General features: G+C 43.7%; 3 protein-coding genes and 1 long non-coding RNA gene across 4 annotated transcripts; 3 read left to right on the forward strand and 1 right to left on the reverse strand.

The window, feature by feature from the left end:
* Positions 1–138,629: 138,629 nt before the first annotated feature.
* STT3B (STT3 oligosaccharyltransferase complex catalytic subunit B) lies at positions 138,630–317,505 on the forward strand. Its single transcript, XM_069730024.1, has 16 exons — positions 138,630–139,029; positions 209,683–209,791; positions 213,265–213,552; positions 236,290–236,355; positions 238,926–239,025; positions 266,028–266,126; positions 267,849–267,995; positions 269,768–269,816; positions 270,739–270,893; positions 272,742–272,953; positions 288,707–288,894; positions 289,799–289,970; positions 300,933–301,106; positions 302,501–302,614; positions 308,025–308,237; positions 317,287–317,505. Exons 1-16 carry the CDS (start codon positions 138,779–138,781, stop codon positions 317,365–317,367), a joined length of 2,418 nt encoding a protein of 805 aa, XP_069586125.1. The 5' UTR covers positions 138,630–138,778; the 3' UTR covers positions 317,368–317,505.
* A 44,721-nt stretch (positions 317,506–362,226) lies between these two features.
* Positions 362,227–939,340, reverse strand: OSBPL10 (oxysterol binding protein like 10). Its single transcript, XM_069730025.1, has 12 exons — positions 938,810–939,340; positions 759,177–759,352; positions 741,057–741,130; positions 634,965–635,156; positions 560,158–560,365; positions 546,985–547,139; positions 479,562–479,699; positions 436,141–436,621; positions 395,996–396,182; positions 392,145–392,327; positions 386,889–387,042; positions 362,227–364,321 (listed from the first exon to the last, which is right to left on the reverse strand). The coding sequence occupies exons 1-12, from the start codon at positions 939,073–939,075 to the stop codon at positions 364,277–364,279; spliced, it is 2,259 nt and encodes a 752-aa protein (XP_069586126.1). The 5' UTR covers positions 939,076–939,340; the 3' UTR covers positions 362,227–364,276.
* Positions 939,341–963,135: 23,795 nt separating this feature from the next.
* LOC138643597 (uncharacterized) lies at positions 963,136–963,704 on the forward strand. The gene is made up of 3 exons (XR_011314203.1): positions 963,136–963,216; positions 963,300–963,484; positions 963,572–963,704. It is a non-coding gene; the product is annotated as an uncharacterized lncRNA (long non-coding RNA).
* A 71,754-nt stretch (positions 963,705–1,035,458) lies between these two features.
* GPD1L (glycerol-3-phosphate dehydrogenase 1 like) lies at positions 1,035,459–1,120,370 on the forward strand. The gene is made up of 8 exons (XM_069730026.1): positions 1,035,459–1,035,754; positions 1,042,773–1,042,950; positions 1,050,376–1,050,516; positions 1,055,305–1,055,443; positions 1,068,578–1,068,690; positions 1,109,418–1,109,651; positions 1,111,539–1,111,645; positions 1,119,330–1,120,370. The coding sequence occupies exons 1-8, from the start codon at positions 1,035,711–1,035,713 to the stop codon at positions 1,119,424–1,119,426; spliced, it is 1,053 nt and encodes a 350-aa protein (XP_069586127.1). The 5' UTR covers positions 1,035,459–1,035,710; the 3' UTR covers positions 1,119,427–1,120,370.
* The last annotated feature ends 33,063 nt before the right edge of the window (positions 1,120,371–1,153,433 follow it).

The raw sequence follows: 1,153,433 nt of genomic DNA on the forward strand, positions 1-1,153,433 counted from the left end.
GCGCCGGCCGATCATCTGATCGGTGCCGCAGTTGCATGTGTCGCGGTTGTGTGACAGCCAGGACACATGTATGAAGAGCCTTGAAAACACAAAAAAGCACAGTAAAACCAAAAACACACTGTTGCAAAAAAATCACAGTGGACAGCAAGTGCTAGTAAAAAGATGGAAAAACAGGGTATTTGGTTGATACGTTTTTTGCAAAAAATGTATATTAAGCCGCTCTACCAAACGTCAAGGTATACCCATATCAGAGCAGTCCTAACTAATGTATGTAATCCCTATCTGATGTATTTAAAACCTGGTCATATGTACAATACCTGTATGAGCAGGATTCAGAAAAGGAATGTCCATGTGGACACGCTGGACAGAACGGCGCCTGTGCGCACAGCTCAAAAAAAGAGGGGTGGAGGCCTCTCCAGTCTTGTAGACACAAGAAAACAATTATATGAAACCAGAACACATGAGCTGCGCGCACAGTGAACAAGCCCATAGAGACATGTTCACACCACCAAGAGACTTGAAAACACAAAAAAGCACAGTAAAACCAAAAACACACTGTTGCAAAAAAATGTTTTTGGTTTTACTGTGCTTTTTTGTGTTTTCAAGTCTCTTGGTGGTGTGAACATGTCTCTATGGGCTTGTTCACTGTGCGCGCAGCTCATGTGTTCTGGTTTCATATAATTGTTTTCTTGTGTCTACAAGACTGGAGAGGCCTCCACCCCTCTTTTTTTGAGCTGTGCGCACAGGCGCCGTTCTGTCCAGCGTGTCCACATGGACATTCCTTTTCTGAATCCTGCTCATACAGGTATTGTACATATGACCAGGTTTTAAATACATCAGATAGGGATTACATACATTAGTTAGGACTGCTCTGATATGGGTATACCTTGACGTTTGGTAGAGCGGCTTAATATACATTTTTTGCAAAAAACGTATCAACCAAATACCCTGTTTTTCCATCTTTTTACTAGCACTTGCTGTCCACTGTGATTTTTTTGCAACAGTGTGTTTTTGGTTTTACTGTGCTTTTTTGTGTTTTCAAGTCTCTTGGTGGTGTGAACATGTCTCTATGGGCTTGTTCACTGTGCGCGCAGCTCATGTGTTCTGGTTTCATGTATGAAGAGCCTGTTTGTTGGGCTCTCCATACATGTGTCGTGCCTGTCACACAGCCACGACACATGCAGAACACGGCCGGCCGGTCAGCTGATCGGCCGGCACACTCCATGCATCCGGGTTCCCTCTGCAGCTTACTCGGTAAGCGCTATAGCTTGCCGAATAAAAGGGAACCTGAGCAAATTCGCTCATCTCTATTGCCAAGTTCCTTAAGACACATGGGCAGCTTCAGTTTACACAACATATATTTAATGTGTTTTAGCATTATCTCAATCCATCTAGATCAGATTTTTCTATAATACTTTTTAATCTCCCCTATCTTCTTGTGGTATATTGGCCTTTTTCCAGAGAGGACCATAAAAGACAACATTTTTTTTACCAAAATATTGGGTTGTCAATTAGCTCTCGCTCAGCATAGAGTCCTCCGATTGACACACCAATGCACCATTTTGACAAGTATAAATTAAAAAAAAAAATGAAAGAAGTGTATATATTTTTTTATTTTAATTTTAAGGGTGGAGTCAGATGTCCATATAACGGACGACGATCTCATTGCACGGACTGGCCGGCAGCTCTACTGACCCGATCGTAATAACTGCATAAAAGAACATGCTGTCATGCTCTGGTCAGGAGAGCCAACGGCCACTTGGAGAATTGAGATGCGATTGTTGTCTGTGTGATATGGCCGTCTGACTACCTCAATGTGAGCAATAAAAAATGTAAAAAAAAATTTTTTCCTTTCCTCATCTCCTCTTTTCCCTTTCCCTACTGAGAGGACCTAAACTAAAAATATATTTTCTTAGCAAAATATTAGGTCGCCAATCATTTCTCACTCAGCATAGAGGGAAGTCATGAACTGCAGTAATTTGAGTTTCCAGTTGTTCTGCCATATATTGAAAGGAATTAAGCATGCAGGCGGTAATAAATGAAGTTAATAAATTCAACCAAATCTGCTGAGCAGTAGAGTAAATTTTGCAAATGCAGCCACAGGATCACTGTTTATTTTAACATTAGCCTTATGATCTATTCGTCTGCTTTACGGATTAAATACCTTTCATAAGTAGTGGATACATAGTAGCTTTATCGATAAACTGATTACTAGTTAAACCCCCACTGGCTGAGGTCTCTGAAATGAACACTTATTTTTGGGATGATAGAAGGAACTGGAATATCTGGAGCAAGCACCATACAAATACAGAGCTGCAAGGCTACAGTACAAACCACTATTATATTGATGTGGTTTTCAGTATTGTGTTATTAGCTGTATTCTGCTGCAGAGCAATTACTAATTAGTCCATTAATATACAAAAGCTCAAGTGCTTTATGAAGTTCTGCATATCCAGAGCTTGAAATGCACATAATATACTTTGAGTGTTTACTGGATTAAAGCTTTTAATAATTGATGTTAATTGCAACTTATATAATGCTTGCTGCAATCATATGCACTTTTTTACTAATACTACAGAAGGTTGGATGAAAGAATGTAATAATTAGTTATTTATTATACAATATGAGATTAACAATAAGATTATCAATTGCATTTCCAGTCCATGTTCTTTGTACATTTTCTCCGTCTACCTTGTACCAATCTATAATCTAAATATGCCATAAAGCAGTCTCACATACACGTTGACACCTCATTCAGTGTCTATCCAACAGTGTTTTCATCATGAGATCGCTTTATACAAGCGTTTGTTTTGTTTTTTTATTTTATTTTAGCGCTGGATTGATGGCACTAATGATTGTTCCCTGCTCCTAGTGCTATACCTGCCAGCCGCCATCTTCAGCTGTTCTCCGTGCAGCTCTGGTTGTAATCCTTTATTTTGTAATCACAACTTTTGACTCACCTGAAGTCAAAAATGAACGGTCACAAGCTCTCAATATAAGTCTATAAGAACCTCGTTTGGATGCTCATAGATTTACACTGAGAAATTATCTCTAGCTCGCCCAAGAAACACTGGAGCAATCCGGCCGGTCACAAATTGTAGAAGATGACTGGAGTGGCGCTGACAACATTAGAAGATGGCAACTTGTAAGTATGATACTAGGGGCAGGAAACTTACATTAATGACACCAATCCAGCAGTAAAATATTATAAAAGCAATGCTGGAGAGGTTTTTAAAGGCCCCCATACACACTAGATGACCGTCGACTGAACAATGCTTCAACAATTTCAGCCAATTCTCCCATGCACAGGAGAACTCACTTCACTGATAACTCCTGTGTTCTTTGAGAAAGCTGCCACTTGTCGGCCAATGACTTATCTCCGAGAGAACAATGTGATTGGCAGTCTGAAATTGGACATGCCAACTGACATATCCCTTGACAATCAATTGGCCAACCCTCAATACACAATAGCTTGTTTGCCCAACCCGTTAATATCGACGGGTTCAGCCAACATTCATCTGTGTATAGGATAGTCTTAAAAGTAGGAGTTACAAACCACCATGTCTAAACAGAGCTTCATTACAAAAACATTTCCCGATATTATATCAGGATGAAAAATTATCTAAATTATTGGATACAGGTGTCAGATATATGGCCAAAAAAAACACTCTTTGGCCAATGTTTTATCCCCAAGCTTGTATTTACAAGATTCCAAACCCAATAAAACAAGGCTATCCTTTAACCCGTTTCTGCGATCAGACGGAATAGTACTTCCGATGGCCGAATCCCTGCTTTGATGCGGGCTCCGGTGGTGAGCCCACATCGAAGCCGGGACATGTTAGCTGTTTTGAACAGCTTACATGTTCCTGTAATAGGCGCGGGCAGAATCGCGATCCGCCCTCACCTATTCATTAGTTAAATACTCGGACAGTGGCATTTAACTAGCGCTTCCGGCCATCGGGCCAGAAATGCGCACCTCGCTGACCCCCGTCACGTGATCGGGGGTCAGTGATGTGTCGGCATGACAACCAGAGGTCTCCTGAAGACCTCTATGGTTGTTGATGTCAGATTGCAGTGAGCGCCACCCTGTGGTCGGCGCTAATAGCAATGCTGTAATTCAGCTACATAGGAGCGATCTGAGCATCGCTCCTATTTAACAGAGCCGATCAGACTATGCCAGCGTCTAGCCTCCCTTCTAGGCTATTGAAGCATGGCAAAAATAAAAAATAAAAATGTCTTAAAAATTATGAAAAAAAAAAAAAAGTTCAAATCACCCCCCTTTCGCCCCATTCAAAATAAAACAATGAAAAAACAAACATACACATATTTGGTATCGCCGTGTTCAGAATTGCCCGATCTGTCAATAAAAAAGTATTAACCTTATCATAGTAACATAGTAACATAGTTAGTAAGGCCGAAAAAAGACATTTGTCCATCCAGTTCAGCCTATATTCCATCATAATAAATCCCCAGATCTACGTCCTTCTACAGAACCTAATTGTATGATACAATATTGTTCTGCTCCAGGAAGACATCCAGGCCTCTCTTGAACCCCTCGACTGAGTTCGCTATCACCACCTCCTCAGGCAAGCAATTCCAGATTCTCACTGCCCTAACAGTAAAGAATCCTCTTCTATGTTGGTGGAAAAACCTTCTCTCCTCCAGACGCAAAGAATGCCCCCTTGTGCCCGTCACCTTCCTTGGTATAAACAGATCCTCAGCGAGATATTTGTATTGTCCCCTTATATACTTATACATGGTTATTAGATCGCCCCTCAGTCGTCTTTTTTCTAGACTAAATAATCCTAATTTCGCTAATCTATCTGGGTATTGTAGTTCTCCCATCCCCTTTATTAATTTTGTTGCCCTCCTTTGTACTCTCTCTAGTTCCATTATATCCTTCCTGAGCACCGGTGCCCAAAACTGGACACAGTACTCCATGTGCGGTCTAACTAGGGATTTGTACAGAGGCAGTATAATGCTCTCATCATGTGTATCCAGACCTCTTTTAATGCACCCCATGATCCTGTTTGCCTTGGCAGCTGCTGCCTGGCACTGGCTGCTCCAGGTAAGTTTATCATTAACTAGGATCCCCAAGTCCTTCTCCCTGTCAGATTTACCCAGTGGTTTCCCATTCAGTGTGTAATGGTGATATTGATTCCTTCTTCCCATGTGTATAACCTTACATTTATCATTGTTAAACCTCATCTGCCACCTTTCAGCCCAAGTTTCCAACTTATCCAGATCCATCTGTAGCAGAATACTATCTTCTCTTGTATTAACTGCTTTACATAGTTTTGTATCATCTGCAAATATCGATATTTTACTGTGTAAACCTTCTACCAGATCATTAATGAATATGTTGAAGAGAACAGGTCCCAATACTGACCCCTGCGGTACCCCACTGGTCACAGCGACCCAGTTAGAGACTATACCATTTATAACCACCCTCTGCTTTCTATCACTAAGCCAGTTACTAACCCATTTACACACAATTTCCCCCAGACCAAGCATTCTCATTTTGTGTACCAACCTCTTGTGCGGCACGGTATCAAACGCTTTGGAAAAATCGAGATATACCACGTCCAATGACTCACTTATCGCTAAATGGCATAGCGAGAAAAACATTAAAAATTCCATAATTATGTTTTTTGGATTAAAATGCAATAATGGGCAATAAAAAGAATGTATCTGCACCAAAATGGAATCATTATAAACATCAGCTTGGCACACAAAAAATAAGCCATCACCCGACCTGAGATCACGAAAAATGGAGACGCTATGGGTCTCGGAAAATTGAGCAATTATTTTTTTTTGCAAAGTTAGGATTTTTTTTGCCACTTAGATAAAAAGTAACCTAGATATGTTTGTTGTCTATCAACTCGTAATGAACTGGAGAATCATAATGGCAGGTCAGTTTTAGCATTCAGTGAAGCTAGCAAAAAAGCCAAACAAAAAACAAGTGTGGAATTGCACTTTTTTTGCAATTTCACCGCACTTGGAATTTTTTTCCCGTTTTCTAGTATATGACATGGTAAAACCAATCGTGTTGTTCTAAAGAACAACTTGTCACGCAAAAAATAAGCTCTCACATGGCCATATTGACGGAAAAATAAAAAAGTTATGACTCTGGGAAGGAGGGGAGCAAAAAACGAAAATGCAAAACTGAAAAAAGCTACAGGGGTTAAGGGGTTAAAGGTTGTTTTTTGTGGTTTACCATGCTGTAGTTTATGCTCCTATATAAATAACACGATGAGTTACACATTCTGTTCCATCAAACAAGGTTTTTTCATAAAATCATTAATCAACTGTAAAATAACTTGAGAGGTACCGTATATACTCGAGTATAAGCTGAGATTTTCAGCCCACTTTTTTGGGCTGAAAGTAACCCTCTCGGCTTATACTCGAGTCATACCCAGGGGTCAGGAGGGGAGGGGGAGTAATGAATATGGACCCGAATCTAGTCCCATAGGGGTGGAGCCGCATATTCATTAGTGTAATGACCGCTCACTAAAGGAAGAAGCTGCCGATGCCGGGAAACAGACATGCAGGGACGGCGCCAGGAGCAGGTGAGTATAATGCAGCATGCGATATTCACCTACTCCCCGTTCCACTGTCGGCACTGATGCGTCTTCCGCATCCTCTGCAGTGACGCTCAGGTCAGAGGGCGCGATGACGCGATTAGTGCGCACCGCCCTCTGCCTGAACGTCAGTGCAGAGGACAGGGAAGACACAGCGACGGTCGGCGGTGGAACGGGGAACAGGTGAATATAGCAAGCGCCGGGGGCCTGAGAGGTGAGTATGTAATTTTTTATTCTTTTTAATCGCAGCAACAGCATATGGGGCAAATGTCTGTATGGAGCATCTTATGGGGCCATGTTCAGCATTATATGGGGCAATTATCTGTATGAAGCATCTTATGGGGCCATATGCCGCATTATATGGGACAAATATCTGTATGGAGCATCTTATGGGGCCGTGTGCAGCATTATATGGGACAAATATCTGTATGGAGCATCTTATGGGGCTATGTGCAGCATTATATGGGGCAAATATCTGTATGGAGCATCTTATGGGGCTATGTGCAGCATTATATGGGGCAAATACCTGTATGGGGCCATGTGCAGCATTTTATGGGGCAAATATCTGTATGGAGCATCTTATGGGGCTATATGTAGCATTATATGGGGCAAATATCTGTATGGGGCCATGTGCAGCATTATATGGGGCAAATATCTGTATGGGGCAATGTGCAGCATTATATGGGGCAAATATCTGTATGGGGCCATGTGCAGCATTATATTTGGCAAATATCTATATGGGGCCATGTGCAGCATTATATGGGGCAAATATCTCTATGGAGCATCTTATGGGGCCATAATCCACATTTGTGGAGCATTATACGGGGCAAATGTGTCTATGGAGCATCTTATGGGATCATAATCAACATTTATGCAGCATTATATGGGGCATATTTTAATATGGAGAATCTTATGGAGACCATCATAAACTGTATGGAGCATTATATGGGCCGTATTTTGTATGGAGCATCTTATGGGGCCCATCAAGAACTGTATGGAGCATTATATGGGGCTCCTGATTCAATATGGATATTCAAAAACACTTAAACTACTGATATCTCAATTAATTTTACTTTTATTGGTATATATTTTTATTTTTTAAATTTACCAGTAGCGGCTGCATTTTCTACCCTAGGCTTATACTCGAGTCATTAAGTTTTCCCTTTCTTTTTTTTTCTTTCTTTTTTTTTATATAGCGCTAACATATTCTGCAGCACTTTACAGGTTGCACACATTATCATCACTGTCCCTGTTATGGCTCACATTCTAAATTCCCTATGAGTATGTCTTTGGAATGTGGGAGGAAACCGGAGTACCCAGAGGAAACCCACGCAAACACGGAGAGAACATACAAACTCTTTGCAGATGTTGTCCTTGGTGGGGTTTGAACCCAAGACTCCAGCGCTGCAAGGCTGCTGTGCTAACCACTGCGCCACGGTGCTGCCCAGTTTTTTGAGGCAAAATTAGGGGGGTCGGCTTATACTCGAGTATATATGGTATATTTGCTTGAAACATGAAAAAAACAGTTTATTTCCTTTTTTTGTTTTCTATTTTACAGTGGGTACAGAAAGTATTTATACTCCTTTAAACTTTTCACTCTTTGTTTCATTGCAGCCATTTGGCAAATTAAAAAAAAATCATTTTTTTTCTCATTAATGTACACTATGCACCCCATCTTCACTGAAAAAAAACAGAAATGTAGAAATTTTTGCAAAATTGTTAAAAAACAAAAACTGAAATATCACATGGTCATAAGTATTCAGACCCTTTGCTCAGTATTCAGTAGAAGCACCCTTTTGAGCTAGTACAGCCATGAGTCTTCTTGGGAATGATGCAACAAGTTTTTCATACCTGGATTTGGGGATCCTCTGCCATTCTTCCTTGCAGATCCTCTCCAGTTCCGTCATGTTGGATGGTGAACGTTGGTGGACAGCCATTTTCTCTCCAGAGATTCTCAATTGGGTTTAGATCAGGGCTCTGGCTGGGCCAGTCAAGAATGGTCACACAGTTGTTCTGAAGCCACTCCTTTGTTAATTTAGCTGTGTGCTTAGGGTCATTGTCTTGTTGGAAGGTGAACCTTCGGCCAAGTCTCAGGTCCAGAGCACTCTGGAACAGGTTTTCATCCAGGATATCTCTGTACTTGGCCGCATTCATGTTTCCTTCAATGACAACCAGTCGTCCTGTCCCTGTAGCTGAAAAACACCTGGTTTTCTCCACATATACCACTTAGAATTATCACCAAAAAGGTCTATCTTCATCTCATCAGACCAGAGAATCTTATTTCTCATAGTCTGGGAGTCCTTCATCTGTTTTTAGCAAACTCTCTGTGGGATTTCATATGTCTTTCATATGTCTTGAACTGAGGAGAGGCTTCTGTCGGGCCACTCATAAAGGCCCTACTGGTGGAGGGCTGCAGTGATAGTTGACTTTGTGTAACTTTCTCCCAACTCCCTACTGCATCTCTGGCTATTGGCCACAGTGATCTTGGGGTTCTTCTTTACCTCTCTCACCAAGGCTCTTCTCTCACGATTGCTCAGTTTTGGCTGAACCGCAAGGTCTAGGAAGACTTCTGGTGGTCTCAAACTTCTTCCATTTAAGGATTATGGAGGCCACTGTGCTCTTAGGAACCTTGAGTACTGCAGAAATTCTTTGTTAACCTTGGCCAGATCTGTGACATGCCACAATTCTGTCTCTGAGCTCCTTGGCCAGTTCCTTTGACCTCATGATTCTCATTTGGTCTGACACGCACTGTGAGCTGTGAGGTCTTATATAGTCAGGTGTGCGCCTTTCCAAATCAAGTCCTATCAGTTTAATTAAACACAGCTGGACTCCAATGAAGAAGTAGAACCATCTCAAGGAGGATCACAAGGAAATTGACAGCATGTGACTTAAATATCTGTGTCTGAGCAAAGGGTCTGAATACTTAAGACCATGTGATATTTCAGTTTTTAGTTTTTAATAAATTTGAAAAAATGTATTAAAAATCTGTTGAAAAAAAAATTTTTTTTTAATTTACCAAATGGCTGCATTGAAACAAAGAGTGAAATATTTAAAAGGGTCTGAATACTTTTCGTACTCACTGTATTTTAGAGGGATCAAATAAATATGTTTTGTTTTTTACTTTTTCAATTGTGGATGTTAAAGTTATCTACTTCATGTTATGCACATCCTGGGAACCAGCCCACGCCCTTGTCGGTGAACTGCACCCAACAAGCTAGCATTGTTACCTTGAAGTGGTAAGCTGATGAATTTTGTTTTTCTATTTAGTTCTTTATTTTCATATGCCTTAAAGGGACTGTGACATAAGAAAATAACTTATGCTTTAAATTAATGTTTTGTGTTAAATGTTTTAGACTAATTTCCTGCTCTTCCATGAAGAGTTTTCAGCAGTCTCAATAGAATAACAATGGGATAGTGGAAAAATAGAGGAAATATGAACACATGCTTCTGAAAAATCCACGAATGTTTACAGGATAAATAAAACTTTCTTTTATTTTTAATTCTAAGGGATAATAGCGGCTAATCATTTCTGCATTGCACCAATGTCTTCCTTAACCAGCATATATCATAACAAATTTATTTGGAGCTACATTGGTGCTTCAAAGTTTGTGATCCATTCAGAATTTTCCTTATTTCTGCATAAATTTGACTTAAAACTACATCAGATTTTCATAAAAGATAACAAAAAACAACAAAAAGCTAAAAATATTATGCTTGTCATTTAAGGCTGGTTTCACACTTGCGTTTCAAAACGCATGCGTTTAAAAAAAAAACGCATGGTGAAAAAACGCATGTAAATGCGTGCAAACGCTGCGTTTTTTGACGCATGCATTTTTGCATGTGGTGAAAAAACGCGGCGTTTTGACGCGTTTACATGCGTTTTTTCATGCGTTTGCGTCTTTTAAACGCATGCAGATAAATGTGTGACAGCTGCCAATCATCAAAATAAAGTAAAAAACCCATTATAAACAGAAAGAGCTAGGGTTAGGGGTAGGGGTAGGGTTAGGGGTAGGGATCCTAACCCTAACCCTAAAGGGATTCTAACCCTAACCCTACCCCTAACCCTACCCCTAACCCTACCCTTAAAGGGATTAGGGTTAGGGTTAGGGGTAGGGTTAGGGTTAGGGGTAGGGATCCTAACCCTAACCCTAACCCTACCCCTAACCCTAACCCTAAAAGGGATCCTAACCTTAACCCTACCCCTAACCCTAAAGGGATCCTAACCCTAACCCTACCCCTAATCCTACCCCTAAAGGGATCCTAACCCTAACCCTAACCCTACCCCTAACCCTAAAGGGATCCTAACCCTAACCCTAACCCTACCCCTAACCCTAACGGGATCCTAACCCTAACCCTACTCCTAACCCTAACCCTACCCTTAAAAGGGATTTGGGTTAGGGGTAGGGTTAGGGTTAGGGGTAGGATCCCTTTATCAATTTTATGGTGTGGGATGGTTTATCAGTGTTTTTTTGTTTTTTTTTTTAAAAACGCATGCATTTTTAACGCATGCAAATGCATGTGGTTAAAAACGCATGTGTTTACATAGACAGCAATGCATTTTTTTGCCGCAAAAAACGCATGCGTTTTTTTGCGGCAAAAAAAACGCCGCTAAAAATACTACATGTTGCATTTCTGAAACACAACGCATGCAGAAAAAACACATGCGTTGCAAAAACGCGTCAAAACGCATACAAAAAAACGCATGTGTTTTTAATGTTAAATATAGGGGGGGAAAACGCATGCTTTTTTTGTTTTTTACCGCAAAACGCAAAAAAAAAAGCAAATGTGAAACCACCCTAAATGAAAAAAATCATCCAATGTCACATTTCTATGAGTAGAAAAAACGATGTAAAGTTTTAAGATTAGCAGTCAATTTGAAGGTGAAATTAACTTTTAGTGTTTTCAATCAATGGAATGCTGGCTTGAGTGAGTGGGCAACCTGTTTTATTTAAAAAGTAGGAATCTATCAAAGTTTGAGCTGTACAACACATGCTTGTGGAAGTGTATCATAGCACAAACAAAGGAGATTAATGAGGACCTCAGATGTAGAGTTGTTGATGGTCACCAAGCTGGAAAAGATTAAAAAACTATCTTTAAAGCATTTGGACTACGTGGAGGAAATTCAAGGCTATTATAACTCTATCCAGGAGTGGTCCACCAACAAAAATTACTTCAAAAGCAAGGTGTATAATAGAACGAGAGGTCACCAAAGGAATGCAAGTTAAATTCTTATCAACTAAAGGCTTCTCTCACATTAGCTAATGTTAATATTTATGAGTCCAACATTGGGACATTGGCTGGGGACACTTTAGGACGGTGCGTGCTGTCTCCTTAAGAGACAGAGAGTGAGAAGACCTTGGGAAGCAAGAGCTGGAAGAGGACGTGTGCACTGAGGGCTGGGGCGGTGAGTAAGTCGGCATCCCTGTCGGAGGGAGGGGAGGATGAGAAGTGTGCAGGGATACAGGTGCTACAGAGAGACTTATCCAGTGACTCCGGAGATTGAAAATGACTTTTCCATACAAAGTATGCTGCATTGGGAACAGCTGATCTGTGATGACCCAGGTACTGACCACGACTGTACAAAGTATGATAATCTGCTAGATGTCGTAGCTGCAAGGCACTACAGTAAAGCTCATGTGGCAACACAAAAAGACATTTGCCTGCTCTCTGATGCTTCAGCAGAAAGAGAAATGGTGCCAGGCAAGTTATTTTTTTTCTTGCAGACCAAGAATTGAATATCAAAATATTTGTCTTTGGGTAAAACCACAGATTTCAGGAAATTAGATTTGAACATGATCCTCAGCAGATCGATCCACTCATCTCTATCACCGTCATAAGAAAGGCGAAGCTGTTTTGTAGGGTGAAATGGGCTAAAATTCCTCCTAGCCAATGTCGGACTAATCAACAATTATCAGAAATGTTAATTTATAGCTGCTCAAGGGGATCACACCAGATAAAGATACTGAAAGCAAAGGTTCACATACTTTTGGAACTCACGGACATTTGATATTGGATCATTTTCCCCATTTAAAAAAATGGCAAAGTCTACTATTTTGGAAGATGAATGGAATGTTTCTCTACAGTATATCTTGTTGCCTGCTTCTCCCATATTAATTAAATTCAATGGAGTCTACAAGCCAACAGAAGAGTAAACGTAAATATCTCAAAACCAACAGAATCATACAATGCAGAAATTCTTTAAAACATGTGAAGCGCCCACCAGGGCCATGGGGTACTCGGTACTGGGTCCGTTATTTAAAGGGATGTGTCACGGTGGCGGCGACCCGTCCGTGGCCCTGGGCACCCATATTAAAGGGAATGTCTTTAAAGGGGTTGTGGAAATAAGCAATGTTCGTAATGCCACCTGTGGTATTCGGTCAGGGATGACCAACGCTGCTTAAAGGGGTCCTCTGGGGTGATGTTATTGCAGCCAGATGGTATAGCTTCCCACAGGTGAAGTAGGTCCCCAGGGCTCCCGGTGAACAGATGGAGGATGGTGAGTGGTGCAGTAAAGAACTAAGGACACAGTTGTGCAGTCTTTTTACCTGGTTTTCTGATGGTAGCAGGTAGCCACAGTCCAGGGCACCAGATCACAGGTACAAGCAGGGTCCGGCTGGCTTGGAAGTGAGTCCAGCTTTATCTGATGGGAGTTAAAAGCCTTCCTTCTAGTGCTGTGTTGTTATAGTCCCTTACTGCCTATGGCTCTGTAGCAAGGTCCTCTCAGTTTTCTCTGTCCTTTGGGACACAAACCCGTATGACAGGTGACTCGAGCCTTTTTACAGGGTCTCTATCATGACTCGGGCTCTATGTGAAACTGTGTCTCCTGGGTGTTATGGTGAACAGGTGATGTATAATCCAGCTGGTTTCTGCTATGTGTCTTAGAGTCCCACAAAAGCCTCATTCTTCCGGCTACCGGTGTCTGCACTCAATCACGGATGTAGCCTAGTCCCAGCTATTCTCCCCTGTTGTCACACTCCTGTGCTTCACTCTCGGGCACGTTAACTAAGGGCTGTTCTTCCTTCTGCATCTCGCTATCTAGGAGCTACAGCACCTCAGGCTGTACGGCCCCTCACCCGTCCTTCTGCCTCCAACTGCTCCAGACTACTGTCCGGCATCAACTGTCTAAATCTTCCTAACTGCCTAGCAACTGCTTAGCAACTAACTCCTCCTCCCGACCAAAGAGAGAGCAGCTCCCCTGATTTTGGGTGTAGAGCTCCCCCTTCTGGCCTGAAGTCAGAATGGTGTTGTATATGCTAATTACCTGTTAACAGGAATCTTCCATCGCATTTAAGCGAGACATCACTCTCCCCATGAGGAAAGCAATGCCACTGTGACAACCAGGACCCTGGGGCATCACAAATGTATCTTCTTTCATTGAAATCCTTTAAAACACATATTCAAAAGACAGACAGCACAGTGGAGTAGACCTACATGTTTCAAACAGAAATGTTCTTAAACATAGTGTAAGCCTGTCAATGTTATTGTTCACTGCAATTTAAAACTGATTGCGCTGAGGACAATACAAGATCTTGAGAAGGAAGGCACACAAAATATTGCGTTTATAGCTTCTAATAACACTTTTTATCCGATACAAGTACAAACTGATTGGAGAATTTCCAGCACTTGGTGGAGAAAGAATTAAAGCTTTACATGATCATTTCTGAGCCTCAGACTCTGGCATTTTTAATATTAATTTGATCAGTTAATAATTCTTGGAAATTAAGAAATAAGAACAATATCAACAATATTATTATTAGAAAGGCTGATAAAGGGGACAAAATCACGACCCTAGATGTTGTTCTCTACCATTGACTGGTTAAGAAAGTCTTAAATAATTCAACACATTCTGCAGATTAAATTAAAATCCCAGGATACATAAACTTAAATTAAAAAAGGTTCTACAAGATGGGGTTTATTTGGGGGCCCTTACATCTAATGAATTTATTGATTGTGAGTCCAGCAACACCTATTTTCTATGGATTACCAAAGATTCAGAAGGCAAAATTTCCAGCAGACTTGCAAACAATAGTACCAGGAAAGGAGCCTATAAAGGCCCCTATACACATTAGACCAAAGTTCTGCCAAATGGACAACTTCCAAGCCAAACAAAATTGATTGTTGTTTGGCTCTTTAGATGACAAATGTTTGATTTTAGGGTCACGAACGTTCACAGTAGTCCAAAAGATAGATTGGACATGTCTCATATTTTTATATGACATGATTAGTGTTGAGCATTCCGATACTGCAAATATCGGGTATCGGACGATATTCGCGGTATCGGAGTTCCGATACTGAGTTCCGGAATCGGAAGTTCCCATAATGCTATGAGCCAGTTTGAGTTAATTCAGCCAATGAGGAATCCTAAAAAGTGTGGGCACATCCTGGTATGCATGTTAGGCATGTAACTACCGTAATGGCATGGCTGTGCTTGGCTGCTGAAATGATGTCATGATGCACTATAAAATCCGCCGCCGCCGCCATTTTGGGTTCACTCTGCTGTGAATTCAGTTAGGGACAGGACGCTGCTGTTCTGACTGACGGACAGTTTGAGATAGCGATTTGCTTCATTGTGCTTTACCCAGGCTACTGTAGCAACCGCTGTGTGAGCTTTTTTTTGCCTTGCAGCGCTGTTCACGGCTGTCTGCAAGGTCTCTGTGTGTGTGAGTGCAGCTCACGCTGCAGTGTGTTCTGCAGCCACATCTGGTTGTAGTCTGCTCAGCGTGAGTCACTGCCTCATTCTGTTACATTGTCCTTTTTTGCATTTGTGCTGTTGCACATTTTTCCTGATTTCTCCTATTAGTGTGTTTCCATCCGTATCCAGTTAGATTGCGTGCAAACACTATATAGAAGTAGATAGAGTAGCTTTTCTGCAGCCTTGCAGCACTGTTCACGGCGGTCTGTGAGGTCTCTGTGTGTGAGTGCAGCTCACGCTGTAGTCTGTTCTGCAGCCATATCTGGTTGTAGTCCGCTCAACGTGCATCACTGCCTCATACTGTTACATTGTCCTTTTTTTCATTAGTGCTGCTGTCTTTTTTTCCTGATTTCTCCTATTAGTGTGTTTCCATCCGTATCCAGCTAGATTGCGTGCACACACTATATAGGAGTAGATAGAGGAGCCTTTCAGCAAACCTTGAGCCCTGCAGCCCCAGCCAGATTTGTATTAGCCTATCTTTTGGAGTCTCATCTATTGTATTGTAGGTTACCTTCCTGCATTGTAATAGCTACAAAAAGTTTGTGATACTATCGGTTTGACATCTTTGGGCAAATACATTTTTTTTTGTCAAAAAAAAAACCTCAATAAAGTTCACCAAACACTCCACTTTACAGTTGTGTAGGCCACATCAGCTCATATTAAAGTCTAGTCCACACTTTATAAAATTAGTGTTTCTTATACCTGTTAGCAGCTGCTCAGGAATAAGCACACTAAGCCCCTAGTACTTTTCAGCCTATCTTTATCAGTCTACCAAGATGAAGAAGGCAGGGAGTAAGACACGTGGTCGTGGGCATGGAGTTTCTGCAGGGAGAAGATGTGGGGATTCTATGCCTGCTGCGGGCACCAGTGACTCAGCATCCCCCAGTTTTACCAGGGAACAGTCCTTTATGCGCAGCTTTGTAGGAGCTCGCCGTACCCCACTGCTGCGGGAGGACCAAATTGAAGCCGATGTCGGATGGATGGCAGCTAACGCATCGACTTCAATTAGTGCCACATCCTCTCAGGTCCAGAGCACTGAAGAGCACCCATCTGTCTCTACACCACCTGCCAAATTGCCCAGGCAGTCAGAGAGCCCTGGACAGGAGCCATCTCTACTTCTGTTCTCTGAATCTCTTGGCTTGGAAAGAGGGGGCCAGCCAAGCAGCATTCGAGAAATGGAAGAAGAGGCAGTATGCAGTGATGCGCAACTGCTTTGTCTCTCTGAATCTGAAGAGGCGGGTGGGCCAGTGCCTACGGTCAGCATACCTCAGTACGCATCTGATGATGAGACTGAGGTGCCACTTTCTGGAGCATACTGTGCTGCCGAGACTACCCAGGAGAAGCAGTTATTGGAAGAGGGTAGTGTAGATGATGAGGCCCTTGACCCATCATGGCGTGAGGTACAGGAAGGTGGTGGGAGCAGCTCTGAGGAAGAGATTCCCGAACAGCCCAAAAAGGAAAGAGAGGGAGGGACAGACTGGGTTGCCTGTAGCCTCCACTTTGGCACCCATTAGGACCATGCCTCTTCCAAAACCCAAAACGGGCACTCCCAAGACTTGCAGTGCCTGGTCCTTATTTGACACAGTTACAGATGACATTTGCTTTGTCAAATGCAAGCTGTGTAATCAGAAAGTGAAAAGAGGGAATAGTGTCAGCAACCTCAATACCACAAATATGTGGAAACATGTGCAGACCAAGCACGTGGTGGAGTAACAAAAACACACTGAAGACCTAGGCCAACCTACAGCGGCAACTACCACCTCTTCAGCTCATGTTGTAGCCTCTTCCTCCAGCTCACACACAGCTGGTTCAGCTTCCTCACAGGATCGCCATGGAAGAACCTCTGGCACTGTTGTAAAGAGACACAGTGTAATTCCACCCACAGCACCACGTTCCCTGTCATCCTCACACTCCCAGGCCAGTCTACAGCCATTGGTAGCACAGGCATGGGAGAAAAGCGCCCATACTCAGCAAACCACCACCGAGTACAGGCCCTGAATGCTGGCATTGCAAGACTACTGTCCCTTGAAATACTCTCATTCAGGCTGGTGGAGACTGACACCTTCTGTAACTTCATGGCATTGGCAGTCCCACAATACAACCTGCCCAACCTTTCATTACAGCAGGCAAGCAGTTCCTGCCCTGCAAAAGCATGTGGAGGGAAACATTAAACATGCGCTACTAAACGCTGTCAGTAGCAAGGTCCACCTGACCAACGATGCGTGGACCAGTAACCATGGACAGGGATGATACCTTTCCCTTACTGCCCATTGGGTAAATGTTGTGGAGCCGGGTACAGATCTTGAGAGTGGCGCTGTACGTGTTCTGCCAACTCCAAGGATTGCAGGAATCCAGTCTGTACACATTGCCTCCTCCTCATACTCCAGTTCCTCTGAATCATCGCTGCAGGAGCCGTCACGGTCTACCTCCACCTTGACCCGTGAACGCTTACCTGTTATGACCGATATGAGCACAGCCGTGGCCAAACATCAACAGGCCGTACTAAAATTAATTTCTTTGGGGTATCTAAGCCACACAGCGCAGGAGCTCTGGAATGCCATCAAGCAGGAGAGCGACGTGTGGTTTGTGCCAGCGAATCTCCAGCCAGGCATGGTAGTGTGTGATAATGACCGAAATCTGGTGGCAGCTCTGGGCCTAGGCAACCTCACTCAGATACCATGTCTGGTACATGTGCTCAACTTGGTTGTGCAGAGTTTTTTGAGGGACTATCCAGGTCCTGATGCACTGCTGCACAAGGTCCGCCTAGAGTGCGCTCACTTGCGGCGTTCCAGCATGGCAAGATCGCGCATTGCAGCTCTGCAGCACCGATTCTGCCTTCCAGAACATCGCATCATATGTGACTTACCCACCAGATGGAATTCAACGTTACATATGTTGGAGCTGTTGTGTGAGCAGCAGGCAGCAGTAATGGAGTACCAGCTGCATCAGGCACAAACAAGTCGCACTGTGCGCTGTTCGCACTTCACCACCACAGAGTGGGCCTCTATGAAGGCGTTTTGTGTGCCTTCGATAAATCAACATGGATGGTGAGTGCAGATGATGCACTAGTCAGCAAGACTATCCCCCTTATCTGCCTGCTTGAAAAAACACTGCAAGCACTAAGGGAGGAGGTTGTGGAAGAGGTGGAGGATGAGGAGTCACAAATGCCATTTGCTTCTGGACAGTCTGCGCAATGTGATTCCTCACAAAGGCTTAGGCAGGGGACACTGTTATGATCAGGTGGCCTTGGAGCAGCATGAAATGACATTCGCTGGAGCAGTGGTAACTATACTGACCGCAGACCCTGATCCTATCACCGCAACTAGAAGTAGCCGTGGGATGTGCCTAACAAGACCTAGACACCTCGACACAGCCGGAGAACTAAATATCCCTAAAGATGGAAATAGGAAAACTCTCTTGCCTCAGAGTAGACCCCAAAGGATAGACAGCCCCCCACAAATAATGACTGTGAGTAGGAGAGGAAAAGACACATGCAGACTGAAAACAGAGATAAGCAAAGGAGGCCACTTCTACCTAGAAAGGAAATGAAAGTACAGGATACTATGCGGTCAGCATAAAACACTACAAAATATCCACAGCAGAAAAATACAAAAACTCCACCACCTAACTAAAGATGTGGAGAGTATATCTGCGACTCCAGCGAATCCAACTAGACTGAGAAAAACATAAGGCACAGTCTAGCAGGAACAAAATAGAAACAAGATAGCACAGAAGATAAACACACAGCAGTGTGTCTAAAACAAATGAAGCAAACACTTAACTTTGCTGAATTGGCAGCAAGCAGGAGAGGCCAGGCAGGACCAACACTTCCAAAGGAACAATGGACAACTGGCAGGGACTAAAGAGTCCTGCAAAGCTATATACCCCAGTCAGCTTTGCAATTAGCAGATACACCTGTCCAATCCTGCAGTCCAGGCACAACTGCATTACCCTCTACAACCACCAGAGGGAGCCCAAAAGCAGAATTCACAACAGGACACTTTGTGAAGAGGATGAGGAGGAGTCAATGGAGGAGGAAGACATCTGTCCAGAGGTGGGAGTTACACAATGCTCTAGTGGTCAGAATGTAGAGCGAGGGTGGGGTGATGCAGAGCAGGCAGAGATGACGCCTCAAGCAGAGGACAGCGTTTCTTGGCCAGTTGGCAGTCTGCAGCACATGGTTGATTTCATACTGCAGTGTCTGAGAAATGACTGCCGCATCGCCCACATTCTCAACACAGCTGATTATTGAGTGTACACCCTCCTAGATCCTCACTACCGCGACAACTTACAAAGCCTCATAACACCGTTGAACCGGGAGCGTAAAATGCGGGAGTACCAAGACACACTGGTGCATTTCATCATATTCTCCATTCCAACCAAGAGCAGTGCTGCTAGTGCTTTACAAAGCAGCTCAGTGCATCGAGGCAGTGGAGGAAGGTCTGCACAAAGAGGGAGCAGAAGCAGCGCCAAATGTGGCAAAGTTTTGTGTCTCCGCCACAAATATCTACACCATCACAGATGGCTCCAGTCAGCAGGAGGCAACATTTCCGTCAGATGGTGAAAGACTACATGTCTGGCCCTCTCTGTGTTCTCCCACACGGCTCTTCCCCCTTCAAGTTTTGGGTCTCTAAGCTGGATACATGGCCAGAGCTTAGCCAGTATGCATTGGAGGTGCTGGCTTGCCCTGCTGCTAGTGAATTATCGGAAGGCATCTTTAGTGCCGCAGGTGGTGTACTAACAGACCGTCGCATGCAACAATCCTCCGATAACGTTGACCAGCTTACTTTTCTGAAAATAAACAAGGCCTGGATCTCGCAAGAATTTGCCACTCCTCTTCCAGATTAAATAATTGGTTGAGAACAGTATCCAGGTCTCCTGTTGTGTTCATGTTTCTACTACCTGTAATCCCTGGGCTCCAACACCGCCAGTTGCTGCTCAGAAGTGCCGTCTGCACAGTCAACACTTGCTGCCGTGTTATTGGGTTTCAGTAACGTCAGCTGATCCCCTGCTGTGTATCCAGCAATTTCTCCTGCTTCGTCCACACTCACACTACAACAGATATTAAACTTGCTCCAATTAGGCCTCTGGCTACACTCTGTTTCTAGCATTGACCCTGGGCTCGAACACTGCCAGTTGCTGCTCAGAAGTGCCGTCTGCACAGTCAACACTTGCTGCCATGTTATTGGGGATCAGTAATGTCAGCTGATCCCCTGCTGTGTATCCGGCAATTTCTCCTGCTTCGTCCACACTCACACTACAACAGATATTAAACTTGTTCCAATTAGGCCTCTGGCTACACTCTGTTTCTAGCATTGACCCTGGAATCCAACACTGCCAGTTGCTGCTCAGAAGTGCCGTCTGCACAGTCAACACATGCTCCAGTGTTATTGGGGTTCAGTAACGTCAGCTGATCCACTGCTGTGTGTGCGGCAATTTCTCCTGCTCCCTCCACATTCACACTACTACAGTTACAAAACTTGCTCCAATTAGGCCTCAGCCTACACTCTGCTTCTCCTGTAATCCCTGGGCTCCAACACTGCCAGTTGCTGCTCAGAAGTGCTGTCTGCACAGTCAACACATGCTCCAGTGTTATTGGGGTTCAGTAAACGTCTGCTGATCCCCTGCTGTGTGTGTGGCAATTTTTCCTGCTCCCTCCACATTCACACTACTACAGATATTAAACTTGCTCCAATTAGGCCTCAGCCTACACTCTGCTTCTCCTGTAATCCCTGGGCTCCAACACCGCCAGTTGCTGCTCAGAAGTGTCTTTGGCACGAGTACTCCCTCCTGCACAGCCTGGTTCCAGCATGCCAGCTGTTTCCAGGTAGTGTCAAGGTCACTTTCCCTCCAATACATCGTCCTGTCGGGTTGCGGTTGGGTTAGCCGACTCTATGGTTTCTGCAGTTTAGGTGCTTCCAATGTGGGCTGTGGGATCTGGCAATCAAGGCTGCTTCCGTAGTGCCAATAGGACAAGCTCCCCCTGTAGGACTGTGGGTTTTCGGTAACTCCGGCTGGCTCGCGGTCTTTAGATTTTTTTTCATCTGGACCTTCTGCTGCCTAACTGAGTTCCAGCACCATTAGCTGGTTCTTTTGAAGTCAATCTTGAATAGGTCCCCCTGGGTTCCAGTACCGTCAGCTGGTTCCAGGCAGAGCCTTTGGCTTCGGTGTCTCCTTCTCGGTATTTGAGTTCCACCAACGTCTGGTGGTCCTTGGTAGTGCTTTCTGGCACGGGTACCTCCTGCTTAGTAACTGGGTTCCAGTACCGTCAGCTGGTCCTCGGTAGTTCCATTGGCTCTTGTACCGTCGGCTACCCATCCTGGGTCCAGTACCATCAGCTGGTTCTCGGCAGTGTCTCTGGCTCTTGTACTTTCTGCTACCCATCCTGGTTCCAGTACCATCAGCTGGTTCCAGGTAGAGCCTTTGGCTTAGGTGCCTCCATCTCGGTATCCAAGTTCCACCAATGTCTGGTGGTCCTTGGTAGTGCTTTCTGGGATGGGTACCTCCTGTTTAGTAACCGGGTTCCAGTACCATCAGTTGGTCCTCGGTAGTTCCATTGGCCCTTGTACCTTCTTCTACCCATCCGGGTTCCAGTACCGTCAGCTTGTTCTCGGCACTGTGATTGGCTCTTGTACCTTCTGCTCCCCATCCTGGTTCCAGTACCATCAGCTGGTTCCAGGCAGAGCCTTTGGCTTAGGTGCCTCCTTCTCGGTATCCGAGTTCCACTGTCTGGTGGTCCTTGGTAGTGCTTTCTGGCATGGTGTACCTCCTGCTTAGCAACCGGGTTCCAGTACCGTCAGCTGGTCCTCGGTAGTTCTATTGGCTCTTGTACCTTCAGCTACATATTCGGGTTCCAGTACCGTCAGCTATTTCTTGGCAGTGTCTTTGGCTCTTGTACCTTCCGCTACCCATCCTGGTTCAAGTACCGTCAGCTGGTTCCAGGCAGAGCCTATGGCTTAGGTGCCTCAGTCTCGGTATCCAAGTTCCACCAACATCTGGAGGGCCTTGGCAGTGCTTTCTGGCATGGGTACCTCCTGCTTAGTAACCGGGATCCAGTACCATCAGCTGGTCCTCAGTAGTTCCATTGGCTCTTGTACCTTCGGCTACCCATCCGGGTTCCAGTACCATCAGCTGGTTCTCAGCAGTGTCTTTGGCATGGGCCCTCCCTCCTGCCCAGCCTGGTTCCAGCATGCCAGCTGTTTCCAGGTAGTGTTAAAGTCACTTTGCCTCCAATACGTTGTCCTGTTGGGTTGCGGTTGAGTTAGCCGACTCTATGGTGCCTGCAGTTTAGGTGTTTCCTATGTGGGCTGTGGGAACTGGCAATCAAGGCTGGTTCCGTAGTGCCAATAGGAAAAGCTCCCCCTGTAGCACTGTGTGTTTTCGGTAACTGTGGCCAGTTTGCGGCCTTGCAATATTTTTTTTCATATGGACCTTCTGCTGCCTATCTGAGTACCAGCACCATTTTCTGGTTCTTTGGAAGTCAATCTTGAATAGGTCCCCCTGGGTTCCAGTATCGTCAGCTGGTTCTAGGCAGACCCTTTGGCTTAGGTGCCTCCTTCTCGGTATCCAAGTTCCACCAATGTCTGGTGGTCCTTGGTAGTGCTTTCTGGTACGGGTACCTCCTGCTTAGTAACCGGGTTCCAGTACCGTCAGCTGGTCCTCAGTAGTTCGATTGGCTCTTGTACTTTCTGCTACCCATCCGGGTTCCAGTACCGTCAGCTGGTTTTCGGCAGTGTCTTTGGCTCTTGTACCTTCTGCTCCCCATCCTGGTTCCAGTACCGTCAGCTGGTTCCAGGCAGAGCCTTTGGCTTAGGTGCCTCCGTCTCGGTATCCGAGTTCCACCAACGTCTGGTGGTCCTTGGTAGTGCTTTCTGGCACGGGTACCTCCTGCTTAGTAACCGGGATCCAGTACCATCAGCTGGTCCTCGGTAGTTCCATTGGCTCTTGTGCCTGCTGCTACCCATCCGGGTTCCAGTACCGTCAGCTGGTTCTCAGCAGTGTCTTTGGTACGGGTACTCCCTCCTGCCCAGCCTGGTTCCAGTACGCCAGCTGATCCGGGTATTGTCAAGTTCACTTTGCCTCCAATACGTTGTCCTTTCGGGTTGCGGTTGGGATAGCCGACTCTATGGTGCCTGCTGTTTAGGTGCTTCCTTTGTGGGCTATGGGAACTGACAATCAAGGCTGCTTCCGTAGTGCCAATAGGACAAGCTCCCCCTGTAGGACTGTGGGTTTTCAGTAACTCTGGCTGGCTCGCAGCCTTGCAATTTTTTTTCACGTGGACCTTCTGCTGCCTATCTGAGTTCCAGCACCATTAGCTAGTTCTTTGGAAGTCAATCTTGAATAGGTCCCCCTGGGTTCCAGTATCGTCAGTTGGTTCCAAGCAGAGCCTTTGGCTTACTTGCCTCCTTCTCGGTATCCGAGTTCCACCAAAGTCTGGTGGTCCTTGGTAGTGCTTTCTGGCATGGGTACCTCCTGCTTAGTAACCGGGTTCCAGTACCATCAGCTGGTCCTCGGTAGTTCCATTGGCTCTTATACCTTCTTCTAACTATCCGGGTTCCAGTACCGTCAGCTGGTTCTCGGCAGTTCCTCAGCCTTCTTGTACCTTCGGCTACATTTCCAAGTTCAAGCTTTTTGAAATGGTTTTTGGTAATCACTCTGGATCTCCCTGACGACGACCCTAAAGACAACGACCCTGAAGAGCACCCCGAAGACGACGACCCCGGAGATGACGACCCCGGAGACGACGACCCTGGAGGCCACCCCGAAGAAGATGAGACCCAGGAGACGATGACCCCGGAGACAATGACCCTGGAGACGACGACCCTGAAGACCACCCCGAAGAAGACGATGACCCCGGAGATGACGACCCCAGACACGATGACCCTGGAGACAACGACCCTGAAGACCACCCCGAAGAAGACCAAAAAGATGACCCTGAAGAGGATGATGAAGGAGAAAGTGTGGGAGAAGTTAAAAAGAAGGTGAAGAGCATGGAAGTAGTGAAACATAAATATTTGACAAAATATAAAAAAGCTTAACATAGTTAATATCTTTGTAACTTCGAACGTCTTAAAAAAAAATAATTCCTACTATTCCATTTGATTGGACTAAACCTCTATGCCTTTAATGTGTCATCCACCTCCCCCAGTACATTCTACATTATTCTTAGTTGTTTTCCTTCATGTAGAATTAACCTATAAGGAAAGAAAGGGTTTATTTTAATTTCGATATTTGTGTCCCATTGACTTGCATTGGTTTCCGGTATTCGAATCGGCGATACCCGATATTTTTTGGGTATCGGTCCGATCCAATCCGATCCGATATTTTCGGATATTGGAAGGTATCACTCAACACTAGACATGATATAAAGTATTTTTGCTCATTGTTCGTGCTTCAAACAATCTCTTATTTCTAGCTCCATCTTTGGGTGTATCAAGTTAAGATTATCAAATGTTTTCCTTTGCTGTATATTGAAAATGTATGGCTTTATAAAGACACTAGCTGAAGAGCCCGGCGTTGCCTGGGCATAGTAAATATCTGTGGTTAGTTATAGCACGTCACTTCTCTTATTTTCCCATCACGCCTCTCATTTTCCCAATCACATCTTTAATTTTCCCCCTCACATCTCTCATTTTCTCCCTCACACCTCTCATTTTCTCCCTCACTCCTCTCATTCCCCCCTAACACTTGTCATTTCGACCTCACATCTGTCATTTTCCGATCACTACACTATTTTCCCTCACTCCTCTCATTTTGCACTCACACCTTTTCATTTTCACCTCACACCTCTCATTTTCACCTCAGTATATACATGTTTGTCATCTCCCTTATATATAGTATACACCTGTATGTCATCTCCTGTATATAGTATATACCTGTATGTCATCTCCCCTGTATATAGTATATACCTGCTGTGTGTCATCTCCCCTGTATATAGTATATACCTGTATGTCATCTCCTCCTATATATAGTATATACCTGTATGTCATTTCCTCCTATATATAGTATATACATGTATGTCATCTCCTCCTATATATAGTATATACCTGTATGTCATCTCTTTCTATATATAGTATATACCTGTATGTCATCTCCTCCTGTGTATAGTATATACCTGTGTGTCATCTCCCCTGTATATAGTATATATCTGTGTGTCATCTCCTCCTGTATATAGTATATACCTGTATGTCATCTTCTATATATAGCATACACCTGTATGTCATCTCCTCCTGTATATAGTATATACCTGTAGGTAATCTGCTCCTGTATATAGTATATACCTGTGTGTCATCTCCTCCTGTATATAGTATGTACCTGTATGTCATCTCTTCCTGTATATAGTATGTACCTGTATGTCATCTCCTCCTCTATATAGTATATACCTGTGTGTCATCTCTCCTGTATATAGTATATATCTGTGTGTCATCTCCCCTGTATATAGTATATACCTGTGTGATCTCCTGTATTAGACCTCGTTAACACGTTATTTGCTCAGTATTTTTACCTCAGTATTTGTAAGATAAATTGGCAGCCTGATAAAAACCCAGCCAACAGGAAGCCCTCCCCCTGGCAGTATATATTAGCTCACACATACACATAATAGAAAGGTCATGTGACTGACAGCTGCTGTATTTCCTATATGGTACATTTGTTGCTCTTGTAGTTTGTCTGCTTATTAATCAGATTTTTATTTTTGAAGGCTAATACCAGACTTGTGTGTGTTTTAGGGCGAGTTTCGTTTGTCAAGTTGTGTGTGTTGAGTTGTGTGTGGCGACATGCATGTAGCGACTTTTGTGAGATAAGTTTTGTGTGGCAACATGCGTGTAGCAACTTTTTGTGTGTCGAGTTGCATGTGACAGGTTAGTGTAGCAAGTTGTGTGCAGCAAGTTTTGCGCATGGTGAGTTTTGCGCGTGGTGAGTTTTATGTCTGGTGCCTTTTGAGTATGTGCAAGTTTTGTGTGAGGCAACTTTTGCATGTGTTGCAAATTTTGTGCGTGTGGCAATTTTTCCGCGTGTGCAAGTTTTGCGTGTGGCGAGTTTTCCATGAGGTGAGTTTTGCACTTGTGGCGAGTTTTGCGTGAGCCTAGTTTTCGCATGTGGCGAGTTTTGCGCGTGGCGAGTTTTGAGTGGCGACTTTTGTGTTTCGACTTTTATGTGGCGAGGTTGGTGTATGTGTGGTGAAATGTGTGCTGAGGGTGGTATATGTGTTCAAGCACGTGGTAGTGTGTGGCGCATTTTGTGTGTGTGTTCATATCCCCGTGTGTGGTGAGTATCCCATGTCGGGGCCCCACCTTAGCAACTGATCGGTTTATACTCTTTTGCGCCATCGTTCTCATTCTTTAAGTCCCCCTTGTTCACATCTGGCAGCTGTCAATTTGCCTCCAACACTTTTCCTTTCACTTTTCCCCATTATGTAGATAGGGGAAAAATAGTTTGGTGAATTGGAAAGCGCGGAGTTAAAATTTCACCTCACAACATAGCCTATGACGCTCTCAGGGTCCAGACGTGTGACTGTGCAAAATTTTGTGGCTGTAGCTGCGATGCCTCCAACACTTTTCCTTTCACTTTTTTCCCCATTATGTAGATAGGGGCAAAATTGTTTGGTGAATTGGAAAGCGCGGGGTTAAAATTTCACCTCACAACGTAGCCTATGACGCTCTCCGGGTCCAGATGTGTGACTGTGCAAAATTTTGTTGCTGTAGCTGTGACGATTCAGACACTTTTCCTTTCACTTTTTTCCCCATTATGTAGATAGGGGCAAAATTGTTTGGTGAATTGGAACGCGCGGGGTTAAAATTTCGCCTCACAACATAGCCTATGACACTCTCGGGGTCCAGACGTGTGACTGTGCAAAATTTTGTGGCTGTAGCTGCGACGGTGCAGATGCCAATCCCGGACATACATACACACATACACACACACATTCACACATTCAGCTTTATATAGTAGATTTGTACAATGTAATCGGACATATGTATGGTGCGGTCTTGGAAACAGAGTTTTGCATGAATGATTCATCATTCATTTGTCATCTCATGCACAGAGGACTTAATTTACAACCTCAGTAATCTACTTGATTATTATCATCACTTGTTACATGTGTGATAGTGAGTAGGTATTAAAGGTATTTATGCATTTTGAATGATGTGATGGTTACTCCTTTGCTACATGCAATGTCGTGGGGTTATACTCATGTATTCTCCACAATATTGCCATTATCACAGTAAGTCACTATTTAAACAGATGTTGTACTTAACATGAAGAAAAAGAAATATTCATTTTGATAATGTTAAAATATCTCCTTGTTTGTAAGTTCTTGTTTTATGGCATCTACTATGGCCGGATACTTATAGCAAAAGATTCCTGTGCAGTATGAATGTCTGGACAAAAAATAATATCAATATTCACAATACATATACATATATTTATTATGCACGTACAGTATATACAGCTCTGGCAAAAACTAAGAGACCACCACGTCAAAACCCTGTCATGGGCAGCCCAATCTCCAGATCTGAACCTCATTGAAAACCTCTGGGATGTAATCAAGAGGATGATGATTAGTCAGAAGCCATCAAACAAAGAACAGCTTAAATTTTTGCACCAGGAGCAGTGTGAAAGACTGGTGGAAAGCATGTCAAGACGCATGAAAGCTGTGATTGCAAATCATGGTTATTCCACAAAATATTGATTTCTGAACTCTTCCTGAGTTAAACCAGTAGAATTGTTGTTTCTAAATGATTATGAACTTGTTTTCTTTGCATTATTTGAGGTCTGAAAGCACTGTTTGTTTTTTTAATTTTGACCATTTCTCCTTTTCAGAAAAAAATGTAAAATTTATTGCTTGGAAATTCGGAGACATGTTGTCAGTAGTTTATGGAATAATAGAAAAATTTTCATTTTTCTAAAAAAAATATATCTATAAAGAGAAAAATCAGAAACTGAACATTTTGCAGTGGTCTCTTAATATTTGACAGAGCTGTATATATTGTAGAGCTTTGTACTCACTCGGCTGCAGTTGATGTAGGCACAGGAAGCGATATTGCTGAAATGTCCGGGCAAGTTTATTTAAATTTCATAAACCTCTCAGGATAGCAAAACAAAAAAACAGCCTTTTCCGGCACAAAGTGAAATCACAAAGTAAAAAGTCCATACAACATATAGCGGGCCCACCCGCACAGGATAGTGTCCAGTTATTTAGGCCGTAGCACAGGCCAACACACAGCAGATCCATACATCTACAGATCCAGACACTCAGTCTCCATTTAATTTGCAAACCACGCCCCTGGGGTGTGGATATGTGAGCAGTCATTCCCATCCATCTCTTATGGGTGCTCATAAAACCCGGCTCTGAAATCGCCTAATATCTCTCTCAGCACTATATGCACAGGAGCATACTTCCGAGCTCACATCACTGCAGCTAATAACCACGATGACACATATCTCCCCTCAAGGACCCGTCTGGCGGCCATCTTAAAAAATATATATACACTACTCAAAAAAAATAAAGGGAATACTCAAATAACACATCCTAGATATCACTGAATGAAATTTTCCAGTTGCAAATCTTTATTCCTTCTATAGTGGAATGCGTTGAGAACAATAAAACATAAAAATGATCAATGTAAATCAAACTAAATATCCCATGGAGGTCTGAATTTGAAATGATACTCAAAAACAAAGTAGAAAATCAATTTACAGGCTGATCCAACTTCAGTGGAAATGTCTCAAGACAATGGAATGATGCTCAGTAGTGTGTGTAGCCCCCACGTGCCTGTATGAGCTTCCTACAACGCCTGGGCATAGTCCTGATGAGGCGTTGGATGGTCTCCTAAGGGATCTCCTCCAAGACCTGGACTAAAGTATCTGCCAACTCCTGGAAGTCTGTGGTGCAACGTGACATTGGTGGATGGTGCGAGACATGATGTAGCAGATGTGTTCAATCGGATTCAGGTCTGGGAACGGGCAGGCCAATCCATAGCTTCAATGCCTTCATATTGCAGGAACTGCTGACAAACTCCAGCCACATGAGGTCTGGCATTGTCCTGCATTAGGAGGAACTCACGGCTAACCGCACCAGCATATGCTCTCACAAGGGGTCTGAGGATCTCATCTCGGTAGCTAATGGCAGTCAGGCTACCTCTGGCGAGCACATGGAGGGCTGTGTGGCCCACCAAAGAAATCCCACCCCACACTGCCAAACCGGTCATGCTGAAGGATACTGCAGGCAGCAGATCGCTCTCCACGATGTCTCCAGACTCTGTCACGTCTGTCACATGTTCTCAGTGTGAACCTGCCTTCATCTGTGAAGAGCACAGGGTGCCAGTGGTGAATTTGCCAATCCTGGTGTTCTGTGGCAAATGCCAAGCATCCTGCACAGTGTTGGGCTGTGAGCACAACCCCATTCTTTGGATGTTGGGCACCAAGACCATCCTCATGGAGTCAGTTTCTAACCGTTTGTGCAGACACATGCACATTTGTGGCCTGCTGGAGGTCACTTTGCAGGGCTCTGGCAGTGCTCCTCCTGTTCCTCCTTGCACAAAGGCTGATGTAGCAGTCCTGCTGTTGAGTTGTTGCCCTCTTATGGCCCCCTCCACGTCTCCTGGTGTACTGGCCTGTCTCCTGGTAGCACCTCCAGCCTCTGGACACTATGCTGACTGACACAGCAAACCTTCTTGCCACAGCTCGCATTGATGTGCCATCCTGGATGAGTTGCACTACCTGAGCCTCTTGTGTGTGTTGTAGAGTCCGTCTAATGCTACCACGAGTGTGAAAGCACAACCAACATTCAAAAGTGACCAAAACATCAGCCAGAAAGCTTTGGTACTGAGATGTGGTCCGTGGTCCCCACCTGCAGAACCATTTCTTTATTGAGTGTGTCTTGATAATTGCCAATAATTTCCATCTATTGTCTATTCCATGCATAACAGCATGTGAAATTGATTGTCAAACAGTGTTGCTTCCTAAGTGGACAGTTTGATTTCACAGAAGTTTGATTTACTTGGAGTTATATTCTGTTGTTTGTGTTCCCTTTATTTTTTTGAGCAGTCTATATATATATATATATATATATATATATATATATATACAAACCAGGAAACTACCAGGAAATTTTAGAGCACTTCGTGCTTCCCTCTGCCGACAAGCTTTTTGGAGATGGAAACTTTATTCTACAGCAGATCTTGGCAATTGTTCGCACTGCCAAAAGTACCAATATCTGGTTTAAAAACAACAGTATCACTGTGCTTGATTGGCCAGCAAACTCGCCTGACTTTAACCCCCATAGAGAATCTATGGAGTATTATCAAGAGGAAGATGAGAGACACCAGACCTAACAATGCAGACGAGCTGAAGGCTGCTATCAAAGCAACATGGGCTTCCATAACACCTCAGCAATGTCACAGGCTGATCATCATCATGTCACTCCGCATTGATGCAGTAATTGATACAAAAGCATTTACTGAACATAAATTTCAGTAGGCCAATATTTCGGATTTTGAAATAATTTTTCAAGTTGGTGTTATAAAGTATTCTGATTTACTGAGATAATGACTTTTGGGTTTTCATTGGCTGTAAGCCATAATCATCAACATTAACAGAAATAAACACTTGAAACAGATCACTCGGTTTGTAATTACTTTATATAATATAAGAGTTTCACTTTTTTTATTGAAGAACTGAAATAAATTAACTTTTTGGTGATATTCTAATTTTGTGAGAAGCATAGTGTCAGTGTACAGTTAATACTTAATACAGGGATCACCAGTGACATTATACACAGGAGCTCTGTATATAGTATATAATGTATAGTGTACAGGTATTACATCATAAGTCTGCAGCTGTACAGAGTGATTGCAGACTTATCAGTTTTGACTGGAAAACCTCTTTAATACACCCTTAAACAAAGGTGTAATTTAACGACTGAATTATCACCAAGTATATTTTAGACTGATATTGTGTATAGAAACTGTATTATTTACCAGTAAAAAATCTATCATTTACAATATGATATTTTGCAATATCAGCAAGGAGTTTGTATGTTCTTCCTGTGTTTGCGTTTGAGTCCTTCAGTACACAGCTGTCATCATTTAAAGGGATTCTAATGAAATTTATAAAGTTAGGCTGTTCTTGCAGGATTTTCCTGACATTTTCTAAACATTAAGGAGCTGCAGAAATTTCAGTCAAGTACTGTTGGTGCCCTACATGTGACAACAGTCTTCAATATTCTTCATATATCTTGCCTATGGAATAGAGTGACAAGACAGAAGACTTTTTTTTTACCCCCCAAAAAAAAACATTCAATCCAGCAATGTTTTGCCAAGACTACAAACAAGTCTGCCAAAAACATGTAGGAAAATTTACTACTCACTGATAAAACCAATGTTGAACTTTTTGGCTATAATCCCAAAAGGTATGTTTGTTGCAAAACCAATACTGTGCATCATCAAAAGAACACTATACCAACAGTGAAGCATGGTGGAGGTAGCAGTATGCGCTGGGGCTGTTTTTCGGCAGTTGTAACTGGGGCTTTAGTCAAGGTGGAGGGAAGTATGAACTGTTCTAAATATTAGTCAATTCTGCAATAAAATCTTCAAATCTTTGCTAAAAAACTGAAGATGATTAGGATAATCACCTTCCAGCACATCATCAAACCTAAATATACCTCAAAATCAACAAAAGAATGGCTTTGTCAGAAGACGATAAAAGTTTTGGAATGGTCCAGCCAGAGACCAGATCTGAATCTAATTGAAATTTGTGGGGTGCCTTGAAGAAGACTGTACACAGGAGACACCCTCGCAATCTGACAGCTTTAGAGCACTATGGCAAGGTAGAGTGGGCAAAGATTGCCAATTCTAGATATGCCATGCTGATAGTCTCCTACCCAAAAAGACTGAATGCTGTCATAAATTTAAAGAGTACTTCAACAAAGTATGAGTTTAAGGGTTGCATATTTATTATACAGGCACATTATTTTGGTTCTTTCAATTTTTTCCGCCCCAAAAGATTTCAGTTTATTTTTCAATTGAATTGCACAGATTATGTGTGATATTAAAGGTGGAAAATATTCTGAAATGATTCTTCTAAGTGTGTAAGTCATTTTAACAGGGGTGCATCTACTGTTTATATCTACTGTATGCCGCAAGGCATTAATCCAGTGCAGACACTATTTTCCTTTAATGTTTACAATAAAATAAAGTTTTATACTTGAAACATTTGTGGATTTCTCAGAAGTGCCAGTGGTTATCTCTGCCATTTTTACACTGTTCCATTATTCTAAAATTGCAGATTTCGCTTCCATCCCGATGGAAAGATGGCAGAAGCAGAGATCCTTTAGCTATAACTATACATCTTCAAACTGAGATGTGCCTTTTATAAGCACTTCTCTAATAGATGAGTTGATTACCTAGCACTTTACTCTATGTCAAAAAGTCCTTTTTTTAGGGTCATCTGCAGTATGGAGCGCTTTTTTCTTTTTTCTGCTACATTACTCACCATACTCACAGACAGGAGGAAATCAATGACAAGAAAGATAACACTGGCATCTACCATTCACATTAAATTATGTCAAAGCTGTGGATTTTCTGCAAGAACATGATGTATAAGTTTACGATAGCCCTAGTGGCCAGCATGAAAATTGCAAGTGTTATATTTTGCAGATTGCGATGAAATATAAAAACATTACCAAACATTTTTATATAATGTATTTAACTTTTTCATTGATAAGGATGTATCTCATAAGTCCTTGCATGGTTGTAGTTCAGTAGCCAAGGGCATATGAGATACATCCTGGATTACAGCTACATTAGTGATTCAGGACTTAATTTACAGTTCAAATTCTCAATCGCCAATGTAGTCACCCACAGCACGATATATCAAGGGTTAAAGTAATAGCTGCAGGTTCATAGTAGTTTGCAGTATAAACACTCTATTTAAACTGTAATATCACTTCTGTAGCTGAAATTTGGGGTTAGATATAGTCTATTAAAGGCTACAGAAAGGGGAAAGTGTGGGAACTGACAGGCTGCAGGGACAGGAGAGAGTTTATGTGTGATCTGTCCTGGGGTAACACTTAGTTTTATGTACCGAAAAAACATTTAAAAAAATGTTAAATATGTAAATAGTCGTTTATTATAGAAAAGAAAACCAATAGCACATAGTTGGCATAAGAATATGTAACAAGCCAAACTACAAAAATAATTTGTCACTTAGCTCTCCAAGTTAACATTGTAAAAGAAAAAAAAACACAAGCGCTATTTTCTTGGTCATTTCTCCTCAAAGACATTGTATCAAAAATTCACAAGAACAAAAATTATACCAACTGAAATTACAGATGTTACTCATGGCCTTTATATATTCCCTGAAAGAAGTTATGTCGCTTATCCATGTTATGTAAATAAAAGATTATAACTTGATGTTAAATTCATCCATTGGTTGTATAAATTATTCTTTTGAAAGCTGAAACTCCGAAATGTGGTTTAGGTTAAGAAAACAAATTGGCATCAATGCAGAAATATTGATCAGTTAATGGACACAGAATGGCCAGATTTTAGCAAGACAAAAGTTTTGTCGTCTGGTCATATAATGCACCCAATCCTAGTTTACATCCTGTGTGAAACCCAGCACCCCAGACCTTCACTTGAACTGCAACTTGAGCTCTGACAACATGCCAAAATCCACCCTGCGACCAAAGCCTGGATTATCAAGAGGCTGAAGACCAGATCCACTGCAGAGGTGGCTGGCACCTTTAATGTGTCTCAGCGTCAAGTACAAAGAATTAAAAAAAGATTTGAAGAGACTGGAGATGTGTTTGACAAGTCCAGGTCTGGCAGACCCTGCAAAACAACTGCTCAGGAGGAACGTTTGTTGGTTAGAAAATCCAAAGCAAGCCCTCTTCCACTGCAGCAGAGCTCAAACAGGCCTGGTCACCTCAAGTCCCTGTGTCAACTTGAACAGTTTGTAGGATTCTGTCTCGAAATGGCCTCCATGATTGAATCAGTGCCCAGAAGCCAGCACAAAAAAAAAGGCAAATAAAAAATAAAAAACTGTGTGGCATTTGCAAAGTCCCACAGCCTGCTAAACAGATGGATGCTGGAAAAGTGGCAGAAGGTGGATTTCTCTGATGAATGTTCAGTAGAATTACACCACAGCTGCCGCAAATACTGCAGGAGACCTACTGGAGCCCGTATGGATCCAAAATACACCCAGAAAACAGTTAAATTTGGTGGTGGAAAGATCATGGTCTGGGGTTACATTCAGTATGGGGGTGTGAGAAACATTTGCAAGGTGGAAGGCAATATCAATAGCCTAAAATATCAAGAAGTATTAGCTACCTCTTATATTCCAAATCACAAAAGGGGTCAAATTCTGCAGCAGGATGGTGCTCCATCTCATACATCCATCTCTACAACAAAGTTCCTCCAGGCAAAAAAAGATCAAGGTGCTCAAGGACTGGCCAGCCCAGTCACCAGACATGAACGTCATTGAGCATGCTTGGGGTAGCATGAAAGAGGAAGCTTGGAAGACAAAGCCAAAGAATCTAGATGAACTCTGGGAGGCATGTAAGACTGCATTCTTTGCTATTCCTGATGAATTCATTTATAAATTGTATGAATCATTGTTGAACCACATGGATCCAGTCCTTCAAGCTCATGGAAGTCACACAAAATAATAAATATTACTCTAATAGCACCACAACTTCATTCACCAATGTTATGCAACATATATTTGTGTTTTATGTTAATTATTTGTTTGAATATCACATTACTTTCTGTGGGCGACAAAACTTTTGTATTGCCAAAATCTGACCATTCTGTGTCCATTAACTGATCAATATTTCTGCATTGATGCCAATTTATTTTCTTAACCTAAACCACATTTCGGAGGGTTTCAGCTTTCAAAATAATAATTTATACAACCAATGGATGAATTTAATGTCAGGTTATAAGCTTTTATTTACATAACATAGATAAGCGACATAACTTCTGTCAGGGAGTGTATAGTTTTTTTGATCACTTTCTATTTCAATTTTTGGAAGGCAGAATGAACAGAAACTAGCAATTCAGGAATTGTTTTTTGTTTTTTATTAGGATATTCTGCGTGTGGCAAAATTGAGCGCAGCTTTATTCTCCCGGTCGTACAATTCCAGCGATGCCACATTTATAGTTTTTTTTATGTTTTGTCACTTTTTCACAATAAAAACTATTTTAAAAATAATTATTTTTTGCATCGCTTTATTCTGAGAGCTATAACTTTTTTATTTTTTTGGCTGATGGAGCTGTATGGCAGCAATACCTTTTCTATTAACATTCATCTTTTTTATTGCGTTTTATTCATCTTTTTGTTTGGCGGTCTGATCAAAAAGCTTCTTTTTTTGCCCATTTTTTTTCTTTTTCCGGTGTACATTAATAGGGTTAACTAGGTGGGACAGGTTTTTTGCGGTGGGTCATTCCGGATGCAGCAATATCAAACGTGTACTTTATTTGTTTTGTTTTTTAAATGAAAATATAAATTTATGGGTAAAATACAAATTTTTTTATTATTTTGTGATTTTTAAAGAAAAAAATATTTTCACAATTCTTTTTACTTTTTCTTTACTTTTTTAATTAGTAGAGGGACTTTTACTTTCTGCAGTCTGATCGTTGTTATAATGCATTATAGCTGTCAGTCTGCTCTCACACAAACATGTTACACCATGTTCTCAGCACGATCTATCAAGCTTGCTAGAGTCTAGTGACCCAGATGTCGTCATGACGATATCGGGTCACGATGGCAATGATTGAGCTCCCGCTATAACGTTTCTGGGGTGCTGATCGGATAGCAGATGTACCCAACCAGGAAGCACAGGGTATGTCCAAGGTCATGAAGGGGTTAAGAAATGAACCTTATGCTCCCCTCCCATACAAGCGCCATTCCAGCAATGCTGGTGCCAGGTCTACTGAGGCACGTGTGACACTATTATGTCACTGCAGATAATAATGAACCACTAAATGGCATGGTTGTTCATGTTTCTCTAACAATGGACTCAAATTACCCATTCGCAGCCACTGTTTGGATGTGATTATGGCTTTTTTTTAGATTTTAGTGATTCAAAATAATTCATTGTCATATAATTTAAGCTCTACAGCCAGAGTCGGTTTTAGACAAAGTGTGGCTCGGGACAAACGTTAAAATAGGGCCCGAACTGGTGACATATTGCACCATCATAGACAAACATTTACGTTGAATTTACAGTTGTCGAATTCAGACCTTTAAATGAGCACCATCAACTATGTTAGTCATTTGGCCCTTGTTTTCCGGCCTCTTTACACAGGTTGAGGAAGAATGATGGGATTAGAACGATCACTAATAGATCATTCTGTCCCCATGCAGATCATGCTATTGGCAGCACATCTCCTGCTTACACAAGGCGATTTGCTGCTGAGAACAATGGCCCTGATTCATTAAGACTGGCGTTGTGCAGGCCAGCCTTAATGAACAGGGCCACTTGAGAAATATGCACCTAATTTATTAAAAGGCGCACACCACTTAATACATTAGGAATCTCACAAGTGCCGTGCACCTTTTACTGAAATGTACATACACACATACATGTACAGTATATGCACATACATGCACATGTATTCACACACATATATATATATACAAACACTGCACATACACATGTAAATACTCACACTGCACATACACATGTAAATACTCACACTGCCTATACATATGCTGTAAAGTAGCAGCTGGACAGGTCCTGGACGGGAGGTATATATCCCTGAGCTGCCAAGCCTCGGAGATTTAGCACCTGAAGAAGCAAGCTTCAGGAGATATAATGTGGAGAGGTTTTCTTATGGGCCTGGATTCATGGGTCCGGGTTTTATGAGCAACTGAAAGAGCTGGGTGGGATCGGCCATTCACTTACCTCCAGTTCCAGGTTTTGGAATGGGCTATAAAAGGCAGTTCACTTGCCTCATCTAGTGCCTATAAGTGGAGGTATGCAAACCTCCAGTATTGTCTGTCTTTGCAAAAGGCTGAAGAGCTGAATATAACCCAATGAGAGCGCGCCTGCACTACTGTATGGACTATTAAAATTGTGTGTTCACTTTGAAAAGGCTGTTTTGTTATCCTGACCAGTTTATGGATACATAATAATATTATGGGTATGAAAAGGACAACATCGTTATCCAGCAGCACAACGACCTGAAGCATATCTCCGGATTGGCAAAGAAATGGTTCAATAACAAGGAAGAAGAGGTGCCGGATTGGCCCCCACTGTCCCAGACGTCAAACAAATTGAACACTTGTGGGTAGAGTTGAGGAAAAAGCTGTACACATATGCAAAAATGAGACAACCAGTATGTGACAACATCGGGAATGTGTAGAAGAGACGTGGGATCAGATTTCTGCAGAGACATGTTTGAATCTCATAGACAGCATGCCCAGAAGGATTCAGACAGTGTTGAAAGGTGGATTTACAAAATACAAATACAAAATACTAACAAAATAATGTAAATTCAAATTTTGATTTTTTTTAGGAGCCTGACCTAAATTAAGAGAAGCTCAATGAATATGCACCGGGGATTCAGGAAGCAGTACCCGGTCCACGTCTCAGTCTCTGTCAGGCAGCACACGCGCAGCACTGGAAGCCAACCTGCACCTGGCAGGTTTCTCGTCAGAGTCTCTGTGGTAGGTCTCTCTCACGGCCGGGTGCGCATCTCTGCTCCTAACGGTCCCTGAAGCCTGGGCCCGCACGCTGCACTCTCTCTGGTCACCCTTAGCCATTCCCTCTGCCAGCCCGTACAAAGATCGATCTGTTTCTCTAAACTTTCCCCCGGACAACAGAGGAGACAGCCCTGACAGTTCCGGACCCGCCACAAGAAAGGCACCCCCAGCCAGGTTTCTCTTCTTAGTGAAGAGAAAACACCGTGTGCACTGCTACAAAGTGGTGCTAAGACTTAGGTTCCCAAACCATCAATATATAAAGCACAAGAAGTCTAGCACTCAACTTCAGTAACCGTAGAAACGATTTATTGGTAGCACAAGAAACGTTTCAGTCCCTTGGGACTTTCATCAGTCACTACAATAACATAAACAAAAGTAAAAAAAAGTGGGAAAACAAAAAGAAGTACATCCTGTACAAAAACAACTAAAGTATATACAAGGCAACATAAATGAACAGACATGGTTAACATGAAGTAGGTCAAAATATCTTTTTTTTTTTTTTTTTTTGTAAATACGAAACAGAGGAAACAGTAGCAAATACCCAGGCTAGGTGTCGACATATAAGGAAAACGTGACTGTGCCAGAGAGCGGGACCGAGAAAATGGATGGAGAAGGACGGGCACACATACCGTGCATATGAGGGCCAATCTGGCCAAGGCAATAGAGTTGAGCACAAATTAGATGATAATAGCGCCTACAATGAGGAAGAAACGGAAAAACCGTGAGAGGAATGCACATAGGTAGGTGTGGAGAAAAAATGTCCCAAGCTACTTACATCAGTAGAACGCCCCACAAAAACGGAAATGGGGGCGATAATAAGAGCTGTAAAAGAGATATGAAAGCTACAGTAAACACAGTAAAGATCAGCGAAAATATGGGTGAAGAATCAGAAGACTTAAATTAGTACCTGGAGGGTAGAGACGAAATGGTGGGTAATGACCACCATTACCCACCATTTCGTCTCTACCCTCCAGGTACTAATTTAAGTCTTCTGATTCTTCACCCATATTTTCGCTGATCTTTACTGTGTTTACTGTAGCTTTCATATCTCTCTTACAGCTCTTATTATCGCCCCCATTTCCGTTTTTGTGGGGCGTTCTACTGATGTAAGTAGCTTGGGACATTTTTTCTCCACACCTACCTATGTGCATTCCTCTCACGGTTTTTCCGTTTCTTCCTCATTGTAGGCACTATTATCATCTAATTTGTGCTCAACTCTATTGCCTTGGCCAGATTGGCCCTCATATGCACGGTATGTGTGCCCGTCCTTCTCCATCCATTTTCTCGGTCCCGCTCTCTGGCACAGTCACGTTTTCCTTATATTTCGACACCTAGCCTGGGTATTTGCTACCTTTTCCTCTGTTTCGTATTTACAAAAAAAAAAAAAATAGATATTTTGACCTACTTCATGTTAACCATGTCTGTTCATTTATGTTGCCTTGTATATACTTTAGTTGTTTTTGTACAGGATGTACTTCTTTTTGTTTTCCCACTTTTTTTACTTTTGTTTATGTTATTGTAGTGACTGATGAAAGTCCCAAGGGACTGAAACGTTTCTTGTGCTACCAATAAATCGTTTCTACGGTTACTGAAGTTGAGTGCTAGACTTCTTGTGCTTTATAGGTTTCTCTTCTTACACTTGCATAACTCCCTCATCACCTTACTCATAAAAGCTGTCCCCCGGTTGTTCAGGATCTCCTTCGGCAAACCTGTCCAGGAAAACATATGTACCAATTTGCAAGCTATGCTCTTTGTGGAGGAGTTTCTCAGGAAAATTGCTTCAAGATAGCATGTGGCATAGTGCAGGATAACCAATATGTATTGATGCCCACTAGCAGATTTAACCAGGGGACTGACCAAGTCCATAACAATTCTCTCGAGCGGCACTTCAATAATGGGCAACGGCACAAGGGGACTTCGAAAGTGAGAGGTGGGCAGGACCTGCAAAAATTTCATATTTCCTGTGACACCCGGGCCAATAGAACTTCTGCACGATCCGTTCCTGCATTTTTTCCACTCCCAGATCTCCCCCCAAGATGTATGAATGGGCCATGTTCAACACCTTCTGTCTGTAGGAAACCTGCATTATTAATTGTTCCACCAGCTCCTCCCTCACTTTCGTGACACGGTACAACAACAGCCCATTCATCATAAAATAGGGAAACCTTGTGCCATCCCGGCTCCTATGCAACCCCATTTATGACAGTGACATTATTAAAGGCTTCTTTCAGCGTCAGGTCTCTATGTTGGGCAGACCCAAAATTCTCATTGGTCACCCCCTCCTCATCCCTTGAGAAAGGTTTATCCGAAACGCGCGTCAGGAGGGTCGGGGAACGACGTGGCTTGCAGCTCAGCGTTCATCATTATATGGTATGTTTCCATTTCTCAATTAAGTGCTCTGTATGCTTGGTTATGTTCTCCTTATTGCCACTGGTTGGTCATATATGCTATGTATAGGAGTGCCTGTTAGTTCTGATGGAGTACTAAATTACATTTGATCTATACTGCTGTAATGTGATGCCACCTTGTCCCCCCATTATGTGATTACGGATGTGCTGCCGATTTTTAACTCTTTACTGCCTCGGTTTGACCTTTGAATTTGCATTTCAATAAAGTTTACATTTTATACCATTTGGGACTAGTACACCGCTTTCTTTGTGGTATTGTATTAATATTGGTGTGTCCTGCGCATCCTATAAATTTGGTTTCTATTTAATATGCCATGATGATGTTGTTACATCCCTTTAGAAGCCTTATACTGTATGTTTTCCCTGTCTCTATTCTTTAGATGTAGGCAGCTGCTACGAAGAACCCATAGCTGCTGGTCTTTGGCACAAGATTAGAGGAGGTTGGGTTTTTATAAAGCTGGGAAACTTGCATCATCTGACCTTTCCTAATGATGATAGTAAACAAGCAATAACCCTAACAGGCTAATTATGGTCTGAAACTTTGGTCAAAGTTATCTGAGCATACATCTCCAAGGGTGCCCAAACTTTTACATTGGCCCATTTTACTTTTTGTAAATTGTTAAAATGTAAAAAAATGAAAAAAAATATATATATATTTTTGGGCCTATAATACAAAGAAAATGTGTCATCTTTAACTTTAGGCCTTTTAGAGATCATTTCATCTTCAACTTGTTCAACTGTTCACAATAACAGTAATGTTGACCAGGACTGCCCAAACTTTTACATACCACTGTATGTACATCCATATCTGCTGTTCTGTGCTGGACTATTTCAAAAAGTCACTATCTGGAGACTAGCTCTTTATAGCTATTTGTTAGATCTAGTGCTGACACACAAAGCTAGCACACAACCGTGAGATTTACATCATGGGCCTGGGAGCCACAGGTTGGAAACCCTTGCCTTTGACAGTAAGTAATGGTATTTGAACTACTTGTCTGCTGTAATAGCCCATCCATGATCAGGAATGAATTGTACAATCAGACACATTAGATTGAGCATCAGTGCTGTATTCTGCAGCAATTTGCTTGACAATGCACAACCTGTTCAAAACAATTCTTGACATTTTTCTCTGACCCCTTTTGTCGCTGAGTTAAGTTACCAGTACCACCAGGATTCCTTTTCACTGGATATTTTCCCTCTCATCATGCTCTCGGCCCTATTGCAAGAGATAACCCCACAGATCATTCTTAAATGGCTTGGGTTTAATGTGGATTCACAATTAAACTGATCCACAGAAAATGTGCTCTGTTGATTTTATGTTGCACTTCAGGGTCTATTGTACGCACAACAGAAATTTTGAAATGATTATAAACAAGTATACTATGGTTCCCTGTAGCGCCAACAGCAGTATGGTATAATACATGCATAGAAGAAGATGAATTTTTGTTAATATTGTAATAATTTATATTTTGTTAATGTTTTTAAACACATACACATGGTTTTGTATCATTTATTAATTTTAACTGCATCATGAAATAAAGGCATAAAAGTCTTGTCCTTTTTATGGCGCATAGGGAGAGTATGTTCTTCTCAAAAATTAAGTTTTCTAATTAAAATTGTTTTCTTTTAATGCAGAAGTTAGTAGCAAAAAAAACACAGTAGCAATGCAATAAATACGTAAATAGTTTGATGTTTGCCTGTTTATTACAGAGTTTACTGTTAATCCTCTAAACCGAATCCTGCTGTGTTTAGTATTCCATGCAGCAGAGGCTTTGCAAAGAGTTTATTGGTATTATTTGAATGTATATAATAAGAATTAATTATATATAAACTACCAGAGAAGGTAACCTGAGGATTTTGAGATAACTTTAAAAAAAAAACAACTCCATTCATATAAACATTTTGTTAACTTTTCTAAACATATTCTCATCCACTGGATGTGGCAGGACCCCGTTGCTAATAACATCATAGAAATAGTTGTTGTTCAGATGTCATGATACCCATGACAACTACATTCCAATGTCATAGATATTCTCAGCACAGTTATCAAGTCCATTTTAAAGAACTGTCATCAAAATTGTTATCCTTTTAATTTATTGCAATCATCAAATGATATAGCACTGTTCTGCACATCTTAATGTGCAGAGAGTTAATTATCATGTTATTCAAGTTGTGGCCACTGGAGGTCATCAGTTGCCTACTTTTCATGTTGTTTACCAACCTTTCCCTCCTAAGAGCAATGTCTTATGGGTTAGTTCCGCCCACATTCTTCTTGTGAAGACAAGCTTCAGTAGCCATTTTTCCTCAGATCTGCAGAGAGGCACACGTGCTCCTGTCTCCCTTACTTTCTTACCCCTGTCCTAACGGATCTCGGTACGTTTATAAAGGTTTAATGCATCTTATGTTTGTGTTAGTATTTAAGCCTTATGCAGCTCCTATAGTCAGATATAGTTAGGCAGATGTGCTTTGCAGCTTGCAGTTAGGTTCAGGTGTACTCTGCATTTAGATAGATGCATTCTTGTATAGAATAGGGCAGTGCTGTTAGAATTACTGTGTAATGCACTCTGTATAATTCTTGCTGTTATGTCCCAGTTATTTATGTGATTGCACCCTGTATGTGCATATACTGAAATGCTGTTATTCTTTACAGTTTTTCACCAGTCATCCACTATGATCAGTCATCCACTATGATTATTCACTGAACATCCACTTTGTACATCAACATCATTCACTATTCGATCATCTACTATGAATACTGTCCACCATTGTTGTTCAACGTTATAGTTTTGGTTATCATCACCCTAATAAATAAGACTTAAGCATCAACACAGTCTGTTTACTGGGATGTGGATGAAGGTTTAGCCGTATGTTGGAATCCACACAGCATCCTACGTGGAGGGAGACAGAACAAGCACTGTGTACTTACAATTGCTCATTTTGCCTTTCTACCCAGTTAATTCATATCTTTTCCATTAGGTTTATCACATTACATGCTTAAAAACAGATTAGCTGAATCCTTCTAAGCTCTATGTAGAAACAGGAAGTCAATTTTCCCTGCATGACTCATAAGGAACTGCAAATGTCCTTGCCAGAGCAGAGAAAAAAACAGTTGGGTCAGGAGTTTAAGAGGGGGAGACTCACGAAGGGAAGAGACTTCCTATTTCTACATGGAACAGAAAAATAAGAAGAAATAACTGGGTAGAAAGGCAAAATGAACAATTGTAAGTACATAGAGCTATATAATTTGATGACTGCAATATATTAAGAGTTTAAAAGCTTTGATGGGAGGAGGAATGCTTCTTTTAAGCTAACCTGTCATCAAGTTTGACTGATATGAGATACGGCCACCACCTTTCAGGCCTGATATACATCATTCCATTATGCTGTTTATCTGCCCTCAACCTGACCTTCAAGATAAGAAAAACAGCTTTTATTATACTCACTTGGGGGCAGTCCAGTCCGATGGGTGTTAATGGTATTGATCCGACGCCTACCTTCTTCTTGCGATACTGTCCTCCTTCTTTCTTCATGTGGAAGATGCTTCCCTACGTCATCCACACAGTCTCCCTGTCTCTACATCTTGCAAAGGCATACATTTGCGCCCAGTCTAGGGCTGAATAAAGCACTTCAGTGTGCATTCATTGGGACTCTTTGACCTTTCCCAGCGCCTGCACACAGCAGTACTTTCCCTGCCCTTAACAGGGAAGGGAAGTACACCAGCGAAGGAAGGCGATGCCGGGGAGGCTGTGAGGATGATGTAGATACGCATCATCCACACAAATCAAGAAGGAGGAAGGCATCCCAAGAAGAAGGAAGGCTCCAAACCAAGACCAGCAACACTCATTGAACCGGACCTCCCACAGGTGAGTATAATTAAAGGTCTTTTTCTTATCTTTCAGGTCTGGTTGGGGGCAGATATGCAGTATTAGAGATGGTGGCCATATCTCATATCAGTCAAACCTGAGTTCAGGTTGAAACAGAGTTCAGGTTGAAACAACAAACACTGAAACTTTGTTGTGCCCAGTTTTTCAAAAACAAAACACAAAAAATAGTTTTGTAAAACACATTGTTTTCAAATAAATGTACATTACTCTCATGTCTTAGCTACAGTGCAGAGCATTGCATTGCACCCCTCATTCGGCTGGAATATCTTCTTCACCAAAGCATCAGGTTGCAGTGGCAACCTGGTGTGTTTCGATGACGTCATGCTGGAGAGTCATCTAAAACTGACTTAGCCGACATAATTCTGCCTGAGTATTCAGATAGTTGGCATTCTTGATTTTTCCTTCACTACTCCAATGTGATTAATCAGTTCTGCTAACTCAAAATATCCTCAGCTAATCCAATTCTCCTACTGTCACTAAATCAGCTCAGCTAAATGTTCGATATACGGCATTACCAATTCATCAACCAGGCTGCACCAACGCCATCTGTCCATGCTGTGTAAGATCTACCAAGACCATTTTATATTAGTGTTTAATTAAAAAAATAAAAGACCGTTTTCAAGAAGTAACAGGAATAACCTATGCTCCCTTTAATTATCATCTCCCCCTCTTCCTCCTCCTTAGTCACCCCAACTTCACCATGCAAGCTTTAAAACAATAACATAGAGATAGCATGTTAAGCAATATTACAAACCCCATCATGTGTGTCACCTGTACGGAGTAATTAGTGAATCTCATGGTATAAATCTCATGTACCCATAAAGGTCCGATCTGCCACCTGCTCTTCACGATTCCTCCGCTCAGTGCGTCTTGGACGCAAGTGAGTGACAACTCAGTCATCCACTCTACTGCACGGGTGTGCTAAGCTGTCAATATTTTGATAGACCACTCAGCCATTCAATCTGAGACTGGGAGGTGTTGAACTTCCTTCACATGTTTGCTGTTCTGAGTGATTATCTAGCTACTTAGCTAAGCTGCCATTTCCATAACACTGCCAATTGCAGCATTTTCTTGGTGGTGTTTTTGTGCCTTGTATTTGTTGCAGTCATGGCTGGGCCGAGCTGTTACACCCAGCCGTGGCGCATGTGTATTTGTGGACCACTGTTTCACAGGGCCAGGCCTACCCAAGCAGGGGTTTAATTACGAGGCTACCTTGGTGTTCATTGTAGCCTTTAGTGGTGAGGTCAGGCTTGTGTGGCAGGTAACCACCAGGTGCCACTCCTGGGCAGAACCCGGTACTGCAGCTGCTGCCCCAGAGGTCAAGTATGCTGAGACTACACTGCTCAAAAAAATAAAGGGAACACTTAAACAACTGAATATAACTCCAAGTAAATCAAACTTCTGTGAAATCAAACTGTCCACTTCGGAAGCAACACTGTTTGACAATCAATTTAACATGGTGTTGTGCAAATGGAATAGAAAACAGATGGAAATTATTGGCAATTATCAAGACACACTCAATAAAAGGTTCTGCAGTTGGAGACCACAGACCACATCTCAGTACCAATGCTTTCTGGCTGATGTTTTGGTCACTTTTGAATGTTGGTTGTGCTTTCATACTCGTGGTAGCATGAGACGGACTCTACAACCCACATAAGTGGCTTAGGTAGTGCAGCTCATCCAAGATGGCACATCAATGCGAGCTATGGCAAGAAGGTTTGCTGTGTCAGCCAGCGTAGTGTCCAGAGGCTGGAGGCGCTACCAGGAGACAGGCCAGTACACCATGAGACATGGAGGTGGCCGTAGGAGGGCAACAGCCCAGCAGCAGGGCCACTACCTCAGCCTTTGTGCAAGGAGGAACAGGACGAGCACTGCCAGAGCCCTGCAAAATGACCCCCAGCAGGCCACAAATGTGCATGTGTCTGCACAAACAGTTAGAAACCGACTCCATGAGGATGCCCGATGTCCACAGATGGGGGTTGTGCTCACAACCCAACACTGTGCAGGATGCTTGGCATTTGCCACAGAACACCAGGATTGGCAAATTCGCCACTGGTGCCCTATACTCTTCACAGATGAAAGCAGGTTCACACTGAGCACATGTGACAGACGTGACAGAGTCTGGAGATGCCATGGAAAGCGATCTGCTGCCTGCAACATCCTTCAGGATGACCAGTTTGGCAGTGGGTCAGTAATGGTGTGGGGTGGCATTTCTTTGGAGGGCTGCACAGCCCTCCATGTGCTCACCAGAGGTAGCCTGACTGCCATTAGGTACTGAGATGAGATCCTCAGACCCCTTGTTAGACCATATGCTGCTGCAGTCGGCCCTGGGTTCCTCCTAATGCAGGACAATGCCAGACCTCATGTGGCTGGAGTGTGTCAGCAGTTCCTGCAATATGAAGGCATTAAAGCTATGGACTGGCCCACCCATTCCCCAGACCTGAATCCGATTGAACACATCTGGGACATCACGTCTCACACCATCCACCAACGTCACGCAGCACCACAGACTGTCCAGGAGTTGGCGGATGCTTTTGTCCAGGTCTGGGAGGAGATCCCTCAAGAGACCATCCGCCACCTCATCAGGAGCATGCCCATGCATTGTAGGGAGGTCATACAGGCACGTGGAGGCCACACACACTATTGAGCATCATTTCCTTGTCTTGAGGAATTTCCACTGAAGTTGTATTAGCCTGTAACTTAGTTTTCCACTTTGATTTTGAGCATCATTCCAACTTCAGACCTCCGTGGGACATTAGTTGTGATTTACACTGATCATTTTTAGGTTTTATTGTTTTCAACACATTCCACTATGTAATGAATAAAGATTTACAACTGGAATATTTCATTCAGTGATATCTAGGATGTGAGATTTTAGTGTTCCCTTTATTTTTTTGAGCAGTGTACTTTAGGTCTTAGTTCTGACAGGATCTGGTCTAGGATTCAGGATCAGAGTTAGACCACTCATGGACCAAGGAATAGTGCTCAAGCACTGGCCGCACTGGGACTAGGGAACAAAACTGTCCGCTCTGGGACCAGGGGACAATGTTTACTCACTGGCCACGCCGGGACCAGGGACCGAGGTTCAGGCACTGAGCTCTCCAGAACCAGGGGACGAGGTTCAGAAACTGACCGCTCAGTGACCAAGGGACAGGGTTCAGGCACTGGCCAATCTGAGACCAGGGGATGAGGTTCAGGCATTGGTCGCTTTGGGACCAGGGGACGAGGTTCAGGTACTGGCCACTCCAGGACCAGGGGACAATGGATACAGGACTGGCTAAACTGGGACCAGGGAATAACGTTCACGCTCTGGCCACACCGAGACGAGGGGACCTCAAAACTCACTAACAGTACACCTTACTAACTAATGATTCACTACATTGCTTGGCGACTCCCTAAGGGAGAGAAAGTCTTTTATGCAAGATTCCTCCCAGCCATTGTGATCTATTGTTGCCTGACTATGGAACTAGCCCCTTTGCTTTGATCCGCTATTTCCTGGTATTCTGACCTTGGACTGTGACCTGACTATGCCTTTTTCTTTCCACTTTATGCTTATAACTTGCTTTCTTGGTCTCTGACTACCCTGCCTCATGGCTTGTCCTTGAGTAGCGACTAGCATCACATTATGATTGTCCATATACTTTTTTTTCCCCACTAATTGATCCAGTTCGTACACTGTGTGATCAGGTATTGAATCTGTCCCAGAGCAGTTTACGGTATTCAGGAAAAGCTGGAGACTATTTTTAACCTTACGACCCCAGTCTTCAGGGAATGAGTCTTCAGGGGATGAGTCCCAGTGGGTGGGAATAATCATGTTCCTACTGCGAAGAGGCCCTCAGACTTGGCCATTTTGCTTGACCCACAGTTGGTGTGATCACCCTTTGTCTTCAAAACAGCTTCAATTCTTCTAGGTACACTAGGTACATAGTCAGAGATTTTGTAAAATTGTAGTCAGGTGCATGATTAACCAGTTATACCAAAGAGGTGATAATGATCATCATTCTCCTATTTAGGTTGAAACATAGTCATTAATTGACACATAATCAACTGTGTAGGAGGCTTAAAACTGGGTGAAGTACAGCCAAACTCTGCTGCAAAGGTGACATTGTGGAAAACAGATTCAGGTCATAGGTCATACACAATAGCAAGACTGAATACAGACATAAGAGATCATCAAGGTCCCTCCTACGTAAATATTTCACAATAGACTGGGAATTCAAGATGTGCAGGCTCTATTAAAAAAGTCCCTAGAAATAGGCAAAGTAAACAACTGTAGACACAGTGGTCGTCAAAGGAAAATTAGAGCAACAGATAAAAGAAACATGATGTTTAAAGGGGTTGTCCGGTCCAAATTGATAAGTCTGCAGTCACTTTGTGTGCCTGCAAACTTATGAATCCCCCCAGCGCATCCACTGTGCACTGCGGGGATATCTGAGCCGGGACCAGGGAGTATGTATCCATTATACATGCTCCCAGCAAGGGGCCATCTAGTGGATGTAGCCTCACTGCATACACTTGTATTGAGTGAGGCTGCGCCCCGTCTAGTATAGCGGCTGTCCAGGGTGCATGGGAGACTAGAGGGCACGGGCGAATAGAGGGCGTGAGCTTGCTGCATACCAGTGTATTGAATGCCGGTAGTATGTATAACACATACATACCCTCCAGTCCCGAGTCAGAAACCGACGAATCCTCGCAGCACACAGTGCACACCCTAGGGGGATTCATAAGTCTGTAGTCCCATAAAATGACTGCAGACTTAGCGATTTGGACCAGACAACCCCTCTAATTCCCTTTGAAATCAGATGATGCCACTTAGTGCCATTAACTCAGAATTGGCATCTATTATTCAGAGTAGCCTGGGCAGAAGTTGTTTTCATTCTTTTCTACACCTGCTGAAAACATATGCACAGGACTTTTGTATCTGTCCTGTTTTGTACACATAGCAACCACCGCCATTATCGATCTGCTGTAATGGTTGACATGCCACATATACCGTGTTTTCCCAAAAAATAAGGGTCTTATATTATTTTTTTTACACAAAAAATACGCTATGGCTTATTTTTAGGAGAGACCTTGGTGGATCCAACTTTATTTTTTTCAATGGGAAGAGGGTCATGTGACACGTCAAACTTATTGAGAATTTCACAAGAAAAACAATGGTGTCCTTCGTTTTAACGTAACTTTATTCTTTCATGAGTTATTTACAACTTTATGACCACTTATAAAATGTGTTCAAAGTGCTGCCCATTGTGTTGGATTGTCAATTCAACCCTCTTCTCCCACTCTTGACACAATGATAGCAACACCACAGAAGACAATTGTCTTCAGATGACCCCAAAAATAAAAGTCTAAAGGGGGTCGGATCAGGAGACCTTGGTGGCCATTCAACTGGGACACGACAACCAATCCACTTTCCAATGAAAAACTGTTCATGTAGGAATGCTCGGACCTGACACCTATAATGTGGTGGTGCACCATCTTGGGTGTCAGGTCCGAGCATTCCTACATGAACAGTTTCCTGGATGGGTTGTCATTATGATTTACAAAGAGAAAACACAGTAGTTTGACAATAAATGGCTTCACCCAACCACTAATCATGAGTGGAGAAAAAGTTTTGGTGTTATCATTCATATTCCCTGAAAAAAGGCCAAGAAAGCAAAAATTTTGCTGGGCATGTAAACTTTTGAGCACAACTGAATAACCTTTGGCATAAAGTGGAAGCATTTTATAATAAAATGCAATAGTCAAAAAAGGTTCAAATCTTGGTCCACCATCCACTAGTGAAATCCAAAATCTAAAACAAAACACTCAAAGTATGATAACATGGATAACAGCAAGACATCTAACCACACACTTCCTTATGTCAATACTTATCTAGGTTAGGCCGGTTTCACACGTCCAGATAATTCCGGTACTGGAGAAAGCGGTACTGGAGTTATCCGTGTCCGTGTGCTCATGTGGCACATCAGTGTGGCACACTTGCGGCAGCCGTGTGCCGCCCGTGTGCCGCCTGAGGACCACACGGACCATGCAGGAGAGACAGTGCTACAGTAAGCGTTGTCCCCTGCTTGTGGTGTTGAAGCCGGCATTCATCCCTTCTGTCCTGCTCGGCTGAAAGCAGCGCTTGCAGGAGAGAAGGGATGAAAGATCAAGTTTTTTTTTGTTTAAAATAAAGTTTGGAGGTCACCTCCCGCCTCCCATCCCGGTACACCCGCCCGCTTGCAGAGAAATACTCACCCAGCTCCTGCGATGTCTGCTCTCAGCGCAGGCAGCTTGTCCTGTGTGAGCGGTCACGTGGTACCGCTCATTACAGTGATGAATATGTGCATATTCATCACTGTAATGAGCGGTACCATGTGACCACTCACACAAGACAGGCTGCCGGCGCTAAGAGGAGACATTGCAGGAGCTGGGTGAGTATTTCTCAGCAAGCCAGTGGGCGTACGGGGGATGGGAGGCGGGACGTGACCCTCAAACTTTATTTTTAACAAAAAAAACTTGATTTTTCATCTCTTCTCTGCTGCAGGGGAGAAGAGATGAATGCCGCCTTCAGCACCACACGCAGGAGGGACAGCGCTTACTGTAGCGCTATCTCTCCTACCGCGGTACGTGCACACGGAGGAGAGTGCACACTGTTCTCCGTGTGCACATGTGCGGGACGCTTTGCGGACCGTGCTGCCAGAGATAAGCGGACATGTCTCCGTGTTTTCAACACAGACACAAGGTCCGTGAAAACACAGAGACATGTGCATAGACCCATATATTTGAATGGGTCTACGTGTGTCAGTGTCTCCGGTACGTGAGAAAACTGTCAGTACACGTACCGGAGACACTGACGTGTGAAAGAGGCCTAACAAAGTGTCTTGCTGGCAATCACAAATTGCTACTGGACATTAAGCTATCTGGCTAATTAGGGCAGGATATAAGCAGACTGTGGTCAGATTCTAAAAGATCATAATGAAATATCAGCTGACCGTGGTGAGATATGGTATAGAGAAACAATCCAGAATATCCATATTACATCATAGTGAATGATAGCAGTGAGTAAACAGTACACATTATGGCCCTATGTATCCATATAAGGACTGCAATAGCCTGAATCCCCAGAAGCTACCACCCTGACAAGGGCAGTCCATAACTGGCACTAATAAGGAGGCCCTGCACTCTCCCTGTGTGCATCCCCACACGTTTAATTCCTCAATGGAGTCTTCAGGGGACCTATAGCACAGGTAGGATCTCTATGGTAATTAGAGTAAAGTGTGTCCTTCCTGTCTCTGTCTAATTCTGTAGGATCCTGGGCCTCCACCTTATGCCAAAGGTTATATACCTTAGTTGGAGCCCCTTTTGCCTTTTTCATTTTAGTGACCTAGTAAAACTTAGGTTTCATATAAACTCACACGTTTTGCTGTATTGTACCTGATATTGAGAAGTCCTATGAATTTTAAGGTGGACATTTATTCTCACTCCCACTCTATTTCTTTTTCTCATATGTGGTGCTGTCTATTGTCTAAATGTATACAGTATTTGTATTTCCATTTTTAAGTTTATTATTCTACATCTACTGTTTAACCACAAAAATAAAGCAGACACCCTTTCTTTTGGAGGTATCTGCTTTCTTAAATTAAATGTGCTGTTCAATGCTGTATTCCTTAGCATTTTAGCTGCCTGGACTCTTACCCAGTGAACCGTAACTATGGCTTATATTTGGAGTAAGGTTTATATTTGAAGCCTACTTCAAAAAGGCAGAAAATTCCTTCTAGGGATTTTTTGGGGTAGGGCTTATTTTTGGGGAAACAGGGTATTTGGCCCATCAGCAAACATAATCTATGTTTAGTGTGCACTGTATGCTTTTGTACACTATATGGCTGTGCACACAAATGTGCCAAACCAATTTTATAATTTGTAACATAGAGTGATAAGTGATTTGTTGGCAGGCTTCCTGATCAGCTCAGCTGTTCTCCACTTAGCTCTATTGCCTTCGACTATGGTCTGCCTCTAGATTGGATCTTGAAATAATAATTTTGGAAGCACAGCAGAGCTGACAGAAGCATAACATAGCTGGCCACAGATTAGTGGAGTGTTGCTGAAAGCTAGCTAATAGTGATGAGCGAATATACTCGTTACTCGAGATTTCTCGAGCACGCTCGGGGGTCCTCCGAGTATTTTTTAGTGCTTGGAGATTTAGTTTTCCTCACCTCAGCTGAATGATTTACATCTCTTAGCCATCTTGATTACATGTGGGGATTCCCTAGCAACCAGGCAACCCCCACATGTACTTATGCTGGCTAATAGATGTAAATCATTCAGCTGCGGCAATAAAAACTAAATCTCCAAGCACTAAAAAATACTCGGAGGACCCCCGAGCGTGCTCGAGAAATCTCGAATAACGAGTATATTCGCTCATCACTACTAGCTAACAAATCAGGGATGTAAAGCTGCATATCCACTTCTATTGATGCATATGGCAGAAGTATCAGAAGTATCTGCATTTTCAGCTTTATATAATTTATCCATCAGCAGGTATGAAGCACAATTTAGCTCTTATAGATAAATTCAATAAAAAAGTTATCCGCACCTACTGCAATTAATGGGCCAAGAAGTCACACACAATGACACAGCTGGATGCTTATATGTGCCCAAAAGGAAACCGGGTGCTCACTCGTGAATGTAAAAAGTACATGTCCAAACCAAAGAAAAAGAAAAAATGATGAAGAGCACTCACCGTCCTAAAAATTCCAGTTCTTTATTACAACACACAAGCCATTAGCAGGAAAGCAAGGGAGAACGTGAACTACAAACGGACGACGAACAATTTGCGCTACAGCGCTTCCACGGGTCCTACACAAAGTAAGTGCTCAGCGTAGAGCGCCAGATAAATGTGATCCCAAATGTTATGTAAAATGTTCCCAATAAAAGCCTCAACTCAATCCACAAAAATAGCAAGTCCTCACTCAGATCCGTTACGCGACGGCTTCCGTTCCCAAGGATGCATTGTGCGAATCACCTGGGATGACGTCGCGGTCACGCGACCATGACGTCACAAAAGTTCTTCGCGCAAAGCATCCCTGGGAACGGAACGTACCGGGAGCGCCGCTGAGGAGATCGGGGGCCGTCGGAAGTTGAGAACAACCATATTTTTAATTTTTTTATTATTTTTAACATTCTATCTTTTACTATTGATGCTGCATAGGCAGCATCAATAGTAAAAACATGGTCACACTTGTCAAGCTTTATGCTTGTGACCAACCTGTCAATCACTTTTCCAAGCAATGCTTCAAATCGCTTGGAAAACGCAAGTACTCTGCAAGCTAAAAACGCTTGCAAAACACTTGTGTTTTGCGGGAAAATGCATGCGAATTCCGCATGAGTTTTACCTGTGGCAGGGAGTTGCGGAAATGCTGCGGACATTTTTACAGCATTTCTGCAGCGTGGGCGCATAGCCTAACAGTAAAATCTGGCGCTCCCTGTTCCTGAGCTTTGCACTGTGCCTCAAAAATATTTCCCGATTATATGTAGGGTATTGGCGCACTCAGGAAAAAATGGACCTCAGTTTGTTGTAAAAAAAAAATTCTTATTAGCCCTTGCAAAAATTAAAAACAACATTTTTGTGAGAAAAATGTGATTTTATTATTTTCACGGCTCAATATTATAAACTTCTGTGAAGCACCTGGGGGTTCAAGGTGCATCTAAATACATTCCTTGAAGGGTCTATTTTCACTTGTGGGGGGTTTCTACTGTTTAGACATATCAGGGGGCTATCCAAATGAGACATGACGTGTGCTAATGATTCCAGGAAATTTTACATTCAAAAAGTGAAATGACGCTCCTTCCCTTCTGAGCTCTGCCGTGCGCCCAAACAGTGGCTTTCTCCCTCATATGAGGTATCGGCGTACTCAGGAGAAATTGCACAACAAATAGCATGGTGCAATTTCTCCTGTAACCCTTAAGAAAATGCTGAAAACATTTGTGTGGAAAGCTTTTTTCTTTTTTTTTTAGGACTCAACGTTATAAACTTCTGTGAAGCACCTGAGGGTTCAATGTGCTCACCACACATCTAGATCAGTTCCCTGCGGGGTGTAGTCTCCAAAATGGTGCTACTTGTAGGGTATTTTCCCTGTTTAGGCACATCAGAGGCACTCCAAATGCAACATGGCGTAAACCAATTATTGCAGCAAATTTTGCATTCAAAAAGCCAAATGGCGCTCCTTCCCTTCCGAGCTCTGCCGTGTGCCCAAACAGTGTTTTTTCTCCCTCATATGGGGTATCGGCATACTCAGGAGAATTTGCACAACATATTTGGGGGTCCATTTTGTCCTGTTACCCTTGTCAAAATAAAAAATGTTGGATCTAATTTTGGATCTGAAGTAAATTTTTTGGGAAAGAAAAAGTTTTAAATGTTCATTTTTTTCCACATTCCTGTGAAGCAACTGAAGGGTTAATAAACTTCTAGATTGTGGTTTTGAGCACTTTGAGGGGTGCAGTTTTTAGAATGAAGTCACTTTGAGGGATCTATGTGATAGAATATAGATGTCAGAAACACCGGGATCCCTTGAAGCGTTACAGAGTTATTACCTCATAAAGGGACAATGGTCAGAATTCTAAAACTTGGCCCAGTCATTAATGTGCAAACCACCCTTGGGGGTAAAGCAGTTAGGCTATGTGCACACATAGGAAATGCGGTGCAGAATTTTCTGCACTAAATCTGCATCTCCTGGCAGAATCCACAGGTGCGGATTTGCTGCGGTTTTTATGCAGTTTTAGTGCGATTTTTTTTGTGCGGAATTGATGTGGATTTTGTGCAGTGTTTGTGCAGATTTTACCACTGCGGATTTCTATTAATGGAGGGGTGCAGAAACGCTGCAGAACTGCACAAAAGTAGTGACATGCACTTCTTTGAAATCTGCAGGGTTTCTGCGCAGATTTTTCTGCACCATGTGCACAGCTTTTTTTTTCACATTGATTTACATTGTACTGTAAATCACAGTGTAGTTCTGCAGCGTTTCTGCTGCAGAAAAAAACGCTGCAGATCTGCACTAATTCTGCATCGTGTGCACAATAATGTATATGGCAGAAGATAAAATTGTTATGACAGAGGAGTTTTCTGGATCAATCACATATTTTAAACATATATTACCTTGTTGATGTACCATATTGTATATCCAAACTAGAGGCACATCATAGCCGAGCACAGCCCAGTAGAGATGTACCGAAAGCCGAAGCTAATTTACACATTCATCTTTCGGCTGACTTGCAGCACAGCTGAGTCATCAGAGCTGGGGCTAATAAGGCTGCCGTCACACTAGCAGTATGTGGTCAGTATTTTATATCAGTATTTGTAAGCCAAAACCAGGAGTGGAACAAATAGAGGAAAAGTGTAATAGAAACATATGCACCACTTCGGCATTTATCACCCACTCCTGGTTTTGGCTTACAGATACTGATGTAAGATACTAACCAAATACTGTGAGTGTGACGGCAGCCTAAGGGTATGCGCACATGTAGAATGATCCTCTGCAGATTTTTCCGCAGCGGATTTACCGCTGTTTTTGTGCGGATTCCACTGCGGTTTTACACCAACGGTTTTCTATTATGGAGCAGGTGTACAACCGCTGTAGAATCCGCACAAAGAATTGACATGCTTCAACAGGGACAAGAAAAAGCCGTCACACTATATGTAATGGGGATCACCAAACCAATAGTATACAAATCACTTTTAAATTCTTTATTTTGTCAACCAAAAAAACACAAAACAGCACACAACACTTAAAAACATTTAAAAACAAAGTAAGACATCAAAGGTTCCTGATAAGGAACCTCCCCCTGGACATCTAGAGGAATGATAGGTATCCTAAAATATTCCTGCTACTATAGTTGCCAAAAATACAGTAATACATAGGTAAAGGGTCAAGTATAATTCTGCTGGCCTATCATAACATTAATAATCTAAGAAGTCCAATTTATATCTGGCCCAGCTCGCAGTACTAAAGAGAAATATATCCCAAATGAGTGTGCACACACCTGCTATATTAATGAGAGCAAAACTAGGGTTGTACAAGCAGTATAGTGATGGTAACAATAACAAAATACACAAATGTCACATAAACTTTATTCAAAATCAGTCCCCCAAGTTATCAGAATGTATAATACTACACTGAAGGTGATCAGCCTCCAGCACTTAATAAGTATTGAAATAACATGCACGATATTGAGTGCTCAAACTGTTAACCTCAAACATAGGGAGAATATATATACTGTAGGGATTTCACTCACTCGGGTGCGACTTCTGAGACTCAGGAGGCACGTGTTAGGAGTCGAGTTTCCTCTGCTGCACAGGGGGAATCTCGATCCGTCTCCGCTCTCCCATTCTCCTCCAGCCGCAGTGGAGCCTGCTCAGCAGGGACGTCGATCCCAGCGTCTCGCTCAATCTGACTCTGTGAGAAGAGTTACTGCTGCTTCTCCAGCTTCTGCCTGTAAAGCCTATACTGGTCAGCAGCGAGTGGACTTCTCTGGGACTAAGTCCTTGTCTGCGCACACTGAGCATGCCCAGGGCAAGATCTCCCGTTGGAGATCGAGGGTCATGTGCTCAGACTCTGCAGCGCATTCTATTGGTCCTCTTGGCAGGTCTTGGAAGGGCAAAGTTTCTGTGGCCGCTTCCTGTCCTGCAACTATATAAACTGTGCATGACCGCACGGCCATGCGCTAGTGTACAATTTAATACGTGTGTTTGTTGTGAGTGCAAGTCGTTCTTTAAATACCCCTACCCTATTGTATGATTGTTCGCGTATGGAGTATGGCTGCTATCTAGCGCCCGACTTATCACACAATGTGTCACACACGTGTCAGCGTCTACTGCTATGACCGCCAGTGCGGTGCCACGCGCCAGTGTGCGCTTCCTGACCCACGTCTGGGTGCTTAGTGGTGCCTGCCAGCACGGCACAGTTCGCACTTCGGTGCCTTAATTATAATTCCTTTCACACCCAGTAGCGGTGTAGTGCCAGCAAGGGTCTAATCGGACTATAATCCCTATTGGGCTTTAGTTCGCTGACCACTTGCTCGCGCTCTATGTGCGGTACCGCGGTCCTGTGACGCAACAGGATCGCTTTCTTCACGCTGGGTGAGGTTTAACCCACGCGTGTATACTTTTGAATACCGCCATATTGTCTGTCATTTTCTAGCAGCAGGTTTCACCTGCACGGTGGACCCCGGACTGCGAACGCATCTATATCATCTCTCTTGGTGCGTTCCGCCAGTCCTAACATTACACTAGCGCCAGGGTCTGGCTAGTGATGACAGACAAACAGCAATCTCTGCGGCATATCCAGCAGCTGGAGGGTAGGTTGGCGGCTCTCGAGAGCGCGACCTCAGCTGTGGATGTTACTGCAGTAGCTGTACAGGCTGCCAGCGTGGCTGCAGCTACTATGTCCATTGCCACCCCTGTTCCGACATTATCTCGCCTCCCGCTGCCAGAAAAATTTTCTGGTGATAGCAAGTTTTGTAGGGGATTTGTGAGTCAGTGCTCTATTCACCTCGAGCTCCTGGCTACACGTTTTCCCACAGAGCGGGCTAAGGTGGGATTTATTCTGTCTCTATTGTCGGACAGGGCGTTGGAATGGGCTACGCCGCTGTGGGAGCGTGGCGATCATGTGGTGCAGAGTGCTCCGCTGTTTCTGAGCACTCTGAAACAGGTCTTTTTAGGACCTCAAGTCACCCATGATACTGCGCTCCAATTGCTGGCATTAACTCAGGGTGAGTCCTTGGTCAGTCATTTTGCCGTCCAATTCCGCACCTTAGCATCTGAGCTGGATTGGTCGGATAAAGCTCTTATCCCCATATTTTGGAGGGGCTTGGCTGACCACGTAAAGGACGTTCTGGCCACTAGGGAGATTCCTGCCACACTGGAGGAGTTAATAACTGTCTCCACTCGAATTGACCTCCGTTTTAACGAGCGGAGGTTAGAGCGAGCCCAGTGTAGGCAGAGGTTTCGGCTGGCTCCTACTTTCGCCAAACCTCTGGAATTTCCGGTCCTGGTTCCTGAGTCACATGAGGCCAGGGAAGTGTCACAAGCAGGATCTAAGTCCCGGACCGCTTGTGCACTCAGGGTCTGTCATGTTTGCCAGCAGTCAGGACATCTAGCCACCAGATGTCCTCAGCGGTCGAGGAAACGTCAGCGTCTAGTGGTAGTAGGTGGAGGTACACTAGACACGGCGACGTTTGCCTCTAAGTTGTCCTTTAAGGGGACAATTACTATTGGCTCATTCTCCCACTCGGTAGAGCTCTGCGTGGATTCTGGGGCGGAGGGCAATTTTATGTCTTCTGCCTTTGCCCAACGTCACGCAATACCCCTGGTTATGCTTGCTCAACCAGTAACGGTGCGAGTGGTGAATGGGTCGACATTGCCCTCACAGATAACACACCAGACCATCCCTTTTACTCTGTCCATGTCGCCATCTCATCAGGAGATAATTTCTCTGCTCGTCATTCCGGAAGGAATTGATGAGGTCCTGTTGGGAATACCTTGGCTACGGTACCACTCTCCTCATATCGAGTGGTCCTCAGGCAGAATTCTGGGTTGGGGTGAATCTTGTGGGGGTAGGTGTCAGAGGGAGTGCGTTCAGGTTGCTACTACTGAGGTACCCGCAGATCTATCCTCTCTCCCCAAGCAGTATTGGTCTTATGCAGACGTGTTCTCCAAAAAGGCGGCGGAGGTCCTTCCGCCTCATCGCCCCTATGACTGTCCTATTGATCTCTTGCCTGGTGCTGAGCCTCCCCGGGGTCGAGTTTATCCGCTATCTCTCCCGGAGATGGAGGCAATGTCACAGTACATCCAGGAAAATCTGGCAAGAGGATTCATTAGGAAGTCAGTGTCACCTGCTGGGGCAGGGTTCTTCTTCGTGCAGAAGAAGAATGGGGAATTGCGCCCATGCATAGACTACAGGGGTCTTAACGCCATCACCGTTAAGAATAAGTATCCTTTGCCCTTGATATCTGAGTTATTCGATAGACTTCGGGGAGCAAGGGTATTTACTAAATTAGATTTGCGGGGTGCTTACAACCTGATTCGCATCCGTGAGGGGGACGAATGGAAGACGGCCTTTAACACCAGGGATGGGCACTATGAATATCTGGTGATGCCCTTCGGGCTCTGTAATGCCCCAGCCGTTTTCCAAGACTTTGTGAACGATATCTTCCGGGATATGCTTTCCACCTCGGTCGTAGTCTATCTGGATGATATTCTTATCTACTCTCCAGATATTGACTCCCACCGGAGAGATGTTTGCAAAGTCTTCGACCTCCTACGGGCAAACTTCCTCTATGCCAAATTGGAGAAGTGTATGTTTGAGCAGGAGTCTTTACCTTTCCTGGGCTACATCATCTCGGCCCAGGGATTGGCTATGGATCCTGCCAAACTACAGGCAGTGATGGACTGGCAGGAACCCCATTCTCTGAAAGCGGTGCAGCGCTTTATGGGGTTCATAAATTACTATCGTCAGTTCATCCCCCACTTCTCAACCCTGGTAGCTCCCTTGGTATCCCTTACCAAGAAGGGAGCGAATCCTAAATCGTGGTCCGAAGAGGTCTCCAAGGCCTTCACTTCTATTAAGTCCCACTTTGTTAGCGCTCCCATCTTACATCGTCCCGATGTGGATAAGCCATTCCTAATGGAGGTGGATGCCTCTTCCGTTGGTGCAGGAGCAGTCCTCTATCAAAAGGATGCTCAAGGTCGGAAGCATCCATGCTTCTTCTTCTCAAAAACCTTCTCACCAGCGGAGAGAAATTACTCCATCGGGGATAGGGAGTTGCTGGCAATGAAGTTGGCCTTTTCGGAATGGAGACATCTCTTGGAGGGTGCTCGGTTCCCATTCCAAGTCTTCACGGACCACAAGAATTTGGTCTATTTACAGACAGCCCAGCGGCTGAATTCTCGTCAGGCCAAATGGTCTTTGTTTTTCTCCCGGTTCCACTTCACTCTACATTATCTCGCCGGGGAGAAGAACATTCGTGCTGACGCTCTCTCTCGCTCCCTGGTGTCAACTGTGGAGGAGGAGGACGAGCCTCGGCTCATTGTCCCTTCAGAGAGTCTGAGAACCGTAGCTCCGGTTTCGCTTGAGTCTGTGCCTCCGGGCAAGACTTTTGTCCCCATCAATTTGCGTCCGGAGGTTCTCTCGTGGGCTCATTCGTCCAGAGTGGGTGGACACTTTGGGGCAAAGAGGACATCTGAGTTGTTGGCGAGAATGTATTGGTGGCCACATATGGTTCGTGACGTTGGAGACTACGTTCGGGCATGTGTCTCTTGTGCCAAAAATAAGTCTCTCCGTCAACGGCCAGCTGGGTTGTTATACCCTCTGCCGGTGGCAGACAGGCCCTGGGAGATGGTCGGGATGGACTTTGTGGTGGGTTTGCCCAAGTCACGTGGCTGTACTGTCATTTGGGTTATCACCGACCATTTTTCTAAAATGGTGCATTTGGTGCCGCTTCCCCGGCTACCTTCTGCACGGGTCTTGGCAGCATTGTTTGTTAAACACATCTTCCGTCTTCACGGAATGCCAGACAAAATTGTCAGTGACCGGGGTCCCCAGTTTGCGTCTCGGTTCTGGAGAGAGCTTTGTCGCCTTCTCAGTATCGAGTTGAATCTCTCTTCGGCATATCATCCCGAGACGAATGGGTTGGTGGAGAGAGCCAACCAGACCTTGGTCACATATCTGCGACATTTTGTCTCTGCTAAACAAGATGACTGGGCATCTTTGCTACCGTGGGCGGAGTTTGCTCTTAACAATGCTGTAGCTGACTCCACTGGACAGACCCCATTCCTCCTTAACTATGGTCAGCATCCACGGGTACCTGTGCCCATGCCCGTGTCTTCCGCCGATTCCAGGGTGGCAGACTGGGCTGTGGAGGCACGGGACATTTGGGATCGCACTCAGGATGCCATTCGGGCTTCCAAGGAGAGAATGAGGTCCTCCGCCGATATTCATCGGCGCCCCGCTCCGACCTTTGCTCCTGGCGACTTGGTGTGGCTCTCCGCCCGTAACATCAGGCTGCGAGTTGAGTCCACTAAGTTTGCGCCTCGCTACTTGGGTCCCTTCAAGGTTCTCGAACAGGTTAATCCTGTGGTCTACCGCCTGGCTCTTCCTCCACGCTTGGGTATCACCGACACCTTTCATGTGTCCCTCTTGAAACCCGTATACATGTCCCGGTTTTCCGAGTCATCTGCCGGGACATCGGGTTCGTCTACGGACGATTACGAGGTGAACGCTATTTTGGGGTGTAAGGTGGTACGCGGCAAAAAGTTCTATCTGGTGGATTGGAAGGGTTATGGTCCAGAGAACAGGTCATGGGAGCCTGCTGAAAACATTCGGGCCCCACAGCTCATTGCTGCCTTCGAACGTAGCGAGGCCCAAGGAGGGGGGCCCTAGGAGGGGGGGTAATGTTAGGAGTCGAGTTTCCTCTGCTGCACAGGGGGAATCTCGATCCGTCTCCGCTGCGGTCTCCCATTCTCCTCCAGCCGCAGTGGAGCCTGCTCAGCAGGGACGTCGATCCCAGCGTCTCGCTCAGTCTGACTCTGTGAGAAGAGTTACTGCTGCTTCTCCAGCTTCTGCCTGTAAAGCCTATACTGGTCAGCAGCGAGTGGACTTCTCTGGGACTAAGTCCTTGTCTGCGCACACTGAGCATGCCCAGGGCAAGATCTCCCGTTGGAGATCGAGGGTCATGTGCTCAGACTCTGCAGCGCATTCTATTGGTCCTCTTGGCAGGTCTTGGAAGGGCAAAGTTTCTGTGGCCGCTTCCTGTCCTGCAACTATATAAACTGCGCATGACCGCACGGCCATGCGCTAGTGTACAATTTAATACGTGTGTTTGTTGTGAGTGCAAGTCGTTCTTTAAATACCCCTACCCTATTGTATGATTGTTCGCGTATGGAGTATGGCTGCTATCTAGCGCCCGACTTATCACACAACGTGTCACACACGTGTCAGCGTCTACTGCTATGACCGCCAGTGCGGTGCCACGCGCCAGTGTGCGCTTCCTGACCCACGTCTGGGTGCTTAGTGGTGCCTGCCAGCACGGCACAGTTCGCACTTCGGTGCCTTAATTATAATTCCTTTCACACCCAGTAGCGGTGTAGTGCCAGCAAGGGTCTAATCGGACTATAATCCCTGTTGGGGTTTAGTTCGCTGACCACTTGCTCGCGCTCTATGTGCGGTACCGCGGTCCTGTGACGCAACAGGATCGCTTTCTTCACGCTGGGTGAGGTTTAACCCACGCGTGTATACTTTTGAATACCGCCATATTGTCTGTCATTTTCTAGCAGCAGGTTTCACCTGCACGGTGGACCCCGGACTGCGAACGCATCTATATCATCTCTCTTGGTGCGTGCCGCCAGTCCTAACAGCACGTTTCTTGAAAAGTTCATAGGGTTTATTGCATCATAAACCACGTGGCGAAATAACAGAAAACAAATAGCCTTTGGCTCAGGAAAAGAAAAACAAATGTCCAGTCCTTCCGGCTCAGTCCTGGAGCCTTGACACACTCAGGAGGGTTTCACCTCCTCACATATCTACTGTGTTAAGCATTAGCCTGACTTATATAGGACTAACCACACCCAGTAACCTATCACATGATTAGCCATGTGGTCTGACATCACCACAGGTCCTGAAACACAAATATATGGTTATGTAAAACAAAGAAATATTCCGGGCTACATTACAGCGACAAGGTACCTATGTGACACATACCTCCCGTCGACCACACACCCTTTAGCCATGCTACATACCTCCCCCCTCTGCCTAAAGCCGTGGGGCTTGGCACTTTCCCCAACTAAACAAGGGATTCTTGATAGGGCATCCGCATTACCGTGCAGCTTTCCGGCCCTATGTTCCACATGGAAACTAAAGTCCTGCAGGGCTAAGAACCAACGGGTGACCCTAGCATTTCTACCCTTTGTTTCCCTCATCCATCTAAGTGGGGCATGGTCAGATATTAGTCTGAATTTACGACCCAGCAGATAGTACCGTAACGTGTCCACCGCCCACTTTATGGCCAAACACTCTTTTTCCACGACTGAGTAGTTCTTCTCAGATGAGGACAGCTTTCTACTCAGATAGAGAACAGGATGCTCCTCCCCATGTAGCTCTTGGGAAAGGACTGCTCCTACCCCAACATCTGAGGCATCTGTCTGAAGAATAAATTCTTTCTTGAAGTCTGGGGCCATCAGAACGGGCTGCTTACATAGAGCCCCTTTCAACTCTTGGAAGGCTGACTCTGTCTCTTCGGACCATTTAACCAACACCGACTTTGTCCCCTTCAGCAGATCAGTCAGAGGCGCAGCCACTGTGGCGAAGTTCGGGATGAACCTCCTGTAATATCCCACGATTCCCAGAAAGGCTTTAACTTGCTTTTTTGAAAGTGGTTTCGGCCACGTTTGGCTTGCCTCCACTTTCCTGATTTGGGGCTTTATTTCTCCACGACCCACTATATAGCCTAGGTATTTAGCTTCTTCCTTACCCAAGGCACACTTCTTCGGGTTTATTGTAAACCCCGCCTCTCTTAGAGCATCAAACACCGCTTGGACTTTCTCCAGATGACTCTCCCAGTCCAGGCTAAAGATGACAATATCATCTAGGTACGCAGCAGCGTAGGCCTTATGGGGTGCAAGGACTCTATCCATAGCCCTCTGGAAGGTCGCCGGAGCTCCCTGTAGGCCAAACGGCATCCGGACATACTGGAATCATACATCAGGTGTCGAAAAGGCCGTCTTCTCCTTGGCTTCCTGTGCCATGGGGATCTGCCAATACCCCTTTGTCAAATCCAAGGTGGATATATATCTGGCGTGCCCGAGCCTTTCGATGAGCTCATCAACGCGGGGCATGGGATAAGCATCAAACTTGGAGACCTCATTCAACTTCCGATAGTCGTTGCAAAATCTCCACTCTCCATCAGATTTTGGGACCAGGACAATTGGGCTCGACCAACCGCTCTTGGACTCCTCAATGACTCCAAGCTTCAACATACACTCCACTTCCTTGGAGATAACTTCTCGACGAGCCTCAGGAATACGATAGGGTTTCACATTCACCCGCACATGTGGCTCTGTTAGGACCTCGTGCTCTATGACCTTCGTGTATCCCGGCAACTCTGAAAACAGGTCCCTGTTTTTCTGGAGTAACTCCCGCCACTGCGGTTTCTGGGTCTTTGATAGCGTCTCCGCTATTGTAACCGCTCCAACCTCATCTTCTGGGTTGCTTAGCAAAGATGGAGTTACTGTCGGCTCTCTATCTTGCCATGGCTTGATGAGGTTGACATGGTAAACTTGGAATGGTTTCCGTCTTCCCGGTTGGTGAATTTTATAATTTACCTCACCAAGTTTCTCGATGACCTCATATGGCCCTTGCCATTTGGCCAAGAACTTACTTTCCACCGTCGGAACTAACACAAGAACTCGGTCTCCCGGATTGAACTGCCTCACTCTTGCAGACCGGTTGTAGACCCTGGCCTGAGCTTCTTGTGCCTGGAGGAGGTGCTCTTTCACGATAGGCATCACCTTTGCAATCCTCTGCTGCATCAGGGCCACATGCTCAATGACGCTTCTGTGGGGCGTGACTTCGGCTTCCCAGGTTTCCTTGGCTATATCCAGGAGTCCTCGCGGATGTCGGCCATATAGAAGCTCAAATGGTGAGAACCCTGTGGAGGCCTGTGGAACTTCACGAATGGAAAACATCAGATAGGGTAAGAGACAATCCCAGTCTCTACCGTCTTTCTCAATAGCTTTTCTCAGCATGCTCTTCAGAGTCTTGTTAAATCTCTCAACAAGGCCATCTGACTGGGGATGGTACACCGAGGTCCTCAACTGGGAGATTTTCAGGGCTTTGCATAACTCCCTCATCACCTTGCTCATGAAAGGTGTACCCTGGTCAGTCAGGATCTCCTTCGGCAGACCTGTCCGGGAAAAGACATGAACAAACTCGCGAGCTATGCTCTTTGAGGAAGAATTTCTCAAGGGAATTGCCTCAGGATAGCGTGTGGCATAGTCCAGGATGACTAATATATACTGATGGCCCCGAGCTGATTTAACTAAGGGACCGACCAAGTCCATGGCAATTCTCTCGAACGGTACCTCAATAATGGGCAGTGGCACAAGGGGGTTCCGGAAATGAGGAGTGGGAGCAGTTAGCTGACATGTAGGGCAGGACCTGCAATAGTTCACTATTTCCCGGTGACACCCAGGCCAATAGAACCTCTGCACAACCCGTTCCTGCGTTTTTTCCACCCCTAGGTGTCCACCCAAGATGTGTGACTGGGCCATGTCCAACACCTTCCGTCTATACGGACCCGGCACTACCAACTGCTCTACCAACTCCTCCCTTATTTTCGTGACCCGGTACAACAACTCCCCACTCATCAGAAAATGGGGAAATCTTGTGTCTGCCCCCGGCTCCTGTACCACCCCGTCAATAACTGTGACATTATTAAAGGCTTCCCTCGGAGTGGGGTCCCTATGTTGGGCAGTCCCAAAATTTTCACCGGATACCTCTAACTCCAGAATGTCAGATGCAGGGGACACTTCCTCCTCTTCTCCAACCAGGACACAAAAAGGAAACCTGTCTGACTCTGGGTGTGGCGACACCCTTCCAGGGTTCATTGGTTCCCTACTCTTGCTAGGGAGCTCAGAACCTTTCCCCCACAAATCCCAAAACAAACAGAAATCCCGGCCAATAATTATAGGGTGCAACAAGTCCTGAACGACGCCGACTATGTGGGACTCAGTGCCACATGCCGTTTCAATGTCCACCCTGGCCATAGGGTAGTCCTTTGCATCACCATGTATGCACCGCACTCCGACCTTCTTTCCTGGGAGCAGGTGGAGAGGAAAAGTGGCCCTCACCAGGGTCACTAGGCTCCCCGAGTCTAACAGTGCCGTTACTGCTCGACCGTTCACCTTTACGGGACACGCTTGAGGTCCCTCGTTGGATGGAGAGTTCACACTACAGGCTGGATACGCATAGTATGAACAACGGCGTCCCATGCTGCAGTCCATCTGCTCAGTGGTCTGGGAACAACGGGCAGCTATATGTCCTGGCCCGTGGCACCTCCAACAAATAATATCACCCGTAGGGACCTTGGGCACCACCTCCCCCGCCCTTTGTGACCTGGGACGCACCACCCCTTTTTGGGACTCAGCTCCCTTCTGGGACCCCCAGTACGGCATGGGCTGCCTCCCGAAGGAGCCTTCCAACCCTTGGTATCTCTCAACCAGTCCGATCAGCTCGTCGGCATTCTGGGGATCACCCTGGGCAACCCAAGACTGTATAGGCCTTGGGAGGGAATGGACAAACCGATCCATCATCACCCGTTCTACCATCTGTGCAGGTGTAGATGACTCTGGCTGCAGCCATTTCTGGACCAGGTGCAACAGATCAAACATTTGGGAACGAGGTGGTTTGTCCCGGTGATAGGCCCAGCAGTGAACTCACTGTGCCCTGACAGTCAGTGTCACCCCCAAACGTGCGAGAATCTCAGCTTTCAATTTGTGATACTCTTTGGCATCCTGCAAGGTCAAATCATAGTACGCCTTCTGGGGTTCTCCCGTCAGGTATGGCGCCAGTACCTCTGCCCACTGCTCTGGCGGAAGTTTTTCCCGCTCAGCGACCCTCTCAAACACCATCAGGAAGGCCTCAACATCATCCCCGGGAGTCATTTTTTGCAACGCGCGTCTTAACGTCTTCCGAACGTGGGTGTCATCAGCCAGACCTGGTGTTGGGGCGCTCGTCTTACCCTGGATGGCGGTTGCCAGAAGCTGCATCTGCTGCCGTTGCTCCTGCTGGTTCTGTTGCATCTGCTGCCGTTGCTCCTGCTGGCTCTGTTGCATCTGCTGCTGGTTCTGTTGAATCTGCTGCATCAACAGCCTGTTGCTCTCTTGCTGCGACTGGAGCAAGTGTTTCAACAGGTCCTCCATTTTCTCCGGCAATGCTTGCTGGCTTACCACAGACTTGACCCAGGACATCCAATAACAGACTCTTCGTCTCCGCTGGGAACGCTGCCCGCACGTCTATCACCAATTGTAGGGATTTCACTCACTCGGGTGCGACGTCTGAGACTTAGGAGGCACGTTTCTTGAAAAGTTCATAGGGTTTATTGCATCATAAACCACGTGGCGAAATAACAGAAAACAAATAGCCTTTGGCTCAGGAAAAGGAAAACAAATGTCCAGTCCTTCCGGCTCAGTTCTGGAGCCTTGACACACTCAGGAGGGTTTCACCTCCTCACATATCTACTGTGTTAAGCATTAGCCTGACTTATATAGGACTAACCACACCCAGTAACCTATCACATGATTAGCCATGTGGTCTGACATCACCACAGGTCCTGAAACACAAATATATGGTTATGTAAAACAAAGAAATATTCCGGGCTACATTACAGCGACAAGGTACCTATGTGACACATACCTCCCGTCGACCACACACCCTTTAGCCATGCTACAATACATATAATGAGGACAACCCTATACAACATAAATTGCTCTAGGTAAAGATAATGTTCCCTGCATATCCCAGAGATATATCCGAACACAGCAAGCATGTGTACACCCCCTCCAGAGTCAGGTGCATGCCTGTGTGTGAAGCTGAAAAAGTCTAGCAATAATAGGGAGAGCCCTCTCGACTGCGCAAAGCGCAATGCTACCACACTGGAAGATGAAAATAGTGCTGCAAATAAAACATGACCAAGATACCTATCCCTACATCAGTCCAAGGGGCCAAAGCCCAACACGTGTCGCCACCGAAGTGGCTTCGTCAGGAGCAGGTGCCGCTATGTGCGGCCGACCACAATTTATATGCATCTAACGCTTACCCCAAATTATGGATTCACCACAGCTGTGGAGCGGCGTCATAGATTTACTGGAGTAGAGGAGCGACGTTCCCCACGCCGGATATGGTCACACGTCCACCCATACGTCTGGGTGTGCAAAGATGGCCGAATAGGCTCTTAGTGCGCATGCGCGAACCTGACGTCCATAAGTGCAGAGATGGCCACACAAGGATCGTACTACGCAGGTGCCAAAGAGCTCCAACCCCTCGAGGGGGAGGGGCCGTAGATAACGCATCATAATACTTAGTGTAGTGCCCCACATACTTCCCGGGCTAATGCCTTAAAATAAATAAGTGCACCCATTGATTGAAAATCGGCGTCATATATTTACTGCAGGAGAACGGCATATTCGTATAGTCACAAAGATACCCATTGAACCAGGCGTACCAAGATAGTCGAATGAACTCTCAAAGCGCATGCACAGACCTAGCAAAGATGGACAATAAAGAATCGTACTGCGCCAGTGCCGAACGAACTAAGTCCCCACACAGGGGAGGGACGGTAGACCAAGATGATCAAATGGACTCCCAATGCGCATGCGGAAACCTGGCGTCCATGAGTATGGAGAGGGACATAGAAAAGAACAACCTCCATCCCCGACGGGGGGGGGGCAGTAAACAAAACATAATGATATTTCCTACAGTGGCCCGCATACTTCGCGGGTAAATACCATAAGATAAACGCATCCATAGATTGAAAAGCGGTGACTCAAATAGAGATGGATAGACCAAAATATAACTACATAAAGGGCCATGCCACCACCAAGGGTGACTATAGTGAGCAGGCAAAAAAAACCATGTAGACATGCAGTACACGTTCAGTAACATATACGATTAATAAGTATTATATAGAGTTAGATATGATGCATCGAATTGGTGACCACTGAGTTACACATGGTACTATGATCAGTATCATACAAGAGGACCCCATCCAGACAAGAGGAGGAAGAATCATACAAGATGATAAAACGATCCCCACAGCCAGCTGTATAAATGTAGACATGATGATGAATAAGGTATGTATAAGTGTCCCATATGGTAACACATATCAAATCCTAGGATATATAACATCGCCGCAATCCTATTGAAAATACTGACAAATACAGATATGATATCTATTTAAGGTAAGTATATATCAGTAAATTTGTGAAATACGGATAAGCTTGTAAAGAATGTTTACCATTTAATAAATGGATATTACATCCAAAGGACATAGAAAATACACCACTTTTCCCCATACACTAGAAGGGGTGATCACTGCACACTACCACCCATGTTCATGAGATGACGCGCAAGATCTAATAGATGACCGATTATTCATTCCAGAGTGGGCACGGTCTAGCTAAAAAGAACCCCCATTACAAAATGGATTCAAGAAATCCCTAAAAGGGACCTATACTAAATCACAGATTATATAGGACTTACAGTATAGGTGAGACATGCGAGCTGGTACCAGGCTAAAAGAAACTGGGGCTTAAGATGTCATACCATCCCAAAGGTATATACAGAATTAATAAGATTGCAAAAAGTCCCGAAACTCATACCGAAGGATTAGAAGAGACATAAATGTCCAAATAGATCGTATCATAGTTGTTTGTAGAAACCAGTGAAGAGAAATTCTTCATTAAGGCCCCTCAGGGCCATACTCTGTAGATTGTAGATCCATTTGGTTTCACAACATAAGAGACGGTTAGTGATATCTCCGCCCCTAATATTTAGGCGTACTCCTTCCAGTCCCATAACCTTGAAGTTGGAAATATTACAACGATGATAGTCCAGGAAATGCGCAGCCACGGAAGATAGAGTCTTATTTTTCGCCCGGTCTCTTGGTGCCGTGGAGATGCTCGAAAGATGCTGTTGCATTCTCCTCCTTAGCTCCTGTGTGGTCTCCCCCACATACACCTTTGGACAGTCGCAGAAAATAGCATATACCACGTTCCTGGATCTACAATTAAAATATTCCTTTGGTTGAATCCGGCATGGTACTGTTGAAATAGAAAAACCATCCTGAAAGATCATGAAATGACAAATGTTACACCCCCCACAGGGATAAGACCCAAAAATTCTAGTCCCTCGATTTAACTTCACAGCCGGGCGTTGGTAGTGGCTATGGCAAAGGTCATCCCCAAGGTTTTTTGCCCTTCTTGCCACCATACAAGGTGAAGTGGAGACTACCGGTGGAATCTTTTTGTCAGTCATGAGAATATCCCAATTCCTACTTAGAAGGTCCCGTATATCCGCCCACTGGTTGTTGAAAGTGGTGATAATAGCCAGAGGGCGTGTAGAAGCGCGTACCTTTTTTTCAAAAAGATGTTTCCGATCCTGTTGAAGGGCATGCTGGAAGGCCCCCGAGATGAGTCTCTGTGGATATCCTCTTTTCTTCAAACGGTCAGAGAGATCTTTTGCTTGATGCCTAAATTCATCATCCGTGCTGCAATTTCTTCTTACACGTAAAAATTGCCCCTTCGGGATGCCCTTTCTAAGATGGAAGGGATGAAAACTCGTAAAGTGGAGAAGACTATTCGTAGCTGTAGTCTTGCGATGTAAGCCACTTACAATTCTGGAATCCATAATCGAGAGTCTCAGATCCAGGAAATCAATGGTGGTTTCTGAAATCACAGATGTAAGTTTAATGTTAAGGTTATTAACACTAAGATCCCCAATAAATTGGTTACAATCCTCCACAGATCCCATCCAAATCAGCAGGATGTCGTCGATATAACGTTGCCTGGTATGCACCCTAGGGTTAAACAGATTATGTTGATACACCAGTATCTCCTCCCACAAACCTAAAAATAGGTTGGCGTAGGCGGGGCACAACGAGCCCCCATGGCAGTGCCAGATACTTGTCTGAAGAACTTTATATCAAAGACAAAATAATTCTTGTCCAGTATAAAGTGTAATAATCTCAGAATAAAATTGTCATGCTCAATAGATCTGTCAATAGCTTTTTCTAAGAAGTAAGTGACTGCCTGCATACCTGAACGATGTGCGATGCTGGTGTACAAGGACTCCACATCCATACTGATTAGCAAGGTATTATCAGGAATATCACATTCTTCAAGGAGTTGTAATAAATGGGTAGAGTCTCTGGTAAATGAACTCAGGGAGGTGACCAGTGGCTGCAAGAAGTGGTCAACATAAATACAAGGGCGTTCGAAAATGCTCCCAATCCCTGAGACGATAGGCCTACCTGGGGGCTCTACAAGAGACTTGTGAATTTTTGGTAGAGCGTAGAAGGTAGGTATAGTTGGTATCGGCGTTGTAAGAAAATCCGCTTCCTTCTTGGTCACAATATGGTCCCGGAAGGCCCCATTAATGATACAGTCAAGCTGGTCTTTAAAGACACTCGTCGGATCTGAGGGTAAGATGGTATAACAGTTGTTATTACTAAGTTGTCTTGTGACTTCCCTAAGGTATTGATCATGTGGCCACAAGACAACGTTTCCCCCTTTGTCCGCCTCACGTACCACAAACTGATTGTTCCTCTTTAGGTCCTGTAGTGCCCCTAATTCTTCTCTACTGAGGTTATTTGCCTTATGGGGATCCAATCTCAAATTCTCAATATCACGACATGTTTTATCAAAAAATATCTGGACCGCAGGGAACAAAGAGAACGATGGAGTTGCTTGTGATGGGAGCCGTCTGGTGAATCTACCCCTTGATGGTGAAGTCTCATTTTCCTGCAGAAGTTCCAAAAGGTCCTGAAAGACCTGTCTCTCGTTATCAGGGAATGTGTCCAACAAGGAAGGCTGATGATAGAGCAGCCTAAAAGTAAGTTGACGGCAGAAAAGGTAGAGGTCTTTCACCAGTACAAATTTGTTTAGAGTGTTCATGGGCGAAAAAGAAAGGCCCCTAGAGAGAACCCTAGTTTCTGGTTCTGAAAGTATGTGTGACGATAAATTCACTATCTGTAAATTACCTGACTGGGCCATCTGTTGTGAATTCTGTGGCAGAGCTCCCTCCTGTGGTCACAAGTGGTACTTCGGCTGATTCTCTCTGGGAGCTTCCGTCTGTGGAGGAAAGTGGTACTGCGGCTTCTGAGTTTCCTCCCTCAGGTGATCTGGTGAGGTCGTTAGGTGCTTCTCTACTTAACTCCACCTAATGCTTTGATCCTTGCTTCCTGTCAATGTTCCAGTGTTGGACTTGTTTTTCCCTGGATCATTCCTGTGGCCTGCTGCTCTGCATAGCTAAGTTCTTCTTTGCTATTTGTTTGCTATTTTTTCTGTCCAGCTTGTCTAATTGTTTTGCTGGAAGCTCTGGGACGCAAAGGGTGTACCTCCGTGCCGTTAGTTCGGTACGAAGGGGCTTTTTGCCCCCTTTGCGTGGTTTTCTTTAGGGTTTTGTGTAGACCGCAAAGTTATCTTTCCTATCCTCGCTCTGTTAAGAAAGTCGGGCCTCACTTTGCTGAATCTATTTCATCCCTACTAGAGTTGAGCGACCTTGACCTTTTTAGAGTCGAGCCGGGTTTCGCGAAACCCGACTATCTCAAAAGTCGGGTCGAGTGAAATCGGCCGATTATGACGTAAAGTCGGGATCGACCGAAACACGAAACCCAATGCAAGTCAATGGGGCAGCATAGTCGGCAGTGAGTGGGGGCCAGGAAAACACCTAGAGTGCCCATTTTAATGTCAAAACCATCCATTCCTCTTAATGAAGCTTGTCAAGCGTAATTTACCTTATAATAATTGGAAGGCATTTGAAATTGGGGGTCATTTGGCTAAAGTTGTGGTGGGTAGGGCTGGTTCAAGTAATTAGTGGGCCCAGGAAATCTGGACCACGTCACGGCAGTGGAGCAGGGAGAGGTAAGTATTTCAACTTTGCAAGTGCTGTGAACCTGAGCAAGCAGGGGGGGCCCACTCGTTGGCATTGGCACTGGCACAGGGCCCCTCAAAGTACAGCGGTGTGTTTGCACAGCGGGGGCGCCTCCCACCGGCAGCAACACTTTTGCGTACCATGAGAGGCCCTGTGCCAGTGACGTCGCCAACTAGTATTCCTCCCCCCACCTGATGAAGGAACCTGCACTTTCATCTGCACCTTCCTGTTTGTCCCCGTGTAAGGTGGTATAGTATGCGGGAAGGGGGACCTGACTTTCAGCAGGGTCACAATCTTGCAGTGTAGCGTGCACGGGAAATGTTGCGTTATGGGTCAATGTACCAGCAGACTCATCTATCACTGGCTGGGCAATGGGCAGGATGAGGAGGAAACACAGATATAGGCCCAAAGAATAAAGTGGGCTAAATGCAGTTCAAAATTGGTAACACAGGACTAATCAGGGGGCATTGCAGTGGAGGACAACTGGAATGAGAGGCTGACACAGAGAGTAGGCCCAAATCAGTAAGTAGTCGAAATGCAGTTCAAAATTGGCAACAGTAGTAAACAGGCGGCACAGCTTTGTTCAGTGGAGGAGAACAGCAAGGAGTGGCAGACACCGATAGTAGGCCCCAACCCAACTAGTAGGCCAAATGCAGTCTAACATTAACAACTACTTAACGAGCGCCTGAAAACGGAATTTCAGGACAGGAAACCAGGAGAACAGCAAGGAGCGGCAGACACCGATAGTAGGCCCCAAACCAACTAGTACGCCAAATGCAGTTGTTCCGTCTAACCACAATTTAATGAGAGCCTGAAGATAGAAGTTCAGGAAAGGCAACCTGGAGAACACCTTGGAGTGGAACACACCATCTCTCTACACCCCATACCCAATTTGTAGGCCTAATGCAGCGTAGTTTCCAACAACTACTAAACGAGAGCATGATGATCGAAGCATTGGCGAGGAAACCTGGGGAACACCTTGGAGTGGAACACACCATCTCTCTACAGTGGAACACACCATCTCTCTACACCCCATACCCAATTTGTAGGCCTAATGCAGCGTAGTTTCCAACAACTACTAAACGAGAGCCGGAAGATCGAAGCAATGGAGAGGAAACCTGGGGAACACCTTGGAGTGTAACACACCATCTCTCTACACCCCATACCCAATTTGTAGGCCTAATGCAGCGTAGTTTCCAACAACTACTAAACGAGAGCCGGAAGATCGAAGCTCAGGAAAGGCAACCTGGAGAACACCTTGGAGTGGAACACACCATCTCTCTACACCCCATACCCAATTTGTAGGCCCAATGCAGCGTAGTTTCCAACAACTACTAAACGAGAGCCGGAAGATCGAAGCAATGGAGAGGAAACCTGGGGAACACCTTGGAGTGTAACACACCATCTCTCTACACCCCATACCCAATTTGTAGGCCTAATGCAGCGTAGTTTCCAACAACTACTAAACGAGAGCCGGAAGATCGAAGCAATGGAGAGGAAACCTGGGGAACACCTTGGAGTGTAACACACCATCTCTCTACACCCCATACCCAATTTGTAGGCCTAATGCAGCGTAGTTTCCAACAACTACTAAACGAGAGCCGGAAGATCGAAGCAATGGAGAGGAAACCTGGGGAACACCTTGGAGTGGAAAACACCATCTCTCTACAGTGGAACACACCATTTCTCTACACCCCATACCCAATTTGTAGGCCTAATGCAGCGTAGTTTCCAACAACTACTAAACGAGAGCCGGAAGATCGAAGCTCAGGAAAGGCAACCTGGGGAACACCTTGGAGTGGAACACACCATCTCTCTACACCCCATACCCAATTTGTAGGCCCAATGCAGCGTAGTTTCCAACAACTACTAAACGAGAGCCGGAAGATCGAAGCTCAGGAAAGGCAACCTGGGGAACACCTTGGAGTGTAACAAACCCTCTCTCTACACCACGGAAGGGCTGATTCTTAGGAAGGAAGGCTGTCGGAAAGAAGCAGGGCGCGTCCGAGGGTGATTATATTCTTATTAGGTATATACTCACCCTCGGACGCGCCCTGCTTCTTTATTTGTAATGAATGTTTATTTGCAATGTGGTTTTGACTTACTCTATTTTTTTGGTAAATAATGATTTTATTATTTTCATTGTTTTGCATCTTCTTGGCAATAATATAAAGAAGACGCGACAGGACAACACTCGGTGGATGCCATATCTGTGTTTAAAATTGAAAAAACCTTTCAGTTAACTACTTGCAGGAGAAAGTTATTGTAGCTGGTGGCCATTTTTAGTACTGTACCAGATTTTTGTTGTATGTGTTTGTTTTTAATGTTAAAATGTCTGCATTTGATATCTCTCCAGTATTTTCTTTTTTATAAGCAAAATACTTATTTTTATATTTTCTGATGTTGGTTCCAGGGGTACACGGGCAGCAGTGGTGTGGTCAGTGGAGGCCTAGTGGAAGGAGTGACCGCAGACAGGCATCGAAGGCCTAAAATAATAACACATGGCTGTAGGCAATTTTAAATTGGTTCCAGGGGTACACGGGCAGCAGTGGTGTGGTCAGTGGAGGCCTAGTGGAAGGAGTCACCGCAGACAGGCATCGAAGGCCTAAAATAATAACACATGGCTGTAGGCAATTTTAAATTGGTTACAGGGGTACACGGGCAGCAGTGGTGTGGTCAGTGGAGGCCTAGTGGAAGGAGTGACCACAGACAGGCATCGAAGGCCTAACATAACAAAAATGTCAATACAATGGTATTGTCAGTGGCAGGCATTGAAGGATGTCAGCGCATAGACTAAACATTGGTGGAGCTGTGAGATAATTTTGCAAGTGGTAGAGCACTGTTTGAGCTGGGGTGGGGGGAAACTGTCTTGTGGCCGGCGGTACAGGCCCAGGGCCCCTCATATTACAACGGTGTGTCTGACGTTGGGTGCGCACCACCACCGCCAGAGACACTTTATTGTACTAGGAGGGACCCAGTGGCAGTGCCGTCGACCAAAAGCGGGCTCACCCACCTCTTCAGACAAACTGCACTCTCACGGGTGCTGTCACCAAGTGTCGATACCACGGCCCCGTGTGGGGAGTTTGGCCATTTAGTGAGGTGTAAACATGTCGTATGCTGGACAATCAGGTGCAGAAAATTACGAGATTGGAAAAGGCATTCAGAATAGTCCACAGGCAAGACCTTTTCATAGGAAAGCTAGGGGTCAGCCGGGCAAGGTGGGGCAAAAGATTTCGAAATCCAGTTGTGGTTCATTTTAATGAAGGTTAGATCATCTACATTTTGGGTAGCCAGACGAGTCCTTTTTTCTGTTAGTATTGAACCTGCAGCACTGAATACTCTTTCTGATAGGACACTAGCTGCCGGGCAAGCAAGCTCCTGCAATGCATATTCTGCCAATTCTGGCCAGGTGTCTAATTTTGATGCCCAGTAATCAAATGGGAATGACGGTTGAGGGAGAACATCGATAAGGGATGAAAAATAGTTTGTAACCATACTGGACAAATGTTGTCTCCTGTCACTTTGAATTGATGCTGCAGTACCTGTCCTGTCTGCGGTCATAGCAAAATCACTCCACAACCTGGTCAGAAAACCCCTCTGGCCAACGCCACTTCTGATTTCTGCCCCTCTAACTCCTCTGGTCTGCTGGCCCCTGCAGCTCGTGTGAGAACGATCACGGGCGCTGTGTGCAGGGAATGCCAGAAGCAAACGGTCACAAGAGTTGATTGTTTGGTTGCTAATATTAGTTCCAAGTTCTCATGTGGCATTATATTTTGCAATTTGCCTTTATAGCGAGGATCAAGGAGGCAGGCCAACCAGTAATCGTCATCATTCATCATTTTAGTTATGCGTGTGTCCCTTTTGAGGATACGTAAGGCATAATCCGCCATGTGGGCCAAAGTTCCAGTTCTCAAATCTGCGGTTGTGCTTGGTTGAGGGGCAGTTTCAGGCAAATCCACGTCACTTGTGTCCCTCAAAAAACCAGAACCCGGCCTTGCCGCGCCACCAATTTCCAGTGGCCCCGGAAAAGCTTCCTCATTAAAAATATAATCATCCCCATCATCCTCCTCGTCCTCCTCCTCCTCTTCGCCCGCTACCTCGTCCTGTACACTGCCCTGGCCAGACAATGGCTGACTGTCATCAAGGCTTTCCTCTTCCTCAGCTGCAGACGCCTGATCCTTTATGTGCGTCAAACTTTGCATCAGCAGACGCATTAGGGGGATGCTCATGCTTATTATGGCGTTGTCTGCACTAACCAGCCGTGTGCATTCCTCAAAACACTGAAGGACTTGACACATGTCTTGAATCTTCGACCATTGCACACCTGACAACTCCATGTCTGCCATCCTACTGCCTGCCCGTGTATGTGTATCCTCCCACAAAAACATAACAGCCCGCCTCTGTTCTCTGAAGCATGTGCAGTGTTGAGTTCCACCTTGTTGCAACGTCTATGATTAGGCGATGCTGGGGAAGGTTCAAAGAACGCTGATAGGTCTGCATACGGCTGGAGTGTACGGTCGAACGGCGGATATGTGAGCAAAGTCCACGCACTTTGAGGAGCAGGTCGGATAACCCCGGATAACTTTTCAGGAAGCACTGCACCACCAGGTTTAAGGTGTGAGCCAGGCAAGGAATGTGTTTCAGTTGGGAAAGGGAGATGGCAGCCATGAAATTCCTTCCGTTATCACTCACTACCTTGCCTGCCTCAAGATCTACAGTGCCCAGCCACGACTGCGTTTCTTTCTGCAAGAACTCGGACAGAACTTCCGCGGTGTGTCTGTTGTCGCCCAAACACTTCATAGCCAATACAGCCTGCTGACGTTTGCCAGTAGCTGCCCCATAATGGGAGACCTGGTGTGCAACAGTGGCAGCTGCGGATGGAGTGGTTGTGCGACTGCGGTCTGTGGACGAGCTCTCGCTTCTGCAGGAGGACGAAGAGGAGGAGGAGGGGGTGCGAACGGCTACAGCCAATTGTTTCCTAGACCGTGGGCTAGGCAGAACTGTCCCAAACTTGCTGTCCCCTGTGGACCCTGCATCCACCACATTTACCCAGTGTGCCGTGATGGACACGTAACGTCCCTGGCCATGCCTACTGGTCCATGCATCTGTTGTCAGGTGCACCTTTGTGCTCACAGATTGCCTGAGTGCATGGACGATGCGCTCTTTAACATGCTGGTGGAGGGCTGGGATGGCTTTTCTGGAAAAAAAGTGTCAACTGGGTAGCTCGTAGCGTGGTACAGCGTAGTCCATCAGGGCTTTGAAAGCTTCGCTTTCAACTAACCGGTAGGGCATCATCTCTAACGAGATTAGTCTAGCTATGTGTGCGTTCAAACCCTGTGTACGCGGATGCGAGGCTAAGTACTTCCTTTTTCTAACCATAGTCTCATGTAGGGTGAGCTGGACTGGAGAGCTGGAGATCGTGGAACTAGCGGGGGTGCCGGTGGACATGGCAGACTGAGAGACGGTGGGAGATGGTATTGTTGCCACCGGTGTCCTAGATGCAGTGTTTCCTACTACGAAACTGGTGATTCCCTGACCCTGACGGCTTTGGCCTGGCAAAGAAACCTGCACAGATACTGCAGGTGGTGCGGAAAATGGTGGCCCTACACTGCCGGAAGGGATGTTGCGTTGCTGACTAGCTTCATTGGCCGAGGGTGCTACAACCTTAAGGGATGTTTGGTAGTTAGTCCAGGCTTGCAAATGCATGGTGGTTAAATGTCTATGCATGCAACTTGTATTGAGACTTTTCAGATTCTGTCCTCTGCTTAAGGTAGTTGAACATTTTTGACAGATGACTTTGCGCTGATCAATTGGATGTTGTTTAAAAAAATGCCAGACTGCACTCTTTCTAGCATCGGATACCTTTTCAGGCATTGCAGACTGAGCTTTAACCGGATGGCCACGCTGTCCTCCAACAGGTTTTAGCTTTGCCACGCGTTTTGGGCAAGATACGGGCCCGGCAGATGGAACCTCTTGCGATGTTGATGCCTGCTGCGGCCCCTCCTCCTCCGCTTCAGAACTGCTGCCGCCTGCACCCTGTTCCCCCAATGGCTGCCAATCGGGGTCAAGAACTGGGTCATCTATTACCTCTTCTTGTAGCTCGTGTGCAACTTCGTCTGTGTCACCGTGTCGGTCGGTGGTATAGCGTTCGTGATGGGGCAACATAGTCTCATCAGGGTCTGATTCTTGATCAGCACCCTGCGAGGGCAATGTTGTGGTCTGAGTCAAAGGACCAGCATAGTAGTCTGGCTGTGGCTGTGCATCAGTGCACTCCATGTCAGATTCAACTTGTAATGGGCATGGACAAGCCCAGAGGCCAATATTTATCTCCCACTGATTGATGTAGTGATTTTTTCAGGTAGATTTTGGAACCCAAATCAAGCTAAAAAAATAATAGGCTTTCTATGGCCCACAATTGGAGAGAGAGAGAGAGATGGCACACCCAGGAGTCAAGACTGGCACACAAGCAGAAAGGGCAATATTAATCTCCCACTGATTTGTTTTTTTTTTTTTTTTTTCAGGGAGACTTTAGGAAAAAAAAAAATAGAATAAAATGATTTTTTCAGGAAGAATTTAGAAACCAAATAAAATAAAATGATTTTTTCAGGGAGAATTTAGAAAACAAATAAAACAAAAAAAGGCTTTCTATGGCCCACTGAGTGAGAGATGACGCACACAGGAGTCAGGAGTGGCACACAAGCCCAGAGGCCAATATTTATCTCCCACTTTTTTTTTTTTGTTCCAGGGAAAATTTATAAACCCAATAAAAAAAATAATAAATAGGCTTTCTATGGCCCACTATCTGAGAGACAGAGAGAGATGGCACACTTAGGACTGGCACACAAGCCCAAAGGCCAATATTAATCTCCCTTTTTTTTTTAAGGGAGAATTTATAAAACCAAAAAAAAATAAATAAATAGGCTTTCTATGGCCCACTATTTGTGAGAGAGATGGCACGCTCAGGACTGGCACACAAGCCCAGAGGCCAATATTAATCTCCCACTTTTTTTTTTTTTTCCAGGGAAAATTTATAAACCCAATAAAAAAAAAAAAAAATAAATAGGCTTTCTATGGCCCACTATCTGAGAGAGAGAGATGGCACGCTTAGGACTGGCACACAAGCCCAAAGGCCAATATTAATCTCCCACTGATTGATTTATTGATTTTTTCAGGTAGAATTTAGAACCCAAATAAAGCAAAAAAAAAAAAAATGGGCTTTCTATGGCCCACTGAGTGAGTGATGATGCACACAGGAGTCAGGAGTGGCACACAAGCCCTGAGGCCAATATTTTTCTCCCACTGATTGATGTAGTGATTTTTTCAGGTAGATTTTAGAACCAAAATCAAGCAAAAAAATAAATAGGCTTTCTATGGCCCACTGAGTGAGTGATGATGCACACAGGAGTCAAGAGTGGCACACAAGCCCTGAGGCCAATATTTTTCTCCCACTGATTGATGTAGTGATTTTTTCAGGTAGATTTTATAACCCAAATCAAGCAAAAAAATAAATAGGCTTTCTATGGCCCACTGAGTGAGAGATGACACAGACAGGGATGGCACTCTAGCAGAAATGTCAATCTTAATCTCCCACAAAAAAAAAAAAAAAAACAGGGAGTGTCCTTCAATTACTATCTCCCTGCAGTAATCTCAGCCAGGTATGGCAGGCAGCAATAAGGAGTGGACTGATGCACAAATTAAATAAAAAGTGTGTACAAACCAAAAAGATAGCTGTGCAGAAAGGAAGGAACAAGAGGATTTGTGCTTTGAAAAAAGCAGTTGGTTTGCACAGCGGCGTACACACAGCAATGCAGCTATCAGGGAGCCTTCTAGGGCAGCCCAATGAGCTACAGCGCTGAGGGGGAAAAAAAAAAAATGTAGCTTCCACTGTCCCTGCACACCGAAGGTGGTGTTGGGCAGTGGAAATCGCTACAGCACAAGCGGTTTGGTGGTTAATGGACCCTGCCTAACGCTATCCCTGCAGCACTGAATACTCTTTCTGATAGGACACTAGCTGCCGGGCAAGCAAGCTCCTGCAATGCATATTCTGCCAATTCTGGCCAGGTGTCTAATTTTGATGCCCAGTAATCAAATGGGAATGACGGTTGAGGGAGAACATCGATAAGGGATGAAAAATAGTTTGTAACCATACTGGACAAATGTTGTCTCCTGTCACTTTGAATTGATGCTGCAGTACCTGTCCTGTCTGCGGTCATAGCAAAATCACTCCACAACCTGGTCAGAAAACCCCTCTGGCCAACGCCACTTCTGATTTCTGCCCCTCTAACTCCTCTGGTCTGCTGGCCCCTGCAGCTCGTGTGAGAACGATCACGGGCGCTGTGTGCAGGGAATGCCAGAAGCAAACGGTCACAAGAGTTGATTGTTTGGTTGCTAATATTAGTTCCAAGTTCTCATGTGGCATTATATTTTGCAATTTGCCTTTATAGCGAGGATCAAGGAGGCAGGCCAACCAGTAATCGTCATCATTCATCATTTTAGTTATGCGTGTGTCCCTTTTGAGGATACGTAAGGCATAATCCGCCATGTGGGCCAAAGTTCCAGTTCTCAAATCTGCGGTTGTGCTTGGTTGAGGGGCAGTTTCAGGCAAATCCACGTCACTTGTGTCCCTCAAAAAACCAGAACCCGGCCTTGCCGCGCCACCAATTTCCAGTGGCCCCGGAAAAGCTTCCTCATTAAAAATATAATCATCCCCATCATCCTCCTCGTCCTCCTCCTCCTCTTCGCCCGCTACCTTGTCCTGTACACTGCCCTGGCCAGACAATGGCTGACTGTCATCAAGGCTTTCCTCTTCCTCAGCTGCAGACGCCTGATCCTTTATGTGCGTCAAACTTTGCATCAGCAGACGCATTAGGGGGATGCTCATGCTTATTATGGCGTTGTCTGCACTAACCAGCCGTGTGCATTCCTCAAAACACTGAAGGACTTGACACATGTCTTGAATCTTCGACCACTGCACACCTGACAACTCCATGTCTGCCATCCTACTGCCTGCCCGTGTATGTGTATCCTCCCACAAAAACATAACAGCCCGCCTCTGTTCTCTGAAGCATGTGCAGTGTTGAGTTCCACCTTGTTGCAACGTCTATGATTAGGCGATGCTGGGGAAGGTTCAAAGAACGCTGATAGGTCTGCATACGGCTGGAGTGTACGGTCGAACGGCGGATATGTGAGCAAAGTCCACGCACTTTGAGGAGCAGGTCGGATAACCCCGGATAACTTTTCAGGAAGCACTGCACCACCAGGTTTAAGGTGTGAGCCAGGCAAGGAATGTGTTTCAGTTGGGAAAGGGAGATGGCAGCCATGAAATTCCTTCCGTTATCACTCACTACCTTGCCTGCCTCAAGATCTACAGTGCCCAGCCACGACTGCGTTTCTTTCTGCAAGAACTCGGACAGAACTTCCGCGGTGTGTCTGTTGTCGCCCAAACACTTCATAGCCAATACAGCCTGCTGACGTTTGCCAGTAGCTGCCCCATAATGGGAGACCTGGTGTGCAACAGTGGCAGCTGCGGATGGAGTGGTTGTGCGACTGCGGTCTGTGGACGAGCTCTCGCTTCTGCAGGAGGACGAAGAGGAGGAGGAGGGGGTGCGAACGGCTACAGCCAATTGTTTCCTAGACCGTGGGCTAGGCAGAACTGTCCCAAACTTGCTGTCCCCTGTGGACCCTGCATCCACCACATTTACCCAGTGTGCCGTGATGGACACGTAACGTCCCTGGCCATGCCTACTGGTCCATGCATCTGTTGTCAGGTGCACCTTTGTGCTCACAGATTGCCTGAGTGCATGGACGATGCGCTCTTTAACATGCTGGTGGAGGGCTGGGATGGCTTTTCTGGAAAAAAAGTGTCAACTGGGTAGCTCGTAGCGTGGTACAGCGTAGTCCATCAGGGCTTTGAAAGCTTCGCTTTCAACTAACCGGTAGGGCATCATCTCTAACGAGATTAGTCTAGCTATGTGTGCGTTCAAACCCTGTGTACGCGGATGCGAGGCTAAGTACTTCCTTTTTCTAACCATAGTCTCATGTAGGGTGAGCTGGACTGGAGAGCTGGAGATCGTGGAACTAGCGGGGGTGCCGGTGGACATGGCAGACTGAGAGACGGTGGGAGATGGTATTGTTGCCACCGGTGTCCTAGATGCAGTGTTTCCTACTACGAAACTGGTGATTCCCTGACCCTGACGGCTTTGGCCTGGCAAAGAAACCTGCACAGATACTGCAGGTGGTGCGGAAAATGGTGGCCCTACACTGCCGGAAGGGATGTTGCGTTGCTGACTAGCTTCATTGGCCGAGGGTGCTACAACCTTAAGGGATGTTTGGTAGTTAGTCCAGGCTTGCAAATGCATGGTGGTTAAATGTCTATGCATGCAACTTGTATTGAGACTTTTCAGATTCTGTCCTCTGCTTAAGGTAGTTGAACATTTTTGACAGATGACTTTGCGCTGATCAATTGGATGTTGTTTAAAAAAATGCCAGACTGCACTCTTTCTAGCATCGGATACCTTTTCAGGCATTGCAGACTGAGCTTTAACCGGATGGCCACGCTGTCCTCCAACAGGTTTTAGCTTTGCCACGCGTTTTGGGCAAGATACGGGCCCGGCAGATGGAACCTCTTGCGATGTTGATGCCTGCTGCGGCCCCTCCTCCTCCGCTTCAGAACTGCTGCCGCCTGCACCCTGTTCCCCCAATGGCTGCCAATCGGGGTCAAGAACTGGGTCATCTATTACCTCTTCTTGTAGCTCGTGTGCAACTTCGTCTGTGTCACCGTGTCGGTCGGTGGTATAGCGTTCGTGATGGGGCAACATAGTCTCATCAGGGTCTGATTCTTGATCAGCACCCTGCGAGGGCAATGTTGTGGTCTGAGTCAAAGGACCAGCATAGTAGTCTGGCTGTGGCTGTGCATCAGTGCACTCCATGTCAGATTCAACTTGTAATGGGCATGGACTGTTAACTGCTTCACTTTCTAAGCCAGGGACGGTATGTGTAAAGAGCTCCATGGAGTAACCCGTTGTGTCGCCTGCTGCATTCTTCTCTGTTGTTGTTTTTGCTGAAGAGGACAAGGAAGCGACTTGTCCTTGACCGTGAACATCCACTAACGACGCGCTGCTTTGACATTTACCAGTTTCACGAGAGGAGGCAAAAGAGCTAGAGGCTGAGTCAGCAAGATAAGCCAAAACTTGCTCTTGCTGCTCCGGCTTTAAAAGCGGTTTTCCTACTCCCAGAAAAGGGAGCGTTCGAGGCCTTGTGTAGCCAGACGACGAACCTGGCTCCACAGCTCCAGACTTAGGTGCAATATTTTTTTTCCCACGACCAGCTGATGCTCCACCACTACCACTACCCTCATTACCAGCTGACAATGAACGCCCCCGGCCACGACCTCTTCCACCATACTTCCTCATTGTTTTAAAAACGTAAACAAACTAACGGTATTTGTTGCTGTCACACAAATTACACGGTGAGCTATAACTTCAGTATGATTTAGCTACCCCTTTACAGGTGAGTGAGACCACAACGAAAATCAGGCACAATGTTACACACTCTGTTGTTGGTGGCAACAAATGAGAGAGATGCCACACACGCAGGACTGTCACTGAAGCACAAATGTAAATATTAATCTCCCACTGATTTGATTTTTTTTTTTTTTTTTCAGGGAGACTTTAGGAAAAAAAAAATAGAATAAAATGATTTTTTCAGGAAGAATTTAGAAACCAAAGAAAATAAAATGATTTTTTCAGGGAGAATTTAGAAAACAAATAAAACAAAAAAAGGCTTTGTAGGGCCCACTGAGTGAGAGATGACGCACACAGGAGTCAGGAGTGGCACACAAGCCCAGAGGCCAATATTTATCTCCCACTGATTGATGTAGTGATTTTTTCAGGTAGATTTTGGAACCCAAATCAAGCTAAAAAAAATAATAGGCTTTCTATGGCCCACAATTGGAGAGAGAGAGAGATGGCACACCCAGGAGTCAAGACTGGCACACAAGCAGAAAGGGCAATATTAATCTCCCACTGATTTGTTTTTTTTTTTTTTTTTTTCAGGGAGACTTTAGGAAAAAAAAAATAGAATAAAATGATTTTTTCAGGAAGAATTTAGAAACCAAATAAAATAAAATGATTTTTTCAGGGAGAATTTAGAAAACAAATAAAACAAAAAAAGGCTTTCTATGGCCCACTGAGTGAGAGATGACGCACACAGGAGTCAGGAGTGGCACACAAGCCCAGAGGCCAATATTTATCTCCCACTGATTGATGTAGTGATTTTTTCAGGTAGATTTTGGAACCCAAATCAAGCTAAAAAAATAATAGGCTTTCTATGGCCCACAATTGGAGAGAGAGAGAGAGATGGCACACCCAGGAGTCAAGACTGGCACACAAGCAGAAAGGGCAATATTAATCTCCCACTGATTTGTTTTTTGTTTTTTTTTTCAGGGAGACTTTAGGAAAAAAAAAAAATAGAATAAAATGATTTTTTCAGGAAGAATTTAGAAACCAAATAAAATAAAATGATTTTTTCAGGGAGAATTTAGAAAACAAATAAAACAAAAAAAGGCTTTCTATGGCCCACTGAGTGAGAGATGACGCACACAGGAGTCAGGAGTGGCACACAAGCCCAGAGGCCAATATTTATCTCCCACTGATTGATGTAGTGATTTTTTCAGGTAGATTTTGGAACCCAAATCAAGCTAAAAAAAATAATAGGCTTTCTATGGCCCACAATTGGAGAGAGAGAGAGAGATGGCACACCCAGGAGTCAAGACTGGCACACAAGCAGAAAGGGCAATATTTATCTCCCACTGATTTGTTTTTTTTTTTTTTTTTTCAGGGAGACTTTAGGAAAAAAAAATAGAATAAAATGATTTTTTCAGGAAGAATTTAGAAACCAAATAAAATAAAATGATTTTTTCAGGGAGAATTTAGAAAACAAATAAAACAAAAAAAGGCTTTCTATGGCCCACTGAGTGAGAGATGACGCACACAGGAGTCAGGAGTGGCACACAAGCCCAGAGGCCAATATTTATCTCCCACTGATTGATGTAGTGATTTTTTCAGGTAGATTTTGGAACCCAAATCAAGCTAAAAAAATAATAGGCTTTCTATGGCCCACAATTGGAGAGAGAGAGAGAGATGGCACACCCAGGAGTCAAGACTGGCACACAAGCAGAAAGGGCAATATTAATCTCCCACTGATTTGTTTTTTTTTTTTTTTTTCAGGGAGACTTTAGGAAAAAAAAAAATAGAATAAAATGATTTTTTCAGGAAGAATTTAGAAACCAAATAAAATAAAATGATTTTTTCAGGGAGAATTTAGAAAACAAATAAAACAAAAAAAGGCTTTCTATGGCCCACTGAGTGAGAGATGACGCACACAGGAGTCAGGAGTGGCACACAAGCCCAGAGGCCAATATTTATCTCCCACTTTTTTTTTTTTGTTCCAGGGAAAATTTATAAACCCAATAAAAAAAATAATAAATAGGCTTTCTATGGCCCACTATCTGAGAGACAGAGAGAGATGGCACGCTTAGGACTGGCACACAAGCCCAAAGGCCAATATTAATCTCCCTTTTTTTTTTTAAGGGAGAATTTATAAAACCAAAAAAAAATAAATAAATAGGCTTTCTATGGCCCACTATTTGTGAGAGAGATGGCACGCTCAGGACTGGCACACAAGCCCAGAGGCCAATATTAATCTCCCACTTTTTTTTTTTTTTCCAGGGAAAATTTATAAACCCAATAAAAAAAAAAAAATAAATAGGCTTTCTATGGCCCACTATCTGAGAGAGAGAGATGGCACGCTTAGGACTGGCACACAAGCCCAAAGGCCAATATTAATCTCCCACTGATTGATTTATTGATTTTTTCAGGTAGAATTTAGAACCCAAATAAAGCAAAAAAAAAAAAAATGGGCTTTCTATGGCCCACTGAGTGAGTGATGATGCACACAGGAGTCAGGAGTGGCACACAAGCCCTGAGGCCAATATTTTTCTCCCACTGATTGATGTAGTGATTTTTTCAGGTAGATTTTAGAACCAAAATCAAGCAAAAAAATAAATAGGCTTTCTATGGCCCACTGAGTGAGTGATGATGCACACAGGAGTCAAGAGTGGCACACAAGCCCTGAGGCCAATATTTTTCTCCCACTGATTGATGTAGTGATTTTTTCAGGTAGATTTTATAACCCAAATCAAGCAAAAAAATAAATAGGCTTTCTATGGCCCACTGAGTGAGAGATGACACAGACAGGGATGGCACTCTAGCAGAAATGTCAATCTTAATCTCCCACAAAAAAAAAAAAAAAAACAGGGAGTGTCCTTCAATTACTATCTCCCTGCAGTAATCTCAGCCAGGTATGGCAGGCAGCAATAAGGAGTGGACTGATGCACAAATTAAATAAAAAGTGTGTACAAACCAAAAAGATAGCTGTGCAGAAAGGAAGGAACAAGAGGATTTGTGCTTTGAAAAAAGCAGTTGGTTTGCACAGCGGCGTACACACAGCAATGCAGCTATCAGGGAGCCTTCTAGGGCAGCCCAATGAGCTACAGCGCTGAGGGGGAAAAAAAAAAAATGTAGCTTCCACTGTCCCTGCACACCGAAGGTGGTGTTGGGCAGTGGAAATCGCTACAGCACAAGCGGTTTGGTGGTTAATGGACCCTGCCTAACGCTATCCCTGCTTCTGACGAAGCGGCAGCAACCTCTCCCTAAGCTCAGATCAGCAGCAGTAACATGGCGGTCGGCGGGAACTCCCCTTTATAGCCCCTGTGACGCCGCAGACAGCAAGCCAATCACTGCAATGCCCTTCTCTAAGATGGTGGGGACCAGGACCTATGTCATCACGCTGCCCACACTCTGCGTTTACCTTCATTGGCTGAGAAATGGCGCTTTTCGCGTCATTGAAACGCGACTTTGGCGCGAAAGTCGCGTACCGCATGGCCGACCCCGCACAGGGGTCGGATCGGGTTTCATGAAACCCGACTTTGCCAAAAGTCGGCGACTTTTGAAAATGAACGACCCGTTTCGCTCAACCCTAATCCCTACGTTTGTCTTTTCATCTTAACTCACAGTCATTATATGTGGGGGGCTGCCTTTTCCTTTGGGGTATTTCTCTGAGGCAAGGTAGGCTTATTTTCTATCTTCAGGCTAGTTAGTTTCTCAGGCTGTGCCGAGTTGCATAGGCAGAGTTAGGCGCAATCCACGGCTGCCTCTAGTGTTGTTTGGAGAGGATTAGGGATTGCGGTCTGCAGAGTTCCCACGTCTCAGAGCTCGTTCTATTATTTTGGGTTATTGTCAGATCACTGTATGTGCTCTGACCGCTATGTCCATTGTGATACTGAATTGCCTATCACAACAGTACAGGAAGCCCAAAGTGCTAATGATTCTCAATAGAGGGAAAAAAGAAGTTCTGAGACCATTTTTTTTTCTTTGCACTGTGTTTTGCCTTTTTTTTCCCCTAGACATTTGGGTGGTTCAGGACACAGGTGTAGCAATGGACATTAAAGGTCTGTCTTCATGTGTGGATCAGCTCACGGCAAGAGTTCAAAATATTCAAGATTTTGTGGTTCAGAATTCTTTGTTAGAACCGAGAATTCCTATTCCAGATTTGTTTTTTGGAGATAGAACTAAATTTCTGAGTTTCAAAAATAATTGTAAACTATTTCTGGCTTTGAAACCTCGCTCCTCTGGTGACCCAGTTCAACAGGTTAGGATCGTCATTTCTTTTTTGCGTGGCGACCCTCAGGACTGGGCATTTTCTCTTGCATCAGGAGATCCTGCATTAAGTAATATCGATGCGTTTTTCCTGGCGCTTGGATTGCTGTACGATGAGCCTAATTCAGTGGATCAGGCAGAAAAAAAATTGCTGGCTCTTTGTCAGGCTCAGGATGAGATAGAGGTATATTGCCAGAAATTTAGAAAGTGGTCCGTGCTCACTCAATGGAATGAATCTGCGCTGGCAGCTATATTCAGAAAGGGTCTCTCTGAAGCCCTTAAGGATGTCATGGTGGGATTTCCTATTCCTGCTGGTTTGAATGAGTCTATGTCTCTGGCCATTCAGATCGGTCGACGCTTGCGTGAGCGTAAATCTGTGCACCATTTGGCGGTATTACCTGAGATTAAACCTGAGCCTATGCAGTGCGATAGGACTATGACCAGAGTTGAGCGGCAAGAACACAGACGTCTGAATGGGCTGTGTTTCTACTGTGGTGATTCCACTCATGCTATCTCTGATTGTCCTAAGCGCACTAAGCGGTTTGCTAGGTCTGCCACCATTGGTACAGTACAGTCAAAATTTCTTCTGTCCGTTACCTTGATCTGCTCTTTGTCATTGTATTCTGTCATGGCGTTTGTGGATTCAGGCGCTGCCCTGAATTTGATGGACTTGGAATATGCTAAGCGTTGTGGGTTTTTCTTGGAGCCCTTGCAGTGTCCTATTCCATTGAGAGGAATTGATGCTACGCCTTTGGCCAAGAATAAGCCTCAATACTGGACCCAGCTGACCATGTGCATGGCTCCTGCACATCAGGAGGTTATTCGCTTTCTGGTGTTGCATAATCTGCATGATGTGGTCGTGTTGGGGTTGCCATGGCTACAAGCCCATAATCCAGTATTGGATTGGAAATCCATGTCGGTGTCCAGCTGGGGTTGTCAGGGGGTACATGGTGATGTTCCATTTCTGTCAATTTCGTCATCCACCCCTTCTGAGGTTCCAGAGTTCTTGTCTGATTACCGGGATGTATTTGATGAGCCCAAGTCCGATGCCCTACCTCCGCATAGGGATTGTGATTGTGCTATCAATTTGATTCCTGGTAGTAAATTCCCAAAAGGTCGACTGTTTAATTTATCCGTGCCTGAGCACACCGCTATGCGCAGTTATGTGAAGGAATCCCTGGAGAAGGGGCATATTCGCCCGTCATCGTCGCCATTAGGAGCAGGGTTCTTTTTTGTAGCCAAGAAGGATGGTTCGCTGAGACCTTGTATAGATTACCGCCTTCTTAATAAGATCACTGTTAAATTTCAGTACCCCTTGCCATTGTTATCTGATTTGTTTGCTCGGATTAAGGGGGCTAGTTGGTTCACCAAGATAGATCTTCGTGGTGCGTATAATCTGGTGCGAATCAGGCGAGGCGATGAATGGAAAACTGCATTTAATACGCCCGAGGGTCATTTTGAGTATCTAGTGATGCCATTCGGACTTGCCAATGCTCCATCAGTGTTTCAGTCCTTTATGCATGACATCGTCCGAGAGTACCTGGATAAATTCCTGATTGTGTACTTGGATGACATTTTGATCTTCTCGGATGATTGGGAGTCTCATGTGAAGCAGGTCAGAACGTTTTTTCAGGTCCTGCGTGCTAATTCTTTGTTTGTGAAGGGATCAAAGTGTCTCTTTGGTGTGCAGAAGGTTTCATTTTTGGGGTTCATCTTTTCCCCTTCTACTATCGAGATGGATCCTGTTAAGGTCCAAGCCATCCATGATTGGACTCAGCCGACATCTCTGAAAAGTCTGCAAAAGTTCCTGGGCTTTGCTAATTTTTATCGTCGCTTCATCTGCAATTTTTCTAGTATTGCCAAACCATTGACCGATTTGACCAAGAAGGGTGCTGATTTGGTCAATTGGTCTTCTGCTGCTGTGGAAGCTTTTCAAGAGTTGAAGTGTCGTTTTTCTTCTGCCCCTGTGTTATGTCAACCAGATGTTTCTCTTCCGTTCCAGGTCGAGGTTGATGCTTCTGAGATTGGAGCAGGGGCTGTTTTGTCGCAGAGAGGTTCTGATTGCTCAGTGATGAAACCATGCGCCTTTTTTCCAGGAAGTTTTCGCCTGCTGAGCGAAATTATGATGTGGGCAACCGAGAGTTGCTGGCCATGAAGTGGGCATTCGAGGAGTGGCGTCATTGGCTTGAAGGAGCTATGCATCGCGTGGTGGTATTGACTGATCATAAGAACTTGACTTATCTCGAGTCTGCTAAGCGTTTGAATCCTAGACAGGCTCGTTGGTCGCTGTTTTTTGCCCGTTTTGACTTTGTGATTTCGTACCTTCCGGGCTCTAAAAATGTGAAGGCAGATGCTCTGTCTAGGAGTTTTGTGCCCGATTCTCCGGGTATATCTGAGCCGGAGGGTATCCTCAAGGAAGGAGTAATTGTGTCTGCCATCTCCCCTGATTTGCGGCGGGTGCTGCAAAAATTTCAGGCTAATAAACCTGATCGTTGTCCAGCGGAGAAACTGTTTGTCCCTGATAGGTGGACGAATAAAGTTATCTCTGAGGTTCATTGTTCGGTGTTGGCTGGTCATCCTGGAATCTTTGGTACCAGAGAGTTAGTGGCTAGATCCTTTTGGTGGCCATCTCTGTCGCGGGATGTGCATACTTTGTGCAGTCCTGTGGGATTTGTGCTCGGGCTAAGCCCTGCTGTTCTCGTGCCAGTGGGTTGCTTTTGCCCTTGCCGGTCCCGAAGAGGCCTTGGACACATATCTCTATGGATTTTATTTCAGATCTTCCCGTTTCTCAAAAGATGTCAGTCATTTGGGTGGTCTGTGATCGCTTTTCTAAGATGGTCCATCTGGTACCCTTGTCTAAATTGCCTTCCTCCTCTGATTTGGTGCCATTGTTCTTCCAGCATGTGGTTCGTTTGCATGGCATTCCAGAGAATATCGTTTCTGACAGAGGTTCCCAGTTTGTTTCGAGGTTTTGGCGAGCCTTTTGTGGTAGGATGGGCATTGACTTGTCTTTTTCCTCGGCTTTCCATCCTCAGACTAATGGCCAGACCGAACGAACCAATCAGACCTTGGAAACCTATCTGAGATGCTTTGTTTCTGCCGATCAGGATGACTGGGTGTCCTTTTTGCCTTTGGCTGAGTTCGCCCTTAATAATCGGGCCAGCTCGGCTACCTTGGTTTCGCCATTTTTCTGCAATTCTGGGTTCCATCCTCGTTTCTCTTCAGGACAGGTTGAGTCTTCGGACTGTCCTGGTGTGGATACTGTGGTGAACAGGTTGCAGCAGATTTGGACTCATGTAGTGGACAATTTGACCTTGTCCCAGGAGAAGGCTCAACGTTTCGCTAATCGCAGACGCCGTGTGGGTCCCCGACTTCGTGTTGGGGATCTGGTTTGGTTATCTTCTCGTCATATTCCTATGAAGGTTTCCTCTCCTAAGTTTAAACCTCGTTTCATTGGTCCGTATAGGATTTCTGAGGATCTTAATCCTGGGTCTTTTCGTCTGACCCTCCCAGATTCTTTTTCCATACATAACGTATTCCATAGGTCATTGTTGCGGAGATACGTGGCACCTATGGTTCCATCTGTTGACCCTCCTGCCCCGGTTTTGGTGGAGGGGGAATTGGAGTATATTGTGGAGAAGATTTTGGATTCTCGTGTTTCAAGACGGAAACTCCAGTATCTGGTTAAATGGAAGGGTTATGCTCAGGAAGATAATTCCTGGGTTTTTGCCTCTGATGTCCATGCTCCCGATCTTGTTTGTGCCTTTCATGTGGCTCATCCTGATCGGCCTGGGGGCTCTGGTGAGGGTTCGGTGACCCCTCCTCAAGGGGGGGGTACTGTTGTGAATTCTGTGGCAGAGCTCCCTCCTGTGGTCACAAGTGGTACTTCGGCTGATTCTCTCTGGGAGCTTCCGTTTGTGGAGGAAAGTGGTACTGCGGCTTCTGAGTTTCCTCCCTCAGGTGATCTGGTGAGGTCGTTAGGTGCTTCTCTACTTAACTCCACCTAATGCTTTGATCCTTGCTTCCTGTCAATGTTCCAGTGTTGGACTTGTTTTTCCCTGGATCATTCCTGTGGCCTGCTGCTCTGCATAGCTAAGTTCTTCTTTGCTATTTGTTTGCTATTTTTTCTGTCCAGCTTGTCTAATTGTTTTGCTGGAAGCTCTGGGACGCAAAGGGTGTACCTCCGTGCCGTTAGTTCGGTACGGAGGGGCTTTTTGCCCCCTTTGCGTGGTTTTCTTTAGGGTTTTGTGTAGACCGCAAAGTTATCTTTCCTATCCTCACTCTGTTAAGAAAGTCGGGCCTCACTTTGCTGAATCTATTTCATCCCTACGTTTGTCTTTTCATCTTAACTCACAGTCATTATATGTGGGGGGCTGCCTTTTCCTTTGGGGTATTTCTCTGAGGCAAGGTAGGCTTATTTTCTATCTTCAGGCTAGTTAGTTTCTCAGGCTGTGCCGAATTGCATAGGCAGAGTTAGGCGCAATCCACGGCTGCCTCTAGTGTTGTTTGGAGAGGATTAGGGATTGCGGTCTGCAGAGTACCCATGTCTCAGAGCTCGTTCTATTATTTTGGGTTATTGTCAGATCACTGTATGTGCTCTGACCGCTATGTCCATTGTGATACTGAATTGCCTATCACAACAGCCATCCCTCCTGTGTCATTCATCATCGTCTCTTGTTGAACCTGGTTTCTCTCCTGTACGTGGGTGACCACTTCTTGTACCCTCTGCCCCTTCTTGTATTCACTCCTTGTTTTCCTGCGACCTCTCCGACTGCGCCTTCCCCGTCGCTGGGGTCTGAGGATAAAAAATCGCTGGAAGACATTTCTGGGCCAATGTCACTCTCGGCCATTCTACTAAGGTCATCGAAGAGAGGTCTTTTATTCCCCCAATGGGTCCATCTATAGGCTCTTCCATTAACGAAGTCCGATTTATCCCTGTTAAATTTATTCCTCTTACGGGCAATGATCTCCTTCTCAAAGGTATCAATTAAGTTTTTTAGTTTTGAATTGAATTGACATGCTGCGGAATGTAAACCGCTGCGTTTCCGCGCGTTTTTTTCCGCAGCATGTGCACTGCGGATTGCGTTTCCCATAGGTTTACATTGAACTGTAAACACATGGGAAACCGCTGCGGACCCGCAGCTGCAAAAACGCTGCGGATCCGCAGCAAAATCTGCAGCGTGTGCACATAGCCTTAGGAGTGCAGAGGAAAGGGCCTGCAGCACTAAGAAGCAGTATGCTGCTGAAGAGGACTGTCTATTCAGCTGTGTGAATCTACAGTATATGCTTGTGGCGGCAGATAGAGATTAAAAAAAACACAAACATACAATAAAGAATCTTTATTTCGGGCTTCCACTGTATATTACCCTCTTTGCGGACAGGCAATTTTTTATTTTTCAGTAAACATAGATGTATAAGGTCTTGGTTTTTTTTCTTTTTCTTTACTGTATTTTTTGGACTATAAGACTCGCTGGACTATAAGACGCACCCATGTTTTAGAGGTGGAAAATAGGGAAAAAAATATTTGAAGCAAAAAATGTGATAAAATATTTAACATAAATAACATACTATTATATGTGGTGTTATTATATATAATAGTATGTTATTGTGTTGGAAGCTACGGGTAGAAGATGGTGCTGTGGGACCAGTGTGGTGTCTGTAAAGTACTATATGAAGCTGGAGGGTGAGTATATGAATGGGGGCACACGACTTATATTTAAAGCATCACTCTAGCACTGAGAAATAACACTGGAGTGCTGCTTTAAGATCCAATGGGAGAACTATAACTCCCAGCATGTCCTGCAGATTCTATGGCATGCTGGGAGTTATAGTTCACCACAGGAGTGGCAGAGTGCTTTTTTATGTGTTGTAATGACTAACCTTTTAATTAATTCTTAGTTGTACAGGCTGTGCAGGTCCCGCAGACAGCCAGCCATGCTGTGGTAAGGTAAAGAAGGGCTGGAGCATCACTTGACCGCACAGAGCCCTCCCTCTTATTGCCTCTCCACAGGTCTGAAGAGGAAGTTTTCAGATTCTAGTGCTGTGTCTGAAGGACCTGTAATGACATCATGAAGAGGGAGGACTCTGTACTGTCATGTGATGCTCCAGCCCGCTCTCTTCATGACCTCACCACAGGTCCTATACCGGAGCACTCAGCAGAGCAGGTATGTGGCAATCTCTCCTCTGGCACCCTGCTCCTGCCCCCTCCTTCACCGGACACATGATCTCCCCAGCCGCTGCAGGAATCCGGTGCTGGGGAAACCATGTGGGTCCGTTGTCTAAGTGACGGAATATTCATTTGCTGCTCCCCTCCCACTGCTCGGTGCTGACAGGTGGGCGGGGAAACGGCTAATGAATATTCCTTCACTTTAAGCATAACGACCACGTGGTTTCCCAAGCGCCGGATTCCTGCAGCAGTGACATTTTCTTGCCTCCTGCGAGTGCGATCCCAGTGCGATCCTACTCCCAGCTGCCCCATTCCCACATGTTACATTTGGACCATAAGATGCACCCCACACTTTCCTTCCAAATTTGGAGGGAAAAAAGTGCATCTTATGGTATGAAAAATACGGTAAGTGCTGAAAAAATTTTGGAAACTCATAAAAAATAACCCTTTTGATTGTGTTGCCATTTTCCTAGACCCAATATTTTTTCAATTTTTGGTCGATGCAGCTGTTTGAGAACTTGTTTATGCACCCTGAACTGATGGTTTTCTAGAAACCATTTTGGGGTAGGTACAATGTTTTTATTGCTTTTTTTTCAACTCTTTGGCATGTTGCAGCTGCTAATAAAATGCATTTCGGGCATTTAGATTTTTTTTCTCATTACAGCATTTACTAATTGGGTTAATTAATTTTATATTTTGATAGATCACACTTTTACAGACATGGAAATATCATTTGTATTTTTTTTAATTCATTTACTTTTAATGGGGTGTGGTAGGTCGACTGACTCAGTGGCTCACAGAGGTGGACTCAGGAACGTTTCTTCTGCTGGTTTATTTAAATCACGGTATAAACAAGTGCAGGGTTCAACAAAATAAATATGGTCTTTCTGGCAAAACTGGGACACAAAAAGATAACAAATAGTACAGTTCATATGTGGGGATCAGTCCACTCAGGGTACAATCAACAGAGTCCAGCACAGTTGCCCATAAACACTTCTCTGGAGCTTCCTGCCTCCAGACCCACAGACAGAGAAAAAAACTCAGTGGCTGGACATTTAACTTGTCAAACCACACCCTTGGGGAGGAGATATGGTGAGTGGATATCCCACCCATCTTTTACAACTACTCACAAAAAAATCCAACTCTGTTTTGGCCGATTAACCCCTCTCAGCACATAATATGCTGGAGAGAAACTTCTAGGTTTTCACTTCACAGAAGATAGCACTCTTCGTGATACATATCGCTACTCACATACAGTTGTGCTCAAAAGTTTACATACCCCTGCAGAATTTTTGCTTTCTTGGCTTTTTTCAGAGAATATGAATGATAACACCAAAACTTTTTCTCCAGTCATGATTAGTGGTTGGGTGAAGCCATTAATTTTCAAACTACTGTATTTTTTTTTTTTAAATCATAATGACAACCCAAAACATCCAAAGTTCCCTGATCAAAAGATCACATACTCTGGTGATTATGACCTGATAAGGCTTCTTTCACACTTGCGTCGGTACGTGGCCGTCGCTAAGCGTCGGCGCGACGTACCGACGAACGTTGTGTAAATTCGGCACAACGTGGGCAGTGGATGCAGTTTTTCAACGCATCCGCTGCCCATTCTAAAGTCCCGAGGAGGAGGGGGAGGAGTTAAGGCCGCGCATGCGCGGTAGGAAATGTCGGACCCGACGTATGAAAAAACGTTCCCTTGAACGTTTTTTTGTGACGACGGTCCGCCAAAACACGATGCATCCAGTGCACGACGGACGCGACGAATGGCCATACGTCGCGATCCGTCAACAATACAAGTCTATGGGAAAAAAACGCATCCTGCGGGCACATTTGCAGGATGCGTTTTTTCCCAAAATGACGTATTGCGACGGACAGCAAATGACGCAAGTGTGAAAGTAGCCTAACATGCACAGATATTGACACAAATGGGTTTGAATGGCTACTAAAGGTAACATCCTCACCTGTGACCTGTTTGCTTGTAATCAGTGTGTGTGCATAAAAGCTGAGTGAGTTTCTGGGATCCAGACAGATTCTTGTGCAGCGCCCCAGAGATCTGGTCGTTGCAGTATGACACTCTGCCACTAAGGGGAGTGATGGTACGTCTGATGGCACTGAAGGAATTCTACTGACCAGGTATCACCAGCACACATTACACTTCACACTCCGGCCACTAGGGGGAGAAAAAGGCTTTATTTATTGGGCCACTCCTCACACTGGTAAAACTAGGGGTTGGATAGGAAGTTAGTCAGAAGCTGACTGGGTTGGATTCAGGCAACATCCCGTGGCAGGGGGTGTTGCAGGGAGAAGACACATGGGGTCCCTGTCAGCCGTGGGAACCTGGCAGGTGCCTAGCGAACAGAGCAGAACGTAACGGAACCGCGCCTGCACACCCCGCGGTGGTATCCTAAGAGAGAGACACGAAGGGAATGATATTGTGGAACAGTGAGAAACGAGATCAAGCACAAAGGAGAACCAGTAGGAGTCGTGCCGTGAGACCGAGGCAACATCCTACTGAGGCGCGTAGCCGGTGGCCGGAACACCGCGGGAGTAACTGACTCTAGGCCTTACTTCGAACTCCGCAGGACAGTTAATTATAGGTTGGCTGTCTACCTTAAATTTCCTACGAAAACATAGGGGGCAACGCGTGGAGAGGGGCGTCTCTAGAGTCCCGGAAGAGCTCCGAACCTTCCCGTCATACGGGTGCATCCTAGCCATAACACATTGGGGGACGAGAAACTAGTAACATCTGGAACAAGCGAGAGAGAATTAGAAAGAACGAATGAGAACAGAAGTTGTGAGGACTATTCCAAATGCTCAGCAGGGTAGCACTACAACACACAGGCGCTAGTGGTAGGCACTGATTTCCACCTGCAAAGGGAACTCTGGAAGTGCCCATCGGACCGGCCGGTCTCAGATAGCCCTGTTAAGCGTGCTCTGGATTGAGGATCCTGAAGTGTTCAGTAAAGAGGTAAAGAGACTGCAACCTTGTGTCCTCGTTATTGTCTGCACCTCACACCATCACCATCCACCTTACTGGGAAGCCCTGGGGACATACTTTACCTGTGGGAAGGTATATCATCCAGCTGCCATTCCATCACCCCAGCGGACCCCACAGCAGCGTCGGTCACCCTGACCGAACACCACAGGCGGCGTCACAAAACCTTGACAGACTCCTATCACCTTTTATTGGATGCCCCTTAGCAGGGTCACGGACCGGGTCTAGCCACCGTGACAGCCTCAGAACCGAATCAGAGAGGCCCGGTACCGAGAACTCGTGGCCCTGTGTCTGGGGGCGCTCCACTTGCATCTTTCATCCAGCCACTGATCTTCCTGGATTGTGAGTCATGGGGATAAATACACAGCCTTCTGGCTCATTAGGTGTTGGGTGCGTCTGCAGATAGGAACTCCAGAGCTGTGTGTGAAGATAAAGGAAACTTGGACCTTTTTTTCCCTATGTTTGTTTCTGGAGCTGGCAGATCCCCGCAGCAACATGGACTGTGCTATTTTGCTTGTTTTACTTTCCGTTAGGCCAGAAAGGCCATGTTTATGTTGCCAATTTTGCCCTGGTTTATGCTGTAACTAAATAAACCAGTGGAAAATTTAAAGAGACAGCATTCCTGTGTCTACTTCTATGAGCAGCCGAGTAAACTGATCTACCACAACAGAAATGCAACAGTATTGCTGTGAATAGCAAAAATCACGGTCTCCTGTGAACGCCAGCTATGCCTCCTATGAATGTCAGTAGAAAACCCTCAACTGTCATGGCAACCCATCGGCATATCGCAATCATGTGGCAGGGGCGCCGTTGGATGGTTGGAACAGTGCATCCCCCGTAGGCTGTTGGAAGCAGATGATGGCTGGATAGTATAGCCATCATCTGCAAGCAAAGAAGAGGAATCTGTTCCTGAGGTAAGGGGTTAACAAAAAGTATGCAGTTACAGTGCTTTGTTAAAAAGAGTGCCATTGTGGGAATAACCCTTTAATGTGTCCAGATCCACGAGCCCTTATTCTGGCTTTGTTTTTTCATCCATTATTTTCTTGCTCATTTGAAAAGAATACGAGAATCCCGACTAGTAGTTAATTTGTCTACTAATAATACAAAAATCTAACTGAAAGCTCTTCACATGGCACATCAATAATATGATGCAAAGCAAGGTACTCGAATGTGACTCACACAGAGCTGATTACTGAAGTGAGAAGTAAATGAACTCCATCTTAAATACTCCTCACCAACCATAAATGATTTTAATTAGAATTACCTTATAATTAACAGAAGCATGAAGTAGGAATGAAAAATGAACCTCCCAAAGCTGTTTAAATAATAGAAATCAATAAATGGCAGCGAGCACTTTGTTTTAGAGGACAATGTGAACAGATACAGATGCAAACACATGAAAATCATTACCAGCTATAAAAATAAAAGAAATCAATAGTTTTTGCACAGCAAGGGGGGCTATAAGCCATTAATCTATCTTTCCATGGCAAATTGATTTTTCATTTGTCCATTTGTTGTTTACGAAATCAACAATTGTGCTAAATCAGTCTGTAGACTTCAAGGGTTAATGAAGATTCTCCACTATATGAACCACACACCCCTTAGAGAAATTTTGTATATCCTGCCATACCCACAGATTTCGATGGGCAAAAATATAATAAAGGTTTACCTTTTCTCATACATTTGGCTAGGTTCTATCACAGGGGTACACAACCTGCAGACCAGGAGCCACATGCGGCCTGCGATGCCATTCTGTTTGGCTCCCACTCTGACTCCTCTGTGTTCAGTAAATCTCATAAACTACATGGAAAACTGCGCTCATTGTATGTGCATATTGACTCTTTTTTTCTGAAATGCTAAATAGAGGAGCCAAGGACCCTCTTGATCTATAACAGAGGAAGTCACAGAAATGGATCCCTCCCTTATTAGATTATGACATATACAGTGGCATGTAAAAGTTTGGGCACCCCTGGCCAAAATGACTGTTATTGTTAACAGTGAACCAAGTTGTAGATGACATGATCTCTAAAAGGGCTAACATTAAAGATGACACTTTTCCTTTGTATTTTAGGCAAATATATATTTTAATTTTTTACATTTTAAAAAATTACAAAAAGGAAAATGGGCCCATGCAAAAGTTCTGGCACCCTATATGTTTAGTACCTAGTAGCACCCCATTTTGCAAGTATCACAGCTTGTAAACTCTTTCTGTAGCCAGCTAAGAGTCTTTCAATTCTCGTTTGAGTGATTTTCATCCATTCTTCCTTGGAAAATTCTTCCAGCTCTGTGAGATTCCTCGGTCGTCTTGCATGCACTGCTATTTTGAGGTCTAGCCACAGATTTTCAATGATGTTCAGATCAGGGGACTGTGAGGGCCATTGAACAACCTTCAGTTTGCGCCTTTTGAGGTACTCTTTTTTGGATTTTGACATGTATTTGGGATCATTATCCATTTTTAGAAGCCATCCTCTTATAAACTTCAGCTTTTTGATAGATGGTGTTATGTTTGTGTGGCACCCCTAGGGGTATTTGCCACAAAAATAGTTACTGACAGTAAATGCAAATACTAAAATAGCAAGACTGCACTACCACCTCCGGCCAGAAGGGGGAGCTCCAGAGACTCCCCTTGATCCATTCTGGTCTGAGAGAAGAACTGGCAGTTGGGCTAAGGAGCTGAAAGTGAGAGGTCATACAGTGGAATCTCTAACAGCCCTGTGACTGTTACCAGGCCTAAATCACCGGCCTGAGGAGAAGAGGGATAGAGAAAAAGGACATTGTGAGAACCGGGTAGCATTAATCACTACCCAGAACAGGCGCAAAGACGGATACCGGATCCGTGGCTGTATTCATTACATATAATACAGCAACCGGAAAAACGTGAGGTGATATCAGCTTCACTAGGGTCGGACGCAGCAACAGATACAGAGTTCAGCGGTACTCCTGGAGGGGGTAAGCCGATAAAAGGACTCGGGTTGCCCGTCGAACCAGGACCCGGAGGGGACAGATTGGGCCGGCAGCCAGTTCACATACAGCAGCAGGGCCACACAGATATTGCGTACAATAAGAGGCGAAGACCCCGGCAGGGTCAAAGTAACTCAGAGTTCCCATACAGACTCCGGTGACAGGACTGGTTGTAAATCCTTTTTTGTTAAAGTAAACTGGTTAAACGTTTCAGTGCCTCAGTCTTTCATTTGGACAATAGCCATCTATCCAGGATTGGGATCATCACCGCTGGGAGAACCTGCTGCTGATCAAGTAAGTGCCTGTTCCCTCACGATACCCTTTACACTGTGCATTGCCTGAGGCCACAGCACCGGGTCAAGCCACCCGTGACACCCCCCTCAACAGACAGACCCCATTGGTCCGGTGCTGGGTACCCCGGTCTCTTGGGCGTCACAATTGGCGTCACGAACAGGATCTAGCCAGCCCGTATACCGGGTATTGTGTGCCGTGATTGGAGCCCAAAACTGTGAAAACTTGGATGAAAAATCTTGAAAATTGACTTTATTAAAGAAAAATCCATTCTCCAATGAAAACTATTGAAAGTGACTTTTCCCCATTGGTTATAATGGAGTAAAGATGGCCGCCATCCCCTGAGGTAATCACTTCATAACCGTTAGGCACGAGACTGTTAATTGAGCTACGCCATCACCTGAGCCCCAGTCTAACTGAAAAACTTCAGAATCCGCCATTACAGAGCGCGGTGGGTGGGAGCAGCAGGGGGCGTGTCATTGTGGGCGGCACCAAGCTGAGGGCTCTGACATCAGAGCAAGGGGAAAATCGATCCTGCTGCACAGCGGAACGAATCTACACTATCCCGACGGAAGCGGAGGACCGGAAGGGTCCGGATTAACTAAGGGGGCACAGTATGTCGCAGCACGGAGATGCCGCAGCACCCGGCGACGCTAATGCAGCTGAAAGACAGAGTGTCGATAGAGAGTCCGGTAGCGCAGCGGTGCAAGGAGTGGCGCCCATCATGCCGGTGCTGATGCCATATACCCCGGGTGGCCCATGGCTTCCAATGTATGAAGGTGAGCCTAATACCCTTGACGATTTCAGAGAAAAGATGCTGGCCCATTTTGACATGTTCCCTGTGGGTGAAGTTCAGCGTGTTAGTCTCCTGATGATGCAGTTAAGTGGCCATGCTAAGCGAGAAGTCACAGCATGGGCAGCTGATCTAAAAGGCACTGTTGAACGCATATTTGCTGGATTAAGAGCTACATTTGAAACCACTGCCAGCAGCAAAGCTAAAGTACGATTCTTTAATTGCAAACAAAAAGTTAATGACGGCGTGAGAGACTTTGCCTTAAACCTGCAGGAAGCCCTTAAATCACTTACACTGGCTGAACCCATTTTTAACACCGGAGCGGATAAACTGCTAAGAGATCAATTTATTGAGGGACTCTACACCCCTTCTCACCGGGGGCATGTGAGCATGCTTGTTTTTAAGAACCCTGAATTGACATTTGCCCAATTAAAGGAGAGCGTTATACGTCTCCAGCTGGCAGAGGCACCTCGGGATCAGGATCCTGCGCAACTCATGGCAGAGGCTCCTCAACAACATGGAGTACCAGTGACATCAGCTATGTCCGGGGCCATTGCTAAGCCCCTGGGGCCCAGTACTAATGAGGCTCTTCAACAAAAGCTTGACTCTTTAACTGATGTTGTTGCTTCAATGGCTAAAACCATGCAGGAGATGAGAGGACCCAAGATGGAGTTGTCAAACCGTAGAGAAGGTGTTCCATGGATGAGACCCCGGAGATACCCGACATGGAGAGGACGACCCCGCGACCGCTACCAACCGGATGGACAGCCCATTTGCCGCCGTTGCCAGCAGCCAGGCCACTTTGCACGAGATTGTGATTTAAACGGGAATCCCCTGGGAATGCGGGCCGCTTCGCAGGAATGAACTTTCAAGGCCCAACACCCTGGCACGACAGGTACATCGGAGGACGACCCATTATCCCTATCGTGCTGGACGGAATGCCCCTCAACGCTTTGCTGGACACAGGTTCCCAGATTTCATCTATACCGTATATCCTTTATAAGAGGTACTGGGCTGATGCAGATATTGATAAAGGGCCCTCTGATGTTGAACTAGATATATGGGCCAGTAATGGTAAGTTGGTACCGAAACTAGGATTCAGGGAGATGACCATAAAGATTGGTAAAGTAGAATTGAAGAAACAGGGTATAATTGTTGTTGATGTTGACCGGCGGAACTGTGAACCAACTGTATTGATAGGAATGAATGTGTTAGAGAACTGCTTTTCCGAAGTCATTTCTGTCTTACAGCAAATTGCTGAAACTGCCCAATCCTGCCAGCAGAGAGTTCTCCGGAGGGAAATAAAAGTATTGATGTTAAGGCAACAGGTAGAAGTTGCAGGTGGAGAAATCGGCAGTGTGAGGGTAAGTGATCCAACATCTATTGTAATCCCACCAAAAACAGAAATGCTGGTATGGTGTAGAGCAGCCATTGGTACTAAGGGACGAGATTATCAAGCCTTAATAGAACCAGTGTACACCGACAGCAGGCCCACTATACTCACAGCACGAGGGATAGTCGAGGTACACCGGGGACGAGTGCCGGTACGACTTTTGAACTGTGGAGAGGAAGAGGTCACTTTGCCAAGGTATGCTACAATGGCAAAGCTATATACTGTTGACAACAATGCCATCACAACCATTGAGCCCTTAGAACCAACCTGTCAGGTGGAAGGCAATGGCTCAGATGGAGAAATGGAGGATTGGTGCCAACAGCTACACGTGGGCATAAATTCAACACCTACCCATCAAAAACAAGGGGTGTATAGGCTAGTGACGGAATATGAACAAGTCTTCAGTAAACACCCATTGGACTTCGGACGGATAGAAGGGGTAGAACACACAATCCCCACCAGTGACCATCCCCCAATAAAAGAAAGATATAGACCCATACCGCCCGCTCACTATCAATGTGCAAAAGATATGCTGAGGGAGATGAAACAGGCCGGGGTAATAAGAGACAGCTGTACCCCCTGGGCGGCCCCTCTAGTGATTGTCAAAAAAAAGGACGGAACCATGAGAATGTGCGTAGACTACCGGAAGATTAATAACATCACCCATAAAGACGCCTACCCCTTGCCTAGGATAGAAGAGTCCTTAACTGCTTTGAAATCTGCTAATTATTTTTCCACCTTAGACTTAACAAGCGGGTATTGGCAAGTCCCTGTGGCTGAGCGAGATAAGGAAAAGACGGCATTCACCACACCAATGGGTCTATGTGAATTTAATCGCATGCCGTTCGGACTCTGCAACGCATCCGGTACCTTCCAGCGGCTGATGGAATGCTGCCTCGGACACAAGAACTTCGAGACCGTCCTCCTGTACCTAGATGATGTGATCGTCTACTCAAAGACTTACGAACAACACTTAATAGACCTGGCAGAAGTGTTCGAAGCCTTATCCAGGTATGGCATGAAAGTCAAGCCATCCAAATGTCACCTTCTCAAGCCAAAGGTACAGTACCTGGGACACATCGTGAGTTCGGAGGGAGTAGCACCAGATCCCGAGAAAATAAGCGCCATAAGGGATTGGCCAAGACCTACCAGCGCAAAAGAAGTGAGACAATTCCTGGGATTGGTGGGTTACTATCGCAGATTTATAAAAGGATTTACCAAGTTGGCAGCACCCTTGCAAGACACCTTGGTAGGGCAGACGAAGAAACCTTCAAACCGAAACCCTCCTTTTCAGTGGAACGACGAAAGGGAAGACTCCTTTGAACAACTAAAGAAGGCACTAACCGGAGAAGAGGTTCTGGCATACCCAGATTACCATCAACCTTTCATCCTCTACACCGATGCCAGTAATGTGGGACTAGGAGCGGTGCTGTCACAAAAGCAAGAAGGTCGGGAGAAAGTCATCACCTTTGCAAGTAGAAAGCTCCGGCCTACTGAAAGAAATTCAGAAAATTACAGCTCCTTCAAATTGGAACTACTGGCAGTAGTTTGGGCTGTGACTGAACGTTTCAAACACTATCTGGCCGCTGCAGAATTTATTGTCTATACTGACAACAATCCGTTGACCCACCTGGACACAGCCAAATTAGGTGCGTTAGAACAGCGATGGATAGCCCGGTTATCTAATTACAACTTCAAGATCAAGTATCGAGCAGGTCGCAAGAATGGAAATGCCGATGCCCTATCCCGGATGCCACACTTGAGAGATGTAGATGAAGAAATGGGGGAGCTTGAAGAAATTGAACTACCAGCCTTCCATCATCCCAAGGCAAAACATCATCAGTCAAGTACCTATCAGAAACAACAAGAGGTGAATTTAAATCCGTTAGCACACCATAGATGGGCTGACACCCAAGACAGCAATCCGGCTGTGAAGTTGGTGAAGGAACTGTTAACTGAGCAAAGTGCATATCCCGATGAGGATGCCCCAGAAGAGACGCATCAACTCTGGAAAGAGAGAGGCAAAATGTTCCTGTATCAAGGGAAGCTCTGTAGAAGGTACACCAATCCGAAAACACATGAATTGGTTTGGCAGATTATCGTGCCTAAACAAGATGTCAAGATGGTCCTCGAAGCTTACCATAATGGTGCTGGTCACTTCGGTTGGAAAAAGTTAGAAGTACTTCTAAGAGAAAGATTTTATTGGGTCGGGATGAGAAAATCAATCGAACAGTGGTGCAGAAATTGTGGCCCGTGCAACCTCAGAAGAAACGATCAAAAGAACCAAAGAGCACCACTGCAGCCCATAATCACCAAACAACCACTTGAACTTGTAGCCATGGACCACGTGAAGTTGACACCAAGCCGGTCTGGCTATGTCTATGCCTTGACCATCGTGGACCATTATTCACGCTTCTTGGTAGTAGTACCCGTAAAAGATCTGACAGCAAAAACAGCAGCCAAAGCGTTCCAAACGTACTTTTGTAGACCCCATGGATATCCGGAACAGGTTCTCACCGACCAAGGTACAGCCTTTGAATCAGAGATCTTCAGAGAATTCTGTAATATGTATGGTTGCAAAAAGATCCGGACGACGGCCTATCATCCACAAACAAACGGCATATGCGAGAAGATGAACCATATTGTAATAGAACTACTAAAGACTTTACCTGAGGCAGAAAGGAATCAATGGCCAGAGAAATTGCCTGACTTGGTGGATCTGTATAATCATGTCCCGGTGAGTTCCACCAATTGCACCCCAGCTTACCTTATGCGTGCAAGACCCGGCCAATTACCAATCGATCTAGAAATGGGAATTCTGAAACCAGACGCAGAAGTCCAAGACTCCAATTGGGATATCATACGGCAAAAGCAGTATCGCCAAGTGCAAGAGAGTGTGGAAAGAAGCCTTCAGCAAACTAGAGAAAGACAAGAGCGAACTTTCAACCAGAATGCTCTAGCGACCCCATTAAGACCAGGTGACCAAGTGCTCAAGAGAAATCGTCGAACCAATAAACTGGACAATCAGTGGGAAGCCGTACCCTACACAGTTTTACCAACAAGAGTGGATAATCCTAAAATGTGTCTCATTAGCAAAAACGGAGGCTTAACATCTGTACTAGTGTCAAGAGACAATCTTAAATTATGTCCGGAAGCATTGAAAGAGCCAGACGTTGTCCAGCCAGAACCAGAAGTTATTCAACCCATACAGGTTCAACCAGTAAAGGAAAAAGAAGAGGAAGTGTATCACACCTGTATAGGAGACTTTCCCAAAACCCTACTAACATACCATGGTGCAGTAGTGGTTCCCATGGTGGCCTTTTACCCAACACCAAACCCAATACCAGAAGTCCCAAGACAGGAAGAGGCTGACCCCGTACTACAGGAGGTTCCAGGCCAGGAAGAACAGATTCCTGGTCAGAGTAATCCCATTCACGGTGGACTTGCCAACTCCATAGTCGTGGAATTATCTTTAGCAGAGCGGGCAGATACTACATCCGCAGTAGACAGTAGTACACCACATGAAGAGACACCGCTATTACGTAGATCACAGCGTAGTACCCAGGGTCAATTACCGGCCAGGTATGCAGATTACCAACTATAAAGCTCATAATGTGAATTGTATATATGTTATGCCGTATATAGTTAAACAGAAAATGTAGTATAGTCATTGTTATCAGTCTGCAACGTTTAAGCCCAGTGCCTACAGAGACTTGTCTGTATGAACTTCTTGCATATTCTTGAACTTTTTATCAGCCCGGAGGCACTAAATCAAAGCTCCGGAAAGACTGCTTTTTGAACTTTGCTCCTCGCTCTTTTTGAACTTTCTTTAGACTTTATATTGATAACTCCGTTGGAAAAATGGAACTAAATTCCTGGACACAAAGTGCAGTGCCTTTCCTAGTACCTTCAAGGATAGAACTGTATTAATGGACGCTATTTGAAGTGACTTTGTACAGAACTATATTTTTGTTTCCTCGAGTGGTTTTTGTAACTTTTCATTTTTAAGACTCTGTACATATTAATTGTTATTTCAAAATGTTATTGTCCCACAGTCCCGGAGTACTGTTCTTAACTAAGGGGGAATGTGGCACCCCTAGGGGTATTTGCCACAAAAATAGTTACTGACAGTAAATGCAAATACTAAAATAGCAAGACTGCACTACCACCTCCGGCCAGAAGGGGGAGCTCCAGAGACTCCCCTTGATCCATTCTGGTCTGAGAGAAGAACTGGCAGTTGGGCTAAGGAGCTGAAAGTGAGAGGTCATACAGTTGAATCTCTAACAGCCCTGTGACTGTTACCAGGCCTAAATCACCGGCCTGAGGAGAAGAGGGATAGAGAAAAAGGACATTGTGAGAACCGGGTAGCATTAATCACTACCCAGAACAGGCGCAAAGACGGATACCGGATCCGTGGCTGTATTCATTACATATAATACAGCAACCGGAAAAACGTGAGGTGATATCAGCTTCACTAGGGTCGGACGCAGCAACAGACACAGAGTTCAGCGGTACTCCTGGAGGGGGTAAGCCGATAAAAGGACTCGGGTTGCCCGTCGAACCAGGACCCGGAGGGGACAGATTGGGCCGGCAGCCAGTTCACATACAGCAGCAGGGCCACACAGATATTGCGTACAATAAGAGGCGAAGACCCCGGCAGGGTCAAAGTAACTCAGAGTTCCCATACAGACTCCGGTGACAGGACTGGTTGTAAATCCTTTTTTGTTAAAGTAAACTGGTTAAACGTTTCAGTGCCTCAGTCTTTCATTTGGACAATAGCCATCTATCCAGGATTGGGATCATCACCGCTGGGAGAACCTGCTGCTGATCAAGTAAGTGCCTGTTCCCTCACGATACCCTTTACACTGTGCATTGCCTGAGGCCACAGCACCGGGTCAAGCCACCCGTGACACCCCCCTCAACAGACAGACCCCATTGGTCCGGTGCTGGGTACCCCGGTCTCTTGGGCGTCACATTTGCATCAAGAATTTTTTGAAACTAAATTGAATACATTCTTCTCTCTACCCATGAAATGTTCCCTATGCCATTGGCTGAAACATAATCCCAAAGCATTTCTCCTTGGTCTTTCACCTATTTTCTATAGCGCTGGGTTCCGGGAAATACTTCTACTTGCTGATGATATCTTGAAACACACTTATTCCTAGCTGACATTGGGTCTGATGAAGGTCAATGTTATGACCGAAACGTTACACTGTTTGATTGGAAATATACTGCATGATAAAAAATAAATCTAAATAATAAATAGATTCTTTGAGTGCCAAAAGCATTTTTTTTGCCTATAATTAGGGGAGTGGTTGCCCCCTTCTTTTGAGCACCATTAATTACAGAGGAGTGACGTGTCATCATCATATTGCACATAGTATCTAACACTGGCCATAGAAGTAAATAGTCCCATACAGCTTTATATGATACACGACTACTCCGCACAGCTGGGGCCACCGTACACATAGATAACTACGCCCAGGCCCGGCCACTTACCGTGTAATTAAAATAAAAATAGTTATATACTCACCCACCGGGGTCCAGCGAAGCTGTGCCGATGCGCGCGCGGCTGCTGCCATCTTTCATTCCCAGGATGCATTACGAAATTACCCAGATGCCTTAGCGGTCTCGCGAGACCGCTAAGTCTTCTGGGTAATTTTGCAATGCATCTCTGGGAACGGAAGCTGGCGGCAGGCGCAAGCGCATCATCAGACGACGGAAGGTGAGAATAGCAGGTTTTTTGTTTTTTTATTATTTTTAACATTAGATCTTTTTATTATTGATGCTGAATAGGCAGCATCAATAGTAAAAAGTTGGGGACACACAGGGTTAATAGCAGCGTTAAGCGAATGTGTTACCCATGGCATAACGCGGTCCATTAACGCTGGCATTAACCCTGTGTGAGCGGTGACTGGACGGGAGTATGGAGCGGGTGCTGGGCACTGACTGGACGGAAGTAGGGAGGGACTAATTCTTGGCCTGACTGTGCCCATCGCTGATTGGTCGCGGCAGCCAGGACAGGCAGCTGGCGAGACCAATCAGCGACGTAGGATTTCCATTACAGATAGATAGACAGACAGACGGACGTACCCCTTAGACAATTATATATATAGACTAGATGGTGGCCCGATTCTAACGCATCGGGTATTCTAGAATATGTATGTATGTATGTTGTGCTGTGAGTGGGGGATAAATTTCGTGCCAATATTTGTGGTTCAAATCCAGCGCCAATTCGCGGCCGGACTGCGCCTGTCACTGACTGGTCGCATCCGGCCGGGCGTGACCAATCAGCGAAGCGTGATTTAAATCCCGCGCCAATGTCGCTGATTGGTTGCGGCTGGCCAGGCGCGACCAATCAGCGACATGGGATTTCCGTGACAGATAAACAGACGGAAGTGGACGTTAGACGATTATATAGATAGATGATCATATCAGTGGCTACCATATAACACATAGGGCAGCACGGTGGCTTAGTGGAATTGGGGTCCTGGCTTCAAATCCCACCAAGTACAACATATTTAATGAGTTTATATGTTCTCACCGTGTTTGCAAGGATTTCCTCCAGTACTCCAAATAGGGAATCTAGATTGTGAGCCCCAATGAGGACAGTGATGATGATGTCTGTAAAGCGCTGTGGAATTAATGGCGCTATGTAAGTGAGTAAAATAAACAGTCGCAGAAAACACACTACAGATTGAAGGGAATTCCATTGATGGGGGAGCATCTAGAGAAACCCGCACCGCAAACCACAGCACAGTCTGCGTGTAAAGCGATCAGACTATATATCAGCCTCAGTGTAATCATAGTGTGACCCCAGGGCAACATCACCCTTCTAACCTCTGTGACCACGGCGGCAGGTGAGGGGTGTGCAGAACTCCCACCATACACATAGGGGTATATAGCACTGGACCTCAGAGTACAATACTGCACATTTGATTCACCAAATGTCTCGGGGTGATTGGAGAGAATCTGCTCATCCTTAAACCACAGCGGTATGGCCATCACCCATGTGATACACATGGCATATCCTAAAAGTAATCCTCTTTTACTAACATTGCACATCTGGTCACAAAAGCATCAGACAGGCACAAATGTGCCAAAGCGGGGATGAGAAAAACAGCCACATTGATGCCAACTGCTGCTGTAGTCACAGATCAGTTTTCCTAGAGCCTATCATGTAGAACCATCAGGAGATGAGATCCTCGTGAGATGGCACACTGTACCCTGCACACCGTACGCTGCCCACCGCACCTTGCCCATCCTTCCCTGCACACCATACCCAGCACACAGCACCTTGCCCACCGTACCTTTCCCACCGTACCCTGCACACCATACCCTGCCCACCGCACCTTGCCCACCGTACCCTGCCCACCGTACCTTTCCCACCGCACCTTGCCCACCGTACCCTGCACACCATACCCTGCACACAGCACCTTGCCCACCGTACCCTGCACACCATACCATGCCCTCCACACCTTGCCCACCGTACACTGCACACCGTATTTTGCCCACCGCACCTTGCCCATCGTACCCTGCACACAGCACATTGCCCACCGTACCTTTCCCACCATACCCTACACACCATACCCTGCCCACCGCACCTTGCCCACCATACCCTGCACACCGTACCTTGCCCACCGCACCTTGCCCACCGTACCTTGTACACCATACCCTGCACACCATACCCTGCACACAGCACCTTGCCCACCGTACCCTGCACACCGTACCTTGCCCACCGTACCCTGCACACCGTACCTTGCCCACCGCACCTTGCCCACCGTACCCTGCACACCATACCCAGCACACAGCACCTACCTTGCCCACCGTACCCTGCACACCATACCTTGCCCACCGCACCTTGCCCACCGCACCTTGCCCACCGTACCCTGCACACCATACCCTGCACACCATACCCTGCACACAGCACCTTGCCCACTGTACCTTTCCCACCGTACCCTGCACACCGTACCTTGCCCACCGTACCCTGCACACCATACCCTGCACACAGCACCTTGCCCACCGTACCTTTCCCACCATACCCTGCACACCGAACTTTGCCCATCATACCCTGCACACTGTACCCTGCCCTCGCTCATCAGCCACTTGGACCTCCTGGAGTGTGAGCCTCGCTGTGTTTCCAGCCTCAGCTCAGACACTGGGTCGCAGCAGAGACCTGCAGTACAGATACAGAGCCTCAGTGTCTTCTGCAGGGAGAAGGAAAGACACCCGCTCACCATGACGAACACCCGGTCCACGTCCGGATAGGTGAGCGGGTCTTGGGGTCTCAGCCGCACGTTACACGGCAGCTTCACCTGCAGGATGCTCAGCGGGTGCACGATGAGGGTCCACTGCTTCAGGGGCTTATTCCGGGACTCCGCTGCCCAGTTACCTCAGTGCCAGCCACCAAAGACCACCATAAATGGCCGCAACATAGAGGGAGACCATTATTGCCCTATAGCAGCCATGCAGACACTTTTCTGTTTTCTCTGCGCACTGTACTCCCTGCCTCTGGGAAATGTAGTTAAAATGCAGAATACTACATGGCCTATAAGGGTAAGCAAACTACAACTCCCAGAATTCCAAGGCCCATATGTTACACGGCCGGACTAAGCCTATCGCTGATTGTGGGATTTCTGTTACAGACAGACAGACGGAAGTGCCCCTTAGACGATTATATAGTAGATTTTTTTTGCGTAAAATATAAAGGAAATGTGTCATCTTTAACTTTAGCCCTTTTAGAGATCATTTCATCTTCATAATGTTTATCTGTTCACAATAACAATATTTTTTACCAGGGGAGCACAAAATTTTACATGCCACTGTATAGTACTGTCGATATATATACCTCAGATCAGAATACCTATTAAAATTGTATTTAGTCCTCGAAAGTGGTACAATCTCAAAATTTGGCATTCTATCAGGATCTGAGAGCCCAACTGCACTGAAGCATACATATGGTAGCTTAGCACATAGTACCTAGTTGTCTTATCTTTTCAGTACAAAGTGCACCATGTGGTTGTCACCTCTCAACGATCTTCTCGGAAACTGATGGTTAAACTGTCACTTTGCTATTATGTGAACATAGTGACATAATGGCAATAGATTGTCAGTCCGAGAAGCTAATTTAAAGGTGACAACATGTACAGCCGAACGTCCTAATGTCACTTTACTCTTGTAAAAATGGCCACTGAAATAAACCATAAAAAGTCCAATATCTTTGCAAGTGAAGCAAACATAATTACCAGGATTGTCCGTCTATCATTCCAACTCCTTAGAATGACAAGTTAAGGCATTTAATTTACCATTTCATAAAAAAATGCCTCAGAACTATTTTTTTTCATGGTTAAAATGTCCATGTGAGATTAAGTCTGTCAGTCATAAAGTGACTACTTAATAAAGATAGATAACGCCTTAATCCCATGAGTATACGTTCACGAAAAACTAGAAGTGACTGACAATGCAGTGATTATATCCATTTTTTGTAATCTGCTCATTAAAAACTTTTTTTTACTGATGCAATGCATCTTCGTAACAGACTACAAACAAACTCCATGCAGTCTTACTTTCTTCTATCTTTCCCCTAAGTTGTAGTTGATATGTTCATGTCACATCCTAGATCTACTCCGTCAACATCTGCTTCAGTCTGAGAAACTGTCTAGCCAGGCATTAGTCTACTGAGAACTGTTGTTCCACTCAGAAAGGCTAAGGCGGGGCTCACATCGCATTTTACCCTTACATCAGTGGCTCAATCAGGGCTTACGTCTGAATCTCAGGAAAACAGGATTTGACAGGACATTGAATGTATTGATGCCGACGTAGTCATGGTGTGCTCTGTTGGACATCATTTTTTCACCGTATCCACATATTTGAGGCAGGCTCTAAGACGTGGCCTCAAATAGGTGGATATGGATGAAAATTATTCCCAACTGAGCACACCATGACTGTCTGCATCATCACAGTCATTGGCTCGGCCAGTGCATACACCTGAATCCCGTTTTCCAAAGCTTTATACGTAAGCTCCAACAGAGCCATTGACATGAGGGTAAAACATAATATGCACAGAAAATGTGTGCTGCCCAGCAGATGGAATCACCTCCCTGCTGAGACCAATGGGGCAGTACCACACCCTACTTAAGCTCCCAGCATTCTTATGGAAGTTGTCAGTTATTGAGCTAGAAATCTCCCTGGGACTCTGGTGTTTTACTTATCGGATATCCTGTAGTTGACTTGGCTAAATCCTGACCTTGTCTGTTCTGTGATCCCTCCCGACTTGAACCCTGACCTTTTTGACCTTGATTCTTGTTTGTCCTTCTGACCTCAGCTATTCTACTGACTAAGGTTTAGTTTTATGATTCTGTCCCAGTTTTCACCCTTCTCATACTAACCCCGCTATGTTCGACATTTCACACTTTAGGATTGTTCCTCCAGTCAGCTGTTCCTTTGTAGAAGCAACCTAGGGAGACCCCATTGTATGTCCAGATCCCTATATGGAGGTTTAAAGGGAAAGCTAAGGTTTGTCTGTGATCTGCCGGAGGTTATGGCTAGTACCAAGTGTGCCCAAGGAAACTTATTTTGAGCTAACGGTCTGACAGACTTGAGAGTTAGCAAAATGTAGTGAACAAATGTAGACGCATACGATTTCATTATGTCTACTTAGTGTTAGTTTGTTGTCTGTTACCATGGAGACACTTGGCTTTACATTAGAGGTGCAAAAACAAATCTATAGAAAGTTTTTAATCAAAATTGTTCCGTAAACTTGTTTAAAACCTCAGTGACCATCGATACATGGTTTTGAAGCAGTTGTTAATGAGGGCTGTCATGAAGCAGATGGGCTTGCGCTCTAATGACCAAGATCGATTTGGCTGTTTAACCCTTTCATCATGACAGTCAAGAGAGACTGGAAAAGGGAATCTCCCAATGATCAAGGTAATGGGTTTACCACTAATGTAATCAGTGACTGAGGGACCCATGAATATTCAGTTTGGGGGATGAACCTAAAAATTACCCCAGGATGATCTGTTCAATAAGCTTGTTATAGGGGTACACTAAACATGTAAAACATAGGATCAAGAAAAATAACTGCCAAAAATCTGCAACATTTTTTTATTCCCTATCCATTAAATACAAGATATATGAAATGCAAATGGTTTAAAAGGGAAACAAAAACACCTCTACGTCAAATATTCACAAAAAACATTGATTTACATTATCGAAGGCAAAAATAAACAGAGCAAAAATGAAGCATAAAAAATTATGGCTGCTGAAATGCAGTGAGACAAAAAATAAAAGCAGTTTGCTGGTTACTAATGGGTCACTGTTTCATTTTGGATACTTTGGAGCAATAAACATAAAAAATGGTTTCAAAGTGAACCTTAAAACAATGTTTAATTATTTAGTGCTGTACCAGATAACGCTTTTAGAAATGTGCACGTTTAATGATAGCTACATCGATGCCCTTGATTTCTATGCACAGGTTCTCACTTTAATTAAAGAGCTTACAATGACCTAACCATCCTGTCTACTAGACGCATGTCTATTCCTTTTAATATTTTTCATTTTTTATTTCTGAAGGATGGATATTGATGAACTCTAGAACTGAATTATTAATTATAATGATGTGTTTATAATTCAAAGTTTACATGTGAACTCCAGAGTAAAATAACATGCAATTCAACACAGTTAGATGTAATTACATTTCATAATACTCTCAGGATCATCTGTTTTTAAAGCCTTGTTCACATTGATATCAGAACCTCAATAGCAGATTCCAGCAGATTAGACAGAAAGAACAGTTCTGTATATCCTGTCAAAACGATGAAAAAAAATCGCAATTATAAGTCAATAGAGGTTTTTCGGGAGTCATTGGTATCCATAGTGCAGTGAATAGTCAATGCACTGTGATGTACATTACTTATGAAATCAATGACAAATGTTAACCGAGCTCAAACCACTTCTACCATTACTAATTTTAGAATTACCAAAAGAAGATTTATTAATATTGCCACATGCCCCATAGGTGAATCCACGTCAGCAAAAATTCTGACTTGACTTTGTTATCCAACGCATTTAAGCGTGAAAGGAGATGAAACCATTGATAAATGAGTATGGCTTTAAAGCTCTGCCCACTCATCACAGCACATTGTGGGCTCTCATGAATAGGCAACTTATACATTTAAAGAGAGCCTGTCAGTACGGTTTAGGAATGTAAAGACATGGTTGTTTTTGTGCTGGAATACTGTTTAAGGGTGAGGGTATAACACGGCCGAGTGCTGTCCGATGTTTTATTGAATAGCATCCGGCACAATGTTGTAATATGGGGCAGTGCAGATCTATGATTATTTTCTTATGCCGATTCGGCATTGGCAGCGTATATTGGATGGCACGCACCCATACAAGTCTATGACACCAGCAATGGAGGAGATGGAGAAATTTCTTTCTCCGTTTCCTCTGCACCTGTGTTGCGATTCTCTCATGTGAGAGAATAGGAGCACAGTGCACTGACTCTCAGCTCAAACTTGAACAGAATATGAGCCGAGTGTCATATACATAATCAGCCACATGAGAGAATCGACGGTAGTGTGACCCCGGCCTAAACCGACACCTTTGATGAAGGAATCCGCTTTATGGTTCTTGTCCCCTTAATGACAGCCAATACGTCTTTTAACTGACCTGAGATATAAGAGAATAGCCTCCCCATACAGGTGACAATCCAGCAGCTGTCGGCTGTCCACTATAGCAGACAACTTGATGCATCAACCACGATCAGTGTTTGCACCGTCCATATCTGTTTAACCCCTTAGATGCTGCTGTCAATAGTGACTACATGATTATAAATGGTTAACAGAGTGTGGGGGCTTCCTATTTAACCAAACTGGTGCCCTCAGATCATGATTGTGTGGTCCTGATGTTTGCCATGGCAATTCATGACCAAATCGCGGCCTTAGAGTCTGACGGCTGTAGTAATCTGTTCAGACGTTAGAGACATTTAGGTGGTAAAAATACACATTTTCATTCCTATCATGCCACTTTGCATTAATTCCTGTAAAGCACCTGAAGAGTTAATAAACTACCTGACTGCAGTTTTCAATATGTCAGGGGGTGCTGTTTTTAAAATGGTCTCACTATTGGGGGTTTCCAAATATTTGAGACCCCTAAAGTCACTTCAAACCTGGATAGGTCCCTAAAAAAAATAAATTTTGTAAATTTCCTTGAAAAAATGAAAAATTGCTGCTACATTTTTAATCCTCCTAAAATGCTAACAAAATAATATATCATTTTACAAATGGTGCTGATGTAAAGCAGACATGTGGGAAATGTTATTTATTAATGGTTTGCTGAGGTATGGCCATCTGGATTAAAGGGATAATCATTCAAAGTTTGAAAATTGCTAATTTTTTAACATTTTTCTCAACTTTTTGATATTTTTTATAAATAAACACAAAGCATATTGACCTAAATTTACCATTATCATAAAGTATAATGTGTCACGAAAAAACAGTCTCAAAATCACTGGGATTTGTTGAAACGTTGCAGAGTTAGGCTGCCGTCACACTAGCAGTATTTGGTCAGTATTTTACATCAGTATTTGTAAGCCAAAACCAGGAGTGGAACAAATAGAGGAAAAGTATAATAGAAACATATGCACCACTTCTGTATTTATCACCCACTCCTGGTTTTGGCTTGCAAATACTGATGTAAAATACTGACCAAATACTGCTAGTGTGACGGCAGCCTTATTACCACATAAAGTGACGCTGATCAGATTTAAAAAATTTGGCTCCGTCACTAAGCGGTTAATTAGCGTTTGAAGTTTTCTTCTAAAGAGATTTTGCTGCAGAGGGGCAGTACTATGGGTAGGGTCCTCTATGCTTGCCTCCTGCTTTTTAATGACAGGTCACTGATCTTTCATGAAGACGTCATTGAGCCAAGATCTACTGTAGATCTGTGCTTGCGCCGCCTTCAGCGCCATTTTAATAGAAAAAAAAAAAGAAAGGATCAAGCGCACCTTGTGCAGATCAAACATAGCAGATGGAAAAAACTCAGTGGGGAAAGTGCTCACCTGAAGGGGTTGTGCAGTTGCAGGAACAACATTTTAAAGGAGACCAGCAATGAAATTAACCCCTTTATGCCGTAGCCCTTTTTCCTTTTTTGCGTTTGTTTTCCACTCCTTTTATTCCCAGAGCCATAACTTTTTTTATTTTTCCGTCAATATGGGCATGTGAGGGCTTGTTTTTTGCAGGAAGAGTTGTAATTTTGAACACCATTGGTTTTAACATATAGTATATATATATATATACATATACATATATATATATATATATATATATACACACTGTGTTCCAAATTATTATGCAAATTGTATTTAAGTGTCATAAAGATTTAATTGTTTTGTTTTTCAAATAAACTCATGGATGGTATTGTGCCTCAGGGCTCAATGGATCACTGAAATCTATCTTAAACACAAGTGATAATTAGTTTTCCAGGTGATTCTAATTAAAGGAAAACTACTTAAAAATGATGTTCCACATTATTAAGCAGACCACAGGTTTCAAGTAATATGGGAACTAAAAAGGATCTCTCTGCTGCTGAAAAGCATTAAATAGTGCAATGCCTTGGACAAGGTATGAAAACATTAGATATTACACAAAAACTTAAGAGTGGTCATCATACTGTGAAGAGATTTGTGACTGAAACGGAGCACAGAGTTCATGCAAATAAAGGCATAATGAGGAAGGTTTCTGCCAGACAAATTCATGGGATTAAGAGAGCAGCTGCCAAAATACCATTACAAAGCAGCAAACAGTTATTTGAAGCTGCTGATGCCTCTGGAGTCCCTCGAACCTCAAGGTGTAGGATCCTTCAAAGGCTTGCGGTGGTGCATAAACCTAATATTCAGCCACCCTTAAACAGTGTTCAGAAGCAGAAATGTTTAAAGTGGGCCCAGACATACATGAACACTAATTTCCAAATAGTCTTGTTTACTGATGAGTGTCAAGCAACCCTGGATGGTCCAGATGGATGGAGTAGTGGATGGTTGGTGGATTGCCACCATGTCCCAACAAGGATGCGACGTCAGCAAGGAGGTGGAGGAGTCACATTTTGGGCCAGAATCACGGGGAAACAGCTGGTAGGACGCTTTAAGGTTCCTGAAGGTGTGAAAATAACCTCTGCAAAGTATTTAGAGTTTCTGACTGACAACTTTCTTCCATGGTCTAAAAAGCAGAAAGGTGCCTTCAGGAGCAAAATCATCTTCATGCATGACAATGCACCATCTCCTAATGCTGCAAATTCTACAAATGAGCATTTTCAGTTCTTTAAAACATATCAAATGTATAGAAGTTCTACTGTGCCTAATAATTTGGAACAGTGCATTTTGAGTTTTTATTTATTTTGGAGATTATACTGTTATCATTGGGAGGTTTCTTCAATAAAATTAGATGTATAATCAAACGGGTGATGACTTTTATTAGACTGACTGTCATTTGCACTGACCATTTAGGAAAATCCGAGAAAAATATCATTTGCATAATAATTTGGAACACAGTGTATAACATAAAGGTTACCCAGCAGCGATCACATAGTGTCACAGCTCGTCGCCGTAGTGGTGGCTCGAGAACCAGTCAGAAGAGTGGACTGGACAAGTCGTAAGGAGGATCCTTTAGCTCAGAGGCCCCCCGTGGATTACAGTACTATTCTGTTACACATCACTGGTAAGTGATCTTCGGAAAATTTTGCTTGGTGATCTAGCTCTCCCCTTGTCTCTCCATATTTTATTAGGGGAAGAAGTGTACCTCAAGGCCAAACACAGGGAATGTGTGGTTTGAGGAGTTACACTACCAGACCACCAGGTGAAAAAGCTATGCCAGCCTTGCATCCGGCAGATGGTGGCGGAGAAGGGTCCTTCGGCTGAGAGAGACCCCCAAGGATTACGGTACCATTCTGTAACATGTCACTGGTAAGTGATCTTCGGGAAAGTTCACTTGGTGATGTAGCTCTCCCCTTGTCTCTCCATATTTTATTACGGGAAGAAGTGTACCTCTAAGGCCAAACACAGGGAGTGTGCGGTTTGCGGCGTTCCGCTACCAGACCACCATGTGGAAAAGCTATGCCAGCCTTGCATTCAGCAGATGGTGGCAGAGGAGACTCCAGACTTTGCTTCCACGTTGAGGGAGATGGTTAGAGCAGATGTCAGGGGTTCTGTGAGATCCCTTTCCCAAGAGATGCCCCTTAAAAAGAGAAGACCCAGGTCTCTGGTGTCAAGGTCTGAGAGTGACTCAGGAAAGCCTCACTGCCACTTGTGGACATGGGGAGTTTAAAGAAGCCCTGGACAGAAAGTCAGAGGTCTTTCTAAAGGGCACCTGGGAAATGTCAGTAGGGTCCCTTAGACCAGCAGTGGCATCTACCTATACAGCTAGATCGCTAATGGTCTGGTTGGACCGGTTGGAGGAACAGCTTAAGGAAAAAGCTTCAAGAGACAGTATCCTGTCTTCCCTTCCCACAATTCAGCCTTGCTAATGCTGCACGCAGGGCCTTGTGGCTAAAGTGCTGGCCTGGGGATATTCAAGCAAGGTCTAAGTTGTGCAGTATCCCTTGTGAAGGAGGACACCTGTTTGTGGCCTTTCAGGTGGTTAGGAAAGGGCTTAGAGTCTCCAAAAGCATCTTAGCCAGGTTGATTATGGAGGCAATTTCTTTGGCATACACAGCAAGTGGCACTGCTGTTCCGAAGGGCTTAAAGGCGAACTCCACTCGAGCCATGGCAACATCCTGGGCGGAGGTCAGAAGTGTCGATTGAGGACATATGTAAGGCGGCTACGTGGTTTTTTCCATCCACATTCTTCAGACATTATAGACTAAATTTGGGTGGCTCTTCTGATCTCACGTTTGGGAGAAGGGTGTTTGAGGCAGTAGTCCCCCCCTAGTTTCTTTACATCTCTGTAATTCTCTTGTGGTACTGTCATGGAAGACCGAATAAATGCTTAGCTACTTTCCGGTAGAGGTGTTTTTCAGAGCCCATGACAGCACCCTCCCTTCACGTGTGGGTGAGCACTCTTCGGGGCTGGAGGCTTGTACACATGTGAAAATTGTATTTAGTTTAAGGATGTTGTATATTTTTGCTACTAACTGGGGAGGTCCTCTCATGCTCTGTAATCCAACTGATGCGGGAGAGAGGTACCGCCCTTTTATGCCTTTTATGTCTGTAGGTTTCCTGACCCTGAAGGGCGGATCCCCTCTCTTGTGGTGCTGTCATGCGCTCTGAAAACCACCGCTACCTGTAAGTAGCTAAGCATTTTCCGAGACCTGTAGCATCTCCATTTGTAATTCTGGCGTTTTGACTTATTTTTTTCGCTACACCATTTAGCGATCAGATTAATTATTTTTATAGCTTGATAGATTGGGTGAATTCTGAACGCGGCAATGCTATTTTTAATTTTTTCTTAATTGTTTTATTTTGAATGGGGGGTGATTTGAACTTTTATATTTTTTGTCTTTTTTTATATTTTTAAAAACATTTTTTTACTATTTGCATGCTTGAATGGTCTCCATGGGAGACTAGAAGCTGAAGTTGTTTGATCGTCTCTGCTAAACACAGGCGATGATCAGATTCAGATCGCCTGTTTGTAGCAGAAATGCTCACTTACTATGAGCGCCAACCGCTGGGCGGTGCTCATAGCAATACGGCAATGACAGGAGGCAGGCGAAGGTGCCAAGGCAGGAGGAGAAGACCCAGTGCACACTTCTGCACTTGTGCACCGAAATCTCAACGATAAGAAAACGCTAAATGCTGATTAAACAAAAACCATAAACTGGATTTTTTAAGTAAAGGTATCAATTTAGTCCATATAACAGTGCCATTAAGGCCATGTCATTACTTTATAGTCATAAATCATGCAGACGGGTTCTCTTTAAGTACCTGCATTTTTATAACTATGAAGACACAAAAGAGAATAGTAAAACCAAAAACACTCAGTTTGAAAAAATGTTGCAGTAATCCGCAAGTGCTAGTAAAAGATGTAAAAAACAGGGTATTTGGTTGATACGTTTTTTGCAAAAAATGTATACTAAGCTGCTCTACCAATCTTCACGGTATACCCTTATCAGAGCAGTCCTAACTAATGTATGCAATCCCTATCTGATGTATTTAAAAACCTGATCATCTGTATATAACCTGTGTGAACAGGGTTCAGAGAGGAAAAATCCATGTGTGCATACAGGGTAGAACAGCTTTTGTGCAGATAGCCCAAGAGGAGTGGTGGAACTCCCCAGTCTTGTAGACACAAGAGAACAATTATGGAAACAGGAACACATGGGCTACTTGCACAGTGAACAAGTCTGTATGATCATGTTCACACACCACCAAGAAACCTGAAGACACAAAAGAGAATAGTAAAACCAAAAACACTCAGTTTGAAAAAATGTTGCAGTAATCCGCAAGTGCTAGTAAAAGATGTAAAAAACAGGGTATTTGGTTGATACGTTTTTTGCAAAAAATGTATACTAAGCTGCTCTACCAATCTTCACGGTATACCCTTATCAGAGCAGTCCTAACTAATGTATGCAATCCCTATCTGATGTATTTAAAAACCTCATCATCTGTATATAACCTGTGTGAACAGGGTTCAGAGAGGAAAAATCCATGTGTGCATACAGGGTAGAACAGCTTTTGTGCAGATAGCCCAAGAGGAGTGGTGGAACTCCCCAGTCTTGTAGACACAAGAGAACAATTATGGAAACAGGAACACATGGGCTACTTGCACAGTGAACAAGTCTGTATGATCATGTTCACACACCACCAAGAAACCTGAAGACACAAAAGAGAATAGTAAAACCAAAAACACTCAGTTTGAAAAAATGTTGCAGTAATCCGCAAGTGCTAGTAAAAGATGTAAAAAACAGGGTATTTGGTTGATACGTTTTTTGCAAAAAATGTATACTAAGCTGCTCTACCAATCTTCACGGTATACCCTTATCAGAGCAGTCCTAACTAATGTATGCAATCCCTATCTGATGTATTTAAAAACCTGATCATTAGATTACATTAGTTAGGACTGCTCTGATAAGGGTATACCGTGAAGATTGGTAGAGCAGCTTAGTATACATTTTTTGCAAAAAACGTATCAACCAAATACCCTGTTTTTTACATCTTTTACTAGCACTTGCGGATTACTGCAACATTTTTTCAAACTGAGTGTTTTTGGTTTTACTATTCTCTTTTGTGTCTTCAGGTTTCTTGGTGGTGTGTGAACATGATCATACAGACTTGTTCACTGTGCAAGTAGCCCATGTGTTCCTGTTTCCATAATTGTTCTCTTGTGTCTACAAGACTGGGGAGTTCCACCACTCCTCTTGGGCTATCTGCACAAAAGCTGTTCTACCCTGTATGCACACATGGATTTTTCCTCTCTGAACCCTGTTCACACAGGTTATATACAGATGATCAGGTTTTTAAATACATCAGATAGGGATTGCATACATTAGTTAGGACTGCTCTGATAAGGGTATACCGTGAAGATTGGTAGAGCAGCTTAGTATACATTTTTTGCAAAAAACGTATCAACCAAATACCCTGTTTTTTACATCTTTTACTAGCACTTGCGGATTACTGCAACATTTTTTCAAACTGAGTGTTTTTGGTTTTACTATTCTCTTTTGTGTCTTCAGGTTTCTTGGTGGTGTGTGAACATGATCATACAGACTTGTTCACTGTGCAAGTAGCCCATGTGTTCCTGTTTCTATAATTGTTCTCTTGTGTCTACAAGACTGGGGAGTTCCACCACTCCTCTTGGGCTATCTGCACAAAAGCTGTTCTACCCTGTATGCACACATGGATTTTTCCTCTCTGAACCCTGTTCACACAGGTTATATACAGATGATCAGGTTTTTAAATACATCAGATAGGGATTGCATACATTAGTTAGGACTGCTCTGATAAGGGTATACCGTGAAGATTGGTAGAGCAGCTTAGTATACATTTTTTGCAAAAAACGTATCAACCAAATACCCTGTTTTTTACATCTTTTACTAGCACTTGCGGATTACTGCAACATTTTTTCAAACTGAGTGTTTTTGGTTTTACTATTCTCTTTTGTGTCTTCAGGTTTCTTGGTGGTGTGTGAACATGATCATACAGACTTGTTCACTGTGCAAGTAGCCCATGTGTTCCTGTTTCCATAATTGTTCTCTTGTGTCTACAAGACTGGGGAGTTCCACCACTCCTCTTGGGCTATCTGCACAAAAGCTGTTCTACCCTGTATACACACATGGATTTTTCCTCTCTGAACCCTGTTCACACAGGTTATATACAGATGATCAGGTTTTTAAATACATCAGATAGGGATTGCATACATTAGTTAGGACTGCTCTGATAAGGGTATACCGTGAAGATTGGTAGAGCAGCTTAGTATACATTTTTTGCAAAAAACGTATCAACCAAATACCCTGTTTTTTACATCTTTTACTAGCACTTGCGGATTACTGCAACATTTTTTCAAACTGAGTGTTTTTGGTTTTACTATTCTCTTTTGTGTCTTCAGGTTTCTTGGTGGTGTGTGAACATGATCATACAGACTTGTTCACTGTGCAAGTAGCCCATGTGTTCCTGTTTCCATTTTTATAACTATATTCTATATAGCAGTAATGCATGTATTAAAGGTTTGCATACATCTTAGTGCTACCATTGTTATACAGTGAAGACACAAAAGAGAATAGTAAAACCAAAAACACTCAGTTTGAAAAAATGTTGCAGTAATCCGCAAGTGCTAGTAAAAGATGTAAAAAACAGGGTATTTGGTTGATACGTTTTTTGCAAAAAATGTATACTAAGCTGCTCTACCAATCTTCACGGTATACCCTTATCAGAGCAGTCCTAACTAATGTAATCTAATGATCAGGTTTTTAAATACATCAGATAGGGATTGCATACATTAGTTAGGACTGCTCTGATAAGGGTATACCGTGAAGATTGGTAGAGCAGCTTAGTATACATTTTTTGCAAAAAACGTATCAACCAAATACCCTGTTATTTACATCTTTTACTAGCACTTGCGGATTACTGCAACATTTTTTCAAACTGAGTGTTTTTGGTTTTACTATTCTCTTTTGTGTCTTCAGGTTTCTTGGTGGTGTGTGAACATGATCATACAGACTTGTTCACTGTGCAAGTAGCCCATTGTTATACAGTACTTGTGCTTCGCAGGCTATTCACAGAATGAATACAGGCTCCCGTAAATGGCTGTAGAGAAGCATCAGGAATTCTGATAACATTATATTAAACATTGCTCGTAATACAGTTCCATAATAAAGCTTGTAGATGTAGAATGCCAACAACATGCTATTCATGAGTCTAGTAAATCTGTGAATCAAACCTAATAGAAACCATATTAATCGTTTCGAACTTCCTACCACTGTTGTGCCAGCAAGGTCGGCGCAGGGTCTCCACTGGGTCACATTACATTGTCATGCCCTGTGAGCCCTGTAGCGCTCATTATTGGGCTGCTGTGCTCTCATTTCCTTTGGACTAAGGCCATGTTCACACATTCAGTATTTTACCTCAGTATTAGTAAGCCAAAACCAGGAGTGGGTGATAACGCAGAAGTGGTGACGTGTTTCGATTATACTTTTCCTCTTATTATTCCACTCCTGTGTTGGACTTACAGATACTGAAGAAAAAAAAACTCAACAAATACTGAACGTGTGAACGTAGCCAAAGGGATTCTCCATGTAGTGTGAACGAACCCTTTACATTTTAATTAAAATGCTCTTCATGAGTAAAAATACATAGCAATAAAGCTGTTATGTGGAAATTATAAAACATACAAAAGTACACAAGAATTGCTTTTTTTCCCTCATTTCTGTTTGCTCAGCCTCTCATTAATATACCTGTCTTCTGCTGTCGATCTACTGGCTCCATCATTACTTTCCCTCTGGCATAAACAAACATTAACATTAAACTCTATGAAGTAAAAAGAGTCAGAAAAGTCTTACAGTAGCGGTGTGCAACTCGTGCTACGCGCCTGTGTCTGTTTGGATATATTAATGCCGTTATTTTAATAATAAAATAATAAATTGCGCTTAACTATTATTCATACAGCTACTACTAATAATAAAATTATTTTAAAAACAACTTGTCATTTGATTGAAGCCACATGAAGTGCAGGCAGAATGAATCACGCTGGCGTATTACTGCTGCGGAATTCTAGAGAAAACATGCACTCAAAATCTGGATGGGGTCTACGCATCTCAGATGATTAGTCCAAGAGGTTGATCCCCCTCTGTGTGCAGGGAGAGACCTGTCAGTCTAACAAAGAGGAGCGATGACAAGCTGCCGTGGACCGGCCTCTCAGTCTAGTCATCCTAGTCGCATGGTCCCCGGCCAAAATTTCAAAAAATGTTTTCTCTAAAATAAGTCCACAGGACTTGTTTCCAAAATGCATCGGGACATCAGGCTTGTTTAGATGTTCTTTTGCATACTTCTGACGCTGAATTTTATGGTGAGGATGCAGGAGAGGTTTTCTTCTGATGACTCTTCCATGAAGGCCATATTTGTACAGGTGTCTCTGAACAGTAGAACAATGTACTACAACTCCACAGTCTGCTTAGTCTTTCTGAAGGCCGTTTGCAGTCAAGCAGGGATTCTGATTTGCCTCTCTAGCAATCCTACGAGCAGCTCTCACTGAATTTTAGCTTGATCTTCCAGACCTTTTCTTGATCTGCACTGTTGCTGTTAACTGTCATTTCTTAATTGCATTTCAAACTGATGAAAAAGAAACTTGAAAACGTTTTGCTATCTTCTTATAACCTTCTCCTTCTTTGTGGACCTCCACCATTTTCATTTTCAGAGTGCTAAGCAGCTGCTTAGAAGAACCCATGGCTGCTGTTTTTTGTCACAAGGTTAGAGGAGGCTGGGTTTTTGTGGGGTGCACTTATATAGTGCTGGACAGCCCGCCTGATTTAATAGTATGGGCATCATCAATAGGCTGTAAGCCAGACATTGTGTATCACGCGTATCTGTGTGACTGATGTCCTATGCAAGCTCCATCTGGGTGCATGTTTAATACTACACGGCCATCTCCTCCATGAATTAGTAGATTTTTTGAGTGGCTGCCTGCATCAGTAGTTTGCAGGTCTGCTGCCCCTGCCTTTTTCATGGAGGTCTTCTGCATCCTGCTAAGTGCATTGGTAATATCTATAAGGCTGGGAGCGTCACTCTGTCCGAAGCCTTTATAGACTGCGCAAGCACAAGCGCCGGCGCAGTCTGGACCCCACAGAGTGATGCTCCCAGGAGATCGCGGTATGCGTAAGCACTGAACGCACACCGCGATCTCCAACGGAGAGACGGACGTGGCAGGAGGGTGAGTATCAGCTATATTCACCTGTCTGTCCCGTTCCAGCGCTGCGTGCCGCTCCATCTTCCGGGTCCTCTGCCTGTGACGTTCACAGTTCAGAGGGCGCGATGACGTGCTTAATGCGCGCCACCCTCTGACTGAACAGTCACAGCCAGAGGACCCGGAACACGGAGCGGCGCACAGCGCTGGAACGGGACAGACAGGTGAATATAGCAAGTGTCGGGGGCCTGAGCTAGCGGCGACTTCGGCACCTGACCCCCACAGCGCACCGGTGTCCCCGCCTGCTCAGGCCCCCCAGCACTCGGCGCCCAGCGACGATAGGTGTTTTTTTTTTATATATATATATATATATATATCGCAGCAGCATACGGCGCATATAATACAATGGAGCATCTTATGAGGCCATAAACCTTTATGGAGCAGTATACGGGGCATATAGTATGGAGCATCTTATGGGGGCCATAAACCTTTATGGAGCAGCATACGGGGCATACACTATGGAGCATCTTATGGGGGCCATCAACCATAATGCAGCAGCATACGGGGCATATACTATGGAGCATCTTATGGGGGCCATCAACCATAATGGAGTAGCATATGAGGCATATACTATGGAGCATCTTATGGGGCCATCAACCTTTATGGAGCAGCGTATGAGGCATATGGATGGGAGCAGCAAATTCCAGAACGGTGGCGCAGGATGAGAGCAGCACATGACAGAATGGGGGCGCAGGATGGGAGCAGCACATGACAGAATAGAGCAGCACATGACAGAACGGGGGTGCAGCATGGAAGCAGCACATGACAGGATGGGGGCGCAGGATGGGAGCAGCAAATGACAGAATGGAGGCGCAGGATGGGTGCAGCACATGTCAGAATGGAGGCGCAGGATGGGTGCAGCACATGTGAGAATGGGGGCGCAGGATGGGAGCAGCACATGACAGAATGGGGGCACAGGACGGGAGCAGCACATGACATAATGGGTGCAGCACATGACAGGATGGGGGCGCAGGATGGAGCAGCACATGACAGGATGGGGCGCAGGATGGAGCAGCTCATGACAGGATGGGGACGCAGGATGGAGCAGCACATGACAGGATGGGGACGCAGGATGGAGCAGCACATACCAGGATGGAGACCATATACCAATAAAAATGCTCGCCACCCGGGCGTAGAAAGGGTTCAATAGCTAGTCCTATATAAGACGGAAAGCAACAGAGGCGTTGAGGTATAAAAAGTAGAAAATATACTTTATTGAACAGAAAAAAATATACACAATAAAAACATACTAAAAACAGGGAGAAGTGTCAAGAGTACACACAGCATCAAGGTAGCCGGTAATATAACCACACAAATGGTAATATGTAGTAGCAACTAAATCAGACGATCAATAGTAAATAAGAAGCACTCACAAATAAAGTGCTATGTGCATAGCGGCATGGATCTAATCTCAGGGGAACAAACATATCCTGTTGATCACATAGGTGATGTTAACCCCTTCCCGACCCATGACGCCACGTAGGCGTCATGAAAGTCGGTGCCATTCCGACCCATGACGCCTATGCGGCGTCATGGAAAGATCGCGTCCCTGCAGATCGGGTGAAAGGGTTAACTCCCATTTCACCCGATCTGCAGGGACAGGGGGAGTGGTAGTTTAGCCCAGGGGGGGTGGCTTCACCCCCTCGTGGCTACGATCGCTCTGATTGGCTGTTGAAAGTGAAACTGCCAATCAGAGCGATTTGTAATATTTCACCCATTATAACGGGTGAAATATTACAATCCAGCCATGGCCGATGCTGAAATATCATCGGCCATGGCTGGAAATACTAGTGTGCCCCCACCCCACCCCTCCGATCGCCCCCCCACCCCCCCGATCTGGCCGGTACACTGCTCCGGCTCCCCTCCGTCCAGTGCTCCGCTCCCCCCCGTGCTCGTGTCCGCTCCCCCCGTGCTCCAATCACCCCCCCGTGCTCCAATCACCCCCCCTGCACTCCGATCCACCCCCCCCCGTGCTCCGTTCCACCCCCCCGTGCTCCATTCCAGCCCCCCGTGCTCCGTTCCACGCCCCCCGCGCTCCGTTCCACCCCTCCCGCGCTCCGATTCCCCCCCCGTGCTCCGATCCCCCCCCCCCGTGGTCCCCCCCCACCCTATCATACTTACCGATCCAGCCGTGGTCCCGTCCGTCTTCTCCCGGGCGCCGCCATCTTCCAAAATGCGCCCGCCGAATCTGCCGGCCGGCAGATTCGTTCCAAAGTGCATTTTGATCACTGAGATATAATCTATCTCAGTGATCAAAATAAAAAAAATAATAAATGACCCCCCCCCCCTTTGTCACCCCCATAGGTAGGGACAATAAAAAAATAAAGAAATTTTTTTTTTTCCACTAATGTTAGAATAGGGTTAGGGGTAGGGTTAGGGTTAAGGTTAGGGCTAGGGGTAGGGTTAGGGGTAGGGTTAGGGGTAGGGTTAGGGTTAGGGGTAGGGTTAGGGCTAGGGTTAGGGCTAGGGTTAGGGTTAGGAATGTGCACACGTATTCTGGTCCTCTGCGGATTTTTCCGCTGCGGATTTGATAAATCCGCAGTGCTAAACCGCTGCGGATTTATGGCGGATTTACCGCGTTTTTTTCTGCGCATTTCACTGCGGTTTTACAATTGCGATTTTCTATTGGAGCAGTTGTAAAACCGCTGCGGAATCCGCACAAAGAAGTGACATGCTGCGGAATGTAAACCGCTGCGTTTCCGTGCAGTTTTTCCGCAGCATGTGTACAGCGATTTTTGTTTCCCATAGGTTTACATTGAACTGTACACTCATGGGAAACTGCTGCGGATCCGCAGCGTGTGCACATACCTTTAGAATTAGGCTATGTGCACACGGTGCGGATTTGACTGCGGATTCGCAGCAGTGTTCCATCAGGTTTACAGTACCATGTAAACATATGAAAAACCAAATCCGCTGTGCCCATGGTGCGGAAAATACCGCGCGGGAACGCTGAGTTGTATTTTCCGCAGCATGTCAATTCTTTGTGCGGATTCCGCAGCGTTTTACACCTGTTCCTCAATAGGAATCCGCAGGTGAAATCCGCACAAAAAACACTGGAAATCCGCGGAAAATCCGCAGGTAAAACACAGTGCCTTTTACCCGCAGATTTTTCAAAAATGGTGCGGAAATATCTCACACGAATCCGCAACGTGGGCACATAGCCTTAGGGTTAGGGTTGGAATTAGGGTTGTGGTTAGGGTTAGGGGTGTGTTGGGGTTAGTGTTGTGGTTAGGGGTGTGTTGGGGTTAGGGTTGTGATTAGGATTATGGCTACAGTTGGGATTAGGGTTAGGGGTGTGTTGGGGTTAGTGTTGGAGTTAGAATTGAGGGGTTACCACTGTTTAGGCACATCAGGGGTCTCCAAACGCAACATGGCGCCACCATTGATTCCAGCCAATCTCGTATTCAAAAAGTCAAATGGTGCTCCCTCACTTCCGAGCCCTGACGTGTGCCCAAACAGTGGTTTACCCCCACATATGGGGTACCAGCATACTCAGGACAAACTGCGCAACAATTACTGGGGTCCAATTTCTCCTGTTACCCTTGTGAATCTAAAAAAATGCTTGCTAAAACATAATTTTTGAGGAAAGAAAAATGATTTTTTATTTTCACGGCTCTGCGTTGTAAACGTCTGTGAAGCACTTGGGGGTTCAAAGTGCTCACCACATATCTAGATAAGTTCCTTGGGGGGTCTAGTTTCTAAAATGGGGTCACTTGTGGGGGGTCTCTACTGTTTAGGCACACCAGGGGCTCTGCAAACGCAACGTGACACCCGCAGACCATTCCATCAAAGTCTGCATTTCAAAAGTCACTACTTCCCTTCTGAGCCCCGACGTGTGCCCAAACAGTGGTTTACCCCCACATATGGGGTATCAGCGTACTCAGGAGAAACTGGACAACAACTTTTGGGGTCCAATTTCTCCTGTAACCCTTGGGAAAATAAAAAATTCTGGGCTAAATAATTATTTTTGAGGAAAGAAAACGTATTTATTATTTTCACGGCTCTGCATTATAAACTTCTATGAAGCACTTGGGGGTTCAAAGTGCTCACCACACATCTAGATAAGTTCCTTTGGGGGTCTAGTTTCCAAAATGGGGTCACTTGTGGGAGGTTTCTACTGTTAAGCCACATCAGGGGCTCTGCAAACGCAACGAGACGCCCGCAGAGCATTCCATCAAAGTCTGCATTTCAAAACGTCACTACTTCAATTCCAAGCCCCGGCATGTGCCCAAACAGTAGTTTACCCCCACATATGGGGTATCACCGTACTCAGGAGAAACTGGACAACAAATATTGGGGTCAAATTTCTCCTGTTACCCTTGGGAAAATTAAAAAATTCTGGGCTAAATAATTATTTTTGAGGAAAGAAAACGTATTTATTATTTTCACGGCTCTGCATTATAAACTTCTATGAAGCACTTGGGGGTTCAAAGTGCTCACCACACATCTAGATAAGTTCCTTTGGGGGTCTAGTTTCCAAAATGGGGTCACTTGTGGGGGGTTTCTACTGTTAAGCCACATCAGGGGCTCTGCAAACGCAACGTGACGCCCACAGAGCATTCCATCAAAGTCTGCATTTCAAAACGTCACTACTTCACTTCCGAGCCCCGGCATGTGCCCAAACAGTGATTTACCCCCACATATGGGGTATCAGCGTACTCAGGAGAAACTGGACAACAACTTTTGGGGTCAAATTTCTCCTGTTACCCTTGGGAAAATAAAAAATTGCAGGCTAAAAGATCATTTTTGAGAAAATAATTTTTTTTTTTATTTTCATGGCTCTGCGTTATAAACTTCTGTGAAGCACTTGGGGGTTCAAAGTCCTCACCACACATCTAGATTAGTTCCTTTGGGGGTCTAGTTTCTAAAATGGTGTCATTTCTGGGGGATCTCCAATGTTTAGGCACACAGGGGCTCTCCAAACGTGACATGGTGTCCGCTAATGATTGGAGCTAATTTTCCATTTAAAAAGCCAAATGGCGTGCCATCCCTTCCGAGCCCTGCCGTGCGCCCAAACAGTGGTTTACCCCCACATATGGGGTATCAGCGTACTCAGGACAAACTGGACAACAATATTTGGGGTCCAATTTCTCCTATTATCCTTGGCAAAATAGGAAATTCCAGGCTAAAAAATCATTTTTGAGGAAAGAAAAATTATTTTTTATTTTCATGGCTCTGCGTTATAAACTTCTGTGAAGCACCTGGGGGTTTAAAGTGCTCAATATGCATCTAGATAAGTTCCTTGGGGGGTCTAGTTTCCAAAATGGGGTCACTTGTGGGGGAGCTCCAATGTTTAGGCACACAGGGGCTCTCCAAACGCGACATGGTGTCCGCTAACAATTGGAGCTAATTTTCCATTCAAAAAGTCAAATGGCGCGCCTTCTCTTCCGAGCCCTGCCGAGTGCCCAAACAGTGGTTTACCCCCACATATGAGGTATCGGCGTACTCGGGAGAAATTGCCCAACAAATTTTATGATCCATTTTATCCTACTGCCCATGTGAAAATGAAAAAATTGAGGCGAAAAGAATTTTTTTGTGAAAAAAAATTACTTTTTCATTTTTACAGATCAATTTGTGAAGCACCTGAGGGTTTAAAGTGCTCACTAGGCATCTAAATTAGTTCCTTGGGGGGTCTAGTTTCCAAAATGGGGTCACTTGTGGGGGAGCGCCAATGTTTAGGCACACAGGAGCTATCCAAACGCGACATGGTGTCCGCTAACGATGGAAATAATTTTTCATTCAAAAAGTCAAATGGCGCTCCTTCCCTTCCGAGCCTTACCATGTGCCCAAACAGTGGTTTACCTCCACATGTGAGGTATTGGTGTACTCAGGAGAAATTGCCCAACACATTTTAGGATCCATTTTATCCTGTTGCCCATGTGAAAATGAAAAAATTGAGGCTAAAAGAATTTTTTTGTGAAAAAAAAGTACTTTTTCATTTTTACGGATCAATTTGTGAAGCACCTGGGGGTTCAAAGTGCTCACTATGCATCTAGATAAGTTCCTTGGGGCGTCTAGTTTCCAAAATGGGGTCACTTGTGGGGGAGCTCCAATTTTTAGGCACACGGGGGCTCTCCAAACGTGACATGGTGTCCGCTAAAGAGTGGAGCCAATTTTTGATTCAAAAAGTCAAATGGCGCTCCTTCCCTTCCAAGCCCTGCCGTGCGCCAAAACAGTGGTTTACCCCCACATATGAGGTATCAGCGTACTCAGGACAAATTGGACAACAACGTTCGTGGTTCAGTTTCTCCTTTTACCATTGGGAAAATAAAAAAATTGTTGCTAAAAGATAATTTTTGTGACTAAACAGTTAAATGTTCATTTTTTCCTTCCATGTTGCTTCTGCTGCTGTGAAGCACCTGAAGGGTTAATAAACTTCTTGAATGTGGTTTTGAGTACCTTGAGGGGTGCAGTTTTTAGAATGGTGTCACTTTTGGGTATTTTCAGCCATATAGACCCCTCAAACTGACTTCAAATGTGAGGTGGTCCCTAAAAAAAATGGTTTTGTAAATTTCGTTGTAAAAATGACAAATCGCTGGTCGAATTTTAACCCTTATAACTTCCTAACAAAAAAAAATTTTGTTTCCAAAATTGTGCTGATGTAAAGTAAACATGTGGGAAATGTTATTTATTAACTATTTTGTGTCACATATCTCTCTGGTTTAACAGAATAAAAATTCAAAATGTGAAAATTGCGAAATTTTCAAAATTTTCGCCAAATTTCCGTGTTTATCACAAATAAATGCAGAATTTATTGACCTAAATTTACCACTAACATGAAGCCCAATATGTCACGAAAAAACAATCTCAGAACCGCTAGGATCCGTTGAAGCGTTCCTGAGTTATTACCTCATAAAGGGACACTGGTCAGAATTGCAAAAAACGGCAAGGTCTTTAAGGTCAAAATAGGCTGGGTCTTGAAGGGGTTAAATTCTTAGTAACATTGGGAAAGTTCCCTAAAGGTATCGTTACACTAAACGATTTACCAACGATCACGACCAGCGATACGACCTGGCCGTGATCGTTGGTAAGTCGTTGTGTGGTCGCTGGAGAGCTGTCACACAGACAGCTCTCCAGCGACCAACGATGCCGAAGTCCCCGGGTAACCAGGGTAAACATCGGGTTACTAAGCGCAGGGCCGCGCTTAGTAACCCGATGTTTACCCTGGTTACCACTGTAAATGTAAAAAAAAAAAAACAGTACATACTCACATTCCGGTGTCTGTCACGTCCCCCGCCGTCACCTTCCCGCACTGACTGTCAGCGCCGGCCGGCCGTAAAGCAGAGCACAGCGGTGACGTCACGTCACCGCTATGCTCAGCTTTACGGCCGGCGCTGACAGTCAGTGCGGGAAGCTGACGGCGGGGGACGTGACAGACACCGGAATGTAAGTATGTACTGTTTTTTTTTTTTTACATTTGCAATGGTAACCAGGGTAAACATCGGGTTACTAAGCGCAGCCCTGCGCTTAGTAACCCGGTGTTTACCCTGGTTTCAAGTGAACACATGGCTGGATCGGTGTCACACACGCTGATCCAGCGTTGACAGTGGGTGATCCAGCGACTAAATAAAATTCTGGCCTTCTAGCTTCGACCAGCGATGTCACAGCAGGATCCTGATCGCTGCTGCGTGTCAAACACAACAAGATCGCTATCCAGGACGCTGCAACGTCACAGATCGCTATCGTTAAAAAGTTGCTCAGTGTGAAGGTACCTTTAGTGTAGCAGCATGTCACACCATTGCGAACACCAGAGTCCTAGATAAATTCACACTGTCATGCTATTAGAAAAGTTTTCAATGGTCCCAAAAGGTAGCAGGACTCAAGATAAAGTGATGGATATTACCTGATGCCGGGAGGTGATAGACCCCCAAGGCGCGTTTCGCGAAAGATTCTTAGTGAGGCGTGTATAGGGATAGTGGCAGAGGCTCCTTAAATACTCACCAAGTACATTGGTAATCTGACCTTGTGTTGGAAAGGCTGTAACTTCAACTCTGCTAACTGTTCACAATAACAATAATTTTGACCAGGGGTGCACAAACTTTTACATACCACTGTAGCCTTCTATATAATATAATGGCCCCAGGCAGGGTCTCCGGCATGTCACTTTACTCACCCGTGCTGCGGTCGGCTCCACGTTCAGCAGAGCTTCCAGCCTGGCTCCCAGCCATGTCCTTAGGGCACGCGCCTGCCGCCCTCTTAAAGGGCCAGCGTGTGCACTTGCCATTTCCTCCCCAGTCAATGGCTGTGGGGTATTATGTATATATTGCTTCCTCCTCACTGGGGAGGTGCCTAAGCAACCTTCCTGTTCTGCAGTCTAAGTTGTGGAAGGTTGTGTACCAGTTCCTGCTGTACTCTGGTGCAGATCTTGCCTGCTGCACTCTGGTACAGATTCTGCCTGCTGCACTCTGGTACAGATTCTGCCTGCTGCACTCTGGTACGAACTCTGCCAGCTGCACTGATTCAAGCACTGCCTGCTGCACCATCCAGTCTGTCCTTCTGGGTCCAGCTGCTGTGCGTCTGTCCTGGAGTGGCACTTGGCGTTCATCGGGAGCCAAGCCTAACCTCACCATCAGAGTCTGGTGCTCGGTTAGTCACGCCCATCCAGGCTCTCTGTGGTCTGTGGCACAGTAGTTCCACAAACCACATCCGTGACACCCGCTAGTCCGCATTGTAGCGCAGAGACATTCTTAGATCTCGCATGTGCCGGTTCAGGCATGTAGTACTCAAATTATTGCAATTTTGCCTCTACTGAGTCATTTTCTGAAAAGTTGGCAAATAATGTGAATTGGGTCATCCTTTGCAGTCCCAAAAAAGATCCAGGCTAGGCAACCGTTGCCGCCCCTGCAAACTACAGACTCACAACCAGTAATGGCCACAGCCAGAGTTGTAGCTGAGGATGCAGTGCTTGTCGTGGTTGCACCACTCCATGTCTGTGCGGCAAGCCGCAAAGCAATCTCATCTTCCTCCTCCTCTGCTGAGCTAAACAGCTGCGTACCTCTGGGTTCACGCCAAGTGGGATCTACAACCTCATCGCCAGTATCTGTTCTCCCACTCATTACCCTGAGAGTCACCCTCCTCCTCTTCCTGCCCTGACACCACAGTACAATCCGCATATCCGAGTCTCATCAGGATGACCTTCACCCCCACCGGAAGAAAACATCTGTTGAAGAGGGTCTGGATTCTGCTCGGACCCTACTTTGTCTGTCCCCGTATCCAACTGAAAAAAAATTGGGGCATCGGTGCAGATGCTTTCCTCCCCTAGATTTTGTGAATCTTTGGAGCAGACCTCTGATGCTAATGGAATAGAATGCCTGCAGAATGCTGGTTCCCCAGTCAGTTGGGCGGTTTGGAGAGTTGTTATAAGCAAGGAAAACAAGGGTAATTGGGGCGCCTCCTACGTGGATAGTATCATGTGTCATCAGTGGGACGAAGAGGAGATGTCACTTGAAGCAGCGCTTGCCATCCACTGAATCACATGCTCTTTGTGGCCCTCCTCTACAAGGTGTACTGCTGTGCGGCTGCCAAAGACAGGGAGTCGAGTAGCCCGTCCAGTGTCAGGTGTTGTCAGTCGTCTATGGATATTACGAGATGGTGTTTGTTCAGCAGAGTTTTCAGTAACATTACCACCCATCCCACGTACACGTCGAACATCAAGCCTATTCCCCCTTCCACCATGACCTCGCTTTTTCCCACTCATGTTGGTTGTACCCTTCCCCTCTTTTAAGCAGCTGTATCACAACCCTAGGCCCAGACCTGTCAGTCACCTGTCACTAAATTAACAATCAGTATTTATTTGCTGAGATCGTGTGTCTAGCCCACACGGGTATCAGAGAGGATTCAGAACCGTGGCTGGTGTAGGGCCCACAGTACTAGCACAAACTGTCTGAAATGCGGACTCTGCTGGCTGCGCCACACTATTAGCACACACTATTCAGATGCTGGGAGGTGGATTCCACACAGGATCTTATCCAGCTGACTACTGGCAGTGGCCTCTCTGCGCTGTAAGGCTATGTGCACACGTTGCAGATTTCCTGCAGATCTGCAGCATTTTTTTCCGCGCGGAAACGCTGCAGATCTGCAAGTGATTTACAGTACAATGTAAATCAATGGCAAAATAAAAATGCTGTGCTAATGGTGCAGAAAAATCTGCACAGAAAACGCAGCAGATTCAAAAAAGGACCATGTCAATTCTTTGTGCAGATCTGCTGCGTTTCTGCACCCATTCCATAATAGAAGTCTGCAGGGGTAAAAAAAAAAAGGAAATAATCTGCACAAAAATCTGCAACATGTGCACAGACCAAAAAAAGGAGCAGATTCTGACCAGTGTTTTCTACCAAGAAATTCAGAATCTGCACAGGAAATTCCACAGTCAAATCTGCAACGTGTGCACATGGCACAAAAACCACATGTCACTTGTTATATGGAGAGGAACACGTGACTTCAACAGCCAATGACAGAAGCCCTTGTGTCTGGACGCTGTGGATGGTTTCTGCGCCCTGATAGTGTGTGGAGATTCCAGCAGCCTAAGGCTACTTTCACACTAGCGTCGGACTCGGACTGTTGCAGTGCGTCGGGCCGAGGTTCCGACACTAGCAGTGAAACGGAGGCACAACGGAGGCATTTTTCCTGCGCATCCGCTGCCCCATTGTAAGGTGCGGGGAGGTGGGGCCGGAGTTCGGTCGGAAAAAGCAGTCCGTCGGCATCAAAAAACCTTACGTGTAACGTTTTTTGCTCCCGGCGGTCCGCCACAACACGGCGCAACCGTCGCACGACAGTTGCTATGTGTGTCAATGCGTCGGTAATGTTACTCTATGGGGAAACAACTTTGCAAGATGCGTTTTTTCCCATAGATGACGCATTGCGAAAACGCCAGTGTGAAAGTAGCCAGAGTCAATAAAAATATTAATAAATAATAATTACAGTCCGCGGCTCCCCTGACCTAGACACCCCCCTCATAAAACACGTCCCCCCGCCCATCATACAGCATCACTATCCTAGCCAAAGTCCTGACAAGAGCGGAAACTCAATCATTTACCGAACTGTGACCGAATATTGAGGAAAATGCCTGAATCCGAACGCGCTACGTCCGTGCCGAATGTGAGATTAGCGAACGTTTTCCGGACGGATAAAATAATCTGTACTGGAGACCCCTATGATCTGGCCGGGTCCAGACCCCAGCAATCACACAGGTGCCCCATCAGCCAATGAGGCGGCGATCCTGGCAGCAGAGGCCGCGGATGAGCAGACACTGCCCCCATGCGATGTGACCGCAGACCAGCACCACCCGGGCAGGCTGCGCCTCACACACAGGATAACGGGCAGCACACGGTGCGCCTGCGCCATGCAGTGCGCAGACCCCGCCTGCTCTCCGCCGGGTGCAGCCGCCCCGCTCTCACGTTTCCGGCAATGAATGAGTTGACGGCAGAACCTCACACATTGGAGAGAAATAATTGGATGACGAGGCCCATAAGCCACGCCCCCAGCTACGCTCATTTTCCGCAGTCTCCGTAGAGTCCCCGCCCTTCCCGTATGCTTTGCATTGCTATTGGTTGACACGTCCTGTCAATCACTTCACGCTTTTCCTTTCTCCAGTTCATCTGACAGCACGTGCCTTAGGCCCACAGGGAAGTGTCAGGGTGGTCCCGCCTCTGCGTGACGTCATCAGCAGCGGAAAAAGGCGGGCGTTGGCAGTCTATTGTCTGCCACTGGCTCTAGGGTTTCCGTAACTCCGCCTCCAACGTACCTGTCGCTTGTTTATTGGCGGGGAGTTTAGGACTGTCAGAGTGGGCGGGGCTTGTTAGGACGCCCCTCCCTCGCCTCAGCTCTGACTAGGAAATGTCATTTGCGCTGAGGAGCGCTGAGCGGCTCCGTCCCGCCGGCCTCTCGTCAGGATTACTCCCGGGACTGTGATGAGGACGCCGCGCTCGGACGGAATCTCGACGTTAGTGACACGGAGCGGCGGAGGAGACCGGCGTCCTGCAGCGGACGAGCCCCGTGCCTGCGCATTGTAAAGCTCCCTCCTCATTCCCGAGCAGTCACCGACCGTCCACAGCCCCCTCCCGCCCCCAACACACACCCCCACCCCGGGAGGAGGAGGAGCGGCGGCCAGCGGGGGGGAATCCAACATGGCGGAGCACGCAGCCCTGGATAATAAGCACAAAGCGGCGACCGCCAACTCCGGGGCCTCCTCCCCCGCCCTGAGCCCCGGGCGCTCGGACTCCCCCGGGGGAGGGCTCTCGGGGGGCTTGTCGCAGCCGGCGGGCTGGCAGTCCCTGCTCTCCTTCACCATCCTCTTCCTGGCCTGGCTGGCCGGCTTCAGCTCCAGGCTCTTCGCAGTTATCCGCTTTGAGAGCATCATCCACGAGTTCGACCCCTGGTGAGTGCGCGCCGTGTGCTGGGGAGGTGGCACCGGTAATGGGCAAAGTGCAGGAGGCTGCCTGGTCACACCATGCTCTGCAGACTGCGCTGTACAGACTGTGTCAGGACCATGCTCTGCAGACTGCGCTGTACAGACTGTGTCAGGACCATGCTCTGCAGACTGCGCTGTACAGACTGTGTCAGGACCATGCTCTGCAGACTGCGCTGTACAGACTGTGTCAGGACCATGCTCTGCAGACTGCGCTGTACAGACTGTGTCAGGACCATGCTCTGCAGACTGCGCTGTACAGACTGTGTCAGGACCATGCTCTGCAGACTGCGCTGTACAGACTGTGTCAGGACCATGCTCTGCAGACTGCGCTGTACAGACTGTGTCAGGACCATGCTCTGCAGACTGCGCTGTACAGACTGTCAGGACCATGCTCTGCAGACTGCGCTGTACAGACTGTGTCAGGACCATGCTCTGCAGACTGCGCTGTACAGACTGTGTCAGGACCATGCTCTGCAGACTGCGCTGTACAGACTGTGTCAGGACCATGCTCTGCAGACTGCGCTGTACAGACTGTGTCAGGACCATGCTCTGCAGACTGCGCTGTACAGACTGTGTCAGGACCATGCTCTGCAGACTGCGCTGTACAGACTGTGTCAGGACCATGCTCTGCAGACTGCGCTGTACAGACTGTGTCAGGACCATGCTCTGCAGACTGCGCTGTACAGACTGTGTCAGGACCATGCTCTGCAGACTGCGCTGTACAGACTGTGTCAGGACCATGCTCTGCAGACTGCGCTGTACAGACTGTGTCAGGACCATGCTCTGCAGACTGCGCTGTACAGACTGTGTCAGGACCATGCTCTGCAGACTGCGCTGTACAGACTGTGTCAGGACCATGCTCTGCAGACTGCGCTGTACAGACTGTGTCAGGACCATGCTCTGCAGACTGCGCTGTACAGACTGTGTCAGGACCATGCTCTGCAGACTGCGCTGTACAGACTGTGTCAGGACCATGCTCTGCAGACTGCGCTGTACAGACTGTGTCAGGACCATGCTCTGCAGACTGCGCTGTACAGACTGTGTCAGGACCATGCTCTGCAGACTGCGCTGTACAGACTGTGTCAGGACCATGCTCTGCAGACTGCGCTGTACAGACTGTGTCAGGACCATGCTCTGCAGACTGCGCTGTACAGACTGTGCCAGGACCATGCTCTGCAGACTGCGCTGTACAGACTGTGCCAGGACCATGCTGTACAGACTGTGCCAGGACCATGCTCTGCAGACTGCGCTGTACAGACTGTGCCAGGACCATGCTCTGCAGACTGCGCTGTACAGACTGTGCCAGGACCATGCTCTGCAGACTGCGCTGTACAGACTGTGCCAGGACCATGCTCTGCAGACTGCGCTGTACAGACTGTGCCAGGACCATGCTCTGCAGACTGCGCTGTACAGACTGTGCCAGGACCATGCTCTGCAGACTGCGCTGTACAGACTGTGCCAGGACCATGCTCTGCAGACCGCTGTACAGACTGTGCCAGGACCATGCTCTGCAGACCGCTGTACAGACTGTGCCAGGACCATGCTCTGCAGACTGCGCTGTACAGACTGTGCCAGGACCATGCTCTGCAGACTGCGCTGTACAGACTGTGCCGGGACCATGCTCTGCAGACTGCACTGTACAGACTGTGTCGGGACCAAGCTCTGCAGACTGCACTGTACAGACTGTGTCGGGACCAAGCTCTGCAGACTGCTAGGACCATGCTCTGCAGACTGCACTGTACAGACTGTGCGAGAACCAAGCTCTGCAGACTGCACTGTACAGACTGTGCCAGGACCATGCTCTGCAGACTGAGCTGTACAGACTGTGCCAGAACCAAGCTCTGCAGACTGCACTGTACAGACTGTGCCAGGACTAAGCTCTGCAGACTGCACTGTACAGACTGTGCCAGGACTAAGCTCTGCAGACTGCACTGTACAGACTGTGCCAGGACTAAGCTCTGCAGACTGCGCTGTACAGACTGTGCCAGGACCAAGCTCTGCAGACTGCTAGGACCATGCTCTGCAGACTGTGCTGTACAGACTGTGCCAGTGCCAAGCTCTGCAGACTGTGCTGTACAGACTGCCAGGACCAAGCTCTGCAGACTGTGCTGTACAGACTGTGCCGGGACCATGCTCTGCAGACTGCACTGTACAGACTGTGCCGGGACCATGCTCTGCAGACTGCACTGTACAGACTGTGTCGGGACCAAGCTCTGCAGACTGCACTGTACAGACTGTGTCGGGACCAAGCTCTGCAGACTGCTAGGACCATGCTCTGCAGACTGCACTGTACAGACTGTGCGAGAACCAAGCTCTGCAGACTGCACTGTACAGACTGTGCCAGGACCATGCTCTGCAGACTGAGCTGTACAGACTGTGCCAGAACCAAGCTCTGCAGACTGCACTGTACAGACTGTGCCAGGACTAAGCTCTGCAGACTGCACTGTACAGACTGTGCCAGGACTAAGCTCTGCAGACTGCACTGTACAGACTGTGCCAGGACTAAGCTCTGCAGACTGCGCTGTACAGACTGTGCCAGGACCAAGCTCTGCAGACTGCTAGGACCATGCTCTGCAGACTGTGCTGTACAGACTGTGCCAGTGCCAAGCTCTGCAGACTGTGCTGTACAGACTGCCAGGACCAAGCTCTGCAGACTGTGCTGTACAGACTGTGCCAGGACCATGCTCTGCAGACTGAGCTGTACAGACTGTGCCAGAACCAAGCTCTGCAGACTGCACTGTACAGACTGTGCCAGGACTAAGCTCTGCAGACTGCACTGTACAGACTGTGCCAGGACTAAGCTCTGCAGACTGCACTGTACAGACTGTGCCAGGACTAAGCTCTGCAGACTGCACTGTACAGACTGTGCCAGGACTAAGCTCTGCAGACTGCGCTGTACAGACTGTGCCAGGACCAAGCTCTGCAGACTGCTAGGACCATGCTCTGCAGACTGTGCTGTACAGACTGTGCCAGTGCCAAGCTCTGGAGACTGTGCTGTACAGACTGCCAGGACCAAGCTCTGCAGACTGTGCTGTACAGACTGTGCCAGGACCATGCTCTGCAGACTGTGCTGTACAGACTGTGCCAGGACCATGCTCTGCAGACTGTGCTGTACAGACTGTGCCGGGACCATGCTCTGCAGGCTGAGCTGTACAGACTGTGCCGGGACCATGCTCTGCAGGCTGAGCTGTACAGACTGTGCCGGGACCATGCTCTGCAGGCTGAGCTGTACAGACTGTGCCGGGACCATGCTCTGCAGGCTGAGCTGTACAGACTGTGCCGGGACCATGCTCTGCAGGCTGAGCTGTACAGACTGTGCCGGGACCATGCTCTGCAGGCTGAGCTGTACAGACTGTGCCGGGACCATGCTCTGCAGGCTGAGCTGTACAGACTGTGCCGGGACCATGCTCTGCAGGCTGAGCTGTACAGACTGTGCCGGGACCATGCTCTGCAGGCTGAGCTGTACAGACTGTGCCGGGACCATGCTCTGCAGGCTGAGCTGTACAGACTGTGCCGGGACCATGCTCTGCAGGCTGAGCTGTACAGACTGTGCCGGGACCATGCTCTGCAGGCTGAGCTGTACAGACTGTGCCGGGACCATGCTCTGCAGGCTGAGCTGTACAGACTGTGCCGGGACCATGCTCTGCAGACAGGTAGCACCATGCTCTACATACAGACTGTACTGTGCCAGGCAGGTAGCACCATGCTCTACATACAGACTGTACTGTGCCAGGCAGGTAGCACCATGCTCTACATACAGACCGTACTGTGCCCCCGGGCTGTGCCAGGCAGGTCCAACCATGCTCTACATACCGTGCCCTAGAGCTCTGCCTGGCTCAAAGGCTGCTCCTGTGGCCGGCTGGCACTGCTTGCACTTTGCCTTGGGCTGTAGTGATTGACCAGTGTGTGTTACTGTCTGCCCTGGTACCTGTGCCCAGCTGCCGTCAATCGCTGGCATCAGGCACTGGCCAGGAGGTGCGATGTGTCATGGGCTCAACTTTCTCTGCACTGAAACCTTAAGGTTGAAAATGAGTCTTTGTAGCTTGTCACTTTGTGGCACCTGTTGTGGCAGTTGGCCATCTAGAGCTGGCATGTATTGGTACAGACTGCTGGCCAATTGTCTGAAGTGATCAGGCCTGGCGTGCAGTGCAGAAGACTGGGGGACCACCACTGGGCATACACTGGTTTAGTAGTTACTGGTATATACTGTTCTGCAAGGGATTCTTCTGTGGCGGTGGGTGGTGTTACTGGGTGATCAGTCGCTCCATGGACTCGGCACTTCCGTACACTGGCACATACTTGGTCACTACACTTTCATATACTGGTATGTACTATGTCCGTGGTATACAGGATTCTTAGGCACTGGCATATTCTGTGTGTGACTGGCAAGTACTTGGTTCCTAGACTTGATCATATGCTGGCTAGTGCCATCTCTGAAGTATATGATGTAGTCAGGCACTGGCATGTACTAGTTCACTGTTCCCCTCTAACTGGCGTGTGCGATGTCTAGCATGCAGGGTGATCAGGGATCTGTACATAACTGGTCACTCTGCCCGATCTGCACTCGCAATGAGCAAAGCAATCAGTGACTGGCACATACCTGGTCACACTGCGCCTCATACACTGGCATATGCTATGTCTGTAGTGTGCAGTGCAATAAGGGACTGGCACGTACCTGGTCAGTGTGCCCCCTCATGTTGGCATGTACTGTTTGTAGTGGCCAGGGTGATCAAGCACTGGTTACACTGTGTCTGGAAGATAAATATATGACCATCTCCTGGCACAGTATTGCTTGGCACTAGGTGCTGGGTGAAGTACAAGGAGTCATTCATTGCTGTCATATACGGCTTCTCTAGTGCCCTGGTTGGCCAGGCACTGGCATATACTGGTTAGCTGGGGCTGTGGTGCACTTCTCCTTGACAAGATGGTGTCATGTCTTTAATACAGAAGTGTCAGATTTTCCGGTTGTCTTTTGGGCATCCGTCTGATAAGGGGGGGGTTCTTCATCTCCATGAAATGGATGGTAGATTGTTGCCCTCCAGCTCTTTGATGGAGGTGCTGAGCTTCCTGCCCGCTGCCTCCCTTCTTCTTCATAACTCCTACATCTTCATGTTTGCGGCACATTCCTTGTCCGCAGGAGATGATTTGATTTTTAGGTAGGGAGGGGTGAGGATGAGCTTGATCTGCCACCCTGCCATATGCCCTTCTCTGGTGCGCTGTCACATCGCTGTCTGGCAGGAGTGAGCGCAGCGCTGAGATCCTGCGCCGCCGCCTCCTCCGTTAGTGGCTGCTCAGACTAGTGATTATGAGCTTGTGGCTGGGGTTACAGCCCTGCCTTGTGATTACATGCTGCTTACCAGGAATATCCATGTCTTTAGGTTTACAAATCTATAAGGTACAGAATACATACAGTGTAATTCCTTAATCCAGCATTAAGGGGGCATGCCAGTGGTCTGGATTATAAGATGTTTGCAGATAAGCACATAGAACCCCAGGAGGTCAGCCCAAACTAAGATCTGATACTACCGCTGTGTTAATCTGTGTAATCCCCAGAGGCTCAGATTTGGACTTTATTTTTTTTTTTAACCATATTACAGTCCAATTCGGTAATGGACTATTGGATGCCAGATTAAGGGATTTATTTTAGAGTACTTATGGCTGTGTGTCTACGTGTTCAAAGGCGTCTTGCAACCAATGATTTGCAGGGTAATGTGGAATTGCAGAAGTGAAAGGAGCAGGAAAAAGTGGAATTTTTTTCTGCTGACATAATTTGGTAGAAAAAAGGGGGGCTTAGACGTTAGGCCGAGCCACAGTGACCGCACTCAATCACTACCCTGCTCCACTTCCTGCCACCAAGCTTTGCTGCCCCATCTGAGGGCAGCATAATGTAGGGGCAGAGACCCTGATTCCAGAGATGTATCACTCACTGAGCTGCTCACTCCTTGTTCTAGCTGCTGGAGATCTACCAGTTTTCTGAATAATGAGCTCTGTATAACGCAGCTCACAGCACTGATTGGCAGCTTTCTGCCTATGCACTGTACACAGAAAACAGCTAATCAGTGGTGGGAGCAGGGTTATATAGGGCTCCTGACTATGGAGGAGTACTTGGCAGCAGGGTTATTAGTATTCAAGAGAATCTTTTGATAAAACAGGGTGTTTTATCAAAATTGCTGAAAGCAGACCAGTTACTGACATCACTGGAATCAGTGTCTCTGCTCCTACATCTTGCTGCTCTCAGATTAGGTGGCAAAAGACCCCGTGATTCCTAAGTTGTAAATGCGGGTTCTTGCATGGTAAAAAGTACAGGTACTATTATCCAAATGTTATTTTTGGTCATTTTTTTTTTTTTTTAGTTTATAAGGGATTTTAGCTCTTTAGAGCCAACCTATTTTGGAACGTGCGGACGATGCATATACTGTATATCTAGTTTTTTTTCTCCTTCAAATTATCAATTATGGTAACTTACACTATATTAGTAACATTATAGTTGATTTACAGGATGTTGTATTTCTCAGATGCACAATATTGACTTATATCTGACTTGTAAAGTTTATTACTTTGGGGGAGGGCAAAAGTTTTTTTTTTTCCATTTTTATTTTATGTGGCTTACTGCGAACATAAATGTTTCTTTTGTGTGGATCAGTATGATCAGTCATACCAACAGTATGGTATATAGTATTTGTGTACTTGTAGTACAGCATTTGTACCATGCAACACTTAGTTTAACCTTTCCATAGATGTAGCCATTTATAAGCTTTTTTTATTTATTTTTTTGCTAGTGAACTGTACATTTGAAAAAAAAAAGTTGTGTATAATTTGCTAATTTTTGAGCAACTAAGCCAGTAACTACAATGAAAACAGTATACCTAATCCGCACACCAAAGCATTACTGCCTGTAGGTCTATTAGGTCTTGGCTTTGTATCCTCTTGATGGGCCTGAAGATCTTTTTATTAGGCTCTCACCTGACATAACCATCCGGAATCTCCTAATGAGGCTCCCAGGATTGCTGACCCATGACGAACCCAATTGAAGCCACAAAATCTAGCCTTTTATGCAGAACCTCATCTTCCTCTTAGATCTGCTATAATACTGCAGAGCTTCTGGTGTGTCAGCAGATTTGGTGATGCAAACTGCATAAGTTGTTACATAGATCTTGGACCTGATGATGGTGTACTTCCTTTATAAATCCCTATTTAAATGGCTGTGCATTCCTTTTTGGAATTTTAAGCTCCATCTCTACCCAAGTGGCCTGATTGGCAGCTCCTCAGTGTCCCTCCTGCTGCTGAAATCTCGCACTGCTCCTTACAAGCTGGAGAAAGCAGGCTGGGTGGGCCGAGGATAAATTCACTTTGTGCAACCATTAAGACATGCAGTTTCAAAGTAAGTACACCCGGTTTAATAAGCTATACACTTTGCATTGTGAAGCGTGATGGCAGGTCCGCTTAGGAGAAACTGGTGACAACCTTATTCTCTCCATGTCACGTGTTGGACCCCATCAAAGGAGGCTGGGCGTTCGACATGTGAAGCGTGGAGTTATGGGGTTAACGGCACATTTCAGGTGTCAATTCCAGGCCCCATAGAGAATTAAAACAGTGTATACTGGCCTCCAGGTGACGTGACATTTTGTCACCTGACTGCTGCAGCCTTTATTATTTCATCAGTGGATGTCCGCTCTGACTAAAGATTGATGAGCTGCAGCCGATCAGTGGCCGCTGATTGGCTGCAGCAGTCACATATACGTTGTTTTTATTTTCTATGGGGCCCTGAAATGATTAAGCAGTGATAGTTTAGTAGCAGTTATCCCTTTTAAATAGTTTGTTGCTGTTTGACTTGGGGTTCACAAGACGACGTTGCAGAAGGAGCGAAACACTCTCCGTAATTATTTGAGTCCGCTTGACATTGAATTAGGGAATGCGCGGCCTTGACACATGCTTTGGATCTAAGGAAGTAAATGCAGCCAAAGTGATCATGTAAGAAAGCGGCATTGAAAGCCGCCAGTCCCGCAGTTCCGAAAGGCCATGATGAAAGCTGTAAGCATTGTGCTTATCAGGCAAGTAGGTAGATAATAAAGGGTTATTTCCAACAAGTGCACGGAGCGATGGTGGCTCATTGATTGCAGAGTGGGCTAGATAGCCGGTGTTCTCTGCTTATTAGCTCCATTTTCTCTACGGTTTGAGTCTGTTCACAAATCAGTTGAGAAAGTAACGAGCCTATAAATATTATATGTAAAAGTATTCTATTGTGTTTGCTGGTGAGCTATGACTGGCATTGTTGGCATGTCACTCTAACCTAATGATTTGTGTTTTCAGTCATGATATAATATTTTTTTCTCTCCTATTTTCCTATTTTTGCATTTATGGCTCCACGCTTTTAAATTATCCACGGCAGAGCGCACATTCTCTCTGCCATCACCATTATAGTCTATGACCCCGTCGGCGCACATGTCCGAATCCCGTTTTTGGGGGGAGGTTCGGATATATGCCTCGACGGATCCACATAGTGTGTACCAAACGCAGTGTGAAAGCCCCCCCCAGATTAACCAGTTTCTGTATTGTCCAGGAGAGTTTTGCAGGCAGACGTCGCCTGCCCTACAAGCCCCAAGTAAAATGAATCCTGGTAAATAAGAGCAGATGACTGTACACGGGACCTGGGGATGTCCCAGGAGATCAGCCATCATGCCATTTCTTTTCCGAAATCTTGGAAGAGAGGAAGGCAGCACTCCATGTGTAATACCGCGAGGACATGTAAGCTGGCGGATGTTATCACTCCGCAGTGATCTGTGACAATGAGAGACTGTTGCTCCAAGCACTGACCTGCACCTTGGTGGGGAGGAAGGAAAAGAAACTGGAGGATAAAAAGCAGCAATTCCCAGGCCCTGCCGAGAAGGGTAGGAGACTGGACGTGCCTTTATGGAGAACCTATTCATACAACCCGTTTCGGAGTCGGTATTGCTAGGTACATGGGGAAGGAGCAAAATTTTCTCTGAAATGCGTTGTATGAATAAATTCTCCATTAACCCACATCCCGTCTCCTACCTTTCTTGGCTGTGCCCAGAAATTGCTGCTTTTTTTCATTATTTTTTTTCTTCCAAAAATAGCAAGCATGCACAATAAATGTACGGTAAGTAGAAAGACAGGCAACAGTTAGATGTGTATGGGGTCTGTGGACTCTAACCCTACAAATTATATTGGGGGGTGACTCGTGGGGCTGTTGGCATTTTTCATGTGTATGACCTGTTTGATAAGAAGGGATACATTCATTGATGCGTTTGACTGTGAATATAACAATATTTGATCTACTGGACAGTTATGATGTATGCCTTCCTATCTGTTCCTGTTTTCAATTTAGTTTTAGTGCTTATTTCTAGGTTTTGGCTGTTTAGGTATAGTTCCTTTTAACAATAAAATGTAGCACAACATGCATCCCTTAAATAAAATGTGTTGACTGAGGTTTTCCAGTTTCTGAAATCCCCTCTGCCCTGGCTGCAGTTTGTTTAAAAAATTAAAAATTCACCCTCAGAGTCTCCCAGTGCTGCTCCCTGTGTATAATATGGTTTGCAGTGCTGGCACGGATGCCAGCGTTGATGGCACACACCCGTGAGCTCACTTATTGGGTGCAAAACATTTAGGCGCCACAGACTATAGTGGGCACTGGGAGCAGCAGAGATTCTGCACTACAGCCGCTCAGAATGAGTAGGTAAAGCACGTTGTATGTTGGGGTCTTTTTTTGTTTTCAATTGCGGATGTGGGACATTTTTCCAAAATTAGAGAAACTTTAACTTAAATAATAAAACTCCTTTGCAACCTACAATGAAAATAAAGGTCATAGGTTGTTGCACAAAGTATGAAGCTGACTAGGAGTAGAGCCTTCTTCATAGGCAGTGTTTGCTTTAGGGCTCATACTCACCTGCGAGAAACTCGGATGAGTCTCGCATGTTAATACCCGGCGCTGCACCTGGCGCTCAGATCAGAGAGTGCGGCCGCATAGGACTACATGGAGCCGCCCGCTCCGCTCCTGAGTGCCGGGTGCAGCGCCGGGTATTGCCGTGCAAGACTCCTCCGAGTTTCTCGCAGGTGAGTATGAGACCTTAACCTCAGCCTTCTCATCTCTTGCAGATTAACCATTTAAATGCTCTGTCAATCACTGACAACGATGGTTAAATAATGTTGGCTGCTGATTAGTGATGAGCGAGTGTGACGCGTGGGTGACCTCCGAGAATTTTTTTAGTGCTCCCCTGCAGCTGAATGATTTACAGCTACTAGCCAGGCCATACATGTGGGGGTTACCTGGTTGCTAGGGAATCCTCCCATGTAATCAAGCAGGCTAGTAGCTGTAAGGTTGTGTGCACACGTTGCGTTTTTTTCATGTTTTTCGCTATAAAAACGCATAAAAAATGCATATATTATGCATCCCATCATTTAGAATGCATTCCTCAATTTTTGTGCACATGATGCGTTTTTTCCGCAAAAAAAGCATTGCGGTAAAAAATGCATCATGTTAATTAATTTTTGCGGATTTTTTGCGATTTTCCTGCTATTTAATGCATTGGGAAGCTCCGGAAAAAAGCGTAAAAAAAAGAATGCGGATTTCTTGCACAAAATGTCCGGTTTTGCTCAGGAAATTTCTGCAAGAAATCCTGAATGTGTGCACATAGCCTAAATCATTCAGCTGCCATGATGAAAACTAAATCTCCGAGCAGTCATAAATACTCGGAGGTCACCTGAGCGTATTACTGATGTGTGCATGCTCACCTACACCGTAGCAGGGATCCGATGGATCACCATTCACTAATCCCGCTGAGCTTCATGGGAGAACCACAGTTTATGTACATACTGCAATAATGCAGTATCCCTGCATATTGTGTAACTATTGACGTCTCCAAGGGGGGCAAAACAAAAGTAATACTTTTTTTTTTTTTTTATGTAGTAGCTTAACTTGCCCCGTTTCCAGCTTAAAAAAAAAGTAATTACTAAATAAACATTTGGTATTGTCGCGTTTTATGTTCGACCTTTCATAAACCATACGTTAAATGGCAAGAACGAATTTGCCACTCTAGGACTGCCATTTTTCGGTCACTTTGATTTTTTTTTTTTTTTTGAGAAATTAATCCAAATTTCATTTGTACCACAAAAATGCCATCAATAAGTCAAAAGTTAGTTTAAACAAAAAAAAAATAAATACAAAAAATGAAAATTTCCCAGTCCTTATTTCATTGACGTTTATAACCTCACATCCCTTTCTCAAAAAAATGCCTCCTACAGCACTCAACCAATATTAATGGAAAAATGAAAGACCGAGGACAGAACTGTGAGTAGGTGACCCTATAGGCGTATGTGCTGTAGAGTGGGAGCAGAGCAATACATTGGCTAGTAAGAGGGTCCTCCTATACGAGGTCCATGTGCCCATGTGAGGCCTGTAAGCTGAAGTGGTTAGGACAACCTCTTTTGAGTGGTGAAATTATTGGAGGTGGGGGGCAGGATTTTACGCCTTGGACCACCAGAGATTGAGAACATTGATTCTGATTCCTATATTTCGTTGGTCAGAATTGAATTGTGACAGAGTCGCGTATGTCCGCTGCCACTCCAAAACTGACATTAAACTGCAAAATTGTGCAGCGAGTTACCGTAAGTTTTTTTTTTATAAATAAATCTGATCCAGTGTATATTAGAACGGTTTTGGCCACAGAAAAATGTGAACCCACCTTAAATGGTTTCCCATTACTAGGACAACCCCTTCTTGATCTAAAGGCTTGGCCCCAATAAACAAAAAGCCTGTGCTCTCCTCCTGCGTCAGCACTCGCGGTCCCTGGGCTCTGTGCTGTTGACCCCGGCCCCTGATCAGCACTAGCATCCCGGGGACAGCTTTTTTATTTTATCAGGGGCCAAGCGTGGGGTATGATAAGGTTTTGTGTAAGTAGTGGACAACTTCTTTTAACCCCTTTACCCCCAAGGGTGGTTTGCACGTTAATGACCGGGCCAATTTTTACAATTCTGACCACTGTCCCTTTATGAGGTTATAACTCTGGAACGCTTCAATGGATCCTGGTGATTCTGACATTGTTTTCTCGTGACATATTGTACTTCATGACAATGGTAAAAATTATTTGATAGTACCTGCGTTTATTTGTGAAAAAAACGGAAATTTGGCGAAAATTATGAAAATTTCGCAATTTTCCAACTTTGAATTTTTATGCAATTAAATCACAGAGATATGTCACACAAAATACTTAATAAATAACATTTCCCACATGTCTACTTTACATCAGCACAATTTTGGAAACAAAATTTTTTTTTGTTAGGGAGTTATAAGGGTTAAAAGTTGACCAGCAATTTCTCATTTCTAAAACACCATTTTATTTTAGGGACCACATCTCATTTGAAGTCATTTTGAGGGGTCTATATGATAGAAAATACCCAAGTGTGAAACCATTCTAAAAACTACACCCCTCAAGGTGCTCAAAACCATATTCAAGAAGTTTATTAACCCTTCTGGTGCTTCACAGGAATTTTTTGAATGTTTAAATAAAAATGAACATTTAACTTTTTTTCACAAATAATTTAATTCAGCTCCAATTTGTTTTATTTTACCAAGGGTAACAGGAGAAAATGGACCCCAAACATTGTTGTACAATTTGTCCTGAGTATGCCAATACCCCACATGTGGGGGTAAACCACTGTTTGGGCGCATGGCAGAGCTCGGAAGCGAAGGAGTGCCATTTGACTTTCAATGCAAAATTGACTGGAATTGAGATGGGACGCCATGTTTCGTTTGGAGAGCCCCTGATGTGGCTAAACATTGAAACCCCCCACAAGTGACACCATTTTGGAAAGTAGACCCCCTAAGGAACTTATCTAGAGGTGTGGTGAGCACTTTGACCCAACAAGTTCTTCACAGAAGTTTATAATGTAGAACCGTAAAAATAAAAAATCATATTTTTTCACAAAAATTATCTTTTCGCCCCCAATTTTTTATTTTCCCAAGGGTAAGAGAAGAAATTGGACCCCAAAAGTTGTTGTACAATTTGTCCTGAGTACGCTGATAGCCCATATGTGGGGGTAAACCACTGTTTGGGCGGATGGGAGAGCTCGGAAGGGAAGGAGCGCCGTTTGACTTTTCAATGCAAAATTTACAGGAATTGAGATGGGACCTCATGTTGCGTTTGAAGAGCCACTGATGTGCCTAAACATTGAAACCCCCCACAAGTGACACCATTTTGGAAAGTAGACCCCCTTAGGAACTTATCTAGATGTGTGCTGAGCGCTTTGACCCACCAAGGGCTTCACAGAAGTTTATAATGGAGAGCCGTAAAAATAAAACAAAAATTTTTTCCCACAAAAATTATTTTTTAGCCCCCAGTTTTGTATTTTCCCGAGGGTAACAGGAGAAATTCGACCCCACAATTTGTTGTCCAATTTGTCCTGAGTGCGCTGTTACCCCATATGTGGGGGGGAACTACTGTTTGGGCGCATGGGAGGGCTTGGAAGGGAAGGCGCTCCATTTGGAATGAGGACTTAGATGGAATGGTCTGCAGGTGTCACATTGCATTTGCAGAGCCCCTAATGTACCTAAACAGTAGAAACCTCCCACAAGTGACACCATTTTGGAAACTAGACCCCCTAAGGAACTCATCTAGATGTGTTGTGATAGCTTTGAACCCCCAAGTGTTTCACTACAGTTTGTAACGCAGAGCCGTGAAAATTAAAAAAAAAAATCTTTCCCCCCAAAATTATTTTTTAGCCCCCAGTTTTGTATTTTCCCGAGGGTAAGAGGAGAAATTCGACCCCAAAAGTTGTTGTCCAATTTGTCCTGAGTACGCTGATACCCCGTATGTTGGGGGAAACCACCGTTTGAGCGCATGGCAGAGCTCGGAAGGGAAGGAGCGCCATTTGGAATGCAGACTTAGATGGAATGGTCTGCAGACGTCACATTGCGTTTGCAGAACCCCTAATGTACCTAAACAGTAGAAACCCCCACAAGTGACCCCATATTGGAAACTAGACCCCCCAGGGAACTAATCTAGATGTGTTGTGAGAACTTTGAACCCCCAAGTGTTTCACTACAGTTTATAACGCAGAGCCGTGAAAATAAAAAATCTTTTTTTTCCCACAAAAAATATGTTTTAGCCCCGAGTTTTGTATTTTCCCAAGGGTAACAGGAGAAATTGGACCCCAAAAGTTGTTGTCCTATTTGTCCTGAGTACGCTGATACCCCATATGTTGGGGTAAACCCCTGTTTGGGCACACAGGAGAGCTCGGAAGGGAAGAAGCACTGTTTTACTTTTTCAACGCAGAATTGGCTGGAATTGAGATCGGACGCCATGTCGCGTTTGGAGAGCCCCTGATGTGCCTAAACAGTGGAAACCCCCCAATTATAACTGAAACCCTAATCCAAACACATCCCTAACCCTAATCCCAACAGTAACCCTAACCACACCTCTAACCCTGACACACCCCTAACCCTAATCCCAACCCTATTCCCAACCGTAAATGTAATCTAAACCCTAACTGTAACTTTAGCCCCAACCCAAACTGTAGCCCTAGCCCTAGCCCTAACCCTAACCCTAGCCCTAGCCCTAACCCTAGCCCTAACCCTAGCACTAACCCTAGCCCTAACCCTAACCCTAGCCCTAACCCTAGCCCTAACCCTAACCCTAGCCCTAACCCTAGCCCTAACCCTAGCCCTAGCCCTAAACCTAACCCTAACCCTAGCCCTAACCCTAGCCCTAGCCCTAACCCTAGCCCTAACTCTAACCCTAGCCCTAATGGGAAAATGGAAATAAATACATTTTTAAAATTTTTCCCTAACTAAGGGGGTGATGAAGGGGGGTTTGATTTACTTTTATAGCGGGTTTTTTAGCGGATTTTTATGATTGGCAGCCGTCACACACTGAAAGACGCTTTTTATTGCAAAAAATATTTTTTGCGTTACCACATTTTGAGAGCTATAATTTTTCTATATTTTGGTCCACAGAGTCATGTGAGGTCTTGTTTTTTGCGGGACGAGTTGATGTTTTTATTGGTAACATTTTCGGGCACGTGACATTTTTTGATCGCTTTTTATTCCGATTTTTGTGAGGCAGAATGACCAAAAACCAGCTATTCATGAATTTCTTTTGGGGGAGGCGTTTATACCGTTCCGCGTTTGGTAAAATTGATGAAGCAGTTTTATTCTTCGGGTCAGTACGATTACAGCGATACCTCATTTATATCATTTTTTTATGTTTTGGCGCTTTTATACGATAAAAACTATTTTATAGAAAAAATAATTATTTTTGCATCACTTTATTCTCAGGACTATAACTTTTTTTTATTTTTTTGCTGATGATGCTGTATGGCGGCTCGTTTTTTGCGGGACAAGATGACGCTTTCAGCGGTACCATGGTTAGTTATATCTGTCTTTTTGATCGCGTGTTATTCCACTTTTTGTTCGGCGGTATGATAATAAAGCGTTGTTTTTTGCCTCGTTTTTTTTTTTTTTTTCTTACGGTGTTTACTGAAGGGGTTAACTAGTGGGCCAGTTTTATAGGTCGGGCCGTTACGGACGCGGCGATACTAAATATGTGTACTTTTATTGTTTTGTTTTTTTTATTTAGATAAAGAAATGTATTTATGGGAATAATATTTTTTTTTTTTTTTCATTACTTTGGAATATTTTTTTTTATTTTTTTTACACATTTGAAATTTTTTTTTTTTACTTTTTTACTTTGTCCCAGGGGGGGACATCACAGATCAGTGATCTGACAGTTTGCACAGCACTCTGTCAGATCACTGATCTGATAGGAGTGCAGGCTGCTTCACAGTGCCTGCTCTGAGCAGGCTCTGTGAAGCCACCTCCCTCCCTGCAGGACCCGGATCCGCGGCCATCTTGGATCCGGGGCTGGAGGGAGCAGGGAGGGAGGTGAGACCCTCGCAGCAACGCGATCACATCGCGTTGCTGCGGGGGGCTCAGGGAAGCCCGCAGGGAGCCCCCTCCCTGCGCGGTGCTTCCCTGTACCGCCGGCACATCGCGATCATCTTTGATCGCGGTGTGCCGGGGGTTAATGTGCCGGGGGCGGTCCGTGACCGCTCCTGGCACATAGTGCCGGATGTCAGCTGCGATAAACAGCTGACACCCGGCCGCGATCGGCGGCGCTCCCCCCGTGAGCGCTGCCGATCGCATATGACGTACTATTGCGTCCTTGGGAAGTAAAGCCCACCCCACATGGACGCAATAGTACGTCTAATGGCAGAAAGGGGTTAAAGCATTATTTCAGTAAATTAGAATACTGTATGTATAACACCAGCTTGAAAAATGATTTTAAAATCTGAAATGTTGGCCTACTGATATGTATGTTCAGTAAATGCACTCAATACTTGGTCGGGGCTCCTTTTTGCATCAATTACTGCATCAATGCGGTGTGGTATGGAGGCGATCAGCCTGTGGCACTGCTGAGGTGTTATGGAAGCCCAGGTGGCTTTGATAGCAGCCTTCAGCTCGTCTGCATTGTTGGGTCTGGTCGCTCATCTTCCTCTTGACAATACCCCATAGATTCTCTATGGGGTTAAGATCAGACGAGTTTGCTGGCCAATCAAGCACTGTGATACTGTTTTTAAACCAGGTATTGGTATTTTTGGCAGTGTGAACAGGTGTCAAGTCCTGCTGGAGAATGAAATTTCCATCTCCAAAAAGCTTTTTGGCAGAGGGAAGCATGAAGTGCTCTAAAATTTCCTGGTGGACGGCTGCACTGACTTTGGTCCTGATAAAACACAGTGGACCTACACCAGCAGATGACATGGCTTCCCAAACCATCACTGTGGAAACTTCACACTAGATCTCAAGCAGCTTGGATTGTGGCCTCTCCACTCTTCCTCCAGACTCTGGGAACTTGATTTCCAAATGAAATGCAAAATTTACTTTCATCTGAAAACAACACCTTGACCAGTTTTTTCTCCTTGGCCCAGGTAAGAAGCTTCTGGCGTTATCTATTGGTCAAGAGTGGCTTGACACAAGGAATGTGACACTTGTAGCCCATGTCCTGGATACGTCTGTGTGTGGTGGCTCTTGAAGCAATGACTCCAGCAGCAGTCCACTCCTTGTGAATCTCCCCCTAATTTGTGAATGTCTTTTTCTTAACAATACTTTCAAGGCTGCGGTTATCCCGGTTGCTTGTGCACCTTTTTCTACCACACTTTTTCCTTCCACTCAACTTTCTATTAATATGCTTGGATACAGCACTCTGTGAACAGCCAGCTTCTTTAGCAATGACCTTATGTGTCTTAACCTCCTTGTGGAGTGTGTCTATGACTGCCTCCTGGACATCTGTTAAGTCAGCAGTCTTCCCCATGATTGTGGAGCCTACTGAAACAGACTAAAGGTATCGTCACATTTAGCGACGCAGCGATCTAGACAACGATGCCGATCGCTGCAGCGTCGCTGTGTGGTCGTTGGAGAGCTGTCACACAGACAGCTCTCCAGCGACCAACGGTGCCGAAGTCCCCTGGTAACCAGGGTAAACATCGGGTTACTAAGCGCAGGACCGCGCTTAGTAACCCGATGTTTACCCTGGTTACCAGCGTAAACGTAAAAAAAACCAAACACTACATACTTACATTCCGGTGTCTGTCCCCCGGCGCTCTGCTTCTCTGCACTGTGTAAGCGCCGGCCGTAAAGCAGAGCGGTGACGTCACCGCTGTGCTCTGCTTTACGACCAGCCGGCGCTGACAGTGCAGGGAAGCAGAACGTCGGGGGACAGACACCGGAATGTAAGTATGTAGTGTTTTTTTTTTTTTTTTACGTTTACGCTGGTAACCAGGTTAAACATCGGGTTACTAAGCGCGGCCCTGCCCTTAGTAACCCGATGTTTACCCTGGTTACCAGTGAAGACATCGCTGAATCGGCGTCACACACGCCGATTCAGCGATGTCTGCGGGAGATCCAGCGACAAAATAAAGTTCTGGCCTTTCTGCTCCGACCAACGATGTCACAGCAGGATCCTGATCTCTGCTGCGTGTCAAACACAACGATATCGCTAGCCAGGACGCTGCAACGTCACGGATGGCTAGCGATATCGTTGTAATGTTGTTCAGTGTGAAGGTACCTTAAGGGACCTTTCTCAACGCTTAGGAAGCCTTTTCAAGTGTTTTTTGTTAATTATTCTAATTTACTGAGACAATGTCTTTTGGGTTTTCATTGGCTCTAAGCCATAATTATTAACATTAACAGAAATAAACACTTGAAATAGATCACTCTGTCTGTAATGACTTTGTATAATGAGTTTCACTCTTTGTATTGGAGAACTGAAACTACTGTAACTTTTGATGATATTCTAATTTGGTGCTTAGCACTTGTTTGTGTGTATGTATTTTTTTAACCTGTTTATCGGGCTTTTATAGTATATGTATTTTTTTTTTAAATGTGTTTTTTTTTTTTTCTCATATCTCTATTTGTGTTAAATATTAGAAATGTTGCAATTTTCACACTGGCCATTCTAAATGTATGCTCTTTTTCTAGAAATATACATTAACGTGCAAAGGTCACTGTGAAGGGAGGGGTAGGTCAGCTGTGAAATTACAGATTGTGAATGGTGGATTATGTGGTAAACTATGTACAGGTGTGTTCACTGGAATCCTGCCTGTGATGATGATGAGACTGCTTAAGGGTATGTGCACACGTCAGGATTTTTAGCGTTTTTTTTTGCGGAATTTCGCTATAAAAACGCTATAAATCCGGTAAAAAAAAACGCTAACATTATGCATCCTATCATTTAGAATGCATTCCGCATTTTTTGTGCAGATGTTAGCGTTTTTTTCAGCAAAAAAAACGCATTCCGCAAAAAATCCGGACATGCTCTATCTTTTTGCGGATCTTTATTTTAACCCCTTTCTGCCATTAGACGTACTATTGCGTCCATGTGGGGTGGGCTTTACTTCCCAAGGACGCAATAGTACGTCATATGCGATCGGCAGCGCTCACGGGGGGAGCGCCGCCGATCGCGGCCGGGTGTCAGCTGTTTATCGCAGCTGACATCCGGCACTATGTGCCAGGAGCGGTCACGGACCGCCCCCGGCACATTAACCCCCGGCACACCGCGATCAAAGATGATCGCGATGTGCCGGCGGTGCAGGGAAGCACCGCGCAGGGAGGGGGCTCCCTGCGGGCTTCCCTGAGCCCCCCGCAGCAACGCGATGTCATCGCGTTGCTGCGAGGGTCTCACCTCCCTCCCTGCTCCCTCCAGCCCCGGATCCAAGATGGCCGCGGATCCGGGTCCTGCAGGGAGGGAGGTGGCTTCACAGAGCCTGCTTAGAGCAGGCACTGTGAAGCCTGCAGCGCTGCATGTCAGATCAGTGATCTGACAGAGTGCTGTGCAAACTGTCAGATCACTGATCTGTGATGTCCCCCCCTGGGACAAAGTAAAAAAGTAAAAAAAAAAAATTTCAAATGTGTAAAAAAAAAAATAAAAAAAAATATTCCAAAATAATGAAAAAAAAAATAAAAATATTATTCCCATAAATACATTTCTTTATCTAAATAATAAAAAAAAACAATAAAAGTACACATATTTAGTATCGCCGCGTCCGTAACAGCCCGACCTATAAAACTGGCCCACTAGTTAACCCCTTCAGTAAACACCGTAAGAAAAAAAAAAAAAACGAGGCAAAAAACAACGCTTTATTATCATACCGCCGAACAAAAAGTGGAATAACACGCGATCAAAAAGACAGATATAACTAACCATGGTACCGCTGAAAACGTCATCTTGTCCCGCAAAAAACGAGCCGCCATACAGCATCATCAGCAAAAAAATAAAAAAGTTATAGTCCTGAGAATAAAGCGATGCAAAAATAATTATTTTTCTATAAAATAGTTTTTATCGTATAAAAGCGCCAAAACATAAAAAAATGATATAAATGAGGTGTCGCTGTAATCGTACTGACCCGAAGAATAAAACTGCTTCATCAATTTTACCAAACGCGGAACGGTATAAACGCCTCCCTCAAAAGAAATTCATGAATAGCTGGTTTTTGGTCATTCTGCCTCACAAAAATCGGAATAAAAAGCGATCAAAAAATGTCACGTGCCCGAAAATGTTACCAATAAAAACATCAACTCGTCCCGCAAAAAACAAGACCTCACATGACTCTGTGGACCAGAATATAGAAAAATTATAGCTCTCAAAATGTGGTAACGCAAAAAATATTTTTTTCAATAAAAAGCGTCTTTCAGTGTGTGACGGCTGCCAATCATAAAAATCCACTAAAAAACCCGCTATAAAAGTAAATCAAACCCCCATTCATCACCCCCTTAGTTAGGGAAAAATTAAAAAAATGTATTTATTTCCATTTTCCCATTAGGGCTAGGGCTAGGGTTAGGGCTAGGGCTAGGGCTAGGGCTAGGGTTAGGGCTAGGGTTAGGGCTAGGGTTAGGGCTAGGGTTAGGATTAGGGTTAGGGCTAGGGCTACAGTTTGGGTTGGGGCTAAAGTTACAGTTAGGGTTTAGATTACATTTACGGTTGGGAATAGGGTTGGGATTAGGGTTAGGGGTGTGTCAGGGTTAGAGGTGTGGTTAGGGTTACTGTTGGGATTAGGGTTAGGGATGTGTTTGGATTAGGGTTTCAGTTATAATTGGGGGGTTTCCACTGTTTAGGCACATCAGGGGCTCTCCAAACGCGACATGGCGTCCGATCTCAATTCCAGCCAATTCTGCGTTGAAAAAGTAAAACAGTGCTTCTTCCCTTCCGAGCTCTCCCGTGTGCCCAAACAGGGGTTTACCCCAACATATGGGGTATCAGCGTACTCAGGACAAATAGGACAACAACTTTTGGGGTCCAATTTCTCCTGCTACCCTTGGGAAAATACAAAACTCGGGGCTAAAACATATTTTTTGTGGGAAAAAAAAAAGATTTTTTATTTTCACGGCTCTGCGTTATAAACTGTAGTGAAACACTTGGGGGTTCAAAGTTCTCACAACATATCTAGATTAGTTCCCTGGGGGGTCTAGTTTCCAATATGGGGTCACTTGTGGGGGGTTTCTACTGTTTAGGTACATTAGGGGTTCTGCAAACGCAATGTGACGTCTGCAGACCATTCCATCTAAGTCTGCATTCCAAATGGCGCTCCTTCCCTTCCGAGCTCTGCCATGCGCTCAAACGTTGGTTTCCCCCAACATACGGGGTATCAGCGTACTCCGGACAAATTGGACAACAACTTTTGGGGTCGAATTTCTCCTCTTACCCTCGGGAAAATACAAAACTGGGGGCTAAAAAATAATTTTGGGGGCAAAGATTTTTTTTTTTTAATTTTCACGGCTCTGCGTTACAAACTGTAGTGAAACACTTGGGGGTTCAAAGCTATCACAACACATCTAGATGAGTTCCTTAGGGGGTCTAGTTTCCAAAATGGTGTCACTTGTGGGAGGTTTCTACTGTTTAGGTACATTAGGGGCTCTGCAAATGCAATGTGACACCTGCAGACCATTCCATCTAAGTCCTCATTCCAAATGGAGCTCCTTCCCTTCCGAGCCCTCCCATGCGCCCAAACAGTGGTTCCCCCCCACATATGGGGTATCAGCGCACTCAGGACAAATTGGACAACAAATTGTGGGGTCGAATTTCTCCTTTTACCCTCGGGAAAATACAAAACTGGGGGCTAAAAAATAATTTTTGTGGGAAAAAATTTTTGTTTTATTTTTACGGCTCTCCATTATAAACTTCTGTGAAGCCCTTGGTGGGTCAAAGCGCTCAGCACACATCTAGATAAGTTCCTAAGGGGGTCTACTTTCCAAAATGGTGTCACTTGTGGGGGGTTTCTACTGTTTAGGTACATTAGGGGCTCTACAAACGCAATGTGACACCTGCAGACCATTCCATCTAAGTCTGCATTCAAATGGCACTCCTTCCCTTCTGAGCCCTCCCATGTGCCCAAACAGTGGTTCCCCCCACATATGGTGTATCATCGCACTCAGGACAAATTGGGCAACAAATTTTGGGGTCCAATTTCTCCTGTTACCCTCAGGAAAATACAAAACTGGGGGCTAAAAAAATAATTTTTGTGGGAAAAAAATTTTGTTTTATTTTTACGGCTCTGCATTATAAACTTCTGTGAAGCACTTGGTGGGTCAAAGTGCTCACCACACCTCTAGATAAGTTCCTTAGGGGGTCTACTTTCCAAAATGGTGTCATTTGTGGGGGGTTTCAATGTTTAGGCACATCAGTGGCTCTTCAAACGCAACATGGCGTCCCATCTCAATTCCTGTCAATTTTGCTTTGAAAAGTCAAACGGCGCTCCTTCCCTTCCGAGCTCTCCCATCCACCCAAACAGTGGTTTGCCCCCACATATGGGGTATCCGCGTACTCAGGACAAATTGTACAACAACTTTTGGGGTCCAATTTCTTCTCTTACCCTTGGGAAAATAAAAAATTGGGGGCAAAAAGATAATTTTTGTGAAAAAATATGATTTTTTATTTTTACGGTTCTACATTATAAACTTCTGTGAAGCACTTGGTGGGTCAAAGTGCTCACCACACCTCTAGATAAGTTCCTTAGGGGGTCTACTTTCCAAAATGGTGTCACTTGTGGGGGGTTTCAATGTTTAGCCACATCAGGGGCTCTCCAAACGAAACATGGCGTCCCATCTCAATTCCAGTCAATTTTGCATTGAAAAGTCAAATGGCACTCCTTCGCTTCCGAGCTCTGCCATGCGCCCAAACAGTGGTTTACCCCCACATGTGGGGTATTGGCATACTCGGGACAAATTGTACAACAATGTTTGGGGTCCATTTTCTCCTGTTACCCTTGGTAAAATAAAACAAATTGGAGCTGAATTAAATTTTTTGTGAAAAAAAGTTAAATGTTCATTTTTATTTAAACATTCAAAAAATTCCTGTGAAGCACCAGAAGGGTTAATAAACTTCTTGAATATGGTTTTGAGCACCTTGAGGGGTGTAGTTTTTAGAATGGTGTCACACTTGGGTATTTTCTATCATATAGACCCCTCAAAATGACTTCAAATGAGATGTGGTCCCTAAAATAAAATGGTGTTGTAGAAATGAGAAATTGCTGGTCAACTTTTAACCCTTATAACTCCCTAACAAAAAAAAATTTTGGTTCCAAAATTGTGCTGATGTAAAGTAGACATGTGGGAAATGTTACTTATTAAGTATTTTGTGTGACTTATCTCTGTGATTTAATTGCATAAAAATTCAAAGTTGGAAAATTGCGAAATTTTCATAATTTTCGCCAAATTTCCGTTTTTTTCACAAATAAACGCAGGTACTATCAAATTATTTTTACCATTGTCATGAAGTACAATATGTCACGAGAAAACAATGTCAGAATCACCAGGATCCATTGAAGCGTTCCAGAGTTATAACCTCATAAAGGGACAGTGGTCAGAATTGTAAAAATTGGCCCGGTCATTAACGTGCAAACCACCCTTGGGGGTAAAGGGGTTAAACACGGAAAAAAAAAAAAAAAGGATTTTTCATATCTTCTAGCCAGCGAACGCTGCTGGAGAGAAGCTATGAATGGCGGCTTCAGCACCACGTGGGGGGACAGCGCTTACTGTAGCGCTGTCTCCTGCACGGCACACGGACTGCACACGGACAGCGTCCGTGTGCGGTACGTGTTTTACACGGACCCATTGACTTTAACCCCTTCATGACCGGGGGATTTTTCGTTTTTCCGTGTTCGTTTTTCGCTCCCCTCCTTCCCAGAGCCATAACTTTTTTATTTTTCCGTCAATTTGGCCATGTGAGGGCTTATTTTTTGCGGGACGAGTTGTACTTTTGAACGACATCATTGGTTTTAGCATGTCGTGTACTAGAAAACGGGAAAAAAATTCCAAGTGCGGTGAAATTGCAAAAAAAGTGCAATCCCATATTGGTTTTTTGTTTGGCTTTTTTGCTAGGTTCACTAAATGCTAAAAATGACCTGCCATTATGATTCTCCAGGTCATTACGAGTTCATAGACACCAAACATGACTAGGTTATTTTTTATCTAAGTGGTGGAAAAAAATTCCAAACTTTGCTAAAAAAAAAAAAATTTGCGCCATTTTCCGATACTCGTAGCGTCTCCATTTTTCGTGATCTGGGGTCGGTTGAGGGCTTATTTTTTGCGTGCCGAGATGACGTTTTTAATGATAGCATTTCGGTGCAGATACGTTCTTTTGATTGCCCGTTATTGCATTTTAATGCAATGTCGCGGCGACCAAAAAAACGTAATTCTGGCGTTTCGAGTTTTTTTTCCCGCTACGCTGTTTAGCGATCAGGTTAATACTTTTTTTTTATTTGATAGATCGGGCAATTCTGAGCGCGGCGATACCAAATATGCATAGATTTGATATTTTTTTTATTGATTTATTTTGATTGGGTCGAAAGGGGGGTGATTTAAACTTTTATGTTTTTTTTATTTTTTTCACATTTTTTTAAACTTTTTTTTTTAACTTTTGCCATGCTTCAATAGCCTCCATGGGAGGCTAGAAGCAGGCACAGCACGATCGGCTCTGCTACATAGCAGCGATCTGCTGATCGCTGCTATGTAGCAGAATTGCACGTGTGCTGTGAGCGCCGACCACAGGGTGGCGCTCACAGCGACGGGCAATCAGTAACCATAGAGGTCTCAAGGACCTCTATGGCTACAATGGAGACGCATCGCCGACCCCCGGACATGTGACGGGGGTCGGCGATGATGTCATTTCCGGCCGCCCGGCCGGAAGCGGTAGTTAAATGCCGCTGTCTGCGTTTGACAGCGGCATTTAACTAGTTAATAGGTGCGGGCAGATCGCGATTCTGCCCGCGCCTATTACGGGCACATGTCAGCTGTTCAAAACAGCTGACATGTCCCGGCTTTGGTGCGGGCTCACCGCGGAGCCCTGCATCAAAGCAGGGGAGCAGGCATCGGACGGTATAGTACGTCCGATGCCGGTAAGGGGTTAATGGGTCTGTGTAATCCGTGCGCTCCCACGAACACTGACATGTCTCCGTGTTTTGCACACGGACACACGGTCCGTGAAAACACGCTGACATGTGCAGAGACACATTGATTTCAATGTGTCTATGTGAGTCTGTGTCTCCGGTACGTGAGGAAACTGTCACCTCACGTACCGGAGCCACTGACGTGTGAAACCGGCCTTAAACAAATCTGTCTGCGACTTGATATTGGGTTTCTGAAGTTGCCCATTGGGAGAACAACTTCAGTACACACAGACAAATGGCCTGATAGGGCGGAAGAATGTATTGCGGGAAGGCATTCTGTAATTTCTGCTGTATAAACTTCCATTGCCAAAAATGAGAAAAGTATTCTTGGAGCCACACCTTGTATTGGCTAACCAGAAGAATTATGTTTGCAAGTTTCTCTCGTGGCCCTTCTCTCTCCTCCCCCCCATGCTGCTAGGAACTCCCTAAAATGGTCAGATATGTGTGCTCCTCCTGGTGATGTTCTGTCCCCCATTGTTTCTCCCTTCCACATGTTGTGACCTATCCGTTCTGCTTGCAGCTTCTCCTGTTTTGGTCACAAAGGAGATTCACGTAATCTATCTGGATTCCATTGTAACAAGTGTAACATGCCTATTTATCATAGGTAATCTGTGAGCAGATTTTTTTTTACTTATTGAGGTAGAGAAATGGTTGTGTGGGCATTTATCACATCCTATTTTTAAAATTTTTTTTGAGAACTGATATGCGACTCATGAAAATTCGAGTGTAGAAATCATGTGATCATCAAACTGGAAGTGCTCAGGGAGAGTCTCGATGCACTTGGTTGCCAGAAGCCGTTCATATTCATAGACTCACAGCCCAGTGCATTTCTAGCCTGACTTGTATATGGTTTCTATAGTAGGTATTTTATTCCCGACTCGGTATCTTTTCTCCCCATTACAAAATGGAGCATCATGTTGGCTCTCGACCTCCAGTCTATTTGATCTCTGTGGGCTGCCAGACAAAGCCAAGCACAGCACTCGGCAGCCCCATAGGGAATGAATGAAGCAGCAATCAGGTGTGCACAGTGTCCTCCTATTCTGAAGGGGTAAAAAGTTCCCCGTCCTGCCAGTCTGTGGGGGTTCCCGAGAATGGACCCACACCTATCAAGTTATCACTTATCCACACAGTAGGACAAGTTCTTTATCTCTTTTAATGCTTTTGAAATGTTGAATTTCACTTGTGCAATTTTTCAAAAAATTTTTTAACCCCTTTACCCCCAAGGGTGGTTTGCACGTTAATGACCAGGCCAATTTTTACAATTCTGACCACTGTCCCTTTATGAGGTTATAACTCCGAAACGCTTCAACGGATCCTGGTGATTCTGACACTGTTTTCTCGTGACATATTGTACTTCATGATAGTGGTAAAATTTCTTTGATAGTACCTGCGTTTATTTGTGAAAAAAACGGAAATTTGGCGAAAATTTTGAAAATTTCGCAATTTTCAAACTTTGAATTTTTATGCAATTAAATCACAGAGATATGTCACACAAAATACTTAATAAGTAACATTTCCCACATGTCTCCTTTACATCAGCATAATTTTGGAACCAATTTTTTTTTTGTTAGGGAGTTATAAGGGTTAAAAGTTGACCAGCAATTTCTCATTTTTACAACACCATTTTTTTTTAGGGACCACGTCTCATTTGAAGTCATTTTGAGGGGTCTATATGATAGAAAATGCCCAAGTGTGACACCATTCTAAAAACTGCACCCCTCAAGGTGCTCAAAACCACATTCAAGAAGTTTATTAACCCTTCAGGTGTTTAATAGGAATTTTTGGAATGTTTAAATAAAAATGAACATTTAACTTTTTTACACAAAAAATTTACTTCAGCTCCAATTTGTTTTATTTTACCAAGGGTAACAGGAGAAATTGGACCCAAAAAGTTGTTGTCCAATTTGTCCTGAGTACGCTGATACCCCATATGTGGCAGTAAACCACTGTTTGGGCGCATGGGAGAGCTCGGAAGGGAAGGAGCGCTATTTGACTTTTCAATGCAAAATTGACAGGAATTGAGATGGGACGCCATGTTGCGTTTGGAGAGCCACTGATGTGCCTAAACATTGAAACCCCCCACAAGTGACACCATTTTGGAAAGTAGACCCCCTAAGGAACTTATCTGGATGTGTGGTGAGCACTTTGACCCACCAAGTGCTTCACAGAAGTTTATAATGCAGAACCGTAAAAATAAAAAATCATATTTTTTCACAAAAATTATATTTTTGCCCCCAATTTTTTATTTTTCCAAGGGTAAGAGAAGAAATTGGACCTCAAAAGTTGATGTCCAATTTGTCCTGAGTACGCTGATACTCCATATGTGGCAGTAAACCACTGTTTGGGCGCATGGGAGAGCTCGGAAGGGAAGGAGCGCAGTTTGACTTTTCAATGCAAAATTGACAGAAATTGAGATGGGACGCCATGTTGCGTTTGGAGAGCCACTGATGTGCCTAAACATTGAAACCCCCCACAAGTGACACCATTTTGGAAAGTAGACCCCCTAAGGAACTTATCTGGATGTGTGGTGAGCACTTTGACCCACCAAGGGCTTCACAGAAGTTTATAATGCAGAGCCATAAAAATAAAACAAAATTTTTTTCCCACAAAAATTATTTTTTAGCCCCCAGTTTTGTATTTTCCCTAGGGTAACAGGAGAAATTGGACCCCAAAAGTTGTTGTCCAATTTGTCCTGAGTACGCTGATACCCCATATGTGGGGGGGAACCACCGTTTGGGCGCATGGGAGGGTTCGGAAGGGAAGGAGCGTCATTTGGAATGCAGACTTAGATGGAATGGTCTGCAGTGTCACATTGCGTTTGCAGAGCCCCTAATGTACCTAAACAGTAGAAACCCCCCACAAGTGACACCATTTTGGAAAGTAGACCCCCTAAGGAACTCATCTTGATGTGTTGTGAGAGCTTTGAACCCCCAAGTATTTCACTACAGTTTATAACGCAGAGCCATGCAAATAAAAAATATTTTTTTTTTCACAAAAATTATATTTTAGCCCCCAGTTTTGTATTTTTCCAAGGTTAGCAGGAGAAATTGGACCCTAAATGTTGTTGTCCAATTTGTCCTGAGTACGCTGATACCCGATATGTGGGGGGGAACCACCGTTTGGGCGCATGGGAGGGCTCGGAAGGGAAGGAGCATCATTTGGAATGCAGACTTAGATGGATTGGTCTGCAGGCGTCACATTGCGTTTGCAGAGCCCCTAATGTACCTAAACAGTAGAAACCCCCCACAAGTGACCCCATATTGGAAACTAGACCCCTCAATGAACTTATCTAGATGTGTTGTGAGAACTTTGAACCCCCAAGTGTTTCACTACAGTTTATAACGCAGAGCCGTGAAAATAAAAAATCTTTTTGTTTTCCCACAAAAATTATTTTTTAGCCCCCAGTTTTGTATTTTCCCAAGGGTAACAGGAGAAATTGGTCCACAAAAGTTGTTGTCCAATTTGTCCTGAGTACGCTGATACCCCATATGTTGAGGTAAACCCCTGTTTGGGCACACAGGAGAGCTCGGAAGGGAAGGAGCACTGTTTTACTTTTTCAACGCAGAATTGGCTGGAATTGAGATCGGACGCCATGTCGTGTTTGGAGAGCCCCTGATGTGCCGAAACAGTGGAAACCCCCCAATTATAACTGAAACCCTAATCTAAACACACCCCTAACCCTAATTCCAACGGTAACCCTAACCACACCTCTAACCCTGACACACCCCTAACCCTAATCCCAACCCTATTCCCAACTGTAAATGTAATCTAAACCCTAACCCTAACTTTAGCCCCAACCCTAACTGTAGCCCCAACCCTAGCCCTAACCCTAGCCCTAACCCTAGCCCTAACCCTAGCCCTAACCCTAACCCTAGCCCTAACCCTAGCCCTAACCCTAGCCCTAACCCTAGCCCTAGCCCTAACCCTAGCCCTAACCCTAGCCCTAACCCTAGCCCTAATGGGAAAATGGAAATAAATACATTTTTTTTTATTTTTCCCTAACTAAGGGGGTGATGAAGGGGGGTTTGATTTACTTTTATAGCGAGTTTTTTAGCGGATTTTTATGATTGGCAGCCGTCACAAACTGAAAGACCCTTTTTATTGCAAAAAATATTTTTTGCAATACCACATTTTGAGAGCTATAATTTTTCCATATTTTGGTCCACAGAGTCATGTGAGGTCTTGTTTTTTGCGGGACGAGTTGACGTTTTTATTGAAAACATTTTTGGGCACGTGACATTTTTTTATCGCTTTTTATTCCGATTTTTGTGAGGAAGAATGACCAAAAGCCAGCTATTCATGAATTTCTATTGGGGGAGGCGTTTATACCGTTCTGCGTTTGGTAAAATTGATAAATCAGTTTTATTCTTCGGGTCAGTACGATTACAGCGATACCTCATTTATATCATTTTTTTATGGTTTGGTGCTTTTATACGATAAAAACTATTTTACAGAAAAAATAATTATTTTTGCATCGCTTTATTCTCAGGACTATAACTTTTTTATTTTTTTGCTGATGATGCTGTATGGCGGCTCTTTTTTTGCGGGACAATATGACGCTTTCAGCGGTACCATGGTTATTTATATCTGTCCTTTTGATCGCGTGTTATTCCACTTTTTGTTCGGCGGTATGATAATAAAGCGTTGTTTTTTGCCTCTTTTTTTTTTTTCTTACGGTGTTTACTGAAGGGGTTAACTAGTGGGACAGTTTTATAGGTCGGGTCGTTACGGACGCGGCGATACTAAATATGTGTACTTTTATTGTTTTTTTTTTTTTTATTTAGATGAAGAAATGTATTTATGGGAATAATATTTTTTTTTTTTTTTTTTTTCATTATTTTGGAATATTTTTTTTTATTTTTTTTACACATTTGGAAAAATTTTTTTTTACTTTTTTACTTTGTCCCAGGGGGGGACATCACAGATCAATGATCTGACAGTTTGCACAGCACTCTGTCAGATCACTGATCTGACATGCAGCACTGCAGGCTTCACAGTGCCTGCTCTAAGCAGGCTCTGTGAAGCCACCTCCCTCCCTGCAGGACCCGGATCCGCGGCCATCTTGGATCCGGGGCTCGAGCAGGGAGGGAGGTGAGGAGACCCTCGCAGCAACGCGATCACATCGCGTTGCTGCGGGGGGCTCAGGGAAGCCCGCAGTGAGCCCCCTCCCTGCGCGGTGCTTCCCTGCACCGCCGGCACATCGCGATCATCTTTGATCGCGGTGTGCCAGGGGTTAATGTGCGGGGGCGGTCCGTGACCGCTCCTGGCACATAGTGCCGGATGTCAGCTGCGATAAGCAGCTGACACCCGGCCGCGATCGGCCGCGCTCCCCCCGTGAGCGCGGCCGATCGGCTATGACGTACTATCCCGTCCAGGGTCAGATAAGCCCAGGGCACCTCGACGGGATAGTACGTCTAAGGTCACAGAGGGGTTAAACCAGAAAAAAAAATCTTCTTGTGTAATTAGAGAGAAGTGAGCCGCTTTAGGCGTATATCGGATGCATTGCTCAGGTGGACCAATGTATCTGACGCAGCACTTGAGCCTCCTGCTCTGGCAGTAATTGCCGTGTAGTGGTTGTATCTGTATCACCAGTACAGCGTGGGTTCACTTCCGGGGAGAATAGTCTAGTTGTGGAGCATGGTATGTATGTTTTCATCAGCTGGATCACCATGGTCCACATCACCCTGCGTGCAGGCCATAGTGGTAAATGGTTACTGTTGGTGATCAGTATCCGTGTTCATCCTTACAACTCACTTGGCCTTGAATTCTGAAAAGAGCATGAAACAAGTGTGTGCCCTTTCCTAGGATCTCATTGTCTTCTGCTTAAGTAAACCGCGGACAAAAGAATGATATACATCACCGCTCTACAGATAGTGTGTGCGCTGCGGCCATAAGGGTATGTGCACACGTTCAGGTTTTTTTGCGATAAAAACGCAATTAAAAACGCATTAGAAAACGCCTACATGCATCCTATCATTTAGAATGCATTCTGCAATTTTTGTGCACATGATGCTTTTTTTTTCCTGCAAAAAAAAACACATTGCGGTAAAAAAAGCAGCATGTTCATTAATTTTGCGGATTTTCTGCGTTTTTCCCGCTATTCTATGCATTTGGAAAAAACGAAAGAAAAAACGCATAAACGTGCGAAGAAAAAAAAACCGCATGCGGATTTCTGGCAGAAATGTCAGGTTTTTGTCAGGAAAATTTCTGCCAGAAATCCTGACGTGTGCACATACCCTAAGGGCTTCTACTTCGTCATGGCTGGCACTTTTGTAAAAGCTCCGAGTAGCTCGTGGAGAAATGGGTTTGGAAATTGTTGGCCTTACACGTTTTCGTTGTGTTTCTGGCCATTAGAGCTCTTATTACTTTTGTACAAGTAATTCATCCTTTCAAAACCTTTCTGAGGCAGACTTACAATCCACCACTTGTCACGTTATGGTACAGAACTCGCCCTTTGCAGTGCGCTGCTGTATTTGTGGCGCTCGCTAGGCCGTTTCTTTACTTTCAATGGGAACAGCACTTGTGCTGTTGTGACTTCTCGTGATGTTCTGTAGACACAGTTCTCTGAATTTTTGCAATCGTAGAAAAATGCCTGAATACATTTTGGGATACATGCAACCTTTTGTTTCCTTTTTTTATTCTGAGATTAACCAAAAAAACCTCCTGTATAGGATGAATAATTTAGTTTTAGAGATATGACCGACACCAAGGCCATTGTTAGACCTCAGTTTGCAATAGCTACACAACAGCACCCTGTGATCTCGCTGTGGAGGTGTCAGTGGGCTGACAGAGGAAGAAATCTCCTTCTGGTAATTTGTGACTGGCAGCAGCATGTGAGGAATAAGGCCCCTTTCGCACATCAGTTTTTTGCCGTCCGTCACAATCCGTTGGCTTGACGGATTAGTCGCAGATTGTGAAAAACTGATGCAACGGATCCGTTTTTTTGGACTGAACCAACTAGCGGATCTGGCTAATTGGATGGGAGCATGCTCAGTTAAAAAAAAAAAGGAATGTTGCCGGATTCCGTCATTTGATGGATCCGGCGCCATAGGCTTCCATTCTAGCAAACAACGTACACAAAAAACGTTACTTTGTCCTTTTTCATTCAATGTTTTTCTTATTGGAATTTAAGCTATATACCCAGTAGTGTTCTTAGTACCAGGACCTCAGACCTTCCCCGCCACCCTACTCCTAACTATTTTGTGCGGCTGCAGCCTCCCCCTTTTGTTTGCAATAGGACAAAAAATGAAGTCCTGTCCTCAGCTAAAATGGAAGCAATCAGGAATTTACGGTATACATCTGTGTTCTCTGAATTTCTGCAAGATTCTTTAAGAAACAGTAAGAGAATTCAGAAGGCTAAAAGTGTGGGCAAGATGGTTTCCGGTTTACTTTTATCGTTCATTTGTAGGTATGGTGTCTTAAGATGCTTCTAGTGTAAACAGTGGTTTTTTTTTTTTGTTAGTTTTTACTATTGAGGTCCATTTGGGTTGCATTTTAATATTGAGTAGGCGTATAAATGGGTACCGTAAATATGTTGTCATAGAAACGACCTCCATTGCTGCTGTCGACACAATTTCTCAGACATGTGCTCCATGTTTCCTAAGCTTTTGTGTTTTAAGCTCTATGTAATTTAGTGTCTTCTGTTCTGTGAGAGTCTCACAAAGTACCACTAAAGAGAGGCGTCTCGCCTATTAGTCATTGTCCAACCCTTTTAACGAGCCTTGCAATGTGACGAGGCATAAATGCCAAACTAGATCCTTGCCTGTTTGCAGGTGTTGCCCCTCATCTTGAGGAGCAGAGTCTGGCTCGCTGCCTGTTCCAAGCATCATGGAGAAGTACTGACTCTCTGTAAGTCTAAGTTCACATTAGCGTTGCGCCGCTGTTGCGTCGGCGACGCAGCGGCGACGCGCCCCTATGTTTAACATAGGGGACGCGTGCGTCTTTTTGGTTGCGTTTTTCGCCACGTGCGTCGTTTCCGACGCTGGCGTCGGACGCACGAAAACGCTACAAGTTGCATTTTCTGTGCGTCCGATTTTGGTCAAAAACGACGCACGCGTCGCAAAACGCGCGCGTTTTTGCGCGCGTTTGCGCGCGTTTTTCGATGCGTCGTGCGTTGTCGCCGACGCAGGGCGGCGCAACGCTAGTGTGAACGTACCCTAACAAGAGTAGCCAAGTATGCTTTCCCTGCAGCACCTCTACAGGGGAAATAAAGTATTACACATAGAAATGGCATTCAGTCTTCACAGCACAGATACATGGTGAGCTGTGTGAAAGGGTGCACTCTGTGGATGTCGTCTTGTATGCGTGGTGTCAAGGAATTTACATCAACTTTTAAAAAGGAGGAAAAAATTAATACGTATAAACCTGTTGTGATACCTTTTAAACTCATCCTGCAAACCCTTCCTGCTCTTTAATTCGATCAGCGTCCATGAATGATTGCTTGATCAGTTTTCATGTATTTGTTTTCCCCTCTTCCCCGCCGTCTGTGTCCTGTGTGTATTCCCGCTCTTCTGCATCTGTGAAGTCTTTGTGTAGATTTCCGCCCTTCGAAATGCACGAAGACGCTGACTGCGGAGCGCACAATGCCATGATGGCACATTCCGTGAAGGTATTAAAGAGGCATCCTGTCTGAGAGAGCGCTTTATCAGTGTGGCACTTTCTGCTCAACAATGCTTATTGTGACTGAAAGTGGAGTTAAAAGGAGATTCATATTCAATTCTGTCAATTGCACTTATCTGCGCTGCCAATGTTCTGCCCTGGGAAAGCTGCGCTTCAGCCCATCGATGTTTTCTGTGCACACTGTCAGGAGAGCTGTTGGTTTTCTTTGTAGCCTCCCAGTGTACCCTGCCATCAGTTTCAAATTAATGGCTTTCCCAATATTTTCCTCTTTGTAATATTTAGTTTCCTAGTGCCTCTGAGCTTTGGGCATATGCATCTTGTAAAGTCAACTTTGTTTCATCAATTTTCCCTATTTTAGATGCTGCACAAAACAGATTTCCGCTGAGAAAATAATTTCTCTCTAAGATTAAGTTCCCACGATGAGGTTTTGGCACTGGTTATTGTCCCTGGCCAAAATATGTGGCATCTAAGAGCCTGTGCACACGTATTTTTGTTGCGACTTTTCTATGCAGTTTTGCCACAACCTGAAGGATTTCATAGTATCAGCAAGGTGAATTGGATTCGTTAAGTCTCAGGCACGTGTTGATTATTTGTGACTTCCAGCAAACTTAAATCTGCAGCATGTCAATCCTGTCATCGTTTTTGTCACAGATTTCACCCATATTAATGAGTGGGGGAAAATCTGCAACAAAGCACATGGAAAAACGCAGCAAAAAGCTGGCTTGTTTTACACCTTCCAAGACATGCGGAAATGGTGCAGAAATTTCTATAGCAAATGTGTGCACATAGCAATATCAGAAAACATGTCTGTTTTGTTTGTGGCCTTCCCCCATAGAATTGTATTATAAAGTTTAGTCAAAGCGAAGCACCAGTATGTTTCCAAAGTAAAACAACTTTATAACTACAACCTATAACTCTGCCCTTCACCTCACCAAACAGACCTACTTCACCACCCTGCTCTCCCCACTATCTAACAACCCCAAGAAACTTTTTGACACCTTTCACTCCCTCCTCAGGCCAAAAGCACAAGCCCCTATCTCAGACACTTGTGCTGAAGACCTGGCCTCCCACTTTATAGAGAAAATAGACAATATCCATCAGGAAATCGCTCCCAGCCACCAAGTGCAGTGACTCCAATCCCTCCCTGCATTTTCCCTGGCTCACTCTCCACATTCGATCCCATCACAGAAGAAGTCGTCTCCATGCTCCTCTCTTCTTCTCATCCGACTACATTCACTACTGACCCCCATTCCCTCTCATCTCCTCCAGTCTCTCTCTCCAGTCGTCACAACTTGCCTAACTACGATCTTTAATCCCTCCCTGTCCTCAGGCATTTTCCCATCCTCCTTCAAACATTCTATCATTACTCCATTACTAAAGAAACCCTCTCTCGATTCATCCTGCACAAATAACTACAGACTAGTTTCCAACCTTTCCTTCATCTTTAAACTTTTGGAGTGCCTGGTCTACTCCCGCCTTACCCGTTACCTCTCTACTCACTCACTCCTAGACCCTTCACAGTCCGGTTTCCGCCCTGTACATTCAACAGAAACTGCACTCATCAAGGTGACCAATGACCCTCTGACAGCAAAATGTAATGGTGACCACTCTCTGTTCATTCTTCTCGACCTTTCTGCAGATTTTAACACTGTTGACCACCCTCTCCTACTCTCTAGGCTCCAGTCACTAGGCGTTAAGGACACTGCTCTCCTGGTTCTCTTCCTATCTTTCTGATCGCTCCTTCGGTGTTTTGTTTGCTGGCTCCTCTTCATCTCCTCTTCCTCTCGCTGTCGGGGTACCTCAGGGCTCAGTCCTTGACCCCCTTCTCTTCTCTCTACACGGCCCCAATTGGACAGACCATCAGCAGATTTGGCTTTCAGTGCCATCTTTACGCTGATGACACACAACTATACACGTCATCCCCTGACCTTACTCCCTATATGAAACTCATACTCTCCAAAACTGAACTTCTTCTCCTCCCACCGTCTACTAACTTCCCTAAATCTGACATTTCTCTCTCCGTGGGTGGCACCATAATAACACCCTGACAGCAGGCGCGCTGTCTGGCTGTTAAGCTTGACACCAATCTCTCCTTCACATCCCATATACAATCTCTTGCCCGCTCGTGCCGCTTACACCTAAAAAACATCTCTAGAATCCGCCCTTTTCTCACCATGGAAACAACAAAAACCCTAACTGTTGCCCTAATCCACTCCCTCCTGGAATACTGCAATTGGCCTCCCCCTCACTTTCCCCTCTCCAGTCCATCCTTAATGCAGCAGCCAGGGTTGTCCATCTAGCTAATCGGTATTTATACGTGTCCGGTCTTTGCCAGTTGTTACACTGACTGGCCATTCATTATAGGATCCAATTCAAAGTACTTGTTCTCACCCACAAAGTTCTTCACAGTGCGGCACCTCCTTACATCTCCTCTCTCATTTCTGTCTATCGGCCTAACCGACCGCTGCGTTCTGCAAACGACTTTCGACTAACCTCTGCACTAATCTGTACCTCCCGACTCCAAGACTTCTCCCGTGCCACGCCAATCCTCTGGAATGCTCTACCCCAAGATATTAGGACCATCCACAACTTGCATAGTTTTAGGAGCTCCCTCATAACACATTTGTTCAGAGCGGCCTATCACGTTTCCTAATCAGTCATTTTATGTTTGTGTATAGCCCATTCACTAATTCCATCTATTCCCCACCCCCTGAAGATGGCTGGACCATCATTGTAAATACATCATTGTAAATACACACGTGTACTTTGTATCTCCCCCACCTCATTGTAGATTGTAAGCTCTGAAGAGCAGGGTCGTCTTATTTTGCTTTAATTATTACATTGTTACTTATGACTGTTGTTTGAAACTGTTAAACGATAAAGCACTGCGGAATATGTTGGTGAAATATAAATTTATTATTATTATGTAAAACTAGGCATGCCGAAAAGACAAAAACCACAGTGTGAAGATGCATGTAAAAACAGATGTGCTAAAACAGACAAAAATGCAAGTAACTTGCCAAATAGGTGCAGAAAATCTACAACATCAAAAACGCACCAAATGCTCCCTGCCACCTGCTGATGCCAAATGTGCCCCCTGACAGGAAGTGAGTGGGCTGCCGGGATAATAAACAGGGTGGTGCACTTAGGCTAGTTTCACACTAGCGTTTTGCTGAGCTGCGGAGGGCTGCAGACTTCCTCTGTGAAGCCCCGCCCACAGCCGCACCGCTCAGCTCCGCATGCGGCCTGCGTACCTATCTTTAACATTTGGTGCGCAAGTCGTGCGGATGTATGTGGATGCCTCCGCATGCGTCATTTTGACGATGCAGAGAAAAAAAGAAATTCCAAAGCGCCGCGTTCGACGCGGGTCGCCGCATCGTCAAAACGACGCATGTGGAGGCATCCGCATACATCTGCACGACCTGCGTACCTAGTGTTAAAGATGGGTACGCAGGCCGCATGCGGACGTAGGCGGAGCTGAGCGGTGGAGGTGCGGCTGTGGGCGGGGCTTCATGGAGGAAGTCCGCAGCTGAGCAAAACGCTAGTGTGAAACTAGCCTAAGTCAGATGCCCAGCAATGTTGGCGAGTACAAATTAGGCCAAACATTCTATGGTTATTAAGCTTATTTTAATGATCTCTTTAGAGCCATTATTGCCTGGTATGGCGAGTCTGACATTACGGATTTCATTTAATTAAGAATGCAGTCTATCTCCTTAATGATCTATGTCAGGTAACAGGCATCCAGCTGAAAACGCAGCTTGTGTGAAACGCGCTAGAACGGAACTAATTAATATTGCAACAAACCACTTAAACAAGAATTGTGAAGATAAATTTCAGCTGCTTAGTTGGTGAACCTGCACTAATAATTTCCTAAAATGATTATTTTAGCAGCCCATCTGAACTGGTCTATACTAAAAGGCTCAAGTGTGAACCTGCCAGCTGATGAGCCCCACACCGGCCAGGTTATTGCATCCATGTATGTTCTGGGGCCATGCAGATCGCACACTGACCAATGTGGTAGGTCACATGTCTCCATGGATGGATGGATGGATGGCCGGTGGGTAGAATCTCAGCATGTACTACTTGGATTCTTATTCTGGATCGTTATAAGTCAATACGTGCACAAAACTACTGATAACATACAGGATCCAATATATTAAGATGGGAAACTATTTGGCCAGTATTAAATTGTTTGGTGGAAAATATGGATGTGCGAAACATATGCACAAATGGGATAAGGACAAAAATGGTCTCCTTTCTGGATGAAAAACATGATTTTGCATAAGATCATGTGAACCTTGCCTTATTCTGAAATGCTGCTGCGTTTCAGAGATGTCACACTTTTACAAGTCGTCTGGGGGTCTCGAGGTTTCCTATAACTACGTTGAGGCTTCTCCCTGCTCTGCTTCCAATATAAGTCTATGTATAAACACCTGTCAGTGCAGAGGAGCCGGTCAGGGAGAAGCCTCAGACTAGTCTTCTAGAACGCATAGAAAATACAGCCAGGCATGAAGTAAGATGTACATGGTTGCAACGACTCTGTAAGTTAGCAGGCTGCCCATGGTAGGAATCAGCTGACCGCTCCCTTCTTTAATATGTTGCTCTGTCAGGTCTATGACATGATTTACACGTCAGATTGCTTTCTTGGACAGATGATAATCACTCACTCGGTATACTATCTTCCAGCATACTTTCCTAGAAGTCCATATAATAATAGGTTTTGGAATTATACAAATTTATTCTGTGTGCACACGTTGCGTTTTTTTCGCTATAAAAGCGCATAAAAAACGCATACATTATGCATCCCATCATTTAGAAAAAAACGCAGAATGTTCATTGGGCAGCACGGTGGCGCAGTGGTTAGCACTGCAGCCTTGCAGCGCTGGGTTCTAATCCCACCCAGGACAACATCTGCAAAGAGTTTGTATGTTCTCTCCGTGTTTACGTGGGTTTCCTCCGGGCACTCCGGTTTCCTCCCACATTCCAAAGACATACTGATAGGAATTCTAGATTGTGAGCCCAATCGGGGACAGTGATGATAATGTAAAGCGCTGCGGAATATGTTAGCGCTATATAAAAATAAAGATTATTAATAAAGATTATTAATTTTGCGGATTTTTTGCGTTTTTCCTGCTATTTAGTGCATTGGGAAGCTCTGGAAAAAAACGTGTAAAAAGCGCGAAAAAATGTATGCGGATTTCTTGCAGAAAATGTCCGGTTTTGCTCAGGAAATTTCTGCAAGAAATCCTGAACGTGTGCACATAGCCTTGTGGAAATGTTGTACAGTTTATAAAATGAAAGCTGAGCTCTGCTTTCTGTGGTTGGCAAAAGTAACTTTTTGTCACCATTTTTCTATAATTTCTGCATATAGTCAGTAAATTGGAGCACCAGAATTTTGGCAGCTCCTTAAAGGTACAGTCAGTGGGATCAACCTTCCTAAGCCGTCTATATGGACATGAAGTTAATGAGAAGCAGACTATAAAATGACACCTTGAGATCTTCGATCCGATGTCCTGTTCCAGAGAGATCCACATTTTCCTTATATGTAAATGAGCTGTTGAGAACTATGGGCAGGGCAGAGATCTGTACGAGAATCTGCCTCCAGAGATTATTGTAAATGAAATGTGGAGTTACCAGTGTGAGCCATGCAATGACTGACTGCTCTCATAATCACACAGCTCTGCAGTGAGAACACTGATATCACGGTGTCATTTTATTCAGCCTACTATGACCTACATGCCCATATAGACTGCCTTGGAGAGCGGGTGGGTGGGCTACTGACAGATTCTCTTTCACATAATTTTCAAAATGGGCTTACCAGTTTAGAATTGTATTCTCCTCCATTCCACGGTCATCTATACCCAATTTTGTAATGAGGAACTTATAAAGACGTAGTGCACCCCAAAGCTCTCCTTTATACACTATTGATGTCTAGCAGGAAAAACCATCTATTTTCAGAATATACGGTCAGCTTTTAACTATACAATGGGGCTGCAATGATCCCGCTGCTGAACCTCATTCACAGATATTGTGAGGGAATCTACAGCATGGTTCTTTTTACCTGTGGCCATAAGGAGCACAGTTGTCATCTAATTCTGGGACATTGCTACAGGCTACATAATCTAGGCCATGAGATCATGATCTGTGTATACTGAGATACAGCTGAGTCCTTAGGCAAGTTGTATGCTGAATAATACAGAAAAATATAACAATATTAATGAGTAACCGTCTTTTCATCTTTATTTAATCAATAGTTTACTTTAAAATGATCAACTGTGTAATATACCTTATCTGAGGAATCTGCTTATTTCTCCTAAATTGATCGAACACTCCTGGGAAACATTTGTATTTGATGAATGTAGACTCCCATTACCGAGCGATAATGACAGTTGGTGCTTATTAGACTCTATGGAGAGAGGATGGAGTTGGGAGGAGCTAGAGGCCGACAAACATTGTGCTGCAAGTTCTCCTGAAACAGTTTCACTTTTTAAAGTATTCCCATCTCCAAGATCTTATTCTAATATGGACTAGGGGTAGTAATGGGAAATACCTCCAATTACAAATCTAGGATAGTTCTCCCATTTCACTATGCCGCATACCCCATGTGCAGGGAGGTATTTACTAATAATAATAATATTACACATACTGCATGTATGGATATAGGGTCTTGGAGCCTGGTATACTCCTTTTTAAGGCTCTTGCAGACTGATTTTCTTGTACAAGTGCCATCTGTGGTTTTCACTGACAGCACTTGTATCTATATTATGGGTCTGGGCACATGTCTGATTTTTTATTTTTTTTTTGTTCTTTGACCGATTTTGATCTGAGTGTCAAATCAAAAATGGTAATGCAAATCTGCGGGTTCGTGAAAAAACAAACAAACAAAAAAAACACAACTGACTTGGTACCTCCAGGTTCCATCAATGTTTCATCCATCTATAACAGATCCATTGTGTAATAAATGGATTAATAAATCTTCAGGCAGTCTACTTGCTTCAGTTTTTTTTTTTTTTTTCAATGTATGAGAGAAAAACTCAGACAACACAGAGGACAGGAGAGAAGAACTGTCAGCTTTAGGCTATGTTCACACCTTGCGTCGGGTCCCTGCGGGTTCTCCCGCAGCGGATTTGATAAATCTGCAGGGCAAAACAACTGCGGTTCTCCCTGCAGATTTATCGCGGTTTGTTCCGCGTTTTCCGCTGCGGGTTTCCGCCTATACTATTGATGCTGCATATGCAGCAATATGCAGCATCAATAGTAATGTTAAAAATAATAAATATTGGTTATACTCACCCTCTGATGTCCGGATCTCCTGGGCGCTGCACCCGGCGGTCCGGTTCCTAAGATGCTGTGGGAGAAGGACCCTTCGTGACGTCACGGTCATGTGACCGCGACGTCACCGCAGGTCCTGGTCGCACAGCAACTCTGACCGGACGACCGCGTGCAGCGCCCAGGAGCTCCGGACATCAGAGGGTGAGTATAACCAGATTTTTTATTTTTTAACCCCAAATATGGTTCCCAGGGCCTGGAGGAGAGTCTCCTCTCCTCCACCCCGGGTACCACCCGCACATTATCCGCTTACTTCCCGCAACGTGGGCACAGCCCCATGCGGGAAGTAAGCGGTTCAATGTATTCCTATGGGTGCAGAATCGCAGCGATTCTGCACAAAGAAGTGACATGCTGCGGGTTGTAAACCGCTGCGTTCCCGCGCGGTTTTTCCCGCAGCATGTGCACAGCGGTTTGCGGTTTCCATAGGGTTTACATGTTACTGTAAACGCTATGGAAACTGCTGCGGACCCGCAGCATCAAAATCGCGGCGGTTCCGCGGTAAAAACCGCTAAGTGTGAATATAGCCTTAGGCTGCAGTCACACTATCAGTATTTGGTCAGTATTTTACATCAGTATCTGTAAGCCAAAACCAGGAGTGGGTGATAAATACAGAAGTGGTGCATATGTTTCTATTATACTTTTCCTCTATTTGTTCCACTCCTGGTTTTGTCTTACAAATACTGATGTAAAATACTGACCAAATACTGATAGTGTGACGGCAGCCTAACACTGATGTGTAAATGTAGCCACACACAACAAACGCCATTGTCAAGATATATCAAGGCTGAGAAAATGATGACTTTTTTTTATGCATTTCATGTAACTTGAAAATGTTTTTTTTTTTTTTTTTCTTCACACTCCTGGCTTTGGCTTATAAATACTTGCGGTAAGTAAGATACGGAACGTGGCCTAAGGACAGGTTATCATTGTCAAAGTCTAGGATCTTTCACAATTATAGCCAATATGTGATGGAGGACAGTGATAAAGGGGTTGTCAGGCCTCATTGTACAAGTCTGCAGTCACTCTGGCATACATACCGTCACATGCCGACTAGACATACACTGCCTTGCTCAATGAAAGTTTGTTGAGCACAGCTGGACACTTCTAGTTGGAATGAAGCTGGAAATATGCAAATCGCATACTTGTGGTCACATGACCGCCTTCTCTCAAAGCAAAGAATTCTCATAGCACGCAGTGCACGCTGTGGCGATGCACGAGTCTGCAGTCTCATACATTGACTACCAGGGCTGTGGAGTCTGAGTCTGTGTCCATTTTGGTGGAGTCTGTATAAAATAAACAGACTCTGACAATATATAATAAATTAGGTTCAGTAGTTCAGTGCAGGATGTGCTGTAAATGTTTTGATAAGAATTGGAGAAAGTTGTGAAATGTCCTATAAATGTCTGTTCTAAGGATCTCTGCTTTTAGTTGAGATGAATCTATGCTGCACTTTATGTACATGCTCAGTAGTGAGGCAGTGCTGTGGAGATGAATCTGTGCTGCACTTTATGTACATGCTCAGTAGTGAGGCAGTGCTGTGGAGATGAGTCTGTGCTGCACTTTATGTACATGCTCAGTAGTGAGGCAGTGCTGTGGAGATGAATCTGTGCTGCACTTTATGTACATGCTCAGTAGTGAGGCAGTGCTGTGGAGATGAGTCTGTGCTGCACTTTATGTACATGCTCAGTAGTGAGGCAGTGCGGTGGAGATGAATCTGTGCTGCACTTTATGTACATGCTCAGTAGTGAGGCAGTGCTGTGGAGATGAGTCTGTGCTGCACTTTATGTACATGCTCAGTAGTGAGGCAGTGCGGTGGAATCGGGAGTCAGTCGGTCTTATTTCTTTCTGTTTTGCTGCTTTATTTCACGTCATGAATTAATGCCTTACAATATTAGCTGTTGAGCCTATTTTTTTTTTTTTTAGTTTTGTTGATGTGATGCATTTTTTATGTTAATTGATCTTGATGTTTTGTGTACCCTCCGGTATGGCTGTTTTGAGGACCATATTTTAACACTTTATTTTATTTCTGGTTTAAAGACAACTTTTCTTTTCCGTGTATTGCACAGTTTATAAAATGTAGAAAAAAAAAAATACCTTGTATGAATTGTAACAGGGTTATTCTCAAGTTCTTAAATTTCTTTAGCGAACAAGAACATGAATACATTTGCAATTGACATTTTTCTATTCGCCACGACAGCACCCACTAGAGAGAGGGGATCCGCCCCTAGGAACAGGAAACCTACAGAGAGATAAAAGGGGCGGCCCCCCCTCGCTCCTCAGTTGGTTTCCTGTTCCCAAGGAGGGAACCCTCAGAGAGAATCTCTGCAGCTAAGAAGAGGAAAAGCTCGCCTGGAACACAGCCTGTACGTCTCTGCTGAGCGACAGGGGCCCCAGAGCGAGCATCAGAGACGGGGGTTCCTGTTGGTTCCCCCCTCATCTGGATACATCAGCATGCCGGGATCACAACAGTCTCCCTGTTGGGAGACCGTTGGTTTTTGCTCCACCGCCTAAAGAATCCCCGTCAGCACATCAAGTAAGTGTCGCTATGGAAAGCGCTTACCCTCCGGCCACAGTGGGGCATGAACGGCCGCGGTAGCAGGAGCTTCTCTTCCTCTGCAGAGAAGGAAGACGCGCGAGCGCATGCAGGCGCTGTATGGTCGGCGTACCCGGATGTAAAGAGCAACTTCCGGGTATGCGGGGTCAGCTGAGCATGCTGGCGTGGACGCCTTGGCGCTCAACAGCGGTGGAGAGGACCAATAAAGTTGGTCAGGTAAAAAAAAAAAAAAAAAAAGGGGGGAGGAAACATGTGGGCGTGTATCCATTGTAAGAACGGCTCTATATAAGGCTGAAGACACATGGCACTGTGCGCACCATGTCGTCTCAGGAAGATATTGAGCGCCCACTGGAGGTTGTAATCCTGCCTAGTGGTGATGCTAATAAGAAAATCAGCGGACACTCAAAAATGAGTGATTCCACGGATAAATCAGGGAAAAAATCGTCCCGTTCCAAACCCCAGGCCGACCAGACAACTCTGCAGCCGGTATATATTTTATTTTCCGGATAAGTGTATATATAGCTTCATATCTCTTACAGTAGTCTCCTCTGCTTGTGTCTTTTTTATAGGCTAAGCGGACTTCAAAATCTAAACATAAGCAGTGTAAGATATGTAATGAGCCCCTACCTGACTCATATATTAAGGAGCTATGTCAACATTGCATTGATAACACTTTACAGCAGGAGAGTTCGGTCAGGATGAATGACATACGTCTCATGATCCGGGAAGAGCTTCAGTCCTTGAGGGGTAGTCCGGCGGTTAATATGGAAAGGAGAAGTAGAAGGACTCTTTCACCTATAGCCGACACATCAGCAGAAAGTGGAGAGGTGGACTCAGACATCTCTCAGAGATTGGATTCCTCGGAGGAGGAAGATTATGTCTGTTTTCCTACAGACAATGTAAATAATTTGGTTAAAGCTGTAAGAGGAACAATGGGGGTGTCAGAGTCTAAAGATCCCCAGACACCACAGGACATCATGTTCGCAGGTTTATCGCAGCGAAAGGGCCAAGTATTCCCTGTGAATCAGGCCATTAAAGACCTTGTTAAAAAAGAATGGGCTAAAGGACAGAAGGGCTTTGTACCGGTATCATGTAAGAGGCGGTACCCCTTTGATGATGAGGACTTGGCAGTTTGGTCTAAAATTCCTAAAGTGGATGCGGCTGTAGCATCAACTTCTCGCCGATCCTCCTTACCCGTAGAGGATGCGGGCTCCTTGCCGGACCCCATGGATAGAAAATCAGACGCTCTGCTTAAGAGGTCATGGGAAGCTTGTGTCACGGCATTTAAACCGGCGATCTCAGCCACGTCCACTAGTAGATCTATGCTGGTCTGGCTGGAACAGTTGGACCAAAATATTAAGAGTGGTGTATCTAGAGAGAAACTACGTGCCTCTATTCCTTTGATTAAGGGGGCGGCAGCCTTCATTTCTGATGCCTCTATAGACTCTCTCCGCCTAGCAGCCAGAACAGCCAGCCTTACTAATACGGCACGGCGCGCTTTATGGTTAAAGAATTGGAAAGGGGATGCCCAGTCCAGGGCTAAATTGTGTACTATACCCTGCCAGGGTGAGTACCTCTTTGGAACGGTCTTAGACGAAATTCTCACTAAGGCAGGTGAAAGGAAGAAGGGGTTCCCTAATCCCTTTATTCCTTCTTACAGAAGGGCGTTCAAGAAGCCACCATTCGGAAGGAAAGGAGGCTTCAGGGACCGATGGAATAACAAGGATTTCAAACAAAGAGGAAATTTGTTCAATAAGCGCCCCTTCAAGCCAGCAGATAAATTCCGCTAATTATATTTCACCGGTGGGAGGAAGACTAAAACAATTTAGTAAGCAGTGGAAAGACATAACGGTTAATCCATGGGCCATTGATTTAATATCTTCAGGCCTCACATTAGACTTTATTAGAAGACCTCCGGACTCCTTCCTCCTTACCACCTTAAGATCCAGGCCTCAACAAGAGGCACTTGAAACCGAAGTTAAATCCCTCTTACTCAAACAAGTGCTGGTAGAGGTTCCATCTTCCCAGATAGGGAGGGGATTTTACTCTCCCTTATTTCTGATTAGTAAGCCTGATGGCTCTTTCAGAACTATAATTAACTTGAGAAAACTGAACTCCTTTATAAGACCCAAAACATTTAAAATGGAATCCATACGTTCGGCCATAAAAAATCTATTTCCAAACTGTTACATGGTAGTATTGGATCTTAAAGATGCTTATTACCATATTCCTATACACCATTTACATCAGCAATTTCTTCGGGTAGCAGTTTGTATAGAAGGGCAAATTCGTCATCTACAATACCGGGCAATGCCCTTCGGTTTATCTATGGCCCCAAGGGTTTTTACCAAATTGCTACTGGAAGTAATGTCCTTTTTACGGGTAAAAGATACCTTGGTCATTCCGTATTTGGATGACCTATTGATTGTAGGTAAGAACTCCCTACAGTGTGAGCAGAGGTTACAGGAGGTAGTGTCATCCTTACAAAACCTGGGCTGGCTGGTTAATTGGGAAAAATCTAGACTCCAGCCAGTAACGTGTCAGAAATTCCTTGGGCTCCTTCTAGATTCAGTTGACCAGATTTGCAAGCTTCCTGAGGATAAGAAAACTTCCATATTCGATAAAGTGTCCTTAGCGATCAGAAAGCGTAGTATGTCATTAAGGAATGTCATGTCACTACTAGGTTCTTTAACATCGTGCATTCCTGCGGTCCAGTGGGCGCAGTTCCATACTAGACATCTACAAAAATTTGTATTGGATGAGGATATTAAAAATAGAGGATGTCTGGATAGAACAGTTTTCCTAACGTCAGAAGTAGTACACTCCCTTATGTGGTGGTTGAATCGGAAAAATCTTTCGAGAGGGGTTCTATGGGTAATCACCCCTTCTAGTATAGTGACCACAGACGCTAGTCCTGAAGGCTGGGGGGCACATTTTCAGGATCAATGGGTCCAGGGTCTTTGGTCCAGTTCAGAACTTAATAATTCTTCAAATGTCAAAGAGTTGAGGGCTATATACTACTCCCTACTTCACTTTCTTCCTCAGCTCAGCGGCTCACACACAAGAGTATTCTCCGACAACACCACTGCGGTGGCGTATCTGAACCATCAAGGAGGTACAAGGTCGGACAAACTCAGAGAAGTGGCTTCAGACATCATGGAGTTGGCCGAAGGTCATCTGCTATCCTTGTCAGCAGTGCACATCAGGGGCATAGACAATCTTCATGCCGATTTCCTCAGCCGTCACACTCTTCATCAGGGAGAATGGATGCTGAACAGGAAGATTTTCAGATTAATAACAGCTCGATGGGGTGTTCCTCAAATAGACTTGTTTTCCACAAGAGCCAACCGTCAGGTCAGGAGGTTTGCCTCTCTATGCAGGGAGGACAAGCCGGACATACTCGATGCCCTCCAGGTACCATGGACATTCGACCTGGCCTATGCTTTCCCCCCATGGAATCTATTACCTATAGTAATAAGAAAAATAAGGGAGGAAGGCGCAAGAGTTCTGTTAATAGCCCCATTCTGGCCCAAAAGGCCATGGTTCTCATGGCTGAGGGCGATGTCAGTGTCAGACCCGTGGATTCTGCCTCAGTCCAAGGACTTGCTCTCTCAGGGACCATTCCTTCATCCTCAGGCAAAGGGCATGAACCTGACTGCCTGGAGTTTGAGAGGCAGTTACTAAGTATAAGGGGGTTTTCTAGTGGGTTAATTAACACTCTTATGAAGAGTAGAAAACCTTCAACTACTAGAATTTATGTTAGAATTTGGAGAAAATTTCTTCAATTCCATACTGCACAACTTTCATCTGAGGTTCCTATATTTCCAGTGTTGGAATTTCTACAAAGAGGTTTGGAATTAGGACTCTCCGTAAGCACTCTGAAGGTCCAGGTTTCAGCTTTAGGAGCTCTTTTTAATTATGATGTTGCGGGTAATAGGTGGATATCCCGATTCATATCTGCCTGTGAGCGTTCAAGACCAATTAGCATACCGCAGGTGCCTCAGTGGGATTTATCCATAGTCCTGGAAGCATTGACACAGCCACCGTTTGAGCCTCTCCATACAGCCTCACTAAAAAATATTTCTTTGAAAACGGTATTGTTAGTGGCATTAGTTTCTGCTAGAAGAGTGAGTGATCTCCAGGCATTATCTATAGATCCTCCCTTTTTATCTGTAACATCAGATAGGATAATTTTGAAAACAGACCCTTGTTATCTTCCTAAAGTAGCCACTACTTTTCATAGAACCCAGGAGATCTTGTTACCTACCTTTTATGAGAACCACTCAACTCCAGAAGAAGTAAAACTTCATACTCTAGATGTAAAAAGAATTGTGCTAGCCTATTTAGAGAGAACCAGGGACTGGAGGAAGAGTAGGGCTCTCTTTGTGTCTTTCCAGGGTAAAACCAAAGGTACCAGAGTGACAAAGAACACATTATCTCGCTGGATCAGAGAGGCCATAATCCTGGCGTATAAAGCTGGAGATAGAGATCCTCCAATGCATATAGGAGCACACTCTACAAGAGCCTTGTCGACTTCCTGGGCAGAAAGGGCGAATGTGCCAATAGACCTTATATGTAAGGCTGCAACTTGGTCTTCACCTAATACCTTCTATAAACATTATAGATTAGATCTATCCTCTGCTTCTGATCTGACTTTTGGGGTATCGGTCCTTGACTCAGTAAACCCACCCAGTCTATAGTCTCTGAAATTCTCTCTAGTGGGTGCTGTCGTGGCGAATAGAAAATACCGGATTACGTACCGGTAATGCTCTTTTATAGAGCCCACGACAGCACCCTTTCACATCCCTCCCTTTTCTGTATATAGTCGCACGTGGTGCTTCTTTGGTGAGGTGTAAATATTAGAAGAAAGTAGCATAAGGTTGTAAATATGTATATATATATATGGATATACCTGAACCTGTTAACTAAAACCTGGCGGCGGTTCCTCCTATTCTCTGTAAAACAACTGAGGAGCGAGGGGGGGCCGCCCCTTTTATCTCTCTGTAGGTTTCCTGTTCCTAGGGGCGGATCCCCTCTCTCTAGTGGGTGCTGTCGTGGGCTCTATAAAAGAGCATTACCGGTACGTAATCCGGTATTTTTCTCCTGTCTGCTGTCATTCTCTTGCAATGAGAGCTTTTATTTTGCATAGTGTACAGCTGGTTTCTATGGAGCTTGGCCACTGGTGGCTGTAGGTGTATGCAGTATTTACGTGCTAGGGGAGCAGTTGATGCCTAACATACCTGTCAGCTCTCTAGCCCATTGATTTCTATCCAGCAGTTATGTGCTCATCTTCCTCTGCTCCTGACAGAGTTCCTATCATTCGTGCATAATCACTGTACGATCTGCCCTCCTACCACCCAACATTGCGGCTCACTGTCCCAAACTGTTCTTGTTTATTTGCCCTATCATTTCTGTATGCAAATAATGTGAAAACTGTGTACACAGAACCAACCACTGATGGATTAAGCAACCCATCAACCAGGAAGAAAGGAGACTGCAGGGTTGTAAGCTGCTCAAGAGACAAATTGAGATGAACCCTTTAAAGGAAAATTGTCGCCTAAAAAGAAAAATGCTACCGGCCTGCTGCAGTTATGGGTTTAATTTGCAGATTGATATCGTTGCGAAGCTGCCCAGCGCCCGCGCTTAATCCCCCCCCCCCCAGGAGGAAGTTAAGTTTATTCCCCCTGGTGGCAACATCCTGGTTTCATTCGGGGGCATGAGTTCAGGCACCGGTTCGTGTATAGAGAGCGGCGGCTGTAACTGCACCCCCGCACTGACTGACAGCCAACTCTAATGCTAGGCAGGCTTGCTGTCAGTCAGGGCTGGGATGGGGTACAGCCACCATTCTCTATACACAGAGCGCTGACTGAGCCAGTGCCAGCACCGTGCCTGTGACTACAACCAGGATGCTGCAGAGGGGGGAAATAAAGTAAATTTCCTCCTGGCAGTGTGAGTCTAAATGCCTGCGCCGGGCAGCTTCACAACGCTACTAATGTGCAGATTAACCCCGCATCTGTAGGTTAATAGCATTTTTTTTTAGGTGACAGGTTCCCTCTTAATACTTTTTCCTGTAGAACATATTGCTCCACGCAACTTGGCGTACATACTATATCATACATATATTGCATTTGGCCTTTAGTGGGACGTAAGCAAGTGCTGTTGATTTTTATTTATTTTTTTTTCTTTCTTCCCTATTTTGCCAATACTTTTGACTTCACACAGAAGTAAAGGTCAGTTGGAGCAATACAAGCTGGAGATGCTTGCTGTAGCTATTATTGCAAATCAAATAGCTGGAAGATGAGTTTTTCTGTAGTTGCGAATGATTTGTGTCATATCTAATTATCTTACAAACGAAAAAAGCAATTAGTATCTTGTGAATGAACTTAGTTATCTAAAATGAAGTGAGCCTCAGTCAAAAAAAACCACAGGAGCAATCAAATGTTCATTCCTGGAGCACATTGCCTCCATTTTTCACAAGCTGAGAAATAATGGGTAAGATATGAGCTGTATACACGCGTCTGATGATTGTCATATGCACAGCCTTGGAAATGACATTGGGTTTTACTGAGCCTATTGGTAATATAGTGTAGAACCCAATGTATGGAAACCAATACCAATATACAAAATGGAAAGAAAAAATATATATAATAAAAATATATATATATATATATATATATATATATATATATATATATATATATATATATATATATATATATATATATATATATATATATATATAGTAAATAATATAGAGATGGAGAAAAATATATATTATATAAAAAATATGGAGACCAAAAGTATAATATGATAAAATGCCTTTATTCAAATATATATATAATGGGCAATAAATGGTAACAACATATGTGCCTGTAGCTGGAGGAACACATATACAAAAAATAGCAATAAAAAATGGACATACAAGGAGGGTAAGTAAATACAGGATTAAAATGCCATACAATAACTGGAGATAGAAACGCTCTGCATAGGTTATGCGAAATATAAAAAAAGCTCATATAGATCCTGTATGTATAATAAATATATATGTGAAAAAGTGTAAATATATATATATATATATATATATATATATATATATATATATATAATCTATATAAAATTGGACATGTGCTGTATGTATACAAAGACTAAATATATGTGTAAAAATAAATACGTGTAAAATGAGTGAAAAAAATAGGTGTGCAACCTAATATGTGAGAACTGAGCTAAAATAACTCATTAATATAAGGTGGGCTATGCAAAAATTAATAAAATAAAACCAAAGTGAGCTGTGCAAAATTAGTGCAAAAAATATATACAGCTCCTAAGAACCAATGCGAAATACACTGTCCATGTAGAAAATTAAAAGGAAAAAATATATATATATATATATATTTACATATATGACTGTAGTAATAAAATATGAGCATAGTAGCAAAATATATTGCACAGCTAACTATATATAACCAAAGGTGTGGGACTGGCACAGTGTAAAGTGCAGTGTGCTTGTATATCAGGTCAATGGCGACCATTAGTGATACAGCATAAACCAGAGACAATGGGGCCAAATGCAGAGTTCCATACAAAAGTATAAATGATTACCTCCTCCTAAAAAAGTCCAATCCTCCAGGTACAGGCACATATGTTGTTACCATTTATTGCCCAGATATATATATATATATATATATATATATATATATATATATATATATATATATATATATATATATATATTTATATTTGAATAAAGGCATTTTATCATATTATACTTTTGGACTCCATATTTTTTATATAATATATATTTTTCTCCATCTCTATTATATATATATATATATATATATATATATATATATATATATATATATATATATATATATATATATATATATATATATATATATATATATATATATATATAAAATATATTTTTATTATATATATTTTTTCTTTCCATTTTGTATATTGGTATTGGTTTCCATACATTGGGTTCTACACTATATTAATTTACCGAATGGTCTGCCATTCACCCATTAAGTAGTGGTTTCTGTCTCAGTTGTACATATATATATATATATATATATATATATATATATATATATATATATATATATATATATATATATATATACATATAATTTTTTTTTTTTTTAAGTTTTTTTATTTTGGCCCTATTTTACTTATCTGATTTTTTATTATTTTTGTCCGCTACTTCTTTGAGCCTATTGGTATCGTGTACTTATCTCGTGAGTGTGTAAACATTGACCGACTCCTCAGGATTGGGTGTTTTGGATAAAACCAAAGCACACAGTATGAAATATGCCGGGAAATTAACATCTCCCAAAAAAGAAATGTAAGAGTCTATTGTCAAAAGTAGCGCATAGGAGGCTGAGGCAGACGCAGCTGGCGTCTAGTTCATTATGGTCTTATGTGGAGGGTCTGTATAGTCGTACCTTTGGGACATGAAAGCTGTGAATATTTAAATTTTCATTGTGGAGTTTCGGTGCTTTGTTGGGTCTCATACATATTATAGATCAGTATTATGTTTTAATTAAGTAAGCCAAACCTCCGACTCATAACACACTGCCTCAATACGGAGCATGGACATAAAGTGCAGCACAGATTCATCCCCACCGCACTGCCTCACTACTGAGCATGTACATAAAGCGCAGCACAGATTCATCTCCACAGCACTGGTCACTACTGAGCATGTACTGAGAGTGCAGCACAGATTCATCTCCACAGCACTGGTCACTACTGAGCATGTACTGAAAGTGCAGCACAGATTCATCTCCACAGCACTGGTCACTACTGAGCATGTACTGAAAGTGCAGCACAGATTCATCCCCACCGCACTGCCTCACTACTGAGCATGTACATAAAGTGCAGCAACGATTCATCTCCACAGCACTGCCTCACTACTGAGCATGTACATAAAGTGCAGCACAGATTCATCTCCACAGCACGGCCTCACTACTGAGCATGTACATAAAGTGCCACAGAGATTAATCTCAACTAAAAGCCTTGATCCTTACACCAGGAACAGAACAGACATTTTATAACTTTCCCAAATTCTTATGAAAATATTTACTGCACATTTTGCTGCACTGTACTACTGTATTAAATTTTATATATATTTTTGGAGTCTGAGTCTGTCAATTTTATACCAACTCCCGACTACACCAAAATGGACACCGATTTCACAGCCCTGCTTGTGCATGACTAGTGCAAAATAAAGTGGGCATCACTGCACTGCTGAATTCTTTAAAGGGAACCTGTCACCAGGTTTGGCCGATATGCACTACGGCCACCGCCTTTCAGGGCTTATGTATAGCATTCTATAATGCTGTATATAAGCCCCCGATGCGACCTGCAAACGAAGAAATATAAGTTTTATTATACTCACCTGCGGGGCGGTCCGAGGGGTGTCGCGATTCTTGGTCCGGCGCCTCCCATCGTCTTACGATGCCGTCCTCCTGCTTGCTTCATGAGGATGATGCGACCCTGCATCATCCATACGGTCTGCTCGGCGTACCTATCTGCCCTATTGAGGGCAGAGCAAAGTCCTGCAGTGCGCAGGCGCTGCGTTTTTCTGACCTTTCCCGACGCCTGCATTGAATATAGTGATTATTCTGTTTTGGGTTTTTTTGTCAATATTTTAATACATCTGATCACATTGGGAATGGCACATTTTAAACTCCTTGAATATGGTGTTTTTTTTTTTTTCCCATCCGTAGGTGATGTAAGCATTTCCTTTTTATAATATTGATGGAGAGACTGTTTCTATTTTGGTGACCCTACCATATGTACACATTGAATTTGTCTTGTCTGAAAACTGGTATTTTTTTTTTTAACATTCCTTTTTTCGGTCAAGTAAAAAAAAAAAAACGGCATAAAATCAGACCCTTACTACATTTGTTGTGTACAATGTTGTTCCTTGCCCCGGGATAGAACACAGAAAGCCGCTCCTGGCAATCAATCTGTCGTGCGTTAAGATATTTGATTCTGGCACGTCACTCGTGATGTCTGCCCGTGCCCATTCCTGTCGATCCCTGCACTCACTGAAATGAAAAGTCATGACTGATCTTCAGAAATTGGCTGAAATATCACCAGGCAATGTGGACTCGCCAGCAATTCCCACTCATCCCAATTTTGTTACTTGACAGAGTTATCTGTATCAATTTGAATGAGCGCTGTAAAGTTCAGTTCTTTGTCCAGGAGCTCGATGGGGATTTACGCTCTTGAATTTTATTAAACTCCACTATAAATGAAAGGGTGCTGTTCACTGGAATACTCGGTGTCATGAGTTAAATGACATAGTTACATTTTGATCATGTTAATTGTTTATAGCACCAACATATTTTCTAGTGTATCGCTCATCCTAAGCAACGCTCGCTTAAATCTTTAACAGAATACTATATATAGATGGTTGCCCGATTCTAACGCATCGGTATTTTAGAATATGCATGTCCACGTGGTATGTTGCCCAGCCACGTGGTATGTTGCCCAGCCACGTGGTATGAAGACTTAAAAAAAAATATAAACATACTCACCTTCCGAAGGCCCGTTGAAGTCCTGCTATACTCACCATCCGCCGCCTTTGCCGCTCCTCGCCACGCTCCCGGGACCACTCCGTTGCTGGTGTGAGCAGGACCTATGATGACGTCGCGGTCACATGACCATGACTTCACGGCAGGTCCTTGTTGCACATCAGCCCTGGGACCGGAAGCTGCCACTTGCAATGGAGCGGTCCCGGGAGCGTGGCGAGGAGCGGGAAAGGCGGCGGAGGGTGAGTATAGCAGGTTTTTTTTAAATTATTTTTAACATGACCTATTTTTACTATTGATGCTGCATAGGCAGCATCAATAGTAAATAGTTGGGGACACACAGGGTTAATAGCAGCGGTAACGGAGTGCGTTACACCGCGGGCCATTACCGCTACCATTAACCCTGTGTGAGCGGTGAGTGGAGGGGATTACGGAGCGGGCGCCGGGCAGTGAGTGCAGGGGAGGGACTAATCGGACTGTGCCCGTCGCTGATTGGTCGTGGCAGCCATGAGAGGCAGCTGCCGAGACCAATCAGCGAACGAATAACCGTGACAGGACAGACGGAAGTGACCCTTAGACAATTATATATATATATATATATATATATATATATATATATATATATATATATATATATATATATATATAGAGATACCGTATGTGTGTATGTATATTATATTCTAGAATATGCATGTCCATGTCCCCATACGCATCATCAATAGTAAAAAAAAGTTGGTCACACAGGGTTAATAGCTGCGTTAATGGAGTGCGTTACACCGCGGCATAACGCCGTCCATTAACCCTGCCATTAACCCTGTGTGAGGTCTGACTGGAGGGGAATATGGAGCCGGGCACTGACTGTGGGGAGTATGGAGCGGGCGCCGGGCACTGACTGCAGGGGACTAGGGAGGGACTAATTGGACTGTGGCTGTCACTGGTCGCGGCAGCCATGACAGGCAGCCGGCAAGACCAATCAGCGACTTGCATTTCCATGACAGACAGAGGCTGCGACCAATGAATATCCATGAGACGGACAGACAGAAAGACAGATGGAAGTGACCCTTAGACAATTATATAGTAGATTTCACAAAAATTGGAACAGCACTTTACCAACAGGTGGGTGCTCGCCTCCCAGACAAAACATCCAAGACTTGCCTCAATCCAGACATGGGAAAAAATGCTGGCCGCAGTCCATAGTATAAGCCTAGGGTGGGAGATTCAGCAGCTACTGGTACATTTCAGAAATGAAAATAGATACCAATAAAAGTAAAATTGATTGAGACATCAGTAGGTTAAATGTTTTTGAATATCCATATTGAATCAGGAGCCCCATATAATGCTCCATACAGTTCATGATGGGCCCCATAAGATGCTCCATACAAAATACGCCCCATATAATGCTGCATAAAGGTTAATGATGGCCCCATAAGATTCTCCATAGAATATTATGCCCCATATAATGCTGCATAAAAGGGTAATTATGGCCATACAAGATGTTCCATAGAATAGTTTAATGCTACACAAAGGTTGATGGCCCCATGAGATGCTACATAGAATAATATGCCCAATATGCTGCGATTAAAAAAAAAAGAAAAGAAAAAAAAGACCTACCCCCCCCCCCCCTCTCGTCGCTGGGGGAGAGGTGCCTATGTCCTGAGCAGGCGGGGACACCTGAGTGCTATGGGAGCCAGGTGCCGGTGTCTCCACTGGCTCAGGACCCTGGCACTTGCGATATTCACCTGTCCCGTTGTCTTCCAGGTCTCTGCAATGACTGTTCAGGCAGAGGGCATGCACTAACCACGTCATTGCGCTCTCTGGCCTGAACGTCACAGCCAGAGGACAGAGCCCAGGGGTGGAACGGGGACAGGTGACTATAGCATTGCTCACTGTCCCCCGTCATACTCACCCCCTCCTGGCGCGGTCCCTGCTTCTCAGATGGTCCCTGGCACCAGCAGCTTGTTCCTGTGTTCAGCGGTTACATTGTACCGCTCATTAAAGTAATGAATATGCCCTCCACCCCTATGGGAGTGGAGTTGCGTCCATATTCATTACTTTAATGAGCGGTACCACGTGACCGCTGAACACCGGAAGAGCTATGTGGGCGCCGGAGACCATCGGAGAAGCAGGAAAATCCTGAGACCGCGCTGGGAGCAGGTGAGTATGATGTGACAGCTGCCGCTCCTCCTCCGACCCCCTGGGACAAAGACTCAAGTATAAGCCAAGAGGGGCACTTTCAGCCTAAAAAGATGGGCTTATAATCTTGGCTTATACTCGAGTATATACGGTGTGTATGCAGATGACCTGCTGCTGCTGTCACCAACCGAGAAAGGCCTCCAGGACAACCTGAAAATCCTAGAGAAATTCAGCTCCACCTGGGCCCTACCGGTCAACCTAAAGAAAACCAACACCATGGTGTTCCAGAGGAGAAAGAGAAGACCCATCATTTATCCTCAACAACTGCGACCTCACAGGAACGGACAAATATACCTACCTGGGCCTAGAGATTCACCGGTCAGGGAACTTCAAACAAGCCATAGAGACCCTGAAAGACAAGGCCTGCAAAACCTACGGTGGACCCGTAGAAGCGCCGGTGCAGGCGCGAAACGGCTGTTGTCCTCTCCCCCGCTCACCTCCTTCATTTTGTTTCCCCCGTGCCGTGAAGATGGTCTCACACTTACTTGAATAAAGAGGTAAAGCCCGCTTTACAGGATCGGTGAGTGTTGCCGCGTCTTTCTTCATTTTTTGATCTATATATATATATATATATATATATATATATATATATATATATATATATATATATATATATACATATACATATACATATACATATACATATACATATACATATACATATACATATACATATATATATATATATATATATATATATATATATATATACACATATACATATATATATATATATATATACATATTTCATTCTCTATCCTAACAAACAAGTGTGCTTGAATAACACCATACGTACAGGGAAACTGGGGGAAATGTCATTAGTACGTTACAGAAATGCTTGCCTACACAAGTACGGTACTTTCCCGCAATACCTGTAAATGACGATGGAAATAACCCTTTAAGTGCACATGTAAACTGAACGGTTTCTTGTGTCGAGAGCACTATAGTGGTTAGTGCATTTGTGGTGGCTCATTAGAGGGGTCTCCATGGATAGCGGGACACATTGGGTTGAACGATGGTAATACTGAAACGGCTGCACACATTTTAGTTCATGATGCCTGTTATAGTTGTTCATACATGTATGGTGACGTCAGTGATAGAACGCATGATCCTTCTTGGAATGTTCTTCCAGCAAAAGATCATTCATGGATGAAAGACTGATATTGTTTGGGGGTGGAAGTGGAATTTTGGACAAAAAAGATCTTAATCCCCTTAGTGTGGGGGCCAAATTTTTCGATCTGACCAGTGTCCCTTTATGTGGTAATAACTCTAGAACACCTCAACAGATCTCATTGATTTTGAGACTTTTTTTGTGACACACTGCACTTTATGTTAATAGTAAATTTGTCGATATTTTCTGCATTTATTCATCAAAAATATCAGAAATGTGTCCAAAGATTCCAAATATTTGCAATTTTTAAACTTTGATTATCCCTTTAGTCCAGATAGTCCTACCACGTAAAATAGTCATTAAATAACATTTCCCTCATGTCTGCTTTACATCAGCACCATTGTTAAAATATCCTTTTATTTTGTTAGGATGCTAGTAGGATTCAAATTGTAGCAGCAATTTTTCATTTTTTCAAGGAAATTTACAGAACTTACTTTTTTAGGCACCTATTCAGTTTTGAAGTTACTTTGGCGGACCTATATGTCGTAAAATCCCCAAATGTGAGACCATTTTAAAAACGCCACCCCTCAAGGTATTCAAAACTGCTGTCAGATAGTTTATTAACCATTCGGGTGCTTTTCTGGAATTAATACAAAGTGGCATGGCAGGAAGGAAAAATGTTATTTTTACCACATAAATGTCACTAACTTCTGAGCTTGTCACTACAGCCGGCAGACTCTTAAGGCCGTTATTTGGCCATGAATTGCCATGGCAGACATCACGACTAGTGATGAGCGAATATACTCGTTACTCGAGATTTCTCGAGCACGCTCGGGGGTCCTCCGAGTATTTTTTAGTGCTCGGAGATTGTTTTTCTTACTGCAGCTGAATGATTTACATCTGTTAACCAGCATAAGTACATGTGGGGGTTGCCTGGTTGCTAGGGAATCCCCACATGTACTTATGCTGGCTAACAGATGTAAATCATTCAGCTGAGGCACTAAAAACTAAAACTCCGAGCACTTACAAATACTCGGAGACCCCCCCGACCATGCTCGGGAAATCTCGAGTAACGAGTATATTCGCTCATCACTAATCACGACCAAGCAATGATGATCTCAAGGCACCGATGGGCTAAAGAGGGGACCCCACACACTGTTAACCATGTACATGCTGTAGTCACTATTGACAGCAGCATCTAAGAGGTTAAAAAGCTATGGTTGGTGGTCATAAAAGGGTTAAACTTGACCAACTTAATTTGAAGCAATAATTTGTGATCGGTTAACTAAAGCAATTCAAAAATATTTAGAATTGACAGTCCTCAGTGGTTTGATACCTTTTTAATGGCTAACTGAAAAGAAGCAATTCATGAAGTCTTAAAAACTGCTTTGTGTTGAAATTGATGATTTTCCACACGTTTTAATCCTGTGTATATTGAGTTTAGCAGGGGTGGGCGCAGTCTGCCTTTTTTAATTTTACTGACTCACTACAGAGCTTAGTATCAGGGGTAATTTAACCCCTTTCTGACATTAGACGTACTATCCCGTCGAGGTGGGGTGGGCCCCTATGACAGTACGTCATACGCGATCGGCTGCGCTCACGGGGGGATCGCGGCCGGGTGTCAGCTGCCTATCGCAGCTGACATCCGACACTATGTGCCAGGAGCGGTCACGGACCGCTCCCGGCACATTAACCCCCGGCACACCGCGATCAAACATGATCGCGATGTGCCGGCGGTATAGGGAAGCATCGCGCAGGGAGGGGGCTCCCTGCGTGCTTCCCTGAGCCCCCCGCAGCAACGCGATGTGATCGCGTTTCTGTGAGGGTCTCACTACCTCCCTCCCTGTAGCAGGCCCGGATCCAAGATGGCCGCGGCGTCCGGGTCCTGCAGGGAGGGAGGTGGCTTCACAGAGCCTGCTCAGAGCAGGCACTGTGAAGCCTGCAGTGCTCTGAGACAGATCGGGGATCTGACAGAGTGCTGTGCAAACTGTCAGATCATCGATCTGTGATGTCCCCCCCCCCCCCCCCCGGGACAAAGTAAAAAAGTTTTAAAAAAAATTTCCAAATGTGTAAAAAAAAAAAAAATATATATATATATATATATATATATATATATATATATATATATATATATATTCCTAAATAATGGAAAAAAAATACTATTCCCATAAAGAAATGTATTTATCTAAATAAAAAACAATAAAAGTACACATTTAGTATCGCCGCGTCCGTAACGACCCCACCTATAAAACTGGCGCACTAGATAACCCCTTCAGTAAACACCGTAAGAAAAAGCGTTTTTTGCCTCTTTTTTTATTATCATACCGCCGAACAAAAAGTGGAATAACACGCGATCAAAAAGACAGATATAAATAACCATGGTACCGCTGAAAACGTCATCTTGTCCGGCAAAAAAAGAGCCGCCATACAGCATCATCAGCAAAAAAATAAAAAAGTTATAGTCCTGAGAATAAAACGATGCAAAAATAATTATTTTTTCTATAAAAATAGTTTTTATCGTATAAAAGCGCCAAAACATAAAAAATGATATAAATGAGGTGTCGCTGTCATCGTACTGACCCGAATAATAAAACTGCTTTATCTATTTTACCAAACGCGGAACGGTATAAACGCCTCCCCCAAAAGAAATTCATGAATAGCTGGTTTTTGGTCATTAAGCCTCACAAAAATCGGAATAAAAAGCGATCAAAAAAAATGTTACCAATAAAAACGTCAACTCGTCCCGCAAAAAACAAGACCTCACATGACTCTGTGGACCAAAATATGGAAAAATTATAGCTCTCAAAATGTGGTAACGCAAAAAATATTTTTTGCAATAAAAAGCGTCTTTCAGTGTGTAATGGCTGCCAATCATAAAAATCCGCTAAAAAACCCGCTATAAAAGTAAATCAAACCCCCCTTCATCACCCCCTTAGTTAGGGAAAAATTAAAAAATGTATTTATTTCCATTTTCCCGTTAGGGCTAGGGTTAGGGCTAGGGTTAGGGCTAGGGTTAGGGCTGGAGTTAGGGTTAGGGTACCGTCACACAGTGGCACTTTGATCGTTAGGACGGCACGATCCGTGACGTTCCAGCGATATCGTTACGATCTCGCTGTGTCTGACACGCTACTGCGATCAGGGACCCCGCTGAGAATCGTACGTCGTAGCAGATCGTCTGAAACTTTATTTCGTCGCTTGATCTCCCGCTGACATCGCTGAATCGGCGTGTGTGACGCCGATGCAGCGATGTCTTCACTGGTAACCAGGGTAAACATCGGGTTACTAAGCGCAGGGCCGCGCTTAGTAACCCGATGTTTACCATGGTTACCAACGTAAACGTAAAAAAAAAAAAATTACATACTTACCTTCCGTGTCTGTCCTCCAGCGCTGTGCTTCTCTGCACTGGCTGTGAGCGCCGGCCAGCTGGAAAGCACAGCGGTGACGTCACCGCTCTGCTTTACGGCTGACCGGCGCTGACAGTGCAGAGGAAAGCACAGCGCCGGAGGACAGTATGTAATGTTTGTTTTTTTACGTTTACGCTGGTAACCAGGGTAAACATCGGGTTACTAAGCACGGCCCTGCGCTTAGTAACCCGATGTTTACCCTGGTTACCAGGGGACTTCGGGATCGTTGGTCGCTGGAGAGCTGTCTGACAGCTCTCCAGCGACCAAACAGCGATGCTGCAGCGATCGACATCGTTGTCGTATCGCTGCAGCGTCGTTTCAGTGTGACGGTACCCTTAGGGTTGGGGCTAAAGTTACGGTTAGGGTTTAGATTACATTTACAGTTGGGAATAGGGTTGGGATTAGGGTTAGGGGTGTGTCAGGGTTAGAGGTGTGGTTAGGGTTACTGTTGGGATTAGGGTTATGGGTGTTTTTGGATTAGGGTTTCAGTTATAATTGGGGGGTTTCCACTGTTTAGGCACATCAGGGGCTCTCCAAACACGACATGGCGTCCGATCTCAATTCCAGCCAATTGAAAAAGTAAAACAGTGCTCCTTCCCTTCCCAGCTCTCCCGTGTGCCCAAACAGGGGTTTACCCCCACATATGGGGTATCAGCGTACTCGGGACAAATAGGACAACAACTTTTGGGGTCGAATTTCTCCTCTTACCCTCGGGAAAATACAAAACTGGGGGCTAAAAAATAATTTTTTGGGGAAAGTTTTTTCTTATTTTATTTTCACGGCTCTGCGTTATAAACTGTAGTGAAGCACTTGGGGGTTCAAAGCTCTCACAACACATCTAGATGCGTTCCTTAGGGGGGTCTAGTTTCAAAATGGTGTCACTTGTGGGGGGTTTCTACTGTTTAGGTACATTAGGGGCTCTGCAAACGCAATGTGACACCTGCAGACCATTCCATCCAAGTCTGCATTCCAAGTGGAGCTCCTTCCCTTCCGAGCCCTCCCATGCTCCCAAACAGTGGTTCCCCCCCACATATTGGGTATCAGCGCACTCAGGACAAATTGGACAACAAATTGTGGGGTCCAATTTCTCCTGTTACCCTCGGTAAAATACAAAACTGGGGGCTAAAAGATAATTTTTGTGGGAAAAAAAATTGTTTTATTTTTACGGCTCTGCATTATAAACTTCTTTGAAGCCCTTGGTGGGTCAAAGTGCTCAAAACACATCTAGATAAGTTCCTTAGGGGGTCTACTTTCCAAAATGGTGTCACTTGTGGGGGGAGGGTTTCAATGTTTAGGCACATCAGTGGCTCTCCAAACGCAACATGGCGTCCCATCTCAATTCCTGTCAATTTTGCATTGAAAAGTCAATCGGCGCTCATTCCCTTCCAAGCTCTGTCATGCGCCCAAACAGTGGTTTACCCCCACATATGGCGTATCTGTGTACTCAGGACAAATTGTAAAACAACTTTTGGGGTCCATTTTCTCCTGTTATCCTTGGTAAAATAAAACAAATTGGAGCTGAAGTAAATTTTTTGTGAAAAAAAGTTAAATGTTCATTTTTATTTAAACATTCCAAAAATTCCTGTGAAGCACCAGAAGGGTTAATAAACTTCTTGAATGTGGTTTTGAGCACCTTGAGGGGTGCAGTTTTTAGAATGGTGTCACACTTGGGTATTTTCTATCATATAGACCCCTCAAAATGACTTCACATGAGATGTGGTCCCTAAAAAAAATGGTGTTGTAAAAATGAGAAATTGCTGGTCAACTTTTAACCCTTATAACTCCCTAACAAAAAAAAAAATTTTGGTTCCAAAATTGTGCTGTTATAAAGTAGACATGTGGGAAATGTTACTTATTAAGTATTTTGTGTGACATATCTCTGTGATTTAATTGCATAAAAATTCAAAGTTGGAAAATTGCAAAATTTTCATAATTTTCGACAAATTTCCGTTTTTTTTTTCACAAATAAACACAGGTACTATCAAATAATTTTTACCACTATCATGAAGTACAATATGTCACGAGAAAACAATGTCAGAATCACTGGGATCCGTTGAAGCGTTCCAGAGTTATAACCTCATAAAGGGACAGTGGTCAGAATTGTAAAAATTGGCCCGGTCATTAACGTGCAAACCACCCTTGGGGGTAAAGGGGTTAAAGTAAAACATTTTTAATAGTCCGAGAAGTAACCCGTTCTCCCAAACATATGTCGTTATAGTAATGTTAGCAGTCTATGTAGGAAGGGCACAGTGGGGGAGGAATGAGAAACTTGTGGTTTTCAGTTTTCCAGCAGTACCTGGGCTTATCTGTCTGACTAGCCAATGCAACATAATTGCTTCACAAATAGAGCAGAAAAATTAATTACCTGTGACTGGAAGGACTGATGAGCGGTCTTATCTCCAAAAGACATTCAATAAAGACCATAAACTCCCTGAAGGCTTTTAGTTTACTCTGGGATAAGTTAACTTGTTTGCACGTTCTTTTTCTGCTTGATTTAAGATTCGGTGTGATGCTACGTGCTGCATATAGTGTGATGGATTAATAGGTTATAACATCTATTGCCTGGTCTTCACCTAGAATATCCTCCATTTCTGGGTGCTTGTAGTCTACGTGTTGTCACTAACATCTCCCATCGTCCCTGTAATGTACTGTCCCTCTACATTACACGCTGTATGTGATAGCTGGACAAATCCCAACTTTTGGATTGTTTCCTTTGGATCACTAGTAATGTTATTAGATGTAATGCTATTAGAGGAGTATATTCATGCAGCCGATCAGTCCGACATGAGATGTACCGTTAATAATCCGACAGCTGGAAATTCTCTGCACATAAGCACGCTGCCTGCCTGCAATGTTCATGTCCCTAGGGATCCATAGGCACCCCTTATGGACAGCATGATGCCTGAGTGGTGCACATGTTACTAGGAAATAATTGTTTGGGTTTTTTTTGGGGGGGTGGGAGGGTTGGGAATGGGACTAGAAATGTGAGGCAGCACGTGAAGTGTAAGGTTTTGAAGTTCATTTGTTGTAAGGAAGCAATTATGGCTAGGCAGTCGCCTCAAGCATTCCCGAAAATGCAGGTATCGTGGGGGTTACCAATAAGGAATCATAGAATGTTGGAGTTGGGAGGATCCTCCAGGGTCATTGTGCCAACCCCCTGCACCATGCAGGACTCTGTAAACCATCTCAGACAGATGTCTGTCCAGCCTCTGTACACTTCCAATGAAGGAAGAACTCGCCACCTCTCTTGGCAGCCTGTTCCACTCATTGATCACCCTCACTGTCCAAAAAATGTTTTCTAATATCTGATCTGTACCTTCTCTGTATTTGTTTCATTCCATTGCTTCTCGTTCTTTTCATGTGCAAATGAGACTGATAATCTCTCTACACTATGACATCCCTTCAGATATCTGTAGACCGTCATTAAGTCTCCTCTTGGCCTTCTATTTTGCAAGCTAAGCATTCCTAGATCCTTTAGCTGTTGCTTGTATGAAATAGTTTGCAGTCTGCTCACTATCCTGGTAGCTCTTCTCTGAACTTGCTCCCATTTACTATGTCAGAATGCAGCGGTCCAAGAAATCGGGCAACCAGAAACAAGTTGATGGTGACGTGAGTGCCTAACACTAAGTGAGTCAAAACTGTTCGAGGGAACTAATCAATGCAGATAGTTGTGGTTTACGCTTACATTTTGTGCAGACTGCTACTCCAAATTACTTGGTTTGCTATTTGTACGATTTCTCTTTTTCTAAGGTGAATTGGGTGGGGGTCATCTGTCACTCTGGCACAGTCTTGGAACAGAAATCTGTTGGAGTTGACTGAAAAATAAGTGTGGTTCCTCTTTGAACTATCCATGTGCCTTTTGAAATAGATTAGCATAAATTATAAAGGAAATCTATTTAGCGTGCATTTGGCTCTGCCCCTCATCAGCCTCATCTGCCTTTTTACAAAATGGAGGCTGGTGCAAAAATGTTTAAAAAGTCACAAATGTATGATTTCCTCCCATCAACTGAGCTCCTGTCAACTTCAATTTTATGGACTGTCTGTAGAAATCCAACTCTGCAGTCGTTATCTTCTGGCGAGTGCAAAACCTGTGCTGATTGGTTATCGCAATACCAAGATATGTGAACATTTCTGTCTTGCCCAGACTCTTCTCTCCTGCCAGCAGCTCCTTGTGCGAGAAGCCTTCTAGATTCCGGTGATCCATGCACTGGTCCTCCTGTGCCGCTGCTAGATTTTATACAGGCTTTGACTGATGAAATCTTTTAATGTGCCTGGAATTCTCCATGAATGCTTTCCCTGTAAAGAATCCATCACTCGTACTTAAAGCCCTGCCAACAAAACCATTGTCAGATCCTAATGAAAGACCAGCGGACTTCTTTACTAAAGCGTGAAGAAAGCAGATGCTGAAGGCCACTTTATCCGCTCATGCAAATACTTGTTCTTACAGGAAGTTCATCATTAACTGGAGCACATTGGTTAATGGAGTTGAGCTTCTGTCTTTGGTCTACGTGGAAGCTAGATTTGACATGAAGAATTGGATTCACACTCTTTGGTTATTGTGCTGCGTGTTCTCATCAAGGGCCTAAACTAAGAATGCATTTACACTTCACGATCATAGGGGAATGAGTGTACCTGATAATCATGGCTGCCGATCACCCAACCAGCAAAATTATTTTTAAGCTTGCTTAAAATTTATCGTCCGAAGCATCGTCCTTTTGTAAACAGGATATGACAGTCTATAAAAGGGGTTATCAAAGAAAAGAAAAAAAAAGTAAAATTATTATAAATGAAGTCCTAAATCCATTTAACAGATCACACTTGTTTTGTCACATTAGTATTAGAATGGCCACCGCTTTGCTTCATTGAGGGAATCCTTTTTTTATAGACACAGCAGGTGCTTTCTGCTGTGCTCCATGGTTTCCGTAGCTCCAGTAGAACTGCCGTTATTTTGTAGTTGACCACTTATGGTCACCGCAGTCAGACGTTCTCTTGCTAATCAGCTATATATATATTTTTAAAGTTCTCTTTAGTGTTATATGAAAACTAGCATTGAATTATTTTTTTCTCTGTATGCTAACACATTATATTTGGCGCATCCCAGCAATACGTCATAGAGAATGTTTGTGTCCAGTTGACGTGGTGACCATCCCCTTTTGATTACATGTGGTCAGAGGATTCTGTTCTACTCCCCACAGCACCACCACCCAGATGGACATTGAGTGGGGTTTTTCTGTTCTATTAGTAAGCAGGGCTGTGGAGTCTGTAAGCCAAGCCTCCGGCGCCTCAATTTCCATGACACTGACTCAAACTCCACCAAAATGGGCTCCGACTCCATGACTCCGACTGCACAGCCCTGTAAGTAAGGCTTCAGATCTCAATATTTCACATGTGTTCTCTTAGCAGACTCCAGAGAGAATACTTATCCATTACATTGCCATCCATGTTTCATCCAAGTGCTGTCCAATATTTTACTGGTAGGAGAAACTTTTTTTTTGTCCCTTTAATGCAAGAATGAACAGGTGGCTTCCACATGGTACATGGACCAAAATGGATGACAATGAGATGTTGTACAGAAGTGAGAAGCTGACTCTGAATAAGGCTTTATACGGTCATGTTTAGAACGGGCTTCACAAGCATTGGAGAACATTGCCCGGATTCATAATAATCACTCTCCTGACTGGTTCCCATTATGGAAAAAGTTACCCTAAGGCTGTGTTCACACGTTCCGGTTTTTTCGCGGTTTTTCCCTATAAAAACGCTATAAAACCGCAAAAAAAACGCATACAAGAAGCATCCCATCATTTAGAATGAATTCCGCATGTTTTGTGCACATGATGCGTTTTTTTCCGCATAAAAAACGCATCAGGCACAAAATCCGGACATGCTCATTCTTTTTGCGGTTTTTATGCGGATTTCCCACTACAAAATGCATTGGGAAGTGTCCGGAAAAAACCGCGGAAAAAACGCGTCAAAAACGCGGCAAAACCGCGGCAAAAAACGCATGCGGATTTCTTCAGGATTTCATGCAGAAAATGTCCGGTTTTTCACAGGAATTTTCTGCATGAATTCCTGAACGTGTGCACTTAGCCTTAGGGTACCGTCACACTATAACATTTCGATCGCTACGACGGTACGATTCGTGACGTTCCAGCGATATCGTAACGATATCGCTGTGTCTGACACGCAGCAGCGATCAGGGATCCTGCTGAGAATCGTACGTCGTAGCAGATCGTTTAGAACTTTCTTTCATCGCTGGATCTCCCGCTGTCATCGCTAGATCGGTGTGTGTGACACCGATCTAGCGATGCGATCCAGCGATGCGCTCGCTTGTAACCAGGGTAAACATCGGGTAACTAAGCGCAGGACCGCGCTTAGTTACCCGATGTTTACCCTGGTTACAAGCGTTAAACTAAAAAAAACAAACAGCACATACTTACATTCTGGTGTCCGTCAGGTCCCTTGCCGTCTGCTTCCCGCACTGTGACTGCCGGCCGTAAAGTGAAAGCAGAGCACAGCGGCTGTGCTTTCACTTTCACTTTACGGCCGGCAGTCACTGAGTGCGGGAACCAGACTGCAAGGGACCTGACGGACACCAGAATGTAAGTATGTAATGTTTGTTTTTTTTAGTTTAACGCTTGTAACCAGGGTAAACATCGGGTAACTAAGCGCGGTCCTGCGCTTAGTTACCCGATGTTTACCCTGGTTACCCAGGGACCTCGGCATCGTTGGTTGCTGGAGAGCTGTCTGTGTGACAGCTCCCCAGCGACCACACTACGATTTACCTACGATCACGGCCAGGTCATATCGCTGGTCGTGATCGTAGGTAAATCGTATAGTGTGACGGTACCCTTACTCTTTAGCAGCTCACCAAATCAAAGATCTTTTCTTCATCCCTGAAAGTAAAGATGAAAGTTCTCCAAGGTTCTCTCCATTTTATCTGCATACAAAAGGCTGCGGTGATAAGTCAGATATGAGTTGTGCTGGTAGCTCCACAGGATATATAGAGTGCAAGGTGTCCTATTGTCTTACCTAGAACTGATTTCACACTTTTTTTGGTTCATTAATATTAGGCCAACTTCTAGTTTTGGGCTTCTTTTTTGTCTGACAGAATGGCTTGCTGATGCAGTGTATTCCTTGCATTTGAGAGGTTGTGTCACTGATGTATGAGTTCAGACTGTACTTGGTATGAAAGAAATGTAGAATACAGTGACTGTGCCCTGACAGGTCAACAGCAGCGGGCGCCAGATTTTAGAAAATGACAGTATTTGTGAAGCTCTGATGACCATGCGTTCTGCTATATAAATGAAGCATTTACCATTCAAGCCAAATAATATGGTATTCATTCTGCTCCCGAACCAGGTAGAAAATGTATTCTCCACTACTCGGGAGGAATACTTATTGGTCCAAGCCAAAAGGGTTCTGCAAAAAAACATGGCTCATAATGTCTCCATATTCTCTTATATTTACCGTATTTAGTTTTTTCTTCTTCAAAATTCCTGTTTGCTCCCGGTGTGATGATTAGTTTGAAGTGACGGCCATTGAGGTTGTTCTCTATGGCTCACGTATCACTACAGCCTACTAAAGTAATTATTGAAGTGCAATAAGGTCCACTAATGGGTTTAGAAGCCTTGGTTACCGACTACCACTATAGCGCTAACCTGTTCTGTAGCACAGCGCTGTTCACATTTAGTATCGTCTTTCTAGTTTCCTCTTCGCCCATGTCCACCCTGAATCTAAACTCATTGGAAGCTCGTTAACTCATCAGTGGACTTTATTCAATTTGGTAGGTAGTCTATACAACCGTGTGAAGCACATGCTAACTACATGCCGCTGTCTATGTTCCCTTTACCCGTACATGATCAGTTTATGCATACTGGGAAATTTGTTGCTCATCGTTCTGGGTTTATCATCGTCATGTTCTTCTTATCTGGATGCAGATGTCAGTTGAAGTTTTGAGCAGGTGTTTTTGTGTTTTTTTTTCTTCTATATTCTCCATTAGAAACCTCGTCTTTTTTTTTTTTACCTCTTCCTATATATCACAGTGAAGTCTTCGGGCCTGCGCTCACATCCTGTTTAGCGGCGTTAGTGACAGCTTGTCGTTTGATGGGCAGAACCTGGGCTGAAGTTTAAAGGGGGTTGTCATACAAACTCTATATATTTTAAGCAATATGTCATAGAACAAAACTACGTTTTATAGTTGGATGGCTAAAAAAAATCGTTCCTGTGGTGAGATCTGATAAACGTACACCTGTTGTGTACTGTGTAATGTCTGTGTCTGACCGTACAGTAACATGGTCTGATCATACCACAGCTCCTGGCCAGAGGAGGAAGAATAAGTGATTATACAGACCACAAAGCAATGACTTGTAGTTGCTGCTTCCTGTAAGGTAAGACCTTTCACTTCCTGTTTTATCACAGGAGCGAGTGTTTCTGCTGTATTTCCAGTCTACTGGGCTCATCATAAACCAAGTCAGGGAGGTAGGAGCTTCAGATGCCGCTGAGCTCATGTCACCGATTTGCTTAGATGAGCTCTGCGGGCTGAAGACCTAGCAGAAACACTTGATCTTGTGATAAAATAGCCAGGGACATGTGTGACCTCACTGGACACAGCAGCTTTGAGCCCCTTCTGTCCATTCTGTATATGCTACTTTACTTTTTGCTTCCCCCCCTTTCGCCAGGAGACGTGGTATGTGGCTAAATATCTGCATGGTTAGAAATATCCGTAACACAATAAATGTGCCCCCCCACCTCCATGTACAAGATATAGCTCAGCAGAGGAACTTTTTATTTTTTAACACATTCTGTTGTAAATCTTATTTTTATTCCATGATGTATTCATTAAGATGTGCTTTGTGTGACCACTCCATTAAGAACCTCTGCTCTACTTGTCAGTCAGTTACTTTAGCCTTATTTCATCTGGCCTGTTTGACTTCTTCTCTAGCGCACCCCCAGATGTTACAGGCAAGGAAGTCTCTGGTGGTCACTGCAGCGTGTTGTAGGAATTTATAAAGGGGGTAGACGAGCTGTTGGCGCTGCCTTTTGAGCGTGATAAGCAGATTCACGACCCTCCTATATAAAATCCTAGGTATTTTACAGCATTTCAAGTGGTTCTCATCTCGTCAACCGCTACACATAGACCTGCTTATGGCACATGGATGTTAGAGGAAGGTCCCATCAAAGTAATTAATACAGATGGGGATAGTTGTAGGGATAAAAGAAATGAGTGCCTGATCAATGCGATAATTCAGAATTGGTGCCAGGGATGTGGAGTCAGTAAGCCAAACCTCCATCGACTCCATTTCCATGAAACCAACTCCAACAAAATGGGCTCCGGGCTACTAGCCCTGATTGTTACAGTCCAGTATTTGTTGAGACTCCATTCATAAAATCGTAGACTGAACGTGCCTGTCTTGTATGTGAGAAATGTTGTCTATTTTCAATGGAAATGTACGACAACTGTTGCATATGTGCAAAATGAGGGGTCTTACATTGTGGCCTACTACAGTGGGTGGGAGCTGTATTGCAGTAGTGCTTAGACTGAGGAGGTACAGGGGTGACGTACATTTAGATACGCAGCGCAGCTGGTGCATATCCATGCTGGTATGTGACTGGGAGATGGTGGGCTTCAGAATGGCTGACTGTGGCTACAACAGATGGGAAATGGCTCATGTTGTCTGATCCAGCATTACACACGGGGCCATGTGTTCGCCCCGTGCCGAGTAAGTCATTGCACGCTCAGTTATAAGAGTATTCTTCCCGTTCTGCAGAATATAAAATTAATACCACCACTTTGCTTTGTATGTGCACATGCCATAGGATGACATTGATTGTTGTCTTTTTCCGCAGATGCCAAGCATGTCCTTTATGTGAGAGGCTCATTCAGTCGTACAGCTTTAACTCCTCTGTGCTTTTTTACAGGTTCAACTACAGATCAACACATCATCTCGCATCCCACGGGTTTTATGAATTTTTAAATTGGTTTGATGAAAGAGCATGGTATCCACTGGGAAGAATAGTGGGTGGCACGGTAAGTGTCCTGACTATGTGCTCTGTTTGAGGGAATGCTTTATTAGTTATATTTTTAGCATTGATTGACTCCTGTAATGTTCTGTACTGCTGCACTCTTACATAGTGAAAACCGCTGGATTTTGATCGACATCGGCACTAGTCAGCTAATGTAAAATTCCACAGCTGCTAGACAGATTCATTAACTTTTTTGTTATTTAAAAATGGGTTATTCCACAATCAAACCACAGCTAAGTGCTGTACTTGTCGTTGTCTGTCAGACCCAGGAGGCGTGGTATTTGTCATTGTTTTATGGCATTTACCGTGCAATATAAATGACCTGATGAGGATAACACAGTATATCCGAGGTTAGTAGCACTGAGCAAACCTGAAAGTCAAATTTTTTTTTTTTTTTTGCAGGTATGTTTAAATCAGGAAGACATTGTGAGATTTTTCAATTCAATTCGAATCTGCCGGAAAGGGGTTTAAAAAATAAACTCCCTGCCCAGTCCTTCTGCTGGCTCCTCTTCCTACTCTCCCCGGTGCTGCAGCGGGCATCATTTGTGTTCTTTTGGGAGGTGAAATCAACAAAGCAAATTGTAATTTTGTCATTGGGATTTTGCCATGTTCACCAGGGGATTAGATGTAATTTTTATATTCTAGATATAGTGATACCCTTAGTGATAACAAGAACTGGGCTCCCATGTCTCTCGTTTCTAACCAGCCGTTGTTGTTTGCCACCATATTAAGTCTGTGGCAGCTCCTACAGTCACACTGAGGATAGCGCATACGTTTTGACTGTGGGACAACCTCTTTAATTAAATTTAATTTACTACAAGAAATGTGAACTAAATTTAAAATGACAAATTATAGAAAATTTCCTGATGTTAAAAATCTAAACTGCAGTTATGTGCTGAATGATGAAAGACTTTGGATCATTAGGTGCCACATTAAAGAAATGTCATCTAGAAGAGAGGACAATAAGCACATCTCGCATAGTCCATGCACAGAAGAAGTGGGCTAAGTTGCCTCTAGACACCAATTATCTCTAGAGGAAACAAGTTCTGGCAGGTTAAAATCTAACATGTCCCCAAATTAAACACAAGGGGCCTGATTCATTAAAGCTTTTACAGCAAAATCTTGGCACTTTGAAAAGCCAAGCCCATTTCGCCAAGCTCCAATAAATTGGGCAGAGCTAGGATGGGGGTGTTTGCTATGACACAAATCTTACTCCAGCAAGGACTGGAGTAAGATTTATTGCGAGGCGTACTCTGCTTATCACACGTTCCTGATTCATTGAAAGGCTCACACTCCATCACCGTCCGCTCATCAAGACTAGCGGTTTTGATTAATTTGGGCCAAGGGCTAGGCTATTGGGCAGTGTGTATGGTAACCCTAAACCCCCAAAAAGGTCACATATGAAAATGCAGTCATCCCCTGTAAACTTCTGACCCTTGGTAAAATTAAATGACTTTCCCGCGTCCTACCACCAGTCCTGGGCAGCCGCGGAGATGGTGATTTAATCTCTCAATAACAGAAGTGTTTGTACAAGGTCATCATATTTCTCCTTTCTGCTGAATTAACTTGCATGTTTATTTCCGCCCCCCTCCCCCAGATTTTTTAATAAAAATATTAATATATTATTTATTAATAAAAAAAAGTTGTATTTTTTGCTGATTTCTAAGTCCTGCGGTGTTTTTAATTGGGATATTTAAAACAAACCCCATTCCATTTGTAGGAAGGAGAATATTTAGCATTTTAACCTGAGTTCTTAAAATGGCACCTTCGGATGATTAGTAAAATGTCGTATGTAGTAATCTGACAGTGTAAATTATAAATGGGATACAAGGTTAGATCTCTTCAGCTTTCCTAATTGGCTCTGGTGTCGTTAAGCTTTCTCTTCCAGTTTGTACATTTGGCCTTCTCCTTTCTCAGTAAAATGTTTGTGTTAACTCTATTCTACCGGTTTCATACAATCCATTCCTTGTAATATGACTAGTCTGTTTGCTTTATGATGTGGAGAAAAGATGCCCATGACATATTAATGGCATGCGGGAACGAGGAGCATGGGAGTTGGATAATTATAAAGCCCAATGTATTTCCGATCATTATCCTCTGGATTGGGAATAATAGGTGGATGAGCGGTGGCTCAATTGTGGACTGGAATGGAGGACCCATTTTACCCGTTCCCAAGAATGTGGCTGGAAACAGCTGAACATGGCATTTTATGTTCATTTGCGGATTCCCTGCGATTTCTACATATACCCAAACCCCCGACTTTCATAATTTATCTAACAGTCCTGCAGCTAAGGGAATAGGGGACCGGACCCATTCATTCTGTTTCTTAAACCTCCACCGATCTAGAATTTTTAACTTATCCAGTGTATGAACAACTGTTTCTGAATGGAAACCCCTTTAAAAGATTAGGATGAAAAGTCTAAAGCCCCCGTCACACATAGCGAGATCGCTAGCGAGATCGCTGCTGAGTCACAAGTTTTGTGACGCAACAGCGACCTCAGTAGCGATCTCGCTATGTGTGACACGTAGCAGCGACCAGGCCTCTGCTGTGAGATCGCTGGTCGTGTCGGAATGGCCTGGACCGTTTTTTGATCGTTGAGGTCCCGCTGGGTAGCACACATCGCTGTGTTTGACACCTTACCAACGACCTCGCTGACAGGACGTCCCATTGAATCGTCATGAAATAGCATCGTTGTACAGGTCGCCGCATCGCTGCTGCGTCGTTGGGGAGATCTCACTGTCTGACATCTCACCAGCGACCACATAGCGTCGCAGCAACGATCCCTGACAGGTCGTATCGTTGTCGGGATCGCTTAAGCGTCGCTATGTGTGACGGGGCCTTTACATAGTGCGAAGGAAGACTAAATCTTGATTTTGAAAGTATATAAAGATTGCAAAGCCTCATGAAGGAGCTAGAATGCACAAATGCCATTGTGTAGAGACCCGGTGGCCGTTTAGGGGCATCTGACAGCTTCCCTATAAATAAAACATAAGTTGGAGCGTTTTTACTTGTTTGTTTCCTGTAGAGCTCTGTAAGGACCAATTCTGCAGCTGCTCGCGGGTCTTGTTGACCTAGATGTCTTCAGTTTTATGGTATAAAGAAGCTGTTGAAATTAAACTCCTAATATAATATTTGAGGACTCCCTTCCTCCTTCGCAACCCCATCTCTTAATCCACAGCAATTCGTTCCTATCATTTGGGGATGCGGTCTTTAATCCTACACTTTTCCCGCAGACTATCTTGCAAAGATAGTGTAAAATTACATGAATGTAATGCATGGATGCCGGGCTCCGGCTCATAGAAGGCCGATATCTGCGGGATCTGAATTTATGTACAGCATTTTTGTTTTGTGGTTATTGGTTTTAAACTAATAATCAGGATGTCTATATAAAAAAACAAAAGCTACCATTTCTGTATGTAGTTGATCAGGAAATAATCCATGTACCTATTTTTACGTTCACTGTTTTTCTTCTGCAGGTGTACCCTGGGCTGATGGTGACAGCCGGACTTATCCATTGGGTTCTAAACATGCTGAACATTACCGTCCACATAAGAGATGTGTGTGTGTTCCTAGCACCCGTTTTCAGCGGCCTTACATCCATTTCCACCTTTTTGCTCACTCGAGAACTGTGGAACCAGGGAGCAGGACTGCTAGCTGCCTGCTTCATTGCTATAGTGCCAGGCTACATATCCCGATCGGTAGCTGGATCCTTTGACAATGAAGGCATTGCCATTTTTGCACTGCAGTTTACATATTATTTGTGGGTAAGTAATTGGATTTTCCTCTTCCCTGTAGCCTTTCTCCACGCTCTGGCAAAGAAACAATAACTACCTTTATGAACTGCATAAATTGTCTGAACATTCATCTGCATTTTCCTCACACATCACTGGCTTTTCAGCATGCCCCATCACAATTTTAAGGAATGAATAGAGATTCGGCTCGTTTTTCCAGTGCCATTCTGTGTAGTCATTGTTACTGTTTTCTCGTCCGTTGAAATCTGCTTCCCCTCTCTGCTGGTTTGCCCATGGCTATCGGGCATTTCCCCTCATGTTTGTGGCATATGTGGCTTGTTACACTGTAGTTTCTGAGCATGCTTTCCGTATGCAGATCATTCATGCACCGTTACATTTATGACCCAGGCTTCACTGTTTAGTAGGCTCTGGGTGACGCGTACTGGATCATTAATGAAGGTGCCGGCAGTTTATTGTTGGCTGTAACTACCGATCTCGTGTAAATGTTTATTGACTCGATTAGCACGGTTTTAATATTTTTATGGTCTCTATTAACTACTCGTGTAATAAAGATTCAGGGACTATTGTATTAACACTTAGGACAGGGCTCCAAATGATGGGCTAATTAATGGTTACAAGACATCATGTGGTTTTAGATTTAGAAGCCAACGGGATTATCGTATGGCTGGGGCCTTTTATCATATAGTGGAGGTTAACCGCTCCAAGGAGTTCTGCAAGCTTGGAAAAAAAAATCTTTTAAAGGGATCGTCTCAAGTGGTTTCTCTTGAGCAGCTCAGAGCTCTACAGTCTCCTTACTGTCTCGTTTCTGGCAGGGCAGGCACTCCTCCTTAAATGACGGTTCTGGTGAGCAGAGCTGTAGTATTAGAGCAGAGCTATACGGTTCTGCTAACAATTAGCCCACAGTGGAATGTTCTGGAGTGTACACTATCCCTGTATTTTCACATAGAGATGATAGGACATGTTAATGAGCACACAGCTGTGTACCCTGAGAGCCATGATTACGAGACCTGCTCTGAAAGCTGCGGGGCTGGTGGATTTTTACAAGATATATGACGGCAAATTGTCAGAAGCTGGGAGGGAGGTGAGCAAATGCTCTATAGAAATCAGTGGCCTGGAGATTGGTGGCTGTGCATATTGGGAATTAACTTGTCTCTTGGAATAACTACTGGGCATTCACTAGTGGCTGAGCTCAATTTAAACCAGCTTTACACTATGACAGACAAATGTTCTCAATGCAGGAGCATGACATCAGAAAGGAAAATCAAGTCAATTGCAAACTTGCTAATTCTCATGTTAACTAAAGCAATTTTTAATAACTTAGAATACCCTTACATAATTTTTAGGAAGTTGGTGTGCAGTTCACAATTCCCTTCCCCCCCATATCCTGGTTTTGTTAGCACCTTTTAGGCTATGTGCACACGTAGAATGGTCCACTGCGGATTTTTCCACAGTGGATTTGATAAATCTGCAGAGCAAAAACGCGGCGTTTTTGCTGCAGATTTATCGTGGATTTACCACGGTTTTTCTGCGGATTTCACTGCGGTTTTACAACTGAGGTTTTCTATAGAAGCAGCTGTAAAACTGCTGCGGAATCCGCAGAAAAGTGACATGCTGCGGAATGTAAACCGCTGCATTTCCGTGCGTTTTTTCCGCAGCATGTGCACTGCGTTTTTGTTTCCCATAGGTTTACATTGTAATATAAACTCCTGGGAAACTGCTGCGGACCCGCAGCGTTTTCCGCATCGTGTGCACATACTCTTATACTTTTCTTATGCAGGGCATGCCTCCTCTGCATTTGTTGAAAAATACAGTTCAACAATTTCTTTAGCTTTGATTGTGCATGCGTCAGAACTGTAAATGAAGTAGCTCCAAAGATTATCCCTGACCCATGTATGATTTACCTTGTGTGGTGGGATTCCGTTTATGCTCGCTGAGTATATATTTGGTATTTGGACACAATGTCTTTAGGCGCCAACGTCCCTACAAAGTTATCCAAGGCAAAAACTCCTCAGGAAAATGTCAGCTGTTTTTTTTTTTTTTTTTTTTTTCTTGAAGCATTTTTTGTGGCAGTTTTGCTGTTGACATCTTTTCTACTTTCTGGAAGCCTCCAGAAGAATGAACTGGTCACTTCTCTTAGCCACTTCGTGACTTTTGAAGCCCTAAGGAGTAGTGATGAGCGCGTGTACTTGTTGCTCTGGTTTTCCCGAGCACGCTCGGGGGACCTCTGAGTATTTGACTGCTTGGAGATCTAGTTTTCATCACCGCAGCTGAATGATTTACAGCTATTAGCCAGCTTGATTACATGTGGGGATTCCCTAGCAATCAGGCAACCCCCACATGTACTCAGCCTGGCTAGCAGCTGTAAATCATTCAGCTGCCGTGATGAAAACTAAGTCTCCGAGCACTAACAAATACTTGGAGACCAACCGAGCGTGCTGGGGAAAACCTGAACGAGTACACTTGCTCATCACTACAAATGGAGTTAAAAAGTGACAAAAGACATATGCACAGCATGTTGTTTTGACATTGTTGCACATTAGATTCACGATTTGTAACTGTTTTTTAGCTCTTTTTAAGGTGGGTTCCAGGCGCAATTCACCTGTACAAGACAGGCCATACCAGCTTTAAGAGGTCTGTTCACACAAGCATTGCAGCCTAGCCCTCCCCTGTGCACACAGTGATTTTATTCATAACCTGTGACCAATATTTCTGATATCAAAGGAGCATCGCATTGACATGGCCACTTCAGGTATCATCTAAGAGGAAAACACCTTGAGTCACTTAAAAATTAATGCGACTTACCTACTAAAAATGTTCCGCTATCATGGGAAGGATTAGTAAATATACCTGGTACCCCCATTCCATTCATTGTGCCACTTACGCCTGGTCTCAAGACCTCATATATAACACAAAACAGCATTATTATAAACCTTAGCTTACTATGCTAAAAACCAAGCCCTTATACAGGAATATCCACAGAAATATTTAGGTTTCAAAACACCTGCAACACCACACAAATTTTTTTAAGCAGTTGAATAAAAACGAATAAAATCATACTGACCTGAAAAATCATGTTGGCAAGTAATTTTTATCACATAATGAACATTGTAAGGAAAAAAAAAGACAATGTCTGAATAGAGAGAGAAAAACGGGGCCAGCAAGAACAGACAGCTTTTCTGCCATGCGCCATTTGTTTTGCTTCTGATTTTGTTTAGAACAGTCGTCATTATCACTTGCAAAGAACCTGACACCGGGTTCGGCCGATGTGAGGTACAGCCATCACTTTTCAGGCCTGATATACAGAATTATAGAATGCTGTATACAGTGAAGAAACTTTTTTTTTGATCCCTTGGTGATTTTTTCAGTTTTCCCACTGACAGACATGAACAGTCTATAATTTAAAGGGTAGGGTAATTTTTATACTGAAAGAATATAAAAAATAAATTCCAGAAAATCACACTGTATGAATTATATAAATGTATTTGCATTTTGCAGTGAGAAAGAGAAGTATTTGATCCCTCTGGCAAACCAGGCTTAATACTTGGTGGCAAAACCCTTGTTGGCAAGCACAGCAGTCAGATTTTTTTTGTAGTTGATGAGGTTTGCGCACATGTCAGGAGGAATTTTGGCCCACTCCTTTTTGCAGATCATCTCTAAATCATTAAGATTTTGAGGCATTCTCTTGGCAACTTGGAACTTCATCTCCCCCATAAGTTTCCTATGGGATTAAGGTCTGGAGGCTGGCTAGGCCACTCATGACCTTAATGTGCTTCTTTTTGAGCCACTCCTTTGTTGCCTTGGCTGTATGGTTTGGGTCATTGTCTTGCTGGAAGACCCAGCCACGACCCATTTTTAATGTCCTGGCAGAGGGAAGGAGTTTGTCACTCAGGATTTTACGGTACATGGCTCGCTAAATTCTCCCATTTATGCAGTGAAGTAATCCTGTACCCTTAGCAGATAAATACCCCCAAAACATAATGTTTCCACCACCATGCTTGACAGTGGGGACGGTGTTCTTTGGGTCATAGGCAGCATTTCTCTTCCTCCCAACACCGCGAGTTGAGTTAATGCCAAAGAGCTCAATTTTTGACTCAACTGACCACAGCACCTTCTCCCAATCACTAACAGAATCATCCAAGTGTTCATTGGTAAACTTTTTTAGTTAAAGACTGATCTCTCACCTTCCTCATGATTAAGGATACCCCACAAGGTGAGATTTTACGTGGTGCCCCAGATTGATTTCGATTGACAGTCACTTTGTATATCTTCCATTTTCTTTTTTTACTATTGCACCAACAGTTGTCTCCTCACCCAGCATCTTACGTATGGTTTTCTAGCCCATTCCAGCTTTGTGCATGTCTATGATCTTGCCCGTGTTGTAAAGATTAGAGTCTGACGGAGTCTGTGGACAGCAGTCTTTTATAAAGGTGACTATGTAAGACAGCTGTCTTTAATGCAGGTATCGAGTTGATTAGGAGCGTCTTAACTGGTCTGTAGGAGCCAGAACTCTTTAATGGTTGGTAAGGGATCAAATTCTTATTTCTCACTGCAAAATGCAAATTAATTTATATAATTTATACAATGTGATTTTCTGGATTTTATTTTTGATATTCTGTCTCTCAATGTTAAAATTACCCTACTCTTAAAATTAAAGACTGTTCATGTCTTCGTCAGTGGGCAAACTTACAAAACCGGATAGGGATCAAATAATTATTTGCCTCACTGTATCTGCCCTAAACCCGACCTGCAAGCCAAGATAAAGATCCATTATACTCGCCTGCGGTGCAGTCTGGTTCAATGTATGTCACTGGTCTTGGTCTGGTGCTGCCTCCCTTCTTCTTGCCATGCTGTCCTCCTTGCTTCGTGTGGATGACGTGTCCCTATTTCAACCACACAGTTTCCCGGACATGGCGCTCCTGCACAGGCGTACTTCTCTGCCTCGACAAGGGCAAAGCAAAGTACTGCAGTGTGCCAGCAAAGGTCATGGAAAACCTGTGGACTGCAATACTTTACTCTGCCCTAGTCAGGGCAGAAAAATACGCCTGCACAGGAGCGCTATGCCGGGGGGGAACTGTTTTATGACGTAGGAACGCGTCATCCCTTGAGGAAGGTTTATCCGAAACGCGCGTCGGGAGGGCTGGGGACGTCAGGGCTCTTCATTCAGCATTCATCATTACACGGTATGTTATCAGTCTCATGCTCTGAATGTCTTGCTGTTTTCCTTCTATCCCCACTGGTTGGTTATATTATATATAGGAGTGGTAGTCATTCCGTATTGAGCATTATATTATGTCTGACTTTGACTGCTGGACTATGAGTGCCGTTCTGTTCCCCTACCGTGCAATTATGGCTGCATTGCCGATTTTAGCATTTTACTGTCACTTCTGACCTTTTGTATTTGTATCCTAATAAAGTTTGTACTTGCATTACTATACTTGCATTACTTTTGGACTAGTACACCTTTTTCTTTGTGGTATCAAAGCAAAGTACTACAGTGTGCCAGCAAAGGTCATGGAAATCGTGTGCACTGCAATACTTTTCTCTGCCCTAGTCAGGGCAGAAAAATACGCCTGCACAGGAGCGCTATGCCGGGGGAACTGCTTTATGATGTAGGAACGCGTCATCCACACGAAGCAGGGGGTGAAGGACAGAATTGTAGGAAGGGAGGTGCCAAGACCAGCGATAGCCCCACAGCAGAGAAAAGGTATTGTTCTTGTCTTTCAGGTCGGGTTGGGGGCAGATATACAGAATTATAGATTGCTCTTATCTCCTATCGGTCAAACCTGGTAACATGTTCGCTTTAAACGGCTAGTCAGCTGTGTACAAGCTGCTTGTTTAATAGCCTATTGCCTGTTCATTGAACCATGCGGAATTACCGCTCCCAATGCATTGTACGGGGACATTATCTTGCGGAGACTGAGCATCTCCACAAGATAAATGGACATGCTGCGGTCTGGAAAGATGCGCCGCATGTCCGTCTCCACAGAGAAGCCACGGGTGCCGTTGTACGCATAGTGGGCATAGGATTTCTTGAAATCCCATCCACTATGCTGTAACATCTAGAGGCTGTGGATGTACGCATCATCCAACCTGCAGCATTTATTGACCATGGGAACATACCCTAAGGGGTTTTCTGGTGACATTAATATTGATATCACATCTTTTAGTGTAGGTGATCAATATCAATTAGTGAGCGGCTTAATTTGCAATAGTTAAAAGGGCAAGTATAGGTTTATTTTGAGGTTTGTTTTTTTTATGTACATTTCCAGTCTTGTTTCTGCCTCTTGTTGGTCTTCCTTGTGCTGGCTTCTTGTAGAGGTCATATGCCGTACCACTGCCATCAGCGCTCAATGATTGGAGCCCAATGGGGACTGTAAAGCGCTGTGGAATTGAATAGTGTTAAATAAGGTAGTAAAATAAATAGTCGTCATGCGACCTTTGAGGTCACTGATTGGTTGGAAACAAAATGTGGTGGCCCACCAGCTTTGCCTCTGCTTGTTGGAAAACACTTTCAACTACCGTAGTTTCTTTTCCATTCTCCTCTATTTCAAATCTTTAGGGCATATTTAGCCTATTGATAGTGGGGGCCCATCTACAGCTCTGGCAAAAATAAAGAGACCGCTGCAAAATGTCCAGTTTGTCTGATTTTTTTTTTCCCTTTATATGCATCTCTTTGAGTAAAATGTGAATTGTTCTTTTATTTTATAAACTTCTGACAACATGTCTCCGAATTTCCAAACAATACTTTGTCAGAAAAAAAATACAAAGAAAAATGGTCAAAATTTTAAAAAAAATCCAGTGCTTTCAGACCTCAAATAATGCAAAGAAAACAAGTTCATAATCATTTAGAAACAACAATACTAATGTTTTAACTCCGGAATAGTTTATAAATCAATATTTTGTGGAATAACCATGATTTTTAATCACCGCTTTCATGCGTCTTGGCATGCTTTCCACCAGTCTTTCACACTGCTTCTGGTGCACAAATGTAAGCAGTTCTTCTTGTTTGATGACCTGTGACTATCCATCATCCTCTTGATTACATTCAAGAGGTTTTCAATGGAGTTCAGGTCTGGAGTTTGGGCTGCCCATGACAGGGTTTTGATGTGGTGGTCTCATAATTTTTGCCAGAGCTGTATGTAAATGGGTATTGAATACAGTCATCCTATTTGTGGCCTTCCCAGCAGGGAGAACCTCTATAATCTGAATGAGCTGTGCAGGAAAGGATTGAACAAGATACCGTATATACTCGAGTATAAGCCGAGATTTTCAGCCCATTTTTTTGGGCTGAAAGTCCCCCTCTCGGCTTATACTAGAGTCATACCCGGGGGTCGGGAGGGGGAGCGGGGGCTGTCTAGTTATACTTACCTGCTCCAGGCGCGGTCCCTGCAGTCCCTGCTTCTTCCAGCGCTGCAGCTTCTTCCTGTACTGAGCGGTCACATGGTACCGCTCATTACAGTCATGAATATGCGGCTTCACCTCCCATAGAGGTGGAGCCGCATATTCATGACTGCAATGAGCGGTAACTGTGACCGCTCAATACAGGAAGAAGATGCGGTGGAAGAAGCAGGGACTGCAGGGACCGCACCAGGAGCAGGTAAGTATACGGGGAGGGGAGCGCTGCGCGATATTTACCTGTTCCTCGCTCCGGTGCGGCTCCGTCTCCAGCGTCCTCTGGCAGTGAAGCTCAGGTTAGAGGGCGCGGTGACTTAGTCAGTGCGCGCCCTCTGCTGAGCATCAGTGCTGGAGACTGAGCCGCATGAGGAGCAGGTAAATATTGAAAGCGCCGGCGTCCTGGGCAAAGAGGCGAGTATGTGATTTTTTTTTTTTTTTTTTTTTTTTTTTTTTTATTGCAGCAGCATTATATGTGGCACAGCTTTATGTGGAGCATCTATGGGGCCATAATGAACGGTGCAGAGCATTATATGTGGCACAGCTTTATATGGAGCATCAATGGGGCCATAATGAACGGTGCAGAGCATTATATGTGGCACAGCTTTATATGGAGCATCTATGGGGCCATAATGAACGGTGCAGAGCATTATATGTGGCACAGCTTTATATGGAGCATCTATGGGGCCATAATGAACGGTGCAGAGCATTATATGTGGCACAGCTTTATATGGAGCATCTATGGGGCCATAATGAACGGTGCAGAGCATTATATGTGGCACAGCTTTATATGGAGCATCAATGGGGCCATAATGAACGGTGCAGAGCATTATATGTGGCACAGCTTTATATGGAGCATCAATGGGGCCATAATGAACGGTGCAGAGCATTATATGTGGCACAGCTTTATATGGAGCATCTATGGGGCCACAATGAATGGTGCAGAGCATTCTATATGGCACAGCTTTATATGGAGCATCTATGGGGCCATAATGAATGGTGCAGAGCATTATATGTGGCACAGCTTTATATGGAGCATCAATGGGGCCATAATGAACGGTGCAGAGCATTATATGTGGCACAGCTTTATATGGAGCATCTATGGGGCCATAATGAACGGTGCAGAGCATTATATGTGGCACAGCTTTATATGGAGCATCTATGGGGCCACAATGAATGGTGCAGAGCATTCTATATGGCACAGCTTTATATGGAGCATCTATGGGGCCATAATGAACGGTGCAGAGCATTATATGTGGCACAGCTTTATATGGAGCATCAATGGGGCCATAATGAACGGTGCAGAGCATTATATGTGGCACAGCTTTATATGGAGCATCTATGGGGCCACAATGAATGGTGCAGAGCATTCTATATGGCACAGCTTTATATGGAGCATCTATGGGGCCATAATGAATGGTGCAGAGCATTATATGTGGCACAGCTTTATATGGAGCATCAATGGGGCCATAATGAACGGTGCAGAGCATTATATGTGGCACAGCTTTATATGGAGCATCAATGGGGCCATAATGAACGGTGCAGAGCATTATATGTGGCACAGCTTTATATGGAGCATCTATGGGGCCACAATGAATGGTGCAGAGCATTCTATATGGCACAGCTTTATATGGAGCATCTATGGGGCCATAATGAACGGTGCAGAGCATTATATGTGGCACAGCTTTATATGGAGCATCAATGGGGCCATAATGAACGGTGCAGAGCATTATATGTGGCACAGCTTTATATGGAGCATCTATGGGGCCATAATGAATGGTGCAGAGCATTCTATATGGCACAGCTTTATATGGAGCATCTATGGGGCCATAATGAATGGTGCAGAGCATTATATGTGGCACAGCTTTATATGGAGCATCTATGGGGCCATAATGAATGGTGCAGAGCATTATATGTGGCACAGCTTTATATGGAGCATCTTATGGGGCAATAATGAACGGTATGGAGCATCTATTTTTATTTTTGAAATTCACCGGTAGCTGCTGCATTTCCCACCTCAGGCTTATACTCGAGTCAATAAGTTTTTTCCCAGTTTTTTTGTGGCAAAATTAGGGGGGTCGGCTTATACTCGGGTCGGCTTATACTCGAGTATATACGGTATATATATATTTTTCTATTTAGGTGGTTTTTATTTCAGGAAAAATCCTAGACTCTGCATTTGTTGCCGCAGTATTAGAATAAGAGTCTAGTTACAGCTTGTCTCGTATCTGTGAATACCTTGTTTTATTGTATTGCCCAATTTGCTAGATCTAGCTTTAGAAAAACTATCCATAGCTTGACTTTAATGCATTTGTCTTTTGTTCTGTCGGAGCGATTCAGATTTGACTTGCGATGCAGGAGGCATTTTGATTACTACCTGGGTAGGAGTGCCTGCAGTCATTACAATTATAGGCTGGTTGCCTTGTAAAATTACCAGGTTCTGCCTTTGGAGAGAGAACAGAGAGGCCCAGTAGAGACTTATTGAGGTATCCGCAGGCTTTGTCAGTCATTAGAATATTATCACCTGCATGTATATTTCCCCGTTGAACAATGTGGTCTGCAAAGTTCCCGTTACCTTCTAACTCCAAAGATCTGATCCATCTTAAAAACATTCAAACCGTAAGATAAAAATGCCAGATCAACATGTAATGCCAGATCAACATGTAAGCCGAAATTGCAGACACTTGGTGCATTAGAAGCATCAGAAGTTCACGTGTGCAATGCAAATGGGAAGAATAGCTCGCTACATAATAAGTGAGCGTTATAGTAAGTGGTGGTTGGGAGGAACAAGTCAATTCTTCCAGTGTTTCCTTCTCTTTGTCATCATTTTATTAGGCAGGATAGCTTATTATTTTAAGTACATTTATTTCAAGATTGACAAAATTAAGGAGACTCTATTGGGATCTCTAAACTGTGCATAGCAGATTTACTGCTCATCCATGGCTCGTTTGCCTGTCTCTGTACAGTCTGTCCTCTTGTGATGACCTGTGTGATAACTGAGACCTGGAAGCCCCAGGGAGGAGGAGAATAGTAATTTGTCATGGAACTGTTCTCCCCCACAGAAAATGTCCTTCCTGTGAAATTTGCCTAACCCCTTCCCAACATGTGACGCAGTGTATGTGCCATGAAAGTCGGTGGCAATCTGACCTGTGACGCAGCGTATTTGTCATGGCGGGTTCGCGTTCCTTCAGGTAGAGGGGGACTTGTACTTGAGCCCGGGGGGGGGGGGAGGGTGTTGTGGCTTCGCCCTCCCATGGCTACAATCGCTCTGGTGACCTCTTTGTCACCACCCCCCAGATCTGATTGGAGCTAGCGTCCATGTGACACTATCCCTCCAATCAGATGTGGAGCGGCGGAGTGAAATATGGCTGCTGTCGCTCTCCAATGTGATGACATTTTTTTTATTTTCACGCCCGGGCGCTATAAACTTTAGTGAAACACCTGGGGGTTCAAAGTTCTCACCACACATCTAGACAAGTTTCTTGAGGGGTGTAGTTTCCAAAATGGCGTCACTTGTGGGAGAGCTCCAATATTTAGGTACACATGGGCTCTCCATATGCGACATGGTGTCCGCTAACAACTAGAGCTAATTTTCCGTTGAAAAAGTCAAATGGCGCTCCTTCCCTTCTGAGCCTTGCCGTGCGCCCAAACAGTGGTTTATGACCACATATGAGGTATCTGTGTACTGAGGAGAAATTGCCCAACAAATTTTAGGATCCATTTTATCCTGTTGCCCATGTGAAAATGAAAAAATTGAGGCATCCTGATCAGACGCAGTACAGCCGTCACTCCGGACCTGTGCGCGCCCGGCACCGTCTCCTCTTGCTGCATTATCGTCCCCGACGCCTGCACTGCAAGTAAGAAGGGCAGCGCAACTGCACACCCGGAAAAAAAAAAAACTTAATGCGCAGGCGCCGGGGACAATAATGCTGCAAGAGGTGGCGAGCACAGGCCCGGAGTGACGGCTGTGCTGCGTCTGATTAGGAGGGAAAGTCCCGCCTCCAGGAACATTTCACGGTATGAGGGGGCACATTTTATAAACGTTTATTTCAGCGTGTGCAGAGAGCATAACTAAAAGAGCCACCTTGTCAGAATGCAGCATTTGTGCTGCACAAGGTGGCTTTTAGTTACAAATGCCTGAGGGGGGGTGACAGGTTCCCTTTAAATGCTTAGTTATTCATTTTTTGTACCACAGTGCAAAGCTTCATTGACATTTTCCTATCGCCACGACAGCACCCCTACGAGAGAGGGGATCCGCCCACCTTCCGGACAGGAACCTACAGAATTTAAAGGGGCGGTCCCCCTCACCACTCCAGTTTGGGTTCCTGTCCGGACGGCGGGAGCCTGCAGCAGCAGTCTTACCCGGGCCTCCATGCCTCCGCGCGGTGTCTGTTAGGAACGGCGGAATCGGGGGCTCGGAAGCAGCGTCGGGGGTGTCCTGCGTGCAGACCCCCCCTCGTCTGGCCGTGAGGAGCGCTTCCCAGGAGTCGGGCAGTGCCGTCCTGGTCCGCGGTGAAGCGCGGTGTGCAGCGTCCACACCGGCGCTGGTGAACCCGGAAGTAGTTGATACGCTTCCGGGGTAAGCCGGTGGAGGAGCGCTGCAGCGCTGTAAAAGAGCGACGCTGATGGTAGGAGGCGCGCAACCATGTCCTCAGTAGGGGACGCCGAGCACCCTCATGGAGAGGGAACGGAACAGCGCAGTAAGAATGGTAGTCGCTCAGGGAGAAGCAGCAGCAGCGTGGTACGGGGGCAGCAGCGTGCAAGCGCCTCAGCGTCACATTTGGATCCTACTCCTCCAGAACCGGTATTCACGGAGTCAGCCTTATGGTGAGTGTTAAATCAGACACCTGGTGCTGATATGCTCTGTTATTTGTGCTTTGTTTTAGGGGAAAAAGACCACTAAGTCTAAGCACAAGCAATGTGCTCTATGCATGACTCCAATGCCTGACAGTTACACCAAAAGGCTGTGTCAGGCTTGCATATCTCAGACCTTAGAAGAGGAAGCTCCCCTTTGGTCATCAGACCTTAGAGCGGTCATCAGGGAGGAAATAAGCTATTCCCTTAGAGGCAGCCGCCAGGAAAGGTCGGGCAGGGACATATCGCCAGGATCTAGTCTGTCCCTGCAAGAAGGGGAATGTTCCAGATCTTCATCCCCATCCTCCTCAGATGAAGAGGGAAGGCCTTGTTTCTCGGTAGACAACATGGACATGTTAGTTAAAGGAGTCCGAGCTACCATGGGTGTTGCAGAGAGCAAAGAACCAAGGTCCGCACAGGACATAATGTTTGCGGGCTTGTGCCAGAGGAGTCGTAAGGCTTTTCCGGTGGTGGATACGGTCAAGACTCTTATAAAGAGAGAATGGGATAAGCAGGATAAGGGTTTCCTTCCGTCATCAGCCAAAAGAAGGTATCCCTTTGATGACAATGAGCTGGCGGAGTGGATGAAAGTCCCGAAAGTGGATGCAGCGGTGGCGTCAACATCTAAAGCCGGTACTTTGCCGCTGGAGGACGTGGGCCTTTTGAAAGACCCGTCAGATAGGAAGGCGGACATGTTTTTGAGAAAAACATGGGAGTCAACTGCCGGGGCGTTCAAACCTGCTATCTCTAGCACATGTACAGCTAGATCCGTCATGGTGTGGATATCCCAACTGGAAGAACAGCTGAAGTCCAAGGTGCCCAGAGACAAGATGCTGAATTCCCTTTCGCAAATACGTGAAGGGGTGGCGTATTTAGCGGACGCATCAGTGGATTCATTAAAATTGGCGGCAAGATCAGCAGGTCTCTCAAATGCTGCTCGCCGTGCCTTATGGCTTAAGACCTGGAAAGGGGATGCCCAGGCGAAAGCTAAACTGTGTACAATACCGTGTAGGGGTGAGTACCTGTTTGGCCCGGTGTTGGATGATATCCTAGCTAAGGCTGAGGATAGGAAGAAATGTTTTCCTAAAGCTTTCAATCCTACCTTTAGGAATACCTTCAGGAGACGCTTCCAATACCGAAGACCTTACCAGAACCGAGACTGGGAACCATCAGACCCAAAAAAGAAAGGTTCGGACTTTAACGCTTCGTCATCTTCCTCAAGAAGAAGAAGAAACTATCGTTAATAGAGATCTTCCAGTAGGGGGCAGGTTAAAATACTTCCATACTCAATGGGCCAAAATAACTTCGAGCAATAGGGTTCTAGGTATAATCAATTCAGGGTTAAAATTAGAGTTCCGGGAAAGACCTTCTGAATTTTATATCTTAACTGCCCCTGATTCCTTAGACCAACAAAAGGCCCTTGGAAAAGAGGTCCAAATGCTAAGACGGAAGAAAGTCATAGTGGAGGTTCCAAAACATCAACAGGGGAAAGGGTTCTATTCCCCTTTATTTTTAATCTCCAAGCCAGATGGATCCTTTAGAACCATCATAAACTTACGGAGATTAAACAAACATCTATCATGCCTTTAAGATGGAATCTATTAAAACGGCAACTAATCTTCTCTTTCCCAGATGTTATATGACAGTCCTGGATTTAAAAGATAGTAACATAGTTAGTAAGGCCGAAAAAAGACATTTGTCCATCCAGTTCAGCCTATAAGATGCGTATTACCATCTGCCCATTCACCAGGATCATCAACAATTCCTCAGAATGGCAGTGCGCTTAAACGACCAGGTCAGACACTTTCAGTTTGCTGCAATGCCCTTTGGTCTATCTATGGCACCGAGGGTGTTTACTAAAGTCATGGCGGAAGTAATGGCCTATGTCAGAGAACAGGATACGTTAATTATACCCTACTTGGATGACTTCCTGGTAGTGGGAAATTCTTTTTGCCAGTGTAGTACTCGCCTAAATCATGTAATATCTTCCTTACAGGACTTGGGTTGGATAGTCAATATGGAAAAGTCAAGACTCGAACCATCAACGACTCAGACTTTCCTAGGTATTCTGCTGGATTCGGAAGTGCAACAGTGTTTCCTTCCGGAAGAGAAAAAGCAGAGGATTGTGCACAAAGTCAGTACGGTAACAAAGAAGCCAGATCTGACTTTAAGAGACGCTATGTCCCTTCTGGGATCCCTAACGTCCTGCTTACCAGCCGTCCAGTGGGCTCAATTCCACATTTGAGTGTTGCAGGCCCAAGTCTTGGATACAGAAAGGAGTCTTCAAGGGCAATTAGGCGGAAGACTCAGGCTGTCCAACGCCACTCTACACAGTCTGAGATGGTGGTTGAACAGAAGACATTTAGGAAAAGGAGTACGCTGGAGTATAGTACCAGACAACACGGTCACAACCGATGCCAGTCCTATAGGTTGGGGAGCTCACATAGATGTCTGGACTCAAGGGCAATGGTCTCTCTTAGAGGCTCAAGAGTCCTCAAACTGGAAGGAGCTCACGGCAGTAAAGAAAGCCTTACTCAGGTTGCTTCCATCTCTGCAGGATTCACATGTAAGAATCCAGACAGACAACACAACAGTAGTGGCGTATCTCAACCATCAAGGGGGTACAAGGTCAAGATCCCTAATGAACACCGCCACAGACATACTAGAAATAGCCGAAGCCCACTTTCGCTCTCTATCAGCTGTGCATATTCGGGGAGAGCTCAACACAGAGGCAGATTACCTCAGCCGTCATTCTCTACGTCAGGGAGAATGGGTTCTAGATCGACGGGTGTTCAGACAAATAGTGGACCTGTGGGGATTGCCAGTAATCGATCTATTCGCAATGAGAGAGAACAGGCAGACCAGGAAGTTCGCTTCTCTTCGGGTGGCGGACAAGCCCTGTATAATAGACTCCCTTCAAATACACTGGAATTTTCCTCTGGCTTACGCGTTCCCTCCAATGTGTCTGATCCCGATAGTCCTCAGGAAGATCAGGGAGGACAGGGCGAGAGTGATCCTGATTGCCCCCTTTTGGCCCAGGAGGGCATGGTTCTCGTTACTCAGGGCAATGTCTGTGTCCGACCCCTGGGTACTGCCGACCAGCCCGGAGCTTCTTTCTCAGGGTCCATTCAGTTACCCCAATGTGGAATCCCTGCATCTGACAGCGTGGAATTTGAGAGGGAGTTATTGAGGAGAAGAGGGTTTTCAGAGGCTCTCATATCTACCCTTTTAATTAGTCGGAAAGAAGTCACCACTAAGATCTATGCTAAAACTTGGAAAAAGTTCCTTGCCTTCTACCAAAATCCCTTTTCTGGCAAGGTTCCAATTCCGGCTATTCTGGAGTTTTTACAGAAAGGCCGAGAATTGGGCTTGGCGGTAAATACCCTTAGAGTCCAAGTATCAGCTTTGGGAGCGTTATATAACAGCGATGTGGCGGGAAATAGATGGGTTTCCCGATTTATCAGGGCCACTGAACGTAGTAACCCAGTGTATATTCCTAGATTACCACCATGGGATCTAAATTTGGTTTTAGACGCCTTAACAGAAGCCCCCTTTGAGCCAATAGATTCTGTCTCCATTAAAAATTTAACCTTAAAAACAGCCTTCCTAGTAGCCCTGACCTCTGCTAGGAGAGTGAGTGACTTACAGGCTTTGTCGATAGACCCTCCTTATTTAATGGTCTTTCAGGATAGGGTAGTGTTAAAACCTGATCCAGCATACCTACCAAAAGTAGCTTCCAAATTTCATAGAAGTCAGGAAATAATTTTACCATCTTTCTGTGACAGTCCGAATTCAGCTGACGAGCAGAAATATCACATGTTAGATGTTAGAAGAACTCTATTAGAGTACCTACATAGAACAGAACCATGGAGGCAGAGTAGGGCTCTGTTTGTTTCCTTTCAGAATCCAAGGAAAGGGGCGAGTGTAACTAAAGCGTCTATCGCCAGATGGATAAGAGATGCCATATTACTTGCTTATACTGCTAAACGCCAGACACCACCAGATGGCATCAGGGCCCCCTCCACTCGAGCCATGGCCTCATCCTGGGCGGAAAGAGCGGACGTCTCCATAGACGTAATATATAAGGCGGCAACGTGGTCATCTCCTTCCACCTTTTATAGACATTATCGCCTTGATTTATCTTCAGAGGCCAATTTAGTTTTTGGCCGTACAGTACTTAGTGCTGTAGTCCCTCCCAGGTGATGGATCTTTGAAAATCTCTCGTAGGGGTGCTGTCGTGGCGATAGGAAAACCGGTTTTTACGTACCGGTAATAGGATTTTACGGAGCCACGACAGCACCCGCACATTCCCCCGCCCCCCCCCCCCCCGTAGTTATTCACTGGTTTCTGCACCCTTTGGGGAAAGTGTGCTTGTTAAAAAATCACTCTTTAGAAGGTGATGGTATTTAGTAATGTTTAAGTATATATGTTTATGTACTAACCCAATGGCGGTGTCCCTTATACTCTGAAACACAAACTGGAGTGGTGAGGGGGACCGCCCCTTTAAATTCTGTAGGTTCCTGTCCGGAAGGTGGGCGGATCCCCTCTCTCGTAGGGGTGCTGTCGTGGCTCCGTAAAATCCTATTACCGGTACGTAAAAACCGGTTTCAGCATGCTTCAGAGCTGAAATCTCCCAGCATTCCCTCAATGAGTGCACATGCAGCAGCAAGGACTCGAGCATGCTGAAAATACTCAAAAGTTCACACACACGCTCGATATTGCCTTATCTGAGCACGCTCGCTCATCACTGCCTGGCATTTTACTAGTATGTTCACACTTAGATTTTTAAGTAAGGTTTTAACATGGATCTGTTCAAAAACCCACAACAAAAATCACATCAAATTATGTGAATTTTGGCGCAGATCGTCTTTACGATCCTTGACCTCAAACTGTGTGAACATGCCCTAAATAAAGGAAAACAAGAGAAGCCGTGTGTACAGTGGTCAAGATCACCCACATATGATTTGCACAAAAACACAATACACTTATTAATGAAAAACACAAATCAGAACATCATATATGTTTAAAAACAATTAAAAAAAGCAAAAAAATTATTTAAACATCAAATAAAGAGATTGAGCCTACTAATCCCTAACTAAACCGGCTTAGCTTGAACTGCATAAGACTTGGTTTAGTAAAAATCATTAAGTATAATAAATATAAAGAAAATACTTACCAATTCAGAAACCAGCTACAGACATGCAGAGGGAATTCGGAATAACCTTACTGAAGGTTAAAAGAAAATCCAGTTTAAAGGCAAAGAAAGCCTCATATTAATATAGGCAGGTTTAGATAGGGATTAGTAGGCTCTAATTTTTTGGATTTGATCATTAAATATTTTCTTTTTTGAGCATTTTTTGTCAGTTCCATACTTGCTTCATATATATATATATAATGGATTAAGGTCACCAGTTGGCATTTGTATCGCTCTTATACATTTTTTGTCATATAACATAATGCTTACCATGTGTACATAGAACGTATGTACATGTAACCTGCAGCTAGCACATTGGAGGAGCTGTTCTTGGTCCCTATACAGACCTTTAGTGTTTTTTTTTTTTTTTTGCATGGCCATATTGTGGCTTTTTTAATTGTTTTTAAACATACATGTTGTTCTGTTTTGTGTTTTTCATTAATGTATTCATTGTGTTTTTGTCCGTATCATATCACATGTGGGTGATCTTAACCATTGTGTACTCACTGCTTCTTGTTTTCCTTCTTGCTATTCATAGTGTACTAGATGGTGGCCCGATTCTAACGCATCGGGTATTCTAGAATATGCATGTCCACGTAGTATATTGCCCAGTCACGTAGTATATTGCCCAGCCACGTAGTATATTCCACAGCGACGTACTATACGGCACAGAGCCACGTAGTATATTGCCTAGCCACGTATGTCACAGGTTAAAAAATAAACATATACTCACCTTCGGATCCGAGGGCCCCTTGTAGTTGTAACATACTCACCTTCGGATCTGGCGCAGGCGATAAGTGCGCGGCTGCCGACATCTTCCGTTCCCAGGATGCATTGCTAAATTACCCAGATGACTTAGCGGTCATTGACAAGAGATTTCAACGCAAGATTGTGCGGATGTTGGATAAAGAACCTCGACTAACATCCAAACAAGTTCAAGCTGCCCAGCAGTCTGAGGGTACAACAGTGTCAACCCGTACTATCCATCGGCGTCTGAATGAAAAGGGACTGTATGGTAGGAGATCCAGGAAGACCCCACTACTTACCCCGAGACATAAAAAAGCCAGGCTGGAGTTTGCCAAAACTTACCTGAAAAAGCCTAAAACGTTTTGGAAGAATGTTCTCTGGCCAAATGAGACAAAAGTAGAGCTTTTTTGGGCAAAGGCATCAACATAGAGTTTACAGGAGAAAAAAAGAGGCATTCAAAGAAAAGAACACGGTCCCTACAGTCAAACATGGCAGAGGTTCCCTGATGTTTTGGGGTTGCTTTGCTGCCTCTGGCACTGGACTGCTTGACCGTGTGCATGGCATTATGAAGTCTGAAGACTACCAACAAATTTTGCAGCATAATGTAGGGCCCAGTGTGAGAAAGCTGGGTCTCCCTCAGAGGTCATGGGTCTTCCAGCAGGACAATGACCCAAAACACACTTCAAAAAGCACTAGAAAATGGTTTGAGAGAAAGCACTGGAGACTTCTAAGGTGGCCAGCAATGAGTCCAGACCTGAATCCCATAGAACACCTGTGGAGAGATCTAAAAATGGCAGTTTGGAGAAGGCACCCTTCAAATATCAGGGACCTGGAGCAGTTTGTAGAGAAAGATGTGGATCCAGCTCCAGGAATCAAATGTAGAAACTTTATTAGTTCACATTAAAATGCTGCTAAGACATTCCTCAGAATTGAGTGATTCCATAATTTTTCTCCTCTGTTTGTTCTAAAAAAGTAACGATTACTGACTACCACATTTTTTGTTCTTGATTTCTTTTAGTGTTTCTTAAAGCCAGAAAGTTGCCATTTGAAATGACTTTAGTTTTGTGACGTGTCTGTGATCTGCTTTTTTTCTACAAAATTAAACAACTGAATGATCATCCTCCAAGACCGGTGATCAGGGCCGGCTCCAGGTTTTTGAGGGCCCCGGGCGAAAGAGTCTCAGTGGGCCCCCCCTTTAACACATACCCCGATTCATGATCGCATATAAACACAGCCATGTAGTATATAACACTGCCCACGTAGTATATAGCAGCCCATGTAGTATATAGCACAGCCCACGTAGTATATAGCAGCGCAGCCCACGTAGTATATAGCAGCGCAGCCCACATAGTATATAGCAGCGCCACTCTCAGGCACTGGTAGGAGCTCCTCCTGAATCTGCCTCATAACTTCAGCAGCACTGCCGCCAGCCAGGGGCGGAGAGCAGAGCAGAGAAGTGCTCTCTACGCCCACAAACAATGTCACACTGGCTGCCTTCTCTTAACCCCTATGTGTGCCTGCCTGGCTGCACTGACTGAGTGAGAAGATGCTTATGTCAGAGCTGGCACATAGGGGTTAAGAGAACGCAGCCAGCAGTGACTTTGTGGGCGGAGAGAGCATGTTCTCCTGCTCTCCCAGCTGTATCTATGACAGCGTGAGTGGGCCCCCCTCTCTCTCTCTAGGGCCCCGGCATTTGCCCGGTGCGCCGGGTGCTGACGCCGGCCCTGCCGGTGATTCCATAATTTTTGCCAGGGGTTGTAGAAGCAATTAAGAAAAAAAAGTTGTCGTAATACAAGAATAGACTTGGGCCCCATTCACTTCTATGGGAGCCCTCTCATGGCCATGTACAAAGCAGTGTACAGCACACAAAAACACAAGCCCAACCTCCAGTACTACTACAGTAGAACGCTTTATAAGATGGTTTTTCATCACTTTTTCTTTAAAGCAGGGAAACAGGATTTTATTTCTGCAGGTTTATTTTAGTTTGCATGTGTTGTCATGTGAGGATTTTCATGTGAGTCACTAAGCTGTCACCATAATAAGAGCAGGAAACAAAGAAAGAGCAGCACATAAAAAATCACAGAAGGCGACAGCTTCCACACGTTCCACGAAGTGTGTAAAACTTGGCACTAAAGATGCAAATTGTGTCACGACGTTAGACAGAAAACATTGAACAGCGGCTGTTATTCTCTGCCATCAGCAGTGTACAAACTGGAGTAAATAACTTGTGCTGGTGACAGGTTCCCTCTAAAAAGATCCTTGCAAAATTGACTCCAGAGAGTCTCATCTATGGAGGAATCCATGGTCAGACCTTCTACATCTGTCATTGATGCGCTTACATTCTGACATTTATATCTGGATCCTGATAAGGGTGATCTGTTCTAAAAAAAAGTCTGCATGGGTTTTATAGCGAGACAAACACTTTGAATCCTTGGACTTTATTTTTTTTATATAAATATAGATCTATATAGATGGATACAGCTATTCTGAAAGCGGAGTTAAATGTCCGGTAATCCCTCTGAAACAGATCCAGTAAGCAAGAAAAACAGGTTCTTTTCAAAAGGAAGAAAGACAGGTGGCTGATTAATGGATCCAATTCCCATAATTTCAACATATGTATATATGTGTATATATATATGTATATATATATATATATATATATATATATATATATATATATATATATATATATATATATATATATATATATATATATATATATATATATATATATATATATATATATATTCTTTATTTTTATATAGCGCTAACCTATTCCGCGGCGCTTTCCAGACATTATCATCGCTGGGGCTCACGATCTAAACTCCCTATCAGTATGTCTTTGGAATGTGGGAGGAAACCGGAGAACCCGGAGGAAACCCACGCAAACACGGAGAGAACATGCAAACTCTTTGCAGATGTTGTCCTTGGTGGGATTTGAACCCCAGGACCACAGCGCTGCAAGGCTGCTGTGATAACCACTGATATATAAATCATATATATCAGTATATATAAATATAAATCAGATATATAAATCCCACCAGGACAACATCTGCAAAGAGTTTGCATGTTCTCTCCGTGTTTGCGTGGGTTTCCTCCGGGTTCTCCGGTTTCCTCCCACATTCCAAAGACATACTGATAGGGAGTTTAGATCGTGAGCCCCAGCGATGATGATGTCTGGAAAGTGCCGCGGAATATGTTAGCGCTATATAAAAATAAAGAGCGATATATATGTGTGTGTGTGTATATGTATGTGTGTATATATATATATATATATATATATATATATATATATATATATATATATATATATATATATATATATATATATATATATATATATATATATATATATATATATATCTATATCTATATCTCTAATTCCAATTGCAGTCCGTTTGGTCATCACAACTTTTTGTCCTTTTTAAGATAAACTGATTGCTCCTTTACTGTTTTCATGTGGATGATTACTAAACATGTGAACTCAGCGTTGATCAGTGTATAGTTAAATCTGTTCTCCTCGCTGCCCCTGTGCGGCTGCCCCTGTGCTGCTGCCCTTTGTCTCTGCTGACGTGGCTGCAGCAGTGAGGTCAGGACTACAGCACGTGCAGCCAGTCACTGGGCCACGTGCCCTTGAGCCATCTACATCGGCATGACTGCTGATCTGGCGTTTGGCTGCAGCAGTAATGTACTGTAGTCATGTCAGGCATTGGACAGCTGTGTCCCAAAACATGGGAGGCTATAGTGGAGAGGCAGCAACGGTGAGTGGGGTGTAAATTTGGGGTTGACTTTGATATTTTTACACCGACATTTATTATTATTGTATATTTTTATAGCGCCATTTATTCCATGGCGCTTTACATGTGAAAAGGGGCAAATATAGACAAATACAACTAAACATGAGCAAAAAACAAGGCACATAAGGAGGGAGGACCCTGCTGCAGTCTGCACTTAGAATAAGTGTTATTGGTTGGTGGAAAATCATTTTATTGCAAATAAACCCCAGATGTTCTCTGCCTGCTGTTGGTACATGTAGTACCAAGGAGCAGCTCAGCTTTTCAGTGCAGAAACAGGTTTAGGTATAATTTGTTGACTGGAAACGTGGAACGTACAGCATGTGTTGTATCATAGTGGTGTTTTCCCTTAGAAGCAAGGTCTACAAGTCCATAACTACATGGTGGGTTAATAGGCTAAGCTTGATAGACCTGTCTTCCCAACCTAAGCTATAATATGATGTCTCCATATGACCAGTGAAATGTTCCTACGTGTCACCCCTCATTCTTTTTTTCGTACTTGACCACTAAAAATGCCGTAGTCTTGAATTTACTCCAGAGCCTGAACAGCAGCAATGCCAATCTACATATCCCGGATTTTAAGAGGCACAAGGTCATGGTGACTGGTCAGGTCATTGTGGCTGTGGTTGTTCCTGAGAAGCCTTTCTATACAATAGACGAGGCCCATAGTGCAGTCTTTACAGGTTGTAGCTGTACTTTTTTGTGTGTATATGGCTTGTATAAATTTATGGTAGATTTTTGCTCATTTTACATACTTTTATATTTCAGGTGAAATCTGTGAAAACCGGCTCAGTGTTTTGGACAATATGCTGCTGTTTGTCTTATTTTTACATGGTAAGTATGGCTTCGAGGCGCGTTGATGTGCACTTTCTGATTAGCTTTGTACTTTTGTTTCCAGGCTTTTTTCTTTCTGGTTGTTACTGTAATTTGATTATGTAAACAGATCCGATAATAATGCACAGTGTATGATAAGTATATCACCTGTGCCCATATATACGGAATTACAAACTCTTTCCCAGTGCAAAAACTATATTAAACCCATATGAAAAAAACACTAAGGGAACACTAGGGGAGTCTCCCCCGAAAGAAGGCACACAAGCCGAAACGCGCGTTGGGGCAGTGGCACCGCAGGTCTTGGGTAAATACTTTGGTGTATATGGCTTTATTCCCCTTCCTAACCTCCACATATTGATACTACTTGCCAGTAAACTTGTGTATTTCGTTTTATTAACACATACATAGTTAAAATGTATCAGGATTTATTTTGGCAGGGTGCTGATACAATTGTTATGGTTATTTGCCTTTGACCTGTGGTCCCATTTAGTAGTTGTCTCCATCTTTGAATCCCGTAGTTGTTATATCTCATGATATTTTACTAATTATGTAGTCAATAAATTTATTGTTTTTATTATTTGGATCCCTTATTGTTTTTTTCATATGGGTTTGATTATGTTAACATTATTCAGACACGGACGCTGGACTTAATTTTCTGGCCAACTAACACAGCTCATTCTTGCATAAACTTTTTGCAGATGAAAGTGTAAGCTTTTCACCGGTTTATACTGGTAATAGTGCCGACATTGGCTTGTGTCTTGGTTCGTTCCTTTCAGTTTACCTGCAGAGATTGGCGTATATTCTCAATATTTGGCAGGCACTGAGTTTTTCCAAAGATGTACAATACAGTTATTGTTGCGAATCTCCTTTTTGCTGTAGACCTCCTCCATCAGTACCAATACTTACTAAGTTTGATATAGGTAGCCATACTCCGATACCCAAACCTAGAGTTGTCGTCAACGGTTGGTGGGCTATGACCAATATTTCCCTGATCTCTCCTACAGGCATTATAAAAAAAAAAAAAACAAAACACAAATTTACCGCTTGCATATCACTTGTCCACATCCCTTTCCTACAAACTATGCTCATTTTGAAAGCAAAATACCCCATTGTTGGGGTCTAAAATTAAAAATGTTTTCAAATCACTGTATTTAAAAAAATATATAGATATATTTTATATAATTTTTTTTTTTAAACCTTTCAATTTACACTGGCTACTGGGACCAATGACTTGTAACTCCTGTTTTTCTTCAGCACATGGAGTTAGAGGACCTGTCACTTAAAAAAAAAAATTGAATTAAGTGCCTTGTAAGAATCACTGAGCTCCCCTGATTTTGCCGTTCTTTTGTGCTGTGTTGCTGACTCGCTCCACTATGGAGATATTCATGTTCGCTTCTTCAAAAGCGCAGTGTGTGAAATCTATACTTTGGGCGTTTTTTCAGTGTTCCCTGGTGCTGTTCACTTTCACCTCCTTTCCTGATGCTCCCAATCTCTGCTCCGATGTTGGTCCTGCAGTCTCCGCATGAGACTCCGCATAAGACTCTGAAGTAATGCCTAGTTGGACTGCATGCAGAAATTTCACATACTGCATTCCGAAAAAAACACAAATGTGAAGGTCTACAAAGGAATAACACTGCAAAAACAGGCAACAGAATCGGAGGAACTCATACATTTTTTTTTTCTTTCTTTTTAGCAACGACTCCTTTATGTAGCAATAGACTGGCTCTGACCAATTTCACTATATATAATATATAGCCACCCATACTCTGGGAAAAGGGCTTTGTGGAGAAAAGGTGAGGAGGCGAGCTGTGACATTACCTAGCATCTCAGTCATAATAGGTTATCTGCTCTATTTATAGTTTTTAAAGTAACTTTTCATTAGTCTCATTATCAACACACAGGATCATAATGAGTTATCTATAGAGAGTGGGGAAGTGTGAGTCTGGTATTAGGCCTAGTGCTCAGTATTTTTATTATATTTTTTTTAATAAAATTTGTATTTTTATGATGACTTTTTAAGTGGCTGCTACATACCGTAATTTGATTACTGCAGGTTGTAGGTTTGTCGGAAGAGGTCAGTCTTGAGGTTCTTTTTGAAGGTTTCCATGTTTAAATGATGGGTTGCCTGACTCCTAGCTGCAGCCTCAAAGTTTCAAAGCCATTATTTGTCAGTGTGAGAATACCCCTTTAAATATTTTACTATGTAGTCATTAACATAGAATTACAGAAAACAAGAACAAATATTACATTTCCTTTTACTTGTGTGGTGTATTATTTTGTGATTTGATATAAGCCTGTGATTTCTGCCTAGATTATCTCCTGAAGCTTTGGATATTAAATGCCAATCTTTCTTAACAAGCTAGTCTTTCTAAATAAATTTTATGAAAATTGATAAGTAAGCCAGTAATTATAAGGCGTTTTGAATATATATATTAACATTGGAGCCGATTAGTCATCAGCTGCTCCTGCGTTACCACTGAAGCGTTGCTGATCAGGTTGCATTGCACGGAGGCAGCACGCTCTGCAGCGGAGATCGGAGACGTCATGTTTTCTTCTCTCTCTTCTTTTAGGTTTCTGCTTGGGGTGGTTACGTGTTTATCATCAATCTGATTCCGCTTCATGTGTTTGTATTGCTATTGATGCAGCGTTACAGCAAGAGAGTCTACATAGGTAAGTAACTCCACGTCCAGATCTGTAGAATGGAGATTTCTATACCATTCTGAAGTCACAATAGTGGTATGGTAACGCATGTCCTTCTTCTGAGCCAGCCCAAAATGTTTGCTAAAGGGTGAGGTAACGTTTTGATATGATTGTAAGCTAACGCTAATCTATAGGATGGACAACCACGGCAATCTACAGACCAGGACTAAAAGATCTCTACTTTTCCTGCTCAATAAATGGAGAACTGGATGTCACCAATCCCCCTTGCCTACTGTCAGCATCTGGTAACACCCAGTGGTCACTTTTTCTAGATTTCCGGGAGTAATGACAGAGGAACTGCTCACTACAGAGATCTGAGGAAAGGGGCTTCAGAGTTGAACAATACGAGGTGATGATGTAATAGTTACTAGGCCGGTCAAGTCGGAAGAGGTGTCAGATCCTTTTTGAGACCAGTCTCTCTCTTTCGGGACTAAACCTTCAAATGTCAACGTTCCCACAGCAAAACGTAATCTTTTAGAATAATGTATTTTATAGATGCTTTTATATTACACACTTGCTTTTTTGTGCAGCATTAGTTTGGCTTTTATGTGGTGCCAGTACCTTAAGTTTTTTTAAATTGGGGAAAAGTGGCAAAGATGTAATAAAATGCAAATTTCTTTCATAATTTATAATTAATTTTACCAAAAAGACTAAGTGCACAGTATGATCCTACCACTATATTGTGTGTGAACTTGGCCCCACATACATTATCCTGTACCAGAACAAAAGTCCCATATCCATCCATATCTATTCTATCTTGTCCCTCACCATAAGCTGATATATAAATGGGCTCAAACTGCTTGTGTACAAAACGATTTATTTTTGGTGGTACTATAATTGCAATTACAGCAGGGGCAGACAGTCAAAAATTTAGTTAAATTCTTGTGTGGATTTGGGGGTAACCTGTTTTCCATGATATGGGCATAATTTTACGTAAAGAGAACACCAACGTAATGGTCATCCATGCTATGGGTACGCTGGCAGGTTAGGAGGGTTTATATGTATCCAAATATAGAGGAAATGGCACTCGCCAGATAAAGTAGCTTTAAAGGGATCCTATCCCAAACCATTATAAACCTGCAGATATGGGATCAATATTCCAAAGCTGCCAGGCAGCTTGCACTGAAAGCACGTCTACCGTGTCCTCAACATTTGGACAGTATATCTAACATTAACAGTGGGGATTTTGAGCACCATTTACAGACTTTTTTTTTCCTCCAAAATTGAGGCTAGTAAACTGGTGTACCTGTGCGAAAAGTGAGCAGTGTAGTGCTGACCCAACATCTCCTGTTTTTATACTTGTATGCATGGATGCCATACTGTTCAAATGTTTTAGACCGATATGAAAAAACTTCTTCAAAATAAAAATACCGTACTTCCAAAATAGAAGTGTTGATAGCTTCCTATAGTTTTAGCAAAGTGAATGGATAAAAGAGAAATCTAAATGAGATCAATACTGATATTTCGTATACCGGAAAAGCACCAAAATAATTTACTATTTTAAATAATTTGGAGTATTCAAATGTCCTTACTTGTTGCCCTCTTCTTTTTCTTTTTTTTTTTTTTTTTTGCTTTCTTCTGTTTTTGCATGTTAAATCAATATTTGATGTCACCACCCTCAAATCTGCATAAATTCTTCTAAACTTGTACAAATTCTGGAAAGGTTAAGTTGTGCATGTCACAAGTCATACACCATGGCAAGGCTTTGCCCAGCAACAAGACACAGGGTAGATATACTGCATCAGCAAGGTGTCTCCCAGGCAAAGATATCAAATCATACTTGGGTTTTCGGATTGTGCAATTTAAGATCTTTTGAAGAAACCTCAATAAATGGCAACATTGAGGATCGTAGACACAGTGGTAGGTCAAGGAAACTTACTGCACCAGATGAAAGACACCAACGTTTTTCTATTCAGAATCAGAAGATGTTCAGCAGTGCCATCAGCTCAGAACTGGCAGCAAACAGTGATGCCCAGCTACACCCATCTACAGTTCAGAGACCATATCAATTGAACAGTACTCATAGTACACTATTAAATATTACTGAGGCTCTATGCCATACAGTTAATGGGCCACACATGTTATGGGCACTCATCAAACAGTTACAGAAAAAACATGGAGTCAATAGGTCCACTAAAAAATATCATACATTGTGTTCAAGCTATCAAAGATCAGGTATACAGACAATTATATAACCATAAATAGACATGGTCAAATAGAAAAAAAGCTCAGATGATACAAAACCTGCTTATCCACTATTTAGTGTAAGGGGTAAGGGATTTTGGCCAAGAAAAATCATAAATTTTAAAGTGACAGTCCCTGAACATAGTATTACATCTTTGTTAGATGCATCATATGTCTCAAATAGAGCTACTAAGAGTTGAGGTATCTCAGCAGGAAAAAAAACCAATGCCAATCCTTAAAGTTTCTAAAAAAGCTTAAAGCTGCATAAAACAAAAAGATTCCTTATTAACTGTTACCGATATTCCCCCCGTGTGGCAAGTCCCAACGCGCGTTTCGCTTGGGCTTCCTCGGGGCTGTAGATATGTTAGTGGACCTATTGACTCCATGTTTTTTCGGTAACCCATTTACAGTTTGCAGAAGTCTGGCCAGAACTGATCTCCATGGAAGAATTGCGGACAAAAAGCCATACATTCGACATGAAAATAAGTCTGATTTAACTATGCAAGAAACAATAGGCAGAGGCTTTGCAATGAACAGTCAAAATGTGATAAATTTGGCTGTAACAAAATGCGGTTTGTTCTTCAAACGGCTAAAGAGCGGTACAATAATAAGTGTCTGTAGCCAATAGTGAAGCATGATGGCGGTTACTTGCAAGTTTGGGGCTGCATTTCACCACGTGGAGTTGAGGATTTGTCAGTATTAATAATTTTAAAAAAAAAAAGAAAAGTTAAAGCTGTCAGACTATGGCGACGAAAAAATGATTATTGTAATTGCACCGACCAGAAGAAAAGTATTCTTATCACTTAGGCCGAGTTCACATTGCGTTAACAGCAGCCCGTTCAACACATACGTTAACGGGCTGCTGTTAACCCAATTGCCGGTATGGCAGAGCGCTAGTGCAGATAGAGCATCTGCTAGCTCTATCTGCGCTAGCGGTGACGGACCCGGAAACGCTGCAGCCCGCGTCTTGGGGTCCGTCACTCAATAATTGCACATCTCTAGCGCACGCCTATTGTGGGCGTGCGCTAGCGGTGCGTCCGACATTGGATTCAATGGCGGCGTTAATGGACTGCGTTACACCACGTTATGCCGTGGTGTAACGTAGTCCGTCTAACGGACGGGCTTAACGCAATGTGAACCCAGCCTTATACTGCACAGTGAACTGTGTAAAAATAACTATTGTACTGCTGTCTATTTGTTAATTCTGCCTCCCAAATATTGCAGTAAGGCTCGGCTCACATTTATCCTGTGCTCTCCACTGGGAACTTACATTGGGGTTTCCATGTTAATCCCCAAAACAGCAATTGAGACCAACCGCCGACAGAACAACACACTTATGAGGCACATGGAGACACTATGGACTCAGTCTGTACTCTGTTCCGGCAATGTCCCATAATTTTAGGCATCTTTTTAGCGCACAAGTGTGGACAATCGCAGTTCTCTGTATGCCTAAAATGATGGATGCAACCGGAGCAGACGCCAAATGGACTCCAAAGTGCCTCAATCTGCCTCATTGTGATTTGTGATTCTATCAAGGATCTGAATCGCATATTTGTGGTATTTACAACCCCCAACGTAAGTGCTCAGTGTACAACGTGAATGTTATCCAGCCTTATCCTGGAAGCGATCAAAAAATGTTACGTACCCCAAATGTTCCCAATAAAACACTACTCCCACCCCCTCAATACAATCTGGTGAAATCTGCGCTCCCAAATGCTCCTTCTGAGCCCCACTGTGCCTAAACCGCAGTAGGCGGTGTGCACTTCACAATTTGCAGGATATGTCACCAGAAACACAAACTGGACACTATGGAGGGTGCTACAATTTGTGGGGGCTCTATATTGTATGAGGGCACAATGTATGGGCATTAACTAGCATATTTGCAATTCTCTAAGCTAAATCACTAAAAAACAAAAGTCACTGCAGCCGTAGATTGATTAATTTAGAGGTGTAATTTCTACAATGGGTCACTTTTTTTTTTTTTCTTTTTCTGCTGTTCTGGCACCTTAAGGTCTCTGCATATGTTGCCTGCATAATCTAGCAAAATCTGTTCTCTAAAAGCCAAATAGCGCTCCTTCCTTCTCAGCCCTAACGTGTGGCCTAACAGGAGTTTGACGACATATAGGGCATCACCACATTGTTTCACCTATCAACCCTTTTGTAAGTGACAAATTTGCAGCAAATACAAAAATTAAGTTTTACCACTAAAATGTTATATTTCAACATGCCAATGTTATAAAATTCTGTGATGCACCTGTGGGTTCAAAATACTCAGTATGCCCCCCAAATGAACTCCTCATGCAGTGAAGTTCCCAATATGGCGTCACATGTGGGGGTTTCTGTTGTTCTGGCACCTCAGGGGCTCCGCTCATGGAACCCACAATCTATTCAAAGAGAATCTGCGTTCTAAAAGCCAAATAGCGCTCCTTCCCATCCGATCCCTGCCATGTGCTCAAACCGTAGTGTGCAACCACATATGGGGTATTACCACGTTCAGTAAAGGTTTTCGAACAAATTATGGGGTCCATTTTCTCCTATTAGCCCTAGTGGAAGTGATAGATTTGGTGCCAAAACAGTATTTTACTAGAAGAAAAGTTACATTCTTTAGTTTCACATCTACCGGTAAATGTTATAATTTTTTGTGGATCATGTGACTTTTGGGGAGTTTCTGCTGTTTTGACATGTCAATGGCTCTGCAAATGTGAGATGGCATTCACAATCTTTTCCAGATAAATTTATGCTCCGAAAATCAAATGCTGCTCTTTCCTTTCCAAGTGCTGCCATGTGCCCAAAAAGCAGTTGTTGACCACATAAGGGGTACCGTATGAGGTCCATTTTCTCCTATTATGCATTGTGAAAATTACAAATTTGGGGCTAAAAAACATTTTAACAAAAAAAAAATAAAATTGTTTTCACATCACTGTTTTTAAAAAGTTCTGTGGAACACTTATGGGTTGAGCATGCGCAACGCAGCCCTAGATGAATTCCATGATGGGCCTAGTTTACAAATTGGGTAACTTGTGAGGGGGGATTGCTGTTCGTTTTTTGTTCTTATTTTAATACTTCAGGGGCTGTAATTAAGACATTGTCTGCAGTCTTTCAACGTAATTTACATTCCAAATACCAAATGTCGCTCCTTCCTTTCCGAGGGTCCAAAGAGAACTTTTTGACTATACGTGGTATCGACACGCTCGGAACAAAATGGGGAATAAACTTGGCAGTTTGCTTTTTCATATTATCTCTTGCAAAAGTGAAAAATTTGGGGCTAAAGCAAAATTCTGTGTACTACATGCAAGTTTAAAATGTTCGTTATACCGCTAGAGAAAATCCATGAGGAGTGTAATTTACTAAATGGGGTCACTTGTGGGGGGTTTCTTCTGTTTGTGCGTTTTAAGGGGACGTGCAAATGCAACATGGCGCCCACAATCTATTTCAGCCAAATTTCTGTTTCAAAATTCAGTGATGCTTCTTCCCTTCCGAACTATGTACAAATATAGTTTATATCAATGCTATTTTGAAGGCAAACAGCGGTCACACCAAATACTGATTTTAGATTTTTCTTTTGTACCTTCACTTTCCATGTTATAAATCTCCTACTCTGAATATTCTTTTTTTTTTTTCTGCAGTTTTTACACACCTGCCTAAGGCCGGCGTCACACTTGCGAGTTTTACGGACGTAAGAGCGCAGAATCTACGTCCGTAAAACTCGCAAAAAATACGGCACAATTATTCTCTATGCCCCTGCTCCTATTTGCCGTATTTTACTGATCAGTATTATACGGCTTTCTACGGCCGTACAAAATCGCAGCATGCTGCGTTTGTCACCGTACTGCGCAAGAAATACGCCAATGAAAGTCTATGGAAGCGTGAAAAATACGGATTACACACGGACAAGCAGTGTGACTTGCGAGAAATACGCAGCGCTGTTAGAGAGAAAAGCCGGCAATTCAGTGCGGTGTACAGTAAAATCACACTGACAGCTTACAGTCCAATAGGTAGAATAAATGTGTACACATAGAATAGGTATATATATATATATATATGTCAGTGAGACACATATATGTATATATATTAATATTTATTCCAGCGCTATACAGCTTGAAAGCCGGTAATTCAATTACCGGCTTTTTCTTTCTCCTTCCTAAAACCCGACATGATTTGAGACATGGTTTACATACAGTAAACCATGTCTTCTCTCCATTTTTTTTGCAGATTCCACACTACTAATGTCAGTAGTGTGTATCTGCAAAATTTGGCCGTTCTAGCTCTTAAAATAAAGGGTTAAATGGCGGAAAAAATTGGCGTGGGCTCCCGCGCAATTTTCTCCGCCAGAGTAGTAAAGCCAGTGACTGAGGGCAGATATTAATAGCCTGGAGAGGGTCCACGGTTATTGGCCCCCCCCTGGCTAAAAATATCTGCCCCCAGCCACCCCAGAAAAGGCACATCTGGAAGATGCGCCTATTCTGGCACTTGGCCACTCTCTTCCCATTCCCGTGTAGCGGTGGGATATGGGGTAATGAAGGGTTAATGCCACCTTGCTATTGTAAGGTGACATTAAGCCTAATTAATAATGGAGAGGCGTCAATTATGACACCTATCCATTATTAATCCAATTGTAGTGAAGGGTTAAATAAAACACAAACACATTATTTAAAATTATTTTAATGAAATAAAAACAGTGGTTGTTGCAGTATTTTATTCAACGCCCAATCCAGTCACTGAAGACCCTCGTTCTGTGAGTAAAAAAACATAATAAACCAACAATATACTTACCCTCCGCAGATCTGTAACGTCCAACGATGTAAATCCTTCTGAAGGGGTTAAAACATTTTGCAGCAAGGAGCTGTGCTAATGCAGGCTGCTCCTCGCTGCAAAACCCCAGGGAATGAGGCTAAAAATAGATCAATGATCTATATTTAGCTTCATTTGCGGTGAGGCGCCCTCTGCTGGCTGTTCATAGATCGTGGGAAATTACCTAGAAAGCTCCCTGGCTTTCTAGATAATTTCCCACGATCTATGAACAGCCAGCAGAGGGCGCCTCACCGCAAATGAAGCTAAATATAGATCATTGATCTATTTTTAGCCTCATTCCCTGGGGTTTTGCAGCGAGGAGCAGCCTGCATTAGCACAGCTCCTTGCTGCAAAATGTTTTAACCCCTTCAGAAGGATTTACATCGTTGGACGTTACAGATCTGCGGAGGGTAAGTATATTGTTGGTTTATTATGTTTTTTTACTCACAGAACGAGGGTCTTCAGTGACTGGATTGGGCGTTGAATAAAATACTGCAACAACCATTGTTTTTATTTCATTAAAATAATTTTAAATAATGTGTTTGTGTTTTATTTAACCCTTCACTACAATTGGATTAATAATGGATAGGTGTCATAATTGACGCCTCTCCATTATTAATTAGGCTTAATGTCACCTTACAATAGCAAGGTGGCATTAACCCTTCATTACCCCATATCCCACCGCTACACGGGAATGGGAAGAGAGTGGCCAAGTGCCAGAACAGGCGCATCTTCCAGATGTGCCTTTTCTGGGGTGGCTGGGGGCAGATATTTTTAGCCAGGGGGGGGGCCAATAACCGTGGACCCTCTCCAGGCTATTAATATCTACCCTCAGTCACTGGCTTTACTACTCTGGCGGAGAAAATTGCGCGGGAGCCCACGCCAATTTTTTCCGCCATTTAACCCTTTATTTTAAGAGCTAGAACGGCCAAATTTTGCAGATACACACTACTGACATTAGTAGTGTGGAATCTGCAAAAAAAATGGAGAGAAGACATGGTTTACTGTATGTAAACCATGTCTCAAATCATGTCGGGTTTTAGGAAGGAGAAAGAAAAAGCCGGTAATTGAATTACCGGCTTTCAAGCTGTATAGCGCTGGAATAAATATTAATATATATACATATATGTGTCTCACTGACATATATATATATATATATATACCTACCTATTCTGTGTGTACACATTTATTCTACCTATTCTACTGTAAGCTGTCAGTGTGATTTTACTGTACATCGCACTGAATTACCGGCTTTTCTCTCTAATATATGTGTCTACTGAGATATATATATATATATATATAATGACAGTATATATATATTTTCTTTTCTTTTTGGGACACATGGATCACTTCTATAGCGGTATGTTGGTTTTGCTAGCCTGCGAGAAAACCACGCAGTACGGATGCCATACGGATTACATACGGAGGATGCCATGCGCAAAAAACGCTGACACACCCTGCCTACGGAGGAGCTACGGACCACTTTTTTCGGGACTTTTCAGCGTATTACGGCCGTAATATACGGACCGTATTGTTTTACGCTGTGTGTGACGCCGGCCTAAAACGTTTGCATGGCTCTCGAGTGTATATACCGATTAGTCAGTCAGTGGCCTATAGACAGTCCTTATTCCTCCCTATGGGTAGTATGCACTGGCATGTCTTTTGGTCCTGTATAGGAAAGCCCAGAAGAGTACGCTTTCCTATTCTGTGCGCCAACGGAAAGTATACCCAACAATGCATCTACAAAGAAGAGGTTAAAAGAATAGCTAGAATTAGGTGGTCTGCATCATGGTTTTGTGCTTTTAGATCAAGAAGACATATTTTACAGGCTGCCTGGCTCTTAAGATTGAGCAGTACTGTATCATTAGTGGTTTCAGCTACGCTCAGTCACAATAGTCAATATCCCAGAATGCTGAATCTTTATAAAACATGGGGCAGCACATTGTACAGTTTGGTATTCAGCTCTTTGTTAGTGGGTTTTTTTCTAAATGGAAAATAAAGTGGTAAGACTTGGTGTGAAACTGTCGATGCTGAATTTAGGATTTAGCTCAGTCTCCATTATACTATTGTTTGAGCACCAGAAAAAGGAGTAATTCTAGATGTGTAACAGTGGTAAATACAACGGTCAACATATTCAGTGTTTTTCAATCAACTGGACTAGAAAAAGCTTTGGTTTTGTTTTTTTAAGTAGAAAAAAAAAATATATATATATAGGGGTGTGTGTGTGTATGTATGTATATGTGTATATATATATATATATATATATATATATATATATATATATATATATATACATACATACATACATACATACATACATACATACATACATACATACATACATACATACATACATACATACACACATATATATATATATATATATATATATATATATATATATATATATATATACATATATATATATATAGAGAATGTAAAGCTGTACGGAAGACCCTGAGAACAGCCTCCAACAAGAAACACAGAGACCCCAACCACCTGGGTCTGAGGGAAGCCTATGACTCCATACAAAAGCAGTACAAAACCATCCTCAGGAGGAAGAAGCAGAGTTACATCTCTACGAAGCTCAATCAACTCCAAGACGCCCTCCAAGACCACTCCTTCTGGGAACTATGGAACCACATGGACACCAAAGACAAGAAAAACAACAACCATATCCAAAATGGCAACCTCTGGCTCCAATACTTCAGAGACCTCTATAAAGACATTCCAAAGGAAGGACTAAGCCAAGAACAGGAAAACATAATGGCGAAACTAAAAGCAATGGAGGAAAAAATCAAAAACTTCCAAAACCCGGTGGATACACCTATAACACTACAGGAAGTAACCGAGAGACTCTCCTCCATAAGAAGTAGAAAAGCCGGTGGCCTAGATGGAATCCTACCAGAAATGCTGAAGTACAGCCCACCAGAAATACAGGCTGCAATGGTTAAACTCTTCAATATTGTACTGAGTGCCGGCTACTTCCCTCGTACCTGGAACCAAGGCCTCATCACACCCATCCACAAGAGTGGGGACAGGTATGACCCAGCCAACTACAGAGGCATATGCGTCAGCAGCAACCTGGGAAAACTGTTCAACAGTATCCTGAACAAGAGGATCCTCACCTTCCTCACCGAGCACAACGTCCTCAACAAGAGCCAAGCAGGGTTCATGCCGAACCACCGCACCACTGACCACATCTATACTCTGCACAGCCTCATTCAGAGACACGTCTACAATACAAAGAATGGGAAGATATACGCCTGCTTTGTGGACTTTAAAAAGGCCTTTGATTCAGTGTGGCACCCGGGCTTATTCCTGAAACTGCTGGAGAGTGGAATAGGAGGAAAGACCTACGATGTCATCAAAAGCTCCTACACCGAGAACCGCTGCAGCGTGAGTGTGAGCGGCAAAAGAACGGCTTTTTTCCAGCAGAGCCGCGGAGTAAGACAAGGCTGCAGCCTAAGCCCAACGCTCTTCAACATCTACATCAACGAGCTGGCTACCGCCCTGGAATCCTCCTCAGCACCAGGACTCACCCTCCACGACGCTCAGGTGAAATTCCTGCTGTATGCAGATGACCTGCTGCTGCTGTCACCAACCGAGAAAGGCCTCCAGGACAACCTGAAAATCCTAGAGAAATTCAGCTCCACCTGGGCCCAACCGGTCAACCTAAAGAAAACCAACACCATGGTGTTCCAGAGGAGAAAGAGAAGATCAGACCAACACCCATCATTTATCCTCAACAACTGCGACCTCACAGGAACGGACAAATATACCTACCTGGGCCTAGAGATTCACCGGTCAGGGAACTTCAAACAAGCCATAGAGACCCTGAAAGACAAGGCCTGCAAAACCTTCTATGCCATCCGAAGGACACTCTACCATCTGAAGCCACCAGTGAGGGTCTGGCTAAAAATCTTCGACTCCATCATCGCCCCAATCCTCCTGTATGGCAGCGAAGTCTGGGGTCCTCACACCTACCCAGACTGGTCAAAGTGGGACTCCAGTCCAACAGAAATATTCCACCTGGAATTCTGCAAGCACCTTCTCCAGGTCCATCGGAGCACCTCCAACAGTGCTTGTCGGGCCGAGCTGGGCAGATTCCCTCTACACCTGACAGTTCTAAAGAGGGCGCTGTCATTCCGGGCTCACCTGCATAGGAGCAATCCAAGCTCCCATCACCATAAAGCCCTGATACATGAAGGTGAAACAGAAAAACCAGAACCCCCGGAACAGCCCAGCCAAACCCAACCGGAGCAGAACACCAATCACAACAACCTGACAAAAGCCGGAATTAGGAAGATGGCAGATGAAGGCCAGGAGAGGTATGTCAGCGACTGGAAGAATGATATCATCAGCTCACAGAAACTGACCATGTACCGGAGCCTACAGAGAGACTACAGACTGGCCCCATATCTGGAGAAACTCCCGGACCCCAGAGACCGCCAGATCCTGAGCCGATATAGACTCAGCGCCCACAGTCTGGCCATCGAATGTGGCCGACACAGGCAGAGCTACAAGCCCAGGGAGGAAAGACTGTGCCAACACTGTGACCAGGAGGCCATAGAGGACGAAACCCACTTCCTGCTACACTGCTCCAAATACTCAGCAGTGAGGGACACTCACTTCAGGAGACTCTCACATCTCTTCCCAGACTTCATCACCATGAAGGAGGAAGAGAAAACATATATCTTGCTGGGAGAAGAAGAGAGAGCGGTGGAGATAGCAGCGCGGTATGTGAGCGAATGCCATAGACTGCGAGAAAGAGAACTATGATGCCATGGACTATAGCCCCCAACCTGGATCTGCCCCATCCACCTCCCCTATGCCATGGACTATAGCCCCCACAATGGACCTGCCCCATCCACCTCCCCTATGCCATGGACTATAGCCCCCAACCTGAACCTGCCCCATCCACCTCCCCTATGCCATGGACTATAGCCCCCAACCTGGATCTGCCCCATCCACCTCCCCTATGCCATGGACTATAGCCCCCAACCTGGATCTGCCCCATCCACCTCCCCCCACAGCTCCTACCCAACATCCCCTCAGTCCCTATCCCTATTGCCTCTATACACTTGCTTTGGCAAAACTGATGTGTATTTGGTCCTGCCAATAAAGCTTCTTTGAATCTTGAATCTATATATATATATATATATATATATATATATATATATATATATATATATATATATATATATATATATATATATATATATATATATATATATATATATATATATATATACATATATATATATATATACATATATATATATATATATATATATATATATATATATATATATATATATATATATACACACTAGATGGCAGCCCGATTCTAAAGAATCGGGAGTCTAGAATCCATATATACTTTATTTATTCAAATGTAAGAATAATACAATTAATAAATAGTAAGAAAGAACAAAAATAATAGGCAGTATATGGAGAAAACACCAAACAAAAGTTCAAAATTGGTGTGAAAATGTCACTGAACCACTTCACAACTACATATATATAGTTTTGGTAAATGGTATTATCATTTTTTTGACGAAATTCGGCAGGAGCTTGAAGAGCAACGTCACTGGGCCCGCCTCCACGCAGTAGAAACTTGCTGTGAGGTAAAAATTCAAAAATCACACCAAAATGGCGGGCGGAGTGTGTCACAGTACGGCACGTTTCTGATTGGTCGCTCGCAGCAGGCGGCAACCAATCAGACACTGGACACTGTTGACGTCACTTAGCTCCGGACATTAGCTCCGGACATTAGCTCCGGACATTAGCTCCGGACATTAGCTCCGGACATTAGCTCCGGACATTAGCTCCGGACATTAGCTCCGGACATTAGCTCCGGACATTAGCTCCGGACATTAGCTCCGGACATTAGCTCCGGACATTAGCTCCGGACAAACTTCCGTGGAGATAAGATTTAGAATCGGGCTGCCATCTAGTATATATATATATATATATATATATATATATATATATATATATATATATATATATATATATATATATATATATATATATATATATATATATATATATATATATATATGTATGTATCTATAATATAACGCTGGTATCGTCACTCTGTCCAAAGCCTTTATAGACTGCGCAAGCGCCGGCGCAGTCTGGCCCCCACAGAGTGACGCTCCCAGGAGATCGCGGTATGCGTAAACACTGAACGCACACCACGATCGCCACCGGATAGCAGGGTCCGCCAGGAGTGTGAGTATATTCACCTGTCCCCCGTTCCAGCGCTGCGTGCGGCTCCATCTCCCGGGTCCTCTGCTGTGACGTTCACAGTTCAGAGGGCGCAATGACGCGCTTAATGCGCGCCGGCGCCGCCCTCTGACTGAACGGTCACAGCCAGAGGAGCCGGAAGATGGCGGCGCGCACCGGTGGAACGGGATAGACAGGAGAGTATAGCAAGTGCTGGGGGCCTGAGCTAGCGGTGATACCGGCACCTGACCCCCACAGCGCGCCGGTGTCCCCGCCTGCTCAGGCCCCCCAGCACTCGGCGCCCAGCGACCATAGGTGAGTATGTTTCTTTTTTTTTTATATATATATGGCAGCAGCATAGGGGGTATATAACACTATGGAGCATCTTATGGGGGGTATATAATACAATGGAGCATCTTATGGGGGGCATATAATACAATGGAGCATCTTATGGGGGGCATATAATACAATGGAGCATCTTATGGGGGGCATATAATACAATGGAGCATCTTATGCGGGGCATATAATACAATGGAGCATCTTATGGGGGGCATATACCGTATATACTCGAGTATAAGCCGACCCGAGTATAAGCCGACCCCCCTAATTTTGCCACAAAAAACTGGGAAAACGTATTGACTCGAGTATAAGCCTAGGGTGGAAATGCAGCATTTACCGGTGAATTTCAAAAATAAAAATAGATCATTATTTCCCCATAGCTGTGCCATATAGTGCTCTACACCGTTCATTATTTCCCCATAGCTGTGCCCCATATAGTGCTCTGCACCGTTCATTGTGCCCCATTGCTGTGCCATATACGGTGCTCTGCACCGTTCATTGTGCCCCATATCTGTGCCCATATACGGTGCTCTGCACCTTTCATTGTGCCCCATTGCTGTGCCATATACAGTGCTCTGCACCGTTCATTGTGCCCCATATCTGTGCCCATATACGGTGCTCTGCTCCGTTCATTGTGCCCCATTGCTGTGCCATATACGGTGCTCTTCACCGTTCATTGTGCCCCATATCTGTGCCCATATACGGTGCTCTGCACCGTTCATTGTGCCCCATTGCTGTGCCATATACGGTGCTCTGCACCGTTCATTGTGCCCCATTGCTGTGCCATATACGGTGCTCTGCACCGTTCATTGTGCCCCATAGAAATCTCTGCCGCCGCTGCTGCAATAAAAAAAAAAACCACATACTCACCTCCCTTGATTGCAGCTCCCGGCGTCTCGTTCCGGCGCCTCCATCTTCCCGGCGTCTCTGCTCTGACTGATCAGGCAGAGGGCGCCGCGCACACTGTATGCGTCATCGCGCCCTCTGCCTGAACAGTCAGAGCGCAGACGCCGGGAAGATGGAGGCGCCGGCCGGGAAGATGGAGCGGCGCCCGGCGGCTGGAACGAGGACAGGTGAATATGCTATTCTTACCTAGTCCTGGCGATCCTCGCGCTGCCCCTCTGCCTGGTCTTCGGTGCCGCAGCTCTTCCTGTCAGCGGTCACCGGCACTGCTGATTAGAGGAATGAATAGGCGGCTCCGCCCCTATGGGAGGTGGAGCCGCTTATTCATATCTCTAATGAGCGGTCCCACGTGACCGCTGAAGAGGGGAAGAAGCTGCAGCACAGAAGCCTGTGGGATGGCAGGGACAGCGCGAGGATCGCTGGGACTAGGTAAGTATACCTCAGCGCCCTCACCCGCCGACCCTGCCACCCACATTGACTCGAGTATAAGCCGAGAGGGGCACTTTCAGCCCAAAAATTTGGGCTGAAAATCTCGGCTTATACTCGAGTATATACGGTAATACAATGGAGCATCTTATGGGGGCCATCAACCATAATGGAGCAGTGTACGGGGGCATATATTATGGAGCGTCTTATGGGGGCCATAAACCTTTATGGAGCAGTGTACGGAGGCATACACTATGGAGCCATACACTATGGAGCATCTTATGGGGGCCATCAACCTTTATGGAGCAGTGTACGGGGGGGGCATACACTATGGAGCATCTTATGGGGGTCATCAACCATAATGGAGCAGCTTATGGGGCATATGGATGGGAGAAGCAAATTAAAGAATTGTGGCGCAGGATGGGAGCAGCACATGACAGAACGGGGGCGCAGGATGGGAGCAGCACATGACAGAACAGGGGCGCAGGATGGGAGCAGCACATGACAGAACAGGGGCACAGGATGGGAGCAGCAAATGACAGAATCGAGGCGCAGGATGGGTGCAGAACATGTCAGAATGGAGGCGCAGGATGGGTGCAGCACATGTCAGAATGGGGGCGCAGGATGGGTGCAGCACATGTCAGAATGGGGGCGCCGGATGGGAGCAGCACATGACAGAATGGGGGCGCAGGATGGGTGCAGAACATGTCAGAATGGAGGCGCAGGATGGGTGCAGCACATGTCAGAATGGGGGCGCAGGATGGGAGCAGCACATGACAGAATGGGGGCGCAGGATGGGTGCAGAACATGTCAGAATGGGGGCGCAGGATGGGAGCAGCACATGGCAGGATGGGGGCGCAGGATGGGTGCAGCACATGACAGGATGGGGACGCAGGATGGAGCGGCTCATGACAGGATGGGGACGCAGGATGGAGCGGCTCATGACAGGATGGGGACGCAGGATGGAGCAGCACATACCAGGATGGAGACCATATACCAATATAGATGCTTGCCACCCGGGCGTAGAATGGGTTCAATAGCTAGTATACTCGTATATTATGTTTCTTGTCAGAAATCCTGAAGCATCTCATGATTATGGACAATTCTTTCAAACTGGTGGAGACATTTCAGAAAGGAGTCTAAAATAAAACAGTAACCCGAAGCAAGACTAGGCTCAGATTGCTGCAGAAAAAAAATCAGCCACCTGTGTTACAGCAAATCGTCGTACATATTTACTGCAGATGTCACCCTAAGAAGTGATGAAAATCCTCAATTTTCAGAACATTTCACATTGATTTCACTGTTTTTATATGGGGTTTTGAAAACTTATTCACATGAAAACATGCGGAGCATACAACAAGTTCGCCACATCTCTAAATAATTTTTTTGCATATTCTCAAAAAAAAAAAAAAAAAAATCTAGACAATCGTCTGACTCCAATCAAGTTTGCCAGCCAGGAGGTTGTGACTCAGATTCTGCTTAAAAAGAGATAAATGGTTGGTAGAATGACTTTAGCTGCTCAGGGTTAGTTTCTCCGTTTATTTTGCTTGTAATGTTGGTTATATTTGTATAACGGCAAAAAAAAAAAAAGCAATATTAAAGCAAACTAAGGCTATGTGCACACGTTCAGGTTTTTTCGCGTTTTTTTCGTGCTAAAAAGCTATAAAAACTCATTAAAAACGCATACATTATGCATTCTATCATTTAGAATGCATTCTGCATGTTTTGTGCACATGGATGCGTTTTTTTCCGTGAAAAAAACGCACCGCGGTAAAAAAATGAGCATGTTTATTATTTTTGCGGATTTTCTGCGTTTTACCGCAATTCTATGCATTTGGGAAAAAACGCTCCAAAAACACGTCAAACGCGTGAAAAACACGGTAAAAACGCAAGCGGATTTCTGGCAGAAATGTCCGTTTTTTTTGTCAGGAAAATTTCTGCAAGAAATCCTGACGTGTGCACATACCCTAAAGATGTTGATCTACCTTCAACTGACAGCCATTCCTAACGACTCCAATGCACATGCACACTTTCTTACATGGAGAGGGAATAGGCCACTACTGGACACCTTGGACAGTGACTTATTTACCTATCTAACCCTTCTTTCTTGCAATGTCGCCTTTTGGGAGTTATTGCAAAACAATGGGGGGGACAGAGCGCAATAGGGTCTTATCCACGTTACACAAAGGAGAATGTACACCAAATTTGCTCACCTGGTTAGGATGAGATGAGAGCATATAGATAGCGGCTGCTGCGGATCCACAGGTCTTCACTGACCAGAGAAAATAATGTCTTCAAAGGGAGATTTGTAGTTAAAATTCTGCGCTGCCACTAAGATGAATTTCAGGAGAGTATAGTTGATTCACAGTGGTTTTATTCAACGCGTTTCAGGGGTCTCTTCATCAGGAAATACTACACAGAATATACGGGCATCACAGGTATAAATAGTTTTGAAAGGACGCTGGGTTGCAAAAAAATGAGCTCCAACAGGTCAGATGACTCCGTGTCAAAGTTAACTACAAATCTCCCTTTGATGCCTTTTGGGAGTTGAAATGCTCCCGTACCTGCCTCTTAAGATAGTTGCCTGGCTTACTAAATTTTCAGTGTAGAGGGTCCTTAAAGGGCTGTCCAGAACTTTGATGGCATACTCTTTGATCCTGGATATCAAATGAAGATGTCCGGCAGCCCACAGATCATGGGGTCCCAACTCCCGCTTTGGCTGGATGTACATGGCATTCAGAGTCGGAACAGCGCAATGCTTTACACACTGCAGTGGCTGTTCTCTATTCAGCACCGATCTGGTATTGATGACCTATCCTATGATTAACGGGGTTGCCCTGTCATAATCTACAAGTCTGTTGTCATGCACTGCTCGCTGTAAGGATTCTCTGGTGCCGGGAACAGTGGTCATGTTACTGCAAGTATGATGCATACTCCTGGCACATTCCGACTAGACTGTGTCCAGCCTTGCTCATTTCACTTGCGTTGAGTGAGACTGCATCCATCTAGTCTGAATGTGGACAGGAGTATGCATTTCATATACATGCGGTCACATGACCTACGTTTCCAGCTCTGGCATCGGAAAATCGTTACCACGTGCAGAAGTCTGCAGTCACATAGTGACTGCAGACTTGTAGTTTGAGCAGACAGACCCTTTTTAGTCAACCATATGGAATTCCTGGACAACACCCTTTAAAGAAGGACATGATTGAGCCTTTAGATCAGGGGTGGGGAACCTCAGGCCCCAGGGCCATTTATGGCCCTTGATGACCTTTTATCAGCCCCCCCGAGCAGATTCTCAGGGACCGCATTCTTGTGCCCATCGCAGCCATGAAGCAATACCCTATGGTATAATGATATGCTGTAATATGTATAGCACTACTAATCACAGCATAATAAGAGCCATTTCTGATGGAACATTTTCTGCATTGACCTCCTCTTGTTGCAATTTCCTTGCTTAGTGGAAACTATTATTTCCAAGTGCTAGCCTTTGATAAGGCCTTTTTATACTACAAAGAAAGCGAAATTAGTGTAACCAATTACTTTTTGTAATTAAGAGCAAGAGTTGTGGAGCATTTCTAACATCTCTAGTTTTTTTGTTGCATTTTTTTCTTCAATGAGATGTAATCGTTCAAATCCTTGTTGTGTAAGAAACAAAAAAGCCATATTTTAATCTTTATTTTAATTACTTTAAGCAAATAAGGTTGATTTAATCTATTCTTTGCTTGCAGAGGCATCTCAGCAGAGAAGTTTGAAAGCAGTATTGAGTGTAAAAGTTACATTTCCAGAGTGGCATTAACCCCTTTTATGAACATTTTTTTTTGCAACTTGTAAACCACTAAGATGCCCCACATCTTTTATTGCCCCCTTCCACTTGTGCCAGGCAATGTGATTGCATCTAATGCTACTCCTTCCAAAGAATAGTGTTGACTTCTGTCACAGGCCAGTTTCACAGGCGCACCCGACCCTTCAGGCAATTAGACCCACAATCGAGCCAACATGTCGTGGTTCTGCGTTACCACAGGATGAAATTGGCACGAGAGTAAAAACGCTTTTGCAGTTAATTTACCCCATTCCCAAGCGTTCATCTTCCATGGTATGTTCTACAAAATTAACGCACGAGCCAATCTTATTCATAGAATCGTAGAAACATAAGGTACCTTCACACATAACAATATCGTTAACGATATCGTTGCCTTTTGTGACGTAGCAACGATATCGTTAAGGAAATCGTTCTCTGTGACAGCGACCAACGATCAGGCCCCTGCTGGGAGATCGTTGGTCGCTGAGGAAAGTCCAGAACTTTATTTCGTCTCTGGACTCCCTGCAGACATCGCTGGATCGTCGTGTGTGACACCGATCCAGCGATGTTTACACTGGTAACCAGGGTAAACATCGGGTTACTAAGCGCAGGGCCGCGCTTAGTAACCCGATGTTTACCCTGGTTACCAGCGTAAAAGTAAAAAAAACAAACAGTACATACTTGCCTACCGCTGTCTGTCCCTGGCGCTCTGCTTCTCTGCACTCCTCCTGCACTGGCTGTGAGCGTCGGTCAGCCGGAAAGCAGAGCGGTGACGTCACCGCTCTGCTTTCCGGCCGCTGTGCTCACAGCCAGTGCAGGAGGAGTGCAGAGAAGCAGAGCGCCAGGGACAGACAGCGGTAGGCAAGTATGTACTGTTTGTTTTTTTTACTTTTACGCTGGTAACCAGGGTAAACATCGGGTTACTAAGCGCGGCCCTGCGCTTAGTAACCCAATGTTTACCCTGGTTACCCGGGGACCTCGGGATCGTTGGTCGCTGGAGAGCGGTCTATGTGACAGCTCTCCAGCGACCAAACAGCGACGCTGCAGCGATCAACATCGTTGTCGGTATCGCTGCAGCGTCGCTGAGTGTGAAGGTACCTATAGAATGGTAGAGTTAGAAGGGACCTCCTGGGTCATCTGGTCCAACCCCCTGCTCAAAGCAGGATTCACTAAATCATCCCAGGCAGATGTCTGTCCAGCCTGTGTTTGAAGACTCCCATGGAAGGAGAACTCGCCACCTCTCGTTGCAGCCTGTTCCACTCATTGATCCCTCTCATTCCATCCACCCTGGATTTTACCGCTGAAAAATTGCGCAAAAATGCATGTGGAAGTCGAGGAGATATTGCCGTTGGCGCATGTACACGTACATATAAAATTTGTATCCTTTAAGAAGCCTCTGTCCTATCAGAACTGCCAGAGGAAGTGACTTGCCAAGGTCCTGCTAGTCGTTTCCTTTCTCAGCACAGCTAACCACATTAGTTTCCTTGTTAGGATGGGGGTAAAAACACTTCAGAGCCAGTAAAAAGAAACGGTTGGAATCCACATAATGACTAATGACCCTTCTTCCTTTTTTTTTTTTTGTCATACATGGCACATAGCTGGTTGTATCTCAGGTCTGCAGCATCGGTACAATCTGCTGCAAATCCACCGTATTCTCCACAGAACTGTACAGGTTGTTTTTCAGAAGCTTGTGAATGAACCTTTGTCTTTAGCCAGTGACACGTTGGAAGCAAGATTCCCCTCAGGTATTCGGGAGCAGAAAGCTGTTAGGTCATATGCTACCTCTAACTATGCTAAACAGCTGAGCGCTCATTCTCTGTGTGAAGGCCTTGGCACACAGAAAAGGTGGCCAAACCTGATGATATCAACAGTATCAGCCATACTTATTAGGCACATGAATGGCCTCCATATTTTCCTTCATAAAAGAGGGGAGGGATAAGTATTTGCAGGACAAGAACATTCTCTTGCTTCAAACCCCACAGGGGAAAGGGGAGATGGCTGTTGGCTGAGCAAGTGTGTGGTTGACCAATATCTACGGTGTCTGGTTATTCATATGTGGCAGGAGAATGCCAGGCTTATATGTTGCCCTCAAGGCAAGGTATGAATCCAGCTTTGGTTGTTTTACTCTTCTCCACGCTTGGATTATTCTGTTACCCTTTCCCTCGAAAAGGAGGTAACCTGAGAAAAAGTTGTTGGTTCCCATAAGACAAGAGTTTAAGTGCAACCTTAATTCATTTCAATTGTCTGTGAAAAACTGTCCTAGTACAGACCTTAACATCTAGGCCCGAGACGGGTCAGTTTGGACCCCTGATCTGGTCTTGAACCATGTCACGGATGCCAATGTTCAGTGTAACTATATTTTGAAGACCTGTTATTCCAAAGACATACTGATGGGCAATTTAGATGGAGTCCCTTTGGGATCAGCGATGATGTATGTGAAGTGCTGCGGAATATGGTAGTGCTATATAAGCAAAGCATAATAAATAATAATCCATGATGGTTTGTAGCAATGACAATGTCCCTACTTATGGGTCTCATACAAGAAAAGAGGGAAACTGCCACAAGATGTTATCGATGGGAGTCTGCTTTGGAGACCAGTGGGTGTCTACAACGTTGTACATAATGTAAAGCCATACACCCGCGGGCCGGCTGGCAGACTGTGTACGCTCTGCATAGTGTAGAAGCTCGGAATGGGATCTGTATTCCCGCTCAGCACAGTGATTCATTATAGTGTTTATCTTCTCGCAGTCACGTCAGACATTTCCACTGACAATTGTATATTGCGGCTGTTTCCACAGGATGGCACTCTAACAATTATTATATATGACGGCTTTAGGGGAGATGAGGTGACCCAATGCCGTCTTCGTCGCCTTATTTGTGTGACATGCTTCGAGACTTTGTTCTGTGCTACAAACCTCTGCAGTGCCTTGAATAATACAGCAGTAAAGGGGCTAAACGAAAGGATTTATTCTAACACTTCAAACATGATCTTCTTCTCAATGACATTAAACAAAGGGGAGCCTAAGCGTTTCTACCAGACACATGAGAGTAATGGCATGTTTCCTTCTCCTGTGCTTTACTGAGCGACTGCTAGGTTTTAGATCAAGATCCAGACTGCTTATGGGCTTCTATTAACATGTTATCGGCTGTCTAGCAGATTTACGTAAAGTTTTCCATGGACGGAGCATATATTGTGCTACAGGCATGCAAATAAGTACCGTATTAATGCACACGAAGATAACACATTGGATTTTTTTTATTTGAAATTACCGGTAGTTACAAAAGTGTTTTTTTTTGTTGTTGTTTTTTTTATCTAGATATTGTTACATACATAGTTTGGTGCCCCGTCGTATTCTTAGTTTCTTCTCGTATTATCTGTTCTGTTTAGTGCCAGAGGACACACATGCTCGGTTAGGTTAGTCCATCTGGATTTCCTTGCATATGAATTGTCATGCTAGCCAATCAGAAGCGTAAGTTTTTCTTACTGCCAAACTAGGTGGGACTTTCTGAGAGCAGTTAACATACAGTAGGGGATAACAAGTGTGTAATTGCTGTATCCAGACAATGGGAGAAAAATATAAAAATAAATATTTCTTCCAAACAGAAGAGGTATTCTCCACATTATGGACCCCAAAAAATGTGATTAAAACACTCATTAAAGTCTAATGTTTTGATGGGAGCAAAGTACCCTAGGCTGTGTGCGCAATGGACTCTTGTCACCATCATCATGGATGTGGAAATGGCAGTCATGTGATTATACCTCTGTGCCTCTGCCTTCCCCCACATTGCACAGGCAGCTGTCTCTCCTGACACATCCACCTTCTGACCATCAATATTTTCATCATATGGACAGTTAAATCACCACTACATCCATTATTTACACTGAACAATGATGGGCTGTAGTGAGCAGACTTTGACAGAGTTATCCACACCGCATACTTGTGCTCTTATCCACACCGCATACTTGTGCTCTTATCCACACAGCATACTTGTGCTCTTATCCACACAGCATACTTGTGCTCTTATCCACACAGCATACTTGTGCTCTTATCCACACAGCAAACTTGTGCTCTTATCCACACAGCATACTTGTGCTCTTATCCACACAGCATACTTGTGCTCTTATCCACACAGCATACTTGTGCTCTTATCCACACAGCATACTGGTGCTCTTATCCACACAGCATACTTGTGCTCTTATCCACACAGCATACTTGTGCTCTTATCCACACAGCAAACTTGTGCTCTTATCCACACAGCATACTTGTGCTCTTATCCACACAGCATACTTGTGCTCTTATCCACACAGCATACTTGTGCTCTTATCCACACAGCATACTTGTGCTCTTATCCACACAGCATACTTGTGCTCTTATCCACACAGCATACTTGTGCTCTTATCCACACAGCATACTTGTGCTCTTATCCACACAGCATACTTGTGCTCTTATCCACACAGCATACTTGTGCTCTTTTCCACACAGCATACTTGTGCTCTTTTCCACACAGCATACTTGTGCTCTTTTCCACACAGCATACTTGTGCTCTTTTCCACACAGCATACTTGTGCTCTTTTCCACACCGCATACTTGTGCTCTTTTCCACACCGCATACTTGTGCTCTTTTCCACACCGCATACTTGTGCTCTTTTCCACACCGCATACTTGTGCTCTTTTCCACACCGCATACTTGTGCTCTTTTCCACACCGCATACTTGTGCTCTTTTCCACACCGCATACTTGTGCTCTTTTCCACACCGCATACTTGTGCTCTTTTCCACACCGCATACTTGTGCTCTTTTCCACACCGCATACTTGTGCTCTTTTCCACACCGCATACTTGTGCTCTTTTCCACACCGCATACTTGTGCTCTTTTCCACACCGCATACTTGTGCTCTTTTCCACACCGCATACTTGTGCTCTTTTCCACACCGCATACTTGTGCTCTTTTCCACACCGCATACTTGTGCTCTTTTCCACACCGCATACTTGTGCTCTTTTCCACACCGCATACTTGTGCTCTTTTCCACACCGCATACTTGTGCTCTTTTCCACACCGCATACTTGTGCTCTTTTCCACACCGCATACTTGTGCTCTTTTCCACACCGCATACTTGTGCTCTTTTCCACACCGCATACTTGTGCTCTTTTCCACACCGCATACTTGTGCTCTTTTCCACACCGCATACTTGTGCTCTTTTCCACACCGCATACTTGTGCTCTTTTCCACACCGCATACTTGTGCTCTTTTCCACACCGCATACTTGTGCTCTTTTCCACACCGCATACTTGTGCTCTTTTCCACACCGCATACTTGTGCTCTTTTCCACACCGCATACTTGTGCTCTTTTCCACACCGCATACTTAGGCTCTTTTCCACACAGCATACTTGGCTCTTTTCCACACCGCATACTTGTGCTCTTTTCCACACCGCATACTTGTGCTCTTTTCCACACCGCATACTTGTGCTCTTTTCCACACCGCATACTTGTGCTCTTTTCCACACCGCATACTTGTGCTCTTTTCCACACCGCATACTTGTGCTCTTTTCCACACCGCATACTTGTGCTCTTTTCCACACCGCATACTTGTGCTCTTTTCCACACCGCATACTTGTGCTCTTTTCCACACCGCATACTTGTGCTCTTTTCCACACCGCATACTTGTGCTCTTTTCCACACCGCATACTTGTGCTCTTTTCCACACCGCATACTTGTGCTCTTTTCCACACCGCATACTTGTGCTCTTTTCCACACCGCATACTTGTGCTCTTTTCCACACCGCATACTTGTGCTCTTTTCCACACCGCATACTTGTGCTCTTTTCCACACCGCATACTTGTGCTCTTTTCCACACCGCATACTTGTGCTCTTTTCCACACCGCATACTTGTGCTCTTTTCCACACCGCATACTTGTGCTCTTTTCCACACCGCATACTTGTGCTCTTTTCCACACCGCATACTTGTGCTCTTTTCCACACCGCATACTTGTGCTCTTTTCCACACCGCATACTTGTGCTCTTTTCCACACCGCATACTTGTGCTCTTTTCCACACAGCATACTTGGCTCTTTTCCACACCGCATACTTGTGCTCTTTTCCACACCGCATACTTGTGCTCTTTTCCACACCGCATACTTGTGCTCTTTTCCACACCGCATACTTGTGCTCTTTTCCACACCGCATACTTGTGCTCTTTTCCACACCGCATACTTAGGCTCTTTTCCACACCGCATACTTGGCTCTTTTCCACATGGCCTTGCAATTTAATGCACTATTCAGTTTATGTCCTGAAAGTGAACCCTCTGTTATCTAATTGAGCACAATCCTCTTAGCAAAAAATAATCCTATTCTAGGGTATTGCTTATGCATAAGTGTGAAAAGCTAATAGTGCAGCTCTGTTTTCTAAATCCTAAAATATCTTGGGTCACAGAGTAGGAAACTGGATTCTTCACAATCACCGCTGCCTGCAGCACTACAGGCAGAATGCAGTTTCGTATCTCATGAAACCTCTCCCTATGTTTTTCAGAGCAATGATAGAATTCCCCAGTACATTGTATCAGGTCTCCTGAGTTATAGGATCATATTAGGAAATTGTCTTATGCAGGTTCCTAATTCACAAGTCAAGGTTGGAAGGTTTTCTTTCTTCTGAGTTTCACAGAGCACAAATGAAATGTTGATGAGATAATCGGTGCTATGCTATCCTCGTCTGTTGTGTGAATTTCCTGTGGGTACTCAGTATTCATCGCAGAGACCTGTAATTACACCGTGAGGCTCATCGGGGACGTCTGAGCCTTCCCTGCACATTGCGGTGTAATATACCAGCACAGTGTACATTTTTGGTGATGGGGACGCTCATTTTATCACTTCTGTTACCAAGCTGTGCCCTGTGTAGGCCATCCTAGGAGACACAGCCCTGTGGACTGGTGGAGCTGTACAACACAGCTTTGTACCGATAGATACATTTCTTGCAGAAAATCCAGCACATGCTTTATCACATAGAAGCAATGCAGCCGGAATCGATAACGTTCTGCTTGTAAGCCAGAAAGGATTATTTTGGTTCATTTAACACCTGGCCAGCCCTGCAGCTCCCACAAGAAGCCGGCTCCCCAGGGCCCACAAAGCTGTTTTTCCTTGGCCTACATAGAGTAGTGTTTCATGAGCTGCCCGTCTTGGCTTCCATTGATTAGATGTCCTTGTTTTCCAGTGTCTGATGCGCTCTTCCGTGGCTGCTTGTATTTTTATTTCTTCGGTGTATAGCCAAGACATTATCTGATCTCACTGTAGTATTTAGCTGCTAGTTGGGGTTTGTAGCAGGAGCGTGTTATACCACTCTGCCACTTTGAATAACTGCATTTATTTGATGGGGAAACCATGCTGCATGTCCTCCTGTCAGATGCTCCTCGGAAAAGTGACAGTTTGGGGTCTGTGGCTTACAGAGTAACCATCGTCATATTGATTTATGGAAAAAATATATAAAATTAACAAGTGTAAATGAGTCCTCAGTGGTTGATACCTTTAACAGCTAACTGAAAAGATGGTAACAAATGTCAAGCTTTACAATCTTTTCAGTTCGCCATTCAAAGGTATCAACCGCTGAGGACTCTCAATTCTAAATATTTTTCTATCTACTGGCTAACACGGTACCAAGATATATATCTTTCCTGTATCAAGTGTAAAAGAGAAATTCTGATTGGAAAATCAGATGTATATGATACACAGATGAATGAGATGACAGATGCTGCTCATAAAAAAATCTATGGAGGGAGAGGAGAAATGATGAGCTATAGAATCAGAAAGTGACATTCGGCTGAAAATTCATCTGAAACTGCCATTAAATATTAAATGCTAAATTATTTTATTTTATGAGTTCTGAACAGAGTCCCAGATAGTAAAAGGCTAATGTGTCACCAGACACCCCAGTAGTCAGCCGCTGGCAGCTCAGTCAGTGGCCGGCTGTAAAGTCTGTGGACACATCTGTCAGCCTGGTTAGTGGCCGCTGCAGGGTCCTGCAGATCAGCTCCTGCTCATCTGAATAAGAACTGATCTGCCGCCCGTGGGAGCGGCCACCAATGAGGCTGGCAGAGATGTGTGTTTCAGCCTGTAGACTGTTCACAGCCGGCCACTTACTGGGCTGCCGGCAGCTGATCACTGGGGTGTTGTAAGCACACCACCGCTCTCAAGGATAGGTCACGAGTGCTAGAAAACTCCTTTACTTGTATTTCAATTCCCTCTTGATAAATTAAGAATTTTTTGAGAACTGCTTCTTATGCTTTCTTCTTTCTCCTTTGCAGCATACAGCACCTTTTTCATCGTGGGGTTAATATTATCCATGCAAATTCCCTTTGTTGGATTTCAACCCATCCGTACAAGCGAGCACATGGCAGCTGCAGGTAAGATCCTGACATAAAGCGGTGCGCATGTGTGGATATTCCATACCAGTGGCTGTGACTGCATTTGGCTATATTTTCATTTCTTGCCTGTATATTCATTAACACCTAGCAATGTCTCCATGTATAACTGCTCGTTATTTTTTATTGAGCCTGGCCATACACTATCAATGCCATTTGTTGGTCAGTCACTATATCTTTCCCCACCACCGCATAGAGATGAACACATTATTGTGCTGGGTATGTATGTTCTCTGTATGAGGGAGATGGGTGAACCACAGTGGGACCCCACTACCACTATCGGGAGCCAATGTATCCTGTCACGTTGTAACCCATCTGTCCATTGCTTCCTTCACCAAACCGCTGATATGTATGGCCAGCTTAAAGGCCAGCTGTTCGAAAGTGACCTCTTGATTAAATCAGGTTTTTGAGTTAAATTAATCTTTTTGGGGGGGAGGGTGAGAAGACCGATGCAGTGTTCCCCACCCCTATTCCACCATTATTACAATCTTTATTAAAATGAGAAAAAATATAGAAATTGTTACATTTTCACACTGCCTTTATAAACGCTACCTTCCTTTAGTTTCAGGAAACAACACGTGTCATAGCTGCAGTGGTCAGATCCCGGCCCTAGCCTTTGTATTGAAACATATAATGAGCGAGTGCAAAGGTCATTGTGTAGACAGGGGGGCAGTGACCTCACGTATTGTAAATGAAGGATCTTGTGTAATCAGATGTGTATAGAGGTGTTAGCACTCATTGGAATCCTGCCTCTAGTAAGGAAATGGCTGCAAATTTCCCAAAAGGACAATGTATTAGTATAAAAAGCCCCAGTGGCTCGTGTGAAAACTGCAGGCGCACTACCTTTACTCTTCAATAAGGCTCATGATGTGAAAAGAAATTAAATTTACCAAAAATTGTAAAAATACATGCAATGCAAACACCTTAAGCAATAAGTAGTTTTCTGATGCTAGCTTCCCATAAAGAGGCTGTCCGCTACTGTTGCATTAATGTCATCATCCATGTCTGATGAGCCGGGGTCCGACACCGAGCACTTCCCCCCCCCCCCGATCAGCTGTTAGCGGACGCTGGCCGAAAGTACTCGCTTGCCAAGGTGCTCGGGCTGCTTGTAGCGGCTGCCGCAGGGTCCTGCATGTCCGCCTCTATTGATATGAAAAGGAGGCGGATGTGCAGTACAAAGCCTCGGCCACTACAAGTATATGGAGTAGCTCGATAAGTGAGCACTTGTGGCCACCACCAACACAGATGACAGCTGATCGGCAGGGGTGCTGGGTGTTGGACCCCGACAAATCAGCCATTGATGGCCTATGGATCAACAATGCAAAAGTAATGGACAACCTCTTTAAGTGCATGCATTTTTTTAACGAATTGCATATTTGTATCCATATTATTGTCTGCAATAATGGAATTTTCAGCAGATTTTCTTTTTCTCATTGATCTGAGTGGGGAAAATCCACAATAAATCATGACCGCTCCACCGCAGTATTTGACATGCTGCAGACTGAATGGTCATTGATTTAATTGACAGCATTGCAGTAGGGAGCAGAAAATTAGTACAGTTGTTATGGGCAATAAAGCTTAATAAAATGACTAAACTGTGATGTGGTGTTTTTAAATTGACAGTTAAATCTCAGGCATTGGGATAATGTGCTGTATCGGAATCCTGCTGCGATGCCATTAGTGATTTGTCCTTGTCTGTTTCAGGAGTGTTTGCGCTGCTGCAGGCCTACGCTTTACTACAGTACCTCCGAGACAAGCTGACCAAGCAGGAGTTCCAGACGCTCTTCTTCCTGGGAGTGTCTCTCGCTGCTGGAGTCGTGTTCCTAACCGTTATCTACTTAACCTACACAGGTAGGCTGCCCGGTGTGCCGAGTGTAAGCCGTGTGCGCCGTCTGAGGGCTAGCAATGCTGGGAAAACGCCTACCCTGGTCTGTCTCCTGACAAATCTGTTATAGTCAATGTACTATATAGGTAAAATACAGATCGGATCGGGAGGATTTCTGGAACCATTTGTTCTCGACATGGATATATGGATTTCTCTTTTTCCACCTGACATCCTATTTGATGGATGTGCCTTCTATGATGCATCTGCCTGCATTACATTTTAAGGGGTTGTACCAAGTACATAAATTACCTCCCATTGATAGGCTGTGGGCCAAGATATTGATCGAATGGGTGCCTGACTCTTCGGACCCTTATAATTTTGAGTCGGCCTTAGCAGAGCAAACGTGCACCATTTATTGTCTACAGGACTGTAATAGAATAGAGAATGAACAGTACTTTGGTGCGTGTACTCGACCTCCGCTCCATCCTGCAGAACCTGTCTCAGGAGTCCCAACAGTTGGACCCCACAAGTATCAGGAGCTTATTCCCTATCCTATCAATTAGGGTCAACTTGTATACTTGCTAAACCCTCTAAATTGACAGATGGGCAATGTCTACCATCTCTCGCATTTCTGCTGATAATTTGCTATGACCCTGATCAGACTGTTATAAAAATGCTGTATTTCCATTATGGTGGTAGTTTTTACTTAACAATATTACAGAGATGAGTCCGCAGCAGTCGCCGACTTCATTTATCTTCTATTCACCGCAGTTAGACAAACCTTCCGCTGGGGAGGAGAGCTGGGAATACGAAGGTGAAGCACACAAAGCGGCCATCGCCAGCTGCTCTCCCCAGCTGAAGGTTTGCCTAACTGCGGAGAAGATACATGAACTGTGACTATCACGGCTTTGCCTCGCCGGACAATTGTTAATAATTCCACATTCTAAATGGAGTTCCACAGTGTTTGACTCCCAGAGGACTGTTGATGGAGGTTATTTTGAGAAAAATCTCCCACTTAAATATTTCCTATCTTATACTTCTGTTGGTAAATGTTACATTCTAAACTATAAGCAATGACATAATTATTGATATTAAAGGAAACCTGTCACTTGTTTCATGCAGCCCAACCACAGGCTTGGCTGTATAATTGCAGTCTGGTTTCCCTTTAGAAGGCTCTGGCGTTTCAGAGGAAATCTAGATTGACAAGCCAGCACCGCGCCTGGTGATTGACAGGTGTCTCCCACATGTGTACTCGGCAAAACACCTGTCAATCACCAGGAGTGGTGCGGTGAGAATCCGGTCCAAAGTGACAATGGACTAGTTTCCTCTCCGCCTAGTTTCTTCTCCACCATGGTCACTGGCCGGATCTCCTCCAAACTTTATTTTCTCTGAAACACCAGTGTGTTTCAGGAAAAAAAATTATACCTGGCTGGAATTACACGGACAGGCTCTGATTACCACAAATACGCAAAAAAAGCGTAGCAAAACCTGTTTTTTCAAGCAGCTTATTTACTGCCAAGAGAGAAGGTTTTGCCTGCAGAAAAAAAGCAGCAAAAAAGCAACTTGTGAACACAACATGGCCTAAATGTTGATCATTCATGTAGGAAGCCGTGCATTTGTACACCAGCAGAAGATATCTAAGGGGCTAGATACAAGCTTATTGGCTTCTTTGAGATTTCCAATATTGACGTAGGTTCTAACACTTTATTGTTGAGTTTTTTGTGCGTTTTGTTTCTTGTTTTTTTTTTTGTTTTTTTTCCATTTTTGCCTTGTATTCATGCGGGATTTTCTTTTCCAGGGTACATTGCTCCTTGGAGTGGACGATTTTATTCCCTTTGGGATACAGGGTGAGTTCAGCGGAAGCGTCTGAAAATGTATATTTCATTATTCAAACTGTCTGCCTAAAGGGATTTGTACTCAGAAACGTTATATACTAATAAATCAGGTCAGACTGTAACGGAGCTGTACATTCAGGCATTAACGTCGGGGACACTCAGCGATTCTGTAGAAGGATTTAGACCAGTTTAGAAGGTTTTGGTTTCTTGGTAATAGTTAGGGTGTTCTCTCTGCTGTACAGGACATAATAGACTAATAATAAGCACAGAAAATGTAATGTTACTGTTTCAGTAACTATATATGTGGTCTCGTCCGGCTTCTTGGGTATGTTGGCCTCCCAGTAGTTGGCTGGATGCCTTGCGTTATCCTAGATGATGATGAAGCCCAGCCAGCTCTACAGCCGGGGACGTTCCGACATCTGGACAGTGAGCTGACCTGTGAGATGGCGTGGCACGTCCCTTGTTACATGCGCTTGGTATCCAAGCATTTGGCAGGTGTTTTCTAAAACCTTTTTGGAATGAAATGGTAATCACGCTGTGTGTATACCTCGCATCCCTGCGAAATTACGGGCAGCTTAGTGCTTTAACAATGGCCAAAACGTTTAGTCCGTATTTAGGAGGTCATTATTAACATCAGGTTCAGTGACTCCGGCGTCTGCTTCTTGGCAACTATTATCACGTGGAGAAATGTGAATAACAAATTGCTAGTTACACTGCTGGATCCGCTCATGGAATGATAATCTGCGCATTCAATTCCTTGTGTAATGGGAAGAAGCTTCTTACTGATGACAGTAATGTCCGATCACAAGTGCTCATGGGCCAGATGTCGTCCACTTCTCTCCTATATGGTCCGTTCTAATCATTATCGATATTGACAGGCTGAATAGTCATAACTGTTCTTGTGACTTTTATTTTTTTTCCCCCTTTTTAATAGGTACGCCAAAATTCACATTCCCATTATCGCTTCGGTATCAGAACATCAGCCAACGACTTGGGTTTCCTTCTTCTTTGACCTTCATATATTAGTCTGTACCTTTCCTGCAGGGCTTTGGTTCTGTATAAAGAATATCAATGATGAGCGAGTGTTTGGTAGGTACTACACTTTTTTTGTTTTTTTTTGCGGCTTTCCTGTCTCCGCATAGCCCTATGTGCAGAGTCTTCTACAGCAATACATGGAGGTTCTATAGCTCCTCAGCCCAGAGCCAGACGGCTGCCATGCACCGGCGGACCAGCTTTCTAGGCCTCGGGCTCTGTGTGGACCTCTTTCTCATCATGCTTCTGCATTTTCACATGCACAATTCCTTTTTAAATTCCAAGAAGTCGTGCTATGTTATATTGCTCTTTAAAGCCCCTATCATGGACACAAGTGTGTGTGGAGATCCTCGTACTTCAGACAATGGCGCTGCAGCGATCGGCAAGGCCTTCCAGCTTCTGTCCGCTGTGCTTATAGACTGATGTCCAAGTGAGCCTGACGGTAATGCGCTGAAATCGATGAGAATGTGATGCCCCGTCAGCTTAACTCATGAGGATCTGCTAGCAGAGCCCAAGAGGCTGCAGCGCTGGGGATTGATCGGGGTCCATGCTCCAAGGTGTTTAGAGATGCACAAGCCATGTTACCCCTCTGTGGTCTCCTCAGAGAACAATGTCCAGGACGTTTATGTCTCTGAGCTTTCACCTGCTCAATATATTGCAGTTTGAGTCGATAATCACTCCATTAGTAATTACCTCGCTTATGGGTTGTTTTCTTTTTTTTTTTTTTTTAATCCAAAGTAGTGAATGTAATAAAATAACAAAACCATTTATAATTACGGTACCTGAAAATCCACCATCACCACCACTGCAGCTGTCCTGCTGGTTAAGTGTGCTGTAGGGAATATATGCCGACTGTGCATGTGACCGCTGCAGCCAGTCGCTATGTGGGGCATGAGACCCTTTCAGACCGTGATTTGCTGAACAAGTCACACGCACATGGACTGCAGGCAATCAGAGGTTCTGTCGCCATGTTTTTGCTACCCTTCTAGGAGCAGAGACCCTGATTCCATCACTTTGTCTTTTACAAGGGCTTCTTGTAACATTGATAAAATCCTGGTTTTATCTGCTACGGCTCTGCTTGTCCTCTTGGTGATGAGCTTTGTGTAACCTCTGAACATGCCACCTATTCACAGCTTTCTGCCTACGCTGTGCATAGCAAGAAAGCTGCCATTCCTTGGGAGGTGAGGGGTGCAGTGCTTAAGAATATTGAGGACTACTTACAGGCGGTCATCACTGAGGGGACAAGCAGAACAGCTGGAGATAAAATGGTGATTTATCAAAGCTGCTGCAGGAAGCTTAAATGGTGAAACACTGCTGGAATTAGAGTCTCTGTCCCTGTATTATGCTGGCTCCAGTTTCTCCAGGACCCCTGGGAATAGCTGCACTGGAGCAGTAAGAGATTTCCCAGCCAGTATAGGTTTTGTCATGCTCCCTGCTCTGAGACCATTATTTTATAATCCAATACAACCCCTTTAATGCGTGGATTTACTTCCCAGCCGTCAGTCCTGATGATTGGTGAGATGGTCCCGCACCTTCCATGCAGTTCAGTATGTAGTCCCTACATAAGGAGTGGATGCAATTAGAGGTTTACGGCCTTTTCTATAGGATTTATTTTAATGCTTTGCTTGTTCTACATAATGTCACCCCTTCTGCCTGTCACATCCGAACGGCGCGTGGACTTCCCCTCCGCTGGCCTCTGGTGCCAGGACCTCTTATGTGCCATTTGTGTATGTTGGAGATTTATACAGCTATTTTGCCCGTGTAACCCAGTAATGTGGATACAATTCAGACGTTCTTGCAATCGGCGAGGGAGCCGCGTCTAGGCAGCGTGTTGTTGCTATTTATCCTGTTATTAGTGGCGCAGTTTAATGGACCTTTTTTTTTTTTTTTTCTTCTCCTCCGCAGTTGCTCTGTATGCAATCAGTGCAGTATATTTCGCCGGTGTGATGGTCCGTTTGATGTTAACCCTGACTCCTGTGGTCTGCATGCTTTCTGCTATTGCTTTCTCGAATGTCTTTGAACATTATTTGGGTGATGACATGAAAAGAGAAAATCCGCCAATAGAAGACAGCAGTGACGAGGATGATAAAAGAAATTCGGGAAACCTTTATGATAAGGTAATTTGCATCATTTGCAGTAGTTAGATTCTTGTTAGAAGTGCGTTTGTTTTGCTCTCATTTGTATTAACCTCTTCTAGAGTTGGTGTATTTCGGTCCTTAAAGAAGGTGGTCGAAGTAAAACCATTTTATTACCTATCCAACGGATCAATGCTTTGGGTGTCCCACCACTAGGACCCGCACTGCTCGGTAGCCTTATAGGAATGGAGCAGAGATCACTTATGAACACTGCCACTCAATTCTATAATGTTCTGATGATCAGTGTGAGTCCGAGCAGTCAGACCCCCATCAATCAGCATATTGTAGCCTTCCCCATTGACGGGTGATAACTTTTTTTCCACTGGACTACATCCACGATAGTGAATTAGTGGCCTCTATTGTCTAGGCCGTCCTCTCAACCGCTGCTCCACTGACCACATCGATCATTCACCAGGTTTATTCAGCTGCTGCTCTATTATCAGCCTATTTCTAGCTAATGTGCATGGCCACCTTTTAGGCTCTGCCTAGCTAATGTGTATGGCCACCTTTTAGGCTCTGCCTAGCTAATGTGCATGGCCACCTTTTAGGCTCTGCCTAGCTAATGTGCATGGCCACCTTTTAGGCTCTGCCTAGCTAATGTGCATGGCCACCTTTTAGGCTCTGCCTAGCTAATGTGCATGGCCACCTTTTAGGCTCTGCCTAGCTAATGTGCATGGCCACCTTTTAGGCTTTGCCTAGCTAATGTGCATGGCCACCTTTTAGGCTCTGCCTAGCTAATGTGCATGGCCACCTTTTAGGCTCTGCCTAGCTAATGTGTATGGCCACCTTTTAGGCTCTGCCTAGCTAATGTGCATGGCCACCTTTTAGGCTCTGCCTAGCTAATGTGCATGGCCACCTTTTAGGCTCTGCCTAGCTAATGTGCATGGCCACCTTTTAGGCTCTGCCTAGCTAATGTGTATGGCCACCTTTTAGGCTCTGCCTAGCTAATGTGCATGGCCACCTTTTAGGCTCTGCCTAGCTAATGTGCATGGCCACCTTTTAGGCTCTGCCTAGCTAATGTGCATGGCCACCTTTTAGGCTCTGTTCACATTTGCTTTGGATACTCTTGTTGGGAGTAACATGACATATATGCCTTACTATTATTTCAAACCAAACGATAAAACACCATGCCTGAACAATTGACCATCCAATGTAAGACTCATCTGAAAGAGCCAAGCTTAAACCTTTATGATCCAACCAATACCTTGCTTGCATCTCTGCGCAATTAAATGATACTTCATCTGAGTACCCATGATCGGAAGCTCTGTCATAAGGAACATTTAGCCGCTTTACCCTGCTCTTTAAAATATTTAAAAAATGTAATTTTGCTCCAGACTTATCTGCTTTCCATTGATTCATGGCTTCCTTCCCGATAAGCATGGCTAGCTGTAATTGATGTGAAGTTGCAGGCAGTGTTTAATCTCTGCATTGTGTATCCACCACTATAAGAATTAAGGTAATAAAGTGCAGACAATGGCAATTCACTCTTTTTTCCTACTTTTAATTACTTGACAAAATAAAACTCTTTGGTTAGGCAGTGGATGCGGGGGATAACAATTTGACTATACTATTATCGTTTTGAATGTCAGATTATTTTCCATGCTGGTTGCCACTCAGCGGGGTGAGGCTAGATTGCCTGCTGCTGTGTTAGTGTTACAATCTGAACGCTAGTCTGCCAAAGGCCACCTGGGTATAGCTGTCGCTGTCTGGAAAGGGCAGTACCACGTCTGATGAGTTCAACTTAACCCGTGTGCTGCAAAGGCAATAGCGGACGTAGTACATCTGTCCCATGAGTTTGTGTTTATGCATGTTCCCTAATGGTGTATTACAATACAAGCAGGATTAACATCCCCATCACATTTTTTTTTTTTTTTTTTTTTTAAACGCCGCCATATCGTTCCAGTTGGCCCTTTTTTATTGCTAAATCTTGTGATGGCTGTTAATATTCACCACCTTCTGCGTGTAATGGCCGCTGGTCGAGCAGGTAACCTGTTAATTGCTGTGGTCAATCTCTGACAGCAGCAATTACTGTTTGCCAGCAGGGAGCCGCGATGTTCTAGGCGCATATTGGCGCCTCAATAAGGTGATCGTGGGGCACCAATAGGTTGCCATGATGGTTGAGGTCTGCTGAAGATACCTGTGGCTGTTATTACAACACTCCTGTGAAATCCAGCCCATAGCTGGCGTTCAAAGGAGACCGTGAATTTCACTATACAAAACAGTACTGTGATATTGTGTATAATACGAGTGATCAGAACATATTCAGTAGAAAGAGAAGAAAAATGTATGTTTTGGGGTTTTCTTTAAAGGGAAACTGTCAGCAGGATTGTGCACAGTAACCTACAAACAGTGTCAGGTTGGCGCCGTTATACTGATTACAATGATACCTTGGTGGATGAAATCCATCTTGTGGTTGTTGTTTTAAACTTTATTTTCAGTTTTGAGTTAATGATATGCTCATGCTCGGAGCGGCCTGTGGGGGGTCTTCATGTGGTGATCTGCTGTTAGAAAAAAAAGCTGGTGGTTTCCTGAGGCACACCAGGGAGGCAGCCGCAGGGGGTCTGAAGCAGGCAATAGCTGGGACTTGTACTGCTCGCTGCCTTATGATCTAACTACAGCAAATTGAGGAGCGGCTTAAGAGCAAGGTTCCGACAGGCAAGATCTTGGCCTTATGGCTGAAGGGGTGTCCGGGAGACCCGCCTTCAAAAAAATAGACTCTGCTCTATCCCATGTGATGACCAGTTTCTCTTTGGGCAGAAACTAGAGGACATTTTGGAGAAGGCAGGCGACAAAAAGAAGGGATTCCATTGTTTCCCTGCTGAAGCTAGGAAGCCTTCCTTTCGGAGGAGAAAGTGTAATAGGTATGTCCTTCAGGAGAAAGGTATAGGTGGGAGTTGAAGGATAAAAAGGAGCCCGGATATATGTTCAGCAGACGCTCTACATCTTCCAAGAAGCCCTCCCAAGACGTCAGGTCAGCGGTAGGGGGAAGGCTCTCGCTCTTTCTCCCTGCCTAGGTGAACATCTCCCCCAGTCGCTGGCTCTTCGGTATCATCAAGGACGGTCTGAAGATAGACTTTGTGTCCATCCACCTCACCAGACCTTCGTATTAACACCCCTCAAGAAATCACCAGAAGAACAGCTGGCCCTGGAGGCAGAAATCATGGGAGTCATACAAAAGCGTGTTATATGCGAAGTCTCAGTGGAACAGATAGGAATGGGATTTTATTGACCCCTCTTTTTGATAAGCCAGATGGTTCTCTAAGAACTATTTTCAACTTGAGGAAGCTCAACCGATGGATTGTGAATTATTCCTCCAAAATGGAGTTGGTGAAATGCGCTATAAAGCGGTTATTCCAGAATCGTTTCATGTCGTTTATCGATTTGAAGGATGCCTATTATCGCATCCCAATCAATTGGGGCCATCAAAAATTCCTGAGGGTGGCTATGTATGTCCAGGGACGTGTCAGGCATTACCAGTATACAGCCCTTCCATTCGGACTGTCAATAGCTGAGAGTATTTACCAAGGTAATGTCGGAGGTGATGGCCTACCTTAGTTCTCGAAACACAGTATTCATTACTTACCTGGACGACTTCCTTTTAGTCGGAAGGTCAGAAGATTACTGTGCAGAACAGCTGATGGAGGTAATGATGGTCCTAGAAGAGCTGGGCTGGATGGTAAATATCCTCAAATCCAGACTAAAACCAGAAAGGATGCAGTCCTTCCTGGGTTTGGTTTTGGACTCCGAGCACCAAATCTGTCTCCTACCAGAAGACAAAATAGCTGAGATAATGGCCCTGGCACTGTCCGCAATAGATCAGCCAAGAATGACACTAGAAAATCATTGTCCTTGCTAGGATCCGTAGCATCTTTTATCCCGGCGTTAAGGTGGGCCCAATTTCACCTAAGGCAGTTACAGTGGGAGGTCCTGTCTGCACAGAGGTCGTCAAAAGCGATTCCCTGTCTTGGTGGACGGTAAGAAAATGTCATCAGGAGTTCAGTGGTTAAGACCAGTAGAGGACGTTGTCACAACAGATGTGTGCAATACTGGATGGGAGGCACATCTAAGGGCTCACTCAGTTCAGGGGATCTGGTCTTCTCTAGAGAGGGGCTAGGGTCCGAACTTGAAAGAGCTGTGGAAAGAGCCTTGTGACACTTTATCCCCTTTCAACAGGGTCAGAGTTATGTCAGACAATCGAGCACTCGTGGCTTATATCAACCACCAGGGGGGAACAAGGTCCCATACCCTAATGATGGCAGCAGACCTCCTACTCCAGCTAGCAGATCAACATCTACTGTCTCCAACGGCACGTCACATAATGGGAATAGACAACACAAGGACTGACTTCCAGAGTCACGAGAAATTGCGACAGGGAGAATGGTCTCTAAATTACCAGATTTTCCAGCAGATAGTGCGGGCATGGGGGCTGTCGGAGATGGATCTGTTTGCCAGCTTATGCAACAGAAAAGTGAACAGCTTCTGGTTCCCTTTAAGGCTCACTTCACTAGAGTTGTGGCTACCTCCTCGGCAGAAAAGTGAAGGAAAATGTGAAGTTAACTAGTTCCTCCTACGTCACCAATCCATGACGTAACTACACAGGCACAGCTCTCCGGCGCCCACTTTGTCGTTCAGGTCAATAAGAGAACTGCACCTAGAGAAAATGGCCGCCGGTGAGACTGCCCTGTTACCCACGCTGGATATTCTAAGATTCACAATCAGAATAAAAAGATCAGCCCAAAATTAATTTATGATTTCATTGCCTTAAGGGCACACTAGGTAATTACAAGAAATACAGTAAAAATATATGAAGTTACAGTCAGAATAAAATATAACAATAATAGTTCAAGGCTTAGAGGTATAAAGCTGGAGGTCAATTTACCAGGTTGAAGGTCGCTTGTGGAAGCCGGGGAGCTCTGCGTTCAATAGGCACAAGACTTAGTTGCCGGGCAGCCCCCAAAAAGCACGTGCTTGCTCCCCTCTGGCTGGCATATGCCCTGTTCCTTAGTTCATCGTCATCATCTTCTGTTGTGTGTGTCACCCTCTCCAAGTGTCCTCAGCTCTTAAACCTTCTGTGTCCCTACCCCCTGAACCTGGGTGGGCTAACAATCTCCACCACTTCTGGGTCCCTACCCCCTGAACCTGGGTGGGCTAGCAATCTCCACCCCTCAGCTTCCCTGCAAAATCTGTTCCCAGTATCTGTTCCCAATATCTAATAAATGGAATGGCTTCTCTCAGGATGATCGGATCAGTACACGGGCGGTACCAGCGCATGTGGTTTGTTTTGCCGGTCGTACAGGGATCAAACCTGCACCCATTCGGTCGCTGTGGGAGGCTGATCTCTATATCTCAGGTGCCAGAACTCCCATGGACCTGGGAGTTGCACTGTAAGATGCGCAATTTCTTTAGGGCTATGAGGATATTTTTTATGAGCCTGTACCTCGGACGATGCGTCCATAATTCATAATTTCGTGTTGGAGATGCAGAAAAGGCGGAGGTCTCAATTGATCAGGTCTGTAAGGCCGCTGCCTGCTCCTCACCATCTTTCTTTAACCCCTTCATGACCTTGGGATTTTCCATGTTCGTTTTTCGCTCCCCTCCTTCCCAGAGCCATAACGTTTTTATTTTTCCGTCAATATGGCCATGTGAGGGCTTATTTTTTTTTTGCGGGATGAGTTGTACTTTTGAACGACATCATAAGTTTTAACATGTTGTGTACTAGAAAATGGGAAAAAAATTCCAAGTGCGGTGAAATTACAAAAAAAGTGCAATCCCATGCGTGTTTTTTGTTTAGCTTTTTTGCTAGGTGCACTAAATGCTAAAACTGTCATTATGATTCTCCAGGTCATTACGAGTTCATAGACACCAAACATGTCTAGGTTATTTTTATCTAAGTGGTGAAAAAAATTCCAAACTTTGCTTAAAAAAAACCCAAGAACAATTGAAACATTTTCCAATACCGTAGCGTCTCCATTTTTCGTGATCTGGGGTCGGGTGAGGGCTTATTTTTTGTGTGCCGAGCTGACGTTTGTGATGCCATTTTCCATTTTGGTGCAGATACGTTGTTTTGATCGCCCGTTATTGCATTTTAATGCAATGTCGTGGCGACCAAAAAAAACCCATAATTTTGGTGTTTAAAATTTTTTCTCGCTACGCCGTTTAGCGACCAGGTCAATCCATCGGGCGATTCTGAACGCGGCAATACCAAATTACCAAATATGTGTATATTTGATTTTATTTTTGTTTTATTTTGAATGGGGCGAAGGGGGGTGATTTAAACTTTTTTTTTTTTTTTTTTTTTTTTTTTTAATTTCATATTTTTTTTACTTTTGCCATGCTTCAATAGCCTCCATGGGAGGCTAGAAGCTGGCATAGCCTGATCGGCTCTGCTACATAGCAGCGATCATCAGATCGCTCCTATGTAGCTAAATTGCAGGCTTGTATGAGTGCTGACCACATGGTGGCACTCACAGCAAGCCGGCATCAGCAACCATAGAGGTCTCAAGGAGACCTCTGGTTACTATGCTGACGCATCGCTGACCCCCGATCATGTGACTGGGGTCGGCGATGAGCGCATTTCCGGCCGGAAGCGGTAGTTAAATGCCACTGTCAACGTTTAACAGCGGCATTTAACTAGTTAATAACAGCGGGTGGATCGCGATTCCACTTGCCTCTATTGCGCGCACATGTCAGCTGTTCAAAACAGCTGACCTGTCGCAGCTTTGATATGGGCTCACCGCCGGAGCCCACATCAAAGCAGGGGATCTGACCTCAGACGTACTATCCCGTCCGAGGTCAGAAAGGGGTTTAAGCACTACAGACTGAATCTGTCTTCTTCTGCTGACTTGACATTTGGTAGACGGGTGCAAGCGGTGGTGCCTAACTAAGGTTTTTCAATTTTCAAAAAATATCTCAGGTGTGCGGTCATGGGTGAAGGGAAAACACCATGGTTACTTCCCAGTAGCCGGTTTTTCCGGAGCCCATAACAGCATATTCCCCCCTTCTCACCTTTTAGGTGTGCATTATAGTTTGGGTGTTTTTTTTTTAATAATGTGCTGGTTATGTGTGTAAATTAACTGGAGGTCGTCTCATGCTCTGTAACCCAACTGAAGCGGGGGAGAGGTACCACCCTTTTATTACAGTAGGTTTCCTGTCCTGGTTGAGCAGATCACTCTCTCAGGTGTGCTGTCATGGGTTCTTGAAAAAAAAAAGTCTACCGGTAAGTAACCTTTTGTTTTTTATGGCTGCATTTCACCTTTGGAGTGTAAAGCTGGTCATACAGATCAGATAAAGGCTGAAAGCTAATTTGGCCAACATATTTATATATGCAACACTGGCACTTAACCCCTTCATGCCACCTCCCATTTTCATTTTGCATTTCCATTTTTTGCTCCCCTTCCGAGCCATATCCTTTTTTATTTTTCCATCAATATGGCCGTATGAAGGCCTGTTTTTTGCAGGACGAGTTGTACTTTTGAACGACACCATTGATTTTACCATTTAGTGTACTGGGAAACAAATTCCAAGTATGATGAAATTGCGAGAGAGAAAAATGCAATTCCACAATTTTTTTTTTCCCTTTACAATATTCACCAAATGCTAAAATTGATCTGCAATTGAGTCTCCAGGTCATTACAAGTGTAGATGAACATGTATACCATATTTTTTGGACCAGAAGATGCACCGGACCATAAGACACACCTAGGTTTTAGAGGAGGAAATTAGGGAAAAAAAATGTAAGCAAAAAAATGGTCTATTCTGTACTGTAATACCCCTATCCTGATATATACGGTCCAATCATCCCATTCTCATTCACATGGCCCCTCATCCCTATCCTGGTATGCATGGCCCCCTCCTCCCTATCCTGGTGTGCATGGCCCCCTCATCCCTAGGCTGGTATGCATGGCCCCCTCATCCCTATCCTGGTGTGCTCGACCCCATTCAGGCCTGGTATGATTGGTCCCATTCTTTTTCATTTATAATTGGCCCCATCCTGTTCCTGGTATCCATGGCCCCATCCTGTTCCTGGTATCCATGGCCCCATCCTGTTCCTGGTATCCATGGCCCCATCCTGTTCCTGGTATCCATGGCCCCATCCTGTTCCTGGTATCCATGGCCCCATCCTGTTCCTGGTATCCATGGCCCCATCCTGTTCCTGGTATCCATGGCCCCATCCTGTTCCTGGTATCCATGGCCCCATCCTGTTCCTGGTATCCATGGCCCCATCCTGTTCCTGGTATCCATGGCCCCATCCTGTTCCTGGTATCCATGGCCCCATCCTGTTCCTGGTATCCATGGCCCCATCCTGTTCCTGGTATCCATGGCCCCATCCTGTTCCTGGTATCCATGGCCCCATCCTGTTACTGGTATAATTGGCTCCATTATCCAAAACTGAATGAACTGTATGTAACAGAGGCCTAACAGCATTGTCCACCCCCAATGTATGCTGGTAAGCAAACTGTAGGGGGTCAGCAAAAGCCCTCAGACCCAAGTAAGCAAGCACTAATGTTTCCAAGGAAAGGAATATATAGCATGAGATGTTAAGGCTACAGGGCGATAGTGGTTTAGAGAAGCTGGGAAAGTGGTCTTGGGAACTGGAACCAGTCAGTAAGTCTTTTTTATCCTCTAACTGGAGCCCATAATTAAAAACAGGTACTGAAAGACAGTATGCAGCTGGTTTGCTAAACGGTCATTTTGGGAGACTCTGAAATCGGTCTGTTCATCCTCCAGTATGTGTTGCTTAACATTTCCTAGCTCCATCCCCCTCAGTGAATCCTGTCCTCAGATTACATAACCTGCTGACAGATTCCCTTTTTAAGGGACAGTTAGAGGGGGTTTTAGGGTATGTGCACACTATCAGTAAATGATGCGGGTTGGATGCTGCCTACTTGCACAGCGTCCAGATGTTACGGCATAGTGGATGAGGTTTCAAGAAATCCCATCTCCACTATGTGTGCATCGGGGCCTAAGGCTTCCCTGCGGAGACGGACATATGAGTCTCCGCAAGATAAATCTCCCCCGTACAATGTATTGGACGCGGTGAATCCGCACGGTCAGTGAACACATGAGGAATCACCTGTGTTAAATTGCTGGCAGCGCCTTGGACACAGCGGACATGTGCTACGTCCAAAGCGCTGCAGAATACTGACCGTGTGCACATCCCTCAAACTTCCTATTTGATCTAATGCATTTCCATTGAATGTATTAAAACACTTTCATTTAAGTCAGTGTGATTTACAGCTATATTAAATGTTTAAAATATATGTAAAAGTCTAATATTGGGCTAGTAAAAACCTGTAGAATTTTTTTATATTGATATAAAAAGAAAAATATAATTTGACAAACTAAACAATAGGTAGTTCTTTTATGACACGTTTCCTGTAATAAAATGATTGTGGTGTTTGCCGCTTGGTGCTCTCTAAGGTCACCTTATAATGGTGAATGTTTTACCTTATTGCAAAATATATATTTATATATGCAAACAAAGAGAGAACAGCCGGGCGGCACCACCGCCAATGATACTGTGGGAACCGCTCACCTGTGTCCTGAAGGTAAAGCTCAGTCCTGGGTGCGAAGCTCCGCTGGAAAACAGCCACAAATGAATCGCAAGTATGAAGAAAGGAGCGCACTACCTGGACGTCCGGTGCAGGTGAACTTTATTCCAAAAACATAAAAGACATCTTCACAACCGGGGGTGCTGTGAGAAGAGTGCGGCAAAGCTAGACGACGGCCGTTTCGCGCCCAACCGGCGCTTCAACGGGTCAGTGAGGATGTAGTCAGTAACGCCAGGTGAAATAGGGCTAGGTGAGGCACAGGCTCCACCTCCCCACTTCCTCCCGCAATACACCAAGCACATCCCACTGCGTGACGAGTCACTTAAAACATAAGTAAAAACATATCAAAAAACACCAAATGAATAACAGAGAGCACTAAACCTGAAAGGAACAAGCATATAGCAACATCTTATTCGTCAGGCTGACGAACCGTCACATCAATGATATAAATCAATGACAGTGATACACGATATATATTAACAGTTGGCATAATGTAAAAACTGTAATATACACTAACATAAACAGTTAACTAGCGGACATAACTATAAGAAAATAGACATGTCCACCCTGTCATTAAAACCTAGGGGGCCCATCGCGTTAGTACGCATAATCCATCTCGCCTCAGCTCTCAATAATAAATTGTGAAGGTCGCCCCCCCCTACTGGGTAAGGTAACTTTTTCTACGCCTGCAAATGTGAACACGCTGGGATCACTATGATGTATCTCGCGGACATGTGCTATTAAACGCGGTACTCCTTTTCCAGTGCTGATGGTACTACAATGTTCACGAAAACGCATGTATAAACATCTAATGGTTTTCCCGATGTAGAAGCGTCCGCATGGGCAATATAATACATACACAACATATTTTGTTTTGCAAGATATAAATGTATTGACCTCGTGCCTGATAGGGCCTATGTGCAAAAACCGTCCTGTAATATGAAATTTACATTGAGGGCATTGGCCACAACAGTGATTCCCCTTCGGAGCACTGGAACAAAGCCAATTACTATTCTCTCTGGGTAGTCTGTTATGCACTAAAATATCCCTTAAGTTTTTACTTCGTTTGTTCGATATTAAAGGGCCTTTTTTGACAATTTCCGTTAAGTCCTTATCTCTCGCAAGAATATGCCAGTAATTTTTTTTTACCTGGAATAAACAACAAAGTGGGGCCAACAAGGGTCCCCAGCGTACTGGGTCGAGGAATAGAAATTATAAAAAAACGCAAAACCAGCGCTAGGAGAGATTACTACACGACTGATTCAGACTCCAGCCAGAGTGACAATGCGGCTGCCTCCTTTAATTCAGAGACTGATGCTATGATTGTGGGGGATAACCAACGATCAGGTATCCCTTTAGAAGGAGAACAAGACGAGGAGGCAGGAGGAGGAGAAAATTACGATCTCCGCCACAAACGGAAGAAAGTATCGTGGAAGGGGAGACGACAGCGTTAAGCTCTGAGCAACATGTACTGAATTTGACCGAACATCATTTGCGTCCGGAACATTTGTCATTACTTAGCAAGGGTTTGTCGTATTGCATTCCTGAAGAATTTAATTTAATTGACTTTAAGATCGATCTGTTTAAAGCCATTCGTAAGATACATTTACATAAAGCCTTTTCTCCTGATAACCCCACCCCCGCAGCAAAAACTAGGGAAGGTGAGAAACCAGTTAGTATTGGTCCTCTAGGTTTTCTAGCAGCCACGGAATCTCAATCATTGGCTAATATGAGACAAGATGGGGCTTTATTACTGAGTTTGACTGAAAACATAGTGGAGGCGTCCGATTCTTCTAGCTCCAGAATAGCACCCTTTATGGGGGGTGTCCCTTCTCAGTATATGCCACCTATCTCGCCAGGGAATGTGATCGACCTGTTTGAGACACTAGTCATCAAAGACGTTGAGGCTCTACTATACGCTAAGGCACCTTCTAACTTATCCGACGTCGAACGTATAGCACTAAGGGACATCTCAGGTTGGTCAGATACCATTATAAGACAGGCCGACAAAGGCGGTAAAATTGTCTTGATTCCCAAATATATGTACGTAAAAGAAGCCGATAGGCAGCTGGCAGATGAGAACACTTACATCAGGCTCACTCAAGATCCGACTCATAAGTTTAAGGGAGCCTTACAGACATTCCTTAAGCAAGCAGTAGAGATAGGAGTGCTTTCACAAAATAAAGCGGAGAAGCTGCTGCCGGAGTTCCCCCTTAAGCCGCATTGGTACTATGTTCCAAAAATACACAAATCTGAGGTGGCCCCCCTGGACGTCCCATTGTGTCCGGAGTGGGTTCTTTGACTGAACCATTATCCAAGTATATGGACTGGCTTCTGCGTCCCATACTTACCAGTGTGCCATCCTATCTTAAGGATACTGATGCGTTCCTTAAGAGCATTAAATTTTTTCAATGGCAAACAGGTTTTGCATTGGCTTCAGTGGACGTGACCAATTTATACACGAGGATTCCCCATCATTTGGGTGTAGAATCCATTAGATATATTTTAGAGTCCACTGATCGGTCTCAATCTTTTATTGATTTTGTATGCGATGGCTTATTGTTCATATTAACACACAATGCATTTACTTTCAGAGATTTGTGGTACAAACAAATAACTGGGACTGCAATGGGGACTCCGGCAGCATGCACCTTCGCTAATTTGTTTTTAGGTCTTTTCGAGGAGAAATACATCTATGCTGACCAGAATTTGTACTCCAAACACATCAAACATTACTGTAGATATGTCGATGACATGTTCTTTATATGGGACGGGACTGTAGAGACCTTCACCTCTTTCGTTACATATTTGAATAATAACACTATGAACATGGCTTTCACATCTGAGTATGGAGACCAACGTCTTAATTTTTTGGACGTGACGGTTGAGGCAAAAAATGGGGCGCTGATGACAACTCTTTTTCGTAAACCTGTTGCGACGAATTCGGTTCTTCACTACAATAGCTATCACCCAGCACATGTCAAACGGTCTCTACCGTATAGTCAATTGTTGCGGGTGGGAAGGGTTAACAGCACACGAGGGGGTCACCCTCCAGACCAATGAATTATGCCAGAGGTTTAAAAAAAGAGGATATCCAGAAGAGTTGTTACAGGCGGCTAGAGAGAAGACTCACACAGATAGGTCAGAGACACAAAGATCAGTGGGAAACGTTTTACCTTTAGTTTCCAATTTAGCCCGGTAGATGGCCTTATTAGGAGCGCCATAAAGAAAAACTGGCATATTCTTGAGAGAGATAAGGACTTAACGGAAATTGTCAAAAAAGGCCCTTTAATATCGAACAAACGAAGTAAAAACTTAAGGGATATTTTAGCGCATAACAGACTACCCAGAGAGAATAGTAATTGGCTTTGTTCCAGTGCTCCGAAGGGGAATCACCGTTGTGGCCAATGCCCTCAATGTAAATTTCATATTACAGGACGGTTTTTGCACATAGGCCCTATCAGGCACGAGGTCAATACATTTATATCTTGCAAAACAAAATATGTTGTGTATGTATTATATTGCCCATGCGGACGCTTCTACATCGGGAAAACCATTAGATGTTTATACATGCGTTTTCGTGAACATTGTAGTACCATCAGCACTGGAAAAGGAGTACCGCGTTTAATAGCACATGTCCGCGAGATACAGGTCCTTCTCAAAAAATTAGCATATAGTGTTAAATTTCATTATTTACCATAATGTAATGATTACAATTAAACTTTCATATATTATAGATTGATTATCCACCAACTGAAATTTGTCAGGTCTTTTATTGTTTTAATACTGATGATTTTGGCATACAACTCCTGATAACCCAAAAAACCTGTCTCAATAAATTAGCATATCAAGAAAAGGTTCTCTAAACGACCTATTACCCTAATCTTCTGAATCAACTAATTAACTCTAAACACATGCAAAAGATACCTGAGGCTTTTATAAACTCCCTGCCTGGTTCATTACTCAAAACCCCCATCATGGGTAAGACTAGCGACCTGACAGATGTCAAGAAGGCCATCATTGACACCCTCAAGCAAGAGGGTAAGACCCAGAAAGAAATTTCTCAACAAATAGGCTGTTCCCAGAGTGCTGTATCAAGGCACCTCAATGGTAAGTCTGTTGGAAGGAAACAATGTGGCAGAAAACGCTGTACAACGAGAAGAGGAGACTGGACCCTGAGGAAGATTGTGGAGAAGGACCGATTCCAGACCTTGGGGAACCTGAGGAAGCAGTGGACTGAGTCTGGTGTGGAAACATCCAGAGCCACCGTGCACAGGCGTGTGCAGGAAATGGGCTACAGGTGCCGCATTCCCCAGGTAAAGCCACTTTTGAGCTACAGAGAAGCAGCACTGGACTGTTGCTAAGTGGTCCCAAGTACTTTTTTCTGATGAAAGCAAATTTTGCATGTCATTCGGAAATCAAGGTGCCAGAGTCTGGAGGAAGACTGGGGAGAAGGAAATGCCAAAATGCCTGAAGTCCAGTGTCAAGTACCCACAGTCAGTGATGGTGTGGGGTGCCATGTCAGCTGCTGGTGTTGGTCCACTGTGTTTCATCAAGGGCAGGGTCAATGCAGCTAGCTATCAGGAGATTTTGGAGCACTTCATGCTTCCATCGGCTGAAATGCTTTATGGAGATGAAGATTTCATTTTTCAGCACGACCTGGCACCTGCTCACAGTGCCAAAACCACTGGTAAATGGTTTACTGACCATGGTATTACTGTGCTCAATTGGCCTGCCAACTCTCCTGACCTGAACCCCATAGAGAATCTGTGGGATATTGTGAAGAGAAAGTTGAGAGACGCAAGACCCAACACTCTGGATGAGCTTAAGGCCGCTATTGAAGCATCCTGGGCCTCCATAACACCTCAGCAGTGTCACAGGCTGATTGCCTCCATGCCACGCCGCATTGAAGCAGTCATTTCTGCCAAAGGATTCCCGACCAAGTATTGAGTGCATAACTGAACATTATTATTTGTTGGTTTTTTTGTTTGTTATTAAAAAACACTTTTATTTGATTGGATGGGTGAAATATGCTAATTTATTGAGACAGGTTTTTTGGGTTATCAGGAGTTGTATGCCAAAATCATCAGTATTAAAACAATAAAAGACCTGACAAATTTCAGTTGGTGGATAATGAATCTATAATATATGAAAGTTTAATTGTAATCATTACATTATGGTAAATAATGAAATTTAACACTATATGCTAATTTTTTGAGAAGGACCTGTACATCATAGTGATCCCAGCGTGTTGACATTTGCAGGCGTAGAAAAAGTTACCTTACCCAGTAGGGGGGGGCGACCTTCACAATTTATTATTGAGAGCTGAGGCAAGATGGATTATGCGTACTAACGCGATGGGCCCCCTAGGTTTTAATGACAGGGTGGACATGTCTATTTTCTTATAGTTATGTCTGCTGGTTAACTGTTTATGTTAGTGTATATTACAGTTTTTACATTATGCCAACTGTTAATATATATCGTGTATCACTGTCATTGATTTATATCATTGATGTGACGGTTCGTCAGCCTGACGAATAAGATGTTGCTATATGCTTGTTCCTTTCAGGTTTAGTGCTCTCTGTTATTCATTTGGTGTTTTTTGATATGTTTTTACTTATGTTTTAAGTGACTCGTCACGCAGTGGGATGTGCTTGGTGTATTGCGGGAGGAAGTGGGGAGGTGGAGCCTGTGCCTCACCTAGCCCTATTTCGCCTGGCGTTACTGACTACATCCTCACTGACCCGTTGAAGCGCCGGTTGGGCGCGAAACGGCCGTCGTCTAGCTTTGCCGCACTCTTCTCACAGCACCCCCGGTCGTGAAGATGTCTTTTATGTTTTTGGAATAAAGTTCGCCTGCACCGGACGTCCAGGTAGTGCGCTCCTTTCTTCATACTTGCGATATATTTATATATGTATAATCCAAAAACTCCATTATTAGGGGCAATTGGCCTTTAGACACAGTGAAAGCTGTAATTTGTTAAATTTATCGGGACTTTCAGAGTGAATTAGAGCTCAGCATTGTCCCAGTCAATCAGAGGTAAACAGTTGTGACCTGAAAAGACATTGACGTGTTCCACTGGTAATTACTGGCTCTTCAGAACCACTTCCACCATGGCAGCTTGTCAGTTGGCATAGTTACTACCTGGACCTCTCCAGATAATTCTGTCTGTGTCTCTGTTCAGGCTGGAAAAGTGAGAAAACACGTGTCTGAGCAGGAGAAGACCGAAGAAGGCCTGGGGCCGAACATCAAGAGCGTGGTCACCATGTTGATGCTGATGTTGTTGATGATGTTTGCTGTACATTGTACGTGGGTAACCAGCAATGCCTACTCCAGTCCCAGCGTGGTGCTGGCCTCATACAACCATGATGGGTAAGAACCTGACGTCTGATGTGTTTTCTGATCACAGTTGTAGGAGTCTGGGTGTGGGGGGGTTGGTTCCTTTATCCCTCTTCACCCTAATCTTGCTGTGTTCCTAATACTGAGACTTACCCCCTTTAAGCAAGGGTTTTCATATCTTTTCACCGAAGATTAATAAACCTGCTAAAGCTGATCTAAAGCTAGAATAAGATGGGTTCATTTTATGCAGACAGACAAATTGTATATAGCAAGTGCGAATTAACTGAATTGAATTGAGTAGAAAGGTGGTCTATGATGTTTACTTACATTTTCTTAATGTCAAATTTGTGAATTATTTTCTATTCTTTCTGTGGGAGTGCCCCCTTGTCCTTTGTCATTGCCCTCCAATCTGTTTCTTTGCAAGGCTCTATGGCATTGGGTTTGTAGTTGGCCATGAAGGACCCCTTTGCATGTCTCTGCCCACTATACCAGAATGAGGATAAATCTTTGTGTGGATATGCTGGCAGTGAGTAAGGGGCCTGTGTGATTTCACACTTTTCTTTTTTTTAATAGCAAACTGCAGCCAGGGAAAAAATGTGACGTATGTCACACTATGCACTTCATTTGCACCCTGTGGCCACTTTCCTACTCCCGCATATCAGTCAGTGTATTTCTACAGTATTTGTAGGCCAATCCAGGAGTGGGCCGGAAACATGATGTGCACATCTCTACATTAAAGGGGGTTATGTTTGATTTTTTATTTTTTTTGCATGGGATTCATTCTTGGTTTTGGATTTTAAATTTTGGATCAAAATACTACTAGGAGTGGGTGTCCGTATTAATGCGATTTCTTGAATTTTTTTCTTTTTAAGGAGTAGGCTGACTTGCTGGTGGCTTGTTGGCAATTCTTTGTGTGACTTAATCATTCTCATTTCAGGACAAGAAACATCTTGGATGACTTCAGAGAAGCATACTACTGGCTAAGGCAAAATACTGATGAACATGCCCGTGTGATGTCATGGTGGGATTACGGATACCAGATAGCAGGAATGGCTAATCGGACAACGCTTGTAGACAATAACACGTGGAATAATAGTCATATAGCACTGGTAAGCATGCAGAAAAGTCTCTTGACATTAATTGATGTATGCGTAGGCTCTAATATCTACATTTTTCACTAACATTTAAAGCGATGCTATCATTAGAAAATTACCTATTGTTTAAATCCAGTTTCTGTTTTTTATTTTTGTACATATATCTATCATGAAGAATTAAAAAAAAAAAAAAAAAAAAACACGAGTAATCTTGCAATTTATCCACAAGCCACTTTAAAATCTATCAGGAAGAGTTTTCAGCAGACTCCTTATGATTAGAGAAAGGATTACAATGACAGGTAACGCCTGATGACACAGGATCTACCAGTCGTAGTAGTTGTTGCCACTGCTGACTCTGCTCCTCTTCCCTTCACAATGATCTTTACACAGACATAATACTTCAATTCAAAAGATAATTTGGGATCTGACCATCGTGGCTATCTACATGTGTTGTTTCCTGAAACAACAGTAAGTTAGAACCAACAAAAGTCTCAGTGGCCTGTGTGAAAATGGCAAGATTGGTATTGTGTAACTTATTAGATTGTAATAGAGAGAAAAAAAAATTGTGTAACCGGAAAAACTGGATTTGAACAATAGATTTTGTCCTTCCCTTTAAAACTGAATCATAAATTGTATGAATGGATGGATTTGTAATGGTGAAACTAATCCTATCCATTTCACTTCAATTGTTAGTGTTTTCCCAGCTTAAGTGTAAGGTTAACAGGTTTATGTACTGTGTATATCTATATCTGTTTCTCAAAGTGGGTCAGGGCCAGCCCTGGTGATCTCTGGCCACAATACAGCTCTGTCGGCTTTACAACTCTTATAAGATCTGCTTAAGCCACTGCCCTTAAGATTTGGAAAGCATCTGAGCTGTGGTACGAAAGTAATAATTCACTTTTTAGAAAAGCTGCGTTTATATACGGGTGCACAATTTAAGGTTGGCTCCTAGTGCAGGGTTCCCTACTATCACCAAGGGAAGTGCCAGTAATTCTGTATGGAACACTCCGCTTACTGGGCTCTTGAAATCTCCCGAACATGAACAGATGTGCAGGGGAATCAGTAAGGATTAGGAAGAGCTTATTCATTATTGTTGTGGTGGTAGAACACCATTTCTAGAAATGCATGAAATGTTTCACTATATTGCATTTTTTTAGTATATAATACACATTGAGCTATAAAACATCAGTGGCTAATGTCCTGGCTCTGGCTAGAACTCCTAGGCATTAATTGTCGTTCTCTTCTTTTTCTTTGACAAGTTTTTTTTTTTTTCTTAAAAAAGGAGGAAAGAGACATGCCAGAAAGGAGAATCGCCTTAAATTAACAATATTTATTAATGAAATGAAAAACAAAGAGAAATTACACATAGTGTAAAAACAACTTAAAAACAAAAAAGGGGGGGGGGGGGGGGAAATCGCCAAACCATAATTCTTGACTTGCTCATGATAAAGCTAATGTTAAAAAAAATAGGTATTAAGCTTACCGTTAATTATGTTTCCAGGAGTCCATACTGACAGCACCCTGGAGGACGTCCTCCTCCCCCTTTGCTGGGACAGGAAACACACGAGAGTTCAAAAGGGCATGTCCCACCCCCAATCCTCAGTGTTGTAACAAGAACCACCTCATGGACATGCAGAAAAAAGACTTTTTTAATAGAAACAATATATATATAGAATGAGCGTGAAGACCCCTTGGAGAAGGAAGCCCCTCAGACTGATAAGCCTCAGAGATCACCGAAGTGATCCAACGAGCAATAGAAGCTTTAGAAGCCTTCTTACCCTTATTCTTCCCTCCAAACAAAATAAACAAATTCGGGTCGATACGCCAAGAGTTGGTGGCTGCTAAGTAGTCTAGAACCGCCTGTCTGACGTCGAGGGAATGAAGGGCTCGTTCTTTCTCATTAGCCGGATTATTACAGAAGGATGGTAGCACGATCTCCTGATTTCTGTTTTTTACTGACCCCACCTTTGGAATAAAGGAGGGATCCAATCTAAGAACTAGACTATCTTCTCTAATCTGAAGGTAAGGGTCCCTAGTACATAGGGCCTGGATTTCCCCCACTCTCTTAGCCGTAGTAATTGCCACTAGGAATGCTGTTTTACGAGTGAGTACTGAAATGGGCATATTATCGGCCGGGGCGAAAACATCCTTACAAAGGAATCTGAGGACCATATTTAGGTCCCAGGATGGCGAAATCTGTCTAATGGTTGGGCGCAACCACTGGGTGGCTCTGATAAACCTGACTATCCACGGGTGAGATACTAGGGGGTAGTCAAGAAAAGAACTAATTGCCGAGATCTGTACTTTCAGAGAGCTTGGTTTGAGACCTTTGTCAAACCCAGCCTGCAGGAAGTCTAAAATTCCAGGTAAGTCGGGAGCACCTGCCATAACCTCAGACCTGCCACCCTCCAGACAGAAACGTCTCCAGATCTTCAGGTAAATTGCCGATGTGACTGGCTTTCTGCTGGATTTTATAGTAGAGATCACCTGATCTGATAGCCCTCTAGCCTTCAGGATGTTCCTTTCAGGATCCATGCAGAGAGATGGAGATTCTCCGGGCTTGGGTGGTACACCGGACCTTGATGGATTACATCTGCTCTGAGAGGAAACTCTACTGGGTTCTCTACTGCCAGATCCAGCAAGAGAGAGAACTAGCTCCTTCTCGGCCAAAACGGTACGATTAATATGACCCGAGCCTGATCCTCCTTGATTTTCTTGAGCACGGCTGGAATCAGTGCTAGAGGCGGGAATGCATAAGAGAGAGGTTCTGTCCAATCCTGGCTCAGAGCGTCTATCCCTTCTGGGAGATCTTGAGGGTTCAGCGAGAAGAATTTTGAGACCTTTGAGTTTCTCCTGTTTGCAAATAGGTCTATACTGGGAGTTCCCCAGTGAAGACAAAGATCTTGGAAGACCTCCAAGTTCCCACTCTGTTGCAAACACTCGTCTCCTGCTCAGATAATCCGCTATGGTGTTTTGCGAGCCTTCTAAGTGGACTGCAGATGGATAGAACCGAATCTTCTGCCCAGCGGAATATTCTTCCCGCCAGCTCCTGAAGCGGATAGTGTCTTGAGCCTCCCTGATGTTTCAGGAACGACACTGCTGTAACGTTGTCGGATAGTATCCTGACATGACAATTTCTGAGGGTGTGTTGGTTCCTTCTTAACGCCTCCCAGACAGCATACAATTCTTTGAAGTTGGAGGAGTTGTGAATTACATCTGCTGGCCATCTCCCTTGTAGGATCCTGCCCTTCAGGTGGGCTCCCCAGCCCCAGGCACTGGTGTCTGTAGTTACCACTACATAGGGACTGGTAGACCATAACACCCCGACTCTTAGCTTCTCTGGTTGACTCCACCAGAGTAGAGATCTTCGTACTGGATACGTCGGCCTTAAAGAACTGTCCAGAGAAGACTGACGACGGTCCCACGTGGAAAGGATTAACCTCTGCAGAGGTCTTGAATGGAACTGAGCCCATCTTACACACGGTATGCAGGCCGTCATCAGACCTAGTACCTTCATGGCCGTTCTTATCGATGCTCTGCGTTCTAATAGAAGCCTGATCTGTATCTGGATCGCCTCCAACTTGTTCTCGGGTAGCCGGGATATCCTGTTTCTCGAATCCAGACATACTCCCAGGAAGATCTTTTCGCACTCCGGATTCAGGTCGGATTTCTGCCAGTTTATGATCCATCCTAAACGTTCCATCAGTGCCACCGTTCAGGTCCTGTGATCTGACAGAATCTCTGGAGTACTTGCGATCAGGAGAAAATCGTCTAGATATGGAACTATCTTGATCCCCTGGTTTCTCAGGAAAGCGACAATTTCTGACACCAGCTTTGTAAATACTCGAGGTGCCTCGGCACCTCCGAACGGAAGACACTGGAACTGGTAGTGACAGGTCCCGGACGGCAGCGCCACCGCAAACCTCAGAAGTTTCTGAGATGATGGGTGAACAGGGACTTGATAATACTCTTGAGGTCGAGAGTGCACATCACAGCGTCCCGATCTATTAAGAGGATTGCAGAGTGAATGGACTCCATGCAAAACCTCTTGTACCTGACCCAGGCATTTAGAGGTTTCAAGTTTATTATTGTGCGTGAGTCGCCGGAGGGTTTCATTATAGAAAATAGGGAAGAATAGTGACCCCGACCTACATCTAGAGATGGAACTGGGATTATGACCCCTGAGGAAAGCATGTCCTCTAGGTCTAACATCATGGGAGAATACATTTCAAAAACCTGACCTGCACATCCAAACATAGACGAAGTGTGAACAGGTGCTGAACCTAGAGTCGCCAACTCGTATATAGTTAAATAAGGCAGCACACTGCAGCGCTAGAACATACAAACTTGAAATACGAAATTTGAACTGCATTACTGCACTAGAAATATGAAAAATGAGAGCGTTTAGCGCATAAAAATGGCCAATTTTATGTGTACCTGGTAGCCACTTTACGGCATCTCTTATACCAGGTCCTACGCTTGCCTTACCTCGCTGAGAATAAACGTCTCCATCTGAATGGGTACATGTGAAACCTCTTCCTAGACTAAAATTCTCTCTCTATGGAGGGGTATTGGACCTGCTGTAATTAAAACACCTGTGGCTAGAAGGCGGAGTGCACGACCAGAAGGTACACATAAAATTGGCCATTTTTATGCGCTAAACGCTCTCATTTTTCATATTTCTAGTGCAGTAATGCAGTTCAAATTTCGTATTTCAAGTTTGTATGTTCTAGCGCTGCAGTGTGCTGCCTTATTTATTTAACTATATACGAGTTGGCGACTCTAGGTTCAGCACCTGTTCACACTTAGTCTATGTTTGGATGTGCAGGTCAGGTTTTTGAAATGTATTCTCTAGCCTTCTGGTCGTGCACTCCGCCTTCTAGCCACAGGTGTTTTAATTACAGCAGGTCCAATACCCCTCCATAGAGAGAGAGAATTTTAGTCTAGAAAGAGGTTTCACATGTACCCATTCAGATGGACACGTTTATTCTCAGCAAGGTAAGGCAAGCGTAGGACCTGGTATAAGAGAGATGCCGTAAAGTGGCTACCAGGTACACATAAAATTGGCCATTTTTATGCGCTAAACGCTCTCATTTTTCATATTTCTAGTGCAGTAATGCAGTTCAAATTTCGTATTTCAAGTTTGTATGTTCTAGCGCTGCAGTGTGCTGCCTTATTTATTTAACATCATGGGAGAGTCCTGCAAGACTATCGTAGGTACGATGTATCTGTCCGGAGGAGGAGAGGAAAGCTCTATGCTGTAACCTTCTGACACAGTCCGAAGAACCCATTGATTCTGGGTGATTCGGGCCCAATTTTCCGCAAAGTGGCGGAGCCTTCCCCCTATAAATGTGGCGTCATTGTGTCTTAGGTTTTGAAGATGGGCTAAAGAAGAAACTCCTGCTTCTATTGCCCTGGTTACGGGAACCTCTACTGAATCCTCTGTTGGATCTGCCTCCTCTGTAATCGGATTGTCTCCTGAAGGGGAAACCTCTCCGAAAGGACTGGACCTTTTTTGGTTTGTCCTCTGGAAAACCTTTCTTTTTATCAGAGGCTGACTCTAGGATGGTATCTAGAGAAGGTCCGAAAACCCTAGCCCCCGAGAAAGGAATAGAACATAATTTGGTTTTTGAGGCATTATCCCCCGACCAGGATCTTAGCCATACTGCCCTTCTAGCCGCATTGGATAGGGAACCATTCCTAGCTGAAAATCTGACAGATTCAGCCGTCATGTCGGATAGGAAGGCCGTAGCAGATTTCATTATAGGAAGGGAGCTTAATATATCGGCCCTGGGGGTCTTATTGGAAAGGTGTTCCTCCAATTGACCCATCCAAAGATACATAGACCGGGCTACCGAGGTAGCTGCTATGTTGGTCTTAATTAGGGCTGCAGAGGATTCCCAAGCCCTTTTAAGCAGTATGTCAGCCTTTCGATCCATAGGATCCCGCAGATTTGAAGAGTCCTCGAATGGAATGGCAAAATGCAACCTTTGCCACCGGAACATCAACCTTGGGGATCTCTTCACAAAGTTTGACTTCTTCCGGCTCGAAAGGTACCGTATATACTCGAGTATAAGCCGAGATTTTCAGCCCAAATTTTTGGGCTGAAAGTGCCCCCCTCGGCTTATACTCGAGTCACGGTAGCGGTGGGGTCGGCGGGTGAGGGGCTGAGGGCGCTGGGGTATACTTACCTAGTCCCAGCGATCCTCGCGCTGTCCCTGCCGTCCCACGGGCTTCGGCGCTGCAGTTTCTTCCTCTCTTCAGCGGTCACGTGGGACCGCTCATTACAGAAATGAATAAGCGGCTCCACCTCCCATAGGGGCGGAGCCGCTTATTCATTTCTCTAATCAGCGGTGCCGGTGACCGCTGATAGAGAAAGAAGCTGCGGCACCGAAGACAGGAGGGGACAGCGCGAGGATCGCCAGGACTAGGTGAGTATAGCATATTCACCTGTCCTCGTTCCAGCCGCCGGGCGCCGATCCATCTTCCCGGCCGGCGCCTCCATCTTCCCGGCGTCTCTGCTCTCTGACTGTTCAGGCAGAGGGCGCGATGACGCATATAGTGTGCGCGGCGCCCTCTGCCTGATCAGTCAGAGCAGAGACGCCGGGAAGATGGAGGCGCCGGAACGAGACGCCGGGAGCTGCAATCAAGGGAGGTGAGTATGTGTTTTTTTTTCTTTATTGCGGCAGCGGCGGCACAAATTTATGTGGAACATCTATGGGGCACAGTGAACGGTGCAGAGCACCGTATATGGCACAGCACAGCTATGGGGCACAGTGAACGGTGCAGAGCACCGTATATGGCACAGCACAGCTATGGGGCACAGTGAACGGTGCAGAGCACCGTATATGGCACAGCACAGCTATGGGGCACAGTGAACGGTGCAGAGCACCGTATATGGCACAGCACAGCTATGGGGCACAGTGAACGGTGCAGAGCACCGTATATGGCACAGCACAGCTATGGGGCACAGTGAACGGTGCAGAGCACCGTATATGGCACAGCACAGCTATGGGGCACAGTGAACGGTGCAGAGCACCGTATATGGCACAGCACAGCTATGTATGGGGCACAGTGAACGGTGCAGAGCACCGTATATGGCACAGCACAGCTATGGGGCACAGTGAACGGTGCAGAGCACCGTATATGGCACAGCTAGGGGGCACAATGAACGGTGCAGAGCACCGTATATGGCACAGCACAGCTATGGGGCACAGTGAACGGTGCAGAGCACCGTATATGGCACAGCACAGCTATGGGGCACAGTGAACGGTGCAGAGCACCGTATATGGCACAGCTATGGGGCACAGTGAACGGTGCAGAGCACCGTATATGGCACATCTATGGGGCACAATGAACGGTGCAGAGCACCGTATATGGCACAGCTAGGGGGCACAATGAACGGTGCAGAGCACTATATGGTTCACACCTATGGGGAAATATGAACGGTGCAGAGCACTATATGGCACAGCTATGGGGAAATAATGATCTATTTTTATTTTTGAAATTCACCGGTAAATGCTGCATTTCCACCCTAGGCTTATACTCGAGTCAATAAGTTTTCCCAGTTTTTTGTGGCAAAATTAGGGGGGTCGGCTTATACTCGGGTCAGCTTATACTCGAGTATATACGGTAAGCGAGCTTTGAAGTCCTTAGTCAAAACCAGCCGACGTTCTGCCTCCTTCCACTCCTCCAGTATCATGGCCTTGATATACTCGCTTACTGGGAAGACAGTCTGTTTACGTGACATGAGTCCACCAAACATCAGATCCTGCCTGGATTGAGGCTTGGATGTCTCCTCGATCTGCATCGTGGTCCGCACCGCCTGCACAAGTTCATTCGTATCCTCAGCCTGGAAGAGGTATTTTCTCTGGTGGTCCTGACTCCCTGAGGGAAGTTCCCCTTCCTCTTCTGAGGAGAAGTTATCGGAGGCAGACAGGTCCTCCGAACTATATTCTGGCTCTTTGTTTCGTTCCTTTCTGGCTCTCTTACGGCTGGGAACTGGGCTGGACCTTTCCACAATACTGGACAAAGAAGCCTGAACTTCTTCCCGTATTAGGGACCTCATTTCTGATAGAAGTGTCGGCTGTTCGTCTCTCATAACCTTGGAAGTGCAATCTGCACACAAGGTCTTTGCATGGGTGTCCGGGAGCTTTACGTTGCATATAGGGCATCTATATGTCTTCGCAGCTGATTTGCCGGACTTCTTAACTTGAGGGGGGGCAGCGGGGGTTCCCTTATCCTTAAACGATATAAGATAGGGAGAAGTAATGGGAAGTCTGAATAGTGTGTGTGAGTGAATAGGGGGGACAGCGCACTGCGCACTCACCCTTTCCTCTGCTGGTGTACTTTCCATGACGATTCAGCAGGTCCCCGCAGCGTCCACACTGGATTAGGAGCGATTCGGCTGCTTGTGCGTCCCACGCTGGAGCGCACACACTTTCCCCGCACTTCTACCTCGTCACCGGAAGTGACGGGATCAGATGCCGCGAAACCGGAAGTGACGCGGTTCCCCGGAACTTCCGTCGAAAGACGCTCTGCCAGACGCCGCAGCGCTCTGGATGCTGCACCGCATGGAACCGCGTCGCGGCCGAGAGCCTCCCCCCAGGAGGAGCGGCCGCAACAGGAGCTTGACCTTCCTGTTCTTTGGAGCAGAGGGACCCCCCTCCGGAGGGTTTCTGCCCTGAGCCTCTTGACAGGGGGAAGGGTATTGGACGAGCCGCACGATCCCCCTGAGCTCCGGTAAGCCAGTACAGCTTCTCTCGTGCGTCCCTAGCAGGGACAGGAAAAACACTGAGGATTGGGGGTGGGACATGCCCTTTTGAACTCTCGTGTGTTTCCTGTCCCAGCAAAGGGGGAGGAGGACGTCCTCCAGGGTGCTGTCAGGAGGGACGTCCTGGAAAATAAAAATAAACTTCCATACCATCAATGGAAAATAGACCACAGCTGTCCATTAAACCTCTATATAAAATAGTAGATCACTGTAGAAATATATATATATATATATATATATATATATATATATATATATATATATATATATATATATATATATATTATATAATACAATATTCAGTGTTTTATTTTATATTATATCACTTTGATCTTGGTGCTAAACCAATGCACATAAATGTGCAAACAAATACCGCTCAATGTGGAAGCATGATCTGTGTAATAATACAAGATGCGCAGGATATGCAAAGAGCACCTAAGAGCTATACTATCAACACCATGTTGGAGAGTGAAAAATCACAGTCCTGGATGTCATTCGAGGATAAGGGTTATCCATGTAAGGTTCAAGCAGGTAGTGGAGGTGGGAAGAAAAGCCCCACTCGTATCGCCACCAGCGTTGTGGTGGAAATGCATACTGTGCATGCGTTTTGTACGTCCGAATAAAGTTTAAGCATAAGTACCATATGGAGTGGAGGCATACGCATGCCTGGTCAAGAGTCAAAACGAAAGTTGCGTCTATGCGCCAGGCTCAAGGTACGCGCGCTGAGGGATGTTTATGCGCATGTGCAAAAAGATCAAAACACAGCTGCCCACTCGTGAGGTTTTAGAGTCAAGGGCACATATAGAGATGCAAATGCCGATTATAGATCCGAAGCCAAGACAAAGGTAACTATTAGTGCTGAGAGAACATACTCGTTGCTCGGGTTTTCTCGAGCACGCTCGGGTGATCTCCGAGTATTTTTTAGTGCTCGGAGATTTAGTTTTTATCGCCTCAGCTGAATGATTTACAGCTTTTAGCCAGGCTGAGTACATGTGAGGATTCCCTAGCAACCAGGCAACCCCCACATGTACTAACCCTTGCTAGCAGCCGTAAATCATTCAGCAGAGGCAATGAAAACGAAATCTCCGAGCACTAACAAATAATCGGAGATCACCCGAGCGTGCTCAGGAAAATCCGAGCAACGAGTACACTCGCTCATCACTAATAACTATCCAAATGCGTGAGCACAAGGACATACAGATACAAGTGTAAGGCATGCAAATCCCAAATCTTGAAGTATGGTCATAGGTTTTTGAATACGCAAGATATCTTCTAAATAAAACATAAGGCACAGAGTAAAAGATACATGATGGTATAATTCACAGATAAATACACGGGGGGCAAAGGTAAGTTGGGAGATCTCAAAGATTTTAACCATAGGTAAAGATGATATGCACACACAATATTATTTGACATTCACTTTATCATGATCAAGTCAAGAATTATGTTTTGGTGATTCCCCCCCTTTTTTAGTTTTTAATTGTTTTTACAGTATGTTTTATCTGTCTTTGTTGTTCATTTAATTAATAAATATTGTTAATTTAAAGGGAACCTGTCACCCCGTTTTTTGAGATTGAGATATAAATACTGTTAAATAGGGCCTGCACTGTGTGTTACTATAGTGTATGTAGTGTACGGCTTCTTTGCATCTCGGCTTTGGGAAAATGGCCGCCACGATCTCTAATGCGCATGCGCGGCATCCCGCGGCCATTTTCCTGAAGCCCCGTGCAGCAGAGCACTCGATCTGCGCACGCGCGGCCCCAGGAAGATGGCCGCCCCCACCGATGACGGGCAATAGCGCAGAACGCGCGCTTTTGCTTCACGTGCGCGCAGGGGATTCGGAACTCTGGACATGCGCACACCACTACGCCACCAACGGAAAGCTGGGGAAGAAAAGAGCGATGTCACCACGCCCATCTGACCACACCAGCCTGATTGACAGGCGAAAACGGCGACTTTGGTAATGTATTTCTCAGCATAGGTGGGGAATCAGGGTACACTACATACACTATAGTAACACACAGCGCAGGCCCTATTTAACAGTATTTATATCTCAATCTCAAAAAACGGGGTGACAGGTTCCCTTTAAGGTGATCCTCCTTTTTGCATTTTTTATTTAGTTTGACATGCTTCATGGTGAACCGTTTTATATATTATTTGGTGTCCTCTGTGCTTTTTCCTTGTATCTATACATTTTCTTGTAGGTAGGAAAAGCGATGTCTTCAAATGAGTCGGCAGCTTATGAAATCATGCGCAGCCTGGACGTAGATTATGTGCTAATTATCTTTGGAGGAGTGATTGGATATTCTGGCGATGACATCAACAAGTTTCTCTGGATGGTTAGGATAGCGGAAGGAGAGCATCCAAAGGATATCCGGGTAAGAAAATAGAAATGACCGGCCAGAAAAGCATTTAGAGTCTTGACTGTCAGAAGGACACTTATACCCAAGGATTTCAAAGTTTGTTTTTTTTTAGTTTTCCATAAGTAGGGATTTCAAACTGGTCTAAAGACTGATGGGGACATCCAATAAAGATTCTGCTTATACAGGGTGGGACATTTTTATATGGATACGCCTAAATAAAATGGGAATGGTTGATGATATCAACTTCCTGTTTGTGGCACATTAGTATATGGGAGTGGGGAAACTTTTCAAGATGGGTGGTGACCATGACGGCCATTTTGAAGGCAGCCATTTTGGATGCAACTTTATTTTTTCCAATGGGAAGAACTTCAGAATTTCGCAAGAAAAACAATGGCGTGCTTGGTTTTTTTTCATAACTGTATTCATTCATGAGTTATTTACAAGTTTATGACCACTTATAAATTGTGTTAAACGTGCTGCCCATTGTGTTGGATTGTCAATTCAACCCTCTTCACCCACTCTTGACACACTGATAGCAACACCGAAGAAGAAATGCTAGCACAGGCTTCCAGTATCTGTTGTTTCAGATGCTGCACATCTCGTATCTTAACACCATAGACCACCACATTATGGGTCCAAGCATTTCTACATGAACAGTTTCCTGGAAAGTGGATTGGTCATCGTGGGCCAGTTGAATGGCCACCAAGGTCTCCCGATCTGACCCTGTTAGACTTTTTATCTTTGGGGTCGTCTGAAGGCAATTGTCTATGCTGTGAAGATACGAGATGTGCAGCATCTGAAACAGATACTGGAAGCCTGTGCTAGCATTTATTCTGTGGTGTTGCTATCAGTGTGTCAAGAGTGGAAGAAGAGGGTTGCATTGACAATCCAACACAATGGGCAGCACTTTGAACACATTTTATAAGTGGTCATAAACTTGTAAATAACTCATGAAAGAATAAAGTTATGTCAAAAACCAAGCACACCATTGTTTTTCTTGTGAAATTCTCAATAAGTTTGATGTGTCACATGATCCTCTTCCTGTTGGGAAAAAATAAAGTTGGATCCAAAATGGCTGACTTCAAAATGGCCGCCATGGTCACCATCCATCTTGAAAAGTTTCCCCCTCCCATATACTAATGTGCCAGAAACAGGAAGTTGATATCACCAGCCATTCCCATTTTATTTAGGTGTATCCATATAAATGGCCCAACCCGTAGTATCTCCACTTTGGGGCCATCTAGAAACCTTTGTATACAAATATGAGCTTTTATTTTGTTTTTGTTTGTTTGTTTTTTAGTTTTTACTTTGAGCAATTTTTAGTTTTGTGGTTGTCAAGTGAAAATTGTTACTTCACTAAAGAAAGCGTAAAATAATGGTAAATGGCTAACTTTTTCTCGTTTGATTAGGAAAGTGATTATTTTACACCTCAAGGTGAATTTCGAGTGGACAAAGCTGGTTCTCCAACACTGCTCAACTGCCTCATGTACAAAATGTCATACTATCGGTTTGGTGAAATGCAGGTAAAGATCTACCACTTCTTTACTACACAAAGTCTTTCTTTTTAAGCATATAAGTCTTTATTCTGGGTTGGAATAATTCTTTGGGAGGAAAGAATATAATCATAGGTCTTCAAAAATGTGTTCTTCTGGCCTTTGTCTAGTCGGTGTGTGTCTGCATACAGTTCTTAAGGTACCGTCACACATAACGATATAGTTAACGATATCGTTGCTTTTTGTGACGTAGCAACGATATCGTTACCGAAATCGTTATGCGTGACAACGACCAACGATCAGGCCCCTGCTGGGAAATCGTTGGTCGCTGGGGAATGATCAGAACTTTGTGTGTGACGCCGATTCAGCGATGTCTTCACTGTTAACGCAGGGCCGCGCTTAGTAACCCAATGTTTACCCTGGTTACCATTGTAAATGTAAAAAAAAAAACACTACATACTTACATTCCGGTGTCTGGTCACGTCCCTCGCCTTCAGCTTCCCGCACTGACTGTGAGCGCCGTGAAGCAGAGCACAGCGGTGACGTCACCGCTCTGCTTTACGGCCGGCGCGCCGCTCACAGTCAGTGCGGGAAGCTGAAGGCGAGGGACGTGACCAGACACCGGAATGTAAGTATGTAGTGTGTTTTTGTTTTTTTTTTTTTTTTTTTTTTTACTTTTACAATGGTAACCAGGGTAAACATCGGGTTACTAAGCGTGACCCTGCGCTTAGTAACCCGATGTTTACCCTGGTTAACCGGGGACCTCGGCATCGTTGGTAGCTGGAGAGATGTCTGTGTGACAGCTCCCCAGCGACCACACAAGGACTTTCCAACGATCACGGCCAGGTCGTATCGCTGGTCGTGATCGTTGGAAAGTTGCTGAGTGTGACGGTATCTTTACTCCAATTAGGATATGAATACCCTCTTGTGAGGAGCTGGCCACAGATAAGACTATTGGACCAATGCACGCAGAGCGGAGTCCACAGTTCTAAGGGATGCAGACTTTTTCCAGCACGGAATACCGTACTGCAGCGATCGGCATCGTTGTCTATATCGCTGCAGTGACTCTTAAAGGGAACCTGTCACCCCGTTTTTTGAGATTGAGCTATAAATACTGTTAAATAGGGCCTGCGCTGTGTGTTCCTATAGTGTATGTAGTGTACCCCGATTCCCCATGTATGCTGAGAAATAACTTACCAAAGTCGCCGTTTTCGCCTGTCAATCAGGCTGGTCAGGTCGGGAGGGCGTGGTGACATCGCTGGTTCTTCCTCAGCTTTACGTTGGTGGCGTAGTGGCGTAGTGGTGAAGACACAGCGCGCGATCTGCGCTGTCATCCCTTTCGTCGGTGGGGGCGGCCATCTTCCTGGGGCCGCGCGTGCGCAGATCGAGTGCTCTGCTGCACGGGGCTTCAGGAAAATGGCCGCGGGATGCCGCGCGTGCGCATTAGAGATCGCGGCGGCCATTTTCCCAAAGCCGAGTTTGCATCTCGGCTTTGGGAAAATGGCCGCCGCGATCTCTAATGCGCACGCGCGGCATCCCGCGGCCATTTTCCTGAAGCCCCGTGCAGCAGAGCACTCGATCTGCGCACGCGCGGCCCCAGGAAGATGGCCGCCCCCACCGACGAAAGGGATGACAGCGCAGATCGCGCGCTGTGTCTTCACCACTACGCCACCAACGTAAAGCTGAGGAAGAACCAGCGATGTCACCACGCCCTCCCGACCTGACCAGCCTGATTGACAGGCGAAAACGGCGATTTTGGTAAGTTATTTCTCAGCATACATGGGGAATCGGGGTACACTACATACACTATAGGAACACACAGCGCAGGCCCTATTTAACAGTATTTATAGCTCAATCTCAAAAAACGGGGTGACAGGTTCCCTTTAATGTGACGGTACCTTTACTGTATATGAAAGACCAGCAAATTAACATAGGTATTCAGTGTATATATAAAAAGTACACAGTGGACAGATGCCAACCCTCTTGCCTATGGCCACTGTTGGGTGCTATCTCCTAAGCGTATATGCTCGACAGTAGGCCTGGTGTGAATCGAATTTATCACAAGAGTTTGTTTGAATTTATAATGGCACTTCAGAGACCATGCTAAACAAAATGCACTCAAACCGCAAAAGTTGAGGGTCGAGTTGAGAAGAGATCCATGCTAAAAAATTTATTTTATTTAAATAAAGATTAAAAACATGATTATAATCAGTAATGTCATAAAGGGAAAAATTTGGGCAAAATGGTAAAGTATGAAGGAAAACTACACATGAAAATAAGGAAACAAACAATCTTGATGGCACTATAACTTTCTAGATTTCTCCATATAAATGTAATAAGCAGAGTTATTCACCGAGACCAAGGGATACACTGTATGCACTATGATGACCAATACAAACTTCTAAGAAAGTGTCTTCAAAATATAAGTATGCAAATACCAAAATTAAGACAGTATATTTAGTGATTGTGGAGGAACACCACACTCATGGTTATTGTAGGTAATATTACCTTAATATACTGCCAGTGCAGAGTAATGTATTTGACAAAGTCACCTGTAACTCCGCAATCCACAGTAGGATCAAGTCAGAATGATGTGGAGCTTATTGGTAATAAGACAACAGTTCAAGAGCCATGAGGTAGCAAAGTGCTTGGTATATATGGTATATTAAGGTAATATTACTTACAGTAACCATAATTACTTACAACTTATTTTGATATTTGTATACTTATATTTTGAAGACGCTTTATTAGAAGTTTGTATTGGTCATCTTAATGCATACAGTGTATCCCTTGGTCTCGGTCAATTACCGTATATACTCGAGTATAAGCCGACCCGAGTATAAGCCGACCCCCCCTAATTTTGCCACAAAAAACTGGGAAAACTTATTGACTCGAGTATAAGCCTAGGGTGGAAATGCAGCATTTACCGGTGAATTTCAAAAATAAAAATAGATCATTATTTCCCCATAGCTGTGCCATATAGTGCTCTGCACTGTTCATTATTGCCCCATATCTGTGCCATATAGTGCTCTGCACCGTTCATTATTGCCCCATAGCTGTGCCATATAGTGCTCTGCACCGCTCATTATTGCCCCATAGCTGTGCCATATAGTGCTCTGCACCGTTCATTATTGCCCCATAGCTGTGCCATTATAGTGCTCTGCACCGTTCATTATTGCCCCATAGCTGTGCCATATAGTGCTCTGCACCGTTCATTATTGCCCCATAGCTGTGCCATATAGTGCTCTGCACCGTTCATATTTCCCCATAGCTGTGCCCCATATAGTGCTCTGCACCGTTCATTATTGCCCCATAGCTGTGCCATATAGTGCTCTGCACCGTTCATTATTGCCCCATAGCTGTGCCATATAGTGCTCTGCACCGTTCATATTTCCCCATAGCTGCGCCCCATATAGTGCTCTGCACCGTTCATTATTGCCCCATAGCTGTGCCATATAGTGCTCTGCACAGTTCATTATTGTCCCATAGCTGTGCCATATAGTGCTCTACACCGTTCATTATTGCCCCATAGCTGTGCCATATAGTGCTCTGCAGCGTTCATATTTCCCCATAGCTGTGCCCCATATAGTGCTCTGCACCGTTCATTATTGCCCCATAGCTGTGCCATATAGTGCTCTGCACCGTTCATTATTGCGCCATAACTGTGCCATATAGTGCTCTGCACCGTTCATTATTTCCCCATAGCTCTGCCATATAGTGCTCTGCACCGTTCATTATTTCCCCATAGCTCTGCCATATAGTGCTCTGCACCGTTCATTATTGTCCCATAGCTGTGCCATATAGTGCTCTGCACAGTTCATTATTGTACCATAGCTGTGCCATATAGTGCTCTGCACCGTTCATTATTTCCCCATAGCTCTGCCATATAGTGCTCTGCACCGTTCATTATTTCCCCATAGCTCTGCCATATAGTGCTCTGCACCGTTCATTATTGTCCCATAGCTGTGCCATATAGTGCTCTGCACCGTTCATTATTGCCCCATAGCTGTGCCATATAGTGCTCTGCACCGTTCATTATTTCCCCATAGCTCTGCCATATAGTGCTCTGCACCGTTCATTATTGCCCCATAACTGTGCCATATAGTGCTCTGCACCGTTCATTATTGCCCCATAACTGTGCCATATAGTGCTCTGCACCATTCATTATTGCCCCATAACTGTGCCATATAGTGCTCTGCACCGTTCATATTGCCCCATAGCTCTGCCATATAGTGCTCTGCACCGTTCATATTTCCCCATAGATGCTCCACATAAATCTGTGCTGTTGCTGCTGCAGTAAAAAAAAAATAAAATGCCATACTCACCTTTCTTGCAGCTCCCAGCGTCCGGTCCCGGCGTCTCTCCACACTGACTGATCAGGCAGAGGGTGCCGCGCACACTATATGCGTCATCGCGCCCTCTGACCTGCACAGTAAGAGCGGATAGACGCCGGGAAGATGGAGCGGCGCCCGGCGGCTGGAACGGGGACAGGTAAATATGCAATACTTACCTGGTCCCGGCGTCCGGCTCCTTCTCCCGGACAGCTGGTCTTCGGTGCTGCAGTTCTTCCACTGTTCAGCGGTCACCGTTACCGCTGATTAGAGAAATGACTATGTGGCTCCACCTCTATGTGAGGTGGAGCTGCATATTAATTTCTCTAATAAGCGGTCCCACGTGACCGCTAAACAGTGGAAGAACTGCAGCACCGAAGACCGTGGGACAGGCGGGGAGCGTCAGGATCGCTGGAAGCAGGTAAGTATGCCTCAGCGCCCTCACCCGCCGACCCTGCCACCCACCTTGATTCGAGTATAAGCCGAGAGGGGCACTTTCAGCCCAAAAATTTGGGCTGAAAATCTCTGCTTATACTCGAGTATATAAGGTACTCTGCTTATTAAATTTATTATTGATACAAAGAAATATAGAAAGTCATAGTACCATGAAAACTGTTTACCTTATTTTCATGTGAATTTTTCCTCCATACTTTACCATTTCGCCCAAACAGAGTCCAGTTATGACATTCCTGCTTATAATCATGTTTTTAATTTTTGTTTAAATAAAGTTACATTTTATCATGGATCTCAACTCGACTCTCAATTATTGCGGTTTGAGGGCATTTTGTTTAGCTAGTGTGAATCTAGCCTCAGACACATTTGGGTAAATAGAATATCTACCTACCTTACCTTTTAGCATTTATTCTGTGATCTTTTTACCACATTTGCACATCTTGAGGTGAGATGAAAATGAAGTTGGGCCTCAATTTTTTTTGTTGATATTATTATTCAACCCTTATCCAGTTCAAGTATGACAAATGATGAAAAAATTAATATTCAGACCTAGTTGACAGTGGTGATCGGTACAGTAGTGAGCTGTGTGGACTTTAATAGAGATTATGGATTTCCTGTTTATTAACACATGTTTTGTTTTTTCCCTCGGCTTGCAGTTAGACTTTAGAACACCGCCGGGTTTTGACCGTACTCGTAATGCAGAAATTGGGAATAAAGACATCAAATTCAAACACTTGGAAGAAGCTTTCACTTCAGAACACTGGCTTGTCAGAATATACAAAGTCAAACATCTAGAAAACAGAGAGGCCCTTGACCATAAACCAAGAATTACCAACATTGTCCCTAAACAGAAGTATTTATCTAAGAAGGTGAGCTCTTCACATATTCATTGCTGCACTTCTAACTTTATCCACTTTTTCACAAGCCATAACATGAACGCCCCAATTCCTCAAATGTGACCTGATATGGCATGTCTGGAATCATTGTTGGCTCTTTCCTCTTTGCAGGTAGCGGACGTGTCACTTGAAAAGAAAGTGACGATGGTAATAAATCTAAGGGAATCGCTTTTTAAAAACAATTCCCAAATCTATAGCAGCTGTGTGACTTATGAATATTGTGTGGACAGAATTCAGTTTCATGACCACATCATAACGAATAGTCCAGGTGGTGTATATCTGTGCGTATTGATACGGATGGACGTTTGCATTCAGACAGAATTGTATCTACTAGAAGGCAGGTTTGACTGACGTCTTCTATGTACAATGTCATAGGAAAACCAAAAGAAGTGAAGAGGTGGCACTGCTTCCCGGTATAAAATCTGGTTTATTCAATTCATCATGATTTAAAATTGTGGAGTGGGTTCAGTGGTGAACGACTGACCCGACTCCCCCGCCGCCACAATTTTAAACCTTGATGAGTTGAATGAACAAGATTTTATATCGTTCCACGCCTGGAAGGCGAGCATTTTTATTGCTACATTTCCGGTGTCATATTTTTATTTATTTATTTTTAAGGCTGTTTTTGCGAATTCGCATATACAGTGTCTTCTATAAGATGGCGTTGGATAGCACGGTATGCGCATGCGCTGACTCCGCCATTTTATTGAAGTAATGTACTACAACGTCAACATAACTGCGCATTTGCCAGCCATAGGATTAATGGACATGTGCACTGCGATGTTGACGTTGTGGTGCATTACCTTAATAAAATGGTGCCGGAGTCAGTACGTGCTCATACCGCGCAATTCAGTGCAATTTTATTGGAGACACTGTATGTGCGAATTCATGAACAGTGTCTGAAAGAAATGGTGCCGGAGATAGAGCGGTATTCACATGTGCTGACTCCGGCACAATTTTATTGAAGTATTTTACTACAAAATTAAAGGTATCCGGTCGTCAGAAAAAAACTCTATTAATCTGCAGATTTGAGGTTAATAGTGTTATTATGCTGCTCAGCACCTGCATGCAGTTGAATGCAGCGGGAAGAAAATTAGCTTTTATTCTCCCTGCCAGCATTTGGTTTAAGTCATGGGGGCGCTGCTCTGAGTATACAGACCGGCCGCTGTAACCGTTCCCCCTGGCCCTTAGTGACACTGGATCTACAATTAGGCTGGCTGTCAGTCGGGGGCACAGATAGTGGCCGCTCTGTATTCTCAGAGCGATGACTAAGCGGCACCGCCCCCGACCCCATGACTGAAACCAAATGTTCCCCCATCCGGGTATACAATCCTGGAATATGCTCCCCCCATTCTGGAATATACTCCTGAATCCTGGTCTTCCTGGAATATGTCACTGCATCCTACTCCCTTGTCCGGGAATATGTTCCTCCATCCTGCCCTCCCCACCCCCCTTCCATCCTGGTATATGTTACTCGATCCTAGTCCCCCTTCCTGGTGTATGCTTCCCATCCTGCCTTCGCTGCCGTTGATCCATCCATCCATCTATCCATAAACAGATACCGTATATACTTGTGTATAAGCTGTTTTTCAGCACTTTTTGTGCTGAAAACACCCCCCTCGGCTTATACACGAGTCACGGTCCCAAAGCCAGCGTGGGAGGGGAGCAGCGGGTCACAGAGGCAGGAGCCAGCGGCTGTGGCTAAAGCCTGTGCCGCTGCTGTAATAGTGCAAAGTGCCAGCCGCAGCCTTCCAGCACTCCTCACACTCTCCTACCGGCGCGCCCTCGGTGCTGGCACTGTATCTCGTTCTGGCCGCCAGAGCCCGCAGCTCTGAAGTTCCTGCCGAGTGATAACATGGCACCGCTCATTAAGGTAATGAATATGCATGCCTCTCCACTCCAGTAGGCGTGGTGCACATATTCATTAATTTAATGAGCAGAGCCACGTGATAGCTCTGCAGGAAGAGCTGCTGAAAGCCGGAACTAGATGCAGTGCCACCGAGGGAGCGCAGTCAGGTAAATAAGATTTTTCTTTTTTTTTTCTTTTTACCAGGAATCAAACATAGGGATAAGGAGCCATGCACGCCAGGACAGGGACTGGGGAGCCATGCACGCCAGGACAGGGACAGGAGAGCCATGGATACAATGACAGGGACTGGGGAGCCATGCATACAATGACAGGGACTGGGGAGCCATGCATACAATGACAGGGACTGGGGAGCCATGCATACAATGACAGGGACTGGGGAGCCATGCATACAATGACAGGGACTGGGGAGCCATGCATACAATGACAGGGACTGGGGAGCCATGCATACAATGACAGGGACACGGAAGCCATGCATACAATGATAGGAACTGGGGAGCCATGCATGCAATGACAGGGACTGGGGAGCCATGCATACAATGACAGGGACTGGGGAGCAATGCATACAATGACAGGGACTGGGGAGCCATGCATACAATGACAGGGACTGGGGAGCCATGCATACAATGACAGGGACACGGGAGCCATGCATGCAATGACAGGGACACGGGAGCCATGCATGCAATGACAGGGACTGGGGAGCCATGCATGCAATGACAGGGACTGGGGAGCCATGCATGCAATGGCAGGGACTGGGGAGCCATGCATGCAATGGCAGGGACTGGGGAGCCATGCATGCAATGACAGGGACTGGGGAGCCATGCATACAATGACAGGGACTGGGGAGCCATGCATACAATGACAGGGACTGGGGAGCCATGCATACAATGACAGGGACTGGGGAGCCATGCATACAATGACAGGGACACGGGAGCCATGCATGCAATGGCAGGGACTGGGGAGCCATGCATACAATGACAGGGACTGGGGAGCCATGCATGCAATGACAGGGACACGGGAGCCATGCATGCAATGGCAGGGACTGGGGAGCCATGCATGCAATGGCAGGGACTGGGGAGCCATGCATGCAATGGCAGGGACTGGGGAGCCATGCATGCAATGGCAGGGACTGGGGAGCCATGCATGCAATGACAGGGACTGGGGAGCCATGCATGCAATGACAGGGACTGGGGAGCCATGCATACAATGACAGGGACTGGGGAGCCATGCATACCACGATAGGGATGAGGGGACAATGCATTCCCAGCTTATACTCGAGTCAATAAGCTTACCCAGTATTTCGTGGCAAAAGTAGGTGCCTCGGCTTTTACTCGGGAGGCTTATACTTGAGTATACACGGTAGGTAGATACATACATACATACATACATACATACATACAACACTCCTACTCACCTTTCTCCCCTCTCTCTGCAGAGTGTAATCTTATTTAAATAAAATGGCGCCGGAATCAGCGTGTGCTCATACAGCGCTATTGGGTGTCATTTTGTTGAAGACACTGTGCAAATTTGTTGTCGCCGATGTGTCAGAGACTGCAGACCATTACACTGCATCTATCTGCAGAAGGTCTCAGCGATTGGCCTTGCAGACTAGTGGCAACCACCCCCGGCCTTAATGGTGTGTGTCACCTGGATTGGGGTGTTTATTACGCCCAACTTTCCTGTTGGGAGTTTTGGGTGTTATTTTCTATTTGCACTTCCCTGTTGCGGCTTGGAGTTATTGCAGTCGGCTATCTCCTCCTTGGTGTTGCTGGAGGACGTCTGTGTTTCTCTCGGAGTCTTCTCAAGCTAAGTGTTCCCTTGTTTTGTGTATCCCAGCTGTGTTTAGTGGTGATTGACTAGCGCTTATCCTGTCCTTCCCGGCGCAGGGCTTATCGCCAGGGTCAGGCAGGGGTTTGGTATCCTGCTCGGCGATGGGTGTGGAACATATATAGGGACGGTAGGACAGACAAGATGATGTTAGATTTGTCTAGGGGTCTCCAATCGCCCATGCCCTAGTGTTTGGTTCCCCTTCCCTTATCCTTTTGTGTTGCACTTAGTCTGTCCTACACTGTGCGTGACATTTGTCTTCAACAAAATAACACCAGTTATCGCACTATGCACAGGCACTGACTCTGGCGCTACACTACTCCATCCTCGCCCTCCCTGTCACCACTGAATGTGTCCTTCTGAGTCCACCCACACTGTGCAGGCGCAGTCTATATGGGCTTCGGACAGAAGGACGCATCCAGCATTATAGATAGGCTTAAAGTGCAGACTCTCATCTTTAATTAAAGGAGTGAAGATCTGATGTTGTGAGCTGTAATAAACACCTAGGCAAGTTAACAATGTCATTATTATTTTTTCTTACATCCACGGTCTTACAGCAATTCTGGGTAGATGGTCACAATGCATTGTCCCCAGTCCATAAGATCCCATCCTGGGGCTGAAAGTACCACTGCCCCTGTACCAGGAGATACCCACTGGCTCCCAACTTTTGATTGGCTGACAGCTTTTGTATCTCTTGTCGATATAGTCTGTAGTCACAGTCCATGCTCCTCCGCATTACGGTTATCACGACAGTAGCGCGTGTATCCCACTCCAGCCAGCAACTACAGTCCTTAATATAGTTTATCACATCCAGACGATGGCTATAATGACCATAGCACATCTGCCCAGCTCCAACCGAAAACAACATATAGAACAGTCCCAACCTGGGTTCTCCATAAGTCTTATTGGGTTCAGTGATGGGCAGAGGAGCAGACCTGTATTCCACCAGATGGAGCCATGGTTCCTTGAGCTGATCCTGAAGAATGTCTCTTTGCAGAGGGTGCCAGAGACTTTATAGCCACAGATCCCATTCAGGACATTCCTCCACAGGATTGCACAATGGTTGGGGGTGGGTGATCCGTCATTGTTTGATTGTTCAAATAACCTGCATATTTATCCTAAGTTGTGTAGCTTCATAAACTGCAGTGGGCTGATGCAATACATAATCAGCATGCATTCACAAATTAACATACGAGAGTCAAAGTACAGGTTGATATGAAACAATGGCTCCATTAAGGCCTCCGAGACACTAACCAGAGTTATGGAATGATTGCTTCACGTGATTACCAAACTTGTGTCTAGCCTTACATATACACAAGATCCAGCCTGCATATATTCCAGTGCTTACTGTCACTGAATGAAAACATTGATTCCTGAAGCTGAACGCTTTCCAGGTGAAATTAGTGCACTTAAACTGACGAGCAACCTAATCTCGAATAAAATACAGCAAGCAAATCTCTAATAAAACACAATAAGATGGACGTAAACGGTATTCCGTGCTGGAAAAAGTCTGCATCCCTTAGAACTGTGGACTCCGCTCTGCGTGCATTGGTCCAATAGTCTTATCTGTGGCCAGCTCCTCACAAGAGGGTATTCATATCCTAATTGGAGTAAAGATACCGTCACACTCAGCAACTTTCCAACGATCACGACCAGCGATACGACCTGGCCGTGATCGTTGGAAAGTCCTTGTGTGGTCGCTGGGGAGCTGTCACACAGACATCTCTCCAGCAACCAACGATGCCGAAGTCCCCGGGTAACCAGGGTAAACATCGGGTTACTAAGCGCAGGGCCGCGCTTAGTAACCCGATGTTTAGATGTTTACCCTGGTTACCATTGTAAATGTAAAAAAAAAACCAAAAAACACTACATACTTACATTCCGGTGTCTCACCTCCCTCGCCGTCAGCTTCCCGCACTGACTGTAAGCGCCGACCGGCCGTAAAGCAGAGCACAGCGGTGACGTCACCGCTGTGCTTTACGGCCGGTGCTCACAGTCAGTGCGGGAAGCTGACGGCCGGTGCTCACAGTCAGTGCGGGAAGCTGACGGCGAGGGACGTGACAGACACCCGAATGAGTATGTAGTGTTTTTTTTTTTTTTTTTTACATTTACAATGGTAACCAGGGTAAACATTGGGTTACTAAGCGCGGCCCTGCGCTTAGTAACCCGATATTTACCCTGGTTACCAGTGAACACATCGCTGGATCGGCGTCACACACGCCGATCCAGCGATGTCAGCGGGTGATCCAGCGACAAAATAAAGTTCTGGCCTTCTAGCTCCGACCAGCGATGTCACAGCGGGATCCAGATCGCTGCTGCGTGTCAAACACAACGATATCGCTATCCAGGACGCTGCAACGTCACGGATCGCTATCGTTGTAATGTTGTTCAGTGTGAAGGTACCTTTAGGCTTTAGGAATTTCAGCTCTTCAATATGTTGCTGACTTTTTTGTTAAAGTGACCAAGAGTGACTGGACAATTATCTCAAAAAGGTCTTTAACGGGCTGCATGGACTATTCCCTCATTAATTAAGCAGGTAAAAGGTTTGGAGCTGATTTCAGGTAAGGAGTTTGCATTTGGAAGCTGTAGCTGTGAATCCACAACATGCAGTCAAAGGAACTCTTTTTGAAGAGAAACAGACCATCAATGGGCTGAAAAAGAAAAATCCATCAGCGAAATGGCAGAAATGATAGGAGCTGTCAAAACAACAGTTTGGAACATTCTGCAGAAAAAAAGCTCTCTGCTGAGTTGCGGAACTCCAGAAAACCTGGACATCCACAGAAGACAACAGTGATGGATGATCGCAGAATCCTTTACATGGTGAATAAAAACCCGTTCACAACATTCACACAAGTGAAGAACACTCAGCAGGAAGTCTGTGTTTCAGTATCTAAGGCTGCCATAAAGAGAAGACGTCATGAGTGCAAATATAAAGGGTGCAAACCATTAATCCGCCTTAAAAATAGAAAGGCAAGATTAGACTTTGCCGAAAAAACATGTCCAGAAGCCAGCCCAGTTCTGGAAAAACATTCATCTGTACCAGAATTATGGGAACAAGTAAGTATGGAGAAAGGTTGGAATGGTTCAAGATCCAAAGGACATCACATCTTCTGTATAAGATGGTGGGGCAGTGTGATAGTATAGGCATGAATGGCTCCCAATGTCACTGGGTCTCTAGTGATTCTTGGTGATGTGACTGACTACAGAAATAGCCGGATGAATTCTGAAGTGTACAGAGCGATACGATCTGCTCAGATTCAACCAAAAGCAGCAAGGTTGATTTGGATGATGCTTCACAGTCCACTTAGAGAATGACCCAAAACATACCGCGAAAGCCACACAGTAGTCTAAGGCAAAGTGCAATATTCGGCAATGGCTGAGTCACTCACCAGATCTCAACCCCACTGAGCATGTATTTCACATGCTTAAAACAAAACCTATGGCAGAAATACCCACCAACGAGCAACAACTGAAGTCAGCTGCCTTAAAGGCCCCTGGCAAAGCATCACAAAGAAGGAAACCGAACGTTCGGTGACGTCCATGGCTTCCAGACTTCAGGCAGTTATTGCCTGCAAAGGATTCTCTACAAAGTATTAAACATGAACATTTTATTTATGGTAAAGTTAAAATTGTCCAATTACTTTTGAGCCCCTGAAATGAGGAGGCTTTGTAGAAAAATGGTTGGAAGTCCTAAACGTTTCACAGGATATTTTTGCCCAGTCCCTTTAAGCCTGAAAGTCTCCACTTCAATTGCATCTTGGTTGTTTCTTTTCACATAAAAAAAAAACAGTGGTCTGCAGAGCTGAAATCAAAGATTGGGTCACTGTTCAAATATTTCTGGACCCAACTGTATACTCCCAGAACCTTCGTCAGTGATATATGGATGACTGCAATACAGCACTTATACTAAATTGTGACCCTACTATGCAGTGTAACAATGACACTGCTAGAATTAAGCTAAACCTTTTAAGTGCAGCTATAGAATGAAATGGCTGACGAGCCCGAGAATATTTACTCTCTGCACACTCAGCCTGACTGATTGCTGCAGCATGTCCTGAGCAGTGTTAGATCTCAACAGCAGGGAGGAGCAACACTGAGGAGTTGGCAGTCAGGCTAGGTGGGCAGACACATGGAACTTCAGAGTAGTTACACCAGCCTCCTCATGTTTGTTTGCGATCCCTTTAGTAATGTCTGCAGCTTTTATCTGGTGATAGATGCACTTTAATTCATGTTCATGATAGTTTGTTGTTGACTGACTGAAATTGTGAAATAATGTAGTGGATGTAGCTCATTAGATGCGCTCCTCATGTTAGGATTTAATAAATAAACTCATTTATCAAGTTGCTTGGTGATAAATGTATCAGAAACTGCAGTCTTGATAAATTGACAATAAGCAATGGAAACTAGTTTACTTTTAGAATGAATTTAGACACAAGTGAAACATGGCTAAGGTCACACTACATTTGGGATCCAGAAGAAACATGCTTTTCTGATTTTAAATCTATTTTCAGAATTAAACGTTGTATGCTGCTCCTATTATCTTTCATGTTAAAGTGAAGTGATTAGAGCCTTAAAGGGAACCTGTCACCCCCCTCAGGCGTTTGTAACTAAAAGAGCCACCTTGTGCAGCACTAACGCTGCATTCTGACAAGGTGGTTCTTTTAGTTCTTGTTCCTGGCACTGCTGAAATAATTGTTTTTGAAATTTGTCCCTCATACCTTGAAATCGTTCCGGGGGCAGGTCTTCCAAACCCCCCCCCCCCCAAATACAGACGCACCACAGCCGTCACTCATGGCCTCTGTGTGCCGGGCGCCGCCTCCTCTTCCTTCATTAGCGTCCCGGCGTATGTGCATTTTTTTTTCGGTCATGCGCAGTTGCGCTGCCCTTCGATCTTACAGCACAGGCGCTGGGGACGCTAATGAAGGAAGAGTAGGCGGCGCGCAGAGGCCATGAGTGGCGGCTGTGGTGCGTCTGTGTTAGGGGGAAAAGTCCTGCCCCCAGGTCTATTTCAAGGTATGAGGGACAAATTTCAAAAACTATTATTGCAGCAGTGCCAGGGACCCGAACTAAAAGGGCCATCTTGTCAGAATGCAGCATTAGTGCTGCACAAGGTGGCTCTTTTAGTTACAAACTGGGGGGGTGACTGGTTCCCTTTAAGGGGCATTTACACCACGATTTTTATGAATGTGTTTTCCTAGGAATGTTAATTCAATATAATCATGCGATCTAAATTGGCTAAGGAATAAAAAAAATTTTTCAGTCTATTAGACTTAGAACTTGCATGGATACTGGTATTATATGGCTTTTTTTTTGCTTTTTTTTTTGTAGACCTCAAAGAGGAAGCGTGGCTATATAAAAAACAAGCTGGCTCTGAAGAAAGGCAAGAAACCGATCAAGAAGACCATTTAAACCATCTGATCTCACAGGAAGGAGTTGTCCTTGAGAAATAACCAGTCTTTGCCTTTAGATGAGCTCATGTTCTTCAGTAGCATGAGAGTACAGAACCATCTGTGGTCCAGAATATTGTACAAAATTTTCAGGCAATGTCTGATTACAAAATATATATTTATTGGCTTATTAAGAACAGCTGTTTTAGATTTGTAACGTGAAGCCAGACAGACAGAGCTGCTGTCCTCTAGTAACAGCAGATGTTTTTTTTGTTTTTTTTTTTTGATTGAGGGATTTTTTTTATTTAATATTTTTTTGGGGGGCAGGGGAAACAAATGATGAAATTGTTGACAATTTGGACTATTTGCACCAAAGAACCCTCTATTTTGAATGCTATACATATGCATACTTGTCAATTTTTTTTCTTATCACAACAGAGGTATAAATACTATGTCCATTCACAAGTAGGCACATATATAGAGGCAGACCACACTTGCTCTGCATATCCCTCTTCTCTATAAGATTTTTTTTATATATATATATATATATATATATATATATATATATATATATATATATATATATATCTATATAAATACTGGCTAGGGTGTGGGTGTCTTCTCTGGTGGTTGCTGCTGTATTTTTATTGGGATGCTTATATCTCAAACAATCATAAAAGTATCCAAGACAATGTGATCGGTCAGTTCAGCGGTCACCTGTCGACAGTGCAGGTAGCCATGTTTGGTCTCGGCCTTTTTCTTTTCGGCCTATCCATTTGCGTGATCTTGCCTCAGTCTGAAGTGAGCATCTCCATTATATTGGTTACTTACATCTTTTCAGGCATAAACCCAGATATTGAATGTTTTTGTTTTTGCACAATCCTATAAAATGCATACGGCCAAATAAGTTTTGAGTGTTTACACGTTTAATACATATAAAAAGTTGACAAGTATACAGACATGTTGCGTGAAATCTGACCTTACATAGAGGGTATCTGAGCAAGACCAGAATTTCTAATTGATTTGTAATTTTATTTTTCCTCTTAATAAAACAAGTGCAGTAAACTTACTATGGGTTATATTTAACAATCGCTATCAGTTTGTTTTTTTTGAGAAGACAAAGCTGTCATTGTCATGCACTAAAATGTATATTGGGTTGAACATTTGGGTGGATCTTAGTTTTTTTTTGTTTTTGTTTTTTGCATTGCTTTTGGCATAATACAGACTTGAACTTTTCTTAGTTTGACAGATGCAAACAATTTGAGTTTTCTTGCTAGTTGTTTTTTTTTTCTGTTACTGGATTACCACCACAGTTACTGGATTGCCATGTTAGGATGTCTTTTTATAATAAAACTAAGAGGTGAGGACCAGTGACATCTCACATAAGGAATATCAACTTTTTTCATTTTGTTTTTCAGGCTTGTGATATTTTTACATACCATGAAACTGCATCGCTGTTAAGCATTTGTATGCGGTTCTGAGGCCACTAAAAAAACAATGCTGGCGATCTTTACTGGATTAAAAACTTTGGAAATTGACAATAGAAAACAAATAAAGATTTAATTAAGGTTTTATGTCAAGTGTCCTGTTTGTTTCTAAATAAAAGCATAATTTGGCCAATTTCTAAACATGCATGCTGTCACGTGACAGCCAGCGTTGGGGAGAATTAGACTCAATAGCTCTTTGGGATAGATTTTTTTTGGTATAGGTTAAATGAACTTATTTTGAAAATGTTTATTGAAGAATTGATGTGTGAACAGAAATGCAGTAAAAACTTTTAATTTGAAATAAAAAAGTTAAAAAAAATTTTGTTTGTTTATTTGTCATTGTTTTTAATTATTTGGATTGTCAAAGAAACGGAATGGAATTTACGCTGTGGTCATCCGTTTTAACGTAAAAATAGGCAATATTTTGGTTATAATAAAAAAAAAAAAATTGATTTGGGATGGTAGATGCAGTGTTAATATATTTGTACTAGATGGTAGCCCGATTCTAACGCATCGGGTATTCTAGAATATGTAGTTTATTTATGAAGATTTTAGAATAATACATTGAATACATTGTGCCCGTCGCAGATTGTTTGCAGCCGGCCACGTATTATATAGCACAGCCACGTAGTATATAGCACAGCCACGTAGTATATAGCACAGCCACGTAGTATATAGCACAGCCACGTAGTATATAGCGCAGCCCAGTAGTATATAGTGCAGCTCACAGAGTATATAGCGCAGCCCACGTAGTATATAGCACAGCCCACGGAGTGTGTAACAGCCCACATAGCATATAACACAGCCACGTAGTATATAACAGCCCACGCACGTAGTGTATAACACAGGCCACGTAGTGTAATAATGGAGACCACTTTACAGAACAGTTCTTCCACCATGGTGCCGCCGTCCCCTCCTACACGTACAGGTCCCGCCGGCTCCCGGGCTGGGGTCTCGCACAGGCACCTGTCAGCAGCAGCAGTCAGGCCGTACAGCGCATTGCGACGTATTGCAAAAAACTCTAGTGTGAAAGTAGCCTGATTCATTAGCGGGCGGATGTGCAGCACCTGGCTGAAGTCACTATACCATTGACTGAGGTGTGCAGGTCCACAACTGAGCACTTCCGGGAATATCTGATCGGCAGAGATGATAAATTGATAACCTATACTAAGGCCACGTTCACACATTGAGTATTTGGTCAGTATTTTACATCTGTATTATCACCCACTCCTGATTTTGGCTTACAAATACTGAAGTGGTGCATGTGTTTCTATTATCTTTTACTCTGATTTGTTCCACTCCTGGTTTTGGCTTACACATAATGATGTAAAATGCTGAATGTGTGACCATGGCTTTAGGAGAGAGGCCATAAATGTAAAAGTCCCAAACAACTCCTTCAGGTTATTTAAATGCTAGCGATAAATCCAGTGGCATAATAATCATCTTTAGAATTTTTTTTTTAAATCAGACAAAATATGGAAGGTAAAATGGCTGTAATTCATTCAAATTTTAAGAAAAGAGAACAAAAATGTGTTGCTCGTTTCAACCAATCAGAGCTCAGCTTTAATTTCCTAAACTTCTCTAGTAAAAAAATGAAAGCTGTGCTTTACTTTGTCTCTATGGACATCAGTATCTTCAAAATGGTTGTTCACGGCTTAGTATATATGTGTTCGGGTATGTGTGTATGTATGTGTGTGTGTGTGTATATATATATATATATATATATATATATATATATATATATATATATATATATATATATATATATATATATAGCTATTGAACCCGTTCTACGCCCGGGTGGCGAGCATTTATATTGGTATATGGTCTCCATCCTGGTATGTGCTGCTCCATCCTGCGCCCCCATCCTGTCATGTGCTGCTCCCATCCTGCGTCCCCATCCTGTCATGTGCTGCTCCCATCCTGCGTCCCCATCCTGTCATGTGCTGCTCCCATCCTGCGCCCCCATCCTGACATGTGCTGCTCCCATCCTGCGCCCCCATTCTGACATGTGCTCCTCCCATCCTGCGCCTCCATTCTGACATGTGCTGCACCCATCCTGCGTCCCCATCCTGTCATGTGCTACTCCCATCCTGCGTCCCCATCCTGTCATGTGCTGCTCCCATCATGCGCCCCCATTCTGACATGTGCTGCTCCCATCCTGCGCCCCCATTCTGACATGTGCTGCTCCCATCCTGCGCCCCCATTCTGACATGTGCTCCTCCCATCCTGTGCCTCCATTCTGACATGTGCTGCACCCATCCTGCGTCCCCATCCTGTCATGTGCTACTTCCATCCTGCGTCCCCATCCTGTCATGTGCTGCTCCCATCATGCGCCCCCATTCTGACATGTGCTGCTCCCATCCTGCGCCCCCGTTCTGTCATGTGCTGCTCCCATCCTGCGCCACCGTTCTTTAATTTGCTGCTCCCATCCATATGCCCCATACGCTGCTCCATAAAGTTATGGCCCCCATAAAATGCTCCATAGTATATGCCCCGTACACTGCTCCATAAAGGTTTATGGCCCCCATAAGATGCTCCATAGTATATGCCCCTGTACGCTGTTCCAAAAAGGTTTATAGCCCCCATAAGATGCTCCATGGTATATGCCCCGTACACTGCTCCATTATGGTTTATGGCCCCCATAAGATGCTCCATAGTATATGCCCCGTACACTGCTCCATTATGGTTTATGGCCCCCATAAGATGCTCCATAGTGTATGCCCCCGTACACTGCTCCATTATGGTTTATGGCCCCCACAAGATGCTCCATAGTGTATGCCCTGCACGCTGTTCCATAAAGGTTTATGGCCCCCATAAGATGCTCCATACTATATGCCCCCGTACACTCTTCCATTATGGTTTATGACCCCATAAGATGCTCCATTCTGGTTGATGGCCCCATAAGATGCTCCATAGGATTATATGCCCCGTATGCTGCTGCAATACATAAAAAAAAATACCATACTCACCTATGGTCGCTGGGCGCCGAGTGCTGGGGGGCCTGAGCAGGCGGGGACACCGGCGCGCTGTGGGGGTCAGGTGCCGGTATCGCCGCCAGCTCAGGCCCCCCAGCACTTGCTATATTCACCTGGCCCCGTTCCACCGCTGCGCGCATTAAGCACGTCATCGCGCCCTCTGAACTGAAGGTCACAGGCCGAGGACCGGGAAGATGGCGCGCAGCGGTGGAACGGGGCCAGGTGAATATAGCTCATACTTACCCTCCTGGCGGTCCCTGCTTCTCTGTTGGAGATCGCGGTGTGCGTTCAGTGTTTACGCATACCGCGATCTCCTGGGAGCGTCACTCTGTGAGGCCCAGCTTGCGCAGTCTATAAAGGCTTCTGACAGAGTGACGCTCCCAGCGTTATAGATATATATATACTAGCTGAAGAGCCCGGGGTTGCCTGGGCATAGTAAATATCTGTGGTTAGTTATAGCACCTCACGTCTCTTATTTTCCCATCATGCCTCTCATTTTCCCCCTCACTCCTCTTATTTTCCCCCTCACTCTTATTTTCCCCTCTAACACTTGTCATTTCGACCTCACATCTGTCATTTTCCGATTACTCCACTATTTTCCCTCACTCCTCTCATTTTGCACTCACACCTTTTCATTTTCACCTCACATCCCTCATTTTCACCTCAGTATATACGTTTGTCATCTCCCTTATATATAGTATACACCTGTATGTCTTGTATATAGTATATACCTGTATGTCATCTCCCCTGTAAATAGTATAATCCTGCTGTATGTCATCTCCTGTATATTGTATATACCCATGTGTCATCTCCTGCATAAAGTATATACCTGTATGTCATCTCCTATATATAGTATATACCTGTATGTCATCTCCCCTGTATATAGTATATACCTGCTGTATGTCATCTCCTCTATATACCTATGTGTCATCTCTTTTATATAGTATATACCTGTCATCTCCTCCTGTACATAGTATGGACCTGTAAGTCATCTCCTCCTGTCTATAGTATATACCTGTTTATCATTTGCTCCTGTATATAGTATATACGTGTCATCTCCTCCTGTATATAGTATATACCTGTCATCTCCTGTATATAGTATATACCTGTGTGTCAGCTCCACTGTATATAGTATTTTCCTATCGCCACGACAGCACCCCTACGAGAGAGGGGATCCGCCCACCTTCCGGACAGGAACCTACAGGATTTAAAGGGGCGGTCCCCCTCACCACTCCAGTTTGGGTTCCTGTCCGGACGGCGGGAGCCTGCAGCAGCAGTCTTACCAGGGCCTCCATGACTCTGCGCGGTATCTTCAAGGAACGGCAGAATCGGGGGCTCGGAAGCAGTGTCGGGGGTGTCCTGCACGCAGACCCCCCCTCGTCTGGCCATGTGGAGCGCGTCCCAGGAGTCGGGCAGTGCCGTCCTGGTCCGCAGTTGAGCGCGGTGTGCACTTCTGGGGTAAGCCGGGGGAGGAGCGCTGCAGCGCTGTAAAAGAGCGGCGCCTATGGAATGAGATTGTGCAGCCATGTCCTCAGTAGGGGACGCCGAGCACCCTCATGGAGAGGGAACGGAGCAGCGCAGTAAGAGCGGTAGCGGCCGCTCAAGGAGAAGCAGCAGCAGCGTGGTACGGGGGCAGCAGCGTGCGAGCGCCCCAGCGTCACATTTGGATCCCACTCCTCCAGAACCGGTATTCACAGAGTCAGCCTTAACCCCTTAGTGACCGCCAATACGCCTTTTAACTGACCTGAGATATAAGAGACTTATATCCCCATACAGGTAACAATCCAGCAGCTGTCGGCTGTACACTATAGCTGACAACTTTCTGCATCAGCCATGATCAGTGTTTGCACCATCCAAATCTATTTAACCCCTTAGATGCTGCTGTCAGTAGTGACTACATCATTATAAATGGTTAACAGAGTGTGGGGGCTTCCTCTTTATCCCAATTGGTGGTCTCAGATCATGATTGTGTGGTCCTGATGTTTGTCATGGCAATTCACGACCAAATAGCGGTTTTAGAGTCTGACGGCTGTAGTAATCTGTTCAGAAGTTAGTGACATTTAGGTGGTAAAAATACACATTTTCATTTTTCTCATGCCACTTTGCATTAATTCCTGAAAATCACCCAAAGGGTTAACAAACTACCTGACTGCAGTTTTCAATATGTCAGGGGGTGCTGTTTTTAAAATGGTATCACTTGTGGGGATTTCCCTATATATAGGACCCCCAAATTCACTTCAAACATGGATAGGTCCCTAAAAAAATACATTTTGCAAATTTCCTTGAAAAAAATGTAAATTGCTGCTACATTTTTAAACCTCCTAAAATGCTAACAAAATAAAATAACATTTTGTAAATGGTGCTGATGTAAAGCAGACATGTGGGAAATATTATTTATTAATGTTTTGCTGTGGTATGACTATCGGGATTAAAGGGATAATCATTCAAAGTTTGAAAATTGCTAATTTTTTTTAACATTTTTTTCAAATTTCTGATATTTTTAATAAATAAACACAAAGCATATCAACCTAAATTTACCATTATCATAAAGTATAATGTGTCATGAAAAAACAATCTCAAAATCACTGGGCTTTGTTGAAGCGTTGCAGAGTTATTACCACATAAAGTGACACTGGTCAGATTTCAAAAATTTGGCTCCGTCACTAAGGGGTTAATGGTGAGTGTTAACTAAACACTTGGTGCTGATGTGGTCTGTTATTTGTGCTTTGTTTTAGGGGAAAAAAACAACTAAATCTAAGCACAAGCAATGTGCTCTATGCATGACTCCAATGCCTGACAGTTATACCAAGAGGCTTAGTCAGGCTTGTATCTGTCAGACCTTAGAAGAGGAAGCTCCCCTTCGGTCATCAGACCTTAGAGCGGTCATCAGGGAGGAAATAAGTTATTCCCTTAGAGGCAGCCGCCAGGAAAGGTCGGGCAGGGACGTATCTCCAGGATCCAGTCTGTCCCTGCAAGAAGGGGAATGTTCCCGCTCATCTCCATCCTCCTCAGATGAAGAGGGAAGGCCTTGTTTCTCGGTGGAAACATGGAAATGTTAGTTAAAGGAGTCCGAGCAACCATGGGTGTTGCAGAGAGCAAGGAACCAAGGTCCGCACAGGACATAATGTTTGCGGGCTTGTGCCAGAGGAGTCGTAAGGCATTCCCGGTTGTGGATACAGTTAAGTCCCTTATAAAGCGGGAATGGGATAAGCAGGATAAAGGTTTCCTGCCGTCATCAGCCAAGAGAAGATATCCCTTTGACGACAATGATCTGGCGGAATGGATGAAAGTTCCAAAAGTGGATGCGGCGGTGGCTTCTACGTCTAAAGCTGGTGCTTTGCCGCTGGAGGACGTGGGCCTTCTGAAAGATCCGTCAGATAGGAAGGCGGATATGTATTTGAAAAAAGTATGGGAGTCATCTGCAGGGGCGTTCAAACCTGCCATCTCTAGCACGTGTACGGCTAGATCCGTCATGGTGTGGATATCTCAGCTGGAGGAACAGCTAAAATCCAAGGTGCCCAGAGACAAGATGCTGAACTCCCTTTCGCAAATACGGGAAGGGGTGGCGTATTTAGCGGATGCATCAGTGGATTCTTTAAAACTAGCAGCAAGATCAGCAGGCCTCTCAAACGCTGTTCGCCGAGCCTTATGGCTTAAGACATGGAAAGGAGATGCCCAGGCGAGAGCTAAACTGTGTACAATACCGTGTAGGGGTGAGTACCTGTTTGGCCCGGTATTGGATGATATCCTAGCTAAGGCGGAAGATAGGAAGAAATGTTTTCCTAAAGCTTTCAATCCTACCTTTAGGAATACCTTCAGGAGACGCTTCCAATACCGAAGACCTTACCACAACCGAGACTGGGAACCAACAGACCCGAAAAAGAAAGGTTCGGACTTTAATGCCTCATCATCTTCCTCAAGAAGAAGAAGAAATTATCGCTAGTAAAGATCTTCCAGTAGGGGGCAGATTAAAATATTTCTATGCGCAGTGGGCTAAAATAACTGCGAGTAATTGGGTTTTAGGTATTGATTCAGGGTTAAAATTAGAGTTTCGGGAAAAACCTTCAGATTTTTATACCTTAACTGCCCCTGATTCCTTAGACTAACAAAAGGCCCTTGAAAAAGAGGTCCATATGTTAAGACGGAAGGAAGTTATAGTGGAGGTTCCAAAACATCAGCAGGGGAAAGGGTTCTATTCCCCTTTATTTTTAATCTCCAAGCCAGATGGATCCTTTCGAACCATCATAAATTTACGGAGATTGAACAAACATCTAGAGTATCATGCCTTTAAGATGGAATCTATTAAAACAGCAACTAAACTTCTTTTTCCCAGATGTTATATGACAGTCCTGGATTTAAAAGATGCGTATTACCATCTGCCCATTCACCAGGATCATCAACAATTCCTCAGAATGGCGGTGCGCTTAAACGACCAGGTCAGACACTTTCAGTTTACTGCAATGCCATTTGGTCTATCTATGGCACCGAGGGTGTTTACTAAAGTCATGGCGGAAGTAATGGCCCATGTCAGAGAACAGGATACATTAATTGTACCCAACTTGGATGACTTCCTGGTAGTGGGAAATTCGTTTTTTCAGTGTAGTACTCGCCTAAATCATGTAATATCTTCCTTAAAGGACTTGGGGTGGATAGTCAATATGGAAAAATCGAGATTGAAACATTCAACAACTCAGACCTTCCTGGGTATTCTGCTAAATTCGGAAGAGCAACAATGTTTCCTTCCGGAAGACAAAAAGAAGAGGATTGTGCACAAAGTCAGTACGGTAACAAGGAAGCCAGATCTGACTTTAAGAGACGCTATGTCCCTTCTGGGATCGCTAACGTCTTGCATACCAGCCGTCCAGTGGGCTCAATTCCACACTCGGGTATTGCAGGCCCAAGTCTTGGATGCAGAGAGGAGTGTTCAAGGGCAATCAGGCGGAAGACTCAGGCTGTCCACCGCCACTCTACACAGTCTGAGATGGTGGTTAAACAGGAGACATTTAGAAAAAGGAGTACGCTGGAGTGTAGTACCAGACAACACGGTCACAACCGATGCCAGTCCAATAGGTTAGGGAGCTCATATAGGAGATGTCTGGACTCAAGGGCAATGGTCTCTCTTAGAGGCTCAAGAGTCCTCAAATTGGAAAGAGCTCACAGCAGTAAAGAAGGCCTTACTCAGGTTGCTTCCATCTCTGCAGGATTCACATGTAAGAGTCCAGACAGACAACACAACAGTAGTGGCGTATCTCAACCATCAAGGGGGTACAAGGTCAAGATCCCTAATGAACACCGCCACAGACATACTCAAAATACCCGAAGCCCACTTTCGCTCTCTATCAGCTGTTCACATTCGGGGAGAGCTCAACACAGAAGCAGATTACCTCAGCCGTCATTCTCTTCGTCAGGGAGAATGGGTTCTGAATCGACGGTGTTCAATCAGATAGTAGACCTATGGGGGTTGCCCGTTATCGATCTATTTGCAACGAGAGAGAACAGACAGACCAGGAAGTTCGCTTCTCTTCAGGTGGCGGACAAGCCCTGTATAATAGACTCCCTTCAAATACACTGGGATTTCTCTCTGGCTTATGCGTTCCCCCCCCAATGTCTCTGATCCCTATAGTCCTCAGGAAGATCAGGAAGGAGAGAGCGAGAGTGATCCTGATTGCCCCCTTTTGGCCCAGGAGGGCATGGTTCTCGTTACTCAGGGCAATGTCTGTGTCCGACCCCTGGGTACTGCCGACCAGCCCGGAGCTTCCTTCTCAGGGTCCATTCCGTTACCCCAATGTGGAATCCCTGCATCTGACGGCGTGGAATTTGAGAGGGAGTTATTGAGGAGAAGAGGGTTTTCAGAGGCTCTCATATCTACCCTTTTAAATAGCCGGAAAGAAGTTACCACTAAAATCTATGCTAAAACTTGGAAAAAGTTCCTTGCCTTCTACCAAAATCCCTTTTCTGGCAAGGTCCCAATTCCGGCTATTCTGGAGTTTTTACAGAAAGGCCGAGAATTGGGCTTGGCGGTAAATACCCTTAGAGTCCAAGTATCAGCTTTGGGAGCGTTATATAACAGCGATGTGGCGGGAAATAGATGGGTTTCCCGATTTATCAGGGCCACTGAACGTAGTAACCCAGTGTATATTCCTAGATTACCACCATGGGATTTAAATTTGGTTTTAGACGCCTTAACAGAACCCCCCTTTGAGCCATTAGATTCTGTCTCCATAAAAAATTTAACTTTAAAAACAGCCTTCCTAGTAGCCCTGACCTCTGCTAGGAGAGTGAGTGACTTATTTAATGGTCTTTCAGGACAGGGTAGTGTTAAAACCTGATCCAGCATACCTACCAAAAGTAGCTTCCAAATTTCATAGAAGTCAGGAAATAATTTTACCATCTTTCTGTGACAATCCGAATTCAGCTGACGAGCAGAAATATCACGTTAGATGTCAGAAGAACTCTATTAGAGTACCTACACAAAACAGAACCATGGAGGCAGAGTAGGGCTCTGTTTGTCTCCTTTCAGAATCTAAGGAAAGGGGCGAGTGTAACTAAAGCGTCTATTGCCAGATGGATAAGAGATGCCATATATCTTGCTTATACTGCTAAAGGCCAGACACCACCAGATGGCATCAGGGCCCACTCCACTCGAGCCATGGCCTCATCCTGGGTGGAAAGAGCGGACTCCATAGACGTAATATGTAAGGCGGCAACGTGGTCATCTCCTTCCACCTTTTATAGACATTATCGTCTTGACTTATCTTCAGAGGCCAATTTAGTTTTTGGCCGTACAGTACTTAGTGCTGTAGTCCCTCCCAGGTGATTGATGTTTGAAAATCTCTCGTAGGGGTGCTGTCGTGGCGATAGGAAAACCGGTTTTTATGTACCGGTAATAGGATTTTATGGAGCCACGACAGCACCCACACATTCCCCCCCGTAGTTATTCACTGGTTTCTGCACCCTTTGGGGAAAGTGTGCTTGTTAAAAAATCACTCTTTAGTAGGTGATGGTATTTAGTAATGTTTAAGTATATATGTTTATGTACTAACTCAATGGCGGTGTCCCTTATACTCTGAAACACAAACTGGAGTGGTGAGGGGGACCGCCCCTTTAAATCCTGTAGGTTCCTGTCCGGAAGGTGGGCGGATCCCCTCTCTCGTAGGGGTGCTGTCGTGGCTCCGTAAAATCCTATTACCGGTACTTAAAAACCGGTATACCTGTCATCGCCCCTGTATATAGTATGTACCTGTATGTCATCTCCCCTGTATATAGTATATACCAGGTTGTCATCTCCTGTATATAAAATATACCTGTATGTCATCTCCTCCTGTATATAGTATATACCAAGTTGTCATCTCCTCCTGTATATAGTATATACCAAGTTGTCATCTCCTCCTGTATATAGTATATACCTGTCATCTCCTGTATATAGTATATACGTGTCGTCTCCTGTATATAGTATATACCTGTAAGTCATCTCCTGAATATAGTATATACCTTTATCATCTCTCCTGTATATAGTATATACCTGTGTCATCTCCTCCTGTATATAGTATATATATCTGTGTCATCTCCTCCTGTATTAGACCGCGTTCACACGTTATTTGGTCAGTATTTTTACCTCAGTATTTGTAAGCTAAATTGGCAGCCTGATAAATCCCCAGCCAACAGGAAGCCCTCCCCCTGGCAGTATATATTAGCTCACACATACACATAATAAACAGGTCATGTGACTGACAGCTGCCGTATTTCCTATATGGTACATTTGTTGCACTTGTAATTTGCTTATTAATCAGATTTTTATTTTTGAAGGATAATACCAGACTTGTGTGTGTTTTAGGGCGAGTTTCATGTGTTAAGTTGTGTGTTGAGTTGCATGTGGCGACATGCATGTAGCGACTTTTGTGAGATGAGTTTTGTGTGGTGACATGCGTGTCGCAACTTTTTGTGTCGAGTTGCATGTGACAGGTTAGTGCAGCAAGTTGTGTGCAGCAAGTTTTGCGCATGGCGAGTTTTGCACGTGGCAAGTTTTGTGTGTGGTGCGTTTTGAGTATGTGAAAGTTTTTTGTGAGGCAACCTTTGCATGTGTTACAACTTTTGTGCATGTGGCAATTTTTCCGCGTGTGCAAGTTTTGCGTGTGGTGAGTGTTCCATGAGGTGAGTTTTGCGTGAGCCGAGTTTTGCATGTGGCGAGTTTTGCGCGTGGCGAATTTTGAGCGGCGACTTTTGTTTCGACTTTTGTGGCGAGGTTGGTGTATGTGTGGTGAAATGTGTGCTGAGGGTGGTATATGTGTTCAAGCACATGGTAGTGTGTGGCGCATTTTGTGTGTGTGTTCATATCCCCGTGTGTGGTGAGTATCCCATGTCGGGGCCCACTTTAGCAACTGTACGGTATATACTCTTTGGCGCCATTGCTCTCACTCTTTAAGTCCCCCTTGTTCACATCTGGCAGCTGTCAATTTGTCTCCAACACTTTTCCTTTCATTTTTTCCCATTATGTAGATAGGGGCAAAATTGTTTGGTGAATTGGAACGCGCGGGGTTAAAATTTCACTTCACAACATAGCCTATGACGCTCTCGGGGTCCAGACGTGTGACTGTGCAAAATTTTGTGGCTGTAGCTGCGACTGTGCAGATGCCAATCCCGGACATACACACATACTGTACACACACACACACACACATATTTAGCTTTATATATTAGATATTATATAATTTTAATAATAAAACCTGTTCATATTCCCAAACCCCTGCTGCCTCTCTTCCAGTGTTGCCCATGTCCCCAGCCGATCCCTGGAAATGTTAGTAACTGCCTGCCTGTAAGATCTTTGCTTCAAAGAAAAAAATAAGGAACATTCCAGATGACTCTTTATATTTAATTTCTTTTTAAATCAATGTTGTAAAATGTTAAGGTTGAACGATGCAGTTTTAACCTTTTGACTATTACATACAAGATGTATTAGACATTTATTTTATGCAACAAACAATTGGATCTAGGAATATTTAGACAGTGACAAGAATGATCATTATTTAGCCTCTACACCAGGTAGATGGATCGAATGGATGAAGATGTAATAAATCTACACTTCCTGCTTTAAATCCAAGGAGTTTAACAAAAAATATTGTTTAAAAATTACAATCTTCTCTAGTAAAACAATTAATGTTTGTATCTATGACATGTCAGAAAATCATTTTTGCTGGATTTCCCTTTAATATCAGTTGTTAAAGGTCGTCTGCCTTGAGTATGTTTGCAACATTGTGTAAAAACGTAGAACACTGCCTCTGGGAGACATCAAGGAAATTGATTTTTTTTTTCTGCAACCTTGTCAGCATATCATAACTATCATCTCTACCATTTTTTTTTCTTTTGATCAAAATCCTGTATCCGTGCGATTGTGTATAAACCTAGTCCAAATATTAGGTATTCATCCAGCTGTCCTTGGTCTTCTCACAAGCTGTAGTAAGTTCAGTCTGTAGCAATTAGCCTGCTTACTGATGGTTTCCATATATAAAAATAAGGACAAGGAATATAAATGGAAACTTGGTCTTTAATTAAATATGGTGTGTCTTTGTTATAATGATTAATTTAGCAATTGACATATTCCATCTAGTATACAATTTAACATGTTTTCTTTTTACCCTTCATATAATCAACACGTGTGATTTGTAAATGTTTATTAATAAAAGTAGATAACACTGAAAATTAACATCTCACAAAGTGTAACATAAATCTTTGATTAATATAGAGCTAAAAAGAATATATTGAATACAAAATAAAAATGGGTAACTCCTAAAGAATTGTCGTCTGAGTGCAATACACTTATGGTTTATATAGACGACATGGAAGGATCGAGAATGTATGAGACTGGAAATGAATAATGGAAGGACGGCTCCAGTATCAGTACGGCCTATGTCAGCCGTCTGGTCTCCATTTGTGTTCTAGATTTTCATAGCTTAGGCTATGTGCACACGTTGCGGATTAGACTTAGGAATTTCTGGTGCGGATTCTGCCTCTCCTGGCAGAAAACGCACCTGCGGATTTGTTGCGGTTTTTGTGCGTTTTTGCTGCAGTTTTCTTGTGGATTTGCTGCGTTTTTTACCCCTGCGGTTTTCTATAATGGAATGGGTACAAATACGCTGCAGATTCACAAAAAAGAAGTGAAATGCTACTTCTTTTAAACTGCAGTGGATTTTCCGCCAAGTGTGCACAGCATTTTTTTCTCTCATTGATTTACATTGTACTGTAAATCAATTGCGGATCTGCAGCGTTTCTGCACTGCAAAAAACGCTGCGGATCCGCAGAGAATCCGCAACGTGTGCACATACCCTTATAATGGGTTTCTGTTCACATTCCTGAGTGTTTGGGGTTTTTTTTTCTGTGAGCTGAATGTCCAAAACAACAAAACTTTTTTTGATCCAAGTCATGGATAAAAGTCACTTATTGAATTCAATGGGAAGAAAAAACTGAAAGCGCAATGATTCCGTCTACATCTTACAAGTATATATTTTTTAAACTCTTTAATAGGTAGAAGTTTGTAAATTTTTTTCTAATGTTTTCTTTTTTCCACCTTAGAAAACAAATGCAACACTTGTGTTAAAAAATGTACACGTTGAGTAATCTGGATGAGATTTTCATCCAACTTGTTTCTTTTTGTTTCTTGTGAAGAAAAAAGAAATCCGAATGAGTCCTCCCATCCAGCCACGTGCTAGGTTTAACTATAGTAATCATTTTTAATTTCTTGACAAGCAATTCACCACTGAAGCCTCCATGTGACAGTGAATGTGACCACAACAACAGCTACTGTATATTTCAGCCAAATCATCATTAATTGTAGGACTTTCCAGTATTGCATACAACCATGTAAATTAGAGCTGCTTTTATGGGATAGCAGCATTTTTGTACAGTAAGAGGCTGCCCATACAAACAGCAGCGCTAACCACAGTATTGCCGTCACGATGGAGACCGGACAATCTGCCTATCCACGATCAGGATTAGTAGCGTTTTGGAGCATTTTGCTGCGTTCTAATAACACTAGTTTGATAGAACATGCGGATTCACTGCATCTAATGACAATCTATTGGTCAAAATACGCAGTGGAATCTCGCTACAGAAATTGACATGCTGCAGCTCGGAGACCCGCACCACTGAGGAGTTTACGCAGCATTAAAAAGTACAGTGGGCATTGGATTTCTAGAAATCTCATCCACTGTGCTCGTGATGTAGAACTCATGCGCTGCGTCCAAAACGCTACTATTGGAGCCTGCAGCATGAGGACGTAGGTTCAGGAGCTCCAGGGAAAAACATCCCAATCCAACTAAAAACCGACAATAATCTAGCCATCCAGCCCTAAAAACGTATAGGAATGATCCAGGACACAGACTAGCCCCTTTCCAGACGTGTATTTTTCAAGTCTGAGGACTTTTGAAGTTGAGGCCTACAACGCAACTCTGAGGCCTGGATCTATATTTCCACAGCCGGCTGGCTGCAGCGTTACCACACCTCCCCAGACTCAGTGAGGTTCCTCCTGGACTAAGAAGAGGCTGGAAAGAGACTATCTAACAGGGCCCTCATGACACCGGGACCGCCGAAATAAGGTGAGACAGCCGCTGCAGAGCCGCCGCAGAAGCGTCTCCCCCCCTCCTCCACGGCACCCGGTAGCGGTGAGCGGGTGACCAAAAGCCCGCAGCACACGCCGAGGCCAAGCGCAGAGAAGCGGCTGAGAAAGCAGCGCTCACCGGCCTTACTACAGCCAGGCCCGGCGAAATAAGGAGAGACAGCAGCTGCGGAGCCGCCGCAGAAGCGTCTCCCCCCCCTCCTCCACGGCACCCGGCAGCGGTGAGCGGGTGACCAAAAGCCCGCAGCACACGCCGGGGCCAAGTACAGAGAAGCGGCTGCTAAAGCAGCGATCACCGGCTGTACCACAGCCGGGCTCGGCGGAGACGCGACCCGAGGCCCAGACCGGAGCAGGAAACCCTACTGGTCCCTTGCTGCGTCGGAGCCTCCAGACGGCGGAGAAGACAGCCGCGGTGGGAAAGCAGCCTCTCCCCCCTCCTTCCTCTACTCTCAGGAGCGAGCGGCACAACAAGCGGTGAAGAGACCTGCAAACTCACCAGGTTACAGCCGCTGCCTGGGAGCACCATCCAGGACACGGACACAGACCGGAGGTACAGGTACAACCGGAGCCTTACATACAGGAGGTAAGAGCCCCTCCTCCTCCCGCACCCAGCACCCGGCCATTAATCTCCCCATAGAGAAGCAGCCGCAGCGTCGCAAGGGAAGCGACCTGTATACTATAGCGCTCTAGCGAGCATCGTCACCATAGCAACCCACAACGCTCCTGCGCTGTACGCCGCCCAAAAGTCCTATTCACAATGCTCCAGCGGAACATTTGCAGCGCTACAGCGATTCGTTCTCAACGCACCAAGCGCCCAAAAAAGACGCTTCAGCGAACCACAACGCACTAGCGTCCTGGAAATCTGTGAAGCTCTAGCGGATTAATCGCAACGCTATAGTGACCAGTTTAAGGAAAACACACAGTGCCAACTAAACAGGACTCTCTAGTGTTCTACACAAGACAACTCCATTGCTTAATTAGTGGCCTTCCTCTCTATCTTCCACAGACATTTGCAATAGTGCCACTGAGCCACGTAATTGCCGCTACAAGATACACAAGAGCGGCGGCTCCCACACCGGGTCCCCCCGGTATCAATCTGGTATCAACTTGATAAGCCACTCCAAGTCACTCCACTCATCATGAGTTTCTCCAGAGCTAAAGGGTCCTTGCAGACCCAACAATCACCAAAGTCACAAAATACTGCCAAACAAAACATATAGCAGCTACAAGCCTCACAAAGACCAAGTCAATCTCATTAGTCCTCGTAGAGCCAGATCTCCTCCGAGAGACGTGAACCAACAACCAATAGTTAAAAGAAAAACGAGAACAGATGAAAATCCCCACCAAATGGAAAAAATGGACTCCTCCTTCTCTTCCAAAAGAAATACGCCAGGTGCATCGGGCGAAAAGTATGAAAACCTGAGAGACATAAGCGACTCTGACGAATCATACAACGACTGCAGCCCCAACCAAAGCCCTGATAAAGACTTAGAAGAGAAAGCCCTTCAAGTGCCCATTCAGAAATAAACCCTCAAAACCAAAAACCACAGATAAGTATGGTTGAGGAAATGAGATCAGTATTTAGGGAAGAACTCCAAAAACATAAACAAGAATTTAAAGAAGAGATGGATAAATTCTGTGACAAAATCAACAAACAAATAGAGAACCATGAAAGGAGAATCCAAAAAATAGAAAGTGGAGCTGCAGAATCGTCTGTGGACTTGGAGTACCTATCAGAAGAGATCCACAAATTAAAAATTAAAATGGCGGACATTGAGGACAGGGGACGCCGAAATAACATAAAAATTAGAGGGCTTCCGGAATCAATCAAACAAGAAGATCTCCCACAGCATATCCAGGACATTTTCAAAACAGCAATCCCGGAGCTGTCTTCCTCTGATCTCATAATTGACAGAGCCCACAGACTTCCTCGACCTCCTAAAATCGCTTCGGACGTGCCAAGGGATACCATTCTAAGGATCCACTTCTTCCAAACCAAAGAAAAAATTATTAATTATCTCAGAATGAACAAGTTTTTCCCTGAACCCTACAAAGACCTGAAAGTCTTTCCGAACCTATCTAAAGAAACGTTGGAAGGCCGCAAAGAATTTAATAAAGTCACCTCATTTCTTAGGGAAAAGGGCATCCCCTATAAATGGGGTTTTCCACTAAAACTGCTAGTGAACTTTAGGGGGCGGACCATTCCAATCTACACACCTAACGATGGAATGAACTTCATTCATTCAATCAAAGGCACCCCCACTAGAGATATAGATTGAAAAAGACACTAAGGTTGCCGATGGGGGATGGCTGATTAGAACTTTCTGCTTTTAGGATGTTGTCCCTGTTCTTTTTTCCACAGGAGTTTCCCGTCGAGAGGGGGTAGCATCCCTTTGGGTCTACCTGATCATTCATCTTACGTTAATAAACAGGATTAATCATTCTTCTTTCTTACAGGAACTGACGCTAGTGTCTGAAAACTGTATAATAGTAAAGTTAAGTTGTAGTCGTTTCCAGTATCTGTTAATAACCTAGTTACCTACTAACCTTTTATCCTTACCTTCTAGTCACTCAGTAAAAACTCATAATGGAGCTGAACTTGATCTCATATAATGTAAGAGGGCTCAACAACCCAAGAAAAAGACACGCATTGTGGAGGGAGCTGACCGGGTCCAAGGCCAACATTATCTGCTTACAGGAAACCAAATTCCTGGAAGGTAACCATCCTTACTTTAACCATCATAAATTCCCACACATATTTGAATTTTGTAACACAAAGAAAAGAGCAGGAGTTTTAACAATGATTGAGAGTTCAACCCCGTTTGAGACCTTGGGTGAACTCAAAGACAAAAAAGGCCGCTTCCACATACTTACATGTAAAATAAACGAACAAGAATGCACAATAGCAAACATTTACGCCCCAAACATTGGCCAACTCCCATTCCTAAACAAAGTCATGAAAAAAATCGAAGAGGTCAGAAGAGGCAATTTGTTTCTGCTGGGCGACTTCAATGTCACCCCGGACAACAAGTTGGACTCATCCTCCAAAAATAGGCCCGCCACTGACTGCCTCAACATCTGGCTAGACAAAAACGAATTATTTGATTGTTTCAGGTGCCTAAAAGCTAATTCAAAAGAATACACTCATTTCTCGGACATTCATCAAACGGCTTCGAGAATAGATTTAATTGTCACAGATATACACTCCTTGACAAAAATTAAGGAAATCTCAATTGGAGATAGGACAATCTCCGACCATGCTCCAGTCTCTGGGAAACTCACAATAGGTCCCCCTCTCCTAAATGCCAGATTATGGAGATGTAGCGCCAAGACCCTACATAATCCAGCTAATAAAACCATAATACAAACTGCAATAAAGAATTACTTTGAGGCTAATATACCAGAGTCAACAAATCCCTGCATCAACTGGTGCGCACACAAGGCGGTAATCAGAGGAGTGCTGATGGGAATAGCATCCAGGGAAAAAAAGGAGTCTAGGAAAAGAATTCAAGACTTATCTAATAAAATTCGGACATTAGAAAATAATCTACTCAATAATAACACAGAATACCCAAAATGAACTCTCTAAACTAAGAACAGAACTCAGAGAGACTTTATTCTCTCAATATGACAATATTGTAAAAATGTCAAATTACAAATTTTATACATCCCATAATAAACCAACCAAGTACATGGCCAACAAAATAAAAAAGAACAGAATCAATAGTAGAATAAATAGAATTAATAAGCTAGATGGGATGGGAAAAATCTCTCACCCAAAGGAGATAGCAAATGAATTTGCAGCATTCTACACCAAGTTATACAACATAAACCCCCAAAATAATGACCCCACAGACAAATTGGACAAAATAGACAAAATCAAAGAATTTCTAAAACAAATAAACCTCCCCACCCTTACACCAGAAGAACTCACCGCCCTTAAAGCCCCTATAACCCCTGATGAAATAGAGAATATTGTTAAAGGGTTTGGTCTTCACAAGTACCCAGGCCCTGACGGATTCTCAAATGCCTATTATAAAGCTTTCTCAAAATATCTTTCCCCACATCTGGCAGATACTTTCAATTATATCTTCGGCGGTGGCTCCTTCCCTACGGAGATGTTAGCGGCCACAGTATCGGTGATCCCCAAATTAAAAGGAGACCCAGAGGCCATGGAGAATTTTAGACCCATCTCTTTAATAAACGTTGATGTTAAGATCTATTCAAAAATTCTTGCAGATAGGATCGGTCTGGTTATTCCAAGATTGATTCCAAATGACCAAATGGGATTTGTGAGAGGTAGGCAACCAGAAGAATCATCAACATCACAAGCTGGGCTAGGAAACAAGGAATTCCCATAACACTACTGTCACTTGACGCTGAAAAGGCCTTCGACAGAGTTAACTGGGACTTCTTAAGAGAATGCCTAGCCAAATTTGGCTTAGACAAATCCATGACATCACACATAATGGCCTTATACTCCGATCCTAAGGCCAGCGTCTACTGCAATTGTCAAATTTCGGACCCCTTTAGTATCAGGAATGGTACTAGACAAGGTTGCCCACTCTCTCCGATCTTATTTAACTTAGTTATTGAACCATTAGCAGAAATTATAAGATCCAACAATAAAATCTCAGGCATCTCCACACCCACTAGACACCACAAAATTTCACTCTTCGCAGATGACATCATTTTATCCCTCTCCAACCCAGAAGTCTCAATTCCCGAAGTGCTTCAAATTATGGAAAGATTCTCCACATTCTCAAACTTTAAAATAAACGAAGCCAAGTCCAATATACTTCCAATAGGTCTTAACAAAGACCAAACCCAAATCATAAAGAACTTAACAACCTTGAATTGGTGTGAAAAGGAACTCACATACTTAGGAATCATAATAAATAAAACAACTAAAGGGACAATAAAATCAAATTTTAACCTGCTAAAAGAAATACTAAACAAAGAAATCCTAACACATAGAGATAACACACTGTCATGGTGGGGTAGAGTGCTGACAATGGGACTATTCACCCTACCTAGACTCCTCTACATCCTTAGATGCGTTCCCCTGCCATTTCCAGACATCAGCTTCACCCACCTACAGGCACAGATAAAAGCCTTCATTTGGAATTCAAAAAAGTCAAGATGCGCCACCCAGACTCTTTGTAAAAGAAAAATAAACAGAGGGATTAACATTCCAAACATCAAAGCCCATTACCACACCCTGCTTATAAAACAGAGTATCCATTGGCTGCAGAGCTCTAGCCCGCCAGTATGGTTAGATCTTGAGACAGCACTAAACAATAATCGTCACCCAAAATCGGTAATCTACAAAACAATATTTGGCAACCTCCCAGATTCAGTATCTCACCCCCTCTTCCAGGCAATAGCCTCAGCCTGGAAGAAACTATCATACCAAAAAAAAGGCCTTAAACACTCAGCTATCTTAAGAAATATCCCCATCTCCCTGGCTTATTCCATAATCGACCAAACCCTCCCTAAAATATGGTTAGATTCAAGGATTAAGAAAATTGGGGATATACACACAGGAGAGGCATTCATAAGCTTCCAAAATATGAAATGTCAATATGGTATTCATTCATCTTCCTTCCTTGAGTTCTTGATACTTAAAAAGAACATAGGATCTTTTATGGGGAAGAGACCTAAATTATCTGAAACGTCTATCAAACTTCTAAGCAACATAGGACATTGCATATTTTGGAGCCACAAATTCATATATAACAGCTTCAACTCAGATTTCATTCTTTCTAAGAGCCCCCCGATGTCTAAGTGGGAACAAGAAATAAAAAGTATCCACAGTATTGAGGAGTGGGAGGAGGCTTTCACCACTTCTTACCAGTCCACCCTCTCAATGGCTCTACAAGAGACTCACTTCAAGGTAGTTTCAAGATGGTACTACACCCCCAGTAGATTGGCACACATGGATACCATAAATTCCGCTCAATGCTGGAGAGGCTGTGGCCAAAGAGGTGACATCATGCATATATTTTGGAGCTGTCCTGCGGTAAACCCTCTGTGGAAGAAAATCTCTAAAGAAGTTATCAACAAACTCACAAATGCACCCTTTGATTTGAAGCCCCAGGGAGCTTTGTTGTCTCTTGGACTCGGTCAGCTCGATCATAATCAGAAACTATTGGTGATACATATCTGTTTAGTTGTAAAAAACTTCATTGCTTCCCTTTGGAAAACTCAACAAACCCCATCAACAAAAGACATTATCTCAAGGATCTCACTACATAGATCCCACGAGTTCCACTTCGCAATTGCTAACAATCAGTACCTAAAATTCGCAAAAAAATGGTCCAGATGGGATCAGCAATTCCCTACACCTATCACTTGAAATAACAGTCCTGTTCATGCTCCATTCGCCAATCATAAAAAGTTCTCGTTTTTAGTGCTTTCGTCGACTCATAAAGAGTCAAATAATGTGTCGTTTAATGTTATTACTGCTCTTACACATGTTCTTGAGTATCTTGTAAATGTACATAGTTCCTGCAATTTATTATCTATGCACTTCTAATGTGAAAATCGTTTTGTTATCCCCCCCTAATGTCAGGGGGTTTTCCTTTTCCCTCCCCCCCTTTTTTCCCCTCTCCTTACCCTTTCCCTCCCCCCCACCTCCTCACCGCCCCCCCCCCCCATCTCCTCCTCCCCCCCCTTTTTCCCATTAAAGTTGAAAATCTAATAAAATATTTTGAAAGCAAAACGCTACTATTCCTGATTGTGGGCACGTACCATAAAAGTTATAGACTTTTTCATGTACGAGCATAGAAAGCAATGTCAAAGTGAAACCTATTTCAACAAAGTTATTACTAAATACAGTTATATGAAAAAGTTTGGGCACCCCTATTAATCTTAAGCTTAATGTTTTATAAAAATTGTGGTTTTGTTTTGCAACAGCTATTTCAGTTTCATATATCTAATAACTGTTGGACACAGTAATGTTTCTGCCTTGAAATGAAGTTTATTGTACTAACAGAAAATGTGCAATCTGCATTCAAACAAAATTTGACAGGTGCATAAGTATGGGCACCCCACCAGAAAAGTGACATTAATATTTAGTAGATCCTCCTTTTGCAAAAATAACAGCCTCTAGTCGCTTCCTGTAGCTTTTAATGAGTTCCTGGATCCTGGATGAAGGTATTTTTGACCGTTCCTCTTTACAAAACAATTCCAGTTCAGTTAAGTTTGATGGTCGCCGAGCAAGAGCAGCCCTCTTCAAATGATCCCACAGATGTTCAATGATATTCAGGTCTGGGGACTGGGATGGCCATTCCAGAACAGTGTAATTGTTCCTCTGCATGAATGCCTGAGTAGATTTGGAGCGGTGTTTTGGATCATTGTCTTGCTGAAAGATCCATCCCCTGCATAACTTCAACTTTGTCACTGATTCATGAACATTATTGTCAAGTATCTGCTGATACTGAGAGGAATCCATGCGTCCCTTAACTTTAACAAGATTCCTGGTGCCAGCATTGGCCACACAGCCCCAAAGCATGATGGAACCTCCACCAAATTTTACTGTGGGTAGCAAGTGTCTTTCTTGGAATGCTGTGTTTTTTGGCCGCCATGCATAACGCCTTTTTGTATGACCAAACAACTCAATCTTGGTTTCATCAGTCCACAGGACCTTCCAAAAAGAAATTGGCTTCTCCAAATGTGCTTTTGCATACCTCAGCCGGCTCTGTTTGTGGCGTGCTTGCAGAAACTGTTTCTTTTGCATCACTCTCCCATACAGCTTCTCCTTGTGCAAAGTGCATTGTATAGTTGACCGATGCACAGTGACACCATCTGCAGCAAGTTGATGCTGAAGCTCTCTGGAGGTGGTCTGAGGATTGTCCTTGACTGATCTCACCATTCTTCTCTGCCTTTCTGATGTTTTTCTTGGCCTGCCACTTCTGGCCTTAACAAGAACTGTACCTGTGTTCTTCCATTTCCTTACTATGTTCCTCACAGTGGAAATTGACAGGTTAAATCTCTGAGACAGCTTTTTGTATCCTTCCCCTGAACAACTATGTTGAATAATCTTTGTTTCCAGATCATTAGACAGTTGTTTTGAGGAGCCCATGATGCCACTCTTCAGAGGAGATTCAAACAGGAGAACAACTTGCAAGTGGCCACTTTAAGTAGCTTTTCTCATGATTACATACACCTGGCTATGAAGTTCAAAGCTCAATGAGGTTAGAAAACAAAAACAAGTGCTTTAGTAAGTCAGTAAAAAGTAGGTAGGAGTATTTAAAACAAGAAAATGATAAGGGTGCCCATACTTATGCACATTTTCTGTTAGTATAATAAACCTGATTTCAAGGCAGAAACATTACTGTGTCCAACAGTTATTAGATATATGAAACTGAAATAGCTGTTGCAAAAAAAACAATTTTTATAAAACATTAAGATTAATAGGGGTGCCCAAACTTTTTCATATAACTGTACAAAATCATTTTATATAGAAATATCATCCCGTCATGTCAGTATCCAGAAAATGTAACAGCTATACTTTATTTTTATAGATTTTCACACATCTATTGTTTAGAATCAGTCACAATCTGTAATTTTTAGAAAAAAAACGGATCCGGCAACTATTGCTTCTGGATTCGTTTTTTTCCCATAGACTTGTATTAGCGATGGATTGTGACGGATGGCCTTCCATTTTATCCATCAAACGACGGATCCGTTGTACAGTCGTCTGTCGGACGGAGACCACGTATATACTAACGTTTTTTTGTGTACGTCAAATACGCTGAGCGATGAATCCTGCGGCGTCCTTCGTTGATAACGGAAGCCTATGGGCGCAGGATCCGTCCATTCTGGTTTTTTCCAACCGAGCATGCCCGGAACCCATTTTTCCCTTCAGGAAAATCTCTCTCTCCAGAATTCTGTTTCTTTAAATTCCGGCTGCAACTACTTCAACAGATCCGTCAAAAAAACGGATCCAGTGCATCAGTTTTTTACAATCAGCACAGGAGCCGTCTTTTCAACACTTTGATGGATTGTGACCGATTCTAAAAAAAAAACGGATGTGTGAAAGAGGCCTTAAGGTACCGTCACACTAAGCGACGCTGCAGCGATACCGACAACGATCCGGATCGCTGCAGCGTCGCTGTTTGGTCGCTGGAGAGCTGTCACACAGACAGCTCTCCAGCGACCAATGATGCCGGTAACCAGGGTAAACATCGGGTTACTAAGTGCAGGGCCGCGCTTAGTAACCCGATGTTTACCCTGGTTACCAGCGTAAAAGTAAAAAAAAAAAACACTACATACTTACCTTCCGCTGTCTGTCCCTCGGCGCTCTGCTTCTCTGCCCTGTGTAAGCACAGCGGCCGGAAAGCAGAGCGATATCGTTTAGTGTGACGGTACCTTAAGTGCTCTCTGTTGCCATTTTGCTGACTCAGAAATGTTGATTTTGCTGTGACACCAAAAAATATAAATATTAGTTTGGTCAGCAGTGAAAATCTGATTGTAAAAAGTACCACAGTGTTTCACATAAGCTGAACAAAAAAGTTTCTCTAGCTTCTAATAGTCAGTGAAAAATGGACAGCACACGGATGTCATCTGAATGTGAGCTTATTCCCCACAAAATCATAAACTTGCATTGCTGAGTTTGATCCAGACCTCAGATAAAAAAAAATGGACGTTTCTACGTATTTTGTGTGGACCACTCATTCTGAAAAAATACACTGACATGTGAACGACCCCATGCACTATTACAGGTGCTATCTGTATCCATGTAAACCACAGATGGAACATGTATGTGAAAAACTGAAGTCTGAATGAGCCCTTACTGGAAGATCTAATCACAAGTCCCACTTGTACAAGGGCCTGGAGCAGGTCTTCTTTATTGTAACTGCTGCCCTCACACCCTCCCACCGCCCTCTGCAGAATGATTAGATCACTGACTCTGAGCCTCTAGGATAGATGGCTTCCTCCAAAAAGCTGACTTTCCTCATTGTTTGTCCTTATAAATAACCTCACAAAGTTCTTTTATCTTCATTACAGGTACATGTACATTACATTTATCTTAGGAGAATTTATTTGCTCACTTGACATCGGTTTTCCTAGAACTATGTTGTGCGATTCCTGTTATTTCTCTTGGAACATGTAGAAATTAACTAATTCCGAGCCCTATAGTAACAGCAGAGTATGTAGGAAAGTATTCAACTGGACCAAAGAAACCGGATCATCTAGTTATCAGTTGATACATTTCCAGGAGGAATAAAAAGGAAATTACTCTGTACAGAGTTTAACATTTATTTATTTTTTGAGAGGTGATGAGAAAATAAGTATTTACCACAATGGAAATGGTTAAACAACCAATAGGTCGTCTGTAGACCATGTTGACTCCACCTAAGTGACTTCCATGTAACCATGATGTATGAACTGGCCAAAAAACTCCTGCCTCGTAAGAATAGATGATGTTGTGAAGTTTGGGTCAGGAGAATCTCAGATTGTTACATGGAAATCTGAATGGGGCAATTAAAATGCCTTCAATTTAATAATTAGTCACTTTGTAACCATGTGTTGTCATTTTGACATTGGGGTACGAGCACGTGGCAGATTCATAGCAGACATTTGTCAGTCTAAGGGCTTGTTTCCACTTGTGATAAACACGTCCGTGTCTCGCATGTGGAAACGAAGCTCTGGTGCCGGCACTCCGGAGCGGAGCGTGCGGCTCCATGTGTTGCTATGCGGCCGCACGCACCGCTCCGGAGTGCCGGCACCAGAGCTTCGTTTCCACATGCGAGACACGGATGTGTTTCTCGCAAATGGAAACAAGCCCTAAGGCTAGGATCACACTTGCGAGTGCAATGGCACTCGGGATTGGAGCATGCGGCTGCGTGTATTTCAATGCAGCCGCATGCTCCTGTCCCGAGTGCTGGTAGCAGTGCCGGGTATTGATGCGTGAGTTTCTCGCATTGCACTCGCAAGTGTGACCCCGGCCTATTAGTTGAAACCGCTTTTGGTCTTGTAAATTTTATTAGCTGCTGTACGGAAGACATACAAATGAAAAATTGACTTTTTCTGGTTGAAAAACGATACCATTTTTATATAATTGATCTATATTACAGTTATGGTCATTACGGTAAGGCTAAATTCATACAAAGTTTCCAGGTCAGTTTTCTATCGTAGAAAAAAAATTATTGAAACTTCAGTATATTTTTAAATGAATTGTAACATTCAAAACTACAACATTTTCAGGAAAAAAAACAGGCCATCATAAAGCTATGTCGACAGAAAAAAAAATGGAAATGATACGGCTCTTAGAGAGTAAGGAAAAATCAAAAGTGCAAAAATGATAAAGTAGTGCAGGCCTTAAGGTGTTCGAGAACTAGGCGGCATGTATCAGACACCGGCTGTATGGTTTCAGCCATATATGTTTAACTTTGAAATGTTGCGTTTGAGAGGAAAACGGTTTTAAAATCCGCTGGGAACAGAGACGCATAGGAGACTAGTTTTCCCGCCCGATCCACTGGAGCGACAGGTCTCTCCCTATATTTTTTTCCCTGAAGCCCAACATTTCAGAGTTAATTTATGGCTAAAATCCCACAGCCAGCGTCTGGTACATGTTGCCTGCGGATCGGGCATCATCTATCAGCTGTCCAGTTCCCTTTATGATGTTTGGGGTAAAAATTGGTATTTCTAAAATAAAGCTGCAACATGTGAACCTGCACTAAAGGGTCTTTCTGTGAACCAGTATCAAAAACATCATTCCTCAACATTGTTGCACATTTCACATGACAATGTCCAGGAGGTGAGAGCTTTTATCTGCATTGTACCATCTCTACTTAAACATCTATTAATTAAGAACAGTGAATTGTTTTCTGTCAATTAGAGCGATTTAGAAAGTAATGAGAAGGTAACTGTGATACACGTGCTGGAAGCAGATGAAACCTCCATTATTTATGTTCAGTGAGAACTGGTTCAATTGTCAGAAGACGCACGTTGGGCATCTGATATGGACACGTGGTGCTAATAAATAATGCAGATACCTAATGCCAGAACAGATTACAATTGTACGTCTCCCATTACTTCTCCATATGCTACAACTGGAAGTCACCCAATGGAAACCTGTGGCTGAGTGACGAACACACCAGAGGGATACGATGTACATGATTTTTCTTCAGGTTTCTACCTTGCCCAGGTACAGTGATGTTCACAACTGCAGCAGGCCAGAACACAAATGTCACCAGAATAGGCAGTTTACTATGCATAACTATCTGATGCCCACTACCATAGTGAACTGGCAATACCCAGCTATGACATCTAAGGATGACTGTTACAGAACAAGCTGTCTGCTTATACTTTCTACAAAAATAATCAAGAATTGGCTATGACATTTCCATTATAGCATAAATTGATCTGCAGATTTCATATCAGCAGCGCTACTCCATGTACAATGCAAAAATCTCATGCTCAATGCTGTTACTGTAAGAAAATCTGCATGTACTACCTATGTGCACAGACCCCTGAAAGAAAACGTAAAGTTATAAGAGCACCACTCCAGCGTTTGTTTTTTATTTAATCGCTGGATTGGTGGCACCAATCTAAGTTCTTATATTCGACAGCTGTTGTGTCCAGCTCTTCCCAGCGCCACTCCGGTCCTGCGCCACCATCTGGTTAATGTAACTTCTGACTGACCAGAAGTCAGAGATTATGGCCACAAGCTCTCAATGTGAGTCTGTAAGATCCTCATTCTGGATTCTCATAGACTGACTTTGTTGGGTGATGCAGACGTCACAACCCAAACACTGGAACGATACGGTAGGTCACAAACTCCAGAAGACTGATGAACGGCTCAGAGAACGGAAGATGATGGCGGCTGGTGAGAAGAATTAAAAAAAAAAACACTGGAGTGGTGTTTTAAAGGGAGTCTGTACAGATGACTGAAAACCAAGTACGGGCGCTTAGTGCATCCTTGCATAATAAATAACGGCTTGTTTTCCCTCACTCTCCACCACCCTCCTTTTCTTATTTGACAGCTCTGGCTTTATAGAGGCAGAGATAGAAAACAAGTAGGTGGAAAAGTGCACTTAGAGATTAGCAAACCTCTGGATGTTCGGGTTCGGCAAACAGTTAAAAAAAGGATGTATCTTCACTTGAAGCGGGGGCCATAACATTCAGCCGGCCCCAATGTAGAGCCAGTGTCAGTCAGGGCCAGCGGTGCGGTTACAGAAGCCGAATGCTGGCGGGGAGAATAAAGATAATTTTATCTCCGCTGCATTAAGCTACATGCAGGCGCCGGTCAGCATTTTAACAATGTTAACATGAAGATTAACCGCATATCTGCAGGTTAACAGCATTATTCCTGGTGACAGGTTCCCTTTAAAGGGACGCTGTTATCACAGAATGACTGTTCAAACACTCAGTGCATCACTGTGGGGCCAATGATTTATATACACCCTCCCGACTGCTTGTTTTCCACCTATCTCCTCTCTTCTCTGGCTCTTTGAAGTCAGAGCTGTCAATCTAAGAAGAGGAAAACAAGCAGTTGTGAAGGTGTATATAAATGATTGGATTGAAGCACCGATGAGTGCGACTTAGCTTGAACAGTTATTTTGTGCTGACGGAATCTATTTAAATGAAAATATGAGAAAAAACATGGGACTCTTGAGTAGAGATGAGCAAACCCGGACTTTAAAGTTCGTGGTTTAGTGTCCGGTGCTGAACTCCAAACACGGACTTCTCATGGAAGAGAATGGGATTTTCCAGCTGATTTCTATTTGGTTCAGGTTCAACTTCGGGTCAAGTTCTGGTACCTGAACCGAACTTTAGGGCTCGTTTCCATTTGCGAGAAACACGTCCATGTCTCACATGTGAAAACCAAGCTCTGGCGCCGGCACTCCAGAGCGGAGCGTGCGGCCGCATAGCAACACATGGAGCTGCACGCTCCGCTCCCAAGTGCCAGCGCCAGGGCTTGGTTTTCACATGCGAAACACAGACGTGTTTCTAACAAATGGAAAGGAGCCCTTAGACTAAAGGTAGGATGAACCCAAACTTCCATGGGTCCGCTCATCCCTACTCTTGAGCCTTTTTTGACTGAAGAGCAAGTAGACTTAGGCCTAAAGCCAACAACTATGTGCATTTCAGCCCATAATACAAGTGCTTCTCACTAAATTAGAATATCATCAAAAAGTTAATTTATTTGTTTTTCAATATAAAACACTACTTCAAGAGTTTTTCTGTTGTGATGAATATGGCTTACAGTCAATGAAAACCCAAAACTCATTAGCTCAGTAAATTAGAATACTTTATAACATCAGCTTGAAAAATGATGTTAAAATCCCAAATTTTGGCCTATTTAAATGTATGTTCAGTAAATGCAGTTTCAAGAGGAAGATGAGACACCAGACCCAACAATGCAGACAAGCTGAAGGCTTCTACCAAAGCAACCTGGGCTTCAACAACACCTCTGCAGTGCCACAGGCTGATCGCCTCCATGCCACGGCGCATTGATCGATACAAAAGGAGCCCCGAAAAATTATTGAGTGCATTTACTGAATATACATTTCAGTAAGCCAACATTTCGGAATTTAAAATAATTTTTTAAGCTGGTGTTTTAAAGTATTCTAATTTACTGAGATAATGACTTTTGGGTTTCATTGGCTTACAAGCCATAATCATCAACATTAACATAAATAAACACTTGAAAGAGATCATTCTCTTTTTAATGATTCTATATAATGAGTTTCATTTTTTATATTGAAGAACTGAAATAAATTAACTTTTTGATGATATTCTAATTTAGTGAGAAGCACTTGTACATTCTCCTTAATGCAGTTCAAAGGGGTCACGTAAGAGAGTGTTCTGGAGTAGAGATGAGCGGTGTTCGAGTCGAACTGTTTGCCAATTTCAAATTCGAGCTGTTTTGGGCGGTGTTCGAGTCGTTCGTCGAACCTGAACAATTTTCTTAAAATTCGGCTGTTCGAGTTTCTGTTCGATAACTGTTCGTTCACCAAAAGCCTAGCTTGATTTGCACATTAAAACTGTTTATCATTGTTAATAGACTGTTTCAGTGTATAGTGGGCGGGGGATAGATCTGTGCTGAAATAACGCTGATCTCCATTTTTTTTTCTTTCCCCCCATTTACAGTGGGGCGGTGCAGTCTCTCAGCCTATCAGCAGTGCGCACTCATAGCAATGTGCATGTGATGCACACAAGCAAGGGCATGTGTCATTGGCTGTGTATGTCACATGTCCTTGCCCTATAAGAACCAGCCATTTGCCCCGTCGCCACCATTTCTTCACTGCTGCAGCTTAGTGTTAGACGGCACCGCTGCTGCTGTGGGCACTATACAGACTAAAAGTGTTTTTTTGGAGCGAATTGTCAGAGAGATAGGTTTAGGGAGTCGGGAGGAGTCAGGACTAGTTGTAATATCAGCCCTTTTCAGGGTAGGTTACAGCAGTTCATAGCACTGTTTGCCAGGCAGGTCTGTGCCAGTGCTGTGCAAGTGTTTGTCACAGCATTTGGTGTAATCTAGCTCAGCCAATCCTTTTGGGCTAGTAGCATTGTCTGATAGTCATCTGAGTAGCCCGCCTGTGAAGCTAGCTACACCGCCTGTGTATCTCAATTTTTACTACATCTAACCCAGTTAATAGTTTTGGGCCAAGGAGCAGTGTCTGCACGTCAGCAGAGTAGCCCGCCTGTGAAACAAACTATACCACCTGTGTATCTCAATTTTCACTGCATCTAATCCAGTTAATAGTTTAGTGTCTAGGAGCAGTGTCTGCACTTCAGCAGAGTAGCCCGCCTGTGAAACAAACTATACCGCCTGTGTATCTCAATTTTCACTGCATCCTTTCCAGTTTTTAGTTTTGGGTCTAGTACCACAGTTTGGCCACTCAGTTCTGCTCGGTTTTCATCCATCGGTTGTTGTGCCAACAACTACAGATACAGAGTTGCCAATTAGTTAAGCACTAAAATGAGTGGCAAAAGGCCTGCTGCTGGTGAAAAGGGTAATATGTGTGTTGGAAAGGGAAAAAAAGGTTGTGTCCGTGGGGTAGGTGGTAAAGCAACAGTAACATCTGCAGAAGAAAGACCATCTTCCAGCCAAAGTAAGATGTCTACTTCTTTTCGTGGACAATCTGATATGATCCCTTTCTTACGACCATCGATACAAGCATCGCAAAAAATTCCAGATGAGGCACAAAAACAGCAGGTGCTTGAACGGATATCAAGTGCTCGTTCAAGTGGGCTCTCCTCCATGTCAACTTCAACATCACAACTACTCCAGTCCTCAGAGTTGTCACCCCAATCGCACTTGCTTCCTCACAGCTCCAAGTCTCCAGCTGCCCGTCTGAGCATGGGGTAACACAGATGGTTGAGTCTGTAGAGCTGTTTACGCATACTATAGCCTGGGAATCAGAGGTCTGCTCCAGAGCTTCTGTGAATCCAGACGAGGAAATGATCTGCACTGATGCCCAGAATCTTTGTGAGTCGGATCCAGGCCCAGATGAAGAAGGTTCTGAGCATAATGTAGACCCTCATTCCCAAACTGTAACTCCTGTCAGTGGAGACAATGAGGAAGATGATGATGAGACTGAGATACCTGATTGGAACGAAAACTTGACTTTTCGGTCGGGGCAGGAAGAGTTTGGCTCTGAGGACGACGGGTGTGAGAACACACAGGATGATGATGAGGAGGTTGTAGACCCCACTTACTGTCAACCCCCAGTCCATGAGGTCAGCAGAGGAGGTGGAGGAGGATGCTAGAGACGAGTCTAACGATGAGGTAACGGTGCGCCTTCCTGGACAGAGACGGAGTACTGGAAGCACGTCAACAACTGCATCCTCAACCCCAACTGTGCCTTAGACCAGAAGTTGTGGTGGCTCTTCAGGTCGCACAGGCTGTAAGCCTTGCATAGCCTGGGCATTTTTTGACATCGCAAAGGATGACCCAACTCATGTTGTCTGTAAGATTTGTCAACAAAATCTCAGTAGAGGCCAAAAAATCACTAGCTTGAGTACTTCCTGCATGAACCGTCACATGGATATGAGTCATAAGTTGCAGTGGGAAGCTCACTGTGCTACAATGCGGCCTAGTGGGCCGGGTCAACTACCGTCTGCCCCATCAAGTGCATCCGCGTCCTCTTTATCCTCTGTGACTGTGGGGACAGCAGTCGCACATGGTTTTGGATGCAGACCTTCCAACTCTTTACTCGCAACAGCCAGTGTGATTGGCAGGTCCTCAGGACATTTGCAAGTGGAAACACCTGCTGGTGTTGAGCGCTTTCCGACATCGACACCACATTTTGATCAAGGCAACATAACACCTCCGCCTGCACCTTCCACACAGACCAGCAGTTTGCCGGGGACACCCTACTCAACTCCGTCTAAGCACGGCAGCCAGCCCTCAGTCCCTCAGATGTAGACACGTAAAAGACCATTTCCTCCTAGCCATGACAAAGCTAAGAGGTTGAATTTCTCCATTTGCAAGCTGTTGGCTACAGAAATGCTGCCTTTCCGCCTGGTGGACACAGAGGATTTTCGAGACCTTATGTCCGTCGCAGTGCCCCAGTACCAGATGCCCAGTCGCCACTGCTTCTCAAAGAAAGCTGTGCCTGCGCTACACCAGCATGTTGCACACACCATCACCGCTTCCTTGAGAAACTCTGTGTGTGACAGGGTGCATTTCACCACAGACACTTGGACGAGTAGATATGGACAGGGACGTTACACGTCGGTGACTGGGCACTGGGTAACTACGGCAACATCAGGAGAAGGGGCTGCTGTCCAAGTCTTGCCGTCGCCACGAGCTGCTCGTCGATCCTCTGTATCTAGAAGTTCCTCCACTGCTTCTGCCTCCTCAACCTCCTCTCTGTCCTCCACCTGCACCCAAATCCTGTCTGGTAATGCCACCCATGTTGTAACTGCGCAGAAGGAATCCTGCACACCTCCTCACTATGCTGTCACCAGGGCTCAACGGCATCAGGCAGTGTTTACATTGAAATGTCTGGGAAATGTGAGTCACACAGCTGAGGAGTTGTGGTCAGCTCTGGAGACCGAGTTCCATCAATGGTTGTCTCCACTCAACCTGCAACCAGGGAAGGCTGTGTGCAACAATGCTGAAAACCTGAGTGCGGCCCTTCACCGGGGCAATATCACACACGTGCCTTGTATGGCTCACATTTTGAACCTGGTTGTCCAGCAATTTTTATCCCACTATCCCGGATTAGAGGGCTTCTGCAGAGGGCACGGTCGCTGTATGCTCACTTCCGCCATTCGCATCCCACAGCTCGACGACTTGCATCTCTACAGAATTCATTGGGCCTGCCAGTTCACCGGCTGAAATGCGATGTGCCCACACGGTGGAATTCAACTCTGCACATGTTGCAGCAACTGTGGCGGCACCGATGAGCCCTGGTGCAATACGTTATGACGTATAGCCTGGGCCAACGAGATCAAGAGGTGGGGTAAATCACGCTGCAGGAGTGGTCTCAGATCAGGGACCTATGCACCCTTCTGCAGTTTTGAATTAGCGACGAAGATGTTTAGTGCTGACGATGCCATTATCAGCATGACCATTCCGGTGATTTACATGCTGGAGCACACCTTAAACAGTGTTCGGAGTCAGGTGGTGGAACAAGAGGAGGAGGAGGAGGAACAGGAGGAGTCGTATGCAGAAGGGATCATATCTCCAAGGTCAAGAAGGTTGGCAGCACCAAGGCGGCTGGCATTGGAGGCTGGGGGAGAGGGATTACCGAGGACGCATGGTAGCAGCCAAACTGTTGAGGAAGGTGCAGGAGGCGAGGAAGAAGTGGAGGACAAACTGGCGCTGGGCAGAAGACTCATCAGATGAGGGAGACCTTGATCAAATTTCTGTTGTGCGAGGTTGGGGGGAGAAGGCAGACGAAGGAAGCATGATTCTCACCTCGCCACCACCAAGACAATAAGGACTTGGTCCTCCTGGATGCGCAAGACACATGAGTGCCTTCTTGCTGCACTACCTGCAACATGACCCTTGGATTGTCAGAATCCAAAGTAATGCCGACTACTGGGTTGCCACACTCTTAGATCCCCGGTACAAAAGCAAATTTGGCGAAATAATTCCTGCCATAGAAAGGGATTCACGCATGCAGGAGTATCAGCAGAGACTGTTATAGAATCTAAAATCTGCTTTCCCACAAAACACCAGTGGTGCACGTAGTGAATCTCTGAGTTCTAACTTGCCAACCGTGGGACTATCGAGTCATCACTCAAACCGTAACAGTAACATCATATCTGGTGGTAACAGCAATTTTTTCAAATCGTTTCAAGATTTTTTTAGACCATCCTTTGCAAGGCCACAGGAGATAAGAAGTCTGACGCACAGCCAACACCTAGAGAGGATGGTACAAGAGTATCTCCAAGTTAACATCGATGCCATGACTGTGGAACTGGACCCATGCTCATTTTGGGCTTCCAATCTTGAAAAATGGCCTGAGCTCGCCACTCACGCCTTGGAGATCTTGTCGTGCTCCTCAGCCAGCGTTCTCTCTGAACGTGTGTTCAGCGCTGCTGGTGGTGTGCTGACAGATAAGCGCACGCGGCTGTCCAGTGACAATGTAGACAGACTAACGTTCATCAAGATGAACAAATCCTGGATCCGCAAGGACTTTTCTACCCCTGTGTCATCTTGGGGAGACTAAAAGCTTGATGATTTTTGAAAATCACCTCACCAACAGTTTTAAAAAACTCTGGCGAAATTGATGCCACTTAAGTGGTGTCTGCGGCTGAATTTTTGGAAAAAATGGAGACTCTTTTATTTAGTCCCCTTGCTGAGTTTTACATGACGTTGCCATCGTCAATTCCAGGTGGGTGGGGTCGTCTGCAGAGTTGTTTCCTCATACTATGGCCTGGGATTCAGAGGTCTGCTCCAAAGCTTCAGTGTCTGCTAGTCAGCAGAGTAGCCCAGCCACCCACCGCCTGTTTACCTAAGTACTATTTTTTAATGGCATCTAGCCCAGGAAATCTTTTTGGTCCTAGTAGAATTTGGTGCTACTCAGCAGCGTACCCCACCCATGAAGCAAGCTACACCGCCTGTTGATCTAATTACTAATTTTTAACTGCATCTAGCCCAGGAAATCCTTTTGGGCCTAATAGAATTTGGTGCTACTCAGCAGTGTACCCCACCCATGAAGCAAGCTACAACGCCTGTTTACATAACTACTATTTTGTAACAGCATCTAGCCCAGGAAATTAGTAGAATTTGGTGCTACTCAGCAGTGTACCCCACCCATGAAGCAAGCTACACCGCCTGTTTACCTAACTACTATTTTGTAATAGCATCTAGCCCAGGAAATCCTTTTGGGCCTAGTAGAATTTGGTGCTACTCAGCAGCGTACTTCACCCATGAAGCAAGCTACACCGCCTGTTTACCTAACTACTATTTTGTAACAGCATCTAGCCCAGGAAATCCTTTTGGGCCTAGTAGAATTAGGTGTAACTCAGCAGCGTACCCCTCCCATGAAGCAAGCTACACCACCTGTTTACCTAAGTACTATTTTTTAACGGCATCTAGCCCAGGAAATCCTTTTGGGCCTAGTAGAATTTGATGCTACTCAGCAGTGTACCCCACCCATGAAGCAAGCTACACCGCCTGTATACCTAACTACTATTTTGTAACGGCATCTAGCCCAGGAAATCCTTTTGGGCCTAATAGAATTTGGTGCTACTCAGCAGCGTACTTCACCCATGAAGCAAGCTACACCGCCTGTTTACCTAAGTACTATTTTTTAACGGCATCTAGCCCAGGAAATCATTTTGGGCCTAGTAGAATTTGGTGCAACTCAGCAGCGTACCCCACCCATGAAGCAAGCTACACCACCTGTTTACCTAACTACTATTTTGCAACGGCATCTAGCCCAGGAAATCCTTTTGGGCCTAATAGAATTTGGTGCTACTCAGCAGCGTACTTCACCCATGAAGCAAGCTACACCGCCTGTTTACCTAAGTACTATTTTTTAACGGCATCTAGCCCAGGAAATCATTTTGGGCCTAGTAGAATTTGGTGCAACTCAGCAGCGTACCCCACCCATGAAGCAAGCTACACCACCTGTTTACCTAACTACTATTTTGCAACGGCATCTAGCCCAGGAAATCCTTTTGGGCCTAGTAGAATTTGGTGCAACTCAGCAGCGTACTTCACCCATGAAGCAAGCTACACCGCCTGTTTACCTAAGTACTATTTTTTAATGGCATCTAGCCCAGGAAATAATTTTGGGCCTAGTAGAATTTGGTGCAACTCAGTAGCGTACCCCACCCATGAAGCAAGCTACACCGCCTGTTTACCTAAGTACTATTTTTTAATGGCATTTGGCCCAGGAAATCCTTTTGGGCCTAGTAGCAATTTCTGCTACTCAGCAGAGTACCCCACTAATGAAGCAAGCTACACCGCCTTCTTTCTTTCTCATTCTAACCCCTCGGCTCTGGGGTGTCCACTCTCCCTCCAGCTCTCTCCTTCTCACAGGTGGACTACCGCATGTTTTCACACTGTGGCGAATCTTTTGGGCCCAGGCATAAGAAGTCGTTGAGGTAATGGATAATATGTGCCGCCTTACAAACGTCCATGACGACACATTCGAGGAAGCAACTAAACGCCTCAAATAGTGAGCAGGATATGGAGCACCCCATGGGCAAACTCTGTGTAGTATGCTCCTTCACAGAAGCAGCCCAATGGGAGGACACTATTCGGAGGCACAGGTAGTAACCGGAAAGCCCCCTCAATGTCTGTTTTGGCCACTAGGGTGCCCCTTACCAACTTCTTGACCCGCCTGATTGCCTCGTCAAAGGAGGTACAGTACATAGTACTGTACTTGGTTCCACGTCAATGTTGTCGTTTACTGACCTGCCCCTTGGATATGACAAATGGTGGATTAGTCTGAATGTATTGGGTTCATTTTTTGGCACAACTCCCAATGGGGGTACTGTTATGGACCTGGTGGTTAGGAGCACCCGGCACGACCTGATAGTTAAACTCACACAGGACAAGCTCTGGGATGTGGGAGCTCTGCTGACTGCTGGCCCTAATCCTATCACAACAACTAGAAATAGCCGTGGAGCGTTCCTGACACTCCCTAGATGCCTCTTCACAGCCTAAGAACTAGCTAGCCCTAGAGATAGAAAATAAAGCCTACATTGCCTCAGAGAAATTCCCCAAAAGAAAAGGCAGCCCCCCACATATATTGACTGTGAGTAAAGATGAAAGTCACAAACGCAGAAATGAAACAGGTTTCAGCAAAGGGAGGCCAGACTTACTAAACAGACAGAGGATAGGAAAGGTATCTTTGCGGTCAGCACAAAAAACTACAAAAGACCACGCAGAGTGTGCAAAAAGACCTCCGCACCGACTAACGGTGCGGAGATGCCACTCTGCATCCCAGAGCTTCCAGCTAGCAAGACAAAATCATGATAACCAGCTGGACAAGGAAACAATGAACAAATAATAACTATCAGGAACTTAGCTTCTGCTGGAGAAGACAGGTCACCAGAAAGATCCAAGAGCGAACTGAACCAATGCAGGAACATTGACAGCTGGCATGGAGTAACGATCTGGGTGGAGTTAAATAGAGAAGCCAACCAGAGGATAAACCACGTCACCTGTGTAAGGAACCTCAGAAGCAGCAGCTCCACTCACAGCCACCAGAGGGAATCCATGGACAGAACTCGCCGAAGTACCATTCACGACCACAGGAGGGAGTTCGACAACAGAATTCACAACAGGGTACCACAACATCTGCTAAGGAAAGTGTTCTGAATGGACCCACCGCCATTCCACCTAAAGATATTTATTTTTTTGTCAAGACGTCTGGGTGTTGGTAGAGTGAGTTTAGATTTTTACTCCAGCCTTTCTTGATTTTCGAAGGGCATGACATGCCTATATCTGTGTCTCCTCCTCCTTTTACTCCTCCACCTCTTTTCTTTTCGCATGACTATATGTAGTTGTGACTTTTCCATGTGTTTGTGTCTGCTGAGCAGTTTGTCAGCTTTTGGACACCTTTTAAGGTCTTTTCTATGTGTTTTCCATGTGTTTGTATGTGTTTGTGTTTGCCTGCCATTGGTTTCAATGGGGTTCTACGGTGTTCGTCGAACGTTCGACAAACATTTCATGTAACACGTCCCTGTTCGACGAACCGAACCCGAACACTAGGGAGGTGGCTCAACACTATTCTGGATCTGTGTGATACACAATAACTATTACACTGTTTTCCCACTGCGGGAAACATTTTTGTATTTTCAGTTTTTCGCCCTTTCTTACAAAAGCGATTACGGTAACGGTTTCTTTTTTCCATCTACACAGATGTATGCAGGACAGGCTATACTTTTCAATAACAGCATCCATTTTACCACACAACTGGAAAACAGGAAAAAAATTCAAGGTCTATCAAATTGTGAAAAAAAGGAAAAAAAATGCTTTTTCAACATGGTTTTTAGTTTTTCTTTTTATGGCGTTCATTTTGCAGTAAACGTGAACAGGTATCATAATCCTCCAGTTCAGTATGATTATGTAGATACCAAACTTGTCCAGTTTTTTGTGTTATATTACTGAAGACAATAATTGACAATGTGTAAAAAAAAAAAAACCTTGCAAACAATATTTTTTGTATTGTCATTTTCCAAGACCAGTAATGTTTTCATTTTTTGGTTGATGAGAGGGCTTATTTTTTTGCACGGCAAAAGGATGTTTTTATTGATACCTTCTAGATGCGGCAAGAAAATTTACATAAGCTATCAAAACGTCACATTACAGCAGTAAGTATGCAGCAATATCAAGTTTGTATATTTTTTTAATACTTATTTTTAATAAGGGGAAAGATGGAGTGATTTTAATGTTTATGGGTTTTTTTAACTTTTCTTTAATACTGTATGTTACTTCATTCAGGTGACAAGAACCTGTGATTGCCTGTATACTATTTGCATTATTGCTGAATATAATAAATATAATGGGTCTCCTTTGAAGCCAAGCTAGAGGCGGTGAGAGGCAGAACCTGGCTGTGTCCCAGGGTATGGTGCGAGCTCAACCTCTGAACCCGCTCCCTACCTGCACTGCACATGTACGGGTGATGTCAGGAAAGGGTTAAGGAATTTTAGAATTCCCACACACAGAAGAAAACCTAAAAGGAGTTTTCTACACTAGTGACAAAAATTGGTAAAACTGGACACAAGCAAGTCAATTTGCATAACCTTGTTCCAGTGGCCACACTGGTAGTCTGTGGCCACAGAATAGCATCCCCGCAACTGCCTCTTCTGATTTGGAGGCCGAGCATGTGATATAATTGTGGCCGTATGACGTTAGTCCAGACCTATTAATCAGGGCGTACCGGCAGGTAGGATGCGGTTGTGTAGGGATCCCCATCCGGTAGCCTCAATAGCACTTGAAGACAGTGCATTTTGATGGTTTTATGACCCATGATACCAGTTTGTTTTGTAATAATTACATAAAACATAACATTAGAAATTTAATGTAGAATGGAATTCAGCACATATTATGAAAGAATGTATCGTTGTACAGTAGCTATAGACAGAAAAAGTGAAACAGGAAAAAAAAAACAAAATTCAAACTTCTCAATGTTAGCTGGAAAGCCTTTAGCCTAAATTAGAGCCTTACAACGGCTCCCATGCAGTAAAGCAAGTTCTTTTTCCCCCAGTTCTTCAGGTGTTACAATGTGAAACCAAAATTGTATTATTGTGTCTATTAATTTTTATTCCTCCATAAATTTTTGATGGGGTTAAGATCAGGGCTATTTTAGGACCATTCTAGCAATGCAGCAATGTAGATTATCCTAAAACCCCTTTTTGCAACATGATGAGCAGCTGAATAACTTTAAATAAAAGGCTTCATTAGGATCCCGTGCAGAAGGCATCAGTTCAGGCTAAAGTCTTTCATTTATGTATTATGAGGTAATTGCTCTACTAATATTGATAAAAATCTATAACAGCAAAAGGTATTGGCAGACCTAGTCTGTCAAATTAGTGATCTCCACTGACAGATGATATTGGGGAAGAAAAGGATTCGCTCTACTAAATTTCAGCCACCAATCCTTTTGTCCTCCACGGAGATTAGCTTCTGCCAGAGTGCACAGGAGCACTCAACGGAGCTGCTTGTTCCTGTTTATAGGAGAGTCGGCAGAGATACCGGTCAGCCAAAATATTGATTGGCTGACAGTTATCTAATGCATATAGGGGTCTTAACAGAGTGCCTTTATGACAGGTATAATGCAATCTGGATACAAACCTCACATTTCTGTTATTACATACTTTATGCTATTACTACTGAATAGAGAGATTCTGGTCTCATCACTCCAGATGATTCTGTCCCATAATTCCTCTCTCCAATTGGGTTCAGCCCGCTGTAGTAATTTCAATCTTTGAGAGTTAAACATGGCTTTTTTTCTTGGAATTAAAGTGTCTAGATTAAAATCTTTTAGTCTGGGCTGATGAGTCTTTGCACTCAACTTCAAACCACAATGAGACAGTTCACGTCTATAAATTCAGATAATTTTCTTCTGATATCTACTGTTATATATATATATGTGATATACTGTTTTGATCACCACCTGCTGTTGTGCACCTTTACCAATAACACATAATATTAAGGTATTATTTAAAAAAAAAAAATGATAATATGAGGGATCCAATGTCAAAAATGCACTTGGTTTTCTTTTCAAAAAGGATTCCACAATTTGGTCACTACTTTGGACAATTCATGCTTGGTAAAAGTCAATCAGATGTTTTCATGGTGATAGACTCCCCAACAATGAACTGTAATCTTGATCTTGAGAACAAGCATTTTGTTCTTTTCTTTTTTTTACCATCTATTTATTAATCTTCCACAACACACAAATGTTCAGATTGCCGACAGTGCCACCACAGGAGAAATGAAGGATTGCATAAATTCTCATAGAAATCAATATGCTGTCCATATAATACCTGGCTGCGGCAGGGTCCTCAGAGAATTTCTGAATTCAATAATAGGGTATTTGAACAAGGTTTTTCTAAGCCAGAAAATCCAGACAATTCATTAAAACTGCTCCCAGAATAGTGATAATAACGTGGAATAAACTAAACAGCTTTACAATTGTTGATTTTTAATTTGATAACTTTTTCTATTTTTTGTCCCGTAAAGTCTCTTTATTCTATTTTGAAGTGCCTTCCACTTTTACTCTGAGCTTCTCCCATTTAGGAAATCCAGCAGATAAGTGAAGCAGATAGGACAATGGAGACAAAGCACAGAAACTGGCTTTTCTTTATATATAAGGCTGGAACTCGGAAATATCTACAGTGACTTTGATCTGATCTAGCGCTGGGGCTATTTGGTTATTCTATCCATTAGTACTGTAGAAAGCAAGTTCACCAAATGTCACTTGTTAACATATCACCTGCAGGACCCGGAGTTAACCTGTCACCACATGGGCTTATTCTGTACTGACTTTCTCCATAGCATCAGTCCACCTCCTCTCTGTATCAGAACGGAGAGGCTCTGCTGTTACAAGAATCTGGCCGTGCGCCTTGAAACTCCTGTCAAGGCCATGTCGTGTGATATTAGCAAGGGAACAATGACATGATTGTAACGTTTTAGCAGGTGGGATACATGAAATTCTTCCTTCTCCGAGATGCCTCCTTAGGATATTATCATCCTACGGCAAACTCCACAATAGACAAGCACTATTCTCATGAGTGATCAGAGGAAGCTCTTATAATCTCTTTCTGAAGCCAAAAATGACAACATGATGACAATAAAACTTTAGCAGATTTTGAAGTGGATCATTGTAAATAAGGCAACGTACGACTGAGACAAGTCTGCTGTAGCATATTCCTAAACGGCAAAAAATGTTTATATTTGGCTAATAGACTACTGGACATAAGTCACTCGCAATAGTATTGTCTGGAAGCTTGCAGAAACTCGGCATGATCCGACCATGAATGCAACAGTATAGATAACTACAACGTGTATTCTTTACCGGCTCTATTAATCTCCAAAGATTTTCTATTGGGTTTTGGTATCAACCAAATACCCTGTTTTTTACATATTTTACTAGCACTTGCGGATTACTGCAACATTTTTTCAAACTGAGTGTTTTTGGTTTTACTATTCTATTTTGTGTCTTCAGGTTTCTTGGTGGTGTGTGAACATGATCATACAGACTTGTTCACTGTGCAAGTAGCCCATGTGTTCCTGTTTCCATAATTGTTCTCTTGTGTCTACAAGACTGGGGAGTTCCACCACTCCTCTTGGGCTATCTGCACAAAAGCTGTTCTACCCTGTATGCACACATGGATTTTTCCTCTCTGAACCCTGTTCACACAGGTTATATACAGATGATCAGGTTTTTAAATACATCAGATAGGGATTGCATACATTAGTTAGGACTGCTCTGATAAGGGTATACCGTGAAGATTGGTAGAGCAGCTTAGTATACATTTTTTGCAAAAAACGTATCAACCAAATACCCTGTTTTTTACATCTTTTACTAGCACTTGCGGATTACTGCAACATTTTTTCAAACTGAGTGTTTTTGGTTTTACTATTCTCTTTTGTGTCTTCAGGTTTCTTGGTGGTGTGTGAACATGATCATACAGACTTGTTCACTGTGCAAGTAGCCCATGTGTTCCTACTCCAGGACCTTGAAATGCTTCTTACGAAGCCACTCCTTAGTTGCCCTGGCTGGGTGTTTCAGGTCATTGTCATACTGGAAGACCCAGCCATAACCCATCATCAATGCTCTTACTGAGGCAAGGAAGTTGGTCAAAATCTCATGATACATGAACCCATCAATTCTCCATTCAATACAGTGCAGTTGTCCTGTCTCCTTTGCAGAAAAGCACTCCCAAAATATGATGTTTCCAACACCATGCTTCATTCATGGTTGGGATGGTGTTCTGTGGGTTGCATTCATCTTTCTTCCTCCAGACACAGGGGCTGGACTCGACTAGATACCAAAAATTATATTTTTGTCTCATCTGACCACATGACCTTCTCCCATGCCTCCCCAGGATCATCCAGATGGTCACTGACAAATTTCAAATGGACCTAGACATGTGCAGGCGTGTGTGCAGGGGAACCTTGCGTGCCCTGAAGGATTTTAATTCATGATGGTGCAGTGTGTTACTAATGGTAATGATTGAGACTGTGGTAATGTTTGTAGTTCCGGGCTGATTCCTGACCTTTCTCAGAATCATCCTTACGCCACTAGTTGAGATCTTGCATCGAGCCCCAGACCGAGGAAGATTGACAGTCATCTTATGTTGCTTCCATTTCCTAATAATTGTGCCAACAGTTGTTGCCTTCTCACCAAGCTTCTTGTCTATTGTCCTGTAGCCCATCCCAGCCTTGTGCAGGTCTATTTTGTCCCTAGTGTCCTTAGACAGCTCTTTGGTCTTGACTATGGTGGAGAGGTGGGAGTGTAATTGATTGAATGTGTGGACAGGTGTCTTTTATACAGGTAACAAGTTCAAACGGGTGCAATTAATATAGATGAAACTAACAGGTCTGTGAGATACAGATTTTTTGCTGGTTGGTAGGTGATCAAATACTTAACTCATGCAATGAAATGCAATTTTTTTTTTTTAGATTTTACTTCTCTCAGATTCTATTTCAACGATAAAAATTACAGACCTCTCCATTCTTTGTAGGTGGGAAAATCAGCAGTATCAAACACTTATTTTCCCTACTGTACATGTCATTAATATAGAGTAATGTCCTTCTTCCTAATGTAAATTATACAGTGCACCACAGCTATCAGTGAACTTCCACACAATGACATAGAAAAGATTCTGTGTTTAATTTTGTCTGTTTTTTTTGTTTAGTTTTTTTTTTTAAGGGTGGTCTGCTACAACTTGGGTGTGCATTACTGTAGTAGTCTCAATAACCCAAATAACAGTGCTAGCCACAATTGTCCACCAGAACCATATCCCATAAGACCCCCAAACCGTGCAAGACGCAATACCCACCATATTGCGCCAACCACAAATACTACAGAACCATAAAACAGTGTCAACCAGACTGGCACAAATTCCATCATACCCCATGTAGAGCCAGACACAATATCTTCCATACCCAAACCATGGCAACCATAAAGACCCTTACAGCACCAGCCATAAAAGCCTATAAGTAATATGCTGTGAGATATGTCATTTGGTGCCTGCATGGAAGGAAAATTTCCCGATAAATCATATTACCTACACTGGCACTATTAGCAGGAGGGATCTGTAAATGGGAGCAAGGAGATTTTTAATGTAATGTCGACTTTTTTTTTATCCAACATGAAGATGTATTGGCTCTAGGCCAAACTATGATGGCTGTAAAGTGTCCATATATTAGTGTCTCCATTATAACTTCATCCCTGGACCTTTGGTGGTTCTACTACATCAAATGTTGATTACTAAAGCATGACTGTGATCCAAGTTCTGCTCAGTAAACCTTTAGTTCTGTGTATTGCGGTAGTAATATGAATTCTAATATTAGGCAACTAGGCACATGGGGGTATCATGGTCTTCAGAATTTCAGATGTGGCCATACAGAGAAAAAAAAAGCAGTGACATTACAGCAAAAGTGAATACAGCCTTAGACCTCATGCACATACAGTTGTGCTCAAAACACAAGGCCAAGTCGACCTGTCATTGGCTGCGGCAGAACAAAGTGAAGGTTCTGGAGTGGCCATCTCCATCTCCTGACCTCAATGTCATTGAGCCACTCTAGGGAGCTCTCAAGCGCGCAGTTCATGCTAGGAGGATTTTTGCTAAGAAGAGTGGGCAGCTTTACCATCTGAGAAAATAAAGAACCTCATCCACAACTACCACAAAAGACTTAAAGCTGTCATTGATGTTAGAGGAAGCATTACACGGTATTAAGAAATGGGGTATGTAAACTTATGATCAGGGTCATTTGGATGTTTAGGGTTGTCATTATGATTTAAAAAGAGAAAACACAGTAGTCTGACCCAAGCACTAACCATAAGTGGAGAAAAAGTTTTGGTATTATAATTCATATTCTCAGAAAAAAGGCCAAGCAAGGAAAAATTTTGCCGGGGTATGTAAAATTTTGAGCACAACTGTACGTAGTGGTGTAGGGCCACCCAGAAAGTAGTATATAGGGCATTTTGACATAACTTTTTGAACAGTTGATATAATTTGCTTAAAATGGAAAGTTATTTCTTATCAGAATCAAACATTCTATGAATTCAGTACACATTTTATTAGCTATTTAAGGCATTCCCAGACAACCATTTATTGCAGTAATTGATTCCAAATGTCAATTGGTTATTTTATCATTTTATTTATTTCACCCTCTAAATTATGGGTTTTCCTGTCACATTTCAATGGGTCTCAGTTTCACCCATAGTCCCGTTTGCTCTGATTTTTCTGTTATAGTGAATAGAATGGTTGAACTGCAGTAGGGACTGGTACATGGACAGGATAGTATGAAGATGGAGGGTCTCTGTGTTTGGAGCATACCTGAATTTTTTTCTGTCTTCTTCAATAACTAAAAGCCATTTGATTTTCTTTCTATGGTTATACTAAAAGCTAATAAAATTTGTTGTATTGAAGTGCAAGTAGAAGTGGTCTTTTTACCTGAAGAGTGCAAAATCATTTGGCAACTAAAATAGCAAAACTGCTTATAAAATCTGGATACTTGGTGTATATACATGTATTTATATGTAAGCGTTGATACAGAGAGTTCATCAGTATATATATTTATATATCTACACACTTCGTGAAATAGAATGGCTTTTGACTACACGGATAAGCTACCAGCCGCAGAATTATGTTAACTGGTTTCTTCATCCACATGCTTGCCGTCCCTAGCGGGAGCACGTCCTTTCCATATGAAACACTGAAGAGCTGCGGGGAAAGCTTGAAATCCTGCAGTTAGTGAGTTTTCCAAAGAGGGTTCATATATACCCAGCCTTCACCCTAGAAAAGAATAAAAAGTGTTTTCCATTAGTAACAGATTTGTCTAAGTATACGAGGCGGTTGTGCAGGTTTCAAGTACAGGACCTTGGTGCACCCTTTGTAGTGGCCGAACAGTTCCGTTTTCCTACCCACCTAATTGTTTTCCATCTATTTTCACCTTTCCTTCCTTAATTGACAACCCTGGGCTTCCAGAGGTGGAAAAATGGTTGATTGGAAGGTGTACTGAGTTGTTTGGTCTCCTAAATGGGGCGTGGACTGCCAGTGCTTAGTTAACACTTATTTTGTGCTGCCTTTACGGATATCCAGCATTTCAGGGTGAACTACTGAAGTCTTGAAAACCAAGGGTCAACACAGTAAATATTGAGTCTTTTACATAAACTTGATGTGCAGTGCCCCAGAGACCTGGTCGTTGCAGTAATGTCACTCTGCCACTAAGGGGAGTGATGGTACGTCTGATGGCACTAAAGGAGTTCATCTGACCAGGTATCACTAGCACACATTACACTTCACACTCCGGCCACTAGGGGGAGCAAAAGGTTTTATTTATTAGGCCACTCCTCACACTGGTAAAACTAGGGGTTGGATTGGAAGTTAGACAGAAGCTGACTGGGTTTTGTCCAGGCAACATCCCGTGGCAGGGGGTGTTGCGGGGGAAGATTCAGGGGGGTCCCTGTCAGGCGTGGGAACCTGGCAGGTACCTAGCGACAAGAACAGAACAAAACGGAACCGCGCCTGCACTACCTTGCGGCGGTATCCTTAGAAAGGACACAAAGCGAAGGATATTGTGGACAGTGAGAAACGAGATCAAGCACAAAGGAGAGCCAGTAGGAGTCGTGCCCGGAGAATGGCAACATCCTACTGAGGCGCGTAGCCAGTGCCCGGAACACCGAGGAAGTAACTGACTCTATGCCTTACTTCAAATACCGCAGGACAGTTAATTATAGGTTGGCTGTCTACCTTACATCACCTAAGCAGACATAGGGGGCAACGCGTGGAGAGGGGCATCTCTAGGGTCCCGGAAAAGCTCCGAGCCTACCCGTCAAACGGGTGCGTCCTAGCCATAACAAACCTGGGGGACGGAGAATAGAAAGAACTAGAAAGAACTGGAACGAACGAGAATAGAAGTTGTGAGGACTATCCCGAATGCTCAGCAGGGAAGCACTACAACACACAGGCGCTAGTGGTAGGCAACGATTTCCACCTGCAAAGGAAACTCTGGATGTGCCTTCGGACTGGCCGGTCTCAGACAGCCCTGTTAACAGTGCTCTGGATTGAGGATCCTGAAATCATCAGTGAAGAGGTAAAGAGACTGCAACCCTGTGTCATCGTTATTGACTGCACCTCACACCATCGTCACCTACACTACTGGGAAGCCCTGGGGACATACTTCACCTATGGGAAGGTATACCATCTAGCTGCCATCACATCACCCCAGTGGACCCCAAGCAGCGTCGGTCACCCTGACCGAATACCACAGATGGCGTCACGAATCCTTGACAGACTTGTATCACCTTTTATTGGACACCCCTTAGCAGGGTCACGGACCGGGTCCAGCCACCGTGACATCCCCAGAACTGAGCCAGAGAGGACCGGTACCGAGTAACCCGTGGCCCTGCGTCTGGGGGCGCTCCAACTGTATTTGTCATTAAAAGTTACGAAACTTAAGAAAAGTTGATAATTGTACATCAGTAACTGTAGAAACATCTGACTGAAAGATTGAAAAGCGCTGAAGCAGCAAACCTTGTGAAAACCAAAAATTGTGAAAACTTCAAAAATTTTGTCCACAACTGTAAATCTTCACTGTCTCTCTACCCCAGGCAGACTTTAGAACATAGAAACAAACAGTATTTTGAAGTCGCTAAGTAACTGTAGTGCTCTAATATTATCTCACTGTTCCTCTTACAAATTCTTGCTCCCAAACACCATTATTATTGTACTAGATGGTGGCCCAATTCTAATGCATTGGGTATTCTAGAATATGTATGTGGCATATAGCACAGCCCACGTACTATATTACATAGCCACGTTGTATATAGCACAGCTCACACAGTATATAACACAGCCCATGTAGTATATAACACAGCCACGTAGAATATTGCACAGCCACGTAGTATATTGCACAGCCACGTAGTATATAGCATAGCCCACGCAGCATATAGCACAGCCCACACAGTATATAACACAGCCCATGTAGTATATAACAGCCCACGTAGTATAGAGCACAGCGCAGATAGTATATAACACAGCCCACGTAGTATATAGCAATGTGGGCACCATATTCCTGTTAAAAAATAAAATGAAATAAAAAATAGTTATATACTCACCTTCCGGCGGCCCCCGGATCCAGGACAGGCCATGACCGACGGTTGTCGCGACACTCCGTTCCCAGTAAAGCATTGCAGCAATAATACGTCATCATCTCGCGAGACCGCTACGTGATCTCGAGTCTTTGTCGCAATGCATTCTTGGGACCGGAGCGTCGCGAGGACCGAGAAAGGCTGGCACAGAAGGTGAGAAGATAATGTTTTTTTTTTTTTTTTTATTATTTTTAACATATGTTTTTACTATTAATGCTGCATAGGCAGCATCAATAGTAAAAAGTTGGGCACACTTACACGGTTAATGGCAGCGTTAACGGACTGCGTTATGCCACGGTGTAACACAGTCCAAAAACGCTATGTGGGCGCTGACTGGAGGGTAGTATGGAGGGGGCACTGACTTAGCAGAAGTAGGGAGGGGCTAATTCGCAGGCAGACTGTGCCTGTCACTGATTGGTCGTGGCCAATCAGCGAGCCGGGATTTCTGTTACAGACAAACAGACGGAAGTACCCCTTAGACAATTATATAGATAGATATTATGCTCTGCTGATATAGCGCCATCATATTCCGCAGCACTTTACATACATCATCGCTGTCTCCAATGGGGATCACAATCTAAATTCCCTATCAGTATGTCTTTTGGAATGTAAGATTGTATGCTCTTCCTACAAACATGGGGAGAACTGTTGTGAATTCTGTTGTTAAGCTCCCTCCTGTGGTCATGAATGGTACTTCGGCTGGTTCTGTCTATGGGCTTCCTCTGGTGGTTGTGAGTGGGGCTGCGGCTTCTGAGGTTCCTTCCACAGGTGACTAGGTTAATTCGTTAGCTGGCTGCTCTATTTAACTCCACCTAGATCATTGCTCCATGCCACCTGTCAATGTTCCAGTATTGGTCTAGTTCGCTCCTGGATCGTTCTTGTGACCTGTCTTCCCAGCAGAAGCTAAGTTCCTGCTTGTTTTTCTCTGTTTGCTATTTTTTCTGTCCAGCTTGCTATTTTGATTTTTGTCTTGCTTGCTGGAAGCTCTGGGACGCAGAGGGAGCGCCTCCGCACCGTGAGTCGGTGCAGAGGGTCTTTTTGCGCCCTCTGCGTGGTCTTTTTGTAGTTTTTTGTGCTGACCGCAAAGTTATCTTTCCTATCCTCTGTCTGTTCAGTAAGTCGGGCCTCACTTTGCTAAATCTATTTCATCTCTGTGTTTGTAGTTTTCATCTTAACTCACAGTCATTATATGTGGGGGGCTGCCTGTTCCTTTGGGGAATTTCTCTGAGGCAAGGTAGGCTTTATTTTTCTATCTTTAGGGCTAGCTAGTTCCTTAGGCTGTGACGAGTTGCATAGGGAGCGTTAGGAGCAATCCACGGCTATTTCTAGTGTGTGTGATAGGATTAGGGATTGCGGTCAGCAGAGTTCCCACGTCTCAGAGCTTGTACTGTATTATTAGTAACTATCAGGTCATTCCGTGTGCTCTTAACCACCAGGTCCATTATTGTCCTCACCACCAGGTCATAACAGAGAACATACAAACTCCTTTCAGATGTTGTCCTTGGTGCCAGGCAATAAGTGCCATAGCAGCACGTACATATGGCTACTCTCATGATCATTAGGCTTAGTAAGACTACAAGACTGAGCCCAACTATCATCGCAAGTGCGAATGTTTATTTTGTGCTTCAGAAAAAGGAGTGCGGTTGTGATGCTGGTAAAGAGATGCAGAAGATTCAATTGCAGTTTATTCCCAACGCATTTCAAGGTCGAACAGACCTCTTCAGGATATCCACAATCCTAAAATGTAAAAGGTTGGTTGAACCTGGAAATGCGTTGGGGATAAACTGCAATTAATTCTTATAAATTTCTTCACCAGCAGTGCAGCACACCCGCACACTTTATCTAAAGTAGACCGATGTTGAAGTACCCCAACCAGTGGAGCAGCAGCTGGATCATTGTAGTTTTAGCCCTACAAGTGCTGTGGCTCTCAAGGCGTCACAATATGAGCCCATAAAAACGGCATATTATCTGGTTAATACCCTACGTGCGCTTTTGTTAACTTCTAGCTCATCAATGTTTATTTTGTGACGGTATAAAGGCAAGATCTCAACAGTGCCATTACCTTTATCACCTCCTGTGATCTGAATTGAAGAAGAGTGCTAAATAACTTATGATACAGTGAGAAAACGCAATGTGTTTCTATTGTACAAGGATGACCATACATCTGTAGGAAAAATAACAATAAATACTTGACTATTCAATGCTAACCACAGCGGAGGATTCATAATAGGTGGCACTGCAGAGTCCTTGGCAGCAATGGGTCTACACCTAATTTGGAGCAGCAGCATTTTACAACAGACTTACTTCTTTAATTATAGAAGTACTTGGGAATATTGGCGAGTTACCTCGGTGACTGTAAACAGCTGTTCCACATAATTTATTAATTTGATCTCGATTTTTCTAGTCTTACACTTTCTGGAAATCTGACATTCATACACCAGCTCAAGTGTGTCATTTAGAATGGCTGGCATTCATTTTCATGCTATAGAGAAGTGGAGCTCTGTGCAATACATATACAAAGCATACAATAACCAAATATAATACCCTTTAACATGAATCCTTTAGCATCCTGATATTTCAATATATTGCTGTGATGTATGTGTTAGAAGTCTACAGCAGGTGCCGGTAGCCAGAGACTAATTATTAACTAAAAAAAAATACATAAAAAATGTATCCGCCAGGCAGAAATCCGCATAAACCGATTACAAGGCTCACAAAGAATAACATGTGACTCTCAGTAAATGCAATATTAACCCTTTTATCATTTGCCTTTTCTGTGCTGAATTATAAAGGGATATCTGTAGAGCGCTAGCAAAGTGAGCAGAGTAACCCCGGCAGTGACAATCAACGGTGTTAGTTCTTATGCAGAGATATGCAGCCCCTCAAGACTACAGATGGCCTGTGAAGATCTTTTAAATAAGTATTACCTTATCTTATGCAGTGATCATCAGTATATAGCAGAAGGATGTTAGTTGTTTCCTGACTGATGCGCAGAGAAACCACATGGACCGGTAGTGTAATCATGTAGTGGCAAGTATGGCATTTTTTTCAGAGATGTGTTGTGGAGATGCACAGCGGGATTTAACTGGATTTAGCTCCACAATGCGGCTGTTAAAGACACATGAATAAATCAGCTGAAAGATGCATGATAGGTGTCAGAGCCTAGATCAAAGTCAGCGACACGACATATGTCGCTAAGGGGTTAAGGGAAGAGGGATAGATACCCGGAAAAAAAAGAAAGAGGTTAAATATTTTAGTTAGGTAGTGTCAACCGGGAAGAGAGACTGAAGGAGATGTGAGGGAATAGCGTCAACGATGCAGTTGTAGATCAAGAAAAACTGAGCAGCCTGGTAACTTCCTCTTCTGTGAAAGGTTCAAAGGTGGAAAGTAAACTTGAGATGTGGTAGAGAAGGAGAGCCAAGCTCTGGGAGGATTGGATGAAAATGTCCTCATGGATATGGTTGATTTTTTCTTGGAAGTAAGTGGCCAGATCATAAGCTCTGAGTTTAGTGATGGGGGCCTGTGTTTTAGGGCTCAGAAGTGCATAGAAAGTTTCAAAGAGTCATTTTAGATTGTTGGTTAGTGATGTGAGGATTGTGGTGAATGAGACTTGTTTGGCCAAAAGGAGAACAGAGTTATAAGTTTTTGAGGATTAACTTATAGTGATTGAAGTATTTTGCTGATAGTGATTTTCTCCACAGGAGAAAACATGGTTTTTTTTTAAATTTGTTTATTTATTAAACATAGAATAAAATTACAGCATACATATTTGTCCTTGTCGTTAATCTGCGTGGTTACATTACAGGGATTGAAAAAGACAGAACATACATACGCCAATCATTTCACATATAGAAAACGTATGTGCTAAATTATGAAACAGTCAGAACATAGGGTTCTTAAACTACAACCAAACTAAACCTCCAGAAATACTAAGCCGCCACTTAACCAAAGTTGAATACATTATTTATTTTGTTTCTTTCACATTGCGCAATATTTGCAGATCAAAGGACCAGGTAAACCACATTTCTCCCAATTAGTCAGGTCACAGAGTGAGATGAGAGGCGTTCCATCTATCCCAAATTTTGCTGAACTTATATGGGCAGCCCCTATTTTGATAAAGAGTGCGCTCATAGGGGACAACTGCATTTACCAGTTCAATCCAGGACCTAACGGAGGAGGGTGAGTTCCCCATCCACCGCATAGCTAGCAACTTCCTTGCCAAGAAAAGTGTTTCTCATAGAAAAATCCCCGTATAGTGTTCCCAGGCCTCCTCTTCCCACACTCCAAACAGGCAAATTAAGGGTTCAAGAGGAATCGGAATTGACAGTATTGAAGCTAATAATGACGTCACCTCCCTCCAGTAATGAGAGACTATGGGGCACTGCCATATCATGTGTATAAAATCAGCGTCAGGTGAGTGGCAACGCAAACATTCCGACGTCGAGCATCGACCCATCCGACAAAGTCTCAACGGAGTCAAGTATGACTGGTGGATTATATATGTATAATTGGGTCATCTTATTATTGGCTGATGGGGAGACTCTGAGGGGGGATTCCAAAATATCCTCCCATTCCTCACTTTGCATATCAGGAATAAGCCCCTCCCATTTGCCTCTCACCGAATCCACAACAGAGTTCGTTCCCGCCGATAGCAAATATGTGTATAGGGACGAGATAAGACCCTGAGGTCCCTGGGACTTAAGAATACCTATCAGAGGTAAAGATGAGATGTTACGGTTCATCCCCTCATTCCTGACAAATGACTGAACAGCAGATCTAAGCTGCAGGTATCGAAAAAATTGAGACCTTGGAAGGTCATACTTATTTTGTAGTTGTTCAAAGGACATAAAATCCCCCTGATCATATAAGTCTCCCATCAAAAGAACCCCGAAGGAAACCCAAAATTTTGTAGATGGGTGATTCACCAGCGTCGGGAAATAACCATTATCCCATAGAGGCATCTCGGCCTCAATGTCCCCAAATCCAGTAACTTTTTTAATTTTCTTCCAAGTGGATCGCGCCAATCGAATCATGGGCAAGGAGAAAACATGTTTGCAACATGTCAGGGTTGTCGTTGTCTATGTCGGGTATTTGTGAGTGTGGGGGGCAGTGATTTATCAAGGGCAATTCCCAATGCCTTATTATAATGAGACAATGAAAAGTTTATTCAAATCAAGCACTTCCATCGAAATTTGAATATACACTGTTCAAATAAATAAAGGGAACACTAAAATACCACATCCTAGATATCACTGAATGAACTATTCCAGTTGCAAATCTTTATTCATTACATAGTGTAATGCGTGGAGAACAACAAAACATAAAACTGATCAAGGAAAATCAAAATTAATATCCCATGGAGGTCTGGTTTTGGAATGACACTCAAAATCAAATTGGAAAAACAAATTAGAGGCTGATCCAACTTCAGTGCAAATGCCTCACAAAAAAGATATGATGCTCAGTAGTGAGTGTGGCCTCCATGTGCCTGTAGAACCTCACTACAATGCCTGGGCATGCTCCTGATGAAGCAGAGGATGTTCTCCTGAGGCATCTCCTCCCAGACATGGATTAAAGCATCAGCCAACTCCTGGAAGTCTGTGTTGCAACGTGGCAATGGTGGATGGAATGAGACATGATGTCCCAGATCGTCTCGATTGGATTCAGGTCTGGAGAACACGCAGGCCAGTCTATAGCATCAATGCCTTCATCATGCAGGAACTGCTGACACAGTTTAATCAGATGAGGACTAGCATGGTCATGCATCAGAAGGAACCCAACTGCACCTGCATATGGCCTCACAAAGGTTCAGAGGATCTCATCCCGGTACCTAATGGTAGTCAGGTTACCTCTGGCTAGCACACAAAGAAATGCATCCCCACACCATTACTGATCCACTGCCAAACTGGTCATGCTGGAAGATGTTGTAGGCAGCAGGACATTCTCTATGGCATCTCCAGACTCCATCACATGTGCTCATTTTGGACCTGCTCTCACCTGTGAAGAGCACAGGGTGCCAATGTCAAATCTGCCAATCTTGGTGTTGTCTGGCAAATGCCAAATCGCCCTGTACAGTGTTGGGCTTTACACACAACACCCACTTGTGGATTTCAAGCCCTCATACTTCATGGAGACTGCTTCTGACAGTTTGAGTAGACACATGGATGTTAGTGGCCTGTTGGAGGTAATTTTGCATTGCTCTGTCCTTGCCCAAAAGAGGAGGTAGAGGTTCTGCTGCTGGGTTACTGCTCTCCTACGGCCCCCCTTCTCATCTTCTGGTGTACTGGCCTGTCTCCTGGTATCTGCTTCATGCTCAGGACATTGTGCTGACAGACACAGCTACCCTTGCTATCCTGGATGAGCTGCACTACTTGAGCAACTTCTGAGGGTTGTAGAAACCACCTAATGCTACTGTACAGTACCTCTAAGTGTGAGAGCGATGACAAATTGCAAAAGTCACCAAAACAGCCAAAAAGGATGAGAACAGAGAAATGGTCTGTGGTCACCAACCCCCCCCCCCCCCCCGCCCCCGCAGAACCACACCTTTATAGGGATTTTCTTGCTGATTGCCTATCATTTGCACCTGTTGTCTGTCCCATTTGCACAACAGCAGCAGAAATTGATTAACAATTGGTGTTTCTTCACAACTGGACAGGTTGATTTTGCAGAAGTGTGTTTGACTTGGAGTTACATTGTGTTGTTTTAGTGTTCCCTTTATTTTTTTTATTTTTGAGCAGTGTATACTAATATATTGCAGTTATCATATTATATAGCACTGTGTACTTACAATTGATCATTTTGCCCTTATATACAGTTAATTCTTCTCTTTTCCATAAGATCTACGACATCACACCAAAAAAGTCCCCGTCAACGGGAAGAGAGGAGCAGGAGTTGATGAGGAGGATGACTCATACAGGAAAGAGACACATGCCTGACAAGAGGAAGATATCTGTCCGATGATGAACGCGTAGCCCATATTCTTTTAATAAATTGTTATGAAGATATTACCTTCCTTTCTGTCACACTCAGCAGCACTTTTATCCCTCTTTTTTTAAAACATTTCACTGGGTAGAAAGGCGGTGAAATGAGCAATTGTAAGTACACAGTGCCATATAATATGATGATTGCAATATATAAAGAGGATAAAAACTTTGATCGGAGTGCTTCTTTAAAGAGCTACTCCCATCTTAAGGCATAACTAGAGAATATGCTACACATATAAGATTGATTTGGGTGCCCCAGGTGGGACCTATGTCTAAAACAGTGGCTCCTTAAGGTACCGTCACACTAGACGATATCGCTAATGATCCGTGACGTTGCAGCGTCCTCGCTAGCGATATCGTCCAGTGTGACAGGCAGCAGCGATCAGGCCCCTGCTGTGCTGTCGCTGGTCGGGGAAGAAAGTCCAGAACTTTATTTGGTCGCTGGACTCCCCGCAGACATCGCTGAATCGGCGAGTGTGACACCGATTCAGCGATGTCTTCACTGGTAACCAGGGTAAACATCGGGTTACTAAGCGCAGGGCCGCGCTTAGTAACCCGATGTTTACCCTGGTTACCATCCTAAAAGTAAAAAAAAAAAAAAAAAACAGTACATACTTACCTACAGCCGTCTGTCCTCCAGCGCTGTGCTCTGCACTCCTCCTGTACTGGCTGTGAGCGTCGGTCAGCCGGAAAGCAGAGCGGTGACGTCACCGCTCTGCTTTCCGGCCGCTGTGCTCACAGCCAGTACAGGAGGAGTGCAGAGCACAGCGCTGGAGGACAGACAGCTGTAGGTAAGTATGTAGTGTTTGTTTTTTTTTACTTTTAGGATGGTAACCAGGGTAAACATCGGGTTACTAAGCGCGGCCCTGCGCTTAGTTACCCGATGTTTACCCTGGTTACCGGCATCGTTGGTCGCTGGAGAGCTGTCTGTGTGACAGCTCTCCAGCGACCAAACAGCGACGCTGCAGTGATCCGGATCGTTGTCGGTATCGCTGCAGCGTCGCTAAGTGTGACGGTACCTTTAGCCCTATCCTGTAAAACCAAGCTGCTGCTAAAATCAAAGCAGAGATCTATTGAAAAAATGTCAGCACCCCTGCCATATTGTGTCTCTCACTATCTCTATTTATTTTTACAAATTGCAATGCAAGTAGCCAAACTGACTCCTGCAAAAAAGCAAACCTTTTTTTTTGTTTTATTTTTACAGATTATCCTTGGGTTGTGTCCATCATTACAGGAGTCCCAAAGACTTTAGGAGGTGGGAGAGCAAGTTGTTTAATTATTGACAAGCAATTTAACCTTTGTCAGGTTACCTAGATAATAAAATACATAATATATTCCCTTTCAGATAAATATGGTAATTAAGAATAGTTTGCCACATCCTGTGAGTTGTAAAAGTTTTCATCCTGTTAAACCCCTACGTAGTCTTGTGCACATTTTATAAGTTTGGTGATTCCTAGATTAGAGTCTTACAACTCAACATGATGTAATAGGTTTTCTTTGACTTTGCACTTTACCTTAAGAAACTTTTTTTTTCCTCAGGTATTCAATCAATACTGGTGAGAGAATGAAAGACTGTCCGTGCTGAATTCATGAATAAGTCATGAATTGGTATCCTGAGTAATATTTAATTTATTTCTCGCTCACCAAACATCTCAAATGAAAGGAATCTTGCTGCAATGACTTGACAGTGAAAGGATATTACCATTTACAGTTTACCTAGGGCATTCATTGATTTTCTTTTTACAAATCCTGCCGATGGGAGTACAGCAAAATTAATACATATAAAAATGGTCTAAACGCATACATTCATAAAGTGCGCATAAAATCTAGGCAAGCTCCATGAGAAATAATAATTGGAAGTGCTAATAAGGATGCCAATTCACCAAGACACTGACTTAAGGTGGAAAACAAATTTAAATATCAAAGCAGTCGTGTTATAATGTTACAGACGGCTTCCAAAGGGAAGTGAATACCAATGAGTACGGTAAAGAGGATTTTCATTTCCAACTACAAAGAGAAATATGAAAGCAGTCTACTATATATCAGGCCAAAGTATAGTGTGAGAATCATGAAGATGGTCACAGCCAGCTCCACATCTGATCCTCCATCATTTTCTTTTATATGAAATTAATACTTATCCTAAAGGAATTTGTTATAATCTGCTGGATATATTTCATTATGGCAACATTATTGACTTTATGCTAACACTGAGCACCACTTAGTTTCATTAGAAGCTGCATTGACAGATGAATTTTGCTGCCCTACACTGGCCTCCTAGTGTAGACCCGTCTACTCACTGGCTTCCTTGTGTCGACCTGTTTTCTCACTGTTTTAATCATGTCAACCTTTCTGCTCACTGGTTTCCTAGTGCCAACCTGTCTGCTCACTGTTTTCCTTGTGTCGACCTGTCTGCTCAATGGTTTTCTCATGTCGACCTGTCTGCTCACTGGTTTCCTTCTGTCGACCTGTCTTCTCACTGGTTTCCTTGTGCCAACCTGTCTGCTCATTGGTTTCCACGTGCCAACCTGTCTGCTCACTGGGTTCCTCATGCCAACCTGTCTGCTCACTGGTTTCCTTTTGCCAACCTGTATGCTTGCTAGTTTCCTCGTGTCGACCTGTCTGCTCACTGGTTTCCTCATGCTAATCTGTCTGCTCACTGGGTTCCTCATTCCGATCTGTCTGCCACTGGTTTCCTAGGGCCGATCTGTCTGGTGAATGGTTTCCTCATGTCGACCTTTCTATTCAGTGGTTTCTTTGTGCTGACCTGTCTGGTGACTGGTTTCCTTGTGCCAACCTTTCTGCTCACAGGTTTCTTTGTGCTGACCTGTCTGGTAACTGGTTTCTTAGTGCCGACCAGTCTGGTGTATAGGAAGTGTAGTATACTATTCTTCCCCTTAAATGGTAGAATTACTCAATGTTCCCCAGATCAATATTTAATATAAAGTCATGAGGTAAATTTGGCAAATTAACTTCTAAAATGCTACATAAGCACTAAGGGGTAAAGCATAATTTTGGACCCAGAAGGCTTGGGCTATTTCACATCACGTTTTAGCCCCATATCAGTGATTACATTGGGGCTTACGTCTGAAGCTGTGACAAATGGGGTTGGGGCATACTAAAGATCAGGGGTACTCACTACGGCTTTGAAGAAAGGCGATTCCGGCAGCTAAGCAAGAAAGGGTTCTTTACAGTTAGAGAAGTCAAAATGCGGAATACCCGACCACAGGAGGTAGTACTGGCAGACACTATAACAGCTTTTAAAAAAAGGGCTGGATGATATACTCAGTACAATTAATACTGTGAGATATAGTTAAATTAGTGATAAAATGTATAATTGGTTGGGAAAGGTTGAACTTGATGGACCTTGGTCTTTTTCAACCTATGTAATTATGTAACTAAATCTGCCAATGGACCCATTGCCTTTGATGAAGCAGAGGGAGTCATTTTCTTCCCTGTCGGACATAATTTTTGACAGCATCTGCCTATTTGAGGTGGGCATCAAAACATGGTTGACTGAAAATTGATACCCATCTCAAATTGGCAGATACCACTGAAAATGATATTTGACAGAGCTCAAAGTGATTCAGTCTTCTACAGTAAAGTCATTGGCTCCATTGGCAGATACATTCAGATCACATTTTAACTTTAGATGGAAACCCCGACATAATCACTGACATGAGGCTAAAATGTGATGTGAACTTGGCCTTAGGGCAGCAAACAGAGTATTATGCTAAAATTGTAAAAAGGTAAGGCTGAATAATATGCACTGTCATGATTAAAGGGACTCTGTCACCTGAATTTGGCGGGACTGGTTTTGGGTCATATGGGTGGGGTTTTTGGGTGTTTGATTCACCCTTTCCTTACCCGCTGGCTGCATGCCGGCTGCAATATTGGATTGAAGTTCATTCTCTGTCCTCCATAGTACACGCCTGCACAAGGCAATCGTGCCTTGCGCAGGTGTGTACTACGGAGGACATAGAATGAACTTCAATCCAATTTTGCGGCCAGCATGCAGCCAGCGGGTAAGGAAAGGGTGGATCAAACACCCGAAAACGCCGCCCATATGACCCAAAACCAGTCCCGCCAAATTCAGGTGACAGGTTCCCTTTAAAACACATCCTAAATACCCATTCTTACCACTTATATAGCCTCTAAAAAAAAGGTATCTATAACCCTTCAAAAATATTCTGAAATGGTTAAGTGCAAAGATTTGTGTTTTTTTTTGTTCTAACATGGTAGATAAAGGGGAAAAAAAAGGAACAAACATCAGCATTCAATCTTGTTTTCTTTCCCAAGAGAATCATAAAAGTAATCATAAGGTTGCAAGGGCAAGCATGAATTACTATCTTTGATTAAGCCACAGGCATAATAGACTATTGCAGGCCTTATTTGTCTGGGGACAAAAATAGATAAAATGACAAGGAAAAAAACACTGATTAGAATATGTGAAGGTATTAACAGAATATACATTTCATATTAAGAAGTTCTTTAAATTGTATAGAGTCCAGTGACGATTTCTGAGAAGGACCAGATTTACAGAGTAATACAGCCTCGTATTTGTATCCAAAGTGGCCACATTCGGCTGCATTCACACATCTATGTGACAGGTTCGTGACCGGTTATTTTTTTCTCAAACAGCACACTAACTCATAAGGTTTCATTGATCTATACACATTTACATTCTAAAAACGGATCTGTGCCTCAAGTCAGTGAGACTCAGAGCATGTCCTATTCTCATCCATTTTTCAGATCTGACTAGGCCATTAAAATCTCTCGGGATCCATAAAATATATATGAAATATGGAAGACATACTATGTACTTCAGTCTTCTATTGCTAAGAGTCAAAGGGTAAAAAAAGTTCAGACAGTCTACCTGTCTCAGTAAAATAAAAAATAGATGAGAAAAAAATGGAAGCAACTAGGGCATCACCATAGAAAAAAAAACAGTCAATTTCTCTTGGATAGTAATACTCACATGGATGTGTGAATGCAGCCCTAGGCAGATCCAGCATAGCTCTCATTAATCAAATTTATTGATTGTAATGTAGAAACAGTTTTTTAGATTATGATGTCTATTAGAAAAAAAATAAGGTAAAAAAAAATTTTGTGGGGGGGACATCAGTGAAGAAAATACAGCTGATGGTCAGATGTTATTTAGGTCTACAGCGTGTGAAATAAGTATCGAACGCATCACCAATTATCTAAGTAAATATATTTCTAAAAGGTGCTATTGACATGTACTTCTCACCAGATGTCGGTAGCAACCCATCTAATCCACACAGGCAACAAAATCAAACCATAGATGTCCATAAATTAAGTTACCTATGTGTAGTAATGAGAAATGACACAGGAAAAAAGTATAACATATGAAGAAAGAGAGGTGCAAACATCCATGGACAGTTATGACACCAGATGAAATCTATCAGTATTTAGAAAACAATCCTGCCACTTAGCAAAACATAATATCAGCTGGTTCAACTGATGGTCCTATTACCACTGTGTCACACAACAAACATAATGGGCAAAACAAGTGACCTGACTCAAGACCTTCACAACCTTTTTGTTGCAAAACATACTGAGGACATTGCATAGAGAAGAATTTTTAAACTACTGAAGGCTCCAGTGAGCACTGTTGGGGCGATAATCCGGAAGTGGAAAAATCATCATTTCACCATAAACCGGCCACAATCCCTGCAAGATTTCAGACAGAGGATTGAAAAGAATAATCAGAAGAATTGTCCAAGAGCCAAGGGCCACCTATGGAGCGCTACAGGAAAAAACAGGAATCAGCAGGTACAACTGTTTAAAGAGAACCTGTCACCCCTCCCCCCCCCTTCCCCAGGCGTTTTTAACTAAAAGAGCCACCTTGTGCAGCATTAATGCTGCATTATGACAAGTTGGCTCTTTTAGTTCTGGGTGCTGTCACTGCCAAAATAATCAGTTTTGTAATTTGTCCTAAATACCTTTTCTTCAGTGAAGGAGGCAGGCCTTTCCCCCCTGCTGCAGACGCCACACAGTCGTCACTCAAATCTTCTTGGTGCCGGACGCGGCCTCCTCACCGCTGTTTTGAAATGAGCCGGCGCCTGCGCTCTTTTCTCCTGCCTTGGGCAGGCGCAGTGAGCGCTGCCCGTCTGTCCTCATATGCAGTCCAGCTGACTGCGCCTGTGCGGATGCCCTGCCTGTGAATCCCAGCCCCATATTATGAATAAATAAGAAGACACTGCGGGGCTGGGATTCACAGGCAGGGCGTCCGCACAGGCGCAGTCAGCTGGACTGCATATGAGGACAGACGGGCAGCGCTCACTGCGCCTGCCCAAGGCAGGAGAAAAGAGCGCAGGTGCCGGCTCATTTCAAAACAGCGGTGAGGAGGCGGCACCCGGCGCTGAGAAGATTTGAGTGACGGCTGTGAGGCGTCTGCAGCAGGGGGGAAAGGCCTGCCTCCAGGACTGAAGAAAAGGTATTTAGGACAAATTACAAAACGGATTATTTCTGCAGTTACAGCACCCAGAACTAAAAGAGCCACCTTGTCAGAATGCAGCATTACTGCTGCACGAGGTGGCTCTTTTAGTTAAAAACGCCTGGGGGGTGACAGGTTCCCTTTAAAAGAAAACAATAAGTAATGCACGCAACCTCCATGACTACCTCCATGACTCCATCCTGTACCATTTGAATAAGCTATTGTGAAGCATAGTCCAACAAGCAATACAATGAATGACAATTAACTGTATGCAGATGCCCAAATATAGTCACGCAGGCTCATAAAGTTCAACCTTTCTTAACTATACATTATTTGTCACTAAATTATTTATAAGCCCTCATATTGTTATGCGATAAGTATCTGGACCTTTTTAAATGACTGAACTATAGCATCTGCCTTTACTACATTCCACAGTCTGACTTCTCTAAGTGGAGACAACCCTTTCTTTTCTAGATGTCCAAGCCACCTTTCCTCCACACGTACTGAATGTTCTCTGGTCAGTTGTAAGGTTTTTGGAAAGAATAAATCATGTGCCATCTCATATTTCTAATCTCTCATTATACAGTAAATGATTGCGCTCATATCCCTTTTAATTATCTAGTTGTGAAATTGACATGGATAGAATTAAAGCCAAGACATACCCATAATCTCCAAGAACATAAGGAAATCGTCCAGCTGGATCCGGGAAAGTAGGCTATTCTGTCATCTATCCCTAGTTTAATGTACAGTATAAGCAGCAATATGATTACTGTGGCCAAGGTGCATTACTCTACATTTATCAATAATAACTTAATCCCTTCAACCCAAACGCTGTTTGCACCTTCATGACCATTGACCAGGCCAAATTTTAACTTTTTACTTTACTTTAATTTCAAGGGATCCAACTGATTCTGAGATTGTTTTTTTTTTTCGTGACATATTGTACATTATGATAGTGGTAAAATTTCTTAGATATGACTTGCATTTATTAGTGAAAAAAAAAAACAGAAATTTGGCAAAAATTGTGAACATTTAGCAATTTTCAAACTTCTAATTTTTATGTCCTTTAATCAGAGAGCTATATTACAAAAAATAGTTAATAAATAATATTTCCCACATGTCGACTTAACAGTAGCACAATTTTTTTAAACATCTTTATAAGGGTTAAAAGTTGACCAGTGATTTCTCATTTTTCCAACAAAATTTACAAAACCATTTTTTTTTAGGGACCACATCACATTTGAAGTGACAGAGGGATTATATATGGCAAAAAATACACAAAAGCGACACCATTTTAAAAAATGTCCTTTTTACAGAGATGCGCAAAACTGTGGCTGACTGTACTTTTATGCATGCCTAATAAAAAGATGGACACTGCCAGATCACAGGCCAGATTGCATCCACAGTGCCTCCATCTGCCTCATTATAGGGAATCTTCTGCTGGGGGTTCTGTCTGAATTACGTGTTTCATAGATTTACATGGAAACCCCGATGTAAGCACTGAGTTTATGGCGTAGAAAGCCTTACTGTGATCTTTGGGAGACAGAACGAAAAAAATAAACAGCATGTGAAGAATTGGTTTTATTTATTTTTTACACTGTTCCTTCTGCGGTATAAGTGATTAGACGACTATTTCTTTGGGTCAGTGCGATTACAGTGATACCAAATTTATATTGGGTTTTTATGTTTGGCTGCAGTCACACACTAAAATGCGCTTTTTATTGCGCATCCCCATATTTTGAGAGCTATAATTTTTCCTTATTTCTGAAGACAGTGTCATGTTGACAGCTTGTTTTTTTGAGGGACGAGTTGACGTTTTTATTGGAACCATTTTCGGTCTCATAACATTTTTTGATTGCTTTCTATTCCGATATTTGGGAGGCAGAATAAACAAAACCCAACAATTCAGGAATTGTTTATTTATACACTTTTTATGCCATTCTGTGTGTGATAAAATTGATAACGCAGCTTTATTCTTCGGGTCAGTAAGATTGTAGTGATACCGCATTTCTATCTTTTTTAATGTTTTGGTGCATTTGAACAATAAAAAAAAAATGTATAGAAAAAATAATTTTTGCATCGCTTTATTCTGAGAGCTATAACTTTTTTAATGTTTTATGGCGCTGTATCGTGGCTTGTTTTTTGCAGGACAAGATGATGTTTTGAGCAGAACCATTTTTATTTACATTAGTCTGTTTGATCGTGTTTTATTCCACATTTTGTTCGGCAGTATGAGGATAAAGCATGTTTTTTGCCTTTTTTTTTTTCATTGTTCACTAAAGGGGCTGAATAGTGAGACAGATTTATAGGTCGGGTTGGTCCGGACGCGCAAAATCACCAGGACGTATCCATACGTCCAAGATCGGTAAGTACCAGCCGTCCTGAACGTATGGAAACATATAAGGTCATGAAGGGGTTAATCCACCATGTTTTTTCCCCAATTGGGCAGCTTATCTACATCGCTCTGTAGCATGTTTATATCTCATAATTTAAATGTAAAAAATGGAAACTTTTCTAATGTACTTCTATTACAAATTTCCTACTGTTCCCTCTCTACTCTTATCTTCCTATTTGTGTTTTTTTTCTTAATTCCAATGAAAGTGAGCATACCCAGAATGAACTGGAGATTCTCAAATGGGATCTCATCGGGGGAACCAGGGCTGCAGTCATCACCCTGAATGGAACGTCATCGGCGCACCAGGCTGCAGTCATCACCCTGAATAGAACATCATCGGGGCACCAGGGCTGTAGTCATCACCCTGAATGGAACGTCATCGGCGCACCAGGCTGCAGTCATCACCCTGAATGGGATGAAATTAGAGCACCATTGCTGCAGTCATTACCCTGAATGGGACACAACAGGGCTGTAATCATCACCCTGAATGGGACATCATCAGGGCACCAGGGCTGCAGTCATCACCCTGAATGAATCATCGGGGCACCAGGGCTGTAGTGATCACCCTGAATGGGACTTCATCAGAGCCCCAGGGCTGCAGTCATCACCCTGAATGGGACGTCATCAGGGCACCAGGGCTACAGTCATCACCCTGATTAGGACGTCATTGGGGCACCATGGCTGCAGTCATCACCTTGAATGGGATGTCATCAAGGCACCAGGGCTACAGTCATCACCCTGATTGGGACGTCAGCGGGGCACCATGGCTACAGTCATCACCTTGAATGGGATGTCATCAGGGCACAAGGGCTGCAGTCCTCACTCTGAATGGGACGTCATGGGATAAAGCATGTTTTTTGCCTTTTTTTTTTCATTGTTCACTAAAGGGGCTGAATAGTGGGACAGATTTATAGGTCGGGTTGGTCCGGATGCGCAAAATCACCAGGAAGTATCCATACGTCCAAGGTCGGTAAGTACCAGCCATCCTGGACGTATGGAAACGTATAAGGTTGTGAAGGGGTTAATCCACCATGTTTTTACCCCAATTGGGCAGCTTATCTACATCGCTCTGTAGCATGTTTATATCTAATAATTTAAATGTAAAAAATGGAAACTTTTCTAATGTACTTCTATTACAAATTTCCTACTGTTCCCTCTCTACTCTTATCTTCCTATTTGTCTTTTTTTTTTAATTCCAATGAAGGTGAGCCTCCCAGAATGAACTGGAGATTCTCAAATGGGATGTCATCGGGGCACCAGGGCTGCAGTCATCACCCTGAATGGAACGTCATCGGCGCCCCAGGCTGCAGTCATCACCCTGAATAGAACATTATCGGGGCACCAGGGCTGCAGTCATCACCCTGAATAGAACATCATCGGGGCACCAGGGCTGTAGTCATCACCCTGAATGGAACGTCATCGGCGCACCAGGCTGTAGTCATCACCCTGAATGGAACGTCATCGGCGCACCAGGCTGCAGTCATCACCCTGAATGGAACGTCATCGGCGCACCAGGCTGCAGTCATCACCCTGAATGGAACGTCATCGGCGCATCAGGCTGCAGTCATCACCCTGAATGGAACGTCATCGGCGCACCAGGCTGCAGCCATCACCCTGAATGGAACATCATCGGCGCACCAGGCTGCAGTCATCACCCTGAATGGGATGAAATTAGAGCACCATTGCTGCAGTCATCACCCTGAATGGGACACAACAGGGCTGTAATCATCACCCTGAATGGGACATCATCAGGGCACCAGGGCTGCAGTCATCACCCTGAATGAATCATCGGGGCACCAGGGCTGTAGTGATCACCGTGAATGGGACTTCATCAGAGCTCCAGGGCTGCAGTCATCACCCTGAATGGGACGTCATCAGAGCACCAGGGCTACAGTCATCACCCTGATTGGGACGTCATCGGGGCACCATGGCTGCAGTCATCACCTTGAATGGGATGTCATCAAGGCACCAGGGCTACAGTCATCACCCTGATTGGGACGTCATCGGGGCACCATGGCTACAGTCATCACCTTGAATGGGATGTCATCAGGGCACAAGGGCTGCAGTCCTCACCCTGAATGGGACGTCATCAGGGCACCAGGGCTGCAGTTCTCACCCTAAATGGAACATCATTGGGGCACCAGGGCTGCAGTCATCACCCTGAATGGGACGTCATTGGGGCACATGGGCTGCAGTCATCACCCTGAACGGGACATCATCAGGGCACAAGGGCTGCAGTCATCACCCTGAATGGGATGTCATCGGGGCACCAGGGCTACATCATCACCCTGAATGGGATGTCATTTGGGCAACAGGGCTGCAGTCATCACCCTGAATGGAACGTCATCGGGGCACCAGGGCTGCAGTCATCACCCTGAATGGAATGTCATTTGGGCAACAGGGCTGCAGTCATCACCCTGAATGGAATGTCATTTGGGCAACAGGGCTGCAGTCATCACCCTGAATGGAACGTCATCGGGGCACCAGGGCTGCAGTCATCACCCTGAATGAAACGTCTCGGCGCACCAGGCTGCAGTCATAACCCTGAATGGGATGAAATTAGAGCACCATTGCTGAAGTCATTACCCTGAATGGGACACAACAGAGATGTAATCATCACCCTGAATGGAACATCATCAGGGCACCAGGGCTGCAGTCCTCACCCTGAATGGAACATCATTGGGGCATCAGGGCTGCAGTCATCACCCTGAATGGGATGTCATCAGGGCACACGGACTGAAATTATCACCCTGAGTGGGACGTCATCGGGGCACAAGGGCTGCAGTCCTCACCCTGAATGGAACATCATCGGGGCACCAGGGCTGCAGACATCACCCTGAATGGGATGTCATCCGGGCACCAGGGCTGCAGTCATCACCCTGAAAGGGACGTCATCGGGGCACCAGGGCTGCAGTCATCACTCTGAATTGGACATCATCGGACACCATGGCTGCAATCATCAACTTGAATGTGATGTCATCAGGGCACCAGAGCAGCAGTCATCACCCTGAATGGGATGTCATCGGGGCACCAGGGCTGCAGTCATCACCCTGAATGGGAAGTCATCAAGGCACCAGAACGGCAGTCATCACCCTGAATGGGCTGTCATCAGGGCACCAGGGCGGCAGTCATCACCCTGCAAGGAACGTCATCATGGATGTCTTTTTCAGGGGCTGTGTTAGTCATTGCGCTGGTTATTAATTCTGCAGCATTGCTCAGTATGCACACCCTGCTCGCTGCTGTATTACTCACCTGCTGACAATGAAGACAAGTGACGAGCTGGCAAAAATTGTGCCTAACACTGATCCTTGTGTACCCCCACTTCTGACTTCAGCCCATATAGACAATCTACCATTATGAAAACAGTTTTTGCTTCGTCTCATAAAAGCAAATACTTTTTAGCAGTAACTGCCCAGCCTGGATGCTTGTAGGTTGGAAGGCACTGTACTATTATTATTATTATTATTATTGTATTATCTCACAATTCAGCAGCAGCCTATTGTATGGGAAGTAAACTGGTAGCTTTTTGCTTATAGAAATAGAAGAAGGTTACAATGTTTCATGTGGCTTCACACAGCAGCACTTTTATCTCCAAGAGCCATAGCTCTATATACTTGTGAAATAATAGCAGAGGAAGCCTCCATCCTCCACCTTATTATCCTGTGAATACATCAGAGACAGCAGGTATTACCACTGCACTGGTACAATACACTTCATCTAATAAACCGTAGATTAGTGACACATTTGAATGCATTAATCTATCCAGTGTAGAAATATTATGCTATGCTGTTACACTGTGACGCTGAGTCACTACGCACAGACAAGCCTTGAGACTGGGTAGTGAGGAGGGTGGAGGTCAGATACCAGGACGGCTTGTAGTACACAGGGGCAACACAACGGGATAGTCCAGTGGTTACATTCTAGGAGGGTACGTCAAGATAAAGGGATGGGAAACGGATAGTCTGGTGTCAGGTATCTTAGGTTAGAGAGCGTCAAGAGCGAAAGGGATAATACACAAATCCAAGGTCTAGCAACAAGATCAGGAAATCAGACACTGGGCAAAGCTACAGCTAACAATGGTCTGCTCATAGATAGTCAGCTAAATAGCTAGTAAATTAAGCAGAATAGGAAACACCTGAAGGAAAGCCTGAATTCTAGGCCAGACTGAGCAGCAGGGCTGTCAATGAAAATGCTGACAAAGCAGCAGACTCCCGATCCTATAGGGCGGCTGAACTGTCACTCACAGCATCCCTAGGCCACAGTGAGTGACGAAACAGTGACAAAGATGAGTTTGCCATAGAGTTTACTTCCACAAAGATAATCAGAAATAAAGATTTCATAAATCACAGATTATACAGACATGTCAGCATAAACTTGCCTCTTTGATAAAATATTTTGGCTTCCATGGTGCGTTAGCAGATGCCCTCTGTCGTGCTTCTGCCCTTTGTTTTTCTTCAAGTTGGTGTTTGTGCTCTGATGCTGCGTCAACATTATCTGCTTTTAGGGCATTGGTGACATTTTCCCAAATACGTCTGAAGAGAAAAAATAAATTAAATTAATTTGTCACTGACTTGCATTGGACAGAATTACAAAAAGTGCAAACTCTTCAAAAGTATTTATTTAAGGGAAGTGTTTAAAAGTTAACGAAGAAGTTCTGCAGGAATATTTCAGTATAATGTGGTGCACAAGGCTGTATTACCAGTCTGCCTTTGATTTCACAAGAGACACGCAGAGGTTAAATATGGATTAATACGGTATTTTCTCCATTAGGCCAGGTACACAAATGTTTATATCGGACTGGTGCCATCTGTGGCTTTGACAGATCACACTGGTACCCAAGTTATTCCATGTGGCTGTGAACATCTGATTTTTTAAGAATAATTAAAAAAAAAAATCAGTGACATGTCTAATATTGATCCAAGTGTCGGATCAAAATAGACAATGCAACTCTATAGGACTGTGGAAAACACATAGTCCGATTTTCATGAAGTGACTGAATGGAGAAGGTGGAGAAAGTTTTCTTTCTTTCCACCTCTGAGAAAAACTGATGCCACTCTGATCTACGTCTGATTAGCATAATCAGACCATTTTCGCAAATGAAGAGAAAATCGGTCATGTGCACCTGCCCTCACAGTGGTATTCCTAGGGAGAAATAAAGTGTTGTACAGAGGCAACTTGCCTGTTGCTCCTTACTATAGATCAGTAGGCACCATTTTACATGCCACTGTAGAGGGTTCATACATGTAGGTTTGCCATGTGAATGAGACTTAAGTCTATTGGGAAAGTAAATTTGCTAAAACCAGAATACCGTATATACTCGTGTATAAGCTGAGATTTTCAGCACATTTTTTTGTGCTGAAAGTTCCCCCCTCGGCTTATACACGAGTCATGGTCCAGAAAACAGGTAGGGGAGGGGGAGCGGGAAGCCGGCGGCTGTAGCACAGTGACAGATGCAGCCGCCGGCTTCCAGAATACCTCAATACTCACCCTCTGTCACTACATCTCCATCTCTGCATCTCTGTACTGGCGCGGCAGTTTCTTCCTGTGCTGAGCGGTGACGTGGTACCGCTCATTAAGGTCATGAATATGGACGAGACTCCACTCTCATAGGCATGGAGCATATTCATGACCCTAATGAGCGGTACCACGTGACCAGGAAGAAGCTGCCACGCTGGGACAGAGATGCAGGGACGATCAGCGACGGTCCGAGGAGGGTGAGGAAGATGGGGGAGGACGGAGGAGGATGGGGAGGATGGAGGATGGGGAGGATGGAGGATGGGGAGGAAGGACGACAGAGGAGGAAGGGGGGAGCCCAGCCATGCATACAAGATTTTACAGGGGAGCCAAGCCATGCATACAAGATGGGACCAGTGGAGCCATGTATACAACAGAGGGAGCCACACAGAGCAGGACAGGACGGGGGAATCACACATACCAGGATAGGAAGGAGTGGACAATACATACCCGGCTTATACTCAAGTCAATAAGCTTACCCAGTTTTCCGTGGCAAATTAGGTGCCTCAGCTTATACTCAGGTCGGCTTATACTCGAGTATATACGGTACATGTTTCAAAATGCTAGACATGGCCATGTCATCAGGTAATAACGAACAAAAAAAGAGCATATGTGATTTTTTTTTAAACTGGTGGTGATTTAAAACTTAGTCTTAACTCACGTGTCCCTAGTAAAGATTAGTGATGAGCGAATGTGTTCGGATAAGCATGCACGAGCATGCACGTGTGCTGAGTGTCTTCGGCGTGCGAGTCCCTGCAGCTGTTAGGCAGCCACAACACATGCCGGGATTGATTAAAAAACAGGCAATCCCTGCATGTGTTGCGGCTAACAGCTACGAGACATGCAGCCACAGGAACTCAACCATATTTTTCGAGCACGCCAAACTTAGCACCCGAGCATGCTCGGATAATGCTTTATTCGAGCATGTTCGCTCATCACTAATAAATTGTGTTACTTACACTTCTAAGAATGTCTATCAGAGTTTGCAACACTGATTTTACCCCTGCCATAACAGATGCAGGTTAGAGCTCTAAAACAAAAGTCATCTCACCAGCCATACATTTTATTCAGGCATCGCTACGGTCAAGTTTCCATATGGAATGATCCAGCTGTAATGACGTAGCTGTTGTAGATTTTTCCCATTTCCCTTGGATAATGTATCTCATACCACCACTATTCTTTAGAAATGCAGAGCGCTGCTGAGTACGTAAAATACATGCTTGCTTTTTTACAATGTTTACCATTCAACAACTTTGAAGAAATCATTAGCAACTTGTGTTACAAAAGAGCCAACCGCTGCTTCTCCACTGCTCCAAGAAAAGAAGATTACAAAGAGGGGCTTTGATGTTCCCCTTGTTTACTCTTCCATTTCACTTAAATCTCACTATGATAATATGGCTGCTGTTAACTGCCTGCCGACGCTGCTCTATCACTGGAGGCAGATTTCATTCTATAATGCAAAATGAAAGACCCTTTCGGCCTTTTCATTTTACAAATAAATTCGGAATACTGCGCACAGAAAACATTGCTGGGAATTGGCTTTAATATTGAACGTTTTTCATTTTTTATATAACATGAAAGCTTTGATGTATACACTGACTTTTTTTCATAACAGAGTGAAAATAAAGATAGCTGTGGACAGATAGCCTGCATGCATGGTCAGTTTAATGAGAGGTACCTAGTGAATGTCAATGTCACTAGCTCTAATGGATCCAGCGATGAGGTGATCCCTGGGTGCTTCATGACATGGTCTTAGCAGATCACCAAAGGTGGCTGCTTTTCCATGTAACTGGGACATATATGCAGCGTCGGACTAGAGCACCTTGGGCCCACCAGAGAAAATCATTCTTGTGGCCCACTATGTAGCTACAGTACATAGAAATAAATAGAAGACCACCAAATGTGTGGTAAAACCCTCTAATATCAGGGTATAATATAAGGTAGTACACGTCTTAATTGTGTAGCAGGGGTTGGGGTAACACCCTCATAGAATATAAAGTAGCCCTCCCATAGAATATAATGTAGCCCCCTCATAGAATATAAAGTAACCCCCCTCATAGAATATAATGTAGCCCCCTCATAGAATATAAAGTAACCCCCCTCATAGAATATAATGTAGCCTCCCTCATGGAATATAATGTAGCCCTCTTGCAGAATATAGTACAGCCCCTAATAGGGTATAATGCACCCCACAAAATATAATGCAAACCCCCTCATAAGGTATAATGGAGTCCCCCATGGAATATAACGTAACACCCTCATATGGTATAATGCAGTCCCCCTCATACAGTAGCATGCAGCCCCTCCACACAGAATATAATGCAACCCCCTCATAAGGTATAATGAAGCCCCCCAAAGAATATACTGTAGCCCCCTCATAGGGCATAATGTAGCCCCCTCATAGGGCATAATGCAGCCCCCTCATATAGTATTATGTAGCCCCACAATATAATGTAGCCCCGAATAATTCAGCCCCCACACAGAATATATTGCAGCCCCCCACAGAATATAGTGTAGCCTCCTCAAAGTATAACACAGCTCCCCTCATAGGGTATAATGCAGCCCCCTGCCACCTCCATCATTGCCTTCTCACCCACAACCCCTATCATTGCCCACTCCACCACCTCCATCATTGCCTCCTCCCCCACAACCATTGTCCTTTCCACAACTACCATTATTGTCCTTTCCACCACCCCAAACATTGCTTTCTCCTCCACCACCCCATCATTGCCCATTCCAACACCTCCATCATTGCCTCCACCACCACCCCATCAATGCCCATTCCACCACCACCAACATTGCCTTCTCCCCACATTCCTCTCCATCACCCACATTAATTCCAATCTCCAATACATACACACAGCACCGCACCACATACACTCACGCAGGCAGACAAACAGAGAAACAGCAACACCCACCTATCTGCACATTCCCCGCAGCACAGCCCGGCAGCATCTTCGAAGTCGGCAGCTTTCTCTCTGAAACAGCCATGATGACGTCATGCAGCCGCGTGGTGTCATACAGGAAGCTCCAGGCAGTGGACAGGAAGCAGGACGGCATCGGATCCCTGCAGCTCTGCTTCCCTGCCAAGATGCAGGGATTAGCCGCCCTGCAGGGGTCCACCTCCAGGGTCCCAATGCAGCTGCTCTGGATTTACATGCCGGCAGTGTTAGCCTCAGCCTGCCGCTAACACTGCCTGCTATATGAAATGAATACGCACTCCTCTTCACGCCCATGAGGGTGTGAGGAAGCATGAATATTCATTTCTCTTTAGCAGCAAGGACAGGCTCCTGTCTCTAGGTGCTGCTCAGCTGACACCGGGTGGGCCCCCCTGACTCAGGGGCCCCATAGCTGCTGGGAGTGCCACTATTAGAGACCCATCACTGGCTGTGGGATCCTAGAGCAGTGGGGGCCCTAGGCAGCTGCTGGCCAGTATGCCAGCAGGTGTCAGTGCCTGGGCCCACTGGAGAATCCTCCGCTTCTCCGGTGGGCCAGTGCGACCCTGCATATATGTATCTCACAGCTAAGGAATCTACATGCAGGGATGATAAAATCTTATCAGGGCCCTGCAAAAATCTGATTTTAGCCTTTGCACGGCAAATGCGCAGTCCAATTCACAGCACAGAATTGACATTACAAATTTATAGCTCTGCTACACACACACATATGTGCGCATGTATACACAGCTCTCCTAGTTACACAGCTCTGCTACATACAGAAAGATCTGCTATATCCACACACAGCTCTGCTGCAGACACTACCACATTTTGAAGTATTTTCCAAGCATGCAAATGATCTCATGACCTGAAAGATCCCTCAGCTAGTCAAGCCTTGCAACAACCATGCATAATTTGGCAGTTTTCTCTCCTGTCCTGCACAGATCAGACTGATCAGTGTGGGGCAGGAGGAGAAAGCAGTTCTCTCAGTAACCGAGAAGGATGCAGTGTCAGCGTTCTCCTTGATCATAGTTTGCCTCTAGACTACACACATTTTAATAAGATTTTTCTGGCTAAAATGTTTGTCTTATGATCCAAAAAATATGTTACTCTCGTTATATTCCTGCATTTTTCGTTGAAGGAAAGAAAAGACAGTCTTCCATTAGACTATACAATGAACATACCTTGACTCGGTAGGTCCTTGTTTTGCCACGGGTCGAATCTTTTTCCTAATAACTGAAAGCTTTGTTGTATCAATTACTTTGGTTTCTCCACTGTTGTATGTGAATTCTAGAGCTCCATTCCACTCCCCCTGGGCCTTACAAACTATTACACTGGTGGGGTTGTGCTTAACCTCAGCTGTGATTCTGCATACGGAAAAGCAAAATACACGCCTATTAATATAGTACGTTTAAGCAAGTAGTGTAAAAAACATAAAAAATTATATATTTCATTTCTTTCAACCTACTGCCCTACAGTGTTCATCCTGATGGAGAAAATGGAAGCCACAATAAGTACAAGACAATATTTCTCAAGCTAATAAGAACAATTATTTATTGGAAGAATCCAAATGTGTACTATGCAACGTCAGTCCTTAGCCTTGCCCTTCAAGAGCTGCATGGTTATTTGAAAGTGTCATCACTGTAAGGCTGAAATATGTAGAAGGAAGAAAAATAGAAGTTTACATAATGAGACAATTAATGCTCTTCTTGAAGTTCCAATGAAAACAACATCAGCTCACAAACTGTAACCCACTTTATGGATGAGGTTTGGCCAAAGATCTGACCACTGTACTAAGGCTATGTAAAGCAATTCTAAGCTCAAAGTCATACAGAGAACATTTGCTTACATGATGAATCCTCCAGTATCAAGGACAATTCTGGGTTTCACAAGATGTCAGGAATGCATTATCTATCAGTATGGACATTGCCAATTGTAAGTTTGATGGAGGGGGTAGAATATTAGTAAGAGAAGGCTTCATTGTTTTGATTCTACTGAAAATAAATCTTGGAGTGGTTTTCTCTTCAAAAAACTTTGAGTAAAGGCTTGACTGGAGAGATTCTGACCACTTGCTGCCTCTTATTGTGCTGATTAAAAAAAGGTGTCCCCCCCCCAAAACAAAAAAAAAAAACGCACAATGTGACACACAAAACATATAACAGACCCTTGTGTATCCTGGGTCAGGTATCATAACCTGTTACCAAAGCACAACAAGCAAAAAAGGCTTAAGAATCAAACCCTGCCTCTTAATTGTAAGCAATTTAAGATATCATAAAATAAGGTGAGAATTGTGGACCATACAATTAGTCTTAAGAATAAGCCACTGTAGGTAACCGGAGGCCTTGTAGCCCTTGTACATATATTACTAGAGTGACAACATGTAAGCTCATAGCTCACAATAAACTCCTCCTCAATTACATGTACAGGAGAGACAATATCACGATTGCCCGATACAGATTAGTGGTATGTTGCTAACACAAACAGGGTGAATGTCATATATATATATATATATATATATATATATATATGTATATATATATATATATATATATATATATACACACACACATAATTATAAATAATGCTGTGAAATTCTTCAATTTCTCCCGCTAAACTTTAGGACACCAATCTGAATAATATTCGTCGCTGCAGGACTTTATCCCACAATAATTTGGCCTCCGATGCATGCAAAAGAGCAAGAAAAATAATACAACTAAATGCCTTAAAAAATTAACAAGAACTGAATTTTCAGAAAGAAAATAAAGTGTTTTAACCAATTTATGAGCGTTATTTAAACAAACATCTCCATGTCATCAAACACTATATGTGTCTATGAAGGCACTGCCAACTCTCTTGGTGGACATGGAATTGCATTTTTGGAATTAGTGAGCTAGCAAGTGGACAAAATTAGCAAATTAGTCTTTTTTGTCAAAAATCGAAACGCGCGTAGGGGTATTTCCCGGTCCAGTGAGTGTCTGGCAGGTAACTATGTATTTTGATTAGGATGCTGCTGAGGTTTAGTTTCATTTACTGGGGTTAAATTACTTTAATTATAGCGGTCATAGGTTTCCATGACTATTTATCTGCATGATGTTGCACTATCTTTACCTACACATGGCTATACCCTGGTGGGGAGGTATATACTCTCTGGGAATATGTGTTATACAAGGCTTAGTAGTTAGCGCTACTGTTACCTGCACACAGTCATACCCTGGTAGTGAGGTGTATACTCTCTGGTATATGTGTTATATAAGGTTTAGTAGCTAGCGCTAGCGTTACCTGCATACGGTTATACCCTGGTGGTGTGGTGTATACGCTCTGGGAATATGTGCAATACAAGGCATATTAGTTAGAACTATAAGTTAACAATATATGCAGATGTAATAGGCTTTTCTTAGTGATTTCATCACAGCCCCATTACCTCTATAGAATTATCTCTTTCCAGCACCCTACTCGACCATAGACATATATATATCTTTTGTAGCCACAAAATATTAGTCATATGACTACAATGGAAAAGTTTCTTGCATATTCTGTTTCAAAGTGAAATTATTATTGGCTACATACCTGTTAACACCCACTGTGCCGGTGGTTGGTTTGGAGGCATCCTGTTTTTATTACAATGTGTGTATTTTATTGTATTTTTGTCAATAAAAGTTTCTAGTTTTGAACATAAACATTCTGGAGCCTGGTTTATATATCTACTGGGTTCTTTGAGATATTATTACTATTTACAGTACAGTAGAATACTTACAGTATTCACCTTCTGCAGGGTATTTGCTCATTGGTTTTATTTTATTTTTTACATATTTTAAAAAAATGTTAAAAAAATGTCTTAAAGGAGTATTCTCAAGTTGTATCTTGAGCATCTCAGGGCTATGCAGTTCCTTTACAGCCTCCTTAATTCCTAGTTTCTGGTGGGACAGGCTTTCCTCCTTGAATCACAGTTCTGGTGAGCAGCAGAAATGTAGTACTAGTAGGACTATAAGGCTATGTGCACACGTTCAGGAATTCATGCAGAAAATTCCTGTGAAAAACCGGACATTTTCTGCATGAAATCCGCAAGAAAACCGCATGCGTTTTTGCCGCGGTTTTGACGCGTTTTTGCCGCGGTTTTGACGCGTTTTTGCCGCGGTTTTTTCCGGACACTTCCCAATGCATTTTGGAGTGGGAAATCCGCAGAAAAACCGCAAAAAGATAGAGCATGTCCGGATTTTGTGCCTGATGCGTTTTTTTGCGGAAAAAAACGCATCATGTGCACAAAACATGCGGAATTCATTCTAAATGATGGGATGCTTATTGTATGCGTTTTTTTTGCGGTTTTATAGCGTTTTTATCGGGAAAAACCGCGAAAAAACCGGAACGTGTGAACACAGCCTAAAGCTGAGCTCAAGTTCTGCTGTAACACATTAACACATTCAGCTATTATTTGTTCTGGAGAGTACTCTGCCATAACTATACTTACAAAGAGAGATTAAAGGGCATTTGAGCAAGCACATGGCTCAGGGAAGTCAGTCATGATTTGAAGAAATGTTCGGGGAGAAGATGATACTGTAGGCTGATGATTTTGCAATATTTATGATAGCAGATCATCAGAAGCTGAAAGAGAGGCGAGCAGCAGTGCTGTATAGAAATCAATGGGCTGGAGAGAAATGACTAGTGTGTTAAGAGTAAAACCTTTTATGGAATGTAACTGCCGAGCATTCTCATCGGGGGTCTGAGCGGGTACTAGTGGCCGAACTCCATGGAAACCAGCTGTATACTATGAAAGATAACTGTATACTATGAAAGATAAAAGCTCTCATTGCAGAAGTATGACAGCCGATAGACAATTCAATTGTAGATTCGCTTATATTCATGGTGTCTAATTAAAGCACTTTAATAACTTGAGAACATCCTTTTTACGCCATAGACTAGTATTGTTAACCAATGAAAATAAAATAATTTCAAATGTAAAGTTTTTCTCAAAATTATACGGTAATTACTTTTTTATTACATTAGAAGCTGAATGTTATTTTACAATATCCATTCTTACCTGTGCACTTTTCCTCCATAGAAAGGCTTGGTGTGGAACGTAACTGTAGCGGCATATCCTGTCTTGACACAGGTAATATTCACTTTACCTCCTAATTCTACCCAGGGAACAGTGAGTATAGAACGAGCATAGGCACTGGGAAGAGTGAATACATATTCCTCTCCATACTCCATCAGCTTGAGTACCCCTGAGTGATTAGAAAAGTTCATAAAGGATCATATAGTAAGCTGTGCAATACACTTAAAAATGTATTACTGCTATAATAGAATTAAATAAATCAATTACATAGCGTTAAGTAGGGTTTTTGCAGTACAGGCATTGTGCCGTTTTCTCAAAAGACACACCATTGTCGGATTACTGTGGACCATATCAGATTTTCTTCTAATCAAGTGAAAAGAAAATAGAGTAGAATACTGTAGCATATAATTACACACTTTACACATCACTTTACGCTCAAGTAGGAAAGAACACCAACTTTAACATGAGATAAATTTAGCAAAATAATTTACCAATATCAAATCTTGAGTTGCAGTTGAGTTGGGTATACATAGAAATCATGAGGTCCCATACCAAAAAGGCCAATATTGCACCCCACCCCCCAAAAAATAAATTACAACAGTTACCACCGAGTCAGCTGTCTACTGTGTAACACAGCAAGCACCTGTCTTGTACAGCTGAAGATGCCATTAAGTTATCAGTAGTGATGAGCGAGTATACTCGTTGCTCGGGTCTCCCCAAGCATGCTTGGGTGATCTCCGAGTATTTTGGCGTGCTCGGAGATTTAGTTTTCGTCGCCTCAGCTGCATGATTTGCGACTGCTAGACAGCTTGATTATATGTGTAGAATGCCTGTTTGTTAGGGAATACCCACATGTGTTCAGCCGGTCCACAAGTCGCAAATCATGCAGCTGAGACGAGGAAAACTAAAACTTCGAGCACGCCAAAATACTCGGAGATCACACGAGCATGCTCGGGGAGACCCGAGCAACAATGCTACTTACCCATCTCTAGTTATCAGTACTTCTGCCATACATATCAAGCAGATTTCAGTAAGAGCTTAAAATGTAAGCGGTTGATCAAGAACATCCAAAGACTTCGCTGCCAATAAGGAGAGCTTCTCTATGCGTAATGGTCAGCTGTACCTGTTTCTGGCTATTGGTTTGTGGGAGTTTTTATGCAACTACTTAATTTATCTATTACCCCAACCCTAATACCCTAACTACCCCGAAGCCTAGACATTTCAAATGTAAATTATATATTAATATAGGTGGTGTTGTGTTTTTTTGTTATGTTTTTACAGAAGACACTTTAGCAGTATGCACAGTTCTCTGGTTCTTAAGGTTCTATCACCAAATCCCAAGTGAGAGGAGCGGTGGAGAGGACAGCACAAACAGCTTTCTTCCTGTTAACTGGGTCGTTAACTCTCTGATATGTTTATAACATATGACAGCTGTGAATTCCCATCATAGCTTCCTCCATATCCCATCGGAAAATTGTATGGAGATTTTAGCACTGCTTGCAACAAGATCTTATTCTTGATTGTACTCCAATCCGAACTGAGGCCTCCAATTAACGGGCTCCATAATAGTTTAACCACTTCACGAACTTGAGGATTTCAGTTTGAGTTTTCCTTTTTTTGCTTCTCCTCTTCCCAGGGCCATAGCTGTCATTTTTTAGTCACTATGGCCATGTCAGGGCTTGTTTTTTGAGGGACGAGTTGTACTTTCGAACAAACTATTGATTTATGGGGAAAAAATGCAAGTGTGGTGAAATTGTAAGAAAAAGTGCAATTCCACAATTTTATTTTAGTTTTTTGACAATATCATTCTCCAGGTCATTGTGAGTTCATGGATACCAAACATTTAAAGATTATTTTTTATTTAAGTGGTGAAATTTGTATGGGAAAGTTTATTAAAGAAGTTGTCCACTACTTGGACAACTTTATCTCATACCCCTTACTTGGACACCATAAAATAGTAAAGCTTATACTCGACTCCTATGTTGGTGCTCTTCCCGTGGTGTTGGCACTCCATCTCCTGGGGCTGTTGTTGTGATACACAACGCCGGCGCCCAATCAGTGTTGGCATCACTGTTCCTGCCTCTTGATGAATCGAGCAGGAAGAGGAAGTCCAAATTCAGCTGCAGCCCGGACTTCATGTTCGATTTGTCTGAAGGCAGGGACAGTGACGCCAGCACTGATTGGGCGCCAATGTCATGTGTCACAAAAAATGCACGAGAGCCCTGTGAGAGTGAGTGCTAACACTGCGGGAATGGCGCCGGAGCAGGAGGTGAGCATATGCTTTATTATTTTATTTGCGGCAAACATTTTGATCGAGAAGGGGTTGTCCTAGTAGTGGACAACACCTCAAACAAAACATGGTACCATTTTCCAAGACCAGTAGCGCCTCCATTTTTTGGGATCAAGGACTAATTGAGGGCTTATTTTTTGTGCACTGAGCTGATGTTTTTATTGATACCATTTTGGGGTAGATACAATGTTTTGATCGCCTGTTATTGCAATGTTGCGGGGACCAAAAAAACAATTCTGACCTTTTTTTTATCCTTATGCCATTTACTAATTGGATTAATTTAGTTTATATGTTCATAGGATGGGCGTTTCTGAATGCAGCAATACAAAACGTTTATTTTTTTCTGAACTTTTATATTTTGAAATTTTTTTTTCCACTTTTTACTTGCTTCAATAGTTTTCTAAGAAGGCTTAAAAATGCAATCATCCGATCACTTGTGCTACACATAGCAGGACTCCAGCACTGCTATGTGTAGCAGAAATTATCATCTTCTATGAATATTTTCCAAGGGCAGTCTTTCATAGTACAGCTGTCATGACAACCCATCGATGAGCCGCGATCATGTGACGGGGCATCGATGGGCTGGGTTTGGTAAGTGCTTTCGTTAAGCATGAGTTAAATGCTGCTGTCTGAGATTGGCAGCAGAATATAATATGTTGATTGCAATTCCACCCTCAGCTGTTAGGGGATCAAATCAGCTATCATGTGCCTGAAAAGATGCAGGCCTGCATCAAAAGGAGGGAGGTGACCTATGAGGTACCTATATGTCATAGGTCGTAAAGTGGTTAAAGGGTTACCTTGTGATTAGGTTACCTCTTCAGTATCAGGAAGTGCTGTGTTGCTGTCACAATGTGACTGTCTTCGGGAAGGAAGTGGGGCATCTAACTGTCCCTGGTACTGGGACCCTAACTACCCTGTCCTGGGGGTACTATTGAAGGTAGAGGCCCAAGTCTCCAACCTTACTATGCCCCTATTAAACCCTGATCTGTCCCCTCTCCCAACCCATGAGGCATGGGACAGAATTGTAAGGTAAACAAGACACAAAGAACAGGTATAACAGAAAACCTGTAAATGAAAAAGTGGCGCAAGGTAGCTAACCTCTATGTTGGTAGGAGGGAAGAGGATACCATATACCCTGAGGACAGGCTCAGAATAAGTCTTTTATTAAACAACCCACATTTTTTCAAAACATTCGTAAAGGTTTTTTCCCTGCCGTAATTGCAGGATGTGTCAGCAGACTGCAGCCTATAAACAAACAAGTATTGATAAGGGGGAAATAGAGTTTAAGATTAAGGACTTTATCACGTGCTCTACAACGGGGGTTATATACACTATTAAGTGTCCATGCGAAAAACTATATGTGGGGCACACCAAACACCCACTTAGGGTGAGAATCAATGAACATATACGTAATATAAAGAAAAAGTTTATGGAACATCCGCTTTCTAAACACTTTGTAGAACATCATGGCGGATTGGTACAGAATATGGAAGTCTCGGGCACAGATTGTACACCCCCACTGGAGAAGAGGCAACTATATTAAATCTATGTCAAGGGTAGAGACCAAATGGATTTTCCTGTTGGATACTCTGATTCCCAGAGGACTCAACAGTCAAGTGGAGCTCTTTGGCTTCTATTAACCAGCTAATCGCTGGAAGATATATAAGGACCGACAACCAGGGTAAGGATCATCCCTGAGGAAGGAACCAGATGTTTCTGAAACACGTCAGTTTATGGTCCTTACCGCAATTTGTATGTACACTCCAGTCACACGGGCTATCACTTGATTCACCACGTCACGCAGGTCCTCCAGACGAGCAGCTTTCACTGCTTTCGCACCACGTGGCATCTGGTTACCAGGTCCCGATATCCCGTTGTCCACTGGAGTCTACAGACGAAGTAGCTGCCACAGGCCGGGGCAGCTCTCCAGTATCATCTTGCAGAACTTTTCTACTCATAGCACCTCGTCATAGAAAACTTGGAAACTGACGATCTGAACAGTTATCTTCCCAGCGGTAAGAAATCTATTAACTTTAAGACAACTGAGACTGCTTAATTTCCACTGTATGTGCATGGTATTGGCTGCTGGAAATAGCTGATGGTCATATTTATTTTACCTATCAGATTTCATTGGTGGACTATACCTATGTTATCAGTTCCGTGTTCATTGTGGTCATATTATACGAGCCTGAGCAATTTTTAAATCATATTTCTCATCCCATTTGCTTTTTTCAGCGCAAATAAGGTTTTCTTTTAATAACAGAAAATCTCTATCATACAAAAGCACTAATCAACAGTAGGGATAGGAATGTAATAACCGAATGGGAATAGGACAAAGAAAGAAAGCATAAACCCAAAAACAGCAGGCAACAATCTCCAGTAGCAACAACAATCTCCAATTCAGCACAGTGTCTCCAAGGAGCTAGGAAGCAAAGCTTTCACTGGCAAGGAAGAGAATGTCTGACAACATTCTATAAGGAGAAGAACTGACCATATCAGGAACAGCTGTGAGATAGAGTTGCAAGTTTGTAACCACCATAGAATTGATCATTAACCTTTTCAGCACCAAAGTTGCATAAATCTACCAAAACTGACAATGTCCCCATACATATTAAAGGGACTCTGTCACCTGAATTTGGCGGGACTGGTTTTGGGTCATATGGGCGGAGTTTTCGGGTGTTTGATTCACCCTTTCCTTACCCGCTGGCTGCATGCTGGCAGCAATATTGGATTGAAGTTCATTCTCTGTCCTCCATAGTACACGCCTGCACAAGGCAAGATTGCTCTACGCAGGCGTGTACTATGGAGGACAGAGAATGAACTTCAATCCAATATTGCAGCCAGCATGCAGCCAGCGGGTAAGGAAAGGGTGAATCAAACACCCTAAAACTCCGCCCATATGACCCAAAACCAGTCCCGCCAAATTCAGGTGACAGGTTCCCTTTAAACAAAAATTGGACAATCCGGCCAATATCGGTGATATTAGCAGAAAGTCTAATGTTTATAGTGGCCTCCCAACTCTTCCCTGGCAAACAATACCCAAGAAAAGAAGGATCCAGCCATTGAAATTTGGACAACCAATCCTTTTGTTTGGTGGTGAGATGAGGTAAGCCAAGAATGAGTTGGAAGAGAGTTTTTTCATAGTTACATAAAGTCTACGGGATCCTTATGTCTATCAGTGTCAATACACAGATGTTTGAACATGTTTCGAAGTCTCCTAACTGGCAGTATGAATGGTTCAATAGGCATAAACCACACTGTCTTTAAAGATTCACATATATCATTCAAAAGGGGCTTGATACTGAAAGTTTGTACTCATAAAATAAGAACAAAAAAAGAAGGAATGTCCAGCTTCACCGAATCCGTAAAAAAGAGTTTTCTTTATTCACAAACTTTAAACATGGAGGATACAGACTTCAGCACGAACCATATAGGTAGGAATCTCAATGCGTTTCTTGAGGGAGCTTAGTCTCCAGAAACGCGTTGAGATTCCTACCTATATGGTTCGTGCTGAAGTCTGTATCCTCCATGTTTAAAGTTTGTGAATAAAGAAAACTCTTCTTTACGGATTCAGTGAAGCTGGACATTCCTTCTTTTTTTCACTTTACACGCCTGGACACAGCGGGTCCGTGTTCCCGAAGATAGGCTTATGCATCACGGGTGAGCTGGCTTATTTTTCCACTCATAAAATAAGGCCTACATGTACTTCATTTTCAAGCTCTTTAGAAACAGGACATAAAGCTATATTAGCTGTACATTTTTCTGTGTTGAGAAGTCATCTTTACAGTGTTTGGAAAGTGATCAGTAGCAATTAGACTAATGGAGTTCATCTTAACTCAGCAAAACCTTACAGCACACTGAACAAGGTTCTCAGAGGTGACAATAAATGTACTATTTTTCTGACAAGGCATGCATAATATTTTAAGCCCAAGGGAAGAAATACATTTAATACTTTGTTCCTTAAATCAACTTGACATTAAAGAAAAATAGTATTCTCTGGTTCAATGTTTTAATATATTTAAGAAACCAAACACGATTTCTTCCCAGTAAATAAAATTAGTAATTTAAAGTCCAAAAGCAAAACATTCCATACTACCAATAATGTGGAAGGTAGAGTAATGCTTTAATATATAGGCTTTTGACATCTACACTTAAAGGCTCTACTCACATTTCCATTACATACCTTGTTTTACAGTAGAGTCATCCTATCTGTTATTGCTCCATTATGAATGAATAAATGAATGCCATAGTGCTAGTGAGAGGTCATTATATAACGTAATATGTATATACACATACACTAACTAGCCAGTATACAATTGGAGCTTCCCGACACGTGACCCCAAAATACAGAATTCAGGTGAGTAATTTTCCATGAATCAGTTTCAGTGCGAATCCACATAAAAATGTGAAAATCGAGGGATTCGAGCAACAGTAAACCCTGCATGGTCATCAGTGCCAAACTAGCCTGGCCAGAATTTCAAAGTACGGCCAAAGTTATGGGGGTTTTCTTGTGCAAAATCATCCATGATTTAGCTTTCTAATTGATATCTTGACGTAATTGGACATCAACGCCCTCAGATCATTTAGCCTTTTGCAACATTTGATATACCTGTACGTCATACAGTCATATCGTGGGGATTATATGGGCACAAGAACTGAACACACAACCACTGTTGGGAGATCAGCTTGTCTGACAGCAGAGCTCTTGCAGTAACAGCCAGAGATGGTGCCAGCACATTCCCTAGCTGCTTAACCCACTAGATTCTGTAATCAACAGCTATTGTGGCATCCACAACTCCACAGCTCTGTAAGAAGGAGGTCCTTCCCTCTTTCAATCTGATTTGCCAATAGTCATCATGGAAACCGGAGGTTAACAAATAACAGATGGGTCTGCCAGGTACAGTGGCCTGTTAGGCACTGCAATAAGCAGGGTCTAACAGACCTCCGGTAAGGGTAATCCTGCCAAGTCTAATACCCTGCAATGCAAAAGTGTTGTAGAGTATTAGACTGATCAAGCAAAATGTACAAGTCCCGTAGAGGGATAAAGTAGAAAAATAAAAAAAAAGTTAACAAATTGTAATCACGTACAAATGTTTTCGGTAATAAATACACTTTTTATGTAAAAACAACAACAACAAAAAGTACACATATTTGGCATTGTTGTGTCCAGAAGGATCTGATCTATAAACTCATCACAATATTTAACAGAGGAAAAAAAATTTCACTCCAGATTCTTGCCATGGAGGCTTGTGTATATGTCATTCATCATAAATTCCTAGTTCAGCCAAGAAGATCTTGGCCTTCCTCTTGTGAAGATATGGACTTTTCCCATGATGAACTAGGAAGAAACTATTCATATTCTTTCGCTTTAATAGATGGTACAGATACTTTTGAGTGAAGACTAACATCAAATTTCTATTCATGGACGTTCGGGACTGCAATATGGGATAGAAGATCCTGTTCCATGTACCTTGGAAGGCTTTGTCCTTTAGCAATTTATTATTTTTACATCATTTTTCATGTTATTTATCATAACCACTCTTGCTCTATATATCCTTTTTTCATAAACACCTTTTAATTCAATCTATATGTTTTTTTTTTATAATTCTTTACTTATGTTTTCCAGTATATTTGCATATTCCCATCTCAGTCGGGGTTCACATTAGCGTATCTGCGCTATCATTGTGTACACAGGGACATGCGTTTGCATCAGTTTGTATGCGGATGCGTCCATCCACATGCATCGTTTCACGGTGTCCGGCGAACGCAACATGTTGCATTTTTTGAGGCGTCAAATATGCGCAGGCATACGCATGCGGATGAGGGCGTATAAGCAACGCATTACTGTCTATGGGAATGCATTGGTATGCAAGGACATGCGTACACATTAATTCGATGTGCTTGCGTACTTCGGATTGCGCATGTCCAGGAACTGATTGCAACATGCCCTCCTGGAAATATTGAACGCATGCACATAAACAACGCAAACGCAGGCAAAAACGCATACAATAGCATGCACACGCAGCGTTTTTTTTTGCATCATGCATAAGCTGATGCGGATAAAAACGCAGCAAAAGCATGCGTTTAAATACGTTTTGGCATGCTTTTGCGCAAGCAGATGATAAGCTGCGCACAGAGACGCTAATGTGTACTTAGCCTTATACATACTTACTAGCTTCTTTTAATCACTCCATGATGATCATTCATGCATTCATTCATCATTTAATTCACTGTTTAATTAATTTTTTTTCACTTATTCATTAGGTATTGCTAGTTACTTTATTTTTTAGTTGTGTTATTCAGATTCTTGTAAATGAGCAGCAGCACATGATTCAGCTATCACAGCCATGGTATTGAAATGGGCACCTGTGTCTCACTCTGCATCTTGTCCCGTTTAATTCATACACATCGCCTCTGGTAGTGCGCACGAGCAGCTGTCTGATCCCCTGGACTTCTGGATGTGCACAATCACGTGACAGCAAGTGTTCCACTGCGCACAGACAGGAAGTCACTTTACATAGGGGGGATACCGGAGATGCACCATGTGTCACCTACACCACCTCCGGGAGTGTCTACTAATCACTCCCTTATTGGCAGGTTAGTTGCATATTAGTGCAGTTTCCTCAACCTGACGCCCCCAGAAGAAGCAAGGGTAAACATGTTGGGGTGAAGGGACACTCTGCCTGGGACTCCATATGCTGTAACCCTATCCTGTAAGGCAACATTACCTATTGATATTATGTTATATATTTATACTTACTGCAACTGTGTGTTTGGGTATCATTAGGTGATAAAATTAGTTTACCTCTGGTATTGGGGATATCGATCCTTCATTCATTAATGAATACCTATATATATGTTTTCTTATTTATATTATGGATTTAGCTGCTTGACCCCCGACAATGCTTTTGGATTTCCAGGCAGTTTATATTTCCTTCTTCATAAGGTATTACCTGTTACTTACCACTTTAATCTTTATTTTCAATAAAAAAGAATAACCAGGTCGTACAGTACCAGCCAGCGTGGAAAGCGTCCTTAACCCTCTCAGCACTGAAGGAAAGGAAATCCATTTAAAATAGGACACAAATCCCACCATCTCGAAAGAGGACTGTAATTAATTATCCAACATGACCTAATTCCTGATTTTCCAGGGGCATATGACACCCTCTTGGCATCATGAATGAGAGTTTCAATATGTTGAGGGGTGAAGTTTTTAACATAGGGTCTTTTTTTGGGTATTTTTTTTTTACCTACAGACAGGCCCTACAACGTCAATTCAAAAGTGAAGTGGTCCCTAGAAAATCCGTTTTTTCAAATTTATTTGAAAAAAAAAAAAGAAAAATTGCTGCTAAACGTTAGCCTTTTATCACCTTAAATAAAAAAGCATTTTAAAAGTGATACTGACGTAAAGTAGACATATGGTAAATGTTATTTAGTAACTATTTTGTGAAGTATCACTGTTTTAAGTAAATAGAAATTAAAAGTTTGAACATTGCAAATTGCTCTAAATAGCAAACAAAACAAATCCCACAGACACACGCCCCCGGAGGAAGTATGGTGAAACGCGCGTTGGGGCTCTGGATAGTACTGGGTAAGCTTACTCTCTCTCCAGGTGTATAGGGAACCCCTTTTACACTTGTGCCCATAATATAACCTAGTAAAATGTATATACTATCTTGTTATATATCATGTTACTTTGGACTTTGTGATTAGTTACTTTGCAAGTTCTCTATTGCATTTTCTGTGATTTCTCTTCTTTCTGACACTGTAGTTAAGGAACACACTGCACTGCACAATGGGAGGGATGTTCCTACATTTGGACTTATATGATCAATTTCATTATTGCTCACTTTAGGATGTATGGGGGATAGTAAGATATTCACGGTTATTATAACACATACCTGGGGGGAATATTACTAACATTCTGTATTATTCTACACTTCATGAGATTGTAACACTAAAAACCCCATCCATGTGTTGTTATACTAATGTATATCTGTTAGAATGTATCTTATATATTATGAATTGTTCTATAAATTGTGATATTATAATATCATTATCCCTGTTCATATATTGTTTGGTTTAATTGTTTTCTTTCATTTGCTACCAAACGACACCTAGATTTTTTAAATTCTCTCAAGTACAGTCTTTTTCCTCAGTGTTTATCCTTGAGGCAATCTTACTTTTTATCCATGTTTGTTATTTCTGTTTTTTAGAAACGTCTACATAAAAAGTGATTTTATTAATAGTGGCATGGTAATTTGCACCGGTCTTTTATCCCTATGACCAAGGTCTGTGGGATTGAATGGGTGCACCCCATACTATTCACATAGATTGATTTAAGGAATGTTGGTGGTATAAATTGTTTCGATTGTTCACTAAATTTCTGTTATTTTCATAAGTAAAAGGTAATTTTATTAACCTAATCATTAATAAAATGTACAATTTGTCCAAAGAAATAAATCTCAGAATCTCTGGGATATGTACGGTAGAAGCATAAAATGACACGTCACATGTTAGCTTTTAAAACTTTGGTCTCATCAGGAAGGTGAAAATAGGCTTTGAAAGGGATAAAACACAAGGGGAAAAGATAAAACTGTTACCCTCAATAGTGATTTAATAAGACCGCCGACATCATTATTGCCCCCAATCAGTGACTATCTGCTGAAGACATTAATGAGACGCTAAGCGAAAGTCCCTAGGATGCTAATATTGTTCATATAATACCGTATCATTTTGATTCATTGGGGTACATATATATCAGTAGGCAGCGCTGAAAGAATAAACTGAGCTACTGATATATAAGTGGGAGCGGCCAATGTGTTAAGCCATCTATATGGGCATGCAGGTCATAGGTAGCAGAATAAAATGATACCTTGATATGTGAGATCTGATGTTTTAATCCAGAGAAATCCTCATTTTTCTTAATATGTAGATGAGTTGTTAAGATTTATTGGTCGGACAAAGATCTCCAGAGTTTATTTTAAATGAAAGGTCGTATCAGTGTAAGACATGTAGATCAGGAGAGCAGACTGTCAGTCATTACTTGGTTCACACTGGTAACTCCCCTATTTATTTAGAATAATCTTTGGAGGAAGATTCTTATGGAGATCAGTGTCTGGCCCATAGATCTTAACAGCTCATTTACATATAAGAAAAACAAGTATTTCTCTGGCATAAGATCACAGATATCACGGTATCAAGCTATAACCTACATGCTCATATAGACGTCTTAGGAGGGTTGATCCCACTGTCAGATTATATTAAATACCAAAACAGAGCACAGAAGCAATGTGCTACAATGAGATACTTCTGACCGCCAAACATCAACACGGAAACAGAAAAAAAACAAAATGTTTCGGCTGTGACAAGCTTATACAACTAAAATCTTTAAGAATTCATAAAAGGAGGAAAGTAATTACAGGGATCTTGTAGCCTTTAGATCCAGAAAATTTGATAAGTGATTTAGGCCACATTGATTAATAAGTGTAACATGTGACTGCTGCAGCCAATCACTGTGCTCTGTGGCTTGCGCAATGCACATCATCACTGGGCCCAGACATTGGCTGCAGGGGTCACGTCCAGGGGCAGCAGCGGAGAAGCAATCCTGGACCTGCAGAGGATAAGTCACTCTCATTTTATTATTCGTAGTGCAAGCTAAGGGGCATTTCAAAGGAAAAAAAACTCCAAGTAAATGTGGTGCTAAGCACCTATGGATTTTTTGAATGCATCCACTTCAAGTGAAAAATGTTAATAAAAATTCATTTATTTTCTCAAAATAAAAAAAATAAAATATATTTGTAAAATATTTTTAAAAAACAGTACAACGCGTTTCGGCTGCTATTTTTACAGTGCAGCCTTCATTTGGTAGCAAAAAAACCCCAAAAAGAACAAACATACAATAAGCACTATAAAATGTTACAACCTCCAAGTTTTCTTATTTATGAGGGTTCCTAGAAGGGATTAGCAGGGCGGGACCGGGGATCAGGTTCTCCTTTCCTGATGAATATCTAAATGGTAGCCTCTAAAGAGACTAATTTTTCTTATATATATATGTATATATATATAAAAGAGCAGTTTAGTACTTCTATTCTATCCAAAATTAGCTTTTAAATACATGGTGCTATACTGTTACGAACAAACACAACATTAAAAATATAGGTATACACACAATTCATCCCATAAAATACATTAAAAAAACAAAACAACAACAACAAAAAAACTACTAAAAAAACAAAAAAAAGTCCTTAATAAAAAAAAAAAAAAAGGATTTTGTTGTATTGACCCATGCGCAAACGACTGAGCTATTTATGACAAACCCTTACACATTCTCTACTACATCATTAAGTCCATTTGGATAAAGGCTTTGTAACCTATATATCCAATATGACTCCTTGCGGTTTAATAATTTGTTCCTGTTATTAGCCCCTTTTGGTATATGCTCCATCGGTGTGACCGTAATGCAGAAGCATTTATTGTGCTTCAGCAGGAGGTGACAGAACAGACTATGTTTAATCTGCCCGTTCTTTACATTATAGCGGTGATTATTCATCTGGGCACGGGGAAGTTCGTCCCACGTATTGGAGCCCGCATTTGCAAGTCACTACGTAGATGACAAAATCCGTTCTACATGTGAGTCTCTGCTTAATCTTAATTGTTTCCCCAGTAGTATTAGATTGAATACTCCTAGCTCCATGGTTAAAGGGACACTGTCACCTGAATTTGAAGGGAACAATCTTCAGCCATGGAGGCGGGGTTTTGGGGTGTTTGATTCACCCTTTCCTTACCCGCTGGCTGCAATATTGGATTGAAGTTCATTCTCTGTCCTCCGTAGTACATGCCTGCACAAGGCAATCTTGCCTTGCGCAGGCGTGTTCTACGGGGGACAGAGAATGAACTTCAATCCAATATTGCAGCCAGCATGCAGCCAGCGGGTAAGGAAAGGGTGAATCAAGCACCCAAAAACCCCGCCTCCATGGCTGAAGATTATTCCCTCCAAATTCAGGTGACAGTGTCCCTTTAATGATCTTACAACATTTACATTTTGTGAAGAGCATCTATATACTCCTCTGTTCATCTTCCCTCCATTTACATTGGTATTGTTTCCTATCATGTTTTCTATTTTTGGAACCTCTCTTAATTTACTCTGAGCTACAATATTTTTCATTGTCGCCCCTCTCCTAAAAGTTACTCCCGGTTCCCTTGGAAGCATTTTCCCAAGAATCACATCTTTTTTTAAAATATACCAATATTTTTTACAATTCTCCTTATCAATACATTCCCTTTATTATAAGTTGTTATAAAATTAAACTTCCAAAGATTTCTCTTATTCTCCTCATTGCTTGCTGGCCGTTCTTTCCCTCCAGTTTCCTCTGCATTACAATCTTTTCCCTTCCTACTTGGGAGACAATCCACCTGTACTTTGTCCAAATTCTTTCTGTATGCTGCCTCGATTAATTTTTTTGGATATTTCTTATCCCTGAACCTTTTCTTCAGTATCGCTGATTGGATCACATAATCTTTGGTGTTTTTACAGTTTTTTCGTATCCTTAAGAACTGGCTGAATGGTACATTAGTTTTCCATTTTTTATAATGAACACTTCTAAAGTCCACGTAGCCATTCGTATCACAGCTTTTGAAGTGCGTTTTTGTTATAATTTTCCCCGCTTCATGCCCCAATTCCAGGTCCAGGAACACAATTTTGTCCCTTCTGATGCACGACGTAAAGGAGATGCCCCAGTTATTGCTATTAAGGGAATCTATTAATTTACAGGCTTCTTCCTCCGTCCCGGCCCAGAAAATGATCAAATCATCTATATATCTACGGTATAGTAATATTTTTTCTTTGTATTCAGATGCATACAACAGCGATGAGGACTCGAAACGCCCCATGAAGAGATTTGCGAAACTTGGTGCTACCCGAGTCCCCATCACTGTACCGAGGCGCTGTAAATAGAGTTTACCCTGAAACTCAAAGATGTTGTGCGTCAATATGAATTTCAACCATTCCAACAAAAATGTTTTTTGTTCCTCCCACAGTCCTGATACTGATGATAAATAATGATCTACTGATCTGATGCCAAGTGTGTGATCAATGTTGGAGTACAATGAATTTACATCCAGTGTGATAAAGCTGTAATTCTCCTGCCATTTTATATTCCTACATTCCTCAATCAGTTGTGCAGAGTCTTTCAAATATGAAGGAAGGGTAGTTACAATTTCTTGAAGAAATAAATCAATGTAATGCGATAATGAACTTGTTAAGGAATCAATTCAGATATAATCGGGCGACCAGGGGGATTAGTGGAATTTTTATGCATTTTTGGAAGATGATAAAAATGTGCTATTGTTGGTGTATTGTTGGTCATGTTGGTGTATTGGTTTTTTTCCTTTGAAATCGCCACCTATGTGGATCTGAAGCAGGATCAACACATAGTTCTCCAAAGTGAACTGCACACCTTATTGGATTATACAACATACGAAGAAGAGTTGCCTAAAGAATTGATTCCTTGAGAATCTCAACGTGCATTTCTTACCGATAGAAGGTGAGCATAACTACAAATAAAAGAAATGTTTTTAACTTGTTGGTAAAAACGTATTACGCTCAGAGGAAGCACCGCACTTGTCTCTTTTTTTCCCCTCTTTCCCTAAACCAGGGTATTTCTAAAGCTAAGGGGCATGACATTGGTATGGTCAATCCTCGAAGGGTGCCTAACCTTTTTCCAGCCCCCCGGACCCAAAGATTCCCCCCTTTAAACCCATAAACGACACCAAAACCATTGTTGGATAAATTTGGCCACAACAGCCTTTATTAAACAGACAAAATTAACATTACATAAATAACCATAAATAAATAAATCGGGGGTAGGTCCTTGAAGCTTGAAATCTGGTGATTAAACAAACCGTAACAAACAGTGGACGAACCAACCGTAACTTACTCCCAGCCGTTACCCCCTGGCTCGGGAGCACCTAATCACCCCGAAGGGTGCCATCGCCCACTGAACCCGAGGATCAAGCCACCGCAGGGCCAAATCACCCCAAAATCACCAGACCAAATAACCACCACATAAGACCAACTGAGGAATCCATATACCCACGGACCCCCCAGCGCAATTTAGCACCAACTTCAAGGACCCCTCCCAACCGCCACAATGAGGGTCTCTTGACCACCTCAAAGACCCAAGACCCCACCACACCTAATTGCCATGGCCCTCTCGATACCTTGCTATAAACTGAGTGCCGATAAATCAATGCCCACAGCGTTTAGGTGCACACCGTCACCCAACAAAAATTCCTCACCCCCATCCTCCAGCTCCACATGCCGCACCGCCACTCCCCCATTCCACTGTACAAAACCGGACACAGCTCGATTAAGTTTGATCCGAGCCTTATTAATCTTAACAATCGATCTCGCGTGGCGCCAACACCTGCGCTGCATGATATCCGACCAAACCACTGTTATACCACTATAAGTCAACCACAACCGTAAGAGGTCATGTTTAATGTCCCTTACCAATTCCTGGAAAGGACGAACACCCAAATCGTTGCCTCCCGCGTGGAGCACCAGAATGTCTGGAGGCCTGTCAAGCTGAGCACTGTTGTGCACATCCTGGCTGACCCTGCTCCATTCCATGCCCCGGAAACCTAACCAACGAACGACCGCCACGTCCCGATGGAAACCGAGCTGCCATCCGTCTCGCCACATATCGGCCCGTCGAGCGCCCCAATGGACATAAGAATGTCCCAATATCCAGACCAAGAGGGGTTTGGCACCTACAACAAAAGGGGAAAACTTAACATCGCACACCGCACAAGCAACACAAAAACACTTTAGTCAAATCTCTAAGTCCCCTAAGTTTAAAGCCGAAGGCCAAACCTGCACAAATACGCCCCGCCTTAGCGGCGGACCAGCCCTCCCTAGCCCTGTTACTCAGCCACAACAATAAGGCACCCACCCGGTCTTCCGCAGAACCTCCACCCTGGCAGGATTCCAACCACCCTTCCCATGCTCCCCATACCGACTGATAAGCGGCCCACGTGCTGGGAGCCAAGGAAGCCCGTATCAATTGGTCTGCTGCCCTGAGACCACGCTCCAGAGTTCCGGTGGGCATTCCAAACCCAGTTCCTCTGCCATCGGAGCCAGCAAACGAAATCGATCCCACTGCAAACGAGACAATGAGTCAGCAATGGAATTCTGAACCCCAGGAACATGAGTGGCGGTAACATGTGCATTCAAAGACAGGCAGGACAACACTAGCTGCCACAAAACCCGTATCACCGGAGGTGAAGATGCTGATTGGCTGTTGATAGCACACACCACACCCATATTGTCGCAATTAAACCGGATTCTCCTATTACAAAACTCAGACTTCCACAAGTGCACGGCCACCAAAATTGGAAAAATCTCCAGCAAGGTCACATTTTTTACCAAGCCATTCGTGAACCATTCAGCAGGCCATCTCATAGCGCACCATTGTCCTCTGAAGTAGGCCCCAAAACCTACACCGCCAGAAGCATCCGTAAACAAATCCAACTCCGTGTTAACCACAACGTCCTCCATTAGCAAAGACCTACCATTGTAATCTGCCAAAAACTGATCCCAAACCTCCAAATCAGCCCTGTGTTCAGCTGTTAGACGTACAAAATGATGCGGTGCGCGAACCCCACTCGTGGCGGCAGCTAATCTCCGGGAAAAAACATTCCCCATCGGAACAATGCGGCACGCGAAATTCAATTTACCAAGCAGTGACTGAACCTCACGTAACTGCAACTTCTTCACACGCCTCGCCCTTGCGACCTCAAGCCGTAATGCGACCACCTTCTCTTCCGGTAACCGAAATTCCCAGTTCACTGTGTCAATAACAATGCCTAAGAAGGAAAGGGACGTACAAGGCACTTCAGTCCTGCCCGGAGCCAACGGCACACCAAAGAGCTCTGCCACTCAACAAACCGATCGCAAAATGAATTCACAACACCTGGAATCCGCAGGACGAATGCACAAAAAGTCATCCAAGAAATGGATAACAGAATCAAAACCCGATGTGTCCCGCACGACCCACTCAATGAACGAACTAAACGCTTCGAAGTATGAACATGACAAGGAACAACCCATCGGCAAGCATCTATCCACAAAAAACCCGCCATTCCAAAAACACCCCAATAACCTCGAACTCTCAGGGTGAACCGGTAGCAAGCGGAAAGCGGATTCAATGTCCGTCTTCACCAAAAGCGCTCCCCTACCACAACGACGAACCCAACGGACTGCCTCATCAAATGATGTGTAAATGACCGAGCAGAGTTCAGGGTCAATCCCATCATTCACAGATCTACCCCGGGGATACGATAAATGGTGAATCAGCCTGAACTTATTAGGTTCTTTTTTAGGCACAACACCCAACGAGGGGGAGACCACCAAATCCACACAAGGGGGGTCTTGAAACGGCCCCGACATTCTGCCCAATGCAACTTCCTTCGACAATTTCTCGGTGACCACACCAGCATATTCCTCAGCCGACCTGAGGTTTTTCAAAGACCTATGGATAACAAACGGGGGAACCTGAAAGGGTTGGCCCAACCGTGTGGGTGCCATCACCCGAAGCCATAAACCAATATCCTTTTGATCCCAACGTATAGCCGTCCGTATCGCCTTTCTCTGCCTGAACTGCTCGTCATATCGCAGCCACGCCTGACCTCCATATACCCATATAATCGAATCCATATAGCAGAACAGGCCAGAACAATTCTCAGGTGCTTTCTCACCCACTACGCTTGCCAGGATAGCAAACGCCTGCAACCAATTCACGAACGTTTGAGGTATAAGGCGCCACCTACGCTGTTCTTCCTCTTCCTTCTTGCTCTCATCCTTTTTTCCCTTATCCAAATTAAATTTTTCTAGCAGGAGAAGGGAAAAGATTTCCACATATTCGTCCTTCCAGATCTTTTCCCTCACTTCCTTCTTCAAATGAACCCCAAGCAGGCCCTCGAAGCAAACGTATACTTCGCCATGCGCCCTGTCATCTAAATGAATCCTGCATTCTTTCTCCTTCTCAGTCTGCACCGATACTGACACTGGTGCAGAAGCACTGCTATTCGCCAGTAAGCCCCAACCCGGAAACACGTGCCCGGCTGACCAGGCATTGACCTGCCACTATCCCAACGCGCGATCAAATCTCTCACATTACCCAGCAACTCGCTAATGCCAACCTCCCCTAAACCGGCCGCTGCCGATGCACCCTGACGAACTACGCTTGACGCCCCCACCTGACCGACCCCTACAGACTGAGATAACACCGTAGACGAACTAGACATAGAGCTATACTCACGAGGCTGCGAGAGCTGTGATCCCTCCAGCCGCCAAGCGTGCGTCCATCCCATCGATTGATGACCTCGAGACTCCCCCAAGACCCTCCAGGATAGGAGGTCCGCTAATCACCAACCCCACGGATCCCGCTGACGATAACGATGCTGAGGGTCCGACCGCCCTGGAAACGGAGAGTCTGTTGCTTGCAGGTGAGCCAGCAGGCCCATAAACTGGGGTGTCCCTGCTGAATCCGGACCCCCTGCCCGCTGCACGATGCGGAGAAGGATGCTGAGATCCACCGCCAGCACTCCTGTGCTGACGCGCACCGGGAGCGCCATCTACTGGCAGGTCCAGTGACCCCGTATCCACTGGGGTGCCACCAGCCGCTGCATCGGTCGCGTGACTCCACCGCTGACTACTTCCCGGCGACGTAGCAGGACGCCTACCAGGTGAGCTACCCCGGTGGCCTGCTGTGACGGCACTGGCATCCTCTGCAGCCCCAGCACATGCTGACTCCGCCCCCGGCACAGAGCGGGAAGGCCCGTGCGACGCTGTAGGCCTCAGCCCGGCCAGTGGATTCCTCCCAGACCGGGGCCTGCTGGGATGCTTGCATGCAGGCGCCCAGCCTGGAGGGTCCCCGGAGGGGCTCCTGTGCCTGCGCTGAGGCCTGGAAGGGACATCTAGCGATAGCCGCTCAGGGGGACGTACCCGATGGGACCGCCACGGTCCTCCAGGATCCGCTGCCACCGAAGCGCTTCCGCCGCCAATGATCCCTGCCACCTGGGCCTCAAGCCAACCCGGCGGCTGCCTCTCCGCCGCCTGCCGGAGGGACTCCAGCACCTGCGCTACCGAGGACATGGTGAGTGGAGCAGCAAGGAAGACTACTCGCTGCGCTTCTGGGCGGGAAAGTGCCCCGCTCCACCCCCATTAGCCCTATAAACCCCCTCATTACAATAAACCCACCTCCCTAAAAGGACTCATTCCCACCCCCCTTTTTCCCAGCCCCTGTCATGTCAGCCTCCACTTAGCGCCGCATGGGGGATGGGCGCCTGTTCCAACCTGTACTTACATAGTTTTCCTTTTAAATAGAAAACCGCTTTAAAGTCTTTCCTTTTACGTGCTTGGCATTGGTAAAAACTATGATTTTCTATTACTGTATGTCAAGATGCTGGAAGGGGTTAATTTATTTTTACTGCATTTGCAGCTCCAAAACCTGGATTATGCACACAGCTCTCGGTGGAGTTGGGGGGATGCAGTTGTATCCCCATGACAAATATACAGTCTTAGTACTTTTAATATACAGTAAAAGGTTATCTGTCGGTCAGCCCGAACTACAACACGCACAAAACAGCAGAAATAGTCCCTACTTGGTTTTAGCACAATCCACCCACATCAGCGCATAAGAGGAGAAAGGGGGTCATTTACTAGGGTCCTAAATGAATCATTTATATCAATTTAATAATAGGAGAATGATAAATAACAGATTAAGGAATATTAGAAATATAAAGTATAAAATGAAATTATTCATTTTCTGCCAAAAAGTTAATTTTCTGTTAAATCCAAATCATGCAGGACAGTGGAGATAATACATTGCAGCATTAGATAATGGAAGAGGAGAATTCTGCAGCTAAGTGACATTACTCGGTTTGTGTTTTTCTTCGATGCTGCGTATATTCTCCTTTACCTTCTCCTCCTCGAGCCTCACTTGATATAACCGTTTATGACATAGCTGAAGTGACCTAAATTGGTCACAACTAGAAAAAAAGCCGACTTTCCTAATATTCTTAAAGTGCCCTCTTGTGCGCTTACTTGTGAAAATAAAGCAGTACTTAGGAAAAGTCCACTTACCCGGCTCCAAAACATTTAGCTGGAGAATGTAAGACTGCTGAGTAAACTGGGATTCAGGTACTTGGCTTTATTGCACTTTCCTTCAGTATAAAACAAACTTGATTGTAAGGGTCGTATCTAGGCTTGAGGGGTCCTCCCAGCACTAAGAATAGAATGCCTTTGTGGCCTTATAGTGCTTTAGTATATAAAAAGCAAACACAAGCCCTTGAGAACTCTGCTTTCATGGAAAACGGAAATCTGTTTGCTCATATTGCGGCCCCTCTAGCAGCAGCTGTTGCAGAAAACTGCCCATGACATGTGAAATAGATTCTTTAACCCCTTTCTGCCATCAGACGTACTATTCCGTCCATGTGGGGTGGGCTTTACTTCCCACGGACGGAATAGTACGTCATAGGCGATCGGCCGCGCTCATGGGGGGAGCGCCGCCGATCGCGGCCGGGTGTCAGCTGCTTATCGCAGCTGACATCCGGCACCATGTGCCAGGAGCGGTCACGGACCGCCCAAGGCACATTAGCCCCCGGCACACCGCGATCAAACATGATCGCGATGTGCCGGCGGTGCAGGGAAGCTTCCCGCAGGGAGGGGGCTCCCTGCCGGCTTCCCTGAGACCCCCGCAGCAACGCGATGTGATCGTGTTGCTCCGGGGGTCTCCTATCTTCCTCTCTGCAGAAAGTCCCGGATCCAAGATGGCCGCGGATCCGGGTCCTGCAGGGAGGGAGGTGGCTTACCAAGTGCCTGCTCAGAGCAGGCACTTGGTAACGCTGCAGCGCTCTCAGACAGATCGGTGATCTGTCAGAGTGCTGTGCAAACTGGCAGATCACCGATCTGTATTGTCCCCCCCTGGGACACAGTAAAAAAGTAAAAAAAAATTTTTACAAGTGTGTAAAAAAAAAAAAAAAATCCTAAATAATGGAAAAAAAAAAATAATATTCCCATAAATACATTTCTTTATCTAAATAAAAAAAAAACAAAACAATAAAAGAACACATATTTAGTATCACCGTGTCCGTAACGACCCGACCTATAAAACTGGCCCACTAGTTAACCCCTTCAGTAAACATCGTAAGAAAAAAAAAAAAAACGAGGCAAAAAACAACGCTTTATTATCATATCACCGAACAAAAAGTGGAATAACACGCGATCAAAAAGACAGATATATATAACCATGGTACCGCTGAAAGCGTCATCTTGTCCCGCAAAAAATGAGCTGCCATACAGCATCATCAGCGAAAAAATAAAAAAGTTATAATCCTCAGAATAAAGCGATGCAAAAATAATTATTTTTTCTATAAAATAGTTTTTATCGTATAAAAGCGCCAAAACATAAAAAAAATGATATAAATGAGGTGTCGCTGTAATCGTACTGACCTGAAGAATAAAACTGCTTTATCAATTTTACCAAACGCGGAACGGTATAAACGCCTCCCCCAAAAGAAATTCATGAATAGCTGGTTTTTGCTAATTCTGCCTCACAAAAATCGGAATAAAAAGCGATCAAAAAATGTCACGTGCCCGAAAGTGTTACCAATAAAAACGTCAACTCGTCCCGCAAAAAACAAGACCTCACATGACTCTGTGGACTCAAATATGGAAAAATTATAGCTCTCAAAATGTGGTAACGCAAAAAATATTTTTTGCAATAAAAAGCGTCTTTCAGTGAGTGACGGCTGCCAATCATAAAAATCCGCTAAAAAACCCGCTATAAAAGTAAATCAAACCCCCCTTCATTACCCCCTTAGTTAGGGAAAAATAAAAAAAAATTAAAAAATGTATTTATTTCCATTTTCCCATTAGGGTTAGGGTTAGGGCTAGGGTTAGGGCTAGGGTTAGGGTTAGGGCTAGGGCTAGGGTTAGGGCTAGGGTTAGGGCTAGGGTTAGGGTTAGGGCTAGGGTTAGGGCTAGGGTTAGGGCTAGGGTTAGGACTAGGGCTAGGGTTAGGGCTAGGGTTAAGGCTACAGTTAGGGTTAAGGCTACATTTAGGGTTAAGGCTACATTTAGGGTTAAGGCTACAGTTAGGGTTAAGGCTACAGTTAGGGTTAAGGCTACAGTTAGGGTTAAGGCTACAGTTAGGGTTGGGGCTAAAGTTAGGGTTAGGGTTTGGATTACATTTGCGGTTGGGATTAGGATTAGGGGTGTGTCTGGGTTAGAGGTGTGGTTAGGGTTACCGTTGGAATTAGGGTTAGGGGTGTGTTTGGATTAGGGTTTCAGTTATAATTGGGGGGTTTCCACTGTTTAGACACATCAGGGGCTCTCCAAACGCGACATGGCGTCCGATCTCAATTCCAGCCAATTCTGCGTTGAAAAAGTAAAACAGTGCTCCTTCCCTTCCGAGCTCTCCCGTGTGCCCAAACAGGAGTTTACCCCAACATATGGGGTATCAGCGTACTCAGGACAAATTGGACAACAACTTTTGGGGTCCAATTTCTCCTGTTACCCTTGGGAAAATACAAAACTGGGGGCTAAAAAATAAGTTTTGTGGGAAAAAAAGATTTTTTAATTTTCACGGCTCTGCGTTATAAACTGTAGTGAAACACTTGGGGGCTCAAAGTTCTCACAACACATCTAGATAAGTTCGTGGGGGGGTCTAGTTTCCAATATGGGGTCACTTGTGGGGGTTTCTACTGTTTAGGTACATTAGGGGCTCTGCAAACGCAATGTGACGCCTGCAGACCATTCCATCTAAGTCTGCATTCCAAATGGCGCTCCTTCCCTTCCGAGCCCTCCCATGCGCCCAAACAGTGGTTCCTCCCCACATATGGGGCATCAGCGCACTCAGGACAAATTGGACAACACATTTTGGGGTCCAATTTCTTCTGTTACCCTCAAGAAAATACAAAACTGGGGGCTAAAAAATAATTTTGGGGGGAATTTTTTTTTTTTATTTTCACGGCTCTGCGTTAGAAACTGTAGTGAAACACTTGGGGGCTCACAGTTCTCACAACACATCTAGATAGGTTCCTTGGGGGGTCTAGTTTCCAATATGGGGTCACTTGTGGGGGGTTTCTACTGTTTAGGTACATTAGGGGCTCTGCAAACGCAATGTGACGCCTGCAGACCATTCCATCTAAGTCTGCATTCCAAATGGCGCTCCTTCCCTTCCGAGCCCTCCCATGCGCCCAAACGGTGGTTCCCCCCCACATATGGGGCGTCAGCGCACTCAGGACAAATTGGACAACAAATTTTGGGGTCCAATTTCTCCTGTTACCCTCGAGAAAATACAAAATTGGGGGCTAAAAAATAATTTTGGGGGGAATTTTTTTTATTTTCACGGCTCTGCGTTAGAAACTGTAGTGAAACACTTGGGGGCTCAAAGTTCTCACAACACATCTAGATAAGTTCCTTGCGGGGTCTAGTTTCCAATATGGGGTCACTTGTGAGGGGTTTCTACTGTTTAGGTACATTAGGGGCTCTGCAAACGCAATGTGACGCCTGCAGACCATTCCATCTAAGTCTGTATTTCAAATGGCGCTCCTTCCCTTCCGAACCTTCCCATGCGCCCAAACGGTGGTTTCCCCCCACATATGGGGTATCAGCGCACTCAGGACAAATTGCACAACAAATTTTGGGGTCCAATTTCTGCTGTTACCCTCGGGAAAATACACAACTGGGGGCTAAAAAATAATATTTGTGGGAAAAAAATTTTGTTTTATTTTTACGGCTCTGCATTATAAACTTCTGTGAAGCTCTTGGTGGGTTAAAGTGCTTACCACACATCCAGATAAGTTCCTTAGGGGGTCTACTTTCCAAAATGGTGTCACTTGTGGGGGGTTTCAATATTTAGGCACATCAGTGGCTCTCCAAACGCAACATGGCGTCTCATCTCAATTCCTGTGAATTTTGCATTGAAAAGTCAAACGGCGCTCCTTCCCTTCCGAGCTCTCCCATGCGCCCAAACAGTGGTTTACCCCACATATGGGGTATCAGCGTACTCAGGACAAATTGTACAACAACTTTTTGGTTCCAATTTCTTCTCTTACCATTGGGAAAATAAAAAATTGGGGGCGAAAAGATAATTTTTGTGAAAAAAAAAATATTTTTTATTTTTACGGTTCTGCATTATAAACTTCTGTGAAGCACTTGGTTGGTCAAAGTGCTCACCACACCTCTAGATAAGTTCCTTAGGGGGTCTATTTTCCAAAATGGTGTCACTTGTGGGGGGTTTCAATGTTTAGGCACATCAGTGGCTCTCCAAGCGCAACATGGCGTCCCATCTCAATTCCAGTCAATTTTGCATTAAAAAGTCAAATGGCGCTCCTTCGCTTCCGAGCTCTGCCATGAGCCCAGTGGTTTACCTCCACTTATGGGGTATCGGCGTACTCAGGACAAATTGTACAACAAGGTTTGGGGTCCATTTTCTCCTGTAACTCTTGGCAAAATAAAACAAATTGGAGCTGAAGTAAATTTTTTGTGAAAAAAGTTAAAAGTTAATTTTTATTTAAACATTCCAAAAATTCCTGTGAAGCACCAGAAGGGTTAATAAACTTCTTGAATGTGGTTTTCAGAACCTTTAGGGGTGCAGCTTTTAGAATGGTCTCACATTTGGGTATTTTCTATCATATAGACCCCTCAAAATGACTTCAAATGAGATATGGTCCCTAAAATAAAATGGTGTTGTAAAAATGAGAAATTGCTGGTCAACTTTTAACCCTTATAACTCCCTAACAAAAAAAAATGTTGGTTCCAAAATTGTGCTGATGTAAAGTAGACATGTGGGAAATGTTACTTATTAAGTATTTTGTGTGACATATCTCTGTGATTTAATTGCATAAAAATTCAAAGTTGGAAAATTGCGAAATTTTCTAAATTTTCGCCATGTTTCCGTTTTTTTCACAAATAAACGCAGGTAATATCAAAGAAATTTTACCACTATCATGAAGTACAATATGTCACGAGAAAACAATGTCAGAATCACCGGGATCTGTTGAAGCGTTCCAGAGTTATAAACTCATAAAGGGACAGTGGTCAGAATTGTAAAAATTGGCCCGGTCCATAACATGCAAACCACCCTTGGGGGTAAAGGGCTTAAGAGAGGGTGCTGATCTTGTTTATGACCCTTCCTTTCCTTACCTGGCAGGAGAGGATACTTCTGTAATTACTTACTACTCTGATATTGTGGAGGTGACCAAACTAAGTTGGTGTACCTCCACCATTGGAGGAAACAGTCAGGAAAGGGCCCTGTGCAAGAACAATATATGGGCCCTTTTACAGTCCAATAGCTCATCATAATTCACATTTCCACCTGCTTTGGAGGTAGAAATGGGCCCCCTAATCTCTTGGGCCCCTATGGGGCTGCACAGGTTGCACCCATGACATGTCCACCCTGACCTCCACCATGAGTCCCACAGCAGTTGTTGTATAATTGTAAATTGCAAACATTTCTGCAAAGGTGTCATTCATCTGAATGGGGCTGAAATCCATTTCCTTGCAGCAAAAATATTCTCATTCAGATATATACACACTTACACCAGGGATGGGGGCCTATGTTGTACCCAAAGTTACTTTTTTGCAAATCCCTGTATTCACATTCTTGCTCGTTCTCGAGATTTGTCTGTGAGTATATAAAATATATATATATATATATATATATATATATATATATATATGTATAATTGTCTAAGGGTCACTTCCGTCTTTCTAAACATCAGAAGGTAGCTGACAGCACGACAGAAACGGGGATGCAAGTCCTAATTCCACTCGACCCGGTGGAAAAAATACATACCAAGAAAAAAGTGAAGAACAGCATCCAATCCAGGTTTCAAGCATACTTGAAAAAGACCTTTGTGGTTGAAACGTTGCACTTTGAACAATAAAGGAAAATGTGATACTTTCGCCTGGATTGGATGCTGTTCTTCACTTTTTTCTTACTTCCGTCTTTGTCTGTCCTTCTGTCTTTCTTTCTGTCTTTCTGTCACGAATATTCATTGGTCGCGGCCTCTGTCTGTCATGGAATCCAAGTCGCTGATTGGTCGTGCCAAAATGCCCACGACCATTGCCACAACCTGCGTATGCAGCATCAATAGCAAAACGATCTAATGTTAAAAATAATAATAATTTAAAAAAAATAAAGACTCCCAACATGCTTGGTATATATAAAATGGTATAACAATGCGGTATATTACCTTGCTGTCAGCCTAGTGTGAATGCCTCGGCGTCCCTCTGCCCCGACGTGCGTTTCACGTTAGCTTCCTCGGGGAGGCGTGCAAAGTGTTTTTGAATATCCATATTGAATCAGGAGCCCCATATAATGCTCCATAACGTTTATGATGGGCCCCATAAGATGGTCCATATTAAAATATGCCCCATATAATCCTGCATAAAGGTTAATAATGGCCCCATAAGATGCTCCATAGACACATTTCCCCTATATAATGCTGCACAAATGTTGATTATGGCCCCATAAGATGCTCCATAAAGATATTTGCCCCATATAGTGCTGCACAAATGTTGATCATGGCCCCATACAGACACTTGCCCATATAGTGCTGCACAAACGTTATGGCCCCATATAGTGCTGCACAAACGTTATGGCCCCATAGAGACACTTGCCCCATATAGTGCTGCATAAACGTTATGGCCCCATGCAGACACTTGCCCCATATAGTGCTGCACAAACGTTATGGCCCCATACAGACACTTGCCCCATAAAGTGCTGCACAAACGTTATGGCCCCATAGAGACACTTGCCCCATATAGTGCTGCATAAACGTTATGGCCCCATACAGACACTTGCCCCATATAGTGCTGCACAAACGTTATGGCCCCATATAGTGCTGCACAAACGTTATGGCCCCATATAGTGCTGCACAAACGTTATGGCCCCATACAGTGCTGCACAAACGTTATGGCCCCATAGATGCTCCATACAGACACTTGCCCCATTTGCTGTTGCTGCGATAAAAAAATAAAAAAATCACATACCTCTCCGTCGCTCAGGCCCCCGACACTTTCAATATTCACCTGCTCCTCGTTCCGGCACCGCTCCATCTTCAGCTTCTCCTGCACTGCCACTGACGTTCAGGCAGAGGGCACGCACTAACCACGTCATCACGCCCTCTGACCTGAGCGTCACTGCTGAAGACGGAGCGAGGAGCCGGTGAATATCGCGCAGCGCTCCCCGTTATACTCACCTGCTCCTGGCGCGGTCCCTGCACGTCTGTTCCCTGGCGCTGGCAGCTTCTTCCTGTACTGAGCGGTCACATGGCACAGCTCATTACAGTAATAAATATGCGGCTCCACCTCTATGGGAGCCAGGCTTGCAGACTGCGCCTGTGCAGGCATTGTGGCCACCCAACTTGGGAATCCCAGCCCCGCAGTGTGTTATGCATTATGCACAGTGCGGGGCTAGGATTCCTGGGCATGCGCACTGCGTGTGTCAGCCTGTCACCCAGGTCCCCCGCCTTACAGCGTCTGTCTATTCAGCTGATCGTGCAGGAATTTTGCAAGGTTGGTTCTTTCCCGGCGATTGCTAGGAGGAGGAGGCACGATCAGCTGAATAGTCTGCAAGCCTGGCTGGGACGTCAGACGGCCAGAGCTTACTGCGCCTGCATAACACAGTAGTAGACAGCGCAGGCGCCGGTTTTGAAGAGAAAACAGCGCAGAGGGGGCGGCGCCGAAAGCCCCTGAAGATTTGAGTGACGGCAGAGTAGCGGTTCAAGCTGAGGAGTGAGGACCCGCCTCCATGGACAAAGACAGGTATTTTGGATAAGTTTCAAAACGCTTTATTTTCGGAATACATGAACCAAAAACTAAAAGAGCCACCTTGTTAGAATGCAGCATTACTGCTGCACAAGGTGGCTCTTTTAGTTTAGAACGGCTGGAGGGGGTGACAGTGGCCCTTTAAGTTTTACAATGTGAACATAGTCTTATGCAACAACTAAAAATCTTTCACTAACAGATTACGAAGGTCTAAATGTCAATTTCTTAAGTAGTTAAAAAATAAGGTAGTTAAAAGCAATCTGTCACTGGGTTTTTTCTACCCCATCTGAAGGGTAGAGAACATGATTCCAGGGATATGTTACTTACTGGGATGCTTGCTGCAATTTTGATAATAATCAATGTTTTTTCTGCTACGATCTAGCAGTGTGGAGATCTTTATAACTCCGCCCACATCACTGATTGGCAGGTTTCTGTGAACACTGTGCATAAACAGAAAGCTGCTAATCAGTGGAGGGGCGGAGTTATACAGAGCAGGAAGATTACACGGCACACGGCAACTAGTCCTCTAGCCATAATCTCCTGCTGATGAAACACTGATTTTATTGAAACTACAACAAGCAGCCCAGTAAGTAACACATCTCTGGAAACCGGGTCTGTGCACCTACATCATGCTGCTCTCAGAATAAATAACAAAAACCTGCTGACAGATTCCTTTAAACAAGTTGTGGTAAATGTGCACATTTACAAGTCACCTTATTGATTTTACAAAGCAAGGCAAAATATTTATTTCACATAGACACAAAAAAAGCAAAAACTAAGGTACGTGCCCTACAGTTTATGCAATTTCTGTGATAAACAGCAGATCCAAGGGGGCACCTCTGAAGGCTTCAAAAAGATATCTTCCTACAGATAAACACTAGCAATGAACAAAGAAAAGCGGAGCACGATTATTCAGGAGACACATCCAATTTATCATTATGAGGACTGACAGCAGTGAATGTTATAAGGGAGGAGAATAAAACCCTGTTCTACAGCAAACGCAATGGGAGACTCCGGCTTCTTGGAGTCAAGAAAAACCCATCAACGTGCATTGGGAAGCAGGATGACAGCACTGTAAGTACTTCAAGATGCCTACAGGCAAGGAGCGCTGCTTCCGCAGCATGGCAAGCAATGTGAAGAGCAGAAAGATGGGGCGTCACAGGGAGAGGCAAAGTGATCATAAAACAAACTAATTTCCTTATTTAAGCGTGGCTGCTTTCCTACACTCCCGTGTATAGTTTCACAGCAGCTGCTTAAAGATTATGTTCTGTATAAATTATTTAGCAAACACTAGAGGTAGGGGACCCTTAAGACTCAAGACTCCTGTACATAGAAGTCAGCCATAACAGGGTGTATATGCATTCAGGTGCAGGGATTATAATCAATAATTAATCCAATTAATACCGTTGCTCGTGTCCCAGTGTCAGTGTGACATATGTGTCCTTGAAACGTAGAAGTGCAAGCAAACTTCTGGAGACGCGTCTGATCTTGGAGGCACAAGCAGATGGACAAAATGAGCAGATCACAGCAGCTTGCTGTCCTAATGTACACCGAGGGATTTTACTATAATACAACACTTAGGAATGAGTATCTAAATGAGCTGCCACCTGTGGCTGCGAGATCCCGAAATCCACCACCCCATCCCTCTATGTGGGCATCTAACAGCTGTAGCATTAAGGCACCTCTCCGCACTGCAGAATTAGCCGCATTTGTTTATTATGGCGGGAGCAGCAGTTTATTGGCGCTTGGTGTTTTCTTGGATTGCTGCTGCAAGCACGGAGTTTAATCTCCGTAAAGGCACATAAGAAAGTTTATAGACAGCTGTGCCCGATATATCTGTATGGATGGCAGGCTCTTATAGGTAAAATATTAATGATGATTTACCCTCCGTTACAACAGCAGTCACATTTGGGGTAAAAGTGGTAGGGGGTCTCTGGGAAAAAAAAATTGCAATAATAATTTTAAAAAAATCTGAAAAATTGGCCACAAAGGGTTTTTAGGAAATACCTATATGATAAATCATGCAAATATTTTACAGTAGAAATCAAAATTATGCAACCTCCACTGCACATCAGTGCATCTTATTAGTAAGATGTACAAATGTTCTGCTGTTTGCAATAAACTAATCAAAGAAGAACAATCTAAATCGCACGATTCAGAACAAGTGGTTTCTCCAAATTCTTTACAAAATGTCAGTTCTAACGACGACTGCAGTTTTAATTCTAGCTGACTTAATGCCCCCATACACAGAACAAAGAGGGCTGAACCCGTTAATAATGGCGAGACCATTCTAATGTGTATGGAGGCCTCCTCAGTCTCCGCGACATAAGAAGGTTGGTGGGAAGAAGAATTCTGCCTGTTGAAATTCAATTTTTGTTCTTCCTGTACAATAAAAGTCTTAGCCAAGCTTTGCTGCATTATGGAGTAGCCTTTAGTACAGTAGGCTGTGGCCATCACAACCTGTTGTATATGTGACATATAGGCAGACACCAGTTTCTGGCAGTGCTCCAGAGGAACCTTAGGCATTCTTTATGGGCAATAAGCTCCAATTTGTGGTTACTCTTGAGTTTGCCTTCTGCAAGCATCTTCTTCATGTCCTACCAAGATTTTTTTATGAGATTTAAAGGGGTGGTCTGAGGGAAAAGTAATTTTAATTCTAAATCCCTATTTAGTGCCATAATCTAAACTATTTTCCAGTATACTTACATTAAACATTCCCTGTCCTTCCTGCACTATATTATCTAATTACTTTTCTATTTTATCTCCCAGTGTATGCTGGGATACTAAAATGAAGTGTCATCAGGGGCACTGACACCTTCCTGAAATGAAGCATCAGTGACACTTGTTTCAGGGGCTGGGCTGGTCCCTGCACATTGTGTCAGCTCAGATCAGCAGTAATGAGCTGGCAATAGAATGATCTCAGAATATCTGGTGTCCAGAAACCACTGACGTCAGCTGTGGGGGCGGCGCTAGCAGCCTCTGCCCCGATAGCATTTCGTATGGGTATCCCAGCTTGCCGTTAGATAGTGTACCATAATAAAGGGAAGGATTGTGAATATTTAATGCAAGTATATTAGAGAATAGCAAATATTATGGCACTAAATAAAGAGATAGGGATTTAGAATTAAATTACTTTAGCCTTCGGACCACCCCTTTAAGTCAATTGACTGTGGTGGCCCTCCAGAATCTTTCAGGAATTTTACTGAAAATAAAACTTTATTAGATTTCAAAGTATGTATGGGATCATTGTACTGTAGCAAGATACGGGGCATATTATTCTATGGAGCATCTTATGAGGCCATCAACCTTTATGAAACAGCATATGGGGCATATTATTCTATGGAGCATCTTATGCGGCCATCAACCTTTATGGAGCAGCATATGGGGCATATTATTCTATGGAGTATCTTATGGGGCCATCAACTTTTATGGAGCATTATATGGGGCATATTATTCTATGGAGCATCTTATGGGGCCATCATTAACCATTTATGCAGCATTATATGGGGCATATCATGCTTTCCCCCGTACCGGAAGTCTGCTGCCTCGGAGTAACCTTCAACTCTGCCCTGTCCTTCAAACCGCACATCCAAGCTCTTTCCACCTCCTGCTGCTTCCAGGTCAAAAATATCTCCAGAATCCGTCCTTTCCTCAACCGTCAATCTACTAAAATGCTTGTGCACACCCTCATCATCTCCCGCCTTGACTACTGCAACATCATTTTCTGCGGCCTCCCTGCTAACATTCTTGCACCTCTCCAGTCCATTCTTAACTCTGCTGCCCGACTAATTCATCTCTCTCCTCGCTGCTCCTCTGCTTCCCCCCTCTGCAAATCTCTTCGCTGGCTCCCATTCCCTCAGCATATCCAGTTCAAATTACTAATACTGACCTACAAAGTCATCCACAATCTGTCTGCTCCATATATCTTTGAACTAATCTCCCGATATCTTCCCTCACGTGATCTCCGGTCCTCCCAAGACCTCCTTCTCTCCTCCACACTTATTCGCTCCTCATCCACCTGCCTCCAAGACTTCTCCCGAATATCCCCCATCCTCTAGAATTCTTTGCCCCAACACGTCCGACTATCAACCACATTCGGATCCTTCAGATGGAACCTGAAAACCCATCTCTTCAGGAAAGCCTACAGCCTGCACTGACCCCGCTGCCGCCTCATCACTACCGAAGCTATCTCCTCACCAAAACCGGAGCTCCTGCAACCCTCAATCTACTGTCTCCTTCCCCATAATCCTGTAGAATGTAGGCCCGCAAGGGCAGGGTCCTCGCTCCTCTGTATCAGTCTGTCATTGTTAGTTTGTTTACTGTAAGTGATATCTGTAACTTGTATGTAACCCCTTCTCATGTACAGCACCATGGAATCAATGGTGCTAGATAAATAAATAATACTAATAATATTTTAATATGAAGCATCTTATGGGGCCATTATTAACCTTTGTGCAGCATTATATGGGGCATATTTTTTGTATGGTGCATCTTATGGGGCCCATCATGAACTTTATGGAGCATTATATGGGGTTCCTGATTCAATATGGATATTCTAAAACATTTAACCTACTGATGTCTCAATTAATTTTACTTTTATTGATATCTATTTTTATTTTTGAAATTTACCGGTAGCTGCTGCATTTCCCACCCTAGGCTTATACTTGAGTCAATAAGTTTTCCCAGTTTTTTGTGGCAAAATTAGGGGTCTCTGCTTATACTAGGGTCGGCTTATACTTGAGTATATACGGTATATTCATTGCATTCTTAAGTCCATTAAGGGGACTAAAAATTTAAGTAAAACAAGGAAAGAAAAGTTTTAAAAATAAACATCAAAAGTTTATACAGATCAGTTACTCTGTATATAGTTGTAATGTTTTTTTTTACATTGTTAAAACTTTTGCACCACCTCTGAGAATATCTGGATCACTTCCGAAAGAATGTGACAACTTGTAAACTCCACAAAGATGAAGCTTGAAAGTGGAAGATCAGCGATAGAAATGGAAACAGCTGCCCAACTAAATGCCCAGTTAATAGAAGAGGAACTGTGGTTGTCAATATGTTGAAAGGATTTTTCTGCCATTTTTATCGCACAATGTGACTAGTACTGCTAGACAGGAATCACATACAGTTCCAAAACACCATGGCCTGACGAAATTATAAATTCTAGTTTACACACAACAGGCAATGGCTTTCTTTCTTCTCAAAATTCAGTATATCCTGGTGGGTATGCAGCTTTTTTCTGTCATTTCTCCCATGGCCTTTTTCATAACAACACAAAAATAGACATTCAAAGCTTTACATAATAAAAAAGATCATAAGAAATGTTTGTAAAACACCATAAATATATATAAAAAAAATAACACTTGATATGAGTCACACAGGCGTGTGTTATACTTTGAAGAAGTCAATTCAAGATTTGAAAGGCTGAAGTTTTTTTTTAACATTTCTATTCTAATCATTAGGTAGCCATGCAAAAAAAGTAACATAAAAAAACTAACGTGCAAAAAGTGGTGAAAGGTCTTCTGTAAGTGCCAAGGGAAATGTCTTGAGATGCTGGTTTTTTTTATGTATGGACAGAGGTAACACGAAATACTGAAATTCTGTGATGTTCATGAGTTTTATATTCAAAGAAAATACAAAAGATAAGAAATGTTACTGCTTATGATTTTGATGCCGCAAAGGATTAGGATTTTTATAAAACCAAAGATCCGGATCCTTAGAAAGGGTCCATGGATTTAAATCCTACAACAGTATTAGAAGTAGTGAACACAAGACAACATGCCGACAGATGAGATTATACAACAGGAAATCAAATTCTATTTTCATTTTGAATAATTTTCACTGCAAACTATAAGATATAGTACTTGTTTTTTCCAGATAATAATATTTAGATTGGAAAGTTTAAGAGGATTTCCAGAATTTCTAGAACATATACACTGATAGATTATTATAAATGAGTGTTCCTAAAAATGCTTATTATGCAAATTGTCTCTTCAGAGAGGAAGAGAACTAGAACTCTAGTGCCACCTATCGGAAGGTAGCAATCCTACAAGTCAATCTTCACCCTTTAACGAGCCTTGTCACATGACTTAGGATAATAGCCAAACCAGAATCTCAATTTGTAGACACCGTGTTTCGGGGTACTGCCCCTCGTCAGTGCTAAGTGGAGATCTGGTTTGGCTGTGTGAGAGGCGTCCAACCAATATCCAAGAAGTATCGTTTCTCCTTGCAGAGATTGACCTGCTAAGCATGCCAAGATGAGGAGACTTAAAGCCGCAATGCTCCTCTAGGAAATATGCCAATTATGCAAATTGTCTCTTCAGAGAGGAAGAGAACTAGAACTCTAGGACCACCTAATGCTTGTTTCATAATAATGTAGCCTAAATAGCTACTGATCATCATGCAAATGAGCAAAATGCTCGTTCATAAAGTGAAATGATTTTTGGCTTACCCAAAAGATCATTGTTCTTGGCAGCGTAGTCTTATGGATCAAAATAACCTGTACTGCCGAGAACAATAGCCGTCTATGCACACTAAGGGATATATTACATATCTGGCAAATATGTTGGGGTTGGCAGTCGTTTAAAGTTGCACATCATGTAATGTAAATGCATCCTTAGACTAGATCATTGACGTCAGATCATTGTGATTCTGACTCATCAGCTGTTTGAAGGGGCAGTAGCACTCTGCGGAGCACAACTCTGTGCATTTGGCACATGTGCCTTGTTTTGCAGGTCAAAGAAGAGGGAATGTGCTATTAATGCTGGGGACTAATTACAATTTTTTAGATCCACATAAAAAATGTGTCCAGCGACAAACATTTTGTGTCATTGGTCGTTTTACTGCTGTGTTGCAAGAACATTTTTTTGTGTTGATCACAATCCTGTATAATAAAATCCCTAATCAATAAAGGGATAGGATAGATATTATAAAACATATATGACAGATGGAAGCTGCACTGTTGACAGTTGTTATAGTGTCCTGGACATCGAAGAGTAAGGTGTGTGCTAGAGAATCTCCTGTCCGACTGAAATCAGACAAGCTGTATAGACCAGTTGTTCCTGGAAAACGATTGCTGCAATCACGGGAGCAGTCGGAACAGCCAGGAGCATCTTTATTACCTCAATATAGAAGTGAGAAAGGTACAGCACCACACTCATCCCTCTCATCCCACCTCACTGCATGAGCAAGGTACAGTTCTGTTTAGGTTAAGACACTGTGTGAAGAGAAGCTATCTGTAAAGAGAAGTTATCTGTGGAGAAACTTTCATATATGTTGATGAACCATTAGGGTATGTTTCCATGGTCAGTAAACGCTATGGATTGCATGCTGCGTACAGCCACAGTGTTCAATCCGCAGCAGCCAGATGTTACAGCATAGTGGATGTGAATTAATGAAATCCCATTTCCACTATGCGTGCAGGGATGCCTCCGACTTCCCTGCGTAAACAGACATGTGATGCGTCTTTCCAGACCGTAGCATATCAGTCTCCACAATATAAATATCACAGTCCAATGTTTAGGACGTGGTGATTCCACATGGTCCAATGAACACATGCGGAATCACTGCGCGTACAAAAGCCAGCAGCGCTTTGAATGGAGCTGCATCCAAAGCGCTGCCAATACTGACCGTGGAAACATACCCTTACATAAAAAGAAGTAATTATGCACGATGAAAATAAGCTTAAATAAAACCCCTGTGATCATCTTCAGCTCAGAATTGTGTCATATCTGTGTGCCTGTAAACCGATACCTCCCTTCTACTGTAAAGAAATATAATTTATGGTCGCCCTGAGTAAGATTTCACCAGGACACCAAAAAGAGCTCATGTTTCCTTTGTATTGCCTTCATATACTGAGTGGCAGACATGCAACACATAGGCTACCAATATCAAGGTCCCAGAAAACCAATTTAAATTATTTTACACAAAAATACTAAATTTGTATTTGCCACAAAGAACTCTACTTCACTTTTATTTCTGATACCTTACATTTATTCAAAAGTTTCCTCCTAATACTGATCAAAGGAAAATATAGTTACAGTACTAGTTTGATTTGTGTTTGCTACAGGTTTGCACTTGGTAATTTTACATACAACCAAAGCTTGAGTTTGCGGTTTACGATGTTTGCAATTACTATTCTCTTGGTATATGGCATTCAAAAGTTTTACTACTCTAAAGACCCCCACATCAGACTAACGTTGGCAGCAACCTGCAAAAATTAGGTTAGTCTTGTCTAATGTATACGGGAGCCTCCCAACTCTCTTCAGACAGATTGTGTTGGAGTTGAGAAGGATCTCTCCTGTTGCATTTCAGCAGCCGATACAATTTTCCTCCATGAAGATAAGCCACATATTTGAGTGTTATTGTAATGGGAGTCAGGGGAAATTGAGCACAGCACATTTATAATTCGGCTAACAGCCATCTAATGTTTATAGGGGCCTTAACTGATGAGAACACTTCATTGCAGTGTTTGGCTAAATCACTTTTCCTTCACGAATACTGAATTCATTACTTTATTAGTATTAGCTATCAAGCAGTGAAATCCATATCAGCTATTGTCATGGGTTGAGACTCACAAATCCCTTAATAATTCAGAAATAATTGAACCAAAGCAGAGTGGGAAAAAGGAACATCAAATACCAACCTATGAAGATGCATTTTTTTCAGCAGCAGATCAGCCTTGTGACCTAACATCAAGGCATTGTGGTCTTCAATCTGAGGTTTAAAAATGGCCGATGATCTACTTTATGACCATTACTATGGTTAATCAATAAGTGATGGTTTTACAAGTAGGTATAGACCCTATCAATTAGCCATTGGCCATATATTTTCTACATCATCGGCTGAATGACCTGTTTCTTTAGCGGTTTTACAATAATTTTGTTTGCTTGGGTCAAAAATAGGCAATGTATCTCCTTATTTGTCCTTGAAAAAAATGGTATTCTGGACCCTCTATAGTGTCCAGGACCCAACAGTCAGTATAAAATACCTGTATATTCAGAAACTGGATAGTCAAAGGATGGTCCCTGTAGGAGTTAACTGTTTCTGTACTACCTATTAAGCAAAGAATGGAATTGACTCTTTCGCTAGGCCACACATCATCCATACTGCACGTTGTCTATGGCTATATTTTCTTTTAAAAGTGAAATTCCATTAAAACTTGCTCAACGTAGAAAATTAAATTTCATGACATTCAGAGTATAAGAGCTGAGAAACTCTATTACTAATAATGTTGGAGAATAAATTGTTTCAAAGTAGACTATAAAAACACAGTAGGGCGACTGAAATAGCGGTTGTACTTTGGTTAAAGGAGAATTAGTCTAATACATAGAAGCAAATCCATTAATAGTGAAGCTTCATGTGCATTTCATTTATTTTCAGATATCCAACATAGCAAATCAAAAATATACCGAATTTACAGATGTCAAGAACAAAATATAATGACTATAAAAATACACACTGTGTGCATCCCTACATCTGATTTCTTCTAGTGATTGCATCATGTACAGGTCCTTCTCAAAAAATTAGCATATAGTGTTAAATTTCATTATTTACCATAATGTAATGATTACAATTAAACTTTCATATATTATAGATTCATTATCCACCAACTGAAATTTGTCAGGTCTTTTATTGTTTTAATACTGATGATTTTGGCATACAACTCCTGATAACCCAAAAAACCTGTCTCAATAAATTAGCATATTTCACCCATCCAATCAAATAAAAGTGTTTTTTAATAACAAACAAAAAAACCATCAAATAATAATGTTCAGTTATGCACTCAATACTTGGTCGGGAATCCTTTGGCAGAAATGACTGCTTCAATGCGGCGTGGCATGGAGGCAATCAGCCTGTGACACTGCTGAGATGTTATGGAGGCCCAGGATGCTTCAATAGCGGCCTTAAGCTCATCCAGAGTGTTGGGTCTTGCGTCTCTCAACTTTCTCTTCACAATATCCCACAGATTCTCTATGGGGTTCAGGTCAGGAGAGTTGGCAGGCCAATTGAGCACAGTAATACCATGGTCAGTAAACCATTTACCAGTGGTTTTGGCACTGTGAGCAGGTGCCAGGTCGTGCTGAAAAATGAAATCTTCATCTCCATAAAGCATTTCAGCCGATGGAAGCATGAAGTGCTCCAAAATCTCCTGATAGCTAGCTGCATTGACCCTGCCCTTGATGAAACACAGTGGACCAACACCAGCAGCTGACATGGCACACCACACCATCACTGACTGTGGGTACTTGACACTGGACTTCAGGCATTTTGGCATTTCCTTCTCCCCAGTCTTCCTCCAGACTCTGGCACCTTGATTTCCGAATGACATGCAAAATTTGCTTTCATCAGAAAAAAAGTACTTGGGACCACTTAGCAACAGTCCAGTGCTGCTTCTCTGTAGCCCAGGTCAGGCGCCTCTGCCGCTGTTTATGGTTCAAAAGTGGCTTTACCTGGGGAATGCGGCACCTATAGCCCATTTCCTGCACACGCCTGTGCACGGTGGCTCTGGATGTTTCCACACCAGACTCAGTCCACTGCTTCCTCAGGTTCCCCAAGGTCTGGAATCGGTCCTTCTCCACAATCTTCCTCAGGGTCCGGTCTCCTCTTCTCGTTGTACAGCATTTTCTGCCACATTGTTTCCTTCCAACAGACTTACCATTGAGGTGCCTTGAAACAGCACTCTGGGAACAGCCTATTTGTTGAGAAATTTCTTTCTGGGTCTTACCCTCTTGCTTGAGGGTGTCAATGATGGCCTTCTTGACATCTGTCAGGTCGCTAGTCTTACCCATGATGGGGGTTTTGAGTAATGAACCAGGCAGGGAGTTTATAAAAGCCTCAGGTATCTTTTGCATGTGTTTAGAGTTAATTAGTTGATTCAGAAGATTAGGGTAATAGGTCGTTTAGAGAACCTTTTCTTGATATGCTAATTTATTGAGACAGGTTTTTTGGGTTATCAGGAGTTGTATGCCAAAATCATCAGTATTAAAACAATAAAAGACCTGACAAATTTCAGTTGGTGGATAATGAATCTATAATATATGAAAGTTTAATTGTAATCATTACATTATGGTAAATAATGAAATTTAACACTATATGCTAATTTTTTGAGAAGGACCTGTACAGTCCTTTAGGATTTATACAATAAGTAAGAGGCCATTCTAAATCTGCATGTTGGAGAGAGAGCACAACCATGGACCAGACCTCAATCAGTGAACAATAAAACTTTTACACTCCTTATCTATGAGCTGCTCGAATAATTACTGCCACAAATGTTTTCTCCCCTTCCATACTATCTAAATATGTGACTACAGATAGTGTTATACTATGCCTGATGAAAATACCTTCGTAGCCTCGAAAGCTTGCTATTTGCCATCATCTTTTCAGTTAGCCGTTAAAAGGTATCAACCACTGATCACTGTCAATTTTTCCTATATTTTCACTTTGGACAGAAGGATTTGTCCATTTCCAGATTTGCAAGGACTGTCCTTTAGAGTTGAGCAAAAAGATTTGCAGAACCCTACATCAGCGTAAATGTTAGAAAGCCATTGACATTGTCAGGGCCCTCTGAACCTCCTTCATCTTAGTGGCATATCCAACACCTTTTCTGCTTAAAAGGCCCAAAAAGGCGCTACTAATGTGGCCACATGACAAGGGTCCCATCATGAATACTTTTACTGCGCATTGAAACCTCAGCAGACAGCACTAGCGATGTGAGGAGTGCCACCACATGTGTGACCACTACTCTGTTCAATGTCTATGGGACTGATGAAAATGGCCCGAGCACTATACTCAACCATCTCTGTCACTCCCATAGATAGTAAATGAACTGGAGATCATGTTTGTAAACCACTGTGCAATTCACACAGGAAATTCAGGGGGTCCCATTCTCAAATTCAGTAATGGTTTTAGTGGTCAGACCCAGAATGTTTAGACTTATTACATATTCACAGAATACACTGCAAACCCCTTTAGGATGATAATGCTACATACCTTCTCCAACCATTGAAACTCCAACAGACATTCCAAGAAATTTACTTTTGGTCCATACATGAGTATTTACACACATCATCTTCTCTTTGCATTCACAATAAAAACAAGATACAGGTGGGTGATGAGATACTTGCTCGGCCACAAAACGCACTTTGTAGGATTCATTTTCAGATTCCTGGGCTGTGTTAGTTTCTTTGGTTTGTACACTAGAACCATGAGTTCTACAAGGCTTCACTTTATTCTTGGGAACATTCCAACTGCAGTGAAATGTTTCACCTATAATTGGATTATAGGGTTTCTTGGCAACTGCTCCCTTACGACCTTCATGGAAGGCTGTCAAATAATATTCCACAAAGCTGATCATGCGTTCCTCAGGGGTTGTCCCAGCTGCAATGGACAAAAACAGATCTGGATGTGCCATGAAGTTTGCATACATTTCCAGTAGGGATCTTTTCTCCAAAATAAAGGTTGGCAGAACTACCTGTTGTGGAAGCAGTGAAGTAAGAAGCTTTAATAAAATATTACAGAACTATTATAATACAAATAATAAAACATTCCATCTCAAATCTGTGAAAATGACATGCTTTCTTATAGGTTAGAAGTTTTGTGTAGTGATATACACGCTATCAATTTATATTAATGAAAACAACATTATACCAAGAAGAGGCATACCACGTCATATTAATTGTCATAACAAAGAACAAATATTACATGGAGTCTTAATAATGTAGAATTGGGGAACTTTGCTTGTTATTGGCAGGTCATATGTTATACATAGAGCTGCTCTACTGACTTCTTCCTTTGTCTCCAGGTGCCACCAGAGTCACTCTGCGGCATTGGTGATGAAGTAGGCAATGTTGCATTCTGCTGGGAGTTGCCAATTATTTTATTTGGTTTCCTCCAAATGGAGGCCACAGACAGAAAAGCCCAAATAGTATATGGGCCCTTTACAGTCCAATAGTTCTGTCTATGACAGCCGATCATTGCTGTTTTGGAGGTGGTAGTGGGCCCTCTTACCTGTTGGGCCTCTGTGCGGTGCACAGGCTACACTAACTATATATCCACCCCTGGGTTTCCCTTTAGTTCTGGTGTGCTCTTGTATTATTCTGTTCCTAATCCTAACTTAGCTTGTGACCCCAAATTCCCTTTTCTGTGCTTTTCACCCTTATCCTGACTTCAGCTAGTTTTACAGAGATTACAGTATCACTGGCATACTACGTGTATTCAGCTATGGTCTTTAACTTTATTATTTTAAAGTCCACGGTTCATTATATTTGACTTTATTTTTACAAATTTAACATGAAAAAGAGTATTTATTACTTCATTTACAGAACAATTTTGAGGTTTCATATCTGTTTTAATCTTATTTGCATAACGTCCACAATTAAGAAACATTGTGTTGATTTTTCGAAATCTTGCCATATTAACAAAATGATTTATATCTCTCCACATAGTGGGCTTCATAGTTACTGGAGCAGTGTATTGGCGTCTTGTTAAATGACCTGTCTAGCAAGTAACAAACTCTCACTTGATTTCTACTGACAGAGAAAAGGACAGATCACCTCCTGGAAAATTTCATGAAGTAAAAGAAAACGACTCTATAGAATCTTTCTAAAATACATATACAGTAGGAAAACAAAAACAAAATCCTGTGTATTTTACTGAAAAAAGAACTGGTCCCTTAAGAAAGGGAGACTGAAATCAGCTGAAGTGGGGGGTTCTCCACTGTCTTACTAATCTATGTAAATAAGAAAATGTGAATAAAAAATATAAATATAAGAAAATGTATGTAAAAAATATAAGAATGCATAAAAATGCACTTAAATAAGAGAAAGGACAACCGAATACAATATGCAGATTATTTATCTACATTTTCTATGGTGAGGTTCAATCCCTCTGGAGCCAATGTGCACAAATTAAATATCCAATATCTTCCTCTATTGATTAGACACCTATAGTGGTCAGGAACATTGTCTGGTATATAGTGATGAGCGAGTGTACTCGTTGCTCGGGTGGTCTCTGAGTATTTATGACTGCTCGGAGATTTAGTTTTCCTTGCTAGATGATTTGCGGCTACTTGACAGCTTGATTGCATGTGGGGATTCCCTAGCAACCAGGCAACCCCCACATGTACTCAGGTTGGGTAACAGCCATAAATCATCCAGCTGAGGCAAGGAAAACTAAATCCCCGAGCAATCATAAATACTCGGAGATCACCTGAGCGTGCTCGGGAAATCCAGGGAAATTAGTATATTCGCTCATCACTAGGGTTGAGCGAAACGGATCGTTCATTTTCAAAAGTCGCCGACTTTTGGCAAAGTCGGGTTTCATGAAACCCGACCCGCTCCCTGTGTTGGGTCGGCCATGCGGTACGTGACTTTCGCGCCAAAGTCGCGTGTCGTATGACGTGCTTGGCGCCATTTTTTCAGCCAATGAAGGAGCGTGGGCAGAGTGATGACATAGGTCTTAGGGGCGTGGACGCTTATCGTCATCTTGTCGCTTGTGCGCTGTAGCGATTTGCAATGTGTAACACCAGCTTTTCTGTTCAGGGATGGAGGGGAGATTATATATATATATACAGTTAGGGCCAGAAATATTTGGACAGTGACACAATTTTCGCGAGTTGGGCTCTGCATACCACCACATTGGATTTGAAATGAAACCTCTACAACAGAATTCAAGTGCAGATTGTAACGTTTAATTTGAAGGGTTGAACAAAAATATCTGATAGAAAATGTAGGAATTGTACACATTTCTTTACAAACACTCCACATTTTAGGAGGTCAAAAGTAATTAGACAAATAAACATAACCCAAACAAAATATTTTTATTTTCAATATTTTGTTGCGAATCCTTTGGAGGCAATCACTGCCTTAAGTCTGGAACCCATGGACATCACCAAACGCTGGGTTTCCTCCTTCTTAATGCTTTGCCAGGCCTTTACAGCCGCAGCCTTCAGGTCTTGCTTGTTTGTGGGTCTTTCCGTCTTAAGTCTGGATTTGAGCAAGTGAAATGCATGCTCAATTGGGTTTAGATCTGGAGATTGACTTGGCCATTGCAGAATGTTCCACTTTTTGGCACTCATGAACTCCTGGGTAGCTTTGGATGTATGCTTGGGGTCATTGTCCATCTGTACTATGAAGCGCCGTCCAATCAACTTTGCAGCATTTGGCTGAATCTGGGCTGAAAGTATATCCCGGTACACTTCAGAATTCATCCGGCTACTCTTGTCTGCTCTTATGTCATCAATAAACACAAGTGACCCAGTGCCATTGAAAGCCATGCATGCCCATGCCATCACGTTGCCTCCACCATGTTTTACAGAGGATGTGGTGTGCCTTGGATCATGTGCCGTTCCCTTTCTTCTCCAAACTTTTTTCTTCCCATCATTCTGGTACAGGTTGATCTTTGTCTCATCTGTCCATAGAATACTTTTCCAGAACTGAGCTGGCTTCTTGAGGTGTTTTTCTGCAAATTTAACTCTGGCCTGTCTATTTTTGGTATTGATGAATGGTTTGCATCTAGATGTGAACCCTTTGTATTTACTGTCATGGAGTCTTCTCTTTACTGTTGACTTAGAGACAGATACACCTACTTCACTGAGAGTGTTCTGGACTTCAGTTGATGTTGTGAACGGGTTCTTCTTCACCAAATTAAGTATGCGGCGATCATCCACCACTGTTGTCATCCGTGGACGCCCAGGCCTTTTTGAGTTCCCAAGCTCACCAGTCAATTCCTTTTTTCTCAGAATGTACCCAACTGTTGATTTTGCTACTCCAAGCATGTCTGCTATCTCTCTGATGGATTTTTTCTTTTTTTTCAGCCTCAGGATGTTCTGCTTCACCTTAATTGAGAGTTCCTTTGACCGCATGTTGTCTGCTCACAGCAACAGCTTCCAAATGCAAAACCACACACCTGGAACCCACCCCTGACCTTTTAACTACTTCATTGATTACAGGTTAACGAGGGAGACGCCTTCAGAGTTAATTGCAGCCCTTAGAGTCCATTGTCCAATTACTTTTGGTCCCTTGAAAAAGAGGACGCTATGAATTACAGAGCTATGATTCCTAAACCCTTTCTCCGATTTGGATGTGGAAACTATCATATTGCAGCTGGGAGTGTGCAATTTCAGCCCATATTATATATATAATTGTATTTCTGAACATGTTTTTGTAAACAGCTAAAATAACAAAACTTGTGTCACTGTCCAAATATTTCTGGCCCTAACTGTATATATATATATATATATATGTATATATATATATATATATATATATATATATATATATATATATATATATATATGAGAGAGAGAGAGAGAAAATTCCCATTGACTTTGCATTGGGTTTCGTGTTTCGCCATAATCGGCCGATTTCACTTGACTCAACTTTTGAGATAGTCGGGTTTCGCGAAACCCGACTCGACCCTAAAAAAGTAAAAGTCGCTCAACCCTACTCATCACTACTGGTATATGATCAATAATAATGAGAAATCTAGGATCTTTTTGGTGCGCTATAGAAAAATGCTTAGATAAACTGTGTAATAAGAAACCATTACGGAAATTTTGGTGATGTGTATTTAAGTGGGCATGCATGGTTTGAATGGTGTGTCTAATGTACTGGAAACCGCAAGTGCATTGCATTAAATACGGTAGATCACAAAAGTGGATTGACAACTCACATGCAGTTAATGTTATAACTGGTGCCTTTAGTATTTGATGTAAATTGTTTTGCTCTTTGCACAATTGTTGCGGAACAGAGGCATTTAGGAATTTTGCAGGCAAAACAACCAGGACTAGAAATGGTATTGGTTGTCAAGGGGCGAGGATTCAGGGTGGTGTTGCTAGGGGCAACCAGATTACGAAGGGTATGATTCCTTCTAAAGACCATTCTCAGGTTAGCAGGGAGGTTTTTTCAGAAAGGATATCGGTCACCCTTCAGAATGAACCAGTGTTTTTTAAGTAGATCCTGAATTAATCTGTGGGAGTAATTACAGGTGGTAACAAACGCCACTTGCCAAATTCTAAGGTGGTAGTCCCCCTTGCCTGCCCTGGTTTTGATTTTATTAATGCAATCCTTCTGAGAGAACAATTTGGCTTTAGAGAAGGCATGAGGAATTAGTTTTTTCGGATAGCCCTTATGCTGGAAACGTTCCATAAGAACCTTAGATTCTTCCATAAAATCAGTTTCGTTTGTGCAGTTTTTTCTAATCCTCCAATATTGTCCGTAAGGAATATTTGTGATCCACTTCGGAAGATGACCACTATTGAAACATAGATAACTGTTTACATCAACGTTTTTGAATTGTGTGGAGGAGGAGAATTTTCCTGCTGAGTCTACGTGCACTACTATGTCAAGAAACAATATGGCGGTATTAGACATTTGGGTTGAAAAGGACCTGCATGTAACTCCCCTTACCTGCCGACAGGTCTATTCCCCAGCGCTCCCCCAGACCGCGCTTCTTTTCCTCTCACTTCCTGCATCTTAGCTGGGAGATAACATGGTGCATATTGTGTAGAGGTAGACTGAGTGTAGTGAATATGAAGACAGGGGAGATGTGATGTGTTGTCCTCGTGCTGGATGTAGCTATGTAAAAAGAGATTTAAGATGGAGCAGCAGGAGGAAGAGAATCCTAGAAGAAGCAACAAGGGTAAACCTGTCAAAACCATCACCACAGTGTGCTGTGGTTGTCTGTGTGCATAATATAGTGGTAAACTCAGATGAGTCAGCATTCTATATCCCTCTCTCAAAGATTAGCTCATTACAAGCAGCTATATAATCTTCTAGTAGATTGTCCCTTTATATGCAGCTGCTCCCTCCTCCTTTATCTGGGCTTTCTCCTTTCATGGCTGATAAATAACAATATCCTGTATATAGTGGTAGATATAGCGGTAGACTAGGATGAATCAGCATCTACTATATAATTGTCTAAGGGTCACTTCCGTCTTTCTGTCTGTCTGTCTTTCTTTCTGTCACGGATATTCATTGGTCGCAGCCTCTATCTATCATGGAAATCCAAGTCGCTGATTGATCGCGGCAAAACAGCCACGACCAATCAGCGACGGGCACAGTCCGGCGGCAACATGGCCGCTCCTTCCTCCCCGCAGTCAGTGCCCCCTCCATACTCCCCTCCGGTCACCACTCACACAGGGTTAATGGCAGCGTTAACCGACCGCACAATGCCGCGCACTCGGTTAACACTGCTATTAACCCTGTGTGACCAAGGTTTTACTATTGATGCTGCCTATGCGGCATCAATAGTAAAAAAATCTAATGTTAAAAATAATTAAAAAAATAAAAAATCGTTATATACTCACCGTCCGTCGGCCCCTCGGATCCACAACAGGCCTTTCCCACTCGCGACGCTCCGGTAACCGGTCCATGCTGCGATCTCGCAAGATGATGACGTAGCGGTCTCGTGAGACCGCTACGTCATCATCTCGCGAGACCGCAATGCACTCTTCATACCAGAGCGCGCAAGGACTCAGCGTCGGTAACCGCTTCGCTTGGATCCGGGGGCTACGGAAGGTGAGTATGTAACTATTTCTTATTTTAATTCTTTTTTTTAACAGGGATATGATGCCCACATTGCCATATACTACGTGGGCTGGGCAATATACTACATGGGCTGTGCAATATACTACATGGAAGAAAACACGTTTTGGATACTCAATCCTTCGTCAGTATTTTTGTGATACTGTTGCAAATTTATATATTGTCTGCACACACTAGGTTTTTATTTATTTTAATATTAACCCCCTGGTGAGCATATGTTATAGATTGCCATCTCATCCTTTGATACATAATTAGGATTTGGCTTGCCCTGCTATTTGCAGCTTGAATTGTGCACATTTTAGACTATATTTATTTATATTTTTATACTATATTTTAAATGTTTGTCACTACTGCTACTAAATAAAAATTGATTTTATATTATAATTATTCCCTGTCTCATTGGTTCGGCTTTTGTGTTGAGAGCATTTTTTCTTCTCTGTAGTGGTTCTCCACTACAACTTCGGCACATGTAGTGACCTATTGATTACGTTGAAATTTTGGTTATAAATTTTTATATCTGCCACATATACTATCTAGGTGTCACTAATGTGTCTTTTACTAATATACTACATGGGCTGTGCTTTATACTACATGGGCTGTGCAATATACTACGCGACTGGGCAATATACTACGTGGCTGGGCAATGTACTACGTTACTGGGCAATATACTACGTGGCTGGGCAATATACTACGTGACTGGGCAATATACCACATTACTGGGCAATATACTACGTGACTGGGCAATATACTACGTGGCTGGGCAATATACAATGTCACTGGGCAATATACTAGGTTACTGGGCAATATACTACGTAGCTGGGCAATATAGTACATAACTGGGCAAGATACTACGTGGCTGGGCAAGATACTATGTGGCTGGGCAATATACTGCGAGACTGGGCAATATACTACGTGACTGAGCAATATACTACGTGGCTGGGCAATGTACTACGTTACTGGGCAATATACTACGTGGCTGGGCAATATACTACGTGACTGGGCAATATACTACGTTACTGGGCAAAATACTACGTGACTGGGCAATATACTACGTTGCTGGGCAATATACGACGTCACTGGGCAATATACTACGTGGCTGGGCAATATAGGAGGAATGTGGAAACCACAAGAAAAAAGACCATACGGCAAAAAAGCTATAAACAATAAAAACAACTCTCTATTAAATACAAACATTAAAAATGAACGGACAAAAATGGAATACAGATGTGGGAATGGTATAGGTCATGACACAAATACTGCCACATACGTATAAGACGTACAGGCCCAACAAAGACTCCCTAACTAAAAAGATGTAAGTATGGGGAGTGGACACCACTAAGGCAGGATGGCTGCGATGAACATAATTGTACAATGTAAACTCATAATACCCAAAAATACCCTACAGACGGCATATATCCCTCATTAGGAGGCTACTCTGTCCATATATATATATATGAGGAGTGCAAGTGCACTAATGCGGACGTACGGGGAAAATGAACGAAATTCATCATCAAAACGCAGCCATAGCTGCATAAATATCAAAAACCAAGGGGAAACCAGGATAGTGCCAATAACGCCCATGCAGCACACAGCACATGCTGTAAGAATATCTATAAGGTTACCTGGTCCAAGATGGTATCAACCCGGGTGTCGGATAGGCGGCCCGCACGTCTGAATCCCAGGTTACTGGGCAATATACTACGTAGCTGGGCAATATAGTACGTAACTGGGCAAGATACTACGTGGCTGGGCAATATACTATGAGACTGGGCAATATACTATGTGACTGGGCAATATACTACATGGCTGGGCAATATACTACGTGGTTGGGCAATATACTACGTGGATGTGCTATATACTACGTGGACATGCATATTCTAGAATACCCGATGCGTTAGAATCGGGCCACCATCTACTTATATATAATCCTTTAAAAGATTAGCCCATTACAAGCAGCTATATACTCTTTTAGCAGATTAACCCTTTATAGGCAGCTGCATCCTCCTCCTTTATCTGGGCCTTCTTTCATGGCAGATAAATAACAATATCCAGTATATAGTAAATGAATCAGCATTCTATATCATCCTTTAAAAGATTAGCCCATTACAAGTAGCATTGTACTCTTAGTAGATTAACCCTTTATATGCAGCTGCATCCTCCTGCTTTGTCTGGGTCTTATTATTACATGGCTGATAAATAATAATATTCTGCATGAAGTTTTGTTTGTAGTTGAGGAAAAGTGATGCTTAATATACAGTTTTGTTGATGCACTGCCATTGGGATACATTGAGTTAATTCATCATGTTTGTGATTCTCTTTTACGGAATTTGAAAAATGGGTGAACCAATTCCCCCATTGTATTCTTTGGATTAGCGTCTTACGAAGTGATAAAGCAGGCCGAATACTGCCAGATTAAAGAACTTGGTTCTACTTTACCATTCAGATGCTGAAGAGAATCAACTCTCCCCTCTTACAGCTAGTATCTGCTTTTGATCTCAAGGTGATGAAGTGAAAATAGAAAGGCATTTATGGTAGCCGAATAATGTGAATGAGCGTTCCTAGGAATGCTCAATTTCCAATAATTAGTGAGTGTAAAAAGACTGCCAATCATACGGTGGAAGAGCAAAACACTGGTATAGAAATCATCATTCTTGTATCATCTCGTCCTGTGTAAAGAGGACATGTACTGTGTGCTGCCAGAAACAACAAGATGATATATCTAATCTCTAATACAATATGCCGCTGCAAAACCAGCTGTCTTGGCAGGAAAAAAGCTGCAGGAACAAAGTAGGTTTTGCTTGTTTTTTCTTGCTTTTTTGCTGTGCTTTTTTGTGTGCATTTTTTACTGTGTTTTTGGCATTCTAGATTTGTCTTTTATGCATGTTGATAAAGTTTAGTGCCCAAAAAAATTCCTATTCTTTAGAATCAAGTGTGAGCACAAAATATGCAGTAAAACCTGGATCAACATTTTTTTCCACCACCCATTCATGTTAATGGGTGAAAAACGCTGAAAAATCCATGAAAGAAGATGTTACCATGTTAAGATGTTACATGTTACCTCTATTGTGAAAAAAAATGCAAAGCACAAAGTACTGATGAAATAAAACAAGGTGTGTGCATGAGATATCTGAAATCTCAGACATAGCTGGTGCTGTAAAACAAAGCAGAAAATTTGCTTAAAAAAGTTGAAAAAAACGCCTAATGTGAATTTACCCTAAGTCTAACATTCTGTGCCAATTAATTAGCTTTACTGTTGTATGGCTCCATTTTTATTAGACAGAGCTCCAAATGTCTTGTGGTGCCATCTAGAGATGAGCGAACTTGTTCGGAAAATGTTGGCCAATCTAAAATTTGGCACAAACGTAGCACGTTCAGATTCATGTTCAGATTCTCGAGCATTTTCCTCAAAATCGTCAAAATTTGGCCAAAGTGTGGTAAATGATCGAGTTTATATTAATGCTTTTGTAAGGACTTTGGCTAGGATAGTGGTGCTGTATGGACAGGGGGTATTTGATGAGATGAGGGGGTGGAGAGAGGTCAGAGGAGTGGCAGACTGTTATTTATTTTTTTAATTAACTTAATGTGCGGAGATTCCGGCAGCCAATCAGGGTGCAGAAACCATCCACAACGTCCAGACACAAGGGCTTGTGTCAGTGGCTGCTGAAGTCACATGTCCCCCTCGATATAAAAAGTGGACATGTGGCTCTGGCGCCTTTTTGTAAGTGTAACAGCGCAGAGAGGCAGATAGTGAGCTAGGCGGTTTATTGTCAGCTAGTTCAGATAGATAGGATCCTGTATAAAATCGACTTTCCAGCATATAAATCTGGAGTGCTAATTCTATGGTGCAGCCACAAGTCGCCACTTCAGTATATATAAATCCATAGTGCTGCTAACCAGTCAACAATTCAGCACATAAATCCTTTGTGCTAATTGTGTGGTCCCGCCACCAGCCTATCTGTATCTATTTACCTATTATAAATATATATATTATATAGAGACAGAAGAATATTTCTTTTGAAAATAAAAAAAGAATTACTCTATGTAGAAGCTCAAGTTAAAATGGCATTGTCATTCGCATGTAAATCAGATGGTAGGTGCTAAAAATCGAATTGTGCTTGCAAGTAAATCACATGACACTTGCCAACTTTCCTGGACCGATATCAGACCATTTTTTTAAGGTGATGGATATGAGACCTTAAAAGGAAACCCATCATCAGTTTTGGCCTTAATGAAGTAAGGCCACCACCTTGTGGTGCGGATATACAGCACTCTATAATGCTGTATGAGAAGAAAAAGAACATTTATTTTACTCACCTGTGAGGCGATCCGGTCCAATCCGCAGGTCCGGTATCTCAGTGTTGTGAAAGGTAATTCAGTACCACAATGGACATAGAGGTCAGCACACATACAGTGACCTGACAACAACCCAAAAACATAGAACGAGCTCTGAGACGTGGGAACTCTGCTGACCGCAATCCCTAATCCTCTCCAACCACACTAGAGGCAGCCGTGGATTGCGCCTAACGCTCCCTATGCAACTCGGCACAGCCTGAGAAACTAGCTAACCTGAAGATAGAAAATAAGCCTACCTTGCCTCGGAGAAATACCCCAAAGGAAAAGGCAGCCCCCACATATAATGACTGTGAGTTAAGATGAAAAGACAAACGTAGAGATGAAATAGATTTAGCAAAGTGAGGCCCGACGTTCTGAACAGAGCGAGGATAGGAAAGGTAACTTTGCGGTCAACACAAAACCCTACAAAAACCACGCAAAGGGGGCAAAAAGACCCTCCGTACCGAACTAACGGCACGAAGGTACACACTCTGCGTCACAGAGCTTCCAGCAAGCAGGAAAAAACAAATAGACAAGCTGGACAGAAAAAACAGCAAACAAAATAGCAAAGCGGAACTTAGCTATGCAGAGCAGCAGGCCACAGGAATGATCCAGGAGGAAACAGGTCCAATACTAGAACATTGACTGGAGGCCAGGATCAAAGCACTAGGTGGAGTTAAATAGAGCAGCACCTAACGACTTCACCACATCACCTGAGGAAGGAAACTCAGAAGCCGCAGTACCACTTTCCTCCACCAACGGAAGCTCACAGAGAGAATCAGCCGAAGTACCACTTGTGACCACAGGAGGGAGCTCTGCCACAGAATTCACAACAGTACCCCCCCTTGAGGAGGGGTCACCGAACCCTCACCAGAGCCCCCAGGACGACCAGGATGAGCCATATGAAAGGCACGAACAAGATCGGGAGCATGGACATCAGAGGTAAAGACCCAGGAATTATCTTCCTGAGCATAACCCTTCCACTTAACCAAATACTGGAGTTTCCGTCTTGAAACACGAGAATCCAAAATCTTCTCCACAATATACTCCAACTCCCCCTCCACCAAAACGGGGCAGGAGGATCAACAGATGGAACCATAGGTGCCACGTATCTCCGCAACAATGACCTATGGAATACGTTATGTATGGAAAAATAATCTGGAAGGGTCAGACGAAAAGACACAGGATTAAGAACCTCAGAAATCCTATACGGACCAATGAAACGAGGTTTAAACTTAGGAGAGGAAACCTTCATAGGAATATGACGAGAAGATAACCAAACCAAATCCCCAACACGAAGTCGGGGACCCACACAGCGTCTGCGATTAGCGAAACGTTGAGCCTTCTCCTGGGACAAGGTCAAATTGTCCACTACATGAGTCCAAATCTGCTGCAACCTGTCCACCACAGTATCCACACCAGGACAGTCCGAAGACTCAACCTGCCCTGAAGAGAAACGAGGATGGAACCCAGAGTTGCAGAAAAACGTCGAAACCAAGGTAGCCGAGCTGGCCCGATTATTAAGGGCGAACTCAGCCAAAGGCAAAAAGGACACCCAGTCATCCTGATCAGCAGAAACAAAGCATCTCAGATATGTTTCCAAGGTCTGATTGGTTCATTCGGTCTGGCCATTAGTCTGAGGATGGAAAGCCGAGGAAAAAGACAAGTCAATGCCCATCCTACCACAAAAGGCTCGCCAAAACCTCGAAACAAACTGGGAACCTCTGTCAGAAACGATATTCTCTGGAATGCCATGTAAACGAACCACATGCTGGAAGAACAATGGCACCAAATCAGAGGAGGAAGGTAATTTAGACAAGGGTACCAAATGGACCATCTTAGAGAAGCGATCACAGACCACCCAAATGACTGACATCTTTTGAGAGACGGGAAGATCTGAAATAAAATCCATAGAGATATGTGTCCAAGGCCTCTTCGGGACCGGCAAGGGCAAAAGCAACCCACTGGCACGAGAACAGCAGGGCTTAGCCCGAGCACAAATCCCACAGGACTGCACAAAAGTACGCACATCCCGCGACGACAGAGATGGCCACCAAAAGGATCTAGCCACTAACTCTCTGGTACCAAAGATTCCAGGATGACCAGCCAACACCGAACAATGAACCTCAGAGATAACTTTATTCGTCCACCTATCAGGGACAAACAGTTTCTCCGCTGGGCAACGATCAGGTTTATTAGCTTGAAATTTTTGCAGCACCCGCCGCAAATCAGGGGAGATGGCAGACACAATTACTCCCTCTTTGAGGATACCCGCCGGCTCAGATAAACCCGGAGAGTCACTGGAGTTAAATAGAGCAGCACCTAACGACTTCACCACACACCTGAGGAAGGAAACTCAGAAGCCGCAGTACCACTTTCCTCCACCAACGGAAGCTCACAGAGAGAATCAGCCGAAGTACCACTTGTGACCACAGGAGGGAGCTCTGCCACAGAATTCACAACACTCAGGTCTTGGTCCGGTGCCTCCCATCTTCTTGTAGCTGTCCTCTTACTTGGCTCTTGCAGATGATGTGTCCCTGCGTCATCCACAGTGTCTCCTAAGCATTGCGTTCCTGTGCAGGCGTACTTCTCTGCCTTGTTGATGGCAGAGTAAGTTACTGCACTATGCATGCGCCGGGGCTCTTTTACCTTTCCCAGCGCCTGCACACTACAGTACTTTGCTCTGTCCTTAACAGGTCAGAGAAGTGTGCCTGTGTAGAAGCGCGATGCCGGGAGATGACATAGGGACAAATAATCCACATAAAGCAAGCAGGAGGACGGCCACTGTAAGAAGATGGGAGACACTGGAAAAGACCTGCGACACCCCTCGGACTGGACAGCCCCACAGGTGAGTATAATAAGTCATTTTTCTTCTCTTACAGGTTAGGTTGGGGGCCGATATACAGCACTACAGAATGCTGTATATCAGTCCCAAAAGGTGGTGGCCTTACTTCATATTGGCCAAAACTGGTGACAGGTTCCCTTTAAAGATAATTTCCAGCCAATAGTCAGATTCCCAGTTTGGCAGCCGAACAGCTTTAGAACACTATTAACCTGCAGACTAACCCTATAATCCTGCAGATTAACCTCATATCTGCAGGTTAATAGTGTTTTTTTACATGACCGGTTCTCTGTAAAAGATTTTTTTCTTGAAAGAAAAAAATCTCTTATTTCTGCTATTAACGTTTTACATTTTTTTTTATTTACAAAAAAATATATTAAAATAATACAATAGAAACAAATCTAGCAAAGAATAATCCTTATTTTTCGTGTCAAAGGTGTAATACTTCTAGGTAGCCTGAGTGGCAAGGTTTGTTGTAAAGGTATGATTACTATTAATGCCAGCCACTACTTTAAACCCTCTCTAACCCTCCCACGTACATCGAAACATAATGATGTTGGTATTAGAACCGTCATTGACAACCAATTGCTAGGCATGTAATCTATATATAATCGTGTAGAAACAACTGTAGAAGCAATAAATTCTACACAAATGCATAGCATGAAAGACTCTGCTATCCATAATGCAAGACATATTCCAGGAGAAAACTGCCTCCATCAATAAACTACAAAGCGCAACAAAGTCGTAGTTTGCTGAAAAATAAGAAACAATCTTCTTATGTTACATGAAAGGACATTATTCTGAAATTCTACTTCTAGTCAAACATCTGCTTTTTGAAGTTTTAAGCTGAAGGCATCAAGCTATACAAGAGAATAACCTTTGTTTTTTATATTGTAACTCTTGTGTAGTATCAAAGTTATCACATTGCCACAAGATTTGCAAGAATTTGCTAATTGCTGGGGGGTCCAACTACTACAAACCTGCGGATAACATGATTGATGACCCAAATATGGCTCCTGAGAGCTAAGCTTGGGTTAGCTATACAAGTCATTTTGTTCTCAGAGGACATAAGCTGCAGCCACTATCTGTCAGTGAAACTGTACTTAACTATCCCTCTCATATTTCTATCCAGTCACTGCACCAGTGCCACCACCCTGTACCAGTCATTGCACTGGTTGCCCATCTTCAAAATGCGATATAAACTTAACACACTCACCCACAAAACTCTGCAGAATGTTGCATCAGCCTACATCAATTATGATAAAGGGGGATTGTCAAAATCTAACATCCAAAATCCACATAAAAATTATAACTTTTATTAGATATGCAATAAAAATGTCTCTTGTAAAAAAACACAAAAAAGCTTAAAAAACAGCTAGATCCTGAATTAATAATGCAGTGCGAAGCAGCATAATGAAACAGCCGAAATTGCACCCTAATAATCCCTGTAGGTGGTACTATCTGGCAGTGGAGATTGGCAGCCTAATTGTAAGAGCAATTGGCGCCCCCACTCACTGATGCTTGCCCTGAAAGTGCCCCATAAACGAATAGGATGTAATAAATATATAGGTACAAATAATATAAGATACTATAAAAAAACACCTGGAACAAACAAAGACCAATATGCTGTCAAATTTAAAACATATAAGAAAAAAAATTTATATATCTAAAGTTAGTCTGGTTAAATACCACTATAAACAGGGAAAGTAAAATACTTCATAATAACTGTCTGTGTTTGTTGTACTTATCCATCCACATACTGCGTTTCAAAATGCTGCATCACCCTGCACCTCTTCTCTCATCTCTGTCTATCAACTGTTCTGTGCTCTTCATTATGTTAATGGCCCAAGACTAACATGATCCATAGAGCACATGTCCCATTCTCTTCTCCAGGACTTCTCATGTGCTGGACCAGTTTTTTGGCATCCACTACCCTATCAGGTTAATTCCCAGGCAAGCCTATCATACCGTCACATTAATCTAACATAGTAACATAGTTATTAAGGTTGAAGGAAGACTTTAAGTCCATCTAGTTCAACCCATAGCCTAACCTGACATGCCCTAACATGTTGATCCAGAGGAAGGCAAAAAAAAAACCCATGTGGCAAAGAGTAAGCTCCACATTGGGGAAAAAATTCCTTCCCGACTCCACATACGGCAATCAGACTAGTTCCCTCGATCAACGCCCTATCAAGGAATCTAGTACATATACCCTGTAACATTATACTTTTCAAGAAAGGCATCCAGTCCCCTCTTAAATTTAAGTAATGAATCACTCATTACAACATCATACGGCAGAGAGTTCCATAGTCTCACTGCTCTTACAGTAAAGAACCCGCGTCTGTAATTATGCTTAAACCTTCTTTCCTCCAGACGTAGAGGATGCCCCCTTGTCCCTGTTTCAGGTCTATGGTTAAAAAGATCATCAGAAAGGTCTTTGTACTGTCCCCTCATATATATATATATATATATATATATATATATATATATATATATATATATATATATATATATATATTATATTTCTCAGTTCTTACATTTTTCTTCACAATTTGCTTCCTTCTGTCATGTCTGCCACATTCTCCTTGCTCTCTTAGTAGTTTGTATTTGGACATATGCGGATACTGGTAAAAAATTGCTAAATTAAGAATTTTTTTCACTTTTCCCTGTAAAAAAAAAAACTTTGCATGCAGATCCCTCATTACCTTTGTTTGGAATGTTGAATTATGTGTTACTCTGTAATGGCTGATATTGTGTGTACATGTCCCCTTTGCATTGTAAAGTGCTGAAGAATATGTTGGGCATATATACCGTATATACTCGAGTATAAGCCGACCCGAGTATAAGCCGACCCCCCTAATTTTGCCACAAAAAACTGGGAAAACTTATTGACTCGAGTATAAGCCTAGGGTGGAAATGCAGCATTTACCGGTGAATTTCAAAAATAAAAATAGATCATTATTTCCCCATAGCTGTGCCATATAGTGCTCTGCACCGTTCATATTTCCCCATAGGTGTGAACCATATAGTGCTCTGCACCGTTCATTGTGCCCCCTAGCTGTGCCATATACGGTGCTCTGCACCGTTCATTGTGCCCCATAGATGTGCCATATACAGTGCTCTGCACCGTTCACTGTGCCCCATAGATGTGCCATATACAGTGCTCTGCACCGTTCACTGTGCCCCATAGATGTGCCATATACAGTGCTCTGCACCGTTCATTGTGCCCCATAGATGTGCCATATACAGTGCTCTGCACCGTTCACTGTGCCCCATAGATGTGCCATATACAGTGCTCTGCACCGTTCACTGTGCCCCATAGATGTGCCATATACAGTGCTCTGCACCGTTCATTGTGCCCCATAGATGTGCCATATACAGTGCTCTGCACCGTTCACTGTGCCCCATAGCTGTGCTGTGCCATATACGATGCTCTGCACCGTTCACTGTGCCCTATAGCTGTGCTGTGCCATATACGGTGCTCTGCACCGTTCACTGTGCCCTATAGCTGTGCTGTGCCATATACGGTGCTCTGCACCGTTCACTGTGCCCCATAGCTGTGCTGTGCCATATACAGTGCTCTGCACCGTTCACTGTGCCCCATAGCTGTGCTGTGCCATATACGGTGCTCTGCACCGTTCACTGTGCCCTATAGCTGTGCTGTGCCATATACGGTGCTCTGCACCGTTCACTGTGCCCTATAGCTGTGCTGTGCCATATACGGTGCTCTGCACCGTTCACTGTGCCCCATAGCTGTGCTGTGCCATATACAGTGCTCTGCACCGTTCACTGTGCCCCATAGCTGTGCTGTGCCATATACAGTGCTCTGCACCGTTCACTGTGCCCCATAGATGTTCCACATAAATTTGTGCCGCCGCTGCCGCAATAAAGAAAAAAAAACACATACTCACCTCCCTTGATTGCAGCTCCCGGCGTCTCGTTCCGGCGCCTCCATCTTCCCGGCGTCTCTGCTCTGACTGATCAGGCAGAGGGCGCCGCGCACACTGTATGCGTCATCGCGCCCTCTGCCTGATCAGTCAGAGAGCGCAGACGCCGGGAAGATGGAGGCGCCGGCCGGGAAGATGGATCGGCGCCCGGCGGCTGGAACGAGGACAGGTGAATATGCTATACTCACCTAGTCCTGGCGATCCTCGCGCTGTCCCCTCCTGTCTTCGGTGCCGCAGCTTCTTTCTCTATCAGCGGTCACCGGCACCGCTGATTAGAGAAATGAATAAGCGGCTCCGCCCCTATGGGAGGTGGAGCCGCTTATTCATTTCTGTAATGAGCGGTCCCACGTGACCGCTGAAGAGAGGAAGAAACTGCAGCGCCGAAGCCCGTGGGACGGCAGGGACAGCGCGAGGATCGCTGGGACTAGGTAAGTATACCCCAGCGCCCTCACCCCCTCACCCGCCGACCCCACCGCTACCGTGACTCGAGTATAAGCCGAGGGGGGCACTTTCAGCCCAAAAATTTGGGCTGAAAATCTCGGCTTATACTCGAGTATATACGGTAAGTATAAATTATAATCATCTCTGATATATGTGATCACATCCCAATATGTTAGCAATTTCAAGAGCGCTGCATCCCTCTAAGATTTGTAAGAATTATCGGCTGTGTACAGTTCGTTAAATCTTTTTTTTTGTCCATTTTGCTTGAGGAAATAAAGCTGCCTAATAATTCCGCACATCTTCATAAAGTGTGATGATATACTTTGGCCTGACCTTCCCTCATTACACAAATACACGTCACCCGTTCTACTTCAGCCAATGTGCATTTAAGGTTATACGGTTTGTGGTTGGAAAATATTAATAACAATTATGATATTGTCAAAATACTCACTTGTCTTAATAATTCTGTACACAGTATACACAGAAATTCCCCCCACAGTGTTGATGATAACCTCTACAGACTAACAATGTACCACAATTTAGAAAACCAGACATTAGAAATCTGATTGTCACCACCAGTGTTTCTCCATAGCATGATTTATGTGCTTGGTCAAGTGTTGAGGAGCAAAGGTCTTTCGTCTGCTCCGTTTCCGACCATTATTAAATGTATAACAACTAAACTGACGACATCTTACCTGCAGCAGATAATGCAGCCTTTTTTGTAAGACACTCGGTTATGTTTATAGTGAGACTTTTTATAGATTTCGTTATACAAAGCAGTGAGCCATGATTGAAAAAAAATGATTTTTAGGGATTTTTTTTTTTTTTTACACAAAAAGAAAACAGTAAAAGCAATTGCTGGTAAACATCTGCATTACTGAAATACGTTTATTATTATTCCTGTGGTTGATTTACACTCACATGGCACACACTGATATCTACCTAAATGTTACGCATTAAATTGTATCTGCTGGATTTAATGACATGCTATGTGAACCAAACCATTTCAAGACTTTTTTTCCAGACATTCTAATAAATAAATAAAAAAAAAATAAAAAAAACAGTCACTAAATGTAACTTTATCTCTATTTTATATTCTTTTACATTCTTTATTTTTAAATATCAATTGTTACACACATTATATATATACAGTATATATTTATATATATAATGAGTCTTGATAAATTCTATCTTTAAGGAGGTGCTTTGTCACTGCAGTGTGTCAAGTCCATTGTTCTGCTCCCAAAGGAAGAGAATAATTAAAATTGACGATGGACTGGGTCTGCTACACGATGTATGCCAACAGAACCTTACGGACCTCATTACCTTTTAATGGGTCCATAGGTTCTCCAACATAATTTCTGACATTTTATTAGAAAAAAAAATGTGCAGCATGCTGTAATAGAGGCTTCTAAAGCAGCCCCCAAGGCAGATCAAAACAGAGCCCTAAAAGCATTAAAAAATTTAGAGAATAAAATACTGTACTACGAGGACCCTTAGCGATCTGCTTGTATCTTTGTAGAAACCAGGAAGTGGTTGAATTTCCTACAGTGCCGCCACAGAAGAATTGAACCATTCCACTGATCTGTTGAAAAGCAAGTAACTGTCCATGTAATAATGTTCCTAGACAAGTTCGGACCTCCAAAGTCAGTTGCGGTTTTTTTTTTTTGGCGTTCATGCATTCTGTCCGAAATCAAAGATGGTCTTGGTCTTTAAATTGTTTTGTGTCTTTTTAGCTAAAAAAAAAAAAAAACTTCTGCCAAAGTTTCAGGTGTACATAAAATCACTCATAAATAAATAGTGTGTTATCAATATTAGAATCCCATTGCTAGATAATATGTATAGATAAACAATTACTTAATGAGTAACGTAAAGGGAATTTGCAGCAGGTCTTTGCTATGTAACCTGACAGCAGCACGAGGTGGGGACGGAGACCTTTGTAACCATGATGATATTTGTTATGGCTGGCAATCAGGCAACACAGCGTGCAGTAATCAGCGCACATACAGAGATCTGGCAATAACCCAAAACAATAGGACGAGCTCTGAGACGTGGAATCTCTGTAGACTGCAGTACCTGATCTATCCTCACACAACTGGAAGCAGCAGTGGATTGCGCCTATCAACTACCTATGCAACTCGGCACTGCCTGAGGAGCTGACTAGCCTGAAGATAGAAATACAAGCCTGACTTACCTCAGAGAAATACCCCAAAGGAATAGGCAGCCCCCACATATAATGACTGTTAGCAAGATGAAAAGACAAACGTAGGAATGAAATAGATTCAGCAAAGTGAGGCCCGATATTCTAGACAGAGCGAGGATAGCAAAGAGAACTATGCAGTCTACAAAAAACCCTAAAACGAAAACCACGCAAAGGGGCAAAAAGACCCACCGTGCCGAACTAACAGCACGGCGGTGCACCCCTTTGCTTCTCAGAGCTTCCAGCAAAAGATAATAACAAGCTGGACAGAAAAAACAGAAAACAAACTAGAAGCACTTATCTAGCAGAGCAGCAGGCCCAAGGAAAGATGCAGTAGCTCAGATCCAACACTGGAACATTGACAAGGAGCAAGGAAGACAGACTCAGGTGGAGCTAAATAGCAAGGCAGCCAACGAGCTCACCAAAACACCTGAGGGAGGAAGCCCAGAGACTGCAATACCACTTGTGACCACAGAAGTGAACTCAGCCACAGAATTCACAACAGTACCCCCCCCTTGAGGAGGGGTCACCGAACCCTCACCAGAACCCCCAGGCCGACCAGGATGAGCCACATGAAAGGCACGAACAAGATCTGGGGCATGGACATCAGAGGCAAAAACCCAGGAATTATCTTCCTGAGCATAACCCTTCCATTTGACCAGATACTGGAGTTTCCGTCTAGAGACACGAGAATCCAAAATCTTCTCCACAATATACTCCAATTCCCCCTCCACCAAAACAGGGGCAGGAGGCTCCACAGATGGAACCATAGGTGCCACGTATCTCCTCAACAACGACCTATGGAATACATTATGTATGGAAAAGGAGTCTGGGAGGGTCAGACGAAAAGACACCGGATTGAGAATCTCAGAAATCCTATACGGACCAATAAAACGAGGTTTAAATTTAGGAGAGGAAACCTTCATAGGTATATGACGAGAAGATAACCAAACCAGATCCCCAACACGAAGTCGGGGTCCCACACGGCGTCTGCGATTAGCGAAAAGCTGAGCCTTCTCCTGGGACAAGGTCAAATTGTCCACTACCTGAGTCCAGATCTGCTGCAACCTGTCCACCACATAATCCACACCAGGACAGTCCGAAGACTCAACCTGTCCTGAAGAGAAACGAGGATGGAACCCAGAATTGCAGAAAAATGGAGAGACCAAGGTAGCCGAGCTGGCCCGATTATTAAGGGCGAACTCAGCCAACGGCAAAAATGACACACAATCATCCTGGTCAGCGGAAACAAAACATCTCAGATATGTTTCCAAGGTCTGATTGGTTCGTTCGGTCTGGCCATTAGTCTGAGGATGGAAGGCCGAGGAAAAAGATAGGTCAATGCCCATCCTACCACAAAAGGCTCGCCAGAACCTCGAGACAAACTGGGAACCTCTGTCAGAAACAATATTCTCAGGAATGCCATGTAAACGAACCACATGCTGGAAGAACAAAGGCACCAAATCAGAGGAGGAAGGCAATTTAACCAAGGGCACCAGATGGACCATTTTAGAAAAGCGATCACAGACCACCCAAATGACAGACATCTTTTGAGAAACGGGAAGGTCAGAAATGAAATCCATCGAAATATGTGTCCAAGGCCTCTTCGGGACCGGCAAGGGCAAAAGCAACCCACTGGCACGTGAACAGCAGGGCTTAGCCCTAGCACAAATTCCACAGGACTGCACAAAAGCACGCACATCCCGTGACAGAGATGGCCACCAGAAGGATCTAGCAACCAACTCCCTGGTACCAAAGATTCCTGGATGACCGGCCAGCACCGAACAATGAAGTTCAGAGATAACTTTACTAGTCCACCTATCAGGGACGAACAGTTTCTCGGCCGGACAACGATCAGGTTTATTAGCCTGAAATTTCTGCAACACTCTCCGCAAATCAGGGGAGATGGCAGACACAATGACTCCTTCCTTGAGGATACTCGCCGGCTCAGATAACCCCGGAGAGTCGGGCACAAAACTCCTAGACAGAGCATCCGCCTTCACATTTTTAGAGCCCGGAAGGTATGAAATCACAAAATCAAAACGAGCAAAAAATAACGACCAACGGGCCTGTCTAGGATTCAAGCGCTTGGCAGACTCAAGATAAGTAAGGTTCTTATGATCAGTCAAAACCACCACGCGATGCTTAGCACCCTCAAGCCAATGACGCCACTCCTCGAATGCCCACTTCATGGCCAGCAACTCTCGGTTGCCCACATCATAATTACGCTCAGCAGCAGAAAATTTCCTGGAAAAGAAAGCACATGGTTTGAACACTGAGCAACCAGAACCTCTCTGTGACAAAACCGCCCCTGCACCAATCTCAGAAGCATCAACCTCGACCTGGAACGGAAGAGAAACATCAGGTTGACACAACACAGGGGCACAGCAAAAACGACGCTTCAACTCCTGAAAAGCTTCCACGGCAGCAGAAGACCAATTAACCAAATCAGCACCCTTCTTGGTCAAATCGGTCAATGGTCTGGCAATGCTAGAAAAATTACAGATGAAGCGACGATAAAAATTAGCAAAGCCCAGGAATTTCTGCAAACTTTTTAGAGATGTCGGCTGAGTCCAATCCTGGATGGCCTGAACCTTAACCGGATCCATCTCGATAGTAGAAGGGGAAAAGATGAACCCCAAAAATGAAACTTTCTGCACACCGAAGAGACACTTTGATCCCTTCACGAACAAGGAATTAGCACGCAGTACCTGGAAAACCATTCTGACTTGCTTCACATGAGACTCCCAATCATCTGAGAAGATCAAAATGTCATCCAAGTAAACAATCAAGAATTTATCCAGATACTCACGGAAAATGTCATGCATAAAAGACTGAAAAACAGATGGAGCATTGGCAAGTCCGAACGGCATCACCAGATACTCAAAATGACCCTCGGGCGTATTAAATGCCGTTTTCCATTCATCTCCCTGCCTGATTCTCACCAGATTATACGCACCACGAAGATCAATCTTAGTAAACCAACTAGCCCCCTTAATCCGAGCAAACAAGTCAGAAATCAATGGCAAGGGATACTGAAACTTAACAGTGATCTTATTAAGAAGGCGGTAATCAATACACGGTCTTAGCGAACCATCCTTCTTGGCTACAAAAAAGAACCCTGCTCCCAATGGTGACGACGATGGGCGAATATGTCCCTTCTCCAGGGACTCCTTCACATAACTGCGCATAGCGGTGTGTTCAGGTACGGACAAATTAAATAAACGACCCTTAGGGAATTTACTACCAGGAATCAAATCGATAGCACAATCACAATTCCTATGCGGAGGAAGGGCATCAGACTTGGACTCTTCAAATACATCCTGAAAGTCCGACAAGAACTCTGGGATGTCAGAAGGAATGGATGACGAAATAGACAAAAATGGAACATCACCATGTACTCCCTGACAACCCCAGCTGGTTACCGACATAGAGTTCCAATCCAATACTGGATTATGGGTTTGTAGCCATGGCAACCCCAACACGACCACATCATGCAAATTATGCAGTACCAAAAAGCGAATAACTTCCTGATGTGCAGGAGCCATGCACATGGTCAGCTGGGCCCAGTACTGAGGCTTATTCTTGGCCAGAGGTGTAGCATCAATTCCTCTCAACGGAATAGGACACCGCAAAGGCTCCAAGAAAAATCCACAACGTTTAGCATAATCCAAATCCATCAGATTCAGGGCAGCGCCTGAATCCACAAACGCCATGACAGAATATGATGACAAAGAGCACATTAAGGTAATGGACAAAAGGAATTTGGACTGTACAGTACCAATAACGGCAGAGCTATCGAACCGCCTAGTGCGTTTAGGACAATTAGAAATAGCATGAGTAGAATCACCACAATAGAAACACAGTCTGTTCAGACGTCTGTGTTCGTGCCGTTCTACTTTAGTCATAGTCCTGTCGCACTGCATAGGCTCAGGCTTACTCTCAGACAATACCGCCAGATGGTGCACAGATTTACGCTCGCGCAAGCGACGACCGATCTGAATGGCCAAGGACATAGACTCATTCAAACCAGCAGGCATAGGAAATCCCACCATTACATCCTTAAGAGCTTCAGAGAGACCCTTTCTGAACAAAGCCGCTAGTGCAGATTCATTCCACAGAGTGAGTACTGACCATTTTCTAAATTTCTGACAATATACTTCTACATCATCCTGACCCTGGCATAAAGCCAGCAGATTTTTCTCAGCTTGATCCACTGAATTAGGCTCATCGTAAAGCAATCCCAGTGCCTGGAAAAATGCATCAACATTACTCAATGCAGAATCTCCTGGTGCAAGAGAAAACGCCCAGTCCTGTGGGTCGCCGCGCAAAAAAGAAATAATAATCAAAACCTGTTGAATAGGATTACCAGAAGAATGAGGTTTCAAGGCCAAAAATAGCTTACAATTATTTCTGAAGCTCAGGAACTTAGTTCTGTCACCAAAAAACAAATCAGGAATCGGAATTCTTGGTTCTAGCATCGATTTCCGATCAATAGTATCTTGAATCTTTTGTACATTTACAACGAGATTATCCATTGAGGAGCACAGAGCCTGAATATCCATGTCCACAGCTGTGTCCTGAAGCACTCTAATGTCTAGGGGAAAAAAAAGACTGAAGACAGAGCTAAGAAAAAAAAATGATGTCAGGATTTCTTTTTTCCCTCTATTGGAAATCATTGAAGGGCTCCTTGTACTGTTATGGCTGGCAATCAGGCAACACAGCGTGCAGTAATCAGCGCACATACAGAGATCTGGCAATAACCCAAAACAATAGGACGAGCTCTGAGACGTGGAATCTCTGTAGACTGCAGTACCTGATCTATCCTCACACAACTGGAAGCAGCAGTGGATTGCGCCTATCAACTACCTATGCAACTCGGCACTGCCTGAGGAGCTGACTAGCCTGAAGATAGAAATACAAGCCTGACTTACCTCAGAGAAATACCCCAAAGGAATAGGCAGCCCCCACATATAATGACTGTTAGCAAGATGAAAAGACAAACGTAGGAATGAAATAGATTCAGCAAAGTGAGGCCCGATATTCTAGACAGAGCGAGGATAGCAAAGAGAACTATGCAGTCTACAAAAACCCTAAAACGAAAACCACGCAAAGGGGCAAAAAGACCCACCGTGCCGAACTAACAGCACGGCGGTGCACCCCTTTGCTTCTCAGAGCTTCCAGCAAAAGATAATAACAAGCTGGACAGAAAAAACAGAAAACAAACTAGAAGCACTTATCTAGCAGAGCAGCAGGCCCAAGGAAAGATGCAGTAGCTCAGATCCAACACTGGAACATTGACAAGGAGCAAGGAAGACAGACTCAGGTGGAGCTAAATAGCAAGGCAGCCAACGAGCTCACCAAAACACCTGAGGGAGGAAGCCCAGAGACTGCAATACCACTTGTGACCACAGAAGTGAACTCAGCCACAGAATTCACAACAGATATTACCCCAGTTTAACGTGATGACATTACTCTAGTTTACTGGGTCCCGCAGTTATGGTAAAATCACAATTTTCTCTGCTGTAGATCTAGCAGAACTTAGTTGTTAACCTCACCCACGCCACAGCTTTCTGTATACATTGTATAGTGACAGAGAGCGGTTAATCAGTGTGACGGTGGGTGGGCGTTTTTGGACTACCCTGCATGAGGCAGCTTGTCCTCTTAGGATACTCTCCCACTGATAAAACACTGATTGTATTGAGATTGCAAAACACAGCCCAGTAAGTGACACAACCCTGTAATCAGGCTCTCTTCCTCTATATCCCTACATCATTATGTCTTCAGATTACATAGCAAAAACCTGCTGACAAATCCCCTTTAATATAGTTCCTTTGTAATCAGAAAGATCAAAATAGTAAAGGCCACTATAGACCGCTCGCTACACAAGATACAGGAGCATTTTACCAACTGGAATAAGTATCAAACGGAGACAAACTAGAGAGTTTGATGACGTAGTATCTGGCAACAATGTCTACTGTAATTGAGTTGAGTAGCATAAGATAGCACAGTGGCCTCTAAAGGTTGGAGTGGAAAGCATGGTTAGGCCTAATATGGATCAGATCCTAATTTAAGGAATATCTATCACGTCTTAGAGATTTTATCCCACAATGTAAAAAATTCCAAATACATATTAACTGTTATTTGATATTACTTTGCACTCCTTCCATGCAAAACTCTATATCCATTTAATCTTTTTTTTCCCTTAGCACAACTGCGAGTCTATGCAACTGCTGGCAGGCTGCTGGGCCATTTTGCTTGACGCATGTCTCTATTTTCTGCCTACAACTCCCTTAAACCCTTACATGTATGCCTTGTACTCTATCCTCCTCTTCATTACCACCACTCACTCACTTTCCTTCCACTCGGTTAGCTGTAAATATAGCCCCCCAGTAAGGTCATTCGGAAGTCTTATCTTCTCTCTGGTCACCAGTAGTGATGAGCGAGTGTGCTCGTTGCTGGAGTTTTTCGAGCAAGGTCGGGTGTTCTCCGAGTATTTTGGGCGTGCTCATAGATTATATTTGTGTCCCTGCAGCTGCATGATGTGTGGCTGTTAGACAACCTGAACACATGCAGGGATTGCCTGTTTGCTAGTCCCCACATGTATTCAGGCTGTCTAGCAGCCACAAATCATGCAGCTGCGGGGACACAAACAATCTATGAGGACGCCCAAGATACTCAGAGAACACCCGAGCATGCTCGGAAAACTCGAGTAACAAGCACACTCGCTCATCACTAGTCACCAGTAAATATAATATCAAATAAGGGTTCATATGCACAAGAACAAGGGACCAATTGCTAAAGTTTAGGTAGTGTTATTAAGCCGACATCTGAGAATATCTCCTTAGGATCACTTCAGGGTGGTGCATTCATGTAGATTCCATACATCTAAGTCATAATAACTGAAAGAATTGGAGCACTCACCCGATCCTTGCTGATGTGATGGTTTTATTCCATAGTAAGAGATGACATCAAAACATCTTAAAGTGCGGTGTGCAGGTGGCGGGGGAGTTATACAGTTGAAAGAGCCTGACGGACTCCGCCACCTGCACACCGCACTTTAAGATGTTTTGATGTCATCTCTTACTATGGAATAAAACCATCACATCAGCAAGGATCGGTTGAGTGCTCCAATTCTTTCAGTTCTCAAGTAAGGGTTCGCCTGACATGATTTGCTCATCATGAGTTACCATTGCATCATAGTTTAGAAAGAGTGTTATGTGGTATGTGTTGTTTGGACTTGAATAAACTTTTCTATGTTATATTTGATGTATTTAGGGTGTTCCCCAGTTTTTTGGTATGTCTCTTTTTCTTTGCTGTTTGATGTCTTAATTTGACATACTTTTGGGCAGATCCCCTTTAATTCTGTTTGGTTGTTATTGTTGATGGTGCCCTCCTTCCCTGTTTCTATTGTTTAGAAAGAGTCCATACACTTAAGACTTGCATTACACAATTTTCGAAAGTTGAACGATGTATTAAGACAATGAGACAAGTGCACAATTACTGCATCCTATTTTCCCACACATTGTATTAATTTATATAGACATTGTCCTTTAAAGGGATGTCAATATTGTCTACATCTATAGTGGATATTAACCGTTCATTATAGCCCTAATATCAATACCCCTTTCATTCTTATTTTTCTTTTTTTCTATTTTTGTCTTTTTTTTTTTTTTACATTTTTTTGTGTTTTTTTTCACTTGGACAATGGGTTGTATTGGGACACAATTTTGGTAGTTATAGGAAATTGTAGGGACATCAGGGCAAGCCCCCATCAAGTGGGGGCGCCTACCGCTGAAACTCAGGGAGCCAAACCTCCACTGCCAGGCAGGGGTCAGTATAGTGGACCTGCAGGGCACAGTAGGACACACTACTGAGATATATCTTTTTTCCTATGGTAACCCTAATTTTAATATTTGTGGCTTTGTCTCCAACTTTGGAATGTTTTTTAAACTTTATTCATTAAAAGTTATATTTTAGGGATCCTTGTTTTTCTGGTTCTTGTACATTACGCAATTATCATGAACAATGGATTGTTATCGTTAGAATCTGATGGCTTATCGACCAGTGGATATGGTTTAGGACGGCTAATTCTACTGGCAGATTCCTCTTAAGTTGAGTATAGTTCTTTGCCAAGTTTTAATTTGCAAGGGAAATCTAGCCTGAAAGCTTCCTGAAATAAACAGATGCTTTACTGTATACTCATACTATTCAAGAATAACTAGATTTATTTTCATGTACAGAACACAAGGCTTTTTTCTGGCTCAAAATGTCATCTGGAACACAGGTGCCTATATAAATTATCATTCATAGTGTTTCTGACTGTGGCTTGCAGCTCATTTATGCATTCTGTGAAAAAAAAAATATTTTCTATTTTTCTTTGTTACTACAGGTGAAGATAACTATACTATTAAACATTCCTCAGATATGGAGGCCCATTTACTTCCTGATTCTATTTAACATTTTTTTAACTTTCCTTCACTAATGGCGCTGGGCCTGTCAACACGTTCACTTCAGAGAATGAGGCCGAGAATGAACACATTTCTTGGTTTACCATCACTTTAATTTAATTAAATCAGCAGAGTTGATCTCTTATCTTCTCTGTGCAGGTCTGACAAATGGGTTTATATAATCAAAGGAGGGTACAATTGCTAAACTGTATTATCTCCCTTTACCCACTTCAGCTTAGCCTGTTTTCACCTTCATGAGGAGGCCAAATTTTACAAGTCTGTCAATTTATGAGGTAATCAATCTGAAACACTTCAACATATCCAGTGATTCTTCAATTGTTTTTAGTGCCATATTGTACTTTGTTATTGGAAAATGTAACATAGTAACATAGTTAGGGTGGTTTCACACTTGCGTTTTTGTCTGCAGCGTTTTTTTTCAAAAAAACGCATGCGTTTTTTTTCCCTATATTTAACATTGAAAACGCATGCGTTTTTTTGTGTACGCGTTTGGTCGCGTTTTTTGACGCATGCGTTTTTTTACTGCATGCGTTCATTTTCTGAAATGCTACTTGTAGTATTTTTAGAAGCGTTTTTTTGACCAAAAAAAAACGCATGCGTTTTCATGCGTTTTTTTGGGGTCAAAAAATACATTGGAGTCAATGGGGACGCATGCGTTTTTTGGTGCATGCGTTTTTTGCGGTAAAAAACGCATGCTTTTTTTATTAAAAAAACAGAAAACACACTGATATGCCACCCCCCAACATAAAGGTGATAAAGGGAACCTAACCCTACCCCTAACCCTACCCCTAACCCTAACCCTACCCCTACCCCTAACCCTAACCCTACCCCTAACCCTAAGGGATCCTAACCCTAACCCTACCCCTAACCCTACCCCTAACCCTAACCCTACCCCTAACCCTAAGGGATCCTAACCCTAACCCTAACCCTACCCCTAACCCTACCCCTAACCCTAAGGGATCCTAACCCTAACCCTAATCCCTTAATGGTTAGGGTTAGGGGTAGGGGTAGGGTTAGGGTTAGGGGTAGGGGTAGGGTTAGGGGTAGGGTTAGGGTTAGGATCCCTTAGGGTTAGGGTTAGGGGTAGGGTTAGGGGTAGGATCCCTTTAGGGTTAGGGTTAGGGTTATGATCCCTACACCTAACCCTACCCCTACCCCTAACCCTAACCTTAACTATTTCTGTTTATAGTGGGTTTTTTTACTTTATTTTGATGATTGGCAGCTGTCACACATTTCTCAGCATGCATTTAAAAAACGCAAACGCATGTAAAAACGCATGTAAACGCGTCAAAACGCCGCGTTTTTTTCACCACATGCAAAAACGCATGCGTCAAAAAAACGCAGCGTTTACACGCGTTTACACGCGTTTTTTCACCATGCGTTTTTTTTGCGTTTTTTACCGCAAAAACGCACCCGAAAAAACGCCAATGTGAAACCAGCCTTAGCAAGGCCGAAAAAAGACATTTGTCCATCCAGTTCAGCCTATATTCTGTTAGAATAAATCCCCAGAGCTATGTCCTTCTAAAGAACCTAATAACTGTAAGATACAATATTGTTCTGCTCCAGGAAGACATCCAGGCCTGTCTTGAACCCCTCGACTGAGTTCACCATCACCACCTCCTCAGTTAAGGAATTCCAGATTCTCACGGCCATAACAGTAAAGAATCCTCTTCTATGTTGGTGGAAAAACCTTCTCTCCTCCAGATGCAGAGAATGCTTCCTTGTGACCGTCACATTCCTTGGTATAAACAGATCCTCAGCGAGATATTTGTATTGTCCCCTTATATACTTATACATGGTTATTAGATCGCCCCTCAGTCGTCTTTTTTCTAAACTAAATAATCCTAATTTTACTAATCTTTCTGGGTATTTTTGTTCCCCCATCTCCTGTATTAATTTTGTTGCCCTCCTTTGTACTCGCTCTAGTTCCATTATATTCTTCCTGAGCACCGGTGCCCAAAACTGTACACAGTACTCCATGTGAAGTCTAACCAGGGATTTGTACAGAGGCAGTATAATGCTCTCATCATGTGTATCCAGACCTTTTTTAATGCACCCCATGATCCTGTTTGCCTTGGCAGCTGCTGCCTGGCACTGGCTGCTTCAGGTATGTTTATCATTAACTAGAATCTCCAAGTCCTTCTCCATGTCAGATTTACCCAATGCTTTCCCGTACAGTGTGTAATGGTGATATTGAGTCTTTTTTCCCATGTGTATAACCTCTGCCACCTCTCGGCCCAAGTTTCCAACTTATCCAATTCCATCTGTAGCAGAATACCATCTTCTCTTGTATTGACTGCTTTACATAGTTTTGTATCATCTGCAAATATCGATATTTTACTGTGTAAACCTTCTACAAGATTGTTGATAAATATATAGAAGAGAATAGGTCCCAACGTCGACCCCTGAGGTACCCCACTGGTCACAGCGACCCAGTTAGAGTATACACCATTTATAACCACCTTCTGCTTTCTATCACTAAGCCAGTTACTTACCCATTTACACACATTTTACCCCAGAAACAGCATTCTCATTTTGTGTACCAAACTCTTGTGTGGATATTTTTTGCGTTTATTTGTGAAAATATTGGAATTTGGGAAAAAATGTAGAAAATTTCACAATTTCACAACTATTAACTTTCAGGCCATTAAACCAGAGTTACTGTATTTTTCGAACTATAAGACACAACGGACCACAACAAGCAACGGACTATAAGACGCACTCCAAATTTTTAGAAGGAAAATTTAAAAAAATTAATGTGTCAAATGGGGGTCCGTCTTACAGTACGAATTCAGCTTACCGGGGGTATTCACCAGCTCTGGTGGAGCGTGGTCACAGGGAGTGTTCGGTGGTCCAGCGATATGACTCCCGTCCCAGACTGGTGCGGCAGGTTCTGCGGTGCTCATGGTGCAGGGGCTTCGCCGACATTTTCTTAAAGCCCGGAGCCCCCGCACATCCATTGCTGTGATGCGTTGGCCTCTGGGAAATCCCATCCCAGGCTGGTGCAGCAGGTTCATGTGCCGAGATCTCGTCTACCGAGATCTCGGAACGAGATCTCTTTGCTGAGATCTCAATCTGAGCATGAGCCGCCCTGGCGGCCATTTTCCTGGAGGTTACCGCATCGCACTAATGGATGTGTGGGGGCCTCAAACTTTCACAAAATGCCGGCGGAGCCCCATGCACCACAGAGCACTGTCGAACCTGCTGCACCAACCTGGGAAGGGAGTGTGATCATTGCCCTGCAGTGTCGGACCGCCGCATAATTGCCTGACTTCTGCTGCCACCATACTACTTGTAAGTATATTCTGACTATAATACGCACCCCCATTTTCCAACAAAATTTTAGGGGAAAAAAGTGAGTCTTATAGTACGAAAAATACGGTATGTCACAAAAAATAGTTAACAAATAACATTTGCCACATGTCTACTTTACATCAGCATTATTTTTTAAACTTTTTTTGTTCGGAAGTTAAAAGGGTTAAAAGTTTCTCAGCAATTTTCCCAACAAAATTTACAAAACAATCTTTTCTTTAGGTACCACGTCACATTTCAAGTGGCTTTGAGGGACCTATATGACAGAAAATACCCAAAAGTGACACAATTTTAAAAATTGCACCCCTCAAAGTGCTCAAAACCATATTATAGAAGTTCATTAACACTTCAGGGCTTCACAGGAATTAAAGAAATGTAGAAGAAAAAAAATGGAAATTTTAGTTTTGCCCACAAAAATGTGGCTTGAGCTTCAAAGTTTTCAGTTTCACAAAGGTGACAGGAGAACGTGCATGATTTAATCTGTTCTGCAATTTTTTCTGAGTAATCGAATACCCCACATGTTGTGGAAAACTACTGATCGGGAGCACAGCAGGACTGGATGGATAGGAGCACAATTAGACTTTTGAACGCAAAATTGGCTGGAATAGTTAGTGAATGCCATGTGGCGCTTGCAGAGCCCCTAATGTGCCTGAACCCTATTTTGGAAATTACACCCCTCAGGTTCGTTACATCATTTTTTTTATCACGTTGAGCCGCAAAAATGAAGAAAATGAATCATACAATTTGTTGTGCAATTTTGCCTGAGTATACAGATATCCTATGTGTGGTGGAAAACTGTTTAGGCACATGGAACCACCAATTGAATTCAACAATTTTGGCTGGAATAGATTCCGGATGCCAGGTCACATTTGAAAAGTGCCTGACATGTCAAAAAAGCAGAAACACCCACACATGAACCCATTTTGGAAACCACACCTCTTGATGAATTGGTCTATGGGTGTAGTGATCATTTTTAACCCTCAAGTGATTCACAGAACTGTATAACATTGGGCTAAGTAAATGGAAAATCTCAATTTTTCCACTAATATGGTGCTCTGGCCCCAAGTTTTTAATTTTCAAAAAGAATAATAGGAAAAAATGAATGGTAAAATTTATCATTTAATTTCCCCTTAGTATGCCAATATCCCATATATGGTTGAAAACTAAACTACATTTTAGGAACAGGGCAAAAGGGGAGAAGCGCCATATTTGAGATCAGATTTTCCTGAAATGGTGAGATTGCCATGTCACATTGGCAGAGACCCTGAGGTGCAAGGACAGTGGAACCCTAATAAGTGATTCAATTTTACAAACTACACCCCCAAACTATACCACTTAATTCATCTTATGATGCAGTGATCATATTGACACCACGGGTGTATCTTAGATTACACTGGTCTACAAAAAAATAAATACATTTTGGCATGGACTTTAAGAACAGTTTTAGGCTAATTTGAGGGTGCTGAATTCAAATCTGATCTTATACTTTCTCTATCACATCATGTTTTTGTGCTATAGGTATATAGCCCATTTTAATGAATTCCATGATAAATATAAGTAGTGTATGAAAAGTGCCGGTTTATACGGTTCATTAAGGTACATTTAGTTTTCATTTAGTCTCCCAATAAATGTGAGAACATCTTTGTTTTCTTTGAACATGCATAATTCCCATTTGTTATGATAACACCCTTGTTTTCTGTGCTACTGGGATATTAGAGCTACAGCAGAGCATTGGGTTAAAACTGAATGGCCTCAGCGACAGAGTTTGGCATCTGGCAATAAGAATGTCATCCATGATCCTCTAGTGAATAGGAAGGACATTGTCTTTCCTCCCTTACACAAAAAACTTGGATTGATGAAGCAGTTCGTCAAAGCTCTCAATCACAGTGGAGAATGCTTTAACTATAAGTGTGATGAGGGAACAGCCGCCATCTTGGAACAGGCATACTTACAGATTGGCGTGACTCCATTTTGTCTCCTGGTCACAGGAGTGCTCCTGGCCCCCACCTCTGCTAATGAATAGAGTTCCTATTAGTATGCTAACGGGCTGAGCTCAGTGTAAACTGTAGACGGTATTTCAAAGCTCCATGAGGAAACCACGCCACCAGGGGGCTTGGAAATGCTTGGGGGCTTAATTAAAACACGCATGCCAAGTGGCCACTGGATACACATCTATTATGGCAGCCCAGCCAAACCGTCTCCAACATGGAATTGTGAATTATGGACGCATCGTCCGAGGTACAGGCTCATAAAAAATATTCTCCTTACCCTAAAGAAATTGTGCATCCAACAGTGTGACTCCCATGGCGGTGGAAGGTCTGAAACCAGAGATGTAGGGATCAGCCTCCCACAGGGACCGAATGGGTCCAGGTTTGATCCCAGTACGACCGGCAGAACAAACCACAGGTGCTGGTACTGCCCGTGTGCTGATCCGATCATCCTGAGAGAAGTTATCCCATTTATTAGATATGGGAATAAATCTTGCAGGGAGACAGAGGGGGTGGAGATTGCTAAGCCCACCCAGCTGCAGGCAGGGGGGCTCAGCCAGGTATAAGAAGAAGCTGAGGTCACTGGGAGGCACTCACTCCACAGAAGAACATGATGATGATATCTTAAGGAACAGGGTATGCCAGCCAGAGGGGGGAGCAAGCACAGGCTTTCTGGGGGCTGCCCGGCAACTAAGTTTTGGACCTGCGGAATGCTATGCCCCCCCGGCTTCCACAAGCGACCTTCAACCTGGTAAATTGACCTCCAGCTTTATACCTTTAAGCCTTGTATTATTATTGTTATATTGTACTCTGACTGTAATTCTTGATATATGTTTTGACTGTATATTTCTTGTAATTATCTAGTGCGCCCTTAAGGCAATTAAATCATAAATTAATTTTGGGCTGACCCTTTTACTCTGATTGCGAATCTTAGAATACCCAGTGTGGGTAACAGGGCAGTCTACCCGGCGGCCATTTGCTCTAGGTGCAGTTCCTTTACTGGCCTGAGAGACAAAGGGGGCGCCGGAGAGCTGTGCCTGTGTAGTGACGTCACGGATAGGTGACGTGGGAGGAAGGGGTAATCCTTCACAATAAGTGTTCAACTTTTCCTGGTCTTAGTGAAGAGAAGAAAAAGGCTAGAATATTTGATGGACCTCAAATAAGAACACTTATGAGAGACGCAAATGTTATCACATCAATGAATGAGACAGAAGAAAGAGCTTGGAATGCATTTTGTAATGTGGTGCAGAATTTTCTAGGGAATAAGAAAGCAGACAACTCTGAAGAGATTGTGGAAGAGCTACTAATGAGTCTGCGAAATCTTGGATGTAGAATGAATATCAAGATTCACTATTTACACAGCCATTTGGACTTTTTTCCAGAGAACCTTGGGGATGTGAGCGAGGAACAAGGGGAGCGTTTTCATCAGGACATTAAAACAATGGAAGAACGGTATCAAGGCCGGGGGGACTCACATATGATGGCTGACTATTGCTGGAGCTTGATGAGAGACAACCCTGAAGCTGTACATCACAGATCAGCCAAGAAAAGAAAGTTCAAATAACTGCCATTTGTCATTCATCTGTGTGCCATATATATGTGTTTTTATATTTTAGTTTAATTCTGTAAGTATATTTGATTTGCTGTACATAGACTATGTAATCTTTGTTATTCCTTGATTAAAAATATACAAAATGTAGTACCGAAAATCATGTGTTTTTATCATAAAACATTAGGAGTAATTTTCATCAAAAATTGAAAATATCTCGAAATCCTGATGTGATAGCCAAAAACGGAGTTCATATTCATAATCAGCAGCCAAAATTGACTTAAAATATGTTTTAAAACCTTTTGCCAGAAAAACTGCGTTGACCAGTGTTTTATATACTATTGGGTAGTGAGGAAAAGATAATTACATTATTGCCACAAAAATTTAGTTTTATCCCCAGATTTTACATTTTCACATGGGTAAAGGGGTAAAAATGGCATCATAATGTGTCACACAATTTCTGATGAATGTAGCAATACCCCATATGTGGCTGTACAGTACTGCTTAGTTACACAGCGAGACTTAGGAGGGAAGGAGCACTATTTGACTCGGAGAACAAATTATAGTAGAATAGTTTGCAGACTCCATAAGCAAATTCCTTATGTGCTAGAAGAGCAGAATCCTCCCTCAAGTGACCCCATTTGGATATTACACCCCACTGGGAAATTAGCTACAGGTATAGTGAAAAATAGGGAAATTTCCACTGGGGGGTTCTGGCTGAATCGCGTATTTCATAGATTTAAATTGAAATCACAGTGCAAGTGCTCAGTGTAGAGTGCAGGATAAACTTGAGCCAAGCCTTACTGATTTTTGGGAGGCAGAATGAGCACATCAACAGCAGATGAAGAATTGGTTTTGTTTTTTACACCGCTCCTCATGCGGTAAAAGTGATTAGCCAACTTTATTCTTTGGGCCGATGCGATTACAGAGATACCAGATTTATATCGGGTTTTTATATTTGGCTGCTGTCACACACTAAAAGATATTTTTTCCCCAAAAAAACTAGTTTTTGCATCGCCATATTTTATAAGCTATAATATTTATATATTTCTGAAAACAGAGTCATGTGACAGCTTGTTTTTTACATTTTTGATTGCTTTCTATTGTGATTTTTGGGAGACATAATGACTAAAAACCAGCGATTCAGAAATGCCACAGCAACAATTGGGCCCTCATGATGATGTCACTGGGGCTGACAATCTGAAGTGAGAGGGAGTCCCCCCCCGATCCCAGTCTTCTAAATGCTGCGATCATTAATTATCACAGCATTTAAAGGGTTAAATGACAAGGGGCAGTGCTGGTACAGCTCCTGGCTGAAACAGCAGGGTCTTGGCTTTCACTTAAGTCAAGCTCCAGGCGACAATGGTGTGGGTAATGCTCCTGTGCCCAACATGACATAAGTTTACGTCATTTTGCAGGAACCCCTTTGCGACCATTACGTAAACTTATGTCAAATGTCATAAAGGGGTTAAGGCCCCCATCTTTGGTCCTATGGGGGCATAAGAATCAGGCGGCTGGAAATAACTTGTCTGGTTATGTCCGGTGGGGACATAAGCCACTGCTAGATGATTTTGGCTTTGGCCTTCCAAGAGAACACAGCAACGTTTGAATCAAGTCAAGCTTGCCTGATTCTACGAGTGGGGGTGAAGTGTGAGGAAAAATAACTGGCAGCAGAACAGTTCAGCCAACAGGTACCTAATGTCTAAATAGCCAGTTTGTCACCCATACAGAGGAGATAGAACAGAATAAGAAACACCCAAATACCAGTAGCATTTACTTTATTCTGCAGGTTTAATAATGCAGAAACCACCTTCTACCTCAAGCACTTTTGAAAGCAAGATTTAAGCTTAGCCTTACTTAGAAGAGTTCTCCTCTCCCAAATGGACAGCAAAAATGTCATGTGGTGCTGTCATGGAGTGCAATTTGAGAAAATGTAGAAATTGAGCTGATGCATACCAGTAGCATAAAATAATGAATATACTTTTACTTGACAAAGGAATGCAAAAAATATGGAATACTTTAAAAATGAAAATGGAAATATTGTACAAATTGGAATATGCTAAAATGGGTTGTTAATCAGCTTATTATGTGGTGAGAAACCAAAATAATATTAAATTACCACAATATTTTCCCAATATCTGCTAACAACTTTCTCGAATCCCTTCATTTATTATTTCCTGGGATTAAAAGCGCAATCATTACTTTTCCCTGTTGGGTTACATTGCAGCGTGTATCAATTTGTAAGTTGCAAGCAGAGCAATTAAAGTTTGTCTGGTGCTAGAACAACAGTTGCCTTGGTAACCATTTACCTGCTTTGCATCGCAGTATCAAAAGCTAAAACCAACCACCATGAGCATCTTTGAAGGTGCTCTCCAGTCTGATAAACTGTGCAGTCACCATGAGACTGACAAATCATGGCAGGATGCGATGCCCACTCGGTCACGACTTGCCTGTATTCCCAGTACAGGTGAGCACTCATTTGACTATATGCGCACGACTTGCATACTTCCGAGCACATGTCGACTAGTCTCATCCAGCTTCTCTCAATAGACGTGAATTGATGGAAGTGCAGGAGTCTAGTCTGCACATGACCACAAGTATGCAAATCACCATGATGATTTGACAGTCTGCAGCCCCAAAGGGTGACTGTGGACTTTTCGTCTTAGACCAGACATCCAGTATAAAGACAGTAGCACAAAACATACACAGGCACATAAATAAAGGAACAAAAAAAGGTTCTATGAGGAAACATATGGTATATGCACTACAAACCTAAATTTAAAGTCATTGTCCACTACTTGGACAACTCCTTCTTAAAAACTCAACTCCTCAGTTTAGAATAACAGACCCTCATTATCCACATGGGAGACGTTCCAGCAATGTTGGCGCCAAGTCACCCAGGGCTCCCATGTTACGCAGCATGAGTAAGTGGCCGCTAATAGGCGGAAGCCAAAACAACACTAATGGGCTGCAATCAATCAGCAACTGCTAATGTGCTGAAGTTCTCACACTTCGTTTGGATGTCCGAGTTTTGCCTGAAGAGAGTGTGAACATACCAGTCCACTGCTGCAGTGCCCACGTGAAACCAACATCGCTGGAACATTTTGCACTAGGAAATATAGCATTTGAAAAGAGGTTGTCTGAGAAGAAGGCAAACCCCTTTACATTTCTGATAAAGTATGAATTAAAGTATGAAAATTCCATATGGGTTTTGATCATGGACCAACAGCCACTCCGTATGGTGCAACATGGGAACTGCCTAAGGCACCATACTCAACAGTGTGCAACATGGCATGTGATGAATCAGGTCACCATTTATAAGCTTATTTACTCTTTACTAATCCATCGTGAAAATAAAAAAAAAAACACAGGCAGCATGTGCTCAGCAGCAGGGGAGTGCAGAGACTGGCAGAGGACCTTGTAGATGAGCATGACTTCTTTTTTTCAGTTTACGTAATTCTAAGCTTTTTTAGATTTTTTTAATGGCTGGACAAACTCAAATGCAAGCAGCTGCCTGTGTACAGGAGACACTGGACTCCATGTGATTCTAAAGTCCTGACAGTGCAGTGTTATGGAAGCAGCTTGTGTAGAACTGTATCGCTGTGTTAGCTGCTCACTGAACAGTCAGATCATACCCATGGGTGGTAAAAATATGACCTTCAGTGATCAGATAAATCAGATATTTGCACATATTGCACAGTAAATCTGTTCAGTTTCTGCTTTGCAAAGATCTTTCCTGTTATGAATAGGAACAGCAATGAGGGAGCGGCTTCATTGCCATTAACCCCTTTCTCTATATGAGTCACCCTCGCAGGCTAGAAGGTACTCGGTACCGGGTCCGGTGTTCACAGGGGGATGTCACGGTGGCTGTGACCCAGTCCTTGGCCCTGAGCACCCATGTAAAAGGGAAAGGTCTTTAAAGGGATAAAGTTTATATTCGTGATGCCACCTGTGGTATTCGGTCAGTGGGGACCACGCTGCTTTAAGGGGTCCGCTGGGGTGATGTTATGGCAGCTAGATGGTATATCTTCCCACAGGTGAAGTATATCCCCAGGGCTCCCCGTGTGTAGATGGTGATATGGTGAAAGGTGCAGATAAGAAGGAGGACACAAGGTTGCAGTCTCTTTACCTTTACTGAAGGCTTCAGCATCCACAGTCCAGAGCACCAGATCACAGGGCAGGCAGAGAAGTCCGGGCAGTCCAGAGACAAGCAAGTTCCCCTGGGTAAGTCAGGTGGGAGCCTACCACTCTGCGCTTTCTGTCTCTAAATCCCTGCTGCCACCAAGCGTCTCAACAAGGTCTTTAATCGTTCTGCTGTCCTAGGACAGGTACCTGTATGGCAGGCAGCTCGGGCCCTGTGAACTGGGGTCTGTTCTCAGTGACTCCAGGCTCGTAGGTGCTGCTGTGCCACAGGTAATTATGGGCGAAGTCCTTGTAGAACAATACCCTCCGGTTGTGCTCTGTGTTTTAAAATACACAAAAGCCTCGGGCTCCCGGTACCCGGATTCTTGCGCTGATACTCTTCAGAGGCCTGCTCATGGCCTCCTGGAGCTCTCTCTTTCCTCTGTGCTCCACTCCTGTCTGTCCTCGCGTACAGACTTCTACTACCAACTGAGCTGTCTCCGCCTCCAAACCAGGATCTTTATTGAGGGAAGCTGCCCTAAAACAGGGCTTGGAGCTCCCCCTACTAGCCTGGAAGTGGAAGGTGTTGTGTGTGTGTAAACCTACCAAAGGAAATCTCACTTGTCTCCAGACATGGCACTATCCTACCTGTGAGAAAGACAGCACTACTGTGGTACCCGAACTCCTGGGGTGCCACATTTACATCCGAGCTCAGGGGAAGGAATAGTGGAGGTAATGGCATGATCACTGGAAATATGATGTGGCCTTGAGGCTAGAAATGTGTTGGGGCACTGTGGCACACACAGTGGTTGGGCATGGTGGTCAGTGGTGGGGCATTGTGGTATAGTATCTGTCCATTCCAAATTACAGTACATATTTTCAGCCTCAGCTACTCATTACTAGTCCATGGAATCAACTTGTAGGTTTGGTCTAACCTTCACTCTTTATGCATTATCTTTGATTGAAACCAATGTGAACCCACAGGATGAACAATGAAGAGATGAATCAATGGCAGATTCAGGTCTGTATTTGTAACAGTAGCAAGATCTCTAACTTGTTGAGATCACAATAGCTATGGTAAAAACTAAGTCCCAACTTTAAAGCAATTCAATAATTTGATAATACCTTTTATTAGTTAGCAAGCATGAAAATAAACAAAGAAATAAAAGAAAACAGCAATACAAGAACCAAGTATGAATGATATAGCTCTTTATTAAATAACTATTAAAAAGACATCATAACAGTATCAAAAGGGAATAAAAGAAAAGACAATGATCACCAAACGGTGGCAGTATGGATACCGACAGGTAGATGGTACGTCAAACCACACAAAATATATATATAAAATGCGCTGTGTAATACTGCACACTACAACATATCAGCCTCTTATGGTGCAAAGGTATATAAACGGTTAAAAAGCCTAAGTGCCAAAAAATATATCACCTAAACATGCACAGCGAGACCGATAGTGACATAGAAGGAAAGGTGAGTAAACAAATAGTTAACCGGTCATAATACCTGAGGGAAGACCACACTGCCACGAGCCCCAACGCGCGTTTCGGCGCGGTGCCTTCTTCCGGGGGTGTGGCGTGATACCGTCACCGTTTGCACACGCGTGGCCGGGCTACATTCTCGCTGTTGCCCGTGTGCTATCTATTGCGCACACATGGCTGGGCTGCTTTCGTTTTGTTAGAAGGTACCTGATTGGTCTTTTCTTGGCCGCCGCATCATATCGCGCTATTATATGCGCATGCGCGGGTTCTCATGCAGCAATGCGTCAATATACTAGGGGCTTTTTGATTGGTTGACACCATCTTTAAATATCCCATATGTTAGTATCACGCCACACCCCCGGAAGAAGGCACCGCGCCGAAACGCACGTTAGGGCTCGTGGCAGTGTGGTCTCCCCTCAGGTATTACGACCGGTTAACTATTTGTTTACTCACTTTTCCTTCTACGTCACTATCGGTCTCGCTGCACATGTTTAGGTGATATATTTTTTGGCACTTAGGCTTTTTAACCGTTTATATACCTATGCAGCATGAGAGGCTGATATGTTATAATGTGCAGAATTACACAGCGCATTTTATATATATATTGTGTGGTAAACATGAGGCTTTGACGTACCATCTACCTGTCGGTATCCACACTGCCACCGTTTGGTGATCATTGTCTTTTCTTATATTCACTTTTGATACTGTTATGATGTCTTTTTAATAGTTATTTATTAAAGAGCTATATCATTCTTACTTGGTTCTTGTAGTGCTGTTTTCTTTGGTTTCTATGTTTACTTTCTGTTGCACTGAACCGTTTATATACATCTGCGCACCCTTGGCATTTTGGTTAGTGGTGCATGTATGGTCTGGTATATATGTTATGAAAATAAACAAGTTTGCAACTAAAGTGCTTCTTTTAGCTGCTGTTATTCTCCTGCAACGAGTGCTTTTCTCTTACATAGCTTTCAACTGATTTCCATGGAGCTCCTTCAATAGTACCTGCCAAAACAATGGCTGAGAGTGTGCAGTACTTACATTCCAGGAGTGAAGTTAACTCCTAATATCCTAGCCATCTCTCTCTATCCCATTTTTTTCTATACAGCAGTTATCTACTCCACTACTTCTCAGATCCTAACCAGCTGCTGTTAAAAATCTTGCAAATTCACCAGCCCACAGCATCAACTTCTCCCATAGTAGTCCTAATCATGGATCTTGGTTATCCCTATCCTATGCTGTGCGCATGTCCAAATGCCCAATTAGCTCTTCATGAAAATACAGTGATAGCAGTGTAAACTCCAAAACAATCCACTGATCGCTGAATGTGTTACAGCAGATCTTGTGCTGAGCTTTATGGGTCTACTAATATTACAGTTCTTGATGCAGTAAAACAATCCTTTCTTCATGCAATGCAAGTAGTACATGGATGCAGGGGAGCAGGTGCTGTGGAGGACGACGGCGGTTTTGCGTCAATCAGACGCTTCAACGGGTCCATGTCTATAGACAGTTGGGAGTGATAGCTGTCAGCTGAACATTGTCTGCTGTAATACCTTCTCAGTTTTCTATGACTCAATTTGAATAGTACGGAAATACAATATCTACCTATGGCATATGGCTACCTTAAAAAAAAATAATTTAAAAAAGCTTCCTAAAGTCTTGTTTTGCTTAGTAATCTATGCCTAAATAATAATACTGCCTTATGTAGATCTTATAGTTCTCATATAAGGAGAACGGCAGCTTTTATGAGTTTTTTTGAACAACTCTCAAACCATAATTATAGCTTAATGTGTCACTAATTGTATTGAGGCTGCATAACAATTCCTCTCCAAGCTATAGTTTTGCTATTTCTGTTATTGGATAATAAATAAAAGCAGTATACTGTGTCATATCCTTTTTTAATGTATTTTAATGGTAGATATATGTGGTAGTATTACACTTCTTGAGTTATAGAGATATGGGTTATCAGTTGTCATTGTCCAGAACAGTTGAAAAGAAATCAGGTTAGCTAAATCTACTTCTCATGTGCCGTGATCGACTATAATTTCATATAAGAGTTTGTTAATTCTGTTACAACGAAAAAAATACTAAAATCTAATTACCGTACTCAGTTTTAGTCGACAAAGTAAATTGAACCAAGGCATTGAGACAATAAAGAAGAATCCTCTCCGCGTACCTTGGTAAGATCCATTCCAAGCTTGAGCTGTGAGATAAGGTGGAGGATTACACTGCGCTGATCATCCATGACGCCTAAATCTTTTTCCTCATTATCTTCTGTGTCTGTCAGCTCATCCTCAGCCTCCGGAGGACCAGCCTACAAAAATGAGGACGAAAAAACAAATTGCTCCATTAGAACTTCAAAACTTCAGGAATGTAGAATTTTGTTTTCAATGTCTAGTGCTTTTGTATTACACAAAAGTTTGAACTACGGCTAAAAAACAAAAAGTGTGCCAAAAGCACAAAATATATAACAACCACTAACAAATATATATTGTGGAGGAATAATTCTAAAATTTATATTTATTCATATTTATAATTCAATAATCCATTGGTTACAATTCAGACATTTACAAAGACAAGTCATTTGGTTGAATCCGCTATGACCAAATCAACACAGCAATCAAATTGCAAAATAAATAAAACACATTGGATGTTTATCTAATATAGAATTGCCTAGAATACTACTTCCTGCAATTTGTGCCAACTTCCGTGGCTTTGTCCGGAGCTAATGTCCGGAGCTAATGTCCGGAGCTAATGTCCGGAGATTAATTGCCTAGAATACTACTTCCTGCAATTTCTGCCAACTTCCGTGGCTTTGTCCGGAGCTAATGTCCGGAGCTAATGTCCGGAGCTAATGTCCGGAGATAAGTGACGTCAACAGTGTCCAGTGTCTGATTGGTTGCCGCCTGCTGCGAGCGACCAATCAGAAACGTGCCGTACTGTGACACACTCCGCCCGCCATTTTGGTGTGATTTTTGAATTTTTACCTCACAGCAAGTTTCTACTGCGTGGAGGCGGGCCCAGTGACGTTGCTCTTCAAGCTCCTGCCGAATTTCGTCAAAAAAATGATAATACCATTTACCAAAACTATATATATTTAGTTGTGAAGTGGTTCAGTGACATTTTCACACCAATTTTGAACTTTTGTTTGGTGTTTTCTCCATATACTGCCTATTATTTTTGTTCTTTCTTACTATTATTTATTAATTGTATTATTCTTACATTTAAATAAATAAAGTATATATGGATTCTAGACTCCCGATTCTTTAGAATCGGGCTGCCATCTAGTTAATTATAATGAAGGACTGAAATACCCAATGCAACAAATGCATATGCTATATAGACACTTTAAAGAGGAAAATAATGTCCCCTTGTAACGGAATTCACACAGGCCATGGCAAGGAACAACTAATTGGCTTTTTTTTTTTTTTAAAGGATTTTTTGTATTTTTGTATTTGCAACCAGGATTTTCTCCATAGAGCTTATATACAGTAGCAAAACAATCCGAAAAGATCCTTTGTCCTTGATGCAAATTTGAACCGAAAGGAGCTTCTGTGTAACAAGGAAAATATTATTTCAGATTCTATCACAGGGATGGAATATTACTGGAATGAATGGTGCAGGCTGCAGCTCTCTCCGCAGACAAGGAAGACTCACGTGCAAAGAAAAACAGAAAAGTAGGCGCTGAGCTGAATTATATAGGGGAACATGCCAAATCTCATTATCAGTCAATGGAAATCATTAGGTCCTGTGGGTTATGGTTCGCGCTAATAATGGAAACCATGACAAGGATGTAAACCCAAGACTTATTTGTAAAAAAAAAATAAATCAGGAGTGCATAAAAAAATGACTAATTAATATGGTTATAACAATTGTTTGTCAAAATGCATAACTGCGAAATATCATGCACAAAGCCTATTTCTGCTCTTCACATCTAATCAATGTGTATCCAATTTACACTGGAACGAAAAACTAACAGCATACTAGCTTACAACTTCCTCAAGAGCCCAAATGGAGTATTATAAATGTCAAATCATAAGACATTGTTTTTCTCATAATTGTCTCCTATTCTAATTTTGCTGAGCGTGCTACATCTCTACAGATTGTCAAGTCGGGTGCCTAACTCAAAACAAATTTCCTACAATTATAACTTTTTGGTAGGTTGCGTTTTACATTTTTTCATTTTACCTTGAACTCTTCGAGATACCAATTAGCAATATCCTCCACTGCATCAAGGAAGATTTTCTGTTCCTATATAATTTACAATAAGCGTTATCCTCCAAATATTCAGCAAACTTCAAAGTAAAAAAAAAAAAAAGAAGCATTGAGAAATACTGTAGATAGAAAATCCCTAATGTCTGTTAAAAATTAAAGAAGCCACAGTACAGAAGGTGTTTCTAGTAGAGAGGCGTACCGTATACAGGATGGCCTAGAAATGGTGATAATAGTGTGAAGAATGTCAATGTTATCCATGTGCCGGGAGCACGGGTAGCTGAGAAGAATATTTTTTCTTCTTCTTCTGTGGATGTGGTCTAATGCAGGGCCAGGACCAGGGGCATGGGGGCAAGCACAAGCAACACGAGGGCCAGCACAATGGATTTGGGGGCCAACAACCAGGTCCATGGGGGCCCAAGATGGGGTTATATAGGAGCTCAAGATGGAGGGACATTATTACCGTAATTAAAGGGGTGAGGTTGAGGGACTTACTTACTGTTTGGAGGCCAAAATAAAGAACCTACATTATTAGTTTATGGTGGCAAACGGACAGACATAATTACTGTAGGGGCCAATTAGGGAACACTACTGCTGTAATATAACTTACTTTGTAGAATACAGTTTTCAATGGGGGAACAAAAGGGAACGTCCTGTTCCTGTGCAGTGCGGCACTTTGTTTTTTTTTCTTCATCTGGCGTAGTGTATAAGTCGGGGAGTAAGTGGGAAATGTGCTCTAGAAGTGATCAGCTATTGATAAGTGTGTTTTATTTTCTGCAGGGATGAGTCCTGGCTGGAAGAAAGAATGGCAGTCTGTGCCAGATGACAAGAAAAGCGAAGATGAAGGACTTCAAATAGAGACGTCAGTAATAAGTCAATGTGTTACCTGTACACTTACACAATAAACTATATGCTATATACAGAGCTCCTGTGTATATTGTCATTGGTGAGTCACTGTATTACCTGTACGCTTACACTGCACACTCCCTGATAGAAGTTATGTCGCTTATCCATGTTGTGTGTTGTAAATTCCGCTCTTGGGCTCCCTCCGGTGGTTGTAAGTGGCACTTTTGTGAGTTCTGCTCTTGGGCTCCCTCCGGTGGTTTTAAGTGGTATGGCTGCTCCTTGGATTTAGCAGTCAGCAGCTGCTTCCACTGATTGTCTATTCTGCTCGGCTATTTAGCCTGGCTCTTTCCTTAAGCTTGTGCCACTTGTCAATGGTTCCTGGTTGGATTAACATCTCTTTGGATTTCCCTGTTATCCTGACCAGCACAGCAAAGCTAAATCCTTGCTTGCTCCTTTCTGTCCACAGGTTGTGGACTTATCCGTTCTGTGCTTTCTATGTTTGTCCAGCTTGTCAGTGTGAATTAATTCAGTTAAGCTGGAAGCTCTGGGAAGCAGATTTACCCTCCACACCTTTAGTCAGGTGTGGAGATTTTTGGAAACTCTGTGTGGATATTTTGTAGTGTTTTATACTGACCGCACAGTATTCCATCCTGTCCTATCTATATAGTTAGACTGGCCTCCTGTGCTCATCCTGGTTTCATTCTGTGTATGTCTTTGTTGTGAATTCTGTGGCAGAGCTCCCTCTTGTGCTCACAAGTGGTACTTCGGCTGATTCTCTCTGTGAGCTTCCGTTGGTGGAGGAAAGTGGTACTGCGGCTTCTGAGTTTCCTTCCTCAGGTGATGTGGTGAAGTCGTTAGGTGCTGCTCTATTTAACTCCACCTAGTGCTTTGATCCTGGCCTCCAGTCAATGTTCTAGTATTGGACCTGTTTCCTCCTGGATCGTTCCTGTGGCCTGCTGCTCTGCATAGCTAAGTTCCGCTTTGCTATTTTGTTTGCTGTTTTTTCTGTCCAGCTTGTCTATTTGTTTTTTCCTGCTTGCTGGAAGCTCTGGGACGCAGAGGGTGTACCTCTGTGCCGTTAGTTCGGTACGGAGGGTCTTTTTGCCCCCTTTGCGTGGTTTTTGTAGGGTTTTGTGTTGACCGCAAAGTTACCTTTCCTATCCTCGCTCTGTTCAGAAAGTTGGGCCTCACTTTGCTAAATCTATTTCATCTCTACGTTTGTCTTTTCATCTTAACTCACAGTCATTATATGTGGGAGCTGCCTTTTCCTTTGGGGTATTTCTCTGAGGCAAGGTAGGCTTATTTTCTATCTTCAGGTTAGCTAGTTTCTCAGGCTGTGCCGAGTTGCATAGGGAGCGTTAGGCGCAATCCACGGCTGCCTCTAGTGTGGTTGGAGAGGATTAGGGATGGCGGTCAGCAGAGTTCCCACGTCTCAGAGCTCGTTCTATGTTTTTGGGTTATTGTCAGGTCACTGTATGTGTTCTGACCTCTATGTCCATTGTGGTACTGAATTACCTTTTCACAACAGTACTGGAGGCCCAAAGTACTAATGATTCTCAATAGAGGGAAAAAAGAAGTTCTGAGACCATTTTTTTTTCTCTGCACTGTGTTTCGCCTTTTTTTTCCCCTAGACATTTGGATGGTTCAGGACACAGGTGTAGCGATGGACATTAAAGGTCTGTCTTCATGTGTGGATCAGCTCACGGCAAGAGTACAAAATATTCAAGACTTTGTGGTTCAGAATTCTATGTTAGAACCGAGAATTCCTATTCCTGATTTGTTTTCTGGAGATAGAACTAAATTTCTGAGTTTCAAAAAAAATTGTAAACTATTTCTGGCTTTGAAACCTCGCTCCTCTGGTGACCCAGTTCAACAAGTTAGGATCATTATTTCTTTTTTACGTGGCGACCCTCAGGACTGGGCATTTTCTCTTGCATCAGGAGATCCTGCATTAAGTAATATCGATGCGTTTTTCCTGGCGCTCGGATTGCTGTACGATGAACCTAATTCAGTGGATCAGGCAGAGAAAAATTTGCTGGCTCTGTGTCAGGGTCAGGATGAGATAGAGGTATATTGTCAGAAATTTAGGAAGTGGTCCGTACTCACTCAATGAAATGAAGGTGCGCTCGCAGCTATTTTCAGAAAAGGTCTCTCTGAAGCCCTTAAGGATGTCATGGTGGGATTTCCTATGCCTGCTGGTCTGAATGAGTCTATGTCTTTAGCCATTCAGATCGGTCGACGCTTGCGTGAGCGTAAATCTGTGCACCATTTGGCGGTATTACCTGAGCTTAAACCTGAGCCTATGCAGTGCGATAGGACTTTGACCAGAGTTGAACGGCAAGAACACAGACGTCTGAATGGGCTGTGTTTCTACTGTGGTGATTCCACTCATGCTATCTCTGATTGTCCTAAGCGCACTAAGCGGTTCACTAGGTCTGCCACCATTGGTACGGTACAGTCAAAATTTCTTCTGTCCGTTACCTTGATCTGCTCTTTGCCATCGTATTCTGTCATGGCATTTGTGGATTCAGGCGCTGCCCTGAATTTGATGGACTTGGAGTATGCTAGGCGTTGTGGGTTTTTCTTGGAGCCCTTGCAGTGTCCTATTCCATTGAGAGGAATTGATGCTACACCTTTGGCCAAGAATAAGCCTCAGTACTGGACCCAGCTGACCATGTGCATGGCTCCTGCACATCAGGAGGTTATTCGCTTTCTGGTGTTGCATAATCTGCATGATGTGGTCGTGTTGGGGTTGCCATGGCTACAAGTCCATAATCCAGTATTAGATTGGAAATCCATGTCTGTGTCCAGCTGGGGTTGTCAGGGGGTACATGGTGATGTCCCATTTCTGACTATTTCGTCATCCACCCCTTCTGAGGTTCCAGAGTTCTTGTCTGATTACCGGGATGTATTTGATGAGCCCAAGTCCGATACCTTACCTCCGCATAGGGATTGTGATTGTGCTATCGATTTGATTCCTGGTAGTAAATTCCCAAAAGGTCGACTGTTTAATTTATCTGTGCCTGAGCACGCCGCTATGCGGAGTTATGTGAAGGAGTCCTTGGAGAAGGGGCATATTCGCTCGTCATCGTCGCCATTAGGAGCAGGGTTCTTTTTTGTAGCCAAGAAGGATGGTTCACTGAGACCTTGTATAGATTACCGCCTTCTAAATAAGATCACGGTTAAATTTCAGTACCCCTTGCCGTTGTTATCTGATTTGTTTGCTCGGATTAAGGGGGCTAGTTGGTTCACCAAGATAGATCTTCGTGGTGCGTATAATCTTGTGCGTATTAAGCGAGGCGATGAATGGAAAACTGCATTTAATACGCCCGAGGGCCATTTTGAGTATCTAGTAATGCCATTCGGACTTGCCAATGCTCCATCAGTGTTTCAGTCCTTTATGCATGACATCTTCCGAGAGTACCTGGATAAATTCCTGATTGTGTACTTGGATGACATTTTGATCTTCTCGGATGATTGGGAGTCTCATGTGAAGCAGGTCAGAATGGTGTTTCAGGTCCTGCGTGCTAATTCTTTGTTTGTGAAAGGATCAAAGTGTCTCTTTGGTGTTCAGAAGGTTTCATTTTTGGGGTTCATCTTTTCCCCTTCTACTATCGAGATGGACCCTGTTAAGGTCCAAGCCATCCATGATTGGACTCAGCCGACATCTCTGAAAAGTCTGCAAAAGTTCCTGGGCTTTGCTAATTTTTATCGTCGCTTCATCTGCAATTTTTCTAGCATTGCTAAACCATTGACCGATTTGACCAAGAAGGGTGCTGATGTGGTCAATTGGTCTTCTGCTGCTGTGGAAGCTTTTCAAGAGTTGAAGCATCGTTTTTCTTCTGCCCCTGTGTTGTGTCAACCAGATGTTTCGCTTCCGTTCCAGGTCGAGGTTGATGCTTCTGAGATTGGAGCAGGGGCTGTTTTGTCACAGAGAAGTTCTGATTGCTCGGTGATGAAACCATGCGCCTTCTTTTCCAGGAAGTTTTCGCCTGCTGAGCGAAATTATGTTGTGGGCAATCGAGAGTTGCTGGCCATGAAGTGGGCATTCGAGGAGTGGCGTCATTGGCTTGAAGGAGCTAAGCATCGCGTGGTGGTCTTGACTGATCATAAGAACTTGACTTATCTCGAGTCTGCCAAGCGGTTGAATCCTAGACAGGCTCGTTGGTCGCTGTTTTTTGCCCGTTTTGACTTTGTGATTTCGTACCTTCCGGGCTCTAAAAATGTGAAGGCGGATGCTCTGTCTAGGAGTTTTGTGCCCGACTCTCCGGGTTTATCTGAGCCGACGGGTATCCTCAAAGAGGGAGTAATTGTGTCTGCCATCTCCCCTGATTTGCGGCGGGTGCTGCAAAAATTTCAGGCTAATAAACCTGATCATTGCCCAGCGGAGAAACTGTTTGTCCCTGATAGGTGGACGAATAAAGTTATCTCTGAGGTTCATTGTTCGGTGTTGGCTGGTCATCCTGGAATCTTTGGTACTAGAGAGTTAGTGGCTAGATCCTTTTGGTGGCCATCTCTGTCGCGGGATGTGCGTACTTTTGTGCAGTCCTGTGGGATTTGTGCTCGGGCTAAGCCCTGCTGTTCTCGTGCCAGTGGGTTGCTTTTGCCCTTGCCGGTCCCGAAGAGGCCTTGGACACATATCTCTATGGATGTTATTTCAGATCTTCCCGTCTCTCAAAAGATGTCAGTCATTTGGGTGGTCTGTGATCGCTTCTCTAAGATGGTCGATTTGGTACCCTTGTCTGAATTACCTTCCTCCTCTGATTTGGTGCCTTTGTTCTTCCAGCATGTGGTTCGTTTACATGGCATTCCAGAGAATATCGTTTCTGACAGAGGTTCCCAGTTTGTTTCGAGGTTTTGGCGAGCCTTTTGTGGTAGGAAGGGCATTGACTTGTCTTTTTCCTCGGCTTTCCATCCTCAGACTAATGGCCAGACCGAACGAACCAATCAGACCTTGGAAACATATCTGAGATGCTTTGTTTCTGCTGATCAGGATGACTGGGTGTCCTTTTTGCCTTTGGCTGAGTTCGCCCTTAATAATCGGGCCAGCTCGGCTACCTTGGTTTCGCCGTTTTTCTGCAACTCTGGGTTCCATCCTCGGTTCTCTTCAGGGCAGGTTGAGTCTTCGGACTGTCCTGGTGTGGATACTGTGGTGGACAGGTTGCAGCAGATTTGGACTTATGTAGTGGACAATTTGACCTTGTCCCAGGAGAAGGCTCAACGTTTCGCTAATCGCAGACGCTGTGTGGGTCCCCGACTTCGTGTTGGGGATTTGGTTTGGTTATCTTCTCGTCATATTCCTATGAAGGTTTCCTCTCCTAAGTTTAAACCTCGTTTCATTGGTCCGTATAGGATTTCTGAGGTTCTTAATCCTGTGTCTTTTCGTCTGACCCTTCCAGATTCTTTTTCCATACATAACGTATTCCATAGGTCATTGTTGCGGAGATACGTGGCACCTATGGTTCCATCTGTTGATCCTCCTGCCCCGGTTTTGGTGGAGGGGGAGTTGGAGTATATTGTGGAGAAGATTTTGGATTCTCGTGTTTCAAGATGGAAACTCCAGTATTTGGTTAAGTGGAAGGGTTATGCTCAGGAAGATAATTCCTGGGTCTTTGCCTCTGATGTCCATGCTCCCGATCTTGTTCGTGCATTTCATATGGCTCATCCTGGTCATCCTGGGGGCTCTGGTGAGGGTTCGGTGACCCCTCCTCAAGGGGGGGTACTGTTGTGAATTCTGTGGCAGAGCTCCCTCCTGTGGTCACAAGTGGTACTTTGGCTGATTCTCTCTGTGAGCTTCCGTTGGTGGAGGAAAGTGGTACTGCGGCTTCTGAGTTTCCTTCCTCAGGTGATGTGGTGAAGTCGTTAGGTGCTGCTCTATTTAACTCCACCTAGTGCTTTGATCCTGGCCTCCAGTCAATGTTCTAGTATTGGACCTGTTTCCTCCTGGATCGTTCCTGTGGCCTGCTGCTCTGCATAGCTAAGTTCCGCTTTGCTATTTTGTTTGCTGTTTTTTCTGTCCAGCTTGTCTATTTGTTTTTTCCTGCTTGCTGGAAGCTCTGGGACGCAGAGGGTGTACCTCCGTGCCGTTAGTTCGGTACGGAGGGTCTTTTTGCCCCCTTTGCGTGGTTTTTGTAGGGTTTTGTGTTGACCGCAAAGTTACCTTTCCTATCCTCGCTCTGTTCAGAAAGTCGGGCCTCACTTTGCTAAATCTATTTCATCTCTACGTTTGTCTTTTCATCTTAACTCACAGTCATTATATGTGGGGGCTGCCTTTTCCTTTGGGGTATTTCTCTGAGGCAAGGTAGGCTTATTTTCTATCTTCAGGTTAGCTAGTTTCTCAGGCTGTGCCGAGTTGCATAGGGAGCGTTAGGCGCAATCCACGGCTGCCTCTAGTGTGGTTGGAAAGGATTAGGGATTGCGGTCAGCAGAGTTCCCACGTCTCAGAGCTCGTTCTATGTTTTTGGGTTATTGTCAGGTCACTGTATGTGTTCTGACCTCTATGTCCATTGTGGTACTGAATTACCTTTCACAACAGTCTTTTCCCTCTCCACTCACAGTCATTACTTGTGGGGGGCTATCTATCCTTTGGGGATTTTCTCTGAGGCAAGATAGTTTTCCTGTTTTTATCTTTAGGGGTAGTTAGTTCTCAGGCTGTGACGAGGTGCCTAGGGAGTGTCAGGAGCATCCCACAGCTACTTCTAGTGTTGTGTTGAGCTTAGGGACTGCGGTCAGTACAGATACCACTTCCTTCAGAGCTCGTCCCATGTTGCTCCTAAACCACCAGATCATAACAGTTGTGTAAATAAAAGCTTATAACCGGACGTTAAATTCATCCATTGCTTGTATAAATTATTCTTTTGAAAGCTGAAACCCTCCGAAATGTGGATTAGGTTAAGAAAATAAATTGGCATAAAAAGAAACATTGATCAGTTAATGGAAACAGAATGGTCAGATTTTGGCAATACAAAAGTTTTGTCGCCTGGTCTCACCTGTGCTCAGTAAATGATCGGTTAATTAGTGTGTGTGTATAAAAATAAACCCAGCACCCCAGACTTTCACTTGAACTGCAACTTGAGCTCTGACGACATGCCAAAAATTCACCCTGCGACCAAAGCCTGGATTATCAAGGGGCTGAAGACCAGATCCACTGCAGAGGTGGCTGGCACCTTTAATGTGTCTCAGTGTCAAGTACAAAGAATTAAAAAAAAAGATTTGAAGAGACTGGAGATGTGTTTAACAAGCCCAGGTCCGGCAGACCCCACAAGACAACTGCTCAGGAGGAATATTTGTTGGTTAGAAAATCCAAAGCAAGCCCCTCTTCCACTGCAGCTGAGCTCCAACAGGCCTGGTCACCTCAAGTCCCTGTGTCAACTAGAACAGTTTGTAGGATTCTGTCTCAAAATGGCCTCCATGGTCGAATCAGTGCCCAGAAGCCAGCACTAAACAAAAGGCAAATAAAAACCGTGTGGCATTTGCAAACTCCCACAGTCTGTTAAACAGATGGATGCTGGAAAAGTGGTAGAAGGTGGATTTCTCTGATGAATCTTCAGTAGAATTATACCGCAGCTCCTGCAAATACTGCAGGAGACCTACTGGAGCCCGTATGGATCCAAAATACACCAGAAAACAGTTAAATTTGGTGGTGGAAAGATCATGGTGTGGGTTACATTCAGTATGGGGGTGTGCGAAACATTTGCAAGGTGGAAGGCAATATCAATAGCCTAAAATATCAAGAAGTATTAGCTACCTCTTATATTTCAAATCATAAAAGGGGTCAAATTCTGCAGCAGGATGGTGCTCCATCTCATACATCCATCTCTACAACAAAGTTCCTCCAGGCAAAAAAGATCAAAGTGCTCAAAAACTGGCCAGGCCAGTCACCAGACATAAACATCAATGAGCATGTTTGGGGTAGGATGAAAGAGGAAGCTTGGAAGACAAAACCAAAGTATCTAGATGAACTCTGGGAGGCATGTAAGACTGCATTCTTTGTTATTCCTGATGACTTCATTAATAAATTGTATGAATCATTGTTGAACCACATGGATCCAGTCCTTCAAGCTCATGGAAGTCACACCAAATATTAAATATGACTAATAGCACCACAACTTCATTCACCAATGTAATACAACATATATTTGTATTTTAAGTTAATTATTTGTTTGAATATCACATTACTTTCTGTGTGCGACAAAACTTTTGTCTTGCCAAAACCTGACCATTCTGTGTCCATTAACTGATCAATATTTCTGCATTGATGCCAATTTATTGTCTTAACCTAAACCACATTTCAGAGGGTTTCAGCTATCAAAAGAATAATTTATACAACCAATGGATGAATTTAACATCAGATTATAAGCTTTTATTTAAATAGCATGGATAAGCGGCATAACTTCTCTCAGGGAGTGTATATTATATACATAGCTCCTGTGTATAATGTAACCGGAGGTAATAACAGTGTTGTTAAGTATTGTTGCTTTTATTAATGATCAATATTTTAATATTTGGTCACTATGTTGTAATATGTGGTCTGGTCATGATGTGGTGGTATTTGTTTCTTGTATGTGGTATTATTAGGCCACTAAGTGGTGGTAATATGTGGTCTGGTCACAGTGTGGTGGTATTTCTTCCTTGTACAGTATGTGGTATTATTCTGTCACTATTGTAGCCCCCTTCACCACTGGTTATAGGATCTGATGGATGATTACTATGTTTTCTGTTCTAAGGATTACATTTATATGTGGTGGTAATATGTAGTCCAGTCGTGGTGTGGCGGTTTTTCTCCCATGTATGTGGAATTATTTGATCGCTATAGGCTAGTAATATCTGGTCTGGTAATGGCGGTAATTCTCCCTTGTACAGTATATGGTATTATTTTGGGACTACAAAAGTTTTGTCGCCTGGTCTCACCTGTGGTAACATGTGGTCTTGTCACGGTGTGGCAGCAGTTCACACCGGTGCCATCTAATGAGTGCCCAGGCACCGCAGCATTGCCACACTCCTGCCGCTGCTGGCCTCCTGAAGCAGCGACCCTGCCTCCTGTGACTCTACTCCACCGCCCTCCCTAGGTAACAATTTCTCAGGAAGATCCAATGTTGTCAAGTTCTGTGTTTGAATCAAGGTGAGTGGGCCATTAGAAGCCACCGTTTCAAGACATAGATGGAAATATTCCCTTTTTTTAATTAAATCTTGAAATGTCGACTGCATAAGATTTTAGCAATTCTTCACATATATTGGAAACATCACTAATATTTATGGAAAGGTTTGACTTTATAATTTATTAATACTAGTAAGGGTTACAATGTTAAAATAATTAATTGTTACCCAAAGACCTCAAAAAGTCAAGAAAAAGATTTTAAAAGATCTAGACATGTACATAAAGCCAATAACTCGAGTTAGTCAAGCTGGAGTCACTCATGAACTTCCGAATGTTAGGTTAGGAATGTAGGTCAAGCACAAAAGTACAAGTCTCAGCACCCCCTTATTTCCCCTCTACTAAGATTGCCCACATTTTGGGTCAAGACAGGGCAGTGGAAGATTCATTCTGACTTTCTCTACTTCACAGTACCAGCTATCTTTTGGTCACATGTATTGATGGTATGCCAACACAACAGGAGAAATAAGACTTTATGGGTCACGTGGGCATGTGTAGACACACCATGAAAGCCTCAAGAACTACAGTACTTCCGGGAACATTTGAGTATGTTCCAAATAAGGCAGTTGGCACATTAAATAAATGCATTGGAATATTATTTTTTTCATGCTAAATAACCAATAAGTAAATCATGGCTATTTCCTACCAGAATATGGCATATGGTTTATTTTTTATTGAGAATGGAGTAAAAGTACAGACTTAAGCGGAGTGTTTTAGCCATTTAGATTAATGCAGTGCAGACATTACAGCAACCTGGAGGCTTTTAAGACACTATGAAATGAAGAAAATGTAATCAGACATAACCAGAGAAGCAGAGAGCATTAAGAGAGAAGCTTCTTACAAATGCGTACAAGCATGGTTTGAATTTTAAATCTAGGCCTGTAGAAAAACTGTCTTTATAGGGTTTTCCTGGCTTCATATCCACAAAGTTTCATTATAGTACGATAAAACATTATGCAGTATTCTTGTATATGCTGTGTCTCAATTGTTCACCTAGATTTGTGATTGCTATAATTGAAGAGAAACATTTTGGTGTTTAGCTGCTCAGAAACCTGTGTACATAGGCTTATTCACACAGTTTTATTGCACAGATTTTGGCATGGAAAATTGCAAAATCCCTGTGAAAAAAGCTTACAAAATATGCTCCATTGTGATCAATACCAAAACCACATGGTCTTTCATAAGGCATGTATTTCAACAGTCATCTTTTGGATGCAAATTCCTTGCAAAATTGGCATCTAAAGCACATTGAAGTCAATGGAAGACTGAAAGAACCTCACAAAAACTACAGGGAAAAAACTGAAAATGGCATAAACTGTGACTAAGGCCAATTTCACATATCTGCCATTATTGGTCTATGTAGATATCGAAATGTCTGTACCGGGTTCAGGTTTCCTGATCCAAACTCATCAGTTGTACATGAAGTTGTTGAGTTTGCATCAGGATAAACATGACCAGTATGGACATAAGGTCCATAATTGGACATTGAATTTCGGGCATGTGAAACTGGCCTAAAAGGGTGGGTTTCTCCATCTAAAATAAATAATTAAATAATACATTGGGTAATTCATCACGGCTTTTCTGCCTGCTTGCCAGCTCATAAAAGTTGCAAAATTTTGCACAATGTATAGTTGCGACTTTCTGCATTTTTATGCCAGCCTTGCCTCTTTTCTTTAAAGTGGGACAGGTTCTGCAGATTGACAGATTTCCTAGAGTCTCCCTCTAAAGATAAGCAAAATGGTTTGGAAAATCTTACTTATCAAGATTGGTGCAACAAACAATCTTGGTGATTTATCCACTGAACATTTTTAGTTTAGGCAATTCTCTATATAGCAGGAACAGCAAAGTTGAGCAAATTAAGCTCTGCTCACATCTACGTTATAGAATGCATTGCAGATCCAGTAAAAATGTAAAAAAAAAAGTTTAGCAAAATCTATTTTTCACATGCACATGTGTTAGTCAGAACAGGACACATCAGGAAACTGGAGTTGACTAGGTTAAATTGTGTGAGAGACCATGGAAGTATTTATAATATTATTCTAAACTAAATTATAGTACAGTGGGTGTCAATAACTGCAGACGCGAGGGGCCAAAGATATCTGCAGGAAATTACAGATATGGGAGGTTTTGAGACCGTTTGAGATTAAAGGTGTAAGGGTCGGGGGCCAGGGCAGTAGTCATGGCTGACAGTAATCTATGTATCTCCCGCTAGCCCCGTCCCTTTAAAGTACCTCGGTGCTGCTCCTCTACGGATGGGTGAGCTGATTACATCTTTTTTTATTACCAATTCTTATCACCATTACTCAGAAACAGGTGAATTGTGGCGAAAATAGGCAACTGGAAATTGACCTTTGATCATATTCAGGCTCAGCACCTAGGGCTGTAAATATGACGCCGGCTATAGATTTATAGTACAACTAACAATGTGGAACTGACCTCTTTTAATCATCCCTTAAGAACAACATATCCTATCACATCTATATATCCTGAATTCGGCCTATTTAGTCTCGTTTTCAACTGCAAAAGGTATCCATTTATAGGCACACATTGCTCATTGATGAGAACATAAAGCCTGTGCTATAAATGACAGTGTTTTTCTGGACTGGCCTCTCTCTAGCAAATAAAATGAATCAATCATAATTATATGTTCCTTTGCACAGTACATAAAGGAGTACACCAAGATAGTGCCTGAAATAATGCCCAAGCTGCATGAGATGTAAGGTGATCTATCATACTTTGAAAAAACAATTTGGTGTTAAGATGTTGAAATAGGGTATAAATCTTACAGGAGCATTGCATTTCTATTTGCCAACAACCACGCAATATCTGCAGTTTCAGTAAGAGAGTATCATACACAGATTTGTTATGGTTACTGTGACTTATTCTAGATTTATGTCTTGGTGAAATGACTACAGTCAAACAGTTCATGTCTCCAGCACAGGCAGTTTGACATATAACAATAAATTATATATCTTTAGTAACTGGTGTCTAAAAGACAAGGAAGACTGAATGGTTATAGAAGAAAAAAAATAGACTGTGTGGCATATTTCTATAATTTGTTATTTCATACGTCAGGAGAAAATACATACTTGTCATTGGGATGATAAACCCGACTTGCTTTACTAATAACCCGGTAAGGAAAGCTCCGTGTATTTGATATATTTCCAATTTTAGAAGTGGGGACCTGGCCTGTACTTCAGCTTAATTCACAGGAAGGATCACATTTGCATTATTTCATATTTTATTTATAATCCAATAAAAGGAATAATTAGACACTGTGATCTATACTACTGCAAGGGATTCATTTTTAGATTTACCACTCCCAAGGGCCCCAGTAAACCTTAAAGAGACCATTCACTCTGGCAATGAGAATTGACCATTCATTTGCTATCAGACTTATCTCTGGTCCTTGTGCCACTGTGGTGACATCTTGGATACAGAAGAACAGGAACACCAGTCTCAGCAGAGGAGACATCTAGAAGTGGTTGCTTTACATATATAGCAATTCTCATTGCCAGGGTAAAGGGTCTCTTTAAGGTTTACTGGGGCCCTTGAGAGTGTTAAATCTAAAAATATATATGTATATATACATACATACATACATATATACATACATACACTCTAACTTGGTGCCCAAAACAACTTCCCAATGTCTCCTCTGCGGAGACTGGTGTTCCAGTTCTTCTGCAACCGAGATGTCCACCACAGTGGCACAAGGACCAGAGATAGGTCTGAAGCATGCCAATACATGACAAGAAAAGCAAGGGAGGCATGGTTCAGCCTTATGCTTCCCATGCCTAAATGAAATACATCTTGGATTCAAGAGGACCAGAACAATAGTCTTAGTGGAGAAGGCATTGGGAGGCAAATGGAGGGCATAAAAGTCACCTTTCAATGCCAGGGTGGCATTTCACTTTAAAGGAGTAAATCTGGTTTTTAACATATCAACACTGCATCCTATAAAGAGAGGGTCATATTAAATAACTTCCACTTTTGTGGAGATTGGGCATCTGTTTCCCTCTAAATAAAATACAATAGAAAAGGAGTTGCAATAGCTACGTTTAAGCATGGTGAACACTATTACAGTCTACAAGCTCCGAAAATAACCGGTTCTTTCACATCACTCATAAACTATGATGGCACGAGCCACATTGATACATAACCATCTCCTCTGCTACAGAGGAGAGTCCCAAACATGGCGGTGTTAGAGATGATTGAGGTTGACACTGAAGTAAATTACAGGCAGCAGGTTGTGCACTCTTGTGCTAGTACCATAGATGGAAAAGACAGGTGTTTTCTCAACCCAGTCAGATCTAAAAAAAAAAAAAAAATCCAGACATTGAAGCCACTTTGCACTGGCATAACGTGTCTTGAACTGCAATAATATGGGCTGTCACTTTCAAAGCATATTCCATTTAGGGGCTATTCCTATCTTATAAAGCGATGGGATATCATTGGGCTATAGTGTCACTTGATGATCAGTGTGAACTCTTGGAAGACAGTGGGCTACATCGCTCACGGAGCACTGTTCCCCTTTCCAGCACAGTGGCGCTCATGGCTACCCACCTGTGTAGAGAACTAAAGCACAGTGCCATTCACTTCAAGAGGGAAATGTTGCGGATCTCTGTGTAGTGGGTAGCTAGGGCATGCTCTGGAGGGTAAACCAGTAAAGGGGATGCAATACTACACAAGCATTATGTCCTCTTCATTCTCTAGCTCACTATGGGTTCCAGTAATGAGACCCCTACTGATCATAAAAGTGATGGCATATTCTAGAAAATGCAATCATAGATTAAAAAATAACCCCTTTAGGGTCTTTTCAGAGACACGTTTACTGATATATAAAATAAGGCTATACAAAGACTTTCTGTAGCACTGATGCACTATCGATTGATTTAAACTATCAAGTAACAGCTGTACTCCACAAGACAGCATGGAAATCCATGTATTAATGTGAAGTTCAGCTATTACTCAATAGGTTAAATCATCAGTGCTACAAAAAGTATGTATGTCCAAGGTTTAATGCTTGTAAGGCCGGGATCACACATGCGAGAAACACGTCCGTGTCTCGCATGTGAAATCCAAGCTCTGGCGCCGGCACTGTGGAGCGGAGTGTGCGGCCGCATAGCAACACATGGAGCCGCAAGCTCCGCTCTGGAGTGCCGGCGCCAGAGCTTGGATTTCACATGCAAGACGCAGACGTGTTTCTCGCATGTGTGATCCCTGCCTAAGCCCTTAAAAGGAAAAGTATAAACAAGATATCACTAAGGGAGGCATTTTAATAGAAATCATAAAACCTTCATTAAAAGGAATCATCAAACTATATTTATTACCAACCACCTCCCCATCCCCCCCCCAGGAAGAATACATGACTGTGTAGGTCTTTGAAAATGCAAATAAAGACCTGTATGGCTGAATGCATCACTCCAGCACTGAGAAATCCTGTTCTGAACGTATATTCTAATGAGGTGCGGATGGCGGACTGTGGACTGATGTACATTTGGTCAGTGGAAGGCAGACATATCAAAACGAGGAAGGTGGATTTTGGTAAGAATTACTGAAGATGATTTATGCACGTGCCATACATTGGTGTGCCCTAAATGAATTTTCAACCTCGTCTGTATAAGAAGCCGATTTCTCAACGCTGCAGTGGGTTCTTCGGGCTATAGAGGTATACATGTCTTATACTTCAAGACCTACATGGCCATATATTGGGTTGGGAGGTATAAACTTGATGACAGATTCCTATTAAGAAGTGTAAAGCCCAAACAGGATTGCAGCTTGTCAAAGTCAACCGGATGGACGCTTTTGATATCAATGACTTTCTGAGTTTTTCTACTCAACAGCCATACAGTTAGGTCCATATATATTTGGACAGAGACAACATTTTTCTAATTTTGGTTATAGACATTACCACAATGAATTTTAAACAAAACAATTGAGATGCAGTTGAAGTTCAGACTTTCAGCTTTCATTTGAGGGTATCCACATTAAAATTGGATGAAGGGTTTAGGAGTTTCAGCTCCTTAACATGTGCCACCCTGTTTTTAAAGGGACCAAAAGTAATTGGACAGATTCAATAATTTTAAATAAAATGTTCATTTTTAGTACTTGGTTGAAAACCCTTTGTTGGCAATGACTGCCTGAAGTCTTGAACTCATGGACATCACCAGATGCTGTGCTTCCTCCTTTTTGATGCTCTGCCAGGCCTTAACTGCGGTGGTTTTCAGTTGCTGTTTGTTTGTGGGCCTTTCTGTCTGAAGTTTAGTCTTTAACAAGTGAAATGCATGCTCAATTGGGTTGAGATCAGGTGACTGACTTGGCCATTCAAGAATATTCCACTTCTTTGCTTTAATAAACTCCTGGGTTGCTTTGGCTTTATGTTTTGGGTCATTGTCAATCTGTAGTATGAAATGACAACAAATCAGTTTTGCTGCATTTGGCTGGATCTGAGCACACAGTATGTCTCTGAATACCTCAGAATTCATTCGGCTGCTTCTGTCCTGTGTCACATCATCAATAAACACTAGTGACCCAGTGCCACTGGCAGCCATGCATGCCGAAGCCATCACACTGCCTCCGCCGTGTTTTACAGATGATGTGGTATGCTTTGGATCATGAGCCGTACCACGGCTTCGCCATACTTTTCTCTTTCCATCATTCTGGTAGAGGTTGATCTTGGTTTCATCTGTCCAAAAAAAGTTCTTCCAGAACTGTGCTGGCTTTTTTAGATGTTTTTTAGCAAAGTCCAGTCTAGCATTTCTATTCTTGATGCTTATGAGTGGTTTGCACCGTGCAGTGAACCCTCTGTATTTACTTTCATGCAGTATTCTCTTTATGGTAGATTTGGATATTGATACGCATACCTCCTGGAGAGTGTTGTTCACATGGTTGGCTGTTGTGAAGGGGTTTCTCTTCACCATGGAGATTATTCTGCGATCATCCACCACTGTTGTCTTCCATGGGCGCCCAGGTCTTTTTGCATTAGTGAGTTCACCAGTGCTTTCTTTCTTTCTCAGAATGCACCAAACTGTAGGTTCTGTCACTCCTAATATTGTAGCAATTTCTCGGATGGGTTTTTTCTGTTTTCGAAGCTTAAGGATGGCTTGTTTCACCTGCATGGAGAGCTCCTTTGACCGCATGTTTACTTCACAGCAAAACCTTCCAAATGCAAGCACCACACCTCAAATCAACTCCAGGCCTTTTATCTGCTTAATTGAGAATGATATAATGAAGGGATTGCCCACACCTGTCCATGAAATAGCCTTGGAGTCAATTGTCCAATTACTTTTGGTCCCTTTAAAAACAGGGTGGCACATGTTAAGGAGCTGAAACTCCTAAACCCTTCATCCAATTTTAATGTGGATACCCTGAAATGAAAGCTGAAAGTCTGAGCTTCAACTGCATCTGAATTGTTTTGTTTAAAATTCATTGTGGTAATCTCTTTAACCAAAATTAGAAAAATGTTGTCTTTGTCCAAATATACAGTGGGGCAAAAAAGTATTTAGTCAGTCAGCAATAGTGCAAGTTCCACCACTTAAAAAGATGAGAGGCGTCTGTAATTTACATCATAGGTAGACCTCAACTATGGGAGACAAACTGAGAAAAAAAAATCCAGAAAAAAATCCAGAAAATCACATTGTCTGTTTTTTAAACATTTTATTTGCATATTATGGTGGAAAATAAGTATTTGGTCAGAAACAAAATTTCATCTCAATACTTTTTAATATATCCTTTGTTGGCAATGACAGAGGTCAAACGTTTTCTGCAAGTCTTCACAAGGTTGCCACACACTGTTGTTGGTATGTTGGCCCATTCCTCCATTCAGATCTCCTCTAGAGCAGTGATGTTTTTGGCTTTTCGCTTGGCAACACGGACTTTCAACTCCCTCCAAAGGTTTTCTATAGGGTTGAGATCTGGAGACTGGCTAGGCCACTCCAGGACCTTGAAATGCTTCTTACGAAGCCACTCCTTCGTTGCCCTGGCGGTGTGCTTTGGATCATTGTCATGTTGAAAGACCCAGCCATGTTTCATCTTCAATACCCTTGCTGATGGAAGGAAGTTTGCACTCAAAATCTCACGATACATGGCCCCATTCATTCTTTCATGTACCCGGATCAGTCGTCCTGGCCCCTTTGCAGAGAAACAGCCCCAAAGCATGATGTTTCCACCACCATGCTTTACAGTAGGTATGGTGTTTGATGGATGCAACTCAGTATTCTTTTTCCTCCAAACACGACAAGTTGTGTTTCTACCAAACAGTTCCAGTTTGGTTTCATCAGACCATAGGACATTCTCCCAAAACTCCTCTGGATCATCCAAATGCTCTCTAGCAAACTTCAGACGGGCCCGGACATGTACTGGCTTAAGCATTGGGACACGTCTGGCACTGCAGGATCTGAGTCCATGGTGGCATAGTGTGTTACTTATGGTAGGCCTTGTTACATTGGTCCCAGTGGTTATGGGTTTTTTGCTAACCGTTCTTGTGATCATTCTGACCCTACGGGGTGGGATTTTGCGTGGAGCCCCAGATCGAGGGAGATTATCAGTGGTCTTGTATGTCTTCCATTTTCTAATTATTGCTCCCACTGTTGATTTCTTCACTCCAAGCTGGTTGGCTATTGCAGATTCAGTCTTCCCAGCCTGGTGCAGGGCTACAATTTTGTTTCTGGTGTCCTTTGACAGCTCTTTGGTCTTCACCATAGTGGAGTTTGGAGTCAGACTGTTTGAGGGTGTGCACAGGTGTCTTTTTATACTGATAACAAGTTTAAACAGGTGCCATTACTACAGGTAATGAGTGGAGGAAAGAGGAGACTCTTAAAGAAGAAGTTACAGGTCTGTGAGAGCCAGAAATCTTGATTGTTTGTTTCTGACCAAATACTTATTTTCCACCATAATATGCAAATAAAATGTTAAAAAAACAGACAATGTGATTTTCTGGATTTTTATTTCTCAGTTTGTCTCCCATAGTTGAGGTCTACCTATGATGTAAATTACAGACGCCTCTCATCTTTTTAAGTGGTGGAACTTGCACTATTGCTGACTGACTAAATACTTTTTTGCCCCACTGTATATGGACCTAACTGTATGTATATTAAATCTCTTATCGGAAAATACTACTTACAGCAAGATATTATCCCATCAATGATAATTCTAAGCTTTGAAAACTTTTCACTGCACAAGCAATGAGACAACATTGAGTTCTACTTTAAAGCTCCACAGAGTCTACTTTCTATATTCCATACTAATCCCACAGATTTCTCCAGCAATTGCAGATTGCGTGTTTTTCTTTTATTTGCAATCAGAGCCTTTACTTGGCTCTTCCTGTTCCAAGTGCTGCTAGACAATTTCAAGATGTATAATTACAGAGGAATAATTGGATTTTCCTATTGTACATTTAAAGGCATTGAGGGAAAGCATCTTATGCCTAACAGCTTGATAAAAAAAGAACAATTATTATCTTACAATTACCTACCCTGCTATGTCTCACTGTATAATGCGTTTTACTCCATGACTATGCAAACTCAATCTGTTACTGATCAGACAAGTATGACTTTACCGTTTTGTAACTGCACATCTCACATTATTACGTTTAGTTGTGTATATTACAAATAATATTAGTTGTAGAAATTGGTAAAAACAAAATCTGATGCTTTTCTGAGCAATTAGTCTTTAAGCTATTTTTGTTCTACATAAGAATTCAATTGAAAAATGTACGGACATCGTTTTTGGGTGGAAAAAGAGAAAAATAAAAAACTAAAATATACAGGTTGTAGAAATATGCTCTCCTATAAACTAATACTTTGTTGAACACAATTTGAATTTATGACAGCATTCACTCTTTGGTAGGTGTCCACCAGCATGGCACATCTTTGCTAGTTTACCTTCGCTGCTCAGCTGTGGGATAGCTCTGTGCCGGCTTTGTAACCTATTTATCTATTAATGGCAATTTTTCTCTAATCACAGGATGTATTTTTAAGCACAGATTTATTACACCAGTACTTTGCACAGTACCTTCTTTGTTCCTCTAACAGTACTCAGTGTAGTTTGGAGGGAGCCTGGAGGAGAAGGAAGGTACTTACGGTATCGGAAATATACCACCCACAGGCATTGTAGTGGAGTCGTCCTAGTCTAATAAGTAATGGTAATTGGTACTGATATGTGTAAATAAAGTTAATGGATACAGATGGATATAGTGAGAATCTATGCAATCCCTAGTGGAATACTCCTAATCCTTACGGGATATATAGTCAAGCGTATTTTATGTATAATAGCTTGTACAAGTTTTGTAATTAGTTCATAAATTATTACATCTTTTATTTTCTGCAGCACTGTAGAGAGATTGTAATAGCTTGTGTGACGCCCGAGAGACCGGGGTACCCAGCACCGGACCAATGGAGTCTGTCTCTTGAGGGAGGGGGATGTCACGGGTGGCTTGACCCGGTGCTGTGGCCTCAGGCAATGCACAGTGTAAAGGGTATCGTGAGGGAACAGGCACTTACTTGATCAGCAGCAGGTTCTCCCAGCGGTGATGATCCCAATCCTGGATAGATGGCTATTGTCCAAATGAAAGACTGAGGCACTGAAACGTTTAACCAGTTTACTTTAACAAAAAAGGATTTACAACCAGTCCTGTCACCGGAGTCTGTATGGGAACTCTGAGTTACTTTGACCCTGCCGGGGTCTTCGCCTCTTATTGTACGCAATATCTGTGTGGCCCTGCTGCTGTATGTGAACTGGCTGCCGGCCCAATCTGTCCCCTCCGGGTCCTGGTTCGACGGGCAACCCGAGTCCTTTTATCGGCTTACCCCCTCCGGGAGTACCGCTGAACTCTGTGTCTGTTGCTGCGTCCGACCCTAGTGAAGCTGATATCACCTCACGTTTTTCCGGTTGCTGTATTATATGTAATGAATACAGCCACGGATCCGGTATCCGTCTTTGCGCCTGTTCTGGGTAGTGATTAATGCTACCCGGTTCTCACAATGTCCTTTTTCTCTATCCCTCTTCTCCTCAGGCCGGTGATTTGGGCCTGGAAACCGTCATAGGGCTGTTAGAAATTCAGCTGTATGACCTCTCACTTTCAGCTCCTTAGCCCAACTGCCCAACTGCCAGTTCTTCTCTCAGACCAGAATGGATCAAGGGGAGTCTCTGGAGCTCCCCCTTCTGGCCGGAGGAGGTAGTGCAGTCTTGCTATTTTAGTATTTGTATTCAGTGTCAGTAACTATATTTGTGGCAAATACCTCTAGGGGTGCCACATTCCCCCTTAGTTAAGAACAGTACTCCGGGACTGTGGGACGATAACATTTTGAAATAACAATTAATATGTACAGAGTCTTAAAAATGAAAAGTTACAAAAACCACTCAAGGAAACAAAAATAGAGTTCTGTAAAAGTCACTTCAAATAGCGTCCATTAATACAGTTCTATCCTTGAAGGTACTAGGAAAGGCACTGCACTTTGTGTCCAAGAATTTAGTTCCATTTTTCTAATGGAGTTATCAATATAACGTCTAAAGAAAGTTCAAAAAGAGCAAAAAGCAAAGTTCAAAAAGCAGTCTTTCCGGAGCTTTGATTTAGTGCCTCCGGGCTGATAAAAAGTTCAAGAATATGCAAGAAGTTCATACAGACAAGTCTCTGTAGGTACTGGGCTTAAACGTTGCAGAATGATAACAATGACTATAGTTTTATAGTTGGTAATCTGCATACCTGGCCGGTAATTGACCCTGGGTACTACGCTGTGATCTACGTAACAGCGGTATCTCTCCATGTGGTGTACTACTGTCTACTGCGGATGTAGTATCTGCCCGCTCTGCTAAAGATAATTCCACAACTATGGAGTTGGCAAGTCCACCGTGAATGGGATCACTCTGATCAGGAATCTGTTCTTCCTGGCCTGGAATCTCCTGTAGTACGGGGTCAGCCTCTTCCTGTCTTGGGACTTCTGGTATTGGGTTCGGTGTTGGGTAAAAGGCCACCATGGGAACCACTACTGCACCATGGTATGTTAGTAGGGTTTTGGGAAAGTCTCCTATACAGGTGTGATACATTTCCTCTTCTTTTTCCTTTACTGGTTGGACCTGCATGGGTTGAATAACGTCTGGTTCTGGCTGGACAACTTCTGTCTCTTTCAATGCTTCCGGACATAATTTAAGATTGTCTCTTGACACTAGTACAGATGATAAGCCCCCGTTTTTGCTAATGAGACACATTTTAGGATTATCCATTCTTGTTGGTAAAACTGTGTAGGGTACGGCTTCCCACTGATTGTCTAGATTATTGGTTCGACGATTTCTCTTGAGCACTTGGTCACCCGGTCTTAATGGGGTCGCTAGAGCATTCTGGTTGAAAGTTCGCTCTTGTCTTTCTCTAGTTTGCTGAAGGCTTCTTTCCACACTCTCTTGCACTTGGCGATACTGCTTTTGCCGTATGATATCCCAATTGGAGTCTTGGACTTCTGCGTCTGGTTTCAGAATTCCCATTTCTAGATCGATTGGTAATTGGCCGGGTCTTGCACGCATAAGGTAAGCTGGGGTGCAATTGGTGGAACTCACCGGGACATGATTATACAGATCCACCAAGTCGGGCAATTTCTCTGGCCATTGATTCCTTTCTGCCTCAGGTAAAGTCTTTAGTAGTTCTATTACAATATGGTTCATCTTCTCGCATAAGCCGTTTGTTTGTGGATGATAGGCCGCCGTCCGGATCTTTTTGCAACCATACATATTACAGAATTCTCTGAAGATCTCTGATTCAAAGGCTGTACCTTGGTCGGTGAGAACCTGTTCCGGATATCCATGGGGTCTACAAAAGTACGTTTGGAACGCTTTGGCTGCTGTTTTTGCTGTCAGATCTTTTACGGGTACTACTACCAAGAAGCGTGAATAATGGTCCACAATGGTCAAGGCATAGACATAGCCGGACCGGCTTGGTGTCAACTTCACGTGGTCCATGGCTACAAGTTCAAGTGGTTGTTTGGTGATTATGGGCTGCAGTGGTGCTCTTTGGTTCTTTTGATCGTTTCTTCTGAGGTTGCACGGGCCACAATTTCTGCACCACTGTTCGATTGATTTTCTCATCCCGACCCAATAAAATCTTTCTCTTAGAAGTACTTCTAACTTTTTCCAACCGAAGTGACCAGCACCATTATGGTAAGCTTCGAGGACCATCTTGACATCTTGTTTAGGCACGATAATCTGCCAAACCAATTCATGTGTTTTCGGATTGGTGTACCTTCTACAGAGCTTCCCTTGATACAGGAACATTTTGCCTCTCTCTTTCCAGAGTTGATGCGTCTCTTCTGGGGCATCCTCATCGGGATATGCACTTTGCTCAGTTAACAGTTCCTTCACCAACTTCACAGCCGGATTGCTGTCTTGGGTGTCAGCCCATCTATGGTGTGCTAACGGATTAAAATTCACCTCTTGTTGTTTCTGATAGGTACTTGACTGATGATGTTTTGCCTTGGGATGATGGAAGGCTGGTAGTTCAATTTCTTCAAGCTCCCCCGTTTCTTCTTCTACATCTCTCAAGTGTGGCATCCGGGATAGGGCATCGGCATTTCCATTCTTGCGACCTGCTCGATACTTGATCTTGAAGTTGTAATTAGATAACCGGGCTATCCATCGCTGTTCTAACGCACCTAATTTGGCTGTGTCCAGGTGGGTCAACGGATTGTTGTCAGTATAGACAATAAATTCTGCAGCAGCCAGATAGTGTTTGAAACGTTCAGTCACAGCCCAAACTACTGCCAGTAGTTCCAATTTGAAGGAGCTATAATTTTCTGGATTTCTTTCAGTAGGCCGGAGCTTTCTACTTGCAAAGGCGATGACTTTCTCCCGACCTTCTTGCTTTTGTGACAGCACCGCTCCTAGTCCCACATTACTGGCATCGGTGTAGAGGATGAAAGGTTGATGGTAATCTGGGTATGCCGGTTAGTGCCTTCTTTAGTTGTTCAAAGGAGTCTTCCCTTTCATCGTTCCACTGAAAAGGAGGGTTTCGGTTTGAAGGTTTCTTCGTCTGCCCTACCAAGGCGTCTTGCAAGGGTGCTGCCAATTTGGTAAATCCTTTTATAAATCTGCGATAGTAACCCACCAATCCCAGGAATTGCCTCACTTCTTTTGCGTTGGTAGGTCTTGGCCAATCCCTTATGGCGCTTATTTTCTCGGGATCCGGTGCTACTCCCTCCGAACTCACGATGTGTCCCAGGTACTGTACCTTTGGCTTGAGAAGGTGACATTTGGATGGCTTGATTTTCATGCCATACCTGGATAAGGCTTCGAACACTTCTGCCAGGTCTATTAAGTGTTGTTCGTAAGTCTTTGAGTAGACGATCACATCATCTAGGTACAGGAGGACTGTCTCGAAGTTCTTGTGTCCGAGGCAGCATTCCATCAGCCGCTGGAAGGTACCGGATGCGTTGCAGAGTCCGAATGGCATGCGATTAAATTCACATAGACCCATTGGTGTGGTGAATGCCGTCTTTTCCTTATCTCTCTCAGCCACAGGGACTTGCCAATACCCGCTTGTTAAGTCTAAGGTGGAAAAATAATTAGCAGATTTCAAAGCAGTCAAGGACTCTTCTATCCTAGGCAAGGGGTAGGCGTCTTTATGGGTGATGTTATTAATCCGCCGGTAGTCTACGCACATTCTCATGGTTCCGTCCTTTTTTTTGACAAGCACTAGAGGGGCCGCCCAGGGGCTACAGCTGTCTCTTATTACCCCGGCCTGTTTCATCTCCCTCAGCATATCTTTTGCACATTGATAGTGAGTGGGCGGTATGGGTCTATATCTTTCTTTCATTGGGGGATGGTCACTGGTGGGGATTGTGTGTTCTACCCCCTCTATCCGTCCGAAGTCCAATGGGTGTTTACTGAAGACTTGTTCATATTCCGTCACTAGCCTATACACCCCTTGTTTTTGATGGGTAGGTGTTGAATTTATGCCCACGTGTAGCTGTTGACACCAATCCTCCAATTCTCCGTCTGAGCCGTTGCCTTCCACCTGACAGGTTGGTTCTAAGGGCTCAATGGTTGTGATGGCATTGTTGTCAACAGTATATAGCTTTGCCACTGTAGCATACCTTGGCAAAGTGACCTCTTCCTCTCCACAGTTCAAAAGTCGTACCGGCACTCGTCCCCGGTGTACCTCGACTACCCCTCGTGCTGTGAGTATAGTGGGCCTGCTGTCGGTGTACACTGGTTCTATTAAGGCTTGATAATCTCGTCCCTTAGTACCAATGGCTGCTCTACACCATACCAGCATTTCTGTTTTTGGTGGGATTACAATAGATGTTGGATCACTTACCCTCACACTGCCGATTTCTCCACCTGCAACTTCTACCTGTTGCCTTAACATCAATACTTTTATTTCCCTTTGGAGAACTCTCTGCTGGCAGGATTGGGCAGTTTCAGCAATTTGCTGTAAGACAGAAATAACTTCGGAAAAGCAGTTCTCTAACACATTCATTCCTATCAATACAGTTGGTTCACAGTTCCGCCGGTCAACATCAACAACAATTATACCCTGTTTCTTCAATTCTACTTTACCAATCTTTATGGTCATCTCCCTGAATCCTAGTTTCGGTACCAACTTACCATTACTGGCCCATATATCTAGTTCAACATCAGAGGGCCCTTTATCAATATCTGCATCAGCCCAGTACCTCTTATAAAGGATATACGGTATAGATGAAATCTGGGAACCTGTGTCCAGCAAAGCGTTGAGGGGAATTCCGTCCAGCACGATAGGGATAATGGGTCGTCCTCCGATGTACCTGTCGTGCCAGGGTGTTGGGCCTTGAAAGTTCATTCCTGCGAAGCGGCCCGCATTCACAGGGGATTCCCGTTTAAATCACAATCTCGTGCAAAGTGGCCTGGCTGCTGGCAACAGTGGCAAATGGGCTGTCCATCCGGTTGGTAGCGGTCGCGGGGTCGTCCTCTCCATGTCGGGTATCTCCGGGGTCTCATCCATGGAACATCCTCTCTACGGTTTGCGAACTCTATCTTGGGTCCTCTCATCTCCTGCATGGTTTTAGCCATTGAAGCAAAAACATCAGTTAAAGAGTCAAGCTTTTGTTGAAGAGCCTCATTAGTACTGGGCCCCAGGGGCTTAGCAATGGCCCCGGACATAGCTGATGTCACTGGCACTCCCTGTTGTTGAGGTGCCTCTGCCATAGGTTGTGCAGGATCCTGATCCCGAGGTGCTTCTGCCAGCTGGAGACGTATAGCGCTCTCCTTTAATTGGGCAAATGTCAATTCAGGGTTCTTAAAAACAAGCATGCTCACATGCCCCCGGTGAGAAGGGGTGTAGAGTCCCTCCATAAATTGATCTCTTAGCAGTTTATCCGCTCCGGTGTTAAAAATGGGTTCAGCCAGTGTAAGTGATTTAAGGGCTTCCTGCAGGTTTAAGGCAAAGTCTCTCACGCCCTCATTAGCTTTTTGTTTGCAATTAAAGAATCGTATTTTAGCTTTGCTGCTGGCAGTGGTTTCAAATGTAGCTTTTAATCCAGCAAATATGCGTTCAACAGTGCCTTTTAGATCAGCTGCCCATGCTGCGACTTCTCGCTTAGCATGGCCACTTAACTGCATCATCAGGAGACTAACACGCTGAACTTCACCCGCGGGGAACATGTTAAAATGGGCCAGCATCTTTTCTCTGAAATCGTCAAGGGTATTAGGCTCACCTTCATACATTGGAAGCCACAGGCCACCTGGGGTATATGGCATCAGCACCGGCATGATGGGCGCCACTCCTTGCACCGCTGCGCTACCAGACGCTCTATCGACACTGTCTTTCAGCTGCATTAGCGCCGCCGGGTACTGCGGCGTCTCCGTGCTGCGACATACTGTGCCCCCTTAGTTAATCCGGACCCTTCCGGTCCTCCGCTTCCGTTGGGATAGTGTAGATTCGTTCTGCTGTGCAGCAGGATTGGTTTTCCCCTTGCTCTGACGTCAGAGCGCTCAGCTTGGTGCCGCCCACAATGACACGCCCCCTGCTGCTCCCGCCCGCCGCGCGCTCTGTAATGGCGGATTCTGAAGTTTTTCAGTTAGACTGGGGCTCAGGTAATGGCGTAGCTCAATTAACAGTCTCGCGCCTAACTGTTATGAGGTGATGGTGGCCATCTTTACTTCATTATAACCAATGGGGAAAAGTCACTTTCAATAGTTTTTAATGGGAAATGGAATTTTCTTTAATAAAGTCAATTTTCACAATTTTTCATCCAAGTTTTCAAAGTTTTGGGCTCCAATCACGGCATACAATACTCGGTATATGGGCTGGCTCTATCCTGTTCGTGACGCCAATTGTGACGCCCGAGAGACCGGGGTACCCAGCACCGGACCAATGGAGTCTGTCTCTTGAGGGAGGGGGATGTCACGGGTGGCTTGACCCGGTACTGTGGCCTCAGGCAATGCACAGTGTAAAGGGTATCGTGAGGGAACAGGCACTTACTTGATCAGCAGCAGGTTCTCCCAGCGGTGATGATCCCAATCCTGGATAGATGGCTATTGTCCAAATGAAAGACTGAGGCACTGAAACGTTTAACCAGTTTACTTTAACAAAAAAGGATTTACAACCAGTCCTGTCACCGGAGTCTGTATGGGAACTCTGAGTTACTTTGACCCTGCCGGGGTCTTCGCCTCTTATTGTACGCAATTTCTGTGTGGCCCTGCTGCTGTATGTGAACTGGCTGCCGGCCCAATCTGTCCCCTCCGGGTCCTGGTTCGACGGGCAACCCGAGTCCTTTTATCGGCTTACCCCCTCCGGGAGTACCGCTGAACTCTGTGTCTGTTGCTGCGTCCGACCCTAGTGAAGCTGATATCACCTCACGTTTTTCCGGTTGCTGTATTATATGTAATGAATACAGCCACGGATCCGGTATCCGTCTTTGCGCCTGTTCTGGGTAGTGATTAATGCTACCCGGTTCTCACAATGTCCTTTTTCTCTATCCCTCTTCTCCTCAGGCCGGTGATTTGGGCCTGGAAACTGTCATAGGGCTGTTAGAAATTCAGCTGTATGACCTCTCACTTTCAGCTCCTTGGCCCAACTGCCCAACTGCCAGTTCTTCTCTCAGACCAGAATGGATCAAGGGGAGTCTCTGGAGCTCCCCCTTCTGGCCGGTGGAGGTAGTGCAGTCTTGCTATTTTAGTATTTGTATTCAGTGTCAGTAACTATATTTGTGGCAAATACCTCTAGGGGTGCCACATTTGTATTATAGTATATAAGATATAAAGCATATTCTCATATAAAACATGTAAATGAAGACAACTTTAAAGGGATCCGGTCACCAGAAAAACCTCTATTAACCTGTAGATATGGGGTTAATCTGCAGATAAATAGCATTATTAACCTGCCCGGCGTCCTCTCTTACCAAACAATGTGGGGAGAAAATGAACTTTATTCCTCCTGGCAATGTTCTGGTTTCAGTCATGGGAGTGTGGCAGATCGTGTTCAGTCATTGCGCTGAGTATACAGAGCGGCAGCTGTAACCGCTCCCCCGGCCCTGACAGGCAGCCGGTCCCAATGCAGAGCCAGTGTCAGTCAGGACCGGGGGCGCAGTTAAGGCCGCCACTGCCTATACTCAGGGGATGACTGAACCAGCGCCATCCCCGTGACCAAAACCGGGATGTTGCCGAGGAGAATAAAGTTAATTTTCTCCCCAGAGCGTTCGACTATGTAAGGGTGCCGGGCAAGTTAATAACACTATTAATCTGCAGATTCATTTAATCCTGTATCTGCAGGCTGGCAGCATTTTTTCCGGTGACATGTTCCCTTTTAAAAATTGCATTAAAAAATAAATAAACCGCACGTATGGCATGGTTTCTCCTTGATCCCTTTGTATAAATGTCAGTACATTGCTTTCTTTTCTACACAGCAACCATATCGACAGGTTAATAGCTTTACTTCTGGTGACAGGTTCCCTTTAAATGGTGAATGAGATGAAGTTTTGCAATAAATACATGCTCCGCTTGTAATTTTTTTTGCAGCTATTGAACTGCATAAAAAGGTATAGAATGGAAAGGTATGTGTAACCTGGGAAAGTCTCTTAGGTGGAACAGTATTTTTTTTTTTTTTTTTAATACCTAAGCACTTGGATCTGTATTGAAGGTCATATGTACAAAACCTTTATTATATGAAATTACATTACTATATGGCTAAAATTAATGTGTATAATATTTAGATAAGGACAAATATATATCTTTGTACCAGTATATAGAAAAATGTTAACATTTCCGATTCCTCGGTGTTTGGTACACCACATTACTTAACGTCCCAGCTGGACATTTGGTACATGTAATTAAATTAAATTGTAATCGGGAATCTTTTTGTAATAAAGGTTGTAGTTTCTGTGCAGCTCCCCTTAGCACCTCCAGATTAGGATTGTAGGTGACTACTAGAGGCAGACGGCTGCTTTCTTGTTTAGTTTTGTAATGTAGACGATTCCTTGATATTCTGGTGGCTCTTAGGGTACCGTCACACAGTGCCACTTTTGTCGCTACGACGGTACGATTCGTGACGTTCCAGCGATATCCATACGATATCGCTGTGTCTGACACGCAGCAGCGATCAGGGATCCTGCTGAGAATCGTACGTCGTAGCAGATCGTTTGGAACATTCTTTCGTCGCTGGATCTCCCGCTGTCATTGCTAGATCGGTGTGTGTGACACCGATCTAGCGATGCATTCGCTTGTAACCAGGGTAAACATCGGGTTACTAAGCGCAGGGCCGCGCTTAGTAACCCGATGTTTACCCTGGTTACCAGCGTAAATGTAAAAAAAAACAAACAGTACATACTTACATTCCAGTGTCCGTCAGGTCCCTTGCCGTCTGCTTCCCGCACTCACTGACTGCCGGCCGTAAAGTGAAAGCAGAGCACAGCGGTGATGTCACCGCTGTGCTGTGCTTTCACTTTACGGCCGGCAGTCAGTGAGTGCGGGAAGCAGACGGCAAGGGACAGACACCGGAATGTAAGTATGTAGTGTTTTTTTTTTTTTACGCTGGTAACCAGGGTAAACATCGGGTTACTAAGCGCGGTCCTGCGCTTAGTAACCCGATGTTTACCCTGGTTACCCGGGGACCCCGGCATCGTTGGTCGCTGGAGAGCTGTCTGTGTGACAGCTCTCCAGCGACCACACTACGACTTACCAACGATCACGGCCAGGTCGTATCGCTGGTCGTGATCGTTGGTAAATCGTATAGTGTGACGGTACCCTTACAATCTGGTTTTAAATTATTCATGGATGGTAGCCCTGATTCAAAAAGGTCTTTCTGAGGCCACTAAGGTGTTTGTCTCTGTCCACAGACTTGGAACATATCTGATTGTATCTGATTGCTTGGCTGTAGCAAATTATTTGTGTTTTGGATGGAAACTGTCCCATGTAAGGTAGTGGACAAGAATAACGCATACAGGTATAAATAATTACATATACATAATTGTGTGACAGGTTAATTTATGTGTTCTATATCTGGATGTGCCTATGGACAATAATAGAAATCACTCGGCTTCAACTAGACAAACCAAAGAAAGCATGCGGAGATATGGTAAAAAAATATTTGGATAAAGAGACAATAAATTGACTAAAAAATAAAGGCGCTCACAAAAGATACAGAAAATATTTACATAGCATATAAAATGAATAAAAACAATATATGAACCATATGGCGTATACATTTTGGTATACCCTAAAAAGTTCAAAGTGCTAACAGCAAAGAAAATCAATGAAGCAGAATGTGCAGGCCTATATTTGCACTGTATACAAGAATTCATAGTGCCTCATTAGTTAGAATGATGCGGGTTATCTATCCAGGCAAATATAACATTATACAAAATCCTGCATCTATCAAAGAAAGAGTCCATAATGCCCAATAGACTGAAGTGGTACAAGTTACCTATTCAGATGGAATATAACATTAAATAGAAGGGACGGAATCATGCATACAGGTAAGGTAACATGATACTGAAAGACAAACCAATGTGGATGATAAACTGTTGCCTTGGCGCCAAACACCAGACCATGTTACATTACCTGTATGCATCATCGTTACCCAAATACAAATAGTTTCTAACACTCGGAGTTGATCTTCTTGTTATACATCCTTTTGATAGATGCAGAGTTTACTTTGTTCAATGTTATATTCTATCTGGTTAAATAACCTACACCATCAGTATTGATGAATCTTCATGGATTCTTTGGCAAAAATATGCATGGCCTAATTTGGATAATTATTCACTTATGTTCCTATGTATTTATCCCTATATACGGTACATCTTTTTGACAGACATATGGTCCTTTCTATTTAATGATATATTCTATCTGGATAGGTAACTTGTACCAATTGAGTCTATTGGGCATTATGGATTCTTTGTTTGATAGAGGCAGGATTTTGTAATATGTTATATTTGCCTGGATAGATAACCCCCATCATCCTAACTAATGGGGCACTATGAATACTTGGATATAGTTCAAATATAGGCCCGCATATTTTGTTTCATTGATTTTCTTTTTAGGGTGTACCAAACTTTTTGCACCACATGGTTCATATATGCTGTTTTTATTTATTTTATATGCTACGTCCATATTTTCTATATTTTGTGAACACCCTGTGCCACCACATACCCTATGCTTTGCAATAAAGACAACTTTTTTCTATCTGTTGTCCCTTTATCCAAATATTTTTTACCTCATCTCAGCATGCTTTCTTTGGTTTGCCCATTTAACTTATGTTAGATGGTCAATTGGCTTCTGCTACAGGGATGTCTTTATTTCTTTGCTCTGTAGCTTAATGATTGTGTCCAAAAAGTTAATTTCTGAACAAGAGTAGTTGAGTGTAAATCTGATTGTGTGATGAAATTGATTAAAGTATTCATGAAACCTCTGTAGCTGTTGATCAGACTCCGTTCAGATGATTAAAACTAAGGAATGTGCTCCTCTGACCATTTGGGGGCATCATAATCATGGACCAAACCTCAATCATAGGACAATAAAACTTTCACACTCCTTATCTATGAACTGTTCCAATATTTACAGCCACAACTGCTTCTCCCTTCCCCATAGTGATAGTTCTGCTTCGAGTCACTTGTCTTATTTACAGAATTATTCCTGTGCCATGTTGTGTATAAATAAGTGACTCTTCAGATTTTGTGTTCTTCTATGCCTGATGAAAAGACCTGAGTAATCTCGAAGGCTTGCAATTTGTTAGGCTACTTTCACAAATCAGTTTTTTGCATTCAGATTCAATACGGTGAATTTTGAAAAAAACTGATCCATCGCAAATTACGAAAACTGTCTTTTCGCCGGATCCGACTAGCTGATCTGGAGCGAGAGAAAGAGAGAGAAACACCCCAGAATGGAAAATGAATGCTTAGTTTAAAAAAACAGAATCTGTCACCGGATTCCATAATTTCCGTTGCGGTCAGTTTTTATCAATGAACACAAAAAAAGTTCCTATGTCCGTTTTCTCCAGCCGCCGGACAACGAATGAAACGTGAGGCCATCTGTCGCAATCCGTCGCTAATACAAGTCTATGAGAAAATTTGCCAGATCCGTTTTTTTTCAAAATTCGCCAAATTATGACTGATGGCAAAAAACTGATGTGTTTAACCAGCCTTACCATCTTGTTACAAAGAGAAAGCAAATTCCGAAGAACAAAATAATTTAATCTTTTTCCTTTCAAGCCTGACTATTGTAAAAGACCCTACAGAATTGTATACATGAATGCAAGAAACATAGATTAAGTAGTTTGCGATAATGCAAAGGCGACCATATGAATTTCATACGTATTAAAGAAGCACTACTGCCTAGGTAGAGCTGCATAACTTATTAATAAAATATTGATGAATGATAATCTTCTGCATAATTGTTTTAGTTGATGTGCCTTTTTATATATATATATTTTTTTCATTTTTGCTCTATCTTCTCCTCTGATATGGTTCCTTTAATGCAGCCTACATTTCCAATTATTCCTCTGGCTTTGCACAGACAAATGTGGTGAAGTCTCATTACACAGCATTTACTGTGCTCGGACTCTTATCTAAGGGCAACCAAGGCCAATGATTGAAATTCTGTTCCCAGACTCACAGTGCAGTGTTTCATTGCATCTTGTGTGATGCAGCTTCAGTTCCACCTGTCCCCCTACTTGTGATAGGTTTCTTCCTGTCTACACATGAGAGCATATACTGGACAAGTGTCAGGCTGCCAATCGCAATACACAATTGAATGGGAGCAGGGTATTCAAGTTGATTTCCCTATATAAAAAATACTATTAGTAAATACGATTAAGCTGAACTATTTGCTGATCTATTTAGCTACTAGACACAAGCCTGCTTCCCGATTCCCTACTTGCCAGTTCCCTTATCTTTTTAGCTCTTACTCATTAGTCCTACTGCTGGGTTCCCTTATCTATTTAGCTACTAGGCACAAGCTTAGGGTACCGTCACACAGTGGCATTTTGATTGCTACGACGGCACGATCCGTGACGCTCCAGCATCGTAACAATATCGCTCCAGCGTCGTAGACTGCTGTCACACTTTGCAATGTACGACGCTGGAGCGATAATTTCATGACGTATGTGCGATGTAGAAGCCGTTGGTTACTATGCGCACATCGTATACAATATCGTTCACACCTTTGTTACACCATGCGATCATGCCGCCACAGCGGGACACTAGACGACGAAAGAAAGTTTCAAACGATCTGCTACGATGTACGATTCTCAGCGGGGTCCCTGATCGCAGGAGCGTGTCAGACACTGCGAGATCGCTGGAACGTCACGGATATATCACTGGAACGTCACAAATCGTGCCGTCGTAGCGATCAAAATGCCACTGTGTGACGGTACCCTTACTTTACTGATTCCCTTGTCTAAAAGTCTAAACATCTCTATTAAAATGACAGGTTTTTTGTCATGTAAAAAATCATACCAAGAAGAATGACTTCAGAACTTGCTCGACTTTTAATGACACCTATCTATACAAATGCATTGAGAAATAAACTGAAATTATTTTAGGGAGGAAATAATAATAATGAAACTAAAATAATGTGGTTGCTTAAGTGTGAGCACGATGTTATAATTGGTAAATTCTCCGCTGCCATCATATAGAGTGATTTTGATTAACGTCCTATAAAATTTAGCTATTTCAGTAGGATTTTCCTGAGATTTTATTTGCTGCTTTTCACAGCAAAAACAACAGTCTGTAATCAGCTTACAAACCAACAAATTAATCATCTCATTGTTAAGTTATATCAGGATAATGGTGCAAAAATGTTTTCCAACACATTAGATATAACATGGAAAACTGTAAAGATGTTCATCAAGAAATGGCTTAAATTTGGCACAACAGAGACAATATCTAGAACTGAACATCCCTCAAAAATTGATGGAAAAGCAAGAAGAAAATTGGTCTGATAGGCTGTCAAGAGGCCTGCGCAACATTAAATGAGGTTCAGGATATTTCCAGCAAGTACTGATTGTGTATTACATTTATTCTTAATAATAATTTAATTACTATAGCGCCAACATATTCCGCAGCACTTCACATTTTAGAGGGTACTTGTACAGACAATACAGGACATTACAGAATAACAATAATCACTTAAACAGATACCAAGAGGAATGAGGGCCCTGCTCGCAAGCTTACAATCTATGAGGAAATAGGGGGACAAGAAAGGTGGATGGTAGCAATTGCTTTCATTGTTCTCACCAGCCATAATGTAATAAATTTGGTGTTCATGTAATGCTGCATGAACCTGTATCAACCAGAATGTGTAATAGTACAGACACAGAGGGCTACTAAAAGCATAAAGCGTGTGAGAACATGATACAAGGGTCCTGGTCGAGAAGAAAATTTTTAATGGGCAACACAGGGATAGTTAGATAAATGTGTTAAGGAGGTAGATCAGTCTGAATAAATGTGTTTCTAGGGCACGCTTAAAACTGTGGGTATTTGGGAATTAATCGAGTTATCCTAGGTAGTGCATTCCATAGATTTGGTGCAGCATGCGAGAAGTTTTGGAGACGGGAGTGGGAGGTTCTGATTATTGAGGATGTTATCTTTAGGTCATTAGCAGAACGGAGAGCATGGGTAGGGTAGTAGACAGACAATGGAGGAGATGTAGGGTGATGCTGAACTGTGGGGCGCTTTGTCGGTGAGAGGGTGAGTGATAAGATTATATTGAACTCTGGTGGAGCGGGTGGGTACCAGTGTAATGACAACAATATCCCATATTCTTCATATGTCTGGTGATTGGCATTTGGTGCAGGATTGTTAGAGGGTTGCCTTTTATTACAAGGAAAAACATTTGAGCCCAGATATGTTTTGCCAAACCCTACATCAAGCTTGCAAAAGCATGTGTGAAAATGTATTCTGACTAAGGTTGAGCTTTTTTGGCCATAATTCCAAAATGTATGTTTGGTGCAAAGCCAACCCTGCATATCATTAAAAAGACCACCATATCCAAAGTGAAGCGGGGTAGACGCAGTATTATGCTTTGGGGTTGCTTTCTGTCATCTGGAGCTGGAACATTAGTTAAGCTGCAGAAAATTTCAGAAAATTCTGAAAAAAAAAAATTCTGAAAAAAAAAAATTCAGTTCCAAATATCAGTCAATTTTGTAACAAAACCATAAGGGTTCTTTCACATTGTGCTTATGTTCATAGGTCCCATCAGGTTGTGCGTCTGAAACCCCCCTCAAATTTAGATTTGTGCATATGCGCCAATGGGGCCATAGACTATAATGGTGCCAGTAGAGCAAACGTGTGCTCTGCCCTGCCTCATTTTCAGGCATATACACCTACTGGAGGCGGACACTCAGATGTAGTAGACTGCTCACAATCATGAAGATAAGCACTATGTGAAAGCACCCGTAGGCCTCTGCTAAAAGCTGAAGGTGAATTTTACCTTTTCACTTGACATCGATCCTAAGCATACCTCCAAATCAACAAAAGAATAGCTTTGCTAGAACAAGATCAAAAGTTGGGATGGCCCAGCCAGAGCCCAAATGGAGGGCTGTATACAGGTGATGCCTTCCAAATCTGACAGATTTAAAGAGCTACTGCAAAGAAAAGAATAAAAGAATAACATGCTTGATATAAAAGCTAATGTAGGAAGAAACCATGGAAAAGGGCTTATAAACCTACTTATACCTAGTATATCTTTGAGGGTTGAATTGTTAAGCTGTGTTACTTTACAAAAAGAGTTATTTCAGATTTATATTATGATTCAGCAATAGGACTTTTGAAAAAAACCCGTAAAATACCAGCCTTGCTGCAAAAAAATGTACTTTTTTAGCAGTAGTAATAATGTACAGAAACATAAGGTACTCATTCATATAAGTTCGTGCACCAAATACAAGTGCTTCTCACTAAATTAGAATATCATCAAAAAGTTAATTTATTTCAGTTTTTCAATACAAAAAGTGAAACTCATATTATATGGAGTCATTATAGAGTGATCTATTTCAACTGTTTATTTCTGTTAACCCATTCATGACCAAAGTTTTTTTCGGTTTTGCGCTTTCGTTTTTTGCTCTCCTTCTTCCCAGAACCATAACTTTTTTATTTTTCTGTCAATAATGCCATGTGAGGGCTTGTTACTTGCGGGATGAGTTGTACCTTTGAACGACATCATTGGTTTTACCATGTCGTGTACTAGAAAACAGGAAAAAATTCCAAGTGTGGTGAAATTGCAAAAAAAAAAAGTGCAATCCCACATTTGTTTTTTGTTTGTCTTTTTTATTAAGTTCACTAAATGCTAAAACTAACCTGCCATTATGATTCTCCAGGTTATTACGAGTTCATAGACACCAAACATGTCTAGCTTTTTTTATCTAAGTGGTGTAAAAAAATTCCAAACTTTGTTAAAAAATTGCGCCATTTCTGATACCCGTAGCGTCTCCTTTTTTTGTGATCTCGGGTTGAGTGACGGCTTATTTTTTGCGTGCCTAGCTGACGTTTTTAATTATACCATTTGGTGCAGATATGGTCTTTTGATCGCCAGTTATTGCATTTTAATGCAATGTCGCTGCAACCAAAAGAACATAATTCTGGCGTTTTGACTTTCTCGCTATACTGTTTAGCGATCAGGCTTTCTTTTTTTTTATTGATAGATCGGGTAATTCTGAACACGGCGATACCAAATATACAGTACAGACCAAAAGTTTCGACACGCCTTCTCATTTAAAGATTTTTTCTGTATTTTCATGACTATGAAAATTGTACATTCACACTGAAGGCATCAAAACTATGAATTAACACATGTGGAATTATATACTTAACAAAAAAGTGTGAAACAACTGAAATTATGTCTTATATTCTAGGTTCTTCAAAGTAGCCATTTTTTGCTTTGATGACTGCTTTGCCCACTCTTGGCATTCTCTTGATGAGCTTCAAGAGGTAGTCACCGGGAATGGTTTTCACTTCACATGTGTGTCCTGTCAGGTTTAATAAGTGGTGTTTCTGTTATGAACAGGTGATTCAGAACCACAATGGACCTGGTGGTTACGAGCACAGAAAATGACCTGATAGTTGCTAATCACATAGGACGAGCTCTGAGACGTGGGAACTCTGCTGACCGCAATCCCTAATCCTATCACACCACACTAGAGGTAGCCGTGGAGCGCTTCTGACCAGACCTAGGCGCCTCGGGCACAGCCTGAGAAACTAGCTAGCCCTGAAGATAGAAAAATAAGCCTACCTTGCCTCAGAGAAATTCCCCAAAGGAAAAGGCAGCCCCCCACATATAATGACTGTGAGCAAAGATGAAAACACAAACACAGAGATGAAATAGATTTTAGCAAAGTGAGGCCCGACTTACTAAATAGACCGAGGATAGGAAAGATAGCTTTGCGGTCAGCACAAAAACCTACAAACAACCACGCAGAGGGCGCAAAAAGACCCTCCGCACCGACTAACGGTACGGAGGTGCTTCCTCTGCGTCCCAGAGCTTCCATCAAGCAAGACAAACCAATATAGCAAGCTGGACAGAAAAAATAGCAAACAAAAGTAACACAAGCAGAACTTAGCTTATGCAGGGCAGACAGGCCACAAGAACGATCCAGGAGAGAGCAAGACCAATACTGGAACATTGATTGGAGGCTAGGAACAAAGAACTAGGTGGAGTTAAATAGAGCAGCACCTAACGACTTAACCTCGTCACCTGAGGAAGGAAACTCAGAAGCCGCAGCCCCACTCACATCCACCAAAGGAAGCTAATGGACAGAACCAGCCGAAGTACCACTCATGACCACAGGAGGGAGCTTGACCACAGAATTCACAACAGGTTTCTTGCCTTATAAATGGGGTTGGGACCATCAGTTGTGTTGTGCAGAAATCTGGTGGATACACAGCTGATAGTCCTACTGAATAGACTATTAGAATTTGTATTATGGCAAGAAAAAAGCAGCTAAGTAAAGAAAAACGACTGTAGCGATTGCCGGAAGCGCTCATTAAATGCTGCTGTCAGAGTTTGACAGCGGCATTTAACGGGTTAATAGCAGTGCGTGGATCGCGATTCCACCCGCGGTATTTCCGGGCACATGTCAGCTGTTCAAAAAAGCTGACATGTCCCATGAAAGATGTGGGCTCACTGCCGGAGCCCATGTCAAAGGGAGGTAATCCGACTTCGGCATACTATTATGCCTGACATCGGAAATTGGTTAGTCTTGAAGATTATGGCTTATAGCAAATGAAAACCTAAAAGTCATTATCTCAGTAAATTAGAACACTTTATAACACCAGCTTAAAAAATAATTTTAAAATCCGAAATGTTGGCCTACTGTATATGCACTCAATACTTGGTTGTGGCTCCTTTTGCATTAATGTGGCGTGGCATGGAGGCAATCAGCCTGTGGCACTACTGAGGTGTTATGGAAGCCCAGGTTGCTTTGATATCAGCTTTCAGCTCATCTGCATTGTTGGGTCTGGTGTCTCATCTTCCTCTTGACAATACCCCATGGATAAGGTCAGGCGAGTTTGCTGGCCAATCAAGCACAGTGATACTGTTGTTTTTAAACCGCGTACTGGTACTTTTGGCAGTGTGGACAAGTGCCAAGTCCTGCTGGAGAATGAAACTTCCATCTCAAAAAAGCTTGTTGGCAGAGGGAAGCATGAAAATTTCCAGGTAGATGGCTGCGCTGATTTTGATCTTGATAAAACACAGTGGAATGACACCAGCAGATGACATGGCTCCCCAAACCATCACTGATTGTGGAAACTTCACACTAGACCTCAAGCAGCTTAGATTGTGTGCCTCTCCACTCATCCTCCAGACTCTGGGACCTTGATTTTTAAATGAAATGAAAAAATTACTTTCATCTGAAAACAACACTTTGGACCACGGTCCAGGTGTTTTTTTCCTTGGCCCAGGTAAGACTCTTCTGGCGGCATTGTCTATAGGTCATGAGTGGCTTGACACAAGGAATGTAACACTTGTAGCCCATGTCCTGGATACGTCTGTGTTGTGGTGGCTCTAGAAGCAATGACTCCAGCAGCAGTCCACTCCTTGTGAATCTTGCTCAAATTTTTGAATGGCCTTTTCTTAAAGGGAACCTGTCAGCAGGATTGTGCACAGTAACCTACACGCAGTGTCAGTTTGGCACCATTATACTGATTAAAATGATACCTTGGTTGATGAAATCCGTCTTATGGTTGTTTTTTAATCTTTATTTTTAGCTTTGTGTTAATGAGATTCTCATGCACTAAGGCGGGGTTGCTGAATGTGGTGCTCTAATTAGGTATTCATAATGCTGACTGCTGACAAGTCACTGATCCCTCACTGACCTGCCCTCCCTAGTTTGCATAATGAATATCTGTACATACCTAAAAAAAAAAAAAATTTTCTGTAGGCAGGTGCCAGCCGTGGCACCTGCTCTAAAGCAAAATCACGTTTTATTCAAGTTATTCAGCTGGACACTGATAGCAGCTACTGCGCAGGCGCCATTTTCAAATTGAGGTTTTTTCTTTCCTCTGGCTGAATAACTTGAATTCATGTCCGCAGAAGGTTTTTTTTTTATGTATGTACAGATATTCATTATGCAAACTAGGGGGGAAGGTTAGTGAGGGTTCAGTTACCTGTCAGCAGTGCATTATGAATATGTAATCAGAGCACCACATAGCCCAACCCCACCTTAGGGTTAGAGAATCTCATTAACACAAAACTGAAAATAAAGATTAAAGAACAACCACAAGATGGATTTCATCAACCAAGGTATCATTTTTTTCAGTATAATGGGGCCGACCAGGCACTGTCTGTAGTTTACCGAGCACAATCCTGCTGACAGGTTCCCTTTAACAATCCTTTCAAGGCTGCGGTTATCCCGGTTGCTTGTGCACCTTTTTCTACCACACTTTTTCCTTCCACTAATATGTTTGGATACAGCTCTCTGTGAACAGCCAGCTTCTTTAGCAATGGCATTTTGTGGCTTACTCTCCTTGTGGAGTGTGTCAGTGATTGCCTTCTAGACATCTGTCAAGTCAGCAGTCTTCCCACATGATTGTGGAGCCTACTGAAACAGACTAAGGGACCATTTTATACGCTTAGGAAGCCTTTGCAGGTGTTTTTGTTAATTACCGTATTTTAATTTACTGAGATAATGACTTTTGGGCTTTCATTGGCTGTAAGCCAGAATCATTAACATTAACAGAAATAAACACTTGAAATAGTGTAATGATGACTATATAATGTACGAGTTTCACTTTTTGTAATGAAGAACTGAAATAAATTAAAGTTTTGATGATCTTCTAATTTTGTGTGAAGCACTTATATGTGCTTACAAGAAATTCAAGTCTACAGTGGTAAATTATAGTTTGTTATAAAACATTGATTTTCAGATTTTGTCCTTGTATGGGGTAGTTTAGTAAGATACTGTATATGAATTATCTCATTTTAATTGTTGCTCAAGATTGTCACAATATGTGAAAACTGACATAAAACTACTTTAGTGAAGTAATAAAAATAGTGATTTTAGATCAGCAAATTGCTGTATGTACAGACAATTGACCAAGGCTCTTGAACTTTCTGAAACCATAGTTAAATATAATTTGGCAGTAGTAAAATAAAGGTTTTTTAAATAAAAATATTCCTTTTATATCTGGAAACCAGATATGATTAAGCTGTCACATTTCTAAATACAAACATAAGCTCTGCTTTCATAACCTAGAAGGGTAAAATGCCAAAAACATAGAAAAGAGTTCAACACATAACATAAAAAATTCCTATGGATTTGTCAATCCTTATAGCACCACAAGCTGTAAAACATTTATAAATCAAAGCGTTTGTAACAAGTCTGCAGAACTATCGAAACCTAAGTTATGTGATAGGAAACGTGGCCTACTGCACTCATCATACACATTTACCGCCCCACAGACATAGAAGCCATTACATATTTTACATTTTAAACATTTTTAAAAGATTTTGAATTCAGTACAAGATTTTCCATATTTAACCCCTTCATGACCCAGCCTATTTTGACCTTAAAGACCTTGCCGTTTTTTGCAATTCTGACCAGTGTCCCTTTATGAGGTAATAACTCAGGAACGCTTCAACGGATCCTAGCGGTTCTGAGATTGTTTTTTCGTGACATATTGGGCTTCATGTTAGTGGTAAATTTAGGCCAATAAATTCTGCGTTTATTTGTGATAAAAACGGAAATTTGGCGAAAATTTTGAAAATTTCGCAATTTTCACATTTTGAATTTTTATTCTGTTAAACCAGAGAGATATGTGACACAAAATAGTTAATAAATAACATTTCCCACATGTTTACTTTACATCAGCACAATTTTGGAAACAAAATTTTTTTTTGTTAGGAAGTTATAAGGGTTAAAATTTGACCAGCGATTTGTCATTTTTACAACGAAATTTACAAAACCATTTTTTTTAGGGACCACCTCAAATTTGAAGTCAGTTTGAGGGGTCTATATGGCTGAAAATACCCAAAAGTGACACCATTCTAAAAACTGCACCCCTCAAGGTACTCAAAACCACATTCAAGAAGTTTATTAACCCTTCAGGTGCTTCACAGCAGCAGAAGCAACATGGAAGGAAAAAATGAACATTTAACTTTTTAGTCACAAAAATTATCTTTTAGCAACAATTTTTTTATTTTCCCAATGGTAAAAGGAGAAACTGAACCACGAAAGTTGTTGTCCAATTTGTCCTGAGTACGCTGATACCTCATATGTGGGGGTAAACCACTGTTTGGGCGCATGGCAGGGCTTGGAAGGGAAGGAGCGCCATTTGACTTTTTGAATCAAAAATTGGCTCCACTCTTTAGCGGACACCATGTCACGTTTGGAGAGCCCCCGTGTGCCTAAAAATTGGAACTCCCCCACAAGTGACCCCATTTTGGAAACTAGACGCCCCAAGGAACTTATCTAGATGCATAGTGAGCACTTTGAACCCCCAGGTGCTTCACAAATTAATCCGTAAAAATGAAAAAGTACTTTTTTTTCACAAAAAAATTCTTTTAGCCTCAATTTTTTCATTTTCACATGGGCAGTAGGGTAAAATGGATCATAAAATTTGTTGGGCAATTTCTCCCGAGTACACCAATACCTCACATGTGGGGGTAAACCACTGTTTGGGCACATGGTAAGGCTCGGAAGGGAAGGAGCGCCATTTGACTTTTTGAATGAAAAATTATTTCCATCGTTAGCGGACACCATGTCGCGTTTGGAGAGCTCCTGTGTGCCTAAACATTGGCGCTCCCCCACAAGTGACCCCATTTTGGAAACTAGACCCCCCAAGGAACTTATTTAAATGCCTAGTGAGCACTTTCAACCCTCAGGTGCTTCACAAATTGATCTGTAAAAATGAAAAAGTACTTTTTTTTCACAAAAAAATTCTTTTCGCCTCAATTTTTTCATTTTCACATGGGCAGTAGGGTAAAATGGATCATAAAATTTGTTGGGCAATTTCTCCCGAGTACGTCGATACCTCATATGTGGGGGTAAACCACTGTTTGGGCACTCGGCAGGGCTCGGAAGGGAAGGCGCGCCATTTGACTTTTTGAATGGAAAATTAGCTCCAATTGTTAGCGGACACCATGTCGCGTTTGGAGAGCCCCTGTGTGCCTAAACATTGGAGCTCCCCCACAAATGACCCCATTTTGGAAACTAGACCCCCCAAGGAACTTATCTAGATGCATATTGAGCACTTTAAACCCCCAGGTGCTTCACAGAAGTTTATAACGCAGAGCCATGAAAATAAAAAATAATTTTTCTTTCCTCAAAAATGATTTTTTAGCCTGGAATTTCCTATTTTGCCAAGGATAATAGGAGAAATTGGACCCCAAATATTGTTGTCCTGTTTGTCCTGAGTACGCAGATACCCCATATGTGGGGGTAAACCACTGTTTGGGCGCACGGCAGGGCTCGGAAGGGATGGCACGCCATTTGGCTTTTTAAATGGAAAATTAGCTCCAATCATTAGCGGACACCATGTCACGTTTGGAGAGCCCCTATGTGCCTAAACATTGGAGATCCCCCAGAAATGACACCATTTTGGAAACTAGACCCCCAAAGGAACTAATCTAGATGTGTGGTGAGGACTTTGAACCCCCAAGTGCTTCACAGAAGTTTATAACGCAGAGCCATGAAAAAAAAAAAAATTATTTTCTCAAAAATGATCTTTTAGCCTGCAATTTTTTATTTTCCCAAGGGTAACAGGAGAAATTTGACCCCAAAAGTTGTTGTCCAGGTTCTCCTGAGTACGGTGATACCCCATATGTGGGGGTAAACTACTGTTTGGGCACATGCCGGGGCTTGGAATTGAAGTAGTGACGTTTTGAAATGCAGACTTTGATGGAATGCTCTGCGGGCGTCACGTTGCGTTTGCAGAGCCCCTGATGTGCCTAAACAGTAGAAACCCCCCACAAGTGACCCCATTTTGGAAACTAGACCCCGAAAGGAACTTATCTAGATGTGTGGTGAGCACTTTGAACCCCCAAGTGCTTCATAGAAGTTTATAATGCAGAGCCGTGAAAATAATAAATACGTTTTCTTTCCTCAAAAATAATTATTTAGCCCAGAATTTTTTATTTTCCCAAGGGTTACAGGAGAAATTGGACCCCAAAAGTTGTTGTCCAGTTTCTCCTGAGTACGCTGATACCCCATGAGTGGGGGTAAACCACTGTTTGGGCACACGTCGGGGCTCAGAAGGGAAGTAGTGACTTTTGAAATGCAGACTTTGATGGAATGGTCTGCGGGTGTCACGTTGCGTTTGCAGAGCCCCTGGTGTGCCTAAACAGTAGAAACCCCCACAAGTGACCCCATTTTAGAAATTAGACCCCCCAAGGAACTTATCTAGATATGTGGTGAGCACTTTGAACCCCCAAGTGCTTCACAGACGTTTACAACGCAGAGCCGTGAAAATAAAAAATCATTTTTCTTTCCTCAAAAATTATGTTTTAGCAAGCATTTTTTTTTTGATTCACAAGGGTAACAGGAGAAATTGGACCCCAGTAATTGTTGCGCAGTTTGTCCTGAGTATGCTGGTATCCCATATGTGGGGGTAAACCACTGTTTGGGCACACGTCAGGGCTCGGAAGTGAGGGAGCACCATTTGACTTTTTGAATACGAGATTGGCTGGAATCAATGGTGGCGCCATGTTGCGTTTGGAGACCCCTAATGTGCCTAAACAGTGGTAACCCCTCAATTCTACCTCCAACACTAACCCCAACACACCCCTAACCCTAATCCCAACTGTAGCCATAACCCTAAACACAACCCTAACCGCAACACACCCCTAACCACAACCCTAACCCCAACACACCCCTAACCATAACCACAACCCTAATTCCAACCCTAACCCTAAGGCTATGTGCCCACGTTGCGGATTCGTGTGAGATATTTTCGCACCATTTTTGAAAAATCCGCGGGTAAAAGGCACTGCGTTTTACCTGCGGATTTTCCGCGGATTTCCAGTGTTTTTTGTGCGGATTTCACCTGCGGATTCCTATTGAGGAACAGGTGTAAAACGCTGCGGAATCCGCACAAAGAATTGACATGCTGCGGAAAATACAATGCAGCGTTTCCGCGCGGTATTTTCCGCACCATGGGCACAGCGGATTTGGTTTCCATATGTTTACATGGTACTGTAAACCTGATAGAACACTGCTGCGGATCCGCAGCCAAATCCGCACCGTGTGCACATAGCCTAATTCTAAAGGTATGTGCACACGCTGCGGAAAACGCTGCGGATCCGCAGCAGTTTCCCATGAGTTTACAGTTCAATGTAAACCTACGGGAAACAAAAATCGCTGTGCCCATGCTGCGGAAAAACTGCACGGAAACGCAGCGGTTTACATTCCGCAGCATGTCACTTCTTTGTGCGGATTCCGCAGCGGTTTTACAACTGCTCAAATAGAAAATCGCAGTTGTAAAACCGCAGTGAAATGCGCAGAAAAACCGTGGTAAATCCGCCATAAATCCGCAGCGGTTTAGCACTGCGGATTTATCAAATCCGCAGCGGAAAAATCCGCAGAGGACCAGAATACGTGTGCACATACCGAAACCCTAACCCTAGCCCTAACCCTACCCCTAACCCTAGCCCTAACCCTACCCCTAACCCTACCCCTACCCCTACCCCTAGCCCTAACCTTAACCCTAACCCTAACCCTAACCCTAACCCTAACCCTATTCTAACATTAGTGGAAAAAAAAAATTTCTTTATTTTTTTATTGTCCCTACCTATGGGGGTGACAAAGGGGGGGGTCATTTATTATTTTTTTTATTTTGATCACTGAGATAGGTTATATCTCAGTGATCAAAATGCACTTTGGAACGAATCTGCGGCCGGCAGATTCGGCGGGCGCACTGCGCATGCGCCCGCCATTTTGGAAGATGGCGGCGCCCAGGGAGAAGACGGACGGGACCCCGGCTGGATCGGTAAGTATGATGGGGTGGGGGGGACCACGGGGGGGGATCGGAGCACGGGGAGGGGAATCGGAGTGCGGGAGGGGTGGAACGGAGCACGGGGGGCGTGGAACGGAGCACGGGGGGGCTGGAACGGAGCACGGGGGGGTGGAACGGAGCACCGGGGGGGGTGGATCGGAGTGCAGGGGGGGTGATTGGAGCACGGGGGGGTGATTGGAGCACGGGGGGAGCGGACAAGAGCACGGGGGGGAGCGGACAAGAGCACTGGACGGAGGGGAGCCGGAGCAGTGTACCGGCCAGATCGGAGGGCTGGGGGGGGCGATCGGTGGGGTGGGGTGGGGGCACACTAGTATTTCCAGCCATGGCCGATGATATTTCAGCATCGGCCATGGCTGGATTGTAATATTTCACCCGTTATAATAGGTGAAATATTACAAATCGCTCTGATTGGCAGTTTCACTTTCAACAGCCAATCAGAGCGATCGTAGCCACGAGGGGGTGAAGCCACCCCCCCTGGGCTAAACTACCACTCCCCCTGTCCCTGCAGATCGGGTGAAATGGGAGTTAACCCTTTCACCCGATCTGCAGGGATGCGATCTTTCCATGACGCCGCATAGGCGTCATGGGTCGGAATGGCACCGACTTTCATGACGCCTACGTGGCGTCATGGGTCGGGAAGGGGTTAAAAAAGACTAGCTTACATCATAAACCTGAAATGGGTTATCAATTCCCAACACAATGTCAAGAGAATATTACCAGATATACAGTATGTGGACTAACTTGTTTTTTTCACCTGAAGGTTATGAAATGACTAGATGGTAGCCCGATTCTAGCGCATAGGGTATTCTAGAATATGTATGCGTAATGTATAGCACAGCACACGTAGTACATTGCGCAGCCCACACAGTACATTGCGCAGCCCACACAGTACATTGCGCAGCCCACGCAGTACATTGCGCAACCCACGCAGTACATTGCACAGCCCACGTAGTACATTGTGCAGCCCACGTAGTACATTGCGCAGCCCACGTAGTACATTGCGCAGCCCACGTAGTACATTGCGCAACCCATGTAGTACATTGCCCAGCCCACGTAGTATATTGCACAGCCCACGTAATATATTGCACAGCCCATGTAGTATATTGCGCAGCCCATGTAGTATATTGCCCAGCCCACGTAGTATATTGCGCAGCCCACATTGTATATTGCGCAGTCCACGTTGTATATTGCGCAGCCCACGTAGTACATTGCACAGCCCACGTAGTGCATTGCCCAGCCCACGTAGTACATTGCCCAGCCCAAGTAGTACATTGCCCAGCCCACGTAGTATATTCCGCAGCCCACGTAGTATATTGCACTGCCCACGTAGTATGTTGCACAGCCCACGTAGTATGTTGCGCAGCCCACGTAGTATATTGCGCAGCCCACGAAGTATATTGCGCAGCCCACGGAGTATATTGCGCAGCCCAATAACCAGATATACAGTATGTGGACTAACTAGTTTTATTCACCTGAAGGTTATGAACTGATCATCTGATTTTATATTGGGCTGCTGCTATCTACTTTCTGGTTCTCCACATTATCTTTGTACATTTTTGCCTGTGTATTGCCACGAATGATTCTAATGCTATTGCATGTGCACATCTGAACAGTGACTGGAACTTGGCATGGATAGCGTCATCTCCAGTCCTGCACAGAGACCATGGCCCTCCCATTCCGCTCTCAGTCTCTGTGTGTTACGGCAGTAAAACTGAGATGTAATTCAGTCTATAATTTGCAATCTGTTTTGCCACTAGATTTTCCAATTTATTTTTGTGAGACTAAACGCAAAACCTAGGTAATAAATACAGAAAACTAAAGAAATTCTTTAAAAATGATGCAAGTTTCTAAAAGTCTACTTACCATAAAGCGGAAGCAGTCCATTTACTTTCTGGTTTCATCAGCTGAGCTAAGGAACTGATAAAATACCTCTGCTAGGTCACCTTTATAAACAGTTCCAAATAAAAAGCAAAAGGGGAAGTTTAACATTGGCTACGTTCCCATGATCAGTGTTTGCTTAGTTTTTTATGCAGCTGAATTTCCGCATCAATCCCGCACCTTTGTTCACTCGCGTTCATTCTTATGGCTTTGTGTGCATTTTTGTCTCTCTTTGGTATGTGAGATTTAAATAAAGCTGTGATATGTTTTGTTAAAGGTAAGCAATTATCAGAAAATGACCTACTGTATAGATTAAGTCAGATTTTTAAATTAAAAATCTTGCAATTGTCACACTGTATTTTAGACTCATGATTCCATTTGTTCAGGAAACAACACATGTACACTAGCCACAATAGTTCTATGCCAAACCTATCTTTTGTATTGAGGTGTCTAATGAGCATGTGAAAAAGTAATTGAAAAGGGAGAAGGGTCAGCTGTGACCACATTATTGTGAGTGGTGAACTTCACAAATATAAAGAAAAAGAACAGCACATCCAAAGACTAAATTAATGAAATCTTCTTTATTACAAAATAAAAATAGATAAAAAATTTTGCAATGGAAAATATTTAAAAGATGCCCATCAAAGATTGATGTGTTTCCAGGCATAACAATGACGCTCTTGCTCAGTCTGAATCAAGGAGTCATGGGAGAGTATATAAAACAAAGACTAATCACATGACTATTTAATAAACATAATTATTTGAAACTATAGTATATATCTGCATGAATATAATCCATTGAGTTAAGCATATTTTGCAATTAAACAAACGGTAATTGTTACTTAAATGGAGATAATGAAAGAAAATCTACATTGATTTTTTTCTCCATACCCCTGGCCAGAGCCCGACTAGTGGGCGCGACCCTCACTCCATACACTTGTATTTAGTGAATCCGCGTCCCAATTAGGGATGCAGCCATCCAGTGGGTGTGGCTGACTAGTGGGCGTGGCCTCGCTCCATACAAGTGCTATTAATTTACATGCTATATCTGTAAGTCAGTATTAGTTAATCCCTCAATATAGAATTTTCACTGCAAGGGGATCATAAAACTTTTAATAATCATTAATAACACTACAGTAGCTCAAATCCTAAAAACTAAGGAAATGACTGGACTAAAAACAAAAAATATATAATAAATAATAAAAAATAAATGTATTCTTGTTAGTCCAGTCATTTCTTGAATTTTCAGAACTTGCGTTAATTTAGTTCACTATTATAGTATCTCTGTCATGAGTGTGTCACGTCCTCCTGGGAGATCTGGAGTTAGACGATCACTACGTATTGTGAATTGAAGATCACTAAATATTGTGAATAGTAGATCTTCCATTTAGCCTGTGTGTTTCTGTTCCATATTAAATGGATTTGGTTTCCTTTAGTGTTGAAAAGGTTAATGACCATTTCTATGCTGGCCTGAAAAAGCAGCTCCATATCAGCTGATTCTGATCTTGTCATTGCCTCTCCCTATAAAACCTGGCCAGACTTTCTCCTCTTTGCCAGTGAAAGCTTTGCTTCCTAGCTCCTTGGAGCCGCTGTGCTGAATAGAAGATCGTGGTTGGTACTGGAAATTGTTGCATGCTGTTTTTGGGTGTATGCTTTCCTTATTGTCCTATTCCCATTTGGTTGGTACATTCCTATCCTTCCCTATTTATTGCTCTACCTTTGCAAATGTTTGTATGTTTGTTGCGTTCTGTTATCCCAGTATGTCCTACGTATTCATACACTAGCATTTCTGTTCCGAGCCTCCTGGGAGAGGGGGAGGGGACAGCATGACAATGTCGTATGAGTTATATATTAATATGATTATTAAAAGTTAAGTTTTATTAGCCTTTCCAGTGAAAATTCAATATATAGAAGTTACTAGAGGTTTTTTTACATTACAGGTTCCCTTTAATCTTCCAACTGAAATGTTATTTTTTGATTTAATGACAGCATCTTCAACTAATTCTTCGTCTAATTCAATCGATCAAATAAAATATGTACCGTACTTAAAAAGAAATAGTTTTTTTCCCTCAGAGATTCCAAATGTGAAGAGCTTCAGGATAATAAGTGTCTGTATTTCAATGGTTTTGGGCTACATGTAATCATTAAAATACAGAGGATTTTATCATAGATTTTTCCTGTAAATGGAGTTGACATATTCAAGGTTTCAAAATATGGCGATGTTATAGCAATTTTTTTAAATATTTATTTTTTAAATTGAAAATAAAAGTGGAATAAATTTGGCATCACCATAAATGGTACCCTCACAGTAGTATGAAGATATTTCAGCAAGCTCCCGGCTGCCATGGCGATCCATCTGCACAAAACAGCACGCCCCAGGGATTACAAGCAGTTATCGAAGATTTACAGTGGCATTAAGAAGTGATCTGAGGCAAGCAACGATCACTGCACTTAGTGACGGATCCCGGCTGTACAACACAGGCTTAACTCCAGCACCTGACGGTAAACTAATCACTCAGCCTAATTGTAGGAAGGGGTTAAAGTTGACACATTGTTTATGTCATGTGGTAGACAACACAGAACCCTCATACAACTATGATAAGAAAAAGTATGGCTTCAAGAACGCAAATACAAAATAAACAAACAAATGTCCTCCAGAAACAAACTAGGCCATGTGTGTCTTCGAAGTGGTTAAGTTTCCAAAGCTAGCGGTCACTTTTATTTTTTTGCCTTGATATATTTAGAATTTATTGTAGCTTAGTTATTTAATTCTTCATCTCATTCAATCTATTAAATACAATACGGAGTTAAAAAGAGTATTTTAGTGTTTTTTTTTTTCATAGTTTCCAGATGTGATGGGCCTCAGGATAATGTGTCTGTATTTCATTGGTTTCATTAATTTACTCGAAAAATTATTTCACTAATTAGCACTTTACCCTAGAAAAAAGTCTAGAAATCACAACAGCCTTTTATTCGTGTGAATTTTTCCAGCTACTCCAGGGGCACACATAGATGGCAGACGACCCCTGTACCAAAATATACTTACCGTATATGAAAGCAACTGTGTAGAAATATAAGGCTGCTTGGTAGAAATGTCCACTGACTAATTCAGGGTTTTTTTGCAGCATTTGGGAAGTATTACTTGGTTTACACATCAGTGTGATATACATATGCAGCTATTTTTCTGCTGAACACTGGCATTATTTTCTATAAGTTATTCATAGGTTTGACATTTTTCACTGTATAATGGTCCTTTCAAAAACAGACATGTCTGACCCTTGCCCATTTTGCAGACTCAATTCTTTCATACAAATGAATGAGCCAGTGAAAAATAAAAGGCAGCAAAAGGACGGCATCTCTGTGTTATCCTTTTTACTGACTAGTTGCAAGAAAACCTCTAAAAGATTTTTTTCGTGTACAAGAAAAATAAATGATGGACACAAAAGACACGGGGTCCAAAAACACATGAAAAGTGGACTCAGCACATAGAGAAAAAAAAAGTTGTTTTTTTTTCTAAATTTTGCGGACATGAGAAAAACAATGACGTGATTAAAGAGAATCTGTCAGTAGAATGTACCCTCCTAAGTTGTCTATATGGGTATGTAGGTCATAGAAAAATGAATAAAATTATACCTTGATTTCTGCGAACCAATGTGATATTTCGGAAAAATCCACTTTTTTCTTACATGTAAAATGAGCTGTTCAGGACCTTGTGTCAAACAATGATCTCTCTGAAAATCTGCCTCCAGAGATTATTAGAAATAAAAGTGGGCAGCGTGTTGACATAGGTCTCGGTCCCCACCATCTTGGAGAAGGGCATGACAGTGATTGGCTTGCTTTCTGTGGCGTCACAGGGGCTAAAAAGGGGCGTGCACGCCGACCGCCATCTTACTTCTGCCGATCGTAGCATAGGGAGAGGTTGCCGCATCTTCGTCAGAAGAAGGGATATATTTAGGGAGGGAAGATTAAGCCCCGAAACTGCTTGTGCTGTAGCGATTTCCACTGTCCAACACCACCATTTGTTTGCAGGGACAGTGGAGGCTATATTTTTGTGCATCAGCTCTGTAGCTTATTAGGCTGCCTTATAAGGCTCCCTGATAGCTGCATTGCTGTTTGCACGCCGCTGTGCAAACCAACTGCTTTTTTAAAAGCAAAAATCTTGTTGCTCCTTTCTGCACAGTTATCTTGTTTATTTGTCCACACTTTTGTGTGCAGCAGTCCTTTTTATTGCTGCCATGCTTTTCCTGAGATCATTGTAGGGAGATTGAAATTGTACTACAGTCCTTGTATTTTTTCATATATCTTCCAGCCACTTTCTGCCACTTACTTTGTGTTGCTTTATACACTGGGCCTGAGTTTTGGTTGTCTCCCCCCAAAAAAGTGAGATTCAAATTCTCACAAAGTGGATATACTTCTGTCCTGTTAATTTGTCGTATATCAGCCAGCCACTTTCTGCCACTTAGATTTTGTTGTTTTTTTGCACAGGGCCTGATTTTTTTTGTTCAGTCTCCCCCCAAAAAAATGGAGATTCAAATTATCACAAAGTGCATATATTTCTGTCCTGTTAGTTTGTCGTATATCAGCCAGCCACTTTCTGCCACTTAGATAGCATTGTTATATACACTGGGCCTAAGTAGTGGTTCAGTCTCCCCCGCAAAAAAAGGGAGATTCAAATTGTCACAAAGTGGATATACTTCTGTCCTGTTAGTTTGTTGTATATCAGCCAGCCACTTTCTGCCACTTAGATAGCGTGGTTATTGTTGTGAATTCTGTGGCAGAGCTCCCTCCTGTGGTCACAAGTGGTACTTCGGCTGATTCTCTCTGTGAGCTTCTGTTGGTGGAGGGAAGTGGTACTGCGGCTTCTGAGTTTCCTCCCTCAGGTGATCTGGTGAGGTCATTAGGTGCTTCTCTACTTAACTCCACCTAATGCTTTGATCCTGGCTTCCTGTCAATGTTCCAGTGTTGGACTTGCTTTTCCCTGGATCATTCCTGTGGCCTGCTGCTCTGCATAGCTAAGTTCTTCTTTGCTATTTGTTTGCTATTTTTTCTGTCCAGCTTGTCTAATTTGTTGCTGGAAGCTCTGGGTGTACCTCCGTGCCGTTAGTTCGGTACGGAGGGTCTTTTTGCCCCCTTTGCGTGGTTTTCTTTAGGGTTTTGTGTAGACCGCAAAGTTACCATTTCTATCCTCGCTGTGTTAAGAAAGTCGGGCCTCACTTTGCTGAATCTATTTCATCTCTACGTTTGTCTTTTCATCTTAACTCACAGTCATTATATGTGGGGGGCTGCCTTTTCCTTTGGGGTATTTCTCTGAGGCAAGGTAGGCTTATTTTCTATCTTCAGGCTAGTTAGTTTCTCAGGCTGTGCCGAGTTGCATAGGCAGAGTTAGGCGCAATCCACGGCTGCCTCTAGTGTTGTTTGGAGAGGATTAGGGATTGCGGTCTGCAGAGTTCCCACGTCTCAGAGCTCGTTCTATGATTTTGGGTTATTGTCAGATCACTGTATGTGCTCTGACCGCTATGTCCATTGTGGTACTGAATTGCCTTTCATAACAGTACAGGAAGCCAAAAGTACTAATGATTCTCAATAGAGGGAAAAAAGAAGTTCTGAGACCATTTTTTTTTCTTTGCACTGTGTTTTGCCTTTTTTTTCCCCTAGACATTTGGGTGGTTCAGTACACAGGTGTAGCGATGGACATTAGAAGTCTGTCTTCATTTGTGGATCAGCTCTCGGCAAGAGTACAAAAGATTCAAGACACTATTGATCAGAAATCTATGTTAGAACCAAGAATTCCTATTCCTGATTTGTTTTTTGGAGATAGAACTAAGTTTCTGAGTTTCAAAAATAATTGTAAATTATTTCTGGCCTTGAAACCTCGCTCCTCTGGTGATCCAGTTCAACAAGTTTTGATTGTTATTTCTTTTTTGCGCGGCGACCCTCAGGACTGGGTAATATCGATGCGTTTTTCCTGGCGCTCGGATTGCTGTACGATGAACCTAATTCAGTGGATCAGGCAGAGAAAAATTTGCTGGCTCTGTGTCAGGGTCAGGATGAGATAGAGGTATATTGTCAGAAATTTAGAAAGTGGTCCGTGCTCACTCAATGGAATGAATCTGCGCTGGCAGCTATGTTCAGAAAGGGTCTCTCTGAAGCCCTTAAGGATGTCATGGTGGGATTTCCTATGCCTGCTGGCTTGAATGAGTCTATGTCTTTGGCCATTCAGATCGGTCGACGCTTGCGTGAGCGTAAATCTGTGCACCATTTGGCGGTATTACCTGAGCTTAAACCTGAGCCTATGCAGTGCGATAGGACTTTGACCAGAGTTGAACGGCAAGAACACAGACATCTGAATGGGCTGTGTTTCTACTGTGGTGATTCCACTCATGCTATCTCTGATTGTCCTAAGCGCACTAAGCGGTTCGCTAGGTCTGCCACCATTGGTACGGTACAGTCAAAATTTCTTCTGTCGTTACCTTGATCTGTTCTTTGTCATCGTATTCTGTCATGGCATTTGTGGATTCAGGCGCTGCCCTGAATTTGATGGACTTGGAATATGCTAAGCGTTGTGGGTTTCTCTTAGAGCCCTTGCAGTGTCCTATTCCATTGAGAGGAATTGATGCCACGCCTTTGGCCAAGAATAAGCCTCAATACTGGACCCAGCTGACCATGTGCATGGCTCCTGCACATCAGGAGGTTATTCGCTTTCTGGTGTTGCATAATCTGCATGATGTGGTCGTATTGGGGTTGCCATGGCTACAAGCCCATAATCCAGTATTAGATTGGAAATCCATGTCGGTGTCCAGCTGGGGTTGTCAGGGGGTACATGGTGATGTTCCATTTCTGTCAATTTCGTCATCCACCCCTTCTGAGGTTCCAGAGTTCTTGTCTGATTACCGGGATGTATTTGATGAGCCCAAGTCCGATGCCCTACCTCCGCATAGGGAATGTGATTGTGCTATCAATTTGATTCCTGGTAGTAAATTCCCAAAAGGTCGACTGTTTAATTTATCCGTGCCTGAGCACGCTGCTATGCGCAGTTATGTGAAGGAATCCCTGGAGAAGGGGCATATTCGCCCGTCATCGTCACCATTAGGAGCAGGGTTCTTTTTTGTAGCCAAGAAGGATGGTTCGCTGAGACCTTGTATAGATTACCGCCTTCTAAATAAGATCACGGTTAAATTTCAGTACCCCTTGCCATTGTTATCTGATTTGTTTGCTCGGATTAAGGGGGCTAGTTGGTTCACCAAGATAGATCTTCGTGGTGCGTATAATCTGGTGCGAATCAGGCGAGGAGATGAATGGAAAACTGCATTTAATACGCCCAAGGGTCATTTTGAGTATCTAGTGATGCCATTCGGACTTGCCAATGCTCCATCAGTGTTTCAGTCCTTTATGCATGACATCTTCCGAGAGTACCTGGATAAATTCCTGATTGTGTACTTGGATGACATTTTGATCTTCTCGGATGATTGGTAGTCTCATGTGAAGCAGGTCAGAACAGTTTTTCAGGTCCTGCGTGCTAATTCTTTGTTTGTGAAGGGATCAAAGTGTCTCTTTGGTGTGCAGAAGGTTTCATTTTTGGGGTTCATGTTTTCTCCTTCTACTATCGAGATGGATCCTGTTAAGGTCCAAGCCATCCATGATTGGACTCAGCCGACATCTCTGAAAAGTCTGCAAAAGTTCCTGGGCTTTGCTAATTTTTATCGTCGCTTCATCTGCAATTTTTCTAGTATTGCCAAACCATTGACCGATTTGACCAAGAAGGGTGCTGATTTGGTCAATTGGTCTTCTGCTGCTGTGGAAGCTTTTCAGGAGTTGAAGCGTCATTTTTCTTCTGCCCCTGTGTTGTGTCAACCAGATGTTTCTCTTCCGTCCCAGGTCGAGGTTGATGCTTCTGAGATTGGAGCAGGGGCTGTTTTGTCGCAGAGAGGTTCTGATTGCTCAGTGATGAAACCATGCGCTTTTTTTTCCAGGAAGTTTTCGCCTGCTGAGCGAAATTATGATGTGGGCAACCGAGAGTTGCTGGCCATGAAGTGGGCATTCGAGGAGTGGCGTCATTGGCTTGAAGGAGCTAAGCATCGCGTGGTGGTATTGACTGATCATAAGAACTTGACTTATCTTGAGTCTGCTAAGCGGTTGAATCCTAGACAGGCTCGTTGGTCGCTGTTTTTTGCCCGTTTTGACTTTGTGATTTCGTACCTTCCGGGCTCTAAAAATGTGAAGGCGGATGCTCTGTCTAGGAGTTTTGTGCCCGACTCTCCGGGTTTGTCTGAGCCGGCAGGTATCCTCAAGGAAGGAGTAATTGTGTCTGCTATCTCCCCTGATTTGCGGCGGGTGCTGCAAAAATTTCAGGCTAATAGACCTGATCGTTGTCCAGCGGAGAGACTGTTTGTCCCTGATAGGTGGACCAATAAAGTTATCTCTGAGGTTCATTGTTCGGTGTTGGCTGGTCATCCTGGAATCTTTGGTACCAGAGAGTTAGTGGCTAGATCCTTTTGGTGGCCGTCTCTGTCGCGGGATGTGCGTGCTTTTGTGCAGTCCTGTGGGATTTGTGCTCGGGCTAAGCCCTGCTGTTCTCGTGCCAGTGGGTTGCTTTTGCCCTTGCCGGTCCCGAAGAGGCCTTGGACACATATCTCTATGGATTTTATTTCTGATCTTCCCGTTTCTCAAAAGATGTCAGTCATTTGGGTGGTCTGTGATCGCTTTTCTAAGATGGTCCATCTGGTACCCTTGTCTAAATTGCCTTCCTCCTCTGATTTGGTGCCATTGTTCTTCCAGCATGTGGTTCGTTTACATGGCATTCCAGAGAATATCGTTTCTGACAGAGGTTCCCAGTTTGTTTCAAGGTTTTGGCGAGCCTTTTGTGGTAGGATGGGCATTGACTTGTCTTTTTCCTCGGCTTTCCATCCTCAGACTAATGGCCAGACCGAACGAACCAATCAGACCTTGGAAACATATCTGAGATGCTTTGTTTCTGCCGATAAGGATGACTGGGTGTCCTTTTTGCCTTTGGCTGAGTTCGCCCTTAATAATCGGGCCAGCTCGGCTACCTTGGTTTCGCCGTTTTTCTGCAATTCTGGGTTCCATCCTCGTTTCTCTTCAGGACAGGTTGAGTCTTCGGACTGTCCTGGTGTGGATACTGTGGTGGACAGGTTGCAGCAGATTTGGACTCATGTAGTGGACAATTTGACCTTGTCCCAGGAGAAGGCTCAACGTTTCGCTAATCGCAGACGCCGTGTGGGTCCCCGACTTCGTGTTGGGGATCTGGTTTGGTTATCTTCTCGTCATATTCCTATGAAGGTTTCCTCTCCTAAGTTTAAACCTCGTTTCATTGGTCCGTATAGGATTTCTGAGGTTCTTAATCCTATGTCTTTTCGTCTGACCCTTCCAGATTCTTTTTCCATACATAACGTATTCCATAGGTCATTGTTGCGGAGATACGGGGCACCTATGGTTCCATCTGTTGATCCTCCTGCCCCGGTTTTGGTGGAGGGGGAATTGGAGTATATTGTGGAGAAGATTTTGGATTCTCGTGTTTCTAGACGGAAACTCCAGTATCTGGTTAAATGGAAGGGTTATGCTCAGGAAGATAATTCCTGGGTTTTTGCCTCTGATGTCCATGCTCCCGATCTTGTTCGTGCCTTTCATGTGGCTCATCCTGGTCGGCCTGGGGGCTCTGGTGAGGGTTCGGTGACCCCTCCTCAAGGGGGGGGTACTGTTGTGAATTCTGTGGCAGAGCTCCCTCCTGTGGTCACAAGTGGTACTTCAGCTGATTCTCTCTGTGAGCTTCTGTTGGTGGAGGGAAGTGGTACTGCGGCTTCTGAGTTTCCTCCCTCAGGTGATCTGGTGAGGTCGTTAGGTGCTTCTCTACTTAACTCCACCTAATGCTTTGATCCTGGCTTCCTGTCAATGTTCCAGTGTTGGACTTGCTTTTCCCTGGATCATTCCTGTGGCCTGCTGCTCTGCATAGCTAAGTTCTTCTTTGCTATTTGTTTGCTATTTTTTCTGTCCAGCTTGTCTAATTTGTTGCTGGAAGCTCTGGGACGCAAAGGGTGTACCTCCGTGCCGTTAGTTCGGTACGGAGGGTCTTTTTGCCCCCTTTGCGTGGTTTTCTTTAGGGTTTTGTGTAGACCGCAAAGTTACCTTTTCTATCCTCGCTCTGTTAAGAAAGTCGGGCCTCACTTTGCTGAATCTATTTCATCTCTACGTTTGTCTTTTCATCTTAACTCACAGTCATTATATGTGGGGGGCTGCCTTTTCCTTTGGGGTATTTCTCTGAGGCAAGGTAGGCTTATTTTCTATCTTCAGGCTAGTTAGTTTCTCAGGCTGTGCCGAGTTGCATAGGCAGAGTTAGGCGCAATCCACGGCTGCCTCTAGTGTTGTTTGGAGAGGATTAGGGATTGCGGTCTGCAGAGTTCCCACGTCTCAGAGCTCATTCTATGATTTTGGGTTATTGTCAGATCACTGTATGTGCTCTGACCGCTATGTCCATTGTGGTACTGAATTGCCTTTCATAACAGGTTATATACACTGGGCCTAAGTTGTGGTTCAGTCTCCCAAAAATAAAGGGGGATTCAAATTCTCACAAGTGGATATACTTCTGTCCTGTTAGTTTGTCGTATATCAGCCAGCCACTTTCTGCCACTTACATTGTGTTGTTTTTTGCACAGGGCCTGATTTTTTGTTCAGTCTCCCCAAAATAAGGGAGATTTAAAATCTCAACACCTTCTACCTTGTTTTACAGTACCATATAACGGTTGTTATTTTGGTTAGATTTTCCAAAAAATTAGGAAGTCAGGTGGAAGAGGCCGTGGGTTGTGGTTGCGAGCTGGTACTGATTGTGGTGGTGGTGCATCTGGTGGTAGTGGCAAAAGCACAATAGCACCTAAGGCTAGAGGTGTTGAGCCAGCGTCACCGTCTGGCTACACAAGGCCTCGAAGGCTCCCTTATGTGGGAGTAGGAAAACGGCTTTTAAAGCCAGAGCAGCAGGAAAAAGTTTTAGCTTTCCTTGCTGACTCAGCCTCTAGCTCTTTCGCCTCCTCTTCAGAAACTTTCAAATATAAAAGCAGTGAGTCGTCAGTGGATGCTCCCGGTCAGGAACAAGATGTTTCCTTGTTTCCTTCACCCAAACCAAAAGTGAAGGATGCGTCAGGCGACACTACAGGTTACTCCATGGAGCTCTTTACACATACCGTGCCTGGGTTAGAATGGGAAATTGTTAACTGCCCATTACAAGATGAGTCGGACATGGAGTGCACTGATGCACAGCCACAGCTAGATTATAATGCTGTTCCATTGAATCAGATCACTACAGATCAGTCAATAGAAAGGTGCACCTCACAACAGATGCATGGACCAGTAGGCATGGCCAGGGACATTACGTGTCCATCACGGCACACTGGGTTAATGTGGTGGATGAAGGGTCCACAGCGTACAGCCATAGTGGGACAGTTCTGCCTAGCCCACGGTCTAGGAAACAGTTGGCTGTAGGCATTCGCCACCCCTCCTCCTCCTCCAGAAGCGAAAGCTCGTCCACAGAGCGCAGTTGCACGACCACTCCATCCGCAGCTGCCAGTGTTGCACACGAGGTGTACCATTATCGAACAGCTAGTGGTAAGCGTCAGCAGGCTGTGTTAGAAATTAAGTGTTTGGGCGACAACAGACACACCATGGAGGTAATAGCCGAGTACTTGCAGCAACAAACTCAGTCATGGCTGGGCAGTGTACATCTTGAGGCAGGCAAGGTAGTCAGTGATAACGGATGCAATTTTATGGCTGCCATTGCCCTTTCAGAACTTAAAACACATACCTTGCCTGGCTCACACCTTGAACCTGGTGGTCCAGTGCTTCCTTAAAATATATCCGGAGTTACCACCCTGCTCCTGAAGGTGCGAAGACTTTGCTCGCACATCCACAGGTAGCCCATACACTCCAGCCGTATGCAGAACCATCAGCGATCGCTGAATCTTCCCCAGCACCGCCTAATAATCGACATTGCAACAAGGTGGAACTCCACACTGCACATGCTTCAGAGGCTGTGCGAACAGAGGCGTGCTGTAATTAATTTGTGGGAGGATACACATACACGGGCAGGCAGTTGGATGGCAGACATGGAGTTGTCTGGTGTGCAGTGATCGAAGCTCCAAGACCTCTGTCAAGTCCTTCAGTGTTTTGAGGAATGCACATGACTGGTAAGTGCAGACGATGCCATCATAAGCATGAGCATCCCACTAATGCGTCTGCTGATGCAAAGGTTGACGCACATTAAGGAGCTGGCGTCTGCAGCCGAGGAGGAGGGAAGCCTTGATGACAGTCAGCCATTGTCTGCTCAGGGAACTCTCCTGGACGAGGTGGCGGACGAAGAGAAGGAGGAGGAGGATGATGGGGATGAATATTTATGGGAGGATGCTTCACAGGGGACAATAGAAACTGGTGGTGTTGCAAGGTCAGGTACAGGGTTTTTGCGGGCCACAAGTGAAGTTGATTTGCAAGAAAGTCCTCCTCAACCCAGCACAAGCAGTGAATTGACACCTGTAACATTGGCCCACATGGAAGAGTATGCCTTGCCAATCCTAAAAAGGGACCCCCGCATTAACAAAATGATGACCGATGACTATTACTGGTTGGCCTGCCTCCTGAATCCACGATATAAAGGAAAATTACAAAATATCATGCCACATGAGAACCATGAGCAAATATTGGCTACCAAACAAGCAACTCTTGTAGACCGTTTGGTTCAGGCATTCCCAGCACACAGCGGCGGTGATGGTTCTCACACGAGCCGTAGGGGGCAACATGGCAGAGGTGTTAGAGGTGCACAAATCTGAAGTGGCGTTGGACAGAGGGGTTTTATGACCAGGTTGTGGAGTGATTTTGCAATGACCGCTGACACGACAGGTAGTCCTGCATCGATTCAAAGTGACAGGAGACAGCATTTGTCCAGTATGGTTACGAACTACTTTTCCTCCCTTATCGATGTTCTCCCTCACAGGTCATTCCCCTTTGATTACTGGGCATCTAAATTAGACACCTGGCCAGAATTGGCAGAATATGCATTACAGGAGCTCGCTTGCCCTGCTTCTAGTGCTGCTGGTTCAATACTGACCGAAAAAAGGACACGTCTGGCTACCCAGAATGTTGATAATCTAACCTTCATTAAAATAAACCAATCATGGATTTCAAATTATTTTGCCCCACCTTCTCCTGCTGACACGTAGCTTGGCTGAAAAATGTCTTGCTTTTGGCCTCCTCTTACTGACTTCTCCAATTCCGCCATTTGCAGCTGCTGAATGTCCACCATAGGCCATTTTTATACCTCCCTAGATAAGCTGACTCCCCCCACAGGGCCGTGGTCACCACCTGGCGCAAGCACCCGTGCGAGTGCCGTTTGCCTGGACAGGTGGGTGCGCCCACTCTTGGGTGACGGCACCGGCACAGGGTCCCTCATAGTACAATGAAGTGTCTCGGATGGTGGTGGTGCACAACCAACGTCAGACACACCGTCGTAATATGAGGGGCCCTGTGCCAGTACCACCGCCCACGAGAGAGTGTTCCCCCCAGCTCAGAGCTCTACCACTTACAATACTTACCTCTCCCTTCTCCACCACTGTGTAGTCTGTGCTGTCAAATCCTTCAATGGCACTGCCAATACAAATTTGTTGAAATGATAGATGATAGTTAAAATATACAGGGGCCCTGGCCTCCATTTTGACCAGTTAATACTTTGCGCCTACTACCACTGTCTGCTACTCAGCAAAGGAGCCCACCCCAGTACCTAGCTATGTTTAGTCCTGTTAGCAATTTTGAACTGCTTTTAGCCTACTTTTGTATTTGGGCCTACTAACCGTGTCTGCCCCACTCTTTACAGTTGTCCTCCACTGAACAAAGCAATGCCGCCTGTTTAGTCCTGTTACCAATTTTAAACTGCATTTAGCCTACTTTTTTATTGTGGGCCTACTAACAATGTCTGCACAACTCATTACAGTTGTCTACCACTGAACAAAGCAATGCCACCTGTTTAGTCCTGTTACCAATTTTGAACTGCTTTTAGCCTACTTTTTTATTGTGGGCCTACAAACTGTGTCTGCGCCACTCATTACAGTTGTCCTCCACTGAACAAAGCTATGTCGCCTGTTTAGTCATGTTACCAATATTGAACTGCTTTTAGCCTACTTTTGTATTTGGGCCTACTAACCGTGTCTGCGCCACTCATTACAGTTGTCCTCCACTGAACAAAGCTAGGCCACCTGTTTAGTCATGTTACCAATTTTGAACTGCATTTAGCCTACTTTTTTATTGTGGGCCTACAAACTGTGTCTGCCCCACTCATTACAGTTGTCTTCCACTGAACAAAGCTATGCCGCCTGTTTAGTCCTGTTACCAATTTTGAACTGCATTTAGCCTACTTTATTTTTTGGGCCTATATCTGTGTTTCCTCCTCATCCTGCCCATTGCCCAGCCACTGCTAGATGAGTCTGCTGGTACATTGACCCAGACCACTACATTCCCGTTGCACTCTTCACAGCCTGAATCTGACCCTGCTGAAAGTCAGGTTCCCATTCCCGCATACTATACCACCTTACACGGGGACAAAGAGGAAGGTGCAGATGAAAGTGCTGGTTCCTTCATCAGGTGGGGGGGCATACTTGTTGGCGACGTCACTGGCACAGGGCCCCTCATAGTACACAAAAGTGTCTCTGGCAGTGAGAGGCGCCACCCGCCGTCAAACACACCGCCGTACTATGAGGGGCCCTGTGCCAGTGCAAAGTGCCAACAAGTGGGCCCCCCCTGCTTGCTCAGGATCACAGCACTTGCAAAGTTGAAATACTTACCTCTCCCTGCTTTAACGCCATGACGTATTCCGCGTTTCCTGGGCCCACGAAAATCTTGAGCCAGCCCCACCGCCCCACAACTTTAGCCAAATGACCCCCTGTTTTCAATGCCTAACTATTATTATAAAGTAAATTAAGATTGACAAGCTTAAGAAATAAGAATTGAAGTTTTTGGCATTAAAATGGGCACTGTAGGTGTTTTCCTGTCCTCCACTCACTGCCGACTTTGATTCCCCATTGACTTTCATTGGGTTTCGTGTTTCGGTCGGCCCCTGACTTTTCGCAATAAATGGCCGATTTCACCGGACCCGACTTTTGACAAAGTCGGGTTTCGCAAAACCCGACTCGATCCTAAAAAAGTAAAAGTCGCTCAACTCTAGTCATTACACATCACACTGCTAATGCCTTCTTTCATTTAAAATAAGCTCTGGAGGAAGATTCTCGTGCAGATCAGGGTCCTGCCCATAGACCTTAACAGATTATTTACATATAAAAAAATATGGATTTCTCTGGAATAAGACATCGAATCACAGATATCAAAGTATCACTTTCTTCAGTTTCCTTTAACCTACATGTCCATGTAGACAGCTTAGGAGGCTTGATCCTACTGACAAATTCCTCTATAAGTTTTTTTGTGTAATTCTCCCAATTTGATGTATTTTATTTTAGGTACTGTGCAATAATCTTGAATCAAACATGTCAGTCATTGGTTATCTCGCCTATAGGTGCTTGGAAATATATTTTCTTGTATTTGTATATATACAACCTGTTATATGCATGTGTTGTGTCTTTGGTAGTTTGAATAGATATACATTGGTTTGGAATCCATATATAGTAAAAAAAAGTTGAGCTGGAAAGGAAATACCGTACCTACATTCTAAACTTGATACAGAACACCACATACCCTCTAGAGCCAGAGAATCAAAGAGGACCACCCAGTTCTTATAACATGCATATTTTAGTAAACAACTGTATTCCTCAAGGAATTTTGAAGATTATTTTCTCCAAATGCTGTGTCAATATAAGAAATCTGAAACCTTTATGTCCCAAAGTGTTACTTCAGGAGTGGAAAATTGTTTTGAAGCTGTAGGAAAATTAACTACGAGCAGTAAGATTGTGGTACTCTCTACCACATGATGTAATGGTTTATTCACTAAAAAAGGGAAAGGAGGTCCTGGATGCCTTTCTAGAAAGAAATAATATTACAGGCTATGGGTACTAGAATCCGCAATGGGAAGTTCATCCAGGGAACCAGTCTCATTGCCGTATATGGAGAAGGAAAGGAGTGCCAATAAGCATTCGCTTCATGGAGTTTTAGCCTTCCTCTGGATCAACATGTGAGATTATAGGTTAAATTGGATGGACTTATGTCTATTTTCAACCTTAAAAACTATAAAAACTAAAACTATGAAGCGGAGTTTGCATTAAGGGGTGATTATGTTCCTCCAGTGTTTCAGTCAGCCTCTGCATTCCCTAGAATCATCCTCCATTGGTTGACTGACAGGTTGCTGGTGCTGTGTCTACAGATTGGAAAGCACTGTACAGGCAAGATGGAAAGACCGAAAGGATCGTGTGAGATTTTTTGCATATAGACAAGATGTAACAGAACCAACGGTTTGTCAACCAACCATATAATGGTTTCACTAGGTGGGGAATACAGTGGTGGCGAAGCTTAAACTCTATCAACATACCGTAATATATATAATTATTCAGAAAAAACTTTTGCAACTATTTGAGAGACCTACATAAACTCAACTCTTACCGAATGTCAATCCCTATAACAGATGCAAATTTATACACAACGCATATCAGCAAATGCAAAAGAGTTATAAGTGCTCATTTGCACTACATTCAGTTGCTTTAAAGCGCCTTGTGCTATTTAAAATGGAAAGGACATATTGCTATTAGCCAAACATTTTACAAAACAATCTATCCTCCTATGTAATCAGCTTTTTGGAATTCAGAAAGCATGACACTGACTCCAGCAGGTCAATTACCTGAGGTCAGTGTTCACTTCCCTGGTTCCCATTATAAAATACAATGATAATCAAGAAGGCTTATATTTTCATAAATATTTGACTGATTCGCTGTGGAGCCATGAAATACATTAGTAGTTCTTTCTGTCTTATGTATCATAGCTAAAAGGAATTAAAGTGATCGCCAAAGACTTGAAAGGTCATCAATATGAAATCAGTGGGGGTCTGACATCTGCTCCCCACCTATCAGCTGAAATATGCTCTGGCTGGATATAAGTCATATATGAGGTGAAACACACAAGCTTCACAGAGGACCTTTCACTAGATTTTTACATTTAAGCTGCGTACTGTACCTCCCTTCAATTTGCGCTACTCCAAAGATTCTGGAACAGTTTTTGGTATATGCCCAATTGCTTGAAGGGAAAACTTGCATATTTATTTCCAGGGGGCATAATTTTGGAATTGAGAAAAAAAACTATTGAATGGAATCAATTTGATGAGGTACTCAATTTAAATAAAAACAAAATAAAGTCAGAGGTCCTCTTCTTAGTGGCTACAGCCACTAAACAATTCATGATGGTGCCGTGCTTCGCGCCATACTTCAATAACATCTGGCCACTGATGGTGCATATTTCAGTTGAGGGGAAGGGTGAAAAGTGACCTAACACACAGATCGCTCATCAATTGTAGAGTCCTTAAGAGCCACATTATAGATATTGCATTTTGTATACTTATTATGGCTCTATGATTACATATATAGCTGTATAAAGCCCTTTATACATACCAAAATTCATAAGCTTACCTCGATATCTTGATCTAGTATTTGATAGTCTTGAGGCATGCTTGGCAGTATTGGCCATGTGAGGTTGGCAGTAGCAGCTGGTAGAGAGCTAAAGCTTCCATTTTTGAGATTTTCCGTAGAATGTGACTTTGTTCCTTGCCATCCCAAAATGCTTTCTGAAAATTCAAAATCCATAAGTGATACATAGAAATATAAATCACATTTATATCTTGCTACAAGTGGACTATGTCCTTAATCTTAAAGAGTGCTCTCGAATGTGAAAAAGTGGGTGCTCATGAGACAGTTCCAAATAGAAAACAATAGACAGCATCCAAGCTTGGGTGAGGCAAATATATCTTATTTTAGCCTGCCATACAAGGTGCAACATTTCTACCAGATACAAGACTTTGTCAAGCATGCTTGACTAAGACTTGAATCTGGTCGGAACATTGCACCTTCTATGGCAGAATAAAAGAAGACTTATTTACCTCTCCCAAGCCTGGACGCTGTTTATTACTTTTTACTGTGCATTTTTTCAAGTGAGCTCCTTGGAGTTTGGGACAATGGGTCTTCTTGTGGGTATGGATAACCGGGTTGCAAAGGTAAACGTTCCAGCTTCTAAAACAAATTCTTTATTCTTCTACGATTAAAACATGGTGATGGGCAGAATCCCCAGTGGATATGTATATGCACACAGCGGGAACTGGCAGTCCAGCGACGCGTTTCGATCCTACAATGGATCTTTGTCACAGCTGCCCATCACCATGTTTTAATCGTTGAAGAATAAAGAATTCATTTTAGGAGCTGGAACGTTTACCTTTGCATTGCTGTTGATTCACGTCAAGTCCTGACAAAGTTCCGTGCACATGTGTCAGTCAGTGAGAGGGCTAGGGCTTACAGCCCATGTTTTTCTTTATATGATGGATAACCGGGTTCTTATTTGTCCAAAATGAGTGCTGCGGGCAATCTGACAGCTTCAAAAAAGTGAACCTGGTACATGCTGCTTGATCCAAGGGCTGCATATATCAGACACTGGCTGCCTGATTTCAGACAGGTACAGTATGTGTTACACTGCAGAGTGTCAGAGAAAAATATACATTAAAAGGCTCTGGGGACTGACCGCACGAGAGACTAGTCGGACAGGTTGGTCCCAGGTGGCTTCTCCCCACCTTCTCCCATGGAGTGACTGGTCTCTCCATATATACTTGCATGCAGGGAGAGAGCTGTCACTTAAGAAGAGTGGGTGGGGAGAAGATGCTGTGGACCGGCCTAGTCTCTTTTGAGGTTTGGTTCCTGGCGGCTCTTAAAGCTACATTTCTTGAGGAATTCGACTAAGGGTGTCGTGAGCATTTTTACCCCTCAAGTGATTCACAGAATTGTATACCAGTGTATACCACTGGTCTAAGTCATTGGAAAATTACAAATTTTTCCACTAAAATGTTACTTTGGCACAAAGTTTTTAATTTTCAGAAGGGATAACAGGAAAAAATGGACCATACAATTTGTAACGCAATTTCTCCTGAATACACCAATGCCCTATATCTGGTCAAAAACCACTACTTTGCAAAGCTCAGAAGGGAAGAATCAACATATTGAAGTTCAGATTTTGCTGTAATGGTTTGGGGGTGCCATGTCACATTGGCAGAGCCCCTGAGATGCCAGAACAGTAGAAACCCCCCCATAAGAGACCCAATTTTACAAACTCCATCTCTCAATGAATTAATCTAAGCATTTAGTGATCATATTGACACCTTGGGTGTGGCACAGAATTTTATACCATTGCGTAGTGAAGAAAAAATAATTACATTTTTCCACAAAAATTTTGTTCTAGCACCAGATTTTACATTTTCAAAATTTCTGATGAATGTGGCAACACCCCATATGTGACTATAAAGTACTGATAGGTCACACGGTGAAACTCGTGAGGAAAGGAGTGCTATTTAACTCTTTGAGAACAAATTATAGATCGTAGAATAGCTTGCAGACTCCATATACGAGCTGCTAAGTGCCAGAAAACAAGAATCCCGCCTCAAGTGACCTCACTTTGGAAATTACACCCCTCAGGGAATTAATTTACAGGTGGAGTGACAAGTTTGAATCCTTGGGTCTTTTCCAGAAACAAGCAGCAGTGGATGTTGCTGAGGGAGAAATACAAATCTGCCATTATAGCCCCCAGTACATTGTAGTGTCCAGTATGTTTAAGTGCACATACATTATGCCCAGCTCGTCCATGGGCATGCACCGACAAATCAAGCGGGCTCTCGTCGCTACAGAAATGCCAAATGTGGATGCTAAATGTGGTATAGGCACATTGAAGCTCAGAAGGGAGGGGTGCATTTGGATTTGAGAGCGCAAAATTCGCTGGATTTCTTTTGAGGGTGAGAATCCATAGTTCTTTTCCAGAGCCTTTGTGTTACCAGTAACGTGGAAGTGCCCTACATTTCCACTAACAGATTATGGACCTGAGTGGGGGCTTTTTTGTGGATTGAGTTGAAGCTCCTATTGGGAACATTTCACATAACATTTGGGATCACATTTATCCTGTGCCCTACGTTGAGCACTTACATAGTAATTTCCATCTAAATCTCCGAATGACATGACTCAGATTAAACTCCTGAGAGATCCATTCACTATAATGGGGCAGCAGAGTTACTCTGGAGTCCGTCTGACCCCGTTTGGCAATTTCTTTTTCAGAGGCGCACAAAACTGTGGACTGGTCACCGCTGGAACATAGCACAGACTGCGTTCATAGTGCCTCCATCTGCCTCATTATATGGTAATTTCTGTCATGGTTTCTGTCTGAATCACGTATTTCAGAGATTTACATGGAAACCCCAATGTAAGTGCTCAGTGCGCCGAGCTTTACTGGGATCTTTAGGAGACACAATGAACAAATAAGTCAACAGCAGGCCCTGAATTGGTTTTATTTATTTTTTACACCACTCCACATGTAATATAAGTGATTAGATTACTTTATTCTCCGTGTCAGTGCTTTACAGCGATACCAGATTTATAAAATTTCTTTTACGTTTTTCTGCTTTTACACAATAAAACATTTTACAGTAAAGAAAATTGCTTTTGCATCATTATATTCTGAGAACTATAGCTTCTTTAGTTATCCGCTGATGAAGCTGTATGCCAGCTTATTTTTTTGCGGGACAAGATGACTTTTTCAACTACCGTATATACTCGAGAATAATCCGAACCGAGTATAAGCCGAGACCCCTACTTTTGCCACAAAAAACTGGGAAAATTTATTGACTCGAGTATAAGCCTAGGGTGGAAAATGCAGCAGCTACAGGTAAATTTCAAAAATAAAAATAGATACCAATAAAAAGTAAAATTAATTGAGACATCACCAGGTTAAATGTTTTTTAATATCCATATTGAATCAGGAGCCCTATATAATGCTTCATACAGTTCATAAAGGGCCCCATAAGATGCTCCATACAGTTAATGATGGGCCCCATAAGATGTTCCATACAAAAAATATGCCCCATATAATGCTGCACAAAGGTTAATAATGGTCCCATAAGATGCTCCATAGAATAATATACCCCATATGCTGCTCAATAAAGGTTTATAGCCCTATTAGATGGTCCATAGAATAATATGCCCCATATGCTGCTCCATAAAAGTTGATGGCTCCATAAGATGCTCCATAGAATAATATGCCCCATATGCTGCTCCATAAAGGTTGATGACCCCATAAGATGCTCCATAGAACAATATGCCCCATATGCTGCTGCGATTAAAAAAAAAAATGACATACTCCCCTCTCGTCGCTGGGGGCCAGGTGCCGGTGTCCTGAGCAGGCGGGGACACCGGTACGCTATGGGGGCTAGGTGCCGGAGTCGCCGCTGGCTCAGGCCTCCAGCACTTGCGATATTCACCTATCCCCGTTCCACTGCGCGCCGCTGTGTCTTCCGTCTCTCTGCAGTGACTGTTCAGGCAGAGGGCGCGCACTAACCACATCATCACGCCCTCTGACCTAAACGTCACAGCCAGAGGACGCGGAAGACACAGCCCAGCGGTGGAATGGGGACAGGTGAATTTCGCATGGCTCACCTTCCCCCGTCATACTCACCCCCTACTGGCACGGTCTCTGCAAGTCCCTGCTTCTCCTATGGTCTCTGGCACCAACAGCTTGTTCCTGTGCTCAGCGGTCACATGGTACCGCTCATTAAAGTAATGAATATGCGCTCTACGCTTATGGGAGTGTAGTCGCGTCCATATTCATTACTTTAATGAGCGGTACCACGTTACTGCTGAACACAGGAAGCGCTGCGGGCACCAGAGACTATCGGAGAAGCAGGGAAGTGCAGAGACCGCGCCAGGAGGGGGTGAGTATGAGGTGACAGCCGCCACTCCTGCCACTCCCTCTCCCCCACCGACCTCCTGGGACAATTACTCGAGTATAAGCCGAGAGAGGCACTTTCAGCCTAAAAAAATGGGCTGAAAAACTCAGCTTGTACTTGAGTATATATATCATTTTATTTCCTTTCAACTTTTTATTTCACTTTTTGTTCAGCAGCATGATGAAAAAGTTTTTTTTTCCAGATTTTTTTTTTTTTTTAAGTGTTCACTGAAGGGGTTAACTAGAGTGACAGTTTAAGGCTATGTGCACATGTTTCGGATTTTGCTGTGGACCCGCAGCATTTTTTTGCATCAAATCCGCAGTGTAGTGCACAAGCAATGTTAGTCAATGTGAAATTGACATTTGGTGTGCACATGCTGCGGAAAACAACGCGCAGAATTGCACCTTTTAATTTTCCGCAATATGTCAATTCTTTTTGTGGATCTGCAGAGTTTCTGCACCCATTTACTTCCATTGTGTCAAGCCAATCCGAATCAAAACCACAGGTTTAAAAAAGATCTGTGGATGTGCCTGCGAGAAACGCTTCAGATCGGGAGGGGGAAGATTGTGTGTGCGGAGAAGATGTGCAGGGCTGTGTGCGGGTGTTTGTGTGCATCTGTGTGTGTGTGCATGGGTGTGCGGGGCTGTGTGTGTATGCGTGCGGGTCTGTTTGTAGGCAGGCATCGTCCGATGGGACTACTAGTCCCATCCGGCTATGCCTGCTACAGTGACAGGTAGCCGGATAATGTAACAGCAGTAGTCTCATCATCCGGCTCTGTTCAAGTGTAAAAAACAAACAAACATATGCACACATATACGAGCAGTACATACATATACACATATAGTACATACAACCAGGCTCGGACTGGCCCACCGGTGGGCCCAGGCACTGACACCTGCTGGCATACTGGCCAGCAACTGCCTTGGGCCCCCAGCCAGTTGCTATGGGGCCCCTGAGTCAAGGGGGCCAGCCCTGTGCCAGCATAGCAGCAGCTGGACACAGGATCCTGTCCCCGCTGCTAAAGCAAAATGAATTTTCACATACTATAGGTGTGGAGAGGCGTGAATACCATTTCTGTTTAATAGTGAGCAGGGTTAGCCGCAGGCTACAGCTAACACTGTCCGCATGTAAAGCCCCTCCACCGCACCACATACACACACAGCACCGCATCACTCTCTCACACTCACAAATAACCGCACCACATACACAGATACGCAGGCACACAGACACACAGAGCAGCACATCCCGGCATCCTGCTTCTTGTCTCAGACAGGCAGTGCAGCTGGATGATGTCATCATACAGCATGCTGTCTCAGACAGAAAGCTGCCGGCGAGGAAGAGGCTGCCAGGATGTGCTGCTGCTGTGGGGAGGTGAGCTGTGCTTTGTGCCTGCATGTGTGTATGTGGTGCGGTGATTTGTGTGTGAGTATGAAAGAGTGATGCTGTGCTGTGTGTGTGTGTGAGAGAGAGGGGTGGTGGGGGAGACAATGATGGCGGTGATGGGCAATGATGGTGGGGGAGGCAGTGATGGGCAATGATGGTGGTGATAAGCAATGATGATGGGGGAGGCGATGATGGCGGTGAGTGGTGAGAGGAGGCAATGATGGAAGTGATGGGTAATGATGGTGGGGGAGGCAATGATGGAAGTGATGGGCAATGATGGTGGGGGAGGCAATGATGGAGGTGATGGGCAATGATGGCGGTGGGGGGAGGCAATGATTGAGGTGATGAAATGGGCAATGATGGTGGTGGGGAGGAGGCAATGATGGAGGTGGTGGAATGGACAGTGATGGGGTAGTGGGGGAGAATGATAGGGGTGGTGGGGGAGAAGGCAATGATGGAGGTGGTGCTGAGGACAATGATGGGGCATTATACTTTATGAGGGGACTATATTATATTCTGTGGTAGGACTGAATTATTCTTAGGGGACTACATTATATTCTGGGGGCTACATCATACTATATGAGGGGGCTACAGTCTACTCTATGGGGGGGCTGCATTATATTCTGTTGTGTGCTGCATTATACTATATGAGGGAGGCTGCATCATACCCTATGAGGATGCTACATTATATTCTATGGTGGAGACTGCGTCATACCTGAGGGGGTTGCATTATATTTTGTGGGGTGCTGCATTATATTCTATGAGAGGGGGCTGCATCATATTTTATGAAGGGGATACATTATTTTATGAGGGGGGGTTACATTATATTATATGAGGGAGGCTACATTATATTCTATGAGGGGGGTTACCCCTCTATGATTCTACCCCAACCCCTGCTACATAATTAAGACATGTACTATCTTATATTATACCCTGAGAATAATAAATACAGCCCACAGTGGACCAAAAAATATGCGATCTCATACACATGCATGTAGCCATGTGTTCATGCTATGAAAAAAGAGACTGCATATATGCTAATGCTAAGGACACTCCAAGAGACAATCATAGAAACCGAAGAGAAAAAATAGGAGTAGACGTCCGTAATTTAAATATAAAATAACTTTCCAATTTTTATTACATGAAATAAATATAAAAAAAAAATCACATAACAATACAAGTACTACAAAGTGAGAAAGAGGGAAAAACTAGAACAACACTGAAAAAAACAACACACATCCGGGAGGACGTCCCAAGGAATGTCCGTATAAACAAGTAAAGTGCCACTAGTGCATATCATACAGATGGGCAAGCAAAAGGGTTAGAGGGAGTAAGCATGCTGTACTGAATACTAATACCCGAAACCGGGGTTACCGTTCAAGTGACATACTAAACGCTCACAATCCCTATCAGACTCTTACCCATTTTCCGGACCATCAAGAGAGACCACCGGAGCCCCAGGGGTATTCAGTACAGCATGCTTACTCCCTCTAACCCTTTTGCTTGCCCATTTGTATGATATGCACTAGTGGCACTTTACTTGTTTATACGGACATTCCTTGGGACGTCCTCCCGGATGTGTGTTGTTTTTTTCAGTGTTGTTCTAGTTTTTCCCTCTTTCTCACTTTGTAGTACTTGTATTGTTATGTGATGTTTTTTTATATTTATTTCATGTAATAAAAATTGGAAAGTAATTTTATATTTAAATTACGGACGTCTACTCCTATTTTTTCTCTTCGGTTTCTATGATATACCCTGATAATAGCGTGTTTTACCACACAATTGGTGGTCTTGTATTTATTTCTAAGTAGCTACAAAGTGGGCCCCAAGAATGATTTTCTCTGGTGGGCCCAAGGTGCTCCAGTCCGACGCTGCATACAACATAAAGTACATACTCACCATGCAGCTAATCTCCGAAGCCCTCGATCCCGTGAAAAATTTAAAAATAATAAACCAACAGTATACTCCCCGATCCGATGTAATCCACTTAATAACGAGTGTCCCACAACGATCTCCCATGGAGAGCTGTCACATCGGCAGATGCAACTGCTCTCCAGGGGCTCTGGGACACAATGACAGAAGGTATCCTTCCACACTGTATACCTTTGCTGCTGTGAGTACAGTATAGTTCATACTGCCACATGTGGCACCGCTGCTTGGGAAAATTCTCACGCAGCAGTGCCGCAAAGTGAGAGGCCATTGAACCCTCAGTGATAACACTGCAGGAGCCATTGTATACTGTCAATGTTTCACTGGAGGCCTATAGAGCTGTCACATCTCCTCTTTTTTTCCAGCAGATCGAGGGCGTGGCATGGATTGGCAGAATAATAAAGATGGCAAAACTCTGAGGTGTTTTATTTCATTAAAATACTTTATTCTGCATATGTGTGTGTTTACTAATCCTATAGTTGTTAATGGGTTAATTAATGGATAGGTGTCTTATTGACACCTCTCCATTAATAAGCCGGCTTGTTGTCACCTTACAAAGGTGACATTAACCCCCTATTACCCCATATGCCACCACTACAGGGCAGTGGGAAGAGAGAGGCTAAGTGCCGGAATTGGCGCAATTTACAGATGCGCCATTTCTGCATAGGCAGCATCAATAGTAAAAAAGTTGGTCACACAGAGTTAATAGCGGAGGTAATGGACTGCGTAACCCGTAGCATAACGCGGTCCTTACCGCTGGAATTAACCCTGTGTGAGCAGTGATTGGACAGGAGTATGGAGCGGGCTCTGACGGCAGGGGAGTATGGAGCGGGCGCCGGGCACTGACTGGACTGAAGTAGGGAGGGACTAATTCTCAGCCTGACTATGCCCGTCGCTGATTGGTCGCGGCAGCCAGGACAGGCAGCTGGCGAGACCAATCAGCGACGCGGGATTTCTGAAACAGAAAGACGGAAGTGACCCTTAGACAATTAGATAGATAGATAGAAAAAGAAAACAAAAAGCAGCACCAAAAGAAGACAAAGGGTGCAAAAAATCCTTCCAGGTATATACCAAACCTCATGCTATTGTCCAGAAAAATGAAGGCCGCACTCCAATAGAAAAAATAAAGGTGATAGATAGATAAATAGATAGATAGATAGATAGATAGATAGATAGATAGATAGATAGATAGATAATACAGATATAGATCAGGTAATATAGATCCATCTATCTATAGATCTATCTAGCTATCTATCTATTGATCTACTATCTATCTACCTATTATCTATTATATATCTATCTATCTATTCTTTCTGTGTGTGTAAACATTATTCTTCAATGGAGTATGTAAATGAAGAGGTTGGACAAGAAATGACATCACAATTTTTTTTGTTCAATAAAAGATCTTTATTTAGCTTTGAAAACGCATACAAATTTGCATGAAAAAAATGCATGAAAATCCGCATCAAAAACGTATCAAATCCACGCGGATTTTTACCTGCGTTTTCTGCCAAGAGATGCAGAATCTGTACAGAAAATTCCACAGGCAAATCTGCAACGTGTGCACATACCCTTATAGGTTGTGATGTTCCAGGCACAGCGATGTGTGCATTTTTTTTGTATATTTTTGTTTTTATATAAATATGCATATTTATTGAAATCATATTATTTTCATTTTTTATACTGAGATTTTTTTTACATTTTTTTTAATTAGTCTCTCTATGGGACTTAAATTTTTATTAGAGTAATCACTGACATAATGTATTTCAATGCACCAGCATTACAATGTATTATACCTGTCAGTATTACAGTGACAGAAGCCTCCTAGACCATGCTCTGGGTTTGGTTTAACAGGGTTGCCGTAGCTGGCTGACCCGGAGGTTGTCATGACAACTATTAGGATCTCGTGGAAGCACCGATCGGAAGGGAGAGGAAGACTGTGGCATTTAAGTGGGTAAACAACCGAGGGCAGTGCAGACACTACACCTGGCAGTGACAATCAGGGCTCGGCGATCACATATGCAGAGCGGTGATGAATGCGTGGGGGCACAGCTCCTATGCCCCGCACCATTACCATAACATGGTGAGCTTTTTTCTAGAAATCATTGACAATCTCAGCTAATAAATGATATAATAAGTTTTATTAAGTCTAACTTTAATTCTGTAATGCTGTAGATAAGCCCCCGATGTAAACTGAAAGATAAGAAAAACAAGTTAGATTATACTCACCCAGGGGCGGTCTTGGTTTGGTTCGGGTCCGATGGGTGTCGCAGGTCCGGGTTCGGCGCTTCCCATCTTCATACGATGTCGTCATCCTCCTTGCTTCTGTTGCGGCTCCTGAGCAGGCATATTGATTTGCCCTGTTGAGGGCAGAGCTAAGTACTGCAGTGTGCAGGCGCCGGGCCTCTCTGACCTTTCCCGATGCCTGTGCACTGCAGTACTTTGCTCTGCCCTCAACAGGGCAGATAAAGTACGCATGCTGCCGGAGCCACGACAGAAGCAAGGAAAACGACGTCATCGTATGAAGATGGGAGGCGCCGGATGCGGACCTGCGACACCCATCGGACCCGGACCGCAACGGCCCACCCCTGGGTGAGTATAATATAACTTGTTTTTCTTATCTTTCAGGTTACATCGGGGGCTTATCTACAGCATTACAGAATGCTGTAGATAAGCCCCTGATGGCGGTGGCCACAGTTTATAGCGGTAAAATGAGGTGACAGATTCCATTTAAAAACTTAAGGTGCACTTTTTCTCATCAAGATAACCAATGTCTAAACACTCATCCGATTTTCATCCAGAAAACTTGGACAATTTTCATCTGTATTGTCATCCTTGTGACCTTCGTGTGTCTGTACTTTATGCCTGTGTGACGTCCGATTTTATACTTCAACATTTTAAAAGGTCCATGATCAAATACAGTTTCCTATGTTACTAGTGGCAACGTACTGTATGCATAGAAATTAGATGCCATGTGAATGTTTCATATGGGATCTGCTTTTGCTTTTTTTGGGATTTCTCAAATATTTGAATGGTTATGTCTCATCTGATTCTCAGAAGCGAATAATGCATGCTGCGATTATGTTCATAAGGATACTTGGTCCATATGAAAAATGGTCATCTGAACGGTCCTATTAAATTACACTGGTCCATGGGCCATCTGATTTGTAACCAGCCCCTACATGTCTGTATATCAGGCTCATCTGAACAAGCCCTCCGGGAATAAAGGACAGCATATACATGTGTCCACTTTTATCTTTCTATAGGGACTGCACATTCCCATGAAAATAAATACAATTTCACAACATGTTAGCAAAACATTGCACCAAGAGCAAAGGATAGGAAGGACATATGAGGTGTCATGACTCTGGATGGGCTGGTTTTGGCTCGGTCCTGGTCACATTTGGGTTAAATTAGTCCGCCTCTCTTTAGTTCTGGGGAGGCTATTTAATGCTGGTGGTTCCTGGGTTCGGAGTCGGTTACACTTCTGTCTACTCGGTTTGAAATAGCTGACCCAGGTTATTCGTCTGTAATTGTTCTGCCTCTGTGCGTGTGTGTCTTGTTGTGTATGACCCGGGTTGCCCCAGACTACTGCTCCTGTTTTCTGCATGGTTCTTCTCTGTCTGTCCTGGCTTTCTGACCCCTTGGCTTGTCTCTGACTATCTGCTGTTTTGCCCTTTGGTACCTCGCTACCGTCTGGCTCCCGACCCTCGGCTTGTCCTTTGACTGCGTCTCTGTCTTTGTACTCTGTGTCCTGCGTCTTTTGCAGACCCTCTGTTCTCGCATGGTAGCTCCGCCCACATTGTCCCTGTAGTGATCACATGACCAGCCTAGTTCAGGTCCTGTGTGCCTCATTCCTACCCCTCCCTGCGCTCCTGTCAGCGCCCCTTAGGCTGCCTTTCTACGACACCAGGCAGCATCATTACATGAGGTCCCTTGATCAATACCTAGTCTGTGAGCTAGAATGGAAAACAGCTATGTAAATGCTAAACTTCCTGCACAAGAGCGATTTCCATCCAGAGATGAAAACAGCTGATCACTTGAGTTACCAAGTTGGAGCCAATTTATTCAAAGAGGGGTTGTCATCATGTGAAAACCCCTTTAAGAATAACTTCAGTATATCCACATAGAATGGGTTATTTATAAATGAAGCAAGATATACTGAACAAAAATACAAATGCAACACTTTTGTTTTTGCTCCCATTTTTCATGAGCCGAACTCAAAGATCAAAGAATTTTACTATGTACAGAAAAGGCCTTTTTCTCTCAAATATTGTTCACAAATTTGCCTAAATCTGTATTAGTGATCTCTTCTCCTTTGCCAAGATTGTTCACACTTGTGAGGTGGATGGATTATCAAGATGCGGATTAGACACCATGATTGCAGACCACGCGTAACCACCCTAGCGCAGGACCTCAACATCTAGCATTTCCACCTGCAAGATTGTCTGAGACCAGTCACCTGGACAACTGCTGCAACAATTGGTCTGTATAACCAAAGAATTTCTGGACAAACTGTCAGAAACCATCACAGGGAAGCTCATCTGTATGCTCGTCATCCTCATCGGGGTCTCCACCTGATTGCAGTTAGTCGTCGTAACCAACTTGAGTGGGAAAATGCTCACATTCGATGGCATCTGGAACATTAGAGAGGTGATCTATTCACGGGAGAATCCCAGTTTTCACTGTACAGGGCAAATAGGAGACTGTGCATATGGCATTGTGTGGGTAAGCAGTTTGATGATTTCATCGTTGTGAATAGAGTGGTCTACAGTGGGGTTATGGTATGGGCAGGCATATGTTATAGACAATGAACATAGGTGCATTTTATTAAAGCCATTTTGAATGTACAGAGATACCGTGATGCGATCCTGAGGCCTATTGTTGCGCCATTCATCTACAACGATCACTTCATGTTGCAGCATGGTAATGCATGGACCCATGCTGCAATGATCTGTACACAATTCCTGGAAGCTGAATACATCCCAGTTCTTGCAAGACCAACATACTCACCGGATGTGTCACCCATTGAGCATGTTTGGGATGCTCTGGATCGGCGTATCCGACAGCGTATTCAAGTTTCTCAACCTCATACAGCCATTGAAAAGGCGTAGACCAACATTCCACAGGCTACAATCAACAATCTGATCAACAATATGCGACTGACATGTGTTGTACTGCGTGAGGCAAATGGTGGTCACACCACATACTGACTGGTGATCGGACAACCCCCCTACACTCCAGACTCACCCATCCTGTGCAATAATCATGTGGCCTATTCAGCATCCGGATACACTACACCTCTGACGTGGATGGATTATCTTGGAGAGGACAAGTGCTCACTAACACAGATTTAGACAAATATGGGAACAATATTTGAGAGAAAAAGGCCTGTTATGTACAGAGAAAAAGTCTTCGAACTTTGAGGTCAGCTCATGAAAAATTGCAGAAAAAACAAGTGTTAGGTTTATATTTTTGTTCAGTGCAATTTCTATTTTTTTTTTTTATATAAAACAGCTCTCACCTGACGTCACAGGCTTGTTGTTCTGTCCAGCCTGACAGACACTCTGCTGCAGTAAATGGAGGCATTCGCCAAGGCAGCTGAGGGTGGCAGCTGAGGTAGCTTTCAGGAGGAGAAAATCCTGATCCAAGGCAGAAAGTGGGCCAGAGCCTGAAAGGGATTCAATTGCATGTACCAGATTCTTCTGCTGCCCCTCCACCTCGGCCATAACCTACAGAAATTAAAAGAACAGATATATTACAATTAATAATATAAAAAAGTGTAAATTCACAGTACTAAACTATGCAGTTTCCATGAAGGAAGCAGCAATATTTTTTTTTTATTCTTAAAAAAAAATTGCCTGCCTAAAAATGTAATCCATAGTTTTTCTGATATGGTACTGGCTTAGTATCACAACGCTACCAGTACACGTAGCAGAACTGAAAAGGAAATCCGCACAAGGCTATGTGCACACGTAGAAAAATCCGTTGCGGATTTTTCCGCAGCGGATTTGATAAATCCGCAGTGCAAAACCGCTGCGGTTTTTACTGCGGATTTATCGTGGTTTTTAATGCGGATTCTGCTGCGGTTTTCTATTGGAGCAAATGGAAAACCGCTGCGGATTCCGCACAAAGAATTGACATGCTGCGGAAAATAATCCGCTGCGTTTCCGCGCGGCTTTTTCCGCAGCATGGGCACAGCGTTTTTTGGTTTCCCATAAGTTTACATTGTACTGTAAACTCATGAGAAACTGCTGCGGATCGGCAGCTGCAGAAACGCTGCGGATCCGCAGCAAAATCCGCAACGTGTGCACATAGCCTAAATGAGCTCATATTACAAGTTATAAACATAGACAAAAGAAATTATGCAAACACCAAAACATCACATTATAGTGGGCCATTTATATGGATTAACCCCCTGCCCCCACAATTTTTTTCACAAATACATATAATACAAAAACTTGATTTAAACATTAGTTCATTTTTATAATATATTCAATATAAAAGGGGTGGTACTGCTCTTTACACATGAACCCAAAGCGGTCCTTTAAAAATAAAAAGACATTTACCTACTGGACCACTACTGCCATCTGTTACCATTTGGTACCTGGTTTCCTTTTCTGGTGTAAGCAGTCTGGTGCCTGCCATAGCGAATCCATTACAGCAGGCATGGAATTTTTCATGGAAGAAGTGATATGAAGGGGCAGGGGCAGCACGGTGGCGCAGTGGTTAGCACAGCAGCCTTGCAGCGCTGGGGTCCTGGGTTCTAATCCCACCCAGGACAACATCTGCAAAAGAGTTTGTATGTTCTCTCCGTGTTTGCGTGGGTTTCCTCCGGGCACTCCGGTTTCCTCCCACATTCCAAAGACATACTGATAGGGATTCTAGATTGTGAGCCCCATCAGGGACAGTGATGATAATGTGTGCAAACTGTAAAGCGCTGCGGAATATGTTAGCGCTATATAAAAATAAAGATTATTATTATTATTATTATATGAAAAAGAATTTTACTAGGACTTTGATATTGATGACCTATCATTTTGATTGGTTATCAAAAACAGATCTATTGGGTCAGACACTCCTGATCTCACTTCAAATTAATGTGAATAAGAGCAGAACTGGAGCACCTGGCACCAGACGCTACACAGTGTATGGAGCTGTGCAGTTATGGCTCTGTATATTGTGTGCAGACGGCTTCAGATGAAAGGATAGCCATCAGTATTTAAGGCTAAGTTCACATTTGCGTATGTGTCCGCAGCGTATCGTCTGCATGCGCAAATGCATGCAAAAACGCATGCAAATGCATGAGTAGGCAGCGTTTTTTATAAGCATGCTCCTACGCATGACGGCAAAAAAGCACTGTGATTGCATGCGTTTGCATTGTTTATGTGCATGTGTATGGTATTTCCCAATGGGCGTGGCTTATGGGTTTTCTACATATAGAGACACTGCACAGCAGAAATTCGCTCCTTTGGATGCTACTGCAAGATGGAGAGCGTGGAGAGCTTCAATATGAATCTGGATTTATCTTTGAAATTGTCTTTTGCTTTCGCTGTGGCTTGCGAGAAAGAAAGAAGAGAAAGACGGAGAAGACGTCGCTTTTGGCAACACCCCATTGTTGAACTCCGACAGAGTCGTGGAGTCTACCATTCATTATGCATAGAGCTTCATGAAAACCCGGCAAAGTTTTTGGACTACACCATGATGTTGCATCACAGCTTCGATGATTTGCTGCAACTTGTCCGAGGATTCATCAGCAGGCAGGACACCCAACTACGTACCGCAATTCCTGCTGAGGAATGTCTGTTGGTGACCATAAGGTAAGTAATTTTGAACAACAAACACCTGTCGTTACTATTATTGTTGTTAGAAAAGCCATGTACTGATTTATTTGTTCCTTTGTCTGTTCTGCAGATTCATGGCTATCGGAGAGACTGTCCATCCTTTCTGGGACTGTTGTAGACACCTGCCGTGCATTATGTGACGTTCTGCGAGCCGACTTCCTCTCCCAACCCACAGCTGAACTTTGGATGAAAAATGCAGCAAAATTCAATGAAGTGTGTAATTTTCCTAATTGTGTGGGGGCTGTGGACGGCAAACATATTTGGATTCTGAAACCTGCAGGAAGTGGATCTGAGTACTTCAATTATAAAAAATACTTTTCCATTGTTCCAATGGCAATTGCTGATGCGGAAAATAATCCACTGCGTTTCCGCGCGGCTTTTTCCGCAGCATGGGCACAGCGTTTTTTGGTTTCCCATAAGTTTACATTGTACTGTAAACTCATGAGAAACTGCTGCGGATCGGCAGCTGCAGAAACGCTGCGGATCCGCAGCAAAATCCGCAACGTGTGCACATAGCCTAAATGAGCTCATATTACAAGTTATAAACATAGACAAAAGAAATTATGCAAACACCAAAACATCATATTATAGTGGGCCATTTATATGGATTAACCCCCTGCCCCCACAATTTTTTTCACAAATACATATAATACAAAAACTTGATTTAAACAATAGTTCATTTTTATAATATATTCAATATAAAAGGGGTGGTACTGCTCTTTACACATGAACCCAAAGCGGTCCTTTAAAAATAAAAAGACATTTACCTACTGGACCACTACTGCCATCTGTTACCATTTGGTACCTGGTTTCCTTTTCTGGTGTAAGCAGTCTGGTGCCTGCCATAGCCAATCCATTACAGCAGGCATGGAATTTTTCATGGAAGAAGTGATATGAAAAAGAATTTTACTAGGACTTTGATATTGATGACCTATCATTTTGATTGGTTATCAAAAACAGATCTATTGGGTCAGACACTCCTGATCTCACTTCAAATTAATGTGAATAAGAGCAGAACTGGAGCACCTGGCACCAGACGCTACACAGTGTATGGAGCTGTGCAGTTATGGCTCTGTATATTGTGTGCAGACGGCTTCAGATGAAAGGATAGCCATCAGTATTTAAGGCTAAGTTCACATTTGCGTATGTGTCCGCAGCGTATCGTCTGCATGCGCAAATGCATGCAAAAACGCATGCAAATGCATGAGTAGGCAGCGTTTTTTATAAGCATGCTCCTACGCATGACGGCAAAAAAGCGCTGTGATTGCATGCGTTTGCATTGTTTATGTGCATGTGTATGGTATTTCCCAATGGGCGTGGCTTATGGGTTTTCTATATATAGAGACACTGCACAGCAGAAATTCGCTCCTTTGGATGCTACTGCAAGATGGAGAGCGTGGAGAGCTTCAATATGAATCTGGATTTATCTTTGAAATTGTCTTTTGCTTTCGCTGTGGCTTGCGAGAAAGAAAGAAGAGAAAGACGGAGAAGACGTCGCTTTTGGCAACACCCCATTGTTGAACTCCGACAGAGTCGTGGAGTCTACCATTCATTATGCATAGAGCTTCATGAAAACCCGGCAAAGTTTTTGGACTACACCATGATGTTGCATCACAGCTTCGATGATTTGCTGCAACTTGTCCGAGGATTCATCAGCAGGCAGGACACCCAACTACGTACCGCAATTCCTGCTGAGGAATGTCTGTTGGTGACCATAAGGTAAGTAATTTTGAACAACAAACACCTGTCGTTACTATTATTGTTGTTAGAAAAGCCATGTACTGATTTATTTGTTCCTTTGTCTGTTCTGCAGATTCATGGCTATCGGAGAGACTGTCCATCCTTTCTGGGACTGTTGTAGACACCTGCCGTGCATTATGTGACGTTCTGCGAGCCGACTTCCTCTCCCAACCCACAGCTGAACTTTGGATGAAAAATGCAGCAAAATTCAATGAAGTGTGTAATTTTCCTAATTGTGTGGGGGCTGTGGACGGCAAACATATTTGGATTCTGAAACCTGCAGGAAGTGGATCTGAGTACTTCAATTATAAAAAATACTTTTCCATTGTTCCGATGGCAATTGCTGATGCTGAATGTCGACTTTTCGCCATTGACGCTGGATCATTTGGATGAGGAAATTACTCACAGACTTTCAAAAACTCAGACATGGGACAACGATTGTATGGGAAAGATTTTCATTTTCCCCCGTCGCAACATCTTCCTAACACTGAAGGGCTGCCAATGCTGTTTGTTATTGTTGATGATGAGGCCTCTCAAATATCTGGCAACCTCGTAAAACCGTACTCAAGTCGGGACTTGAGGCACACAAAAACGATTTTCAACTACCAACTGACAAGGGCACAAAGAACTGTGAAGTGTGCCTTTGGTTTGCTGGCATCTAAATGGCGCAATTTGGGCACAGCCATAAATCTAAAAACAGAGACAAATGATGATATTGTGAAAGCGTGTGTTATTCTGCATAACTATATCCTGTCAAAAGAGGAACCCCACTTTGAACTTGAGGAAACTGTTAATACCACATTGCAGGATTACCAACATCACCCTCTGAGGACTAGAGTCGAAGTTGCCCAAATGAGGGATAAATTTGCAGCCTAATTTGTTTCTGATAGTGGACGTGCGTCATGGCAAGATGAAACGGTTTAACCTGTATATAAAATGTACCTGCAATGTTATGTACTTTTAATGTTATGTACCTGTAATGTTTTCTGACTCTAATATTAACACCTTGTATAATAAACACCTTGACTGTTACACCCGTTCATACTTCACTCAACATGGTTAAATAAAGAGATAACGAAAACACAATGAGACCGATATTGTGAATCAAAGCAATTTTTACTAGCAGAGATAGAAAAATTTCAATTTAAAAAAAAAAGGAAAAATGATTAATTACTTTCGGGGTCTGTGGGAGGGAGTAACATGGTGGACCAGGGGGTGTCGGGCTGTGATGGTAGGTTAGGAGTGGTTGGGGAAGTTGTTACAGTGGACGTGTAAGGCAATTGGATGATTGGATCAGACATATTGGGGGAAAGGACACATTAGGAGTGGAAAACAAGTAGGAAGGGATTGACACATTGGAAGGGAAAGAATGAAGTGAAGGTGTGGACAGACTAGAAACCAGAGACACAGTAGGAGGTGAGGGTTGAGGGGGTTCATGTAATATTTTTTTCCCGGTTTTTCTCCTCCGGGATTTGTTTTTTGCTGCTTTTTTTCCCTGGTGCTGCGTTGGTGTAGGAGAAGTGTGGGCTGCTGCACTCGGCATGATGGTGGAACAGGACAGCTGGGCTGCTGCACTCGGCTGCGTGGTGGAGGATGTGGATGGCTGGGCTGCTGCACTTGGTTGTGTGGTGGGGGATGTGGATGGCTAGGCTGCTGCACTCGGCTGCATGGTGAACCTGGGTATTCTTGGCAATGTCGTAATGTCCAGCGGTGGTGGTAGTAGATAAGTCCCTTGGCGAGTCGGTCCTGGTGGATTCTGCCACAGCTGCTGTCTTGGAGCTTGTTGCCCTGTAGGGAAAGAACTTTTTTGCCTGCTGCTGACATCGGGACCGCTGCATGGCCTCGGTATAAGCATCCTGACAGGCCTTCATCACAAACAGCTGGAGATCAGGACTAAGGTTTTCTGTCACGCCCCGTTCTATAGTGGAAAAATAATGTTGCGCCAGTCTATTAAGGTCGCCTTTAAGACGTTTGTGGACTTCCTGGAACAGTGAGTTCACATGAGTGAATACACTCTCCATCCAGCTTCTATACTTACATAGACAGCAGCACCGGGACCAAGACAGCAGCACCAGGACAAAGACGGCTGTACTGGGACCAAGACGGACGGAACTGGGACCAAGACGGCGGTACTGAGACCAAGACAGCAGTACCTAATCTACAAGGAATGGAAAAGAAAATCTGTATGGAGTACAGAGTGCAAACACAGAAAGACATTTTCACAACTTCTATACTTACATATAGACGGCACCACAGGGACCAAGACGGCGGCACTGGGACCAAGACAGCGGTACTGGGACTAAGACTGAGGCACTGTGACCAAGATGGAGGCACTGGAACCAAGACAGCAGAGCCTAATCTACAAGGAATGAAAAAAAAATCTGTACGGAGTACAGAGTGCAAACACAGAAAGATATTTTCACATCTTCTATACTTACATATAGACGGCAGCACAAGAACCAAGACGGCGGCACTGGGACCAAGACAGCGGCACAGGATGGCAGCAAGAAACAGTCTAGAAGCAACAGAAAAAAAACTAAGTACAGAGTACAGAATGCAATGAGAGACAGACAGACCTTTTCAAAGCTTCTATACTTACATCCAGAGTCTTCTGCCTTCTTCCAATGTCCTGTGCCCGCATCCAGAGTCTTGTGCCTTCTCAAATGTCCTGTGCCCGCATCCTGAGTCTTCTGCCTTCTTCCAATGTTCTGTGGCCGCATTAATATTGAGAGTAATGGAATTCCTGTCTCCAGGCCCCCTTTTTTTACAGCTGGCAGTTTTCAGGTGGTTGCATCATTTCCAAGGCAAAATTATTCAGAAGTGCATGCGCATCGAACGCAAGCGTACGGATGTCCTTGCGTAACAATGCTTTCCCATAGACAGTAATGCATTTTTTGATGCAATCGTACACATGCGGACCATTGAGCAATATTTGCAGCCTCAAAAAATGCAACATTTTGTGTTTGCCGGACCCGTCCGCACACCTCCAAACGACGCATGCATACGCATCTGAACGCATGCAAAAACATGTCACTGCGTACACAATGTTAAAGATATGTACGCGTGACGCATGCAGATCGATGCGAATCGTATGCTGCGCACACAGAAAAAAATGTGAACCCAGCCTATATTAAAGCGCTTTTCCAGGACTTTGTGACAGAGATCAAATCAAGGCGCGTTACCATTATTTAAGATTAAGAAATCTTTTTGATTCTTTGAATATATGCAGGAGAAAGTTGGAAATAATTTTAGATAGGTCTTTTGGATGGATCTTAAGGAGCTACTGTATATAATAAATCCCAGAGGCAGCAAAATGGGAACCTGTAAGTAATGCTCATAGTTAGGGTTGAGCGAAACGGATCGTTCATTTTCTTAAGTCGCCGACTTTTGGCAAAGTCGGGTTTCATGAAACCCGACCCGATCCCTGTGTGGGGTCGGCCATGCGGTACGCGACTTTCGCGCCAAAGTCGCGTTTCAATTACGCGAAAAGCGCCACTTCTCAGCCAATGAAGGTGGACGCAGAGTGTGGGCAGCGTGATGACATAGGTCTCAGTCCCCACCATCTTAGATAAGGGCATTGCAGTGATTGGCTTGCTGTCTGCGGCGTCACAGGGGCTATAAAGGGGCGTTCCCGCCGACCGCCATCTTACTGCTGCTGATCTGAGCATAGGGAGAGGTTGCTGCCGCTTCGTCAGAAGCAGGGATAGCGTTAGGCAGGGTACATTAACCCCGAAACCGCTTGTGCTGTAGCGATTTCCACTGTCCAACACCACCTTTTGTTTGCAGGGACAGTGGAAGCAACATTTTTTTTTCCTCAGCGCTGTAGCTCATTGGGCTGCCCTAGAAGGCTCCCTGATAGCTGCATTGCTGTGTGTACGCCGCTGTGCAAACCAACTGCTTTTTTCAAAGCACAAATCCTGTTGTTCCTTCCTTTCTGCACAGCTATCTTGTTTGTTTGTCCACACTTTTGATTTAATTTGTGCAGCAGTCCACTCCTTGTTATTGCTGCCTGCCATACCTTGCTGAGATTACTGCAGGGAGATAGTAATTGTAGGACAGTCCCTTTTTTTTTTTTTTTCGTTACATCTCTTCAAGCCACTTTCTGCCACAGAAAATATACTCTAATACAGTGGCCCACATTTATTTACTAGTCTCCCTGAATAAAAAAAAAAGGGTGCAGATTAAAATTGGCAAATCTGCATCAGTGGCAGCCCTGTGTGTGGCATCTGTGTCTCATTTTCTGGCACAGAAAACATACAGTCTAACAGTGGGCCTGATTTCTTGACAATTCTCCCAGAAATTAAAAAAAAAAAAAATAGTGGGAGATTAATATTGGCATTTGTGCTTGAGTGCCAGTTGTGTGTGCCATCTCTCTCAAATTTTGGGGCACAGAAAGCCTAGTGTTTAATACTGTTTTTTTTTTTTTTTTAATTCTCCCTGAAAAAAAAAAATAGTGGGAGATTAATATTGGCATTTGTGCTTGAGTGCCAGTCCTGTGTGCCATCTCTCTCAAATTGTGGGGCACAGAAAGCCTAGTGTCTATAATACTGTTTTTTTTTTTTGTTTTTTTTAAATCTCCCTTAACCCCTTCATGACCCAGCCTATTTTGACCTTAAAGACCTTGCCCTTTTTTGCAATTCTGACCAGTGTCCCTTTATGAGGTAATAACTCAGGAACGCTTCAACGGATCCTAGCGGTTCTGAGATTGTTTTTTCGTGACATATTGGGCTTCATGTTAGTGGTAAATTTAGGTCAATAAATTCTGCGTTTATTTGTGATAAAAACTAAAATTTGGCGAAAATTTTGAAAATTTCGTAATTTTCACATTTTTAATTTTTATTCTGTTAAACCAGAGAGTTATGTCACACAAAATAGTTAATAAATAAAATTTCCCACATGTATACTTTACATCAGCACAATTTTGGAAACAAAATTTTTTTTTGCTAGGAAGTTATAAGGGTTAAAATTTGACCAGCGATTTCTCATTTTTACAACGAAATTTACAAAACCATTTTTTTTAGGGACCACCTCACATTTGAAGTCAGTTTGAGGGGTCTATATGGCTGAAAATACCCAAAAGTGACACCATTCTAAAAACTGCACCCCTCAAGGTACTCAAAACCACATTCAAGAAGTTTATTAACCCTTCAGGTGCTTCACAGCAGCAGAAGCAACATGGAAGGAAAAAATGAACATTTAACTTTTTAGTCACAAAAATTATCTTTTAGCAACAATTTTTTTAATTTCCCAATGGTAAAAGGAGAAACTGAACCACGAAAGTTGTTGTCCAATTTGTCGTGAGTACGCTGATACCTCATATGTGGGGGTAAACCACTGTTTGGGCGCACGGCAGGGCTTGGAAGGGAAGGAGCGCCATTTGACTTTTTGAATGAAAAATTATCTCCATCGTTAGCGGACACCATGTCACGTTTGGAGAGCCCCTGTGTGCCTAAACATTGGCGCTCCCCCACAAGTGACCCCATTTTGGAAACTAGACCCCCCAAGGAACTTATCTAGATACCTAGTGAGCACTTTAAACCCTCAGGTGCTTCACAAATTGATCTGTAAAAATGAAAAAGTACTTTTTTTCACAAAAAAATTCTTTTCGCCTCATTTTTTTCATTTTCACATGGGCAATAGGATAAAATGGATCATAAAATTTGTTGGGAAATTTCTCCCGAGTACGCCGATACCTCATATGTGGGGGTAAACCACTGTTTGGGCACTCGGCAGGGCTCGGAAGGGAACGCGCGCCATTTGACTTTTTGAATGGAAAATTAGCTTCAATTGTTAGCGGACACCATGTCGCGTTTGGAGAGCCCCTGTGTGCCTAAACATTGGAGCTCCCCCACAAGTGACGCCATTTTGGAAACTAGACCCCCCAAGGAACTTATCTAGATGCATATTGAGCACTTTAAACCCCCAGGTGCTTCACAGAAGTTTATAACGCAGAGCCATGAAAATAAAAAATAATTTTTCTTTCCTCAAAAATGATTTTTTAGCCTGGAATTTCCTATTTTGCCAAGAGTAATAGGAGAAATTGGACCCCAAATGTTGTTGTCCAGTTTGTCCTGAGTACGCTGATACCCCATATGTGGGGGTAAACCACTGTTTGGGCGCACGGCAGGGCTCGGAAGGGATGGCACGCCATTTGGCTTTTTAAATGGAAAATTAGCTCCAATCATTAGCGGACACCATGTCACGTTTGGAGAGCCCCTGTGTGCCTAAACATTGGAGATCCCCCACAAATGGCCCCATTTTGGAAACTAGACCCCCAAAGAAACTAATCTAGATGTGTGGTGAGGACTTTGAACCCCCAAGTGCGTCACAGAAGTTTATAATGCAGAGCCATGAAAATAAAATAAAAAAATTATTTTCTCAAAAATGATCTTTTAGCCTGCAATTTTTTATTTTCCCAAGGGTAACAGGAGAAATTTGACCCCAAAAGTTGTTGTCCAGTTTCTCCTGAGTACGGTGATACCCCATATGTGGGGGTAAACTACTGTTTGGGCACATGCCGGGGCTCGGAATTGAAGTAGTGACGTTTTGAAATGCAGACTTTGATGGAATGCTCTGCGGGCGTCACGTTGCGTTTGCAGAGCCCCTGATGTGGCTAAACAGTAGAAACCCCCCACAAGTGACCCCATTTTGGAAACTAGACCCCGAAAGGAACTTATCTAGATGTGTGGTAAGCACTTTGAACCCCCAAGTGCTTCATAGAAGTTTATAATGCAGAGCCGTGAAAATAATAAATACGTTTTCTTTCCTCAAAAATAATTATTTAGCCCAGAATTTTTTATTTTCCCAAGGGTTACAGGAGAAACTGGACCCCAAAAGTTGTTTTCCAGTTTCTCCTGAGTACGCTGATACCCCATGTGTGGAGGTAAACCACTGTTTGGGCACACGTCGGGGCTCAGAAGGGAAGTAGAGACTTTTGAAATGCAGACTTTGATGGAATGGTCTGCGGGCGTCACGTTGCGTTTGCAGAGCCCCTGGTGTGCCTAAACAGTAGAAACCCCCCACAAGTGACCCTATTTTAGAAACTAGACCCCCCAAGGAACTTATCTAGATATGTGGTGAGCACTTTGAACCCCCAAGTGCTTCACAGACGTTTACAACGCAGAGCCGTGAAAATAAAAAATCATTTTTCTTTCCTCAAAAATGATGTTTTAGCAAGCATTTTTTTATTTTCACAAGGGTAACAGGAGAAATTGGACCCCAGTAATTGTTGCGCAGTTTATCCTGAGTACGGTGATACCCCATATGTGGGGGTAAACCACTGTTTGGGCACACGTCGGGGCTCGGAATTGAGGGAGCACCATTTGACTTTTTGAATACGAGATTGGCTGGAATCAATGGTGGCGCCATGTTGCGTTTGGAGACCCCTGATGTGCCTAAACAGTGGTAACCCCTTAATTCTACCTCCAACACTAACCCCAACACACCCCTAACCCTAATCCCAACTGTAGCCATAACCCTAATCGCAACACACCCCTAACCACAACCCTAACCCCAACACACCCCTAACCCTAACCACAACCCTAATTCCAACCCTAACCCTAAGGCTATGTGCCCACGTTGCGGATTTGTGTGAGATTTTTCAGCATCATTTTTGAAAAATCCGCGGATAAAAGGCACTGCGTTTTACCTGCGGATTTTCCGCGGATTTCCAGTGTTTTTTGTGCGGATTTCACCTGCGGATTCCTATTGAGGAACAGGTGTAAAACGCTGCGGAATCCGCACAAAGAATTGACATGCTGCGGAAAATACAACGCAGCGTTTCCGCGCGGTATTTTCCGCACCATGGGCACAGCGGATTTGGTTTTCCATAGGTTTACATGGTACTGTAAACCTGATGGAACACTGCTGCGAATCCGCAGCGGCCAATCCGCTGCGGATCCGCAGCGTGTGCACATAGCCTAATTCTAAAGGTATGTGCACACGCTGCAGAAAACGCTGCGGATCCGCAGCAGTTTCCCATGAGTTTACAGTTCAATGTAAACCTATGGGAAACAAAAATCGCTGTACACATGCTGCGGAAAAACTGCACGGAAAAGCAGCGGTTTACATTCCGCAGCATGTCACTTCTTTGTGCGGATTCCGCAGCGGTTTTACAACTGCTCCAATAGAAAATCGCAGTTGTAAAACCGCAGTGAAATGCGCAGAAAAAACGCGGTAAATCCGCCATAAATCCGCAGCGGTTTAGCACTGCGGATTTATCAAATCCGCAGCTGAAAAATCCGCAGAGGACCAGAATACGTGTGCACATTTCTAACCCTACCCCTAACCCTACCCCTAACCCTACCCCTATTCTAACATTAGTGGGAAAAAAAAAAATCTTTATTTTCTTATTGTCCCTACCTATGGGGGTGACAAAGGAAGGGGGGGTCATTTATTATTTTTTTTATTTTGATCACTGAGATATAATCTATCTCTGTGATCAAAATGTACTTTGGAACGAATCTGCCGGTCGGCAGATTCGGCGGGCGCACTGTGCATGCGCCCGCCATTTTGGAAGATGGCGGCGCCCAGGGAGAAGACGGACGGACCCAGGCAGGATCGGTAAGTATGATGGGGTGGGGGGGAGCACGGGGGGGGGGGATCGGAGCATGGGGGGTGGATCGGAGCGCGGGAGGGGTGGATCGGAGCGCGGGAGGGGTGGAACGGAGCACGGGGGGGTGGAACAGAGCACGGGGTGTGGAACGGAGCACGGGGGGGTGGATCGGAGTGCAGGGGGGTGATTGGAGCACGGGGGGGTGATTGGACCACGGGGGGAGCAGACAAGAGCACGGGGGGAGCGGAGCACAGGACGGAGGGGAGCCGAAGCAGTGTACCGGACAGATCGGTGGCTTGGGGGGGCGATCGGTGGGGTGGGGTGGGGGCACATTAGTGTTTCCAGCCATGGCCGATGATATTGCAGCATCAGCCATGGCTGGATTGTAATATTTCACCAGTTATAATAGGTGAAATATTACAAATCGCTCTCTGATTGGCAGTTTCACTTTCAACAACCAATCAGAGCGATCGTAGCCACGGGGGGGGTGAAGTCACCCCCCCTGGGCTAAACTACCACTCCCCCTGTCCCTGCAGATCGGGTGAAATGGGAGTTAACCCTTTCACCCGATCTGCAGGGACGCGATCTTTCCATGACGCCACATAGGCGTCATGGGTCGGATTGGCACAGACTTTCATGACGCCTACGTGGCGTCATGGGTATGGAAGGGGTTAAAAAAAAAATAGTGGGAGATTAATATTGGCATTTGTGCTTGAGTGCCAGTCGTGTGTGCCATCTCTCTCAAATTGTGGGGCACAGAAAGCCTAGTGTCTATAATACTGTTTTTTTGTTTTGTTTTTTAATTCTCCCTGAAAAAAAAAATAGTGGGAGATTAATATTGGCATTTGTGCTTGAGTGCCAGTCGTGTGTGCCAGCTCTCTCAAATTGTGGGGCACAGAAAGCCTAGTGTCTATAATACGGTTTTATTTTTAGTTTTTTTTAATTCTCCCTGAAAAAAAAAATTAGTGGGAGATTAATATTGGCATTTGTGCTTGAGTGACAGTCCTGCGTGTGTGGCATCTCTCTCATTTTGTGCCACAGAAAACCTAGTGTGTAACATTGTGCCTGATTTTCCTTGCAGTCTCACCCACCTATAAAGGGATATCTAAATCCTACAGAAGTTAGAGTTCACCTTGTAAGTTGTTTTACAGTAACAAATACCGTTACTTTGGTTACGTTTTGCAAACAATGAAGAAGTTTGGTGGAAGAGATCGTGGCCGTGGGCGGTCATTGCCAGCTGGTAATGATGGTAGTGGTGGTGGAGCATCAGGTGGTCGTGGGAAAAGCAATATAGCACCTAAGTCTCGAGTTGTGGAGCCAGGTTCGTCGTCTGGCTACACAAGGCCTCGAACGCTCCCTTTTCTGGGAGTAGGAAAACCGCTTTTAAAGCCGGAGCAGCAAGAGCAAGTTTTGGCTTACCTTGCTGACTCAGCCTCTAGCTCTTTTGCCTCCTCTTCTGAAACTGGTAAATGTAAAAGCAGCGCGTCGTTAGTGGATGTTCATGGTCAGGGACAAGTCACTTCCTTGTCCTCTTCAGCAAAAACAACAACAGAGAAGGATGCAGCAGGCGACACAATGGGTTACTCCATGGAGCTCTTTACACATACCGTTCCTGGGTTAGAAAGTGAAACAGTTAACAGGCCATGCCCATTACAAGTTGAATCGGACATGGAGTGCACAGATGCACAGCCACAGCCAGATTACTATGCTGTTCCTTTGACTCAGACCACAACATTGCCCTCGCAGTGTACTGATCCAGAATCAGACCCTGATGAGACTATGGTGCCCCGTCACGAACGCTATACCACCGGCTTACACGGTGACACAGACGAAGTTGCACACGAGATAGAAGAGGAGGTCATAGATGACCCAGTTGTTGACCCCGATTGGCAGCCATTGGGGAAAAAGGGTGCAGGAGGCAGTAGCTCTGAAGCGGAGGAGGAGGAGCCGCAGAAGGCATCAACTTCGCAACAGGTTCCATCTGCCGGGCCCGTATCTGGCCCAAAACGCGTGGCAAAGCCAAAACCAGTTGGAGGACAGCGTGGCCATCCGGTTAAAGAAGCTCAGCTGCAATGCCTGAAAAGGTATCCGATAGTAGAAAGAGTGCAGTCTGGCATTTTTTTAAACAACATCCAAATGATCAGCGTAAAGTCATCTGTCAAAAATGTTCAACTACCTTAAGCAGAGGTCAGAATCTGAAAAGTCTAAATACAAGTTGCATGCATAGACATTTAACCACCATGCATTTGCAAGCCTGGACTAACTACCAAACGTCCCTTAAGATTGTAGCACCCTCGGCCAATGAAGCTAGTCATCAACGCTACCTCCCTTCCGTCAACGTAAGCCCACCATTTCCCGCACCACCTGCAGTATCTGTGCAGGTTTCGTTGCCAGGCCAAAGCAGTCAGGGTCAGGAAATCACCAGTTTCGTAGTAGGAAACACTGCATGTAGGGCACCGGCAAGAATACAGTCTCCAACCGTCTCTCAGTCTGCCATGTCCACCGGCACCCCCTCTAGTTCCACGATCTCCAGCTCTCCAGTCCAGCTCACCCTACACGAGACTCTCGTTAGAAAAATGAAGTACTCATCCTCGCAGCCGCGTACACAGGGTTTGAACGCCCACATTGCTAGACTAATCTCGTTAGAGATGATGCCCTACCGGTTAGTTGAAAGCAAAGCTTTCAAAGCCCTGATGGACTACGCTGTACCACGCTACGAGCTACCCAGTCAACACTTCTTTTCAAGAAAAGCCATCCCAGCCCTCCACTAGCATGTTAAAGAGCACATCGTCCATGCACTCAGGCATTCTGTGAGTACAAAGGTGCACCTGACAACAGATGCATGGACCAGTAGGCATGGCCAGGGACGTTACGTGTCCATCATGGCACACTGGGTGAATGTGGTGGATGCACAGGGAACAGCAATTTTGGGACAGTTCTGCCTAGCCCACGGTCTAGGAAACAGTTGGCTGTAGCCGTTCGCCCCCCCTCCTCCTCCTCCTCCTCGTCCTCCTGCAGAAGTGAGAGCTCATCCACAGACCGCAGTCTCACAACCACTCCATCCGCAGCTGCCACTGTTGCACACCAGGTGTCCCATTATGGGGCAGCTACTGGCAAGCGTCAGCAGGCTGTATTGGCAATGAAGTGTTTGGGCGACAACAGACACACCGTGGAAGTTCTGTCCGAGTTCCTGCAGAAAGAAACGCAGTCATGGCTGGGCACTGTACATCTTGAGGCAGGCAAGGTAGTGAATGATAACGGAAGGAATTTCATGGCTGCCATAGCCCTTTCCCAACTGAAACACAATCCTTGCCTGGCTCACACCTTAAACCTGGTGGTGCAGTGCTTCCTGAAAAGTTATCCGGGGTTATCCGACCTGCTCCTCAAAGTGCGCAGACTTTGCTCGCATATCCGCCATTCGCCCGTACACTCCAGCCATATGCAGAACTATCAGCGGTCTTTGAACCTTCCCCAGCATCGCCTAATCATCGACGTTGCAACAAGGTGGAACTCAACACTGCACATGCTTCAGAGACTGTGCAAACAGAGGCGTGCCGTTATGTATTTGTGGGAGGATACACATACACGGGCAGGCAGTTGGATGGCAGACATGGAGTTGTCAGGTCTGCAGTGGTCAAAGGTACAAGACATGTGTCAAGTCCTTCAGTGTTTTGAGGAATGCACACGGCTGGTTAGTGCAGACAACACCATAATAAGCATGAGCATCCCCCTAATGCGTCTGCTGATGCAAAGTTTGACGCACATAAAGGAGCAGGCGTCTGCAGCAGAGGAAGAGGAAAGTCTTGATGACAGTCAGCCATTGTCTGATCAGGGCAGTGTACAGGACGAGGTAGCGGGCGAACAGGAGGAGGAGAATGAGGAGGATGATGGGGATGAGTATTTTTTTAATGAGGAAGCTTCTCCGGGGCCAATGGAAATTGGTGGCGTGGCAAGGCCGGGTTCTGTTTTTTTGAGGGACACAAGTGACGTAGATTTGCCTGTAACTGCCCCTCAACCCAGCACAACCGCAGATTTGACAACTGGAACTTTGGCCCACATGGCGGATTATGCCTTACGTATCCTCAAAAGGGACCCACGCATTATTAAAATGATGACCGATGACGATCACTGGTTGGCCTGCCTCCTTGATCCTCGCTATAAAGGCAAATTGCAAAATATTACGCCACATGAGAACCTGGAACAAATATTAGCAACCAAACAATCAACTCTTGTTGACCGTTTGATTCAGGCATTCCCAGCACACAGCGCCGGTGATGGTTCTCACACGAGTTGCAGGGGGCAGCAGACCAGAGGTGTTAGAGGTGCACAAATCAGAAGTGTCGTTGGACAGAGGGGTTTTCTGACCAGGTTGTGGAGTGATTTTGCTATGACGGCAGACAGGACAGGTACTGCAGCATCAATTCAAAGTGACAGGAGACAACATTTGTCCAGTATGGTTACTAACTATTTTTCATCCCTTATCGATGTTCTCCCTCAACCGTCATTCCCATTTGATTACTGGGCATCCAAATTAGACACCTGGCCAGAACTGGCAGAATATGCATTGCAGGAGCTTGCTTGCCCAGCAGCTAGTGTGCTATCAGAAATAGTATTCAGTGCTGCTGGTTCAATATTAACCGAAAAAAGGACTCGTCTGGCTACCCAAAATGTTGATGATTTAACCTTCATTAAAATGAACCACTCCTGGATTTTGAATTATTTTGCCCCACCTTTCCCGGCTGACACCTAGCTTTCCTATGAAAAGGTCTTGCTTGTGGACTGGTCTGACTGAGTTTTCCAATCTCGTAATTTGCAGCAGCTGTTTGTCCAGCATCCGACATGTTTACACCTCCCTAAATGGGCAAACTCCCCCCACGGGGCCGTGGTCTCGCCACTTGGCGCAAGCACCCGTGAGAATGCCGTTTGTCTGATGGGTGGGTGTGCACGCTTTTGGTCGACGGCACTGCCACTGGGTCCCTCATAGTACAATAAAGTGTCTCTGGCGGTGGTGGCGCGCAACCAACGTCAGACACACTGTTGTAACATGAGGGGCCCTGGGCCTGTACCGAAGGCCACAAGACAGTTCCCCCCCAGCTCAAAAAGTGCTCTACGATTTGCAAAATTATCTCTCACAGCTCCACCAATGTTTAGTCTATGCGCTGACATCCTTCAATGCCTGGCACTGACAATACCAATGTGTTGACATGTATGATGCTACTTAAAATAGTCAGGGGCAGTGTCCTATATTTACACCAGTAAATACTTAGCGCCAAATTACTAGGTCTGAAACTCAGCAGAGGAGCCCACCCCTTTACCTAAGTATACCACCCTTTTGTTTTTTGGTTTTGTTGTATTGCGAGACATTAACATCTATTTATTTTTTGGGAGTACTAACTGTCAGACACTCCTTACAATCGGCCTCCGCTGACAACACCAATGCTGCCTGTGTACCCCTGCAAGATAATTCCAAGTGCATAGAGCCTACTTTTGTTATGTTAGGCCTAATAAGTCTGTCTGCGGTCCATAATAGAAATTGTCCTTCACTGACCACACCACTGCTCCCCGTGTACCCCTGGAACCTATTTTAAAGTGCCTACAGCCTACTTTTCTTATGTTAGGCCTACTAAGCCTTTCTGCGGTCCCTCCTTCCAATAGTCCTCCACTGACCAGACCAATGATGGCCGTGTACCCCTGGAACCTATTTTAAAGTGCCTACAGCCTGCGTTTCTTATGTTAGGCCTACTAAGCCTGTCTGCGGTCCCTCCTTCCAATAGTACTCCACTGACCAGACCACTGCTGCCCGTGTACCCCTGGAACCGATTTTAAAGTGCCTACAGCCTACTTTTCTTATGTTAGGCCTACTAAGCCTGTCTGTGGTCCCTCCTTCCAATAGTCCTCCACTGACCAGACCAATGCTGGTCGTGTACCCCTGAAACCTATTTTAAATTGCATAGAGCATCCTTTTTTAATTGTAGGTGTACTAAGTCTGTCTGCGGTCCATAATTGAAATTGTCCTCCACTGACCAGACCAATGCTGGCCGTGTACCCCTGGAACCTAGTTGAAAGTGCATAGAGCCTACTTTTTTTCTTTATTTTATATTTATAAAGCCCAGATGAACTACGCTGTACCACGGTACGAGCTACCCAGTCGACACTTCTTTTGCGAGAAAAGCCATCCCAGCCCTCCACCAGCATGTAAAAGTCCGCATTGTCCATGCACTCAGGCAATCTAAGAGTAGAAAGGTGCACCTGACAACAGACGCATGGACCAGTAGGCATGTCCACGGAAGGTTTCGTGTCCATTACGGCACACTGGGTTAATGTGGTGGATGCATGGTCCACAGGGGACAGCCTACTAAGTCTGTCTGCAGTCCCTAATTCAAATTGTCCTCCGCTGACCACACCAATGCTGCCTGTGTACCCCTGTAACCTTTTTTAAACTGCATTGAGCCAAATTTTTTGTTTAAGGCCTACTACCTGTGTCTGTCTGCGCCACTCAATACAGCTGTCCTCCTCTGAAAAAAGCTGAGCGTCAATTGTCTGGTTTTCAGCCTATAGGAATTTGAAAACTGCATTGGGGCTACTACTTCGGTAGGGCCTACTAACGGTGTCTGCCGCTCCAAGGTGTTCTCCTGGTAGCATTTCCTGAGCTTCAATTTTCAGGCTCTCGTTGAAGAGTTTTTTAATTTAAAAACTGCAGTGGGCCTACTTGTTTGGTTGGGTTCTAGAAACGGTGTCTGCCGCTCCAAGGTGTTCTCCAGGTTGCCTTTCCTTAGCTTCAATTTTGAGGCTCTCGTTAAATTTTGTAATATAACAATGCATTGGGCCTACTTGTTTTGTTGGCCCTACTAACTGTGTCTGCCGCTCCTTGCTGTTCTCCACTGAACAAACCAGTTCCGCCTATTTACTTCTGTTTCCAATTTTGAACTGCATTTAGCCTACTTCCTGATTTGGGCCTACTCACTGTGTCAGCCTCTCATTACAGTTGTCCTCCACTGAACAAAGCAATGCCCCCTGGTTAGTCCTGTTACCAATTTTGAACTGCATTTAGCCCACTTTATTCTTTGGGCCTATATCTGTGTTTCCTCCTCATCTTGCCCATTGCCCAGCCAGTGATAGATGAGTCTGCTGGTACATTGCCCCAGACCACTACATTCCCCTTGCACGCTACACAACCAGAATCTGACCCTGCTGAAATTCAGGTTCCCCTTCCCACATACTATACCACCTTACAAGGGGACAAAGAGGAAGGTGAAGATGAAAGTGCAAGTTTCATCATCAGGTGGGGGGGGCATACTCGTTGGCGATGTCACTGGCACAGGGCCCCTCATAGTACGCAAAAGTGTCGCTGCCGGTGGGAGGCGCCCCCGCCGTGCAAACACACCGCCATACTTTGAGGGGCCCTGTGCCAGTGCCAATGCCAACGAGTGGGCCCCCCCTGCTTGCTCAGGATCACAGCACTTGCAAAGTTTAAATACTTACCTCGCCCTGCTCCACTGCCGTGACGTGGTCCAGATTTCCTGGGCCCACAAAATACTTGAACCAGCCCTACCCCCAACAACTTTAGCCAAATGACCCCCAATTTCCAATGCCTAACTATTATTGTAAGGGAAATTAAGATTGACAAGCTTCATTAAGAAGAATGGATGTTTTTGCCATTAAAATGGGCACTCTAGGTGTTTTCCTGGCCCCCACTCACTGCCGACTATGCTGCCCCATTGACTTGCATTGGGTTTCGTGTTTCAGTCGATCCCGACTTTACGACATAATCGGCCGATTTCACTCGACCCGACTTTTGAGATAGTCGGGTTTTGCGAAACCCGACTCGACTCTAAAAAAGTCAAGGTCGCTCAACCCTACTCTTAGTACATGGTTATCACAATCACACATGTGCATACAGTATATACTGAGGGGCAGGGGAGTGCAATGGCAGTCAGCTATATAATATAGTTGGCACTCCCCTACAGGAGCCAGATTAGGGACAACTCAGATTCCTGATGGTTAACCCTTAGCTGCTCCTACATCTAATCATGACCTTGGCAAGGTTGACTCTCCGTGACCTTCCCCCTTTTCCCTTGAATAACCATGCCACACCAGTACTTTTGGATAATAACAGCCACAGCAGCCAATTTATTATTAATAATAATAATAATAATTAAAGACACTTGGTGGGGCCCTCGAAGCTAACCCGATCCTGGTCTGGTGATTAAACCGTCGGGATTGCCTCTTCCTTCCCAGCCTTACTTCCAGCTGCGTTTTCCTCCAGGCTCGGAAGCACCATGAATTGAGGGACGAGGTTGCCTCCACACCGTTAAACCTGTACATGACTTCCATCGTTGGGTACCCACCCATCGGTACCGTGCACCCGACCTCCAACATCGGGTGGCCCTCCAGGTCCCATGATAATATAATGCCGACTTGCCTCGTCAGGTATCACCCACGTCACACTAGACCACCAACAACCCGTAACCATCCACTGTAGGGGGGGTCCCCGCAATGCAAGAATCCCCCATACTAAACTTTTTTGCCAGCTTCGAGGACCCACCAACGCTCAAATCATCATTCCGTTGATTATAACAGAACCTCAGGCTCACGAAGAGCCAACCGCCACCAGTCAGGGGAGGAAAAAACCCCTGTGGGGGAAACCTCCAGGGAACCATGGCGTTGGATTGCCCTTCCCCTGGGCTTAAAGGTAACTGTCAAATTAAACACGTTTGTATAAGTATTCTTCATATTATTATTCGAATAGTTGATCAGGCTACTGCGACTCAGTCGTTCTTCTCCTCCTCTGGGATGGGTGTGTGGGGCTTGTTGTCCGGCTGTCCTGGGAGCCAAAGAGGGTTACGGTTCCTCAATGTGTCCTTTTTATGGCCCCTGACCCCCTTCCTTCTCTCCCGTGCCTAGGTCACTTCCCCTATGTCATTTCCCCCTTTGTCAATCCTTTACTTCCTCCCCACTCCTTTCCTTTCATTCTCCCTGCCTTTTTCCAAAATCCCCAATCACATCATCACTCGCTACTTGCCCCGGTCATGCCCCCCTCCTTCCGACCCTCTGTGCCTCATCCGGGGGTTACTGGATCAGCAACTGTTGCTTCCAGTCCCAATTCCCATTTACACAGAACTGAAGGGTGTTAATGGGTTGTTAAAGGGAACCTGTCACCTGAATTTGGCGGGACCAGTTTTGGGTCATATGGGCGGAGTTTGCGGGTGTTTGATTCACCCTTTCCTTACCCGCTGGCTGCATGCTGGCCGAAATATTGGATTGAAGTTCATTTTCTGTCCTCCGTAGTACACGCTTGCACAAGACAATCTTGCCTTGCGCAGGCATGTACTACGGAAGACAGAGAATGAACTTCAATCCAATATTGCGGCCAGCATGCAGCCAGCGGGTAAGGAAAGGGTGAATCAAACACCCGAAAACTCCGCCCATATGACCCAAAACTGGTCCCGCCAAATTCAGGTGACAGGTGCCCTTTAAGTCAGCTATGGCTTTAAAGGTAGGATAACACTAACTAGTCAATACATTGCATATTGTACAAATGATTCATATTTCTTATAGGTCAACGGATGACAGTGAATTTAAAATACAATGAATCTAAAATATTCTATATAATAATGCCTGCAACATACCATGAAACATGTGGTCCTTTATATTTCCAGCACTAGAACACACTGATAACTTGTGGGTGTTGAGTTACGATTATTAATTTTGTAATTGCAATATGCAACTAGACCAATTAAAAATTATATATATTATATATACAGTGTATATGTATATATATATATATATATATGTGTATATATATATATATATATATATATGTATATATACTATATTATATTGGGAGGATCCCCAGGATGCACACGGTGACGTAGTGAGGCCATGAGGGGGCATTGCAGTCGCAGGTATAGCTGTGATTACAATGGTGAAGCAGTGACCGATGTCACAGGTAGGGGTCACTGTGTATTCTCCCCAGGTTTTGTACAGAGGTGTATGAAGGTCATAAGAGTGCATGGCAATCACGGGCGTAGCGGTGATTGCAATGCAAACTGGAAATAATAAAAGTAAGTGTAGTCTTGGACACGCTAGTGTCCAAGGCAGATGTAGGGGAAATCTGCTATGGGATGTTGAGTTGTGAAAAACTGTAGGATGGTAGTCATGCAGTCCGTTTCATTCCAGGCCAAAGTTTTCCATGTGGCTAAAGGCCACAGGTTTTTTTTGTTAAAAGCCCTGCAGTAAAGGGTTTGGGTGTGTCAGGGCCAGTGTCAGTTTTGGTGTAGGTGAGTGCAGAACAGAGGCTCTGCAGAGCTTTGTCTGTGTGAAGAGAGACAGGACAGAGTGGAGCCAATAGGTCTGGCACCCACAGCGTACACAGCGGTGCTGCCGTCCACGGTAACTGGTCTCGGAGGTGGACTGTCTTGTGCCCAAAGGTGAACTGGAGGTAGACCATTCTGTGCCCGAAGGAGGGTTGGCATGTGTAATGACTGCAAACAGAAGGATATCAAGAACTGTGTACGGCTGTGAGGAAGAAACATTGACACGGTGGTGCAGTCGCCCACGGCTACTGGTCAAAGGGAAGGCCAGCGTGTTTAGTGACTGTAAACAGGAAGGATTCCATGTAGTATGTAGTGCAGTGAAATGGACACTAATACTATGCACTGAGATTAGATGCACTTGTGTGAATTGGGACATTTAATGCTGTGAAGAAACACATTAAAGGAGTTTTGTGTTTAAACTTTGTGGTGGGTCACTGCCTCCTCAATGCATAAGTGTGATACCGTGGCATTACAATACAAATATATATATATATATATATATATTTTTTTTTACAAAACACATGATTTTATGCACATGACAAAAGTGCTATTGTACACCACAGGGATGCTATAATGCTGAATTAATACCATGACTGGCAAAGTAGCATTGATACATCTCAACAAGATGAAAGCTTCCATTAGGTGAATGAGCGAGCTATCATTGCCCTGTCTTGCACCCATTCCCTTTGATCATATGCCCATGCAGGCAATGAGATGTGGCAGATGGGGTATGGCAAAGCAAGAGCTGCAAAAGTCTATGATGAAAGGATAGTTCTGATCTGCGTCCTCATTATTACAAGAGCACATTAAGGAAGCAGCTTTTTGCTATGAGCTCCTGTAGAGTAGAACATAATAATGAGAAATCCGTGTATTTCTGGCCAAGGCTCTGCTCGTGTGGACATCAGGCCTGTTCAGCTAATGAACATTTCCTGCTACTTTGCACTTTCATTTGACAGAACAATATCTCATCTGAAGGATTGTGTAACAATGCTCTGCAGCTAATAGTGCTCAGGTTAGCAATTATAAGCTCAGCATAGCCGTTGTAACTTTGCACACTACTAAAATACCACTTGTATCATTGGTTAAGTACAGGTGAACGGCAAATGCCCAGAGAAGTATTCTAGAAGAAGAATCAAAAAGCCTCAGCAATAGATCTTATTCCGGGAAAACCAAATGAACGTACCTGCTAGATAACAAACTGCTGCTAATGAACACAGTTCATTAAGTCGACCTTGACGTTACTTATTAAAAGCTTCTAAATATAAAATAATGAACAGGAAGATAGATCAAAATGGAATCGGTCAAATTGTAAAAGAACAGCTAAAATAAAGGAAGCGCAATTTGCTTGTTAAGTTGTTATACAAAGAGGTCAATAACATTTGACCACAGGCCACAAAGTAATCCTGTCCTCTCCAGAAAGAAAGCCATTTTCAATACATGTTCTTTAGAGAGATTATCACAACAGCATACAATGTACTACCGCAATACGACTGCAAAAGAGAATTCATCTTAACAGGTCAGGGATGTCAAAGTCAAATACACAGAGGGCCAAAATTAAAAGCTTGGACAAAGTCACGGGCCAATCTTGATATTTATTAAAAAAAAGTCTACAATAGAGAACATTTTTTCTTATCAAAAAATATAACAACTAACTTTTTCATATGGAAACAAACTTAAGAGGGGTTGTCCCACAAGCAAGGTACATTTAATTAATAGATCTGGAATAATATAAAATGTTATGAAAGAGCAGGAAAAAGCATATGGTCAAATTGCTTAATTTAAATATGTAATAATAACAAAGGATAAGAAAAACCTTGAATAATGTGAGTCGCCCACCAGGGCAGTGGGGTCCTCTGTACCGGGTCCGGGCGCTCTTAAAGGGGATGTCACGGTGGCTGTGACCCGCTCCGTGGCCCTGTGTGCCCAATTAAAGGGGAACGGTCTTTTAAGGGGTATCGTGAAAGTCTATTTTCGTGATGCCACCTGTGGTTCTCGGTCAGAAGGGACCGACACCTCTTAAAGGGGTCCTCTGGGGTGATGGTATGGTGGCTAGATGGGGATGCTTCCCACAGGTGAAGGGGGGTCCCCAGGGCTCCCAAGGTGTGTGGTAGGAATGGGGTATGCCGACGAATAAGTGGAGGACACAAGTTGTAAAGTCTTTACCTGGTTTACTGGTGGTAGTAGTCCACAGTCCAGGGTACCAGGCACAGGTGGTGATGTGGTCCGGCAGGCTTGGAGGCAAAGGTGATCCCTCTCCCAGGTGACGTCCGTAAGCCTTCCCTACTTGCGCTAATGTGCGAGGTCCCTGCTGCCTGAAGCTTGCTGGCAAAGTACCCCTTCCTTCTCCTGTCCCGGGACAGGTACCTGTATGGTAGGCAGTTTGAGCCGTTTTACAGGGTCTCTATCATGACCCGGGCCACTACGGTGCTGCTTCACCTCCAGGTGTGGTGCGGGCAAATTACATACAGTTCTAAGCATTCCAGTTATGGTATGTGTCTTAGAGTCCCACAAAAGCCTCGGGCTCCCGGTACCCGGTTTCTGCGCTTCGGCTCTGAGGGTGCCCGGTCACAGTTCCCCTCCAAGCCCTTTCCCTCTCCCGTGCTCCTTCCCTCAATTGCTTCACTGCATACAACAACCCCTAGAGTTGTAGTCCTTTCCTGGAGCTGCAGCTCAGTCCTGGCTGCACGGCTCTGTAGTCTGCAGTCTGCTCCAGACTTCCTTTCTCCTAAGTGTCTCTCTCCAACTTCACTCCTTGGTCTCCCTGGACCAACTGTTTCTGTCCACTGTCTATCTCAGACTGGCTAACTCCTCTTACAGGCCAGAACACTTAAAGCTTAGGGAAGCTCCCCTGAATCTGGGTCCTGAGCTTCCTTTTCTGGCCTGGATTCAGAATGTGTTGTGTGTTGGTAAAGAGAATCCACACTGCCTCCAAACATATCATCGCCCTCCCCGAAAGGAAGCCAACATCACTGTAACAGCCGGTTACCTGGGGTGTTACAAAAACAGATAATAAAGTATGATGAAAACAAAAGTGCCCCCAAACACAGTTTGATACTGCCACAGTGAATTCCTCCACAAGCCCAATATGATGACCTTACTGTATTCCCATCCCTCCATTCCCCCGACAAAGAATGGTGACCCCATCACAGTATGATTCTCTAACTGTAATCCTCACACAGACCTCCATACAGTATAATGGCCCCACATTCTGCTCCATACGGTACAATGACATAACCCAGTGCTCCATACAATATAATGGTCCCACATAGTGCTCCATACAGTACAATGGCATCACAGTGCTCCATTCAGTATAATGGCTCCACATAGTGCTCCATACAGAGTAATGGTCCCACATAGTGCTCCCTATAGTATAATGTGTCACACATAGTTCTCCATACTGTTTTATGGACCCACATAGTGCTCCATACAGTAAATCAGACACATAAAAAAAATACTCAACTCTACTCGTTCCCCTACAGAGCGGTCTCCTCAGTGCATCTTCTGATCCTCTGCATATCTCTGTACAGCGGGCACGTTGTAATGACTTCATCGCGCCTGCTGCGTGGAGACGTCATACGCAGGGGGGAATGATGGGAGAGGGAGCATGAGCTGATGCTTCCTTCTCCATCATCACTTTCAACTGTTTCGGCATCAAGGATGCCGATATAGTTGAAAGTGCAATGCCGAGAGAAAATGAAATGCCGGGCAAGGGACCCGCCTGGTGTCGCAGGCCAAATATACTTGAGGCACCCGCCCTACGTCACGGCCCAAACACACTCACCGTGCGGGCCAGAATTTGACATGTGTGTAATAGGTCAAAGCCCATTATTACCAAGAATAACCAATGGAAAAAAAATATTTTCAACAATTTCTAACTTTATCGTTTTTTTCGAAAGTGTGATGACCATCATTAATGCCCCCTTCAGATCTGTCCACCCAACTTCTCCATTAAAACTGTGAAATGTAAAACCTGTTTAATAACATCTCTCTATGCAGAAAATAATTACTGGATGATAAAATATCAAGGAAAAAAGTGATATTCTTATTCATATATCACATGATACCTGAATATTGTTGACCAATGTCTGTAGGCTTGGGTGGCATCAATAGTAGTGTTGAGCTACCTCCCTAGTGTTCGGGTTTGGTTCGTTGAACAGAGACGTGTTCGACGGATGTTCGTCGAACGTTCGACGAACACCGTCGAACCCCATTGAAACCAATGGCAGGCAAACACAAACACATACAAACACTTGGAAAACACATAGAAAACACCTTAAAAGGTGTCCAAAAGCTGACAAACTTCTCAGAAGACACAACAAACACATGGAAAAGTCACAACTACTTATAGTCATGCGAAAAGAAAAGAGGTGGAGGAGTAAAAGGAGGAGGAGACACAGATATAGGCATGTCATGCCCTTCTAAAATCAAGAAAGGCTGGAGTAAAAATCTAAATTCACTCTACCAACACCCAGACGTCTTGACCAAAAAAATAAAAAAATAAATATCTTTAGGTAGAATGGCGGCGGGTCCATTCAGAACACTTTCCTTAGAAGATGTAGTGGTACCCCCGTTGGAAGTTGTGCCAAAAAATGAACCCAATACATTCAGACTAATCCACCATTTGTCATATCCAAGGGGCAGGTCAGTAAACGACAACATCGACGCGGAACCAAGTACAGTACTATGTACTGTACCTTCTTTGAAGAGGCAATCAGGCGGGTCAAGAAGTTGGTAAGGGGCACCCTAATGGCCAAAACAGACATTGAGGGGGCATTCCGGTTACTACCCGTGCCTCTGAATAGTGTCCTCCCATTGGGCTGCTTCTGTGAAAGAGCATACTACATAGATCGCTGTTTGCCCATGGGGTGCTACGTATCTTGCTCACTATTTGAGGCATTTAGTTGCTTCCTCGAATGTGTCGTCATGGACGTTTGTAAGGCGGCACAAATTATCCATTACCGCGACGACTTCTTATGCCTAGGCCCCAAAGATTTGCCACAGTGTGAACACACGCGGTAGTCCACCTGTGAGAAGGAGAGGATTGGAGGGAGAGTGGACACCCCAGAGCCGAGGGGTTAGATTGAGAAAGAAAGAAGGCGGTGTAGCTTGCTTCATGGGTGGGGTACTGTCATGATCCCAATGGCAGGGGATCACAAAAGGACAAGCACAAAAAACAAAACAAGCTCTAGGGTGATGGAAACTGAGCTGACCGCGATCCTGAACCTAAACACAAAACTAGCTGTAGCCGGGGAACGTGCCTACGATGATCCTAGACGTCTCGCTCCAGCCGAAGGACTAACTTCCCCTATTAGAAGAAACACAGACCTCTCTTGCCTCCAGAGAACAACCCCACAGAAATAGCAGCCCCCCACATGTAATGACGGTGAAATGAGAAGAAAGCACATACGTAGTTATGAAAACAGATTCAGCAAAATGAGGCCCGCTAAAGCTAGATAGCAGAGGATACAAAAGTGAACTGCGCGGTCAGCGAAAAACCCTACAAAAAACCATCCTGAAATTACTTGAACTCATGTGCCAACTCATGGAACATGAGGAGTAATATCAGCCCACTAGAGCAACCAGCAAAAAGGAATCACATATCTGCAAGCTGGACTAAGACAAAAATTAAGCAAAACGTGGAACAGGAAAATCAAAAACTTAGCTTGTCCTGAAGATTACAGAAGCGGGAAGCAGAGGTAAAAAGACACACTGATTACATTGATAGCCGGCGAGGAAATGACAAGAAAGCCAGGTTAAATAGGAAACTCCCATATCCTGATAGAACAGGTGGACACCAGAGACCGCAGAAAACACAAGTCACCCAGTACCATCTGTAACCACCAGAGGGAGCCCAAAAACAGAATCCACAACAGGGTACTGAGTAGCACAAAATGCTATTAGGTACAAAACAATTTCCTGGGCTAGATGCAGTTAAAAAATAGTAATTAGATCAACAGGCGGTGTAGCTTGCTTCATGGGTGGGGTACGCTGCTGAGTAGCACCAAATTCTACTAGGCCTGAAAGGATTGCCTGGGCTAGATGCGGTAACAAAATAGTATTTAAGTAAACAGGCGGTGTAGCTTGCTTCATGGGTGGGGTACGCTGCTGAGTAGCACCAAATTCTACTAGGCCCAAAAGGATTTCCTGGGCTAGATGCCGTTACAAAATAGTAGTTAGGTAAACAGGCAGTGTAGCTTGCTTCATGGGTGAAGTACGCTGCTGAGTAGCACCAAATTCTACTAGGCCCAAAAGGATTTCCTGGGCTAGATGTCGTAACAAAATAGTAGTTAGGTAAACAGGCGGTATAGCTTGCTTCATGGGTGGGGTACGCTGCTGAGTAGCACCAAATTCTACTAGGCCAAAAAGGATTTCCTGGGCTAGATGCCGTTACAAAAAAGTATTTAGGTAAACAGGCGGTGTAGCTTGCTTCATGGGTGGGGTACGCTGCTGAGTAGCACTAAATTCTACTAGGCCCAAAAGGATTTCCTGGGCTAGATGCCGTTACAAAATAGTAGTTAGGTAAATAGGCGATGTAGTTTGCTTCATGGGTGGAGTACGCTGCTGAGTAGCACCAAATTCTACTAGGCCCAAAAGGATTTCCTGGGCCAGATGCTGTTAAAAATAGTACTTAGGTTAACAGGCTGTGGGTGGCTGGGCTACTCTGCTGACATGCAGACACTGCTCCTAGGCCCAAAACTATTAAATGGATTAGATGCAGTAAAAATTGAGATATACAGGCGGTATAGTTAGCTTCACAGGCGGGCTACTCTGCTGACGTGCAGACACTGCTCCTAGTCCCAAAACTATTAACTGGATAAGATGCAGTAAAAATTTAGATACACAGGCAGTATAGTTAGTTTCACAGGTGGGCTACTCTGCTGACGTGCAGACACTGCTCCTAGGCCCAAAAATATTAACTGGATTAGATGCAGTAAAAATTGAGATACACAGGCGGTGTAGCTAGTTTCACAGGTGGGCTACTCAGATGACTATCAGACAATGCTACTAGCCCAAAAGGATTGGCTGAGCTAGATTACACCAAATGCTGTGACAAACACTTGCACAGCACTGGCACAGACCTGCCTGGCAAACAGTGCTATGAACTGCTGTAACCTATCCTGAAAAGGGCTGATATTACAACTAGTCCCGACTCCTCCCTACTCCCTAAACCTATCTCTCTGAAAATTCGCTAAAAAAAAAACACTCTTATACTGTATACCGCCCATATGCACATTGCTGTGTGTGTGTGCACTGCTGATAGGCTGAGACACTGCACCGCCCCACTGTAAATGCGGGAAAGAAACAAAAATGGAGATCGGCGTTATTTCAGCACAGATCTATCCCCCGCCCACTATACTCTGAAACAGTCTATTAACAATGATAAACAGTTTTAATGTGCAAATCAAATTAGGCTTTTGGTGAATGAACAGTTATCGAACAGAAACTCGAACAGCCGAATTTTAAGCAAATTGTTCGAGTTCGTCGAACGACTCGAACACCGCCCAAAACAGCTCGAATTTGAAATTGGCGAACAGTTCAACTCGAACACCACTCATCTCTAATCAATAGTCAACAGGGTGGCAAAAAATAAGTTGAAAAATAAGCACCTTGACTGCCAATGATTAGAAAAAAAATCAAAAGTGAAGCGATTAGGAACCTATTATCCTCAAGTGCTGTCATATTCCAGAACTGCAACCTCCCTGGCTTGCCCAGAAGTGCAAGGTGTTCAGTACTCAGAGACCAAGGTATGGAAGGCTGAAACCAACCAACACTTAACAAGACATAGAAAAGTAAAAGTCAAGACTGAGCTAAGAAATATCAGATGCGAGTTATTCTCGATGAACCAGATGGATGGGCACGTGGCTGGATCAGTAACAGGCACAGACCTCCACTTTCAGATGCCAGCAAGGTGGAGGTGAATTATTGGCTGGTATTATCAAAGATGAGCTAGTTGTACCTTTTTTGATTGAAGATGGACTCAAAATGGAATCTCAAATATACTGCCAATTTTTAGAATGCACATTCTTCAAGAGGTAGCCCAGGAAAAAAAGTCTTCATTTTTCAAGTAAACTATGATTTTTATTCAAGTCAATGCTCCGTCGCATGCAAGAAACTCTCCACTGTTTGGCTAACCAGGAAAGGCCTTAAACAGCAAAGAATAATGACATGGCCCCTTCCTCACCTGACATAAACCGTACTGAAAACTTGTGGGCCTTTCATAAAAGGGAGACTGCACCTCTCTAAACAGTGTGTGAGAGGCTGTGGTTGGTGATGCCCAAAAAGTTGACCTTCAACTGATTAAAGGGGTTGTCCGGTCAAAACTGATAAGTCTGCAGTCACTATGTGTGACTGCAGACTTAGGAATCCCCCCAGCGAACGCACTGTGCATTTCAGAAATTTGCCTGTTTAAGACCTGGGAACGGAGGGCATGTATGAGTTATACATACCCCTGGCAAGTGGGCACAGCCCTGTGCTCCATACACTTGTATGGAGTGAGGCTGCGCCCTCTAGTTGAGCACACCCACTGGCCGGCCACGTCACTAGAAAGAGCAAAGCCTTCGCTCAAAACAAGTGTATGGAGTGAGGCCATGCCCACTAGCCATGGGTATGTATAAGGTCAGGGTCACACTTGCGAGTGCCATGCGAGAAACTGGCACGAGTGTTATGACCTGGTGGTCAGGACAATAATGGACCTGGTGGTTAAGAGCGCACAGAATGACCTGATAGTTACTAATAATATAGGACGAGCTCTGAGACGTGGGAACTCTGCTGACCGCAATCCCTAATCCTATCACACACACTAGAAATAGCCGTGGAGCGCTCCTGACGCTCCCTAGGCGCCTCGTCACAGCCCAAGGAACTAGCTAGCCCTAAAGATAGAAAAATAAAGCCTACCTTGCCTCAGAGAAATTCCCCAAAGGAACAGGCAGCCCCCCACATATAATGACTGTGAGTAAAGATGAAAATTACAAACACAGAGATGAAATAGATTTAGCAAAGTGAGGCCCGACTTACTGAACAGACAGAGGATAGGAAAGGCAGCTTTGCGGTCAGCACAAAAAACTACAAAAAGACCACGCAGAGGGCGCAAAAAGACCCTCCACACCGACTCACGGTGCGGAGGCGCTCCCTCTGCGTCCCAGAGCTTCCAGCAAGCAAGACAACAATCAAAATAGCAAGCTGGACAGAAAAATAGCAAACCAGAGAAAAACAAGCAGTAACTTAGCTTCTGCTGGGAAGACAGGTCACAAGAACGATCCAGGAGTGAACTAGACCAATACTGGAACATTGACAGGTGGCATGGACCAAAGATCTAAGTGGAGTTAAATAGAGCAGCCAGCTAACGAATTAACCTCGTCACCTGTGGAAGGAACCTCAGAAGCCGCAGCCCCACTCACAACCACCAGAGGAAGCCCATGGACAGAACCAGCCGAAGTACACTTCATGACCACAGGAGGGAGCTTGACAACAGAATTCACAACAGTACCCCCCCTTGAGGAGGGGTCACCGAATCCTCACCAGAGCCCCCAGGCCGACCAGGACGAGCCAAATGAAAGGCACGAACCAGATCGGCAGCATGAACATCGGAGGCAAAGACCCAGGAATTATCTTCCTGACCATAACCCTTCCACTTGACCAGGTACTGGAGTTTCCGTCTCGAAATACGAGAATCCAAAATCTTCTCCACCACATACTCCAACTCCCCCTCAACCAACACCGGGGCAGGAGGATCAACGGATGGAACCACAGGCGCCACGTATCTCCGCAACAATGACTTATGGAATACATTATGGATGGCAAAAGAAGCTGGAAGGGTCAAACGAAACGACACAGGATTGAGAACCTCAGAAATCTTGTACGGACAAAAGAAATTTCGACTGTACCGTACCAATGGTGGCAGACCCAGCGAAACGCTTAGTGCGCTTAGGACAATCGGAGATAGCTTGAGTGGAATCACCACAGTAAAAACACAGCCCATTCCAACGTCTGTGTTCTTGCCGTTCAGCTCTGGTCAAAGTCCTATCACATTGCATAGGCTCAGGTCTATGCTCAGATAATACCGCCAAATGGTGCACAGCTTTACGCTCACGTAAGCGTCGATCGATCTGAATGGCCAAAGACATAGACTCATTCAGACCAGCAGGCGTGGGAAATCCCACCATGACATCCTTAAGGGCTTCAGAGAGACCCTTTCTGAAAATTGCTGCCAGGGCACATTCATTCCACTGAGTGAGTACAGACCACTTCCTAAACTTCTGACATTATATCTCTACCTCATCCTGACCCTGACACAGAGCCAGCAAGATTTTCTTTGCCTGATCCACTGAATTTGGTTAATCATAAAGCAATCCGAGCGCCAGAAAAAACGCATCGACATCACGCAATGCCGGATCTCCTGGCGCAAGGGAAAATGCCCAGTCTTGAGGGTCGCCACATAACAAAGAAATAATGATTTTCACTTGTTGAACAGGGTCACCTGAGGAGCGAGGTTTCAAAGCAAGAAACAATTTACAATTATTTTTGAAATTCAGAAACTTAGATCTATCCCCAAAACACAAATCAGGAATAGGAATCCTAAGCTCTAACACTGGATTCTGAACCACAAAATCTTGAATGTTTTGTACCCTTGCAGTGAGATTATCCATACAAGAGGACAGACCTTGAATGTCCATATCTACACCTGTATCCTGAACCACCCAGAGGTAAAGGGGAAAAGAGAGACAAAACACACTGCAAAGAAAAAAAAATGGTCTCAGAACTTCTCTTATCCCTCTATTGAGATGCATTAGTACTTTTGGCCACCTGTACTGTTATGACCTGTGTTATGAAAGGCAATTCAGTATTACAATGGACATAGCGGTCAGAGCACATACAGTGATCTGACAATAACCCAAAATCATAGAACGAGCTCTGAGACGTGGGAACTCTGCAGACCGCAATCCCTAATCCTCTCCAAACAACACTAGAGGCAGCCGTGGATTGCGCCTAACTCTGCCTATGCAACTCGGCACAGCCTGAGAAACTAACTAGCCTGAAGATAGAAAATAAGCCTACCTTGCCTCAGAGAAATACCCCAAAGGAAAAGGCAGCCCCCCACATATAATGACTGTGAGTTAAGATGAAAAGACAAAAGTAGAGATGAAATAGATTCAGCAAAGTGAGGCCCGACTTTCTTAACAGATCGAGGATAGAAAAGGTAACTTTGCGGTCTACACAAAACCCTAAAGAAAACCACGCAAAGGGGGCAAAAAGACCCTCCGTACCGAACTAACGGCACGGAGGTACACCCTTTGCGTCCCAGAGCTTCCAGCAACAAAATAGACAAGCTGGACAGAAAAAATAGCAAACAAATAGCAAAGAAGAACTTAGTATGCAGAGCAGCAGGCCACAGGAATGATCCAGGGAAAAGCAAGTCCAACACTGGAACATTGACAGGAAGCCAGGATCAAAGCATTAGGTGGAGTTAAGTAGAGAAGCACCTAACGACCTCACCAGATCACCTGAGGGAGGAAACTCAGAAGCCGCAGTACCACTTCCCTCCACCAACAGAAGCTCACAGAGAGAATCAGCCGAAGTACCACTTGTGACCACAGGAGGGAGCTCTGCCACAGAATTCACAACAGACCTGGTGGTCAGGACAATAATGGACCTGGTGGTTAAGAGCGCACAGAATGACCTGATAGTTACTAATAATATAGGACGAGCTCTGAGACGTGGGAACTCTGCTGACCGCAATCCCTAATCCTATCACACACACTAGAAATAGCCGTGGAGCGCTCCTGACGCTCCCTAGGTGCCTCGTCACAGCCCAAGGAACTAGCTAGCCCTAAAGATAGAAAAATAAAGCCTACCTTGCCTCAGAGAAATTCCCCAAAGGAACAGGCAGCCCCCCACATATAATGACTGTGAGTAAAGATGAAAATTACAAACACAGAGATGAAATAGATTTAGCAAAGTGAGGCCCGACTTACTGAACAGACAGAGGATAGGAAAGGCAGCTTTGCGGTCAGCACAAAAAAACTACAAAAAGACCACGCAGAGGGCGCAAAAAGACCCTCCGCACCGACTCACGGTGCGGAGGCGCTCTCTCTGCGTCCCAGAGCTTCCAGCAAGCAAGACAACAATCAAAATAGCAAGCTGGACAGAAAAATAGCAAACCAGAGAAAAACAAGCAGTAACTTAGCTTCTGCTGGGAAGACAGGTCACAAGAACGATCCAGGAGTGAACTAGACCAATACTGGAACATTGACAGGTGGCATGGAGCAAAGATCTAAGTGGAGTTAAATAGAGCAGCCAGCTAACGAATTAACCTCGTCACCTGTGGAAGGAACCTCAGAAGCCGCAGCCCCACTCACAACCACCAGAGGAAGCCCATGGACAGAACCAGCCGAAGTACCATTCATGACCACAGGAGGGAGCTTGACAACAGAATTCACAACACACGAGTCTCTCGCATCAATACCTGGCACTGAAGCCGGCACTTAGGACCAGAGCATGCGGCTTCATGTATTTCTATGCAGCTGAACGCTCCGGTCCCGAGTGCTGGCGGCAGTGCCAGGTATTGATGAACGAGTTTCTCGCATGACATTTGCAAGTATGACTCGGCCTAACTCATACATACCCTCTCATTCCCGGGTCTGAAACTGCCGATTCCCTGTAGTGCACAGTGCATGCGCTGGGGATTCATAAGTCTGCAGTCAAACAGAGTGACTGCAGACTTATCAGTTTTGACCAGACAACCCCTTTTAGAAACTGACAGGCTTATGACTGGTATTGAAAAGTAGGGTGGCTATATTGGTCACTGATATTTTTTGTGATAGGATAAAAATGTATTTTTGTACATTTTGAGCTGTTTGGTTATTCTCACTTCAACAGATGAAAACAAACAATGAAGATGGGAAAAATTACATTTTTCATTTAGTTGCAAAATAGTTCTGCACACTTATAGTTCCCCAATAATTCAATAATTGTATGCACATAGATATTCTCCTTAGACTACGTTTCCACTATGAGCTTTTGGTGCATTTTTGATGCAGAGTAGTTTTACTATGACAAAAATGCAGCAACTTACAGTCCCAGCAAAGTGGATAGGATTTTTAGAAATCACATGCCCACTGTGTTTCTTTTTAACCTGGTTCAACCGACCTACGATGCGAGTTTCAAATTTGCAGCATATTAATTTCTCATGTGGGTTTGCTGAGTTTTCTGTGAGGATTTTCACCATAGATGTGACTTAGGTGTGGAAATTCCACAGGTAAAAAATGCATGTTAAAAAATCCACACAATAAAACACTGCAAGTAACCTAATTTAAATAAAAAGGTGCAAAAATGGTGCAGAATATTTGCATAATCAAAAACTCAGCAAAAGCTCATCTTGAGAATGTAGCCCAAGAAAGATGACATCTCACTTATACTATCTTAAATATTCAGGTTAATTAACTTTTGGATTAACCGACAGCACTGTAGTTGTTCAATAATAAAATAAATCAAAACTATAAAATTGCCTAATTGTGCATATAATATAAGTCTTAACAACTTGAGCCTAGTTTTACCAAACACATTAACTACTACTCGGATGTAACTGCAATACATTCCCTGTAATCCAGACATACAATCCATCTTATAGTTACATCATGTGGATGCTGAGGGCTCAAAAAAAGTAATCTTTTTGCGACAAGGTGCTAACAGTGGTCTCGATGGCTGCCTTCTTACTACTTCTGTCAACCCGCATATATTTCTACAAAATATAATATTTTGGAAGCAATTCGAATATAGCACATTTAAATGCCTCAGGAGTCTAAAAAAAAAAAAGAGAAAAAAAGAGTAAAAAACTGCTAAAATACTTTACTAAAATGATTAAAAATTAAAAAAATAGAAAAAGAAAATAAAAATCACAAAAACTACCCATTTCACATAAAAATTATTTATGTACCAAATTTAAAATGTCAGCTTCATCAGTATAAAAAAAGTTAGCACTCAGAATATGACATCAAAAGAAAATATTTTTTCTGTGCAATAGCAGTAAAATATAGAGAAACTGTAAAACAAAGTACACTGCATGGGGAATGCAATAAAAACAAAACCCACCAATCAAAACCCAAACTTAAGCAGAACTGCAGTCGTCTAAAAAAAAAAGTCAATATATTACATATACATACTGGAAAATAATTAAAAGATGCCCTTCTTTCTGCAGAAAACAAGCCCTCATAATGCAATGGCTACTGAAATGTAAAAAACATTATGGCTCTCAGGAGGTTGTGATAGCAAAAACATAACAACCCATCTTAAAGGCCAAAACTGGTTGCGGTAAAGTCAACACAAACAAAACGTCTATTTATACTAGGTGGGGAGTAGATTTTGTTTTTGGTTCATGCAACGTCCCAAAGTGAACACTAATTGGGAAACGAGGAAGGAACATGTCAACAGTACTATTAGTTGTATGGCCTTCAGCTTTGGACCTGAGATCTTCACGTCTCAAAATAGTAGGATATTACATCCAATATTTTTCTTATTCTTTTTTTAGCAAATCTCCACCGAAATAAGCACTACAAAAATCTTAGAATAAAGAGCAGTGGTCCACTCCGCAATGTATTATCTTAGAAGAAGCCATTCGCTAAAGATGCAGATATGCCATTTATCCCCTATGATAAGTTAAAGAGAACATGTGATCAGGTTTTCCTTTTATAACCAGTGCTACCTCGCACTGAGCGATACTCCTAACTGGACTGTCTGATAAGCATCTTTCAATGACACCAAGTGACCCCTTTGTGGCTGCCTATGCTGCCCCCTACAACTCTGATTGATGTGGATGACATCTCCTACATAATCCACACAGCTTGTGAAATCTTTAGGCACAGTTTTCTCCTTTCAGGACAATGGACACCGCTCTTTCCTGATAAATGCACCAGCATAAGATTTTGGAGGCTGAGTGGATGACCTTATCTACAGTGCCTTGCGAAAGTATTCGGCTCCCTGGAACTTTCCAACCTTTTCCCATATGAAGAATCAACAAGTGGAACACAATTGTAAAGTTGAAAGAAATTTATTGGTTATTTTACAGTAAATTTTTGTGGAAATTCAAAAACTGAAAAGTGGGGCGTGCAATATTATTCGGCCCAATACTTAATACTTTGTAGCGCCACCTTTTGCTGCGATTACAGCTTAAAGTCGCTTGGGGTATGTCTCTATCAGTTTTGAACATCGACAGACTGAAACTCTTGCCCATTCTTCCTTGGCAAACAGTTCAAGCTCAGTGATGTCTGAAAGAGATCGTTTGTGAACAGCAGTTTTCAGCTCTTTCCACAGATTCTCGATTGGATTGAGGTCTGGATTTTGACTTAGCCATTCTAACACCTGGATATGCTTATTTGTGAACCATTCCATTGTAAATTTTGCTTTATGTTTGGGATCATTGTCTTATTGGAAGACAAATCTCCGTCCCAGACTCAGGTCATTTGCAGACTCCAACAGGTTTTCTTCAAGAATGGTCCTGTATTTGGCTCCATCCATCTTCCCATCAATTTTAACCATCTTCCCTGTCCCTGTTGAAGAATAACAGGCCCAAACCATGACGCTGCCACCACGTTTGACACTGGGGAAGGTGATGAGCTGTGTTGCCTTTATGCCAAACATCGTTTGGCACTGTTGCCAAAAAGTTCAATTTTGGTTTCATCTGACCAGAGCACCTTCGTCCACGTTTGGTGTGTCTCCCAAGTGGCTGGTTGCAAGCTTTAAATGACATTTTTTATGGATATCTTTGAGAAATGGCACTTGCCAATCTTCCATAAAGGCAAGATTAGTGCAGTGTACGACTGATTGTTGTCCTATGGATAGACTGTTCCACCTCTGCTGTAGATCTCTGCAGTTCATCCAGAGTGATCGTGGGCCTCTTGGCTGCATCACTGTTCAGTCTTCTCCTTGTTTGAGATGAAAGTTTACAGGGACAGCTGGGTCTTGGTAGATTTGCAGTGGTACGATACTCCTTCCATTTCAATATGATCGCTTGCACAGTGCTCCTTGGGATGTTTAAAGTTTTGGAAATCATTTTGTATCCAAATCCGGCTTTAAACTGCTCCACAACAGTATCACGGACCTGCCTGTTGTGTTCCTTAGTCTTCATGATGCTCTCTGTGCTTCAACCAGAACCCTGAGACTATCACAGAGCAGGTGCATTTATACGAAGACTTGATTACACACAGTTGGATTATATTTATCATCATTAGGCATTTAGGACAACATTGGATCATTCAGAGATCCACAATGAACTTCTGGAGTGAGTTTGCCACACTGAAAGTAAAGGGGTCAAATGATATTGCACGCCCAACTTTTCAGTTTTTGAATTTCCACAAAAATTTAAAATAACATTACGTTCAACTTCACAATTGTGTTCCACTTGTTGTTGATTCTTCACCAAAAATTTACATTTGGTATCTTTATGTTTTAAGCATGATATGTGGGAAAAGGTTGTAAAGTTCCAGGGAGCCGAATACTTTCGCAATGCACCATACGTTAAAGGAGGAGGAGTGGCGTAAGCAAGCACAAAGGGGATGCTACGAAGAGTCTGGAAATGCCTACAGGACATTGGTAATGACTACACAGGGCAGAACAACCTCAAAGTGTATTTTTACAAGGTATGTGGGGCTGCAAGGCTGTAATAAAGGGTCTGTTAGGATGTTATTACAAGTCATTCCATTGAGATGGCACTGGACCTGAAAGAAAAACTACCGACAGGTTCCCTTGTACATGGCAAAAGAAATAAGTCTTATGAGACACATCACATGTACATAGCTGTATTGTGTGAGGTTAAAGGGAACCTGTGCCTGACTTATGCTGCCCAAATAGCAGACAGCATAAATTAGAACCTGACTGCTCAATTACAGCCAGGTATATTTTTCTCTAAAACACGCCACCCTCCTTCTCCCCGCACTGCTAGAGGAGACGGACAGGTTTCTTGAATAGCAAGAGACCTATCAATCACCTGGAACGGTGCTGGAGTCTTAAGGTTTATAATCTCTGAAACGCCAGAGAGCTTTAGAGAAAATATACTTTGCTGCAATATAACCAAAATCTAACCAATACTGCCCATGGTTTGTGCAGCATACATAAGGTGACAGATTACCTTTAAGAATTGCAATGTTCTTGCACAAAATAAATTGCAGTTTGACGGTTATGACCAAATTGTTGATCTTACGACTCTTGATCAACGACTCTTAATTCTTTGTTTTACAGCGGATCTGACACCAGATTTCACAACACAAGCTACACATATTAAACATCAATGAGACTTGATGAAGCTGGTATACTTACACTGTAAATCTATGTAAGAATGACTGACTTTTCATAAATGTTGAAAACAAGCTGCAGACTCAGTGTGACTTGTGTTCTGTTCAGGTTCCAATGTTTTCTTCTCCTGTCATAGGTCAGTGCGAGGTCGAAAGTATGGTTTAATTAAGATTTATTAAAGGAGTCTGTCTTTCTTTCAATTAAAGGACTTTATTCTGGGTGTTTGTGTTTTCATACAATGTGACTATGGAGTTGATAATGGGGGCATCTTATTGAAGCCTCCCCATTACTATCTCGGGGCTTGATGTCACCTGACAATACAAAGGTGACATCAACACCCCCAACCATCATTCCACTTGCCACCGCTACAGGGCAAGTGGGAAGAGCGAGGTTAAGTGCCAGAATTAGCACATCTTAGAGATGTGCCTTTTCTGGGGTGGCTGAGAGTGAAATGCTTTTAGCCCGGGAAGGGGGGGGGGAAGGCAGTAGTGGCTGAATAACCTTTACTGGTTATTAATTATAGGGGGACCCTACATCATTTTATTAGGGTCCCCCATTTTAATAGCTAATAAAGGCTAAGTATACAGTTGTGAGCTGATATTAATAGCCTGGGAAGCTCCATGGGTATTACCCCCTTCCCAGGCTAAAAACATCTGCCACAAGCTTTCCCTCTGCTGGTTAAAAAAATTACGTGGGAGCCCAAGTCATTGTTTTCAAAAAAATAATCTTTTATTCATTAAATACATGTACAGTAAGCTGCACACACACTGTATGTAACCCATCTCTTCTATCCTGTAATAATCCTGGAAACCAGTGCGTAATAAATCGGACAGCACTCACATGGTCCAAGCACTATGCGATTTTTTTCTTGCACCCATAGTATTGCATTGGCGAGTCTTGGCGGAGTCTCGGTGACAATCGCAGCATGCTGTGGTTTTACACGAACGCTGAATACGGCTGAATAATAACTGTTGATATGAGCTTCCCCATAGAGTAACACTGGGCCGAGTGTAATGTGATATTTTAATTAAGCCTGAATGGAAACTGACAAACATAAGAGCAACAGCAGAGTGACAAGCACAAAGACCCACAGTAATTTGTGTCAATTTCTCTGATGGGGACAGCAAAACAAACAGAAGGGGGACACCTAGCAGCATTTTGGAGCAATCTATCAAGTGGAAAAAGGCTACTTTGGGTTATCAAAGTATTTTGGAATTAGATGGTCACCATGGGAATTATCTAAATAATATACTTTCAAAGTGAAAAAACTTTTTTTTTTCTCATTGACTTACAGGAATTGTTTGTAAACTTCCCTGTGGGATCACAGCCAAAAAGTATGTGCACAATTAGCACAAATTAAGTGTTTCTATGAAGCCGGCATCCCAGAACAGCATTACTTGCTATACTTTTTGGCCTTCATTGACTTGCAGCAAGTATCTGCTAAGTGGATTCTGAATTATTTTCCACAGTTATGGATCTGTTCCACCACTTAGGAAATTAATTTATATTGTAACATTCTCTCTTTTATTAAAGTGCAGTTGTGCATCTGGTATATATGAGATTTACTTCAGTAACAGCTCAACTACCTGGACAATTTTTATTTCCAGAACTGATTTACAAGCCTTGTTTTAGTAATATCCAAAAGCTCTTCTCTGTATGACTAACAGGTCGTATGCAGATCACAGAATGATAGCACCTGCTAATTTACTGTAACACGGAGAGCATTTAATTGCAGATTTGCTAATTTAATTTTTTTTTGTACTAATGGGAAAATATGAATTAAACAGGCACAATATTTTGCTTTTATGCCAATTTTTTTAAATAAAATATTTTGGATTTTAATCTAGTGGAAATAAAGGATCTGTCTAATTTCTAACGCATGTAAAAATTAAACATGCAAAGTGTTGTATAAAAAACTGAAGTTGTATACATTATTATTCTGAAGCAATTATGCAGGATAATTATTTCTGATGAGCACGGTTAAAGGGATAATCACAAAGCCTGTACTTAAAGGCTTGTCCCGCAAGGCACATTTTAATTAATAGGCAATATAATAATAATAATTTTCACAATTGGATGTGTTTAAATAAAGTGTGCCCCTGCTGTATACTGTGTAATGGCCGTGTCTGACCGTGCAGGAACATAGGCAGCACAAATCACAAATTTTGGCTACCAAGAATTAGGGCCATGTTCACACATTGAGTATTTGGTCAGTATTTTACAACAGTATTCGTAAGCCAAAATCAAGAGTGAAACAATCAGAGAATAAGTTTAATAAAAACATGTCACGGCTTCTGCATTGTTGACTCCCTACTGGTTTTAGTTTAGAAATACTGATAAATACTGGGGCAAAATACTGCTGTGTGAATATGGCCAAAGTGCGAGTTGTATACAAGAAATACAAAGATACAAGTTGGGAAAACTGAAGTCTGAATGAAGCCCAAGTCCAGATTCACACATTCATGTTTTGCCATACACTAGTAAGGTGTGAAAAGAATATGTACTAAAAAAACAAAAGAAACATAAATCTGGCGTTTAGGCATTTACACCAGTTACTTGGAGCAAATGAGCCAAAACTGTGGTATATTTAGGGTACTAAATCTTATACATTATTTCTTTCTACATGTAATTAAGCTGAAATTAAACTTTTGGATATTTCCTTTAAGATAAGGTATATGACCACCTTCAATATCATTCCACAGGTTATTTACAGTGTGGTAGAGCAGTTCACTCAGCTGGACACAGCGATATAACCGGAACACTGTCCCTTTCAGAAAAAATGCTTGCTTTATTGTAGACAGCATAAACCAAGCTTGGGAAAGTAAACACGGCCCTCTGGGAAATACAGAAAAACAAAGAAATATAAGAAACACAGTCCTTTTCCTTGCGGGGATCAGCAACAATGTCCACGGTTCAGATTTAGCACACACTTTCCTGGCGTGCTTTCTCTCCAGGCCACACAATGAACACTGAAAGCTCTGGCAGTCAGCCATTTAAGCCCAGACCAGGTGACTCCTCCATCATGTGAATGATCTCATGATCTCGATGTCACACAGGTCCTGTCAGGACTGCAGGTGGAGATACAGTGCACCCCCTCCCACCCGCTCTATGGAGGTCCACTAAAACCAGCCCATAACATAACTCTCATTTAAACCTCTCAACCCGCAGTGTGCTGCAGGAAACAACTCTGGTTTTACATCACTGACGCCATCATGCGCAGTGACACGTATCTCCCCTCCTTCACTTCACCAGTGACTCGGAGGGTGCCAAAAATTTTGTGCAGACCATTTTTGAGGGTTTGTGTGAAATGTTCAATTTGACTTTTTTATCTGTTTTTTCTTTATGTTGTTTCAAAACACACCATGTAAATAAACATGTCTAATTGCAATAATTTTCTGGGAGAAATACTTCATTTTCTGAAAAAATTTCAAGGGTTCCAACAAATTCGGCCATGACTGTATAGGTGTAATCTGCACATTCCATGGATACAGATATATAAGTATATAATAAAAAAGCAACACACCTTCTATACAATGAAATATTCTCACACGCACATTGAAGCCTGCAGATGGCTGGTTGGAGAATGCCTCAAGCAGTTATATTAAAAAATGGTCGATAATTCATCAGAAGGCCTGCTTTGTCCTTATCAAAAGCTAAACGCAGTGGTATAAACAAAGGCCAATAAAAACCTACATTACGTTTCTGTTCATCCTCATTTTTTTATGAATGCTTACCTTTGATAGAAAAGAATAAAGTCTATTTTCTTAAGATACTCGGCTGTGACCCCTCTCTAGGGCCAAGCACCCTTATCCACCCACTGTTACCAAACAATGTTTTAATCCCAAGCTATGCCTGGTACCCCTTCACTTCCCCACCCAGTTCAGAGGAGTTTAGGGGAAGATAGGTGCCATCCATTTTTAGGGACACCTTGACGTGGTTGGATGACTTTTGCCATTTTTGATAAAAAATGTTACAGAGTACCCTATGTTTTTACCGCACATAGTAATAGTGGAATTCATAGATTTATCTATTGAAGTGTGCTAACACAAAGCGTTTATATGTTAAAGAAAATGTATTTCATCACTGGATCTGTCAGTAACCGAGATAATTTAGGTCATGAATACAGTAATGACTGTTTTTATTTATTCCAATCAAATGTAAGGTGGTTTAACACATAGCACTTTAAAGAAAAATTGCGGCATTGTTTGCAGTGTTTTTCCTGGCCTTTTTTTATGTTTTTTTCCTTTTTTTATGTGCAGTGGTAACATCTGTAAACAGATAAAATCAATAAAAAAAAAAATAAAACTCACTACGACAGCAAAAAGAGCCACAGCCGCAGACAGCTCACCACCGTTGTGTGGAATCCTCCCTCTGCATGGACAGGTTGTGAAAACCACAAAAATATCACAATGAGGCATACAAAAATCCAACATCAATAGTCTGTCTTGATTTAAAAAATGTAAGGCCCACCCTTTTCTCCTATGCGTTTCTTTGCTTTACTGACTATGCTCCTCATCGGTCTGTGCCTGGCTGCACTATGTATGGTTTCCATTGGATTTTAGCAACCTCATATTTGGAAAATTGATGGCTTAAAAAGTTCCCCTCCCTTCTTTTTCTTCCAATAAAATTGATGTTTTATTGAATGTTATAATCGTATTCTATTGTATCAAATATTGATACTGATATTGTCCTGTTTGATCTTGAAACAGGACAATATTATATAATCTTTCAATAAAAATTGAATTTTGAAAAATTAAAGAAAAAAATGTAAGGAAATTAAAAAACAACAACCCCATCTTAACTCGATCAACGGGTATGTGAGAGATATGATCCACTAGGCAGATGAACTACAAGGAAAAAAAGGTGCAACAAAAAAATTATAAGCTGCATCATGACAACTACCAACTGGTCGAAAGAAACTGCAATGGGTGACAAGTCAGAGCACAAGGTGCCCCATGTGGCACGGTATCAATGGACACCCAGAATTAAAAAGAAAATTTGGAAGAAAAAAAAATGTAATTTGTATCAATATGTAACCCAAACATTGTGCACTGAAGAATCATAAAAAAAAACTTCTCAAATAAGTGAAGCAAAGGGTTATCGATAGCACATAAGGCAGCATAAAAAAACCTTTTAAATGATTTAGATGAAATCTGTCCAATTCTATAGAAAAGCAAAAAGTAAGATCCAGCTCACTGTGATTGGTTCAGGTAGTGATCTTTGTCACGGATAAAAACCACTCCTGCTTGACTTGGTAGGAGACATCGTAGAAAATTGAGAATACAGCAGTTTTCAGATAAAAATATTCAAGAAGCTATATTCCAATTGACATAAATGGAGACAAATCTGGTACCAGAAAAATGTGAGTAATTCCTATGCATTTTGAACTAGACCTTAGTTCATACGCCTTCATAACCCATGGATAACCATTAAGCAAGGACTAGGCCATGGTACGAAACTAGTAGTAACTTCACACATTGTGGTACCAGGTTAGTCTAATGTTATGTCAATTGGAATAAAGATTTTTCCATATTTTTATCTGAAAAATGGCTGGATTTCTCCCTTTTCTACATTCTATAGAAGGCAAGAGCTTTTCTCCTTTTGTCACATAAAGCAGATGTGTACGAGAATTAGGCCGAAGTCACACTAGCGTATAGCATCAGATGCGATATGCTAATGGCCCTCGGTTCCACCTCTGCTGCAGGAGGGATCCGAGTGTCAGTGTCTGTGCTCCGATCCTCTCGCATGACAGGACTGGACCACAGCAGTCGCGGAAGCAGAAAAAGTAATTTTTCCATCTCCTCTGCTGCCGGCGGTGGCAGAAAACGCACTGCACTCGGGTGACATCTGAGTGTAGCGCGATGTTTCACTCGCACCAATACACTTGAAAGGGTGCGAGCAAACTGAGTCTCAGTGCCAATCGCAGCATGTTGACATTGTTCTCTCAAGCCGAATCATCATGAGAAAATAATCGCAGATCTGAGCTGCCCCATAGTAGAACACTAGGCTGAGTGTTATGCCATGTTTTAGCACATAGCACTCGTCCGTGTTATACAGTAGTGTGACTCCGGCCTTAGATCTAACCGCGCATTTAGAATATTTAGTTGTGTGGCTTTGAATACTAAAATCCAATACGACTCCATTTGCCAAGAGTTTCCTTCACTGATCGCCTCCACTCATTGCTTGACACACGGTTTCAATGTCAGGAAAAGAAAAGCTTAATACGACACCTTGAATTTCCCAAGTAAAATTATGTGACAGCAAGAAAATAGTTACTGAATTTTGCAATTTTTTTTATTCACAGATGCGTCTCCAACTTTAAAAAAAAAAAACAGACAGTCGTAAATAATTTAGGCAACAAAATGGCGTAAACAATAGCAGGCCATGACTGGAGTCCTTTTTCTGACGCTGATACACGAGCACCTGAAATACAGTGGGGCAAAAAAGTATTTAGTCAGTCAGCAATAGTGCAAGTTCCACCACTTAAAAAGATGAGAGGCGTCTGTAATTTACATCATAGGTAGACCTCAACTATGGGAGACAAACTGAGAAAAAAAAATCCAGAAAATCACATTGTCTGTTTTTTTAACATTTTATTTGCATATTATGGTGGAAAATAAGTATTTGGTCAGAAACAAAATTTCATCTCAATACTTTGTAATATATCCTTTGTTGGCAATGACAGAGGTCAAACGTTTTCTGTAAGTCTTCACAAGGTTGCCACACACTGTTGTTGGTATGTTGGCCCATTCCTCCATGCAGATCTCCTCTAGAGCAGTGATGATTTTGGCTTTTCGCTTGGCAACACGGACTTTCAACTCCCTCCAAAGGTTTTCTATAGGGTTGAGATCTGGAGACTGGCTAGGCCACTCCAGGACCTTGAAATGCTTCTTACGAAGCCACTCCTTCGTTGCCCTGGCAGTGTGCTTTGGATCATTGTCATGTTGAAAGACCCAGCCACGTTTCATCTTCAATGCCCTTGCTGATGGAAGGAGGTTTGCACTCAAAATCTCACGATATATGGCCCCATTCATTCTTTCATGTACCCGGATCAGTCGTCTTGGCCCCTTTGCAGAGAAACAGCCCCAAAGCATGATGTTTCCACCACCATGCTTTACAGTAGGTATGGTGTTTGATGGATGCAACTCAGTATTCTTTTTCCTCCAAACACGACAAGTTGTGTTTCTACCAAACAGTTCCAGTTTGGTTTCATCAGACCATAGGACATTCTCCCAAAACTCCTCTGGATCATCCAAATGCTCTCTAGCAAACTTCAGACGGGCCCGGACACGTGCTGGCTTAAGCATTGGGACACGTCTGGCACTGCAGGATCTGAGTCCATGGTGGCGTAGTGTGTTACTTATGGTAGGCCTTGTTACATTGGTCCCAGCTCTCTGCAGTTCATTCACTAGGTCCCCCCGCGTGGTTCTGGGATTTTTGCTCAACGTTCTTGTGATCATTCTGACCCCACGGGGTGGGATTTTGCGTGGAGCCCCAGATCGAGGGAGATTATCAGTGGTCTTGTATGTCTTCCATTTTCTAATTTTTGCTCCCACTGTTGATTTCTTCACTCCAAGCTGGTTGGCTATTGCAGATTCAGTCTTCCCAGCCTGGTGCAGGGCTACAATTTTGTTTCTGGTGTCCTTTGACAGCTCTTTGGTCTTCACCATAGTGGAGTTTGGAGTCAGACTGTTTGAGGGTGTGCACAGGTGTCTTTTTATACTGATAACAAGTTTAAACAGGTGCCATTACTACAGGTAATGAGTGGAGGAAAGAGGAGACTCTTAAAGAAGAAGTTACAGGTCTGTGAGAGCCAGAAATCTTGATTGTTTGTTTCTGACCAAATACTTATTTTCCACCATAATATGCAAATAAATTGTTAAAAAAACAGAATGTGATTTTCTGGATTTTTATTTCTCAGTTTGTCTCCCATAGTTGAGGACTATCTATGATGTAAATTACAGACGCCTCTCATCTTTTTAAGTGGTGGAACTTGCACTATTGCTGACTGACTAAATACTTTTTTGCCCCACTGTATACAACACATTAATTAAGAACCTTATGCCCCTAAATTAATTTGGTGCATATTACTCCAGGATCAATAAAACACCAGTTTTCATGAATCCCTCCCTATGTGAGAAGAAAATATAAAAAAGATAATTATTTATATCCTATTGAATGACTGCATACACTGGAAGCCTGATCGATACAGGATGTGTAACATGTCATCCCAATCTCTGTAATATAAAGGCGATTTCACATTGTGAATGGTATTGCAATTATGTACTTATGTTTTCCGTAGGAAACTTGTGACGAAAAGCCATATTGCAAAACTGCAGCATTTCACAGTAAGCCTATGTTCACACGTTGCGTTTTTTTTTTCTACAGGCAAAACCTGCTTTCTTGGCAGTTAACAGCTACTTACTAAAAGCAGATTTTGTTGATTTTTTGCTGCTTTTTTCCCTGCATTTTTTATGTCTCTTGTACATGCTGATAAAGTTTAGTGGCACAAAAAACATGATTTAAGGGGTATTTCCATCTCCAAGATCCTATCCCAATACGTAGTAGGTGTAATAATAATATTAGCAAATACTTAAAATTAGAAATATTGTATAGTTTTTTTCTGATTTGCTCTCTTTTCTCATGTGCAGGCATTGCAGGTCCTTAGGTTTTTTTTTCTTCCCCTTCTGTCACTGTGGATGCGGCATGATGCTGAGACCAGGCCTAGAGACCTAGGGGACAAAAACAGGGCCAAGGCCCTATGTCCCTTGGCCGTGACTGTGCACCCTAGGTCCCTTGGCTCTGGCTGTACCCTCTAGGTCCCTTGGACCTGGCTATGCCCCCTAGACCCCTTGGCACTGGCTGCAATCCCTTGGCTGTGTCCCCTTGGCCTGGCTGTGCCCCCTAGGAACCTTAGCCCTGGCTGTGCCCCCTAGGAATTTTAGCCCTGGATGTTGCCTCTTGGCCCTGGCTGTATCCCTCTAGGACCCTTGGCCCTGGCTGTGCCCTCAAGGTCACTTGGCCCTGGCTTTGTCCCCTTGGTCCTGGCTGTGCCCCCTAGGTCCCTTGGCCCTGGCTGTGCCCCTTAAGTCACTTGGCCCTGGCTGTGCCTCCTAGGTCCCTTGACTCAGGTTGCGCTACCCCATGTACATTGTCCCTGGCTGTGGTCCCTTGGCCCTGGCTGTGCCCCCTTGTCTCTGGCTGTGCCTCCTAGGTCTCTTGGCCCTGGCTGTAGCACCTTGGCTCTGGCTGTGACTCTCAGGTCCCTTGGCCATAGCTGAGCTTGACACAGCGATACATGGGGAGTTTTCCCCTTGCTTCACCATGCTCTGCTATGTTACCTAACTCTCTCCAGCCTGAAGGGTCTCTAGGCTCTAGGTGCCAGTAGGTATATTCTATCTTTTCCACAGTCTCCCTTATGCTCTATGCCCCACTGTGGGATTGAGCTTTTCATCACAGTACATGATCTTATTATCTATCTCTATGGTGGGGCACACATGAATATCGATGTCTTTTCTATACCACTGGACACATACAGTATGTGTTCATGAGGTTTTCATTTGATGAGTAGTATCTTGCGACAATTGTTCATCATTTCAAATATGCTATCTAGGGAGCATATAATTTTACCACTCTATTATCTTGAGCTCTGCATTTCCTTATGAGTTTTGATATATACTCCATCTCTTACTCTTTGTTACATCCTTGGAATGCTTGGCATAAAACATCTTTTTGATACTATTTTTGGGGGGATTCATTTATCATATATCCTTACTGTGATGGCATTTTTGTATTTTAGTGTCTGCGATACCAGGACTGTACTGTGCAATTGTGGTACTTTTTTCTACATTATAATTGTAAAATTAGGGTTTATTTGAGCCAATGAGCTGTGGTTTGGGCATGAACTATTTTTAAATGTTTTTAATGTTTAGCTATTTTCCCAAGAAAATTTATATGCACATTTTATGAATTTTCAGGCGTGCTCATCGCTATGTAGTGCTTTCTTCCTAATTTTTTATGTAAGATATTGCGCATAATGTGTACAATGTCACTGGTGATCACTGTATTATCTGTACACTGACACTATATACAGAGCTCTTGGGTATGATACCACTGGTGATCACTGTATTACCTGTACTGTGACACTACATTCAGAGCTCCTGTGTATAATGTCACTGGAGATCACTGTATTATCTGTACACTGACACTATATACAGAGCTCTTGGGTATGATACCACTGGTGATCACTGTATTACCTGTACTGTGACACTACATTCAGAGCTCCTGTGTATAATGTCACTGGAGATCACTGTATTATCTGTACACTGAAACTATCTACAGAGCTCTTGGTATGATACCACTGGTGATCACTGTATTACCTGTACCATGACACTATATACACAGCTCCTGTGTATAATGTCACTAGTGATCTCTGCATTACCTTTATACTGACACTATATACAGAGCTCCTGTGTATAATGTCACTGGTGATCTCTGCATTACCTGTACACTGACACTATATACATAGCTCCTGTGTTTAATGTCACTGGTGATCTCTGTATTACCTGTACACTGACAGTATATACAGAGCTCCTGTGCATAATGACACTGATGATCTCTATTAGGTGTACACTGACAGTATATACAGAGCTCCTGTGTATGTCACTGGTGATCTCTGTATTACCTGTACATTGTATACAGCGCTCCTGTGTATAATGTCACTGGTGATCACTGTTTTACCTGTACACTGACACTATATACAGAGCTCCTCTCCATAATGTCACTGGTGAGCATTGTATTATCTGTACACTGACAGTAAATAGAGAGCTCCTATACACTATACTGTACAGTATACACTTGTGTATTAATGTCACTGGTGTTAGTATTGTGGTTTTTAATTCATGATCAATATTGTAGCATTCGGTCACTATGTGGTGGTAAAATATGGTCTGGTCATGGTGTGGTGGTATTTGTCCCTGTATGCAGTATTATTCAGTTATTATGTGGTAAAATATGTAGTCCAATCATGGTGTGGTGGTATTTCTCTCTTGAATGTGGTATTATTATAACTTCGTTTAACCAAAGAACCCATTAATGCAAACTACCGTAATTGTACTTCCCAGTTATGGTGGCGCACAGTAGATGTCCAGGAGCCGCCTGTGTTTTACATTTGATGCTCCACTATAATGGAGATAATGGCTAACAGGTATTTGCATATTGCTGTAAGGTGGGCCCCTAAGGTCAATTCCTCCTATGGGCCCCAGACATCCCAGTCCGACCATGTCTAGAAGACAATATTAACATTAAAATCGTCTATTTTTTCTGGATGAAACTCTGACGATTATTTATACGCTCTTGTGAACCGAGCCTCAAATGAATTGCATTGATGCTACAAAGGCGTTAAGCACTGTAGAACCTGTGCCAGCATAATTTGCTGCAAACGCTAACCCACTGACTGCCCTAATTGCTGCGCCATGTGCATCTACCTGAATAGCTTTACATAGAAGCAAAATAAAATCACAAGATGAAATGGTGATGTCCTTATACGAAAACAATAATCAATAGTACACTAGGAAAGAAAGTATTTTAATTCAATTGTAGCTTCAGGGGAGCAAATCAATGGGACTTCTGCCTCCCCAAGGAAAGGAAACTGATCAAAGAAAAGCACTAGCCAAGATCAAACATTATCACATTGATTGTAATTAAGAGAAAAGCATGCGGGGAGCGAGCGCACATACCAGGATAAATACAATTCTCTCATCTTGTTTGTCTGCATATGAATGGCTCAAATGTAATGAAAATGTACACTTTATGTTTCTGAACCATTTTATACGACAAATGCAAAATAAATGTAAATCCACGTGCTATCAATTCAGTGTTGCCCGGAGGTTTTGCAGCTTCTCGTCTCACCACACATGCTCCCATAAGGGTAACTTTAATAAGATGGCATCAAGGTACCAAATTAAGATTTGGACAAGGGAAGGCACAGACAGCATAAGACCCTTTATGCAAGAAGAGTATTTGGAGCCATGAGTTTTCCAATTGCTCATTATATAACCCCGGTATGTTAGGGGAAGCAGAGTGGCTCAGTGGTTAACACTGCAGCCTTGTACCACTGTGGTCCTGGGTTCAAATCCTAGCAAGGACAACATCTGCTAGGAGTTTATATGTTCTCCCTGTGTTTGCGTGGCTTTCCTCCGAGTTCTCCGCTTTCTTCCCACACTCCAAAGACATACTGATAGGGAATCTAGATTGTGAGCCCCAATGGGGACAGCAATAATGTCTGTAAAGCACTACAGAATAAGATTTCACTATATAAGCAAACAATAATAATACCGTAATTATAATTTTTCTCTTATTCGACCAATAATTGTAAGCTAAGAAATTCAGCAGCTCAGTTCTTTATGTGTAATTTAACAAGCTAAATGCAGCTTGACGTTCGTACAGGTGGGAGTAGACCCCATTACTGGGCTCCAGGGCAGCGCTGGTTGTAATTATGGTGTGATTACCCTTGTTCTTTTCTTTTTAAGGCTACATTATCACTGAGTTTTTGCTGCTGTGTAATTTTGAAAAAAATGAAAGTATCCTATCTTACTTAAAGGGAACCTGTCACCCCCAAAATCGATGGTGAGGTAAGCTCACCGTCATCAGGGGCTTATCTACATCATTCTGTAAAGCTGTAGATAAGCCCCCGATGTAACCTGAAAGAGGAGAAAAAGACGTTAGATTATACTCACCCAGGGATGGTCCTGCTGTGGTCTGGTCAAATGGGTGTCTCAGGTCCGCTCTGGCGCCTCCCATCTTCATTCCATGACGTCCTCTTCTGGTCTTCACGCTGCGGCTCCGGCGCAGGCATACTTTATCTGCCCTGTTGAGGGCAGAGCAAAGTACTGCAGTGCGCAGGCGCCAGGCCTCTCTGACCTTTCCGGCGCCTGCGCACTGCAGTACTTTGCTCTGCCCTCAACAGGGCAGACAAAGTACGCCTGTGCCGGAGCCGTGGCGTGAAGACCAGAAGAGGACGTCATGGAATGAAGATGGGAGGCACTGTTCCAGACCTGAGACACCCATAGGAGCAGGACCGCCCCTGGGTGAGTATAATCTAACCTCTTTTTCTCCTCTTTCAGGTAACATCGGCGGCTTATCTACAGCATTACAGAATGCTGTAGATAAGCCCCTGATGACGGTGAGCTTACCTCACCATCGATTTTGGGGGTGACAGGTTCCCTTTAATAGGTGCAAAAATCCGGCATAAAATCTGCAACATCAAAAACTCATCAAAAAGCTCCTTTGATTTCCTTCCATGCCATCTGCCTTCAATTCCGCTGCAAGTCCTGATTTTACTTTTAAAATGACAATTTACAGAGAAAATATCAAATTACCGTAATTAATGATATACTAGCAATTACGGTAGTGAATCTACAGATAATTGCTTATTGAAAACTACTCAAAAAGAGAGGGACTTGTCCATAATTCACATTTCTTAAGCTGACGAACGCTCTTCTTACTATATACACCCCCAACTGACTTGGAATGGTAGAGCAGTAAGAGCAAAGAGGCACTGTTAGGACAGTGGGGCAAACTAGGCAAGTCACGCTGAGTTGTTAGAGGGTAAACAGTACAGAAGACCAGCAACATTGTAGTGGCATGGATGACTGACTACCTTTTTACTCAGGTACATACCAGTATACCATGGTATCCCGATCCAAATATTCTCTTTTCTCAAACTCTTCCAAGTGATACATAAAAGTCTGGTAAATAGCTGGCAGGTCATGGAGATCCCGTGTCTGTAGAATGATGGTTCCTCTCCGACAACATGCCTGCTTCTAGGTTAGTCCTGCTGTCTTCAGTGAGCAAACATCGCCGTTACATCATGTGCAAATATATTTCTCTAATTACCCTGTGTCTCCTGTTTGTTACTTGCGCTGTTCTGAATAGATGCAAAAAGCTAATGACCCTGCGCATAATTGCCATGTGCAAAGAGGAACAAACGCACTGACTGCGAAAGGGAGAGAATGCCCGGCCTGACATACTGTCTGGCAACAAGGAGAAACCAAAAAAACGACATGTCAATTAGTTTAGGTAAAAAATTAATGAAACAATCTGCAAAAACACACAGAGGGAGAGTTATTAATCCCAACATGCCCAAAATATATTAACTGTATGGCATTGTTTTCTACCAGTGCAAACGTAGCCTAATACACCTTACTGACTGTTTTTTTCTAACCCATTTTGAGGGGTTTTGACCCCTCTGCTCAATCAATTTAGGACCCTTTGGAAAACAAAAACAAAGTATACTTACCTCCTGCACTGATGCCATTCCATTCCAATGAGATTGGCGTTACTCTTCTCGGAGGATAACATGACATTGCTGTGTCATTGGGAAAATAAGCACTGATATCACTGTGGGAGAAGGTTTTCCCATAGATTTTTGTGCAGAAAAACAAAATAAAATCTTCATTATAAATCACACCCAAATGAGCAAAAACAGCTTAATATGGTAACAATGGGGATGTTTCATAACTCTTCAGTTTAAGGCCTAGAAATGGCAGTATTTTCTCATCCCAATATTGGACATGTACTGTATTTTGGATTACAAAGTAGCAGCATTAGTAAAATAATAGAACAAAACATATTTCACATGTACTCCTGTGTATAAGGCAGCAACTATATGCGACTGTCTAAGAGCCAAGACGTGGTAAACAAGGAGTGCGGAAAAAGAACACAAGCCTCCCATGGCGTGGGACCCATTCTACTTATCGGCTTCTATATTAGAGGAGCAGAGATAACAATTTATGGCTCAATTCTCGGCAGCATTTTTCATCCCAGCGCAGGTAACAGCCGCCGCTGTCCAACAAAGACGCGCTTTTTATGTCTTTCCAATGAATTGTGGAGACGCCTGCACATGCATTTCCTCAAGCTGAAAGGATAATAATACAAGACGTTGGGAGCTTGATTTAAAAACTCCTATATTTGATCTCTGCAATGTTCGCTTCTAAATTACCGTCACAGATATCAAGCTAACAAATGGGATGCGTCTCCAGCTCATCATTACGAAATGACATACATAATGCCTCAGGCAGATGATTCTCAGGAAGAGAGGTCAAAATATTATCTCTGCCCTCGTTTTAAATCTAAAATGTAACGTTCTCGACACCACTGATTTATTACACCAATCTGCCTGGTAATGTGGCTGCCAATCCTGGCATGCCGAACCATGAATGCAGGGCTTCTGAAAACTTATGGCCGTCTGTTAACTCCTGCATACCCTACGGCACTTGCTCAATGGCTTAAGTTATATCATACATGTATAAATCTAAGCAGTGGTGTAGTTTACAGCTCTCGCAGATTAATCCTCCAGAGTTGGAAGTCTAAGAACAATCTCTGTCGGTGACATTTTGTAAATTTGCCCTCCTTAACCTTCGTCAGGCTGCATAATTTTACAACGTTAACAGGCTGCAGAGGTACAATTGTACCTTCATATATATTTTATTGAAATTTGGCCAATATATTTCAGCCCTCTACTGCTTTTCGGGAAAAAAAGTTATTGCAATTTTAAAACGGAATAGTTACAATTGTACCTACTCAGCCGGAGGAAGGTTAAAGGGAATACGTCACCACTTTCTTCACTTATCATGTAAAAATATCATTCAGTTCAGTGTCAGCTATGTATTATAACAGTACTTTCGATACCCCTTGACTCCCCACCTTTGATCAATAAATACCGTTTATATTCCTCCGGCGGAGTATGTAAATCTGATCGGCCCTGTCTGATGGGCGGGGCTTATTGTCCGTATCCAGCCCGTCTCCTTGGCATGCTGTATGTATTGGTTTCTGTGAATATCACAGATCGCATAGCTGTACCACGTATGCGCAATCAAATGGCCTTTTGCGGGTGCGCAGTATGCTTTGCCCAACAGTGGGCAAAGCATAAAATCAGTATAGCGTATGCGCCGGGATACGCCATTACGTACTATGGCCCGGTGTAATGCAAAGCATGCTGCGCACGAGCGAAAGATCGTTTGAATGCGCATGAGCGGTAACAGTACGCAAACGCAGGAATTACAAGAAAGAAATGCGTAGAGCAAGACAGGAAGGGGGGAGAGATGGACAATAAGCCACGCCCATTGGACCGGATCGAGCAGATTAACATACACAGCTGGAGGAATATAAACGGTATTTACTGATCAAAGGTGGGGAGTCAAGGGTATCAAAAGTACTGTTAAAATGCATAATTGACACTGAATTGATTTATATTTTTACATGATATGCAAAAAAAGTGGTGTCAGATTCACTTTAAGCTCATTTAAGAAAAGAGATGAAGTCGGATACTTCATATCCTCCTTATTTGTAACAAGTTGATAAAATCCATATCAGACTGCTCAGTTGCTTACACATTTCGCACCGCATGAATCCTTCATCAATAGATCCATGCTGTGGTAGGTATGTGCTTTTGGGTAGCACAATCCACGTCACAGTCTGTTAGGACAATTACTGTATGTGACTCTTATTCCATTCACTTTACTCACAAATGAATATAATAACTTTGTGAAAGATACGGTGTGTATGCTTGAAGTGGATCTGTCACTAGATTCAAACTGCATACATTATAAATTGACCTCTTCAACCTGATGAAGTTAATGTACCTACTTTGAAATCCATGTCAGAAATACTAGTAGCATTATATTTTATTTATTTCTTTTACTCATTTATATAGTGCCATTAATTCCACAGCGCTTTACAAACTTTATTGGCATTGTCCCCAATGGGGCTTATAATCTAGAATTTTAAAGAGTATTTAGTTGTTACCTACTCAATTTGACTGACAGCTCCAGCTTGTACTGAGCAGTGTGAGATTTCAGCAACAATAGGGAAGAGGGACACTGAGGAGATGTTAATTAGGTTAGGTAGGTGGAGATTCAGCACCAGAAAGAAGGGAAGATGAGCTATAAGACTAGGTGGGTGGAGATTCAGCAGCAGGAGGAAGGGAAGATGACGAGCTATGAGGCCAAGTGGGTGGAGATTCAGTAGCAGGAAGAAGGGAAGATGACAAGCTATAAGGCCAGGTGGGTGGAGATTCAGTAGCAGGAAGAAGGAAAATAAGACAAGCTATAAGGCCAGGTGGATGGAGATTCAGCAGCAGGAAGAAGGGAAGAGGACGAGCTACAAGGCCATTAAAAATATTAATTATTGACTATATGACCCGGTGGGTGGATATTTAGCAGCAGGAAGAAGCGAAGATGACGAGCTATAAGACCAGGTAGGTGGAGATTCAGTAGCAAGAAGAAGGGAAGATGATGAGCTATAAAGCCAGGTGGGTGAGGATTCAACAACAGAAAGAAGGGAATATGACAAGCTATAAGACCAGGTGGGTGGAGATTCAGCAGCAGCAAGAAGGGAAGACGATGAGCTATAAGGCCAGGTAGGTGGAGATTCAGTAGCAAGAAGAAGTGAAAATGATGAGCTATAAGGCCAGGTGGGTAGAGATTCAGCAGCAGGAAGAAGGGAAGATGATGAGCTATAAAGCCAGGTGGGTGGAGATTCAGCACCAGGAGGAAGGAAAGATGACGAGCTATAAAGCCAGGTGGGTGAGGATTCAACAACAGGAAGAAGGGAATATGACAAGCTATAAGACCAGGTGGGTGGAGATTAAGCAGCAGCAAGAAGGGAAGATGATGAGGTATAAGGCCAGGTAGCTGACAATTCAGCAGCAGGAGGAAAGGAAGATGAAGAGCTATAAGGCCAGGTGGGTGCAGATTCAGCAGCAGGAAGAAGGGAAAGTGATGAGCTATAAGACCAGGTGGCTGGAGATTCAGCAGCAGAAGGAAGGGAAGATGACAAGCTATAAGGCCTGGTGGCTGGAGATTCTGCAGCAGGGACAAGAAACCCTATACAGCTGCCAATTAAATTATTTGAGTGAAAATTCAGCAGCAGCAGGGAAGAAAAACCATAAGGAGCTATGAGGTCAGGTGGGTGGAGATTCAGCAGCAGGGAGGAAAGACACTGAAGACCTTTTAGGCCAGGTGGCACAAGATTCAGTCGAAGGGAGGAGGGACATTGAGGAGTTGTCAATCAGCATAAACCATAGTCATGCCTCACTTTCTTGTGTGATTGTATCTTTGAATCTTGAGCAGTGCGGAATCTGAACCACTATATTCCTCATTCATTGAAACAAATATCCTTGGTGGTCCTGCTGCAGCCTTTTACATGCTTCTAAAGGAGTTGTGACTGTCCCATCCTATCAGGTGAGCATACCTATAATATTTTACACCACTTGGTTATCAGATAAGACCCCGCTTGCACTTTTTTGTCTCTATAGTTTTACCATTTGTTTTCAGTCTGTATTGTGACATTTGGTGACAGTTCCACTTTACATTTGCTATCTTTGAAGGAAAACCTAACAGGTATGTGAACGTGTACACACATTAAAATGTTACATAGGTTTAGTTACGCCTTCATTGTGGAGATCGCACTGCATCTATCATATGTCACCGACACCTGACAACTCCCATTTATTCACTTACAGTGGTGTTCGACAGCTGAAGGTGCCAAATAAACCCTCTAGCATCAGTGTGAATTCAGTTTTATTGCTTGGTGCTTGTACTGTTATTTTTACTGGCATTTTATTTTAAAAAGGGTTTCTAGGACATTTCACAAAACGTTGGTCAAGAGTGTGGAAAATTATATACACGAGTGCTTCTCACAAAATTTGAATATGATAAAAAAATTAATTTATTCCAGTACTTCAATACAAAAAGTGAAACACACATATTATATACAGTCATTACCAACAGAGTGATCTATTTCAAGTGTTTATTTCTGTTAATGTCAATGATTATGGCTTACAGACAAATGAAATCCCAAAAGTCATTATCTCAGTAAATTAGAATAATTACCAAAAAACACCTGCAAAGGCTTCCTAAGCTTTTTAAAAAGGTCCATTAGTCTGTTTCAGTAGGCTCCACAATCATGGGGAAGACTGCTGATTTGACAGATGTCCAGAAGGCAGTCATTGACACACTCCACACGGAGAGTAAACTGCAAAAAAGGTCACTGCTAAAGAAGCTGGCTGTTCACAGAGTGCTGTATCCAAGCATTTTAATGGAAAGTTGAGAGGAAGGAAAAAGTGTAGTAGAAAAAGGTGCACAAGCAACTGGGATAACTGCAGCTTTGAAAGGATTGTTAAGAAAAGGCCAGATCATAGGCTACAAATGTCACATTCCTTGTGTCAAGCCACTCTTAACCAATAGACAACGCCAGAAGCGTCTTACCTGGGTCAAGGAGAAAAAGAACTGGACTGTCGCCCAGTGGTCCAAGGTGTTGTTTTCAGATGAAAGTAAATGTTGCATTTCTTTTGGAAATCAAGGTCCCAGAGTCTGGAGGAAGATTGGAGAGGCACACTATCCAAGCTGCTTGAGGTCTCGTGTGAAGTTTCCACAATCATGATGGTTTGGGGAGCCATGTCATCTGCTGGTGTAGGTCCACTATGTTTTATCAAGACCAAAGTCAGCGCAGCCGTCAACCGGGAAATTTTACAGCACTCCTTGCTTCCCTCAGCCGACAAGCTTTTTGGAGATGGAAATTTCATTCTTCCGCAGGACTTGTCACATGTCCACACTGCCGAAAGTACCAATTCTTGGTTTAAAAGCAACAGTATCACTGTGCTTGATTAGCCAGCAAACTCGTCTGACCTTAACCCCATAGAGAATCTATGGGGTACTGTCAAAAGGAAGATGAGAGACACCAGACCCAACAATGCAGATGAGTTGAAGGCTGCAATCAAAGCAACCTGGGCTTCCATAACACCTCAGCAGTGCCAGAGACTGATTGCCTCCATGCCACGCTGCATTTATGGAATAATTGATGCAAAAGGAGCTCAGGACCAAGTATTGAGTGCATTTACTTAATATATATTTCAGTAGGCCAATATTTCGGATTTTAAAATCATTTTTTCAAGCTGGTGTTATAAAGTATTCTAACCCAATTGACTTTTGGTTTTCGTTGGCTGTAAGCCATAATCATCAACATTAACAGAAATAAACACTTGAAATAGATCACTCTGTTTGTAATGACTCTATATAATATACTGTATGTGTTTCATTTTTTGTATTGTAGGACTGAATTAATTAACATTTTTATGATATTCTAATTTTGTGAGAGGCACCGACATATCTAAATAAGAAACAACCTATGGTATGTTGTTAAACTAGTGATTTCCTTTTAATATCAGCGTCATACCAGTGGTCCCAACTGCACATGCAATGATGATATATTGTTCATGTGGCCTCAGAGGTCAGGTTTACAAGTGATTGGCTGCAGTGGTCAAGTGAATAATAGATGAGATGCCACTGTAGCAGGATAGGCAGTTCTTTGAGTAGCATGGAACTCAACAGGGAAAGAAAGCTATTTATTTTATAACCGTCCAGATTCTTGGACAACTTTTCTAGAATCCATTTAATCATATTTTATTGCATTCCACAAAGGAGGAAAGACATTGTTACAATGTCACAGGGATCTACTGCTGCAAAGCAAAAAACTAAACTCTCCTGTGCCACACATGTACTTGCATCTGAAATGCGTACTTGTAGGGACAAATTACAGGAAACAGAAATGAGACCCTGGCATCCATCCAACATAAATCTCTACATATATAAGGTTTGTTTGTGGTTTGAGAATCAGAAATGTGTAACTAATGAACTACCTACCAGAACAAAATCCACAGGAGGACAGTATTTCAATACTTGCATATAATGGGCTATTAATACGCATTTTCGCTCCTTACTGGAGAGTGGTAGCGTTCGCCATGAGTTAAGCCTGAACGATTTTTAAGAGGGATTTATAGAGCTGCATTCTTTTGACACAGCTGTTTTTTGGCCGACAGGCATAGCGTGCCCATATTCATATTACTGCAAGACAAATTCCTCGCTGGCAAGCCATTAAGTAAATCAATACAAATGAGTCCATTAACACCAGATTAAGAAGCTAATGGCACCAGCTATACATTATGCCAAGATGCGCAAATAACTGTGGTCTTATGGGATGTTCTACTCAAGCCAAACTACTGTGGCTTAAAACACCAGCGCTACAATAACCCCCCAACTGAAGCTGGAAGTTAGATTATGCTCTTAGCATAACTTCAATTATTTTAAGAAAAGCAAGAAGCGCTCAAGGTTACCCAGATTAAGGAGCCGTTCCTCATCACTCGCTTCCTCTGTCACTCAAAAAGACTGCTGAGATATTATAAACAAAGCTATTAAAATGCATGAAAATCTGACTAGTAAAATGAACCCAGACACTTTGCTAAAGCCATAAATCCTACTGACATATTGTTCTAGAGTTCCAGGAAAATATCACAGTATACATTTGTTCCTAGAATTGTTCTTCTACATGGATGTCCCAGTTTTTTCATAATTACCAGGTCCAATTGTCACAGTGAATCCATGTAAATTGGTGTTTCAGAATCTGGAATCCGCAACAATCCGTACATTTCCGAGGTCATTTATACCACAGCATGCGTTCTGTGCTCTCCTATACATTCTAAAGACTTGCCGAAACAGATATGGGGCTCATGCCATATAATCAATACATAGCATTAATTCTTGCATGAATTCTACTCTACTTTTTGCTCTATACCACATTGTCAAGATTATCTTTTTATTCTCATCGAATTTCAGCGTTCATTGGCTGATGACGAATACAGATATCATATCATACCACGTAACCTTCTGGGAATGGCTCTTTTATGGTGGTGTAAGGGGAACTAGAGAATCCTTAGTAGTTAAGTTGCGTTACTGCAAGTCCAAAATCAGATAGAATACCTTTTAGCTTTCCATATCTATTATGCTTATGCTATGAAGTTCAACGGGATCTATAACTAAAAGTTATCCCCTATCCACAGCATAGAGGAGAGTTTGCAAATAGTTAGGACTCCGACCACTGGGGTGCCCAGTGATCCCGAGAACAATGCTCCGCAACCCAGAACATACATTACCTCAACACCATTTATTTTCTATGGGACTTCTGGGAGCCAAGGCATGTACAAACTTACCTCCATTCAGTTCAAGACCAAGCTCTGAGGAGCACTGCTCTCGAGACTGGTGGAGGTCCCAGTGACTGGACCACCAGTGATTACAAGTTATCCATTACCTGTGATTTGGGGATTTCCCTTTTAAATTAGTAAATTAATCTTTTAGAATAGCAGCAGTCTACAAAAAATATTTATTGTAGTTACAACTAGAGATGAGAGAGAGGGAGATATTCCAGCTCCAAAGTTCGGGGGTCTTCAGGTTCATGAACCAAACTTTGGACTTAAATTCAGTCAGATACCAGAATCTGAACTTCCGAGGGTCCGCTCATCCCTATTGATGACCTTAGAAGACTATGACAGGGTAGTACACCGTATCTCATATTTAACATGCCTCCCTATGTGTTGTCCTGTGTGTGGAAATTGGGGGCTATTCCACTGGCTATAAAACGTAGCATCTAATGTTGAGTGAATGTGCTGGGATGAGGTGTTATCCGAGCATGCTCAGGTGCTAGCCGAGTGTCTTCGGCGTCCTCAATAAATATATTCGAGTCCCCAGCCGTGAGACATGCAGGCATGGAAACGCGAACATATTTTCGAGTACGCCGAAGGCACTCGGTTAGCACACGAGCATGATCAGATAACACCTTATCAGAGCACATTCGCTCATCACTATTACCATCGCCTACCAAAAGAAGAGTGGTGAAGAAGATTGAAATCTGAAACCATGTTTTGTAATCCGCCTGTCGCCTGGTGCATAGAATTGTTTCATAGCTTGACCTTCTATCCGGAGTCCAGGTTCTAATGTATTCCCATATTTCTTCAAATAAACTCTACGCATATAGTTATAGAGAAAGCTGGCACAAGCTGAACTTTGACTAAGATCAATCAGCCTTGTAGAACCAATGTCCTATTTCTATCAAGATAATACAACAGCTGAACTTTAACATTGCGGTATGGATCCTTCACGAAGCCCAGTAAGTCGAGTACTCGTTAAATTAAAAATTAAGCTCAATATTTTCCTGGTACTTATCTTAAAGAGGATATCGATCACGAAAGTCTGGTACAAATAAACTTCATTATCTGTAAAAACGGGCAAAAGCCTGGGTTAGCCTGTTCAGTGACAAGTCTAACAGCAAACATCATGTATCATCCCAGTAATGGAGATTTCCAACACTTTTCTGAAATTGTCAAAAAGGATCTGTCTGCACTACCTACATTGGAATAAAGCCCTCCTAAATACCTCTCACTTATTAGAATATTTAATGAACTAACACTATTAACAATGGAGTAAAGGGTACAAGGATAGCTTATATATACAACCCCCCTCAAAAAAAGAATCTTTATTAATATTAATTAAAAGAGAAAAGACAAATCCCTCTGACTTGTTGCTTTATACCAATTAGTTGATTAATTAGTGGGATGAACTTCCCGTATGTTTTCTCTTTGAATGTAAAATTTTATATAACATTTGAATATTTAATGACCATCTTGATTATCTTTCCAACCTAAAATGATAGGTCTGCAGACGCTTCTTTGCACCGTGATTAGTTCTAGCATCCAAGCCAACTCGAGAGCAGCTTTTAAGTCAAAGGGATCGTGTACACGACTGTAAAAATCGGATGAGTGCTATACCTCATTTTGCCAGATAGCACTCATCCTCATGTTATTCTTTGAGGCTGTGAACATGCCCGATTTTTTCCTCAGACTGAGAAGATCAGAGGAAAAAATTGGAGCATGCACAAGTTGCATCAGATTGTACTTGGCAGTCAGGTCTATAGGTCCAAGGAAAAACTGGGCTGCACTTGGATGACATCAGAGTGCAGTCCGTTTTTCACTGGTTGACAGAATTTAGACAAGTTTTTTTCTCTTCTCCACATCCGAGAAAATCAGATCACACTCTGATCAAATTCTGATCACAGTGTGAGCAGCATGATTGGACCAATTTATCTCAGATGACAGAAAAATGTTGTGTGACCCTAGACTTAGCCCACCCACTCCATCTTTATTCTCCTTGTTCCTGCTACTCCATATCCTCCTTGCTGTGGGCTGTGCTTGCTTGGAGAAAGTTTGATCTGCACATGCTCAGATATCCTGGAAGTGATGTCAGCAATGACGTTCAGTACACTGATTTGACTGCAGGACATCAAGTAAAGGCTGGTTTACACCACTTGACCCATGCCAAGATCAAGCAACACACAGGATTACCGGCAACATGTCAGTGGACGCTCGATGATTAGTCCTGGAAAACCCCTTTAAGGAAGCAATTACCTTTGACAGTTTCTAATTAGATTTAACCACTCTTCTGATGCATGTGAATAGTGCCTCTGAAATATTCTGACTTATGAATATGAAATTGCTGAACTGTGACCTTCTCTCTGGGAAGATAATACATTTCCGCTGTCATCATTTCTATGACTTATAGCATCGATTTATATGAAGGCTAGTTTATGCTTTAGAAATGTCGGCCTAAAATTATACTACCACTATCATGCAAACAACTCAAGACTTTTAAAGCATTGAAATGCAGATAAATCCTGAGCTGTCAGATTTTCACTTGTGAGCCACACAGGCAATTATGTTACTGTCTTTGTCTTTTTTATTTAAGCCCATTTAGAACTAGAATGGATCCTTTTCCAGCATTTTTTTATTCAGACATTACGAAAATGTATGGCCAAAATCAATATTTGGAAGAAAAAATACTAAGGATTGGAAAGCAGTATGTCTCATTCTGTAAGGCACCATTGCTCAATGTCCAGACAAGCGGGTACACTGGGAAAAGACAAAATACCCATGATTTATGCATTTATCGAGATATAAAGTCTACAAAAAATATAGTTGCAACATTCCATTTTTAATGCCATTACTCTTACCACGGATAAATCAAATATAACAACGTAGTGATAAATGTGTTTAACCCATTATCAACTGGGCAATTTTTAATTTTTATATTCAATCTGTTTTATTAAGGATTCTTTTTTACAAATACGAAGAGGCTTAACTTATTTTATTATTCCACTGACCGCCATATGACGGCTTGAATTTTTGGGATGAGTTGTACTTTTCAATGATATCATTCACTTTACCATAGAGTTTACCTGGAAAAAAATACAAATTTTCAAGTGGAATAAAATTGTGAAGGGAAAAAAAAGGCACGGTTTTGCTTCGACTTTTTAGGGAAGTGTGGTTCCGAAAAAAAAAAAAACGCAATCCTGACGTTTCTCTTGATGGTGTTTACTGTACGAATTACGGCAATCAAGTGTACATTTTGAATTACCTGATTATTATTCATTTATTGTCTTTATGTATTTATTTTTAATGTGGAAAAGAGGGGCACGTTTTTAGTTTTCACATTAACTTTTGTATATTTTGTACACTTATTTTTTTAATCCCTTCAGGGAACATCTGGTCACTTATACTATATAATGGAATACTACAGCATTACAGCAGCTCAATGTGTGGATGACCTTCATAGAAGCACAAAGATGGCAGCAATTGGATCATTCAGCAGGGCCTTGGCTCTCATGTTAATGCATCAGTTCCCCGTGATCACGTTGCAGGGAGCTGATGGCAGCTAGGACGCTAGAGCATTGGTGTGTCCCATTTAAATGCCGTGGTCAGATATTGACAACAGCTGCTAAAACAGTGAACAGCAGTGATTGGAGCTTAGCTCTCTGTCAATGGCTGTTAGACACTGATACTGGCTGTTTATTTTACCTGGCATCTGCTGCATGTGGTGCAGGCTCAGCTCCTGAGACTGCTCCACTTACCACGACCTGCTCAGTAACCGATATGTCTATCATGGTGCATTAAGAGATTAAAGTAAACTCTCTATAATGCTTCAGGACTTTATGATAGTATAGTTTAAAGCAGTCACAGGTATGTGCAGATGGAGTTTTTAGAGCGGACCTACTCCAAAACTACCACAAAAATCACCTAAATGCTTGAAGGACTCTTCCTATTTTATTTCAATTTTTTTTTAGGGATTCACTGAACATGGCAAATTAGGGCAATATTTAATTTGCTTTTCTGTAGTGTCCATTTTAGGTTATTTGCATAGATTGAATCAACTAGGGAAGGATCATATGACCTCAGGAGTGGCCTGGCGGGCTGCCCCATGATGCCTTGCAGCTATTACATCACATGGTATGGCACAGCCCTATTACATCACATGGTATGGCACAGCCAACCAAGAGGGACTATCAAAGCCTGTATCAATGCAGAAGCAAGAAATACAGTAGCCTTTTGTGGTGAATCTGGATAGTGGGATGCTATGCCCGCTTAGCCATAAAGATAGGGCGCTAAAGCCATAAAACACTGAAGAAACTGTACAGATAGTGTGAGATAGCACAGCAGGGAAATGTTAGTGAGAGAGGAAAAGAGAATAATACTGATTGAATTAATAGGGAGGGAGACATAGGGGAGTCTCTGTGTCTGTGAGGTGGGGCTTGGCAGGGGCACATATATAGCAGTTGTGACTGCCTCACAAAGTGTGCACTGATTTTTTGCACACCTGTTTTATTTGCCTAATTTGACATATGCACACGGCAAACCCATCCTGCTGCCTTGGGCCTTGATGCTGCTGTTATTCTTTTGGTGCATGCCTAACATTTTATAGATGCTGTTTTTTGGGAAGGGGAAAAAATAGTGTTAACAAAAGAAAAAGAGTATTAAAATAACAAAATATAAAAAGATCGACAGCATAGAGTGTGATCAGTCACTAGGGTTATATAGAAAACAAGAAGATGTCGACAATGTCTGCATCTGACACAGGCACATTCAGCTTAGCTTGGCCGCTTTCTTCATAGAGAAGAGAGAAAATGAATAGAAAAAGAAATAGGCAGGAGATGATTACAAAAAATTAAGGGTGAATATGTCACCTGTGCTCTGTAAAATGATGTTGAAATTGTTAGCGTAACTATACATTAATAAGATTTTCTTTAATATTTCGGTGCCCTTATAATTATGAGCAGTTTGGTGGGGGTTTTGGTCTTGAGACCCCCACGAGAGGTTTATGTAAGTACATTTGAATTTTTGTTCTTATAGAACAAACAGAATTGTGGATGAGTTAAAACTATTACTAAGGTTGGAAAAGATTATCGTCCAGAGACCACTGGAGAACATGGAGATCCACTATACTATTCTTTCAAGGCCGATGCATAACCAAGAATATTTCTTTCCACTGGTTTCTCCCATTCACTTAAAAGGAAAAATGAAAAAAAAAAATTACATGAGCAAAAACTATGCAAGGAAAACCAAGCTTAAGGCTATGTTCACACAATGCTTTTTTGCTGCCTTTTTTCTGCAGCCGAAACCTGATCTTTCGGTAGTAAAAAAGCTGCAGATTGCGGGCTTTTTTTGCTGCTTTTATTGCTACATTTTTCAGGATCTCAAAGTTTAGCTTTGCTTCCACCATACAAGCATGGACAATACAAGGTGTTGAGCCACCAATGCAAGATGTATGTGAAACCACAAAACATTTTTGGAAAAAAGGAAAATTTGATCAAATTATTTAGTGGAAAAAGATTTTTATGTCTGAAAAAAGTGACTATTCTGAACAAAAAAGTTTACAAAAAAATACATAATTACAAATGGAATGGGAGTTAAATTGTTGTTAGGGTTGGTGGATCGCACTAAATATAAATTAAGATGAAGTGCGATCGCAACCTGGGGTCCACCGTGGGGAGATGAAAAACCGCAGCTAGCAAACTATGGCGGAAGCGTGCAGCAAGCGATATGGAAAACACATGGGGTTAAATGTCACCCTGTGTGATTAGAAACTGATTACCCAGCTCTGTTAGCTTCATAGAAAGGTAAAGACAGAAATACAGCTGTCCCTAGACAGTATGGCGCAGCTAGATGCCACACTAGTGAAAATGGTGCTATGTGAAATCCCCTGTTACTTCACAGGTGAACACAACCCTCTCAGGGGCAAGGAAACAGGTAGTGGACACAGTCACAACGTATGCACACACACAAACTCCGCTCCGGAGGTGCTGGAATTCTAAAGGCCATACGCCTGCCCTGAGCATACAGAAACAAGTCCACACTACCGTAGTGTTCCACACACACATATAACATAAAAGATGTTAGCGCACTGACGGGTGCTTCAAAGATCCTTTTATAGACTGTGCCAATCAGACAGGACCTTGCTTGCAGGCCAATCCGGAGCCGGCACAGGACCTGAGCAGCTGACGACCGACCACCAATTATTATTATTATTATTATTTATTGTTATAGCGCCATTTATTCCATGGCGCTTTACATGTGAGGAGAGGTATACATAATGAAAACAAGTACAATAATCTTAAACAATACAAGTCATAACTGGTACAGGAGGAGAGAGGACCCTGCCCGCGAAGGCTCACAATCTACAAGGGATGGGTGAGAATACAGTAGGTGAGGGTAGAGATGGTCATGCAGCGGTTTGGTCGATCGGTGGTAATGAGAGGTCGCCACCTCACGAGCATGCTCAGTAGAGCGAATCCAGGACTTAGTCTCAGGATTGACAGCTCGCTGCTTTCTATTATTAGTTACCATAGCTGAACCTGGAGAGACAGCAGTAACAATGCGCACAGCCAGAGTCTGAGCAAGATGCTGACATCGACGTCTTTGCTGAGCAGCATCTGCTGTGGTTGAGACTGAATGGGAGACCGCAGGAGAAGATAAGGCTTGGGATCCATCCTGTGCAGAGGGAGAATCCTGGTGCCTAACAATTGGTTTGGAATAGTGGTTAAGACCCGTTGAAGCGCGAAATGGCCGTAGTGTGAAGGAACCACAGTTTCTCCCTGCCGCATTTTGATATGTTTTGCATTAATGCCACAATAAAGTAAAGGACGATTACAGCGGTTGGTGAGTGCTCTCTTTCCTTATTTGATTTTTCTTTGGAAAAACTTTATTTCTTCTGAGTATGCACCCGGATGCCGCTTGGGCAACTGCATGTTTCTCAATTGGGACATAACCGGCACTTTGGACTGATTGTGCGATGTATTGTATTTCTAGCCTTGCGTAGGTTTGGAATAGTTTACCTAAGACTTTGGGAGTGAATTTTGTAGGTCGGGCACAGTTTACTTTCACACAATGGTCGGCCCTTGAGTTGGTCGAGTATTGTTCAATCTCACACATTGGTCAGGCATTGTTTACTGTAACACACATCACTAATTTAAAGGTACTAATAACTGCCATTGTCAGATGAGGAGATTAAGACATTTTGGTTTAAACTTGACAAAATCACAAAAATAAAAGGGTTTCACACCCTCCTCTGCTTTTTTTTTTTTACTTTTTTTTAACGAAGCAAAAACTGATGGCAACGTTTTTTGCTGCTTTTTTACATTTACTCATTGCTTTCTAAGGCCGGGTCACACCAGCGAGTTTTACGGACGTATGAGAGTCGCAAAAACTACGCAGTGCACACGGACCAATGATTCTCTATGGGGCAGCTCCTATCTGCCGTATATTTCTATGCCGTATTTTACGGGCGTAGAAAATCGCAAAATCGCAGCATGCTGCATTTGTCAGCGTATTGCTCAAAAAATCTGCCAATGAAAGTCAATGGGGGTGAGAAAAATACGGATTACACACGGAGGTTTACATGCGCAAAATACGATGACACACCCTGCCTACGGATGACATACGGATCACTATTTTGGGAATATTTCTGCATATGACGCATGTAAAATATTGACCGTATTTCCCTACACTTAGTGTGACCCTGGCCTTAGGCTGCAAAAATGCTAAAAGAAGGGACATGCTGCAGTTACTTCTTGTTACTTAGTTTTGATAAACTTTATTGATATAGTCATTTTATTTTATCTGGAGATTTTCCTCATCTCATTCAAGTTTATTGTGAAAATATCCAAATATAATGCATATTTACCGCCAGAGAAAGTAACATGTTGCGGATATTAATAAAGCACTGCTAGTCAGTTTACGATCAGTACAAAAAAGCACAATGGAGATGAGATTTCTATAAATGCCATTCACTTTGCTTTGCGCAATTAATACGCAGCTTAAAAAATGCAGCAAATACTCATTGTGGGAACGTTGCCTAAGAAGCCAGAGCTCTCCTAAAATACGACATTAGCAAAATATTGTAAGCTTTATAAGACATCTTGATATTTTTAGTAGCAAGAAAAACAGCAGTAAACCTCTATATATACAGGGCACGTTTGCTCACTACAGCTCCTTTAATGGTATGATCACACATAACCATTTGGTTCACAGAAATTGCTGCCACTGAAAATGGGTTCAATACATCTAAATGGGGTTATGTTTTCAGTAGGCTCAAAGATTTCATGCAAGCCCTATTCTGATAAATTGTTCAGTCACAGAAATGCCTGCAGCAACCTGATTAGTGTGAATATACCATAAACCTGCAGCACAGTTCATGATAAAGTCACAGAAAAAACATATGTAACACAGACGTAACTGCAATGCTTCAGATCTGGAAATAGTGCAGCTTTCTGAGATAAGACACTTTCTAAAATAATCATTCCCATACATGAATATACAGTCGAATTCCAACATAACTGATTTTGCAGAGAAATATTACAGCTGGAGATGACCACTATGCATCACTGCAGCTATAGGTGAAAGTCTGAAAATATTCAATTACGTCCGACTTTTTAGCACATAGTGATGTTTAGCCACGTGGTCGGTGTCACCGCCTAAGTCGCCATGTGGCCCCAGCCCACTAGATGTTTATTCATACTTGCACTAAAAGTCAGAAGATCGAGTTGCTGGAGTTTTATGGATTGTATGAAGAAAGTTTGTTTGCTTAAAATGTAAAAAAAATGCAAAAAAAATTAATGTTATATGCTTACTTTATTGAGCCTGCACTAGGGATAAGCGGACCTGTGGAAGTTCAAGTTCGTCTGATTCGACCAAACTTTAGTCCAAAGTTTGGTTCAAGCGCCAGAACTGTATCCGACCTTGAACCTGAACCCCACAGAAATCAATGGGGACCCAAATTTTTGAGATGGACAATTTCTCTCTCTCTCTCTGCCAAGGACTCCCGAACTTCTCAGTTGGTCTTCGGCGTTCAGTTGACTTTACGGTTTAGATTTGTTCATCTGTAATCTGCACTATTCCAGCACTATTAGGCTGCATTCCCATGATGAGCTTTTGGTGGGTTTTTGATGTTGCAGAATTTGCACACCTGTTATGTAAATTAGAGTACTTGTGTTTTTTCATTGCACTTCTTATTGCATTTTCGAAGCTGTGTTTTTTGTCTGTTTTGTTGTGTCATTCCTTAAATAAAGCTGGCTTGTTCTTGAAACTTTCTGATATTTTGATTTCACTGAACTTTATTGGCAAAAGTAGGTTTGGATTATATGCATTTTTTATTCATTTCTACTGCAAAACTATACCAAAAACACATGTGCACTATTTACCTGCAGATTTCCCACATCTAATGTAATTCTATGGGGAACATCCACATGTAAAACTCAGTGCACCCACAAGAGACATGCTGCGGATTTGAAAAACGCACCGTAGGTGAGTTTACGCAGTGTAAATCAGAAGCTAAGTGGACACAAGATGTCTATATATCCCATCCACTTTGCTGGAACTGTAAGATGCTGCGATTTTTGACGTGGGGCAAAAACGCAGCATCAAAACGGATAAAAGCTCATTGTGGGAACATAGCCTTAACACTGGCTCATCCTTGCTGGAATACAAATTATAAGCAATTAAATCATGTATTGCAGTCATCATGGCGGTCAGTGTCCTGTGAATTCTGTGATTTTACCGTGTCTACGGTGCAGATCTATGGGGGACACTTGTGGGGGGAGAGAAGCATCAATAAATAAATGACATTTTTTTTTGTTTTTATGATTAAGTATAAAAAGATGTGCAAAGCATCCTGGAAAGTAGTGATTTTAAGATTTTTCCTGTGTTAATCAACTTTTTATATTTACATCAACATACAGTAGCTGAAAAGAGTGGATTTATTTTATAGCGCGTTGGCTACACTTGCTACTTGGGCTGTCCGGGTGTTGTCTGGTGCCCATGAGGGACAGCATATGGACCGAAAACAGGCTTTTCTGACAAGCCTTTAGATTTAAGAATTAAACGCCTGGGACTGGAGCTTTCTCTGACCCAATCTGTAAGGCCTCGCTCACACTCGCTTATAAATAATCGGTCCCATTCTCATCCCGGAGAGTTGGGTCGATTTTTTTCGCACTTGTCATGTGCTGTCCGTATATAATCAATTTTTTTTACTCAGCAGCTATTATTTTTTTACAGAATCAGTTACAGTTTCCTGGGTTACAGAACTGTAATGTATCTGCAAAAATCAGATGACATACCGATGGCCCATATGGCATGCAATTTTTTTTTATCATACCCTTCAGATTTCGGAAGGAAATCATAGTACGCTGCAAATTTTTTCTTGTGACGAATACAGCTGAGAAAAAATAAGTAAATCTGCACTGTCTCAATGAATAACAATGGTCCGATAGCAATCAGGTTTTTTTGTTTGTTTGTTTTTTTTTTTACAAATTATGTCTTGGTGCAGAGACTTTGTCTTGATAGTAAAGTAAATTTCCATTCTGGTTTGCAAATTCATAATAAAATAGACATAACTGTCTAAAATGTAACTATGGGATGTTATCCTTACAACATCAGCTTAATGCATATAAATAGAATGACCATCAGGTCTCAAAAGTACCTAAAAAAGTCCTCCTAGAACATTTTTTTCACTAAACATATGTATACATGTGTGTACCATGATGTCTGTGTGCTAATATACTGCCCTACTGCTGTCTTCTCTCATATCCTGCACGTTCCGATGCTGCTCTGAGTGATGTCACCGCTCTACGTCTATGTGACACAGAAGGGGGTTTTACAATGTTAGTCTATGGAGTGTCAGATTGAGGGTCCGTAGACTACCGGCTCACATAGAGCATAGAGTGATCCAGAGAGTCTGAACAGCAGTGACGTCACTAATAAAAGGAACAGAACAGCGATGGATACCGGAGGTGGTGGTGGTAGAGGAGTAAATTAAAACACTGACAATACAGTACATACGCAAACACAGATTTAGAGGGGGGAAAAGTTTGTATGAGGACTTCTGTAATTAAATAAACGAAAAACACGTAGAAAATAAGAACCATTAATTGATTTCTACGTAAAGGGAATCTGTCCACAGGTTTTTGCCATCTCATCTGAGAGCAGCATGATGTAGGAAAAGAGATCCTGAATCTAATGATGTATCATTTAGTTTATTGGCCGCAGCCATTCTGACACAATCAAAGTGGGTAGATGTAGAATCCAGCAGAGCTGAGAAAGCTAGCCCCGCCCACACCAGATTCGGTATATACAATGGCTATAGACCCTGAGCTGCTTATCACAAGGGCTGGGGGGCATGGTTGGACTAGAGTAGTCCAGTAATGACAATCACAAGTGATTAAACTTTCACTATAAGTAAACTCCACACAGGGTAATAAATGGCACATCACTGTACTGTCTCAGCCTATAGCTCCGGCTGTCTTCAGATTACACAGTAAAAACCTGTTGACAGATTCCCTTATAACAAAATATACCGTATATACTCATGTATAAGTAGAGGTTTTCAGCACTTTTTTCTGCAGAAAATGCCCCTCTCGGCTTATACATGAGTCATTGTCCCAGTTTACGGCAGGGAAGGGGGAGAGGCTGGTCATAGGAGGCAGGTGCCGGTGGCTGTAGCTTAAGCCTGTGCCCGCTGCTAAAGGGAAATGAATATTCACTGCACTGGTAATGAATATTCATTTCTCTTATAGCGCACACCTTCATCTGCAGCCGCCGGCTTCAAGTACATATATTTATTTATATATATATATATATATATATATATATATATATATAAATCCTACTTACCTTCCCTGTGTGCCCTCGCAGCATCTCGTTCCGGCTTCCAGCAGCTCCTGCGGCCAGGCGATGACATGTCACCACTCAATAAGGTAATGAATATTCATTCCACTCCATGTCTATGGGAGTGGAGAGGTGAATATTCCTTATCTTAACGAGTGGTGAAACGTGATCGCCCGGCCGCAGGAGTTGCTGGAAGCCGGAACAAGATGCTCCGAGAGCGCGCAGGGAAGGTAAGTAGGATGTTTTGGGGTTTGTTATGCTTTTCTCATGGGTGCCATACATACAAGGATGGGGGTAAGGAGTCATGCAGACAAGGAAGGGAATAACGAGCCATGCAGACAAGGATGGTAAGAAGGAGGATAGGGTTACAGCATTTCAAAGCTGCCTTGTTTAAGTTTATGTGGTCTAGAACATTGATTTATTAAATCTGCTCCAAAATCTTTAATAATGACAAACTACAATCCTAAGTAACTACGTTCTGTTGGAGTATCAGCTCTTAATTTTAGAGAGCAAATATTTTAAATTTTCATTTATTTTTCTTATTAGTCTTTGTTTGGATTGTTTGATTCTGATATTGCTAGGTCTTCATTCTAATAACCAGTGTATTTCAAATGACATTACCAAAATAACTCTAAAATATAATCTTATATGGACAACTAGTGATCAGAAGACGTTACACTGACCCTAAAGCCTTAGCTCTTAAAACATAGTATTTCTGACCTCTTTAACTTCATGCAGATGGGCAGGATTCTGGATCTTGGATCTTCGGGCAGCAGCAGGGGACTTGTGATGTGTGATGGTGACAACACTCGGGCCGCCTTGTGTCAGGTGCCTTTGGCTCCCAGGGGATGAGGAATTGGTAGTTCCATGAGGAAGCAATGAAAAGCTTCTGGCTCTCTGAGACAATGAGCTCTACAAGAAGAATAGAGCAATGACATGTTATTATGAAGAATAAATTTGAGAGCTGAGATCAATGGCTTGATGTTTTCAGAGCCCCATGATACGTCAGAATTGACATTCTAGATTGATTCTCACAATTTCCTCCAGTAATTGTACATGGTTTTAAAGAAGACAAATATAATGATGTGACAGTGGGGAACACAAATTTTCTTAGCGCCTGCACATATATTAGTCTTTCAGGAGGGAAAGTCATAATAAGTATGAAAGTCAGACTATATCTTCAATAATTTGATTCAATGATTGTCATATTTTGAAAGTTCAAAATAGAGGAACAGGAGGAGAAAAGTTTCATCTATGAAAAAAAACAAATGCAGAGAAATTTTCGCAACATTTAAAAAAAGCGCAAGGTCCTTTAGGTAATTTTCCTTTGTTTTCTCCTGAGGCCTCATTCAAACATGATGTATCTGCAGGACCTGGACCTCCTTTGAGGTTCAAGTGAATTAAAGTTATCAAATGATGTAAAGCATTACAGACATCTGAATAACGTTTTATTCTTGGGTCTAGATTAATTTTGAGTAGGGATGGGAGAACCCTAGCTGTAAAGTTCTGGACCCATACCGAACACATAGTGTTCGGTCACAAGGTTCGTACACGGGTTTCCATGGGAAATCCGTGTTACAATTCGGGTCCAGTTTGGGTCCAGGGCCTGTAAAACCATAAAATTAATAATAAACATTATAATTATATTCCCATCCAATACTCCTCCTCCCATCCTGCTGTCTCCCGGCCGCATCTGCTTCCGGGGCTGCTCATTAACTTTCTGCGGTATTCACTGTACTCGGCAGTCTTTGACTTTTTACGGCAGTGTTTGTGCGGTGACGTCGGGCCATGAACTGGGGTGAACCCTGTCGTCACTGCAAGAACACTGCCAACGCCGGCCGAAAATTGCGGAGCACCAAGCAGTGGAGTGAATAACCAGGAAGTTAATCAGCAGCCCCGGAAGTAGATGTGGCCTGGAGACAGCGAGACGGGAGGACGCGTCGCTGGACCTGTAAGTATAATTATGTTTATTATTAATTTAATGTTTTGTTTTACAGCCCCTCCTCCTGCCCTATCCCATATTTTTAAAGTCCAAGCTCGGGGTTCGGATGCAAGTTCGCATCATCTTCGGCCCCGAGCTCAAACTTTACAAAAAAAACTTGGGCGAACCCGCCGATCCCGATCATCGAGGGGTTCGCCCATCACTAATTTTGAGCTCTTGTCTGTTAAGCCAGGGACACGATGAGTGACTTCTGTACAGATATAATGTCCAGTCATATCACAAAATTTATATAGATGTCATAAACCAAACTGCTGTTCCATCTTTGCTTCTTTTCTTTCTTAATGCTTTACAGAGTAACTGTGCTTATTCAGATTGTTGCATACAAACAATGTCCTGCAAACTATATCAAAGTAGCGCAATATTTTTACACTATGTATCAGATTCAATAAAGCTACTTCAACAGAATTTTTGAGTAAATTGCTTTGAAAGCTGCAAATTTTGTCACAACTCAGAACTGTGTAAACATTTTGTAACTTTTGGAGTTTTCACACCAGTTTATCCCAGCTCCATCAAAATGAAATTCAAGGGAAAAGAAGGCGGTCACTAGGGAGCACTGCTGGGGTCACAGTTAAAATTGAAAGCAAAAGGTCCACTGCAGCGCCAGCCGTTAACCTTCTAGGAGGATACAAAATGCAGTAAAGAATAGTAATAACGGTCCTAGGAGCGCTGGAAAAGACACCAAAACAAGGATTTTAGTGTTGAACCACAAAGCGTTAATGGGCTGAGCTTAGGTGGGATAGAGTCTAAGCGAGGCATAATGCCACAGTGCGTCTAATTAACAACAAGCTATGGTGTTCCTTAAACCAGAAATGTTTCTCAGAGACTGGAGTAAAGTTTCTGGCATGGTGGTGGAGCATGCCACTCTTCAGACACTCCTGATTCATTAAGAGGCACGCGTCTGATTTCTACATGCCCCCTCATCAACATCAGCAAGAAAATTTACATGACAGTTCAAGAAGAAGTAGAAAGCAAGACAGATAGAAGAGAAAAGAGAAAGGGGGAGAGAAAAATAAAATGTTTGTGCATAAATGTATCCTTGCAAGAGGTCCACCCTAAAGCCTCAAAAATGGCTGAGAAGACTTGCAAGTTTGTGCTTCTTTGGCTTACCCTCAGAGGAGGAGTACAGGGGCATGATAGCTTCTCTTCCAAGTTAAAAGCAATTCATACGAAATGCGTCAGAAAATTTAAATCCCCATGTAAATGACACTTTTAAGGCACAAAGACATTTTTGCACATTAACTTTACCCAATATATAACACTAAAAGACTCATCTGTGGATCCAGTGACATTGACTGCTCTATACAGAAGGACCACTAAATCAATTTCCAGTAGGGACTTACCGGCTACAACATACTGATGCCTGTACCTCACGTTAACATTTTTGAAAGTTGCCTCAATTTATTCTAAAGCAGACATGTCACCAGTTTTTACAATAGAAACTGCATATATTACTATCTAGAACTCTTTAGACCTGCTGAAGCAAATGTACTTATTTTGAAATTCACATCAAAACAGTTTTGTAATCCTTTTTGAAAAATGTAAAGCTTAATATTAAAATTCTCATTTTAACATCAGGAGGAAAAAAAGTCTTATAGCAAAAACAGAGAAAGATAATTTAGACCTGCACTAGGACACAGCTACATCAATTCTGTGTTACAGGACTGCTACATCAGTCCAGTATGGTAAGGCCACCAGTCTCTTGTGAGTACAACGTAAACATGGTGGGATTTCCAATTTTCCTACCTATGTTCCTTCATAATCCACAACTTTCTTCACTATTAGGCCGGGATCACACATGCGAGAAATACGTCCGAGTCTCGCATGGTAATACCCGGCATTCCCGCCATCACTCAGGAGCGGAGCGTGCAGCTGCATGTATTGCTATGCGGCCGACGCTCCGCTCCTGAGTGATGGCGGCAAGGCCGGGTATTACCATGCGAGACTCGGACGTATTTCTCGCATGTGTGATCCCGGCCTTATCATCAGCAACATTAAAAAAAAAAAAACATACATTCACAAAATTTGTGAAAACACACACAGAGAAACATTATTATAATCATAAATATATGCAGAATTGTTGGAGTATTACATTAATTTCTAAGCTAAATTATTTATAAATCATTAATTATTTTCTTAAACACAATCCTGAAACCAAACGAAAATAATAAAACGGTCACGAATCTAATATCATGAGGACTGAAGATTGACAGCAAGGGGGTGATGATTACATTTTTCTTCCTTCTTAGTTTCCGTAATGTATCACTTCAGGTGATGTAAGAGAAGATTATATGTTCAAAAGTCAGGTAAAAACAAATGATGTGAGCGCTGTGGGCGTTACGCAATCTCACACAATAAATGTATCAGTACGGCGCTTTGTGCATTTTGATTGAGTGAATAAACTTGGAAAAGAGAAGTACAACAAAAGAAAATGTGATAAAAGACATTCAGAAAACATTTATATAACAAAGAATGTAAAATAGTGCAGCATATCCGAACATAGGGATTTTCAACATTGTTACAAAGCTGTCATAGTTTAATATTCAAAAGAGAACGTATATTACAAGAATGAATTAAAATTGGAATGCACCTTCTTAAATATTTTGTATGACTTTTCCTTAAAAGGTTACTTCCGTGACTGAGTTTTTCACAGAAGGGTACCAAAAATGTTGTCATGTGTGTATTAGGCTACATTCACATTTGCAGCCGCGGCGACGCACGTGCCATGCGCCCCTATGTTTAACATGGGGGCGAATGGACATGCGTTGCATTTGCGTTTTGCGAAGCATGCGTCGCTGCAGCGCATGCGTCAGGGCGCAGGGAACGCTGCATGATGCAGTTTTTCCTGCGCCCAAAACCATGCAAAAAGCGACGCATGCGTCGCAAAACGCAGCGTTTGTGCATGCGTTCATATTTGCGTTGTGCGTTGCGTCATTTTGGAGAAAAAACGCATCCTGCAAAGTTGCTCGCAGGATGCGTTTTTTCTCCATAGACTTTCATTAGCGACGCATTGCGACGGATTGCCACACGTCGCATCCGTCGTGTTTTGGCGGACCGTCGGCACAAAAAAGCTACATGTAATGTTTTTTGTGTGTCGTGTCCACCATTTCCGACAGTGCATGTGTGGCCGGAACTCCGCCTCCTCCCCGGACCTTACAATGGGGCAGCGGATGCGTTGAAAAACTGTATCCGCTGCCCCCGTTGTGCTTTTACTTCACAGAATGCGTCGGTACATCGGCCCGACGCACTGTGATGGGCCCGTACCGACACTAGTGTGAAAGTAGCCTTAGAGGGGATCCTCTAATCTAGTGATAAGGATCCTGAACTCCTGAATAGAGTGGGAAGTCATTTCATGGGAGCAATTCTTACAGTGAAGGACATGTCCTATCCTGCATCACCCAGAAAATTCATTCATTTGAAAGGGGGCTATGTAGCATCTACATCATTTTCTCTGTGGTGGCACTGCCTGAAAACTGAACACTGGTGTCCTCACAGTTTATACCTTAGAGACACTATGATCTTCTTGTTGTCAAGAGTGCATTCTTAAAGGGAACCTGTCACCCCGTTTTTTCAGATTGAGATATAAATACTGTTAAATGGGGCCTGTGCTGTGCGTTACAATAGTGTATGTAGTGTACCCTGATTCCCCACCTATGCTGCGAAATACATTACCAAAGTCGCCGTTTTCGCCTGTCAATCAGGCTGGTCTGGTCAGATGGGCATCCCGGCTTTGGGAAAATGGCCGCCGCGATCTCTTCTGCGCATGCGCGGCATCCCGCGGCCATTTTCCTGAAGCCCCGTGCAGCAGAGCACTCCATCTGCGCACGCGCGGCCCCAGGAAGATGGCCGCCCCCACCGATGACAGGGGTAATAGCGCAGATCGCTTCTTCACGTGCGCGCAGTGGATTCGTCACTGCGACATGCGCACACCACTACGCCACCAACGGAAAGCTGGGGAAGAAAAGAGCGATGTCACCACGCCCATCTGACCAGACCAGCCTGATTGACAGGCGAAAACGGCGACTTTGGTAATGTATTTTGCAGCATAGGTGGGGAATCAGGGTACACTACATACACTATTGTAACGCACAGCGCAGGCCCTATTTAACAGTATTTATATCTCAATCTGAAAAAACGGGGTGACAGGTTCCCTTTAATGCCCCATACACATTATATACCTGTCAGCAGAATGATGCTGTGGTGGACAACTATCTCAGCCATCTCTCCCATACACAGGAGTACTTGTTCGACTGAGCGCTTTTGTATCCTCTCTGAGAAAGCTGTCGACAGACATCTCTGCAGGCGCTTATCTAAGAAAAAACAAAGTGATCGGCAGTCCAAAATAGTACATGCCCAATTAACATCTTCCACGACATTCAGTTGGCTGGTAAACCATACATTAACATGTCGGCTGAACCAATCAATATCAGTTGGTTCGGACAACATTAGTGTTACGTGTATAGGGGTTTTACAAGTTGGGATTTCCTTCAAGTTCAACACATGTGTAATTTTATTGTCCAGATAAATGCACTGAACAAAAAATTTCAAATGCAATGTAAACACATTGTATTCTATGAAGCTGCAGTTCATTTAATTAGCTAGTACGCTAAAAACTAATAAGGCTACGTATACTCTGCTGAAGCTACCAGTAGGAAGACAAAAGCATTTAATTACATGGTTTAATAGATGTCATTTAGCAGACAAGTCAACTGAGGTTATTGCTGAGTCTACCAACATGGGAAAAATTCTGACGGGACGCTTTTTATTCTTCTGTTAATTAAAACAGACATTTAAAATATTAACATTGTTGCTGACGACCTAGGATTTTTAAATAAAAAAAAAAAGGAAAATCTTGCTAAAACTCTAGTAATAGTTGTAAGAAACATTAAAGTCTCAGAATATTTTAGGACAGAATTATACAGAAAAGCAATATGTAGGATAAAATTAAAGTGTTGTGCACTTGAGTTTCTTGCATTCAATGGAGCATGAACATTATGTATTTAAAAGTAGAGATTGGAAAAAATACTGCTTTTTACAGTACCAGCAACGTCTATGAAGTTTCAGAAATCTCATGCACACACATTGGTTTTTTGTTTGATCAGTATTTTATGCTTTGCTGCGTTTTTTTGACATAGAGCATGTCATTTTTTTCAGCGTTTTTGCTGCGTCTTTTCACCCATTGACTTGAATGGGTGCTGAAAAAACGCAGCAAAAACTCAGGTATCATTATTTGCTGCTGAAAATCCAAGGACATCAGCCTGGAAAAAGAGAGAGAAAAAAACGCACCAAAAAATGCACCAAAAAATGCACCAAAACGCAGCTAAATTAGCATAAAAAACGAAGCAAAATTGCGCAGCTAAAAAGTCCTGCGTGAACTTACCCTAAAGGTGGCTACCAAAACATAGAATTTTTTGTTGCTGATAAGTCAATTACGATCATTTTCTCATTAGAAAGCAGAAAAGACACCCATGACCTTATTGGGCAGATTGTCTGAAAAATGATTTGTTATAACTCATACAGGAAAGATATATATCTTGGTACCGTGTTAGCCAGTAGATAGAAAAATATTTAGAATTGAGAGTCCTCAGTAGTTGATACCTTTTAATAGCTAACTGAAAAGATGGTAACATATTGCAAGCTTTCGAGACTACTCAGGTCTCTTCATCAGGCATAGAATAATTCAGATGTAGGATTAGTCTCAGCCTGATGAAGAGGCCTGAATAGTCTCGAAAACTTGCAATTTGTTACCATCTTTTCAGTTAGCCATTAAAAGGTATCAACCACTGAGGACTCTCAATTCTAAATATTTTTGTTATAACTCAAAAATTTTAGGCTTGTGGAAAAACTTTCACTACTGTAAAAACTTGTAATTGATTTGTAGGGCAGTCGTTGCCATGCCCAGTCTCAGTTCCTCCTCAGCTTTTGACAGAGCTAACTAAAACTCTTGTGAAAATGACAAAAATCACAAAATTTTTGCGCCACTTCATGTTGTGCAAACATTTTGCAACATTTGAAGGTGTTTATGCTAAATATGTGGGAAGAACACCTTGAAGAATTCACGACAACACTTTTTGTATATCAGTAAATCACCTATAGACTGTCATGATCCAGTTCTGAGATTATGTTCAGCTCTCTTGTCTTTGGACTGGTCATGTGGGAGTTAATCCTCTCTGCCTCACCCTGGAGCTCGCTGAGCTATTTAAGTCCTCTGCAGCCTGTGGGCCAGTGTCAACTATAGTTCATCCTGCACTGTTTGAGCTCCTGACCTGGATCCCTGTTCTAGTGTTCCTCTTTGCCTCTGACTGCCTGCACCCGTTTGTTACTTGTTCTGACCTTTGGCCTGTACCCCGACTCCGTCTTACGTCTCACGTTTTGGTTACCACGTTCCCGGTAGGTTCTGACATCTTGCTTGTCCCCGACGATTCTCTGCTCGCCCCTTCTGTACCGCGCTGCTGTCTCCGTGTATGACCTTGGCTTGTTTCATGTCCCTTTCATTATCTGTGACACCTGTGTTGTTGTTCAGTGTTGCTGTGCTGTGTGTGCAGCCTCCTTTCCGTAATCAGCACCCCCTGGTGGAGGTTGCTCTATACTGCACTGCAGCAGCACATTACATAGACCTCAGTCAGAAGTCGGATTTTCTCATACACAAAAACACTAACTGTTATTGATTAGTATTTTTTATCAGCGTTTCATCAGTTGTCAGTTTTCATCACCAGTGTTTCACCAGAGATATTCACTGATGAAATAATAAATAAATTGTAAGTAAAGCTTCTCCTATCCATTGCAATGCTAATCTGTAACATCTGGGCCGGCTCCTGTTCCCTCATCGTCTGCTACCAATCAGCGCTGAGACTTTGTTGCAGGAGAAGCGTGACAGTCCTTTTTTATTCCTGGGACTTTTGATGCCGCAGAGTTATCAGGTTAATTGTTTTGCTTTGATTACTCTGTTCTAAGAGCCCTGGGAGGGGCTGTCTGCCATTTAAACCTCTGGATATCTGATTTCCACTGCCAGTCAATAAGTCCTGCTTAACTGATATGTAGCTCTAGTCCTGGCTTTTGTGGGGTCTTTCGGATTTCTCCAGTATTCTGATGTTGGTTTGAATTTTGACTATCCAATTGCTTTCTGATTTTGTCTCTGACATGACCTATTGTCATTGATCCTGTATGGCGACCCTTCTTGCTCCACTGGTCAGCAGCTACTCTGTGACCACAGCCCAGTGGCCCCTTTGTAAGCTCAGATCCCTGAACAGTATAAGGTCTAATGGGTGAAGGCCAGGGCAACCATTGAGACCTGGCAAACGGATTGGCTTGTGCCAAGTATGTCCGTGGAAGTTATATTAACAGCTGTCAGCTTCCATGAATGGTAAAACCGTGATATAAATCACACACCGCCCACAGACTGCACACTGATTTTCACCAACCTAGATAATTATTTGGGTAATTTTGATCAATGAATTGGACCAAAAGTAGACATGTCTCCATGTTTTTTAGCAGACACATGATGTGCCAAAATCCCACACATGCAACACATCATTATTTTGTCATGGATTCAGGTTTTATGAAAATCACAGATCACAAATATGTGAAAAATAGACATTTCAATGAGGCCTTAGAGTGTTAAGGTTAAGGCTAAGAAAACTGCCACTTTTTTCTACATTTTCAAGCTGCATTACTCATTTTTAGTGCTATCTATGAGTCAACATGCTGCATTTTTTCAGTAGGTTTTTTTTCATGGGCTTTATATATGTGTATATACAGTATATCAGATATGCAATGTCTTTGGCTCCATTCACATATGTATGCAAAGCTTCGTTCATGATATAAAAAAAAAATAGACTGGATTTCAGTGTGCAAGGTGAAAAAGGGATTGCCCTTAAATCTAATAACTAGTTGGGCCACCATTAGCAGCAACAACTTAAACCAAGTGTTTGAGTTAACTGGCAAGGAGTCTTTTACAACACTCTGGAGGAATTTTGGCCCACTCATCTTTGCAGAATTGTTGTAATTCAGCCACATTGGAGGGTTGTCGAGCATGAACAGTCTTTTTAAGGTTCTGCCACAGCATCTCAATCAGATTAAGGCCAGGACTTTGACTAGGCCACCCCAAAGTCTAAATTTAGTTTTTTTTTCAGCCAGAGGTGGACTTGCTGGTGTGTTTTGGATCATTGTCCTGCTACATAACCCAAGTGTGCTTCAGCTTGAGGTCACGAACAGATAGATGGACATTCTCCTTCAGGATTTTTTGGTAGACCACAGAATGCATGGTTCCATTGACCAAAGCAAGTCTTTCAGGTCGTGCAGCAGCAAAACAACCCCAGACCATCACATTGCCACCACTATATTTTACTATTGCTGTGATGTTCCCTTTCTGAAATGCTGTGATACTTCTACGCCAGATGTAATTGGACATACAGCTTCCAAAAAATTTCAACTTTTGTCTCATCAGTCCACATAGTATTCTCCCAAAATTCTTGGGAATCATCAAGATGTTTTCTGGCAAAACTGAGAGGAGCCTTTATGTTCTTATTGCTCAGCAGTGGTTTTCATCTTGGAACTCTACCATGCAAGCTATTTTGGCCCAGTCTTTCTCTTATAGTGGAGTCATGAACACTGACCTTAACTGAGGCAAGTGAGGCCTGCAGTTCTTTGGATGTTGTAGTGGGGTCTTTTGTGACCCCTTGGATGAGTCTTTGCTGCACTCTTTTTTATCGGCTGGCCACTCCTGGGAAGGTTCTCTACTGTTTCATGTATTCTTCATTTGAGGCTAATAGCTTTCACTTTGGTTTGCTGGAGTGCCAAAGCTTTAAAAATGGCTTTACAACCTTTTCCAGACTGATAGATCACAACTACTTTATTTCTCATTTGTTCCAGAATTTCTTTGGATTGCAACACTATGTCTAACTTTTGAGGATCTTTTCGTGTACTTCACTTTGTCAGGTAGGTCCTACTTAAGTGATTTCTTCATTGAGAACAGGTGTGGCAGTAATAAGGCCTAGGTGAGGCTAGGGAATTTGAACTCAGCGCAAAGATGTGATAAACCACAGTTAATTTATGGTTCAAGAAAAGCACATCCAGCCCATGAATGGCAGCGCTTCCCAGGACTCACATTCAAAGATGATATTTCATATTTTTTTATTTCATAACTTAAAATAGAAGAGATACAACGCGTTTCGGATACATGTGCTTTTCTTGAACTACTCATCCTGTGTGAGCCTTACTCTGGCTCTCTCACTTGGATCCACCTGAGGCAAGCTGCAATGTTGTGAATTCTGTGGCAGAGCTCCCTCTTGTGGTCACAGGTGGTACTTCGGCTGATTCTCTCTGTGAGCTTCCGTTGGTGGAGGAAAGTGGTACTGCGGCTTCTGAGTTTCCTTCCTCAGGTGATATGGTGAAGTCGTTAGGTGCTACCCTATTTAACTCCACCTAGTGCTTTGATCCTGGCTTCCAGTCAATGTTCTAGTATTGGACCTGTTTCCTCCTGGATCGTTCCTGTGGCCTGCTGCTCTGCATAGCTAAGTTCCTCTTTGCTATTTGTTTGCTGTTTTTTTTCTGTCCAGCTTGTCTTTTTGTTTTTTCTGCTTGCTGGAAGCTCTGGGGCGCAGAGGGTGTACCTCCGTGCCGTTAGTTCGGTACGGAGGGTCTTTTTGCCCCCTTTGCGTGGTTTTTGTAGGGTTTTGTGTTGACCGCAAAGTTACCTTTCCTATCCTCGCTCTGTTCAGAAAGTTGGGCCTCACTTTGCTAAGTCTATTTCATCTCTACGTTTGTCTTTTCATCTTAACTCACAGTCATTATATGTGGGGGCTGCCTTTTCCTTTGGGGTATTTCTCTGAGGCAAGGTAGGCTTATTTTCTATCTTCAGGCTAGCCAGTTTCTCAGGCCGTGCCGAGTTGCATAGGCAGCGTTAGGCGCAATCCACGGCTGCCTCTAGTGTGGTTGGTTAGGATTAGGGATTGCGGTCAACAGAGTTCCCACGTCTCAGAGCTCGTTCTTGTTTTTTGGGTTATTGCCAGGTCACTGTATGTGCACTGACCTCTATGTCCATTGTGGTACTGAATTACCTTTCATAACAGTACTGGAAGCCAGGATCAAAGCACTAGGTGGAGTTAAATAGGGTAGCACCTAACGACTTCACCATATCACCTGAGGAAGGAAACTCAGAAGCCGCAGTACCACTTTCCTCCACCAACGGAAGCTCACAGAGAGAATCAGCCGAAGTACCACCTGTGACCACAAGAGGGAGCTCTGCCACAGAATTCACAACAGTAAGTTGCATAGGCAGCGTTAGGCGCAATCCATGGCTGCCTCTAGTGTGGTTGGTTAGGATTAGGGATTGCGGTCAACAGAGTTCCCACGTCTCAGAGCTTGTTCTTGTTTTTTGGGTTATTGCCAGGTCACTGTATGTGCACTGACCTCTATGTCCATTGTGGTACTGAATTACCTTTCATAACAGTACTGGAAGCCAAAAGTACTAATGATTCTCAATAGAGGGAAAAAAGAAGTTTTGAGACCATTTTTTTTTCTTTGCACTGTGTTTTGCCTTTTTTTTCCCCTAGACATTTGGGCAGTTCAGGACACAGGTGTGGACATGGATATTCAGGGCCTGTGCTCTTCATTGGATAATCTCGTTATAAATGTACAAAAGATTCAAGATTTGGTGGTTCAGAAGCCTATGTTAGAACCAAGAATCCCTATTCCTGATTTGTTTTATGGTGATAGAGCGAAGTTTGTGAATTTCAAAAATAATTGCAAACTGTTTCTGGCCTTCAAACCTCGCTCCTCTGGTGATCCAGTTCAACAAGTGAGAATTGTTATTTCTTTTTTGTGTGGCGATCCTCAGGACTGGGCATTTTCCCTTGCGCCAGGGGATCCTGCATTGAGTAATGTTGATGCGTTTTTTCTGGCGCTCGGATTGCTGTACGATGAGCCTAATTCAGTGGATCAGGCAGAGAAGAATTTGCTGGCTCTGTGTCAGGGTCAGGATGAGATAGAGGTCTATTGTCAGAAATTTAGAAAGTGGTCTGTACTCACTCAGTGGAATGAAGGTGCGCTCGCAGCTATTTTCAGAAGAGGTCTCTCTGAAGCCCTTAAGGATGTCATGGTGGGATTTCCTATGCCTGCTGGTCTGAATGAGTCTATGTCTTTGGCCATTCAGATCGGTCGACGCTTGCGTGAGCGTAAATCTGTGCACCATTTGGCGGTATTACCTGAGCTTAAATCTGAGCCTATGCAGTGCGATAGGACTTGGACCAGAGTTGCACGGCAAGAACACAGACGTCTGAATGGGCTGTGTTTCTACTGTGGTGATTCCACTCATGCTATCTCTGATTGTCCTAAGCGCACTAAGCGGTTTGCTAGGTCTGCCACCATTGGTATGGTACAGTCAAAATTTCTTCTGTCCGTTACCTTGATCTGCTCTTTGTCATCGTATTCTGTCATGGCATTTGTGGACTCAGGCACTGCTCTGAATTTGATGGACTTGGAGTATGCTAGGCGTTGTGGGTTTTTCTTGGAGCCCTTGCAGTGTCCTATTCCATTGAGAGGAATTGATGCTACGCCTTTGGCCAAGAATAAGCCTCAGTACTGTGCATGGCTCCTGCACATCAGGAGGTTATTCGCTTTCTGGTGTTGCATAATTTGCATGATGTGGTCGTGTTGGGGTTGCCATGGCTACAAGTCCATAATCCAGTATTAGATTGGAAATCCATGTCTGTGTCCAGCTGGGGTTGTCAGGGGGTACATGGTGATGTCCCATTTCTGACTATTTCGTCATCCACCCCTTCTGAGGTTCCTGAGTTCTTGTCTGATTACCGGGATATATTTGATGAGCCCAAGTGCGATACCCTACCTCCGCATAGGGATTGTGATTGTGCTATCGATTTGATTCCTGGTAGTAAATTCCCAAAAGGTCGACTGTTTAATTTATCTGTGCCTGAGCACGCCGCTATGCGGAGTTATGTGAAGGAGTCTTTGGAGAAGGGGCATATTCGCCCGTCATCGTCGCCATTAGGAGCAGGGTTCTTTTTTGTAGCCAAGAAGGATGGTTCACTGAGACCTTGTATAGATTACCGCCTTCTAAATAAGATTACTGTTAAATTTCAGTACCCTTTGCCATTATTATCTGATTTGTTTGCTCGCATTAAGGGGGCTAGTTGGTTCACCAAGATAGATCTTCGTGGTGCGTATAATCTTGTGCGTATTAAGCGAGGCGATGAGTGGAAAACTGCATTTAATACGCCCGAGGGTCATTTTGAGTATCTTGTAATGCCATTCGGACTTGCCAATGCTCCATCAGTGTTTCAGTTCTTTATGCATGACATCTTCCGAGAGTACCTGGATAAATTCCTGATTGTGTACTTAGATGACATTTTGATCTTCTCGGATGATTGGGAGTCTCATGTGAAGCAGGTCAGAACGGTGTTTCAGGTCCTGCGTGCTAATTCTTTGTTTGTGAAGGGATCAAAGTGTCTCTTTGGTGTCCAGAAGGTTTCATTTTTGGGGTTCATCTTTTCCCCTTCTACTATCGAGATGGACCCTGTTAAGGTCCAAGCCATCCATAATTGGACTCAGCCGACATCTCTGAAAAGTCTGCAAAAGTTCCTGGGCTTTGCTAATTTTTATCGTCGCTTCATCTGTAATTTTTCTAGTATTGCTAAACCATTGACCGATTTGACCAAGAAAGGTGCTGATGTGGTCAATTGGTCTTCTGCTGCTGTGGAAGCTTTTCAAGAGTTGAAGCGTCGTTTTTCTTCTGCCCCTGTGTTGTGTCAACCAGATGTTTCGCTTCTGTTCCAGATCGAGGTTGATGCTTCTGAGATTGGAGCAGGGGCTGTTTTGTCGCAGAGAAGTTCTGATTGCTCGGTGATGAAACCATGCGCCTTCTTTTCCAGGAAGTTTTCGCCTGCTGAGCGAAATTATGATGTGGGCAATCGAGAGTTGCTGGCCATGAAGTGGGCATTCGAGGAGTGGCGTCATTGGCTTGAAGGAGCTAAGCATCGCGTAGTGGTCTTGACTGATCATAAGAACTTGACTTATCTCGAATCCGCCAAGCGCTTGAATCCTAGACAAGCTCGTTGGTCGTTGTTTTTTGCCCGTTTTGACTTTGTGATTTCATATCTTCCGGGCTCTAAAAATGTGAAGGCGGATGCTCTGTCTAGGAGTTTTGTGCCCGACTCTCTGGGTGTATCTGAGCCGGTGGGTATCCTCAAAGAGGGAGTAATTGTGTCTGCTATCTCCCCTGATTTGCGGCGGGTGCTGCAAAAATTTCAGGCTGATAAACCTGATCGTTGCCCAGTGGAGAAACTGTTTGTCCCTGATAGGTGGACGAATAAAGTTATCTCTGAGGTTCATTGTTCGGTGTTGGCTGGTCATCCTGGAATCTTTGGTACCAGAGAGTTAGTGGCTAGATCCTTTTGGTGGCCATCTCTGTTGCGGGATGTGCGTACTTTTGTGCAGTCCTGTGGGATTTGTGCTCGGGCTAAGCCCTGCTGTTCTCGTGCCAGTGGGTTGCTTTTGCCCTTGCCGGTCCCGAAGAGACCTTGGACACATATCTCTATGGATTTTATTTCAGATCTTCCCGTCTCTCAAAAGATGTCAGTCATTTGGGTGGTCTGTGATCGCTTCTCTAAAATGGTCCATTTGGTACCCTTGTCTAAATTGCCTTCCTCCTCTGATTTGGTGCCATTGTTTTTCCAGCATGTGGTTCGTTTACATGGCATTCCAGAGAATATCGTTTCTGACAGAGGTTCCCAGTTTGTTTCGAGGTTTTGGCGAGCCTTTTGTGGTAGGATGGGCATTGACTTGTCTTTTTCCTCGGCTTTCCATCCTCAGACTAATGGCCAGACCGAACGAACCAATCAGACCTTGGAAACATATCTGAGATGCTTTGTTTCTGCTGATCAGGATGACTGGGTGTCCTTTTTGCCTTTGGCTGAGTTCGCCCTTAATAATCGGGCCAGCTCGGCTACCTTGGTTTCACCATTTTTCTGCAACTCTGGGTTCCATCCTCGTTTCTCTTCAGGGCAGGTTGAGTCTTCGGACTGTTCTGGTGTGGATACTGTGGTGGACAGGTTGCAGCAGATTTGGACTCATGTAGTGGACAATTTGACCTTTTCCCAGGAGAAGGCTCAACGTTTCGCTAATCGCAGACGCTGTGTGGGTCCCCGACTTCGGGTTGGGGACTTGGTTTGGTTATCTTCTCGTCATATTCCTATGAAGGTTTCCTCTCCTAAGTTTAAACCTCGTTTTATTGGTCCGTATAGGATTTCTGAGGTTCTTAATCCTGTGTCTTTTCGTCTGACCCTTCCAGATTCTTTTTCCATACATAACGTATTCCATAGGTCATTGTTGCGGAGATACGTGGCACCCGTGATTCCATCTGTTGATCCTCCTGCCCCGGTTTTGGTGGAGGGGGAGTTGGAGTATATTGTGGAGAAGATTTTGGATTCTCGTGTTTCTAGACGGAAACTCCAGTATCTGGTTAAGTGGAAGGGTTATGCTCAGGAAGATAATTCCTGGGTCTTTGCCTCTGATGTCCATGCTCCCGATCTTGTTCCTGCCTTTCATATGGCTCATCCTGGTCGTCCTGGGAGCTCTGGTGAGGGTTCGGTGACCCCTCCTCAAGGGGGGGTACTGTTGTGAATTCTGTGGCAGAGCTCCCTCTTGTGGTCACAGGTGGTACTTCGGCTGATTCTCTCTGTGAGCTTCCGTTGGTGGAGGAAAGTGGTACTGCGGCTTCTGAGTTTCCTTCCTCAGGTGATATGGTGAAGTCGTTAGGTGCTACCCTATTTAACTCCACCTAGTGCTTTGATCCTGGCTTCCAGTCAATGTTCTAGTATTGGACCTGTTTCCTCCTGGATCGTTCCTGTGGCCTGCTGCTCTGCATAGCTAAGTTCCTCTTTGCTATTTGTTTGCTGTTTTTTTTCTGTCCAGCTTGTCTTTTTGTTTTTTCTGCTTGCTGGAAGCTCTGGGACGCAGAGGGTGTACCTCCGTGCCGTTAGTTCGGTACGGAGGGTCTTTTTGCCCCCTTTGCGTGGTTTTTGTAGGGTTTTGTGTTGACCGCAAAGTTACCTTTCCTATCCTCGCTCTGTTCAGAAAGTTGGGCCTCACTTTGCTAAGTCTATTTCATCTCTACGTTTGTCTTTTCATCTTAACTCACAGTCATTATATGTGGGGGCTGCCTTTTCCTTTGGGGTATTTCTCTGAGGCAAGGTAGGCTTATTTTCTATCTTCAGGCTAGCCAGTTTCTCAGGCCGTGCCGAGTTGCATAGGCAGCGTTAGGCGCAATCCACGGCTGCCTCTAGTGTGGTTGGTTAGGATTAGGGATTGCGGTCAACAGAGTTCCCACGTCTCAGAGCTCGTTCTTGTTTTTTAGGTTATTGCCAGGTCACTGTATGTGCACTGACCTCTATGTCCATTGTGGTACTGAATTACCTTTCATAACACTGCAAGCCCTGTATATTGAAAAGTATCTCAGAGGGAATTTGGAGGATACACGATCTAAAGCCATTTTAGTCTTTTATCAGGTGAGTGCATAAAATTGTGCACCCTTTAAAGACTATAATATTGTGTTTACGCACTTAGGGCGCCGCAATTTGTCTGTTCTTCTCTCCCAAACAGGATTTTTTTGTATACAGTTAATTTATGTTTTAAAGGTTTGAGGCGAGCAATCACTTTTTCACATAGGGCCCTGTAGGTATGGATTTATTTTTTCTCTTAATAATAAAGACCTTCATTTAAAAGCTGCATTTTGTGTTTGCCTGTGTTATCTTTGTCCAATATTTAAATTTTTTTGGTTATCTGAAACATTTAAGTGTGACAAACATGCAAAAGAATAGGAAAACAGGAAGGGGCAAAAACAACTGTACAGGTGGCATTCTTGTGCTGTTCATTTTTCTCACAGACTTACTGATGTGATTCATGATTCGGATAAAAAATAGACATATGAGAATTTTTGTAGACATGTTGTCCTCAAAAAGTATGGCCAAATGAACAGCACAGCAGGACTGTATCATAGTTTCCATTATGAATGGTAGTTATGATTAGAGATGAGCAAATTTGATCGAGTCAGGGCTTATTTGGCAAGCTATAGCGCTTACCGAATAAGCTGCAGAGGGAACCCGGCTTCCTGGATCGCTCCGGTTGATCAGCTGTTTGGCTCCGTAGCTGCATGTGTCGCGGCTGTGTGACAGTCACAACACATGCATGGAGAGCCCAACAAACAGGTTCTCCATGCATGTGCTGTGACAGTGACACAGCCGCGACACATGCAGCTGCGGCGCCAATCAGCCGGCGAGCTCCATGTATCCGGGGTCCCTCTGCAGCTTATTCGGTAAGCGCTATAGCTTGCAGAATAAGCTGCGACCCAAAGAAATTTGTTCAACTCTAATCATGATGCTTATGGAAAAAAAAAACTATGTATTGTATCATGATTTCATGCCTTACATCACAAAAGTATGATTCCAGTAAATGACGTACTGTATCAAAAACCCCAAAAATTAAAAGTTCGGAGGCAGGAATTGCTCTCTAAGCTGTTAAATTCTTTACATTATATGAAAAAAGAAAGCTTGAACTCATTTGAACAACTTAGGCACCAGAATAGTCACAACTCTATGGAGAGCTTATTGGTATGTGTTAACCCAACATGATGCTTTTTCATGGTCTAGTATTGGGAGTTTATTTGGGTTTTTTAAGAGTTTATACTGTTATATGACTATACCTTATGCTAGGTCCGTACAACCATATTTTTGGTACAAGTTTTGTCCGTGAAACAAAAGACAGTACTACCACTAATATTATTGAATTGGAGTGATCAGAAGAGCGCTTTTTGTTTTACATGGACCAAATCAGCTTTAAAAAAAAGACAAAAATAGCAGCATGCACTACAGTAGTTTATTCTGCATGTTGCACGAGACTCAATTATCACAAATCTGTGTTTCCACAAAAAAAGCAGATCCCATTCAGATTAAGCATATAGCATCTTTTTTAATGTATACACTGCGATTAACCTAGGAAACTATTTATTCATGTAAATTTTACAAAGTTCATGTATAAAAATGAATGCAACCAAGGACAACATCTGCAAGGAGTTTGTGTTTTCTCTCTGTGTTTGCTTAGATTTAATCCGTGTTCTCCAGTTTCCTTCCACACGACGAAGACATACTGGAAATAGAGATTGTGAGCCCCATTGGGGACAGCAATGATTTATGTAAATCGCTGAGGAATATGATGGCGTTATTATAAGCAAAAAATAATCATAAATAGATGTTAAAAAATGGACACCTGGATGGTACATACAGTACAGGCCAAAAGTTTGGACACACCTTCTCATTTAAATTTTTTTCTGTATTTTCTTGACTATGAAAATTGTACATTCACACTGAAGGCATCAAAACTATGAATTAACACATGTGGAATTATATACTTAACAAAAAAGTGTGAAACAACTGAAATTATGTCTAATATTCTAGGTTCTTCAAAGTAGCCACCTTTTGCTTTGATGACTGCTTTGCGCATTCTAGGCATTTTCTTGATGAGCTTCAAGAGATAGTCACCGGGAATGGTCTTCCAACAATCTTGAAGGAGTTCCCAGAGATGCTTAGCACTTGTTGGCCCTTTTGCCGTCACTCTGCGGTCCAGCTCACCCCAAACCATCTCAATTGGGTGCAGGTCTGGTGACGGCGGAGCCCAGGTCATCTGGCGTAGCACCCCATCACTCTCCTTCATGGCCAAATAGCCCTTACACAGCCTGGAGGTGTGTTTGGGGTCATTTTCCTTTTGAAAAATAAATGATGGTCCAACTAAAACGCAGACCAGATGGAATAGCATGCCGCTGCAAGATGCTGTGGTAGCCATGCTGGTTCAGTATGCCTTCAATTTTGAATAAATCCCCAACAGTGTCACCAGCAAAGCACCCCCACACCATCACACCTCCTCCTCCATGCTTCACGGTGGGAACCAGGCATGTAGAGTCCATCCGTTCACCTTTTCTGCATCGCACAAAGACACTGTGGTTGGAACCAAAGATCTCAAATTTGGACTCATCAGACCAAAGCAGATTTCCACTGATCTAATGTCCATTCCTGTGTTCTTTAGCCTAAACAAGTCTCTTCTGCTTGTTGCCTGTCCTTAGCAGTGGTTTCCTAGCAGCTATTTTACCATGAAGGCCTGCTGCACAAAGTCTCCTCTTAACAGTTGATGTAGAGATGAGTCTGCTGCTAGAGCTCTGTGTGGCATTGACCTGGTCTCTAATCTGAGCTGCTGGTAACCTGTGATTTCTGAGGCTGGTGACTCGGATAAACTTATCCTCAGAAGCAGAGGTGACTCTTGGTCTTTCTTTCCTGGGGCGGTCCTCATGTAAGCCAGTTTCTTTGTAGCGCATGATGGTTTTTGCCATTGCACTTGGGGACACTTTCAAAGTTTTCCCAATTTTTCGGACGGACTGACCTTCATTTCTTAAAGTAATGATAGCCACTTGTTTTTCTTTACTTAGCTGCTTTTTTTTGCCATAATACAAATTCTAACAGTCTATTCAATTGGACTATCTGCTGTGTATCCACCAGACTTCTGCACAACACAACTGATGGTCCCAACCCCATTTATAAAGCAAGAAATCCCACTTATTAAATCTGACATGGCACACCTGTGAAGTGAAAACAATTCCCGGTGACTACCTCTTGAAGTTCATCAAGAGAATGCCAAGAGTGTGCAAAGCAGTCATCAAAGCAAAAGGTGGCTACTTTGAAGCACATAGAATATAAGACATAATTTCAGTTTCACACTTTTTTGTTAAGTACCGTATATAATTCCACATGTGTTAATTCATAGTTTTGATGCCTTCAGTATGAATGTACAATTTTCATAGTCATGAAAATACAGAAAAGTCTTTAAATGAGACGGTGTGTCCAAACTTTTGGTCTGTACTGTAAATAACATACAGATAACAAAATGGGTGAAAATCATCAACATTTTCTGGATGACTTTTTATTCGCTGCTCTGACCTTAGCCTTGTGAGGTTTGTCCAGCATTATGTTTTGCAAGCAGTAATAAGTCTGGTAACATATATTCCATATCCAGGCTTTTCAGCAGCTGTTTAGTTATGTGGCAACAAGTGAAGGAAAATAAGTAGATAATAAATAGATTTCAGTGAAGCAGATTTTTCAGTTTGAGACATCAACATGTTGTTGGTAGTTTTCACATTAGGAAGTCTAGCTCTGTGAGACAGCCACTTGGCAAACCCTTTTATCTCAAAAGTTAAAAAAAAATCACTGAAAAAACTACAACACTAAAAAAACCACATTGAGGCTGCTACCTCCTTGCTGTTTTATAATGTAAGGTATTCAATCACAGGTAGCCAAAACCAGATCTGAATCCCATATGATGTCTCTGACCTTCAAATGCTTTTGAAAAGATCACCTGTTTTACATTTTTCTGTCTTTTCTATTTTTTTGTTAAATTATTAGTCAAAGTAGTATTAGAGAATACCAGTAAGTGATTAATGTAGCCAGAATTTTTTTTAATTATATATATTATTAATCATATATATATATATATATATATATCTATATATCTATATCTATGTAATCGTCTACTTCCGTCTGTTTGACTGTCACGGAAATCCCGGGTCGCTGATTGTGACAGCGACGGGCACAGTCCGGCCGCGAATTCACCTTCCCTACTCCCCTCCAGTCAGTGCCACCTCCATACTGCCCTCCAGTCAGTGCCCCCATAGTGGTTTAGCAGTCCATTACACGGACTGAGTTACACCGCGGCATAACTCGGTGTAACACAGTCCGTTAACGCTGCTATTAACACTGTGTGACCAACTTTTTACTATTGATGCTGCCTATGCAGCATCAATAGTAAAAAGATCTAATGTTAAAAATAATAAAAAAAATAAAAAATCATTATATTCTCACCTTCCGATGCATTTCCCGCTCCTCACGATGCTCCAGTCTCAAGAATCCATTGCGGACTGACCAGAAATGACGTAGCGGTGTTATTACCGCAATGCATTACTGGGAACGGAGCGTCGCGACGAGCATCGCTAAAAGGCCTGGGCTGGATCCGGGCGCCGCCGGAAGGTGAGTATATAACTATTTTTTATTTTAATTATTTTTTTTTAACAGGGATATAGTGCCCACATTGCTATATACTACAAGGGCTGTGTTAGATACTGCGTGGGCTGTGCTATATACTATATGGCTGTGTTATATACTACGTCTCTGTGCTATATACTATGTGGCCTGTGTTATATAATAATAATAATCTTTATTTTTATATAGCGCTAACATATTCAGCAGCGCTTTACAGTTTTGCACACATTATCATCGCTGTCCCCAATGGGGCTCACAATCTAGAATCCCTATCAGTATGGCTTTGGAATGTGGGAGGAAACCGGAGTGCCCGAAGGAAACCCACGCAAATACTGAGAGAACATACAAACTCATTGCAGATGATGTCCTGGGTGGGATTAGAACCCAGGACCCCAGCGCTGCAAGGCTGCAGTGCTAACCACTGTGCCACCGTGCTGCCCATATACTGCATGGGCTGTGTTATATACTGCGTGGCCTGTTGTATACTGCATGGGCTGTGTTATATATTGCATGGGCTGTTATATTCTGCGTGGGCTGTGTTATATACTACGTCTCTGTGCTCTATTCTACATGGGCTGTGGAATATACTACGTGGCTGGGCAATATACTTTGTGGCTGTGCTGTATACAAGGTGGCTGTGTTATATACTATGTGGGCTGTGTTATATACTACATGGGCTGTGTTATATACTGCGTGGGCTGTGTTATATACTGCGTGGGCTGTGTTATATACTACGTGGGCTGTGTTATATACTACGTGGGCTGTGTTATATACTGCGTGGGCTGTGCTATATACTACTATACATATTCTAGAATACCCGATGCGTTAGAATTGGGCCACCATCTAGTATATATATATATATATATATATATCTATCTACACACACACACATATACACACGCGGTATATATATTAATATACCTTAATATAATTTTTTTTCTTTATATATTGTTGTTCAACTTTTTCAAGGGGTAAGATTTCTCCTTGTGGAGAGTGACATGCCAGGCCTGACATGCCAGTATGAGGAGACGTAAACACCTTGCATGCTCCTCTGGGAAGTTGTCTCTCTGAAGAGACAATTAGCATATTTAATTTTCCAGAGGAGCATGCAAAGTGGTTATGTCTCCTCATACTGGCGTGCCAAACACGGCAGGTCACTTTTCTCAAAGAGAAACATTGCCCCCTAGATCTCAGTCTTTGCCTCTCAGCCAAATCAGATCTCATCCTTTGCACTGAAGAGGGGCAATACCCCAAAACACTGTGTCTACAGATTGAGATTCTGATTTGGCATGTATCTAAAGTCATATTTCAAGGCTCGTTAAAGGGTCAATAATGACGTGTAGGATTGCTACTTCCAATAGGTAGCACTGGAGTTCAATTCCTCTTCGTCTGTGAAGAGACAATTTGCATAATCAACTTTTTCAAAGGATTCACTTTCTTTGCTAATACAGATAACCTGTTATTTAAAAATAAAACATATTACCCTGCAACCATAGTGGTAATCTGCAGGGAAATACTGTTTTAAACATGTTCAATAGTCTAAGGGCTCATGCAGACATCAGTGCAAATGAATTGATTCTCGGACCGGATTGGCAGTGGCTCATCCAACCAGAGCATGACAGCCTCATAGGCCAGTTTGTGCATTGAGATCCGAGATTGGAATGATTTGCACAGACGTCTGCATGAGCCGTTACAGGAAATTCTAAATGGAAAAATGTAGAGTACTAAAGGATGTTACCAAGTCCTTTGGTCTTGTTGCCACCAACTCCTTGTTTACATGGTAAAACAATGTAGTGAGAATATAACACTTTTAGAAAGTATCTTTTATTTTATTTTTTTTCAAGTCATTCATGTCATAAATTACAATGTGACTAAAACATATAACATTTGGTGAGAGGCTGGCACCCTCGACATAGTCAAGTTTTGAAAATGTAAAAAAAGAAATGAAATTTCCACGTTTTAGAAAACAATAATAAAAAAGTAGAATAACTAATAGAAAGCTCCTCATTTGCATTATTTTCCATCCTTATTTGGATGGTACTTGCACCAAATCTGATGTATTTTATTCACAATGCTATGTATGACATATGACCTGAAGAAAGCCATACGTTTTCAAAATGCATTGCCCATTATATTTGCTCTTAAAAAATTATTTTGTCCCATTAAATCACGGTTTGATGACATCTATATCTATAGGACTAGGTTGTGCTACTCAGCGGTTTCCATTTTTATCTACTTATCTGACGCAGCCATCTGATTATCACTGCAGGGTTTACGGAGTAGGAGAAGCCCCTACACACTAGTGTTATGCCCAATCTTAGCCTAACTATTCAAATAAAGCATGCACAACTGTGATATAGTATATTCAGAATTATTTTTATTTAGGTTTGAACCCGCTACTTTAGAGAAACTCTGCTATGCTTTAGTTTTTCCTATAGAACCACAACTGGAAGTTCCTCAGTTACGATCTCCCTGGAGGTGCTTGCTTCCAAGCGTTGGGACGGTGCCGGGGGGCTCTGAAGAGTCAGCGCCCTATACAAAGTGAGAGCACTGAAATCCAACTCACCGCTCCTTGGCTGACATCCGACTCAGCACATACACTGCAGAACAGTTGCCATGGGGCAAGGGGAATTATTACTGAAATCTCACTGTACGCAGACACAGACTACTCACAGTGCTGGTGCCGATCCAATGGCTAGAAGAGAACTGCTGCAGGGCAAATATTACCTTTTCTCCCTGTAGCCGAACTTCAAGACAGACTGCTGCACATGTTTAAATGTAGAAACAAGTGAATTACTTTGCACATCCCCAGTCCACAGTCCAGGTCAGTGCTCTATGGCCTGAGCAGGAGCGGCATGAGTTTAGTGAGCTTCACGGATCTCGACATGGCAATTGACCCGCCGGCCTGGCGTGATGTGATCTGTGTGGTATATGGAACAGAGGTGATGTCTCAAGTGAGCAGCTAATCATGAGCCAAGCCTGGGATCCGTGAGGGGAAGGAAATTTGTACAGCTCTCGTCTACTGCCTAAGAGCACTGATATGGACTCTTGTTGCGTGAAGCAATTGGCTCATCTCTGTTAAAATGGTATTTACATGCAGTTTACCACCAAGAAAATACGGTTGGTTTGGTTCTTATTACGACAAGTTCCCTTTAATAACATAAGTAGCTTGTGCTCATCCCATAGATTTGTCACAATTAGTCTCTGGTGCAAAACCACAGCGCAATCTTATTTTACCAACATTGACATTCTTGCCTAATTTGTATGTAAATTTGCAGCTCTCTGTAACATAATCAAGACAACATTTCCTCGTAAATCTGCTTTTGTAAAGAGCTATAACTAGTGCCAACAATGTGAATGTCAGACACAACGAGATGACTCAGAATGATGGCAAGAGTCCATCTCAGAGCGCCAAATAAATTACCCCAACACAACATTTTTATACTCTCTGTGGATCATGTTGCCAACAATAAGAAATAATGATAGATTGCTACTGAACAACAGTAAAAACAAATGTCCTCCATACCAAGAACACTGAATAATTAAAAGTTGCTGTAAACCAAGTAGCGGGACAGTTGTTCTAGTATGTGCACGAGTAATAGCTTTGTACAATACACACACACACGTTCGTGAATGAGAAAAGAAAGAACATGCAGATTGGTTACACAATAACAATATCAAATAGATGAGCGATTACTTTATGGAAATGACTAAATAAAACTTAATCAAGTACTGCTTGCGCGCTCACCTGCTCCTGTTTACATTGCTTCTGCGTAAGGCGTCGTTTTAGGGTTTTTAAAAAAAAAAAACATTTTGTGAATCGCTTTATGACCACACAACGCTTTGCTTAATTTATTGGGGCACTGATTTTTTAAGTATTGAGACAAAAACATACCAATTTTCTATTTCGACCTCTGCAAAAAAAAAGTTACATTGCATTTTGCCCCTTGACATCTTTAGGCAAGTGCGCAGCATTGGGGCCTACAACATACCAATTGCACCAGGGTCTTTATACTTGAGAAGGCTATGCCACATGTCCAATTTCAGTATTACAATTATATTTTATAAACCGGAGTGAATGTATTATATAATCACAGAAGTGGGGCTTCACCTGTAATGAATTCTGCAGTGGGGTGAAGCAGATCCAAGTTATACTTTTGCCCTTATGGAATCCCACAAATAGGCTGTATGCCCACTAGAAGCTTTTGATGGTGCGTATTTCCACTGCATTAAAAATGCGTCATTTTAAAGTTCCAGCAAAGTGGATGGGATTTATAGAAATCTCATGCCCACTGTTTTTTTTTCAACTCAGAATAAATTGATAAGTGGTGCGAGTTTGAAACCCGCAACATGTCAGTTTCTCTTGTGGATATGCTGAGATTTCAGTGCAGATTTCCCCCATACACTTGATTGAGATGTGGAAATTCTGTAGGTAAAAAATGCAGGTGCGTCTTTAACGTGTTTCCGAAGCGGAAACAAGCCAAAAATGCAAGTAATCGGCACATGACTATCAAAGTTTTGTCAAAGCCAAAAAATAGGAAATATCAAAAACAGAGCAGCTTTATTTAAAACATGACATACCAACTAGAGACAAAACATGGAATGAAAAAAACGTGATCAAACTGCTTGTAAAAAAAATGCACTCAAAAATACAAAGAAAAAAAGAAAGTAACTTAATTTACTTAGTAGGTACAGAAAATCTTTTACATCTAAAACTCGTCAAAAGCTCATCATAGGAACATAAACTTATATCCAATGCTCTTTTTAAGTTTTATGACTTTACTAGCTGTTTCCAGCCAGCTAACACTCAGCACGCTCATTGCTATCTAATTAACGCTGCTGGTGATTAAACTAAAGTAAATAATGACAACATTCAATAGCGCTTACACAGGTGGTAAATAAACTTAAAATGAAGTTAATAACAATAATAATCATTAAAAATCTGAAAAATACTAATATTGTTGTTGTCGATCAGCTACTGCATCGTTGTCCGGATTATCCTGCGGCCTGTGAGATGGACCTGGCGACTCTTCTTGGCTCATTTTGTTTGGAAGAATGCGGATGCAATTAAATGTATGTTTACCTTGGCTGAAGTGGTTGAATTACATAGAAAGAAGTGCTGCGTGTGGTAATGTGGGGGAGCGGAGCCTCGTGTGGTAATGTGGGTGGCGGAGCCTCATGTGGTAATGTTTGGGGACGGAGCCTCGTGTGGTAATGTGTGGGGACGGAGCCTCGTGTGGTAATATGTGGGGATGGAGCCTCGTGTGGTAATGTGTGTGGATGGAGCCTCGTGTGGTAATGTGTGGAGGTGGAGCCTTGTGTGGTAATGTGTGAGGACAGAGCCTTGTGTGGTAATGTGTGGGGACGGAGCCTCGTGTGGTAATGTGCGGGGACGGAGCCGCATGTGGTAATGTGGGGGAGCGGAGCCTCGTGTGGTAATTTGGGGGGGCGGAGCCTCGTGTGGTAATGTGTGAGGACGGAGCCTCGTGTGGTAATATGGTGAAGGGACAGAGCCTCGTGTGGTAATGTGGGGGGCGGTATTATGTGTGGTAATATGGTGGGGGGCGGTATTATGTGTGGTAATAGGGTGGGGGTGGGATTGTGTGTGGTAATGTGGTGGGGGGCGGGATTATGTGTGGTAATGTGGTCAGGGGCGGGATTATCTGTGGTAATGTGGTGGGGCGGGATTATCTGTGGTAATGTGGTGGGGGCAGGATTGTGTGGTGATGTGGTGGGGGGCAGGATTGTGTGTGGTAATGGGGTGGGGGGGCGGGATTGTGTGTGATGATGTGTTGGGGGTGCGGGATTATGTGTGGTGATGTGGTGGGCGGGCGGGATTATGTGTGGTGATGTGGTGTGGATTGTGTGTGGTAATGTGGTGGGGAGGAATTGTGTGTGGTAATGAGGTGGGGGCAGGATTATGTGTGGTGATGTGGTGGGGGGCAGAGCTACTGTGCAGGGGGCGGGATTAGCGAGTAATCACGATGCCTCTTATATATATAGATATGTTTTTATTTTTAAAGTGATCCAGTGTGATTGCAACGTCACCTGCCAGTCCTTGCTGATAGACTAAGCAAGTAACTGGTGAGGAGAGCAGAACAGCAGGGTATCAGTGGCTGACTTTTCATTATTTTTTGCATAAGGCAAGGTTGGCATTTCTTACTACAGGCACAGTGTGCAGCATAACTCCTCCAGTGCCACCATTATTGGGTATAACAATCTGCCCTGTCCTAGAATAAAAAACTTTTTCTGATGGATCCTATATTATCTAGAAGAGGGTGTTTTTGTGCAGAACATTCTGTACTTCGTGACACTATTCCATACATAAAAGAGAAAACAGCCCCCCCCCCCCAAAAAAAAAAAATCCTAGCATAAGTCATGCAAACCTCTATGAGGCACCAGTGCTAACATAACATCGTTTACCTTCAATAATTATAATCTAAGCAAAAGCAAGCAGATATGAGAAAAATCGCTTTAAAAAATGAGCGACTCACTGAAAACAATTCAGATTTGCCAGAATTTTGATTTCTTTTCACGCAAATCCAGCAAAATCTCAACCATTGACCATTTAATTGGAAAGGGGTAAAAAATAGAAATAAATGAAACCCCAATACTAACCCTGACCCTTTCATGTTTTCATCAGTCTAGTCTTCCATGGGCCATCTTTGGCCTCTCTTGTACTGACAAGGCATGTCACACAAACTCACAACACTGCCTCCTAGACAGCACAGGAAACACCAAAAATACCCAAGATGAGAAAATGAAAACTACTAGTGACCAGGGTGTAGAACCAGAGCAAGGCTTCGAAAATGTTAATTTAGGCAGATTCTCTCATCACTGAAAAGTATGATTTCAAGCAGGGCTGTGGAGTCGGAGTAGTGGAGTTGGAGCCCATTTTGGTGGAATCGGAGTCAGTGTCATGGAAATTGAGGAGTCGGAGGTTTGGCTTACCGACTCCACAGCTCTGATTTCAAGGAACATTTGTTTCCAATAATTACTACTACAAAATACATATTTTATAATGTCAATTGTACAAAGTCAAATCACAGAAGTCATTGTTCCAGTGAAATGTAATAAATGATTCAATGTGACCTTAGTGTGATAATTGCAAAAGTATATATTTGGTTAATGGCAACTTTTGAAGAGCTTTTCCAACTTACCAGTTATTATAGTGCTACGTAACGAGCTCTTAAAAATATATATAAACGAATAAAAGAAATTGCAACAGATGAAAAAGAACTTTCACTTGTGTGAATCTCAAGTGTCTATTATTAGCAGAAAGTTCTGACTTTTATTCAGTGCCTAACCACCAAAATCTAATCTCTTGTGCATTTTAAAGGGCCAATTACTTCTCTCTCATCAGTGTGTCGCTTTTTCTCAGCAGGTCACATCTCTAGTGATTGCCACAGTAACATAGAAATAAATATTGTCACTCAGATGAACGTAATAGCAAAGTCTTCTTTTATGAAAAATAATATATCAATGCACAAAAAATCTCGATATTCACTTTAATATACGATGCTAAAATGCTAATGACTTTGTAACATATAGTATAATAAAGTTTAACTATGAAAAATGTTTCAAGCATACTTTTACTGAATATTTCTTGGAGAAATACCCCTTTGGGTGTACTATTTAAACCATAAATGTTTCTTCAGTAAATGCTAAAAGAGTTTTATTATTTTCTTCCAGAAATTTAAATGAGGATGAGGGACAAGTCCAGACACAACTATAAACCAGTTAGGTGTTTTTCTGGAAGAATAAAAGCAAATCATTTTTACTAATGAAACATTACTGTAGACAAAAAGACTAGGAAGTATAAAGCCCACTGTCACAGCTAACATCTCAGTGTTGGCGTTGGACTTCTTTATGGCAATTGTTTCTGTGTATGTGGGATGGTGCCACCTTGAGTAATGATGGCTTTGCCTTGTAGCGTGTGCCCAGGTTGTTCCCCCATGTTGGCAAAGTGTCTCTGTAGCGGTGGTTGCCACACAGCAGTAAAAGGCTCAACATGATGTGGCAGTGGGCTTTATACATTCTGACCAGAATGTTAAATAAGAACATCGTGTTTAGTTTTGTAAATTTTGCTTAGCTCCAATAGATAATTGTATAAAATTAAGATGTGCAGTCCAAAACTTTATTTCTACAGCTAATAATACAATAATAAATTTTATTTATATAGGGCCAACATTTTCCGAAGCACTTTACAACTGAGAAGGCCATGTACAGACAAAGACCATACAAAGTAACATAATTCAACAATGTTATAAGTAAAATTGCAAATCTTTAAGTCATCTCAGAGTTATCATAGTGAATATTGAAGCAAGATTAGAAATCTATTAAACTTTACAAGACTGTCAGCTGTGGCTGGGACTCCCTAGCCACCACCTCTGCTAACAGGTAATTAAAGAGGATTAGCTATAGATAACAGACCAGAATATCATCCTCAACCTGCAGAAGAATGTAGAACGTGACAGATTTATGGCCTTAAGGTACCTTCACACATAACGATTTTGTTAACGTTATCGTTGCAAAGTCACACTTTTTGTGACGTAGCAATGATCCCGCTAACGATCTCGTTATGTGTGACAGCGACCAACGATCAGGCCCCTGCTGGGAGATCGTTGGTCGTTGGGGAATGATCAGGACCTTTTTTTGGTCGCTGATCACCCGCTGTCATCGCTGGATCGGCGTGTGTGACGCCGATCCAGCGATGTGTTCACTTGTAACCAGGGTAAATATCGGGTTACTTAGCACAGGGTCGCGCTTAGTAACCCGATATTTACCCTGGTTACCATTGTAAAAGTTAAAAAAAACAAAAACAGTACATACTCACATTCCGATGTCTGACACGTCCCCTGCCGTCAGCTTCCCTGCACTGACTGTCAGCGCTGGCCGTAAAGCAGAGCACAGCGGTGACGTCACCGCTGTGCTCTGCTTTATGGCCGGCGCTGACACAGTCAGTGCGGGAAGCTGACGGCGGGGGACATGACAGACATCGGAATGTGAGTATGTAGTGTTTTTTTTTTACTTTTACAATGGTAACCAGGGTAAATATCGGGTTACTAAGCGTGGCCCTGCACTTAGTAACCCGATGTTTACCCTGGTTACCCGGGGGCTTCGGCATCATTGAAGACAGTTTCAACGATGCCGAAGTCGTTCCCCGAATCGTTGGTCGCTGGAGAGAGCCGTCTGTGTGAGAGCTCCCCAGCGACCACACAACGACTTACTAACGATCACGGCCAGTTTGTATCGCTGGTCGTGATCGTTGGTAAGTCGTTTAGTGTATCGGTACCCTTAGCCACAGCCAGAACTGGCAGCGAAACTATATTATCCTTCTGTGTTCCATTCTAGTTATGAAAAATGAGGGTTTGTTTATTAACACAAAGGGCCCTACAGCTATGCAAATCATATTTGCTGCATCATGACGAAGTGGCGAACATAGCACACTGTCTTACGTCACTGTTCAGTGACCATAGCCCTTTCAAATGAAATATCGGTCTTTTGGATGATGCTAACTATGCCATGTTTCCTAGCTATATAAGGGTAGAATCGTGGTAGGAAACATGAAACATATCTGTAATATCTCCCGCCTGGGACCAAGATATCGTAGAATGTGGGAATCCCATAATTTGTTAAAGGGAACCTGTCACCCCGTTTTTTGAGATTGAGCTATAAATACTGTTAAATAGGGCCTGCGCTGTGTGTTCCTATAGTGTATGTAGTGTACCCCGATTCCCCACCTATGCTGAGAAATAACTTACCAAAGTCGCCGTTTTCGCCTGTCAATCAGGCTGGTCAGGTCGGGAGGGCGTGGTGACATCGCTAGTTCTTCCTCAGCTTTACGTTGGTGGCGTAGTGGTGAACAAGCAGCGCGCGATCTGCGCTGTCATCCCTTTCGTCGGTGGGGGCGGCCATCTTCCTGGGGCCGCGCGTGCGCAGATCGAGTGCTCTGCTGCACGGGGCTTCAGGAAAATGGCCGCGGGATGCCGCGCGTGCGCATTAGAGATCGCGGCGGCCATTTTCCCAAAGCCGAGATGCAAACTCGGCTTTGGGAAAATGGCCGCCGCGATCTCTAATGCGCACGCGCGGCATCCCGCGGCCATTTTCCTGAAGCCCCGTGCAGCAGAGCACTCGATCTGCGCACGCGCGGCCCCAGGAAGATGGCCGCCCCCACCGACGAAAGGGATGACAGCGCAGATCGCGCGCTGCTTGTTCACCACTACGCCACCAACGTAAAGCTGAGGAAGAACCAGCGATGTCACCACGCCCTCCCGACCTGACCAGCCTGATTGACAGGCGAAAACGGCGACTTTGGTAAGTTATTTCTCAGCATAGGTGGGGAATCGGGGTACACTACATACACTATAGGAACACACAGCGCAGGCCCTATTTAACAGTATTTATAGCTCAATCTCAAAAAACGGGGTGACAGGTTCCCTTTAAAGACTAAGCAATATCTCATGACCATCTCTGTTATGAGTCACGGGAGGGGAGATATGTGGGCATAACTTGTTTTGATAAAGGCATATGCCAAAATATAATCTTTGTTAGTCCTGGGAGATGCAGTTGACTGCAGTTTTGACAATTGCACCCCAAAAAACAAAAAGCTCTCCTTAATAAAATCCCGAGCCAACCCGGAGACATCAGGTTAAGTACATTTCTGTTTATCCTTTTTATTTTATGTAATATTTTATACTATATTGTTTTGTCCATTTTGTGACAACTTTTGTATATATTTTTATAAACACTGCCTACTTTTTTCAGATTAAATACATAAAATTGAAAAGTTTCATTCCTCTTGCCCTATAAACCGCACTCCTAAACCCATACGCTACCTGTTGGCTATCCAATTGGCCTGCATAAATGATTGGTGGAGGCAGCTAGTTTTTCGTGGAATATTGTGAAGCTTGGTGGTGATTGAACTGGAATACTATATATATTGCATGCATTGGCATTGGATGTGTATATACTATACATTCACTGTGAGCTCCCTAATATCCGGCCTAGTACTGTAAGGCGCCTCATACATCAATCGCCAGCCAATTGCGTAATTGTCTTGATTGGAGGCAGCGGAGTGCTGGTTTATGAGCATCTGGTAAAGGCAGAGAGATATCTGCGGGATCTCCCGGCTGTTCCCTGACAAACAATTATTGAAGGCCGTGCTAACAAGCTTACAATCGATAGGAAATGTTTAATTTTACTAATTTAATCCATCCCTTGAAATGATATCATGAGAATACAATACACTGTAATTCCTCAATATAATTGTATTGCCATAGATACCGTAGTTGCTTTAGCCATGACCATGAGAGTTTTTAAAATAACCTGAAATGCTGCAAAGTCTGCAAAGGCAGAATTTGATAGTTTTCAATTTTCAAGGTCAAAATGCTGCGACCTAACTAATGGAAAATGCCTAACAGTTTCAGCCTTCTTCCGTGTTTTCTGAGACATGCTACAGCTTTAAACGTAATCTAAATTCAGACATCAGTAGGAGAATGGTTTTGCCTCAGAGATATATCTGATTGTGGATTATATTTGAGAGAGCATGCTGTCATAAATAAAACATTTCATCATTCACATTAAGACTATATCAGGCTTTCCAAGACTTTTGAACTGAACTTTGTCCCACACCTAATAGCAGTTTTTTATTATTTAGAAAAACTAGCTACATGCTATTTTGATATAAAGGAAAGAGATACTCTCACACTTTTAACTTACCTCCATGATTAGGAAAAGAAGAACAAGATAATACATCTACATTTAGATGCATTACTCTAAATAATTCTCAGTTGTAAAAAGTTGCATCTCCAGAGATTTGAACATAAAGCATTTACAGTCTGTTTCATGGTTTCCTATAAATCTGCTCCACGTGATAGGTATAACTTCAACTTTCTTTTCATTATATATCATCACAAAATGGCAGCAGGACCAATTTTCATAAGGAGCAAATAGGAGTAAAAAATAAGGATTTTTAATGCAAATGCTGAAAAAAGGTTCCCAGAATTTCTTGGTTTTCAAATTATTTAAAAAAAAAAAAAATCAATGGCAACATAAGTGTTCTGCCCATTAGGGCAAAAGACGAGGTTAAATTACTGTTATCAATTTAATAAGCTCTAATACTTTGCTAGTGATGTATAATGTGGCAATAGCACCATCTGGTGATGTTTATTGTATTGCAAGTTGTTTTTTCTGTAAAGCTGTCAATTGCATTGTGGTTGAATCCAATGAATTTTGGGTAAGAAGGTCCTAGTGAAGCATTCAATTTGTAAGAAGAGTTCAGGCAGAACAGCTGGGTAAAACTTTCTCCTGCATTTTGTTTCTAAAACTAAATTGCTCAGGATAAAGTATATCTGGTAAGAGAACTTGCTCTGTTCTGTAGTATTCTGTATTCAGAACTGTACAGCTAGGTAGGAAAAAAGGATCATCCCTGCGCTGCCGCAAGAAGAATTCCAAAAATTGTAGAGGTTTCAACGTGGTTTATTCTACGCGTTTCAGGGTTCAGGTGACCCCTTCATCAGGACATACCACAAATATTGTATTCAGAACTGTAAAATTAGACCTTGATCATGTGTTCACATTTTCAAGCTCCATCTTGCTGTGTGCTTGCATGGTTAATTGCAAATGTCATAGTTACATGATATTCTAAGCTCAATACTTATACCAGTTATTTGCATTCTTGTACTTTTATCACATTCATACATTCTGATTCTATAAATTCATCTGTTGTCTAACTTCGTTTATTGGTTTACAGAGAACGGTCTGCATATTTTGGAAGGCAGAGAAGGTTTATGCTGTATGTCACATTTCATTTAATGCTTACTGTGCAGTATGCATAGATATTATACTGGATATGCTGTATATATGACAATTATGTGGAATCTTTTCTTTACGTAAAGAATATTTCCCAAACTCCAGTCTTCACAGCCCCTAACACTGATGTAATGTGTATGGATAGCTCTAAAAATTGGAAAAACAGACAAATTAATTTTTACATGCCTTATCCCATAGAACCTACAGCGCTCTATGCTGGGAGCTTATGCCAGAGTTTGTGTAAATCTCTGAAATACGCGATTCAGACAGAACCTCTGGTGGAAGATTCCCTATAGTGAGGCAGATGGAGCGACTATAGACGCAGTCTGGCCTATTATTGTCTTTTTAAGCGTGCAAAAAACTGTGGTTGGACACAGTTTTGTGCACTTTTGAGAAAAAAGGACACTACTGAACAGAGGCCAGATGGAGATCGGAGTATCACTACAGTGAATGGATCCCTCAGGGGTTTCATCTGAATCATGTCATTTGGAGATTTAGATGGAAAAACCGCTGTAAGTGCTCATTGTAGAGCACAGGATAAATGTGATCCAAAGTATTATGTAAAATGTTGTCAAAAGAAGCTTCAACTCGATCCACAAAAAAGCCCCCACTAAGATCCGTCATCTGTCAATGGAAATATAGGGGACTTCTATGTTACTGGTAGAACAAAGGCTCTGGATAAGCGCTATGACTCCGCGCACCCCCAAAGGAAATCCAGCAAATTTTGAGCTTTCAATTCAAAAACAACCCCCCTCCCTTCTGAACCCCAGTGTGCCTAGACTACATTTAGCATCTGCATGTCTTGCCATTACAGTAGTGATGAGAGCCCACCTAATTTACTGGATCCATGTCTCCAGAAGCACGAGCTGAGCTTAATTTATTGGCACTACAATGGCAGATTTGCAATTTTCACTTAGCAACATGGACATTGACATAGAGATAAAATGGTCACAACCTAAAAACCACAAAAGGAGGAAAAAACCTCCACTATTTTAGAAAAAAACACCACAAAAACAGGCAAAGGTGCTTACCTGTCTTGGCCTTGAATCAAATGCACTATCATGGTGCAGCGGGCCCAAGTAAAGATGGCAACTACACAGGTGTGATAATACCAATGAGACAGCCAGCCAACAACCAGGGATTGGCCGTTTGGCACACCAGTGCAAACAAATAATCTGCAGCAGTATTCACACACAGAATGCAAAGCATCTGGATTATAGCCTATTAATAATGCCCTGTGGCAGGCTACCCAGTGCCAACTGTAATGCGTCCTGTGTGAACAGAGGCCACAGACTACAAAGCCATCTGGGCCCAACTACACCTGTAGGTAAATTTCCAGAGTTGTAATTTTCAAAATGGGGATTCTGCTCTTCTGGCACTTAGGGGCTCAGTATATGGAGTCTGCAAACTATTCTACAATAATTCTCCCAGAGTCAAACAGCGCTCCTTCTCTCCCGAGTCATAGTGTACTACCACTTTCAGAAGAACTTATATGACTAATAATGAGGCAATTTTTACCCATTTCCCCATGGGAAAATGTAAAATCTAGGGCTAAAACTAAATTTTTATGGTAAAAATGTAATTTTTTACAATGAACCATTATGTAAAATTCTGTGAAACACCAGTGGTGTCAATATGATCACTGCATCCTTAGATGAATTAATTAAGAGGACTCGTTTGTAGAATGGAGTCACTTATGAGGGTGTTTAGCTGTTCTGGCACCTCAGGGGCCCTTCCATTGGTTCAAGGCACCCGCATACCATAACCGCAAAATCTGAACTCCAATATGGCACGCTCCTTCTCTTCTTAGATTTGCACTGTGCCTCAAAATAATTTTTTGACCACATGTGTGGAATTGGCGTACCCAGGAGGAATTGTGTAACAAATCTTATGGTCCATTTTATCCTATAATCACTTGAGAATTGAAAACGTGGGGCCAAAGCAACATTATAGTGGAAAATAATGATAAATATCTATTGACTCCGTTCAAAGTTAATCAATTCTGTGAATCGCCTGAGGGTTAAAAATGCTCACTACACCGCTAGATGAATTCCTTAAGAGGTGTAGTTTCCAAAATGAGGTTAGTTGTTGGATGAGGCTATCAACCTGTTTTGACATGTGATATATCAGATGCTCTTCAAATATGATATGGCAACCGCAATCTATTCCTGCCAAAATTGCTTTTCAAAATTCAATTTTGTGCTACTTCCCTTCCAAGCTCTGCTGTGTGCCCAAACTGTAGTTTTCCACCACATATGAGAAAACTGTGTACTCAGGAGAAAATGCACAACAAATTGTAAGTTTCATTTTCCCATTACCCTTATGCATTATTGTTTTATTTTCATGGCTCAATGTTATAAAATTCTGTTAAGTTCCTGTGGGTTCAAGGTGCTCACCACATCTCTAGACAAATTCCCTCAGGGGTGTAGTTTCCAAAATGAAGTCACTTGTTGAGGCACATCAGGGGATCTGAAAACACGGCAATTATTACAGCCAATTTTGCACTCCAAAACTCAAATGGAATGTTGCTCCTTTCTTTATGACATTTACCATCTTAAAAACATCTCCCCTCCCCCCCAAAAAAATGGCAAAATGGCAGTTTTTTTACCATTTCATCTGAATCTCTTTGCTGACTTTGATGTATATTGTTAGAGGCATATCCCAGTTATATAGCTTACAACTGTTGTCCTTCAAGCCAGCATCCAGAGGTCAAGAAGATGATGTGATGAGATTAACTTGCATTGTTTGACTATTTTATCAATTTGTATAGTCTTTACTCCTCTGTTTTGCAAGTCAACAAGCCACAGGACGCACAAAATGGTCATTCAAAATATTAATATTTTGCTTTTGCTCTTCAGTTGGTCAAGAATCATACACTGTTGTCATGAGTCTTAAATGTTTATTCTTTATATTTTTGAATGGCTAATGTTTGTTTCTTATATCAGCTCCTACAACTTATTGTCTGCTTTCTTTGCAAGACAGTGATGCAGGGTCATTGAACAATTGATGTTATTTCTTTGGAGCTCCAACACAACTCACTCTGCTCAGCTTCCCCCAGGTGACTGCCTCCAGTGAACAAATGGCCTTTTCTAGTCATAACTATTAATATGAACCAAATCAAGACTTAAAGTGCTAGGATTTAAACCTAGCCTACCTGGCTTTCCTACAAAAGGTAATCTCAAGAAAGTGGATGTTATGTAGGCATATATCAGACATAACAGACATCATTTCTGGAAATTCTGGGGCATGCTTGGTGGCATACATCAAACATGAATTCCAAGAGTGTGACATCATAGGGACAGAGACACACAGCCATGAAGATAGGGGTGAACAACCTTTTTTGATCCAAGGTCTACATTGTTAACCTACCCGGAGGGTCACACTAAAAATTAAAGGTGTATTACCTTCTATGACACTTATGGCAAATTCTACTTACAGGATTCTTGCCTCCACCATTCAGCTGTCATGGTTTTACTGAGACAGAGGAGCCAGAAGACGGCAGTGTCTGATTTATACTACTCCTGCACTGTTTAGAAGCACTTCACCTTCATATTAAATGGTGCAGGTTTTTTTTAGCCTTGCAAGGGTCAATCTGCTCAGTTGAGAACTCCTGAGAGCTTTCCATTAAGCACTCAGCTGTTCACTTGTTGGCACTCCCATCTCCTATATAATCTGGTCCCTGGCAAGCATTAATTGCCAGAGCCATCTTCTGATTCATGGTTAGGAGATGGTGGTTTGTGGTGGTTGTTTGAGAAGGTGTTTGGAGGATTTATCAGAAACTGTTGCAAGGTTTATGTGTGCGCCAATTCCTCTCATTCTCCTACTTTGGTTTTACCTCACCCGCCTCTCCCCGATGTTTACCTCTGTTGTTTCTGTGAGTATATTTGTATAATTGGTATTTTCCTTTATCCCTGTTTGTATTACCTTGTTAGTCTGGTTGGTGTATTACGTTACACTACTACTCCTCTCTTACCTGGGGAAGGGAACAGACTGAGGGCAGATTCAGGAGCTGAGGCAAGGTACGTAGCCCCGGCATCTTCACCATGAGAAGGAAGCTCAGGAAACAGGGCAAGCTAGGATGTCCCTAGCATTAGGGACAGAAAAGGAGCCCCTGGTCCCGGGACACCTGACAACAGAGTTTTGATATTAGCTCTGTCCGAAAGTTTTTCAATCCATTATGGATCCTAGCTCTGCTTTGACAGAGCAACTGCAACAACTCAGACTGGAGGTGGCAGATCTACGCACTGTTGTTCTGCAGCACCCTAGCACATCAGATTTGGGGACTGTGACTCCCAGGCAATCCTTAGTGGAGCCCAAGATCACTTTGCCTGATAGGTTATCTGGGGGCGCGTGACAAGTTATTTGTTATCAGAGAGGTCCATAACTTCAGGTTACGTCCTTGTTCCTCAGCGTGATCTCCAAGCATGGGCATTCTCCCATCTGACTCTCAGGTGCTCCGGACAGTGGAGAAATTTTTTCAGACGCTTGATCATATATTCAACAATCCTGACCACATCTCACTGGTTGACTCTGGATTACGTTGGCTTTGGCTGAGAGACAAGACTGCGGAGGAGTATTGCTCAGAGTTTTGGAGGTGGTCCATTGACACTAAGTGGAATGACCCCACGCTACATAGCCAGTTCTGTCAAGGGCTATCAGTAGGTAGGTTAGCAACCCGTGTGCACTTATTTCCTCCGTGGGTAGAACATAATTTTTCCTGTGTGCTGAAATCCATCTGGGCAACCCGTGTGCACTTATCTCCTCCGTGGGTAGGACATATTTTTTCCTGTGTGCTGAAATCCATCTGGGCAAAAATAAGGTGCCCATTTCTGCCTATCTGAACAGTGAGGCGGGGTTTAATTTGATCAATGCCAGGTTCGTCTAGGTCCTCAAACCACATACACTCTCCAGACCTATACCTATAACAGCCATCGACTCTGAATCCTTGAGACAGGGGAATTCTACTCAAGTCATCCAAGGGTTACATCTATGGGAATTGATCATGCATACAGAAGGTATCGTCTGTTATATACTAGAGGGTCTGCCCTCTCCTGTAGATCTTGGACTACCTTGGCTCACTCGGCACAACCCTGTGGTAGATTGACAATACTCACTACACTTTACTAACTTCCAAGTTTGCCAAAGACACTGCTTGAGCACCTAGCTTGTAAGGGTCTGCGCCTAAATACCTGTCTGACTTTGGGGATGTGATTTTGGAGCAGGGTTACCAAGAACTTCTTCCCCATCGTCCTTATGACTGCTCCACTAATCTTGTACATGGGGCCAAGCTGCCAAAGAGCAGACTATATAATATCTCTGGTCCACAGAGGCAGGCCTTGAAGGACTATATCGTGGAAAGTTTGGTAAAGGGTCATATCAGACCATCCTCATCCCCATTGCTGCAGGGTTTTTCTTTGTAAAGAAATCTCTTTGATCAGATTGTAGGAGCAAAATTGTTTTCTAAACTGTATCTCAGGGGGAGCGTATAATCTCATTCATATTGAAGAGGGGGGATAAGTGGAAAACCTGAGGGACACTATGAGAAGCTTGTGATGCTATTTTGGTTGACTATTGCTCCAGCCATATTTCATTACTTTGTAAATGACATCTTTAGTCACCTGGTAGGTTGATTTGTTGTAATCTATCTTGATAACATACTAATTTATTCACCTGACCTTGAGTCACATCAGGTACATGTCAGGTAGGTCTTATAAATACTCAAATAAAATTATTTATTTGTCAAACCAGAGAAATGTATGAGGAGATCCCTTTTCTAGGATATGTTTTATCGTCTCATTTTTGCATGGATCCAGCTAAAATCTGCGTGGTACTGGATTGGGATCGTCCTGAGGATTTGAAGGCGTTACAAAGGTTTCCTAAGTTCATTAAAAACTTTTTGGTAGTGGCCAAACCTCTGATGGATATGACCAGGAAAAGGACAGATTTTTCCAAATGGTCCAGTCCAGCCAGGGAGGCATTTGATAGTGTTTTGCATCTGTGCCAATTCTCATACTGCCTGACGTCACTCAGCAATTTATTGCACAAGTTAACACATCTGAAGTAGGGGTGGGGGTTTGGGCTGTATTGTCGCAGCATGTGTCTCCTGGTAATAAATATCATCAATGTGCATATCTTTTTGTCGAAGGTGGTGCTGTGGGAACGTGCAAAATGCAGGATTTGTAGGGAAACTAAATCAGCAGGAATATAAAAGCCCCTAAGACCTCCTCTTCTATGAACCGGTGAAATATTTTATTTAGTAGAGATGAGCAAATAAATTTGAATGGAACTGAATTCTGAAAATGTTACAAAAATCAGCATTTGCCAAAATGTGGATTTTTAAAATTTGTTTCTGTGCGGATTTAGTTACCGTATATACTTGATAAGTCGACCTGAGTATAAGCCGAGACTCCAAATTTTGCAACAAAAAAAACGGAAAAACTTATTGGCTCGAGTATAAGCCTAGGGTGGGAAATGCAGCAGCTACTGGTAAATTTCAAAAATAAAGATACCAATAAAAGTAAAATTACCGTGTATACTCGAGTATAAGCCGAGATTTTCAGCCCCAAAAAATGGGCTGAAAGTGCCCCTCTCGGCTTATACTTGAGTCATGGTCGGCGGGTGAGGGGGAGAGACGACGGTCACATACTCACCTGCTCCTGATGCGGTCCCTGTATGTCCCATGGTCTCCGGCGCTGGCAGCTTCTTCCCCTATTTAGCGGTCACATGAATATGGACTCCACTCCCATAGGGGTGGAGCCGCATATTCATTACTGTAATGAGCAGTACCAGTGACTGCTGAACAGGGGAAGAAGTTGCCGACTCCCGGAGACCATCTGTCCGGGAGAAGCTGCCAGGTACCGCATCAGGAGCAGGTGAGTATTTCATATTCACCTTTCCTCGTTCCACCGCTGCCTCATCTTCCGCGTCCTCTGCAGTGACTGTTCAGGTCAGCGGGCGCAATGACGTATTAGTGTGTGCGCCGCCCTCTGCCTGAACAGTCAGTGCGGAGAGACAGGACGCTGAGGAGCAGCGGGCAACGACGAGAGGGGAGTATGTCTTTTTTTATTGCAGCAGCAGCATTACATGTGGCACATTGTTATATGGAGCATCTTATGGGGCCATAATGAACTCCATGGAGCATTACATGTGGCACATTATGGCCCCATAAATGCTCCATATAGTAATGTGCCACATGTAATGCTCCATGGAGTTCATATAGCAATGTGCCACATGTAATGCTGCTGCTGCTGCAATAAAAAAAGACATACTCCCCTCTCGTCGTGTAATGCTCCATGCAGTTCATTATGGCCCCATAAATGCTCCATATAGTAATGAACTGCATGGAGCATTACATGTGGCACATTGCTATATGGAGCATCTATGGGGCCATAATGAACTGCATGGAGCATTACGTGTGGCACATTACTATATGGAGCATCTATGGGGCCATAATGAACTGCATGGAGCATTACATGTGGCACATTGCTATATGGAGCATCTATGGGGCCATGATGAACTGTATGGAGCATTATATGTGGCACATTGTTATATGGAGCATCTTATGGGGCCATAATGAACTGTATGGAGCATTATATGTGGCACATTGTTATATGTAGCATCCTGTTGTGAATTCTGTTGTCAAGCTCCCTCCTGTGGTCATGAATGGTACTTCGGCTGGTTCTGTCCATGGGCTTCCTCTGTTGGTTGTGAGTGGGGCTGCGGCTTCTGAGTTTCCTTCCACAGGTGACGAGGTTAATTCGTTAGCTGGCTGCTCTATTTAACTCCACTTAGATCTTTGCTCCATGCCACCTGTCAATGTTCCAGTATTGGTCTAGTTCACTCCTGGATCGTTCTTGTGACCTGTCTTCCCAGCAGAAGCTAAGTTCCTGCTTGTTTTTCTGTAGTTTGCTATTTTTCTGTCCAGCTTGCTATTTTGATTTTTGTCTTGCATGCTGGAAGCTCTGGGACGCAGAGGGAGCGCCTCCGCAACGTGAGTCGGTGCGGAGGGTCTTTTGCACCCTCTGCGTGGTCTTTTTGTAGTTTTTTGTGCTGACCGCAAAGTTACCTTTCCTATCCTCAGTCTGTTCAGTAAGTCGGGCCTCACTTTGCTAAATCTACTTCATCTCTGTGTTTGTCTTTTCATCTTTACTCACAGTCATTATATGTGGGGGGCTGCCTTTTCCTTTGGAGAATTTCTCTGAGGCAAGGTAGGCTTTATTTTTCTATCTTCAGGGCTAGCTAGTTCCTTAGGCTGTGTCGAGTTGCATAGGGAGCGTTAGGAGCAATCCACGGCTATTTCTAGTGTGTGTGATAGGATTAGGGATTGCGGTCAGCAGAGTTCCCACGTCTCAGAGCTCGTCCTGTATTATTTGTAACTATCAGGTCTTTCCGTGTGCTCTTAACCACCAGGTCCATTATTGTCCTAACCACCAGGTCATAACAGTACAGGTGGCCCAAAGTATTAATGCATCTCAATAGAGGGATAAGAGAAGTTCTGAGACCATTTTTTTTTCTTTGCAGTGTGTTTTGTCTCTCTTTTCCCCTTTACCTCTGGGTGGTTCAGGATACAGGTGTAGATATGGACATTCAAGGTCTGTCCTCTTGTATGAATAATCTCACTGCAAGGGTACAAAACATTCAAGATTTTGTGGTTCAGAATCCGATGTTAGAGCCTAGGATTCCAATTCCTGATTTGTTTTTTGGGGATAGATCTAAGTTTCTGAATTTCAAAAATAATTGTAAATTGTTTCTTGCTTTGAAACCTCGCTCCTCAGGTGACCCTGTTCAACAAGTGAAAATCATTATTTCTTTGTTACGGGGCGACCCTCAAGACTGGGCATTTTCCTTTGCGCCAGGAGATCCGGCATTGCGTGATGTTGATGCGTTTTTTCTGGCGCTCGGATTGCTTTATGATGAACCAAATTCAGTGGATCAGGCTGAGAAAATCTTGCTGGCTCTGTGTCAGGGTCAGGATGACGTAGAGATATATTGTCAGAAGTTTAGGAAGTGGTCTGTACTCACTCAGTGGAATGAATGTGCCCTGGCAGCAATTTTCAGAAAGGGTCTCTCTGAAGCCCTTAAGAATGTCATGGTGGGATTTCCCATGCCTGCTGGTCTGAATGAGTCTATGTCTTTGGCCATTCAGATCGATTGACGCTTGCATGAGCGTAAAGCTGTGCACCATCTGGCGGTATTCTCTGAGCATAGGCCTGAGCCTATGCAGTGTGATAGGACTTTGACCAGAGCTGAACGGCAAGAGCACAGACGTCGGAATGGGCTGTGTTTTTACTGTGGTGATTCCACTCATGCTATCTCCGATTGTCCTAAGCGCACTAAGCGGTTCGCTAGGTCTGCCACCATTGGTACGGTACAGTCGAAATTTCTTTTGTCCGTTACTCTGATTTGTTCTTTGTCATCCTATTCTGTTATGGCATTTGTGGATTCAGGCGCTGCCCTGAATTTGATGGACTTGGAGTTTGTAAGGCGCTGTGGTTTTTTCTTGGAGCCCTTGCAGTATCCTATTCCATTGAGAGGAATTGATGCTACGCCTTTGGCCAAAAATAAGCCTCAGTACTGGACCCAATTGACCATGTGCATGGCTCCTGCACATCAGGAGGATATTCGCTTTTTGGTGTTGCATAATCTGCATGATGTGGTCGTTTTGGGGTTGCCATGGCTACAGGTCCATAATCCAGTATTGGATTGGAAATCAATGTCTGTGTCCAGCTGGGGTTGTCAGGGGGTACATGGTGATGTTCCATTTTTGTCTATTTCGTCATCCACCCCTTCTGAAGTCCCGGAGTTTTTGTCGGATTACCGGGATGTATTTGATGAGCCCAAATCCAGTGCCCTACCTCCTCACAGGGATTGCGATTGTGCTATCAATTTGATTCCTGGTAGTAAGTTTCCTAAAGGCCGACTGTTCAATTTATCTGTGCCAGAGCACGCCGCTATGCGGAGTTATGTAAAGGAATCCTTGGAGAAGGGTCATATTCGCCCGTCGTCGTCACCATTGGGAGCAGGGTTCTTTTTTGTGGCCAAGAAGGATGGTTCTTTGAGACCTTGTATTGATTACCGGCTTCTTAATAAGATCACAGTCAAATTTCAGTACCCTTTGCCGCTGCTGTCTGATTTATTTGCTCGGATTAAGGGGGCTTGTTGGTTCACCAAGATAGATCTTTGTGGTGCGTATAATCTTGTGCGTATTAAACAGGGCGATGAATGGAAAACAGCATTTAATACGCCCGAGGGCCATTTTGAGTACCTCGTTATGCCATTCGGGCTTTTCAATGCTCCATCAGTATTTCAGTCCTTTATGCATGACATCTTCCGAGAGTACCTGGATAAATTCCTGATTGTATATTTGGATGATATTTTGGTCTTTTCGGATGATTGGGAATCTCACGTGAAGCAGGTCAGAATGGTGTTCCAGGTCCTTCGTGCGAATTCTTCGTTTGTGAAGGGGTCAAAGTGTCTCTTTGGAGTTCAGAAGGTTTCATTTTTGGGTTTCATTTTTTCCCCTTCTACTATCGAGATGGACCCTGTTAAAGTCCAGGCCATTTATGATTGGACTCAGCCGACATCTGTGAAGAGTCTGCAAAAGTTCCTGGGCTTTGCTAATATTTATCGTCGCTTCATCAGTAATTTTTCTAGTGTTGCTAAACCGTTGACTGATTTGACCAAGAAGGGTGCTGATGTGGTCAATTGGTCTTCTGCGGCTGTGGAAGCATTTCAGGAGTTGAAGCGTCATTTTTCTTCTGCCCCTGTGTTGTGCCAGCCAGATGTTTCGCTGCCGTTTCAGGTCGAGGTTGATGCTTCTGAGATTGGAGCAGGGACTGTTTTGTCGCAAAGAAGTTCTGATGGCTCGGTAATGAAACCATGTGCCTTCTTTTCTAGAAAGTTTTCGCCTGCTGAGCGCAATTATGATGTTGGCAATCGAGAGTTGTTGGCCATGAAGTGGGCATTCGAGGAGTGGCGTCATTGGCTTGAAGGAGTCAAGCATCGCGTGGTGGTCTTGACGGATCACAAGAATTTGACTTATCTCGAGTCTGCCAAACGGTTGAATCCTAGACAGGCTCGTTGGTCGCCATTTTTCTCCCACTTTGATTTTGTGGTTTCGTACCTTCCAGGCTCTAAGAATGTGAAGGCTGATGCCCTGTCAAGGAGTTTTGTGCCCGACTCTCCAGGTGTTCCTGACCCGGCGGGCATTCTCAAAGAGGTGGTAATTTTGTCTGCCATCTCCCCTGATTTGCGGCGGGTGCTGCAAAAATTTCAGGCTGATAGACCCGACCGTTGCCCAGCGGAGAAACTGTTTGTCCCTGATAAATGGACTAGTAGAGTTACCTCTGAGGTTCATTGTTCGGTGTTGGCTGGTCATCCTGGAATCTTTGGTACCAGAGATTTGGTGGCTAGATCCTTTTGGTGGCCGTCTTTGTCGCGGGATGTGCGTTCTTTTGTGCAGTCCTGTGGGACTTGTGCTCGGGCTAAGCCCTGCTGTTCTCGTGCCAGTGGGTTGCTTTTGCCCTTGCCGGTCCCGAAGACGCCCTGGACGCATATCTCTATGGATTTTATTTCGGATCTCCCTGTCTCTCAAAAGATGTCGGTCATTTGGGTGGTTTGTGATCGCTTCTCTAAGATGGTCCATTTGGTGCCCTTGTCTAAATTGCCTTCCTCCTCTGATTTGGTGCCATTGTTTTTCCAGCATGTGGTTCGTTTGCAGGGCATTCCGGAGAACATCGTTTCGGACAGAGGTTCCCAGTTTGTTTCAAGGTTTTGGCGAGCCTTTTGTGCTAGGATGGGCATTGATTTGTCTTTTTCCTCGGCTTTCCATCCTCAGACTAATGGCCAAACCGAACGAACTAATCAGACTTTGGAAACATATCTGAGATGCTTTGTTTCTGCTGATCAGGATGATTGGGTGTCCTTTTTGCCTTTGGCTGAGTTCGCCCTTAATAATCGGGCAAGCTTGGCTACTTTGGTTTCACCGTTTTTCTGCAATTCTGGTTTCCATCCTCGTTTCTCTTCAGGGCAGGTTGAGTCTTCGGACTGCCCTGGTGTAGATACTGTGGTGGATAGGTTGCAGCAGATTTGGACTCATGTGGTGGACAATTTAACATTGTCCCAGGAGAAGGCTCAACGTTTCGCTAACCGCCGATGCTGTGTGGGTCCCCGACTTCGTGTTGGGGATTTGGTTTGGTTGTCGTCTCGTTATGTTCCTATGAAGGTTTCCTCTCCTAAGTTTAAGCCTCGTTTCATTGGTCTGTATAAGATTTCTGAGGTTCTCAATCCTGTGTTGTTTCATTTGACCCTTCCAGCTTCTTTTGCCATCCATAATGTATTCCATAGGTCGTTGTTGCGGAGATACGTGGCGCCTGTGGTTCCATCCGTTGATCCTCCTGCCCCGGTGTTGGTTGAGGGGGAGTTGGAGTATGTGGTGGAGAAGATTTTGGATTCTCGTATTTCGAGACGGAAACTCCAGTACCTGGTCAAGTCGAAGGGTTATGGTCAGGAAGACAATTCCTGGGTCTTTGCCTCCGATGTTCATGCTGCCGATCTGGTTTGTGCCTTTCATTTGGCTCGTCCTTGTCGGCCTGGGGGCTCTGGTGAGGGTTCGGTGACCCCTCCTCAAGGGGGGGGGGTACTGTTGTGAATTCTGTTGTCAAGCTCCCTCCTGTGGTCATGAATGGTACTTCGGCAGGTTCTGTCCATGGGCTTCCTCTGTTGGTTGTGAGTGGGGCTGCGGCTTCTGAGTTTCCTTCCACAGGTGACGAGGTTAATTCGTTAGCTGGCTGCTCTATTTAACTCCACTTAGATCTTTGCTCCATGCCACCTGTCAATGTTCCAGTATTGGTCTAGTTCACTCCTGGATTGTTCTTGTGACCTGTCTTCCCTGCAGAAGCTAAGTTCCTGCTTGTTTTTCTGTAGTTTGCTATTTTTCTGTCCAGCTTGCTATTTTGATTTTTGTCTTGCTTGCTGGAAGCTCTGGGACGCAGAGAGAGCGCCTCTGCACCGTGAGTCGGTGCGGAGGGTCTTTTGCGCCCTCTGCGTGGTCTTTTTGTAGTTTTTTGTGCTGACCGCAAAGTTACCTTTCCTATCCTCAGTCTGTTCAGTAAGTCGGGCCTCACTTTGCTAAATCTACTTCATCTCTGTGTTTGTCTTTTCATCTTTACTCACAGTCATTATATGTGGGGGGCTGCCTTTTCCTTTGGGGAATTTCTCTGAGGCAAGGTAGGCTTTATTTTTCTATCTTCAGGGCTAGCTAGTTCCTTAGGCTGTGTCGAGTTGCATAGGGAGCGTTAGGAGCAATCCACGGCTATTTCTAGTGTGTGTGATAGGATTAGGGATTGCGGTCAGCAGAGTTCCCACGTCTCAGAGCTCATCCTGTATTATTTGTAACTATCAGGTCTTTCCGTGTGCTCTTAACCACCAGGTCCATTATTGTCCTAACCACCAGGTCATAACAGCATCCTATGGGGCCATAAAGAACTGTATGGAGCATTATATGCGGCACATTGTTATATGGAGCATCGTATGGGGCCATAAAGAACTATATGGAGCATTATATGTGGCATATTGTTATATGGAGCACTTTATGGGCCAAAATTAACTGTATGGAGCATTATATGTGGCACATTTTTATATGGAGCATCTTATGAGGCCATACTCAGCATTTGTGCAGCATTATATGGGCCAAATATCCGTATGGAGCATCTTATGGGGCCATAATAAGCATTTGTGCAGCATTATATGGGGCATATTTTAACATGGAGCATCTTATGGGGCCCATCATAAATTTTATGGAGCATTATATGGGGCGTATTTTGAATGGAGCATCTTATGGGGCCCATCATGAACTGTATGGAGCATTATATGGGGCTCCTGATTCAATGTGGATATTCAAAAACACTTAACCTACTGATGTCTCAATTAATTTTAGTTTTATTGGTATCTATTTTTATTTTTGACATTTACCGGTAGCTGTTGCATTTTCCTCCCTAGGCTTATACTCGAGTCAATAAGTTATCCCAGTTTTTTGTTGCAAAATTAGGGGGTCGGCTTATACTCGGGTCGGCTTATACTCGAGTATATATGGTAATTGAGACATCAGTAGGTTAAGTGTTTTTGAATATCCATATTGAATCAGGAGCCCCATATAATGCTCCATAAAGTTCATGATGGGTCCCATAAGATGCTCCATATTAAAATATGCTCCATATAATGCTGCATAAAAGGTTAATGATGGCCCCATAAGATGCTCCATAGAATATTATGCCCCATATAATGATGCACAAAGGTTGATGGCCCCATAAGATGCTCAATAGAATAATATGCCCCATATACTGCTCCATAAAGGTTGATGGCCCCATAAGATGTTCCATAGAATAATATCCCCCGTATACTGCTGCGATTAAATTAAAAAAGGACATACTCACCTCTCGTCCTGAGCAGGCGGAGACACCGGAGCGCTATGGGGGTCTGGTGTCGCTGCTGGCTCAGGGCACCAGAACTTGCGATGTTCACCTGTCCCCGTTCCACCGACGCGTGCCGCTGTGTCTTCCGGGTCTCTGCAGTGACTGTTCAGGCAGAGGGTGCGCACTAACCATGTCATCGCGCCCTCTGACCTGAATGTCAGAGCCAGAGGACGCGGAAGACAGAGCCCGGAGGAGAACAGGAACAGGTGAATATCGCATGGCTCACCCTCCCCGTCATACTCACCCCATCCTGGCGCGGTCTCTCAGCAAGTCCCTGCTTCTCCGATGTTCTCCGCCGCGCGCCAGCAGCTTGTACCTGTGTTCAGCGGTCACATGGTACCGCTCATTAAAGTAATGAATATGCATGCCACGCCTATGGGAGTTGTCACGTCCATATTCATTACTTTAATGAGCGGTACCACGTGACCGCTGAACATAGGAAGAGCTGCGGGCGCCAGAGACCATCAGAGAAGCAGGGAAGTGCAGAGTCCATGCCAGGAACAGGTGAGTATGATGTGACAGCCACAACTCCTGCCGCTCCCCCTCCCCCACCGACTCCCTGGGACAATGACTCAAATATAAGCCGAAAGGGGCACTTTCAGCCTAAAAAAATGGGCTGAAAATCTCGGCTTATACTCGAGTATATACGGTACATTTTATTAACCAACTTCTGCCATTTCTTTTTGCCAACCAACAAAAATAGTAGAAGGGGCAAATGCAAAGCTTCAAACACTACATGATCTTTTTGTAATATACAGGTGCTTCTCACAAAATTAGAATATCATAAAAAATTTTCAGTTCTTCCATACAAAAAGTGAAATTCATATATTATATAGAGTCATTACAAACAGAGTAATCAATTCCAACTGTTTACTTCTGTTAATGTTGATAATTATGGCTTACAGCCAATGAAAACCCAAAAGTCATTATCTCAGTAAATTAACAAAAAATACCTGCAAAGGGTTCCTAATCATTTGAAAAAGGTCCCATAGTCTGTTTCAGCAAGCTCCACAATCATGGGGAAAACTGCTGACTTGACAGATGTCCAGAAGGCAGTCATTGACCCACTCCACAAGGAGAGAAAGCCACAAGAGGTCATGGTTAAAGAAGCTGGCGGTTCACAAAGTGCTGTATCCAAGCAAATTAATGGAAAGTTGAGTGGAAGAAAAAGTGTGGTAGAAAGGATTGCTAAGAAAAGGTCATTCAAAAATTTGGGGGAGATGCACAAGTGTTGTGAATTCTGTGGCAGAGCTCCCTCCTGTGGTCACAAGTGGTACTTCGGCTGATTCTCTCTGTGAGCTTCCGTTGGTGGAGGAGAGTGGTACTGCGGCTTCTGAGTTTCCTTCCTCAGGTGATGTGGTGAAGTCGTTAGGTGCTGCTCTATTTAACTCCACCTAGTGCTTTGATCCTGGCCTCCAGTCAATGTTCTAGTATTGGACCTGTTTCCTCCTGGATCGTTCCTGTGGCCTGCTGCTCTGCATAGCTAAGTTCTGCTTTTGCTATTTTTGCTGTTTTTTCTGTCCAGCTTGCTTATTTGTTTTTTTCTTGCTTGCTGGAAGCTCTGGGACGCAGAGGGTGTACCTCCGTGCCGTTAGTTCGGTACGGAGGGTCTTTTTGCCCCCTTTGCGTGGTTTTTTGTAGGGTTTTGTGTTGACCGCAAAGTTACCTTTCCTATCCTCGCTCTGTTCAGAAAGTCGGGCCTCACTTTGCTAAATCTATTTCATCTCTACGTTTGTCTTTTCATCTTAACTCACAGTCATTATATGTGGGGGCTGCCTTTTCCTTTGGGGTATTTCTCTGAGGCAAGGTAGGCTTATTTTCTATCTTCAGGCTAGCTAGTTTCTCAGGCTGTGCCGAGTTGCATAGGGAGCGTTAGGCGCAATCCACGGCTGCCTCTAGTGTGGTTGGAGAGGATTAGGGATTGCGGTCAGCAGAGTTCCCACGTCTCAGAGCTCGTTCTATGTTTTTGGGTTATTGTCAGGTCACTGTATGTGCTCTGACTTCTATGTCCATTGTGGTACTGAATTACCTTATCATAACACACAAGGAGTGGACTGCTGCTGGAGTCATTGCTTCAAGAGACACCACACATGGACGTATCCATGGGCTACAAGTGTCGCATTCCTTGTGTCAAGCTACTCATGACCAATAGACATAAGACATAAGACAGAAGAGTCTTACCTGGGCCAAGGAGAAAAAGAACTGGACTGTTGCTCAGTGGTCCAATGTGATGTTTTCAGACTAAAGACAATTTTTCATTTCATTTGGAAATCATGGTCCCAGAGTCTAGAGGAAGAGTGGAGAGGCACACAACTCAAGCTGCTTGAGGTCTAGTGTGAAGTTTCCACAATCAGTGATGGTTTAGGAAGCCAAATGATCTGCTGGTGTAGGTCCACTGTGTTTTATCAAGACCAAAGTTAGCGCAGCAGTCTATGAGGAAATTTTAGAGCACTTCATGCTTCCCTCTGCCAACAAGTTTTTTAGAGATGGAAGTTTCATTCTCCAGCAGGATTTGGCACTTGTCCACACTGCCAAAAGTACCAATCCCTGGTTTAAATAAGCAGTATCACTGTGCTTGATTGGCCAGCAAACTCGCCTGACCTTAACTCCATAGAGAATCTATAGAGTATTGTCAACAGCAAGATGAGAGACACCAGACCCAACAATGGAGACAAGCTGAAGGCTGCTATCAAAACAACCTGGGCTTCCATAACACCTCAGCAGTGCCACAGGCCCCGACTAAGTATTGAGTGCATTTGCTGAACATACATTTCAGTAGGCCAACATTTCGGATTTTAAAATTATTTTTCAAACTGGTTTTATAAAGTATTCTAATTTACTGAGATAATAACTTTTGGGTTTTCACTGGCTGTACGCCATAATCATCAACATTAACAGAAATAAACACGTGAAATACATCACTCAGTTTGTAATGACTATATATAATATAGGAGTTTCAGTTGAACTGAAATAAACTTTTGATGATATTCTAATTTTGTGAGAAAGTACCTGCATAATCAAGTCATCCAATTTAAATTCTCCTGAAGCAAAAAAAAAAACATTTAAAAGGGAATTTATCACCGCCTAAGCCTTCTACATGGGCATGTAGCTCATAGAATGTTGAATAAAATGATACATTGATATTTGCGATCTGAGGTCTTACGCCAGAGAAATCCATATTTTTCTTAATATGTAAATTAGCAGTTAACATCTATGTGCCTGACATAGATCTCCTTGAGAATCTGTCTCCAGAGACTATTGTAAATGAAAGGGGTGTTACCAGTGTGAGATATGTAACGACTGACAGTCCGCTATCCTGATCTACATGTTTCTGGAGGCAGATTCTCAGCGAGATCTTTATTTGGCCCATAGATTTTAAGAGCAAATTTACATTCTCATTTTAATTTGATACAACTTATTGAAGTCATTGACTGACTACATCTTTACTTTTTTGTATAGATGGAGTAAATCTGCTGAAATCTGTGTAGACATACATATTATTTTTGAATTCTTGGTACATTTTTTTTTTTTTTAAAGAAAGACACAATCTGGTTGGTAATTTTGTTCCAAAGTTGCTGCAATTTTAAATGCAATATTTTTGAAAACTGTATTAACCAGAATTGGTAACTCTTTGTGACCAACTAATCACTACATATAAAACAGCATCAGTAACATGCTAATTTCAATGTCTTAAGGTACCGTCACACATAACGATATCGTTAAGGAAATCGTTATGTGTGACAGGGACCAACTATGAGGCCCCTGCTGGGAGATCGTTGGTCACTGAGGAAAGTCCAGAACTTTATTTCGTCGCTGGACTTCTTGCTGACATCGCTGGATCGGTGTGTGTGACGCCGATCCAGCGATGTCTTCACTGGTAACCAGGGTAAACATCGGGTTACTAAGCGCAGGGCCGCGCTGAGTAACCCGATGTTTACCCTGGTTACCAGCGTAAACGTTAAAAACACAAACACTACATACTTACCTTCAGCTGTCTGTCCCTGGCGCTGTGCTTCTCTGCACTCCTCCTGCATCCTGTGTCAGCGCCGGCCAGCCGGAAAGCACAGCGGTGACGTCACCGCTCTGCTTTCCGGCTGACCGGCGCTGACAGTGCAGAGGAAAGCACAGCGCCGGAGGACAGACAGCTGAAGGTAAGTATGTAATGTTTGTTTTTTTAACGTTTACGCTGGTAACCAGGGTAAACATCGGGTTACTAAGCGCGGCCCTGCGCTTAGTAACCCGATGTTTACCCTGGATACAAGGGACCTCGGGATCGTTGGTCGCTGGAGAGCTGTCTGTGTGACAGCTCTCCAGCGACCAAACAGCGACGCTGCAGCTATCGACATCGTTGTCGGTATCGCTGCAGCGTCGCTTAGTGTGAAGGTACCTTTACTTATTTATCTCAGTAAAGTTACTGTGAATGTGACAAATGTAACCATTTCACAAAAAGCCTTAAAAACAGAATTTAGAAGTCAGACATTGTAAGTAGAACCTGAAACCTGACAGCAGCAGGCGACATCAGTCGTATCAGTGCATAAACGGTTGTTCTCAGAAGACTTATGCAAAACATGAAAGACATTGAACATGAGTTTTAAAACTAAATCCCACGCAGGTTTGACTTATTCCCACAAACTTCTACATAGCGATATAGAGACAAAGATGGAATAGAATAATAGCTATGAAAAGTACAGTGTGTGAAAGTTCAAACAGGTGTACAACCCAACTAGATGATGAAGGAGCTGCCTGCAGCACTTACATAAAAAAGCAGACTCTTCAAGCAACTAAATGACACAGATGCTAGGAGTCAGATCTCACACTCAAGGTCAGACTGACCTGGCGGGGTACTGGTGAAATGCAAGGTGAGCTCGAGAGGGAAAAGAAGAAAAAGAAAAAGAAGAAAAAAAATGTTTTTAGAGGGCCCTTTAAAAGCACAGGCAGGGGGTGAGCGCACGTAGGGTTCATTACCAGACTCGCTTGACGACCAGAGACTGGCTTCACCACCTGGCACACCCTGGACGAACGGAAGGGGCCCATTTGCCATCGGGAACACAGATGCTATGGGGCCTGCGAGTCAGGGGAGCCCAGTGCCAGCGCCAGCGAGTGGGCCCCCCCACTTGCTCAGGCCCCCGGCATTTGCAATACCTACCCCCCTCAAATACTCACCTCTCAGTTTCCTGCAGCTCCAGTGTCTTCAGAGTCTTGAGACTCTGAGATGTCCCAGGAAAGAGGGCACAATAATGTTGCTACACTGTGCCCTCTGTGCTGAGCACTGCAAAGTCAGAAGACGCCGAGGAGACCGGAGAAGCGGGGAACGGGGGAGGCGAGTATCTTTTTTTTATTGTGTGAACTATTATATGGAGCAATATATGGGGTCCATTATACAATGCATGGAACAATTATATACTGTATGTAGCAATATATGGGGCCCATTATACTGTATGGAGCATTTTATGGGACCATTATATACTGTATGAAGCAATATATGGGTCCGTTATACTGTATGGGGTACTATATAAGGTCATACTGTATGGAGTAATATATGGGGTCCATTACACTGTATAGATTATTATATGGAGCCCATTATACTGTAAGGAGCAATATGAGGGGCCCCTTATACTGTATGGAGCATTATATGGGGCCCATTATACTGTATGGAGCATTATACAGTATACAGTTCTGTGCTAATCCAAATGTCACGCCGTTCTGTTTGTATCTGGTTTTCGGCATGACAATGCATGTCTTTGTTTTAACCCTTTGCTCCTTTCCCCCTAATTTGAGATGGGATACTGTTGGCTGTTACCTGTATGGAGCCTTCTTAGTTCCCTTCTCTGCTGCCCAGCCGCACATGGGTGGTTAGGTCTTTGCCTTGCTGCGTGACCATCCGCATGTGCGGTCCCTGGTTGCCTCTGTGGAAGCTGTCCGCGGGTTGTGAGGTTATTTGCAGCTGGTGCATGACTTTCCACGTGTCAGTGCTGTGCTGTAATGGTTTCTGTTTGTGCTTAGGGCGTGCACGGCCACACCTGCCCTGCTTTTATCAGGGTTAGTGTGTGTACTTGAAATGCTGTCCCCAGCCAATTGCTGAGGGGCAGCTCCTATAAAAAGTTCCCCTGCCCTATGGGTGGGGCTGAGCTACTCACAAAGCTCCTGAACTTTGCTGTGTGTGATGGTGTTCCTGCACCTCTCCTGTCTAAGTTTTGGTACCTAAGTCCTTGCCTTGATTCCTGTTTTGTCCTGTTCTGGCCCCTGTCCTGGAGGTGGTATATCCAGGCCCGAATCCTTGTTCCTGTACCTGTCCTGTACCTGAACCTGTCTGAACTGTGTCTGCTGTGATCATGTTCCTGGAATCCCTCTGCATCTGGAGCCTCGCACCCAGTGACTTTGAGTCTCTTGTAACCGATGTTTCTGCTGAGAATCTACTCTGTGCTCTAGATACCATGCGGTGCCAGCTCCTGGCAGGCCAAGCAATCCTGTGGATCTAGCACCATTCTGCTTGAGTTCCTTCCTAGGTCCGATGCCCGGAGCCTGATGACCGCAGTCTGGAACCTGATGACCGGTCTGGAGTTTGGAGCCTGATGACTGTGGTGGTGCCTGTAGGTTGTGTCAGATGTCCGGTACCGAACAACTCCTGTCTGATGTCTGCCGATGACCCTGTACCCTGATGTCCTGCCTGTGTCCTGATGACCTTGTGGACCCTGATGTCGTGACATCCTCATGTGTCCTAATGTCTTACCTGCATCCTGATGACCTCATGTTCCCTGATGTCCTTCCTGTGCCTGATGCCTTGATGTAACTGATGCACTGGGCTGCCACGCCAGTGTCCCAGCTGACGACCTGGGCTGCCACATCAGTGTCCCAGATATCTATCCAGTATTCCTGATGTCCTGATGCCCTGCCTGTATCTCGATGTCCTTCCTGTATCCTGATGTCCTGTCTGTACCCTGATGTCCTGCCTGTGTGTGCCTCGGTGATCCATTAGTGCTTTGGGGTCCACTGGGTGGTATGCTTCTTAAGGTATGGAATCGGAAGCCTGACATTATGTTTTGCCTATGTACTGTGTGACTTTACTTTAGTAAACTTTACTTTCTCTATACCTGAAGTTGTGCAGTGTAATCAAGCCCTACATGTCTCTTTCATTATCCACATGCTCAGCTGTCACAGAACCCCGGTCTCTGCCCTCCCCTAGTCTGGGTAGGCCCGGGTACCCCTCTGCGGTATAAAGGGTCCATATTGTGTCGCTAGGGGATGCACGCCCCACGCCTTCTGAGGTTGGTCGGCTTGGGGGAGTCTATGGGCTGGGCCGCATCAGCGGCTGCAGATGACCGTTACACCAAATACTTGCACCTATGTTATTGCTGATGTCTCCTTGCTGAGTTTCCTGTTGGTTACCACCCTGAGCTCCAGATTGGCTCATCCTGATTGCACACCCTAATTAAACCTGGCCTTGCTCTCAGTTCCTTGTGTAATTATTGAGCTACTTGCCTTTAGTCAAGCTCCTTTCCACCTGCTTTTCCCTCAAACGTTACAGCTGCTCCTGGTAAATGACCTCTGGCTTCCTTGACTGCGATTCCTGCTAATTCCTTCAAACAACACTGCTGCTCTTGGTAAACCTCTGACTTCCTTGACTACAATTCCTGCTTATTTCTTCAAACTACATTGCTATTCCTGTGTAACGAATCCTTGGCTATTCTAGACTACGCTACCTGCCGATGCTGCCCTTAGTGGTTGCAATATCCATACTCCATCCAGGTCAGTCCATGACACAATGCCTTCAGTGGGCACATGCCACTACTTGATGAAAGAGGTAGTAAGCAGATCTGCAGGAGACCTGGAAGGGGTTGACGGATGAGAGTGCTTCATTGTTTTATTTTAATACCATGATGAACCACTTTTGGACAAAAAAAAAGTGCAACCCTTTAAGCAACTTTTATGAAGTTTTTAATTTAAAGCTAGAACTTGATCTAAACATTTAGAACTTGCTGATGTTCTTCTGCGCAGAGTTTGGCTCTCTTACTTAGGTCTTCAGATATGATACAGCCTTGAGAATATTAAGGTCAGGGTTCTAAGGGTCCTACTATCTGATGTAGAATTCCTTGTTCTTCTGTTCACTGAAAATAGTTCTTTAAGACCTACAGTACATTTTTGGCAGTCATTGCAGAATAAAGTCAGGATTGATCAGACACTTCTATCCTAGTATTTCCTAGTATTCTGAGAAGGAGGTGAAGGTGTTTGTACTCAATATAGAGGATTCTAAAAATTATGATCAAATACAGTGCCAAATCTGCAGGGAGCATTCAACATGTAGCATTTTCCAGAACTTCTGACAAAAACCTTCTGTTTAAGCTAAAAATGGTAATACCCATCAGTTCAGAGCATTTGTTGCCATTGTTCAGCACACCAGTCCTTGCCTGTTAACATGCCTGGACACCTGTGGAGAAAAAACTTCTACTTGGTAGAGGTATTATTGATACTGAATGACCGCCTAATCTCTTGTTGCTCTGCTACTTCTTGCTGTTGCGTAATAATTGATGATTTGAATCTTAAAAGAAAGTTGTCCTTGTTGAACAAAATGCATTGTCCTTTTTGGTTACAGCGAGATTTCAGGTTGTCTTGTGGCCAAATGCCACTGTAATCTGTAAACAACTTGTCACAAAGTGGTCAGTGTAGGCATTTGACGAGTCTGCCAAGGCTACTTCCCTACTAGAGGCCCTGAAAAAAGATTTCTGTACCAGATAACCATATTTGCCATTATTCCACCAAGTCTGAGATTAATTTAGCAGATTGGTGACTCCATTTCCATTTTTTTTCCCAAGATCCTGACCTTCACCAATGTCTCACAGTTGGTAACGTGTTCTGCTGTTCAATATTTTTAGTGATACTTGCCAATCTTCAGGTGCTCTACAGTTTTCCTACAAAATCTCCTTTAAATATGTCATTTAGAAGTAAAACCTAATTTTTGCTTTTTAAAAGTTCATAATTTATATTTTTATTGCTTTATGTTTCCATATATCATGAAAAAAAGCTTCAGTCCAGACGGAAATATTTAAACATTACCGTTATAAGGCAATAATTTTAATCTTCAGTACAGCAATAACTGCGCCGTGTGGATTAATAAAACTATTGTTCCTCTAATTTATATAGAGCAATTTACTGTAGTCAAATCAATCTCATTGGGGTCTGTCTACCGAGAAAACATATTGGTCTGAGTTTACAAAGTGAGGAAAAAAAGATTTTTTTTTTCTATATAATGCTCAGTTGCAACAGTGATTAGCTTTGGAAACAGCCATAATGGAAAGAAGCTAAAAACAGTAAATATTTCCCATTAGTTATACTAGATCAGTCTTCCTAAAGAAGAATTCTTAAAAGTATTAAGGTACATTCAGAAGAGCTGGAAAAAAAAAAACACTAGTTCCTGATTACCAGCCCATGGAAACAAACTGGTGGCCTGTCTTAAAGGAGTTGTCCGGTGAATACAAGTTATCACCTATCCATAAGATAGATCGGTGGGGATCTGACCACTGGGACCCACACCGATCAGCATTTTTACCCGGATAGAATGGAGCAGCAGTGCACAGCCTCACCCACTGCTCCATTCATTCTCTGTGGGGCTGCTGGAAAAAGCCAAACCCAGTGCTCGACAGCCCCATAGGAAATAAAGGGAGCAGGTTTTGCCAAATGGTGCAGGTCTCAGAGGTCAGTAAGTTATCAATCCACACATACAACCCCTTTTAAAGATCATATCCCAAAAACGCTATTAATCTGCAGATGTGGGGCCATTCTGCAGGTCAAGAGTCCTAAAGCCATGCAGCCACTAGAGTGAAAGCCCCGCTGCCAGGAAGAAATTAAATGGTGTAGCGTTTCACCCACTATGTGTCTTGGGGGACACTCGCTTGGCAGCAGAATAATCATAGACAGGCACGTTTTTTTCAGATAAACAGTCCATGTGGTTTATTATACTCTCAGCATAAACCACTGTAGGCCATGTTACGTATCACAGACCTCACATAGTCCTTTACTTCATCATATATGGCTTTACAAATCATCCATTATTCAAGCCTGTATCTCTCCAGTCACCGGGTGACTGCACAGTTCAGCAACTGTCCTATGTTAGCGCACACAGTTCATTTCCCTATACCAGGGGTTACCTCTTAGGAGCTCCAGCTCCTCAGGTTGACTCCATGTTAGTCCTGGCTTCGCCAGCACAGAAGCCATCAGAGGCTCTGTAGGCATACAGTCTCTAGGTGCTTCCAGGACGTCTCCACTCCCAGGAGACTCCAACACTGACCATCCAGGACCTACAGCACACAGGCCACTCAGTGCCAAAGCCCAACCATGTGCTATTCAGGAATTCCCAGGATTTCCAACACAGGCTTCCAGGGCCTTGCACTTAGACCACTCTGATCCAAACACAGGAACCATGTGACCCACACCCTGGTCACATTACATACCCATAACCACTCCCTTGGGTGGGAGTGTGTGGCTAGTTTGACCTGCCCATCTCTCATAACTAGCCCTGCCAGTCTCCTATTAGAACTAAACATTTATATGTGGGACTACAGGTCCCAAGACCACAACACAACTTTAGACCGACAGCGCAGACTGTCCTCCTCTGCGACACACGTACCGGCCATCTACAATTCTTCCGGACTTTGTCTCATCCCAATTATGCCTCCAAGTGCATCTTGAAGTGCACACGCAGCGCCACCTGACTGTAACATTGGTCACTGCATCACAATGGATTTCTCACAAGACCCACAATCTTTCAATCATAGAGGTGTGGCCAGCGAGGCTTCAGTCACTGCTATAAGTCATTTGTAGACAAAGAAGGGGTCTGACTTAGGTATTGAAATGGGCAAGTCAAACAGCCCTATTTACACCCAGCTCATTTAAGTTGCATAAACAGGGAGATCTGCTTTGTAGAACTCCAACTGGAAGTGGAAATGTCAGGAACTAGGACATACTCATGTCTGAACTTTAGGACATCTTTCGTCATACAACAAAATAATTAATTTTAAGACTATGTTCACTGCATTTTTATGCCAAGTTTAAGCTGCTTAGAAAAAGCATGTTTTGCTTAGTTTTTGCTGTTTTTTTGCTTAGGGTTTGCTTTATTTTTGGCTCTTTTTACTGCATCTTTCTCAGGATACATTTGTCTATTGCACATGCTGATAAAATTTAGTGCTTTAAAAAAATCTCATTCAACTTCATTAGATTTTGGCACCATAACCTCATACCTCATCGACGGGTGAAAATAGCCAATTTTGTAATTTTTAACACTCCTCTCCCCCAAGTACAAAGAAAGGAGAAATGTAATCATGAGAATCCCCATTAAGCCACACTATTATAACCCTACCCTCTTGCTTTAATTATGTTACATTGCAGTGAAACCTATTTGACTAATTTAATTACGGTATATGTCAATCTTTATTTGATAATGGTTTCATACTAATCAATGCATACAATGCTATTAATGCAATCCAGTAGTACAGTTTTGCAGATTGGTATTATTATTTCAAACTAGTTATGTTCAGAATCTGTAACCATGACAAGAGTACTTATTAAATACCCCAATAAGTGTAGACAAATGGGTGCACTACCACCTCCTGAGGTTTTGCTTGTTTGTTCGTGAATACCCACTTGCTGATCAGATCCTATGGGTTATTTCATGATTATTATTATTATTTATTTACATAGCACCATTAATTCCATGGTGCTGTACATGAGAAGGGGTTACATCAAAATACAAATATCACTTACAGTAAAACTAACAATGACAGACTGGTACAGAGGGAAGAGGACCCTGCCCTTGCAGGCTTACATTCTACAGGATTATGGGGAAAGAGACAGTAGGTCGGGGGTTGCAGTAGCTTCGATGGTGTTGAGGTGGCCGTGTAGTCATTACAGGTTGTAAGCTTTCTTGAAGAGATGGGTTTTCAGGTTTCTTTTGAAGGATCCAAATGTGGTGGATAACCGGACATGTTGGGGCACAGAATTCCAGAAGATGGGGGATATTCGGGAGAAGTCTTGGAGGCGATTGGGTGAGGAGCGAATAAGCGTGGAGGAGAGGAGGAGGTCTTGGGAGGACCGTAGATTACGTGAGGGAAGATATTGAGAAATTAGTTTGGAAATATACGGAGGAGATTGGTTATGGATGGCTTTGTGAGGTCAGTGTTAGTAGTTTAAATGGGATATGCTGGGAAATTGGGAGCCAGTGAAGGGATTTGCAAAGAGGGGAAGCAGGAGTGTAGCAAGGAGAGAGATTAATTAGTCGGGCAGCAGAGTTAAGGATGAACTGAAGGGGTGCGAGTGTGTTAAGGTACCGTCACATTTAGCGACGCTGCAGCGATCCAGACAACTATGCCGATCGCTGCAGCGTCGCTGTGTGGTCGCTGGAGAGCTGTCACACAGACAGCTCTCCAGCGACCAACGATGCCGGTCCCCTGGTAACCAGGGTAAACATCGGGTTACTAAGCGCAGGCCGCGCTTAGTAACCCGATGTTTACCCTGGTTATCAACGTAAACGTTAAAAAAACAAACACTACATACTTACCTTCCGCTGTCTGTCCCTCGGCGCTGTGCTTCTCTGCACTGACTGTGAGCACCAGCCGGAAAGCACAGCGGTGACGTCACCGCTGTGCTCTGCTTTCCGGCCGGCGCTCACAGTGCAGAGAAGCATGCTGGTAACCAGGGTAAACATCGGGTTACTAAGCGCGGCCCTGCGCTTAGTAACCCGATGTTTACCCTGGTTACCAGTGAAGACATCGCTGAATCAGCGTCACACACGCCGATTCAGCGATGTCTGCAGGGAGTCCAGCGACGAAATAAAGTTCTGGACTTTCTGCACCGACCAACGACATCACAGCAGGATCATGATCGCTGCTGCCTGTCAAACTGAATGATATCGCTAGCCAGGACGCTGCAACATCACGAATCGCTAGCGATATCGTTCAGTGTGAAGGTACCTTTAGAAGGTAGGCCACAGAGGAGGATGCTGCGGTAGTCGAGACGGGAGATAATTAGGGCATGCACAAGCATTTTGGTAGAGTGAGGGTTGAGGAAAGCACAGATTCTGGAAATAATTTTGAGCTGGAGGCGACAGAAGGTGGCGAGAGCTTGAATGTGCGGTTTGAAGGACAGGGCAGAGTCAAGTGTTACTCTGAGGCAGCGGATTTTTGGGGACAGGGGAAAGTGTGATTTCATTTATTTTGATAGATAGATCAGGTAGAAAAGATATGCGAGATGGAGGAAAGATAATTAGTTCAGATTTGTCCACATTGAGCTTGAGCTAGCGAGAGGAGAAAAAGGAGGATATGGCTGATAGACACTCTTGAATTCTGGAGAGCAGAGAGGTGACATCTGGGCCAGAGAGGTAGATCTGAGTGTCATCAGCATATAGATGGTACTGGAAGTCATAGGACCTTATGTGTTGTCCCAGGCCAAGTGTATAGATTGAGAAGAGTAAGGGTCCTAGGACAGAGCCTTGAGGGACACCAAGAGAGAGGGTGAGATGAAGAGGTAGTGTGGGATTAGGAAACGCTAAATGTGTGGTTGGTAAGGTATAAGGAAATCCAAGATAGGGCAAGGTCTTTGACACCAAAGGAAGAGAGGATCTGTAGTAGGAGGCAGTGGTCAACTGTGTCAAAGGCAGAGGACAGGTCTAGAAGGAGGAGTATAGAGAATTGTCTGTTAGCTTTGGCTGTAAATAAGTTGCTCGTAATTTTGGTCAGGGCAGTCTCAGTGGAATGGTGGGGACAGAAGCCAGATTGTAGGTTGTCGAAGAGAGAGTTTGATGCAAAGTGAGAAGAAAATTCAGCATGGAAGTGCTGCTCAAGGAGTTTGGAAGCAAATGGGAGCAAAGATATGGGGCGATAGCTGGACATAGCGCTTGGGTCAACGGATGGCTTTTTGAGGACATGTGTGATTTTGGCATGTTTGAAAGTGGAGGGGAAGGTACCAGAAATTAGTGATAGGTTGAAGACATGGGTTAGGGATGGGATTAGTGTGGTGGTGAGGTTGGGGAGGAGGTGGGATGGGATGGGGTCAACGCACAAGTGGTGAGGTGTGATTTAGAGAGGTGAGCAAGCTCCCCTTCAGTGATTTTGGAGAGGAACGTTATGGGGTTAGGGCATTGGTCTGGTATACAAAGGGGTTGTGGTGGTTTGACAACAAAGACTTGCCTTGTTTGGTCTATCTTATTTTTGAAGTGCGTGGCAAAGTCCTTGGCAACGATTAGGGAATTTGAAGTGCCAGTGGTGGGCGGGGGAGGGAGTTAAAAGTGTTGAACAACTGTTTAGGATTGTGGGATAAAGAAGATACGAGGCATGTAAAATAGGCCTGTTTAGCATAGGTGAGAGCTGATTTGAATGCGAGTGTTGCTTGTTTGAGTGCAGTGAAATCATCTTGAGAATGCGTTTTCTTCCAACGCCGTTCTGCAATTCTGGATATGTGCCGAAGCTTTTTAGTGATGTTATTGTGCCAGGGTTGTCTATTGGTTTGTTGCACTCTGCTATGCATGACAGGGGCGACTGTGTCAATAGCTGATGTGAGAGTGGCATTGTAGAAAGCAGTGTAATTCAGGAGCAAACTGCTCCCCTGCTCCCCAGCTTTCCTACTTGCTGCTGGGCAGTGTGCACCTGAATGACTTACAGTTCTATCAAGTGGCATGGTTGCTAGCCCAAACTGTGCAGTCTATGATCATGGAAGCAGAAGCAATGTTACCTCTGCAGCATCAGAGGTGTGCAGGGGCACTTACAGGGAATCTGTTAGCAGGATTGGACGGATTAAACTACAGAGTGTCAGGTCGGCGCTGTTATACTGATTAAAATGATACCTTGGTTGATGAAATCCAACTTGTGGTTGTTGTTTAATCTTTATTCTCATTTTTGAGTTAGTGATATGCTCGTGCCCCGGGGTGGACTGTGGGGGTCTTCATGTGGTGCTCTGATTAGGTATTCATACTGATGGCTTCTGACAGGTCACTGATCCCACACTGACCTGCCCCCTACTTTAAATCATGAATATATATATATATATATATATATATATATATATATATATATATATATATATATATATATATATATATATATATATATATATATATATATATATATTGTGGTGCAGTGACCAATGTTACAGCCAGGGGGCGCTGCGTGTGCACTTCAAGATGCACTTGGAGGCATAGTTGTGATGAGGCAAAGTCCGGCAGAATTGTAGATGGCCGGTATGTGTGTCGCAGAGGAGGACACTCTGCGCTGTAAGTCTAAAGTTATGTTATGGTCTGGGAACTGTAGTCCCACATGTAAATGTATAAGTTCTAATGGGAGATTGGCAGGGCTAGTCATGAGAGATGGGAGGGTCAGACTAGCCAGACACACCCACACTCCCACCCAGGGGAGTGGTTACAGGTATGTAATGTGACCAGGGTGTGGGTCACATGGTTCCTGTGTTTGGATCTGAATGGTGCAAGTGCAAGGCCCTGGAAGCCTGTGTTGGATAATCCTGGGATTTCCTGAATAGCACATGGTGGGACTTTGCTGCTGGTGGCCTGGGTATTGGACGGTCCCAGCTGGGGATGGATGTCCTGAATAGTACCCGGACTGGCCACCTGTGTGATCCTGTGTAACCTGGGTGTTGGGACCGGATCCCTGAATAGCACGAGGTGAGGAACGGGATCTGCAGAGCCAGTGACAGCTACTGTTTGGGGAAGCTACAGTCCTTCGGTGGCTCTGGACTAACTGATGTGTGCCGGCCAGGCAAGTTGGTGAACCCCGTAAGGCAGCTTTCCCAGAGGACTGACAAGGAGTCAGCAGGTGGCGCAGGAGCTCCCGTCAGGTACCTTCATAAACTGTAGGTGCTTGTTGTATCATGGAATGTATTGCAATGGACTGTACATCATATGGTTTATGCAGTTTAATAAACCAGACTCATGTGAGGTACCGTGCCTGAGTGCTTGAATCTTGGGCCAAGCGAGTGTTCCCCAACACACTCAGGTAGCGTAATCTTACTATATATATATATATATATCACCTGCAGCAGCCACACGAGGCTATTAAGTGATACATTGCACACAGACGACCCTGATCACAGATGCTAAGTTTTACCCTTGTGTAAATAGCTCCCAGTAGAATCCACTAAATTCTAATCTCTCATGCCCTACTTCCTACTCTCGGATATACCTGATTCGGCAACATTATTCTGTAAGATCGAGCACCAGTATTTTGCTCTTCTTACAGTCCTTCTGAAGACACACTGAGCACTCGTATTGCGCCTTAATGAATCTTTCATTGGATACAAAATGTTTATCCATACTAAAATAAGCTGTCTCCCACTTCTTTTTTGACCATAAAAAGAAACCCCTATTCAATGGTAAGCTTTGAAATGTGTATTGAAGGATATCCCAATAGCTACAAAAATGTTATAACTTACAAACATTAGAGTCCCTACAAAAGATAAACTTGCAAGAAACCACTTAGGAAACTGATACAAATAAGACAAGTTCTGGCGCCTTATCAAATCAAAATATCAAAAGTACCACCAAGTATAAAAAGTACTACCAACTCTGTTCTCACTCCTTTTTAGGAGTTTGGTGCCTTGGAGTGCTAGTACCTCTTAGTTGTTCTTATTCCCTTGAGAGAGGTGAGCGACAACACCCTTAAAGGGAAACTGTGACCCCCAAAATCGAAGGTGAGCTAAGCCCACCAGCATCAGGGGCTTATCTACAGCATTCTGTAATGCTGTAAATAAGCCCCCGATGTATCCTGAAAGATAAGAAAAAGAGGTTATATTATACTCACCCAGGGGTGGTCCTGATACGATGGGTGTCGCGGTCTGGGGCCTCCCATCATCTTACGATGATGTCCTCTTCTTGTCTTCACGCTGCAGCTCCGGCGCAAGCGTACTTTGTCTGCCCTGTTGAGGGCAGAGCAAAGTACTGCAGTGCACAGGCACCGGGAAAGGTCAGAGAGGCCCGGCGCCTGCGCACTGCAGTACTTTTCTCTGCCCTCAATAGGGCAGACAAAGTACACTTGCGCCGGAGCCGCAGCATGAAGACAAGAAGAGGATGTCATCGTAAGAAGATGGAAGGCCCCGGACCGGACCGCAACGCCCATCGGACCAGACCGCAGCGGGAACGCCCCTGGGTGAGTTTAATCTAACCTTTTTCTCAACTTTTAGAATACATCGGGGGCTTATCTACAGCATTACAGAATGCTACAGATAAGCCCCTGATGCTGTTGGGCTTAGCTCGCCTTCGATTTTGGGGGTGACAGGTTCCCTTTAAGGGTAAGTTCACACAGGGCGCTTTTGTTGCTTTTTTTTCTTTTTATGTTAATTTTCAGCTGCTTTTTACAGTAACAGCAAAGCCTATGAGATTTCAGAAATCTACTTCACACACTTTTTTTGTGTCATCAGGATTTTGTGCTTTGCTGCGTTTTTTGGACATAGAGCATGTCACTTTATTCAGCACTTTTTACCCATTGACTTGAATAGATGGTGAAAAAATGTTGCAAATACGCAGGTTGACTTTTCTTGCAGCATATTTACTGCAGAAAAGTCAAGGACAGCCGGATGCGACCTCACATTCAGCTCTGCTACCTCTAGATGGCAGGCTGCATGATGCGTTTATGCAGCCTGCCATCCAGCAGAGTGGACCTGAGCCTCATTCACTTGAATGGGGGGTTCAACATCACAGTGTTTGACAAGCTGTCATATGCATGACAGCGCGGCAAACACGGCTTCTGATCAGCCTGGAAATCCTCTCCCGCCGGTCAGAGAGCCGCAGTTCCCACGCTGTCAGAAGACAGCGGGAGCACTCGGCTGTGATCGGAGGTATAAACTTTACCTCCGATCACTGGTGTTAGCTCATGGGACTATTGATCCCATCATCTGACACCTACAGCTGCTAATTACAGTGAGAGCAGGAGCGGCGGATGGGACTTTTCATCTGCCGCTCCTGCGCTATAAATAGTTTTTGGTTTTTTTAAACGGCGTGGGTTACCCCTTATTTTTGATAACCAGCTAGACAAGACTCTCAGCTGGTGGCTGCAACCCCCAGCTGTCAGCTTCAGCAAGGCTAGTTATCAAGAATAGAGGGGCCCTCACACTTTTTTTTTATAATTTAAATAAATAATTTAAAAAAACAGCGTGGAGTCCCCCCATTTTTGACAACCAGCCTTGCTAAAACTCACAGCTGGGGGCTGGTATTTTCAGGCTGGTAAGGGGCCATTGATATAGGCCCCCCATCCTAAAAATAGCAGCCTGCAGCTGCCCAGAAAGGGCCATCTATTAGATGCACCAATTCTGGCGCTTTACCCGGCTCTTCCCACTTGCCCTGTAGCAGTGGCAAGCGGAGTAATATTTGTGGGGTTAATGACACTAGTGACATTAAGCTCACGGCTTAGTAATGGAGAGGCATCTATAAGACACCTGTCCATTACTAATCCTATAGTTGTTACATGTAAATAAAGACACAGCCAGAATAAAGTCCTTTAAGGAAATAAAACACCACATAGTTTTACCATTTTATCATTCAGGAAAGGCCCCTTTCACACATCCGTTTTTTGACATCAGGAACAATCCGGCAAATTTTTAAAAAAAACAGATCCGTTTTTTCCCATAGACTTGTATAAGCGCCGGATTGCCTTCCGTTTTGTCCGTTTTTCGCCAGATCTGGCAAAAATAGTGGATCAGAAGGCCGGACAAAACGGACAGATGAACTTTTTTTTGTGTCCAGCGAAAATCCAGACAACCCCATGATCCGGCGCTGTCCGGCTTTTCCTATAATGGAAGCCTATGGCACCAGAATCCGTCAATGATGGATTCCAGCGATGTATTCCGTTTTTTAACCTGCACATGCCCAGAAATCGTATTTTTCTATTCTGGTCTCTCTCTCTCTCTCTCTGGAACAGGAAGTTCGAACTCTATCCCTGGGTTAAAAAAAAAAAAAAACAGATCCAGCAAAAAAACGGATCAGTCACATCAGTTTTTCACAATTTGAAATGGATCCGTTTTTTCAAAAAATCGCCGGATCCTGCCTTACGGCAAAAAACTGATGTGTGAAAGTAGCCTAATCCAAGCAAAGCCATTGATTTCCTGTAATAAAAATAAAAATAATAAACCAACACAAATACTCCCTGGTCCGACGCAGTCCAATATAACGAATTTCCCACGCAGTAATCCATATCTGGGGGAGATAACATTTACAACTGGGAGAGCTGCTAATGCGACCCATCCCGGCTGTAAACAACTGGGGAATGAATGATACGCAGCGGGGTCACTGAGCCTGCACTTCCTCACAGCCTGACCTGAGGTAACCTCTGGACCGTGGGAAAATGCCAGTGAAGAGGTTAATGCAGGTAATCTACCTATCTATTCTATCTATTAATTCGTTCTATCCATCTACAGGAAGTCTTTTTTTTCTCTGGGTGCACTCAAGTCAACATGCCAATAAGCATGCACAAAGAGAAAAAAAAGCATGAAAAAAATGCACCAAAAAAACCAATAAAAAAGGCACCTAAACCTGCCTTTTTGATGCAGCTTCTTTCCTACCAAGATCAGGTTTTGCTGCAGAAAAAAAGCAGCAAAAACGTCCTGTGTGAACATACCCTAAGGCCATGTTCACACAGTGCGTTTATGTCTGCGGAACCGCAGCGTTTTTGCCGCTGCGGTTCCGCAGCTGTTTTCCATGCAGGGTACAGTACACTGTACCCTATGGAAAACAGGAACCACTGTGCACATGATGCGGGAATCGGGGAAAAAAAAGCCGCGCTGAATAGCCGCGGTAAAAAAGTACCACCATGTCACTTCTTTTTTCGGAGCCGCAGCGGTTCTGCACCCATAGACCTCCATTGTGAGGTCAAACCCGCAGTAAAACCCGCAGATCAAAAATATATCTGCGGGTTTTATTGCGGTTTGTGGTGCCGAACCGCTGCAGCAGGAAGTGCGGGGAAGCGGGCGGAAGTGCGTGGGCGGAGTGTGGCTGCCCCGATCCCACCCCCCATGCTCCGATGCCCCCCACCCGTACTCCGATGCCCCCCCCCGTGCTCCGATGCCCCCCCGTGCCGTAATCTCCCCCCTTATACTTACCCGGCCTCCCGGTGTCCGTCCGGCCGTCTTCTCCCTGGGCGCCGCCATCTTGCAAAATGGCGGGCGCATGCGCAGTGCGCCCGCCGAATCTGCCGGCCGGCAGATTCGTTCCAAAGTGCATTTTGATCACTGAGATAGGTTATATCTCAGTGATCAAAATAAAAAAATAGTAAATGACACCCCCCCTTTGTCACCCCCATAGGTAGGGACAATAAAAAAATTAAGAATTTTTTTTTTTTCCCCCACTAAGGTTAGAATAGGGTTAGGGGTATGGTTAGGGGTAGGGGTAGGGTTAGGGTTAGGGGTAGGGTTAGGGGTAGGGTTAGGGTATTTTCAGCCATTTTAACCCTAAAAAAACTTCCTAGAAAACACACAGACTCTGCATAGAAAACTGCATAAAAAAAAGGATAAAAAAACGCATCAAAAAACGCACCAAAAAAGCACAAAAAAAGGACCAAAAAAAGGACCTGCGTTTTCTGCCAAGAGCTGCGGTTTCAGTCCTGAAAAAAAAAGGATGGAAATCAGGAACGTGTGAACATACCCTAAGACATTTTCTGTCATTCATTATGCAAGAAAATAACTTCTCTCCCAGTTGCTACTATCATCTGAAAAGGCTCTCAATCGGGCGAACAGAGGCTTTATGGAGGCACCAAATTTACAAATAGGATTGGGCCTTAACCCCTTAATCCTATGACGTACTATCCCATCGAGATGACCTGGGACTTAATTCCCAGTGACGGGAAAGTACGTCATATGCAATCGGCCGCGCTCACGGGGGGAGCGCGGCCGATCGCGGCCAGGTGTCAGCTGACTATCGCAGCTGACATCCGGCACTGTGCGCCAGGAGCGGTCACGGACCGCTCCTGACACATTATCCCCCGACACACTGCGATCATCGGCGGTATAGGGAAGCATCACGCAGGGAGGGGGCTCCCTGCGTGCTTCCCTGAAACCCTCGGAGCAACGCGATGTGATCGCGTTGCTCCTAGGGTCTCCTACCTCCTCCTCCCTGCAGGCCCCGGATCCAATATGGCCACGGGGCTGCTTCCGGGTCCTGCAGGGAGGTAGCTTGCAAGTGCCTGCTCAGAGCAAGTGCTTGCAAGCATCCCTGCACTGCCTGTCAGATCGCTGATATGACACAGTGCTCTGCAAAGTGTCAGTTCAGCGATCTGTCACTGTAACATGATGTCGCCTCCTAAATAAAGAAAAAAAAAATATTCTTCCCATAAATACATTTCTTTATCAAAGAAAATAACACAATAAAAGTACACATATTTAGTATCGCCACATCCATAATGACCCGACCTATAAAACTGTCCCACTAGTTAACCCCTTCAGTGATCACCGTAAAAAAAAAAATGAGGCAAAAAAACAACGCTTTATTATCATACCGCCAAACAAAAAGTTGAATAACACGCGATCAAAAGGATGGATATAACTAACCATGGTACCGCTGAAAGCATCATCTTGTCCCGCAAAAAAAGACCCGCCATACAGAATCATCAGCAAAAAAATAAAAAAGTTATAGTCATCAGAATAAAGCGATGCAAAAATTATAATTTTTTCTATAAAATCGTTTTTATTGTATAAAAGCGCCAAAACATTAAAAAAAATATAAACAAGATATCGCTGTAATCGTATGGACCTGAAGAATAAAACTGCTTTATCAATTTTACGAAACATGGAACGGTATAAACACCCCCCCCAAAAAGAAATTCATGAATAGCTGGTTTTTGTTCATTCTACCTCACAAAACTCAGAATAAAAAGAGATCAAAAAATGTCACATGCCTGAAAATGGTACCAATGAAAACGTCAACTCGTCCCGCAAAAAACAAGACATCACATGAAAATTAAAAAATTATAGCTCTCAAAATGTGGAGACGCAAAAACTATTTTTTGCATTAAAAAGCGTCTTTTAGTGTGTGACAGCTGCCAATCATAAAAATCTGCTAAAAAACCTGCTATAAAAGTAAATCAAACCCCCTTCATGACCCCCTTAGTTAGGGAAAAATAATAAAATAAAAAAATGTATTTATTTCCATTTTCCCATTAGGGTTGGGGATAGGGTTAGGGTTGGGGCTAGGGTTAGGGTTGGGGCTAAAGTTAGAGTTGGGGCTAAAATTAGGGTTAGAGTTGGGGCTAAAGTTAGGGTTGAGGCTAAAGTTAGGGTTGGGGTTTGGATTACATTTATGGTTGGGATTAGGGTTAGGGGTGTGTCAGGGTTAGGGGTGTGGTTAGGGTTATGGTTGGGATTAGGGCTGGGGTGTGTTGGGGTAGGGGTGTGGCTGGGGTTAGGGTTAGGGGCATGTTCGAGTTAGGTGTGTGGTTAGGGTTATGGGTAGAGTTGGGATTAGGGTTAGAGGTGTGTTTGGGTTAGGGTTTCAGTTAGAATTGAGGGGTTTCCACTGTTTAGGTACATCAGGGGCTCTCCAAACGCGACATGGTGTCCGATCTCAATACCAGCCAATTCTGCGTTGAAAAAGTAAAACAGTGCTCCTTCCCTTCCAAGCTCTCCCGTGTGCCCAAACAGGGGTTAACCCCAACATATGGGGTATCAGCGTACTGAGGACAAATAGGACAACAACTTTTGGGGTCCAATTTCTCCTGTTACCCTTGGGAAAATACAAAACTGGGGGCTAAAAAATAATTTTTGTGGGGAAAAAAAGATTTTTTATTTTCACGGCTCTGCGTTATAAACTGTAGTGAAACACTTGGGGGTTCAAAGTTCTCACAACACATCTAGACGAGTTCCCTGGGGGGTCTAGTTTCCAATATGGGGTCACTTGTGGGGGGGTTTCTACTGTTTGGGTACATCAGGGGCTCTGCAAATGCAATGTGACGCCTGCAGACCAATCCGTCTAAGTCTGCATTCCGAAAGTCGCTCCTTCCCTTCTGAGCTCTGCCATGCGCCCAAACGGTGGTCCTAGAACTCCCCCCCCCCCCCCCCCCACATATGGGGTATCAGCGTAATTTCTCCTGTTACCCTTGTGAAAATAGAAAACTGGGGGCTAAAAAATAATTTTTGTGAAAAAAAGAAGAATTTTTATTTTCACGCCTCTGCGTTATAAACTGTAGTGAAACACTTGGGGGTTCAAAGTTCTCACAACACATCTAAATAAGTTCCTTAGGGGGTCTACTTTCCAAAATGGTGTCACTTGTGGGGGGTTTCAATGTTTAGGCACATCAGGGGCTCTCCAAACGTGACATGGTGTCCTAGCTCAATTCCAGTCAATTTTGCATTGAAAAGTCAAACGGCGCTCCTTCCCTTCCGAGCTCTGCCATGCACCCAAACAGTGGTTTATCCCCACATATCAGGTATCAGCGTACTCAAGAAAAATTGCACAACAACTTTTGTGGTCCAATTTCTTCTCTTACCCTTGTGAAAATGAAAAATTGGTGGCGAAAAGATCATTTTTGAGAAAAAATGATTTTTTATTTTTACGGCTCTACATTATAAACATCTGTGAAGCATTTGGTGGGTCAAAGTGCGCACCACACATCTAGATAAGTTCCTTAGGGGGTCTACTTTCCAAAATGGTGTCACTTGTGGGGGGATTCAATGTTTAAGCACATCAGGGACTCTTCAAACGCAACATGGCGTTCCCTTCCGAGCTCTGCCATGCGCCCAAACACTGGTTTACCCCCACATATGGGGTATCGGCGTACTCAGGACAAATTGTACAACAACTTTTGGGGTCCATTTTCTCCTGTTGCCCTTGGTAAAATAAAACAAATTGGAGTTGAAGTACATTTTTTGTGAAAAAAAGTTAAATGTTTGTTTATTTTTAAACATTCCAAAAATTCCTGTGAAACGCCTGAAGGGTTAATAAACTTCTTGAATGTGGTTTTGAGCACCTTGAGGGGTGTAGTTTTTAGAATGGTGTCACGCTTGGTTATTTTCTATCATATATACCCCTCAAAATGACTTCAAATGTGATGTGGTCCCTAAAAAAAAAATGGTGTTGTAAAAATGAGAAATTGCTGGTCAACTTTGAACCCTTTTAACTCCCTAACAAAAAAAAATTTGGTTCCAAAATTGCGCTGATGTAAAGTAGACATGTGGGAAATGTTACTTATTAAGTATTTTGTGTGACATATCTCTGTGATTTAAGGGCATAAAAATTCAAAGTTGGAAAATTCCGAAATGTTCAAAATTTTTGCCAAATTTCCATTTTTTTCACAAAGAGACGCAGGTGAAATCAAAGAAGTTTTACCACTATCATGAAGTACAATATGTCATGAGAAAACTAAGTCAGAATTATCAAGATCCGTTGAAGCGTTCCAGAGTTATAACCTCATAAAGGGACAGTGGTCAGAATTGTAAAAATTGGCCCGGTAATTAACATGCAAACCACCCTTGGGGGTTAAGGGGTTAAAATCCTTCAAAACTATGAACTCTTCACAGAGACCCCATAGCTCAAATAAGAGTATGGTAAATGGCAGTCTACACAACTCATACATATACACAATGCCACTAGGCAGGGTTGTCCCCATCACAATTACTCCATGTAATTGCGACTGAACATTTACCAATATCTATAAGAAAGAGCACTGATGTGTGGGGCCTAATAGTATGGGACCATCTAAAATGTTCAGCTTTTGCAGATGACCTTATATTTTTTTCATCCTTATTACCATCCTTCATGTCTAAGATATGTGAATTCAGTTTTTTCATTAAATTACAAAATCAACCTATTGAAAAAAGTGTTCTCTCAACATAACTATGGAATTACGGACTGTCCATTCCATACACCGTAATTACACCTACAGCAGGTAAACTAGAGCTTTCAAGTACTTAGGAGTGCAGATTTCAGCGGACCGAGCAGACACATTTTGCTTAAATTAGGCTTCTCTCATTTCTACTATCAATTCAGGCATTTTTAAATTGGAACGCAAAGACTTTTCTTTGTTCAGGAAAATCAATATATTAAAAATGAACAGTCTTTCATGTTGCCTCCATTTATTTCAGACAATTCCAAATGTCCCAACTATTCAATTTACTACATACATGTGGGAATCAAACCTCAAAAAGTTGCCAAAATAGCCCCCCAAAAAAATTAAATAAAAATAAAAAATAAAAATGGAGGCCTAGCCTACCCAGGTCTACATTACTTTATGCTAGGCAGTGCAGACTAGTTCCACCAACAAAACTAAAAAAACACGTGTCAGGATAGAACAGTTACGAAATACTCTGCCCTTAAAATTCTGTTTAGGTTGATCGGTCCTGAGTGGGTTCTGCTCATCGATACTTCCTTAGTCTAAGTTCACATTTGCGTTGTGCGCCGCAGCGTCGTCACCGCAACGCACAACGCAAACAAAAACGCAGCAAAACGCATGCACATGCGGCCCCATGCGGCGCCTATGTTAAAGATAGGGCCGCACGACGCATGCGTTTTTTAAAAGGTCGGCGCCGCACAAAAAATCCAACATGTTGCGTTTGCCGCGCCCAGACAGGTGCGCCCTAACGCCGCATGCGGCGTAAAACGCAACACAACGCATGCACATGCGGCCCCATGCGGCGCCAATGTTAAAGATAGGGCCGCACGACGCATGCGTTTTGTTGCGGCGGCGCAAACCGCAAATGTAAACGTACCCTTACATGGCCGACATCACTGTACACGGATGTCAATTACCGTATATCTTTTCAAGTCAAAACGTTTTTCACCTGACAATCATAGAATCGAGTAATAGATAGACAGTTGGGGGAAACTCTAGACTATCTTCCCACCCGACATTCCAGAGAATTCTGAAGCTTCCTCACTGAACCCTACTCAGAATTGGAGCCAGAGTTTGACCGCTCCACGGTCAGACTCTTAGAGAAGCTTCAATTAAAACACTTTTAGGAGATTAACAAAGTGTGACTTTCTCTGCACAGAGAGCTAACCCCTTCTGAGAAACTAGAACGACTCCAGTGAAGGCGATCTCATTTATTTATAATTTATCCCTAGATACTTCAACCGAGGCTTCGCTGACCTTTCTAGTAATCTGTGGAAAAAATACACAATTGCACCCTCAGCTCTACAGAGTGGGCTAATGATTTCACTCTGTCACAAGTAGAAGAAAAGAACTATAAAATCAGCTGAGCGATGGGCATCCAGCAAATTCATTAGGCATCCGATCTCCTATGCTTGTTTTACTTCTTCCCTGGTTTAGCGGACACTGTGCTTCCTTTTCTTTTGCCCTCCTTTTCTTTTCTTTTTTCGTTCTGATGACCGTTATCTCTTAAGCCTAAGTTTTCGTTCCCATAGTAAAACACTTAATACTAGAATCGGTTAAAATGCCTAAAGACCTGAAGAGAGAAAATGTATAAAAAATTACAGCTGTCTTGGCTATTTCTTTGCAAGCTAATTTCTTTCAGAGTGAAAGTAAAGATAACTAAGAAGCCTAAAGTACTTGATTAAGGGCTCATCTCCACTTGTGAGGAAAACGGACGAGTGCAATCCGATAAAAAATCGGATTGCACTCGGACCAATGTTAATCAATAGGTGACACTCCATTTGCGATTTTTTTTCCCAGCCAGACTGAGAAAAATCTGTGTCGGCTGAGAAAAAAATCGCAGCATGCTGCGTATTGCTGAGATTCTCGGACGAGACTCGCCAATGCAAGTCAATGGGTGCGAGAAAAAAAACGCACAGCACTCGCACCATGCGAGTGCTGTCCGATTTTTACGCACCCGTGTCCTTAGAAAAGCCGGCAATTCAGCGCAGAGTACAGTAAAATCACACTGACATGTTAGATTAGAATAAATATATACACATAGAATAGGTATATATACATGTATATATGTCAGGGAGACACCTATATATATATATATATTTATATTTAATGCAGCGTGAGAGAGCTTTAAAGCTGGTAATTCAATTACCGGCTTTTGCTCCTTCCTAAACCCGACATGATATGAGACCTGGTTTACATACAGTAAACCATCTCATATCACCATTTTTTTTGCATATTCCACACTACTAATGTCAGTAGTGTGTATATGCAAAATTTGGCCGTTCTAGCTATTATATTTAAGGGTTAAATGGCGGAAAAAATTGGCGTGGGCTCCCGCGCAATTTTCTCCGCCAGAGTAGTAAAGCCAGTGACTGAGGGCAGATATTAATAGCCTGGAGAGGGTCCACGGTTATTGGCCCCCCCTGGCTAAAAATACCTGCCCCCAGCCACCCCAGAACAGGCACATCTGGAAGATGCGCCTATTCTGGCACTTGGCCACTCTCTTCCCATTCCCGTGTAGCGGTGGGATATGGGGTAATGAAGGGTTAATGCCACCTTGCTATTGTAAGGTGACATTAAGCCTAATTAATAATGAAGAGGCGTCAATTATGACACCTATCCATTATTAATCCAATTGAATGAAAGAGTTAAAAAAAACACACACACATTAAAAATTATTTTAATGAAATAAAAACAAAGGTTGTTGTAATATTTTATTTAACGCCCAATCCAATCACTGAAGACCCTCGATCTGTAAATAAAAAAACATAATAAACCAACAATATACATACCTTCCGAGGATCTGTAAAGTCCAACGATGTAAATCCTTCTGAAGGGGTTAAAACATTTTGCAGCAAGGAGTTCTGCTAATGCAACGCTACTCCTCGCTGCAAAACCCCAGGGAATGAAGGTAAAGTAGGTCAATGACCTATATTTACCTGCATTTGCGGTGAGGCGCCCTCTGCTGGCTGTTCATAGATCGTGGGAGCTTTCCTTGATGGAAGATAGCAAAAGCAAGCCAAATTGCAAATGTACCTATTCACGTTGTCTAAGCAACTAAAGCAACTTTATAAAATGAGAACAACCCTTTAATGAACTTAAATATAATCCTTTAATGCAGGAGTGGGTAACCTATTTTCTATCAAGGGCCATTTTGAATATTTAAACCATCGCTCATAGTACATACAAAAATATCAGCCATAGGGTTCGCTCACACGAGTGCTGTCCCATATTTTATCGGATAGCACTCGGCCCGATGATATACTATGAGGCAGTGCAGATCTATGATTATTTTCTCATGCTGATTTGGCATTCGAGAACAATTGCAGTATGCGGCAAGTGTATATGTTACACAAAATAGGTAATAAACAACATTTCCCACATGTCTACTTTACATCAACACAATTTTGGAACCCAAATTATTTTTTGTTAGGAAGTTATAAGGGTTAAGCCACGTAGTATATTGCACAGCCACGTAGTATATTGCCCAGCCACGTATGTCACAGGTTAAAAAATAAAAAATAAACATATACTCACCTTCCGAGGGCCCCTTGTAGTTCGGTCACATGGCCGTGACGTCATGGCAAGTCCTTCTCGCGCAGGACCTGTGATGACGTCGCGGTCACATGACCGTGACGTCATGGCAGGTCCTTCTCCCATACCATCCTTGGCACCGGAACCTGCCGCTTGCATCGAGCAGTCACCGGAATTTCGCGAAATGTGAGTATATAATGATTTATTTTTTAAAATTATTTTTAACATGAGATGTTTTTCCTATTGACGCTGCATAGGCAGCATCAATAGTAAAAACATGGTCACACAGGGTTAATAGCGGAGGTAACGGAGTGAGTTACCTGCGGCATAACGCGGTCCGTTACCGCTGGCATTAACCCTGTGTGAGCTGTGGGGAGTATGGAGCGGGCGCCGGGCGCTGACTGCAGGGGAGGGGCTAATCAGACTGTGGCCGTCGCTGATTGGTCGCAGCAGCCATGACAGGTAGCTGGCGAGACCATTCAGCGACTCGGATTCCATGACAGACAGAGGCCGCGACCAATGAATATCTGTGGCAGACAGAAAGACGGAAGTGACCCTTATGACCCTTAGACAATTATATAATATATATATATATATATTTATATATATATATATATATATATATATATATATATATATAGTAAGAGTAAAAAAAAAAGGAAAACAGCACAGAAAAAGTGAAAAAAAAGGTGGACTTTATTGCCCAAATTTATATTTATATGTATATATATATATTTATATAGAATACCAAACGTATAAGATGTACCAGCATAGAAGCAGGGTATAAGCTGTCCCCTGTAACCCCTTACAACCGCTTCTGGCACCTAGTGCCGGGTGTCAACTGTCAGAATCAGCTGACACCCAGCAGCGATCGCCCGCACACACCCCCGAGTGTGCGGGTGATCGCTCAGACATAATATTCCTTTCATGGTTAAATAGGCCCAGGTCATATCGATGGAATATTATGTCTGATGTCAGAAAGGGGTTAACAAGGGAGCAAAGGTAATTGGACAATTATCTCTTTAATGGGCTGGATGTTCTTTTCCTTCATCAATACATCATCAATTCAGGAGCTAAAAGGTTTGGAGCTGATTCCAGGAGTGGCATTCACAATTGGAAGCTGTTGCTGTGAACACATAACATGCGTTCAAAAAAAAAGAAATCCATTAGTGTGACAGCAGAAATGTTAGTAGTGGTCAAATCAACAGTTTGGTCCACTCTGTGAAGAAAAAAAACCACTAGGGAACTTAAAAAGGCCTGAACGTCCATGGAAGACAACAGTGGTGGATGATCGCAGAATACTTTTCATGGTGAAGAATTACCAATTCACAACAACCAGACCATGGGCTCCACCCCTGCTTCAATGCAGTCACACTAATCAGATATTTCCCATTTCCTCTAATCTAATTATTTGTAGATGGCGTTTAAGTTAATGATAAACTACAGACAACATAGATAGATATCAATCAAAGAATAGGGGACGCTCACCATTATTGTGAGGTGCACAGAAGTAAAAAAAAAATATATATAAAAAACTTCGGCATTCAAAATATATATTTTGTTATGATATTTAGCAGACAGAAAGAAAAAATCAAATCTAAAAGAATACAAATAGAAATCATTTCAGCGCTCCAGCCTATTTATGGCTTCCTCAGGAAGTATCTGTATGGTGGGGGATCACAGGAATTCGTGCTGCTGCGTGATGGTCGCCATCACTCTGCTAAATATCATAAATATAATTCTTGAGTGCCGAAATTGACAATTTGTTAACATACCGTATAAACTCGAGTATAAGCGAGATTTTCAGCCCAAATTTTTAGGCTGAAAGTGCCCCTCTCGGCTTATACTCGAGTCACGGTCGGCGGTGGGGTCGGCGGGTGAGGGCGAGAGAGGGCTGAGGCATACTTACCTGCTTCCGGGGCTCCTGGCGCTGTCCCTGCAGTCCCACGGTCTTCAGGTGCCGCAGCTCTTCCCCTGTTCAGCGGTCACGTGGGACCGCTCATTAGAGAAATGAATATGGACTCCACTCCCATAGGGGTGGAGCCGCATATTCATTCCTCTAATGAGCGGTAACGGTGACCACTGATAGAGGAAGAGGCTGCTGCACCCGAAGACCAGCTGTCCGGGAGAAGGAGCGGGATGCCGGGAGCAGGTAAGTATTACATATTCACCTGTCCGCGTTCCACCCGCCGGGCGCCGCTCCATCTTCCTGACTGTGCAGGTCAGAGGGCGCGATGACGTATAGTGTGCGCGCCGCCCTCTGCCTGAACAGTCAGTGCGGAGAGATGCCGGGACGGGACGCTGAGGAGCTGCAAGCAAGAGAGGGGAGTATGTCATTTTTTTTATTGCAGCAGCCGCAGCATTATATATACCGGTAGCAGAGCTTTCTATGGCACATCTATGGGGCAATAATGAACGGTGCAGAGCACTATATGGCACAGTTTTATATGGCACAGCTTTCTATGGGGCAATAATGAACGGTGCAGAGCACTATATGGCAGAGCTTTCTATGGCACATTTATGGGACCATAATGAACAGTGCAGAGCACTATATGGCAGAACTTTCTATGGCACATCTATGGGGCAATAATGAACGGTGCAGAGCACTATATGGCACAGCTTTATATGGCACATCTATGGGGCAATAATGAACGGTGCAGAGTACTATATGGCAGTTTTATATGGCGCATCTATGGGGCAATAATGAACGGTGCAGAGCACTTTATGGCACAGCTTTATATGGCACATCTATGGGGCAATAATGAACAGTATGGAGCATTATATATGGCACAGCTTTATATGGAGCATCTATGGGGCAATAATGAACAGTATGGAGCATTATATATGGCACAGCTTTATATGGAGGATCTATGGGGCAATAATGAACAATATGGAGCATTATATGTGGCACAGCTTTATATGGAGCATCTAATGGGACAATAATGAACGGTATGGAGCATCTATTTTCATTTTTGAAATTCACAGGTAGCCTCTGCATTTCCTACCCTAGGCTTATACTCGAGTCAATAAGTTTTCCCAGTTTTTTGTGGCAAAATTAGGGGGGTCGGCTTACTCTGGTTGGCTTATACTCGAGTATATACGGTAGATATGGAAGGATTATAACACACACACACATATATATATATATATATATATATATATATATATATATCTAATATATAATTGCCTAGAATACTACTTCCTGCAATTTGTGCCAACTTCCTGTCCGGAGCTAATGTCCGGAGCTAATGTCCGGAGATAAGTGACGTCAACAGTGTCCAGTGTCTGATTGGTTGCCGCCTGCTGCGAGCGACCAATCAGAAACGTGCCGTACTGTGACACACTCCGCCCGCCATTTTGGTGTGATTTTTGAATTTTTACTTCACAGCAAGTTTCTACTGCGTGGAGGCGGGCCCAGTGACGTTGCTCTTCAAGCTCCTGCCGAATTTCGTCAAAAAAATGATAATACCATTTACCAAAACTATATATATTTAGTTGTGAAGTGGTTCAGTGACATTTTCACACCAATTTTGAACTTTTGTTTGGTGTTTTCTCCATATACTGCCTATTATTTTTGTTCTTTCTTACTATTATTTATTAATTGTATTATTCTTACATTTGAATAAATAAAGTATATATGGATTCTAGACTCCCGATTCTTTAGAATCGGGCTGCCATCTAGTATATATATATATATATATATATATATATAATATATATATATATATCCACAGCAGCACATGTACATGAATCGGCCATGTGAAAACACAGACAAATATACATTTCACAAAAATATTTTTTCATAAAAATTTTTTTTCATAAAACTTACAGTTAAAATGGAGATTCTTAGCGCATAAATTGGCCAATTCATGTGTGCCCATCAACCATGGCAAGGTGATCTCCCCCTGATGGGTCCTACTCTACTGTGCATGCCACTCTTGGGCCACCAGCCCAACTGTAAGTTTTATGAAAAAAAAAATTTTGAAAACATTTTTATGAAAAAATATTTTTGTGAAATGTATATTTGTCTGTTTTCACATGGCCGATTCATGTACATGTGCAGCTGTGGTCTTTTTTTTATCTGTGTGTTGCAGTTTGCAGCTTGCACGTGTTCACATTGGGAGTGCTGATTTGTATATATATATATATATATATATATATATATATATATATATATATATATATATATATATATATATATATATATATATATATATATATATATATATATATAATGTGTAATATGGCCTTCCCCAAGAAAGCTTTTCAAAATAAGAAATTGACATTTTTAAAAACATGAACACACACTATTTCTTGTTTGCAGACTTAACTAAAACAAAAATTGAATGTATAAGTCAATCCATTTTATAGTCCTGAATGTTTGCTTCCTACTAATATGACCATCAAAATGCGTAATAATTCAGAATAATATAAAATGAAATAAGTGAGTTAGTGCGTGTGTACTCTATAAAATGAGGGGCCATATCTAACACATTTTTGTAATGCATGAACATTTAATTGGAAAATAGATGAAAACATTGCATCCGGCATCACATTAATCTTTGTTCCGTCCTGTGCATTGAAGAATGAAGAAAGCCTGTACTTGGTATTTAATCAATCACTTGTCAGCTGGGCATTCATTTACAGGGAGTACTTGTCTAGAAACCATCTAGTGTCAGCTACAATCTGAAGAAAATATCTAAGGAGAAATCTTAAAGTAGCAGAAAAGTTTCTCATTTGTGTAGATGGAATTTATAATACAGATATGATGACAGTAGTTTTAGATTCACCACCACAGGTGCAGCTATAATCACGGGTCCAGGCAAGTGAGTACAAAAAGGAAGCCGCACTTACCTGATGACATCCACCAGACTACTAAGAGTCAGTCCATTAGACCTGCACAGTTACTTTTGCAGTGAATGAATCAGCCCAATTAAAAAGGTATACTCTAGAGAGATAAAGAACTATTCTAATGTTCATGCCTTCATATACAATAAAGTTAACATGAACAGTGCCATTTCCCATTCTCTCAGTGCCTGCAATTCAATGTGACGCTGGTACTGCTCCCTCTCCCTTCTGGGATGTTACGCCACAGATGAGAGGGTATGGCCTGCTCCTGGCTTCTAGTAGCAGGCAGCCCCCTGATAATGTCTTTCCCTGCAGGGCTAGTAGCAGGAAACAAGACTGGTCCCCTCATCGCAGACTGCAGACAGGGAGACATTATTAGGGGGCTGGCTGCAGCTAGAAGACGGGAGCAGGCCACACACCCCACTATGACCCCATTATCTTGGACTGCAGACAAAAAAACATTATCAGGTGCTGGCTACTACTCGAGACTGGGAGCAGGAAACGTCCCCTCATCTCACACTACAGTTTAATACAGTATTTGGGGGCTGGTTGCTACTAGAAGACAGGAGCAGGTCACGGCCCCACGCCACAGCCCCATCTCAGACTACAGACAAGTAGACATTATCAGGGGGCTAGCTGCTACTAGAAGCTGGAAGCAGGCCATACCCCTTTATGTCAGACTGCAGTGAATGAGACATTATCAGGGACTGGCTGCTACTAGAAGTCAGAAACAGGCCATGCTGCCAACCACACCCCCTCATCTCAGAGTGCAGACAAGGAGACATTATCAGGGACTGGCTGCTTCTAGAAGCAGGGAGCAGAGCATACCCCCTGATCTGTGATGTAATTTCCCAAAAGGGAGGGGGAGCAGTGAGGAGCAGCTCCAGTGTCACACTGAATTACAGGTACAGTGAGGGTTAAAATCAGCATTATTCATGCTAAATGTATTGTTTATGAAGGCATGGCCATTAGAATATTTTTTTTTATCTCCCCACAGTATCCCTTTAAAATATTAACAGATAATAATGTACTTAGACCTGTTATAATATGGCCACTTCACCATACTAAATGTATGGAATGGCCATAAAAGATACAAAGAGGCCTTAAAAGACCCACATGGAAATGTGAAAAGTATCTCAGGTGGTTCTGACTATTTTATTGCATTGAACCCAAATACTAGTAATCTGAATTGTTCTCTGTCTAGAACCTAAGAGGAGCCTCACCAAAGTTCTCACCTAACAAACGGTTTATTTGAAAAGGTGTTAGGCTCACTTGGTAAGGTGGATCCTTCAAGCACAAGGTCTAGGTGGGCACATGGGCTGCATATGTAGCTGTAGCAGATGGGTGAGTCATGGGGGACATAGACGGCAGAGATACTGGAAGCAGGAGATGTCCTGGAGACCGCAGACAAGTAGCAGGATTACCTTAAACTGCTAGCAGACAGGAGCAGTGCACTAAAAGTCTTAGGAACACTGAAGTCTTAAAGAAGTTGCCCACTACTTGGACAACCCCTTCTTATATGCTGCGCTTGGCCCTCACAAAATATTACAGCTTATACTCACCTCCTGTGTCAGCGTGGTTCCCTCGGTGTTGGTATTCGCTCTCCCGGGGCTCTCGTGTGGAGTTGTGACACCAGCGCCCAATCAGAGCTGGTGATACTATCCCCGACTTCGTACGAATTGAGCATGGAGAGGAAGCCATGGATCAGCTACAGCCAGGACTTCCTCTTCATGTTCGATTTGTCCGAAGGCGGGGATAATGACACCGGCGCTGACTGGGCTCCGGAGTTAAGTGTCACAACATCACACAAGAGCCATGGGACCACGAGTGCCGACACCGCTGGAATGGCGCCAGCACGGGAGGTGAGTATAGGTTTTATATTTTTATCTGGGCCAACCATTTTGATCAAGAAGGGGTTGTCCTATTAGTGGACAACCCCTTTAATGACAAGACACAGGTGCGTGTCTTTCTGAGCCTCATATAGTCCCAGGCAGAAGATGACTTGGGAGCACCCTGGCTACTTACAAAGCCCAACTTGGAGCACAAGAAAGTTTAGCGAACTGGTGTGAAGGGAGGAGAGCCCGGAGTCGAGACAGGTGTGTAATAAAAGGTTAAATCTAAGGCCTCATCCAACTAATTTGAAATTAGACGCATGTATATCGTTAAACCCCTTGCCTCTGCAGCCTATTTTCCAATTTTATGTTTGCATTTTTTCTTCCCTTTCCCTGTCAACACTGCCTTATAAAGGTCTTGACTTTTTGCAGGACAAGTTTTAGTTATGAATGACGACATTAATTTTACCATACAATGTATTGAAAAAGTAGAAAAAAATCCAAGATGGGTGAAATTGTGAAAAAATGCAATTTCACAATCATTCTTTTGGTTTGGTTGAGATGGTATTCAGTGTAAGGTAAAAGTTGACTTGGAATGAGTTTCAAGGTCAGTATAATTACAGCGATACTAAACCTGAATAGCTTTTTTCCCCCAAAGTTTGTAAAAAATACAAATTTTGCTTTATTCCTATCAATTTGATGTACATATGTCAAAATGATCTTTTTGTAATGTGTTTTTTTTATTTATTTTTAAGGGAAGTATGGTGACAGAAAAACCACAATTCAGTAGTTTTAATAATTTTTTTTCATTTTATATTTTTTAATGGACTAGGCACTTTGCATAATTGCTGTATATAGTGGGGGCTCCTGAGGAAGGTTTCATTCCGAAACGCGCATCGGGGTGAGCTGTGGACGGCGCGGTGGTTGGTGTGTATATTACGGGTATGTTTCTGGTCATTCCTGTTCCCTATATTATGTTTTTTTCGTTACATATGTGTTGTTACTTTGCTATTTAGCTATGGGATTGTGTCTTTTACTGGCTGGGTTATTTACCAGTCTCGCTAAGGCTTTGTTTTATGGAATTTCCCCCCTATACCTATGATTCACCCCATGCGCTGTCCACTGCTTACGTTGGGCACATTTGTGCCGCATTGCTGCATGTTTCTCCTAGGTTTACGCTGAATCTGTTTGTTATTTTTCCTACAATAAATTATATTTGATATTTTGGACTTTTTAGTTTTTTTAACTGTTGTTGGTGCTTTTTCGTGGTTTCTTATTGAATTCTGCAGTTTGTCCTGCAATTGTCCATATTAGTGTGACGCCCAAGAGACCGGAATACCCAGCACCGGACCAATGGGGTCTGTCTCTTGAGGGGGATGTCACAGGTGGCTTGACCCGGTGCTGTGGCCTCAGGCAATGCACAGTGTAAGGGGTATCGTGAGGGGACAGGCACTTACTTGATCAGCAGCAGGTTCTCCCAGCGGTGACGATCCCGATCCTGGATAGATGGCTATTGTCCAAATGAAAGACTGAGGCACTGAAACGTTTAACCAGTTTACTTTAACATAAAAGGATTTACAACCAGTCCTGTCACCGGAGTCTGTATGGGAACTCTGAGTTACTTTGACCCTGCCGGGGTCTTCGCCTCTTATTGTGCGCAATTTCTGTGTGGCCCTGCTGCTGTATGTGAACTGGCTGCCGGCCCAATCTGTCCCCTCCGGGTCCTGGTTCGACGGGCAACCAGAGTCCTTTTATCGGCTTACCCCCTCCGGGAGTACCGCTGAACTCTGTGTCTGTTGCTGCGTCCGGCCCTAGTGAAGCTGATATCACCTCACGTTTTTCCGGTTGCTGTATTATATATAATGAATACAGCCACGGATCCGGTATCCGTCTTTGCGCCTGTTCTGGGTAGTGATTAATGCTACCCGGTTCTCACAATGTCCCTTTTCTCTGTCCCTCTTCTCCTCAGGCCGGTGATTTGGGCCTGGAAACCGTCATAGGGCTGTTAGAAATTCAGCTGTATGACCTCTCACTTTCAGCTCCTTAGCCCAACTGCCATTTCTTCTCTCAGACCAGAATGGATTAAGGGGAGTCTCTGGAGCTCCCCCTTCTGGCCGGAGGTGGTAGTGCAGTTTTGCTATCTTAATATTTGTGTTTAGTGTCAGTAACTATTTTTGTGGCAAATACCCCTAGGGGTGCCACATTCCCCCTTAGTTAAGAACAGTACTCCGGGACTGTGGGACGATAACATTTTGAAATAACAATTAATATGTACAGAGTCTTAAAAATGAAAAGTTACAAAAACCACTCAAGGAAACAAAAATAGAGTTCTGTAAAAAGTCACTTCAAATAGCGTCCATTAATACAGTTCTACCCTTGAAGGTACTCAATAGAAAGTCTAAAGAAAGTTCAAAAAGAGCAAAAAGCAAAGTTCAAAAAGCAGTCTTTCCGGAGCTTTGATTTAGTGCCTCCGGGTTGATAACAAGTTCAAGAATATGCAAGAAGTTCATGCAGACAAGTCTCTGTAGGTACTGGGCTTAAACGTTGCAGAATGATAACAATGACTATAGTTTTATAATTGGTAATCTGCATACCTGGCCGGTAATTGACCCTGGGTACTACGCTGTGATCTACGTAATAGCGGTATCTCTTCATGTGGTGTACTACTGTCTACTGCGGATGTAGTATCTGCCCGCTCTGCTAAAGATAATTCCATGACTATGGAGTTGGCAAGTCCACCGTGAATGGGATCACTCTGATCAGGAATCTGTTCTTCCTGGCCTGGAATCTCCTGTAGTACGGGGTCAGCCTCTTCCTGTCTTGGGACTTCTGGTATTGGGTTCGGTGTTGGGTAAAAGGCCACCATGGGAACCACTACTGCACCATGGTATGTTAGTAGGGTTTTGGGAAAGTCTCCTATACAGGTGTGATACATTTCCTCTTCTTTTTCCTTTACTGGTTGGACCTGCATGGGTTGAATAACTTCTGGTTCTGGCTGGACAACTTCTGTCTCTTTCAATGCTTCCGGACATAATTTAAGATTGTCTCTTGACACTAGTACAGATGATAAGCCCCCGTTTTTGCTAATGAGACACATTTTAGGATTATCCATTCTTGTTGGTAAAACTGTGTAGGGTACGGCTTCCCACTGATTGTCTAGTTTATTGGTTCGACGAGTTCTCTTGAGCACTTGGTCACCCGGTCTTAATGGGGTCGCTAGAGCATTCTGGTTGAAAGTTCGCTCCTGTCTTTCTCCAGTTTGCTGAAGGCTTCTTTCCACACTCTCTTGCACTTGGCGATTGTTGTGAGTTCTGTTTTTTGGGCTCCCTCTGGTGGTTGCTGATGGTACTGGGTGACTTGTCTTTCCTGGGTTTCAGGGTTCCACCTGTTCCATCAGCATATGGGAGTTTCCTATTTAACCTGGCTTTGCTGGCATTTCCTCGCCGGTTATCAATGTATCCAGTGTGTCTTGTTACCTCTGCTCCCTGCTCCTAGAACCTTCTGGTCAAGCTAAGTTTGGATTTTCCTGTTTTGGTGTTTTGCTTTATTTGGTTTTTAGTCCAGCCTGCAGATATGTGATTCTTGCTGCTGGTTGCTCTAGTGGGCTGAAATTGCTCCTCATGTACCATGAGTTGGCACATGAGTTCAAGTAATTTCAGGATGGTTTTTTGAAGGGTTTTTCGCTGACCGCGCAGTTCACTTTTGTATCCTCTGCTATCTATCTTTAGCGGGCCTCATTTTGCTGAAACTGTTTTCATACTGCGTATGTGCTTTCCTCTCATTTCACCGTCATTATATGTGGGGGGCTGCTATTTCTGTGGGGGATTTCTCTGGAGGCAAGAGAGGTCTGTGTTTCTTCTAATAGGGGAAGTTAGATCTTCGGCTGGAGCGAGACGTCTAGGATCATCGTAGGCACGTTCCCCGGCTACTTTTATTTGTGTGTTAGGTTCAGGGTCGCGGTCAGCTCAGGTTCCATCGCCCTAGAGCTTGTTTGTATCTGTGCTTGTCCTTTAGTGATCCCCTGCCATTGGGATCATGACAGGCGATACTGCTTTTGCCGTATGATATCCCAATTGGAGTCTTGAACTTCTGCGTCTGGTTTCAGAATTCCCATTTCTAGATCGATTGGTAATTGGCCGGGTCTTGCACGCATAAGGTAAGCTGGGGTGCAGTTGGTGGAGCTTACGGGACATGATTATATAGATCTACCAAGCCAGGCAATTTCTCTGGCCATTGATTCCTTTCTGTCTCAGGTAAAGTCTTTAGTAGGTCTATTATAATATGGTTCATCTTCTCGCATAAGCCGTTTGTTTGTGGATGATAGGCCGTCGTCCGGATCTTTTTGCAACCATACATATTACAGAATTCTCTGAAGATTTCTGATTCAAAGGCTGTACCTTGGTCGGTTTGAACCTGTTCCGGATATCCATGGGGTCTACAAAAGTACGTTTGGAACGCTTTGGCTGCTGTTTTTGCTGTCAGATCTTTTACGGGTACTACTACCAAGAAGCGTGAATAATGGTCCACGATGGTCAAGGCATAGACATAGCCGGACCGGCTTGGTATTAACTTCACGTGGTCTATGGCTACAAGTTCAAGTGGTTGTTTGGTGATTATGGGCTGCAGTGGTGCTCTTTGGTTCTTTTGATCGTTTCTTCTGAGGTTGCACGGGCCACAATTTCTGCACCACTGTTCGATTGATTTTCTCATCCCGACCCAATAAAATCTTTCTCTTAGAAGTACTTCTAACTTTTTCCAACCAAAGTGACCAGCACCATTATGGTAAGCTTCGAGGACCATCTTGACATCTTGTTTAGGCACGATAATCTGCCAAACCAATTCATGTGTTTTCGGATTGGTGTACCTTCTACAGAGCTTCCCTTGATACAGGAACATTTTGCCTCTCTCTTTCCAGAGTTGATGCGTCTCTTCTGGGGCATCCTCATCGGGATATGCACTTTGCTCAGTTAACAGTTCCTTCACCAACTTCACAGCCGGATTGCTGTCTTGGGTGTCAGCCCATCTATGGTGTGCTAACGGATTAAAATTCACCTCTTGTTGTTTCTGATAGGTACTTGACTGATGATGTTTTGCCTTGGGATGATGGAAGGCTGGTAGTTCAATTTCTTCAAGCTCCCCCGTTTCTTCTTCTACATCTCTCAAGTGTGGCATCGGCATTTCCATTCTTGCGACCTGCTCGATACTTGATCTTGAAGTTGTAATTAGATAACCGGGCTATCCATCGCTGTTCTAATGCACCTAATTTGGCTGTGTCCAGGTGGGTCAACGGATTGTTGTCAGTATAGACAATAAATTCTGCAGCAGCCAGATAGTGTTTGAAACGTTCAGTCACAGCCCAAACTACTGCCAGTAGTTCCAATTTGAAGGAGCTATAATTTTCTGGATTTCTTTCAGTAGGCCGGAGCTTTCTACTTGCAAAGGCGATGACTTTCTCCCGACCTTCTTGCTTTTGTGACAGCACCGCTCCTAGTCCCACATTACTGGCATCGGTGTAGAGGATGAAAGGTTGATGGTAATCTGGGTATGCCAGAACCTCTTCTCCGGTTAGTGCCTTCTTTAGTTGTTCAAAGGAGTCTTCCCTTTCGTCGTTCCACTGGAAAGGAGGGTTTCGGTTTGAAGGTTTCTTCGTCTGCCCTACCAAGGCGTCTTGCAAGGGTGCTGCCAACTTGGTAAATCCTTTTATAAATCTGCGATAGTAACCCACCAATCCCAGGAATTGCCTCACTTCTTTTGCGCTGGTAGGTCTCGGCCAATCCCTTATGGCGGTTATTTTCTCGGGATCCGGTGCTACTCCCTCCGAACTCACGATGTGTCCCAGGTACTGTACCTTTGGCTTGAGAAGGTGACATTTGGATGGCTTGATTTTCATGCCATACCTGGATAAGGCTTCGAACACTTCTGCCAGGTCTATTAAGTGTTGTTCGTAAGTCTTTGAGTAGACGATCACATCATCTAGGTACAGGAGGACGGTCTCGAAGTTCTTGTGTCCGAGGCAGCATTCCATCAGCCGCTGGAAGGTACCGGATGCATTGCAGAGTCCGAACGGCATGCGATTAAATTCACTTAGACCCATTGGTGTGGTGAATGCCGTCTTTTCCTTATCTCTCTCAGCCACAGGGACTTGCCAATACCCGCTTGTTAAGTCTAAGGTGGAAAAATAATTAGCAGATTTCAAAGCAGTCAAGGACTCTTCTATCCTAGGCAAGGGGTAGGCGTCTTTATGGGTGATGTTATTAATCTGCCGGTAGTCTACGCACATTCTCATAGTTCCATCTTTTTTTTTTGACAATCACTAGAGGGGCCGCCCAGGGCCTACAGCTGTCTCTTATTACCCCGGCCTGTTTCATTTCCCTCAGCATATCTTTTGCACATTGATAGTGAGCGGGCGGTATGGGTCTATATCTTTCTTTTATTGGGGGATGGTCACCTGTGGGGATTGTGTGTTCTACCCCTTCTATCCGTCCGAAGTCCAATGGGTGTTTACTGAAGACTTGTTCATATTCCGTCACTAGCCTATACACCCCTTGTTTTTGATGGGTAGGTGTTGAATTTATGCCCACGTGTAGCTGTTGGCACCAATCCTCCATTTCTCCATCTGAGCCATTGCCTTCCACCTGACAGGTTGGTTCTAAGGGCTCAATGGTTGTGATGGCATTGTTGTCAACAGTATATAGCTTTGCCATTGTAGCATACCTTGGCAAAGTGACCTCTTCCTCTCCACAGTTCAAAAGTCGTACCGGCACTCGTCCCCGGTGTACCTCGACTATCCCTCGTGCTGTGAGTATAGTGGGCCTGCTGTCGGTGTACACTGGTTCTATTAAGGCTTGATAATCTCGTCCCTTAGTACCAATGGCTGCTCTACACCATACCAGCATTTCTGTTTTTGGTGGGATTACAATAGACGTTGGATCACTTACCCTCACACTGCCGATTTCTCCACCTGCAACTTCTACCTGTTGCCTTAACATCAATACTTTTATTTCCCTCCGGAGAACTCTCTGCTGGCAGGATTGGGCAGTTTCAGCAATTTGCTGTAAGACAGAAATGACTTCGGAAAAGCAGTTCTCTAACACATTCATTCCTATCAATACAGTTGGTTCACAGTTCCGCCGGTCAACATCAACAACAATTATACCCTGTTTCTTCAATTCTACTTTACCAATCTTTATGGTCATCTCCCTGAATCCTAGTTTCGGTACCAACTTACCATTACTGGCCCATATATCTAGTTCAACATCAGAGGGCCCTTTATCAATATCTGCATCAGCCCAGTACCTCTTATAAAGGATATACGGTATAGATGAAATCTGGGAACCTGTGTCCAGCAAAGCGTTGAGGGGCATTCCGTCCAGCACGATAGGGATAATGGGTCGTCCTCCGATGTACCTGTCGTGCCAGGGTGTTGGGCCTTGAAAGTTCATTCCTGCGAAGCGGCCCGCATTCCCAGGGGATTCCCGTTTAAATCACAATCTCGTGCAAAGTGGCCTGGCTGCTGGCAACGGCGGCAAATGGGCTGTCCATCCGGTTGGTAGCGGTCGCGGGGTCGTCCTCTCCATGTCGGGTATCTCCGGGGTCTCATCCATGGAACACCTTCTCTATGGTTTGACAACTCCATCTTGGGTCCTCTCATCTCCTGCATGGTTTTAGCCATTGAAGCAACAACATCAGTTAAAGAGTCAAGCTTTTGTTGAAGAGCCTCATTAGTACTGGGCCCCAGGGGCTTAGCAATGGCCCCGGACATAGCTGATGTCACTGGCACTCCCTGTTGTTGAGGTGCCTCTGCCATAGGTTGTGCAGGATCCTGATCCCGAGGTGCTTCTGCCAGCTGGAGACGTATAGCGCTCTCCTTTAATTGGGCAAATGTCAATTCAGGGTTCTTAAAAACAAGCATGCTCACATGCCCCCGGTGAGAAGGGGTGTAGAGTCCCTCCATAAATTGATCTCTTAGCAGTTTATCCGCTCCGGTGTTAAAAATGGGTTCAGCCAGTGTAAGTGATTTAAGGGCTTCCTGCAGGTTTAAGGCAAAGTCTCTCACGCCCTCATTAACTTTTTGTTTGCAATTAAAGAATCGTACTTTAGCTTTGCTGCTGGCAGTGGTTTCAAATGTAGCTTTTAATCCAGCAAATATGCGTTCAACAGTGCCTTTTAGATCAGCTGCCCATGCTGTGACTTCTCGCTTAGCATGGCCACTTAACTGCATCATCAGGAGACTAACACGCTGAACTTCACCCACGGGGAACATGCTAAAATGGGCCAGCATCTTTTCTCTGAAATCGTCAAGGGTATTAGGCTCACCTTCATACATTGGAAGCCACGGGCCACCTGGGGTATATGGCATCAGCACCGGCATGATGGGCGCCACTCCTTGCACCGCTGCGCTACCAGACTCTATCGACACTCTGTCTTTCAGCTGCATTAGCGTCGCCGGATGCTGCGGCGTCTCCGTGCTGCGACATACTGTGCCCCCTTAGTTAATCCGGACCCTTCCGGTCCTCCGCTTCCGTCGGGATAGTGTAGATTCGTTCCGCTGTGCAGCAGGATCGATTTTCTCCTTGCTCTGATGTCAGAGCGCTTAGCTTGGTGCCGCCCACAATGACACGCCCCCTGCTGCTCCTGCCGGCCGCGCGCTCTGTAATGGTGGATTCTGAAGTTTTTCAGTTAGACTGGGGCTCAGGTGACGGCGTAGCTCAATTAACAGTCTTGTGCCTAACGGTTATGAGGTGATTACCTCAGGGGATGGCGGCCATCTTTACTCCATTATAACCAATGGGGAAAAGTCACTTTCAATAGTTTTCAATGGGGAATGGATTTTTCTTTAATAAAGTCAATTTTCAAGATTTTTCATCCAAGTTTTCACAGTTTTGGGCTCCAATCACGGCACACAATACCCGGTATACGGGCTGGCCAGATCCTGTTCGTGACGCCAATTGTGACGCCCAAGAGACCGGGATACCCAGCACCGGACCAATGTGGTCTGTCTCTTGAGGGGGATGTCACAGGTGGCTTGACCCGGTGCTGTGGCCTCAGGCAATGCACAGTGTAAGGGGTATCGTGAGGGGACAGGCACTTACTTGATCAGCAGCAGGTTCTCCCAGCGGTGACGATCCCGATCCTGGATAGATGGCTATTGTCCAAATGAAAGACTGAGGCACTGAAACGTTTAACCAGTTTACTTTAACATAAAAGGATTTACAACCAGTCCTGTCACCGGAGTCTGTATGGGAACTCTGAGTTACTTTGACCCTGCCGGGGTCTTCGCCTCTTATTGTGCGCAATTTCTGTGTGGCCCTGCTGCTGTATGTGAACTGGCTGCCGGCCCAATCTGTCCCCTCCGGGTCCTGGTTCGACGGGCAACCCGAGTCCTTTTATCGGCTTACCCCCTCCGGGAGTACCGCTGAACTCTGTGTCTGTTGCTGCGTCCGGCCCTAGTGAAGCTGATATCACCTCACGTTTTTCCGGTTGCTGTATTATATATAATGAATACAGCCACGGATCCGGTATCCGTCTTTGCGCCTGTTCTGGGTAGTGATTAATGCTACCCGGTTCTCACAATGTCCTTTTTCTCTATCCCTCTTCTCCTCAGGCCGGTGATTTGGGCCTGGAAACCGTCATAGGGCTGTTAGAGATTCAACTGTATGACCTCTCACTTTCAGCTCCTTAGCCCAACTGCCATTTCTTCTCTCAGACCAGAATGGATTAAGGGGAGTCTCTGGAGCTCCCCCTTCTGGCCGGAGGTGGTAGTGCAGTTTTGCTATCTTAATATTTGTGTTTAGTGTCAGTAACTATTTTTGTGGCAAATACCCCTAGGGGTGCCACATTAGCATTGGGGTGATTTTTGGGCTTCACTGTTGTGCCTGTTCTCCTGTCATCTATCTCCCGTTTGCATATGATGTCATTGCTTTCGTATTTATTAATGTCATGATGTGGCAGGACCTAGTAAGCACAAATGGCACTCAACTGCTCCCAGAAGAGAAGACTCCTCTAGTCAGGCGATCAAGGCTCAGCGATCATCTTTTTTCTGAATTCTATCATTCATTATAATGAACCAAACATGAACATTAAAAGCAACTCTCAAATTTGACAAATAACATTACCTGGGGAATGCTTAGAAACCTTTCCTTCTGGCTTCCTTTTGCATACTTCTGCTCACGACTCATAAAATCCTGGACCCCTCTTATTTAACACGTCAGCTACACTTTTTCATATTATCTAATTCACATTGATAATCAAAATAGCAGCTGGCTAATGCAAGAGTAGGAGGAGTGTCCTAGACTACTGCTGCACAGTGTACATTTAGTCTGAGAAGCAATAAGGCACCGTAATGGGAAACAGTCTGCCAGTCAATCTCAAGCAGTCACATAGACAAAGAGTGGTGGAATGCATGCTCCATCCTAAGGTTTCATTCAGACGTCAGTTTTTCTTGTATAAGTTCTGTCCGTAATTTTGATGACTAGTTCTTGTACCCATTATAATCTATGAACTGTTCACATGTCCATGGATTTTCGCTGACTGAATGATCTTCACAAATCTCAGAAACATCCAGTTTTGATCAGAGTCTAGAATCAGTCTCAACAATGCAAGACTATGGGTCCATTAAAATAAATAAATACATCGGAAAGTACTCAAATGCTATCCTTGAGCTGTAAGTTTTTCACATACTGTTTAAAATGAGAAGGATGAGAAAAAAAAGCTCATTAAACTTTTTTGCATGCAAGAAAAATCACTGATGTCTCAATAAGGCCTTACAGCAGGACAATTTCAGAGCCCTATTCTCGACAATTGTGGGGGTCCCAACACATGGAATTCTGCAATCAGACCCTTACTTTCTGAGAAATGACAATCCTCTAAAAGTACAAACTGTACAACTAGAGTACTATCATCAAAACTAGTGTGAAGAAAAGGAGCTACCAAGAACAACCAGATTTCTTCATTATTTTTGGAACAAATTCCTATGAGATATAAGAAATGGAACCTGACTGGCTGTTTGGATAACTACTCAAGGTCTTGATGGAAGGAAGTATATAGTTTCCTGTAACGATTATATCAGACAATTATTTCTGTTTTATTTGCTAAGCATTAACAGTTATCTAAATCACATACAATTGACATTTCACATTAAATCCGATAAGACAGAATAATCCCTGTTAATCTCTGTGGAAAAGGATGCTGTATAATAATGAGGCATAACAACAGTTTTATCTATATCTCTTTATAATCAGTCTAAAAAAAATCACATGGAATTTTACTATTTAACGCATTTTGAATATTGTGAGAAAAAGTTTTAGTTTTTAAGAGATTAATCTGACCCTAAAGGCAATCATATACAGTGCTCAACATAAATGAGTACACCCCCCCCTTTAACCCCTTCATGACCCAGCCTATTTTGACCTTAAAGACCTTGCCGTTTTTTGCAATTCTGACCAGTGTCCCTTTATGAGGTAATAACTCAGGAACGCTTCAACGGATCCTAGCGGTCCTGAGACTGTTTTTTCGTGACATACTGGGCTTCATGTTAGTGGTAAATTTAGGTCAATAAATTCTGCGTTTATTTGTGATAAAAACGGAAATTTGGCGAAAATTTTGAAAATTTCGCAATTTTCACATTTTGAATTTTTATTCTGTTAAACCAGAGTTATGTGACACAAAATAGTTAATAAATAACATTTCCCACATGTATACTTTACATCAGCACAATTTTGGAAACAAAATTTTTTTTTTGCTTGGAAGTTATAAGGGTTAAAATTTGACCAGCGATTTCTCATTTTTACAACGAAATCTAAAAAACCATTTTTTTTAGGGACCACCTCACATTTGAAGTCAGTTTGAGGGGTCTATATGGCTGAAAATACCCAAAAGTGACACCATTCTAAAAAATGCACCCCTCAAGGTACTCAAAACCACATTCAAGAAGTTTATTAACCCTTCAGGTACTTCACAGCAGCAGAAGCAACATAGAAGGAAAAAATGAACATTTAACTTTTTAGTCACAAAAATTATCTTTTAGCAACAATTTTTTTATTTTCCCAATGGTAAAAGGAGAAACTGAACCACGAAAGTTGTTGTCCAATTTGTCCTGAGTACGCTGATACCTCATATGTGGGGGTAAACCACTGTTTGGGCGCACGGCAGGGCTTGGAAGGGAAGGAGCGCCATTTGACTTTTTGAATCAAAAATTGGCTCCACACTTTAGCGACACTATGTCAGGTTTGGAGAGCCCCCGTGTGCCTAAAAATTAGAGCTCCCCCACAAGTGACCCCATTTTGGAAACTAGACGCCCCAAGGAACTTATCTAGATGCATAGTGAGCACTTTGAACCCCCAGGTGCTTCACAAATTGATCCGTAAAAATGAAAAAGTACTTTTTTTTCACAAAAAAATTCTTTTAGCCTCAATTTTTTCATTTTCACATGGGCAATAGGATAAAATGGATCCTAAAATTTGTTGGGCAATTTCTACCGAGTACGCCGATACCTCATATGTGGGGGTAAACCACTGTTTGGGCACACGGCAGGGCTGGGAAGGGAAGGCGCGCCATTTGACTTTTTGAATGGAAAATTAGCTCCAATTGTTAGGGGACACCATGTCGCGTTTGGAGAGCCCCTGTGTGCCTAAACATTGGAGCTCCCCCACGAGTGACCCCATTTTGGAAACTAGACCCCCCAAGGAACTTATCTAGATGCATATTGAGCACTTTAAACCCCCCAGGTGCTTCACAGAAGTTTATAAAGCAGAGCCATGAAAATAAAAAATAATTTTTCTTTCCTCAAAAATGATTTTTTAGCCTGGAATTTCCTATTTTGCCAAGGGTAATAGGAGAAATTTGACCCCAAATATTGTTGTCCAGTTTGTCCTGAGTACGCTGATACCCCATATGTGGGGGTAAACCACTGTTTGGGCGCACGGCAGGGCTCAGAAGGGAAGTAGTGACTTTTGAAATGCAGACTTTGATGGAATGGTCTGCGGGCGTCACGTTGCGTTTGCAGAGCCCCTGGTGTGCCTAAACAGTAGAAACCCCCCACAAGTGACCCCATTTTAGAAACTAGACCCCCCAAGGAACTTATCTAGATATGTGGTGAGCACTTTGAATCCCCAAGTGCTTCACAGACGTTTACAACGCAGAGCCGTGAAAATAAAAAATCATTTTTCTTTCCTCAAAAAATGATGTTTTAGCAAGCATCTTTTTATTTTCACAAGGGTAACAGGAGAAATTGGACCCCAGTAATTGTCGTGCAGTTTGTCCTGAGTACACTGATACCCCATATGAGGGGGTAAACCACTGTTTGGGCGCACGTCGGGGCTCGGAAGTGAGGGAGCACCATTTGACTTTTTGAATACAAGATTGGCTGGAATCAATGGTGGCGCCATGTTGCGTTTGGAGACCCCCTGATGTGCCTAAACAGTGGAAACCCCTCAATTCTACCTCCAACCCTAACCCCAACACACCCCTAACCCAACACACCCGTAACCCTAATCACACCCCTAACCACAACCCTAATTCCAACCCTAACACTAAGGCTATGTGCCCACGTTGCGGATTCGTGTGAGATTTTTCAGCATCATTTTTGAAACATCCGCGGGTAAAAGGCACTGCGTTTTACCTGCGGATTTACCGCGGATTTCCAGTGTTTTTTGTGCGGATTTCACCTGTGGATTCCTATTGAGGAACAGGTGTAAAACGCTGCGGAATCCGAACAAAGAATTGACATGCTGCGGAAAATACAACGCAGCGTTTCCGCGCGGTATTTTCCGCACCATGGGCACAGCGGATTTAGTTTTCCATAGGTTTACATGGTACTGTAAAACCGGATGGAACACTGCTGCGAATCCGCAGCGGCCAATCCGCTGCGGATCCGCAGCCAAATCCGCACCGTGTGCACATGGCCTAATTCTAAAGGTATGTGCACACACTGCAGAAAACGCTGCGGATCCGCAGCAGTTTCCCATGAGTTTACAGTTCAATGTAAACCTATGGGAAACAAAAATCGCTGTACACATGCTGCAGAAAAACTGCACGGAAATGCAGCGGTTTACATTCTGCAGCATGTCACTTGTTTCTGCGGATTCCGCAGCGGTTTTACAACTGCTCCAAGAGAAAATCGCAGTTGTAAAACCGCAGTGAAATGCGCAGAAAAAACGCGGTAAATCCGCCATAAATCCGCAGCGGTTTAGCACTGCAGACTTATCAAATCCGCAGCGGAAAAATCCGCAGAGGAACAGAATACGTGTGCACATACCGAAACCCTAACCCTAGCCCTAACCCTAGCCCTAGCCCTAGCCCTAACCCTATTCTAACCTTAGTGGAAAAAAAAAATTCTTTATTTTTTTATTGTCCCTACCTATGGGGGTGACAAAGGGGGGGGGTCATTTATTATTTTTTTTTATTTTGATCACTGTGATAGATTATCTCAGTGATCAAAATGCACTTTGGAACGAATCTGCCGGCGGGCAGATTCGGCGGGCGCACTGCGTATGCGACCGCCATTTTGGAAGATGGCGGCGCCCAGGGAGAAGACGGACGGACCCCGGCAGGATCGGTAAGTATGATGGGGTGGGGGAGAGCACGGGGGAGGGGGTCGGAGCGCGGGGGGTGGAACAGAGCACGGGGGGTGTGAAACGGAGCACGGGGGGGGATCGGAGCACGGGGGTGGTGGATGATGTACGGGGGGTGGATCGGAGTGCAGGGGGTTTGGATCGGAGCACGGGGGGGTGATTGGAGCACGGGGGGAGCGGACAAGAGCACGGGGGGAGCGGAGCACAGGACGGAGGGGAGCCGGAGCAGTGTACCGGACAGATCGGTGGCTTTGGGGGGGCGATCGGTGGGGTGGGGGCACATTAGTGTTTCCAGCCATGGCCGATGATATTGCAGCATTGGCCATGGCTGGATTGTAATATTTCACCAGTTTTAATAGGTGAAATATTACAAATCGCTCTGATTGGCAGTTTCTCTTTCAACAGGCAATCAGAGCGATCGTAGCCACGGGGGGTGAAGCCACCCCCCCTTGGGCTAAACTACCACTCCCCCTGTCCCTGCAGGCCGGGTGAAATGGGAGTTAACCCTTTCACCCGATCTGCAGGGACGCGATCTTTCCATGACGCCACATAGGCGTCATGGGTCGGATTGGCACCGACTTTCATGACGTCTACGTGGCGTCATGGGTCGGGAAGGGGTTAAAAGTAAGATTTGAATCAATATCTCACTGAATACAAGAACAATTTGCAACATTTTGACCAGACAGTTTCATAGAACATTTTATAACCCATAACATGAACTGTAAGTAATATAACTTTCATTATAAAATCTTCAACTAATTTGAGTAAAACTGATGGAAAAATGAACATACCCTACATCAAAGCCTACTGCATCTATTATTTTGTATTCTCTCCATGATTTTAAAGGACACCACCAAGTCTTCTAGGCATGGAATACACAAGTTAGCAACATATTGCAACATCTATCTTTTCCATTCTTCAAGAACCTATTTTAGAGCCTGATTGCTAGATGGAGTGATGCTCAACTTGTCTCTTCAGAATTCCCCATAGGTGTTTTGTTGAGTTCAGATCTGGAGACGTACAGTGGCTTGCGAATATTCACAACCACCTCCACCACCCCTGACATTTTTTGTTCACAACCTGGAATTTCACTGTTTCTTTGAGGGTTTGCATCAGTGCAGGTAAAGAACACACCTATAATGGTGAACATTTACTGTACATATTAGAGTATAAGCCGAGATTTTCAGCCCACTTTTTTGGGCTGAAAGTCCCCCTCTCGGCTTATGCTCGAGTCATACCCAGGGGTCGGCAGGGGAGGGGGAGCAGAGCTGTGTGATAATACTCACCTGCTCCTGGCACGGTCCCTGCACGTCTTTTCTCCAGCGCCGGCAGCTTCTTCCTGTAGTGAGCGGTCACATGGTACCGCCTCATGAATATGGGCCCGACTCCCATAGGGGTGGAGCCACATATTCATTACTGTAATGAGCGGTACCATGTGACCGCTCACTACAGGAAGAAGCTGCCAGCGCCGGGGAACACACGGGCAGGGACTGCGCCAGGAGCAGGTGAGTATAACGCAGTGCACGATATTCACCTGTCCCCTGTTCCACCATTGGCACCGCAGCGTCTTCCGCGTCCTCTGCAGTGACGCTCAGGTCAGAGGGCGCGATGACGCGATTAGTGCGCGCCGCCCTCTGCTTGAACATCAGTGCGGAGGACAGGAAGACACAGCTGCGGTCGGCGTGGAGCATGGAGCAGGTGAATATAGTAAGTGCTGGGGGCCTGAGAGGGTGTATGTGATTTTTTATTTTTTTAATCGCAGCAACAGCATATGGGGCAAATATCTGTATGGAGCATCTTATGGGGCCATGTGCAGAATTATATGGGGCAATTATCTGTATGAAGCATCTTATGGGGCCATATGCAGCATTATATGGGACAAATATCTGTATGGAGCATCTTATGGGGCCATGTGCAGCATTATATGGGGCAAATATCTGTATGGAGCATCTTATGGGGCTATGTGCAGCATCATATGGGGCAAATATCTGTATGGGGCCATGTGCAGCATTATATGGGGCAAATATCTGTATGGGGCATCTTATGGGGCCATTTGCAGCATTATATGGGGCAAATATCTGTATGGAGCATCTTATGGGGCTATGTGCAGCATTATATGGGGCAAATATCTGTATGTGGCCATGTGCAGCATTATATGGGGCAAATATCTCTATGGAGCATCTTATGGGGCCATAATCCACATTTGTGGAGCATTATATGGGGCATAATGTATGGAGCATCTTATGGAGCCATAATCAGGATTTGGGCAGCATTGTATAGGGCAAATGTCTGTATGGAGCATCTTATGGGGTCATAATCAACAATTGTGCAGCATTATATGGGGCATACTTTAATATGGAGCATCTTATGGAGCCCCTCATAAACTGTATGCTCCATACATTATATGGGGCCATCATGAACTGAATGGAGCATTATTTGGGGCTCCTGATTCAATATGGATATTCAAAAACACTTAAACTACTGATGTCTCAATTAATTTTACTTTTATTTTATCTATTTTTATTTTTTAAATTTACCGGTAGCTGCTGCATTTTCCTCCCTAGGCTTATACTCAAGTCATTAAGTTTTCCCAGTCTTTTAGGGGGGGGGGGCGGCTTATACTTGGGTCGGCTTATACTCGAGCATATACGATAGTTTTATTTTTATTGTAAAGGAAACAGCAAATAGGACAAAATAACAACAACTATTCACCCCCCCCGCTAAAGTCAGTACTTTTTAGAGCTTACTTTTGTGGCACTTACAGTTGCACATCGCTTTGCATAAGTCTCTATGAGCTTTCCACATCTTGCCAAATGGGATTTTTGCCCGTCCCTTAAGGCAAAACTGTTCCAGGTCCTTCAAGTTATATAGTTTCCTCTGGTGAACAGCAATCTTCAAGTTTGTCGACAGATTCTCAATTGGATTAAAGACCTGAGCTTTGACTAGGCCACTGCAAAACATTTACACCTTTCCCCTTTAAACACTCGAGTATTGCTTTAGCACTAGGCTTTGAGTCATTGTCTTGTTGGAAGGTGAAATCCCAAATCAGTGACAGACTGAAACAAGTTTTGCTCTAGAATATCCCTGTATTTCGCACCTTCCCCTTGACTCAGACCATTTTCCAACTGAAGATTTTGTAAAGAAAGTAATATTGACCTTGCTGTCATGATATTGGTTAAAAAATGTTCTGTGAATCTCAGTCTTGACAAAATTTTGGAAATTGTTCTTGTGTTCAGTGAGATATTGATTACAATATGACCTGTCAAAGGGGTGTACTCATTTATGCTGAGCAATTTATATGAGAAAAGGTGATGTCAAACACTCTTTCATCCAAAGGCTCTCTCCTTACGTCACCATAAACCTGCCAACTCCTCAAGGTCAAATTTATTGTAACAGAGAGAGGAAGGAGTTGCTTATGTACTATGTTAAAGATGGATTGAGCATGGTGAAATCATACTTTTTTTCCCTTGACATTTGCAGTAATGGGACAATAAAAGGCAACAACAGAAATCAGATGCAAAAATGCAGTAAGCTCCACCAACTCCTTCACTTCATAGGCAATTTTTCATTTTTGTGCTTCCGTTTTCTCCTCCCCTTCTTACAAGAGCAATCATGGTTTTATTTTACCTTTGACACAGTCATATGAGGGCTTGTTTTTTTGCTAAACAAGTAGTAGTTTCAAATAACACCATTCACTTTACAATGTAATGCACAGAAAATTGGGTTAATCTTGGTATGAAATAGTGCAAAAAATGGAATTCCGCTATTATGTTTTGGGTTTCATTTTTACAGCAATCATTGTGCTTTAAAAATAACTCAGCAAAGTGATTAATACCGAAATCGTACCAAAATCGTACAGGTTTTTTCTATTATTTTAGTGGTTATAAACATTTAAGAACAAATTAATACTATTATGGGGTACATAAAACATTTTCATAGCTTTTCATTGCATTTTTACAAAGAAGTGTGGCGGCAAGTAATAAACAGTAATTCTGGCGGTTAAATTTTTTCTCTTTGCGTAGCTTACCATAAGAGAGATCAGCAATTCCTGATATGTTTATTTTTTCTTATTTCCACCTCACATTTGAAGTGAGGTCAATATAACAGAAAATACCCAAAAGTGACACCATTATTAAAACTGCACCCCTCAAGGTGCGCAAAACGACATTCAAGAAGTTTATTAACCCTTCAGGTGCTTCACAAGAACTAAAGCAATGTGGAAGGAAAAAAATGAACACTGGGGACGGTAAAAACTGATGCAAATCATATTCTCCGGGGTCTCAGTTACACCCGATAGCCGAGAACCCCAAAGAATTTCCGAAGCTGGAGGGGCGCTATAACCTTATTTCTCGACGCCGTTAAAAAGTGGCAATGAAGAATACGTACCCTTAAAGGGGCACTGTCACCTGAATTTGGAGGGAACAATCTTCAGCCATGGAGGCGGGGGTTTTGGGTCTTTGATTCACCCTTTCCTTACCCGCTGGCTGCATGCTGGCTGCAATATTGGATTGAAGTTCATTCTCTGTCCTCCGTAGCACACGCCTGCGCAAGGCAACATTGCCTTGTGCAGGCATGTACTACGGAGGACAGAGAATGAACTTCAATCCAATATTGCAGCCAGTGGGTAAGGAAAGGGTGAATCAAACACCCAAAAACCCCGCCTCCATGACTGAAGATTGTTCCCTCCAAATTCAGGTGACAGTGTCCCTTTAACTGCCACCATTAAAAGGTGTATTGGCGTTCGTTAAGGGCTTAATACAGTATTATTGCAGTAGATAGTGTAAATAATGGTCTTCTCAGGAGTACCACGGTCGCAGAAGTGGAAGCAATCAGCAGGCCCCCGACTGCCATTGTAACACAATCGATTCTTCAGAGTCATATCGCGGGGGCCAATAGATTACCGGCATTCACTCCATTTACGTGCTGCTGTCAGTGATTTATCTAAATGGCTAAACAGCAGCGATCAGAGCTTCTTCCAGTTGCTACTGTAACAGGCAGATGCTGGCTATGTAACACAGCTGATATTTACCATGTGTGTAGAAGCTCAGCTCCTAAGCCCGCTCCATACATGTGGACCCAGCACCTGAGCCCGCTCCATACATGTGGACCCAGCACCTGAGCCCGCTCCATACATGAGGACCCAGCTCCTACGCCCGCTCCATACATGTGGACCCAGCTCCTACACACGCTCCATTCATGTGGACCCAGATCCTGAGCCCACTCCATACACGTGGACCCAGCTTCTGAGCCCGCTCCATACATGTGGACCCAGCTCCTGAGCCCACTCCGTGCATGTGGACCTAGCTCCTGAGCCCGCTCCATACATGTGGACCCCGATGCTCACATGCAGTTATATCTATATGTGCCAATGTGTTGAAGGGGTATCCCAGGACATTATTAGGACATAAATATAAGGTCAGTGTGGGACCCAATTTCAGCGCCCCAACATATCAGCTGACTGAAGGGGCTGTGAACATTATTTCTGCACAAATACAACCCCTGGTAAAAATTATGGAATCACCGGCCTTGGAGGATGTTCATTCAGTTGTTTAATTTTGTAGAAAAAAAGCAAATCACAGATATGTCACAAAACTAAAGTCATTTCAAATGGCAACTTTCTGGCTTTAAGAAACACTAAAAGAAATCAAGGACAAAAAATGTGGTAGTCAGTAATGGTTACTTTTTTTAACCAAGCATAGGGGGATAATTATGAAATCACTCAATTCTGAGGAAAAATTATGGAATCACCCTGTAAATATTCATACCCAAAAATAACACCTGCATCAAATTAGATCTGCTCGTTGGTCTGCATCTAAAAAGGGGAGATCACACCTTGGAGAACTGTTGCACCAAGTGGACTGACAAAGGAGAGGATTATCAAACTCTTAAAAGAGGGTAAATCATCACGCAATGTTGCAAAAGATATTGGTTGTTCAGTCAGCTGTGAGTAAAATCTGGACCAAATATAAACAACATGGGAAGGTTGTTAAAGGCAAATATACTGGTAGACCAAGGAAGACATTAAAGCGTCAAGACCAGAAACTTAAAGCAATATGTCTCCAAAACAGGAAATGCACAACAAAACAAATGAGGAACGAATGGGTGGAAATTGGAGTAAATGTCTGTGACCGAACTTTAAGGGTATGTGCACACGTCAGGATTTCTTGCAGAAATTTTCCTGACAAAATCCGGACATTTCTGTCAGAAATCCGCATGTGTTTTTTTTCGCGTTTTTTGATGCATTTTTGGTGCGTTTTTTCCCAAATGCATAGAATAGCGGGAAAAGCGCAAAAAATCTGCAAAATTAATGAACATGCTGCTTTTTTTTACCGCGATGCGTTTTTTTCACGGAAAAAACGCATCATGTGCACAAAGCATGCAGAATGCATTCTAAATGATAGGATGCATAATGTATGTGTTTTTAATGAGTTTTTATAGCGTTTTTACTGCAAAAAAACGCGGAAAAACCTGAACGTGCGCACATAGCCTAAGAAACCGCTAAAGAAAATGGGATTTACATACAGAAAAGCTAAACAAAAGCCATCATTAACACCTAAACAAAAAAAAAAAAGTTACAATGGGCTAAGGGAAAGCAATCGTGGACTGTGGATGACTGGATGAAAGTCATATTCAGTGATGAATCATGAATCTGCATTGGGCAAGGTGATGATGCTGGAACTTTTGTTTGGTGCCGTTCCAATGAGATTTATAAAGAGGACTGCCTGAAGAGAAATGCAAATTTCCACAGTCATTGATAATATGGGGCTGCATGTCAGGTAAAGGCACTGGGGAGATGGCTGTCATTACATCTTCAATAAATGCACAAGTTTATGTTGATGTTTTGGACACTTTTCTTATCCCATCATTTGAAAGGATGTTTGGGGATGATGAAATCATTTTTCAAGATGATAATGCATCCTGCCACAGAGCAAAAATTGTGACAACATTCCTTGAAAAAAGACACATAAGGTCAATGTTATGGCCTGCAAATAGTCCGGATCTCAATCCAATTGAAAATCTTTGGTGGACGTTGAAGAAAATTTTCCATGACAAGTCTCCAACCTGCAAAGCTGATCTGGCAACAGCAATCAGAGAGAGTTGGAGCCAGATTGATGCAGAGTACTGTTTGACACTCATTAAGTCCATGCCTCAGAGACTGCAAGCTGTTAGAAAAGCCAGAGGTGTTGCAACAAAATACTAGTGATGTTTTGGAGTGTTTTTTTGTTTGTTTGTTTGTTTGTTTTTCATGATTCCATAATTTTTTCCTCAGAATTGGGTGATTCCATCATTTTTCCCCTATGCTTGATTTAAAGAGTAACCATTACTGACTACCACATTTTTTGTTCTTGATTTCTTTTAGTGTTTCTTAAAGCCAGAAAGTTGCCATTAGAAATGACTTTAGTTTTGTGCCATGTCTGTGATCTGCTTTATTTCTACAAAATTAAACAACTGAATGAACATCCTCCAAGGCCGGTGATTCCATAATTTTTGCCAGGGGTTGTAGTAGTGGCTGTATCTAGTACTGTAACTCACTGCAGTTCAATTGTAATTAATGGATCTGAGCTACAATACCAGGCAAATGCAATGTAAAAATTACAGATTGATAAGGCATGGCCTTCCTGCATTAAACAAACTGTCCTTGGTTTAGATAAAGCTCTACAACATTTGCAAATGTTTGAATTCAATTAAACAGCACAATACAAATTTATTTAGAACGTTATCTGTAGAATTATAAGCTTCCAGACGTCAATTAGTGAAACATTAATCAAATATCTTGCTTAAAAGCATCTAACAAAGCTTTAGTGCATACTAGCATATACAGCTATATTAAGATTATTGAATAAAGGCTACTTACCGTGGACTCTAAGTGGTGCTTGGCACATGCTTGAAGCTGAGTCAACCAGAATTGGCGCTCCTTGGAATCAGCAGCTGCAACATTAATTTAATATAATATATCATAATGACTTTTTCATGAAACCAGATCCTTTTTTCTAAAGCTGCTGACTGATATAATTTGATCAACTGTAAAACGTTGAGGTGTACAAACCACAGGGCATGCAATACTAAGAATATAAATGGGTCAGAATGACAAAAACGTAGAGCTAACAGGACGGCTAATAAATGGGGAGGCATGAAGATGAATTCTAAAGAGGCCTAATTGTCCAAGAAATCAAAATGGAATCTTGTAGTCATTTTATAAATGTCAATGCATTATTTAGATAGAGAAGCCAAAAAGGGGACTGTTTTTGCACTTTTACATGGATGGTCATAAATAGTAAAGGATGGGCTAAAGAGCAAACTTTTTTGAAAGATCCTCTCCTTGTTGGGCATGCACAGACTGAATTTTTTACAAAAATAAATTTTATTTTTATAAATAGGGATTGCGATATATCATGTATGCCAGTGTAAAACTCACAAGCATCCATACTGTACATGGCAAGCCTCGAGGCTACTGTTAGGTCCAAAGTTGCCAGTTTTAGTTGAGAGGTTTTTGACAAACATTACAAAGCGCCACCCCGATGACAGAGAGAAGCTCTATGATGCATTCACCTAATGACAAAGTGTTGGTTTTTCTTTAGATATATACTGCGGCCTTTTCTTTGAGGACACCATGTTACTGATGCACATTGAATCTCTAACAAGAAATTGGGGGCAGTTTAATACAGAAAAATGACATGCCAGGTTCCCTTTAAGTGGTATATCTGATTACATTTGTATGGCTATATGACTGGTGTAGTCAATCACTGGAGGCAGTGGTGATGAATTGTCCACATAATGTTTCCTTTGAAGATGTGATGGAGCCCAGCGGGTGATCCTTAAAGGGAATCGGTCACCAGGTTTTTTCCACCTCATCTGAGAGAAGCATAATATAGGAAAAAGAGACCCCAAATCCAATAATGTGTCACTTATTTACTGGGTGCAGCCGTTCTGACGCAATCAGAGCTTTTAGATCTAACAATGCAGCGAAGCTGAGAAAGCTAGCCCCGCCCACACCAGGCTCTGAATATACAATGTCTAGAAACATTAAGCTGTTTATCACAGGAGGCGTGGTCGGACTAGTGTAATCTGGCAATGCTAATCACAAGTGATAAAACCTTCACTATAAAAAAAACAACACATAATAAATGACACATCCTTGAACTCTGTGTCTCAGGCTCTATCTCCTGTCATCTTCACATTACATAGTAAAAACATGCTGACAGATTCCCTTTAGATAGAGTGAGGAAAATCTCCAGGTCAGTTTGTTTTTAAGTTTTTTTAAAAATGGACTGGACAACCCATCTAACAACAAACATCTATTCTGTGCTTTTCTCACAATGATCTCCAAGTGCACTTAACATATATTCTTATATTCATTAGAATAACCGTATAAACCAAATTAAAACACAAAAAATTCCGACAGTAACATAGGAATACACACATACACATTTATACAAACACTCATACACTAAACTAGGTTGAATCTATGATGCCATTATGTTCTCCACTATTCATGTTTGCAGGAAAATAGATGGAAAAAAAGCTGAAAACCAGTTGCAGAAATCTGCAAGAAATGCCATGGCAGAACTGATAGCCTTAATGAAGAGTTGTGATAATGGTCTTCAGGAGCGCTGTGAGCCGTCAAAGGTAGAAACTGGTGAGAGTGGTGGATCCGCGCCGCTCCAGCCGCGCACCTCAGATAGGGGAAGGATGAATGAATAGCAAACAGACACGGTCAAGGGAGCGCTAAGGATCAGAGGTTAAAATGATGAATCTTTATTCCACTACGCGTTTCAATGGACAACGCTGTTTGCATTAGGTGGCAATGGGGTTACATCTAGTGATGAGCGAATATACTCATTACTTGAGATTTCCTGAGCACGCTCGGGTGTCCTCTGAGTATTTGTTAGTGCACGGAGATTTAGTTTTCCTCACCGCAGCTGAATGATTTACATCTGTTAGCCAGCAGAAGTACATGTGGGGGTTGCCTGGTTGCTAGGGAATCCCCACATGTATTCAAACTGGCTAATAACTGTAAATCATTCAGCTGAGGTGACGAAAACTAAATCTCCGAACACTAACAAATACTCAGAGGACACCAGAGCGTGCTTGGGAAATCTCGAGTACCGAGTATATTCGCTCATCACTAGTTACATCCCTTTGGCTCTTTGAACCTTAAGTACTCCTTCCTGTGGATGTAACCCCATTGTCACCTGATGAAGACCGCATTGTCCATTGAAATGCGTAGTGGAATAAAGATTCATCATTTTAACCTCTGATCCTTAGCGCTCCTTTGTCCATGTCTGTTTGCTATTCAACACAGCCTTAATGTCCTACTATGCTAGTGTAGCATGGCGCGGGGCGGTAGCTGTGGACGAGGCACTCATCTCTTACAGCCCGGCACGTTACATGAGGTTGATGGTGATGGCTGGGTGTGTGGACTTGTGCTATGGGGCCGCTACACCCCTGTAACTCACATATTACCAATGACTTGTTAGCCAGGACAAGATGTTGAGGACATCAATAAGGGAGACCACCAGTCGAAAATAAACCTTTTACTGAGTGATAACCTTGTGGGAATTATGTACACTAGGTAGTTGGTAAACAACTTTATGAATGTTTCCTTCACAATATGGAGCTTTTTCACACACAATCTCAATACCTTTCTTGTTATTCGTTTGGTTTCTTTTGGTTCTCCTTCCTCTTTACTTTAGTTCAAGCTATAACCACTGTCTTGGTCTATCCTTACTTCAGGACACCAACATAGTGCGGTACTACCTGCTACTCAAACCTTCAGACCCTTTCACAAGCACACTGGGCCCCATCTCTCATCCTAACAGGAAACGGTCTCTGTCCATTCAACTTAGCCCCTTCTACTCTGGGCTAGTCCCAATCATTAATTAACTCTCCTTACTGTCAGGCGGATCATAATACCATCACTATTAACGCATATCACAATTCACATTATACAACAGTACGTGTGTTCGAGGGGGAACATGGGCAGTATGTCCATTTCGTTACAATAGAACTGTACAGTGCTGTGCATTTTCCCTTCCTATTTATAATCTGATGAAACAGATGTTCCCAGAAGCTCTGCAAAAAGGATAATGTGCTGCATACAATGTTTGCAAGATGGATTTAACATAGCAGACCAGCTGCATTAAATGACTGCCGATCTACTACATAAAAGCTGTTCAATGGTCGTTTAATAAGCTGGTTAGATTGGCCGACCAGACTCCCCATACAAAAAGAACGATCACTAATAAAATTATATCTGTCGGCAGTGTAAGTCCCTTTTACAATGGATCATGTGCTGCCCAGAAAGATGATTTTTTTTGAGTATACTTAAAAATCATTTCAAATAGCAAACAAGTGTTTTCCTTGATTGTCAGGTGACTAGAAGCCGGTTTATTCTGGACGATTATTGCAAAAATTTGGTCGATAATCCAATAGTGTAAATGCACTGCAAGTAATTTTCAGCAGTCTTGAGCTGTGCATACTTCATGCAAGCCAGGACAGGCATGCATAGCCCATAGCAGCCATAGTGGTAGTTATGCCCTTCTTTAGGTGCAGTAATATTTTTATTCTATAAAAATAAAACATTGCTCACAGAGCCGTAACGGCACTACCTGCTCTCAAGTCTTTCACACCCAAAAGGTAATGGACTATTCATCAAGACTGGCATTTTGTACACCAATCTTGATGCAAAGTCTGCTGGAGCAAGATGAGCCAAATCCATAATAAATTTGGCTCCATTTTCAGCTCCAGACTCTGCATCATTATCAGGATTACATTTCTGCTATGATTTACAGTACACCCCTTTTCTGGCATAAATTATAACGAATTTGTCCGGCGACACTAAGCCTTTCTCCCTTTCGGTAAGCTCCACCCACTTTCTAAAAATTTAGTAAAGCTGATGTAAAAATGAAAAAGCGCTAAAGTTTTGCAACAGTTTCAAGACAGTTTTCTATCGCAAATGGTTTGATGAATATGGCTCATAGATCCTAGAGTGTAGGATTCGGTGCAGTCATAAATGTTGTTTTTAAACAGAAAAAATATATTTTAAAGGGACACTGTCACCTGAATTTGGAGGGAACAATCTTCAGCCATGGAGGCGGGGTTTTCGGGTGTTTGATTCACCCTTTCCTTACCCGCTGGCTGCATGCTGGCTGCAATATTGGATTGAAGTTCATTCTCTGTCCTCCGTAGTACACGCCTGTGCAAGGCAAGATTGCACTGTGCAGGCGTGTACTACGGAGGACAGAGAATGAACTTCAATCCAATATTGCAGCCAGCATGCAGCCAGCGGGTAAGCAAAGGGTGAATCAAAAACCCCAAAACCCTGCCTCCATGGCTGAAGATTGTTCCCTCCAAATTCAGGTGACAGTGTCCCTTTAAAAAGTCAACAAATATCAACTTCCTAAAATTTAGGCTTCGACTCATCAAGATCAGGTTTTTCGCACCGAATTCATGAGAGGTCGGGACGGAGTATGAGATGTCTGATTAAGAAGTGTATGCTATTCAATGAATCAAGCGAGGTGTAAAGTGGCGTCAAGCGCACCACAAGTCTTACTCCAGTGAAAGACTGGAGTAGGATTAGTGGCGTAAGAGATACCACTGGTTATAATGAATTAAACAACTGAAAGTCGCCGTGTCCTGTCACGCCCCAGTTCTGCTAACTGCCAAAAATGGCTTGAAAACCTCAAAAGTTGCAAACATTTTGCCCAGCTTCAAGTGCGCACAATTTAGCGACTTTTCAAGCCAGAAATTGGTGTAAAAGATTAAATTAAACAGGACCAAAATGGATGGCAAAATGTGACACTTAGCCCCCAGTATAACTATAGTAATGACAGAGTTCAGGACGGTTATAGCTAGCATTCAGAAAAATTATTTGTAGGATCTTGGTCCAGTTGTCCACATCAGTAGTACATGACTGTCGAACCAGAGCCCTGTGAACTTTCATCTACCTCCCAGTAACTTTGGCCCCTTGCCGAATTACAGCTTAAAATGCATACATGACGTTGCATCAGGCCAACTAATCACAAAAAGATCCAGGATGCCAACAGATAGATGGGAGAGGTTTGCATGGCTGTAGCACAGAGGTCACGGACTACCAAAGTGGTGCTGTACCTTTGCCCTGAAAATCTATTTCCTCATCTCTAGTTTTCACAGATCCAATAGGTTTCAGTTTATTACACTAAGGCCACATTCACATGTTCAGTGCTTTACATCAGTGTTTGTAAGCCAAAACAAGGATAGGGTTAGAAATGCAGAAGTGGTGCACGTGATTCTATTATACATTTTCCCTAATTAATCAGAATTTGACATCACTATTTGCAAGCCAAAATCAAAAGTGGAACAAACACTGAACATGTGAAGCCAAACAGTGGAAACCAAAGTTTAAATATAAGTTAACAATAGCTACTGGATGCCTGCAACCCAAAGCACCAGATAATCATGCACAATGTTTCCATTAATAGTATTCTGGCACCATAACTAAGCTGCAAGTGTAGGACACCGAGACACTGTTTTAGGCTGCCTCTTTCAACTGTTACTCACACAGAGATGTCCTCAGATAGCTTAAACTCAATTGTAGGAGGTGCGTATGAAGATTTCAGAAGAAGATAGACTTTCCAGCTGAATTCTTGTAGATGTGCACAAATACAGTAGGTTAAAAAAGACTTTACTGACCAGAGATGCAAACACATGGGCTTTTAAGATGGCTGATAGACAGTAAATGAGGAAGAAGGGAGGGATTACTACCATCAGAGGGAGACAGAGGAAGGACAAAATGTAGTTGCCAATCATTGTGCCTGCTGCACTGCAATTTAGTTCTCCATGCTCGGACATCCTCATGAGCCAGTGCTGGGAGTGTGTTTACACACAGCAGCCATTCTGAAGTTACAGTGGATGGGACATAACAGGTAGAAGCAATGATGAAAGGCGTGTCTTAGACTACCTCAGACTCCCCGCAGGCAATGTAGCTAAACTGAAGTCACAAATAACAGCTTTGCTTTAATGGAGCCTACCTAAAAAGAGGCTTTGTTAATGCAAGAAACAAAATCTAAATACTTAAAGCTGTGCTACAATGATATCACAGCAGACACTCTGAAGTTATAAAGCTGCAGTGCGTAGATGTAAAGGTGACCTGTTCGTGGAAGTCTGGCTGCTCTTAATGGGGCGAACTTTGTGATAGTTACTCCCCTTTGCCGATCCCAGAGGTACTCTAGCCTTCATTATTTAACCCTTTATGGGGATCTGAACTTACACAAGTACACTGAGAAGAAGATAGCCGGTGGAGTGAACTGGCAGAGAAAAGTTGATTAGCTAAGTCTAAATCAGAGATGGGAGATACTAGAGAAAAAAATAATAATCGGGAAGCAAGGACAGTGTTAGGAGGATAGCTGAGATCACAACCAGGAGGCAGGAAAACGGAGGGTTAAGTTAGTACAGGGTCAGCAATGGGTATCAAATACGCTGCTCAGATATCAAGGTAACACAGCGAAACAAACCAGGGTCAGTATGCACTTATAACTGACAACTCCCATCAATATGCTGGTGTGGTACTGCCACATTTACCATGACAGGGAGGTTATTACTCCAGCTGGGCTGCTGGACAGCACACGCAGACATTCTCTCTGGCTGGGTGGAATCGCAGGTCCTAGCCACAGCAGTATTTCTCCCAGGAAAGTCCTTGTGCTATCCAGAGCTATTGGACATGACATCTTCCACAGCATCAGCCCCACCTGAAGAATGAATATGGCAGCACCTGTGACAGGAGCAGATGTCATCAGTCCAGACAGAGATCGGACATAGGACAGTGGGGCAATGCAGAAGCCAGGACCAATAATGAGAAAGGAGGTGAATCTCAGACTACTTCAGACTCTAAGATATCCTATAAAGTGTGTGTGCAAGAAGAGGTGACAATAATAAACTTTACAATATACATGTGTAGGTAGCTACTCCTTCAGGCTCACTTGCCTCAGTACATCGTGGCACTAACTAATCACCTATTTCTCACTTGTATTTAGTAAATTGTACTTTACCACCATTCTGACCTTGCTATATTGGAAACTAGCTTTGATCTGCTCAAGAGCCTGTGCTGTGAGTTTGTTTACACAAAGCAGCCAATCTGAAGTTACAGAGCTGCAGTGGGAGGAGCCAAGCAGCAGCTGTAACCAATGAGGAGAGAAGGAGGTGAGTCTCGGACTACCGTAGACTCCCTGTATGCAGTGTAGTTACACTGAAGTCAGAAATCAAGGTAAAAAGCAAGGTTGGGAATGAGAAAAATAAATATTTATAACAATCAATAATTTTTTTTCTTCATCTCTAAAGCATGAATGCAAAGAGCTAAATCAGCACTCCGATTTGACGGCTCTACAAAAACCCTCCTCTTATCCAAGTCTCCAGGAAATGTTAGCGTGTGCTACAATGGGGAAAGGGAATTTTATAATAGGTTCTTCCAAACTAATGCTTGCCGTTAAAATAATAGTGAGCTAATTGTTATGGGTCTGGCCCTCAGCAAACAGCTTTGAAGAGGAAGTCTAAATTGGCTAATGAGTGGAGGTAAAATAATACATGATAAATATATGGTAGTCCATTTATTCTTCTGATGTCGTCAGTCAGTCAGTGCAAGAGGTGCTAATTGTTAGCAGCTCTCCATTCTGGCTCTTAGCGTGGGGTCCTCTCTATGATGTCCTTATGACCTAATAGGCCAATGGAACAGCCTTTGTAATTATTACAATATAGAAAAAAAAACTAATCTGGCTATGTGTAGTGGCAGCTGGGTGATGTATGGTGTTTTCTGCAGATGTGTCATAAATGTAGGAGTTCAAACAACCCTTTTTGCTAAAAGTAATGAAAAGTTTATTTACAAGAGAATAAATATTTGCACTGACCACAAAATCACTCTAATGAAACTTGCTGTACGGTTTTCTCCATCTCAATGCGCTTCTAAAATAATGATTTCAATTACCAGCCTCTTACAGTGCTTAGTTTACATATGATAAAAAGCCAATCTCAACTCCCGAGAGAAGCCAGTTCTGCCACAGTCCTAGAGTTAACATGCGAAGTGTTAACTAGAAGCTTGATGTGATATTTCATCTTGAGGAGCTTGTTGTCATTTGTTGCTGTTGGTACTAGTAAGATATAAAGTAGAATCCACTGGGATAACTGCAGTAAGCAAAGCTTATCTCAAAGCCATCTCCTTATTATTGATATATGGATCCTTAAAGTGCCTTCACTAAGCGCTTATGTTGTACTTGTGTAGCACAACCAAGATGATGTCCGGCTGCACTGCTCCTATACTCTCTCAGGTCTACATCAGTGTCTGAGTTACTTGCTCTAATGCACATTTTATCAAGGTGTATTAAAGAGAAGCTCTATAAATTCATGTGCTTTACTATCTTGTTTACACATGTTAAATTTACTTTATGAAGCATGGAATCCTCACAGGTCCAATGGACAGCGAGTTTTCTAGCTACAAACATCAAAGTATTCAAATTCCTCAATAAAGATTGGATCTCCAACTATTAATATTCACATTCAGAAATTATAGATTAGTGGTGTGTAAACCTTTTAGGCAGATGTGGAGAAAACACTACAAAGTTAGAATGCTGTCAAAAGGACTAATAGTTTGCTTTTATCGATTAACAAAATGCAGTTAGTAAATTAAAGATCAATCTAAATCAAATCAATATTTGGTGTGACAGCCCTTTACTTGCAAAACCGCATCAAACCATCAATTTTTCTAGGCACACTTGCACAGATTTTCTGAAGGAACTCAGCAAGGAGGCTGTTCGAAACATCTTAGAGAACTAACCACAGATCTTTTATGCATGAAGGCTTGGGGGGGCATATCATAATTTCCTAGACTCCTTGTTATGAGCCATCATGTAATCCCATCGGGGAGGTATCAGATTGACTCCAAACTTATCCTGCAGCAGGACAAGGACCCCTAACATACAACCAAAGTAATTAAGGACCATCTTCAGCCTAAAGAAGAACAATGAGTCCTGGAAATAATGAGATGGCCCACAAATAGCCTTGATCTCAGCATTATCTGACTGGGATTACACAAAGAGACAAATATTTATGCAATTCAAGGGAAAAGAAAGCGGTCACTAGGGAGCGCTGTGAGGGTCACAGTTACAATTGAAAGCAAAAGGTCCACCGCAGCTCCAGCCATTAACCTTCTAGGAGGATACAAAATGCAGTAAATAGTAATAACGGTCCTAGGAGCGCTGGAAAACTTCCACCTGATGAAGACGGTTTAACCGTTGAAACGCGTTGTGGTTCAACACTAAAATCCTTGTTTTGGTCTCATTTCCAGCGCTCCTAGGACCGTTATTACTATTTACTGCAAAATATTTATGCAAGCCTACATCCACAGACGATCTGTGATTAGTCCACCAAAATGTTTGAAAAAACCTCCCTGCAGAGTTCTTCAAAACTTTGTGCAAATACACCTACAAGTGTTGATGCTTTGATGTAGCTTTGAAGGCAAAAAGAGTATTCAGACGAAATATCGACTGAATTTAGATTTCTGTTTTGTTTATTCACTTTCCATGGTTGAAAGTGAGGTCAATTTTTGTTCGATTTACGTTTTGTTGATTTAACTTTGGTGATTTTATGAAAAAATAAAATATAAATTGTCATTAGGACTGGGGTACAGTTCTATATACCATTAAGCAGTATATCATTTTTATGTCTAGCGAAGTAATAGTATATTACATGTGGGGATTCCCTAGCAACCAGGCAACCCCCACATGTACTTATGCTGGCTAACAGATGTAAATCATTCAGCTGCGGCGATGAAAACTAAATCTCCGAGCACTAAAAAATACTCGGAGGACCCCCAAGCGTGCTCGGAAAATCTCGAGTAACGAGTATATTCGCTCATCACTAATTATAACATCTTGATTTTTTTCTATTCCCAGAGACTCCCCTATTATGTCAAACAATGCAGGAAGAAAGATTCAGATTTGAAACCGATTGTTACCCTCAAAAGTTTTATTCACAACTGTAACTCCCTGGTCATTATGGAGATCTGAAACTAAGCCGATTTTTTAGCCACTTTTTTGTATACTACAGGGTGGGCCATTTATATGGATACACCTAAATAAAATGCAACCCTCTTCTCCCACTCTTGACACACTGATAGCAACACCGCAGAAGAAATGCTAGCACAGGCTTCCAGTATCCATTGTTTCGGATGCTGAACATCTTGTATCGTAAGGCAATTGTCTATGCTGTGAAGATACGAGATGTGCAGCATCTGAAGCAATGGATACTGGAAGCCTGTGCTAGCATTTCTTCTGCGTTGTTGCTATCAGTGTGTCAAGAGTGGGAGAAGAGGGTTGCATTGACAATCCAACACAATGGGCAGCACTTTGAACACATTTTATAAGTGGTCATAAACTTGTAAATAACTCATGAAAGAATAAAATTACGTTAAAACCAAGCATACCGTTGGTTTTCTTGTGAAATTCTCAATAAGTTTGTGTCACATGACCCTCTTCCCATTGGAAAAAATAAAGCTAGATCCAAAATGGCTGACTTAAAAATGGCCGATATCAACAACCATTCCCATTCTATTTAGGTGTACCCATATAAATGGCCTACCTTGTAGAAACTTATGAAGACGATATTCTGCGAGAAAACTACCGTATTTATTTGGAGCTATTTTTTAAGGCTATTGTATAATATGATATTGGAAGATGAAGAACGCTTTGTGTTTTATCATCCCAGATGGAAGAATCCCAAAATAGTTTCTTACAAAGTATTTTTCAACTTCTGACTTTTTAAATAATTACAGCCTGTTTCATAGAGCATTTTGCATATATCAGATGATAAACGCTCATCTTTTTATTAAACATACTGTAGGGATTCATGTGCTCTGGTAGGCAATAAGTAGCAGTCACACAGGCACTGAATTATAGGGTCAAAACAATGTGACATTTAAACTGGTTGCACAATACCACAGCCAAACCCATAAACAAATTTCCTAACGTTACCTAAGCTAAATAAATCCTGACTACTAACACATGGCTGAGCAGGTAACAATTAGGTCAAACCAAACAGCTATTGGTCATAGCAACCACCAGCCGTACCGGCCGTTTGGTGCAGATGGCCTGTAAAGTCTCCTCTCTGGCTTCTCTCTCTAGCTCCAATACAGTCCACTGCTAAACTCCTTTCAGATGACTGCCTCAAGTGAACACCTAGCCTGGTCAAATGCAGAGCCAGACAGGCACAAATAATCAGAGCCTGTTGAACAAGGATGTAACCCCAGCCTACCTGTCAAGAATTTAAACTTTTAGAACAAGGAATATGAGGCATTTCATGAAAATGCCGATTTCTAAAATGTTTGCATTATCTCACGCCATAATACTGGAGTAGTACGTTAACAATTGTGTTTGTTTTTTAATCTCCCAATCTGTTATCGATCAGTAATGTATGTTCACTGTATTGAAATACTCACCGGTCGCTGTCTTCCACCATTTCTAGCAGTGCTGCAGTCCTCTCCTGGATCATGTGACCGCAGCTGTTTGACGGCTCTCACAACTGACCTTTACTTCCTTTCTTACTATAAGTCTACGAGAGTTTCATTCCGAAACTGAAATTCTTAAAGGGAACCTGCCACATGAAAAAACTTTATTAATCTTCAGATGTGGGGTTAATCTGAAAGTTAACAGCATTCTGAACCTACCTAGTGCCAGCACTTTGAGCCCTACTGCCGCTAGGAAATTATCTTTATTTCCCCCGGCAGCATTCGGTTATGGGGGTGGCACCGGCGCAGGTTCAGTCTCCACTGTGTATAGAGAGCAGAAGCTGTAACTAAGCCCCCAGCACTGACTGATAGCAGCTCATCATTAGGGCCAGCTGTCAGTGCTGGTGGTGCGGATACAACCACAGCTCTCTATACGGAAAGCAGTGACTGAACTCGCACCGCACCACACCTGTGACTGGATAGTGAACACTGCCGGGGGTAAATCAAGTAAAATTTCCTCCCGGCTGCGGAGCTCAAAGTGCGGGCACTGGGCAGGTTCAGAATGTAATTAACCTGCACACTAAACCCGTATCTGCAGGTTAATAACGTTTTTCAAGAGACAGGTTCCCTTTAAACTGAGAAAGTGATCTCCAGTCCACATAAACTGGAGCAGCACTGGAAACAGCAGAAGACTGGTAAAATGCACACACTGTACATAAATTACTGATAGCTAACAGGAAAAAAACTGTAGTGGTACTTTAACATGTTGTATTCTTAATTGATATAATTTACATACGGTAGTTGGTTACAATTAAGCATTGATGGATTTTAAAACAAAAATGCAAATGTGACTTATTTTCTAAAGTACAACATATAGCTCCACATATCTCATTTCTTGCTAGGTGATGTGATTTGTGTTCCGCTTCAGAAAACTTAATTTCCAAATGTCATTTGCCCTGCATGGTCTCATTTTTGTGATTTCATAAATGACTGTTACTGTCACAATATAGAGGAATGTTTAGCCAACCACAAACTAGCACATTTTGAGCTTGCCTGTTACTCGGGGGCAAACATTGTTTCATTTGATGCTCAATAATAACCATAAAAGCTTCAAGTGTAAAGTTGGTCAGGCCAAGCTGTTCCAAAGTGCAAACAGCACTAATTCTAATTTTCAGCTTCTTTTTATGACACTTTAATCTGGAAGTTATAGCAGCACGGAGGCAATTTGAGATATTTAAATAAGACGGGTGATACATAAAGATTTTGCTAGTTTTTTTTAACGCTTCATACTTGGTCAATGTTAATAATTAGGAAGCAATGTGTATTGCCTAGCAAACCCAAGTATTGCTAGACAGGAAAATGAAATGCTGTATCAATTTGTCATATATACAGTGGGGCAAAAAAGTATTTAGTCAGTCAGCAATAGTGCAAGTTCCACCACTTAAAAAGATGAGAGGCGTCTGTAATTTACATCATAGGTAGACCTCAACCATGGGAGACAAACTGAGAAAAAAAAATCCAGAAAATCACATTGTCTGTTTTTATAACATTATTTTTGCATATTATGGTGGAAAATAAGTATTTGGTCAGAAACAAACAATCAAGATTTCTGGCTCTCACAGACCTGTAACTTCTTCTTTAAGAGTCTCCTCTTTCCTCCACTCATTACCTGTAGTAATGGCACCTGTTTAAACTTGTTATCAGTATAAAAAGACACCTGTGCACACCCTCAAACAGTCTGACTCCAAACTCCACTATGGTGAAGACCAAAGAGCTGTCAAAGGACACCAGAAACAAAATTGTAGCCCTGCACCAGGCTGGGAAGACTGAATCTGCAATAGCCAACCAGCTTGGAGTGAAGAAATCAACAGTGGGAGCAATAATTAGAAAATGGAAGACATACAAGACCACTGATAATCTCCCTCGATCTGGGGCTCCACGCAAAATCCCACCCCGTGGGGTCAGAATGATCACAAGAACGGTGAGCAAAAATCCCAGAACCACGCGGGGGGACCTAGTGAATGAACTGCAGAGAGCTGGGACCAATGTAACAAGGCCTACCATAAGTAACACACTACGCCACCATGGACTCAGATCCTGCAGTGCCAGACGTGTCCCAATGCTTAAGCCAGTACATGTCCGGGCCCATCTGAAGTTTGCTAGAGAGCATTTGGATGATCCAGAGGAGTTTTGGGAGAATGTCCTATGGTCTGATGAAACCAAACTGGAACTGTTTGGTAAAAACACAACTTGTCGTGTTTGGAGGAAAAAGAATACTGAGTTGCATCCATCAAACACCATACCTACTGTAAAGCATGGTGGTGGAAACATCATGCTTTGGGGCTGTTTCTCTGCAAAGGGGCCAGGACGACTGATCCGGGTACATGAAAGAATGAATGGGGCCATGTATCGTGAGATTTTGAGTGCAAACCTCCTTCCATCAGCAAGGGCATTGAAGATGAAACGTGGCTGGGTCTTTCAACATGACAATGATCCAAAGCACACCACCAGGGCAACGAAGGAGTGGCTTCGTAAGAAGCATTTCAAGGTCCTGGAGTGGCCTAGCCAGTCTCCAGATCTCAACCCTATAGAAAACCTTTGGAGGGAGTTGAAAGTCCGTGTTGCCAAGCAAAAAGCCAAAAACATCACTGCTCTAGAGGAGATCTGCATGGAGGAATGGGCCAACATACCAACAACAGTGTGTGGCAACCTTGTGAAGACTTACAGAAAACGTTTGACCTCTGTCATTGCCAACAAAGGATATATTACAAAGTATGGAGATGAAATTTTGTTTCTGACCAAATACTTATTTTCCACCATAATATGCAAATAAAATGTTAAAAAAACAGACAATGTGATTTTCTGGATTTTTTTTTTCTCAGTTTGTCTCCCATAGTTGAGGTCTACCTATGATGTAAATTACAGACGCCTCTCATCTTTTTAAGTGGTGGAACTTGCACTATTACTGACTGACTAAATACTTTTTTGCCCCACTGTACTTTACAAATGTAATTACTTTCAGCTTTCGTCTTTGATCGTAATAATAAATTAATGCAAACTCACATATGCTCTAAATATCAATACTATTGGAATACATTTTGTAAAGAAATATGATTAAAAATATTTTAAGATTTATAATTACTTTTCTGTCCCACAGGATATAGCATTGCATCTTGCTTTACGCAATTCACGGGAAAATAAATGGTTTTCACTTTGGAGTGGATACTCAGTGGTAAGTACATATTTCAATAAGTACTTTTTGGGTAGGGGTGTAACTACAGTTCAGAAGGGGGAAAAGTAGCAGTAGTATTCTGACTCTGGTGCCAGAAGATGCTCAATGGTCATCCTTCCACATAAGAAGACACCTGTATTATAAAATGGCAGAGATGGCAGAGTTTTGCATTGGTATCAAGGAACTTTAAATTACAGCTCTGATTCACGCGAACCTGCACATGAAATATAGAAAAGATACTACATATTAAAATATTCAACACATTGGACCACCGTGTGCAGTGGCATAACTGAAGCATGATAGGCCCCTGTGCACGATTTGGACTCCCCCACTCCCCCATCCGGAATAAAATATTATGCATATACACACCCTCCATCCTGGTATATATGTCCCTTATCCTAGTATATGTCCCTCATACTTGCCCCATCCTGGCATATATTGTGCCTTGCGAAAGTATTCGGCCCCCTGGAACTTTTCAACCTTTTCCCACATATCATGCTTCAAACATAAAGATACCAAATGTAAATTTTTGGTGAAGAATCAACAACAAGTGGAACACAATTGTGAAGTTGAACGAAATTTATTGGTTATTTTAAATTTCACCTTCTCATTTAAAGGATTTTTTGTATTTTCATGACTATGAAAATTGTAAATTCACACGGAAGGCATCAAAACTATGAATTAACACATGTGGAATTATATACTTAACAAAAAAGTGTGAAACAACTGAAAATATGTCTTATATTCTAGGTTCTTCAAAGTAGCCACCTTTTGCTTTGATGACTGCTTTGCACACTCTTGGCATTCTCTTGATGGGCTTCAAGAGGTAGTCACCGGAAAAGGTTTTCACTTCACAGGTGTGCCTGTCAGGTTTAATCAGTGGGATTTCTTGCCTTATAAATGGGGTTGGGACCATCAGTTGTGTTGAGCAGAAGTCTGGTGGATACACAGCTGATAGTCCTACTGAACAGACAGTTAGAATTTGTATTATGGCAAGAAAAAAGCAGCTAAGTAAAGAAAAACGAGTGGCCATCATTACTTTAAGAAATGAAGGTCAGTCAGTCCGAAAAATTGGGAAAACTTTGAAAGTGTCCCCAAGTGCAGTTGCAAATCCATCAAGCACTACAAAGAAACTGGCTCACATGAGGACCGCCCCAGGAAAGGAAGACCAAGAGTCACCTCTGCTTCTGAGGATAACTTTATCCGAATCACCAGCCTCAGAAATCGCAGGTTAACAGCAGCTCAGATTAGAGACCAGGTCTATGCCACACAGAGTTCTAGCAGCAGACACATCTCTGCAACTGTTGATGGGTTATCATCAGGATTTAGCCCAGAAGCTGACATTCAGCATGTCAGGGCAAATTGCAGAAGTCTTCAAAAGTAAAGATCAACACTGTAATTATTGAGTCATAAACTTGATATATTTGTGAAAAGTTGAAAAACTTGTGAAATGCTTATAATTGTATTTTGGCAACCATGGAAACATCTTACTAAAAGGTCTGAAAACAAAACACAAAACTTACGGTAATAAAAACAAAAAATTGTGTTGGTACCAAAACTATGGTGTCAGTCACAAAATTATTCACCTGGACAATGCATTATTCCAAAGCACATTATACCCTGTGATCTTAAAGTGTTAATATATGTGCATTTTTTCCAAATTATATAAATGGAAGAAAAAATAAAGAGTTTATAAAAAAAAATGAGAAAAGTTAATCAAAATACATTAAAATATATGCATAGAACAAGGGTCATTTTACATTTATTTTGCCATAAAATACTAAAATGCAATAATACTTCCAAAAGCAACAGAATTTCCTTGGAAATTTTTTTTTTTTCTTACTTTGGTTTCTTAATAACTTTCTATCATTCGCTGTGACAGTGGGATCATTTCCAGATGTTAATGGAGACGAGAGAGAAGAAATATACAGCTCTATCTACCATGGACATATGAGAGCCTGGACTGTGCCAGGCAAAATTACATCTCACCGGGGAGCCGTAAAGATACATTGCGATGCATATCTAAACCTAAAGGGGTGGAATCAAGTAAGTGGAGAGAAAACAAAAACTAGCATGATAAAGATGAGAGCAAAAAGGTCCCGAGAATAAAGATAGACCAATATCTAGTGCAGCAAAATTACCCTCACTAAACTTACGTGCTGAAATTTACACTTACCAGAAATAATGTAATTTCCAATTAGTGTGCAATATTTAGAGACTTGCCAGGAGTCACAAAAGACACAGCAATGAATTGTGCCTAAATTTTATGACTCTTCAAAGCTTTTACGCCAGAATTCTAACGTTAAAGCTTTGATGCATTGGGCACCAAATGTTAAAATCCATATAGTATATTTTGTATTGCACTATTCCTGGTAACTATCTCTACTCCAGAGAGAAGAACGCTATATTTCTAGCGCAAACTTCAAGTAGCTAACCTGTAGGTTAATATCCAACCCACTTGACACCCTTGAAACATTACTAGGAATAATCGGCCAAACCAGAACTTCTAGACGGTTGGCAGGCATGAAGTGGGGGATGGCAAGGCTCATATTTATATAAAGCAAACCAAGGAAGGAAAAAAGTAAGCCTGGATATCAGCCAAGCCAGAGACACCCATCTGTAGACTGCTGTTTCAGAGTTCTTGCTCCTCATCAGCACAGCGCACGGTATTTTTTGTCTAGGTGTGGCGCTGTACTAGCCTTGCAAAGTCTAGTCTTTGGTGACTGAACAGAATTAATAGAACAATCTCCAATGTTTTGTTTTTTTTCTTACTGACAGAAATGAAAATGACGCAACTTTCAGAGTGACTGCACGGACCTTCTTTTCTTCAGAAATCTTAGCTGGAGCAAAATTATGAGTGCAGCAACGATTATTTCATGTGAGAAAACAGGGTTATGCAGCATTAGATCTTTCACTATGGTTGTCTGAATACGCTCATATGAGCATACCTGACAAATTAGATTTACGTGGATCCCCGACTATGCGTGCTGTAGGTACCTTCGCTGAATTACAAGGAGCAATGACACTATTCTAGTGAGATACAATAAACCATACCTGAGACCACCGGTGAGATCACAGTGCCCTGGAAGGTCATATAATGTATGCGAACAAAAGGGCAGCACTGGCAAAAGCCCTGAATGAAATATATAATATACGAGACATCATCCAAGGGTTTCATTATATAGCCTACTCCTTATTCATTTTTACAGCTGAATAGATCCTAAGAGCATGAGAATATCTCGCATTTTATAGTATGGCGTATTTCATTGTCTCACCTCTGAGTTTATAGACTTCTCCACTGGCAGAAGATAGAACTATCATGTAGGGGGCCTCATCGCTCATTGAAATCACGGACCCAGCAAGAGACAAAAATCCTCGTGGCTTCTGAGTTTTGCTTGCCTCAGTGACAAAATATTGCAGAATTCCAGAGTCAAAGTCCAATATAAAGTATCTGTAAAACCAGAATATTAGAAAGAACATTATTCTATATCAGTAATATATTAGTAATGCTGAAACATGTGAAAGCACATTATATTATGACTGTAGAATCCCAAAGAGACCCTTCAGTCAAAATTGAAAATTTGTCTATGCATGATAAAATAGTATTGGGCTGATTCATCAATGCTTTTATGCCACAAAAGTGGTGTAAATACTTTAAAGAGTCACAACATTTTTGCACATAGCAGAATTGCGCAAAAAAATTGTGACTTTTGGTGCATTTGTGCCGCTTTGGATCAGATCTGTCAAAATGGCAAAGGTGTGGAGGAGCCTGGATAGGACAGGCAGTAGCCACACCTGCCTGGCCAAGTCATCAAATCTGCCGGCATTTTCTACTCCAGAAATGCTACTCCAGTTAATGACCAAAGTAGCATTTCTAATAGTAAAATATGGTAGGCACACAACATTCAATAAAAGATGGGTGCTCAATGGTAGATAATATCATAGATGTAGAGAGAGAACAAAGCACTCCAATTCTAATTTCTTAAATTATAGTTACATAGTTACGTAGGTTGAATTAAGACCTAGGTCCATCAAGTTCCACCTTTCTGCACCATATGTACATTTAGTCACTAATCTAGCTATTATCCGCAATGGTATGTGTATCAAGGAAATCGTCAAGCCCTTTTGGTCCTTGGAAGGAACAAGTCATGTGCCAGTGTTCTGTACTGGCCACACATTTATACATGGAAATGAGATCCCCTCTGAGGCATCTTTTTTCTAAGCTAAACAAGGCCAACTTTTCCAACCTCTTCTCCTATGAGAGGCCTTCCATCCCTTGTAGTAATCTACTTGCCCGTTGTTGAACTGATTCTAACTTCTGAATATCCTTTTTAAAATGTGGCGCCCAAAACTGGATCCCATATTCTAGATGTATCCTCACCAATGATTTATAAAGGGACAATCATACGTTGGGATCGCGTGATTTTCTCTCTCTTTTTATACATCCTAAAATCTTGTTTGCTTTTGAAGCTGCTGCTTGACATTGAGTACTGCTGCTCAGCTGACTTGTAACCAGATTACCCAAGTCCTTCTCTTGATCTGCAGTCCCGAGTATACTCCCATTTAATGTATAAGCACGCAGCAATAGGATTACTTTGTACTTTATGTATTATTTTATTCTGATATACATATGTACATAAATATTTTAAGACTGTGATTAAGATCATGTGACAAACATTGGCCCATAATTCTACTAATATGAAATAAATATCTGGTTCTCGCTCCACCTCTCTAGAGTAGCATTTCTGGCACAGAGCATGGAGGTGCATGACACTTATTAAGACTTTGAATTTATTAAGTGGCATGTGCTTCTTGATGAATTTGGTGCCGTGTACTCTGTCAAGACTGGCACAGTACGAGCCAGTCTTAATGAAACGGCCCCTTGAATCCTAAACATGCCTGGTGCCCTCCATGAATATTGATGAAAAAGGGGTATCAGTGTAGCAGTGGTAGGGGCTAAACGTTTCATGTATTTGTTGTTTATGTATGTTATAAAAGGATGATACCCACTGGGGCTGCAGTTAGCTTAGACAAGGCTAACTGTAATGGTCGGCCAAGTATGCGAGGGGGAATTGACAGTTAGTGTTAAGGACACGAAGTGAGTAAGGCCGGTTTCACATTTGCGTCTGTGCGTGCAGTGTTTGAGCCGCATACATCCGCATGCATCATGCGTACATATATTTAACATGGTGTATGCATTGACATGCTTTTGCATGCGTTCACATGCTTTTGCATACGCATGCGTCTTCACAGTGTTCAGCAAACGCAACATGTTGCATTTTTGGAGGGGTCAAAAATCCATCAAATATGCTGTGTTAAAAAAAAAAGCATCACTGTCTATGGGAACGTATGCGTGCGCATGTCTATGCGTGCAATGCGCTTGCGTACTTCGGACTGCCATGTCCAGGAACTGACTGAGACATGCCCATTGAGACACGCCCTCCTGGAAATATTGAACGCATGCGCATAAACGCAAATGCAGGCAAAAAACTCATACAAACACATGCACACGCAGCTTTTTTTGCTGTCATGCGTAAGCTGATGCGGATAAAAAAACGCAGCATAAACATGCGTTTTGGCATGCGTTTGCATATGCAGATGATACGCTGCGCACATATACGTAAATGTGAACTTAGCTTTAGTCAGTGTTTGTGGACAGCAGTGTGTTAAGAATCAGACCTAAGTCAGAGGCTGATAGGGATAGCGTGGGCCTAATACTCGAGGCAGTGGATTGGTTAAATACCCTTCTGTGTGATTCTGGTTAACAGCCTGGGGCACATTCAACCTGTGAAGCTACAAGGAAAGATGGACACAGAATACATGGGGCAGGAGGTATTGCAATCCGAATATACTGCTAGTGGTGGAGATGATTCTCTAGAGCTAGAGAAGCCAGTGAGAGTGACACTCTACCTATAACCAGGGCTGAAGTTGCATCCAGTACCTGTGGGAAAGATGACAACCCATTGGGCCTGATCCCTTATATCTGCCTGTAAATACTGCTATTCACGCAGTAAAGTTTGGTTGTTTTTATGAACCTCCTGTCTCCTGGATTAATTGCTGCCCTACCTATATCGAGAACCAGGGCTGAAGTTGCATCCAGTACCTGTGGGAAAGATGACAACCCATTGGGCCTGATCCTCTATATCTGCCTGTAAATACTGCTATTCACGCAGTAAAAGTTTGGTTGTTTTTATGAACCTCCTGTCTCCTGGATTAATTGCTGCCCTGGTTCCAGAAGGATTCCTGGAGTCAGAAAAAGAGGCCTGCAGCCCTAAGATAAATGTGATGCCCCTCACATACTGCAGTACACCAGGACTGGGACACGAGTTGTCTGTAGGACGCCAAAGCTCGTGGGAACAAAGCTCGTTACCTCGCTTGGGCATCTTACATCAGACTGCACAGTAAGTGGTGGAAACTCTGATGAGGGTATCAGGTATGTTGTCTAGACATTTGTCAATTTGGACTGGAGAGGTTGTCCCACAATCCAAATGTATTATATCAATAGGGTAAAGTGATAAAAGTCTGGAAGATAAGGGTGAGAGGTCACTGTTACCCGCAATGGTCATGAGAATGGGTTTCTGACTCCCAGTTGCAAAAGTCATGCATGTGCTCAACTATCATTATCAATCTATGGGCGCAGCCAGATGGCCATATAACAAGGATGACAATCGCATCGCAATGCTCGGACAGGTGGGCGGCGCTCCTGACTCAAGCGCGACAATAAGAATGCTGTAGGTAAGCCCCTGATGGCAGTGGGATTAGCTCAACTTCCATTTTGGGGGCGACAGTTTCCCTTTAATATGTGTTTGCTGACATCTACTAGTCATTATATTAGGTTTTGTATGTTACTTGCAGCTATAAGATCATAATGAATTTCTTCCCTTCAGTCTTCCCATATCGTTAGCTTGTCTTCTTGTTTATTAGAAATGTACAGGGCTGGAGAGAAGATTTTCCATTGACTTATCATGTAACTAGCTTTTTCCAGCCAGCTAACGCTCGGCACGCTCAATGCTATCTAATTAACACTGCTGGTGATTAAAGTAAAGTAAATAATGACAACATTCAATAGCGCTTATGCAGGTAGTAAATTAACTTAAAATGAAGTTAATAACAGTGTGGGGACTGAGCCTCGTGTGGTAATGTGTGAGGACGGAGCCTCATGTGTTAATGTGTGAGGACGGAGCCTCGTATGGTAATGTGTGAGGACGGAGCCTCGTGTGGTAATGTGCGGGGACGGAGCCTTGTGTGGTAATGTGCGAGGACGGAGCCTCGTGTGGTAATGTGTGTGGACGGAGCCTCATGTGGTAATGTGTGGGGACGGAGCCTCGTGTGGTAATGTGTGTGGACGCCTGACGGAGCCTCGTGTGGTAATGTGTGTGGACGGAGCCTCGTGTGGTAATGTGCGAGGACGGAGCCTCGTGTGGTAATGTGTGTGGACAGAGCCTCATGTGGTAATGTGTGGGGATGGAGCCTCGTGTGGTAATTTGTGGGGACGGAGCTTCGTGCGGTAATGTGGGGGGACGGAGCATCATGTGGTAATGTGTGGGGACGGAGCCTCGTGTGGTAATGTGTGTGGACGCTTGACGGAGCCTCGTGTGGTAATGTGTGTGGACGGAGCCTCGTGTGGTAATGTGTGGGGACGGAGCCTCGTGTGGTAATGTGGGGGGGTGGGATTATGTGTGGTAATGTGGTGGGGGGCGGGATTATGTGTGGTAATTTGGTGGGTGGCGGGATTATCTGTGGTAATGTGGTGGGGGGGCGGGATTATGTGTGGTGATGACATCTACTAGTCATTATATTAGGTTTTGTATGTTACTTACAGCTATAAGATCATAATGACTTTCTTCCTTTCAGTCTTCCCATATCGTTAGCTTGTCTTCTGCATTGCCTTCTTGTTTATTAGAAATGCACAGGGCTGGAGAGAAGATTTTCCTTTGACTGTTATCATGTAACTAGCTTTTTCCAGCCAGCTAACGCTCGGCACGCTCATTGCTATCTAATTAACACTGCTGGTGATTAAAGTAAAGTAAATAATGACAACATTCAATAGCGCTTATGCAGGTAGTAAATTAACTTAAAATGAAGTTAATAACAGTGTGGGGACAGAGCCTCGTGTGGTAATGTATGAGGACAGAGCTTTGTGTGGTAATGTGTGAGGACGGAGCCTCATGTGTTAATGTGTGAGGACAGAGCCTCGTGTGTTAATGTGTGAGGACGGAGCCTCGCGTGGTAATGTGTGAGGACGGAGCCTCGCGTGGTAATGTGTGGGGACGGAGCCTCGCGTGGTAATGTGTGGGGACGGAGCCTCGCGTGGTAATGTGTGGGGACGGAGCCTCGCGTGGTAATGTGTGGGGGCGGAGCCTCGCGTGGTAATGTGTGGGGACGGAGCCTCGCGTGGTAAAGTGGGGGGGTGGGATTGTGTGGTGGGGGGTGGGATTATGTGTGGTAATGTGGTGGGGGGACGCTATTATGTGTGGTAATTTGGTGGGGGGCGGGATTATCTGTGGTAATGTGGTGGGGGGCGGGATTATGTGTGGTGATGTGGTGGGGGCTGGGTGTTGTGAATTCTGTTGTCGAACTCCCTCCTGTGGTCGTGAATGGTACTTCGGAGAGTTCTGTCTATGGGCTCCCTCTGGGGGCTATGAGTGAAGCTGCTGCTTCTGAGGTTCCTTACACAGGTGACGTGGTTTATCCTTTGGTTGGCTGCTCTATTTAACTCCTCTCAGATCGTTACTCCATGCCAGCTGTCAATGTTTTTGCATTGGTTCAGTTCGCTCCTGGATCTCTCTGGTGACCTGCCTTCTCCTGCAGAAGCTAAGTTCCTGATAGTCATTATTTGTTCACTGTTTTCTTGTCCAGCTGGTTATCATGATTTTGTCTTGCTAGCTGGAAGCTCTGGGATGCAGAGTGGCCCTCCGCACCGTGAGTCGGTGCGGAGGTCTTTTTGTACACTCTGCGTGGTCTTTTGTAGGTTTTTGTGCTGATCGCAAAGTTACCTTTCCTATCCTCTGTCTATTTAGTAAGTCTGGCCTCCCTGTGCTGAAACCTGTTTCATTTCTGCATTTGTGACTTTCATCTTTACTCACAGTCAATATATGTGGGGGGCTGCCTTTTCCTTTGGGGAATTTCTCTGAGGCAAGGTAGGCTTTATTTTCATTCTCTAGGGCTAGCTAGCTCTTAGGCTGTGACGAGTCGCCTAGGGAGCGTCAGGAGCGCTCCACGGCTATTTCTAGTGTGTGTGATAGGATTAGGGATTGCGTTCAGCAGAGCTCCCACATCCCAGAGCTCGTCCTGTATGAGGTTTAACTATCAGGTCATTCCGGGTGCTCCTAACCACCAGGTCATAACAGTACAGCTGGCCCAAAGTATTAATGCATCTCAATAGAGGGATAAGAGAACTTCTGAGACCATTTTTTTTCTTTGCACTGTGTTTTGTCTTTCTTTTCCCCTAGACCTTTGGGTGGTTCAGGACACAGGTGTAGAGATGGACATTCAAGGTCTGTCCTCTTGTGTGGATCATCTCACTGCAAGGGTACAAAACATTCAAGATTTTGTGGTTCAGAATCCTATGTTAGAGCCTAAAATTCCTATTCCTGACTTATTTTCTGGGGATAGATCTAGGTTCTTGAATTTCAAAAATAATTGTAAACTGTTTCTAGCTTTGAAACCCCGCTCTTCTGGTGACCCCGTTCAACAGGTAAAAATCATTATTTCTTTGTTGCGTGGTGACCCTCAAGACTGGGCATTTTCCCTTGCGCCAGGAGATCCGGCATTGCGTGATGCTGATGTGTTTTTTCTGGCGCTTAGATTGCTTTATGATGAACCAAATTCAGTGGATCAGGCAGAGAAAATCTTGCTGGCTTTGTGTCAGGGTCAGGATGAAGCGGAGGTGTACTGTCAGAAGTTTAGAAAGTGGTCTGTGCTTACTCAGTGGAATGAATGTGCCCTGGCGGCAATTTTCAGAAAGGGTCTTTCTGAAGCCCTTAAGGATGTCATGGTGGGATTTCCCACGCCTGCTGGTCTGAATGAGTCTATGTCTTTGGCCATTCAGATCGATCGGCGCATGCGTGAGCGCAAAGCTGTGCACCATCTGGCGGTATTCTCTGAGAATAGGCCTGAGCCTATGCAGTGTGATAGGGACTTTGACCAGAGCTGAACGGCAAGAACACAGACGTCGGAATGGGCTGTGTTTTTACTGTGGTGAATCCACTCATGCTATCTCCGATTGTCCTAAACGCACTAAGCGGTTCGCTAGGTCTGCCACCATTGGTACGGTATAGTCTAAATTTCTTTTGTCCGTTACTCTGATTTGCTCTCTGTCGTCCTATTCTGTAATGGCATTTGTGGATTTAGGCGCTGCCCTGAATTTGATGGACTTGGAGTTTGCCGGGGCGCTGTGGTTTTTTCTTGGAGCCCTTGCAGTATCCTATTCCATTGAGAGGAATTGATGCTACGCCTTTGGCCAAGAATAAGCCTCAGTACTGGACTCAATTGACCATGTGCATGGCTCCTGCACATCAGGAGGATATTCGCTTTTTGGTGTTGCATAATCTGCATGATGTGGTCGTTTTGGGGTTGCCTGTTGTGGATTCTGTTTTTGGGCTCCCTCTGGTGGTTACAGATGGTACTGGGTGACTTGTGTTTTCTGCGGTCTCTGGTGTCCACCTGCTCTATCAGGATATGGGAGTTTCCTATTTAACCTGGCTTTCTTGTCATTTCCTCGCCGGCTATCAATGTAATCAGTGTGTCTTGTTACCTCTGCTTCCCGCTTCTGTAATCTTCAGGACAAGCTAAGTTTTTGATTTTCCTGTTCCACGTTTTGCTTAATTTTTGTCTTAGTCCAGCTTGCAGATATGTGATTCCTTTTTGCTGGTTGCTCTAGTGGGCTGATATTACTCCTCATGTTCCATGAGTTGGCACATGAGTTCAAGTAATTTCAGGATGGTTTTTTTGTAGGGTTTTTCGCTGACCGCGCAGTTCACTTTTGTATCCTCTGCTATCTAGCTTTAGCGGGCCTCATTTTGCTGAATCTGTTTTCATCACTACGTATGTGCTTTCCTCTCATTTCACCGTCATTACATGTGGGGGGCTGCTATTTCTGTGGGGTGTTTCTCTGGAGGCAAGAGAGGTCTGTGTTTCTTCTAATAGGGGAAGTTAGTCCTTCGGCTGGCGCGAGACGTCTAGGAATCATCGTAGGCACGTTCCCCGGCTACAGCTAGTTGTGTGTTAGGTTCAGGATCGCGGTCAGCTCAGTTTCCATCACCCTAGAGCTTGTTTTGTTTTTTGTGCTTGTCCTTTTGTGATCCCCTGCCATTGGGATCATGACAGTATAGCCGGCCAAAAAGTGGTCGTATTGGCTGAAGTAGGAGGAAAAGTAGTCTGAGGAAGCTTTTTTTTTTTTTTCCCCTCAGAGTTTGCTGCCTAGCCTTAATTGCAGCCTGGCTGCATCTTACCTCCTCAATCCCTGAATGGCTCTGACCTCAGCTGTTTATCATGGACGTCCAGAGTTTGGCTTCCAGCCTGAATAATCTTGCTGCTAAGGTTCAAAATATACAAGATTTTGTTGTACATGCTCCTATGTCTGAACCTAGAATTCCTATCCCAGAGATTTTTTCTGGAGATGGATCTAGTTTTCTGAATTTTAGGAACAATTGCAAGTTGTTTCTTTCTTTAAAATCTCGCTCCTCTGGAGACCCTGCTCAGCAAGTCAAAATTGTTATATCTTTCCTGCGGGGTGACCCTCAGAATTGGGCATTTGCATTGGCACCAGGGGATCCTGCGTTGCTCAATGTGGATGCGTTTTTTCTGGCATTGGGTTTGCTCTATGAGGAACCTAACCTAGAGATTCAGGCTGAAAAAGCTTTATTGGCTCTCTCTCAGGGGCAAGATGAAGCAGAAATATATTGTCAGAAATTTCGGAAATGGTCGGTGCTTACTCAGTGGAATGAGTGCGCCCTGGCTGCAAGATTCAGAGATGGCCTTTCTGAGGCCATTAAAGATGTTATGGTGGGGTTCCCTGCGCCTACAGGTCTGAATGAGTCTATGACTATGGCTATTCAGATTGATCGGCGTTTACGGGAGCGCAAACCTGTGCACCATTTGGCGGTGTCTTCTGAACCGGCACCTGAGACAATGCAATGTGATAGAATTCAGTCCAGAAGTGAACGGCAAAACTATAGGCGGAAAAATGGGTTGTGTTTTTATTGTGGTGATTCAGCTCATGTTATATCAGCATGCTCTAAACGCACAAAAAAGGTTGATAAGTCTGTTGCCATTAGTACTTTACAGTCTAAGTTCATTCTGTCTGTGACTCTGATTTGTTCATTATCAGCCATTTCCGTTGATGCCTATGTGGATTCAGGCGCTGCCCTGAGTCTTATGGATTGGTCATTTGCCAACCGCTGTGGGTTTAGTCTGGAGCCTCTGGAAGTCCCTATTCCTTTGAAAGGAATTGACTCTACACCTTTGGCTATGAACAAACCTCAGTACTGGACACAAGTGACCATGCGTATGACTCCCGTTCATCAGGAGGTGATTCGCTTCCTGGTACTGTATAATTTACATGATGTCTTAGTGCTTGGTCTGCCATGGTTACAAACTCATAACCCAGTCTTGGACTGGAAAACGATGTCTGTGTTAAGCTGGGGATGTCAGGGGGTTCATGATGATGCACCTCCGATTTCTATCGCTTCATCTACTCCTTCTGAGGTTCCTGTATTTTTGTCTGATTATCGGGATGTTTTTGAGGAGCCTAAGCTCAATTCGCTTCCTCCTCACAGGGATTGCGATTGTGCTATAGATTTGATTCCTGGCAGTAAATTTCCTAAAGGACGTTTGTTCAATCTGTCCGTGCCAGAGCATACTGCTATGCGGGATTATGTTAAGGAGTCCTTGGAAAAGGGACATATCCGTCCATCTTCGTCTCCTTTGGGAGCAGGTTTTTTTTTCGTGGCCAAAAAAGATGGTTCCTTGAGGCCTTGTATAGATTACCGTCTTTTGAATAAGATTACAGTCAAATATCAGTATCCTTTGCCATTGTTGACTGATTTGTTCGCTCGCATTAAGGGGGCTAAATGGTTCACTAAGATTGATCTTCGGGGTGCGTATAATCTTGTGCGGATAAAGCAGGGTGATGAGTGGAAAACCGCATTTAATACGCCTGAGGGCCATTTTGAGTATTTGGTGATGCCTTTTGGACTTTCTAATGCTCCTTCTGTCTTCCAGTCCTTTATGCACGATATTTTCCGTGAATATCTGGATAAATTTATGATTGTGTATTTGGATGATGTTTTGGTTTTTTCGGATGACTGGGAGTCCCATGTTCAGCAGGTCAGGAAGGTGTTTCAGGTCCTGCGGGCCAATTCTTTGTTTGTAAAAGGTTCAAAGTGTCTCTTTGGAGTCCAGAAGATTTCTTTTTTGGGGTATATTTTTTCCCCTTCTACTATTGAGATGGATCCCGTCAAGGTTCAGGCTATTTGTGACTGGACGCAGCCTACATCTCTTAAGAGTCTACAGAAGTTCTTGGGCTTTGCTAATTTTTATCGTCGTTTCATAACTAATTTTTCTAGTGTTGTTAAGCCTTTGACGGATTTGACTAAGAAGGGTGCTGATGTTGCTGATTGGTCTCCTGCGGCTGTGGAGGCCTTTCAGGAACTTAAGTGCCGGTTTTCTTCTGCTCCTGTGTTGCGTCAGCCAGATGTTTCGCTTCCTTTTCAGGTTGAGGTTGATGCTTCCGAGATTGGAGCGGGGGCGGTTTTGTCGCAGAGAAGCTCCGATTGCTCAGTGATGAAGCCATGTGCGTTCTTTTCTAGAAAGTTTTCGCCCACTGAGCGGAATTATGATGTTGGTAATCGGGAGCTTTTGGCCATGAAGTGGGCATTTGAGGAGTGGCGTCATTGGCTTGAGGGTGCTAGACATCGTGCGGTGGTCTTGACTGATCACAAAAATCTGATTTACCTTGAGTCTGCCAAGCGTCTGAATCCTAGACAGGCTCGTTGGTCACTGTTTTTCTCCCGTTTCGATTTTGTGGTTTCATACCTGCCAGGTTCAAAGAATGTGAAGGCGGATGCTCTTTCTAGGAGTTTTGTGCCTGACTCCCCTGGAAATTCTGAGCCCACTGGTATCCTTAGGGATGGGGTGATTTTGTCGGCTGTCTCCCCAGACTTGCGACGTGCTTTGCAGGAGTTTCAGGCGAATAAACCTGATCGTTGTACGCCTGAAAGACTGTTTGTTCCGGATAATTGGACCAGTAGAGTCATCTCCGAGGTCCATTCTTCTGTGTTGGCAGGTCATCCTGGAATATTTGGTACTAGAGACTTGGTGGCCAGGTCTTTTTGGTGGCCTTCCTTGTCGAGGGATGTGCGTTCTTTTGTGCTGTCTTGTGAAGTTTGCGCTCGGGCTAAGCCTTGCTGTTCTCGGGCCAGTGGATTGTTGTCACCTTTGCCTATCCCGAAGAGGCCTTGGACGCACATTTCCATGGACTTTATTTCGGATCTCCGTCTCTCAAAAAATGTCCGTCATCTGGGTTGTGTGTGACCGCTTTTCTAAGATGGTTCATCTGGTACCCTTGCCTAAGTTACCTTCCTCCTCTGAGTTGGTCCCTCTGTTTTTTCAGAACGTGGTTCGTTTGCATGGGATTCCGGAGAACATCGTTTCTGACAGGGGATCCCAGTTTGTGTCTAGATTTTGGCGGACGTTCTGTGCTAAGATGGGCATTGATTTGTCCTTTTCGTCTGCATTCCATCCTCAGACGAATGGCCAGACGGAACGAACTAATCAGACCTTGGAAACTTATTTAAGGTGTTTTGTTTCTGCTGATCAAGATGACTGGGTTACCTTTTTGCCGCTTGCCGAATTTGCCCTTAATAATCGGGCTAGTTCGGCTACCTTGGTTTCTCCTTTCTTTTGTAATTCGGGGTTTCATCCTCGTTTTTCCTCTGGTCAGGTGGAGCCTTCTGATTGTCCTGGAGTGGACATGGTGGTGGATAGGTTGCATCAGATTTGGAGTCATGTGGTGGACAATTTGAAGTTGTCCCAGGAGAGGGCTCAGCAGTTTGCTAATCGCCGTCGCCGCGTGGGTCCTCGACTTCATGTTGGGGACTTGGTGTGGTTGTCTTCTCGTTTTGTTCCTATGAAGGTCTCTTCTCCTAAGTTCAAGCCTCGGTTCATCGGTCCCTATAGGATCTTGGAAATTCTTAACCCTGTGTCGTTTCGTTTGGATCTCCCGGCATCGTTTGCTATTCATAATGTGTTCCATCGGTCGTTGTTGCGGAGGTATGAGGTACCTGTTGTTCCTTCGCTTGAACCTCCTGCTCCGGTGCTGGTGGAGGGAGAATTGGAGTATGTTGTGGAGAAGATCTTGGATTCTCGTGTTTCCAGATGGAAACTCCAATATTTGGTCAAGTGGAAGGGTTATGGTCAGGAGGATAATTCTTGGGTGGTTGCCTCTGATGTTCATGCTGCTGATTTGGTCCGTGCATTTCATAGGGCTCATCCTGGTCGCCCTGGTGGTTCTCGTGAGGGTTCGGTGACCCCTCCTCAAGGGGGGGTACTGTTGTGGATTCTGTTTTTGGGCTCCCTCTGGTGGTTACAGATGGTACTGGGTGACTTGTGTTTTCTGCGGTCTCTGGTGTCCACCTGTTCTATCAGGATATGGGAGTTTCCTATTTAACCTGGCTTTCTTGTCATTTCCTCGCCGGCTATCAATGTAATCAGTGTGTCTTGTTACCTCTGCTTCCCGCTTCTGTAATCTTCAGGACAAGCTAAGTTTTTGATTTTCCTGTTACACGTTTTGCTTAATTTTTGTCCTAGTCCAGCTTGCAGATATGTGATTCCTTTTTGCTGGTTGCTCTAGTGGGCTGATATTACTCCTCATGTTCCATGAGTTGGCACATGAGTTCAAGTAATTTCAGGATGTTTTTTTTGTTGGGTTTTTCGCTGACCACGCAGTTCACTTTTGTATCCTCTGCTATCTAGCTTTAGCGGGCCTCATTTTGCTGAATCTGTTTTCATCACTACGTATGTGCTTTCCTCTCATTTCACCGTCATTACATGTGGGGGGCTGCTATTTCTGTGGGGTGTTTCTCTGGAGGCAAGAGAGGTCTGTGTTTCTTCTAATAGGGGAAGTTAGTCCTTCGGCTGGCGCGAGACGTCTAGGAATCATCGTAGGCAGGTTCCCCGGCTACAGCTAGTTGTGTGTTAGGTTCAGGATCGCGGTCAGCTCAGTTTCCATCACCCTAGAGCTTGTTCTGTTTTTTGTGTGCTTGTCCTTTTGTTATCCCCTGCCATTGGGATCATGACAGTTGCCATGGCTACAGGTCCATAATCCAGTGTTGGATTGGAAATCTATGTCTGTGTCCAGCTGGGGTTGTCAGGGGGTACATGGTGATGTTCCATTGCTGTCAATTTCGCCTTCCACTCCTTCTGAAGTCCCTGAGTTTTTGTCAGATTACCGGGATGTATTTGAAGAGCCCAAATCTGGTGCCCTACCTCCTCATAGGGATTGCGACTGTGCTATTAATTTGATTCCTGGTAGTAAGTTTCCTAAGGGTCATCTGTTTAATTTATCTGTGCCAGAGCACGCCGCTATGCGGAGTTATATAAAGGAATCCTTGGAGAAGGGTCATATTCGTCCGTCATCGTCACCATTGGGAGCAGGGTTCTTTTTTGTGGCCAAGAAGGATGGTTCTTTGAGACCTTGTATTGATTACCGCCTTCTTAATAAGATCACAGTCAAATTTCAGTATCCTTTACCGCTGCTGTCTGATTTATTTGCTCGGATTAAGGGGGCTAGTTGGTTCACCAAGATAGATCTTCGTGGTGCGTATAATCTTGTACGAATTAAACAGGGTGATGAATGGAAAACGGCATTTAATACGCCTGAGGGCCATTTTGAGTACCTGGTTATGCCATTCGGGCTTTCTAATGCTCCATCTCTGTTTCAGTCCTTTATGCATGACATCTTCCAAGAGTACCTGGATAGATTCATGATTTTATATTTGGATGACATTTTGGTCTTTTCGGATGATTGGGAGTCTCATGCGAAGCAGGTCAGAATGGTGTTCCAGGTCCTTCGTGCGAATTCCTTGTTTGTGAAGGGGTCAAAGTGTCTCATTGGAGTTCAGAAGGTTTCATTTTTGGGTTTCATTTTTTCCCCTTCTACTATCGAGATGGACCCTGTTAAAGTTCAGGCCATTTACGATTGGACTCAGCCGACATCTGGGAAAAGCTTGCAGAAGTTCCTGGGCTTTGCTAATTTTTTATTGTCGCTTCATCGCTAACTTTTCCAGTATTGCTAAACCGTTGACTGATTTGACCAAGAAAGGTGCTGATGTGGTCAATTGGTCCTCTGCAGCTGTAGAGGCTTTTCTGGAGTTGAAGCGTCGTTTTGCTTTTGCCCCTGTGTTGTGCCAGCCAGATGTTTCGCTCCCTTTTCAGGTGGAGGTTGATGCTTCTGAAATTGGAGCAGGGGCTGTGTTGTCGCAAAGAAGTTCTGATGGCTCGGTGATGAAACCCTGTGCCTTCTTTTCTAGAAAATTCTCGCCTGCTGAGCGCAATTATGATGTGGGCAATCGGGAGTTGTTGGCCATGAAGTGGGCATTAGAGGAGTGGCGACATTGGCTTGAAGGAGCTAAACATCGCGTGGTGGTCTTGACGGATCACAAGAATTTGACTTATCTCGAGTCTGCCAAACGGTTGAATCCTAGACAGGCTCGATGGTTGCTCTTTTTCTCCCGTTTTGATTTTGTGGTCTCATACCTTCCGGGATCTAAGAATGTGAAGGCTGACGCCCTGTCAAGGAGTTTTGTACCTGACTCTCCGGGTGTTCCGGAGTCGACGGGTATTCTTAAAGAAGGGGTAATTTTGTCTGCCATTTCCCCTGATTTGCGGCATGTGCTGCAAAAGTTTCAGGCTGATAGACCTGACCGTTGTCCTACGGAGAAACTGTTTGTCCCTGATAGATGGACTAGTAGGGTTATCTTGGAGATTCATTGTTCAGTGTTGGCTGGTCATCCTGGAATCTTTGGTACCAGAGATTTGGTGGCTAGATCCTTTTGGTGGCCTTCTTTGTCACGGGATGTGCGTTCTTTTGTGCAGTCCTGTGGGATTTGTGCTCGGGCTAAGCCCTGCTGTTCTCGTGCCAGTGGGTTGCTTTTGCCCTTGCCGATCCCGAAGAGGCCCTGGACGCATATTTCCATGGATTTTATTTGTGATCTCCCTGTTTCTCAAAAGATGTCGGTCATTTGGGTGGTTTGTGATCGCTTCTCTAAGATGGTACATTTGGTACCCTTATCTAAACTGCCTTCCTCCTCTGATTTGGTGCCATTGTTTTTCCAGCATGTGGTTCGTTTGCATGGCATTCCGGAGAACATCGTCTCGGACAGAGGTTCCCAGTTTGTTTCGAGGTTTTGGCGGTCCTTTTGCGCTAGGATGGGCATTGATTTGTCTTTTTCTTCGGCTTTCCATCCTCAGACTAATGGCCAAACCGAACGAACTAATCAGACTTTGGAGACATATCTGAGATGCTTTGTTTCTGCGGATCAAGATGATTGGGTGTCCTTCTTGCCTTTGGCTGAGTTCGCCCTTAATAATCGGGCCAGCTCGGCTACTTTAGTTTCTCCTTTTTTCTGTAATTCTGGTTTCCATCCTCGTTTCTCTTCAGGACAGGTTGAGCCTTCGGACTGTCCTGGTGTGGATGCGGTGGTGGACAGGTTGCGGCAGATTTGGACTCATGTGGTGGACAATTTGACATTGTCCCAGGAGAAGGCTCAATGTTTCACTAACCGCCGGCGTTGTGTTGGTCCCCGACTTCTTGTTGGGGATTTGGTTTGGTTGTCATCTCGTCACGTTCCTATGAAGGTTTCCTCTCCTAAGTTTAAGCCTCGTTTCATTGGACCATATAAGATTTCTGAAGTTCTTAATCCTGTGTCATTTCGTTTGGACCTTCCAGCTTCTTTTGCCATTCATAATGTGTTCCATAGGTCGTTGTTGCGGAGATACGTGGCGCCTATGGTTCCCTCCGTTGATCCTCCTGCCCCGGTGTTGGTCGAGGGGGAGTTGGAGTATGTGGTGGAGAAGATTTTGGATTATCGTGTTTCAAGACGGAAACTCCAGTACCTGGTCAAGTGGAAGGGTTATGGTCAGGAAGATAATTCCTGGGTTTTTGCCTCTGATGTTCATGCTGCCGATCATGTTCGTGCCTTTCATTTGGCTCATCCTGATCGCCTGTGGGCTCTGGTGAGGGTTCGCTGACCCCTCCTCAAGGGGGGGGGGGTACTGTTGTGAATTCTGTTGTCGAACTCCCTCCTGTGGTCGTGAATGGTACTTCGGCGAGTTCTGTCTATGGGCTCCCTCTGGTGGCTATGAGTGAAGCTGCTGCTTCTGAGGTTCCTTACACAGGTGACGTGGTCTATCCTTTGGTTGGCTGCTCTATTTAACTCCTCTCAGATCGTTACTCCATGCCAGCTGTCAATGTTTTTGCATTGGTTCAGTTCGCTCCTGGATCTCTCTGGTGACCTGCCTTCTCCTGCAGAAGCTAAGTTCCTGATAGTCATTATTTGTTCACTGTTTTCTTGTCCAGCTGGTTATCATGATTTTGTCTTGCTAGCTGGAAGCTCTGGGATGCAGAGTGGCCCTCCGCACCGTGAGTCGGTGCGGAGGTCTTTTTGTACACTCTGCGTGGTCTTTTGTAGGTTTTTGTGCTGATCGCAAAGTTACCTTTCCTATCCTCTGTCTATTTAGTAAGTCTGGTCTCCCTGTGCTGAAACCTGTTTCATTTCTGCGTTTGTGACTTTCATCTTTACTCACAGTCAATATATGTGGGGGGCTGCCTCTTCCTTTGCGGAATTTCTCTGAGGCAAGGTAGGCTTTATTTTCTTTCTCTAGGGCTAGCTAGCTCTTAGGCTGTGACGAGTCGCCTAGGGAGCGTCAGGAGCGCTCCACGGCTATTTCTAGTGTGTGTGATAGGATTAGGGATTGCGGTCAGCAGAGCTCCCACATCCCAGAGCTCGTCCTGTATGAGGTTTAACTATCAGGTCATTCTGGGTGCTCCTAACCACCAGGTCATAACAGCTGGGATTATGTGTGGTGATGTGGTGGGGGCGGGATTGTGTGGTAATGGAGTGGGGGGGCGGGATTGTGTGGTGGGGGGTGGGATTATGTGTGGTGATGTGGTGGGGGGCGGGATTATGTGTGGTGATGTGGTGGGGGGCTGGATTGTGTGTGGTGATATGGTGGGGATTGTGTGTGGTATTGTGGTGGTGGGGCGGGATTGTGTGTGGTAATGTGGTGGGGGCGGGATTGTGTGTGGTAATGGGGTGGGGGGCGGGATTGTGTGTGGTAATGGGGTGGGGGGCGGGATTATGTGTGGTGATGTGGTGGGGGCGGAGCTACTGTGCAGGGGGCAGGATTAGCGAGTAATCACGATGCCTCTAAGGGCAGTCTCACATGTCCAGATAATTCCGGTACCGGAAAAATCGGTACCGGAATTATCCGTGTCCGTGTGCCGGTGCGTTTCTGTGGCACACGTGTGCCGCCTGTGTCCCCACTGGGTACCACACGCACCGTGCGGGAGACAGCGCTAAAGTTTAGCGCTGTCCCCTGCATCTGGTGCTGAAGCTGCGATTCATATCTTCCCTGCAGCAGCATTTGCTGTAGAGAAGATATGAATAATCGTGTTTAAAATAAAGATCCATGTGGGGCCGCTCATTTACAGTAATGAATATGCGGCTCCACCCCTATGGGAGGTGGAGCCGCATATTCATGATTGTAATGGGCGGCCCCACGTGACCGCTCATACAGTAGAAGGTACGGCCAGGAGAGGAAGCAGCGCCAGCCAGCGAGGGAGCCGGGTGAGTATTTCAATAACAGCGGGGGGGGGGGGGGCGCACAGGGGGTGGGAGGGGGTTGGTCACATGGATCTTTATTTTAAACAGGATTATTCATATCTTCTTTACAGCAAACGCTGCTGCAGGGAAGATATGAATCGCGGCTTCAGCACCAGTAAGGGGGGACAACGCTTACAGTAGCGCTGTCTCCTGCACGTCACATGGACTGCACACGAACAACGTCCGTGTGCGGTACGTGTTTTACACAGACCCATTGACTTTAATGGGTCCGTGTAATCCGTGTGCTCCCACGAACACTGACATGTCTCCGTGTTTGGCACACGGAGACACTGTCCGCAAAAAATCAATGACATCTGCACAGATGCATTGATTTCACTGTGTCTACGTGTGTCAGTGGCTCCGGTACGTGAGGAAACGGTCACCTCACATACCGGAGCCACTGACGTGTGAAATCGGCCTTATATATACAGTGGGGCCAAAAAGTATTTAGTCAGTCAGCAATAGTGCAAGTTCCACCACTTAAAAAGATGAGAGGCGTCTGTAATTTACATCATAGGTAGACCTCAACTATGGGAGACAAACTGAGAAAAAAAAATCCAGAAAATCACATTGTCTGTTTTTTAAACATTTTATTTGCATATTATGGTGGAAAATAAGTATTTGGTCAGAAACAAACAATCAAGATTTCTGGCTCTCACAGACCTGTAACTTCTTCTTTAAGAGTCTCCTCTTTCCTCCACTCATTACCTGTAGTAATGGCACCTGTTTAAACTTGTTATCAGTATAAAAAGACACCTGTGCACACCCTCAAACAGTCTGACTCCAAACTCCACTATGGTGAAGACCAAAGAGCTGTCAAAGGACACCAGAAACAAAATTGTAGCCCTGCACCAGGCTGGGAAGACTGAATCTGCAATAGCCAACCAGCTTGGAGTGAAGAAATCAACAGTGGGAGCAATAATTAGAAAATGGAAGACATACAAGACCACTGATAATCTCCCTCGATCTGGGGCTCCACGCAAAATCCCACCCCGTGGGGTCAGAATGATCACAAGAACGGTGAGCAAAAATCCCAGAACCACGCGGGGTGACCTAGTGAATGAACTGCAGAGAGCTGGGACCAATGTAACAAGGCCTAACATAAGTAACACACTACGCCACCATGGACTCAGATCCTGCAGTGCCAGACGTGTCCCACTGCTTAAGCCAGTACATGTCCGGGCCCGTCTGAAGTTTGCTAGAGAGCATTTGGATGATCCAGAGGAGTTTTGGGAGAATGTCCTATGGTCTGATGAAACCAAACTGGAACTGTTTGGTAGAAACACAACTTGTCGTGTTTGGAGGAAAAAGAATACTGAGTTGCATCCATCAAACACCATACCTACTGTAAAGCATGGTGGTGGAAACCTCATGCTTTGGGGCTGTTTCTCTGCAAAGGGGCCAGGACGACTGATCCGGGTACATGAAAGAATGAATGGGGCCATGTATCGTGAGATTTTGAGTGCAAACCTCCTTCCATCAGCAAGGGCATTGAAGATGAAACGTGGCTGGGTCTTTCAACATGACAATGATCCAAAGCACACCGCCAGGGCAACAAAGGAGTGGCTTCGTAAGAAGCATTTCAAGGTCCTGGAGTGGCCTAGCCAGTCTCCAGATCTCAACCCTATAGAAAACCTTTGGAGGGAGTTGAAAGTCCGTGTTGCCAAGCGAAAAGCCAAAAACATCACTGCTCTAGAGGAGATCTGCATGGAGGAATGGGCCAACATACCAACAACAGTGTGTGGCAACCTTGTGAAGACTTACAGAAAACGTTTGACCTCTGTCATTGTCAACAAAGGATATATTACAAAGTATTGAGATGAAATTTTGTTTCTGACCAAATACTTATTTTCCACCATATTATGCAAATAAAATGTTAAAAAAACAGACAATGTGATTTTCTGGATTTTTTTTTCTCAGTTTGTCTCCCATAGTTGAGGTCTACCTATGATGTAAATTACAGACGCCTCTCATCTTTTTAAGTGGTGGAACTTGCACTATTGCTGACTGACTAAATACTTTTTTGCCCCACTGTATATAGAATTCTCAAGATGCATCTTCTGCACTGGATTGTCTACATGCAAGCCTAGCTAAAGAAGTGAGAATAGGGAGTTAGGTATCTTTCACTGATTGTACATGAGATTGTTGCTCACATCCCTCTGATAAATCTCCGACATATGAGTACATCAGTGGCATTGTCTAGTAAGGGATACAAAAACCACCAAAAGGGACCAAATTCTCCACAACATGGTCCATTTGGTTTATGTTCAGAAGGTCATTCATTCTATCATAAAAAAAAAGTGTAGCTTCTGAATAACACCTGCTCACCTTTCTTTTTGTGTTTTTTTTATACAGTTATTATGGCAGGGTTTGGGGTTTTCAGAGGTTTTCAGGATTGGATATTTTGGTGCAAATTTTGTTACATGTTAACTGAACATGTTACTTTTTGTACCAAGAAGTTGCAAAAACAAAGACAAAGACTTTGCGCAAAATTCAAGAACCACCTACGCCATTGTGAAGAAAACATCAACGAACATCATACATAGTAACATAGTTATTAAGGTTGAAGGAAGACTTTAAGTCCATCTAGTTCAACCCATAGCCTAACCTAACATGCCCTAACATGTTGATCCAGAGGAAGGCAAAAAAAAAATCCATGTGGCAAACAGTAAGCTCCACATTGGGGAAAACAATTCCTTCCCGACTCCACATACGGCAATCAGACTAGTTCCCTGGATCAACACCCTATCAAGGAATCTAGTATGACCTGTAACATTATACTTTTCAAGAAAGGCATCCAGTCACCTCTTAAATTTTAGTAGTGAATCACTCATTACAACATCATATGGCAGAGAGTTCCATAGTCTCACTGCTCTTACAGTAAAGAATTTGCGTCTGTTATTATGCTTAAACCTTCTTTCCTCCAGACGTAGAGGATGACCCCTTGTCCCTGTCTCAGGTCTATGATTAAAAAGATCATCAGAAAGGTCTTTGTACTGTCCCCTCATGTATTTATACATTAAAATAAGATCACCCCTTAGTCTTCGTTTTTCCAAACTAAATAGCCCCAAGTGTAATAACCTATCTTGGTATTGCAGACCCCCCAGTCCTCTAATAACCTTGGTCGCTCTTCTCTGCACCCGCTCTAGTTCAGCTGTGTCTTTCTTATACACCGGAGACCAGAACTGTGCACAGTATTCTAAGTGTGGTCGAACTAGTGACTTGTATAGAGGTAAAATTGTGTTCTCCTCATGAGCATCTATGCTTCTTTTAATGCATCCCATTATTTTATTTGCCTTTGTAGCAGCTGCCTGACACTGGCCACTAAATATGAGTTTGTCATCCACCCATACTCCCAGGTCTTTTTCATTGACGGTTTTGCCCAGAGTTTTAGAATTTAGCACATAATTATACATCTTATTACTTCTACCCAAGTGCATGACCTTACATTTATCCCCATTAAAACTCATTTGCCATTTATCAGCCCAAGCTTCTAGTTTACATAAATCATCCTGTAATATAAAATTGTCCTCCTCTGTATTGATTACCCTGCAGAGTTTAGTGTCGTCTGTAACTATTGAAATTCTACTCTGTATGCCCCCTACAAGGTCATTAATAAATATGTTAAAAAGAAGAGGGCCCAATACTTACCCCTGTGGTCAGGTATGGACTGGGGGTGAAATTCAGCCCTGGCATGTGAAATCACACAGGCCCATGTTGTCCCCGTCCCCAAGCACCAGATGGAATACATCACTAATATTTACCTGGATGGAGGTAAGTAAGATTTACTACAAGACCAATATACTAATGATACCCGTGGCCTGCTAGGGTAAGTGATGGAGTCAGCGAGTTTGTGCTCCATCACAATTCTTAACAGTATGGCTGTCTTGAGAGCACTGATTCTGTTAACAACATTGCTGACAAGGCAGCCCACAACCAGACAGGCCCTTCTGGCATTTGCCAGAATTGCCAAATGGCCAGTCCGGCCCTGCCTGTGGTACCCCACTGCTAACCGCGACCCAGTCCGAGAGTGCTCCATTAATAGCCACCCTTTGTTTCCTATCCCTGAGCCAGCTCTTAACCCACTTACACATATTTTCCCCTATCCTCATTATCCTCCTTTATCATAAGACAAAAAAAGTGACTTATAAAAATGCAGAATGATGAGTGGCTTAAATATTTAGGCACTGATTCATCAAACAGTTTTCACCAATAGTGAAAATTGTGTAAAATGTCTAAAAATTTCTGTCCAATTCATAGTTGTACAAAAATAATTTTTGTCATTTTTTACTTCGGCTCCAACACGGTATGACAACACATTGAAAAGTGGGCAGAGTTTACTCTGGAGAGGGAATGGCTAAGTGCAGTCAACAAATTCATCATAATTTAAGCCACAAATGTGGAAATGTACTCTACTGCCTAAAAGGAGAATATTTATTATGACAGATGAAAAATACACCAAACTCATTAAGAGACACAAGTCTTGTAACAACAAACGGTCACTAGGTTTTTGCTACCCCTCAGAACACCATGATGTAGGGGTAGAAAGCCAGACTCCAGCAATGTGTCACTTACTGGGCTGTTTGCTGCAGTTTTTTTTTTTATAATCTTCTGCAGATCTAGCAGTTTTCTGAATGCAGACCTCTGTATAACCCCGCCCACTCTGATGATTGGCAGCTTTCTGTTTACTCTGTGCATAGGCAGAAAACTGCCAAATCAGTGGTGAAGGTGTGGTAATACAGAGCTCATGAACATGGAAGACCACATTGCAGCAGGTTTACTAGTCATCAGTGATAATCTTTTGCTGATAAAATTGTGGATAATCTCAAAACTAAAGCATGCAGCCCAGAAAGTGACACATTGCTGGAATCAGAGTCTCTGTCTCTTCATTATGCGTCTCTCTTAGTAAAAACCTGGTAACAAATTCCCTTTAATAAACTTGGTGCATCTTATTCTAGAGCACCCGTCAACAACTCTGGTATGCAAAATGCAAACTCTTGATGAATCTTGAAGACTTTGGGAAAATCATTTTTAAAAGATCAAAAATTAAGTAATAATACATAGAACATTTTATTAAATATAGTTCCCGTAACATAAATGATATAAACCTATTTGACAACATTAGGACCGTAACAATGCATGCTACAAATAAATTGGAAGCACATTATTCCATCAAAAGGAAAAAAAAAAGAAAAGAAAAAAAACAACAAAGCTTCTTACAGCCAAGTCACACATCTTTATTTTTATTTTTTTTAAATGTATGACTGCTCGAAGGAAAAAAAATGAATTTCCAAATTGGAGTGGTCCTCAGGGGGTTCAAATCCGAGTACGGTAACTACGGTATATCTCTCACGCATTTTCTTTTCATATGCCGATTTCATTGTCTTTTACTTGCGCTTGTATTATTTGTGCAGTATTTTGGATGTAAGAAAAGCAAGCCCGTCATATCTGTATCAGGTTTTATTTTTACTTTTGACAAACCATTAAAACTTTAGAATTATTCTCTAAAGCTGCCTGAGGTATTTCGAGATGTTCTCACACAAATGGCCTTTTTCCTCGTACTTTAGATTTGGAATAATTGTAAAAATGGTCTTGACAAGGCTCTCGCCTTCACACTCTGGTGAATGAAAGCCTATCATGAGCATTACCTTGTCATGGTTAGTTGAACAAGCAAAGCAAATGTACCTTCACAATATCGATTGTACCATCATGCGAAAAAGGCAGGCAATCACAAAGGAGAGCCCTGGTTGTAATGTTAATTCTGGGTCTATGCAGGTAATCAGACATGTATTCAAGGAGAACAAAAGCGAAAATGGAGGGATGAAAGCCTCTTACGGAATTGCTGGGATCGTTTCATATTGTTACATCCCGCTGCTCCTGTAAACCGGTAGAGATTAAACTTGAAATATGAGCAGCTATCACTCCGGCTCCCACGGGGCAGTCAACATTTGTAGACTTTCCTAATGTAAAATGTAGATGCAAGTCAATCCCCCATTTTCCAATAACCGAGCAAGATTTTCCAGCTGTAACTCTATTTTATTAACTCTCCACCAATGAGTGACGGCTGCAGATCCACAAGACTGCATACAACTCAATGGAATCAGTGGGACTGCAGCCGTCACTCAATAAAATCTCTCCGCAGTCCCAGAAAACGCCTAAAGGCTCGTGCGCACGACTGTAAAAATCAGACATGTGCTATCCATAGTAGAATCCGAAGTTGGAATCGGTAAATGAAGTCAATGATATTTTTCTTTATTAAACCCATCAAAAATGTAATAGAAGTGGAATGTTGAGGCCGTGTACACACATAGCGTAAATGCTGCCATCTTTCTGCTGCATTTTTCTGCAGGTGTCCGACCCACACAACGTAATTTTTTTGTTTTGCCTTCCTCTGGATCAACATGTTAGGACATGTTAGGTTAGGCTATGGGTTGAACTAGATGGACTTATAGTCTTCCTTCAACCTTAATAACTATGTAACTATGTAACTATGTAATAACAATCCTCTCTGATTATTGCCTGTTTGCTGCGTTTCTTTTATGCGTTTTCCTCCTTATTTGATGCGGTTTTTGGGGCAGATAAGAAGCCATGGTTTTAACGCTTTTTTTTTTTTTTTTTAATAGTGCAGAAAAGCTTAGATCACAACATTTTGCAGCTCTTTGGCGTTTTCACAACAGTTTTGCCCACCTCTGCCAAAATAGGTGGAGCTGGGGCGAGACGGGTGTGGCGACATCCTCGCTCCCAATTCATGACGAGCGATGATGTATCATACACCACAAATCTAAAGGTACCGTCACAATAAGCGACGCTGCAGCGATACCGACAACGATCCGGATCGCTGCAGCATCGCTGTTTGGTCGCTAGAGAGCTGTCACACAGACAGTTCTCCAGCGACCAACGATCCCGAGGTCCCCGGTAACCAGGGTAAACATCGGGTTACTAAGCGCAGGGCCGCGCTTAGTAACCCGATGTTTACCCTGGTTACCAGCGTAAAAGTAAAAAAAAAAAAAAACGCTTCATACTTACATTCCGCTGTCTGTCCCCGGCGCTCTGCTTTCCTGCACTGACTGTGAGCACAGCGGCCGGAAAGCAGAGCGGTGACGTCACCGCTGTGCTTTCCGGCCGCTGTGCTTAACACAGGGCAGAGAAGCACAGCGCCGAGGGACAGACAGCGGAAGGTAAGTATGAAGCGTTTGTTTTTTTTTACTTTTACGCTGGTAACCAGGGTAAACATCGGGTTACTAAGCGCGGCCCTGCGCTTAGTAACCCGATGTTTACCCTGGTTACCAGCGAAGACATCGCTGAATCGGTGTCACACACGCAGATTCAGCGATGTCAGCAGGAAGTCCAGCGACGAAACAACAGGATCCTGATCGCTGCTGTGTGTCAAACTGAACGATATCGCTAGCCAGGACGCTGCAACGTCACGGATCGCTAGCGATATCGTTTAGTGTGACGGTACCTTTAGTAAAGTCTCTGGCTGGACTAAGATTTACCCTCTGAAATGTAAAGTGCTGAGGAATATGTTGGCGCTATAGAAATAAGAATTATGACTATTATTTCTGGCTCGTCACATGACACTTAAGATGGGCCTCCTAATAAATCAGGGACTGTGACGTGAACAACGTCGATCTTGATGAATTGAGGCCTTGAATTATCTTTTTTTGCATTTCTTGGAGGTTTCCTGAGATTTCTTTTTTTGCTGGCTTTTTTATTTAGCATTCCCATTGATTTTTACTATAAAGTACTGAACGCCTTCCTAGCAAATTACGCCTGAAGAATGGACATGTTACTTCTTTTCAACTCTTGGCGCCTTTTAAAAGCCTTAGTGTTTAAAAGAGGCCCAAAAGCTTGAACATATGGTTTCATAGTTTTCAAGGTGGAGGTAGAGTTAAAAGGGTATAATCATCTCCAACATCCTAACCCAATATGTAGTAGGTTTAATAATAAAAAAAAATAATAATAATATTAGCAAATACCTCCAAATAGAAATGCAGTATAGTTCTTTTGATTCACTATGTCTCTTTCCTCATGTGCAGGCATTGCAGGACCTTAGGTATCCTTGGTTAGGACAAGGGATGAGAGAACCTTTCAAGGTTCGGTTTGGCGAACGTCCTAGTGTTCGTCGAATATACCTGAACCCCATTAAATTCAATGGTAGGCAAACTATATGCAAACAACACCTTAAGGGGAACCAAAATGCTTCTCAAACAGCTGAAATTAGGGTAGACACAAGGAAATGTGGAATCATTTGACCCAGAGTATATACTTACCTTGTAATGTCTTCACATCCTGTTCCATCCAGATGTGTCTGGATCCCAGAATTCCAAGCAGCAGAATTGAAACCGACCTCCATATTGGGACACCCAAGTGATGCGTGTCTCTATATGGAAACTGCTGGTGGTACCAGCTTATTGAGTGGTACCACCAGCAGAACACCGTCGCACCACACACACTATATATGCCATATGCACCACACACACACTGTATACTCCGTACGCACCACACACACAAACTGTATATGCCATATGCACCACATACACACTGTATACTCCGTACGCACCAAACACACAAACTGTATATGCCATATGCACCACACACACTGTATATGTGGCGCCCCAGGGTCCTGGTCATTACAGTAGCATTGCTTTCCTCACGGGGAGAGTGATGTTACATTTGGAGGCAAGAAGGGATACCTGTCACCAGGTAAACACAAGCATGCAACACATTCACACTCCAGGCCACCAGGGGGAGCTTTTGATCCTATTTACTAGGTGTCTCCCCATATATAAATGGTAGTTTTGGAGGGAAAGGTCAGAACAGTTCTTGCCAGGAAACAGACTGGATCAGTCTGAGGCAGAGCAGGGTTTACGGAGCTGTGTAGCCACAGTGCTGCAGTTCCTGGAAAGAGACATACAGGAAGCTGAATATCTTGCAGTGAGCGTGTAGGAGAGTGAAGCCCAGGAGAGGATACCAGCGGGAGACCAGCCCCGAGCAGGCTGCCTCCTTCGGAGACGCAGAGACCGGTAGCCAGAACACCAAGGTTGTAAGGGCCTCTATGACTTACATCTGAGACCGGTAGGACAGCTGAACTCCAAGTTACCTGTCCACCTTAACACCCAGGAGGTACGGTGACACCCTTAGAGCCCGGGGCATGCTAGAGTCTCTATAAACAGGCTCAAGTCACCAGTCATACGGGTTATGTCCTATCCTATACGAGGGACAGAGAGAGAGAACATCTGTGAGGACCTTATCTGAAGCCATAGGCAGTAAGGGACTACAACACCACGGCGCTAAAGGAAGGCTTTGATTTCCACCTGGAAAAGGGGACTCCTAACTTGCCTCCAAGCTGGCCGGACCCTGCCTGCCCTGTGATCTGGTGCCCTGGACTGTGGCTGCCTGAAGTCTTCAGTAAACAAGGTAAAAAGACTGCAAACCTGTATCCCCGTTCCTTACTGCGCCTTTCACCATCTTCCTGGTAAACAAATAGGCTTGGAGGTTTTTACAGCCCTGTCTATTTTTAAATAAGGTTTTTAATTAAGTACAAATAAAAATTAATTTTTATATTTCGTTGTGCTGGAATCACTTTGTGTCTGATGGCAATTGCATCACTACAGACATTGTTGTTGAAATTTGGTTGAAGTGTCTACCTGGCAAATTATTTTCTAAGGACATATTGAGATATTGATTCACCAGAGTAGAAATTGTATAATGGGCTTCTGACACCCATTCCACTACAGGCAACCCACCAGATGGAGACCCAAGTTGGAGTCTCCACATTTCAAAAAATTGTTTGCAACATCAGCAGCACTAGCAACAACAGGCACAGAAGCCACGACAAAGGAGCCACAGATTGCAATAACGTAAGATCAATACATGACGCCGGATGGCGGGAGCCCACGCCATTTAAAAAAATAAATAAAATATTTTTAATGAAATACATGTACAGTAAGCTGCACACAAACTGTACTAATTGTATTGGTCACTGACATCTATATATCTATTTATTCTGCTTGTATTTACTGTGTGTAATCCATCTCTTCTATCCTGTCGGCTCTCGCTGTGATATTACTCATGCGACTCTCGGCAGGGAGACTCAGACGGATTTTTGATACATTTAGCGTGACTTCAGCCTAAAAGTTTGAGTTTGGGCATGACAGCGCGGCAAACACCGCTTCTGATCGGCTGTAAAATCATCACCTCCGGTCAGACAGCCGCGGTTCCCATGCTGTGAAATGACGACGTGAGCCCGTAGATATAATCAGAGGTATAAAGTTTACCTCCGGTAATTGGTGTCGGCAGATAGGACCACTGCTCCCATCAGTCGATGCCTGCTGCAGCTCATAGCAGCAAGAGCAGGAGCAGCTGATGGGTGCATTCATCAGCTGGCGCCTGCGCTGTAAATAAATAATAAAAAAAAACAGTGCGGGTTTCCTTGTATTTTTGATAACCAGCCAGGCAAAACTGTCACTATATCAGTGGTCGTAGCCATGGATAACTAAGGTCCTGCAATGCCTGCCCATGAGGAAAGAGACATAGTGAATCAGAAAAACTACCGTATACTACATTTCTAATTGGAGGTATTTGCTATTATTATTATTATTATTATTATTATTACACCTACCACATATATTGGGATAGAATCTTGGAGATGGGAATACCCCTTTAAGGTCATCAAGTTCAACCTATAGCCTAACATGTTGATACAGAAGAAGCAGCTGTGGATCCTGTTATGTGAGCGGATTGGAGCACAGAGCACTGACACTTGGATCACGCTTGCGGGAGAGCAGGAACCGAGTGTCATCAGCAGATCGCATCGGATGCTATACACTGGTGTGACCCCGGCCTTAGGAAGAGCAGCACATCTCTGGATTGTCAGTCTGGAGGTAGAAATGATAAGGGATTGTATAATGCTATTTAAACTGCTGCAGGATGTCTTCATTCTCATTGAAATGTCAAGTGCCTGCACCACTGCTTTCTGCATACTTAAGACCATTCCTACAGATGAAATGTAAAAGCTGTTGCAAATTCAGACAGGAAATGGCAGAAAATGTCTTTGTCAATCATTGTGCCTTATGAGATGTACTGCTGTGAATACACTGCTTCAATACCGGGCCATAAATATATACAGTATATGGCTGCTTATTATGGGAGCTTATTTATTTCTGCTGGAAGTAATGGAATACATTGCGCAATAGACATTCAAATGTCTCCTCACATATGAGAAAGGCTATAGCTGACAATTGTATTAGGGGTCCACTAAGAGGGTCTGAATGACATGGAAAATGGAGGCTTTATTTTTTAATCTAATATAGAAGTGATGCAGCAGATAGAATCCAAGATATAATCCAAGAATCCAAGAATAATGAGATTCTGACTAGTCTGGTGGGCATACTGATATAACACTTGTGTGTTCAAGCCATATAGTGCACACGGCTGAACATTGCCAGGTTTTACATTACCACCCACTGGTAAAGGCTTTGTAAATCAGCTGTACTGGAAACACACCTAGTTTATATGGACATTTTACAAAAAGCTGTCAATGTAAAAGAAAATAAAATAGTAGCAAGGTAACCTGAGAAATAAGCATTCACGCTGAACCCATAAATCTGCAGTCATTGATTTAATAAATCAGATTGTTTCCAATCCGAGGTTCTCCAACTGATCTACAGTGACATCTGGTTCTATTGACTTTTTAATTACTCTTCCATTGGCCTCAATGTCAAGAAGATCATGCAGAAAAAAAACCTCAATCATGACAGAACTAGTAACAATTAAGATCTGTTGGCGGAGCCATGGACATCTTTGAAGTTTAAAGCCCAGCATCCATACACATGAGATGGCTGTCAGGCGAATGATGCGGCCGAGTACTCCCGTGTGCTCTATGATAGAGCCACCAATAAACTCCAGGAAAACACAGATCGGCAGTCTGGAATCATACATGCTGGATTGATGTCTCCCCCGACATTAAATTGGTCCAAAGCTACACCTCCCCCCCATAAACATTAGACCGTCGGACGAACTTGTCAATATTGGTGGGTTTAGTCCAATGTACATGGGGGGCTTAAGGGTGCCTGTGGCACCCCAGGAGTTCGGGGACCACAGTAGTGCTTCCTTCCTCTCGGGGAGCGTAACGCTATGCCTGGAAACAAAGATCTCTTTGGCAGGTAACCTCACACACAACACCTTCTGAATCCAGGCCAGGAGGGGGAGCTCAAAACCCAGTTTTAGGGCAGCTTCCCTGGATAAACATCCTGGTCTGGAGGAGGAGTCAGACAGTCGGTCCAGAGAGACCAGAGAGAGCAGACGTCTAGTAGAGACAGGAAAGGAGCAGAGGATAGATTAGGAGCTCAGGGAGGCTGCGAGTGGGCCTCCTATGAGCCAGAGCGCAGAGACCGGGTACCAGGAGCCCGAGGCTGTGAGGAGCTGCAAGCCCTATAGCAGAATCGGAGGTCATAGGACTATACGTATACTGCCCGTATTAAGCCTGTGGTACAGCAGCATTCTGGAGCCTGGAGTCACCGTGCAGAGACCCCAGAAAGAACGGCGTAAGCTGCCTATCATACAGGCACTGTCCCAGGACAGAAAAAGGACCAGGACCTTGTTAGGACACTTCAGGCAGCAAGGGACTAATAGTGAGCGCAGAGTGAAAGGCTCCCAACCTGACTTGTCAAAGGGATTTCACTTGTTTCCGGGCTGCCTGGACTCCTTATGTACCTGTTGCCGGTACCCTGGACTGAGGCCTGTTACAACTTTAGTAAACCAGGTAAAGACCACAATGCTGTGTCCTTTACTCATTCACCGGCATACACCATCATCGCCAAACACCTTAGGAGCCCTGAAGACCCCGCTTCACCTGTGTGAAGAGTCACGATCCAGCCACCATACCATCAGAGGACCCCTTTAAGTGGCGTCGGTCCTTACAGACCGAAAACCACAGGTGGCATCACGAATAGACTTTAATACCAAATTCCCTAAAAGACCGTTCCCCTTTAATTGGCGCCCAGGGCCACGGACCGGGTCGCAGCCACCGTTACATGCCCTTTAAGACCAATTCATGCCCATACACATTAGAGAAGAGTCAGCCAAACCCGTGACAGCTGACTATTTCATATGTATAGTGGCCTCCTGACTCCCCTGACAAATTATGTCAAGAAAAAGGAGTGGACATGATGAACATCAACACCGGGTCATGTTGTCCTGAATAAAGATAAGCCGCCAACACTGCCCCTACTGGGATTTTGCATGCTACCTGTGAGCACTGCATCTAGTCATATTCTTTATTATTATATTTTTCTTTTATTATAGTTCTATATACCCTGGTTATCTCCATCGCCTGTAACATAACTGCTGATTCTCCAAAGGCAAGAGAAAAACCTGATTAAACAAAGTGCTTCCAAATATTTACAAAGAACCACATAAAACCGTGAACCCACGGCAAATCTCTATAAACAATTGCTAGGATGAAAACCATTTTAATCCCACATTTTGCTCAACGGAAAGTGTATTTCGGTCCATTAAATAGTCCATTAAATATGGGCACAGTCTTCGCAATTGTTTTAGCCAATGATATGAAATAATAGCTATGTTCAGAATAAGCAGGACCAGAAAAAAAAAAAAAAAGATACTGGTTTTTGAAATAGATGGAGAACTGCCTGGAACACACATCCGGAACGTGTAAATTGAATAAAAATATATTTAGTCATCGCACAGGTGGAAGCAATCACACGCAATTTCATTCTCTTATTTTAGGTTGTTGACTGCTTAAACGATCGTCTGCAGCAAATCTGCTCTTTCCATAAAGAGAAAAGATGATTTTAATAACTCTGTCATTTTTAATATTTAAATGAAGTTGAAATGCTCCACATCATTACAATAAACACCTGGGGATAGCAGATGGTCTTATAAAACTAATCAGCCATGTAAAATCACAATACCCGCTGCATTCACTTGAAAAATTACATTCATTTCCGCAGCATTTTTTTCACCATTATAATTTACTTTTTAAGAGTACGGTTGGAGCCTCCCAAATCTGTGCGCCTCTCATTAAGCCCACGTCCGGTGGGCTCCATATCAATATCAACACATTCATCAAACTACATGAATATGGAAGATTATCTCAAGTATCAAAGCAGTTTACGACTACTTGTATAGTTCCTCCTATGAATGTGCCACTGTGCTACCCACAATGCAGATATTAAAAGAGAAGACGAAAATTCTGCTAGTCATGTATTGCCTAATATTTTAGGGATTATTTTATACATTAAAGTTTAACAAGCAGTCTGATCTGTCAACGATATGTTAGTGTTTTCAGCTCCTCCTGCTCTAATATAGAGTTTTGCATTTTATTCTTTTAAATCCCAGCACTTCTTGGCTCAGAGTTTGAGTGTTCAACGTCAATCACATATTGAGCACTATCTATGTACGCATTCTACCCCGTACTCCGTCCTCTGGACCGATAAACTAAAAATGGACAGGGGTTTAAATTAATAAAATGGAAGTTATATTGAACCTTTTTTTTCCAGAAAACTACACAAACTGCTCAACTCTATTCTAAAACACAAAGACAGAGGACTAGATATGATTTCAATGTGACCGATTCCCTCAAACTTTTGCACAGTATTATCCTCTCCAAAGGATATGACCTGAATGCTTTAATCAGCAGGGCGCTTACCACTCACCGACAATAAAACAAAGGGATTAGCGTCCAAGACATTAAGTTACTGATTAGAAGTAGAAAATACCAAAATCTTATTTCAGTTTGCAAATGAGATAATTAATTAACCTTAAAGGGAACCTGTCACTCCCCTCAGGCGTTTCTAACTAAAAGAGCCACCTTATGCGGCACAAATGCTGCATTCTGACAAGGTGGCTCTTTTAGTTATGATGCCTGCACACGCTGAAATAAACGCTTATAAAATGTGCCCCCTCATACCGTGAAATGTTCCCGGAGGCGGGTCTTTCCCTCCTAATCAGACGCAGCACAGCGGTCACTCCGGGTCTCTGCCTATGTGTGAGCACTGGGAGAGGTCCGTGAGTCCAGAGAAGCAGGGCGAGGAGAAGCTGCCAGAGACCTGTCTCCTGGACTGTGTGTTCTAGATTGAAATGCGGCATTTCAGGGAAAACATGCTTTTAGAGACGACAAGAAAAAAGTAAGACATAACTACAATGATGGAGATGGGCTCTGATTCAGGCTGGCTATATATGAGTGCACTCAAGTTCTGAAGGTCTTCAAATGGACCCAGAAACAGCAGAATAAAGGCTACATGTTTTTCAAACAGTCAGTTTCAAAGCTGCTTAAGAATTTTTGTCTACAAAAATGGCCTTGTCAGATACACCCGTGCATTATATTTATCAAACTCTAGACATTTGTCTTACAAAACGTGCAGGAAAGACAAGATTACACCAAGAATTTGTGTTTGCTTTATACCAGTTTGCTGCAATAGAAACAGATCATGAGCAGAGTTAGGCTTCATTCGAACATCAATATCAAGTATAAGAAAAACGGTCCGATTGATCAGACTTTCATCAGAGTTTGATGAGAGTGTGATCAGAATACTATCAGTTTTTCTCATAGTGGAAAAAAACCCAAACAGATATTAGACGAGTGCGGTAAGATTTTTTTTCACGGACCCAAGTTTTGATCCAACCCTCAGATCAAAATCAGACATGTGTCTAATTTTCAGAAGACTGTTTAGTACACAAAAAAATCACAGATATGTGACTGGGTCAATATAAAATCACTGGTATGAGTTTTAGGCCGGCGTCACACTATACCGTAATACGGACGACTGCTATGCGTTAAAAAAACGCATAGCACTCGGACCAATGTTAATCTATGGTGCAGCTCCCATCATCCGTTGTTTTCTCGTTCGTGTTACATGTGCGTACGAAATCGCAGCATGCTGCGATAGTCACCGTATTGTGCCCGCAATACTCCATTGCACGTCTATAGGTGTGAGAAAAACGGAACCATACGCCTCCACGGAGTCCAGTAATGCAACATTATACATAAATGTGGAGTAGCTAGTTCTGGTCCAACTGGCTTGAGAAAGGTCCACACTTTGGACTGAAACGTCGCACATGGGCCAATAAAATACTCTTATTTTTTCTATTGCAGTGCTGCCTTCATCTTTCTGGACAATAGTTCTGGTCCAAGAGAGGCCAGAGCTGTGGGATCAGGGGGACTCCCACCATGCTGACCGTGCCCGAAAAGAGGTGGCATGGAGGAGGATATGTGCCCAGATGTTCCATGACTTTGAGGACAGACCACGTGAGGGCCAGCAACAAACTAGTAAAAACTAGTAAGTACTCTTCTTTCTTAATATTATTGAGCAAACTAACACGTGTTTCCATTACATCATAAAATCATAATATGTTAATGATTCTTACCAATATGTATAATATTTCTTATGTCTAAATTTAACATTATCTGGCCACATGACAGTGTTAAATATATGTTACATCTTTAAACAATAAATTTGAATGTAATAATTAATTATTATGTTACGTTGCAGTGGATGATGTCATGAGACGCAGGCGCAGCATTAGGGATCAGTAGCAGCGGGAATGTCAGCAGAGGGCCAGGAGAGGTGATGCAGCACCAACTAAAAGGAAATATATACAGTATATATTATGATTGCCTGTTTTTTTCTGGCTCCCATTCTGGATCTCAGACCGTAAGTACATACATCACACCACATTTTACATATGCTGTTAAGGTCATATTTTCATTTTTTTTTTTACCCTATAAAAAAACAGCACTCGGTCCAACCTCACTGAGAGGGAAACATGCTCTGACTCAGAGACCCCTATTGACCCAGTTGGGGGAGGTGAAGAGGTGGCTGGCCCATCTTCTGCACCTTCCAGCTGCATCCCACCATCACCAGCAGTGGCATCAGGAAGACAGGAGGAACAGCAACAGGAGGACCAGGGAAACAGCAGCATCCCTACCGTGCCTCTGGAGACCTCACCACAGGCTGCCGTCATCCCTTGCCGTGGCCGACGCCAAAGAAATAATACAGCCTCTGACACAAGGAGGCATGTAGATTAGAGATGAGCGGTGTTCGAGTCGAACTGTTCGACAATTTCAAATTCGAGCTGTTTTGGGCGGTGTTCGAGTTGTTCGACAAACCCGAACAATTTGCTTAAAATTCGTCTGTTCGAGTTTCTGTTCGATAACTGTTCGTTCACCAAAAGCCTCACTTGATTTGCACATTAAAACTGTTTATCATTGTTAATAGACTGTTTCAGTGGATAGTGGGCGGAGGGGGGGGATAGATCTGTGCTGAAATAACGCCGATCTCCATTTTATTTTCTTTCCCGCATTAACAGTGGGGCGATGCAGTCTCAGCCTATCAGCAGTGCACACACACAGCAATGGCATGTGTCATTGGCTGTGTATGTCACATGTCCTTGCCCTATAAGAACCAGCCATTTGCCACGTCGCCACCATTTCCTCACTGCTGCAGCTTAGTGTTAGACGGCACCGCTGCTGCTGTGGGCGCTATTCAGACTAAGAGTGTTTTTTTGGAGCGAATTGTCAGAGATAGGTTTAGGGAGTCGGGTGGAGTCGGGACTAGTTGAAATATCAGCCCTTTTCAGGGTAGGTTACAGCAGTTCATAGCACTGTTTGCCAGGCAGGTCTGTGCCAGTGCTGTGCAAGTGTTTGTCACAGCATTTGGTGTAATCTAGCTCAGCCAATGCTTTTGGGCTAGTAGCATTGTCTGATAGTCATCTGAGTAGCCCGCCTGTGAAGCTAGCTACACCGCCTGTGTATCTCAATTTTCACTGCATCTAATCCAGTTAATAGTTTGGGGCCTAGTACCATAGCTTGGCCACTCAGTTCTGCTCGGTTTTCGTCCATCGGTTGTTGTGCCAACAACTACAGATACAGAGTTGCCAATTAGTTAGGCACTAAAATGAGTGGCAAAAGGCCTGCTGCTAGTGGAAAGGGGAATAGGCGTGTTGGAAAGGGAAAAAAAGGTTGTGTCTGTGGGGTAGGTGGTAAAGCGACAGTAACATCTGCAGAAGAAAGACCATCTTCCAGCCAAAGTAAGATGTCTACTTCTTTTCGTGGACAATCTGATATGATATCTTTCTTACAACCATCGCTACAAGCATCGCCAAAAATTCCAGATGAGGCACAAAAACAGCAGGTGCTTGAACAGATATCAAGTGCTCATTCAAGTGGGCTCTCCTCCATGTCAACTTCAACATCACAACTACTCCAGTCCTCAGAGTTGTCACCCCAATCGCACTCGCTTCCTCACAGCTCCCAAGTCTCCAGCTGCCCATCTGAGCATGGGGTAACACACATGGTTGAGTCTGTAGAGCTGTTTACGCATACTATAGCCTGGGAATCAGAGGTCTGCTCCAGAGCTTCTGTGAATCCAGATTAGGAAATGATCTGCACTGATGCCCAGAATCTTTGTGAGTCGGATCCAAGCCCAGATGAAGGTTCTGAGCATAATGTAGACTCTCGTTCCCAAACTGTAACTCCTGTTGGTGGAGACAATGAGGAAGGTGATGATGAGACTGAGATACCTGATTGGAACGAAAACTTGACTTTTCGGTCAGGGCAGGAAGAGGTTAGCTCTGAGGATGACGAATGTGAGAACACAAAGGATGATGATGACGAGGTTGTAGACCCCACTTACTGTCAACCCCCAGTCTGCCAGTCCATGAGGTCAGCAGAGGAGGTGGAGGAGGATGCTAGTGACGAGTCTGACGACGAGGTAAAGGTGCGCCTTCCTGGACAGAGACGGAGTACTGGAAGCACGTCAACAACTGCATCCTCAACCCCAACTGTGCCTCAGACCAGAAGTCGTGATGGCTCTTCAGGTCGCACGGGCTCTAAGCCTTGTATAGCCTGGGCATTTTTTTACATCACAAAGGATGACCCAACTCATGTTGTCTGTAAGATTTGTCAACAAAATCTCAGTAGAGGCCAAAAAATCACTAGCTTGTGTACTTCATGCATGAACCGTCACATGGATATGAGGCATAAGTTGCAGTGGGAATCTCACTGTGCTACAATGCGGCCTAGTGGGCCGGGTCAATCACCGTCTGCACCATCAAGTGCATCCGAGTCCTCTTCATCCTCTGTGGGGACAGCAGTCGTACATGGTTTTGGATGCAGACCTTCCGCCTCTTTACCCGCAACAGCCAGTGTGATTGGCAGGTCGTCAGGACATTTGCAAGTGGAAACACCTGCTGGTGTTGAGCGCTCTCCGACATCGACACCACATTTTGATCAAGGCAACATAACATCTCCGCCTGCATCTTCCTCACAGACCAGCAGTTTGCCGGGGACACCCTACTCAACCCCGTCTAAGCACAGCAGCCAGCCCTCAGATGTGGACAAGTAAAAGACCATTTCCTCCTAACCATTACAAAGCTAAGAGGTTGAATTTCTCCATCTGCAAGCTGTTGGCTACAGAAATGCTGTCTTTCCGCCTGGTGGACACAGAGGATTTTCGAGACCTTATGTCCGCCGCAGTGCCCCAGTACCAGATGCCCAGTCGCCACTACTTCTCAAAGTAAGCTGTGCCTGCGCTACACCAGCATGTTGCACACAACATCACCGCTTCCTTGAGAAACTCTGTGTGTGACAGGGTACATTTCACCACAGACACTTGGACGAGTAGACATGGACAGGGACGTTACATGTCGGTGACTGGGCACTGGATAACATCAGGAGAAGGGGCTGCTGTCCAAGTCTTGCCGTCCCCACGCGTTGCTCGTCGATCCTCTGTATCTAGAAGTTCCTCCACTGCTTCTGCCTCCACAACCTCCTCTCGGTCCTCCACCTGCACCCAAAGCCTGTCTGGTAATGCCACCAGCGTTGTAACTGCGCAGAAGGAATCCTGCACACCTCCTCACTATGCTGTCACCAGGGCTCAACGGCATCAGGCAGTGTTTACATTGATATGTCTGGGAAATGTGAGTCATACAGCTGAGGAGTTGTGGTCAGCTCTGGAGACCGAGTTCCATCAATGGTTGTCTCCACTCAATCTGCAGCCAGGGAAGGCTGTGTGCGATAATGCTGCAAACCTGGGTGCGGCCCTTCGGCGGGGCAATGTCACACACGTGCCTTGTATGGCTCACATTTTGAACCTGGTTGTCCAGCAAATTTTATCCCACTATCCCGGACTAGATGGGCTTCTGCAGAGGGCACGGTCGCTGTATGCTCACTTCTGCCGTTCGCATCCCCGAGCTCGACGACTTGCATCTCTACAGAAGTCGTTGGGCCTGCCAGATCACTGGCTATCCGGACCCAGTGTTCCATTTTTGGCTCAGGCATGACCACTTGATAAAGTCGTGACCAGATTTCAGAACAGGTAGAGCGCACTATGCCTGATATTGCTGATTTTCCTATTAAAAATTCATGATGCAGTGCCGGTTGGGTGGAAACTAAAAAATAAAATGAAAAAGAAAATAATCAGATAACATTTTACATCTAGAAATAATTTAACATTTAAGTCATTTTGGAGTCTGTTCGGAACAAGCCATGCCATAAAAAAAATAGATTTTTAACACTGGCAATGTTATTTGTAAATGAGCAAAACAATATGAATAATTACAGGTATTTTTTGTTAAAATGCAAAAATTACAAGGTATTATGTTCAGAATTAAACCAGAAATGTATAAACATCATCAACATAGAGGAGGAGGAACACATACCGTAATGTAAGGATAAGGCGCTCCTCAGCAGAAAGACACTGGCGCATCCTGATGTCCTTAAAGGTTATCCCAGGGCGCACTTTCTCCAACAAAACATCAGAGGTGGCAAGGCTCATGCGACAATATTGGTAAAAGTTGTCGGGATGTGTCCGCAGAGATGCATAGAGACGGTGAAAATTGTCTTTAGTGAGGCGTTGCCTCAAAAACGGATGGACCCACATTCGTCTCCTCCTCCTCGGATCCAGTATCACTGGGTATGGCTGCCCAAAGCATTGTGACAAAATCCAGTTGTAAAGCACCCACTGATTGCTGATTAGGTTTTAAATTATTTTCAGGCCTAAAAACCATTAAATGTCCATTTTGCAAGGGTGCAAGGAAAAACCGCTATACGGATGTCATAAAGATGCCATACGGATGGCACACGGATATTTTTTGGAGAGAAAAAAAAAATCACATCCTCGCATTGAATATGGATGACATCCGTAAAAAACGGACCATATTTTTATACGTTAGGTGTGATGGCGGCCTTACCCATGAAAACCACGGATAGAACTCATACAAGAATATCAGACATCTGAATGAGGCCTTACAATTTGATAAATGTGTAGCTAATATTATCAAACATTATAAAATTATTTACAGACAGTGCCAGCAACATTTCTGACAAATCTCTCCCCCTGTGAATCCCTAAAACCTACAAACTCAAAAGCAATAAATAAAAGTAGCTTAAAGAGGATCTGTCAGTTGTCATTAAAGGGAATTTGTCAGCAGCTTTTTACTATGTAATCAGAAGACAGCATGCTCTAGGAAGATGAGGTTTAACAATGATAAATGTAAGGTTATACACATGGGAAGAAGGAATCAATATCACCATTACACACTGAACGGGAAACCACTGGGTAAATCTGACAGGGAGAAGGACTTGGGGATCCTAGTTAATGATAAACTTACCTGGAGCAGCCAGTGCCAGGCAGCAGCTGCCAAGGCAAACAGGATCATGGGGTGCATTAAAAGAGGTCTGGATACACATGATGAGAGCATTATACTGCCTCTGTACAAATCCCTAGTTAGACCGCACATGGAGTACTGTGTCCAGTTTTGGGCACCGGTGCTCAGGAAGGATATAATGGAACTAGAGAGCGTACAAAGGAGGGCAACAAAATTAATAAAGGGGATGGGAGAACTACAATACCCAGATAGATTAGCGAAATTAGGATTATTTAGTCTAGAAAAAAGACGACTGAGGGGCGATCTAATAACCATGTATAAGTATATAAGGGGACAATACAAATATCTCGCTGAGGATTTGTTTATACTAAGGAAGGTGATAGGCACAAGGGGGCATTCTTTGCGTCTGGAGGAGAAAAGGTTTTTCCACCAACATAGAAGAGGATTCTTTACTGTTAGGGCAGTGAGAATCTGGAATTGCTTGCCTGAGGAGGTGGTGATGGCGAACTCAGTCGAGGGGTTCAAGAGAGGCCTGGATGTCTTCCTGGAGAAGAACAATATTGTATCATACAATTATTAGGTTCTGTAGAAGGACGTAAATCTGGGGATTTATTATGATGGAATATAGGCTGAACTGGATGGACAAATGTCTTTTTTCGGCCTTACTAACTATGTTACTATGTGAATTAAAACACAGATATCAGGGATGCCTCTCATCAAGCGCTGTGGTTTTGCTCACTAGCAATGATTGTTTTACTACGAGGAGCTTATCATTGCTGGACTAAAGCAGCAGGTGCATGCTAGTCCGACACACCCCTCCTGTGATAAGCAGCTCAGGGTCTATAGACATCGTACATACAGAGTCTGGTGTGGGCAGGGTTAGCTTTCTCAGCTGCGCTTCATTCTAAAAGCTCTGATTGTCTCAGATCGGCTGTACCCAGTAATCTAAGTGATACATCGTTGGAATGAGGGTCTCTTTGCCTACATCAGGCTGCTCTGCTAACAGATTCCCTTTAATATATCATTGTTTTATGTGGTCTAAAATACGCTGTCCTCCTGAAACTGGTTTTGGTTTTCTTGCGCCTCTCTATTCTGGAGATAGGGCCCCCTTTTCCCTGTCTGTAAATCCAGTCTTGTTAGCCAAGGGGCATGATTCTCATGAAGACCACCATAGAGAGGAGTTGAGCCCCACTTAGCTAACGAGACTACTTTTACCTACAGAATGAGGGCCCATACCTCAGGAACAGAGAGGCGCAGGAGCAGAAATAAAAAAAATGAAAACAACCATACCATATTTAGGAGAAGAGCAGCATTTCCCCAAGGTAAAGAAAATACTTCTCTAAGGCAAGTGTGAGATAGCACTTACTGCATGTGTTTGGGGACACTCTTTTCAATGGGATTCAGTCACACAGGCACGTTTTTTTAACACAAATACAGCCCATGCAGTTTATTATGCAGTCATAAACCGGGTTATGCACAGTTCATTATAAACTTCATAGAACACAATAGGCACCAACCAATGACATTAAGTTGCAGCTTTAACTTAGATATTTCACATATGGCTTTAACTTAGACACTAAACATGCTGGACTTCTCACTTCATCCAGTTACCATGGTGACTGTTATGACCTGGTGGTAAGGCAAAAAGGACACCCAATCATCCTGATCAGCAGAAACAAAGCATCTCAGATATGTTTCCAAAGTCTGATTAGTTCGTTCGGTTTGGCCATTTGTCTGAGGATGGAAAGCCGAGGAAAAAGACAAATCAATGCCCATCCTAGCACAAAAGGCACGCCAAAACCTCGAGACAAACTGGGAACCTCTGTCCGAAACGATGTTCTCCGGAATGCCATGTAAACGAACCACATGCTGGAAAAACAATGGCACCAAATCAGAGGAGGAAGGTAATTTAGACAAGGGTACCAAATGGACCATCTTAGAGAAGCGATCACAAACCCCCCAAATGACTGACATCTTTTGAGAGACAGGGAGATCCGAAATAAAATCCATAGAGATATGCGTCCAGGGCCTCTTCGGGACCGGCAAGGGCAAAAGCAACCCACTGGCACGAGAACAGCAGGGCTTAGCCCGAGCACAAGTCCCACAGGACTGCACAAAAGAACGCACATCCCGCGACAAAGATGGCCACCAAAAGGATCTAGCCACCAAATCTCTGGTACCAAAGATTCCAGGATGACCAGCCAACACCGAACAATGAACCTCAGAGATAACTCTACTAGTCCATTTATCAGGGACAAACAGTTTCTCCGCTGGGCAACGGTCAGGTCTATCAGCCTGAAATTTTTGCAGCACCCGCCGCAAATCAGGGGAGATGGCAGACAAAATTACCCCCTCTTTGAGAATACCTGCCGGCTCAGGAACACCCGGAGAGTCGGGCACAAAACTCCTTCACAGGGCATCAGCCTTCACATTCTTAGAGCCTGGAAGGTACGAAACCACAAAATCAAAGCGGGAAAAAAATAGCGACCAACGAGCCTGTCTAGGATTCAACCGTTTGGCAGACTCGAGATAAGTCAAATTCTTGTGATCCGTCAAGACCACCACGCGATGCTTGGCTCCTTCAAGCCAATGACGCCACTCCTCGAATGCCCACTTCATGGCCAACAACTCTCGATTGCCAACATCATAATTGCGCTCAGCAGGCGAAAACTTTCTAGAAAAGAAGGCACATGGTTTCATCACCGAGCCATCAGAACTTCTTTGCGACAAAACAGCCCCTGCTCCAATCTCAGAAGCATCAACCTCGACCTGAAACGGGAGCGAAACATCTGGCTGGCACAACACAGGGGCAGAAGAAAAACGATGCTATAACTCCTTAAAAGCTTCCACAGCCGCAGAAGACCAATTGACCACATCAGCACCTTTCTTGGTCAAATCAGTCAACGGTTTAGCAACACTAGAAAAATTACTGATGAAGCGACGATAAAAATTAGCAAAGCCCAGGAACTTTTGCAGACTCTTCACAGATGTCGGCTGAGTCCAATCATAAATGGCCTGGACTTTAACAGGGTCCATCTCGATAGTAGAAGGGGAAAAAATGAAACCCAAAAATGAAACCTTCTGAACTCCAAAGAGACACTTTGACCCCTTCACAAACAAAGAATTCGCACGAAGGACCTGGAACACCATTCTGACCTGCTTTACGTGAGACTCCCAATCATCCGAAAAGACCAAAATATCGTCCAAATATACAATCAGGAATTTATCCAGGTACTCCCGGAAGATGTCATGCATAAAGGACTGAAATTCTGATGGAGCATTGGAAAGCCCGAATGGCATAACCAGGTACTCAAAATGGCCCTCGGGTGTATTAAATGCTGTTTTCCATTCATCGCCCTGCTTAATACGCACAAGATTATACGCACCACAAAGATCTATCTTGGTGAACCAACAAGCCCCCTTAATCCGAGCAAATAAATCAGACAGCAGCGGCAAAGGATACTGAAATTTGACTGTGATCTTATTAAGAAGGCGGTAATCAATACAAGGTCTCAAAGAACCATCCTTCTTGGCCACAAAAAAGAACCCTGCTCCCAATGGTGACGACGACGAGCAAATATGACCCTTCTCCAAGGATTCCTTTATATAACTCCGCATAGCGGCGTGTTCTGGCACAGACAAATTGAACAGTCGGCCCTTAGGAAACTTACTACCAGGAATCAAATTGATAGCACAATCGCAATCCCTATGAGGAGGTAGGGCACTGGATTTGGGCTCATCAAATACATCCCGGTAATCCGACAAAAACTCCGGGACTTCAGAAGGGGTGGATGACGAAATAGACAAAAATGGAACATCACCATGTACCCCCTGACAACCCCAGCTGGACAGACATTGATTTCCAATCCAATACTGGATTATGGACCTGTAGCCATGGCAACCCCAAAACGACCACATCATGCAGATTATGCAACACCAAAAAGCGAATATCCTCCTGATGTGCAGGAGCCATGCACATGGTCAATTGGCTCCAGTACTGAGGCTTATTCTTGGCCAAAGGCGTAGCATCAATTCCTCTCAATGGAATAGGATACTGCAAGGGCTCCAAGAAAAAACCACAGCGCCTGGCAAACTCCAAGTCCATCAAATTCAGGGCAGCGCCTGAATCCACAAATGCCATAACAGAATAGGAAGACAAAGAGCAAATCAGAGTAACGGACAAAAGAAATTTCGACTGTACCGTACCAATGGTGGCAGACCTAGCGAAACGCTTAGTGCGCTTAGGACAATCGGAGATAACATGAGTGGAATCACCACAGTAAATACACAGCCCATTCCGACGTCTGTGTTCTTGCCGTTCAGCTCTGGTCAAAGTCCTATCACATTGCATAGGCTCAGGTCTACGCTCAGATAATACCGCCAAATGGTGCACAGCTTTACGCTCACGCAAGCGTCGATCGATCTGAATGGCCAAAGACATAGACTCATTCAGACCAGCAGGCATGGGAAATCCCACCATGACATCCTTAAGGGCTTCAGAGAGACCCTTTCTGAAAATTGCTGCCAGGGCACATTCATTCCACTGAATGAGTACAGACCACTTCCTAAACTTCTGACAATATATCTCTACCTCATCCTGACCCTGACACAGAGCCAGCAAGATTTTCTCTGCCTGATCCACTGAATTTGGTTCATCATAAAGCAATCCGAGCACCAAAAAAAAACGCATCAACATCACGCAATGCCGGATCTCCTGGCGCAAGGGAAAATGCCCAGTCTTGAGGGTCGCCCCGCAACAAAGAAATAATGATTTTCACTTGTTGAACAGGGTCACCTGAGGAGCGAGGTTTCAAAGCAAGAAACAATTTACAATTATTTTTGAAATTCAGAAACTTAGATCTATCCCCAAAAAAACAAATCAGGAATTGGAATCCTAGGCTCTAACATCGGATTCTGAACCACAAAATCTTGAGTGTTTTGTACCCTTGCAGTGAGATTATTCACACAAGAGGACAGACCTTGAATGTCCATATCTACACCTGTATCCTGAATCACTGTTGTGAATTCTGTGGCTGAATTCACTCCTGTGGTCACAAGTGGTACTGCAGCTTCTGAGCTTCCTCCCTCAGGTGTTCTGGTGAGCTCGTTAACTGCTTCATTACTTAACTCCGCCTGATGCTGCTATCCTTGCTCCTTGTCAATGTTTCAGTGTTGGATCTGAGCTTCTCCTGATTGTTCCTGTGACCTGCTGCTCTGTATAGCTAAGTGCTTTTTGCTTTTTTTTGTTGCTTTTTTTCTGTCCAGCTTGTCTTTTGTTTTGCTGGAAGCTCTGAGACGCAAAGGGTGTGCCGCCGTGCCGTTAGTTCGGCACGGTGGGGTTTTTTTTGCCCCCTTTGCGTGGTTTTGCTTTAGGGTTTTTTGTAGACTGCAAAGTTCGCTTTACTGTCCTCGCTCTGTCCTAGAATATCGGGCCCCACTTTGCTGAATCTATTTCATCCCTACGTTTTGTCTTTTCATCTTACTCACAGTCATTATATGTGGGGGGCTGCCTTTTCCTTTGGGGAATTTCTCTGGGGCAAGTCAGGCCTATTTTTCTATCTTCAGGCTAGCTAGTTTCTTAGGCTGTGCCGAGTTGCCTAGGTAGTTGTTAGGCGCAATCCACAGCCGCTTTTAGTTGTGTTTAGGATAGGATCAGGTGTGCAGTCTACAGAGTTTCCACGTCTCAGAGCTCGTTCTTGTATTTTTGGGTATCTGTCAGATCATTGTGTGCGCTCTGATCGCTAAGCACACTGTGTTTCTGGATTGCCTTCATAACACCTGTCATTAGCAAACATAACAGTACAAGGAGCCAAACTAATGATTCTCAATAGAGGGAAAGAAAAAGTTCTGACATCATTTTTTTTTTTTTTTCCTCAGCTCTGTGTTCACTTTTTTTTTTTTTCCCCTAGACATTTGGGTGATTCTGAACACAGGTGTGGACATGGATATTCAGGGTCTGTGCTCTTCAATGGATAATCTCGTTATAAATGTACAAAAAATTCAAGATACTATTGATCAGAAATCTATGTTAGAACCAAGAATTCCTATTCCTGATTTGTTTTTTGGAGATAGAACTAAGTTTCTAAGTTTTAAAAATAATTGTAAGCTATTTCTGGCCTTGAAACCTCATTCTTCTGGTAATCCTATTCAACAGGTTTTGATTATTATTTCTTTTTTGCGCGGCGACCCTCAAGACTAGGCATTTTCTCTTGCGCCAGGAGACCCTGCATTGAGTAGTGTCGATGCGTTTTTCCTGGCGCTCGGATTGCTGTACGATGAGCCTAATTCAGTGGATCAGGCTGAGAAAAATTTGCTGGCTTTGTGCCAGGGTCAGGATGATATAGAAGTATATTGTCAGAAATTTAGGAAATGGTCAGTACTCACTCAGTGGAATGAATCTGCGCTGGCAGCTTTGTTCAGAAAGGGTCTCTCTGAGGCTCTTAAGGATGTCATGGTGGGATTTCTTATGCCAGCTGGTTTGAATGAGTCTTTGTCTTTGGCCATTCAGATCGGTCGACGCTTGCGCGAGCGTAAATCTGTGCACCATTTGGCGGTACTGCCTGAGGTTAAACCTGAGCCTATGCAGTGCGATAGGACTATGACTAGAGTTGAACGGCAGGAATACAGACGTCTGAATGGTCTGTGTTTCTACTGTGGTGATTCCACTCATGCTATTTCTGATTGTCCTAAGCGCACTAAGCGGTCCGCTAGGTCTGCCGTCATTGGTACTGTACAGTCCAAATTCCTTCTGTCCATTACCTTGATATGCTCTTTGTCGTCGTTTTCTGTCATGGCGTTTGTGGATTCGGGCGCTGCCCTGAATCTGATGGATTTGGATTATGCTAAACGTTGTGGGTTTTTCTTGGAGCCTTTGCGGTGTCCTATTCCATTGAGAGGAATTGATGCTACACCTTTGGCCAAGAATAAACCTCAATACTGGGCCCAGCTGACCATGTGCATGGCTCCTGCACATCAGGAAGTTATTCGCTTTCTGGTGTTGCATAATCTGCATGATGTGGTCGTGTTGGGGTTGCCATGGCTACAAACCCATAATCCAGTATTGGATTGGAATTCCATGTCGGTATCCAGCTGGGGTTGTCAGGGGGTACATGGTGATGTTCCATTTTTGTCGATTTCGTCATCCACCCCTTCTGAGGTCCCAGAGTTCTTGTCTGATTATCAGGATGTATTTGAAGAGCCCAAGTCCGATGCTCTACCTCCGCATAGGGATTGTGATTGTGCTATCAATTTGATTCCTGGTAGTAAATTCCCTAAAGGTCGATTATTTAATTTATCCGTGCCCGAACACGCCGCTATGCGCAGTTATGTGAAGGAATCCCTGGAGAAGGGACATATTCGCCCATCGTCATCACCACTGGGAGCAGGGTTCTTCTTTGTAGCCAAGAAGGATGGTTCGCTGAGACCGTGTATTGATTACCGCCTTCTTAATAAGATCACTGTTAAATTTCAGTATCCCTTGCCATTGTTATCTGACTTGTTTGCTCGGATTAAGGGGGCTAGTTGGTTCACTAAGATAGATCTTCGTGGTGCGTATAATCTGGTGAGAATCAGGCAAGGAGATGAATGGAAAACTGCATTCAATACGCCCGAGGGTCATTTTGAGTATCTAGTGATGCCGTTCGGACTTGCCAATGCTCCATCTGTGTTTCAGTCTTTTATGCATGACATCTTCCGTGAGTATCTGGATAAATTCCTGATTGTTTACTTGGATGACATTTTGATCTTCTCAGATGATTGGGAGTCTCATGTGAAGCAGGTCAGAATGGTTTTTCAGGTCCTGCGTGCTAACTCTTTGTTTGTGAAGGGATCAAAGTGTCTCTTCGGTGTGCAGAAAGTTTCATTTTTGGGGTTCATCTTTACCCCTTCTACTATCGAGATGGATCCAGTTAAGGTCCAAGCCATCCAGGATTGGATTCAGCCGACATCTCTGAAAAGTCTGCAAAAGTTCCTGGGCTTTGCTAATTTTTATCGTCGCTTCATCTGTAATTTTTCTAGCATTGCCAAACCATTGACCGATTTGACCAAGAAGGGTGCGGATTTGGTTAATTGGTCTTCTGCTGCTGTGGAAGCTTTTCAGGAGTTGAAGCGTCGTTTTTGTTCTGCCCCTGTGTTGTGTCAGCCAGATGTTTCTCTTCCGTTCCAGGTCAAGGTTGATGCTTCTGAGATTGGAGCAGGGGCGGTTTTGTCACAGAGAGGTTCTGATTGCTCAGTGATGAAACCATGTGCTTTCTTTTCCAGGAAGTTTTCGCCTGCTGAGCGTAATTATGATGTGGGCAATCGAGAGTTGCTGGCCATGAAGTGGGCATTCGAGGAGTGGCGTCATTGGCTTGAAGGAGCTAAGCATCGCGTGGTGGTATTGACTGATCATAAGAACCTTACTTATCTCGAGTCTGCCAAGCGCTTGAATCCTAGACAGGCCCGTTGGTCGTTATTTTTTGCCCGCTTCGACTTTGTGATTTCGTACCTTCCGGGCTCTAAAAATGGAGTTTTGTGCCCGACTCTCCGGGTTTATCTGAGCCAGCGGGTATCCTCAAGGAAGGAGTCATTGTGTCTGCCATCTCCCCTGATTTGCGGCGGGTGCTGCAAAAATTTCAGGCGAATAAACCTGATCGTTGTCCAGCAGAGAAACTGTTCGTCCCTGATAGGTGGACTAATAAACTTATCTCTGAACTTCATTGTTCGGTGTTGGCTGGTCATCCTGGAATCTTTGGTACCAGAGAGTTAGTGGCTAGATCCTTCTGGTGGCCATCTCTGTCACGGGATGTACGTACTTTTGTGCAGTCCTGTGGGATTTGTGCTAGGGCTAAGCCCTGCTGTTCTCGTGCCAGTGGGTTGCTTTTGCCCTTGCCGGTCCCAAAGAGGCCTTGGACACATATTTCGATGGATTTCATTTCTGACCTTCCCGTTTCTCAAAAGATGTCAGTCATTTGGGTGGTCTGTGATCGCTTTTCTAAAATGGTCCATCTGGTGCCCTTGGCTAAATTGCCTTCCTCCTCTGATTTGGTACCTTTGTTCTTTCAGCATGTGGTTCGGTTGCATGGCATTCCTGAGAATATTGTTTCTGACAGAGGTTCCCAGTTTGTTTCAAGGTTTTGGCGAGCCTTTTGTGGTAGGATGGGCATTGACCTATCCTTTTCCTCGGCTTTCCATCCTCAGACTAATGGCCAGACCGAACGAACCAATCAGACCTTGGAAACATATCTGAGATGTTTTGTTTCTGCAGACCAGGATGATTGGGTGTCCTTTTTGCCGTTGGCTGAGTTCGCCCTTAATAATCGGGCCAGCTCGGCTACCTTGGTTTCTCCATTTTTTTGCAATTCTGGGTTCCATCCTCGTTTCTCTTCAGGACAGGTTGAGTCTTCGGACTGTCCTGGTGTGGATTCTGTGGTGGATAGGTTGCAGCAGATCTGGACTCAGGTAGTGGACAATTTGATCTTGTCCCAGGAGAAAGCTCAACTTTTCGCTAATCGCAGACGCCGTGTGGGTCCCCGACTTCGTGTTGGGGACCTGGTTTGGTTATCTTCTCGTCATATTCCTATGAAGGTTTCCTCTCCTAAATTTAAACCTCGTTTTATTGGTCCGTATAGGATTTCTGAGGTTCTCAATCCTGTGTCTTTTCGTTTGACCCTCCCAGACTCCTTTTCCATACATAATGTATTCCATAGGTCGTTGTTGCGGAGATACGTGGCACCTATGGTTCCATCTGTTGAGCCTCCTGCCCCGGTTTTGGTGGAGGGGGAATTGGAGTATATTGTGGAGAAGATTTTGGATTCTCGTGTTTCTAGACGGAAACTCCAGTATCTGGTTAAATGGAAGGGTTATGCTCAGGAAGATAATTCCTGGGTTTTTGCCTCTGATGTTCATGCTTCCGATCTTGTTCGTGCCTTTCATGCGGCTCATCCTGGTCGGCCTGGGGGCTCTGGTGAGGGTTCGGTGACCCCTCCTCAGGGGGGGGGTACTGTTGTGAATTCTGTGGCTGAATTCACTCCTGTGGTCACAAGTGGTACTGCAGCTTCTGAGCTTCCTCCCTCAGGTGTTCTGGTGAGCTCGTTAACTGCTTCATTACTTAACTCCGCCTGATGCTGCTATCCTTGCTCCTTGTCAATGTTTCAGTGTTGGATCTGAGCTTCTCCTGATTGTTCCTGTGACCTGCTGCTCTGTATAGCTAAGTGCTTTTGCTTTTTTGTTGCTTTTTTTCTGTCCAGCTTGTCTTTTGTTTTGCTGGAAGCTCTGAGACGCAAAGGGTGTGCCGCCGTGCCGTTAGTTCGGCACGGTGGGGGTTTTTTTGCCCCCTTTGCGTGGTTTTGCTTTAGGGTTTTTTGTAGACTGCAAAGTTCGCTTTACTGTCCTCGCTCTGTCCTAGAATATCGGGCCCCACTTTGCTGAATCTATTTCATCCCTACGTTTTGTCTTTTCATCTTACTCACAGTCATTATATGTGGGGGGCTGCCTTTTCCTTTGGGGAATTTCTCTGGGGCAAGTCAGGCCTATTTTTCTATCTTCAGGCTAGCTAGTTTCTTAGGCTGTGCCGAGTTGCCTAGGTAGTTGTTAGGCGCAATCCACAGCCGCTTTTAGTTGTGTTTAGGATAGGATCAGGTGTGCAGTCTACAGAGTTTCCACGTCTCAGAGCTCGTTCTTGTATTTTTGGGTATCTGTCAGATCACTGTGTGCGCTCTGATCGCTAAGCACACTGTGTTTCTGGATTGCCTTCATAACACCTGTCATTAGCAAACATAACAACCACCCAGAGGTAAAGGGGAAAAGAGAGACAAAACACACTGCAAAGAAAAAAAAAATGGTCTCAGAACTTCTCTTATCCCTCTATTGAGATGCATTAATACTTTGGGCCACCTGTACTGTTATGACCTGCTGGTAAGGACAATAATGGACCTGGTGGTTAAGAGCACACGGAATGACCTGATAGTTACAAATAATATAGGACGAGCTCTGAGACGTGGGAACTCTGCTGACCGCAATCCCTAATCCTATCACACACACTAGAAATAGCCGTGGATTGCTCCTAACGCTCCCTATGCAACTCGGCACAGCCTAAGGAACTAGCTAGCCCTGAAGATAGAAAAATAAAGCCTACCTTGCCTCAGAGAAATTCCCCAAAGGAAAAGGCAGCCCCCCACATATAATGACTGTGAGTAAAGATGAAAATACAAACACAGAGATGAAATAGATTTAGCAAAGTGAGGCCCGACTTACTGAACAGACTGAGGATAGGAAAGGTAACTTTGCGGTCAGCACAAAAAACTACAAAAAGACCACGCAGAGGGCGCAAAAGACCCTCCGCACCGACTCACGGTGCGGAGGCACTCCCTCTGCGTCCCAGAGCTTGCAGCAAGCAAGACAAAAATCAAAATAGCAAGCTGGACAGAAAAATAGCAAACTAAAGAAAAACAAGCAGGAACTTAGCTTCTGCTGGGAAGACAGGTCACAAGAACGATCCAGAAGAGAACTAGACCAATACTGGAACATTGACAGGTGGCATGGAGCAATGATCTAAGTGGAGTTAAATAGAGCAGCCAGCTAACGAATTAACCTCGTCACCTGTGGAAGGAAACTCAGAAGCCGCAGCCCCACTCACAACCAACAGAGGAAGCCCATGAACAGAACCAGCCGAAGTACCATTCACGACCACAGGAGGGAGCTTGACAACAGAATTCACAACAGGTGACCGTACACCAAACAGTTCATCAATGTCCATGGAACACAACAAGCACCAACAGTCTGTTACACTGGCAGATACTTCTCTGCCGTTATGATAGCCCCCTTCCCTGGTGTTACCTTTCTGGAGCTCCTGCTCCACACGCTGACCTCCTCTCAGTCCTCTCTCCTCCAGGGAAACTGCCGAACTGGGATCACCAACTTGCCTGGCAGGCACACATCAGTTACTCCAGATCCTCAGACGGGCTGTAGCTCCTCCAATGCAGTGCCATTGCAGACTCTGCATACACTCCTTCCCATGTGCTCTTCAGGAATCCTACTCTCAGGACTTCCAACACAGGCCACTGCGTGTGCTGTTCAGGACCTCCGTCCCTACCTGGGACCGTCCAACACACAAGTCTCTCAGTGAGCTTTATCAGGGATCCGATCTTACTCCAAGGATCTCCCAACACAGACCTTTCAGTGCTCTATTCAGGGATCCGATCCTACTCCCAGGATCTCCCAACACACCAGTCTTCCAGATCCACGGCCTCTCAGTGCGCTATTCAGGGATCCAGTCCACACACAGGACCTCCCAACACACAAGCCGTCCATTACAGAGAACATTCAGGTCCATACACAGGAACCATGTGACCACACCATGGTCACATTATGTAGTTGTAACCACTCCCATAGATGGGAGGTGTGTGGCTAGTTTGACCCACCCAGCTCTCATAACTAGCCCTGTAAGCCTCCCTTCACAATTATACAAACACTTGCGGGACTACAGGTCCCGTGACAACAATATTACTTCAGAACTACAGACTTCCTCTACGACACATATCGGCCATTTACAACTCTACCACTCACTGTTTCACCATCATTATTGTACTTGTTTTATTATGTATACCCCTCCTCACATGTAAAGCGCCATGGAATAAATGGCGCTATAATAATAAATAATAATAATAATAATTATAACCACAGATACGCCTCCATGCATATCCCAAAGAGCACACACAGAACCCCCTAGCTGTAATAGAGGTCACTGCATTACACAAGTGACAGGTCATCTTTAAGTGTATAATAGAACAAGAACACCATTGTCAGGTTTACACATTTCTTAATATTCTGTATAATCGCAAAAACTATAAAGACACAATAAATGAAAGCAGAAGCCTCACAAGCTTGTATCAGTCGGTGAGCCTGACATGTAACCTCTCATTCTGATAAGGATGGAAGGGGTGTACCTGACAGAAATTAACATTTTCATGTATAAATATTGTCAACCGTGCGTCAGTGAGATGAAAGATCTGTAAGCAATGCAACATATCCATTCTGCCCACGCAACGCCTTCTCTGCTGTGATGAATAAAAATAAACTGGAATATATTAGAACCGTTTAGTGCACTGAAGTTATTGGTACTCTAATTTTGAGCAATAAAATGCACAAACACTCAATAATGAACCCACCTAAGCAATAGAGGTCTACTAAAAAATAATGCTTAGAGAAAAAGAAATGGACTTCTTAAAAGTGTTTAATGGGAAGAAATCTGAACATGACCCTTTCGATATATCAAGCTTTTGGTGGGTCCATCATGATTGGTGGACCCTGTGTTATCAGCTTTGTATAGAGGTGTTACCTGTCATTGTAATCCTACATTTGATAATATGGATCCTCGCTGACAGAACAGGAACCACATTTCTAAGAAAAAAAACCCCTCAGTGACCAATGTGAAAACTGCAAAAATTACTAATTAAGACTGGTTTCACATTTGCGTTTAAAAACGCAGCGTTTTAAACGCAAACGCATTTGGTGAAAAAACGCGTTTAAACACTGCGTTTTTTAGGCGCATGCGTTTTTGCATGTTTTAACATAAACGTGGCGTTTTGACGCGTTTACATGCGTTTTTTCCTGCGTTTGTGTTTTTGAAACGCATGATGAGAAGTGTGCGACAGCTGCCAATCATCAAAATCAACTAGAAAACCCACTATAAACAGAAATACCTAGGGTTAGGATCCCTAGTAACCCTAGGGATCCTAACCCTAACCCTAAAACACAAACTAACCCTAACCCTAAAACACAAACTAACCCTAACCCTAAAACACAAACTAACCCTAACCCAAACTCTAACCCTAACACAAACTCTAACACAAACCCTAACACAAACTCTAACCCTAACCCTAACCCAAACTCTAACCCTAACCCTAACACAAACCCTAACCCAAACTCTAACCCAAATTCTTACCCTAACCCAAACTCTAACCCAAACCCTAACCCAAACCCTAACCCAAACTCTAACCCAAACTCTAACCCAAACTCTAACCCAAACTCTAACCCAAACTCTAACCCAAACTCTAACCCAAACTCTAACCTAAACCCTAACACAAACTCTAACCCAAACTCTAACCCTAACCCAAACTCTAACCCAAACCCTAACCCAAACTCTAACCCAAACTCTAACCCAAACTCTAACCCAAACTCTAACCCTAACCCAAACTCTAACCTTAACACAAACTCTAACCCTAACACAAACTCTAACCCTAACACAAACTCTAACCCTACCCCCAACCCTAGCCCTAACCCTAGGGATCCTAACCCTAACCCTAGCGATCCTAACCCTAACCCTAGGGATCCTAACCCTAACCCTAGGGATCCTAACCCTTAGGGTTAGGATCCCTAGGGTTAGGGTTAGAGTTGGGGGGTGGCTTTTCAGTGTGTATTCTTGTGTTTTTCTATAAAAACGCATGCAAATGCATGTGCTTAAAAACGCATGCATTTACATAGACATCAATTTGTTTTTTTTGCCGCAAAAAAACGCATGCGTGGTTTTGCGGCAAAAAAACGCCGCTAAAATTACTACATGTTGCATTTCTGCAACACAACGCATGCAGAGAAAAAATGCATGCATTGTCAAAATGCGTCAAAACGCATGCGTTTTTAATGTTAAGTATAGGGGGAAAAAACGCATGCTTTTTTTGCGTTTTCTTGAGCAAAAACGCAAAAAAACCGCAAATGTGAAACCAGCCTTAGTTTTTTTTTATTTTTTTTTTTAATAAAAATCATGATCTGAAAAGTATGTCATAGGTGCTGAGCCCGCATGTTTTCCCTAACAGCTGAGGGTAAAATCGCACCCACTCTCTGACATCAGTATTTAAAATGCTCGCGCCGGAAGCATGTCACAAACCCCGGCCATTGGCGCCCATGTCATATGACCACGGTTTGTCGATGGGTTTGCATGACAACCCAGGGTATGCAGGAGACCCCTATGGTTGTCATTGCTGGATTGCTATGAGCGCCACCCTGTGGCTTTAGCCCTGCTATGTGTAGCACAAGCGATCGGACGATCACAGCTTCTAATCTCCCATTGAAGCCAGTGAAAAGTAACAAAATGTTTTAAAAAAAATTAAAATGTAAAGTTCAAATCACCCCAGGAGTGGCATCTGGGATGTGGAAACACTACTCCTGCCATTCGTGGTGGTGGTTCCTTTCTCCTTACTCTTTACAGGTAATCTCTCGTTATTAGATGCATCTCCTCCACACAGTTGGATCTTTGAAATAATGATGTGTATTCACTATATTTGAGCAAATGGGGATTACGTTCTCACTGCTACAGTGGTTTGTGTAATAACAGTGATAGACAACAGCCAAACGATCTATACAGCTGAGGAGCTGTGTTTGAGCTGGTGAGATAGGAGATTTATATCCTTTTATGTTTTCATAATCTATGAATCTATTGTACAGGTCACTAATATATTGGTAGATATTGGAATTGGAAATTAAGTACACATGCCTATTGAGTCTCTTTGTACTTTACATAATAATTTATTTTGATTGACAACTGATACATCAGCCTGTAACATGAAATTGAAATTCTACACGTGGATTGGATGCTGTTCTCATTTACCTTGACAGATGCTACAGACAGTCACTCTGCATCTGGCTGCAGAAGGTCTCTGCTTTTGGCATTGCAGATGCCTTCTTTATCCTTCTGACTTTTGGACCCAGTCGCAACGTCTCTCCGGCTCTGATTGACACACCAGGACCTGAGTGTTTATAGACTCCCAGTCTGCTGCATAGAGTCTCTGGTTATATTCACATTTTCCCCTTGTGAAGGCTTGGAGCTATAGCAGTCAGCTTACTTCCCCTCTGGTGCCGTCAAAGTATATTTATTGTTACCTCTCTGAGTCTGCTCAAGTTAAGTTGCTTCCCCTTTTTTACCTCCCTTCTTCTCTTTTGTGAACAATGGGGACTGACCAGTGTTCATCCCACCCTTCCCTATTCAGGGCCTAGCACTAGAGATATACAGGGCTTAGGTTCCTGCTCGGCGATTGCTGTGGAACCAATATTAGGGATGGTAGGGGAGACAGAGTGCCATTAGATCTATCTAGGAGTCTCCACTCCCCCTTTCCCTAGAGTTTGGGCTACCTTCCCCTCTTTACGTCGTGTTGCACTAAGTCTTCCCACACTGTGTGTTACACCTGTGCTCCTGTGCACTGTAGAGCACTGTGCACGGATGTCAACAGGATCAATACTATCATGGGTACGGCCATCTTATATAATTAATGTGACTGGTGCACATAATTGAGCTTATGTACCATGTCACAGGTGAACAGGTGGATTAGCATTTATGCATTACTTTATTTGTATTAAAAACCTTAGGGATAGTTCCTCAAGCTTACTTTATCATTGTTTTACCATGGTTGCATCTGTTGAACTCTTTTGCCCAGATTCAACATTTGCGATTTATTAAAATCACTTTTATTTCATTGTATTGCGTATTCATTTACATTTTTTAGCCAAATTATTCAAAATTGTGCACGTGATTCATGTATTTAAACAGAAAATTTAAAATGCTCTTTATTTCTATCTTTTAGCTACTTCTTCGAGCAAAAAGTCACAGATCCTGTAAATAGTTGCACGATTGTTTAAAAAATTAAAATCTTTACTGGAAAACTACTCCAGGCAGGGACTGCAGTTAGATTCATAAAAAAAAATAGTGAAAGTTGGTACAAGTCACATCTCATGAGTTAAAGCGTCTAGGTAAGCAAAGTTGTTGGCGACACATTAAAAAAGAAAACATTTTTGAGAGAATGAAACGCAAATACTAAAATAACTAAAAAAGACCAAAGTACCCCAGAAAAGTAGAGAAACGACAATGGTGAATCAGGGCCTTTATGTTTATTTGGTACTGTTTCTGAGCATTTTAAAGGGGATGTCCACTAGTAGGAAAACCCCTTCTTGATCTGAAATTTTGCCCAGTGGTAATAATAAAAAAAACAAAAACCTTGTATGGGGGCCAACCACAGCTCTCTGACTCCTCTTGATTACGTGTACGTTTGAATGCGGGGACAGTGGCACCAGTGCCGACTAGGCGCAGGGCTCATATGTCTTAACAACTGCACGTGACCTTGGGAAAGCACTTATTTTTAAGTGTCAACGCCGCTGGCAGGGCTGCACGGGATGAGAGTGTAAGTGTTTTTACTTTAACAGGGGCAAACATTCAGATCGAGAAGGGGTTGTCCTAGTAGTGGACAACCCCTGTAATGAACAAAATAAAATTGAAACTTTTCATACAACTGATAATTGGCTGGCATGTTGATGCCCTATTTTTTTTTGCCGTGTTACAATAATGACAGGTTAGAACTAATGGACGAAAATATTCAAATATTTTAAGACAATTTTCATCAAAATGACACATTGATTCCCTGGGAATTAGGAACTTGGCAAATCGTAAAAAGAAGAATGACTTCTAGAATCACCTGCATTTGTCATAAAGCTTGATTGGGACCTGATTTTAGAAATTGCAACACTGAAATAATATTTTCTCATGGGAAAGTGATGCGAAAGAATCCAACTAGCGATAAGGAAATGGTGCGGCGTCAAAGAAGCCTCAGTCAAGTCCAAATTACAGTCAGTGTGTGTGTCCAATCGGTGAGGCCAGTTAAACATATACTACTGTATCCCAAGGTAGTGCATCTTGCATCTAATTCATGACATGCTAGTGATTTGATAGCCCCAAACCTAGAGGTAGGTTCCCTTAAAGTATTGATGATAAACTTGACACGTTTATATTGGGCCCTAGTTTCTTATTCATATTCCCTCTAAGACAAGCTCCATTAGAAACTATGTACACTCTTAAAAAGACCCTGTCGGCACAATTTTATAATATCATGTAAAGACATGGCTGTAATGGTGCTGTAATACTGATTACATAGACACTTTAGGTGAAAAATCCATTTTGTGGATCTTCTGTAAACAAAATTTGAAGTTTTCTACTAATTAGGTCTTCTACTTCCTGTCTGCGATTCACCCAAAAATCCCTCCGCCACCGGTCTGATACCACGAGCCCTAACCGTGCCTTCGATCTATGAATGACAGGTGATTACTGAATTTTCACACAGAGGAAGGTGGTCATTCATAGGCAGCAGAGGGGTCGGGAGGAGAAGACCCCATGTACAGTCCCACTTCTGTAAACCAAAATCTAATTTGAAGAAACCTTCAAAGGGTGATTAAAAAGAACCACAAAGGGGATTACTTCACCAAAAGTATCTAGGTAATCAGTATTAAAGCACCATTTCAGCCATGTCTTTACAAAATTGTGTAGAGGGGTTCTCTTTAAAGGGCTTGTCCTGGCTTGGGACAAATGTCTGCAGTCACTCTGTGATCCCCCGGTATTGTCAGTGCAAGCAAGCAATCATGTGACCTACGTATGCGATTTGTATACTTGCAATTACATGCCGACTAGAAGTGCTTGTCTTCTCTCCATAGAAGTGAATTGAGAGAAACTGGACACGTCTAGTTGGCACATGGCAAGTTTACAAATTGTGACCACCTGCCCGCGCTGGCAATACCAGAGAATTGTGACAGCGTGCACACAGCATGCGCTCACGACTTGCCAGTCTAAAGTCACAGAGTGACTGCTGACTTTTGTCCCAAGCATGGATAACCCCTTTAATATCATAGTATAAAAATAGGGCTGTTCAACATAGGACAAACTAATGCTTAAGGGCATTACATCAATAAACGTCATGGGAAGCTGAAGCATATGTTATCTCCACTCCATCCTGAATAATATGGTGATCGATGCAGAACTAATCATAGTTTTTGTTGTTAGCAAAGCTTTTAAACTAATGTACCATGTCACATTATATAAACTGCTGGCTGCCATTTATACCCAGTTAGCTGGACGGCCACAGTGTCCAAAGGAGAAAACACAAATACACGTGTCCAAATGCTGGTATGGTGCCAAGCAAATAAATGAAAATACATTAGAGGACTTTCTTCATAATGGAGACAGATACCTTGCATGGTACCAAGCTGATGTACAATCCTATAATTAGTGGAATTTACACACGATGGGGCCGTGAACATAACCGATCTTGGCTCCAATAGTCTTCAATGATTTTATTCTCAGGCTACTGTGACAAATGTAAAGCTTGCAGATCAATGAAGAAATAAACAGACTACGGTAATTAGTAAATGCAAAACCAATGACAAATGCTAATCCGACAACACTTGTGCTTAAATTTAGTAGCGTTATCTAAAATACATTTAAATCACAGGAAAATAGCTAAAGAAGATGTCACATTAGTAATCTGCTCGTGTCATGGTCGTACACTACAATAAGAAAAGGTTATTGAAAAGGACAGTCTAGAGCAGAGTTCGGCAACCGCCGGCGAAAGGTTACTGATCCCTACTCTTGAGTACAGCTGCACTTTTTCAATAACTTTAGCAATATATAACAAGCAAATGTAGGTCAAGAAAACATTCAGTATTAGTATCTGGAATTCACTAGATGCTTGTGAAGGAGATCATTCTTTTCATGTGTCTTTATAGAGTGCTTAAAGGGGCTGTCTCAGGATAAATCTTCCGCACCCGTTCCCCGATTTGCGGGGGCCGTATGCTCCTGAAGACTGACAGTTCAGATGTGCTGTATGCTCATGCCTTGTGTCAGAAATTGCGAGTAAGTGGGAAACCCCTAAGAAAAATACCAGGACAATGGACATTTATATAGTTGCATGAAGCCAAAATCAGGTTAGCCAGGCAAAAAGACTATGGACAGGTAGGGGAGAGAAAAGAGTCACACCAAGCATAACCACAGGAACTGATGGAAAACCTTTGTCATATATCACAGGAATCATAAAAGACCAGTATTTCAATATGGTGCAAACCAATGTCGGGGTTCTTAATAGGTTATATTTCAAAAGACTGACCATCACATCCAAACATAGACTAAGTGTGAACAGGTGCTGAACCTAGAGTCGCCAACTCATATATAGTCACACAAATAAGGCAGCACACTGCAGCGCTAAAACATGCAAACATGAAACACGAAAATTGAACTGCATTACTGCACTAGAAATATGAAAAATGAGAGCGTTTAGCGCATAAAAATGGTCAATTTTATGTGTACCTGGTAGCCACTTTACGGCATCTCTCTTATACCAGGTCCCACTTTACGGCATCTCTCTTATACCAGGTCCACGGCATCTCTCTTATACCAGGTCCTACGGCATCTCTCTTATATCAGGTCCAGGACCTGGTATAAGAGAGATGCCGTAAAGTGGCTACCAGGTACACATAAATTTGGCCATTTTTATGCGCTAAACGCTCTCATTTTTCATATTTCTAGTGCAGTAATGCAGTTCAATTTTCGTGTTCATGTTTGCATGTTTTAGCGCTGCAGTGTGCTGCCTTATTTGTTTGACTTAATAGGTTATAGACATTGGTTTCATCCTGTCTCGGACCAATATCATTGTTGTAGTAAATGTAGCTAGAACGAAAAGACTATGCAAGTGATCACCGAGTGAAGATAGCCCTGACATGGACAGGTTAACAAAAATTGCTAAGTGGAAAATAAACAATTTAAAAGGTGTTGTCTGGGACAGACATATTGATCATTTAATTTTAGCAGGGGTCATCAATATGAGATCGGTGGAGATCCGAAACCTCGCACTCCCACCAATGAAAGTGGCCAGAACTAAGTATTGCACAGGCTGACCAAAGCAACTCCATGCACCGATTAGTGGCTGCTGCCGAGTACTGCAATTCATCTTACATTCAAGTGAATTATAGTAATAAAGGGCCAATCCGGTACATTTATATTGATCGCCTATCCTTAGGAAAAATTGTCCATATAAAATTGGTGGGCGTGCAACATCAGGCACCACCTCAGATCAGATGCTACTGAATTTAAATAAATAGGGGTGGATCTGCAGCATCCTGTTGATGGAGCTGTGCGGTTCCGCAACTGATATCTGGTTGGCGACGGCATTGGGAACATCTGATTGGAGGGAGTGCTACGTGTCACACCCCAATGATCTCATATTAATGGCCTATTCTAAGGATAGGCAATCAATATAAATCACCAGACAACCACTTTAAGTTGCATACACATACACTAGATAAGTCTGAGGAGCCTTTTCTATTTAGGGAGAAGCAGCCAACAACGTAACATGAATGAAGGCCTCCAAACACTCACCCATAAGATTGTTATGGAAGAAAATAGATCATGCCTGTTGAATTTTAACATGAACGATCCTTTTCAGAAGAGATTTCTATCAGTTATTTATTCTCGTCACCCAACTGAGAATACTATTGACGGTGTATGGTACTGTTTAGATAACACAAGTTATAATCTATCATGGCAGCAAAGTTCTTACTTTAGTGATAATTATTTCCACATGTAAAATGCAATGAAAAACTTGTAATCTAAGTAATTATGTATATTATGGTCAGGAGAGCGGAATTTTATTTTCAGACAGGAAACGAACTACGGTAATGGTAAGGATTAATAAGGTAGGTTTCCTTCAAGGCTTCCAATTTCACTATGGAATATGTGTTGATCTTCGGAGAGTAGTTTTTTAAAGGCTCAGTAATAAATTCTCCAACAATAAAAAGTTATTTTCAAAACTGTTGCACAATGAAATTACGGAAGAATCCAATTTGTATTTAAAATCAAAGATTCCAGCAAAGTGGTAAAAATGTAAAGTAATGGAGAGAATAATGTAACTACTTTTACAAGTCCTCATGGCAATGTAACTCATGGCAATATTAATTACGGTAGGTCAGTGTGTGTATAATGGAAGTTGACACCTGAGTGAAGTGATAGGGCCAGCTACTTGACATGCTGAAAACGTCTCCATTAAATGATGCTTAAACCTTCACAAACGGGAAATCTAAATTAACGTCAATTTAAATGAGACAGTGATCTGTGACTTTCTTTCCAAGTCAGGCTGAAAATTATGTGGTATGACAATTTTCATGTCCAGGAAACTTGTAAGATTAAAATGAAGTATAATAATGTAATTATTTAATACTTATATTATAAATCAGCAGTCAGTCATATATTGGAAGAACTCAGCAACGAAACAGAGAGTATTAATTACCGTACATGTGGAACAAAGGGACTTCTATGAGTACTGGGAAGGGTTTTTCACAGTTAGGGTATGTGCAAACGTTGCGGATTTCCTGCGGATCCTCTGCGTTTTTTTCCGCACAGATTCGCTGCAGATCCGCAAGTGATTTACAGTACAATGTAAATCAATGGGAAAAAAAATGCTATGCTAATGGTGTGGAAAAATCCGCACGGAAAACACGGCAGATTCAAAAAAGGACCATATCAATTCTTTTTGCGGATCTGCAGTGTTTCTGCACCCATTCCATAATAGAAATCCATAGGGTTAAAAATGTATGAAATCAGCACAGAATCCGCAGCAAATCCCCCCCCAAAAAAACGCACAAAAACTGCAAAAAAATGAGCAGATTTTGACCAGCGTTTTCTGCCAAGAAATGCAGAATCTGCACAGAAAATTCCACAGTCTAATCCGCAACTTGTGCATTTAGCCTTAAGGTACCGTCACACATAACGATATCGTTAACGATATCGTTGCTTTTTGTGACGTAGCAACGATATCGTTAAGGAAATCGTTATGTGTGACAGCGACCAACAATCAGGCCCCTGCTGGGAGATCGTTGGTCGCTGAGGAAAGTCCAGAACTTTATTTCGTCGCTGGACTTCCCGCTGACATCGCTGGATCGGCGTGTGTGACGCCGATCCAGCGATGTCTTCACTGGTAACCAGGGTAAACATCGGGTTACTAAGCGCAGGGCCGCGCCTAGTAACCCGATGTTTACCTTGGTTACCAGAGTAAATGTTAAAAAAACAAACACTACATACTTACCTTCAGCTGTCTGTCCCCGGCGCTGTGCTTCTCTGCACTCCTCCTGCATCCCGTGTCAGCGCCAGCCAGCCGGAAAGCACAGCGGTGACGTCACCGCTGTGCTTTTCTGCTGACTGGCACTGACAGTGCAGAGGAAAGCAGAGCGCCGGAGGACAGACAGCTGAAGGTAAGTATGTAGTGTTTGTTTTTTTAACGTTTACGCTGGTAACCATGGTAAACATCGGGTTACTAAGCGCGGCCCTGCGCTTAGTAAACCGATGTTTACCCTGGTTACCGGGGACCTCGGGATCGTTGGTCGCTGGAGAGCTGTCTGTGTGACAGCTCTCCAGCGACCAAACAGCGACGCTGCAGCGATCGGCATCGTTGTCGGTATCGCTGCAGCGTCGCTGAGTGTGAAGGTACCTTTAGAGTAGCGAACGTTGGAATTTACTACTGAAAATGTAAAAAAACAATCAAGACAATCTGAAAATGGTCTAACATTCAACCAGAAGTTTTATGTTCCTTGAAAGCAAATAGATGGCTCTGAGAAAGGATAAAGAGGTTGTCAACTCTTGTTTTTTTTTTCTCATTCAAATATTTTATTGTGTTTTATCAATATGATAAAGTATGAAATCTGCCATACAACTATGGGATGTGGAAAGTAAGAGGCACATGAAAAATGAGAATAAAGAGAGCAGGAGTCGATGCTGATATCATGCAGTCTGGTATATAATTGACCAAAAGGACAGGCTGGCACTTGGCACTAGACAAATGTGAATGGACATGTGCTATCCATGGGTCCCAGAATTTGAAGAACTTAGCCCAAGTGTAGTGCAAGACACTTGGTGGTCATAAAGTAAACCTATACGAGCTAAAAATTCTGGGCATAAGTTAAAAGTTTCTTTCAACCTTCGGCCATTATTTACTTTGCTGCTAGACATAGAAAAATAAGTTTACACTGACTCAGACCAAATGAACATTTAAGATTTATGGTACAACAAAGCTTCCCAGGGATCACTAGTGAGGGAGTTATGGAATATCGTTCGGGCCAAATAGTATACTCGAGACCAGAAGAGAGAACCACAGACAAGTGCACCCAAACTTACAGCATATCACCTTTGGAAGCAAACTCCATGAAAAGAATAATGAGCAAGAAAATCAGGAGCCATGTGTTCCGTTCACACAGAGACTATGTCTCAGTGCATGAGGGCTTTGTAAGCAGATTGCTTCTCATTGGTGTTTATGGAGCAGGAAGAAACCACGACCCATGCATTACTCCAGCAAGATCTGTCACGTGTCCATTAACCCCATAAGCCCCGAGGGCGGTTTGCACGTTAATGACCAGGCCAATTTTTACAATTCTGACTACTGTCCATTTATGAGGTTATCACTCTGGAACGCTTCAACGGATCCCAGTGATTCTGACACTGTTTTCTCGTGACATATATTGTACTTCATGATAGTGGTAAAATTTCTTTGATATTACCTGCACTTATTTGTGGAAAAAAACGGAAATTTGGTGAAAATTTAGAAAATTTCACAATTTTTCAACTTTGAATTTTTATGCAATTAAATCACAGAGATATGTCACACAAAATACTTAATAAGTAACATTTCTCACATGTCTACTTTACATCAGCACAATTTTGGAAACAAAATTTTTTTTGTTAGGGAGTTATAAGGGTTAAAAGTTGACCAGCAATTTCTCATTTTTACAACACCATTTTTTTTTAGGGACCACATCTCATTTGAAGTCATTTTGAGGGGTCTATATGATAGAAAATACCCAAGTGTGACACCATTCTAAAAACTGCACCATCAAGGTGCTCAAAACCACATTCAAGAAGTTTATTAACCCTTCAGGTGTTTCACAGGAATTTTTGGAATGTTTAAATAAAAATGAACATTTAACTTTTTTTCACAAAAAATTTACTTCAGCTCCAATTTGTTTTATTTTACCAAGGGTAACAGGAGAAAATGGACCCCAAAAGTTGTTGTACAATTTGTCCTGAGAACGCTGATAACCCATATGTGGGGGTAAACTACTGTTTGGGCGCATGACAGAGCTTGGAAAGGAAGGAGCGCCAATTGACTTTTCAAAGCAAAATTGACAGGAATTGAGATGGGACGCCATGTTGCGATTGGAGAGCCCGTGATGTGCCTAAACATTGAAACTCCCCACAAGTGACACCATTTTGGAAAGTAGACCCCCTAAGGAACTTATCTAGATGTGTGGTGAGCACTTTGACCTACCAAGGGCTTCACAGAAATTTATAATGCAGAGCTGTAAAAATAAAACAAAAAATTTTTCCCACAAAAATAATTTTTTAGCCCCCAGTTTTGTATTTTCCCGAGGGTAACAGGAGAAATTGGACCCCAAAAGTTGTTGTCCAATTTGTCCTGAGTACGCTGATACCCCATATGTGGGGGGTACCACCTTTTGGGCGCATGGGAGGGCTCGGAAGGGAAGGAGCGCCATTAGGAATGCAGACTTAGATGGAATGGTCTGCAGGCATCACATTGCTTTTGCAGAGCCCCTAATGTACCTAAACAGTAGAAACCCCCCACAAGTGACCCCATATTGGAAAGTAGACCCCCCAAGGAACTTATCTAGATGTGTTATGAGAACTTTGAACCCCCAAGTGTTTCACTACAGTTTATAACACAGCCGTGAAAATAAAAAATCTTTTTTTCCCCAGAAAAATTATTTTTTAGCCCCCAGTTTTGTATTTTTCCAAGGGTAAAGGGAGAAATTGGACCCCAAAAGTTGTTGTTCAATTTGTCCTGAGTACGCTGATACCCCATATGTTGGAGTAAACCCCTGTTTAGGCACACGGGAGAGCTCGGAAGGGAAGGAGCACTGTTTTACTTTTTCAATGCAGAATTGGCTGGAATTGAGATCGGACGCCATGTCACGTATGGAGAGCCCCTGATGTGTCTAAACAGTGGAAACCCCCAATTCTAACTGAAACCCTAATCCAAACACACCCCTAACCCTAATTCCAATGGTAAACCTAATCACACCTCTAACCCAGACACACCCCTAACCCTAATCCCAACCCTATTCCCAACCGTAAATGTAATCCTAACCTTAACTTTAGCCCCAACCCTAACTGTAGCCTTAACCCTAGCCCCAACCCTAACCATAGCCCTAACCCTAACCCTAGCCCTAACCCTAACGGGAAAATGGAAATAAATACATTTTTTTTAATTTTTTAATTTTTCCCTAACTAAGGGGGTGATGAAGGGGTGTTTGATTTACTTTTATAGCGGGTTTTTTAGCGGATTTTTATGATTGGCAGCCGTCACACACTGAAAGACGCTTTTTATTGCAAAAAATATTTTTTGTGTTACCACATTTTGAGAGCTATAATTTTTCCATATTTGAGTCCACAGAGTCATGTGAGGTCTTGTTTTTTGCGGGACGAGTTGACGCTTTTATTGGTAACATTTTCGGGCACGTGACATTTTTTGATCACTTTTTATTCCGATTTTTGTGAGGCAGAATGATCAAAAACCAGCTATTCATGAATTTCTTTTGGGGGAGGCGTTTATACCGTTCCGCGTTTGGTAAATTGATAAAGCAGCTTTATTCTTTGGGTCAGTACGATTACAGCGATATCTCATTTATATATTTTTTTATGTTTTGGCGCTTTTATACGATAAAAACTATTTTATAGAAAAAATAATTATTTTGGCATCGCTTTATTCTCAGGACTATAACTTTTTTTGCTGATGATGCTGTATGGCGGCTTGTTTTTTGCGGGACAAGATGACGTTTTCAGCAGTACCATGGTTATTTATATCTGTCTTTTTGATCGCGTGTTATTCCACTTTTTGTTCGGCGGTATGATAATAAAGCGTTGTTTTTTGCCTCTTTTTTTTCTTACGGTGTTTACTGAAGGGGTTAACTAGTGGGACCGTTTTATAGGTTGGGTCGTTACGGATGCGGCGATAATAAATGTGTACTTTTATTGTTTTTTTTTTATTTAGATAAATACATTTCTTTATGGGAATAATATTTTTTTTCTTTATTTAGGAATTATTATTTATTTTTATTTTTTTTACACATGTGGAAATTTTTTTTTTTAACTTTTTTACTTTGTCCCGGGGGGGGACATCACAGATCACTGATCTGACAGTTTGCACAGCACTCTGTCAGATCAGAGATCTGACTTGCAGGCTTACCAAGCGCCTGCTCTGAGCAGACACTTGGTAAGCCACCTCCCTCCCTGCAGGACCCGGATGCCGCGGCCATTTTGGATCCGGGCCTTGCTGCAGGGAGGAAGGTAAGAGACCCTCGCAGCAACGCGATCACATCGTGTTGCTGCGGGGGTCTCAGGGAAGCCCGCAGGGAGCCCCCTCCCTGCGCGATGCTTCCTTGTACCGCCGGCACACTGCGATCATGTTTGATCGCGGTGTGCCAGGGGTTAATGTGCCGAGGGTGGTCCGTGACCGCTCCTGGCACATAGTGCCGGATGTCAGCTGCGATAAGCAGCTGACACCTGGCCGCGATCGGCCGCGCTCCCCCCGTGAGCGCGGCCGATCGCATATGACGTACTATCCCATCACTGGGAATTAAGTCCCAGGTCACCTTGACGGGATAGTACGTCATATGGGATTAAGGGGTTAAGTCCATCTCCCATCTGCATACACAGCGGAGTAAGGTACAATGAAGAACACTATTCAATAAGTAGATAATGGAAAACAGATCTCTGGAGTGTGGAGACGATTGGCAAATATGTTCAAATGATGTAAATGTACATACAGGATCAAAACCAAGCAGATAGCTCAGTAACTAATGTTTTATTTGCAAATATCTCAAATATTCTGAAGGAAATTAGTATTTCTCTCATAACATAAAAGGAAACAAGGCCAGAAGAGCAGAAAAATTGATCGCCCACCATCACAAGAAGGACGTGTAGTTGTCCTAGAAAAAAATGAAAATCAACAAGACATCTCCGTAGAGGGGACATAGCTCACTGACATAGAACATATGGGATTAATTATAGCTGGGGAAGAGATACACTAATTATAACCAGGGCTGTGGAGTCAGAGTTGGACTCAGTATAAAATGGATCGACTCTTTAAATATATAATAATTTGGGCACAGTAGTTCAATGCAGAATATGTAAATGTTTTCATAATAATTTGGGAAAGTTATAAAATGTCCAATAAATGTGTTCTATTCCTGATCTAAGGCTTTTAGTTGAGTTGAATCTGTTTTGCATTTTATGTACATGCTCAGTAGTGAGGCAGTGCTGTGGACCCAGAGCTGTGGAGTTGGAAGTTAGGGAATATGAGTTGTCGGAGATTTGGCTTACCGACTTTACAGCGCTGATTATAACTGGGAAAGTGAGAGATAGCTGACATGTCAACCTTCATTGAAGTAGGGACCTCTAGCAGTGACCAGGTAATTAATACATAATGCATTCACTCACATCAGAACAAGGCTATTCTAATACCTTCAACTTTGTGGTCCAATGACTGATGTTATCCAGACCATGTTTCATCTCTATATAGAAATAATGTAAAATCACAATATTAAAACATAACGACAATATCTACCGCCTGGGACCTCCAGATGCAAAGAGATCCTGTAAGTTAGGGATCTCATAAATTCTAAAAGACCTATCACATACCACAACCAGCCCCTCATGAGCTCACCAAGCGGAGGTATTTGGGCGTAACCTTGATCTAATAAAAAGCAGAATTTGGGTTTGGTCGTTTGTCAGTCCTGGACGGGAACTCCTAAGGAGTACCTCCCTCCACTTAGCTCTGAGCCATTTCCGTGATTCAGTGCAGCCCCAAAACCTGAAAGATCTGGAAATGATCTATATGAAGGAGTGGGCCAAAATCCCTGCTGAAGTTTGTGAAACCTTGGTCTAAACCTACAGGAAACATCTGACCTTTGAAATTGCAAACAAAGATTTCTGTACCAAATATTAAGTTCTTATTTTCTATTGTATCAAATAATTATTTCATGCAATAAAATGCAATTTATTTCAAAATCATACAATTTGACTTTCTGTTACTTAATATTTTTTTTATTTTTAGAGTCTGCCTTTCGCAGTTGATATCTACCTACGATAAAAATTATAGACCTCTCCATTCTTTGTAGGTAGTAGAACTTGCAAAATGAGCAATCAAATACTTATTTTCCCCACTGTATATTATAGCCGTGTGTGTATGTAAATGTGCATATATAATAGAGCCACGTGTGTGTTTAAATGTGCATATTTAGCACAGCAATGTGTATATGTAGCAGAGCTGAGTGTGCATATACTGTCAATGCAGCATTACTGTGCATATATGTGCACTACAGTGTTCATTAATGCACATGCTGTGAAGCTTTATGTGTGTAATGCAAAAGGTGCAGAGAAGCACTAACAATAGATTATTACTTACCTTCTCTAACTTAGTGCATTAAAATTAGTGATAAATTACTAATAATGACAAGTGATGAGCGAATATACTAGTTACTCGAGATTTCTCGAGCATGCTCGGGGGTCCTCCGAGTATTCTTTAGTGCTCGGAGTTTTAGTTTTTCTTCCCGCAGCTGAATTATTTTCATCTGTTAGCCAGCATAAGTACATGTGGGGATTCCCTAGGAACCAGGCAACCCCCACATGTACTTATGCTGGCTAACCGATGTCAAGTATTCAGCTGCGGCAAGAAAAACTAAATCTCCGAGCACTGAAACATACTCTGAGGACCCCCGAGCGTGCTCGGGAAGTCTCGACTAACGAGTATATTGGCTCATCACTAATAATGACCCCTCCACTTTATGGAGTGTGAACCAGTGAGTTCGGTACTAGAGATCACATAAAAGGCAGCCACCAGCCACTCTCTGAAGAATAGATGTAAAGGACGGAAATGTGAACCGGGCCTTGGCATCTGATGGCTGACACTTCAAAACCACATAAGGAAGTGAAGAAACATAATGAGCAGCTACCAGTTTAACATGAAATAAGAGGGCTACTGCCCAGAAAATTAAAAACTACAAGTATACTTCTCTTACCAATTCTCAACACTGGTCAGATCCCGCCGTCAGTCTCACTTTTTCTAGCTGGATTCTCAGTGACCTCTATGGCCAATCACAGCAGTGAACAATGTGTCAACGCTTTAGCAGTCATAGGATCATAAGGATGTAGTAGAAGGAGTAGTGGAGGGTCAGTAAGGTAAATATATATTTTTTTTACTTTCTGGTTGCTTCATAAAAAAATGAGGTGTTGACAATCCCTTTAACGTGAGTGGCATGTGTCTTTTCAACGTAACAGTAATTCCCATCTGTAACCATGAATGCCATTTCTATGTTCTGTTATAGTTGATTAAATTTAACTTTAAGATTCTTGGAATATATTACTTTTCTATAAACTGATTCGCTAATGCCTATAAGGCTTAAAAACAAAAAATAAATAGTATTTATATATCATTTGCGATTTTTTTAAGCTACTTTTTTTTGTCTTGTAGTATCTGCTGATTTTTTTGTACCAAATAAATAAAAATAGTACAAGTGGTTCATGAATTTTGTGCAAATTATTATTTTTTTTTAAATGCTCGTTATGTTTTACTTTACCTTTTGGCTTTTTGTGAACGTATAAAAAGTTGCTCGCTCTGCTAAATGGTCACAAAGTTTACACCAAAACAGCCGTCTTACATAAAATCACTCCAGGAGGAACTGGAGTACATTTGTGTCAAATAGTACAATTTTTTAAAATGCCTCAATTGTTGAATCAGTAAAAAAAACAACAAAAAAAACATATAAATCAGACTTTAGAAATCAGAGCAAAAGAAAAAAACATGAAAAACACCAAAAACTAGTATAAAAATATACAGAAATGCAGTAATAAATTGACCCGAAAAGTATCTGACTGATTATACTAGTAGTACATCAATACTTTTTCTCATTCTTTTTGTTTGATCTTCATTCATTTTTTATACTTCTACTTGAAATGTTGAGACTGAAAATGGAGCATTTAGGACTGTACAATAACTAAGGTATAACCTGTGTGTTTCGAGATTGCAAAAGCAATTTTTTTCCACATTTCTGTCACAACCTTCACAAACTCTTAAAAGCTGCCAACTTTTCTAACAATCTAATGGCTGAGGTAATCTTCTCTTGGAGTCCAGTCAGGGGGTCAGCAGCAACAAGCTGCCGGGTAATGCAGGTTCATGCCCGCTATAGTTTGGACAAAACATTCAGCAAGTCAAAGTTTTTTTCCCTAAAGCCGGCATCACACTAGCGAGTTTTACGGACGTATGAGCGCAGAAAATAAGTCCAGAGAATACGCATTGCACACAGCCCAATGATTCTCTATGGAGCAGCTCATATCTGCCGTACAGTACACATCCGTAATATACGGTATGTTACGGGCGCAAAAAAATCGCAGCATGGGGCGAGAAAATTACGGATTACACACGGACCATGAGTGTGACTTGCGAGAAATACGCAGCGGTGTTCTATAGAAAAGCCGGCAATTCAGCACGGTGTACTGTCAGTGAGACACACATATATATATATATATTAAAGTGCCCCTCTCAGCTTATACTTGAGTCAAGGTGGGTGGCAGGGTCGGCGGGTGAGGGCGCTGAGGCATACTTACCTGCTTCCAGCGATCCTGATGCTCCCCGCCTGTCCCACGGTCTTCGGTGCTGCAGTTCTTCCACTGTTCAGCGGTCACGTGGGACCGCTCATTAGAGAAATGAATAAGCTGCTCCACCTCCCATAGGGGTGGAGCCACATATTCATTTCTCTAATCAGCGGTAACGGTGACCGCTGATAGAGGAAGAAGCTGCGGCACCGAAGACCAGCTGTCCGGGAGAAGGAGCCGGACGCCGGGAGCAGGTAAGTATCGCATATTTACCTGTCCACGTTCCAGCCGCCGGGCGCCGCTCCATCTTCCCGGCGTCTATCTGCACTGACTGTGCAGGTCAGAGGGCGCGATGACGCATATAGTGCGCGCGGCGCCCTCTGCCTGATCAGTCAGAGCGGAGAGACGCCGGGACCGGACGCTGGGAGCTGCAAGCAAGAAAGGTGAGTATGGCATTTTTTTTTTTAATGCAGCAGCAGCAATGGCAGAGATTTATGTGGAGCATCTATGGGGAAATATGAACGGTGCAGAGCACTATATGGGGCACAGCTATGGGGAAATATGAACGGTGCAGAGCATTATATGGCAGAGCTATGGGGCAATATGAACGGTGCAGAGCACTATATGGGGCACAGCTATGGGGAAATATGAACGGTGCAGAGCACTATATGGCAGAGCTATGGGGCAGTATGAACGGTGCAGAGCACTATATGGCAAAGCTATGGGGAAATATGAACGGTGCAGAGCACTATATGGCACAGCTATGGGGCAATATGAACGGTGCAGAGCACTATATGGCACAGCTATGGGGCAATATGAATGGTGCAGAGCACTATATGGCAGAGCTATGGGGCAATATGAACGGTGCAGAGCACTATATGGCACAGCTATGGGGAAAGAATGATCTATTTTTATTTTTGAAATTCACCGGTAAATGCTGCATTTCCACCCTAGGCTTATACTCGCGTCCATAAGTTTTCCCAGTTTTTTGTGGCAAAATTAGGGGGGGTCGGCTTATACTCGAGTATATACGGTATATATATATATATATATATATATATATATATATATATATATTCAATTGCCGGCTTTTCCTATCTCCTTCACAAACCCGACAGGATATGAGACATGGTTTACATACAGTAAACGATCTCATATCCCTTCTTTTATTACATATTCCTCTTCGGTTAATCAATTGAGTTATAGGGTTATAGACGATGTACCCATGCCAAGACGAGGTGGAGATCGCGTTACTCTCCTGAAGAGAAAAGAACTAAAATGGATATTTGAATTGGACACTCTTTTCCCCAAAGGATTGAATATAGAATACCAACAGAATTGTTTCCTCTGAGGTTTGGTGTTCTTATTGCGGTATCTCATCGGTATAATGTATTTAACTGTATTATATATTCTTTGTTTGCCTTGTTTCTTATATTGTACAGATTATTTGGGTAGTTTGAAGCACACTCCGATCAATCTTTTGTCCCTTTTTTTTGAGGGATAATTGTTGAGTATCAGTGATAAAGGGGTTAACCATGTGGCCGTTTATTTGAGGCCGATTGGTGTCCCAGGGATTATTGATACCATCATTTATATGAACACCGATACTATATGGCTAATATGCTTTGATGTCTGGTACATTATATCCCTTACCTATTTGATGAGGGTTATTCCATAATTGTATTATGGTTACATGTCCCCATTTAGCCTTAAAGGCGATATACTGTGTTTGGATATATACCTTTCGGAGACTGGCTGTCTATGCTGTTGTGCCCAATGTGTCATGAGTCAATGGCCACTCTAGGCTGAATTTGCCTGCCCTCATCAGATCGCGAATGCTAAGCAACTTGAGGCTGGGCAAGTACCAGCATGGGAGACGGGCTGGGAATCCCTGGTACGACATGGGGGTCATGGCGACGTGGACGGCTAAGTTGAGATGATATGGCTCTATTTGTTTATGGTGTTGTGTTTCTCCTTTTTTTGTTTATGTTTAGAGTCAAATGATTAATATTCTAGGGTATCATAATGTAATATGTAAATGCGATTTTTCATTTGCATACTGTGATGTATATATTATTAAACGATTGGGAGGGATGTGCTTTCCCTTTTAGGTATACTACATTCTATTATAGGTTTCAGCACAGCATTAAAGGGACTCTGTCACCTGAATTTGGCGGAACTGGTTTTGGGTCATATGGGCGGAGTTTTTGGGTGTTTGATTCACCCTTTCCTTACCCGCTGGCTGCATGCTGGCTGCAATATTGGATTGAAGTTCATTCTCTGTCCTCCATAGTACACGCCTGCGCAAGGAAAGATTACCTTGTGCAGGCATGTACTACGGAAGACAGAGAATGAACTTCAATCCAATATTGCAGCCAGCATGCAGCCAGCAGGTAAGGAAAGGGTGAATCAAACACCCGAAAACTCCACCCATATGACCCAAAACCAGTCCCGCCAAATTCAGGTGACAGGTTCCCTTTAAGGACATATTTAAAGGTGCGGTTATTTAAGTCATGCGTGCCATTACCATATATATGGAGGATTGAAGAAGGCTCTCTGGACATGCATAACATCGTTCTATCTGTTATTTGGGGATACGATCTGTGATTCCAGACATGCGCATCATGGTTTTGCTATATATCGGCGCTGAATGCAGGAATACTGAGGAGGAGCTCCAGACATGCGCACTATCGACCTGCTTCCCCACTGCGGACATTGACTGAAAAGATATGTGTGCGCAAGGATATCTCCGGATCTATGAGCCCTATGGACATGCGCACTAATATGTGGGACTTTGCCTCTTATGAGCGGAGTCTTGCCGGCGACATGCGCAGCTTGGATTACTATTTGGACTGGGGAGATGTTTGCTGGACATGCTCAGTGTGATACATATCACATGGGGACGATGCGGTCACATGACCTGTAACCCGACGATATGATTGGATTATACCCTTCATGAACACGCCTGTGGAAGTATCTGGGTACTATGGTAACTGCCAAAGCATTGCTCCGATAGGTGGGACACGGTTTGTTTACATTCTATGTACCGGGATTTTATCTCTGTGTTTTGGTGATAAGATGTATGCAAAAGAGGGATCGAGGTTAGTTGATCTATGTTAGAGGGGGTGGTGCAGTGATTACTACTCATGTACAATTGTTTTTTATATGTGTATATGTGAACTGTGTTATGTATGTTTTTTCTATTTTTCTATTGTATCCCTATTGGTAGATGGTTAATTAAAGGGGAGGGCTTATGGGTATATAATGGTGGTTGAAATGCTGTGTACTGGGCTTGACAAAGGTCTTCGGACCGAAACGTTGCCGCAGGAGGCACAATAAATATGTGAGCTGCTTTTCACTATCCGGTGTGGCGCTGTCCTTTTCTTCAGTTTGGATTTGGACCCTAGCCAGGCTAGGCATTGTCAGCTTCACCTCTTTACCACTTTGGCACGGTAAGTCTGCAACAACCAACTTTTTCTCTTGTAGAGGGCTTCTTAGTACTTGTCTGAGCACTTCCATATCTTTCTTTAGGGCCTTAGTCACAGTTTGCCATGTTCACAGATGACCTTTGAGCTCAGATACCGCTTTCTCCAAGGTACCCACTCGGCATTCAGCAGCCTGTCTCAGAAGCTCCTCTTGCTTCAACCGGGTTTCTACTGCCTCCTGGATCCTCCTTAACTCACTTCTTCCAACCTCTGGATTGGTTGAGCTTCCATAACTCAAGGAGGTATGTGCTTTAGGCCCCACTCCTTTGATGGCTTCCTCCACCTCTGCACCCTTGGAGTCAGCACAGTCATCTTCAGCCCTCTCTTGGGTCTCAGAAGTGACAACCTTAGCCTCGTCCCGATTCTCAGGGACTTCAGAATACTTCACACACTCCAGGTTCTCAGTATCTTACGTCACCTCATCTTTATTTAAATCTTCAAAAGTAGAAACTAGTTCAATCACTTTGCCTCTTTTGCGCCTCCGGTGATGGGTGGAAGACTTGCTGTTTGTTCCTGAGTCAGCCTTAATGCACTCTTTTCCGCTGGCATCATCATCTGAATGGGAGTACCACCACCCAATCGGTCATACTGTAACCCGCAGTCGCCCCGGAGATAGATATATCGATAGATAGACAATAAATATATAATAAATAGATAAACAGATGACAGATACGATAGATGGATACGATAGATAGATATGATAGATGGATCACACAAGCGAGAAACTCAGACGAGTCTCGTATCTTAACACCAGTCACTACCGCCGCCACTCGGGAGCAGAGCGTGCAGCTGCATGTATTTCTATGCAGCTGCACGCTCCACTCCCGATTGCTGGCGCCTGAGTCGGGTATTAAGATGCGAGACTCGTCTAAGTTTCTCGCATGTGTGATCCCGGCCTTAAATAAAGACACACACACGAAATCTGCATTAGGCCGGGGTCACACTCGCGAGAAACTCACACAAGTCTCTCGCTTCAATACCCGGCAATGCCACTAGCACTTGGTAGCAGAGCGTGCGGCTGCATGTATTTCTATGCAGCTGAACGCTCCGGTCCCGTGTGCCCATGGCAGTACCAGGTATTGACGCCGGCCTTAAACACAATATGTTTTATTTAAAAAAAAATGGCCACACAATTTTCTGTGCCAGAGAGGGAAAGCCAGCGCCTGGGGGACTGATGTTTGTAGCCTGGGAAGGGGTTAATACCCATGGAGCTCCCCAGGCTATGAATATCAGCCCGCAGCTGTTTGCATAGCCTTTACTGGCTATAAAAATAAGGGGATCGCCCCAAAAAAAGTGACGTGGGGTCCCCTTATATTTTATAGCCAGAAAGGCTACGCAGACAGCTGCGGGCTGATATTCATAGCCTAGAGAGGGGCCATGGATATTGCCCCCCCGGCTACAAATACCAGCCCACAGCCGCCCCAGAAATGGCACATCAGTAAGATGCGCCAATTCCGGCACTTAGCCCCTCTCTTTCCACTCCCCTGTGTTATGGCTGGCAATCAGGCAACACAGCGTGCAGTAATCAGCGCACATACAGAGATCTGGCAATAACCAAAAACAATAGGACGAGCTCTGAGACGTGGAATCTCTGCAGACTGCAGTACCTGATCTATCCTCACACAACTATAAGCAGCAGTGGATTGCGCCTATCAACTACCTATGCAACTCGGCACTGCCTGAGGAGCTGACTAGCCTGAAGATAGAAATACAAGCCTGACTTACCTCAGAGAAATACCCCAAAGGAATAGGCAGCCCCCCACATATAATGACTGTTAGCAAGATGAAAAGACAAACGTAGGAATGAAATAGATTCAGCAAAGTGAGGCCCGATATTCTAGACAGAGCGAGGATAGCAAAGAGAACTATGCAGTCTACAAAAAACCCTAAAACGAAAACCACGCAAAGGGGCAAAAAGACCCACCGTGCCGAACTAACAGCACGGCGGTGCACCCCTTTGCTTCTCAGAGCTTCCAGCAAAAGTTAATAGCAAGCTGGACAGAAAAAACAGAAAACAAACTAGAAGCACTTATCTAGCAGAGCAGCAGGCCCAAGGAAAGATGCAGTAGCTCAGATCCAACACTGGAACATTGACAAGGAGCAAGGAAGACAGACTCAGGTGGAGCTAAATAGCAAGGCAGCCAACGAGCTCACCAAAACACCTGAGGGAGGAAGCCCAGAGACTGCAATACCACTTGTGACCACAGAAGTGAACTCAGCCACAGAATTCACAACAGTACCCCCCCCTTGAGGAGGGGTCACCGAACCCTCACCAGAACCCCCAGGCCGACCAGGATGAGCCACATGAAAGGCACGAACAAGATCTGGGGCATGGACATCAGAGGCAAAAACCCAGGAATCATCTTCCTGAGCATAACCCTTCCATTTGACCAGATACTGGAGTTTCCGTCTAGAGACACGAGAATCCAAAATCTTCTCCACAATATACTCCAATTCCCCCTCCACCAAAACAGGGGCAGGAGGCTCCACAGATGGAACCATAGGTGCCACGTATCTCCTCAACAACGACCTATGGAATACATTATGTATGGAAAAGGAGTCTGGGAGGGTCAGACGAAAAGACACCGGATTGAGAATCTCAGAAATCCTATACGGACCAATAAAACGAGGTTTAAATTTAGGAGAGGAAACCTTCATAGGAATCTGACGAGAAGATAACCAAACCAGATCCCCAACACGAAGTCGGGGTCCCACACGGCGTCTGCGATTAGCGAAAAGCTGAGCCTTCTCCTGGGACAAGGTCAAATTGTCCACTACCTGAGTCCAGATCTGCTGCAACCTGTCCACCACATAATCCACACCAGGACAGTCCGAAGACTCAACCTGTCCTGAAGAGAAACGAGGATGGAACCCAGAATTGCAGAAAAATGGAGAGACCAAGGTAGCCGAGCTGGCCCGATTATTAAGGGCGAACTCAGCCAACGGCAAAAATGACACCCAATCATCCTGGTCAGCGGAAACAAAACATCTCAGATATGTTTCCAAGGTCTGATTGGTTCGTTCGGTCTGGCCATTAGTCTGAGGATGGAAGGCCGAGGAAAAAGATAGGTCAATGCCCATCCTACCACAAAAGGCTCGCCAGAACCTCGAGACAAACTGGGAACCTCTGTCAGAAACAATATTCTCAGGAATGCCATGTAAACGAACCACATGCTGGAAGAACAAAGGCACCAAATCAGAGGAGGAAGGCAATTTAACCAAGGGCACCAGATGGACCATTTTAGAAAAGCGATCACAGACCACCCAAATGACCGACATTTTTTGAGAAACGGGAAGGTCAGAAATGAAATCCATCGAAATATGTGTCCAAGGCCTCTTCGGGACCGGCAAGGGCAAAAGCAACCCACTGGCACGTGAACAGCAGGGCTTAGCCCTAGCACAAATTCCACAGGACTGCACAAAAGCACGCACATCCCGTGACAGAGATGGCCACCAGAAGGATCTAGCAACCAACTCCCTGGTACCAAAGATTCCTGGATGACCGGCCAGCACCGAACAATGAAGTTCAGAGATAACTTTACTAGTCCACCTATCAGGGACGAACAGTTTCTCGGCCGGACAACGATCAGGTTTATTAGCCTGAAATTTCTGCAACACTCTCCGCAAATCAGGGGAGATGGCAGACACAATGACTCCTTCCTTGAGGATACTCGCCGGCTCAGATAACCCCGGAGAGTCGGGCACAAAACTCCTAGACAGAGCATCCGCCTTCACATTTTTAGAGCCCGGAAGGTATGAAATCACAAAATCAAAACGAGCAAAAAATAACGACCAACGGGCCTGTCTAGGATTCAAGCGCTTGGCAGACTCAAGATAAGTAAGGTTCTTATGATCAGTCAAAACCACCACGCGATGCTTAGCACCCTCAAGCCAATGACGCCACTCCTCGAATGCCCACTTCATGGCCAGCAACTCTCGGTTGCCCACATCATAATTACGCTCAGCAGCAGAAAATTTCCTGGAAAAGAAAGCACATGGTTTGAACACTGAGCAACCAGAACCTCTCTGTGACAAAACCGCCCCTGCACCAATCTCAGAAGCATCAACCTCGACCTGGAACGGAAGAGAAACATCAGGTTGACACAACACAGGGGCACAGCAAAAACGACGCTTCAACTCCTGAAAAGCTTCCACGGCAGCAGAAGACCAATTAACCAAATCAGCACCCTTCTTGGTCAAATCGGTCAATGGTCTGGCAATGCTAGAAAAATTACAGATGAAGCGACGATAAAAATTTGCAAAGCCCAGGAATTTCTGCAGACTTTTTAGAGATGTCGGCTGAGTCCAATCCTGGATGGCCTGAACCTTAACCGGATCCATCTCGATAGTAGAAGGGGAAAAGATGAACCCCAAAAATGAAACTTTCTGCACACCGAAGAGACACTTAGATCCCTTCACGAACAAGGAATTAGCACGCAGTACCTGGAAAACCATTCTGACTTGCTTCACATGAGACTCCCAATCATCTGAGAAGATCAAAATGTCATCCAAGTAAACAATCAAGAATTTATCCAGATACTCACGGAAAATGTCATGCATAAAAGACTGAAAAACAGATGGAGCATTGGCAAGTCCGAACGGCATCACCAGATACTCAAAATGACCCTCGGGCGTATTAAATGCCGTTTTCCATTCATCTCCCTGCCTGATTCTCACCAGATTATACGCACCACGAAGATCAATCTTAGTAAACCAACTAGCCCCCTTAATCCGAGCAAACAAGTCAGAAATCAATGGCAAGGGATACTGAAACTTAACAGTGATCTTATTAAGAAGGCGGTAATCAATACACGGTCTTAGCGAACCAGCCTTCTTGGCTACAAAAAAGAACCCTGCTCCCAATGGTGACGACGATGGGCGAATATGTCCCTTCTCCAGGGACTCCTTCACATAACTGCGCATAGCGGTGTGTTCAGGTACGGACAAATTAAATAAACGACCCTTAGGGAATTTACTACCAGGAATCAAATCGATAGCACAATCACAATTCCTATGCGGAGGTAGGGCATCAGACTTGGACTCTTCAAATACATCCTGAAAGTCCGACAAGAACTCTGGGATGTCAGAAGGAATGGATGACGAAATAGACAAAAATGGAACATCACCATGTACTCCCTGACAACCCCAGCTGGTTACCGACATAGAGTTCCAATCCAATACTGGATTATGGGTTTGTAGCCATGGCAACCCCAACACGACCACATCATGCAAATTATGCAGTACCAAAAAGCGAATAACTTCCTGATGTGCAGGAGCCATGCACATGGTCAGCTGGGCCCAGTACTGAGGCTTATTCTTGGCCAAAGGTGTAGCATCAATTCCTCTCAACGGAATAGGACACCGCAAAGGCTCCAAGAAAAATCCACAACGTTTAGCATAATCCAAATCCATCAGATTCAGGGCAGCGCCTGAATCCACAAACGCCATGACAGAATATGATGACAAAGAGCACATTAAGGTAATGGACAAAAGGAATTTGGACTGTACAGTACCAATAACGGCAGAGCTATCGAACCGCCTAGTGCGTTTAGGACAATTAGAAATAGCATGAGTAGAATCACCACAATAGAAACACAGTCTGTTCAGACGTCTGTGTTCGTGCCGTTCTACTTTAGTCATAGTCCTGTCGCACTGCATAGGCTCAGGCTTACTCTCAGACAATACCGCCAGATGGTGCACAGATTTACGCTCGCGCAAGCGACGACCGATCTGAATGGCCAAGGACATAGACTCATTCAAACCAGCAGGCATAGGAAATCTCACCATTACATCCTTAAGAGCTTCAGAGAGACCCTTTCTGAACAAAGCCGCTAGTGCAGATTCATTCCACAGAGTGAGTACTGACCATTTCCTAAATTTCTGGCAATATACTTCTACATCATCCTGACCCTGGCATAAAGCCAGCAGATTTTTCTCAGCTTGATCCACTGAATTAGGCTCATCGTAAAGCAATCCCAGCGCCTGGAAAAATGCATCAACATTACTCAATGCAGAATCTCCTGGTGCAAGAGAAAACGCCCAGTCCTGTGGGTCGCCGCGCAAAAAAGAAATAATAATCAAAACCTGTTGAATAGGATTACCAGAAGAATGAGGTTTCAAGGCCAAAAATAGCTTACAATTATTTCTGAAGCTCAGGAACTTAGTTCTGTCACCAAAAAACAAATCAGGAATCGGAATTCTTGGTTCTAGCATCGATTTCTGATCAATAGTATCTTGAATCTTTTGTACATTTACAACGAGATTATCCATTGAGGAGCACAGAGCCTGAATATCCATGTCCACAGCTGTGTCCTGAAGCACTCTAATGTCTAGGGGAAAAAAAAGACTGAAGACAGAGCTAAGAAAAAAAAATGATGTCAGGATTTCTTTTTTCCCTCTATTGGAAATCATTGGATGGCTCCTTGTACTGTTATGGCTGGCAATCAGGCAACACAGCGTGCAGTAATCAGCGCACATACAGAGATCTGGCAATAACCAAAAACAATAGGACGAGCTCTGAGACGTGGAATCTCTGCAGACTGCAGTACCTGATCTATCCTCACACAACTATAAGCAGCAGTGGATTGCGCCTATCAACTACCTATGCAACTCGGCACTGCCTGAGGAGCTGACTAGCCTGAAGATAGAAATACAAGCCTGACTTACCTCAGAGAAATACCCCAAAGGAATAGGCAGCCCCCCACATATAATGACTGTTAGCAAGATGAAAAGACAAACGTAGGAATGAAATAGATTCAGCAAAGTGAGGCCCGATATTCTAGACAGAGCGAGGATAGCAAAGAGAACTATGCAGTCTACAAAAAACCCTAAAACGAAAACCACGCAAAGGGGCAAAAAGACCCACCGTGCCGAACTAACAGCACGGCGGTGCACCCCTTTGCTTCTCAGAGCTTCCAGCAAAAGTTAATAGCAAGCTGGACAGAAAAAACAGAAAACAAACTAGAAGCACTTATCTAGCAGAGCAGCAGGCCCAAGGAAAGATGCAGTAGCTCAGATCCAACACTGGAACATTGACAAGGAGCAAGGAAGACAGACTCAGGTGGAGCTAAATAGCAAGGCAGCCAACGAGCTCACCAAAACACCTGAGGGAGGAAGCCCAGAGACTGCAATACCACTTGTGACCACAGAAGTGAACTCAGCCACAGAATTCACAACACCCCTGTAGCGGTAGGATATGGGGTAATAAGGGGTTAATGTCACCTTGCTAATACAAGGTGACATTAAGCCCAGTTGATAATGGAGAGGCGTCAATAAGACGCCTATCCATTACTCATCCTATTGTAGTGAAAGTGTAAAAAAAAAAAATAAAGACACATCCAGAAAAAAGTATTTTATTATTCTTAATTTCACCATACTTACCATACTTGAGTGCCTGCAAAAAAAGTAAGAATAATAAACCAACCGTATACTTACTTTCCGCCATAGTCCAATTAATAACGAATGTCCCACGATGATCTCCCCTATAGAACAGTGACATCGGGTGATGTCACCACTCTATAGGCCCTCCAGTGACACAATGACAGGAGACAATGACTCCTGCAGTGTATCACTGAGGTTACCTGAGTTCAGAGTCTCACTTTATGGCAAAGCTGTGTGGGAATTTTCCCACAGAGCTGTGCCACAAGTGAGACTAGGGACTATTTTCTCACAGGGGCGGAGGAATAAATTGTGGGGAATACATTGTGGAAAGATACCTTCCATCATTGTATTCCTGGAGCCCCTGGAGAGCGGTCACATCAGCTGATGTGGCTGCTCTCCACGGGAGATCGTCGTGGGACACTCGTTTTAATTGGATATCTGCGGATCAGGGAGTATATTGTTTGTTTATTATCGCATGTTGTATGTCACATGTTGTATGTCGCATGTTGTATGTCGTATGGTGTATTTTGTGTGTTGTATGAGCACACAGTCTAGACGAGTCCAGCTCTGCTACATCTGGATGCCTGACAGCCAGATGTAGCAGAGCCTGTAAATGATCGCCGGAGATAACTCTCCAGCGATCACCTACACTACAGCGTTCTTACAGCGTTAAGAACCAGACTAGTGACCGGAGATAACTCCCAGTCACATGCTTGGCAGTTCTCGCGATAAGATAAGTTATCGCGAGAACTGCAGTGGACAAGGAACCTCCGGCGGCGGGACAGGTGAGCCGGCAGACATGCGTAGTAAGCTGCACATGTGACTAATCATTAGATGCGGTTTTACCGCATCTAATCATAGTCTATGATAAATTTACGGTGCGGCGACGGAGCGTCGCCGCATTGTAAACAGTCATGCTGCGTTAGGAAAAGACGCGCCCGCCGCATGTCCGTTTACGCGGGTCTGCCGCCTGCATGTTTTACCGCATAGTGGAGACGGGATTTTATGAAATCCCCTCCACTATGCTGTAACATCTGGACGCTGCGTGTTTGACAGAATGAACAAAAATAAGCATTTCGATTTTTGTTTTTAGTTGTTTTTTTTTGCACAGTTCACCATGCGGTAAATGTGATAAGACCAATTTATAATTCAGGACAGAATGGTCACAGTGATATTAAATTTATATTTTTTTATGCTTTGCTACTTTTACAGACTAAAAATAATATTTTACAAAAATTAATGTATTTTTTCAGCACCATACTCTTAGAGCTGTAACTTTTTTTTGCCAGTTGAGCCATATATTTTTTGCTGACTGAGCTGTTACGGGATGGTTTGGGGTTTTCATTTTTACCATTTATTTGTACATACAATTTTTAAAATGCTTTTTATTCTTTTTTTTTGTGTTTAAGTATGATGAAAAAGTGACTTTTTTTGTAGAGTTTTTTATGGTGTTCGCCATACAAAATAAATAATGTGACAGTTTTATAGATCAGCTGGTTCCAGATGCGGCAATAACAATTATGTGCACTTTTTCTGTTTATTTTCCCAGCAGCTGACCTGAACCGCTGAGATGGCTGCTCCAATAAGCTAGTTTCCTTCCCACCTGTGCCCAATACAGCAAAAAAAGGGACTGCAGAGATTTTATCGAGTGTTACACTACATTTGAATTTCCTTCAAATGCATTCAAGTCCTGTCATCCACTATACTTGTCAGTACAAATCCCAGCTGCATGTCACTCCACTGAGTAGAGACTGCTGCCTCGGCATATTTTGTCATTTTACCACTAATACCTGGGGGATTTCATTTTCATTTACTCTGAATGTACACAATTGTTCATTTCAGCAAGGCAGTTTTTATGTTATTTTCCTTTCAGCAAACCTATTGCATATTTTACTATATGCTTCATGGTTTCTACCTCTAGGAACCCAACTGAGCATCAAAGAAGTTAGTTCAACATGCCTATCCTTAGTGATGGGAAGCTCATTGAACCGATACATCTGCACAAACATGCTTATTTCTACTGATATGTTAAAGAACACCCTCGCCTCCACTTACTGGTTTTATTAAGGGGCTAAGGCACTAATCCATGGTTGGAGCTCCTTCAGATCAAAGATTTCTGTACCTGAAAAGGCCCTTAGGTCATCAACAATACACCCTATCATTAGTATAGGTCATAAATATTAGATCAGTGGAGGCCTATTCTGGGATGAATGCACACAGCAAATTGAGCAAAAACGTAGGCAGACAGGACAAATAAAAAAAGAGTATGCAGACAGGACAAATAAGAAAAGAGTAGGCAGACAGGACAAATAAAAAAAGAGTAGGCAGACAGGACAAATAAAAAGTAGGCAGACAGGATGAAAAGAGTAGGCAGCAGACAGTACAAAAAAAAGGAGTAGGCAGACAGGACAACTAAAGTGTAGGCAGACAGGACAACTAAAGTGTAGGCAGACAGGACAACTAAAGTGTAGGCAGACAGGACAACTAAAGTGTAGGCAGACAGGACAAATAAAGTGTAGGCAGACAGGACAACTAAAGACCAGGCAGACAGGACAACTAAAGACCAGGCAGACAGGACAACTAAGGACTAGGCAGAGAGGACAAATAATAAGGAGTAGGCAGACAGGACAAATAATAAAGAGTAGGCAGACAGGACAACTAAATAGTAGGCAGACAGAACAACTAAAGAGTAGGCAGATAGGATGAAAAGAGTATGTGGCAGACAGGACAAAAAAAAAGTAGGCAGACAGGACAACTAAAGTGTATGCAGACAGGACAACTAATGAGTAGGCTGACAGGACAACTAAAGAGTAGTCAGACAGGACAACTAAACAGTAGTCAGACAGGACAACTAAAGAGTAGGCAGACAGGACAACTAAAAAGCAGGCAGACAGGACAACTAAAGGTACCGTCACACATAACGATATCGTTAACGATATCGTTGCTTTTTGTGATGTAGCAACGATATCGTTAAGGAAATCGTTGTGTGTGACAGCGACCAACGATCAGGCCCCTGCTGGGAGATCGTTGGTCGCTGAGGAAAGTCCAGAACTTTATTTCGTCGCTGGACTTCCCGCTGACATCGCTGGATCGGCGTGTGTGACACCGATCCAGCGATGTCTTCACTGGTAACCAGGGTAAACATCGGGTTACTAAGCGCAGGGCCGTGCTTAGTAACCCGATGTTTACCCTGGTTACCAGCGTAAACGTTAAAAAAACAAACACTACATACTTACCTTCAGCTGTCTGTCCCCAGCGCTGTGCTTCTCTGCACTCCTCCTGCATCCTGTGTCAGCGCCAGCAAGCCGGAAAGCACAGCGGTGACGTCACCGCTCTGCTTTCCGGCTGACGACCGGCGCTGACAGTGCAGAGGAAAGCAGAGCGCCGGAGGACAGACAGCTGAAGGTAAGTATGTAGTGTTTGTTTTTTTAACGTTTACGCTGGTAACCAGGGTAAACATCGGGTTACTAAGCGCGGCCCTGCGCTTAGTAACCCGATGTTTACCCTGGTTACCGGGGACCTCGGGATCGTTGGTCGCTGGAGAGCTGTCTGTGTGACAGCTCTCCAGCGACCAAACAGCAACGCTGCAGCGATCGACATCGTTGTCGGTATCGCTGAAGCGTCGCTTAGTGTGACGGTACCTTAAAGAGTAGGCAGAGAGGACAACCTCGTAGAGTAGGCAGACAGGATGAAAAGAGTAAATAATACAAAACCCGGCACTCAACTTTGTGGTGTGAAGAAACGAAAGATTTATTATCCCAAATCAGAAAACGTTTCGGTCCCACAGCTGGACCTTCATCAGTAACTGAAATAAGTATGTACATACAATACAGCATAATTGAAAACCATAATTGGGAAAGCATAAATAAAACTGTGAACAAAAGTAACCAAAGTATATACAACATATGCAACATCCTATGCATATGACTATGGCGAAAATGATGGTGGGTGGATACTAGTGGTATAAGAGAGTGACCTATGTCGTGGCACAGTGGTAGTACAGTGGTGGAGTTTTACATACCGTTTACTGGGACAATGTATAGATTCAAGTGGCTATATGGCCTGCCTGGGAGGTGGAACATAAATCATAGTGAGAGAGTGTACTGAGGTACTATAAATGAGAAGACAAAAGAAGCAGGAGTGTATGGACACCTACCCGGAGGTTGCTACCAATATAGTATTGGATATCCAGAGAGAAAAGTTACAGCCTAGAAGAAATAGAACATCTATGACGGACCCTGATAGAGTTACATACTGGAGAGACGCTGAAGAGTGTAGCATGTAATTACCTATATGGGTGCTGTCATCGCGGCGTCCACCGCTGATTAGCAGGTGAGGAGAGAGGGCCGTGGGGCTGTTTATATAGTGGCAGAGACTGGGAGGACGCCAGCTGTGAGCATGAGAGCAGTGCTAAACCGCCCAGGAAGTGGGCGGAGTTAGGCAGAAGTGACCTGCCAGGAAGAGCAGGTCACATGGACGGTGGTGTGCGGGCGCCATCTTGGAGGTGGCAGTGCTAAAAAGTAGATAGACTGTGCCTGACCACAGCCGCCAGTGTGCGATACATAGGGCTATAAGGGCGGCTGGAGTTCGCATGTCCAGACGCTTGCATCGGGTATGATAGGCTGTGTGTGCGGTGATTTATACACTACCCGGAAAAAAGACTGTAATGCGCATGTTTTTTCCGGGTAGTGTATAAATTGCCCGCACACCACCGTCCATGTGACCTGCTCTTCCTGGCAGGTCACTTCTGCCTAACTCCGCCCACTTCCTGGGCGGTTTAGCACTGCTCTCATGCTCACAGCTGGCGTCCTCCCAGTCTCTGCCACTATATAAACAGCCCCACGGCCCTCTCTCCTCACCTGCTAATCAGCGGTGGACGGTTTTGTATTATTTGCTGATTACGGTTTGGGAACCTACCCGTGCACCTCATACGGTTGTGCACACTTGTTTCTAACTAGGATGAAAAGAGTAGGCACACAGAACAAAAAAAAAAAGAGTAGGCAGACAGGACAAATAAAAGACTAGGCAGACAGGACAAATAAAAGACTAGGCAGACAGGACAAATAAAAGACTAGGCAGACAGGACAAATAAAAGACTAGACAGACAGAACAAATATAAGTGAACCCAGCCTAAGGGCTCATTCAGATGTGCATATTACATAGAGGTGTGCTGTCCATGTACACTAAAGACTGCACACGTAGAGCACACACCCATTATAGGCAATATGATACAATTGTATTTAAAAAAGTCACAATATGTACAACTTTGGCCTGGTTTCCAGCTCAGACTAGCTAGCGCATGCAAATAACTGGCAGCTCCAGCATTCATTTGCTATGTTGACAAGCACATGCATCTGCACACTGAACAATTTGCAAACAAATTATGTGTAGTCAGCCTAAGGGTTTGTAACAGGGTCTACCAATCTGGGGTACCTCTTTCAGTACCACCCCGTGTTTTCGGAGGTCCGCTCTGCGTTAGCTGGAGTCTGAATGAAGGACGCTGGCTAGAATTCCTTGGTTACATGGATGCATATAAAAGATCACTGCTTCTCCACGTATTTCCAGTCTGACAACACTTTACTCACAGGACACAGAATATATCACACAGATACAGAGGGCAGGCCAATAGAAAAGCGGCAGGCCAGACATACATTACAATGGCCGCAGGTGGCCGGAGCCTGCCGATATTTACTGTGGGAATTACAAAGGTGGGGGGGACGGACAAAAGGGAAATATTGTGTCCCCTCTGCCCAGGGGCGCAGCCTGTTGGCTGATGCATTAGTGACATGCATCTCACATGGAACCTATTATACATACATATAACTGCACAACATATTCTGGGTGCTGAGTGGTTCCGTAACACGTAACAGGGCTCATTTGGAGCTTCACTTTACTAACTGAATATTAAACTCTCTACTATTTAATACTGTATTCCTAAAGATCCAACCATCTGAAAGATATTTGCTTTCAGAGAGTGAAAAGCTATGCTATTAACAGCAGCTACGCTCTCTTTGACATTAATATGCTTAAACAAGGCATATGGAAAGAGGTGATCCACATGAGGCAATATCTTTAAAGCTGGTTTCACACATCCAGATATTTCCTGTACTGGAAAAATCGATACTGAAGATATCCCTGTCCGTGTGTCAGTGTGCTCACGTGGTACATCCGTGTGATGTCCATGTGTCAGTGTTTAGCATCCGTATGCTGTCCGTGTTCTGTCCGTTTGCTGTCTGTGTGCTGTCCATGTGTCCGTGTCCATGTATTGATTTAATTTTCTTCAATTTTAACCCTATGGCTTAAAAAAAAGAACACGGACAGCACACGGAGGGCACACGGCCGGCATCCGTGTGAAGTACGTGTTTACACGGACCCATTGAATTGTATGGGTCCGTGTGATCCGTGAAGCTACACAAAAATGGAGATGCCAGAATGTTTTGTATAAACATAAGGATGAATGACCTCGGGGAGATCAAAACATCCAACACCGCGGAGACACCATCACGTGTTTCTCAACGCAGGGATCCAGAACACTGCCCCCAATCCCTTATGGGAAATATGCAAATGCATGTAGAAAAGCCGCGGAGACACCATCACGTGTTTCTCAACGCAAGCAATAAATAGACAGGTCTTTCACCGGGAAGGAACTACCACGGGAAGGGCAGCATCCAAAAGGAAAACCACCTATGCCAAAACATGGTATCCATCCACAGACAGCTGTTTCGGGGTATTTGCCCCTCATCAGTGTGGAGTAGGAAACTGGCTATTAGGAGCAGTGCCTAGTAAAAGGACTATAAACATAAGGATGAATGACCTCGGGGAGATCAAAACATCCAACACCGCGGAGACACCATCACGTGTTTCTCAACGCAGTGATCCAGAACACTGCCCCCATCCCTTATGGGAAATATGCAAATGCATGGTACCCATCCACAGACAGCTGTTTCGGGGTATTTGCCCCTCATTCATCTTTATGTTCATAGTCCTTTTACTAGGCACTGTGTTGTGAATTCTGTGGCTGAATTCACTCCTGTGGTCACAAGTGGTACTGCAGCCTCTGGGCTTCCTCCCTCAGGTGTTCTGGTGAGCTCGTTGGCTGCCTTGTTATTTAACTCCACCTGATTCTGTCTTCCTTGCTCCTTGTCAATGTTCCAGTGTTGGATCTGAGCTCCTGGATCTTTCCTGTGGCCTGCTGCTCTGCTTAGATAAGTGCTTCTTTGCTTTTGTTGCTGTTTTTTCTGTCCAGCTTGTCTATTCGTTTTTGCTGGAAGCTCTGGGACGCAAAGGGTGTACCGCCGTGCCGTTAGTTCGGCACGGTGGGTCTTTTTGCCCCCTTTGCGTGGTTTTTGCTTTAGGGTTTTTTGTAGACTGCATAGTTCTCTTTGCTATCCTCGCTCTGTCTAGAATATCGGGCCTCACTTTGCTGAATCTATTTCATCCCTATGTTTTGTCTTTTCATCTTGCTAACAGTCATTATATGTGGGGGGCTGCCTTTTCCTTTGGGGTATTTCTCTGAGGCAAGTCAGGCTTGTATTTCTATCTTCAGGCTAGTCAGCTCCTCAGGCTGTGCCGAGTTGCATAGGTAGTGACAGGCGCAATCCACAGCCGCCTTTAGTTGTGTTAGGATAGGTTCAGGTATTGCGGTCTACAGAGATTCCACGTCTCAGAGCTCGTTCTATTGTTTTTGGGTTATTGTCAGATCACTGTATGTGCCCTGATTACTGCACACTGTGTTACTGGATTGCCTACACAACAGTACAAGGAGCCAAACCAATGATTCTCAATAGAGGGAAAAAGAAGTTCTGACATCATTTTTTTTTCTCAGCTCTGTGTTCAGTCTTTTTTTTCCCCTAGACATTAGGGTGCTTCAGGACACAGCTGTGGACATGGATATTCAGGCTCTGTGCTCTTCAATGGATAATCTCGTTATAAATGTACAAAAGATTCAAGATACTATTGATCAGAAATCTATGCTAGAACCAAGAATTCCTATTCCTGATTTGTTTTTTGGTGATAGAACTAAGTTTCTGAGCTTCAAAAATAATTGTAAGCTATTCTGGCCTTGAAACCTCATTCTTCTGGTAATTCAGTTCAACAGGTTTTAATTATTTTTTTTTTTTGCGCGGCGACCCTCAGGACTGGGCATTTTCTCTTGCGCCAGGAGACCCTGCATTGAGTGGTGTCGATGCGTTTTTCCTGGCGCTCGGATTGCTGTACGATGAGCCTAATTCAGTGGATCAGGCTGAGAAAAATTTGCTGGCTTTGTGCCAGGGTCAGGATGATATAGAAGTATATTGTCAGAAATTTAGGAAGTGGTCAGTACTCACTCTGTGGAATGAATCTGCGCTGGCAGCTTTGTTCAGAAAGGGTCTCTCTGAGGCTCTTAAGGATGTCATGGTGGGTTTTCCTATGACTGCTGGTTTGAATGAGTCTATGTCTTTGGCCATTCAGATCGGTCGTCGCTTGCGCGAGCGTAAATCTGTGCACCATCTGGCGGTATTGTCTGAGATTAAACCTGAGCCTATGCAGTGCGATAGGACTATAACCAGAGTTGAACGGCAAGAACACAGACATCTGAATGGGCTGTGTTTCTACTGTGGTGATTCCACTCATGCTATTTCTGATTGTCCTAAGCGCACTAAGCGGTTCGATAGGTCTGCCGTCATTGGTACTGTACAGTCCAAATTCCTTCTGTCCATTACCTTGATATGCTCCTTGTCATCGTATTCTGTCATGGCGTTTGTGGATTCAGGCGCTGCCCTGAATCTGATGGATTTGGATTATGCTAAGCGTTGTGGCTTTTTCTTGGAGCCTTTGCGGTGTCCTATTCCGTTGAGAGGAATTGATGCTACGCCTTTGGCCAAGAATAAACCTCAGTACTGGGCCCATCTGACCATGTGCATGGCTCCTGCACATCAGGAAGTTATTCGCTTTCTGGTGCTGCATAATCTGCATGATGTGGTCGTGTTGGGGTTGCCATGGCTACAAACCCATAATCCAGTATTGGATTGGAACTCTATGTCGGTATCCAGCTGGGGTTGTCAGGGGGTACATGGTGATGTTCCATTTTTGTCTATTTCGTCATCCACTCCTTCTGAGGTCCCAGAGTTCTTGTCTGATTATCAGGATGTGTTTGAAGAGCCCAAGTCCGATGCCCTACCTCCGCATAGGGATTGTGATTGTGCTATCAATTTGATTCCTGGTAGTAAATTCCCTAAAGGTCGTTTATTTAATTTATCCGTGCCTGAACACACCGCTATGCGCAGTTATGTGAAGGAATCCCTGGAGAAGGGACATATTCGCCCATCGTCATCACCACTGGGAGCAGGGTTCTTTTTTGTAGCCAAGAAGGATGGTTCGCCGAGACCGTGTATTGATTACCGCCTTCTTAATAAGATCACTGTTAAGTTTCAGTATCCCTTGCCATTGTTATCTGACTTGTTTGCTCGGATTAAGGGGGCTAGTTGGTTCACTAAGATAGATCTTCGTGGTGCGTATAATCTGGTGAGAATCAGGCAAGGAGATGAATGGAAAACTGCATTTAATACGCCCGAGGGTCATTTTGAGTATCTAGTGATGCCGTTCGGACTTGCCAATGCTCCATCTGTTTTTCAGTCTTTTATGCATGACATCTTCCGTGAGTATCTGGATAAATTCCTGATTGTTTACTTGGATGACATTTTGATCTTCTCAGATGATTGGGACTCTCATGTGAAGCAGGTCAGAATGGTTTTCCAGGTACTGCGTGCTAATTCTTTGTTCGTGAAGGGATCAAAGTGTCTCTTCGGTGTGCAGAAAGTTTCATTTTTGGAGTTCATCTTTTCCCCTTCTACTATCGAGATGGATCCGGTTAAGGTCCAAGCCATCCAGGATTGGACTCAGCCTACATCTCTGAAAAGTCTGCAAAAGTTCCTGGGCTTTGCTAATTTTTATCGTCGCTTCATCTGTAATTTTTCTAGCATTGCCAGACCATTGACCGATTTGACCAAGAAGGGTGCTGATTTGGTTAATTGGTCTTCTGCTGCCGTGGAAGCTTTTCAGGAGTTGAAGAATCGTTTTTGTTCTGCCCCTGTGTTGTGTCAACCAGATGTTTCTCTTCCGTTCCAGGTCGAGGTTGATGCTTCTGAGATTGGAGCAGGGGCGGTTTTGTCACAGAGAGGTTCTGGTTGCTCAGTGTTCAAACCATGTGCTTTCTTTTCCAGGAAGTTTTCTGCTGCTGAGCGTAATTATGATGTGGGCAACCGAGAGTTGCTGGCCATGAAGTGGGCATTCGAGGAGTGGCGTCATTGGCTTGAAGGAGCTAAGCATCGCGTGGTGGTATTGACTGATCATAAGAACCTTACTTATCTCGAGTCTGCCAAGCGCTTGAATCCTAGACAGGCCCGTTGGTCGTTATTTTTTGCTCGCTTCGATTTTGTGATTTCGTACCTTCCGGGCTCTAAAAATATGAAGGCGGATGCTCTGTCTAGGAGTTTTGTGCCCGACTCTCCGGGTTTATCTGAGCCGGCGAGTATCCTCAAGGAAGGAGTCATTGTGTCTGCCATCTCCCCTGATTTGCGGCGAGTGTGAAAATTTCAGGCTAATAAACATGATCATTGTCCGGCCGAGAAACTGTTCGTCCCTGATAGGTGGACTAGTAAAGTTATCTCTGAACTTCATTGTTCGGTGTTGGCTGGTCATCCAGGAATCTTTGGTACTAGAGAGTTAGTGGCTAGATCCTTCTGGTGGCCATCTCTGTCACGGGATGTACGTGCTTTTGTGCAGTCCTGTGGGATTTGTGCTAGGGCTAAGCCCTGCTGTTCACGTGCCAGTGGGTTGCTTTTGCCCTTGCCGGTCCCGAAGAGGCCTTGGACACATATTTCGATGGATTTCATTTCTGACCTTCCCGTTTCTCAAAAGATGTCAGTCATTTGGGTGGTCTGTGATCGCTTTTCTAAAATGGTCCATCTGGAGCCCTTGGTTAAATTGCCTTCCTCCTCTGATTTGGTGCCTTTGTTCTTCCAGCATGTGGTTCGTTTGCATGGCATTCCTGAGAATATTGTTTCTGACAGAGGTTCCCAGTTTGTTTCAAGGTTCTGGCGAGCCTTTTGTGGTAGGATGGGCATTGACCTATCTTTTTCCTCGGCTTTCCATCCTCAGACTAATGGCCAGACCGAACGAACCAATCAGACCTTGGAAACATCTGAGATGTTTTGTTTCTGCAGACCAGGATGATTGGGTGTCCTTTTTGCCGTTGGCTGAGTTCGCCCTTAATAATCGGGCCAGCTCGGCTACCTTGGTCTCTCCATTTTTCTGCAATTCTGGGTTCCATCCTCGTTTCTCTTCAGGACAGGTTGAGTCTTCGGACTGTCCTGGTGTGGATTCTGTGGTGGACAGGTTGCAGCAGATCTGGACTCAGGTAGTGGACAATTTGACCTTGTCCCAGGAGAAGGCTCAACTTTTCGTTAATCGCAGACGCCGTGTGGGTCCCCGACTTCGTGTTGGGGATCTGGTTTGGTTATCTTCTCGTCATATTCCTATGAAGGTTTCCTCTCCTAAATTTAAACTCCGTTTTATTGGTCCGTATAGGATTTCTGAGATTCTCAATCCTGTGTCCTTTCGTCTGACCCTCCCGGACTCCTTTTCCATACATAATGTATTCCATAGGTCGTTGTTGCGGAGATACGTGGCACCTATGGTTCCATCTGTTGAGCCTCCTGCCCCTGTTTTGGTGGAGGGGGAATTGGAGTATATTGTGGAGAAAATTTTGGATTCTCGTGTCTCTAGACGGAAACTCCAGTATCTGGTTAAATGGAAGGGTTATGCTCAGGAGGATAATTCCTGGGTTTTTGCCTCTGATGTCCATGCTCCAGATCTTGTTCGTGCCTTTCATGTGGCTCATCCTGGTCGGCCTGGGGGCTCTGGTGAGGGTTCGGTGACCCCTCCTCAAGGGGGGGTACTGTTGTGAATTCTGTGGCTGAATTCACTCCTGTGGTCACAAGTGGTACTGCAGCCTCTGGGCTTCCTCCCTCAGGTGTTCTGGTGAGCTCGTTGGCTGCCTTGTTATTTAACTCCACCTGATTCTGTCTTCCTTGCTCCTTGTCAATGTTCCAGTGTTGGATCTGAGCTCCTGGATCTTTCCTGTGGCCTGCTGCTCTGCTTAGATAAGTGCTTCTTTGCTTTTGTTGCTGTTTTTTCGGTCCAGCTTGTCTATTCGTTTTTGCTGGAAGCTCTGGGACGCAAAGGGTGTACCGCCGTGCCGTTAGTTCGGCACGGTGGGTCTTTTTGCCCCCTTTGCGTGGTTTTTGCTTTAGGGTTTTTTGTAGACTGCATAGTTCTCTTTGCTATCCTCGCTCTGTCTAGAATATTGGGCCTCACTTTGCTGAATCTATTTCATCCCTATGTTTTGTCTTTTCATCTTGCTAACAGTCATTATATGTGGGGGGCTGCCTTTTCCTTTGGGGTATTTCTCTGAGGCAAGTCAGGCTTGTATTTCTATCTTCAGGCTAGTCAGCTCCTCAGGCTGTGCCGAGTTGCATAGGTAGTGACAGGCGCAATCCACAGCCGCCTTTAGTTGTGTTAGGATAGGTTCAGGTATTGCGGTCTACAGAGATTCAACGTCTCAGAGCTCGTCCTATTGTTTTTGGGTTATTGTCAGATCACTGTATGTGCCCTGATTACTGCACACTGTGTTACTGGATTGCCTACACAACAGCACTGCTCCTAATAACCAGTTCAAGTGCGTGGCAGCCACAATTATAGTTATAGCCACAGCTGGCAGAGGATGGTGGTCTAAAGTCCAGAAATTACTTGGCAGTTCGTAAAAATAGGGCAATTTCCCCTGTCCATAAAAAACAATTTGGAGGTGTCTGATTTATTTGAAGCTGAGGAAATACACAATATTTTGGCTGCAATTATTTTACAGTGAATGCAGCAGATCATATCAAAATTATGGGCTGCAGGCAAGTATCACTTATAATAAAAAAGGATTTATTATGGTTTTCAAATGAGCCCATAAAAAACATTATCTGTGATTTTTTGATAAGGCGCCTAAAAAAAATGATTAAGTCAAGTTGCCAACAGTTCTATGGAATTAGCCAGAGAAGTGTTCATGGGACAAAGACCACCACATCCTTTGTTCTCGCATGCTATCTGTGAAAGGAGGGGACCTACCCATAACGGTTTATAGAATTTAAAAAACTTTACCAGATAGTGGACAACCCATTTAAGTTACTACAGTGAAAATTATTTGTCATCTGATAGAACCATCTTAACCCCTTAGCGACTGCCGATACGCCTTTTAACGGCAGCCGCTAAGGGTACTTAAAGCACAGCGCCGTTAATTAACGGCGCTGTGGAAAAAGTAAATAGCGCCCCCCAGAGTCGGATTTTCTCCGGGGTCTCAGCTGCCGGGGGTAGCCGAGACCCCAGAGAACATGAATCGGGGGGTTTTTTACCGACCCCGCATTTGCGATCGCCGGTAATTAACCGTTTACCGGCGATCGCAAAAAAAAATGCGATTTTTTTTTTAATTTCTCTGTCCTCCGATGTGATCGCACATCGGAGGACAGAGAAAAGGGGTCCCAGGTAGCCCCCCAATACTTACCTATCTCCCCCGATGCTCCTTGTGGCTCACCGTGGGCGCCGCTATCTTCAAAATGGTGGGCGCATGCGCAGTGCGCCCGCCGGCCGGCCCCGCGAGAATCTTTGGGGTCTCGGCTGCCGGGGGTAGCCGAGACCTCAAAGAGTATGATCGGGGTCGGTTTTACCAACCCCTGTTTTGCGATCGCCGGTAATTAACGGTTTACCGCCGATCGCAAAAAAAATATAAAGTGTAATTCTCTGTCCTCTGATGTGATCGCACATCAGAGGACAGAGAAATAGGGGGATTCGGGGACCCTATCATACTCACCTGTGTCCCTGGATCCTCCTTCTGCTCCTCCTGGCCGCCGGCAAAAGAAAATGGCGGGCGCATGCGCAGTGCGCCCGCCATCTGTCTCCATCTGCTGGCCGGCAGGAGAACAGCAGTTGGGGCTAAAATTAGGGCTAGGGCTAGGGTTAGGGCTAGGGATAGGGCTAGGGTTAGGGTTGGGTTAGGGTTAGGGCTAGGGTTGGGGCTAAATTTAGGGTTAGGGTTGGGGCTAAATTTAGGGTTAGGCTTCTTTCAGACTTGCGTCGGTACGGGGCCGTCGCAATGCGTCGGCCAGACATACCGACGCACGTTGTGAAAATTGTGCACAACGTGGGCAGCGGCTGTAGTTTTTCAACGCATCCGCTGGCCAATCTATGTCCTGGGGAGGAGGGGGCGGAGTTACGGCCACACATGCGCGGTCAGAAATGGCTGATGCGACGTACAAAAAAAGTTTCATTGAACTTTTTTTGTGCCGACGGTGCGCCAAAACACAACTGATCCAGTGCACGACGGACGCGACATGTGGCCATCCGTCACGATCCGTCGGCAATACAAGTCTATGGGCAAAAAACGCATCCTGCGGGCACATTTGCAGGATCCGTTTTTTGTCCAAAACGACGGATTGCGACGGATGCCAAACGATGCAAGTGTGAAAGTAGCCTTAGGGCTAGGGTTAGGGTTGGGGCTAAAGTTAGGGCTAGGGTTGGGGCTAAAGTTAGGGTTAGAGTTGGGATTAGGGTTAGGGTTTGGATTAGGATTGGCATTAGGGTTAGGGTTGGCATTAGGGTTACCCTTGGGATTAGGGTTAGGTTTGGGATTAGGGTTAAGGTTAGGGTCGTGATTAGGGGTGTATTGGGATTAGGGTTAGGTTTGAGGTTAGGGTTGAGATTAGGATTAGGGGTGTGTTGGATTTAGGGTTTTGATTAGGGTTATGGCTGGGGTTGACATTAGGGTTGTTTTGGGGTAAGGGTTGTGATTATGGTTAGGGTTAGTGATTAGGATTATGGATCAGGTTGGGATTAGGGTTAGGGGTGTGTTGGGGTTAGGGTTGGAGCTAGAATTGGGGGGTTTCCACTGTTTAGGTACATCAGGGGGTCTCCAAACAGGACAGCCAATTTTGCGCTCAAAAAGTCAAATGGTGCTCCCTCCCTTCTGAGCTCTGCCGTGCGCCCAAACAGTGGGTTACCCCCACATATGGGGCATCAGCGTACTCGGGATAAATTGGACAACAACTTCTGGGGTCCAATTTCTCTTGTTACCCTTGTGAAAAAAACTTGGGGGCTACAAAATCTTTTTTTGTGGAAAAATATATATATATATATTTTTTTATGACTCTGCATTATAAACTTCTGTGAAGCACTTGGGCATTCAAAGTTCTCACCACACATCTATATAAGTTCCTTGGGGGGTCTAGTTTCCAAAATGGAGTCACTTGTGGGAAGTTACTACAGTTTAGGTACATCAGGGGCTCTGCAATCGCAACATAATGCCCACTGACCATTCTATCAAAGTCTGCATTCCAAAACGGCGCTCCTTCCCTTTCGAGCTCTGCCGTGCGCCCAAACAGTTGTTTACACCCACATATGGCGCATCAGCGTACTCGGGATGAATTGGACAACAACTATTGCAGTCCAATTTCTCCTGTTACCCTTGTGAAAATTAAAACTTGGGGGCTACAATATCTTTTTTGTGGAAAAAAAAATATTTTTTATTTTCACGACTCTGCATTCTAAACTTCTGTGAAGCACTTGGGCATTCAAAGTTCTCACCACACATCTAGATAAGTTCCTTGAGGGGTCTAGTTTCCAAAATGGGGTCACTTGTGGAGGGTTTCTACTGGTTAGGTACATCAGGGGCTCTGCAAACGCAACATAATGCCCGCAGACCATTCTATCAAAGTCTGCATTCCAAAACGGCACTCCTTCCTTCCGAGCTCTGCCGTGTGCCCAAACAGTGGTTTACCCCCACATATGGGGTACCAGCATACTCAGGACAAATTGGACAACAACTTTTGGGGTCCAACTTCTCTTGTTACCCTTGTGAAAATAAAAACTTGGGGGCTAAAAAATCATTTTTGTGGAAAAAAAAATATTTTTTATTTTCACGACTCTGCATTATAAACTTCTGTGAAGCACTTGGGCATTCAAAGTTCTCACCACACATCTAGATAAGTTCCATGGAGGGTCTAGTTTCCAAAATGGGGTCACTTGTGGGGGATTTCTACTGTTTAGGCACATCAGGGGCTCTCCAAATGCGACATGGCGTCCAATCTCAATTCCAGCCAATTCTACATTGAAAAAGTAGAACGGCACTCCTTCTCTTCCAAGCTCTGCGGTGCGCCCTAACAGTGGTTTACCCCCACATATTGGGTATCAGCATACTCAGGAGAAAGTGCACAACAACTTTTGTGGTCTAATTTCTCCTGTTACCCTTGTGAAAATAAAAATTTGTGGGCAAAAAGATCATTTTTGTGTAAACAAATGCGATTTTTTATTTTCACGGCTCTACGTTATAAACTTCTGCGAAGCACTTAAGGGTTCAAAGTGCTCACCACACATCTAGATAAGTTCCTTAAGGGGTCTAGTTTCCAAAATGGGGTCACTTGTGGGGGGTTTCCACTGTTTAGGCACATCAGGGGCTCTCTAAACGTGACATGGCGTCCGATCTCAATTTCAGCCAATTCTGCATTGAAAAAGTCAAACGGCGCTCCTTCACTTCTAAGTTCTGCGGTGCGCCCAAAAAGTGGTTTACCCCCACATATGGGGTATTGGTATATTCAGGAGAAATTGAATAACAAAATTTATGGTTACATTTCTGTTTTTACACTTGTGAAAATAAAAAAAATGGTTCTGAATTAAGATGTTTGCAAAAAAAAGTTAAATGTTCATTTTTTCCTTCCACATTGTTTCAGTTCCTGTGAAGCACGTAAAGGGTTAATAAACTTCTTGAATGTGGTTTTGAGAACCTTGAGGGGTGTAGTTTTTAGAATGGTGTCACACTTCATTATTTTCTATCATATAGACCCCTCAAAATGACTTCAAATGTGATGCGGTCCCTAAAAAAAATGGTGTTGTAAAAATGAGAAATTGCTGGTCAACTTTTAACCCTTATAACTCCCTAACAAAAAAAAATGTTGTTTCCAAAATTGTGCTGATGTAAAGTAGACATGTGGGAAATGTTATTTATTAACTGTTTTTCGTGACATATCTCTCTGATTTAAGGGCATAAAAATACAAAGTTTGAAAATTGCAAAATTTAAAAAATTTTCGCCATATTTCCGTTTTTTTAATAAATAATCGCAAGTAATATCGAAGAAATGTTACCACTAACATGAAGTACAATATGTCACGAAAAAACAATCTCAGAATCAGCGGGATCCGTTGAAGCGTTCCAGAGTTATAACCTCAAAGTGACAGTGGTCAGAATTGCAAAAATTGGCTCGGTCATTAAGTACCAAATTGGCTCTGTCACTAAGGGGTTAAACATAGGCTTTATGACAACTAATGTCTTACTCATAGTCTACACATGTGATCATTAATATGACTCCATATAAGTTCCAATACAAATACATGATTTGGAAAACAGGACTTGGGTGGGCACTTAACTATGACACGTTTATGAACTTGTTGAACATCATATTCCAAAACATGATGGAGTTGGGCTTGTATTTGAATATAATAATAATCTTTATTTTTATATAGCGCTAACATAGCGCTAACATATTCCTCAGCACTTTACAGTTTTGCACACATTATTTAAAGCTACAGTTATATGAAAAGTTTGGGCACCCCTATTAATCTTAAGCTTAATGTTTTATAAAAATTGTTTTTTTTTGCCACAGCTATTTCAGTTTCATATATCTAATAACTGTTGGACACAGTAATGTTTCTGCCTTGAAATGAGGTTTATTGTACTAACAGAAAATATGCAATCTGCATTCAAACAAAATTTGACAGGTGCATAAGTATGGGCACCCTTATCATTTTCTTGTTTTAAATACTCCTACCTACGTTTACTGACTTACTAAAGAACTTTTTTTTGTTTTCTAACCTCATTGAGCTTTGAACTTCATAGCCAGGTGTATGCAATCATGAGAAAAGCTACTTAAAGTGGCCACTTGCAAGTTGTTCTCCTGTTTGAATCTCCTCTGAAGAGTGGTATCCTCAAGAGTGGCTCCTCAAAACAACTGTCTAATGATCTGAAAACAAAGATTATTCAACATAGTTGTTCAGGGGAAGGATACAAAAAGCTGTCTCAGAGATTTAACCTGTCAATTTCCACTGTGAGGAACATAGTAAGGAAATGGAAGAACACAGGTACAGTTCTTGTTAAGGCCAGAAGTGGCAGGCCAAGAAAAACATTAGAAAGGCAGAGAAGAAGAATGGTGACATCAGTCAAGGACAATCCTCAGACCACCTCCAGAGAGCTGCAGCATCAACTTGCTGCAGATGGTGTCACTGTGCATCGGTCAACTATACAACGCACTTTGCACAAGGAGAAGCTGTATGGGAGAGTGATGCGAAAGAAGCAGTTTCTACAAGCACGCCACAAACAGAGTCGGCTGAGGTATGCAAAAGCACATTTGGAGAAGCCAATTTCTATTTGGAAGAAGGTCCTGTGGACTGATGAAACCAAGATTGAGTTGTTTGGTCATACAAAAAGACGTTATGCATGGTGGCCAAAAAACACAGCATTCCAAGAAAAACACTTGCTACCCACAGTAAAAATTGGTTGAGGTTCCATCATGCTTTGGGGCTGTGTGGTCAATGCCGGCACCGGGAATCTTGTTAAAGTTTAGGGACGCATGGATTCCTCTCAGTATCAGCAGATTCTTGACAATAATGTTCATGAATCAGTGACAAAGTTGAAGTTACGCAGGGGATGGATCTTTCAGCAAGACAATGATCCAAAACACCGCTCCAAATCTACTCAGGCATTAATGCAGAGGAACAATTACACTGTTCTGGAATATCATTGAACATCTGTGGGATCATTTGAAGAGGCCTGTCCATGCTCGGCGACCATCAAATTTCACTGAAATGGAATTGTTTTGTAAAGAAGTATGGTCAAAAATACCTTCATCCAGGATCCAGGAACTCATTAAAAGCTACAGGAAGCGACTAGAGGCTGTTATTTTTGCAAAAGGAGGATCTACTAAATATTAATGTCACTTTTCTGGTGGGGTGCCCATACTTATGCACCTGTCAAATTTTGTTTGAATGCAGATTGCATATTTTCTGTTAGTACAATAAACCTCATTTCAAGGCAAAAACATTACTGTGTCCAACAGTTATTAGATATATGAAACTGAAATAGCCGTTGCAAAAAAAAAAATTTTTATAAAACATTAAGCTTAAGATTAATAGGGGTGCCCAAACTTTTTCATATAACTGTATATCATCTTTTATTCTTCTGTTAATGTACGTGATTTTTGCACTTAAAGTAAAAAAAGACCTTCCGATGTTGGACGGGAAGGACTAAAGTAAAAAATGGCATTGGTGAGATTAGACACCGATGTTGGACAGGAAGGTCTGCAGGTTGGCATTCCAGTTTGCCACAAAGGTGCTCAATAGTGAAAAAGGCAGGACTATGAGCGCACAAATATGGCCTTTTGGACCTTGGTTTGAGCACAGGAGAACACTCATGCGCTATGAGTAAAGCGCCATGCTTGAACTACTGAAATAAACTTAACCCATTACTTGCCAAATTAGAAATTTTCATTTTACGGATTTTTCAGAAAAGGGCATCCCAATATTCAATTAAAAATGACAATGACATGATTTCCTATTTTGAAAACATTCACTTTACAATCACAAGACAAAAAATTGGACCTAATTATAAAAATTATAAAATCTTAGTTGCTAGAAGCAAAAGATTAGGCATCCCCAAAAAAAGGACATTGGTAGATAATGGGTTAAAACATGTTGAATGCTTTTAGAAAGTAATATGCTTCCATGACTAACATTATTCTTCACTGATCGTAAAGGGCAGAGTCCAAACAATGAAAAACAGTCCATTTCACCTTCACTTGTCCAAAGTTTAAAGAAGTATGCATTCTGGTAATTACTGTTCCCAAGACAGTTGTCAAAGCCAGATCAAACAGGCAGATAGAGTCACAGGATTTCCCATTGCAGAGAACATATTTCCACGGCTTTATTGTCCAGTGGCATTTTGCTTTAGACCACTTCAGCCAATGCACATGGTGGGCTTATGCTTGTGTGCAGTTGCTTGGCCATAGAAACGCATATCTTGAAGCTCCTGATGCACAGGGTTTGTGACTATGTTATTTCCAGAGGCAATACTACTCCAGAAAGCCAAGCAACAGGGCTTTTCCAATTCTCATGCCTTCAGTCCTTTCCCACAGAGCTATTCTTATTCTAAGATGTTTCCACTTCACAATAAGGAGTGTGGTTGAAGCTCAACAAATAGGATCGCTGCTGTACTATAGATTTACACAACACATCAGTAGAATTTGTATAGCACCAACAAATTTTGTGTCCTTTACAATTCAGAGGACACAGTCGTAAAATAATAATAATTTTAGTTATATAGCGCCACCATATTCCGCAGCGCTTTACAAATTATACAGGTGACTTGTACAGACAATAGACATTACAGCATAGCAGAAATCACAGTTCAAAATAGATACCAAGAGGAATGAGGGTCCTGCTCGCAAGCTTACAATCTATAAGGAAAAGGGGAGACACGAGAGGTGGATGGTAACAATTGCTTTAGTTATTTGGACCAGCCATAGTGTAAGGCTAGGTTCACATTACGTTAGTGGATGTCCGCTAACAGACTCCGTTACATGGTGCAATTGTCGCAATTAACGCTATGTAACAGATCCGTTAGCGCACCCATTGACTGCAATGTGCTAACGGATTGCTAACGCATCGCAAACGTATGCCATTTTTGGCATGCGTCTGTGATGTGCCGTTAGTTTCGGACGGACCTCGAACGCTGCTTGCAGCGTTCAGGGTCCGTTCCTTGCTAGCGCAGATCGGGCATCTGCGCTAGCGGGATTGCCGAACGCAATCCCTTTTTGGACATTGCGTTAGCGCAATCTGTTAGCGTATCCACTAAACGGATTGCACTAACGCAATGTGAACCTAGCCTAAGGCTCAGGTGTTCATGTAAAGCTGCATGAACCAGTTAACTGCCTAAGTATGTAGCAGTATAGACACAGAGGGCTATTAACTGCATAAAGTGTATGAGAACATGATGCGAGGAACCTGATTATGTTTTTTTTTAATGGGCCACACAGGGATAGTTAGGTTAATGCGTTGAGGCGGTAGGCCAATCTGAACAAATGAGTTTTTAAGGCACGCTTAAAACTGTGGGGATTGGGGATTAATCATATTAACCTAGGTAGTGCATTCCAAAGAATCGGCGCAGCACGTGTAAAGTCTTGGAGACGGGAGTGGGAGGTTCTGATTATTGAGGATGCTAACCTGAGGTCATTAGCGGAGCGGAGGGCACGGGTAGGGTGGTAGACAGACCAGAGAGGAGATGTAGGGTGGTGCTGAGCCATGGAGTGTTCTGTGGATAAGAGTAGTAGTTTTGTACTGGATTCTTGAGTGGATGGGTAACCAGTGTAATGACTGGCACAAGGTAGAGGCATCGGTGTAACGGTTGGTGAGAAATATGATCCTGGCTGCAGCATTCAGGACAGATTGGAGCGGGGAGAGTTTGGTAAGAGGAAGCCGATTGGTAGAGAGTTACAATAGTCCAGACGAGAATGAATAAGTGAAACAGTAAGAGTTTTTGCAGAGTGGAAATTAAGAAAAGGGCGAATACTAGAAATGTTTTTGAGATGCAGATAAGAGCGAGCCAGTGATCGGATGTGGGGGGTGAATGAAAGCTCAGAATCAAGTAAGACCCCAAGGCAGTGAGCATGTTGCTTTGGAGTAATGGTGGAACCGCACACGGAGATGGCAATGTCAAGCAAAGGTAGGGTAATACAGGGAGAAAATACGAGGAGTACAGTTTTTGACAGGTTCAGTTTCAGATAGAGGGAGGACATGATGTTAGAGACAGCGGTAAGACAATCACTGGTGTTTTCTAAAAAGGTTGGCGTGATAACAGGAGAAGTAGTGTATAATTGGGTGTCCTCAGCATAGAGATGGTACTGGAAACCAAATCTACTGATTGTTTGTCCAAAAGGGGTAGTATACAAAGAGAAGAGGAGGGGGCCTAGGACTGATCCTTGAGGAACCCCAACAGTAAGGGGAAGGTGAGAGGAGGAGGAACCAGCAAAAGATACAGTGAAGGAGCGGTCAGAGAGATAGGAGGAGAACAAGGAGAGAACGGTGTCCTTGAGGCCGATGGAGTGGAGAATAGTGAAGAGGAGCTGATGATCCACAGTATCAAATGCTGCTAAGAGAATTAGCATGGTGTAGTGACCATTAGATTTAGCTGTTAGTAGGTCATTAGAGACTTTAGTGAGGGCAGTTTCAGTAGAGTGTAAAGAGCGGAAACCAGATTGAAGAGGGTTGAGAAGAGAGTTATCTAAGATAGCGGGTAAGACGGGAGTGGACCAGGCGTTCGAGGAGTTTGGATTTGAAGGGAAGATTAGAGACAGGACTATAATTAGCGGCACAGTTTTGGTCGAGGGATGGTTTTTTAAGTAATGGATGTATGATGGCATGCTTAAATGAAGATGTAAAAATACCGGAAGTGAGAGAAAGGTTGAATATTTTTGTTAGGTGAGAGATGACAGCCAGGGAAAGGGACTGGAGGAGATGTGACGGAATGGGGTCACTGGTGCATGTGGTTGGGCGAGAAGATGCAAGGTCTGCTCTATAAGGGTATACCTAGACGATTGGTGGAGCAGCTTAGTATACATTTTTTTTGCAAAAAAACGTATCAACTAAATACCCTCTTTTTTTCCATCTTTTGACAAGCACTTGCTTATTACTGTGATTTTTTTTTACAACAGAGTATTTTTGACCTCACTGTGCTCTTTTTTGTCTTCAAGTTTTTTGGTGGTGTGAACAGGTTCCTACAGACTTGTTCAATGTGCAAGTAGCCCATGTGTTTCTGGTTCTATAATTGTTCTCTTGTTTCTACAAGACTGGGGAGTCCATCACTCCTCTGTGGGTCATTTGCATTTAAGCTGTTCCATCCTGCATGTCCACATGGATATTCCTTCTCTGAACCCTGCTTATACAGGTACTATACAGATGATCAGGTTTTAAATACATCAGATAGGGATTATATACACATTAGATAGGACTGCTCTATAAGGGTATACCTTGACGATCGGTGGAGCAGCTTAGTATGCATTTTTTTGCAAAAGAAGTATCAACTAAATACCCTGGTTTTTTTTCCATCTTTTGACAAGCACTTGCTTATTACTGTGATTTTTTTACAACAGAGTATTTTAGACCTCACTGTGCTCATTTTTGTCTTCGAGAAGATGCAAGGAGCCTGATTACTTCTTCTTCTGTAACTGGTTCAAAGTCAGAGAGTGAACTAGATGCAGTGGGAGAGGGAGGACAGTGCATGGTATGAAGAGATTGGGAGATGATTTCCTGTAGAATGTGGTCAATTTTTTCTTTGAAGTAATTGGCCAGATCGTCAGCGCGGAGATCCGTGGTTCGGGCCTGCACTCTTGGGTTGAGTAGAGACTGGAAAGTGTCAAAGAGACGTTTAGGGATATTGGACAGCAAGGTGATGAGGGTGTTGAAATAGGTTTGTTTGGAGAGGTGAAGGGCAGACTTGTATGTTTTTGGCATGAACTTATAATGGATGAAATCTTCGAGTAGATTAGATTTTCTCCACAGATGTTTGGTGCACCTGGAGCACCGCTGCAGGAAATGTGTTTGCAGTGTGTGCCACGGTTGTCACCGTCTGTGCTGAGTTGTTCTATGTATAGGAGGTGCAGCTTCATCCAGGGCACTTTGCAGGGTTTGATTGTAATGCTTCAGAGCAGAATCAGGACATGAGATGGAGGAGATTGGGGCCAATGAGGACTGCAAGTTCTTCATAAGTTTCTTGATGTTAATGGCCTGTATGTTTCTAGAATTGTGGAAAGTGGGGGTGACCTGAGCGGGATGGCAGTTCTTGATAGAGAATGAAAGAAGGTTGTGGTCAGAGCGGGAGAGGGGAGTTTGTGAAATCATCCACTGAGCAAAGCCGGGAGAAGACCAAGTCGAGGGAGTTTCCATCTTCATGCGTTGGAGAGTTAGAATGCTGCGAGAGGCCGAAAAAGGAGGTTAGAGATAAAAGGTGAAAAGCAGATGGGGATGTTGAAATCACCCATGATGAGGGTGGGGGTGTCACAGGAAAGTGTGGAAGCCAGGTGGCAAAGTGATCCAGGAACTGATGAGAGGGGCCGGGAGGATGATACACCACCGCCACTCGCATGGGATGTTGAGTCTGACAGCATGGACCTCAAAGGAAGGGAAGACAAGTGAGGGTACTTGGGGGATAACTTGGAAGGTACATTTGTTTGAAAGAAGCAGACCAACGCCTCCACCTGCTCTGTTGTCCGATCTTGGGGTATGAGAAAAGTGTAGTCCACCATATGAAAGAGCAGCAGAGGTGGTGTCCGACTGCTGGATCCAGGTTTCAGTAAGAGCCAGGAGATTAAGAGAATTAGAAAGGAAGAAGTCATGGATGAAAGAGTTTATTACACACAGAGCGAGAATTCCAAAGGGCACAATTGAAAAAGACAGAAGGCATGCGTGAAATATTAATAAGGTTAGAGGTGTTTCTGAGTGTAGCAGTTGGGAGGTTTGACTGCCTATAACATGGGGGGCATAGTAAATATCTGTGGTTACTTATAGCACCTCACTTCTCTTATTTTCCCATCACGCCTCTCATTTCCCCCCTCATATCTCTCATTTTCCCCTCCTCTTATTTCCCCCTCACTCCTCTCATTCCCCCTTAACACTTGTCATTTCAACCTCACATCTGTCATTTTCCGATCACTCCACTATTTTCCCTCACTCCTCTCATTTTCCCCTCAGAATATACATGTTTGTCATCTCCCTTATATATAGTATACACCTGTATGTCATCTCCTGTACATAGTATATACCTGTATGTCATCTCCTCCTGTATATAGTATATACCTGTATGTCATATCTTCTCTATATAGTATATACCTGTATGTCATCTCCCCTGTATATAGTATATACCTGCTGTTTGTCATCTCCTGTATATACCTATGTGTCATCTCCTCTTTTATATAGTATATACCTGCATCTCATTTCCTCTTTTATATAGTATATACATATGTGTCATCTCCTCCTGTATATAGTATATATCTGTATGTCATCTCCTCCTCTATATAGTTCATACCTGTAAGTCATCTCCTCCTGTATATAGTATATACCTGTGTGTCATCTGTTCCTGTATATAGTATATACCTGTAAGTCATCTCCTCCTATGTATAGTATATACCTGTGTGTCATCTGCTCCTGTATATAGTATATACCTGTAAGTCATCTCCTACTGTATATAGTATGTATCTGTGTGTCATCTGCTCCTGTATATAGTATATACCTGTGTGTCATCTCCCCTGTATATAGTATGTACCTGTATGTCATCTCCTCCTGTATATAGTAAATATCTGTGTGTCATCTCCTCCTGTATATAGTATATATCTGTGTGTCATCTCCTCCTGTATTGGACCTCGTTCATACGTTATTTGGTCAGTATTTTTACCACAGTATTTGTAAGCTAAATTGGCAGCCTGATAAATCCCCAGCCACCAGGAAGCCCTCCCTCCTGGCAGTATATATTAGCTCACACATACACATAATAGACATGTCATGTGACTGACAGCTGCCGGATTTCCTATATGGTACATTTGTTGCTCTTGTAGTTTGTCTGCTTATTAATCAGATTTTTATTTTTGAAGGATAATACCAGGCTTGTGTGTATTTTAGGGCGCGTTTCATGTGTCAAGTTGTGTTTGTTGAGTTTTGTGTGGCGACATGCGTGTAGCAACGTTTTGTGTGTCGAGTTGCATGTGACAGGTTAGTGTAGCAAGTTGTGTGCAACAAGTTTTGCGCATGGCGAGTTTTATGTGTGGTGCGTTTTGAGTATGTGCAAGATTTGTGTGAGGCAACTTTTGCATGTGTTGCAACTTTTGTGCATGTGGCAATTTTTCTGTGTGTGCAAGTTTTGCGTGTGGCAAGTTTTCCATGAGGTGAGTTTTGCACGTGTGGCGAGTTTTGCGTGAGCCTAGTTTTGCATGTGGCGAATTTTGCGCGTGGAGAGTTTTGACTGGCGACTTTTGTGTTTTGTGCGAGGTTGGTATATGTGTTGTGAAATGTGTGCTGAGGGTGGTATATGTGTTCAAGCACGTGGCAGTGTGTGGCGCATTTTGTGTGTATTCATATCCCCATGTGTGGCGAGTATCCCATGTCGGGGCCCCACCTTAGCAACTGTACGGTATATACTCTTTGGCGCCATCGCTCTCATTCTTTAAGTCCCCCTTGTTCACATCTGGCAGCTGTCAATTTGCCTCCAACACTTTTCCTTTCACTTTTTCCCCATTATGTAGATAGGGGCAAAATTGCTTGGTGAATTGGAACGCTTGGGGTTAAAATTTCGCCTCACAACATAGCCTATGACGCTCTCGGGGTCCAGATGTGTGACTGTGCAAAATTTTGTGGCTGTAGCTGCGACGGTGCAGATGCCAATCCCGGACATACACACACACACACACACACACACATTCAGCTTTATATATTAGACTAGCTGAAGAGCCCGGCGTTGCCTGGGCATAGTAAATAGCACCTCACTTGTCTTATTTTCCCATCACGCCTCTCATTTTCCCAATCACATCTTTCATTTTCCCCCTCACACCTCTCATTCCCCCCTAACACTTGTCATTTCAACCTCACATCTGTCATTTTCTGATCACTCCACTATTTTTCCTCACTCCTCATTTTGCACTCACACCTTTTCATTTTCACCTCACACCTCTCATTTTCACCTCATCACCTCAGTATATACATGTTTTTCATCTCCCTTATATATAGTATACATCTGTATGTCATCTCCTGTATATAGTATATACCTGTATGTCATCTCCCCTGTATATAGTATATACCTGCTGTGTGTCATCTCCCCTATATATAGTATATACCTGAATGTCATCTCCTTCTATATATAGTATATACCTGTATGTCATCTCTTCCTGTATATAGTATATACCTGTGTGTCATCTCCCCTGTATATAGTATATATCTGTGTGTCATCTCCTCCTATATATAGTATATACCTGCATGTCATCTTCTATATATAGCATATACCTGTATGTCATCTCCTCCTGTATATAGTATATACCTGTAGGTCATCTGCTCCTGTATATAGTATATACCTGTGTGTCATCTCCTCCTGTATATAGTATATACCTGTATGTCATCTCCTCCTGTATATATATGTACCTGTATGTCATCTCCTCCTCTATATAGTATATACCTGTGTGTCATCTCCCCTGTATATAGTATATATCTGTGTGTCATCTCCTCCTGTATTGGACCTCGTTCATACGTTATTTGGTCAGTATTTTTACCACAGTATTTGTAAGCTAAATTGGCAGCCTGATAAATCCCCAGCCAACAGGAAGCCCTCCCCCTGGCAGTATATATTAGCTCACACATACACATAATAGACAGGTCATGTGACTGACAGCTGCCGTATTTCCTATATGGTACATTTGTTGTAGTTTGTCTGCTTATTAGATTTTTATTTTTGAAGGATACCAGACTTGTGTGTGTTTTAGGGCGAGTTTCGTTTGTCAAGTTGTGTGTGTTGAGTTGCGTGTGGCGACATGCATGTAGCGACTTTTGTGAGATGAGTTTTGTGTGGCAACATGCATGTAGCAACTTTTTGTGTGTCGAGTTGCATGTGACAGGTTAGTGTAGCAAGTTGTGTGCAGCAAGTTTTGCGCATGGCGAGTTTTATGTATGGTGCCTTTTGAGTATGTGAAAGTTTTGTGTGAGGCAACTTTTGCATGTGTTGCAACTTTTGTGCATGTGACAATTTTTCCGTGTGTGCAAGTTTTGCGTGTGGCGAGTTTTCCATGAGGTGAGTTTTGCACTTGTGGCGAGTTTTGCAAGAGCCAATTTTTTGCATGTGGCGAGTTCTGCGCGTGGCGAGTTTTGAGTGGCGACTTTTGTGTTTCGACTTTTATGTGGCGAGGTTGGTGTATTTGTTGTGAAATGTGTGCTAAGGGTAATATGTGTCCAGACGTGTGACTGTGCAAAATTTTGTTTCTGTAGCTGCGACGCCTCCAACACTTTTCCTTTCACTTTTTTCCCCATTATGTAGATAGGGGCAAAATTGTTTGGTGAATTGGAAAGCGCAGGGTTAAAATTTCACCTCACAACGTAGCCTATGACGCTCTCAGGGTCCAGACGTGTGACTGTGCAAAATTTTGTGGCTGTAGCTGCGACGGTGCAGATGCCAATCCCGGACATACACACATACACACACACATTCAGCTTTATATAGTAGATATATATATACACACTACAGACCAAAAGTTTGGACACACCTTCTAATGTAAAGATTTTTCGGTATTTTCATGACTATGAAAATTGTACATTCACACTGAAAGCATCAAAACTATGAATTAACACATGTGGAATTATATACTTAACAAAAAAGTGTGAAACGGTGGGACGGGGTGGAGAAATGAAGATGAAACGCCGCCCATTGGACAGGTAAAAAGTTATTTAAATACCCTGCCAATTTGAGATGGCAGAGTCCCTTTAAGTATATAATTCCACATGTGTTAATTCATAGTCTTGATGCCTTCAGTGTGAATGTACAATTTTCACACAGAAAAATCTCTAAATGGGAAGATGTGTCCAAACTTTTGGTCTGTACTGTATATATATATATATATATATATATATATATATATATATATATATATATATATATATAGTATATATATACTGTATACTGTATATATTCGAGTATAAGCCGACCCGAGTCTAAGCCGACCCCCCTAATTTTGCCACAAAAAACTGGGAAAACTTATTGACTCGAGTATAAGCCTAGGGTGGAAATGCAGCATTTACCGGTGAATTTCAAAAATAAAAATAGATCATTATTTCCCCATAGCTGTGCCATATAGTGCTCTGCACCGTTCATATTTCCCCATAGCTGTGCCCCATACAGTGCTCTGCACCGTTCATTTTGTCCCATAGCTGTTCCCCATATAGTGCTCTGCACCGTTCATTTTGTCCCATAGCTGTGCCCCATACTGTGCTCTGCATCGTTCATTTTGTCCCATAGCTGTGCCCCATATATGCTCTGCACCGTTCATTTTGTCCCATAGCTCTGCCCCATACTGTGCTCTGCACCGTTCATTATTGCCCCATATCTGTGCCCCATATACAATGCTCTGCACCGTTCATTTTGTCCCATAGCTCTGCCCCATACAGTGCTCTGCACTGTTCATTATTGTCCCATAGCTCTGCCCCATACAGTGCTCTGCACCATTCATTATTGCCCCATATCTGTGCCCCATATATGCTCTGCACCGTTCATTTTGCCCCATAGCTCTGCCCCATACTGTGCTCTGCACCGTTCATACTGCCCCATAGCTGTGCCCCATACTGTGCTCGGCACCGTTCATTATTGCCCCATATCTGTGCCCCATATATGCTCTGCACCGTTCATTTTGTCCCATAGCTGTGCCCCATATATGCTCTGCACCGTTCATTTTGTCCCATAGCTGTGCCCCATATACAATGCTCTGCACCGTTCATTTTGTCCCATAGCTCTGCCCCATACAGTGCTCTGCACCGTTCATTATTGCCCCATATCTGTGCCCCATATATGCTCTGCACCGTTCATTTTGTCCCATAGCTCTGCCCCATACTGTGCTCTGCACCGTTCATATTGCCCCATAGCTGTGCCCCATATATGCTCTGCACCGTTCATTTTGTCCCATAGCTGTGCCCCATATATGCTCTGCTCTGCACCGTTCACATTGCCCCATAGCTGTGCCCCATATATGCTCTGCACTGTTCATTTTGTCCCATAGCTGTGCCCCATATAGTGCTCTGCACCGTTCATATTGCCCCATAGCTGTGCCCCATATAGTGCTCTGCACCGTTCATATTGCCCCATAGCTGTGCCCCATATATGCTCTGCACCGTTCATATTGCCCCATAGCTGTGCCCCATACAGTGCTCTGCTCTGCACCGTTCATTTTGTCCCATAGCTGTGCCCCATATAGTGCTCTGCACCGTTCAATTTGTCCCATAGATGCTCCACATAAATCTGTGCCGCTGCTGCTGCTGCAATAAAAAAAACAAAAACACATACTCACCTCTCTTGCTTGCAGCTCCCAGCGTCTGGTCCCGGCGCCTCCATCTTCCCGGCGTCTCTGCTCTGACTGATCAGGCAGAGGGCGCCGCGCACACTATATGCGTCATCGCGCCCTCTGACCTGAACGCCGGGAAGATGGAGGCGCCGGGAAGATGGAGCGACGCCCGGCGGCAGGAACGCAGACAGGTGAATATAAAATACTTACGGTACCTAGTCCCAGCGATCCTGACGCTCACTCTGCCTGTCACAGCTGTCTTCGGTGCCGCAGCCTCTTCCTCTATCAGCGGTCACCGGCACCGCTGATTAGAGAAATGAATACGCGGCTCCACCCCTATGGGAGGTGGAGTCGCCTATTCATTTTTCTAATGAGCGGTCCCATGTGACCGCTGATAGAGGAAGAACTGCAGCACCGAAGACCGTGGGACGGGCAGGGGGAGCGCCAGGATCGCTGGGACTAGGTAAGTATACCTCATCGCCCTCACCCCCTCACCCGCCGACCCTGCCACCCACCTTGACTCGAGTATAAGCCGAGAGGGGCACTTTCAGCCCAAAAATTTGGGCTGAAAGTCTCGGCTTATACTCGAGTATATACGGTATATATATATATATATATATATATATATATATATAAACACACACACAGCTATATTAGCGCCTGTAATCTGGTAAGCTTTGCAGTATGCCAAGGTACGGGGAAAACAGCTGAAATGTCTGGATTTCAAGCTAGCTGAGGCTTTCAAGGTGCACCATTACAATGTATTTGATGAGTCCATCTGGAAGTTTAATGTCTGAATATTTCAGCTGTGTTTCCATGTATCGCTGCTTCCTACAAAAGCTATTATTTCCTAACGAAGCCTGGCACGCTACGGGGATGGATCTTAACCACAGCTACATTTATTGATGTGCTTTACAGTAGCATTCTACCTACATTAGTGCAGAAAAGAAAGGTTTGCCTCTAGGACATAACTATTACCTTGAAATATCATCACTATCTAGAATCATCAACCGTTTAAGAACCTTTATTTAATTTCTTTATTGCCTTTTCTGATTTAACCCTAGTTTAAAGTCAGAAATATGAAATACAGGGGTGCTGGCACCATGATACTATGACTCCAACGATCTGTCACGGGGTTACCGTGACAGTGTGGAGCCAGAAGACCGCAGAATCTGATTGCTCCTTCTCCGACGCTAAGAAGAAGCAGTTCTCCTTCATTTTAAATGTGTTTATTCCTACTTGGCAGAACAGGGGTTAATCGGCCATGTTGGAAATCCCTGTGCTCACAGCAGAGCTTGGTTAGCCACTTCTTTCCCCTTTATAATCTGGGCTCTGATACAAATGGTTGTCAGAGTAGCTTTATTGCTGCATGGCTAACGGTGGGAGAGGAGTACAGATGAGGAAAGTTGGAGGCGTTATTAGTGACTGTTGCTTGGTTTGTATACGTAGTAAATCTTTATCCTTCTCTATTTTGGTTTATTTCCCTACCTTCACACCCCGATGCATTCCTCTGTTATATGTGAGTGAATATTTTGTATGCTTGGAGTTTTCAGTTAACCTTTGTTTGCGCAGTAGCGCCCCTGGGTGGGGGAAGAGAACAGACAAAGGGCTAACTTAAGAGATAAGCTAAGTGGTGGCACCAGCATCTTCACCTTTGGAAGTATCCCGGGAAGCAGGACGAGCTAGGGCGCCCCCTAGTGTTTGGGAAAGGGAAGGAATCCCTGGTCCCGGGTCACCCGACAGATGTGTTGTGACACAATCTAAGAATAGATCCCCAATATGTTTGTCCCGGAAGACCTTGAAGGATCATGACAGTTGTCAAATGATCAAACGTACAAAGTTATGAGAGTACATTCCCATGTGTCACTTCCATGACAGACCTCCTGCACTGGTAATGCCACAGCAAAATACAGTTGCATAAATGGTTCATTAATGATAATCACAATTGACAAATTTGCAGCAATCGTCAATCTACGCCATGGATATTTCCGCAACTCATGCAAAAAAATCATAAAATCTCTTTATACCTTGCCTCTACTGGAAAACAGCAGATTTTTCACCTTCTGCATTTGCACCTTAGGGGAATTTACAGTTCGATATTTGTAAAAAACTGTCTGACATTTTACAGGCCAGATTAAGATGCTAAGACACTAACAAAATACTACATATTCCACAGATTTGTACACAAAACATAGTGACTTACATCACTGGACTCGTAAATCATTCTGACAATACTTATTCGGTCTCTTTTTTCATTCTTGGCTATCACAGCATAATACATTGTTTTTGCTCACATCATCTAAATCTCATGGATATGTTTGCTGCAGAAACAACAAGGGATCTCACTCGTAATATATCATGATAAATGACATGCAAACCGTACACTGCAAAAGTAGATCATCCACATCATGCATCACAATTTATGCCGCAACATACCCTGAAACACTGTGCAAAGGTATTGTCAGGAAAGTGTAGCCGGCATCAATCACATTGTATGAGACAAATGCTGGAGTGAAGGAACTGGGATAATCAGTGCCGTTATATGATTGCAACATATCTTTTGGAAATGAAAATCAAAGAAAAGCGATGTAAAATCTGCCTCTCAGCCGTCAGTCTCGTCTCATTACTCACTTTTTGCAACCGGCATATGCTGAACTTTCTGTGAACCTGGATACTTTTTCCAGTGCTGGCAGCAAATTAGAGTACTTTTGTCCTATCATTTGAGGTTTTCCTCATATATGTTGTTACCTGCATCACGGATGTCATACGAGGAAAAAAAAAAAAGTTCCATTAGGCATTGTGTGGCCATACATATGGCACAGATATTATCCGCCTTACGCTACACTCATGGAATCGTTGTGCATGAACACGGAATTTCTGCACCTACCGCCAACATCCATTATTAAACTTGAATAATAGTTTCCACTGTGTTACAGAAGTGCAAGCACATTAAAATACTCAAAATCTATATATTTATTTTTTTTATCAAGGTGACTATTATACAACTGAAGGCATCTCACATAAAAACTAGCACTGCTCCGAATGTAAATATAAAAGGAGAAAAATGCTATCAACACCTCAACTGCCTGTGATGTAATATTAAGCCATAGTAAGAATTTATGTAAAAATTGGTAATAGCATGTCATGGTAATGGCATGGGCACAGGAGCAGGGTATACTAAAAGCCAAGTTTCTACTGCAAAGACAGTCATTTAACCCCTTTTATACCAAGGTCAGAAAAAAGGGGTTGCCTCTGTCACGCCATCAGTGCTCAATGGCAGCCATTCCTGACCATGGCCCACCGGTCTGCGATTGAGAGAGAATCCCAGGATTGAGCAGCATAAAACAAGTGAGTGTGGGTTTTTTTTATACAAAAGTAATACAAATGTAAAACTTTTTATTTTATTTTTAAAGCCAACAAACAAACCCAAGAAGAGTGCACTATTGCTTGTTTTCTGCAATCACAATTCCAAAAACAGTAGGGACACTAAAATGTCAAGAAAACAAAAATACAATCAATCATTTGGAAATCTTATACATAGACTTTATTCACAACCGAATACAGAACACACATCAGAAGGAAAGTCAGACATGTTTCCATTTCATTTGAAAAAAAATTTACATTTAGGAATTGATGGCAGCAACAATCTCAAAAAAGTTTGGACAAGGTTAACAAAAGACTGAATAAGTTGTACTAATGAAAAACAGCAGAAAGAGCAATTTGCACATGACCATATTTAAAAAGATCATGTAAGGGCACAGTCAGACGGCCGTATAAGACGACGATCGCATCGCAATGCTCGGACTGGCCGGCGGCTCTCCTGACCAGAGTGTGACAACTGCATAGAAATACATACTGTCACACTCAGGTCAGGAGAGCCGCCAGCCAGTCCAAACACTGAGATGTGATCGTCGTCCGTGTTATATGGCCATATGACTGCGCCTTTACAAATACAGAGTCTCTCTGAATTAAAGATGGTCCGAGTTTCACCAAACTGGAAATAACGGAGTCTAAAAACTTGTAGAACAATTTCAGAAAAGTGTTGATCAACATAAAATTACAAATACTTTGAATCCATCTACAGCACATAATATCAAAAGATTCAGAGATTCTGGAGAAATCTATGTGAAAGGCACAAGGATGACGACCAATAATGGATGCTCGTGATCTACAAGCTCTCAGGCGGTACTGCATTAAAGGGTCTGTCAGCACAGAATGACTGTTCAAACCACGTACCAGCGCTTGGTGCATCACGGCGGGGCCAATCATTCATGTGCATTTTCCCACCTGCTCGTTTTCCCTCAATATCCACCTCCTCTTTGATGGACAGCTTTGACTTCACAGAGCCAGAGAAGGAAGGAGATAGATGGAAACCAAGCAGGTGGTAAGGTGAATATGAATGACTGGCCCCACTATGAACCACGAGTGCCTGTACTTGATTTGAATAGTCATTTTGTACCGACAATCGTGCAATCCACAAATGCAAGTTAAAGGTCTATCATGCAAAGAAGACGTCAAATTAATGCAATCCAGAAACCATGCTGTCTCTTTTGGGTCAAAGTTCATTTAAACAGAATTAAGCAAAATGGAAAACTATCCTGGTCAGATGAATCAAAATGTGAAATTCTTTATGAAAACCATGGATGCCATGTCCTCCAGAATCTAGAGAAGGACCATTCAAGCTTATTAGCACAAAAGCCTGCATCTCTGAAGGTATGGAGATGCATTATTATTATTTCTTATTATATCGCCATTTATTCCATGGCGCTTTACATGTGAGGAGGGGTGTACATAAAGACAGGTACAATAATCTTAATCAATACAAGTCACGACTGGTACAGGAGGAGAGAGGACCCTGGCCGCGAGGGCTCACAATCTACAAGATAGTGTATATTACATATCTTGAAATGCACAATCAATGCTGAGCATTAGGCTGCGGTCACACTATCAGTATTTGGTCAGTACTTTACATCAGTATTTGTAAGCCACAACCAGGAGTGGGTGATAAATGCAGAAGTGGTGCATATGTTTCTATTATACTTTTCCTCTGATTGTTCCACTCCTGGTTTTGGCTTACAAATACTGATGTAGAATACTGACCAAATACTGATTTTGTGACTGTAGCCTTAGGCCGGCGTCACACGAGTTTTACGGACGTATGAGAGGCGCAAAAACTATGCATTGCACACGGACCAATGATTCTCTATGGGGCAGCTCCTATCTGGCATATACTTCACAGCCATATTTTACGGGCATAGAAAATCGCAGCATGCTAAGCTTGTCAGCGTATTGCGCAAAAAATCCACCAATGAAAGTCTATGGGTGCGCAAAAAATACGGATTACACACAGACCAACAGTGTGACTTGCAAAAAATACTCCAGACATCTCCAGGTGACAGGAAATGTGCCAAGCCCTCAATCACGAAGCTTAGACATGCTAATTAGCCGAAAAAGCCAGACAGACATCCCGGAAGTCTGCCGCACGCCTCCATGGAGTTGGAAGCAGCATGGCAAACATCATCAATGTTGATATGCTCCTGGTTCTGGTCCAAGAAAGGCCCGAAATTTGGGACCAACGTGATTCCAACTATGCTAACCGGGCAAGGAAAGAGGCTGCTTGGAGGAGCATCTGTGGGATCCTTTTCCCAGATTATGAGCAGCGGCCACGTGAGGGCCAGAGGCTGATAAGTAAGTACACTCATGTTTAGCAATTATTTAATATTGTAAACTGAAGTAAGAGCAATATTTTTACAATATTATTGTTCATCTTATTCTGATTTTGTATGTATATTGCACCATTTATTTAATGGTGCTGGACATGAGAAAGGGGATATGTACACAGTTTATAGATGTCGCTTACAGTAAGCAAATTTACAATGACAGACTGTTGTAGAGGGGAGAGGACCTTGTCCTTGTATACTTACATTCTTTGGTGTTCACTTTTATGGTATTGTGGTATTTTGTGTGTTAAATTAGATTACTGAAGATATTTATATAGAAATGCAGCTTGCTAGGGCATATTACAATCTGTAAAATCACTGACACCTAGTGTTACCAATGGCCTTATACATTATTTTCTTCTCTTTCATTACAGTGGAAGATGTTATGAGACATTGGCGTAGCATTCAGGACCAGTACCGGAGAGAAAGGCAGCAGCGGTCCAGAAGTGGGTCATCTGCTCCCACCAAAAGAAAATATATATATTTTGACCGGCTGTCCTTTCTGGATCCCAGTATGGATCTCAGACCGTAAGTACAAACCTCACACCACATTACACATATGTTTGGAATGCTCATAGATGATTTTTAGAATTCAATTTTTCTATTTTCTTAACAGAACACAATCCAACCTCACTGAGAGGGAGACAACAGGGTCCATTGATTGATCCTGTTGGGGAAGGAGAGGAGGTGGCTGGACCATCTACGGCTCCTACCATGTTCATCCCTCCAGATCCATCTTCAGCTGCCCCTCATGTTTAACATCCACCTGGGACAGATGATGCAGCCCCACAGACAGATGCACCAGCTTCAGGGATGCCTGAAGATCCTGGCCACAGCAGCAGCCCCACTGTTCCGCTGGAGGCCTCCCCACAGCCTGCTGTGACCTCACGCCGTGGCCACAGAAGGAGAGAGCTCATGGAAACATGAAGGAATGTGGACACTGGTGTCTTAAATTATTTGGCCAGGGCTGCTCAGGATGATGGTGAGGAGGCATTTTCTCAAAGCATGGCTCAGTATCTCCGTACCATACCCCGTGAGGTGAGGCTATGTGTGAGAGAGTGCTTTCAAATCCTTCTTGATGCATGCACCCCCCCAAATAGCCCTTATGATTTGTTTCAGTACATTGAGAGGTGGCAGCTGTCAGTATGTAATGTCCTGCGTATGCCAACAAATCAACCAGTGCAAGAGGGATCTGAAGCACCTCCTCCACGTATGCCCACACCTCAACCCTATCCACAAAATAACTCACCAATGCCTACACCTCAACCCTTTCCCCAACATAACCCATCAATGCCTACACTGCACCAAATGGCACCCTTCCAGCAACCTTACCAATATGGCCACTTGTCTAGACCCAGTGTTGGAGGCTTGGTCCCAACCTGGGTTTCGATGACATTGCCATATTGGTGGAGGTTATGACTCACATGAGGTGTACTATCGTCATGATGCCCACAGTACCCACCCTTATGGCCAGTACTTCTCTGGGCAATCTGAGCATGGGCAGATTTTGGAGCAGGCCCAACAGAGAAGTCACCAACAGGGTGAAGGACAATTGGCCCAACAAAGGCCACAAGAGCAGCAACCCGAACTGCCATCACCTCCACCAACATATCTGAATCTTTAAAAAATTGTCTGTTGTTGATAATTTTGTGTTATCTACCAAAATTATTTAATCTGCTGTGATAGCAATGGTTTTTGTTTAATTTTGTACACTTTGGCCAACTTTAAATGGCCACAAAAGCCATACGATGAAATATGGTGATTAAAAAAAAAAAGGTTGGCTTATGATATCATTTATAAACAAACAATAACAAGTCAATTTCTTTGTGTTTACAAAATCATTATTACACCACACACAATTCAATCATTTTGAAACATATCAAATGTAAATTATACAACAATTTTTTTTAGATGCGCCTTTTCTGGGCGGCTGCGGGCTGCTATTTTTAGGCTGGGAGGGGGGCAATATCCATGACCCCTTACCAGCCTGAGAATACCAGTCCCCAGCTGTCTGCTATAGCTTGATTGGTTGTCAAAAATGGGGGGGTGGGGGGGACGCCCCCAAGCAGTTTTTTTTACTTATTTATTTAAATAATTAAAACATACTGCTTGAGGACCCTTCTATTCTTGATAACCAGTCTTGCTGAAGCTAAGAACTGAGGGTTGCAGCCCCCAGCTGTGAGTTTTGCCTTGCTGGTTATCAAAAATACAGGGTAACCCACACCTTATTTTTTTTTATTATTTGTTTACAGTACAGGCGCCGGCCGATGAATACCAGCTGACATCAGTGACCGGAGGTAAACTTTATACCTCCGATCACAGCTGCTTTTAAATGTGGTAAATCAATCATGGGTTGCGATAGAATCCGATTTTTCAAGGCTTTACACAGAAGACCTGATGGAGCAACTGACGTGTGGAAAAAAAACAATATAAACAATAACCTTAATGTAATAAGTCCACGCTCCTTTTTTGCCAAAATGGCACAAGTAATATTAACGTGCTGTTGGTTAATTGGGGCAATTAAAGGGGTTATCTGGGATTTTTATATTTTTTTCTTAAGGGGCTAAGACGTTACAGGCAAGTTGTTACAAACTACCAGCCTGTTCTGCACGGCACAGCCAGTAATTCTGCGGCTTCATTTAACCTCACTGTCGAGAGAGGAGAGTGTCACGCTTCTCATGATTTCAGCAGAAATGCACAACAATAAGTTGACTGTATTCTCTAATTGCTCCTATTAACCAAAAGCACAATATTTTTATCTGTCGTGTAATGTGCAGCTTTTACATAGTGCAGATTTACGTGAGAAATCTGCTTTAAAACAGCATTTTGTAGTTTAAAATATGCTTATTTAAAAACAACAACTAAGCTGGAATTTATACTTTAATTCATTACTTGTTGGAAATATATTTTTTCTGTTTTTGATTATGGTTCATAAAACAATTTGATTGGCAATGCTGAATGGGTGTGGTTAGGGGAGTGGTCTAAACATTTGCAGCAGGGTGCTACGTGCGCCACAGACTTTGTCCCTCTTTCCTTTACAGAAATGTTGAGAGGTATGGATTTATGACCCCAGACACCACATCAAAGGCTAGCTGAACTTTAATGAGATCATAGATCAGCTGAGTGGAGTTAAAAATAAGACATATTGGGTCCATAGTCCATCTACAGAAGGTACTGCTCAGGGCAATTATGAGGACTAGAGAAGTGGACCCTCTGGGTCACGGCTTCAGAGCCCCCGAGGGCGAGCGGACCAGATGGAACCACCCCCTGTACAGGGAGCGTTAGGGACAGGCCCAAGGAGGGTGAAGCCGCAACTGCCGGAGCCAAAGGGACGACTGAGGATATGACAGAGGGAGAACAGAAGAAGGAAGAAGGTCGGAGCTACAGAGGAGACGAATATGGCGGAGGCACAAGACGGACGGCGGCAGCAAAGATAAAGTACTGACCGGCAAGAAGAAAACACTCGTTTGACGGAACACAACAGGAACACAGGACTGTAAGGCACGGCAGGAACTCAGGGCTAGTAGACCCGGCGGGAACACAGGACTGGTGGGCATGACAGGAAACACAGGACTGGCGGGAACAGCAGAAACACAGGACTGGAAGGCACGGCAGGAATGGAAGGAACACTGGACTGGAAGATACGGCAGGACTGACAGGAATGGCAGGAACACTGGACTGGAAGACACAGCAGGAACGGCAGGACTGACAGGAACGGCAGGAACATGGGACTGGCTAGAACGGCAGGAACACGGGATAGGGGTTACCAAGAGTCACAGCAAGGATGCAGGGACCGGAGCTAAAGAACCTACGGAGATGCTGGCAAAAACTAGCAAACACAATAGACGCAAAGGCATCTGAGCAGGGCAGGCGGTGGGAAGAAGTACCCGACGGGCGCCGCCATATTGGAGGCGGAGTTGCCGGGTCACGACCTCCCAGAAGCCCCAGCGACCTAAGGAGCGCATCTGCGCATGCGCGGCCCACAGAATGGACGAGCGCCGGAGAAGCTAGAAGACGGAGAGCAGGATGGCGCATCGGGAGCGCGCCGGCCAGACAGGTAAGTATGAGAAAGTGGCGTAACAGCAATAACTAAGGAAGCACGGTTTTGATTGCAAAAGAAAAATGCCAAATTAAAGTAATTTAGTTCTCTCATTTCTGGCTATGAGCTTTCAATATCCATTTATAAAATGCCTGTTTGTGCAAGGTAATGAACTCTTCTCTTAATGTTTTGGACCACTCTTTTTACAACCTTATTAGTGAAATGGAGGCTATTCTTCATTTGGTATTCCTAAAACACTGCCAAAAGCTGGTGTATCGCTATGCATTATGTTTGCAGCAGGTCGTAACAACCAAAGGGGTTCTACTAAGCACTAAAGATGCTACTCAGGAAGTGACTAAGTAATTCTGAGACTGCAGTGGTCATTAAAAGTGGCATTTTGTGTAGAGCTTGGGACACCACTTGTTATATTTGTTGTGGTGACTTAATTAAATTGTTCTTATTTGGTTTATTGCAAACATCAGAAAGTTTGTAAATTTTGCTAACAAATATAATTTGCAGTGGGGGTTGAATAATTGCAACTGAACTGCAACAAAGTTGAACTAAAAGATTGACAGGACCCAGATCCAGCAGAGACATCAGTAACCTGTGGCCGCCGTAGCAGAGCACTGCAAACCTACTGCTACTTCCCTAGAGTGATGGGTTGTTCGCGACTGACAGAATTGGCTCCTTGGTGTGAAGGATCAGCACCCTGATGTGAGCTACTAAATTCTCCGAATGGCTCTCACTGGGGGGAAATGTTGGCATTCGGACCGCTCATCGATTTCATTATATGGCGTTTTGGCATGGGTGGGCAAGTTTTTGGCTGCATTAATTTAATCTTAAAAGTGTGTTCACCTGGGTGGAACACATTTAATAGGGATCCATTTAGGAACCAAATGACCAGATTCTGTTTGGCGAGCCAAGTGACCCAGATCACCAAAAAGATCTGGATTGCCCAACACTACCCAGTGCCTCTTCTGATCAGTAGGCGGTTGTGACATCATTATAGGGCTGCGCGACATGCATGACAATGTGGTGGCCTACCAATCAGAAGAGATGATGGGAATGTTGTAGGTATTAAGAGTTTTTTCAGTGTTCTGGTCTGACAGCCACAGACTACCGATGTAGCCGCTGGTCCAGGGTCCTGCAAAATTTTTCAATCAACTCTGCATAGTACACCGAGGGAGATTCTATTGCTCCTTGGGGGCAGGGCCATGCCCAATTTCAGAACTCCCCTGCCCCAAAATAAAATAAAATTAAAAAAACAGGTCCAATGGCTGCAAGATTGGCTTTACTCTGCTAAAATGCTAGATTGCATGCTGTGATATATGGCACGGTTGGATCATACTCCACACTATTACAATGCATTCACTTGTGCGAAGCACTGCAGAATATGATAGTAGTATATAAATAACTTCTAATAAATAATATATTTTTCTGTTTGCTTTGCTGAATTACAGGAACACAAATAAATAAATGACTAACGGAGAAAGCTTATTTTCCACTCTGCTGAATTGAAGAAGTTAATGCACACACATCCTCAAAGAGGTATTAAATGCCAAAATCAGCACCGGTAAACAATAAAGACTCTGTTCTGTTGTGGATTTGAAGTTAGAACTGTTACACTTTAGCAAATGGATTTCAACAAAGTATTCAACAAAATCCATGGGAAATCGGTTTTGTGCATAAACTTACTCTTAAGCAATGGCGTTACATAAATGCCTGCGCTTTCCAATATATTTTTCATCAGACCTTAACGGTAAAAATGTATATTTTCTCGAATGCGATTGCCTTTTTTGAATGGCCCGATATGTGTATTTGTTCTGATTTATTTACTCAGCAACCTAAAGAGTTTTAGAAGTCAAAAATGTGGAGCTGACAAAAATTCTGTTATTCCTGGAAAAGAAAGCAGGAAAACAATCTGATAGAAAACCAAGGCAGGAAAAAACAGGAGTGGACGACATCGACCGGCTATGTACTTTGAACCTCAGTGTTGGTCACACTCACTTGTACAGAGCTGATAACAAAAGGAAAGAAATGTGAGATTATCCGATTTGTTCTATAAATAAAAGCAAACACTGCAATGCCAGTCACATTGGCAATATTAATCTGATGTGATATTCCACAGCTATGAGGAGTCGCGTGGCTGCAGACAATATAAGTCACTCGTAGGAAATCTGAACAAGGGTCTGGCCTTAAGCTACAAGGCTGCAGTCACTCAATGTGAATCAATGTGACTTATGAATCCTCCCATCGTGCGCTCTGTGCACTGTGAAGGTTCTCCGGTGCCAAGAGTGGCGTGCGTGTGACTGCAAGTATGTAATTTACATACATTTGGTCATGTGCCAACTAGACGTGTGCGCCTTGGTCAATGCAAGTGTACTCAGGGAGGCCAGACACGTCTAGTGGACATGTGGCAGGAAGAATGCAAAACACATACTTGGAGTCACGTGATCGCCACTACCGGCGTCGGAGAATCCTCACAGCGAGCATGATGTTAGAATTCACAAGTTTGCAGTCACAGAGTCACTGCTGACATGTAGGCTGTAGGCTAAGGCTGAACAACCCCTTTAAAAGCATGCTTTCACATATAGACGTAGTGGTATAGCTATAAAGATGCTTGTCCCACAAACATTTTTTTTCTACAGATCTGATGCGCCAACATGAGTAATCTAATGAACAAGCCTAACACAAATCAGGCTTGAAGTGAACTAGGAGTGCGTCAAAAAGCAGCTGAAGTGCATTGACACCACCTAGGCACAATCAGCAGGATTTATTGGGGGACAAGCTATACCACTACTTCCATATGTAAAAATGATGATAGGTTCCCTGTTAGCTGTTTTGTGTGTATTAACCCCTTCACGCCATGGCCACTTTCAGTTTTCTTTTTTTTCTTTTTTTTTATCCTCTTCTTCGAAGAGGCATAACTTTTTTTTTATTTTTCTGTCAATATAGCCGTATCAGGGCTTATTTTTTTGTTGTACTTTTGAAAGACACCATTGATTTTACCATATATTATACTGGAAAATGGAACAAAAATTCCAAAAAGGTGCAATTCCACAATTTTTTTTTAGATTTTGTATTTACCATGTTAGCTATATGGTAAAATCTCTAGAAACAGGAGGTCAATTTTCTCAGTATGAGACATAAGTCTGCAAAAGTCCCTGGCAGGGGGAGGAGGGAGCAGCTGGGTCAAGAATTGAAGAGGGGAATGATAAAGGCAGGGACAAAGACTTCCAGTTTCTACATACCGCAGAAAAGAGACAAGAACTAGCTGGGTAGAAAGGATAATGAACAATTGTAAGTACACAGTGCTATATAATATGATGATTGCTTCTTTAAAAGAAATTATCATTACAAAGTTACAATGTAAGTCTATGGAGCCTTGTTCTCTCGCTCCATAGGCTTACATTAAGAAAAAAAAACCCTTCCAGGTCACACAAAGCGCAGTTTGATCCGGATAGTCTGAATTGTCATTACATGACTCAAAAGAAGACCAGAGCAGCGCTGTGTACTGGAGATGACGGCGAGAGGCAAGTACATTAACACACAGACACTGCAATCATACATAGGTTTAAAGCGAACTTGTCAGCAGGATTTTGCAAAGAAAACTACAGGCCATGTCAGGTTGATGTTGATAAACTGATTAAAACGATACCTGGGGTGAAGAAATCTGTCTTGTGGTTCTTGTGTAATCAGTGTTAGAAGTGTTCAGTTAATGATATGCTCATGCTCTGGGGCGGGACTGTGGGCAGAGTCTTATCTTCCTGCTCTAAGCCAAAGAAACCAAGAAAAGACCTGACCATAGGCCGCCCTGAAACACAAACATGTTCCTCATCAAAGAGACAGAGAGATAGACAGACTGTGCTTTGGGGCGGCCTGTGGTCAGATCTTTCCTTGGTTTCTCTGGCTTAGAGCAGGAAGATAAGACTCTGCCCACAGTTCTGCCTACAGTCCCGCCCCGACATAGGGGCATATCATTAACTGAAAACTTCTAACACAGATTAAACAGGAACCACAAGACGGATTTCTTCACCCCAGGTATAATTTTAAATCAGTCTAACAGCACCAACCTGAGAATGCTTGCAGGTTACTTAGCAAAATCCTGCTGACAAGTTCGCTTTAAAGGAAATAACTTAATGCTACTGCTTCTTTAAGAAGGCATTTACAGACTGTCTGTTCTCCCCATTCATTCCTAGCTTCAGGGTCCCTTTATTGCTATACAACATTAAATACCCAGAATACCAATTACAGAGGCAAAGTTTATTTACATTCTCTCCAATCTCATCAACTATAACACCAGATTCTTCCTTTGTAAGGCAAAAGCCTACAATATTTAGAGAGACTCAGTGAAGCATAGATCATTGATACATTATTCAGACATTTTGGGCTCTGTGCTAGCAGTGTAGTTTCTCTGCTCATAAAAACACATGTGTAGATTTATGGTCACCAACTTGGGTTTGCTATAATAACGTCACATCCAAGACAAACTCCGAGGAAGGAGGATGACAGTGCTGTGCATACGTTTACTGCTGGTATGGCTGAAAGATTGCACCATCATGGAAAATAAACCACACAAAGAGACATATTAAGTGCAAACAAACAAGAAGACTCTTCATTGTGCATCTAGGTCAAGGTTGTATAATAAATCGCTAAATCTCAACAATGACCTAAACTGCACATCCTTTACCAGTGAGCAGCATATAAAAATAAAGCACACTCCTATATACATTCTGCATTAACGCTTCATCTTCTGGTCACTTTTTTTCACTGTGACCTTATTGTGAGTATATATATTTTTTTCTTTCAAATTAAAAAGGGGCAATCTAGTTTGAAAAGTAAAAAAACAAATCTTACAAAATGTGTAAAACGATGAGATGTATAACTTAAGATACCGTCACACATAACGATATCGTTAACGATATCGTTGCAACGTCATGCTTTTGGTGACGTAGCAACGATCCCGCTAACGATCTCGTTATGTGTGACAGTGACCAACGATCAGGCCCCTGCTGGGAGATCGTTGGGGAATGATCAGGACCATTTTTTGGTCGCTGATCACCCGCTGTCATCGCTGGATCGGCGTATGTGACGCCGATCCAGCGATGTGTTCACTTGCAACCAGGGTAAATATCGGGTTACTAAGTGCAGGGCCGCGCTTAGTAACCCAATATTTACCCTGGTTACCATTGTAAAATTAAAAGAAAAAAAAACACACTACATACTCACATTCTGATGTCTGTCACGTCCCCCGGCGTCCACTGAGTCAGCGCCGGCCGTAAAGCAGAGCACAGCGGTGTGCTCTGCTTTACGGCCGGCGCTGACACAGTCAGTGCAGGGAAACTCTCAGCAGCAGCGCGTGCATTAGCAGCGCTCTTGCCGAAAGCAGTTTTAACCCTGTGGATACCGGCGGGGGACGTGACAGACATCAGAATGTGAGTATGTAGTGTTTTTTTTTTTTTATTATTTTACAATGGTAACCAGGGTAAATATCGGGTTACTAAGCGCGGCCCTGCACTTAGTAACCCGATGTTTACCCTGGTTACCTGGGTGCTGCAGGGGGGACTTTGGCATCGTTGAAGACAGTTTCAACGATGCCGAAGCCGTTCCCCTGATCGCTGGTTGCTGGAGAGAGGTGTCTGACAGCTCCCCAGCGACCACACGACTTACCAACGATCACGGCCAGGTCGTATCGCTGGTCGTGATCGTTGGTAAGTCGTTTAGTGTAAAGGTACCTTTACTTAAAAACTCCTATTAACAAAGATGCCTTGATCTCCTGGCATCAGCACCAATCCCGGCACCTCCACACAGGTGGTTAGTTCCTGTGTCGGTACATGATCGGTGCGGTCCTGACTGGCCTATTTCAACAGATAGATCTATCCCATAGAGCAGTGTTCCCCAACTCCAGTCCTCAAGAGCCACCAACAGGTCATGATTTCAGGATTTCCTTAGTATTTCACAGGTGATGGGATTCCTGCCTGTGCATGTGATGTAATTATCACCTGGGCAATACAAAGGAAATCTTGAAAACATGACCTGTTGGTGGCTCTTGAGAACCGAAGTTGGGGAACACTGCCAGAGAAGGTGGTTAGTAGAACTATCGAAGTGAGACACTCATGTAGCCCACTTTACACACAGCACTGGTCACGTACCGATGCAGAAATCGATCACAAGCTGTAAATGGAGGAGCAGTGCCCAATACAAGTCAAAAATGACACTGACATCAGGAGATTGGGTCACCTCTCTTATTTGTAGCCTGGGTTGTATATTCTTACTATTTTACACACATTAAAGGCTAGGTGTAGATGACCATAAATCCCCTCATCCAAGAGAATCTGTCAGATTGTGATTTACATAATCTGATCACATTAGAGTGATTAGTGTTTGATCAGTGTCAGCATAGAGTGCTCCGATTCTTGGATGAGAAGATGGAGAGAAAAATGTCCCCATCTTCTCTGTGAAGATCTGAGGTTGTGGGTTGGAATAATCACCTTGGCAGGTTACAGGAAAGAGATTATATACAGTGGGGCAAAAAAGTATTTAGTCAGTCAGCAATAGTGCAAGTTCCACCACTTAAAAAGATGAGAGGCGTCTGTAATTTACATCATAGGTAGACCTCAACTATGGGAGACAAACTGAGAAAAAAAAATCCAGAAAATCACATTGTCTGTTTTTTTAACATTTTATTTGCATATTATGGTGGAAAATAAGTATTTGGTCAGAAACAAAATTTCATCTCAATACTTTGTAATATATCCTTTGTTGGCAATGACAGAGGTCAAACGTTTTCTGTAAGTCTTCACAAGGTTGCCACACACTGTTGTTGGTATGTTGGCCCATTCCTCCATGCAGATCTCCTCTAGAGCAGTGATGTTTTTGGCTTTTCGCTTGGCAACACGGACTTTCAACTCCCTCCAAAGGTTTTCTATAGGGTTGAGATCTGGAGACTGGCTAGGCCACTCCAGGACCTTGAAATGCTTCTTACGAAGCCACTCCTTCGTTGCCCTGGCGGTGTGCTTTGGATCATTGTCATGTTGAAAGACCCAGCCACGTTTCATCTTCAATGCCCTTGCTGATGGAAGGAGGTTTGCGCTCAAAATCTCGCGATACATGGCCCCATTCATTCTTTCATGTACCCGGATCAGTCGTCCTGGCCCCTTTGCAGCAAAACAGCCCCAAAGCATGATGTTTCCACCACCATGCTTTACAGTAGGTATGGTGTTTGATGGATGCAACTCAGTATTCTTTTTCCTCCAAACACGACAAGTTGTGTTTCTACCAAACAGTTCCAGTTTGGTTTCATCAGACCATCGGACATTCTCCCAAAACTTCTCTGGATCATCCAAATGCTCTCTAGCAAACTTCAGACGTGCCCGGACATGTACTGGCTTAAGCAGTGGGACACGTCTGGCACTGCAGGATCTGAGTCCATGGTGGCGTAGAGTGTTACTTATGGTAGGCCTTGTTACATTGGTCCCAGCTCTCTGCAGTTCATCCACTAGGTCCCCCCGCGTGGTTCTGGGATTTTTGCTCACCGTTCTTGTGATCATTCTGACCCCACGGGGTAGGATTTTGCGTGGAGCCCCAGATTGAGGGAGATTATCAGTGGTCTTGTATGTCTTCCATTTTCTAATTATTGCTCCCACTGTTGATTTCTTCACTCCAAGCTGGTTGGCTATTGCAGATTCAGTCTTCCCAGCCTGGTGCAGGGCTACAATTTTGTTTCTGGTGTCCTTTGACAGCTCTTTGGTCTTCACCATAGTGGAGTTCGGAGTCAGACTGTTTGAGGGTGTGCACAGGTGTCTTTTTATACTGATAACAAGTTTAAACAGGTGCCATTACTACAGGTAATGAGTGGAGGAAAGAGGAGACTCTTAAAGAAGAAGTTACAGGTCTGTGAGAGCCAGAAATCTTGATTGTTTGTTTCTGATCAAATACTTATTTTCCACCATAATATGCAAATAAAATGTTAAAAAAACAGACAATGTGATTTTCTGGATTTTTTTTTCTCAGTTTGTCTCCCATAGTTGAGGTCTACCTATGATGTAAATTACAGACGCCTCTCATCTTTTTAAGTGGTGGAACTTGCACTATTGCTGACTGACTAAATACTTTTTTGCCCCACTGTATATACCGTATATACTCGAATATAAGCCGAGATTTTCAGCCCACTTTTTTGGGCTGAAAGTCCCCCTCTCGGCTTATGCTCGAGTAATACCCAGGGGTCGGCAGGGGAGAGGGTGCGGGGGCTGTCTAATTATACTCACCTGCTCCTGGCGGGGTCCCTGCAGGTCCCTGGCTCCCCGCTGCCCCAGCTTCTTCCTGTACTGAGCGGTCACATGGTACCGCTCATTACAGTAATGAATATGCGACTCCACCTCCCATAGGGGTGGAGCCGCATATTCATTACTGTAATGAGCGGTAACAGTGACAGCTCAGTACAGGAAGAAGCTGCGGCGCCGGGGAAGCAGGGACTGCACAGCGCGAGGAGCAGGTGAGTATAACGGGGAGGGAAGCGCTGCACGATATTCACCTGCTCCTTGGTCCGGCGCCGTTCCATCTTCAGCGTCTTTTGCATTGACGCTCAGGTCAGAGGGCGCGATGACACAGTTAGTGCGCGCCCACTGCCTGAACGTCAGTGCAGAAGACGCTGAAGATGGAGTGGCGCCGGAACAAAGTCAGGTGAATATTGCAAGTGCCGGGGGCCTGAGCGACAGGGAGGTGAGTATGTCTTTTTTTATCGCAGCAACAGCAAATGGGGCAAGTGTCTGTATGGAGCATCTTATGGAGCCATAACGTTTGTGCAGCACTATATGGGGCAAATATCTTTATGGAGCATCTTATGGGGCCATAATTAACAGGAGCACTATGTGGGGCTCCTGATTCAATATGGATATTCAAAAACACTTAACCTACTGATGTCTCAATTAATTTTACTTTTATTGGTATCTATTTTTACTTTTGAGATTTACCGGTAGCTGCTGCATTTCCCACCCTAGGCTTATACTCGAGTCATTAAGTTTCCCTATCTTTGTACCGTTTTAGCCAGTAAATAGGAAAACTATTTAGAATTGAGAGTCCTCTATGGCAATATTTTATTTCTTACGTTTATATTTTCAGTGACCATAAATTTTTCTTAAACACATTCCAGTAATTTGGATTTTTAGTTCCTAAATAAGTTTAAGGCTGTGTGCACATGTTCAGGATTTTTCATGTTTTTTCAGCCGTTTTCCGCGGTAAAAGCGTTAAAACGCTTACATTAAGCATCCCATCATTTTCATGCAGTCCGCAAGTTTTGTGCACATGCTGCGCTTTTTTTCTGCGAAAAAAAACGCATCACGGTAAAAAAAACGCAGCATGTTAATTAATTTTGCCGATTTTTCGCGTTTGTGCTGCTATATAATTGCATTGAGAAGCTCCGGGGAAAAAACTCTAAAAATACGCAAAAAAAACGGGCAAAAACTGGATAAAAATGCGAAAAAAAGCAAGCGGATTTCCTGCAGAAAAAGTCCGGTTTTGTTCAGGAAAATTCTGCTGACATTCCTGAACGTGTGCACATACCCTAAAACCATTGTGCATGCTTAAGTGGTAGGAAAAGTGTGTGCTACTACTGAAAGGAAAGTGCTACACAACATGCCGAGAAAGCTGACCTCGCTACTGACCATCAATCATGATATTACAGTATATACTGTGTAAGCAAAACAGGCTATGTTTCCTGATGGGAAGTCAATACACTAAAACAGAAAAGACCTGCTGACACAATCACCAATAAAATAAAATAATCACAGACTCCCTACTTGGACACAGCAAAAGCTATTGGACTATCTGCATGTCGTTGCATGAGTTGATGGCTTCACAACATATGGCACGTGTAATCCCAGACATACAGCGCCTTGGAAAAGTGTTCATACCCTGTTAATGTTTCCACATTTTTCATATTACACCCACACATTGAAATGTATTTTATTTGGATTTTATGTGCTATACCAACCCAAAGTAGCAAATATTTGTGATGTGTAAAGGAAATGATACATGGTTTTCTAATTACCGTATTTTAAAAATATAAATCTGAAAATTGTGAAGTTTATTTGTATTCAGCCTTCAGTAGTCTGGTACCCCTAAGTAAAATTGGCCTGAGATGGATTAGTGAATCCTGCACTGAGCGGGGGGGTTTGGACACAATGACTCTTGACGTCCCTTCCAACGCTTACATTCTATGAACATCCGGAGTGACCAACTGACTCCAGAAGTCACATTCTTAGTAAATTGAGTTCACCTGTGTGTAAGTTATTACCAGTGTAACTCCAGCTGTTCTGTAAATGTATCAGAGGTTTGTTTGAGAACATTAACAGCATGAAAACCAAGGAACACACCAGACAGGTTAGGAATAAAGTTGTGGAGAAGAGTAAGGCTATGATCACATGTTGTGTTTTTGCAGTGTTTTTTTTTAGCTGCTTTTTTAATGCAAATTTTAAGCTGCATTTTACAGTACCAGCAAAGGGTATGAGATTTCAGGAATCTCATGCACACACATTGGTTTTATTTTCCTTACTGATTTGGACAACAGCGAAGTTTTTTTACAAACTGCAGCATGTCACTTCTTTCAGTGTTTTTTAACCATAAGAAACAATGGGTAAGTGTATACTTACTATTTTTGTTGGTATAGCACATAAAATCCCAATAAAATACATTTAAGTTTGTGGGGTGTAATGTGAAAATAAATTTGGAAATGTTCACGAGGTATGAAAATTTTTTTAAGGCACTGCATGTTCAATAAATTCAATGGGTATTTCATCAAGATTTTTTTTTAATTAATAGACACTAAAGAGGTTGTCTACTACGATAGCATTGATGACTAGGGATGAGCGAGCGTGCTCGGATATTGTGTTATCCGAGAATCTCGGGTGTATTTGAGTAATATGTTCGAGTCCCCGTTGCTGCATGATTCGCGGCTATTAGACAGCCGCAACACATGCAGAGATTGCCTACCAAACAGGCAAACCTGGCATGTGTTGCGGCTGACTAACAGCCGCGAATCATGCAGCAGCGGGGACTCAAACATATTACTCGATAACACAATATCCGAGCACCCTCGCTCATCACTAGACTCATCACTAGACTAGACTGAAAGTCTACACCAGATAAGCCAGCACAACAGAAAGTAATAACCACAGATTTCCTAAGAGTTAAATGTCACTAAAATATCATAAAAAGTACCAGAAATCTGTTGTAAGTGAGCAGTGCTTACCCGTAAAGGGGGCATGATGAGTGGGCAGCCGGATGATGGACCCCGACGTGTGTTTCACGGCAGCACCGTGACGCGCGTCGGGTTCCATCATCCGGCTGCGCCCCTATCAGGCCCCCTTTACGGGTAAGCACTGCTCACTTACAACAGATTTCCGGTACTTGTTATGATATTTTAGTGACATTTAACTCTTAGGAAATCTGTGGTTATTGCTTTCTGTTGTGCTGGCTTATCTGGTGTAGACTTTCAGTCACCTTGACATTACTGGGGTGTTTTAGGTGGTTTCTCAGCATTTTGGCTGGCGTCATCTTGTGAGTGTGTTATTTTGTGGTACAATTATTTAAACTTTTACATGGATTAATTATAATAAAAATAAAATGTGTTACCTATTTTTCATCGATGCTCTGTATTTTTCTCCTTATTTACATGACTTTTTTGGAGCGGATTGAGCTAGTCTGGGGGTGGGCGTTATCATTTGCCACATTCTCGACTTTATAATATGTATTTGGGATTTTTGTTATCAATTATCAATAGGATGTAGTATGTACCTCAAAGAATGGAAAGAGATAAGCAATGACTTTTCATGTGTTTCCAGTGTCAGTTCAGCAACCATGTAGTTTTGAATATTTTAAGAGGTTTCTTATTGTAGATAAAAAATTAAAATCCATAAAAACATCTCCAGACAGGGGGCATATCACCCTCACATTAAACACATTGGATTAATTATAACTGGGTGAGTGAGAGAGAGTGCGGACACTTAAACCTCCATTGAAGTAAGACCTCCTGCCAGGACCAGGTAATTACATCAGGAGGTCTGCTCTGGAAACTAGCCACTAAGACTGGGATTCGTTTAAGTGGCGGTGAAATACACTTCCTAGGCAAGAGTTTCTGCTGTGCAAAGGGCTTGCCTGAGACAGTTTGGAGCCAGCGGTCAATGATGAATATTGGGGTTTGCATAGATTCAATGTTTATGGGAGATATACTATCGGCGTCATACATAACGCATTCACTCACATCACAGTAAGGCAATTCTAACCCCTCCAACTGTATTTCGGCCAACATACTGGGCCAAACCCCCCCCACCCCTCCTCCATGAGCTCACCAAGGAGAGATGTGGGTGGAACCTTGATCTAATAAAGAGCAGAATTGGGTTTTTGCATTTTGTCAGTCCCGGAAGGTACAGCTTGGTGTAATTCTGTCCATTTTCCTAAGGAGTATCTCCCTCCGCTAAGCTCTGAGCCATTTCCTTGACATCAGGTTTAGAAGTCTTCTTTTCTTATCACTTTTATTTTATGTAATTGTATAAACAGTATTGTTTTGTTCCCATTTTGTATTATCTTTTTATATTCTTAAAAAGAAAAACATAGCCTGCCTACCTGGATTAAAGATATAAAATTGAATTGCTCTGTTCCTCCTGTACTGTAAACAGCACACCTGAAGCCATACACTACCTGTCATGGGTGTCCAATCGGCCTGTTAAAAACGATAGGTGGTGGCAGCAGCTAGCAGTTTCCATTTTGTTATTGTAGAGTTGGCAGAGTATATACAGTGGGGAATAAAAGCATTTGATCCGTTGCTGATTTTGTAAGTTTGCCCACTGACAAAGACATGAACAGCCTATAATTTTAAGGGTAGGTTAATTGTAACATTGAGAGATAGAATATCAAAAATAAAATACAGAAAATCACATTGTATAAATTATATAAATTTATTTGCATTTTGTAGTGAGAAATAATAATCTTTATTTTTATATAGCGCTAACATATTCCGCAGCGCTTTACAGTTTGCACACATTATCATAGCTGTCCCTGATGGGGCTCACAATCTAGAATCCCCATCAGTATGATTTTGGAATGTGGGAGGAAACCGGAGAACCCGGAGGAAACCCACGCAAACACGGAGAGAACAAACAAACTCCTTGCAGTTGTTGTCCTTGGTGGGATTTGAACCCCAGCGCTGCAAAGCTGCAGTGCTAACCACTGAGCCACCGTGCTGCTCATAGAAATAAGTATTTGATCCCCTACCATTAAGAGTTCCGGCTCCTACAGACCAGTTAGATGCTTCTAATCAACTTGTTACCTGCATTAAAGACAGATGTCTTACATAGTCACCATTATAAAAAGACTCCTGTCCACAGACTCAATTAATCAGTCAGACTGTAACCTCTACAACCTGGGCAAGACCAAAGCGCTTTATAAGGATGTCAGTGTCAAGATCATAGACCTGCACAAAGCTGGAATGGGCTACAAAACCATAAGTAAGACGCATGCGCAATAATGTTTTAATGCTTTGCCCACAGTTGGTCAAAGAATACTGCGCAGGCGCTAGAGGCTAATTGAATGCGCAACCGCAGAAACCGACCGGGATCTGTGGTATTCACAGATCTAGTTACGTCTGACACGCCGAGGAGCGGAGGGGGAGAGACAGCGATTAGGCCCCGCCCATCGGACAGGATCGGGGTGATTGACATACGAAACCGGAGAGATTACTAAGGTATTTTGGCAGCAAAGATGGGGAATCCGGGGATGTGAAAAGTACTGATGTAAAGCTGAGCTCAGGCCCTATTGAACCATATTTTTATCTTATATCGAAAAAACGGGGTGACAGGTTCCCTTTAACTCCCCCACTGTATGTATATAATCCACAAGCTGGAAAAGGTGGTATATATACAATATGCACCCGAGTTCCCCAATAACTGGCCTAGTAGTGGAAGCAGCCACCACCATCACCAGTCAATTGTGTAATTGTCCTGACGATTGGAAGCAGCGGAGGGGAGTCTCCTTGACAAACTGGTGATGGCGGTGGGATCTGCGTGAACTCCCCTGCTGCATTTATTGGCAAACTACTGGCAGCAGTGGGATCTGCGTGATTTCCCCGGTGTTGTTCTTGACATTTCGCTTGAACATCCTTTTGATCATTTTGAAAAGTAAGCATTATATACAAGAGAACCAACCCTGAAGGTGTCTTTATAACAAAAACTTCCACTCCAAACTTTTCCATTGCATAAAAAGCATGGCCAGTCTGAAGATCCTGGAAACGATTGTGTCCTTCGGGGGTTTTGAACGCCATCTGTTACTCTATTTGTTTAACATTGAGTAAACAAGTTTCAACTTTCCTTTGATGAGCAAAAGAAATGTTCTTGCAGAGCTGAAGTCAAATCTGTATATTTTCATTATCTCCTGTAAACAAACTAAAGATCCATTCACACTGCATGTTGCACAGTGCTTCAGATGTGCACTGGACAATCAGTAATAGATTGTTCTCATAAGCAACTTTCTATAATTACTGGATAAAAAAGGGGGCCAATAACATTTTTATAGTTTAATTTCTAAAAGTTCTTAAAATTCCTCTAAGAGGTAAAAATACAACATGCAATGCGGTTTATAAAATATTTAATATTTTTATTTTGAAGCTAGAGTTGATCCATACATATCTACTGACTCCAACACCACCCAACACTGATTCCACAGCCCAGATTACAATGAACACGGCCAACATACTTTTTTAAGTCCTGCCTGATATTTACTAACATACAACCGTCGTAACATTCTCTTCTATTCCAATTTCGGAGAAGAAACCATTTGGTCTATTGAGTATAACATTTTCAGAAATCACCTAAAACAAATGCTGCTCAGATTTTTTTATGTTTCCAGTCTTCTCCTAACAGCTGTAATTTGAACTATTATGGAAGTCTTCGCAGCGTGGTACATGCAGTTTTTATTTCAGCAGGCGCAGTGGAAAATGGAATCAATTCCTTATGTTTCCAGGAAAAAAAAATCATGCTGAACCAAAATAGAAAACCAAAATGCACAGTAAAGTGAGCGCTGTATTTTTAGGGCCAAGTTTGCTCAATTATGAACGGATGGATGAAATGTTGAATTTAGAGTTATTTAGATTAATCTGTTTTTTTCTTGTGGTGCAGCAACAATTAAGACAGAAAAAAATATTAAAATAAAAAAGGAACAAAGCATAATTCATAAAGAATATTACAGATTTCTACTTTATTTACAGTGGGTACGGAAAGTATTCAGACCACTTTAAATTTTTCACGCTTTGTTTCATTGCAACCATTTGGTAAATTCAAAAAAGTTCATTTTTTTGACATTAATGGACACTCTGCACCCCATCTTGACTGAAAAAACACAGAAATCTTGAAATTTTTGCAAATTTAATAAAAAAGAAAAACTGAAATATTACATGGTCATAAGTATTCAGACCCTTTTCTCAGACACTTGTATTTAAGTCACATGCTGTCAATTCCTTGTGAGCCTCCTTGAGATGGTTCTACTCCTTCATTGGAGTCCAGCTATGTTTAATCAAACTGATAGAACTTGATTTGGAAAGGCACACACCTGTCTATGTAAGACCTCACAGCTCACAGTGCATGTCAGACCAAACGAAAATCATGAGGTCAAAGGAACTGGCCAAGGACCTCAGAGACAGAATTGTGGCAAGGAACAGATCTGGCCAAGGTTAAGAATTTTTGCAGTACTCAAGGTTCCTAAGAGCACAGTGGCCTCCATAATCCTTAAATGGAAGAAGTTTGGGACCACCAGAAGTCTTCCTAGACCTGGCCATCCAGCCAAACTGAGCAATCGTGGGAGAAGAGCCTTGGTGAGAGAGGTAAAGAAGAACCCCAAGATCACTGTGGCGGAGCTCAAGAGATGCAGTCAGGCCTTTATGGCAGAGTGGCTCGACAGAAGCCTTTCCTCAGTGCAAGACATATGAAGGCCCGCATAGTGTTTGCTAAAAACAAATTAAGGACTCCCAGACTATGAGAAATAAGATTCTCTGGTTTGATGAGACGAAGATAGACCTTTTTGGTGATAATTCTAAGCGGTATGTGTGGAGAAAACCAGGCACTGCTCATCACCTGCCCAATACAATCCCAACAGTGAAACATGGTGGTGGCAGCATCATGCTATGGGTTTTTTTCAGCTGCAGGGTCAGGATGATTGGTTACCATTGAAGGAAACATGAATGAAACCAAGCACAGAGATATCCTGGATGAAAACATCTTCCAAAGTGCTCCGAACCTCAGACTAGGCTGAAGTTTCACCATCCAACAAGACAATGACTAAGCACACAGCTAAAATAACAAAGGAGTGGCTTCAGAACAACTCTGTGACCATTCTTGACTGGCCCAGCCAGAGCCCTGACCTAAACCCAACTGAGCATCTCTGGAGAGACCTGAAAATGGCTGTCCACCAACGTTCACCATCCAACCTGACAGAACTGGAGGGGACCTGCAAGGAAGAATGGCAGAGGATCCCCAAATCCAGGTGTGAAAAACTTCTTGCATCATTCCCAAGAAGACTCATGGCTGTACTAGTTCAAAAGGGTGCTTCTACTCAATACTGAGCAAAGGGGCTGAATACTTATGACATGTGATATTTCAGTTTTTCTTTTACAATAAATTTGCAAAAATTACTACATTTTTGTTTTTTTCAGTCAAGATGGGGTGCAGATGAGAAAAAAAATGAACTTTTTTGAATTTACCAAATGGCTGCAATGAAACCAAGAGTGAAAAATTTAAAGGGGTGTGAATACTTTCCATACCCACTGTACTTCATATATCCAGAAGTACACAGGTCAGTGATTCAACTTCCATCTCGAAATTCCATATATTGTCAAGTGACCATTTGTTCACAATGGGAATACTGCCGACACGATTCGGCAGTCCGCAGTCGCAGAGTCGCTACAGACTTTTGCCCCACCTCTAGACATCCCTTTTAAAAATAAGGCAAGCAGCCTTGAACCTTTAAAGGGAATCTGTCAACATTTTTTGCTACCCATCTGAGAGCAGCATGATGTCGGCAAAGAGACCTTGAATCCAACAATGTATCACTTAGTTTACTGGGTGCAGCTGTTCTTTTAGATTAAGGCTATGTGCACACTTTGCAGATTCCACTGCGGATTTTTCCGCAGCGGAATTGCAAAATCCGCAGTGAAAACCCATCGCGGTTTTTACTGCGGATTTATCGCGGTTTTTACTGCGTTTTCTTCTGCGGATTTTCAACTGCAGTTTTCTATTGGAGCAGCTGAAAATCCGCAGAAAAGAAGTGACATGCTGCGGAATGTAATCCGCAGCGTTTCCGCGCGGATTTTTCTGCAGCATGTGCACAGCGTTTTTTGTTTCCCATAGGTTTACATTGAAATGTAAACTCATGGGAAACTGCTGCGGATCCGCAGCGGTCAAATCCGCTGCGGATCCGCAAAGTGTGAATATAGCCTTAGTGTGCAGCAGAGCGGAGAAAGCTAACCCCGCCCACACCAGGCTCTGTATGTACATAGCTATAACAGGGAGCTGCTTATCACAGGAGGGGGTAGGTGTAATACCCGGAGTGGCATACTACTGTAGTCCGGACAATGATAATCACCAGCTGATTAAACCTTCTGTGTAAACAAGCAACACCATACAGCTTGACATGTGACATTGTTGAATTCTGTGAACTAGCCCCTACCTCATGCTGTCCTTAGATTACATTGCAAAACTTGCTGAGAGATTAATGTAACCTGCTGGCGGGGAGAATAAAGATAACCCCTCTATTCGTCTGTGTGCAGGCACTGGACACCATAATAACGCTGTTAACATGCAGATTAACGCCATATTTGCAGGTTAACATCGTTATTCCTGGTGAAGATCAGATAAAATTTTTGTTCAATCAGCTATTTCCTATATATGTGACCTAACTGGTGATGAACTTACAGGTGACAGAACAAATATTAGTACGTGAATCATTACAGCGATCACAACACAGCATGATATGCTGATCCTGCAGTAAGAAGTGCTCCGCACAGAGAGGTACCGTATATACTCGAGTATAAGCCGACCAGAGTATAAGCCGACCCCCCTAATTTTGCCACAAAAAAACTGGAAAAACTTAATGACTCGAGTATAAGCCTAGGGTAGAAAATGCAGCAGATACTGGTAAATTTCAAAAATATAATGCTCCATAAAGTTGATGATGGGCCCATGTAATGCTTCATAAAGTTGATGATGTGTCCATAAGATGCTCCATAGAAAAATATGCCCCATGTAATTCTGCATTAAAGTTCATTATAGCCCCATAAGATGCTCCATATGAAGCTGTGCCATATAGAATGCTCCATACACTTCATTATTGGCCCATATATGCTCCATATAAAGCTGTGCCATATAGAATGCTCCATACATTTCATTATTGCCCCATAAGATGATCCATATATAGCGGTGCCACATGTAATGCTGCTGCTGCAATAAAAAAAAAAAACACATACTCACCTCTCCTTGCTTGCTGCCCATTGCTCCTCAGCGTCCCGTCTCACCGCACTGACTGTTCAGGCAGAGGGCGGCGCGCACACTAATACGTCATCGCGCCCTCTGACCTGAACAGTCAGAGCAAGAGGACGGAAAGACGGAGCGGCGCCCGGCAGGTGGAACGCGGACAGGTGACTATGAAATACTCACCTGCTCCGGCGTGGTCCCTGGCAGCTTCTCCCGGACAGATGGTCTCCGGCGCCCGCAGCTTCTTCCTGTAGTAAGCGGTCACGTGGCACCGCTCATTACAGGAATAAATATGCGGCTCCACCCCTATGGGAGTGGAGTCCATATTCATTACTTTAATGAGCGGTCCCACGTGACCGCTGAACAGAGGAAGAGCTGCGGCACCCAGAGACCATGGGATAGGCAGGGACAGTGACAGGAGCGCCGGGACTAGGTGAGTATATGACAGTCCTCTCTCCCCCTCACCCACCGACCCCACCGCCGATCATGACTCGAGTATAAGCCGAGAGGGGACTTTCAGCCCAAAAATTTGGGCTGAAAATCTCGGCTTATACTCGAGTATATACGGTATGTTACAGCTAACAAAAAAGCATGTGAACGGGATACTATAAAGACAGTAAACAGCCATTCTCCCACACACTCCTGTAAAGCAGGAAATACACAGAAAAATACCTGGATATGATACAAACGTCACGCAGACTTTATACTTTCCACTTTCCAATATAATCAGACTCATGAAATAGTTACACTACATTTTTTTGCTTACACCTTGGATTTTTTTTGGGTTTTAATTACCAAAACACTGAAATGAGTCTTTTCTAGATACAAGGATGAATATTAAGCTGACACTTCTTGTTCTGTAGAAAACACTTTTCAGTATGTACATCGTTATCATCACAGTCAGGATTACAATGAGAGGTAACGCTTAAAGGGAACACGTAAACATCACAATGTAACTACAAGTCAATCATACCTCTGTGAAATCAACCCATCGAGTTATGATGCAACACTGATTGTGAATCAATTTCCCCTGCTGTTGTGCAAGTGTAACAGACAACAGTTAGAAATGATAGGCAATTAGCAAGACAACCCCTATAAAGGAGTGGCTTTAGACGGGGTGACCACAGACCATTTCTCTGTTCTTATCCTTTTTTGGCTGTTTTTGTCATTTTTGCATTTTGCCATTGCTCTCACCCCTAGAGGTCCTGTACAGTAACATGAGGCATTGTCTACAACCCACAGAAGTTGCTCAGGTAGTGCAGCTCATCCAAGATGGCACATCAATGCAAGCTGTGGCAAGAAGGGTAGCTGTGTGTCACCACAGTGTCCAGAGCATGGAGCAGATATCAGGAGACAGGCCAGTACACCAAGAGACATGGAGGGGGCCTAGGAGGGCAACAATCAAGCAGCAGGACTGCTACCTCCTCCTTTTTGCAAGGAGGAACAGGAGGAGCAGTGCCAGAGCCCTGCAAAATGACCTCCAGCAGGCCACTAACACCCATGTCTCTGCTCAAACTGTCAGAAACAGACTCCGTCAAGGTGTTATGAGGGCCTGACATCCACAAGTGGGTGTTCTGCTTACAGCCCAACACCATGCAGGGAGATTGCCATTTGCCAGAGAACACCAAGATTGGCAGATTCAACACTGGCGCCCTGTGGTCTTCACAGATGAGAGCAGGTTCACACTGAGCACATGTGACCGACATAACAGAGTCTGGAGATGCCGCAGAGAGCGTTCTCATGCCTGCAACATCCTTCAGCGTGACCGGTTAATGCGGGATTTTAGTGTTCCCTTTATTTTTTTGAGCAGTGTAGATAAAGGAAGATCACAGTATTTACAGCTCACCTCTCTCCCCTCCCTGCATAATGTCCTCTGCCCACATTAGAGATGCCTAGAAAAGTGTCCCTCAATGTCACACATCACCTCCAGATTATAGTATCCTATGTCTGTGCAGTGTGAGGCCAAAACTGGTGTGATTTGTGAGGGTCACTATGTGTCCCCCAGGATGTGCTCAGAAGCGTATTAGATCTGATGGAGTGCCTTGTGGTCACAGCAGGATGCCTGTGAGTCACAAGGCAGAATAAAAGTAAGCTTTAAAGGTACCTTCACACTAAACGATATCGCTAGCGATCCGTGACGTTGCAGCATCCTCGCTAGCGATATCGTTCAGTTTGACACGCAGCAGCGATCAGAATCCTGCTGTGATGTCGTTGGTCGGGGCTAGAAGGCCAGAACTTTATTTGGTCGCTGGCTCTCCCGCTGACATCGCTGAATCGGCGTGTGTGACACCGATTCAGCTGTGCTTTCCGGCCGCTGTGCTCACAGCCAGTACAGAGAAGCAGAGCGCCGAGGACAGACAGCGGAAGGTAATTGTGACGTCCGAGAGACCGGGGTACCCAGCACCGGACCAATGGGGTCTGTCTCTTGAGGGGGATGTCACCGGTGGCTTGACCCGGTGCTGTGGCCTCAGGCAATGCACAGTGTAAAGGGTATCGTGAGGGAACAGGCACTTACTTGATCAGCAGCAGGTTCTCCCAGCGGTGATGATCCCAATCCTGGATAGATAGCTATTGTCCAAATGAAAGTCTGAGGCACCGAAACGTTTAACCAGTTTACTTTAACAAAAAAGGATTTACAACCAGTCCTGTCACCGGAGTCTGTATGGGAACTCTGAGTTACTTTGACCCTGCCGGGGTCTTCGCCTCTTATTGTACGCAGTTTCTGTGTGGCCCTGCTGCTGTATGTGAACTGGCTGCCGGCCCAATCTGTCCCCTCCGGGTCCTGGTTCGACGGGCAACCCGAGTCCTTTTATCGGCTTACCCCCTCCGGGAGTACCGCTGAACTCTGTGTCTGTTGCTGCGTCCGACCCTAGTGAAGCTGATATCACCTCACGTTTTTCCGGTTGCTGTATTATATGTAATGAATACAGCCACGGATCCGGTATCCGTCTTTGCGCCTGTTCTGGGTAGTGATTAATGCTACCCGGTTCTCACAATGTCCTTTTTCTCTATCCCTCTTCTCCTCAGGCCGGTGATTTGGGTCTGGAAACCGTCATAGGGCTGTTAGAAATTCAGCTGTATGACCTCTCACTTTCAGCTCCTTAGCCCAACTGCCCAACTGCCAGTTCTTCTCTCAGACCAGAATGGATCAAGGAGAGTCTCTGGAGCTCCCCCTTCTGGCCGGAGGAGGTAGTGCAGTCTTGCTATTTTAGTATTTGTATTCAGTGTCAGTAACTATATTTGTGGCAAATACCTCTAGGGGTGCCACATTCCCCCTTAGTTAAGAACAGTACTCCGGGACTGTGGGACGATAACATTTTGAAATAACAATTAATATGTACAGAGTCTTAAAAATGAAAAGTTACAAAAACCACTCAAGGAAACAAAAATAGAGTTCTGTAAAAAGTCACTTCAAATAGCGTCCATTAATACAGTTCTATCCATGAAGGTACTAGGAAAGGCACTGCACTTTGTGTCCAAGAATTTAGTTCCATTTTTTCCAACGGAGTTATCAATATAACGTCTAAAGAAAGTTCAAAAAGAGCAAAAAGCAAAGTTCAAAAAGCAGTCTTTCCGGAGCTTTGATTTAGTGCCTCCGGGCTGATAAAAAGTTCAAGAATATGCAAGAAGTTCATACAGACAAGTCTCTGTAGGTACTGGGCTTAAACGTTGCAGAATGATAACAATGACTATAGTTTTATAATGGGTAATCTGCATACCTGGCCGGTAATTGACCCTGGGTACTACGCTGTGATCTACGTAACAGCGGTATCTCTCCATGTGGTGTACTACTGTCTACTGCAGATGTAGTATCTGCCCGCTCTGCTAAAGATAATTCCACGACTATGGAGTTGGCAAGTCCACCGTGAATGGGATCACTCTGATCAGGAATCTGTTCTTCCTGGCCTGGAATCTCCTGTAGTACGGGGTCAGCCTCTTCCTGTCTTGGGACTTCTGGTATTGGGTTCGGTGTTGGGTAAAAGGCCACCATGGGAACCACTACTGCACCATGGTATGTTAGTAGGGTTTTGGGAAAGTCTCCTATACAGGTGTGATACATTTCCTCTTCTTTTTCCTTTACTGGATGGACCTGCATGGGTTGAATAACTTCTGGTTCTGGCTGGACAACTTCTGTCTCTTTCAATGCTTCCGGACATAATTTAAGATTGTCTCTTGACACTAGTACAGATGATAAGCCCCCGTATTTGCTAATGAGACACATTTTAGGATTATCCATTCTTGTTGGTAAAACTGTGTAGGGTACGGCTTCCCACTGATTGTCTAGTTTATTGGTTCGACGATTTCTCTTGAGCACTTGGTCACCCGGTCTTAATGGGGTCGCTAGAGCATTCTGGTTGAAAGTTCGCTCTTGTCTTTCTCTAGTTTGCTGAAGGCTTCTTTCCACACTCTCTTGCACTTGGCGATACTGCTTTTGCCATATGATATCCCAATTGGAGTCTTGGACTTCTGCGTCTGGTTTCAGAATTCCCATTTCTAGATCGATTGGTAATTGGCCGGGTCTTGCACGCATAAGGTAAGCTGGAGTGCAATTGGTGGAGCTCACCGGGACATGATTATACAGATCCACCAAGTCAGGCAATTTCTCTGGCCATTGATTCCTTTCTGCCTCAGGTAAAGTCTTTAGTAGTTCTATTACAATATGGTTCATCTTCTCGCATAAGCCGTTTGTTTGTGGATGATAGGCTGTCGTCCGGATCTTTTTGCAACCATACATATTACAGAATTCTCTGAAGATCTCTGATTCAAAGGCTGTACCTTGGTCGGTGAGAACCTGTTCCGGATATCCATGGGGTCTACAAAAGTATGTTTGGAACGCTTTGGCTGCTGTTTTTGCTGTCAGATCTTTTACGGGTACTACTACCAAGAAGCGTGAATAATGGTCCACGATGGTCAAGGCATAGACATAGCCGGACCGGCTTGGTGTCAACTTCACATGGTCCATGGCTACAAGTTCAAGTGGTTGTTTGGTGATTATGGGCTGCAGTGGTGCTCTTTGGTTCTTTTGATCGTTTCTTCTGAGGTTGCACGGGCCACAATTTCTGCACCACTGTTCGATTGATTTTCTCATCCCGACCCAATAAAATCTTTCTCTTAGAAGTACTTCTAACTTTTTCCAACCGAAGTGACCAGCACCATTATGGTAAGCTTCGAGGACCATCTTGACATCTTGTTTAGGCACGATAATCTGCCAAACCAATTCATGTGTTTTCGGATTGGTGTACCTTCTACAGAGCTTCCCTTGATACAGGAACATTTTGCCTCTCTCTTTCCAGAGTTGATGCGTCTCTTCTGGGGCATCCTCATCGGGATATGCACTTTGCTCAGTTGACAGTTCCTTCACCAACTTCACAGCCGGATTGCTGTCTTGGGTGTCAGCCCATCTATGGTGTGCTAACGGATTAAAATTCACCTCTTGTTGTTTCTGATAGGTACTTGACTGATGAGGTTTTGCCTTGGGATGATGGAAGGCTGGTAGTTCAATTTCTTCAAGCTCCCCCGTTTCTTCTTCTACATCTCTCAAGTGTGGCATCCGGGATAGGGCATCGGCATTTCCATTCTTGCGACCTGCTTGATACTTGATCTTGAAGTTGTAATTAGATAACCGGGCTATCCATCGCTGTTCTAACGCACCTAATTTGGCTGTGTCCAGGTGGGTCAACGGATTGTTGTCAGTATAGACAATAAATTCTGCAGCAGCCAGATAGTGTTTGAAACGTTCAGTCACAGCCCAAACTACTGCCAGTAGTTCCAATTTGAAGGAGCTATAATTTTCTGGATTTCTTTCAGTAGGCCGGAGCTTTCTACTTGCAAAGGCGATGACTTTCTCCCGACCTTCTTGCTTTTGTGACAGCACCGCTCCTAGTCCCACATTACTGGCATCGGTGTAGAGGATGAAAGGTTGATGGTAATCTGGGTATGCCAGAACCTCTTCTCCGGTTAGTGCCTTCTTTAGTTGTTCAAAGGAGTCTTCCCTTTCATCGTTCCACTGAAAAGGAGGGTTTCGGTTTGAAGGTTTCTTCGTCTGCCCTACCAAGGCGTCTTGCAAGGGTGCTGCCAATTTGGTAAATTCTTTTATAAATCTGCGATAGTAACCCACCAATCCCAGGAATTGCCTCACTTCTTTTGCGTTGGTAGGTCTTGGCCAATCCCTTATGGCGCTTATTTTCTCGGGATCCGGTGCTACTCCCTCCGAACTCACGATGTGTCCCAGGTACTGTACCTTTGGCTTGAGAAGGTGACATTTGGATGGCTTGATTTTCATGCCATACCTGGATAAGGCTTCGAACACTTCTGCCAGGTCTATTAAGTGTTGTTCGTAAGTCTTTGAGTAGATGATCACATCATCTAGGTACAGGACGGTCTCGAAGTTCGTGTGTCCGAGGCAGCATTCCATCAGCCGCTGGAAGGTACCGGATGCGTTGCAGAGTCCGAATGGCATGCGATTAAATTCACATAGACCCATTGGTGTGGTGAATGCCGTCTTTTCCTTATCTCTCTCAGCCACAGGGACTTGCCAATACCCGCTTGTTAAGTCTAAGGTGGAAAAATAATTAGCAGATTTCAAAGCAGTCAAGGACTCTTCTATCCTAGGCAAGGGGTAGGCGTCTTTATGGGTGATGTTATTAATCCGCCGGTAGTCTACTCACATTCTCATGGTTCCGTCCTTTTTTTTGACAAGCACTAGAGGGGCCGCCCAGGGGCTACAGCTGTCTCTTATTACCCCGGCCTGTTTCATCTCCCTCAGCATATCTTTTGCACATTGATAGTGAGCGGGCGGTATGGGTCTATATCTTTCTTTTATTGGGGGATGGTCACTGGTGGGGATTGTGTGTTCTACCCCTTCTATCCGTCCGAAGTCCAATGGGTGTTTACTGAAGACTTGTTCATATTCCGTCACTAGCCTATACACCCCTTGTTTTTGATGGGTAGGTGTTGAATTTATGCCCACGTGTAGCTGTTGGCACCAATCCTCCAATTCTCCGTCTGAGCCGTTGCCTTCCACCTGACAGGTTGGTTCTAAGGGCTCAATGGTTGTGATGGCATTGTTGTCAACAGTATATAGCTTTGCCACTGTAGCATACCTTGGCAAAGTGACCTCTTCCTCTCCACAGTTCAAAAGTCGTACCGGCACTCGTCCCCGGTGTACCTCGACTACCCCTCATGCTGTGAGTATAGTGGGCCTGCTGTCGGTGTACACTGGTTCTATTAAGGCTTGATAATCTCGTCCCTTAGTACCAATGGCTGCTCTACACCATACCAGCATTTCTGTTTTTGGTGGGATTACAATAGATGTTGGATCACTTACCCTCACACTGCCGATTTCTCCACCTGCAACTTCTACCTGTTGCCTTAACATCAATACTTTTATTTCCCTTTGGAGAACTCTCTGCTGGCAGGATTGGGCAGTTTCAGCAATTTGCTGTAAGACAGAAATAACTTCGGAAAAGCAGTTCTCTAACACATTCATTCCTATCAATACAGTTGGTTCACAGTTCCGCCGGTCAACATCAACAACAATTATACCCTGTTTCTTCAATTCTACTTTACCAATCTTTATGGTCATCTCCCTGAATCCTAGTTTCGGTACCAACTTACCATTACTGGCCCATATATCTAGTTCAACATCAGAGGGCCCTTTATCAATATCTGCATCAGCCCAGTACCTCTTATAAAGGATATACGGTATAGATGAAATCTGGGAACCTGTGTCCAGCAAAGCGTTGAGGGGAATTCCGTCCAGCACGATAGGGATAATGGGTCGTCCTCCGATGTACCTGTCGTGCCAGGGTGTTGGGCCTTGAAAGTTCATTCCTGCGAAGCGGCCCGCATTCACAGGGGATTCCCGTTTAATTGAGCAAATGTCAATTCAGGGTTCTTAAAAACAAGCATGCTCACATGCCCCCGGTAAATTGATCTCTTAGCAGTTTATCCGCTCCGGTGTTAAAAATGGGTTCAGCCAGTGTAAGTGATTTAAGGGCTTCCTGCAGGTTTAAGGCAAAGTCTCTCACGCCCTCATTAACTTTTTGTTTGCAATTAAAGAATCGTATTTTAGCTTTGCTGCTGGCAGTGGTTTCAAATGTAGCTTTTAATCCAGCAAATATGCGTTCAACAGTGCCTTTTAGATCAGCTGCCCATGCTGTGACTTCTCGCTTAGCATGGCCACTTAACTGCATCATCAGGAGACTAACACGCTGAACTTCACCCACGGGGAACATGTTAAAATGGGCCAGCATCTTTTCTCTGAAATCGTCAAGGGTATTAGGCTCACCTTCATACATTGGAAGCCACGGGCCACCTGGGGTATATGGCATCAGCACCGGCATGATGGGCGCCACTCCTTGCACCGCTGTGCTACCAGACGCTCTATCGACACTCTGTCTTTCAGCTGCATTAGCGCCGCCGGGTGCTGCGGCGTCTCCGTGCTGCGACATACTGTGCCCCCTTAGTTAATCCGGACCCTTCCGGTCCTCCGCTTCCATCGGGATAGTGTAGATTCGTTCTGCTGTGCAGCAGGATTGGTTTTCCCCTTGCTCTGACGTCAAAGCGCTCAGCTTGGTGCCACCCACAATGACACGCCCCCTGCTGCTCCCGCCCGCCGCGCGCTCTGTAATGGCGGATTCTGAAGTTTTTCAGTTAGACTGGGGCTCAGGTAATGGCGTAGCTCAATTAACAGTCTCGCGCCTAACGGTTATGAAGTGATTACTTCAGGGGATGGCGGCCATCTTTACTCCATTATAACCAATGGGGAAAAGTCACTTTCAATAGTTTTTAATGGGAAATGGAATTTTCTTTAATAAAGTCAATTTTCACTTTTTTTCATCCAAGTTTTCAAAGTTTTGGGCTCCAATCACGGCACACAATACCCGGTATATGGGCTGGCTCTATCCTGTTCGTGACGCCAATTGTGACGCCCGAGAGACCGGGGTACCCAGCACCGGACCAATGGGGTCTGTCTCTTGATGGGGATGTCACGGGTGGCTTGACCCGGTGCTGTGGCCTCAGGCAATGCACAGTGTAAAGGGTATCGTGAGGGAACAGGCACTTACTTGATCAGCAGCAGGTTCTCCCAGCGGTGATGATCCCAATCCTGGATAGATAGCTATTGTCCAAATGAAAGTCTGAGGCACCGAAACGTTTAACCAGTTTACTTTAACAAAAAAGGATTTACAACCAGTCCTGTCACCGGAGTCTGTATGGGAACTCTGAGTTACTTTGACCCTGCCGGGGTCTTCGCCTCTTATTGTACGCAGTTTCTGTGTGGCCCTGCTGCTGTATGTGAACTGGCTGCCGGCCCAATCTGTCCCCTCCGGGTCCTGGTTCGACGGGCAACCCGAGTCCTTTTATCGGCTTACCCCCTCCGGGAGTACCGCTGAACTCTGTGTCTGTTGCTGCGTCCGACCCTAGTGAAGCTGATATCACCTCACGTTTTTCCGGTTGCTGTATTATATGTAATGAATACAGCCACGGATCCAGTATCCGTCTTTGCGCCTGTTCTGGGTAGTGATTAATGCTACCCGGTTCTCACAATGTCCTTTTTCTCTATCCCTCTTCTCCTCAGGCTGGTGATTTGGGTCTGGAAACCGTCATAGGGCTGTTAGAAATTCAGCTGTATGACCTCTCACTTTCAGCTCCTTAGCCCAACTGCCCAACTGCCAGTTCTTCTCTCAGACCAGAATGGATCAAGGAGAGTCTCTGGAGCTCCCCCTTCTGGCCGGAGGAGGTAGTGCAGTCTTGCTATTTTAGTATTTGTATTCAGTGTCAGTAACTATATTTGTGGCAAATACCTCTAGGGGTGCCACATAAGTATGAAGCGTTTGTTTTTCTACTTTTAGGATGGTAACCAGGGTAAACATCGGGTTACTAAGCGCGGCCCTGCGCTTAGTAACCCGATGTTTACCCTGGTTACCGGCATCGTTGGTCGCTGGAGAGCTGTCTGTGTGACAGCTCTCCAGCGACCAAACAGCGACGCTGCAGCGATCCGGATCGTTGTCTGGATTGCTGCAGCGTCGTTTAGTGTGAAGGTACCTTAAGGCCCCTTTCACACATCAGGTTTTTGCTGTCAGGCACAATCCGGCAAAATGTAAAAAAAACAGATCCAGCAAAAGTAGCCGCTGGATCCGTTTTTTTCTCAGAGTTGTATTAACACCGGATTGTGCCGGATGGCCTCACATTTCAACCGTTTTTTTTTGCCGGATCTGTCTAAAATTTGTTTTCCGGCAGCCGGAGAAAACATACAGAGGAACGTTTTTGGTGTGCTGCAAAAAAATGCACAGCGATGGATCTGACGAAAAACTGATGAAACGGGATGTGAAATGATGAATCCAGCAACCGATTCTGGTTTTCGTCAAAAATCTTGCATTTTCCATTCTGAAAATGGTTTCTCTCTCTCTCTAAAAAAAACGGCATGGGACCCCTCTCTTCTTGATAACCAACCTTACTTAAGATAACAGCTGAGGGTTGCAGCCCCCAGCTGTCAGTTTTGCCTGTCTGGTTATCAAAAATACAGGGGAACTCATGCAGTTTATTTTTTTATTATTATTTATTTACAGCACAGGTGCCGGCTGATGAATACTTCAATGAGTCGCTCCTGCTCTCAAGGTTATTAGCGGCAACAGGCATACACTGATGGGAGCAGTAGTCCCATTAGCTAACATCAGTGATTGGAGGTCAACTTTATACCTCCAATCATAGCTGCAGGCTCTCGCTGTCTTTTGACAACGTGGGAACCGTGGCTGTCTGACCTGCAGTGATTAATTTACTGTCAACGAAAAGCGGTGTTTGCCGCGCTGCACATGAGAGCATGGCCAACACCGGATGTTCGGTCCCCCCCATTCAAGTGAATGGGATCCGAGATTGGGTTCGAGTCCGGGTACTGTTCTGGTACCTGAACTTTTTGTAACTGTTCAGCGGAACCCAAACCTTCAGGTGTCGCCCATCACTAATTGACATTTTCTTACTGGAAATTTGAATGCTAATGAGCAAATAATATTGGACATGTTTCTATTCAAAGCAGGAGCAGGACCTAAAATGTTCTTCAATATGAGATTTAAATGTTGACCTGAATATTGAATGCCCTAAAGCTGGAGAATTGCAGAGCATACTGCATGTACCATGCTCTCTTTCAGACAACTAGTCAAAGATCCAGAAAACCCTTTTAATTCATATCAAAACTTTTTTTGGCTGATCATTCTACTTCTAGCTCCCCTGACATCATCAAATCTTCTCAACAGGTGAAAGGAAAAAAAACTAATTTTAACACCAGTCCTTCCTTTTCTTTCCTGCAACAATTCACCTTTTTTTTACTCTGTCAAACTAAAGAAATCACAGAGAAGTAATGTCTTTGGTCATACCTTGTGAGTAAACATTTTTGAACACCCACAAAAAATTCATTGTACTATTACAAGTATCAGTGTTTGGTGGCACCATTTGTTTCCCGCTGTATATAAGTCTTCTTCCCATGGGAGTGTACAAAGGTGAATATTCATTTCTCTTAAGTAGCAGAGACACGTCACTGCCGGCGTCTGCAACTGACACTGTGCACGCTACTAAACAGGCCCCCTGACGAAGGTTGTTTTGCCGAAACGTGCGTTGGGGTGGAGGCAAGTTCGTGGAAGGTCCCCATACTGTGGTGGGTAAACCTATTGGTTATTTATTGACTATGTTATGCACACAGTATTACTATGTAAGTGGTATACACAGCGGTAGCATAACCATTTGGGATCACATTTGCTGGACGCTTAAACATACTATTTTTGGTGATTACCCCCCATGTTGCTAGATTTGGCAACTTCTGGTTTTACCACTTATTTCCAATTATATGGTAGTGGGCATCCCGCCGGTTGCAGTAGTAACTATGTGAGGACTTTATTCCTTTGATTGTTAGATCATGTACTAGGACCTCTCACTAACTTGTCTCCTGCCATTGTTTCTTGACACTCAGCTGTTTTTGTTCGTTTTATTATCTCCAATCTAATGTTTTCACCAATAAAGTATTGATTTTTATATTCTACTTTTCACCTTATGTCATCCTTTTTTTTTTTTTTTTTGAGTGGTTACTAAACAGGAATGAATACTCACTGCCCTCCACGCACATAGTTCTGGCATGGGGAGCGGTGAGTATTCCAGCAGTCGTGCTCCGCTTGTAAGCAGCACATGACGTCTCTGCCATGCGCTGCTTACAAGCATAAAGCAGCTGCTGGCACCGGAACAAGACGCTGCAACGGAGCGCAGGAAGCTAAGTAGAATGGTTTATTTTTTAAGTTTTTTGATGGAGGCCATGCATTGGGATGGGGGCCAATCATACAAGGATAGGGATGAAGAGACATGCGCAGACCAGGACAGGGATGAAGAGCCATGCGCAGACCAGGACAGGGATGAAGAGCTATGCAGACCAGGACAGGGATGAAGAGCTATGCAGACCAGGACATTGATGCAGACCAGGACATTGATGATGAGCCATGCAGACCAGGAAAGGGATGAGGAAACAAGCAGACCAAGACAGGAATAAGGAACCATGCAGACCAGGATAGGGATGAGGAGTCATTCAAACCAGGATAGAGATGAGGGGACAATGCATACCCGGCTTATACTGGAGTCAATAAGTTTTCCCATTTTTTTGTGGTAAAATTTGGTTCCTCTGCATATACTCGGGTCAGCTATAAACTCGAGTGTATATACGGCACGTGAAATGATCTTTTGTTCAGCACAAAAGTCCATCTTTCTCAGCAGCACATCATCCTGTGTAAAAAGGAATTTTGCTGCAAAAAAAAAATAAAAATGGCAGTCTATGTGCAATGAGCAATCTATTACTGATCGTTCTGTGAGCAGCTGAAGCTCAGACTGCCGGTATGAACTGGACACTAAATGACAGCAAACAAGTAACTAATTAGCTGTCACTTAAGGTACCGTCACACTAAGCGACGCTGCAGCGATACCGACAACGATCCGGATCGCTGCAGCGTCGCTGTTTGGTCGCTGGAGAGCTGTCACACAGACAGCTCTCCAGCGACCAACGATGCCGGTAACCAGGGTAAACATCGGGTTACTAAGCGCAGGGAAGCGCTTAGTAACCCGATGTTTACCCTGGTTACCATCGTTAAAGAAAAAAAAACAACCACTACATACTTACCTACCGCTGTCTGTCCTCGGCGCTCTGCTTCTCTGCTCTGGCTGTGAGCGCCGGGCAGCCGGAAAGCAGAGCGGTGACGTCACCGCTCTGCTTTCCGGCCACTGTGACTAAGCGATGTCAGCGGGAGATCCAGCAACGAAACAAAGTTCTGGACTTTCTTCCCCGACCAGCGATATCACAGCAGGATTCTGATCGCTGCTGCCTGTCACACTGGACGATATCGCTAGCCAGGACGCTGCAACGTCACGGATCGCTAGCGATATCGTCTAGTGTGACGGTACCTTTAGTGCCATACACAGGGTAATGTAAATGGATTTTTAGGCTCATTACAATTTCCACATTTATCTTCCCTAGTAACAGAATCCTACCAGTAATTTAGAAGAAGAATATGAATGATAAAAAGCTGAAAAATTGTCCATTGTTCATAGAACAATGTAGTTATTATCGCTTTCCAGTTTTCAAAGCACTCTTTCAAGGCATTCTTTTCCCCAAGGCCAATGAGCTGTCTATATATTTGTACCATTGTGCCTTTTGTATTCTCATAGCCATATACAAAAATTGACTAAATCATTTTCTTCCATCCTTAATACCTCTTTTTTTATATTGTGAAATAATTGTGTGTCTTACTTCAAATATTCAACAATATATACGAGATAATGGTGTAAAGCAAAAATACCTATGCTACCATAAAGTAGGCAATTCTTATGCATAAGTATAATACAACAATATCTTATGTATGTTTCATACGCCCAGAAAAGCTCTAAAAAGCTGGGAGATGTGCTGGGATATGTGGAAGAAAAGGTTTTTAAGAAGCAAAAAAAAAAAAGCTGAATATCTATGTTTAGAAAAGAAAAAGGTGACCGAATTTCCTATTGAAAGAATCACCAAGGTAAAAGGGTTATCCCACTAACAAAATGTATGGCTTTTCCACAGGATCGGTGATAAATGTTCTACTGGCTCGGATTTGACTTCGATCTTGAAAATAGGGATGAATAGAGTGAAGTCCCGTGTAAGTCAGTAGATAGATAATGATATTTAGAGTTTGTGCAAATTGATTTGTAATGTCCCAAAGTTGTTGTAAGATGTAGCAGAGTTAGCAGCTCTACCTCATTATGTTTGCACAATGTTCACATTTCCTTTGCAGATAATGTACCATAAAATCCAGTACATATAAGTGATTTAAATATATATAAAAGTGATCAACTTATTATGTTAAGCTACCAGGAGATTACTAAAGAGTTATCAATTCAACCCTGCTTTATATGGCAATAAGGTCACAAGGTTAGACCACATGACCAGGTCCTGAGCTTAGCACCCCAAGAGAAGGAGACATCTTGTGTGAGAACATGTAGTGTCTTTATCTGAAAGCTGGAGGAGCAGGTAGGGAATCTCCGAGCTCCTGTACAGGAGAGAGCACAGCCTGAGCTGCAGGCAGTTGTGTGAGAGACTGTGCATACACCATGTTCCAAATTATTATGCAAATTGGATTTAAGTGTCAAAGATTTAATTGTTTTGTTTTTCAAATACACTTGTGGATGGTATTGTGTCTCAAGGCTCAATGGATCACTGAAATCAATCTTAAACACATGTGATAATTAAACTTAAGCATGATCATCATACTGTGAAGAGATTTGTGACTGAAACAGAGCACAGACCGAGTTCATGCAGATAAAGGCATAATGAGGAAGATTTCTGCCAGACAAATTCATTGGATTAAGAGAGCAGATGCCAAAATACCATTACAAAGCAGCAAACAGTTATTTGAAGCTGCTGGTGCCTCTGGAGTCACTCGAACCTCAAGGTGTAGGATCCTTCAAAGGCTTGCTGTGGTGCATAAACCTGTTATTCGGCCTCCCCTAAACAGTGCTCACAAGCAGAAACGGATGGAGTGGGCCCAGACATACATGAAGACTAATTTTCAAACAGTCTTGTTTACGGATGAGTGTCGAGCAACCCTGGATGGTCCAGATGGATGGAGAAGTGGATGGTTTGGTGGATGGCCACCATGTCCCAACAAGGCTGCGACGTCAGCAAGGAGGTGGAGGAGTCAAGTTTTGGTCCGGAATTATGGGGAAACAGCTGGTAGGGCCCTTTAAGGTTCCTGAAGGTGTGAAAATGACCTCTGCAAAGTAAGTAGAATTTCTGACTGACAACTTTCTTCCATGGTAAAAAAAGCAGAAACGTGCCTTCGGGAGCAGAATCATCTTCATGCATGACAATGCACCATCTCATGCTGCAAAGAATACCTCTGAGTCTGGGCATAAAAGGAGATAAACTCATGGTGTGGCTATCATCTTCCCCTGACCTCAACCCTATAGAAAACCTTTGGAGTATCATCAAGCAAAAGATCTATGAGGGTGGGAGGCAGTTCGCATCAAAGCAGCAGCTCTGGGAGGCTATTCTGACTTCATGCAAAGAAATACAAGCAAAAACTCTCCAAAAACTCACAAGTTCAATGGATGAAAGAATTGTGATGGTGATATCAAAGAAGGGTCCTATGTTAACATCCAAATTGGCCTGTTAGGATGCTTTGGAGTTAAATAGCTTTTTTGTTCAGTGAATGTGACCTCCTAATGCTGCAAATTCCACATGAGAATTTTCAGTTCTTTACAACATATCAAATGTTTAGAAATTCTACTGTGCCTAACAATTTGGAACAGTGCATTTTAAGGTTTTATTCATTTTGGAGATTATACTGTTATCATTGGGAGGTTTCTTCAATAAAATTCGATGTATACTCTAACGGGTGATGACTTTTATTAGACTGTCATTTGCACCGACCATTTAGAAAATCCGAGAAACATGTCATTTGCATAATAATTTCGAACATGGTGTATAAGCAGAAGATAGGACTCCGGACTCAGCATCATTTATGTAACTGCATTATTATACTGGAGAATAATAGTGCTTGCTGCATTGCAATTCTCTGCTGAATCATCGTTTGTCTGGATTTACTTGTGTTTATATGTAACAAGTAAAGCTTATCATTAGCCTATTGGCCTCTCTGTGTTTCTGGACATTTGGGTGCATTACATATCGTCACACTATCAGGAAACAGCAATGAATACAGTGCACCCTGGCGTCACGCACTACATTTTCTTTTACTTTTATTGCGGCCATAGCGAGGTGGTAACATCCGCACACCACATGGTGCGCGACCTATCGCAGAGTAGTGCATCACCGGCATTACAGATTCACAGGACCCCATCCAGTGGCCACGTCAGCCATCTGTGGATGCTCGATGTAAGGGTATGTGCCCACGGTCAGTAAATATGGCGTACTTGTGCAGCGTACTTATGCAGCGTCAGACCCACAGCGGCCAGATGTTACAACATAGAGTATGCTTACTATGCATCCACAGAAGCCCGCGATCACAGACGTAGACTGACATGCACTGCACATTTCCAGACCGCAGGATGTCAATTTCTCTTACAGATTCACATACATTTCAATAGATGGTAGCGCTTTGGACACAGCGAACATGCACTGCATCCAAAGCGCTGCCACTTACGGATCATGTGCAGAAACCTTTGCGACTGCCTCCTATCAGATGGTGGGTGAGGCCCTTCTTTTGATTATCTGGCCTGGCGGTATGTCACAAGTGCATCATGCTGCAATGATGACATCAGGCCTGGCCAGCTAATCACCAGAAGAGTGGCAGTTCTCAGGCCTCACTGCCAGTGGCCGCAGATTACTGACATGATCGAACAATCTGGTCCTGCAAATCAACTCACACCAACTCTAGGTTGTTTGTGAGATAATACTTTTAAGACATGGATTAAGAGGAGGAAAGAGAGTGCTGGATGGAGATTGTCTGAAGAAACAATCTGGATGGAGAAGGTATGTGAAACATGGAGAGATTCAGGAGGAAGTAAAGCTATTAAAGGACTGATACGGCAGTAGGCATCAAAGAACAAAACAAACAAATATGCAATCAATTGTTTGCTGTTGGTGATAGATATGGCTAGCTGGAGATCAATATTTTATTGGACTTTCAGTCTGCAACTAATGTGTTAACAAATACAAAAACAGCAATATGTTAGAAAAGCAAAACCCTATTGGCTCATAATGCTTAGAATCTCCTGCCTCGAATATTGTAATATCCTTCTCTATGGCCTCCCAATTAACACTACTGCACCTCTCCAGTCCATCCTTAATTCTCTCCCTCCACTGCCAATTACTTCACTGGCTTCCAATTCCCCAGCGAATCCAGCAAGGCTGTGGAGTCAGAGTCGGTGTCCATTTTGGTGGGATCAGAAGCGGTATAAAATGGACAGACTCCTAAAATATATACTACATTGGGTACAGTAGTGCAATGCAGGATGTGCTGTAATTTTGCTCATAAGAATTTGGGAAAGTTATGAAATGTCCTATTAGGCTATATTTCCATGGTCAGTAAACGCTGCGGGTTTGACGCGGAGAGTAACATATTAAGCATGCCGAAATGAGAAGACTTAAAGCCACAATGAGAAACGATACTTCTTGGAGCCAGGTCAGACGCCTCTCACACAGCCAATTCAGATCTCACACTTTGCACTGATGAGGGGCAGTACACCGAAACACATTGTCTGCAAATTGAGAGTCTGGTTTGGTTTTTATCCTAAGTCATGTGAATAGGCTCGTTAAGGGGGTCGACGTTGACTGTTAGGATTGCTACTTCCAATAGGTGGCACTAGAGTTCTAGTCCTCTTCTTCTCTGAAGAGACTGTTTGCAGACACAACCTGAAAACTCATCTCTTCAGGAAAGCTTACAGCCTGCAATAATCCTTGTGGCCACCTACCCACCACTGGAGCTGCGCTAACCCTGTCTACAGCCTTCTCCATTGCCCCATAGGATTGTAAACCTGTGAGCGCATGGTCCTCTCCCACTCTGCACCAGTTGGTCAGTTTCATTACATTATTTTATGCATGTTTTATCTATTGAATATATACAGCACCCTGGAATTAATGGTGATAGTAATAATAGGAATCAGTGCCAATGCCAAATGATATTGTTGTGTCCCATGAATGGGAACAACTTGTGTATTTTCTGCGTTATGCATTTAATTCTGCTGTTGCTAGCGAGAAGGTCTGTCTTTTGAAGTGTGTCCCCTCTTTCATTCTGTAGTTGATGAAGTTAGCCCATGCTCCTCCCTTCTTCTTCATTATCAGTTTGCTGTAGCCATCTTTAGATTAACATGTATACTTCTCTGTTTGGGATTACGCTTTCCATCTGCTGCATTGTACATAATACAAGATTTCAGAGAATATCAACTCTATTTCTCCTCTACTCTTATTACAAGTCGGTACAGCTGAGTTGGCACTATCTGAGGACGCCTGGCATGTGAGTACAACAATCACACAATTATCTAAAGGATTGATGGCTAAGGATTTAGAGATTCATACTGCTTTGAATAGTCAGAATAGTTATTTTCTAGGACATTAGCACTGTTAAATTAGTCAGCACCAGCACTTTTTGGTCTGAACCAGTTTTCCTACATGTGGTCCAATGTTCCTGGTTTATGCATGGCTGTTTTATTCTGTCCTCTGGATTCTGTTCTCTGGATTTGTGATCTGGGAATAGACTGAAATTTGTTTTCAACCTGTTCCCTCTAAATTACAGCGAATACATGTCACCATCACTAAATAAGTGAAAGAGCAGTTATCGACAAATATTTATTACTGTGTTTATCACTTGGCAGGTCACAACAAGAGGTCGATAATTATCTGCAATCTCCGTTTATCCAGACAAAGATAAACAGGATCAAAATTTTTATGAAAACATTACAGGAACACTGATAATGTCACTCTACTCCGGATGACTTCAAGATACAGGTGACAGAAAGGGACATTTCTGATGAGGTGCGAGACACATTACATATTTCAAAAATTATTTCATTACAAGTTTTCAAGGGAGTCTGTCAGGAGCTTTAAGGCACTAAAAAAATAACAGTGCTAAGTAGAGCAGATGAAACATAATTTTGCACATATTTTGACAGGAAATAAGTACTATAAGTATGGTTGTGGAAAAAAATAACCTGTATCCATTAATATATGCTAATGACCTGGCTAGCACCCTGAGGGCGGCCCCAGTTTTGGCAGGTGCTCAGGCTCTCCATAGTAAACCCTACCTCTTGGGCTTAATTACCCTTATGCTGCATCACTCGCTTCAGAACTGAAATTGAATGCATTTCGCAGCATGCTCCTGGCCTGGCGCACGCATGGTACCCTTCCTCCTGTGGGCAACGACTTCACTGTTCCATTGTGTTGCAAGGTAGACTGGCCAAACCAAACTAGAAAGCTGTAATGTTGGCCATAGCAGTGGTCATCGACCATTCTTATAATCATATACAGTACACCTAGTCTGCTATTCTACTGTATACTGTAAAATATAAACTGGATACCGACGTGCCCCATTTATTAGTCAATGAGATCCATCAGAATCCATTAAAATCCTTTAGATAATGGAATAGTCATTCTTCATGTCGCTCATAATAGAAGATATCATGTTTCCAGTGTGAACAGAACCTGGATATGGCTAAATATACAATTATTTTTCATATTGGTAATTGCCCTTTAAGTGTATGTAATTATAATATGGGTCTTATTTTGACACTTTCTATAATTTTGAAACACATGTAGAGTGATATGAATTAATGGATGGCACTATTTTACAACATTATAATAAAAATAGGAATATGATAATGCAAATCTGACACAAAATAGTCTCTCAATTGATTGCATGCACCAAGTGATTAGCACATTCTGTACTTGCAGCAGAAAAATCTGCTGCAAATATTAGTGTTGACAGGAAAAGCGCTGTGTAAAATATGTGCTTTTTTGCGTACGTTTTTGATGCATTTTTTTCCTCTCATTCATTTGAATGGATGAAGAATGCTGAAACAACCGTCATGCTGCACACATGAAACTACTTCAAATCCGCAAGGGAGAAGTAAGAAGCATGTGCATGAGAATTCAGAAATCTCATTCATTTTGCATTCAAAGAGGTTTTTCACAAAAATTGCCATGTGAATATTTATTAATTTGTCAATGTAAGGTAACTCCTTTTTAAATCTTCCCCCATCTTAAACAAATCATCCCACAAGGGATGCCCCACCAGGCTCTATTTACCCTCCAGTAGCTATTGGAACCATTCTGCTGTGGTTTCAGTGCTCCTGGTCGATCATGCACAGTGCAGAGTCGCTCAGCTGGCTTCCTGCGCTAACCACTCTATGACTATGCACTGTCTGCTGCTGTATAGCATCTTGCCTGCCCAATTTTACCTTCATATCATCTATATCAATACAGCTACCTATGTGTTTTTACATCATTGTTAGCTGGTTTCTAGCAGAGCTCAACTCTCCTGCGGTTCTTCACAACAAAGCTTGAAAGTATCGGTACTAGGCAGTGGAGCGCATAGCAGAGCTGTGTTTGTTGCCCGCTGCTGACCGATCTGTGATGTGGGATTTCAAATGATGCATATATCAGAAGACTTCTCTGTGACATGCTCCCTCACTCGCGATCTGGGGCAGTACGGTTGTGATGGCATTCAAAAGCCTCACTATAGCTATGCTTATGTGCCGCTCTCAGGAATGATGCCGCTTGTGTGAAATCTCGGGTGGGGAAGTGTAGGAGCTATAATTGTGGGCTAAGACCTTGCACTTGTGGCTCATTTGCATAAAAATTTGATTTGCAGATTAATTTCTATAAAATGGAGATGCGGCCTTATAAAACTAAAGGTATCGATGTAATCAACATTACAGGGACTTTACTGTACATAGCTGATGTTAGTTTTGGGTCTAAGAACCTGCTGACAGGTTCCCTTTAATATGGTGCTACTGTCCCCCACACACAAAAAAAACAATCTATATATTTTGTGATTTTGTCAGAAAAGTGATGAAGCCTAGATGTCTGGATACTTTCCTGTTTCTTTCTTACTCAGATATACGTTCAACTCTATAGCCAAAGATGAATTGAGACATAAAAATAGACATGGTATGCAATCTTTATAACACTAATGGATAACAACCTGAATATTAATTTGTTTTAAGGCAGAAACTATATCTAGAATTAGATCACACAACTCAAATTTCCAGAGCTTATGAGAAGGAAATGTGACTGTCATAGATATTTCATCAGAGGAAACCTCATGGCATAACACCAAGGTCCACGCTAAACGGACACTTATTTATGCCAGAAAGCAGCTGCACTAACACGTTTGTGCAGCGTCACAGTAATTAGTGGGGGTTGATGTTGGGCAGGATCTCCGTGGGATTCTGCTGGACGAATGCACAACTTCATTTGATTGATTTTTAATACCTGCAAAGTATTCATAAAATAAAACCAATACCATCAGGGTAACCATGTTCTAACCAGAAAAGATAATACAAAATGGCCACGATAATTTATACAGGAAGGTCACTCACTCATGTGCCACTGCTTACAGGGACTGTCCATTTTATGTTCATGTAACAAATACTACAACTGAAAAAGGCAGCCACTGCCAGATTTTGGGTAAACCATTCAACCTGGCAGAGGTATAGGGCACTATAGTATTCACAACTTCACCTCAGTACGGGAATGTGGCCTATGCTGCAGAGGTTGCATCGAGTATTTGCTGCTGGTTGGCGGGGCGAGTTAAGGGACAAGATGTCAGTTACCCCTGTCAGAATGAGAGAGTTGGGGTCAATGGTAAAAAAATAGCACAAGATAAACTTGTTCAGAGGAAAAGCAGGTTCAATCCCAAGTTTTCCAACAGGGAAGTAGGATATAGGAGTAAGCAAATCAAGGAGCGAAGACAATTCCCCTACAAAAGGAGCCAATAATAAATTTTGCCAAGGCCAGTAATAATGTCACAGAGGTGCGTTGCCTCACATCGGTGCCAGCCAGAGTTGGATTATGGAAAGTGAAATTTGATTTTAACAAATGTGTTGGAGATATATAGTAGATTTATGAAACTTAATTTATAGGTATAACAGGTGCAAAAAGTAATCTTCTCTTTGTGAATCATTGCTGCCTGTTAAAGCAGCCTTCTTCATGGACTGCAAGTTACTCCAGTACTCACCATGGCTGCTAATACAGGTCTGGTGTCGTAAGACCCACAATCTATTGCTATGGTTTGAACAGGGATACTATGCAGTCTATAAAAAGGCTACACTTTAAACCCATAAACACGAATGTCAGCCGAACCCAACGATATCGACAGATTCGGCCAACAGTCTAATGTGTAGTGGATCCCCGGAGAGGACTGAAGCCCTCAAGCCTTGAGAAAGGCTCTCCATGAGCTGAAACGTCTCCATGATGAGCTATTAAACTTTAACACTTTTTGAACTCATTTGCAATGGTGTGCTGCCTTTGACTTCTTGGACTCTCATTATAAGGTTTGGTACATGCGTGAGGGGCTTTGCACCCAGAATTTGTTTTTTTTCTGTGCTGCTCTCACTTTTTGCTATAGATATATCTATAGCTAGATGGATAGATATATCTATAGATCTATCAATCATCTATCTATAGATTTATCCATCCTCTATCTTTCTGTGTGTGTAAACATTATTCTTCAATGGGGTATATAAATGAAGAGGTTGGACAAGAAATGACATCACAATTCTTTTTTTTTGTTCAATAATAGATTTTTATTTAGCTTTCAAAAATGCATACATGCATGAAACCCCGCATCAAATTGCCACGGATTTTTACCTGCGTTTTCTGCCAAGAGATGCAGAATCTGCGCAGAAAATTCCACAGGCAAATCTGCAACGTGTGCACATATCCTTAATGACCTGGAGAATCATAACGGCAGGTCAGTTTTAGCATTTGGTGAACCTAGTTTAAAAAAACAACCTGTGGGATTGCACTTTTTTTGTATTTTCATCACACTTGGAATTGTTTTCCCGTTCTACAGTACACTATATTGTAAAATCAATGGTGTTGTTCAAAAATACAACTCTTCCCACAAAAAACAAGGCCACAAAATGGCCATATTAATGGAAAAATAAAAAAGTGATGGCTCTGGGACGAAAGGAGCAAAAACCAGTAATGCAGAAATGGTAAATCCTAGGGTTGTGAAGGAGTTAAAGTACTCTGAAAATATGGAATAATACTAGATGGTGGCCGGATTCTAACGCATCGGGTATTCTAGAATATGCATGTCCACGTAGTATATGCCCAGCCACGTAGTATATTGCCCAGCCACGTAGTATATTGCCCAGCCACGTAGTATACTGCCCAGCAATGTAGTATATTGCCCAGCCACATAGTATATTGGCCAGCAATGTAGTATACTGCCCAGCCACGTAGTATATTGGCCAGCAATGTAGTATATTGCCCAGCCACGTAGTATATTGCACAGCGAAGTAGTATACAGCACAGAGCCACATAGTATATTGGCCAGTCACATAGTATATTGCCTAGCCACGTAGCATATTGCCCAGCCACGTAGTATATTGCCCAGCAATGTAGTATATTGCCCAGCCACGTATATTGCCCAGCAATGTAGTATACTGCCCAGCCATGTAGTATATTCCCCAGCCACGTAGTATATTGCCCAGTGACGTAGTATATTGCCCAGGCACGTAGTAGTATATTGCCCGGCACAGAGCCACGTAGTATAGAGACTTAAAAAAAATAAAATAAACATATACTCACCTATAGCCCGTTGAAGTCCTGCTATACTCACCCTCCGCCGCCTTTCTCGCTCCTCTCCAGGCTCCCGGGATCGCTCCATTGCAAGCGGCAGCTTGCGGTCCCGTCCCAGGGCTGGTGTGAGCAGGACCTATGATGACGTCGCGATCACATGACCGTGACGTCACGGCAGGTCCTTGTCGCACACCAGCCCTGGGACGGGAGCGGAAGCTGCCGCTTGCAATGGAGCGGTCCCGAGAGCGTCCAGAGGAGCGGGAAAGGGGGCAGAGGGTGAGTATAGCAGGTTTTTTGGTTTTTTTTATTATTTTTAACATGACATATTTTTACTATTGATGCTGCATAGGAAGCATCAATAGTAAATAGTTGGGGACACACAGGGTTAATAGCAGCGGTAACAGAGTGCGTTACACCGCGGGCTGTTACCGCTGCCGTTAACCCTGTGTGAGCGGTGAGTGGAGGGGATTACGGAGCGGGCGCCGGGCAGTGAGTGCAGGGGAGCGACTAATCGGACTGTGCCCATCGCTGATTGGTCACGGCAGCCATGACAGGCAGCTGCCAAGACCAATCAGCGAACAAATAACCGTGACAGGACAGACAGACAGACGGAAGTGACCCTTAGACAATTATATATATATATATATATATATATATATATAGATACTTGGCCAAAACCATGCAACCAGTATAAGATTCATATTTTGCAGTTTCAGCAGCCTTAATCGTCCAACAGGTTCCCTTTAAAGGGAACCTGTCACCTGAATTTGCCCTGCGCACGCGCAGTATGCTTTGCCCAACTGCGGGCAAAGCCAAAAACCATTAGTGCGCATGCGCCGGCGCACTATGTCCCGGAAGTATTTTGCTGTGTTCCGGGACATAGTGCGCCAGCGCATGTGCACTAATGGTTTTCGGCTTTGCCCGCAGTTGGGCAAAGCATACTGCGCGTGCAGAAGGCAAGATTGCTTTGCGCACGCATTAACTAGGGAGGAAAGCGAATCAACAGCAAGTCAATTTTGCGACCAGCGTGCAGCCAGAGGGAAAAAAGGGGTTAATAAAAGACCCGAAAACACCGCCCATATGACCCAAAAAAGGACAGGTGACAGGTTCCCTTTAAGGGCAGCCTGCTCTTTCTTGTAGTTACAGTTTGCAGGCCCTGAGTGGGTTGTAGAGTCCCACTATAGAGTAGGTAATGAAGGACCACAGAGAGGGACAACTTGTGAGGAACAGATTGTGTGCAAGAAAACTCTGCTCACTTTGGAGAACTTAGGCGATCTCGAAGTAAGGATTATTATTATTTATTAAGTGCAAGTTTTAGGGTTTAGGAATATAGAATATTGTCAAGATGTTGTTCTTGCTCCCCAAACCCACCAAAAAGTTCCCTTCAACAAAAAAAGAATAATGGGCATAAGTGTTTTTTTCTTGTTTAAAAAGGTAAAGTAGCTTGGATTTTGGTGACATTAAATGACATACCAGCCATTGGAAAAGTCAAACACCAGGGTCCATAGCCAGCAATAGGCAAAGGCCATAATTCCAAGAAACTGAAATCCACATATAAGGGAACAGATGCTAAGGTTGCACCCCTTTATCAGGGTATTGGCGAGGGGTACAGCTCTAAGATGGCAACTATATACCTGATACATCAGTAAATAATACAGCTTCAGAGCCCAGCGAGTTTCAAGTTTATTTCTTCATCCAAGGATCTCAGGTCACTTCATAGTGATGGTTATTAACTTTGATAAATGTGAAAAGAATTCAAGTATCACAAATAATATAATCTGCAGAACGACATGTTCACCGTTTTATGGAGCGAGGGTGTCCAGATTTGAACCAGTATCTAAAATAGGGTTCACGTGTCCGCCCTAATACATTATTTACCATCCCATTATGTCTGTTAAATGATTAACAAGCTGCTTCGAATAGAAATACATTCACAAAATAATAATCAATTATGCATGGGGAACCAATAAAGGAGTCCTGTCCCTGTGTAGCACGCAGCCAGTGCTACAGATGGAGATTTGGCCTCATTGCCAAAGGTAGCCAGTCATACAGCTATAATGCACTCTGTGTAGGCCCTGTTCACATCTCAGTTTTGACATGGGCTTCATCACGGATTCCGAACCAGAAACCTGCGTCAATCCCACAGTCAATTGGATAATTACCTTTGTGTTGAGTGACAGCTGAGCTCCAGTTGTTTCAGTCAGGTAGGAACCACTAGCTAAACTTTAAGATGTTGAAGCATCTAGCGACCATGTCCTCTAAGGAGTGTAAGCCACACGCAGTACTCCAACAGGTTACAATGGCATCCGGGATCTAATCAGGCCCTCAGGTCTGCCTATAGTACCTGCATGCTTGGAGTACTCCTTGATTTGTGCCAGTACAATTGAAACTGGATGGTCAGTCCACAAGGAAAATCATTCATGTGCACTGGCACACTGCCCACACGGGCAGAACAGCGACTGAAATTAGACAGCCTAGGGCTAAGATCCTGACCTACCGTATGCTGCCCAGTGCAACTTTATTGCACTTTGACTCATATTCCTGTTTTCACCTCAAAAACTTAATATAGAAGGTATAATATTACAAAACTGTGTTAGCAAGGGTATAACTAAAAGGGGGCAGAGATTGAAGTCGCACGTGGGCCATGGAGTCCCAAAAGTTCCCTTGGCCCATATGAAAAGATTGATACTTTCAAAGTCAGGTGATAGTTAGGAGGCAACTGGTTATTTTGCAGATAGCGATTTTGGAGGCCATGATCTTCAAGGTACATTGCTGCAATATTAGTCATAAAAAAATTCCATTGTGACCCGTCCAAAGCTGCTCCCTAGCCGTGCAAAAACGTCTACACTCCATGTCCAAAGAAAGTGTTTGCACAGCTACGTCAGGTTGTGTCACCGCCTTTCTAGATCTCTAGTGTAATCTCTGCGCAGCCCTTACCTCGAGGGTCCTTACCACAATAACCTGCTATTCCTTTAATTGACTGCCAAATGTCCGACGTGACAAATACATTTTAGATCCTGGTTTTAGCTGCATTGCCAGTAAAGCGCAGAAACTGCTTGGTTATCAATGGAAAGTTTACTTCTTCATGCAAGTTTTCTGCCTCTGGACTGTAAACCTTTTAACATCTCACACAATCTAAAAGTCTTCTGAGTGATTTTATAAAACCACACGCATTTCCCAACAAACATATTTTATCTAATTTTCCTGCAAAGGTAAAATACTGACTGCAATATCCTCATACATAATTAATAATGAAATCTGACTGTCCAGCAGGTTGCTCAGGGCCTTTCCCCTCTTCTCACTGATCTCTTAAAGAGGTTGTCCATGACTAACGTATCGACTAGCATCCAGCACTTATATGTGAGAAGATCTCTGTGCCCAGACGCGACACAGCCACTAAACCGTATACAGGACTGCTGCATTCCTCCATGTACAATGCTTACATCTGATCACTGCCAGATGAGGATGACAGATGATCAGTGAGGATCTCGTGCGTTGAACCCCCACTGATTTCCATAGGCTAGGTGACCAATATGTTTGTCCCAGACAACCCCTTTAATAAGTACCACCCCTAATTTTAAACCTACCAGACTTCATTCACAAATAGTATAGTGTAATGTGAAGAGAAATTCAGCAGGAAATCCCCATATTTTACATGTAGGGTTTACCCCCAGATAGTGAAATCTGCAGTGAAAATCCACAATAGAAATGAACAAGACTGGAACTTTAAAACTTTTATTATAGGTAACATTTTGTTAAAGAGAATCTGTCACCTCATATTTCGTATATAAACTGTGGTCACCGTCATCAGGGGCTTATCTACAGCACTACAGAATGCTGCAGATAAGCCCCCGATGTAATCTCAAAAATAAGAAAAACGAGTTAGAATATACTCACCCAGGGGCAGTCCGGGTCAGAAGGGCGTCGAGGTCCAGGTCAGGCGCCTTCTATCTTCATACGATGACGTCCTGTTTGCTTCATGCCGTGGCTCCGGCGCAGGCATAATTCTCTGCACTGTTGAGGGCAGAGCAAAGTACTGCAGTGCACAGGCACCGGGCCTCTCTGACTTTTCCTGGCGCCTGCGCACTGCAGTACTTTGCCTGCGCAGGAGCCAAGGCAGGAAGCAAAGAAGAGGACGTCATCGTATGAAGATGGGAGGCAATGGACCCAGACCGCGGCGCCTATCGTACCAGAACAGAACCAGGCCGCCCCTGGGTGATTATAATCTAACTTGTTTTTCTTACTTTCAGGCTACATCAGGGGGGTTACCTACAGCATTCCAGAATGCTGTACATAAGCCCTGATGGCTGTGGCCGAAGCTTATATACGAAATATGAGGTGACAGATTCCCTTTAATTTATGTCCAACAGCGTGTGGATGAGATCTGGTAAAATCTGCTTGAAAAAGGTTCACATCTACCAGAACAGAAACGTTGCTGAGATGGGCTAATAAAAGTAGCTCCTGCTTTTTCCACTACTAATGGTGTGCTGCCTCCGTTTTTTGGATTCACCCACACCATAGATTTTCAGCTTCCAAATTTACATGGAATAATCTGCAGCATATCCAGTATATGGGAAAATATAATTAAAGGGGTTCTATTATTAACTTTTTCTATGAGCCTTGGTGCTAAAATAATAGAAGATATATTCACCCTGCGCAGGACACTATGTTGAATGCGGCTCCACAGATTTCGATGGAGTCCCGACAGCGACCACAGCAAAGGCACCGGCTTACCTCCTTGATCTCCACTAGCACCACTCAATCTCCAGGGGTGCAGGGTTGCTTCTCCTGGGCTCTGTAGTTCTCCTGCAGGGGCTGCTACCCATCAGACTTCCCAAAAGCCCTTACACTAATTACATGGGTGTGTGTAAAAATGGCTGAAAAGCTGGCTCCTCACACCATCAGAGTTCAAAAATAGATTAAGGCTACTTTCACACATCAGTTATTTGCCGTCAGGCACAATCCGGCGAATTTTGAAAAAAAAACGGTCCGGCAAAATTGTCCACTCTACTCCTAGAGAGTCTCCAGTGATCCCAAAGTTATGTAGAGTAATGCAGGGACTTTCCTTCATGTTATCATCCCCCTTACCTATGAGGGAGTTGATCTCTGACTTAGGGATGGCTTTTTTCCCCTACTAAAAGCTGAGGAGATGAGCTGTAGCATATGCCATCATCCCCTGCACCTAATCAGCTCTGTAACGCACGTTTGTAATCTATAGTTCCCAGACAGGGCTGGACTGGCCATCGGGCAGTTCTGGCAAATGCCAAAAGGGCCGATGTCAGTAGTGGGCCGCTGCACACTGTGCAGTTGTCAGCGGCGCCAGCACCGACTCGCCAGTGCCGCCGCATTCAACTATACCGGTGTCTATGACGCATTTACAGTTCAATGCAATGATGGAGGAGAGAGCGTCTAACGACGCTCCCTCTCCCATCATTACCCGCTCTGCCTCTGACACTGCGGGTGCGCGATGACTTCATCGCGCACTCACTGTGTGCCAGGCAGTGCAGCGGCAGCTGCCGAGACTGCAGCAGGGAGCAGCGCGGGCACGAGGAGAGGTGAGGAGTGTGTTTTTTTTTTTTTTTTTTAACTGGACTGTGGGGCCATTCTCGGAGGGAGGGGCTGTGCAGTATACTACTACGTAGGCTGTGTGTGCTGTATACTACTGTGTGGGCTGTGCTGTATACTACTACGTGGGCTGTGCTGTATACTACTACGTGGGCTGTGCTGTATACTACTACGTGGGCTGTGCTGTATACTACTACGTGGGCTGTGCTGTATACTACTACGTGGGCTGTGCTGTATACTACTACGTGGGCTGTGCTGTATACTACTACGTGGGCTGTGCTGTATACTACTACGTGGGCTGTGCTGTATACTACTACGTGGGCTGTGCTGTATACTACTACGTGGGCTGTGCTGTATACTACTACGTGGGCTGTGCTGTATACTACTACGTGGGCTGTGCTGTATACTACTACGTGGGCTGTGCTGTATACTACTACGTGGGCTGTGCTGTATACTACTACGTGGGCTGTGCTGTATACTACTACGTGGGCTGTGCTGTATACTACTACGTGGGCTGTGCTGTATACTACTACGAGGGCTGTGCTGTATACTACTACGTGGGCTGTGCTGTATACTACTACGTGGGCTGTGCTGTATACTACTACGTGGGCTGTGCTGTATACTACTACGTGGGCTGTGCTGTATACTACTACGTGGGCTGTGCTGTATACTACTACGTGGGCTATGCTGTATACTACTACGTGGGCTGTGCTGTATACTACTACGTGGGCTATGCTGTATACTACTACGTGGGCTGTGCTGTATACTACTACGTGGGCTATGCTGTATACTACTACGTGGGCTGTGCTGTATACTACGTGTGTTGTGTTATCTACTACGTGGGCTGTGTTATCTACTACGTGGGCTGTGTTATATTATGCAGTCTGTGCTATATACTATGCGGGTTGTGCTACATACTATGCGGGCTTTGCTATATACTATGCGGGGTATATTATTCTCTATGAGGGGAGGCTGTGTTATATACTATGTGGCTGTGTTATATACTATTGTGGCGGTATATTATATTCTATGGGGGAGGCTGTGTTATATACTATGGGGATATATTATATTCTATGGGGGGCTGCATTATATTCTATGTATTAGATTTTATGGGGGATGATTGCATCATACTCTTTGATGGGGCTTTGATGGGGATTATATTCTATGGGGAGGTGGGCTGTATTATATTCTATTCGGGGCTACATTATACTCTATGAGGGGGCTGCATTAAACTATGAGGGGGGCTGCATTATATTCTATGGGGGGTTACATTATACTCTGTGGGGTGGTTGCATTATACTCTGTAGGGTGGTGGCTGCATTATACTATATGTGGGCTGCATTATACTATATGAAGAACTATGGGGTGCATTATACTATGGGAAGTGAATTGTACTACATGGATGACTATGGTGGTGCATTATACTATATGGAGCACTATGATGAGTGTATTATGCTATATGGAGGACTATGAGGAGTGCATTATACGATGTGGAGGACTGAGCAGTGGACTGTGGTGCACATTATAATATATGGAGGACTATGGGTGTATTTTACTAAACAAGTAAAATGCTGCAAATTCAGATTATTTTTGCCGGAACAAAAATCATTGTTCTCAGCAGCACATCGCCGGTGTAAAGTGTAGATGTGCTGCTGATAACATGATACTGTATGGTGATGTGTTAGTGATCTATTAGTGATCGTTCTGTCCCATCATTATTCCTCAGCTGGTGGAAAGAGGCCGGGAAACAAGGGTTGAACAATTTCAGTATTGTCGATCAAACTCATTTAGCGGCCTGAACTCAGCGCTTGTAAATACAACCAAAACGCTTTTGTGTGATGTGCAGTATGCTAGCATTTGGGGCCCCATTATAAACTTTGCCTAGGGCCCCACTTTGCCTAAAACCAGCCCTGCCTACAAGTTTACAAAGATATTATACAGTCAGTTACCATGTGACAAGTGGGCATGTGTGACTACAAATGCCAGGCCCAGTCCGGCCCTGTTCCCAGAGATTTGTGTCCTGGTGAACAGGTAAAATTACATGCACAAAGATGCAAGAGTCACATATAAACTTTGTTTGAAGTTTATGATTAGATGCAAAATTGCACTGAAAGTGTGAAGTTCTGTGTGAAAATATATGAATAATATGACTTTTTTTTTGCTTGCATGGTAGCCAGAAGCACAGGCAGAGAGCATTACTTTTATGCAGATAGTATAAACAAGGCCTTGCTACAGGACACAACAGACTGTCCATAAAACCCCCTGCACGACCTTGGATTTTCCCTTATTTGCATTTTCGTTTTTTGCTTCCCTTGTTTCCAGAGACATTTTTTATTTTTCAGTCAATACGACCATGCGAGGTCTTGGAGGACAAGTTGTACTTTTGACAACACCATTGATTTTACCTTATAGTGTATCAGAAAATGGTAAAAAAAAAAAAATTCCAAGCGCTGTGAAATTGCAAAAAAAAAAAAGTGCAATTTCACAATTACTATATTTTTATTTCACAATTACTATATTTTTACCATGTTTATTAAATGTTAAAACTGACCTGTCTTTATGATTCTCCAGGTGACTACGAGTTTGCAGACACCAAACATGTATGGGTTCTTTGTTATTTAAGTGGCGAAAAAAGTTTGGGAAAAAAAGGCGCCATTTTCCGAGACCCAGCATTTCCATTTTTTGGCTCTGGGGCTGGGTGAGGGCTTACTTTTTGCGTGCTGAGCTGACATTTTTATTGATACCATTTTGGGGTAGATACTATACGATGTTTTGATCGCTCGTTATTGCAATGTTGAGGGACAAACAAAAAATATTTCTGGCATTTTGATTTTTGTTTCTCATTACACCATTTCCCATTAGATTATTTCTTTTAAGGTTTTGATAGATTGCGTTTAGAAACGCATCGATACCAAATATGTGCATTTTTTTTGTTTTGAGTGGAGAAAAAGGGGGGTGATTTGAACTTTCATATTTTTTTTTACACTTTTTACTTGCTTCAATAATCTCCTTAGGAGACTTGAAGCTGCAATCATCCGATCACTTGTGCTACACAGAGCAGGGCATCAGCCGTGATTTGCGTAGCAGAGCTGATCATATGCTATGAACGCCGGCCACGGGACGGCGCTCATAGATCAGCTATGACAACCACAGGGGTCTCCTGCAGACCGTGGGTTGTCATACCAACCAATTGGCACCCCGTTATCATGCGACAGGGGGCGCCTATGTGTTCAGCTAGTTACGCACATCCGGTTTGTACAAGTTAAATGATGCTGAGATTGACTGCATTTAACATGTTAACAGCTGCGAGTGGATCGCAATTACACCCGCGGATGTTAGGGGCATATAATCAGATCAACAGTCATGTGCCTGAAAACATGCGGGCTTAGTGCCAAAGCATACATCAAAGTGAAAAAGATGACCTATGATGTACCTATACACCATAGGTCGTGAAGGGATTAAAGGGAAATATCCATCTCCTAGATCCTATATTAAGATGTAGTATTTGTACTTTTAATAATAGTAGTAAATACCTCCAATGAGAAACTTAGTATAGTTCTTCAGATTCACTATGTTGATCACCTCATATGCAAGGCATTGCAGTAGTTTAGGTATCAATGGTTATGACAACACAACTGATGGTCCCAAGCCCATTTATAAGGCTGGGATCACACATGCGAGAAACACGTCCGTGTCTCGCATGTGGAATCCAAGCTCTGGCGCCGGCACTCTAGAGCGGAGCATGCGGCTCCATGTGTTGCTATGCGGTCGCACGCTCCGCTCTGGAGTGCCGGCGCCAGAGGAGCGATTTCACATGCGAGACACGGACGTGTTTCTCGCATGTTTGATCCCGGCCTAAGGCAAGAAATCCCACTTATTAAACCTGACAGGGCACACCTGTGAAGTGAAAACCATTCCCGGTGACTACCTCTTGAAGCCCAGCAAGAGAATGCCAAGAGTGTGCAAAGCAGTCATCAAAGCAAAAGGTGGCTACTTTGAAGAGCCTAGAATATAAGACATAATTTCATTTGTTTCACACTTTTTTGTTAAGTATATAATTCCACATGTGTTAATTCATAGTTTTGATGCCTTCAGTGTGAATGTACAATTTTCAGAGTCATGAAAGTATAGAAAAATCTTTAAATGAGAAGGTGTGTCCAAACTTTTGGTCTGTACTGTATATACACACACATACAGCCTCTTTCCCCCATGATGACTATTCTGGGCACATTTGATGCTCTCCCAATTAAACTAACATTACTTGTGTGTTTTGGTTTCTATTTCCTATTTTATCATGTTTTCTTCCGTTGAGGATTTTTTGGGTTTGCCATGGTTAAATAAGACCTTGTTTTGGAAACTACCTAATACTTAGCTGTAAAAACTTTTTTGATAAAGTCACGAGTGGATTACATGCGCTTTTACTGTGTTTCTACTGTGGAAATTCAATAAAAACATATAGGCTTTTTTTTTTAATTAATCTGCAGCTTGTCCACATTTCTTTCAACTCTGCGGGGAAACCTTCAAATAAAACGTGTATTTACCGCAAGACATAAGACTTGTTGTGGATTTGTAAATTGTTCCGCACGTCTTTTTCCGTGGCTAAAAAAAAAAAAAAAAGCAGCACAGTTGGCGTAAGACTCATAGAAATCCCATCCATTTTGCTATAACCGGAAGACGCTAAGTTTACTTGAGCAGAAAAATGCACCCAGTCCTCATGGTGGGAGCTAAGCCTTGTGGTATAAAAGTTAGCGGCGTGCTTGGAAAATGTTCTTTATACATGATCCCATAATGGTAGTGAGCCGCTTTAACCCCTTCATGACCCAGCCTATTTTGACCTTAAAGACCTTGCCGTTTTTTGCAATTCTGACCAGTGTCCCTTTATGAGGTAATAACTCAGGAACGCTTCAATGGATCCTAGCGGTTCTGAGATTGTTTTTTCGTGACATATTGGGCTTCATGTTAGTGGTAAATTTAGGTCAATAAATTCTGTGTTTATTTCTGATAAAAACGGAAATTTGGCGAAAATTTTGAAAATTTCGCAATTTTCACATTTTGAATTTTTATTCTGTAAAACCAGAGAGTTATGTGACACAAAATAGTTAATAAATAACATTTCCCACATGTCTACTTTACATCAGCACAATTTTGGAAACAAAATTTTTTTTTGCTAGGAAGTTATAAGGGTTAAAATTTGACCAGCGATTTCTCATTTTTACAACGAAATTTACAAAACCATTTTTTTTAGGGACCACCTCACATTTGAAGTCAATTTGAGGGGTCTATATGGCTGAAAATACCCAAAAGTGACACCATTCTAAAAACTGCACCCATCAAGGTGCACAAAACCACATTCAAGAAGTTTATTAACCCTTCAGGTGCTTCACAGCAGCAGAAGCAACATGGAAGGAAAAAATGAACATTTAACTTTTTAGTCACAAAAATGATTTTTCAGCAACAATTTTTTTATTTTCCCAATGGTAAAAGGAGAAACTGAACCACGAAAGTTGTTGTCCAATTTGTCCTGAGTACGCTGATACCTCATATGTGGGGGTAAACCACTGTTTGGGCGCACGGCAGGGCTTGGAAGGGAAGGAGCGCCATTTGACTTTTTGAATGAAAAATTGGCTGCACTCTTTAGCGGACACCATGTCACGTTTGGAGAGCCCCCGTGTGCCTAAAAATTGGAGCTCCCCCACAAGTGACCCCATTTTGGAAACTAGATGCCCCAAGGAACTTATCTACATGCATAGTGAGCCCTTTAAACCCCCAGGTGCTTCACAAATTGATCCGTAAAAATGAAAAAGTACTTTTTTTTCACAAAAAAATTCTTTTAGCCTCAATTTTTTCATTTTCACATGGACAACAGGATAAAATGGATCCTAAAATTTGTTGGGCAATTTCTCCTGAGTACATTGATACCTCACATGTGGAGGTAAACCACTGTTTGTGCACATGGTAAGGCTCGGAAGGGAAGGAGCGCCATTTGACTTTTTGAATGGAAAATTAGCTCCAATTGTTAGCGGACACCATGTCGCGTATGGAGAGCCCCTGTGTGCCTATGCATTGGAGCTCCCCCACAAGTGACCCTATTTTGGAAACTAGACCCCCAAAGGAACTTATCTAGATATGTGGTGAGCACTTTCAACCCCCAAGTGCTTTACAGAAGTTTATAACACAGAGCCGTGAAAATAATAAATACGTTTTCTTTCCTCAAAAATAATTATTTAGCCCAGAATTTTTTATTTTCCCAAGGGTTACAGGAGAAATTGGACCACAAAAGTTGTTGTCCAGTTTCTCCCGAGTACGCTGATACCCCATGTGTGGGGGTAAACCACTGTTTGGGCACACGTCGGGGCTCAGAAGGGAAGTAGTGACTTTTGAAATGCAGACTTTGATGGAATGGTCTGCGGACGTCACGTTGCGTTTGCAGAGCCCCTGGTGTGCCTAAACAGTAGAAACCCCCCACAAGTGACCCCATTTTAGAAACTAGACCCCGCAAGGAACTTATCTAGATATGTGGTGAGCACTTTGAACTCCCAAGTGTTTCACAGACGTTTACAACGCAGTGCCGTGAAAATAAAAAATAATTTTTCTTTCCTCAAAAATTATGTTTTAGCAAGCAATTTTTTATTTTCACAAGGGTAACAGGAGAAATTGGACCCCAGTAATTGTTGCGCAGTTTGTCCTGAGTACACTGGTACCCCATATGTGGGGGTAAACCACTGTTTGGGCGCACGTCGGGGCTCGGAATTGAGGGAGCACCATTTGACTTTATGAATACAAGATTGGCTGGAATCAATGGTGGCGCCATGTTGCGTTTGGAGACCCCTGATGTGCCTAAACAGTGGAAACACCTCAATTCTACCTCCAACACTAACCCCCCCACACTCCTAACCGTAATCCCAACTGTAGCCATAACCCTAATCACACCCCTAACCACAACCCTAATTCCAACCCTAACCCTAAGGCTATGTGCCCACGTTGCGAATTCGTGTGAGATTTTTCAGCATCATTTTTGAAAAATCCACGGGTAAAGGGCACTGCGTTTTACCTGCGGATTTACCGTGGATTTCCAGTGTTTTTTGTGCGGATTTCACCTGTGGATTCCTATTGAGGAACAGGTGTAAAACGCTGCGGAATCCGCACAAAGAATTGACATGCTGCGGAAAATACAACGCGGCGTTTCCGCGCTGTATTTTCCGCACCATGGGCACAGCGGATTTGGTTTTCCATATGTTTACATGGAACTGCAAACCTGATGGAACACTGCTGCAAATCCGCAGCAAAATCCGCACCGTGTGCACATAGCCTAATTCTAAAGGTATGTGCACACGCTGCGGAAAACGCTGCAGATCCGCAGCAGTTTCCCATGAGTTTACAGTTCAATGTAAACCTATGGGAAACAAAAATCGCTGTGCACATGCTGCGGAAAAACTGCACGGAAACGCAGCGGTTTACATTCCGCAGCATGTCACTTCTTTCTGCAGATTCCGCAGCGGTTTTACAACTGCTCCAATAGAAAATCGCAGTTGTAAAACCGCAGTGAAATGCGCAGAAAAACCGCGGTAAATCCGCGATAAATCCACAGGGGTTTAGCACTGCGGATTTATCAAATCCGCAGCGGAAAAATCCGCAGAGGAACAGAATACGTGTGCACATACCGAAACCCTAACCCTACCCCTAACCCTACCCCTATTCTAACCTTAGTGTAAAAAAAAAAAAAATTCTTTATTTTTTTATTGTCCCTACCTATGGGGGTGACAAAGGGGGGGGGGGGGGGTCATTTACTATTTTTTTTTATTTTGATCACTGAGATTGAGTTTTGATCACTGAGATATAACCTATCTCAGTGATCAAAACTCACTTTGGAACGAATCTGCCGGCCGGCAGATTCGGCGGGCGCACTGCACATGCGCCCGCCATTTTGGAAGATGGCGGCGCCCAGGAAAGAAGACGGACGGATCCCGGGAGGTAAGTATAAGGGGGGGGGGGGGGAGATCAGGGCACGGGGGGAGCGTCGGAGCACGGGGGGGGGGGTGGATCGGAGCATGGGGGGGTGGATCGGAACACAGGGGGGGTGGATTGGAGCACGGGGTGGGGGATCGCTGTGCAGGGGGGTGGATCGGAGCACGGGGGGGGGAATCGGAGCACGGGGGGGGATCGCTGTGCGGGGGGGGTGATCGGAGTGCGGGGGGGTGTGATTGGAGCACGGGGGGAGCGGGCAGGAGGACGGGGGAGCGGAGCACAGGACGGAGGGAAGCGGACCACAGATCGGGGGGCTGGGGGGGGCGATCGGTGGGGTGGGGTGGGTGCACATAAGTGTTTCCAGCCATGGCCGATGATATTGCAGCATCGGCCATGGCTGGATTGTAATATTTCACCAGTTTTTTAGGTGAAATATTACAAATCGCTCTGATTGGCAGTTTCACTTTCAACAGCCAATCAGAGCGATCGTAGCCACGGGGGGGTGAAGCCACCCCCCCTGGGCTAAACTACCACTCTCCCTGTCCCTGCAGGCCGGGTGAAATGGGAGTTAACCCTTTCACCCGGCCTGCAGGGACGCGATCTTTCTGTGACACAGCATATGCGTCACAGGTCGGATTGGCACCGACTTTCATGACGCATACGCTGTGTCACAGGTCAGGAAGGGGTTAAAGGGGTTGTCAGGTTAAAGAGATAACTTGTTAATCGGTCTGACCACTGGGGTCTGTGCCGATCAGCATTAAAGGACACTTATATACCTGTTACAATGGTGGCAGTAACCGTGCGCAACTGCAGCACCCCAGGTAGCCGGTTGCTGCAGTGATGTTCCCTTCCCTACGGGGAGGGTGATGTCATGCTTGGAGGCAAGGGGGATTCTTTCTATCAGGTATGGCACTTACATTCAACACATCTGAATCGAGGCCAGGAGGGGGAGCTCAGGACCCGGATTCAGGGGAGCTTCCTTGGACTTTATGTTTCCTGGTCTGGAGGAGGAGTCAGCCAGTTGTAGAGGAGTGAGGAAAGGAGAAGAAGGACGTCTGGAGCAGAGGTAGAGGCCCAGCAGCCACGAGGGAGCTGCAGCCTCTGGAAAGAGAGATAACGAGGAGTTGAATTGTGAAGGAGCTTAGAGGGAAGAAGCACAGTGGAGGAAAGGGCTCAGGAGGGGAACAGCGGAAGGACACCCTGGGAGCCAAAGTGCAGAAGCCAGGTACCGGGAGCCCGAGGTTGTGTTGTTCTCCAGGACGCACGACAGAACCGGAGGGCATAGTACTATATGTCAATTGCCCACATCAAGTCTGAGGTGAAGCAGTGACCTTAAGAGCCGGGTCATCTAAGAGATCCTATAAACAGGCTCAAACTGCCTATCGTACAGACATCTGTCTTAGGACAGGAGAGAGAGGACCCTGTCAGCAAGCTTTAAGCCGCAGGGACCTTGCCATCTGGCGCAGGTAGGAAAGGCTTACGGACCTCACCTGAAGTGGGATCCCTTACTGCCTCCAAGCCGCCCGGACTACAGCTACCCTACACCTGGTACCCTGGACTGAGGACTGCTACCATCAGTAAACCAGCTAAAAGACTGCAAACTCTGTGTCCTCCAATTATTATTCATCGGCATACACCCCCTTTGCCACACACCGTGGGAGCCCTGGGGACATACTTCCTTACCTGTGTGAAGTTATACCATCTAGCTGCCATACCATCACCCCAGAGGACCCCTTTAAGCAGCGTCGGTCCCACAGACCTTATACCACAGGTGACGTCACGAACAATAGACTTTATTCGTAAAACCCCTAAAAGACTTTCCCTTTAATTGGGCGCCCAGGGCCACGGACCGGGTCGCAGCCACCGTGACATCCCTTTTAAGACCGGACCGGGTACCGAGTACCCCACGGCCCTGGCGGGCGCTCCACAACCTCCGCTCCAGAGAGAATTAAAGGAGTGGCGTTCTGCGCCAACATGTAAAGGGGCTATACGTTCACTGATCTGCTAATTGGTGCAAGTCCCACTCCAACCAGCTAGTAATCACCGATCCTGCGGATATGGGATAACTTCTTACTGGACAACCCCTTTAATGTTCTGAATTATTCCAGAAAGTTTCCTAAAGACGCCGCCATATAGTGCCTGAGTGAACAACTGTTAGTATACTGTGGCTGCAGAATGTGAACTTTCCCAACAGAAGCAAACATAATGCCATAGACTGAGGTAACCTCCATGATGCCTTGGTAAAGGCCACATCCAAAGACAAGGTAATGTTATCATGCCCATTGGTAGCTGCCCCCACATGGGCACTATGCAGACTCGTGTGGTGCCAGTTACCTGCTCTGCCAGCCCTGGATGAGGTTGGTGTACTTGCTCAGCACCCCCTCGAGGACTTGTTTCTGTTGCTGGTCCCTTCTTCCTCCATCCAGCTTCCCGGCCGCGGTCAGTGGCACAGCCTGCTGCTGGCTGAGTCTCCCGGGTCCTGCCAGCAGCCCCCGGGCACCAGAGGAGGGCGAGGAGCCTGCAGAGGTGGCCCTGCTGCTGCTCCGGCTGCTGCTGTTGCTGCTGCCCCCTCCGCTGTGCTGCTGAGCCGCCTTGTCCATGGCCCCGCAGTGTGCAGGCACAGTTCCTGGCTGTCTCCTATTTCATGCAGCTTCCTGCTGAGCTCCGGGCTCTGCGTCCATGACAGGAGATACACCCGTGTGTCTGTCAGCTGCCGCACACAACCGCTACATGTGTGCCTGTCAGTTCCTGGTCGTGAATGAGCTGTGCCCGCCCTCCCTGGAGAAGAAGCATGGAGGGCTCGTCATTCACGTCTCACAGCTGACTGTGCTACTGTGTGTATGGAGGAAAACCCATCCCACCCCTGCCCTCAGCGGCTGCCAGCACCACCCCGGTGCCACACCTCCCTCCATCCGTGCGTGATGCCATGCACCTCCGTCCGTCCCTCCATCGTGCAAACTCCATACATTACATCCCGTCCCTCCATTGTGCAAACTCCATCATGCAGATTCCATCTGTCCCTGCACCGTGCGCCTCCATTTGTCCCGTCCCTCCACAGTGCACCTGCGTCCGTCTAGTCCCTCCACAGTGCCCCTTGACCCATCTTTCCACAGTACACCTTCATCCGTCCCTTCACAGTGAGCCTCCGTCTGTCCCGTCCCTCCACAGTGTGCCTCCGTCCGTCCCGTCCCTCCACAGTGCGACTCCGTCCGTCCCGTCCCTCCACAGTGGCCCTTGACCCATCTTTCCACAGTACACCTTCATCCGTCCCTCCACAGTGCGCCTCCGTCCGTCCCGTCCCTCCACAGTGCGCCTCCGTCCGTCCCGTATCTCCACAATGCGCCTCCGTCCGTCCTGTCCCTCCACAGTGCGCCTCCGTCCACCCTGTCCCTCCACAGTGAGCCTCCGTCCGTCCCGTATCTCCACAGTGCGCCTCCGTCCGTCCCGTCCCTCCACAGTGCCCCTTGACCCATCTTTCCACAGTACACCTTCATCCGTCCCTCCACAGTGCGCCTCCGTCCGTCCCTCCACAGTGAGCCTCCGTCCGTCCCGTATCTCCACAGTGCGCCTCCGTCCGTCCTGTCCCTCCACAGTGCGCCTCCGTCCACCCTGTCCCTCCACAGTGAGCCTCCGTCCGTCCCGTATCTCCACAGTGCGCCTCCGTCCGTCCTGTCCCTCCACAGTGCGCCTCCGTCCGTACTGTCCCTCCACAGTGCGCCTCCGTCCGTACTGTCCCTCCACAGTGCGCCTCCGTCCGTCCCCTCCCTCCACAGTACGCCTCTGTCCTGTCCCTCCACAGTGCGCCTCCGTCCGTCCCGTCCCTCCACAGTGCGCCTCCGTCCGCCCTGTCCCTCCACAGTGCGCCTCCGTCCGCCCTGTCCCTCCACAGTGCGCCTCCGTCCACCCTGTCCCTCCACAGTGAGCCTCCGTCCGTCCCGTATCTCCACAGTGCGACTCCGTCCGTCCCGTCCCTCCACAGTGCCCCTTGACCCATCTTTCCACAGTACACCTTCATCCGTCCCTCCACAGTGCGCCTCCGTCCGTCCCGTCCCTCCACAGTGCGCCTCCGTCCGTCCCGTATCTCCACAATGCGCCTCCGTCCGTCCTGTCCCTCCACAGTGCGCCTCCGTCCACCCTGTCCCTCCACAGTGAGCCTCCGTCCGTCCCGTATCTCCACAGTGCGCCTCCGTCCGTCCCGTCCCTCCACAGTGCCCCTTGACCCATCTTTCCACAGTACACCTTCATCCGTCCCTCCACAGTGCGCCTCCGTCCGTCCCTCCACAGTGAGCCTCCGTCCGTCCCGTATCTCCACAGTGCGCCTCCGTCCGTCCTGTCCCTCCACAGTGCGCCTCCGTCCACCCTGTCCCTCCACAGTGAGCCTCCGTCCGTCCCGTATCTCCACAGTGCGCCTCCGTCCGTCCTGTCCCTCCACAGTGCGCCTCCGTCCGTACTGTCCCTCCACAGTGCGCCTCCGTCCGTACTGTCCCTCCACAGTGCGCCTCCGTCCGTCCCCTCCCTCCACAGTACGCCTCTGTCCTGTCCCTCCACAGTGCGCCTCCGTCCGTCCCGTCCCTCCACAGTGCGCCTCCGTCCGCCCTGTCCCTCCACAGTGCGCCTCCGTCCGCCCTGTCCCTCCACAGTGCGCCTCCGTCCACCCTGTCCCTCCACAGTGAGCCTCCGTCCGTCCCGTATCTCCACAGTGCGCCTCCGTCCGTCCTGTCCCTCCACAGTGCGCCTCCGTCCGTACTGTCCCTCCACAGTGCGCCTCCGTCCGTACTGTCCCTCCACAGTGCGCCTCCGTCCGTCCCCTCCCTCCACAGTACGCCTCTGTCCTGTCCCTCCACAGTGCGCCTCCGTCCGTCCCGTCCCTCCACAGTGCGCCTCCGTCCGCCCTGTCCCTCCACAGTGCGCCTCCGTCCGCCCTGTCCCTCCACAGTGCGCCTCCGTCCACCCTGTCCCTCCACAGTGAGCCTCCGTCCGTCCCGTATCTCCACAGTGCGCCTCCGTCCGTCCTGTCCCTCTACAGTGCGCCTCCGTCCGTACTGTCCCTCCACAGTGCGCCTCCGTCCGTACTGTCCCTCCACAGTGCGCCTCCGTCCGTCCCCTCCCTCCACAGTACGCCTCTGTCCTGTCCCTCCACAGTGCACCTCCATCTGTCCCGTCCCTCCACAGTTCTCCATTATTCTCTTCCCTCCATAGTGCCAATTGATCCATCTTTCCACAGTACACCTTCATCCATCCTGTCCCTCCACAGTGCACCTCCATCCGTCCCTCCACAGTGCACCTCCCTCTGTCCCGTCCCTCCACAGTGCACCTCCATCTGTCCCGTCCCTCCACAGTGCGCTTCCATCCGTCCCTCCACAGTGCACCTCCATTCGTTCCGTCCCTCCACAGTGCACCTCCCTCTTTCCCTTCCCTCCACCGTGCACCTCCATTCGTCCCGTCCGTCCACAGTGCGCCTCCCTCCGTCCCGTCCCGTTGTACATTTGAACAACACCATTGATTTTACCAGATAGTGTACTAGAAAACGGGGGAAAAATTCCAAGTGCGGTGAAATTGCAAAAAAAATGAAATTCCGCAATTGTTTTTTTTTTTTTTTTACCATATTCACTAAATGCTAAAAATGACCTGCTATTATCATTCTGCAGGTCATTACGGGTTCGCAGATACCAAACATGTAGGCAGGATCCTCTCTTCTCCTGCACCAGTCATGACTTCTATTGTTTAACTCCTTAGTGACTGAGCCAATAGTGACCTTAACCCCTTTCTGACCTCGGACGGAATAGTACGTCCGAGGTCAGATACTCCGCTTTGATGCGGGCTCCGGCGGTGAGCCCACATCAAAGCCTGGACATGTCAGCTGTTTTGAACAGCTGACATGTGCCCGCAATAGCGGCGGGTGAAATCGCGATTCACTCGCTGCTATTAACTAGTTAAATGCCGCTGTCAAACGCTGACAGCGGCATTTAACCGGCGCATCCGGCCAGAAATGAGCGCATCTCCGACCCCCGTCACATGATCGGGGGTCAGCGATGCTTCTGCATAGTAGCCATAGAGGTCCTTGAGACCTCTATGGTTACTGATCCCGGCTAGCTGTGAGCGCCACCCTGTGATCGGCACTCATAGCACACCTGCAATTCAGCTGATCGTGCTGTGCCAGCTTCTAGCCTCCTATGGAGGCTATTGAAGCATGGCAAAAGTGAAAAAAAAAGTTAAAAATGGTAAAAAAATTAAAAAAATATAAAAGTTTAAATCACCCCCCTTTCGCCCCATTCAAAATAAATCAATAAAAAAAATCAAACCTACACATATTTGGTACCGTCGCGTTCAGAATCGCCCGATCTATCAATAAAAAAAAGGATTAACCTGATCGCTAAACTGCGTAGAGAGAAAAAAATTAGAAACGCCAGAATTACGTTATTAAAATGCAATAACGGGCGATCAAAAGAACGTATCCGCACCAAAATGGTATCATTAAAAATGCCAGCTCGGCACGCAAAAAATAAGCCCTCACCAGACCCCAGATCACAAAAAATGGAGACGCTACGGGTAATGGAAAATTGCGCTTTTTTTTTTTAAGCAAAGTTTGGAATTTTTTTTCACCACTTAGATAAAAAAGAACCTAGACATATTAGGTGTCTATGAACTCGTAATGACGTGGAGAATCATATTGGTAGGTCAGTTTTAGCATTTAGTGAACCTAGAAAAAAAGCCAAACAAAAAACAAGTGTGGGATTGCACTTTTTTTGCAATTTCACCGCACTTGGAATTTTTTTCCCATTTTCTAGTACACGTCATGTTAAAACCACATGGCCGTATTGACAGAAAAATAAAAACGTTATGGCTCCGGAAAAACGGAAAACCCAAGGTCATTAAGGGGTTAATGACCAAGCCAATTTTTACAATTCTGACCAATGTATCTTTGTGAGGTTATAGCTCTGGAACACTTCAATGGATTCCATTGATTCTGAGATTTTTTTTTTCGTGACATATTGTACTTCATAACAGTGGTAACATTTCTTCAATATGACTTGGTTTATTTATGACAGAAACCAACAGAAACCGAAATTTGGCAAAAATTTAGAAAATGTTGCAATTTTCAGCCTTTTAATTTTTGTGCCCTTAAATCAAAGAGTCATGTCACACAAAATAGTTAATAAATAACATTTCCCACATGTCAGCTTTACATCAGCACAATTTTGGAAACATAATTTTTATTTGTTAGGATGTTATAAGAGTCAAAAAATTGACCTGCGATTTCTCATTTTACCAACAAAATTTACCACAAGTTGTGGGAAAATACCCACAACTGACACTATTCTAAAAACTGCACCTTTCAAAGTGCGCAAAACCACATTCAAGAAGTGTATTAACCCTTCAGGTGCTTCACGACAACAAAAGCAATGGGGAAGGACAAAAATTAACATTTAACTTTTTTCACCAAAAATGTACTTTTAATCCAAACTTTTTTATTTTCATAAGGGTATCTGGAGAAAATGAACCACAAAATTGGTTGTGCAATTTCTCCTGAGTATACTGATACCCCGTATGTGGGGGCAAGCCAATTTTTGTGCGCATAGCAGGGCTCAGAAGGGAGGGAGCACCGTTTCACTTTTTGAACGCAAAATGGGCTGGAATCGATGGCAGGCACCATGTCACATTTGGAGACCCCCTGATGTGCCTAAACAATGGAAACCCCCCCAATTCTAACTCCAACCCTAAAGGTACGTTCACACTAAACGATATCGCTAGCGATCCGTGACGTTGCAGCGTCCTCGCTAGTGATATCGTTCAGTTTGACACGCAGCAGCGATCATAATCCTGCTGTGATGTCGTTGGTCGGGGCTAGAAGGCCAGAACTTTATTTGGTCGCTGGCTCTCTCGCAGACATCGCTGAATCGGCGTGTGTGACACCGATTCAGCGATGTCTTCGCTGGTAACCAGGGTAAACATCGGGTTACTAAGCGCAGGGCCGCGCTTAGTAACCCGATGTTTACCCTGGATACTATCCTAAAAGTAAAAAAAACAAACGCTTCATACTTACCTTCGGCTGTCTGTCCTCCGGCGCTGTGCTTTCCTGCACTCAATGTGAGCACAGCGGCCGGAAAGCACAGCGGTGACGTGGACAGACAGCAGAAGGTAAGTATGAAGCGTTTGTTTTTTTTACTTTTAGGATGGTATCCAGGGTAAACATCGGGTTACTAAGCGCGGCCCTGCGCTTAGTAACCCGATGTTTACCCTGGTTACCGGCATCATTGGTCGCTGGAGAGCTGTCTGTGTGACAGCTCTTCAGCGACCAAACAGCGACGCTGCAGCGATCCGGATCGTTGTCTGGATCGCTGCAGCGTCGTTTAGTGTGAAACTACCTTAACACAGCCCTAACTGCAACACACCCCTAACCCTAATCCCAACCCTAACCACAATATAAACGAGATAGACAAATGTCTATCACCAGTTCCTGAAGTAATCCAATGGTTCAAGTTTCAGTGCAATCCGAAGAATATCCGAAACGGTCTGAAAGTTCCTTGTGAAAAACATGCTGCTACACATTACGTATCACAAACAATTCACTCAGAGTAATGTCTTCTGAAGAGAGAGGCTTATGACATGTGCCAACCGCGACAATCAGCGTTACTGTCCTTATTGCAATAGCATTGTGCGATGTGGACTAATCTTGCAATGGCGAGAACGAGCCTTGTCCATCTGGAGAAGCGATCAAATCGCTGACAGTCCAAACCAACCTTCTCCTTGGATTTGGTGATGAGGGTGTTGACATCAGGACGAATCTCTGGGTCAATGTCCAGATCCTGAAGGCTGAAGCTGTCTTCAATGGCAGTCTCTCCACACTGGTAGCAAAGGAACTCTGGTTCTGTTAACCAAGAAGAGTTTGCGAAAGTGGCAACAGACACAGGCCTAGTAGCAAGGTCAGCAGGGTTAAGACAGGATGGAATATACTGCCATTGCTCAGGTTTGGAAGATTTCCTGATCCTTTCAACGCGGTTACTGACATAGACATAGAAGCGTTTAGTCTGGTTGTATATGTAGCCCAGAACAACCTTGCTGTCTATGTAGAATCTTGTGTCATCCACGTGAATCGCTAGTTCGCTCTGTATGAAATCTGCAATCTCTATGGCTGGCACAGCTCCACAGAGTTCAAGTCTGGGTATGGTGTGCTCGGGTTTTTTATAAGCAAATTTAGCCTTTCCAAGAGGCATCAGCGAATATATGGATCTCTTTCCTTTGACTCGTAGCAAGGGATGCTGAAGTGTAACAATGTGGTATGTGGATCTCATCTAAGGCACAAAGAGATTCCCTCCATGACTTCAATTTCAGTTGTTTGTGAGCAGGGAGTAGTACATCCCAGTCCTTAATAGACTCTGAGAGTTGTCTTAATAGAAGCTTGTCTTGTATAGTCAATGGTGCAACGAACCCGAGTGGATCTTATAGACTGTTCACCACTGACAGACCCCCACACTTAGTAAATGGCTTTTCTGCACCACTAACCTGAAAGCTGAAGGAGTCCTTTAACAAGTTCCATCTCAAGCCCAGACTTCTCTGTACTGGTGGATTGTCTGAGCCTAGATCCAAGTCCCTGAAATCTGCGGCATGATCGGTAGGGTGAAAGGCCTTCATGACAGCAGCACTATTGGAGGCAATTTTACGCAATCTTAAATGAGCTTTAGAAAGCATACCTTGTGTCCCTTTGAGGAGATCTATGGCTTTTTCCAGTGTGGGCAGGGATTTGAGATTGTCGTCCACATAGAAGTCCTTTTCAACGAACTGTTGGGCATCCTTCCCAAATTCTGTTTCACCATCAGAAGCAGTCCTACGTAGGCCATATGTAGCAACTGCAGGAGAAGGACTGTTTTCGAACATGAGCACCTTCATGCGGTATTCAACCATTTCCTTGGGGTTGTTGTTTCGGTGCCATAGAAAACGGAGATAATTTCTGTGGTCTTGCCGAACGATGAAACAATGGAACATTTGTTCAATGTCAGCAGTAATAGCGACTGGTTCTTTTCTGAATCTCATGATTACTCCCACCAGGTTATTAGTCAGGTTGGGACAAATGAGGAGAACTTCGTTCAGAGATACACCTTGATGCTTGGCGCTTGAATCGAACACCACTCTGATTTGTTTAGGTTTTCTCAGATGATAAACTCCAAAACAAGGTAGATACCAGCATTCTTCATTCTCTTGCAAGGGTGGAGCTGGCTCTGCATGGTCATTGCGAAATATCTTATCCATAAAGGCTACAAAATGGTCCTTCATTTCAGGCTTGTTTCTTAATGTTCTCTGCAATAAGGTGAACCTGGATAAAGCCTGTTCTCAGTTGTTAGGAAGCTTGGGCCTTGTAACCTTGAAGGGCAAGGGAGCAACTCAGCGGTCAGATTCATTCTTGGAGAATCCACTGTCCATTATTTTAATAAATTCCTTGTCTTCTATGGATAAGGCAATTTTGTTGTCCTCTTGTGTTGTGTGAAACACTGTTCTTCCTAAGTCATCATCATAGGGAGTAGGAATGATGTCAGGCTCTTGGATGACGTCTGTGAACATTTCTTTCACTTCGTAGTGATGAGAGCATGGTTTGATGTGAGTTCTGGGACCATTTTGGAGTACATACGTTTTAAAGGAGTTCACTTCAGATGCCTTGTGACTCTTATCCAGACATACATCACCCACGATTACCCAGCCTAGATCGAGTCTTTGGGCATATGGAGCATGATCTGGACCATTGCATTGTTGGCACACCTTGTGGACGCTCAGAATGCCTCCCCAGAGTAGGATTAGAATATCAGCATTCGTGTCCAGAGGAGGAATCTGGTTAGTTAGGTGCCTCAAGTGGGGATGATGAAGCGCGGCTTCTGGAGTGGGAATTTCTTCTGTTATCAGGTATCTGGTCACATTAAATTAAAGTTGGCAGGGGTATGTGCATGTTCCCTTTAATTGAAGAGACAATGTACCCAGAGGCTCTTCTGTCACAAGTCTCAATACGACCAAAGCAGGTGTTGAGGGTGTATGGAGTTGTTTGTCCCTTTATAGTAACATAGTAACATAGTTAGTAAGGCCGAAAAAAGACATTTGTCCATCCAGTTCAGCCTATATTCCATCATAATAAATCCCCAGATCTACGTCCTTCTACAGAACCTAATAATTGTATGATACAATATTGTTCTGCTCCAGGAAGACATCCAGGCCTCTCTTGAACCCCTCGACTGAGTTCGCCATCACCACCTCCTCAGGCAAGCAATTCCAGATTCTCACCGCCCTAACAGCAAAGAATCCTCTTCTATGTTGGTGGAAAAACCTTCTATCCTCTAGATGCAAAGAATGCCTCCTTGTGCCCGCCGTCACCTTCCTTGGTATAAACAGATCCTCAGCGAGATATTTGTATTGTCCCCTTACATACATGGTTATTAGATCGCCCCTCAGTCGTCTTTTTTCTAGACTAAATAATCCTAATTTCGCTAATCTATCTGGGTATTGTAGTTCTCCCATCCCCTTTATTAATTTTGTTGCCATCCTTTGTACTTTCTCTCTCTCTTTATATTGAAGATCTCAAAGAGTTTTGGCTTCGCTAGAGACCCGTTACTCTGCTCACCTATTATGGCATACATTCTGGAGGCCTTGTCGGGTTGTCCTTCTGGATAGACATCGACCAGACATACCTTTGCACAGCATTTAAGACCAGTTCCTTCTCCACATACTTCAATACATTAGGAGGAAACAGCAGTTTCCTCACAGGATTAAGCTGTGGTTTAGTTTCTATAGGGTCTGGTGGCCTCAGCCTAAATTGTGAGTTGGTGCTTGAAGTTACCTTGTCGGCAGTAGGTGGTGACATCTCTAGGCTGGCGGGTGCATCCATGTGGGAGAACGTAGGTGGCACTGGTACGGGTGTTAAATGTCTTAGCACGTAGTCAGTAGTGCAATCAGCTGGGTCCTCCACCTCTCCTGGAACAAGGCAGTTCATATCAGCATCTTGACCTAGTGCTTGTTCAAGGATCTTCAGTTTAGCAAGGGCTGTTGCTTCTTCCCTTTCTTCTTGGTGTATTTTCAATTGGACCTCCATCTCGTTTCTTTGGGCTTCTGTCTCAGCCTCCTTCCTTTTTAATTGGGCCTCCATCTCATTTCTTTGGGCTTCTATCTCAGCCTCCTTCCCATCATTGGAACTTCTGACTCTAGCTTCCTCTGCAGATGCATGTTTGAATTCCAGTGGTTTGTCAGACAATGTTGACTTCCTGAAGTGAGATGATCTGGAAGACGAGATGTGATTTTGCTTGACATTGTGCGATGTGACCTAACCTCTTGGAGGTGTGCAATGTGGAGTTTTGTCTTATTCTGGGCATCATGCACTAATGAGGTATTTTCTGGGAGAAGAGTTTCCCTTCAGCTAGCTCTTTTGGGGCATCTTCCATGTCAGAAATGTGATGTACTCTGCAGACAGTCTCTGGTAGCGATCATAGGTAGCATATAAACAATTCAATGTGGTGGTTAAATCTGCTGCGTCATTGTTAGAGCGTGGAAGAGCCGCTAAATAACGATCAACTATGCCCCATAAATGATCTAGGTTATCATGGAACTCATCTCTAGTTGTCTCAAAGTTCTCTCTGACCTTTTGTGTCGGCTTGGTTACACATTTGGGTCGAACGTCCTGCTCTGCAGTAAGTGTGGACTCTGCTCCTGGAGCATCTGTGGTGCCAGGGACATGATGTGATTCTTTCACAGAGGGATCCACGGTGCTTTTTGTGGACATGCGTAGCTAAGATGGCGGACGGTCATAGACTTGCAAGCAGACAAGACATATTCATACAGACACTGCAGACTTAGGTCTCTTGTTACTATTCTGCCACCGATGTACGTGGATGAGATGTGTCTGAGGGATGTGAACACAGTTCTCTGTATAAGCCATAACAGATAGCGTTAACTCACTAACTCCTGCGTGTCTACTATTCCTGATGAGCTGCACGTGATTAGTGCGGAAGGATGATACAGTGATTAATTCAGCAGGTTTTATTCACAGTACCTTGATGAGATGAGGTGAGATATCAGAGATGATGAAGGGATGAAGATTAGGTAGAAGTTAGTACTGCTGTTGAGGAGAACCATAAAATCAAATAATTAATCCAAGATGATCAAAGTGTGACACTAAAGATGGCTGCCATTTCCTGTTTCACCACACCATGTGCTGATATCCAAGATGACGCCCACCCTGATGACCTCATGGATCCGCCCATGGTCACACCCACCCTGATGACCTCATGGACCAACTGACCCCGATGACCTCATGGATCCGCCCAAGGACTAGCTCATTGCCCAACCCACTAACCAATGGAATATATCCGATCACTCCCATTTTAGAGCTAACAGAGCCCCCTTACAGGGGTTATATAAACCTATGTTCTGATTAAATAATGTCCTTGGAGCTGAGCCATGGATTGATCAAGGAGCGTTTACATCCGACTGTGTGTTGTCTGATAAATTTCTTTAGTGCGCACCTGATCAATATCCATTAGGCCAGGAGTAGGCAACTAGAGTGAACATTTCTTATTGTTCAACTTAACACTGCAAGTTAGAAGCACGCAGTTAGAGGTAACACGAGAATCCTTTCTCTAGTCCTGTAGCATGTGTTATCCAAGATGGCACTGACAAAGAAGAAGCAAGTGAGATACAGATAGGAGGAGTTGAAGAAAGAAAGGTATTGTGGGTAAACAGAGTAATAATGAAGGCAGAAGATAATATACAACAGCCAGTAGATGGCAGCAAAGTACAACAAATACAATAGACAGAATTAAACCATATGCATCGGATGATGTCCTATAATGGCTGAAAGTTATGCAAAAGATTAGCTAACAGCACAGGATCTATCACAGTGATCAAAATGAACCCATGGGAAAAATCTCCTCTTGTTGCTGGGTACTGGTTGGCAGATCTCGGTGGGCGCATGCGCCCACCATTTTCTTTCAGGGAGATGACGCGTAGGGCCGAGGCATGGAGCAGGAGGGTCCGGGAATGGAGGAAGTGCAGGGGAGGGGGGAGAGTCTCAGGGGACCTCATTTACCTCTCATCTCATATGAATCCTAGACAGGCTCGATGGTCCCTGTTTTTCTCCCGTTTTGATTTTGTGGTCTCGTACATTCCTGGTACTAAGAATGTTAAGGCGGATGCCCTCTCTAGGACTTTTTTCCTGATTTCCCTGGGGTTCTTGAGCCGGTCGGCATTCTGAAGGAAGGGGTGATTCTTTCTGCCATCTCCCCTGATTTACGACGGGTTCTTCAGGAATTTCAGGCTAATAAACCTGACCGCTGTCCAGTGGGGAAACTGTTTGTTCCTGATAGATGGACTAGTAAAGTGATTTCTGAGGTTCATTGTTCTGTGTTGGCTGGCCATCTTGGGATTTTTGGTACCAGAGATTTGGTTGGTAGGTCCTTTTGGTGGCTTTCTTTGTCGCGGGATGTGCGTTCTTTTGTGCAGTCCTGTGGGATTTGTGCGCGGGCTAAGCCTTGCTGTTCCCGCGCTAGTGGGTTGCTTCTGCCTTTGCCGGTCCCTGAGAGACCTTGGACGCATATTTCTATGGATTTTATTTCAGAGCTTCCGGTTTCCCGGAGGATGTCTGTTATCTGGGTGGTTTGTGATCGGTTTTCTAAGATGGCTCATTTGGTACCTTTGCCTAAATTGCCTTCCTCTTCTGATTTGGTTCCATTGTTTTTTCAGCATGTGGTTCGTTTGCATGGCATTCCGGAGAATATTGTGTCCGATAGAGGTTCCCAGTTTGTTTCTAGGTTTTGGCGGCCCTTTTGTGCTAGGCTGGGCATTGATTTGTCTTTTTCTTCCGCATTTCATCCTCAGACAAATGGCCAAACCGAGCGAACTAATCAGACTTTGGAAACTTATTTGAGATGCTTTGTGTCTGCTGATCAGGATGATTGGGTGGCTTTCTTGCCATTGGCCGAGTTTGCCCTTAATAATCGGGCTAGTTCTGCTACCTTGGTTTCGCCTTTTTTTTGTAATTTTGGTTTTCATCCTCGTTTTTCTTCAGGGCAGGTTGAGCCTTCTGATTGTCCTGGTGTGGATTCTGTGGTTGACAGGCTGCAGCAGATTTGGGCTCATGTGGTGGACAATTTGGTGTTGTCTCAGGAGGAGGCTCAGCGTTTTGCTAACCGTCGTCGATGTGTTGGTTCCCGGCTTCGGGTTGGGGATTTGGTCTGGTTGTCTTCCCGTCATGTTCCTGTGAAGGTTTCTTCCCCTAAGTTCAAGCCTCGGTTTATTGGTCCTTATAGGATTTCTGAGATTATCAATCCAGTGTCTTTTTGTTTGGCCCTTCCAGCCTCTTTTTCCATCCATAATGTTTTCCATAGATCTTTGTTGCGGAAGTATGTGGTGCCTGTTGTTCCCTCTGTTGATCCTCCGGCCCCGGTGTTGATTGATGGGGAGTTGGAGTATGTGGTTGAGAAGATTTTGGATTCTCGTTTTTCGAGGCGGAAGCTTCAGTATCTGGTCAAATGGAAGGTTATGGCCAGGAGGATAATTCTTGGGTTGTTGCCTCCGATGTTCATGCTGACGATTTGGTTCGTGCCTTTCATTTGGCTCGTCCTGATCGGCCTGGGGGCTCTGGTGAGGGTTCAGTGACCCCTCCTCAAGGGGGGGGTACTGTTGTGAATTCTGCTCTTAGGCTCCCTCCGGTGGTTATGAGTGGTAGTGCTGCTGTTTTCGGATCGCAGCATTTATCAGGTGTGTTCACTTTTTGCAATTTGGACTCAGCTATTTAGTCCTGCTTCATCCTTTAGTCAGTGCCAGTTGTCCATTGTTTTTGGAGGATTCACATCTCTTTCTGGTCTCTCCTGTTTGCTGAACTTTTCAACAAAGATAAGTCCTGGCTTTGTTTTTGCTGTCCACATGCTGTGGGCCTTATAGTTCAGTGCATTTTCATGTTTTGTCTTGTCCAGCTTTGTCTGTGAATGATTTTTTTGCAGCCAAGCTGTGTCTCTGGAGATGCAGATATACCCTCCATGTCTTTAGTCAGATGTGGTGATTTGTATTTTCTGTGGTGGATATTTTCTAGTATTTTAATACTGACCGCATAGTACTCTGTCCTATTCTTTCCTTTTAGCTAGTATGGCCTCCTATGCTAAATCCTGATTTCATGTCTGCGTATGTTATTTCTCTCTCCTCTCACAGTCAATATTTGTGGGGGGCTGTCTATCCTTTGGGGATTTTCTCTGAGGCAAGATAGTTTTCCCGTTTCTGTTTTTAGGGGAAGTTAGTTCTTAGGCTATATCGAGGGGTCTAAGGAGTGTTAGGTACCCCCCACGGCTACTTCTAGTTGCGCTGCTAAGTTCAGGGTTTGTGGTCAGTACAGGTACCACCTTCTCCAGAGTACGTCTCATGCTGCTCCTAGGCCACCAGATCATAACACCACACGCACCGTGCTGGGTACCACACGTACCAGCATCTGGTGCTGAAGCCGCGATTCATATCTTCCCTGCAGCAACGTTTGCTGCAGAGAAGATATGAATAATAGTGTTTAAAATAAAGATCTATGTGCCCCCCGCCCTCCCACCCCCACCCCCTGTGTGCCCCCCCGCTGTTCTGAAAATACTCACCAAGCTCCCTCGTTGGCTGTCGCTGCTTCCTGTCCTGGCCGCATCTTCTCCTGTATGCGATCACGTGGGGCCGCCGATTACAGTAATGAATATGCAGGTCCACCCCTATGGGAAGTGGAGCCGCATATTCATTACTGTAAATGAGCACATAGATCTTTATTTTGAACACTATTATTCATATCTTCTCTGCAGCAAACGCTGCTGCAGGGAAGATATGATTTGCGGCTTCAGCACCAGTGGGGGTGACAGCGCTTAATCTAGCGCTGTCTCCTGCACGGCACACGGACTGCACACGGACAACGTCCGTGTGTGGTACGTGTTTTACACGGACCCATTGACTTTAATGGGTCCGTGTAATACGTGCGCTCCCACGAACACTGACATCCGCAAAACACAGTACGCAAAAAATCAATGACATCTGCACAGATGCATTGATTTTTATGTGTCTACGTGTGTCAGTGTCTCCGGTACGTGAGGAAACTGTCACCTCACGTACCGGAGACACTGACGTGTGAAACAGGCCTAAGGTTATGTGCACACGTTGCGGATTAGGCTTAGGAATTTCTGGTGCGGATTCTGCCTCTCCTGGCAGAAAACGCACCTGCGGATTTGTCGCATTTTTTTGTGGGGTTCCGCAGCGTTTTTTGTAATGTTTTTGCTGCGGTTTTCTTGCGGATTTGCTGTGTTTTTTACCCCTGCGGTTTTCTATAAAAAAATAAGTGACATGTTACTTCTTTTAAACCACAGCGTTTCGGCAGCTGATTTTCCGCAAAGTGTGCACAGCATTTTTTTTTCTCATTGATTTACATTGTACTGTAAATCAATTGTGGATCTGCAGCGTTTCGGCACTGCAAAAAACGCTGCGGATCCGCAGAGAATCCGCAACGTGTGCACATATCAATGTTTTCATGTTGGGTGGGATCTATGGATTTATTTTTTGTTCATTCAGTTTTACCACTTCTCATTTTTACCTAAGCTTCACTGTATGAGATTTTGCTTTTGTGCAAGACGAGATGTAGTTTTTTAAAGTGTAATTTTGCCAAACACATCTGTAAGGCATGTTCACACACAGCATAACTGCTGCATTTGTCCTGCATGTCTTCTTCAGTTGTCCACACCAAGCTATGCAATAACAATCTTTTCTGGTTATTGTATTTTTTTCTGCGACTTCCCAATTATTTGATGTGTTTTTGGTGTAGATTTGAAGTAGTTTTTTAATATGTTCTTTATAGTACAGAAAAGTTTTGAATCTGCACTTAAAAAGCATCTGCATTTTATTTTACTAGTGCTCTTTATATCCTTTTTTAACATTGAGTGTTTTTTTCAGGCTCCCTATAGAAGAATATAGTAAAAAGAAAAAGCTCCAAATCCAAACAGGTCAGTGGCATATTTAGATGCACCTATGGTAGGTGGAGCCGCATATTCATCACTGTAATGAGCGGTACCACGTGACCGCTCACACAGGACAAGCTGCCGGCGCTGAGAGAAGGCATCGCGGGAGCTGGGTGAGGATTTCTCTGCAAGCGGGCGGGCGCACGGGTGGTGGGAGGTGACCCCAAACTTTATTTTTAACAAAAAAAAAAAACTTGATTTATCATCCCTTCTCTCCTGCGAACGCTGATTTCAGCCGAGCAGGACAGAAGGGATGAATGGCGGCTTCAGCACCACACACAGGGGACAGCACTTACTGTAGCGCTGTTCCGTGTGGTCCTCAGGCGGCACACGGATGGCACACGGACAGCATCCGTGTGCGGTACTTGTTTGCATGGACCCATTGACCCATTTAATGGGTCCGTGTGATCCGTGCGCTCCCACGAACACTGACATGTCTCCGTGTTTTGCAAATGGACACACGGTCCGTGAAAACACGCTGACATGTGCAGAGACACATTTATTTTAATGTGTCTACGTGAGTCAGTGTCTCCGGTACGTGAGGAAACTGTCACCACACGTACCGGAGCCACTGACGTGTGAAACCGGCCTGAGAGGGAGTTTATCCTCTGTCTTTTCCAGAGACTGCGGCACAGTCAGCCTAAATTAAAGAAAATGTGAAGATGGGGTTTATTCGAAAATCTTCATCCCCAATCTGTGCAGGTTTTTTCTTTGTAAAACATGCATAGACTATCAGAGCTTGAATAAAATCATTCTGAAAAAACGTTATCCATTGCCTCTCATCTCTGAGTTGTTGAACACAAATACTCAAGCACCCATGTAAGGGTAAGTTCACACAGGGCGTTTTGCTATGTTTTTTCAGTTTTTTTATGCTAATTTTTAGCTGCTTTTTCCATTACCTGCAAAGCCTATAAGATTTCAGAAATCTCATGCACACACATTGGTTTTTTGTGTCCTCAGGATTTTGTGCTTTGCTGCGTTTTTTGGACATAGAGCATTCACTTCTTTCAGGGTTTTGCTGTGTTTTTGCAGCATTTTTCACCCATTGGCTTGAATGGTTGTTGGAAAAAACGCTGCAAAACTACAGGTATCATTACTTGATGCTTTTTTTGTGCAGAAAAGTCATGGCCAGCAGGAAGTGACCTCACAGCCAAGAGCTTTGGGGCGTGGTTAGTGAGGTGTCCATAGTGACAGTGAGCTATTGTGAGGTAGTGTCAGATAGTGAGGTGTCCTGATAGTGATCTATTGTGAGGGAGTGTCTGGTAGTAGTGAGGTGTTAGCCATGTCTTGGTATAGGAGGATGAGCGTTAATATTTCACAACTAATCATATGGGTGGTTCTACAGGAAGCATTTATTTTTTTTTTCTCTGGAGCACTCAACTTTATTAGCATGCACAAAGAGACAAAAAACGCATGTGAAAAATGCACCAAACAATGCATCTAAACCTGCGTTTTTGACGCAGCTTCTTATCTGGCAAGAACTCAGGTTTTGCTGCAGAAAAAAAACGCATCAAAAAAGCCCTGTGTGAACTTGCCCTAACTCATCTGCTTTGTTGGCTTCTAAACCTGCAAACAGACTGGCTTCAAATGAACTATTCATTACCCCTGCTAAATTAGCTATGAGATGAGTCAATAAAGCGAAGGATACTGCAAGATACGCGAAAGGGCCAGCCATGTGCACTGAGTTAAATTTTTATAATAATTTTCCTCTAATTACCTCTAACTGTTCCTGAACAGATTTTTAAGTTCCCAGACAAACACCAACCCACCGAAGGTTGGAAAGTAATTCAAAAGCCCACCGAAAATCCTTCAGTTCTTGCTTCTTCCTTGCTTCCTCTTTCCTGGGGTATACCTTTAACCAGTGTGACATCGTGACTGTAGCTTTTTTACACTGTCTAGCTCTTCAAAAACACTAGAGTTCTGAGTGATTCCCCCTATATGGAATACTCATGATGGAATTTACAAGTTATGAAGAACTGATAATGTTCCTCGTTGAAGAGTCAACAGGCTCCTGTAGGACGTGGTGTGACCACAAGAGCTGATGATGCTCCTGTGTCAACTCTGAAAGAAGGGCGTAGGGGTTGTGGCGCCATTGCTGTTTACAGGTAAACCATCGTCATATTACTTGCAGCACTACATGCCACTCTAGCTAACACCTTGTCCTTTTTGTCCACTGTGGTAGCATTATGCACTATGCACTTTACAAGCAATTTTGTTTAAATAGGCCCACTGTTGGTCATTACATTTTGGCACATTTATGCAATCATATTTATGTACAACTTTATCTGCTGCTATAGTACTATATATAAAAATAGTTTTAGTGCTAAATCTTTAGGTGATGCCATAACATTGAAAACAATGTTAAAGGGGTGCACTCATCTTCTTTTTGCAGGAGTGATGATTGACAGTCCCTGACAGCAGCATTTCTGAGCTGCTGGCTGCTGGCATGAACTGTGCACTCTCAAATGCTTCTAGCATTTGCAGTTTTGTTGTAGAATCAGAGGAGAGCAAAGACTGGGATTAGCTGGATCCAGCGACATATAGAGCTATAGACTTTGCTAGAGTGTGCTCCTGTCCATTTCTATGGTGGCTAGTAACCTTGGTAATGTGCTACAATGGAAATGAGATGGAAATAAAAATCCCTCCATTCTCGAGGGAGGATTTTTTTTATGAGTAATAAATTGACAAGTTGCTTGTTTGTACAGTTTTTTTTTTTGCATTTAAAAAGATGGTTTGTTTTTTTTTCAAATAAATATTAAATGGCAAAGACCAAACACATTCTATCCATATATTATCCTGTTACCAAGAATAGGACAGATCATAAATGTCGATGCAGCTCTGTTCTCCTTTCACCAGAATAAGTCACTTCACCTTTGATCACTGTTTTATACATTAATTAATCTACATAAAAAGTTCAGTCACTTTGTAATTACTTTTATTACATGTATTACTTGTCTTGCACTTACAATGATTTACAGCCTTTTTTATTGTTCTAAATGGCTTATTCTTTTGCATTCTGAGCTGTAGTCTCCTAGTATTTGATGGCTCAATGTTGGCACAGAGCTGACTGCTGTGATCTGAATTACAAGAAGTTAGATGTACAAGAGGTCCGATGTAGGAAATACAACTGTCCTATAGTACTATTGGATATTAGGATCCATTTACATGGACCAACTGGTGGCACAATATAACCACCAATAAGTAAACCTTTCTTGATCATTGGTCATTTGAATACGTATTTATACAGGCAGACAAAAGAAAACAATGCACACAGGTCGATCTGCTCAGCGTACATAGGCCGTAATGGTAATGGAGGCTCTCTGTAAGAGAATGCAGATGAAGCGTCTGGTATCGAGTGCGTATCACACACAGACCAATGGGTTGTGTAAGCACTTCAAAGGTACCCTCAAACAGATGCTACGCATGCTGGTTGAGACCCAAGGACACGACTAGGAGCAGTACCTGCTATCTGCTTACCGAGAGGTTCTCCCCACTTCGAGCTCCTGTACGGCAGGCGAGTCCGGGGACCCCTTGGGTAGATAAGGGAATCCTGGGAAGAGGAGCCAAACTTTTTTGAAGTGTCCATAGTGGAGTATGTCATGCGCTTCCATGACAAAATGCAGACCTTGACACAGTTGGTGCATGACAAGGCTCAGACTCAGACTGATCAAAAACACTGGTACGACCAGAACGCCTGAGAGCGGACCTACCACGTGGGTCAAAAGATGTGAGTGCTGATCCCCATACCAAAGGATAAGCTTCAGGCAGCCTGGGAAGGCCAACAGCACAACCAGATCACCTATGTTGTCACACTTGACCACGCTCGGGGTAGGCGAAAGGCCTCTCATGCCAACATGATGAAGGCTCATCGCGAACGTGAACCTTACGTCCTACCGGTCTGCAGCCTGCCCGATGATGGGGAGGAAGGCCCACTCCTGGACATGCTGGTGCAAGACAAGGCTGGTGGGTCCATCGAGGACATGGAGGTAAGCGCCTTGCTAACCGAACCCCAGCGGTCACAGTTGCGGACCACGCTGGAACCCTTCCTGGCCGTGTTCTCCAACTGACCTGGAAGGACTGTGTTTGCGGCCCATGAGGTGGACACTGGGAATCATGCCCCACTATGGTAAACACCCTATTGGATATCCGACAAGGTGCAGCAGGCTATGCTTCAGGAGATTGATGAGATGTTACAGCTGGGGGTGATTCAATGGTCAAAGAGCCCTTGGGCCTCACCTGTAGTTCTCATGCCAAAGAAGGATCGGACCACCCGGTTCTGAGTGGACTACATGGGGCTCAATGCCATCACAGCCTCTGACGGGCACCCAATGCCGTGCATCGAGGAGCTGCTTGAGTGGTTAACTGGCTCAAGATATCTAACCATAATGGATCTGAGTCGAGGATACTGGCAGATTCCCCTGAACCCCGAGGTGCTGGAGAAGTCCACCTTTATCACACCCTTTGGACTATACGAGTCCACGGTCACGCCCTTCGGCATGAAGAATGCCCCTGCCACTTTCCAGCGGATGGTCAATCACCTGCTTCAGGGGCTGGAGGAGTATGCGGTGGCGTACTTGGATGACATTGCCATCTTCAGTTCCTCTTGGGACGAACACCTACAGCATCTTGAGGAGGTGCTCAGGCGAATTTACCGAGCTGGTCTGACTATCAAGCCAGGAAAGTGCCAGATGAGCATGAGAGAGGTCCACTACCTGGGGCACAGGGTAGACGGGGGCTCCATGAAGCCAGAGCATGGCAATGCAGATGGGTTATCCCACTGGGGTGAACTGTTGTGAATTCTGCTCTTGGGTTCCCTCCAGTGGTTGTTGGTGGGAATGCAGTTGTCTCTGACTCGCAGTCCTGGCCAGGTGTATCGGATAATTACAATTCTGACTGGGATATTTAGGTGTGCAGGATCCTTTAGCCCTAGCCAGTTGTCAATGTTTCTTTGGAAGTGTTGGATCTCTGCCTGGCCTCTCCTGCTTATCTGCCAGTTCAGCAAAGATAAGTGTCTGTTTCTTTTCCTGTGGCACACATGCAGTGTGCTTATTTTCAGTACTGTTCGTTTGTTTTTCTTTTGTCCAGATTAGACTGTGTCTGTGTTTTCTCAGTCTGGCTGGTTTCACTGGAGTTGCAGATATACGCTCCTACATCTTTAGTTAGATGTAGGAAGTTTTTTGTATATTCTGCTGTGGATTTTTTGAAGGGTTTTAATACTGACCGCACAGAACTCTGTCCTATTCTGTGCTATCTAGCTAGAGTGGCCTCCTGTGCTAAATCCTGTTTTTTCTGCCTGTGTATGTTTTTTCCTCTCCGACTCACCGCCAATTTTTGTGGGGGGCTGTCTATCCTTTGGGAATTTTCTCTGAGGCAAGATAGTATTCCGATTTCCATCTTTAGGGGTATTTAGTCCTCCGGCTGTGACGAGGTGTCTAGGTGTGTTAGGTACACTCCACGGCTACTTCTAGTTGCGGTGTTAAGTTCAGGGTCGCGGTCAGTATAGTGGCCACTTTCTCCAGTGAAAGTTCTCATGCAGCTCCAAGGTCACCGGATCATAACAGTGAACCTGCTGAGGTGCGCATGGAGGAGTACTGAGAGGCTCTGCCTCAGTAGCGCAGTCCAAAAGGGGGAGGTGTCACGATAATGTGAATATGCCATTTTGAGTCTCTGCCTAACTTTAGACTTGTGCATCTGTGTGTGTTTGCGCCTGTGTTATGCCTGCGCCTGGTGCTTTTGTGCGTGTGCATTCGTTGTGCATGCACCTGTGTGCTTTCATGCATGTGTGCGTGCGTCTGGGTGATTGCGGGTGCATGCGTCCATGCAACTGGGTGAGTGCCCGGGCATTTTTTTTTAATGTGATGTATTTACCAAGTATTGTGGTCTGTGCAGCATGTGGTTTCAGTGTGTGAGCGTGTGTCTTGCGTGTGTGTTTGGTTTTTTTCTTTCAATTATTTTTTTTTTGTTTTACTGTTGAAACCATTCCCAGTTGATGTACTTGTATTTAAAATAAAGAGCATTTTAGCTCCTAATTGTGATGGTAAAAAAAAGAAAATTAAAAAAGAATAAAAATGTTTTTTAAAATGTCCGTAGTATCATTTCACAAAGGTAAATTTTAAACTGGTGTATGTACAAATGGACACACATGCAATGCAATACTGAGTTGGCTGAGGGTTTATTTTTTAAGAAAAAAGGTAATTGAAAATTTTTAAAAGGTTTATTTTTTTTATTTTGTTTTAGTAATTTTTAAAGGGATATTTTAAAATCACATACAGTGGGGCAAAAAAGTATTTAGTCAGTCAGCAATAGTGCAAGTTCCACCACTTAAAAAGATGAGAGGCGTCTGTAATTTACATCATAGGTAGACCTCAACTATGGGAGACAAACTGAGAAAAAAAAATCCAGAAAATCACATTGTCTGTTTTTTTAACATTTTATTTGCATATTATGGTGGAAAATAAGTATTTGGTCAGAAACAAACAATCAAGATTTCTGGCTCTCACAGACCTGTAACTTCTTCTTTAAGAGTCTCCTCTTTCCTCCACTCATTACCTGTAGTAATGGCACCTGTTTAAACTTGTTATCAGTATAAAAAGACACCTGTGCACACCCTCAAACAGTCTGACTCCAAACTCCACTATGGTGAAGACCAAAGAGCTGTCAAAGGACACCAGAAACAAAATTGTAGCCCTGCACCAGGCTGGGAAGACTGAATCTGCAATAGCCAACCAGCTTGGAGTGAAGAAATCAACAGTGGGAGCAATAATTAGAAAATGGAAGACATACATGACCACTGATAATCTCCCTCGATCTGGGGCTCCACGCAAAATCCCACCCCGTGGAGTCATAATGATCACAAGAACGGTGAGCAAAAATCCCAGAACCACGCAGGGGGACCTAGTGAATGAACTGCAGAGAGCTGGGACCAATGTAACAAGGCCTACCATAAGTAACACACTACGCCACCATGGACTCAGATCCTGCAGTGCCAGATGTGTCCCACTGCTTAAGCCAGTACATGTCCGGGCCCGTCTAAAGTTTGCTAGAGAGCATTTGGATGATCCAGAGGAGTTTTGGGAGAATGTCCTATGGTCTGATGAAACCAAACTGGAACTGTTTGGTAGAAACACAACTTGTCGTGTTTGGAGGAAAAAGAATACTGAGTTGCATCCATCAAACACCATACCTACTGTAAAGCATGGTGGTGGAAACATCATGCTTTGGGGCTGTTTCTCTACAAAGGGGCCAGGATGACTGATCCGGGTACATGAAAGAATGAATGGGGCCATGTATCGTGAGATTTTGAGTGCAAACCTCCTTCCATCAGCAAGGGCATTGAAGATGAAACGTGGCTGGGTCTTTCAATATGACAATGATCCAAAGCACACCGCCAGAGCAACGAAGGAGTGGCTTTGTAAGAAGCATTTCAAGGTCCTGGAGTGGCCTAGCCAGTCTCCAGATCTCAACCCTATAGAAAACCTTTGGAGGGAGTTGAAAGTCTGTGTTGCCAAGCGAAAAGCCAAAAACATCACTGCTCTAGAGGAGATCTGCATGGAGGAATGGGCCAACATACCAACAACAGTGTGTGGCAACCTTGTGAAGACTTACAGAAAACGTTTGACCTCTGTCATTGCCAACAAAGGATATATTACAAAGTATTGAGATGAAATTTTGTTTCTGACCAAATACTTATTTTCCACCATAATATGCAAATAAAATGTTAAAAAAACAGACAATGTGATTTTCTGGATTTTTTTTTCTCAGTTTGTCTCCCATAGTTGAGGTCTACCTATGATGTAAATTACAGACGCCTCTCATCTTTTTAAGTGGTGGAACTTGCACTATTGCTGACTGACTAAATACTTTTTTGCCCCACTGTATGTGGTCAATACATTTTCACATGGTGTTTAGGCCTTTCAATTTTACATTTTTTTTTTTGGGTGGGTGGAAAAGGTTTTACAGCTTGCACATACTATTGAAGTAGGTAATCCAGCTCAGACTGGTGTGCCTTGGGTCTATTTGTTTTTGGGTTTGTTTCTCAAAACTGTTGATGTTGGCCTGCATGAACATTGCTCACATAATTTGAGCAGGGTGGTTATTATATCTTTTAGATGAGTTTGGGGGGTGGGTCTAACTATAAATTCTTTATACTTACAGAGCCACCAGGGACCACAGCCATCTTTGCAAGCCACCAGGGACCACCACGACCGTGCACACACAGCAAGCCAATTTCCAGATGTAAGTTTTGAAGGCCACAAATCTGCCAATTCAATGTGTATAGCAGATTACAAGTGTCTTTTTACTTACAGAGCCACCAGGGACGACAGCAAGAATGTCCTTTTCTGAGAGCCCTCTTCCAGAGCGACAGCGTGTAGCGGTCAGTTAAAAAAAAATTAAATTTTTTTTTGGTGTTATAGTTAAAATTTCTGTTAATCACTATATGCATTAATTATGTTTTCACAGGAAGCTTAAGCAGCCGAGGGCCTCTCAGAAGGGGACGAGATGGGTGGAGAAATGCCAGGAGCGGGCGCACAGAGTGTAAGTTGTGGCAAAACAGTTTCTTCACACATCACAGTGCACCCAACACAAAACAGATCTTCATACATCACTGTACACATACAACATATGCCTGCATCAAAGATAATTCTTTTTCTTTTGTTTTAGTCTGCTGCACATTCTGGCCAACGCCATGAAGGTCCTCCCAGCCGCTCCCAGAGTCGGCGTCATCATCGCCGCAGCGGTCAGCCATCAGTGAGTTGTAATTTATTTTTTTTTCTCTTGGTAGTTTTGTGTTTCAGGGTACTAATTTTTTATTTATTTTTTTCTTTTCACAGTCTTCATAGCGTGCTCCCGACTCAGATGGTGAGGACGGCAGCATTGATGTGGACCGCCTCATCGAGGAACATGGCTGACCGCAGGCATGCTGATACACATGTGACCCGTCGGCTCTGGGAGGAAGTCTGCCAAAATCTTTTTCCGAGGTGGGAGGACCTTCAGCCAAGGCAGCAGACTCAAGAATGTAAGTATTCACTTTTCAGTGATGTTTTGAGCTGAATGGAATGTATTGTAATTAACCCTTTTTTAAATTTCATTCTTGTCTTCACAGGTGAAAGGGTTAGGAAGCGGTGGCAGTCACTCAGGGATCGCTTCAAGAGGGAGTTTAACGAGGAGATGCAGGCCCCGAATGGCTCAGCAGGACGGAGAAGAACTTGGTACAAATACAGCCGTGCCCTGTCCTTCCTCAGTCAGGGTTTTTTTATATCAATATATTAATTGTTTTTTCTTCTATTTCACAGCACCGTCTGTAGCCATCGGGCACCTGCATCTACCTTGGACTCCTCTGGAGCGATCTCTCAGGAGTCCAGCAACGAGGGCCACGTTGGTAGACCCCACCCCTCTGACCCCTTGTCTGACCCTTCCGGTACCTCTGCCCCATCCACTTCCACCGCCGCCAGCACTAGAGCATCATCGCAGCCCTCGATACTTGAAGCTGCTAGTCAACAGTTAGCGTTCCCTTTACCCCACCCCTCTTATCCTGCCACCTCTAGACCACCACTAGGTTTGTGGCGGCAGCGACAGAGGGGTCCGGAAAGGAGCTATGCTTCTGAGTTCTTGCATCTGAATGCAGCCTTTCAAAGCTCTTTCAAAATTTTGGGAGAGCAAGTGACTGCTGGGTTCAACATGATGCAAATACGCATGAGTGAACACAGCAGTCGCTTGGATAGGCTGCATTCAGATGCAAGTCAATCTCCAAACAACCTTTATTTCAATCCATGCTCAGGAGCATGGAAAAGCTTTGTCTTGACCAGCAGATGCGGGTCATGCAAGGCTGCCATGCTGCTCTAGTGCAGGTCATGTCCGAAGCCCCTCCAACACCCACACCTCCCCACACAGCCACTACAGCTTTCCCAGCCCAGGCCCCATTTCCAGCCCAGGCCCAATACCAAACCTAGGCCCAATTCCCAGCCCAGGCCCAATACCAAACACAGTCCCAATACCCAACCCAGGCCCAATTCCCATCCCGGCCCCAAATCCCAATGTCTTCCCCAATGTTTTCTTCCTTGTCCAGCTTTCCTTCCCCATTTAGTATTCCACCTACCCCAACACCACCACCCCTGCTCAGCCTCCTGTTCCCCCCCCTTCCACTACACCCCAACCCAGTAGGCTTTTCCCACCTATCGATGTGGTCCAACCTTCCAGCCCCTCCGCTAGTATCTCCACCCCACACTTTACTGACCTCTGAAAGTTTTTTGTATGTTAAAAAAAATTATCTTTATGTTAAAAATCTTTTTCTAAAAATTAAAAAATATATACAAAAAAAGTTTTAACACAAAAAGTTTTATTAAAAAAAAAGTATAACAAGGTTTTGAAAAAAAAATTTCAAAAAAATTTAAATAAAATTTATTTTGGTTTAAACTCTACTATTTGTTTCAGTGCCTTCATTTAGGTAAGCTGGTATGGTAACAAACAAAAGGTAAAAAAAATTACACGCCACACGTTAAAAGGTATAACATATTTGGTTTATTACCAAAAATACCAAACTTTTGGAAACTAATTAATAAAACTTGGTGTCAATAAAAACACTTGGTACAAAAACATAAATCACCGAGACATGAAATAAAGATCTCACACTATGTTGTCTTGCCAAGGAACCCGGCCTACAGGTGACACAAAATACTCTGCAAAGTGGTCCCTCATTCTGGAAACAGAACCTGCGGAGCGAACAGAGCTGCTTTGGTAATCCCACAAGGTTCTTTCTGAGTCTTCATCATCCACGGAAACGGGATCCTTGGAAAGTACATAGTTATGCAGCACCATACAGGCCTTGACAACCTAATCCACTGTTTGTGTGTGCAGTCTTATGGTAGTTAGCAGAACTCGCCACTTTGCCGTTAAAATTCCAAAAGCACACTCCATCACTCGTCTGGCTCGAGTTGAGCGGTAATTGAATACTCTTTTTGTTCTGGTCAAGTCTCTGCTTGCATACGGTTTTAGTAGGTGTGGCGACAACTGGAATGCCTCATCACCAACACAGACATATGGCATAGGTGGCCCAGTTGTTCCCGGGAGTGGTCTGGCTGGTGGAAAATCATACGTATCTCCATACAAACAACGGTACATCGGAAACGTTTTGAATACTTGCAAGTCATTGGACCGGCCATAGGCTCCAATGTCCACAGCCAGGAATTTACAGTTGGCCTCTGCTATGGCCATGAGTACTATTGAAAAGTACTTCTCGTAGTTAAAGGGAACCTGTCACCCCGTTTTTTCAGTAGGAGATAAAAATACCGTTAAATAGGGCCTGAGCTGTGCATTACAATAGGGTATTTTTTGACCCCGATTCCCTACCTATGCTGCCGAAATACCTTACAAAAGTGGCCTTTTTCGCCTGTCAATCAGGCTGGTCAGGTCGGATGGGCGTGGTCACAGCGCTGTTTCTTCCCCCACATCTTGCTTATGTTCCCGTTGGTGGCGTAGTGCTTCTCGCATGCGCAAGTGCCGAATGCACTGCGCAGCTGTACAAAAAGAGCGCGCTCGCCGCTATTCAGCGGTTTCTCGGTGGGCGCGGCCATCTTCCTGAGGCCGCGCGTGCGCAGATGGAGTCTCCTGCTTCCCGGGGCTTCAGGAAAATGGCCGCGGGGTGCCGCACGTGCGCCTTATGGACATCGCGGCGGCCATTTTCCTGAAACCGAGTTCGAATCTCAAAAATCACATCAGTTACCACGTTCGCAATCCTCACAAGCACTCCTTCCATCTCTGCCACTTTCTCTAAACCCTGTCAAAGATGGGCTGTAAAAACAGTCAGTATATAGTTTTCCCTATTTTCCAGTAGCCAATCACATTTGGGAGACTCCCATTTTTAGGCATGGAAAACGGATCCGTCATAAAAACAGATGAAACGGATGGTAAAAACGGACACAACGGATGCAAAGGATACAGTTTTTCAACGGAACCGTCTAGCGGATTTGCGACGGATCCGTCGAAATACTGTATGTGTTGCATCCATTTTTCACTATTTTTGACGCATCCGTCGATACGTCGCGCCGACGCATTGTGACGGCCGCCAGACGACGCTAGTGTGAAAGAAGCCTTAAAGACATTGTTTGATCAGTGTCTTTAAAAATACACAGAATAATTTGTATCTAGCCTGCTAGAATTGCTCTTTAACTGAGAGTTGTAGTATAAGAAGCGCACAATTTCATATGTGATTATATTGGGGATTTATCTACATACAAGTATATTAAATCTAAACACTAGAAACCTGCAGAAAAATACTCAGACGTATAACTGGCCAACATAATACTGCTCTGTCTCGACTATATAATTGGACCTTGTCATAATAAATATATGCTTTTACTACAAAAATAGCTAATGAAGTATTTGTTTGTATGTATATAGTTCTGTATACATCTTACTGCTGAGAAAATGAAAATCTCCTAAGCGTTAATAGAGAACAATAGCACAGGGGCTGCATAATTCATTGTTGATTCCACATGGGAGCCCAAGCACTTCTTGTTAATAAACTGGAAAATGAAAAGCGGCAAATGCTTATTTATATGATAAAGAACATTTATAGCTTTTGGTAAAAAAAGGAAAGAATATACTGAAAGGAAATAATAAACGCAGCAAGCAATGAGTGAAGATATGTTTTATTGAGAACTGTAATGATTCTAAATATAAAGCAAAATATATAATACTGGTCATGAAATTGAGCAAAAATAGGAAGCAGAAAAACTAACATTCAAAAAAGATGAAAAAGAAAGAATGCATCCTGAGAAAGCAGTACCTTTATATAGAAATCAAGTACCCTGTAGTGCAGGAATTCTCTGTATGGTCCATGGATCGGGGGCCTTTGTTGCCCACATTTCGGTTTTCTTGTTAGTTATGAGCAGACCTCCCAACCGTCCCGGTTCCAGCGGGACAGTCACGATTTTTAGACTCTGCCCCGGCCGGGATCTTACTTTTCCCGCACTGCACTAAGGTTGTACCAGCCTCAGGACAGATGCAGCGCATGGACACATGGCTCATATGACTGCAATAAGTCAGAACTTGTCTAGTCAGGAACCTGATCCCTGCCCCTCTAGTGAAGTCACTCACCTATTTCCGCTGCATCCGGAAGTTGCAGGAGTTCGGAGTCACTGATGAGGAGTCTTCACACAGTGCCCAATCTGCCCGTCCTGTGGCGTCTGTCTCCGTTACCGGGGGTGCTGTGCAGTTACCGGAGCCACTCCTGACGCTCTCCCTCCTGAAATGAAGAAGCTTAAAGGGAACCTGTCACCTGAATTTGGCGGGACTGGTTTTGGGTCATATGGGCGGAGTTTTCGGGTGTTTGATTCACCCTTTCCTTACCCGCTGGCTGCATGCTGGCTGCAATATTGGATTGAAGTTCATTCTCTGTCCTCCGTAGTACATGCCTGCACAGGGCAAGATTGCTTTGCACAGGCGTGTACTATGGAGGACAGAGAATGAACTTCAATCCAATATTGCAGCCAGCATGCAGCCAGCGGGTAAGGAAAGGGTGAATCAAACACCCGAAAACTCCGCCCATATGACCCAAAACCAGTCCCACCAAATTCAGGTGACAGAGTCCCTTTAAAACCAGGAGTGAGGTGTGTACGCACGTGTCCGGGGTCACGTGATGTAAACATCAGTGTCGTTTTACTACAGATAACTAGCACAGCATGCAGTGTCAGTAATCTGTGGTAAAACTACCACTCCCAGCATGCAGTGTCAGTAATCTGTGGTAAAACTACTACTCCCAGCATGCAGTGTCAGTAATCTGTGGTAAAACTACTACTCCCAGCAAGGAGTGTCAGTAATCTGTGGTAAAACTGCTATTCCCAGCATGCAGTGTCAGTAATCTGTGGTAAAACTACCACTCCCAGCATGCAGTGTCAGTAATCTGTGGTAAAACTACTACTCCCAGCATGCAGTGTCAGTAATCTGTGGTAAAACTACTACTCCCAGCAAGGAGGGTCAGTAATCTGTGGTAAAACTGCTATTCCCAGCATGCAGTGTCAGTAATCTGTGGTAAAACTACTAGTCCCAGCAAGGAGTGTCAGTAATCTGTGGTAAAACTACTACTCCCAGCATGCAGTGTCAGTAATCTGTGGTAAAACTACTACTCCCAGCAAGCAGTGTCAGTAATCTGTGGTAAAACTACTAGTCCCAGCAAGCAGTGTCAGTAATCTGTGGTAAAACTACTACTCCCAGCATGCAGTGCCTGTAATCCATGATAAAACTACTACTCCCAGCAAGCAGTGTCAGTAATCTGTGGTAAAACTACTACTCCCAGCATGCAGTGTCAGTAATCTGTGGTAAAACTACTACTCCCAGCATGCAGTGTCAGTAATATGTGGTAAAACTACTACTTCCAGCATGCAGTGTCAGTAATCTGTGGTAAAACTACTACTCCCAGCATGCTGTGCCTGTAATCCATGATAAAACTACTACTCCCAGCATGGTAAAACTACTACTCAGTAGTTTTTACCATGCTGGGAGTAGTAGTTTTATCATGTATCAGTGACACAGCATGCTAGGAGCAGTAGATTTATCACAGATTACTGAAACTGCCTGCTGGGAGTAGTAGTTTTATCATGGATTACAAGCACAGCATGCTGGGAGTAGTAGCTTTACCAAAGATTACTGACCTAGCATGCTGGGAGTAGTAGTTTTATATATAGTGTACAGGGCATATGTACAGAGGGAGGGGAATAGTGTGAGGAGACAGTATGGGGGGAGAAAAGTGAGTGGACACAGAATAGAAATTGAGTAGTGGGGGTGTAGCATGTACTTTAATTCATTACTTGTAAATACATTTTTTTTCTGTTTAGAAAATACATTTTTTTTCTGTTTAGAATTATTGTTTATGAAAGTGTGATCAGCAGTGCTAAATGGGTGTGGTTGGGGCATGGATATGGGTGTGACTAGTTGTGAAATGGGTGTGGTCAGGGGGCATTGCCTAAAATTTGCTGCAACCTTTATCCCACTTTCCCTTCTTCAAAAGTTGAGAGGTATGGTTGTGAGTCTTTCCAGAAATAGAGTATAGGTGATTCATATTAAAGCATATTCTTCTTAGACAAATTATGTAATGTGACTCCTCTTAGAAGCTGCACTTGAGATATTGAGATTTCATTAATTTTTAGGAAACTGATTCATTTCCAATCTTATCATAGCCATACAAGGGTACATTTATACATAAACAAGAATGCGGTGGTACGGCGTTATTTGACATGAACCCCCTGACTGGCCGGCTTGTTGGATTTAGTTGCATGTCCTGCCTTTTTTGCCAACACACAGGGTAGGGGTTAATAGTGACACAGGGACTGGTTAACAGGAGGTGAAAATCGGGCTGCTGTACTTCCGGTGGGGAAGTATTAACTTCCGGGCGATATAAATGTAGGGGCCTGAGGCGTTTTGGCCTCTGAACGGCGATTCATTGAGCGGCGGGTCGCGCACTTACTTTGGAGAAGTGGATACAAGGATGTGTGCGTCGCTGGAGGAAGCTATAAGGGAGCGGGTTGGTAAGGAGGGCGCCGCTTGGCTTTCCGCTATGTTAATAGAGCTGGGAGATGGTGGCGCCTTTCCTCAGAGGGCTCCGGGTGGCCGGGGGGCAGGGAGTGAGAAGCGTCCACCGGGGGAAACGAGCCCGTTACTGTTGCAGCCTGCTGGTCCGAGGCTGGCAGCATTGAGTGCAGCAGGCGCGGCTGTGTTTTCTGCTGAGGAGGCAGGTTCACTGCTGGTTTCCCCGTCCAGCATTGAGAGTAAGGTTAAAAAGGACGGGAATATGAAGAGGCGGAGCAGTACTAAGGGGCATGAAGAGGAGTTGTTTTTAGCTCCTAGTGTGACAGGATGAGTAATTACAATGGGAGTACGCAAAGTCTCAGTTCATCTTCTGTGGAAGATGTGGGGCAAAGGAGATTAGCAGGACAGCGGACAGGCCAATTACCTCAGACTGGGGAAGAACAAGTGGCAGTGGATCTGTCGGTGGCGAGGAATGCACAATTACAAGTTAACCCTCAACCTCACTGCATTCCTCCAGGTGCGGGCATGGTTAATTCACAATATAGGTCATTAATACAAGTAGGCAGCAGCCAGCAGGCAATACCTAATGCAGTTATAACATATTTGCCCAACCTCCCTAACGCTGGTCACTCAGGGGAGGCACCTGCATTGTCAGCAGGCTTAAATGTGGTTAATCAATCTGTGGGAGTTAGGCCAATGGGGGCAACGGGCTATATTTTTCAGCATCAGGGAGAGGTGTCGGCACCGGCATCTGTGGGTGGACGAGGATTATCAGCAATGAGAGGAATGGCATCTGACTTTAGGGGGCAGAGTAGGGGTAGGAGAGGGAGGCGCGACAGGTCCTCTTCCTCTTCTGCCGATTCGGGGAGAAGATCTAGGTGTCATAGTCGCCATACCCATCGTAGAAGGTGGAGATCGGCGTCCAGAAGCAGTCGGAGTTCACGGACATCGCGCTTACAGTCTTCATCTTCTTCGGGGTCTCATGGACGTAGTTGGGGAAGGAATTGCCAATCTCCCAGGTCGTCTTATGAAGTACAGCGATCTTCGGATCAGGTGGCCCCAACTTCCATAACGCAGACGGGTGAGTATAATTATGCAGAAGCTTGGGAAAGTGCTGGGAAAAAATTTGTGACGTTGGATAATCTTAAGAGCATACTGGGTGGCGAGAAATTGGTGTTGAACCCAAAATTACTGTCCCAAGAAAAAGTTTCTACGTCTCAACCACCACCTTTATGTTCGGATATTCATAAGGATGTTTTTTACTGCGGTGTTGCTCCATTGGGGTCTCACTTAGAACACAAAACTTTGGAAAAAATATGGGCCAATGATTATATTGATATTTGGTCACTAGTGTCCCCGGAACAGAGTTCAGTTGATCGGGAATGGCGAAATGTTGATAGGCCGTATGAACATCGTCCAAAAGTGGCAAAAACCATAAATATTTGTTGCAAGCGTTTTTTTGTGTTAGGTTGCGTTATGGGTAAAAAACACCCTGAGCGATGCTCGGAATTATTCCTGTATATGGATACCACATATAATTCTTATAAAACGCATGGGGGCACTGCCTGGTGGAGATACGATGAGGAATTTCGGCGGCGTTTAGCCATCAATCCATATCTTGGTTGGGGTGTTAAGGCCACGGATTCTTGGTTGCGGCTAATAATGGCTTAGAGGAGCATGCAGCCCTTTCACACTGGGGCCTCTGGCCAACAGACAGGCTCGGGGCCAGTCCCTGTGCGAAGGCCCGGAACCTGCTGGCAGTTCAACGAAGGCCACTGCAAATGTTATGGACTATGCAAGTACAAGCACGAGTGCTCGGTTTCGGTGGTCCACATGCAGTCACGAAATGCACTCGCCCCGCCTCAAAGTCTACTTTATCAAAAACTAACTCCCAACAAGAAAGACTCCAGTGAGCGTCAGCGCGATGGAACCGTGGCTAAGTAAATACCATAACAAGGATGCGGCTGGTCAGTTGCGCGTGGGGTTCACATTTGGTTTATTTATACCGTTCAATTTTGTAAAAAAATCAATTTTTTCTTCCAATTTAAAATCAGCTAAGGAACATCCGGTAGTACTAGTGCAAAAAATCACGAAAGAAGTTGCGCTAGGTCGCATGATGGGACCTTTTTCATTACCTCCCTTTGACAACCTAAGGGTATCCCCCCTGGGCGTAGTTCCAAAAAAAAGAGCCGGGGGAGTTCAGATTAATACATCATCTGTCACACCCGAAGGGTCATTCGGTGAATGATGGAATTAGTACAGAAGAGACCTCAGAGACCTATGCTTCCTTTGATCACGCTTTAATGCTCCGGCGTCAAGCGAGGCCCGGAGCATTAATGGCGAAGTCTGATATTGCGTCGGCTTTTCGACTCCTTCCAGTTCATCCGGATTGTCATCATCTTTTGGAATGTTTCGTAGATGGAAAATATTATTATGATACTTGCCTTCCTATGGGATGTTCTATATCATAATGTGAACAAAACGCACCAACCCATTTCCTCAAGTCACCAATGGGCCACACTCCAAAAGCAATGTAAACATATTGACCACAGGATAGAAACCTTAGTCACGAAGTGTATCGTTTAAAACAACATCTTTATTTAACATACATAAAACATACAAAATATTAAAATAATGCCTCACAATCAGATGAAATACTCAATCAGGGTGAGCGGCAACGACTTACAGGTAGGTAATATATTTTATATTTACTTTAGGGCTAGATGGGTACATATCCCCAGCAGTACCTATTACAATACAGATATGATCCTCCAATCTAACCAAAACCTTAGATGGTGCCTACACAAAAGAACATATAATTTGAAGCACAAATATACCTACTCCTCGCACGGAGGGTTAATCCCCATAGACACAGGCACCCGAGATCAATATCTCAATGCACACAGTATACTGCTGGGAAGCAATCATATTGCACCCCGGAACCGTGTCCCATCCTAATACTTATGCAACGGGTTAATCCCCATAAATAGCACAATCCGAGATACGTATCTCAGTATAGACAGTGTAGTATGGGGAACAATCACACTACACCATCCCCATGTTTTTATAACCGACTTAGCCGTAAAAAGGAACCCACCATACCATTAACATGCCCAAATAACCATATACCTCAAAAAATCATGGGCACACTGCCCGGTACATATTACCTGTATCAATTGCGTCCTGCCTCGTGGCACGCTACACCCTGATCACCCCGACGCGCATTTCGCATCCGCTTCCTCCAGGGGGAAAAATGAAATAGGCAAAATAATAAAGCAGATCAATAGAGGAAACACAGCCAAGCTGGAAAAATGATCGTATTGCTCCAGGGGGCCCCCTGGAGGAAGCGGATGCGAAACGCGCGTCGGGGTGATCAGGGTGTAGCGTGCCACGAGGCAGGACGCAATTGATACAGGTAATATGTACCGGGCAGTGTGCCCATGATTTTTTGAGGTATATGGTTATTTGGGCATGTTAATGGTATGGTGGGTTCCTTTTTACGGCTAAGTCGGTTATAAAAACATGGGGATGGTGTAGTGTGATTGTTCCCCATACTACACTGTCTATACTGAGATACGTATCTCGGATTGTGCTATTTATGGGGATTAACCCGTTGCACAAGTATTAGGATGGGACACGGTTCCGGGGTGCAATATGATTGCTTCCCAGCAGTATACTGTGTGCATTGAGATATTGATCTCGGGTGCCTGTGTCTATGGGGATTAACCCTCCGTGCGAGGAGTAGGTATATTTGTGCTTCAAATTACAGTGGGGCAAAAAAGTATTTAGTCAGTCAGCAATAGTGCAAGTTCCACCACTTAAAAAGATGAGAGGCGTCTGTAATTTACATCATAGGTAGACCTCAACTATGGGAGACAAACTGAGAAAAAAAAATCCAGAAAATCACATTGTCTGTTTTTTTAACATTTTATTTGCATATTATGGTGGAAAATAAGTATTTGGTCAGAAACAAACAATCAAGATTTCTGGCTCTCACAGACCTGTAACTTCTTCTTTAAGAGTCTCCTCTTTCCTCCACTCATTACCTGTAGTAATGGCACCTGTTTAAACTTGTTATCAGTATAAAAAGACACCTGTGCACACCCTCAAACAGTCTGACCCCAAACTCCACTATGGTGAAGACCAAAGAGCTGTCAAAGGACACCAGAAACAAAATTGTAGCCCTGCACCAGGCTGGGAAAACTGAATCTGCAATAGCCAACCAGCTTGGAGTGAAGAAATCAACAGTGGGAGCAATAATTAGAAAATGGAAGACATACAAGACCATTGATAATCTCCCTCGATCTGGGGCTCCACGTAAAATCCCACCCCGTGGGGTCAGAATGATCACAAGAACGGTGAGCAAAAATCCCAGAACCACGCGGGGGGACCTAGTAAATGAACTGCAGAGAGCTGGGACCAATGTAACAAGGCCTACCATAAGTAACACACTACGCCACCATGGACTCAGATCCTGTAGTGCCAGACGTGTCCCACTGCTTAAGCCAGTACATGTCCGGGCCCGTCTGAAGTTTGCTAGAGAGCATTTGGATGATCCAGAGGAGTTTTGGGAGAATGTCCTATGGTCTGATGAAACCAAACTGGAACTGTTTGGTAGAAACACAACTTGTCGTGTTTGGAGGAAAAAGAATACTGAGTTGCATCCATCAAACACCATACCTACTGTAAAGCATGGTGGTGGAAACATCATGCTTTGGGGCTGTTTCTCTGCAAAGGGGCCAGGACGACTGATCCGGGTACATGAAAGAATGAATGGGGCCATGTATCGTGAGATTTTGAGTGCAAACCTCCTTCCATCAGCAAGGACATTGAAGATGAAACGTGTCTGGGTCTTTCAACATGACAATGATCCAAAGCACACCGCCAGGGCAACGAAGGAGTGGCTTCGTAAGAAGCATTTCAAGGTTCTGGAGTGGCCTAGCGAGTCTCCAGATCTCAACCCTATAGAAAACCTTTGGAGGGAGTTGAAAGTCCGTGTTGCCAAGCGAAAAGCCAAAAACATCACTGCTCTAGAGGAGATCTGCATGGAGGAATGGGCCAACATACCAACAACAGTGTGTGGCAACCTTATGAAGACTTACAAAAAACGTTTGACCTCTGTCATTGCCAACAAAGGATATATTACAAAGTATTGAGATGAAATTTTGTTTCTGACCAAATACTTATTTTCCACCATAATATGCAAATAAAATGTTAAAAAAACAGACAATGTGATTTTCTGGATTTTTTTTTCTCAGTTTGTCTCCCATAGTTGAGGTCTACCTATGATGTAAATTACAGACGCCTCTCATCTTTTTAAGTGGTGGAACTTGCACTATTGCTGACTGACTAAATACTTTTTTACCCCACTGTATATGTTCTTTTGTGTAGGCACCATCTAAGGTTTTGGTTAGATTGGAGGATCATATCTGTATTGTAATAGGTACTGCTGGGGATATGTACCCATCTAGCCCTAAAGTAAATATAAAATATATTACCTACCTGTAAGTCGTTGCCGCTCACCCTGATTGAGTATTTCATCTGATTGTGAGGCATTATTTTAATATTTTGTATGTTTTATGTATGTTAAATAAAGATGTTGTTTTAAACGATACACTTCGTGACTAAGGTTTCTATCCTGTGGTCAATATGTTCTATATCATGTAGGTATTTTGAATTATTTAGTTGTTTTCTTGAATAGGTTGTTAAAGTCGAGACAGGCTCCAGTTGGATTACACATTATTTGGACGATTTTCTGTTTGTTGGTTCGGAAGGTTCAGATAGTTGTGAGAAGATGCTATTCAAATTTTGTGAGCTAATGAAGATTTTTGGGGTTCCGCTATCGGAAGAAAAGACGGTTACCTGCTTATGTTTTTTAGGTATTGAAATTGATTCGGTTAACAAGGTGTTTCGTTTGCCATCCCAAAAAATTGCTAAGCTAATAGAAAAAAATTGATGGTTTTCTGTCCATAAAAAAGGTGACCCTTGTTCAAATTCAATTCCTTTTGGGTTTATTGGCATTTGCTTGCCGGGTGATGCAGATGGGAAGAATTTTTTCCCGTCGTTTGGCAATGGCCACCAGAGGGATTAGGCTTCCGCACCATAGGATAAGGATTGGCCTCCCCTTGATTGAAGACCTAAAAATTTTGAAGAGATTTCTGTTGGATTATAATGGTTATACTTGTTTCCAAAGTGAAGAGCAGACGGGTCAGGACATTTCACTTTTTGCGGATGCAGCTGGTTCAGTGGGTTTTGGCGTCATCTTCCAAGACCAGTGGTGTGCAGAACGGTGGCAGATAATTGGTTCATGAACAGGTGGACAAAAAATCTTACTCTCCTAGAGTTATTTCCATTGGTGGTGGCGGTAGTCATTTGGGGGGAACAGTTGAGTAATAAACGTATTTGTTTTTGGTCAGATAATGAAAGTGTGGTTCATGCGTTAAATCACTTGTCTTCTTCGTCGATTCCAGTGATCAAGATGATTCGGTTCCTAGTATTGAAATGCTTACATTCAAATATATGGTTCCGCTCTCGTCATGTGCCGGGTATTCAAAATGCTATGGCTGATTCCCTTTCACGTTTTGATTTTCAGAAGTTTCGGGATCTCGCCCCAGCTGCCAGGCAACAGGGAATTCCGTGCCCGGGATACCTATGGGAGGTGCCAGGAACCGCTTAATGCCTTTGGTTCAGGCATCAGTGGCTCCCTCAACTTGGAATACATAGTAAGGCGTTGCAGGAATGGTGGTGTTTTGCAAATAGTCACCAGGTTGACACATCCAAGGGAGCAAGGTTGGAAGTGACAGAGGCTTATTTACAACATTTGCATGCAGGAGGCGCATTGGCAGCGGTGGCTAGGAAAAGGTTGTCAGGGTTGTTGTTTCATTTTAAATTAAGGGGATGGGAGGACGTTACAAATAGTTTTATTTTGTGACAGGCATTAAAGGGTTGGAAAGGCACGGGGAATCGACAAGTGGTTAGATGGACGATTTCGTTTTCACTCTTAGCGCAAATTATTGATAACACGAAGTTGGTATGCAACACCATTTTCGAATCAGTATTATTTTCGGCAGTGTTTGGAATTGCTTTTTTCAGGGCATTAAGGGTTAGCGAGTTAGCAGCGGCTTCGACGCAAAAATCAGGCGGCTTACAGCAGAATGACGTGTCTTTTTCCAATGGGGGGATCAGGATTCGCATTCCGCGATCGAAAACAGACTATTCGGGTAATGGTCTATGGTTTCCTTTGTTTTCCATTGCTGGCCAGGTGTGCCCAATTAATTTGGTTACACAGTATCTGGCAATAAGACCGGACAGTCCTGCTTTTTTCGATCATGAAGATGGATCACCGTTGACCAGATTTCAGTTTTTGGCGGTTTTGTGAAAGATTTTAGGGTTCTTGGGGCTTCCTCCGGGGGATTTCGGGACTCATTCATTTCGAATTGGGGCAGCTACTGAGGCGGCTCGAGCGGATCTTAGGGATGACGAAATTATGAGGATAGGTAGATGGTGCTCGTCATGTTTTTTTCGTTATATCAGACCAGATTTGTTAACGAGTTAATAGTTCGACTATGTATTTAAATGTCAGTGTTCTTTTTCATTTCAGGTTTTTCCAGGACTAGTGTGTGGATCCTGGGTCACTCATACGTGTTTTGGGCCGAACAGAGGACAGAGTTGCGACCTGGAGGGAGATCGCTTGGATTTAACAACGTCGATGTAAACTGGAGAGGCATTAGGGGATTAATGTGGTCGCAGGTCTTGGTTGAGGTGGTCCAGATATCAAGGATGGCAAATCACACAGTTATCCTGGTTTTGCATGCTGGGGGTAATGATTTGGATTTGATTCAGATGACAGAGCTCCTGACGCTGATGAGAGCAGATATAGATAAATTTCCTGGTTTCTTTTCACAACTGGTTTTTGTTTGGTCCGAGATTATTCCCAGGGTGATTTGGCGGGGAGCGCGAGATTGGGCGGGTATTGAAAGAATACAAAGGGCAGTAAATCACCGAATTTCTCGTTTCGTACATTTTAAGGGTGGTATTATAGTAAGGCACAGACAGCTAGAGGGAAACAATGCCAGGTTGTTGCGTGCGGATGGGGTGCATTTGACAGATATTGGTTTGGACATTTTTCTAGCTGATTTGCAAGGTGGGATTGAAGAGGCGTTGTTTGTTTTGGGTGGGGGGGTCGTAGCTCTGAGGGATCATAGCTACTCCTTGGCGAAAGAACAAGATGGGTAACATGTCCCTGGAGTCCGGCGGCATATCCCCACAACTTCCATTTGTGCGTTAGAATCGGGCCACCATCTAGTAGTATTATAAATGGAGACTGCCCAGACCATACATACCACCTCCCCTGCCTTTTTCCTGACACAAGGATCCAGACAGGCTCGGACTGGCCCACCGGAGAACCGGAGGATTCTCCGGTGGGCCCAGGCACTGACACCCGCTGTGTGGGCCCCCACTGCTCCAGGGCCCCCTGCCTCCCTCCCACCCTCCCTCCTTGAAGACGATACTCACCCTGCTCCAGCGATGGCTGGTCTCGGCGTCTGCAGCTCACCTCCTCCTGAATAAGCGGTCACGTGGTACCGCTCATTAAGGTCATGAATATGCGCATATTCATGACCTTAATTAGCGGTATCACATGACCGCTCAAGCAGGAAGAAGGTGCTGCGCCAGAAGTCGGGACAGAGCCTGGAGCCATGTCGATGCGGCCGCGCGGTGTGTGGGACAGGACAGGTGAGTCTGAGGGACGTCGGGTCAGGTCAGGTGAGTATGAGGGACGGGGCGAGGCGTCCTCCAGTGCAGCGCTGATAGCAGGAGACCTCCTGTGCTGTGGAGAGAGGCTGAGGAGCGGCGCAATGGTGGGGGCTCTGTACACAGGAGTACTCCATGGGGCTGATCTGAGGGTTGTGGGGGCACAGATAAGCGGATGTTCCTACATGGGGGCTGTACAGAGAGCAGGGTGACTTTTGAATGTGGGTGAGGGGATGTTGTCACGTGGGGGTCTGGGGAGGGAGGGGGTGCTGTCACGTGGGGGTCTTTGGGGAAGGAGGGGGTACTGTCACGTGGGGGTCTGTGGGGAAGGAGGGGGTGCTGTCACGTGGGGGTCTGTGGGGAGGGAGGGGGTGCTGTCACGTTGGGGTCTGTGGGGAGGGAGGGGCTGCTGTCACGTGGGGGTCTGTGGGGAGGGAGGGGGTGCTGTCACGTGGGGGTCTGTGGGGAAGGAGGGGTGCTGTCACGTGGGGGTCTGTGGGGAAGGAGGGGGTGCTGTCATGTGGGGGTCTGTGGGGAGGGAGGGAGGGGGTGCTGTCACGTGGGGGTCTGTGGGGAAGGAGGGGGTGCTGTCACGTGGGGGTCTGTGGGGAGGGAGGGGGTGCTGTCATGTGGGGGTCTGTGGGGAGGGAGGGGGTGCTGTCACACACATGGGGGGTCTGTGGGGAAGGAGGGGGTGCTGTCACACACATGGGGGGGTCTGTGGGGAAGAAGGGGGTGCTGTCACACACATGGAGGGTCTGAAGGAGAACATAAGCCGGCGCGCCATGCAAGATGGGAGCGGGGGGTGGAGAGATAAGCCATGCATACAGGGGGGGGATAAGATCCATGCATTCAGGGGGGGAATATGAGCCAAGCATAGAGGGGGGAATATGAGCCATGCATTCAGGGGGGTAGAATATGAGCCATGCATTCTGGGGGGGGAGGGAATATGAGCCATGCATAGAGGAGGGGGGGTCATTATACAGTATTGAGCATCATGTGGGATCATACAGTATGGAGAACTGTGTGTGGCCATTATACAGTATTGAGCATCATGTGTGGCCATTATACAGTATTGAGCATCATGTGTGGCCATTATACAGTATGGAGCATCATGTGTGGCCATTATACAGTATGGAGCATCATGTGTGGTCATTATACAGTATGGAGCATCATGTGTGGCCATTATACAGTATGGAGCATCATTTGTGGCCATTATACAGTATTGAGCATCATGTGGGATCATTATACAATATGGAGAACTGTGTGTGGCCGTTATACAGTATGAAGCATGTGTGGTCATCATACAGTATGGAGCATCATGTGTGGCCATTATACAGTATGAAGCATCATGTGTGGCCATTATACAATATGGAGCATCATGTGTGGCCATTATACAGTGTGGAGCATCATGTGCGGCCATTATACAGTATGGAGCATCATGTGTGGCCATTATACAGTATTGAGCATCATGTGTGGCCGTTATACAGTATGGAGCATCATGTGTGGCCAATGGACATTATACAGTATGGAGCATCATGTGTGGCCGTTATACAGTATGGAGCATCATTTGTGGCCATTATACAGTATGGAGCATCATTTGTGGCCATTATACAGTATTGAGCATCATGTGTGGCCATTATACAGTATTGAGCATCATGTGTGGCCATTATACAGTATTGAGCATCATGTGTGGCCATTATACAGTATGGAGCATCGTGTGTGGCCATTATACAGTATTGAGCATCATGTGGGGCTATTATGTGTGGCCATATTTTTTTTGTTTATAATTATTGTATATAAAACAGTGTGATCAGCAGTGCTAAATGGCTGTGGTTGGGACGTGGATATGGGTGTGACTAGTTGTGAAATGGGTGTGGTCAGAGGCGTGGCCTAAAATTTGCCGCGGCGCACTACGCGCGCCGCAAACTTTATACCTCCTTCCCTTCTTCAAAAGTTGGGAGGTATGGTACCACATTTGCCAGATCACGGCAAGTGCCGCAAATCCCATAGGGAATGAATGAATCCAAACGCAGTGTTGCTTTAAGTGATCCGTTACGCGGCAGATGCAGAAAATCTGCCTGATCTGCTGCAAAAGGCGACTTTCACATCAGCGATTCTTGCCAAAGTCACTGCCGATAGTGTCATACTCACCAAAGGGGGAGGCAGCACTAAAAGTGCCTAGGGCAGCAGAAACTCTAAATACGGCCCTTGGGGGCTACATTATATTCTGTGGGGGGACTGCATTATACTCAGGGTACTACATTATATGAAGGGGCGCTACATCATACTATATGAGGGGTTACAGTATACTCTATGGGGGGCTGCATTATATTCTGTTGTGGGGCTGCATTATTCTCTCGGGACTACATTATATTATGAGGGGCTACATCATACTATATGAGGGGGCTACAGTATACTCTATGGGGGGGCTGCATTATATTCTGTGGTGGAACTGCATTCTCTCAGGGGACTACATTATATTCTGTGGTGGGTTGCATTATACTATATGAGGGGGGCTGCATTATACCCTATGGGAGTGCTACATTATATTCTATGGTGGGGACTGTCATACCTTAAGGGGTTGCATTATATTTTGTGGGGTGCTGCATTATATTCTATGAGAGGGGACCGCATTATATTTTATGAGGGGGCTACATTATATTCTGTGAGGGGGCTACCACAACCCTTGCTACATTATTAAGACGTGAACTACCTTATATTATACCCTGATATTAGCGTTTTTTACCGCACAATATGTGGTCTTGTATCTATTTCTATGTAGCTACATAGTGGGCCCCAAGAATGATTTTCTCTGGTGGGCCCAAGGTACTCCAGTCCGACGCTGGATCCAGACACATTTATATTTAACATGTAACTTTATTGGAGAAATTATACCAACATTCTCATCTTTTATAACAACCCTTCTTTATTTGGAGGGATAAGGTCGCAGCTCTCTTTCAGTTAACCAAATAGAAGTTGTGGGGATATGCCGCCGGACTCCAGGCACATGTTACCCATCTTGTTCTTCCGACAACCTTTAACAACCAACTACCATACCCAAACCATTAACCATTTATTAGAAATGAAAGCCACACGGGAGGGAGGGTGGGCCGCTCAATGAATCGCCATTCAAAGAGGCCAAAATGCATCAGGCCCCTCCTTTTATATCGCCCGGAAGTTAATAATTCCCCGCCGGAAGTACTGCAGCCCGACCTTCACCTCCTGTTAACCAGTCCCTGTGTCACTATTAACCCCTAACCTGTGTGTCGGTAAAAAAGGCAGGACGTGTAACTAAATCCAACAGGCTGGCCAGTCAGGGGGTTCATGTCAAATAACGCCGTGCCCCCGAAGACTGACCAGACCATACATAACGCCTCCCCTACCTTTTCTCCGACACAAGGATCCAGACACATTTATATTTAACATGTAACTTTATTGGAGAAATTATACCAACATTCTCAGCTTTTATAACAACCCTTTCTTGCTCATATCACTACCGGCCTTGCTGTGCATGCTTAGGTGTTATATATTGCATTGATGCTATTCAACTATTTAACTATTTATGCACCAAAGCACTTTTCTAGGCTGTGGTGTTATGTTATGTTGCATTACACAGTATATGTTATATCATCATAGTAGTCTTTGATACAGTAACTACCTGTTGACACCACACTGCCCCTGTCTGGTGATCATTGTCCTATCCTGTTCTCCCCCCTTGTTTTTGACTGTTTCATTATTGTCTTGGTATTTGTACTTTAATAAAGACTTATTCTATTTTACTTGGTTCTTGTAGTGCTGTTTCTCTTTGGTTCTTTTATTTATTTTAGCTATTCTATTCTAACCTGTCAGTATGATTTTACTGTACACCGCACTGAATTGCCGGCTTTTCTCTAGAATACTGCTGCATATTTCTCGCAAGTCACACTGTTGGTCTGTGTGTAATCCGCATTTTTCTCGCCCCCATAGACTTTCATTGGCGATTTTTTTGCGCAATACGCTGACAAACGCAGCATACTGCAATTTTCTATGGCCGTAGAAGACTTTATGATACGGATCAGTAAAATACGGCAGATAGGAGCTGGGCCATAGAGAATCATTGTACCGTGTGCAATCCGTATTTTCTGCGCCTCTCTTACGTCCGTAAAACTCGCTAGTGTGACGCCGGCCAAAGAGCCACCTTGTGCAGCACAAATGCTGTATTCTGACAAGGTGGCTTTTTAGTTACAAACGCCTGCACACGCTGAAATAAACACTTATAAAATGTGCCTCCTCATACCTTGAAATCGTCCCAGGGCAGGTCTTTCCTTCCTAATCAGACGCAGCACCGTCACCCCGGCGCCTACGCTGTAAGTTTTTTTTTCCGGGCATGCGCATTTGCGCTGCCCTTCATACTTACAGCGCAGGTGCCGGGGACGATAATGCAGCAAGAGGAGGCGGCGCCCGGCACGCACAGCTCCGGAGTGAAGGCTGTGCTGCGTCTAATTAGGAAGGAAAGTCCCGCCCCCGGGATGATTTCAGGATATGAGGGGGCACATTTTACAAGTGTTTATTTCAGCGTGTGCAGGCGTTTGTAACTAAAAAGCCACCTTGTCAGAATGCAGCATTAGTGCTGCACAAGATGGCTCTTTTAGTTACAAACGCCTGAGGGGGGTGACAGGTTCCCTTTAAAGGGGTTGTCCACTGCTCGGGAACCCCTTCTTAATGGCTCAAGTGCCTCATATAAGAGAAAAAAACATATTTAACTCACAGACTGGCACTGCTCTTTTCATGTTGGAATGGTCACATTGATCAGCTGAAGAATTTCAGTGTTCCTTTGGAGCAGACATCAGTGCCAACATTGTAGGAGCCATGCCGGTCTGGAAGGAAAGTATATACCATATTTTTTCATTTATTATGGAATTAAGTAGTTGTCCTGTAGCAGACAATCCCTTTATATCCTCCTGCAAGGACCTGAAACAAACTCCTTTTTTTTAGCAACTCAACTCCATAAAGTTTCCTTCCAAATGACAATGAAAAGCAACCAACTGTAGGGATGTTTTTTCTTATTAGAACTTGCTCTCTTCTAGCTTGATGTGCTAACGCTCCCTAAATAGGTTTCATTACAGCATGCTGCATATATATTTCACATGAAAAACAGATGGATAATATGTTCACATGCATAGTCTTAAGCTTCAAATTAACCTTACACATAGATAAGAAAGCTTCGGGCGCAGCAGCTTTTTCCTAAATTTTACTTGATGCTGTCTTCCTTGTGGCTGGTGTTGGAACAGAATGGACTCCAGAAATAGACGTGTTTGTGTTTGCCTGGCCTTCGGACCATCTGTCTTTGCATTAATTGTGCTATGATTTGGATGCTGCCTGTTGTGGATAAATAGGTTAGCTGTCTTAAAGGGGAATTCCCATCTCCAAGATCCTGTCCTAATATGTAGAAGGTGTAGTAATAATAATAATAATAATAATAATAATATTAGCAAAAACCTACAATTAGAAATGTAGTATAGTTTTTCTGATTCGCAATGTGTCTTTCCTCATGTGCAGGCATTGCTGGATCTTAGGTATTAGTAATTTAGTGAGAAGCACTTGTATGTGTTGTTGGAAAAATAAAACTTATGACTCTTAGAAGGTGGGAAAGAAGGAAAATAATAAATCACAAATGTGAAAAATTGGCTGCATTCTTAAGGGGTTAATGTATTCTTGACATTAAGGAAATTCTTTCTGCAAGAAAGCTGCAGCACGTTGACGGTCAATAAGTACAAAACAAACGAAGAGCAATCAAGTATGAAATTGCACACAAGAAAAACAAGGGCATACTATTGTGTCATTATTATAATGCCGAGCATGGAAAATGAAACTGTCTTCTGACTATCATTCTCAAGAAACTATTTACAAACCACCAATTACTATTGGCAAAATACATTTCTATAAAACATTCTATATAAAACATTCACATGACTGCATTGGATTACACTTTGCATCATACTTTGACAGAACTTTACATCTCTAATCTGCAAGGGGAATATAGTTTAACTGGATTTGCATACAGTCAGGGTCGGACTGGCCATTTGGCAATTCTGGCAAATGCCAGAAGGGCCTGTCTGGTTGTGGGCTGCCTTGTCTGCTACGTTGTTAGCAGAATCTGTCTTCTCAAGACATCCATACTGTTAAGAGTTGCGATGAAGCACAAAGTTGCTGACTCATTCACTCACCCCAGCAGGCCATGGGTATCATTAGATATATTGGTCTTGTAGTAAATCTGGCTTTCCTCCATCCAGGGTAATGTACTATATCCCATCTGGTGCTTGGGAACGGGGACAGCATGGGCCTGTGCAATTTCAAATGCCAGGGCTGAATTTCAGTCCAAGTCCGTACCTGCATACAGTATATACTTTTCATAAGTAACTATGGCTCTAGATCAGGGCTACGCAACCTGCGGACCATGAACCACATGCGGCCTGCGATGCCATTCTGTTTGGCTCCCAATCATCTCTGACTCCTCTATGTTCAGTAACTCTTACAAACTATGGGGAAAGCTGCACTCCTTTTTACTGGAGTGCTAAATATGAGAGCAGAGGACCCTTTTCATGTACAATAGTGGATGTCCCAGGAATGGATGCCTCCCTTATTAGATTATAATTAGTGATAAGCAAACATGCTCGAATAAGGCATTATCCGAGCATGCTTATCTAGCTAACGGAGATCTTCGGCATGCTTGAAAAATATGTTCACGTCCCTGCGGCTGTATGTCTCATGGCTATTCGATAGCAGCAACACATGCATAGATTGTCTGTATGTTATGCAATCCCTGCATGTGTTGCAGCTGTCAAATAGCTGCGGGGACTCAAACATATTTTTTGAGTATGTTGAAGACAGGCAGTTAACACACAAGTATGCTCTGATAATGCCTGATCCGAGCACGTTCACTTATCACTAAATATGGCATATATAGTACTGACAATATACCTCAGATCAGGATATCACTTAAAAAAAAATTTCAGCCCTTGGGAGTGGTACAATTACAAAATTTGGCACTCGGAAGAAAACAGGTTGTGTATCTCTGCTCTAGAGCAATGGTTTATTAGATAATGTGAGAAAACTTTATTGCACCTTACATTTCCTTTAGAACCATGACTCTTACAACTAGGAATGTGTATACCTGTTTTGCCGGTTATTTCGTAGCTGCAAGCTATTTTTTTTTCTAAGCCACACCTTAAGGTTAGCAATTAACAGACAGAAAGTTCTTGATTTAACATAGATATGAGATTTTCATTAAATCCCTGAATATCTGCTGCAGCACTGAAATCCTATATTCACGCACTGCAGATTCCCCACTCACCCATGATCAAATGCCTATACCTTGATAAAGAAGAAAGGTGTTAATCAGCTGTGGGTTTGGGAGAGAACAGCAGGACATGAATATCGGCATAGCAAGATGGGTACAGAATCGAGGGGACTCCTGTGGGATTTCATGAACACGGCTGTAAGAAAATAAAAAGTAATATGCTGCTGGAACAAGGGTCTCTCCATCTCTACAAGATGAGTAGCGCAACATACAGCAGGCGATAGATTCCCTCTTTTGACCAAAATTGTAAAAGAAAGTGCTTGGACAGTTTAATTCTGAGCTTTTTAGGCTGTGCATTACAATGCTTAACAGGAGTTTCCCAATTAATAAAATTGTCTACAAACTAGCAGAAATTCTTTAAAAAATATTCTTTGTAGGTTACATCTAATAAAAATTTGGAAATATTTAAGTAATTTTTGGCCTGTTTAACGTAGAACCAGACGTTCTCTAGTTCCTTCAATCTTGACTGAGAAGAAAACAGATCTTGTGTTGAGATGTCACAGTAGTATGTGAACTAGCCCCTATAGGTCTTTGCCCACCCTAGCCAGTACTCTTCGCTAAGTGGTCCTTACAGGGGCCGGGTCGCATGCTACTGTGACGGATTGGAACAGGATCTGCTTTCTCTTGTTTTGAGCTGGAGAAAGTAGAACATTTTTCATCCTCGGCCAAGCAGATAGAAAGTTCTAAAAGGCTCCAGAATTTTTAATGGAGGAAGATTGTAAAGAAAAATATTTGCTGTCAGTTTTTAAAAGTTTTCCTCAATTTGAAAATCCCTTTTACACAAACATTTCACCATCTCTACCGAGCTGCAACATACTTTGAAAAACTGTATCAAATTTAAATCTGAAAAAGCCACTACCGCTGCTATGGGGATTTGTACATTACCTCCCAGCACCACACAAACCTACAAAGTCTACAAAGCAGCTTATTATAGCAAGCTGCCCTCTGTTAATGAATTCCACTCCAGTCAGACTTTACTCATAGGTCAGTCATCAATTGATATATTGCATAATGCTAGCTTTAAAGAGGAGCTGTCACCAAGTCAAATGTGGTCAATGTTCACTCTTATTTTATCACTGATACTCCCCTAAGTAATCTATTTTTTTTTATAATCCGCCATATGATTCTAGAGATATGGGCCTTTTTATTTAGTGCTAATTGTAATGGTCTTTACCAGGGCCGGAATGGCCATCGCCCATTCTTGCAAATGCCAGAAGGGCCGGTGGCAGTATTGGGCTGCTCGAGTGTGCCGCTGTCAGCACACTCCCCCCGCTGTCAGCACACTCCCCCCGCTGTCAGCACACTCCCCACCCCGCATTCAACTATACCGGCGTCATAGACGCCGTCTATATACCGCCGTCATAGAGCGCGTCTGCTGTCGCTCCCTCTCCCATCATTCTCCGGTCTGCCTCTGACACTGTGGGTGCGCGATGACGTCATATCATCGCGTACCTGTTGTGTGTTGGGCGGGCAGACTGCAGCTGCTGAAACCGAAGCCGGGAGCAGCGCGGGGCACAAGGAGAGGTGAGGAGAGTGTTTTTTTTTAAATATATCAATGAGTGATAATTGGATTGTGGGGCTATTGGGGGGGCTGTATTATATTCTATGGGGGCTGGCTGCATTACATTCTATGGGGGCTGTGCTGTATTACATTCTATGGGGGCTGTGCTGTATTACATTCTATGGGGGCTGTGCTGTATTACATTCTATTGGGGGCTGTGCTGCATTACATTCTATGGGGGGCTGTGCTGCATTACATTCTATGAGGGCTGGCTGCATTACATTCTATGGGGGCTGGCTGCATTACATTCTGTGGAGAAGGGCTGTATTACATTCTATGGGGGCTGTGCTGTATTACATTCTATGGGGGCTGTGCTGTATTACATTCTATTGGGGCTGGCTGTATTACATTCTTTGGGGGCTGTGCTGCATTATATTCTATTGGGGCTGGCTGCATTACATTCTATGGGGGCTGGCTGCATTACATTCTGTGGGGAAGGTGTTATGATCAGGTGGCCTTGGAGCAGCATGAAATGACCTTCGCTGGAGCAGTGGTAACTTTACTGACCGCAAACCCTGATCCTATCACCGCAACTAGAAGTAGCCGTGGGGTGTGCATAACCAGACCTAGACACCTCGACACAGCCTAAGGACTAAATATTCCCAAAGATGAAAATAGGAAAATTCTCTTGCCTCAGAGTAGATCCCCAAAGGATAGGTAGCCCCCCACAAATAATGACTGTAAGTAGAAGAGGAAAAGACACACGCAGACAGAAAACAGGGATAAGCAAAGGAGGCCACTTCTACCTAGATAGGAAAGGATAGTACAGGATACTATGCGGTCAGCATAAAACACTACAAAATATCCACAGCAGAAAAATACAAAAACTCCACCACCTAACTAAAGATGTGGAGAGTATATCTGCGACTCCAGCGAGTCCAACTAGACTGAGAAAAACATCAGGCACAGTCTAGCAGGAACAAAAATAGAAACAAGATAAGCACAGAAAATAAACACACAGCAGTGTGTCTAAAAAAATGAAGCAAACACTTATCTTAGCTGAATTGGCAGCAAGCAGGAGAGGCCAGGCAGAGGACCAACACTTCCAAAGTAACATTGACTACTGGCAAGGACTAATGAGTCCTGCACAGCTAAATACCCCAGTCAGAATTGCAATTAGCAGAAACACCTGTCCAAGACTGCTGCTCAGGAATAACTGCATTACCATCAACAACCCAACCACCGGAGGGAGCCCAAGAGCAGAATTCACAACAGTACCCCCCCTTGAGGAGGGGTCACCGAACCCTCACCAGAGCCCCCAGGTGTTATGACCTGGTGGTTAGGAGCACCAGGAATGACCTGATAGTTAAACCTCAAACAGGACAAGCTCTGGGATGTGGGAGCTCTGCTGACCGCAATCCCTAATCCTATCACACACACTAGAAATAGCCGTGGAGCGCTCCTGACGCTCCCTAGGCGCCTCGTCACAGCCTAAGAACTAGCTAGCCCTAGAGAAAGAAAGTAAAGCCTACCTTGCCTCAGAGAAATTCCCCAAAGGAAAAGGCAGCCCCCCCATATATTAACTGTGAGTTAAGATGAAAGTCACAAACACAGAAATGAAACAGGTTTTAGCACAGGGAGGCCAGACTAACTAAATAGACAGAGGATAGGAAAGGCATCTTTGCGGTCAGCACAAAAACTACATAAGAACACGCAGAGTGTGCAAAAAGACCCCCGCACCGACTCACGATGCGGAGGCGCCACCCTGCATCCCAGAGCTTCCAGCTAGCAAGACAAAATAATGAAAGCAAGCTGGACTAGAAAACCATGAACAGAAAATAACAAACGGGGAATTAGCTTCTTGCAGGAAGAGACAGGTCTCAGAAAGATCCAAGAGCGAACTGAAGCAATGCAGAAACATTGACAGCTGGCATGGAGTAACGATCTAAGTGGAGTTAAATAGAGCAGCAAACCAAAGGATAAACCCCGTCATGTTATGGCTGGCAATCAGGCAACACAGCGTGCAGTAATCAGCGCACATACAGAGATCTGGCAATAACCAAAAACAATAGGACGAGCTCTGAGACGTGGAATCTCTGTAGACTGCAGTACCTGATCTATCCTCACACAACTATAAGCAGCAGTGGATTGCGCCTATCACTACCTATGCAACTCGGCACTGCCTGAGGAGCTGACGAGCCTGAAGATAGAAATACAAGCCTGACTTACCTCAGAGAAATACCCCAAAGGAATAGGCAGCCCCCCACATATAATGACTGTTAGCAAGATGAAAAGACAAACGTAGGAATGAAATAGATTCAGCAAAGTGAGGCCCGATATTCTAGACAGAGCGAGGATAGCAAAGAGAACTATGCAGTCTACAAAAAACCCTAAAACGAAAACCACGCAAAGGGGCAAAAAGACCCACCGTGCCGAACTAACAGCACGGCGGTGCACCCCTTTGCTTCTCAGAGCTTCCAGCAAAAGTTAATAGCAAGCTGGACAGAAAAAACAGAAAACAAACTAGAAGCACTTATCTAGCAGAGCAGCAGGCCCAAGGAAAGATGCAGTAGCTCAGATCCAACACTGGAACATTGACAAGGAGCAAGGAAGACAGACTCAGGTGGAGCTAAATAGCAAGGCAGCCAACGAGCTCACCAAAACACCTGAGGGAGGAAGCCCAGAGACTGCAATACCACTTGTGACCACAGAAGTGAACTCAGCCACAGAATTCACAACAGTACCCCCCCCTTGAGGAGGGGTCACCGAACCCTCACCAGAACCCCCAGGCCGACCAGGATGAGCCACATGAAAGGCACGAACAAGATCTGGGGCATGGACATCAGAGGCAAATACCCAGGAATTATCTTCCTGAGCATAACCCTTCCATTTGACCAGATACTGGAGTTTCCGTCTAGAGACACGAGAATCCAAAATCTTCTCCACAATATACTCCAATTCCCCCTCCACCAAAACAGGGGCAGGAGGCTCCACAGATGGAACCATAGGTGCCACGTATCTCCTCAACAACGACCTATGGAATACATTATGTATGGAAAAGGAGTCTGGGAGGGTCAGAAGAAAAGACACCGGATTGAGAATCTCAGAAATCCTATACGGACCAATAAAACGAGGTTTAAATTTAGGAGAGGAAACCTTCATAGGAATATGACGAGAAGATAACCAAACCAGATCCCCAACACGAAGTCGGGGTCCCACACGGCGTCTGCGATTAGCGAAAAGCTGAGCCTTCTCCTGGGACAAGGTCAAATTGTCCACTACCTGAGTCCAGATCTGCTGCAACCTGTCCACCACAGAATCCACACCAGGACAGTCCGAAGACTCAACCTGTCCTGAAGAAAAACGAGGATGGAACCCAGAATTGCAGAAAAATGGAGAGACCAAGGTAGCCGAGCTGGCCCGATTATTAAGGGCGAACTCAGCCAACGACAAAAATGACACCCAATCATCCTGGTCAGCGGAAACAAAACATCTCAGATATGTTTCCAAGGTCTGATTGGTTCATTCGGTCTGGCCATTAGTCTGAGGATGGAAGGCCGAGGAGAAAGATAGGTCAATGCCCATCCTACCACAAAAGGCTCGCCAGAACCTCGAGACAAACTGGGAACCTCTGTCAGAAACAATATTCTCAGGAATGCCATGTAAACGAACCACATGCTGGAAGAACAAAGGCACCAAATCAGAGGAGGAAGGCAATTTAACCAAGGGCACCAGATGGACCATTTTAGAAAAGCGATCACAGACCACCCAAATGACCGACATTTTTTGAGAAACGGGAAGGTCAGAAATGAAATCCATCGAAATATGTGTCCAAGGCCTCTTCGGGACCGGCAAGGGCAAAAGCAACCCACTGGCACGTGAACAGCAGGGCTTAGCCCTAGCACAAATTCCACAGGACTGCACAAAAGCACGCACATCCCGTGACAGAGATGGCCACCAGAAGGATCTAGCAACCAACTCCCTGGTACCAAAGATTCCTGGATGACCGGCCAGCACCGAACAATGAAGTTCAGAGATAACTTTACTAGTCCACCTATCAGGGACGAACAGTTTCTCGGCCGGACAACGATCAGGTTTATTAGCCTGAAATTTCTGCAACACTCTCCGCAAATCAGGGGAGATGGCAGACACAATGACTCCTTCCTTGAGGATACTCGCCGGCTCAGATAACCCCGGAGAGTCGGGCACAAAACTCCTAGACAGAGCATCCGCCTTCACATTTTTAGAGCCCGGAAGGTATGAAATCACAAAATCAAAACGAGCAAAAAATAACGACCAACGGGCCTGTCTAGGATTCAAGCGCTTGGCAGACTCAAGATAAGTAAGGTTCTTATGATCAGTCAAAACCACCACGCGATGCTTAGCACCCTCAAGCCAATGACGCCACTCCTCGAATGCCCACTTCATGGCCAGCAACTCTCGGTTGCCCACATCATAATTACGCTCAGCAGCAGAAAATTTCCTGGAAAAGAAAGCACATGGTTTGAACACTGAGCAACCAGAACCTCTCTGTGACAAAACCGCCCCTGCACCAATCTCAGAAGCATCAACCTCGACCTGGAACGGAAGAGAAACATCAGGTTGACACAACACAGGGGCACAGCAAAAACGACGCTTCAACTCCTGAAAAGCTTCCACGGCAGCAGAAGACCAATTAACCAAATCAGCACCCTTCTTGGTCAAATCGGTCAATGGTCTGGCAATGCTAGAAAAATTACAGATGAAGCGACGATAAAAATTAGCAAAGCCCAGGAATTTCTGCAGACTTTTTAGAGATGTCGGCTGAGTCCAATCCTGGATGGCCTGAACCTTAACCGGATCCATCTCGATAGTAGAAGGGGAAAAGATGAACCCCAAAAATGAAACTTTCTGCACACCGAAGAGACACTTTGATCCCTTCACGAACAAGGAATTAGCACGCAGTACCTGGAAAACCATTCTGACTTGCTTCACATGAGACTCCCAATCATCTGAGAAGATCAAAATGTCATCCAAGTAAACAATCAAGAATTTATCCAGATACTCACGGAAAATGTCATGCATAAAAGACTGAAAAACAGATGGAGCATTGGCAAGTCCGAACGGCATCACCAGATACTCAAAATGACCCTCGGGCGTATTAAATGCCGTTTTCCATTCATCTCCCTGCCTGATTCTCACCAGATTATACGCACCACGAAGATCAATCTTAGTAAACCAACTAGCCCCCTTAATCCGAGCAAACAAGTCAGAAATCAATGGCAAGGGATACTGAAACTTAACAGTGATCTTATTAAGAAGGCGGTAATCAATACACGGTCTTAGCGAACCATCCTTCTTGGCTACAAAAAAGAACCCTGCTCCCAATGGTGACGACGATGGGCGAATATGTCCCTTCTCCAGGGACTCCTTCACATAACTGCGCATAGCGGTGTGTTCAGGTACGGACAAATTAAATAAACGACCCTTAGGGAATTTACTACCGGGAATCAAATCAATAGCACAATCACAATTCCTATGCGGAGGTAGGGCATCAGACTTGGACTCTTCAAATACATCCTGAAAGTCCGACAAGAACTCTGGGATGTCAGAAGGAATGGATGACGAAATAGACAAAAATGGAACATCACCATGTACTCCCTGACAACCCCAGCTGGTTACCGACATAGAGTTCCAATCCAATACTGGATTATGGGTTTGTAGCCATGGCAACCCCAACACGACCACATCATGCAAATTATGCAGTACCAGAAAGCGAATAACTTCCTGATGTGCAGGAGCCATGCACATGGTCAGCTGGGCCCAGTACTGAGGCTTATTCTTGGCCAAAGGTGTAGCATCAATTCCTCTCAACGGAATAGGACACCGCAAAGGCTCCAAGAAAAATCCACAACGTTTAGCATAATCCAAATCCATCAGATTCAGGGCAGCGCCTGAATCCACAAACGCCATGACAGAATACGATGACAAAGAGCACATTAAGGTAATGGACAAAAGGAATTTGGACTGTACAGTACCAATAACGGCAGAGCTATCGAACCGCCTAGTGCGTTTAGGACAATTAGAAATAGCATGAGTAGAATCACCACAATAGAAACACAGTCTGTTCAGACGTCTGTGTTCTTGCCGTTCTACTTTAGTCATAGTCCTGTCGCACTGCATAGGCTCAGGTTTACTCTCAGACAATACCGCCAGATGGTGCACAGATTTACGCTCGCGCAAGCGACGACCGATCTGAATGGCCAAGGACATAGACTCATTCAAACCAGCAGGCATAGGGAATCCCACCATTACATCCTTAAGAGCTTCAGAGAGACCCTTTCTGAACAAAGCCGCTAGTGCAGATTCATTCCACAGAGTGAGTACTGACTACTTCCTAAATTTCTGACAATATACTTCTACATCATCCTGACCCTGGCATAAAGCCAGCAGATTTTTCTCAGCCTGATCCACTGAATTAGGCTCATCGTAAAGCAATCCCAGCGCCTGAAAAAATGCATCAACATTACTCAATGCAGAATCTCCTGGTGCAAGAGAAAACGCCCAGTCCTGTGGGTCGCCGCGCAAAAAAGAAATAATAATCAAAACCTGTTGAATAGGATTACCAGAAGAATGAGGTTTCAAGGCCAAAAATAGCTTACAATTATTTCTGAAGCTCAGGAACTTAGTTCTGTCACCAAAAAACAAATCAGGAATCGGAATTCTTGGTTCTAGCATCGATTTCTGATCAATAGTATCTTGAATCTTTTGTACATTTACAACGAGATTATCCATTGAGGAGCACAGAACCTGAATATCCATGTCCACAGCTGTGTCCTGAAGCACTCTAATGTCTAGGGGAAAAAAAAGACTGAAGACAGAGCTAAGAAAAAAAAATGATGTCAGGATTTCTTTTTTCCCTCTATTGGGAATCATTGGTGTGGCTCCTTGTACTGTTATGGCTGGCAATCAGGCAACACAGCGTGCAGTAATCAGCGCACATACAGAGATCTGGCAATAACCAAAAACAATAGGACGAGCTCTGAGACGTGGAATCTCTGTAGACTGCAGTACCTGATCTATCCTCACACAACTATAAGCAGCAGTGGATTGCGCCTATCACTACCTATGCAACTCGGCACTGCCTGAGGAGCTGACTAGCCTGAAGATAGAAATACAAGCCTGACTTACCTCAGAGAAATACCCCAAAGGAATAGGCAGCCCCCCACATATAATGACTGTTAGCAAGATGAAAAGACAAACGTAGGAATGAAATAGATTCAGCAAAGTGAGGCCCGATATTCTAGACAGAGCGAGGATAGCAAAGAGAACTATGCAGTCTACAAAAAACCCTAAAACGAAAACCACGCAAAGGGGCAAAAAGACCCACCGTGCCGAACTAACAGCACGGCGGTGCACCCCTTTGCTTCTCAGAGCTTCCAGCAAAAGTTAATAGCAAGCTGGACAGAAAAAACAGAAAACAAACTAGAAGCACTTATCTAGCAGAGCAGCAGGCCCAAGGAAAGATGCAGTAGCTCAGATCCAACACTGGAACATTGACAAGGAGCAAGGAAGACAGACTCAGGTGGAGCTAAATAGCAAGGCAGCCAACGAGCTCACCAAAACACCTGAGGGAGGAAGCCCAGAGACTGCAATACCACTTGTGACCACAGAAGTGAACTCAGCCACAGAATTCACAACAGCTATCCAATTGATTTTACAAAATGGAACTTGCAACAGAGATGCAATCACTTGATTGCAGAATTTGTAAGTGTGAACTAAGCTATCTCAACAGCCAGAGAGCACATGACTGCCCCCGACAGCTTTAAAAGGTCTTGGGTGATGTCAGAGGTTTTTGCCAAGTTACCACAGTAAGCTTGCATGGTCTAGTACAGAGGAAGTCGGCCAAATGAGAAGGAAAGAAGGCCCAACCCTTGAGCCAGGACACTGAAGAAACAGTAACCGCAACAGTGATCTCAGCATCATCACAAACCGTCCAATTGCCACCAGGTGACCATTACTTCTGGACACACTGCAGCCACATTGTAGGACCCAACCCTGAAAACAGAAAGTCCCATGTGATTTCTTCTGAACATTGTGCAGTGGATGTGCTTCACTAGGTCCTCTCATATACTATTTTGCCATCTGCAGTGCAGTTTGTATGAATGCATAGCTCCCAACAGTCCTTCATTGTGCGGGACTGTCCCGCTTTTGATGCTTTCCCCCGCTGCCCAGCACGGTACGCTCTGTTTCCCGCAGAGAGCAGGAGAAGCAGCCGACACGCCCCCTTGTGTTAAGCCACGCCCCTTCCCCTGCAGTCTGTTTTTCTTCCAGTGTGCACGGTACAGCTCAGAGGGAGAGAGGTGACATTTTTGAGGTAGGTGTCACGCCCCCTTGTGTTAGGCCACGCCCCTTCCCGGTATGTTCTTGACTGAGTCTCCAGTGTGCATGCGGTACAGAACTTCAGAGAGGGAGACACTGAGAGGGGACACTTCTGTTCTTTGAGGTACATAAGTTACAACACAGTCAGTCACCACCTCCAGGGCTTATCTGCCGAACACAGCCCTGGGTGCCGCAATAAGCAGCAGACCAGTGGACTGCTGAGCTAATCATGCCTGGCTAGTAAACTAATCGTGCGTGGAATGAGTGGAGCTGAGCAAGGTGGGATGGAAACCCTGACAGCCTCTTCTGTTACTGGCCTCTGCTGCTGTGATTGCAGATCGACGTATCAGGTATGGAGAAGTCTGTGCAGTTAGCCGTGTGTGTATGAGGTGCATGGAGCGGAGCTGTGTGTGTATGAGGTGTATGGAGCTGAGCTAAATGTGTACGAGGTGTATGGAGTGAAGCCATGTGTTTGAGGTGTATGGAGTGGAGCTAAATGTGTACGAGGTGTATGGAGCAGAGCCGTGTGTGTATGAGGTGTATGGAGCAGAGCCGTGTGTGTATGAGGTGTATTGAGTGGAGCCGTGTGTGTATGAGGTGTATGGAGCGGAGCTAAATGTGTACGAGGTGTATGGAGTGGAGCCGTGTGTGTATAAGGTGTATGGAGTGGAGCCTTGTGTGTATGAGGTGTACGGAGCGGAGCCGTGTGTGTATGAGGTGTATGGTGCGGAGCTAAACCTGTACGAGGTGTATGGAGCGGAGCCGTGTGTGTATGAGGTGTATGGAGCGGAGACTTGTGTGTACGAGGTGTATGGAGCGGAGCCGTGTGTGTATGAGGTGTATGGAGCGGAGCTGCGTGTGTATGAGGTGTATGGAGCGGAGCCACGTGTGTATGAGGTGTATGGAGCAGAGCCGCTTTGTGTATGAGGTGTATGGAGCGAAGCCGTGTGTGTACGAGGTGTATGGAGCGGAGCCGTGTGTGTACGAGGTGTATGGAGCGAGCCGTGTATGTACGAGGTGTATGGAGCAGAGCCGTGTGTGTATGAGGTGTATGGAGCAGAGCCGTGTGTGTATGAGGTGTATGGAGCAGAGCCATGTGTGTATGAGGTGTACGGAGCGAGCCGTGTGTGTATGAGGTGTATGGAGCGAGCCGTGTGTGTATGAGATGTATGGAGCGGAGCCATGTGTGTATGAGGTGTATGGTGCGGAGCTAAACCTGTACGAGGTGTATGGAGCGGAGCCGTGTCTGTACGAGGTGTATGGAGCGGAGCTGTGTGTGTACGAGGTGTATGGAGCGGAGCCGTGTGTGTATGAGGTGTATGGAGCGAGCCGTGTGTGTATGAGGTGTATGGAGCGGAGCCGCGTGTGTACGAGGTGTATGGAGCGGAGCCGCGTGTGTATTTGGTGTATGGAGCGGAGCCGTGTGTAAAAGGTGCATGGAGCGGAGCCATGTATAAGAGGTGTATGGAGCGGAGCCGCATGTGTACGAGGTGTATGGAGCAGAGCCACGTGTGTATTTGGTGTATGGAGCGGAGCCGTGTGTGTATGAGGTCTATGGAGCAGAGTCGTGTGTAAGAGGTGTATGGAGCAGAGCCGTGTGTAAGAGGTGTATGGACCGGAGCCGTGTATAAGAGGTGTATGGAGCAGAGCCGTGTGTATGAGGTGTACGGAGCGGAGCTGCGTGTGTACGAGGTGTATGGAGCTGAGCTAAATGTGTACGAGGTGTATGGAGTGAAGCCATGTGTTTGAGGTGTATGGAGTGGAGCTAAATGTGTACGAGGTGTATGGAGCAGAGCCGTGTGTGTATGAGGTGTATGGAGCAGAGCCGTGTGTGTATGAGGTGTATTGAGTGGAGCCGTGTGTGTATGAGGTGTATGGAGCGGAGCTAAATGTGTACGAGGTGTATGGAGTGGAGCCGTGTGTGTATAAGGTGTATGGAGTGGAGCCTTGTGTGTATGAGGTGTACGGAGCGGAGCCGTGTGTGTATGAGGTGTATGGTGCGGAGCTAAACCTGTACGAGGTGTATGGAGCGGAGCTGTGTGTGTATGAGGTGTATGGAGCGGAGACTTGTGTGTACGAGGTGTATGGAGTGGAGCCGTGTGTGTATGAGGTGTATGGAGCGGAGCTGCGTGTGTATGAGGTGTATGGAGCGGAGCCACGTGTGTATGAGGTGTATGGAGCAGAGCCGCTTTGTGTATGAGGTGTATGGAGCGAAGCCGTGTGTGTACGAGGTGTATGGAGCGGAGCCGTGTGTGTACGAGGTGTATGGAGCGAGCCGTGTATGTACGAGGTGTATGGAGCAGAGCCGTGTGTGTATGAGGTGTATGGAGCAGAGCCGTGTGTGTATGAGGTGTATGGAGCAGAGCCATGTGTGTATGAGGTGTACGGAGCGAGCCGTGTGTGTATGAGGTGTATGGAGCGAGCCGTGTGTGTATGAGATGTATGGAGCGGAGCCATGTGTGTATGAGGTGTATGGTGCGGAGCTAAACCTGTACGAGGTGTATGGAGCGGAGCCGTGTCTGTACGAGGTGTATGGAGCGGAGCTGTGTGTGTACGAGGTGTATGGAGCGGAGCCGTGTGTGTATGAGGTGTATGGAGCGAGCCGTGTGTGTATGAGGTGTATGGAGCGGAGCCGCGTGTGTACGAGGTGTATGGAGCGGAGCCGCGTGTGTATTTGGTGTATGGAGCGGAGCCGTGTGTAAAAGGTGCATGGAGCGGAGCCATGTATAAGAGGTGTATGGAGCGGAGCCGCATGTGTACGAGGTGTATGGAGCAGAGCCACGTGTGTATTTGGTGTATGGAGCGGAGCCGTGTGTGTATGAGGTCTATGGAGCAGAGTCGTGTGTAAGAGGTGTATGGAGCAGAGCCGTGTGTAAGAGGTGTATGGACCGGAGCCGTGTATAAGAGGTGTATGGAGCAGAGCCGTGTGTATGAGGTGTACGGAGCGGAGCCGCGTGTGTACGAGGTGTATGGAGCAGAGCCGCATGTGTACGAGGTGTATGGAGCGGAGCCGCGTGTGTACGAGGTGTATGGAGCAAAGCCGCGTGTGTACGAGGTGTATGGAGTGGAGCCGCGTGTGTACGAGGTGTATGGAGCGGAGCCGTGTGTGTATGAGGTGTATGGAGCGAGCCTTGTGTGTATGAGGTGTACGGAGTGGAGCCGTGTGTATATGGAGTGGAGCCGTGTGTGTATGAGGTGTTTGGAGCGGAGCTAAATGTGTACGAGGTGTATGGAGCGGAGCCGTGTGTGTATGAGGTGCATGGAGCGGAGCCGTGTGTGTAAGAGGTGTATGGAGCGGAGCCGTGTGTGTACGAGGTGTATGAAGCAGAGCCGTGCGTGTATGAGGTGTATGAAGCGGAGCCGTGTGTGTACGAGGTGTATGGAGCGGAGCCTTGTGTGTATGAGGTGTACAGAATGGAGCCGTGTGTGTGTGGAGCGGAGCCGTGTGTGTATGAGATGTATGGAGTGGAGCCGTGTGTGTATGAGGTGTATGGAGCGGAGCCGCGTGTGTACGAGGTGTATGGAGCGGAGCCGCGTGTGTACGAGGTGTATGGAGCAAAGCCGCGTGTGTACGAGGTGTATGGAGTGGAGCCGCGTGTGTAAGAGGTGTATGGAGCGGAGCCGTGTGTGTATAAGGTGTATGGAGCGGAGCCTTGTGTGTATGAGGTGTACGGAGTGGAGCCGTGTGTATATGGAGTGGAGCCGTGTGTATGAGGTGTTTGGAGCGGAGCTAAATGTGTACGAGGTGTATGGAGCGGAGCCGTGTGTGTATGAGGTGCATGGAGCGGAGCCGTGTGTGTACGAGGTGTATGGAGCGGAGCCGTGTGTGTACGAGGTGCATGAAGCGGAGCCGTGCGTGTATGAGGTGTATGGAGCGGAGCCGTGTGTGTACGAGGTGTATGGAGCGGAGCCTTGTGTGTATGAGGTGTACAGAACGGAGCCGTGTGTGTGTGGAGCGGAGCCGTGTGTATGAGATGTATGGAGTGGAGCCGTGTGTGTATGAGGTGTATGGAGCGGAGCTAAATGTGTACGAGGTGTATGGAGCAGAGCCGTGTGTGTATGAGGTGTATTGAGCAGAGCCGTGAGTGTATGAGGTGTATGGAGCGGAGCTAAATGTGTACGAGGTGTATGGAGCGGAGCCGTATGTGTATGAGGTGTATGGAGCGGAGCCGTGTGTATATGAGGTGTATGGAGTGGAGCCGTGTGTGTATGAGGTGTATGGAGCGGAGCTAAATGTGTACGAGGTGTATGGAGCGGAGCCGTGTGTGTATGAGGTGTATTGAGCAAAGTCGTGTGTGTATGAGGTGTATGGAGCGGAGCTAAATGTGTACGAGGTGTATGGAGCGGAGCCGTGTGTGTATGAGGTGTATTGAGCGGAGCCTTTTGTGTATGAGGAGTACGGTGCGGAGCCGTGTGTGTATGAGGTGTATGGAGCGGAGCTAAACATATACGAGGTGTATGGAGCGGAGCCGTGTGTGTATGAGGTGTATGGAGCGGAGTCATGTGTGTATGAGGTGTACGGAGCGGAACCGTATGTGTATGAGGTGTATGGAGTGGAGCCGTGTGTGCGGAACGGAGCCGTGTGTGCAAAATGTACGGAGCGCAGCCGCGTGTGTAGGAGTAGCTATGTGTGGCCATTATACGGTACGAAGTATCATGTGCGGCCAATATACAGTATGGAGCATCATGTGCGGTCATTATACAGTATGGAGCATCATGTGCGGTCATTATACAGTATGAGCATCATGTGTGGCCATTATACAGTATGGAGCATCATGTGCGGCCAATATACAGTATGGAGCATCATGTGTGGTCATTATACAGTATGAAGCATCATTTGTGGTCATTATACAGTATGAAGCATCATGTGTGGTCATTATACAGTATGGAGCATCATGTGCAGTCATTATACAGTATTGAGCATCATGTGCGGCCATTATACAGTATGGAGCATCATGTGCGGCCAATATACAGTATGGAGCATCATGTGTGGTCATTATACAGTATGAAGCATCATGTGTGGTCATTATACAGTATGGAGCATCATGTTCAGTCATTATACAGTAATGAGCATCATGTGCGGCCATTATACAGTATGAAGCATCATGTGCGGCCATTATACAGTATGGAGCATCATGTGCGGCCATTATACAGTATGGAGCATCATGTGTGGTCATTATACAGTATGGAGCATCATGTGCGGCCATTATACAGTATGGAGCATCATGTGTGGCCAATATACAGTATGGAGCATCATGTATGGCCATTATACAGTATGGAGCATCATGTGTGGCCAATATACAGTATGGAGCATCATGTGTGGCCATTATACAGTATGGAGCATCATGTGCGGTCATTATACAGTATGGAGCATCATGTGCGGTCATTATACAGTATGGAGCATCATGTGCGGTCATTATACAGTATGGAGCATCATGTGCGGTCATTATACAGCATGGAGCATCATGTGCGGTCATTATACAGTATGGAGCATCATGTGCGGTCATTATGCAGCATGGAGCATCATGTGCGGTCATTATACAGCATGGAGCATCATGTGCAGTCATTATACAGTATGGAGCATCATGTGCGGTCATTATACAGTATGGAACATCATGTGCGGCCATTATACAGTATGGAGCATCATGTGCGGCCATTATACAGTATGGAGCATCATGTGTGGCCATTATACAGTATGGAGCATCATGTGCGGTCATTATACAGCATGGAGCATCATGTGTGGTCATTATACTGTATGGAGCATCATGTGCGGTCATTATACAGTATGGAGCATCATGTGTGGCCATTGTACAGTATAGAGCATCATGTGTGGCCATTATACAGTATGGAGCATCATGCGGTCATTATACAGTATGGAGCATCATGTGTGGTCATTATACAGTATGGAGCATCATGTGCGGTCATTATACAGTATGGAGCATCATGTGCGGCCATTATACCGTATGGAGCATCGTGTGCAGTCATTATACAGTATGGAGCATCATGTGCAGTCATTATACAGTATGGAGCATCGTGTGCAGTCATTATACAGTATGGAGCATCATGTGAGGCCATTATACAGTATGGAGCATCATGTGTGGCCATTATACAGTATGGAGCATCATGTTCGGTCATTATACAGTATGGAGCATCATTTGCGACCAATATTATGCAGTATGGAGCATCATGTGTGGTCATTATACAGTATGGAGCATCATGTGCGGCCATTATACAGTATGGAGCATCATGTGTGGCCATTATACAGTATGGAACATCATGTGCGGCCATTATACAGTATGGAGCATCATGTGCGGCCATTATACAGTATGGAGCATCATGTGCATTCATTATACAGTTTGGAGCATCGTGTGCAGTCATTATACAGTATGGAGCATCATGTGCGGTCATTATACAGTATGGAGCATCATGGGTGGCCATTATACAGTATGGAGCATCATGTGCAGTCATTATACAGTATGGAGCATCATGTGCGGTCATTATACAGTATGGAGCATCATGTGCAGTTATTATACAGCATGGAGCATCATGTGTGGCCATTATACAGTATAGAGCATCATGTGCGGCCATTATACAGTATGGAGCATCATGTGTGGTCATTATACAGTATGGAGCATCATGTGTGGCCATTATACAGTATAGAGCATCATGTGTGGCCATTATACAGTATGGAGCATCATGCGGTCATTATACAGTATGGAGCATCATGTGTGGTCATTATACAGTATGGAGCATCATGTGCGGTCATTATACAGTATGGAGCATCAGGTGCAGTCATTATACAGTATGGAGCATCATGTGCGGCCATTATACAGTATGGAGCATCGTGTGCAGTCATTATACAGTATGGAGCATCATGTGCAGTCATTATACAGTATGGAGAATCATGTGTGGCCATTATACAGTATGGAGCATCATGTGCGGTCATTATACAGTATGGAGCATCATTTGCGACCAATATTATACAGTATGGAGCATCATGTGTGGTCATTATACAGTATGGAGCATCATGTGCGGTCATTATACAGTATGGAGCATCGTGTGCAGTCATTATACAGTATGGAGCATCATGTGTGGCCATTATACAGTATGGAGCATCGTGTGCGGTCATTATACAGTATGGAGCATCGTGTGCGGTCATTATACAGTATGGAGCATCGTGTGCAGTCATTATACAGTATGGAGCATCATGTGTGGCCATTATACAGTATGGAGCATCGTGTGCGGTCATTATACAGTATGGAGCATCGTGTGCAGTCATTATACAGTATGGAGCATCATGTGCGGTCATTATACAGTATGGAGCATCATGTGTGGCCATTATACAGTATGGAGCATTGTGTGCGGTCATTATACAGTATGGAGCATCATGTGCGGCCATTATACCGTATGGAGCATCGTGTGCGGTCATTATACAGTATGGAGCATCATGTGTGGCCATTATACAGTATGGAGCATTGTGTGCAGTCATTATACAGTATGGAGCATCATGTGTGGTTATTATACAGTATGGAGCATCATGTATGGCCATTATACAGTATGGAGCATCATGTGTGGCCATTATACAGTATGGAGCATCATGTGGGCCCATTATACCATAGTTTGTAAGCTTGCGAGCAGGGCCCTCACTCCTCCTGGTATCTGTTTTAAACTGTATTTCTGTTATGCTGTAATGTCTATTGTCTGTACAAGTCCCCTCTATAATTTGTAAAGCGCTGCGGAATATGTTGGCGCTATATAAATAAAAATTATTATAAAAAATTATTATTATTATTATACAGTATGGAGCATCGTGTGCAGTCATTATACAGTATGGAGCATCATGTGCGGTCATTATACAGTATGGAGCATCATGTGGGCCCATTATACAGTATGGAGCATCATGTGCAGCCATTATACAGTATGGAGCATCATGTGTGGTCATTATACAGTATGGAGCATCATGTGTGGCCATTATACAGTATGGAGCATCATGTGTGGCCATTATACAGTATGGAGCATCATGTGTGGCCATTATACAGTATGGAGCACCGTGTGCGGTCATTATACAGTATGGAGCATCATGTGTGGCCATTATACAGTATGGAGCATCATGTGTGGCCATTATACAGTATGGAACATCATGTGCGGCCATTATACAGTATGGAGCATCATGTGTGGTCATTATACAGTATGGAGCATCATGTGTGGCCATTATACAGTATGGAGCATCATGTGTGGCCATTATACAGTATGGAGCATCATGTGTGGCCATTATACAGTATTGAGCATCATGTGTGGTCATTATACAGTATGGAGCATCATGTGTGGCCATTATACAGTATGGAGCATCATGTGTGGCCATTATACAGTATGGAACATCATGTGCGGCCATTATACAGTATGGAGCATCATGTGGGGTCATTATACAGTATGGAGCATCATGTGGGGTCATTATACAGTATGGAGCATCATGTGTGGCCATTATACAGTATGGAGCATCATGTGCGGACATTATACAGTATGGAGCATCATGTGCGGTCATTATACAGTATGGAACATCATGTGCGGCCATTATACAGTATGGAGCATCATGTGTGGCCATTATACAGTATGGAGCATCATGTGTGGCCATTATACAGTATGGAGCATCATGTGCGGCCATTATACAGTATGGAGCATCATGTGTGGTCATTATACAGTATGGAACATCATGTGCGGTCATTATACAGTATGGAGCATCATGTGCGGTCATTATACAGCATGGAGCATCATGTGTGGTCATTATACAGCATGGAGCATCATGTGTGGTCATTATACTGTATGGAGCATCATGTGCGGTCATTATACAGTATGGAGCATCATGTGTGGTCATTATACAGTATGGAGCATCATGTGCGGTCATTATACAGTATGGAGCATCGTGTGCAGTCATTATACAGTATGGAGCATCATTTGTGGCCATTATACAGTATGGAGCATCGTGTGCGGTCATTATACAGTATGGAGCATCGTGTGCAGTCATTATACAGTATGGAGCATCATGTGCGGTCATTATACAGTATGGAGCATCATGTGTGGCCATTATACAGTATGGAGCATTGTGTGCGGTCATTATACAGTATGGAGCATCGTGTGCAGTCATTATACAGTATGGAGCATCATGTGCGGTCATTATACAGTATGGAGCATCATGTGTGGCCATTATACAGTATGGAGCATTGTGTGCAGTCATTATACAGTATGGAGCATCATGTGTGGTTATTATACAGTATGGAGCATCATGTATGGCCATTATACAGTATGGAGCATCATGTGTGGCCATTATACAGTATGGAGCATCATGTGGGCCCATTATACCATAGTTTGTAAGCTTGCGAGCAGGGCCCTCACTCCTCCTGGTATCTGTTTTGAACTGTATTTGTTATGCTGTAATGTCTATTGTCTGTACAAGTCCCCTCTATAATTTGTAAAGCGCTGCGGAATATGTTGGCGCTATATAAATAAAAATTATTATAAAAAATTATTATTATTATTATACAGTATGGAGCATCGTGTGCAGTCATTATACAGTATGGAGCATCATGTGCGGTCATTATACAGTATGGAGCATCATGTGGGCCCATTATACAGTATGGAGCATCATGTGCAGCTATTATACAGTATGGAGCATCATGTGTGGTCATTATACAGTATGGAGCATCATGTGTGGCCATTATACAGTATGGAGCATCATGTATGGCCATTATACAGTATGGAGCATCATGTGTGGCCATTATACAGTATGGAGCATCATGTGGGCCCATTATACCATAGTTTGTAAGCTTGCGAGCAGGGCCCTCACTCCTCCTGGTATCTGTTTTGAACTGTATTTGTTATGCTGTAATGTCTATTGTCTGTACAAGTCCCCTCTATAATTTGTAAAGCGCTGCGGAATATGTTGGCGCTATATAAATAAAAATTATTATAAAAAATTATTATTATTATTATACAGTATGGAGCATCGTGTGCAGTCATTATACAGTATGGAGCATCATGTGCGGTCATTATACAGTATGGAGCATCATGTGGGCCCATTATACAGTATGGAGCATCATGTGCAGCTATTATACAGTATGGAGCATCATGTGTGGTCATTATACAGTATGGAGCATCATGTGTGGCCATTATACAGTATGGAGCATCATGTGCGGTCATTATACAGTATGGAGCATCACGTGTGGTCATTATACGGTATGGAGCATCATGTGCGGTCATTATACAGTATGGAGCATCATGTGTGGTCATTATACAGTATGGAGCATCATGTGCGGTCATTATACAGTAAGGAGCATCGTGTGCAGTCATTATACAGTATGGAGCATCATGTGTGGCCATTATAGAGTATGGAGCATCGTGTTCGGTCATTATACAGTATGGAGCATCGTGTGCAGTCATTATACAGTATGGAGCATCATGTGCGGTCATTATACAGTATGGAGCATCATGTGTGACCATTATACAGTATGGAGCATTGTGTGTAGTCATACAGTATGGAGCATCGTGTGCAGTCATTATACAGTATGGAGCATCATGTGCGGTCATTATACAGTATGGAGCATCATGTGTGGCCATTATACAGTATGGAGCATCGTGTTCGGTCATTATACAGTATGGAGCATCGTGTGCAGTCATTATACAGTATGGAGCATCATGTGCGGTCATTATACAGTATGGAGCATCATGTGTGACCATTATACAGTATGGAGCATTGTGTGTAGTCATACAGTATGGAGCATCGTGTGCAGTCATTATACAGTATGGAGCATCATGTGCGGTCATTATACAGTATGGAGCATCATGTGTGGCCATTATACAGTATGGAGCATTGTGTGCAGTCATTATACAGTATGGAGCATCATGTGAGGTTATTATACAGTATGGAGCATCATGTATGGCCATTATACAGTATGGAGCATCATGTGTGGCCATTATACAGTATGGAGCATCATGTGTGGCCATTATACAGTATGGAACATCATGTGCGGCCATTATACAGTATGGAGCATCATGTGGGGTCATTATACAGTATGGGGCATCATGTGGGGTCATTATACAGTATGGAGCATCATGTGTGGCCATTATACAGTATGGAGCATCATGTGCGGCCATTATACAGTATGGAGCATCATGTGTGGTCATTATACAGTATGGAACATCATGTGCGGCCATTATACAGTATGGAGCATCATGTGGGGTCATTATACAGTATGGATCATCATGTGGGGTCATTATACAGTATGGAGCATCATGTGTGGCCATTATACAGTATGGAGCATCATGTGCGGCCATTATACAGTATGGAGCATCATGTGTGGTCATTATACAGTATGGAGCATCATGTGTGGCCATTATACAGTATGGAGCATCATGTTTGGCCATTATACAGTATGGAGCATCGTGTGCGGTCATTATACAGTGTGGAGCATCATGTGCGGTCATTATACAGTATGGAGCAACGTGTGCAGTCATTATACAGTATGGAGCATCATGTGCGGTCATTATACAGTATGGAGTATCATGTGTGGCCATTATACAGTATGGAGCATTGTGTGCAGTCATTATACAGTATGGAGCATCATGTGTGGTTATTATACAGTATGGAGCATCATGTATGGCCATTATACAGTATGGAGCATCATGTGTGGCCATTATACAGTATGGAGCATCATGTGGGCCCATTATACCATAGTTTGTAAGCTTGCGAGCAGGGCCCTCACTCCTCCTGGTATCTGTTTTGAACTGTATTTCTGTTATGCTGTAATGTCTATTGTCTGTACAAGTCCCCTCTATAATTTGTAAAGCGCTGCGGAATATGTTGGCGCTATATAAATAAAAATTATTATAAAAAATTATTATTATTATTATACAGTATGGAGCATCGTGTGCAGTCATTATACAGTATGGAGCATCATGTGCGGTCATTATACAGTATGGAGCATCATGTGGGCCCATTATACAGTATGGAGCATCATGTGCAGCCATTATACAGTATGGAGCATCATGTGTGGTCATTATACAGTATGGAGCATCATGTGTGGCCATTATACAGTATGGAGCATCATGTGTGGCCATTATACAGTATGGAGCATCATGTGTGGCCATTATACAGTATGGAGCATCGTGTGCAGTCATTATACAGTATGGAGCATCATGTGCAGTCATTATACAGTATGGAGCATCATGTGTGGCCATTATACAGTATGGAGCATCATGTGCGGTCATTATACAGTATGGAGCATCATTTGCGACCAATATTATACAGTATGGAGCATCATGTGTGGTCATTATACAGTATGGAGCATCATGTGCGGTCATTATACAGTATGGAGCATCGTGTGCAGTCATTATACAGTATGGAGCATCATGTGTGGCCATTATACAGTATGGAGCATCGTGTGCGGTCATTATACAGTATGGAGCATCGTGTGCGGTCATTATACAGTATGGAGCATCGTGTGCAGTCATTATACAGTATGGAGCATCATGTGTGGCCATTATACAGTATGGAGCATCGTGTGCGGTCATTATACAGTATGGAGCATCGTGTGCAGTCATTATACAGTATGGAGCATCATGTGCGGTCATTATACAGTATGGAGCATCATGTGTGGCCATTATACAGTATGGAGCATTGTGTGCGGTCATTATACAGTATGGAGCATCATGTGCGGCCATTATACCGTATGGAGCATCGTGTGCGGTCATTATACAGTATGGAGCATCATGTGTGGCCATTATACAGTATGGAGCATTGTGTGCAGTCATTATACAGTATGGAGCATCATGTGTGGTTATTATACAGTATGGAGCATCATGTATGGCCATTATACAGTATGGAGCATCATGTGTGGCCATTATACAGTATGGAGCATCATGTGGGCCCATTATACCATAGTTTGTAAGCTTGCGAGCAGGGCCCTCACTCCTCCTGGTATCTGTTTTAAACTGTATTTCTGTTATGCTGTAATGTCTATTGTCTGTACAAGTCCCCTCTATAATTTGTAAAGCGCTGCGGAATATGTTGGCGCTATATAAATAAAAATTATTATAAAAAATTATTATTATTATTATACAGTATGGAGCATCGTGTGCAGTCATTATACAGTATGGAGCATCATGTGCGGTCATTATACAGTATGGAGCATCATGTGGGCCCATTATACAGTATGGAGCATCATGTGCAGCCATTATACAGTATGGAGCATCATGTGTGGTCATTATACAGTATGGAGCATCATGTGTGGCCATTATACAGTATGGAGCATCATGTGTGGCCATTATACAGTATGGAGCATCATGTGTGGCCATTATACAGTATGGAGCACCGTGTGCGGTCATTATACAGTATGGAGCATCATGTGTGGCCATTATACAGTATGGAGCATCATGTGTGGCCATTATACAGTATGGAACATCATGTGCGGCCATTATACAGTATGGAGCATCATGTGTGGTCATTATACAGTATGGAGCATCATGTGTGGCCATTATACAGTATGGAGCATCATGTGTGGCCATTATACAGTATGGAGCATCATGTGTGGCCATTATACAGTATTGAGCATCATGTGTGGTCATTATACAGTATGGAGCATCATGTGTGGCCATTATACAGTATGGAGCATCATGTGTGGCCATTATACAGTATGGAACATCATGTGTGGCCATTATACAGTATGGAGCATCATGTGTGGCCATTATACAGTATGGAGCATCATGTGCGGCCATTATACAGTATGGAGCATCATGTGTGGTCATTATACAGTATGGAACATCATGTGCGGTCATTATACAGTATGGAGCATCATGTGCGGTCATTATACAGCATGGAGCATCATGTGTGGTCATTATACAGCATGGAGCATCATGTGTGGTCATTATACTGTATGGAGCATCATGTGCGGTCATTATACAGTATGGAGCATCATGTGTGGTCATTATACAGTATGGAGCATCATGTGCGGTCATTATACAGTATGGAGCATCGTGTGCAGTCATTATACAGTATGGAGCATCATTTGTGGCCATTATACAGTATGGAGCATCGTGTGCGGTCATTATACAGTATGGAGCATCGTGTGCAGTCATTATACAGTATGGAGCATCATGTGCGGTCATTATACAGTATGGAGCATCATGTGTGGCCATTATACAGTATGGAGCATTGTGTGCGGTCATTATACAGTATGGAGCATCGTGTGCAGTCATTATACAGTATGGAGCATCATGTGCGGTCATTATACAGTATGGAGCATCATGTGTGGCCATTATACAGTATGGAGCATTGTGTGCAGTCATTATACAGTATGGAGCATCATGTGTGGTTATTATACAGTATGGAGCATCATGTATGGCCATTATACAGTATGGAGCATCATGTGTGGCCATTATACAGTATGGAGCATCATGTGGGCCCATTATACCATAGTTTGTAAGCTTGCGAGCAGGGCCCTCACTCCTCCTGGTATCTGTTTTGAACTGTATTTGTTATGCTGTAATGTCTATTGTCTGTACAAGTCCCCTCTATAATTTGTAAAGCGCTGCGGAATATGTTGGCGCTATATAAATAAAAATTATTATAAAAAATTATTATTATTATACAGTATGGAGCATCGTGTGCAGTCATTATACAGTATGGAGCATCATGTGCGGTCATTATACAGTATGGAGCATCATGTGGGCCCATTATACAGTATGGAGCATCATGTGCAGCTATTATACAGTATGGAGCATCATGTGTGGTCATTATACAGTATGGAGCATCATGTGTGGCCATTATACAGTATGGAGCATCATGTGCGGTCATTATACAGTATGGAGCATCACGTGTGGTCATTATACGGTATGGAGCATCATGTGCGGTCATTATACAGTATGGAGCATCATGTGTGGTCATTATACAGTATGGAGCATCATGTGCGGTCATTATACAGTAAGGAGCATCGTGTGCAGTCATTATACAGTATGGAGCATCATGTGTGGCCATTATAGAGTATGGAGCATCGTGTTCGGTCATTATACAGTATGGAGCATCGTGTGCAGTCATTATACAGTATGGAGCATCATGTGCGGTCATTATACAGTATGGAGCATCATGTGTGACCATTATACAGTATGGAGCATTGTGTGTAGTCATACAGTATGGAGCATCGTGTGCAGTCATTATACAGTATGGAGCATCATGTGCGGTCATTATACAGTATGGAGCATCATGTGTGGCCATTATACAGTATGGAGCATTGTGTGCAGTCATTATACAGTATGGAGCATCATGTGAGGTTATTATACAGTATGGAGCATCATGTATGGCCATTATACAGTATGGAGCATCATGTGTGGCCATTATACAGTATGGAACATCATGTGCGGCCATTATACAGTATGGAGCATCATGTGGGGTCATTATACAGTATGGGGCATCATGTGGGGTCATTATACAGTATGGAGCATCATGTGTGGCCATTATACAGTATGGAGCATCATGTGCGGCCATTATACAGTATGGAGTATCATGTGTGGCCATTATACAGTATGGAGCATTGTGTGCAGTCATTATACAGTATGGAGCATCATGTGTGGTTATTATACAGTATGGAGCATCATGTATGGCCATTATACAGTATGGAGCATCATGTGTGGCCATTATACAGTATGGAGCATCATGTGGGCCCATTATACCATAGTTTGTAAGCTTGCGAGCAGGGCCCTCACTCCTCCTGGTATCTGTTTTGAACTGTATTTCTGTTATGCTGTAATGTCTATTGTCTGTACAAGTCCCCTCTATAATTTGTAAAGCGCTGCGGAATATGTTGGCGCTATATAAATAAAAATTATTATAAAAAATTATTATTATTATTATACAGTATGGAGCATCGTGTGCAGTCATTATACAGTATGGAGCATCATGTGCGGTCATTATACAGTATGGAGCATCATGTGGGCCCATTATACAGTATGGAGCATCATGTGCAGCCATTATACAGTATGGAGCATCATGTGTGGCCATTATACAGTATGGAGCATCATGTGTGGCCATTATACAGTATGGAGCATCATGTGTGGCCATTATACAGTATGGAGCATCATGTGTGGCCATTATACAGTATGGAGCACCGTGTGCGGTCATTATACAGTATGGAGCATCATGTGTGGCCATTATACAGTATGGAGCATCATGTGCGGCCATTATACAGTATGGAACATCATGTGCGGCCATTATACAGTATGGAGCATCATGTGTGGTCATTATACAGTATGGAGCATCATGTGTGGCCATTTTACAGTATGGAGCATCATGTGTGGCCATTATACAGTATGGAACATCATGTGCGGCCATTATACAGTATGGAGCATCATGTGTGGTCATTATACAGTATGGAGCATCGTGTTCGGTCATTATACAGTATGGAGCATCGTGTGCAGTCATTATACAGTATGGAGCATCATAGGCGGTCATTATACAGTATGGAGCATCATGTGTGGCCATTATACAGTATGGAGCATTTTGTGCGGTCATTATACAGTATGGAGCATCATGTGCGGTCATTATACAGTATGGAGCATCATGTGTGGCCATTATACAGTATGGAGCATTGTGTGCAGTCATTATACAGTATGGAGCATCATGTGAGGTTATTATACAGTATGGAGCATCATGTATGGCCATTATACAGTATGGAGCATCATGTGTGGCCATTATACAGTATGGAGCATCGTTTGCGGTCATTATACAGTATGGAGCATCGTGTGCAGTCATTATACAGTATGGAGCATCATGTGCGGTCATTATACAGTATGGAGCATCATGTGGGCCCATTATACAGTATGGAGCATCATGTGCGGTCATTATACAGTATGGAGCATCATGTGTGGTCATTATACAGTATGGAGCATCATGTGTGGCCATTATACAGTATGGAGCATCATGTGTGGCCATTATACAGTATGGAGCATCATGTGTGGCCATTATACAGTATGGAGCACCGTGTGCGGTCATTATACAGCATGGAGAATCATGTGTGGCCATTATACAGTATGGAGCATCATGTGTGGCCATTATACAGTATGGAACATCATGTGCGGCCATTATACAGTATGGAGCATCATGTGTGGTCATTATACAGTATGGAGCATCATGTGTGGCCATTATACAGTATGGAGAATCATGTGTGGCCATTATACAGTATGGAGCATCATGTGTGGCCATTATACAGTATTGAGCATCATGTGTGGTCATTATACAGTATGGAGCATCATGTGTGGCCATTGTACAGTATGGAGCATCATGTGCGGCCATTATACAGTATGGAGCATCATGTGCGGCCATTATACAGTATGGAGCATCATGTGGGGTCATTACACAGTATGGAGCATCATGTGTGGTCATTATACAGTATGGAGCATCATGTGTGGCCATTATACAGTATGGAGCATCATGTGTGGCCATTATACAGTATGGAGCATCGTGTGCGGTCATTATACAGTGTGGAGCATCATGTGCGGTCATTATACAGTATGGAGCAACGTGTGCAGTCATTATACAGTATGGAGCATCATGTGCGGTCATTATACAGTATGGAGCATCATGTGTGGCCATTATACAGTATGGAGCATCATGTGGGCCCATTATACCATAGTTTGTAAGCTTGCGAGCAGGGCCCTCACTCCTCCTGGTATCTGTTTTGAACTGTATTTCTGTTATGCTGTAATGTCTATTGTCTGTACAAGTCCCCTCTATAATTTGTAAAGCGCTGCGGAATATGTTGGCGCTATATAAATAAAAATTATTATAAAAAATTATTATTATTATTATTATACAGTATGGAGCATCATGTGCAGTCATTATACAGTATGGAGCATCATGTGCGGTCATTATACAGTATGGAGCATCATGTGGGCCCATTAAACAGTATGGAGCATCATGTGCAGCCATTATACAGTATGGAGCATCATGTGTGGTCATTATACAGTATGGAGCATCATGTGTGGCCATTATACAGTATGGAGCATCATGTGTGGCCATTATACAGTATGGAGCATCATGTGTGGCCATTATACAGTATGGAGCACCGTGTGCGGTCATTATACAGTATGGAGCATCATGTGTGGCCATTATACAGTATGGAGCATCATGTGCGGCCATTATACAGTATGGAACATCATGTGCGGCCATTATACAGTATGGAGCATCATGTGTGGTCATTATACAGTATGGAGCATCATGTGTGGCCATTATACAGTATGGAGCATCATGTGTGGCCATTATACAGTATGGAGCATCATGTGTGGCCATTATACAGTATTGAGCATCATGTGTGGTCATTATACAGTATGGAGCATCATGTGTGGCCATTATACAGTATGGAGCATCATGTGTGGCCATTATACAGTATGGAACATCATGTGCGGCCATTATACAGTATGGAGCATCATGTGGGGTCATTATACAGTATGGAGCATCATGTGCGGCCATTATACAGTATGGAGCATCATGTGTGGTCATTATACAGTATGGAACATCATGTGCGGCCATTATACAGTATGGAGCATCATGTGTGGCCATTATAGAGTATGGAGAATCATGTGTGGCCATTATATAGTATGGAGCATCATGTGTGGCCATTATACAGTATGGAGCATCATGTGCGGCCATTATACAGTATGGAGCATCATGTGTGGTCATTATACAGTATGGAACATCATGTGCGGCCATTATACAGTATGGAGCATCATGTGGGGTCATTATACAGTATGGAGCATCATGTGGGGTTATTATACAGTATGGAGCATCATGTGTGGCCATTATACAGTATGGAGCATCATGTGCGGCCATTATACAGTATGGAGCATCATGTGTGGTCATTATACAGTATGGAGCATCATGTGTGGCCATTATACAGTATGGAGCATCATGTGTGGCCATTATACAGTATGGAGCATCGTGTGCGGTCATTATACAGTATGGAGCATCATGTGTGGCCATTATACAGTAGGGAGCATCATTTGTGGCCATTATACAGTATGGAGCATCATGTGTGGCCATTATACAGTATGGAACATCATGTGTGGTAATTATACAGTGTGGAGCATCATGTGCGGTCATTATACAGTATGGAGCATCGTGTGTGGTAATTATACAGTTAGGAGCATCATGTGTGGCCATTATACAGTATGGAGCATCATGTTTGGCCATTATACAGTATGGAGCATCATGTGCGGTCATTATACAGTATGGAGCATCACGTGTGGTCATTATTGTTACGTAGGCAATCCAGTGACACAGTGTGCCAGCAATCAGAGCACATACAGTGATCTGACAATAACCCAAAAACAATAGAACGAGCTCTGAGACGTGGAATCTCTGTAGACCGCAATACCTGAACCTATCCTAACACAACTAAAGGCAGCTGTGGATTGCGCCTGTCACTACCTATGCAACTCGGCACAGCCTGAGGAGCTGACTAGCCTGAAGATAGAAAAACAAGCCTGACTTGCCTCAGAGAAATACCCCAAAGGAAAAGGCAGCCCCCCACATATAATGACTGTTAGCAAGATGAAAAGACAAACGTAGGGATGAAATAGATTCAGCAAAGTGAGGCCCGATATTCTAGATAGAGCGAGGATAGCAAAGAGAACTTTGCAGTCTACAAAAAACCCTAAAGCAAAAAACCACGCAAAGGGGGCAAAAAGACCCACCGTGCCGAACTAACGGCACGGCGGTGCACCCTTTGCGTCTCAGAGCTTCCAGCAAAAACGAATAGACAAGCTGGACAAAAAAGTAGCAACAAAAGCAAAGAAGCACTTATCTAAGCAGAGCAGCAGGCCACAGGAAAGATCCAGAAGCTCAGGTCCAACACTGGAACATTGACAAGGAGCAAGGAAGACAGAATCAGGTGGAGTTAAATAACAAAGCAGCCAACGAGCTCACCAGAACACCTGAGGGAGGAAGCTCAGAAGCTGCAGTACCACTTGTGACCACAGGAGTGAATTCAGCCACAGAATTCACAACAGTACCCCCCCCCCCTTGAGGAGGGGTCACCGAACCCTCACCAGAGCCCCCAAGCCGACCAGGATGAGCCACATGAAAGGCACGAACAAGATCTGGAGCATGGACATCAGAGGCAAAAACCCAGGAATTATCTTCCTGAGCATAACCCTTCCATTTAACCAGATACTGGAGTTTCCGTCTAGAAACACGAGAATCCAAAATTTTCTCCACAATATACTCCAATTCCCCCTCCAGCAAAAGCGGGGCAGGAGGCTCAACAGATGGAACCATAGGTGCCACGTATCTCCGCAACAACGACCTATGGAATACATTATGTATGGAAAAGGAGTCTGGGAGGGTCAGACGAAAAGACACAGGATTGAGAATCTCAGAAATCCTATACGGAACAATAAAACGAGGTTTAAATTTAGGAGAGGAAACCTTCATAGGAATATGACGAGAAGATAACCAAACCAGATCCCCAACACGAAGTCGGGGACCCACACGGCGTCTGCGATTAGCCAAAAGTTGAGCCTTCTCCTGGGACAAGGTCAAATTGTCCACTACCTGAGTCCAGATCTGCTGCAACCTGTCCACCACAGAATCCACACCAGGACAGTCCGAAGACTCAACCTGTCCTGAAGAGAAACGAGGATGGAACCCAGAATTGCAGAAAAATGGAGAGACCAAGGTGGCCGAGCTGGCCCGATTATTAAGGGCGAACTCAGCCAACGGCAAAAAGGACACCCAATCATCCTGGTCTGCAGAAACAAAACATCTCAGATATGTCTCCAAGGTCTGATTGGTTCGTTCGGTCTGGCCATTAGTCTGAGGATGGAAAGCCGAGGAAAAAGACAGGTCAATGCCCATCCTACCACAAAAGGCTCGCCAAAACCTCGAAACAAACTGGGAACCTCTGTCAGAAACAATATTCTCAGGAATGCCATGCAAACAAACCACATGCTGGAAGAACAAAGGCACCAAATCAGAGGAGGAAGGCAATTTAACCAAGGGCACCAGATGGACCATTTTAGAAAAGCGATCACAGACCACCCAAATGACTGACATCTTTTGAGAAACGGGAAGGTCAGAAATGAAATCCATCGAAATATGTGTCCAAGGCCTCTTTGGGACCGGCAAGGGCAAAAGCAACCCACTGGCACGTGAACAGCAGGGCTTAGCCCTAGCACAAATCCCACAGGACTGCACAAAAGTACGTACATCCTGTGACAGAGATGGCCACCAGAAGGATCTAGCCACTAACTCTCTGGTACCAAATATTCCAGGATGACCAGCCAACACCGAACAATGAAGTTCAGAGATAACTTTAGTAGTCCACCTATCAGGGACGAACAGTTTCTCCGCCGGACAACGATCAGGTTTATTCGCCTGAAATTTTTGCAACACTCGCCGCAAATCAGGGGAGATGGCAGACACAATGACTCCTTCCTTGAGGATACTCGCCGGCTCAGATGAACCCGGAGAGTCGGGCACAAAACTCCTAGACAGAGCATCCGCCTTCACATTTTTAGAGCCCGGAAGGTACGAAATCACAAAATCGAAGCGGGCAAAAAATAACGACCAACGGGCCTGTCTAGGATTCAAGCGCTTGGCAGACTCGAGATAAGTAAGGTTCTTATGATCAGTCAATACCACCACGCGATGCTTAGCTCCTTCAAGCCAATGACGCCATTCCTCGAATGCCCACTTCATGGCCAGCAACTCTCGGTTGCCCACATCATAATTACGCTCAGCAGCAGAAAACTTCCTGGAAAAGAAAGCACATGGTTTCAACACTGAGCAACCAGAACCTCTCTGTGACAAAACCGCCCCTGCTCCAATCTCAGAAGCATCAACCTCGACCTGGAACGGAAGAGAAACATTTGGTTGACACAACACAGGGGCAGAACAAAAACGATGCTTCAACTCCTGAAAAGCTTCCACAGCAGCAGAAGACCAATTAACCAAATCAGCACCCTTCTTGGTCAAATCGGTCAATGGTTTGGCAATGCTAGAAAAATTACAGATGAAGCGACGATAAAAATTAGCAAAGCCCAGGAATTTTTGCACTTTTCAGAGATGTCGGCTGAGTCCAATCCTGGATGGCTTGGACCTTAACCGGATCCATCTCGATAGTAGAAGGGGAAAAGATGAACCCCAAAAATGAAACTTTCTGCACACCGAAGAGACACTTTGATCCCTTCACAAACAAAGAATTAGCACGCAGGACCTGGAAAACCATTCTGACCTGCTTCACATGAGAGTCCCAATCATCTGAGAAGATCAAAATGTCATCCAAGTAAACAATCAGGAATTTATCCAGATACTCACGGAAGATGTCATGCATAAAAGACTGAAACACAGATGGAGCATTGGCAAGTCCGAACGGCATCACTAGATACTCAAAATGACCCTCGGCGTATTAAATGCAGTTTTCCATTCATCTCCTTGCCTGATTCTCACCAGATTATACGCACCACGAAGATCTATCTTAGTGAACCAACTAGCCCCCTTAATCCGAGCAAACAAGTCAGATAACAATGGCAAGGGATACTGAAATTTAACAGTGATCTTATTAAGAAGGCGGTAATCAATACATGGTCTCAGCGAACCATCCTTCTTGGCTACAAAAAAGAACCCTGCTCCCAGTGGTGATGACGATGGGCGAATATGTCCCTTCTCCAGGGATTCCTTCACATAACTGCGCATAGCGGCGTGTTCAGGCACGAATAAATTAAATAATCGACCTTTAGGGAATTTACTACCAGGAATCAAATTGATAGCACAATCACAATCCCTATGCGGTGGTAGGGCATCGGACTTGGGCTCTTCAAATACATCCTGATAATCAGACAAGAACTCTGGGACCTCAGAAGGAGTGGATGACGAAATAGACAAAAATGGAACATCACCATGTACCCCCTGACAACCCCAGCTGGATACCGACAGAGTTCCAATCCAATACTGGATTATGGGTTTGCAGCCATGGCAACCCCAACACGACCACATCATGCAGATTATGTAGCACCAGAAAGCGAATAACTTCCTGATGTGCAGGAGCCATGCACATGGTCAGCTGTGTCCAGTACTGAGGTTTATTCTTGGCCAAAGGTGTAGCATCAATTCCTCTCAACGGAATAGGACACCGCAAAGGCTCCAAGAAAAACCCACAACGTTTAGCATAAACCAAATCCATCAGATTCAGGGCAGCGCCTGAATCCACAAACGCCATGACAGAATACGATGACAAAGAGCATATCAAGGTAATGGACAGAAGGAATTTGGATTGTACAGTACCAATGACGGCAGACCTATCGAACCGCTTAGTGCGCTTAGGACAATCAGAAATAGCATGAGTGGAATCACCACAGTAGAAACACAGACCATTCAGACGTCTGTGTTCTTGCCGTTCAACTCTGGTCATAGTCCTATCGCACTGCATAGGCTCAGGTTTAATCTTAGACAATACCGCCAAATGGTGCACAGATTTACGCTCGCGCAAGCGTCGACCGATCTGAATGGCCAAAGACATAGACTCATTCAAACCAGCAGGCATAGGAAAACCCACCATGACATCCTTAAGAGCCTCAGAGAGACCCTTTCTGAACAAAGCTGCCAGCGCAGATTCATTCCACAGAGTGAGTACTGACCACTTCCTAAATTTCTGACAATATACTTCTATATCATCCTGACCCTGGCACAAAGCCAGCAAATTTTTCTCAGCCTGATCCACTGAATTAGGCTCATCGTACAGCAATCCGAGTGCCAGGAAAAACGCATCGACATTACTCAATGCAGGGTCTCCTGGCGCAAGAGAAAATGCCCAGTCCTGAGGGTCGCCGCGCAAAAAAGAAATAATAATCAAAACCTGTTGAATAGGATTACCAGAAGAATGAGGTTTCAAGGCCAGAAATAGCTTACAATTATTTTTGAAATTAAGAAACTTAGTTCTATCACCAAAAAAACAAATCAGGAATAGGAATTCTTGGTTTTAACATAGATTTCTGATCAATAGTATCTTGAATCCTTTGTACATTTGTAATGAGATTATCCATTGAAGAGCACAGACCCTGAATATCCATGTCCACACCTGTGTCCTGAAACACCCAAATGTCTAGGGGAAAAAAAAGACTGAACACAGAGCTGAGAAAAAAAAATGATGTCAGAACTTCTTTTTTCCCTCTATTGAGAATCATTAGGCTGGCTCCTTGTACTGTTATGTAGGCAATCCAGTGACACAGTGTGCCAGCAATCAGAGCACATACAGTGATCTGACAATAACCCAAAAACAATAGAACGAGCTCTGAGACGTGGAATCTCTGTAGACCGCAATACCTGAACCTATCCTAACACAACTAAAGGCAGCTGTGGATTGCGCCTGTCACTACCTATGGAACTCGGCACAGCCTGAGGAGCTGACTAGCCTGAAGATAGAAAAACAAGCCTGACTTGCCTCAGAGAAATACCCCAAAGGAAAAGGCAGCCCCCCACATATAATGACTGTTAGCAAGATGAAAAGACAAACGTAGGGATGAAATAGATTCAGCAAAGTGAGGCCCGATATTCTAGATAGAGCGAGGATAGCAAAGAGAACTTTGCAGTCTACAAAAAACCCTAAAGCAAAAAACCACGCAAAGGGGGCAAAAAGACCCACCGTGCCGAACTAACGGCACGGCGGTGCACCCTTTGCGTCTCAGAGCTTCCAGCAAAAACGAATAGACAAGCTGGACAAAAAAGTAGCAACAAAAGCAAAGAAGCAGTTATCTAAGCAGAGCAGCAGGCCACAGGAAAGATCCAGAAGCTCAGGTCCAACACTGGAACATTGACAAGGAGCAAGGAAGACAGAATCAGGTGGAGTTAAATAACAAAGTAGCCAACGAGCTCACCAGAACACCTGAGGGAGGAAGCTCAGAAGCTGCAGTACCACTTGTGACCACAGGAGTGAATTCAGCCACAGAATTCACAACACATTATACGGTATGGAGCATCATGTGCGGTCATTATACAGTATGGAGCATCATGTGTGGTCATTATACAGTATGGAGCATCATGTGCGGTCATTATACAGTATGGAGCATCGTGTGCAGTCATTATACAGTATGGAGCATCATGTGTGGCCATTATACAGTATGGAGCATCGTGTTCGGTCATTATACAGTATGGAGCATCGTGTGCAGTCATTATACAGTATGGAGCATCATGTGCGGTCATTATACAGTATGGAGCATCATGTGTGGCCATTATACAGTATGGAGCATTGTGTGCAGTCATTATACAGTATGGAGCATTGTGTGCAGTCATTATACAGTATGGAGCATCATGTGCGGTCATTATACAGTATGGAGCATCATGTGTGGCCATTATACAGTATGGAGCATTGTGTGCAGTCATTATACAGTATGGAGCATCATGTGAGGTTATTATACAGTATGGAGCATCATGTGCGGCTATTATACAGTATGGAGCATCATGAGTGGTCATTATACAGTATGGAGCATCATGTGTGGCCATTATACAGTATGGAGCATCATGTGCGGCCATTATACAGTATGGAGCATCATGTGTGGTCATTATACAGTATGGAACATCATGTGGGGTCATTATACAGTATGGAGCATCATGTGGGGTCATTATACAGTATGGAGCATCATGTGGGGTCATTATACAGTATGGAGCATCATTTGTGGCCATTATATAGTATGGAGCATCATGTGTGGCCATTATACAGTATGGAGCATCATGTGCGGCCATTATACAGTATGGAGCATCATGTGTGGTCATTATACAGTATGGAGCATCATGTGTGGCCATTATACAGTATGGAGCATCATGTGTGGCCATTATACAGCATGGAGCATCGTGTGCGGTCATTATACAGTATGGAGCATCATGTGTGGCCATTATACAGTAGGGAGCATCATGTGTGGCCATTATACAGTATGGAGCATCATGTGTGGCCATTATACAGTATGGAACATCATGTGTGGTAATTATACAGTATGGAGCATCATGTGCGGCCATTATACAGTATGGAGTGTTCTGCCTTCCTCCACGTAGGATGCTGTGTGGATTCCAACATACGGCTAAACCTTCATCCACATCCCAGTAAACAGACTGTGTTGATGCTTAAGTCTTATTTATTAGGGTGATGATAACCAAAACTATAACGTTGAACAACAATGGTGGACAGTATTCATAGTAGATGATCAAATAGTGAATGATGTTGATGTACAAGGTGGATGTTCAGTGAATAATCATAGTGAATGACTGATCATAGTGGATGACTGATCATAGTGGATGACTGGTGAAAAACTGTAAAGAATAACAGCATTTCAGTATATGCACATACAGGGTGCAATCACATAAATAACTGGGACATAACAGCAAGAATTATACAGAGTGCATTTACACAGTAATTCTAACAGCACTGCCCTATTCCATACAAGAATGCATCTATCTAAATGCAGAGTACACATTAACCTAACTGCAAGCTGCAAAGCACATCTGCCTAACTATATCTGACTATAGGAGCTGCATAAGGCTTAAATACTAACACAAACATAAGATGCATTAAACCTTTATAAACGTACCGAGATCCGTTAGGACAGGGGTAAGAAAGTAAGCGAGACAGGAGCACGTGTGCCTCTCTGCAGATCTGAGGAAAAATGGCTACTGAAGCTTGTCTTCACAAGAAGAATGTGGGCGGAACTAACCCATAAGACATTGCTCTTAGGAGGGAAAGGTTGGTAAACAACATGAAAAGTAGGCAACTGATGACCTCCAGTGGCCACAACTTGAATAACATGATAATTAACTCTCTGCACATTAAGATGGGCAGAACACTCCCCGCTTGGCGTCAACAGATGCCACAATTAGGTTCTTTTGGGGAAAATAATAATACAAGCTCAGTAACGGGTCTGAGGAACAGTTTGTTTTCTCCAAGCTTGCACACTCTGACCTCTACTTTCCGCACTTTCCCATCTTTACTGGGCAGGGTCTTAATGACTAGGCCGAGTGGCCACTCGTTCCGATGTGACTGACTGTCTTTGACGAGTACAACATCGCCAGATTGAATGTTTGGGCAATCTTTCTGCCACTTTGTCCTGCTTTGCAGAGTGGAAAGATACTGTTTCCTCCATCTATTCCAGAAGACGTTGGACACGCTTTGTACCTGCCTCCATTGTCGTCTGTAGAGGTCTTTGTCATTGAATTCTCCGAGTGGAGCTTTCGGGACACAGGTTTTCTGTGTGAGTAACATTGCAGGAGTAAGGATGGATGGATCTCCGGAATCACTAGAAAGTGCTGTCAGTGGCCTGGCATTCATGATGGCTGAGACCTCTGCCAAGAACGTGGATAAACTCTCTTGTGTAAGTCTGGTGTTAGCTTGCAAGAAGATAGAGTCTAATATTCTGCGTGCTATCCCTATCATCCTTTCCCACGCACCTCCCATGTGCGAAGAGTGTGGTGGATTGAAGGTCCAGGTACATCCTTGCTCACCTAGATACCTTTCCACATTATCGATGTCCAGATTGGAAGGGATTTGGAGTTCTCTTGCTGCTCCGACGAAATTCGTACCTCGGTCAGAACGAATATGCTTCACAGGTCCTCTGATTGCGATGAAGCGTCGAAGTGCGTTTATAAAACTTGATGTGTCCATCGATTCGATTACTTCGATATGAACGGCTCTGACGGACAGACACGTGAATAGAACCGTCCAACACTTTGCTTCCGTAAGTATTTTTCTAGTCCGTCGTGTAGCCACAGACCAAGGACCGAATACATCTAGTCCAACGTTGGTGAAGGGAGGTTCAGAACTGAGTCTGTCGGGTGGAAGATTGGCCATCTTCGGATTTTGGAATGTGCCCCGGAGTTTGCGACACGTAACACAGTCAAAGATGAGTTTGCTCACTCTTCTCTTAGCTCCAACTATCCATAGTCCAGCTGCCCTTAGGTTTCCTTCAGTGAACAAACGGCCTTGGTGTCTCACCAAGACATGATGGTGTTGAATCAGCAGGGTCGTTACGTGATGACGTCCAGGAATTATCACCGGGTGCTTCTCTGAAACTTCTACCTCAGCTTCTTGAAGACGACCACCGACTCTCAGCAGCCCTTCTTGATCGACAATCGGATCGAGCTTCCTCAGCCCACTGACCTCAGGAATGGGTTGTCCCTTGTTAAGGTTGTCTATTTCTCTGCCATAGGTTTCTTTTTGTATGGCACGAAGTATTATAACCTTGGCTCTTTCCAGGTCGGGAGCAGTAAACGCAAGCCTGCAGTGATGCCAACCTTTACAACGTCTCTGGCTATCAGGTAGTGCTGACTTGTATGACTGGGTTACATGAAATAGACAAGCTAAAGCTCGAACAAGTGACTTCCATGTGGAGAACCTGCTGAACCGGTGAGATTCGAGGTGGCAGCTTGAAATCTCTGTATGTAGAGCAGACACTTGAGGTCGGATCTCTTTGTCTGTGTCTGGACCCACTAGTTCGAAAGTTTCAGGCCTGCTGATCTGGGACATCGAACGGTACAAAGAGGTAGGACCTGTGAACCATGAAGTGTCCTTCAGATGACTGGGTGCAACGGATCTAGTCGCGTGGTCCGCAGGATTGTGATGAGTAGGTACGTAGTGCCACTGATTAGGGTCGGTGGATCTTCTTATCCGAAGTACCCGGTTGCTGACGTAGACGTAGAAGCGTCGTGTCTCGTTACAGATGTACCCCAGTACCACCTTGCTATCGGTGTAGAACTCTGCATCCCCGATCTTCAGGCCCATCGCATCCGAGACCAGCTCGGCCAACTCAACTGCAAGGACAGCAGCACAGAGTTCCAGTCTGGGTATCGTGTGTTCACGAAGTGGGGCCAATTTCGTCCGGCTCATAACGAACCCGATATGGCATTGTCCGCTTACGTCTGTGGATATGAGGTACGCTACTGCTGCAATCGCTTTGACTGATGCATCACAGAAAATACAAAGTGTTTGCGTTTTGACCTCTGTGGATGGCACAGGAGCATACGGTCGTTTCACACGAAGGTTGGTCAGGGCTTCAAGAGACTTCCTCCACTCTGCCCACAGGTCAGCCTTTACCGCTGGAAGTGGATCATCCCAATCAGTAGTGTCTTGGGTGAAGTCCCTGAGCATCAGCTTTCCTTGGATGGTCACTGGAGCTACGAACCCCAAGGGGTCGTATAAACTATTCACGAAGGAAAGAACTCCTCTGCGCGTGAAGGGTTTCTCATCCTTGCTGATCTGAAAGGTGAAGGTATCTGTCTTCAGGTCCCACAGCAATCCAAGGCTCCGCTGCATAGGAAGGGGGTCGATGCTGAGGTCTAAATCCTTTAGATCGCTGGAATAGTCTTCAGAGGGAAAGGCTTCCATCAACTCTCGGCTGTTGGAAGAAATCTTGTGTAACCTTAGGTTAGACTGAGCGAGCATGTCACGAGTCCTCTTTAGTAGACTGATTGCGGCCTCACTTGTCGGTGTGGACTTCAAACAGTCATCCACGTAAAAATCCTTTTCCACAAAGGACCTGATGTCCGAGCCATACTCTTCTTCACCCTTTTTGGCAGAATGTCGGAGGCCGTAGATTGCGACCGCTCGGGAAGGACTGTTCCCAAAGATGTGTACCCGCATCCGGTACTCTGCGATGTCTTCATCTGGGTTGTTGTCACGGTACCAGAAGAACCTCAGGTAGTTTCTGTGTTCCTCTTTGACGAGAAAACAGTGGAACATCTGTTGTATGTCGGCCATAAATGCCACTGAATCTCTACGGAAACAGAGTAATACTTCCAGAAGTCTGTTGTTGAGGTCTGGGCCCGACAGTAAGACATCATTCAATGACACGTCTTCGCATTTGGCACTTGAGTCGAATACCACTCTAATTTGACCTGGCTTCTTAGGATGGTACACTCCGAAGATGGGCAGGTACCAACACTCCTCTCCGTGTCGAAGTGCAGGTGCAATCTCTGCGTGGTTGTTCTGGAATATCTTTCCCATGAAGGTAAAGAAATGTTCCTTCGTCTCAGGTGACTTCTGAAGCTTGTGTATGAGGGAGATGAATCTGCTGTAGACCAATTCCTTGCTGTTGGGTAGGCGTCTCCTCTGAGGTCGAAATGGTAGAGGTGCGACCCAACTATTCGCCGTATCCTTGACTATTTGTTCGTCCATGATGTCCAGGAATATCTTGTCTTCTATAGACATCGCTACCTTGTTGTCTTCCTTCGTCCTGTGGAAGACTGTACATCCTATGTGGTCTTGTTCACCTTCACAGGCGTGGTCTTCGTTGATAGGAACTGAGAAAGGGCAAGGTAGGGGAGTGCTGCTCGGTAGTTCCTTTACCAACAGACTATTGTGACACGGCTGGAAGAGAGATGGACGTCCATTTTCTAGTGTGCTGGTAAGCATACTGTTGACTGAGACCGGCTTGTGTGCTCCTCCTAGACAGACATCTCCTACAATGACCCATCCAAGGTCTTGCCTCTGCGCGTATGGAGCATTCAGTGAGCCGTTGATATATTCTCTAGTCTTGTGGACTCGTAGTATATCTCTTCCCAGAAGTAAAGCTATTGGCGCTTCTGGTTCCAACTTAGGTATCAGGTGGGCTATACGTTTCAGGTAGGGGTGATACGTTGCCACCTCTGGTGAAGGTATCTCAGACCTGTTGTCAGGAATCTGGTTGCACTCCAGGATGGTCGGTAGTGACAGACAGGTCTGGCCATCCATGGACTCCACTTTGTATCCGGTTGCTTTCCTCCCCGCCGTCTCGACGGTACCTGAACATGTCCTAAGGGAGTAGGGAGAACTGGGGCCTACAATGCTGAAGTTGTCAAAGAAGATGGACCTGGCTAAAGACCTATTACTTTGGTCATCTAGGATTGCATATATCTTGAGCGCTTTGTCTCTGTGGCCTGTTGGATAGACTCGGACAAGGCAGATTTTTGAGCAGGATCTTCCTCCCTTGAGTCCCTTACAGATCTCCGTACATTGAGAGGTGACCGCAGGGGTGTCTTCATCGGTGTTCTTCTGTTTCTCATCGTGCTCCTCTGCTTGTGACAACACTCCTGGAGGTGGTCCAGGATGCAAGGCTGTATTGTGATCCGTGCTGCTGCATTCTGCACATTTCACGCTAGCTCCACAGTTCCTGGCGAAGTGAGAGGTCGTAGCACAGCATTTGAAGCAGATGTTGTTTTCCTTGAGGAAACCTTTGCGATCCTCTAAAGTCTTCTCCCTGAAGGCTCTGCACTTTAGTAGAGGATGTGGTTTCCTGTGTAGAGGACACTGCTTACTGACATCCTGAGGTTTGCTCTCTTCCGTAGGGGGCTTAGTTGTCTTGTGTGGAGGACCTGTGGAATCAATATCAGTTTTATGGACTGCCACGGGTGTCTTACTGGGTTTGACACCAGGGGTAGTGGAGCATGACAGAGTGAAATCAAAACTAGGGTCATTTCTGATCTTGGCTTGCTGGGTGACAAACTCAACAAATACAGCAAAAGGAGGGAATGGTACGTTATGAATTTGTTTATACCGTGAACCATGTATAATCCACCTTTCTTGAAGATTGTAAGGAAGTTTTTGTACTATTGGATTGACACCCCTAGCAGTGTCTAAGAATGCCAATCCAGCCAAGTGACCTTCCTTCTGGGCGACCTGTAACTCTATCAATAAATCATTCAATTCTCTAAGTCTTTGATAACCCTTGGGCCCTATCTTAGGGAAATCATCAATTCTTTTGAATAAAGCATTCTCTATTACTTCTACGGACCCATAGCATTCGTCAAGTCTTTCCCACACTTTACGTAAACCTATGTGTGGGTATTCTATGTTAATGTCTCTTAGTCTTTTAGCATGCTCGACCGATTCAGTTCCAAGCCACTTTACCAGGAGATCTAACTCCTCACTACTAGAAAGGTCCAGTCCCTGAATGGCGTTCTGGAACGAAGCTCGCCACGGCCTGTAGTTTTCGGCTTTGTCAGTGAACTTTACAAGTCCTTTTGTTACCAGTTCTCGGCGGGCAAAGAACTTTGCTAAGTCTATGGTGGCTTGATCAGTGTTGGTACGAGCCGGTATGTTATAGCCATGTCTAGTGTGTGGTGCATCACCATACCTGTGAGATGCTCTTGGCTTCGGACAGTCTGCATAGTACCTTTCTGGTGAAGAAGATGTCTCTTTAAGGTGAGGTGGGAGCTGTACCTTCTTCTCAGTGGAACGGTAGCTGTGGTCGACTCCTCTGTCTTGGACGTCTTCTTGTTTGTAGTAGTGAAGTTCGGGGTTGGATCGATGATAATCGGCGTAGGCTGATCGTTGTAGTCTGTCGAGGGTGTTGTCCATGCTGGAGTGTCGATGAACGTACTCTGCGACGCGCTGAGCTGGATCTTGCTGCTCTAGATCTGTTCCAAGAACGTTGCTGCGTCTCTCATAATCAGGATCCTTCATGGCTTCCAAGTACTCTGCCTTAGCTATTGCAGCTGCTGCCTCTTTGTCTACCATAAGTCTTTCTAGAGACACTTGCAGGCGCGCACCTTCTGCTTCTTGCTCTGCCCGCAAACGTGCATTTTCTGCTTCATGCTCTGCCCGCAAACGTGCGGTTTCGGCTTGCAGGCGTGCAGTTTGTTCTGCCTGCAAACGCACCTTTTCTGCCTCATGCTCTGCTTGTCTCAGCTTTAGGCCGGGGTCACACTAGACCGTAATACGGACGAGTGCAATGCGATAAAAAATCGCATAGCACTCGTCCCAATGTTAATCAATGGGGCAGCTCCCATCATCCGATATTTTCTCGGCTGTATTCAGGATCCGAGTGAAATCGCAGCATGCTGCGATTGTCAGCGTTTCTCGGCCGAGAATCGCCAATGAAAGTCTATGGAAGCCCCAAAAATACGGATTACACACGGACCAGCAGTGTGACTTGCGAGAAATACGCAGCGCTGTTACAGAGAAAAGCCGGTAATTCAGTGCGGTGTACAGTAAAATCACACTGACAGCTTCCAGTAGAATAGGTAGAATAAATATGTACACAAAGAATAGGTATATATATATATATATATATATATATATATATATATATATATGTCAGTAGACACATATATGTATATATATTATTCCTTCATACAGCCGCGATATAGCAAAAAGCCGGTAATTCAATTACCGGCTTTTGCTTTCTCCTTCCTAAAACCCGACATGATATGAGACATGGTTTACATACAGGAAACCATCTCATATCACCATTTTTTTTGCATAATCCACACTACTAATGTTAGTAGTGTGTATCTGCAAAATTTGGCCGTTCTAGCTCTTAAAATAAAGGGTTAAATGGCGGAAAAAATTGGCGTGGGCTCCCGCGCAATTTTCTCCGCCAGAGTAGTAAAGCCAGTGACTGAGGGCAGATATTAATAGCCTGGAGAGGGTCCATGATTATTGGCCCCCCCTGGCTAAAAACATCTGCCCCCAGCCACCCCAGAAAAGGCACATCTGGAAGATGCGCCTATTCTGGCACTTGGCCACTCTCTTCCCATTCCCGTGTAGCGGTGGGATATGGGGTAATGAAGGGTTAATGCCACCTTGCTATTGTAAGGTGACATTAAGCCTAATTAATAATGGAGAGGCGTCAATTATGACACCTATCCATTATTAATCCAATTGAATGAAAGGGTTAAAAAAAACACAAACACATTATTTAAAATTATTTTAATGAAATAAAAACAATGGTTGTTGGAGTATTTTATTCTACGCCCAATCCAGTCACTGAAGACCCTCGTTCTGAAAGTAAAAAAACATAATTAACCAACAATATCCTTACCCTCCGCAGATCTGTAACGTCCAACGATGTAAATCCTTCTGAAGGGGTTAAAACATTTTGCAGCAAGGAGTTCCGCTAATGCAGGCTGCTCCTTGCTGCAAAACCCCGGAGAATGAGGCTAAAAATAGATCAATGATCTATATTTAGCTTCATTTGCGGTGAGGCGCCCTCTGCTGGATGTTCATAGATCGTGGGAACTTACCTAGAAAGCTCCCAGGGTAAGGATATTGTTGGTTTATTATGTTTTTTTACTTTCAGAACGAGGGTCTTCAGTGACTGGATTGGGCGTAGAATAAAATACTCCAACAACCATTGTTTTTATTTCATTAAAATAATTTTAAATAATGTGTTTGTGTTTTTTTTAACCCTTTCATTCAATTGGATTAATAATGGATAGGTGTCATAATTGACGCCTCTCCATTATTAATTAGGCTTAATGTCACCTTACAATAGCAAGGTGGCATTAACCCTTCATTACCCCATATCCCACCGCTACACGGGAATGGGAAGAGAGTGGCCAAGTGCCAGAATAGGCGCATCTTCCAGATGTGCCTTTTCTGGGGTGGCTGGGGGCAGATGTTTTTAGCCGGGGGGGGCCAATAATCATGGACCCTCTCCAGGCTATTAATATCTGCCCTCAGTCACTGGCTTTACTACTCTGGCGGAGAAAATTGCGCGGGAGCCCACGCCAATTTTTTCCGCCATTTAACCCTTTATTTTAAGAGCTAGAACGGCCAAATTTTGCATAGACACACTACTGACATTAGTAGTGTGGAATATGCAAAAAAAATGGGGAGAAGACATGGTTTACTGTATGTAAACCAGGTCTCAAATCATGTCGGGTTTAGGAAGGAGACAGAAAAAGCCGGTAATTGAATTACCAGCTTTCTGCTATATCGCGCTGGATGAAATAATAATATATATACATATATGTGTCTACTGACATATATATATATATATATATATATATATATATATATAGACAGTATATATGTTTGGTTTTTTTGACACATGGATCCCTTGTATTGGCGTATGTTGGTTTTGCAAGCCTGCGATAAAAACACGCAGTACGGATGCCATACGGATGTCACACGGATCATTTGATGCGAGAAAATCGCATCCTCGCACTGCATACGGATCACTGTTTTGGGAACATTTGTGCGATTCTCGTCCGTCAAAAACAGACCGTTTTTTTATACGTTGTGTGTGTCCCCGGCCTTAGATGCATTTCTTTCTCGGCAAAGGAGGACCTCGCTTTGGCTGCTTCAGCTTCAGCACGAGCGACAGCAGCCAGCTCTGCTAATGATGACCTGCTCGAGCTTGCTCGTGACCTCGTCTTGAGTGAGGATGTGCTGTTTCGAGACATTGTGCGCTTAGCTGCGTACTGCTGAGTGTTTTGGCGGGAAACTGAGTCTAGGTGCGGTGAGCTTCCGCGTGGCGGGAATGATGTAGCTCCTCTTGGCGGGCTGCAGTATAGTCCCGCGGCTGTATGGCGGCTGCTGTGATACCCGAATGCGGAGCAGTGTGGGTGTTAGCGGTTCCATACAGTCTGAACAACTACAGCCTGCGACCGGCTATCAGTTTCACTGAAGGCAGCTAATCTGATCTTACTTTACAATCACCGCCTGCGACTGGCGGTCTCGTTTTTCACTGTTCTGCCTTCCTCCACGTAGGATGCTGTGTGGATTCCAACATACGGCTAAACCTTCATCCACATCCCAGTAAACAGACTGTGTTGATGCTTAAGTCTTATTTATTAGGGTGATGATAACCAAAACTATAACGTTGAACAACAATGGTGGACAGTATTCATAGTAGATGATCAAATAGTGAATGATGTTGATGTACAAGGTGGATGTTCAGTGAATAATCATAGTGAATGACTGATCATAGTGGATGACTGATCATAGTGGATGACTGGTGAAAAACTGTAAAGAATAACAGCATTTCAGTATATGCACATACAGGGTGCAATCACATAAATAACTGGGACATAACAGCAAGAATTATACAGAGTGCATTTACACAGTAATTCTAACAGCACTGCCCTATTCCATACAAGAATGCATCTATCTAAATGCAGAGTACACATTAACCTAACTGCAAGCTGCAAAGCACATCTGCCTAACTATATCTGACTATAGGAGCTGCATAAGGCTTAAATACTAACACAAACATAAGATGCATTAAACCTTTATAAACGTACCGAGATCCGTTAGGACAGGGGTAAGAAAGTAAGCGAGACAGGAGCACGTGTGCCTCTCTGCAGATCTGAGGAAAAATGGCTACTGAAGCTTGTCTTCACAAGAAGAATGTGGGCGGAACTAACCCATAAGACATTGCTCTTAGGAGGGAAAGGTTGGTAAACAACATGAAAAGTAGGCAACTGATGACCTCCAGTGGCCACAACTTGAATAACATGATAATTAACTCTCTGCACATTAAGATGGGCAGAACATGGAGCATCATGTGCGGTCATTATACAGTGTGGAGCATCATGTGCGGTCATTATACAGTGTGGAGCATCATGTGCGGTCATTATACAGTATGGAGCATCGTGTGTGGTAATTATACAGTATGGAGCATCATGTGCGGCCATTATACAGTATGGAGCATCATGTGCGGCCATTATACAGTATGGAGCATCATGTGCGGGCACTATACAGTATGGAGCATTACGTGCGGTCATTATACGGTATGGAGCATCATGTACGGTCATTATACAGTATGGAGCATCATGTGCAGTCATTATACAGTATGGAGCATCATGTGTGGCCATTATACAGTATGGAGCATCATGTGTGGCCATTATACAGTATGGAGCATCATGTGCGGTCATTATACAGTATGGAGCATCATGTGCAGTCATTATACAGTATGGAGCATCATGTGTGGCCATTATACAGTATGGAGCATCATGTGTGGCCATTATACAGTATGGAGCATCATGTGCGGTCATTATACAGTATGGAGCATCACGTGTGGTCATTATACGGTATGGAGCATCATGTGCGGTCATCATACAGTATGGAGCATCATGTGCAGTCATTATACAGTATGGAGCATCATGTGTGGCCATTATACAGTATGGAGCATCATGTGCGGTCATCATACAGTATGGAGCATCATGTGCAGTCATTATACAGTATGGAGCATCACGTGTGGTCATTATACAGTATGGAGCATCATGTGCGGTCATTATACAGTATGGAGCATCATGTGCAGTCATTATACAGTATGGAGCATCATGTGTGGCCATTATACAGTATGGAGCATCATGTGTGGCCATTATACAGTATGGAGCATGATGTGCGGTCATTATACAGTATGGAGCATCACGTGTGGTCATTATACAGTATGGAGCATCGTGTGCGGCCATTATACAGTATGGAGCATCATGTGCGGCCATTATACAGTATGGAGCATCATGTGCGGGCACTATACAGTATGGAGCATCATGTGCGGTCATTATACGGTATGGACAGGGCTGCCACTAGAAATTTCGGGGCCCCATACTGGCAAAATTTTCGGGGCCCCCTTGAGACTCCGCCCAGGCTCCACCCCAGCCCCGCCTCCAGGCTCCACCCCTCGAACTGTCCACAATCCCACCGCCATCTCTTGGAAAATCTCCACTTCTCACCTATCACACATTAACAGTTCCCATCACCAGATCACACATATAGCCAGCAGCTTTTGTTTTGGCCAAAAGATTTTTTAAGCCGCCACCAGAACACGGTAGACACTTTTGGCCGGGCCCTACTCTACTGTAACCTACTAAATATTTGTTAAAATATGCAATACAATTTAGGTATATTTTTATTTATTTTTCAATTTTTAAAATGACCTATAATACTACATACAAGGAACAAATACCACAGCACTATGACCAGATGACATATTACCACCACAGTGACCGAATAATATCAAACACAAGGAACAAATACCACAACACCATGACCAGACCGCATATTACCACCACATAGTGACTGAATACTACAATACTGATCAGTAATAAATAAAAAAAAACACAATACTATCACCATCAGTGCCATTATACACAGGAGATCTGTAATTAGTAAGCAGTGTCTACAGGTAATACAGTGATCACCGGTGACATTATACACAGGAGCTCTGTATATAGTATACAGTGTATAGTGTCAGTGTATAGCTAACACTGACTCACCAGTGACGTCTCTAGGTGAAGTCCTTCATCTTTCATCCAGCACAGACCGCCATCATTTCTTCCAGCCAGGACTCGTCTCTGCAGAAATAACACAGTTATCTTGAGTTCCACTTGCAGAATACATTACTTAATTTTCACAGCCTCTACATTACACCACATAAAGAAGGTGACATAGTATCACTCTGCACAGTAACAGGACCTCCCCCCCATTTAAAACAGTATACTCAAAAAATAAAATAAATACATCACTGCAATAATAATATCCCTTAATTAGCCCCTATGGTAATATTCGCCATCCTAGCCCCCGTGTGTCTCATTGCAGGCTCCAGCCATATGTTCTCCCATCCTGCCCTCATGAGTATCCATTCTGCCCCATATGATCTCCCCATCCTGCCCCATCAGTCTCCATCGTATCCATCCTGCCCCCTCTGCGTCCAGCACACTCTGCCCCCTCTGCGTCCAGCACACTCTGCCCCCTCTGCGTCCAGCAGCACACTCTGCCCCCTCTGCGTCCAGCACACTCTGCCCCCTCTGCGTCCAGCACACTCTGCCCCCTCTGCGTCCAGCACACTCTGCCCCCTCTGCGTCCAGCACACTCTGCCCCCTCTGCGTCCAGCACACTCTGCCCCCTCTGCGTCCAGCACACTCTGCCCCCTCTGCGTCCAGCACACTCTGCCCCCTCTGCGTCCAGCACACTCTGCCCCCTCTGCGTCCAGCACACTCTGCCTCCTCTGCGTCCAGCACACTCTGCCCCCTCTGCGTCCAGCACACTCTGCCCCCTCTGCGTCCAGCACACTCTGCCCCCTCTGCGTCTAGCACACTCTGCCCCAGCGTTCTTCCCTGGGCCCCCGGATCGCCGCTCTCAAGAAAAAAAAAAAAAAAGTTCTTCTTACCTGCCGCGGTCCTGCGGCGGGCGAAGTCTCCACGCAGCTGCAGCGTGCATGCACTCGCCGGCGACTGACAATGATGTCAGACGCCGGCGACATGCACGCACGCTGCGGCTGACGTCAGCGCCTGCCAGCCTCAGATTGGCTGGTGGCGCCGCGGCTGTTAACTATTGACGTGCGGGCCCGCACGTCAATAGCTTTAAACAGCTGCAGCGTCAGCGCTAAGGGCCCGGTTCAGCCTGCGGCTGCCGGTAGGGGCCCGGTGAGCAGATAAGACGGGGCCCGATGCGGGCCCCCTCTGCTCACCGGGCCCCATACGCCAGTCACGGCCGTCATGCCCTGATGGCGGCCCTGGGTATGGAGCATCATGTGCGGTCATTATACAGTATGGAGCATCATGTGTGGCCATTATACAGTATGGAGCATCACATGTGGTCATTATACGGTATGGAGCATCACATGTGGTCATTATACGGTATGGAGCATCATGTGCGGTCATCATACAGTATGGAGCACTGTGTAGCCATCTTTTTTTGTTTATAATTATTTTTTATGAAATAGTGTGATCTGCAGTGCTAATTGGTGTGGTTGGGACATGGATATGGGTGTGACTAGTTGTGAATGGGTGTGGTCAAAGGCGTGGCCTACAATTTGCCGCGGCGCGCGTTGTGCGCCGCAGACTTTGTCCCTAATGCCTCAACCTGAACCGCCCGCCAGGCGCCAACCAACAGGTTCTTGTGACAGGGAGGCACCAAAACTACAACCCCCATGATGCAGTGCGGTCGCGGAGCAGTGACGTATGTTGGCCTGCGGGCGGTTACTTTGCAAAACAAGAACGGGACACGGGGATAATAAGGACGAAGCCTCCAGCAAGAAGCCATGGCCGGTCCCCTCAGAGTGTGCATCGTGGGCTCCGGGAACTGGTGAGTGCGGCTCCCTCATACAGGAGCGGCCACCACGCGTGTGCTGAGCGGTAATGCATCGTGGGCTGTGTCTGTGGCAGCTCCTCAGGAAGCCATAGTGTCCTGGGCACTTTCTGTTCTCGTGTGACAGCTAGAAAACGGCAGTGGTGACTGTGCGACCCCATGACTGTGCATGGCTGTAGTGTGGGCGGTCACTGCCATTACTGCCACCATTGTTGTGTAGTGCCAGCCGCCTGTCCCTTCTGTGCATGGTGCCCTGAGCAGGGGCCACACACACGGGGTCACTCCTGTGCATGGTGCCCTGAGCAGGGGCCACACACACGGGGTCACTCCTGTGCATGTTCTGTAACTTCATGTGCTGCCTGGCTAGGAAATTTGCCCTTAGGCAACGTTCAGTGTCTGTAAGCCATTGTACTTTTCCTCTGATTCCCCCACTCCTGGTTTTGGCACAGACTGAGGTAAAAAACTGAACGTGTGAACATTGCTTACACCTGGGTGCGATCATCAGAAAATCTACTGTTAATCAGCTTTGTAAAGCCTCATTCAGACCTCCAAGAAGCAGATCCGGTGCGGACTGGGCACAGGTTTGCCAATCTGACACCTCCAGCCTCGTATCTGCCAGTATGGCTGTGAGGGTCCGGTCGGGGGGCTCCGTGTAGTCTGTACTTACTGTTTCTCGGATTTATGAATGAGGCTTTATATGTTGTTACATATTGTGATCTGTTTTAAAAAATGCGATTTTCACACTGGGACTTTGTAAACAACTAAGCTAGTGCCATTTTAAAGCAACAGTTGTGTCCCAGGCCTTACCTTCTGGCACATGTGTGTTCACCTTCATTCTGCCATTTCATACTCCTTTTAACCCCTTCCCGACCCATGACGCCACGTAGGCGTCATGAAAGTCGGTGCCAATCCGACCCATGACGCCTATGTGGCGTCATGGAAAGATCGCGTCCCTGCAGGCCGGGTGAAAGGGTTAACTCCCATTTCACCTGATCTGCAGGGACAGGGGGAGTGGTAGTTTAGCCCAGGGGGGGTGGCTTCACCCCCTCGTGGCTACGATCGCTCTGATTGGCTGTTGAAAGTGAAACTGCCAATCAGAGCGATTTGTAATATTTCACCTATTTATAACTGGTGAAATATTACAATCCAGCCATGGCCGATGCTGAAATATCATCGGCCATGGCTGGAAATACTAATGTGCCCCCACCCCACCCCACCCCACCGATCGCCCCCCCCCAGCCCCCCGATCTGGCCGGTACACTGCTCCGGCTCCCCTCCGTCCAGTGCTCCGCTCCTCCCCGTGCTCTTGTCCGCTCCCCCCGTGCTCCAATCCCCCCCCCCCCCCCCGGTGCTCCGTTCCACCCCCCGTGCTCCATTCCAGCCCCCCCGTGCTCCGTTCCACCCCTCCCGCGCTCCGATTCCCCCCCCCCCCCCCGTGCTCCGATCCCCCCCCCCCCCCCCCCGTGGTCTCCCCCACCCCATCATACTTACCGATCCAGCCGGGGTCCCGTCCGTCTTCTCCCTGGGCGCCGCCATCTTCCAAAATGGCGGGCGCATGCGCAGTGCGCCCGCCGAATCTGCCGGCCGGCAGATTCGTTCCAAAGTGCATTTTGATCACTGAAATAGATTATATCTCAGTGATCAAAATAAAAAAAATAATAAATGACCCCCCCCCCCTTTGTCACCCCCATAGGTAGGGACAATAAAGAAATTTTTTTTTTCCACTAATGTTAGAATAGGGTTAGGGCTAGGGCTAGGGCTAGGGTTAGGGCTAGGGTTAGGGCTAGGGTTAGGGCTAGGGTTAGGGTTTCGGTATGTGCACACGTATTCTGGTCCTCTGCGGATTTTTCCGCTGCGGATTTGATAAATCCGCAGTGCTAAACCGCTGCGGATTTATGGCGGATTTACCGCGTTTTTTCTGCGCATTTCACAATTGCGATTTTCTATTGGAGCAGTTGTAAAACCGCTGCGGAATCCGCACAAAGAAGTGACATGCTGCGGAATGTAAACCGCTGCGTTTCCGTGCAGTTTTTCCGCAGCATGTGTACAGCGATTTTTGTTTCCCGTAGGTTTACATTGAACTGTAAACTCATGGGAAACTGCTGCGGATCCGCAGCGTTTTCCGCAGCGTGTGCACATACCTTTAGAATTAGGCTATGTGCACACTGTGCGGATTTGGCTGCGGATTGGCAGCAATGTTCCATCAGGTTTACAGTACCATGTAAACATATGAAAAACCAAATCCGCTGTGCCCATGGTGCGGAAAATACCGCGCGGAAACGCTGCGTTGTATTTTCCGCAGCACGTCAATTCTTTGTGCGGATTCCGCAGCGTTTTACACCTGTTCCTCAATAGGAATCCGCAGGTGAAATCCGCACAAAAAACACTGGAAATCCGCGGAAAATCCGCAGGTAAAACGCAGTGCCTTTTACCCGCGGATTTTTCAAAAATGGTGCGGAAATATCTCACACGAATCCGCAACGTGGGCACATAGCCTTAGGGTTAGGGTTGGAATTAGGGTTGTGGTTAGGGTTGTGATTAGGGTTATGGCTACAGTTGGGGTTAGGGGCGTGGGGGGGTTAGTGTTGGAGTTAGAATTGAGGGGTTACCACTGTTTAGGCACATCAGGGGTCTCCAAACGCAACATGGCGCCACCATTGATTCCAGCCAATCTCGTATTCAAAAAGTCAAATGGTGCTCCCTCACTTCCGAGCCCTGACGTGTGCCCAAACAGTGGTTTACAGCGCTTGGGGGTTCAAAGTGCTCACCACACATCTAGATAAGTTCCTTTCGGGGTCTAGTTTCCAAAATGGGGTCACTTGTGGGGGGTTTCTACTGTTAAGCCACATCAGCGGCTCTGCAAACGCAACGTGACGCCCTCAGAGCATTCCATCAAAGTCTGCATTTCAAAACGTCACTACTTCACTTCCGAGCCTCGGCATGTGCCCAAACAGTGGTTTACCCCCACATACGGGGTATCAGCGTACTCAGGAGAACCTGGACAACAACTTTTGGGGTCAAATTTCTCCTGTTACCCTTGGGAAAATAAAAAATTGCAGGCTAAAAGATCATTTTTGAGAAAATCATTTTTATTTTTATTTTCATGGCTCTGCGTTATAAACTTCTGTGAAGCACTTGGGGGTTCAAAGTCCTCACCACACATCTAGATTAGTTCCTTTGGGGGTCTAGTTTCCAAAATGGTGTCATTTCTGGGGGATCTCCAATGTTTAGGCACACGGGGGCTCTCCAAACGTGACAAAGCCAAATGGCGTGCCATCCCTTCCGAGCCCTGCCGTGCGCCCAAACAGTGGTTTACCCCCACATATGGGGTATCAGCGTACTCAGGACAAACTGGACAACAATATTTGGGGTCCAATTTCTCCTATTATCCTTGGCAAAATAGGAAATTCCAGGCTAAAAAATCATTTTTGAGGAAAGAAAAATTATTTTTTATTTTCATTATAAAACTTATAAACTTATAAACTTCTGTGAAGCACCTGGGGGTTTAAAGTGCTCAATATGCATCTAGATAAGTTCCTTGGGGGGTCTAGTTTCCAAAATGGGGTCACTTGTGGGGGAGCTCCAATGTTTAGGCACACAGGGGCTCTCCAAACGCGACATGGTGTCCGCTAACAATTGGAGCTAATTTTCCATTCAAAAAGTCAAATGGCGCGCCTTCCCTTCCGAGCCCTGCCGAGTGCCCAAACAGTGGTTTACCCCCACATATGAGGTATCGACGTACTCGGGAGAAATTGCCCAACAAATTTTATGATCCATTTTATCCTACTGCCAATGTGAAAATGAAAAAATTGAGGCGAAAATAATTTTTTTGTGAAAAAAAGTACTTTTTCATTTTTACAGATCAATTTGTGAAGCACCTGAGGGTTTAAAGTGCTCTCTAGGCATCTAAATAAGTTCCTTGGGGGGTCTAGTTTCCAAAATGGGGTCACTTGTGGGGGAGCGCCAATGTTTAGGCACACATGAGCTATCCAAACGCGACATGGTGTCCGCTAACGATGGAGATAATTTTTCATTTAAAAAGTCAAATGGCGCTCCTTCCCTTCCGAACCTTACCATGTGCCCAAACAGTGGTTTACCCCCACATGTGAGGTATTGGTGTACTCAGGAGAAATTGCCCAACACATTTTAGGATCCATTTTATCCTGTTGTCCATGTGAAAATGAAAAAATTGAGGCTAAAAGAATTTTTTTGTGAAAAAAAAACAGTACTTTTTCATTTTTACGGATCAATTTGTGAAGCACCTGGGGGTTGAAAGTGCTCACTATGCATCTAGATAAGTTCCTTGGGGCGTCTAGTTTCCAAAATGGGGTCACTTGTGGGGGAGCTCCAATTTTTAGGCACACGGGGGCTCTCCAAACGTGACATGGTGTCCGCTAAAGAGTGGAGCCAATTTTTGATTCAAAAAGTCAAATGGCGCTCCTTCCCTTCCAAGCCCTGCCGTGCGCCCAAACAGTGGTTTACCCCCACATATGAGGTATCAGCGTACTCGGGACAAATTGGACAACCACTTTCGTGGTTCAGTTTCTCCTTTTACCATTGGGAAAATAAAAAAATTGTTGCTAAAAGATAATTTTTGTGACTAAAAAGTTAAATGTTCATTTTTTCCTTCCATGTTGCTTCTGCTGCTGTGAAGCACCTGAAGGGTTAATAAACTTCTTGAATGTGGTTTTGTGCACCTTGAGGGGGTGCAGTTTTTAGAATGGTGTCACTTTTGGGTATTTTCAGCCATATAGACCCCTCAAACTGACTTCAAATGTGAGGTGGTCCCTAAAAAAAATGGTTTTGTAAATTTCGTTGTAAAAATGACAAATCGCTGGTCAAATTTTAACCCTTATAACTTCCTAACAAAAAAAAATTTTGTTTCCAAAATTGTGCTGATGTAAAGTAAACATGTGGGAAATGTTATTTATTAACTATTTTGTGTCACATATCTCTCTGGTTTAACAGAATAAAAATTCAAAATGTGAAAATTGCGAAATTTTCAAAATTTTCGCCAAATTTCCGTGTTTATCACAAATAAACGCAGAATTTATTGACCTAAATTTACCACTAACATGAAGCCCAATATGTCACGAAAAAACAATCTCAGAACTGCTAGGATCCGTTGAAGCGTTCCTGAGTTATTACCTCATAAAGGGACACTGGTCAGAATTGCAAAAAACGGCAAGGTCTTTAAGGTCAAAATAGGCTGGGTCATGAAGGGGTTAAGGGGCTGCGTCTTAAAGAGGCCCCAGTCCACGTAGACATCATATATGTGGCCCCTGCTCTTTCTGAGCACAGACCAAGCCTACGAATTTTTACTGCAATGGCCACTGCAGGAAGACCACCTTATGTCCATGTTTTTTTCCTGACAACTTGTAAAGGTGTATTTACTCTTTTCCTTAGTAATGCTACAGAAAAGGTATCTTGTATTGTGATGAGCCCAGTATTGGCTGGTATTTGGGGGGTGAGTAGTAACTCTTAACTGCTATCTTCATGGTCTCTTTCATGTGTTGTTGGGTACGTGAACATAACGTCTTTTCCAGGTGGGCAAACTTGACAAGGTTTTCAGGTAGAAACTTTCAGGAAACGCTGGATCTTTTTTTTTTTTTTTTTTTTTTCCTTTAGTGCTTTTACTTTTTTACCCAGCTTTATTATTCTTAGTACTTTTCTAGCATTTTGGGGATCTTTTTGTGATGGCATCTTCCAGACTTTTATCTTCATATGAAAACTAAGAAACTTTTAGCATCTTTTTTTTTTTTAATTTTTTTTAAGCAAAACGTTAGGGTGTCTTTTGAGCTTTTCCATTGACTTGTATCGTTTGTAAGTCTGGAATGGTTTCATAGCGGAAATCCTTTGTGGAGTGGTCCGCTCACTGATTTTTAATTGCTCTGCATTTTGGCAAATGAGAAGCCGTTAAGAGTCCCAAAACCCTGAACATATACTGTGCCGGCAAGAAAAAAAATCTTTACATGTAAAATCTGCATCATTGTTTATCTTCTTAAAAATGCACACAATGGGGGAGATAATCAAAAAGTGTCTAATAGCAAAACTGGCTTAGTAAAATATAAATACTAATTGATACAAATTAATGATGAAATTCTGATTGTAAGGAAATATCCACAATAAAACACTTGTTAAGATTTTGTGGTTTTGTTGAACTTGTAAAGATTATTTTTTGCCGGCACTGTCTATGCACAACAAGTGGGTTTGTTTTTTTTGTTTGTTTGTTCGTTTTTTACATTGAAATGAATGTTTATTCTTTTAAACATTTCTCTGTGCGTATTTTCAAGTGGTTTTTGGAGCGGACCCACTCCAAATCCACCAGATAAAATGTTGTGTGAACATACCCTAAGGGTACCGTCACACTATAACATTTCGATCGCTACGACGGTACGATTCGTGACGTTCCAGCGATATCGTTACGATATCGCTGTGTCTGACACGCAGCAGCGATCAGGGATCCTGCTGAGAATCGTACGTCGTAGCCGATCGTATGGAACTTTCTTTCATCGCTGGATCTCCCGCTGTCATCGCTAGATCGGTGTGTGTGACACCGATCTAGCGATGCGATCCAGCGATGCGTTCGCTTGTAACCAGGGTGAACATCGGGTAACTAAGCGCAGGACCGCGCTTAGTTACCCGATGTTTACCCTGGTCACAAGCGTTAAACTAAAAAAAAACAAACAGCACATACTTACATTCTGGTGTCTGTCAGGTCCCTTGCCGTCTGGCTCACTGACAAGGCCGTGGGTGCAGCACTGAGCAAATACTAGCAGTAGTTCTAGTTGCCTCATTCATAAAACTACAAGAAATTGGTTATTTCACCATAGGTAAGTGTTTGTGGCCAGGATAAGCGGACATTGCACATGGTTTCCTAGAAATAACACTATGTCCTTCAGACAGGGTAACAAGGACAGTAAGACGACAGATGTCTCCGCAGCCGCTTTTTTGATTGTTCTTCTTCCGAATTAATGTTATATTGACTTAATGTCTTTCTCTTGCATCTATTCAGGGGCTCGGCTGTGGCAAAAATAATAGGAAACAATGTGAAAAGACTACAAAAATTTGCACCCACAGTCAATATGTGGGTGTTTGAAGAGATCATTAATGGAAGGAAGCTCACTGACATCATAAACACAGATCATGAGAACGTGAAATATCTTCCTGGTCATAAGCTGCCCGAGAACGTGGTAAGAACTTATCTTATTAAATCCGATCAAAATCTACATCTTAGTTGGACGCATAAAGGGCCTTTGGAGTGTTTTATCTTGTAGGTATAGAAAGCTAGTACTGTCCAGAGCATGAGCCCAGTATTAGCCCCATGCTGACAATGCCTTTATATACTTCAGTTCTGCATACCACATGTACAAGTTTAGTGTTTCAAAGGTGTGGTCATAACTGGCATGTTCACCATGTTCACTTACTATTCACGATTAGTTTTTTCCTTGCTGAAGGATATTATGGAACGCCGAGCATTTATTTTTTAAAAGTGCAAAGGTTATCTGTATATTGCTGGTTTTCACACATTAGTAATTGTAAGTAAAAACCAATAGGGGCTGCAAATACTAATGCAAACTCCACACTGACTGGACAGCTTTGGCACAAGCACCACAGACCCTTCAGGCAGCTGATACTTGGTAGTGTTTGTGTTGGGTGTTATGGGACAATGCTGGACAATATTACTAACCAGGGTTGTGGAGTTGGTAAGCCAAACGTCTGATGGTATGTGCTCACAGTCAGTAATCGGCTTCGCTTTGGACGTAGCACATGTCTGCTGCATCCAAAGCTCTGCTGGCTTCTGAACGCGGGTGATTCCCCATGTGTTCACTGAACAGTGTGGTTTCACTGCGTCCAATAAATTGTATGGGTGAGATTTGTCTTGCGGAGGCTCGCGTCTGCTCAAGATAAATTGACATGCTGCGGTCTGGAAAGACGCACTGCATACCTGTCTCCACATGTAATCAGGTGGGCGTCCGTGCACGCATAGTGGACATGGGATTTCTTGAAATCTCATCCACTATGCTGTAACATCTGGACGCTGCTGATGAACACAGCGTCCAACCGGCAGTGTTTACGGACTGTGGGAACGTGCCCTGTCTCCTTAACCCCTTCCCGACCCATGACGCCACGTAGGCGTCATGAAAGTCGGTGCCATTCCGACCCATGACGCCTATGCGGCGTCATGGAAAGATCGCGTCCCTGCAGATCGGGTGAAAGGGTTAACTCCCATTTCACCCGATCTGCAGGGACAGGGGGAGTGGTAGTTTAGCCCAGGGGGGGTGGCTTCACCCCCTCGTGGCTACGATCGCTCTGATTGGCTGTTGAAAGTGAAACTGCCAATCAGAGCGATTTGTAATATTTCACCCATTATAACGGGTGAAATATTACAATCCAGCCATGGCCGATGCTGAAATATCATCGGCCATGGCTGGAAATACTAGTGTGCCCCCACCCCACCCCTCCGATCGCCCCCCCACCCCCCCGATCTGGCCGGTACACTGCTCCGGCTCCCCTCCGTCCAGTGCTCCGCTCCCCCCCGTGCTCGTGCCCGCTCCCCCCGTGCTCCAATCACCCCCCCGTGCTCCAATCACCCCCCCTGCACTCCGATCCACCCCCCCCCGTGCTCCGTTCCACCCCCCCGTGCTCCATTCCAGTCCCCCCGTGCTCCGTTCCACGCCCCCCGCGCTCCGTTCCACCCCTCCCGCGCTCCGATTCCTCCCCCCGTGCTCCGATCCCCCCCCCCGTGGTCCCCCCCCACCCTATCATACTTACCGATCCAGCCGTGGTCCCGTCCGTCTTCTCCCGGGCGCCGCCATCTTCCAAAATGGCGGGCGCATGCGCAGTGCGCCCGCCGAATCTGCCGGCCGGCAGATTCGTTCCAAAGTGCATTTTGATCACTGAGATATAATCTATCTCAGTGATCAAAATAAAAAAAATAATAAATTACCCCCCCCCCCTTTGTCACCCCCATAGGTAGGGACAATAAAAAAATAAAGAATTTTTTTTTTTTCCACTGTTAGAATAGGGGTAGGGTTAGGGGTAGGGTTAGGGGTAGGGTTAGGGGTAGGGTTAGGGGTAGGGTTAGGGGTAGGGTTAGGGGTAGGGTTAGGGGTAGGGCTAGGGGTAGGGTTAGGGGTAGGGTTAGGGGTAGGGTTAGGGTTAGGGTTAGGGCTAGGGTTAGGGTTAGGAATGTGCACACGTATTCTGGTCCTCTGCGGATTTTTCCGCTGCGGATTTGATAAATCCGCAGTGCTAAACCGCTGCGGATTTATGGCGGATTTACCGCGTTTTTTTCTGCGCATTTCACTGCGGTTTTACAATTGCGATTTTCTATTGGAGCAGTTGTAAAACCGCTGCGGAATCCGCACAAAGAAGTGACATGCTGCGGAATGTAAACCGCTGCGTTTCCGTGCAGTTTTTCCGCAGCATGGGCACAGCGATTTTTGTTTCCCATAGGTTTACATTGAACTGTACACTCATGGGAAACTGCTGCGGATCCGCAGCGTTTTCCGCAGCGTGTGCACATACCTTTAGAATTAGGCTATGTGCACACGGTGCTGATTTGGCTGCGGATTGGCCGCTGCGGATTCGCAGCAGTGTTCCATCAGGTTTACAGTACCATGTAAACATATGAAAAACCAAATCCGCTGTGCCCATGGTGCGGAAAATACCACGCGGGAACGCTGCGTTGTATTTTCCGCAGCATGTCAATTCTTTGTGCGGATTCCGCAGCGTTTTACACCTGTTCCTCAATAGGAATCCGCAGGTGAAATCCGCACAAAAAACACTGGAAATCCGCGGAAAATCCGCAGGTAAAACACAGTGCCTTTTACCCGCAGATTTTTCAAAAATGGTGCGGAAATATCTCACACGAATCCGCAACGTGGGCACATAGCCTTAGGGTTAGGGTTGGAATTAGGGTTGTGGTTAGGGTTAGGGGTGTGTTGGGGTTAGTGTTGTGGTTAGGGGTGTGTTGGGGTTAGGGTTGTGATTAGGATTATGGCTACAGTTGGGATTAGGGTTAGGGGTGTGTTGGGGTTAGTGTTGGAGGTAGAATTGAGGGGTTACCACTGTTTAGGCACATCAGGGGTCTCCAAACGCAACATGGCGCCACCATTGATTCCAGCCAATCTCGTATTCAAAAAGTCAAATGGTGCTCCCTCACTTCCGAGCCCTGACGTGTGCCCAAACAGTGGTTTACCCCCACATATGGGGTACCAGCATACTCAGGACAAACTGCGCAACAATTACTGGGGTCCAATTTCTCCTGTTACCCTTGTGAATCTAAAAAAATGCTTGCTAAAACATAATTTTTGAGGAAAGAAAAATGATTTTTTATTTTCACGGCTCTGCGTTGTAAACGTCTGTGAAGCACTTGGGGGTTCAAAGTGCTCACCACATATCTAGATAAGTTCCTTGGGGGGTCTAGTTTCTAAAATGGGGTCACTTGTGGGGGGTTTCTACTGTTTAGGCACACCAGGGGCTCTGCAAACGCAACGTGACACCCGCAGACCATTCCATCAAAGTCTGCATTTCAAAAGTCACTACTTCCCTTCTGAGCCCCGACGTGTGCCCAAACAGTGGTTTACCCCCACATATGGGGTATCAGCGTACTCAGGAGAAACTGGACAACAACTTTTGGGGTCCAATTTCTCCTGTAACCCTTGGGAAAATAAAAAATTCTGGGCTAAATAATTATTTTTGAGGAAAGAAAACGTATTTATTATTTTCACGGCTCTGCATTATAAACTTCTATGAAGCACTTGGGGGTTCAAAGTGCTCACCACACATCTAGATAAGTTCCTTTCAGGGTCTAGTTTCCAAAATGGGGTCACTTGTGGGGGGTTTCTACTGTTTAGGCACATCAGGGGCTCTGCAAACGCAACGTGACGCCCGCAGAGCATTCCATCAAAGTCTGCATTTCAAAACGTCACTACTTCAATTCCAAGCCCCGGCATGTGCCCAAACAGTAGTTTACCCCCACATATGGGGTATCACCGTACTCAGGAGAAACTGGACAACAAATATTGGGGTCAAATTTCTCCTGTTACCCTTGGGAAAATTAAAAAATTCTGGGCTAAATAATTATTTTTGAGGAAAGAAAACGTATTTATTATTTTCACGGCTCTGCATTATAAACTTCTATGAAGCACTTGGGGGTTCAAAGTGCTCACCACACATCTAGATAAGTTCCTTTGGGGGTCTAGTTTCCAAAATGGGGTCACTTGTGGGGGGTTTCTACTGTTAAGCCACATCAGGGGCTCTGCAAACGCAACGTGACGCCCACAGAGCATTCCATCAAAGTCTGCATTTCAAAACGTCACTACTTCACTTCCGAGCCCCGGCATGTGCCCAAACAGTGATTTACCCCCACATATGGGGTATCAGCGTACTCAGGAGAAACTGGACAACAACTTTTGGGGTCAATTTCTCCTGTTACCCTTGGGAAAATAAAAACTTGCAGGCTAAAAGATCATTTTTGAGAAAATAATTTTTTTTTTTATTTTCATGGCTCTGCGTTATAAACTTCTGTGAAGCACTTGGGGGTTCAAAGTCCTCACCACACATCTAGATTAGTTCCTTTGGGGGTCTAGTTTCTAAAATGGTGTCATTTCTGGGGGATCTCCAATGTTTAGGCACACAGGGGCTCTCCAAACGTGACATGGTGTCCGCTAATGATTGGAGCTAATTTTCCATTTAAAAAGCCAAATGGCGTGCCATCCCTTCCGAGCCCTGCCGTGCGCCCAAACAGTGGTTTACCCCCACATATGGGGTATCAGCGTACTCAGGACAAACTGGACAACAATATTTGGGGTCCAATTTCTCCTATTATCCTTGGCAAAATAGGAAATTCCAGGCTAAAAAATCATTTTTGAGGAAAGAAAAATTATTTTTTATTTTCATGGCTCTGCGTTATAAACTTCTGTGAAGCACCTGGGGGTTTAAAGTGCTCAATATGCATCTAGATAAGTTCCTTGGGGGGTCTAGTTTCCAAAATGGGGTCACTTGTGGGGGAGCTCCAATGTTTAGGCACACAGGGGCTCTCCAAACGCGACATGGTGTCCGCTAACAATTGGAGCTAATTTTCCATTCAAAAAGTCAAATGGCACGCCTTCTCTTCCGAGCCCTGCCGAGTGCCCAAACAGTGGTTTACCCCCACATATGAGGTATCGGCGTACTCGGGAGAAATTGCCCAACAAATTTTATGATCCATTTTATCCTACTGCCCATGTGAAAATGAGAAAATTGAGGCGAAAAGAATTTTTTTGTGAAAAAAAATTACTTTTTCATTTTTACAGATCAATTTGTGAAGCACCTGAGGGTTTAAAGTGCTCACTAGGCATCTAAATTAGTTCCTTGGGGGGTCTAGTTTCCAAAATGGGGTCACTTGTGGGGGAGCGCCAATGTTTAGGCACACAGGAGCTATCCAAACGCGACATGGTGTCCGCTAACGATGGAAATAATTTTTCATTCAAAAAGTCAAATGGCGCTCCTTCCCTTCCGAGCCTTACCATGTGCCCAAACAGTGGTTTACCCCCACATATGAGGTATTGGTGTACTCAGGAGAAATTGCCCAACACATTTTAGGATCCATTTTATCCTGTTGCCCATGTGAAAATGAAAAAATTGAGGCTAAAAGAATTTTTTTGTGAAAAAAAAGTACTTTTTCATTTTTACGGATCAATTTGTGAAGCACCTGGGGGTTCAAAGTGCTCACTATGCATCTAGATAAGTTCCTTGGGGCGTCTAGTTTCCAAAATGGGGTCACTTGTGGGGGAGCTCCAATTTTTAGGCACACGGGGGCTCTCCAAACGTGACATGGTGTCCGCTAAAGAGTGGAGCCAATTTTTGATTCAAAAAGTCAAATGGCGCTCCTTCCCTTCCAAGCCCTGCCGTGCGCCAAAACAGTGGTTTACCCCCACATATGAGGTATCAGCGTACTCAGGACAAATTGGACAACAACGTTCGTGGTTCAGTTTCTCCTTTTACCATTGGGAAAATAAAAAAATTGTTGCTAAAAGATAATTTTTGTGACTAAAAAGTTAAATGTTCATTTTTTCCTTCCATGTTGCTTCTGCTGCTGTGAAGCACCTGAAGGGTTAATAAACTTCTTGAATGTGGTTTTGAGTACCTTGAGGGGTGCAGTTTTTAGAATGGTGTCACTTTTGGGTATTTTCAGCCATATAGACCCCTCAAACTGACTTCAAATGTGAGGTGGTCCCTAAAAAAAATGGTTTTGTAAATTTCGTTGTAAAAATGACAAATCGCTGGTCGAATTTTAACCCTTATAACTTCCTAACAAAAAAAAATTTTGTTTCCAAAATTGTGCTGATGTAAAGTAAACATGTGGGAAATGTTATTTATTAACTATTTTGTGTCACATATCTCTCTGGTTTAACAGAATAAAAATTCAAAATGTGAAAATTGCGAAATTTTCAAAATTTTCGCCAAATTTCCGTGTTTATCACAAATAAATGCAGAATTTATTGACCTAAATTTACCACTAACATGAAGCCCAATATGTCACGAAAAAACAATCTCAGAACCGCTAGGATCCGTTGAAGCGTTCCTGAGTTATTACCTCATAAAGGGACACTGGTCAGAATTGCAAAAAACGGCAAGGTCTTTAAGGTCAAAATAGGCTGGGTCTTGAAGGGGTTAAAGGGCCACTGTCACCCCCTCCAGCCGTTATAAACTAAAAGAGCCACCTTGTGCAGCAGTAATGCTGCATTCTAACAAGGTGGCTCTTTTAGTTATTGGTGCAAGTATTCCCAAAATAAAGCGTTTTGAATCTTAGCCAAATTACCTGTCTCTAGCCAGGGAGGCGGGTCCTCACTCACTCTAGCCAGGGAGGACCCGCCTCCCTGGCTAGAGACGGGTAATTTGGCTAAGATTCAAAACGCTTTATTTTGGGAATACTTGCACCAATAACTAAAAGAGCCACCTTGTTAGAATGCAGCATTACTGCTGCACAAGGTGGCTCTTTTAGTTTATAACGGCTGGAGGGGGGTGACAGTGGCCCTTTAATTTCCCTGACTCCCAACTCCACAGCACTGACTAACTACTAAGCATGTTCTTAAAGTGCAGCACAGAGTTATCTCAACTAAAAGCCCAGATCCTTACATCAGGAACAGGACAGATATTTCATAACTTTCCCAAATTCTTATGAAAACATTTACAGTAAATAAAACATTGTAATACTGTACCAATGTATTATATATTTTAGAAGTCTGTCAATTTTATACAGACACCACCAAAATGAACACCTACTCCACAGCCCTGCTAAGTATACAGTACGCAGGTATACCGAGCAGTGCCAACATTGAACAGGATGGGTCTATCAAACTGGCAGGTTTGCTGTTACTGTTTCCAAAATCATATCAACAAATTTTTAGCAACATGCAGATGGGATTTGTCAGACTCTTCTTACCTACTTAGTTTGTATCTTTTTTTTTGCGCTGCATATTTTTGGTCCATAAATCATGTGAAAATTGTACAACGTGCAGATATGAACGTTCCCTTATGATGTCTACCCACAGCTTGTAGCCTAGGAGGGATATGCTCCAGCCTTATGTGCAACTGTTTTATGTCTGGTTTCTGCTAATACTACATAGGTTGCCATTCCAAACCTGAGTGATGCCGTGAAAGGTGCCGACCTCCTTGTGTTCGTCATTCCTCATCAGTTCATACATAAAATCTGCCAGGAAATCTCTGGAAAGGTCAACTCCACAGCTCTCGGCATAACACTTATCAAGGTAACATATTTACATTATTTAGGCCACCAAAGAAAGAAAATGTCTTCTATAAAACTTCTTTCCTGGAGGTGATTGCTACTTTGTTGGGTTATGTGCACACAAGCAGTAAACCCTGTGGTTGGACGCTGCGTACTTGTGCCAGATGTTGCAGCATAGTGGATGGGATTTCAAGAAATCCCATGCCCACTGTGCATCCACAGATACCCGCGGAGACGGACATGCTGCTTGTCTCTCCAGACCGCAGCATGTCAAATTCTCTTTCACCAATAGAATGTATTGGATGTGGTTCAGTGAATTCATGCGGATTCACATGCATTCAACAGAAGCCAGTGCTTTCAACCCGGCAAACATGCACTGCGTCTAAAGTGCTACTACTTCCGGATTGTGTGCACCCGGCCTCAGGCTTCCTGCAGTTTTACACAATTACATGCTGATTATGTGATGTATTTGATACACTTTTTTTTAAAAGACTTATTTATATTTAATACTAAATGGTGGTCCGATTTTAACGCATCGGGTATTCTAGAATATGTATGTGTGTGTGTGTGTGTAGATATATATCTATCTATCTATATATATCTCTATCTATATATCTATATATATATCAGCCACATAGATAGTATATAGCACAGGCCACGTAGTATATAGCAGACAAATACTACGTGGCCTGTGCTATATATTATGTGGCTGCTTTATACATACATATTGTAGAATACCCGATGCATTAATACAGGCCACGCAATATATAACACAGCCACGTACTATATAACACAGCCCACGCAGTATATAGCAGCCACGCAGTGTATAACACAGGCGTCGTAGTATATAACAGTGGCCACGTAGTATATAGCATGCAGTATAGAACATAGCCCATGTAGTATATAGCACAGCCACGTAGTATATAACACTGCCCACATAGTATATAACACTGCCTATGTAGTATATAGCAGCCACGCGGTATCTAACACAGCCCACGCAGTATACAGCAGTGTGGGCACCATATCACTGTTTAAAAAAAAAAAAAAAATTAAAATAAAAAATAGTTATACTCACCCCCTGGGATCCAGCGAAGCTCCGGCGCTGCGTGCACAGCTGCCGCCATCTTCCGTTCACAGGATGCATTACAAAATTACCCAGATGACTTGGCGGTCTCCTTCTGGGTAATATTGCAATGCATCGCCGGGAACGGAAGATGGCGGCAGGCGCGTGCAGCTCGGCGGACTACGGAGGGTGAGAATGGCAGGTTTTTTGTGTTTTTATTATTTTTAACATTACATTTTTTTTTTTTTTTTTTTTAGTATTGATGCCGCATAGGCAGCATCAATAGTAAAAAGTTGGGGACACAGGGTTAATAGCAGCGGTTACGGGGTGCGTTACCGCCGGCATTAACCCTGTGTGAGCGGTGACTGGAGGGGAGTATGCGGGCGGCGGGCCATTTTCTTCCGGACTGTGCCCGTCGCTGATTGGTCGTGGCAAAATCAGTGACTTGGATTTCCATGACAGACAGAGGCCGCGACCAATGATTGTCTGTGACAGAAGGACAGACGGAAGTGACCCTTAGACAATTATATAGTAGATAAACAATAAATAATATTTAAGATTCATTCGGTCATATAGAACGATGAGCAACCTTGCATTGAGATATAACATAAGCAGGTAAATAAAATCTAGATATGTCGCTTGGTATGGTACATAACGTAAGCATATGGATTGTATGCAAGGTTAAATTACAGATAGTTCCATCTCAAACAGAATCCTAAATCATACTACTCATACTTGCTAAATAACACATTTGTACGGCATCCGTGTGCCGTCTGCATTTAACATTGCAAAGGATAGGAGAAGCTTTGTAATTTATTTTTCCATCTGTGAAAAACACTGATGGTAAAAAACACACACAGACCAAACACTGATTTCACACTGAGGCAAAACATTGACACGGGTGCCATTTTTTCCTGTATGTGTTTTACCTATTACCGGCATATGGCATACTGGTACGTCATATGCGGGCTCTCGAGCAGACCCCGTGGGGGGGGGGGGAAAGTTGTAAAAAAATATCACCCTCCTTTTACCGCATTGTAAAAGAAATAATTTAAAATAAATAAACATATTAGTATTGCCGTTTTTGTAAAAGTCTGATTTATTTCATATTTTATTAGATCACTCAGTAAATGGTGTAGCAAGAAATAGTCAAAACTCCAGAAATATGGTTTTTCGTTCTTCACAACAACACATAGCATGGTATGAGGTGATTAGAACATCATGTTTATCCCAAAGTGATATCGATACAAACGTCTGATTGGGGTGCAAAAAACAAGCCCTCACAGAGCTCCATATCACAAAAATTAAAAGCATTGTAGCTCTTGGAAAACATGGTGACAAAAACAAATTTAAATTTTTTAATTTCTGAATTTTTTTGAACATCTTAAATAAAACAAAAAATATGCATGTTTGGTATCTCCGCAATCGTACTATCTTGGAGAATCCCATTGCCACGTAATTTTTATCATAAAATAAATGCTGTAAATGAGAACCTAAAAACAATTGCAGACTTGTGCCAGATGGTGTAATTCAAAAGTACAACTTATATTGGTGTGTTGATTGGAAAATAAAAAAAAATTATGGCTTTTGGAATAAGGGGAGGAAAAAACAAAAGACCCCAAAAATCTGAAAATCACCCTATCGCCAAGGGGTTAAACACAGACATGTGAACGAGGCCTAAATTGTTGTAAATTACACTAGGCATGTACTCCAATCCCTGATTGGAGTAACATTTCTGACAGTTGAAGATACACCAAATTCATGAAGAGGTGCTCGAATCTTAAAGGGCTTGTCCACTACTAGGACAACGTCCTCCTCGATCAGAATGTTTTCCCCTATGAAAATAAAACTGCTCATACTCGCCTCTTGTGCCATTCCAGTGGTGTTGGCACTTGCGTTCTCAGGGATCACGTGGTTCTTGTGATATGTGAGCCCTGCGCCCAATCAGTGCTGGCGCCGCTGTCCCCACCTTCCTGCATATACGTAATCAAGGGGAGGTGAGCGGCCAGCCGCGCTCTCGTTTTTGTTTACTCAGCACAAACCTGTACTGATATAGAAGTGTGTTATATACTACATGGCTGCTATATACTGCGTGGGCTGTGTTATATACTATTTGGGCTGTGTTATATACTGCGTGGCCTGTATTAACGCATCGGGTATTCTACTGTATATGTATGTATGTATGTAGCAGCCACATAGTATATGTCTGCTATATACTACATGGCTCTTATATACTACGTGGCCTGTACTATGTACTATGTGGCTGCTATATACAGTACATACATAAATACATATTCTAGAATACCCGATGCGTTAGAATCGGGCCACCATCTAGTAGTGTATAACACTGGCCACATAGTATATAGCAGCCATGCTATATATAACGCAGCCCATGCGCTATATAACACTGCCCACGTAGTATATAGCAGTGTGGGCACATAACCGTGTTAAAAAAAGATAATTAAAATAAAAACTAGTTATATACTCACCCGCCGGGATCCAGCGAAGCTGTCCCTATGCGCGAGGCTGCCGCCATCTTCCGTTCCCAGGATGCATTGCGAAATTACCCAGATGACTTAGCGGTCTCTTAACGGCAGCCGCGAGCGCATCGTCGGACTACGGAAGGTGAGCATAGCAGGTTTTTTTTTTAATTATTATTTTTAACATTAGATCTTTTTACTATTGATGCTGCATAGGCAGCATCAATAGTAAAAATTTGGTCACACAGGGTTAATAGCAGCGGTTACGGAGTGCGTTACCCGCGGCCCGTTACCGCTGGCATTAACCCTGTGTGAGTGGAGGGGAGTATGCGGGCGTCGGGCACTGACTGCAGGGGAGTAGGGAGGGACTTATCGGCGGACTGTGGCCGTTGCTGATTCGAAGTTGCCGACAGACAGAAAGACAGACGGAAGTACCCCTCAGATAGATAGATATAGATATATATATATATATATATATATATATATATATATATATATATATATATATATATATATATATATATATATATATATATATATATATATAATTTTTTTTTTTTTTTTAATTTATTTTACTAGATGGTGGCCCGATTCGAACGCATCGGGTATTCTAGAATATGCATGTCCACGTAGTATATTGCCCAGCCACGTATGTCACATGTTAAAATAAACATACACTCACCTTCCGAGGGCCCCTTGTAGTTTGGTCACATGACAGGTCCTTCTACCATACCATCCTTGCCACTGGAACCTGCCGCTTGCATTAGATGTTTTTACTATTGACGCTGCATAGGCAGCATCAATAGTAAAAACTTGGTCACACAGGGTTAATAGCGGCGGTAACTGAGTGAGTTACCCGCGGCATAACGCAGACCGTTATCGCTGGCATTAACCCTGTGTGAGCAGTGACTGCGGGGAGTATGGAGCGGGCGCTGACTGCAGGGGAGTAGGGAGGGACTAATCGGACTGTGGCCGTCGCTGATTGGTCGCGGCAGCCATGACAGGTATCTGGCGAGACCAATCAGTGACTTGGATTCCATGACAGACAGAGGCCGCGACCAATGAATATCCATGACAGACAGAAAGACGGAAGTGACCCTTAGACAATTTTATATAGTAGATAGTACCTTGCAGCACCCAGGGTGCAGTGCTTTCAGTGAATACTGTCCTGATTATTTCTCCTTCATAGTAGAGAATACAGAAGCTGACAGTGGCTGTAGATCCTCCTGCCTCTGTATGATCTAACAATGGCTCTGGTTGTCTTCAGGGTATAGATGAAGGCCCTCAGGGTCTGAAGTTGATTTCTGACATTATTCGTGAGAAAATGGACATTGATATCAGCGTGTTGATGGGAGCCAACATTGCAAATGAAGTGGCAGCAGAGAAGTTCTGTGAGACCACAATAGGTAATGTATATATGGAAACTGGCCTCATTTTCTACATCCTATTTATAGCTTTGTCTATAACATGTTAATCTATCAAATGCCATTAATAATATAATGCGGATTACATGTGTAAGATTGTAGTAGCATCGTACGCAGTGAAGAGGCAGTGATCCACAAAGGCTACTTTCACACTTCCGTTTTCTGGGGTCTGTCGTGGTGCAGCAAAATGACGTATCGACGGCTGTCATGAAAATAGGTAAAACGTGTGCAACGGATCCAATGTAATGACGGATTCGTTGTACAGAAATTCCAGGAATTTAATGTTTTTTTCCCGGACTAGAAGATCTTCTGGCTACGAGGTACACATAAAATTGGCCATTTTTATGCGCGAAAAGCTCTCATTTTTCATATTTCTAGTGCAGTAATGCAGTTTAAATTTCGTGTTTTCAAGTTTGCATGTTTTGGCGCTGCAGTGTGCTGCCCTATTTATTTAACTATATACGAGTTGGCGACTCTGGGTTCAGCACCTGTTCACACTCAGTCTATGTTTGGATGTGCAGATCAGGTTTTTTGAAATAGAAGATCCTTCTGGGCATGCTTAGCAGGGAAAAACTGGATCCGTTGCTGGATTCCACTGCGTGACGGTCAGCGACGGATCCTGCGCCCATAGGCTTCCATTGTAGCCGACTGTTACATGTTACGGAACCACTCAGCACCCAGAATATGTTGTGCAGTTATATGTATGTATATTAGGTTCCATGTGAGATGCATGTCCCTAATGCATCAGCCCACAGGCTGCGCCCCTGGGCAGAGGGGACACGATATTCCCCTCTTGTCCGCCCCCCCCCCCCCCCCCCCCCACCTTTGTAATTCCCACAGTAAATATTGGCAGGCTCCGGCCACCTGCGGCTATTGTAATGTATGTCTGGCCTGCCGCTTTGCTATTGGCCTGCCCTCTGTATCTGTGTGATATATTCTGTGTCCTATGAGTTAAGTGTTGTCAGACTGGAAATACGTGGAGAACCAGTGATCTTTTATATGCATCCATGTAACCAAGGAATTCTAGCCAGCGTCCTTCATTCAGACTTCAGCCAAAGCAGCGTGGACCTCCTGAAACACGGGATGGTTCTGAAAGAGGTACCCCAGCTTGGTAGACCCTGTTACACCAACGACGGGCAGCGCAGGATGCATCGCTGACTGATTTTCCGACGTGCACAAAAAACGTTCCTCTGAACGTTTTCTCTGCACGATGGAACGCTATTTTACGACTGATCCAGTGCACGACGGATGAAACGGATGGCCATCCGTCACAATCCGTTGCTAATATAAGTCTATGGGAAAATGCACGATCCTGCAAATTTTTTTGCAGAATCCTGCATTCTCAAAAATCGACGGATTGTGACGGATCTGAAAAGACGGAAGTGTGAAAGTAGCCAAAGTTCAAACACAAAAGTCTCTTTTAGGCTATGTGCACACGTTCAGGATTTTCTGCAGAATTTTCCTAAACAAAACCGGACTTTTTCTGCAGGAAATCCGCATGCGTTTTTTTGCGCGCTTTTTTTCCTGGAGCTTCCCAATGCATTAAACAGTGTGAAAAATCCACAAAATTAATGAACATGCTGCGTTTTTTACCGCGATGTGTTTTTTTTCGCGGAAAAAACGCATCATGTGCACAAAAATTGCAGAATGCATTAAAAATGATGGGATGCTTAATGTGTGTTTTTTTTTAAGCGTTTTTATCACGAAAAAACATGAATAATCCTGAACGTGTGCACACAGCCTTAATGTGTTTCCTCACAACATTAAAGTCCAGTTCACATAAATGCACATAACTTCAGTGTATATTATCAGTATTCTGTTTATACCAGTTCATAGCAATATAAATCATATGGCTTTAGATTGCAGTCCCTAAACAGGCCAGACTTCCCTTGTCCAGTCTCCCTGGGTGACCGCACGCCATATTACAGTCTCCATACACACAGCTTCATATGGAAACACAAAAAAATTTGTTTCGGATCATATACAATAGGTATCTCCAACTCTACAAAACTGATAACACAAAGAAAAAAGGACCTCTAGATATAAAGAGACCCAATCCAGAGTATCTTATAGAGCGTAATAATTTTATTAAACAATTAAAATGCAATTATCCGTAGTAGAGTATAGCTAACCAAGCAGGATAGGAGAGGTACACATTCACCACATGAATGATAGTAATTTATACACAATATAAAATACTTATGTGCGTTGACAGATAAATAATTTAAAGTATAAGCTCACTATTAGAAGCCATATCAAAATATTACAGTAGTATAACAATTAGTCAATCTACAAGTAGTCAAAAACATATTAAGACTTATTGCGTGATTTATTCCATACAAGTATTTAAAGTGCGTCTGCATGAAAGCAGTATACAGCACAGCTGTTAGCAGCCAACAGGTAACCTCATATAGCCAATATAAAAAAGTTATAAGATGTCCACAAAATCAAAAGCAAAGTGCAAAAAAGTACAGGGCAGAGGAAAATGGAGGGTTCAAAGCTGCATTGTTAAGTAAAGTGCATATCTGATGCAGAGTAATTTGATCAAAGTAGATTACTTAGGAGGCCTTTCGCCTGACGAAGATCGGTGAAACGCACGTTGAGGCAGCAGGCTGGGGTCCAGGTCTCTCACCACGTGTGTGTGTGTGTATATATATATATATATATATATATATATGTATATATATCAGATATGCACTTTACTTACCACCCTGTGGTCGGCGCTCATAGCAAGTCTGTAATTCTACTACATAAGAGCGATCTGAGCTTCGCTCCTATGTAGCGGAGGCAATCGAGTTGTGCCAGCGTCCAGCCTCCCATTGAGGCTATTGAAGCATGGCAAACGTAAAAAAAAAAAAAAAAAAGTTTGAAAAAATAAAATATAAAGGTTTTAAATCACCCCCTTTTGCCCCATTCAAAATAAAACAATTTTTTTTGGTCTGCAGCGGCCACACGTCAACCAAGGGGGAACAGAGAATGGTGGGGATCTGGAAGAGTTGGAATAGTAGCGTTTGGGGATCAGTATTACTATTTTTAATTCACAACATTGCACAACCTTTTTTCATTGGAGTTGAGAAAAAAGAATTGCAGAACCCGTGTCCAGAGGCCACATTAGCAATCCGCGGCTGCTGGATCAGAGCCTTGCAAACCTTCTGCTTCCTGCCGGCATCCTCTGTCTCTTTTCAAACCACCCCATACTAATTAGAAGCGCTGTTGATGCCCGCAGGTAGGAGATTTGCAAGGCTTTACTTTCTGCAGACTACCGATGTGACCTCAGTAGGGTCCAGCGATACTTTTTACTAAACCTTTCTTTTAATGTTCTTTTTCTCTACAGTTCTCACTTACTCATGGCCGATTCCATAGCAAAGATAAAATGTTCCACACTATAACAGACAGACAGACCTGGTACTGGCCATGCTTCTCTTAAAGACTACTCCGCTGTGTTTTATTCTGGGAACCATTCTGTACAATTTCTGTAGGTATCATAAAAAAATAAAGAAATGTCATTTAACTATATCATTCACCAGACTGAATAAAAAGCTGTTTGGATCTAATCCGATAATATATTCCACATCATCAGACACAGGGTCTTCTTTTGGCAATGCATAATTTCATTATATCTCTTTCTAATGTCTCGAAAGGCGACAAATCTGAGACATAATGTTCTAGCTATCCAATTTCATGCTTTGGAGATCAGGTAATAATGTGACACCCATAAAATCTTCTTGGGTTTATTAATATGTATATTATGATGGTCATTAAGAGCTGTTCTGGGTAGTTGATATATCTAAAAGCTTGGGCTCTTATCTCTCTTTGCTGCATGTTCGATCCATATCCTAATTGTGTCCTTCCTCTCTGATCAGTGTTAAGTGAGTGTTCTGTGGATTGAAAGATAAGATCGTCTTGTGGGTCAGAGAAAAGTAACCAAAAGAAGCTAATTAATACCTGTATAAATGATAGTGGAAGAATAGATACAAAATTGAGACTGGCTATTCAGATTTTATACACCTATGGGTGCAGAAGACCTTGTCTGAAGAGGCATTGATTTTGTGTATCACCTTTAGTAGGAAGCAGTGATTTATAAATTCCGTTGTTAACATATTCACCTTTTATAGTTTTGCTCAGATTTCTGCTTAGAAGACATAATTGTAGCAATTGTTGTTAGCGTGTCAGCGGTCTGAGATTGTTCTCGTGTTATTTTTAAGTAGGAATTTGAAGTGGACCCACTCCAAAATCCACTGTAAGGCCTTGCGCCCGCAATTTTTCAAGGAGTATTTTGAAACAGAAGATGAACAGAAACTCTCCAAATCTTCCTGAATAACACACAACTCCTCAAAAATATTCAGCAAAAAGATTGTGTCTACATAGCCCAAGGGTATGTGGATAAGACGTTGTTTTCAGGCAGATTCCACCTGAAAAAGCGATCAGAAAATGCTTAAGCCCCCGTCAAACACAGTGAGATCGCTAGCGAGATCGCTGCTGAGTCACAAGTTTTGTGACGCAACAGCGATCTCAGTAGCGATCTCGCTATGTGTGACACGTAGCAGCGACCAGGCCCCTGCTGTGAGATCGCTGGTCGTGTCAGAATGGCCTGGGCCATTTTTTGATCGTTGAGGTCCCGCTGGGTAGCACACATCGCTGTGTTTGACACCTTACCAACGACCTCGCTGACAGGACGTCCCATTGAATTATCATGAAATAGCATCGTTGTACAGGTCGCCGCATCGCTGCTGCGTCGTTGGGGAGATCTCACTGTTTGACATCTCACCAGCGACCACATAGCGACGCTTGAGCGATCCCTGACAGGTCGTATCGTTGTCGGAATCGCTCAAGCGTCGCTATGTGTGACGGGGCCTTTAAAGGGAAGGTGCCACCAGTTTTCTTGTAGTTGTGTTTTTGTGAAATTAAGCTTAAAATAGTAATTAAAATGTATTAATGCAATGTTTGCAAACATTTCTATATGAAAAATATATATTTTCTTAGAGATATCTCTCTCTCTCTATCTATATATATATATATATATATATATATCACTAGGGGGAGCATTTTCTGTTTTAGACCTTAAGCAACTATAGTAAGACTTACCAGCTTTACTGTTAGCAGCAAAATTGGGGCAGTAACTGTTGACTTTACTATTTTCCTCCCCTTTTGGGTGGTCTAGGGCAGCGCCATTTTGTGGGAGACTGCCCTGTGATCTGCTATCACCAGCAGTTACTGTTTTTCTCTCTCCCATCAATCTCTCACCTAGATGACATGATTCTCTCACCTCCCTCCACAACGCCTGGCCATTCACTGCAGCTCCTTATCTTATCTTAAATTGTCTCTTCAGAGAGGAAGAGGACTAGAACTCTAGTGCCACCTATTGGTAGTAGCAATCCTAACAGTTAATGTCGACCCTTTAACGAGCCTTGTCACATAACTTAGGATAATAGCCAAACCAGAATCTCAATTTGCAGACACTGTGTTTCCGCCTTTTCTGGGGTCGCTGGGGGCAGATGTTTTTAGCCGGGGGTTCAATAACCATGGACCCTCTCCAGGCTATTAATATCTGCCCTCAGTCACTGGCTTTACGATTCTGGTGGAGAAAATTGCGCTGGAGCCCACGCCAATTTTTTCTGCAATTTAACCCTTAAATTTAAGAGCGCCCACATTTTGCACATACACATAGTGTGGAATATGCAAAAAAAAGTAATATGAGATGGTTCACTGTATGTAAACCATGTCTCATATCATTTCGGGTTTGAGAAGGAGATGGCAAAAGCCGGCAATTGAATTACTGACTCTTCTGCTATCTAGCGCTGCATTAAATATATATAGGTGTGGGGGGCGTGGCCTGAGTGTCCATGTGAACGGACGTGCGGCAGAGAGCTCCCGCTGCTGTGCTTTATAAAATCCTGTATAGCCGCCGCTGAACGGCTCCAGGGGAGGCTTACCGGCTGCGGGGCGATCCAGTGAGCTCGGCGGTGCTGAGCGGCAGCTCCGTGAACGGAGAGAATGACTAGGAGAAGGCAGAAGGACGCGGGAGCCGGGGATGCAGGCGCAAGCCAAGATGGCGCCGATGCAAGAGAGAAGGCGGATAAACAGAACGCCGCATGTAAGAAACGCATGGAGGTGGCGGCAAAGCTCCAGCAGTTTGTAAGAGTGGAGGCTGCAGAGGAGGAATCCGGAGCTGATACAGGGGAAGAGGAAGAGAACCCAGCAGGAGAGCATGAGGTACAACAGGGGAGAAAGGAGAGTAATATGGCGGTGGCAATAGGGGGACCTGAGGATATGGCGCCAGAAGCTGAGCCTACCCTGAGAGACGTTTTTGCGTTGGTTTCTTCATGTAAACAGTCTCTGACCCTACAGATACAGGAGGTTAAGGGGGACACAGCCCAGATAAACGCAGCCATGCAGAAAATTGATAAACGTGTGGGGGAGGTAGAGGAGAGAGTGAGCACTGCAGAAGATCATATAGTGCAGCTGCAAAAAGCTGAGAAGAAGTTCACTCAAGCAATAGCTGAATTGGCGGCAAAAAATGAGGACCTTGAGGATAGGTCCAGAAGAAATAATATACGCATAGTGGGCATCCCTGAAAAAGCTGAAGGGAGGAATCCAACTGAGTATATGGAAAAATGGCTGTTAGAGACTTTTGGAGATACGGCGCTGACAAAAGTGTTCGCGGTGGAGAGAGCGCATAGGGTCCCACCGAAACCACCTGTCCCTGGAGCGAATCCCCGTACCATGCTCGCCAAAATCCTAAACTACAGAGACATTATCCTGAGGAAGGCTAGAGACATGACGGATCTGACAGTTGAAGGCCAAAGAATTGCTATTTACCCAGACTATTCCGCTCTGGTTCAGAAACAACGGATGATGTTCACGGGTATCAAGAGACGGCTGAGGGAGCTGGGTGTGCAGTACTCCATGATGTTTCCAGCAAGACTGAGGGTGGTGGCGTTTGACAAAATTCACTTTTTTCAGAAGCCGGAGGAAGCTACTCAGTGGATTGACATTAATGCTAAAAGGCTTAAAGGAAAAGGAGACTGAACTGAGGGGGGATTCTGAATGTGATTACTTCTTTGTCAGTTGGAAAAGAGACTTGTGATTAACAATCCAAGGGGTATGGGATGTGAAAGTTGAAGGGTGGAGCCGAGTTGTAATCAGCTACAGTTAAGGGAATGATATAATGGCTGCTGGGGAAGGGGGAGGAAGGGTAGGCGGCGTATTATAAGTTTGTTTTAGGTTTCTTGCATTTGCAGGTTACTCGATGTTGAAATCTTGTGACCTATTAAAGAATCTATGGAATTTTGCTATGTACAGTGGCGGGAGGAGGGTTGGGAAGGTAATTCCAATCGGAGTGTTCGCTATGGGCGATGATGCCCCACTCTTGAAAAGAGGCGGAATGGTTAGTTTTGAGGGGGGGAAGGGTGGGAGGGAGAGTTGGGATAGGGGGGGTTAGGGAGGTTAGACAGCTCATGGACAAGAATAATGATATATTTAGAGAAGATGAGCCAATTGATGGGGGGTAGTTTTAACATTTTGAGCTGGAATGTGAGAGGCCTGGCGGAGAAATCCAGACGAGCCGCAAGTTTGCAGTATGCAAGAGACCAGCGGGCCTCAATTATATGTTTGCTGGAGACGCACTTGGTAAGGGAGAAAGTAAATGTCTTAGGCTACGTTCACACTAGCGTTGCGCCGCCCTGCGTCGGCGACGCAACGCACGAAAAAACGCGCACAAACGCACGAAAAAACGCACGCGTTTTGCGACGCGTGCGTCGTTTTTTGACGAGAATCGGACGCACAGAAAATGCAACTTGTTGCATTTTCTTGCGTCCGACGCTAGCGTCGTAAACGACGCAAGTGTCAAAAAACGCCACCTAAAAAACGCACGCGTCCCCTATGTTAAACATAGGGGCGCGTCGTCGCCGCTGCGTCGCCGGCGCAACAGCGACGCACATTGGCGGAACGCCAATGTGAACGTAGCCTTAAATAGACGTTGGATTCAGAAGGGATATCATTCTACCTTCTCCACGTATGCGAGGGGTGTGTCAATTTTGATTCCAGCGGGAGTACAGTATGAGGAGGTGAAGGTTTGTGTAGATGCGGATGGTCAGTATGTACTAATACAGTGTATATTGTATGGAGTGAGAGTATGTATTGCAGCTATGTATATTCCACCTCCCTACTCAAGCAGGAAGATTAGAGAAGTATTGGAGCGAGTGGAACGATGGGGGCCGACACCACTGATGATTATTGGGGACCTAAATAACATCTGTGACGACTTTTGGGATAAGAATAAAAACACCCAGAATAGGTCAGGGGGACATAATACAACATTTGGCACCTATGTACATGAGATAGGTATGATTGACCTTTGGAGGGTCAGACATGTTGGGGAGAGAGGGTATTCATGCTATTCGCCGGCACATGCCACGCTCTCTAGAATTGACATGGCCCTGGGAAATAGGCTATTAGACACACTGGTTGGGGAAGTGAGATATCTCCCAAGGGCCTTGTCGGACCACAGTCCAATTGAGGTGGATTTTAAGTTGGCGGGGACACAATTTGTCAATAGGAGAGAATGGAAGATACATCCTAGTTGGTTACATAGTATTGAGATGGAAAGTATAGGACGGGAGGTGGCGGAGTTCTTTGTTTTGAATGATGGGAGTACAGACGCTCTTACGATCTGGGATGCAATGAAGGCGTATCTGAGAGGACTACTGTTTAGAGATATTAGTAGGTGTAAGCGAAGGACGAGAGAGGCAGAAAAGGGCGGCAGTTGATGAGTTGAAGGATGCAGAGGATGGGATGGCTACACTGGGAACTCCTGAGGCTGGGAAAAGGCTGAAATATGCACAAAATCAATTGGAAAAAGTACTCTTGGAAAAAGCTGATAGGAAGCAGGAGTTTCAAAGAGTGTTGTATTACCAGGAGGGAGAAACAGTGAGCAGCTACCACCAACGACAGCATATGACCCAGAGGAGTACTTCATATGTGCACTCATTGGAGCCTGTAAGTGGTAGCAGAGTATCTGAAACGCCTGAGATTTTGAGGACTTTTGCGGACTTTTATGCAGACTTATATTCCTCCCGGGTTGGTGAGTCGGTCGGAGATACATTGACTTTCTTGGAGGGTTTGGATCTACCGAGACTGAACGAGGTGGATAGGGAGAGCTTGGAAGTCCCTATCACGGAGGAGGAACTGAGTCGGGCATTGATGTCCATGGCCAATGGGAAGGCGCCTGGTGTGGATGGATTGCACGCCGAGATCTATAAAAGTTTGGGAGAAGTGTTGATTCCTAGATTAAAGACGGTTCTGGAGGAAGCTAGGTCCCGGGGGTGTTTGCCAGCCTCTATGAGGGAGGCCATAATAGTGGTTATTCCAAAGGAGGATAAGGATTTGGGGAAACCGGAGTCATATCGCCCAATATCTTTACTAACTATTGATGTCAAGCTTCTGGCCAAGGTGTTAGCTTCCCGTTTGTCTAGTGTCATTACGGGCCTGGTGCATCCGGACCAGTCTGGCTTTATGCTTGATAGGTCGACGGCGATTAATCTGCGGAGGTTATATGTGAATCTGCAGCTGAAGTCTGACAACTGTGGCCGGAGGGTGATTGCGTCACTGGATGCCCATAAGGCGTTTGACAGTGTAGAGTGGGGATATCTCTGGCAGGTGTTGAAGGGTATGGGTTTTGGTCTGCAGTTTGTGGCCTGGATTCAGCTGTTGTATTCATTGCCGACGGCTAGAGTAAGGGTGAACGGGGAATTGTCTCAACCTATAAAGTTGGCTAGAAGCACTAGGCAGGGATGTCCGCTTTCACCTCTCCTGTTTGCGTTGGCTGTGGAGCCACTTGCCGCCAAGATTCGACAATCTGATGGGGTCCCCGGGTTTAGATATGGGAAAGTTGAGGAAAAGATAGCGCTATACGCAGATGACGTTTTGCTGTTTTTGGCGGATCCGGTTGATTCACTGAGAAGGGCCATTGAAATTGTTGAGAGATTCGGGTCCGTATCGGGGCTAACAATTAATTGGGACAAATCGGTTCTGTTTAAGGTAGATGGTGTAGGAGAGAATGTGAGTGAGAATGTGGGTGACGAGCGGCTTAAGGTGGTATCCCATTTTAAATACCTTGGGATATGGATTTCGGTTCCAGTCACGGAGTTCGTACATAGAAATCTGACTCCTGTTATGGGGGTGCTCAAGGCAAAGGTAGATGCTTGGAATAAGTTACATCTGTCGGTGGTTGGAAGGGTCAATCTTATTAAGATGGTCCTGATGCCTAAAATTTTATACGTCTTACATAACGCGCCAATTTGGATCCCGCGGGGGAAATTCCGACAGATTAATGCCCTTTTTAGAGGTTTGATATGGGGGAGACAGTATCCACGTATTAGCCTGGAGACGCTTCAGCGACCCAAGGAAGATGGTGGTTTGGCTTTGCCCAACCCTGAAATATATTTTCTTGCAGCCAAGAGTCAGCATTTAAAGGGCTGGGCGCGGGAGGCGTCATCCAGTGCAGTACAACACCTGATGGAAGGGGTGACAGGCCGATGCCCGGTAATACAATGCTTAGAGGACGGCTCTTTGGGAGCATTGGGGAAGCTATATCCAACCCTGTTTCTGATACATAAATTATGGAATAGATTGAGGCAGATTCGGGGGGTTACAGGGTTAACCAAATTTACAGCAATATGGTCTAACAGTAATTTAAAGGAATTTGCGGCTCTGGGAGGTCTGATAGAGTGGCAGACTAAAGGAATTTGCTTTGTAAACCAAATAGTCCAACAACGAGTGTTGAAGTCCTCTTCCCAATTACAAGCAGAGTTTGGTCTGAGGCCCACAGGAGAATATCAGTATGCACAGATGAGACATGCCTTTGGAGCTCAAAATAAGAGTACTGACATCGGGATGCAGGAGGACATAGTATTGGAGTATGTATGTGGCGACGGGACTACAAAGGGAGTTATTTCCACCCTATATAAGGACCTTATGCACACGTTTCTGTTGGATTTTCCCATAAAGGCTAGAGCTAAGTGGGAGAGGGACTTGGGCCCGGTGGAGAATGAGACCTGGGAATCAGTACTGGAGTGGGTCCCGCGATTAACATTGAGTGAGCCGTATAGGTTGTCGCAGCTCTATATTCTGCACAGAGTATATAAGTCTCCGGAAGTGTTACATAAAGCGGGGTTGCGTGCTGATTCTGAGTGTCCGAGGTGTGGGAGTGAGAATGCAGGAATTTATCATATGATGTGGACGTGTCCTAGATTGGCCGCTTTTTGGGTGGTAGTTTTGAGTTGGGTGGAAGGAGCGTATAAATGTAGAGTCCTGAGAGATCCGATAATATGCTTGTTGGGATATGTGGATGAAATAGGAGTGGACAACACCTGGAAGATTGCAATTGCTAGGCTACTGTATATGGCTCAGAAAGTGATAGCACGGAACTGGATAAAGGCAGAACCACCTGCGAGGAGGGAATTTCTTCAATATGTACAACATGGTCTAAAGCTGGAAAAAGGTGTTTATAAGAGATGGGGGAAAATAGGAATGTTTAATAAAATATGGTCTCCATGGCTTGAGTTGGGATGAGGAGTAATAGAAGTTGGGAGCTATTGGCTTCAGATAGGTGAGAACTTCTTGAGGCACTGGTGGTCTCAGGGGAGTTTAGATCTGGGATGAGCTGTCCTGTGGGGGGGGAGGGGGGGGTTGTTGTGGGTATGTTGGGGATTCTTAAAATTAAGAAAAGGTGTATGTAACATATTGAAATGTGGATGAGAAAGTGATGTTTTCTCTTTGCTGTTTATTGTTAATAAAAATCTATTTAAATAAAATATATATATATATATATATATATATATATATATATATATATATATATATGTCCCTGAAGAAAAAAAATAAATAAAATATACGTATGTATATATATCTACTGTAATCTATCCTGTTAGTGTGATTTTACTGTACACTACGCTGAATTACCGGCTTTTCAAAGGACACCGGTGCGTAAAAATCGGACTGCAATACGGATGTCATACGGATGTTGCGATAAAAAAATCGCATAACTCGCATGACAATCGCATACGTTACATCCGTTTTTTTCGGTCCGTAAATCGGAAACTATGGGTCAGTGTACGGTCAAGGGAAAAAAGAGAGCACTAGGGTGTGCCACATGGGTGTGTGAATGCAAGCTAAGAACTTACCATATATACTTGTGTATAAGCCAACCCGAGTATAAGCCGAGGCACCTAATTTTGCTTAGAAAAACTGGGAAAATGTATTGACTAGAGTATAAGCCAGGTATGCATTGTCCCCTAATCCCTATTCTGGTATGCATGGCTCCTTATTCCCATCCTTGTATGCATGATTCCTCTTCCCCATCCTTTTGTATGTATGGCCCCCATGAAAAAAAACATCCTACTTACCTTCCCTACATGCCCGCGCAGCATCTCGCTCCGGTGCCAGTAGCTGCCGCCGAGCGATCACGTCCCTACTCATTAAGGTAATGAAGATTCACCTCTCTGCACGCCTATGGGAGTGGAGAGAGGTGAATATTCAATACCTTTAATGAGCGGGCACCCGTGAGAGCGCGGTAGCTGTTTTGAAGCCGGCAACTGCTGACACTGTGTGTGCTATAATAGAAATTAATGTTCACTGCATTTTATGAAGGATCTTATAAGCTTGTGGGGTGGTTTAGTATGTGCTGCGTGACGTGCCATGGTCCTTTTAGTTGCAAGTCCCATAGCTCCCATTGGACAGGACTGTAAATACATTCATTAGATAATCGGCACGAAGTTCTCGACATCCGCTATTTTTCAAGTACTCCCTCGTAATTTCCCACCTTGTCTGCTGTTTTGCTTCATCATTTGTTGTAATTGATTATTGACAGTCCTTAGAAAAACTTCAGTAATCCCTTGTAAACTTTCCGCTTGTTACTAGTGTATATTTCATATTGGCGGTATAGATTTATCATACAATGTTGGTGAATTGGGTGACTAGGCATAGCAGTGGTGTCTCATGATAAATGAGCATAACATAAAAGAATCAAACATACAGTATATTATGCAAGTAAGGATTGCAAAACCAATTACGGTACTTATTTTTTTTTAATAAACATATTTTCTTTTTTCTGTTCAGGAAGTAAAGTAATTGAACATGGCCTTTTGTTCAAAGAACTTTTACAGACCCCAAATTTCCGTATTACTGTAGTGGACGATGCTGATACTGTGGAACTGTGTGGTGCCTTAAAGGTAATGTCTACAGAAACAAAAAAAAGTGTTATTCTATGTTTGTAGTCATTTACTCAGTAAAAAAAATGTTGGTCTTTCAAGTGTGATGGGCACAATATCGTAACAGGATAATCATAATAAACATTTATTGGCAGAAACTGGACCTGATTTCCATCAGCAGAGCTGCTGATAGATGGCGTCCTATCGCCAGCACACATGACTACGGTAGCAAATTGGCGACGGAGAGACTATGCTGGGGCTTTTGAGTAACAGCTCCATTTATTTTCTACATCTACAAGCCTTTGGTTAACTAAGATTATCCCACACAACCGACTTTTGTGTGATTTGAGAAATACTTTGGTTAGATAAACTGAAGCGTTTCTAGTATTGATGAGCGAGTGTGCTCGTTACTCGAGTTTTCCGAGCATGCTCTGGTGTTCTCCGAATATTTTGGGCGTGCTCGTAGATTGTATTTGAGTCCCCACAGCTGCATGATTTGCGGCTGCTAGACAGCCTGAATACATGTGGGGATTCCCTAACAGGCAATCCCTGCATGTGTTCAGGTTGTTTAACAGCCGCAAATCATGCAGTTGTGGGGACTCAAATATAGTCTATGAGCACGCCCAAAATATTCTGAGAACACCCGAGCATGCTCAGAAAACTCGATTAACGAGCACACTTGCTCATCGCTAGTTTCTAGTAAATATTGTACGGCGTAAATCCATTAGCAATACCTTTTTAGAAAAGGAAATCTTGGGCATTAGGTCTCCGTCTACAGAACATGGCTCCTGACGGCGAGATGCTGGGTCTTCTCTCTATAGTACATGGTTCAGATCTAGTTTGTTTACCATCTAGAAATCGCTGTGCCGTGGCCGGACCCTGTCTGCTTGTGTTGATTTCCTGCAGCGAGACGTGACTCATCCACATCATTATGTCCATACGCCCTCAGTGTCTTGCCAGTGAAAGTGTTAGGACAGATTCAAATTAGATTTATTTTTATTTTTGTCTAAAGTTCATGAACCCTGTTCCAGTGTGCCATATTTTTTTTTGTATACGATGTATCGATCTAATAGTTCTGCTAGCCGGCTGCTTAATTTGTTTAATTGCCTTCAACATTGCAGTTTACATGTTGATATAGTCTGCGTTAAAAATATGAGCAACTTTGTACACAAAGCAATGTATTCACAGAACCCAAGGCTGGCCCCGCACACTACATGGCTGTTTTCTGAACAATATTTTCCCCATACACAGGAGTGCACATTTAGCCGAGCGCTCCTGTGAGAAGCTGCTGGTTTGACATGCTGCCCAGTGACTTTTTTCCTGGAGAACAATGTGATCAGCAGTTCGACATGAGACGTGTGATCAACATCTCTCTCCACCATCAGTCGGATGGTGCCCCATAACCCATCAACAGAGCTCTCAGTAGGAACACAGGAGTAATTCATCTCTAGCTGAGATTTATCTACTGGGGAGCAAATGGCAGCATCAAAAATGCACTAAAAGCTTAACCTTACTGTCATGTACAAATTTCTCTCAGCACATGACCTGGGTCGTGACTTCAATTCACTCAACACCTGTTCTAGGCTATAGTAAATCACACCCCAACAGGGTCCACACACTCCAGCTGCACAACACTCTGCCATCACTCATCAATCACACAGGGTGATGAGCCCCCAAAATGTTACTGCCTGGCAATCAAAATTAAGTCCACACACTCTATAAAACGCTGTGCGTGCGTGTTTAATGGAGGAAATGGGCTAATATGATTTTTTTTTTTTTCCTTTACCGTATTAGCCATCTTACAGTCATGGCCAAAAGTATTGACACCCCTGCAATTCTGTCAGATAATACTCAGTTTCTTCCTGAAAATGATTGCAAACACAAATTATTTGGTATTATCTTCATTTGTCTTAAATGAAAAAACACAAAAGAGAATGAAGCAAAAAGCAAAACATTGATCATTTCACACAAAACTCCAAAAATTGGCCAGACAAAATTATTGACACCCTCAGCCTAAGGGCCCCTTTCCACTTGTGAGGAAAACGGACGAGTGCAATCCGATAAAAAATCGGATTGCACTCGGACCAATGTTAATCAATATGTGACACTCCATTTGCGATTTTTTTTTTTTTTTTTTTTTTTTTTTTTTTTTTTTTTTTTTTTTTCCCCAGCCGAAATCGGACTGAGAAAAATCTGTGTCGGCTGAGAAAAAAATCGCAGCATGCTGCGTATTGCTGAGATTCTCGGACGAGACTCGCCAATGCAAGTCAATGGGTGCGAGAAAAAAAACGCACAGCACTCGCACCATGCGAGTGCTGTCCGATTTTTACGCACCCGTGTCCTTAGAAAAGCCGGCAATTCAGCGCAGAGTACAGTAAAATCACACTGACAGGTTAGATGAGAGTAGATATATACACATAGAATAGGTATATATACATATATATATGTCAGGGAGATATATATATATATATATATATATATATATATATATATATATATATATATATATATATATATATATATATATATATATATATATATATATATATATATATATATATATATATATATATATATATATATATATATATATCAGCGTGAGATGGCTTTAAAGCTGGTAATTCAATTACCGGCTTTTGCTTTCTCCTTCACAAACCCGACATGATATGAGACCTGGTTTACATACAGTAAACCATCTCATATCACCATTTTTTTTTGCATATTCTACACTACTAATGTTAGTAGTGTGTATATGCAAAATTTGGGCGTTCTAGCTATTATATTTAAGGGTTAAATGGCGGAAAAAATTGGCGTGGGCTCCCGCACAATTTTCTCCGCCAGAGTAGTAAAGCCAGTGACTGAGGGCAGATATTAATAGCCTGGAGAGGGTCCATGGTTATTGGCCCCCCCCTGGCTAAAAATATCTGCCCCCAGCCACCCCAGAAAAGGCACATCTGAAAGATGCGCCTATTCTGGCACTTGGCCACTCTCTTCCCATTCCCGTGTAGCGGTGGGATATGGGGTAATGAAGGGTTAATGCCACCTTGATATTGTAAGGTGACATTAAGCCTAATTAATAATGGAGAGGCGTCAATTATGACACCTATCCATTATTAATCCAATTGAATGAAAGGGTTAAATAAAACACAAACACATTATTTAAAATTATTTTAATGAAATAAAAACAATGGTTGTTGGAGTATTTTATTCTACGCCCAATCCAATCACTGAAGACCCTCGTTCTGTGAAAGAAAAAACATAATAAACCAACAATATACTTACCCTCCGCAGATCTGTAACGTCCAACGATGTAAATCCTTCTGAAGGGGTTAAATCATTTTGCAGCAAGGAGGTTTGCTAATGCAGGCTGCTCCTCGCTGCAAAACCCCGGGGAATGAGTCTAAATATAGATCAATGAGCTATATTTAGCTTCATTTGCGGTGAGGCGCCCTCTGCTGGCTGTTTATAGATCGTGGGAACTTGCCTAGAAAGCCTGGGAGCTTTCTAGGAAATTTCCCACGATCTATGAACAGCCAGCAGAGGGCGCCTCACCGCAAATGAAGCTAAATATAGCTCATTGATCTATATTTAGACTCATTCCCAGGGGTTTTGCAGCGAGGAGTAGCCTGCATAAGCAAAGCTCCTGGCTGCAAAATGTTTTAACCCCTTCAGAAGGATTTACATCGTTGGACTTTACAGATCTGTGGAAGGTAAGTATATTGTTGGTTTATTTTATTTTTTTTGTCACAGAACGAGGGTCTTCACTGAGTGGATTTGGCGTTAAATAAAAAATTACAACAACCTTGTTTTTATTTCATTAAAATAATTTTTAATGTGTGTATTTTTTTAACCCTTTCTTTCAATTGGATTAATAATGGATAGGTGTCATAATTGACGCCTCTCCATTATTAATTAGGCTTAATGTCACCTTACAATTGCAAGGTGGCATTAACCCTTCATTACCCCATATCCCACCGCTACACGGGAATGGGAAGAGAGTGGCCAAGTGCCAGAATAGGCGCATCTTCCAGATGTGCCTTTTCTGGGGTGGCTGGGGGCAGGTGTTTTTAGCCAGGGGGGGGGGGGGGGGCAATAACCATGGACCCTCTCCAGGCTATTAATATCTGCCTTCAGTCACTGGCTTTACTACTCTGGCGGAGAAAATTGTGCGGGAGCCCACGCCAACTTTTTCCGCCATTTAACCCTTAAATATAATAGCTAGAACGCCCAAATTTTGCATATACACACTACTAACATTAGTAGTGTGGAATATGCAAAAAAAATGGTGATATGAGATGGTTTACTGTATGTAAACCAGGTCTCATATCATGTCGGGTTTGTGAAGGAGAAAGCAAAAGCCGGTAATTGAATTACCAGCTTTAAAGCTATCTAGCGCTGCATTATATATATATATATATATATATATATATATATATATATATATATATATATATATATATATATATATATATATATATATATATATATGTGTCTCCCTGACATATATATATGTATATATACCTATTCTATGTGTATATATCTACTCTAATCTAACCTGTCACTGTGATTTTACTGTACTCTGCGCTGAATTACCGGCTTTTCAAAGGAGACCCGTGCGTAAAAATCGGACAGCAATACGGATGTCATACGGATGTTGCGATAAAAAAATCGCATGGCACTCGCAGACGTTACATCAGTTTTTTCGGTCCGTAAATCGGACCGTTTTTTTCTCACACAAGTGGAAAGGGGCCCTAATACTTGGTTGCACAACCTTTAGCCAAAATAACTGCAACCAACTGCTTCCGGTAACCGTCAATGAGTTTCTTACAATGCTCTGCTGGAATTTTAGACCATTCTTCTTTGGCAAACTGCTCCAGGTCCCTGATATTTGAAGGCTGCCTTCTCCAAACTGCCATTTTTAGATCTCTCCACAGGTGTTCTATGGGATTCAGGTCTGGACTCATTGCTGGCCACTTCAGAAGTCTCCAGTGCTTTCTCTCAAACCATTTTCTTGTGCTTTTTGAAGTGTGTTTTGGGTCATTGTCCTGCTGGAAGACCCGTGACCTCTGAGGGAGACCCAGCTTTCTCACACTGGGCGCTACATTATGCTGCAAAATTTGTTGGTAGTCTTCAGACTTCATAATGCCATGCACACGGTCAAGCAGTCCAGTGCCAGAGGCAGCAAAGCAACCCCAAAACATCAGGGAACCTATGCCATGTTTGACTGTAGGGACCATGTTCTTTTCTTTGAATGCCTCTTTTTTTCCCTTCACCATGACAGCGCCGCACGTGAGAGATGGCATCCGCCCCCAGGAACAGGAAACCTGTAGCAGAGATATAAGAATGGGGCGGCCCCTCTCTCCTCAGTTTGGTTTCCTGTTCCTGCAGGTGGACGCCTGTTGCAGAGCTCCTACCTCCGGAGGGATCTCCCTCTGATGATTCCGGTCCGGAGGCCGAGGTCCGCGTGGGGGGCCAGCCGTAGTCGGCGGCATCGCGTGCGGTGCTGTCCGGTGTCGGGCTGCTGGGTCCGCGCCATCCCTTTCCCTCGCTGGACTCCCCGGCGACCGCTCTGTGCAGGAAGCCGGTCCGGGGATATGGGGGCGTGTCCTTCACTGACGCTGGTGCCGAAGTGGAGGATGACGACTTCCGGTCGCAGGAAGTGACGTCACACGCCGAGGGAGCCGGTGTGCTGGACACTTCCGGGCGGAAGCTGATCCAGTGGCGCGCACACCGCTCCTCTATATAATAGAGCAGCAGAAAGGAGTCGCTGGTCCTGCTCTTCAGACGGAGATGACCGAACCAGCGGTAGATCCGGAGCTGCTGATGCCTGCGCCCAGAATGTCGGAAGACACAAGCTGCAGCGGTACCCAGGGTCCTGGAGGGGTGAGTGCCTTTGTAAGGCAAGCTACACACACACTGATACCCTGTGCACTATGTTTTATAGGAAGGGAAAGCCACCTCCAAGCAAAAGAATAGGGTCTGTCCACTATGTAAAGAAAAACTCCCTAGGCTATACAGCAAAAAGATCTGCCAGCCCTGTATCGACAGAACAGTTGCGGAGGAATCTTCTTCCCTATTACAAAACATTAAAACAATCATACGGGAGGAAGTTAAATCTACAGTTAAAGAACAGTTGAAACATCACACAAAAGAGACCCCCCCCTCCCCCAACAAGTGAGCAAGGGTCGGACATAGATTCAGGGGATGAGCCGGGAGCCTTAACCCCCTCTGATGCTTCGGATTTAGACTCCACAGATGAGGAATATGGCCACCCATGTTTTCAGTCGGAGGACATTGGGAAGCTGCTCAAACTTGTCAGAACGACTATGGGGGTAGAAACCCCTAGAGAACCACGGACAATCCAAGACACCATGTTTAGCAACTTGGAGGAGAAGAAGCGAAAGTTTTTTCCCTTCCACGATAACATAATCAAATTAATAAAACGTGAGTGGAAAAAACCTAATAAAAAGATGTCTGTCCCTCAGGCATTAAAACGCAAGTACCCCTTTGATGAGGAAGTCTGTGAAAAGTGGGATAAGGCTCCTAAACTAGACGCAGCCATCGCTAGCACCTCTAAAGGGGTTGCGTTACCATTTGAAGACATGGGAGCCCTAAGGGACCCCCTCGACAAAAAAGCAGATGCTTTTCTAAAGTCGGCTTGGGAAGCAGCGACATGGTCATTTAAACCCGGGGTTGCTGCCACTTGCACGGCACGTGCTATGGTCAAGTGGTTAGAGGAGTTAAGTGACCAAATCAAAAACAAATGCCCAAGAGAGAGGCTTCTGGAAGCATTACCCTCTCTACAAGGCGCCGCAAGATTCCTAGCAGACGCCTCGATAGATTCAGTTAGAAGTGCCGCACGTGTGTGTGCGTTATCCAATTCAGGAAGGAGAACATTATGGCTAAAAAATTGGACGGCTGACTTCCAATCAAAGGTCAAACTCTGTGGAGTACCCTGTGAAGGGCAATACCTGTTTGGCAAAGCTCTAGACGAGATCCTTGAGAAGGCGTCGGACAAAAAGAAGCGGTTTCCACCTCCTTCCTTTCCCAGGCGCCGATGGGATACCTCTCGTTCGTCCTTTCGTGGTGGATATAGAGGGACCCGCGGCCGATCAGATGACAGGTCTAGTCGAGGCAGACCCTGGAGAGAGCGAAAGGAAAGGGGATTCCTTTTCAACAAACCTCCCCCCAAGCCTGATCCCAAAAGTCAGTGACGCCAGCATTCCGGTGGGGGGAAGACTCCGGCGGTTTGTCCATCATTGGGCAGCGCTGCCGGCTTCTCAATGGATAACAAATTTGTTGTCAGAGGGTCTGAGGTTCAAGTTCTCCAACCTCCCACCAAATCGTGTAAAAATGACCCAGGTGGGGGGAAAAAATCAGGCCATATTAGAAAGAGAAATTTATCTCCTCATGCAAAAAGAAGTGTTAGTAGAAGTACCCCATCAAGAGATAGGGAAAGGGTTCTACAGCACTTTATTTCTAACACCAAAACCAGACGGCTCGCTGAGAGTAATATTCAACCTAAAAGCCCTAAACCATTACATTCAAATAGACAAATTCAAGATGGAAACTTTAAAGACTGCAGTAAAAGTACTCGACCCAAACTGTTACATGGTGGTGATCGATCTTACAGACGCTTACTACCATGTGCCAGTCGCTGTCCAACACCAACAATATCTAAGATTAGTGGTAAATCTGGGAAAAACCCCTGTCCATCTACAATATCAATGTCTTCCTTTTGGGGTAGCCGTAGCGCCCCCTTTATTCACAAAAGTTATTTCCGAAGTAGCATCTTTTGTCAGGAAAGAAGACATAATGTTGGTACCCTATTTGGACGATTTTTTGATAATAGCAAAAAACAAAGAAAGTTGCGAAAAGGCGGCCGCAAGAGTACTGGAGGTACTGACCAGTTTAGGATGGATGATAAACCTGAAAAAATCAAGGCTTGTCCCAACTCAAACTCAAGAATTCCTCGGAATCGTGTTAGACTCAGTCAAGCAGGAGTGTGTCCTCCCACAGAGGAAAGTTCAATCTATTCAGCAGAGAGTATAGTCATTCCAACTACAACAGACTATCTCTCTGAGGAATGCAATGTCACTCTTAGGAGTCCTAACGGCAACAATTCCAGCAACGCGATGGGCACAAAGCCACACACGAGAGTTACAATGGCAGATTCTAGCCGAACAAGAAAGAAATCCATACAATCTGAATCGGAAGATTCTTCTATCACCAAAGGTTCAAAACTCACTAGAGTGGTGGCTGAAAACAGAAAATCTAACCAACGCAGTGCCATGGTCAGTACGAGATCCAGTGGTCATTACTACCGATGCGAGTCCGTGGGGTTGGGGGGCACACTTAGGAGATCAGGTCCTACAGGGTCAATGGGGGAGCCCAATGACAACAGCGTCCTCCAATCTAAAAGAATTGTCTGCGGTAAGACTAGCACTTCTTCATATAGGAAAAAGGATTCTGGGAAGACATGTGGTGGTGTTGTCCGACAACAACACAACGATAGCTTATATAAACCGCCAAGGGGGCACAAGATCAACATCCCTTATGGCAGAAGCCAAAGAACTTTTTATATGGGCCGAAAACAACCTTCTTTCACTAACCGGAACATACTTGAAAGGATCAGAGAATCAAGTAGCCGACTACTTAAGCCGTCACACGTTACATCAGGGGGAGTGGTCCCTGAACCAGCGGGTATTTGGGAAAATATGTGCAAGCTGGGGCGTTCCAGACATAGACCTGTTCGCCACAAAACAAAATCGGAAAGGTGAAGAGGTTCTATTCTCTGAACCCAAGAGAACACCCGGAGGGGGTAGATGCGTTCCTATATCGGTGGAACTTCCATCTAGCATACGCATTCCCCCCCAATACCATTAATCCCGACAGTCCTCAGGAAAATTCGGGAAGACAAAGCACGAGTAATCCTCATAGCTCCCTTTTGGCCGAAAAGAGCATGGTTCACGTGGCTCAGGCGCATGTCTATCTCGGACCCGTGGATCTTTCCGGATGCCCCAGATCTCCTGTACCAAGGGCCAGTTCAACATCCCCAAGTTCACAGGTTGCATCTCACCGCCTGGAACTTGAAAGGGGACTTCTGTTAGCAAAAGGATTCTCAAGCCCTTTGGTGACCACATTGCTCGCTAGCAGGAAAAAAGTCACCTCAGACAAATACCAGAAAATCTGGCAAAAATTCCTAGATTTCTCGGGGCGACAGTTGTCGAACTCTGGTCAACAGGTCCCGGTAAAGGAAATCATTGAATTTCTCCAAAAAGGGTTGGAAAAAGGTCTGTCTACTAGCACCTTAAAGGTGCAAGTCTCTGCCCTTGGTGCACTATTTGATCATAAGCTGGCTGACCACCCTTGGGTCTATAGGTTCATTCGAGCCTCCTTTACTTCCAGACCCTCAAAATTAATACCTAAGGTAGCTCCCTGGGATTTAAATTTAGTTTTAAAGGCCCTAACCGTTTCCCCCTTTGAACCTCTTGATTCTATATCAATAAAATCCTTGACTCTAAAAACGGTTCTCCTAGTTGCCTTAACGTCTGCCCGCCGTACTTGTGAGTTACAAGCTATGTCGGTGAACCCTCCTTACACTACTTTCCATGATGACAAAGTAGTTATTAAAGCCGACCCTGCCTTTCTTCCGAAGGTCAATTCTAAATTTCATAGAGACCAGGAAATTATTCTGCCCTCTTTTTGTTCCCAACCAAAATCCCAGGGGGAAACAACCTTCCATTGTCTCGATGTCAGACGCTGCCTCCTTCAATACTTAGAGGCCACAAAATCTTGGCGTCAGTCATCGGCCCTTTTTGTCACCTTTCAGGGGACAAACAGGGGAAAAAAGGCCTCAAAGGCAACTATTGCACGGTGGTTGCGTACGGCTATTTCATTTTCGTATTCTTTTTCTGGTCAAGTTCCCCCACAGGGTGTTACGGCTCACTCCACGCGTGCTATAGCCACTTCCTGGGCGGAAAGGGCAAACGCCTCGATAGAACAGATTTGTAAAGCGGCAGTATGGTCATCACCCTCTACCTTCTTCCGACATTATAGGTTAGACTTAGGTCAATCAGACTTGTGTTTTGGGAGAAAGGTGTTGTCTGCTGTCGTCCCACCCTAGGAATCTTCTATTTCTTCCTCTCACGTGCGGCGCTGTCATGGTGAAGGGAAAAATGATAATTACTTACGGGTAATTTGATTTTCCAGAACCATGACAGCGCCGCATTAATTCCCGCCCTATCTTGGTGATGGTTGTGTGATTCACAAAAAAAAAAAAAAAGAAAAACTTATTGTATATAAGTAAATGTATATATGCAAAATATATGCGTAGACAGAAGCTAACGAAAGATTATACAAATGTAAATATGATACATAACTGTGTACTAACAAAGCGGTCATCTTCCATACTCTGGAAACAAACTGAGGAGAGAGGGGCCGCCCCATTCTTATATCTCTGCTACAGGTTTCCTGTTCCTGGGGGCGGATGCCATTTCTCACGTGCGGCGCTGTCATGGTTCTGGAAAATCAAATTACCCGTAAGTAATTATCATTTTTTTTCTCCTGTAAACTCTGTTGATGCCTTTGCCCAAAAAGCTCTACTTTTGTCTCATCTGACCAGAGAACATTCTTCCAAAACGTTTTAGGCTTTGTCAGGTACGTTTTGGCAAACTCCAGCCTGGCATTTTTATGTCTCAGGGTAAGAAGTGGGGTCTTCCTGGGTCTCCTACCATACAGTCCCTTTTCATTCAGACGCCGACGGTTAGTACGGGTTGACACTGTTGTACCCTCAGACTGCAGGGCAGCTTGAACTTGTTTGGATGTTAGTCGAGGTTCTTTATCCAACATCCGCACAATCTTGTGTTGAAATCTCTTGTCAATTTTTCTTTTCCGTCCACATCTAGGGAGGTTAGCCACAGTGCCATGAGCTTTAAACTTCTTGATGACACTGCGCACGGTAGACACAGGAACATTCAGGTCTTTGGAGATGGACTTGTAGCCTTGAGATTGCTCATGCTTCCTCACAATTTGGTTTCTCAAGTCCTCAGACAGTTCTGTGGTCTTTCTTTTCTCCATGCTCAATGTGGTACACACACAAGGACACAGGACAGAGGTTGAGTCCACTTTAATCCATGTCAACTGGCTGCAAGTGTGATTTACCGTATATACTCGAGTATAAGCCGACCCCCCCCCCCCTAATTTTGCCACAAAAAACTGGGAAAGCTTATTGACTCGAGTATAAGCCTAGGGTGGAAAATGCAGCAGCTACCGGTGAATTTCAAAAATAAAAATAGATGCTCCATACCGTTCATTATGGCCCCATAGCTGTGCCATATAGTGCTCTGCACCGTTAATTATTGACCCATAGCTGTGCCATATAGTGCTCTGCACCGTTCACTCTTGCCCCATATATGCTCCTTATAAAGCTCTGCCATTGCTGCTGCTGCAATAATAATTAAAAAAAAAAAAAAAGCCATACTCGCCTCTCTTGATTGCAGCTCCCGGCGTCTCGTCCCGGCGTCTCTCTGCACTGACTGTTCAGGCAGAGGGCGCCGCGCACACTATATGCGTCATCGCGCCCTCTGACCTGAACAGTCAGAGCGCAGAGACGCCGGGAAGATGGAGCAGGCCGGGAAGATGGAGCGACGCCCGGCGTGTGGAACGCGGACAGGTGAATATAAAATACTCACCTAGTCCTGACACTGCCCCTGCCTGTCACACTCTCCGGGTGCCGCAGCTCTTCCTGTCAGCGGTCACTGGCACCGCTCAGAGGAATGAATATGTGGCTCCACCCCTATGGGAGTGGAGTCCATATTCATTTCTCTAATGAGCGGTCCCACGTGACCGCTGACAGGAAGAGCTGCGGCACCCGGAGACTGTGTGACAGGCAGGGGCAGCGTCAGGAGCGCCAGGACTAGGTAAGTATGCAACAGCGCCCTCTCCCCCTCACCCACCGACCCTGCCGCCCACCGTGACTCGAGTATAAGCCGAGAGGGGCACTTTCAGCCCAAAAATTTGGGCTGAAAATCTCGGCTTATATAGTCGAGTATATACGGTAGTTATTGCCAACACCTGTTAGGTGCCACAGGTAAGTTACAGGTGCTGTTAATTACACAAATTAGAGAAGCATCACATGATTTTTCGAACAGTGCCAATACTTTTGTCCACACCCTTTTTTATGTTTGGTGTGGAATGATATCCAATTTGGCTTTAGGACAATTATTTTTGTGTCTTTTCATTTAAGACAAATTAAATGAAGATAATACCAAATAATTTGTGTTTGCAATCATTTTCAGGAAGAAACTGAGTATTATCTGACAGAATTGCAGGGGTGTTAATACTTTTGGCCATGACTGTAGGTGACTTAAACCTGTGATTGTCTGATCACTTGTACGACACACAGCAATACTGCATTTACTTATGTGTTATGCGGTGCTCACACATTGCAATTTTACTGCGTTTTTAATGCAAATTAAAAGCTGCTTTTTTTTTTTACTGTACCAGCAAAAGAGGCCGTAAAGCAGAGCGGTGACGTCACCGCTGTGCTCTGCTTTACGGCCGGCGCTGACACAGTGCAGGGAAGCTGACGCCGGGGGACGCGACAGACACCGGAATGTAAGTATGTAGTGTTTGGTTTTTTTTTACATTTACAATGGTAACCAGGGTAAATATCGGGTTACTAAGCGCGGCCCTGCGCTTAGTAACCCGATGTTTACCCTGGTTACAAGTGAAGACATCGCTGGATCGGCGTCACACACGCCGATTCAGCGATGTCAGCGGGTGATCCAGCGACGAAATAAAGTTCTGGCCTTCTAGCTCCAACCAGCGATGCCACAGCAGGATCCTGATCGCTGCTGCGTGTCAAACACAACGATATCGCTATCCAGGACGCTGCAACGTCACGGATCGCTATCGTTATCGTTCTAAAGTTGCTCAGTGTGAAGGTACCTTTACACCTCTACAGTATTCCGCTGCACTTATCTGATCCTAGCATTACACATCCCTACACAATAATGTGGCCCTATTATTCCTGCGCTCGCTGTGTTCAGCTCACATTTTTCAGCCCTCTATTGCACCGACTCTTGGCAAGCGTTATATTATTGCCCTGCCTTGCTTTTCCATTTAAATCCATAAACATCGAACGCTCTTATTACCTTTTAAAACATTAAATTGCCCATTACTTAATGTGGCCTGATGTTCACTTTCTGTGTGATTTTCCGATGCGGTGTCCTTTCCTGGCTATGGACACGCATTACTTAAAAGAGCATTTATACTATGCTGACTTGTAGCTCCGCTGAACAGCAGAATTGCTTTTGCTTCATTTAAATGCAGCTTGTGTCTAGGAGCATGGAGACCAGATATAAATAGTTGGTGACGCTTTTTTTTTTTTTTTAATAAAAAAAACATTTATTTAACCCCTTCACCCCGAAGCCTGTTTTCAACTTCCTGACAAGGCAATTTTTTTCAATTCTGACCACTGTCACTTTGAGGTCATAACTCTGAAACTCTTTAACGGATCCTAGTGATTCTGAGATGGGTTTTCTCGTGACATATTGTACTTTATGGTAGTGGTAAAATTTCTTCGATATGACTTATGATTATTTGTGAAAAAAAAAAATGGAAATTTGGCGAAAAATTTTAAAATGTAGCAATTTTTGAACTTTGAATTTTTATGCCCTTAAATCAGAGAGATATGTCACAAAAATTAGTTCATAAATAACATTTCCCACATGTGTACTATACATTAGCACAATTTTGGAACCAAAATAATTTTTGGTCAGGAAGTTATAAGGGTTAAAAGTTGACCTGCGAATTATTTTTTTTTTTTTTTTTTTTTTTTTTTTTTTTTTTAGGGACCACCTCGCCATTGTGAGGGGTCTATATAACAGAAAATACCCAAAAGTGGCACAATTCCAAACTGCACCGCTCAAGGTACTCAAAACCACATTCAAGAAGTTAATTAACCCTTCGGGTGCTTCACAAGAGCTGAAGCAATGTGGAAGGAAAAAATGAACATTTAACTTTTTAGTCACAGAAATGATCATTCGGCAACAATTTGATTATTTTACAAGGGTAAAAGGAGAAAATGATCCACTAAAGTTGGTGAGCAATTTCTCCTGAATACGCCGGTACACTATATGTGGGGGGAAACCACTGTTTGGGTGCACAGCAGGGCTCGGAATTGAAGGAGCGCCTTTTGACTTTTTGAACGCAAAATTGGCTGGAATTGAGTGGACGCCATGTTGCGTTTGAAGAGCCCATGATGTGCCTAAACATGGGAAAACCCCCACAAGTGACCCCATTTTGGAAACTAGACCCTTTAACGAACTTATGTAGCTGTGTGGTGAGCACTTTGAACCCCCAGGTGCTTCACAGAAGTTTATAACGTAGAGCCGTGAATTTTTTTTTCCACAAAAACATTTTCCATTTCACCACCTGACAGCAATCATGTCTAGTCCCAAATTCCAGAATAAAATTTTTGAGGGTCATATTAGATTCCAATACCAGAACAACTTTTCTACCAGAGGAAAGACAGAAGTCATTAATCGAGAACATATAACGCTTCAGGAAAAGCACTTCCTCTATAAGGGAAGCAATGAGGCTCCTAGGCTTAATGACGGCCTGTATTCCCTGTGTGAAATGGAGCCAGTTTCACTCACAGGGGTTACAAAAGCAAATTCTGAAATCTTGGGACAGAAGGCAAAATTCTCTGGAGAAGAAGATGGTTCTTTCTCCTCCGGTAAAGAAGTCCCTAATCTGGTGAACCGTCCCAGAAAACCTGAAGGTGGGAGTTCCATGAATCCTCTATCCCTGTGTCACTGTTAACACAGACGCCAGTCTGTACGGATGGGGCGGGCACATAGGAAGGACATACTACCAAGGGAAGTGGAGTCCAGAAGTGTCGGCCAAATCATCAAACTTCAGAGAACTGTATGCAATTTGGAAAGTGCTCTACCATGCCCAGTCTCAAGTCAGACACGTGAGGATTCTGTCCGACAATGTGACATCAGTGGCATTTCTAAGGCACCAGGGAGGCCCAAAACATCCATCGCTACAGCACTTGGCAGACCAGATTTTCAGATGGACCTTTTTCAAGCATGGTCCACGGACCGAAACGTCGCAGATGGCAGAATGAACACGAGAGCTGTTTTTTCACAATTGCTGTGGTGCTGTCCTTTTCTACATATATATTGGACTTTATTTACTGGGATGGATCCCCTGGTAAGGACGCGCGCCATGTTGTCCATAGAGACATTGCCATTGTAGGGTGCGGCTTTACTACTAGCTTTGATTCTCAGATTTTCAGATGGGCAGAAAAATCCGTCAGGTCCATCTCGGCAGTTCACCTGGAAGGTGCCAAAAACCAGGTAGCAGATTTTCTAAGCAGAACGACAGTAGATCCCAGAGAATGGGAATTGAATCCAGAAGTGTTCAGCAATCTGTGCCAGCGGTGGGGGATGCCTCTAGTGGATCTCTTTGCCACCAGATCAAATGCAAAGGCCAGAGCATTTTTCGCTCTCAATCCTCTAGAGGGAGCAGTGGGAGTCGACGCACTGTCTCAATATTGGGGAGAAGGACTTATGTACACTTTTCCACCCCTGCCACTGATCTCGAGAACACTCAGGAAGATACGGGACGAAAGAGCGACTGTAATCCTGGTGGTTCCATTTTGGCCCAAGAAGAGCTGGTTTGATCTTCTATCCAGAATGACGACAGAAACACCTATCCTTCTGTCGAAGAGGCAGGATCTTCTGTGTCAAGTCCAGTGTTACACAGCAATCCGGATTCACTACAGCTCTCTGCCTGGATCCTGAACGCCTGACTCTAAGATCCAGAGGCCTGTCAAAAGAGGTTATCACCACACTCCAGGCAAGCAGGAAACCGGTGACTTCAGCGATCTATAACAAGATCTGGAAGCGGTATTGCTCTTTCCTAGTAGAGATTCCTATAGATACCTCAAAACCAGACATTCCTAGAATCCTTGACTTTTTACAACTTGGATTTAAAAAAGGCCTCCAACCTAGTACTTTAAAAGTACAGATTGCTGCCCTTAGTGTGTTTTTTGACTCCTCATTAGCCTCCCATCCTTGGACAGCAATATTTGCTAGAGCCAAACAAAGAATGAGACCTCTTGTGAGGAAGTCGTCTCCTCCTTGGGACCTAAATTTGGTCCTTAATGCACTGTGCAGATCCCCATATTTAATATCAGAGGACATGGACATAGCCAATCTCTCTTTTAAAACTGCTTTCCTAGTGGCCATTACTTCAGCTAAGAGTTTGGGGGAAATGCAGGCTCTATCCATACAGGATCCGTACCTCCGTATCTTTGATGACAGAATAGTCTTAAGACTTAATCCAGCCTTTCTCCCCAAGGTAGTCTCATCTACAAACATAAACCAAGAAGTAATTCTTCCCTCATTCTGCCAACACCCTAGAAACACGAAGGAAGAGGTCTATCATAACCTTGACGTTAGAGAGACAGTTCTGAAATACCTGGGGGCGACTGAAGGTTGGAGACAAGACCCGAACCTGCTCATACAGTACGGGGACCAAATAAAGGTTGTAAGGCAGCGAAATCAACCATTGCTAGGTGGATTAAGACTACTGTAAACCTAGCGTATATAGCCCAGGGGAAGGATCCTCCAGATACCCTTAGAGCCCACTCAACCCGAGCTATTGCTACATCATGGGCAGAGAGGGGGGGAGCTTCAGCAGAGCAGATCTGTAGGGCTGCAACTTGGACCAGTCTTTCTTCTTTTGCCAGACACTATAAACTTGATGTCTCATCAGAGCAACTAGCTTTTGGTAGAAAAGTATTACATGCAGTAGTCCCCCTCTAGTTTACCATTCTTTGGTATTCCTCCAATGGTGCTGTCAGGTGGTGAACTGGAAAACGGTAATTAGACCTACCGGTAATTGTATTTCCAGGAATCCATCCTGACAGCACTACTAGTTCCCTCCCACTGCAAATTTGTATTAATAAACTAATGTGATGTAACATTGGTATAAATTTGTTGAATAAATTCTTTTTTGCATCCATCCAGATGTGGTACTTGGAAAATCACTAGTGGGTGGAGTGGGGAGGGTCCTTTTAACCACTTGTTGTTCTTGTCCCACTGAGGGTAAGAAGGACGTCCTCCAATGGTGCTGTCAGGATGGATTCCTGGAAATACAATTACCGGTAGGTCTAATTACCGTTTTTTCCACAAAAATGATCTTTTAGCCCCAATTTTTTTTATTTTCACAAAGGTAACGGGAGAAAATAGACCACTAAAGTTGTTGCACATTTTCTCCTGAATACGCCGATACCCCATATGTGGGTGAGAACCACTGTTTGTGCGCACGGCAGGGCTCAGAATGGAAGGAGTGCTGTTTTGGACTGTAGACTTTGATGGAATGGTCTGCGGACATCATGTTGCGTTTGCCGAGCCCCTGATGTGCCTAAACAGTGGAAACCCCTCACAAGTGACCCCATTTTGGAAACTACACCTCTGAAGGAATTTATCTAGAGGCATAGTTTTATAGTAATAACTATAATGCTTTTTGGTTTTAGTGTATGAATTTATAATGTGGCGGTATGTGTAAGATGTGCTCGGTACATCAGATTATAGATATGTCAAAAGGGTATAAACTAATTTTATTAATTTGTGGACGTGTGGTACGCTTTGAAAGAATTCTTAATGCAAAGGCCAGGTTTGTCAGGGCAGGTTTCACAATGGTAAGTTGTGTCTTTTCGGATTCCCCTCTTGGAGCATACTCTGCACCGTTTTTGTGATCGGCCTGTCCTCGCTGCTTGGGGAACCTATCCTGGGAAATGTTGACCTGGGACAATACGGGCACGATCAGATTCAGAAGTACTGGAGCCCTCACCTCCCCGAGTTCCAAACATTAGGGCCTTGATGACTTCCTACTGAAACTGAAGGAAGGTCCCGTATTTCCTGCAGAGCAGGACAGCACAAAAGCATTGTACAGTGCCATCTGTACAATGTGCATGGCCAATTTTTCTATACCATACTTTGGCTTTTCGCATGGCACTGTATGGCCAATCGTATCCTTTTCATGGCCATGCGGAATACTGGTGTACTGTAGAGAATATCAGAACTCCAGTACTGACTATTTCTGTTTTTTTTTTTTATGCCCATATGCAGCACAATTCCTCAAAATGTCATCTCTGCTGCATTTACGGGGGTCCATCTGGCGTATGATGGCGTGGGATTTTGGGTGAAAAATTGCTGGGCATACAGGTTCTTCTGGGCCATCATAAGATTTATTATTTCCTCACTGAAAAAGAATTTGAAGAAGTCAATTTCAGTGAGGCCAGTGGTGTCAAACTGGATACCTGAGCTGCTGCTGAAATCCAGAATGACGGGCTGAAAATTTTCGGGGGGTGCAATCCATACAGGATCGATTGCCGCAGGAGTTTCCTAGGGCGCCTTGTTCGGGGTCCTTCCTCACCAGATGAGGAGGAGGAATGTGGTATCTTCCTTACTGGCTGAATCCGTGTCGGACGCAAGGATGGCGTAAGCCTCCTCTGGTGAATAGCGCCTTGTTGACGAATGGGCCATTTTTATTTTTTTTCCCAAACCCTGGGGATGTGTATGTAAGTGGTGCTTTTACACGTGTAATGTGTGGGGCTTGTGTATAGGGTACTCTTTATTATAACAAAACAGAGAAAAAAGAAGTAGTGAGGTAAAATGTAGAAGAAAAAATGGAAAGAAAAATCGGATTTAAAAAAAAAAGAAGTTTGTATAAAAAAAAAGATGTTCACTACACTAATGCCCTCACTATAAATTTATCCGACGCAAATTCTTTTTTACAAAAGAAAAACACGTCGCCAACAATGTGACGTACGCTCCCCTAATGCACTTTTTATGCAAGAAAAAAAAAGCTACCTCCCTACCCATAAAACTACTCTGTACTTTTTTTTTTTTTCTCTCTAAAAGAAGATTTGTTGTCACTAACGATGTGACGCCGGCTACGCTACTTTGCTATGTCTAAAACTATGCTGTACTAACTGCTATTATTTTTTTCTAAAAAAAATTTGGACATCGCTTAGACTGCGAAGTCCGCTACACTAGCTAAAAAAGAAAAATGCGCACAGGAAAAAAAGCGCAAAAAAGTGCACTAAAAATTCAATTGACGGGGGGACGTCACCAAACACTGAAGCCGACTGCGCTACTTTGCTACGTCTAAAACTACACTATACTAACTATGATTATTATTTTTTCTATAAAAAAAAAAAATCGGACGTCACTTAGACTGCGAAGTCCGCTGCACTAACTAGCTAAAAAAGAAAAATTCCCGTGGCGCAGTCTCTGATCAGCAGCGATACTGCGGATACAGGAAGAGCACAAATGCTCTGTGTGGGATGCCGCGCACAGGAAAAAAGGTGCAAAAAATCAATTGGAGGAGAGGGAGGGGGGATGGGAAAGGGGACGTCCAACACTGACGCTGGCTACCGTACTTTGCTGAGCTTGAAACTACACTATACTAACTACAATTATTATTTTTCTTTAAAAAATAAATAAATCGTTCTTCGCTTAGACTGTGAAGACCGCTACACTAGCTAGCTAAAAAAAAGAAAAAGTCATGTGGCACAGTCTCTGATCAGCAACGATACAGATCAGAGCACGGCGGACATAAAAAGAGCACGAATGCTCTGCGCGGGACGCCGCGCACAGGAAAAAAACACAAAAAAGTGCACAAAAAAAACGAGAGGGAGGGGGGGTTACTGGAACAGGGATGGGAAAGGGGTGGGGGAGGTGCTGCTGCTGTGATCACAGGAGTCAATGTAATAGATAAACCATTATTTCTTATTTTTAGGGACTCTATAGCGACAGGGTCTGTTCCGCAGGATTGGCGCATAGCAAATGTGGTGCCAATATTCAAAAAGGGCTCTAAAAGTGAACCTGGAAATTATAGGCCAGTAAGTCTAACCTCTATTGTTGGTAAAATATTTGAAGGGTTTCTGAGGGATGTTATTCTGGATTATCTCAATGAGAATAACTGTTTAACTCCATATCAGCATGGGTTTATGAGAAATCGCTCCTGTCAAACCAATCTAATCAGTTTTTATGAAGAGGTAAGCTATAGGCTGGACCACGGTGAGTCATTGGACGTGGTATATCTCGATTTTTCCAAAGCGTTTGATACCGTGCCGCACAAGAGGTTGGTACACAAAATGAGAATGCTTGGTCTGGGGGAAAATGTGTGTAAATGGGTTAGTAACTGGCTTAGTGATAGAAAGCAGAGGGTGGTTATAAATGGTATAGTCTCTAACTGGGTCGCTGTGACCAGTGGGGTACCGCAGGGGTCGGTATTGGGACCTGTTCTCTTCAACATATTCATTAATGATCTGGTAGAAGGTTTACACAGTAAAATATCGATATTTGCAGATGATACAAAACTATGTAAAGCAGTTAATACAAGAGAAGATAGTATTCTGCTACAGATGGATCTGGATAAGTTGGAAACTTGGGCTGAAAGGTGGCCGATGAGGTTTAACAATGATAAATGTAAGGTTATACACATGGGAAGAAGGAATCAATATCACCATTACACACTGAACGGGAAACCACTGGGTAAATCTGACAGGGAGAAGGACTTGGGGATCCTAGTTAATGATAAACTTACCTGGAGCAGCCAGTGCCAGGCAGCAGCTGCCAAGGCAAACAGGATCATGGGGTGCATTAAAAGAGGTCTGGATACTCATGATGAGAGCATTATACTGCCTCTGTACAAATCCCTAGTTAGACCGCACATGGAGTACTGTGTCCAGTTTTGGGCACCGGTGCTCAGGAAGGATATAATGGAACTAGAGAGAGTACAAAGGAGGGCAACAAAATTAATAAAGGGGATGGGAGAACTACAATACCCAGAAAGATTAGCGAAATTAGGATTATTTAGTCTAGAAAAAAGACGACTGAGGGGCGATCTAATAACCATGTATAAGTATATAAGGGGACAATACAAATATCTCGCTGAGGATCTGTTTATACCAAGGAAGGTGACGGGCACAAGGGGGCATTCTTTGCGTCTGGAGGAGAGAAGGTTTTTCCACCAACATAGAAGAGGATTCTTTACTGTTAGGGCAGTGAGAATCTGGAATTGCTTGCCTGAGGAGGTGGTGATGGCGAACTCAGTCGAGGGGTTCAAGAGAGGCCTGGATGTCTTCCTGGAGCAGAACAATATTGTATCATACAATTATTAGGTTCTGTAGAAGGACGTAGATCTGGGGATTTATTATGATGGATATAGGCTAAACTGGATGGACAAATGTCTTTTTTCGGCCTTACTAACTATGTTACTATGTTACTATGTTACACAGCAGACAGATGGCAGCACAGCACAGATCGCAGTGGAATCCTTTGCTCAGGTGACACAGATGGGCTTAGACCACCGCTCTGCATGCCAAATTTGAGGTGAAGATGGCGTGCAGGTTGGTGATCACTATTTTAATTAACCCCTTTGGCGCTGATTGGCTAGAAGCTATCGTTCAGCCAATCAGCACCATGGGGGTTAATCAGGTGAGGTGACGTGGTGATCACCCCACCTACTGTGATGGTTGTGATTGGTGCTACGTCACACAGCACCAATCACAGCCTGTCACATGCTTTTTTTTTTTTCTGCAACTTTGTCAGCTTCGCTGTGATTGGTGATTGTGAGTTCACCAGCCAATCACAGCGATTGCTGATGTGGGGGGGCGGATCAGCCCCACGTGGTGGCGTGCCAGGATGGTCTGCTGTCAGAAACAGCAGCCATTCTCACCCGGTCACCGCGCGATGTAGTGCGGTGACCGGAAATATCAGCGCCGTACTATTACTGCAGTTTGCGGGAAAGCAGTTCCCGCAAAGCAGTACTAGTACGGCGCATGTCAGGAAGGGGTTAAGGAAATATGTCAATAGGATCAGCCCTCCGAAGCAGTCTATATGGGTATGCAGGTCATAGAAAAGTGAATAATATGATACATTGCGGTTCGATATTTTAATCCAGAGTAATACATTTTTCTTAATACGGTATGTAAATGAGCTGATAACATCTATGGGACTGGCAGAAACCTCCCTGAGAATCTGCCTTCAGAGCTTATATTAAATGAAAGGTGGCATCACCAGTGTGAGGCATGAAATAACTGAGGGCACCACCAATATGATTCTGATCAGCCAAACGCATACTTAAAAGATGAATGACATACTCGGAAAAGAAGTATGCAAAAAAAGTTGAGGGATCAACATAAAATCATTTAAAAGCCACAAGGTGATAAATGCACTACTATCGTGTCCAAATTAGGAGCAGCACCTATCCCCAACTGCCAGACAATATGAATAGAGGAAATCTAATAATGGCTATGAATATGCATGGGCCAAAAAATACAGTAGTGTATGAAACCTAATAAACTTGCCAAAAAGTAGTAATGCAGCACAATATTACAAGAAAAAACAAGTAATATACAAAACACCAATGTCTATAAGATCTATGCCACCAGAACCACAATTTATTTAAGATGAAGACAAAAAAGGGCAAATTTAAGTGGTCACAGCAATCAAGGATGGAACCAAGGTTTCAAAACAAACCCCTTTAGTAAGAACAGAATATGAAGAAGGGAGCATGAGCATAAAAAAACCTGTAAAGTCTGACTGAAAAATAAGTGAGGGAGAAGCCCCGCGCATATCGCCACCACTGTGTAGCTTCTTCAGGGGTGATAATGAGGCTCAAGTGCAATAAATGAAATGAGTTAACAATAATTACCAGGTGTGGAGTGCGTTGTGATAAAACTCTCAGGAGATGTAAGTTGTGATTGCACAAACAAAGGTTTTTATTAATAGTTGTTTGAGGATCTGAGCACATGATGTGAGACAAAGTTATAAATAGTTATTTGGGGAAAACAAGCTCAAGACATAAATAAATTGGAAAATATAGTATGCATGTGTGAACACCAAGCATTCAAAGTTGTATGAAAACCATCTATGCGCAAGTGCCGATAAAGATCACACACTGATCCAACCGGTTCCTCTGTTGCACCTGCGCAAACCTAATAATGGAAACAAATCAGTACGCCTGCGCAACTGATAGTAAAAGTGAAACCAACGGCTTGTGCAATTGGATATGAAATGGCGATCGAACACAATGCATTATACCTGCGCAGACGGTCGCTTATTTTAGCTCATTTTAAGTAAAATATGGTGTAAACATGTAAATCTTGAGAACAGGCTGTCCCATAGACCTTAACAGATAATGACAAGATTGCCTTAAATAAAAATAAAGTACAGTGGCCTGCAAAAGTACTCACTCCCTACCCCCACTCCCCATGTTAAATTTTTTACCTATTTTGTTACATTACACAAATATTTAAGCACAGGTTGTAACCTAATTGTGTGTGTGTGTGTGTGTGTGTGATACATCGGCACTGAATAGGCCAAGTTAGTGAAGTGAGGAAAAATATAAGTCTACATTAAATTTATGGGTTCAAATATCTAAAAATTGATCTGTGCATATGTATTCACCCTTTTGCTATCCAGCCCCTAAAAATTTCTGGTGCTAGCAGTTTCCTTCATAAGTCACATGCTTACTGAGAGGAAGGTCCACCTGTGTGCAATCTAAGTGTTGCATGGTCTGAGATAGAGATATATATATATATATATATATATATATATATATATATATACCTTTTATGAAGGTTACAGAGGCTGTGCAATAACATTAAGCAAGAGGCACCACTATCCAAGCAGCACAATGAAGACCAAGGAGATCTCCAATCAAGTCAGGAATAAAGTTAAGATGTTCAAGTCCGGGATGGATTCTAAAAATAAATAAATATCCCAATCTCTAACGATCCCCCCCAGAACAGCGTCAAATCCATTATCATAAAATGAAAAGATCATGGTACCACAACAAACCCACCAAAACTCTCAGCCTGGACAAGAACAGCATTAATCAGAGAGGCAGGACTGAGACCAAAGGTAACCTTGAAGGAGCTGCAGAGTTCCTAAGCAGAGACTATTGTATCTATCAGTACGACCACAATAAGCCATACACTCTTTAAAGGTGGCCTTTGAGGAAGAGTAGGCAGAAAAAAAAAGCCTTAATTTATACACAAAAAATGTAAGGCTCGTTTTGAGTTTGCCTAAAGACATGTGTGAGACTCCCCAAATGTATGGAGGAAGGTGCTGTGGTCAGATGAAACCAAAATTTAACTTTTTGACCACCAAGGTAAGTGATATGTCTGGTGCCAAACCAACAAAGCTCGTCACCCCAAGAATGTCATCTTCACATTGATACTTTGTGGTGGCAGCATCATGCTGTGGGGATGTTTTTCGGCAGCAGGGACAGGAAAAGGTTTACCTTGCAACAAGACAATAACCGAAAGCATACTGCTAAAGCAACCCTCGAGTGGTTTAAGGGGAAAAGTGTAAATGCATTGTAGTAATCTAGTCATAGCCCAGACCTTAATCCAATTGAGAATCTGTGGTCAGTCTTCACCAGAGGAAACTAAACCTGAAGGAGCTGGAGCAGTTTTTCCTTGTGCAATGGGCAAAAATCCCAGTGGCCAGATGTGGAAGTCTCCTAGACTTATCCAAAGCAACTTGCAGCTGTATTTGCTGCTAAAGGAGGCTCAATGAAGTACTGACCTTAGGGGGTGAATAGTTATGCACACTGAGGTTTTTAGTTATTTTGCCCTATTGTTTGCTTCACAATGAAAAGGAAACCAAATGTTCACAGTTGTAGGCATGTTCTTTACATGAACTGATGCAAACCCCCCCAAACAAAACTTGTGAAATTTCAGGTTGTGAGGTAGCAAAACACGAAAAATGCCAAGAAGGGTGAATACTTTGGCAAGCCAATTTATAATAGTAATAACTAATAACCTGTTTAAAAAAAATAATTAAAAAACAAAAAATAACATACCGTATCTACTTGAGAATAAACTGACCTAATTTTACCTTAAGAAAAGAAAACCATGAAAACTTATTGACTCTAGTAGAAGCCTGGTATGCATGTCCCCCACATTCCTATCCTAGTATGAGTGACCTCCTCATCCCTATCCTGGTATGTGTGGCCTCCTCATCCCTATCCTGGTATGTGTGGCCTCCTCATCCGTATCCTGGTATGTGTGACCTCCTCATCCCTATCCTGGTGTGCGTGGCCTCCTCTTCCCCATCCTGGTATGCGTAGCCTCCTCATCCCCATCCTGGTATGCGTGGCCTCCTCATCCCCATCCTGGTATACATGGCCCCATCAGAAAAAAACATTAAAAAATTAAACCATTATACTTACTGTGCCCGCTATTTAAGAGAAATGAATATTCACTTTGAGCGCATTGAATATTCATTTCTCTTTAGCAGCGGGCACAGGTTTTAGCTGCAGCAGCCGGCTCCTGCCTCCTGTGACCCGCTGCTGCTGCTATCCCCTCAGTCTTTTGGGACCCTGACTTGAGTATAAGCCGAGGGATACTTTTTTCAGTATTAAAAATGTGCTGAAAAGCTCTGCTTATTCTCGAGAATATACGGTATGTATATATAAAATAAATTTGGTTGTTAACACTCTTTATTTTTTTTGTTTTATAACTGATCCAGACATTGATGTGCACTTAACTATTTTGGTATGACATTATTCCTGCGGTCACCATTTTGTCTGAAAGAAGCTACTGATTGCAGTCTTTGTATTGAATTCCGTTTTTTTTTTTTTTTTTTTTTTTTTTGCTTGTGAATGCCGTAAAACCGCTTGCATATGTATGGTAATTGCCTGAAATGGGAACGAATGCATGTAAAGTTTATATTGGCAGATCACCGTACTGGAAACTTGAGACCAAATTTTTATTTTGAAGGACTAATAATTAAACCGGATGCTTCATAGGAAGCATAAAAAATGATGCCTTCTAAATATTATTGCCATGGGTGTATGAAACCGCTTAGCTGGTGTTTTTTGCCTTTCTGTAGAGTTAATCAAGGTTCTCTACCCAGCATGTCCTCATTAAATGTGCTTGTTAATACAGTTTTATCATTACAGAAATGCCTTGCATGCACCTTTATAAGATAGAACCAATCTGCTTATGGTCTACAACTATTTTATTAATGGATAATACGTTATGTGTATGATTCGAACAAAAACTTTTCTTTATTTACATTTTTAAAATCAGGCAATACTTCCCTTTTGGCTAATGGTGGCTGTAGATGCATATTTGCAGTAATATAACTTACCATTTGTATTTTTTTTACAACTTTAACAAGCAGGCAAACTGCTCCTGCTACATATTATTTTAGCTGTCCTTATTATCCCAATTCTAGCTTGTGTTACTCCCAAAAAACTTTCGTCTCAGAATAATGTACCCACATTTTAATTTGTGCCAATGTACCGTAGTTCATTTTTTTAAATCGGGCACATTTTGCACATATTAATCAAAGACTGCACCATCTTCTTTTACCATGCAGTTACCATTGGAGCCTTTTCACTATAGTTCTAGTTCTCCTGGTTGAACATACAGAATTGAGTCTCTATTTTCTTTCCGCCAGCATAGCTTTGCAGTGCCTCTAGTAGTAACATACTGTCTTCTACCTTTCCAATACACTCTGCACTGTCTGCCCCTCGAATAGCCCTAATTTGTTTTCTGCCATCTACATCAGTATAGAAGCCTTTATGTTTTAACCCTTGTCAGGCTGCATAATTTTACAACCTTAACAGGCTGCATAGGTACAATTGTACCTTCACATATACCTCCACTGTGGGAAGACTTTACTTGGTTTCAGAAACTAAAGTTCATTCAGCTACAAATGTTATGCTGATATCTATTGTTCAGTGTTGTTACTGGTCACTTATGTTGCTGTCAATTAAGTTAATTCAAACTGGGAGTGGCTTCTACTTGTCTTCCTGCCTCCCTCCTCTCATTAGCCATTTTGCTGTTCATCTCATTGCTGTGAGCACACATTTCTAGGCTTGTGAAGTCTTCAATTTCTTGGAAACGAAGGTAGGAAAGTCTCACAGCATCTAACAGCCAGTTATACCTTTATTCTCATTATGTGGGGACAGAACAGTCAAATTGTCTTTCAGCCTGGACTTGGCTTACATATATTTTGTATGAAACTTATCACTATAGGTATAATTTTTATACGAAAAATGGATAATAATTAGTATCTACATATTGTTTTACGATGTTTTATTTATATTCAGCACAAAATACGAAGCCAAAATTCATCTAGCAAGTCATCATGAGTGATAGTAATGCTGGATCTAGTTTCCGCCATAATCCAAGAAAACGTGTTTGCAGGTTAGTATAATTTTGTGAAAAGCCAATAATGTAGTATTTCGGAAAATTATTTATTTTACATTTTTTCATATTTACAGATTTACGTCTGACGAAATAATGCGAATGCTAGAAGAATCTGATTCTGAGCATGAGGATGAACCATATGTTCCATCTGATGATGAAAACTATGTACCACAAGTGGATGTTACTGAAGAAGATTCAGACATTGAACAAGAAATGGTCATAGAGCATGAAAATGAATACGAATCAGACGAAAGTGTTGAGGATGATTCTGTGCCTCAAAGTGCAGGCGACATTTGGACTGCTAAGGATGAAACTCAATGGTGCAGTAATCCACTGCCAAATGCACAAACAAAATCTCGTAATGTCCTACGACAAAGAGGTGGCCCTGCAGCAATCAGCAACCTATATACAGCAAAAGAGCTATTCAAGTCCATCATGACTCCCGAGATGTGTGACATCATATTACGGGAAACGAATCGAAAGGCCAAGAGAGTTTGTGATGCTTACAACAACGAACTGGTACAACGTTTTCCTGATTCTTCCAAACGGCCACCACAAAAAACATTCAAGCAATTTACTGAAACTGAACTTCATGCATTTTTGGGCATACTGATTGCTGCTGGTGTGCACAGAGCCAACAAAGAGAATCTGGAGGAAATGTGGAATGTTGCTGCTCTGCCTCTTATACGTGCAGCCATGTCTCGTGACCGCTTCAAGATGATACTCAGATTTATCAGGTTTGACAACGAAAATACACGTGCAGAACGTGTGCAAACAGATAAAGCTGCACCAATACGGGACATCTGGACAATGCTGAACAGTAATCTGGAGAGAGCCTACAAGCCATATCATTGTATCACCGTCGACGAGCAATTATTTCCATTTAGAGGTCATACTAAATTTACCCAGTATATACCTTCAAAACCAGCTAAATATGGCATAAAGATTTTCTGGGCTTGTGACTCATCAAATGCCTACCCTTTACAAGGTCAGCTCTACACTGGGAAACCAACTGATGGTCCTCGACAAGTAAACATTGGAGAACGAACAGTATTGGACCTAGTGAGCTCGTATAAAGGCTCTGGAAGAAATGTCACCACCGATAACTTCTTTACAACCATGGAACTAGCTAAGGTATTGAACTCCTGGAACATGACACTAGTTGGTACAGTGAGAAAAAACAAAAGGTTCCTACCTAACAACATGCAGCCTGCCAAAGAAAGGCCTGTATACTCGACAAATTTTGCCTACAATCATGATGCAACAGTCTGTTCATATGTACCAAAGAAGAACAAATCAGTCGTGCTTCTATCATCTATGCACATGACGGGAGAAGTTGAAGAGACACTAGCAGCCAAGCCAGAGATAATAAAATACTACAACATAACAAAAGGTGGCGTTGATGTTATGGATAAAATGTTGGGAGAGTACACTGTGAAACGACGAACATCACGTTGGACTTTGGCATTTTTCTACAATATGATTGATGTCAGTGGGTTAGCATCCTACATCATCTACAGAGAACACAATCCAAGCTTCAGGGCAAAGGATCAACGAAGAAAGTTCCTGAAAGATCTCGCAAATCAGCTGTGTATGATTGCAATTGAAGATCGTAGTACAAACAAAATGATAATGAGAAACCATTTTCTTCGAGGTGCAGTAGAAATGGTGCTTGGACGATGCATTGTGGTAGCATCGCAGCCAGCAGCTGGCCCCAAAATACCTCATGGTAGTCGTGGACCCTCCCCTGTTGTTGGTAGTTGCTATGTCTGCAGAGACCTGAGGCGAAAACAACGCAAGACTAGAAAGTCTTGTGTGGTTTGTGTGAAACCCATTTGCGATGAACACTCTGTAGCAAAGCCAACATGCATTACTTGCAAAGAAAATCAATAAAAAAAAGTTTCTTACATTTTCTTTTATAATGTAAATGAACAGTTTTTTACTTGTTTATAATAGTTAAATAGCATTATCATTAAAAAAAAATTTATGCTTTTTCCCTTGCATTATCTTCATTCAAAATATATGAGGTACATTTGTACCTATGCAGCTTGTTATGGATGCAAAAAGATCTCGACCCCTTATCTCGGAAGCGGGTGGAGATATTTTATTGAAATTTGGCCAATATATTCTGGACCAAAAATGTAGAGATGTCACGAAATTTCAGCCCTCTACGTCTTTTCAAAAAAAAGTTATTGCAATTTTAAAACGGAATAATAATAATAATAATAATTTTATTTATATAGCGCCAACATATTCCGCAGCGCTTTACAAATTATAGAGGGGACTTGTACAGACAATAAACATTACAGCATAACAGAAATACAGTTCAAAACAGATACCAGGAGGAGTGAGGGCCCTGCTCGCAAGCTTACAAACTATGGGATAGTTACAATTGTACCTATTCAGCCGGATAAGGGTTAAATTGTTAGCTGCTTTCTAGCAGAGCTGGACTCTCTTGTATTTCTCTACATTGGAGCATGCAGTACTTGTGCAGTGCAGAGCTGTTTTGTTCTCTGCTGCTGACAGATAAGCGATGTGAATCTGCGAATGCTGCATTGTTGATGCATGTGTTAAACACAGTCCTCTGCCATATGCGCCAATAGAACAGCATTTACATTTTCACATGGCTAACACTCATATGCTATGCACTGCCTTATGAGTTTCATTGTGCAGGAGAGTTGAGCTTCGCTGGAAACAATCTAACAATTATGTAAAACCACAGGGGCAGTTGTACTGTAGATGGCAGAAGATAAAATCTGCAGAGCCGGGTACTGTACAGGAGTAGAGTGCACAGAAGCACAATATGAATTCTAAATTTAGATTACCTTTATGATAACTCTGGGAAGTGCGGCTATTCACATAATCACAAGAAGTATGTATTTACTATACTTTGAAAAATGTGTGTGAAAAATCTTTTAATATTGGAGACGGCTAAGCTCATTGACACTTGGATATGCAAAATTTTGAGTACTCTGTATAACTAATGCATGGTGTCAATTTGTTCTATGTGACGAGGAACGCTACAGAAATTGCTAATTTCCCCTTTTCCTCTCTTTTTTGTCTGTCTTGACTGCCATAAAAATGTAATTTATATTTATTTACACATCTACAGTACAGACCAAAAGTTGGGACACACCTTCCCATTTAAAGATTTTTCTGTATTTTCATGACTCTGAAAATGGTGGACGGATGGACTCTACATGCCTGGTTCCCACCGTGAAGCATGGAGGAGGCGGTGTGATGGTGTGGGGGTGCTTTGCTGGTGACACTGTTGGGGATTTATTCAAAACTAGCTGAAGAGCCCGGCGTTGCCTGGGCATAGTAAATATCTGTGGTTAGTTATAGCACGTCACTCCTCTCATTTTCCCATCACTCCTCTCATTTTCCCAATCACATCTTTAATTTTCCCCCTCACATCTCTCATTTTCTCCCTCACACCTCTCATTTTCTCCCTCATTCCTCATTCCCGCCTAACACTTGTCATTTCGACCTCACATCTGTCATTTTCCGATCACTACACTATTTTCCCTCACTCCTCTCATTTTGCACTCACACCTTTTCATTTTCACCTCACACCTCTCATTTTCACCTCAGTATATACATGTTTGTCATCTCCCTTATATATAGTATACACCTGTATGTCCTCTCCTGTATATAGTATATACCTTTATGTCATCTCCCCTGTATATAGTATATACCTGCTGTTATCTCCCCTGTATATAGTATATACCTGTATGTCATCTCCTCCTATATAAAGTAAATACCTGTATGTCATCTCCTCCTATATATAGTATATACCTGTATGTCCTCTCTTCCTATATATAGTATATACCTGTATGTCATCTCCCCTGTATATAGTATATATCTGTCATCTCCTCCTGTATATAGTATATACCTGTATGTCATCTTCTATATATAGCATATACCTGTATGTCATCTCCTCCTGTATATAGTATATAACTGTATGTCATCTCCTCCTGTATATAGTATATAACTGTATGTCATCTCCTCCTCTATATAGTATATACCTGTGTGTCATCTCTCCTGTATATAGTATATATCTGTGTCATCTCCCCTGTATATAGTATATACCTGTGTGATCTCCTGTATTAGACCTCGTTAACACGTTATTTGCTCAGTATTTTTACCTCAGTATTTGTAAGATAAATTGGCAGCCTGATAAATCCACAGCCAACAGGAAGCCCTCCCCCTGGCAGTATATATTAGCTCACACATACACATAATAGACAGGTCATGTGACTGACAGCTGCTGTATTTCCTATATGGTACATTTGTTGCTCTTGTAGTTTGTCTGCTTATTAATCAGATTTTTATTTTTGAAGGCTAATACCAGACTTGTGTGTGTTTTAGGGCGAGTTTCGTCTGTCAAGTTGTGTGTGTTGAGTTTTGTGTGGCAACATGCGTGTAGCAACTTTTTGTGTGTCGAGTTGCATCTGACAGGTTAGTGTAGCAAGTTGTGTGCAGCAAGTTTTGCGCATGGCGAGTTTTGCACGTGGTGAGTTCTATGTCTGGTGCCTTTTGAGTATGTGCAAGTTTTGTGTGAGGCAACTTTTGCATGTGTTGCAAATTTTGTGCATGTGGCAATTTTTCCGCGTGTGCAAGTTTTGCGTGTGGCGAGTTTTCCATGAGGTGAGTTTTGCACTTGTGGCGAGTTTTGCGTGAGCCTAGTTTTTGCATGTGGCGAGTTTTGCGCGTGGTGAGTTTTGAGCGGCGACTTTTGTGTTTCGACTTTTATGTGGCGAGGTTGGTGTATGTGTGGTGAAATGTGTGCTGAGGGTGGTATGTGTTCAAGCACGTGGTAGTGTGTGGCGCATTTTGTGTGTGTGTTCATATCCCCATGTGTGGTGAGTATCTCATGTCGGGGCCCCACCTTAGCAACTGATCGGTATATACTCTTTGGCGCCATCGCTCTCATTCTTTAAGTCCCCCTTGTTCACATCTGGCAGCTGTCAATTTGCCTCCAACACTTTTCCTTTCACTTTTCCCCATTATGTAGATAGGGGCAAAATAGTTTGGTGAATTGGAAAGCGCGGGGTTAAAATTTCACCTCACAACGTAGCCTATGACGCTCTCAGGGTCCAGACGTGTGACTGTGCAAAATTTTGTTTCTGTAGCTGCGACGCTTCCAACACTTTTCCTTTCACTTTTTTCCCCATTATGTAGATAGGGGCAAAATTGTTTGGTGAATTGGAACGCGCGGGGTTAAAACTTCACCTCACAACGTAGCCTATGACGCTCTCAGGGTCCAGACGTGTGACTGTGCAAAATTTTGTGGCTGTAGCTGCGACTCCTCCAACACTTTTCCTTTCACTTTTTCCCCATTATGTAGATAGGGGCAAAATTGTTTGGTGAATTGGAACGCGCGGGGTTAAAATTTCGCCTCACAACGTAGCCTATGACTCTCTCGGGGTCCAGACGTATGGCTGTAGCTGCGACGGTGCAGATGCCAATCCCGGACATACACACACACACACACACACACACACACATACACACACACATACATACACATTCAGCTTTATATAGTAGATTGAAGGCATGCTGAACCAACATGGCTACCACAGCATCTTGCAGCGGCATGCTATTCCATCTGGTTTGCATTTAGTTGGACCATCATTTATTTTTCAACAGGACAATGACCCCAAACACACCTCCAGGCTGTGTAAGGGCTATATGACCAAGAAGGAGAGTGATGGGGTGCTACGCCAGGTGACCTGGCATCCACAGTCACCAGACCTGAACCCAATCGAGATGGTTTGGGGTGAGCTGGGCGGCAGAGTGAAGGCAAAAGGGCCAACAAGTGCTAAGCATCTCTGGGAACTCCTTCAAGATTGTTGGAAGACCATTCCCGGTGACTACCTCTTGAAGCTCATCAAGAGAATGCCAAGAGTGTGCAAAACAGTAATCAAAGCAAAAGGTGGCTACTTTGAAGAACCTAGAATATAAGACATATTTTCAGTTGTTTCACACTTTTTTCTTAAGTATACAATTCCACGTGTTAATTCATAGTTTTTGATTCCTTCAGTGGGAATGTACAATTTTCATAGTCATGAAAATACAGAAAAATCTTTAAATGAGAAGGTGTGTCCAAACTTTTGGTCTGTAATGTATATTCAGATGTGTATCTTGTGATGCAAAAAACAAAAACCAGACCATTTTATCTAAAATGCAAAGTTTTTGTCATGTGAAAAATCAGTTGAGAACGTTTTCCATCTTTATTGTCAAACATGATATGTACAAGTCAATTGAAAAATAAACTTCAATCTTTTCAAGTGGAAAAATAAAGAACTAAAATTATGTGGTTGCATAAATATGCACATCCTTAAACTAAAACTTTTATGGAAGTACCCTGAATTTGAGAGCATTCAGTCCTTTTGGGTAGGAGTCTATCTGCATGGCACATCTACTAGAATTGGCAATCTTTGCACTCTCTGCCTTGCAAAAGCGATCCAAACCTGTCAATGCAAGGGCATCTCCTGTGTACAGCCCTCTTCGAGCCAATACACAGGCTTTCAATGGATATTGGATTCAGGTCCGGGCTCTGGCTGGGTCATTCCAAAACTTAGGTCCTCTGCTGGCCAAGCTATTCGTTTGGTGATTATGTTTAGAGTCGTTATCCTACTGAAAGGTGAAATTCATTTTCAGCTTTTAGCAGAGGCCTGAGGGTATGTGCACACGTTGCGGATTCTGTGCGGATCCGCAGCGTTTTTTGCGGTGCAGAAACGCTGCAGTTCCGCAATTGATTTACAGTTCAATGTAAATCGATGAGAAAAAAAATTGCTGTGCACACTTTGCGGAAACTCCGCTGCCGAAACGCTGCGGTTTAAAAGAAGTAGCATGTCTCTTCTTTTTTGTGAATCTGCAGCGTTTTTGTACCCATTCCATTATAGAAATCCACAGAGGTAAAAAACGCAGCAAATCCGCAAAAAAAAAACCCCACAAAAACCGCTGCGGATCCGCACAAAATCCGCAGCTGCGTTTTCTGCCAGGAGAGGCAGAATCCGCACCAGAAATTCCTAAGGCTAATCCGCAACGTGTGCACATAGCCTGAAGGTTTTGAAAGAAATGAACTGGGATACAAACTGGTGTGCATGAAGCATATAAGAACACGTTCACACTAGCCACTGAACAGAAGAAAAACAAAGAACAAAACATTATGATTAAATATCCTGCAGTAAATAAAATAAATTGCAATAGTGAATGAAAATAATAAAGGGTACATGCTGCATGCACACCAGTTTGTATCCCAGTTCATTTCTTTTTTTTTTTTTTCTTCAGTTTTTGCACCATCTAATATATAATTGTCTAAGGATCACGTCTGTCTGTCTGTCACGGATATTCATTGGTCGCGGCCTCTGTCTGTCATGGAAATCCATGTCGCTGATTGGTCGTGGGCGTTTTGCCACGACCAATCAGCGAAGGGCACAGTCCGGCGGCAAAGTGGCCGCTCCTTCCTCCCCGCAGTCAGTTCCCGCTCCATACTCCCCACACAGGGTTAATGGCAGCGTTAATGGACGGCGTTATGCCGCGGTGTAACGCACTCCATTAACGCAGCGATTAACCCTGTGTGACCAACTTTTTACTATTGATGATGCGTATGCAGCATCAATAGTAAAAAGATCTAATGTTACAAATAATAATAATTTAAAAAAAAAAAAAAGGTTATTCTCACCCTCCGACGTGGCGCTGTCCTCGGCAGTGCAAGCGGCAGGTTCCGGTTCCAAGGATGCTATGCGAGAAGGAGCTTCCATGACGTCACGGTCATGTGGCTACGACGTCATCACAGGTCCTGCGCTCATACCAACCCTGGGACCGGAAGCTGCCGCGTGCACCACACACAGGCACCAGGACTTCAATTGGCCTTTGGAAGGTGAGTATATGTTTATTGTAAGTCTTTTTTTACCACACATATAGTGCTCACATTGCTTTATACTACGTGTTGCATACTGCCTGGGCTGCGCTATATACTACGTGGCTGCTATGTACTACGTGGGCAGTGTTGTATACTGTGTGGGCTGCGTTATATACTGCATGGCTGCTATATACTACGTGGCCAGTGTTATATACTATGTGGGCAATGTTATATACTGCATGGGCTGTGTTATATACTGTTTGGCCTGTGTTATATACTGCGTGGCCACTGTTATATACTGCGTGGCCTGTAATAACGCATCGGGTATTCAAGAATGTGTCGTGGCCTGTGCTATATACTATGTGGCTGCTATATACATACATATTCTAGAATACCCGATGCGTTCGAATCGGGCCACCCTCTAGTGTGCATATAAAGGGGTGTCCTGCCTTTTCTTTGAGCTAGACATTATATTAATGTGGTTCCCCATGGCTGTGTCCACTACCTGGCCCAAGTCCCTCTCAGCCCTTATCAACATGCATGTCACTTGATAAACCGTAAGGTTTTTTAATATTCTAGTTAGGACTGTCCTAATTAGGGTTACCGTGAAGTGGTGGGATGGCTTTTGCATTTTTTTTTCATAATAATTATTTTAACTAGGTACCCTTCATTATTTTCATGCACTATTGCTGTTTATTTACTGCAGGGTATTTACTTATGATGTTTTGTTTGTGGGTTTTTTTAACACAAATACTGAATGTGGCCTGTATGTGATTGTTTAATCTGTTTAGTTCTCAGTGAAATAGTAAAGCTCATGAGTGACATTAAAGGTGGAAATGATTCTTTCTAAATTATTCTTCTTGGTGTGTCTTTTTTTTTTTTTTTTTTTTCCCCCCTTTTAACCCCTTTCTGCCATTAGACGTACTATTGCGTCCATGTGGGGTGGGCTTTACTTCCCAAGGACGCAATAGTACGTCATATGCGATCGGCAGCGCTCACGGGGGGAGCGCCGCCGATCGCGGCCGGGTGTCAGCTGTTTATCGCAGCTGACATCCGGCACTATGTGCCAGGAGCGGTCACGGACCGCCCCCGGCACATTAACCCCCGGCACACCGCGATCAAAGATGATCGCGATGTGCCGGCGGTGCAGGGAAGCACCGCGCAGGGAGGGGGCTCCCTGCGGGCTTCCCTGAGCCCCCCGCAGCAACGCGATGTGATCGCGTTGCTGCGAGGGTCTCACCTCCCTCCCTGCTCCCTCCAGCCCCGGATCCAAGATGGCCGCGGATCCGGGTCCTGCAGGGAGGGAGGTGGCTTCACAGAGCCTGCTCAGAGCAGGCACTGTGAAGCAGCCTGCACTCCTATCAGATCAGTGATCTGACAGAGTGCTGTGCAAACTGTCAGATCACTGATCTGTGATGTCCCCCCCTGGGACAAAGTAAAAAAGTAAAAAAAAAAAATTTCAAATGTGTAAAAAAAAATAAAAAAAAATATTCCAAAATAATGAAAAAAAAAAAAAATATTATTCCCATAAATACATTTCTTTATCTAAATAAATAAAAAAAAACAATAAAAGTACACATATTTAGTATCGCCGCGTCCGTAACGGCCCGACCTATAAAACTGGCCCACTAGTTAACCCCTTCAGTAAACACCGTAAGAAAAAAAAAAAAAAAACGAGGCAAAAAACAACGCTTTATTATCATACCGCCGAACAAAAAGTGGAATAACACGCGATCAAAAAGACAGATATAAATAACCATGGTACCGCTGAAAACGTCATCTTGTCCCGCAAAAAACGAGCTGCCATACAGCATCATCAGCAAAAAATTAAAAAAGTTATAGTCCTGAGAATAAAGCGATGCAAAAATAATTATTTTTTCTATAAAATAGTTTTTATCGTATAAAAGCGCCAAAACATAAAAAAATTATATAAATGAGGTGTCGCTGTAATCGTACTGACCCGAAGAATAAAACTGCTTCATCAATTTTACCAAACGCGGAACGGTATAAACGCCTCCCCCAAAAGAAATTCATGAATAGCTGGTTTTTGGTCATTCTGCCTCACAAAAATCGGACTAAAAAGCGATCAAAAAATGTCACGTGCCCGAAAATGTTACCAATAAAAACATCAACTCGTCCCGCAAAAAACAAGACCTCACATGACTCTGTGGACCAAAATATAGAAAAATTATAGCTCTCAAAATGTGGTAACGCAAAAAATATTTTTTGCAATAAAAAGCGTCTTTCAGTGTGTGACGGCTGCCAATCATAAAAATCCGCTAAAAAACCCGCTATAAAAGTAAATCAAACCCCCCTTCATCACCCCCTTAGTTAGGGAAAAATTAAAAAAATGTATTTATTTCCATTTTCCCATTAGGGCTAGGGTTAGAGTTAGGGTTAGGGTTAGGGCTAGGGCTAGGGTTAGGGCTAGGGTTAGGGCTAGGGTTAGGGCTAGGGTTAGGGTTAGGGTTAGGGCTAGGGTTAGGGCTAGGGCTAGGGTTAGGGCTAGGGTTAGGGCTAGGGTTAGGATTAGGGTTAGGGCTAGGGTTAGGGCTAGGGCTACAGTTTGGGTTGGGGCTAAAGTTACAGTTAGGGTTTAGATTACATTTACGGTTGGGAATAGGGTTGGGATTAGGGTTAGGGGTGTGTCAGGGTTAGAGGTGTGGTTAGGGTTACTGTTGGGATTAGGGTTAGGGATGTGTTTGGATTAGGGTTTCAGTTATAATTGGGGGGTTTCCACTGTTTAGGCACATCAGGGGCTCTCCAAACGCGACATGGCGTCCGATCTCAATTCCAGCCAATTCTGCGTTGAAAAAGTAAAACAGTGCTTCTTCCCTTCCGAGCTCTCCCGTGTGCCCAAACAGGGGTTTACCCCAACATATGGGGTATCAGCGTACTCAGGACAAATAGGACAACAACTTTTGGGGTCCAATTTCTCCTGCTACCCTTGGGAAAATACAAAACTCGGGGCTAAAACATTTTTTGTGGGAAAAAAAAAGATTTTTTATTTTCACGGCTCTGCGTTATAAACTGTAGTGAAACACTTGGGGGTTCAAAGTTCTCACAACACATCTAGATTAGTTCCCTGGGGGGTCTAGTTTCCAATATGGGGTCACTTGTGGGGGGTTTCTACTGTTTAGGTACATTAGGGGTTCTGCAAACGCAATGTGACGTCTGCAGACCATTCCATCTAAGTCTGCATTCCAAATGGCGCTCCTTCCCTTCCGAGCTCTGCCATGCGCTCAAACGTTGGTTTCCCCCAACATACGGGGTATCAGCGTACTCAGGACAAATTGGACAACAACTTTTGGGGTCGAATTTCTCCTCTTACCCTCGGGAAAATACAAAACTGGGGGCTAAAAAATAATTTTGGGGGGAAAGATTTTTTTTTTTAATTTTCACGGCTCTGCGTTACAAACTGTAGTGAAACACTTGGGGGTTCAAAGCTATCACAACACATCTAGATGAGTTCCTTAGGGGGTCTAGTTTTCAAAATGGTGTCACTTGTGGGAGGTTTCTACTGTTTAGGTACATTAGGGGCTCTGCAAATGCAATGTGACACCTGCAGACCATTCCATCTAAGTCCTCATTCCAAATGGATCTCCTTCCCTTCCGAGCCCTCCCATGCGCCCAAACAGTGGTTCCCCCCCACATATAGGGTATCAGCGCACTCAGGACAAATTGGACAACAAATTGTGGGGTCGAATTTCTCCTGTTACCCTCGGGAAAATACAAAACTGGAGGCTAAAAAATAATTTTTGTGGGAAAAAATTTTTGTTTTATTTTTACGGCTCTCCATTATAAACTTCTGTGAAGCCCTTGGTGGGTCAAAGCGCTCAGCACACATCTAGATAAGTTCCTAAGGGGGTCTACTTTCCAAAATGGTGTCACTTGTGGGGGGTTTCTACTGTTTAGGTACATTAGGGGCTCTGCAAACGCAATGTGACACCTGCAGACCATTCCATCTAAGTCTGCATTCAAATGGCACTCCTTCCCTTCTGAGCCCTCCCATGTGCCCAAACAGTGGTTCCCCCCACATATGGTGTGTCATCGCACTCAGGACAAATTGGGCAACAAATTTTGGGGTCCAATTTCTCCTGTTACCCTCAGGAAAATACAAAACTGGGGGCTAAAAAAATAATTTTTGTGAAAAAATATGATTTTTTATTTTTACGGTTCTACATTATAAACTTCTGTGAAGCACTTGTTGGGTCAAAGTGCTCACCACACCTCTAGATAAGTTCCTTAGGGGGTCTACTTTCCAAAATGGTGTCACTTGTGGGGGGTTTCAATGTTTAGGCACATCAGTGGCTCTCCAAACGCAACATGGCGTCCCATCTCAATTCCTGTCAATTTTGCATTGAAAAGTCAAACGGCGCTCCTTCCCTTCCGAGCTCTCCCATCCGCCCAAACAGTGGTTTACCCCCACATATGGGCTATCAGCGTACTCAGGACAAATTGTACAACAACTTTTGGGGTCCAATTTCTTCTCTTACCCTTGGGAAAATAAAAAATTGGGGGCGAAAAGATAATTTTTGTGAAAAAATATGATTTTTTATTTTTACGGTTCTACATTATAAACTTCTGTGAAGCACTTGTTGGGTCAAAGTGCTCACCACACCTCTAGATAAGTTCCTTAGGGGGTCTACTTTCCAAAATGGTGTCACTTGTGGGGGGTTTCAATGTTTAGGCACATCAGGGGCTCTCCAAACGAAACATGGCGTCCCATCTCAATTCCAGTCAATTTTGCATTGAAAAGTCAAATGGCACTCCTTCGCTTCCGAGCTCTGCCATGCGCCCAAACAGTGGTTTACCCCCACATGTGGGGTATTGGCATACTCAGGACAAATTGTACAACAATGTTTGGGGTCCATTTTCTCCTGTTACCCTTGGTAAAATAAAACAAATTGGAGCTGAATTAAATTTTTTGTGAAAAAAAGTTAAATGTTCATTTTTATTTAAACATTCAAAAAATTCCTGTGAAGCACCAGAAGGGTTAATAAACTTCTTGAATATGGTTTTGAGCACCTTGAGGGGTGTAGTTTTTAGAATGGTGTCACACTTGGGTATTTTCTATCATATAGACCCCTCAAAATGACTTCAAATGAGATGTGGTCCCTAAAATAAAATGGTGTTGTAGAAATGAGAAATTGCTGGTCAACTTTTAACCCTTATAAATCCCTAACAAAAAAAAATTTTGGTTCCAAAATTGTGCTGATGTAAAGTAGACATGTGGAAAATGTTACTTATTAAGTATTTTGTGTGACATATCTCTGTGATTTCATTGCATAAAAATTCAAAGTTGGAAAATTGCGAAATTTTCATAATTTTTGCCAAATTTCCGTTTTTTTCACAAATAAACGCAGGTACTATCAAATAATTTTTACCATTGTCATGAAGTACAATATGTCACGAGAAAACAATGTCAGAATCACCAGGATCCATTGAAGCGTTCCAGAGTTATAACCTCATAAAGGGACAGTGGTCAGAATTGTAAAAATTGGCCCGGTCATTAACGTGCAAACCACCCTTGGGGGTAAAGGGGTTAATGACCACGTGTGATGTGTATATTGACTGCAGAATCCTGTTTTCTTTTCGTCTTTTACACAGAATATTGTGGCTGTAGGTGCTGGCTTTTGTGATGGTCTCAAGTGTGGTGATAACACAAAAGCTGCTGTTATCCGTCTCGGGCTCATGGAAATGATTGCATTTGCTAAGATCTTCTGTAAAGGTCAAGTTTCCACGTCTACATTTTTGGAGAGCTGTGGAGTTGCTGATCTCATTACCACTTGCTATGGAGGGCGCAATCGAAAAGTGGCCGAGGCATTTGTTAACACTCGCAAGGTATTGAATTGTGTGTCCTCCCCCATTAAACTTAGCAGTGTTTAAAAATAAGTAATAAAATATGTTTTATGAGCAGCAAGGCGAGTTTCCTATGTATTTCAACCTCACAATTCTAATGTAGCCTACATCAATTATGATGTGGTGTAATTGAGCACTCTTGGACTTTTTCAGGAGAACCCTTCTTTGGCATTCTTGGTCTGTTGTCTGAGATACAGAGGTGGAGGATCAAGGTTAAGCATTTGAGGTGCAATTGTTTAGATAGCAACAAAACCAAGCTGTCATTGGTTTTATTGCTATCTAAACGATTGAATTCTGTTTAGAGAATCAGTCAGTTTTTATTTCTTTGATGCCTCTGTTCCTTTGTGTCTCAAGACTTCATTTTGCTTGAGACCACAGGTTTGGCATTTTAAAGTGTTGTCGGGGACTTTGCCTCTATAACTACCATACTATCACTGTATTTGTTACTGTTGCAGTGCCTGAGGAAATAGCTTAGAATTCATATGCAAATGAGATTTCAGTGCACTCTCGGAGTGACCAAGAGTTTGGTGCACCATTATTGACATTGGGAGTTTTCCGGTGCTTGCTTTCCAGAGCGAGCACTGTCTAAATGCCTCCACTGTGCATGTCCCCACGAGCATCATCTTCTGTCCCTTTTTTTCCTGATGCCATTCACTGCACTTCTTGGTGTATGCATGTATGTGTGGCCAAACTTAACGCCTGCAGCGTTCAGACAGTGCTTGTTCTGGGAAGAGAGCACTGTAAATCTGAAACAGTGTAAGGCTGGGTTCACATTGCGTTAAACCCGTCCGTTAGATGGACTACGTTACACCGCGGCATAACGTGGCGTAACGCAGTCCGTTAACGCAGTCATTGAATCCAATGTCGGACGCATTGCTAGCGCACACCCACAATGGGTGTGTGTGCTAGCGATGTGCCGTCATTGAGTGACGGACCCCGAGACGCGGGCTGCAGCGTTTTCGGGTCCGTCACCACTAGCGTAGATAGAGCTAGCAGATGCTCTCTGTGCTAGCGGGCTGCCATATCGACACTTGCGTTAACAGTAGCCCGTTAACGTATGTGTGAACCCGGCCTAAGGGGCCAAAGATACAAATGAGGCGGTATACTGGTGCCCCAAACTCTTGGCCATAACAATGGTGCACCGAAGCCTCCTCACTGCATATGAATGAAGTTATTCTCTCACGCATGAAATCAGTAACAGATATTGTGCTAGTATGGTTGTTATAGGGTCTAGGTCCCCTACAACACTGTGTAGTCCATTTAAAATCTATTTTTGGGGTAACAGACTCTTTTAATGTGGTTTTAAAATGACTACAGTTGCTACAATTTCACAGCGTTTGGATTTTTATTACGCCACGTAGACATAACTTTATGTAGTAACATTTGCCACCGTTCAATAAATATATCCATGCGCTGTAAAAGTATTGTGTTTTTTAAATAAAGCCTTCAGAATGTTGCCGCTAAGCCCACCTACGCTTGGTGTTGGTAATCTCACAGCTTGCCTTGTATAATCAGTGCATATCTCTGCATGGGTTTCTAGACTTTTAAGTACAGAAGAGATTCATTTCATCTCTGTGCTGAAGCTGCATTTTCCCCCTGTGATCATACATTTCTGTTAGTTTGAGTCTTATCAAAGCTTCCCGGCTGTGAGACTGTTGGGAACAAATGGTGAAGCCCTTGGATCTAGCACCACATTTTACATGTCGCGAAACAAATATCCATACTTCTTCAAAAGTAAAGTTTAGTCAGTATGCCGGTTGTTACATCTCTATGTAACCTGCAATTTTGTTTTTCATTACAGGTATAGATGTAATAAACCCGCATTGAGAGCCTTACAGAGTAAACTAGAATTGTGTTTTTGTTCTGTAGAGTATAGAGGAACTTGAAAAAGAGATGCTGAATGGCCAAAAGCTACAAGGACCTCAAACCTCTGCAGAAGTGTACCGTATCCTGCAGCAGAAGGGCTTGGTAGATAAGTAAGTGACAAGACCCTCTTTCTAGCACTATCGCTGTTTACAAGCCGACATAAATTATAATTGCTCACATCTCACAATTTTAAAAGATTGTCAGTTTGTATTTGCTTCTCCACAGTATGGCAGGCAGTTCTAAAATGGCTTACTTTCTCTAAAGGGCTGACAGGGCAGCTGCATGGGGGGGGAGGGAGGGGGAAAAGTGTTAGAATTTCCTAGAGCTTTTCTACTTTTTATGTAGGAATGTTCTAGTCCTAAAAGGAATTAAGCTAGCCATAAACGCAAAGATTTCTGTAGACAACAGATAAGGCAAATATTTGTTTGCAAAGAAAAGCTAGTACACGTCAGATTACTGGTGACTTGGTCGGGTGACCCAACTTATTTTATCTAATCTGGCTAATCCACCAAAATTTGCTGGTTTACAATTTAACTGAAGTGGCTATGTAATGTGGCCATGCATATCTATTCACTTGTCAGCTGAATTTCAGATCCTAGTATAGCTTACATCTTACAACACTAATCGATGCCGATTGATTGTGATGGTAACACTGTCAGTCGGTACATGTCACAGTCACCAAGGTTCTCCTTTATACACAGGCAGAGGAGTCCTGCCAGTAGCATCCCAGAGCTGTACTTTGATCATACCTGTTAGGCACATACCTGTACCATAGACTTTCCATAAAACCTGCTTGTATTCGTATTGGACTGACATTTAAGTTATGGTAATACATTCAACACTCTTCAACATTCAAATTGCAACACCAAGAAGGAAAAATAGTGGAATTATGAAAATCACACCATGCATAGACCTGTTAATGACAAGCAAATTATAAAAAGATGCAAGAAAGTTTTCAAAGCAAGTTGATAATAGAATGGTATTTAGCAGAGCGGAAATTCAAGATTCTGCATCTGGGCAAAAAATTTTTTACTTCTACAGAATGGGAGAAATAGAACGAAGCAACAGCACATGTGAAAGACTTGGGTATACCAATAGATCACAGACTGCACATGAGTCAACAGTGTGATGCAGCAGCAAAAAAGGCAAACGCAATTCTACGATGTATTAAGAGAAGCCTAAAGTCTAGATCATGTGAAATTATCCTCCTTGGTCAGCCTTCATCTGGAATACTGTGTCCAGTTCTGGGCTCCACATTTTAAAAAAAAACATAGAAAAAACTGGAGCAAGTTCAGAGAAGAGCTACCAGGATGGAGTGCGGACAGCAAAGTATGTCCTACCAAGAACTGTTAAAGGATCTGGGACTGTTTAACTTACCAAAAAGAAGGCTATGAGGAGACTTAATAGCTGTCTACATCTAAAGAGATGTCACACTGTAGAGATCATCCTTTATTCTTATTTGCACATGCAAATACGAGAAGCAATGGAATTAAACTGAAAGAGAGAAGATAGATTAGATATTAGAAAAAAAAAATTTGACCGTGAGGGTGATAGAGTGGAACTGGCTGCCCGAGAGGTGGTGAGTTCTCCTTCAATGGAAGACTTCAAACCGAGGCTGGAAAGAGAGATGGTTTAGTAAATCCTTCATTTAGCAAGGGGTTCGACATGATGACCGTGGTGGTCCCATCCAACTCTAACATTTTATGATTAATTCAGTATAGAATGAGTACATGCATGCCTAGGCATCATATCAATAAGATTAGTAATGGTAGCTTGAGGAATGTTCTGTTGTGCTGAATACACTTGGATACGCAAATCTGTAAGATCCGTTGCTGGCAGGTCACTTTGATTGCAAACCAATGACGTCCCAGATGTGCCTGATGTGAGACAAGTCTGGTGATGCTGCAAGTCATGGTAGCACGTTTAGGCCACACTGCTCACACATAGGCTACGTTCACACTAGCGTTGTGCGCTGCTGCGTCGGCGACGCAACGCACGCAAAAACGCGGCAAAACGCACGCAAAAATCGCTGCGTTTTGCGACGCATGCGTCGTTTTTTTGCCGAAAATCGGACGCAAGAAAAATGCAACTTGTTGCGTTTTCTTGGTCCGACGCTTGCGGCAAAAAAGACGCATGCGTCGCACAACGCAACAAACAAAAACGCATGCGTCCCCCATGTTAAGTATAGGGGCGCATGACGCGTGCATCGCCGCTGCGTCGCCCGACGCTAACCCGACGCACACTAGCATAACGCTAGTGTGAACGTAGCCTAACATGAACAACATGCAGCTTGGCATTGTTGGTTCCTGGGGCACTCATGTTTCCTTTTTAAAGGCCTCTTCATGGTATTGCCCACGTGGTCTTCAAACCAATTTCCAGCTATCACTGTATGAAGGCAAAAGAGGGACACATCGATAAAGGATAGACCTCCATGCCAGCCTCTATTGTCGTCTTGCTTTGAGACATGATGGCCTTCAGGCATTCATGAGGGAACATCTCATCAGTCCTAGTCCTGGGATTATAGTGCAGGGAGGCATAATTTCATAATAGCCAAACCGTTCTAGTCTTCATCCCAGGTACACTAACAGCTTGCCATTACGTTGATTTACTTGTGTAACTGGTGTTACTGCCATTTCTCCAAAGCGTCCCAGGAGCTGTTTTTCAACATAGCATCAGGCCTCGTGTTGCTTGTTTGTGCTACTTTAAGCGACCTACATGGCCTAATCATGCTACCATGGCCTGCAGCATCTCTGGACTTGTCTCCAATTTAACACCTCTGGGACATCATTAATCTGCATATCAAGCTGCAATGAGCATATCTTGATGATTTCCGTACCCAAGTGCATTCGGTGGGGCAGAATGTTCCTCGGACAACCATTAGTACTCTCGTTGATAACATGCTAAGTCATGCAAATGCAAGTATTTCTGCAAATAGCATTCATGCTGAATACTGAATAGTTGTTTACAAATGTTTCCATTTTTATTATTTGCATCTCATTAACATCGATCTTGTGATTTTCAAAATTTTTCGACTCTTCTTTCTTGGTGATGCAATTTCAATATGGAGTAGTGTAGTTAAAATATGCCCCCAAAAAGCTACCAGTTCTTAAATATTTGGCTTTTAGACAGAAAAAATTGCATGCAACTTTGTGACCATCAGAAAAAAAAATTACAAATGTGGACTGAATTGCTTTTGCTCTTTAGGCCACTTACACACTGAGTATTTAGTCAGTTTTTTACCTCCGTATTTATAAGCAAAAAAAAAAAAAAAAAACAGGAGTGAAACAATCACAGGAAAAGTATAATAGAAACACATCACCACTTCTGTATTATCACCCACTCCTGGTGGTTATAGGATGATTTTCTTCCAGCAGTTCGCCCCCGGGTACATCCTGTCCGTGACGCCAAATTGAGTCGCCCGCCGGGCAGTGGAGCATTCGGGACCGGGTCCGGTACTTGAAAGGGAGATCACGGTGGCTGCGATCCAGTCCGTGGCCCTGGGCGCCCAAGTAAAGGGAAAGGTCTTTAAAGGGAGTTTAGGAATAAAGTTTGTTCATGACGTCACCTGTGGTATTCGGTCAGAAGGGACAGATGCTGCTTAAAGGGGTCCTCTGGGGTGATGGTATAGCAGCTGGATGGTATAACTTCCCGCAGGTGAAGTAAATGTACCCGGGGTGAACTGCTGGGGGCGAAACATCCAAATCCCCTCCTGGTTTTGGCTTACAGATATTGAGGTCAAATACTGAATGCATGAACGTGGCCTTAGAAGATAAATGGCAACTATTTTTTTTTTTGTCTCCATTTCACCCAGAAGTCATAGGATAACCTGCTAGCACAGTATTACTGTTAGCTTCTACCGACTTCATGAAGTAAAAGGAGAGCAAAACCGAAAACCTTTGTGTCATATTTAGTGATAATTATGTCACTATTTCGTCAGCTTTGTAAATTTTGCTTTTCAGCTAGGAGAGAACATTGTGTGGGGTGCTGCACCAGAATCTTTTAGAGGCTTCATAGCAAAAGGGGTGAATAAATATGTACACTACCGTTCCAGAGCATAGGGTCACTTAGAATTTCCTTATTTTTGAAAGAATAGCAGTTTTTTTTTCCAATGAAGCTAACTAAATGATTCAGAAATCCACTCTATACATTGTTAATGTGGTAAATGATTATTCTAGCTGCAAACGTCTGGTTTGTAATGCAATATTTTCATAGGTGTATAGAGGCCCATTTCCAACAACCATCACTCCAGTGTTCTTATGGTACTTTGTGTTTGCTAACTTTGTAAGAAGGCTAATGGATGGTTAGAATACCCTTGAAAACCCTTGTGCAAGTATGTTAGCCCAGCTAAAAACAGTTTGGCTGATTAGAGAACCTATAAACCTGACCTTCCTTTGAGCTAGTTGAGAATCTGGAGCATTACATTTGTTGGTTCCATTAAACCCTCAAAATGGCCAGAAAAAAAGAACTTTCATGTGAAACTCGACAGCCTATTCTTCTTCTTAGAAATGAAGGCTATTCCATGCGAGAAATTGCCAAGAAACTGAAGATTTCCTACAACGCTGTGTACTACTCCCTTCAGAGGAGAGCACAAATACGCTCTAACCAGAGTAGAAAGAGAAATGGAAGGCCCTGCTGCACAACTGAGCAACAAGACAAGTACATTCGAGTGTGTAGTTTGTGAAATCGACACCTCACAGGTGCTCAACTGGCAGCTTCATTAAATAGTGCAGGCAAAACGCCAGTGTCAACGTCTACAGTGAAGAGGCGACTCCAAGATGCTCTCCTTCAGGGCAGTGTGGCAAAGAAAAAGCCATACCTGAGACTGGTTAATAAAAGAGTAAGGCTATGTGCCCACGTTGCAGAAATTCTGTGGATACAACACATGCGGAATTCGCATTCATTTTCCCGCAAAACACAATCGTTTTGCAAGCGTTTTTAGCTTGCAGAACGCTTGCGTTTTCTAAGCGATTTGAAGCATCGCTTGGAAAAGCGATTGACAGGTTGGTTACACTTGTCAAGCATAGTGCTTGACAAGTGTGACCAACTTTTTACTATTGATGCTGCCTATGCATAGAATGTTAAAAATACTAAAAAAAAATTAAAATATGCTTATTCTTACTTTCCGATGGCCCCTGATCTCAACGACCCTCCCGATACATTCCGTTTCCAGGGATGCTTTGCGCGAAGGACCTTTGTGATGTCATGGTCGCGTGACCGCGACATCATCCCAGGTGATTCGCGCAGTGCATCCCAGGTAACGGAAGCCGCCACGAGCACCGCTGAGAGGTGGGAGGACTCCGGGGGCCATCAGAAGGTAAGTATATCCCTATTTTTTTATTCATTATTTTTTTTTTTTTTTTTTTACAGGGATATTGTACCTAGGAACTGGAAGAGAGTCTCCTCTCCTCCAGACCCGGGTACCATCCGCACATGAAGCGCTCACTTAACGCATGGTGGGCATAGCCACATGCATAAAGTGAGCGTTTCAATGCAATCCTATGGCTGCAGAATCGCTGCGATTCCGCAGAAATAATGAACATGCTGTGGATTTTACCCTATGCGATTCTGCAGCAGCAACTGCGGAATCCCATAGGATTGCATGGGAATGCGTTTTTTAACATTTCTGCTGCGGCAAAAAAACGCTGTAGAAACGCATAAAAAATGCAATGTGGGCACAAAGCCTAATATGGGCAAAAAAACACAGACATTGGACAGAGGAAGATTGGAAAAAAGTGTTATGGACAGATGAATCCAAGTTTGAGGTGTTTGGATCACACACAAAAACATTTGTGAGATGCAGAACAACTGAAAAGATGCTGGAAGAGTTCCTGACGCCATCTGTCAAGCATGGTGGAGATGATGTGATGTTCTCGGGTTGCTTTGGTGCCGGTAAAGTGAGAGATTTGTACAAGGTAAAATGGATTTTGAATAAGGAAGGCTATCACTCAATTTTGCAATGCCATACCCTGTGGACAGCACTTGATTGGGTCATTGTCCTGTTGTAGGGTGAAATTGGCTCCAAAGCACACCTCCAAATTATGCAAGAACTATTTAGGGAAGAAGCAGGCAGCTGGTATTCTATCTGTAAGGCCGGTTTCACACGTCAGTGGCTCCGGTACGTGAGGTGACAGTTTCCTCACGTACCGGAGCCACTGACACACGTAGACACACAAAAATCAATGCATCTGTTCAGATGTCATTGATTTTTTGCGGACCGTGTCTCCGTGTGCCAAACACGGAGACGTGTTCGTGGGAGCGCACGTATTACACGGACCCATTAAAGTCAATGGGTCCGTGTAAAGCACGTACCGCACACGGACGTTGTCTGTGTGCAGTCCGTGTGCCGTGCAGGAGACAGCGCTACATTAAGCGCTGTCCCCCCCACTGGTGCTGAAGCCGCGATTCATATCTTCCCTGCAGCAGTGTTTGCTGTAGAGAAGATATGAATAAGTGTGTTTAAAATAAAGATCTATGTGCCCCCCGGCCTCCCCCCCCCCCCCCTCCTGTATGCGGTCACGTGGGGCCGCCGATTACAATCATGAATATGCGGCTCCACCTCCCAAAGGGGTGGAGCCGCATATTCATTACTGTAAATGGGCGGCACGACGTGACAGCTCATACAGTACAAGGTGCGGCCAGGACAGGAAGCAGCGAGGGATCAGGAAGCTAGGTGAGTATTTTAATCACAGCGGTGGGGGCGCACAGGGGGTGGGAGGGGGGTGGGGACCTGGATATTGATTTTACACACTAATATTCATATCTTCTCTACAGCAAACGCTGCTGCAGGGAAGATATTAATGGTGTTTCAGCACGATGCCGGTGACAGCGCTAAACTTTAGCGCTGTCTCCGGCACGGTGCGTGTGGTACCCAGTGGGCACACGGGCGGCACACGTGTGCCTCACGTGTGCCACACTTATGTGCCACAGAAACGCACCGGCACACGGACACTGATAATTCCGGTACCGATTTTTCCGGTATCGGAAATATCTGGACGTGTGAGACTGCCCTAATGGAGTGGTCAACGTAGTCACCAGATCTCAACCCCATTGAGCTGCTGTGGGAGCAGCTTGACCTTATGGTGCAGAAAAAGTGCCCATCAAGCCAAGCCAACTTGTGGGAGGGGCTTCTGGAAGCATGGGGTGAAATTTCTCCAGATTACCTCAGCAAATTAACTGCTAGAATGCCAAAGGTCTGCAACGCTGTAATTGCTGCAAAGGGAGCATTCTTTGACGAAGGATAAAAATCTTTTGTCCGAACCATATCAATGTCTGGACTAGATTTTCAATTCATTTGGCAACTCATTTGATTTATAAAAGTATGAGTTATCATGGAAAACATAAAATTGTCTTGGTGACCCTTAACTTTGGAACCATAGTGTATATGCCAATTTTCAGTTATTTGGTTTCATAAGTTGAATGTATGCCTAGAGTTTTCTCACTTCATTTCACCAGCTTAGACTATTTGGTGCTGATGCATCACGTACACATCTGAGTAAAAAATATTTATACATCGGTTGCAATGTAACAAAAATAGGTAAAATGCGAAGGGGGTGTACACTGAGGGAAATCATCTGATATGCGAATAACATGTATTTGAGAGAGGATGTAAAATGTCATCTGTCACTTATGTTTTCATATTGAACCTTTTTTAACATTTACCAGCATTATTCCTTCAGTAGGATTGCATGGACCAGAAATGCATCACTGTACACCTTTCCCTGCATCCCCACTCTTCTCCTATATATTACGACAAAATAAACTAAACAAGCATTTCTAACTCTCTTTGCATTATAGATTTCCACTTTTTACTGCCGTGTATCGAATCTGCTATGAAGGTAAACCGGTAGAAGAAGTGATTTCCTGCCTGCAGAGCCATCCTGAGCATATGTAGTCCGGATTATATGTCTATTTAAAAAAAATAAAGTAAAAAAAATTCCTTTATGCTGCAAATTTTGGAGCCCAGCCTCCTCTAACGCACAAAATTAAGAATATGTAAAATCTGAATTCTGGAATCATTGCTTACGTATTAGCACTAAAAAAAAACATTTTCTTGCACAGACTGTAAGGGTATATTCACACATAATAAATTCCCATTGCAGAAGATTTCAGCCTAAGCATCTGAATAGCATTTATAAAAATGGCTACAGTAGAAAAAAAACACTTCAGACAAACTGCAACTGTACCACTTTTCTTAAGAATTTCTGCTGCATTTATTTTCATAGCTTATACATTTTCCACCATATATACATATCCTTAAAAAAAAATCATAGTGTTAATGGCAAGTCACATAAACCAGAAGCCATATTTTGGATGCATATGATCCTTTCCATAGCTGTAGATGGAAACCTCATTCTTTTAGTCTGCAAAGTATTCCATACTGTAACTGCTTGTTACCTCTGTACAATGAGCTCTTGCTTCTCTTACAATTACACTGGTTGCATTGCATTTCTGTGGTTATCCCTTTATTTTTTGCTATTGAACAACACAAAATAATAGTTTAGTTTTATACAATATTTTATTCATGTAACAACTATTGTGATATCTTTGATTAGATTTTATTGTTCTGTAGTTGAATATGGAAACTTGTTCTCATTTTAGGGCAAATTATCTGAGGGACTATATTTCATGTCTGGGCATCTTTTTAACATGTACTGTATGTTTTCTGGATACTAAAACTTACAATACATGCATATTTTACAAGGGCATTTGGTCTGTTACATTACGACTTTCCTTTATTTTGTTTTTTTTATTTTGCTATGGCAGAATGTACCATTGCTAAACCTAAACTGTGTAACATGTTAACGCTATTGCACTATTAAACCCATGTGGAAGAAATTGTATGTGTTTGTGTGATTTATTTTACCTGCATTAATCCTATGCACTTAAAAATGAACAGATTCTCGCATGTTTTGCTAGTCATGTGCCTGTAATTAGTTTAATTACACTTTTTAAATCTTCCACTTTATACCTAGTATGTGTCCTGTACTGTCACCCTTTTTTTATTAAGCTTTGCATTTTAAACTTTACTAAAGACTTGAAAGTAAAACAAAAAAAATGCAACAGAAAAGGTGCATAAATCCAGCCTAAGGCCTCCATTTACACATTAGCGTTTTTGTTTTGTTGTACAATAAAAAAAAAACAGAACATCTTTCATTAGAGCAAACTTTCATCCTTCTTCTGTTAGATTATGCCTTGTATTTAAACCTGCATTGCACTCTGTAAAAATACTACTGAGATTTGCAGGCTTAACCCTTTTATGACATTAGACGTATCCATATGTCCAGGTCGCCTGGTACTTGCCAACCTTGGCCGTTTTGCATACATCATGGCGATTTTGCGTACACAGGGGCTGTGTGTGCTCGATCATCCACGGGTGTTAGCTAATTCTCGGTGCACTCACTTTAACCCCCTAAATACTGCAATCGATATCATTCAAAAAAAACAATCTTATCGCCGAACAAAAAGTGGAATAAAACACGATCAAAAGACAAATGTAATAAAAAATAGTGTCTCTGAAAACATCATCTTCTCTCTCAAAAAACAAGCTGCCATACAGCTCAGTCAGCAGAAAAATAAAGTTACAGCTCTCAGAATAAAGCAATGCAAAAAGAATTTTTTCTATAAAATAGTTGGTGTAAAAGTGCCAGAACACAATAAAATATAAATGTGGTATCACTGTAATCACAATAACTCGAAGAAAAAAACCTGCCTTATCAATTTTATCACATGCGGAATGGCATAAAAAAAATCCTGAATTGCTAGATTTTGTTCATTTTTCCTCTCAAAAATCGGAATAGAAAGCAATCAAAACATGTATTGTCCTAAAACGCTACCAATGGAAACCTCAACTCGTCCCGCAAGAAAAGACCCTCCTGTGACTGTCAGCAGAAATATGGAAAAATTATAGCTCTCAAAATATGGCGATGCGCAAAAAGATGCGTCTATTAGTGTGTGACGGCAGCCAAACCTAAAAACATATACAGAGGGTACAGAAAGTATTCAGACCCATTTAAATTTTTCATTTATTTCATTGCAGCCATTTGGTAAATTCTAAAATTATTTTTTTTTCTCATTAATGTACACTCTGCACCCCATCTTGACTAAAAAAAACAAAACAAATGTAGAAATGTTTGCAAATTTATTAAAGAATAACTGAAATATCACATGGTCATAAGTATTCAGACCCTTTGCTCAGTATCGAGTAGAAACACCCTTTTGAGCTAGTACAGCCATGAGTCTTCTTGGGAATGGTGCAACAAGTTTTTCACACCTGGATTTGGGGATCCTCTGCCATTCTTTCCTGCAGATCCTCTCCAGTTCTGTCAGGTTGGATGGTGAACTGTTATGAATTCTGCTTGTGGGTTCCCTCCAGCGGTTGTAGGTGGGAATGCAGTTGTCTGAGTCGCAGTCCTGGCCAGGTGTATCTGCTGATTGCAGTTCTGACTGGGATATTTAGGTGTGCAGGATTCATTAGTCCTTGCCAGTTGTCAATGTTTCTTGGGAAGTGTTGGATCCCTTTCTGGCTTCTCCTGCTTAGCTGCCAATTCAGCAAAGATAAGTGTCTGTTTCTTTTTCTGTGGCACACATGCAGTGTACTTATTTTCTGTGCTATTCATTTGTTTTCTCTGGTCCAGCTTAGACTGTGTCAGTGTTTTCTCAGTCTTGTTGGATTCTCTGGAGTTGCAGATATACGCTTCACATCTTTAGTTAGATGGTGGAGTTTTTGTATTTTCTGCCGTAGATATTTTGGAAGGATTTTAATACTGACCGCTTAGTATCCTGTCCTATCCTTTCCTATTTTAGCTAGTGTGGCCTCTTTTGCTAAATCCTGTTTCCTGCCTGCGTGAGTCTTTTCCTCTACTACTCACAGTCATTATTTGCGGGGGGCTGCCTATTCTTTGGGGTTCTGCTCTGAGGCAAGGTAGTATTCCTATTTCTATCTATAAGGGTATTTAGTCCTCCGGCTGTGTCGAGGTGTCTAGGTTTTGTTAGGCACACCCCACGGCTACTTCTAGTTGCGGTGTTAAGATCAGGGTTTGCGGTCAGTATAGTTACCACCTACTCCAGGGAAAGTTTTCATGCTGCTCCAAGGTCACCTGATCATAACAGTGAACGTTTGGTGGATGGCTAGGTCTTTCCAGAGATGCTCAATTCCGTTTTGGCTGGGCTAGTCAAGAATGGTCACAGGGCTAGTCAAGAATGGTCACAGAGTTGTTCTGAAGCCAGTCCTTTGCTTTTTAGCTGTGTGAAAGGTGAACCTTTGGCCAAGTTTGAGGTCCATAGCACTCCTGAAGAGGTTTTCATCCAGGATATCTCTATACTTGACCGCATTCATATTTCCTTCAATGGAAACCAGTTGTCCTGTCCCTCCAGCTGAAAAACACCCCCATAGCATGATGCTGCCACCATCATGTTTCACTGTTGGGATTGTATTGGGCAGGTGATGAGCAGTTCCTGATTTTCTCCACACATACCGCTTAGAATTATCACCAAAAATGTCTATCTTCGTCTCATCAGACCAGAGAATCTTATTTCTCATAGTCTGGGAGTTCTTCATGCGTTTTTTTTTTTTTTTTTTTTTTAGCAAACTCTATGCGGGCTTTCATATGTCTTGCACTGAGGAAAAGTTTCCGTCGGCCCACTCTCCCATAAAGGCCTGACTGGTGGAGGGCTGCAGTGATAGTTGACTTTGTGAAACTTTCTCCCATCTCCCTAATGCATCTCTGGAGCTCAGCCAAAGTGATCTTGTGGTTCTTCTTTACCTCTCACCAAGGCTCTTCTCCCACGATTGCTCAGTTTGGCTGGACGGCCAGGTCTAGAAAAACTTCTGGTGGACCCAAACTTCTTCCATGTAAGGATTATGGAGGCCACTGTGCTCTTAGGAGCCTTGAGTACTGCAGAAATTCTTCTGTAACCTTGGCCAGATCTGTGCCTTGCCACGGTTTTGTCTCAGCCCCTTGGACAGTTCCTTTGACCTCATGATTCTCATTTGGTCTTAAATGCATTGTGAGCTGTGAGGTCTTATATAGACAGGTGTGTGCCTTTCTAAATCAAGTCCTATCAGTTTAATTAAACACAGATGGACTCCAATGAAGGAGTAGAACCATCTCAAGGAGGTTCAAAAGGAAATGGACAGCATGTGACTTAAATATGAGTGTCTGAATACTTATGACCATGTGATATTTCAGTTTTTTTCTTTTTTTCAAAATTTGCAAATATTTCTACATTTGTTTTTTTCAGTCAAGATGGGGTGCAAAGTGTACATTAATGAGAAAAAATGAACTTTTTTGAAATTGCCAAATGGCAGCAATGAAACAGAGTAAAAAAATTTAAAGGGGGCTGAATACTTTCCGTGCCCACTGTAAATCAGGTATCACTGTAATAGCACTGACACGAAAAATAATGGTCTAATCACTTTATATTTCACGTGGAACTAGGTAAAAAAAAATTCTTCACCTGCTGTTTCTTTGTTCATTCTGCATCCCAAAGATCACAGTAAGGCTCGGCTCACATTTATCCTGCACTCTGCGCTGAGCGCTTACTGTGTAAATCTCTGAAATATGTGATTCAGACTGAACCCCCGGCGGAAGATTCCCTATAATGGGGAAGATGGAGACACTGTGCGCTGGATAAATGTGAACCCAAACTGTATGGAAAATGTTCCCAATAAAAGCTTCAACTCGAACCACAACAAAAGTCCCCATTCAGGTCTGTCAATGGAAATATAGAGGACCTCCATGTTACTGGCAGCACAAAGATTCTGGAAAAGCAAGATGGCTCCTTGCCCACCTCCCTTCCTCCAAAAAGAAAAGAAATTCAGCAAATTCTGGACTCCGAAATGCCCCCCTTGCTTCTGAGCCCCAGTGTGCCTAAACCACATTTAGCATCCACATGTTAAGCATTTCTGTAGCGATGAGAGCCCGCCTAATTTACGGGTGCGTCTCTCCATAATCATTATCTGGGCATAACGTACTGTTCACTGCAACAGCAATTTTGTCATTTTCACTCTGCAACTTCCACTGCTGCTTGTTTCTGAAAAATGCCCATAGTCAAAATCATTACTACACCTGTAGATAAATTCCCACGTAAGGGGAGTTTCTGCTCTTCTACCACTTGGGGGCTCTGTATATAGAGTCCGCAAACTATTCTAGGCAAATAGTGCTCCACCGCTCATGCTTCTTGCCGTGTAGCTAAACAGTGCAGTATGGCCATGTATGGGGTATTTCTACATTCCGCAGAAATTGTGGAACAAATATTGGTGCCATTGTTATTCATTTTCCAGTATGAAAGTGTAAAATATAGGATAACACCAAAGTTTGGTGGAAAAAATGGCATTTTTATCTTTTTACTTCACTGCCCAATAGTATAAAATTCTGTGATCCACCTGTGGTGTCAATATGATCACTGCACCCGTAGATGAATTCAATGAAATGCATAGTTTGTAAAATGGGGTCTCTTATTGGGGGTTCTACTGTTCTGGCGCCTCAGGGGCTCTCCAACGCGAAATGGCATCTGCTAATTATTCCAGCAAACTTTACATTCAAAATGTGCTCAAACAGTGTTTTCCCCCCACATATGGGGTATTGACATGCTCAGGAGAAATTGCACAACAAAGTTTGGTTTCCATTTTCTCCTGTTGACCTTGTGAAAATAAAAAATGGGGGGTAAAATAAAAAAAAATCACATTTTTACCACAAAAAGCACAGAATAACATTTTTGTGGGAAAAATTGGATATACACTGCTCAAAAAAAGGGAACACTAAAATCCCACACACTAGATATCACTGAATGAAACATTCTAGTTAGAAATCTTTATTCATTACATAGTGGAATGTGTTGAGCACAATAAAACCTAAAAATGATCATCGTAAATCACAACTAATATCCCACGGAGGTCTGGAGTTGGAATGATGCCCAAATCAAAATTTAAAATGAAGTTACAGGCTGATCCAACTTCAGTGGAAATGCCTCAAGACAAGAAAATGGTGCTTAGTAGTGTGTGTGGCCTCCACGTGCCACAAGACGGACTCTACAACCCACACAAGTGGCTCAGGTAGTGCAGCTCATCCAGGAAGGCACATCAATGTGAGCTGTGGCAAGGTGGTTTGCTGTGTCAGTCAGCGTAGTGGCCAGAGGCTGGAGGTGCTACCAGGAGACAGAACAGTACACCAGGAGACGTGGAAGGAGCCATAGGAGGGCAACAACCCAGCAGCGGCCCTCAGCCTTTGTGCAAGGAGGAGCAGGAGAAGCACTGCCAGAGCCCTGCAAAATGACCTCCAGCAGGCCACAAATGTGCATGTGTCTGCACAAACAGAAACCGACTCCATGAGGATGGTCTGAGTGCCTGATGTCCACAGATGGGGGTTGTGCTCACAGCGTGCGCAGTGTGCTCAACACCGTGCAGGACACTTGCCATTTGCCACAGAACACCAAGATTGTCAAATTCGCCACTGGCGTCCTGTGCTCTTCACAGACGAAAGCAGGCTCACACTGAGCACATGTGACAGAGTCTGGAGACGCCGTGGAGAGCGATCTGCCTGCAACATGCTTCAGCATGACTGATTTGGCAGTGGGTCAGTAATGGTATTGGGTGGCATTTCTTAGGAGGCCTGCACAGCCCTCCATGTGCTCGACAGAGGTAGCCTAACTGCCATTAGGTACCGAGATGAGATCCTCAGACCCCTTGTGAGACCATATGCTGGTGTGGTTGGACCTGGGTTCCTCCTAATGCAGGACAAAGCCAGACCTTATGTGGCTGGAGTGTGTCAGCAGTTCCTTCAAGATGAAGGCATTGAAGCTATGGACTGGCCCGCCTGTTCCTCAGACCTGAATCCGATTGAACACATCTGAGACGTCACGTCTTGCACTATCCACCAACGTCACGTTTCACCATCCACCAACGTCACGTTGCACCACAGACTGTCCCGAAGTCGGTGGATGCTTTAGTCCAGGTCTGGGAAGAGATCCCTCAGGAGACCATCCGCCGCCTCATCAGGAGCATGCCCAGGCGTTGTAGGGAGGACATACAGGCACTTGAGGCCACACACACTACTGAGTATCATTTCCTTGTCTTGAGGCATTTCCACTGAAGTTGGATCAACCTGTAACTTCATTTTCCACTTTGATTTTGAGCATCATTCCAACTCCAGACCTCCGTGGGATATTAGTCCTGATTTACGTTGATCATTTTTAGGTTTTATTGTTCTCAACACATTCCACTATGTAATAAATAAAGATGTTGGATTTTAGTGTTCCCTTTATTATATATATATATATATATATATATATATATATATATATATATATATATATATATATATTATTATTATTTTTTTCCCTAGGTTCTTCAAAGTAGCCACCTTTTGCTTTGATGAGAAGGTGTGTCCAAACTTTTGATCTGTACTATGTATATGTGTATATCTATGTATGTTATATATATATTTTACACTAGATGGTGGCCCGATACGCATTGGGTATTCTAGAATATGTATGTATTTATATAGCAGCCACATAGTATATAGCACAGGCCACGTTCCAAACAGTATATAACACAGCCCAAGCAGTATATAACATTGCCCACGTAGTATATAGCAGCCACGCAGTATATAACACAGCCCACGTAGTATATAGCAGTGTGGGCACCATATCCCCGTTAAAAAAAAAAAAAAAAATTAAAATAAAAAATAGTTCTATACTCACCCTCCGGCGTCCAGCAAAGCTGTGTCGATGTGCGCGCGGCTGCTGCCTGCTTCCGTTCCCAGGATGCATTGCAAAATTTCCCAGATGACTTAGTGGTCTCGCGAGCGCAGGCGTACTTTGTCTGCCATGTTGAGAGCAGAGCAAAGTACTGCAGTGCGGAGGCGCCGGGCCTCTCTGACCTTTCCCGGCACCTGCGCAATGCAGTACTTTGAACGCGGACAGGTGAATATGAAATACTCACCTGCTCCTGGTGCTCCTGACACTGTCCCTGCCTGTCCCAAGGTACCGCAGCTTCTACCGCGCGAGAAGGACCTGCCATGACGTCACGGTCATGTGACCGCGACGTCATCACAGGCCCTGTGCGGGAAGGACCTGCCACGACGTCACGGTCATGTGACCGTGATGTCATGGCAGGTCCTTCTCGCGCAGGCGCGAAGAAGCTGCGGTACCTTGGGACAGGCAGGGACAGCGTCAGGAGCACCAGGAGCAGGTGAGTATTTCATATTCACCTGTCCACGTTCCACCCGCCAGGCGCCGCTCCGTCTTCCTGTCCTCTTGCAGTGACTGTGCAGGTCAGAGGGCGCGATGACGTATTAGTGTGCGCGCCGCCCTCTGCCTGAACTGTCAGTGTGGTGAGACGAGAGGTGAGTATGTGATTTGATTTTTTTTTTTTTTTTTTTTATTGCAACAGCAGCATCACAAGTGGCACAATGTTGTATGGAGCGTCTATGGGGCAATAAAGAACTGCATGGAGCATTAAATGGGGCATCTATGGGGCCATAACTGCATGGAGCATTATATGGGGCATCTATGGGGCCATAAAGAACTGCATGGAGCATTATATGGGGCATCTATGGGGACATAACTGCATGGAGCATTATATGGGACATCTATGGGGACATAACTGCATGGAGCATTATATGCGGCATCTATGGGGCCATAAAGAACTGCATGGAGCATTATATGGGGCATCTATGGGGCCATAACTGCATGGAGCATTATATGGGGCATCTATGGGGACATAACTGCATGGAGCATTATATGGGACATCTATGGGGCCATAATGAACTGCATGGAGCATTATATGGAGCATCTATGGGGCCATAATGAACTGCATGGAGCATTATATGGGACATCTATGGGGCCATAATGAACTGCATGGAGCATTATATGGGGCCATAATGAACTGCATGGAGCATTATATGGGACATCTATGGGGCCATAACTGCATGGAGCATTATATGGGGCCATAATGAACTGTATGGGGCATCTATGGGGACATAACTGCATGGAGCATTATATGGGGCATCTATGGGGCCATAACTGCATGGAGCATTATATGGGGCATCTATGGGGCCATAACTGCATGGAGCATTATATGGGGCATCTATGGGGCCATAACTGCATGGAGCATTATATGGGGCATCTATGGGGCCATAACTGCATGGAGCATTATATGGAGCATTATACTACGTGACTGGACAATATACTACGTGGACATGCATATTCTAGAATACCCGATGCCTTAGAATCGGGCCACCATCTAGTAATAATAAGGCTGGTTTCACATTTGCGGTTGTGTCCTCAGCGTTTCTGACACATACATCCTCATGCGTCTTGATCTCCTATCTTTACCATTGTAGACGCAGGTGCATGCGTTCGCCCATGTTTGATTACGCATGCGTTTTATTTTGCGGTGTGCGGCGGGGCGCGGCTAACGCACCATGTTGGAATTTTTGAGGCGACAAATTTCAAATAAGTGCAGGCATGTGCATGAGTGCGTTAAAAACGCATTACTGTCTATGGGAACGCATGCGTACGCATGTCTTTACGTACGCATGTGTTCGATGCGCTTGCGTACTTCGGACTGCGCATGTCTAGGAACTGATTGAGACATGCCCATTGAGACATGCCTTCCTGGAAATATCGAACGCATGCGCATAAAAAGCACAAATGCATGCAAATACTGCGGGTTTTTTGCCGTCATGCTTAAGCTGATGCGGATAAAAAAAACGCTGCGTTATCATGCTTTTGCATGCGTTTGCAGTTGCAGATGATACGCTGCGGACTCAACCGCAAATGTGAACCTAGCCTTATTCTGCTCCTTTTTTGTGACTTGGCTCTCTGCCCTCAGATTTATAAGACGGCGCTGTTCACATATGACTGTGACGTATCTCATTATATAAGCTGTAAGCATATCTGGAATATGTCACTAATGGGCTTAGTGGTAATGTTTTTTGTACTGAATATCATGGTCTATAATTCTATTCCATTTCGCAAAAATAATTACGGTCACCTAAAAGCCTAGCGAATCTGAAAGTAGACTTTTTAAGCCTTTGTCTGGTGCTTTTTCTGGTGTATATGCGTATTGTGAACAAAGGTTCTCCTAACTTAATTTAAATAAAGCATAACAAAATGTGTGTTTTCTGTAGAGCATTTTGTGGGCAGGAGGAAAACCAGCCTAAATTCAAATGAAAATGAGACATTGTAAATGAAAAGGACAGACTAAAGCCCCCGTCACACACAGCGAGATCGCTAGCGAGATCGCTGCTGAGTCACAAGTTTTGTGACGCAACAGCGATCTCAGTAGCGATCTCGCTATGTGTGACACGTAGCAGCGACCAGGCCCCTGCTGTGAGATCGCTGGTCGTGTCGGAATGGCCTGGACCGTTTTTTGATCGTTGAGGTCCCGCTGGGTAACACACATCGCTGTGTTTGACACCTTACCAACGACCTCGCTGACAGGACGTCCCATTGAATCGTCATGAAATAGCATCGTTGTACAGGTCGCTACAGGTCGCCGCATCGCTGCTGCGTCGTTGGTGAGATCTCACTGTCTGACATCTCACCAGCGACCACATAGCGACGCTTGAGCGATCCCTGACAGGTCGTATCGATGTCGGAATCGCTCAAGCGTCGCTATGTGTGACGGGGCCTTAACTGCTCTACGCCCACTAGGGGGCACTCTACACTATTCTTTGGTTGCTCGTATTACTTTGCTGTGGAAATTAATGAGTAACTAAGGTTTGTGATCGACGTGAATACTTTTCTGCCCAATGATGACAAAAGTATTCTAGGAGTGATGAAATGTTAAGTTTTTGTTTCCCTTTATTCATGTTGCAGACCAGTGGGGATCCAGATCCTGAGGCCCCCACTGATGGCACAAAAGTACCCTGAGAAATACGCAGTTTAGGAGACATGAGCACCCACAAAGCTGAGTACGTATTCAATGGAAAGCTCACAATCTTCTCTGGAATCCGTACACCACTCTGTGAGCGTTTCTGTCTTATAACTGCGCATTTTTTAGGGTTTTTTTTAATGGTCAGTGGGGGTCTCAGGACCTTGTACCCCTGCGATCGGCAGATGATTAAAGGGACACAAAAATCTTACATTTTGTCACAAACTTTTACTTTAAATTGGGTAAGGAGTTAATTTTACTAAGGGGCAAAATGATAGACCGTGACTGTTGTGAAATGCGGAACCAACATGCTGAACTTAATTTTGCTCAATATTATATTTATTGTAGAATAATTTTTCTCTCAATATTCAGAAGAATTAAGTATGTTGACTAGCTGATATTGTTAGTACATGTTACAAAAGATAGGTTATATCAGTAGCAGCCAATCAAAATCATATAATTTACAGCTTTAGAAAGTTTCTGTAAATCATACTACAACCCGGCTTGCACAGAATGCAAAAATACAAAGAAAAAACACAAAAATTGAGCTTGGTTTGAGTTGGTATACATGCAACACATGAACGCATGTTCACATTGGCCATAAAGCATACAAAACCTATAAGAAACAAAATGAGCAAAAACCCTGATGTAACTAAATAAGTAAAGAAAAAAAAAGTGCAATTCCACAATTGTTTTTTTGTTTTGTCACCATGTTCACCACATGCTAAAACTGACCTGCCATCATGCTTCTCCAGGTCATTACAAGTTCGTAGATACCAAACATGTCTAGGTTATTTTTTAATTAAGTGATGAAAAAAAATCCAAAGTTTGTTAAAAAAAAAAATTGCGTCATTTTCCGAGACACTAAGCGTCTCCATTTTTTGTGATCTGGGTGTGGGCTTACTTTTTGCGTGCCGAGCTGACATTTTTAAAGACACTATTTTGGTGTAGATACAATTTTTTTGATCGCCCATTACATTTTAATACAATGTTGTGGCAACCCAAAAAAACGTAATTTTGGCGTTTTGCCTTTTTTCAATATGCCGTTTACCAATTGGATTAATTATTTTTATAACTTGATAGGTCGGGTGATTCTGAATACCAAATATGTGCATTTTTAAAAAAAAATTAATTGTTTTATTTTGAATGGGGGGTGATTTTAACTGTCTTATAATTTATTTCATTTTTTTTTTTTTTTAACCCCTTCCCGACCCATGACGCCACGTAGGCGTCATGAAAGTCGGTGCCAATCCGACCCATGACGCCTATGTGGCGTCATGGAAAGATCGCGTCCCTGCAGATCGGGTGAAAGGGTTAACTCCAATTTAACCCGATCTGCAGGGACAGGGGGAGTGGTAGTTTAGCCCAGGGGGCTGGCTTCACCCCCTCGTGGCTACGATCGCTCTGATTGGCTGTTGAAAGTGAAACTGCCAATCAGAGCGATTTGTAATATTTCACCTATTATAACGGGTGAAATATTACAATCCAGCCATGGCCGATGCTGCAATATCATCGGCCATGGCTGGAAATACTAATGTGCCCCCACCCCACCCCACCGATCGCCCCCCCCCCCCCCAGCCCCCCGATCTGGCCGGTACACTGCTCCGGCTCCACTCCGTCCAGTGCTCCGCTCCCCCCCGTGCTCTTGTCCGCTCCCCCCGTGCTCCAATCACCCCCCCGTGCTCCGTTCCACCCCTCCCCCCCGTGGTCCCCCCCCACCCCATCATACTTACCGATCCAGCCGGGGTCCCGTCCGTCTTCTCCCTGGGCGCCGCCATCTTCCAAAATGGCGGGCGCATGCGCAGTGCGCCCGCCGAATCTGCCGGCCGGCAGATTCGTTCCAAAGTGCATTTTGATCACTGAGATAGATTATATCTCAGTGATCAAAATAAAAAAAATAATAAATGACCCCCCCCTTTGTCACCCCCATAGGTAGGGACAATAAAAAAATAAAGACATTTTTTTTTTCCACTAATGTTAGGGTAGGGTTAGGGGTAGGGGTAGGGTTAGGGTTTCAGTATGTGCACACGTATTCTGGTCCTCTGCGGATTTTTCCGCTGCGGATTTGATAAATCCGCAGTGCTAAACCGCTGCGGATTTATGGCGGATTTACCGAGTTTTTTTCTGCGCATTTCATTGCGGTTTTACAACTGCGATTTTCTATTGGAGCAGTTGTAAAACCGCTGCGGAATCCGCACAAAGAAGTGACATGCTGCGGAATGTAAACCTCTGCGTTTCCGTGCAGTTTTTCCGCAGCATGTGTACAGCGATTTTTGTTTCCCGTAGGTTTACATTGAACTGTAAACTCATGGGAAACTGCTGCGGATCCGCAGCGTTTTCCGCAGCGTGTGCACATACCTTTAGAATTAGGCTATGTGCACACTGTGCGGATTTGGCTGCGGATTGGCCGCTGCGGATTCGCAGCAGTGTTCCATCAGGTTTACAGTACCATGTAAACATATGAAAAACCAAATCCGCTGTGCCCATGGTGCGGAAAATACCGCGCGGAAACGCTGCGTTGTATTTTCCGCAGCATGTCAATTCTTTGTGCGGATTCCGCAGCGTTTTACTCCTGTTCCTCAATAGGAATCCGCAGGTGAAATCCGCACAAAAAACACTGGAAATCTGCGGAAAATCCGCAGGTAAAACGCAGTGCCTTTTACCCGCGGATTTTTCAAAAATGGTGCGGAAATATCTCACACGAATCCGCAACGTGGGCACATAGGGTTAGGGTTGGAATTAGGGTTGTGGTTAGGGTTGTGATTAGGGTTATGGCTGTGATTAGGGTTATGGCTACAGTTGGGATTAGGGTTAGGGGTGTGGGGGATTAGTGTTGGAGTTAGAATTGAGGGGTTACCACTGTTTAGGCACATCAGGGGTCTCCAAACGCAACATGGCGCCACCATTGATTCCAGCCAATCTCGTATTCAAAAAGTCAAATGGTGCTCCCTCACTTCCGAGCCCTGACGTGTGCCCAAACAGTGGTTTACCCCCACATATGGGGTACCAGCATACTCAGGACAAACTGCGCAACAATTATTGGGGTCCAATTTCTCCTGTTACCCTTGTGAATCTAAAAAAATGCTTGCTAAAACATAATTTTTGAGGAAAGAAAAATTATTTTTTATTTTCACGGCTCTGCGTTGTAAACGTCTGTGAAGCACTTGGGGGTTCAAAGTGCTCACCACATATCTAGATAAGTTCCTTGGGGGGTCTAGTTTCTAAAATGGGGTCACTTGTGGGGGTTTCTACTGTTTAGGCACACCAGGGGCTCTGCAAACGCAACGTGACACCCGCAGACCATTCCATCAAAGTCTGCATTTCAAAAGTCACTACTTCCCTTCTGAGCCCCGACGTGTGCCCAAACAGTGGTTTACCCCCACTCATGGGGTATCCGCGTACTCAGGAGAAACTGGACAACAACTTTTGGGGTCCAATTTCTCCTGTAACCCTTGGGAAAATAAAAAATTCTGGGCTAAATAATTATTTTTAAGGAAAGAAAACGTATTTATTATTTTCACGGCTCTGCATTATAAACTTCTATGAAGCACTTGGGGGTTCAAAGTGCTCACCACACATCTAGATAAGTTCCTTTCGGGGTCTAGTTTCCAAAATGGGGTCACTTGTGGGGGGTTTCTACTGTTAAGCCACATCAGGGGCTCTGCAAACGCAACGTGACGCCCACAGAGCATTCCATCAAAGTCTGCATTTCAAAACGTCACTACTTCACTTCCGAGCCTCGGCATGTGCCCAAACAGTGGTTTACCCCCACATATGGGATATCAGCGTACTCAGGAGAAACTGGACAACAACTTTTGGGGTCCAATTTCTTCTGTAACCCTTGGGAAAATAAAAAATTCTGGGCTAAATAATTATTTTTGAGGAAAGAAAACGTATTTATTATTTTCACGGCTCTGCATTATAAACTTCTATGAAGCACTTGGGGGTTCAAAGTGCTCACCACACATCTAGATAAGTTCCTTTGGGGGTCTAGTTTCCAAAATGGGGTCACTTGTGGGGGGTTTCTACTGTTAAGCCACATCAGGGGCTCTGCAAACGCAACGTGACGCCCACAGAGCATTCCATCAAAGTCTGCATTTCAAAACGTCACTACTTCACTTCCGAGCCCCGGCATGTGCCCAAACAGTGATTTACCCCCACATACGGGGTATCAGCGTACTCAGGAGAACCTGGACAACAACTTTTGGGGTCAAATTTCTCCTGTTACCCTTGGGAAAATAAAAAATTGCAGGCTAAAAGATCATTTTTGAGAAAATAATTTTTTTTTTTAATTTTCATGGCTCTGCGTTATAAACTTCTGTGAAGCACTTGGGGGTTCAAAGTCCTCACCACACATCTAGATTAGTTCCTTTGGGGGTCTAGTTTCCAAAATGGTGTCATTTCTGGGGGATCTCCAATGTTTAGGCACACAGGGGCTCTCCAAACGTGACATGGTGTCCGCTAATGATTGGAGCTAATTTTCCATTTAAAAAGCCAAATGGCGTGCCATCCCTTCCGAGCCCTGCCGTGCGCCCAAACAGTGGTTTACCCCCACATATGGGGTATCAGCGTACTCAGGACAAACTGGACAACAATATTTGGGGTCTAATTTCTCCTATTATCCTTGGCAAAATAGGAAATTCCAGGCTAAAAAATCATTTTTGAGGAAAGAAAAATTATTTTTTATTTTCATGGCTCTGCGTTATAAACTTCTGTGAAGCACCTGGGGGTTTAAAGTGCTCAATATGCATCTAGATAAGTTCCTTGGGGGGTCTAGTTTCCAAAATGGGGTCACTTGTGGGGGAGCTCCAATGTTTAGGCACACAGGGGCTCTCCAAACGCGACATGGTGTCCGCTAACAATTGGAGCTAATTTTCCATTCAAAAAGTCAAATGGCGCGCCTTCCCTTCCGAGCCCTGCCGAGTGCCCAAACAGTGGTTTACCCCCACATATGAGGTATCGACGTACTCGGGAGAAATTGCCCAACAAATTTTATGATCCATTTTATCCTACTGCCCATGTGAAAATGAAAAAATTGAGGCGAAAAGAATTTTTTTGTGAAAAAAAAGTACTTTTTCATTTTTACAGATCAATTTGTGAAGCACCTGAGGGTTTAAAGTGCTCACTAGGCATCTAAATAAGTTCCTTGGGGGGTCTAGTTTCCAAAATGGGGTCACTTGTGGGGGAGCGCCAATGTTTAGGCACACAGGAGCTATCCAAACGCGACATGGTGTCCGCTAACGATGGAAATAATTTTTCATTCAAAAAGTCAAATGGCGCTCCTTCCCTTCCGAGCCTTACCATGTGCCCAAACAGTGGTTTACCCCCACATGTGAGGTATTGGTGTACTCAGGAGAAATTGCCCAACACATTTTAGGATCCATTTTACCCTGTTGCCCGTGTGAAAATGAAAAAATTGAGGCTAAAAGAATTTTTTTGTGAAAAAAAAGTACTTTTTCATTTTTACGGATCAATTTGTGAAGCACCTGGGGGTTCAAAGTGCTCACTATGCATCTAGATAAGTTCCTTGGGGCGTCTAGTTTCCAAAATGGGGTCACTTGTGGGGGAGCTCCAATTCTTAGGCACACGGGGGCTCTCCAAACGTGACATGGTGTCCGCTAAAGAGTGGAGCCAATTTTTGATTCAAAAAGCCAAGCCCTGCCGTGCGCCCAAACAGTGGTTTACCCCCACATATGAGGTATCAGCGTACTCAGGACAAATTGGACAACAACTTTCGTGGTTCAGTTTCTCCTTTTACCATTGGGAAAATAAAAAAATTGTTGCTAAAAGATAATTTTTGTGACTAAAAAGTCAAATGTTCATTTTTTCCTTCCATGTTGCTTCTGCTGCTGTGAAGCACCTGAAGGGTTAATAAACTTCTTGAATGTGGTTTTGAGTACCTTGAGGGGTGCAGTTTTTAGAATGGTGTCACTTTTGGGTATTTTCAGCCATATAGACCCCTCAAACTGACTTCAAATGTGAGGTGGTCCCTAAAAAAAATGGTTTTGTAAATTTCGTTGTAAAAATGACAAATCGCTGGTCAAATTTTAACCCTTATAACTTCCTAACAAAAAGAAAATTTTTTTTCCAAAATTGTGCTGATGTAAAGTAAACATGTGGGAAATGTTATTTATTAACTATTTTGTGTCACATATCTCTCTGGTTTAACAGAATAAAAATTCAAAATGTGAAAATTGCGAAATTTTCAAAATTTTCCGTTTTTATCACAAATAAACGCAGAATTTATTGACCTAAATTTACCACTAACATGAAGCCCAATATGTCACGAAAAAACAATCTCAGAACCGCTAGGATCCGTTGAAGCGTTCCTGAGTTATTACCTCATAAAGGGACACTGGTCAGAATTGCAAAAAACGGCAAGGTCTTTAAGGTCAAAATAGGCTGGGTCATGAAGGGGTTAATTTCACTTTACACTGGCTTCAATAGTCTTCATGGGAGACTAGAAGCTGTGATCATCCAATCGCTTGTGCTACATAGAGCAGGGCTGCAGCCCTACCGGGAAAGATGTGGGCTCAGCGCCGGAGCCCACATCAAAGGGAGAGACATGACCTACACAGTACATGTACGGCGCATGTCATTAAGGGGTGAAATTGAAGTATACTCGGGACTACAGAACAGGAGAAGGACTTGGGTATTCTGGTTGCAAGTAAGCCGATCACCAGTACTCAATGTCAGACAGCAGCTGCAAAAGCTAACAAGATTTTAGGGTGTATAAAAATCATGTGATCCCAATATATTGCTATCCCTCTATAAATCAATTGTGAGGCCACATCCAGTTTTGGGCGCCACATTTTAAAGGGACTCTGTCACCTGAATTTAGAGGGAACAATCTTCAGCCATAGGGGCGGGGTTTTCGGGTGTTTGATTCACCCTTTCCTTACCCGCAGGCTGCATGCTGGCTGCAATATTGGATTGAAGTTCATTCTCTGTCCTCCATAGTACACGCCTGCGCAAGGCATGATTGCCTTGCGCAGGCATGTACTACGGAGGACAGAGAATGAACTTCAATCCAATATTGCAGCCAGCATGCAGCCAGCAGGTAAGGAAAGGGTGAATCAAACACCCGAAAAACCCTGCCCCTATGGCTGAAGATTGTTCCCTCCAAATTCAGGTGACAGAGTCCCTTTAAAAAGGATTTTCAGAAGTTCAAAGATGGGCAACTACATTATTACAAGTGATGGAAGGCCTCTCATATGATGAGAGGTTGGAAAAGTTGAGCTTGTTTTGCTTAGAAAAAAAAGTCTCAGAGGAGATCTCATTTATATGTATAAATATATGTGTGGTCAAATACAAAGGACTGACACATGACTTATTCCTTCCAAAGACCGTACTGAGGACCAGGGAGCACTCATGGGTGGAAGGAAGGCCATTCCAGCAGCTAAATATGAAAGGGTTCTTTACAGTTAGAGCAGTCAGACTGTGGAATGCCCAACCATATTAGGTATTAATAGCAGACACTATAAGGGTATGTGCACACGTTGCAGATTTGTCTGCAGAATTTTCTGCACAGAATCTGCATCTCTTGGCAGAAAACGCAGGTAAAAATCCGCGCGTTTTTGGTGTGGATTTTCATGCGTTTTTTCATGCAGATTGTATGCGTTTTTGTAGGCTAAATAAAGATCTTTTATTTAATTTAAAAAAAAAAAGAATTGTGATGCAATTTCTTGTCCAACCTCTTCATTTACATACTCCATTGAACAATAATGTTTACACATACAGAAAGATAGATACATGATAGAAAGATGATCTATAGATATTAGATAGATCGATAGATCTATCATCTATAGATACTGTATATCTATCTATCTATAGATGTATCGATCTATCTATACATCTATAGATAGATACATCTATATATCTATTGATATATCTATCTATAGATAGATAGATCTATCTATAGATAGATCTATCTATAGATACAATGATGAAGATGAAGTGCTGTGGAATATGTTGGCGCTATATAAATAAAAATTATTATAGATGTATCTATCGATAGATGTATCTATGGGTAGATGTATCTATAAATGATAGATCTATCTATCTATAACCGAAAAACTGAACTCATCATCTTTCCCCCACCTCACGCATCCCCCCTACGCGATCTATCTATTATGGTAAACGGCATCACGCTCTCTCCTGCACCTGAAATCCGCTGCCTTGAGGTAACTCTCGACTCTGCCCTGTCCTTCAAACCTCACGTCCAAGCTCTTGCCACTTCCTGTCACCTCCAACTCAAAAATATTGCCAGAATCCGTTCCTTCCTCAGCCCACAATCTACCAAAACTCTTGTGCATGCTCTCATCATCTCCCGCGTCGATTACTGCAACACCCTCCTCTGTGGCCTCCCAGTTAACTCTCTTGCACCACTTCAGTCTGTCCTCAACTCTGCTGCCTGGCTAATCCACCTCTCTCCTCGCTACTCCCCTGCTTCTCCCCTCTGCAAATCCCTCCACTGGCTCCCAATTCCCCAACGAATCCAGTTCAAACTACTAACACTGATCTACAAAGCCATCCACAACCTGTCCCCTCCCTATATCTCTGAACTAATCTCCCAATATCTTCCCTTACGTAATCTTCGATCCTCCCAAGACTTCCTACTCTCCTCCACACTTATTCGTTCCTCACACAACCGCCTCCAAGATTTCTCCTGAATATCCCTCATCCTCTGGAATTCCATGCCTCAACACGTCCGATTATCCACCACCCTCGGATCCTTCAGACGGAACCTAAAAACCCATCTCTTCAGGAAAGCCTACAGCCAACAATAACCGAGCCGCCGCCTCACCACCGCCAGAGCCGCCGCCTCACCACCGCCAGAGCCGCCGCCTCACCCCCGCCAGAGCTGCCGCCTCACCCCTACCTTCTGTCTCTTCCCCACTATCCCACGGAATGTAAGTCCGCAAGGACAGGGTCCTCTCCCTTCTGTACCAGTCCGTCACTGTAAACCTGCTTACTGTAAACGATATCTATAACCCTGTATGTAACCACTTTCTCATGTACAGCATCATGGAATTAATGGTGCTATATAAATAAATAATAATAATAAATAATAATAGATATATCTATAGATATATACATCTATATATCTATGGATATATCTATCTATACTTTATCTATCTAGATAGATATAAGTATAGATAGATAGATCTATGGATAGATAGACAGATCTATGGATAGATAGACAGATCTATGGATAGATAGACAGATCTATAGATGGATAGATAGATATATCTATAGATGGATAGATAGATATATCGATAGATAGATATATCTATAGATGGATAGATAGATATATCTATAGATATCTATCTATAGATAGATCTATAGAAAAAAATAGAACAGCATCATAATACCACAATTGTAGTGCAAAGCTCTCCAAACCAATATTCCAATGGCTCCAATCATAGAAGAAAAAAAGGAAAACAGCACACAAAAAAATAGAAAAAGTGGGCTTTTAATGCCTGTACGGTGTGGCATCGTTTCGGATATACAATCCTTTTGGCTTGAAAAAGGATTGTATATCCGAAACGTTGCCATGCCGTACAGGCATTAAAAGCCCACTTTTTCTATTTTTTTGTGTGCGGTTTTCCTTTTTTTCTTCTATAGATAGATCTATATATCTATCTATATCTATCTATCTATCGATAGATAGATAGATATATCGATAGCTAGATATATCTATAGGTAGATATACAGTGCCATTCAAATGTTTAGGGTCACTTAGAAATGTCCTTATTTTTGAAAGAAAAGCACATTTTTTTCCAATAAAGCTCACATTAAATGGTTCAGAAATACACTCTATACATTGTTAATGTGGTAAATGACTATTCTAGCTGCAAACGTCTGGTTTGTAATGTAATATTTTCATAGGTGTATAGAGGCCCATTTTCAACAACCATCACTCCAGTGTTATGGTACTTTGTGTTTGCTAACTGTGTAAGAATACTAATGGATGGTTAGAATACCCTTGAAAACCCTTGTGTTAAGTATGTTAGCACAGCTGAAAACAGTTTGGCTGATTAAAGAACCTATAAACCTGACCTTCCTTTGAGCTAGTTAAAAATCTGGAGCATTACATTTGTTGGTTCCATTAAACTCTCAAAATGGCCACACACAAAAAGAACTTTCATGTGAAACTCAACAGTCTATTCTTGTTCTTAGAAATGAAGGCTATTCCACGCAAAAAATTGCCAAGAAACTGAAGATTTCCTACAACGGTGTGTACTAGTCCCTTCAGAGGAGTGCACAAACAGGCTCTAACCAGAGTAGAAAGAGAAATGAGAGGCCCCACTGCACAACAGTGCAAGCACATTAGAGTCTGTAGTTTGAGAAATCGATGCCTCACAGGTCCTCAACTGGCAGCTTCATGAAATAGTACACGCAAAACGCCAGTGTCACGGGTCACTGCCACGGGTGAGACAGAGGGCTGAATATGCCCCTTGTGGAGGCTCTGTGTGATGTACTCTTTCATGGCTTGGCGCTCAGGCCGGACAAATTGACAGACGAGCCTTGGGTAATTTGGCTCCTGGGACTAAATCAATAGCACAATCACCAGGTCAATGTAGTGGAAGCGCCTCAGCCTTGCTTTTGGAAAACACGTCTTCGAAGTCCTTCAGGTACTCCGGAATACCCTCCAGACGGACAGACAACACAGATACAGACTTTACCGGTTAACAAAAAGTCCCAGGTTACGACACGGACCATTACCCTTACATCCCCATTGAGTGATCTCCCCCGCCACCGAATCAATGACAGGATTGTGGCGTTGCAGCCAGGGCATCCCCAGTACCAGTCCTACAGGCAGATTATTCATAACAAAACAACTTAATTTATCCACATGAATGGAACCCACTTTCAGAGAAAAGACATCAGTCCTGAAACAAATTCTATCCCGGGTAAGAGGGAATGAATCAACAGCCACAACCTTAACAGAGTCTTTCAGCCTGACTGTCCCTATCTTAATACGAGTCACAACTTGGGCATCAATCAAATTAATGGAAGAACCGCAGTCAACAAAGGCGGTGGTTAATCCAGGACCGCCAGCAAGTTCCAATTCCACTTGGAGCACAATTTTTGCAAGCGAAAAAAAATGTACCTGGGAGTCTGAACAACCTCCTCAATTGTCGCCCAGACTCAGTAGTTTCTCTGACTGTTTCACTGAAGAAGGGCAGGAGGGGCAGTCGCTTTTCCAATGTCCAGCGGCTCCACAGTAAAAGCATAGTTGGTTGTCTCTACGGTGCCTTCTCTCTTTCTCCATAACTGAGACTGACCCAATCTCCATGGGCTCAGATACAGGTGCAGAATCACACAATTTGGAGTACAAGGGAGTCTCTTGTTGCATCACTCCTCTAGCACAGAGTCTCCACTCCATCCGGACCGCCTGCATCATGGCGTCCTCCAGGGTATCAGGAGGAGGATGAAGTGCCAGAGCGTCCTTCAGACGGTCAGACAGACCACTTGCGGAACAACCCCTACAGGGTGGCGTCTTTCCAAGATACTTCGGCTGCCCAACGCCTAAACTATGAACAAAACCATTCAGCGGAGTGCCTCCCCTGTGTCACACTCATCACCATATCCTCTACCAGATGCACTCTATCAGGCTCATCATAAATCTGCCTCAGAGCCTCAAAGAACAGGTTCACAGACATACGTTCAGGAGCAGAGGAGAGAGAGAAAGCCCATACCTGTGGAGCCCCCTTTAACAAGGACATTACGACCCCCACCCTCTGCCTTTCATTTCCAGAGGCCCGGGGACACAATTCAAAGAACAACTTGCAGCCTTCCTTAAAGACCCTAAACAATTTTTCATCTCCGGAAAAACTGTTGGGTAACTTTACCGGTGGCTCGGGGTCCACTAGGGATACATCAGTGGGGGTCCCCCTCCCGGAACCCCAACAGAGCAGACCTCTGTAAAGAGAACAGGACATTAACCATGTCCTTACCAGGACACCATTGATCACCTGCAAAAAAAATAAAAATAAACCAACTCCCTGTTCTGACGCAGTCCAATTAATAACGAGTGTCCCGCGATGATCTCCCCTATAGAACAATGATATCGGGTGATTTCACTGCTCTATAGGCCTCCCACGATCCACTGACAGGAGATAATGGCTCCTGCAGTGCATCGCTGAAGAGGTTACCAGAGTTCAGGCTCGCTTTACGGCAATGCTGCATGGGAATATTCTCACACAGCGCTACCGGTGAGAGAATGAACTCGAGTGACCTCCCGGCAGCGGCAGATGAATACATCCTGGAGGAATACCTCCGCCTGTCAGTTCATTGCGGAGGTCCTGTAGAGCATTGACATTGCCCGATGTCACTGTTCTACATAGGAGATCGTCGTGGGACATTCAATATTAACTGGACTACAGCGGAAAGGTAAGAGTAGGTTGGTTTATTATGTTATTTTTATTAAATCGAGATCTTCGGGGACAAGGTGATTGGTGAGTGTGTACTGTATGTTATACTGTATGTACTGTCTGTAATGTATGTCCTGTATCTCTGCTGTATGTTCTGTATGTTGTTTTTCTTTTACTACTGAACACATGCATTGTCTGATGGGACTACTTTCCCATCATTGGCAATGCTGTCACTGTGAGCATTCATAGCCGGATGGGATCAGTAATCCCATCAGATAATGGCTGATTACACAGACCCGCACACACACAGGGACACACGCACACACACAGAGACACACACAGACCCACACATACATGCAGACCCCCGCACACAGACACGCACATAGTCTCCGCCCACACTCCGCCCACACACTTCCCTCCTCCCGATCTGCAGCAAATCCGCAGATCTTTTTTACACCTGCGGTTTTGCTGCGGATGTGCCTGAAACTAAAATGCTGCAAATCTGCGTGGATTTTTCTGCAGCATGTGCACAACAATTCTACGGATTTGATGCAATTCAGCGCATCCAAAAAACGCTGCGGATCTGCATCAAAATCCGCAACGTGTGCACATACCCTAACAGCTTTTAAAAAAGGGCTGGACGATTTCCTCAGTACACATAACATTGTGGGTTACAGATAATTTAGTGAAAAAAAATGTACAAAGGTTGAACTTGATGGATCCAAGTCTTTTTTCAACCTATGCAACTATGTAACCTCTCCGAATAATCCTACCCAACTGAAAACAAAGGGCACTATCTAAATACTTTCAGTGACCTGGTTTTCAACAAATTTAAATCGCTCACTGAAAAACCATGATTCCAAGGTAAAATCATTCAAAACCTAACAAAAATAGAAAAGGAAGCCATTCGTTCACTGAGTAGTAACATGGAAATATTCATCAGATCAGCAGATAAAGGAGGAGTTATTGTCATTCAAAATTATAAAGATTATTGCATAGAAGCCCCATGAATCCTCTCAGACACTGACTATTATGTCTCGGCATCCCCAGCTAAAATACAGGATATGACCCTAACCTATAATGAATTAATTCATAAAGCAACTACAGATAGAAATTTATTTTCATGAACATATAAAATATATGTCAAAAACTGCTGAGTTCTGTTTTTTTCTCCTTTGCCTAAGATACATAAAAGCCTGACAGATTCACCAGGGAGACCCATAATTTCAGGGATAGGATCACGTACAGCCAATCTCCCTGAATACATCGATAAGATCGTGCAAACACATGTCCTCAGTTTAATCAGTCACTTTAGAGACTCTAACCAATTAATTCAGTTACTACAAATCATCAAGTGGTAGTCATCCTACATTTTTGTAACTCATGGTGTAGCTTCTTTATACTCCAATATTTCCCATGACATGGGCCTCCAGTCTTTTGATAATTACTAGAGATGAGCGAGCATTAAAATGCTCAGATGCTGGTTACTCGATCCGAGTAATTCCTAATTCTCGAGTGCTCATTTCGAGTAACGAATATAATGGGAATCAATGGGAAATCAGATCATTTATCCCAAGACACTACAAAGAGGTCTGGGGCAGTTAAAATGTTGAAATGGATGGAAAAAGTGCTGAATGGAAGGAGAACAGGATGGGAAAGACCCCTTGAAGCATCTCTGACTCCCAGATAGCTTCTGAGAACAATGGTGTCATACTTTTACTCCACTTTAAGGACTGACAAAAAAAATTAAAAATCGAAAAGAAATTGGACCTTACAAGTAAAAAATGTTACAAAACAGTTTTCCTGTATAATGACTTTTATATATACTCCTAGACTCATAAAGGCAATGCACAAAGTGTAAATCCTGTCAAAAATTATAAGCAGGGTCATCCGTACTCCTCCACTCATAAAAGTTCTGCACAGTGGAAGGTCTGCCAAAAATGACAAGGAGGGTCATCCACACAGCCTTTATGTCACAAGGGTGTCAACGTCCCCCTTGAAGACCTGGAGTTTGACGGTCACGTCGGGTAATGAATCACAAGTCGGCTTTAGTGATGGTGTGATTTGTGTCCCATATTAAATGGATTTAGCTTCTTCTGGTGCTGATGAAGTTAACAACCCTTTTTATGCATATTTGCATATTTCCCACTCAATTATTGCATTGGGAACCTCTGGAAAAATCCGCAAAAAAACCAGCACAAAAAAACGCATGCGGATTTCTTGCAGAAAATGTCCAGTTTTGTTCAGGAAATTTCTGCAAGAAATCCTGACATGTGCACATAGCCTTATTCTGGAGACACCTCTATCTAATATATAATTGCCTAGAATACTACTTCCTGCAATTTGTGCCAACTTCCTGTCCGGAGCTAATGTCCGGAGCCAATGTCCGGAGCTAATGTCCGGAGATAAGTGACGTCAACAGTGTCCAGTGTCTGATTGGTTGCCGCCTGCTGCGAGCGACCAATCAGAAACGTGCCGTACTGTGACACACTCCGCCCGCCATTTTGGTGTGATTTTTGAATTTTTACCTCACAGCAAGTTTCTACTGCGTGGAGGCGGGCCCAGTGACGTTGCTCTTCAAGCTCCTGCCGAATTTCAAGTATATATGGATTCTAGACTCCCGATTCTTTAGAATCGGGCTGCCATCTAGTTCTTGATAACCAGCCATGATAAAGCTACAGCTGAGGGTTGCAGCCCGCATATGTCAGTTTTGACATGCTGGTTATCAAAAATAGAAAGACCCCATGTCATTGTTTTTTTATTTATAGCTCAGGCGCAGACTGAGGCATAGGCTGATGGGAGTTCTTGTCAGTATTCCAGGTTTTCCAAGTCACCTTGTGAATGATGTTGCCCTTTGCTAAGATGGAGTTTGCTGTTTTTGTCTGCCCTACTTCCTGCTCGTTTGTTTAAAACCTGGCTCAGGTGTCAGCTTCCTTGCTGGAGTATTCTGCTTCCGTTCCCCTTCAGCTCAGCTGCTTGTTCTTAGTGTGCTTCTACCCATGGCTCTGGACATTCTCTGCATGTTAACTTTAGTCTGTTGACTTTGGAACTTAAGCCTTGGTTCACTCCTCCTGGTAAGAACTGTGTTTTTGAACTGTGTTTCTGAACTGTGTTTCTGGACAGTGTGTTGCTACTTAATCCTTCATTACTCCCCCCGGTGGGAGCTGATGGAACCAACACCAGTATAATACTTTAATGTTAACCTGTTTCTGGACTTACCTGTGTTCCTGCCACATCTGAGATCAACCTATGAACTAGTTTCTGGACTTACCCGTGTTCATGTCATACCTGGGATTAACCTGAAGACTTGTTCTGGACTTCCCTGTGTTTACTACATACCTGGATTTGACTCTTTCTGCACCGCCAGTGTTTTGATCCGCACGTCACCAGTCACAGTCACCTTTTGATCACCTTGCTGAGGACACTGTCTTGAGAACTCTGCCGTTTTGCTGTATATGTTTCAAGGACTTGTTTCATTACAGGTCACTGCGGGTTATCGGTATATTGTTTTGTGTGCTATCTGCTGTTGTACAAATACACTTTTTGCACTAAAGAAACCCATCTCCGTCTGTTCATTGCCCCACGCTACCAGAATCCTCAAGTTCCTACAATAGAATTACCGTACTACTCATATTAGCCAACGCCTCCGTGACCAGAGGTACTTTTTACCGCAGGTCACAGCTGCGGGCTGTCAGATGAACCATAGCTCTTTGGATCTTGCCACAGAGCTGCCGGTGTTTCCCGTGCTGTCGCACCTACAGAAGTCCATGTTCGGGTTCCGTGCCTGAACAGTAGGTGTTTGGTATGGACCCTGAACTTTACTGTTCGGGTTCACCCATCACTAATTACAAGTAACTTTAAAAAAAAAAATGGCAATGTGGGAAAAAATATTTATTGAATGTATGTTGAGCTATTACAACAAGATTTTAGTGAGGGTAGCAGATATCTATAAGTCCTGAGGTGAGTGCTCAACGTTGATCTGCTGAGAGTTGCTGGGCACAGAATGAGCATGTCTTTCAAGAAGTCTGTGATAGCATCTCTCTACTATTCACCATAGTTTGATGGCCTCCCCAAGCCTCATATAACATGCCGATCACCAAAAGTGATTAAGTAACATTTCCCACATGTCTACCTTACATCAGCACAATTTTGGAACCAAAAGATTTTTTTGTTAGGGAGTTATAAGAGTTAAAAGTTGACCAGCAATTTCTCATTTTTACAACACCAATATTTTTTAGGGACCACATCACTTTTAACCCCTTAAGCCCCGAGGGTGGTTTGCACGTTAATGACCGGGCCAATTTTTACAATTCTGACCACTGTCCCTTTATGAGGTTATAACTCTGGAACGCTTCAACAGATCCCAGTGATTCTGACATTGTTTTCTCAGGACATATTGTACTTCATGATAGTGGTAAAAATTCTTTGATAGTACCTGCGTTTGTTTGTGAAAAAAACGGAAATTTGTCGAAAATTATGAAAATTTCGCAATTTTCCAACTTTGAATTTTTATGCAATTAAATCACAGAGATATGTCACACAAAATACTTAATAAGTAACATTTCCCACATGTTTACTTTACATCAGCACAATTTTGGAACCAAAATTTTTTTTTGTTAGGGAGTTATAAGGGTTAAAAGTTGACCAGCAATTTCTCATTTTTACAACACCATTTTTTTTTTAGGGACCACATCTCATTTGAAGTCATTTTGAGGGGTCTATATGATAGAAAATACCCAAGTGTGACACCATTCTAAAAACTGCACACCTCAAGGTGCTCAAAACCATATTCAAGAAGTTTATTAACCCTTCTGGTGCTTCACAGGAATTTTTGGAATGTTTAAATAAAAATGAACATTTAACTTTTTTTCACAAAAAAATTACTTCAGCTCCAATTTGTTTTATTTTACCAAGGGTAACAGGAGAAATGGACCCCAAAAGTTGTACAATTTGTCCTGAGTACACCGATACCCCATATGTGGGGGTAAACCACTGTTTGGGCGCATGAAAGAGCTCGGAAGCGAAGGAGTGCCATTTGACTTTTCAATGCAAAATTGACTGGAATCGAGATGGGACACCATGTTGCGTTTGGAGAGCCCCTGATGTGCCTAAACATTGAAACCCCCCACAAGTGACACCATTTTGGAAAGTAGACCCCCTAAGGAATTTATCTAGAGGTGTGGTGAGCACTTTGACCCACCAAGTGCTTCACAGAAGTTTATAATGCAGAACCGTAAAAATAAAAAATCATATTTTTTCACAAAAATTATCTTTTCGCCCCCAATTTTTTATTTTCCCAAGGGTAAGAGAAGAAATTGGACCCCAAAAGTTGTTGTACAATTTGTCCTGAGTATGCTGATACCCCATATGTGGGGGTAAACCACTGTTTGGGCACATGGGAGAGCTCAGAAGGGAAGGAGCGCCGTTTGACTTTTCAATGCAAAATTGACAGGAATTGAGATGGGACGCCATGTTGCTTTTGGAGAGCCACTGATGTGCCTAATCATTGAAACCCCCCACAAGTGACACCATTTTGGAAAGTAGACCCCCTAAGGAATTTATCTAGATGTGTTTTGAGCGCTTTGACCCACCAAGGGCTTCACAGAAGTTTATAATGCAGATCCGTAAAAATAAAACAAAAATTTTTTCCCCAAAAAATTATTTTTAGCCCCCAGTTTTGTATTTTCCCAAGGGTAAGAGGAGAAATTCGACCCCAAAAGTTGTTGTACAATTTGTCCTGAGTGCGCTGATACCCCATATGTGGGGGGGAACCACTGTTTGGCCGCATGGGAGGGCTCGGAAGGGAAGGAGCGCCATTTGGAATGCAGACTTAGATGGAATGGTCTGCAGGTGTCACATTGCGTTTGCAGAGCCCCTAACGTACCTAAACAGTAGAAACCCCCCACAAGTGACCCCATATTGGAAACTAGACCCCCCAGGGAACTCATCTAAATGTGTTGTGAGAACTTTGAACCCCCAAGTGTTTCACTACAGTTTATAACGCAGAGCCTTGAAAATAAAAAATCTTTTTTTTCCCACAAAAAATATTTTTTAGCCCCCAGTTTTGTATTTTCCCAAGGGTAACAGGAGAAATTGGACCCCAAAAGTTGTTGTCCTATTTGTCCTGAGTACGCTGATAACCCATATGTTGGGGTAAACCCCTGTTTGGGCACACGGGAGAGCTCGGAAGGGAAGGAGCACTGTTTTACTTTTTCAACGCAGAATTGGCTGGAATTGAGATCGGACGCCATGTCGCGTTTGGAGAGCCCCTGATGTGCCTGAACAGTGGAAACCCCTCAATTATAACTGAAACCCTAATCCAAACACACCCCTAACCCTAATCCCAACAGTAACCCTAACCACACCTCTAACCCTGACACACCCCTAACCCTAATCCCAACCCTATTCCCAACTGTACAGTTAGGGCCAGAAATATTTGGACAGTGACACAATTTTCACGAGTTGGGCTCTGCATGCCACCACATTGGATTTGAAATGAAACCTCTACAACAGAATTCAAGTGCAGATTGTAACGTTTAATTTGAAGGGTTGAACAAAAATATCTGATAGAAAATGTAGGAATTGTACACATTTCTTTACAAACACTCCACATTTTAGGAGGTCAAAAGTAATTGGACAAATAAACATAACCCAAACAAAATATTTTTATTTTCAATATTTTGTTGCAAATCCTTTGGAGGCAATCACTGCCTTAAGTCTGGAACCCATGGACATCACCAAACGCTGGGTTTCCTCCTTCTTAATGCTTTGCCAGGCCTTTACAGCCGCAGCCTTCAGGTCTTGCTTGTTTGTGGGTCTTTCCGTCTTAAGTCTGGATTTGAGCAAGTGAAATGCATGCTCAATTGGGTTTAGATCTGGAGATTGACTTGGCCATTGCAGAATGTTCCACTTTTTGGCACTCATGAACTCCTGGGTAGCTTTGGCTGTATGCTTGGGGTCATTGTCCATCTGTACTATGAAGCGCCGTCCAATCAACTTTGCAGCATTTGGCTGAATCTGGGCTGAAAGTATATCCCGGTACACTTCAGAATTCATCCGGCTACTCTTGTCTGCTCTTATGTCATCAATAAACACAAGTGACCCAGTGCCATTGAAAGCCATGCATGCCCATGCCATCACGTTGCCTCCACCATGTTTAACAGAGGATGTGGTGTGCCTTGGATCATGTGCCGTTCCCTTTCTTCTCCAAACTTTTTTCTTCCCATCATTCTGGTACAGGTTGATCTTTGTCTCATCTGTCCATAGAATACTTTTCCAGAACTGAGCTGGCTTCTTGAGGTGTTTTTCTGCAAATTTAACTCTGGCCTGTCTATTTTTGTTATTGATGAATGGTTTGCATCTAGATGGGAACCCTTTGTATTTACTGTCATGGAGTCTTCTCTTTACTGTTGACTTAGAGACAGATACACCTACTTCACTGAGAGTGTTCTGGACTTCAGTTGATGTTGTGAACGGGTTCTTCTTCACCAAATTAAGTATGCGGCGATCATCCACCACTGTTGTCATCCGTGGACGCCCAGGCCTTTTTGAGTTCCCAAGCTCACCAGTCAATTCCTTTTTTCTCAGAATGTACCCAACTGTTGATTTTGCTACTCCAAGCATGTCTGCTATCTCTCTGATGGATTTTTTCTTTTTTTTCAGCCTCAGGATGTTCTGCTTCACCTCAATTGAGAGTTCCTTTGACCGCATGTTGTCTGCTCACAGCAACAGCTTCCAAATGCAAAACCACACACCTGGAATCCACCCCTGACCTTTTAACTACTTCATTGATTACAGGTTAACGAGGGAGACGCCTTCAGAGTTAATTGCAGCCCTTAGAGTCCATTGTCCAATTACTTTTGGTCCCTTGAAAAAGAGGACGCTATGCATTACAGAGCTATGATTCCTAAACCCTTTCTCCGATTTGGATGTGGAAACTATCATATTGCAGCTGGGAATGTGCACTTTCAGCCCATATTATATATATATATATAATTGTATTTCTGAACATGTTTTTGTAAACAGCTAAAATAACAAAACTTGTGTCACTGTCCAAATATTTCTGGCCCTAACTGTAAATGTAATCTAAACCCTAACTGTAACTTTGGCCCCAACCCTAACCCTAACTTTAGCCCCAACCCTAACCCTGGCCCTAACCCTAGCCCTAACCCTAGCCCTAACCCTAGCCCTAACCCTAATGGGAAAATGGAAATAAATTTTTTTAATTTTTCCCTAACTAGGGGGGTGATGAAGGGGGGTTTGATTTACTTTTATAGCGGGTTTTTTAGCGGATTTTTATGATTGGCAGCCGTCACACACTGAAAGACCCTTTCTATTGCAAGAAATATTTTTTTGCGTTACCACATTTTGAGAGCTATAATTTTTCCATATTTTGGTCCACAGAGTCATGTGAGGTCTTGTTTTTTGCGGGACGAGTTGACGTTTTTATTGGTAACATTTTCAGGCACGTAACATTTTTTGATTGCTTTTTATTCTGATTTTTGTGAGGCAGAATGACCAAAAACCAGCTATTGATGAATTTCCTTTTTTTTTGGGGGGGGAGTATATACCGTTCCGCGTTTGGTACAATGGATAAAGCAGTTTTATTCTTCGGGTCAGTACGTTTACAGCGATACCTCATTTATATCTTTTTTTATCTTTTGGCGCTTTTTATACAATAAAAAATATATTATAGAAAAAATAATTATTTTTGCATTGCTTTATTCTGAGTACTGTAACTTTTTTATTTTTTCGCTGATGATGCTGTATGGCAGCTCGTTTCTTGCGGGACAAGATGACGTTTTCAGCGGTACCATGGTTATTTATATCCGTCTTTTTGATCAAGTGTTATTCCACTTTTTGTTCGGCGGTATGATAATAAAGCGTTGTTTTTTTACCTCTTTTTTTTTTTTTACGGTGTTCACTGAAGGTGTTAACTAGTGGGACAGTTTTATAGGTCGGGTCGTTACATACGCGGCGATACTAAATATGTGTACTTTTATTGTTTTTTTTTAATTTAGATAAAGAAATGTATTTATGGGAACAATATATATTTTTTTTCTTTATTTAGGAATTTTTTTTAATTTTTTTTTTTACATATCTAAAATTTTTTTTTTTTGCTTTGTCTCAGGGGGGACATCACTGTATAGTGACAGATCGCTGATCTGACACTTTGCAGAGCACTGTGTCACATCAGCGATCTGGCGTGCCCTGCTGCTTAGTTACCAGAGCCTGCTCTGGACCCGGAAGTACTCCCTGCAGGACCCGAAAGTAGCCCTGCGGCCATTTTGGATCCGGGGCCTGCAGGGAGGAGACACTCGGTACAAGGTGAGCACATCGCCTTGTACCGATTGTCTCAGGGAAGCCCGCAGAGAGCCCCCTCCCTGCGCGATGCTTCCCTGTACCGCCGGCACACTGCAATCATCTTTGATCGCGGTGTACCGGGGGTCAATGTGCCGGGAGCGGTCCATGACCGCTCCTGGCACATAGTGCCGGATGTCAGCTGCGATAGTCAGCTGACACTCGGCCGTGCTCCCCCCATGAGCGCGGTCGATTGGGCTGGACGTACTATTCTGTCCTTGGGAATTAGGGCCCACCCCACATGGACGGAATAGTACGTCCAATGTCAGAAAGGGGTTAACCAGCGCGTTTCAACTGATGTCTTAATCATGGCATGATTAAAATATTGGATTTTTTTCTACATTGCTGCTGGATTCATCTTATCCCTTTTCTATGTACCATATAATAGACTTATTTTAGAGGACTTCCCTCTTGTAATGTGCAGTAGGACCTGCACTTTGAGGTTTATGTAGACAATACAATAGTATCTTGTAGGTGTCACAAAGACTTTCTCTATGTCAGATCAGTTCCTTCTGCCACTGATCTGTTTGAAACCAAAGCTGTGTTCTGTAAATGCATTTTTAGTGAGTCGTAATTTACCCTGTTGTACTTACAAACAGTTCCTGTTTGTTTAATGATAGGAGCTTCTATTGTGTAGTCATCAGTCTCATCAGCCAGTGAAACAAGCTTTGTTTGACTTTCAGACTTCTTGGATGAGGTCATAAACATGAATGACATCTCAAGGCAGGCAATATCACTGGCGTTATCTAAATGAGCAGAGATTCATTGTTGGATTTGTGTAAAATAAAAACATTACCTCTTGATTCTCTGGGGCAGATATAGTGGTGACACTCTTTGTTCAACACTCAACTCCATTTGCACTATTTGCATTGTATTCAGCTGTACGCAGACAAAGCATGACCATGGCCATACATAACCAGATCATCACCAGGTCAGTATCGTGGCGAAAGTGCTGAAAAGTGGCAATGCCTGACAGATTTCAATGTGTAGTTTCAAAATTCTATAATGCTCAGGCAACACGGTTAACTGTATGGGGCTGCATTGTGACCCATAAGGTGCCCCAACGACAAGCAGCTGCAAAAAATTCAACTGGTTCCAACTTTTTGTCACTTGCGTGTACCTTACAGGTCACAATGAGAGCCCTTGTACCGGTTTTACTTTGAGATGTAGCAGCGACATACGAGCATAGTTGGTCTTGTGACCACAGCCAAAGTCGCCATGTAGCTCCAAGTGACACTGCGAAGAGAGCTTTCTTCAATCTGGATGACCGCTATTTGGCAC

Source organism: Ranitomeya imitator, chromosome 6, assembly GCF_032444005.1.
Source record: "Ranitomeya imitator isolate aRanImi1 chromosome 6, aRanImi1.pri, whole genome shotgun sequence".
Lineage (NCBI taxonomy): Eukaryota > Metazoa > Chordata > Amphibia > Anura > Dendrobatidae > Ranitomeya > Ranitomeya imitator.

Excerpts from the sequence above, each read along its gene's own strand:
- STT3B (XM_069730024.1), top strand. The coding sequence starts at position 138,779 with ATGGCGGAGCACGCAGCCCTGGATAATAAGCACAAAGCGGCGACCGCC. Across the intron at positions 272,954-288,706 it reads CGGGAAACCTTTATGATAAG|GCTGGAAAAGTGAGAAAACA; the intron begins GTAATTTGCATC and ends GTCTCTGTTCAG. Across the intron at positions 308,238-317,286 it reads AGAAGTATTTATCTAAGAAG|ACCTCAAAGAGGAAGCGTGG; the intron begins GTGAGCTCTTCA and ends TTTTTTTTGTAG.
- OSBPL10 (XM_069730025.1), bottom strand. The coding sequence starts at position 939,075 with ATGGACAAGGCGGCTCAGCAGCACAGCGGAGGGGGCAGCAGCAACAGC. Across the intron at positions 759,353-938,809 it reads ATCCAGGGCTGGCAGAGCAG|ATACTTTATATTGGACTTTG; the intron begins GTAACTGGCACC and ends CTGGTTTTACAG. Across the intron at positions 396,183-436,140 it reads AGTTTCAATGGTTGGAGAAG|GGGTACTCAAGCTGATGGAG; the intron begins GTATGTAGCATT and ends CTAATCACTCAG.
- GPD1L (XM_069730026.1), top strand. The coding sequence starts at position 1,035,711 with ATGGCCGGTCCCCTCAGAGTGTGCATCGTGGGCTCCGGGAACTG. Across the intron at positions 1,042,951-1,050,375 it reads ATAAGCTGCCCGAGAACGTG|GTTGCCATTCCAAACCTGAG; the intron begins GTAAGAACTTAT and ends AATACTACATAG. Across the intron at positions 1,055,444-1,068,577 it reads GTTCTGTGAGACCACAATAG|GAAGTAAAGTAATTGAACAT; the intron begins GTAATGTATATA and ends TTTTCTGTTCAG.